This window comes from Triturus cristatus, chromosome 4_1 (assembly GCF_964204655.1).
Source record: "Triturus cristatus chromosome 4_1, aTriCri1.1, whole genome shotgun sequence".
Taxonomy (NCBI): domain Eukaryota; kingdom Metazoa; phylum Chordata; class Amphibia; order Caudata; family Salamandridae; genus Triturus; species Triturus cristatus.
This window is the reverse complement of record NC_140585.1, coordinates 851,531,938-852,685,370: the sequence shown is the minus strand read 5'-3', so window position 1 is coordinate 852,685,370 and position 1,153,433 is coordinate 851,531,938. Positions and strand designations below refer to the sequence as shown.

At 43.8% G+C, this 1,153,433-nt stretch overlaps 1 protein-coding gene across 3 annotated transcripts; it reads right to left on the bottom strand.

Annotated features, from left to right (window-relative positions):
- Positions 1–318,492: 318,492 nt before the first annotated feature.
- On the bottom strand, positions 318,493–1,138,217 carry SFMBT2 (Scm like with four mbt domains 2). Of its 3 annotated transcripts, none has more exons than XM_085653540.1 (22): positions 1,137,867–1,138,217; positions 944,724–944,876; positions 895,840–895,934; positions 888,194–888,434; positions 775,026–775,091; positions 693,680–693,768; positions 666,922–667,168; positions 662,809–662,906; positions 600,720–600,821; positions 573,228–573,375; positions 572,989–573,071; positions 542,757–542,883; positions 517,139–517,252; positions 487,439–487,481; positions 457,695–457,765; positions 451,435–451,574; positions 443,497–443,606; positions 441,720–441,895; positions 382,759–382,928; positions 340,432–340,680; positions 335,233–335,361; positions 318,493–324,353 (listed from the first exon to the last, which is right to left on the bottom strand). In XM_085653540.1, exons 2-22 carry the CDS (start codon positions 944,815–944,817, stop codon positions 324,213–324,215), a joined length of 2,733 nt encoding a protein of 910 aa, XP_085509666.1. In that variant the 5' UTR covers positions 944,818–944,876; positions 1,137,867–1,138,217; the 3' UTR covers positions 318,493–324,212. The 3 variants fall into 3 exon arrangements, with proteins under 3 accessions (XP_085509666.1, XP_085509667.1, XP_085509668.1); XM_085653541.1 differs by having other exon boundaries at positions 895,840–895,931; positions 1,137,867–1,137,973; XM_085653542.1 differs by lacking the exon at positions 775,026–775,091 and having other exon boundaries at positions 1,137,867–1,138,163.
- Between the last annotated feature and the right edge of the window lie 15,216 nt (positions 1,138,218–1,153,433).

Below are 1,153,433 nucleotides of genomic sequence, written 5' to 3'. Positions count from 1 at the left end.
GGTTTCCCCTGTATTTTTGCTTTGCTTCCTGTGTTTTTGCCGTGTGTCGGGCTTCGTTATTGCTGGTCTAGATGCTTTGGGCAGTTTGCCACTGCTATTCAGTGCCAAAGTGCAACTGCTCCCTTTGTCAATTGTTGTTATGGATTGGTATTTCCATGATTGGTCTATTTGGTTTATTGCTAAGTCCCTAGTGCACTGTGTTTACCCCGGTCCTGTAAACCAAATGCTGCTAGTCGGCTTGCAGCACTGATTGTGCCACCTAAGCAAGCAGCCTTGCAACAAGGTCTCAGGCCAGTGTACAGTCTAGTACTGCCATGTCGACCTGGCAGGTGCACCCACTTGCCAGGCCCTAACCTTCCCTTTTCTTACATGTTAGTCACCCCTAAGGGAGGCCCAAGGTACCCCTGTGGGCAGGGTGCAGTGTGTGTGAAAGGTAGGACATACCCTGATGTGTGTGACATGTACTGATAGTGAAATACTGCCAATTTCGTTGTTCACTATTGTAAGGCTCTCTTTCCTCATATGATGGAATGGGTAGTTTGCTCATAACATCTTATGATTATTACTGCCCATGGGAACAAGATAGGAAAATAAAGTTTGATATTCCTGAAATCAGAATGTTAAGATGCATCTTTTAGTGAGGGTGATGTTTACATTCTGGATTTGAAAATACCACTTTTAGAAAGTAGGTATTTTCTTGCCTAATCATCCAGTCTGTCTCCACTAGGTTGTTTATTGACTGTCTGGCTTTGGAGTGACATGGGCTGGGGATGTGCATTCTGTTCAGACAGCCACTTGGGGGGTTGAGGTGTGTCCTGCCTTTCTAGGGTGAGTCAGGGCTGGGCTGAAGAGACCTGTTCTTCATTCAGAGTAGGGGAAGGAGATTTATTTTGCACATGAATGGGCCTGGTCTGCCAATGACAATGCTGTCTCCAACTCCTGCCAGGAAGCTGCAACAGATAGGACATAACTGGTTTTGGATGGGCAAAGAGCTTCTCTGCCACAGAGAACAAAGGATTTTCTATAATAAAAAGAGGGCCCCAGACTTTTACATCTCTTCTGGGAATCAAGAGTAACATTTGCCAAGCAGAAGAGCTGGAGAAACTGAGGAGGAATACTGCCCCTGTGCTTTTTGCTGTTTGGGGTTGGCCTGCAGTGGCTACTTTCTGCCAAGGAAAGGAGAAGGACGTTGCTGTTTGCTGTGTCCCCTGCTTGAGGAAGATCTCCAAGGGCTTGAAATTGAGCTTGCCTCCTGCTCTGTCTCAGGGATACAGACTTCACACCCAGTTCCCCTTAATTTCCTTGCTGGGAGTTCTGACCTGCCAAGAGGTTCCTGTAGCTGTTCTGGCCCTCCGGAGGTTGTTCTGGCTGTTGGGAGCTGGAAAAGCAACGCAGCTACAAGAAGCGCAACGCAACAATACCTGTTTCTGATGCATAGCTGTAAAAACCGATGCAGCGCCTGCCCGTAGCTTGATAAATCGCTGCACGCCACATCAAGTGCACCGGTCTCTAAAGTCTGAGATCACCGCACCGATTCCAACGCAACCCCTGCTGTGTGGCTGCAAGAACCCACGCATTATTCCGGATCATCGCATCGCATCGATGCGCCATGTCTGTCGCATCGTTGGGGGACACATTAAGAAACCAACGCATCACCTCCCCACACAGTAAGAAACCGACCATTCACCTCCTCTCCGGTAAGAAACTGATGCATCACCTCCCCCGGAGCAATGAACCGACGTATCACCTTCCCTGCGACCCTTCTTGTTTGTGTGCGCAACGCATCCAAGGTACTTTGTGTGAAAAGTGTTGCATCTGCAATTTGCTTAGAACTGAACTATTTCTACCATTTGAAAGCCATATTTATATGACTGTATTGTGGATTTTTGTAGTTTTGGTCTTATTTTGGTTTAGATAAATATTACTTATTTTTCTAAACTTGTGTGGTGTCCATTTGTAGTGTTTTCACTGTATTACTGTATGTGTTCACAAATGCATAACACACTGCCTCTGAGATAAGCCTGTCTACTCGTGCCAAGCTACCAAGGGGGTGAGCAGGGGTTCTTTTAGAAGTGTATCCCCCTTAACCTGACTAGGAAGATGGGTCCTTACTTGGACAAAGTACCTACTTCTGCCAACTAGAGACCCCATTTCTAAAAGTTATCGTCTTGGGGAGGTGGGTCTCACAGTAGTGAGAAAATGGATATGTGATTGTTTCGCTACCAGGACATGTAGAACTTAAAAGTACATGTTCAACCTTTTGGATATAGTGGATCCTGCCCTTTGGGCTGTTTAGGACCTAGCATGGGGGTGACTTATATGTAGTAAAAAGGGAGTTTTGGACTTGGCAAAAGGTTTTCTTGCCAAGTCGAATTGGAAGTGTAAAACTACACACAGGCTGCAATGGCAGGCCTGGGACATGTTTTAAAGGGCTATTTAGGTGGGCGATACGATACGTACAGCAGGCCTACTAGCAGCATTTAATTTACTGATCCTGGGTATATTGTGTTTCACTTTACTAGAACATAAGTAAATGAAATATGCCAATTAGGTGTAAGCCAATTTTACCATGTTTTAGAGAGGGAGTACAATCACTTTAGCACTGCTTAGCTGTGGTAAAGTGCAAACATTGCTAAGACCAACAAAAACGAATCCAGCAAAGCAGGAGAGGAGAATATACAATGTTTGGGGGAAGACCACCCAAAGACCGACAGGTCTAACAGTGCTCGATTCAGTAGTGCAATTTCACACACAGGGGGTTTCTGCTTTTCACTAGTCAGGTGGGCAACTAGTGCAAATGTGCTGCTTGCACACTATGGAATGGCGAGTAACGAGATGTTAGCACCATATCCCCAACTGCTTTGTGTACGAGGATGATGGAGGTACAAGTTTTGGACTCAGCAAACACTAAACCCCATGCAATCTTTATTTATTATTTGCTTTCCTGGTGCCTTAGAGACCGCATTGTTTTTGACCCTGTCTAAGCAGAGCAGCAAACTGGTACAACAGAAAAGTATTATGCAAAAGCTCCCTGGAGCAAATAATATACAGTGCTATGTGCCTGTTCTGAAGTTTTGTTTTCGCTCACCCTTAATATCTTTTAAAATCAGATTGCAAAATCAAATCCAAAATGCTAGAGATTGCACTTTTCTTCAGTTATAAATTTGAACTGGGGGAAAATCAGAACATGCAGACGCAACACATTGCCTAACCTAATCATGCACAAGTCAATCTAGAAGTAGTTCATTGTGCAGTGGTGTCCTGACCCCCTTGCTTTTGCAGCTAAAGTGGGGGGTAACCACTAAAAGTCTCATTAAAAGATGTTCAATTATACATTTGTCTCTTCGGTCTGCATGGCTGCAGACAAGAAGCATTTTGTTAAAAGGTGAATTCTTCCATGAAAGATGAGACGAGAGTAGGTAGATCTTCACAGGTTCTTTATTCATAAGTAGGTAGGTTTAACAGCTCAGCCACCCAACTGCCTTTGGCTCCTCTCCCCAAGATTCTCCACTCTAGCCAACGGAGCTCTCCCATTCTAGAACCCTCAGATGTCATCAGAGCTATGATAGACAGCTGACAATCTATCTGATGTACTCAAGATAAAGAGTATCTAACTTTACAACACATCTCCCTCCTTTACACACTAAAATTTGCATGACGAGTAAAAAAACAGATAAATAATAACAGATATTATCATACAAACATCATAAAATCATTAAACTACATAGTCACTCAAATATGAAGGAATACAAGAAATTCTGTTAGATTTTTTAAGGTTCCTGAGACATCTTTGTTATCAGTATTTTTGGAAGGATCACTCAAATGAAACATCTTACCACATACAGCAACACGACTCAAATTCCACACTCTATGATCTGAAGTCCTCACAGCATTGTCAAAGACCTTAATCACTTTCAAAGGTTTCTAGAATTTGGCACCAGAAACACAGAAACCAGGTTTTTTGATCATGACAAAATCACCAACAGAAACGTTAGTAGTTTTAACAGCATGTCTCACATCGTAATTTTCTTTACTTTTCAAACACTTATAATCTTCCCTTTCCTCCCAAGAGCTTACATCCGGAATTCCTCCCCTGGCAGAGATAAATTTGTTAACCCAAGGTGGTTCCAACAAAGTATCAGGTTGTCTCCCTCTAAACAAGAAAAAGGGAGACTTTCCAGTCGTAGTATGAGGCGCAAAGCGATAGACACCAACTCTCCTAGAAACTTCCTCCTTCCAGTCAAGACAATTCTGTTTAGCCAGAGAGATAGTGTCTTTTAGAACCCTATTGAACCTCTTGACAGTGCCATTAGATTCAGGGTGATATAAAGCACATTTTTTGTGAACAATACCACAATTAACAAGAAAATCTTCCATTTCCTTTGACACAAGCTGGACACCATTGTCAGTCAGTAAAGTTTGTGGTATGCCTTCCCTAGAAATTAATATTTTCAGAAAATCGATAACAGTTTTTGTATTAGTTTTTCTAGCAAAAGAAATTTCAGGCCATCTGGAGTATAAATCCATGACTACAATATCAAAGGTATCAGACCCATCACCATGCACTGGTCCCAAAATATCGAGAGCTATGTCCTTCCAAGGACCACTGAGGCGCGACCTTTTTTCCATGGGCTGAGTCCTGATCTTTAAACTCTTCTCACTTAGAGAACATTGGACACACTCCCTTACCAAACGCTCAATTTGAATGTCCATTCAAGGCCACCAGTAAGTAGAACGCACTCGTTCCTTAGTTTTAGAAATCCCTAAGTGTGCCTCATGAGTTAAATCTAAAAGACCTTTCCTTAGAGACAAAGGTGGAACTAATCTGTGACCTCTCCATAACATTCCCTCACAACAGGACAACTGGTCCCTTCCAGACCAAAAGTCTTTAACAGATTGACTTCCTTGTTCCTTATAATGCCAGCCCACATGGATAAGATTCAAAACATCTTGAATAACTTGATCCTCATGACAAGCGTTTAGCCAGGAATCTTGGGAAATTACCTTATAATCAATTCCACACACAAAATCATGGGAATTACCGAATTCTGAATCAAAATTGTCACCAGATCGAGTAACAGGGACAAGTCTCGAAAGTGTGTCGGCAACAAAGTTATCAGAACCTGGAACATACTTGACTGAGAAATTAAAACCCTGTAACCCAACAATCCACCTGGAGATTCTCTGAGAAATTGAGTCAATACCCCTACTCGTTAGTACCTCACACAAGGGTTTGTGATCCGTCTTAACTACAAACGAAGTTCCCCAAAGAAACTTTTTTAATTTTTTAATAGCCCAGTAGACAGCAAGGGCTTCCCTCTCAATAACAGAGTACCTAGATTCAGCACCCTTCAAGCTCCTTGAAACAAACATAATGGTGTTGTCAGGATTTGTGCCATCTTGATATAAACCAGCACCGAGACCCTTTAGACTAGCGTCAGTAGAGATGATTGGACATTTAGCTAGATCAAAGTTTCGAAGATTAGGAGCATTCTGTAACCTGTGCTTTATTTCTATGAACTCTTTATCACACAAATCATCCCAGACAAATTTTACTCCTTTTTTAAGTAAATTTCTCATGTTGAAAGTTGCTTCTGCAAAATTCTTCATAAATTTGTTGTAATATTCCGCCATCCCCAGGAAGCGCATGAGTTCTTCCTTCGAAGAGGGGGCAATCAGGTCTCTGATGGTGTTTACCAATTCAGCCTTGGGAACAACACCATCAGCAGTTATCGAGTGACCCAAATAATCAATTTTATCAAGGCCAAATTTGCACTTCTCACGCTTAATAGTGAGATTGTGAGCAGAAAGTCTATCCAACACTTGTCGGACTCTTTTCCCATGTTCCAATTCATCACATCCATAGACTAAAATATCGTCCTGGTAAACGCAAACAACAGGAACATTGACTAACACCTTTTCCATGACTCTTTGAAAGACAGAAGCGGCAGAGACGAGGCCAAAAGGAAGTCTTATGAATCTAAAGGTACCAAACGGGGTAACGAAGGCAGTTAAATCTCTGGAGAACTGATCAAGCAGAATCTGATGGTACGCAGATGTTAAATCTATTGTGCTAAACATTTTAGCACCACTCACCATGCTCAACAGCTCTGATATATTTGGAAGAGGATATTTATCTACGAGTACACATTTATTGAGCTGTCTGAGGTCCACACATAATCTCAAAGACACATCAGCCTTCCTTGCGGCCACAACCGGAGCCAACCAGGACGTTCCTACCACCTCCTCAATAATCCCCTGTGATTTGAGCTTCTCTAACTCCTTCAACATTTCATCCTTAACAGTGAAAGGAACATTACGTACTTTACTAGACACTGGGACAGACCCTGGAGACAATTTTATTTTGTGACAATACCCTTTTAGACACCCAAGTTTGTCGCCAAACACTTGTGGATATTCCTCCATCAGTTGGGTTTGTAGAAGAGAGCGATGATCTATAGATTCAACAGCTTCCCTCTCCTTGAGTATGATGGGAAGAGAGCTGTTAGGATCCAACATGACACCCAGATCCTTCTGATGCCACCAGCTGATAATACTGTCGCCCTTCTTGGAGACATAGACTTTCCCAGACGTAAAGCGACCCTCATATTCAACTAAACCCATAAAGTATCCTCTCAAATCAATAGGGTCCCCACCATAAGCCGTGGGGCGAATGTCCGGTTTTAAAAGATTGACTTTTGAACTTAAATTATCATCAAAAAACTAGCTTGATACAATGGTAATTTTTGCACCAGAGTCAAATAACACTTTGGTTTTATGACCTTCAATAAGAATATAATCCAAAGGTCCATCACAACCAACCTGGACAATAATCTGACCACACTCAAAGTCATGTAGATCACTCGAATTGTCCACGTCAATTTCATTAACACTTTGTCTGGACGATTTGATTCTGCAAGCAATTACAAAATGTCCCTTTTTCTTACAATAAGTGCATATAGCATTTAAATCGGGACAGGATTTATCATTGGCCCAATGGCCAGCATTGTTGCATCTATAACATTTATTTTCTTTACTGAATTGGAATCGAGATTTATATTCCTTTTTATCTTTTACTTGAGTTTTGGATTGAGTTTCTTTCGGCCTCGAATTTGAAGTTGTGTTAGTACTGACCACCGACACATCTTTATTGAGATCCTTCTTGATCTCTTTAACACACTCAAGAGAGTGTTCAATCCTTTTAGCTACAACCAAAACTTCATCTAGAGACGGCTCATCTTTGAGCCATAATTCGTCACGAACCTTTTCTGAAACACAGCCCAACATAAATTGGTCTCTTATTCTCTCCTCAATTAATGTATTAAATTTACACGTTGACGCTAATCGTTTAAGGTCAGTGACATAATTCTCAATACTTTCACCTTCTTTCTGCATTCGTCTAACGAAATGGTAACGCTCTAAAATGGTACTGACCTTAGGCAAATAGTGAGCATCGAGTTTGTAAATACATATTTCAAATTCATTGAGATTAGCTGCAGCACTGTCGGGGACATCAGGAAGATGGTCAAAAACATCTTGACCTTCTGATCCCAGGCAGTGCATAAGTAACGCAGTTTTCCTCTCTATGCTAAGAGAAGTACCACAGACACGGGCATACCGTTCGAAAACTTTTTTCCATTTGGACCATTTTATGGGAGGATCTCCTGGTAACTGTAAGAAAAACGGAGCTGCAGTAACATTTTGCATATCTGAAATTTGCGCCTACAACAACTCAGTTATGAGCTATGTATTTAAAAGAATGAGAACAGTTTTCCAGTAAGATATGCAAAGCTTGATGAAAATCTACTAGATGTTACAGTCAGCAATAAAATATGTCCAGAGACTTGAATTGTATAGCGATGAGGAAAAAAAAAAGAAAAAAAAAAATGTTCACAGAATATGTGCTTCACACTTGTAAAAGTCTTTAAATACACGCAAGAGATAAATGAACTGACTTATAAACTATTGCTTCAGTAGCTGTGCTTGTCAGCGTTATGTTAGTAGCAGACTAAAGCTTCTTCAATATGCTGTGCCTAGACACATTTTTTTTTTTATATATATATAACACTGACAAACAACCTTAACCTAAGCTGTGCGTATCAGCGTGAGTTGACACACACAGTGTATGACTGAAAGGTAAAAAAAAATGTGTGTCAGCAGGATCATAACTCACTAAATAACGTTGTGAAGAGCCCCTTAGAAGAGGCACCAGTTGTACGAGTCAGCAGTGCTAATAACTTTGAGAGACCCCTATTCCATGTACCACATGGTTGAAGATAGCGATGAGGGTCTGAAAGTAATTATATAAGCTGTGCATGTCAGCATTGTGAATTTCAATGCGAAGAATTAGGTCTCATAATCAATTGAATTCGACACGCAGATGAAACATAAGCTGTGTGCAGCAGCGTCGCTAAAGAAACGTAGACAACCAAGTTATTAATTTCAACGCGAAGGATCAAGTACGACGCGCAGGTGAAGCATAAGCTGCGCGCGTCAGCGTTGCTAAGGAACCACGGAGACAACCACGGAGAAGACATCAACCAATCAGCAATCAGAGCGTGAGGATGCATGTAAGCGGAAGAAAAACATCTCCTTGGTAGCGTGAAGGTAAAGACGCTGCGTTTCAGTGACGAGTTAGACAATGAGGAGACGTCATCAGAGGCTCACAGGGAGGCATCAACGCGCGTGAGGCAGAAGGTAACTGAACATAAAATTAACTTAAACCGTTGCCAGTTCCGCATCGAACACAAATGAAAGTGGCTTAATTACTTGACAGTCACAAGTTGAAATCATGAAATCCAATGAAAGTACAGTATCAGAACAGCGCCGAGTAAGTTCTGGACAGCGCTTTTTAAATAAAATAAAAGTCTTACTTGGTAGTCTTGAATAAGCTCAGCAAACGGGGAATACTGGATTCTAACCATAGATTACCTCAGTATTCGGCATCTCTGATCAAACGCTTCAGTGTCCAAGTAATTTTTCCCTTTTTGAAGGTGGTGGAATGTAGCCTTGGTTAAAACGGAGATTTTCAGGGTTGGAGTTGAGCTGCTTTCCCAGTCGTCGCCAGTGTTAAAAAGGTAAATTCTTCCATGAAAGATGAGATGAGAGTAGGTAGATCTTCACAGGTTCTTTATTCATAAGTAGGTAGGTTTAACAGCTCAGCCACCCAACTGCCTCTGGCTCCTCTCCCCAAGATTCTCCACTCTAGCCAACGGAGCTCTCCCATTCTAGAACCCTCAGATGTTATCAGAGCTATGATAGACAGCTGACAATCTGATGTACACAAGATAAAGAGTATATAACTTTACAACACATTTTCAATGCAATAGGTTTGGTAATTGCGAGATTTTGAGCTATTGGCATTGTAAATGACACTGCCTTTTATTTGTGTTTAAAAACCCTTAATTAATAAAAGGCATTGTCATTTACAGTACCAATAGGTAATAATGCGAGACCTCAATGTTCCTTTCCTCTGTAGTTCTGAAGAATGTCATGTTCCTTCTGATGGTTTGATATTGCTACCCCAGTATCACTACTTGTGCTACAGATGTTTCTGCAGCGCCTATACTCACTGTGACGTGGCTTTGGGGATCTCTAAGAAGTCAATGATCCTTTCCTCCATTGTTCTGAAGTATGTTCTGGTCCTTCTTATGCTTTGTTACTTCCACCCCTAGTATCCCTACTTATGCTAGACATGTTTCTGTGGCGCCCATTTCGGACTTTAGCACGGCTTCGGTGTGCTACAGGCAGTCCAGCCTCCTTTCCCCCGTGGCTCTCATGGAGGTTAAGATGCTGTTACATTCAACTCTCTTATCACTACGCATTTTAGGCAATGAATATACGCAGCTTGTTGCGGCTTCTGGGCGCTATAGAAAGCCCAGCCTCCTCCCCACCTTAGTCCTATGGATCTGTCTCAGGGCGGGGTGTGATGCTGCGTGTGACGCTGCGTTACTGCTCTCTTCTGATCCGTTCTTTGGCTGTTGCTTGTGTAACATACCTCGAGCTATTGTGTCCGAAGGGTGTAACCAGGGAGTTTCGTCAATGGTATGTAGATTCAGGGTCTGAGATCACTCCATCACCAAGCAGCTGAGCTGTTCTGTATACGGGTTTGCTCTTGCTGTTGCTATTACCACTGCGGTCACCACCTCTGTTTCGAATCCCAGCGGATGGATTCATGTGAGAACAGATGAGTGGATGGAATATCAGTGGATGGTTAAAATAATGGAAGAATGGATGTAAGGATTGAACGATATGGATGAATGGATAAATGAGTGGATGTAAGGGTAATGAGAACTATACTACTTGCTATGGTCCAAAGTCGGGGGTATTTTTCTTTTCTGGCTACTTCCTTGTCATTGTGCCAGAAACAGTACAGGGCTACTCTCACACAGCAAAGGAAGCCACATACCCTGACCATTTCATTCCATACTGTTCTGAGTTGACAGCTCTTACAAAAGCACATTCGCACATGCATATACATACTCACACAAATATACAATTGTTTGGAAGACCACATAAACAGGGTGGATGCAGGGGAAGTCCTACATGAGGTGGTCCATATAATGTAATCAAGAGTTATGGCTTTTTAAGAAAAGTCCTTAGTCATTTTTAGGTCTCGGCTAGCGAAGGCTGCACTTGCGCAGTCTCGCTCGCGAGATTTAATGACTTGGAGAAGAGGGGCTTGAACCCGCCCCTCTTCTCCCCTCTTCTCCATTGGCTGGCCTCTTGAATGCTGGCCAGCCATTGGAGAAAAGGTTTGTCTCTCCGAACAGGCCCCGTCCTTTTCGGATTCGGGGGCGTGTTTTTTGCTACTTTTCTCATTATCTCCTCCAGCCAATGGCAAGAGGAGAGAAAAGAAAAACACGCCCCTGAATTCGGAACCACCGCTGCCTTTCTCCGAGGCATTTCTCGGAGAAAGGCGGTGGCGTGCTTGTTATTTAATGCACACACAATGACGCGCATCTACCCTGACCGAGGATCGAACCTTGGACCCCTCGATTCGTACTACAACAGAACCAACCACTCGACCGAGCCAGCGCCTCTCCTCACCTGCCCCTTGATGTCTCTCCCTCCGGGTGCCCGCTACCTCGTCATTCCCGTCAACAGGCGCGTGCTTAGCTTCTCAGCGTCTTCGCAGCGCTAGAGTCTGTCGCTCATTTTAATGTTTGACTTTTCTTCCGGCGCTACGTGTAGGAATTTGTACTGTAGAGTATACCTCTAGTGTAAATCCTTCCGCTGCGTGCTGCAGAGAGCAGCCATTTGTCAAGCGGGCGCCGCCGATGACGTCACCGGCAGATGACTATCTGTAGACTTGCGTCCCGGGGCAGCAATGCCTGCGCCATGTTTTCGTCTTCCCTCCTTCATCTGAAGCTGTCTGAGAGTCATTGACACCTGGACCTCAGCTGCCAGCCCCTACCGCCTCTACCTTCAGGCCCTCCGCCCTGTGTACCCTCAGCTGCTCGGCCTTTGTTAGGACAGCTGCGCCCGAGGAAAGCTCAGTTTACACAGAGAGTGTCGCGGGAGGGGGGAGAGGGCTGGAGGGCTGGGGCATGTGGGGTAAATGAATGCAATGCCTATGCGCTTTCCTGATGCTACGCCTGACCCAGACACCCCAGGCTATTTCTAGCAGACCTGGCAGAGGTCACTGGGCAGAGAATCTGAGAAGGGAACCTAAAATCGGTGCCTAAAACAAGCGTGCGTGTGGTACGGATGCCTTCAGTGCCAGAGACCATGGATACTCCCAGAGAGATGTGCGGGGGGCGAGCGGCAAATGTAATGACCTTTTGTGTAAATTCGGGCGTCTCGAAGCACCAGTGACTGCGCTGCAGGAGTGACCACGCGCAGGTCTGCGCCACCTCTTCACGGTACGCATTCCCCAGGCAGCGCTATTGTTTTACCTCCCTGTCGCCAACCCCCCTCATGCAGTACATCTCCACTACAAGTCACCCCAGGCGCTCCATCATAACTCAGTCATACGGGGCACCTCGTGCGTCACTTCTCTCTCCTCCCAGGCACCTCCATTGTTTTACCTCCCTCAAGAGTCATCTGTACAGACCCCATGCGTTTATTTCCTCTCCAAAGGTCATCTCCTCACACAACTCTCGTTGCAGTTTTCTGAGGGTGCCTGGAGCTGTGTGCATTAAGGTTACGCCCGCAGCAGCGCCCTTCTCGTCTTGCTCCAGCCTTGTCCTTGTCCCTGCTTGTTCGCTTCTGTGTGATTTGCCAGTTTAAAGTGGTTTTAGTCCTTCATTATCATACAGCAGGTGATGTTTTTAACACCCCTTACCCCCCTTCCTTGCCATCCCTTAACCCTCTGGCCCCTGCTGGCACCTATCAACAAAACCATCATCTGCGTGAGGTAGCTAAGCCATCCTTGATTTAGGTGAGCTGGGGGAGTCCAGGGATGTTTGTGTTCAGGGGCTAGTGCCTGCTCATCCAGGTACTGACCAGTGACCACAAAAGGGACCCACTGCTGCCTCATTTAATTCACTTCCATCAGCAAGGGTGCCAAATGTCTCTCCGCCCAGGCCCAGGGCGCTATCTTATCAAAGCTCCTGCTGAAGCACTCCAGCGCCAGCCTCCCCACCCACCTATCCTGATGTACCTTCCTGTCACCCCAGGCACCTCACATCACACCTTAATGAACAGTCATACCAGGCACATCTTCTGCGCCACTTCTCTAGGGCAGGCCCCCTCAGGTACCTCTAGATGCACATTTATGAGCCCCTTGCACTGCCGTGGCATCACGTTTCATGACGCTTTGTCTGCGCAAACCAAAAAATCATATTTATGAGGTCACGCAAAGCCACTTTGTGTGGTTTTGAAGGGCCTCATAGATATGGAATAAAACAAGGCAGCGCAAATGGTTGCGTTGCCTTACTCTGCGTTAGGTAGGCGTTCCAAGGGCATTGCAGTTATTGTTCCCACTCAACACCCATGGATTTTTACGCTTCCCCATATTTACAAAACCATGAAAACCTTACTCCTCCCCAGGAGGGGGCGCACAATGAGGAGAAATAACTTTATTTCTCCTCTGTTTTGCCTCTTTCCATGTGTGCTATATTCTGCGACACACATAGAAAAAGGAAAAAGTCTTCCAGGATTGTGTTTGTGGAGGAAGGTGCCCCTTCCTGCACAAAACCATCCTGCCAACAACACAGGCACCCTTGCACCATGGTGCAAGAGTGCCTGCGTTGGCGCTAGGCTGCCAAAATGGCGCCAATGCAGGGGGAAAGGACAGGAATGCACCATATTGGATAAATACGGTGCATTTCTGCCCTTTCACTTTGACATAGGGCAGAGAAGCAAGGTGGCTTTATGCACTGCCCTACGCCAAATCCCTGTAAATGAGGCCCCTAATGTATTACATCTTCTTTAGAGGTTTCCCACGTTCTTGTTTCACCTCACCATTGTAAATTGCTGTAAGTACTTGATGCGTCATGTTTTCACTATAAGCAGTGCCACTGGAATTATACAGCAGGGGAGGACCAAACTATGCGGCTGGGTTGTCTAAATTATGTGGTAAGAAAAAGCAAATTATAAAGCATAATGCACGCACATTTTGTGATAATATTGCTTCATTATTTTGTCATTTTGACTCGGGTTCACACTATCTGGGCAAAAGTTTAATATCATTAGTACCAGTCTAACACCCAATACAGTAATAAGCAACAGAAACAGGACCAGTCAACCTTTGGAAAGGGCCTTCCACTGTGATGCAGCACGTGTCGCTACATGTTTAGTAAATTTGATCAGTTTGGGCTAGAAAATATTTTTATTGTTAAAATCTGCAGATTATTCAGCAGATGGTGGATTATGCGGCAAATACGAAAAATCCATAAATATGCAAAATATGCCACAGCTGCAAAATCACTTAATTCCACTGGTCCCGCATATAGCCCACCGACGACCTCGACCATTTAGGTAGCCAAATTATATCCTATTGGGCTTTTTCCAAAAGAGCGGCTTCCATGTGATCTCATGAAGGGACCATTCAAAGACATTATGTGGGTGTTGACCTTGATGATATTGGGTTAATACTGCTGGTTAACACCACCCAAAACTCTGCTTGCAAGATTGATTTAGAGACTCAAGATTTACTGCCCAGCCAGGTAAATGGGTAAATGCATTGACCACTGTCTGCAATGATGCAATGTGTTTTTTGCAGGAAGTAATACAGGAAGTGCTTGGAGTAAATATAAAAAGCAGGATAATATGTTCATCTTTAAAGAGGCAACTTTACTCAGCTAACAGGTGAAGCATGTACATGACTGTCACTGCATTTTTTCCCTTTTGCCATGCTGCACAGCATCGGCAATGCTGCATACTATTGGTAAAAAAACATAGGCGCGGCATAATCCAATCCCATGTGGAATATCTGTGCTGTCTTGGGTGGCAGTTCAGAGTGCTGGTTAAGTGTTGTGTTGAAGATTTGTGGTGGGGGTTATGAGCAATGCCAATAGCTCTAACTTTAACAATGCCGAGACCATTGCATTGTAAATGCTTGTTTTTATGTGTGGTTGTGTGGTTTGACTAGTTTGTGCATGGAACTTTTCTGGGTGATCCGTCAAGCAGGTGCCAAAAAGAAAGCTGGGGTGTTCCAAAACTCAAAATCCCCTTGCATTTTCCATAGATTTCTTTAGGCAGGACTACAGCAAAAACTGCTGAACGAAATGACACCAAATTTGGCAGGAAGCTAGATCTTGATACACAAATTGTGCTTTGTAGGTCAGATATAGAAAGCATTTTAACGGTCACAAAAATCCCAAATTGCAGAATCGGGCAAATTGCAACCAGAAAAATGTGTTTTCATATGTACAAAATGCACAATGCGATTCTGTAACTTGTAACATAATCCTTATTCGCATTTATGATTCGGTATTTGGAAGGGGTGCTTTTTGGGCATCCCTTCCAAAAACCAAACCGGTATGGTATATATTACTGTTTTGTGACCGCATTCTAGCCATGAAATAGTAATACTTTACCATGATTTTAAAAATTGTGGTAGCCCACTTGCAAACCAGAAGGGGTCCTCTTGGTACTAACTCCCCTCTGAGAATGTTGAATAGAAAAATTTTCAGAGCAGGCAGTGGTCCCGTTGACCACTGCCTGCTCTTAAGAAATGAAATTTCAAAGTTTTATATTTTTCTTTTTAAACAAATCCCCTTTTTCTTTAAGGTAAACATGCTGCATTAAAAATAATTGCTTTATGAAAAAGCAGTCACGGACACCAGCTCAGTAAACATCTGGGATTAGATGCCGTGCTTCAGACCTCTGAGTTTGTGTGGACCCTAACATCCAGGTCTTCACAGTCCTGGTCTGCCAGACATAAGGGTGTCCCCTTGTAGTAGCCACATTGTCACTGATGTGGAAAAGTGCCCTCCAGAAAAGTCCCTAGGAATAGGAGGAAAAATCCCTGAGCAAAAAACCTCCTGAGACAAGGATCAGACGCAGGCTGGAGGATGGCCAGGAATAGTTAAAGAATTTGCTGAAAAAGAGGGAATAGAGAATTATCAAGGGCAGGAACAACCCCACGCTAGAGAAGGAGTGAGAAGAATACGACTAGGATACTTGAAGCGTTGTGATGCAATGAGCACCAAGTAAAAGCAGGAAGTACTTAATGTGCCATCTTAGATCCCCGGGATGCATCATTTTCCCTGCCTGCTCTGGTGCGGGCAGGGACACTTGTGCTTGCTCCGACTTGGTGGGAGCATTTTTTAAACTCCTGCCAAATGGGAGCAAACACAGAGTCTTCAACCAAAGGGTGGGAGCTATAAAAAATGCTCCCGCTGGTTGGGAGCCTACTTGGCATCTGCATTCCTGCCTGCACTGATGGGGACAGAGAAACATATCAAGATATTGCTCCCACTCCAAGGGTGCAGCATAAATAGTTGCTCCCTGTGAATGGAGCAGTGCCGGCTACTGCAGCTTGTGGGAAGCCAGCTGGGGTTGCGGGCCCTGGGATTTCCCCCACAGCCCCCCACGTGTGTATGGTGGGTACCGCCAGTGTGCACTGGGGTACCCCCTATTATAAGGATGGGGTCCCTAGGGCCAAATTAGTCTCAAGGAGGGGGGACAGCATGACCCCACTCCCCTTTAAAGCAAACACAGCCCTGGGGGATGTGGTCCTCAGGGCCATTTCAAGGCTCAGGGAGAGGGGCCCAGCACCCCCACTGAATTAATGCATTGGGACCAGGGGATAGGTCCCAGGGAACAAAACCTGGTTGAGGAGGAAGGCCACGCAGTCTCTCGCCCCTGTAAAGAAAACATATATATATGTGTGTATATATATATATGTATAAGTATGTATATAAATGTGTATGTATATATATGTGTGTATATATATGTATAGGTATATATATATATTTATTTAGGCATTGAATTTTTATGATCTATAGTTGGTTTTACATATTGAGTTACAACTAATGAATGCTTGATTTCTTATAAACCCTGGCACATTTGCACACTCTGTACCTTAGCACTGAAGGCACTTTATTCTTATTGAACCTCGTGATTGATTTAGTATCTGTCTACATACATAGTAACATATGACCACTAGCCACAGTAAGAAATGAAGCTAAAAGACCCACTATATTCTTTGATTCATTGAGAAATCATTTACTGATAGCACATATGTACATATATATATTGGAGGTAAGCCTGGGCTCAGACTACCCACTATATTTATTATTTGAAATAGTTAATTGCTGCTATCCCGGTTTTTAATTTGTTAAGGTTTTAATCAATATAAAAAGCAAAAATACATAAATTACACATTAAGTTGTTTTTTTTTGCTATTTGCTCATATCACTAGGCACTTTATTACACCCTTTTAGGCTGACATAACTGCAGGAATCAGGAGATTGATGTAAATGCTGATGAAAACAGCTGTAATATGGAGGGATTGAACCCGTCAGAAACTGTCATTCATGGATGAGATCAAACACATAGTTTGGTAGTATCAACACGAAAGGCACATTCAACATACAGTATAATACTTTTTGTTGACAGCGGTGAATAGACAAAGATAATAATGTATTTACATATCTGTGATTTAGATTCAACTATTTTACGGTCTTTTCAAGAACTGCCATAATTTATGCTTGCGTGTTGTAATCTCTTTATACTCCCCTGTTGTAAGAGCATTCCTCATGTGATTGATGTGCTACTCGCAATCTTTCTACCATGTCTATGCGTCTGTGCCAGCATCACGTGCAGAGTGAGTTACGCCTACATAAGGGTGGTTCTTTGGTTAACACGTTGTCATGTGAACAAGGCTCAGGTGGAGCCGAAACATTATGGCGACTAGCACGCGAGATTTATAAATAAAAAATTGCACTGAAGATCGAGGTCCGTGTCTGTATTGTTGTGGGCTGGCACCAGAAGCGGGCAGACGCGATGCAAACTACGGAAAGTAGCGGATATATATATATATATATATATATATATATATATATATATATACACACACACATATATATGCGTGTATGTATATGTGTGTATATATGTGCATATGTGTGTATATATATGTATATGTATGTGTATTTATATGTATATGTATGTGTGTATATATGTGTATGTATGTATATGTTCCTGTATGTGTCTGTATGTATATGCATGTGTGTATATATATATGTATGTGTATATAAATGAATGTGTGTGTATCTGTGTATATAAATGTATGTGTGTATATATATATATATATGTATATATATGTGTGCTTATATATGTGTATGTATATGGGCAGCACAAGCTTACAATAAACACTTGGATTAATCAGCATCAGCTACATTTGAGTTTAATGTGTTCGTGCTTTATCTGCACTGGGTTCTTCTTTCCGATATATGTGTATATATATATATGTGTGTCGGTATATACGTGTGTGTATATATATATATGTATGTATGTATGTATGTATATATATATATATAATATACATATATATATACACACATATACATATATTATATATATATATACATACATACATACATACATATATATATATACACACACGTATATACCGACACACATATATATATATACACACATATACATATATGTGTGTATATATATATATGTATATGTGTGTATATGTATATATAAATGTGTGTATATGTATATATATATATATATTCACTTAAAAAACCATAGGTTTCACACATGTTATAGTTAGCTGGACATTTTACTCATAAAAAACCATTGAAATTCCCCCGTTATAGTTAGTGCAGGCAACTATAACTCACGCGACCGCAATCCTCTTCTGATGCTAATACTGTATTTAGACACTTATTTACCCATGCCTTCATCCATAAATTTTTAGCTATACATATATTACAAATATTTTTTTTTCAGAAAGACACATATGTAATCAGTGATGTAATATCTTACGTCATCAGCAGAGGATTGCGGTCGCGTGAGTTATAGTTGCCTGCACTAACTATAACGTCCAGCTAACTATAACATGTGTGAAACCTATGGTTTTTTAAGTGAATTTGCAAGGTTTTTTAAATGCTAATTCCTAACTATAACGTGTGTGAAACCTATGGTTTTTTCAGTGAATTTGTACGTTTTTTTAAATGCTAAGTTATGTATTTATTTTTAATTTTTTTCAATTGTTTTTTCTCTCTTGGGGGTCCTTAGATTTATATATTAAATGTGATTGTTAATTCTTTTTTTTTCTTTTTTTTTTTTTACCGTACGCGTACGGTAAGCTTACCGTACGCGTGAACCCCCTGACGAACGCTAGGGGGTCTGCAACTCTCTTCATGGCCCCCTTTTCGTGTTATGAACCTTTTTTTCTCAGTGCGAGAGACAGAAAATGGCGGCCGCTACTTCCTGGTTTCGACCGATTCGAATGTTTACTTTGATCTAACAACCAATCAGAAACGCGCTCGCGCGCGGCACCGTACGCGTACGGTAAGCTTACGGTAAGCGCACGGAGCGCGCTTACAGATATATATATTGATTTAAATGCTATTTTCTCAGGAACTACTGAACACATTTACACCAGACCTACAAAAGGCACTTCCTTGACCTTATGGCTACCTCTCTGCCAAATTACAAGTAATTCTGTTCAGCCGTTCGGGCTGTAGCTGTGTCTAAAGGTCCTATGGAAAAATGCATGGGGAAAACGCGTTTTGGGACCCCCCTTTTTTCTCAGCCCCCGCTTGACGAATCACCCCGAGACTTTCAGGGTAGGAGCGGAGCATAGCGCCCCATTAGTTTTGAAAATTTCGCAAGGATTCGTCAACCGGTGCCAAAGTTATTCCAAATAGAATGTTGCGGATTTCCTATGGAAACAGGGTCCTAACTATAACTATCTACTGGCGACCGCCAGTAGATAATATGTGTATATGTGTATATATGTATGTGTATATATATATATATATATATATATATTCACTGAAAAAACCATAGTGGTAGTATTTTTATGAGTACGTGAACTTGTGTGTGTATAACTGTATAGGTGAGTAAATTGGAGTGTGATTAATTATTTGCATGATTGACTAGGTGTGTGAGTATGTCTATGGATGATTGGCGGTGTCTGAGTGTCTATATGGGTGTATAAATGCATATGATAGTCCTGTACTGAGTGGCTGTAAGTATGAGTGACTCTACAGGTGAGTGAGTGGAGGTGTGTGTAGACCTAAGAGTCAATGAGTGTGTATGTAGTTATTGGTATTGGAGTATCTATGGTTTTGAGAATGGCCATCTGAAATTTTGAGTCGGTGTATCAAAGGTTATATTAGGGTGTGAGAAGATGCACTAATTTATTACATGGATGATGTCATCAGTGATGTCATCAGTGATGTCATTTGAGATGTCATCAGTGATGCCACTGACCATGTCATGAGTGATGTAATATGTGACGTCATCAGCAGTGCATTGCGGGGGGGCGCGAGTTATAGTTAGCTGAACTAACTATAACGGGGGAATTTCTAGGGTTTTGTACAAGGGAAATGTCCAGCTAACTATAACACCCCTGAAACCTATGTTTTTACAGTGAATTTATATATATATATATATATATATATATATATATATATATATGCCACCAGGAATCGTCTTGTAGATTGCGCAGCTTCAAAGCGCGAAAACGAACACGGACCCAAAGTAAGTGCTGAGTTTGAATTTATTTGGACAAAAACTTTACACAGCCGCCATGACGCGTTTCGGCCTTCAGAAGGCCTTGATCACATGACGCTGATGTCAGAAGCCTGACCTTTTAAAGTGCAAGTGCAAGTCTAATCAATGACATCATGACAATGGACATAAAAAACAGATTCAAAGTGCTGTTTGTGTAAATGCATATAGCTGTGCAAAAATACGCAAAAATCTGTACATAGAGGTAATCTATCCAATGAATGTAAAATACATTGAATATTAGAGAAGACAACTAACAACTGTGCAAGATACGCAAACAATTGAAGAAAAAGGTTCATGACAAAGTCCTCCTTGTATATGTAAAATACATTGAATTTAGCAGAGGACAACAAACAGCGGACACATTATACAAGTAAAAAACTGTACTACCTAAAGTATCTAAAACTTATAAACGGCCATGCACCAAGGTACTAGATATTGTGAAAACAGTTGTTAAAAGATCATATATATATATATACATATAAATAAATTAATAAATATATATACACACACTTTTCCTTCGACTGAAAAATAGGGTGAATGAATAGTCAAACACCTTAAAAATGGCAAAATATAAATACAAAAAAGGTTAAAAATACAGCTTTTCTAATATGTATACACATATAAATATATGTGTTACCTGTGTGTCACCCCCAATTGCAAGGTGTGATCTTGAAAAGGAACTAACTGCAAATGTATATAGCCCTTAATTTGTACATACAATTTTTGTCAATAAGGTATTTTTCAAAGTATATAACTAGACAAAGGTGCCCAAAGCATCAAGAAGGCACTCGACTGCACCCTCGCCTTCAGGCATATCCATGCAGCTCACCAGATTTCACCATTATCATAATTATTGCCGACGCGTTTCAAGGCATTGAGCCTCTTCTTCCTGGGCTGCCGAACAAACCATCGGAGACTCGCATAATTTCATTTCCTGACTTTTATTTGTTTCCATGACCCCCCATGGGCGTATGCTTAGTGCAGAGTCCTTGGTGCATTATGGGGCGAGGAGTCTCAAATGCGAGTAATTAAAACTTTCAGTAAGTTCCGATGTGTAGTTCATAATAAAGCATATTTTTTCCTTTACTAAGGTTAGGATCCTTATGGTGAGCTTTTCTCCGCATATGGGGCGCAGTGCTGAACGGAGTTGATTCGTTCATCTCCACAGCCTCTTGTTAATTGTCCAAGATGGTGCCCTCTCCACGGCAGGACGGCCGTGTAAGAATAACTCGACAAAGGTGCCCAATGCATCAAGAAGGCACTCGACTGCACCCTCGCCTTCAGGCATATCCATGCAGCTTACCAGATTTCACCATTATCATAATTATTGCCGACGCGTTTCAAGGCATTGAGCCTCTTCTTCCTGGGCTGCCGAACAAACCATCGGAGACTCGCATAATTTCATTTCCTGACTTTTATTTGTTTCCATGACCCCCCATGGGCGTATGCTTAGTGCAGAGTCCTTGGTGCATTATGGGGCGAGGAGTCTCAAATGCGAGTAATTAAAACTTTCAGTAAGTTCCGATGTGTAGTTTATAATAAAGCATATTTTTTCCTTTAGTAAGGTTAGGATCCTTATGGTGAGCTTTTCTCCGCATATGGGGCACAGTGCTGAACGGAGTTGATTCGTTCATCTCCACAGCCTCTTGTTAATTGTCCAAGATGGTGCCCTCTCCACGGCAGGACGGCCGTGTAAGAATAACTCGACAAAGGTGCCCAAAGCATCAAGAAGGCACTCGACTGCACCCTCGCCTTCAGGCATATCCATGCAGCTCACCAGATTTCACCATTATCATAATTATTGCCGACGCGTTTCAAGGCATTGAGCCTCTTCTTCCTGGGCTGCCGAACAAACCATCGGAGACTCGCATAATTTCATTTCCTGACATTTATTTGTTTCCATGACCCCCCATGGGCGTATGCTTAGTGCAGAGTCCTTGGTGCATTATGGGGCGAGGAGTCTCAAATGCGAGTAATTAAAACTTTCAGTAAGTTCCGATGTGTAGTTCATAATAAAGCATATTTTTTCCTTTAGTAAGGTTAGGATCCTTATGGTGAGCTTTTCTACGCATATGGGGCGCAGTGCTGAACGGAGTTGATTCGTTCATCTCCACAGCCTCTTGTTAATTGTCCAAGATGGTGCCCTCTCCACGGCTGGACGGCCGTGTAAGAATAACTCGACATCCCGTGTCTTGCAACGGGATAGTTCTGATCTTTATTCGTTATTGCCCTTAAATGCTGTAAGATGCGCTTATGTACTGCCAATTTGGTACTGCCTACATATTTTAGGTGACAGTCACACTCCAAGACACACACAGTATTCAGTTTTGCATGTCAAATGTTGTATGATTTCTCTGTTATTATCAGAGAAAAATGTCCTGTAAGTTTTGGTATTGGTTCCAAATTGGAATGCCCTACAACTTCAGCATTTATAAAATCCCTTTCTAGTAGGTAGCCAGCTCTCCTTGCAATGATGGGTCTTCCAGGTGGAGTGGTTACACTTTTGTGGACCTTAGGTATAAAATAAATATACGGTACTAGTGGATGTTCTTTTTTTATAAACCTATATTCATCCCAACTCAGGAGTCCCAAACCTTTCCAAGCTAACAGACTTTGGAATAACATATCTTGCATTGCTTTATATTTCAATGAAGTACTTTTTCTGTAACATTGGACGTCATTTAATTGTCTATATGCTTCCTTAAGATAATCCAATACTGGCCATAGGACAATGTTTCCACCATTGTCCGAATTTCGTATTATCAAGTCCCCTTTCTGCAGTTTCTCCATCAATTGTTGATATTTTCTTTCTTCATTTGAATATTTTTTCTTTTGTCTATTGTTGGTAAGGGTCAGTCTTTTGATTTGCGCCACAACATGTTCATTAAATGCATCCAAGCCATCACTTGATGAAATAGGGATAAATTTAGATTTCGGTTTAAAATGGGTTTATGATTTCTTTTGACCCATAAACTCTGCTGCTTCCTGCATATTATTATTATCCCCTGAAGCAAGTTGACACATATCCTGCAAAAGGCCTAAGTCTGAGCTCTTCAAGCCTGGAGCCTCAATTTCATTAGTTGGATTTATTCCATGGTCTATAGTTGTTCTTTGTAGATGATACTTTTTAAGCTTAAGTTTGCGGATAAATTGATACACATCAGCTCTTGTTTTAGTGTATTGGAAGTTTGATTCCGGGCAAAAACTGAGTCCCAAACAAAGTAGTTGTCTTTCTGCTTCCGACAGCTCAATTGTACTGAGATTGATGATGGATTTAATTTTCTCATCTTCTGATACCCTGCCGGTGCATGATGCTTCTTTCTCCTTGGCTTCTAGTACCTACGCCCTCTGCCCCGACCCCGTTTCTTTTGTTCTACATCGTTTGCGGGCCTGGCGTCTCCCCCTTCTCCTCTGGCATCTTGTTTTGCCTTTACTCCTTGCGGGCGTGGTCTCAATGTATCCCTCCTGCTTTGTTTCAGAACGTCCAATTGTTCCCCCAATTGTCAGTTTCACTCCAGTTGTTCTATTGGCACTTTCACTGTCCGAGTCACTTTCAGGTTCCGAACTGGAAAGTGAAGACATTTCCACTTGCTGTTGTTGTACCCCTTTGTTTCCTTGAATGCGTTTTTTAGCTGTGGCTGCTCTAAGCGAGTCATAACGGCACGCAAAGGTAAAGATCTGACCATGTAAATAATCATCTCGATCTCTTTTGAATTTATAAGTTTTGCGTATTTTGATTTTATCTTCTTCTTTAGTTAACCTACTGGTCATATCCTTCCTCAGATTTGTTGTCAGGTCCTGGTGGGACGCTTCACTCTGCTGTTTTATTTTAGCTTCCAGGGCATCAATTTTAACCTGTAAATCTGCCTCGTCTATCTCTGCGCATTTGACCAGGATTTGTACGAGGCGTTTTGATGATTCCAGATTACATTGTCCCCATTCCGCCATCATCAAGGGGTTGGGTGCCTCATAACTGGGAGCCAGCATGATACGAAGCCCCCTGGGAATTCTTCCTACGTCCAAATACCTTTTAAGTGAGCGTGCTTCCCACCATTTGGCCTGCTCTTGCTTTTTATACTTTTCCAATAATCTGAAGGATTCCTTTAGCCCAGTAGGTTCAGTTCCGGTATTTATGCATGCATCATTATTGTTAGTTACAGCCTCATTCTCTAAGGCATCTGAGAATATATCATCAGCGGTGAGCTCACGGGCTCTACGTACGTCATCAGACATTTTGTGAGAAAAGAGTTTTGAAAATATACTTTGCTTGACCAGAGGTCACCTCTATATGTTGTGGGTTTATATTACACCGTATGACTAGCCAGTCCTTGTGATATAATCACCCACTCTATTCCGGCCTCCTCTGTAATCTTTAACCACCCGACCCACGTAGCTGTTGTGCCAGTGCGCGTTTACCTTATACTGCCAGAGAATTTCTCGTGTTTCCTCCGTCTCTTCTCTGCTCAGCCGAGCGACCTTGTTGACCGAAGCAAAATCTTCTGTTTCTTATCTCAGTTCAGTATACCACGCTACTTCTTCCGACTGCAATATTAATGTCGCAAAGCCACATGGGGAGCTTACACCATTTCCTCATTCGGAACTCCACTGAGTGCCCCCGGGGTCCACGCCAATTCAACACCACGAGCCCGCAGTGTTGAAAGCCGAGAAGCGCCGACGGGCAAGTAGACTGCCTGTGGTGAAGCCTTCTTTTTTCAGGGGGGGTCTACGAACCGGCGGCAATCCAATGCCGGTAATACTTCTCAGCAACTCGCGATATTCATCCGCTTGCGCGCGGAAATCACCAGCGTAAACCAACTGTGTTCAGCATTATTTTATATTCTCTGTGTCAGGACGCGTTTCGGCCGTCCAAGCAGCCTTGATCACCTGATCATACGTCACGAGATTACCCATTTTTAAAGTGCAAGTGCAGCATAATCATTGATAGACATGAAAGACATACTAATGTTTGTATAAATACATTTCAACATTGTTTATACATTTTATAAGAATGCATTTTCCCATATATATTGGAAATCTAAAAGACATGATAAAAGCATAATGGGGGAATTTCTAGGGTTTTGTATGAGGGAAATGTCCAGCTAACTATAACACCCCTGAAACCTATGTTTTTTTCAGTGAATTTATATATATATATATTCACTTAAAAAACCATAGGTTTCACACATGTTATAGTTAGGTGGATATTTCACTCGTAAAAAAACAATGAAATTCCCCCGTTATAGTTAGTTGAGATAACTATAACTCACGCGCCCGAAATCCTCTGCTCATGACGTCACATATTACATCACTCATGACATGGTCAGAGGCATCACTCATGACATCACTGATGACATCATCCTTGTGATAGAGTGGCGGTCGCGCGAGTTATAGTTATCTCAACTAACTATAACGGGGAATTTCATTGTTTTTTTACGAGTGAAATATCCACCTAACTATAACATGTGTGAAGTCTATGGTTTTTTAAGTGAATTTGCAAGGTTTTTTAAATGCTAATTCCTAACTATAACGTGTGTGAAACCTATGGTTTTTTCAGTGAATTTGTACGGTTTTTTAAATGCTAAGTTATGTATGTATTATCATTTTTTTTATATATTTATTTTTCAATAAACTACGTATTAAAATTTTTTGTAATTTTTTTTATGGTTTTTCACCGTGCCGCGCAACTCCGCAATTTAAAAAAAAAAATTACATTTTTTTTCTGCCTTCGGGGTCCTTCAGGGACCCCCTGACCAAGGCTAGGGGGTCAGGAACTCTCTACCCTGCCCCCTTTTCACGTTCGCCACCTTCCTTTTCCACTCTCGCACTGAAAACAAACAAAATGGCGGCCGACACTTCCTGATTTCGACTGATTCGAACGTTGACTGACATGTAACAACCAATCAGAATTACGCTCGCGCACGTAAGGGTGCGCGCATGGTGCGCGCACGGTGCGCGGCTATAGATATGTATGTGCTTTTAACTGCAATTTTATCAGGAACTACTGAACAGATTGACTCCATATATGGAAAAGGCACATCCCTGACCTGAGGACTACCCCTCTGCCAAATTACAAGTAATTCTGTTCAGCCGTTCGGGCTGTACCTTCGACTAAAGGTCCTATGGGAAAATGCATTGGGAAAACGCTTGACGAATCCCCCCGAGACTTTCAGGGTAGGAGCTGAGCGGAGCGCCCCATTAGTTTTGAAAATTTCGCGAAGATTCGTCAACCGACGACAAAGTTATTCAAAATAGAATTTTGAGATTTCCTATGGAAACACGGTCCTAACTATAACTATCTACTGGCGACCGCCAGTAGATAATATATATATATTACCTACTGGCGGTCGCCAGTAGGTAGTTATAGTTAGGACCACGTTTCCATAGGAAATCCGCAACATTCTATTTGGAATAACTTTGGCGCCGGTCGACGAATCCTCGCAAAATTTTCAAAATAGGTGGGGCGCTACGCTGACGTCTCGGGGGGATTCGTCAAGCGGGGGCTGAGATAAAAGGGGGGTCCCAAAACGCGTTTTTCCCATGCATTTTTCCATAGGACCTTTAGACACAGCTACAGCCCGAACGGCTGAACAGAGTTCCTTGAAATTTGGCAGAGAGGTAGTCTACAGGTCAAGGAAGTGCCTTTTGTAGGTTTGGTGTAAATCTGTTCAGTAGATTCTGAGAAAATAGCCTTTAAATCAATATATATATCTGAGCCAGCTTACGGTGCGCTTACGGTGCGCTTACCGTACGCGTACGGTGACGTGCGCGAGCGCGATTCTGATTGCCCGTTAGATCTTAGTAAACATTCGAATTGGTCGAAACCAGGAAGCGGCGGCCGCCATTTTCTCTCTTGCACTCTGACAGGGGGTTCAAAATCAAAGGGCAAAAACATGTAAAGGGGCTGTTTAGACAGCTCCCAAGCACCTAGCCATGTTGAGGGTGTCCCCAACGATCCCCCAAGGCAAAAACAGAAATTGTAATTTTTTAGAAAATTTCGCCAATTACGCTTACCGTATGCGTACGGTAAAAAATAATTAAAAAAATAAAAAATTATTCACACTCTCCCCACCCCATGTGCATGGCATATCACCTTTAAGAAAAACTAATATATTACCTGTCACAACGATGCTCATCATATGTCCTCCATGTGCGCACGGTGCGCGAAGCGCATCGTGCGTTCATGGCCCATCTAGCGTAACGTGGGCACGCGGTGCGCAAAGCGCACCGCGTGCTCACTGTGCGCGCATGGTGCGCGAAGCGCACCGTGCGCGCACGGAACGAACTGCGTTAAGTGGGCGCGCACGCCACGAATGGCGTAAAGTAACTTAGCATTTAAAAAAACGTACAAATTCACTGAAAAAACCATAGGTTTCACACACGTTATAGTTAGGAATTAGCATTTAAAAAACCTTGCAAATTCACTGAAAAAACCATAGGTTTCATACATGTTATAGTTAGCTGGACATTTTACTGATATAAAACCAATGAATTTCCACCGTTATAGTTACTGCAGGCAACTATAACTCACGCGACCGCAATCCTCTGCTGATGACATATGTGTCTTTATAAAAAAAAAATAATTGTAATATATGTATAGCTAAAATTTAATGGAAGAAGACATGGGCAAATAAGTGTCTAAATACAGTATTAGCATCAGCAGAGGATTGCGGTCGCGTGAGTTATAGTTGCCTGCAGTAACTATAACGGTGGAATTTCATTGGTTTTTTATCAGTAAAATGTCCAGCTAACTATAACATGTGTGAAACCTATGGTTTTTTCAGTGAATATGTATATATATGTGTATATATGTGTATATATATGTGTATATGTAAAAACTCTGTAGCTCCTTCCGAAGTACTGGGACCCAGGGAGGGTGGCGTACACGCCGGCGGAGCGTGCCGGCAAACGTATTCCAAAAGCATCAAAGTTACATATCGTACGCTCTCAGGATAAGAAGCAGGACAACAGTCTAGTTTCTCCAAGTTTAATCCACAACGCGTTTCGACTGATGACAGTCTTGATCACATGAAAAGAACACATGAGAAATGGTAGCTAATAAAGTTTTGCACAAGTACAAACCATAAAAATAGAAAGAGGACATATCTGTGCCTGTGGCGGCCATGATGTAAAGGTGAAACTATCATTGCTAAATGCATAGGTGGGTAGACTTCCCAATTATGTGCATAAATAGTATACAAATGCTGACGGTGCATGAAAGAGGAATGAAAAAGGCAAATCTTGCAATTGAATCATAATTATAGTATTCGCACAAGTCCCGATTGCGTTATGTCAATACAAATCTACATATCGAGTAAAACACGCAGGGCTAAACAATATCCAATAATGTGTCTATAAAAAGAAAACAAATAATGCACAAATGATGATAATGTACAAAAGGGCAAGTATTGCATTTAAAACATGATTATAGTGTTTGCGCCAATCACAAATACGTTGTGTTAGTACAACTCATCCTTTCAGAGTCAGACGCTCGGGGCTAAATGATGTCTCAGAAGTCTATTATGGAAATGAAAACAAATTACTGTCATAGTGACATTTCTATCCACTAGAAGCTGCACAAACAGGTCAGAATGTACTTTTCTGCGTTCACAGACGGATAACTGTTGAGTACAGCTGTTATATCAAAGAATATTATTCCACATGGCAACACAAAATCTATGTAAATTACACAAGTGCCCTAGAAAAGTTGCTCCCTATCTGGTCAAAACGAGACCTGCACTAGTAGGATCTAGTAACAGAAATGCTGATGCCCTTACCGCTTACCACCATGTTAATCCCATATCCTAATCATGATAGTAAGATATTCAAATAATATGACAATCATATCAATTATAAAATGCCAAGCCTGTGCACATGTACCCAGCCACAGACAGTTAATAGGGTTTATGTCAACAAGTCTCGTGTTGCAATAGTAAATCGTTTCCAAAACAACTACTTAATTGAAATGCCAGAGGTGAGAAGTGAGGTGCCGGGTAAGCAAACGATGAAAAGGGTAGGTTGCCCGTGTAGGTGAATACCAGTGAGTGGGCCCCTTCCTTTTCGTCTGCAAAAGAAAAGAAAGAAAAGGTTAAAATCAAGTGTTAGCAGCACATAACAAACATGTAACAAGACTAACTTTATAAGTCTTAAAACTAATCTCTGAACACCCACAAAAGGGGAGGAAGTGGATAAAATGGCTAGAATCTAATAGCCTAGAAAGCCTGAAGGGAGCAAAACATTTACAGTTAGTGAAGCAGAAACCACTGGGCATTTAACATCTTCCCCTGAGGTGTATTGCTAGTTCCTCGTCCATATTAAACCCACCCAGATATTAGTTTGGAATTCAATAATATATTTAGATTTACGTTGTCAAGAGTGAGCACCCTGTCCCCTCCTCTGGGATTCTTAGGAATTCGTTCGAGGATCATGTAACTTAATTCTGCTGTATTGGAGAAATGTTTGTGATGAAAATGGCATGCCACTGGATATTTGGGGTCATTGTTGTTGATCGCCCTGGGATGTTCAAGGATCCTTTTCTTTGCCGCACATGTGGTGCTCCCAATGTACCAAAGCTTACAACTACTCTCAGTGGCGTAAATCACAAAGGCAAGTGAGGAATTGAGTGATTTTTCTTATGACTCCCCCATACTCCCTCTGAATTTGCTGTGTCTACATGCTTTGCAGTGGCCGCAAGGGAAAAACCCTATGAGGCCAAGGCTGGCAGTACTGGGGTAGTTGGTGATATCATTCTTAACTACCAGATCTCGGATGTTTCTATCCCGTCTATATGTCACATTAGGTCTCTCTGTCATACTGTTACCTATGGTTCCATCACTCTTCAGAATGTCCCAGTACCTAGCTAGGATGCGTTTGACGTTCTGTGAGTCAGAGTTGTATGTAACAATTAACCGTGTGGTGTCCGTCTCAGATTCAGCCTCAATTATTGTTCTATCCTGTAGGGTCTGTGTTCTCTCTACCCTCGCTGCCCTCTCCTTGGCATTGTTCAAAACCCAATTGGGATAACGTCTGGTTAAACAGAACTATTGTCAATCTCTCAAATAGATTGATGTCTGATGTAGAAAAACGAACTCTGTGTTTGGGACTCTCTTTTTGCTCCTCCTCCTCTTTTAATTACACAAATACTCGGATTGATGTGTTTAAGTTTGTGAGAAAGCTTAAATTAAGGAAATGGCATACTCTTAAGAGATTGGGACATAGCTATGCTAGAAACATCAGTGATAGGGGGAACGATAGTCATCTTCAGATCAGTGATGTAGATACTCTCATTACTCTGGTCGAATTGGAACAGAACACAGGAGAAAGTAGCGACCTTGCTAGTGCCACGCAAACACTCGAGGCCATGAACTTAGTACATGACGTAGTTGCACATACTGATTTTAAGCTCAGGTCTACTTTTGTACCCCTACTTCCACATGATAACATTGACGCGTTTCAAGACTGTACCGTCAAAGCACTCAGAGACTTAAAACTTAAAGCCACTAAACAGTGGAGATACACCAACAACAATCTTTCTCATCCACAAAGACAGGCTTTGAAGGATCCTACTGAGGACCCCAACATTGTCATCAGTCCAGCGGCCAAAGGTGGCAATGTGGTTATCCTCAATAGGGATGACTATACCAGTGAGCCCTCTAGACAACTAGAGGACAATAGATTCTACATGCACGTCACCCACGAAACATACAATGAGAGTATTACTGAAATTTGGGATAAGCTGATAACTTGGAGAGATAAGGGTCTTCTGGTGTGGGAGGAGTTCTGTTACTTGAAGAATTATCACCCCAGACTCCCCATTCTATACCTCCTGCCCAAACTTCACAAGGACGCTGTGAGACCACCAGGGCGCCCAATTGTGTTCCCAATAGGGAGCGTCACTAAACATATTTCCAAATATGTCGATTACTTTTTGAGGGATTTTGCGATGCAACTACCCAGCTATATAAGGGACACAAAAGATTTTCTGTGTAAAATAGAAAACCTAACCTGGAATCATGACTATTTTATGATTGTCCTTGATGTTCAGTCCCTATATACTATAATTGACCACCAGCAAGGACTAGAAGCATGCAACCATTTTTTACAAAAAAAGATCGTTAAGGTACCGGGAACACAGTAATATGATCATCGAAATGACTGAATTCTGCCTCAAGAATAACATCTTTGCCTTTAATGGCGCCCTCTATAGGCAGACTACAGGTACTGCGATGGGTTCTTGCTTCGCTCCCAGTTTTGCAATCTGTTCATAGGCTACTGAGAGGAGGAGATTTTCGCAGCCTCACTCTCAAGAATGACCTCCAGAAAGTCATCATGTGGCTATGCTACAGTGATGACCTTTTCATCATCTGGAGGGGATCTAGGGATGAGGCCGAAGACTTCATCAAGAAGCTGAACACCAATAAGTACACCATTTTCCTCTCTGGTAGCATTGATGCCATGAAAACAGAATATCTTGATGTTTGCCTTACTATAAAAGAAGGGAAAGTATGCACTTTCTGTTTCGTAAGGCAATGGCAGGTAACAGTGTCCCGCATGCCCTCAGCAGCCACCCAGAGGCACTCAAATGGAGTATACCGTATGGAGAACTGCTGAGGGTGAAAGGGAACTGTAACAACACTGCAGCCTTTGCTGTGGAAAGTGAGATCATCATTAGTAGGTTCAAAACCAGAGGTTATCCCAATTGGGTTTTGAACAAAGCCAAGGAGAGGGCGGCGAGGGTGGAGAGAACACAGACCCTACAGGATAGAACAGTATTTGAGGCTGAATCTGAGACGGACACCACACGGTTAATTGTTACATACAACTCTGACTCACAGAACGTCAAACGCATCCTAGCTAGGTACTGGGACATTCTGAAGAGTGATGGAACCATAGGTAACAGTATGACAAAGAGACCTAATGTGACATACAGACGGGATAGAAACATCTGAGATCTGGTAGTTAAGAATGATATCACCAACTACCCCAGTACTGCCAGCCTTGGCCTCATAGGGTTTTTCCCTTGCGGCCATGGCAAAGCATGTAGACACAGCAAATTCAGAGGAAGTATGGAGTATGGGGGAGTCATAAGAAAAATCACTCAATCCCTCACTTGCAGCACTACCTTTGTGAAATACTCCATTGTGTAGTTGTAAGCTTTGGTACATTGGGAGCACTACATGTGCGGCAAAGAAAAGGATCCTCGAACATCTCAGGGCGATCAACAACAATGACCCCAAATATCCAGTGGAACTCCATTTTCATGACAAATATTTCTCCAATACAGCAGAATTAAGTTACATGATCCTCGAACGAATTCCTAAGAATCCCAGAGGAGGGGACATGGTGCTCACTCTTAGACAACGTAAATCTAAATATATTATTGAATTCCAAACTAAACATCCGGGTGGGCTTAATATGGACGAGGAACTAGCAATACACCTCAGGGGAAGATGTTAAATGCCCAGTGGTTTCTGCTTCACTAACTGTAAGAATGTTTTGCTTCCTTCAGGCTTTCTAGGCTATTAGATTCTAGCCATTTTATCCGCTTCCTCCCCTTTTGTGGGTGTTCAGAGATTAGTTTTAAGACTTATAAAGTTAGTCTTGTTACATGTTTGTTATATGCTGCTAACACTTGATTTGAACCTTTTCTTTCTTTTCTTTTCTTTTGCAGATGAAAAGAAAGGGGCCCACTCACTGGTATTCACCTACACGGGCAACCTACCCTTTTCATCGTTTGCTTACCCGGCACCTCACTTCTCACCTCTGGAATTTCAATTAAGTAGTTGTTTTGGAAACGATTTACTATTGCAACACGAGACATGTTGACATAAACCCTATTAACTGTCTGTGGCTGGGTACATGTGCACAGGCTTGGCATTTTATAATTGATATGATTGCTATATTATTTAAATATCTTACTGTCATGATTAGGATATGGGATTAACATGGTGGTAAGCGGTAAGGGCATCAAAATTTCTGTTACTAGATCCTACTAGTGCAGGTCTCGTTTTGACCAGATAGGGAGCAACTTTTCTAGGGCACTTGTGTAATTTACATAGATTTTGTGTTGCCATGTGGAATAATATTCTTTGATATAACAGCTGTACTCAACAGTTATCAATCTGTGAACACAGAAAAGTACATTCTGACCTGTTTGTACCACTTCTAGTGGATATAAATGTCACTATGACAGTAATTTGTTTTCACTTCCATAATAGACTTCATGTTTTAAATGCAATACTTGCCCTTTTGTACATTATCATCATTTGTGCATTATTTGTTTATTTTTTATAGACACATTATTGGATATTGTTTAGCCCCACGTGTTTTACTCGACTTGTAGAGTTGTATTGATATAAAGCAATCGGGACTTGTGCTAATACAATAATTATGTTTCAATTGCAAGATTTGCCTTTTTCATGTCTCTTTCATTCACCGTCAGCATTTGTATACTATTTGTGCACATAATTGGGAAGTCTACCCACCTATGCATTTAGCAATGATAGTTTCACCTTTACATCATGGCCGCCACAGGCACAGATATGTCCTCTTTCTATTTTTATGATTTGTACTTGTGCAAAACTTTATTAGCTACCATTTCTCATGTGTTCTTTTCATGTGATCAAGACTGTCATCAGTCGAAACGCGTTGTGGATTAAACTTGGAGTAACTAGACTGTTGTCCTGCTTCTTATCCTGAGAGCGTACGATATGTAACTTTGTTACTTTTGGAATATGTGTATATGTGTATATATATATGTGTATATATAAAAATATGTGTGTGTATATATATATATTACCTACTGGCGGTCGCCAGTAGGTAGTTATAGTTAGGACCACGTTTCCATAGGAAATCCGCAACATTCTATTTTGAATAACTTTGGCGCCGGTCGACGAATCCTCGCGAACTTTTCAAAATAGGTTTTCCGCTCCTACCCTGAAAGTCTCGGGGGGATTCGTCAAGCGGGGGCTGAGATAAAAGGGGGGTCCCAAAACGCGTTTTTCCCATGCATTTTTCCATAGGACCTTTAGACACAGCTACAGCCCGAACGGCTGAACAGAATTACTAGAAATTTGGCAGAGAGGTAGTCCTCAGGTCAAGGAAGTGCCTTTTGTAGGTTTGGTGTAAATCTGTTCAGTAGATTCTGAGAAAATAGCCTTTAAATCAATATATATATCTGAGCCAGCTTACGGTGCGCTTACGGTACGCTTACCGTACGCGTACGGTGGCGTGCGCGAGCGCGATTCTGATTGGCTCTTAGATCTTAGTAAACATTCGAATCGGCCGAAACCAGGAAGCGGCGGCCGCCATTTTCTCTCTCGCACTGAGAGTGTGGAATAAAATACAAAGCACAAAAACATGTAAAGGGGCTGTTTGGACAGCTCCAAAACACCTAGCCTTATTGTGGGAGTCCCCAATGATCCCCCAAGGCCAAAAACCGAATTTTTATTTTTTCGCTAATTTCGCCGATTACGCTTACCGTACGCGTACGGTAAAAAAATATTACAAAAAAAAAATTATCCACACTCTCCCCACCCCGTGTGCAAATCGTGCCCGAAGGGCACCATTTGTGCATGGCTTATAAGAGGTGTGAAAAATTTAAATATTACCTTTCAAAACGAAGTGCATCATATGTCCTCCATGTGCGCACGGTGCGCGAAGCGCATCGTGCGTACATGGCCCATCTAGCGTAACGTGGGCACGCGGTGCGCGTAGCGCACTGCGTGCCCACCGTGCGTGCACGGCACTAACTGCGTAAAGTGGGCGCGCGGTGCGCGAAGCGCACCGCGTGTTCACTGTGCGCGCACGGAACGAACTGCGTTAAGTCGGCGCGCACGCCACGAATGGCGTAAAGTAACTTAGCATTTAAAAAAACGTACAAATTCACTGAAAAAACCATAGGTTTCACACACGTTATAGTTAGGAATTAGCATTTAAAAAACCTTGCAAATTCACTGAAAAAACCATAGGTTTCACACATGTTATAGTTAGGAATTAGCATTTAAAAAACCTTGCAAATTCACTGAAAAAACCATAGGTTTCACACATGTTATAGTTAGCGGAAATTTTACTGATAAAAAACCAATGAAATTCCCCCGTTATAGTTAGTGCAGGCAACTATAACTCACGCGACCGCAATCTTCTGCTGATGACATATGTTTCTTTATGAAAAAAAAATATTTGTAATATATGTATAGCTAAAAATTTATGGAAGAAGACATGGGCAAATAAGTGTCTAAATACAGTATTAGCATCAGCAGAGGATTGCGGTCGCGTGAGTTATAGTTGCCTGCACTAACTATAACGGGGGAATTTCATTGGTTTTTTATCAGTAAAATTTCCGCTAACTATAACATGTTTGAAACCTATGGTTTTTTCAGTGAATATATATATATATATATATATATACATATGTATATATATGTGTATATATGTGTAGATATATATGTGTTTGTGTATATATATATGAGTCATATTTTCCTCGGTTGCCGGGCGTGTATGCTTTCCGTCCAGTAATGGATTAAAGATCTCTCGCCAGCTGCATCAAAAGCCCATTAGGTGCCCAGCGGCGGCTGTCAGAGTGAAGCGCCGCTGTCTGACGGGCCTCATAAGCCATCGTGCAGGAACTTGCTTGCTGCCTTTCCCGGCCCAGGGGAGTCGCGCAACCCTGTTCCCCGCCATCTGCCGCTTGAGTCACGAAGCCGGGCTGAGGGAACTACACTAACCGGCATTCTACTTGTGGCGCACGGTCACCCACGTCATCCACAGGCACCAGGAGATGCCAGAAAGGAAGTCGCGGGCTCCTGTAGTGCGGGTCCCGTTTACCTTTATCGTTGCCTTTTGCTGTTCTCACAGGAAGTTGCTTGCTGCCTTTTCCGTTCCAGGAGGCTCGCGCAACACTGTTCCCCGCCATCTGCCGCTTGAGTCACGAAGCGGGGCCAAGGGAACTACACTAACTGGCATTCTACTCGTGGCGCACGGCCACCCACGTCATCTACAGGTGCCAAGAGACGCCAGAAAAGAGGTCGCGGGCTCCCGCAGCGTGGGACGCACGCGGACGTGCCTGGTTCGTGCCTGTCAGCATCCAGAAGAGGAGGGGCCGGGCCAGCCCTCTGACATCGCAGGTCCCAGGTGTGGAGTCCTAAGTTCCAAGGTTACTGTCATTGCGTGGAAATCCATAATTTGTAACGCTCTGTTCTTTTCTTTTTTATTCTTGGTTTTAACCGGACCGCCTTATTGCACAACTTAGACATTTTGCACTCAGCACTACGCCACTTTACTGACTCATTGACTTTTAAGGCGTTTGCTTCCTTGCACAGCCCAGCCTATTTTAAACTAGTATTCTGCTACTCTATTGTTTGAGTGGAGTCATCAACAGCATGAGATACAGGATTATTACCTCCACATTGCACCTCCACATTGCAACGTGTCGCAAAGGGAGCCCGTCAGTACTCAGTTTTTCAGTCCTTGGAAGGAGCTCCTTTTCTGGACAGAGTGTGAACTTATTACTGCTTTCTATATGCCTGTTGCTTTTGATAGCCTAGAGTCTATGACTTGTATTTAAATCTGTACTAGTGCTATATTATGTATCTATATTGCCGGTTTGTTTCCCTTTAATTGTTTACCCTTCTGTACTTAGCACCACGTCATTTTACTATCTGAGTGGAGCTGTTAATAGCGAGGGGAGCGCGTCACTACCTAGCGCAAGGGAAACACTGACTCTCTCTGTTCTCTTCTGATTGTGCGATGAGTAAGGCACCAATTGGGAAGGGGGCGGTGGGAACGCTTGATGCCTTCCTGTCGAGAGCGGAATCGGTATTAATGCATGAAATAGCACTAACCGAACGGCGACTTTCCCTTGAACCCATGGTAAGATCATCACAAGCTAATTCAGACGTACATGATCTAACTAGCACTAATGTTCAGAACCAGGAAATACCCTCAACTGTGGTACTTTTGGACCACAGCCTATTGAGGTAAATCCACCAGACCGTAGCCAAGGACAACAGACATCAGTTGAGCATAATCCAATAATTACGAGGTCCCGTGGTCAAAAATCTAAAATTATCCAATCAAAATCTCATCAACCAACTCCCAAAAAAAGAAAAAGGCAGGGGGTAGTCACACAGGTTTCTACAAGGGGGAAAACTGAAATTCCTAATACGAAAGTGACCACGGGTCATTTAAACGCCCCTTTGCCAGAGTCAACACCTGCATCTAATACCATACAAGATGCTAATACTGGAGATTTCTGGAATAAAGTTAGAGATATCTTTACAGAGTTGCCAAAACCTGTTTTGAGTATGTTGGGTGATATGGAGAGTCGACTGACCAGTAGAGAGAAGGAACTAAACACTTAGACTGTCCCATTGACTGCTAAAAGTAATACTCTTGCAAATGTCGACCCTCCCCAGTGTGTAGGTGGGCAAACCTCCATATCTCATTTGAGTAGTATTGCTGATAAGAACAGCCAAAATTGCACACAGTCAGGCCTGCATTCACAAATTAGTAATGCTAGATCAGCAGGACTACCCCAAACTGGAATAGGGAATGAAAGGGCGTCAGGGATTCAGAGAGGGGGTATTGATCAGCTACAATCAGTGCCACCTGAACAAGAACCTCTAGGCCGACAAACAGCTAGAATGAACCAGGAAGACAAAGTAATTTCTCTGCCAATTAGGCAAAAGGCCCCACAGCCTTTTGCAGTTGCCCCGAATAGCTTACATCTCCCACCCGAAGCAACACCGCTAACGGTAGTGTTGGTTAATGTTCCTTTGCTTTCTACCGGGGAAACAGAACACTGGCCTGAGACATAAAGCCTTGCACTTTTTATCGGGGAGAACAGGAATTAAGAATAGGCTTTTCTCAGAATTTATAATGGCCAGGCGGATTGAATGGGTGAGCAATTTGGAGAAAAGACTGCCCGGAGACTGTATTGTGTTATCTTTTTCCTCACAACAATTAGTTCAAGCGATTATCGAGAGGATGGGTAATTGGCCAGTAAGGATTAAAGGGATTAGTGTGGTCCAGTTGGACTTTTTTTTATCACCCCCAAGACGAGTCTGGAATCGCAGAGAAGAAGGACCATTCATTGGGCCCTCTTCTCATACTTATTCTGTACCCACTTTTAACCATTTTGAGGCTCTAAACAACCTGGAGGAGATAGATTGACTGAGTAATTTATCCTCTCCGCCCATAGGAGATGTAGTCTTGTTTGTTTGTCAATCTAGGGGGCAGGTGACTATAAGGAGCCCGTCATTTAGAGATGGCCCCAACAACCCTATTACCCCAGGTTTATTAGAGGTCTCAAGGAGAAACTTAGCTTCTGAAAGTCCAACAATTGCGCAGGTAGAGACATTTGATTTCAGCACCAAAATTAGGGGTTTAGGTGATGAAAACTTTAATTTTTCAACTCACCCCTGTTGGAGAAATATCTTATCTCCCCCTCCCGCTACAATCTGGAACATCTGTTCATGGAATGTAGCTGGGTTGCGCTCGAAGATAGACAATATGGAGTGGATTGAGTTTATCCATGGTAAGGATATTTTAACCCTACAAGAATCATGGTGTATCGTCTCGATACACATTAACGGGTACAAAACATTTAACACGCAGGTTGTAAAGAGTAGGGGGGGTAGACCAAAAGCAGGACTTTGCACTTATATCTCTAACTCCTTGACTGTGGATAAGTTAGTATTTCATCAAGGTGATTGTTATTATCACATAATGGAAATGGTATGTAGTGCAACTCAATCTGTGATTGTTGTTAATTTTTATAACAACGTCCCAGAGGGAGAACTTGGCACGGTGGTCAGAGAATTGAGTGGGGCTTTGAATGCCATCTATAAAGAGGATAGAAAAGATTGTATGTTAATCGTTCAGGGAGATTTAAACTGTGCCCCATGTAATAACACTGATTCTAGGTTGTGTGGTTTGGCCGAGAAGGAAGAACAACACTGTACGCACTTTTGCCATTCAAGAACTGGGGAGTGTTTCAATGAACTATTACACATGTTTGATATGAGTATTGTAAATGATCTTTTAGCCCCTTTTGTACCTCTGTCCTACACTTTTAACGGCCAAGGGTTTGCAACACTAATTGATTATATGTTAGTCTCTCAGATCCATGCATCAAGGGTCCACACCTTTAAGGTAGAGGATATAGCGCTGAGTGACCACTACCCGCTTAGTTTAGTGATTATCCCCCAGCGGATTATTCCCCACTGCTGTAAACATAAAAGAGGTGATATTTTACCAGGAGAACTAGTCCTAAATCAGACAAACGGGTACTCGTTGCGGTGGTCAAAGGTGGACCCAGTGGGGTTGACAAAACAACTGATTACCAATATTAAATATAGTATGGATATCTGTCTAGATGAGCATTCACCTTGTGAAGAGATAGTTCAATCCTTCATAGAGATTACAAAAGAGGTGAAGAATCTTTTAAGGGTTCAATTCCAAATAAAACAAAAAAAGGAAGGCTGGTTCGATAAAAATTGTACATTAGCCCACAAGAATTTAAAGAGGGTGTTATGTATGAAACCGAGATCCATCCCTGTGATAAGAAAAGCAAGGTTAGAATATCAGAGAGCTTTAAAGGCAAGGAAAAACGGCCTAAGGCATGAGGCCTGGGAAGCCCTTCACACTGCTGCTATGCAGAAGAATAATGTGGCCATCTGGAAAGCAGTCTGAGCACCTTTTTTGAGTGTGGATCAGGGCCCGTCAATTGAGATTGCGATTTCGGAAGATGACTGGGTTAACTTCTTCTCCAAAGTTTATTACGATAACTCGCTTTTGGCTCTTGAGAGGAGCCAAATCGCTACTTCTCAAGCTGTAAACCCGGTTATTCCTATGCAGGTAACGCTGGATGAAGTGGAAAATGCTCTGGTACGAAGTCAAGGTAGTGAGGCCCCAGGACCCGATGTGGTCCTAGTTGACTTGTTCAAACATAATGTGCAATTATGGCATGCCCTCATTACTCAGGTAATTAACGCAAGTTTAAGTTCCACATTTCCAGGGTCCTGGGCAGAATCTACAATAATTCCAATCTTTAAGAAGGGGGAAAAATCTAATCCTGGGTGTTATAGACCCATCTCCCTTCTCGATTCAGTGGTGAAAGTCATAGGCCGGATTCTTTTAGAATGGCTCGAAACGTGGGTAGAAGATGCCGGCACCCTCTCGAATCTACAATATGGCTTTAGAGAGGGGTTATGCACCATCGAGCAAAGTTTAAATTTATCTATGTTAATGGGGAAGTATATAAGGCCTGTGTATGGCCTTTATTGATTTAACGGTGGCGTTCAACTCGGTGAGACATTGTAAATTATGGGAGATTTTGGCCGCGCTGGGTGTGGACCCTAATATAGTGGCCTTTTTACAACAACTATATAGTGAGGCAGCTGCTAGGGTCTGATATGGCAAGGGAGGTGAGTGCTCTAGAGCTTTTCCTGTTAGGCGGGGGGTCAGGCAGGGCTGTGTTCTGGCCCCCCTCCTTTTTAACCTGTATATAAATGCACTAGAAGATGAGTTGCTTAAGAGCGGTCAAGACTAGGTGGTTCCCCGATACCTACCTTACTGTATTTGGACGACACAGTTCTGATGGCACTCACGTAAAATGGTTTACAAAGGGTTTTAGACAGTTTTAATGTTTTTATGAAGAATCTGGGCTTATCTATTAATGTTTCTAAAACCTTTATTATGAATTGTGGAAATAAGAAGTATAGAGGCCGGGGAAGGGATATTTTTCTGGAAGGCAATAAGGTATCCCAAACGAAAAGTTTTTCATATTTGGGTACCCTATTTAATGATGATGATACCTGGACAAAATCCATAACTGCGAAAAAACTTGCATTTATGAGAACCACTAGCGCACTTGCAACTTTTTGTAGGAAACTGGGGTGTAAGCCACCTGGTGAGATCATACAAATTTATAAGGCCAAATGTCTCTCAGTGGACATGTATGGAGCAGGTATATGGGGGTTCATGAATACACCTCAGATACAATTGGTGGGAAATGCCTTCCTGCGCTTTATCTTGTCTGTTCCTCAAGGCACGTCTACCTTTGTCTGCCATGAAGAATTGGGTCTTGCTTACGTAACGGATCTTATTCAAATAGAACCCATACTCCTCTGGCACAGGATATGGACAAAGGAACAGACGGCACTGAACAGAACAGAACTATTATGTTGGATGTAATGAGACTTGATGGGGTTCATATGATCCCCTGGCTGAAGTATGTTGAGTCCTTTTTTCCACTATTAGGTAACTCAGAGTTTTATTCAAACCCCAGTTCAATGATTGGTATCTCTAGAAAAAAGTTAAAATCTAGGTGCCTTGTGTACCTAGCTGAAGAGAGAGCATCAGGTGAGCTTGCGAAACCCAGTGTGTTGAAACATCAGTTAACACTTACAACTGGAGGGATGGAGCCATACCTGTCTTTTGTATCTAGTGGGTTTGATAGAATGCTGCTTTTAGATTCAGGTTAGGATCCATTCATAGACTATTGTCATTTCCTACAATGAATGACTGGTCGCACAATTTACCAGCCTGCCCGTGTGATTTCCAATCAACCCAGACAACATTACATATGATGCTTTTCTGTATGCGACACAAAGAAAAGCATTAATTGTACCCATATTAAGGGCGTATGGTTTAAGACAGTGTCGTATAGCGCTAACTCGTTTACAATGCCTAGAAAATGCACATATTGCCCGGAGGGTTGCTGTGTACATTAAAAGAGTGCTCTGAATCAGGAAAATATTGTGACGAGATAGTAAGGAGCAGAGGAGGTTGGTTGATGACCGGTGATATGTGATATGGGTATAAATTCTTCATATTCACAATCGTTTTTTTAAAATGAACTTTACAACTGATCTGATCCTGTATTAGCTCGTATTTTATATTTGGAATAAGGGGGTCCTGTTAGTTTTAGTAAAGTTTTATTAAATGGTAATTTTATAAATACAGTGAAATTGAATTGCTATGAAATTGATTTAATAATTGCTTCTGTAATTGTTTTTTATTGTGCTTTTATGATTGTTTTTTCTACAATCGAATAAAGCTTATTTTGATTGATATATATATATGTGTATATATGTGTGTGTATATATATCTGTGTATATATATGTGCATATATGTATATATGTGCATATATGTATATATGTGCATATATGTATATTACCTACTGGCGGTCGCCAGTAGGTAGTTATAGTTAGGACCACGTTTCCATAGGAAATCCGCAACATTCTATTTTGAATAACTTTGGCGCCGGTTGACGAATCCTCGCGAATTTTTCAAAATAGGTGGGGCGCTACGCTCCGCTCCTACCCTGAAAGTCTCGGGGGGATTCGTGAAGCGGGGGCTGAGATAAAAGGGGGGTCCCAAAACGCATTTTTCCCATGCATTTTTCCATAGGACCTTTAGACACAGCTACAGCCCGAACGGCTGAACAGAATTACTTGAAATTTGGCAGAGAGGTAGTCCTCAGGTCAAGGAAGTGCCTTTGGTAGGTTTGGTGTAAATCTGTTCAGTAGATTCTGAGAAAATAGCCTTTAAATCAATATATATATCTGAGCCAGCGTACGGTGCGCTTACGGTGCGCTTACCGTACGCGTACGGTGGCGTGCGCGAGCGCGATTCTGATTGGCCCTTAGACCTTAGTAAACATTCGAATCGGTCGAAACCAGGAAGCGGCGGCCGCCATTTTCTCTCTCGCACTCTGACAGGGGGTTCAAAAACCAAGTGCAAAAACATGTAAAGGGGCTGTTTACACAGCTTCCAAGCACCTAGCCATGTCGAGGGAGTCCCCAACGATCCCCCAAGTGAAAAAAGGCAATTTTAATTTTTTCGAAAATTTCGCCGATTACGCTTACCGTACGCGTACGGTAAGAAATAATAATAAAAAAAAAACAATATCCACATTCTCCCCACCCCGTGTGCAAAAGGTGCCCGAAGAGCACCTTTTGTGCATGGCTTAATATTTTTTAACAAAACATATATTTTACCTGTCACAATGATGCTCATCATATGTCCTCCATGTGCGCACGGTGCGCGAAGCGCATCGTGCGTTCATGGCCCATCTAGCGTAACGTGGGCACGCGGTGCGCTTCGCGCACCGCGTGCTCACTGTGCGCGCACGGTGCGCTTCGCGCACCGTGCGCGCACGGAACGAACTGCGTTAAGTGGGCGCGCACGCCACAAATGGCGTAAAGTAACTTAGCATTTAAAAAACCGTACAAATTCACTGAAAAAACCATAGGATTCACACACGTTATAGTTCGGAATTAGCATTTAAAAAACCTTGCAAATTCACTGAAAAAACCATAGGTTTCACACATGTTATAGTTAGCTGGATTGCGGTCGTGTGAGTTATAGTTGCCTACAGTAACTATAACGGGGGAATTTCATTGGTTTTTTATCAGTAAAATGTCCAGCTAACTATAACATGTGTGAAACCAATGGTTTTTTCAGTGAATATATGTGTGTATATGTATATATATATGTGTGTGTATATATGTATGTATATATGTGTATATATATATAGATGTGTATATATATGTGTATATATGTATATATATTTGTATACAGGTGTGTATATATGTGTATAGATATGTGTATATATGTATATATATGTGTGTGTATATATATGTGTGTGTGTATATATGTGTATATATATGTGTGTGTATATATGTGTGTGTGTGTATATATGTATATATATATGTGTGTGTGTATATGTATATATATGTGTTTGTGTGTATATGTATATATGTGTATGTGTGTATATATGTATGTATATGTGTGTGTATATGTGTATATATGTATATATGTGTTTCATTATACATATGTGTATATGTGTATGTATATATGTTTGTGTATATATGTGCATATATGTATATATGTCTATATATGTGTGTATATATATGTATGTATATATGTGTATGTATATATGTGTGTGTATATATGTGTGTGTATATATATGTGAGTGTGTATATATATATATGTATATATGTGTGTGTTTAAGAAATCCCCCGATTTCGTCAGCTCCACTCCTCCCGGGGTCGGTGCGAGATCCCGGGTTTCGGGTCCCGGTAATATTTTGTAGAAAATCCACAGTAAATCAACAAAGGAAACTTCTCGCACTCCAAGGCTCGTTTCAAAAAGAATTTTAATGGCAACGCGTTTCGAGCAAGCGCTCTTCTTCACCAGCCATGTTTACAACTAACTCAACCACCATTATTAATGGGTAACAACATAGAAAACGGACCAAAATCGTAATCCGAGCATAGAGATCAACAACAGACTTCCATTCTAAATGAAAAAATATATATATATAAATCATGCACTTGTCAACTACATAATGACAGCGCGTAAGTTACAGTATTTGCCAACAATTATATATAAAGTAAGCAACTGCATTTCAATCATTCTAGTGAATACAAAAAATGTGTAAAAAATGTATACATATATTAACACATATAGTCAATCCTGGCCAAGTGGCCTTTTATGTGAATCCTCACATGAACATCACAACCAATTCTTCACAATGTAGATTCAGAAACCGTCTGTTGTTATAAACTTTTAAACTTACAGGCCATGTGGCCCTTTGGCCATACTAAAAAATAAATTCAAATTCATTACATTAGACCTCAAATTGGTGAGAAGTGTAAAGTTTTAAATTTTCAAAACATTTATACGGAATTCTTCACGCAGCCGAAAAAGTCAAGGGGAGCTCCACAGGTGAGTGCTCACAGTCAACAATCCATATAAATCCTAATTCATATTTACCTAATAAAGATAACACCATACTTACGCATCAGCACAGACAGTGTACCCTCACAGCATTACAAATGAATATTATTATTTCATGAATCTTTCCAATCACCAATGTTGTGCTACGGCAATATACCCATCACTGGGACAAATAGATTCACAAAACCATAAGGGCATGATCAAAAAAGTTTACATATAAAAATATATATATATGTAAAAAGCAAAAAAGAGATGGTGATGAAAATGAAACCAAATGGATACTCATCCAATATGGACAAAAAGTTCCTCATCTTCATTCAAACCAAAAGGGTTCTTGGACTCTAAGAGGATGATGTATTGTGATTCCAGGATTCTCAACTGTTTCTCCTGATCTCCCCCTTTGGGGTTTGGTGGCACCCTGTCAATGCCAAAAAATGAAAAGCAATTAACATCTTTCTCATGATATTTCAGCCAGTGCCTAGCAGTTGAATAATTCAATCCACATTTCTGATTGCTCTTAGATGTTCTAAAATTCGCTTCTTCACAGGGAAAATCGTACTTCCAACATACATTTTGGCACATGGGCATCTTATGACATACACACAGAAATCAGTGTTACAATTCATAATTTTCTTTATGACACCCATCCTCCCTGTAGGCAAAGGATACGTCTTAATGTTCTTACTCGTACCACAGGCCTTACACTTCCCGCACTTGAAAAAACCCTTCTGCTGTTGTATCCATGTCAACTTTTTGCTTGCCCCCATGTAGCTCCTCACAAGCATGTCTTTTAGTGATCGAGCTTTACGATATGTTATCTGAGGATACGCATTCACAGTTGAACCTATAACCGGGTCATTTCTGACCAAATGCCAATGCTTGTTAAGCGTATCACTCACATTTTTGGCTGCCACACTAAATGTGGTGATCATTCTGATATTGTTATCACTTTTCACAATTTTGGGTCTCTTCACCAATAGTTCTGCTCTATTCTGTTGTAATGCTTTCTCCTTAGCCTTTATTAGATCATCTTCTGGGTAACCCCTTGCTCTAAATCTCTGTAGCATAATCTCCTGTTCCCTTTTAAATGCAAATTCAGAGTTACAGTTCCTTTTGGCCTGTAAGAGTTCTCCATATGGGATACTCCATTTCAATTTGGGAGGATGGTGGCTTCTAGCATGTAAAATGCTATTGCCAGCTGTGGATTTCCTATACAGGTCAGTAGTTAAACCCCATCTTCGATTTTTATATGTACATCAAGAAATTCCATCTCATCTTGGGCAAATCTGTATGTAAAGCAAAGATTAACATCATTCTTATCTAGGGTTTCAAATAATCTATCAAGATCAGATCTCGACCCATCCCAAATCAGAAAGATGTCATCTATAAATCTTGTATAGAAGACAATATTTTTCGTTAAGGTTTCATTAACATCCGTCCACACTAGTTGCTCCTCCCACCATCCCATCATCATACATGCGTAACTCGGCGCAAAGCAACTGCCCATCGCCGTACCAACTTCTTGCTTAAACCACTTGTCTTCAAAAAGGAAAAAATTATTATTCAAACAGAATAACAGCATATCCAGAAGCATATTGGTTTGATCATATATATGTGTGTATATATATGAATATATGGGTGTATATATGTGTATATATATTTGTATATGTGTATATATATTTGTATATATGTATAGATATATATGTGTATATATGTGTATAGATATATATGTGTAGATATGTGTATATATGTATATATATATATGTGTGTATATGCATATATATGTGTATATATGCATATATTATCTACTGGCGGTTGCCAGTAGATAGTTATAGTTAGGACCGAGTTCCCATAGGAAATCTGAAAATTCTATTTTGAATAACTTTGGCGCTGGTTGACGAATCCTCGCGAAATTTTCAAAACTAATGGGGCGCTCCGCTCAGCTCCTACCCTAAAAGTCTCGGGGTGATTCGTCAAGCGGGGGCTGAGAAAAAAGGGGGGTCCCAAAATGCGTTTTCCCCATGCATTTTCCCATAGGACCTTTATGCGAAGGTACAGCCCGAACGGCTGAACAGAATTACTTGAAATTTGGCAAAGAGGTAGTCCTCAGGTCAGGCATGTGCCTTTTGCATATATGGTGTCAATCTGTTCAGTAGTTCCTGAGAAAATTGCAGTTAAAAGTACATAAATATCGATATGCGCGCACCGTGCGCGCACGGTGTGCGCACCATAACGTGCACGAGCGTAATTCTGATTGGTGGTTACCTGTCAGTCAACATTCGAATCGGTCAAAATCAGGAAGTGTCGGCCGCCATTTTGTGTGTGACAGTGAAAAAGAAAGGTGGAGAACGTCAAAAGGGAGCAGGGTAGAGAGTTCCTGACCCCCTAGCCTTTGCCAGGGGGTCCCGAAGGGTGAAAACAACATTTTATTTTTTTTTCAAAAAATCGCGTGAAAAAAACTTTAAAAAAAAAAAAATATTTTAAACTGTTTATAAGTTTATAGAGGATATTAACTATGCTGTTCAACTTTATCCAAATAAAAAAAAAAAGGGCTGAGCCATTCCATATTACAGGATACAGTCAATCTAAAACTATATACATAGGTAGTTTATTGTAAAATAAATATATAAAAAATATAATAATACATACATAAATTAGCATTTAAAAAACCTTACAAATTCACTTTAAAAACCATAGGTTTCACACACGTTATTGTTAGGAATTAGCATTTAAAAAACCTTGCAAATTCACTTAAAAAACCATAGGTTTCACACATGTCATAGTTAGCTGGACATTTCACTCGTAAAAAACCATTGAAATTCCCCCGTTATAGTTAGTTCAGATAACTATAACTTGCGCGACCGCCACTCTATCACAAGGATGATGTAATCAGTGATGTCATGAGTGATGTCACTGACCATGTCATGAGTGATGTAATATGTGACGTCATCAGCAGTGGATTGCGGTCGCGCGAGTTATAGTTATCTGAACTAACTATAACGGGGGAATTTCAATTTAACATGTGTGAAACCTATGTTTTTTTAAGTGAATATGTGTATATATGCATATATATGTGTATATATATGTATATATATGCTGCAATTATCCTATGCAGTATTTTCTGTCGGTCACCTCTCCTTGTGTTTAACGGTACAGCATCAATCACAAAGTAGGTCAGCCCGCTCACATCTTTGTTATGACATTTCTCAAAGTGGCGAGCAACGGCGTAAGCTTTATCCGCATTCTTGATTGCTCGCAGGTGCTGCAACACTCGCTTGTGTACTTGGAGAATAGTACTGCCTACGTACTTCAGGCCACACTGCGTAGGTTGGAATCAAGCTACATTATCAAACTTAACACCAAGACCCCTATGGGTTTGAATATGGAAGAAAACCTTCACACATACCTGTAATCATCCTACCGATCCTGTTGTTGTTTTTAACTGTTTTACTTCACATGCACAATGGGCTCTAGGGTGGTGAAGACAGCCAACTAGATAGAAGACAATAGTTTATTATAATTGTCTAAGATTACACCAAATATGGATTTGAGTAAAAGCCCTCTTGGCCATAAGTGGTTCCTTAAAGAACAAGGTTGGTGCGCAGTAAAGGAAATGGAACAAGGTGTTCATGATAATTTGTGATTTATATGTGATTTGGTCACGTGATTTTTGCAATGAATTGAAACCCATGACTGATTATGGTACTTTGGCCCACTGGGGCAGTGAAGAGCATTACAGTGTAATGAGCAATATTCAGTTTCAAGGGGACATGAATACAAGTTGCCGAGTGGTCCTTACTACGCAATTGTGTTTTGACAAATGTTAAAAATTAAGAAATTTAACATTAAGAATTTTTTATTTTTTTATTTTTACGAACACATGAATGTATATTGCACATGCACTTGTTATGGGAGGAATTAATCCAACTTTGTTGCAAGGAGCTTTTTATGACTGGTGTAATACGATAAATTTAAATTTAACTAAAAACTACAAGTCTGTTTTCACCTTTTATGTTTTGTAGTCCTCACATGACACAGCAACACTTCCAGTTAAAATGACAAAAAAACTTTATTGAAATGTTAGTGAGCAAGCCTGCTGGGAAGGCGAAACGCGGCTGAGATTAACAGCTGACAATAAAGTAGATTTGACTGAACAACACGGCGTCGACTTTCCTTCACTGGATAATTGCAGCATGTTTGTACCGTGTTTCGGAGGTCCGTGATGCTGACGCGCCCTTCGTTCTGGAGGTGGTGGGCTGACCGGAACACACGTGGAGTTTATATGTATATATGTATATATATGTGTATATATGTCTGTATATATATATATATTCACTGAAAAAACCATGGGTTTCACACACGTTATAGTTAGGAATTAGCATTTAAAAAACCTTAGAAATTCAGTGAAAAAACCATAGGTTTCACACACGTTATAGTTAGGAATTAGCATTTAAAAAACCTTAGAAATTCAGTGAAAAAACCATAGGTTTCACACATGTTATAGTTAGCTGGACATTTTACTCGTAAAAAACCAATGAAATTCCCCCGTTATAGTTAGTTCAGCTAACTATAACTCGCGCGCCCGCAATGCACTGCTGATGACGTCACATATTACATCACTCATGACATGGTCAGTGACATCACTCATGACATCACTGATGACATCTCAAATGACATCACTGATGACATCATCCAGTGAATGTGTGTTTTTCTGAAAATTAAATATGTTTTATATATGTATATCTCAAGGTCGATGGAAGAATAAATGGGTATATTACTGTCTAAATGGATGATTTCTTTTTGAAAAATTGATTGTGTAACTGACTGATTAAGTGTATCATAGTGAATACATGGCTTAGTGAGTAATGTTTAAATATATAAATATCTGTATCATTTTTTCACTTTGTGTATAAGTGGCTGCATGGGTTGGTGAGTAGCTACATGGGTGTCTATATAGGTTATTAGTTGGTTTTTTGAGTATCAGTATGAGTGTCTGCATGGTTTGGTGGGGGGTATTACGTAGTGCATAGGTGCATGAATGAGTGACTCACTGTTTGTATGTGTTGAACAGAGCATGTGTGCAGGACTGCATGGGTGGATGTGTGTGTGTATGGGTGTGTTAGTGAGTGAATGACTGTCTCAATAGTGTCTTTATGAGTAACTACATATGTTTAAAACTAGTATATGTGACTATTGGTTTATATATGTGAGTATATGTGAGAGTGAGAGATTGAAAGAGTTCCTGTATGAATAAGTATGTATTTCTATAAGTGATTGTTTAAAAGACTAAGTATGTGTAAGTTTCTGTAGAAGTAAGTGTGGTGGTGTGTGTATAACTGTATATGCAAGTAAATGTATGTTTGATTCTTTATTAGCATGAGTGACTATGTGTGTGAGTAGCTCTATGGATGAGTGGCATTGTGTAACAGGATGTATAGGTGTATGAGTACATATGTTAAGTGAGTACATGTATGAGTGACTGTATTGGACTGTTGGTGAATGAGTGGATGTGTATGTGGATCTTAGAATTACTGAAGAGGTTGTTGTAACTGTTATTGGTATGTCCATTCTTTTGTAAATTTTAGTCTCTATTTTTGAATGTGTGTATCAAAGGTTTTATTAGGGGAAGAGGAGGTCTGCCACTCTATCACAAGGATGATGTCATCAGTGAGGTCATCAGTGATGTCATTTGAGATGTCATCAGTGATGTCATGAGTGATGTCACTGACCATGTCATGAGTGATGTAATATGTGACGTCATCAGCAGTGCATTGCGGGCGCGCGAGTTATAGTTAGCTGAACTAACTATAACGGGGGAATTTCATTGGTTTTTTACGAGTAAAATGTCCAGCTAACTATAACATGTGTGAAACCTATGGTTTTTTCACTGAATTTCTAAGGTTTTTTAAATGCTAATTCCTAACTATAACGTGTGTGAAACCTATGGTTTTTTCACTGAATTTCTAAGGTTTTTTAAATGCTAATTCCTAACTATAACGTGTGTGAAACCCATGGTTTTTTCAGTGAATTTGCAAGGTTTTTTAAATGCTAAGTCCTAACTATAACGTGTGTGAAACCCATGGTTTTTTCAGTGAATTTGCAAGGTTTTTTAAATGCTAATTTTGTTTTTTTTCTTCTATTTTTTTAAACATATTTTTATTTTAATTTTCTATCCTTTTTTAAAGACTATGGTTAAATTTTTAAAATTCTATAATATGTTTTTTTTTAATATATTTTATAAAATAAACATGTAAAATTTATTAGCAATACATTTTTTCCTTTTTTTAAAATTTTTTTTTAGTACGCGTACCGTAAGCTTACGGTAAGCGTACGGTTTACGCAACGTTCGTAATTTATCTACGCTGTTTGCGTATAGTTACGCAATTTGCGTAGCCGCGCGTCCTCCGCGTGGGACGCGTACGCGTGTACGCTACACGCGCTCGTTACGCGGAAGTGTCGGGTAGTGACTGTTATGCGCATGCGCGCAAGCGCGTGTCTTTTTTACGCGCATGCGCACTTTTGCCGTAAGCGTACCGTAAGCGTACCGTAAGCGTACGGTAGGTCATGTGATCATGAAACACAACTTTTGATTGGTTGAAACTACTTTCAGTTCTAGAACTCTCCTACACCACACCCATTCCCCTCATTTCTGCTTGTGATCCCTTGGGAGAAGGAGCTGGTTTGTCTTTGGGATACGATGGCAGAACAGCAGAGCTCTTCTGAGAGTGAGGCTAGCACTAGCAGCACTGTCTTGAGGCACAGATCGAGGAAACAAAAGCCCTCTTATGTATGGGATTATTTTACTTTTCCTGAAGGCCAGCAAAAGGTAAATGCACCCTTAGTGACTTGTAAGCTGTGTAAGCGTGTACTTTCTAGAGGTAATCCTAACAGGAAGTATTCCTTTGGGAATCACACCATGAAGAGACACCTCCAGGATGTACACAGAAGGACACATGGTCATCTTTTTGGAGGTAACTCTTCAGAAAGACAAGCCAGTACATCCACAGCAGCTCAGCCAGGACCATCATCTGCAGGGCTGACTCCTTCTTCTGCAGGTCAGGTGAGCCCTTCATCTGTGGGGGGAGAATCTCCTTTTGCTGGCCCTCTGGAAATCAACCCTCGATTTCGGAAGGTTGATATTCGATGCACATTTTGTCAAGATCTAATTTGCTATAGGGAGACCAGTGTTTCCCTAGTGAACAACAAAATAGATCAGCACATTTGTCGCTTTGAATAATTTTCCCATGCTTCCTTTCCTCTGTCCCTGCATGAACACAACGGTTCTTTTAAGAGCCAACCTTATCTTTCATCTTTTTTTTACATATGTTTTTAAAAACTTTTTTTTTTTTTTTTACCGTACGCGTACGGTGCGCGTACTTTTTTTTTTTTTTTTTTTAAAAACACTAAAAATCAATTATCACATTACAAGGTCCTTGAGAGACTACAATTATTATTATTGACTTACCATACTCACTCAAAAAAATATTTATTCATTTGTTTTTAAAAAAAATAGTTTTAAAAATGGTTCTAGTTTTCGAAATTTTTCTATATCTATCTGGAAAAAAAGAAAAAAGTATTAATATTTTTAAAACATTTTGAATGTATTTGCATTACAGACTGAAACCTGAAAACCCCACTCGCTTGTAAATACTGTGCATGATTATACATGGCAAGCACATGGGTGTGTGCTAAGAGTCTGCTTCTTCCCCCAAAAATTCGCTCCCCCTTTCCATCTAATGCAACTGTGAAATCACCAGAGCAATATGCAATAAATCTCTGCCTATAAATCCTCTCTGCACACAGAGTCATGTTTTCACATTAGTCCCAAAACGAAATTTCTTTGCCAATTTGAAAGCACACTTACTGCTCTTTTTTTTTTCGGGGCAAGTGAAAATCACTTTTACAGACTGACACATTATGAAACCACTTTTTTTGATTTATTTAAATGCACATGTCCAAACTGTTTTTTCAGACCACCACCATGTGTATTCTCGGTGACTGCCTACACTCCAGCAAGGGCAACCAGCCTTAGTGATGCTGAATGTATTTGCATTACAGACTGAAACCTGAAAACCCCACTCGCTTGTAAATACTGTGCATGATTATACATGGCAAGCACATGGGTGTGTGCTAAGAGTCTGCTTCTTCCCCCAAAAATTCGCTCCCCCTTTCCATCTAATGCAACTGTGAAATCACCAGAGCAATACGCAATAAATCTCTGCCTATAATTCCTCTCTGCACACAGAGTCATGTTTTCACATTAGTCCCAAAACGAAATTTCTTTGCCAATTTGAAAGCACACTTACTGCTCTTTTTTTTCGGGGCAAGTGAAAATCACTTTTACAGACTGACACATTATGAAACCACTTTTTTTGATTTATTTAAATGCACATGTCCAAACTGTTTTTTCAGACCACCACCATGTGTATTCTCGGTGACTGCCTACACTCCAGCAAGGGCAACCAGCCTTAGTGATGCTGAATGTATTTGCATTACTGAGTCCAACCTCAAACCCTTAAACTATTCTTTTTTTTTCCAGTACACCTTAATTTATTGTGAAAACATACTCCATATTATTTTACATGTTCCTCACATTTAAATTTCTCCCAAAACAGAAAATGATAAACGCAACTACAACAAAAACAATTTCCATTTCTATTATTCATTTCTTAAGTTACCACATACATCCCCTCTCGAACTGTAAACTCACCTTTAAAATTAGTTAGTTGTGAAAGAAATGTGACACTCAAACAGCAGATTATCAGAGCCAGGATCTCTGTTGTGTTCACCTCTCTCCTCTCAGCAGAACCAGATAATGGCAAACTTACCCTCTATTTTTCCACACATATACATGTAAGTTTCAAATCTCAGTGCTTCCCCCTTTTTTTCAAATGTAATCACACATTTCTATTGGTTGAAAACCAACCCTTTTCCAAAAGTACCCTTCCCCCAACTTGACTTCTGCCTAGTACCCTTCCCCCAACTTGACTTCTGCCTGCTACCATAGCAACAGCTCATGGAACACTGCTGTGTTGAGTTAGGTCAGAAGTTCGCCAAACAATGTTTCAATTCCACAGAGCAAGAGTGCTTGACTTTTCAAACCTAACAGCAAATCCATAGTACTGTTCTTTGGTTACACATTTTTTTGTACCAATACAAAACATGCTTCTATTAATTTACACATACAGCCTAGTTTTTATTCTAGAATGGTATGAAACAGCCAATCAGTTCTTTTTGTTTTGAAAAAAATATGTATGCCTCCATTTCCAAACTGTCTTTCTTTTCATATTGCCATTCTACTGAAAGACACCTCCTGAGTGCATCCAGATCTCCTTTGAAGATGTTCACAGTGTGGATTGTAGGGCACAGCTATGTCTTCTGGAGTGAAAAGTTTGCAGAGAAAACAGATATGGTGAGAGACCTTGCTTTGCCAAATGTAGACATTAAATGGATTGGTCAGAGAGGGTTAAAGTGGCACCAATTGATGCCATTGGTGAAATCCTTCATGCAAATCCAACACCCTGACCTCATAATAGTGCACTGTGGTGGCAATGACCTAGGCACTTTGACTGGGGTAGGTCTGGAAATGCTTATGAAGGACACCTTTGCACAACTGTTTTCTCTTTTCCCTAAAACTGCCTTTGTGTTTTCCAACATATGCCAAAGGCAAAAATGGAACTGGTCCAATCATTTCTGTCCACAGATTGACAAAGCAAGAAAGCACGTCAACAAATCTGTTTCTGCTTTCCTCCGTGACTATGGTATGGGTGCCATTTACCACAACAACTTGCGTTATGACATGCAAGACATTTATAGAGGAGATGGTGTGCACTTCAATGATGAAGGGAACAGAGTCTTCCTTTTGAACCTTAGACTCTGCATCGGTACTTACTTGTAGGTACCACTAAAAAAATGACTTCATAAACACAACAGCTCTTTTTAGAGCTCCCTAATATCTAAACTCTTAAATCTGCTTTTCATTTATTTTTTTTTATTTTTTTTACCGTACGCTTACCGTAAGCTTACCGTACGCGTACCCCGTGATTTTTTTAAAAATCAATAAATGTTTTTTTTGTACTTTTCTGTCCTTCTTTGACCCCCTTACAAATGTTAGGGGGTCTGTAACTCTCCTCATTGCCCCCTTTTCGTGTTTTCACTCTTTTTTTTCAGAGTGAAATACACAAAATGGCGGCCGCCGCTTCCTGGTTTCAGCCGATTCGAATGTTTACTAAGATCTAAGAGCCAATCAGAATCGCGCTCGCGCACGCCACCGTACGCTTACGGTAAGCGTACGGTAAGCGTACGGTAAGCGGGCTCAGATATATATATTGATTTAAAGGCTATTTTCTCAGAATCTACTGAACAGATTTACACCAAACCTACAAAAGGCACTTCCGTGACCTAGGGACTACCTCTCTGCCAAATTTCGAGTAATTCTGTTCAGCCGTTCGGGCTGTAGCTCGTTCTAAAGGTCCTATGGAAAAATGCATGGGAAAAACGCGTTTTGGGACCCCCCTTTTATCTCAGCCCCCGCTTGACGGATCCCCCCGAGACTTTCAGGGTAGGAGCGGAGCGTAGCGCCCCACCTATTTTGAGAAATTCGCGAGGATTCGTCAACCGGCGCCAAAGTTATTCAAAATAGAATGTTGCGGATTTCCTATGGAAAAGGGGTCCTAACTATAACTACCTACTGGCGACCGCCAGTAGGTAATGTGTATATATGTGTATATATATATGTGTATATATATATATGTGTGTGTGTATATATATATATATATATGTGCATATATGTGTGTGTGTGTGTGTATATATGGGTGTGTGTGTGTGTGTGTATATATGTGTGTGTATATATGTATATATATGTGTGTGTATATATGTGTGTGTGTATATATATATGTGTATATATATATGTATATAGGTATATACATTACCTACTGACTGTCGCCAGTAGGTAGTTATAGTTAGGACCTAGTTACTATAGGAAAATGGCAACATTCTATTCACAATAACTTTGTCACCGATTGATGAATCTTCGTGAAATTTTCACAACTAATTCTTTGTTGAGATCAGCTCCTATGTTGAAAGTGATTCGTGAAGGGGGGGCCGAGAAAAAAAGGGGGTCCCAAAACGTGTTATTTCAATGTTAATTTCCATAGGAAACTGTAGACAAGGCTACAGGTCCAACGGGTGAACGGAATTACCCCAAATTTGGAAGGGAGAAGGGTCTTGGTCTAGAAAGCACGCTTTTGTTTATTTGGTGTAAATCCGTTCAGTAGTTTTTGAGAATTACCGAAATGTACAGATATCAATATTTGGGAATTCTGGCATCTGATTGGCTGAGGCGTTACGAGCACGAGCTTGCTGGTGATTGGCTGTGAGAGGTGCGAGCGGTTGCAACTAGGAAGTGTTGGCCGCCATTTTGTGATTCCGTTGAAGCGAGTAAGGGGAAAAAGGGAAAAAAGGGAGAAAAAAGTGGGAAAGAGGAGGGTAGGAGTGCTGTGAGGTTTGTAGGGTGGGTAGGGTGTGCTATAGAGGGAGTGTGAAGCGAATTATTTATCCCTACTGGTGTGAAAGTGCTGTTTTGCCCACTGTGAGATGGTGCTAAGGTGAGGTGCCGGTACACCCTGGGATGAAACCGTGCATCTAAACTGTGAGCTGAGTGCTGTAAAGTGATGTGCTCTGGGCGCTGTAGTATAGTGGGCACTGTAGCATATCTGTGCAGGGGGTGTTAGTATGCGCTTGGAGTATAGCGGGAGTGGGAAGCAAAGTACTTAGTGGTATCAGTATGAAGACTCGGGATGAAACTGTGAGTGTAAGTCGTGAGTTTATGGCTGTGAAGTGATGTGCTGTGGGCGCTGTAGGATACTGGCCACTGTAGCATACCTGGGTAAGTAGTGTTAGTGTGCATTTATTCTATACAGGGAGTGTGAAACGAACTACTCATCCCTATTGGTCTGAAGAGTTGAATGTAGTGTTTTAGGAAGCAGGAATAAAGGAATAATCGTGAAGAATATAATGCAGAAGGTTGCAATGCCAGAGAAGGAAAATGGTCAAATAAGTTATGTCTAAGAAAGTGGTTGTGTGTAATAAAGGGATGGAGTTTGAAAATAATATAGAAAGTGTCTTTATTTAAGTGCCATTATTGGACCCACTGGTGCAAGAGATAGGGTATCCAGCTGATGCAAAGTTGGACCACTTCTGCTGTATTCAAACGTAAGCTCCGGCATCGTTGAATTGTATATTACATGTTACAGTTGCATGTGAAATAAACAATAGCTATTACACCTGAATGACTCTACAGTCTATAAAGAAATTAAAGGTAGGATATGATTACCACATGTATCGTTTAAGAAAAGAAAGAAAGAAAAAAGAAATTGCAGAATGTAGTCATCAAACTTTTTATGTACCTTGGCAGTGCTTTTTTGTAACAGAAAATTAACAACAGTAGAATAGTTAGCAATCTGTTGTACAGTAGATGTAATGTGGTGTGTGTCAGAATTGGTACTAGTTCTACCCACATTGGAACTTTGAGGATGAATACAAACATTTAGCTTCTGAGAAGCATATTCTGTAGCTTTGTAGTCAAACCGTACATTATTGTCTTCAGCTGTTTCAAAAAGACATTCTTGTGTAGAGAGCTAAGGCATCGAGCTTCGACAAACTCCAATTGCTTCTGCTGTAGTCAAATCGAAGCTCCTGCATCAGTGAATTGCACATTATATGTTACAGTTCTATGTGACCTACAGAATAGCTATTAGACATGAATGAATACATTATATAATGAAAATAAAGGTAGTTTACGATTACCACACTGTGCCAACCAGTTCCTAAACAAAGCTGTCTTTTTACATTTTTATCGTGAGGTTCTGAGCAGAGGCTGACTTTGGGTAAAATTGTGTGAAAGGGCTTTGTGAATAACAGGCAGGCAGAGAGGTGTGTGCACAAAGAATAGACGTGATTTCTAAATGGGTGTCGACTTTAGGTTAATTTTGCATAGGCCATACATCACCGATTCCTGGTTAGACTGGAGACGTAAGGGGTATAATGAGGATAGAGTTCAAATGTCTGAGTCTACTTAGAAAGTTATTATATCAAAGTAGTAGGATTGAAGTGTATTATGAAAAATGTAAAGGAAAAAGTAATAAAAGATGGAAAAAAATCCATTCAAGAATAATGTGAGTTTCTTACAAGTCTTGGAGATTCCAGTCCAGAAGTTCTTCAGCTGCTTGAGATGCGTAATGTTCCAAGAGGCTATTGTTGCCATTGCTGTTATTGATTCTTTTAATATTGAATCTCTGCGTGTGATCCAATGATTACTGTTGAAGTTGATGCTAGCAGCAACCATTGTCTGAAGTCTGGTTTAGACTTACCACACACACATCCAGCACAGACGTCACGTGATATGTCACCATGGTAATAAAAAGGAGTCGAGCGTACATGCCTGTATCCACTTTCACTATCTATCTGTGTCTGTGTGTTCATTATCTATGCATGATACGGTCTCTGGGCCGTACTATATTACGTTGTGTTGTGGACAGCGTATGCAACCATGTTACCTGTGGTATTGGAGAAAATTTCGGCAATGTAACTTTTAGGTGTATGGGTATCATAGGTGGAAAGCTGCTTTACAGAGCATGAATATTGATGAAAATGATGGTTGCATGTTGTTTGTAGTGTAAGATATGTGTATATTGCAAAATGTTTTGAACAAAGCTCTCTAAGCAGAAGAGGTGTGTCTCATGAAATGCAGTACAGATATTGACTAAAATGGGAGGCGTTTTCGAACTGTTACAATGGGATATGTTATGAACTAATGACATTTTTATGGTTACATGGCAATCGCGCTGCCAGTGCGCAATGAGACTGCACCCGATGTGATTTTGAGAAAACATATTTATTATAATATAAGTTTATTAGAGTTAGAAATATATAACTGTTTAAAATATTTTTAATTATCGCTTGCTCTCATATACACTTTAAAGTTTTTCAGATATAGTTTTGAGACAAAAAAAATGAGGGAATGGCATATGCGGCGCAACATCGTACATCTATGACGTAACACAGGGCGTGGCAGCGTGCACTCGTCTCATACGCAACACGCAATGGGCGCGGCCCTATACGTACATGACGTAATGCGTGGCTTGGTAGTGCGTACCCGTCGCATACCAAAGTAGCAGCTGGCGCGACCTCATATGTACATGTTGTTATGCGGGACGCGGTGCCACAAACCCGTCGGATACGAAATGCGCATCTTTTAAATGTGGTGGATAGGATTTGCGTATTGATCGAGCTTGGTAGACTACCGGTACAGGACTGTAGTTTTCTCTAAAAAAGAAAAAATGATATGCATATTTTGTGGGGAAGATATAAAAGATTATATAATTTGTACAGTTTTAAAAAAGAATGATAGAGTTGCAAAAAAACAATTTGAAAAAATATAGGTTGTATAGATATTAAAATATGAAATTAACATTTAAAAAACCTTTGAAATACACTGAAAAAACCATAGGTTTTACAGACGTTATAGGTAGGAATTAGCATTTAAAAAACCTTAGAAATTCACTGAAAAAAACATATGTTTCAGGGACGTTATAGTTAGTTGGACATTTGACTCATATAAAACCAGAGAAATTTGCTAGTTATAGTTAGTTGAGCTAACTATAACTCCCGCGCCTGCAATGCACTGCTGATGACGTCACATATTACATCACTCATGACATGGTCAGTGACATCACTCATGACATCACTGATGACATCTAAAATGACATCACTGATGACATCACTGATGACATCATCCACGTGACACACCTCTTCACACTGTAATATAACCTTTGATAGACGCACTCTAAAATACAGACTACCGTTTTGAAAAGCATAGACACACCAATACCAGATACTAGATATCCATCCACTGATTCCTATCTATATATTGTGAGCCAGATATACACTAATACAGTCACTCATACATGGAGTCACTCATCATTACATCAGTATAATATCCACTCATACCCTATATATACATTTACACAGTGCTACTGATCCATAGTTACTCACACATCTATTCAGTCATGCCAAAAATCAATCATACACCCATGTACTCACCTATGCAGATATATACACAGCACCTGCCTTATTTATACACACATCACTTTCCTTATTTATATAGATACTATCACATACTTACTCTCTTATACAATCACTAATTCATGTACACATTCATGTATGTAGACACTCTTACAATCACTGTCTTTCACATAGTCAATTATACACCCCAACACTCACATATAGTGTGTAAAAACATATATAGTTACTCACATATATACAATTGAGACATCAATTCACTAATGAACACACCTGTTCACACAGTCAGCTATCTATACAGCCCTTCTGAGATGCACTTTTGAATCTATAGTACCAGTCAATTGGCCATTCAGACATGTATGCACAGAGTCAGACACCACCCACACACCCACAGACAGTCAGACCCCCATACAGATACTCATACAATCAATGGAAACCACATCTACACACTGATGTAGCTACTCACCAAGCCATGCACCTGCTTACACACCAAGTGAGAGACGAAGAGAGACATTCACACAGTCTAGTCACTAATCCATGCATTCAGTAACATACATTCAATCAGTGACTTATAGAGTCAGTCATGCATTTACTAAATAATGTATTCAGGCACTTTTACATCGACTTATTCTTGAATAGACCTTGGCATAGATATATATGAAAAATATTTAAACTTTACAGAAACACACATTCACTGGATGATGTCATCAGTGATGTCATCAGTGATGTCATTTGAGATGTCATCAGTGATGTCATGAGTGAAGTAATATGTGATGTTATCAGCAGTGCATTGCAGGCGCACACGTTATAGTTAGCTCAACTAACTATAACAGGGGAATTTCTCTGCTTTTATATGAGTCAAATGTCCAACTAACTATAACGTCCCTGAAACCTATGGTTTTTTCTGTGAATTTCTAAGGTTTTTTAATTGCTAATTCCTAACTATAACGTCTGTAATAACCTATGGTTTTTTTCAGTGAATGTATATATATGTATATGTATATTTGTGTATATATGTATTTGTATACATGTCTGTATGTGTATATATATATGTGTATATGCATATGTGTGATTATGTGTGTAAATATGTGTATATATGTGTGTATATGTATATATATTACCTACTGGCGGTCGCCAGTAGGTAGTTATAGTTAGGACCACGTTTCCATAGGAAATCCGCAACATTCTATTTTGAATAACTTTTGCGCCGGTCGACGAATCCTCGCAAATTTTTCAAAATAGGTGGGGCACTAAGCTCCGCTCCTACCCTGAAAGTCTCGGGGGGATTCGTCAAGCGGGGGCTGAGATAAAAGGGGGGTACCAAAACGCATTTTTCCCATGCATTTTTCCATAGGACCTTTAGACACAGCTACAGCCCGAACGGCTGAACAGAATTACTTGAAATTTGGCAGAGAGGTAGTCCTCAAGTCAAGGAAGTGCCTTTTGTAGGTTTGGTGTAAAACTGTTCAGTAGATTCTGAGAAAATAGCATTTAAATCAATATATATATCTGTGACAGCTTACGGTGCGCTTACCGAGCGCGATTCTGATTGGCTCTTAGATCTTAGTAAACATTCGAATCGGCCGAAACCAGGAAGCGGCGGCCGCCATTTTCTCTCTCGCACTCTGAGTGGGGCAGCATAAATGAAGCCCAAAAATGTGTAAAGGGGCAGTTTATTGAGTTAATATTCACCCAGCAGTGATATACGTGCCCCCAAACAACCCCCAAGATTTTCGAAAAATCGCCGATTACGCTTACCGTACGCGTACGGTAAAAATTGTTTTAAAAAAAAAAAATTATCCACACTCTCCCCACCCCATGTGCAAATGTTGCCCGAATGGCACCATTTGTGCATGGCATATCAAAGTAACGAAAGTAATAAACAAAACATTTCACAACAATGCGCATAATATATCCCCCATGTGCGCACGGTGCGCGAAGCGCATCGTGCGTACATGGCCCATCCCGCATAATGTGGGCACGCGGTGCGGGCACCGCGTGACCACCGTGCGTGCATGGCACTAACTGCGTAAAGTGGGCGCGCGGTGCGCGAAGCGCACCGGGTGCCCACTGTGCGCGCACGGTGCGCGAAGCGCACCGTGCGCGCACGGAACGAACTGCGTTAACTGGGCGCGCACGCCACGAATGGCGTAAAGTAAGTTAGCATTTAAAAAACCATACAAATTCACTGAGAAAACCATAGGTTTCACACACGTTATAGTTAGGAATTAGCATTTAAAAAACCTTGCAAATTCACTGAAAAAACCATAGGTTTCACACATGTTATAGTTAGCTGTACATTTTACTGATAAAAAAACAATGAAATTCCCCCGTTATAGTTACTGTAGGCAACTATAACTCACGCGACCGTAATCCTCTGCTGATGACATATGTGTCTTTATGAAAAAAAAATATTTGTAATATATGTGTAACTAAAATTTAATGGAAGAAGACATGGGCAAATAAGTGTCTAAATACAGTATTAGCATCAGCAGAGGATTACGGTCGCGTGAGTTATAGTTGCCTACAGTAACTATAATGGGGGAATATATATATATATATATATATTATCTACTGGCGGTCGCCAGTAGATAGTTATAGTTAGGACCGTGTTTCCATAGGAAATCCGCAACATTCTATTTGGAATAACTTTGGCGCCGGTTGACGAATCCTCGTGAAATTTTCAAAATAGGTGGGGCGCTCCGCTCCGCTCCTACCCTAAAAGTCTCGGGGGAATTCGTCAAGCGGGGGCTGAGAAAAAAGGGGGGTCCCAAAACGCGTTTTCCCCATGCATTTTCCCATAGGACCTTTAGTCCGAGCTACAGCCCGAACGGCTGAACAGAATTACTTGAAATTTGGCAGAGAGGTAGTCCTCAGGTCAGAGATGTGCCTTTTGCAGGTCTGGTGTAAATCTGTTCAGTAGGTCCTGAGAAAATAGCATTTAAATCAATATATATATCTGTAAGCGCGCTCCGTGCGCTTACGGTAAGCTTACCGTACGCGTACGGTGCCGTGCGCGAGCTCAATTCTGATTGGTGGTTACATGACTGTAAACATACGAATCGGTCGAAATCAGAAAGTGTCGGCCGCCATTTTCTGTCTCTCGCACTGAAAAACAAAGGTGGATAACGTGAAAAGGGGGCAATAAAGAGAGTTGCAGACCCCCTAGCGTTTGTCAGGGGGTCCACGAAGGACCAAAAAGTACGAAAAATACATTTAATAATTTTTTTAAAAAATCGCGGAGTGCGCGTACGGTAAGCTTACCGTACGCGCACGGCAAAAAAAAATTTTTTTTTAAAAACGAAATAACAATCACATTTATTAAATAAATTGAAGGACCCGCAGGGAGAAAAAAAAATTGTTACTGTGTAAAAAAAGGCGAGGCGCGCACGGTATGAACTGCGCAACGTGGGCGCTCGGTGCGCGAAGCGCACCGAGTTCCCACAGCGCGCGCAGGGTGTGCGCATGGTGAAAAACCAGAAAAAATAAATAAACAATAAATACATAACTTAGCATTTAAAAAACCGTGCAAATTCACTGAAAAAACCATAGGTTTCACACACGTTATAGTTAGGAATTAGCATTTAAAAAACCTTGCAAATTCACTTAAAAAGCCATAGGTTTCACACATGTTATAGTTAGCTGTACATTTTACTCGTAAAAAACCAATGAAATTCCACGTTATAGTTAGATCAGGTAACTATAACTTGCGCGACCGCAATCCACAATGTGTCATTTCAGATGTCATCATTGATGTGAAGAGTGATGTCACTGACCATGTCATGAGTGATGTAATATGTGACGTCATAAGCAGTTTATTGTGGGCGCGCAAGTTATAGTTACCTGATCTAACTATAACGTGGAATTTCATTGGTTTTTTACGAGTAAAATGTACAGCTAACTATAACATGTGTGAAACCTATGGTTTTTTAAGTGAATATATATATATGTGTATATATGTAGATGTATAGATGTGTATATATATGTGTGTTTATCTATATGTATATGTGTATGTATTATCTACTGGTGGTCGCCAGTAGATAGTTATAGTTAGGAACGAGTTTCCATAGGAAATCTGACAATTCTATTTTGAATAACTTTGGCGCCGGTTGACGAATCCTTGCGAAATTTTCAAAACTAATGGGGCGCTCCGCTCAGCTCCTACCCTGAAAGTGTCGGGGTGATTCGTCAAGCGGGGGCTGAGAAAAAAGGGGGGTCCCAAAACGCGTTTTCCCCATGCATTTTCTCATAGGACCTTTAGTCGAAGGTACAGCCCGAACGGCTGAACAGAATTACTTGAAATTTGGCAAAGAGGTAGTCCTCAGGTCAGGCATGTGCTTTTTGCATATATGGTGTCAATCTGTTCAGTAGTTCCTGAGAAAATTGCAGTTAAATGGACATAAATATCTATAAGCGCGCACCGTGCGCGCACCATAACGTGCGCAAGCGTAATTCTGATTGGTGGTTACATGTCAGTCAACATTCGAATCGGTCGAAATCAGGAAGTGTCGGCCGCCATTTTGTGTGTTTTGTGTGTGACAGTGAAAAAGAAAGGTGGAGAACGTGAAAAGGGGGCAGGGTAGAGAGTTTCTAACCCCCTAGCCTTTGTCAGGGGGTCCCTGAAGGACCCCGAAGAGTGAAAATAAACTTTTTTTTTTTTTTTAAATCGCGGGGTGCGCGCACCGTGAAAAAAACTTTAAAAAAAAAACATTTAAAACTGTTTATAAGTTTACAGAAGATATTAACTATGCTGTTCAACTTTATCCAAATTCAGAAAAAAAGAGCTGAGCCATTCCATATTATAGGATACAGTCAATCTATAACTATATACATAGGTAGTTTATTGTAAAATAAATATATAAAAAATATAATAATACATACATAACTTATAATTTAAAAAACCTTACAAATTCACTTAAAAAACCATAGGTTTCACACACGTTATAGTTAGGAATTAGCATTTAAAAAACCTTGCAAATTCACTTAAAAAACCATAGGTTTCACACATGTTATAGTTAGCTGGACATTTTACTCGTAAAAAACCATTGAAATTCCCCCATTATAGTTAGTTCAGATAACTATAACTCGCGCGACCGCCACTCTATCACAAGGATGATGTCATCAGTGATGTCATGAGTGATGCCACTGACCATGTCATGAGTGATGTAATATGTGACGTCATGAGCAGTGGATTACGGGTGCGCGAGTTATAGTTATCTGAACTAACTATAACGGGGGAATTTCAATTGTTTTTTACGACTGAAATGTCCAGCTAACTATAACATGTGTGAAACCTATGGTTTTTTAAGTGAATATATATATATATATGTATATATATGTATATATATATATATATTCAGTGAAAAAACCATAGGTTTCACACATGTTATAGTTAGCTGGACATTTTACTCGTAAAAAACCAATGAAATTGCCCCGTTATAGTTAGTTCAGCTAACTATAACTCGCGCGCCCGCAATGCACTGCTGATGACGTCACATATTACATCACTCATGGCATGGTCAGTGACATCACTCATGACATCACTGATGACATCTCAAATGACATCACTGATGACATCACTGATGACATCATCCAGTGAATGTGGGTTTTTCTGAAAATTAAATATGTTTTATATATGTATATCTCAAGGTCGATGGAAGAATAAATGGGTATATAAGTGTCTAAATGGATGATTTGTTTTTGAAAAATTGATTGTGTAACTGACTGATTAAGTGTATCTCTCACTTTGTGTATAAGTGGCTGCATGGGTTGGTGAGTAGCTACATGGGTGTCTATATAGGTTATTAGTTGTTTTTTTGAGTATCAGTCTGAGTGTCTGCATGGTACGGTGGGGGGTATTACGTAGTGCATAGATGCATGAATGAGTGACTCACTGTTTGTATGTGTTGAAGACAGCATGTGTGCAGGACTGTATGGGTGGATGAGTGTGTGTATGGGTGTGTTAGTGAGTGAATGACTGTCTCAATAGTGTCTTCAGGAGTAACTACATATGTTTTAAACTAGTATATGTGAGTATTGGTGTATATATGTGAGTATATATGAGAGGGAGAGATTGAAAGAGTTCCTGTATGAATAAGTATGTGTTTCTATAAGTGATTGTTTAAAAGACTAAGTATGTGTAAGTTTCCGTAGAAGTAAGTATGGTGGTGTGTGTATTACTGTATATGCAAGTAAATGTATGTTTTATTCTTTTTTAGCATGAGTGACTATGTGTGTGAGTAACTATGGATGAGTGGCATTGTGTAACAGGATGTATAGATGTATGAGTACATATGATGAGTGAGTATATGTATGAGTGACTGTGTAGGACTGTTGGTGAATGAGTGGATGTGTATGTGGATCTTTAAATTACTGATGAGGTTGTTGTAACTGGTATTGGTATGTCCATTGTTTTGAAATTTTTAGTCTCTATTTTTGAATGTGTGTATCAAAGATTATATTAAGGTGAGAGGAGGTCTGCCACTCTATCACAAGGATGATGTCATCAGTGATGTCATCAGTGATGTCATTTGAGATGTCATCAGTGATGTCATGAGTGATGTCACTGACCATGCCATGAGTGATGTAATATGTGACGTCATCAGCAGTGCATTGCGGGCGCGCGAGTTATAGTTAGCTGAACTAACTATAACGGGGCAATTTCATTGGTTTTTTACGAGTAAAATGTCCAGCTAACTATAACATGTGTGAAACCTATGGTTTTTTCACTGAATTTCTAAGGTTTTTTAAATGCTAATTCCTAACTATAACGTGTGTGAAACCTATGGTTTTTTCACTGAATTTCTAAGGTTTTTTAAATGCTAATTCCTAACTATAACGTGTGTGAAACCTATGGTTTTTTCAGTGAATTTCTAAGGTTTTTTAAATGCTAATTCCTAACTATAACGTGTGTGAAACCTATGGTTTTTTCAGTGAATTTGCAAGGTTTTTTAAATGCTAATTTTTTTTTTTTTTTCTTCATTTTTTTCAAACATATTTTTAATTTAATTTTTTACCTTTTATAAAGACTATGCTTCATTTTTTAAAATCATTAAATATTTATTTTATATAAATTTTTTTAAATAAACAAGTAAAATTTATTTCTAGATTTTTTTTTTTTTTTTTTTTTTTTTTTTTTATAGTACGCGTACCGTAAGCTCACGGTAAGCGTACGGTTTACGCAACGTCCGTAATCTATCTACGCTGCTTGCGTATAGTTACGTACTTTGCGTAGCGCGCGTACTGCGCGTGGGACGCGTGCGCGCTTACGCAACACGCGCACGTTACGCGGAAGTGCCGGGAAATGACTGTTATGCGCATGCGCGCAAGCGCGTGTCTTTTTTACGCGCACGCGTACTTTTTGCCGTAAGCGCACCGTAAGCGTACCGTAAGCGTACGGTAGGTCATGTGATCATGAAACACAACTTTTGATTGGTTGAAACTACTTTCAGTTCTAGAACTCTCCTACACCACACCCATTCCCCTCATTTCTGCTTGTGATCCCTTGGGAGAAGGAGCTGGTTTGTCTTTGGGATACGATGGCAGAACAGCAGAGCTCTTCTGAGAGTGAGGCTAGCACCAGCAGCACTGTCTTGAGGCAGAGAGCGAGGAAAGTAAAGCCTTCTTATGTTTGGGATTATTTTACTTTTCCAGAAGGCCAGCAAAAGGTGAATGCACCCTTAGTTACTTGCAAGCTGTGTAAGCGTGTACTTTCTAGAGGTAATCCTGACAGGAAGTATTCCTTTGGGAATCACACCATGATGAGGCACCTCAAGGATGTACACAAAAGGACACATGCTCAACTTTTTGGAGGTAACTCTTCAGAAAGACGAGCCAGTACATCCACAGCAGCTCAGCCTGGACCATCACCTGCAGAGCTTACTCCTTCTTCTGCAGCTCAGGTGAGCCCTTCATCTGTGGGGGGAGAATCTCCTTTTGCTGGCCCTCTGGAAATGAACCCTCGATTTCGGAAGGTTGATATTCATTGCACATTTTGTAAAGCTCTAATTTGTTATAGGGAGACCAGTGTTTCCCTAGTGAATAACAAAATAGATCAGCACATTTGTAGCTTTGAATGATTTTCCCATGGTTCCTTTCCTCTGTCCCTGCATGAACACAACGGTTCTTTTAAGAGCCAACCTTATCTTTCATCTTTTTTTTACATTTTTTTTAAAAAACTTTTTTTTTTTTTTTTACCGTACGCGTACGGTAAGCGTACCTTTTTTTTATTTTTTAAAAAAAACACTAAAAATCATTTTTCACATTACAAGGTCCTTGAGAGACTACAATTATTACTATTGACTTACCATACTCACTGAAAAAAATATTTATTCATTTGTTTTTTTAAAAAATAGTTTTTTAAATGGTTGTAGTTTACGAAAATTTTCTATATCGATCTGAAAAAAAAGAAAAAAGTATTAATATTTTTAAACCATTTTATAATACAGTACACATATTTACATTTTTTACCAAAAAATATTTTTGCCTTATTTTTGCTGTTTTCAGAATATATTGCATTTCACTATAAATTGTGAAAGCAATTGCATTCATCATTTTACAGCGGGCAAAAAAAAATAACAATCTCAAAGATTGTATTAAAAAAGCCCAGAATCTCTTCTCACTTAAACTTATCATTACAGAAATGCATATTATTCTAAAAAAATATCATCTAAAAACAATACTTTTTTCTTTAAAATACCGTCTGATATTTTTGTTTCAGGAGTATAATCACAATATTATATCTCAAATAACTCCAAAATACATCTGATTTTATTTCCTTTAGGCCAAATTGTATTTTTTTTTTTTCCCTGGAATAAATTTCCAAGGGAAAACCATTAAAATTCTAAAGTTTAATCTGTCCAGATCTCACCGATTCTCTGTAACATTTTGGTTCACAAAAATTTTTTGAATAATTTATTTAGTCCACAATAGAATTGGTTACTTTTCCACATGGCCAAATAGTAATTTTTTAAATCATTTTTGTAAAAATTTCCAATGGCAGTCCAATAGCATTCCAAAATTTAAAATGTGCAGAAGTTACCGATTATCTCTAAATTATTGGTTTTTCAAAATTGCATTAAAAATTAAAAAAGTCCACATTACAATTGGTTATCTTTCCATTAGGCCAAATGATAATTTTAAAAATCTTTTTTTTACAAAATTGCAATGATAATCCAGTAAAATGGTAAAATTATTTTGTCCAGATCTTGCCAAGTCTCTCTAAAATTTAGGTTTCAGGAAGATTAGATAGGAATTTGCTAAATCAAAAGGCAAACGTTGTTTGAAAATCAATTGGGAATCATTACACAGTGTCCAGCCTTTTTCACATTTTAGATAAACTGTGTAATGTCCAGAAGTAACAGTAGGTCCATCATGGAAAATTATTGCAACAGTTACAAAAGTTTTTCCTGAAATTGATAATTGCTGTCCTGTAAACTTCTTTATTAAAGTATCCAATTTTGAACCATCAGCTCTACATCGTTGCATCATTAAAATGATAAATGATCGTTTAAATGATAAACGCAACTACAACAAAAAGAATTTCCATTTCTATTATTCATTTCTTAAGTTACCACATACATCCCCTCTCAAACTCTAAACTCACCTTTAAAATTAGTTAGTTGTGAAAGAAATGTGACACTCAAACAGCAGATTATCAGAGCCAGGATCTCTGTTGTGTTCACCTCTCTCCTCTCAGCAGAACCAGATAATGGCAAACTTTCCCTCTATTTTTCCACACATATACATGTAAGTTTCAAATCTCAGTGCTTCCCCCTTTTTTTCAAATGTAATCACACATTTCTATTGGTTGAAAACCAACCCTTTTCCAAAAGTACCCTGCCCCCAACTTGACTTCTGCCTAGTACCCTTCCCCCAACTTGACTTCTGCCTGCTACCGTAGCAACAGCTCATGGAACACTGCTGTGTGGAGTTAGGTCAGAAGTTCGCCACACAATGTTTCAATTCCACAGAGCAAGAGTGCTTGACTTTTCAAACCTTACAGCAAATCCATAGTACTGTTCTTTGGTAACACATTTTTCTGTACCAATACAAAACATGCTTCTATCAATTTACACATACAGCCTAGTTTTTATTCTAGAATGGTATGAAACAGCCAATCAGTTCTTTTTTTATGAAAAAAATATGTATGCCTCCATTTCCAAACTGTCTTTCTTTTCATATTGCCATTCTACTGAAAGACACCTCCTGAGTGCATCCAGTTCTCCTTTGAAGATGTTCACAGTGTGGATTGTAGGGCACAGCTATGTCTTCTGGAGTGAAAAGTTTGCAGAGAAAACAGATATGGTGAGAGACCTTGCTTTGCCAAATGTAGACATTAAATGGATTGGTCAGAGAGGGTTAAAGTGGCACCAATTGATGCCATTGGTGAAATCCTTCATTCAAATCCAACACCCTGACCTCATAATAGTGCACTGTGGTGGCAATGACCTAGGCACTTTGACTGGGGTAGGTCTGGAAATGCTTATGAAGGACACCTTTGCACAACTGTTTACACTTTTCCCTAAAACTGCCTTTGTGTTTTCCAACATATGCCAAAGGCAAAAATGGAACTGGTCCAATCATTTCTGTCCACAGATTGACAAAGCAAGAAAGCACGTCAACAAATCTGTTTCTGCTTTCCTCCGTGACTATGGTATGGGTGCCATTTACCACAACAACTTGCGTTACGACATGCAAGACATTTATAGAGGAGATGGTGTGCACTTCAATGATGAAGGGAACAGAGTCTTCCTCTTGAACCTTAGACTCTGCATCGGTACTTACTTGTAGGTACCACTAAAAAAATGACTCCATAAACACAACAGCTCTTTTTAGAGCTCCCTAATTTCTAAACTCTTAAATCTGATTTTCATTTATTTATTTTTATTTTTTTTACCGTACGCTTACCGTGAGCTTACCGTACGCGTACCCCGTGATTTTTTTTAAAATCAATAAATGTTTTTTTTGTACTTTTCTGTCCTTCTTTGACCCCCTTACAATTGTTAGGGGGTCTGTAACTCTCCTCATTGCCCCCTTTCCTTGTTTTCACTCTTTTTTTTCAGAGTGAAATACACAAAATGGCGGCCGCCGCTTCCTGGTTTCGGCCGATTCGAATGTTTACTAAGATCTAAGAGCCAATCAGAATCGCGCTCGCGCACGCCACCGTACGCTTACCGTAAGCGTACGGTAAGCGTACCGTAAGCTGGCTCAGATATATATATTGATTTAAAGGCTATTTTCTCAAAATCTACTGAACTGATTTACACCAAACCTACAAAAGGCACTTCCTTGACCTACGGACTACCTCTCTGCCAAATTTCTAGTAATTCTGTTCAGCCGTTCGGGCTGTAGGTCGTTCTAAAGGTCCTATGGAAAAATGCATGGGAAAAACGCGTTTTGGGACCCCCCTTTTATCTCAGCCCCCGCTTGACGAATCCCCCCGAGACTTTCAGGGTAGGAGCGGACCGTAGCGCCCCACCTATTTTGAGAAATTCGCGAGGATTCGTCGACCGGCGCCAAAGTTATTCAAAATAGAATGTTGAGGTTTTCCTATGGAAACGTGGTCCTAACTATAACTACCTACTGGCGACCGCCAGTAGGTAATATGTCATCAGTGATGTCACTGACCATGTCATGAATGATGTAATATGTGACCTCATCAGCAGTGCATTGCAGAGGTGCGAGATATAGTTAGGTGAACTAACTATAACAGGGGAATTTCTATGGTTTTGTAAGAGAGAAATGTCCAAATAACTGTAATGTGCCTGAAACCTATGGTCTTTTCAGTGAATTTTAAAGGTTTTTAAAATGCTAATTTTGAATTATAATGTTCATTAAACCTATGTTTTTTTCAGTTATTTTGATTTATTTTTTTAGATATTGTGTAACTTTAATATCCTAAAAATAGTTTTTGTAATTTTTTTGTTTGTTATTAAAATAATATAATGACTTCTGTTTCCTTAAATATTATTATATATATTCATTTTTTTGGGAGAAAAAAGTGGATTTGCGCACCCATCGTGTACCTATCTCAGTGGGTGTTCAGATTGAAACCGCCATATTGGTTAAGTCGTTAAGGATGCGCATTTCAGCCAGCCCACTCCGCTTACGCTTACAGGAAGGGAACTACAAGGCTACATGTCCCAGGTCTTCCCTGTAGTGATCTGCTGATCACAGGTCTAGTTGTCAGCATGCCACAGCCACTCCCTCACGGCTGGTTTACACCCACACCACACCCATGCAGCACAGGCTTCACAGGACATGTGACCATGCCAATAAAAAGGGCCGGGCACACGTGCTTGACACCATTTCCATTCTCTGTCTGGGTGTATCTGTGTGCTTATTATGTTGGTTGCTGCCGAGGCACTTTGGCCAACACGGGCCTCCTGCCACATGGCGATGACTTGAGGTGCACAGAGTTGGTGGCAGCCGAGTCATATTGGCCGACACGGGCCTCCCGCCACGTGGTGATGACTTGAGCTGCACTGAGTTAGTGCCACCAGAGCTGAGCGTGTGTGCAGCCTGCGATGATGCGTTGGCCTCGATACATCATCCTGGCAATCAAGACCCGACTTGAATTGTGAGCTCGGTTGGACCACGTGTACGCCAAAGGCAGATGGCTGTACAGACATGACTCTTCGGTACGGTGCAGCAGGATATGCTGGGGGCCTGTGCCACGGAATCCAGCGACGGCTGAGGAGGTTGCTCCGGCATGTGGTGGGCCCTCTTGGACACACGCCGGTGACGGCATGTGAGCATTAAGGCCTGGGTGCGCAGGGGCGGGCAGTCATCACTGGGCGGCGGACTGGTCTGGGGACCAGGGCTGGGATGCTTGCGAAAGATGTAGGAATCATGCACACTGCCTGAGAAGTTTGCGACGACATTAGTGTACAGGCCCCGGTGGTCCAGTTTTGCCTGCACATTGTTGGAATGTTTGTGGTTTCTGTTTCGGTGATTTTGTGCAGTGTCGGCAGGGGGCACAAGTAGTACATGTGTGCAGTCAGTTGCCCCCAACACATGCAGGAAGCCTGCTATGGTGTGGTGCCCTTGCTTGGTCTCCAGCTGTTCCTGCACAGTGTGAGTGAAGTGAACATGCAGGTTTATCAAGCTGAAATGAACCGTGATGCTTACAGGTGTGATAAATCCTGCATAATGAGACCGTAACAGAAGTTCGTGTTGTTGTATCATTCCTTTTCTTTCCTACAAAGGTTACGACCACACGAACTTCTGTTACAGTCATTTTGTGCACGATTAATCATACCTGTAAGCATTCCGGTTTGTCCAAGTGCAATACATTGTACCATATTACGTTTGTGACCATACTAAAGCTTGACCATTGTCTTTATTTAGCCAACAGGTTTCTGAATATGGAGTTTTGTGATTTCCAGGACGATCTACAGTTATTTCGATCCACAAGTCGTTGTCCCCCCTTGGCAATGTCACTCGTTGTTTGATGTTTTTGTGTTGTTAATTTATGTTTTTCTAATAAATTACTGTTTTTACACTACTGTTGACTACTAGACTTCATGACCTGGCGCACACCCATTTCAGTGATTACAGTCTTGGATCTGGAGCACGGCTGGGATTGGGGTTGATTGTGCAGGAATACTACGAATTGGGATGAGCGGGTGGTGCGGATATAGGGGCCCTATGTTGCATTTGTAGACATGCATCCAAGACGTGTGAGGAAGTTTAATAGGGCTAGCTGTGAGACTCTTGCAGTTGTTAGTTGGAAGGTACCAGAGGCCAACGGGTGCAGCACAGCCAGCAGCTTTGTCTGCGTAAGGCTGTTGATTGTCCGCTGTGTTGATACCGTCAGCCTGTGGGCAATGTGGCAGTGTGCACTAACTTGAGAATGGGGCGATAATTCTTTCCCCACTTTTGTTGCGCTAATGTGCCGATAACTCGGCGATAAGTCCCAACTGTTGGGTTACAGGGTGACTTTAAAACGAGCCCTTGTGTTTATTAGGACTTTTTTGTAGCTACATGTGAATCTCAAGAAAAAAGATGCAAAAACAACAAAAGTCGGCAAGGTACAAACACCCTGACACCCTAGGCCTGCTCAGGGGATCCCACAAAAAGCACCAGGGCCCAAAAATTATTACACTTTTTTTTTTTTTTTAAAGCGGCGGTGTGCAAGGACCCAGATGAAAAAAAAAAACGATGGGGCGTATTCTTAAGGACTTATCGCTGAGTTATCGGCTCTTTAGCGCAGCAAAAGAATTATCATCCCATTCTCAACCTGGTGAAAACTGCCGATATCGCCAGTTTTCCAGCGATTGCTTCTGCAAAAAACATTGCCACCATTGAGAGTGACAACTGACGCTAATGATATAAAGAATAGGCGTTCCCGTGCAAAAAAACCACGAAAACACCACTTCCTGATATTTTCAACCACTAGCCAAATCTGTGATGCATTCCAAAAACAGGCGATAAGCCGTGTTATCAGTAAGCATTTAACATCTGCCTTTTACTGGTGTAAAGGAGGACGACTACCTACAGTATGAAAGGGAGCCCAGCCAAGAGCCACATCTGAAGGCCGACACATGTCATAGAGCTACTGATCATGCAGCTCCGACACCCACAAAGGCCACAACACCCACCGCCACCACCCCCAGGACCTCCCCCCCGGACCACCCCTCTACTACCACGAGGCAGCGTAGAACAGAACAGCTGACCTTCCCAAAAAGGCATGGCCCCTCAGCCACACAAAAGCTGAATGTTGGGAGACTTGGGAACCAAGTATGTGTGAAGGAGGTAAGTCGCCCAACAATAACACAATGCACACAATGCCAAGTGTAGCGGTGATGTGCTGGACAGACCTCACTATGCAGAGCACAGACCTCTCCATGTGTACATATACTGCTAGTGCTTGTACTTTTGTGGACAGTGGATGCAACCATGTTACCTCAGGCAGTGGGGAAGATCTCGGTCATGTAGCTGTGTTTTCCTCTCCTGTAGGCGGAAGCAGAGTGGGCTGGTCTAAGATACACGGCTCTGGGCGTGGTTCACTTCTGAGCAGGCCAACGCATCTGCCAGAGCGGCGGCCATCACCCTACCATGAGGCCGCCACTGTCGCCGAGACCACCGGACTCCTCGACACAAGCCCCCTGCGAACCCGGCGGCACAGCACCGTAGAGTTATGTCTGTACAGACTACTGCCTTCGATGTACACTGCGGACAGCAGGGCTCACAATTTACATTGAGTCGCGATTGCAGAGTGCTTCAGGTGCCACTAACTCTGTGCAGCTCAAGTGAACGCCACGTGGCTGTTGGCCCTTGCTGACCGCTGCCTCTGGCCTACACTGCGGTTAGCAGGGATGACAATTCAGATAGAGTCGCGCAGTCCAGTAGGCAACAGACATTGCTACCAGTGTAGCCCGCCCGGACCACGCATCATCGCTAGCTGCGCACACGCTGAGTGCTTCAGGTACTACTAACTCTGTGTAGCTCAAGTCAACACCACGTGGCTATGGGCCCTTGCTGACCACTGCCTCCGGCCTACACTGCGGTCAGCTGGGCTCACACTTCAAATTCAGTCTTGATTCATTAATTGCACAGTCCAGTACGCAACAGACATTGCTCCCAGTGCGGCCCGGCCGGACCACGCATCATCACTGGCTGTGCACACGCTGAGTGCTTCAGGTGCCACGTCCTGTGAGCCCTTGCTGACCACTGGCTCTGGCCCACACTGGGTCAGTAGAGCTCACCATTCAAATTCAGTCTTGATTTATTAATTTCAGAGTCCAGTAGCAACTAACTATTATGTTCCTGAAACCTACATATTTTGACAATGTTTTCCATACATATTTCATCTTTTGTTCCATACGCCTACACTGCGGTCAGCAGGACTCACAATTTGAATTCAGTCTTGATTTAATAATTGCAGAGAGAATTGTACTCTGTCCTCGGATTTTGTCAAGAGGAAGTGACAAAAAGCATTCCTCGATGTCTGTGCTGACTACTGCCTTCTATCTACACTGCGGCCAGCAGGGCTCACAATTCAGATTGAGTAGCGATTGCAGATGATGCAGTGCAGTAGGCAACAGACATTGCTCTCAGTGCGGCCCGCCCGCACCACGCATCATCGCTGGCTGTGCACACGCTGAATGCTTCTGATGCCACTAACTCATTGCACCACAAGTCACTGCCACGTGCCTTATTGACGCAGAATTCATTAGGCAAAAGGAATTGCTCCCAGTGTGGCCCGCCCGAACCACGTATCATCGCTGGCTGTGCAAACGCAGAGCGCCACTGTTGCCACTAACTCAGTGCCTCACAAGTCAACACCACGTGGTTGTAGGCCTTCGCTGACCGCTGCCTCTGGCCTACACTGCGGTCAGCAGGTCTTGCACATATCCAATCCAATCCTGTCCTGCAAGGACATGCCATCATCACTGGCTGTGCACATGCTGAGCTCTTCAGGTGCCACTAACTCTGTGCATCACAACTCATGGACCCTTTATGATTGACTTTCGTGCTGTAGAGACCGGATGCAACAATGTCACCTCAGGCAGCAGGAATATCCTGAAGGGACATTAACAATTTCTTCACATCAGCATGCTCATCTCTGGTGCCCCTACCTCAGTGCACCACAAGTCATGGACCCTTTATGATTGAATCTCTCTGTGTGATCCGATGATCACTGTTGAAGTTGTTGCCAGCACCAACCTTTCCCTGAGGGCTGGCTTACACTCACCCCACACGCATCCAGCACAGACGTCACTGGACATGTGACTCTGGTAATAAAAAGGGGCCGAGCACATGTGCCCATAGCCAGTTCCACTATCTATCTAACTGTGTCCGTGTGTTCATTATGTATGCATGATGGCCCTGGTCCCTGCCACATTACATTGTGCTGTTGACTGTGCACGCAACCATGTTACCTCTGGCAGTAGGGAAGACATTGGTTATGTAACTTTGTCTGGGTCATTCTATGAGTCCCTGGGTAGAGGCTGGATGATTAGAGTATTGTAAGGAGAGTGCATGGTGAATTTATAAGTGCGTGGGGATTGGCAGAGTGATTGGATAAGTACATATGTTGGCGGAGCACAAGCTTGGCTCTAATTGGCTCCCAACCAGTGGCAACCCCGGCCGAGCGTCAGGATTGCAAACCAAGCCTCGGGAGAAACGACGCTACGCACGGAGTAGGCACCGCGCCGGTTCCTGAGGCAACCGCCTTCTTTGCTACAGGAACCCCACAGCTTTTGCTGTAGTACCCTGGGTTCCCACCCACTAAAATCTGGGCCATTGGCTAGCGAGAATACTACCGAGTCCAGGAACTTGGAACTCTCATTGTGGTATACTGCATTCACATTCAGTGGATACCCTCCCAGGTCGTTAATCTCTAGATCAAGGAATTCTGACTGTTCGTTCCCTGGAGTATGTTGCACTGGATGCCCAAAAGCAAGCTACTGGGTTTGTGTAGCACTGGTAATAAAAGGCCCAAAATCCTGTCTGCAAGATATTCCCGACCCCACAGCTGGATCATTGACATACGGCAGATAGAATCTATGGAATTCTGTAAGTGTAAGCGGAGTGGGCAGAGCCGGCGAATGCCAGTCAGGGGTGCAACTGATAAAAATTTCGGGGGGGGCTAATTCTTCCAGTCATAGGAGATGCAGGGGCTCTAAGAAGAGGTGAAAACACAGCAAAGCCTCATTTACAGGTAAATGGTCTTTTAAAGACCTGTGAATTACTTGGGTGCCGCGCTGAGAGCCATGCACCCAGTGTGTTCACACTAGGGGGCCGCACTGAGAGCCACGCATCCAGTGCGTTCACACTAGGGGGTCATGCTGAGAGCCACGCGCCCAGCGCGTTCACACTAGGGAGCCGTGCTGAGTGCCACGTTAGTATCGCCATCCCCAGGCCATGCCCAATTCTTGAATGTTTTTATTAATCATTAGGTGGGGGGGGGCGCATGGTCCCCCTTCCCTTGTCCACTTCTGGCCCCAGGGACCCCATCCCCCGGGGCCTGGCCTCTTCGTTGGGAACTGTGGGGGGAGCCCCAATGCCCTCACGGTCCCGCCGCCTCCACGCCTCCTGCGGCAACCGGCATTGTTTTTGAGCAAGGGGAGCTGCTAACATACAGCTCCCCTTGCCCAAAAGCAATCCTGCTTTGCTTCATTGAAGCGAGAGTAGGTTTTCCTTCTCTCACTTCAACAAAGCAAACCAGGGTTTGCTATGACAGGGTGGGAGACGTGCTTCCACCCTGTCATAGCAAACAACAATGTCCCATGGTTGGCTCCCGTGACATTGCAAGAGCCGGCCCTGGGGGCTGGCAGTCCCCAGGGCCATCAAGGACTCCAGGAGGAGGGTGGTGGTCCCCGGGGCTTCGGGGGGCCCGCGAGGCCCCCTGCATGTTTAAAGCCCCAGGGGTGGCAATCCCCGGGTCTTGGGGGGCCTCGGAGGCCCCCAATAATTACAAAACAAGCCCCGGGGAGGTGGTGGTCCCCAGGGCCGTGGGAGGGCCGTGTGCCCTCCCGCACCTAATTTACATAGCCCCGGTCAGGTGGCGGTCCCCAGGGCTGTGAATGCCCCGCAGGCCCCTGCAATACAATTATAGGATTGCCCCCGGGACCTGGCCCACCCGGGGGCTCATTTAAATGAAGTGGGGGAGCCACCGCTTTACTTTTTTTTTAAAAGATACCGTCCGGATTCACGCACCCAGCACGCATTCGGACGTTTAAAAATATATATATATATATATTTTTGTCCTGGGGGTCCTTGTGGGACCCCCTGAGCAGGACGAGGTGGTCAGGGTGTTTCTACCCTGCTCCCTTTCTTCTTTTATAAACTTTTTTTTTACTGTTATCTTGTGACTCGGTTCTACCAAGTCACAAGATGGCTACCAACACTTCCTGGTTTGGAGTGTTGGCAGCCAATCACAGTAAAGCTCATGGTTGTGGCAGCCAATCACAGTGAAGCTCATGGTCGGGAGGGTGCGCAAACCCACCGCTGCTCCAGATATTGAAACTTTTATCTTTGTAATTTCTCAGCAACTACTGAATGGATTTACACCATTTAATAAAAAATCACTTTCTGAATCAAGCACAACCTTCTTGCCAAATTTGGTGTAATTCCGTTCAGCAGTTCGGGCTGTAGCCTTGGTTAAAGTTTCCTATGGGAAATTGATTTTTGGACTTTTATTTTTTGATTTCTCAACAACTACTGAACGGATTTACACCATTTAAAAAAAGGTCGCTTTCTGAACCAAGCTCTACCTTTTTGCCAAATTTGGTGTAATTCCGTTCAGCAGTTTGGGCTGTAGCCTGTAATAAAATTTCCGATAGAAATTAACATGAAGAAAACACTTTTGGGACCCCCCTTTTTTTCAGCCCCCGCTTGACGAATCACCCCCAAACTTTAAGGATAGGAGCTGACCCGCATAGACCTTTTTTTGGGAGAATTTCGTGAACATTCGTCAAACGACGCTAAAGTTATTAGCAAATCAAAAAATGCTTTTCATATGGAAACTAGGTTATAACTATAACTACCTACTGGCGACCGCCAGTAGGTAATACATATATGCATATGTATAAGTTTATATATGTATGTGTGTATACATATATATATATATATATGTATATTTATATAATAAATATGTGGGTGTGTATATATGTGTGTATATATATGTATATATGTGTGTGTGTACATATAGATATATATGTATGTATATATATATATATATATATTACCTACTGGCGGTCGCCAGTAGGTAGTTATAGTTAGGACCCTCTTACCATAGGAAATCCGCAACATTCTATTTTGAATAACTTTGGCGCCGGTCGACGAATCCTCGCGAAATTTTCAAAATAGGTGGGGCGTTGAGCTCCGCTCCTACCCTGAAAGTCTCGGGGGGATTCGTCAAGCAGGGGCTGAGATAAAAGGGGGGTCCCAAAACGTGTTTTTCCCATGCATTTTTCCATAGGACCTTTAGACAGAGCTACAGCCCAAACGGCTGAACAGAATTAAATGAAATTTGGCAGAGAGGTAGTCCTCAGGTCAAGGAAGTGCCTTTTGTAGGTTTGGTGTAAATCTGTTCAGTATATTCTGAGAAAATAGCCTTTAAATCAATATATATATCTGAGCCAGCTTACGGTGCGCTTACGGTGTGCTTACCGTACGCGTACGGTGACGTGCGCGAGCGCGATTCTGATTGGCTCTTAGATCTTAGTAAACATTCGAATCGGCCGAAACCAGGAAGCGGCGGCCGCCATTTTCTCTCGCGCACTCTGACTGGGGCAGCATAAATGAAGCCAAAAAATGTCTAAAGGGGCAGTATATTGAGATCATAACCACCCAGCAGTGATATACGGGTCCCCAAACAACCCCCAAGGCCAAAAAACAAATTTTTTTTTTTGTGAAAAATCGCCGATTACGAATTTAGAAAAAAAAAAGAATTAGCCATACTCTCCCCACCCCGTGTGCAAATGGTGTCCGCAGGGTACCATTTGTGCATGGCATATGAAACATATGAAAATAATAAAGAATACATTTCACAACGATGCGCATAATATGTCCCCCATGTGCGCACGGTGCGCGATGCGCATTGTGTGTACATGGCCCATCCCGCATAACGTGGGCACGCGGTGCGTGCAGCGCACCGCGTGACCACCGTGCGTGCACGGCATTAACTGCGTAAAGTGGGCGCGCGGTGCGCGCACGGAACGAACTGCGTTAACTGGGCGCGCACGCCACGAATGGCGTAAAGTAAGTTAGCATTTAAAAAACCGTACAAATTCACTGAAAAAACCATAGGTTTCACACACGTTATAGTTAGGAATTAGCATTTAAAAAACCTTGCAAATTCACTGAAAAAACCATAGGTTTCACACATGTTATAGTTAGCTGTACATTTCACTCGTAAAAAACCAATGAAATTCCCCCGTTATAGTTAGTGCAGGCAACTATAACTCACGCGACCGCAATCTTCTGCTGATGACATATGTGTCTTTATGAAAAAAAAATATTTGTAATATATGTATAGCTAAAATTTAATGGAAGAAGACATGGGCAAATAAGTGTCTAAATACAGTATTAGCATCAGCAGAGGATTGCGGTCGCGTGAGTTATAGTTGCCTGCACTAACTATAACGGGGGAATTTCATAGGTTTTTTACGAGTGAAATGTACAGCTAACTATAACATGTGTGAAACCTATGGTTTTTTCAGTGAATATATATATATATATGGTGTCTTCATTGTGGGATCAGTATCGATTGGATGGGACATACTACTTCAAGACAAATCACTCAAAGAGAAACTAGGCCCACACCCTGCAATAACATATAAGAAAGGTCAATCTATAAAAGATCAAATAGTAAGGAGTCATATGGAAAATAAGCAACTGACCTGGCTGGCCAAGAGGGGAGGATTCCACAAATGTGGAAAATGTAAAGCCTGTAGTCACAGTGAGAATGTAAGGGAGGTGACATTACAAAGAACAAACAAAAAATGGTGCATACGCAAAAACATACAGTGCCACACAGAATTTGTGGTTTATGTCATCACTTGTCCATGTGACAAGTAGTACATAGGCTCAACCACCTTCCCTGTTAAGAAAAGGATACTCGAACATTGGCGAGCCATCACTAACAAAGACTTTACCTACAGTACTGCGAGACACTTCAACCAGCACCATGATGGTGACTGGACAAAGGCCAAATACTTTGCATTGGATACTATTCCAAAAAATCCTAGAGGTGGCAATAGAATTTTGGCCTTGCGCAGGTCAGAATCCAAGTTCATTCTTCAAGCTGGTAGTGTCGCTCCCATAGGGATAAATATTGATGAAGAAATACATGTGTATCTCTGATTTTCTTTATCTGTAAACCTCCTGATACCTGATGGGAACTTCTCTTCCGAATTGTTTCTTAACATTTTCACCATTTTCTTTTGGACTTACTCGTGTTTCTGCGGTTAATCTTTTCTTTGATGTATTTTACCATGGATCAATTGTGGTATAGGAGAAACTTAGGGAATATATATGATCTACCTGCCTAAATCATTGATTTGCTATGTTTAGATTATTAAGTGTGAAGATTTCAACAAATCGTATTTCTATTTCTGTGTGCCCCTCTGTAGATTGGACCTGATGGAGTGAGTGTGTCACCGACTACCGATAAAGCTACGTGCGCGGAGTTTAGGTGTTTGTACTTGCAAACACACTCTCCTCTAATAGACACAGACTGGGGCATCCTAGAATGGGATTCTTTAGAATTAGGTGTTCGAATCAGAACCAGATATGAATATCTGTCGTTCATTTGATGTTGTTATAATTTTTTTGTTTTCACTCTTTATAAACCCGAGAATCGGTCAGGGTACTAGACCCTAGATAACGCTTTCTTGCAATATACATAGTCAGGCACGTAGAGTAAATTACCTATGACAGCTGCGTGTTGCACATTTTGTTTCCATGTACATTTCGTATGTAAATACAATGCCTTATTTTGCAGATTAGAGTATTAAACCCAGATTCCCTGTCTATAATGCTTAAACACAGTTATGTGAAATTTGAGTAAGCCCACATTATTATTTGCATGAGAATTGAAAATACTAATAAGTAAAGCATTACGATACTCACTTTGCCTCTGCAAGGTGGTGAAATCCAGAGTCTTTTCTTTATTTTTGTTTAAAAAAAGAAAAGCATTTAATCATGTGTACCGGAACTGTGGTCATGTGACCGAGAGCTAGATAGCTCGAAACGCGTCTTCCTCTGTGCCCGTGAATAAAGTTTTATTCTCGAGAACTGGATTGGTGTGGCCCGTATTTCTTCAATTGGAAGAGTTGCCTGTTCGATATATACCGCCAGTAGATAGTTATAGTTAGGACCTATTTTCCATTGGAAATCCGCAACATTCTATTTGGAATAACGTTAGCGCCGGTTGACGAATCCTCGCAAAATTTTGCAAACTTCTGGCCAGCTCCGCTCCGACCCTGATAGTTTTGCGGTGATCCGTCAAGTGGGGGCCGAGAAAAAAGGGGGGTCCCAAAACGCGTTTTCCCCATGCAATTTCCCATAGGATCTGTTGTCGCAGCTACAGCCCGAACCGCTGAACGGAATGACACCAAATTTGACAAAGAGGTAGTCCTCAGTTGGGACTCATGCCTTTTGCATATATGGTGTGAATCTGTTCAGTAGTTCCTGAGAAAATTAGGGTAAAAAAGTTAGTGATATCTATGGCCGCGGAGGATCCGCGAACCGTACCCGCACCGTAAGCGCACCCTCCCCGAACTGAGCACGCACCTTCCCCGAATCAAGCGCGCACCTTCCCGATCGCGTGCTGAATGCTAATTGGCTGTCGAGTGTCTCTCTACATTCGAAACCAGGAACTGTTGGCGGCCATTTTCTGCCTCGGTAGAAGCGAGGCTGAAGATGCAAGGGGAATAAGTGTGTAAAACATATAAAGGGGCAGAGTGGAAATATTTTGACCCTCTAGAGGTGCTTAGGGGGTCCCAGAAGGACCCACTGGGGCCCCCTTTTTTTAAAAAAAAAACCCACGGGGAAATGCGCGCACGGTGCGCGCATCCTATCGCGTTGGATGCACGGATTCTCTTGCGGTGGGTGCGCGGATCCACGGCAACGTTTTTTGAAAAACGACAAGAAATCATTGGTTGCATGACAACTTTCTACACTGAAAGGTAGGGTGTAAATTTCTGTTTTTTAAAGGTATGATTGTTATTGGTTAACAAAAACAGATTGTAAGGAACATTATATATGATAAGCTGATATGTTGAAAAGTCAAGCACACTTCCTGTCTTGTGTAGGAACATTGTGTGCTGAACTTGTGACCTATGAGCTCAGTGCAGTGTTCCATGACCTGTTTCTATGGTAACAGGCAGAAGGCAGACTGGGGGAAGGGTTGAAATGTATTTCAGTTGGAAACAGTTGAAATGTTTAACCAATAGAAATGTGTGTTTGCTTTTGAGTTTATGTGCGAAGGATTGTTGTTTTGATGTTTACATGTATATGCGTGGAAAATGAAAGGGAAACTTTTTCATTCGTTGCTTTTGCTGAGAGGTGCACAGTGCAGAGATTCTGTAAAAGAAAATATGGTGAGTGATTTATATACTTCTTAATCTACAAAAAGAACTTGAAAGATGAGTTATTTAATTGTGAGGGGATGTATGTAGACTATTTTGATTTTAATCAGACTAATGTATTTTTCCTGCTAAAGTGTAGGGAGTGCTTCTTGTCTCTACAATGTGTGTGCATGTAGAAACCATTCTGTGATAAGCATTTGTGTTTTTCATGTATTTGTAAACAGATAACTGTGCAGTTTTTATATGTTGGTAGAATTAGAAACCAGTCAGTTTATGAATTTGTGAAATGAGTTATGTTTCTATACTAAAATGTAGTACTACTTCTAGATGAAGAAATGTGTTTTGGTATAGTGCAAGGGATAGTGTTGTTTGTCTAGAATCACACAGTGAGTCTGTGTGCATTTGGGAACCACTGTAAGAGAAGCATTTGGTAACATTGTGTATTTGCTGACAGATAACTGTTTTAACTTGTCATGTTGTGAAGTTTTAGTAGCATTAGAAGTCAGTTATGGCTTATGCTTTCATTATATGAGTCAGGCATTGACAGTAAATTGCAGTTGTGAAATATGTAGATTGTGTGCAGTTCCCTTATCCCATGCACTGTAGTGAATGAGTTTTGGTAAACTCATAGGGATAGTGGTGCTTGTCTAGAATCACACTGCGAGTTAGTGTGTATTTGGGATCACTGTGAGAGAAGCATTTGGTAACATCATGTATTTGCTGACAGATAACTGTTTTAAAACCTGTCATGTTGTGAAGTTTTAGTAGGATTAGAATCCAGTCTTTGCTTATGCGTTGATTAAATGAGTCATGCGTTGACACTGATGTGGTGTACTTAAATATGTAGATTGTGTGCAGTACCATTAACTCTTCCAGAGTAGTGAATGAGCTTTGGTAAACTCCTAGGATAGTGTTGCTTGTCTAAAATCACACTGTGAGTCTGTGTGCATTTGGGTAAGGATTGTGAGAGAAGCATTTGGAAACATCGTGTATTTGCTGACATATACCTGTTTTAAAACCGGTCATGTTGTGAAGTTTTAGGAGCATTAGAAGCCAGTCTTTGCTTATGCTTTGATTATATGAGTCAGGCTTTGACATAAAAGTGCAGTCCTGAAATATGAAGATTGTGTGCAGTTCGCTTACCACTTCCACAGTAGTGAATGATTTTTGGTAAACTCCTAGGTCTAGTGGTTGTTGTCTAGAATCACACTGTGAGTCTGTGTGCATTTGAGAACCACTGTGAGAGAAGCATTTGGTAACATTGTGTATTTGCTGATAGATAACTAATTTAAAACCTCTCATGTTGTCAAGTTTTAGTAGCATTAGAAGCTAGTCTTTGCTTATGCATTGATAAAATGAGTCAGGGTTTGACACTAAGGTGCAGTACCATGTACTATTCTGTTCACTGTGGCAGAACTGAACATTTAAAAGTTTTACCTAAGCACTGTCCTAGAAGTAGTCTGATTATTTAGTCAGTTTCTAAGTACCAAATAGACTGCTTCAAATGTCTATGCAGTATGCATGTAGTGTTCTAACATACTATACACTTGTCTTTTACACCTTCAATTCCCTAGTCAGTATCCATACACTTCCAGGAAATATCCTGTCACTTCCTTTGCAGTCCTCTAGAGACCCATTCAACAGCATGTACTAATCCATTCACTGTGCCAAAACCCAAACACTTATAAATTCACCAAGACACTCTCTTTCCAGTTCTCTAATGATTCAGTCACTGCCTAAGTATTTATGCACAGAGCCAGGTCTTAGCATATGGACTTCTTCAAACCCCTATCCACTATGCACGCAGTCCTCTAAGCACCTACACACTTGTCTTTCACACCTTCAATTCCCCAGTCAGTATCCGTTCACTTCCAGCAAACACCCTGTCACTCCATTTGCACTCCTCTAGTGACCCATTCAGCATCATGTACTAATCCATTCACTGCGCCAAACCCTAATAAATTCACTGAGGCACTCTCCTTGCAGTACTCTAATCATTCAGTCAGTACCCAAGTACTCATCCAGTGACCCAGGCCTTAGTATATGGACTGCTTCAAACCCTTATCCACTATGCATTCAGTCCTCTAACCACCTACACAATTGTCTTTCTCACCTTCAATTCCCTAGTCAGTATCCATAAACTTCCAGGAAATACCCTGTCACTCCCTTTGCAGTCCTCTAGTGACCCATTCAGCACCATGTACTAATCCATTCACTGTGCTAAAACCCAAACACTTATAAATTCACCAAGATACTGTCTTTGCAGTACTCTAATCATTCAGTCAGTGCCTAAGTATTCATACACTGAGCCAGGCCTTAGCACATGGACTGCTTCCAACCCCTATGCACTATGCATGCAGTCTTCTAACCACCTAGACACTTGTCTTTCACACTTTCAATTTCCTAGTCAGTATCCATACAGTCCAGCACTTGTGACTGCCTTTGCACTCTTCTAGTGACCCATTCAGTACCAAGTACTAATCCATTCTCTGTGCGAAAAGCCTAGCACTTATAAATTCACATAGGCACTCTCCTTGCTGTACTCTAATCATTCAGTCAGTACCCAAGTAGTCATGCAGTGAGCCAGGCCTTAGCACATGGACTGCTTTAAATGCCTATGCAGTATGGATGCAGTCCTCTAATCACCTACACAGTTGTGTGTCACATCTTCAATTCCCTAGTTAGTATCCATACTCTTCTAGCAAACACCCTGTCACTCACCCAGTGTGTCTCCTTATAGTACTGTAATCATTTAGTCAGTTAGCATGTAGTCTTTTAGTGAGGTAGGCTTTAGGGCATGAACTGCTTCAAAGTAGTATGCACTATGCATGTAGTGTTTTAACGATTGTCACACTTGTGGTTCAGGGCTATAGTTTCTTAGTCAGTTTTTATATAAAATGTGTTTGTACAGTAATGGAATAGTATAAATTTGAAAGTTATTAATATACATTTATTTGTGTTTCTTTTTTACAGATACAGAACAGGAGTGTTTCTCATCTGTTTGCACTCTTCTCGTGCAAGATTGTTTGGATGAAGGGTCCTTAGGTGTTTCATCATACTTGCTGTGCCGCACGAGTATTTTTTGTTAGGATGCCCTCATAACAGAACTCTTTGGCAAATCTTGCGAATGAAGAAGGTGGCATTGGTCTTTGTTTGCCCCTTGGAAAAAGTTAAAAATTTCTTCACCACTGAAGAAAAACGTTGTGGGCGTGGTGCCTTCTGCAAAAAAAATTCCTCAGATTCGGTAAATATTTTAAAGCGGCAACATTTACAGTTTTTGTAAGTTAAACTTATAAAATTTTGTTAGCTGTATACATTTTATATATCTGTGATTTGTTTCTTGTGGTATTTTGTTGAGAATACCATGTTGGTTTTTTTTAACAATCTTTTTGATTTTCCAGGTCTGTCGTCGACATCCGTGGTTCCCACAGGAGTGTTCCGCCTTGTTGTTTTGTATTATTGTTGTTACATTTTGTTTATTAGTTTATTGTTTATATTTATGTTAATAAAAAAATAAAGTTTGAAAATAGTTTATCGTTTATATATTTATTATTATAAAAAATAAAGTTTTGAAAATAAATTAATAATGTTTTTGGTTGTTCTCTTAACTGCTGTGTGACACTTTCTTGTTCTTATTACTGTTATTTGATGGAGTCCACCATGGTGTTAAAATTTGGGGCACTTATCGCTGGAATACTAGTGATATCTGCAGTTTGCACGAACTTCAGAATAGTTAGATTTATCTCAACTTTACTTCCGTTAAAGTGCTGATAATGAAATGGAGAGTAGCCGTTCCCGTGCAAAAAGACATGAGGTGCACCTTTGCAATCTATTCTAAATACTAAAATCCTGTATTGTATTGCACTGAGGTATTGGCTGCACTTACAGTGTACACACAAAATCTATTAAGAAATCTCAGTGTATTTATATTGATTGAGAATAGTGCGTCAGGTGCTGGATCTTGACGAGATACACTGCTCAGTTTGAATATTGTTGTGCACACGAAAAAAATCACATCACAACTTTCACACCAATTGCAATGCGAAACAAATTCCGGCGATAAGACACGTTAGCACCAGGGATTTTACACCTGCTTTCTGCTGGTGTTAAGCAGGACAACTACCTGCACCATGAAAGGGAACACAGCCAAGAGCCACACCAGAACACCCACAGGTGCCATAGAGTCAATGAGCATGATACAGGGATACCCATGAGGGCCAGAAGACTCATCTCAACAACTCCAGGACCGCCAATGCCCCCCAAACCCACATCTTAGTAAGTGTGTCCCTGTGGTCATTGTCTTAGCATGATAGGCACGAGCCCTGCAACATCACAGTGTACTGTCACCTCAGCGTTGGCAGTGAGCCTGGATGTGTAGCTGCGTACGCATCCTCCTGCATGCACAACTGGCATGTGCTGGTCTGTTGTTCACAGGTCAGTGCAGGGGTGTGCCTATCCGGCAAGGGGAACGGGGTGTCTCGGACATGTCCGTGTACAGGAAGTGCGGTAAGTGTGTCTCTGTGTTCTGGTGTGGCCTGTTACAAGAGCTGCAGCAGTCGATGTTGTAAAGTGGCATGCACCACCTCCAAACAGCACTGTGATGTTGTTGTTGGATTGTAGCAGGACATGCGCAAATAGGCATTACAATGGCGTGCCGTACGAGTGCACGATATACAACAGCTCACTGTACAAAAGTGTGGGGGCTCGTGGGAGGGAGGAGCAGCCGTGTGGCAACATAACACACAGTGAACTCGACCATGTTCCACATGCTGGGCATCTCATCCATGATGACCACGGTCGCAGACATCCCACAACACCAACGACTGGCCTTTGTACACATCCTGTATGAATGCAGCGTGGTTTTCACTTCCATGCTCGTTCAGTGGTGTGATGTTGGCAGGTTGTGTGACTTGTGCTCCTTGTTGGTGTGTTTCATTTTGGCCATTGTTAGTCTATATGTGTGTTGTACTTAATTGCGCATGTGTGCCATTCTGCCCCTCTCCCCCTCCCCCCACTCCCTGCTTCTTCCTCTTCCTAGTGCTGTTGTGTCTATAATTTTGTTGCTGCACACATACATACATGTAAATAATAAATTAGAATAGTTCCTTGATTCTTTTAGGTTTCAAAACTTCTCTATTGGTTTCTTTTTAATTTTCCATATGAACCGTTTTTTTTAATATTCAACAACACATAGAAGTCAGAAGTGCAACGTATTCTAGCAACACACTTTCTAGAACATTCTACAATACGTGCAGGTTAAAAGTTCATCAATTTTTTAAAACTTTATGATTTTTTTTGTAACATTTTCTTGAACATTTAACGACACATGCAGGTTAAAAGTTGACGATTGTTTTAAGTTCGAACAGTGCCTTCCAAATGCAAAATTTTATCCTATGATATGTACTCCACGTTGAAACTGCTTTTTCTTAACCAATCACAAAGATGCTTTTCCACAAAACTAATGTGCACCCTACTTTTAAAAAAGAATGCTTTTCATGATATCTTCAGAGATAAGTTATAGATAGGAATTAGCATTTAAAAAACCTTTGAAATTCACTGAAAAAACCATAGGTTTCATGCACGTTATAGTTAGGCATTGGCATTTAAAAAACCTTTCAAATTCACTGAAAAAACCAAAGGTTTCAGGGGCGTTATAGTTAGGAATTGGCATTTAAAAAACCTTAGAAATTCACTGAAAAAACCATTGGCTTCAGGGGTGTTATAGTTAGCTGGACATTTCCCTCGTACAAAACCCTAGAAATTCCCCTGTTATAGTTAGTTCAGCTAACTATAACTCGCGCCCCTGCAATGCACTGCTGATGACGTCACATATTACATCACTCATGACATGGTCAGTGACATCACTGATGACATCACTGATGACATCTCAAATGAAATCATTGATGACATCACTGATGACATCATCCAGTGAATGTGGTTTGGTTTGTTATTTAAATATATATTATATATATAGCAATCTGCATTGAAGAATGAGTGGATATATAAATATCTGGATGGAGGATTTAGTAGCAGTGTGATTGGCTGTTTACTTGACTAATTTATAGTGTCTGACTAAATAAATTGGATTCTGACTAAACTGTGTGAATATATGTATCACTTTGGCAAAACCAGAAAGACGGTAGTAATGTTTAAATGATCGCACATCAGTAATCAGTATATAATCAGACTGGGCAATGTGAAAGGATTAACAAATGTCTTGGTAAACACCAGCTCAAATAAATTTTGAAATGGTGCCACTACGGGTTACAAATATACCCTACTACCTTGGGTATATAGACACAAAGATCACGTTAAGCCGTGACTGTGTGATAAAATGAAGAATACAAGTACCCCGGCACTCACACGTAATAATTCTTTTGCTTTAAACCTGTTAAGCAAAAAACCTTATTTAGATATAACACTGATTATAAACAGAGATGGATTCATACAAAAAGGTTATGTGTTTAACTTTTGTCAAGCATAAAATATGGACAAAACATTTTGACAATATAATTTTGAAATACAAAAGACCAAATAGACCCCTTAGTTGGACAAATGTTTGACAATTGTAGATTCAATTATGAAGGGTGTCTGAGGCTCTATGGTCTTGATCTCAAGAACGCAACAGCCGACACGTGTTTCGTCACATCAGTGACTTCCTCAAGGCTTAAAAAAGAAAAGGATGTATACAGCAAAGGGGAGTAAAAGCCCATATTGGGCACTTTGAAAATCTTTTTGCGGGGCCTATCACAGCCCATACAGGATCTACACATTTTGGACATTCCCAATAAATGTTAATTTAAATCTTGCTTGTCCTGTGGCCGTTCTAAGCATCTAATATCTAAATGCAGATATATCTATACTGCTGTCTACATCCTTTTCTTTAAGCCTTGAGGAAGTCACTGATGTGACGAAACACGTGTCGGCTGTTGCGTTCTTGGGATCAAGACCATAGAGCCTCAGACACAATTAAACACATAACCTTTTTATATGAATCCATCTCTGTTTATAATCAGTGTTATATCTAAATAAGGTTTTTTGCTTAACAGGTTTAAAGCAAAAGAATTATTACGTGTGAGTGCCGGGGTACTTGTATTGTTCATATGTATAACTTTGTTAGTTGTGTAAACTGCTGCACCAGTTGGTTACTGGCTACGTGAAAGTCTATATTAGTTATTGATTATTTAACTGAGTATTTGTATGGGAGAGTGAATGTGTGTGTGGTTCGGTGGGGGGTGTGTGACTACCCAAAGATGTGAGAATAGTTGATTCAGTAGATATATGAGGTTAATACTACATGTTATAACAGTTGTTTGGGTGAGTGTATATCTTTATGAGTGTGGTGATGAGCAATTATATCTCTCAATGGTACATGTCCAACAAACTAGAAAAATAAAAGACAGCGTATGTGACAGTTGTTGTATATAAATAAGTATATTAGGACCCACAGAGCAAAGATTTTATTTATAATTTTTTTTACTATGCGATGCGTGAAACGGTTTTTTGCACTTTTTTGCACTTGCACCTTATTTGCATATTAGGAGAGAAGCACTATGCACTTTATTTTTGTAAATAATTTTTACATGGAAATAGTTTTATTGGGAACATGTCTTTTTAAATTAGAATCTCTTGATGAAATTTCTGTTTAATCAATGCCCCATTATTTCACGCGCATACAAGCATTTTTCTTTCAAAGTAATAATCAAAAAATATATTCTTTTATAATAATCTTTGCTCTTGAATATGTTTTTAACAGTTAAATGCACTAGACGACTTACCAAATATGAATTAATATGTGGTATTGTTCATTAGCTGTGTGGATAAAGTTTTGTTTGGGAACTGAGGTCAGGAACACGGAGGAAAGATTCTTATCAGCGCAAATAGGTATGGAACCTCTGACTGTTATTAATTTAACTGATTTGACTCTCTCAGGAGAAGAAACCAGGATTCTTGCACTGGGCTTGACATTTTGTATAAGAACCAATTTCAATTACATTGAAAGCAGAATAGATCTTTTTAGATTTATTAGAAAGTTGAAATTAAAAAAATTCTTTGTGCATAAAAAGTGTGTTACAGAATTTACAAATATTGACGAATCTGTTAACCTTCAAATTAGAGATCTGGAAGCCCTTTGCGCTTTACACCAACTACAAAATGAGGGAGAAGGTACATGTAATGATCCTGATGAGGGTTCTTCGATGGGGGAATTGACAAGTCTTAATCTTTGCGATACTGCAGATACTAAATTCAGGCCAAAATCGACATTTATTCCCAACACCCCCAGAGATGCCATAGACCTCTTCTCTGACCTTGTGATTGCAAGGCCATTTCTTTAAAATCAAGTACTAATTTCCCCAAGAATTGCAGTAATTTTGAAAGAAAATATCACACTGTCATGACCAAAATCAAAGAAAGACCTGACATCGTAACTCGGCAGGCAGATAAGGGAGGCAACTTGGTACTCTGGTCCTTGGAGGCTTATAACAGGGAAGCGAAATCGCAATTAAGAGACACTAACAGTTATCTCAAGGTCCCGGCCAGTAATCTAGATGAGGTCAGATTAAAATACCATAAGGACCTCTCCAGATGGCGTGGAATGGGCCTGTTGTCTCAAAAAGAATTTTTGTTCTTAAAAATTGACAATCCGGTCACCCCTGTACTATATCTAATTCCTAAAAAGTCCACAAAACCATAAAACTCCACCAGGGAGACCGATAATCTCTGCAATAGGTAGTTTATTTGAATCCACTTCTAAATATCTGGACTCTTTTCTCCAACCGTGTGTTAAATCACTTCCTGCTTACATTCAAGACACAGGACATTTTCTTAGCAAAATTGCAGAGATGGATTGGAAAGAATCATATATCCTAGCAAGGATGGACTTAACAAGCCTGTATACCAGCATTGCGCATGTTGACGGTCTGAAAGCTACTTCTCATTATTTGAAAACTAGACCTATCCAATTTTATCAACATTCTATGATGCTTCTGGAAATGTGTCTCACAAACAATTTTTTCCTTTTTGGAGCAGACATGTACAAGCAACAACGGGGCACGGCGATGGGCACCTGCTTCGCCCCCAGCTATGCTAATTTGCATATGGGCTGGTGGGAGGAGCAGGTGCTCAAAGTCCTGCACAAAACGGCCTGGGAGAAAAACATCATCTTCTGGGCTCGTTTTATTGATGATCTATTCATGGTGTGGGATGGGACCATTGCCAGTGCAAATGAGTTCATTGATCTTATCAATGACAATGACCTAAACCTCAAGTTCACGGAAACTATCAGTAGATCATCAGTACCCTTTCTAGACTTGGAAGTATATGTGATGGATGGGAGCATCCATATGAAAACTTACAGGAAAACCTCGGCAGGAAATTCGATTCTTCACGCAGGGAGTTTTCACCCCCAGTGTCTAAAAAAGAGCATTCCATATGGGGAACACATTAGAATGAAAAGAAACTGTAGTGAGGATATTGAATTATCTAAAGCACAAACTGATATTAATTCAAGATTTTTACAGAGAGGCTTTGAGACAAAAAAATTGAATCAGGCTATGAAGAAAGTTGAGGGCTTACAAAGACACCAACTCCTTATGAGACCAAATGAGCAAACTGCTTAAATGAAACAAGATAAGGGTGAGGCCATAAGACTAATAACTGGTTATTCAGCATACCAGGCTGATGTTAGACACAGTCTGACTAGGCATTGGCATCTACTTAAAGGGGATCCAATTTTGAACACTCATATTCCCAACAGACCATTGCTTACGTTTAGAAAGGCAAAATCAATGAGAGACGAATTGGTGGTAACGAGCCCAGAGTTAAAAACTAAACAGACTTGGCTTGAACCCAGCCCAGGTTTTCATCGATGTTTTAAATGTAAAGCATGTCAAATTGGGAAAAATGAAACTCAGGTGAATTCCACATTGATAAAAAATCAGTGGAAAATCAGATGCTCGCTTAACTTAACAGAAGTGATTTTGTAGTCTACATTCTGAAATGCTCTTGCCCCAAGCTATATGTCGGAAGTACGATACATATGGTACATATTCGAATTTTACAACATTTAAGGGCAATTAACAACAAAGATCCCAACTATGCAGTTGCCCGACATATTCATGAGACTCATAATGGGAATGCAAATGAGTTGTGTTACTTTGCCATTGACCAGGCTCCCAAATCCCGGAGGGGAGGAAATAGGGAGCGGAAATTAAGACAACTGGAATCAAGATATATTATTTTATTCAACACTAGGATGCCGCATGGCTTGAACTCTGAGGAAGATTTACATGTTCATCTATAAATCAAATTCAACAAGATAGATCCCTTGTATGTTCGTATTTTAATAGAATTCGGTAAATAGATTTTTTAAGGTCACTGTTGGTTTCAACCGACATTGTTTAATAAACTTCTTCTCAAAGTGTACATATTTAATCATGTCAGTCCAGTTGAAAATAATGTGTTCGAAACTCAGGAATGTTTAAACCATTTGTGTGCTGTTTTCCACATACAATAAGAATGGTTGACAGATCAGTAATATTTAAATTTTGTATATAGAAGCACTTGCACTTTTTGTATATAGTAAACCACTCGATATGTTTACATTTTCAAGACAGCTCTATAAGATGGAATATGAACAAATAATTTTTTACCTCCTTAGGATAGAAAATTTTAATAATTATATATACATTTGTTTATTAATATGAGACACTATTTCAAGCTTAATAGGCACCGATTGTGAAGCCCTTTGTCATTTTAAAACTCTTAATTTGATTTGCCTTTCAGATATTTCTTATAACCAAGAATAAATCAGAGAGAGAAAGTTAAGCGATTGGAGAACACAATGAAAAAGAAGTCATATTATGATAGTTGTCCTTAAGATAAAAGCTAAATTTATGAGCTGAAAACATCGACAAGATAAGTCATGGGAAACAGAACAAACAGTCAACTGGGTGCCATTATAGGCTTAGCAACTTTTATCTAGAAACAGAGAACCCATTCACTGGCTGAGATTGTATGTTAAAAGATGACACTGTGTCAAAATTATATCACTGGCTATGAGGAATTTGAAGCAGTCATTTACAAACTGAAATTATTGTGCAGGTCAAGGATGCTGGGCACTGTGCCCAGGACCCACAGAGCAAAGATTTTATTTATAATTTTTTTTACTATGCGATGCGTGAAACGGCTTTTTGCACTTTTTTGCACTTGCACCTTATTTGCACATTAGGAGAGAAGCACTATGCACTTTATTTTTGTAAATAATTTTTACATGGAAATAGTTTTATTGGGAACATGTCTTTTTAAATTAGAATCTCTTGATGAAATTTCTGTTTAATCAATGTCCCATTATTTCACGCGCATACAAGCATTTTTCTTTCAAAGTAATAATCAAAAAATATATTCTTTTATAATAATCTTTGCTCTTGAATATGTTTTTGACAGTTAAATGCACTAGACGACTTACCAAATATGAAATAATATGTGGTATTGTTCATTAGCTGTGTGGATAAAGTTTTGTTTTAGACAAAAAATGGGAACTTGACATGAATGCTTGTATTTAGACAAATCACAAAGTCTTTTTTCCATGTTGAGTAGCCAGTGATTGGTGGAATTAATATGTGACCTTTTATTGCAGTCTATGTTTTTGTATTTTAACCCACACACTGAACGAGCTTTCTATTGCATGATTAAGGCAGGTGATGCCGAAACGCGTAGCAAAGGAATGTAATCATTAAACCTGTGGATTCAGTGAAAGTCGTTGGTGTTGGCGTCCTTTCTTTGGTCGAAGATTGGAGTTGGTGGTTGATAAATAAGTATATATAAGACTCAGTGATTATATGAGTGATTGTATGGATAACTGTTTACTTGTAATAGTGATTTTATAACACACTAAGTATGAGTTACTATCTATATGAATAAATGTAGTGGAGTTTGTATAATTGTGTAGGTGAGTAAATGTAAGTATGATCCATTGTTTGCATAAGTGAGTAGGATGACTGCATAAGTGAATAGGATGTGTGTTGGTGTGTAATGTCGATATAGGTGTATAAGTATATTTGATAGTGTTCTATTGATGATTGACAGCATGTATGAGTGAATCTATAGGTAAGTGATTAGATGTGTGTGTAAATCTAGGTATCACTGAGTGGGTTTTTAGAAACTTGTATTGGTGTGTCAATGGATTCAAATATGGTACTCTGCATTTTACAGTGAGTGATGTAAGGTTATACTACTGTTTGATGAGGTGTATCTGATTGTCACGTCGATGATATCATCAGTGATGTCATCAGTGATGTCATTTGAGATGTCATCAGTGATGTCACTGACCATGTCATGAATTATGTAATATGTGACTTCATCGGCAGTGGATTGCGTATGCGCGAGTTATAGTGAGCAGAACTAACTATAACGGAGGAATTTCTATGGTTTTGTACGAGTGAAATGTCCAGCTAACAATAACACCCCTGAAACCTATGGTTTTTTGTGTGAATTTCTAAGGTTTTTTAAATGCTAATTCCTAACTATAACATGTCTGAAACCTATGGTTTTTTCAGTGAATTTCAAAGGTTTTTTAAAAGCTAATTCCGAACTATAACATCCCTGAAACCTATGGTTTTTTCAGTGAATTTCAAAGGTTTTTAAATGATAATTTTTAAATATATAAATAGTTATATATAGTTTTTGATACTGTTTTTCTACATTTTTAAAACTATTTATTATTACATATTTTTTTTTAAATTACATTACATATTTTTAATATAAATGTAAAAAAAGGTTTTTACAAATATTGAAACTGTAATATTATTTTTTATTTTAAATGTTTTAAAATATATTTATACTATTTTTTTTTCAATTATTTTTGGGAGTCGCGCACCCAATGCGTACCTTTCCCGATCCCTGCGTGGAACCTAGTCGCCATTTTATGACTGTTGTGTAGGATCCGCGTAGGGTGTGCGATGGGTGCGTTTTTTCCTGCGCGATTGCTATGCGACCGGTACGCGACTCCAGGCGCATATGTGACACATAAGTATTACATTATGCGTCACTCGCATGCTTCCGCGAAACGTCATATACATGTTTGACGCGGTAGGTGCGCGACTCACGCAAAAAAATGTTATGTAAAAAAAGATATATATGTATTCAATATAAATATTAAGGCAAGACATTATCTGACCTAATCATAAATATAATATACTTTTACTTTTAATAAACCTATATTCGTTTTTAATGCGATTTCCCAAAGTCGCGCTGGGTGCCCCTATGCGCTGGGAGCGCGGACCCCATGTGACCTGAAAAAAAGAGATTTGATTGGTTCATAACATTTCCCATTGTAACTATTGAAGGACCCCACCCATTTCCATCATTCTTCTTTGAACTTCTTTGGAGGAACATCTCACACCTCAGAAGACCTTTTGTTTGCAGATTTCCACAGCTGCTATTGATTTCCATCTGAAGACAATGGCTTCTGGACAGCAGCCACCATCAGATTCAGAACATTCTTCAGATGATGGGTTTGTTCCTGAACCTCCACGCCCTGAACAATACACCTCAGTGGTTTGGAAAAAAATTTCCTTTCCTGAAGGACAAACTAAAACTAATGCAACTAAAGTCATGTGCAAAATCTGCCAGAGGGTCCTGTCGAGAGATGATCCAACCAAGAAGTACTCTTGTGGGACCGCAAGTATGATGAAGCACCTCAGGACTCTGCACCCTGTCAACCTGGCAAGGGAAGAGTGCAGAAAACTGCGTGACAACCCTCAGCCAGCAGTGGCAAGTACATCTGCGGCATCGCCATCTGTCGGTCACCTGGACATACGTCCCGAATTCGGACAACTTAAAGTTAGTTGCATTAAATGCAATAAACTGCTCTGCTATGGAGAGCAGTGCATTGACCTTAACTGCAGAGCGCAGAAAAACTCCCAGTGTTACATTTTTCTTTCTTTCTTTTTTCCTGAAGTTCACTGTTTTGTTCATCCTGTTCCCTTTTTTTGTTTAAAAAAAAAATATCACAAAATCGTTGAAAAAAGCACAAAAAAAATAAAACAAAAAAGAAGGAAAATAAAAGTTCTTGTCAGAACTAACTTCTCTGTTTAAAAAAGAGCTATATTTGTATGATAGTGTGTGAAAGTTTAGATGAATGTATGTGTCATACATTAGTAGTGTATGGTGAATGTATAAGTGAAGAACTATGAGGAAGTTCGGCAGCATCACACAGTAAGCTCTTTAACTGCAGTGTGCTGTGGTACTTCCGAAGCACAGGGATGCAACATATGTACAGTACATAAATATGTTAAAAGTCTATGCTTCCCTCTGCACGGCTGCTTAAACTGCAGCCATGTGGTGACACAGGCACCCTTGCACCATGGTGCAAGGATATCTTTGTCGTGTCGAGTTTGTTTTTGTGCATAAAGACACACCTTCTTGCACTAAAACAAGCAGTAAAGGCATTTTTCTCCTTCAATGTATGCTGAGCATTGTAGCATATATTGAAAGATAAAAAATGAGGAGAAGTGAAAACAATTCTCCTTGTTGTGCCTTGCTACACCAATTGAAGGATGGTGCAGCATTCACACACATGTCCAGATTCATGATTTCTGATAAATCTGGAGATGTGTCTTGTTCTATTAGTGTTCTTTGCAATTACGCACAGCAACACCTATAGAACGCCATTTCAATACAAAGTGGTGTGTATAATAAGGTTGTATTTACTTGGAGAAGAAAAGGTACACAGAGTGCCCTTTCCTCTCTTTGTAAATATGAAAGAGTGTCTTGTGCTATAAGTATGTTACAAAAAGTGACATATTTCTGTTTGGAAAATTGCTTGCGAATGATAGGAGGTAGGCACAGAGTTTTGTCTGCAAAGATGCTCAAAGAAGAATTATTGAAATGATTGTGGTCCTTCAATAGGTACAATGGGAAATATTATGAACCAATCAAATCTGTTTTATTGCAGGTCACATGATATCCTATGACAGGGAGATTCCAAAACTACATAGGTATAAACAGGATGTTTTGAAAAATGTATTTAAACTTTGTATGCTTCTTGCAGATCTGCTTGCATAGTATATAAAGAAATTAACTTGTACTAGTGTTAATGACTACGCCAATTCTTACCTATATGACTTACAAATAGAGTAATTTCAATACTGCAAAGAGAGAAGAAGATACATTTATAAGTACTTAGGTTTTGGCAAAGTGATAGGACATGTTTATAGAGTGGTGAAGGGATGGGGCCTGATGAGACTTGTGCAAACTCACTCTGTGACGTGTTTTAAGTTGAGGAATTTAGTTTCTTTTAATCATGGAAGTACCTGGGCCCTACTAACCCACCATATCTCTGATTGAACACCATACAGGTGTATTGCACAGAGGTGCTCTGAAACCATGTCCCATTTTATACCTCTCTGCAATGCAAGTCTTTGGCATTTTCAGGACATATCTGGTGGGTATTCATGTTAACTTTATCCTGTAACGTAAAACACCCACAGAGCATCTTTCCACACATATCTACTCCGTCCATCTCCCCCCCTTCTTCACCAGTGTGCAAACACAGCCCATTGTGCATATTAATACTTAGTTGAACTTACCTTCACAGCAATAGAAATAAAAAATGCTACACATTTTTTTAGTTGTTTTTTATAATGTAAATTGTGGTAAATTGCTTATTTTAAAATTAGGATCTGTGAAAGAAAAGAAAAAATAGTTATAACATGTAATAATACATTTTTAACAACACAGCATAATTTAAACATTTTACAAAGTCATTTCTTTGCCTTTTTTTGCTGTTCTCAGAATATATTGAATGTCACTAGAAATAGTGATTTCAATCATACCCATCACATAACAGCGGGCAAAAAATAACAATCAAAAACATTGTTTAAAAAAAAAAAAAAAACAATCTATCCTCAGTAAAATACCAGATAATACAAATCACACATATTTCAAATGCTTTCTGCTAAGAAAATTTTAAAACTTAAATTTATAAACACTGTGAATGTTGTCGCTTAAAAATATACACCGAGGCAATGTGTACGGAAAAGTCCATAATTCAAACATATACCTTTCCTTGAGGCCAAATGGTATTTTTGCACTCCTTTTTATGTAAATTGTCCAATGGTAATCCTATTAAATTATAATAATAAATTCCTCAGAGGCTGAATTATCTTCCTAAAACTTTGGCTTTAAAAATATTGGGTAGGAATTTGGTAATTCGCTAGGCAAACGTTGTTTGAAAACCAACTGGGCATCATTTCAAAGTGTCCAGCCTTTGTCACATTTTAGATAGGCAGTGTAATGTCCAGATGTTTTGGAAGGACCATCATGGAAGATGATTGCAACTGCTACAAAAGTCCTTCCCGATATTGATAGTTGAGTTGCTACAAAATATTTTATTGAAGTGTCCAATTTTCTTCCATCAGCTGTACAACGTTACATCATTAAAATTATATATTGTCCATATCTTTGCAAAAATAATGTTGATAACATTTCTGATTTACATTGGCTACACTCCATGTTTTGATTTGCAGCTTTAACTAATTTATTGAAAGACACTGATTTACAGTCCGGTAATGTTAAATATAGAAATCTTTCAGTGTCTACATTAGTGATAGATGTATTCGTACAATTTTCACAATGATGTTCCCATTTATAACAAAGGCCAAAAATATTTTCTATTTTTACACCTTCATTTTCTAAAACGGTAAGCAAATACATTAGAAATTCCTGAGCATCTTGTTGGATATTTTGCGTAAATTATGTAGAACCAGAACATACATCCAAAAGATTACGCACAGCAGAAACAGTTTGTATTTTACTTGTATCAGTTCTCAATTTTTCATAAACAGAATGCAACAAGGAACAAAATCTTTTTTCCCGATTCTCCATAATTTGCTGTTGCAAACCTTCAAGAAAAAAAACAACATTGACCACTACATTAGCATAGCAGTTGTCACCTGAACTATTTTCAAACTGATAACCAACAATCTGTTCAACAGTGTCCTTTTTCTTTTTGCTTGCAATGACAACACTATCTTGTTTTTTTCCCTTCTCTACACCTTCAGTACAGATATTCTCATACCTTCTTTTTCGACCATCCACATGCTTTTCAAATACAGGATATTTACCTAAATTGGGAGCATACGCACACCTGAACCTATTATACTCTTTTACACAGTTTGCATCTGCAGTAACCTTTGTGTCATCAAAATCAATCAAAAACAAACCAGATAATTTTCTGACTCACGACAAAGCAACATATGCCATATCCTCTTTAAATACAGTAGATCCAATGTTCACCAATGCACTGTCTACACTTAATCCTTAAGATTTATGAATAGTCACTGCGTATGCCAGAGAAAATGGAAATTGTTTCCTACAGACATATACATCTTTAACAAGCAAAAAATGAACTAAACAACAACCAATTTCTTTAACTTCTTCAATCTGATCAAATTTAATTTTTAAAAATTCAATTCCATCTTTTTTCTGATAATTAACAAAATCCACAACTTTACCCATTGCTCCATTAACTAAACCTTTTTCTACATCCAAATTACGCCTTAAAATTATCCGACAGTTTATTCATGCATATAGATTCTTTCCTAAACCAGCCGTTTTAGATATGTTTTTTTCTAAAGAATCCAATTTTTTTTAATTTTCCCGTCAAAATAATAGTGATTCCTTCATGCTCTATTTTATCGATGGCTTCCATTTTTATAATTTCTTAATTTTTCAGTTTCAAAAGTTGTTCATTGAATATAGAACACTTGCGCAGTGTTGGCATTTAGCAGATTACGGGGTTTTTTTCTGCAATTTTCATGTATATTTTCTCAGGAACTACATATTCATTTGGAAACAAATTGGAAAGTAATCGACTCTACAAAGCTTGTTTGCCATGTTCTGTCAGTAGTCCAATTCTTATATCTTGAAGAATACTTCCATATTCAGCATCATTTGCATGTCACATATTTTTAGTCAGTTCTTTGTATTCAAAATATGACCAAATGTTCATGTTTCCAACACTACCCAGAGACTTTCTGGTGTCTTCATGCGCAAGTGTTTTAAATACTGGTTGTCCTTTTACAGGAGTCAGTTGCAGCAGATCTCCAAAAACTATTACGTGTTTTCCTCCAAATAACACATCTTATTCTGTTTTAAGAATTTGCTGCATTCTTAAATGCCCAAAGGCAAGCATTAACTTTGAAACCATGCTTACCTCATCAATAATGAGAAGTTTCATTTTCTTAAGGACTCTTGAAACTTCACAACAAGCTTCTCCAAATAGCTTGTGGTATTCCAATTTGTTCTCATGCTCTACTGGTAGCATTAGTAAAAGATGTAAAGTAATTCCTTTAATGTTATGTGCTGCCAACCCAGTTGGAGCAGTGACAACACAAGACAAATGCGACTCAGTTGTTTTCTGTAGATAACTTGTAATTACTTTAATATTCGGATAGGTTGAAATGATGTGCATGAGCACTCTTTCTTTTCATGAAGTAATCCATGGTCAATCTGTTGTGTCACTTGCTGATATATTTGTTTCTGTTCAACATTTAGTTGTTCTTCCAAGTTTGCTAAGTCCATTACATCTTCTTGAGCTTGATACATTGCGGTTTCCACCTCATTCATGGCAATTGCAGCTTCATTTTCAACAATTGGTTGTCCTAGTGGATCTTGACTCAGCCCAGCAGAACTTTGACTGTCTTGAGAACTGTCTCTAGCAATCTCAGCTGCAAATGTAGCTTCTTGATCAATTTCATCATTCAACATTTTCACATAATTTGCAAAAGGCACTGCATTGTATGCTATCTTTACAAGCATTAAATGAATCTTCATAGCTCTGAAAATCTCCAAGTAATTCCAGTTCTGAACGCCACGGTTTGAACAGTTGCAAAAGGGCTAACTAGTACAATTCCCTTTTATCAGCAGTGTTGCAACTCAGCTTCCTGTGATTAATCAAATTTCCTTTCCTTTGTTTCACCAAACATTCTTCGGAACCAATCACTGCATATTTTCCATCATTGATGTTCTCAGTAGTATTCCGTTTAAAAGTGTTGTTTCGCAGCACTTCATAGAGACACATGTTCTCAAGATGATGACTTGCAGATGATAACCGATCTGAGCATTCATATGCTCCAATTTCTTGATGCGATAACATCTTCAAACTGAAACTGTATAATTTCTGACTTAGAGTATTCTCGTGAGAAATCTCTTCCCACATTTCTTTTAATTCCGTCTTTTCTGATTTAGTAATGTAGGACGTTACATATCGAGCAATAGCAATGGAATTGTCCGCAACATACTGAATATCCATGTTAGCATTCCACATGGATAAAATAACTGTATTGTAGTCATTTACGTATTTTGACTCTTCGCTTCTTCTTAAGTTGTAGGTATTTTTCTGAGAATTTCTTGTGATGGTATGTCGCATAGCTGACATAAAACTATTCACTCTTCCTTTGGATAATACAGGACGTGGAAATTCAGAACAACATTTGGTATAGAACTTATCCTTAGACTTGTACTTTGGTCGACAGTATTTTCCACGTAAGGCTTGTTGTTTTAAGTTTTTATCTTCTGTGCTTTTGGGTACAGCACATGTGGCATATTCTTCAGTGAAAGACAAAACAGTTTCATCTGAATCTGTTCCAAATTTGGGAGCGTCCTTGATCCATAGCAACATTTGTATATGAGGAGCACCTCTTGCTTGATACTTCTTTCTCCAAAAGAAATCCACAAATTCTCCAAGAGGAAGATTTATTTTATTGCAGATAAAAGACATCATAGCTTCAAATCTTTGATTAAAATATCTGCATACATTAACAGGATCCAAAGAGCACAATTCTCCAGGTGTCTTGTATTCAATAGTTTTTTATATTGGAATTTGCCCCTCGAAGAAATTCAAGTAAATCATCCCAAGCGTACTCAGCACAGCTTAGGGTAAGGAACCATGTAGGAGTTCCTAAGTTCCCTAGCATACATTTCAGTTCTCCATCATGACGGTACCAATATTCATTAGTCCCACGCTGACATGCCATCAGATTAATCAACTGAGATTCTAAATGATCATCTCTCTGATGCACTTTATCCATAAAATCCTTTGCAGATACATTTTGCAGATGCACTCCAGTTTTTAAAATGTGATTTACTGCATATGATAGTCCAGACAAGTCACTTTCAAACAGAGGATGAAACATATAAGGGATACATTGTTGAAATCTTAGATCTTTTGCATATAATCTTGTTGTCTGATATTCAGATGCAGGAATATGCACAGGACGTTCATCATATCGTCCACCTTTTCCTGTTGGAAACAACTGCGGGAAACAACGAGCTTCCAAGCTCTCTTCCCATACACTCATGGGACTTCCTTTTGCTTTTTTCATTTGAAATAACTCAATCGTATTCCCCAGCACTTCTTTGGAATGAAGTGGATGTACACTGTAATGTTCATAGATTTCTTCACATCTGGACATGTCCACTTTTTCAATTTATCCACTTGACGTTTCAGTATCTTCTGCTAAATCTATTTCTTCTTCTCCTACAAACACATTTCTATAGTATTCTATATGCCTACATAGTGGATAGCCATTTGAATCAATCCATGAACTAAGGCCTGGGTCACTGCATGAGTACTTGGGTACTGACTGAATGATTTTGTTTAAGCAGTTATGTGTATGCAAAGACATAAACTACCCAAAACCTTCTCTCAGAATGGTTCCTAAATGCATACAGACTCACAGTGGGATTCTAGACAACAAACACTATCCCTTGCATATTACCAAAACACATTTTCTTGTCTGGAATGGGTAAACGGAGTACACACATTCCACATATTTTACTACTGCTCATTAGTGTATAAGCCTGACTCATTTTACAAACACATAAACAATAAATGGTTTCTACTTCTACCAAAATGTAAGGACAGGATAGGTTTTTAAGCACTTATGTGTCTGCAAAAATATGAAATACCCAAATGCTTCTCTCACATTGGTTCCCAAATGCACACAGACTCACAGTGTGATTCTAGACAAACAACACTATTCCTTGTACTTTACCAAAACACATTCATTAGTGTAGAAGGGGTAAAGTGACTGCACAGATTCTACATATTTCAATACTGCACACTACTTTGAAAGCCTGACTCATTTTGTGAATGCATAAGCAATCACTGGCTTCTAATGCTACTAAAACTTGACAACATGACCGATTTTAAAACAGTTATCTCTCAGCAAATACCTGATGTAACCAAATGCTACTCTCACAATTGCTGCCCAAATGCCCATAGACTCACAGTGTGATTCTAGACAAGCAACACTATCCCTTGAATTTTACCAAAACACATTTAGTAGTCTACAAGACGTAAGATGACTGCACGCATTCCACAAAATGTTCTACTACACATTTGTATAGAGTGCTTCTGTCAGAATGATTCCTAAATGCACACAGACTCACTGTGTGATTCTAAACAAACAACACTATCACTTGCATTTTATAAAAATACCTTTACTAGTCTACAAGATGTAAGGTGACTGCACCCATTGCCCAAAATGTTCTACTACACATTAGTACCAAAATGTTTCTCTCAAAATGATTCCTAAATGCACACAGACTTTCTGTGTGATTCTAGACAAACAACACTATCCCTTGCATTTTACCAAAACACATTTCATAATCTAGGAGTACTGCATTTAAGTGTAGAAACTTGACTCATTTTGCAAATACATAAACAATGACTGGTTTCTAATTCTAACAAAACATGAAAACAGCACATTTATCTGTCTGCAAACACATGAAAAATACAAATACTTATCACAGAATGGTTTCTAAATGCACACACACGGACAATAAGATTCTAGACAAAAAAAGTAGTCCCTGCACTTTAGCAGGAGAAACACATTAGTGTGATTCAAATCAAAATGGATCACATACATCCCCTCACAATTAAATAGCTCACCTTTCAAGTTGTTTTGTAGATTAAAAAGTATGTCAGTCACACACCAGATTTTCTTATACAGAATCTCTGCACTGTGCACCTGTCAGCAAAACCAAAGCATGGCAAACTTTCCCTCTCATTTTGCACACATATACATGTAAACATCAAATCACATTCCTTCCCACATTAATTCAAAATCAAACACACATTTCTATTGGTTACACATTTCAACCCTTTCCAAATGACATAAATTTGAACCCTACCCCCAATCTGCCTTCTGCCTGTTACCATAGAAACAGTTCATGGAACACTTAACTGAGCACACAGGTCACAAGTTCAGTACACAATGTTGCTAATCAAAACAGCAAGTGTGCTTGACTTTTCAACATATCAGCTAATCCTATATAATGTTCCTGTCAATCAGTTTTTGCTAACCAATAAGAATCATGTGTTTAAAAAACAGAAACATGCACCCTAGTTTTCAGTGTAGAATGCTGTCAAACAACCGATCATTTCTTTTCTTTTTTCAAAACTGCATCTTATCCACCATTTTAGAAAAATCCTACTTTTCAAACTGCCATTTCATTTACAGAGACCATCTGAGTGCATCCAGACCTCCCTTCAAGATGCTTAGAGTGTGGATTGTGGGACATAGCTATATTTTCTGGAGCCGAAGGCATGCAGAAAACAAAGGCATTCACAAATACCTAGGTTTACCAAATGTAGACATTAAATGGATTGGACAGAGAGGGTTAAAGTGGCACCAATTAATGCCATTGGTAAAATCCTTTTTGCATCTCCAACACCCTGACCTCATAATTGTGCACTGTGGTGGCAATGACCTAGGCACTTTGACTGGGGTAGGTCTGGAAATGCTTATCAAGGACACCTTTGCAGAATTTATTTCACTTTTCCCCCATACTGCCTTTGTCTATTCTAACATATGCCAAAGGCAGAAATGGAACTGGTCCAATCATTTTTGTCCACAGATTGAGAAAGCTAGGAAACATGTGAATACATCGGTTTCTGCTTTTCTCCAAGACTATAGAATGGGGTCCATTTACAACAACAATCTCCATTTTAATATGCAAGGCATCTATAGGAGAGATGGTGTACCTTTTACTGATGAGGGGAACAGAGTCTTCCTCAACAGAAATCTACAGATACCCGTGCACACATACAAAAGTACATAAGGCAAGGTCCATGCATTAGAACAGAGGTAAGCCGAATCCAACGAAGATATCAAGTCTTCTTTAATTAGTTGTGCACACGAAGCCAGCCGACACGTGTTTCATCAGAGAAAGAGTCTCTGAATCTTCAGGGCTGTATACTAATTCCAATACGTCAAAATCTGAGAGAACATTGCTCAGTCAGAAGCAGAAATCTCTACTGTACACAAACAAGAGTGACTGCTGGGTACAAACCACTGATGGCAAATGCACAAAATTAGTGATCACTCCAAGATAAAATTCATTTCAAAGGTGATCACGTATACCAAAAGGTGAACAAAGTAATCTTCAATAAAATATAAGTATCACGGAAGAGTCACGCCAGTGTGGTCAGAATCTCAAATAGAATCAATCTCATAAAGCGATCAAAAGTGTGTCTTAGTAATACGTAAACGGATAAGACACGTGTGTTGTGTCTCAAAGACCCCCTATCATTTTGAACGCGAAGAAGATAGAACGTCCTGGCGGCCCCACTACAATCCTTGAGCGCCATGTCTTCCTTCTGATTCCAAACCTGTTCTTTCTGTACGTAACTAGAGTCTTCCTCAACAACTTTAGACTCTGTAAAGGTACTTACTGATGTACCAAAATCTCTCAATTAACACAACAGCTCTTTTTAGAGCCACTCAAGATCGAAACACATAAGCTTGATGTGTATCTCAAAAATATTTCTTCTTTTTTGCTTGGAGTCGCGCACCCAATGCGTAAGGAATCGCGCACCCTACGCGAGAGGAATCGCGCACCCAATGCGTACACAGCAGGAACTGCAAGCGGAATCGTGCACCCAGTGATAGGAGTTGTGCACCCAATGTGTGCACACCAGGGGGCCGCGCTGAGCACCGCACTGGATGGGCGACTCCTAATTTTACCATTAAATAAAAAATAGCACCTATCACTAATTGCTATTATCCCTGGGGACCCCATCCCCCGGGGCTTATAAAATACGTTGTGGACCATGGGGGGAGCCCCAATGCCCCCACGGTCCCAGCCGGCTCCCCACGTCCTTTGGGCGCCGGCATTGCTTTTCCACATGGGGAGCTGCTAACATGCAGCTCCCCGTGTGGAAAAGCAATATGCTTTGGATTTTGAAAGAGAGAGCAGGTTTACCTGCTCTCTCTTTCAAAATCCAAACAAAGTTTGCTATCGGAGGGCGGGAGACTCCCGCCCTCTCATAGCAAACAACAGTGTCCTGGGGGTGGGCACCCCAGGACACTGCAGAAGCCAGCCCTGGGGGGTTGCGGTCCCCAGGGCCCTCGAGGGCTCCAGGAGGGTGGCCACACAGCCCCCCTCCCTCAATATATAAAGCCCCGGGGGGTGGTGGTGCCCGGGGCTTGGGGGGGCCATTGAGCCCCCCTCACAAGTGGTCCCCAGGGCTGAGGAGCCACTCTGGCCCCCCTTTAAATTTTAACATTATTATATATTATTATAAACAAAGCTCCGTTTTATTTATTTATTTATTTTTACGGCAGAATCCGCGCACCCTGTGCGCACTGAGCGATTTAAAAAAAATAATAATAATTGGGGGACCCTGAGAGTCCTTCTGGGACCCCCTAAGCAGGTCTAGAGGGTCAGGGTATTTCTACCCTGCCCCCTTTATACGTTTTACACACTTATTCCACAGACTTCTTCAGCCTCGCTTCTTCCGAGGCACAAAATGGCTGCCAACATTTCCTGGTTTCGAATGTTGACAACCACTTGACAGCCAATTAGCATTCAGTGTGTGATCGGGAGGGTGCGCGCAGGGTGCGCAGAGGGTGCACTCAGGGTGCGCATAGGGTGCGCGGATCCTCCGAGGCCATATATATATATGTACTTTTAACTGTAATTTTCTCAGGAACTACTCAACAGATTGACACCATTTAAGCAAAAAGCATGAGTCTGAACTGAGGACTACCTCTTTGCCAAATTTGATGGAATTCCGTTCGGGCTGTAGCTGCGGCTAAAGGTCCTATAGGAAATTGCATGGGGAAAACACGTATTGGGACCCCCTTTTTTCTCGCCCCCACTTGATGAATCACCCCGAGACTTTCAGGATCAGAGCGGACCAGAGCTGGCCAAATGTTTTGAAAATTTCGCAAAGATTAGTCAATCAGCGCCAAAGTTATTGGGATTAGAATGTTGCGGATTTCCTATGGAAAATAGGTCCTAACTATAACTACCTACTGGCGACCGCCAGTAGGTAATATCGTTATATATTTATATATATCCCACCGATAGGGAAGCAGCACAAAGCCAGGCATAGCCTTCGCCTTCTCCCTGCCGCCTGTGACGGCGTTCCACAGCGGGACGGCGTGTCCCAAAAATCCAATGCAACGCTGGTAAAATCAAGAAAACAGCATGCTGTTGACCATAGATGCTTTACAAAAGGTAATTTATTCACAGAGGTGGTTCTGACACACAATTCGCGTTTCGGGGAAGAACCCCTTGTTCACGAGTGGTTATGTCAGCATTTACTTCAGTTTAAATAAACAAGTCAGGTGATTGATGAACATAGCAAACAGACTTCCAAGTTAAAATTACTCGGAACATTACAACTTTTTTGTTCAATCTAAGAAATTGCTACTTCGTTACATTTCAAGTGAAAGTATCAAAATGAACTGATTGCAGTGCGGTAAGAATGAAAGAAGTAAAATAAATGAAAAAGATGATAATCTCATTAGTGCATTTTCGAATGTCAATCACATTTTCAGTGTTTCGAAACTTTATCGATCACAGACATAGTCTGTTAATTACCATTGCAGTTCATATGCTGTCTGTGGCGCGATGCACATGTTTACACCCATTCCATCCCATAACAATGTGCCACAATTTATTTTACTTAACGCACCGATAAGTGTCTTGAATGTATCCTAGATACTAGCAGTTATCACCAGATAGGGTTGGACACGAAAAGGAAAAAAAGAACTCAAAAAAAGAGCATGGGAGGACAGATATAATAGCTCCTTCTTCCACAATGCAGTTTACAGATTCTCTGAAAAAAGAACAGAAAATAGATTTAGCAGTAAAGTCTCATGTTCACATCACATATTAAAATTCATATACAAACACAGACAATAAAAACAGGTGTTACATAGCAGTGGGGCAGCAGTTTCGTTATTTTATAGTCAAATTGACTCTAAATTAAACTTAACCCTATTTAATAAGAATCTTTTTTGATTTTTTTAAATTATTTGTATTCTACAGAGTGTGGTCTATTCGCTTTGAACCAACAGCTATCCTAAATGGACTGACAGCTCTTCGTCACAAGTATGTCCCCAGGGGGCCATTGTTTGATATTGTATAATGAGCCTCAATTCGAGGCGTTTCAGAGCCTGAATTCGATTGCCTCCTCTAATGCTGGCATTAATTGTGTCTAAGACACAAAAGCTTAGAAGATTCTCATTTCGGTTGTGATGCTCTTGAAAGTGTCTCGCGACTGGATAATGTTTGTCTCCATTTTTAATGGCTCGTAAATGTTCTAAAACCCGTTTATTTGCTTTATGCAGCGTACTGCTGATGTATGTCTTGTCACACTGGCATTTCAGAGCGTAGACAGAATATTCAGTATTGCATGATAGATATTTCCTGATCACGTATGGTTTGGTTGCTGGGGAAAATTTATATTCCTTGCAATTTTTGCTATTTCTGCACGCCTTGCATTTCTGACAGGTAAAGAATCCCCTGATTTCTGTTTTTCTAGAAACTGGTATCTCAAGAGTTTTGCACAATGAATCTTTCAGGGATTTTGCCTTCCTAAAGGTTACCTTTGGGAACTGTTCAACTTCACTTGCAATGTCTTTATCTGTGCTTAATACCTGCCAGAATTTACCCAAACCTTTTCTCATTCTCATTCTGTGAGCCTGCCTATTGAAAGTAGTAATGAATCTTAACTTATGGTGATCCTCCTTTGGCGTTTCTTCTTTTTTACTTAGTAAGCTCAACCTAGATCTTTTTTCAACCTCTTGACTGGCTTTCTTGATGGTAGTCCATTTATATCCTCATTGAAGGAATCTCTGTGTCATTATTTCTTTTTCTAACTCAAAACTTGCCTCAGTACTGCAGTTTCTCTTGACGTGCAGAAATTCACCTAGAGGGATACTTTGAATTAGTGTGTCTGGGTGACAGCTGCGAGCGTGAAGCAAACGATTTCCCCTAGTATCTGATGCCGGTCGAACTTGCCGTCAAATGGTTACCCCACGGACCGGCATCAGATACTAGGGTATTCATCATGGCTTTACGTTTTACTTTCCCTGCATTGGAGTAGATTCCTCGACATTCTCCCTTGCAGAGACTTTGGTCCCCAGTTACACTTTGGAGATATTTCCTGTTCAGCATTTTCTCTATGATTGAGAGCTTAAGTAATACTCATTGGATTAGATGTGATTATTTGTAATTCCCTCTGGACACATCCTCCTCATTCTTTTTATATCCACACTGTGGCCCCACCTCTAGACCACTGGGCCCTCTGCTGTATATGTATTTTAATCTCTGGTGTAATTCTATTGAACCTACATTTTGTATCCATTCAACGCCCTCCGCTGTGTACTGTTCCTGAGACAGTCTTTAGATCCCTGCTCATACACTATATTATGTGCATTTTGAATGTTGATAGTTATCACTTGGACACAATCTAAAATTATGAAGTCCGCGCCCTGATGAAGGAAGTCTCAAGCAGTGGCATTTCCGAAACGCGAGTCGACACTTTCACATTTGTTGTCTTTATTGTTCTTTGTAATATGTTTATTGTTGGCTCTGTAGTTTCTTATTGATGTATCAATGTTTTTCAGTCTTGATCCACTTGTTAGTTGGTTATTTGTATAGCATTGCAACTTTATTCTCTTTTCTTCAGGGTTCTTCGGTCTCGCCATCATCAGTTTTTTGTATATATGAATGTTGTCATTTATCATGTGTGTACATTTATGTATCAAAAATACTTATGCATATTATATGTTTCTGGATTCATCTAAAAAAATTATATAACAAATCAATGAACTATGAAAATATGATGAATAAATAACTGTGACATTAGTTTTTCTGTGGGTGAAATTTTTATATTTGGAGTTATTGCCCGTATAAATCACCTGTAGTGGGGGTTTTCGTTTATGTTTCTCATTGCATTTTCCCTGGATTGGAATTTCTCCCAGTCTCAGGGTCCCTCTTCTGTTTTTTTGTCATGTGCCATAGCGCCATTTCTTTCACATTAAAATAGTCATTTCAACTAAAGACATAAACGAAGGACTACATTTTTCATTCCGCATTGCACAGTTCTCTAATCACTTTCGGCATGGCTGCCATCTTTGAACATGTTAATTCAAACACATTTTGGACAAAAAAGCATATTCACTTGATGCATACTTCATCTTAAATAGAAAAACAAGTATTCAATTGATATTTTACTCCATGGCACTATTTTTACATTTGATCACCAAGTCTGGATTTTTATAATTCGTAGAAAAATCAATTACTTGCGTTTTTACTCCAGTATCAGGTTAATCAGTTTCCAATTACATAGTTGCCCATTTTAGTAAGAGTAATGTCCATTATGTATATTAGTTTCAGACAGTCAACCCTTCAATTAAAGTGGAAGTGCAACATTTTGGCAATTTTTGAAAGAAAGTGCTAGTGCTTGTAGCATACAGTACAATTTTATCAAAAAGGGCTAGTGCTTTGGTATACAAGAATCAGTTCCTTTTCACCTGACCCTGGTATACTCTTCCCCAGTACTAGACTCTTAAGACGCAGGTGTTTAACAGTATATCATAAAGTGCTAGTGCTTTCGTAAACATGAATCAATTCCTTTTTGCTTGACCCTTGAGTACTCGTTTCCAGTATTAAAGTATTAAAGTGCAAGTGCTTTCAAGTATATTATTTTTATAACAATCAAAAATATCTCATATACTTCGCAATACACCTAAAAACTTTTCTTCATATAAAAAAATGTCCCTGATATAAGTGGTCTATCTTTTTCCACTATCTGTCATAAGGTGCTAGTGCTTTAGTAAACATGAATCAATTCCTTTTCGCTTGACCCTTGAGTACTCGTCTCCAGTACTAGACTATTAAAGTGCAAGTGCTTTCAGGTATATTATTTTTATAACAACCAAAAATACACCTCAATTCAAAAAGGTTAAAAAGATGACCACTACAGTCCTTATCGACCTAACCTCTAATCTAAACAAGTAATGTAAAGTATCTTAATAAATAAAAAAGCTACGTCAAAATAGTTTTCAGCAGTTAAGAGTGACAATGTCCTTCGTATTTCGTCTTTATAAACATAGATTTTTTTAAAACAAATGGTTCCACAATGTGCGGGCTCATCCTTATGCTCTTAATTTCATCATCCACTTAATAAAGACAGGTATACCAGTCCTCATCTACATGTAGCCCATGAGGTTCCTTGCTATTGAACTCTAATATGAAATATGTTTCTAGCTTTCTGAGTTCTTTCTCCCTATACTGCAAGCTTTCGGGATTACTTTGATGATGGATTTCGAAATGTCTGGCAATCGGATGAGTCCTATCCGGATTGATGATTGCTCTCCGATGTTGCAATTTTTTTTATATACAGGCAGAGTGGTACTACCTATATAGATTTTTAAACAGGGACATTGCAACAGATAAACTACAAAACTTGACCTACAAGTTAGAAAACCCGTAATGGTAATGGTTTTATTAAAAAATGTCCTAAAGTGCATGCGATTCATACCATGATGGCACGCCTTACATTTAAAACATTTTCTAAAACCCATTTTCTGTTGAAGCCATGTGGGGGCTCCCACCTCCTTTCCTGATATTCACTCTTCACAATCAAATCTTTTAATGATTTCGACTTCCTGTATGTTATATCTGGGTGTTTATTCACTTCGGGGCCCAATGTAGGATCATCCCTTACCAGATGCCAGTGTTTGTTCAAGATGGACCTAATCTCTTTATGTTTGGTGTTGAAAGTTGTTATAAATCCATGATTTTCCAGTTCATGTTGCTGTTTTTACTTTTCCTCTGTTGGGTTCTAGATGGTTCAAATAACACCTTCTGTCTCTCTATATTCCTGGCTTTGGTGGCTGCTTCATTTATAACACCTGGTGAGTAGCCTCTATGGATGAACCTGTTGATCATTGCTTGTTCTATTCTACAGTATTCATCCTGGTCACTACACGCTCTCCGTGCCCTATAAAACTCCCCAAAAGGTATACTCCTAATCAAAGGTGCAGCCTGGGAGCTACCCGCATGGAGAATAGTGTTGCCAGCTGTCGGTTTACTAAAAATTGTAGTCTTTAGTTTTTTTCCCACTGGTTTTATCCTGATATCTAAAAAGTCTATGGAAGTTTTACTATATTGTCCCACAAACATACGATTAGTCTTTAATAAATGATGTTAGTGTTCTTACAATGGGATTTAAAAAATAATCAATGTATTTCGAAGCATTTTCAAACAAGCTGCCACATGAAGAAATTATCGGTCTACCAGGTGGAGTTGTTATGCTTTTATGCACCTTTGGGAGCATATAAAAGAACGATATCACTGGTTTTTCCTGTTTAATGAGCTTGTACTCATCTCAGCTTAACAGTTCTTGTTGTCTCCATATTACCAGCCTTGCAAACAATTGTTCCTTCACCCCTTCATATTCCTTCATATTAATCCTCCGATAGCACTCATGATCATTCTGTTAGCTACGTGCTTCTTTTTTATACAGTTCACGACTCCAAATCACTACATTTCTTCCCTTATCTGAAGGTTTCACAAGTAAACCTTCTTCTTTCTATATTCTAGCCACAGTTTTTTATATTAAAGCTTTTTTCGGGTTGGTTTTCCTCTTTTGTTGGCTCACTTTATGAAATAACTGTTTCAGATCTTTTGTTACAGTTTCGCTAAAAATGTCCAGATTATCTCGTGCCAACTGTGGTGTGAACCTGGAAGGTGGTCGAAATGGGGTGTGATCGTCTCTTCCTAAAGTAAAGGTTAGGGGTTCTACCAATTCATTGCTTTCAGGTGGATTGCTTAAACTTCCCATATCTTCATTGGCATCATTGAATGGTGCTAATAAATCTCCCAAGACAGGTACATCATTCACACTTAGGGCCATATGTAGGTGGCCTAACATTCACCACTTCATAAATACCGAATTTTACCGATTCGGTATTTATGAAGTGGTAAATGCTATGTAGGTAATCCATCGGTAATATTTACCGATTCGGAATGGGTCGGTATTTTAGAATCGGTATTTACCAATTCGGTAATGGTAACTGGCTTCCCATTGATTCCTATGGGCCAGGAGGCCCATAGGAATCAATGGGAAGCCAGTTACCATTACCGAATCGGTAAATACCGATTCGGTAATGGGGGAGCACAATCAAGGGTGGCAGGGTGTCACAGTGACACCCTGTTGCACCCCTGATTCCTGCATGTGTGCACATGTGGCACACATACATGCCCTAAGGGCATGTATGTCTGCCACATTGCACACTTCTAAGTGCAAAAAAATGCTTTTTCAAAGCCGTTCGTCATTTACCACCAACTTTTAGTTGGTGGTAAATAACGAATCCACACAACACCCACACACTCCCCCTACATCTCATTTCAGGATTTGATATTTACCGAATCGGTAAAATTACCGATTCGGTAATTTTACCGATTCGGTAAATTACTGAATCCTGAAATGTGCCCCCTACATACCAAAAGCCTGAATACCGGTCGGTAACAGGATTTTTGCCGAAAATCGTCCGTTACCGACCGGTATTGGGCTTCCTACATATGGCCCTAAGAGTGTTAAGTTCATCTGGAGGGCCTTGGTGAACTCCAGATACAGAGTGGTTTTGAAGGTTGCGACTTGTATGCATTTTACATAGTTTGAGTTAACGAACAAATCGATATAGGTCCATTCTACTGTTAGGATGATTAAAATCCTTTTTGTAGGAGTAAGAGAGTCTTAGTTCTAATACAGATTGTTCTTCTTCAGATAAATCCATAGTACTTAAATTTATAATAGTTTTGTTATCAGTTATTTTTTCATTGGTTTCTTCGCATTGGAGCACATAGATCTTTCTGTTTGCCATTCTTGTGCTCCTACTATATCCTTCTCCTCCCCTTCTCTGTTTCCTCTTCCTCGGCTTCTTCCTTTCCCGCGACCTCTCATAGAACGATGATCTGTTTTTTGCTCCAGTTGCATAAAACGGAACTCATCAGTGACAGCAAGCCTTACATCTCTTATTCCTCTTGCTCTTTGTTCTTCCTGTTCTTGTTCTGATCCCGTGTCTGAGCTTACTTCACTCTGGAAAGCTGTTTGTTGTTCAACAATCCCACTCTGGATCTTTTGTCTTCTCACAGAATTGAATATCTTGGCAAACGTATAAATACGCCCTGATTCATAATCCAGACGATCGCTAAGGAACTTAGTAGCCTTTCTGTCTTTTATACGTTTTTCATTGTTTTTCAGCCTGATTTTCATTTCACTTCTAAATGTACTCACTTTGGCTTAATCTTCACTTCTTTCCAAGATGTTGTTTAAATCCTTTATCTTGATTATCACTTCCTGTCTTTCTTGTTCCGCATTTTTTACTAAAATGTGGACCATATTTGTTGAACTGGTAGCACTATTTACCGCCCATTCACACAGCATTTCAGATTGGGGATTCTCATATGTATGGGTAATCATTATTCGCAGCCCACGTGGGACTCGCCCTACTTGTAGATACTGGCACAAAGATGCCACTTCCCACCAGCGTGAGATCTCCCTCTTTTTAAGTTTTTCGTACTCTTGCAGTTGTTTTCCCAGTTTGTTAACACCTGTAGAGATTGAGACACCTCTGTCCCTTAACGCTGGCAGAGCAGTTTCTTCAAAGAGTTTTAAGGCTGCCTGTTGCCTGGCAGCACATTCTTCGTCACTCATGTTGAGAACCGGTGTCTTCCCTCTTGCTGAACTAGTAACTTCTATTTAAATCTCGAATAATAATTCCGAGATATTGTCACTCTCCAGCCCGACTTCCGTTGCTTCCCTCATTTGCCCAGCTTACTGGAGTTTGCCGCGAGCGTTCCACCACGTCTCCGAGATCCTCCGATCACCGGCTCCGGGTTCCTTCTCGGGGTCTACGCACTCCTTTCAGCTTCAGGCAGTGTTCCGGTACAGTGTTCCGGTATAGTATTCAATCCCAATATGATTCAGAACAATAGCTTGGTAGCCCGCATCGCGTATGCTTGTTGGTTTCAGATTTGAACCCAAACTCCCGATGACGGGCATTTTTAAATCCTCCGCCCATGGAAATGTGGAACCCCTGTTGTTAACAACAACAGAAAACGGACGACAACAGACGTCTCAAATTAACATGTGAACGCGGCCGCCATCTTAACACGGCCTCATCTCACAATATATAATGCGGGATACCAAAATAACTTAGAGCGAAAGGTAACTGATGCATAACTCTGCTCATAACCCCATAGATATAAAGGCTATTCGAATATATTGAAATCTAAAAACTTTACATGCATTTGAAAGCACTCGTTATTAAGTAACTAACGCAGCCAAAAAATATAACAGTATTCAATCTCAATATAACTCACGAGCAATGGCTTGGTGGCCCGTAGCGTGTGTGCTCCTCAATTTCAAATTTGAAACCGAGCTTCTGGAGGCGGGCGTTTTTAAATCCCCCGCCCAGAAATGTAGAACACCTGTTGTGTAGTAACAACAGAAGACGTCTGCAGACGTCGCGAGTTGATCTATAGGCAGGGTGGCCATCTTAAAACAGTATACCACCGAATGTAAATACATTAGTGCAGACATTTCACAACTAATGGTACGGATCACCAGATATGATTAGAAGACCACAATATCGGTATAATAATACCCCTCCAGTTCTAGTAAAATTACAACCTGTTCCGATGTTGACGAAGCGCTCATTTTATAAAACCATTGATGTGCAGAAAATGGAATGATTACTCATACATGTACAGCACAGACAGAAGAGTCAGGCCAAACAGGGTAAACATATCCCTATTGCAGAGATGACACTTAGGTGCCAATTACGATCCGGTAAAAACCGGGTACGAACAGTCGGACGGAGCATATTCTCCGTCCGACGCGTACCCGGTCGTCAAAATATACAAACATGGAATTACGATTCGCACGGGAACACCATTTCCGTACGAATCGTAAAAAACCCCGACCGAACAAAATAAACCTACAAATGGGATCCGGGAAAGCGCCGACCTGACGTCGGGACGCTCGCAGCCTGCCATTCACGAACCAGGAATTACGATTCACACCGACGTCATCCCGCACGGTGAATATTTTCCGGCAGCCAAAAACTGCCGGGAAATCAGGACGAGGCAAACAAGGACTACCAGTACGCGACGGACAGACAGGACGACGCGAACAAGGAGGACCAGTACGCGACGGACAGACAGGACGACGCGAACAAGGAGGACCAGTACGCGACGGACACACAGGACGACGCGAACAAGGAGGACCAGTACGCGACGGACACACAGGACGACGCGAACAAGGAGGACAAGTACGCGACGCACAGACAGGACGACGCGAACAAGGAGGACCAGTACGCGACGGACACACAGGACGACGCGAACAAGGAGGACCAGTACGCGACGGACAGACAGGACGACGCGAACAAGGAGGACCCGTACGCGACGGACAGACATGGACCCGAACCTACGTGTCATCCCGGCCCTCATAGCAGTCGACCTCGGACGCAGACGCCGCAGAAGGTCAGAACAACTAAGGGAGGGGGGAAAGTGGGGTGGGGTGGGGGTGGCAGGACCAGGGCAGGCCACAAACCCCCCACCAAAGTCACACAGCACACATGCCCTGGACATACCTGACTCCCATGCCCTGGTCACTACGAGGGGGTGGGGGCGTGTCCAGCTAAGCCAGTGACCGCCACAACGTAAGTCCGTCACGACGCGAACCGGCAACACAACCAGACAGGTACGTCCCGTACCCACGCCTGAAGAGCGTGGGTACGAGTCGTACCACGCCCACACCCACGTCACCCCAACAATGGCGGGACGGCTCGTACCCACGTGGCAAAGGCCTGGGTACGGGCCGCACAAGCATCACATAGCGTGGGGACGGATATGTACGGACCCTACCCCCACCCGCGTACGTATGGAGCGTACCCCCACCCCAACAGTGTAAGTACGACCCGTACCCACACCCGCGTACGTATGGAGCGTACCCCCACCCCAACAGTGTAAGTACGACCCGTACCCTCACCTTGAATGCATGGAGCGTACCCCCACCCCAACAGTGTAAGTACGACCCGTACCCTCACCTCGAATGCATGGAGCGTACCCCCACCCCAACAGTGTAAGTACGACACGTACCCCCACCTCGAATGCATGGCGCGTACCCCCACCCCAACAGTGTAAGTACGACACGTACCCCCACCTCGAATGCATGGAGCGTACCCACATCCGTGCATGTCATGAGCGTACGTATTGTGAAATTGGAGAGGTGGGTGCAGAGTCCTCCCAGCAGTGCCCTGAGACAGGAGGGGTGGGTGCAGAGTCCTCCCAGCAGTGCCCTGAGACAGGAGGGGTGGGGGCCTATCACTCCCAGCAGTGCCCTGAGACAGGAGGGGTGGGTGCAGAGTCCTCCCAGCAGTGCCCTGAGACAGGAGGGGTGGGTGCCTATCACTCCCAGCAGTGCCCAGACACAGGAGGGGTGGGTGCAGATTCCTCCCAGCAGTGCCCAGACATAGGAGGGGTGGGTGCATATCACTCCAAGCAGTGCCCAGACACAGGAGGTGTGGGTGCAGAGTCCTCCCAGCAGTGCCCTGAGACAGGAGGGGTGGGGGCCTATCACTCCCAGCAGTGCCCTGAGACAGGAGGTGTGGGTGCAGAGTCCTCCCAGCAGTGCCCAGACACAGGAGGGGTGGGTGCAGAGTCCTCCCAGCAGTGCCCTGAGACAGGAGGGGTGGGGGCCTATCACTCCCAGCAGTGCCCTGAGACAGGAGGTGTGGGTGCAGAGTCCTCCCAGCAGTGCCCTGAGACAGGAGGTGTGGGTGCAGAGTCCTCCCAGCAGTGCCCAGACACAGGAGGGGTGGGGGCCTATCACTCCCAGCAGTGCCCTGAGACAGGAGGTGTGGGTGCAGAGTCCTCCCAGCAGTGCCCTGAGACAGGAGGGGTGGGGGCCTATCACTCCCAGCAGTGCCCTGAGACAGGAGGGGTGGGTGCAGAGTCCTCCCAGCAGTGTCCTGAGACAGGAGGGGTGGGGGCCTATCACTCCCAGCAGTGCCCATGGAACGCAAAGGGTGGAGTAGTCACATATACCATGCCCACAAATGTCAGTCAGGTGCACAAAGACCCTGCAGTACATGTACCACATGTGTGCGAGGCTGGGAGTATACGCATGCATAGCGCAGAAAAGAAAACATGTACACATGAAGTCATGTCAATAGGCCACATACACAAGTACAATGACTACCAAGGATGCCACGAATGATGCAGGTGGAGACATCGCTCAGCATGCATGTGCAAAGGTGAAGGACTAGGTCACACACCCAGCTAATGGACACACAGCTCTGTGCTAAAGTCAGGGGACACCCTGCAGGGAAGAAGTCAGGGTACACAGAGGAAGGAATACACCTTGGGACAATTGCAACATGCAGCAACTGCATACATGAATGGAGAAAGGTAGCTAACACCGTGTGAGGCACACAGATCCCAGGGTCCCCCCTATGAGCAGCACACTACTACATTTCCCACACACCCAACACATGACCAACACCCACAACCATGTAGCAGCCCCACCAACAGCAATGCCAGCAATGCATTAGTGTTCCAAGGGAGAAAAAAAAATAGCTTTATTCAGCATGAGCAAAAACTAGTATGACGTAAGTCCAATATTTACAAAGCCCATAGGGCAGTCCAGGAGTCCCAGCTGGATGGGGGACACAGTGGGATGCGTGTCCCCTAGCTTGCCTGCACAGTTACAATCCGTTGTCTTCCACAGGGGTGAGGGCATCATGTGGGGGTGAGGAAACAGGCACCGCAGGGACAGGAGGGTGAAGGGTCGGCGTCGTGGGTGCAGGGATGGAGGACTCCACCACAGGGGGTGGGGCAGGGCCAAAGGCGGAGGCCAGGATCTCGCTGCACACCTTAGCAAGGTCCTCCAGGGACTCCCCTGCACCCGAAGGAACCACAGGCCCCAAGGAGGGGGGGGGGTCAGAGGGATGGGTCGCAGCGCCACTGGGGGAGGATGTGGACAGGGGGGGGACTCAAGCACCCTGACCGGGGACCTCCTTGACCGCTTGCGGGGTGGTGTCAATGTGGGGCTCAGGGACAGAGCGGCCATGAAGGAGTCCTTGGGGGAGATGTGGCCAGGAGAGCTGAGGGGAGGGGATTTGGAGGGAGTGGATTGGGTGGAATGTGGACTCCCACTCTGGCTGCGTGTCACACGTTTGCCCCCCGACCCAGTGGGTGTGCCTACTGCACCCTGTGTGTGCGTGTCAGGAGGTGTGCGGCGGACCTTCCCTGCTGGTGTGGTGCCTGTGTCTGTTGTGGTGGGTGCATGCTTACGTCTGGGTGTATGTGGGACAGGCATGGGAGCGGGAATTGTGGAAGGAGCAGGGGTAGGGGGTGGGACGTAGCGCTGCAGGAGACCCACTGCTGCAGTCAGTGTGGAGTCTATGGACCTCAGCAAGTTGCGTTGGTCAGCCTGCGATGAATGAATGCCCTCCAAGTATGCCTCCATGTTGTTGAGGACCTGGCTGTGGCCATGGAGGACATTAAGGATCGCAGTCTGACCAATCTGCAACTGCCGCTGGATGTCCACAGACTCAGCATTGGCGGCAGCAGTGGAGACAGGGGCAGGGGGTGCGGTGCCTGGCAGGAAGGAGACATGTGGGGACCGGGCACGTTGGGAAGGGACACGGGCACGTGGGAGGCGGCTGATGCCAATGGAGGGGGCGGTGCCAGATGTAGGGCTGCTGTCAGATGGTGGTGCAGCCACCGCCCACTCGGAGTGATCATCCTCAGACCCGTCAGCTTCATACTCTGTTGTGCCAGTCGACAGGTCCCCGGGTTCACTCTCCACCGCCTCAGTCCCACTCGAAGTGCCAGCCCCGATGTCACCGCTGGCACTGGTGCTCGGTCCCTCCGCGCCGTCTGTGTCCATGTCTCCCTCCGTGTCCCCCGACGATGCTGTGGGCAGGGTTAAGAGACAGAAAGTAATCATACACCTGTATGCATATGTCACATGAGTCAAATCTACGTAGGTTACAGTGCATAGCCTGAAACAAAGGAAGAGTTACATCTACAAAACAAGGTACATATGTAGGGAATGCAAGACACAGTTTTTTGACCCACCATGCCATGGAAAAACTATGGAGAGCATGACACAATAGCAAATGAGATGATATGGAATTTTGACTGAGGAGCAAGGCCCTGGGGACAATCCAGCACTGCATCTGCACCACACAGCGTGGCAGCAAATAGGGATGAGCAGGGACCATAGGCAGGAACTAGAGGCACATGCAGCATAGGTAATACTGATAACATGCCCACCCTGACTGGCACACTGCACCTTGAGTGTATGTCCAGGCAAACATCACACACTGGCCAGTCCTAGCAAGGAGATATCAGGTCTTGACATGTCGGACATGCCCGCACCACCCACCCCCTACATGAGACAAATCTATGGAGACACAGGAAGCACGTACATCTCTTAGTCAGGGTGAAATACACATGTGATGCAAAACTTCTATATTGCACACAAACTACCCAAGGTGCGGCTGTGCAAATTATCATGTACAAATGGGCAGCATCAGATGATTGCAACAAGACACAAAGGCAATGGCCACCGTGAGTATGTAATAGGAAAATCAGGTCAGGCTGTACAGTGGACACTTGTAATACATCGCACGTCAATATACATTGACCAGGGGACAATGGCACAGAGCACAACCTATGCTGTAGACCCAGAGATTGTCGACATTCTCGGAATACACACATGATACCTAGGAAAAGATGCCCCTGGGGACAGTAGTGGCCACACAACTCCATGCTCCTGAATGGGAATGACTGCAACACACGCTAACATTCCTGCACTATGCCTAACGCACACTCATGCACATCATGTCACAGGCCACCACATGGGACATGCCTGCTGGAAGGCCTGGCACTCGAGAGATTAACTCCCATGTCTGGAATCAGCATTAGTGCCAACTGACATGGAACCCACAAGTCCAGAACTGGACAGGGCACAGGCAAGGTCACAAAACCTGTTACACACCACCCCCACACATGATGCTGCAGGCATTGTACACTTGTAGAAGGTGTCAGGCTACATAACCTTGTGATGGAGTGACTACACACAGACCAGGGAACACATTGCAAGGAGGGGAAGGGAGGCAGGAGAGCACTGCAATACTGTGGGGAACAGGATCTGCACAGCACCATAAACCCTGGAAGTGTATCCATGGAACATTGCACTTACAAATGCTGGTGAAACACAACAAACACACACATGTACCTACCCCCTTCCGGCTGCTGCATCTCCTGTAGACGCCTGTCCAAATCAGGAAAGACCACCGCCAGCACACGTTTCTGGATGTGGGAGAGACTGCGGCGCCCGCGGTTCTTGTGGCTCTCAGGTGAGTCCCCCAGCAGGACCCGTGCGATCCTCCACGTCCAGCACCGGATATCCTGCCAGCGTTTCCTCACCTGGGACAGGCGCCGCTTCCGACCATCTGCACTCCTCACGGCGCTGACGGCGTCCAGCCATATCTGCTCCTTGGCAGAGGCGTCTACCTGTGAGGATGAACAAGTGACACTACATCAATACACCTTGCACATGTCACGGGGACACAGATTAGAACACATTTGCTGTTTACAACAAGGCATAGTGTGCATCCAACGCATTGCAACTTTGTCATAGGGACATGATCCTGTGGGGGAAGGCCAATAGCTGTACGTGCCATTGAAAGGACACAGGTGGAATTAGGGCAACTACACAATCAATGAGCCAGGCTCACACTGTGCATCACACCCACCCCTCCTGTCTCAGGGCACTGCTGGGAGGACTCTGCACCCACCCCTCCTGTCTCAGGGCACTGCTGGGAGGACTCTGCACCCACCCTCCTGTCTCAGGGCACTGCTGGGAGTGATAGGCCCCCACCCCTCCTGTCTCAGGGCACTGCTGGGAGGACTCCGCACCCACCCTCCTGTCTCAGGGCACTGCTGGGAGTGATAGGCCCCCACCCCTCCTGTGTCTGGGCACTGCTGGGAGTGATAGGCACCCACCCCTCCTGTCTCTGGGCACTGCTGGGAGTGATAGGCACCCACCCCTCCTATGTCTGGGCACTGCTGGGAGGACTCGGCACCCACCCCTCCTGTCTCAGGGCACTGCTGGGAGACATCAGGCATTCCCCCCCTGGGACCCCCCTACAGTACATAGCATGTGTGTCACACCTGGACACAATGGTAGAAGTCACAGTCACAGTCACAAAAAAGGGACACAGTCTGTGGCAGTGGACACTGCACTCACCTGATAACCTGGTCGCCCATACAGCATGGGGTACCGTGGGAGGATCACATCCACCAAAGCCATGTTCTCCTCCAGGGTGAATGGCTGTGACCTCTCCACAGCCCTTGACATGGTTCCAGGGAATCAGTAGCAGCAGCTGGGTCGTGGAATACAGAGATGTGCAGGCAAGTGCTCCCTCATGGGACCTGGCTGCCTTATATCTGCCTTGCTGGCCCATCTCATGCACAGGAGTACAGAGTGATTGGTCACTCACATTTGCATCCTATGTTTCCTCCAATCCCTTCAAACCTAGCTAGCAGTCTGTGGGTTCTCTATCGGTTTCATTCTCCTGCATGATGTCAGCCCCACAAACACATTGCAACAAAGTAGAAGAATTCCAACTGACTTCTGCTGTGCACCTTCCAGAACAAATTCGAAATTTGAACTTGGTCTCCATGACAACCAGCATGCATGTAGGCCTTAATACTTGTCCCTCATGTGTCCCCTATGTAATTTGGAGCGTCACACACAGGTACGGTGCGTTTCGGGGCCCTAGGGCACCACAAATGCATTGCAACGGCCCGTACACGCGTGCCTACGTTCACTATCACTATGGGTGTCCTCGCGTATGCGTACTCGTAGTGGTACGGGCCGTACACACGCATGTACGCTCACTATCACTACGAGTACACATACGCGAGGACACCCATAGTGATAGGGAGCGTACAGGCGTGTGTACGGTCCGTACCACTACGAGTACGCATACGCAAGAAAACCCATAGTGGTAGGGCCGTACGCACGCCTGTACGCTCCCTATCACTATGGGTGTCCTCGCGTATGTGTACTCGTAGTGGTACGGGCCGTACGCACGCCTGTACACTCCCTATCACTATGGGTGTCCTCGCGTATGCGTACTCGTAGTGATAGTGAGCGTACATGCGTGTGTACGGCCCGTACCACTACGAGTACGCATACGCGAGGACACCCATAGTGATAGGGAGCGCACAGGCGTGCGTACGGCCCGTACCACTACGAGTACGCATACGCGAGGACACCCATAGTGATAGGGAGCGTACAGGCGTGCGTACGGCCCTACCACTATGGGTGTTCTTGCGTATGCGTACTCGTAGTGGTACGGACCGTACAAATGCCTGTACGCTCGCCATCACGATGGGTACACATACGGCAGCACTCCCATAGTGATATGGGAACGTACACAGGCCCTCTTAGCAGCAGTACGGCTGTTTTCACACATCACAGTGGTGACAGGCGGCCCACAGGTAGGAATAGGGCGGACATACTTGTCCATGGATGGACATACTTGTCCATGGATGGACATACTTGTCCAGGAATGGACATCAAGGCATCGTCTGTGCATTACTACATGTGTGGGGCACAGGTGTGACAGGCTGTGATGTGGAACAGCACTCCTGAGTGGAGAAGGCACCAGATGTATGATGAGATGTGTACAGATGTACTGTGTGACGGTGCAATGTGTGCCAGGCATGCCCTTGACTCCTTTGACATGTGTGCATGTCGTACTGCACACTTGGGGTGAGCGTCACTGCCATGGCACGGACACCAACACACAGAAGTGTCCCCTGATGCCTGGTACAGGGGTTACCACACCTGCCTTGTCACTACCCACGGTGCACAATGTGACAATGTCATGTATGTGTGGGGGCTTCCCATCAGGTTGATGTTGGAGCACCCTCAAAAGCTGCAGCTGTTGCAGCAACCAACATGTGTCTGTGTGTCAATTGACATTGCACACTGTTCCGCACACCATGCCACATGTGGTATCGGATGTGAGGTGCACATGTATGCATGGGACACGGAGTAGCGTGACAAGGACATGTCTGCATCCTCACAATGATTGTGTGGTGAGTCATGACATGTGCACCTTCATGGCAAGGTGTGTGGGCTGTCCTAGTGTAATGTCATGTGACCTGTGGCTCTAGTGTTCCGCTACCAGTCTCTGCAATCGGCATCCTACTTCTGCTGATGTGTGGGCGTATGTCACTCCTGTCTTGCGTCTGGCTGTTCACTTGCACTGGGACACAGCTATTCCCATGGCATGGCATGGGAAGGTTCTCAATCTCCGTGTGTAGCTGGGTCTTGGTAGGAGTGTCACCTGGCAGCCATACGTGTCCTAGGCATGTAGCACATACCTGACTCCCTATGTAGCATATGTGTATTGACAGATTAACATGTGCTCAGGACATATGAATTGTTGTCGTAGTGCACTCACTCTTCCTTGTCACTTCCTAATTACTGCAGAGCGCCGCCTCTTGCCCGACCAATTCCGGACTTGGCTGCCATGCGGGAGAATGACAGCATCCGTTGCTACCGCTTCCCCCAACCGTTGATTCTGGAGTTGACGGCGAGACTGGCACCACACCTGCAACCGCAGCACAGGTATCCTACGGCACTGACACCCCAGCTGAAGGTAATGGCTGCCCTACATTTTCTTGCCACGGGTACCTTTCAATATACCATAGCTCATGTTGGTGGCATGTACCAGAGCATGTTCTGCCGTGTGCTGCATGATTTCTTAGAGGCCATGTTGATTCACCTGGATGACTTCATCAAGTTCCCAACCCCTGAACAGTTGACTGCGGTCAAGCGTGGATTCTATGCCCTGGGAGGGATGCCCCATGTCATTGGGTCCATAGATGGGACACATGTAGCTTTGGTACCACCACACGCACGGGAGGTAGCGTACCGCAATCGGAAGCACTACCACTCCATCAATGCCCTTGTGGTGTGTCAGTCCAACATGGTGATTTCACATGTCTGTGCTCGTTTTCCAGGATCAGCACACGATGCCTACATCATGAGGCGTAGCAGGATGCCTGAAATGATGATGCAGCTGCGTAACGAAAGAGCATGTGTTGTTGGTGGGTACAGTCTGTCTGTCCTGTATTTTGCATTGCCTACCAGCACGACCGCTTCACCAGTTCTAACGATGTCCATGTGCTTCCCATGTAGGGGACGCTGGCTATCCCAGCATGCCTTGGCTGCTCACACCTCTCCGCAACCCCATCACGCCGGCCCAGCTCCGCTACAACACCGCCCATGGCCGGACAAGGCGAGTGATAGAGAGGACGTTTGGCCTGCTGAAGAGCCGCTTTCGGTGCCTCCACAAGACCGGCGGCGCCCTCCCATATGCCCCTGCGAAGGTCTGCAAAATCTTCATGGTCTGCTGTATGCTGCACAACATGGCAGTTGAGAAAGCTGTGCCACTCATCCTGGATCAAGATGACGAGGACCATCCACACCGTGGAGGACGAAGGGCTTGGCAATGGGGCTAGTGATGTGGAGGATGTGGAGCCGCAAGAGGACATACGGACTCGGCTCATACGCGACTTCTTTGCTTAGTGGTGAGTACCAGTGTCTGAGTGTGCACGCATTGGTCCCCGTGTGGCATGTGTTGTGATGTGTGTGTCCACTTCCATGTATGGCACGTGAGTCAGAGGTGTGTGTGGGTGTGTCACTGGAGTGATGGTGGCAGTGATGGTTGTATTTCCCCAGTCATAATTGTGACCTAGCATGTTGTCATCCATACATGTGTCGAGTAAATGCACATGCAAGTGGCTGTTCTTTTTGTGGCTGACTTCTTGTGTGTCTCTCTTCCCCAGGTACTTGCGCATGCCGTCTGCTGGTTGCATTGTTGTGGCACTGCTATTCCTCATGGACACGTAATCGTGGGCTGACTCAGCGTTACAGGCACGGACACGTTTGGAAGTCTCCATAGGGTAAGGGATGCATCAGGGGTGTATTGGGTGTGGCAGTTGTTCACGATGTATGCACACTGCCCCTGTCGATGTTTGGTTCCTCTGCAGCCATGTAGCATCACCATGGGACACGACATGCAGCTGTGTACACCTGAATAGATGGTCTGACTGGTTGACAGTCATCAGTGATGGGATAGTGGATTGTGATGATGGCATCAATGTGTGTGACACTGCCCTCGGACACATACGGTTAGCATTGGCTTGACATGGTGTGGGACTTCCACATCAGCGGATCAATGGTGTATGGCAGGCTCTCCGTGAGCAGCTGTGGGTGTTTAGCTGTTAGCCGACAATTGTGTGCCAGTTCCATGGCTAACACGCATTTGTGCTGCAGAAGGGGGGTGCCAGTGTTGGACCCACATGTTACTCCACAAGATGTGTTCATGTGTACTTCAAGTTGCCTCTGCAATCCCGAAAACATGACTAATAAAGGTGTCCCTATGCCTCCAAGGTGCCTCTTCTCAGTCAATGCTGGTGTGTTGCCATGGTGCATCCAGCATGTCTGGCATGGTTTTCCCTGATTGTGGCTATGTGTCAATGTGTCGAGTAGCAAGATGCAAGCTGTGTGTGTGGGCTGAGACTGTGTTTTGGGCATGATGTCCATGACTGTGTGGGTATTGTGACATGTGCCATCCCCATGCATCCAACGTTGGCCAGGCCCCCATTCTCTACATCCACCGGACTCAAGCTTGCAGGACATGGTTCTGCCACCTGTCTACACATACCTGCGTGCCCCCCAGGACACTCCACATGATCCCTGACCTCTGCGCATGACTGTTGCTGTACTCAATGTGTCTGTCAGCACGGTTGTGCGGCCACCCCCTCAGCTGGTTGGGCCCATCACGGGTGTGTATGGTGCTCCATGTCTGTCTTGCCTAATACACTGTGACCGATGGGAGCTATGCTGCGAGTGTACCAAGCTAAAAGCTTGGCTATAGCTACCTATGGTAGTGAAATTTGGGGTTAAATTGCCGCAGAACCCCTCCAGGTTGTGGAAAATGATTTTTTGAAACGCTTATTATGTGTTCCACGTGGAACATCTAATTTAGTGGTCCACGAAGAATTGGGGGTCTCCTACCTAAGTGATGCTCTTGCCCTGCGTCCGTTGATTTTCTGGTTAAAGTGTTGGCTGAATAAAGATCTAACCCTCACCCATCTGATTTTAAGAGAATGTATGACCCTAGATAACTCGGCTCGTATCCCCTGGTTTAAATACATCAAAAGTGGGCTTGAATGGATCAGGCGAGGTGACTTATTTTCCAATCCTGATGCTATTACCAGAAAGGATGTAGAACTAACCAAGACTGCCTTTCTGAATCGAAGGAAAGTAGACCGAGAAGCTGTGGAGGTTCAGAAACCGAGTGTCCGATTGTATCTAACGCTTAAATCAACGCCATTGACGGAACCTTATCTTATGGGGCCACTGTCTACACACGAGAAATTCCTTTTAACGAGGTTTCGGATTAATTTATTTCATCTTTTGCTAGCTAGACCTAAGCGGGTTAACAGAGGCCAAGTGTTAGCTACCTGCGGCTGCGATGGACAGTCTCCGCAGGATTTGCGGCACTTTGTGTTTTTTAGTAAACTGTATGAATTTCCTCACAGGCATTTTTTAGTTCCTATTTTAAAAAAGATGAATTTTAGACAAGTCAGACCAGCTCTTGTGTATCTCCAATTGTTGAAGGATGATTGTATTTTCTTTATTGTAGGGTTTTTAAAAGCATCAGTGAAACCGAGGATTTGTATGGATTTGTAAATTCTGTATATTAAGATGTGTTTTTAGCAAAATCTATTGTGTGGTACTGGACCTTTTCTTTTAAATTCTGTATTGATGTACAAATTGTTTTATGTATTGTATCTGTGTAACTTTTATGGTTTTCCAAACAAAAAACGAATAAAGTTTATTGAATGAATGGGTGTAGCTTGTTTAGCTATGTGGTTACTTAAAATATTACCAACCGTATCATCTTGGTGAACGGAAGGTGAGAGACTGAGTTAGAATCTGAAGGATTCAGTTCTAAATTGTGCTTGTCCCCCTGACATCTAAGGAAAGGGTCCCCAAGAAATGAAACGTGTTTGGATTTTGCATAGGGAACGACATAGGGCTATTTGTCATGAGACAAGGAATGACCTTTAGCTTCCATGTACACCTGAGACGCCTCAGTGTGCTTTCTCAAAATGGCATGCTTTGAAATATCCAAATACAAATAGAGAGTTTCCCAGGTTTAGCCAGAAGGGACCGGGTACGTAACAACGTTCAAAATTAACAAACTTCCCTCATGGATTTACTCAATAGTCTCCAATTGTAGATTTCAGATCAATGTATAATGAACCAAAGACAAGGAGTCCATAAGACTTAAACACAACAGAGATAAAGTATATTGTTATTTTATTTAAAACTTGTTCTATACCTCAGATTGTATTATAGCGATATATCCACAATTATCAAATACATTAGAGTAAGCATCTTCATAAACAACATACATATGAAAGAATGATAATCAATAAAATAATTCACATTAACAATTCAAATCAATATTTACACATAATTAAATCAAACAAATCAAACATTCAATATGAGAGTCAAGGATATATTTCATACATATAAAATTGGTTTAAAAACACAAGTACAATTTTGTCCTCTTGTCGACGCGTTTCGGTGTAAAGTGTGATTTGTAACACCTTCTTCAGGACCAATACATTAAAAACAGCTCTCACTATCAAGTATAATCAATATGAGAATAGGACCTTTAATCGTAGTCCTTAAGTGACCAGAGTGGCGTGTTAACTCAGTGCATCCTACTCCAATCCTAATTAAGCGCGTATCTCTTCTGAAACCGCTCATCAACGTTATAAGTAGCTTTTCATATTCAAGCTCAATTAATTCATAGAGTCAGCAACCGTGTATTCATTACTTTCTTCTCCTTGTCTTTAATTACGCTGAATTGCCGGTCATTCCACTATGGACCAAGGTGTCTGTGCTTATGACCCTCGTGTTTAGTTTAGGCGGGGACCGGTTTCTTACAAGGAGCGTAGCGTCACCTCGTATCGGATTCTCTGGTGTGATTCACACCAGAGAATCCGATACGAGGTGACGGAATGACCGGCAATTCAGCGTAATTAAAGACAAGGAGAAGAAAGTAATGAATACACGGTTGCTGACTCTATGAATTAATTGAGCTTGAATATGAAAAGCTACTTATAACGTTGATGAGCGGTTTCAGAAGAGATACGCGCTTAATTAGGATTGGAGTAGGATGTACTGAGTTAACACGCCACTCTGGTCACTTAAGGACTACGATTAAAGGTCCTATTCTCATATTGATTATACTTGATAGTGAGAGCTGTTTTTAATGTATTGGTCCTGAAGAAGGTGTTACAAATCACACTTTACACCAAAACGCGTCGACAAGAGGACAAAATTGTACTTGTGTTTTTAAACCAATTTTATATGTATGAAATATATCCTTGACTCTCATATTGAATGTTTGATTTGTTTGATTTAACTATGTGTAAATATTGATTTGAATTGTTAATGTGAATTATTTTATTGATTATCATTCTTTCATATGTATGTTGTTTATGAAGATGCTTACTCTAATGTATTTGATAATTGTGGATATATCGCTATAATACAATCTGAGGTATAGAACAAGTTTTAAATAAAATAACAATATACTTTATCTCTGTTGTGTTTAAGTCTTATGGACTCCTTGTCTTTGGTTCATTATGCTTTGAAATATAACAGTGATGCCTGGGAGGTAGGAGGCTGGTCTCTAGGCAAGATGGAAGATCATCAATTAATTTATCAAAGGAAGCTCTAATTGACCAATGAATGCATCGATAATATAGAACCAGAAACCGAATACTGTATAACCTCCCTTAAAATCACTTGCTTATCATTGACAGACACCTGTGTATTGAGCCTTTCCTGGCCATCCTCTTCCAAAGAGGAATCAGAGCCGCGAATCTCAGAATTCAATTGAGGTTTTGAAATAGGAAGCCTTAGAAGGGCAATCTTACCAGCACCCTTGATGATATGCGTATTACAGCTGCATTTCAAATAGACTCAAGCAGCCTATTAAAAGGTGAGGAAGGGACAGAATTTAAATGAATAGGAATTTAAACTGAATATTAAAATCTTATTTTAATAATATTGTCATTAAGATGTTAGATTATATACATATACGAAATAAATAAATGAAGCAAGTCTAAAACAGGGGTCTGCTAATTTTCTTTTGCAGAAGAAACAGGGAAAAGATACAGAGTTTCCTTCAAAATACTTGCTAAACTAATGGCGTGTAGAAACAACCATCGGCAAAGCCAATAGGACTTGCCTATGCGAGAGCTATTGGCTTTTGCCAATGTGTTTAAGGCATGTTGTAGAGCAGTGTGGCTGCTGTGCTGCATGATCAAAAGTCATTAACAAAATGTTTTATAAAATTTCTGAAAAAATAGGTTTGAAGTGGGAAGGTAAAGAAAGCATGTAAAAGGTTGTTTTTTTTAAATAACTTTTAAACATACTTCTCTCCAACATTACGAAAAGACATTGGCAAAGCTAATATTCCTCACATAGGTGAGACCGATGGGCATTTGCAATGCTTGTTTTCAGTTTGAAAACTCGTTATGTCCCACCTGGATAACTTCTCAACCATCCTGCTGCGTCCCCCACAGCGCACTCAACAGGCTTTGTGAACCCTCCTTAGTATCTGAAATTCCCATGATGGCTTTGTTTTCAAATAATTAACACAGTATCAGCTCAAACATGCAAATAGAAATTGTAGAATATTTTATACAGCCGTCAACAGCCTTCTGCAGCCCCAGCAAACACCTCTGGACAGCTTATATGAAAAGCCAAAAATGTGTTGCTGTGCATAAACGCTGCTTTCCTGGGTTGTAAATCAAGGCATGGGCCATGAGAAGGGATCTTTCTTTCCCCTGTGGTGGCTAAATCTTCTGAGGAAATGTAAACGATTCAGTGAGTATAGTACAAATGATAATTTAATAATCCCTGAATATATTTCTGGCCTCGTCTGCAGGTCTGCTGCTATGTAAAGACCCTGCAGGTTTATATCCTTGATTCAAGAGAGAACTCTGTCCTCTGCTTCCCTGCTCTTTTATTTGAATGCGTCTTTGGTTATCAGATTAACACAGAACAAAAGGCAATTGGGAGTCAGAGGGGGTGATGGAGTGTTGGAGGTGAGGCAGTCAGATGCGAAACAGTAAAAGGCCCTTCTTGGCACATTGACAGCGCCTTATGGGGATGGGCAACTGGAAACTGGAGTTTAATGATATTGAGTAGGCTGTTGAGCAAAAGAATGTACTTATTTACTCCTAAACACTCATGCTCTGACCTGCAAACATTTTACTGGAGAAGTCCAAGATAGAATTGCAGATGAACAAGCCTGTGGGGGGATGAAATGCAGCAGGGGCTGGAAAAGGGGAGCCTGAATGAGCGCACATTAATCCAGGAAGGACGGTGCGTTTGAAGAACCAGAAGTGCAATTGAGCTTACTGGTAACAATTGTAGTGTAAAGAAGGATATACAGGGGACATTAGACATTAGACATTAAAACAGCGTTATTTAGACAGTGACAAGAAAATGAATCCATCCAACCTAGAGACTAAACATGTTGTGCAAGTATGATGGTTTTCGTTCAGTAAACATCGTTTACAACGAAGTCGATACAACTCATGCCATTACAACGTGGTCATTACAACAACCGCGTTGTTACATCGCATACCTTTACAATGCAAGTCGTTACAACAACTTGCTATAGGAGGCAGAAGGTGTTGGATTTAAAATCCAACACCTACCCTACTGTTGCACAGACTGGAGTTGGAATAGTGAATTATGCTATTCCAAACTTCAGCGCAACCCCTACAGCAAGTCGATGTAATGACTTGCGCTGTAATGGTATGCATTGTAAAGACGCGGTCATTGTAATGACAGCGTTGTAATAGCATGCGTTGTAAACTAGTGCGTTGTAACGTGTCCTATTTTTCTCGTGCTGTCCAAGTCTTCACGTTGGCATGGGACAGCAAATCACTTAATCTCTTTGTGTCTCCAAAATATTAAATAAATAAAATAAACGTGTCCTAGTGAAATGCAACTGGTTCTCATGCAATTTACTGCAATACCTTATAATGTTGGCAATGTTGAAATGCCCTACAGTTAAATGAAATAGCTGCAGGGTGGGCTTGTGAGGGGGGGTGGGGCTGGGTGTGTGGGAGATTGGGGGCATATTATCAAGAAACGGCATTAAAATTATCGCCGCTTTAGCGGCAGAAAACTGCAGCTAAAGCGGCGATAATGGGCTTGATAATATGCCCTTGAGAATTCCCATAGAAGCCCATGTTCTGGTGTCAACACGGGCTTCTATTGGAATTCTCTGCTGCAATTTTAACACCGTGCTTGATAATATGCCCCTTGGTTAGTTACATTTGATGTTTAGCTAGGTTTTAGTTTTGTAGGGTGGTTTGCAGGAAACGTTTGTAAGGTGCATCTGTTTCAATAAAGCAGCCTTTTTCGCACAGCAAAATGGTCAGTGATATGTGCTGTGCCCCTCTCTCCCAAACCTTCACCCTACACATGCTCGCTGTACAGCAGGGACATTTCACATCAATTATTTATGATACCGTAGTGTCTGTGTTTTGGTTGCATTTTCGGTTTGTTACATATTTGTTACTAATTACTTCATTAATCTAGTGGCCTGGTTAATTAAACACATAAGAAGGATTTATTATCACTTCAGTGGAGTAGGAAGCGGTTGAGCTCTTTCACCGTATAATTTCTTTTAGAATGATGCTTACAAAAGCCACGCTTGTCAATCATTCATTTACTGAATCTATCTGGCGTCAGCTGTCGAAGGAGACTGACTTAATGTTCAATGCTGTCAACGTGTTTCCTTAAATGAGCCCGTAAGTGACATTTAACGCGTATTTACTGCTGAGCGCACGGATCACCCTTTGAGTGCGAAAACCGGAGCAGGCACTCTGCCGTGTGTTTCATGTCAAAATCTGCGAACCTAGATCACGTCACTCTGCCGCATTCTGCTGAGATTTGTTTTATTGATTAATTGCTTTCTTCTGAGTAAGTGGCCTGGTCTGGGGTGCCCTGTGCTGCCACTGTGCACAGCAGCGTGAGTTGAGTGGATTGATGCAGGAGTGCGCGCTGTGAAAAACTTCCCTTTAGCCGCCAGGTTAATGCTCATGTAGTCTTAAAAAAGTCACTCAAGGCTGGAAATTAATACAAAGGGCCAGATTTACAAGCCCCTTACGTCATTTTCGCACCACTGTTGCACCACTTTTTGAGACGCATCAACAGCGTAAAAATGCGACCCATTCACAACGCGACGCATCTAGGGAGATGCGTCACGTTGTAAAGCCCTGCGTCACATTATACCTGCGTCAGGTGAAATGTATGCAGGGTGGGCATTCCAATACAAAAATGCCTTGTAGAAGTGTTCACTGCGCCACTTCTAGGACGCCACTGCGTCAAATTCTTACGCCTGCTTGAAGCAGGCGTAAGGAGTGACGCAGCACAATGAGGATAGGCCTCCCCCTGCATTGCTGGAGTTGCATCTTGCTTGCGCCACGAGTCCAGCAATGCTTGACTTTTGCATCAACAGCTGCATCAGAATTTCTGACACATCTGTCAATCCTTGCACCATGGTGCCCCGTATTGTAAATACGGCGCATCCATAGTGGCACAAGGGTTTCTTATGGTGGCGCAGGGAAAGTGACGCATCTTTACAGATGCGTTACTTTCTTGTAAATCTGCCCCAGAGTGTATTAAGAAAATATAACGCCGGGCGAGGAAGGCATCGCTCCATTTCTTTTTGGCGTCTTTAGCGCATATTTTAACTCGAAATATCGCTGAGTTAACACGTGTTGTGCTGACAGCAGTACTCCCAAACAGAAAGTGTCACTTGCCGCTCTCTGTTTTAGGGCTTTGTAAGTAAAACGTGAGAAATTGGAGAAATAGCGAGTTAATGTATGCACAGAACAGAGAATAAATCGGTGTTATGCAGCCTCCTGCAGTCCCTGCGGTGTGGAGGGAGGGGGGGGGACCCTTTAGGGGCAGGGGGTCCGCTATTTAACCGAAGGTCAATGAATACCTGTAAGAAACAGTAAACTCAAGGCTCCTCATCCCATACTTCAGGGAGGCCCCGTCATTATGGGTTAGGCCACTGAGAATATACTGATCAGTAAAGAAAATAGACTAACACTCGAACAAGGATTATAGAACACTGGAAACAGATTACACTAGAACCGGGAGCACGCTAGCACAAGTGCAGGGAGAGGTTCTAGTTGGGCGAGGAAAGCACAGCACATCAGGACAGGGTTAACATTGTGACGGGAAATAAACTGGCATGGGGACTGAGTATATTTTGGCAGCGGGTCAGGTAATTTAAAGGCACTGCAACAGGGAATATACCGATAAATTTTCAGGTAGTACAAAAGAAGTGGAACAGGAAGTAAACAAATCAGGACAGGGAAATGCTAACACTGGAACAGGAAATGAACTATGACCGATGCAGTTAACACACACATCTTAACTCTTAATATACCTACTCTGGAGCAGAGGATAGACTGGCACTAGAGCAAGGAGACGGTTGCTGGTTCCAAGAGTATTCTAACAATAACATGGGAAAAAGATTGTCTCTGGGACAGGGATTACCCTGTTGGTATTCCCTGTAGGTATTGACCGTCATCTTGGTTTACCAGTGTCTGTAAGGGAAAAAACTACCTAGGGGCATATTATCAAGAAACGGCGTTAAAATTATCGCCGCTTTAGCGGCAGAAAACTGCCACTTAAGCGGCGATAATGAGCTTGATAATATGCCCTTGAGAATTCCCATAGAAGCCCATGTTCTGGTGTCAACATGGGCTTCTATGGGAATTCTCTGCGGCATATTATCAAGCCCATTATCGCCGCTTTAGCTGCAGTTTTCCGGCGCTAAAGCGGCGATAATTTTAACGCCGTGCTTGATAATATGCCCCTTAGTCTCTTGCCCTTTTGGGAAGTTGCATTCGTGCATCTGCCAAAAACACATTTCAAAGTTTAGAAATCGACTTTAAAATGACCAACTGTTTGGAGTAGGTGACCTTAGACCAAGGCATTGCAGGGCAAAAAAAAAGACAACAGATAATATTGATACAGACATAGGTCCCTGACCACTGCAAATAAACACTGCAGACAGCTAACGTCCATAAGCTATAAAGCAATAACCATAACTTAATCTAACAACAAACAATTTACAAAAGAATTAATTCCTCCATATCGTGGCGTTCTACACCAACAATTGCCATGAAAGTGTCCTTCAGTGATATTTGTGTGAGCATGCAGTACCAGTCTTCTTCATAATTCTTGGCTTCCTGTGTTCCTTGAGTCACAGCCTGCGGTACCGGTGTTTACATGGCTGGCTTACTTCACAGTGCATTGACTCTTTTCTACCCTTGCTTCACCTCAGCGCATTCTGTTGTATTGTAATCTATGTAGCCTCATTTAGTTTTGAAAATCTGCTGTACTAGGTACTGTAGTATCTTGTGAGTTACAGATGACGGGACTCTTTTGGTTCCTGACGGACTCAATAGAACAGTGACATAAATGTTTGGGTGTGGCTGAAAGAGTTCATGATGTAGAATGTTCAGTTAACGGTTACACGCTGAGGAATAAAGACGTGTAATACCAACCTCTGTGTGTGGTGTAATCATTTACATGCGATGAGGCTAGGGAGGACGCTACGATTGGCTATGAGATAGGGATACAAAACCCAAAGAACTGACAGTGCTCTCTAAGAAAGTTTGCGGTGGTACAGCATGTGAATGAATCAATGAATATTAGATTTCTAAAACGCAAACTATGCCCACGGGCATCAAGGCGATATTGGCGGGACTGTCATACAAAAATAACATACTGTTCAGACAGAAATCATTTTAAAGAGCCAGGTCTTCAGAGCCTTGCGAAAGACAGAATGAGACATCAGTCCCGAGAGATTGCCAGGAAGGGAGTTCCATAGACTAGCAGCAACAATGGAAAAAGCTCTGCCTCCCCATCTAGACTTCCTAAACCTTGGAACTTGCAGCAGATTTTTGCTGGCTTATCTAAGCTGCTTGGTAGGGACATGGCGATGAAAAAACCCTTTGATAGTGTCTGAGCCCAGACTATAAAAGGCCTTATGGGTGGGGCATAGGGCTTTAAACGCAATTCTTTGATTTAAAGGAAACCAGTGCAGTTTGCTGAGGGAAGCCGAGACGGAGTGGAATTTTGGAAGATACATCACTAGCCTGGCTGCTGCATTCTGCACCTGCTGCAAGCGATGGACAAAGCCCTTATTAATGCCCATATAAAGGGCATTACAATAGTCCAACCTGGACATTACTCGTGCAATCACTGCCGGTTTGCGAGAGGCGAAGGAAAGGAAGTGGGAATTTTTCTGAGGATCCTAATTATCCCAAAGCAAGTGGACACCGTTCTATTAATCTGCACCTCAAAGAGAGTGAATTGTCCATGATAACCCCGAAGTTTTTACCCTGGGATAAAGGGCAAGGGCAGCAGCCAAGTGAATCTGGCCACCAATTGATTTACCAGATATTCTGTTGGTTTCCGAAAATCAGGACCTCCTTTTTTTCCCCGTTGAGTTTAAGATAGTTCTCAACCATCCAGGAGGAAACTGCTTGCATGCAGTTTTTAAAGTTTGAGGCAGATTCCCTAATGCTGTGCGTGACAGACACCATAATTTGCCTGTCATCGGCGTTGGACAGTACTTCCAATCCAAAGGATCTTACTACTCCTTCCGGGGGGGGCAACATAAATATTAAAAAGGGTCGGACTCAAGGAGGAGCCTTGCGGGACACCCCATAACAACTGGTTGGGGGACGAATAAAATGCCCCATTTTCACTCTCTGTGTCCGATCATTAAGGAAGGAGGTGAGAAGTTTAAGGGCAATCCACCCAATCCCTATCTCCTTGAGCCATTCCACCAATCTCAAAGGAGAAAGGGTATCTAAGGCTGCTGTAAGGTCAAGAAGAATCAACAGCGTAGTATGTCCTGCGTCAACCTGAACACGGATATTATTAAGTACAGAGGTTAGTGCTGTCTCTGTGCTGTGGTTACTTCTAAAACCATGCTGGGAGCCTTCTAGGAGCTGGTGTTCTCGTAGGTAAGAGCTGAGGTGGGAATTTAAGTGTTTCAACAAGATCTTGGCTGGAACTGGTAGCAGAGAAATAGGGCGATCATTTTTCAATTCCGCCGAGTCCAGAGAAGGCTTTTTTAAAAGAGGTTTAACTACCGCCGTCTTCCAAGGGATGGGGTACTGCCCCACCGACATGGCAAAGTTAAGTACTGAGGTAAGGTGCGCTACAATAGCTTCCCTTCCTATTTTCAAAATCCTCAAATGGCACGCCTCCATTGGGGACCCAGATGTAATCCCCCCTAACAAGTGGTCGACAAGTTCTGGAGACAAGGGGGGGAAGGTAAACAACTTAGATATCTCCTCCGTGGCTACGAAGGGACTCTTAGGAGGGAGGACGTTAGAAGAGACTAATAATGGCACTTTTAACATTGGCAGCTTCCAATGAGGAATATATATCCATTATTTTAGCGCAGAAGATATCTGCAATACTATCACAAAGCTCCTGCGAGGTATCCATCAGGTCCAGAACAGGAGGAGAGACAAGCAAATTAAGAACATTAAAAAGTTCTCTAGAAGATTTCATAGATTCAGTGGCCTTTGAGTAAAATAGTACTTTTTCCTCAATAATGGCCGCTTTGTATTCCCTCAGATGATGTTTGTGAAGCTCTCTACCCGCTGGGGCAGGATCTGCACGCCAAATTCTCTCCTGCTTGTGACAAGATTGCCTAATCTTTCTGAGTCTATCTGAGAACCTGTGGTAAATTTTAAATTACCTGTACTTAATTTATGCGGTAAAATTCAATAAGGATAACTCAGAATAAATAAGAGGCAGAATCCGTGATATTAGAGGTTTTAAAAGGGGATTTATTCCTTACAAAGGAATTGGTTCGAACCAGGCAATCGGATTCCGTCACCACGAAGGTTCGGGAAGGGATTGAGCATACTTTATTGACAGGTTATCATATATATAGTCAATGCATTACAGTAAAGGCAGATGCAGGAGGCGTAACAGCTGAGAGGAGAGATAAGAATACACATACGTAATGAAAAAGGCGTTACAATAGGCGTGCATGAGGGCGTGTACTAGAAACGTCATTCTGAGGATGACACAGGTGGGTGGATCCATAAGAGAATCCTACAAGGTCAGCAGAAATACATGGCAGAGATGCGCGCACAGTAGCATGACGTGTGAATGACGTATAACTGGAGGGTGAAGGGGATTTGACATTTAGCCCTACATGAGGAGACAGAAGTCTGGGATGTCAGAACAACCTAATCCCAAATCGTATCTAATATCTTGTGTTTAAGGAACTGTATTATCTGGAAGGAAAGGTCTCTCAGGCAGAGGCTATCCTATACTGACTGCCAGTGCGTGTATAAGCGTCTACGTGTCTACATGAGATGCGAGGGAGCATGGGCCTACCATGGTAACAGGAGCTATGAATTACTTGCACGGAGACAGTAAGGCCGGGCCCTTTGCTCTGCAGCTGGAAGGATGTTTACCTAAACTACTAGACAGGAATGTATTTTTCGAGGAGCGGAGCAGATAACTTGAAGGCTAAATACAGTCTTGGCAGGCAACAGGCCGAGCCGGGCACCGTTAGCCGCGCAGGGAGTAAGACAAAGGTCATGGATACAGATGCAGGTCCAGGCTGGAGCATTCAGAGGCAGAAGGCAGGAAAAGGCTCGATGGCAGAATTCAGGGCCTAACTTGCCAGAGCTGAAAAACGTGAAAGGTGCACCATATAAAGACGGTGGCAAGGCATACTTAGGAACGGAATATTCGACCCATTCATGGTGGATCTGAAAGAGGACATGTTGACGTTGGACACAATTGTATTTGCGTCTTCATAGCTGGAAGTGGAGGGAACATACATGTACTTGTAGCACGTACATGGAGCCGTTGGGGTCTAAGATAGGGGACACAATTGATCATAAAAATTCATATTTCCTCATTCCCTCCTTGTCCCCTACGGACCCTTCATGATATATCGATCCTCAGGAATCCATCAATCTGTTCATGTAACATCATTTGCTCTTCTTTCTTCTTACGGGATTTTGAATGAGAACTTGACTGTGGAATACATGATGTGGCACACAGGCCGCAAATTGCTGGCCCACATTGTAGACACAGGCAGCAACTGAATACTATGAGAAGGGCAATACCTAGGAAGGATAGGACTTTCCATCCCCAGGCAGACAACACACTCCAGAACCAACCGGACCAAGTCCAGGTGCCTGGATTCTGGTGTATCTGACTTGCAATCTTATGAAGACGAGTTATGGCTTTATATACTGATGGCGCGTTTTCTGGAATGAAAACACAGCAGCTCGATCCGATGACTCTACAGGCTCCGCCCCTATCGGCCAGGATGACGTCAAGGACAAGACGATTTTGGAGAACAACAATCCGCATCGCAGACTGCTCCTCCGTTAAGTTGCCTAGGGCAGAGGTAGTTTCATTCACTACTGCTTCAAGGGTTCTGGTTAATTTACGTATCAGTTTACTATTAGAGACAACACCTATGTAGGGAAAGAGACCTTTATTGAAGTCTGTGTATTGTTCCCATGCCGTTTCAGTGTAGTCGACAATCGGGAGATCTCTCTGGGGTCTATTGTGTACTAGATGGGTGTTTCTATGATAATCGGGAGGGGCTAGGAAAACAGGTGGCAGAAGGAATGCAATGTAACAGGTACCATCCCAATCTAGAGGTAAACGTATATATGCGGTATGACCACAAATGAAGTAGGAATGACGGGAAGCTCTAAATGTAGACTTGCCTTGATCACTGAATTCGATCACAGTAGTACATTTACTATGACCCAGGTGTACTGAACCATTCTTTCTTACACATAATTCACCTTTGACTGGTAATACTGACATAGCAGGCAAGACTGGTGCAGCTTCGGATTCAACATTCAGAATCATGAGGTTAAGTGTAAAGTTACCTAATCCATATACTTCATTTTCTAGATCAGTTCCTGTCCTTTTGGGAAGTCCCTCTTTGTTAGGGTAGCAGGCTTTAAGCAAAACTAAGTTCAGGTTTCCCCATACCCAGTTGCTCTGGTAAACTACGGTATTTGAATCCAAAGAATTAATCAAACTAAACCATGCACCACAGGAACCATTGTGTGTGAACGGATATGGAAAGAGGGGCAGAACTCCCTTGTATTTCTGATAGGGAGGGAGTCGGCCACATATCCAACAATTTGTAGCGTTGTTGGTCTGATGGGAGTGATGTAACACACTAATGAATGTGTTGTTGCGCAGCGCAAGTCTGTAGGGCAACTCATGCGGAGGTAATTCGCTAAAAGAGTGTTCGGCAGTAACATTGAAAGCAGAATGTGCACGCTTGAAAATAGGTTAGTATATGTGCAACAGTATACTTGCAGCAATAATCAGAAGATTTAGAAAAAACATAATCAATAATGTCACTATACAGTGACTACGAAGTGATTTACAATATGCACGTTTCTTGAGCTGTTTCTGTCTATCTCTCTCTCTATTTCGGTCTAGGGGATACATGTCAGAGACTAATTTAACCGATTCACCTAGGAGAGGACTTAAACAATTAAATTTTCTGACTTGCTAGACCTTAGTTTCAGTTTATATTCCTGGGAAGCAGTTTTCTCGACCGGGGGAGTTTTGAGTCAGTCTGTGGAGGAGGGCAGGGCTGAGAGTTCAAATCAGAAGGCAGTCCGTGAAATTTCTTGATATGGCTCGAATGTAGCCAACCCTTGCGACCCTCAATCTTCACTGCTGTCCTCGTGGTCAGAAGTACTAATTTCGGCGTTTGCCAGCGAGGCTCCAGCGGGCTCCTCCTGTCGAAATTTCTTATAAACACGTAATCTCCGGGAACCACTTCATGGGGCTTCACCTCGGTGTTGTCGGGAAAGGCTGCAGCTACCTGTGAACGGCAAGATTGTAGTGCAGACATCAAGGAAGCAAGGTAATCTGTCAGCATATTACAATCAACATCAGTGATTTTACGAGGTATAGGCGTCCCCCACATATTTGGTGGCCTACCGAAGACCACCTCGTACGGGGATAGCCCTGTTCGAGAATGTGCTATCATTCTCATGTAAAAGAGCGCAACTGGTAAAGCTACTATCCAGTCGACGCCTTTCTCTCTGCAGATTTTAGAAAGTCGAATTTTCAGAGTCTGATTATGACGCTCCACGAGACCTGCTGCCTCGGGATGCCGGACACAGTGGAATTTCCACTGATAGCCTAACAGGAGTGTAATGTGTTTCATTAGCTCGGATGAGAACGGCTGGCCGTTATCTGAGTACACGATACGGGGCAAACCATACCGTGGGAAGAATTCACGAACCAGCTGCTTGGCAGTGGTCGGAGCAGTGTAATCCGGGACTGGATATGCTTCTGTCCATCGGGAAAGTGCGCATACAACTACGAGGACATATTTGAATCCTCGACAACGTTCCATCTGGATATAATCCATCTGGAGGACTTCAAAAGGGTGATCGGGAGGTTGAAATCCACCTTGCTCTACAGGAATGCTTTTACCTGGGTTGAACTGACAACAAATCATGCAAGTACACACTTTCTGTTTGGCTGCAGCTCGTAAGTGTTTATTGAACCAAATGTTTTGAATACTGTCTAGCATAGCTTTTTCTCCTAGATGCGCTGGACTATGTATTGTGTTAATGATGACTTGAACCATGGAGTCGGGGAGAAACCATGTAGATTTTCCCTTCGTCATCCATCCCTGATCTGTTTGGATCCCTCCTAGTTCAGTCCATTTCTTGATTTCCTCTGGTGTAGCATGTGTCTGTATGTCAATTACATCAAGGGCGGGATCCCTAACTGTCATGCAGTGTGTCGATGTCGGAACTATTGTCTTTGTCAAGTCAGTTGCATGAGTCCGATTCTGCGCTGTTCGCTTAGCTGTTCGGTCTGCCAGATCGTTACCCTGGGAAATGATATCAGTGACTTTTGTATGGGCCTTGCACTTCATGATAGATATCGCAGTAGGCAGATGTATTGCATCTAACAGAGCTTGGATGAGGGGACCGTGTTGAATGTTGGCACCGTGAGAAGTTAAATAACCTCTCTCTCGCCAGAGGACTCCGAAGTCGTGTACAACTCCGAATGCATAACGTGAATCTGTGTATATGTTAACTCTCTTATTTTTGGCTTGAATACAGGCTTGTGTCAGAGCGATGAGCTCTGCTGCTTGAGCTGACAAGGTGTCAATACAATTTGTTTCAATAACTTCGGTGTCTGTCGTGACTGCGTAAGCGGCCACTAACTCTCCTGTACTTGTTCTCATGCATGAACCATCCACATAAAGTGTCAGGTCTGGGTCTGGTAATGGAATGTCTGTCAAGTCTTGTCTGGGTTTCGTCGTAATAGTAATGACTTCAATACAATCATGTGCCAATGGGTCTGTTCCACTTAATGGCAAAAGTGTGGCAGGATTTAATGTACTACAGCGTCTGATTTCTATGTGTGGCTGAAACAATGTCAATTCATAACCTGTCAGTCGTGCTATAGTCAAGTGCTGGGTCTGAGTTCGGTTTAAAAGAACTTCCATGGAATGTGGATCTTGCACTGTCAATTGATGTCCTAATACTATGGAATCGCTTTGTCTGATCGCTAAAGCTGTCGCTGCGACTGATTTCAGGCACGTAGGCAGAGCCTGGGCTACTGGATCTAATGTGCTAGAAAAGTAAGCACACGGTTTGTGTGAACCTGCTTGTTCCTGAGTGAGTACTGACAAGGCAGTACCTTCGCGTTCTGTAACAAAAAGTGTAAAAGGCTTACTGTAACATGGTGTCGCTAAAACAGGTGCTTGACATAAAGCTTTCTTTAAGTCTTCAAAAGCTTGTGTATGTTCCTGAGTCCAAGGGAGGACAGTCGACGTCGCTGCCTCCTGGGTTGTCAACTGAATGAGTGGCTTTACTAGAAATGCATATTGGGGAATCCATTGTCTACAGTACGAAGTGAGGCCTATGAAGGCCCGCACCTCCTTTTGTGTCTTGGGAGGTGACATGTTTACAATTAACTGGATACGGTCAGGTGTGAGCTGTCTCCCCCCTTTGGACAGCAAGTGCCCAAGGTACACAACTTGCTGGACACAGAATTGCAGCTTCGAAGGGGACACCTTGTGCCCCTTGTCGGCCAGAAAATGTAAAACCGTCAGTGATGCTTTTTCACATTCGGGCTCGCTTCGGGCGGTGATCAGCAGATCATCGACATACTGAAGCAGGGCAGTGTTAACAGGCATGTGGATACTGTCAAGTTGTCTTTTCAGTGCTTGGCTGTAGATGCTGGGGCTTTCTGTGAATCCTTGAGGTGCGCGTGCAAATTTGAAGCTTCGTCCATTTAAACAAAATCCGAACAAATATTGGCTTTCCGGATCGATTGGGACGCTAAAGAAGGCATTCTTGAGGTCAATTACAGTAAAGAACGTTGCTTCTGAATCAATAGCTGTCAATAATGAAGAGATATCTGGAACCACGGGATACTGTGGTACAATGCATTTATTCAATTCGCGCAAATCAATAATTAATCGATAAACTGGGGGTGCATTTGGATCAGTACGTTTAACAATTGGAATGATAGGAGAATTACATACATTGGAGTCGGTTTCCACAACCACTCCTTGTGCAATGAGCTCGTCAATGATTTGCAGCAAAGCCACTACAGCATCTGGAGGTAACTTGTATTGTCGAATTCGTGGTAATACCACTCCTGCTTTGAGTGTGACTCGATATGGTGTAATGTGCATACAACCTACATCAGTGGGGCCTTGTGCCCATAAATGTGCAGGGACATTCTGTAACCGGTGATCCATGTCTCTAAATATGTAGTGACCTTTAAAGTCACGCAAAAATAGTCGTACCCCTTCCGGGGAACAACATATTACAGGTCCTAGAGCTTTCAGTGTCTTTATACCTAACAAGTTTTCTGGGCATGATTTTGTAAGCAATAAATCTGTAGTCCGTGTCAATGGACCAACTGCAAGAGGAAGAGGTTGCGATACTTCATTAACAATAGGCTTTCCTGAAAATCCAAGGGAAACATTCTGTGAGCCTGAGAGGGTTGCCCCTGGAACCTCGTCGTGACTTATAGTTGTTCTGCTTGCCCCTGTATCAATTAAAAACTTTCTGTCTTTCCCTAATACTTGACTGTGTACATAAGGACCCTCTTGATCTACAGGAACCTCAATAAGAGGCAAGCCAACCTCCCTCTCTAGGCTGTTTCATGTGTATCGCTGATAATCGGGATAGTCATTTTGTGCATACTGGTACATCTGTTGTGTCGTGTTTTGTGTTGCGGCACTAGGCTGTGGCTGTGGTACTGCTACGGTCTGTTGTGAAGTTTGCATAGGCTGTACATTCTAAGGTACTTGTGGTTGGATCTGATCCTGTCTAGGTGGACGCGGTCTCTCCTTGGTTTTACCCGTAGAGATATTATGTTTCAGAACTGCACAATCGTTTATATAATGACCTGGCTGTTTACAATAGTTGCATGTCCCTTTAACAGGAGCCGCTGAATTACTGGACTGTGTCGCACCCTTTTTATGACCGTCAGCTGGAACTGACTGGGCGACGAGCATTTTCATTTTCGTGTCTTTCATACGTCTTTGTTCGTGTTCATGTTCTTCTCTGATTCTATTCTGGTGGTACTGTAACATTTGTAACATTTGTGAAGGGGTATTAGCTTGCCAAGAGCTCTCGACTTTCAATACTCTGTTCTTAACCTGGGGCAGGGAATTCTCGACTAACTTTGTTACAAAAAGATGTGGATATGAATCGCTACTTGCTTTCAGGCCGCTATTAATACCAAAACATTTTTCAAATCGGGAATAAAAATCACTAGTGTCTTCATCTGGTTTCTGTTTGCAGGCTGAGATTGCACCCCAGTCTTCCTTTTTCGTAGTTAATAAACGTGGCAATACTTGTACTAACAATCCTGGTAACGCTTTAGTTTTGTCCCCAAGCCCTAGGCCTGGAGTTCGGGTATTTTCTTCGTTTTCTAATGCAGTCCAATCAATCTTCTGCTCTCCCACCTCCCATTCTTTTTCTTTGAGTTTCTCGTAAATACCGGCAGGCAATAATACTTTTAATATTTTCATAATGTCAGGATAGGTATAATCACCCATGAGTAACATGTCTTTTATTTCACGGTGAAAACCTGCTGGATCTCTGTCATGGCTGGGCACTAATTTTTTCATTTCCAATAGTTCTATTTTAGTTATAGGCGTGTACACAAACACGCGTCTAAAAGTATTATCATCATTTCTAACTGGGTGCACTTCGCGTAAGGGATTCTGTCTGTCTATGTAATACATTTTTCTTTCCATGGAGGGAGCTGGATCAAGCTGTGGACACAGGAAGGCACTGTATCTGTGCCGATGTTCTAGAATCACTTTAATTAGATCGGTACCTAGACCTCTCCATTTCTTCATGAGTAGTTCTATCAGTATATCAGGTAGGGGACCAGGATCGGAGTGTTGGCCTTTATACAATATAAGGAGGTGTTGTATCATGTACATACCAGCTAAACGCTGTTCGTCTGGTGAAAGATTCAAAAACGTGTGTGCCAGCGCGTCATCACTATATTTATCAGAACTGTCAGCCCATTGTACTGCTGACCTGGCTAATTCTTGTTCATCCATAGAATCGAGTACATGGTACCCCATTCGTTCTTGAAGTATTTTATCAGTAGCCTGAAATAAGTGTTCAGGGGTCTTTGGATTTGACATGGCTGCTTGAAAAATTCTCTTACTTTCTGGACGTATCGGACGCATTGAATTATTAAAAGATCTTCCCTTACCTACATAAGCTATCATTTCTCTAGCTGGTAATTGTAATTGTCCTGTTGTTGTTTCTGGTTGTTCCTCCTCCTCCGAGGATTCTGTCTTATCTGCATCTATTTCTCTTTCAGGCTGTTCTCTTTCACGTATTTGTTCTACTGTTTTTCGGATCCTTCGGTACATATTTTTTATACTATTCTGTTTATCATGTTTTCCGTCTGCTATATTCTGACCCCATTTGTTAAGTGCTTTCATTTCTTCCGGGTCTACACTAGGCCTATCTCTGTTTCTTATCAGGCAGTTTATGAAGAAGCGTAACAACAGTTTTTGCGTGTCCACTTTCTGGTATGCCATGGCCTCGCCAATACTTTCGGGACCTTGCCCTGTTTGGACAAAGTGACATATTTTGTCTAGATGATCAACCATTCCTGGCAGTATCATTAAATAGTTCGCAACTCGTCGTAGACGTACTGATGATAGCATCATTCTGTCGTCTTTACCGGGTACTGGATCATATCTACAGTCTGTAAGAGGTTCTTTAAGTATGTCGTAATTCGCTGTTTGAGGTGTACGTTGGTGTGCTAAATCCCTATAAGTCAATCGATGTGCTGGTGGTGGCGTATGAAAACCTCCTGTCGCACCTCCTGAGGTGCCAGGTCCAAAAGGATTTGTTGGGTGTAAGGTAGGGAGAATAGGTGCAGGAAGGAGTGGAGGAACAGGCGGAAGGTTTGGAACGGAAGGAGTAGTATGTTGCTGCAGAAGTGGGGGCAGATTATCTCGGGGTCGAGCGCCGTTAGCAGGTGGGGTGCGTGGCGGCGGAACATGAACATATTCGGGGGCTGCATCGTCTAAATAGGAAGAAAGGAATATGTCCTTTGCGGTCTTGTGGTGCAATTTAGTCGGAAGCAATGGAGATGGCAGGTCTTTTGGTACTTCCAGGGTGGCCTTAGGTAAACCCTCGGCCAGAAGAGGATACATACCATTCATAAGAGTGTTTCGTTGTCTGTCTACTTGTTCTGCTTTTACTCGGATACCTTCCTCAACTAATACGTTTTCTCGGGCTTTGTCTGAATCCTCCCTACTTTTCTCTTCTTTTCTGAGCGCTTTCTCTGTGCGTCTATGCGATTCTTTACGCCATAATTCAATGGCATCTTTCTGTGACTGTCTAGCTTTCTTTTTCCATAATGCTTCTTCTACTCTCATGATGCAATCTGCATCCCATGTCCCAGCAGCGGGCCATCTCTGATTCTCTGCTAAATCCTTGGTGTAGTCCACCCATAAAGCGAGATATAATACGGCATCTAGGCCATGTTTATGGTACATAAAGTACCCTGGAGTGTCCCTAGGTGGAATGGGAACGGCTTCCTCGAGTATCCCTTTTCTAGTTTTTATCTGTCTTAATTTTGAGAATAACGGCATCTTAAACCTTGCTACTTGATTCTTACTCGGACTTGAACACAATTAATACAATAAACACAGTAATGAAGATCGAACAATCACTCATACCACGACATTTAAAACATTTAAAACATTTTAAAATGAACAACGATAATTAGAATAAAACTAGCTAACTGCATAATACTGGATGTACTGCTAAACAGTACAGATACACTGCTAAAACAGTGCAGACCGGGTCTGTGTACCCAAACTCGTCTTGACTGGCACAAACTAATGCGCACGTCTAGATGCGTCCCCAGCAACGGTACTCACCGGGAAGCACGGAACGGAAGGCCTCGGAAACTCTGAACTGGACTGGACCGGACTGGACTCGACTCGACTCGTGACGTAGGTACTTCGGAACTTCGGAACCTGGTGGGCCTCTGTATACCTCGGATCTTGCTCTCTCAGCTAGGCTCTGGTCGGGATCCTCCGCACTCCTCACCGCCTCGTCTGGGTGTTGATCGCAGCCTCAGTCACCTCCGTTGGCCTGAGGGAGGTACAGGAAATCCTGCGGGTACGCGTAGTTGTCCGTCCGGCTGTGGCAGGGGACCGGGTCTGCAATGCACCTCCGGCGCGTGGGGTGGGGGAGGAGTCCCTATTCGGGCGCCAATTATGTGGTAAATTTTAAATTACCTGTACTTAATTTATGCGGTAAAATTCAATAAGGATAACTCCGAATAAATAAGAGGCAGAATCCGTGATATTAGAGGTTTTAAAAGGGGATTTATTCCTTACAAAGGAATTGGTTCGAACCAGGCAATCGGATTCCGTCACCACGAAGGTTCGGGAAGGGATTGAGCATACTTTATTGACAGGTTATCATATATATAGTCAATGCATTACAGTAAAGGCAGATGCAGGAGGCGTAACAGCTGAGAGGAGAGATAAGAATACACATACGTAATGAAAAAGGCGTTACAATAGGCGTGCATGAGGGCGTGTACTAGAAACGTCATTCTGAGGATGACACAGGTGGGTGGATCCATAAGAGAATCCTACAAGGTCAGCAGAAATACATGGCAGAGATGCGCGCACAGTAGCATGACGTGTGAATGACGTATAACTGGAGGGTGAAGGGGATTTGACATTTAGCCCTACATGAGGAGACAGAAGTCTGGGATGTCAGAACAACCTAATCCCAAATCGTATCTAATATCTTGTGTTTAAGGAACTGTATTATCTGGAAGGAAAGGTCTCTCAGGCAGAGGCTATCCTATACTGACTGCTAGTGCGTGTATAAGCGTCTACGTGTCTACATGAGATGCGAGGGAGCATGGGCCTACCATGGTAACAGGAGCTATGAATTACTTGCACGGAGACAGTAAGGCCGGGCCTTTTGCTCTGCAGCTGGAAGGATGTTTACCTAAACTACTAGACAGGAATGTATTTTTCGAGGAGCGGAGCAGATAACTTGAAGGCTAAATACAGTCTTGGCAGGCAACAGGCCGAGCCGGGCACCGTTAGCCGCGCAGGGAGTAAGACAAAGGTCATGGATACAGATGTAGGTCCAGGCTGGAGCATTCAGAGGCAGAAGGCAGGAAAAGGCTCGATGGCAGAATTCAGGGCCTAACTTGCCAGAGCTGAAAAACGTGAAAGGTGCACCATATAAAGACGGTGGCAAGGCATACTTAGGAACGGAATATTCGACCCATTCATGGTGGATCTGAAAGAGGACATGTTGACGTTGGACACAATTGTATTTGCGTCTTCATAGCTGGAAGTGGAGGGAACATACATGTACTTGTAGCACGTACATGGAGCCGTTGGGGTCTAAGATAGGGGACACAATTGATCATAAAAATTCATATTTCCTCAAACCAAGGGGTGGAGGTTTTTTTTCTTGCAACGTAGTACTCCTTAACAGGTGCCAGACTATCCATGGATGCCATCAGCCAATTCGAAAAATCAACTGCCACCAAATTAGCATCTGCGTGCATAGGGACCTGATAGTTTTATAACAAGTTGACGAGAGCCTCCTTACTAATGAGGCTAAGATTTCTTTTTTTCTCCGTTACCATGTTAACAGCGGAAACAAGGGCAGGGACCCATATCTTGAGATTAAAAGGAATGGCATAATGGTCTGATCAGGAGAGAGGCATTGGCTCTCCTACTTTAATCCGTTGGTCATTAGAAAATATGCCATCTAATATATGTCCTGCCACATGGGTGGGGCTCATCACCGGTTGTGGTTATGCACAACAACCCAGGGTTTCCAGAAGAGTTTGGGTGTTTTTACACAAAGCTTTGTCCAGATGGAAGTTAAAATCACCCAGCAGAGTAAAGTTTGATCTCGCTAGGTGCCGTTCTAAAAGATTGCTAAAATCCTGGCTGAATGATGACCTTGATCCGGGTGGCTGGTAGGTCACAACACCAGTAAAACTTTCTGTAGGATAGAATTTCATTGAAAAATGTAGTGCCTGGAATGGATCAGAGTATGTAGTAAGTGACTCAGTACGACAGGTATATGTGTTCTTATAGAGAATGCCTAGACCCCCTCCCATTCTGTGGAAGTGAAGATCGCAAGAGCAGCTCGTATCGGGGAAAATAGGCGGGGCAAGTGGAACAGAACGGGGCTGACCGGGACGACAGAGACAATAAGACAAAAAAAAAAGAATAAATAAAACGTACCTGCTTCCATCCAACATTGTGACACGCTCGTGTGCTCATCTTCACTGCAAGCAGGCACAGGCTTCCAGCCTTCCCTGCGGCCAGTCCTGCGGCCAGTCCTGAAGCTGCTCTCACATGAGAGCAGCTTCAGAGTTGGCCTGAGCACCGAGGATTTGCGCTCCAGTACAGACTAGGAGTCTGTGCCTGCTCTTTCTCCAACTCAATAATGCAGCTGGGTTGGAGAGAGCTTCACTGCGCATGTGGGTTTGGTCAGCCTGGGACAGACGGCCAAAACCACATGCCCAGTGAAGGCACTGCCCAGCACTCCCCATCCAACCTGTCACCATCCTGGCCCCGCCCCCAAGCCTCGGCACAAGAAAAAATAGAACAATGACAAAACATTTTTTAAACCGGTTTTATTACCGTTTTATTTTTTGCATTCTTTGAAGTGCGAGCAGGGGGTGCGATGCAGCTGGAAGATCAATGGTTGATATTTGTGGAGTCAAAGAGCTACTCCAGCCATTGGAAAGCTTTCAAAGAAGACAAAGGCCTAACAGATACATTTGTGGCTTATCAGCCAGTAACCTGCTGGTGAGACCGGGAAAGAGATACTGCACCACCACAACACAACACTGAGCCATAAGCAATATAGAATGATAAGGATAAAGCCAGTGACAACCAGGTACAGAGAAACGCTAAAGGCAGCAAAAGCCAGGTGTTAGAAGAGAAATAGCTAGATACAGAGAAGCCCTAAAGGCAGTGGAAACCAGGTACAATGCAGTAGGCGAAAGAGGTGATGAACACATGGAAAAAACAAAACGAGTACTTGCCATGAATGTGGAAGAAGATGCAGCATATCCAGTGAGTAGGCCAGATGACTTTCATTCAAGTACTGAGCAAGTGCTTACAAAAGGCACAGAATTAGGTGCCCATCCTGCGTTGTCTGAACAGCACGTGCTTTCAACGTCAGTAAGTTCCACAACTGGTTACAACACCACTGTTTTCCTGTAACCACCGCTTCCCTTCAGTATCGCCAAAAAGCAGAATATTGGCACTAGATGGACTGCCTGGATTGAAGCTTTTGATGATTTCATTGATGCACCTCAAGAAGCAGATTACAAAAACATCATCAAATATCTCAAGAATCTTGCGGTGTAGGAGTAAAGTAGGTAATATAGAAAATAACACATGCTGATCAGGTCCCGTAAAGAGGCCTTAAATATCAAGTTCAATTCAATGCTGAATCTTGATCACGAAAGATACATTTTAAACCAAGAAAGGCAGAAAGCTGGTGAAATGATTGATGAGTTTGTTGAAAGACTTGATACATCATCAAACATTGTAAGCTCAATGAATTCAATGATGAAGAAGCCATAAACCTGAGTCATAGATGGTTGTCTATCCGATTCATTCAGACGATAAATACTGACAAAAAATGCTCAGTTTGGAGTGAATATTCATAGCAGCAAGAGCTGAACGACAAGCTGCCGACACGGAGGTTGGGGGAGGGGCCAGAGGGAGTCACAAGGTTGAGGGGCGTTAGTGATGTCTCCAAAGAAAAAGAAACTGCTTCAGATGCAGATTTTCTTTTCCACATGAAAGTAAATGTGCTACCATTGGAAAAGTTTGCAAGCACTGTGGGAAAGAGAATTATTTTGTAATGGTTTTCAAAGCGAAGGAAAAGCTAAGTGGGTCACGTCGAGAAAACAAAATGGGTGCCCAAATGTTCCATAAGGCGACATTCTTCTTAAGCCCACAAGGCCAAGTGGCCACATCAGTTGAGGCAAATGGAAGCTAAACAAAGTCAATCGGTGTCTAAATCTGCTCCAAAAAGTTCTACAATATCATTGTCAAGTGACAGTGAAGAAGATTGATGTGCGATGTCCACTAAAGAGAAATGTGCACATATCGTATTGGCCGCATGCAGAGACAAATGGAAGTTGAAGAAAGAGTGACAAGTGAAGTCACAAAATTAATGAGATACTGTCCTAAAATCACACTAAAGGTGAATGGTTATTCAAAACTTTTTGTCATAGACAGTAGTGTGTCGATAAACATCATGCATGAGAAGAAATGCAACGAACTGTCTCCAGTGCTCCATCTCACACCGTCGAAGACTAAAGTGTATACACAGATTGCATAGATGCCATTAAAAACAAATCAAGGTTAATTTGTATCAACCATGAAGCACAAAAAGTTGAAAGTACAAGCACCAAGTCACATACTTCAAGGTACTTTGTCAAGTGACCAAACCCAGTCTCTGATATGGAGGATTCTCAACATTTAGTTTATTTAGCCACCACTGCTCCAACATACTTATATAAAACTGGATTTTGAAGAAAGTTTCTGCCGAGCAACAACAAGGCAGGGTGGTTTGTTAGGGATCATAAACAAGTAAGAAAGACATTGAGGGCATATGTGCAAACTAAGGACCCTTAATTTTTAAGTAAACAACTATATAACTATAATAATGTATATGTCACGTAACACACTAGTCACAGCGTAGCGGACACCTGCTCCAATAGCCCTATGTCCACCCTGCTGAGCGTGCCTAGCCCTTTGCACAACCCTCCTCTCAGAAATCTAGATGCAGGGTGGTCGAGCTCTAGGCCTGGGCTAAAATTTCGTTCCGTTCGCGGAAATTGCGATAATTTGACATTTTCGCGTTCCGCGGAAAGCATGAAAATGTCAAAATTTCCGCATTCCGCAGCTTGGCGATAATTTGTTTCTTGCTCGCGCTGTAAAATAATACATTCTCTCGCGCGCGCGCGATCGCCTTACCTGAATCCCTGCATTCCCCGACAAGTTTTCTTGATCCGGTCGCGTTCTCCATGAGATGTTGTATTGTTTTTAGCCATTTGCGCTGTCTCGCGACAGTTCGCGCCCGCAGTGACGTCATGCGTCGCGCGATCATGTCTTTCTTCTTGCGATCATGCACCGCGAGACAACTGAAAACAAGATGGCCGCTCCCGCGAGCAACCACATGGGTAAGTTGGCGAGCCGCAACCATGCAGAAAATCTCGCGAACATGCGGGAAAAAAACTTCTGCATCTTCGCAATATTTCCGCATGCTTGCGATAATTTTTAACATTTTCGCAATAATTTGCGAAAGTGGATTTCGCAAATTCCGCCCACCCCTATCGAGCTCCACTACCAGGTTACCCAACCATGCCAGCAGAACAAGTCCTGACCCACTGGTCGTCTTTCCGCAAGTTCAACCTCACTTATGGACCTTGAAACTCTGAATCTCAGAGCAACCAACATAACTTAGAGCATCCATAACTCCATTTTTGAACTGAAAAGCATCCTTAACCTCACGGAACAATCTATCTTGAATATCAAGCTCTCCCAGAACTCTGTTCTTACCCCACTCACCAAGCCCTTCCATCAACCCTTGCCGCTAGCCTTTAGACACCTTCGCCCTCGCAAGCATCCCAACTACCTCTCGGAGGACGAAATTCAAGCCCTCCTCTTATCCTATACGTCCTCTCCTGATGCCCCCAGTCCTCCAGTCAAGAAAGATGAATGCTTAATTCACACGGTTGCAATCAACTCTAATAGACCATCAACTCTCCGTAACAGAGGAGTAAACAGCAAAAACTTAGAGCAAGTACCCTTATCCTCCCTAAGTCACAAGACATGCACCGACCCAACTCTCTCCGGCCTCCTAATTAACTGCCCATCAGCAGCAAAGCAAGCCTCAGACATCGCCGCTCTCATCCTGAGCCGAAAATCGGACTTAGCAATCCTTACTGAATCATAGCTCAATGAATCTTCGTCACCTTACCCAGATTTATTTGTCCCTCCAAATTATAGCATCGTAATGCTTGACAGGCAATTAAAAAAGGGGGAGGCATTGCTTGCATTTACTGCTCAGACCTCCTCGTCACTGAACTTCACGCTGACCCCACCGACTCCTGTGAATATCTTACACTCTCCATATGTAACAACGCTACCCAGTTGTGCAAACTGCACATCTTCTACCACCCCCCAGGCAAGAACGACACCTTCATCAACCACCTCATGGAAATCATTACAGCTAAGGTTTCCACCCACTCCAATGACATTTTCCTCGGAGACTTTAATCTGCACTGCAATGACCTCAATGACCCTCAGGTTAACGCCCTCAAAGACTTCCTTGCTGACCAATCACTTACTCAAGCCTGCACATTACCAACTCACACGAAAGGCGCCACACTGGATTGGATCATTGCTAAGGTACCGGCGGTCAGGCTTAACTCAATAGATCCATGCGACTGGTCTAACCACAATGCTATTACCTTCCTATTGCCTGGCACCCACAAGACAAGGCCAGCTCAACCTGTGAAACCAAAACTCTGGCTCAGGGACACAAAGAGCCTAGATAACGAGAAGCTGGCTGCACGTTGCAAGAATGACCTCCTCCCCCCAAATCTCTCAAAGGTCAACGATCTTACAGAACACTACAACTTGACTATGTCTGACATAATTGATGATCTTGCCCCGGTAAAGCTAAAAAGATCCAGAGTAAAAGAAAAAAAACCCTGGTTCAATGGATCCCTCAACAATGAAAGTTTTACCCTCCGGCTAAAAGAAAGAACCTGGAGACAGCACCCCTCAGCCTCCCAACTAAAACTTCTCAGACAGACCAGAAATGCTTACAACAGGAACATCCTCAAATCAAAAAAAGAGTTCTTAGATCGGAACTGGAAAACGCTAAGAAAAGACCTCACAATCTCTTTGAAATGGTCAAACACCAATCTAACAAACTGGCTAAAACTGCCAAAGAAACCTCAAAATCCCTAAGGAAAAAAACTGAATTCCGCCACCAACATCTGACCTCTTCCTGCCGGATCCCATCTCTCCTTTCTTCCCCCCAGAAAACACCCAAGAACCAAGCGCACTGGTCCAACTTCAAGTTATATCCTCCTTAAATCCGAATAACCACTTTAACCACTTTAATGACCGACTCCCCTGCAGCTGCATGGCCGCGACCTCCCAATTTATATAATTCCCATTTGGACTATAATAATCAATGCTTACCTACTACAAGGGTACATACCTGATTTTCTAAAAGCCGGACAAGTCGTTCCCATCTTAAAAAAAAAAAACACCTTGAATCCTGCTACTCCAACAATTTCAGACCAATATCCAATATCCCACTTCTAGCAAGAAATTTGTGTACATCTTCAACTGAGCCAACATATCACCAACTTTAATCTGCTAGACAAATTCCAATCCGGGTTCAGGTCTGGGCACAGCACGGAAACTACTATTCTCCATATTGTGGATGATGCTCTCCAAGCCCTTGACCAAGGCAAAACATGTCTCCTAATTCTACTGGATTTATCCTCGGCATTCGACACAGTCAACCATGAGAAACTACTTGAACGCCTCGAATTCAGGATGGGAGTAAGGGGAACCGTTCTCAAATGGTTTAGATCCTTCCTCCAGAACCGTACCCAGAGATTCTTAGTCAACAGTAATCTATCTGTTCCTTCCCTAAAAAGGATCGGAGTCCCCCAAGGATCAACTCTTTCCCCAACCCTCTTGAATCTCTACCTTGAACCGTTAGCTGAATTGCTACGTACCGCCAACATCTCCTTCCACATGTATGCTGATGATACCCAGTTCTACATCAAAATCTCATCTCTAGAGGAGATCTACTCTTTGAATGAGGCCCTAAAGCTGACTGTTCAATGGCTCGCCTGTAACCAGCTCAAACAAAATGCACAAAAAACAGAGTTTCTTCTAATTTCCTCCCCTAAAATTAACACCGACATCCAGGAATTGCCCAAGTGGATCACAGCACTAAACTGCACACCGACCATAGTGGAATCTGCCAAATCTCTCAGCATAACCCTGGACAGCAACCTGAATATGCGAGACCACATCAACTCGATGGCTAAAACTGCCAGGTTTCACCTGAGCTACATGATGCCTCAGACCTAAAAATGTCTGTCCAGGCATTAGTTATCTCCAGAATTGAATACGGATGCTCAACCGTTTCAGGCCTGCTCAAGATCTCCACGGCCTCCCTAAAAGCTTGCCTCAACGCCGCAGACAGACTCTTAACAGGCTCACAAAAATTCGACCACATCTCACAGCATCTGAAGGCACTGAACTGGCTTCCTCTTGAAGCCATATTCCAACTCAAACTGGCCTTTATCACCCAGAAAGCACTACACACAAAATCCTCGGCATATCTTGCCCAGTAAATCATGGGTTCTAGAGGAGCCAGAAACTCCAGGTCTGCCAGAGACTTTGTGCTCCAGCCACCCCGCTTACAAAAGGAAAAATACTTAAAATCGTGCTATCTCTGGTGCCACACCAAGAATCTGGAACTCGCTACCATCTTTGATCAGAAAAATTCCATCTCTGTCAATATTTAACAAGCATTTGCAATGCAATAGGTCTCGCACTTACGCAAGTTTGAGCTCTTGGCATTGTATATGAAAATGCCTCTTATTTATTTTTTGGTATTTAAAACATAAATAAAATCATTGCCATTTACAATGCTAAAAGCTTAAACTCTCGCAAATGCGATACATATTGCTTTGCAAATGCTTGTTTTAGAAAGCTGCGTTGTAATTGGCTAAAAACGTAATGCTGCCTTTAGGCTATTCTATCAGTTCAGTCTGTTTTAAATGTATTCACACCTTGTGCTTCAAGAAAGAAACATGTGCCAAGCAGTGTGGCGTGGTGTGAAATGTTGCAATTGTTTCTTAAATGTACTTCTGTTAGAGACTGAGGCAGCACACTTAAAAGTTGGGATATAAGGATGTAGGGTATGACAAAGCTCCATGTTCCTTTGTCGTGACCCGTGGCTTAATGTGTGAGCAGTAACTGAGCCAGTGTACAACTGTTGACTGTTATCAGTTCCTCCCTGCCCCAAGAAGTCTGGCGTGGTGTCAAAAGTTCCAATTGTTTAGACTGTGGCAGCATAATAAAAGACATGTGGCCTGGCACTTAAGATTGCTATCTCCTTGAGAAGTTGCTGTTCTGTCCCATAGGAGCAGGGAAAAGACCATTCCATGTAGGCAGAAGGAAAACGGAAGGTTTATAAGGAGGTGCATTTTCGTATGGTACCGTATGAAAAAAATGTGTAGATTTCTGTTATCAGAATTAAGTGTTTATAATTTGGAATAAATGAAAGCATTTTTTGTAGATGTTTTCCTATATGTTAGACGAGGCAGGGTAGCCATGTGTTAGGTGTGGCCAGAGTCACACTGATTTATGGTGGGGCTCCCATTCACCAAACTTTAAAGTATTTAATCCACTATAGAAATATTGTACAAATAAAATTGTATATTTCTTAGTATATTTGTGTAACGTTTATGTTGTACAGTGGCATGCAGGTTTCTAACAACGCGCCTTTATTAAAACTCCTTTTTTTGTCATTTCAATTTTGACAGTTGTTCCCTCTTACTTCTATGTATCACACCATATCCGTTGCTTCTGGCCCCCTGCGTGTGGGAGCAATGAAATATGAAGCGCTGTAAGCCAAAGCAGAATTTTAAATGTGACCTTATTAACCTCGCAGGCTCCTTAAGTATATGCAGCACGGACACCTCTGAGGGGAAACCGCAATCAAGGAGGATGGTTCTGTCTGGCTTCTGCCCTAGTGGCGCCTCTGGTCTGTTTCCTGCTGACACTTGTTAATTTAGCATTTCTAATGTAATTGCAAAGAAGCCCGCTGTCTGCATGCTTGAACCACAGTTACTATTTCCCATATCTCTAGTGTCAAGAAGGCAATATTTACTTCATTTTAATGTACTTGCTTTCGGCCTTGATTCCTTTATATGTGTAACTGTAGTATACTTCGATCACACTACAAAAGGATGCAACAAGGATACTGTAAAGAAAGTTTATATTTGCCTGTGGAACATTCCTGTGGTATGGTGAGCCAGTGAGAGTGAGTCAATGAGTGAGTGAGAGTGAGTCAGTGAGAGTGAGTCAATTAGTGAGTGAGTCAATTAGTGAGTGAGTCAATCAGTGAGAGTGAGTCAATCAGTGAGAGTGAGTCAATCAGTGAGAGTGAGTCAATTAGTGAGAGTGAGTCAGTGAGAGTGAGTCAATTAGTGAGAGTGACTCAGTGAGAGTGAGTTAATTAGTGAGCAAGTGAGCCAGTGAGAGTGAGTCAATTAGTGAGAGAGAGTGTGAGTCAATTAGTGAGTCATTGAGAGTGAGTCAATTAGTAAGTGAGTCTGTGAGAGTGAGTCAATTAGTGAGAGTGAGTCAGTGAGAGTGAGTCATAAGAGAGAGAGTGACTCAGTGACAGTGAGTCATTTAGTGAGTCAATTAGTGAGTCATTGACAGTGAGTCAATTAGTGAGTGAGTCAGTGAGACTAAGTCAATTAGTGAGAGTGAGTCAGTGAGAGTGAGTCATAAGAGAGAGAGTGACTCAGTGACAGTGAGTCAATTAGTGAGTCATTGAGTGAGTCAATTAGTGAGTGAGTCAGTGAGACTGAGTCAATTAGTGAGAGTGAGCCAGTGAGAGTGAGTCAATTAGTGAGTCAGTGAGAGTAAGCCAGTGAGAGTGTGCCAGTGAGAGTGAGCCAATGAGTCAGGGAGTGAGAGAGAGTTTGTGAGAGTGAGTCTGTGAGTGTGGAAATTAGTGAGAGAGTGAGTCAATTAGTGAGAGAGTGACTCAGTGAGTGAGTCAATTAGTGAGTGCGTCAGTGAGAGTGAGTCAATTAGTGATAGTGAGTCAGTGAGTGAGTCATGAGAGAGAGAGTGAGTCAGTGTGAGTGAGTCAATTAGTGAGAGAGTGACTCAGTGAGTGAGTCAATCAGCGAGTGAGTCAGTGAGAGTGAGTCAATTAGTGAGAGTGCGTCAGTTAGTGAGTTATGAGAGAGAGAGAGTGAGTCAGTGTGAGTGAGTCAATTAGTAAGAGAGTGACTCAGTGAGAGTGAGCAAATTAGTGAGCCAGTGAGAGTGAGTCAATTAGTGAGAGAGAGTGAGTCAGTGAGAGTGAGTCAATTAGTGAGTCATTGAGAGTGAGTCAATTAGTGTGAGTCAGTGAGACTGAGTCAATTAGTGAGAGTGAGTCATGAGAGAGTGAGTCAGTGAGAGCGAGTCAATTAGTGAGATTGAGAGAGAGAGTCAGTGAGTGAGTCAATTAGTGAGTCAGTGAGAGTGAGTCAATTAGTGAGAGTGAGTCAATTAGTGAGAGTGTGTCAGTGAGAATGTGTCAGTGAGAGTGTGTCAGTGAGAGTGTGTCAGTGAGAGTGTGTCAGTGAGAGTGTGTCAGTGAGAGTGGCTATTAGGGAGAGAGTGAGTCAATTAGTGAGAGAGTGACTCAGTGAGTCAATTAGTGAGTGAGTCAGTGAGAGTGAGTCAATTAGTGATAGTGAGTCAGTGAAAGTGAGTCATGAGAGAGAGTGAGTCAGTGAGAGTGAGTCAATTAGTGAGTCATTGAGAGTGAGTATCACTTAGTGAGTGTGTCAGTGAGAGTGAGTCAATTAGTGAGTGTGTCGGTGAGAGTGAGTCAATTAGTGAGTCCGTGAGAGTAAGTCAGTGAGCTAGTGAGTGAGTCAATTAGTGAGAGAGTGTGTGTCAGTGAGAGTGAGTCCATTTTTGAGTCATTGAGAGTGAGTCAAGTAGTGAGTGAGTCAGTGAGAGCGAGTTAATTAGTGAGATTGAGTCAGTGAGAGTGAGTCATGAGAGAGAGAGTGTCAGTGAGAGTGAGTCAATTAGTGAGAGAGTGACTCAGTGAGAGTGAGTAAATTTGTGAGCAAGTGAGCCAGTGAGAGTGAGTCAATTAGTGAGAGGGAGAGAGTGAGTCAGTGAGAGTGAGTCAATTAGTGATAGTGAGTCGAGGAGAGTGAGTCATGAGAGAGAGAGTGAGTCAGTGTGAGTGAGTCAATTAGTGAGAGAGTGACTCAGTGAGTGACTCAATCAGCGAGTGAGTCAGTGAGAGTGAGTCAATTAGTGAGAGTGAGTCAGTGAGAGTGAGTTAATTAGTGAGCAAGTGAGCCAGTGAGAGTGAGTCAATTAGTGAGAGAGAGTGTGAGTCAATTAGTGAGTCATTGAGAGTGAGTCAATTAGTAAGCGAGTCTGTGAGAGTGAGTCAATTAGTGAGAGTGAGTCAGTGAGAGAGTCATAAGAGAGAGAGTGACTCAGTGACAGTGAGTCAATTAGTGAGTCATTGAGTGAGTCAATTAGTGAGTGAGTCAGTGAGACTGAGTCAATTAGTGAGAGTGAGCCAGTGAGAGTGAGTCAATTAGTGAGTCAGTGAGAGTAAGCCAGTGAGAGTGTGCCAGTGAGAGTGAGCCAATGAGTCAGTGAGTGAGAGTGAGTCTGTGAGAGTGAGTCTGTGAGAGTGTGGAAATTAGTGAGAGAGTGAGTCAATTAGTGAGAGAGTGACTCAGTGAGTGAGTCAATTAGTGAGTCAATTAGTGAGTCAATTAGTGAGTGAGTCAGTGAGAGTGAGGCAATTAGTGAGTGAGTCAGTGAGTGAGTCAATTAGTGAGTCAATTAGTGAGTGAGTCAGTGAGAGTGAGTCAATTAGTGAGTGTCAGTGAGAGTGAGGCAATTAGTGAGTGAGTCAATTAGTGAGTCAATTAGTGAGTGAGTCAGTGAGTGAGTCAATTAGTGAGTCAATTAGTGAGTCAATTAGTGAGTGAGTCAGTGAGAGTGAGTCAATTAGTGAGTCAATTAGTGAGTGAGTCAGTGAGAGTGAGTCAATTAGTGAGTGTCAGTGAGAGTGAGGCAATTAGTGAGTGAGTCAATTAGTAAGTGAGTCAATTAGTGAGTCAATTAGTGAGTGAGTCAATTAGTGAGTGAGTCAATTAGTGAGTGAGTCAATTAGTGAGTCTGTGAGAGTGAGTCAGTGAGAGTGAGTCAATTAGTGAGTGAGTCAATTAGTGAGTCAATTAGTGAGTGAGTCAGTGAGAGTGAGTCAATTAGTGAGTGAGTCAGTGAGAGTCAATTAGTGAGTCAATTAGTGAGTGAGTCAGTGAGAGTGAGTCAATTAGTGAGTGAGTCAGTGAGAGTCAATTAGTGAGTCAATTAGTGAGTGAGTCAGTGAGAGTGAGTCAATTAGTGAGTCAGTGAGAGTGAGTCTGTGAGAGTGAGTCAGTGAGAGTGAGTCTGTGAGAGTGAGTCAATTAGTGAGTCAATTAGTGAGTGAGTCAGTGAGAGTGAGTCAATTAGTGAGTGAGTCAGTGAGTGAGTCAATTAGTGAGTCAATTAGTGAGTGAGTCAGTGAGAGTGAGTCAATTAGTGAGTGTCAGTGAGAGTGAGGCAATTAGTGAGTGAGTCAGTGAGTGAGTCAATTAGTGAGTCAATTAGTGAGTGAGTCAGTGAGTGAGTCAATTAGTGAGTCAATTAGTGAGTGAGTCAGTGAGAGTGAGTCAATTAGTGAGTGTCAGTGAGAGTGAGGCAATTAGTGAGTGAGTCAGTGAGTGAGTCAATTAGTGAGTCAATTAGTGATTGAGTCAGTGAGTGTGAGTCAATTAGTGAGTGTCAGTGAGAGTGAGGCAATTAGTGAGTGAGTCAATTAGTGAGTGAGTCAATTAGTGAGTCAATTAGTGAGTGACTCACTTAGTGAGTGAGTCAATTAGTGAGTGAGTCAATTAGTGAGTCTGTGAGAGTGAGTCAGTGAGAGTGAGTCAATTAGTGAGTGAGTCAATTAGTGAGTCAATTTGTGAGTGAGTCAGTGAGAGTGAGTCAATTAGTGAGTGAGTCAGTGAGAGTCAATTAGTGAGTCAATTAGTGAGTGAGTCAGTGAGAGTGAGTCAATTAGTGAGTGAGTCAGTGAGAGTCAATTAGTGAGTCAATTAGTGAGTGAGTCAGTGAGAGTGAGTCAATTAGTGAGTCAGTGAGTGAGTCACTGAGAGTGAGTCAATTAGTGAGTCAATTAGTGAGTGAGTCAGTGAGAGTGAGTCAATTAGTGAGTGAGTCAGTGAGAGTCAATTAGTGAGTCAATTAGTGAGTGAGTCAGTGAGAGTGAGTCAATTAGTGAGTGTGTCAGTGATAGTCAATTAGTGAGTCAATTAGTGAGAGAGTGACTGAGTGAGTCAATTAGTGAGTGAGTCAGTGAGTGAGTCAATTAGTGATAGTGAGTCAGTGATAGTGAGTCAGTGTGAGTGAGTCAACCTATGGCATAAGTGGTCTTTTTTTCAAGTCACTGCTTATGGCACGGAGCAAGGGAAAAGAGTAACTAAAGTAACCATTAATCGCCACTTAATGTGAATAGATTATATAAATTAACCACAGTTACTATTTCCCACATCTCTAGTGTCAAGTAGGCAATATTTACTTCATTTTAATGTACTTGCTTTCGGCCTTGATTCCTTTATATGTGTAACTGTAGTATACTTCGATCACACTACAAAAGGATGCAACAAGAATACTGTAAAGAAAGTTTATATTTGCCTGTGGAACATTCCTGTGGTATGGTGAGCCAGTGAGAGTGAGTCAATGAGTGAGAGTGAGTCAGTGAGAGTGAGTCAATTAGTGAGTGAGTCAATCAGTAAGAGTGAGTCAATTAGTGAGTGAGTCAGTGAGAGTGAGTCAATTAGTGAGAGAGTGACTCAGTGAGAGTGAGTCAATTAGTGAGAGAGTGACTCAGTGAGAGTGAGTCAATTAGTGAGAGTGAGTCAGTGAGAGTGAGTCAATTAGAGAGAGAGTGACTCATTGAGAGTGAGTCAATTAGTGAGAGTGAGTCAGTGAGAGTGAGTCAATTAGTGAGAGAGTGACTCAGTGAGAGTGAGTTAATTAGTGAGCAAGTGAGCCAGTGAGAGTGAGTCAATTAGTGAGAGAGAGTGACTCAGTGAGTGAGTCAATTAGTGAGTCATTGACAGTGAGTCAATTAGTGAGTGAGTCAGTGAGACTAAGTCAATTAGTGAGAGTGAGTCAGTGAGAGTGAGTCATAAGAGAGAGAGTGACTCAGTGACAGTGAGTCAATTAGTGAGTCATTGAGAGTGAGTCAATTAGTGAGTGAGTCAGTGAGACTGAGTCAATTAGTGAGAGTGAGCCAGTGAGAGTGAGTCAATTAGTGAGCCAGTGAGAGTGAGCCAGTGAGAGTGAGCCAATGAGTGAGTGAGAGTGAGTCTGTGAGAGTGAGTCTGTGAGAGTGTGGAAATTAGTGAGAGAGTGAGTCAATTAGTGAGAGAGTGAGTCAATTAGTGAGTCAGTGAGAGTGAGTCAATTAGTGATAGTGAGTCAGTGAGTGAGTCATGAGAGAGTGAGTCAGTGTGAGTGAGTCAATTGGTGAGCCAGTGAGAGTGAGCCAGTGAGAGTGAGCCAATGAGTGAGTGAGAGTGAGTCTGTGAGAGTGAGTCTGTGAGAGTGTGGAAATTAGTGAGAGAGTGAGTCAATTAGTGAGAGAGTGACTCAGTGAGTGAGTCAATTAGTGAGTGAGTCAGTGAGAGTGAGTCATGAGAGAGAGAGTGAGTCAGTGTGAGTGAGTCAATTAGTGAGAGAGTGACTCAGTGAGTGAGTCAATCAGCGAGTGAGTCAGTGAGAGTGAGTCAATTAGTGAGTGTGAGTCAGTGAGAGTGAGTTATGAGAGAGAGAGTGAGTCAGTGAGAGTGAGTCAATTAGTGAGAGTGACTCAGTGAGAGTGAGTCAATTAGTGAGAGTGAGTCAGTGAGAGAGTCAATTAGTGAGTCAATTAGTGAGTGAGTCAGTGAGAGTGAGTCAATTAGTGAGTCAGTGAGAGTGAGTCAGTGAGAGTGAGTCAGTGAGAGTGAGTCAGTGAGAGTGAGTCAGTGAGAGTGAGTCAATTAGTGAGTCAATTATTGAGTGAGTCAGTGAGAGTGAGTCAGTCAGTGAGAGTGAGTCAATTAGTGAGTGAGTCAGTGAGAGTGAGTCAATTAGTGAGTCAATTAGTGAGTGAGTGAGTCAGTGAGAGTGAGTCAATTAGTGAGTTCAGTGAGAGTGAGGCAATTAGTGAGTTCAGTGAGAGTGAGGCAATTAGTGAGTCATTGAGAGTGAGTCAATTAGTGAGTGAGCCAATTAGTGAGTGAGTCAATTAGTGAGTGAGTCAATTAGTGAGTCTGTGAGTGAGTCAATTAGTGAGTGAGTCAATTAGTGAGTGAGTCAATTAGTGAGAGAGTGAGTCAATTAGTGAGAGAGTGACTGAGTGAGTCAATTAGTGAGTGAGTCAGTGAGTGAGTCAATTAGTGATAGTGAGTCAGTGATAGTGAGTCAGTGTGAGTGAGTCAACCTATGGCATAAGTGGTCTTTTTTTCAAGTCACTGCTTATGGCACGGAGCAAGGGAAAAGAGTAACTAAAGTAACCATTAATCGCCACTTAATGTGAATAGATTATATAAATTAACCACAGTTACTATTTCCCACATCTCTAGTGTCAAGTAGGCAATATGTACTTCATTTTAATGTACTTGCTTTCGGCCTTGATTCCTTTATATGTGTAACTGTAGTATACTTCGATCACACTACAAAAGGATGCAACAAGAATACTGTAAAGAAAGTTTATATTTGCCTGTGGAACATTCCTGTGGTATGGTGAGCCAGTGAGAGTGAGTCAATGAGTGAGTGAGAGTGAGTCACTGAGAGTGAGTCAATGAGTGAGAGAGTGAGTCAGTGAGAGTGAGTCAATTAGTGAGTGAGTCAATCAGTAAGAGTGAGTCAATCAGTAAGAGTGAGTCAATTAGTGAGTGAGTCAGTGAGAGTGAGTCAATTAGTGAGAGAGTCTCAGTGAGAGTGAGTCAATTAGTGAGAGTGAGTCAGTGAGAGTGAGTCAATTAGTGAGAGAGTGACTCAGTGAGAGTGAGTTAATTAGTGAGAGTGAGTCAGTTAGTGAGTTATGAGAGAGAGAGAGAGTGAGTCAGTGAGAGTGAGTCAATTAGTGAGAGAGTGACTCAGTGAGAGTGAGTCAATTAGTGAGAGTGAGTCAGTGAGAGTGAGTCAATTAGTGAGAGAGTGACTCAGTGAGAGTGAGTTAATTAGTGAGCAAGTGAGCCAGTGAGAGTGAGTCAATTAGTGAGAGAGAGTGACTCAGTGAGTGAGTCAATTAGTGAGTCATTGAGAGTGAGTCAATTAGTGACTGAGTCAGTGAGACTGAGTCAATTAGTGAGAGTGAGCCAGTGAGAGTGAGTCAATTAGTGAGCCAGTGAGAGTGAGCCAGTGAGAGTGAGCCAATGAGTGAGTGAGAGTGAGTCTGTGAGAGTGAGTCTGTGAGAGTGAGTCTGTGAGAGTGTGGAAATTAGTGAGAGAGTGAGTCAATTAGTGAGAGAGTGACTCAGTGAGTGAGTCAATTAGTGAGTGAGTCAGTGAGAGTGAGTCAATTAGTGATAGTGAGTCAGTGAGAGTGAGTCATGAGAGAGAGAGAGTGAGTCACTGAGAGTGAGTCAATGAGTGAGAGAGTGAGTCAGTGAGAGTGAGTCAATTAGTGAGTGAGTCAATCAGTAAGAGTGAGTCAATCAGTAAGAGTGAGTCAATTAGTGAGTGAGTCAGTGAGAGTGAGTCAATTAGTGAGAGAGTCTCAGTGAGAGTGAGTCAATTAGTGAGAGTGAGTCAGTGAGAGTGAGTCAATTAGTGAGAGAGTGAGTCAGTGAGAGTGAGTCAATTAGTGAGTGAGTCAATCAGTAAGAGTGAGTCAATCAGTAAGAGTGAGTCAATTAGTGAGTGAGTCAGTGAGAGTGAGTCAATTAGTGAGAGAGTCTCAGTGAGAGTGAGTCAATTAGTGAGAGTGAGTCAGTGAGAGTGAGTCAATTAGTGAGAGAGTGACTCAGTGAGAGTGAGTTAATTAGTGAGAGTGAGTCAGTTAGTGAGTTATGAGAGAGAGAGAGTGAGTCAGTGAGAGTGAGTCAATTAGTGAGAGAGTGACTCAGTGAGAGTGAGTCAATTAGTGAGAGTGAGTCAGTGAGAGTGAGTCAATTAGTGAGAGAGTGACTCAGTGAGAGTGAGTCAATTAGTGAGAGTGAGTCAGTGAGAGTGAGTCAATTAGTGAGAGAGTGACTCAGTGAGAGTGAGTTAATTAGTGAGCAAGTGAGCCAGTGAGAGTGAGTCAATTAGTGAGAGAGAGTGACTCAGTGAGTGAGTCAATTAGTGAGTCATTGAGAGTGAGTCAATTAGTGACTGAGTCAGTGAGACTGAGTCAATTAGTGAGAGTGAGCCAGTGAGAGTGAGTCAATTAGTGAGCCAGTGAGAGTGAGCCAGTGAGAGTGAGCCAATGAGTGAGTGAGAGTGAGTCTGTGAGAGTGAGTCTGTGAGAGTGAGTCTGTGAGAGTGTGGAAATTAGTGAGAGAGTGAGGCAATTAGTGAGTCATTGAGAGTGAGTCAATTAGTGAGTGAGCCAATTAGTGAGTGAGTCAATTAGTGAGTGAGTCAATTAGTGAGTCTGTGAGTGAGTCAATTAGTGAGTGAGTCAATTAGTGAGTGAGTCAATTAGTGAGAGAGTGAGTCAATTAGTGAGAGAGTGACTGAGTGAGTCAATTAGTGAGTGAGTCAGTGAGTGAGTCAATTAGTGATAGTGAGTCAGTGATAGTGAGTCAGTGTGAGTGAGTCAACCTATGGCATAAGTGGTCTTTTTTTCAAGTCACTGCTTATGGCACGGAGCAAGGGAAAAGAGTAACTAAAGTAACCATTAATTGCCACTTAATGTGAATAGATTATATAAATTAACCACAGTTACTATTTCCCACATCTCTAGTGTCAAGTAGGCAATATGTACTTCATTTTAATGTACTTGCTTTCGGCCTTGATTCCTTTATATGTGTAACTGTAGTATACTTCGATCACACTACAAAAGGATGCAACAAGAATACTGTAAAGAAAGTTTATATTTGCCTGTGGAACATTCCTGTGGTATGGTGAGCCAGTGAGAGTGAGTCAATGAGTGAGTGAGAGTGAGTCACTGAGAGTGAGTCAATGAGTGAGAGAGTGAGTCAGTGAGAGTGAGTCAATTAGTGAGTGAGTCAATCAGTAAGAGTGAGTCAATCAGCAAGAGTGAGTCAATTAGTGAGTGAGTCAGTGAGAGTGAGTCAATTAGTGAGAGAGTCTCAGTGAGAGTGAGTCAATTAGTGAGAGTGAGTCAGTGAGAGTGAGTCAATTAGTGAGAGAGTGACTCAGTGAGAGTGAGTTAATTAGTGAGAGTGAGTCAGTTAGTGAGTTATGAGAGAGAGAGAGAGTGAGTCAGTGAGAGTGAGTCAATTAGTGAGAGAGTGACTCAGTGAGAGTGAGTCAATTAGTGAGAGTGAGTCAGTGAGAGTGAGTCAATTAGTGAGAGAGTGACTCAGTGAGAGTGAGTTAATTAGTGAGCAAGTGAGCCAGTGAGAGTGAGTCAATTAGTGAGAGAGAGTGACTCAGTGAGTGAGTCAATTAGTGAGTCATTGAGAGTGAGTCAATTAGTGACTGAGTCAGTGAGACTGAGTCAATTAGTGAGAGTGAGCCAGTGAGAGTGAGTCAATTAGTGAGCCAGTGAGAGTGAGCCAGTGAGAGTGAGCCAATGAGTGAGTGAGAGTGAGTCTGTGAGAGTGAGTCTGTGAGAGTGAGTCTGTGAGAGTGTGGAAATTAGTGAGAGAGTGAGTCAATTAGTGAGAGAGTGACTCAGTGAGTGAGTCAATTAGTGAGTGAGTCAGTGAGAGTGAGTCAATTAGTGATAGTGAGTCAGTGAGAGTGAGTCATGAGAGAGAGAGAGTGAGTCACTGAGAGTGAGTCAATGAGTGAGAGAGTGAGTCAGTGAGAGTGAGTCAATTAGTGAGTGAGTCAATCAGTAAGAGTGAGTCAATCAGTAAGAGTGAGTCAATTAGTGAGTGAGTCAGTGAGAGTGAGTCAATTAGTGAGAGAGTCTCAGTGAGAGTGAGTCAATTAGTGAGAGTGAGTCAGTGAGAGTGAGTCAATTAGTGAGAGAGTGAGTCAGTGAGAGTGAGTCAATTAGTGAGTGAGTCAATCAGTAAGAGTGAGTCAATCAGTAAGAGTGAGTCAATTAGTGAGTGAGTCAGTGAGAGTGAGTCAATTAGTGAGAGAGTCTCAGTGAGAGTGAGTCAATTAGTGAGAGTGAGTCAGTGAGAGTGAGTCAATTAGTGAGAGTGACTCAGTGAGAGTGAGTTAATTAGTGAGAGTGAGTCAGTTAGTGAGTTATGAGAGAGAGAGAGTGAGTCAGTGAGAGTGAGTCAATTAGTGAGAGTGAGTCAGTGAGAGTGAGTCAATTAGTGAGAGAGTGACTCAGTGAGAGTGAGTCAATTAGTGAGAGTGAGTCAGTGAGAGTGAGTCAATTAGTGAGAGAGAGTGACTCAGTGAGTGAGTCAATTAGTGAGTCATTGAGAGTGAGTCAATTAGTGACTGAGTCAGTGATACTGAGTCAATTAGTGAGAGTGAGCCAGTGAGAGTGAGTCAATTAGTGAGCCAGTGAGAGTGAGCCAGTGAGAGTGAGCCAATGAGTGAGTGAGAGTGAGTCTGTGAGAGTGAGTCTGTGAGAGTGAGTCTGTGAGAGTGTGGAAATTAGTGAGAGAGTGAGTCAATTAGTGAGAGAGTGACTCAGTGAGTGAGTCAATTAGTGAGTGAGTCAGTGAGAGTGAGTCAATTAGTGATAGTGAGTCAGTGAGAGTGAGTCATGAGAGAGAGAGAGTGAGTCACTGAGAGTGAGTCAATGAGTGAGAGAGTGAGTCAGTGAGAGTGAGTCAATTAGTGAGTGAGTCAATCAGTAAGAGTGAGTCAATCAGTAAGAGTGAGTCAATTAGTGAGTGAGTCAGTGAGAGTGAGTCAATTAGTGAGAGAGTCTCAGTGAGAGTGAGTCAATTAGTGAGAGTGAGTCAGTGAGAGTGAGTCAATTAGTGAGAGAGTGAGTCAGTGAGAGTGAGTCAATTAGTGAGTGAGTCAATCAGTAAGAGTGAGTCAATCAGTAAGAGTGAGTCAATTAGTGAGTGAGTCAGTGAGAGTGAGTCAATTAGTGAGAGAGTCTCAGTGAGAGTGAGTCAATTAGTGAGAGTGAGTCAGTGAGAGTGAGTCAATTAGTGAGAGAGTGACTCAGTGAGAGTGAGTTAATTAGTGAGAGTGAGTCAGTTAGTGAGTTATGAGAGAGAGAGAGTGAGTCAGTGAGAGTGAGTCAATTAGTGAGAGAGTGACTCAGTGAGAGTGAGTCAATTAGTGAGAGTGAGTCAGTGAGAGTGAGTCAATTAGTGAGAGAGTGACTCAGTGAGAGTGAGTCAATTAGTGAGAGTGAGTCAGTGAGAGTGAGTCAATTAGTGAGAGAGTGACTCAGTGAGAGTGAGTTAATTAGTGAGCAAGTGAGCCAGTGAGAGTGAGTCAATTAGTGAGAGAGAGTGACTCAGTGAGTGAGTCAATTAGTGAGTCATTGAGAGTGAGTCAATTAGTGACTGAGTCAGTGAGACTGAGTCAATTAGTGAGAGTGAGCCAGTGAGAGTGAGTCAATTAGTGAGCCAGTGAGAGTGAGCCAGTGAGAGTGAGCCAATGAGTGAGTGAGAGTGAGTCTGTGAGAGTGAGTCTGTGAGAGTGAGTCTGTGAGAGTGTGGAAATTAGTGAGAGAGTGAGTCAATTAGTGAGAGAGTGACTCAGTGAGTGAGTCAATTAGTGAGTGAGTCAGTGAGAGTGAGTCAATTAGTGATAGTGAGTCAGTGAGAGTGAGTCATGAGAGAGAGAGAGTGAGTCAGTGTGAGTGAGTCAATTAGTGAGCCAGTGAGAGTGAGCCAATGAGTGAGTGAGAGTGAGTCTGTGAGAGTGAGTCTGTGAGAGTGTGGAAATTAGTGAGAGAGTGAGTCAATTAGTGAGAGAGTGACTCAGTGAGTGAGTCAATTAGTGAGTGAGTCAGTGAGAGTGAGTCATGAGAGAGAGAGTGAGTCAGTGTGAGTGAGCCAATTAGTGAGAGAGTGACTCAGTGAGTGAGTCAATCAGCGAGTGAGTCAGTGAGAGTGAGTCAATTAGTGAGTGTGAGTCAGTGAGAGTGAGTTATGAGAGAGAGAGTGAGTCAGTGAGAGTGAGTCAATTAGTGAGAGTGACTCAGTGAGAGTGAGTCAATTAGTGAGAGTGAGTCAGTGAGAGAGTCAATTAGTGAGTCAATTAGTGAGTGAGTCAGTGAGAGTGAGTCAATTAGTGAGTCAGTGAGAGTGAGTCAGTGAGAGTGAGTCAGTGAGAGTGAGTCAGTGAGAGTGAGTCAGTGAGAGTGAGTCAATTAGTGAGTCAATTAGTGAGTGAGTCAGTGAGAGTGAGTCAGTCAGTGAGAGTGAGTCAATTAGTGAGTGAGTCAGTGAGAGTGAGTCAATTAGTGAGTCAATTAGTGAGTGAGTCAGTGAGAGTGAGTCAATTAGTGAGTTCAGTGAGAGTGAGGCAATTAGTGAGTTCAGTGAGAGTGAGGCAATTAGTGAGTCATTGAGAGTGAGTCAATTAGTGAGTGAGCCAATTAGTGAGTGAGTCAATTAGTGAGTGAGTCAATTAGTGAGTCTGTGAGTGAGTCAATTAGTGAGTGAGTCAATTAGTGAGTGAGTCAATTAGTGAGAGAGTGAGTCAATTAGTGAGAGAGTGACTGAGTGAGTCAATTAGTGAGTGAGTCAGTGAGTGAGTCAATTAGTGATAGTGAGTCAGTGATAGTGAGTCAGTGTGAGTGAGTCAACCTATGGCATAAGTGGTCTTTTTTTCAAGTCACTGCTTATGGCACGGAGCAAGGGAAAAGAGTAACTAAAGTAACCATTAATTGCCACTTAATGTGAATAGATTATATAAATTAACCACAGTTACTATTTCCCACATCTCTAGTGTCAAGTAGGCAATATGTACTTCATTTTAATGTACTTGCTTTCGGCCTTGATTCCTTTATATGTGTAACTGTAGTATACTTCGATCACACTACAAAAGGATGCAACAAGAATACTGTAAAGAAAGTTTATATTTGCCTGTGGAACATTCCTGTGGTATGGTGAGCCAGTGAGAGTGAGTCAATGAGTGAGTGAGAGTGAGTCACTGAGAGTGAGTCAATGAGTGAGAGAGTGAGTCAGTGAGAGTGAGTCAATTAGTGAGTGAGTCAATCAGTAAGAGTGAGTCAATCAGCAAGAGTGAGTCAATTAGTGAGTGAGTCAGTGAGAGTGAGTCAATTAGTGAGAGAGTCTCAGTGAGAGTGAGTCAATTAGTGAGAGTGAGTCAGTGAGAGTGAGTCAATTAGTGAGAGAGTGACTCAGTGAGAGTGAGTTAATTAGTGAGAGTGAGTCAGTTAGTGAGTTATGAGAGAGAGAGAGAGTGAGTCAGTGAGAGTGAGTCAATTAGTGAGAGAGTGACTCAGTGAGAGTGAGTCAATTAGTGAGAGTGAGTCAGTGAGAGTGAGTCAATTAGTGAGAGAGTGACTCAGTGAGAGTGAGTTAATTAGTGAGCAAGTGAGCCAGTGAGAGTGAGTCAATTAGTGAGAGAGAGTGACTCAGTGAGTGAGTCAATTAGTGAGTCATTGAGAGTGAGTCAATTAGTGACTGAGTCAGTGAGACTGAGTCAATTAGTGAGAGTGAGCCAGTGAGAGTGAGTCAATTAGTGAGCCAGTGAGAGTGAGCCAGTGAGAGTGAGCCAATGAGTGAGTGAGAGTGAGTCTGTGAGAGTGAGTCTGTGAGAGTGAGTCTGTGAGAGTGTGGAAATTAGTGAGAGAGTGAGTCAATTAGTGAGAGAGTGACTCAGTGAGTGAGTCAATTAGTGAGTGAGTCAGTGAGAGTGAGTCAATTAGTGATAGTGAGTCAGTGAGAGTGAGTCATGAGAGAGAGAGAGTGAGTCACTGAGAGTGAGTCAATGAGTGAGAGAGTGAGTCAGTGAGAGTGAGTCAATTAGTGAGTGAGTCAATCAGTAAGAGTGAGTCAATCAGTAAGAGTGAGTCAATTAGTGAGTGAGTCAGTGAGAGTGAGTCAATTAGTGAGAGAGTCTCAGTGAGAGTGAGTCAATTAGTGAGAGTGAGTCAGTGAGAGTGAGTCAATTAGTGAGAGAGTGAGTCAGTGAGAGTGAGTCAATTAGTGAGTGAGTCAATCAGTAAGAGTGAGTCAATCAGTAAGAGTGAGTCAATTAGTGAGTGAGTCAGTGAGAGTGAGTCAATTAGTGAGAGAGTCTCAGTGAGAGTGAGTCAATTAGTGAGAGTGAGTCAGTGAGAGTGAGTCAATTAGTGAGAGTGACTCAGTGAGAGTGAGTTAATTAGTGAGAGTGAGTCAGTTAGTGAGTTATGAGAGAGAGAGAGTGAGTCAGTGAGAGTGAGTCAATTAGTGAGAGTGAGTCAGTGAGAGTGAGTCAATTAGTGAGAGAGTGACTCAGTGAGAGTGAGTCAATTAGTGAGAGTGAGTCAGTGAGAGTGAGTCAATTAGTGAGAGAGAGTGACTCAGTGAGTGAGTCAATTAGTGAGTCATTGAGAGTGAGTCAATTAGTGACTGAGTCAGTGATACTGAGTCAATTAGTGAGAGTGAGCCAGTGAGAGTGAGTCAATTAGTGAGCCAGTGAGAGTGAGCCAGTGAGAGTGAGCCAATGAGTGAGTGAGAGTGAGTCTGTGAGAGTGAGTCTGTGAGAGTGAGTCTGTGAGAGTGTGGAAATTAGTGAGAGAGTGAGTCAATTAGTGAGAGAGTGACTCAGTGAGTGAGTCAATTAGTGAGTGAGTCAGTGAGAGTGAGTCAATTAGTGATAGTGAGTCAGTGAGAGTGAGTCATGAGAGAGAGAGAGTGAGTCAGTGTGAGTGAGTCAATTAGTGAGCCAGTGAGAGTGAGCCAGTGAGAGTGAGCCAATGAGTGAGTGAGAGTGAGTCTGTGAGAGTGTGGAAATTAGTGAGAGAGTGAGTCAATTAGTGAGAGAGTGACTCAGTGAGTGAGTCAATTAGTGAGTGAGTCAGTGAGAGTGAGTCATGAGAGAGAGAGTGAGTCAGTGTGAGTGAGTCAATCAGCGAGTGAGTCAGTGAGAGTGAGTCAATTAGTGAGAGTGAGTCAGTGAGAGTGAGTCAATTAGTGAGAGAGTGACTCAGTGAGAGTGAGTAAATTAGTGAGCCAGTGAGAGTGAGTTAATTAGTGAGAGAGAGTGAGTCAGTGAGAGTGAGTCAATTAGTGAGTGAGTCAGTGAGAGTGAGTGAGTCAATTAGTGAGAGTGTCAGTGAGAGTGAGTCAATTAGTGAGTCATTGAGAGTGAGTCAATTAGTGAGTGTGTCAGTGAGAGTGAGTCAATTAGTGAGTCCGTGAGAGTAAGTCAGTGAGAGTGAGTCAATTAGTGAGAGAGTGAGTCAATTAGTGAGAGAGTGACTCAGTGAGTCAATTAGTGAGTCCGTGAGAGTAAGTCAGTGAGAGTGAGCCAGTGAGTGAGTCAATTAGTGAGTCATTGAGAGTGAGTCAATTAGTGACTGAGTCAGTGAGACTGAGTCAATTAGTGAGAGTGAGCCAGTGAGAGTGAGTCAATTAGTGAGCCAGTGAGAGTGAGCCAGTGAGAGTGAGCCAATGAGTGAGTGAGAGTGAGTCTGTGAGAGTGAGTCTGTGAGAGTGAGTCTGTGAGAGTGTGGAAATTAGTGAGAGAGTGAGTCAATTAGTGAGAGAGTGACTCAGTGAGTGAGTCAATTAGTGAGTGAGTCAGTGAGAGTGAGTCAATTAGTGATAGTGAGTCAGTGAGAGTGAGTCATGAGAGAGAGAGAGAGTGAGTCAGTGTGAGTGAGTCAATTAGTGAGCCAGTGAGAGTGAGCCAGTGAGAGTGAGCCAATGAGTGAGTGAGAGTGAGTCTGTGAGAGTGTGGAAATTAGTGAGAGAGTGAGTCAATTAGTGAGAGAGTGACTCAGTGAGTGAGTCAATTAGTGAGTGAGTCAGTGAGAGTGAGTCATGAGAGAGAGAGTGAGTCAGTGTGAGTGAGTCAATCAGCGAATGAGTCAGTGAGAGTGAGTCAATTAGTGAGAGTGAGTCAGTGAGAGTGAGTCAATTAGTGAGAGAGTGACTCAGTGAGAGTGAGTAAATTAGTGAGCCAGTGAGAGTGAGTTAATTAGTGAGAGAGAGTGAGTCAGTGAGAGTGAGTCAATTAGTGAGTGAGTCAGTGAGAGTGAGTGAGTCAATTAGTGAGAGTGTCAGTGAGAGTGAGTCAATTAGTGAGTCATTGAGAGTGAGTCAATTAGTGAGTGTGTCAGTGAGAGTGAGTCAATTAGTGAGTCCGTGAGAGTAAGTCAGTGAGAGTGAGTCAGTTAGTGAGAGAGTGAGTCAATTAGTGAGAGAGTGAGTCAATTAGTGAGAGAGTGACTCAGTGAGTCAATTAGTGAGTCCGTGAGAGTAAGTCAGTGAGAGTGAGCCAGTGAGTGAGTCAATTAGTGAGAGAGGGAGTGAGTCAGTGAGAGTGAGTCAATTAGTGAGTCATTGAGAGTGAGTCAATTAGTGAGTGAGTCAGTGAGAGCGAGTTAATTAGTGAGATTGAGTCAGTGAGAGTGAGTCATGAGAGAGAGAGTCAGTGAGAGTGAGTCATGAGAGAGAGAGAGAGTCAGTGAGAGTGAGTCAATTAGTGAGAGAGTGACTCAGTGAGAGTGAGTCAATTTGTGAGCAAGTGAGCCAGTGAGAGTGAGTCAATTAGTGAGAGAGAGAGAGTGAGTCAGTGAGAGTGAGTCAATTAGTGAGTCTGTGAGAGTGAGTCAATTAGTGAGAGTGAGTCAGTGAGAGTGAGTCATGAGAGAGAGAGTGAGTCAGTGAGAGTGAGTCAATTAGTTAGTCATATGCCTTGAGATCAGCACTATCCTTTTTGGCTGCATATAAACTGTCTTTGATCTGCACGCAAGCCTTGTGGTTTTCTTTTGTGAAATTTGTGTGGAACTTTTTATCACATTTCAGCTGCATGTCCCTGTTTGATCATGCATGTGATTGAGAGCCCATGACTATGTGCTTTAAACAAGGAAGTCGCACAAAAACAACTCTTTGTTCCACAGGCCATACGATCTTCTGTGTTCTTAGATAATGTTGCTACCGAAATGCGGAAGTTTTTTTATCTGACTTGTATTTCATCATTATTAAGTACTCATTGAGGCAGACATTAATTTAAAGCTACATCATTACTGAACAGAGCCCCAGAGTGAGACGCTCTTAACGTATCAGCTGGCACATAGTCTTTTCACTGTATGCTCTTTCAGCAGCATAAACCGAAAGTCCGTGGGGCACTGACAGAGCTGAAGTGGGTGACTGGTGGCCTGCTGGTTCTGTTGAAGCAGTAAAATAAAAAAGCCATTAATCAAGCATGATGGCTCTGTCTCCCTTCACGCCCAGGGAGGAGGGAGATGCTAGCAGAGCATCAAAGGGCTGGGTGAGAAGGGAGGGGGGAATGCAAGGGTCAAAGCGGGCGAAAGTGAAAGTAATCAAGCAGAGCATCAAAGGGCTGGGTGAGAAGGGAGGGGGGAATGCAATGAGCAGAGGAGCAGCTGTGCACGTGCATGTGATCTCGTGCACTCAAGGTTTAGGCCAGCCAAAAGACTGTGGGTAGCACTTTGAAAATCCCACATATAAAATGTCTCTACGAGCCTTTGGCTCGCGAGACCTAAAAAGGAAGCCAAAACCTTCCTAATGGGCAAGTTTCTCCCATAAATCATGCATTGCACACACCGCTCAGTGACTTTGCTTATTTTTGTTGCCGCTAGAGTTTGGACTGACTGGCTGCTATCCATCTTGTACTGACCTTGTACTCCCACAAATGCATTTGCTGGATTTCTCTGCATTATGATCTGAACATTATATATACCCTGTTATTCCCCAAATGTTTCACCTCCTTCTACTCCTACTTATGTTTATTTTTTTTTCTTTGACCTTTTCATACTTGTATACAACGTGTTATCCCCGTAAAGCGCTCTGATACCCTAACGGGTCACTTCCGCGCTCTATAAAACACTTAATAAATAAATAAGTTGCTTCTATTAGTCAGAACATACAAATGGTAACCAACACCTGGAAAAAATGGTTGTTGCACTTACCAAAGAGAATCCACAATGTTCTGTTCCTTAGTCAAAAGGGGGTGTATTGAAAATAGCATGCATCATTCTTCGACTTGCTGAGTTGCACTAACCTTCTACAAACTTTTACGCTCTACGCTGACAGTTTTGTTTCTGATGGAATTGTGCTAAGCTTTTCCTGGGTAACCGATTTTGTATTATTTGGTCCCTTAAGACTAGTCATGATGCCGGTCTCAATGGGATTTCTAATGCCTAAGTTAAAAATTATCCAGAAAGGTGAGCCTCAATAACCTCCCATTTTTCTATTATGTTGCATCTGTTGGTAAAATCCTAGGTACAAAGAGAGGCTGTCTGATAAAACTGTTATTTAAGAATGGTGATCAGGCTCTTCAAGCTCACTTGCATTAATATCTTTATTTGATGCATCATCTAAGGTGTTTTTAAATTTGTACTAATTGTTATGAAAGAAGTGGCAGTCTTAAAAATGACCCTTATGTAGCAAAATGTCTTTCACCCTTGTTTAAGTACCTACCATTAGATATTTACATTCAGGTATGGTTCCAAAAAGCTGTGGTCTACAGATAATTTCCAAGACTGTTTGTGGACTTTTGGCGTTTGATAGTGTGGTCCATCTGTAGTTAACCAAAATGGGCATTCGTTGTGGCTTGCTAGAACCTATTAAATATTTTGAGTAGGGAGTGGTCTAAGGTCCAATTAGGAATACAATTCCAATTATGAACAGCCTTCAACAGGCACCTTTATTATTTGCCCTGTTCCTTATTGATCTTCCAGCTGAGCTGTCTCATGCCGGCTCAGCTATATTTTCCTCCTAAAATCATCAGCAAGCATAAAAATGTATTCATTTATATTGATGATCTGGGTGTTCTTCATCAGACTCCTAAACGTTTGCAAACATAACAGACTGTATTCCAAAATTAAGATAATGAAAACATGTGAATTTAAGTAAGATCAAGGTGCTGTTATTTGATGAAAAATTTGTCATACATTTGGAGCTTAGATAATGAGAAGATGGAGAACGTCAAGCAATATAGATACTTCAGTGACCTATTTAATAATTTCCTTAGTTTAAAGATGACCTGGTCAAGATCAGCTCTAAAGCAATGCCTTCTTTGAATTGGCTGTGCTGCTCTAATTCCATGTGCAGAGGATACTAGTGGCGGCTGCCTCTGTACGGGGGTGGCAGGGTGGAGAGGACACATGAAAAAAAATAAACGCACCTTTTTCGCTGCCGCCACTAGTCGCTCCTCCATCCTCACTTTCTGCCACCGGAAGCACCTAGGCTCTCAGCCAATGACAATGTTACAGGAGCAGCATCATGATTTGTCCGAGTGGCCTATTTGGCCACTGAGGCAGTACCTGGGAGGATGGGCATGTTCTCCACTGTGCTGTGCAATACAGCTCAGTGGAGAACATGACAAGTGCGCATGATTGTTCGGCCGGCCCCAGAGGGCCGGCCAAGCTGTCATGCGCACTTTTACCTTCCGGACGCCGCCTCGCCTCCGTCTGATGCAGGAAACAGGAAGCACACAGGCTCCTAGACTCCTGTAGCCAATCACAATGCTGCTGTCATAAGCATAACAGCAATGTTTTGATTGGTCTGAGCGCCATGGTTCAGCACTCAGACAGGGAGTAGGAGGCTGTGCATGTTCGCCACCAGGCTGTGCAGTACAGCCTGGTGGAGAACATGTTAAGTGCACATCACTGTTTGGACGGTCAAACCGTCATGCACACTTAGAAAGTGCCCTCCACTCCTCCCTCTGCTCTGTGGACAGCTCAGCCATGCCCAGCCCGCCCCGCACCTACAGTGCAACCACATGTTGTTATTATCATTTTATTTTTACTGTGGGGTGATGCTTCTCCACCTTAGTGGAGGAGCCACCGCTGTTGAAATTCCAGTGCTGAGCAACCTTTCATGAAACTATGTGATAAATTACTGTGAATGATAAACTAGAAAAGACAATGCATGTGTCCCTTCAAAAGACATTTTCCCTTTTGAAGTTTCATATGTGGAGCATTTTTTTCTGGATTGCAGTAGTGGAGGACAATACATTATTTATCATGGGTAGGAGGAACTGTTTGAAAACCTTGGAAAATCAGACAAAAATAAAGAAACAGTCCAGAACGAAGTCAGAAATATCTCCTTCAACTTATAAAGATGTCAGGAATTTGATCCTACTAAGCCATGAGTATGTGTGACTGGTGTGTTGTAGGCCCAGAAATGATGACAGCGGTGGTGGAATTTATCAAGAGACTTCTTAAAATGCGGAGTACTAGAATGAATGAAATGGCCATGCCATAAGATGGACTTGGGGTTGCTTAACAACCTTGTTTGGTATTTCCTTGTATGTCCGCGTCCCCCTTTTTAGGTCTCGCCTACGCAGCACGCATGCGCTGCATAGGCAAAAAGACCTTTAGCGATTGCTTTGGCTTTTCAGCCAAAAACATGCACCCGTTCCATTGCCTTCAATGGCAACGTGCGCACGTCTGGAGATTCACTTGCGGAAGCGAGCGGCAGGCGCCATATGTTATCAATTATCGCGGTGCCAGCCACTTGCTCCAGCAAGTGAATCGCGCAGCCCCCTCACCCTGCTGCGACGCAAGGCGCGCGCACTTGTGCTTCGTGCACCACGAGCCTCCATAAACAGTAAAAGCTTCCAATTCCCACCGCTTAGGCCAATGCATAATTGACCCCGGGGCCGCAAATTCAATTGCTGAGGCAACTGCACACCACCAACACCCCCATGGTGCAGGCCTCCAGCACCTGCACCAGAAATGGCTCCAGCTCAGCCTTGGTCACGCAGAGAGGATTGGTGAGGAAGGCTTTGTGAGCAGCACCTGGGGCCCTTCGTACTTCATCCTGGCAAGGCTGCTCCAGCAGCAAGAAGACCCAGGCCCCGAACATCAATCAGAAACAAGCAGTAGGTGACCAGCATCAAGCAATAGAGCAGGCTAGGGTTGGGGACTGTTGGTAACGCACTCCTCTGCGCACTGGGATAGTACTGCATGCGACCCCCCCCCACGGTGCCAACTTTTCAAAGCTGAGCAACAGGTATGAGTCTAATATTGCCGCAAACATTAATCGGGATTTGGGTATTCTACATATTACTCAGCGCTTGACTATTTAACAGGCGTGTTTGTAGATCAGCTACATGAGTTACGGTTCGCTTGTAAACACTTGAGTAATTTAAACACCACTACCTCCAATCCGAAAGAGGCAGATTAAAGTGTCCTTCCTCCTGAGGTAAGTATATTGAGCATAGTTACGTTGTGTTACACCAAAATCCATTCTTTATAGAAATGCTAAAGTGCTATTTAAAAAATATGTTTTTATGATTATATGACTGGATGCCTCTAGAGCTTGCATTCTTTTTTGAAACCTCAGCGACGGAAATCACCTCAGTTCCCTATCAATTCATTCTCCTTAAGGCAGCTTTTAGGTGAGTGGGAATGCATGTGGGTCCATTGTTCCCGCGTCTTTGTTGCTTTATTTTGCTAGCGAGAAAGTGTCATTCATAGTCGTTAAATTTCACTCATATTTACACAGAAATTCTGAAAATTTCACACATAAGCAATCAATCCTTGGCAGCTATGCAGCCTTTACCATCAAATAAACTTTAAATACTCCCTAGGCAGTATCAAGATGTGATTGACAAAGTCTCAGTCCAATGGCTAGAGGAGGCCGGTCAAAAAAGCCAATGGGTGAAAGTTGTAGACTTAAAGTCCACTTTAAACATGCCCGAAGGAACATGGCTGTAGGACATTATTTCGAATTATTTATTATGCTATTCTAACTTTTGGTGTTAGTAGTATCTTATTTGCGTAATCATACTTAAAAACAAATGTGATGTGCTTCCTTTACTAAGTGTGGTTGTCAGAATTTGGTTACGTAATTTCTGTAACAGAGAGCTCTCCTTTCAAGGATTGTTGATACCAGTGGGCACTGATCAGATTCATTATGCAATCACAATAAATGCTCATCTCAAAGTGCTCTGTAAAAAGGGCACTTCATAATGATCACATATAGTAGGTCACCCATAAAAAAAACACATTTAATTAGAATTTGAAAAATTAGGCTTCATTCTTTAGACACGACGATGGCAAAAAAAATCTTTAACACCATATTGCAAAGCTAGCTATGCAGCCTCAGTCCATTCTTGTCTAATACACGCAGGATGTTGCAATGAATGCCACAGCTCTATTCAAACTAAACAGGACAATGTCTGGGGTCGCTACAGGCAAGGTAGGACAAGCATTTGCAATGCAATAGGTCTCGCAGTTACACGGGTTAAAGCTATTGGCATTGTAAATGACAATGTCTTTTATTTATGTTTTTAAAACGAAAACAAATATAAAAGGCATTGTTATTTGCAATGTCAATAGCTCAAACTCGCGTAAATGCGAGACCTATTGCACTGCAAATGCTTGTTGCCCTTCCCTTTGTTGTGTAGTGCGCTTTTTCTTTTCCTTACTTCTTTTTTTCTTTTCCTTGCGCTTTTGTGGATATATGGGTTGATATATTTTAACTTTCGTATGCAAAGGCCGTTGGCCGAATGTGAATAAACAAACCTCCGAGGAGCAATATTAGTTCATACTCTTCTCATTTCCGAGATGAAAAAACACAGCCATCCTAGCCCCTTTTCCTCTATTTCTAAAGATCGGCGTGTCCTTGTTTTCTCTAGCTCATTAGACATGGACAATTAAGAAGGATTACCTTTACTTCTCGACTGGATCAAGATTTGCTTAAACCTGTGTTATTCTCCTCTACAGTGGGAACTTGCTTCCATAATACAAAAATTACATTTACGTTTCATATTCCCCTCTGTTACTCATCAAATCTTTTGTAAAGGTTCACTCCCATATTAAAGATGTTCTCTCTGATACTAATTGTTTTCTACTTGCATCTCAGAAACTTCTCTCCATGAGGGTGTCTCTACTGCCGCTTATAATTTCTGTTGCGTGTGGCGAGGAGAAACTTCGCCAGGAAGACCAGAGCGATTAGCAGTCATTTAGAAATCTGTCTGCTGGGAGTGTGGTTGACATGCTTGCAGCGTTAGAGTCACACTTCGTGAGAAAGAGAAGGGGGTCCCAGCACATCTTCAACTGTTGCGGCTGGATGCAGCTGAACCCTTTATCCCACGGTTATGTAATGTGCTTCAAATGGCAGCACCACGAGGCTTGAAGCCATCCGGGCATCCTGGGTGGCTCATGCTAGGCCCAACTAACTTCTCCAATGTACGGGCATACGGAAGGCTCACTGAGGTCCAGGCCTTGAGTCAGCCTCGGGGATACCAACACTTAGTCCTACCAGTCTCCCACAGAACCCTTCGAGACCTATGTCCTATCAGTGCTGCACCATAGCCGGAGTCAGGCCTCAAAATTCTAGTGATTATGGAATATTGGCTGGGGAGGAGAGCGTGGGCCGCAGGGTTCCTGGCACTCATTTAGCCAGTGTAGCCTAATCAGCCAGGCTTCTGCTTTGGTCGAGCTAGAGTTGTAAGGAGCACGCAAGCCATTATTTATTTTATAACCCCAGAGCAAACATGCCTCAAAGGCGGGACAGTAGGACACAGCCAGAAAGCATTGTTGCCTACAGAGAGGGAGGGAGCTTCACAGTCCAACAAGGTGGATGCCTACGTGGGCTGCTTAACTAATTTAGTCTTTGATTCAAAGCTAGTTTCAGCCAGAGGTAGGTCTCACATACAATGTAAGTGCAGTAGGTATTCGAAGAGGAGATGTCCCGTGCCTCCGTTGTTTCTGCCAGTTTAGTTGGATACCATCATATTGGCGTTCTCAATTGGAGTGTGTACTGCGTGAGGTAACCACAATGTCCTTTGGATGGAACTTCTCTTGCAGCTGAGAGGTTTGCTGGGTGGACATGTCAGTCACTGGGAGAAGGGACTGGGCTACTGAGAAAGATGAGTCTGCTACTGAGCGAATCAGCATGAAGGAAGGATATCCGCCGTCTGGCATTTAGATTAACCTATCTTTTTTTTACATTATGGACTACTTTTGATGACTATTTTACCTAATATCATTATTGTTGAATGCCAATTTGAGTTTTCAGAGATCAGGAATATCTTTATCATGATCTGCCTTAGGTCTCCCTTGTGTTCACTACACCGCTGTGTTCCCCTTGATTGTCAATTGCACTGTTGCCCCCAGTGCCTTTTCAGAGAATTCTTTAATAATAATGCTTTATGGAGATCGATATATCAAGAGGTTTTACCTGTACTGTGTCTCTGGGAAGATGCGTCAGTGCATATGGCCACAGTCACGGTAGCAGATGTTGGGCCCCAGTTAATACCAGGGAAAGAATAAAGAACACCCCTCAGCAGTTGCTTTCCTTTAATTAGTGAATTATTATCGCATTAAGGGCTTCAACTACATCTTTAAGCAAATGCTCATTGTACCTCTTGATCCGGTGCTAAGTCGACAAATGGAACCATTGTTCATGTTATTAGTCTCTATGGCAACATAAAAAGCTCTTAACCTTCCTCACTCTTCCTGCATTTCTAGTGCGTGCATGCTATCCTTCATCAAAGAACCGCTCCTCGACCCTTCTTCTGAAGCCTAGCATCTATCACTAACGACATATGAACAGCTTTCTATCCAATCATGTCTCCGTAACACCAATAAATTACAGTCATCAATATTTTGTGTTAGAAAATAGTATGTATGCGGTCTTGTTGAGCAATGCCACTTTAAGAGTACATACACATGTTCGAGATGTGCCTGTTCATTCAATAGTACCCATTCTCACCTATGCATTCTGGCAGCCAACAGCACTCATTGCCACCAACAGACAGGCAAATAGACTGACACAACACACACACACACACACACACACGCCCGCACTCTCGCTTACTTTCAGTTCCTCTCACACCCTCTCTTTAACTCTCTCGCCGGTCAATGGGCGTGCCAACTATTCTGGAAGAAGAGTGAATGATTTGACGCCATCCAGTCTCACCCGTGAAATACCAATGCTATTCAACCACAATTCCTTCAAGTCGATCACATTCAGGTAACAAAGGAACATCCCCATTCACATGACATATTCTTCACAAACCCATCGAACTCCAGGTGTGCAGTGGAAACATTGGAACCATTTGGAAACTTACTTCAGGACTGCAGAAAGCCAGTGGCGGCTCCTCCGCTAAGGCGGAGGAGCGTCGCCCACTGCTGTGCAGCAGCGAAATGAAGGAAAAATAAAATGATAACTCAAGGTTATTATCATTTTATTTTGTCCTACTGATGCAGCCCTGCAGGGATGGGGTGTGGCTGCTCTGACACAGGAGCAGGGGGAGTGGCAAGCACACTTTGCAAGTGTGCATGAATGTTTTGCAGCCCTCTCGGCCCAGCCAAACATTCCTGCGCACATACCATGTTATCCACCCAGGCTGCATTACAACCTGTGTGGAGAAAATGCCCAGGCTCCCATTTCCTGGATGAGCGCTGAATCGCAGTGCTTAGACCAATCACAACGATGCTTTGCAGCGTTGTGCTTGGCTTAGGAAAGCCTGGGTGTTTACCAATCACTACTCTGTATTGCAGGATTATGATTGGCTTCCGGAGCCTGGGTGTGCTTTTTAATCCTTCCGGTGGTGCTGAGAAATGAGTACGAGAGACGGAAAAAAGACTCGGTGGTATGGTAAGGTTTTTGAATTTTTTTTCCATTTTCCTAAATCCTTCTGCCCCGCCCCCGCCCCACCACCCCCCCTGACCGGTGCCACCCCCGACTGCTGAAAGCACTGTGATACCACGCCAATGGCAGATTGGTCCATACGCAGCTGACAATAATTTGACCTAAGCTAAACCAAACTGACCTGACCTACCATGCCATACCATACTATACCCTACCATACCATATTATACTTCCTAATGTTTTTCAGCCCTGTGTTTGCTCTCCTGTCGTATACATCATTGTATGATAAGCTATCCCACTACTAATGATTTTTTTGTGTTTTAGATGAAACAAGAGTCCTAGATCAAAAACACACTTGTGCAATGACAAGTGATTATCTCTGCTATTGCAAAATTAGGAGGATTTTCTATTTTACTGCCGTGTGCCCAGTTTTATAATGAATAGGGTTGCAAATTATATACCTCTGACAAAAAGAGGCTGATCCACAGCTGGCCTAACGTCGCTCTTTTATAGAACGGTGTGGTGGACGAAATGTTGAAAAATAACAACGGGAGATTGATTTTAGTATAATGGTAGTTACAGCTAATCGCTTATAGAGCTTTCTGATACTCTACACGAGAGGTGCTCCAAAGACTTAACTCCATGGGAATCATTATCGACTTTGGAATCATGAAACTGAGGTACGGCTGCAGCGATTGAAATCTGTGTTTTTGAAAAAAAATCAAAGATGTATGTAGTAAATACACTGAATTGCCTAGGTACCTGCTAACTGCCCTTTTTTCATATATTTTTGTTTGTTTTTCAAGCGAAAGTCCCACCTGAAAATCATGACATGCATCCTTCATAGTCTGGCAGCCAAAGTCTAGGGTCTGATGTGGTGCATTGGTTGCATTCTTTTTGACCAAACATTGTGCATGCACTCAGCTGCACTCGGAATACATATAACATTTGAACCCAATAGTTTGAATCCGGCAGCTGCTTACAGTTCCAGCTGGTACAGTTACTGTCCTAAGAGACCTATCAAGAAGATGGCATTGGACGAGGAACAATCAATCAATTATGATTTATAAATCATGGCTCATCACCTGATATGGTATCCGGGCACTTTCAGGCCCCGGAGGCTTATTCAAACAGCCAGGTCTTGAGGGCCATTTGGAATTCCGGAAGTGAGGTGATGGTCCGAAGGAGCGTAGAGAGGCTGTTCCAGGTGTTTGCTGCAATGTGGGAGAAGGAGCGTTCTCCACTTCTGCTTTGGTAGATGCGAGGAGTATGGGCAAGTGAAAGGGAGGCAGAACATAGTCTTCTGAATGGTTGGTGGAAGTGCAGGCGGTGATTAATGTAGGCGGATCCTAGGTCGTGTAGAGCCTTATGTACATAGGTCAGCAGCTTGAATTGGCATCTCTTCTGTACTGGGAGCCAGTTGAGTTTCCTGATGTTTGGTGTGATGTGGGTTCATTGGGAAAGGCCGAGGATGAGTGTGCTGTGGCGTTCTGAAGTCTCTATAGAAGGTGCGTGGCGATTCCTACATAGAAGGGATTGCTGTAGTCCAGTCAGCTGGCGATGAGGGCTTGTTTTAACGGTGCATCTCGTGTGTAGGGATAGCCTTCACTTTCACTCTTCACTTTCTTCTAAAGATATTTAATTGAACAGGGATCTAGGGAATATTTACTATTCTTATCTCCAGATCTACTTGATGATATGATGGCAATCAATGCTGTGACGTCAATGCAGAACACAAGCACAATAAACCTAAATATTTTGGTATCACATCACAAAACGTATTGGTATCACTGGAGTACTCAATCATTACATAGGCAAGAACAGGAACCAAACTAAGATTAATGTACATAACCTCATTTTTATTCACAAAGAATTCAGTGAGATCTTTACACAAAAAGGTGAAGCAAGATCTCTACATCTGTATTTATGTTTTATTGTTTTGAATGGGGGTATCTAAGGATGAAGTACACCAAGAGCCAAATTCTTTGCAGTTATGGCTAAGATGTCCTAATAAAGCTGTCAGTATGTCTTTAAATCACACACATCTACAGATGGAAGGAGGAAGGTGTTCAAATACCAAAGAGCATAACTAAATAATTGGACCAGGCTAAAGGACAAGAATTACCAAACAATCAGACCCTCTGATGCAACCCTCAGGCCCAAAATATGGTCTGCTTAATGTGCAGCCAGGGTTGCCAGCTGATGCCTGTCTATATTAGTTCAAGAATCAAGCAGAGGGTCAGGTTTACTCAGAGACCGGTAATCTACCCATGGTTTGAACTCAACCAAGACAATTACCTTGGCAGCCTGAGTAGCAAAAGGTGAAGTACAATCACCAAAAATGAAAGCTAAAACTAAAAGTCTATAGCCTAGGACTGAAAGAAGAGTCTCTGGGAGCATTTATTGGTTTACATTTTCAGTTACAATACATGCACGGTATGGGTCTGAAGTGACAACAGTGCTGACCTCATAGTATTACACCTTCATTAGTTGTTTTGTGATAAAAATGAAAAATTGTATATCCAGCTGTAGCCATCAGAACAATATCAAGTTCAGAAGTGTCATTGAGCCACGACTCCTTTGTCACATGCTGGTCAAGGCTGTGATTAGTCATTAAGCCATGAGCATGAAGACTTATGGCATAATTTAGATTTTAGCAGATGGGTACCCATCCTCCAAAACCCTAATGCATCCCCTGTGTTTCATCAGAGATTTTAAATTGCTAGGCATGGCAAAAACACCTTTCCTGTAGAACTTTGAAGCACCACTACACATTCTGCCTGCTCAGTAACAGGAATGATCAATAATGTTAAGGAAGATGGATATTTAGTGGTCTGTAGAAGAGGGTAATTCAAAACTTGTCAGACCGCTGATTCAGAATGTAATGCTTGTATAAATTGGAATAGAGACCCTATGTAAGGCATTTTTTGAGTGCAGAAGGTTTAAGGGCCTTTAGTAGGTGAAGCGTGGAAGTGGGAAGGGAAGAAAATGAAAGCATACAAATGACATTTAGGGTTAAGGCAAAGAGGACAGCTAAAATAAGCAACAGGAAAATAGAGAGCACAGGGTTACCTATTGAGAAGAAAGGACTTTCTAAGTGAGTGGGAGGATGTTATTGGTGAGGTCATACTTTTGTTGTTGATGGAGATAATGTGTGAAAATGGGCAGAAGAAAGGCGTTTAGTAAATTATTTGAACATCAAATTTAAATATAATACATTATACTATATAATTATAAAGGCATAGTAGACTATATTATAATAAAGGACATTTGGAAGAACTATTCTGTGGATACATATTTAACTATCTGTGGTGCTAAAATTGGACTTGGCGATGACAGTGGGAGAAGAGAGAGGCCGGAGCACTCAGGTTCTTAGATATTTCATTGCCTCTCAAGCTGTCCTCTTGTAATTGTATTTTAAGGACTAGTCACCTGTAAATTCTTTACATTGTTGCTGGCAAAGGTACAAGACTGGACTCAAACCTAAAAGCGAGTCAGTTGTGAATTTGCATTAGCTAAATAGATTACATAGATTTAAGGAATGAAGGTTCATATGGATGAGAATATGGACAAAAGGGGAATCTCAGTGGAAGGGAGGTTAAAATTGGATTGCGGTGTTATTACTTGCTAAGATAGTGAGTGGCATGAAATGATAGAGTGTGGTGTTGGTCAGAGAGAATGTTGGTTAGTAGGATGCCCTCCCAGCAGTTGTTGGGGCCAAGATGTAAGACTTCAAGTACAACCAGAGGGTGGAGGCTGGTAAGAGATGGAGATTCAAATCAATATCTCAGTATTGGTGTCATTATAGCCATAATCAATGCCATATAGACTGTAGAGTGTGCTGTTTTCCTTAGCTATGCTTTGTTATTCATTTTTAGTTTAAATTTGGATCTTTGTATACCATTAGATTCCATGTTACTTTGGCCTCTGTACACTATAGGGTGTGGGTGCCTATTTGAGGGGAAGAGTTAATTGCAGTATGTGTGCATATGCAAAAACCTGGTGGTGAAAGTTCTAGTCAATCATCCAGCAAGGATGGATTCTTTTGGATGAGCACTTCCTTGAAGAAAAGGTAGAGTCCTGATTAATGGGTGGTGATTGTAAGGCCAGGCAGAAGCGTAAGACTGTGCAGGACAGTGGACTTTAAATGAGATGAACATTAAAGTTAATGACTAGAATAACAAACTTGCAGAGGAAGGAGGAGGGGCTTTTGGCAGATCCTGCAAATGAGGTACTTATTTTCCAATTTAAGATGTAGTGATAGAGAGTCTCATTGTGAAGATCCCTGTGGATGAAGAGGTTGACCTTCGAATTTCTTGTGCTGCGTCAGCCGAATAGATAACTGATGGGAATACCTAAGGCTTCTGGTTGGTAAGTATGGAACTAACACTTTGTCAAGGTACTTAGTTGAGCAACTATGAAGCACCTTCGGATGAGATAATGTTTTTTAAATGTTGACTGTTGATTGCCTGGGACTTCACTGCCAGCAAGATATGATCATATAGTTCAAAGTCAAACAGCAACAAGCTCCATAGTTCATTTAAATCATACATCTTATACACTATATACCTCCTTACTTCTACATACCACTCATCTTTGTCCACTGGGATGCATTTCAGCACTTTAATTGTTTTTGACCCATTACTGTTCCAATATTTACCCTACCCATCATCTGGGACTATTCTAAACCCTTGCCAGTAATTTACACTTGCTTTAGATAAACCAAGTATCTCAGATCAAAGGATACAATAGAACAGTGGTAAATCATTATCTCCACTATACAAGACATATTTCATTGTTTAAGAACTCAAGGGAGCCATGATTTGCAAACGTGTGAGGATGTTTTAATTTACTAGTGTACACTGTGATAATTAATCTGGCTGCAAAATGACCTCAGAGTCTATAAAAACTGATAGAAAATCAATAGCTTGTGCTATCCTGCCCATTTGTAATGCACTGCGATGGACCACATGTGGAAAATGTTAATGGACATTTGTTTTAGAACTTGGGAAGCTAAACCAATCCAGATGCTGACAAATAATTCATTAATTATACATATATTGAGATTATTCAGTGCTTGCTACCACAAGTGTAGTTGTTCATTGAGCCCCAATTAAAAAGTAATACAATTTCTCAACTCACCTAACTTAACATCACTTTAACCTTTGGGTTTTTTCAGTGAATTTCTAGTTTTTTGTTGTTGTAAAGTTATATTTAATTACCATATGTAAAGCTAACCCCCCATCGTGCACGACCTTCGTCCAGGCCTTCCATTCAACTCCACCGCCCTCGGGAACCCAACCCCCACATCGAATAGCTTTCGGCTGTACATGGCGTGGGGTTGGCTGGAGGTCCTGGCTGCAACCAGCTCCATGTGGGCAGCCAACTCCCTGCCGGGGGTAAGGGTAGGCCACTCTGCCCCACTACCCAAGCCACTATTGACCCCATCCCCAAGTCCTTTTGTTTTTGAAAAGGGGATGGGTTGCGTGTGGTCCCTCTCCTCAAGCCCGGGAAGCCCATACCCAGAGCTTTTTTTGTTAAATAAAGGGGAAGGGGTGTATGTCCCTCCTCCCCAAGGTACTATTTACTCAAGAGACCCCATCCCCTGGGGCCTTTTTATTTTTTTATTTTATTAAAGTGGAGGGGTGCACAGCCTCCTTTCCATGCCACTGTTGACCTCGAGGACCCCATCTACCAAGGTTTCAAATATATTATTTTTTTGTGGTCGGGAGCGCATTCACGAATGCGGAGGGAGCTAGGTCATCTGAGACCAGAAGATGGAGGATTGGGGATCCCGAATTTGCTAGATTATTTTAAGGCTGCCCAATTACGATACTTGGTGGAGTGGGGCCGAATGGAATCGGAGAAGAGATGGCTTTTTCAGGACAGGGCACTAGCAAAATTCTCCCTGTGGAAGGTTACCTTTCTGCAAAGGACAGACCACCCGCAGAATCTCCAGGGCTCACCCATCACAAAAATGGTTCTGCAGGTGTGGAATGGGGTGGCCAGTAGTAGGGAACTCACGACATTCCCCTCTCCGTTGACCCCCCTCTTTGAAAATAAGGAGTTCACTCCGGGGCTGGATGAAAAGGCATTTTTCAAATTGGCAAGCTTTGAATTGCAAGGCGGCAGGGCAACTATTTCATAGCGATGGGATCATACTGTTTTCACAATTAAGACAGGACTATACTCTCCCAGAGTCAGAACGGTGTCATTATTTACACTGCGGCACTGGCTCCTACATCCAGACAATAGATAACTGGTGAAATATGAGGGATGGCTAGTAACGAAGTTGACAGATAGGAAACTGATCTCCGAGCTATATGACATGATACGACCAACACGTCCCTTGCAACCTACTGCTAGCCAGATGCGTTGGGCGAAGGAACTAGGAAGGGAGCTCACAAAGAAGGAGCGGGGAGAAATCTATTACAGAGCCAAACACACAGCGCAAAACACATCCAGCAAAGAAACAGCTTATAAAATTGCCACATACTGGTATCTGATGCCTGCACACCTTTATAAAGGGAATCCCGATCGAAGCCCTACCTGCTGGCGGGGATGCGGGGGGAGGGGACATTACTGCATTTGCTATGGGACTGTCCGATCCTGGTCACCTATTGGCCCCAAGTGTTGGGTGACGTTGATTGACAATTCGAAATCCAGATACCAAGGTTCCCAGCCTTTGTGGTGCTGGGACTACCCAATCCCTTAACGTTCCCTTTGAAGTCGCGCAAAGGGAAACAGATGGGGCTGGCTCTGGGGGTGGCACTTCAAAACATTTTATCACATTGGGGGTCGCAAACGGACACACGAGTTGGCTTCACAGGCTGTGGTACATCTTGGGGATGGAACGGATTCAAGCTTCCCTCACAAACACAGCTTCCAGATTCCAAGAGGTCTGGCAACCACTCCTTTCTATTCTGTCCACAGAATTTAATGAGGTCACATGCCCAAAATACCTTTGCCTTCTTCAACTCATGACAGTGGGGGAACCGTCCACTGGAAAGTGAACAAAGGAGCTTTCTCTGCACTCCACTTATAGCAACACGGACCAGACACTGCGCATACCGGTTCGAGGGAGGTGGGTAGAGGGGATTGGTTAAAAATTGTTTGACTATGTTGAGTATTGTTATTTCTTGTAGGCCTGGGCGTCAAATTCTGTTCCACTCGCGGAATTTGGGTAATTTTGCGTTCCGCGGAGAACGCAGAATTTTCCAAAATTCTGCGTTTCACGGCTTCGCGGAATCTTTTGCTTGTTCACGTTCTCAAAATGCGTGTTTGCAAGATATTTCCCCCCGAGCACGCAAACGGAGTTTGCGAACAGGAAAAAAGCATTGCGAAAAAGCAATTCCGCGTGTTCGCGAAATTTCTGCGTGCTTGTGGAGATTTGTTACCGTTTCACGGAGCTGTGTGTAGCGGGACTACGAAAATTCCACCCACCCCTAATTTCTTGCTATTAAGTCAACACTATATTGACACTTCGTACACCTCGGGGGTCTTAGGTAGCACGTTTCATGGCATATTCGCAGGGGATAGCAAATAATGTAATACGTGCTTAAGTACCTTGTGGGCAATGAGTGTTGCGAGGAGGTTCTGATAATTGTGTACATGCTACTACTGTCAATAAAACAAATTTAAACCTAAAATATATTATTGATTGGATACCTGATGCCCTGAGCCAAAAACATTTATATTATGGGTGGGAGGCACGCAGCCCCCTGCCTAAACCCAAGGGACCCCATCCCCCAGGGCATACACAAATTATAAAGAAGGGGGGCACATAACCCCTCCTTCCCGAGCCTTAAGAGGGCCAGAACCCCATTCCCCGGAGCTAGAAACATTATTTGGGGGAGACACGTATCCCCCTCCCCAAGCACAAATGGGCAACAGGACCCCCATCCCCTGGGCCAAAGAATATTATTTTGGAAAGGGGGCACGTGGCCCACTCTTTGAGCTCAAATGGGCCCCTAGGATCCCATCCTTTGGGGCCAAACACTAACAATAGGGAAGGGGGGCACATGGGCCCCATCCCCTAGCCTCAACAGGCCACGGACAGCCACAAAACATTTTGTTGAGAGCTGCAGGGGGAGCCCCAGAGCCCCTATGATCCCAGCCAACTCCCTGCATTTTGCAGTTGCTGGTATTACACCTACCTGGAGGGAGCAGCTATTGTTGCTTGCTCCCTCTGGCCTGGAGCAGCCGCAGTTTCCCTGACTGCAAGAGCATGAGCAGCAAAACAAAAGTGTGCTCCCACCCAGTGGGAGTATTTTCAAAGCTGGGGGTTGGGCACCCCGGGACATAGGTTAGGAGCCCGCCCATGGGATTCTATGGGATTGGGTCCTTGGTGCTATGTAAGGCTCGAGGAGGAGCACTGCGCGCACCCTCCCCTCTTATTATTTTTTGGCCCTAGGAGATTGGCCACATGGGGCCCTTTTGGGCGTGGGGAGGAGGGCTGTGCACCCTCCTCCCCTTATACTTGTGATTTTGGCCCTGGGGGATACACGTCCTCCTCCCAATCAAACATTTTTAACCCTGGAGGATGGGGTACCAGGTGCCTATCTATGGCTTGGGGGAGGGCCACATGCCTCATCCCCAGATAATTATAATTAAAAAACAGCAACAGGTGTTTGTTTTAAAAAAAAAGATTTGCGATCACTTGTGAGTCCTGTGGGACACCATGGGATCACAACTTTAAATTTTATTTTTATAATTTTGGGACAATGGACCCCCCAACCAGGGCCTGGGGGCAGGGTATCCCAACACTGTCCTTTTCAAGTACAAATCAGGACAGTGGACTAAGTCCCAGAGTCCTGTAATGGCTCCCAGAAAAATGTTCTTCTAGTTGCTGATAACCAATCAGATCTTTGCTCCTGTGGGAGCAGGATGGCCCAAAGGTAAAAACACCCCTGGGCCAATCAGAAGGCTCTACTTCTTAAACCAGAGTTTGAGTGACACTTGTGTGAGTCCCTCAAACCTAACCATCCATATATACAAATATTTTTAAAGCTTACATTCTCCATAACTATTGAACGGATGTGCACCAAATCACAATAAGCATGCTTTCTGGACCAAGATCTAGCTTCCTGTCAGAACTATATCGCAAAATGATGAGGCACCCTGCAGAATGTGAAGAGTGGCCCCTGAGTTTCTCATAGCTCACAGTTACACACTGTCCTTGGGCTCAGTGGGGCTCCCTGAAGATTTGTTGCCCCATTGAAAGGTTGGGGGCCCCCTGCTCCAGAGGGGTTCCAGGGGCTTGTGCTATGTCCCTGCTTCCTGTCACATTTGGTGTAATTCTCTTCAGCATTCTGTTTTGCATTTTGGTTCCTCTCCTTTTGTCTCAGCCTCCACTTGCTGGATCACCTCAAAATATTCCAGGAAGGAGCTGAGGTGGATGAACTTTTTTGGGGGGAAATCTCGTGAAGATTCATCAAATGGCACCAACATTATTAGCAAACGAAAAAGCGCTCTATCATTTGAAAAGTTCGCCTAACTAAAACTATCCAGTCATGTCATAAATGGATTGCAGCTAGAATAATCTGGCCTCTATTTTTAGAATGAAACTGTTAGAGCACAGGATGAATATAAAGACTGAGTACAGCTATATAGATTCTCCATTCCACTTATAAAATGAAAGTTGGGCAGATGTAATAACACCAATTCAATGGTGCTTGGTGGAGAGTTTGTAAAGTATGGACTTTTTATAGTGTCAGCACCCATTATATCTCACCAGGTGGAAATTTAGTACAAACAACTGACTCAGCAGAGATGCATTTTTAGTTTTCCCTGTATTTTCATTTATCAACTTTCAAAGGAAGGCAGAGCTAGTCACACCGGAACTTAAATCAGGAGTTTTAAGTTAGATTAACCTGGGAAGCATCACCTGTAATCCCCTTTATCTTGACACTCTTTATATGTAGTTTATGCGGTAATCACATCTGAATTTAAGAAAATGACAGTTGTGCTAAAATATTTTTGCAGAAGAGATCAACTGAGTAATGCATTGACTGTAGTAAATGCTAAGTTTCTGTGTTTCTTATTGAGTTTTAACAAAAGGAGGAGGAGGGTTATCTTTACAATATACAGCCAATCTAATACTGAATTTATTTGATATTCTTCCTAAAGAATAAGGGCGCCCAGTACAGGTCTAGTATGTGGGCTAGTGTTGAGATTTCAGACATTTGACACTACTGGCTAAATACCAGCTTTCACATAAGAACACATTGTGTGTTCCAAGGCAAACAAATGCATTGCCGATTGTTGGAAATTGCCCTTTCTGCAGGGTCACTCCCAAACCTTTTGACTTTTACCTCCCCTTTTTGCTGAATTTGTTTTAGTTGGCTCTAGGAATCTGGGCACTATGCATGTGTGTTCTACTTAAAATATGGTGACATTGACTTATCCACAATTGCCATTTTTTATTTACCTATAAGTCCCTAGTAAAGTGCACTACATGTGCCCAGAACTTGTACATTTAATGGTATTAGTGGGCCTGCAGCACTGATTGTAGCACTTTAAACATGGTTCAGGCCTTCCACTGCAGAGCCTGTGAGTGCAGTTTAAACAGCTATTTCGACCTGGCATGTTAAACAACTTGCCAGGCCCAAACCTTCATTTTGATTACATATATGTCACCCCTAAACTAGGCCCTAGGCAGCCCCACGGGCAGGGAGCAGTGTATTAAAAATATAGGACTTGTAATTGTGAGTTTTACATGTCCTGGTAGTGAAAAACAATTACATTAGTTTTTCACACTGCAAGGCTGATCTCTCCCATAGGTTAACATTTGGAGTGCCTTATAACACTTTATAAGTGTAGTTTCCCATTGAGACAAGATAGGAGAATCACATTTGGTGTCTCTGGACTCACCATTTAAAAACACAACTTATGGTGTAGTTGTTTTTTTAATTTGCACGTGTGACAATGCCACTTTTAGAAAGTTGGCATTTTCTTACTTAACCCATTTGATGCCTTCTGCCTGTCCCTGGAATACACATCTGTGGTGGGTGAGAGCTGGCTTCCTGCATTCTTTCTAGACAGCCACACACAAAGGCAGAGCACGTGTTACTAAGTAGCCATCTGCATGTTGATGGGTCATCCTGAGGCTGAAGGAGAGGGAGAAGCTAACACTTGCACCTGAATAGGGTTGTGTCTGTCCCTGCACCAAGAGTTACAAACCCCGTTGTAGCGAGTCTGCTGGCAGGGCAGGAAATGCAAAAATAACAATTGATGGACAGAATGCAGAACAATGTCATACATTCACCCCAGTACAGAGATCTGGGCCTAAATCCATCGTTTTTTTGCTCACCATGCCATTCCAGTTTGAACCCAGCCATATGCAAATCAGTCTTGACCCTGTGCCCCATGGGAACAGTCCAGCCCGAACTGCCAAGCCAGGTCCTCCCTGGACTGGAAACAAGCATCCTAGGACCGGTTTTGGGCTTTCAGCCCTCATCAGCCAGGATAGCCTGATTCCAGTGGCATGGAGAGCAAGGGACTCACGTCTGAGCATACCCTTCCCACTCGGGGTGACAAATGCAAAAATAACAATTGATGGACAGAATGCAGAACAATGTCATACATTCACCCCAGTACAGAGATCTGGGCCTAAATCCATCGTTTTTTTGCTCACCATGCCATTCCAGTTTGAACCCAGCCATATGCAAATCAGTCTTGACCCTGTGCCCCATGGGAACAGTCCAGCCCGAACTGCCAAGCCAGGTCCTCCCTGGACTGGAAACAAGCATCCTAGGACCGGTTTCGGGCTTTCAGCCCTCATCAGCCAGGATAGCCTGATTCCAGTGGCATGGAGAGCAAGGGACTCACGTCTGAGCATACCCTTCCCACTCGGGGTGACAAATGCAAAAATAACAATTGATGGACAGAATGCAGAACAATGTCATACATTCACCCCAGTACAGAGATCTGGGCCTAAATCCATCGTTTTTTTGCTCACCATGCCATTCCAGTTTGAACCCAGCCATATGCAAATCAGTCTTGACCCTGTGCCCCATGGGAACAGTCCAGCCCGAACTGCCAAGCCAGGTCCTCCCTGGACTGGAAACAAGCATCCTAGGACCGGTTTCGGGCTTTCAGCCCTCATCAGCCAGGATAGCCTGATTCCAGTGGCATGGAGAGCAAGGGACTCACGTCTGAGCATACCCTTCCCACTCGGGGTGACAAATGCAAAAATAACAATTGATGGACAGAATGCAGAACAATGTCATACATTCACCCCAGTACAGAGATCTGGGCCTAAATCCGTCGTTTTTTTGCTCACCATGCCATTCCAGTTTGAACCCAGCCATATGCAAATCAGTCTTGACCCTGTGCCCCAATGGAACAGTCCAGCCCGAACTGCCAAGCCAGGTCCTCCCTGGACTGGAAACAAGCATCCTAGGACCGGTTTCGGGCTTTCAGCCCTCATCAGCCAGGATAGCCTGATTCCAGTGGCATGGAGAGCAAGGGACTCACGTCTGAGCATACCCTTCCCACTCGGGGTGACAAATGCAAAAATAACAATTGATGGACAGAATGCAGAACAATGTCATACATTCACCCCAGTACAGAGATCTGGGCCTAAATCCATCATTTTTTTGCTCACCATGCCATTCCAGTTTGAACCCAGCCATATGCAAATCAGTCTTGACCCTGTGCCCCATGGGAACAGTCCAGCCCGAACTGCCAAGCCAGGTCCTCCCTGGACTGGAAACAAGCATCCTAGGACCGGTTTCGGGCTTTCAGCCCTCATCAGCCAGGATAGCCTGATTCCAGTGGCATGGAGAGCAAGGGACTCACGTCTGAGCATACCCTTCCCACTCGGGGTGACAAATGCAAAAATAACAATTGATGGACAGAATGCAGAACAATGTCATACATTCACCCCAGTACAGAGATCTGGGCCTAAATCCATCGTTTTTTTGCTCACCATGCCATTCCAGTTTGAACCCAGCCATATGCAAATCAGTCTTGACCCTGTGCCCCATGGGAACAGTCCAGCCCGAACTGCCAAGCCAGGTCCTCCCTGGACTGGAAACAAGCATCCTAGGACCGGTTTCGGGCTTTCAGCCCTCATCAGCCAGGATAGCCTGATTCCAGTGGCATGGAGAGCAAGGGACTCACGTCTGAGCATACCCTTCCCACTCGGGGTGACAAATGCAAAAATAACAATTGATGGACAGAATGCAGAACAATGTCATACATTCACCCCAGTACAGAGATCTGGGCCTAAATCCATCGTTTTTTTGCTCACCATGCCATTCCAGTTTGAACCCAGCCATATGCAAATCAGTCTTGACCCTGTGCCCCATGGGAACAGTCCAGCCCGAACTGCCAAGCCAGGTCCTCCCTGGACTGGAAACAAGCATCCTAGGACCGGTTTCGGGCTTTCAGCCCTCATCAGCCAGGATAGCCTGATTCCAGTGGCATGGAGAGCAAGGGACTCACGTCTGAGCATACCCTTCCCACTCGGGGTGACAAATGCAAAAATAGCAATTGATGGACAGAATGCAGAACAATGTCATACATTCACCCCAGTACAGAGATCTGGGCCTAAATCCATCGTTTTTTTGCTCACCATGCCATTCCAGTTTGAACCCAGCCATATGCAAATCAGTCTTGACCCTGTGCCCCATGGGAACAGTCCAGCCCGAACTGCCAAGCCAGGTCCTCCCTGGACTGGAAACAAGCATCCTAGGACCGGTTTCGGGCTTTCAGCCCTCATCAGCCAGGATAGCCTGATTTCAGTGGCGTGGAGAGCAAGGGACTCACGTCTGAGCATACCCTTCCCACTCGGGGTGACAAATGCAAAAATAACAATTGATGGACAGAATGCAGAACAATGTCTGTCATACATTCACCCCAGTACAGAGATCTGGGCCTAAATCCATCGTTTTTTTGCTCACCATGCCATTCCAGTTTGAACCCAGCCATATGCAAATCAGTCTTGACCCTGTGCCCCATGGGAACAGTCCAGCCCGAACTGCCAAGCCAGGTCCTCCCTGGACTGGAAACAAGCATCCTAGGACCGGTTTCGGGCTTTCAGCCCTCATCAGCCAGGATAGCCTGATTCCAGTGGCATGGAGAGCAAGGGACTCACGTCTGAGCATACCCTTCCCACTCGGGGTGACAAATGCAAAAATAACAATTGATGGACAGAATGCAGAACAATGTCATACATTCACCCCAGTACAGAGATCTGGGCCTAAATCCGTCGTTTTTTTGCTCACCATGCCATTCCAGTTTGAACCCAGCCATATGCAAATCAGTCTTGACCCTGTGCCCCAATGGAACAGTCCAGCCCGAACTGCCAAGCCAGGTCCTCCCTGGACTGGAAACAAGCATCCTAGGACCGGTTTCGGGCTTTCAGCCCTCATCAGCCAGGATAGCCTGATTCCAGTGGCATGGAGAGCAAGGGACTCACGTCTGAGCATACCCTTCCCACTCGGGGTGACAAATGCAAAAATAACAATTGATGGACAGAATGCAGAACAATGTCATACATTCACCCCAGTACAGAGATCTGGGCCTAAATCCATCATTTTTTTGCTCACCATGCCATTCCAGTTTGAACCCAGCCATATGCAAATCAGTCTTGACCCTGTGCCCCATGGGAACAGTCCAGCCCGAACTGCCAAGCCAGGTCCTCCCTGGACTGGAAACAAGCATCCTAGGACCGGTTTCGGGCTTTCAGCCCTCATCAGCCAGGATAGCCTGATTCCAGTGGCATGGAGAGCAAGGGACTCACGTCTGAGCATACCCTTCCCACTCGGGGTGACAAATGCAAAAATAACAATTGATGGACAGAATGCAGAACAATGTCATACATTCACCCCAGTACAGAGATCTGGGCCTAAATCCATCGTTTTTTTGCTCACCATGCCATTCCAGTTTGAACCCAGCCATATGCAAATCAGTCTTGACCCTGTGCCCCATGGGAACAGTCCAGCCCGAACTGCCAAGCCAGGTCCTCCCTGGACTGGAAACAAGCATCCTAGGACCGGTTTCGGGCTTTCAGCCCTCATCAGCCAGGATAGCCTGATTCCAGTGGCATGGAGAGCAAGGGACTCACGTCTGAGCATACCCTTCCCACTCGGGGTGACAAATGCAAAAATAACAATTGATGGACAGAATGCAGAACAATGTCATACATTCACCCCAGTACAGAGATCTGGGCCTAAATCCATCGTTTTTTTGCTCACCATGCCATTCCAGTTTGAACCCAGCCATATGCAAATCAGTCTTGACCCTGTGCCCCATGGGAACAGTCCAGCCCGAACTGCCAAGCCAGGTCCTCCCTGGACTGGAAACAAGCATCCTAGGACCGGTTTCGGGCTTTCAGCCCTCATCAGCCAGGATAGCCTGATTCCAGTGGCATGGAGAGCAAGGGACTCACGTCTGAGCATACCCTTCCCACTCGGGGTGACAAATGCAAAAATAGCAATTGATGGACAGAATGCAGAACAATGTCATACATTCACCCCAGTACAGAGATCTGGGCCTAAATCCATCGTTTTTTTGCTCACCATGCCATTCCAGTTTGAACCTAGCCATATGCAAATCAGTCTTGACCCTGTGCCCCATGGGAACAGTCCAGCCCGAACTGCCAAGCCAGGTCCTCCCTGGACTGGAAACAAGCATCCTAGGACCGGTTTCGGGCTTTCAGCCCTCATCAGCCAGGATAGCCTGATTTCAGTGGCGTGGAGAGCAAGGGACTCACGTCTGAGCATACCCTTCCCACTCGGGGTGACAAATGCAAAAATAACAATTGATGGACAGAATGCAGAACAATGTCTGTCATACATTCACCCCAGTACAGAGATCTGGGCCTAAATCCATCGTTTTTTTGCTCACCATGCCATTCCAGTTTGAACCCAGCCATATGCAAATCAGTCTTGACCCTGTGCCCCTTGGGAACAGTCCAGCCCGAACTGCCAAGCCAGGTCCTCCCTGGACTGGAAACAAGCATCCTAGGACCGGTTTCGGGCTTTCAGCCCTCATCAGCCAGGATAGCCTGATTCCAGTGGCATGGAGAGCAAGGGACTCACGTCTGAGCATACCCTTCCCACTCGGGGTGACAAATGCAAAAATAACAATTGATGGACAGAATGCAGAACAATGTCATACATTCACCCCAGTACAGAGATCTGGGCCTAAATCCATCGTTTTTTTGCTCACCATGCCATTCCAGTTTGAACCCAGCCATATGCAAATCAGTCTTGACCCTGTGCCCCATGGGAACAGTCCAGCCCGAACTGCCAAGCCAGGTCCTCCCTGGACTGGAAACAAGCATCCTAGGACCGGTTTCGGGCTTTCAGCCCTCATCAGCCTGGATAGCCTGATTCCAGTGGCATGGAGAGCAAGGGACTCACGTCTGAGCATACCCTTCCCACTCGGGGTGACAAATGCAAAAATAACAATTGATGGACAGAATGCAGAACAATGTCATACATTCACCCCAGTACAGAGATCTGGGCCTAAATCCATCGTTTTTTTGCTCACCATGCCATTCCAGTTTGAACCCAGCCATATGCAAATCAGTCTTGACCCTGTGCCCCATGGGAGGGCAGGAAAGGCAGGGCCTTGCACTTCAAAGTAACTCTTTGAAGTCTCCCTATTTCAAAGGTCAAATTGGTTATAAGTATTGGACCTCCAACACCATGATTTTGGAACTTTGCTGGAATTAAGGACAACCTGCCAGGAAGCTGTGTTTTAGGAGGTACTGCCACTTTGCTAACTGCTTTGCTGTGTTGGCTAGCTGCCTGCTGCAACTTGCCTAGGAGTAAGAAGGACTGGATCTGCTCTCCACCTCCTTGAACCCATGATTCTCCAAGGGGTTGCTGGATTGACTCCTGTTTTGAAGTCTCAGGGCCATCAAAGACGTCCTTCAACTCTTCTTCAGCTGCTGGACTCTGTCAACTGTGAGTCCTGCCCTGCCAAGATGTGCCAATCTAGTCCTGGGCCTTGATAGTGAATTTTGCAGCTGTTTTCCTAAACTAATTCCACACTGATGACTGTGCTCTGATCAGAACCAACGCAGTGCCCTTCAACATTGACGCAGTGCTGATTTGAGGACATCCCTGGGAGGCTTGATGACAACACAGGGCCTGACTGCGAGGTTCAACAACCAAGCAGCACCCACATCATAAGTGGAACCCAACTGTGAGGCTTGACGATGACGCAGTGCCTGCATCGGAAGGGGTTTGCCGAGAAACGGGACCCGAATGCAAGGTTCGACGCCGATGCATCTACCCGCCTGCATGGATCAGAACTGACACATCGAGTCTTCGACGCTGATGCTTGCTCCAGTCAAGGGACTTTTTCAGCAAGCCCTCCCTGGGTCCTGAAAAACCCTGGGCGCGACACTACGCTTCGCCCACGTAGTGTACGTAGCGCTGCCTGCTTCGCAGTTTTCGAAGTAGGCGAAGCAGGCAGCGCCTACGCACACGCGAGGGCGAAGCGTAGCTGCCTGCCGCCCACCACCCGCCTCCCGCCCGCCCTACTTTTAAAAGATAACATAAATTTATATTAAAGCAAATTAAAAGGCACTTACCTGAAGCGCGGCGTCTCCGGGGCTCCCTCTTCCTGGTTTTCAACTTTTCTGACAAATGCGCATGCGCGGACGCCCGCGCATGCGCATTTCTCGCAAGAAATACCCATTCAATAAGGAAAGATTCCAGATATGCGGCCACTCGTGTTGCTTTGTTGGAGGTGGGGCAGCATAATGGTTAGCACTGGAAGCCTACAGGAGGCAATTAGGGGTGGGGTCACTGCAATATATGAAGTTGTAATTGTAGTCATAATTGTAATTGCAATTCATGAGCACTTACTATCCCTGATGAGGCATTGAAGTGCTTTATGCCAGGCAGCACGCTGCAATAGAACAAACAGTTAGTGATAAGTCCAGTATTTTTGGATATTGTTGGCTATTGGGATTAGTCATGTGTGCCCAAGAAAACTATTTGATGCATGAATTCCTGTTTCTTTGTGGTGGATTAAATTAATAGGAGTTAGTGGTGATCATTAGTTGGGGAGAGGGATATGTGAACCTATGCCCATGGTTGGTGGGATTAATAGATGAGCCAGATGAGATTTGATATTTTTAGGCTGCCGGAGTATGACGTTCAGAGGAAGGAGAAGAGGTTGTGAACTGGTAAATGGGTTTTGATCAATTAGCAGAAATCTAATATTAAAGATTAAGGCAAACGTGCACAAGACAAAGTGGCTTGTGCTAAGAGAAAGGAGTCATGCAGAGGATGGACAGGAAGGAGAGGCCCATTTGAAAGGAAGTACAAGCATTGGCATAGCCAATAGGTCTCGCCTTTGGGACCTTATAAGTGTTTAGCCATGCAACAGTTCATGTTGTTGCACCAACAATATTGTGCTGCATAACTAAATACTTATAAGGTCCCAAAAGCGAGACGTATTGGCTATGCCAATGCTTGTTTATACTTGACTCTGTGCTCAATAGAGAGTGAGGTAGCAATACCTGTTGTACCCAGATGTGAGCTAAGCTTATCAAAAACATCAGTTTTGGCACAAGTGACAGATTCTAAAACACGTGCTTGTTGACACAAAAGTGCACCCCCTTCAAGTGAGAGTCTCCTTTCTGTGAGCCCAATTTCCTTAATTAGGGTACAGACAGGGCGCTCAAAACAATTATCAATAGTTGACCCCTTCGTAGGAGGGCTTGAGTTATGAGCAGTTTTCTGTTTGCCCCTGTCGGGAGATGTAAGAGCGGGATTTAAGATGGAACGGGGATTGGCCTTTTTAGTCTCCTCAGGGGGCTGACGGGTACAGATGTTCCCAGTCTTAGCCCGAGCTTCACCCGGGCAGTGCCCAGGCGCATCCCATGCACCTCCAGTGCAGTGGTAGATAGAAGTGTGCTTCATAGTGCCGCAGCACAGGGACCCGCCTCCTCCAGACAAACAGCTAAGCAATCTCAACTTCGAAGTCCTCCCTGGCCCCCAGTTGTGTAGCAGGATGTCCCTGCATTCTCGTTCATTGCCATCCCTGATTGTTCTTTAAATTGTCTCTCATGGATTACTGTGAGAGGACCAGCTATGTGCAATGTGTGAGAGAAATGCAAAATAAAGAAGGGAAGCAGTGAGGCCATGAGGAAGAGAGGGATGAAGGAAGCATAATATGTGAAGAAAGGATTAGGTGATAAAATGAAATATACCATATAGGAGGGATTTGTCCACTGCAGCACATAGTTTAAGTTGGCCACTAGGATAATACCATCCAACAGTGAAGTGCCTGTGTCACTTTAACTGATGTCTGTCTTCAGTAATAGTAACCGGAAGCTAAAGGTAGGGGCGCGTGGGTCTGAGGCAGTTCTCCTCAGTCTGTTGGGACAAGCTCTAAAAAATATCCCACACTGTGAAGATGCAGTTATGGCCCAAAGATGAAACAAATGTCAGGAGGTACACGTGATACAAGAGAAAACAGCTGACAAGCAGGAAGTGGGATAAGGGAGGGGGCTAGGCGGAGAGAGGCACCCAGGATGGCAAATGGTGTGCACTTTTGCGGCCGCTTTGATGTTCTCAATGGCCGCGCAGCGAACTGAAGAACATCAATGCGGCCGCGAAAGTGATCACGCAGGCTAACAAATGGTGCGCGTGCCCAGCGCACATGTACTGTAGCTGGAGGCCTGAAAAAAGCCACTAGTTTGCACTTCCAAATCCCGCTTACTAAAACTCTCTCCAGTGCAGCGCTAAAGCACTGGCTCAGGCGAGACCTAAAAAAGGAGAGGCTACAGTCAGAGGTTTTAAATAAAGGTCAGTTTTCCATGGCAGATTTTATTGATATAGAGGATATTTGTGCTACAGCATGCAATTTGAGAATGTAAAACTGTAGAAATAAACAACATTATTTGCATGGGAAGATAGTGCTATGCTAGGTCAAATAAGGCAAGTAACCCTGTTAATTTTGACCACCGCTCTGACGAGGTCAGTTGATTAGCTCAAGATTTGGAATGGAAAAGTAATGGGACGATGCATAGGTAGGGAGATATCGCGCCCTAGGCTGCGCTCAAGGAAGCAGTAACCCGAAGATCATGGTAATGTAAGAAGGAGTAAATAATGTACACATTGTAAAGGAGGTTCTGAAAATCTGGAGTGGAAGCCTTCCGATGTTTATCCCACGTTTGACTCACAGTATTAATTACAAGGCAGAGTGGGACCCATTTGGATGATACTGGGTTGAAGTGGCAGAAGATAGCGTGCAAGGACAGCTTCACAGACAGTCGAAACTAATGGGGCGCTCCGCTCAGCTCCTACCCTGAAAGTGTCGGGGTGATTCGTCAAGCGGGGGCTGAGAAAAAAGGGGGGTCCCAAAACGCGTTTTCCCCATGCATTTTCCCATAGGACCTTTAGTCGAAGGTAAAGCCCGAACGGCTGAACAGAATTACTTGAAATTTGGCAAAGAGGTAGTCCTCAGGTCAGGCATGTGCCTTTTGCATATATGGTGTCAATTTGTTCAGTAGTTCCTGAGAAAATTGCAGTTAAAAGTACATAAATATCTATATGCGCGCACCCTGCGTGCACCGTGCGCGCACGGTGCGCGCACAAATGTCCGCGAGCGTAATTCTGATTGGTGGTTAGATGTCAGTCAACATTCGAATCGGTCGAAATCAGGAAGAGTCGGACGCCATTTTGTGTGTGACAGTGAAAAAGAAAGGTGGAGAACGTGAAAAGGGGGCAGGGTAGAGAGTTCCTGACCCCCTAGCCTTTATCAGGGGGTCCCTGAAGGACCCCAAAGGCTGAAAAAAACATTTTATTTTTTTTCAAAAAATCGCGGGGTGCGCGCACCGTGCGCGCACTGTGGGCGCACAGTGAAAAATCCTTAAAAAAACCCAAAAAAAACATTTTAAACTGTTTATAAGTTTATAGAAGATATTAACTATGCTGTTCAACTTTATCCAAATTCAAAATAAAAGAGCTGAGCCATTCCATATTAAAGGATACAGTCAATCTATAACTATATCCATAGGTAGTTTATTGTAAAATAAATATATAAAAAATATAATAATACATACATAAATTAGCATTTAAAAAACCTTACAAATTCATTTAAAAAACCAGAGGTTTCACACACGTTATAGTTAGGAATTAGCATTTAAAAAACCTTGCAAATTCACTAAAAAAAACATAGGTTTCACACATGTTATAGTTAGCTGGACATTTCACTCGTAAAAAACCATTTAAATTCCCCCGTTATAGTTAGTTCAGCTAACTATAACTCGTGCGACCGCAATCCACTGCTGATGACGTCACATATTACATCACTCATGACATGGTCAGTGACATCACTCATGACATCACTGATGACATCTCAAATGACATCACTGATGACATCAGTGATGACATCATCCACTGAATATGTGTTTTTCTGAAAAATAAATATTTTTTATATATGTATATCTAAAGGTTAATGGAAGAATAAATGGGTAAATAAGTGGCTAAATGGATGTTTTTTTTTGTAAAATTAATTGTATAACTGACTTATTAACAGTATCTTAGTGAATACAGTGATGTAATATGTGACGTCATCAGCAGTGGATTGCGGTCGCGCGAGTTATAGTTAGCTGAACTAACTATAACGGGGGAATTTCAATGGTTTTTTACGAGTGAAATGTCCAGCTAACTATAACATGTGTGAAACCTATGTTTTTTTTTGTGATATATATATATATATATTATTTCTTTGGGTTTGTTTCACATTCCCTCCCCTGCCTGTGAAGAGCTCCAGATTCCAGGTGCTGCCCCCTTCTCCTGGGTTCTGCAGCCCTGATTCACACCTCATTAACTCCTGCTGTGCTGCTTAAATGAGGCGAGGCACCACAGAAAGAGAGACCAAACAAATGAACTTCTCCAGGGGCAGCTCCTCCTTTCGGGCAGAGGAGCGTCGCCCCACTGCTTTCTCACAGTGCGAGAAGCAGAAACATAAAATGGTAAAACTACCATTTTTATGTTTTTACTTCTCAGACTGCGAGAAAGCAGAAGAAGGGTTTGGTTGGTCAGTCCTGCTCCAAGGCAGGGGAGGATTGGCTAGCCCAATGTTGCGGGCCCAGACTGGTTTGGTCAGCCCTCTGTGGCCTACGAAACCAGTCATGCAAACTCTCCCTTTTCTCCATGGGCCTGCATGGAGAAAATGGCCTCCCCACAGGCGCCTGGCTGGGCGCCTTCCCCACCAATCACAATGCTGCGATTGCAGCGTTGTGATTGGCTTAGGGGAGGTGAGGGAGGCTGCCTGTGGCTGCTTCCTGTTCCTGCTGGAGGTAGGAGAGCAAGAGGAAAACGCAGGACCCGGCCAGAAGCTGAGGCGGCGCGGGACCCGGGAAGGTACGTTTTTTTACATTTTAATTACACACCCCCCCCCCCGCGCGACCTCCCACAACCGCGAGTCATGCCGGCTGTGACTGCTTCTGTCCCTGGTCTCTAAGAGGGCAGTTCAAAGGTCAACCTGCACAACACTGTGATTAATGAGCAGGTTCACTCGACCCCTCCTTTAAGAGCCGGGACATTTCTGTGTTTTACGAGAAAGTGTGGGGATGCTGGAACAGTTCCTCAAAAACCAGGACTGTCCGGGCAAATCCGGGACGTCTGGTCACCCTATCTAGGGCGTACAAATGGGAGAGCTCACTCTGCTGGGTTCCACAGCACAATGGCTCATCCTTCTTACCTTGCATCCAGTTCAGGACAGGTTACAATGGTGATGTGCTCCATGTTCGCCCCCGTCTGTGTCCCAGTGCTGCGTTCTCAGCTCACCACTGGTTCCACTCCATTATGAGTCCTCTGCTCCTTGAAGTTAAGCCGGTCTCCCCTGGAAAGTGCTACAGAGTTCTCTTGCAGATAACATGCCGCTGAGAGGCAGGACCGGACACTGGTTCTATAGATACATAAACTGAGCTTTGCCAGCTGGTACTCTGGTGAAGAATTTGAGATGAGTTATTTTTAGAATTTGAATGACAGATGGCATTTGAATAGTATGCTGGAGCAATGTGAATGTAGAGTTGTAGGAGAATTGGGAGCATAATTCAAAACATGCAAGTGTGCAGGGCACTGTAGAATTGTAGGCCCACATACGGCTAAAATAAGTGGCACTGAGTGATATTTAGTAAACTGGTCACAAACACGCGCACCCGGGCCCTTTTACTTGCAGGGACAAGTAGCTCGTGGTGCCTGTGGTGGATGGGTGTGGGGTGCAAGTATGTCCAGCCCTCAAGGGAATTGACTGCCAATACAAGTGCCTGCTGAGATACTACATTTGCGCCAAATGTTAATAAAAACAAAACAAAGTCCAACCTGTGCAAATAAACTATGCACATAAGACACCACTCAGTCTTTAAGCCTTGAGAGACAGTTGACGGAACAACAGTGTGTGCAGTGGAGCACCCAGGCATCTCGGCACATGTCCATAATTTAACCAGCTACTACTGGGCCCGAACAATGAGTCGATGGAGTCCGGATTCTTTGACAGCCTGTCTGTCTGATCAATGTCCACGTACACACTGTAGGAGGGACCCGTATGCTCTTGTGGTAATGCTGTTGGTGTCAGACAACTCAAACATGGTGCATCAGGAGCATCGGTGGAGTCCTGCTAGAGAGTCTTTTTTTGAGGGCACCTGGGCACTATGATGACCAATCTGCCAGGACTGGAATGGCGCTGATGATGCTGAGGACATTATCCACCAAAGCCCTGGTGTCTCCTGGTACCTTGTCGGTGGAGCCACTTCCAGACCATCGCTTGTCCCAGGATCCCTGGCTGCTGAAATGTCCTTGAGGCCCTTATGCAGGGTTGCCACGATATCGCAGGGACTGTGCAGGGTTGCTTGTAGGCCACCTGGGGGCCGCTGCAGAATCATTGATGGGATCCGATGACGTTGCTCATGCAACCACCAGGGTAGGTGACATAATGGTCGGGATGCTTGCCAACAGGACACAGGAGCAGATGGGATGTCAGATAGCCCCTGAACACTTGGTCTCTCAATTCGATAGGGGTGCCTTGGTCTCTTGGTGCTTTTCAGGTGCAAGGCTACAGCCAGGTGACGAGTTGCTCCTTTGCTGGATTGGGTGATGAACATGTCAATGATGTTGTGGTTGCCATTAGACCTGGACGACAGGTGGTGCTGATTCGCAGAGAGTGAGAATGACTGGAGGGACTTCACAGCCACGTAATTCTGTCTTAGCTGAGGTTGTTCTTCACCCGTGGCATCTACGGTCACAAGCAGGAATGCCATCTAACTTCTACTGCCGACGCTCAAGAATTGACGGTCGCACTGAGAAGCGTTGGGGAGAGGCGCGGGTTGCGCTTGCTACGTTTTACTTTTGGTTCTCCCATTGAGCTGTCTCAAGGGGCGCCGCTTCGCGCTGGTGACTGTCTTATGTCTGTGTGGGCAGTCTTGTCTTGTGGTGGTATGATTCCTCGTTCTTCTCCCCTTGTTGAGCTCTCCAGCACACCTGTGTTCGTCTTGTTCTTCAGGGTGACAGGATCGTAACTCTTCTGGCCCTTCTTGATGTGGCATCGTTCCACATCCTCTTTTCCGTGTTGCGGAGGTGGCAGCTTGCCACTTGGGGAGGTGCGGCTCTTCTCCTGCTAGTAATAGACCAATTTACCACACAGTATTATAGCAGTGTTGGGGCACTCCCTTGATTGTCTCTGGCCCACTGCAGGGCTTTACTGATGCAGTGGAGATGTAGATGTTTTCTTCCTGCATTTGGGCCATGCTAGGCCTTTACTCCCTTCTCTTCTCTGGGGGAGCACTGAGTGCCTAGCAGGCAACCATGCTCTCTGTAAAACTTGCTTAGTGTCAGTGAGAGTGTTCCTGCGCTTCCCACTTGTAGTGGTGGCAGAGGGCCACTCTCTCAGGCATTCATCTCTGAGAGCGCACCTTGCTATGCCTTGTATCAGTCAGTCTCTCCTGCGAGCGCAGTCGGGCTTGAGCAAGCAGTCTTTCTTCTAGGGTCACGCAGCACTCTTGGACCTGGTGACTGATGTTGTTGGCTCCTGGCCTCATTCGTTGGAGGCAGGAGAATCATGGTGAGTATGTGGCATTCAATGTGTTGCTGGATGATTAGCAGCGCCTTGTGCCGGCAAAATAGTCTCCTCTGCCTAGGGAGACCAACTGTGTCTTTTACTCGTTGTGGTAGAATCAGGTGGCCACAAAGGGACGTGTGGCGCTCTCTGCTGCCTTCTGGCAGTTTTGTCATTACTGTCACTGTAGGCCAATGAAGCCTTAGCAGTGCAGCTTTCTGGTTCTTTGCAGAAGCGTTCAGTTATCTCTATTGATTTATTTTAGGAACAGTACATTTTACTGGCCACTAGGTGTCTCTTTAGGCGATTAAAGAGAGGCCAGGCAGCTCTTCCTGATTGTTGCAGGCCGCACTTGTCTCACTCATGTGCTGCATGCATTGCAGGAGGCCTCAACAACTTTACTCATGCTGGGGGGATCAAGGCATACTGGAGATGCCAGTGTTCCTCGCTGCAGGTGCCTTTACTCAGCTCCTCCTCCCCATGTCAGATGGCAGCAGGCAGGCCAGTGAGAATTGCACTGTGGGTGCAGCCAGGCAGCTGTCCACTCATCAAAGTCAGACTCGGCCAGGCCATCGCACACGAGTCACCTAGGTAAGTCGTGCTGTCACTTTGACATTGGAGGCAATAACAGTCTGCCTCACACTAAAGGGCATTTCCCACTTGACCCAGGGATTGCTCTGGCCAGTTACTTCAGTTTGGTTCAGTGGTGACTAGGCCACTGTGGGACGATTGGTACCTCTTAATCCTGCTGGGTGGCAGTGCAGCATATTTTCAATGAAAAGTCCAGTCGGGCCCGCTGCATGCAAGGTGCTCAGTCCTGCTGGTGCACCTATGGGACACGGCAGTTACCGCATGCATTTTGCTGCAGGGGAGATGATGCTGCCGGATGGAGACAGCCGCTGGCCGATCCACGCTCCTCTACTCTGCTGCTGGCATCACAAGGTAGCTGGGGCATTGGGGGCTATTTCCTCATTCGGGGCGGGTTTATACCCTGTTGTACACTGAGCCCCATTGTGTCTGCCGCATACCGGTTACAGGGTGCCGCTAATTTAGACGCAGGCTCTTGTGGTCTGTAGAAGCCTGTGAGGAGCTCTCTGTGCAGAGCTCATGCAGGTCTCCATGCAGCACCGGTGCAGTAACACAGCTCATCGGTTTCCTCCTCAACCCTCTTGGAGCAGCCACACCGGGTTAGTCGGTGCTGCATTTACGTAGGGGGCTTTGTCTGCCTTCTACTTGTCTGCCTTCTACTTATGGAACTTTTCATCCTCACACACTCGGTGCAGACCCCATCGTCGCTATTGTAGAGTTGTGGCCCCTAGGCCAACATACTGCTAAAATAAGTGACACAGACACTGGGTGATAGTTAGTAAACTGGCCACGAGCATGTGCACCTGGTCCCTTTTATTTGCAGGGTCACAACACTTGTGATGCCTATGGTGGATGAGTGTGGGGTGCAGATGTGTCCAGCTTTCAAAGGAGTGGCTGCCACTATAAGTGCCTGCTGAGACACTAGAACTACAGGCACAAGTCCTAAAAGTGGGGAGACTAATCTACAGTATGCATGTGACAACACGTCACGTGACATCGCATGCGGCATCACAGGAAGTGACATCACATCTTAAGACCTCACATATATGTTTAGCAGGTCTATCACGAGTACATTTGCGTGCATTATGAGTACGATTGAGATCAAAACCTCCTTATTTAGGCAGAAGATTCACACTTTTATAAACTACATATAAACAATGTTGCCTTTTGTCAGCGTAAAGCTTCCTTTACCCAAGGATTGAACAAATTAACTCCACCACCAGACTTCCCAACCAGGCATAATATTCCATATGCAGCACACTTCCATGTAGATGTGATTTTTTTTAGCTGTCTGCGCTCTCCAGAAGTGAGTTCGCTCTTCTATGCGAAACGTTCTCACACAGCCTTACCCACCTGCACTCATTCTAGAAGATTGAGACTCCTTTATCACCAGCAGACCATGACCCAAAGCAGGATAAAAAGACAGAAAGGTGAAAGAGAGATAAGAAAACAATGATGAAGGCATAAAATGGGATAAAAGAAAGAACCTGCCAGATTAAGCAATTGTAAGGTAGTGAAAGAAAAAGCATATGGCAATCTTTGCATTCAGCAGTAGGACCCTAAGAAAATGTTTGGGGCTCTGCATTTTTGTCTTTAGAGATTACACATTGACCCTCAAAATGTCACCTCCGCATTTAGCTGCAGAGATCTCTCATGTTCTTATTGTTCCCATAAATATATCTAAACCACCCTCACATTCACCACCGCAACCTAACAGCTCACCCTGGAATCAGTACCACCAGAATGCCCACAACAAGAATGGACCATACATTTCAAAGTAAGAGGTATCAGCTCCACATCAAAATAATTGTAAGCCACACAGTGTCCAAGGTTGAGAAGGCAATAGCGACAAAGGTAACTCACTAGAAAAAGGCGATGCAATTCTTGTTCCAACTAGCACTTTCAAGAAAATGTTGGCCTTCAGTAAGAAATATTACTAGTTTGCATAGAAAAACTACAGCAGCAAGGAACTGTAGGAACAGCAAGAAACACCATAAACTATGGCTAGAACTTTGCATATTCTAGACATGTTACACTGCCGACATGGAGATGGCCTATTTCACCTACTTGTTTACAGTAACTGCGACATGTGGGTTCACCTATTCACTGTAACCACATCCTGAATGAGTCAGCCCTTAAAATTGAAATATTTGGGTCATGGAGGAGCAAGCAGGATTATGCAAGGCAGTCCCTATTTGAAGTGAAAAGTGCACAGTTGCACCTTCTTCCTGCCACCCACGTTTCGACCTCATGTGACAAGAATTAAAGACAGCATTAATCTTTGATGTGAAACAGGAGAAATAAAGAGATGGCCATCTAATGTCTAAAATGAACAATGTGAAAGCAGAAAGACTGTGATCAATTCGGGCTTCCTAGCTTGACCAAATTCTGTGATCCTAGGCAAATCTGTCTCATCTGTTTGTTTTAGTTTGCTGTAATGTTGCACCATGTATAATAAGACTATAGGAAGCGGAAGATAAAGGAAAGAAATAGGTTCACGGCAGGGAAGAGAACTTTGATGAAAGCTTGACTACAAGGTCCACCTGCCTCCTTGCCCTAATGGAGCTCTAAATAGAAACTAGTAAAGAAATGCGAACATAGGGCCCATGTATGAGTAGGGTGAAAGGAAGTTTCAAATTGAATGCATACAAATATGATACTAACTGGATCCTTGTGATGTCCTGACGAAAGCCAACTAGTCCAGTGAGACATTGGTGTGATGGCTGAAAAATGTTGACCCAGATATAAAGAGGATACTAATTTTCTTAGTTCATTCCCACCTGTTTTTAACTCCATCAGGGTGCCCTTCGAAAATAAAATTAACCCAGAGCACACCCTGGACTATTTTAAATCTAGGACCTCACCCACTAACTAAAGAGCTCCCTTCGCTACCAAGGTTGGGCCCACCCAGCTACACTAGGCAAGGATTTAAGTGGGTGACACTCCTTTTAATGCCAAAGGGTGATTCCCTTGGGCTGTTATGGAGAGATAGGATAAGTACAGTAGAAATTTCCCACAGACCTGTTCCAATGTCACTTTATGTCAAAAGGACCCATTATATCTATGGCAACCTTCAACCAGGAACCAGCAGGATAATGGATAGGTTGAAGCAGATGTGTGTTGGTCTTCAAAATGTTGTCACTATTTCCACATAGAGAAAATTCTTTAACCACTTCCTCCACATCCTTGTCCATACCTGGCAACCAGAACAATTATCTCAATCAACTCTTTGTTTTTTTCCTTCCAAGATGACCTTGGTAGCCACTATCTACAATTCTTTTCCTTAATGTCATAGGGGCAACTATTTTGCCACCTCTACTGATACCCCACTCATCCATACTCAGTTCATTCGTAACTTGTACATACTCTTTCATGTCCATAATGTCAGACCAGCCTTCCTTAATACACTTAGCCAACTTCACCAATTCACCATCCTCCTCAACCGCATCTAACTATTCTTTTGTTGTGATTAATTTTTCTTCAAAATATTCTAAGTCTGCCACCCAACCAAAATCCTGCACGTTATCCCCAGAACAGTTGTGTGCCTCTACCACTACTTTGTTCCTAGATAGAGCATCAGCTAAAACATTTTTGAGACCAAAACAAATTGCATCACAGAATTAACTTTTCAAAATAGGCCAACCATCTTGCAGTTCTAGGTGACAATGTGCCCGAACCCTTTGTCGAAAATACATTTATTAATGGCTTATGATCCATTCTTAGCACAAAAGGTATGCCCATTAAATAGGTTCTAAAGTGTCTGGCAGCCCACAAAACTGCAAATGTTTCTCTTTTGATTACTGAGTAGCTTTGTTCTGTTTCAGATAACGTGCAGGAAGCATAAGCTATTACAACTTTTTCTCCTTTCTGAGTTTGTGTAAGAATGGCTCCTTATCCATATGCACTGGCATCAGTGGAAAGCAGAGTCCTGCAGGACATATCAAACGACCTAAATGGGGTGCATTTGCAATTTCCATTGGATGGTGTCAAATTCCTTTTGACAACCTTGCACCGCTCAAATTTGGAAGATTTGTTGAGTAAACGCCTCATTGACTTGGTCTTGCCCACAAAATTTCTTATAAATTTGCCGTAAAATTCGATTACTCCTAAAAATGACTTCATGTCACCTTTGTTACTAGGTACCATACTATTACCAATACAGTCTATCAGTTTCTCACAAGGTCTTACCCCATTGACGTCAATAGTGTGTCCTAAATAAGTCACACCAATGTTTCGTAACTTTGTCAAAACATTATTTTATTAACTATCATGATCTTTCTAATTTTTTCCACATATAAATATGTCATCCTGAAAATAACATACTCCATTCATATTATCAAACATTGTTTGCATTAACCTCTGAAAAACGAAATCCACAGAGGCTAATCCAAACGGCATGCACTTAAAACAGTATGCTCCAAAAGGTATGCCAAAGATGTTAAATGTTTGGAGTCCCTATGCAATTCAATCTGGTGGTAGGCAGATGATAGATCAATTGTTGAAAACCATTTGTTCTTTCCAATGATGGCAATCATCTCATTGATGTTTGGCAATGGGTATCCATGAATCCGCATGCAACTGTTCAAATCTCTCGAATCAATGCCCATTCTGATGGATTGATCAGGTTTTCGCACTGAAATAATGGGCACCAAAACTCAGGTGATTCAATTTTCTTAATGTTATCTGCATCAAATAATTTCTTAATGTCAGATTTAACATCATCCCTTACAGCTAATACTAACTTTTGTGCTTAATGAACCTTTGGTTGACAACCTTGACTTTGGACAATCTGGTGTTTAGCACATGGATGTAATTGTATTCCCAAAGCAGTTTGGTGAATCATACGAAATAAGGGTGCCCCCTACTTTACAACTGTTAAACCTGTCATTCTTAGGGTGTTCTGACCCCAACTTTTTGCCTACTTACTTCCACCTTTTGCTGTATCATTTTGTTTGCCTTAGGACTCTGAGCACTTTACCACTGCTAACCAGTGAGAAAATGCATGTGCTTCTCCCCTAAAACATGGTGACATTGTCATATACATAATTGGCATATTTAGTTTACTTATAAGTCCCTTGTAAAGTGGTATACCATATACTAAGGGTCTGTAATGTAAATGCTACTAGTGGGCCAGCGGAATTGGTTGTGCCACCCACACAAGTACCTTTTTTAAACCTGTTTCAGGCCTGCCATTGTAGGACATGTGTGTGTAGTCTACTACCACTTTGACTTGACATTTAATAGCACTTGTTAAGCCTTAAACTCCATTTTTATTACACATAGGTCACTCCTAAGGTAGTCCTAGGTAGCCCTACGGGCAGGGTGCTGTGTAAGGAAAAGGTAGCACATGTACTTTTAAGTTTTAAATGTCCTGGTCGTGACAAACAGCTAAATTAATTTTTCACTACTGTGAGGCCTACTCCTCTAATAGGCTAGCATTAGGAAAACCCTTTATAAGCTGTTATTCCTGATTACAAAGAAGCAGCTAGATCATGTTTCATATGTTTGAAATGATGATGATAAATCCTCTATAGTGGTAAAATTGGACTGGACATTACTATTTTAGAAATAGACATTTCTCTGCACTCAACTTTGCACTGTGTGCCTGCAGCCTGTCTACAATACAAGTTTGGGCTGGGTGACAGCTACACTTTGTGCATTCCCTCTAGACAGCCACAAACACAGAAAGGGTGGGTGTGACAGAGGACTCATCTACATTCTGATAGCCTTCCTGGGCAGGAAGGGGGAGTGGAAGCTAACACATCTGAATAGGCAGTGTCCTGTGTCCCACACAAAGGGCTGATTGCCCCCCCACAGATGCCCTGGCAGACAGGGAATGGATGCAAGGGGGCCTGTGCACTTCAAGGAGCTGCTTTGATATCACCCCCCGCATTTGGGTCTAAGTAATGTGTCTCTGACCCTACCAAGACAGTACACTACTGGACCTGGGGGGAGGTCTGGTGGTGTAAAGACTGCTGTGCTGTAAGGATTGCCACTTTGCCTTGATGGACTGTTCTGAGGAACTGCTTTGCTGTGCTGCTCTGCTACCTGCTGATCTCTGCCCTGCTGAGGACATTTAATAGCACTTGTTAAGCCTTAAACTCCATTTTTATTACACATAGGTCACTCCTAAGGTAGTCCTAGGTAGCCCTACGGGCAGGGTGCTGTGTAAGGAAAAGGTAGCACATGTACTTTTAAGTTTTAAATGTCCTGGTCGTGACAAACAGCTAAATTAATTTTTCACTACTGTGAGGCCTACTCCTCTAATAGGCTAGCATTAGGAAAACCCTTTATAAGCTGTTATTCCTGATTACAAAGAAGCAGCTAGATCATGTTTCATATGTTTGAAATGATGATGATAAATCCTCTATAGTGGTAAAATTGGACTGGACATTACTATTTTAGAAATAGACATTTCTCTGCACTCAACTTTGCACTGTGTGCCTGCAGCCTGTCTACAATACAAGTTTGGGCTGGGTGACAGCTACACTTTGTGCATTCCCTCTAGACAGCCACAAACACAGAAAGGGTGGGTGTGACAGAGGACTCATCTACATTCTGATAGCCTTCCTGGGCAGGAAGGGGGAGTGGAAGCTAACACATCTGAATAGGCAGAGGCATCTCACTTGATCCCAGAGTGGCTCCCTTGGCTTGCTTACTTGCCTCCTGTTTTCTGAAGTCTCAGGGACACAAAAGACTCTATACAATACTGCTGGTGCTGCAGCACTCTGCCATATGTGAAGCCTACCATTGTCTGAGGTGCCCCGCCAGTCCTTGGCTGCAGAAGTGGGTTCTGCAGCTGTTTTGCTACAAAATCGATGAATCGTCACCTTTGCACCAAAGGCTGCTCAATGACAACAGTTCTACAGCCTGCATGGCCTGCCAATGGCGTTGTGCTTGACTCGGCGACAACACAGTGCCTGCATTTCAATGGAGCTAAACGACAACTCAGTGACCAGACTGTGTGGAAAAGATTGACGCATCGTGCATCAGTGTTGACATTTTGCTCCATCCAAGGTACTGTTTCAGCGGGACCTGAGTGAGTCTCATAGCCGGCCTGCCCTCCATTGTGGTGGGCCAGAACTTTGGTTTAACCTGGTCCATCACAACCTCATGTAACCTTGTAGTACTATTGACTTCTAAGCACTGTTTTTGCATTTATTCTTAAAAAATTCATATCTTGATTTCCACTAAATGGATGTTTGTCGTCTTGGACTTGTTTTACTCAGATAAATATTCTCTATTTTCCTAAACCTGTGTGTAGTCTCTTTGTGGTGTGTTCTTTGTTCTACTGTGTGTTTGTGTTGCACAAATGCTTTACACATTGCCTCTTAAGTTAAGCCCCCCTGCTCTGTGCCAAGCTAATAGAGGGTGAGAACACATTAATTTAAAGTGCGTATCTAGTTAATCCTGACTAGGATTGTGGTCCCTACTTGGACAGGGATCATACCTCTGCCAACTAGAGACCCAATTTCGAACTGCAACATACACCATTCCTGAGATTTTCTTCTTCTTACATTTCAGCAATAAAAAATCCCTAAACTTCCAAGCATTCACTCCAGTGGCGTAACAAAGTTCCCCGCATCCCCCACATGGGGGCCCGAGCTCCAGGGGGCCCCCCCAGTGCAGTCCCCTGGCCTGTAAGTGCCTAAGGAAATCCAAAAGGGGGCCCATGGAGGTATTTTGCTCGGGGCCCCCTCAAGTTTTGTTATGCCACTGAGTCACGCTATATGATTTAAGTTTTACATTTGGTTTGCACAATTGCTTGTCCTTAAACTTTTCACATTTCATGAATTCATCTTCTGAAATGATAGTATATCGAGTTCAAGAATCCACCAACATGTGGAAAGGATTACCATCAATTGCAATAAACACACTTAGGGTCCCTCACACCAAAGCGTCTCTCTTTATCATAGTTGATGACTGACCACACTACTTGTTCTTAACATTTTTCACCATCATCATCAGTAATGCATATCTTCATTCTCTTTTTTTTAAAGTTTGAATTTATTGAAACCAGCAAAGGAATGCAATACAGAATCAAAATTCAGTTAAGAAAATATAAATAACTCTGATAAATACAATAAAGGATAAATATGCATACTGGAGACAATAAACACTATATCCTGGAAGAAGAGAAAAGGAAAGAGGAAAAATGGGAGGAGGAAAACAATATAGATATCATTGGGAAGAATCCAAAACAAAATTATAACAATAGAAAAATAAAATGAAGCATTGCATGTAACTAAAAACTCTAAACAAGGGCATATTAATATAACTGTACAGATATAATATATGAAACAATATTGAAATGTTCATCAAAAAGACAACGAAACAAAGTCAAGGTGGTTTATGTACATCATCCGACGCTCTCACAATAATAGAATTTGACGCATGTAAAGAAGCAGCATCCGATAAATAGGTAGTGAGAGGAAGCCATAACAAATCTCTTTTAATTGCTAAAGATATCGGGGTAACATAATTGGTGTCAAGCCTCTGATGAAAGCAAAGGGTGTTCCACCAAGCTCTATAAGTAACTTTGTCCGCATGCTTCCAATTTGAAGTAATTAAGTGTAAGGCTATAGCGAGCATTAGATCAACTAGTTGATAGTGTGACGGAGATGGAGGCCAAGAAGGGGACAAGGAGCCTAGAAAAATATTTGAAAGGGAAAAAGATACCTTAGTGTTAAAAATGTTGCTGATTTGAGACCAAACTAAATGCCAAAATTTAATAATATTAGGACACTCAAATAGCATGTGTTTTAAATCAGCCTTAAAACATGGACAAGACCAGCATTGCGATGAGGTGGTAGAAGAAAAGGCAGCTAAATGTGCGGGTGAGTATAATGAGCGCTGATATACAAAATAAAGAGTTTGAGTAGTGTTGGCCGCCCCAGTGAAGTTTTGTGAATCTTTAACCATAATTTATCCCACATAGGGATAGACCAGGATTGCAGTAGGTCCCTTTCCCAAGCCAATTCAGTTTTCGTCTTGCACCGTGTCAAAAAAGATAAAATGCATCTGTAAAGGGAAGAGGCAGAAGGGGAGGCGTTTAACAATGGAAACAATGTAGAACATGTGATAGGGAGAGTCGGAGAAGGTGGGAGCAATGAAAGATATTGACGAAGAGAGGGGAGTAAAAGGTCATATTTTTTCTTAAAAGAATTAGGAAGGGCAAAGTTAGATTGAAGGGCTGAAAAGGATAAGGGTTTATCATCAGTCAAGAGTTGAGAAATCCACATCAATCCTTTGGAGTACCATGCTTTCCAATAGAAAGCACGGTTTTTAATACGTAATAATTTATTATGCCAAATTGGGTTGTTGAGAGAGTGAGCTAAGTGAAAAAAAGGAGGATGGTAGAAGAGGAGTTAAAAGTTTATGTGTATAAGAAACAACAGGATAACGTAAAAAAGAGGTGCGAGAAGAGAAAGCAAGGGATTCAAGAAAGGGAAAGTGAAAAACTTCTCAATGCGAAGCCAAATCGAAGGATTAGTAGGAGAGTCAGAAGAAAGCCAACGAGAGGCTTGTTTTAGAGAAAACGCGTAATGATAAGCTTTAAAGTCAGGGAACTTAAGTCCGCCATTCGATTTATCTTTTTTAAGGGTCGATAAAGCTATCCGAGGGGGTTTACCCTTCCAGAGAAATTTTAATAAAATACGATCTAATCGCTTAAAAGAATAGCCTGGAATATGTACAGGAATCATTGAAAGAGAGTACAAAATAATGGGAGCAAGCATCATCTTAATAGAGTCTAATCTACCCCACCAGGAGAGAAAAAGAGGTTGCCATTTAGTGACCGACTCAGTTAGCTTCTTAGTAATATAGTCAAAATTTTGTTTTAAAGTCTCCGAAATAGTTGGGGAGAACCATAATCCTAAGTATTTTAATTTGGATGATTGCCAGGAGAAGCCAGTGTGAACGAAATAGTGTTTGAGGCATAAAACATTAAGGGGCAGAACTTCACATTTATCTCGGTTTAGACGGTACCCTGAGAGTTTTGAAAACGCATCTACCTGAGAGAGAAAAGGGGGAAGAGAAGTATCAGGATTGGAACAATATAAAAGAATGTCATCCGCATAAACAGACATTTTAACTTGGTGAGAACCCAAATGGAACCCTGTAATTTGAGAATCCTGCCTAATTTTGGTGAGGAAAGGCTCTAACGCAATTACAAATAAAAGGGGGGATAGGGGACAACCCTGATGTACACCTCTAGAAAGAGAGAAATAATCGGATACCTTGCCATTAGCAAAAATAGATGCTCTGGGACCGGAATACAAGAGAGAAATCAAGGAAATTAATTTAGAAGGAAACCCTATCCATTTAAGAGCATGGAACATAAAGTCCCAGCCAATCCTATCAAACGCTTTTTCAGCGTCTAAAGCTATCGCAGCAAGTGAGGAAGAGGCCTTACTAAGGATATTAAAAAAGACCCTAGAATTGTCAGAAGATAAACGTCCTTTTACGAAGCCCGATTGCTCCGATCCAAGAAGTTCAGGTAAAACTGGATCGATACGCAGAGCCAGAACTTTAGCAAAAATTTTATAGTCTGTATTCACTAAGGAGATAGGGTGGTAATTTTTACAAAAAGAAGGATCCTTACCTTCTTTAGGAATTAAGCAAATCATAGCATCTTGGAAAGTGCCTTGAGATGCTCCATTCTCAATAAAGAAGGCAAAAAGAAGAAGAAGTTGTGGGAGAAGAAGTTTAGAAAAATGTTCATAAAATTCAATGGTAAATCCGTCAGGACCTGGAGTTTTTCCTCGCCTGAAGACCGATACTGCATGGGAAATTTCTGTCAATGTAATATCTAGTTGTAGTGAGTCAAAATCAATGTGTTGCGAGGGAGGGGGGCTAATGGATTGGAAATAAGAAGATAAGTCAGAGTGAAGTGGTTGAGTCTCGGGAGTGTAAAGATTTTTATAAAAAGAGACAAATTCATTTAAAATATCTTCATCCTTAAGAAGGACGTCGTTATTGGAATTAGTCAGAGAATCTATCCTGACTCTATCCCGACATGTTTTTAGGTAATTAGCCAATAATTTCCCCATTTTATTCTGACCCCCGTAGTAACGAGCGCTGCTTTTTAAAAGATAAGTAGAAGCCGCCTCGGTGGATAATTTATTAAAAGTGATCTTAGCAGTAATAAGATCTTTCAAAGAAGTTTCAGAGTACGAATGGTAGTAAGCGTATTCTAATTTTTTAATTTGTGCAAGCAATTGAGCGGAATGTTTCTCAAAAGTTTTTTTCTTCCGAGAGACAAAATTAATAATGAAGCCTCTAGCAGCTGCCTTGAAAGAATCCCAAATCATAGGAGGAGAGGAGTCTTGAGTTGTGTTTATGGTGAAGAATTCTGAAGCAAACAAACTGAATTGGCTGGAAAAATTTGGATCCATAAGCAATGAATTATTGAAACGCCAACGACCAGCAGACGAGGTATAAGGAAGTAGGTCAAAGTCAACAAAAACCGGGGCATGGTCTGAAATTAAAATGGACCCTATTTCTGAATGGAGCACATGTTGCGTTAAGGGTTTGCTCAGAAAAAGGTAGTCAACACGAGATTGTGATTTATGAGGGGGAGAGAAAAAACTGTATTCTCGGAGATCAGGATGACACAATCTCCAAATGTCGACTAAAGATTTTTGGTGAATGGCGGAGGTAAATTGTGAATGCATTTTGTTATTTACAAATCGAACTGGGGAATTCCTGTCTAAAATGGGATCACAAATTTGATTACAGTCACCACCAAAAACAATATAATCCTCCTCAAGTGAGAGTAACTTATCAGAAATCTGCAACCAAAAAACATGGTCAACTGAGACTGGTGCATAAACATTAAAAAAGACCAACGGTATCTTATCAATAAGTAGTTTAACAATTACCCAACGACCCTCAGAGTCAGTTTCTGTCATGTTCCCTTGCGCCCCTCACCAGCGAACCGGAAGCAGGGCACTCATCACTCGACACGGGACTCCTCCCCCTGGTTGTTCCCGGCAGGTTGCAGTCTAGTCTTTCGGTGTCGCGTAGTGGACGCCGCCGGCCGGCCGTCACTTCCGGGCGCCTGGGCATATCACAACTGAGAACGGCAGGCTCGGCGCTTCGGATTCCTTCACTGAGCTTCGTAGGCACGCAGGAGCGTAGCGAAGGCTCTTCCAGCAACCGGACAGTCGGTCCGGACCGCGCAAGGGCGCCCAAAGATCCCGCCTATTTCACTCGTACTTGGCACGGAGCCGCCATATTCCTTGTTACCTCCCCAGAGCGCAGTGGCGCTTTCCTTTGCTGAGACGACTCGTGCGACGGCACGAAGTCGCCATAACTGCTTTGTTCACCCCAGAGCGCAGTGGCGCTTTTCCTTTGCCGAGATGACTCGTGCGACGGCACGAAGTCGCCATAACTGCCTTGTTCACCCCAGAGCGCAGTGGCGCTTTTCCTTTGTTGAGACGACTCGTGCGACGGCACGAAATCGCCAGAACTGCCTTGTTCACCCCAGAGCGCAGTGGCGCTTTTCCTTTGTTGAGACGACTCGTGCGATGGCACAAAGTCGCCATAACTGCCTATTTTCTCCCCCAGAGCGCAGTGGCGCTTTCCTTTGCTTAGACGACTCGTGCGACGGCACGAAGTCGCCACAACTGTCGTTACTCCCTCTAGCGCAGTGGCGCTTTCCTGGTACTTGATCTCATCTACCAGCGCAGGAGCGCTCGTACCCTGGCAGACCTTCTGGGTCTTTTCCTTTGGTGATCACCACAATCCGCAAGGACCTCGTTGATGTCATCGCCTGTACTTCCTCAGTGCAAGAACACCTCGCTCACAGGTAACAGAGAAGAGAGTCCTGCTCCACATAGTATTGTGTCTCCCCCAAACGCTCGGGGGATGTGCATATTCTCGCTAACCCCAGCGCTGTAGTCACCCCTGTCTCCTCTCTTGCCTTAGGTATCGTGGACTTCTACACAGACTAAGGAGCCACGAAGGGTGTCCCATCACGCCATCCACTGTCCCGCTCGCACCACCCTTCCTGGCAATCTCCCCCGGTTCCCTCCTGGAACTGGCTAGTGTATTTAGTCCTTCCAGTAACAGAAGGGTTCAGGTAGGGGTTGCTCCTGTCGTCCCTGTGGGATCCCTCCACAAACACGAGGTAAGAATTGTGGGGGTCTGACAGAATCCGAAGCCCAAGTTTATCATCCTACCCGGACAACATGGAGGGCCCCGACGTTACGTTACAGGACATAGCAGCAATGTTAACTAACATCCAGGCTGAGAATCGGAGCTTACGAAACGATGTCACTGCATTACAAGGACAGTTGGGTGCAGGTCATACAGGAGCCTGGGGCGCACCCCAGGGACAACAAACCCGACCAGCCGGAATAGTGAGACCGCCTTTGTTTAACCCATGGGGTCAGGCACCTACCGTCTCGTCAAATCCTCCCCCTGTTCAGGTATTAGCCCAACCCATGGCACAATTGGCCGCACCAGAACGTTATTACGGCGATAGTACAAAGTACAGCATATTCCTCAACCAGTGCCACCTGCACTTCATGGCCAGAGCAACTGCCTTTCCGGATGATGCCTCGAAGGTCGCCTTTGTTCTATCCTATTTAGGGGGTGACGCCGCTCTGTGGTCCATTCCCCTGGTAGAGAACGACGAACCTCTGCTATATAACTTTCCAGTTTTCAAGGAGACCATGAGACGCATGTTTGCCCACCATACATTCGTCCAAGCCGCGGACAACGAATTGCTCAAATTAAAACAGGGCAACACTGACTTGTTGCACTACATCACAACGTTCAAACGATTGGTGGTGGAGGCTCACTGGCCAGAAGACAAACAAGTATCAGTGTTCTACAGAGGTCTTCGGGAAGAATTGAAGGATCTCATCTCACAGATGACGGAACCTCCTGAGGACATAAACCAGTTTATTGATATGGTAGTGAAACAAAACTATCGCCTGCAAGAGCGGAGAACCGAAAGGTTCAAAGGAAGTGAGACCAGATTCCCGGTGCACAGGGAAACTCCAAAACCCCGTGAAACACCCGAGCCTATGCAGATCGGAGGCGTCCGGGCTCCCTTGACGAAAGAAGAAAAAGAAAAGAGGCGGAAACAGAACCTATGCCTGTACTGTGGCAAAACTGGGCATTTCGTGCGGGATTGCCCTGTAAAGCCACGCCAGCCCAAGGAGAGGAACCCTTCGGCTCTATCGATCACCAGAGAAGAAAGGAAGGGAAACGAGACCTCCCAGTAGATAATGGGGTCTGTCTACTGGGACTACACACCGAGAAGACGCAGACCTCGAACACCTGCGCCCGCCACCACCATATGGGTATACCCGTACTCCTTCAGTCGTCTACAGGGTCCTCCTGGCGTGTCATAGCCTTAATCGACTCTGGAGCAACCGGGAATTACATCGATGCACAGTACATGAGGGGGTTGGGCATGCTGACACAAGCCAAGAAGACACCCGAGATAGTCAAGGCCGTCGACGGTACGGACCTAACCTCAGGATTGGTCAGATACCAAACAGAAGATCTGCGAATGGTGTTGGAAAATCAGCATACCGAGACCATCGCCTTCGATGTCATTGATGCCCCTCAGTTCAGGCTGATATTAGGCCTTCCCTGGCTGGTCCAGCACAACCCCTTGATCGATTGGGTTACAGGCAAAACAACAGTGGACTCTGTTTATTGCGCCCAATCCTGCTACCCCTCCGCGGGGAAAAAGGCGACCCGAGAGATCCTAGCCTGTATCCTACCTAGAGACGGCATGGGCTTGGTCACACAGGAGTCTATACCCCAGGAATACAGGGATCTGGCCCGAGTGTTTGACGAACAAGGAGCTAATACTCTGCCTCCACATCGACATTTTGACTGTAGAATCGATCTGATTCCGGGATCCACGCTCCCTTGTAGTCGAGTATACTCCCTTACAGAAAAAGAAAACAACCATCTCCGCAACTACCTCACTCAATACCTTCAAAACGGGTTCATCCGTCACTCCAAATCTCCGGTCTCCTCCCCTCTCTTCTTTGTGGCAAAGAAGGAGGGGGATCTACGCACGTGCATTGACTTTCGGGCAATGAATGCCATAACCGTTAAGAATAGGTATCCTCTCCCCTTAATTCCTGACTTACTGGATCAAGTGAAAGATGCGGCCATATATACAAAGTTGGACTTGCGAGGGGCCTACCATCTAGTCAGAGTCCGAGAGGGTGATGAATGGAAAACCGCCTTCCGGACGCGGTACGGGTTATTTGAGTACCGCGTCATGCCCTTCGGACTCTGCAATGCCCCGGCCGCATTTCAGTACTTCATCGACGAGGTTTTACGGGAGTTCCTTGACCGTTTCTGCATAGTATATATCGATGATATACTGATCTACTCGGCGAACATGGAGGAACATCGCCAACACGTACGAGCCGTTCTCCAACAATTGCAACAACACGGGCTGTACGTGAAATTGGAAAAAAGCGTGTTCCATACCACAACCGTGGAATTCCTGGGACACGTTCTGACACCAGGAGGTGTTCAGATGGATTCCAAAAAAGTCGATGCCATTTTAAGGTGGCCAGCCCCGTCCTCCGTGAAACAAGTCCAGAGATTCCTAGGGTTTGCGAATTACTATCGCCGCTTCATTGATGGTTTTTCCCGGATTGTCGCCCCCATTACCGGTCTTCTGCGCAAAGGGGTGCTGTTCGCATGGAACGCCAAAGCAGAACAGGCATTCCGCGACTTGAAAGACCGATTCACCTCGGCTCCAATCCTGAAACATCCTGACCCTACACGCCCCTTTATCGTGGAGGCCGATGCCTCGCAAAACGCCTTTGGGGGAGTATTATCACAGAAAGACGAACATGCTTCACCCAGTAGCATACTACTCCAGAAAGTTGCAGCCCGCTGAATGCAATTACTCCATTGGGGATAAGGAACTCCTGGCCATCAAAGCAGCGTTCGAGGAATGGCGACACTACCTCAAGGACGCCAAACATACGGTGACCATCTTCACCGACCATAGGAATCTACTGTTCCTCCGTTCAGCCAGAGCATTAACGGCAAGACAGCTACGCTGGACCCTCTTTTTTAACGAATTTGATTTCCAGATCACTTACAGACCCGGAAGGGAGAACGCCAAAGCCGACGCCTTGTCACGAATCGAGGAAAACGGAGACCAGAAACCCTCCACAGAACCAGTACCCGTTATTCCCCTCCGCTGCTTTCAGGGTGCAGTTACGTCTTCCAACTTCTTGACACAACTCCACCAAGAGTTACAACAGAAAACCAGGGACGACTGGGCCGGAGACGTCCAAGGGCTCACAGAAAACAACGGATTCCTGTTCAAAGACGGGCGATACTATTTACTGTTGCTCACTCAACAACAACAAGCAATGGTCCTGTGCCACGACCACCCCCTAGCTGATCATCCAGGGTATCAAAAAACCAAGGAATTACTGCAGAGACACTTCTGGTGGCCAACCCTTAACCACGACACACAAGCCTATATCGCCCGCTGTGCCATCTGTACTCAAGGAAAAACGCTCTCACAACCCACAGTAGGGTTGTTACACCCCATTCCGGTTCCGCCTTGCCCGTGGCACACTGTCTCGATGGACTTTGTGGTAGAGCTCCCTAAGACCTCCACAGGACACACTACCATTCTTACTATTGTTGACCACTTGACAAAAATGGTGCATTTCATACCTCTAACGCATCTACCTTCAGCGGCAGAACTGGCAACCCTGTTCATGCAGAACGTGGTACGGTTACATGGCATCCCATCGGTTTTGATAACGGACAGAGGTACTCAATTCGTATCCAGATTCTGGACTGAAGTCTGTTCGCTTTTACAAATGGAAGCCTGTTTATCGTCCTCCTACCATCCCCAAACTGATGGCCAGGCCGAGCGAACAAATCGCACTATGGAACAATACCTCCGTTGCCTGCTATTGTCCATGGAAACCAAATGGTCCAAAGTTGTGTGGATCGTAGAGTACGCCTACAATAACAGCAAACATGCGGCAACAGGGGTTTCTCCGTTCTATTGTCTCCAGGGATATCATCCCAGAACGACTCCCTGGGTGGAGGCTCGGACGTGTGGAGTACCTACTGTTCAGGAACACCATGCTTCCCTCCGCACCATATGGCAACAAGCTCGTTTTGAACTCGCAAAGGCCAAAGAATACTACAAACTCAACACCGATAAACACCGACAACCCGAACCAGCCTATGTAGTGGGAGACAAGGTGTGGTTATCCATCCAGAACCTCAACACGCATGGACCCAAGAAACTGTTGCCCCGATACGTAGGTCCCTATCCCATAACCCAGATCATCAACCCAGTGTCCATGAAACTTTCACTACCGTCTCACATGAAAATACACCCTGTCTTTCATGTTTCCCTCTTACGCCCTGCACATCCAGACAGCTCATTGGCTGCACCCCCTCCTCCTGTTCCCGTTGAAGACCACGTGGAATACGAGGTTCGGGCCATTCTTGATTCCTGCAGAACTAGGGGAAAACTGTTTTACCTAGTGGACTGGAAAGGTTACGGCCCGGAAGAACGCTCCTGGGAACCCCTGTCACACGTCCGTAATGCTCCTTCCTTAGTCAGAGCCTTTCATGCCCGGCATCCCCAGAAACCTCGCCCTGTTACCCCTCTTTGACCGGATGGGTTGGTCTGTTTTCAGGGTGGGTGCTGTCATGTTCCCTTGCGCCCCTCACCAGCGAACCGGAAGCAGGGCACTCATCACTCGACACAGGACTCCTCCCCCTGGTTGAATCCCGGCAGGTTGCAGTCTAGTCTTTCGGCGTCGCGTAGTGGACGCCGCTGGCCGGCCGTCACTTCCGGGCGCCTGGGCATATCACAACTGAGAACGGCAGGCTCGGCGCTTCGGATTCCTTCACTGAGCTTCGTAGGCACGCAGGAGCGTAGCGAAGGCTCTTCCAGCAACCGGACAGTCGGTCCGGACCGCGCAAGGGCGCCCAAAGATCCCGCCTATTTCACTCGTACTTGGCACGGAGCCGCCATATTCCTTGTTACCTCCCCAGAGCGCAGTGGCTGAGACGACTCGTGCGACGGCACGAAGTCGCCATAACTGCTTTGTTCACCCCAGAGCGCAGTGGCGCTTTTCCTTTGCCGAGACGACTCGTGCGACGGCACGAAGTCGCCATAACTGCCTTGTTCACCCCAGAGCGCAGTGGCGCTTTTCCTTTGTTGAGACGACTCGTGCGACGGCACGAAGTCGCCAGAACTGCCTTGTTCACCCCAGAGCGCAGTGGCGCTTTTCCTTTGTTGAGACGACTCGTGCAAAGGCACGAAGTCGCCATAACTGCCTATTTTCTCCCCCAGAGCGCAGTGGCGCTTTCCTTTGCTTAGACGACTCGTGCGACGGCACGAAGTCGCCACAACTGTCGTTACTCCCTCTAGCGCAGTGGCACTTTCCTGGTACTTGATCTCATCTACCAGCGCAGGAGCGCTCGTACCCTGGCAGACCTTCTGGGTCTTTTCCTTTGGTGATCACCACAATCCGCAAGGACCTCGTTGATGTCATCGCCTGTACTTCCTCAGTGCAAGAACACCTCGCTCACAGGTAACAGAGAAGAGAGTCCTGCTCCACATAGTATTGTGTCTCCCCCAAACGCTCGGGGGATGTGCATATTCTCGCTAACCCCAGCGCTGTAGTCACCCCTGTCTCCTCTCTTGCCTTAGGTATCGTGGACTTCTACACAGACTAAGGAGCCACGAAGGGTGTCCCATCAGGCCATCCACTGTCCCGCTCGCACCACCCTTCCTGGCAATCTCCCCCGGTTCCCTCCTGGAAATGGCTAGTGTATTTAGTCCTTCCAGTAACAGAAGGGTTCAGGTAGGGGTTGCTCCTGTCGTCCCTGTGGGATCCCTCCACAAACACGAGGTAAGAATTGTGGGGGTCTGACAGTTTCTTGAGAAGTCACCGAAACATTAAACTTTTTATGAGAAAGAATGAGAACACCGTTTTTCTTACCCAGAGCTGGAGAAAAGAACACATTGCCCACCCAACATCTCTTCAGTTTGGACACTTCAGTTTCAGATAGGTGGGTTTCTTGAAGAAAAGCAACATCGGTTTTTAATCTAGCCAAATGGGACAAAACTTGTTGTCTTTTAATAGGATTATTTAGTCCTTTAATGTTCCATGTAGTAACTCTGAACTTGACTGGATGAGGTTAAAATCAAAAAGCCATGAACATACAATGCAATAAACAGTTATGAGATAGAAATACATAAATAAGTGAGAACTCAGAAGTATAGTATCAAAGAGAAAAAAGAGGAAAAAATGAAAAACAATAATGTTAAAAAATTCAACAGATGAGAAGAGCAATAAACAAGGAGTATGAATGTGTGAATGATCAGAAAGAGGAGGTAACGGAGAAAAAGAATAGAATAAGAAAAGTGCCAGGAGGAAAAATAAAGGGGAAAAGAGAGAAAAGAAAAAGAGAAAGAGAAAAACAATAAGAAAAAAACAACAAAAAAGGTATAGAAAGAAAGAGTGGGCTGGAGACATACTTACATGAAGATCCAAGGGTACAAAGGGGGAGGGGAGAGGCCACACGAGACAGACAGCCCATCCAGGCTGACCAAACGGAGAACGGAGGGCAGTATACCAAGAATATAGGATATCTATGGATGCGAGAGATAACAGAGACGTGAACATTTTTTTGCGGAGTAAATGGTACAAGATAGAAAATATAAAATAAGATAAGCAGTTAGTACATGAGGTGCTAAATCAAAATGACGTGAGTAACAAAAAGAACAACAATTGAAGGAGGCAATGAGTAGAAACACCATAAGAAAGAACATCATAACATCAAGTAACATGTGAGGACAGAGAGCCCGACGCCTCCATGGCTTCTGTCTTCTGAGAGTTGATGAAACTCTGTTATTGCATCGGATCTTCGTAGGATGTCGTCTTGTTGTTAAACGTGACCTTGAATAGGCAGGGATGAAAGAGCCCATAGCGTGCACCCATGGTACGAAGAGCAGGTCTCATATCAAGAAAGGCTTTACTTCTGTTAGCCGTAGACCTGGCGTAATCTTGAGCAAAAAACAGAGTGGAGCCAGACCAAATGATGCGCTTAGAGGATTTAGCCGCTGATAAAACCTTTAGTAGATCCGTATACTCCAAAAAGTATAAAATGACACCTCTTGGTCTTTGTGAAGGGGAAGCACTCACTCGAGGGGGGATGTCCCAATCTATGGGCTCGTTGAATATTGAGAGCAGTGCCCTCTGGCATGTGGAGAATCTTGGGTAGAAAAGATTTAAAGAAGGTGGGAGGGTCCGAACCTTCCGACCCCTCCACCAGACCATAGATGCGTAGATTGTTGCGTCTGTTGCGATTTTCAAGATCCTCGACTTGGCGCTGGAGAACAGATACTTGAGATTGGAGATGAGATACATTGACATTAGTATCTTTAAAAGAAGAAATTTGACTTTCAACTGCAGTAATTCTCGTATCAAGTTGAGACCAAGTATCAGAGAGGACTTGAAGTTTGTCATTTGTTTCCTCCATAAAAGGGCGAAGAGCCCTAATCTCCTCCAACAATGTCTCCATGGAAACACTTTTAACACACACGCACCTAAGCAGCAATTTGTCAGAGTTGACATGCACATCCACATAAGTTTTTTTGTCAATTTTGGGTACACGATAATTAACACTATGTTCACTGTATAGTTTCCTTTCTATTTAGCCTATAGTGCTCTCAAACCTAACTTCCTCCTCTGCTTGGAGAAGGAAAGAACAGACCCGTGGATAAGCCCTAAGGATATTCCACTAAGGTCACACACTAATAGCACATCAGTTGAGGCACTTAATAGGTATTAGTCCTAAAAAACTTTTTTCCCTTTCCTTTTTATAACTAACACACAATCAAAAGAGAGTTTGAAGTCCACAAACAGATCAAAGAATTTCGTTAATAATCATTTGTTTATTTTTCTTTTCTTGAATTGTCCAAATTTCATTATAACACATAACAGCCGACACGTGTTTCGTCCATCCGGACTTTTTCAAGGCTGCAACAAATAGATACAGATACACAATATTACAAAACACATAAAAACAACAACTATACAGAGTGTTGATCTTTAAAACCACAATTTTACTTTAAAATCGTCCTCTTGCTAAAAAACCATTTTACATATCTTTATGTGGTGTCAATTCCTTATAGATTGACACTCGATATAAATGAGGGGCTGGTATCAATATTTACAACGAAAAAGAGAGCCATAAGTAAATGGCTAGTACAGAAGATGTTAGCAATAGAATAGCGAGAGCCACCACCAATAGAAACATCAAGATCCTGTTGGAGTATAAGATGTTTTATAGTCTAATAGCAGATTAGTGTGTGCTAATAGTGTAATAACGCGGAACTAACCTCATTGGAAAGTAGAGTCCCTCTCCAAATATATATAGATTCAGAAATAAATACTTCTTGTTCGCTTTGGTCAATCTTGTCATTAACCGATCAGTGTTTCATGTACTGATTTTTATTTAGTGCCTTCAGCGCTCTCCACATCAATTGTCACGATAGGGCTGACAACTCAATACATAGGTACTGATATATCTGTGTATCAAAAAAACAAACATCCTGTCAAGTGAAAGTCTCGGACTCAATGTCCAAAAGAATATAGACATGGCCAAATGCGTAGCCCAGAACCTACTGACTGAACGAGTGTTCATAATTATAAAAGTAATAAAGAGGTATTACAGAATAACCTTTTTGCCAAGTGGAAAGAACTGCTTGTCAGAAAGTGCCAGGCTATTAATCCCAATGCTCCATCAAATGCATAATTCAGAATGACTATTATAAGGAACGAAAGCCAAAACAAAAACGTTTTTAATGCTAGGTGTATGTTTAACCAAGCATTCTTACCAGAACGTCTGGTTCCCTTATCACTGTTTAGGGAAGGACCCCTGTCACCATCAGAGATGTTGGAACCCAATTGGAATTATTATAGTTGTCCCATCAAAGTCATAATCGAAGGTATTCCCCAAAAAGGTGTAATTTCCAAATCCTAATTAGCCCAACAAAGTCGTGATAAACCTAAAAACAAAAAATTTAAATTATTTTTTATTATTTTAATTAAGAAAATCATGTATACAGACCTATGAGTCTAAAAAATTATAAAAACCGCAATAACAGGAACTTCAACGGACATACTTAGGCTTTAAAAGGGTCATACGGAATATATCCTGTAAATAGTTTAGCGGTAGACAGCATGTTAAAAGCACACAAAGTTTGGCTATGCATCAGAGGTATGTTAAGCACGTCTCCTAAACGCCTCAAACTAGCAGCGGTATATTGAAAGGGAAAGAACCAAAGTAGGTGGTACATGTTTCTGTCAACAATGTTTCGTTTTCCCTTATAGTTCGAGCGCGGTAATATCTGTACATAAATGACAGAGTCTTTGTTGTAATCAAGGTACCGTATTTCCGTTTTTAAATACTGAAAACCACATAGGTAATCAGTAAACCTGTATAGAACGCTATCCGTGATTAAACATCTCTGCTTCCTGAACGCATGCAAACCGACATACCTGTTGACGGCACCCGCACTCTCGTCTTCACTTCCGTGGTAACAATGACCAATAAGCTAATCCTTAGTCCTTCTTCTTTTATCTAGGAAAGGGCCCGGCGTATTAACGTAAACGAAATGGGCATAGAAAGCGGACCAGGTAAAGGCTCTTATAACGAACTGAAGATCGCGCCATATTGCCGCAATCTCGATATACTTATTGTAGTGCACCTAATAGCACTGATTCAAGTTTTTGATTTATCGTTTAGGAGACACAGCGAAGTGAATTGGAAAACAATGTTTAGTCAAACCCAGTTGACAAACGCAGTCTCGATGTTTTTGTCATAGTGCACTTAATATCACTGATTAAAGTTTTTAATTATCGTTTAAGGGGCACAGTGGAGCAAATTGGAAAAAGATGTTTAACCAAAACCCAAATGGCGTGATGACCGTATCAGGGAATTGTTTACCAATATGCAAATTTGTCTAGTATAAGTGGTAACGTGGGTAAATAGTAAGAACGAAAAGTAGTGTAGAAAGGGGTAAGTTAAGATGTCAGAAGAATTACAATACATAATAGTCCTCTACTATCACTCTTGACAATTAATAAAAACGTTTAACATATTTGTTAATACAGTACATCTTGTTGGAACAATTTATGCTCGTAGTTTTGAGACATGTGTTTAGTTTTTGTGAACCTGTAATAATATATTTCCAAACATTGATAAATTATTGTGTACGTAGGCCTATTTAACAACACACTTGCGTAGTAAATTGTCTCGTTTCGTACTTTACATATTTGGTCAACAGATGTCATCTTCTGTCAGCAGCTTATTTTATTTTGTTACAAGAAGGTATACAATTCCCTGTCAATATTCAACCCCAGATCAATCGCTCTTAATCTAATCAGCCATTTGCTCTCCAACTGTCTTAGCCTTAGGGTGAGATTACCTCCTCGTTTGGATGTTTTTAAACTTTCAATACCATGAAACTGAATATTGATTTTCCCCTCACTTGCGTGTGATTGATTATAATGAGCTGCCAAAGGGTAGTCCAAGTTTGTATTTCTAATAGCCCGGACATGTTCCTGTATACGTTCCTTTAAAGGACGTATAGTGCTCCCTATATATATTTTACCACAGCAACACTCTATGCAATACACAACATATTTAGAATTACATGTGATGAAATCCTGAATCTTATATGTTTTAAGCGTGTTGTATTTAAACAAAACCAGTTTGTTTTTAGCTAAGTGGCAAATGCTGCACTGACCACATCTATGGAAACCGCTGGGTAGTGTTGGTAACCAAGTGGTAGTGTTCACTGGTTTAAGGTAACTATGACAAAGAGTCTGTTTCAGAGTCCTACCCCTGCTATGAATCACAGTCGCCCTTTGGGAAATGTTCTCTTTTATAGTACTGTCCATTTTAAGGATGTGCCAGTGTTTGTTGAGTATACGAAAAAGATCTGGTGTGGCCGCACTGTAAGGTACTACTAATGCTGGTTTTCTACCCCGTATCTCTTTTTTCTTTTTTTGATTGTGTTGTGTGTTACGTAAGAGATTCGTTCTTTGAATTTTAGCCACCTTTTCTTTGGCTGTAGACAGCAGTGGTTCTGAATAACCCCGATCCTTAAATCTCACTTCTAGTTTGTCAAGTTCCTCCAAAAAGACATTATCCATGCTACAATTCCTTCTTGTTCTAATCATTTCCCCATAGGGGATTGATTTGATCTGTGTTGGTGGATGTGCACTTGATGCGTGTAACACCGCATTGCAAGCTGTCTGCTTTCGGAACATTTTCGATCTAATTTTTTGTCCCGTAATGTATAGTGTGGTGTCCAAATAATCTATGCTTGTAGTGTCATAATGATGTGTAAGTTGGATGTTAAACTTATTTTGTTCAAATAACCAATGAACTCCAAAAGGCATTGCTCAGTTCCAGACCAAAATAGTAAGACATCGTCTATATATCTAGTCCACAGAATGATGTTCTCACTGTAGACGTTTGGACATTCCCTCCAGATGTGTATTAATTCATATAGACCCATGTAAAGGTTAGCAAAAGAGGGTGAAAATTTAGCACCCATTGCCACACCCATCTTTTGTCTAAACCATTTATTCTCATGTAGGAAAAAGTTGTTATCAAGGACCAGGGATATTAGATCCATGAGCATGTTATTGTGTTCATAAAGATTGGCAGCTCTTGTGTCAAGAAAGTGTTGGATTGCTTCTAATCCCTTTGTTCTCTTTTTCGTTGTAAATATTGATACCAGCCCCTCATTTATATCGAGTGTCAATCTATAAGGAATTGACACCACATAAAGATATGTAAAATGGTTTTTTAGCAAGAGGACGATTTTAAAGTAAAATTGTGGTTTTAAAGATCAACACTCTGTATAGTTGTTGTTTTTATGTGTTTTGTAATATTGTGTATCTGTATCTATTTGTTGCAGCCTTGAAAAAGTCCGGATGGACGAAACACGTGTCGGCTGTTATGTGTTATAATGAAATTTGGACAATTCAAGAAAAGAAAAATAAACAAATGATTATTAACGAAATTCTTTGATCTGTTTGTGGACTTCAAACTCTCTTTTGATTGTGTGTTAGTTATAAAAAGAAAAGGGAAAAAAACTTTTCTCCATGGAAACAGGCGAAGTCGCTTTAGGAGGAGAAGGCGGATTTTGCTTTAGACGCTTGGTGACAGACTTTACCGAAGGCACTGGCGAGGGAGAGGGATCCATACTTGTCTCGATAGCTTGCGATGGTAACAAAGAATCTTCTAATTTAGAAAAAGCTGCAAAACCTCTTGAGTTTTTGAGGAAGATATGCTTAGAAGTAGATTGTTTAGAAAAAGTACCCTTAATTCTACCCATAGAGACAAGTCCAACGCCTTAGTTGAGAGGAGCAGAGGTGTGATCTGATAGTAGAATGACACTGATCAGGCGTCCCACATCACAATCAGATCCAATAAGTAGCAATCAAAAATTGTGGGCAAAAAGGAGATCAGATTTTGAAGCAAGAGGAAGGCACAAACCTCATATCATAATGCTCAGCAGTATTACGTCGAAATATAGGAAGAGAGCATCAATGCAGCAAATTCACAAGGTAAAATGCAAAAATTAGCCATCGAATCTTCAAATCATGAAAAATGAGACAGTTCCATAAAAAAAAATAAAAAAACAGTTCCAATATCCTGAACTGAAGCACTTGCTAAGACGGGACATAAGCGGAAAGAAAACTGTCTTCATGGAGTGAAGCGGTATGCAAAGACAACATGTGAAGAGATTCTTGCAAGGTGCATGCACAAAATGGCGGCTGGTTCAGTGAAGAAACACTTCGCAGTCTATGTACCTTTCACATATTCCAGGAGTGCAGAGAGGAGTTTGATAGCAATTGGTAAATAGATGAAAAAATACATCAATGGGACAAGCCAAAATCAACCATAGATGGCAAAACACGCTTTTGGAGCATGTTCCCCTCACTGACCGATGCACAGATCACGTCAGGCAAAAATCAAAATGGCGGCCGTTCCGAAAACGGACCGGCACGGAGAGCAAATAGCAGAAAAAATGCAGCTTACGGGGAGAAGTAGGCATAGCGGTGCTCCATTTCGGCGCGCCGAGTGTTCAGACGACTTATCCTCCCTTTAGGGCATCCGCGCACTCGCCGATATGCGAGGAAAAATCGGCGCTGCCCTCACGGTCTCGGGAGCGTCAGGGAGAGACCGCCATCTTCGCTGGGCGCTGACCACGCCCCCCCATATCTTCATTCTCTGAGTCATCATAACTCATGTCAGTCACAACTCCAACATATTTCAATGACATACCTTTGCAAACACGTGCATAATGGCCTAGTTTTTTGTATTTCATGCATGTAACATTACATGCAGGACATGACTTAGTTGCCCAATGGCTCATACTGCCACATCTCAAACATGACCTTTTCTGCCCCCCTTTATATTTTCCTTTACTCTTCTCTGTAGTTTCACTATTTGCCCTTCTCCTTTAGCCTTCCCCTTGACTTTGCAAACTTGTTGCCCTTCACAGCATTTCTCGTCTTTTACTTTATCCTGGTTAACAGCCTTAATACACATATTTGTTAATCCTTCACCTCTACCAATATTGAGTGCTTCCAATAAAGTAGGATTATGTGCACTCTTTTTGAATTGCACAGTAAGAAGTATGCATCATGAGTTGGCCATGAATGTATTCTTCCTGATTATCCGTAAATGCACATTTCGCGATTAATACTCTCAGACCAGTTACAAATGAATCAAGGCTTTCATCACTTGCTTGAATGCGAGAAAAAAAAATGATACCTCTCTAAAACAACATTAGTCTTGTTACCAATATGTACATCCAACTGTTTCATGGTTTCAGCGTACAATGACAAGCCATCATTTTTTCCTGATTGGAAATATCAGGAAGAGTGTGATAGATTCTCACACTTTCTTTGCCCAAATAATGTAATAGTATAGCATGTTTCCTGTCATCTGACATTCTTTCATTTCCAGCAGCCAACATAAAGATTTTAAACCCATCAATCCACTCTTCTCATGGAGTCACATCATTCACCTGTATTGGGTAAACATAATGATGAAACTGATAAAATGTGTGACATTATGAACACTAAAAAAGCAAAGTTGTCACCGTCGTCTTACTGCACTCAAAATAAAAACTTAAAGTAAAGTTGTCACCATCGTCTCGCTTGTAGTAAATATGTAGAGAGTGTATTGTCATTTTGACTATCGAAATTCAAATGTAGTTGCCACTGTATTAAAAGTATACTCCAAGATGGCAGCCACTATAGTACTATGGATTCTCCTTCAGCCAGAAGAATGTTCCCAAATACAATGCTGTATACAGGTTGAGCCAAACCCTTTACTTGTTGAAGACACACCCCTTACTGGGAGAAACGTAGCCTGAAAGCAAGCAAGCAATTGTGTCCAATAATTTGTTGGCAACGCTCCATAAAGCAGCAAAACTGAATGCACTGGTAAGTACATTTTAAATAATAAAAATTAAATGCTGCTCTCAACACCTAGAGGTGCGTTGGATTATAATCTCAAAACTCCAGCGATCACATGCAGCTAGGCACGGCTCCTTCCTCTGTGCAGCTGGCGCCGGGCGACTTGAATCAAGACCGGGTCTCGTGCTCAAACAGCATGCGGCGTGGGGCCTTTAAAAAAGAACACACTTCCATGTACCAGAGAGCGAGCCAACTGTTTAATTTTGTTGAAAGCACGCGCTGAAACGGTAAGCAGTATGTTAAAATAGCAATGTCAAATATTACATTTCCGAAACAGCCCCAAGAGTCATCAGTTTCCAAACACACCTTAACTGTGAAGTGCAACTCCCCAGCCGCATGCCACGGGGGCAACATACAGTTCCTGCCAAGCCTCCCAAATGAATGACACGATGTAAATAAAGGTATCAAGCCATCCAACACCCTCACAATCCACCATAGGTGCTGAGCGATGCCCCAAGAGAGTGCAGAAGAGTAGAGATACAGCCCTGCTCAAGCTTTAGGAGAATTCTTGATACTCACTCAGCAGGGATCCGCATCTAGGGAGTCGTTCACATGTCACCCGTTTGTAGAGGGTGCACAAACAACACGAGCAGGTTGTGTTTTATTAAAAAGAAGCTTTATTACCCTGACTCCCCTAAGCAGCTTGCCTCATTCCTGCCCAGCTCCAACTCCTCCTTTTCAAATCACAATAACACCAGTGTTCTCTATTCCATATTCCTGTTACAGAACATGGCTCACATCTCATTAATACATAAACACACCCTTGTCAAAGCCTAAAACATAACACCGTCAATGAGGGCTTGTAATGCGAAGTCTGGCTTCGAGAATACGTCACTCATTTGGGGCGATGCGATGGATTCCTCTGAGCTGCGAGACTGAGATGCGCAGTCCGGCTTTGTTGTCGAAGCTGCCATTGATGAGGGATGTGGGGGCCAGCACCTAGAATGCATCGCGCTACAGCTGTTACGATACAGTTATGGGCTGTAATGCGGGTCTTTGGGGTCGTTCCAATCCATGCAGTAACTGCAATGTGGCAGTTCTGCTCGGGGTTGCCTTCTGCAGCAGAGGAGATGCATCGGTTCCAGAAGATCCATAGAGGCTGGCAGAGCACCTTAGGCTCACTTCCAAGGGTCCAGGACTGGGTTGGCACCCCTTGGCAGGATAGACTCACATATGGCATGGCAGGGTGCAGGTGCAAGGTTGTTGGAAGCCTGTTGTATCCCTGAGACTTTAGATCAGGAGGCCAGTCAACTAGCAGTTGTTCTTACTCTGGGTTCTGGATTCAAGACATGAAGGTCCAATCCTTCTCATCCAGGCATTGGGGCAGCAGGCAGCATGACAGCACAGCAAGGCAATTGTCCAGCAGACAGCAGTTTAGCAAAGTGACAGCCCTTCAGCAACACAGCAGCCCTTCTTCCTGGCAGAGTATCCACAGGTCCAGAATCGTACTGAAGATTTGGTGTCTGCGGTCCAGTATTTTTATGTAGTTGTGCCATTGAAGTCAGGGAAAAGCTTCTAGACGTTTCCCTTTTAAGTCCTCAGGCATCCTGCCTTTCCTGCCCTGGCTCATGTGTGGAGGCAGAACACAGCCTAGACAAGTGTAAGTAGACCTGAGTCCAGCACAGCCCTCCCATCCTGCCAGTGATGGCCGATCCAGGCACATCTACGCTCTCTATTGTGTGTGGTTGTCTAAGAGGTGGGCTGGGCTGCTTCTTTAAAGTCAGCACTGTGAAAGGGGGCAATCATGGTGCCATATCCCTTAACAAACCTCCTATAGTATCCTGTGAGGCCCAGGAAGGCCCACAACTCAGTCAGTGTTGTAAGGGGTTGCCAGGGCAGAATAGTTTCAGTTGTGGCTTGGAGGGGCTGCACCATGCCGTTGCCCACCATGTGGCCCAGATACACCATGGAACCCTGCCCTGTCTGGCACTTACTGGTCTTGATAGTCAGGCCTGTCTGCTGCAGGGTTAAACACATTTTGGAGGTGGCACAGGTGTTCTTCCCTGCTGGAGCTGTAGAGAGGTATGCCATCCAAGTAGGCAGCACAGAAAGCCTCCTTCCCAGGCAGGACCTTGTTGGCCAACCTCTGAAAGGTGGGAAGGTCATTCTTCTAGTCAAAGGGTATCAACCTAAATTGGAAGCGTCCCTCTGGGGTCGAGAAGGCAGACCTCTATTTTGCCCCCAAAGTCAGAGCCAGTAGCCTGATGTAAGATCAAAGATACTCAGGAACTTGGCAGTGCTCAGCCTGTTGATGAGCTCATCAGCTCAGGGGATGGGGTGTACATCAGCTTTTGTGATTTGAATTGAATCCCCTGTAGTCCACACAGAACCTAAGTTCTTGAGTGGTACCCAGTGGAGCAGCTTTGGGTACCAGCACCACAGGGCTGGACCAGGGACTGATGAAGGGCTTAAACACCCCTGACTGCAGCATCTTGGAGATCTCCTCCTTGATACTGGCACTCACCTTGTCAGACAACCTGTAAATCCTATTTTTAACAGGTGGTCATTCTCCAGTGTCTATATCATGGATGTAGAGGTGTATGAGTCTAGGGGTGAGGGAGAGCAGAGAGGAATACTATCCCAGCAGTTGGCAACAGTCACTCTGCTGTTCTGGGCTCACAGAAGGGGAGAGGTTGACACTACCCACCAAAACATTGTGCTCTTGGGCAGAGAGGAGGTCAGGTAGAGGCTTGCTCTCCTCTGCCAATCCTTCAGCTGTCAACAGGAGCTTGCTTACCTCAGACCTCTCAAAGTGGGGTTTAAGGTGGTTCATGACGACCACCCTCAAGGGGTCTTGAGATTCACCAGGTAGGTGAACACCCCCTTCTGTTCCTTCACCTCATAGGGGCATGTCTGTGATCCTGGAGAGCTCTGGGCTCCCCAGGATCCATAACCACACCTGTTGGCTAGGTTGAAACTCTACCAGAGTGGCCTTCTGGTCATACCAGAGGTTCATAACTTCTTGACTTGCCTCAAGATTGCTTTTTACCTTCTTCCAGAAGTGATGCATCTGGTTGCCTGAGGGGGTTTCCTGGGAACTTGCTCATACCACTCTCTTACAAGGCTATGAGTTCTTCCAACAGGATGGTCATCGAGGAGTTCAAAGGGATTAAAACCAACTCCTTTCTGGGGCACCTCCCTGTAGGCAAACAAAAGGTATGGATGTCCCACTTATACCTCGTGGACGGACTCAGGTATGCCCATTATCATGTCTTTTAGGGTTTTGTTGAATCTCTCCACAAGACCATTTTTTGGGGGGATAGGCGGGGAAAGAACTCATAAGTCACTCCACACTTATCCCACAGTGACTTCATATAGGTTTACATGAAGTTAATATCTATGTGAGGCCCTACCTCTTTCAATCAATCAATCAGATTTGTAGAGTGCTACTTGTCACCTGTGAGGGTATCCAGGCGCTGGCAGGGTCCAGTTGATTAGCCAGGCCTTCAGGGACTGAAGTGTAACACTTTGGGGAACCCCACATCGGTAAAAATCCCCATCAGAGCCCTGGCCACTACAGGTGCATTCAATCACCTCAGAGGGAAGGCCTCTAGGTAGTGAGTTGCATGGTCCACTGTTAGGAATGGGGGTCTCTATTTGGCAGTGGCATGCACCCTGTCCAAGTAGGGACCCTTATTTCTAGTCAGGGTACGGTACGTACACACCCAAGATAACCCCAGCTCACCCCCTTGGTAACTTGGCAAGAGCAGTCAGGCTTATCTCAGAAGCAGTATGTAAAGTATTTGTACATAACATACATAGTAATACATCAAAAGCCCTGGAAATGGACACCACACCAGTTTAGGAAAATAGCCAATCTTTATCTAAACCATACAAGACCAAAACAACAAAAATCAAACATCCATAACTCAAAATATAATGTAATAAATGTTTAAGACATTCTGTCCATAGAACTCTATGGATGCAGTGATTGTAGTACAAAGTAGCTTTGATGCGTCAAAATCCACAAGGATAAAAAGTCGCAGAGGATTGAAGCGTTGGAAAACACAGCGATGCGTTATTTTTGGAGCCCTGGGGAAGTGATGCGTCAGTACTGCTGCATGCTAGAGAAGTCTTTTGTGTTGGGTACGGTCTGTAAGGAGAAGTGATGCGTCGAAATCCGAAGAAGGTTCTGGTCCACAGGTGATGCCGTGGAAAACGTGGTGCACAGGTGCGATGCGTGGAAATGTGGACAAGCTGAAGGTTGATGCGGTGGTGGCAAACAGGCACTGATTCGATTCTTTCAACCACGGACCCATGATGCGTTGATTCTTTCATCTGCACAGCAGAACCTGCGTTGGAGTCAGTGTGGTTGTCTCGGACGTTGGAGACAGGGTGCGCTGGACTCAGGCTGCAGTGGTTTTTTGGACAGCCAACAGGTGCTGTATCGATTTCTTCAGCCCCACAGCGGCACTTGCCAGGTTGATATGACAGTTTAAAACTGCACTGGCAGACACTGCAATGCCTGCAGGCCTGAGACATGTTTACAGGGCTACTCCGGCGGGTTGCACAACCAATGCTGCAGACCCAATAGTAACATTTGATTTTACAACCCTTGACACACACAGTGCACCTTACTAGGGACTTACCAATAAATCAAATATGCCAATCATGGATAACCAATCATAATGACAATTTACGCAGGGAGCAGTTGCACTTTAGCACTGATCAACATTGGTAACGTGCTCAGAGTACAGAAACCAAGACCAGAATGAACCTGTTACCTAAAATGGCTTGGAGTCCAAGGTTCTACCAATATCGATGCCCACCTTCTCAAAGAGAGTGCTAACAACAGGTTATGGGGTGAGGGGAGCCTTAAGCTATTTCCCTGACTTCCCACTGCCCTGGCAGGTGGGGCAGGACCTACAAGATGCGTCTGAGGCTGTCTTTATCCAGGACCAATCGAAGTGGGCAACAAGCCCAGGGAAGGTCTTGTCTTGCCCCAGATGTCCCGTCAGTGGAATGACATGAGCAAACCCCAGTAGGAAGGCTCTGTAACACTGGGGGACCAAAAGCACGAGGGCTGCCCCAGATCCAGGAACCTTATGCTCACTATTAAGAAGTTCATTTACCCAATAGATAAGATGATCTTCAGATCTCACCTGCTGCCTGGGCCTCAGCTTTACACCTCATGCACTCTAGTGTGGGGCACTCTTTCTGCACCTTGCATAATTCCTCCCTGGTGGCTCCACCTTCAACTTGCCCTCCAGCAAGCTCAGGCAGGTCACCCAGGATGGCAACGTCATCCCCTGTAGGCTCAGGGACAACTTAACAAGTCACAAAACACTGTAGAGGGATGACCGGGAGCTAATCGAAAGGGAAGGTCCAGTACCAGTGCTCCCAAAGTTAACATAGTAATCACTAGAGAGTAGCTGTTCCTATTAGAAAAATAAAGAGAAGCATACCTATTTGGTAGCTGAAAGAGACTGGTGAGTGAATGCTACTCACAGTAAAGGTTGGATTCTGATGAAGGTGGGGGAATTCCTCCTTTAGGAAAAAGTACCCTCCCACACCCATGCGGGTGTCATGCTTCATCACTGGGCATTTGCTCCTCATGGGGGTGACGCTGCTGTTCCCCACGGGCCAAGCGAGAGGGCTCTTTGTCGGAGATCTTTTTAGGAGTGATGCCGCAGTTGTGAGTGCGGGTGTTTGGGTCACGAAACTGAGTGAGTGATTTAAAATTACCCCCTCGGTGCCCGGAAACAGAACTTTATTTAAGGGCCCGAGTGGTAAAATTAAAACCAGTGGACAAGGAAGGCCTCTTTGAAAATATTGCAGAGGAGTGAGTATTTTCTTGCTGTTCTCTTGTCAGTGAGTGTGAGTGCACGTGATAGTGAGTACATTAGGTCAACATGTTTCGCGCCTCAGTTGGGTCCCTAGTGGATCCCGTTGTGCTTCATCAAGACTGTGGTGGAGGTGTAAAACAATGAAAATAGGAAATAGAGACTCTATATTCCTATGGTACCTAGATTCAGGTTATTATGTGTCAACGTGCCCATTTGAACGTCCGGTGGGATTTCCAGGTTCCAAACTAGTGAGAAAAAAGACAATAATATAATAATGGGATGACAGTGCTCATTCATTCTTGGTTGAATAGAGAATGAGTTCCTGTCATTTACATTCGTAAATGCCACATAGAGGCATGCTGGATCAAACATACCCCTATCAACAACGATCACCAAGGTAGAGCACAAACTCATCGCTGCACATGTGTGACCTGTACAAGTTCGCTTGTCACAGAAGGTAGTGGCACATCAACAAAACACCAAAGCGTTGAGCGTAACCCAGTGCATGCATGCAGTACACTCTTGTCATGGATATCCTATGAAGAAGGGGTCATGCCTATATCGTGTGGCGAATCAAGGTGTGGGAGCCATGGTGAGTGTGGCAGTCCATTATACAAAAATTGTAACGCTTAAAGAAATGCGGTATACTGACCATGTGTGCACTTTAAAATCAGTGAGATCAGTGCGATGAGAGCGGAGACAGACAATGAACATAAAACACAGAAATGTCTCATACCCCTCAAATAGTAAAGATTGGCCTCATAGGCAAATCAGCGCGGTAATGAAGAAGTAAACCTGTGGTTAGTACAACCATAGTCAGCTCGAGAAAGTGGGTTGTGCTTAAAAAAATACCTGTGTCCGTGTAAGAGTCAGCCAGGAAATACTCACAGTGCTCCTCCTTAGTTGCAGCCTATTACCTACTGCTTGGTTGCCGGTAAAATGAGCGTAGCAGCTGGACCAGGATATATGCCAGGGATCCCCCGGAAATGACGTTGCAGGGGCGGGGACAGAGTGTGCCAAGTAGAGTGTAGGCTAAAAGGTCCAGCGCACTAAGGCGGCCATCTTGCAAAGGGGAGGCAGTTGATGACTATCAATGTATACCTCGTCGTCTCAGCGTATTGTAAGCATATAAGAGTGATTAATTGCTCACTATGATTGGAAATATGTTGTAAAAAGGACATATCTTGTAAAAAAGGTCAGAAGCCGCGGGCTCTCGTGGGTTCTGAGAGCTTGTGAGAATGTTCGTATTGTCATATTAAAGGGCAAAAAACCTCTAGAGAAACTTTATTAAGAGCGGACAAAAACACCATAGGTATCCATTCTGATCTACTGTTGTGTCATGAATGCTGGGTGGTCAAACCTAAATGGTGACCGGATATTGAGACAAATCAGTGAGCAGATTGTTCTGTGGTGATATGTGTGTCAAGTTGATAACTTTAAAGTCAGAATTATCGTATGAAGAGTTTTCAATTTGTTAACAAGAGGCACTATATACGGAACAGGAGGGTACCTATATGTGTAGGTATCGCTATCGGTATCTACACATATCTAGTAATAAACAAGGTTGGTGTATAGAACTCTAAAGTGTAATGTGATAATCTATTCAAATATACCATGGTTCCAGCATATTGGGCTGGTGCTCCTTGTCTCTGTTATATTTTGTGGCATTACTGTCATTGCCAATAAACTTGTGAGTAAGGTTTGCGATGTATAATGAATGAAGTCTCACCTATTCTGGTCCTATTCTGTAAGAAAGAATTTCTACATAGTGAGATCTACCCTGGGTGGGGTAGTGTGGTATTAATTGTAATAAAATGATGCTCCGTGATCCATTTAAAGATATACTTTATTCTACACCCACCGGAAAGACCGCTGTAGGAGAGTAGGATCTGCTTCTTATGGTTACCCCCACTTTTTGCTGATGTTTCACTGTTTTTCGACTTTAGTCTGGCTCAGGCCCTGCTAATCAGGACCCCAGCCTAGCTGCTTCCTCTCTAAATTGATTCCATGCACCTTAGGTACACCACAGATTGGATTCTGGGGTGCCCTTATAAGTCCCTAGTATATGGTATACTATGTACCCAGGGCATAGGTACCCCAGAGGCCTACCAGGGGCTGCAGCATGTATTATGCCACCCCTGGGAAGCACTCCAAAATGACACCACAGGTCTGCTACTGCAGCCTGAGTAAGGTGGTGCATGCACCCCTTACTGAGGTATAGGTTCACTATACCTCACCCTATCACTGCACATGTAAACCTATCAGTCACCACTATGGCAGGCATTATCAATCCTGGAGGCAGGGTGCTTGGTTTTATGTGAGAGGATGCCCATGCATGAGCATAGCCCCTCTGCAGCCTTCGGAATCTCTTCTCCGAGGTTGTCTGTGATGCAGCCTGACCATATACTCTTAAGTGATTATAACCAAACGGTAAATGCTAACTTTGGACTGGCTGCATGGAAACATGTCATGTTTGGTGTCAAACACCTTGGAATCATACCCCAACACCAGTAACTGGTGTGGTAGTAGGATCCCACCCTTATAGAGGGAGAGACATGACAGCACCGGTATACCCGGTACCAGCTAACAGAGCCCTGGCATCACAAAATGGATGCAGCCAGCCACAGACACGGGTCTGGCCTCCTGCTCCTGACCGAAACTCTGGCAGGGAAGGCCAGGACAATAGGTTTCCTGTCACAGGGAGGTGTTACCACCTCCCAGACAGGCCTTAGCGGATTAGGGCTGGGTGGGAGCACTCCATGAGTGCTTTGAAGTCTGCACTGGGGGCACATTTGGTGTCCCTGTGCATAGTCCAGCTCAAACCGGTTGCAGGGGCTACCAGCCCCTGCTCTGGCGCGAAACTGGACATTTCACTGGAAATGGGTATAGCCACCCCTCTTTCCAAACCTTCCCATAGGTGGGTCCCCAGAGTAATTCCAACCCCTTCCTTGGGTATAAAGAAGGAACCCCTGTCCTTAGGACTTTAGATTATACCTGGACGAAATACTGCTACAGAAATCCCAGAACTTTGACGATCTACAGGACTAGATGACTGAAGAATATCCCTTGGAGTAAAGGAGTTACTCCCCTGCTTGGCAGGCACTAAAGACGCATCTGTCCGGTCTGCATCTCCGAAGCTCCCGCCAGACGCCGAAGAATTTGCAACACAGGAGGTGGGTTTCCAGACTTCCCAGAGGCTGAGCCGAGTCCCCAGCAAAGCTGAGACCCGTAGCCCTCGTGGGTGCCATGGAACCAGAACCCCTGGACACCGTGCACATTTGCAAGTGCATCAGCTTCTCGATGTCCCTTGAGGCTGTGCATTGGGTTACTTGTAGCCCAGACCTGAGCACCTTTTTCACCTAAGATTGCTGGCCTACACTCCACGAGTGTTTCGTGAGCCCGATCTTTGTGGTTTCGCTTGAGACTCCTTTGCGATCCCTTGTCTGCTGACTGGTGGGTCCCTATGAAGGCAACTTTTACTTTAATTGGGCTTTCTTGGTTGCTCCAGATGTGCCCCGACTCTCCATTGCTTGGGGAGTCCCCAGGACCTTGCTGATCTGCACCGAAGCATTTCTTCTCTTCCTGCGTGGGTTGCTGTTGTCAAGGCTTGTTGTGTCCAATCTGGGCACCGACACTGCAGCACTCGACAACCTTTGTGGGAAAGCTCAAATCCAGCTCCTGGTTATCCTCGATGACTCCTGGTCCTCGTGCCTGAAGAGTCAAGCTTCCCCTCTTCGCACCTGAAGCACCCAACATCGGCGGGCATTGGTCTATCGTGCCATGGTCACGGGCAAGTGACCCAGACTCTGTCCCCTCTGCTTTCAGGTTCTTCACATCTTCAAGTCCCAGCATCAGCACTTTTCTGTCTCCTGCCATTGAAAACGACGACGCTACCCGACACCATTTGATACCTATGCACCCGACTTCCCTGGGTGAGGTAACACAAGTACTCTGGTGCTACCATGGGTGTTGGCCCTAGAACCATCTAAGTCCACTCCTAAGTGTCCTTAAACGTTAAAATTCTAACCGTGACTTTCCCCATATAAGCTAAGGGGAGCTCTCGGCTGTGCTCTTACACTGCACACGTCCCCCGTGGGTCCCCTGTGTCACTACCTTGATTGGTTCCTTGGGGTCCCAGCGATTCTACAGGCTCTAGGCCTTATATCTAGTCAAGTCGTGGTTCTTATACCACTTTCTTAGTATATGGTTTCGTCCGCCCCTAGGGCCTAACGTGTATTGTGCTAATTTACTGTAATATTTGAAGTCTAACATATGTGCTTTTACCTCTAGCCTCATAAAGAGACTAGTAGGGTGTGTTTAGGAATAAATACATATATTTTATATATATATCTGGTGTGGTCTCCTTTCATTTAGCCACCCAAGAGATTATAGACTACTAAAACAAGCTGCTTTACATTCCATCAAGACTTAGCCTGAAGGCTGCTTTCCATAGCTACCACTAGGATAGCTTTCAAATAAGGTTGTCTTTAACCTATCATCAATAAGGGTTGCCACTATAACTTGCGGACAGCATATACCAGGTCAACTTCTCACAACCGCACCAGCAGCAGACACCGCAACTAGCACTCAACCACTGCGGTTCACACCTTCTGCAGCTGATGTAGTTAACATTCCTAAAAACGAACACAGGACTTAAAGGGCAAGTTACAACACATCTTCCCTTTACAATAATATTGTGAGAGAGGGAAAGAATAAGAGGAGAAACAGCATGAAAAGGTTACACATCATAACATGGAAGTGTTGAAATGGAAGAAAAGTAAAAACATCATGGGGTAAGGCATGGAGAGAGGGAGAAAAGACACATTCACAAAAATTACTTAAGGCAATAATCTTGTAAGTATGATGGTGACCTCCTAGCTCTAGTACTGCGAGCAAGAAGATCAAAACAAACTCTGCTGTCATTACACTGAGAGTGACCGCCCTGAGGCTGACTGGTCTGAGGCTGAAACTTGATATTACCATCCTCCCTCGCACATTTTGTCAAACGGGACATGCTCCACACATCTCCCCCAGCTAGCATAACAACATTCTTCATCACTTTGGTAATGCGCCTGGGCCCAAAATTTCACCTTTTGGGGACCAGACCGCCTTTTTCACAAACACAACATCACCCACTTTCCAAGCAGTTTTCTATGCCCCCATTTTTGTATCAAACCTGCGTTTGTAATTGTCTTGGTATCTTTTCACTCTCCAATTGCTCACAACACAACCCCTGTCTTTTACGCTCAACCATAGAGGATTCAATTTGGAACCAGCTGCCCTACCCTTGAGTTTTTTAATTGGGGAACAACCGGTCACACTGTTGGGAGTATTCCTGTGTGCCCATCATTTTTCTCTGAGGATGACTTTGAGGGGAACTCTCATCTCTAAAGCAGTCTGGGCGGTGGCTCTGGCCAGTCTATTCATGCTCTCGACTAAACCGTTAGCCTGGGGAGCATAGAGGGCAGTTCTGTGATATGTGATGGAGAGATCCTTTAGAAAGTCTGACATCTCTTGAGAAGTGAATTGGACCCTGTTATCTGATACAAGATTGTCAGGAACATCCTCACACGTGGAAGCGTACTTGAGAAAATCAATAATGTTCTTCGTTACTATAGAACTCATGCAGGAGGCAGAGACCCACTTAGACGTATAGTCAACAAGGACAACCACAAATCTCTCAGAAAGAGACAAGGTGTCGAATGGGCCAACAATGTCCACGGCAAGTTTGGACCAGGGACTTTCAGGTATGGCAACAGGTGAGAGGGGAGTGGTCCTCATTTTTCTTAATTTGTCATTCCCTGCACATATGGTACAATCCCTAACAGTCTCTTCGACTTGGCGGTCAACCTCTGGCCACCAATACTATTCCCTGACCCTTGCCTTTGTCAAACTGCGACCAAGATTCCCCTCATGTGCAAAATTGATTATTTTGTCTCTCATCAGAAATGGGGGTACTAATCTCCCACCCGGAAAGGCTCTCCCTGCACAATGTTCAATTCATCCCGAACATTCCAGTAAACGTTCGCACAATCGGGAACATCTCCCAAGGAAGGCCAACCATTGACAATAAAGTCCAAAACTGGTCTCCTTGCCTTGTCACTCGTGTAACAGGCTTCCCATTCTTCTTTATTAAGAGCTGACTCTTTCACCCAGGTAACAAGGCAATCAGGACTGCTGGCAATATTCTTCTCCAAAAGCATTCTAGAAAGAAAGTAAGCCGGAATACTTTTAAGACCAGGCAGGTACTCTACAGAAAAGTTATATTCCCAGAGCCCCTCAATCCACCTCTTGATCCTGGGAGTGGTGCTCTCGACATTCCTACAGGAAAACATGTGCACAAGGGGCTTGTGATCAGTCCTAACCAAAAATGGTAAACCCCACAAGTAAAATCTAAAATGATTGATGGCCCAGGAGCAGGCTAGAGCCTCGCGTTCGATCACTGAGTAACGCTCTTCCGCTCCTTTCAATGAGCGGGAGGTGAAACCAATGACTCTTTCGCTGCCATCAACCATCTGAGATAGGACTGCCCCCAAACCCTGCACACTGGCATCTGTGGTCAGGATAGTCTTTTTGTGTACATCAAAATGACCTAAAGTCAGCATGCATGCAATTGCGTGTTTTACTTTCTTAAAGGCATTAACACACTCATCAGTCCATTTGAAGTCAGCACCCTTTTTCAATAATAGTCTTAAAGGTTGCATCACACTGGCAAAATTGTACACAAACTTTAAGTAGTACTCGGATAATCCAAGGAAAGACTTTACTTGGTCTCTGTTAGATGGAGGTGGTGTCTGTAATATTGCTTCTGCAAGGTCAATCTTAGGACTGATGCCCTCACCAGGAATGGAGTGCCCCAGATAGGATACCGAGCGGACCCTGAATTTTCCCTTCTCACTCTTCAAGGTGAGTAAACGTTCCTCCAACCTTGATAGTACATGAAATAGAACCTCATCATGTTTGACCCTATCTTGCCCGTAGACAAGTATATCGTCCTGGAAAAATAAGACAGAATTGATTCCTAACAAAAAATTTTCATCACTTTCTGAAAGCATGCCACAGCACTTGCCAAACCAAATGGCATCCTAATGAATCTGTAAGCACCTAAAGGAGTTACAAAGGAAGTTAGTGGTTTTGAATCCTCATGAAGCAGAATCTGATTATATGCTGCTGATAAATCCATGACACTGAACAAGCAAGCACCTCCTAAATTTGTCAAAGCTTTGTTGATATTTGGCAAAGGTTGCCTGTCAACCCAGATAGAGTTATTTAAGCTCCTTAAGTCCACACACATCCACATTTTTGTGCCCTTATCCTTGGGGGCTAAAACGATGGGAGCCAGCCATTCCGAGGACTCGATTTCCTCTATTACTCCCAATTCCAGCAGTCTGTCAATTTCCTCTTGAAGAGGCTTCATCATGAGGTTGGTCACTTTCCTTACTCTGTGCACAACTGGTTTTGCATTATATTTAAGAACTATTTTGTGGCTGTAACCGCTAAGAAGACCAAGCTTCCCACTGAAAACCCCAGGATACTTTTCTATAATGTCCTGAACATCACTCTGTAGTGTAACAAGCATAACTTGATCAGGTGCATTTGTGTTCAAAATAATACCAAGGTCTTTTTGACGACGCCAACCTAGAAGATTATCACCTCGCTTGGCAACATAGATTTTGCCAACCGTTTCTCTTCCTTTGAACACGATGGGCTGTATGGAGTATCCTAGTAAGTCAATAGTTTGTCCCCCATAACCTACAGGGTTGATGTCAGGTGCTAGGAGTTTTATATTGGTGGTCCCGAAGGTGGAATACCGACATTTGTCGCTCAGCAGGGTATTTCTGGTGAACCTGAGTCGGCTAAAACTGGGACAGTCTTATCACCAATGCACACGTCACATTTCGGCATGGTCACATTACCAGTGTCTACCAGCTTTACATCATTCAAAGGTTCAGATGTGCTATCGGTGATGCAATGAATCGCTTGTTGAGAAAACTCACAATTGTCTTCAACCAAGTTCACTTTGGCATTTGTACACATCCGGACATAATGTCCTCTTTTCCCGCAATTCCTGCAATTTGTACTTTTGTCAAAGCAATTGGGAAAATTGGGCCCATGGTTTTGGCTTCCACACCTAGGACATTTAAACTTGCCATCCTTGTCTGAATTAAAGTAAAATTTTTGTCTGTCAAACTTGGTAGAACTCTTCTCTTGCTTAACATTTGTTTTGCTAACAGTTGCAACTTGTGTATCCGACGACACATTCTCAAAATATTCTCTGCTGATGTTGGCAACAGGCTCAACAGGGATTGTGCCATAGCTCATCTCTTTAACCCAATGACCGGTGTGTTCAATGCTCTCTACAATAGTTATGGCCTCTTTGAGATTAGGATTCTTTGATAACAACTCTTCTTGGATCCTCACGTTGTTTGTGCACTGCACAAGTTGGTCACGAATAAGTGAGTCAGTCAGTTGTTGAAACTCACAGGTTTGTGCTAATGACTTTAAGTCTGCAAAATAGTTGTCAACTCTCTCTCCTTTTGCTTGTACACGGATAAAAAATTTGTGCCTTTCGATAACTACATTTAGGCGTGGTCCAAAATGTGTTTGCAGCAGTTGAACACTCATTTCATGAACATCGCATGGTCCTCCTGCCCCTCTGCCTATAGGTATGGGATCCAAACTGTCGTAAATGTTCCTACCTTCGATGCCAAAGTTATATAATAAAACACCTTGCTTCCTGGCAGCAGAGAACTTTTTGCCACCAATAGCTATGATGTAGGAATCAAAAAGCGGTTTCCATTTCTTCCAAGGAAGGACAGGCTTGCCCTGCTCACTTAAAATTGTGTAGGTTGACACATACCACTGGCCGTTGACATTCTGAAAGGGAAAATAACTCAACAAACTAACAAAACAAGCAAATATAGAGATTTAAAATAACAATTTAACATAATGAAGAAAAAACAACAAGCTAACTAAAACTTGTAGGCAAGGTAATGCCATGTGTGCGTTAATCTTCTCAAGTATTCCATATAAGGCTATAAACACTTGCTGCTGGTGCTCTCAATTGTTAAATGTAACAAAGCTTGAAAATGAAAACTAACACAATAAATTAAAATAAATAACTTATCTGAAGAAGTTTTCTATTTGGGTTTCTTCAATTGTCTCTTATTCAGCAATAATGCGGCACCCCCCTGCAATTTCTGTCTTGTGTCAGAAAAACAGGAGTGGAATCAGCTGTATATGGCAGACAGATGGCAGTGCGTCGCACAGCGCTGCCCGTTCTCTGCGTTCCGCGTCAAGGAGTCAGATTGATCACTGCGCATGCACCACTTCATCACACGTCAAATCTCACGTTCCTCTGATGCCGCTCCATTGTTTACTCACTGCAGACGTCAGCTATCTGAAGCTTCTACACACGCGGTGAGTTTGTTTGTGTGTTCTCAGCTTGCGCTCAGTTTAATTAATGCGCATCTTATGTGTGCAACGGCCCTGATAATCAAAGTAAATCTTCAATCTTCGTGCATAACAGTTGTACGTCGCTCGGCCACTCCTTCAGGAAAATGGTAAACAGCGCTACAGTTTGCGCATTAATCATACACAAGTGCTGCGCGCCTATAAAAATTAAATCGTGAACCGACCTTGAGTCTGGACTTCACAGCAATTCCTTTGATGGCACGCTGGGTTCTTCGGTGGGTGTAAATCGTTGCCAATAATAAAACAATGCTCCGTGATCCATTTAAAGATAGACTTTATTTTACACCCACCGGAAAGACCGCACCAGCAGCAGACACCGCAACTGGCATTCAACTACTGCGGTTCACACGTTCTGCAGCTGATGTAGTTAACATTCCTAAAAGCGAACACAGGACTTAAAGGGCAAGTTACAACAAATTGGTAATCTCCGCCCAGAGAATCTCATTGTTTAGGCCCCTTGAATTACTCTTTAAATGGAACACCCATCGTTGTTCTTGTTTGAACAGGGTTCTGGTTGACAAGAAGGGGTCGGATTCAATTATGGTCCATTAAAGACTGTCAAGGGTAAGGTTCTTTTCTAGGAAGCGACTTAACATCTTGCTATTGGTTCTCCTACAGTGTATAGTGCTCCTGTGTTCACATATTCGTGTTCTTTTGGTCTTGTAGTCATACCTACATATTTTAGGTTACAGGGACAAGTTATGAAGTATACGCAATTCTTAGTATTGCAGTTAGTGTGTTTCTTTTTGTGCCAGGGTCTAAGGAGACCTAGTTCAATGAGCTTTGTTGCTGTTGTCAGATGGCATACGGAACATGACCCACAGGGAAAGTGGCCCTCTACTGGAGTTTGGATCAATAAGTCCTTTAGGTTTTGTGTACGTTTGAAGGCAAAGAGGGGGACTGTGCCTGGGGTGAAATTGCCCGTCTCTAAAATCCCCCAATGTCTCTTAATCACTTTTTGAATCCTATTGGAGCTTGGTGTGAATGTGGTATCACATGTGTGTGTTTCAGTGCTGGTTTTTTCTCTGCTCTCTAATAGACCCTCTCTGTGATTGTTTCTTGCCCTCTTCTGTGCTTGCCGTATCACTCTTCTTGGGTAATGTCGTTCAGTTAGGTTCTCCGAAAGGATCTTGGCGTGGTTGTCAAACTCTCTCATGGTGTTACAGTTTCGGCTAAGGCATAGGAACTGTCCTACTGGGAGATTGTCCCTCAGGACCTTAGGATGATGGCTGTCGTACATGAGGAGGCTGTTCCTATCTGTAGGTTTTTTATAGTTGGTGGTGAAAAGTGCCCAATCATGAAGGGAGATCAGAAGATCCAGAAAAAGGATACTGTCTGGTGATCTAGTGCCTGAAAACTTCAGGTATGGGTCGAGGGTGTTGACCCATTCACAGAAGGACATACATTGTTTTTCGTCTCCCCTCCAAAGCAGAAGGATATCATCTATATAGTGCCACCACATTAGTATGTTGTCCCGGTACAGGTTGTTCTCATATAGGATGTAGTTATCTTCAAACGCAGCCATGTATAGGCAGGCCTGACTAGGAGCAAAGGTGCTCCCCATGCTGGTCCCTTGGATTTGATGATAAAGCTGTGTTTGAAGGGCAAAGAAGTTCTCTTTGAAAGCTAGGGAGACACACTCCAGGATGAACAAGACTGGAGTTTTATGAGGCCAAGGATCGATATTCTGTAGGATGGTTCCCAGGACCTCAAGGGTGGCATCCTGAGGGATATTTGTATATTGTGCCTCCACATCCAAGGTCACTAAGAGGATGATTCTCTCTGGTTCTGGGATGTTCTCAATCAAGTTGAGAACTTCAGTCATATCTCGGAGATAAGTGGGGGTCTTCATGACTATCGGTCTGAAAAAGAAGTCACAGAATTTACTTAATGGTTCAAGCAAGGAATCGATCCCAGAGACTATGGGTTTCCTGGAGGTGGAATGACACCTTTATGAATTTTGGGTAAGGTGTTGAAGTAGGGGGTCTGTGGTTGGTCGTTGATGAGATCCAGCCTTCAGTCTCGGCTTCTGTGACCAGGCTCCTGATCTTGATGGTCAATCATGCAGTCGGATCTTCCTCAATAGGGAGGTAGTATTGGGTGTTGGTGAGTTGGCGATGGCATTCCGCATCATATGTGCCCACATCCTGAATGACAATGGCACCGCCTTTGTCAGCTGGTTTTAATATGACAGTAGTGTCTTCAGTAAGTGCCTTGAATTGGTTCCTTTCTCCGCTAGACATGTTGTTGAATGGGAGCTTGCTGGTTAGGCAGTTAAAGTCTTTCAAAAATGGCTTGTTCGAAAGTCAGGACCTCATTGGATGTCATGGGTGCAGTGGGCGTAAACCATAACTTTTTCTTGAGACCAGTTCTGGAACTGGGGGTATATGGTTTGTCTTGAAAAAAGGCTCTCAGCCTTATCTTGCAAAAGAACTGGTGTAGTTCTTGATGCAATCTGAACGAGTCCTCGCAGGATGTCAGGACAAAACCCAAATTTTGCTCCACAGTGTCATCTGTTCTGGCTCCTGCCAGTGCACGTTCTTGGGCCCTCCTCTTCTTTTGCCTCTGTACAGCAGATATTAGTGCACGTTCTTGGGCCCTCCTCTTCTTTTGCCTCTGTACGGCAGATATTGAGCATGTCCTCCCTGGGAAACAAGTTGCACAGCCCATCAGAATCATTGACTTTGCTGCCCCTCACCCAGACCTTCAGTGCCTTGTTAGAGTTAGAGACTCTGGAGTTTATGTCTGTCCCTGAATCCCTGGAAATACTTTTTAGGGGCGAGCCCAAATTTAGCTAACAGGATGACTTTTGTGGGGGTGTACCCGGTTTGGTCCTCTACTTGTAGGTCAGAAGAGTGTCCCTCCCCACTGGAGGCATATGCATCCACAGACCACATGCCCTGTGATTTTCTGTGATCTTGTGTACTCTTATTGTCACCGCATAACCTGAACACCATTTATAAGTGTCATCCCCACCACATAACTGGGTACCAGGTCTTTGGGGATCCGAACCTTCTTTCACCTTCAAACACTGAGTTAATACTGCTTCTATTGCAGGAATCCACTTGTTTTGCCCTTTGTTACAGCTCTTTAAGACTTCTTTTATGAGTCAAATGCTCCAAAACAAGTTTCTCCTCCATCCTAATCTTGACCTTCTGTTGTTGGTGAAATTCCCTCTCTGCCTTCCTGTCCGTAAGCTCCTTTGGGGACAGGCCATGCGATGAAACACTGCTTCAACGCATGTGATAGGTCCTACCCCTCCTCTGGAGATTGCATTTCAGGGCTGATGTCCATATGCTATTCCTGCTCCTCCACATCATCCTCATCCTCGTGCTCCTCTGTAGTTATCAGTGACCAGTAGATTTCAGGCCCTAAGAGCTTTCTGAAGCTCCAACTTCTTGGTACCCTTCTCGGTGGGGAGTCCCTTTTTCTTGCAGAACTGCTTGAGCTCAGCCACAGAATTACTTCCCAAGTTGGCCAGCAAAAACTCAATCACTGCAGGTATGGTCACACACAGTCATGTAGCAAGGACATTTGGAAAGACATAGCCTCTCAGGGAGGATTTAAAAACTCAAGATGGTCTTAGATTATGTATGCAGGGTCATGGTGTAACATAAAATTACTGTAAGATACTGAACAAACACAAGTCCAAATCCTTACAGCTGAACACCAGTGTACGAAATTTGGTTTCTGGTTGAGGGGGTGAAACTCTTCTCAAACAGCAACCACAATTCTTCTCAGGGTGAAGTCACAAGCAAACCCTAAATTAACCTGTGCTCAACCCTCAGGTAGCTTGGCACAGTGCAGCAAGACTTAACTCAGAGGCAATGTTCAAAGTATTTGTGCAGCACTTCAGACAGTAATAACGTGAAAACACAACACAAGCAAAATCCCACGCCAATATAGAGAAATAGAGTATAATTCAAAAAAATATTTGAGACCAAAACAACAAAAATCAAATTAGTAGAACCAGAGATACTACATTTTAAAGATTTTAGTGAAAATAGAGCCAAAAGGCATAAAGCTCCAACTATGGATATCTGGTTGCGCTGGACCGGGACAAAGTAACAAGTTGAGGCTGACCAAGTTAGAGTGCGGGCCAGCTACAGGGGCCCAGTTGGGTCCGCTGAACAGAGTACCAGAAATACTGGTTTGTGGAGCATTGCTAAGATCCACGCCAATGAGGAGTCGCACAGCCGAAGCGACGTGTCGGTTCAGAGATGTGGTGAGGCTGCATTGAGAGGTCCTTTGTCATCATTGAGAATTCCATTCATGAGGGCTTGCGATGTGATTTTCAGGGTTGAGCAATTGAGTTGATATGTCGGTTCCGATGAGCTGCAAGGCTGCAATAGAGTGTCCAGCTCCATCGCCGAGGCTGCCGCCGACTAGGGATGCAAGGACTTGAGTTGAGGATGCGTCATGCTGCGGTTACAATGCATTGACGGGATGTGGTGTGGGTTGTTGTGGAGGTTTCGATCCATGCAGTAGCAGCAGAGCATTGGTTTTGCTCGGGGTTGAGGCTCCTCTGGTTCCAAAGGTGGGCCGGCAGAGCACCTTTAGGCCTACAAGCTTCTAGAGATTTCCACCCTCCTGAGGTGTCAGACAACCCCTTCCTGGCCACAGCTTGTCTGGGATCACAATAGACTAGTGACAAACCCTTTGTGAGCGTGCTCAGGCAGAGCCTTTATGATTGTGCAATGTGGTAGATGACAGCCCTTACCCCTCATTAATTCATAGTTGCCCATCGTGCTAGCACCTATCTTCCCTTTATCTCACTGCCTGGAAGTATTACACAAAGACCAGCCGCCAGCTACACATAGTACAGTGGCCAAGTATCAGGCTGTAGGCACCAACAGGCACATGCATCAAGCAAAAATGTGCTTGCAAAATTAGCGAATATCAATTTGCGAGCGCATTTTAGCATTTCCCTATGCATAAACCAAAAAACCAATAATCGCAAAAACACCGACTCGCAAATACCGGGATTCCTGAAATAGCGAATTCTTATTAGCGAGAAAAAAAAACGGGAGCAAATAACGAATCGCAATAATTAATCGCAAATGGATGCATCAAAAATCGCTAATAGCGATTTTCCCAAAATTAGCTTTTTAGCAAGTGCAGATTAAGGAGAATCATAAGCAGGCGGTAAGAAAACGTTGGGAAAACGTTGGTACAACTGGTGAGCAGGTGAGGGGTATTGCAACTTACCACTGAGTCCATATAGGACGCACACAAAGGCGGCACACTACTTGTTTGTGAGGAGGATGAGGATCCATGCAGCATGCCAGGCCTGAAGGAGATTCCAGGAGAGGGCATTATGCCTGCGCATCACTCAGTTGTAACAAACTGATGATGACATATATGATTAGTACAGGATCAAGGCTGCCATGTAACTTAACCTCATAGCTGAATTCTAAACACCAATGCAGCGCAAGATACGTGGGACCCATACCATCCCTCCCCATGTCCAGGTGTAATGTTGCCTGCACCTACTTGCATCAGGAGGTGTCCAGGGGGTAGTGGCACTAGCAGGAGGGGTATCACAAGGCTCACACTCACGTGTCTAGAGAACCTTCCTGGCTGCCATGATGACTCAGGCCCACAACCACATCAGCCTCCCCAAAACCCAAATGGAATTGAACCCACCCAAACTCCATTCATATTGAATGGCACTGTTCCCTAATGTGATATGAATGGATAGATTGCACCCACGAGCCATATGTCCACCGTCAGTCAATGAGTAGATCTTCCGTAACTGGAAATGTTAGCACTCCATCAACGTCTAACCAATGTGCAATGTGAATGACATCATGCACAACATCATTGCGCAATCTCCTGGGAGCATCCATGATTCATACATCTCCCGACACATTGGCATACACACACACCTGCTCAGGGGTGGATATGGCGAGGGATACCTGCTAGGTCAGATAATATGCTAATACACACTAAATCATTCTGTAATGGCAATGCATACCTGACACATACACATTCCACACTACCCTGTAGGTGACAGTGCATACGCCGTGAGGAACTATATCATGACTCCACAGTTGAACCCCGTATCCCAACAGGAGCACCGGTACAACGCAGCACACACCAGGACAGGTCATGTGATTGAACGGACATTTGGATAGCTCAAGAGTTGCCTCCACATCCTGCACAGATCTGGTGGTGCGATCCAGGACCATCCGGTGACCTGCTGTAGGATAGTGGCAGCATGTGCAATGTAGCCCAATGTAGCTCCCACGAGACGCATACCCATAGATGCCTACGGCACTGCGGACAACCAGCCCCCTGTACACCCACCACACCCGCATCCTGCAAGCTCAGCGGAGAGGCCGTTGATACGTGCACACATCACCCAACATCACTTCAAAGGTACATAATCATGATACAGAAACTATCAATCTTTACATGCAAAGTTTTTATTTGCACGTGAACATGGACTGTTGTGTGTCTACACATACACGTAGCCTAGGGTTACATTCACGGCATCTACCAAGGCACCATTGTAAATAAGGATTGGGACTTCATTAGCAGTCCCTCTGTATGTCTTGACCATGGTTACGCCACCATGGCTATTGTCCTGACGGATGTGTGTGCTCAGCGCTTCCTCCCACGCACACCGAGGCGTCTTTCTCCTGCATCGGCATCCCCACCCATTGGTGCAATTGTAGGTGTAGAATGGCGTGTACTACACCTTCTGCCGGTAATGACTGGCGCAGACATGCTGCTGACGCTGGATGCCCCCTCACTCCCCTTATCTCCAGTGGCATTGCTGAGGCCACCTGCAACAGCCTGGAGTGAACGACAAATGTCAATAATTAAACCTGTGCTTAAGCCTCAAGCAGCTTGGCACAAAGCAGTTTGGCTTAAGTTATAGTCAATATGTAAATTCTGTTTGCAGATTCATGCTGTATAGGTCTGTTTTTCATTTATTGAACTAATTTCCTTCTGCGATAGCTAGTAACATATACCTGCATTATCTCTACTGTGAATGTGATTATAGCTGTACCTTAACGCTGTTCCATTTCACATAGTTGAATGAGCTGAAGTAAAATTTCTCAAGCAAATATTGAAATGTCAAATTTTGCCTATTCTTTCAAAGGAAAGGTGGATTGTTTAGAGACAAGATTAAAGGTTGTCAAATAGTTTCATAATTTCTGGAAAATAAGCCTACTGATTTACAAGAGTCTTAAATTCTGTCTCATTTACCGGTCACAAAAATGTAGTGTGTAGTATGCTGGTGAATAGTTATACATTTTTAGAAAATACATTTTAACTGTACAATGATGTGGTATTTTTTATAAAAGGTATGCAATATACCTGTATAGTTTTAATACACAACCCAACTTTAATTCACATGGATTGTTTGAGATGTATATGTTATTGGATCAATTTCTGACATTGTGCACGCTAGTTAATCTTCTAAAAAGTATTCTACTTTTTAAGAAAATGTTATTGTTTATAATTAGAAGACTCTATGTAGCATCATAGAAGCTGCATCTGTTAACAAGTTATACTTTTAAAAAAATAGGGCAGAAAGTAGGAAATGTAGATATAGCTTTTGATGCTTTTCAAGGAATTGGCTTGGCAAATTAACCCCTTCATTTTCTTTTTTGTAAACAGATTTTTATTCACTTTCATCTTGTCAATTAGTAGCAGTACATATCAACAAGTGTCCCATCATATCTTAAGCAGTGGTTGTCAGCAATCATGGTTGTAGCTATACAGTCCTGCTACCGGCTCCTCACCACCTGTAGCTGTCACCGCAAGGGCAACTGCGCTCTACTTTCCTAGCAACTTTCGCAGCCTGGCGTTCAATACCTCTATGTCAGAGATCAGCTTCTCGGTTGTCTGTTCTCATCTTCACACATGCCTATCTAAACAACAAATAGGTGAACATACCCCTCTCCCCCCCATCCCCATCCCCCCTCCCTCCCTCCAAGCATGTCGCTCTATCATGTAGTTCTCAGTGGGTTTCAGTATCAAGTCATGCATTACAGCAAATTGAACCCTTCATACAAATCTAATAGTTATATGGGTATGCTTTCAATGTACTTCATACTTTCTAAAAACCTAAAATACCTTTAAAAAAGTATGTTCTGCAGGCTGAACTTTCGTGGATATGTCACCCACTATGGCAGCATTTTTCTCTACTTTTCTCCATGTAGAATCACACTCCAAGGACTGAAATTAGGAATTGTACCTACCATGTAAAGTGAGATAAGCCATTGAGTTAATGTTGCTGTTTCCTTTGATTAACCTCAGGCATGTGCCTTCCATAGCGCATAAGGGGGCACATGCATCAAGCCCGCATTTTGCGATTTCTAAATAGCGAATTTTACCGATTTGCTATTTAGAAATCGCAAAATGCAATTCATGCAGGAATCGCAAAAAACAATGCGATCCCTTAAAATTCCTTAATTTCCGACTCTCAAATTGCGAGTCGCAATTAAAGAATTGATTCCCATTCATTCCTATGGGCCTCGAGGCCCATAGGAATGAATGGGAATTGCATTCACAATTTGCGAGTACCCAATAGGTACTCACAAATTGCGCATGCAATTTTAAGGGTGTAAGGGTTCCAAAAGGATACCCTGTTGTACCCCTGAAATTCCAATTTTTACTCATGTTGCGCACACACATAAAATGTGACTTTGAGAAATGCATTTTTATGCATTTTTCAAAGTTTTCGTAAATTACCATCAACTTGAAGTTGATGGTAATTTGCGTTTCTTAAAAGAGAAATCACTGTTTTTTTTTGTTGCGTTGTATTTAGGGAATCGCAATTTGCTTATAATAATATAATAATATTTGTTTAAAATATGTGTTGGTGATGAATTACTCAGAATAATTTTAAGCAAACATCATACTATAAAAAAAATACGCAGTGGTGATTGAATTAGACAATATGGTTGTATTCCTAGGGTGCCTCCTGGTTTGTTTGTTCTTTCTGTTAATATTTAAAGAGGAATGGGGCTGTTAAAAAAATAATTGTTGCCTTATGTCTCACCCATGCATATTTCCTTGCAAAATATTGTAGTAGCTGTCTTTTACCCATCTGAGTTTTCTATGGTTTAGTGATTAATGGCCCATATTTGGAAATCATACAATTTGGAGGGATAGGTATTGCCTGTTGTGTTATGGTATTTAGCAGTAAAGAAGGACTTACAGTGAAGTCACTTTAAGAAAAAAAAATGTAATCCGTCGTTCGTGAAATTTTAAAGCGAGGAGAGATTGAATGGTCTACCTTTGAACCTTTCAAACAACCCTGTTTCAGATTCAACGCAGGGTTTGAAGGAATGCGTGAAAGGGACATCCCCTATAATTGTGACCCAGAAATTAATTACAGCTATCAATGATTTGTGACCACAACAATTGAACTTGCAAACCATTGATCAGATACCAAAACCTGAGTTGGGGTGGTACTTGATTTCCAGCTTCACCTTTTGAATCTTATAAGGGGCCTTGAGGGGGAGGGAGGGGGGCTGTAAGAGAGACAGAGATGCAGGAGAAGATTACATTCTTCCCCAATGTTTTTCTCAATAGAAAACTGTTTAATTGCAGCCCCTGTCTCTTTAACAGACAAAGGCTCTTTTGTTTCGTGTTTTTAAATATTCCATTTGGGAATGGAAATGTAGAGATCAAAGTGTGCTGTCAGTATTAAGCCACGATTCCTTCATTTGTAGCCAATTACAAGGTGCCACAAGTAGTAATTTGCCTAAAAAATATTCTTTAGGCAGGCCTGTTTGTGAATATCTGTGAATGGGCAATCTGAGATGGGCCTCTTTGTACATAGAACACATCACAGCCTGCTTCCCTGTGCTCAAACCAATTAGTGCCTACCACGTCCTGGTTTGCAAACAGGCCCTCATTTATTATTGCATTTTTTTATAAAGTATGTTTCTCACTTGTGTGTTTAAAAGCAATTTGCAATCTCATGTAAACACTTTTTAAATTACTAGAGCAAAGCAATATTACAATTGCATTATCAAATAACATGCATAAAACAAATACCAGCACACCAGTCCTTATCATTCAATCAAAACAATAACAAAGGAGTAGAAGTTATCTTTGCTCAGTAAATAGCAGTCTGACTTTACTTAGGATTTCAGAACCTTAATAGTAAGCACACATTATTTGTGAATTGTTTCCAAGAGAGACGCATCAATCACAGATAGAACTGTCTCATCACTCTTTCTTCATAATGTGTGGATCTCTTTGTGCTCTTGGCTAAAGCACTGATAAAACTCTCCACAGCTCCCTCGCCGATTATGCCGTACAACCAACAGAAAATGAATGGCAGTGTGCCGGGCTTGAATTTATGCTCTAACCTGACATTTGTCACTCAGAATACTCTGAAGGGATCTACAATCTGCCTTTTGCAGGAAAACAAAGGGTCATTTTGCTGATGTGACACTTGGTCTCCCATTTGCCTATTTTTTTGCATCTTATTTCCCCAAAAATATATTGAATCGCTATCATCCTCGTATTAATATTATTATTATTACACGTCGCACCTACTATTTCGGGTTCAGCATTTGTGCCACATGCAGCTCCTTAAAAAGAAATCAAGGACATACACCTGGTGCTCTGGCTAAGAGTGATGGTTATATTCACCATTTGAAGTCCAGGATGAATAACTACGTCGCTGATGTGTTGGTTCTCCAACAAACAGCGACTTGTTGGATGGATTTGTCTTGTAAATTAGATATGGATTTAATTTTACACTGAAACAATTTTAATGAAAAAGACAGTGGAAGTAAATTAACTCTCATGCTGCATCTAAGCACCGTGTTCAGTTTTAGAGGGCAAAGTCTGCTTGACTCAGAAAATTTTTCAGTCGCGAAATATTTTAAGTATTGCAGGACTGCAATTTATTTTTGAGAATTACTTTCATTCAATAGAAACAAGCTTTGCCGTTTCAAGCTTGCCTTTTTAAAACACAGGCTGGCATTTGCATTCATCGTAACAAAATGTCAGTGTGGGCTGAGAGCAGAGGCGCAATCAGAGCCACATTTCGGGGGGCTGCTAAAAATCCCGGGGGGGGGGGGGGGGCTAATTCTTCCAGCGATAGTCAGAGAGGAGATGCAGGGGCTCTAAGAAGGGGTAATATATTTAGGGTCCGTGTTTGAAAAATGCCTCAGTAGGCAATTTTCACACCTGCACTTGTAGCAAAAAAAAATAAGATTTGCTCCGTTTTATTATTTATATTTCCTTATCGGTTGGCACTTTATAGTTTGTGTACTTCTTTTATGCGGCTTCTGCAATATCTAACCATTTCGTGCTAGAGGATTATGCCCTTCCATCCTCTCCCTCGCCAGTATCTTATTCTGCCCCTTGAAAAAGGCTCATTTCAGCCTTGCTTAAATAGTTGAGTTACAATAAACTGCATCATGTTTTTTTTTTGGTAATAGCAATATACATCCAAACAATTTTATAAGTATAAATCTGGGAGCCTTAATAACAACAAAAAGTAAAATCGCTGAGCTAAATGTCCCACAAAGGGCTAGAGCTCTTGGTGGTTGCTTTGAAAAGGGAATTGTTCACTCAGCGTAAAAAAATATGGAGAGTTGATATAATAGGAGAATTATGATGCTTTTAACAAGCCTCTTATCTCACTTTGCCTTGTTGGGAGCATACATTCCGCTGAAGTGTGTTGTTTGCGATTCAAGTCCCTAATTGCTTACAACGCATACTGATTATGGAGTATTAGCTCTGGCACGGCTGTTTATTGAGCAAACTCGCTGCTTAATGCCTTTAAAAATGCATCCCATCTGAAAGCCGCTCTGCTTATGCAGCCTGTCTCTGTGCCTGGCTCCTCGCCTATCAGCTGAGGGGGACCGAGGCGGAATTTGCAGAATTATGCAGCAGTAAAGCAAAGCAGCCCGTTGCCTGGTAACAGAGATTGCCTCTGTTGACTCGACAGTGCGTTGACAATATATTTCTCTCTGGAAAATGACCTACATTGGAAGGTTAGTGACCCTCTGATATATCAGATTAAGTGAAACTATTAAGTGGACAAATGAATTGGGAGAACCCTTGAGCACCAGTTTCCTGTGATTAGTGCACGTCATGTCCTGCCGAGGCACGCGGGGGTCATTAATGTATGCCGCGAGCGCGCTGGCAGCTCCGCAGACACCTAATAATTCCGTCCACAGAGTGCATCACAGACACAGTGTGGTCTGGTTAAGAGGCACAACTTCTTGACGACAGATAGGGCTGCTACTTGGCAACCGGCGGCGTGTGCTTTTCACACTGCTCCTGGCGCCCCAAAAGCAACAGCAGCAGGTTCGGACTGGAACAGGGCGCCAAAATAAAAGTGGCCCTCACTAGTGAATTAGATGGGTAAAAAAAAGAGGCCCGTCATTATAAATTGGGGTCGTTGTGAACTCCCGAAGACACTCACAATCGTTAGAGCTTGCTGCAGGCAATGCTTGTTTCAATATCAGAACAAGCATTTGCAATGCAATAGGTCTCGCATTTACATTATTTTGAGCTATTGACATTGTAAATGCCAATTTTTTTTAAAAATAAATAAAAGGCATTGTCATTTACAATGCCAATAGCTTAAACTCTTGTTAGACCTATTGGCATTGTATTAGTTCAGTAAGTATAACATTAAAACAAATGGCATCCATATCAAACATGGCAAAACAGTGAAAATTATGTGGCATCACTCTTGCAAGACATTATCAATGAAAGGAGTTAAAAAGGTATTCTTCTCCAAGGGAGTGTTCTCGCTGGCGCTGCTGGCAGGCCCGGTGTTATGTGCCTGGCTGGGTGTGTTGTTATGTGCCCGGTCAGTCATTGTAGTTAACTCGCAAGGATCTATTAAGGCACAGTAACAGCAAATGCCTCATTGGAAATGCAAAGCCCTGTTTGGGGGCGGGAGGGGGGACCAAAAGTGTAAACAAAATGTGTACCAATACCCGTAATCTGAGCATTCCCCAAGTGTTGTTGCCCCTCCCCCGCCCAGCATCATGCAACTACTCATGTCTTCTGCTCCGACCCGACCCAGCCCTTCCCTCCCATTCCGAGCCCCCTCCATCCCCGACCTGCCCACGCTCCTCTGCTGTCCCGTCCCCATCACCTGCTAAAGAAATAAAATAAAGGCGCGGCTCACCAAACTCTTTTTTTCAATATTTTATACTTTTAGTAAGCTGGTAGCATGTTGCCTGTGCCGCACTGCTTATTAAAATAATAAAATATTGAAAAAGTAGAGTTTGGTCGAGCCGCGCCTTTGTTTGGAGTGGGGTGAGGCAGGGTTTGCAGAGAGCCCAAAATGAGTTTGGTGAGCAGCGCTGTGTAAAAGAAAGGCGCGGTTTGTTAAATTTTATTTTTTCAATAGTTTATGATTTTAGTAAGCAGCGCAGCATGGTGTATGTGCCGCGTTGCTTATTAAAAACATAAAATATAATGGTACTCCAATACTTGAAAAATGAAACAGAATTTTCAAACTCCAAGAGTCGGAAGGCCGACACAGCACAGTGGAGATGAGGCATGCAGGCAGGCAGGCAGGCAGCACTTACCGCTGGCGGGCGCACTAGGCTCTCCGGAGCAGCCTCGGGGCACGAATGGTTCGGGGCATACTCGCACACAAAACGTGCAGAACAAAAGTAAAGGCGGGCTAGCGAGTGATAAAACTCGGGGACGTGTTTATTCATGCTAGAGAATGGGGGTGTTGCAGGTTTCAATTCTGGCAAAGCCAACTTAGAGTTTTAGTCTCCTGGGGCAACTGTAACTGGCACCACGGAAGGGCACATATTTAACAGTTTTTACTCACAGCGCCACACAATGATACTTATACAAAATGGTGTCCCCGAAGGACACGTACAACACTGTGGGAGAGTAAGTGTCTAGTTACATGCCCCTGTAAGGAACAAAAGGCTGGGTCAGCTGGATTAAACGTTTAAACTTATGGGGACGGACAAACGCATACACACACACACCACTATAACCGGAGCGCAACCGACTGAGCTGCAAACAACTCAATACATTTGTCACACCCCCAGGAGTGCACACCGGCACCCCCCAGCAGAGCGTAGGCATGCATGCAGGCCCCAGCAGAGCAGAGGCATGCATGCAGGCTCCACACACCCCCAGAAGTGCACACTGCCCCCCCCAGCAGAGCGGTGACAAGGCATGCATGCAGGCTCACACCCCAGCAGTGCACAGAGGTACATCACGCACTTCCCCCTCCCCCAGCAGAGTAGAGACCAGGCAGGCAGCACTCACTGCCGGCGGGCGCACTGGGCTCTCCAAAGCAGCCTCAGGGCACAAATGGTTCGGGGCACACTCGCACACAAACCGTGCAGAACAAAAGGAAAGGCGCAGCCCGCCATATGCAAAGCTACTGCTCGGCATGCTGTGCTCCCTCAAGTTGCCATTGTGCAAATCAAAGAAAAACCAGCACAGAATCTTGCCAAATTGCATAACGGGAGCTTGTTAAAGTGCGGCCGCGAAAGTGAAAGTGATCAAACATCAAAGCGGCCGAGCGGCCGCGAAAGTGAAAGACAACGAGTGCTTTCAGGCTGCCAAATGGTGCGCGCGCCCGGAGCACATGCACTGTAGTTGGCGGCCTGAAAGCACTCGTTTGCACTTCCAAAAGTGCTTACTATAAGTCTCGCCAGAGCAGCGCTAAAGCGCTGTCTCAGGCGAGACCTAAAAATCTACAGTGGTGAAACCGGCCCAGCAGACTGTACGTAAAAAACTGGCCCACACACCGAGTGTCAGAGCAGCCGTTTGGACACTGCCTGATTGCACTATAGTCCAGGGTAGCACTGAACCGCAGCGTTTACTAGTTGCCACCGGAAAACTGACTGCATTGGTAATTGGCAGTAAATCGTACACACCTTGTCATAGTGTTGTCATTGGCATCCTTTTCCACCCCTCCAACAATTTATACATTTCCCAAGAATAAATCACGCAACACAGATATTTGTTTAGGTACAATTGCTGCAGGTTTATTACATACACCGTTATGTAATATGTGGGTTATCTTATGGGCGATCCAAGGGCAGGCAACCAACTGGGCCGCCTGCCCGCCTGATGAGCCAGACAGCACTGGGGCGAACCCCGCATGTGCTGCCCTTACTAGTGATCCTTGTAAGTGAGCCCTGTAATTCCGCCTGCAACGAAAAAGGAAAACATTACAATATTCTCTGCCCCCCTCCTGCCGGGTAAGCGGTAGGGAGGGAGACGGTGTGCACGGCGAACAAAGAGGTCGCCAACATGGTGGGGGAGGGATATATACCCTCCCCCCAAGTCCAGGACGCCCAGGAAGTGACGCCCCTAGCGTCACAACCAGGCAGGAAGTAGGGAGGGACTCCAACCGAAGACCCTGCCCCCAAAGGGAGCAGGGGGTGTAGGGTGCCCAGGCGACACTAGAGTGCTGACCTCTCTAGTGGCCCTCTGTGGGTGCCTCAGTCAGCGGCATTGTATTGTCATTGGCATCCTTTTCCACCCCTCCAACAATATATACATTTCCCAAAAATAAATCACACAACACAGATATTTGTTTGGGTACAATTGCGCAGGTTTATTACATACACCGTTATGTAATATGTGGGTTATTTTACGGGCAGATCCAAGGGCAGGCAACCAACTGGGCCGCCTGCCCGCCTGATGAGCCAGGCAGCACTTGGGCGAACCCCGCATGTGCTACCCTTACTAGTGATCCTCTTTCCAGATCACGTGACCGTTGGTACCTTCTTACTCACGCCCCTTTCAGGGCGGAGCGTCGCATAGCAAACCCCCCGGTTGTTCAGGCCCACAACCGCCCAAAGGACTAGCGGGGCGTGGACACGGTTTCAAGGACCCTCCCATGAGGCTCCACAGATTTGGCTCTGGCACCCACTATGGTGCCGCGCAGAGGTGCCCTTGGTACCGGCCTGCTTCCAGATTACCCTGTAACTCTGCCACAACTCTGGAGGTGGCCCCTGTCTCCGCCAGGGCCCCCCACCACAGCTATGGTCTTACCTGCAACCTCTCATCTCTAGCACCTCGCTTAAGTCTAGGAGAAAAGGTCCATGCCTACTGGCGATAAGTGAACGCCATCATCCTCATCCTTCCGTGAATGCTCAACCGCCTCCCCAGATGTAGCCCCCAGCCACATTCTGCGTGGAATCATCTCTGACCAGAAAACCTCGCATTGACCCAAGCGCTTGCTGATTTCGCCTAAATCGCTTTTCATGGCCTGCAAGAGTAACCTTATACCCAAGGCAATGAGGTCATTCCCACCCAAGTGAATCACTCAAATTCTGGGTGGAACCCCCGCGCTGCCAGTCTCTGTTCCAATTTGTTCCTGAGGCTGCTCCATCTCATGCCATGGAAACCCATCCACTCAAACTGTGTCTGTGGGAAACGCCGCATCCAGTTCCGGTGCGACGCCCACTGAGCCACCCTGGAGATGCATGAATGCCCGATCACCCACACCGGGAGCCCTAGTAAGACAAGAGACACGGTTTACACGCTCTACTCATTTAATAAATTGTCCAAACACGTAAAATAAGACATGAAAACACTGCAATTTACTGCACACTACAAGTAAATAAGGTACATCAAGGGCGGACATAGCGTTTGTAACAATCAGACTCCCACCGCCCCACCTTCTTCACGCTCCTTGGTTCCATACCTGCCTTAAAAGCCACCGTATCTGCCCCTATCCTGAAGGAGAGGCTGGAGTATCTCTTATCTGGCTGCGACAAGCCTGCCCTGGATAAGCTAGCCCTTATTATTCTTTCCATCTGGTACCTAGTCAAAGGGCCCTTCTCTGCATGAATCAGTAGGTAGCCGGGGGCGTGAGGACGGCACGCAAGATACTCCCTGACCCTGTGGACCGGACAAAACCTGAGGTCCCCTAGCGGCATCAGCACCATATCAACACCCCGACCAGCCTGAGCTGTCTTAGACTTCCGAAGGCGGATGGAAAGGGTGTCACTGAGGGACACATCTTGAATGCTTAAGGCATCTCCCAAACTGTCGGTCTTGGATCTAGCCACCAGTTCACCAATCCGAAAGGCACAGAAAAACACCAAACAGAAAGCTGCCGCAAAGAGGGTTGCCTCAAACTTAGAATAGGTGACCCCATCTAGGACACCCAGCATGCCCTACTGTCGGGGACCCTGGGCTCATCCCTGGCCCACCCCTTGAGGGCTGCCCGGATGACAAAAGATTTTGTTGGGTTGAGCCCCCCCATCAGCTTGGCGTCATGGCTCACGGCTGCCAGGTGGCCGTACACCCAGGAGTGGCTCCTTCCCTGCTCCCTGGCCCAAACCACAAATGCCCGTACTCTGCCCTCCACTAGTAGAGAAGAAAGTCCCAGGGATTGAGATACTGTCCTGAAGGTGGCCAGGTGTGCCCCATAATGCCTCCTAGTTCCTGGACCCAGCGCTCGTTCCCCCATTGCTCTCAGTCGTTGCTCCACTGCAGGATCCTCCAGAGTTGTTTCGGGAAGGGGGTCATCTGTGCTCTTGCCCGTGGCCAGGCCTCCCTGAAGCGGAGCCACTGAAAACGAGAAAGAGCATCAGCTGCCACATTCTTGACCCCCTCAATATGTCTTGCCCTGCATTCAACATTACAGCGCAGGCAAGCCCTGACCAACTCCCTGAGCAGGCAGAGGACCAAAGGGCATTTGGCTGTCTGCCCATTGATGGCCTAAACTACCGCCATGTTATCAGACCAGAATAGGACCTTTCTGTCTGACAGTGTCTCAGGCCATAGGTGTAGTGCAATGACGATGGGGAAGAGTTCAAGAACAGTGATGTTCGCAGTGATGTAACGCCAGAGTCAGGCATTGGGCCACTCCTGAGCACACTAGTCGGCGCCCAAAATTGTCCCAAAGCCCTCTCTACCCGAAGCATCCGTGAAGAGGCAGAGCTCCTGACTGTCCACCCAGGGTGCCCGCCAGATCACCGTCCCATTGAACTGCGTGAGGAAATCGCACCCAATGGTGAGGTCATGCTTCAACCCTGTCCCCAGACGGACCCAGTGGTGCTTCTTCTTAACCATGGTGGTGGTACTCGCTAGTCTCCTGGCAAACACCCTCCCACGGGGATCACCTTTGCTGCAAAATTAAGCTTGCCCAAGAGGCATTATCACCCAGTGTGGCTTTGTCTTTCCCCAGCAATGCCTGAATGTCCTGACGCAGCGCCTGTACCTTGTCTGCAGGGAGTGTGGACTCGCCCTTGACTGTGTCCAGCTCGATGCCTAAAAAAGTCAGGACTTGCGCCGGACCCTCAGTCTTGCCAGGTGCTAACGGAACCCCCAGGTGCCTAGCGAAGTCCTGAAAGCACTACAAGCCTCTACTGCACTCCTGCGTATCTTCCCCCGATAAACAGGAAATCATCCAAGTAGTGGGTTACGCCCTCAACCTTGAACCTGTTCATCAGCACCCATTGCAGGAAAGAGCTGAATGCCTCGAAGTAGGCACAAGACACGGAGCAACCCATGGGCATACATTTATCAAAGAAGACTTTGCCCTGCCACTTGAAACCCAGGAGGTGTTGGCTGTCAGGGTGGACCGGCGGCAGGCGGAAAGCCGACTCAACGTCTGACTTAGCCAACCATGCTCCCTTCCCAGCCCTCCTGACCATGTCCACCGACAGGTCCAGGGAGCAGTATGACACAGATCACATCCCCCCGTCTAACCAAGAGTTCACTGAATCCCCTTCCAGATATGACAGGTGCTGGATCAACCTAAAGGCCCCAGGCTCTTTCTTGGGCACCACCCCCAGTTGGGGAGGTGACAAAGTGCTGAAGTGGTGGCTGGTTGAAGGGGCCCGCCACCCTCCCCAAGGCAGCTCCCTTATTGATCTTAGCCAGCACGACCTCAGGATGATCCAGCGCAGATTTGAGGTTCTCAGCATCCCTGCTCACTAGGGGGCCCTGGTACGGAATTCTGAATCCTTCCACAAACCCCTCAGCGAGGAGCAAACTGTCCCTGGTGTTGGGATACTCATGGATCAGGGGGAGGAGGTTGGCGATGATGATGGGGGACGGACCCTTAGCCAAAGGGAGAGTAGCAGCCCTACCTCCAGGGAGCACAGGGGGGCCAAAGCTGCTGTGTGGGAGTGGGAGGGAGTGAGGAGGTGTAGGGAGAGGCTGGTCTACTTATCCTGTCTAGCCGGTGGCTGCGCTGAACTGTCTCTCTTGGAGCAGGAGGAGGCAGGATGGGAGGCCCCACACGTGCTACAGTTGTGGGAGGACCTGCATGCTTTCCCCCGAGAGCAAGACCCTGCGTTGTATAACCTGCAGGTTCCGTTGTACACTGTTCTAGCTCCCTGCTTCCAGCCCCCTCCGCGACCCCCCAAAAAGTACTTCTTGGAATGGCCTTTCGCTTCCTGCTTCAGGTCCTTGGGCTTCTCACTGTTGGAAGTGCTAGGCTTGACTGTCCCTTCAACTGTGCGCTTTACCATGTGCATGACCCAGAGCCTCACCTCCAATTGGTCCCACTCCAATTCTGGGCACATGGCCATCTATTTTCTGAAATCGCAGTCATAGCGATACCATCCCATCACCCCGCTGGTCTCAGCCTCCTTTGTAATAATGCTGGCGTATTGAAATAACCCTGGCCCTTGCTCCAGGAATCTTTCCATTATTACAGCTGCCAAGATGGCGAAAGCTTGCCCCCACGTGCCAATATTCTTCTCTGGCCAGGACTGGAAACGCACTTTCTTGTCCTCGTCTTTACCCCCCATTTTCCTAGTATCGACCCCTTCGGCCCCATGCATGAGCAGAGTGAAAATGTCTATGAACTCTCTCCTCCAGATTCCCTCTTTGGCTGCCAAAGGAACTTCCCACCCCAAACAGCATCGTCCGGAAAGCAGTGGCGCCATGGTGACCAGGGGCTTGGGTACCACTGCAGATGGCAACTCTGCTGGACGTGTGACCGTGGAGACATCCTGAGGTGCAGTGGGCACGGTCGCCACCGGGGGCTGTACCAAGGGGGGGTGACAATGGCCGGCGACGGAGTGGCCACCACCGTTAGAAGCTGCCCACCCACCTCTGTGGGGCTAGCCAAGGCTGATCCCCATACCTGGGCAGGAGATGTGCTAGCCGAGCTGAACCCCCTCCCCAGACTTGCGTGATGGACGGGACCCCAGGTGCCCCAATAGGAAGGGCAGAAACGCCACTCCCCCCCCCACTGGGCGAGCTGGCCAAAGCTATGCCCACTCTGACCTCCGCCATTAAGCTCCGCAAAGTGTCTGTGAGCTTACCCAAGTCTTCAGTTGTAGCATAGCCCACTGGGGTCGACCTGCTGGCCGAGGGGGGTGCTGGTCCAGGTCCCGGGGCCGGGGGAGCGGGAAGAAGGGGGGTGGTGCTACGAGGGGGGCCATGGCCCGGCTCTTCGTTGGCAGCTGTTCTGCTGGGAAGTCTTTGACCGTGGGTATGCGTGTCCACTTAGACCTAGTGGGGCCTGCCTCGTCACTGGGATCATGTTCTGTGGACGGGACCTCACTGGCGATTCCTGAGTCCTCGGGATTATTGGCCTTCAAAAGTTCAGTGGCCCAAACCAATCCCTTGGTCTTGGCCAGGTCAAGGAAGGCTGCGATCCACGCATCTTGGGAGATGCCTGGCTGGGGCCCATCGACTTGGGACCTCTGCGAGAAAAGCAGTGGGGATCCCTGACTATCCATCCTGTCTCCTGTGAATGCCTCACAATCTGGAAGGATAAGGGAAAAGAATTTAGCCAACAAAGCCATGGCCGCGGTGCTCGGCTTACCCAGCTCCTGTCCTGGGGAACACCCACTCTGCCCCCCCGTTTGCTCCGTACTCACTTACGCCCAGGGGAAAAAGGGACGGATCACAGGTGCCGGTCGGAACGAGCTTCGGAGTCACTGTGTGTAGAGATGGAGGAAGAGGTTAAGGAGATACCCCCATACCGCCCATGCACCAGCCCTCCAGGCCCAACACCCCAATGCGGTCACATCCTGGGACTCTGCTCTGCCACCATGCGAACGGATCAGGGCAAGCATATCTCCCTGCTAAAAAAAAAACCTGCGTATGCTGCTGTCTGTTCAACCAAATTGCCCACCCTGCGCCCATACCTGCGGTGTGCGCGTCTCCCTTGTGGAATCCAGCGTATCTTGGCTGACCGTCCCAGTAATACCTGCTAGTGGATAGCGGAGACAAAATTCAAGGGTGAGGAGCCGAAAGGCACGGTACTGTCCTCCAATACCGAACGCTGGACAGTGTCCACTCCCTTTCGCAAAGGTACGGTAGATGCAAACCTAACGCCCAAGACAGGACCAGGGCACGACGAAGAGAACACCAGGCACTAACCTGGGCGAGAGGCAGGGGGGTGAGGGTGCGACCCTACCCGACCGGGCAACAGAGCCCTGCAAACCGGGGGAGGGAGCAGCACGAACCCGGAGGTACTCCCCAGCACCGGAAGCGCCAGCCCCCTGGCCCGAGACGGGAGAGCCCCACGCCACCAAAACAGCATGGCCGACCCCCAGTGGAACCGAAAGGTGGCCACCTGCGGCCACCACCCCCATCCCCGAAACACCCAGGTCCCAACAGAAAGCAAAGAAGAACTCTGCTGGGAACCAACTCCAAGCACTCTAAACAAGCAGGTAGCAAAGACGTTCCGATACCAAAACCCTGAAAAAGGGTGTGAACCGCTAAATGGCTCAAGTTATCCTAACCCCTCGAGCCACTTTCTAAATTCCACCCGAAGAGGGAGAGGGGGTGTGCGGAGACCCGTGCGGCCCTCAACGAGCGACCTGGCAGCGAGCACTGCCTGTCCCCCCCTCCCCAGTCGGAATCCGAGGGCCGTGCACGAGTGTCGCTAGCAGCGAGGTCGGAATGGAAATGGATGGACCTTAGCAACAATCTGCAGCTCTCTCGAGCGACACCAAGCGCAGACAAGTTGGTGCCATAGGCATGAGGCGAGGAAAACACTGGCCTGGGAGACTGCGCACGCTGCCCCCACCGGTGCCACGCCACGCAGACTGAGGCCGGGCAGAAATAGCAGGCACACCCCCGGAGCCCGCCATGGCCCGTGGCCGATCGGTGCAGGCTCCGGGAGCAAAGGGGGTCCAGAGAGGGAGGGGGAGTGGCGGGAACCACGCAAGCCATGAGTGAGAAGTCCGGCCCCCCCGCTGCAAGTGAAACAAATGAGAGATAGTCCCCTGAATCCTACAATAATTGCTAACGGGCAGAAGCTCTGATTAGAACTCGGGGTCCCAGGGTAGGCCACTTGAGCACTAGAGCAGATTGCATCCACCAGGCAGAGCCTGCATAGAGACAACGCCATTTAGGCCCTGTCTACAAGCCCGGCACCCCAATGACGCCGCCGTCGCAGCCCACAGGGCCTAACCCGACAAAGGCCCAGGGGGACGACCGGCCGGCCGCCATCTAACCCCGGCGTGCGCTAGCATCTAGGGGCGCAGCAAGTGCCCCCCAGGGAAGCAGCGGGATCATCCGAGGGCTCACACCCCCCTTCCCATGGCATGCAGTGCCATTGGCCCCCGTGCAACCTGGTACTGCCCAGGGATGGGGCAGGGGGGCAATGAACAGCACTCACCGTGAATGATGAAAATGCACAAGCGAGGAGCGACAACAGGACGGCGGGCGGCTCACAACCTCACGACGGTGTGCACGGCGAACAAAGAGGTCGCCAACATGGTGCGGGAGGGATATATACCCTCCCCCCAAGTCCAGGAAGCCCAGGAAGTGACGCCCCTAGCGTCCCAACCAGGCAGGAAGTAGGGGGGACTCCAGCCGACAGGCGACACTAGAGTGCTGACCTATCTAGTGGCCCCCTGTGGGTGCCTCGGTCAGCAGCATTCTCTGGAGACACAGTGAAACGCAAATACTGCCAGCGGGTCAAGTGATCTACTTATCGCAAACAATTTACGTCTATGGCAGCTGATAAGATTGGGGCATGCTCTATGGGTCACAGATTCCTTAACGTGGTCATACTAGGATCGAAAGGGCTTCCTTGCAGTTGCCTATCTTTGGTGCTACTTCCACCCTAAAACAATTTTTAGCATGTCATTGCCGGACAGTGCAGGAGTCTGACTGCTTTGAATCTATTATGGACTGCCATCTTGTCTATCAGGCAATCTTTTTCTCCTTGGTCATAATAGTCACTCTCTTGGCATGAATGGTACAGAGGTAGCTAACTGCAAAGATCCTCTCCAGAGTCATTATTGACATCTTGGCAAGATGTGCATGGCAGATCAGTTCTGATATCCTGCTTGATCTGCCTGAGCAGCCGTACAAAGAGAGTTAGCAAACTCCTGACTTCCTGTGGGCGCCTTTGAACTTCAGTGTGTAGGTGATATTGCTTAGAGTCACATGTTGATATCTTAAAACTTTACTTTATGTGTTACCCCAGCACTCTTTGCACATAAACTGGGTGTGCATGAAAAGCGCACTGATGGTAGATGGCTCCAGACAGACTGGGAGCTATATTTTATATGTGGCTTGACTGGCCAGCTGTCTGCAGACCTACCTTTATCAGTTCTTTAAAATATATATAGAGTGTGCTTTTTCTCCGACCTTAACAATCTTTCTCTCTTACCTTATACCATGGTCTGCGATACTGTTTTATGGGGTGCTTGCATTGAAATGCACAAGTGACTATTTTATATCTAAAAAGGTAAAAAGTGTTTATCTCATGGGTTCATAGTATATAGAAACCAATTAATCTCTGTTTTTTTCACTGCAGTCAAGTCCTTTTTTGCATTTTACTTAAGGCACAAAGTACAATTCAGACCAAGTGGCTTTGCCAATGTTGGTTCAATCCAGGAGTCAATGTCTAGTAGCCTAAGAACCCTTTACACCCTTTCTAGCATACATATTTTGTGTTTTTATTTGACCAATTTAATGACATGAGGAAATATAAAAGCTTTTTTTCTGAATGGCTATGTTGTGCCTGCCAGTCAAAGTAGCATGAGATATTGTTACCCAGGGCAATGCGAGCTATTCATAATGCTTTGTTCAGCTTTTAGACAAATAGTAGTGCGTCTGTATTATGCTATAAATGAATGCATAGAAGAACCAGGAAAGGAGGAAATGCCAGCAGGGCTCCCTGTCCCCAAATATTGACAGTGCATTAAACATAACAAATGAAATCTTGCAGAAATATGCTGAAAGACAGAAGTAGCTTACAAATAATCAGATTCAGAAGCACATCAATCAGAGCATGATATATGATTGATGTGCTGAACTGTACCTGCCTCACAGGCACAAGTCTGGTATGAAACCTCTAAATATCCAGCTATTTGTCCTTGTATTCACATCCTAAAAAATCTTTCAATCTGAAAGTGTCTACTGAACGCCTCATGTAGTATTCAATATAAGTCAACCTGACAGCAAAAACCATTAGAAATGTAATGAAACGGAATTAAGCATAACAGCTTTTTCTGCCAAAAAGAGGGAGAGGTTAATGCTTTCATTATGTGTTCAAAGGTCAAAATGATGACAAACAAGAAAAAACGGACAGAATTCCAAATTCTGAAAGTTATACATTTGAAAGGCATCATATTTTTGTTTGTAAAAAAAAACCTTTTCTTAGGTCTGACCTCAGACAGCTTTAGATTTGTGACATGACTTCCTGTCACCACTGAACATGCCATAAACACCCTACAACATTACACCATACAACATTCAGAAAGGGGCTCTGGGTCATCCCTTTCAAGCCATCAGTTTATTTCAGTGAGGCACGGCAAGGCACTGGCTCTAAGATCTGTCCGCCTCATTTTGGAACAGCCCATGGCATTTTCCAGATGTTTACATTTTTTTGTTCAAAATATTTTAGTTTGAATCAAAAGACCATACAAAAACAGAACAGGGAAAACAGGTACCTACAATTGTGCACCAATATATTAACTAAGCTAATAACAATATCAATTATTATAAAGTTTTAAAACTAATAAAGTACCTATACATTCTCAAATGGGATAAAGTTAATATAAGTAAAGTAAAAAGGAAACTGAAAGGGAATAGAGTGAGATAATATTTGAATTATAACTTACTAGAGCTACTGATTGAATCAATCAATGTAAAAATGAAACAGATATATATATATCAATGAAAGATAATCAAAAATGTAAATCCATAAAATTATCACTAGGCTTCCAAAACAAATGAGAATTAGAAATATTATGAGTGACACCCAACAATGTCAGTTTAGCTCCTTTGCACAGATAACAATGAAGCATTTTTCCAATTGGTAGTAGTTGATTTTAAAGCTGCACAAATTAAAAAATCTAGAAGTTTAATTTTCATGACAGACATCTTTGTTTTAAGTGATGATGATTTACAAATAACTACATCAAATGACAGTTTATCTGTGATATGAAATATTTTAGTAATGATACCGCACACCTCATTCCAAAATTGAAGAATCATATTACATTCATAAAGCATATGACGTAACAAGCCTGGATTCTGATTACAATTCCAACAATTATAAGAATCTGAAAGTTTAGCATTAAATAACCTTAAAGTGGACCATAAACAATGAAATAATATAAAGGAATGTGTTTGATATAGAGAGACAAGCTACCATCCAGAGATGCTATTCATCCAAATTTCCTTCCATGTGTCTTGAGATAATGGTGAATTAATTCCATATTCCAAAATGATATTATAGTATTCATCTTGTCCCCCTTTGAATTAATCATTTTTTATAGAGCAAAGAGACTGCATGTGATGATGAGACAATTGTAGGAATGAACATTTCTAAATTGGAAGCATTCATTAGGGGAAAATTATTAGGGAATGAATCAAGAATTGAATTACACAAAAGCTCATATTTATGAATATCTGATGGTTGCAAATTCATTTTTTGTTGTAGTTCATCGAAAGGGAACATTATTATGATAAATATCTATTAAAAAAAAATACCACCCTTAAACCAGGATTGCCAGAATGTATGCTGTCTAGCTAGCTTTATTAGAGGATTATACCATAATAAGGATATTTGAAATCGAGAATTGGGAAATCAAATCTAAATCATGAAGTACTCATTTTGTAGATTTTAATATTAAAGATCTTTTTAACAAGGCATTGAGTTTGCCATAGTGATTAAAATAGGTAGAGGAAATGGAGAAATTAGACTTTTTCCACAGGAAGCCATGAAGGTGAATTAGAAAGCTGTGGGTACTGGAACCATAAGGAACTTTGTAACAAAATAAACGCTTTATGATAATTAAGGAAATCTGGTAATCCAAAGCCTCCACTGTTCTTAGCAAATTTTAATTCATTATAGCATTTACAAAGAGATTTATTATTACAAATACATGGAGAAATAATTGTGTCTATATTTTTATAAAATTGAAGAGAAGTTGAATAGGTATTAGAAAGAAGATAAAAATTTTTTGAAGCAATAACCATTTTTATAGCATCAACTTTTCCCCACCAAGATAAATGTAAGGCGGACCAACTATGAACTTTTACTTGAATATGATTGACAATATAATCACAATTCCAAATCCAAAATACTTTATTTCAGCAACATGCCATAAAAGTTTCCTCCATCATAGCTCATCACAAGTTACCATACAATGTTTGTTTCCTGATTAAATATTTTAAAATACATCAACTATCATTTGAAAAAATTAAAAACGTGAAGTAAAAAAATACCTCAACTATTTTAAGAATTTTAAAGATAAAATATATAGTTAAAAATACATACAGTACATAATTATAGTAGCTTTGCAGTTAAAATAAAGGGGCAATCCCTATAAAGTGTCAGTGCAGCCTCACAAATTTCCATTCAAAACTCTTCACCTGATACACCACATATAGCCGAGAAATTTAGCAATGGTTCAGGCGAACAGCGGTCTTGCATCTGATTCAAAGATTCTCATAGCCGCCTGGGGATCGTGTGTGCCCAATTGCCTCTAAATTGGTTTTAGCCACTTCATTCTGGGCTGTAAATAGACCGGGCAAGCGAAGATAACATGAGGTAAAGATTATTTATAGTGTTCACAGCCAGGACAGTTTTTTGCACTAATATATTGTTTGGCCTCCCACTATTAAATTCAAGCAAAGGAAGTGAGCCGAACCTAAACTAGATTTACAGTTTTCTGTCAGCGGGATTGTGATTAAGTTTACATAGGACTCCAAGTAGATGGTTTGCTTGTGGAGTCTAAATTCCATCATAAGCCTCCCCCAGGATGATTCCTAACTAACCCTGGGTGTAGTGGGCGTAGAAGGCTTACACGGAGGTCCACTCCGTGGAACCCCGCTATGCCACCTGCCTCCACCCTTTTCTATAACAAGTATTTTAACATTAATTAAAAATACATTTAAAACAACTTACCTCTGTACTGCCGCGTCCCAGGGCTGCCCTCCTCCTCTTCCTCGTCATCTCGGTAATCCTTGAGAAAACTGCACATGCCCGCGCGCCTGCGCATTTCTTGCAAGAAATGCGCATGGACAGGCACGCGCACATGCGCAATTTTCACAAAGATTACCGAGACGGCGAGGAAGAGGAGGGCAGCCGCAGTACAGAAGTAAGTGGTTTTAAATTTATTTTTAATTAATGTTAAATACTTGTTGATAGGGGGGTGAAGGCGGGGGTTGGCCAACTCCCCTCTGCTGCAGAGTGTGTGGAGATTTGCCTTTTCTGCTTACTTCGTGGAACGCGGAGTAGGCAAATCTCCGCACGCTCCGCAGGCGGAGCTGAGGTCTCCGCCCGGGGTTATTCTTGACAGGTTTTCTGTGTGACCCAATTTCAATAATGGCGGTTGATTATACTCCTTCGTGGCAAGGGTGTACTATAGTTGTCCCAGGCTTTCTGAAGCCCTATTGCTGCAAGGAGCCTCTTTACATTACAAAGCCAGTTGATCTCGTTTTTATCAATATGAATTAATTCTGCCATTGTGTTTGCATAAGGGGAGAGCTCTGGAACAGATCTAAGTCTAGCCCAGTATAAGAACGGGTGGGGCTTGGCGATGTTATGTATAGATCTCCCGCTCTGGGGCAGCGATACCAAGGTCCTCAAAAATGTATGCTCAGAATTAGTCATCTCCTCTAGGTTCTCAAAGCCCCATATTTCTGCCCCGTATAAGGCAGAATTGACCGCCTTTGCATCATAAACTTGTAGGGTTGCAGCTATCGGTTTTCTTGATGACTGGTGATGTTCTTTCACTAATGCCCCAACTATCTGTTTGTGTTTTAGAGCCATCTTTTGGACATGAGGTCTCCACAACATTTTTTCAGATTATTTGATGCCTAAATATTCAAACGTGTTTACCCTTTCTAACATTGCTCCTCCCAGTGATGGTCTGCCCCTGTAGGACCTGTGGGGATTTAGGCTCATAAATTTGGTCTCAGTGGTATTTATCACTAGGCCCGCATATCACAAAAGCTTTCAAATCTATCCAGAAGTAGCTGGAGCCCACTGGGGGTTCTGGACACCAGAAGGGTGTCATCTGCGAATTGAAGGGTCACAATCTTTCCCTTCTAAGTTTGGGGCATCAGCAGGTAATACAGAGATGAATCTTACTATGTTGTTCATGTAAAATGAGAAGAGTGTGGGCGCCAAAACGGGAAACAGTGTTTACATCGCATGCTTTACATCGCATGCATTACAACCCAGTCGTTACAACGACCGCGTTGTTACGTCGCGAACCTTTACATCGCAAGTTGTTACAACAAATTGCTGTAGGGGGCAGTAGGTGTGGGATTTACAATTCAACACCTTCCCTGTTGCACAAACTTGAGTAGGAATAGTAAATTATACTATTACTAAGTCCAGCGCGCCCCCTGTAACGACTTGCGATGTAGTGGTTAGCGATGTAGCAACGCAGTTGTTGCAACGACCACGTTGTAATGGCATGCGATGTAAAGCATGCATAGTAATGACATATATTCTGCTAAAACACATCCATGTCGGACTCCCCTGCCTAAGGGATAGGTTCGGTAAGTTGCCACGAGTGCCCCACCTCACTCTAGCAGAGTTGTCTTTGTGTAACCTTATAATTAGGTTTAGGATTTTAACTGGGATTCCCATGTCATTAAGTACCAACCACAACTTCTGTCTTGGGACTAAGTCAAATGCTGTCTTCAGATCTATGAAGGCTATATACAAACTGCCCTTACCGATTACCACTGTCTTCCAGTAAAGGAGGAGGAGTCGGAACACCTGGTCAACCGTCCCAGTTTTTCCCAGAAGTCCACTTGGAAAGGGGTTAAAATATAATTTTCATCAGCCCACATCTTAATTTTCTGCAGAAGCTCTTAGGAGAATACTTTCTGGAAAACGTCTATTAGCTAATGGGCCTATAGTTACTAGGGAGTTCTTTGTCCCCTTTTTATAGATGGGTACCACATCGGCTCCTCACAAGGAGCTCGGAATTGGGGCACCTCTTGCTATAGCATTTGAAAACAGTAAGATATAACGGGTCCAGTTAAGGCTGTCATAAAAAAAAAGATCACCCGGTACACGGTCTGGGCCTGGGGCTTTCGACTCGACAATTTTACCAACAGAGGCTTCAATATCCTTTAGTGTGAATAGGTCGCTGCCTGTAGGCATAGCCAATATAGTTGGAATCCCCTAGGCAATGTATGTGCATTGTTGCCTTGGTAAAGTTGATGGAAGTGATCATACCAGGCCGATGCCATAATATGATTCAGCGGCGTTGGCGCTCCTACTTCATCGCCCCAGACTATTAATGCCCAAAACCTCTTTTACTGCATCTGACGTTCTTTTGGCTTTTTGTAGGGAAGATTTGTAATCCTACCTTGTGGTTTTTATATCCCCTCTGACTTTAGATTTAATTGCCTTAGCTAGGTTGATTCGGGAAATTCAGCACTCTTTATTAAACCAAGTGGGAGGTTCCCTTTTATTGGTCCTGTGTGTTTGCCACTGGTTGACTATGTTGAAACGTGAGCCTAGTTGCTTAAAGAGGGCCGTATGGACATTGGTTGCCCCCACTAGGCTTCATGCTTTCTCTAGGAGCAACTCTGGTTTAGAGATACCTTCCATGAGTTCATTATGCAGCCCAGATAATTTGTCTTCACACAGAATTACCTTACGCCACTTTAGCCGGCATTTATCGTGTGATACCTGGACTTCTTTAGTTATCAGGTGGTCTAGTTTCTGGATAATAGGACCCACCCTAGGCACTCTCATGCTTAGGCTCAGTGGATTGTGAACACTGTCGATAGATTCATCAACAGACATATCAATAAGTATGCTCCATAGCCGCAGATCTATCACAATATAGTTAATTTGGCACGGGCTGCTCACCCTATTAAAGGTGTGGGCACCCGTTATATCTGAGCTGGTTCTTCCATTTGCTGCCCTTAGCCCATACGCAAGGGTTAAAGCTTTAACTTGCAGCACAATCAGGGACCTTTTCTTGATCAGTTGGAGGTCTAATGGAGGGACAGATTACTCAGCGTTCTCCTCACTTATCTTGGTCATATTGCTTCTATCAAAGGCTCAAATGTGACATTCAGGTCGCCTGCAATCAACAATGGATTTTGAGTGGTTCTTTTGTCCAGTTCTTCTAGGTTTTTAATAGTTACTGATGGACGACCCCCCCCTAGTTCCTCTGGCATATATGTTATAGATATCTATAGATTTGCCTTCGCGACCCTTCAGACAGGTCCCCAGTATGTCTAGACTATCTGAACAGAGCCTAAGGCTATTTTGACCCATATTAGTAACCTTCCGGCTGGGCGGCCTTTCCCTGATGAAACTGCGAGGTGCTGGTAACTAACGTATTCTGGCTTGTATACTGGGACTTGGCTCCAAGTTTCTTTAAAAGGCAGATGTCATAGCCCTCTATTAAGTTATTCCAATGGGGAGGGACAATTTGTTGCTCAGCACAGCCACATTCCAAGAGATGAGCCTTAGGTTCACTCCTTGGTGTGTTGGCAAGGTACAAGTTAATCGAGATTTAATGCTCTCTCAAACTAGTGATACCTGCTACTTGGTCATGGGCTGCTACGACAGTGTCTAAAGGGGTCCCCTTACACAAAGGTGGCCCGCTACTGCTAGGTGCCACTTGGCCTTCCCTATACCCACCCCTAATGCATAATCACAATTCATTGAAACTGATATTTTAATGGTGTGTGAAAAAATAATACCAAGATATTTAAGTTTTTTCTTTTGCCATGATATTTATTTGTTTGGTAGCATATCCGGAACACAACCAACATTCAAAGGAAAAAAAATATCTGTTTTATTAGAACTTAGAATATTGCCTGAAATCTTAGAGTACTTTTGAATTACATTTTATAAAGTTGTAATGGAAAATTCAAGATTACCAATATACAAGAGGTCATCATCCGCATAAGCTGACGTTTTATTAGGAACATTATTTATAAGACTTCCACAGATTTTCTGATAGCAATAAGTAAAGGTTCAATAGCTAGAAAAGAGAAGGTGATAGGTGGCAACTATGTATGGTGCCTCTAAAAAGGGGGCATTTATTAGACATTTGACCATTAATGAAAAGTTTGGCAGAAGGACCAGAATAAAGAGCGGAGATCATATTAATAAATGAGTTGCCAAAATTAAAAGCATATAAGGTAAGGAAAAGATATTGCCAATGGACTTTGTCAAAAGCATTTTCCACATGAAATGCTAAAACATCAGATGGTATTCTTAAAGATGGACCAGTTTGTAGGCAGCAACAATTGATTAACTTGGTAGTTCTAAAAAGAGTTAGACTTTGGAGGATGATATTTAGTTTGAGAAATTCTATCCAATTAGGGGTCACATATGAAATTTAAATTGCCTCCATCAATAAGCAGAACATTAACTAATTTTAGTATTTCTGTCGTGATGTTGGACCGTACACATTAACTATGTGTAAAATGGTATAGTCTATTTAATAGAAGAGCAAGGTCAGTAAAGTAGGAAAACCGAAGGAAATTAAGAGAATGAAAGGTAGCTCTAACATGACTTGAAAGGAAGAAAAAGACCTACGCAGACAAACACTTAAAAGACAACATAGATAAATTTAAACATGACAACATAAAAGTCACAACTCGCACACACGCATGGACAAGATTGATCTGCAAAGTAAAGCCCTCACAGAAGAACTAGAAATGTAGGCAAGTTATCAATAAAGATTTATAACATAAGAATCAACTTACAGTCTCAGTAGAAGCTGTTGATCCAAGAAAATACAAAGATGCCCAGGGCATTGAAAAGATTTAGAAATATTATCTTTCCATATTCTCACAGTAGATGTATCAAAAAGTCCATATTTGAAACCATAGCTTCTTAGTCGTAGTCTGACAACTCCTCAGTTTTCATATTTTTACAGTTTCCTTAGTAAAGTCTTGGTGAATAAACATTTAATGCCCATTGACCATCAAAGTCATCTCTTGCTGGTTTACGGATCATCACCAAATGATGATGACATAAAAACTTGAAGATCATTTGACGTGGTTTATGATGTGAAGGAATTCTATGTGCATTATCAATTTAAAAAAATTCTAGGAAAGTGAGGTATAACAGGCCTAGTCACAATTTTCTAAATATTGTCTGCGGTCATTTTCTTCAACATCCTCTGGCAAATTAAAAATACGCAGGTTGTACTGTCTATTGCGATTTTCTAAATCAAGCAATAAATACTCATCGGCAATATTTTTGTGTAATAGGCATATAATCAAACAGTCAATTTTAGATTTGTTGCCCTGAATTTTAATTGTATTGTCAGAAACCTTCATAGATAGACTTGTCATATCTTTGCGTACATTTTCAATTTCTGACACAATATTTTTTGTAGTGGAATGAACTGCTTGTAAATCCTCTAATAAAATGGATGAAGAGGGTTCCTCAGACTCTACAATTTTTGACTTGACTGGAGGAGGGGAATATTGTTTTTGCATTTATTTGCCGCAACATGCACATTTTTCCCTTCCATTTTGATATGAAAACATTGCAAAAATGACATAGGCAGCTTAAAATGACAAAATATGAGTAAATAGATGACAAGCTCTGGAAAAATGGACTGTGCAGCAGCTATAACCAACTGTAGGTATGGTGTAGGCCCCAGCCATGCCCTTTCCTTCAATCAACACTGCCTTTCTGACAGGGAGCCTCAGCAGTAAATCACCAGCCTGACCGGTGAAAGGCTGACGCAAGAAAACACGGGGATAATAGCCCTAAAAAGGCCCAGTGATGATAGCAACATGAAACACCAGCCTTACTTGACTTTCAGAGGCTAAAACAAACAGATAAACCTGGCCAATATGTGGCGTTCATGCTACTAAAAAAAGAAGCTTCACAGAGAACTACGGGACAGCTGCCATCTTGTTTCGGGTGCTCATGCGGCTCACAGTTTGCATTGTTCTACTAAGTCAAAAAAGGAGCTGATTTCTATTACTTAAGCTGTTCCTATTTGGCGACAAACAGTTATTATAGTTATTACGTTTTTATTTTTAATGTACAACATCAAAAGTGAATTATTGAGAGTGCAAAGCTCCACCAGCAATAGCACAGAGTTCCTATGAAAAGTTTGCGCAACAAAGACATGCACTAATAGTTGGCAAGATGCTTCATGCATCTTGCTAACCAATAATGAAGCCTTAGTTCACTGCCTTGGCAGTTATTGCTCACCCTGTCTCCTCCCTCCATTCGGCTAACCTAGCACTCAATAAGACTGCTTTTCTCCCTTTGCAGGGTGGGGCTTAGACGTGAAGTGACTGTCTCTTTCCCAGCTTCAAACACCCAGCTTCATTCCTTGTAATTTCTTTGGCCAGTAATGTGATGGGGGCACCTTCCTATTAGTGGTGCTATGTGCTGGTTGAGGCTCCTGGAGGCAGTAGGTAGGGTGTGAGCTATGACCATAAGCAATTACAACACCAGAATTCCCTATTTCCCAATTACTCAAAAAAGTCATGCATTTATGCCACAAAATTGTATTGTTAGGTCTCCTCTCTCGCAATAAAATTACTGTTGATATTCTCTCCATTTTGAAATGTTATCTGCATGTGCATCTTACCCATAGATCCACAATTGAGCCCATAATGGACATTTTTAGGGGAATGAGGGTCACTGATATGAATGTGTCATGGCCACTTCTCACGTGTACTCTACCATTACAAATTATACCCAGGAGCATGCTATTCCTCACATCACTTTTCATGTTCATTTCCATGCCACAATCAGATCTCTAGTCATCATTCGTCAAAGATACGAAGACTTTTGTAATGAGAATGTATCTCCAATATTGCCTAGAGTACCTAAAATACCAGGGTCTAGCCCTCTAAAAAGCATCCAGGTAAAAGGCACTCTATCATACTTGATTTATACCTATATGGGCAGATATCTGGGATCTTATATCCTTTCCTCTCTCCAATATTAATATCTATATATATTCACTTAAAAAACAAAAGGTCATTACTCACACAAAACCATAGAAATTCAGCAGTTAAAGTTAGTGATATTTCAAGTAACTATAACTAACGCCCAAAGGTAACTATAACTTGGGCCCTCGCCATGCACTACTTTTTTGTTAAACATGTAATTGTAAATATTACATTGATATTATCAATGATTTTTTCAAAGATGTTATGAATGCTTTGATATCTGGGTTGATTACAGTGCATGGCGAGGGTGCGAGTTATAGTTACCTTTAGGTGCAAGTTATAGTGTCACAAACCTGAGGTCGAGAATTGCCTACCTGGAGCAGCCTGCACTCTATTTTGTATTGCAGGCCCGCGATGAAACCAGAAGTCAGGCAAATGGGGTGAGACAGAGACTTTCGCGGACAGCTAGCATGTCAGGATAAGGAGACGAGGCGATTGGGGATGAGGAATTAGGAAGAGAATCCAACAGTTTTTTTTGGAGCTGTCCGTCCCAGAGAGTCCGCATTGTGGAAGCAGAATCAGTGGGACTGGGTCCGGAGGAAAAGGAGAAGCTAACCCTTGACTTGAGGGCGGACACCGAGGAGCCCAAGCAAGAAGACCCAAAGTCAGAGGGCAGCACAAAGATCCAAGAAGATGAGAACACAAACTCTGCCTGCCAGTTGGACTCCAATCCAGCCACGTCCAGGGAAGGACATGCCTCAGTCAGGTACATGAAAGGCTCCTAGGTAGAGCCTATAAACGGGAGGGGAAACTTCAAGCAGAAAGCACACAAGACGGGAAGGAAATAGGTCTGAAGAAGAGAGAGAGAAAAGGTGGGGTTAAGGGAGGGTATTTGATGACTGAACCATACTAAAGGTCACCAAAAAGCTAAAAGAATTCCAATTTGTCTAAGAGTTTTTTTTCTCTTTTCCTTATCAAATTCAAGAGACTTCCTCTACCCACTGTGTCACAGGTTCTTTCCTGTGATACCCAGGGCCGGCTTTAGCACTGGTGGCTCCCTGTGCGACAATGTTTGCTGGAACCCGCCACCCCAATGACCACCTCCACCATGGATTCCCTCACTACCATAATTTCACAATGCCCCCCAAGTCTCCATAACCACTGTCTCTTAGATTCATTTAATTTGGTAGCGCCACTCATAACAGGATAAGGTGTCAGAACACTTTACATCACACATACAGTGCATGGAGACAGTCATTTGTGTGTAAATCAGTGTACAGGAAATTTTACAGAAGACAGAGGACAGCAAGGTGTAGGAGTCACATGGCATCCATACAGGTATGTGGTATAGTTTCAGGGTCCTTGGTGTAGAAAAGCACAAATTCAGAATTTAAAATGTAACACCATTGTTTGGTGTTTTCTTTAATATTTAAGAATTGATTTCTACCCAAATGTATTTGCAATATCAGAGTAAGGAAGGATTAGGCAAAAAAACTGTAGCTTTAATATTTTCCTTGCAGTTTGCATGCAGCTCTTTGATGACAGTAAATAGCTTACTGCTCTGTATTAGGATTTTCGTTTATAAACTGGAAGCAACAAAAGAATCTCTCTGACAAAAGCAATAACCTATTGACCTATTTATAGTATATGCCCTTTGTCATCTGAATGCAACATATTCATTGCAGTAGGCGTATTACCATGAGTCAAAACTTCCTCTACCAGACAAAGCTCTCTCCAGGAAGAACATTAATCAACTTGACATTTTTATTGATGCTTTAAAATTGCTGGGGCAAGGAAGGTGACCATAGGTGCTTTGAAAACAATTAACATGGCTCCCCCACCCCAAGGCAGCGCCCGGTGCGGTGGCACCGATCGCACTGCCCTAGAGCCGGCATTGGTGATACCAACCCCTCCATTAATCTCACTAAACAAGGAAGGAAGAGCACTTCACAAACGCACAAGTCATTGGAACAAATAAATCAGTGACTTACCGAATGTCTTCTTTCCGTCAAATGTACCGGCGAACAGGAAATCCACAGGCCCTGCAGAAGAAAAGAGGAGGTTTCATTAATTTTAAACTTTTGAGTCTTTCTTTTGTATCCTGTATGGAACTGTGAAATAAAGGACAGCAAGTTAAGCATGAAAAAGACTAATTGTGTGGTAACCATTCTAAACCAGTTCACATATAGTTATTTGAAATAACTTTATCTGTAACTGCTGAATTTCTATGGTTTTGTGTGAGTAAATTCAGAACCCTGTAAACTTTGTTTTTTTAGTGAATTTCTATGTTTAAAAAAAATCTATTTCCTAACTATAACGTCACTGTACCCTTTGCTTTTTAAGTGAATTTCTGTGGTTCTTCTAAATTGTATTACCTAACTATAATGTACCTCTAACATTTGGGTTTTAGGGGCCCCATGGCCCCCCCAGGGACCACCACCTCCCTGGGGCAAAATTAAATCAAAATATGGGGGTGTCACACAGACCCCCAGTGCCCCGGGGACAACCGCTTCTCCGAGGGCAATATAAAAAAATTAGAGGGGGTCCACACAGACGCCCCTGGGTCCCTGTAACCAACCCCTTCCCCGGGGCTACATTGAATAAATATAAGGGGGGGCACATGGATCCCCCTGGGCCACAGGGACCACCAACCACCCATAGCCAAATAATTATTTTAAAGGGAAGGGGAGCTATGTGTACCCATCCTGGGCTGCTTTCGGCCTCAGGGACTCCATCCCCCAGGGCCCAACCTATACATTGTTTGTTATTTAAATGGGGAGTGGGGTCCTGTAGCACCCTCCCCGGGATGCTTTCAGCCCCAGGCACTCCATCCCATGGGGCCCAACACATCTATATTTTTTATTTTAATAAAAGTAGGGGGGGTTACATGCCTCCTCTCCTCAGGGCAATTTAAGCCCAGGGCCAAGCCATATTTTCTGGGTGCCCCGGAGCTTACCCAGGGCACTAAGTGTGCAATGGAACCGCGGGATACCTCAAGACCCTGCGCTTCCAGCCAGCTCCCAACTCGTGCTGGAGCCGGCATTGCTCCTGCAAGCAAGGACCTGCTTTAAATAGCAGCTCCCTGCTTTCAGGAGTAATGTTTTAATCTGTTTCCATCAGATACAATTTCTGCTTTCTGCAAGCAGAAGCTGTTTATCAGCTCCCGTTTGCATAAAGTGGAGTTATGTTTTCTATTGCTTTGTGGTAGCTGTCAGCTCCCACCAAGCAAAAGCAAACAGCTATCTCCAGAGGGTGAGAACCTCTGGAGGTACCAGGAGCCGGGCCTGGGGGTGGCAGTCCCCAGGGTCATTAGTGGCTCCACGAGGGTGGCCACGCATTCCCCCTTCCACAATAACATAGTGACTCACCTGAGTGTGATTAAACAATAGTGATGGGAATATACTAGGCACTGCTTGCATGCCGTCACTTCTGCAGTTTGCCTATAAAGAAGGGCTTAAAGCCAGAAATGCGTCAGCAGAGAACTGATTGACTGTTGTTCTCGAAGCAGCTCTGTGAGAGCATCTCGCCTAGTGGGCACCTCTTTTCTTTTGTGTATATATATATATATATATATATATATATATATATATATATATATATATATTCCACTCCAAACTCCCACAGCGATCGGCTGAACTGGGACACGGACACCAGTTGAGAGCTTCTTTTTCTTCTTTATTTAATCAAGCTGTTGCATGGCAAGATGACGCGTTTCGCCCACCTAATGGGCTTATATATATATATATATAGCCTGCAAGAATGGAACAAAGGTAAAAGAATTTTCCATTCCAGGCAGGACCACAAAAAGAAAAATCAATAAACTAATGAACTGCAACACAGAGTTCGTTGTGTACTGCCTGCTTTGCCCGTGTGACCTGAAATATATAGGTAGCACAATCCACCCCACTAAAAAGAGAATTTTAGAGCATATGTGTGCCATTAAAAATCATGATGTAAATTATCCTGTGGCACGCCACTTCAAAGAGTTTCATAAATCCAATTCAAACCTTTTGAGGTTCTTTTGCCTGGACCACGTCCCGAAAGATGAGAGGGGTGGGGATAGGGTGAAGAAACTAAGGAAACTCGAGTCGAAGTACATACTTGAGATGCAAACTAAGAGCCCCTCTGGGCTAAATAACGAAGAGGAACTCTGGGTACACATTACATAACTGTTTTGGAAAATATAGAATAAATTCAAAACAAGTGAGAACCTGCATTACCGCACCACCTGTTGCCTATGTGTGGAAGTTTTGTGGAAAACGAATGAGACAAAGGTAGGGAAAAACTAGGAAGCATCCTAGACAACTGGGGTTTTATTCGTATGCACCAAGCCGACTAAGTGCCTAATAAATGATGTTAGGAAAAATTAGTGTGAGAATAACAAAACCCCAGAACAATAAGGGACCCCTGACAATAGGTCATGCATGCCCATACAGGGCAAAATTACAGACACTCTACATGCTGGGGAATTGTAACATTTACAAAACAAGTGTACATCTTAGTGTATCTTAAACACTGCAATGTATATAGTTAAATGTATTAATCATGTGCTGCACAAATGTATAACAATGTATGATGAAATAGCACGTTACAAAATGTCTGCCAAAATGAAAGCAGAAATGTGATACTTTGTTTCCCTCCTCAGTTTCATTGACGAAAAGAAACTGTTTCCTCCTCTCGATGTCGATGAACTTTATTGTTTAGTTTAAAATGAACAACGAATGTGAATCCCACCGACATTGACAAAGGCGTGTAGCCGAAACGCGTCTGTCGGGGTTTTTCTTACTTTGTGGCTAAATAAATACATTAATACATTTCCCCTGGAGTGCGCCTCATTACGAACCGTGACAAGGATCGACGACAAGGAATATATATATATATATATATATATATATATATATATATATATATATATATATATATATTCACTGAAAAAAGCATAGGTTTCAGGGGCGTTATAGTTGGCTGGACATTTCCCTCGTACAAAACCCTAGAAATTCCCCTGTTATAGTTAGTTCAGCTAACTATAACTCGCGCCCCCGCAATGCACTGCTGATGACGTCACATATTACATCACTCATGACATGGTCAGTGACATCACTGATGACATCACTGATGACATCTCAAATGACATCACTGATGACGTCATCCATTGACTATGTGTTTCTGAACAGTTTTAATATGTGTAATATATATAGGGAAAGGCCGGATGAAGAATGAGTGGGTGTACAAGTGTGTGAATGGATGATTTTCTAGGTGCGTAACTGACTCTATAAGTGAGTCATTAAATGTATCTTACTGCAGACTAGTGACTAAACTGTGTGAATGTCTGTATCTGTCTATCTGTTGGTGTATACACGGCTGCATGGTTTTGTGAATAGCAATATGAGTGTCTCTATGGGTTATTGATTGGTTGTCTGAGTATCTGTATGGGTGCCTGAGTGTATGTGTGGGTGGGGTGTGTGTGACTCTGTGCATAGATGTGTGAGTGGGTGATTCCATGGGTGCATGGTTTTAAGAGTGCAACTGTGATTGACTGTATGGTTGGGTGAGTGTATGTAAGGGTGTGTTAGTGATTGAATGAATATCTCAGTTGTACATGTGACAGTAACTACATATGTGAAACACAGTGTATATGTGTATAAGAGTAAATACCTATCTATATGTGAGAGTGTGTGATTGCGGGACTGGCTGTATGGATGTGTGCTTGTACTAGTAATTGAAGAAGAGTGTCAAAATCTTTTAGTATTTTTATGAGTAAGTGAACTTGAGTGTGTTTAACTGTATAGGTGAGTCAATTGGACTGTGTTTAATTACTTGCACAACTGACTAGGTGTGTCAGTACCTCAATGGATGATTGGCAGTGTGTGAGTGTCTATATATCTGTATAAATGCATATGATAGTCTTGGACGGAGTGACTGTAAGTATGAGTGACTGTACAGGTGAGTGAGTGGAGGTGCATGTAGACCTAAGAGTCAATTAGTGGGTATGTAGTTATTGGTATTGGAGTATCTAGGGTCTTCAAAATGGCCGTCTGAAATTTTGAGTTGGTGTATCAAAAGTTATATTAGGGTGTGAGAAGGTGTACTAATTTATCACATAGACGACGTCATCAGTGATGTCATCAGTGATGTCATTTGAGATGTCATCAGTGATGTCACTGACCATGTCATGAGTGATGTAATATGTGACGTCATCAGCAGTGCATTGCAGGGGCGCGAGTTATAGTTAGCTGAACTAACTATAACAGGGGAATTTGTAGGGTTTTGTACGAGGGAAATGTCCAGCTAACTATAACGCCCCTGAAACCTATGGTTTTTTCAGTGAATTTCTAAGGGTTTTTAAATGCCAATTCCTAACTATAACGCCCCTGAAACCTTTGGTTTTTTCAGTGAATTTCAAAGGTTTTTTAAATGCCAATTCCTAACTATAGCGTGCATGAAACCTATGGTTTTTTCAGTGAATTTCAAAGGTTTTTTAAATGCTAATTCCTATCTATAACTTATCTCTGAAGATATCATGAAAAGCATTCTTTTTTAAAAGTAGGGTGCACATTAGTTTTGTGGAAAAGCATCTTTGTGATTGGTTAAGAAAAAGCAGTTTCAACGTGGAGTACATATCAAAGGATAAAATTTGCTCAGATCAACCACACCTGATACTTGCATTTGTAAGGCACTGTTCGAACTTAAAATAATCGTCAACTTTAAACCTGCACGCGTCGTTAAATATTCAAGAAAATGTTACAAAAAAATATCGTTAAGTTTAAAAAAATTGATGAACTTTTAACCTGCACGTGTTGTAGAATGTTCTAGAAAGTGTGTTGATAGAATACGTTGCACTTCTGACTTCTATGTGTTGTTGAATATTAAAAAAACGGTTCATATGGAAAATTAAAAAGAAACCAATAGAGAAGTTTTGAAACCTAAAAGAATCAAGGAACTATTCTAATTTATTCTTTCCCTGTATTTATGTGTGCAGCAACAAAATTATAGACACAACAGCACTAGGAAGAGGAAGAAGCAGGGAGTGGGGGTTGGGGGGGAGATGGGCAGAATGGCACACATGCACAATTAAGTACAACACACATATAGACTAACAATGGCCAAAATGAAACACACCAACAAGCAGCACAAGTCACACAACCCGCCAACATCACACCACTTAACGAGCATAGAAGTGAAAACCACGCTGCATTCATACAGGATGTGTACAAAGGCCAGTCGTTGGTGTTGTGGGATGTCTGCGACCGTGGTCATCATGGATGAGATGCCCAGCATGTGGCATATGGTCGAGTTGACTGTGTGTTATGTTGCCAAATGGCTGCACCTCCCTCCCATGAGCCCCCACACTTTTGTACGGTGTGCTGTTGTATCTCGTGCACTCGTACGGCACACCATTGCAATGCCTATTTGTGCATGTCCTGCTACATTCCAACTACAACATCACAGTGCCGTTTGGAGGTGGTGCATGCCAGTTTACAACATCAACTGCTGCGGCTCTTGTAGCAGGCCACACCAGAACACAGAGACACACTTACTGCACTTCCTGTACACGGACATGTCCGAGACACCCCGTTCCCCTTGCCGGATAGGCACACCCCTGCACTGATCTGTGAACCCCAGACCAGCACACGCCAGTTGTGCATGCAGGAGGATGCGTGCGTAGCTACACATCCAGGCTCACTGCCAACGCTGAGGTGACAGCACACTGTGATGTTGCAGGGCTCGTGCCTATCATGCTAAGACAATGACCACAGGGACACACTTACTAAGATGTGGTTTTGGGGGGCATTGGCGGTCCTGGACTTGTTGAGATGAGTCTTCTGGCCCTCATGGGTATCCCTGTATCATGCTCATTGACTCTATGGTACCTGTGGGTGTTCTGGTTTGGCTCTTGGCTGTGTTCCCTTTCATGGTGCAGGTAGTTGTCCTGCTTAACACCAGCAGAAAGCAGGTGTAAAATCCCTGGTGCTAACGTGTCTTATCGCCGGAATTTGTTTCGCATTGCAATTGGTGTGAAAGTTGTGATGTGATTTTTTTCGTGTGCAGAACAATATACGAACTGAGCAGTGTATCTCATCAAGATCCAGCACCTGACGCACTATTCCCAATCAATATAAATACAATGAGATTTCTTAATAGATTTTGTGTGTACACTGTAAGTGCAGCCAATACCTCAGTGCAATTCAATACAGGATTTTAGTATTTAGAATAAATCGGAAAGGTGCACCTCGTGTCTTTTTGCACGGGAACGGCTACACTCCATTTCATTTGACCAGGGTCAAAACGGACTCGATAATTCTCGCCTCGGTACCTACTCTAACCAGGAACACACTCGGCAACTCTGGGCATTAGCTTGCCTCATCTCCACAACGGCCCCCCACATTCGCCGGGGATGCCTGGTTTCACCTTGGAGATACCCAGGAGGGACCATCTCACAGGGATAGCCAGGACGGGTTCCCCAGCGGTCTACAGCGCCACGACGCCTCAGGGCAGCAGTGCGCTTTACAAGACACATACATTTACATTTACATTTACATTATCAGCACTTTAACGGAAGTAAAGTTGAGATAAATCTAACACACTATTCAGAAGTTGGTGCAAACTGCAGATATCACCAGTATTCCAGCGATGAGTGCCACAAAATTTAACACCATGGTGGACTCCATCAAATAACAGTAATAAGAACGAGAAAGAGTCACACAGCAGTTAAGAGAAAAAACAAAAACATTATTAATTTTATTTTTCAAACTTTATTTTTTATAATAATTAATATATAAACGAAAAACTATTTTCAAACTTTATTTTTTTATTAACAGATATATGAACAATAAACTAATAAACAAAATGTAACAGCAATAATAAAAAACAACAAGGCGGAACACTACGACACAACGACAGACCTGGAAAATAAGAAAGATTGTTAAAAAAACAACAACATGGTATTCTCAACAAAATACCACAAGAAACAAATCACAGATATATAATGTGCATACAGCTAACAAAATTTTATAAGTTTAACTTACAAAAACTGTAAATGTTGCCGCTTTAAAATATTTACCGAATCTGAAGAAAATGTTTTGCAGAAGGCACGACACCAACAACGTTTTTCTTCAGTGGTGAGGACATTTTTTACTTTTTCCAAGGAGCAAACAAAGACCAATGCCACCTTCGTCACTCGCAAGATTTGCCAAAGAGTTCTGTTACGAGGAGATCTTAACAAAAAATACTCGTGCGGCACAGCAAGTATGATGAAACACCTAAGGACCCTTCATCCAAACAATCTTGCACGAGAAGAGTGCAAACAGATGAGAAACACTCCTGTTCTGTATCTGTAAAAAAGAATCACAAACAAATGTATATTAATATCTTTCAAATGTATACTATTCCATGAGTGTACAAACACATTTTATATAAAAACTGACTATGAAACTATAGCCCTGAACCACAAGTGTGACGATCATTAAAACACTACAGGCATAGTGCATACTACTTTGAAGCAGTTCATGCCCTAAAGCCTACCTCACTAAAAGACTACATGCTAACTGACTAAATGATTACAGTACTATAAGGAGACACACTGGGTGACTCACAGGGTGTTTGCTAGAAGAGTATGAATACTAACTAGGGAATAGAAGGTGTGAAAGACAAGTGTCTAGGTGGTTAGAAGACTGCATGCATAGTGCATAGGGGTTTGAAGCAGTCCATGTGCTAAGGCCTGGCTCAGTGTATGCATACTTAGGCACTGACTGAATGATTAGAGTACTGCAAAGATAGTATCTTGGTGAATTTATAAGTGTTTGGGTTTTAGCACAGTGAATGGATTAGTACATGGTGCTGAATGGGTCACTAGAGGACTGCAAAGGAAGTGACAGAATGTTTCCTGTAAGTGTATGGATACTGACTAGGGAATTGAAGGTGTAAAAGACAAGTGTATAGTATGTCAGAACACTTTTATTTGAAGCAATCTATTTGGTACTTAGAAACTGACTAAATAATCAGACTACTTCTAGGACAGTGCTTAGGTAAAACTTTTACATTTTCAGTTCTGCCACAGTGAACAGAATAGTACATGGTACTGCACCTTAGTGTCAAACCCTGACTCATTTTATCAATGCATAAGCAAAGACTAGCTTCTAATGCTACTAAAACTTGACAACATGAGAGGTTTTAAATTAGTTATCTGTCAGCAAATACACGATGTTACCAAATGCTTCTCTCACAGTGGTTCTCAAATGCACACAGACTCACAGTGTAATTCTAGACAACAACCACTATACCTAGGAGCTTACCAAAAATCATTCACTACTGTGGAAGTGGTAAGCGAACTGCACACAATCTTCATATTTCAGGACTGCACTTTTGTGTCAAAGCCTGACTCATTTAATCAAAGCATAAGCAAAGACTGGCTTCTAATGCTACTAAAACTTCACAACATGACATGTTTTACAACACTTATCTGTCAGCAAATACACAATGTTACCAAACACTTCTCTCACAGTGGTTCCCAAATACACACAGACTCACAGTGTGATTCTAGACAAACAACACTATCCCTAGCAGCTTACCAAAACTCATTCACTACAGTGGAAGTGGTAAAGGAACTGCACACAATCTACATATTTCACGACTGCACTTTAGTGTCAATGCCTGACTCATTTAATCTACGCATAAGCAATGACTGGCTTCTAATGCTACTAAAACTTGACAACTTGACAAGTTTTAAAACAGTTTTCTGTCAGCAAATACACAATGTTACCAAACGCTTCTTTCACAGTGGTTCCCAAATGCACAAAGACTCACAGTGTGATTCTAGACAAGCACCAGTATCCCTAGGAGCTTACCAAAACTCATTCACTACACTGGAAGTGATAAGGGAACTACACACAATCTACATATTTCACGACTGCTCTTTAGTGTCAATGCCTCACTCATTTAATGAAAGCATAAGCAATAACTGTCTTCTAATGCTACTAAAACTTGACAACCTGACTGGTTTTAAAACAGTTATCTGTCAGCAAATACACGATATTACCAAATGCTTCTCTCACAGTGGTTCCCAAATGCACACAGACTCACTGTGTGATTCTAGACAAACAACACTATCCCTTGCACTATATCAAAACACATCTAGAAGTAGTACTACATTTTAGTATAGAAACATAACATAACTCATTTCACAAATTCATAAACAAAGACTGGTTTCTAATTCTACCAAAATATAAAAACTGCACAGTTATCTGTCTACAAACACATAAAAAACACAAATGCCTATCACAGAATGGTTTCTACATTGTAGAGAAAAAAAGTACTCCCTACACTTTGGCAGGAAAAATACATTAGTCTGATTAAAATCAAAATAGTCTACATACATCCCCTCACAATTAAATAACTCATCTTTCAAGTTCTTTTGTAGATTAAGGAGTATATCAATCACTCACCATATTTTCTTTTACAGAATCTCTGCACTGTGCACCTCTCAGCAAAAGCAAAGAATGGAAAGGTTTCCCTCTCATTTTCCACACATATACATGTAAACATCAAATCACAATCCTTCGCACATAAACTCAAAAGCAAACACACATTTCTATTGGTTAAACATTTCAACCCTTTTCAACTGAAATACATTTCAACCCTTCCCCCAATCTGCCTTCTGCCTGTTACCATAGAAACAGGTCATGGAACACTGCACTGAGCTCACAGGTCACAAGTTCAGCACACAATGTTCCTACACAAGACAGGAAGTGTGCTTGACTTTTCAACATATCAGCTTATCATATATAATGTTCCTTACAATCTGTTTTTGTTAACCAATAACAAAAATATACACCCATCCTTCAGTGTAGAAAGTTGTTATACAACCAATGATTTCTTGTCGTTTTTCAAAAATCGTTGCCGTGGATCCGCACACCCACCGCGAGAGAGTCCGTGCATCCAACGCGATAGGATGTGCACACCATGCGTGCATTTCGCCGCTTTTAAAAAAAAAAAAAAAAAAAAGGGGGCCACGGCAGATCTAGAGGGTCAGAGTATTTCCACTCTGCCCCCTTTATATCTTTTACACACTTATTCCCCTTCCATCTCCAGCCTCGCTTCTACCGAGGCAGAAAATGGCCGCCAACAGTTCCTGGTTTCGAATGTAGAGAGACGCTCGACAGCCAATTAGCATTTAGCGCGCGATCGGGAGGATGCGCGCTCCGTTCGAGGAGGGTGCGCTTACGGTGCGGGTACGGTCCGCGGATCCTCCGCGGCCATAGATATCACTAACTTTTTTACCCTAATTTTCTCAGGAACTACTGAACAGATTCACACCAAATATGCAAAAGGCACGAGTCCGAACTGAGGACTACCTCTTTGCCTAATTTGGTGTCATTCCGTTCAGCGGTTCGGGCTGTAGCTGCGACAACAGATCCTATGGGAAATTGCATGGGGAAAACGCGTTTTGGGACCCCCCTTTTTTCTCGGCCCCCGCTTCACGGATCACCGCAAAACTTTCAGGGTAGGAGCGGAGCGGAGCTGGCCAAAGGTTTGGAGAATTTCGCAAAGATTCCTCAATCGGCGCCAAAGATATTCCCAATAGAAGGTTGCGGATTTCCTATGGAAAATAGGTCCTAACTATAACTATCTACTGGCACCAGTAGATAATAAATATATATATATATATATATATATATATATATATATATATATATATATATATATATATATATATATATATATATATATATTTAGGACCTAGTTTCCATAGGAAAAGTGGTTTTTTCTTACTAATAACTTCAACGCCATTTAACGAATCTTCACAACTTTTTTCGGAACTAGTTTGCCACTCACTTCAGCTGCTGCCTGAAATGTTTCGGGTGATTTGTCAAGCGGGGGCTGAGAAAAAAGGGGGGTGCATCTTCCCTAAGCAATTTCTCCTTGCCCGAACGACTGAATGGAATTACACCAAATTTGTCAGAAAGCTAGAAAGAGTGTTTTTTGTAATTTGGTGTAAATCTGTTCATTAGTTTGCCTTGATTGGCTGGCCGCAATCTAAGAGAAAAGTTGCCATTTTGTCAATCAGGACATGGTTCCCGGGGGGGGTGGGGGGAAGGGGTTAAAGTGTAAATAGGATATAAAGAGTTCAGACAAGCGGTATCCTGACACCATGGGACTGACGGAGGACGCTTATGGGCAGGAAATGGTCAAAAACTGTTTGTTTGGGCATGCACAGATCCGCTGATACACTGCAGCACTCTGCGGAGCTCCCTGGCAAATCGCGGATCCAGATCTTAAATACACCAACTCACAGATCAATTCACATGCTCGCTCATACCCACAAACCACTCACACATCCATACAGATGCCCACAAACCCACTCAGAGACCCAGAATACCACTGACACATCCACACACCCATACAGCCACTCCTTGTGTTTGCTTTGTTTGCCCTAAGTTGGCAGGGTATGCCCAGACGTGGGTCCCTTGCTCACTTTGCCACTGGATTCAAGCTAGCCTGGCTGCTGAGGGCTGTTAACTCGAAACCGGTCCCAGGATGCTTGCTTCCAGTCCAGAGAAGACATGTCTTGGCAGTTCGTGCTGGACTGTTCACATGAGGCACAGGGTCAAGACTGATTTGCATAGAGCTGTGTCTGAACTGGGGTGGCAAAGTGAACTAAAGAACGATGATGGATTCAACCCAGATCTGTGACTGGGGGTGAGTGTCTGAAAAGTTTCAGCGTTCCGTCCACCATCTCCTTGTGTTTGCTTTATTCGCCCCAAGTTGGCAGGGTATGCCCAGACGTGGGCCCCTTGTTCTCTTTGCCACTGGATTCAAGCTAGCCTGGCTGATGAGGGTTGTTAGCTCGAAACCTGTCCCAGGATGCTTGTTTCCGGTCCAGGGAAGACATGGTTTGGCAGTTCGGGCTGGACTGTTCCCATGAGGCACAGGGTCAAGACTGATTTGCATATAGCTGTGTCTGAACTGGGGTGGCAAAGTGAGCTAAAGAACGATGATGGATTCAACCCAGATCTGTGACGGGGGTGAGTGTCTGAAATGTTTTAGCACTCCGTCCATCATCTCCTTCTGTTTGCTTAGTTCGCCCTAAGTTGGCAGGGTATGCCCAGATGAGGGTCCCTTTCTCACTTTGCCACAGGATTCAAGCTAGCCTGGCTGATGAGGGCTATTATCCCGAAGCCAGTCCCAGGATGCTTGTTTCCAGTCCAGGGAAGACATGGCTTGGCTGTTCGGGCTGGACTGTTCACATAAGGCACAGGGTCAAGCCTGATTTGCATATAGCTGTGTCTGAACTGGGCAAAGTGAGCTAAAGAACAATGATGGATTCAACCCAGATCTGTGACTGGGGGTGAGTGTCTGAAAAGTTTCAGTGCTCCGTCCATCGTCTCCTTGTATTTGCTTTGCCACTCACTTCAGCTGCTGTCTGAAAGGTTTCAGGGTGATTTTCCAAGCGGGGGCTGATAAAAAAAAGGGGGGGATGCATCTTCCCTAAGCAATTTCCCATTGCCCAAACCCCTGAATGGAATTACACCAAATTTGAAAGAAAGCTAGAAAGAATGTTTTTTGTAATTTGGTGTAAATCTGTGCAGTAGTTTGCCTTGATTGTCTGTCCGCAACCTAAGAGAAAAGTTGCAGCTGTCATTTTGTCAATCAGGACATGGTTCCCGGGGGCGGGGGGAATAAAGTGTAAATAGGATGTAAGGAGTTCGGATAAGCGGTATCCTGACCCCATGGGACTGATGGAGGGCTCTGTGAGGGCACCCTTATTGGCAGGAAATTGTCAAAAACGTTTTTCTGGGGCATGCACAAATCCACTGATACACTGTAGCACTCTGCGGGGCTCCCTGGCAGATCGCGGATCCAGATCTTAAATACACCAACTCACAGATCAATTCACATGCTCACTCACCCATAAACCTCTCACACACCACTAACACATCCATACATATGCCCACAAACCCACTCAGAGACCCAGAACACCACTCACACATCCACACACCCATACAGCCACTCAGACACCCGCTCAAAGAACCACCTACACACCCACTCACAAACCTACACAGGCACTTACCCACCCACTTACACACCCACACAACCATTCACATACCTATACAGCCATTCATACACCCTCTCAGAGACCCAGAAAACAACTCACACACTTATACAGCCACTCACATACCCACTCACAGACCCACTCAACCACTCACACACCCAGGTTGCAGGGACGTTTTAGTTAGGAATTAGCACTAAATAAAACAAAGAAATTCACTGAAAAAAACAAAGGTTACAGGGACTTCATAGGTAGGAATTAGAATTAAAAAATTCCTTAGAACACTAAAAAACAATGGTTACAGGGATGTTATAGTAAAGTTCAGATTTTACACACAAAACAATATAAATTCAGCAGCTTTAGTCATAATTCTATAATGTAATTATAACACGTTGTCAGGACCCAGATTAATATTGATTTTATAAGCCAAGGTATGAGAAGGAGTGGTCTTGGTCAGCAAAGTGTGTTTCAGTTGTGCAGTGATCAGTCATTGGGAAATGGTATCAAGTTCATTGATAGAATAGGTAGTTCAAGATGGCCACCATTTTGGTTCAAGTATTCAAAGCACCTTTAGTTAGAACGTTCTTAGAATCTCTTTTGTTCTCCTTTACATTAGCTCCATTCTGCGCACTTCAATTTATTCTTCGGAGGAGACTAACGTCTCAACCACCATCTCGTCAGAGTGAGTTCCTGTATTGATAAAGGAAATGTAATTGCTTTCGGTCATATGGCTGTTTACATTTTCTAGAAGGCAGAGCAGTGTTCCTGTTCTGTGCATCCTCCAGTCTTTGTCTCCAGGCCTGCCTCCATTAGAGACTTATAGATCAAGCAGTATACCAGCCCTGCGCAGCCGCTGTTCTTGGCCTCCAATTCTACTGCAGTACTTCCTGGTAGGCAGAGCAGTGTTCCAGACCTATGCAACGCTGTTCTCAACCTCCAGATCAGTCATCATCTTTCCTGGTAAGCAGAGCAGTGACTTTTGTAATTTCTTGTTCAAAGACGAAGTCAGCATTCAGAGGAGATGTTGTGGCTACTGAAGAACCATCAGAGACAATTCAATTGGATTCTATTTTCAAGTTGCAGTATACCGTCGGCTCCGTCCTTAAATTTACCTTCAGGCGCCTTTCCTATCTTTTCCTTTCCCTTTCTTTAAACATGGTCAGAGAAGAAGCAGTTTTGGAACTGAAGAGTCAGAGAACAAAATCTATTTGATGCAGAACTGTTTAAAAAGTCACAGAGTAATTATAAACCTTACTTGTAAAGGACACACTTACTGGGGAAGAGATTTGTCACAGTTGCTAGAGTCAATTAACCGCAGCATTAGTAGACTCACCTATGGTATTGTAAATAGAAGAGTTTATAGAGGAGAAGCAATAAGCTGGGTATGACCATTCATGTTTAGAGACGAGTTGAACACAATATTTAACACACCTGTGTAGGTTCAAAGAATACCAATTGTAATGTTTTTTATTTGTGCATTAGTTATTCACTTGTGCTGAAGACAACTTGCAACAGTGAAAACAGCTGAGAACCCAATTGAGAGAGAGCCCAGCAGTCAGGCAGGAGTTGTCTCTTCTCTATCCCATTCCCCTTTCGCCATTGCTGGTGACTCTAAAATGAGATCAGGCTGGTGGCACCGGTAGATGGGCATTGGGAGCCAGCATCTGTTTTGTCTCTGTGGAGAATCAAGGGTCCTGACACACGTGCCCTAAGGTAACTATAACACACGCCCTTGCCATGCACTGCTAATTGCCCCACATATTATATTACTCATGACATCTTCTATGACATTATTGATATCACTGCAAAATTTGCAGTGAAATTATTGATGACAAAATTGTGACTAGAGGAGGCGTGAGTTATAGTTACCCAAGAGTACTAGTTATAGTTATCTGAGATAACTATAACTGCTGAATTTCTATGGCTTTGTGTGTGTAAAATCTGAGCCTAACTATGACGTCCCTGTAACATTTGCTTTTCTAGTGACTATTTATATGTAATCTCTATAGAACACAAAATAACCTTAACTGGACATAAGATATAATATAAAGCAATCAATTCCAGAATTTCTGTACCTTCACTAACAAGTACACAATCACATACCACCTATAGTACTCATATTTGATCACAAGTGGAGTGTAATCCCTTGAGAACTATACCCACTATAACTTGGCACCATAAACCGAAGTTTAAAAATCCTTAATTAATTATTATTGATAACATCTTATATTTCCCTCATTTCCAGTCTTAAAAAAAGCCCCAATCTTACGTGCCAAAAGGAAGGGATGAAACATATGTTGGTTGCATCAGGCTTAAAAGCTGACAACATCCTGTATAATAAACATACTACTTCAGAAAACTTGAATTGTATTGGGAACACAAGTACATTAAATTTGGGATTTATTACAAAATGAATATTTGGAATTATAATGTGTGCATTTGAGAATAAAATGAACACTCTGGAAATGTGAGATCACTATCAATGGATAGATTACTGTTTTCTTAACAAAGATTTAACTGCAGGAATTTTTTTTCTATTTAATTTTGACCTTGTACGCTACTTTATAATAAATATGGAAACGTACAGTCCATACATCAAAACAATTTTGACAAATGAGAGGCATTGTTGGCCCTACCCTCAGGAAGTGTGAACATTCTCCCAACAACTCATTTAAAACACGGATAAACCAAGGGCATAGGAAAGCAGGTCGGGAGTGGGTCAGACCTAATAAAGACTTCACTTAAAGTTTGAAAGGTTGTTGCACAGATCTTGTGATGGGTTGAAAATTCCAGGGACAGTGGTGAGTGTGTTGAAGTCTTTTGAAAAATTGCGAAGATGTATTAGCTTCTGTTGGGGCTGATGTTTATTTGTTCGACAAAATCCTTACTTTTGGTTTCTCAGATGAGCTGGTGGTACCTCCTGTGGTTTTGAAGGAGCTATTTCCACCACCCCTTTGCTGGTTCTCCATTTTGATTCCAGTTGTTTGCAGTTTCATTTTGAGGTATTCTGTGTACTAGCCGGCGTGTGTTCTAGTTTCATCTGTGTTGCTTCATTTCATGGGGGCCAGAGTGTCAGCATAGTTGGTGATCCACTTGTTGAAGTTGTCGATTCTACATACCAGGAGACCTGTGGTTTCCGGTTTGTTCTCATGGAGAGCAGTCATTCAGTTCACCTCTGTTAGTTTGTTCTAAAGTCGGCGTGGGTTGATGGATGTCAATTGTAAAACTGACTATGGTGTGGTCGGTCCAGGTGATGAGTTTTGGGGTATTGATTGTAATGTTGTCAAAAGATGTCTGGCAGCGTGGGTATGGGCTATGACACTTTGGGTCAGTCCCAGGTTCCCAATGTTGTCTAGAAGGGCAGCTGAGTTGAAGTCAGTCCAGACTTCAATTGAGCTTTTTGTATTTCTTCAGTCTTCTTTTCGACTTCAGTAGGATCACAGAGTCATGATCGAGAAAAGACATTATGCCTGTAACCGAAAAATATAACTCAGCACTAAAAATCATGAAAACGTAGGATTTCAAAACGATTACAAATGAACTCAAAGCCTAGCTAAAAATTACAAAAAGCTTAAGCTTTGTGAAAGACCCAGGCTTGCATGCCATTTAAATGGGAGAAACCCATTTTGGCTGCATCATGATCATTTTTTTTATATAATATCTCGAGAGTTTGTGGCAATATTTCTCACAGTGACATAACAAGAATTAAAATGTTTATACTTGTGAATAGTTCGTATGCAATATCCCGGACGATTAGAGAAGGCATCTCCATGGCACCTCATTATGCATGAAAAGTTTATTTTGGATAAAAATCCATAAACACACCCATCTTAAATGCAATTCATAAAAACGGAATAAAAACATTAATACATTTAAAATGCTAGGTAGCAACCAATGCATACAAAAAAGTCAATAACACATTACTTCATTAGCACACAAAGATAAAATACAAAGCAGCAAAGTTCTGATATGATAAGAATGAATGCCAATATAACTTTTGATCTGGATTACAAAATATTTGTTTTTTAAATGCGCCAATCGGGAGGGACACAGAAATTAATACTTCATTGTTGAACATTATGGATTCGGGAAAGCCAGGCAGCATGAAGAAACTTGGTCATAGCAATCACAGTCACCTCATTAGCATTGAAACGCAGAATGCAAAGTGCAAAGTGCAGACGCATACTGCCAGAAGCTGGGGAGTCTGCACAAAGATTTTAACCATTGCTTATGGGGTTTGGTATAAGTTGGACAAAAGAAGGCAAAGTGATTGAGGGTTTCTTCTGCCTGATTACAGAAGAGGTACGTGCTCGAGCCTCAACACTTTGCGCCCCACTTCAAGCAAAAACTATTCACTGGGAGGATCCTATACCTCCACTTTAGATAGAGTTATAATGGGGTAGAGCCGAGTGTCAAGAAACAGTTCATAAGCAGGAATAATCTTAATATCCAAAAATGAATCAGTCATGCTCCCTGTCTTGACAGTTTTCAGTTCCTCAGCCGCTGTTTTAGACGATTTGTAATCACAGTTAGAGGAATAGACTTAGCTGTACCTGGTGAATTCCAAAGAAAGGACATACCAAGTGTGTGAAGCAAGGCCTTGATATGAACAAGCCAGGTGATCTTTTCCCATCCCAGGGAATTTAAGAGCACCTTGATCAAAGTTCTGTAGAATTCCAGTTCCTCTGTAGACCAATCTATTCCAATACAAGATGGATACAGCCATAATAGCATGGTTAATAGGATAAAGACCCAGGTGCATGGGCCTTCTTGCGCAGTTTAGACACAGCCCCAGCTTCCTGTTGGAGTTTAGGTGCACTTGCAGTCTTAAATAAGGCAACCAAAATGGAGAATTTGGTCCACAGTACTAACCCTGTTTGGGAAGCCTATCTAAAACTCTGAGAGAATGGAGTTATCCACAACTGAGTCCGAAAACTGCCCCAGCATGAGTCGGGAAAAACGTTTCTGAGAGGCATCAATAAGACTGATGGGCCTATAATTCCTGGGGTCATCTTTACTACCTTTTTTGTAAATAGGTAAAATCTCAGCAGTTTGCCAAGAACTTAGATATAGGGCTACTTTCGAGCAAGGAGCTGAAGAGCAGCTGAAAGTAAGAGGTTCAAATGAGTGGTTCGGCCTTGAATAAATCACCAGGGATTGAATCAGGACTGGGCTTTGTAAGCAGGGAGAGCCTTAATTGCTTCCATAATTTACTTGAGCTCAATGGACAAAGGAGTACTTCTGCCACCAAGCCCAGGAACAACATTTACCAATTAACTGGTTCCACAAATGCTTAAATGTATGAGCACTCCTACGATCCAAAGTGGATCTGCCATTACAGGTCCTTAGGTCATAATGAAGAGACAAACTCAGCAGCTTAATAGCAATCTAGGAGCAACTCTTAACAGGGGAGATCTAGATGGGGGACACCCCAGCCAGCATCATCTTCTTCTTCTGTTAGATTGAAGGTTGCCAAACCTATGGGCTCAAAAGTAATATTAAAGTCGCCCACAGCAATCACCTTGTCAGCCTCTGGAAGGATATCTAAAGCATTTTCTAGGGAATGAAGAGCATTAGATGACATGTTAGCCCGCAAGTTGAAATCAAGCCTCTTAATGGTAAGGGTTAGCAAGTTTTTAAACCACCTAATGAAAGAATTCAACCATCAGCTGGCCAGTGGATAACCTGGCTCAACACACCAAGTTTCCTGCAGGATACAGATATTAAAAAAGTCAGTAAAGATCCTCTGTCCAGGTCTGCCCACTTAAAGTTAGGGCCAGAAGCATTCCATGATAGTATGTTCCAAACTGTAGGTGATACGCTAGACATAGCAGGCAGGGGCAATTGTTCTACATGAGGGGCCAAAGTCTTCAGGGGTAAAGCTGTCTCAACTATTCCAACCTGAGGGTTACCCTTTGTAGATGAAGTTTCAAGGGCAGCAGAATCCAAAGGATTGGAAGCAACCAAATCAGGGTGAGGCTGGAGCTGGCAGTAGAAGGTGCTGAACTGGTGAGCGTAGTTGGAACTATGACAACGTTTCCCTGGGAATCACTCACAGTTGGAATGGGAACTGAAGCATCGGTAATCAGTCCAGAACACCGTCAATCTCACCTTATTATTAAATATGGAAAATAAATGTTTCTTTTTCTCTTTAATAATTCTTAACCAAAATACTTTTTTTCTGAGTAGTATTCAAAGTATATCAACGTTGTTAATCTTTTGCTTGGCTCTAATTTGTGGTGTTAATATTGTATCCAATAGGATTATATTTATTTTGGGATAAATGAAAAACAACTTGGTGTTTACAAATGATAGTGGCTTTCGAGGCACCGACATTTAATGGAGGTTACAAGTATAGTACAATTGATTTATTTTAACATCAACAGATCTTTCCCTGCTACTTTCAAATTTTTGAGTACCCGTTACTGTATCAGTGACCATAAACGCCTTACAATATCTATGAATCTAAATTTCAGGGGCGAGAGTAGAACCAAGCAATAGTGTGAAATTAAGTACTCGAAACATAAAGAAGTGAGGATGAAGTGGGAAAAAATGAATGCAGAACAGGTCACTAGCAAACTTGTAAAGAAAACAATAATGAAACTATAAAGGGCATGTCTGTCCTATGATGCAGTAGTTCCTCGAATTATCTTGGATGGCTCATATTATCTTGGAGCTATCCAAGATGATACGAGGATCTTCATCCTCATATTTATTCACTGATGCTGAAAACTCAGAAAGCATTGAACATGGTACAATCCTGCTGGTGGTTTAACGCTGCTGTTAAACCTATCAGCCTTAGGGTGGTCTTCCCCCCAAACTTCTTGCCTTCAACCCTCGTATATTTTTCTGACTTCGTTTTTGTTGGCCTTAGGACTCTGTGCACTTTACCACTGGTAACCAGTGCTAAAGTGCTTGTACTTACTTCCTACAAAACAGTACAATTGGCTTACACCTGACTGGCTTATTTAATGAACTTATAAGTCCCTAGTAAAGTGGTACATCATATGTCCGTGTGTGGTAAATAAAATGCTACCAGTGGTTCTGCAGCACTTATTGTGCCACCTACTTTAGTAGCCTCCTAAACAAGTCCCATGCCAGCCATCGCAGCCTGCTGGCAGGTTTAAGCTGTCAGTTCGACTTAGAAAAATAAACCGTTTGCCAAGTCAAAAACTCCCTTTTTAATACATAAGTCATCCCTAAGTTAGGCTGCAGTCAGCCGATAAGGAAGGGTGCATTGTAATTAAAAAGTTTGACATGCATGTTTAAATTTTGCATGCCCAGGTAGTGGTATTTGTTTTTCACTATTGTGAGGCCTCCCTCTCCTATAGGATAATGTTGAGTTAACTTATTACATTTATTAAGGATTAATGTTTGATTTGGAGCAGTTATGTTGCAGTGTGAGGAATTATAATGTAAAATCCTCTTTACTGGTAAAGTCTGATTTTAATTCACAATTATGAAAATGCCATTTTTAGAAACTTAGAATTTTCTTGTCATAACCATTTGGTTCCTGAGACACATGACTAGGTGTGTTAGTAGTTGTCCTTTGTGTTTCCTCCCAGACAGCCACATAATAGACTAGACATGCTGTATGTCTATCTCAGGCAGGAAAGGGCAGAGCTGTACACAGCCCAACTTGCACTTCAAAAGACTGTGCCATACTCTAACACAAAGAACTTCACACTAGCCTTTTTTGCCTGCAGACACACTGGGGCCAGAGCACGGAGAGAGGACATTTCCAACACTGTGTTGGGAAGCCTTCATAGGGGCACTAGGTACAAAAACATAGGAACCCATACCCACTCTTTGCTTCACTTTCTGGACATGTGGAAGGACTCGGAGGACTGCCTGGTGCTATGGCCTGCTGTGTACTTCAGAAGACTGCTTTGCTGCACCAAGGACTGCTTTGCTGCCTGAAGCCTGCTCAGAGCCCCAGACGTCTTACCTGCTGCTTGAGTCCTGCTCTTCTAATTTAACCCAGGATTTCCAGAGTGACTCAAAGGGCTCATCGACTTACCTGATCAGAGCGAGTCCTGACATTTCAATTGGTGCCCCTCCAGTCCTAGACCCTTAGAAGTGGTGCTAAAGGTGCCCAGATAGCTCATAAGTTGTGGTTTCTAATATTTACACAAATAGTGCTCTCAGAACGGCTAGGAGATTGGAACTACCTTCAAGGTGCATAACCGCTTGCCCTGACTTTGTGGCAGCTCCCGCAACATTCTCCTCCACAGCAGCAAATCCTGATCAGCAGCTTTTTTCAGAATGGATATCCGGCCTCGTGGAGCCCTCATCAGCTACAGCCTGCAGCTTTCTCCAGCTGTAGATTTCGATTTCCCCCCCAAAAAACTGAGTCTTGGTTAAGGAATCATCTCAGAGACTTCTTCTAGCGGACCCCTATGGCAGCACCTCTTCCTCAGACACGCCCAGCTGCCTTGTCCTGGTGAACTTTACCTTGTCACTCATTTTCCTCCAAAATTACTTCTAAGTCCGACGGTAAGTGGAGACCGGCCCAATCCACTTTGTGTATTGGAATCATGTTCCATTGTTGTCTGCCATAACTTTAGACTTTTTCCCAGTCTCGCACGACTAGATGTCTGTGTATGGGGCTTTCGTCATTTAGGCATTATCTTACACCTAAAGCATGAAAAGTTCATAACTCCAGTTCTACAGATATGGTTTTTGGTGTAATTTAATTTATTACAATTTACTCTATGTTTCCAAATTGGGATGGAATTGTTCCTGTGTCGTGTTTTCACTTTATTTCTGTATGTGTGCAGCATAAATATTTTTCACGTTGCTTTTAATTTAAGCCTGACTGCTTTTGTAACAACCTACCAGAGGGTTTAGCATAGGTTAATTTACTGACTTTTTGTGGTTCACCCTGACATGAATTGTGGCTGTTGCCTGAGTAGAATTACACTCCCCTCAACCAACAACCAAATTTCTCACAGCAACTTACACAGCTGTGTATAAATAGTTCAAATCAGTACTGAAAACCTATTCGAGGGCTGCTTATAATATTAAATCTGTTATGCAGACATAAAAGAATGTACTAGAGGAGAAGAAAGAAGAGCTATGTGGCATGGCCTAGTAGGATCTGGAGGTGGCAGAAGATGCAAGGAATAGCAAAGCTTTTTAGAAAGTAGCAAATCTCCCATTTGTTTTCTTTACTATGAAACACCTAAAGTTGAGTGCTTAATCCCCGCTTATAAATGAGCCAACTACTTTACTAATGTTTTTGACCCTGATCACGATAACGTTGATTAAACAAGAGATCAGGCAGATGCTTTAGCACTGAGTTGCACAATTGACGTTGAAGAAGTCGCAGTAACTAATGAAAATAGTCCCTCTGGAAAACCACCAGGCCCTGATTGAGTCCCTATGGATATCTTAAAAGAGAACATTGCACTGTGGTCCGACAATAATTACTAACGTGCTCAAGGCAGTGATTACTAGACCAATTATATCTACATGGAAAGAAGCAGCAATACTACCTACTTTCAGGAAAGGAAACAGGAACACCTTAACAGTTACAGCCTCAGCTCTTTATTGGATTCCTCAACTAAAATCTTGGGCAGATTTCTTCCTTCCACCATGGAGGCATGAGCAGAAGAAAATATCTTATTGGAAGCACTATATGGGTTCTGAAGAGCCTTGGAACAGTAGATCAATCACTTAACTTTTAAGAGAGAAGTATGTCAAAGCCAGGAGAAGTGCAATTCATACAGTGTTTGTGAACCTCTTCTCTGCTTTGGACACCATAAATCGCTCAAAGTTGTGTACCATTATGAAAAATATGGGGTTCGGCTACGCATTTTCCTATCACAGCTGTTGCTGTGAACAAAAGCCTCAGAGAGCCCGAGGGGATTTAACTCCCCTCAGGCTCCGTGAGGCCTTTGTTTTATTTGTTGGAACATTCTGTCCTCCATTGGTGGAATATTCTAATAGCCTAATAGCCCTCCATAGCTCGGCTATACTGGCATTAAAGGCCCGCTTCCTTGATAAAGGCCCTCACCGATTTCAAGCTGGAGCGGGCCTTGAATGGCCATTATAGCCCACTAAGGCGGGCTATAAGGCTATATTGAAGGTGTTGGACAGTTACCTGTCCATCAGAGGGAAAGATATGCCACAAGCGGGAAACCATCCAAACCCAATTCTTTCATATGCAGATGAAATGTTATGCATGGCATGGATTTGTAAACAAACATATCAAAGTTGTTTGTTATGATGAGTGGGCCCAAAAACACTAGATGCGAGTCTCACTTGATGCGGAGTAAATGTATCCACGTGGGGTTATATAGGCAGAAGTTTGGAGATCTGGCAATCTTGCGAAGGAGAAAGAATAGCTTTGTGTTTAGGTTACTATCAGTCCCACAAGCCTCTGCCACATACATATATTACATCGAGGTGGGAATTAGCTATTTAGTTCCCACTGTTATTATGGCTCAAAAGTTTGGGGAAGCCAGAGACCAGTTTCTCAAGGTGAATTATAAAGGACTGCCTAGCTTTAGAAAGCATGGCTATCCCTTGTCTTACCTAGGTGAAACAGATATTTAGTATCTTAGAGGTGCCTGAGCTTTTGTCTAAACTTGAAAGTATAGACACCACGGTAAAATTGTTGATAAAAGGACTGTTTTTCAACTATTGTTACTAGGCGCGTGATACACAGGCCCAACAGATGCAGACAGTGGTCTTGCATTCCCCTCTAGTGACAACTTTAGGGCTGGAACCGTATCTAATTTCACCCAGGAAGCCACAATATAGATTCTACCTTTTCTCACTGCACTTTCTGATCGCATTTTCTAGTCAGAAAATGTGGTTTACGAATCTCCCCAAATGTCCCTGGGACAACTCCTCTGATTAATGCACCTCTCACTTTATCCCTGTTTGCACTTTGTACAGCTCCCCTCGAAATCGATTTTTAGCAGCGACTTTACGAGCTTTCAATAACAGGCAATACAAGATTGGTATGACATTTTTACAGCAGCTTTCATTACAAGCCTGCCATGCAGTAATCACTTATGTTAGGTGTGCTCTGATTGTCAGAAAAATAACATGGTGGGGCTGATGGTATGCAAAATCTTTTTTGTATACATGGAAAAATCTGCATGAAATGATGTTTTTGTTGTTTTTAATAGTGTTCTAATTTGTTTCTCACTCTATTGTATTTATTTCCTCACACTTTTATTGCTATTTTAGCCGAATAAAGGAATTTGACTGACTAATTATAAATATGTAGGTATTATGACATGGTATATGGTATAGAGCTTGGTAAGAACTGTGTAGGTAATATAAAGTAACTGTTCAGGTAGGGGCAGGATTTTATAGGGCTGATGGGGAAATAGGTGGAGTTAAAAATGAAGTAGAATGGTTTAGTGAAGATGATGTGGTTGTCGGGCTAAGGGTAAGATAATATGTAGTTCAATGCATCTATGACTTGTTGACTAGTTTCCTTAATATGCTTGTGAAATCAATGTGCTCTTTGCGTCATACATTAGCCATAAATAATTGACTGCCTTACCTCTCATAATAGACCAATCTGCATCCGTCTGCAATTGTGGTTGGCCCACGGGTTTCTCATCATGATTCCAAGGTTAGACTATGTCTAAGGCATGGATACTTGTTCTCTCATTGTCCATGCTTTGTACAAAGTGACACCATATTCAACTTTATACCACCTGTGTTTTACACACCAGATCACCTCCTGTCCAGTGTCAGCAGCAGAATTTGCTCTTCAACATACAAAATGTCTGATCCAATTCACTGCATGTTCCAGTGTTTGCTGTGTTGAATGTCAGCTCTTGGACATATAAATTGATGCATTCATCACCTTTACACATGATTCAAGCAGGAACTGACATTACAGAAAAAGACAACCTCAATTTGAATTCGGAAGCTCAGACAGTATTCTCTGAACAGACCTCCATCTTGGAAAGGGCCATTCATAACACTTGACCACATCACACTCTTCCAACACATGGCATCAACTAGCAAAAGCCAAAGAATCCCAAGCTTGGTTCCTTCCTCCAATGCTAGTCTCTACTCCAACCATGTTTCTTTCCTGTCAAAGCTCCAGGCAAGCTGCGAATGACCACTCAAAGTGACTGCTATCGTGGAAGGATCATATGTCGTGAAGACGTCCAGCTGCACACCAGGTGTGGAGTCCAGAGACACTCTGCCTGACTGTGCTGTAATTACACTATTTTCATCTCAACAGACACGGTCGCTGCAGGTAAGAGCGGTGGGGCAGGCTGGGGGTATTTCGAGAGACGACCATGAGGGAAAATTAAATAATTCATTTTCCCTCATGGTAGTCTCTCGAAATAACCCTCCACCCCAGCCGGCCCCACCGCCTCTCCGCTCTTACCTGCAGCGGCTGCGGCTGCATCTCAACACTCACTACCTCAGATGAGCTCTGAGTGGATGTTACGGCTTTATACATTGTATAGTGCCCATCGTCGTAGGCGATGTGGCCAGCTGGGTATGTTCCTGATTATCATCTGGGAGTGCTCACTTGTCCAGTCCTACTGGAGGTAGATTCATGAAGTGGTGGGGACGGTCTTGGGAATCCCCCTGCTCCCAGAGGCACGTAGATGTTTGCTCAACATATGGGATCCCACTGACCTGAACGCACACCAAACACAATGGATCACACTTGGTTTTATGGTAGCTAAAAGGAACATAGTTCAGGCTTGGGGGGCAGCCGCCCCTCCAACGCTGAAAGACTGGAAGACCAACATGGACTGGTACATGTTCCGTGAAAAGACTGTTTATGTGGCTCGAGGCTGCCCGGGAAGTGGTCCCAGATTTGGGGACCTTGGAATCACTATAGGGGTAACATTGCACCCCACCATTGCAACTAGCCCTTGAGGAAATGCACTCTCCTTGATTTGCCCCTTAGTGTACATGGTGCTATTTCGTGATCAACTTTGTATGTGCCTGCTGAATTATATACATTACTGTAATGTACCCTATTTACTATTTGAAGTCGATGACCGTTAATAAAAAGAATTTAAAAAAATATATTGACTGTAGCAAGACTGCATCACACTGGATATTAAAGCAGAAGCTCAGATTTTGCCCATTACTGCATTTGGTGGAGTAACTGATGCCCTAGTCAATATGTTTGAGTATTGGTGACATGAATGACGATTTGTGAGAGATTGTCCATGCGAATGGCTATCACATTTTCTGGATCCATGTCAGATTTTTTGTATAATCAATATGTAAAAATGTTTCATTTAAAATGTAAAAAATATCCAAACTTACCTAACGCTATTTGATTGACCATCTGGTGGAAAACTGATCCTCAAACCCATTTTGGAGCCTACTGCATTAATTGCACTGCAAGTTATAATTCCGCACTAAATCACCTTTTGCTAATTCTGTGGCATTCATTGAGATCAGCAGCCTCACTGCCAGTCTGCTAGTTTTGTTTCTGGTTTGAGCATGTTCTGTATAGGTTCTTAGTGTCACTTTTGTTGGCACAATGTTATATATAATTATTTGGTCTCATCTACCAACATTTTTTTCTTTTAAAACCATAAACATGCGCTCTGTACAGAATAAACGTAATCAAACCTGTGGCTGGGGGCCAGCAACCAGCTCAAAATATTTCCTGCCAATTGGTGTAACTTGTGTCCAGATGTACAAAAGATTTTGTCTATAACAAACCCTCGGATTCATTATAAAACAGGATTTCTAACTGCAAAACCCCTCTTACATGTGTATAAAACCTATTTTGCGATTCAGTTTTCCCGAATTGCAAAATTGGTTTAGAAATGATTACCGAATTGTAATGTAGAATAGAAATTGAACATATAAGGGATGTCCCTTCCAAGTTGCAGTCCCGTAAGCTATAGATAGCAACGGTTTTTGAAAATAAATGCCCTTTGGACCCCTTCCCTTTTGAGAAGCCGCGTGGCAACTATGAGGGGAGTAGGTCGTGGTCCGCTAACATTTTTCAAAATTAAAAATTTGCTGTTTTTTCTCCAAATGGAACCCGCTCGTTTAAAGTCATTGGACTCCTTTAAGGAAAAATCATATTCAGTTTTGAAATGCAGTCACAGGGACGGTGGTTGGCTTTCCCTTGCAGGCCACTATCCATTATCATTGCAGCCAATCAAAGGAGGGCACAACTAGTGGCTGTTTTAATGAATATTCAACCAGGCAGGTCATTGTTCAAGCTCCTGTGATTCCTTATTCTACAACCCGACCTATTGGTCCAGTGGTTGATTCTAAAAATTAAATTCTGGTCTCAAAAATTGTGTGCACAATTTGCAACTAATATGTTAGTTATCTGGTCCTTAGGTCCTCCAAGTATACCAAAGAGGTACATCAAAACAATTGCCTAATGCAATTATAGCCTATGTCCTTTCTCCATGGTAACGATTGATGGGCCATTGCAGTTTATGTTAAATTGAGACTGACCATTTATGAGTCCATCTGGTTGACTTGCTTGTTTTTATCTTCAATGGTGAGGCCCTGCTTATTATAGAATTTAACCCACAAAAACTTCTGCGTTCACACTGCCATTCTCATTATTATAACCTATTCCTGGCACTTCTTTGCTTTCCTCTCCTCATCTCTGTAACTTTTCTTCTAACCTCCTTTTTTAATTCTCTTTCATTTGTCATTTTCTGATCTGCCTTCCCTCCATTACTTACTCCCTCCCAGTTGTTCTGCCTCTTCCCCTGGCTCAGTGCCTCAGATCAACCTTTTACTTTTTAAAGCAAATAAGCTGCTCACGTTTTCTGACATGCTCTTGGATATTTACTCTTCACAGACAGTATTTCACAGTTCAGAAAATCTATATATGTGCTTATTTGAATCAATTTCACATCTATGAGAAGCAAAAAAATAGCCAGGCACGTTCTTTAATATATATCTTTATTATACAGTTGAAGCACAACTTTGCAAGTAAAAAGATGGTCTGTTTTCATTTCAAATAAAATTAAAATATAACTCTGAATATAGATTGTCATTTATTTACATTAAAACATATATACATATTAAAAGCTTACAGAAAACTAACATGCCATTTGTCATGTTAATTCAAAATCTAAAACATCAGTAATCCTTTTCGTTCTCTTATACCCACACCAAACTAAGTTGTACACTGTACAACATGATAAAAATCTAAAAAACAAACAAATCTGGAATGTAACGCAATACAGAGTTTTCACCACCTGTAATGAAGAGCAGTTCTTGTAGCTTGGCAGAGTGTTTGTTTCTACGGCTGGACATAATGTCGCATATTCATACTACAGAGCTCCACTAGGATTCACAAATATTGCAAACAATTGATTTAAAGACCAAAACAATGTTCATTGGCGCATTTGTGCAGAAGCAAAGAGCCAGAGGCACAATTTATGTATGTGAAAAAAACAGAGAAACCTAGAATTCCATGCAATAGCCAGCATTCTTCACAGTTGGAATGACACCCGGATAATGGTATTTTGTGAAAGTACAAACCCAAATATTTGTTAAGATTTCAATCAAAAAGGAGAACTTTCACCCCCTTTTGTCATGCATTTTAATTGAGTGTGGTGTCAGTTTAGGGCTAGTAGTGGAGGGCATCACAATGTTATTAAGACTGTGAAGAGGATTCTATTGTTAACCTATACTGAAACCTCATTAACGAACCAGACAACAAGATTAAGGCCAATCGAATTATGTATTCAATCTGGAAGATGACCATTAAAGTTAAGAGGACTTTCCATCGCTAGCCTTCTCCCAATCCACAGGATTCAACTCGTCCCTTCTATGCTGCCCTACACTAGTCTCTGAGTCAGGCCATTAACTAATTTGAAGCAATGAAAGGGGCTGCATTATAGACACTTCTGAACACAATTGTATCAGAACATCCGCTGATAAACTTCTTGAATGCAAAGTGCAGGCTGTGGAAATCTATTTGTTCTATACTGCCATGCCTGAGGGTATTGTCACAGTCTTAAACATCCGATCACTGCAACTTTGTTTGTAAAGCAATTTAGTTGGCCACAGGTAAAGAACTTATCAGGTCATGAGACTATTTAATAAAACCTGCCAAAGTATTTTTGAGGGAGTTCTGGGGAAGGATGGCCTTAGTAGAGGTGTCTTCTTTCCTGCCTGTGACTTCAAAGCATTCCAGTTAATGTCAATTAGTGAAAAACTGGCATGGGGGCTCAAACCAACTTGTGTTGAAAAGTGCTTAATTGACGCACAACAACTTTTCACCAAAATGTAATGTTGGACGAAGAAGATAAGTGCTGGATTTATAGGGAGGAGGAGAAGCAGAGTCAGGGACAACCATTCATTCAACAGACAAGCAGGTCAGTGGCCCTCCTGCATCCATCAGACACTGCTTCCAGCTATCAACATTCCTGTCAGAAAATATGGGCATGAGAGAGAATAGGAGTCTTTCCCTTTTTCCAGGACAACAGTCTTGTATGAATTAACATAAATCAAAGTCACCTGTTTGTGGTGAATTGCATGTCAATGGGAGGTTTTATTCTGGTAGTATGAGGCCAGTATGAGCCAACTTCTTGTTTGAATAAGGTGGCTGATGTCTACCAGTCTTTGTGTTTTTTACTATTTCAACATTGTAAATAGGCTAAGAAGAAGATTACATTCCTCATACTATCAGACATTTATATTTCAAAAAGGACCAATTACACAGAAAGGAAAATGTTTCCTCCAGAATTAGAAGTCCACAAGCCTGGGACATTCTTTGGATTGTAGATACCTTTAAAAATGCAGGTAAGTTCTGTCTTTAAAAAATGTACCCACATTGTTCTGGAAGAAAATACAATTGTGATAGGCACTATGTTAAAATCCAGGATTGACTGCTCCAACAAGGGGAACCTAGTCTGATAGAGACGTTTTTATTTAACTATGTATCTTACTTTTAGTTTGAGATTAACTTTCCTACTTTAGGAGTTTGCACTATGTGGCTGTAGTATTGTATGTATTTTTCACACGCCACTTTTGGACCTATCTCCGGTTTATTTCTGCAAGCCCAGGCAATGAAGTTTTGTCACAATGTACACATTTTCCTTGGATTAGGCATCTATTCTTGCAACCCAGAAAATGTTTGTGACAATAAGCAATGTACAAATCTCGGGCCAAAAGTCTTAAGAAAAAAAATTTGGAAATGTACTCCTTCAAGCTTACTCGTAATTTTGGAGTAAAATTCTTTGCATACTAGTAACTCACAAATAAGTCCTGTGATTCTGTGGTTGTTGCATATTAAGATGAGTACATATTCATGTAACAGTTTAGGCATAAGGCAATATAATATACATTTATTTCCGCATTTGAAAATGTGGCTCAGGTATGCACCCACACTCAAACATGTTCTTGCTTTATCTTCATGAGGAAGGTATTGTTATCCATGAAGAGACCCCTTTCCCTCCTTTCATCCCAATTTCAACCCACTAAAATGTATTAAAGCTCTCAATTTTACAAGTCTAAGGGGCATATTTATGAGAGGGTCGCGTCATGTTTGCACCACGCAACATGGTACATACTTGGCTCTAAATGGCTTCAAAAATCTGGAGTAACGCAACCCAGAGCAAATGGCTGCGTTGCATTATTCTACCCTGGGAAGGCGTTGCATACGTATCCCCACTCAACTCCCATGGTTTTTGACACATTCCCAGATTTACCAAAATCTTACACTTTCCCAGGGGAGAAGGAGAAATACCTCTAATTCTCCCCGTTTCTTCCTCTATGTGTGCTGCATTCTACAGCAAACATAGAAAGAGGAAGATGCTTCCAAGGATCGATCCTGTGCAGGAAGGTGTCCTTCCTGTACATATACAATCCTGCATGCACCACAGGTTGCAAGGGTGTCTATGTTGGTGCTAAGCTGCCAAAAGAGCACCAGCACAAGGGAATGGACAGGAATGCGCCGTATTGCCTTCCCTGTCGGGCAGTGCAGGCAGCAAGGTGACTTGCTGCGCTGCCCTGCATCACAATCTCATAAATGAGCCCCTAAATTTGCAAGTGTTTTTAAAGAAAGCAACTACTTCCAACTGTTGGTGAATAACCCCAAACAAATACGTGTTTAAAAACTTTTGTTGGTAGACTAAATGCCCACAAACTCATCCTAATTGTACATTTATTCACCTAGAAATTCTACCTTACTGATGTAATTTTCAGGTGAGCAAATCCATTTTATGAAGACTAAAACTCAGCATTCATTATTTTGTGGATCAGAAGTAGGATGACGTCCTTGCAAATGATAACTTTTCACATCTGAAGTGAAAATAAACAAACAAATGGTTTGAAGGGTTCATAGTGCAAACAACCAAATAATTCAACTTGTTCTACTTCCCCGAACAACCATATGAGCAGAACAGTGTAACTTATTCTCATTGTAATATCCATTATGTATTAGTATCTTAATGAGGATATGTATCAGCTGGGAGGGGCATACAAAACCTGGAAACAGCATTTCATAACTAGGCCCAGATGAAATTTCAATGATGTTGGAGTAATTTGCATAATTACAAGAGTTTCACATCACACGTTTTATGCCAATTTCCCAAATTATGCCATTATGCCACATTGCATTATTACATTGTGTTCAGAGCAAAATTCTGGAGAGAGTACAATGCAAACGATCAGCACGCGAGTTGCTGTGATTCCCGGTACAAAGTGCATCCTCGCATCCAAAATGAACACAAGAATGCATTTTGCACTAAAACATAGCGCTAAATGCCAGATTCACATTTTGCATAATTACTTGTAATTTTACATAATTTTCCAAAACTTTTGCATAATTACACAAAAACAAATTAAGTGAGTTTTTCACATCTCTACTAACAAACTCAAATCAGAAGGATTTTTTTAGTTGTAGTAGGTCTGACTTAGACTGTAAAAATGTAAAAAAATATGCATGTGCAGATTATGCATAAGAAGCAAATCATGAAATATGTATAAATTAATGTGTTGTATAATTATGTAGAATGCTCACACTTAGACTGCACAGTTGTAGGGCTCAGTTTAGTTTACAGCAATGAGCATTCTGTGACACATGTCAGTGGAATGAGATATTCTTTGTAAATTTGATGAAGGTAGTAGTGATCCCATGACGTGTAAGGGATGTTCCCAAACTTTTCAGATGTGTAATTGCTGCAGAAAAGTTGGAAAAGTGAGCAAAACTATATGAAAATAATAGAAGGATAAATGAATGACTAGTTTTAGTTAGAACAAACTTACGAAAAAAGTAGTATTTTGCAATTCTAGTCACGTGTATTGCAGACACAGATTATACATGCATGGAGCAGAAAACGGGAGAAAGCCAGTTTTCTTTCTAATTCCATGTGCTTAAATTGAGGAGTTTTGATATTCTTAGACATAGGTCAGAATGCCTTATGAATTACCCAAAAGGGATGTAAATTGCAGCCATTAATGGGCCTAACACATGCTTGTAAGAAAGGAATACCTATTATTATGGACTAGCCCTTTCATGGGAAAGAATTAGGCTTCAATATAGTTCTGCCTTGCCATCAATATACTAGATGTAATCTTCTGCCATAACAGAATGCAGGTACTCCCAGACTCCACACGACGCACTGGCCCCATGTAAGAAGAGCCTACGTGCCTCAGCAAGTCTTACCCAGAACCTGAAGAAATATACTACCTCAGCCCATCCTGAAGGAACCACACTGGCTCACCCTGCCAAACTACTCCATCTTCAAAACCAGCTGCGGCATTAGCAAAGCCGTCGTGGCCGACACCCCTGCCGGTCTGGCTGACCAGCTCACCACCTCCTGTGTCTCTTGGCACACCTGCAGCCAAGGCACCATCAGACTGGAGGCAAAGAGGTGAAATAAAAAGCAGACCTTCTCCATCGATGAACCCAGGATCTAAAAAACAGCCTCATACCATCGGAACTCTCCCAACCTTGCTCCATCTTAGCAAAGAGCACTAGATGCACCTTTTTAAAGAACAACTCATCTCTCTGTAAGAACTGCCCTCGTCTGCTCCTAGAACCCAGTCACCCGCTGACTGTATCATTGGCTTTGACTCTGTACAGCGCTGCGCTGCCTTTCGGCTGGGTTCGCGTTGTATAATACTACAGAACACGTGCTGGCAAATTAAGTCGTCCAGATGCAATTACCACAACCATAATCAGTGCATAAACAACATAAATCGACACATTATGCACCCATGTAAACTGTACCAAAAGCAGTAGGTTAGTTGTCTCTGCTATCCAGCATTTGTGTAGGCGCTCTGGATAGCTCGTCAGAAAACCACACGTGTTTCAATATGAAATAGGTGTGTAGGTTTGCTGAACGCGCAGACATGTTCGATTTCTTGGACTAGATTAAATGGTACATTGCGTAAGATGTCAGTTTAGGGTTTTGGCTTTGAATGCGTATGTATGTACAAAGGTTTATTTGATGAAAAATAGCTATCCTATTTTCCACGGTGTGTCAATCTCACACCACAACATTTGCTGATAAATCGATATTATATGTCAAAATATGTAAACCTGTAAAATCTGGGACATTTTGTGCCTATAAAACACAAAAATCAGAGAAGTGCCTCTGCTTAAGATTTTCGTTTTAAAACGATGTTGCTCCTCAAGAAAGGCCCGTCCAGTTATTTGGCAAACTGTGCGTAGAACGCTACTTTCACCCTCTCAATTTGATGGCATAGCTTGATGGCAGGGCCGAGTTTCAGCTCCATGCATTCTTGCACCGTCGGAAGCGTCAACAGCAAGAGAGCCTGCCCATCAATGTCCTGAAAAAGAGAACCAACATCGACATGTTATTTATCACTTCCTGTTAAGTGCTGATGGACATGGCATGCCTCAAATGCTTCCAATATCTGCGTTTGATCTTCATAAATATATTGAAGTGGAATTACTCCCTGCCTTTTGATTTTTACTGAGACCAGTCACACATTACTTTGACATTCTATGTTCTTCTATATTTGTGAGTGATGGGGATATTTTCAAGGCTTGAGGTAGTTGCGCACGTTTTATGGGACCAGCAACATGTTGTTAATGCATTTCCATATAATACCCCAAACCTACTTGAAAAAGTCGAAATAGTATGGAAAATCACCCTGGTGAGACACCATAAAGTACCATAACATGTGTTCACAGGGGCAATTTTACCACACAATGTTCCCTGAAGGCTTGTCAGAATGGCGGCTTACATAACAGCATTCAAAATGAAACAAGCATCAGAAATTAGGACTGCAGCAAGATCCATGCAATACTGACATGCACCTGCAAACAAAAAGAACCGGTTCTACCGGCAGCGCCTCATAGCAGCCACAGTAAGAGGCGGATCCTGGCAGCAACAGCGGCAATTGCTGCTGAACGCTTTTCTATTCATCTTTACCACTAAGGTGCCAGCATAAGGTTAATACCTCCCCTCACACCATTTTAGATAGGTGCCCACGGGTGAAAATAACTGGGTATAATCCAGAAAGTAGTTCTGAGGCGCTTCTATGTACATAGACAGCATCTGTGTGACCTTTCCGTGAGCACTAGTGTTGGTACCTTTTCACTCGTGTCCTAGGTAATGTTACATTGCTACAAGGAGGAACTCTGATGAGGAAGCATGCCACCCTGTGTGAAATAATAATTGTATGTATCCTCCCTAATAATGTGGATGCACATGTCATAGTTAATCACCCTCATGTTTATATCATCAACTTCAAAGCAAATGCAGCTTGTGAAATGTGTTAGTATATAAAGTCTGTCTCCACTGTTAAAGGCCACCCCCTGCTGCTCGTGCCTGTAGCAATGGACAGGGCCTTTATCAACTGATATTGCCCTCATGTGTGCGCTGTAATGCCACAACAAAAGTGTAGGTTTTATTGTGCTAACGCCTCTACAGCTACTTGGTAAATATTATTCAAATAGTTGGTCGACATATCCACTATCTGCAATAAAGAATGTGCTCATGTTTCAGCCTATGGAATACCGGTGTGAAAATCGGCACAGTAAGTACCAGGTGAAATGTTATATCAGTTACAGGCCTATAAAAACATGACATTCAATGCACCGCGGAAGAAAAAATTACAACGACAGACTTTGACTTCTGCTCATCCAAACAGTAAGGTCAATAGTTTCTCCCGGAAAGCTTGCACAATATGTTTCGCACTTAGCAGTGCACAGAGCATCACTGTTGGACAGGCCACACGAAGGGCTTGCTCCCTCCCCGCACGACAGGGCCCGAGCTCCGGCCCACCAGGCATAACCCACGAAAAGCACCTGTACCCCGTCTCCCGACGGATCTTCTGCCCTCGGACCTCTACTCATCACGGGGCCCAGCCCCACCGGCTCCCCCGGCCGGTTCAAGCCGCCATCTTGGGCCCTGCACCACGAGGCCGCGTGGCCTCGGCCCGACCCTAACCCCGGGCCTGGCCGGCCCCGACATCCCGGCACCACCCTCCACCCAGGAGGTGAGCGGACCACTTGGCAGGTCAATGGGAGAACGAAGTGTCAAGAGCTCTTCCCCCGCCAGGTGCCGATCGCCCCCAGCTCCCCCAGGCGCTGGCTCCACCCCCTGCTGGGTGTCTGGACACCTTCATCCCGGGCCCTCCGACCTCCACGTGCGAGGGTCCGGACATCAAAGGGCGCCTGCCCTATAACTGGGGCAACTCCGGAGCAAGAAGGCAGTTGTATCCTGGAGTCGAGAGACACCGAGAGAACTCAGCCTTGACGGACTACTGGCGCTGCCGTAGCCTGCTCTTGTGAACCATCGTCCTGCCTGCTGGCGCTGCCGCGGCCTTCTGCAACATCCATCCTGGTCGGGACCTGCTGGCGCTGCCGCGGCCCGTTGTAACGACCATCTTCGTCGGGACCTGCTGGCGCTGCCGCGGCCCGTTGTATCGACCATCCTCACCGGGACCTGCTGGCGCTGCCGCGGACCGTACATCGACCATCTTTCCGGGACCTGCTGGCGCTGCCGCGGACCGTGTACCGACCATCTCAACCGGGACCTGCTGGCGCTGCCGCGGCCCGTACCAACTAAACCACCAAGCTCGAGGATTGTGAGCTAGTCATCATCTCATCCGGACTACCTGACTGGTAGACTGACTGTCCCGCTACCCCTTACCCTGCTTTGAGAGACTTGAATCGAGGGGACCCCTGAGTCCAGACCTCCTTGTACCATTCAACCGTACCTTAAGAAGTGCTTATAAAGATCACTGAACCTTATCCGTGTGTGGTATCTGTCTGTGGGGGGGAAGTTACTTGTCTGTACGATCGCTGGAGACGGCTCTCCCCGGAGACCTCTCCTCCTGACCCCGGCCGACCCTCCCGGTCCGTCTACCCTTTCTAACATTGGTGGCCAGCGGCGCAATCCGAATCAACGCGTAATCGTACAGAGAGTAGCTCACCCCACGACAAAAACACGATGTCAGCCAAAGATAGCAGCTCCACCGAGAAATTCCAAATGGATAAATTAGAAGAATACAACCACCGCGAACTGAGACAAATCTGCATAGAACTTGGCATTGCTACCACCGGCCTGAGTACCAAGGATGATTTAAAGCACGCCCTAGAGTCGTGGACAGAAACTGGGGTCGCCGGACCCTCCGACCAAAGCAGCATCACACCAGAGGGGAACGCCACGGCTCCCGAGGAGCGGGGAACGGGCCTCTCGCAGGAGGAGATCCGAGAAAGGGAAAGAACCAGATTGCACGAGTTGGAAATGGCACGACTCAAGATGGATGGGGAACTCAAGTTAGCTGAACAGAAACTCAACCTCGAGCATATGCGGCTCCGAGATGAACGAGAAGAGAAGCAGAGACAGAGAGAGCTGGAGGAGAAAAAAATAACGCTCGAGCACGAGCGCCAACTAGCGGAGATAGAACTTCGGAAACAGAATAAAGAACTGGGGGTGCCTGAGCGACCACACACCCCGGGGCCAATCGAGAAAAAAGTCCACATCCCCAAGGATGTTGTCCGCGAGTATGTCCGAGAAGACGACATACAACAGTGGTTTAAAGCCTACGAGATCGCCATGACCTCCCACCGGATCGACCGGAGTGATTGGGGAGCCGGACTTTGGGGGAGGTTTATCAACGAGGGTCGCGACGCCCTACTGCAGCTCCCAGATCACCAAATGTCGTCCTACGACCACATGAAGGCTGCCCTCCTCACCCGCTACGGCCTCACACCCGAGATGTACCGCCAGAGGTTCAGAGATTGCACCCGGATCCCAGGTACAACTTGGGTAGAATACGTGAACTATTTCAGCCGTGCCTTCGAGGGTTGGATAAAGGGGAGCCATGTCACCACCTACGAACAACTCTTTAACCTTATGGTATGGGAGCACCTGTCGAACAACTGTTTCGTCGAGCTCAGGCAGCACCTCCTCGACAGTAAGCTGACTGACCCCCGGCAGCTCGCCGCCGAAGCTGACCGATGGGAAAGCACCCGAGTGGGCCGGAGAGGGCCACACGAGCAGAATCGAAGCAACCAAGGCCAGCACCGTCCTCGGGGAGGAGGAGGAGGCCAGGGGCGAGGGAGAGACGCCTTGCCGGCAACACCCGTGGCCAGCACCCCGCCTCTGGCCGGCCGGGGCAACCCCCCGTTGCGTCCTGGGTTCCGGGCCAACGTCACGTGCCACCGATGCCAGCGAGTCGGCCACTACGCCAATGACCCGAGCTGCCCGCAGAACCAAACACCCAAGCCCCGCCAGGTAGCTGCCGCCGCCCTGGGGGAAGAGCGATCATCGGAGGAACCAGAAGAGTATGAGCCGGCCCAGCAAGAGTGGGAACCGGCCGCCATGGTCCTGGCGTGCTTAGGGGGAAGAGACATGGTCCCGCGGGCTCCCCTACCCGCTAACACCAGGAAATACGGTCAGTGGGTGACCATTAATGGACAGCGAGCCGAGGCCTTGCGTGACACAGGCGCCAGTGTGACGGCCGTCCGCTGTCACCTGGTGAAGCCCGAGCAGATCCTGCCGAACATTCTCTGCCCCGTCCGCTCGGCAGACAACTCTGAAAGTATGTGTCAAATGGCCTGCGTCCCATTCGAATGGGGAGGGGTCTCCGGCCTGTTGAAGGTGACGGTCCGGGACGATGCCCCCGTGGACTGCCTCCTGGGGAATGACCTCGAGAGTTCCCCGTGGGCCACCGTTGAGAGAAGAGAGCACCTGGGGATGCTGGGCCTCCCGGACTGGGCCTGCATAACCACCCGGTCCATGGCCGCCCGTGCCGTCCCTCGATCAGAAGAACCGGAATGGCCAGCACCTCCGCCCCCGTTCGCCCCAGTAGAAGACAACGGCGAGGCCAGCCTCCCAGACCCGACGACCGAAGGGGGCGCGCAACCCCAGGACCTTCCTGACCTGGCTCAGTGGCGTCAAGAAGGGGGGCCCACCCAAGAACAGTTCCGCCAGGAACAAAAGACCTGTCCCTCCCTCGAGGGACTCCGCCAACAAGCCAGCGCCCAGAACGCAGGGGACTCCACCGGAACTCACTGGGTCTACTGGGATAACGACCTGCTATACAGCGAGCAAAGAATCGCCGAGCTGGGGGCCGGTCGAGTACTGGTGGTACCTCTCCGCTTCAGAGACTTTCTGCTCAACCTGGCCCACGATGTCCCCCTGGCTGGACACCTGGGCCAGGACAAAACGTACAGCCGCCTAGTGACCCACTTTTTCTGGCCGAAAATGAGGAACGACGTCCTGAACCACTGCCGATCTTGCCCCACATGCCAAGCCAGCGGGAAGAGTGGTCGGAAGCTGAAAGCCCCTCTGCAACCCTTCCCTGTGGTCCCCACCCCGTTCGAAAGGGTGGGGATAGACATTGTGGGGCCTCTGGACCCCCGCACGGCACAAGGACACAGGTTCATCTTAGTACTGGTGGACCATGCCACCCGCTACCCCGAGGCGGTGCCCCTACGGACCGTGACAGCTCCGGTGGTTGGCCGGGCCCTAATGGGGATCTTCTCCCGGGTAGGCTTCCCCCGAGAAGTCGTCAGCGACCGAGGCACGAACTTTATATCCAAATACATGAAGTCCCTCTGGCAACAATGCGGGGTCACCTACAGATTCACGACCCCCTATCACCCCCAAGGGAACGGACTAGTGGAGCGTTTTAACCGCACTCTCAAGGGGATGATTGGGGGATTGGAAGAGCCCCTCCGTCGCCAGTGGGATGTACTACTCCCGTGCCTCCTCTTCGCCTACCGAGAAGTTCCCCAGAAGTCCCTCGGTTTTAGCCCTTTCGAACTCCTGTACGGGCACCCTGTGCGAGGGCCCCTCAGCCTCGTAAAAGAAGGTTGGGAGATGGCCCCCCTAAAGACCCCTCCAGACGTCTTCAAATACATCCTGGCCCTACGCAATCAGACCCGGCGCTTCAGAGAGATGGCCAAGGCGAACCTCGAGGCCAGCCAGGAGGACATGAAGAGGTGGTATGATCACAATGCCTCCTCCGTTGAGTTCGAGCCCGGACAACAAGTATGGGTGATGTCCCCCACCGAACCATGTGCCTTGCAAGATAAGTGGACGGGGCCCTTCAAAGTGGTCGAGCGCAAAAGCCCCGTCACTTATCTCATCGACCTGGGGACCTCCCGGAACCCCCTCCGGGTCCTCCACACCAACCGACTCAAACCACACTTTGTGCGCTCAGAACTCAGCCTCCTGATGGCTACGGACAGTGGGGCAGAGGAAGACTCCGAACCCCTCCCAGATCTTCTGAAGACTCAGGAGAATGACGGCTCCGTGGACGGGGTCCGGCTCTCTGACGCCCTCACTTCGGAGCAACGCCAGGGCTGCCGGAACCTCCTGCTGCAGTTCGCTACCCTGTTCTCCCTCACCCCCGGGGTCACCCCTTGGTGTTTGCACGACGTGGACACCGGGGACAGTCCCCCTGTCCGACACCGGGCCTACCGCGTACCAGATCGGGTACGGGCCTGCATACAGGAGGAAGTGGCCAAGATGCTCACAATCGGGGTCATCGAGCCCTCGGACAGTCCCTGGGCCAGTCCGGTTGTATTGGTTCCCAAAGCCGCTGCCCCCGGCACCGCACCTGAACTGAGATTCTGCGTCGACTACCGGGGCTTGAACGCTGTCACCCGGACCGACGCTCATCCGATTCCCCGAGCAGACGAGCTGATCGACCGGCTGGGGGCCGCCCGCTACCTTAGTACCTTCGACCTAACAGCGGGCTACTGGCAGATCGGCGTCACACCCAGGGCTCAGGAACGGTCAGCCTTCTCTACCCCCGATGGCCACTACCAATTCAAGGTCATGCCCTTCGGCATGAAGAATGCCCCCGCCACGTTTCAACGCCTCGTGAACCAGGTCTTGGCGGGGCTCGAAGAGTTCAGCGCTGCCTACCTGGACGATATCGCTGTATACAGCCGCCACTGGCCCGACCACCTCCGTCACCTCCAAGAGGTCCTACAGGCCCTCCAGCGGGCCGGCCTCACAATTAAGGCCGGCAAGTGCCAAATTGGCCAAGGGTCTGTGACCTACCTTGGGCACCAAGTGGGAAGCGGGCTGGTGGCCCCGCTACAACTTAAGATTGCTGCCATCCAGTCCTGGCAGCCCCCCGTCACCCAGACCGAGGTCCGAGCCTTCTTGGGGCTCACCGGCTACTACCGGCGGTTCGTGAAAGACTACGGCAGCATCGTGGGGCCCCTCACGGGTCTCACGTCCAAGAACCAGCCGAGGCGGATTAACTGGACCCCCGATTGTCAAGCGGCCTTCGAGAAGCTGAAGGCCGCCCTGTGCACCGCCCCTGTGCTCCAGGCCCCCGATTACAGTCGGGAATTCGTGGTACAGACCGACGCCTCCGACCACGGCATCGGAGCCGTCCTTTCTCAGTTAAACCCCGAGGGTCATGACCAGCCGGTGGCCTTCATCAGTCGACGTCTCCTGGCCCGAGAACAGCGCTGGAGCACCATCGAGAGGGAGGCCTTCGCAGTGGTGTGGGCCCTCAAAAAGCTCCGGCCCTATCTCTTCGGTACCCACTTCCGGGTACAAACCGACCATCGACCCCTGCAGTGGCTGATGCAGATGCGGGGGGAGAACCCAAAACTCTTGCGCTGGTCCATTTCCCTGCAGGGAATGGACTTCACTGTGGAGCACCGACCAGGCCAAGACCACGCCAACGCGGATGGCCTGTCCCGCTTTTTCCGCCTCGACGAAGAGAGTCCCCAAGGAGATGGGTGACTCTCCCCGCCTTCAGCTGGGGGGGACGCATGTTGGACAGGCCACACGAAGGGCTTGCTCCCTCCCCGCACGACAGGGCCCGAGCTCCGGCCCACCAGGCATAACCCACGAAAAGCACCTGTACCCCGTCTCCCGACGGATCTTCTGCCCTCGGACCTCTACTCATCACGGGGCCCAGCCCCACCGGCTCCCCCGGCCGGTTCAAGCCGCCATCTTGGGCCCTGCACCACGAGGCCGCGTGGCCTCGGCCCGACCCTAACCCCGGGCCTGGCCGGCCCCGACATCCCGGCACCACCCTCCACCCAGGAGGTGAGCGGACCACTTGGCAGGTCAATGGGAGAACGAAGTGTCAAGAGCTCTTCCCCCGCCAGGTGCCGATCGCCCCCAGCTCCCCCAGGCGCTGGCTCCACCCCCTGCTGGGTGTCTGGACACCTTCATCCCGGGCCCTCCGACCTCCACGTGCGAGGGTCCGGACATCAAAGGGCGCCTGCCCTATAACTGGGGCAACTCCGGAGCAAGAAGGCAGTTGTATCCTGGAGTCGAGAGACACCGAGAGAACTCAGCCTTGACGGACTACTGGCGCTGCCGTAGCCCGCTCTTGTGAACCATCGTCCTGCCTGCTGGCGCTGCCGCGGCCTTCTGCAACATCCATCCTGGTCGGGACCTGCTGGCGCTGCCGCGGCCCGTTGTAACGACCATCTTCGTCGGGACCTGCTGGCGCTGCCGCGCCCCGTTGTATCGACCATCCTCACCGGGACCTGCTGGCGCTGCCGCGGACCGTACATCGACCATCTTTCCGGGACCTGCTGGCGCTGCCGCGGACCGTGTACCGACCATCTCAACCGGGACCTGCTGGCGCTGCCGCGGCCCGTACCAACTAAACCACCAAGCTCGAGGATTGTGAGCTAGTCATCATCTCATCCGGACTACCTGACTGGTAGACTGACTGTCCCGCTACCCCTTACCCTGCTTTGAGAGACTTGAATCGAGGGGACCCCTGAGTCCAGACCTCCTTGTACCATTCAACCGTACCTTAAGAAGTGCTTATAAAGATCACTGAACCTTATCCGTGTGTGGTATCTGTCTGTGGGGGGGAAGTTACTTGTCTGTACGATCGCTGGAGACGGCTCTCCCCGGAGACCTCTCCTCCTGACCCCGGCCGACCCTCCCGGTCCGTCTACCCTTTCTAACAATCACCCATCACCGTTGAAAAGCAAACGGATTTTTCTCACTAAAAGTTGACCCAAGTGCAGTGCCACGTGCTGCTGTGCTGTGAGGTGTTGCACCACATCGGTAATTACGTATGCAAAGTGAGCTTTGGGCTGGCAGAGCTCAAGCACCACTGGGTTTCCATATACAGACATATATACTACAGCAGTGTGACATGGCTTTGCACAGAAATCATAGTGCCATATGAAACCAAGGGGCACATTTAAGAGAAAGTGGCAGAGCGCAGCGTTACCCACCTTGGCTTAACACAGCGTCCGCCACTTCTGAAACACAGGACTGCACCATATTTACAAGAATACGGTGCAGACCGGTGTTTCTCCCTGCACTGGCACTCAATTTAGCAGCCGGACGCCAACACAGGCACTCTTGCACCATAGTGCAAGGGTGCCTGCATTGAGGGGAGGAGTTGTTTATGTGCAGGAAGGAAAATCTGAAATGGCATTTTGTAACTTTTATGTACGCTGCTTTGTGCAGTAAACATAGAAGTTGCACTCATAATTTTTTTTTTAAACGATTGTTTCCGTGCAGGAAGGGACACCTTCAATGAGGTTTTGATGTTTCTATGTGTGCTGCACAACGCACGCACATGGGAACAGCAGAAACGAGGAGTAATAAAGCATTTCTCCTTGTTCACCAGGGTAAGACCAGGCCATCGTTATAAATATGTGGCAGCATCAAAATCAATGGGTATTGCGGTGGACCGCCCACCACAACACCCATTGGCTGCCCCTTTCACACTATGGGGCCTATTAGGATGACGGGCGGATCGCCCCCAATGGGTCGACTTTAGCCACCGCTGGCCTGGCGGGGGCGATCCGCCGACCATTCTTGCCTGATTGACGCCCCGCCATATTAGTATGGCGGGGGGGGGGGTGGGGTCCGCGGCGAACGGAAAGACCGTCCGCAGCTTTTCCGCCAGTCAACTAGTCGACCGGGCGGAAAAGGGCATAACATGGTGGCGGTGCAAGACACCACCATCCATATTATGGTTCAGGCGTTGAATCGCCTTTTGGAAAGGCATGCGGTTCCTGCTTATGGGGGCCCGTTGCGGGCCCCCAGGGTGTTGGGGGGTGCACATGTGGGGTACCTATGGTACCATTGCCATGCACTATGTGGCAGACACCACGTGGTGCCTGCCACGTAGTGCATGGCAATGCTGTGCACAGTCTGTATACATTGCGAGTGGGTCTGCAGCCAGCAGATCAACCCGCAATGTATATGGCTCAGTATGCGCCTGCCAGTGTGGCGGGCACATCCTAATGCACATGGCGGGACCACCACCACTTTGGCGGTCGGTCCCTGGCTCTGTGGCGATGGCGGGTGGACTTTGTCCGCCTGCTATCGTAATAGGCCCCCAAGTATAGCTTGAAAGGGTGCCTTATTTACAAGGCAGTGTTAAGCCACGTTAAGTGCCTTACCGCTACCTTGTAAATAGGGCGAAGCCCATATCGCCAAGGAACGTCACTAAAAGTGACGTTCATGTGGCGATAGGGGCTTGTAAATATATCCCTTAGTGTTCACCCTCGGTACCGCACAGATCTCATATGAAATTTTGGGATTATATTTGTTTATTGGTTTGCTATTTAATCATATGTAATTGTTTAACACTTTAAAGAAATATCAGGCGAACAATGCACCGCTCCGCACTAAAACATAATGTAGGTATTTCTCACAATTAGTACCCAGCGCCATTCTCTTTTCCACCTTTCATCATATGACGCAAGTCCTTTCAATGCAATATGGATACCATCAGTGGGTGCCACAGAGCACTTGCTATGCTTTCTAAATACAATAGCAATGCACTCTGAATAGGAGAAGATTGCGGTCAGGATAAAGGGACACATATTCACTCCGATTTTGTGAAGAGAACTTGGGACGACAGGGGAGATGACATTGACTTCTGTAAATGTATGGTACGAAACATACTGAAAGCCCTTAGAGAGGGTGTTTACTTTGAAAGCCCCCTCATCAACCCTAAACAACTTTGACTCTTTTCTAAGCACATGAACCATGTTGTACAGCAATCAGCTTCTTGGTAATTTAATGTAGAAGTTCAGATCACTACATTTTGCTTCTGCTTCAAATTCATTAGCATTCATACCCCTTTTATTAGAGAAATATATGGCATTTTAATATCTTCTTATAGCCTCTTCACTACAGAACACCATGAGAGCATAAGACCTGCTTTCAGTTTACTCATATTTAACATTCTACAGACGGAAACAACAAAGGCAATGATAAGTTACCTGCTCATGAAATATTTTTGCAAGAGGAGCACAGTCGGTTGCCTTAATAAACCTGACGACATCAGTCACACTCCACTCCAGTGGGTTGCTTTCCAGAACAAGTGTTTCCTCCTCTTCTGCCTTCGGTTCCTATTACAAAAGAATATGTGGGAAGTGAAATCAGGTTGAAAACAGTCTGACCGATCTACCAACATGGAATTCCTCTTACCACCGGGGCGCAGTTTCAATGCAGCTCCAGCATGGAATAATTTGGTTTACATTTCTGCACAATAGGCTGAAATCATACGATTTCTTTGCTCTGTAAACATCCCTTTAATTCAGCAAGGGAACTGCGTGCCACCTTATTTACAGTGCTCATAATTAAAAAATGGGTTTTAATATTCAGACTTGGTGATGTGTTACCTCTACTTGGTCATTGTGACAACAGTTGAGCATACAGACTCTCAGAATAATCCACGTTTGTGATGGAGTATCCCACCCACGAAACTTCAAATAAGGCTCAGAGAAGGTGGAGAAAACAAGTTTTGATGAAGGAGGGGTCTCTGGCTATAATAAATTATTCTAAATATCTAGGACGAAGTGTGTATTCCCCCTTGTACTAGAAAGTGCAGAATGATGAGACCAGGCACTCACTGAAGCAGCGTTGGTGAAACACCATGTTTTATTTAATTTAATGCTGAGAGCCTGTTCCAAATTCCCACTGAAGGTAAACCACCATATCCTGGAGAGAAGGACTTGGGGTTACAGAAACAGTAAAGTAGCAACTCTCAAATCCATCTTATGTTAGACCAGGTTGTGTTTTATTGTTCACAGATCAACCTTTAATGGAAGTCCATGGGAGGTCCTAACTACAGAGTTTCTAAGCAAGCAACAATGATTTCTACATATCACACAGACATTATATTCAGGAAAGATCAGCTAGTAGTAAAACCTAGGAGTTGAAACGGATCTGATAAAAAGATGCCTAAAAACGTAGTAAAAAGTGTAACTTAATTAAGGGTGTGAGAAATATGTGTTTTTTCTCAAAATTGCATGCATTACAGAAAATAAATGTCAATATCCAGAGTAACGTCAAACTAGATATTAGTAGGACATTGATTTGAGGAGAAATCGTCAGACATTGTGGCAGACATCTTCTACTGAAATCGGTCTTATGTGCACAAAAACCAAGCAATGTGAAATGGGAATTATGCAAGATTAGGTCAGTGGAACAAACATTTCACACAGGCTTAATTTTCATTCCAAACCATTATGGGAAGGAGAATTTTATTGTGATAGTTTCATATGAATCGTGAAATTCTTAGTGTCAAACTATGATGATTTCAATTATCAGAGGCAACTTCAACAGGATGCAGGAAAGGTTTGTTGCATATGAATTTATTATGTCTGATATACATTAGCACCATTGACTGATAATTTAGACTTTGGTGGATGACGGCTATTCCGGTCTGATGGAGGAAGACATTGTCCCTACTATCCTGAGGGACCTCCCCTTGCAAATATAGTGTTAACTGACAGTCCTGTAGAACACTCTTAACATTGACAGGCACCAATGTCGCTGCGGTTCCTATAAATGCTGTAAAGGTTTGACAGATGGCTCTGTCAAACAGGACGGCTGTCCATCCAACTTTTCCACAGTTTTTTTAAATACCAAAAGCATACCCTCAAAGTGGGAGTTTGTTTTTGAAAAATGAAAAACTAATGGACCCCACATCATGTTTCTTGCATGGTGTGGGGATACATTATTTGTCTTAGTTCCCTTCAACCTGAGGTTTTACCTGGTGGTGAAGGACACCAAAAAAGAAAGCCATCTGATCACTAGGTGGGCAGGTGGTGAATGGCTAACCTCCAGCGGCAAGTACTCAGTCGGGCCATTGGAGGAGTAGGTCAGCGATACAGCCGGAGTAGGCTTGACTGTAAATCAGGTGGGCAGGCCATGAATCTGGTGGAGAAGGTACTGCATTACCGCAGTGAGGGCGCACCCTCTCTGCCAAACTCTAAAACAGCCCCTTAGTCTTTCTTCGTCCTTTTACTGTTGATGAATTTAGCTGGAGGTGAATTCAGTTTACTAGATGCTCAAAAAAGTGGTGTGGTGTATGTATGCAAGAACTCCCATTGTGAAATAGTCACATGTACATCACAAAATAGTTCGAGGGAAATGGTAAATTAGTCACTAAAATCCTTCTAGTAGATTCCATTTTTGTTGCCCCCAAAAGGTATGGCAATGTGGTTTGTACAAATAATATTTTTTTTACAAAAGATGCATTTTCTCGGAGTACATTAATCTTTCTTATGTAGCAATGACATTCAAGTACACTATTCATTTAAGACATGGTACTCAAAACATTTTCTTGGGGGCTAAGACATACATGTCCAATTGGCCACATCAATGCTGCGGCTTTTTGAGGGAGACAGGAGGGGGCTAGGTGGAGGATTTTTTGAGGACAGAATAAAATAACAGATTTTCAAAAGATTACTAGAAAATGACTCTCAAATATTTTTTGCAAATTTTCCAGCAGAATATTTAATACTCTGTGTAGCACATACATTTTTAAATTGTGTGGCTTATGTTATACTGTGTGTTTGTGTGTGTTGTACCTTTTTGAACTAATAACTTGGTTTAGGGGAATTTTTAATTATGCAGGTGTGATTATGGTAATAATCATGTAACGAGATTTAGGTAAAATTACAGAGATTATACCATTATGCCTTGCCACCTAATGAGACTCCTGTTTGGGGAGAAATTGTAACGTAGGGTGTATATTCAGGTTATTTTTGAGTGCGAGCAGCAGTGTTTTGAATACAAGTGGCAGTTTTTTTTAACGCTGGCAGTCAACAAGCATTTAAGGTAGATTTTTTACACTAGCGGACCTAACAGGTAATTTTGAGTGTGAAAGTACAAATCCAAACATGAATAGTAATCTTTTAAATGTGAGGGGTGGTTTCTTTAATGTGTGTGTTAAACAAACATTTCAGGTAGAATTTTATTTACCCAAGCAGACCGTTTGGGTTACTTTTTAGTGCAAAAAAAACAGATCTGAAAGCAAGCAGTAGTGATTTGAATGCAAGCATTCAGAAATCAACTCGAAATTACATTACATACATGCACTATTCGGGTAAATCTTTTAATGCAAGATGCATTTCACATAATTATGCGTAATTATGTTGTAATTTCATATATTTGCGCAACAGCAAATTACGCAAGTTTCACCCCTCCTCCCCACACACACTAATGTCTTGCATATTCACAGTGCTTACTGTCACAGGATGGGACCTCATAGCACTCCAAATACACATCAGTTTTTGCACAAGCGCCAACCTGTTTTCAAGTCGGTGATTCTCCTGTTACACACAGAAATCTGAAGCCTGTAGTGATCACATGAACCAATAGAGCTCCTACCAAAAAAGTGCATATCCACAGTTTGTTTAACGTGCATTCATTTTCTATTTAAGGTGTGTGAATTACATTTTATATTGAGTGACATGTAGGTGAAGGACCAGCAAAATAGTTGCAGAATATTGTGTTCTTTTTAGCTACCTGTGTGACCCCCCTCCCACACTTACCGATCCTGCCTCATTGTACTTATGAACCCAGTGCCCACACCTTTTCATATACTTCCATAGTCTTAGCCTACGACCATGGCCACCTTGCTGATAGTGAAACTAATTTACAATTCAAAAATGTAAACATTATTTTTGTGTTGCTAACTGTGGGTCTTAAAATAATGTGTACAACATAAATGTGCACAAGTTTATCTCTCTGTAAAACCGAAAAATATTGTGAATTTTCATCTGCTGGTCTTGCTCATCACTGTATCTTTTTTTTAGACAATTTGCTGTAACCTTTCAAGGCTACAGCATGTTAGCAGAAGTGAATATTTCGATTTCCTATTATGTGAAGTTTCTTTCACTATGACGCATGCAGGAAGAATGGTGTGACAATGTGAAATAAATGAATTCATGCAATGTTAATTTACCTTGGCCGAAAGATATATAATTATGAATGATTGCACAATAGTTAATAATGTGTTTTGGATTTTAATGATATATATGTCCGGGTGGAAATCAATAGACTTGTTTCATTTTTTTGTAAGATCTTCTTTAATAAATCTGTTGCTGACTATATGTTAGGAATTTAAAATTGTCACAGTTTGTTTTGTATAACGTGTAGCGCCTGAAACAGTATACATAGACTCCGGTGGAGTTCATTTTGTATCTGGGCTTTCACTCTGCTCTGATCTCTGTTGATCTGTGCTGCTTTTTTCATTAGGAGCTATTTTTGCTAGAGCACTTACATTTAGTGAATATTTTGCATACTTACTATAGTATTGCTTTGGAGCTCTACTGACTGCAGGCTCACTAACTTACTTGGCACGGTTGCACTGTTGGCTTTTTTTAACTTTATGTCAAACTTGTTGGACAAGTGCACTATTTACGAGTTCTCTCTCTCACACGGTTATTTTTTTCTTGAGCAGAGCATCTGTTACTTATTTTAAATGACCTAGTTATTGGATTTAGTCATTTTAATCTGGATCGTGCATTGTTTCTTTAAACAATTTATGTACCTAGAGCATACAGTTGATTTTCTGCATTGTACTATTTTTTTGGCTACATTAATAAATCTAATGAAAAAACAGACCAAGTGAGAGCCTTTCGGTAAATCATTTTTGGCACACTTTTAAATCCACTTTGCCTGCCATTGATCTTGTGGAACACGTCCCGTGATAAGGAGAACACAAGTAGCCTTACAACATTGTTTTCTTTGCTTTGCAGATTTTTAACTCTTCTTTTAGAGGAATTTCAGCTTGTTGTACGAGCAGGATAGCCCTACTCATACAACAAGCTGAAATTACTAGAGCATCAAAACCCAGAATCTCTAAACAGTGTTGCTTAACCAGCAGAATTTACAAAAAAATGGAACTCGAGCAGCTTTCTCTGCTACAAGTCTCAGTATGCCAAGGGTCCTAGAGAATGGTCTGTGGGCCATAAGGAAATGTCTGACGTTCCACTAACAGGCCATGGGCCCTACATGGAGTACCACTGCTTTAAGACATGAATCATCAAACATCAAAGGCAGAAAGGAAATTATCTCAAAACTAAGGGATGGGTTTAAATAAATAATTCACATTCATAAGGATTTTCATGAATTTTCTCGATAACCAGCGGTTGGGTTTAAACTAAATTCCATCTTGTACTCACACTCTTGTTGGAATTCTGCTTTTCTCTCTCAATATGGGAGAAAGCTCGTGTTCTCCGCTCTCTCGTATCCTTCTTTGCAGCTGTGTGTCGAAGAGACTCTTTACTGCTCTGTACGGGGACCGTTCCTCTTGGCCTCATAGGAGGTATATCTGCGGAGGATGTGTCAGTCTGGTCTTCACGCAGCTCAGAGCTAGTTTCTTCACTCCCAGACTCTTCTTCCATCCCTTCAAGGTCCTCGCCATCACTCTCCTTTGTTTTTGTTTTTTTAAAGAATGGAAGAAAAATGTGTGTTGGTTAATTTACAAACAACAGCTTTTGTTAGAAAATATCTTGCCTTCTATCGTAAAGATTATTAACAATCGACTTATATCATTAGTAAAAATCCACATACCTACTCAGAAAACAACCCTTCACTGAGAACCTCTTATGACAATATGGATGGCATTACTATGGCATGTCAATAGGGTTCACACTTCACTGCAATTTCTGTCTCTTCTATCTTTCAAATTGCATTGGTCATTATTTGTATCATGTCATATCATTGTGAAACATTAGGTGTGCATATATGTGTCTGAGCTAGTATGCATTCCTAATGAGCAAGTTACTTACCTTCGGTAACTCCTCATCTTGTAGAGACTCCATCTAGCTGCAGATTCCTTGCCTTAGAATATTCCCCAGTTGTCAGACTGTATCTGGAAAATGTTGATGAGCAGTACCTCTGTGTGCTGGTAGGTGGTGGTGTCGTTCGGCTCTGCAAGGCGTCATTGGTGTCCTCCGCACAGGAAATGTATATATTTTGACACCACCTCAGCGTTTTCAAGTCAGTTTCTTTTTGTGACTTTCCACACCGGAAGTGTGGAGCCACGAGGAACTATGAAACTGATGTGCTAAGCTAGGATCCTTAAAAGAGTTAACCCTTTACACTATAATTGGACCATGTTGGAGAGATTGCACTGATGCTGTGCCCACTGGATCTTCAGATCCCACTGCAGAGCTGCATATGCCAATGGGCATGTGTCACAAGTAGGATGCAGGAGGCCATGAGTCCCAACAGCCTTTGAATCAGTCTCCCCAACATCCAGGCTAGAGACTGAAACATTAGTATCATAGCTTGTATATCCCAGACTCACCACTTGGAAGGACAGGCCCCAAACTGCACTGTTTTCAGAACAGCTCAGATGAAGGGGAGCATCTGAGGAGGAGGGTGTGACTTTGGCATGTTGATGGTGTACTCCAGTGAGTGCAGGAGGTCCAACGTAGTTTGGGGGTGGGAGACGACTGCCCATGGGGGAAACATCCTTTCCCCTGCAGTCAGAACAATGACCTGCCTTTACCACACAGCCACTACCCTGACTGCAACGTTACGATGCATTTCTTTAACCTGCAAGTTGTTAAAAGAAATTGCTTTGGGGGGCACGTTGTTAGACTGGTGGTGGATTTTAAGTCCAACGCCTTCCCTACTGTTGCGTAGACTGGAGTTGGAATAATAATTTCTACTATTTTAAAGTCCAGCGACCCCCTAAGGGAAGTTGTTGTAACAACTTGTGTTGTAAAGTAACATGCGGTAACGTCGCATGTAAAGGCATGCAGGGTAAATGCATGTGGGATTCCGTCATACAACCCTGCTTTGAGCGAGCTGAGCTTGCCTTCAACAGCTAATCGTTGAGATTAGGAAAGACTGGCACCCTTGTTCTCTGGTTGTGCTGCAACCACTGCCATCACTTGGTGAAGACCTGAGGGGAGCTGGTAAGGCCAAATGGGACACCGGAAAACTGAACGTGCGCTTGGCCCACTGTGAATCACAGGTAGGGTCTGTGGGCATGCAGGATGGGGATGTGAAAATATACGTCTGGCAAGTTCAACAGTACCATCCGGTCTCCTGGGTCCAGGGAAGACTGAACATGAGTGAGCATAAGCGTTGTGCAATTTTCCTCTTTGAGGAAGAGATGAAAAGGCACAGATCTAGTATAGGACAGAGTCCTCTGTCCTTCATTGGTACCAGAAAGTAGCAGGAATAGCAACCACAACCTAATTCTGATGTCAGCACCCTCTCGCTATGGGGCCTTTGGCCAAGAAAGCCAACACTTCCTGACAGAGTAAGGAGAGATGGTTCCCCGTCAGCCTGTTAGAAGGGATGTTCATAAATGGGAGGGTATCCCTTTTGGACAATCTGCAAAACCCAATAGTCAGATGATATTGACCTCCAGTGGTGCATATGATGGTAGATCCTGCCCCTCACTGGATGCCTATGATGGTTGGAGGTCAAACTAAAGGGGTTTGGAGGAAGAGGGGGGACTGGCCCAACCTCTGGCTACCCTGTCCCACATGGTCTATGGGGAGCATGTCCTCTGCCACAAAAAGGTTGTAAAACCTGCTCGCTGGGGTGGCTGGGAGGGTAGAGACATGGTTAAAAACCCCTTCCATGGCCATGAAAGGGGAGGAAGACGGACTGGGGTTGGCAAAGGGCCATAGAAAGGCCCAAAGACCTGGCTGTAGCCTTGCTTTCCTTAAAGCGATCCCGAGCCCACCTTCCTGCCAAACAAATGGGAGCCATCAAATGGCATGTTCATGAGGGAGGCCTGGACATCACCTGAAAAGCCAGTGATTCACAACCAGGCGTGGCGAGTAAGGGCCACCAATAATTAAATCTCTTTTCCCAGCGGGTCTGTTGTATCAGACCACATCGTATGGTGAACTTGACTACCTATCTCCCGTCAGTCATTGCTTGAGAGAGTATGGATTTGGGCTCCTCCGAGACTCAAGTCCCAGATCATATGGGAGTATCGGCCTAAGAGGAACATGGTATTCACCAACCTGGTAGAAGAGAACATCTTCTTCCTGAAGGTATCCAGCCTCTTGGGTTCCTATTGTAGGGAACGTGCCAGAGTTGATTTTGAAGGTGAAAGCCTGGAGCTCTCCAGGGTGGGGTGCTGGTGAGTAAACTGCGGTACCCCCGGTGGGTCAGTGGTGGTAGATGATTGCCCTGTGGGAAAGAGCCCCTGTGCAGGGTTTGAACCAGACCCCAAGCAGGACGTCGGTGAGGGCATCAGTGTAAGGGAGAAGTGGTTTGGATGTGGTGACTCATAGTTGAAGAACCTCAATCTAGAAATTTGTTTTGACTGCCAATAGGGGCAATTGAAGGTCCAGGACCTCAGCTGCCTTCCTCACCACAAAAGTGAACGAGGTACTTTGCCCCATAGCCACGGTAGAAGGAGAGACCAGGCCAGTGTCTAATGAGGTGACCAGTCTACTGGCATTTGCCATATCCTCATACCTGATGTCCTCATGGTCTTCTAAGGGTTGGTAACCATAAGGGTCCTCCAGTTCAGACACAGCTATATGCAAATCAGTCTTGACCCTGTGCCTCATGGGAACAGTCCAGCCCAAACTGCCAAGCCATGTCTTCCCTGGACCGGAAACAAACATCCTGGGATCGGTTCTGGGCTAACATCCCTCATTAGCCAGGTTAGCTGAATCCAGTGGCAAAGTGAGCAAGGGACCCACGTCTGGGAATACCCTGCCAACTTAGGGCAAACAAAGCAAACACAAGGAGATGATGGACGGAGCGCTGAAACTTTTCAGAGACTCACCCCCACCAGTCCCAGGATGCTTGTTTCCGGTCCAGGCAAGACATGGCTTGGCAGTTCGGGCTGGACTGTTCCCATGAGGCAGAGGGTCAAGACTGATTTGTATATAGCTGTGTCTGAACTGGGATGGTGAAGTGAGTTAAAGAACGATGATGGATTAAACCCAGATCTGTGACTGGGGGTGAGTGTCTGAAAAGTTTCAGCGCTTGGTCCATCATTTCCTTTTGCTTGCTTTGTTCGCCCTAAGTTGGCAGGGTATGCCCAGAGGTGGGTCTCTTGCTCACTTTGTCAGTGGATTCAAGCTAGCCTGTCTGATGAGGGCTGTTAGACCAAAACAGGTCCCAGGATGCTTGTTTCTGGTCCAGGGAAGACAAGGCTTGGCAGTTCAGGCTAACATGTTCCCATGAGGCACAGGGACAAGACTGATTTGCATATAGCTGGGTCTGAACTGGGGTGGCAAAGTGAGCTAAAGAATGGTGATGGATTCAACCCAGATCTGTGACTGGGGGTGAGTGTCTCAAAAGTTTCAGCGCTCCGTCCATCATCTCCTTGTGTTTAATTGAATTAGTAGCCTGGACACCTGTAAGATCAGTTGTCCCACCAGCGTTCTTCAGTTCGTGACTGGAGCGCTAGGATTGGTGGATTCTAGTACTGTCTGCTACCAAAAGCCCTTTAGCTTCACAGCTCCTGGCAAAACTTACAGATTTCTTTGCATCCGCTCTTACATAACCAATCTAATTACATAGGAAGTGCTTTTGGTTTAGCACAAACCTAACCAGAAGGCAGCTGAGCACTGCACATTGTCAAAGCGTAAGATATAGTCTCAATGAGGGAGGGCTAGTATACATGAACTCTTCCTTCATCAGAGGTAGAATTCTTTAAAGGGGTGTGTCTTCAGCTCTTTCCTAAATTGTAGCAGTGTTGGGGTGGTCCTGTTGAATACAGCAGAGATTCCCTCCAGGTATTGGGAGAATAATGGAAGTTATGCTTTTTATATTTTTTTGTACTGTTTCATCTCCAGTCTGATAATGTCCTGGTTGCAGCTGTAACAAGGGACACCAAAAGTTAGGAGCGTGTAAACTAGATAGGGAGTCATGTTGGTTGTGATGGGTTGGCAGATAATGCAATAAATTTGAAGAAAGCATGGACTGATAAGAAATCTGTAGTAATTCACTCTGAGGCGGTCAGGTTGAAGAGTGAATTTTTTGAAGGAGAGACTACGCAGCTGAAGGTCATCACCTGCCAAGTAAAGCCAAACAGCAACCTGTAACAGTTCCAGAGTTCCACATTTGAACAGTAACATTCTCAGCATGCACCAGACACTGTGACATCACGGCATCAGCAGAGCAGCATCATAGAATACAACATACCTCCCTTTCTCCTACAGAACAAAGAGAATTAATAAACAAAAAAAACGAAAGTAAGTTTTGCAAAATGCACAAGAACACAGAGCATAAGGTGCAAATATCATTCATGAAACCTTCTAGGAGTAACGATGACTCGGGAACTCCTCCTACGTTCAAGAGGAACCGGGGGAACAATGTCTTCTTGGCCACTCAACGGGGGACTTGCTCTTGTTGTGACCACTTTAGACAGGTTCCACCAATGACCTCCTTCCACTTGAACAGCATTGTTACCAATCTTGATAACTTTGATAGGTTCACCATATTTACACTTCCCTTTCTTAGTATGCACAGGAATCTTAATTCGAACAAAGTAACCAACACCAAGAGAAACAACCTTGGCACCTTTTTCTGGTTTTTGTTTACATAGTACTGATTCAGAATTAACCTTGACAATTTCCATCAGGGAGTCTACATTGGACTCAGATTTTAACCATCTGCTCATCCATCCGGGCCTGAAGCATGCAGCGGCCTTCTTTCCCCTCAAAAGCTCAAATGGGGAAACTTTAGTGGATGAGTGAGGGATGGTCCTATAAAACCAAAGCATGCTCTCTAATGGCTTCACAACATCATGGTGACCGCCCACGGCCCACTTAACACACTCACTTACCACAAGGTTAATTCTTTCTACAAGACCGTTGGTCTGTGGGTGATAGAGGGAACGCTCTAAATGTTTCACACCACTTGAGATTAAGAAAAACTCAAATTCTTCACTCAGAAATTGAGTCCCATTATCCGAAACAAAAACCTGGGGAAACCCTCCCCTCAGGAAAACCTCCTTCAAAAACTTGGTGACACTGGTAGAACTAGCTTCCTTGACCAACTTAATAGCAGGCCACTTTGATGCATAGTCCATCAATACTAAAATGTACCTTCTCCCCAAAGGTAATACCTCATATGGTCCCATGATGTCAACCCCTACTTTTACCCAGGGATCAGAAGGACACTTGATGGGCGAAAGGGGAGGAGTGGCAACCTTAAGGTGTTCTCAGCTGAGCAACATACAGGACAATTTTCCACTAGGACACCAATATCAGCATCCATACCTGGACACCAGAAATCCTGACAAACATGCCGTTTGGTGAGCGTGGCACCTAAATGTCCCTCATGAGCTTTCTTGATAATGACGGGTCTAACAGAGTGGGGAGGGATAAGTTTGTCACACCTCATGAGAACACCATCTTCTAATGAGATTTCAGATTCAACTTTCCAATAGGGTTGTAAGAGGGTAGACAACACCTTTTCCCTAGGCCACCCTTCTCTAACACACTTGTTGGAGAAGATTATCCTCTAATGAGGAAGCTCTCCAATCCTCTTCAGACCCAACAGCATGATCAGAAATATCCATGGCAGCCACAAAACAATCTTCCTCACCCAAATCTTGCAAACTAGTACCTTCACAACCATTACTGCTCTGAGGGAGGCGGGAAAGAAAATCTGCCCCACCATTTTTCCCACCAGGAATATGTGAAACATCAAATTGGTATTGAAGAAGCTTGCTAACCATTCTAGTTATCCTGGGTGTACAACACTTGCTAGGACCGGAACCCAGTATGGAAACCAGAGGTTTGTGGTCTGTGACAAGTTTGAAATGTCTTCCCCACACATATGGGCGATATTTTTCAATGGCCCACAAACAAGCAAGAAATTCCTTCTCAATGAAGGAACATTGGCTCTCAGCACTCCTCAGCACCCTAGATGCAAGAGCAACAGTGTTTTCCTTGTCCCCACAACTTTGTGTGAGAATAGCGCCTAATCCAACCTGACTGGCATCCACAGCTATACAACAGGGCAAGTCAGAGTCAAATGGTGTGAGAGCATCACTGTTCTTTAGAGATGACTTAACTACATTGAACGCACAATCACATTCTTCATACCAATTAAACTTGGCTACCATTTAAGCATGTTGCTAAAGGGCTGAACAATGGAAGCGTAAGTAGGAATAAATATTTGAATAAACCTAGCAGAGATTTGACACCAGTCTTGTCCTTGGGTACAGAAGCGTTAGATATACCATCAATAAGTCCCTGCCTAGGCTCAATACCTTTGTGTGATAGCAATGATCAAGGTATTCAATCTCTTTGCAGTGGAATTTGCATTTCTTGGTCTTGAGAACAACACCATTCTTTTTGAAAATGTTGAGAATCTTTCTGAGGATGTTGTCGTGTGAGTCATTGTCTTTGGCAAAGATCAGCACTTAGTCTTGAAAGACAAGCACCCCTTCAACCTCGCTCAACAGGTTCTGCATAACCCTCTGGAACACCGACGCAGCGGAAGCAAGCCCAAAAGGCATCCTCCAATATCGAAATGTTCCAAGAGGGTACACAAAGGCAGTGAGAGAATGGGAGTCGGGTGCAATTCGATCTGGTGCAATGCGCAAGCCAGGTCTAGCTTGGAGAACACCTGGGCACCCTTAACACTGGTGAATAGTTCAGTGATTCTAGGCAAAGGGTGAGAGTACACAAAGATCTCTTTGTTGAGAGACCTGAGGTAGATACGCACATGCAACTGCCCATCACACTTGTGGGCCACAACCGGGGGTGACAACCATAGTGATGATTTCATTGGTTTGATGATGCCCTTATCACACAAACCCTTGAGTTCTTTATCAAGGTCATCTCTAATGATAAATGGGACACCTCTGGGTTTGAGCTTGACTGGGGTCGCACCGTTACTTACAATAATTTTGTGTTTGAACCCTGATATTTTTCCAAGCGTATCACAAACAACAGAAGGAAACTCGATTTTCCATTTAGTACCCTCATCTTCACAGGTAACAAGCATAACCTGCTCCTTGGTGCCTGGCTTGAGTATCATAACGAACAAGCCTTGGTGGAACCACCCAAGAATGTTAAGCCTCTTGACGGCAACGTAAATTTTCCCTCTGATCCTTTTACCTTTGTATATCAGGACATCTTCAATGAAACCCAAAAGTTCAATTTTACGTCCCTCATAGGAGACAGGGGAACGATAGGAGGTAATAATTCCCTGTTACCCCATGTTTCGGTGAACAACTTTTGAGTTATCATAGTAATCCTGGCGCCAGAGTCCACTAACAGAGTTTCTTATCTCCAACCAGTATTTCAACAATGAGGCCAACACATTGAGAAGGATTACCAGTTAGGGGTTCACCCATAACATTGCTCGAGGAAATATCATCTAGAACAACAGAAATGATTTCCAGCTCTGAGTCATCATCTGATTCTACAATACAAGCTACACTTTTCTTCTGGAACTTCTTCTCGAGGCAGACTGTAGCATACTGACCCATCTTTTTACAAAACTTGCACATAACATTGGTAGAGGGACATTTTTTACCCTTGGAGTGAGGAGGGCTACCACATCGGAGACAAATGTTGTTGGGAATGGTGACATCAGATTTAAATCAGGTGGTGTTGTTGGCACTGTTCTTAACAGATCCATGTTTTATTTTGTTAGATACTCCAACATTATTTACATTTTCGATGGATTTTTCATCAAGCTCCTTAAGAGAAACTTGCAAAATTTCGATGCTTTTTTGCAACCTTAATTGTCTCATTGATGGACAGGTTCCCCATGGCAAGCCGTTTCTGCCTAATATGCTTATCCCTGCTCTGACAGACAAACTGGTCTCTGATGAGTTGTTCAGTAAAGTTTTCAAAAATACATACTGAATCCAATCTCCTAAAACAGAAACGTAAGCATCAACGTCTTCACCATCGGTTTGCTTCCTCTTAAAAAATGTATGCCTCAGAACCATTAAACTGGGTTGTCTGTCGAAGCGTATCTTGAGTTTGTGTACAGCTGCTTGAAATTCATCCAAGTCTTCATTGTCATCGGAAGCCAACTCTGGTAAGTGCTTAAAAATTGACCTGCCCTCAAAGCCTAAAGAATGGAGTAGTAGGCACTTTTTCCTCTCAGCACAAAACCTTAAAGCTCCGATGGCACCTAAGTAGGTTTCGAATGCATCGAACCAGACATCCCATTTAACAGGTGGTTCTCCTGGGGTACCTAGGAAAGATGGAGGGGGAGAAATGGATTGCATGGTACACATGATAGATAAAAAAAATATATATATCAAAATTCAATGTAATAGTATTGCAGTGAGGTACAAGTAATGTAACCACAATGTCAAATTGAAAGAACAGTATGTGAATCACTAGGATCCAAGTAGAAAAGTTAGTGCACAACAAAGCAATGAAGGAACAGTGCGCGAATCACTGGAATACGCGTAGAAGAAACAGTGCAGAACAGAGTAAGTAGAAAGTGTGCGAATCACTGTGATGAGCACATGGGTCAACTTATGTGCAAAATGTTTGAAACTCTGACTAAAGTGTATGAATCACTGAAATCCACAACAGGCAGTAAGAGGCAGAAAAAGTAGAAAGTGGCAATGGTGTGCGAATCACCAAAGTTCGCAATGCTCATGAACAAATTGAGATTGAATGCGGCCAGAATATTGAAGAAGACGCTGTATAGGAAAGGATCCGTGGAGTAAACACAGCGTTGCTGTACAAACAGGGTCAAGCAGGAGGCACGCTAAACAATGGGCATGGTTGTCATGGCAGCGCACTAGCAGGGCTGTTAGAAGTGACATGGGGAAAGCACTAAACAATGCAGATGATCCCCATGGTAATGCACTGTTAATATTGAAGGACATGATGTGGGAGCATGCACAAACGCGAGAGTTCTTCAGCGTGAGCGTGCATGCCCGAATGCACATGTACAAGCACGTGTGAGTCCTTTCACAGGGCAGGCATGCGGAAACAGCCGTAGGTAGCCGGGGCAGAAATAAAAGATAAAAAATTGACCCACCAGCAAGTCGACAACAGAGGGACAAGAAATGGTACTCTCCAACTCGACAGCATCCAATCCTGGACTGCCCCAACAACAGGAATGAGAGGCAGTGAAACAGGAAGGAGACTGCTAGAAAGAGGATGAAGAGGCTCTGTCGGCAGACAAGGATCAGCAGGTACAGTTGATGAAAGTCCATAATTAGTATCTTTAGGCAAGCACAGAGGCTAGGTGAATGGGAAGAGCTATAGGTCCACACGGGGTCAGAGCGATAACGACTGCTCTTTGAAAAGAACATCCAGACGAGTAGAGAAGACGCAGGCAGGTGATGAGACATCCAGCAGTTGAGAAGTGGCACACCAGTTGAGACCAAGTTGAGGAAGGCCAGGGAAATTGAAAGCAGACTTGAAAGTGAAAGACTCAGCCGGCGGTTTCCGCTGTGTAGTCAAATCGTGCTCAGAAATCTGTAGTAATTCACTCTGAGGCGGTCTGGTTGAGGAGTAAATTTATTGAAGGAGAGACTGCACAACTGAAGGTCATCACCTGCCAAGTAAAGCAAGCAGCAGCCAGTAACAGTTACAGAGTTACACCTTTGAACAGTAACATTCTCAGCATACACCCGTCACTGGGACATCACGGCATCAGCAGAGCAGCATCATAGAATACTGTGCTGTGGAGTTGCATGGGGGGGGGTCAAGTGATCATGTTATTTAGACCTACATGAGGCATGCTATGGTGCGCTGTGCCATGTAGGCCATGCAGGTCATGCTATCTGGGTGCCTCTCGTGTCTTTCTATCTCCGTTTTCAAACATACAGGTGCCCAAAATTGTCTGAAACAGCACCTGTGCCACTACAGTAAATCTCTACACTTCCTTTCCATGCTCAACAATACATGCAGTACTCAATAGCTAAAGATCAGGAACAATGGGGTTCATCTGGGAAATCTGGGACAGAGGAAGCAGATGTTGAAATACATACTAGATGTCCGCACAGATTATGCTCTATTTTCAAATGACTGTGATACCGAATGTTTGAGAGAAAAACCGCACGAAACCACCCACAAACAAATGTGATACTAAACAGTGGGTTTATGATGATTTGAAATGGAGCATACACCTTATTTGTAATTAGGCTGTTACTGCTGCTTTAAGGCAAAGCAAATTCGAAGGATACTTTAGATTATTTACAATTAACCTACCCAGGAAAGAAGAGGAAAACGAGCACCAAGAGCTGCAAGAACACTAGAGAAGAACAATAAAGCATATGCAAGCAAGCTCTAAGGTAACAGCTTCAAATATGAAATAAGCGAGCCCAAAACACCAGGAATTACTGTTAACACATCTTAATTTAAATAGGCTTGCAGATTAATTATTAAAAAATGTTGTTGCATTTATATTCAAATGGATTTACAATAATGTTGATGAACACCTCCAGTTACCATGCTTCTCAGTGATATGTCCTCGTGTTTACATAGAACAACACGATTTAAAAAACCGACCAATAAATCACACCAAAGCAGAATGCAATGAGGTTATGAAGCATAACGCCCAAGCTTTATCAGCTCATACATGCCATAAATCACTCAAATGACACTGAACAATGCACAGGGACAGGTTTTTCGATATGCTCATTATCCATTGATCAGAGAATGCGACCAGTCAGTGCCACAGGCTGGAGCCCCAGCCTTAATCCAAGTTCTGTCCCAAAATACACAATTCGGGCCACTACTCAACCAAAAGCCTACCTCAGGAAAACAAATGGGGACTAGGGATTTCAGAGCCATTGTCGTCTGCATGTAGCTGGAAAAGAACTGTCAAGTATTAGGAGAGGTATCATCTTCTAGCCAATATGGCGTATTCACATTTAGGCACTTTTAATATATATATTCCTCTGGGAATCAACAGAAAAGAGGGGTCTCTAAATCTTCTGAACTTGAGCTATGTGTGATGTACGTAATTCTTAAATTGCTATTCCTATCTAGACTGTCTTTAGGATTGATGTTTGTTTTGAATTATTATTGTTATAATTAAGGACTGAGAATAGAATAATCGTTTTTATTTAAAAATGCTTATATATGTTTTTTTAACTGTTGGAATTCTTTATTTCATCCTGTTTATATTATTATTGTTAGTGATATTGCATAACTTCTCTGTTATGGTCAACTTGTTTGTACCGAATGAAGAATTTTGAATCTGAATCTGAACTGGCAAGAACTTTACAATGAGCATTGCTCTTGGACCATGACAATTTAAGAATGTATACCACCTGCATCCAACATGAGAACAATCCCTATGAAAAAACATAAATGCAGGTCTGGACATCTCTCTTCAGTTTGATTAGCATTTTTGCAGCATGACTTATCATAAGGGCCCCATAACTGGTAGCGAAAATTAACAAATTACCATGATCATAGTTTCAATGCCATCCTATGATAAATGTGATATATATCAAGGTTATGCAGGGTACCAGTTCTGATGCCAACCTTTTAATTTCTTCGAAAGATGCTCAAAACGTGATCAAATTTGACACAAGGATTATTTCTTTAATAAAAAATAGCTTCAGGCTGCATAATATATATGCCACTTTCTTCTGCCATTTTCTATTTTTTCAATCTTTGCCATAAATGATATGTAATTAACAAACTGGCCTCGACACCAGGCATGAAATTCAAATTACTGTAACCCAAAGACATTTTCAAAACCTATGTTTATATCATTTGTATCATCTACCAACATTTCTTGGGCTACCATAACACTTATCAAATTAAGCTGGCACATTGGTTCGGTTTCAAGGAGGACACCTCTATTATTATGTCCGTATCATAAAATTAGAAAACAGAAAACTACAGTGTTAAATGCTCTAGCTGCTACTGATAATAGTTCCTAACAGCCTTTCTCTAAAATTCGGCTTCCCAACGCACATGCTCCCCAGTACTGAATGATGAAATTACAAGACCTTTGATGTCCACAACAGAATAAAATGTATTACATTTTGCAGGAGAAAATAATAGTCAACTGCATATGATGCTAGGTCTCATTTCGAGGCCATTTCACACCCACACATTCCACTGCTCTGAGTAGGTGAAATGTTCTGACGGAAAAAGGTCGGGAGTGCAGTTTTACTACATTACATGTAATTTCTATTTGGCCCGTAGTTCGTGAATCGGGCTTACATCCTCTCTCAGAATGAAGTCATTACAAGCCTGCACTCCCTGTTGAAGCTTCTTCAGACCTCCACGGTGAGGGTGAAGGTTGGTAAACATCCACCAGCTTCCTCCCAATTTGGTGGGAGTTTTCAATATTTAGTTTCCCACGCTGCCCATTAATGTGCACATCATGACCGCTTACAAGTAGGTGAACCAGCCACAGCATGGCCTAAGAACATATGACTGTTCACAGTGTAAGACTAACCAGTTTGTGAAAAGTTCATAGGAGAACCTTGTGTTCACTGTTGTGTCACGAGACTCTGCCTCATAACTATTGTGCACTGTTTAACACCACCGAGCCATCCTAACTTTATACTTTCAATGTATGTTTGTGGCCCTACCAAAATTCCAATCTTCAGTTTGTCTGTGATAGACATTGATGGCAGTTCTTTCACACACCATCAGATCTTGCCACACTCCTGAGGGCAACCATGGTTCAGGCAATAAACACAAAATCATTCTGCCACCTTGGCCTGCAGCACACTCTGTCTACTCCAATGATTCAACAGTATGGCTAGGTGGACCGTTGGACGTGTGCCATCACCGCTGCATTCTTACAGCAGAGCAATCTAAGAAACCAAATCCAACATGTAAGACCATTCAACAGCCCGCTTCTTTTTTGAGCCATATTACAGTACCTGGAACATTCATTTTAAGACATCGGGTTATTAATGAAGAGGGGCGAAATCCCCACTAAAATAATAAACACAATCCTTGTCAAGGTAAATAACAAAAGTCACAAAATAAACTTATGCTTATCTCTCAAGCAGCTTGACACAAAGAAGGCAGGCTTCACTTAGAGGCAATTTGTTAAGTATTTCTGCAGCACTCAAACAGTAATAGAGTGAAAACACGACTCCAGAAAAATCCCAAACTAATTAAAAAAAAGAGAGTACATTTTAAGGCATAAAATGACACCAAAATGACAAACACACAATAAGTTGAACTGAAGTTATGCATTTTTATGTTTCTGGTAAATAAATATCACCAAGAAGCACAAAACGCCAATCGCGGTTATCTGGTCACACTGGACCAAGTCAAAGTCAAAGGTTCAGGCTGACTATGATGGAGGGTGGGTTGTGCACAGGGATCAGGTTCATCCCAATGGAAGTTTACCTTCTCATTCAGTCCAGTCCCACGTGAGGAGCCTCAGACAGAGCTGCACATTGGCAGAGGCTGCAGGAAGATTGTTGTCAGCGCGAAGAGCAGGGCGCGATCAAAGCTTCAAGTTGGCGGGAGATACAGGAGGTCATTGCTAACGTAAAGAGCATGTCACATTCCAATCATCGCATTGGCAGTAGAAGTGAGCTGTAGTTTCTGATACAGAGGGCACAGAATCTCTAGACGTTCATCTGGAGCCCAGTTGTTGCTCTTTGCAGGTTGGAGTAGAACACTCTGACACCAGCCAAGAGTCCAGGACCTGGAGAGAGACGACTTGGGGGTCGGACCTCACTCCTGCAGAGGCAGGTTCAGTTGGTGCTGGTCAGCTGAGCAGTTGCAGGGGAGGCCTCTGTGAGCCTGTTGCATCCCTGTAGCTCAAATAGGAGGTCATCCAACAGATTCTTGGATTTACGTTTGGAATTCTGGGTTCAAGGCAAGTCTTTGTTCTATGGAGAGAAGGGCATTCCTTCTTCTGAATCTTGCACAGGTCCAGGAGGGTTCTGATTCTAGTTCTGAGGATGAGACTTTTGTACCCAGTGCAAGCTTGTGTGTGTGTGGGGTGCAATCTCTGGCCTACTCTCAAAGTAGTCCAGGTCAGTTCTTTGCCCTTCCCTAGGTTTAGCCCCAACCTGGCTAGGGGGACAAAGGCTAGGACAGGCCTGGTGTCACTTTGTGTGTGCTGTAGGCAGGTTCCTTTGAAGTGTAATCAGGGCAGAGCACAACTCCTCAGCCTTCCTGTCAGGAAGGCCCACTCCCTCTACACCCAGGCCCCTTTTGTCCACGGGAGAGCCATGACCAGTCATGTGATGCTCGCAAAAAGGCACATTTGGTTTAGGCAGGAAAATGCCAACTTTCTGAAAGTGGCATTTTCAGAATAGTAACTTGAAAAACGACTTTACCATTGAAGATGGTTTAAATTGAGTGAAAGAAGTGTCTCTCTATCTGCTCCCAAACTAAAGTCACTTATTAGGTGTAGAAAGGTCACTCGATGTTAGTCTATGGGAGAGGTAGCCTTACTACAGTGAAAAATGTCTTTAGGAGTTATTCACTGTCAGGGCTAAGGGTGGGCGGTAAACTCCGATCCACCAGCGGAGTTGGCAGAGCTTTTTGCCCTATGCGATTCACTTGGAGCAAGGAGTTCAACAAAAACTCCACAACTACCACATAGCAAAGTTTACCGGCACCCAACAGCCCACCCCTAGTCTCCGGTCACACTGCATGTTGGGCAGTGTGCACCTCAAATCCATTAATCCTTTGTGAGATTCAAAAATAGGCACCTAAGTGGTGTGTCTACAAGATCTTTGTTGCTTGTGCACGTCTCTGTTACGTCTGTGCTGGTATCATGTGACCTTGCCTCTCTGCTACTCTGCATTCTTCCTGTGCCCCTCATACTCTGCTTTCTTTGTTTAAAACAGCATTTACACAACAGAGGAGCAGGAGTGAGAGAAGCGCAGCAGGAACAAGAAGAGTGCAACAGCACAAAGACAAGTGTAGCAGAAGCGCATATTAAAAAGCAGCAGTACTTGTGTAATCAAGGGTCTCACTCTTGGCATCTCCAGCCTCTCATTCACTGCATCTTGAAATCTGATAGGTGACAATCGAACTCGGTAGTGGGCGTGATCTGTTGCTTATATGCTGCCAGAATGAGAGCATTTGGAACTAATCTAAGGTCTTGTGTTACAGTTGCATGGCGAGTTTGCCAAAACACTGACTGGCCAATTTCAGGCTGACTGCTGCATTGTCAGTCTTGGGAAATTGGGAGCCAGTTTAACAAACCTGCACAGCTTTAGTCATTTTATGTGGAATTAGCATGGCAGATATTTATATATACAATATTGAATAGCCCTAGAGTCTGGTATTTCTTGACCAAGGGTTTTTACCACTCAGCTGCTTGTATACACATGCTGGGTTATGTGGTAAACAAGTTTCTCTCCTCCCCTGTGTAATTGCTGACAACCGCCTGTGCAGTTTCCACAACACTTTCCTTCTACTGTCTCATAAAGTAAACTGCGTAGGTTCAGGCAGGTTTACATTTTAGTTTATCAAGTGATGCAAAAAAACAATATAGTAGGAAGAGTCGTTCCTTCAATGACGAAAGGGCAGGTCTACACATCAGCTGAGTATATGTTTATTTCTTCTGCCTGTCCACTTCCCTGGGTCGCAGTAATGATGGCGGCTGTGAGGACGCGTGCTACTGCTGAGGGCATCTTGTACTAGGTTATTGCTGCATTTACTTTGACAGCAAAAGGCGCAACTTCTCTGGATCCAAACACTGACCTCAGGAATGTGAGTATTTCTGGCCCTATCGTAGAGAGAGGGCGGGAGTCTCCAATTGCTTTGTAAAAAGAATGTGTATTCAACACATCTTGAATTTAGGTGCCATCACATTAATTTGGTTTCAGAATTTGAAGTTCTCCTAAATATGCACCACCTAAACATGTTTGCAATGAGGGCCTGACTACAAAGTGCTCTGTGAGCAACACAACACAGTGGCTTGATCCTGACAGCAGGCTAGGACTGGGTGTGTTCCACTTAGGCTTATGGGAGCCAACCACAATGCTGCATTGCAGTCTTGTGATTGGCTAAGGGAGGCCTGGATGCTTCCTGGTTCTGGGACTCACCAAATAAGCTGAGGAGAAATGCCGCCAGCGGAAGAGGTAAGTGGTATTTCTTTTTTTGTACCCAACGCCACTTCCCCTTGCCCCTCCACCCTCATTCTCTGCCATCTGCTACTGGCTACAGCCTACTAGTAGTATTTAAATTACAGATCCTAGGTACATGTACTACAAAATACTATGGACTTATCAGTAAAGTAAATGAACCAATCATGTCTATTCCAATTTTACCATGTTTAGGAGGGAGATCACAAGCAGTTAAACACAAATTAAATGGAGAACAAGTGTGCAGAGTCCTACAAGGCTACAAAAACAGATTCAACAAAGAAAAGCAAAAATATAAGGGGTGACCTTGCAAAATGGTCAGGTCCAACACCCAAATATTACTTTACCTACAGTACAAAGATGAGGGAGAAGACCCCTTTCATTAGGTATGCAATCTTTTATCACTGGGGGTCCTTGCCTAAAAGTCACTGGCAAAGATAAGAATTGTGACATAGAAGAGGAACAAATGGTAATGGACCTCCACATATTTACCAAAATCTATTGACTTGATCGGACTCCTACACTAGACCACATAAGTTTAAAATGACTGAAGTGCACTACACCATGTGAGTCTTTCTAAGCTATTAATGTTATCAAAAGAGATGATAATTTATCCTGCAACTTGACATCCGAATCATAGTACATCCATGTGATGTAAACGATACCTCTGAAATGTTACACTTGAAATGCATATATATTTGCCTTCTCTTAGTATTGCTTGTTGCTCGGTTCTTAGTTAGATGAAAACAAGGTCATTATAAAGGTTCGAGCTTCTGTCTGGCAGAGCTGTAATTTCACCAAATTTATGGAGTTAGTGGAATTGACATTTCATGATCATTATGGAACCTAACAGGATATGACATCAAAAAAACTCTGACAGGGGTGAAAGGTTGTTTTTTCAAGCAAACTTTGTCCTGTACTAGCAAGAGCTAAATGTACACTTACCTCAAAAACACCTTGAATTGCACATACTTTAATGCATTTCACTGATCTTGCAGATAGCAACATGGGGTAGTATTTACTCTAACATGACACCGCTGCTGATTTGTTACATATATTTTATCGAGTCAATTGCACATGTCCTATTTGCATGTCCCAAATACAAAATTCCAAGGTCTTACTGGCTTAAACCTTTGTGCAGAGATTTGGGTACGCGAGACCATCTCACGGCTTTGCGCATTCTAAAATCAGACACACGATCCCTGTATGTTTGCGCCCTATCGAAATTTTTGAGATGGTCCTGGCTCATAAGATGCAAAGCCCTTGTAGCTCACACATAAGCAGTCCTTTTTATGATTGGCACATAATCTCTTTTTTAAAATTGTCTTATTTATTTTGTCTATATGTATTTTTATCTCGTCTGCTTTGGAAATTTGATGATGTTACAGTCTTATGGCTCGCCTCTCGATCTCACATGTTTGTTATGTATGTGCTTTTAAGATATGTTTTATCGAAATAAAGCTTATTTCAACTTCACATATATTTTATCTTACCACTTATACAAATATGTGCCTTACTGCAGAGTCACCCCTACTTTTTGCCTGATTTTATTGCTGCTTTTTGGACCTACTCTGACTCTTAAAAACATATTGAAATTGGAAATACTCCTAACTGGCATATTTAACCTACCTATAAGTCCATAGTATATAGTACAAAGTGTACCCAGTGCCTGTAAGTTAAATGTTGCTTGTGGACTGCAGCACCCATTGTACCACTGACCAGAGACACTGTGCAAACATGATGACAGGCCCACCAGTGTACCCTGCCTGTGGAGTTATAAAAATGCAATTTCATACTGCCAAAGTAACCGGGTTTGATAGGCCTAAGCCATCCATTTAATAAGTTGGAAAGTGGATTATTAATAGTGATAAGTAGTGTCTTACCACTAGTAATAAGGCCACAAACACAATAAAAGGGTCAGTCAAGGTCTCAACAAATTAATACGTTGCTCAACCCTTTAGTAGCAGCAACGAGCAGGCAGGCATAACTTAGGAGACAGGTGTGTAAAGCATTTAAAGACACCAATACAATAAATAAGTAAGAGACAACACACAATAGAAACCTAACTCCAATTTTTAACAATGTGTTATAATTTCCTAAACAAAAAGACACCAAAACGACAAAAATCCAATGTAGGGAACCAGATAGGGACTTCTTGGTAGAGATGATGCAGGTGAGTTCAGTTAACCTGTAGCTTTCAGGGAGTCCACTCCTTAATCCCTCTTAAAGCAAGGCAGAATCCTTAGGGCTGTAGTTTCAAGTGTGCAGCAGATGCAGTCCTTCAGAGTGAAGCCATTTGGGGTACAGGCCAGGGTTCCAGCAGGGCAGTCCTTCTCCTTGTAGTTTCAGGTAGCAGATCTGAAAAGCTATTAAGCTGTCCAATATTTACTCAGTTTTTGAACGTCAAGCAGAGGGGCATCCAGACCAATGGGATGCAGGGTGCCACCCAGGTGTATGACCACTTCCTCCAGAGTGTGCATATTCTTGTAACAGAAAGCACCATTCTCAAAATCCAACAAGGAGAAAGTCTCTCCTTTGGGGTTAGATCTGGCTAAGCCAACCCACTGGTGTGGCTACGTTTTACTATCACACTCTCTGGCTAATCTAATTATTCAGGCTCATGTGTGCCTGGGGGTACAGAATGTAAGGTGGGGGTCAGTCTGTGCTGGTCCCAAACTGTCTATCTCCCTTTGAAGACCAGTTGGACTCCCCATCCTCTTCCTGCCTTGTGGCTTTTGCAGCTAAAGTTCTCCACCCACAAGAAATCCATTGTCTACTCTGACACAACACTTGACACCTTAGCAAGCGGCTCTAACTCAGCCTCGGAAGGGCTGGCCAATCAAGAGAGGGCAGTTGGAAAGCTGGATTTTGGCTCCCAGAAAATGCATAGTTATTGCCATTCTAACATTGGCAAATTGTGGGATTTATCTTAACTATTGTTTAGATACCTTGAAGTATATTTTTGGATGGCTGTGGAAATATGGATTTTTCTGGTCAGTTATGTCCCCTATCTTGGACCCCAACGGTTCTATGTGCATGTTACAAGTACATGTATGTTCCCTCCAGTTCCAGTTATGAAGACGCAAATACATGTGCGTCCACCGTCAACATGTCCTCTTTCAGATCCGCCATGAATGGGCTGGATATTCGATTCCTAAGTACGAAAGGCCACCGACTTTATATGGCTTAGTTACTCCATTTTTGCAGTTCAGGCGAGTAGGCCCTGATTCTGCCATCAAGCCTTTCCCTGCTTTCTGCCTCTGAAAGCTCCAGTCTGAGCCTGCATCTGTGACCATGAACTTTGTCTCATTCCCTGCGCGGCTCACGGTGCCTGACATCAGCTTGCTGCCTGCCAAGAACTGTATTTCACCTTCGAAATTATCTGCTCCGCTCCCTGCCCAATGCATTCCTGTCTAGTAGTTTAAGTAAACATTCTTCCAGCTACCGAGCAAAGGCCCGGCTTCTCTGTCTTTATGCAAGTAATTCATAGCCCTATTACCATGGAAGACTTCTGCCCTCGCATCTAGTGTAGACACTTAGACGCTTGTACACGCACTAACAGTCAGTATAGTCAGTATAGAATAAGATTCTACTCTAAGAGACCTCTCTTTTGGATAACAGAGTTCTTTAAACATAGGATGTTAGATATGATTTGGGATTAGGTTGACTTGACCCCCCAGACTTCTTGTCTCCACATGTAGAGCTAAATGTCAAGTCCCCTTCACTCCCTAGTCGCACGTCAATCATACGTCATGCTGCTGCGCGCGCATTTCTGCCAAGTATTTCTGCTGACATTGCAAAATTCTTTCATGGAACCACCCTATTGTGACATCATACCTGATGACGTTCTTTAATTACACCCAGTTACGCCCACTTTTGCTACGCATGTATGTTCTATCTCTACTATCAATCGTTACGCCTCTTGCATTTGCTTCACTGTAATGCCTATTGTATAAAAGTAATTACTTATCAATAAAGTATGTACTTCACTTCCTGAGCCTCCGTGGTGATGGAACCTGGAGTCCACGATTTCGAAATCGTCCATTGGAATAAAGCCCATTCCTAACCTCTAATACCACGGATTTTGCCTCTTATTTTACTGAGCTATTTTTATTATTTTTCTGTATCAAATTAAGTCCCGGTAATTAAATTATTTACCACATGAATGGCGCCCGAATAGGGACACTTTCTCATCTCACGCGCCGGCGGTGCGTTGCAGGCCCGGTCTCCTGCCACAGCTGGACGGACAACAACGCGTACCAGCAGGATTTCCTGTATCTCCCTCCGGTCAAGCGGGGGCGACTGAGGCTGCGATCAACACCCAGACGAGGCGGTGAGAAGTGCGAAGTATCCCGACCAGAGCCTAGCTGAGAGAGCAAGATCCGAGGTATACAGAGGCCCACCAAGATCCGATGTTCCGAAGTTTCCGAAGTTTTCGAGTCGAGTCCAGTCCAGTTCAGTTCAGTTCCGTTCCGAGGCCTTCCGTTCCGAGCTACCCGGTGAGTACCATTACTGGGGAGGCGTTCTGGCGTGCACATAAGTTGTGCCGGTCCAGACGGGTTTGGGTACACAAATCCGGTCTGCACTGTTTTAGCAGTGTATCTGTACTGTTTAGCAGTATATCTAGTATATCAAGTATATAAATTCAGAATAATTCAGTTAATGCCGAGGATTATGTTTTGTGATTAAGTTTTCTTAGATCGTCATCATCATTGTTGCTCATTTAAAACGTTGAATGTTAAATGTGTTAATACGTCCTGCATATTGTGGTATGAATGACTCTTCATTATTGTGTTTATAGTATTAAGTTTATTCAAGACCAAGTATCAGATCAGTTCTCAATATGCCGCTCTTTTCGAAACTAAGAGAGATCACAACTAGAAAAGGGGTACTCGAAGAAGCTGTTCCCATTCCTCCTAGGGACACTCCAGGGTACTTCATGTATCATAAACATGGCCTAGACGCCATACTATTTCTTGATCTATGGGTAGACTACACTAAGGAATTACCAGAAAGTCAGAGGTGGCCCGCAGCTGGGACCTGGGATGCAGATTGCATCGTGAAAGTAGAGGAAGAATTATGGAAAAGGAAAGCCAGACAGTCACAGAAAGACGCCATTGAATTATGGCGTAAAGAATCGTATAGACGTACAGAAAAAGCACGTAGACAGGAAGAGAGGAGTAAGGAAAATTCAAATAAAGTCCGAGAAAATCTATTAATTAAAGAAGGTACACGAGTGAAATCAGAACAAGTAGACAGACAAAGAAATGCCCTTATGAATGGTATGTATCCCCTTATGGCCGAGGGATTACCTAAGGCTACTCCGGAGATACCAAAAGACTTGCCACCCCCATTGTTCCCAATAAAAATGCATCCTAAGGGGCATCCTAGAACAGCAGAAGATGTTTTTCTTTCCTCATATTTAGATGACGCAGCTCCCGAGTATGCTAACCCCGCCCCACATAGACCGTCTGCCGGGGAGGTTCAACGCCAAGATCCTGTAGCAGTATCCCTACAGCATCAAATCCTGACACAAGTTCCGGCAAGCACATCTGTTTCCACATCTGTTCCTACAGCTGCTCCTACAGCTGTGTCCACACCTATAGTTGCTGTATCACGTTCAACGAATCCTTTCACGTCCGATACCCCAGACGGGGCTACCGGAGGTGCTACCAACATTTTTTCTACGCCACCCAGAATAAATAAACTTACTTTTCAAGAATCAGCACATCCACGTACCCCCAAACTCATAAATTCCCGCACGCTTAAGGAACTTCTAGTAGATTGTAGATATGACCCTGTGCCCGGCAAAGAGGACGAAATGGTCCTGGCATCATTACGTATCAGACGAGCTGCGATGTATTTAGGAAAGCTACCAGGAATGACTATGCATTTAGACAATATATATCATTATGTCCAAACAGGGCGAGATTCTGAATGTATTAACAGAGCTATGGAATACCAGAAAGTGGAGATACAGGGGGAACTGTTACGTTTCCTCATAAATTGTGTAATCAGAAATCAAGACCGACCGGGGGTAGATCCGGAAATAATGCAAACCCTTACCAGATGGAGTCAGAATATATCAGAAGGGAGACATGATAGGCAAAAATGTATAATAGCCATGTGCCGAAAGATCCGTAAAGAAATAGAACGCCTACACGAAGAGAGATTAGCGGTAGACGAGTTTGAACAAAATGAGGAGGAGGAAGGATCAGGACTGCCCACAGGACAGTCAGAAACCATAGCCTATGTAGGTAGAGGAAGATCTTGTAATAGTACTAGATGTTTCACTGACCCGATACGTCCGGTATGTCCAGATAATAACAGGAATTTCCAAACACCTATAATAAATATAAGGTCCCCCGAGCATTCGTTCCAAGCCGCTGACAAATTACTCCGAGAACGAAGGGGTTATCATTTACTCGATTCTATGGATGAACAAGAATTAGCCAGGTCAGCCGTTCATTGGGTTGACAGTCCCGGAAAATATGGCGATGATACAGTAGCACACACATTTTTGAACCTCACCCCAGATGAACAGCGTTTAGCTGGGATTTATATGATTCAACAACTTCTTATACTTTATAAAAGCCAACATTCCGATCCTGGTCCTTTACCTGATATATTGACTGAATTACTCACGAATAGATGGAGAGGTTCAGGTACTAAGTTAATTAGAGAAATACTAGAATCAAGAAAGCAGTACATTCTTTTTGTATGCCCAGAACATGTCTCACTCCCCATCAAGGAAAGAACGACGTATTACATGGACAGACAGAATCCCTTACGAGAAGTACACCCAATAAAGGGCGAGGACAATGAGTTTAAACGTGTATATGTATATACGCCCATATCGAAAATAGAATTGTTAGAAATGAAGAAAGTGGTACCCAGTCATGACAAAGACCCAGCGGGTTTCCACCGAGAAATTAAAGACATGTTACTCATGGGAGAGTATACCTATCCCGACATTATGACAATATTAAAGGTATTAATGCCTGCTGGCATTTATGAAAAACTCAAGGAAAAAGAGTGGGAGGTGGGAGACCAAAAGATAGAATGGACAGCCTTAGAAGCAGAAGAAAAGGCCCGAACTGCAGGAGCAGGGCTTGGGGATAAAACTAAAGCACTACCAGGTTTACTAGTACAGGTACTGCCACGTTTATTAACCACGAAAAAGGAAGACTGGGGTGCAATCTCAGCCTGTAAACAAAAGCAAGATGAAGACACTAGTGATTTTTATGCCCGATTGGAAAAATGTTTTGGTATAAATAGTGGTATAAAAGCAAGTAGCGAGTCATACCCACATCTGTTTGTGACAAAATTAGTTGAAAATTCCTTGCCCCAGGTGAAGAATAGAGTATTAAAATTCGAGAGTACCTGGCAAGGTAATACCCCATCACAAATGTTACAAATGTTACAGTACCATTACAATAGAATTAGAGAGGAACAAGAACATGAGCAGAGACGCATGAAAGACACAAAAATGAAAATGCTAGTCTCCCAGACAGTTCCAGCTGAAGGTCATAAAAAGGGTACGACACAGTCCGGTGATTCAGCAGGACCTGTAAAAGGGACATGCAACTATTGTAAACAACTAGGTCATTACATACACGATTGCCCAGTCTTGAAGCGTAATATCGCCACAGGTAAAACACAAGAAAGACCACGGCCACCTAGACAGGATCAGAATGAACAAGGAGCACCGCAGCATGCCCAGTCCATGCCAGCTCCACAACAGTCTATACAGTTTGTGCCAGCTGCACCAGCGCTGCCTGTTGCTGCCACACAAACAACGACACGACAGCTGTACCAGACCGCACAGTATGACTATCCTGATTATCAACGATACGCATGAACCAGCCTAGAGAGGGAAGTTGACTTACCCCTTATCGAGGTCCCTGTAGACCAAGAAGGACCTTATGTACATAGTGAACTATTAGGCCAAGATAGAAAATTTTTACTTGATACAGGGGCAAGTCGAACAACTATAAAACGTAGTGAAGTTCCAGGGGCACCCCTCTCAGGCTCACAGAATATTTCCCTTGGTTTTTCAGGAAAACCTATTGTTAATGAAGTATCACAGCCTCTTCCACTTACGATAGGACCTTTGACCCGAACTACAGATTTATTGCTTACTAAATCATGCCCAGAAAACTTGTTAGGTATAAAAACTTTGAAAGCTCTAGGAGATATAATATGTTGTTCTCCGGAAGGAGTAAGATTGTTTTTACGAGATTTCAAAGGGCACTATGTGTCCCGAGACATGGATTCCCGACTGCAGACTTTACCCACACATTTATGGGCACAAGGCCCTACAGATGTTGGTTGCATGAACATTACACCATATCGAGTTACACTAAAGGCAGGAGTGGTACTACCACGAATACGACAATACAAGTTACCACCAGATGCTGTAGTGGCTTTACTGCAAATCATTGACGAGCTCATTGCCCAAGGAGTGGTTGTGGAAACCGACTCCAATGTATGTAATTCCCCGATAATTCCGATTCTTAAACGAACCGATCCAAAGGCCCCGCCAGTATATCGATTGGTTATTGATCTGCGCGAATTAAACAAATGCATTGTGCCACAATTCCCTGTGGTCCCCGATATCTCTTCATTACTGACAGCTATTGATTCCGAAGCAACATTCTTTACTGTAATTGATCTCAAGAATGCCTTTTTCAGCGTCCCAATAGATCCGGAAAGCCAATACTTGTTCGGATTTAGTTTAAATGGACGAAGCTTTAAATTCACACGCGCACCTCAAGGATTTACAGAAAGCCCCAGCATCTATAGCCAAGCACTGAAACGAGAACTTGACAGTATACACATGCCAGTCAACACTGCCCTGCTTCAATATGTCGATGATCTGCTGATCACCGCTAGAAACGAACCTGAATGTGAGAAAGCATCACTGACGGTATTACAATTTTTGGCCGAAAAGGGGCACAAGGTGTCCCCTTCTAAGCTGCAATTCTGTGTCCAGCGAGTTGTTTATCTTGGTCACTCGCTGTCCAAGGAGGGAAGGCAGCTTACACCCGACCGCATTCAGTTAATTGCTAACATGCCAATACCCAAGACACAAAAGGAGGTGCGGGCTTTCATAGGCCTCACTTCATATTGTAGGCAGTGGATCCCTCAGTATGCATTTCTAGCAAAGCCACTCATTCAGTTGACAACACAGGAGGCAGCCACATCGACTGTTCTCCCTTGGACTCAGGAACATACACACGCTTTTGAAAGTTTAAAGAAAGCTTTATGTCAAGCACCTGTCCTAGCAACACCATGTTACAGCAAACAATTTACGCTCTTTGTTACAGAACGCGAAGGTACTGCTTTGTCAGTACTCACACAGGAACAAGCAGGATCACACAAACCGTGTGCCTATTTCTCTAGTACATTAGATCCCGTAGCCCAGGCTTTGCCTGCGTGCCTGAAATCAGTGGCAGCAACAGCTTTAGCAATAAGACAAAGCGATGCCATAGTGTTAGGACATCCATTGACAGTACAAGTACCGCATGCAGTAGAGGTTCTTGTGAACCGAACGCAAACACAACACTTGACCATAGCAAGACTTACAGGGTACGAACTAACATTGTTTCAGCCACACATAGAAATCAGACGCTGTAATACATTGAATCCTGCCACACTTTTACCTGTAATCGGAACAGACCCACTAGCTCATGATTGTATTGAAGTTATTACAATAACGACGAAACCCAGACAAGACTTGACAGATGTCCCATTGTTAGATCCAGACCTGACGTTGTATGTAGATGGTTCATGTATGAGAACAAGTACAGGAGAGTTAGTGGCCGCTTATGCAGTCACAACAGACGCTGAAATCATTGAAACAAATTGTATAAATACCTTGTCCGCTCAAGCAGCAGAGCTCATCGCTCTGACACAAGCCTGTATTCAAGCCACAAATAAAAAAGTCAACATATACACTGATTCACGTTATGCATTCGGAGTTGTACATGACTTCGGCGTGCTGTGGCGAGAGAGAGGTTATTTAACTTCTCACGGTGCCCACATTCAGCACGGACCCCTCATTCATGCCTTATTAGATGCAATACATCTACCCACTGCAATATCAATTATGAAATGTAAAGCTCATACGAAAGTTACTGATATCATTTCTCAAGGCAATGATTTAGCTGACAGAACAGCTAAACAGACTGCGCAAACTCGCACATCCGACATGACAAAGACAATAGTCCAGACACCAACACATTGTATGACGATTAAGGATCCCGCTCTTGATGTAATTGACATACAGACACATGCTACACCAGACGAAATAAAGAAATGGACGGAATTAGGAGGGATCCAAACGGACCAGGGATGGATGACGAAGGAGAAATCTGTATGGTTTCTTCCTGACTCTATGGTCCAAGCTATCATAAATACAATACACAGTCCAGCGCATCTAGGAGAGAAAGCTATGCTAGACAGCATTCAACATATTTGGTTCAACAAACATTTACGAGCAGCAGCGAAGCAAAAAGTCCGTACCTGTATGATCTGTTGTCAGTTTAACCCAGGAAAAAGCATTCCCGTAGAACAGGGTGGATTTCAGCCTCCTGATCACCCTTTTGAAGTCCTCCAGATGGATTATATCCAGATGGAACGATGTCGAGGATTCAAATATGTTCTCGTAGTTGTCTGTGCTCTTTCCCGTTGGACAGAGGCATACCCGGTTTCAGATTACACTGCCCCGACTACTGCCAAACAGTTAGTTCGAGAATTCTTCCCACGGTACGGTTTACCACGTGTTGTCTACTCAGATAACGGCCAGCCGTTTTCCTCCGAACTAATGAAACACGTTTCACTCTTGTTAGGCTATCAGTGGAGATTCCACTGTGTCCGACACCCCGAGGCAGCAGGTCTCGTGGAACGACATAATCAAACTCTGAAAATTAGATTGTCTAAAATATGTAGAGAGAAAGGTGTCGACTGGGTAGTAGCCTTACCCGTTGCACTCTTTTACATGAGAATGGTAGCGCACTCTCGAACAGGGCTATCTCCTTATGAAGTGGTCTTTGGTAGACCACCAAATATGTGGGGGACGCCTATACCACGCAAAATAACTGATATTGACTGTAATATGCTGACAGATTACTTGGCTTCTTTGATGTCTGCACTACAATCTTGTCGTTCACAGGTAGCTGCAGCTTTTCCCGACAACACTGAGGTGAAACCCCATGACGTATTTCCAGGAGATCTGGTCCTAGTGAGGAACTTTGATCGGAAGTCTCAGCTGGATCCTAGGTGGAGGTCGCCTCAGCTGGTATTGCTGACGACGAGGACAGCCGTAAAGATCGAAGGTCGAAAAGGCTGGATACATTCAAGTCATATCAAGAAATTTCATGGACTACCATCAGATGTAAACGACACACCTTGCGTGTCTTCCCCGAGTGACTCTAAACTTCCTTTGGTTGAATTAAATAGTCGTGAACTATATAAACTAAAACTCAGGTCTAACCAGTCAGGCAATTTGATTGTTTAAGTCCTCTCCAAGGTGAAGCGGTCGAATTTGTCTCTGACATGTATCCCTTAGACCTGTACAGAGAAAGAAACAAAAGGATAAAACTGAAACGACATGCGTACTGTAAATCACTGCGTAGTCATTGCACAGTGACGTTATTAATTCTGTTTTTCCTAAGTCTTTTAATAATTACTGCAAGTATATTGTTGCACATATGTTATCCTATTTTTAGACATGTTTATAATGTTACTGCTGAACATTCTTTTAGTGAATTACCTCCGCATGAATTGTCATATAGATTTGCGCTGCGCAATAACACTTTTATTAGTATGTTACATCATTCCCATCAGGTTAGCAATGCTACAAATTGTTGGATATGTGGCCGACTCCCTCCCTATCAGAACTATAAAGGAATTCTACCTCTCTTTCCATACCCGTTCACACACAACGGCTCCTGTGGAGCATAGTTTAGTTTAATTAATTCCCAAGATTTGAACTCCGCAGTTTATCAAGACAACGGGGTATGGGGAAATCTGAACTTAGTTTTACTTAAAGTCTGCCACCCCAACAAGGAGGGACTTCCCAAAAGAACAGGAACTGATCTAGAAAATGAAGTATATGGATTAGGTAATTTTACGCTTAATCTCTTGATCTTGAATGTCGAATCCGAAGCTACTCCAATTTTGCCCGCCATGCCAGTATTTCCAGTAAAAGGTGAATTATGTGTAAGAAAGAATGGTTCCATACATATGGGCCATAGTAGATGCACCACTGTAATAGAATTTAGTGACCAAGGCAAGTCGACATCTAGAGCTTCCCGCCATTCCTATTTTATATGTGGTCAGACGGCATATATACGTCTGCCTCTAGATTGGGATGGTACCTGCTACATCGGATTCCTTTTGCCACCTGTTTTTCTAGCTCCTCCTGATTATCACAGAAATACTCATTTAGTACACAATAGAGAAAGGAGAGATCTCCCAATAGTCGATTACACTGAAACAGCATGGGAAAAATACACAGATTTCAATAAAGGTCTCTTTCCCTATATAGGTACCGTTACTAATAGTAAGCTGATACGTAGATTAACTAGAACCCTTGAAGCAGTAGTGAACGAAACTATTTCCGCCTTAGGCAATTTAACAGAAGAGCAGTCTGCTATGCGGATTGTTGTGCTTCAAAATCGTCTTGTCCTTAACGTCATCCTGGCCGATAGGGGCGGAGCTTGTAGGGTCATCGGATCAAGTTGTTGCATTTTCATACCAGAAAATGCGCCATCTGTATATAAAGCCATAACTCGCCTTCATAAGATTGTGAGCCAGATACACCAGAATCCAGGCACTTGGACTTGGTCCGGGTGGTTTTGGAGTGTGTTATCAGCCTGGGGATGGAGAGTTCTATCCTTCCTAGGTATTGGCCTTCTTATACTATTCAGTTGCTGCTTATGTCTGCAATGTGGACCAGCGATTTGTGGTCTGTGTGCCACATCGTGTATTCCACATCAAGATTTTCATTCAAGATCCCAGAAGAAAAAAGAAGAACAAATGATGCTATATGAACAGATCAACGGATTGATGAAGATTGATATCTCTTAACGGGCAAGTAGGGGACAAGGAGGGAATGTGGAAATATGGATTTTTCTGGTCAGTTATGTCCCCTATCTTGGACCCCAACGGTTCTATGTGCATGTTACAAGTACATGTATGTTCCCTCCAGTTCCAGTTATGAAGACGCAAGTACATGTGCGTCCACCGTCAACATGTCCTCTTTCAGATCCGCCATGAATGGGCTGGATATTCGATTCCTAAGTACGAAAGGCCACCGACTTTATATGGCTTAGTTACTCCATTTTTGCAGTTCAGGCGAGTAGGCCCTGATTCTGCCATCAAGCCTTTCCCTGCTTTCTGCCTCTGAAAGCTCCAGTCTGAGCCTGCATCTGTGACCATGAACTTTGTCTCATTCCCTGCGCGGCTCACGGTGCCTGACATCAGCTTGCTGCCTGCCAAGAACTGTATTTCACCTTCGAAATTATCTGCTCCGCTCCCTGCCCAATGCATTCCTGTCTAGTAGTTTAAGTAAACATTCTTCCAGCTACCGAGCAAAGGCCCGGCTTCTCTGTCTTTATGCAAGTAATTCATAGCCCTATTACCATGGAAGACTTCTGCCCTCGCATCTAGTGTAGACACTTAGACGCTTGTACACGCACTAACAGTCAGTATAGTCAGTATAGAATAAGATTCTACTCTAAGAGACCTCTCTTTTGGATAACAGAGTTCTTTAAACATAGGATGTTAGATATGATTTGGGATTAGGTTGACTTGACACCCCAGACTTCTTGTCTCCACATGTAGAGCTAAATGTCAAGTCCCCTTCACTCCCTAGTCGCACGTCAATCATACGTCATGCTGCTGCGCGCGCATTTCTGCCAAGTATTTCTGCTGACATTGCAAAATTCTTTCATGGAACCACCCTATTGTGACATCATACCTGATGACGTTCTTTAATTACACCCAGTTACGCCCACTTTTGCTACGCATGTATGTTCTATCTCTACTATCAATCGTTACGCCTCTTGCATTTGCTTCACTGTAATGCCTATTGTATAAAAGTAATTACTTATCAATAAAGTATGTACTTCACTTCCTGAGCCTCCGTGGTGATGGAACCTGGAGTCCACGATTTCGAAATCGTCCATTGGAATAAAGCCCATTCCTAACCTCTAATACCACGGATTTTGCCTCTTATTTTACTGAGCTATTTTTATTATTTTTCTGTATCAAATTAAGTCCCGGTAATTAAATTATTTACCACATGGCTCCTGTTAATATGTATACTTAAATAAAATATCTCAATGTTAGCCAATAGAGCCATTCACTACAATGGGTAAAAACGGAATTGGCAGTTTTCCCCTCATCAGGGCTTATAAAACATATTTTATAATGCCCCTGCTTATAGTTACAAGGCATCCTACCCCTGAGGCACCCAGGGTGACCTTAATAGGGGTGACATAGGTAAAAATAAGGTAGTTTGTAACTTTGGAAGTACCTTTAATTCCAAAGTCGAATTTGCATATTATTAAACTTTGAAATCAGCCTGCAAGGCAGGCTTGACTTTTAAAATGGCAGCTGGCAACACAGCAGTACATACTCTAGTAAATCTACTGAGCTTCTAAACCTGCCTGCCCTATTATACACTAGGGACTTAGAGATAGTTTGAATCCCCCTTGCCTTTTATAGACTAGGGACTTACAGGGGTCTGTCATTGCCAATTATAACTATACCAAACAATGTACTTTTAATCAAAGCACAGATGCTGGGTCTGGTTAACAGAACCCAGGACACAATCAGAAAACGAGCACCTAGTCAGAAATGTGGGGCAAAAAGAGGGGGTGGACACTGCAAACAGGTCCTGATTTCTCACATAAATATTAAAAAGTCACCCTTAGTTAGTCCATACTGTCCATAAGGCATGATGCATGGTATTTACAAGTAGGACATGTAAAAACAGATTTGGAGAACAGTAACAAATATTTTAGAAAAGCTACTTTTAGAATGTTACCTTTTCACTGCTTAAAGCATCTAAAACCCATTTGCATGAGTTGCGACACAGGCCTTCTATGTGGGAGGTGTTTTGTTACCTTTAGAGGATGAACATCTGAGTTGTGCTTGGGAATGTAATTAACTTCAAGAGACCTATCCCCTCACAGGAATGTGGTTTTTTAACACATGGGCCTACCTCCTCCTTTGTTCCTCTAGCCAGCTAGACACCAATCACTGTGCGAGAAGAGCTGCCCCTAAAACTGGTTTAGAGTGACCACAGAGAAGGCATTTCTCATTTCCCTGGACACATCTCTGGGGGTGGGAACAGGAACACTGCACATGAGAAGAATGTTTATGGCTTCTTGGTTTTAGGTAGAGAGGGGGACTGTGTGATTATTTGTAGTAGGGCACACAGGAACTGGTACAAAAGTGGGTAGGGTAACCCAGGTGAACTTTTTTTCTATTATTTAAGGAAGGGCCAGAACCCAACCCCATCCAGAGGCTAGTGTCAGCAATAAATGTGGCATCCCACAGCACCCTCTTCAAAACACTACTGGACCTGTGGAAGTCAGAAGACGGACTACACCTGGTGCTTATACCTGTGAGGGGACTTTAAAGGCTGGCACCAGAAAAAAGAAGTAGACTCCAAGGGTCAGGTGGCTGATGTCCTATTAATCTACATGGACAAAAGGGGCTGCTAGATGCAATTTACCTGAAGAGACCAGCTTCCCAGTTCCTGCCGGATCGGTCTTGGACCAGGCTGGTGGCTTCTGCTGAAGTGAGCCCTGACCCCCAAGTGCTATTCCTGAGGTTCTATGACCCTTGAATGTGTCAGTGTGCATTCTTCCTAACATCCTGAAAAACCTAGGAGTTAGAAACTTTTTGATTCCAAAGACCTCAAGAGGACCGGGACAAACCTGCCAAGTCAATCCGACAAAGGTATTTTGCTCTTGGCCCAAAGAGTCAGTTTATTCCACTCAAATCTTTTCCTCAGCAGCAAATCTGTTTCAGCAGGATGTCGCGGGTATGGAATCTGGCCTTATTGAGACATTTTTCGCTATGGGTTGCAGCCATTCTCCACTGATGGAATCTGAGCTCCAAAAAAAGTGAATCGTTCTGAATGCAGAAATCTCCATCGGGTGAAGGAGCCAGGAGTATCTGGCCTGTAAATGACTCTTCTTGTGCGCAAACTTTGACTTTCTCTCACTCAGATATTTCCCACCAAAAGTCATCGTTTTTACTGGGACCTCGTAAAATGGCTGTCCTACCTAATGGATACCTTTTCGGCCACAGCCTGCTGTCTTGCCCCGCTAAGGATATATAAATAAGCCTAGACATATTATGCTCACAAGAACATGACTTTAAGAGAGGGCACTATTTAGCCCATGGCACACAGTCCTCTGGTCTGCCAGGGGAGCAGAGATGATGGCCTATGCAGTGATTCTATGCTGTGAAGGGACTATGGAGACTTCCTTCATAGTATTCCAAGTTTGCTGCGCATGCAAAATTTTTGAAGCACCTGGTCAGCAAAGTGTTTTACTGAGAGAATAAAGCTCACAAAGCAGCAGATTGTTTTTTCTCAACAAAAAGTAAATTACCCTGAATGTAGGGAGACTTTTCCCTGCATGTGTGAACAATGTGAAATTTTCCTGGCCCTTTCCTGTCTTGCCTCACATAGTGGGAAAGAGCAGGGAAAATGAGTGAAAGCTCAGCTCTCAAAAGGGCAGGATGACCATCACCATATTCCAGTGGTCTTGTGGCAGATGGGTTGCTGTTTCAGGGTTACCATCTGAGGAGGAAGCAAAGCTTCTCTGACAGTAACCCAGTGGTTCTTTTGATTCCATACTCAATATGGAACTGCTGGTTTGATGAGGAGAGAGGATTATCAGTTTGCAGCATTCCTCCTGCTACCCCAACCCTTAATAAGGCCTAGAGTCTCACAATGGTCACGACTTGCTTAAAACAATTGCACAGTGAGAAAAAAATAATAAGCAACTCTTTCACATTCGGAAACAAGCACCACCCTAGCAGCAAAACCATCAGACAGTTTCAATATTAGCTGACTTCCTGAGCAAACCACAATAGAAGTACAATACACATAGAGGTTTTTTGCTACGTTTTAGGGACTGGTTTTCAACATTTTAATACTTTTTTATTGTATGATGTCGAAAGGCAATTTAGGCAAGATTTGTTGAAGTTTGGTAAAATTAAAACATTTGTGTTTTAAGATTTTGTTTGGATAATGTTATGCCTTTGGGATGATTTATGTTCAATTAGACTGATGCTTCTGATGTTTTTAAAGGACATTGATAGCAGGCATGATGTAATGTGGGGTGCATGGTTGAAAAAGACCGGAATAGCTGAATACATTCTTGCTTTTTAAGTGAACAGAAGTATCTTCAGCTCAAGGATGGAGAAATGCTTGTTTCCATTACATATTAATGACATTTTGTTGCCCCCTTTTCTTAACTGTAGTTTCTCTCTGGCACCCTCTGCTGATAAAGACTGGGATGGGGGACACTTAGTCTTGAATTGAATATAACTGATCGTGTTTCCTGCCCTCATCATGCATTGATCACTCCTAACTTTTATGTGGTAAGTGAAAGTTGGTCAAGGTAAATTGAAAATTGAGTTTAATGTCCTAGTGATTTCTAGACTAGACTATAGCAACACAATTCTAGCTGGTGCCCCTCAACCTCATCTTGTCCGGCCAAAGCAGTACTTCATTCAGCTGCCAGATTAGTGGCATCCTCGAAAAAGATATGACCAAATATGTACATTCTTACGCGATCTGCACTAGCTACTGTTGAATGCAAGAATAAGTGTCAAACTCTACTGCCTTGCCTACAGCACAACACATAACTGCCCCTACTACTCAGCCTTAATTTTACCCATATCGGGATGACAAAGGAATCTACAGAGCGGGAGAAACTTAAAGACTGAATATCTCAATTTTAAATTGTCCTTTCAACAGAACAGATGCTTCTCAGGGGTAGCAATTTCAGCTTAGAGCTTACTACCAACAAAATCAACTCAACCCACTCTACTGATAGTCGTGAAACACATGCATAAAAGCTTATTCCACATTTTCATTGACTAAGTGAATTACTCTCATCCGCCCTGATAATCCTCTTCCTTCCTTCTACTGAACAGCCACTAAACAAAAAATGGTCTAAGCTGTCCCATGAAAACTACAGTTGTGCTAAGTTCCGCCTATCATAGCGAGTGTCATAAGTATTTCAGGTGCTGTGAGCTGTTTAGCGCCATCTCAGGAGTTCGCCCATGAAGAAGTGCGTACAGCGCACGAAACGCGTCGGCAATTGGACTTGTTTGAAATTTGAATGCCGTTTTTAAGAAGAGGTGCTGCAGCTTTCACAATAAATGCTAAGACCATTCTTACCTGCTGTGCGGCTCTTTCCATTAGGACAACCAAGGGGCAACCTTTGTTTTGACTGATATTTTGCGGCCAGTCCAGCCGCGGAAGGAGCCCGCCGTGTTTACACGGTCCTGGCTGGCGCCAGTTTACGCCAGCTTTTGGGTGCTGGTGAGAGCAGAGTGGAAGTCGAATGGTGCAGCCACTCAGAAGAGAAGCGTGCATTAACCCACTGTGGATAATTTACTGTTTAATACGATGGCACATAAGCAATTCACTTGAATTTGAGACCGCAGCACTCGGATGACCAGAAGACAGCGCGGCTGTGCCCGCCTATCAAAGCGAGTGTCATAAGCATTTCAGGTGCTGTGAGCTGTTAAGCGCCATCTCAGGAGTCCGCCCATGAAGAAGTGCGTACAGCGCACGAAACGCGTCGGCAATTGGACTTGTTTGAAATTTGAATGCCGTTTTTAAGAAGAGGTGCTGTAGCTTTCACAATAAATGCTAAGACCATTCTTACCTGCTGTGCGGCTCTTTCCATTAGGACAACCAAGGGGCAACCTTTGTTTTGACTGATATTTTGCGGCCAGTCCAGCCGCGGAAGGAGCCCCGCCGTGTTTACATGGTCCTGACTGGCGCCAATCTACGCCAGCTTTTGGGTGCTGGTGAGAGCAGAGTGGAAGTCGAATGGTGCAGCCACTCAGAAGAGAAGCGTGCATTAACCCACTGTGGATATTTTACTGTTTAATACAATGGCACATAAGCAATTCACTTGAATTTGAGACCGCAGCACTCGGATGACCAGAAGACAGCGCGGCTGTCCCCGCCTATCAAAGCGAGTGTCATAAGTACTTCAGGTGCTGTGAGCTGTTTAGCGCCATCTCAGGAGTCCGCCCATGAAGAAGTGCGTACAGCGCACAAAACGCGTCGGCAATTGGACTTGTTTGAAATTTGAATGCCGTTTTTAAGAAGAGGTGCTGCAGCTTTCACAATAAATGCTAAGACCATTCTTACCTGCTGTGCGGCTCTTTCCATTAGGACAACCAAAGGGGTAACCTTTGTTTTAACTGAAATTTTGCGGCCAGTCCAGCCGCGGAAGGAGCCCCGCCGTGTTTACACGGTCCTGGCTGGCGCCAATCTACGCCAGCTTTTGGGTGCTGGTGAGAGCAGAGTGGAAGTCGAATGGTGCAGCCACTCAGAAGAGAAGCGTGCATTAACCCACTGTGGATATTTTACTGTTTAATACAATGGCACATAAGCGATTCACTTGAATTTGAGACCGCAGCACTCGGATGACCAGAAGACAGCGCGGCTGTCCCCGCCTATCAAAGCGAGTGTCATAAGTATTTCAGGTGCTGTGAGCTGTTTAGCGCCATCTCAGGAGTCCGCCCATGAAGAAGTGCGTACAGCGCACGAAACGCGTCGGCAATTGGACTTGTTTGAAATTTGAATGCCGTTTTTAAGAGGTGCTGCAGCTTTCACAATAAATGCTAAGACCATTCTTACCTGCTGTGCGGCTCTTTCCATTAGGACAACCAAGGGGCAACCTTTGTTTTGACTGATATTTTGCGGCCAGTCCAGCCGCGGAAGGAGCCCGCCGTGTTTACACGGTCCTGGCTGGCGCCAGTTTACGCCAGCTTTTGGGTGCTGGTGAGAGCAGAGTGGAAGTCGAATGGTGCAGCCACTCAGAAGAGAAGCGTGCATTAACCCACTGTGGATATTTTACTGTTTAATACAATGGCACATAAGCAATTCACTTGAATTTGAGACCGCAGCACTCGGATGACCAGAAGACAGCGCGGCTGTCCCCGCCTATCAAAGCGAGTGTCATAAGTATTTCAGGTGCTGTGAGCTGTTTAGCGCCATCTCAGGAGTCCGCCCATGAAGAAGTGCGTACAGCGCACGAAACGCGTCGGCAATTGGACTTGTTTGAAATTTGAATGCCGTTTTTAAGAAGAGGTGCTGCAGCTTTCACAATAAATGCTAAGACCATTCTTACCTGCTGTGCGGCTCTTTCCATTAGGACAACCAAGGGGCAACCTTTGTTTTGACTGATATTTTGCGGCCAGTCCAGCCACGGAAGGAGCCCGCCGTGTTTACACGGTCCTGGCTGGCGCCAGTTTACGCCAGCTTTTGGGTGCTGGTGAGAGCAGAGTGGAAGTCGAATGGTGCAGCCACTCAGAAGAGAAGCGTGCATTAACCCACTGTGGATATTTTACTGTTTAATACGATGGCACATAAGCAATTCACTTGAATTTGAGACCGCAGCACTCGGATGACCAGAAGACAGCGCGGCTGTCCCCGCCTATCAAAGCGAGTGTCATAAGTACTTCAGGTGCTGTGAGCTGTTTAGCGCCATCTCAGGAGTCCGCCCATGAAGAAGTGCGTACAGCGCATGAAACGCGTCGGCAATTGGACTTGTTTGAAATTTGAATGCCGTTTTTAAGAAGAGGTGCTGCAGCTTTCACAATAAATGCTAAGACCATTCTTACCTGCTGTGCGGCTCTTTCCATTAGGACAACCAAGGGGCAACCTTTCTTTTAACTGATATTTTGCGGCCAGTCCAGCCGCGGAAGGAGCCCCGCCGTGTTTACACGGTCCTGGCTGGCGCCAATCTACGCCAGCTTTTGGGTGCTGGTGAGAGCAGAGTGGAAGTCGAATGGTGCAGCCACTCAGAAGAGAAGCGTGCATTAACCCACTGTGGATATTTTACTGTTTAATACGATGGCACATAAGCAATTCACTTGAATTTGAGACCGCAGCACTCGGATAACTAGAAGACAGCGCGGCTGTCCCCACCTATCAAATGGAATGTCATAAGTATTTCAGGTGCTGTGAGCTGTTTAGCGCCATCTCAGGAGTCCGCCCATGAAGAAGTGCGTACAGCGCACGAAACGCTTCGGCAATTGGACTTGTTTGAAATTTGAATGCCGTTTTTAAGAAGAGGTGCTGCAGCTTTCACAATAAATGCTAAGACCATTCTTACCTGCTGTGCGGCTCTTTCCATTAGGACAACCAAGGGGCAACCTTTGTTTTGACTGATATATATATATATATATATATATATATATATATATATAATATTTTGTATAGGGACTCCGATGATAAAATAGGTGGGGGAGGGCCCTCTAAGGGTAGACCCCTAGGGGTTTATAGCGACGCACGGGGACTTGAGTTGGCGAAATACCTAGCCACCTTGATACCGAAATACCTAGCCACCTTTTTGATATAGTTGATTATCTAAACAGTGATAAGCATTCACTACCTACTTTTAAGGGGTCATGGTTGGCATTCAACCATTGACTATATCTTTATAACTTGGAATTTTGTGGAGTGCTTTTTTAAAGGGGAGATTGTGCAGACAGTATGGGAGGTATCATAATATACTTTCCATCTCTGAGGTTCTTCCCGTAAAGAGGGTTAAACCGACCAGTGCTATTTTGCCAACTCAGCACTTCAGAGATGGACTTAGATTAATCTGGTGCCTTAAAGATCCAGTACTTATCCCATTTTAAGTCAGTCAGGGGCTCTGGTTCTGAACTGTTTATCAGCAGCATGTGGAAGTGATATGTTAGGCCATTTTTATACATTAGTCCAGACCATCAAACTTTTTCTTTTAAAATCAGTACGGAAAGATAACATGGATCTCCGTTGGTTTGATGAACATTTCTCAGGAGCCAATCGGCACTTAGGGTTAGTCTTATCTGCTTCCCCGAGAGCACCGTCAGAAGTACAGCTTGCCCGCCGCATATACAAACGAGCCATTAAAGACAGGATGGAGGCCATGCATAAGCAGGATTGGGAAATATTGGAGTAAGCTGCAGTTGGTGGCAGAAGTAAACTCTATGGGAGTCTGTTAACCGAATTATATTGAGATCAAACCCTGATAATTCCCTGCTACAATGCAACATCTTGGGCTCTGACTGGGTGGATTGACCATTTCTCAGCTACTTACCACCTAGCTGAAGTAGAGGAGGCATCAGACTTCTTATGTTGCAGACCAAGCAATCCCCCCCAAATATATATATTTGTTAGAAATTGAATCTGCGATTAAGGAGAGAATGCGCAATAAGGCAGCAGGCCCAGATGGGACCCCTATTGACTGAATAAAGAGCAATTTTGACCTCTGGGCCCCCTGACTACTAATGTTTTTAATAGCTCTCTAAACATGCATATCCCTGAATCATGGAAACTGGCCACAATCATACCCATCTTTAAAAAGGGTGCCAGGATGTCCCAAAAGTGCTAAGAACCCATCTCCTTACTAGACATTACAGTTAAAATTATTGGTAGAGTCATTTACAATTGTTTGGCTGATTGGGTTCAGGAGGAGCATATCCTGTCTACGCTCTAATTTGGGTTTCGACCAGGGTTGGGAACGATCAAACATTTTCTAAACTTATGTTTAATGACTAATAAGTACACCTTAGCCAAACGCTGTTCTCTTTATTTGGCCTTTATGGACCTCTCAACAGTGTTTGACTCTGTCAATAGAACTAAATTGTGGTTAAAACCTCTGGACATAGGGGTAGAAGTGTATTTGGTGAACTTTCTGTTTTATCTGCACTAGACTTATTTTTCCATGTACACCTTAACCAAAATGGCCTCGGTTTTCAGCCTCAAGTGCGGAGTGTGCCAGGGCTGCATTTTGGCTGCTATCTTGTTCATCCTATACATTAATGACCTTGGCCCTTACCTGACTTCTGTTCAGATACCCATTGAGTGGCAGACACTCAGGTGCCCACACATTTATATGCGGATGATGCGGTCCTGTTGACTCGCACCCCTACGGCCTTGCGTGTGTTGGTGGATCGCTTTGTCCAGTTCATGGACAGTTTAGATCTAGTTACCAGTGTTGATAAATTCCACATTATGGCTTGTGAACCGGGAACAATCGAAACCCACAGGTTACCTGTAAAGGGGCAGTTCCTATCTAGTGTGAAGGATTGTACTTACCTGGGTGTTACTTCAAGCTCATCAAGCCCTTGGCAGCCACAATTGGCCAGTTCTAGTCTTAAACTTAGTAGGTCAGCAGGAGCCATTTTGAATTTCTTCAGGAGAAAGGGTAGGGGACGAGTCTACCTCTATTAAAAATCTATAACGTTCAGTGTCTCCCTGCAGCTACGTATGGGGCAGGGATTTGGGGCTCTTGTAGGAGCTCTTCCCTTCAGTGTGAGGAAATAGTATATGTAGGAGGTATTTACAGCTCCCCCCTCAGCCTCTAGTTATATCCTACACACACAGATTAAGCAACGGTTTATCCAGGATAGTGTCCAAATGACACCTCTACTTTTTTGGGTGAGTATGTGGACAAATCCCCAAGCCACATTCCATAGAGAAATCATTCAGATTGTCTCCATCTGGATAATTGGGGCTCTATACCATGGTTGAAATACATCGACACAACCTTTCAAGTGCTGGGGTTGTCTCTGCTGTTCTGGTCTCTGATTAGGTTACAGAAAGGAGACAAATCTAGGATAAAAAGTCTCTTTTTAGAACGTTGTGCTGAGGTAAGAATGCAGAAGGAGCTGGCCAAGAGCTCTCTCTTGACTTACTATCATATCCTTGCCACTCTGGTCCGTTCTTTATCTTACTCTTGTACTAACGCAATGGGAAAGGTCCCTTCTCTTACGTGAAAGATTAGGCTGGTATGGCGGCATATGAGTTTTAGAATGCCAACTGACGCCTTGGGAGGCCCCACCAGGGCTTGTCCCTGTGATGGGCTTTCCTCACAATCACTAACACATGACATCCTTTTTTGTAATTATTTTAGTTATGTCCGAGACCAGCAGCGGTCCGTGGAGGTAAGTAAACAATTAAATAAATAAAACGAATTACTTAGCGCGCGCTGCACCGCATTTTGTGAAGCAGGGCGCGCTACGAAATTAGTTTTATTTATTTAATTGTTTACTTACCTCCAATTATCCATGTTCCGGGGTTTAGTACCCCCCACCCCGCCTTTCCGCCCCACGGAACTCCCTCCACGGAGCGCTGCTGCCCGAGACTCTTTTTGAAACCGCTGTTAAAATCCTTGGAGTAACAAAGCTGTGAATAGGCCTTGAACAAATGGCAATCATTAGATACTTCAATTATCTGTGCCAGGGGGTGTGCTTTCCTTAAAGCAGCTGGTTTAGCTAAGAAAACTATGGACGAAAAGTACTGCCTGTTTCAAAATGTTTTATTCTGATTTTAGATATTTACTGTACTTGATTAGTTCCTAATTTATAGATGCACCATGCACTTTAAATGTGGATATGAGAATTGTTTTAAAGGTATTATGTGCGATAGTTTTATTTTGTTGAGCATTAGCTATTCTGCTTATGGTTATTGGGTAATTTATCTTATAAATTATGTTGAGGTTGGCGGAGTAATTTGTTTAATAACCATTTAATTTCTCTGTATTATTTCTGTATTTTATGGCCAGATACAGCCGAATAAAGAATGAATGAATGTAAATAATAATTGAGTGCAAAAAATGTATATGCAGTTTTATGTAAATCAATTCCCAAAACAGCTGTAGTTCATAATGTATGACAACAGGCAGAAAGATATCCGTATGAGTGTAATGAACTAAACGTGTGAAAAATAAACATGCTGCCTTTCACACTGCCTAGTAGCTCAGGTAGAAGGCATTACAAATGTAATAATCACAGTTCAGCAGTTACATCATTTTTGTAATACAGGTGACTAGTGACAACTAGACAGCAATACAATTAGAGACACGGTTTGACGCAAGGACTGCAGGCTCACATCTTTTGTAAAATAATCAAATGTACACATAACTTACACCTACTGTGGGGGTGTCCAGAGATCTCAATGTGAATAGGGAGACTGTGCTGCTATGTCCTAGGTCTCAAAAGACAGCAAACAAAAGAAGCCTTTATTTTACAATGTATTTTTTTCATATCAATCTTGTTTTCAGAGCGCTGTTAAGTCTTGTAACCACATCGAAAAACTTCCTGTAAACGTTCTACGTCTGTCACTTCCTCAGCCATCACTGTTTTATTTCCGCAACGTTTCAATTAGTTGAACACACTTCTTCAACCCAGGCTGTCAAAACACGCCCCTTTAACTTCCTGAACAACTATTGATGGTTTGTTAATGCCCACCCAAGACTAAACATACCTCTGCTGACTCAACAGGAGCGAACTCTATGGTCGACGATCTTCTCTTTTTCTGCACAAATATGGATTTTCTCTTTTTCCGTCGTCTTCCTGGTTTGATCAGACCACTTTCGCCATTGCCATCTCCAGTCGTTGGCTTGATTATTTTTTTCCTTTTTCCATAATAATAAGCTACATCAAAGAGTGAATAGCATTAAGTTACACGTTATAACCGAGATATTTCACATAGCACCTTCTAATTTTCTTCAATTGGGATAATAAATTAATCAATGTAGTAATTGGAAAGTAAATTACACATTTTACAGGGCAATGGTCGGAAGTTCCAGACCTAGCAGAAAACAAGCATTGGCAAAGCCCGTAAGGTCCCCCGCAGAGCTATTAGCTTTGCCCAGGCTTTTGGGCGTGCAGGCAGACATCTTGCAATGGTTCTTCCTACACTTTATTATTAGTCTACAATTTCAAGATGGCTAAAGTGTTGGAGGTCGTACATCAGTCTCCAAAGTTCGGTAAACCAACTATAAAGTATGGGAAAAAACATTCAAAGATAGCTACCCTCGTTTGCACACAAACAGATTGCCATCTTTGAACGTTTCTGCCATTTTTTATCATTGCTTTTCCATTAGAAAATGATACATGTTTTTAGAAGCAATGTGCATCTTTGAATGCAAAAGCAATATTAAAATATGCTACAATCGGACAAAGATTGCCAGCCAAGCTTGTGCACATGCAGAAGCTGAACTTTCAAAACACTGGCCAACTTTGTACAGTTAACTAATAATGTACTATGAAAAAAGCATTCTAAGATGGCTGCTCATACAAGCAGTGCACGTGCAAGTGCCATGAGTGGCCTGGTAGCTGTGTGTGAGGAGCTCCAAGCCCTCACAAAAGCAAAAAAAACCAAATTTGAAATAAATACATTTTACTTAAAATTTTAAAGAATAAGATTGTATGTTATGTTATGTTGTGTCGTTGTAGAGTGTGCTAATCAGCCACGAGGGTATCCAGGAGCTTGAGCAGGTGTGTAGGCATCTGGTCACAGCAGAATTATTGTAAGAGAACGAGTCGCTTCCTGCTCTGCTTTTGTGAGTACAGGGGTTGTGTGCAAGTGAGAGTAAGGCTGAGCATAGGTTTCTCGATCAATCAGGGAATTGTCAAGCGTGCTACTTACCCGTGAGGGTCTCAAGGCGCGGGGGGGGGGGGTAAGCAGCTCTAGTCAGTCGAAGACTCAGGTCTTGAGGGGCTTCCTGAAGATGTGCAGAGAGGGGGCACGTCTGATGTCGATCGGGAGCCCGTTCCAGGTTTTGGCTGCGATGTAGGAGAAGGCTCTTCCACCCGTTCTGGCTCTGCGGATGCGCAGGGTTTCAGCAAGGGTGACGTGGGTGGATTGGAGGTTTCTCTTGGGTACATGGAAGGAGATTCTCTCATTAAAATATTGGGGTCGGGTGTTGTGGTAGGCGTGGTCGAGTGTCTTGAAGGTTATTCTCTTCTCGACGGGGAGCCAGTGGAGGTCTTGCAGGTGTTGGGTGATGTGTTCTTGTCGAGGGATGCCGTGACGAGTCCTGTTGTAGTGTTCTGCATGGTCTGGAGTTGGCAGAGCAGAGACTTGTTGATTCTGGCGTAGAGGGCATTTCCGTAGTCCAGTCTGCTGGTTATGAGTGCATGGGTGACAGTCTTTCTTGTTTCGGGGGGGATCCATTTGAAGGTCTTGCGGAGGATGCGGAGGGTGTTGAAGCAGGTGGAGGCGACAGTGTTGACCTGTCGGGTCATGGAGAGGGAGGAGTCGAGTACGATGCTGAGGTTCCAGGCGTGGTCTGTGGGGGTGGGTGGGCCACCGAGGGTGGTTGGCCACCAGGTTTTGTCCCATGCGGTGGGGGAGGGTCTGAGGACGAGGACCTCTGTCTTCTCCGAGTTCAGCTTCAGGCAGCTGCTGCTCATCCAGGATGCAACGTCCTTCATTCCTTCCTGGATGCTGAGTCTGGTGGTGACAGGATCCTTGGTCAGGGTGCAGGTTTGGGGGCGGTGGGTTTGTCGATGTGGAAGTGGACGCAGTGGTGGTCTGTCCAGAAGGGTTGCATGGTGTGGCTGAAGTGGATGTTGTTCCCTCCTGCAAAGATGGGGTTGAGGGTGTGTCCTGCCTTGTGGGTGGGGGAGGTGACAAGCTGTTTGAGTCCAAGGTTGACAAGGTTGTCCAGGAAGGTGAAGGAGTTAGGGTCGTTGAGGTTGCCGAGGTGGAAGTTGAGGTCTCCGATGAGTATGTGGTCCATGGAGGCAATGGCATGGGGTGCGACAAGGTCGGCAATGGTAGTGGTGGTTCTGGGGCTGGTCTGTATCTGGAAATGGAGGTGTTCGGTGGGGGATGGGGGAGTCGCTCGTGCTGGAGGTGGTGAGTTGGAGGGAGCGCTCGTGTGCGATGGCAAGTCCTCCTACCGGGCGGTTGGGGCAGTCCTGCCTCTGGATCTTGTATCCGTCAGGGAGGGCTGTGGCAATGTCGGGGGCAGAGGTGGAATTGGTCCAGGTTTCCGTGAGGAAGGCGACATCAGGCGAGATGGTGTTGAGGAGGTCTCTGATCTGTACGTTATGTCTGTGCAGGGAGTGCACGTTAAGAAGGCTGCACCTCAGGGCATCGGGGTGTTGGCGTTCGGTGTGGGGGCAATGGCCATGGGGGTGCAGAGGGAGGTGAAGTTTCAGCGGCAGTGTCGGCAGGAGAACTGGCCGTGGGTGGATTTTGGTGTAGCCAGATGGCAGTTGTTGTTCCTTCCAGAGTTGAGAGTGAGGAGGGTGGCTGAGTCGTAGCAGTGGGTAGTCAGAGATCCAGGGTTTCTGGTGCTGTTCGCGGATGGATGCAGACGGGCTTGCCTTTGGCATACCAGCAGCAAACAAGCGGCGCCCCCAGCCATTAAATAGGGAAGGGGGAGGGAAGCACAGCTGGGAGGCGGGAGTGGGAACGACAGGGGCTGCGGGGGTGCAGTGGTGGGAAAAGCGTGGCAAGAAACAGGAAAGGAGGAGTAAACAAGGGCACAGGCATAAAAATCATATGTAAAGGGCAGAAAACAGAGTCACAGACAAACATGCACAAACATCACAGTGATTAATCAAGTGTTATCATAGTGGCACTTTTACGGGGAAAATTTTGGTTTTATTATTTAAAGAGCTTAAAGTCATTTTTGCAATCTTTTTCATATACGCTGTACTACATGAAAGACTGAGAGCTAAAGACTGTTTAGACACAATGTGGCAATGTAGTAGCATATATGTGACTCCACACCACCCCTGCAATGATGACCTTCCTTAGCAATTAAAGCTCAGCTTTCCTATTAAAAATGTTAGCCGGGAGGTGTGGCCGGGCTAGATGGCCGAACAAACGTAGCCCGTCTCGGCTCCCGGTCCGCGCGTTGTCTCGGTGAGGATAGAAGCGGCTGCGACAGCATAGAAACACCGCAAATGAAGCCTACAGGCGTTTGAAGGTGTGAGGCATCGGCAACGATCACCTGTACACATTGATCTCCGCGAGAACTGCCGTATTGGATTTTGCCGCCTTGGAAGGGGAAGGCAATTTGTAAAAATGGTGGTGCGAATCTTGCGGCGACGGGAACCCTTCCCGACTTTATATCGGAGGTGAGGTCGCAGCAACCCTCATGCGAGGAGCGGAATACTGTTCACGGTTCTGGATCGCCCAGGGACACCAGCGACGGCAAAATTAGTTTCCTAACCCGGCGGAAATTCATCTTTCCTGTGTGTGCCTGACTTCAAAATGGCGGCCGCGCTCTGCTAAATGGAGGCGCTTTTTCGTGCTCGCAGCTTCCTGCTCAGCACCGCCTGTCGTCTCCACATCAGAGGGCTCCTTAAGCGCTGCAATTAGAGCCTCCACTACACTAGACATCGCGGGGCTGGCGCATATTTGCAAGCGCGCTGAAGGCTTGAGGGACAGCTGCTCGCCACTGCTGGATAACGCCAGGCTTGCACATCTCCCCCTAATTGTAGAAACCACCAGCGCCAGTTAACCATTGCCTACGATCCACGCACTGGCAACCCTCCTCGTCGCAGTCCGGCATTTTGCTGTACCCGCTGCAGTACCTCCTTTCTGGCTCCTTCTGGCTGCGGGAGCAATGCCTCAGGGCTCTTTTCCCTACTAAGGGTATTGCCACTCACCTGAGTGCCACGCTTTCACGTAGCAACAGTGGCCTCCCCTGTGTGCCGGGAAACTGAATAGCTGAGTCCCTGAGCAGAATCCTCTGTAGGCTCCAGGGTACGGACCCTTACGGCACTGAGATCAACAATTCAGGCATCACCTCATGACGCTTCCCGGCTGGAACCTTGCATACTACATTCTGTAAATGCCTGCACGCCTCTGAAAGTTTCAGCCATATGCCGCCTAAGAAGACAGTGAGCAAGACACCAAATAAGGTCTCAGATTTCTTTTCGACCGCGGAAAAACGATCTACGTTACGGGGAGACGCAAGCTCTGCAGCGATGACCCTCACGAAGGCGGAACTCTTAGCCATGTTCAAGGACTTCAAATCTGAACTATGCAGTGACATCAGCCAAGACATCAAATCCTCCATGGACCAACTGCGATCAGACTTGACAGAGCGTTTGTCCTCCTTGCAACAAGATGTGGACTCCGTAGGCACTAGAGTCCTTGACCTCGAGGCACACCACCAGGAACAGGAGCAACTCTCTACTGAGCTTCGGGACGATGTGCGATTACTTAAGGATTTGCTCCTTCAGTCGCAACGCAAGGCGGAGGACCTCGAGAACAGAGCACGAAGGGAGAACATACGACTCAGGGACTTGGAGGAGGGCGCGGAGGGGCGTGACCTGGAAGCCTTCAGGGTGGGTCTTTTTTTGAAAATTCTGGCACCACAGACTCTTAAAATAAAATTGGACCGAGTTCATCGAGTGGGGGTCTACAACACGGAGAGAAGAAACGGCCACGCAACATCCTGGCCAAATTCCACTCCTATAAAGTCAAAGAGGCGATCCTTCAGGCAGCCAGGGTGAAAGACTGCGTCGCATTTCAAGGTCATTCCTGCACCATCTATCAGGATGTCGCACCATCTACACTGGCACGGAGACAATTGCTCAGACCCGTAACCACTAAGTTGCGAGATGACAAGATCAGGTACAGATGGACCTATCCATTTGGGCTCAGCTTTGAATTCCAGAACAAACAACGCCACATCACCGACCTACATGAAGGCTTGGATCTCCTGGGCATTCCCTCTGAAGAGGTTGTCCCCTCCCAAGGCAAAACTGGAGAATCTACCCGAGGAGTTCCGCCAACCTCAGCATGGTCTGTTGGGTCGCGCAGGGGTTGGCATTGATCGCTGTTTGGGTGCGCCGTGGGCCGAGCATCACAGCATCCTGCATGCCCAACGTACTGGTCGACGTCGCTGGAAGCCTTTGATGATACACAACAGGGGCTGGCATCTACCAGAGTGCCAGGTATGCTCCACTCCTGAGCCTCGCTGCTGCCCACATTATGGCGGCGTTGGACACTTTCTATGGAGGAGGATTGCGAACGAACATTGCAGACTTTATAAGTTAGACTGATGTTGCTTCCTTTTGGCTATAGCACAGTGGGCTTAACAGTCGAGGATTTTGCTGCTTTTCCAAATAGGCTGTGATCCACGATGTATTATTTGCCATTGTAGATGACTTCTAGATGCATTTCTCTAGACATGTGCTTTCATTCAGGTTGGCCTTTTTGTTTCTGTGTTGTTTCTTTTTTCTTTTTCTCCATGAGCTGCACAAATATGCTTCTGATTGAACTTTCCGCCGGGACGGGCGTGGACGGGGTCCCCGGACCTGCTGTCCCCCATGGTCTCTAGGGAGTCACCTCGGCCCCACAGGGGGACCAAAAGTAATGTTCGGATTGTATATTTGTTTATGTTTGTTCTCATTTTTCTAGGGGTCACAGGGTCGGTCTGGGAGGGTTGTGGTGGCGGCTTTTTAACAATTGCTTTTGGGGAGACCTCTATTTTCTGGGAAGCACAGCCGGCGTGCTCTGGTCTTACACTACCACAGGGGGACAGATTGGGAGCGGTAACAAGTTGGGGCCTTCGGAGCTTGTGGAGAGATGTAGTTTTTTCCCTGTGATATAATGCCGATTACTATCGAAACTTGGAATGTTAAAGGTCTTAATTCCCCCCAAAAACGCCACAAAGTCTGGAAATAAATTTCTGACCACCTCCTCGACATAGTGGCTTTACAAGAGACGCAATTAGCTAGAGCCGAAGACGCATCTCAGACACAAACATTTTCCACTAATTTATAGGTCATTGGCCCACACGAAACACAGGGGGGTGGCTATTATGTTTCGCTCTTCCATACAATTTCAACCTCTGGGGGTTCAGAGTGACATAGATGGTCGCTGGGTTCTGATCAGAGGGCGCTTGAGAGGGAAGGTCTGCACTCTTGCGGCAATATATGCCCCCAACTCAGGTCAGACGGTTTTCCTACACACATTTTTGAGGAAGTTAACAGACTTTGCAGAAGGTCTGCTGATCCTCATGGGCGATTTTAATCTGATATGGCAGAAAGACTTGGACAGCACGTACACACAGCGTTCGGACATGGGCTCCTTTTCTGTGGAGACACAACAGCGCATACATGACTTGGGCCTTCTAGACACCTAGCGCACACTTTTCCCGCAGACCCGAGACTACACGTTCTACTCACACGTCCATCGTACATACTCCCGGATAGATTACATCTTTATTAGTCAGTCTCTACAAGGTGCATTGCGGGACGCCAAGATCTTCCCCCTTTTGGTATCCAGCCATATCTTACTCTCTGTTTGTCTCAATGGGTTTGGGAACGCCCCGACTACCCCCAGGTGGTACTTTCCGCCGTCAATTGTTCGAGACAAGGAATCCTGTACCAAATTAAGAGAAACCATTACTGAATTCTTCGCTACTAACAGGCCAGAAGACACCTCGGAATTTACCACCTGGGATACAATGAAGGCTATTCTTCGGGGGGAGTGTATTGCCCTCAATGCGGCACTGAATAGGCAGCGCGCTAGCGAGAGAGAGCTATTGGAAACAGAACTGACTTCGCTTGAACGCACTCATAAAGCGAACTCCACCAGGCAAACGCTACGCAGTATCACAGCCCTCTGAGATAAACTCAGGGCCATTTGCAATAACAGGGCGGAGTTCACACTCCTCAAACTACGACACCTATCATACACCCAGGGCAATAAAATTGGTAAACATCTTGCCAGACAATTAAAATATAAAAGAGAGAGAGAATACATAGGCGGCGTTTGGGGTCCCTCGGGGGAACGTACGCATAGAGACGAGGACAAAGCTGAGATCTTTGGCTCTTTTTACGGAAACCTATACACTGGGTAAACCTTAGATTTGAACGCCCAACAGGAGTACCTCCAATCACTGCCCCTGCCCCAGGTGTCCGATGCATGGAATGAATTGCTCACCGCTCCTATTACCATGGATGACGTTACCATGGCCATTAAAGGCCTGAAGTCCCATAAAGCTCCCAGGCCGGACGGCTATACCACCCTTTTTTATAAGACATTTGCCCCCGACATTACTCCCGTCCTTACACCTCTCTTTAACAAAATGGTGGAGGAAGGCGCGACCTTCGGCACCATGTCCGAAGCTGTTATCTCAGTGATACCCAAACCGGGGAAAGATCCCCAGCGCTGCGCCTCTTATAGGCCGATTGCTCTATTGAATCTTGACGCTAAACTGTATTATTCAATTATAGCCAAACGCCTAAATGATCTCATGCCCAACCTCATACACCCGGACCAGTCGGGATTTATCAAAGGACGCCAAACACACAATAATACACGCAGAATCATAGATTGATAGAAAAGGCCAACATGCCAAATCCCGGTGGTCTTAGTAGGTTTAGATGCTGAAAAGGCCTTCAACAGGGTTGATTGGGTATTCCTATTCCACACACTTACAGCATTTGGATTTTCGCCTAAATTCCTCAATATGATTAGAGCTAACTACTGTCAACCCAGCTCTAGGGTGGTGGTCAACGGGATACAATCATCCTCCTTCGGCCACTCTAGAGGCACACGACAGGGGTGTCCCCTTTCACCTTTACTGTTTGCTCTCAGCATAGAACCGTTAGCCCTAGCTTTTCTTACTCTCTTCTGCGCCGCTCTTGCACAGATGGGGGAGTTGGACTCCCGGACATTCTCTTATACTACAAAGCGGCGCAGCTGAGAGTCTTGGTTGAATGGTCCCAACAGGCATCCGAGAAACATTGGCTACATATGGATCGTAGCGTGACGGGGAGGACTATTTGGGACTTGGTGTGGCGCACTCGAAAGGACAGACCCTAGAATACCTACATTAGTACTCCCACACGCACCACCCTCAGAGTATGGGACTCAGTCACGGGAGACGATAGGTGGACTTCGTTCCCCTCCCCATTTACTCCAATCCACTTCAACCCAGCATTCCCCCTAGCCCTACATGAGGGACCCTTTGACGCCTGGAGAGAGGGAGGTTGCTTAGCTCTGACACACTTGTTCCATAACTTCGACCCTCTCACTTTCGATAATTGTAAACGGGACTATGAACTAGAGAACACAGAAAGATACCATTATACTCAATTGATGCATTGGGCCCTTACTTCCCAGGTACGGGAGGCAGCCACCCGGCCTCTTACAAAATTTGAGACCTTCCTCACCAAGACTACTTCTATGAAAGGGGTGATTTTGTTTATATATAGCTTCCTGCTTAAAACCACCCTATCCCCACGCCCCCGATATATGTCCATGTGGGAAGACTTGATTCACCGTCCTATTTCTGACGAGGAATGGACACACCTATGGACTGATATTGTGCGATTCAATCTCTCCAAGGAGCTCAGGGAAGCGCACCTAAAGACCATGATGGACTGGTACCTGCATCCATCCAAACTTCGGCAGATCTTCCTCGCCACCTCTGAAAGATGTTGGAGAGGGTGCGGATTACTTGGGATTTCCAACACACACGGTGGGATTATACGACTATCCGCCCCTTCTTGGAAGAAATTCTGGCACACATTAAAGACATGCTGGGTTATCTCATCCCCACTACCATGGCGGGTGTCCTTTTGGGGCTGCGTGACTCTTCTCTAGAGCACCAGACTCGAGCTGATTAAATGATCATGTGGCTTTGCATTGGGGTGGCTAAGATTACTTTGGCAGCTGCCTGGAAGAGGAGGGAGGCTCCGTCTATTTCCCTCTGCCACTCTCGCCTATGAAAACTGCTGAGCCTAGAGCGTATGGCTGACATTTTCAGGGATAACTATAAGAACTTTGAATTTAAATGGGGATCCCTAGTCTCCTTCCTTTCAAGAGGCCTCCCTTCGGCTGTGTGTCCTTCCACCCTAAGAGCCCTTTATCTCTTTCAATTTTGATTGGAGTCCCGGGGTCATATTGACTCCTCTGTAGTATGAGTGTTGCCTCCACCACGGGTAGGTTGGGGGGAGGGTATTGGGGGGGTTATTTTGTCCTTTATTTTTGTTATCTCACGTTTGGGATAAGTTGGTACTTGATATATGTTCATTTCATGTAACGCATTCCAATTGGACGGCTTGGGGAAGCTACCATCGCAGAAGGAAGTTGAGCTTCGCATGCTCGCATCTTGCCCCAGAAAGGACTTATTTCAAGCTCCATCATGTTTAGAAACTGTTTCCACCACTCGGGCCACTCGATAAGAAAAGGAGCTGGTTTATATTGAGCAAGTCACCCTGTGCAGCTGTTATAGTCCTACTGAAGCTTTCTGTTCCCCTGCAAGGGATGATGTGATGGTACTATCTCAGATTGTACGCTGTAAAAAAACTCAATAAACATATCTTTGAAAAAAAAATGTTAGCCAGCAATGATTGGGCTAACCTATGATGCTTTCCAGATTACATTTTCAACACTTACATATCATGTCTTCCATTGCTCCACAGAGGAGTACAATTCAGCATTTGTGTACCTCTCAGTTGTTTTGCAGGACAATGGAACTGGGAAAGTGTAATGACTTGTAGGGGAGTGTAATGACCCATTTATGAGAAAAACAGCCAAGGAACACTTTTCAACACGAAATGGACATCGGATGTGTAGGACCATCAAGTTAATTACCCTAGAACAAACAGTTGACAGTGTACCCTGTAAAAACCAGCAAGCTAATTACCCTGTTGGACACCTCACGAATCAGTCAACCACTTATATTAACTGATGCTACAAACTTTAAACTAGCACACCACCTCACCTTTACCACATTATTTCTTTCATTAATTGAATGAGCTCACAAAACACCCAAATTTGGTTGACTGTAGGCAGAGGTGCATGGCTGGGCACAGAAGCATTAGTGCCTGAAGCATAACAAACTGGGTAGAGAACCGAACTCCTGAAGACTGATTTCCTGCAGTTCCCCAGTACAAAGTGAAGTAGCATGTAAATGTGGTGGCCATCTTGGAAGGAGTTCACTCCCCTCAATTAAGTAGAAATGGCAACAGTGCACATAATGGAATATAAACATTGTAAAACAAATGGTAGTTGATGAACAAGGATTTCTGTAACTTAGAACATAACCATTAGTATTCCATCAAGGCTATGTATGGAGAATTATACTTATTTGATAAATTCTTACTAGGTGAACTCGTGTGGCGACTGACACCTACCTTAAGCGGTAGGGCGGCCGCGGGTGGAGAGGGCGGTGGGTTGGGAGAAGGTGAAATATATAGGTATAAATAAAGATTTGCCTGCTGCTCTGCTCCCGCCTCGCTGCTTCTCTCATCACTGTTGGGCCAAGAGGGGATGGGCGCTCAGGGAACAAGCTCCACACCCGATCCAGATGCTGCTCTCACATTAGAGCAGCACCAGGATTATTCTGAGTGGCCTCGTTTGCAGCTCAGACGGTGCTTTGGACCCTGTTTCTCCAACCCTACTGTGTTACACAAAAGGGTTGGAAAACATAACTAAGGATGTGTATTTGGGCGGTCTAGGATGGCCACCCAAGCACACATGCACATGTATGAGTAAACAGTACTCCTTCCTGCCTCTGCCCGGCCCCAACCTAAACATATTGTATTGCAGGGCTCAGCATAAATAAAAATGAGAATAACATTGTCTTATTATAATTTTATTTATTCTCTGCTGGCATGGGCTGTGGAGCGACGCTCCTCCGCCATTACAAAGGAGCCGCCCCTGGTCAACTCTAAGCCAAACAATCTGGCCTGGGAACATGGCAAGACTGCGATGGCAATCTTGGATTGGGGGATTTGTTATAACAAAAAGAAGAGGCCCTTTCGTTCTGTAAGCCTGAGCACCATAAATGATGTTGTTCCTTGTGTGGTGGCTGCAACGCTGTTTGTCCAATACCTGCTTCCAAACACAAGGACCTCCAGGAAGGATGCCATAAGGTCTTGCACTGAAAGGAAGTGTTTTTTATGGATGTGCACATTAGCGTGAGCAAATGGCTGAATTAGGCTCACCCACTCTATAGATTGTAGTGTGTAGAAGCAAAATGTGAATGACAACTGAACAGCCCAATAAGTGAAGACTGCTGGCCAAAAGCGTGTGTGAGAGAGAGTGAGTGTGTGTGAGTGTGTGTGAGTGTGTGTGTGTGTGAGTGAGTGAGTGAGTGAGTAAGTGAGTGAGTGAGTGTGTGTGTGTGTGCGCACGCGTGTGTGTGTGTGTGTATGTGTAAAAAACCATAGGTTTTACAGACGTTATAGTTAGAAATTTGCATTTAAAAAACCATTGAAATTCAATGAAAAAACCATAGGTTTCAGGGGCGTAATAGTTAGCTGGACATTTCACACGTACAAAACCAGAGAAATTCCACTGTTATAGTTAGTTCAACTAACTATAACTTGCGCCCCCGCAATGCACTGCTCATGACATCACATATTACAACATTCAAGGCATGGTCAGGGACATCACTGATGACATCTCAAACGCCCCTGAAACCTATGGTTTTTTCAGAGAATTTCACTGTTTTTTTTAATGCAAATTTCTAACTATAACGTCTGTAAAACCTATAGTTTTTTCAGTGAATTTCAAAGGTTTTTTAAATGCTAATTTCTAACTATAACGTCTGTAAAACAATTTTTTTTTTCAGTGAATATATATATTGGCTCGCAGAGGGAGAGCTACGGGCTGTCGGCTCGCAAAGGCACAGCAGCGTACTAGCTTGCAGAGGGACAGCTGTGGTCTGACTTGCAGAGGGAGAGCAACCGCGGCCGACGGGCCTGCTAGCAGAGACACAGCTACGAGCTAACAGGCTGGCTCGCAGAGATAGAGCTGCGGGCCTGAGCTGCAAGCCGACAGGCTGACTCACAGAGGAAGAGCAACGGGCCTGCTAGCAGAGACACAGCTAAGAGCTAACGGGCTGGCTCACAGAGGTAGAGCTGCGAGCCGATGAACTGGTTTTTAAAGGCATAGCCGCGAGCTGCAATTGGTTCTGACCATGATATAACACAGATACATCATCCTGTACAATCAACAACAGACGAAACAATGTTGTGTAATGGCAGTTATTTTTTCTTGAATAAAAAAGGTATTCCATACATTGTGGCTGTTTCCTCCCTCACAGGGGAGTTTCGATACCTCGATTTGGGCTTCCATTCCGACCTTGAAGGCAGAGTTCGACAAGCTGAGCCGAATAAGAGCCTTATTGTCCCAGAAAGAAGTTCCTCTCACTTCTGCCCGTGAGACATGTCCTGCAGGTGGCCAACATGAGAACAGAAGTTCATGACCTTTTAAACACTGATCTCCCACAACATTTTGGTGAGCTAATTCATTCTATTTTCAATGCTTCGTATACAACAGGGTTGGCGCATTTTTTTAAGCTTGTGGGATCCGGCCTTGTAACGTCTTTTCAAACTATTTTTGGTGTGATCCCTGCTTTTATTCATTCTATTTTCTCTAGTGTTTTCGGCGGGTTGCCACTTTGACTAGCTTTGGCTGCTGGACTTATCCTCTTGATCTGCATGCTCAGAAACGGCTGCTCCACCTGTGCTCATTCACAACCCGGCCCTACTACAGCTACTTTGCAACCGCATGCTTGACTGTTATGGTACCTTGCCGCTGGCCACTCTCAGCATGGCTAAGAATTTGTTTTTCCGCTATCCCTGGTATACTTGCGTCCAACCAGTGTTCTCATGCATGTCCTGTCCTTTCCAATGGGCGTTGGATCTATGCCTCACAAACACATCGTCGCCTGAATCATGAGCACGAATGTTCCGGTATTGGTTTCATGGCATGTGCTGCTGCACTTGGTGTACCAGCTCAGTGGGATGTATGTACGGCTGCACATGATTTCCTGCAACGGAGTTACATCGAGTACCACGCAAGTTGCCCTGCTATGGTGCTGGAAGCACTGATAATCAAGGAGCACGTTTGCTCCTTCGAATTGCTGAATTGGATGGCGTCTACGTTTTCAGACGAAAATAATGATTTCCTGTTGGAAGCTGTTGCAACTTACTGCTCTTACACACTGATGGATTAATTTGGCGGTGCCACATGGGTTTTTCTTTTTTTTTCTCTCTCTCACCATGGTATTATTACAATTTTCTCTTTTCAACCCTGTTGACATTCTTCGCCTACTTCATTTTCCTATATTGGATATCTGCTCATCTTGGCTCATACTTTTTGGACTCTGTGTTCTACTTTGCTCACTGTGCGTAGGACCGCCCAAAGGGGGAGGGTGTCGTGGGGGTTAGGAGGTGCCAACGAACGCCGCTAGTTAGCATGAGTTCGTACCTTGCATCATAGCCATTTTAGCCACTTTTTTCACACGTCTCTAAATGCATTGGTCCTCGTAAACACTTCTGTTTTCGCTGCTTCACATGGGAACTGTCTGACTTTCACTATTTCTGCTGTGCATTGAGTTCTCGTCTGTACGCTGTGTTCAAGAGCAGAAAACAACATTGCTGGTTATTCAGCTTTGGCCCGTCCCACGCACATACAGACATAACATGGAACAGACCTCCGCTTCTGAAATTTTGAGTGTTTTTAATATTGCACAGGATGCAAATTACACACACTTGGAGAACAATCTTTCCCGAGGAAGAGCTGTGCTTGTCCGGAGATGTAAATCCCATCATATAAGACTTGAGGTAGGGGGTTCCGCTGTCCAAGCCCAGAGGTCTTCCACTGATATAATAAACATAGCTCGTAGCATGGGGAGGGTGGTAAGCGCTATATGGCTTAATCCACTAACATTATAATATACTTTCCCCATTCATACTTTATGCAATTGAAACTATGCTGAATGTATTGTCTGCATGCATTTCTTTCCTCACCTTAGCATGTGTACTACATTACAGAGCTCGTTAGTTGAAATAAACATTTTACACTATACAAAGTCTCTGGTTACTCACATTTTGAACAGGTATGAGTGTCTAAGCGAACGAATGTCTTGTTCCCATGAATTCTGAGAGGACCTGATTGATCCAGGATATCTAATCATTGGTAGCTCCGCTGTAGTGCGGAGAACGAATATGATACTATAGCTAGCCGGATAGGGTTTTCTGTGCACTGAGGCGTGTTTTTAGTACACCACAACATACTGAGGTCCTGGTTTCCTGTGATGCAGCAAGCTGGTGATGTGGGCAGAGGGACTGTGAAAGGGGTATCTTGCACAGACAGAGCTGCGGTATATTTTCAGTGTTGCATCGCAGAGGTAGAACTACGGACCCAATGGCTTGTAGACGGAGAGATGCGAGCTGACGGACTGAATCACAAAATGGCTGCCAACACCTCCTAGTTTCAACCGTTCACAGCCAATCAGCCGCAAGCTCGTGCTCGTAACCCCTCAGCCAATCAGATGTCAGAATTCCCAAATATCGATATCTGTCAAATTTGATATTTCTCAAAAACTACTGACCGGATTTACACCATTTAAACAAAAGCGTGCATTCTGGACCAAGACCTTTCTTCCTGCCAAATGTGGCGTAATTCCGTTCAGCAGTTTGACCTGTGGCCTTGTCTAAAGTTTCCTATGGAATATGCATTGAGAAAACACGTTTTGGGACCCACCTTTTTTCTCAGCCCCCCCTTGACCAATCACCCCCAAACTTTCAAGATAGGAGTTGATCGAAAAAGAGAAACTTTTGGGAAAATTTCGTAAAGATTTGTCAAAAGACACCAAAGTTATAAGCACATGTAAAAATGCTTGTCCTATGGAAACGTGGTCCTAACTATAACTATCTACTGGCGACCGCCAGTAGATTATATATATATATCCAAAGAACTCCTTCCCGTCTCGGTCACTCCCGTCGGCTGAAGAAAGAGCACGGACCACGTAGTTTATACTGCTGGCTATTTTATTATTACTCCCAACAGACCATAGTACCCATGACGCGTTTCGTCCCTCACAGGGGACTTGATTTTATATATATATATATATATATATATATATATATACATATATATATATATATATATATATATATATATATATATACACACACACTCCCTTGCTTGGCTCAACTTTTGCTGGTTCCCGGCGCTCTGAAATGATGCATAACCCCGCGGCAGAGCCCAGCCGGTATACATGAAGAATTCTTTCAAAAATAAATTGGGTGGCACTCACAGAAGGTTGTGAATACTTTATTTCATTTTGCTTATTTCATACCAAGTTATTCAATTGAAAGCAGTATCAACGTGTTTCGGTCTCCCCTGAGACCTTATTCACGATAACACTCATGATGTGATTTGAACCAATTATATACATTCTCATTACAATTGTATCACTTCCTGTTTTAACATCATAAGGTATTCTGGGAGATGTAGTATCTTAGGGCGAGATACACCTTATCCATAGTGATAGCAGTGCTCATAAGTGGAGAACCAAATTTCAATTTAAGTGAAATCTCAAACTTTTGATAATTGCCCTACTTTTTCTCTTTTGCTCAGTTCTTAATACACGCCGCATTCAGTGTCAATTACTGTGTATTTTACCTTTCATTTTTAACGGAAAGTCCATTATCATATAGTTAATACCCTCCAGTGGGTTCACTCATAAGTTGACACCATTCTATCCTTCAGTGGACTTTTTGCATTGTGATCACAGTATATAGATAGGCTACTCTAAATGTTAAAAAAGTGCTTTAAGTGTGGTAAAGGTGTAAGATTTGTAAAATCAGTTGGGGACAAAGCAGTAGCTACTCATAAATGTATATAAAGTTCTTCGCTCTGATTCAATCCATGCGGGGTGAAAGTCCGTAGATTTAGAATGTGTCTGGATTCTCTTTGGCGCATCACCACCCCGATCATGGCCAGCTACCAATTCAATTGCACAAAATTGTAATAGTTTCCAGTTACCTCCGTGGTGTGACTCCATGTGTTTAGCTACCACATTGCTGCAGTCTTTGTTGATTGTTGCACAAACATGTTCCAAAAATTGTTTTTTTAGTTCACAAATTGTGCTCCCTATATATTTCAAAGAACACGATTATTCAATGACAGACATTACGTATTGGCTCTTGCATGTGATCAGTTCCTGAATTTTCCATATCTTGTTATTTGTCATTTTGATTTCTGTTGTGTTCTTTGCGATCTGACAAACTTTACGGTTATGACATTTTACAAAGCCTTTCGTATTGAGCCATTAAGTGGATTTATTTAACTTCATTTGAAAATGGCTATGGATCAGTTGGTCTTTTAGATTTACAGCTCTTCTGAAGGCGATATTGGGATGTTTCCCCATAATTTTGCCCACTATGGGGTCTAACTGGGGTATTTTCCAATTTTTTCTTGGTATTGCTTTGATCTTCCTGGCACCCAGAAAATGATAATTTTGTGAATAAAACGGTCATGTGGCTATGAGTCATTGACAATCTTCTAATCATCTGGGATGGCTCTGAAGCAGAATTTCAGGAATATTTCAACATCTTAAACTCAACGATAGCAAATTTGAGGTTCACATATAACATCAGTAAAATGAGATTAACATCCTTAGATACTGAAATATACATACAGGACAATCAAGTACTTACAACATTACATCGTAAGTCAACTGCAACAAATGCCACACTCCATGCAAATAGTTTCCACCAGCAAAATTTAATTCAAAATATATCAATATATGGTGAATTCCTAAGAATTCGGAGAATTTGCTCAGAGAATGAAAAATGGTACAAGCACAGTAAGGCAACATCGCGAAGATTTAAACAGAGAAAGTACCATAAATAAATGTTGGGAAAAATCTAATCAAAAGCAGAGAAGAGATTCTGAAAATCAAAACACCGATAATTGGCAAAAGCCCTGAAATCATTAGATTGATTACAACCTATTCTAATGAATAAAGGAAGATCAAAGCAATACCAAGAAAAAATTGGAAAATACCCCAGTTAGACCCCCATAGTGGGCAAAATTATGAGGAAACATCCCAACATCACCTTCAGAAGAGCTGTAAATCTAAACGACCGACTGATCCATAGCCATTTTCTAAAGAAGTTAAATAAATCCACTCAATGGCTCAATACGAAAGGTTTTGTAAAATGTCATAACCGTAAAGTGTGTCAGATCGCAAAGAACACAACAGAAATAAAAATGAAAAATAACAAGATATGGAAAATTCAGGAACTGATCACATGCAAGAGCCAATGCGTAATTTATGTCATTTATGTCATTGAATGCCCGCGTTCTTTGAACATGTTCGTGCAACAATCGGCAAAGACCGCAGCGATGCCGTAGCTAAACACATGGAATCACACCACGGTGGTAACTGGAAACTATTGCAATTTTATGCAATTGAAACGTTAGCTCGCTATGATCGGGGTGGTAAAGGGGAGAGAAAACTGCGCCAAAGAGTATCCAGACACATTCTAAATCTACGGACTTTCACCCCGCATGGATTGAATCAGAGCGAATAACTTTATGTACATTTATAAGTAGCTACTGCTTTGTCCCCAACTGATTTTACAATTATTACACCTTTACCACACTTAGAGCACTTTTTAAACTTTTATAGTTGCCCACCTATTTACTGTGATCACAATGCAAAAAGTCCACGGAAGGATAGAATGGTGTCAACTTATGAGTGAACCAACTGGAGGGTATTAACTATATGATAATGGACTTTCTGGTAAAAATGAAACAGTAAAATACACAGTAATTGACACCCGAATGCGGCATGTATTAAGAACTGAGCAAAAGAGAAAAAGTACAGCAATTATCAAAAGTTTATTTCACTTAAATTGAAGTTTGGTTCTTCACTTATGAACACTGCAATCACTATGGATAAGGTGTATCTCGCAAATACCTTCTGATGTTAAAACAGGAAGTGATCCAATTGCAATGAGAATGTATATAATTGGTTTAAATCACATCATGAGTGTTATCGTGAACAAGGTCCCAGGGAAGACCGAAACGAGTTGATACTGCTTTCACTTGAATAATTTGGTATGAAATAAGCAAAATGAAATAAGAAAGTATTTACAACCTTCCGTGCGTGCGACCCAATTTCTTTTTGAAAGAATTGTATATATATATATATATATATATATATATATATATATATATATATATATATATATATATACACACACACACACATATATATATATATCTACACATAAACACACACACACACATACATGTATATGTTATCCAAAAAACAATAGCCTGGCTAGACCCCAAAATACTTTCTGTCTAGTAGAAAGCATCAGCAGGTGCTGAACCAATATGCAGTTGTCAATTACAAATGGCCCTGAAATAGTTCATTAACCAGGTGGTTTTTACTGTATTCAGTATCAATGACTGATATTGCATATATTATCATGCGATAACTGTCACCCAGGTTAGATGTAGTAATATAAAGTTGAGTGTGAAGACAAGGGTAAAGAGCAATTATTACCGCAACATTGCATGAAGTATTGTTAAAATTAGAACACAAACCCTTTTAGAGTTAGATACTCTAAACTAATACCTTACCACAAATCTCAGGGTTGTGTAAAAAGTCCCATGTCCTAGTGGCTCTCCCCTCCCTTACAAGGTGGCTACTGAAACCAGTATTCAAATACAAAACTCCACCTGGCAGGGAGTCAGACGTTCTAGAATTATGGCCCTGTTTTACTATGATTTTGCATCGTAGTTGTGTCACTTTTGTGGTGCAGCCCTGACACAAAATCATTTTTGGAATTTACTGAGCCATGCATGTGATTTGGTAAATACAAAGATAGTAACTAAATGCAGCTCACAGCACTGCCTTGCGTTACTCTGCATCAGGTAGGTATTACATGGGTGGAGCATGGGTAATCCCATGCATCCACCCATGTATTTTGATGCAACCCAGGTTTATAAAAACATGTAAACCTGGGATTGTGCCAAGTTTGCGAGCCTACCTCACATAGGTGTAACAAGGAAAAATACATTCATCTCTACTTGTTGTTTCCGGTATCTATGTGTGCTGCAGAGAAAGAGGATGAGGAATATGCCTTTAAAAGTCTGTGTTTCTGCAGAAGGTGTCCCTTCCTGCATAAAAACAATCCTGGGCTTAACACAGGCATGCAAGGGTGCCTGCATTGGTGCACCAGCAAAAAGAGAGAGCAGGAATGCTCCATATCTTTGTAAATATGGAGCATTTAAACTCTATTCCTTTAACGTAATGCAGCACAGCATGTTCCCTAGCTGCGCCCACATTGCATGACATAATAGTAAATGCGTTTCTAAATGTGGCATCCAGCATGGAGGCTGCCTTGAAAGAGATCTTTAATTAATGAGAGACTTTATGTGCCTAAGACATCCTGTTAGACATCCCCACCATCTCTTACAGGCTTTCTGCAAATGAGAGCTACAAGATGAACCACCTACTGCCAACTGCAATTTTGAGTCAATACCAGCAGCCTCTGAAGGTGAGGAGGAGGAAGATGACAGTGCTAAATTTCAGCCACGGAAAAACATGATAGAATGTTCAGGTAGCAGGCTTTACCAGAGAAAGTCTTTTTAGTGCCATTCTTTCCAATGAACTACTGAATATTCTAAAGCTCAATCCCAAGGTGCTGACCATACGAACCGTAAAACGTAAGAATTGCATTTCTAATTTTTATGTTTTCTGGATAGCTTTCTGGAAAATTCCAGCTCATCAATTCTTTAGAAATGTACAATGAGAATAAGCCTATAGAAAAAAAATACTTTGGGAAAGAATCCTTCAGCCTTTGACTAGCATGTATAATTCATGTGTTGCCATTGCTTAAAGGGGCTGTCTGTGAACTCCAGGACATTTGATGAAAGATTATCTTGTCCTATTTGTGTTGTCATTAGGTTTTGGTGATGGAGAGTCAACTAGTAATTTTGTTAGACTGCAGATGCAATACAATGTGTGGCTTGTAATAGCGTGCCATGGTTTGTTCTTTGATTTCTTTACTTTGATGACACAATGCCATGCTAGATACTGACGTATGCCCTTTTTTTGAGAAGTGTGTGCTGTTTGTGTGTTGTGACCTGTCATAAAGGCATGTGCTATATATTATTTGTCTTTGCTTATTCATTTGTCTTATTTTGCTGTCAAGATAACTTGTTGTATTTACTTTTTTTCCCCAAAAGATATACAGGTATAAAAACACCTCTTTACCAAAATATGTATTGACTAATTGTGTAATCCTGCCATATTCTGCCATCCTTTCATTCACTCCCATTACCTTTCCCACACTTACTCTTTATTGATGTTTTTAGTGCTTATTCTAGTCATAAATCAGAGAATCACAACCTTCATACCAAATTCGAAATGTATGTTAAAGTAATCAAAAAATGTAAAACAGGCTTCCTTTACAGCAACTATGTATATACAGAATGTTCCAAATTAATGACCAAAACAGGTTACTAGTCAAACCTATTACCTGTTTTCATTTCAATCTGATTATTTGGCATATAATGTATTACTTAGCTGGCTGATATATTTGTTCTAGGCTACAGAATAACAGTATCACTCAGGTCACTGTTATTCACAATATCATTTGGCAAATATGTGTACTCTTGGAGAATTCCCTAATAAAAACATGTTTGTTATTAGCTCATCTTCACTTACATTATTAGGGCAAGTCTCCAATGTTAACAATTTCTTTTACATGTGTCTGTATAGAGGCTACTGAGAGGTTGGGCTCTTCCAGCACAGGTATCACTATTTTCCTTGCTTCCATCAACACATTTTTATTTCAATTTTGTTTTGTGCATTTAACACCTCTTAGCAGTGCAGTTGTTTATGTAGCACTCTGTCCTGCAATTTAAATATCTACTGAAACTCACTGAAATAGATAAAGGACTTGGTGGACACACACTTGCACTGAAAGTCAAAATGCTGGCCCTAACATTAGTGGCACACACAAACAGCCAGTTAAGTTGTGCGTCTCTCAACTAGTTCTTTTATTAATAAAGTGCCACAACTAGTGCATTTGACAATGCTTGATTTAGGCACCTTATGCTGAGGTTAGGGTTTTTTGTTTTCCTCTTTCTTATTTTTCAGTAATTTTGGAGACCTCTGTAGCAGCGCTTCATCCCAATTTCTGTTCACCAATATACTATTTTCCTTTTTACTTGTTTGTGTTTTAGCACTGCTTACCGTCTTGCCCTCACTTCTACCATAGTACATAAAAATAATTTTCCTGTTTCATGTGTGACTAGGGCTGTTTGTGCACCAAATATATACCATATTATACAACTATGTTTTTGTTAATTTACTTCTTCAGCATTATTTTTCGCCATTTGAGTGTCTGTCATCCTACTTCTTGTGGCACTTCCTTAACAGTTTCCATCAAATATATAGTGGCTTCTTAAAAACAGAAGACTAAGGGCCACATGTACATAGCTTTTTCTCTGTTGCAAATGGCCCGATTCACAGAATTAGGACGTTTGTGAGTGGTAAAAAGTGTTTTTCTATGTACCAAAGCCTATTTAACGATTTGGTAACCTATTTTTGAATCGCAAAATAGGTTAGCGATTCGGTATTAGGAAAGGGTGTGTTAAGGATGTCCCTTTCCAAATAGCAACTCGCAGTCATTTGTATGAATGTTCTGAGACTGAAATGTGATAGCAAAACATTCACATTTTACCACCAAATTTAATTTCATCGTAACCCATTTACAAACAGGAAGGGGGTCCCTAAGGGACCACTGCCTAGTCTTAAAAAATGAAAGAAAACTTTATTTTTTCTTTTTGAAACACACTCTTATTCCTTTAAGGAAAATGGGCTGCATGTATAAAAAAAATGTTGCTTTATTTAAAAGCAACGGCAGAAATGGTTGTCTGCTGTCCCCAGCAGGCCACAATCCCCGTGTTTTTAGCGATTCCCAATGGGTCGCAAATTGCGACCTACCTCATGAATATTGATAAGCTAGGTCAATTACAACCCACTGGGAATTGCAAACAGTGTAAAACATACATCACAAAAATTTGCTATTAGGAAATTGCAAACAGAAATGTTAGTACGTGTGGCCCTAACATCCTACTCTCAAGTATAAGCTGCATGTCCTAATGAGGTGGGGCTTGCTGTAAACATTTATACCAAATGTATCACTAGATTTGGTACACTGTGATTATGTTTGAAAAAGAAATGCTCCCTTGGTCAAAATTTAGGTTAGATATTTAAAGAAGCGGCTTGGTAAAGAAAACGTTGACATGACAACTACAATGCTGATGTTGGTCAAAGGGACATCTGAAGAATAGTAGAACATGGCGCATGATACAGGTAATGATGAGCAAAGTCTCAAAGTGTCTGTGCTTGTTAATTTGAAACATTCTTGTCATCACATATATCTAAGATACCCCAATTTGATTAAACTAATTTTGAGAAATCCAGTTAGGGACACCCCAGGGCATTTATAAGTTACTGGGTGTAAGAAATTGGGATATTGGTTGAAACGGGTGAAAGCCCCACTCAAGTAACAACCACAATCCTTGCAAGGGTGCACAACAAAAGTCTCTAAATTAGCCTGTGTTTAAACCTCTGGTAGCTTAGCACAAAACAGCCCTTCAATTTAGAAATATAAAGGGAATTTTAATGATACTAGAACAACAAAAATCCAATCTGTTGAACCGTAGAAACGGAAGTTTTTAGTGAAAATAGCAGCTAAAAGCAAAAAGCGTCACTAGCGCCACTGTCATCTAGTCATGATACACTGGTGGGAAGTCACATGTTCAGGTCGACTGTGATGGAGTGCGGGTCAGATAGAGGGACTAGGTTGGTTCTGCTAAAAAGTTACCTCCTAAAGTCTGGCGCAAAGAGTTCACTTCGCATTGGAGGAGGCAGTGAGGAGAAGGCTGAGCTATGCAGACGGTCTTCTCTGTAGCATGAAGATCAGCTGGTAGGCTGCCATTGTGCAGTAGCACGATGTACAGTCTCTCATTGTCGGTCTCTACAGGTGGCAGAGTTTCAGCACGAGCAGGCCCGTTTGCCGTTGCGAGGAGCCTAAACTGAATTTGCACTTTTTCTTTTTGGAGAAGCTTCCACTGACGCCAGCCAAGGGATCCCTCATGAGGATCAGGACTCACTCCATCAGAGCTCAGCAGCAGGGCTCAATTAGGTCCAGGGAGATCCAGTTGCAGCTGGTCAGCTGGGCAGTATGCAGAGGGCTCTGAAGCTTGTTGTATCCCTGTAGCTCACACAAGAGGTCATCACCTGACCCTTGGAGTCTCTCTGGGTAACTTGGGATCAAGGCGAGCACATCCAGTCTTCCTTCTTCAGACAGCAAGGCAGTCCTTCAAGTAGCAGGGCAGTCCTCTGGCAGCGGAGCAGCTCTTTTTCTGAATCCTCCATGGGTCCAGGAATTTTCTGATGATTGACTCAGGAGGTCCAATACTTATACCTGGTACCAGTCTTTGTGTCAGCGAAACACCTGACCTACGCCCTACACTTGTTCTGGAAAGTTCCCTCCCTTCCCCTGGTTAAGGCTTTAAACTGTCTGGGGTGACAAAAGGCTGGCAGGCCTGGTGTCAGGCTCCTTGGTGTCTGCTGTATGCAAAGCCCTTTGAAGTTTAAGTGAGGATGGTTACAGCTCTTCCCAATCCATCCTGTCGGATGGCCCATCCTGTTCACACCCAAATCCCCTTTGTGTAACTATCTGAAAGCAATACACAAACCCCAACAGCAGAGCCATTCATATTCATGTGACCCAGGGCATTAGCAGAAGGCACAGTTGATTGGGGCAGGAAAATGCTAATTTCTAAAAGTGCAATTTTCCAAATGTTTGCTGATAATCTTACCAAACCGTAAAAGAAGATTTTAAATTGCAATACATTTGAGTGTACACTACATACCTCTATCTGCTCCCAATCTAAAGTTAGCACTTCCTAAATGTAATAAGGTAAGTCAGTGTTAGTCAATGGGAGAGACAGACCTTACAACAGTGAAAATATGACTTTAGGAGTATTTCACTTGCAGCAACACCCCCACGACCCCCCCCCCCTTATGGGTATTACACGGTAGTATGCAATCAGTGGTACGCAACCACAATTGCAGTTTCAGGCAAACCATTGATACATCTCATTGAAATTTGCAAGAGGGGTATTCCTCCGCCTCTTTCTGACAAATTACAAGAACTCAATGTGTAAATGTCTAGTTACAAACAGATTCACGCCTTGTAATGTATCTTGAAGACATAACTACTTTGTTTTTTGCAGATGCTATAAATGCAATTTTCCATAGCAAAACCAAATAGTATATTGGGGTCATAGAGCCCCTATGAAAATGGACCAGCACAGAACACTTTCTCAATGTGACTTGTGACTGATTGCTATGAACAAACAAGAGTCACTGAAATTATGACATAAAAATTAAAATAACAACAATGTAGATGCAATCAATCAGTGCTTTAAGGCAAGGATAGGAATTATCCAGTTCTGCACTCAGTATATTACACATTACCATATTTGATGCAATTACTGGTGCTTCTATGATCTCAGTGATTGAGTAGATTCATGAACAAGGGCCTAATTCATAAAACTCCGCACATAAAAATAAAGGACAGGTCTATCTTATCTGGTAGAAGCTTCTAGCCACAGATTCTTTACCTTAGAATATCCCCAGGCGTCAGATTGGATCTGGAATATTTTCAAGCAGTACCTCTGAGCACCTGTAGGCGGTGTAGTTTGGATTTCCGTCATAGGCATCGTCCGTGACAGAAGCAACTTGCGCAGCATCTATATAGGCATCACCTCTGGGCTCTGATGTCAGTTCTTGCCTTTCCACAACAGATAGCACTGAGCCGGTCTGAGACACCCCTCAGTTGCTTTTTGACTGGTCTTTTTTTAATTTTTGTCAACTCTTTTGAGATTTTATTCTCCTGGTGTGAAGATGTCAGCAAAGAAACCAGCTGGTTTCAGACCATGTGGGGCCTGTCAAAGGCAAATGTCTGTAACAGACTCTCTGTTGGTATGTTTATGGTGAAGCCAGGACACAACTCCAAGGTGTGTGAGAACTGCCGCGCAATGCACCCCACGGTGCTGAGGGAGCAATCCCTCAAGCTCCTTGCTGCCTGACGATGGTTGGCTCTGCGATGCTTGAGGTCCTGTTTGTGTGGGAGGTCCTGGTGGCACTGTTCTCCGAGCCCCTCCTAAAGATCCTCATCGCATGCAAAGTAATTGGGGAAATCGGGTAAGTCTCACAAACACAATTAGTCTAGGAAGTCCAAATGCTCTTTGATTTCAGCGCACCCTAAGTAATCCTATGAGACGAGGGAGTAGTGGCAATCAGGCCCTGTGAGTCAGCGGGTTCTGATCTTGAGTCCGCTCATCGCTTCCCAGATTTTTCTAGAGCGACCTCTGCCCCATAAGAAGAATTTTATTAGGCTGTGGGCCTCATCTTAGGCGGGCCCAGCCCCTCTGGAGCGTCTTCAGGCCCCACGGGGGCAGGTTGGCCCCCTACTGGGGCCACGCGGCAGGTTCGTTCTAGGAACCAGTCGGGATGCCCCTGCTGGATCCGGAGCAGAGCAGCTGACAAGACCTTCCTGCCTGCCTGCTACAGTGCCAATGCTCCAGGTGCTGCCAATTCCCCTAGGAGGCACTGTGTCCCCATCGTAAATCCTGATATGGAGCCCTATGGATATCATCCTTCCCGGCGCAGAGTCAGTGCCTTATTTGATGAATAGACCTGGTGTAGGAAACATTTGGGAGGGAACTATGGACCCTTATGAAGATGAACCTCTTGAGGAACAGGACAACAGATATGAGGAACTGGGTGTGGCCAGTGGTTGGGACACCTCTCCTGACACTGGCCTGTTTTTCCCTCCTACTGTGGCTACGGAGGAGGAAGCCTCATTTGCAATGATGGTGCACAGGGTGGCTGAGGCCCTTGACCTTAACCTAGCCTCAGTGGCAGTCAAGCGTAAAGGCTAGATGGAGGTTCTTCAGCCAGGACTCAGTCCCTCAGAACCCTTACTCCCATTCAATTAAGCCCTTAAGGATGTCCTACTTGGGGTCTGGCTCAAGCCCTGCACAGGGGCTCCTGTGAATAAGACGATTGCCCGCTGCCATTGCCCCACTCCTGGGGATCCCAGTTACCTTACCCAGTACCCTATCCTGGAGAGCTTGGTAGCCCAAGTCTCCTCATTCCGTATGCACTCTGCCCCTTTCCCGACCACTCCACTCGATAGGGAATCCAAGAGGCTAGCACCTTCGGTAAAATAATGTTCTCTTCCACCAAATTAGCACTGCGGCTGGTGAACATCTTGTCCCTTTTGGGCTGTTATTCATATAAACTATGAGATTCAGTTGCACAAGTGCTGCCTAGGGTCCTGGAGGCAGCCCGGCCATACTCTCTCAGGCTGTTGCTGATGGGAGGAATGCGGCTGACAAGGCTGCGGCCACTGCGTTAACACACAGCGTTCCTCTCCCGGACATCTGCCAGGCAGCATCGTGGACATCACTGCACACGTTCAAAAAACATTAATGCCTGAACAGTCAGATCCATCATGATGAGCACTTCGCCAGTTCAGTCCTGGAGATCTTTCTGATCTAATTGGGCTCACAGACCCACCTCTGTGGAGATACTGCTTGGGTATCTATTCTAAGGTAAGGAATCTGCAGCTAGAAGCCTCTATCAGATAAACACATTACTTACCTTTGGTAACGCCTTATTCGGTAGAGACTCTTTCTAGCTGCAGATTCCTTACCGAATCTCCCATCCTCCCTATTTTGCAACCTGGTTAAGGTGTATGGGACACCCTTTTCAGGACCGTAGCCTTTTCCACACGAGTGGTCAGTTCTTATTGTGGCTCCACACTCCTACTGGCTTGCAGAGGTGCTGTTCAATAATCTTCAGGATCCAGTCCGATGCCTAGGGATATTCTAAGGTAAGGAATCTGCCGCTAGATAGTCTCTACCAGATAAGACGTTAACAAAGGTAAATAACTTGTACTTCATGTGTCGAGTTCTCCGCCCCAACTGTTGAGTCACCACAGTCAAACTTACTATTAACTTGTAGTTTGGGAATGCCCAAAAATACTGTATACTTACACAAAGCTATAAGTTTACCTTTGTGAATCAGACCCCAAATATTAATTATTACTCCTGTTAGTGACATCATTGCATATTCGGGTCGAACAAGACCGTGGCACAACAACTGCGTATTTTTTCTGCACTTCATTTGCTGAGCGTTTCAAACATCTGTCATTGTCGGGTGTACCATTATTTAGTTGTAACACTGTGGTCGAGAGTATGGATTTAATACACTTTCATAGCATCAGCAGGCTGAGATTATTTCATTCTAGCTAGATCAAGTGTGCCCTCAGTTCAATAAAAGAAAAGACTGACGGATCTAACTGCAGCCACTTATATTTAGTTGGCAGGCTGCAGGCATTAACATGTGTTGAATTGCCTATTCTCAAGTGCAAAATGACCCCTTGATATCTTTTCTCACTGGTCATGGCTCACTGAATGTGTTGTAGTTTACAAAACGTTCTACATGCTGTCCGCTAGAGCTTGAAGAATACACTGACATTTATATAGAGAGCCCAGCAATCGTTAACTCTTGAATTAGCACAAAAAGAACACCGCCAGGGTGATAATGTTGTGCTCTGAGACCCAGACTGTCAACAGTGGTGGAACGCACACTTAGCGGATGCGGTAAAGTTTTTCTGGGAGTATGAGGTCTAAGCAGGTCATCAGTATGGCTGTCCTAGTCCCCCTGGGCTTTGAGGAGCATGGCCAGGCAAGGCACAACCCAGGTTTGCACTGCAGGCTACCCCACATGCTAGCAAAGTCAACCAGGGCTGTCAACCACATTATATAAACAAAGTCCACCTTGGGACTTTTTGAAACCTAACGGAATATACATGTGTATGCAGCATAGCACAATGCATATCAACAATTGCGCTATGCTGCACACATATGCATATCTGTAAAACTTGGCATATGATCCAAAGATGATTTATGGTGCCTTTTTGTAAATATTTTAATGTTTACACACATACCTAAGTACTGTGTTGTCAGACGATTATTTGCATCTCTATTTGAGGAGAATACACCATAGCAACAGAAACCATTCCTGTCTCATTGTCTGTGTTGTGTTGTAGGTTTCCCCTGATTTGCAAATTAAAATTCCATTAGGTTTCAAAGAGTGCCACGATGGACTTTGTTTACATAACATGTCTTGACCCTCGTCCCTGTGGGCATAGAGGTCTGTCCTTGTTACACTTTACACATGGCGGTCAACCAGTCTCAAAACATTTGTGTACACATATATTGAGGTGTTATTGGGTATGACCTGTGCATTTATGCATTTAAACATATTAGAAGAAAGCTGAAAAGGGTGATGGGTGCCACAGGACTCCAGCGATAACTCACTGGTTTGGAATTGCTTATCTTCCTGTATGGAGGGACCTATTGAATAATCTCCCACTCTGGCACAGCAAAGTTGGACAACTTGGAAGGGGAAGTTTGTGGGCTGTTTTTGGTTCTCAGACTGTGATGGGACCAACAAAATACCCACACACTGGCCCCCTGAAGCTGGCCTGTCTAGCAGTGCCAGAGTGCCTGACAGGCCAATTCAGCACTGAACCTGACCTGGCAATTCGGGGTTGACTGCTCTAATTGAGCCAGAAGACTGATTTGTATTTGGCTAGTCTCTCTCCAGACAGCCATACTGGGAGAAAAACAATGGTCTAAAATGCAGCTCAAGCAATTGACAGTGTCTTAGATTAGTTCAAGCATTACTTCAACTAATGTATTTGTTGCAGTAACCATTTTAGAAGTGTCTCTAAAAATGTCCACTGTGTCCTGAAGATGATGGGTTCCAACTGACATTTACCCAGTGATTTGTTTACAGTGCTAGTTCTTGTTTTTTGAGGTTATGTGCTGCTTATTCTCTCAGGAACTATCTACCTAGTTCCAAATGTTCACTTACTTAGTTTATTGTTGTTTGTTCAACCTGTTCGCCTGTCTTTTCCTGGGTAATCCCAGATCAACACCTTTTCACCAAGTATCAGTCTTGTAGACAACCACTATGTTCAGTCTGGGATACTGTATTACCTCTGTTCTCTTAACTGATGCTATGACATCTACCTTTCCATGTTAGTTACACCTGTCTGACTAAGTTTTGACCATAACATCTATTATATTCACTAAGAAACCAGTTATAGAATGACATATTCTAGGGTTTTGTACGAGGGAAATGTCCAGCTAACTATAACGCCCCTGAAACCTATGGTTTTTTCAGTGAATTTCTAAGGTTTTTTAAATGCCAATTCCTAACTATAACGCCCCTGAAACCTATGTTTTTTTCAGTGAATTTCAAAGGTTTTTTAAATGCTAATTCCTAACTATCACAGGCCTGAAACCTATGGTTTTTTCAGTGAATTTCAAAGGTTTTGTAAATGACAATTTTTAATGTATTAATTGTTACACTGATTTTTTTGATACGGATTTACTACATTTTTTAAACTATTTATTTTTAGATATATTTTTTTAAATTACATTATAATTACATTATACATTACAATACAAAATATACTTTCTCAGAATGAATTACTTTAGTTTAAATACTTGGCAAATAGGCAACAGACTTTTAAGTACAGTAGTTACAGTTGTTGCAATGGGCAACACAATTTCAAACGCAAAGCAACATTGAGCTCAATGTGAATTTCTAGTTAAACGCAATTAGTTACTTTATGGATTACTTTTCTAACCACAGGACTGGATCCTAGATTCAGTCCTTGGACATCTCCTGTAAACAGTTGAGTAAAAGCGCTTTGGTTACAGTAGTAATTTTTAAGGAATATTATTGTATTTTAAAAGTTGACACTTAGAAACTTTTTCCCATAGAATCACCAATGTTATCCTATGGCAGAAAATTCACTTAGCAGGTAAGTAGTGTTATCGTTACTTTTTCTTACTCAGTGGTGGATCCTGGACCCAGCACTGTCCAACCTCCTGTAAACAGTTGAAAGAATGTGTTTAAGTCATACAGACGATTTTTTAGGAACATTTTTAGTTTGTGAAAATAGACACTTAGAAACTTTTCTGGTGAAAACCACACAATGGATTCCTATGGAAGGAAATACAAGTTACTGGTAAGTACGCTTAGAATTACTTTTCAGGGTCAGTGCTGGGCTAAAAGATGCAGCACTGGGTTCTCTCCTGATAACAGGTGAGTAAATCGGAATTTGTAGTTCGGCTGATTTTAGAGGAATATTAGTACAATGGTGAAGGAAGGGGGATGGGCCTGAGGTGACGTGTGCAAACACGCCCTGTGGCGCGTTTTAAGTTGGGGAATTAATTGCTCTTCAATCCTGAGGTCCACTGGGGGCCAACTAGCCCACCAGGTACCTCCAGTATGCACCAGGGAGCTGCATTGCAGAGAGGTATTCAGAGGCCACGCCCCTTTTTACAACACTCTGCAACACAGCTCCGTGGCGCTTACTGGAGGTAACTGGTGGGCTAGTTGGTCCCCAGGGACCCTCAGGATTGAAGAGGAATTAATTCCCCAACTTAGAACATGCCACAGTGCGTGTTTGCACAGATCTCACCTCAGGCCCCGCCCCCTACCTTAACCACTGTGCAAATGTGCCCCGTGGGGTGTTTTAAGTTGGGGGCAGTGGCGTAGCTAGGGGGGGGCGAGGGGGGCGGACCGCCCCAGGCGGCACTGTTTTGGAGGCGGCGGCCCATTGCGGCGGCCTTTATAATTTATGTGGGGACCAGGGGCATAACACTCACAGGCCACCGCGCTGCGGGGGGGGGTCGGGGGGGGGCCGAGTTCCAGGGGCCCCCTCGGCACACAGTACATTTGCCGACAGTAGGGTACTTTTAAAGTTACTCCCGCCGCCGCGCCTCATAAATAAACCGGCGCGTACGTGATGACATACATTATGCGCAGCACGCAGCGGCGTGGTTTTCAGCCTCAGGGGGAGGCATAGGGTGGGGCAAGGCTGGGCCAGTGTTGTCTGTAGGGTCTCAAGCATAATCCCTCGAGGCTGCAACCCCTGCTGATGGCTCAGCATACACTCACCCAGGTGCCAAAGTAAGCTGTAATCCCGTGACGCTGAGCAGGCGAAAAGAGAATTAGGTCTATGCCCGAAAGTCACAGCGGTAATTGGTTTGTGATGGCCTTTCAGATGCATCGGCTGGTGGTCAGAGGGGTCGTGAATGTAGATCAAAGCTATGGTTAAAGGGCCATTTCAGAGAAACACCATCCCGGTAACGCTGCTGCTGTAGAGGGGGCCATTCCGATGGGACAGACATGCCATGGACAGAGGGAGGGGGTGACTCAATTAGACCCAAGAAGCTTTTACCTGTGCCTGCTGCAGTGCCACCCCTTCTGAACATCGCCTGTCACCCCCTTTTCCCAAACAATACCTTGTAATTCAGCCGCCCGCCAGCCCTCTCCACACGCCACATTTCAGCCATGCACTTCCCTTCAAGGACAGATTAACTTCTTCCAAAGGGAGGGATCCAGTCTCCAACTGGGCCACCCCAGCACATTTACCAGAATGAAAGTTGAATTGCGACGCGGTCCTGTGGCCTCCTTTTCTCCAACAGCCAGCCCTTTGCCCTCTATAGTTGTTCTTAGAACTCGGTGTTGCAGGTTCTGTCCCCGGCTTGGCAGATTGAAACTCCACGCAAATGGAAACTTCCAGGTGCCAAGACTATTGGTAGGGGTATTTCATTATTTGTATTTATAATTGCAGTTTATACAGCGCAAACTTGACCCAAGGCAGTAGCGCTATACACGAGAACCAGGCATTCCATATGAATGCCTTAAGTTAGAATGTATTTTTTAAAGGTACGGGGAGATGAGGATGAAGTGATATGCCCAGGGTTACAATATTGTTGAACCGGCAGTTTTTTTAAGGAGGCATCAAAACGGGTCTCTATCGGGCTCTGTTTTGTGCCCTGGCACAGGCGGTCCGTTTTTTTTCCAGACTCCAGTGACCGCAGGCACATCGATGTGCGTGTGGTGAGGGTTGTAGGTGAAGGGAAATCCTTTAAAAAGAGTCATTTACTCTCTGGATTTCCCTTTTTTTTTAATCTCAGGAGAAGCAACATTGTCGTGGTGTCACCAGGGCTTTAAGTGGAAGTTTTTTCAATATTATATACAAGCCATAATTGCTGCTTATTTATCTTATGCAACTACCATTGACAAAGCCAATAGTCCTGACCTGTAGGTATGATGTGACTTGTTGTATCATATATCTGGATGCAATGACAGGAACAGCAAAATACAAGTCGGGCGGCACGCTTAGCTGATATGTTTTTAAGCCATGCCCTTAATTACATTGATCTAGCCCCTTTGAGAGACCCCCCAGTTTCTTCATCCCACTTAAAGCCCTGGTAACACTTAGTTCACTTTTCCCAATGTTTGTCTCAAAGCCCTAAATTGAGGGAGTTCCGTATTGGGCATGCCTGAATTTCATGGTGAAAAAGACAAACCTATTTGGAAGAATGCATTCTGCTCTTAGGTTAGTGATTTGAGTCCTGTGCGCCTTAAATGTGTGCGTTCAGCACTGCAGCAGTAATTATCACCTGCATGCACACATGCACTTTTGGAGAGTCTGAAGAGGGACACCGGGTAGCAGGAAGACAGAGAATCATATCTGCCTTTCCGATCTGCTTTGCAGTAAAAAAGGCCACTTTTCAACGTGGTTTTGCCTCCCACCCGCTCTTTCCGGTTTGACCAAGTGCTGTGATCCTGGGCAAATACTTAATTTCACTGGGCCTACTTCTATTTATTGTTACATATGAGAGCACATTCAAACTTGTGAGTTATGGATTGTGCGCAGTGCAAACATTTCTAATAAACTGTACTACAGTGAAATGCAGTTGGCAGAGCAGATGTGTGTTGCAGTTTAAGACCACTGCTGGCAGCTGTTACATTTCCCTGGTTTCTAAATTAGAGGCCAGTTCAAGAGCTCAGCAAGCTTGTGAAGGAGAGTTGTGTTGGCAGGATGTTGTTTTCCCTGCAGTCTGCCTGCGTATTGAGGCCTGCCAGCCCTCACCAACTCAGGTGCTTGACTAGTTATTTACATCGAGGGACCTGGGCCGACGGTCCTATAGGAGAGAGGCATGCAGCCACCTACAACCTGCTACTTATCTCTCAGTACTGTGTGAAGCTTACTTGCCCACCCTGACCAACAACCTGGCCGAAGAAAAGACGCTCGCTGGGCTTCTGGTGGCACAAGAGGTGAGAGTCCAGCAGAGCACAGAAGGTGAAGTGCTGGATAATCATGGGGTAATAATCATGTCTTTCAGAGTGTGTTTGTGGGTGTAAAAGACATCATATGCCTATTGAATGTTCTAAACCTATTCTGGTCTTTGTTCTTCTGGTAACCATATATACAAACATGATATGCTTTAATTTAAAGATGCTCATAGATCATGCAAATTTAAATTGATGGGAAAATGAATTATTTTTTCTTTTACGTTTACCTTATGAAACTTCAACTGATTAATACAATCAAATGTAGGTTGTGTGTGTAACTAGAGAGAGACAGATTTGTGCCCTGTTTTGTGCTTTGGGAATTACTGATTTCTTTATTCATAGTGCCATGAGGTCCTAACCAGCAAATAAAGCACTGTGTGAAAATGCAATAGTCGTCTTAAAAAGCAGCTGTACTTTAGTGATCTTCTATTTCAAGGATTTTGCAATAGTTTAAAGGTCTTTTTTTTAGAGCTTTTCATTGCTCAATAGGGTGTAATTTCTGATATTAATGTCTTTCTGCGGACTATATTGCTTAGTTTTACGCATGCAAAAGGAGTTTCTCGTTACTCAAATGGGTGTAATTTCTGATATTTATGTTGCCTTTGTTTCTATTGCTTGATTTTCCTTGCGAAAAAAGTGTCACTCATAGTTGTTGAAATGTCACTCATAATTACGCTGACATTATAAAAATGTCACACTTAGCAATCTGAAACCTTGGCAGCTATGCTTCCTTTATGTCCGGCCTGCTGCTGTTAGCTGTACCTCCGGGGCCAGCTGCGCCCCTCCACGTGCACAAACCATGAGCTGAACATTGCAGGCATTGCCCTGTAGAAACGTAGACATGGCCGCCGGTTGTACAGTGGGGTGTCGGAGAGCATTCCATAAAGTATAGAACCCTGCGAATGCTGGTAATCTCTACGTTTTTATTTCTTTATTTGAAATTTTATACCACACGCAGACGATGTTAAAGTACTCTACAGTTTTTTATTTTTACAAAAAAATGTGAGAAATGATTCCAAATAATAAACATACATATTTACAAAGAAATGTTCAGGATGATGTCAGAGCATTTTGCAATTTGTAGATACATATTTTGAGAAATGCATCCAAGTCATATAAATTCATGTTAGCAAAGACGTGTTGTCTTATAGTAGTCAGTTTGTTCTTCACGCTACAATATTTGATTTAAGAATGACACTGCATATGTGGCGGTGCAGGTGCTGGAGAGAGCTGCAATTAAATGTCACAAACATAAGTGTTAGGTGTTATGAGGCATGAATATGGAGTTTTATTGGATAAATAGAAAATCCATATTCTGGGTGCTGTTATTGAGATGGAGTAAGGGCCTACTTTGGAGTTTGGCCGATGGGATGCTCAGACACAAATGTATTACAGGTGCATTGTAGCCTATAGCCTTTGTATACAGAGCACAGGATATGTGCCACTGTGTGGCAGAATATTCCACTCACCAATCTCTAAATAAGGCCATACGATTTTTTTATGTTGAATTTCAGAGCTACAAGCATCAGTGCTTCTTTGTTTCTGGGGTTTCTGTTTTGCCCAGTGACGTGTAACTGCTGATGCTAGGTAGGTTGGTGAAGGGCTTTGAAGGTTATGCGCACTGTCCTGAGTATGCAGTGTTTCTCTACTGGGAGCGAGCTCAGACATTCTCTAACTGATGAGCTGTGGTCTGCCCTTTTCCATGTCTGCAGTAAGCCTTGCTGCTGAGATTAATAATAATGTTGGGGAAGCCAGGCTCGATAGGCCAGTGAGTAGGGCAGTTTCACATACCTACCTGATGACATCTAGAGAATGGACTAAAGTTTGCAGATCTTGTTTTTAACATAAGGCACCACAGCATGCACAAATCTTGCACTGAAACAAGATCTGCTATTCTCGAGTTAGGGCACGAGATAGGGGTTGCCTTAAAGCTGGTATTAGTGTTTGAGTTGGAGTGACAGTCAATATTATTATTAGAAAGAATTAGGTTACAACTAGGATGAGGGTGATGGTTAGATGAATGGGATAGGGGTGGAACGAGGACTGGAGTTATTAGCATCGCTTGGATTAACAATAGGTTTAGAGATACATGTATGATTATGCTTAGATTGCGGGTTAGTTTTAAGGTTTGGATGAACACAAGTGTTTCGATTGGGTCTTACCGCAGGTTTGTGGTTAGGGTTTGTGTTCTAGGTTTAGAGTTACAGTTAAAGTAATTGAGCCAACAATTGTGCAAGGAGGAATCCAGACTGCTTAACACCCAGCCTTAGCACAAAGGCCAGCAATTTACAAATAAACATAGAATTGTCAGAGACTGTATCAAGCTCTGAAAACTATAAAGGGCCTACCACAGCAGGCTTCTGTTTTTTGGTCACTCTGGTGAGACACTAAAAACACACACAACATGCGCCCTTCTTTAAAAATGCAAATGAGTAAAATATCTGGCTACCACATTATCAGGCCAATACCTGCCTTAATAATGTCCAGAGGGCTTGTGACACATTCATATGGGAGGGGGACTAGAATTTCGTGGAGTCAGAGAAGGTAATAACCAAGAGAAACAGGATTGGGAACACCCAGTGGTGCTCGAACAATTTTCAGAGTGGCGTCGCTGCCATCAGTGCTTCATCACTGAACCCACAATGTTGAACATATATCATTAAAGCATGGTGTGTTCGCGCAGTGTCATTTATAGACAGCTCAATCTCCATTGAAGTGGTCACTTAACTTGCAAAGACATACAATTTTACAGATAAAACTAATGTAGCGCACAAACGATGTGTGGAAATCGGGTGTCAATCAATCAAACAAACAGGATTTGCATAGCGCTACTTATCACCTGTGAGGGTATCTAGGCGCTGGAGGGTGGGGGTGGTGCTGCTGATTAGGGACGTTAATCGAATAACCATGTTTTTAGGCCCTTCCTGAAATCCTGCAGGGTGGCAGTCTGTGTGTTCTCCTTTGTACTGCCGGTCACCGGTGTATTTAACTGTGCAGCCTTGGACGGTGTCATGTATGTGCATGTAACTTGCATGATCGAGGTAACTATTAGCGGCGATACTATGTGTCTCTCGGTCCTTTTTCCCCAGCACCCCTCATCCCCCTCTCCAGGGGCGGCAATCTGAGGGATAGCCCCGGGTGCCACAAGCTCTAGCTACGCCTCTGGTTGGGGGATTAAGTCCCCTTGAATCCTGAGGTCCCCTGGCGGCCAACTAGCCCACCAGGTACCCTCCAGTATGTGCCAGGGAGCTGCGTTGCAGAGAGGTGTTCAGAGGCCACAGCCCTTTTTACAACACTCTGCAACGCAGCTCCGTGGCGCTTAGTGGAGGTACCTGGTGGGCTAGTTGTCCCGTAAGGGACCTCTGGATTGAAGAGGAATAAATTCCCCAACTTAAAACGCGCCACAGGGCGTGTTTGCACAGTATCACCTCAGGCCCTGCCCCCTACTTTCACCGCTGTGCAAACGCACCCCGTGGCACGTTTTAAGTTGGGAGATTAAGTCCCCTTGAATACTGAGGTCCCCTGGCGGCCACCTAGCCCACCAGGTACCTCCAGTAAGCGCCAGGGAGCTGCGTTGCAGAGAGGTGTAAAAAGGGGTGTGGCCTCATTACACCTCTCTGCAACACAGCCCCCTGGTGCATACTGGAGGTTCCTGGTGGGCTAGTTGGCCCCCAGGGACCCCCAGTATTGAAGGGGAATTCATTCCCCCTCTGCAAACGCACCAGGGGGCGTGTTTGCAGAGTGATGAAAGGAGGGGGCGTGGCCTCCTCCCCATCCCGTTTTGTTTTTCTTTTTAAGAAGGGGGGCTGTGTAGCCCCCCTTCTTTTTCTTATTTTTTGGCCCTGGGGACCCCATCCCTCGAGGCCCCCCTCCCGAGGCCATAATTTGCCCCGGGGACCCCATCCCCCGGGGCATGGCCTTTTTTTAAATGGGTTTTTTTTTGGAGGGGGGCTGCCTTGCCCCCCTCCTGTGTCCCCTTTTGGCCCCGGGGACCACATCCCCGGGGCCGTTTTTTTATTTATTTTTCTTTTTTTAGGAGGGGGGCCACGTGGCCCCCCTCCCGGGCCACTACTGCCCCGGGGACCCCATCCCCCGGGGCCTGGCCATCTCGTTGGTGACCGTGGGGGGGTCCCAATCCCACCACGATCCCAGCTGGCTCCCCGCTTCCTGCGGGAGCCGGCATTGCTTTTCCACATGGGGAGCAGCCAACATGCTGCTCCCCATGTGGAAAAGCAATCGTCTTTGCTTCATTGAAGCGAGAGCAGGTTTCCCTGCTCTCGCTTCAATGAAGCAAAGCAGTTTGCAATGGCAGGGTGGGAGCCGCGAGGCTCCTGCCCTGCCATTGCAAACAGCAGTGTCCCGGGGGTGGGCACCCCGGGACACTGCAGGAGCCAGCCCTGGGGGGTGGCGGTCCACAGGCCCATCTTTGGCTCCAGGAGGGGGGCCACGCGGCCCCCCTCCCACTTAATTTAAACCCCGGTGGTGTTCCCCGGGGCTTGGGGGTCCGTGACGGACCCCCTATTTTAAACACAGGTTTCAGGAACGTTATAGTTAGCCTGACATTTCACTCGTACAAAAACAGAGAAATTCGGCTGTTATAGTTAGCTGAGCTAACTATAATTCGCGCCCCAGCAATGCACTGCTGATTACATCACTGATGACATGGTCAATGACATCACTGATGACATCACAGATGACATCACTGATGACATCACTGATGACATCACTGATGACATCATACACTTAATATCTGATGCACCTCCTTACACCCTAATATAGACTTTCATACACCCATTCTAAAATACAGACTATCATATGTGAAACCATAGACATACCAATACCAGTTAGTACATACCCACTCACTGATTCATAGGTCTACACAAAGAGGCAAGAGAATTGCAGAAAAAAAGAGAGGTGCAGAAAGAGTAAGAAATGTGCAGAAAGAGGCAAGAGAATTGCAGAGAGGCAAGAGAAGCGCAGAAAGAGGCAAGAAAAGAGGAGCAAAAAGAGGCAAGAGAGGTGCAGAAAGAGGGAAGAGGGGTGCAGACAGAGGAAAGAGAGGTGCAGAAAGAAGCAAGAGAAGTGCAGAAAGAAGCAAGAGGGGGCAAAAAGAAGCAAGAGAAGTGCAGAAAGAGGCAATAGAGTTGTAGAAATAAGCAAAAGAGGTACGGAAAGAAGCAAAAGCAGTGCAGAAAGAACCAACAGAAGTGCAGAAGGAGGCAAGAGGGCTGCAGAAAGAGGTGAGAGAGGCGCAGAAACAGGCAAGAGAGGTACAAAAAGAGGGAAGGAAGGTGCAGAAAGAGGCAAGAGGGGTGCAGAAAGAAGCAAGAGGGGTGCAGAAAGAAGCAAGAGGGGTCCAGAAAGAAGCAATAGAAGTGCAGAAAGAAGCAAGAGAAGTGCAGAAAGAAGCAAACGTGTTGCAGAAACAGGCAAAAGAGGTGCAGGAAGAAGCAAGAGCAGTGCAGAAAGTACTAAAAGAGGTGCAGAAAGAGGCAAGAGAGGTACGGAAATAGGCAAGAGAGGTACACAAAGAGGGAAGAAGGGTGCAGAAAGAAGCAAGAGAAGTGCAGAAACAAGCAACTGAGGTGCAGAAAGAGGCAAGAGGGGTCCAGAAAGAGGGAAGAGAAGTACAGAAAGAGGCAAAAGTGTTGCAGAAACAGGCAAAAGAGGTGCAGGAAGAAGCAAGAGCAGTGCAGAAATAACCAAAAGAGGTGCAGAAAGAGGCAAGAGAGGTATGGAAATGGGCAAGAGAGGTACACAAAGAGGGAAGAAGGGTGCAGAAAGAAACAAGGGAAGTGCAGAAACAAGCAACATAGGTACAGAAAGAGGCAAGAGAAGCACAGAAAGATGCAAGAGAGTAGTAGAAAAAGGCAAAAGAGGTGCAGAAAGGGAACAGGGGTGCAGGCAGAGGCAAGAGAGGTGCAGAAAGAGGCAAGAGATTTGCAAGAGAGGAACAGAAAGAACCAAGAGCAATGCAAAGAAAATGAACAGAGGTGCAGAAGGAGGCAAGAAGGGTGCAGAAAGAGGCAAGAAGAGTGCAGAAACTTGCAAGAGAGGTGCAGAAAGGAGCAGTGCAGAAACAACCAACAGAGGTGCAGGAGAAGGAAAGAGTTGCAGAAACAGGCAAGAGAGGTGCAGAAAAAAGGAACAGGGGTGCAGAAAGAGGCAAGAGAGGTGCAGAAAGAGGGGAAAAGGATGCAGAAAGAAGCAAAAGAGGTGCAGAAAGAAGCAACATAGGTGAAGAAAGAGGCAAGAGGGGTGCACAAAAAGGCAAGAGAAGTGCAGAAAGAACCAACAGAGTTGCAGAAGGAGGCAGCAGGGGTGCAAAAAGAAGCAAGGGGGGTGCAGAAATTACCAAGAGAGATGTAGAAGCAGACAAGAGGGGTGCAGAAGGAGGCAAGAGAAGTGCAGAAAGAAGCAACAGAGGGATAGAAAGAAGCAAGAGAAGCGATGAAAGAGACACCAGAGTTGCAGAAAAAAACAAGAGAGGTGCAGAAAGAGGGAAGAAAGGTGAGAAAAAGGCAAGAGTGGTGCATAAAGAAGGAAGAGAGGTGCAGAAAGAGGCAACAGTGGTGCAGAACAATGCTTTTTTGGACCTGGTGATCCCTGTGGGACCCTCTGACCAGGCCTAGGGGGTCAGGGTGTTTCTACTCTGCCCCTTTTGTTTTTTAACTATTTTTTTACTGTTTTCTTGTGACTTGGTTCAACCGAGTCACAAGATGGCTGCCAACATTTTTTGGTTTGGTGTGTTGGCAGCCAATTAGAACCAAGCTCGTGCTCAGGAGGGTTCGCGGATCCACTCCGGCCGCCAGATATTGTTAGTTTTTTATTTTTGAATTTCTCAAAAACTACTGAATGGATTTACACCATTTAACAAGAAGAACGCTTTCTGAACCAAGAGCTACTTTTTTTGTCAAATTTGTTGTAAAACATGTTTTGGGACCCACTTTTTTCTCAGACCCCGCTTGACAAATCACCAGCACCACTTAACAAGACAGGTGCAGACCACAGAGCCTCATTAGTTTTGAAAATTTAGTGAAGATTCGTCAAATGGAGCCAAAGATGTTGGCAAATCAAAAAACGCTTTTCCTATGGAAACTTGAGCCTAAATATATATATATTATTATTATTATTTTTTCTTTTTTTTTTACGGAAAGTGTTTAGGTTTAGGGTGGGTAAGAGTTTATGGGTTTTTAGATTGTAGATATTTTTAGGGTGGGTTTGAAGTTTTGGATGGTAAGTGAATTTTTAGGGTGGGTATGGGTTTTGGGGCAGTAAGGGGAATTTTAGGGTTTAGGGCGGATGTGGGTTTTTGGGTGGCAAGGGTATTTGTAGGGATTAGAGTGGGTATGGGTTTTTAGGTGTTAAGGGTGTTTTAGGGTTTAGGGTGGGTATAGGTTTTGAGTAGCAAGGTTATTTGTAGGGTTTAGGGTGGATATGGGTTTTTGGATAGTAAGGGGTGTTTAGGGTGGGTATGAGTTTTTGGGTTGTCAGGGGTTTTTAGAGTGTAGGGTGGGTATTGGTTTTGGGTGCTATGGGATTTTTAGGATCTAGAACGGATATGGGTTTTAGGGTGATATGTGGTTCTTAGTGTTTAGGGTGCATATGGGTTTTGGGGTGGGAAGGGCCTATGCATGCATGCATGTGTGTGTGTATGTATATATATATATATATATATATATATATATATATATATATATATATATATATATATATATATATTCACTTAAAAAACCATAGGTTTCACACGTTATAGTTAGGTGGATATTTCACTCGTAAAAAAACAATGAAATTCCCCCGTTATAGTTAGTTCAGATAACTATAACTCACGCGCCCGCAATCCTCTGCTCATGACGTCACATATTACATCACTCATGACATGGTCAGTGGAATCACTCTTGACATCACTGATGACATCATCCTTGTGATAGAGTGGCGGTCGCGCGAGTTATAGTTATCTGAACTAACTATAACGGGGGAATTTCATTGTTTTTTTACGAGTGAAATATCCACCTAACTATAACGTGTGAAACCTATGGTTTTTTAAGTGAATTTGCAAGGTTTTTTAAATGCTAATTCCTAACTATAACGTGTGTGAAACCTATGGTTTTTTCAGTGAATTTGTACGGTTTTTTAAATGCTAAGTTATGTATGTTTTATTATTATTTTTTTATATTTATTTTACAATAAACTACGTATTAAATTTTTTTTTTCTTTTTATGGTTTTTTACCGTGCGCGCAAGATGCGCGCACCCCGCGATTAAAAAAAAAAAAATTAATTGTTTTTTTCTGCCTTCTGGGTCCTTCAGGGACCCCCTGACAAAGGCTAGGGGGTCAGGAACTTTCTACCCTGCCCCCTTTTCACGTTCGCCACCTTCCTTTTCCACTCTCGCACTGAAAACAAACAAAATGGCGGCCGACACTTCCTGATTTCGACCGATTCGAAGGTTGAGTGACATGTAACCACCAATCAGAATTACGTTCGCGCACGTTAGGGTGCGCGCACGGTGCGCGCACGGTGCGCGGCTATAGATATGTATGTGCTTTTAACTGCAATTTTCTCAGAAACTACTGAACAAATTGACTCCAGATATGCAAAAGGCACATCCCTGACCTGAGGACTACCTCTCTGCCAAATTTCAAGTAATTCTGTTCAGCTGTTCGGGCTGTACCTTCGACTAAAGGTCCTATGGGAAAATGCATGGGGAAAACGCATTTTGGGACCCCCCTTTTTTCTCGGCACCCGCTTGACGAATCCCCCCGAGACTTTCAGGGTAGGAGCTGAGCGGAGCGCCCCATTAGTTTTGAAAATTTCGCGAAGATTCGTCAACCGGCGCCAAAGTTATTCAAAATAGAATTTTGAGATTTCCTATGGAAACACGGTCCTAACTATATCTACTGGCGACCGCCAGTAGATAATATATATACACACAAATTTAGATTTAGTTATAAATATATGTTTTTTTAAAGTATGTATATATACAAACGTGTAAATATTTTAATGTATATTTTATAAAAAATATATATTTATATATATATATTTCTTTTAAAAATCAATATATATTAAATATACGCACATCATTTTTTACCATGCATATGCCTTTACTATACATGCCTTAACAACGTAAATTTAATTGTGTAGGCATGCATGGTAAAAGCATATGAATGGTAAAGACTTGCATGGTAGTGTTGCGTGGTTGTGATGACTGCGTTGTAAAGCCATACGTGGTAATGGCATGCGTAGTTCCATCATGCATCCGTAACTTAGAACCCTGGTGGTGAAAATAATTTACTTTATTCACATCTTCCCATCTACAACTTAATGTTAGGTATGTGTTTCATACCTATGAACTAACCGGTTTTGAGAATTTTCACATTGTTAGTTTTTGTTCGCTGTGTAATGAATAAGTACAACATAAAATAATACTTAGGATTACTAAGGCATGTGTTACTTTTTTCTTGTTAATTCAAATTAGGTATGACCTTTGGCTTTCTTTATTTTTGTTTCCTCTTGGCAGGTTAACAGATAAACATTGTTATGCCACAGCACTATAAAACAAAGCTATATTTTTCACTCCTGCGTTGTAATTGCAGAAAATAATCTGATTCGGAAAAGCTGTTTATGATCGTAAACTATAAAAGGACATAATAACAAACAGTTTAAGGCTCATTTGTGTATCATATATGCTGATATAAGTTCTGAAAAAGTACTTTGCAAACTCACAAACTTGTTATCATCCAGTTGCTCTAAGTATCCATGCATTTTATACTGCCAGCCTAACCAATTACTCTTATGTAATTGTAGAGCAGAGATTTATTTTTATCAGCTTACCATGAAAAACTTCCTTCACCAGATGCAGCTTTTTTAAACAGTGTAAACAAAGTGCAAAATGCAATAGCCGTCTTTGGATAGATATTGAATGCATTTCCGACCAATATTTATCCGAGTTATGAACTACCTCTTCCCATTTTGGATTTAAAGGGGTTTTACAGTAGTGACATTATGCTGTACACTCCGATTTTTGGTTAACTCTCTATCTTCAGTAGGAGCTGATGGAAAACCTTTATTAAAATGTTAAATCTTGAAATTTTGTTGTTGTATGATGCCCTAGAAAAGAACTCAATACATAGGTGATTGTTGAAGTTCCTTGAGACTTGCATGTTTTCACTGGTAGAGTAGATTTAAAGTGGCTTTGACTTTAGATGATAACCACTCTGAGAGTGTGCGCTTAGAAGACACCCCTGCAAGAGAATGGGAGATGTGGAGATGCTTTAAGTAGTGAGGCTACACACAGATAATGGCAGGAGGCATTCATCCCGCTGAGTTGCTTCACCTGCATTTAAGAGCAAGATCCAAAGTTTTAGATGCAGTGGTGGCTCCTCCGCAATGGCGGAGGAGTGTTGCCCCACTACCTGGCTCAGAGCCAGTAAATGAAAAATAAATCCTCTTGCCATCCTAAGCTACACCACCACCTAGCTCCAAGCCCTGGCCCCTAACAGCTACAACAACTGCATCTCCTCCCCGTAATCCACAGAAGAACCTTTCACCTGCATACCTCTGCCAATTCACTTGCAACCCCAAAACCCTCACCGCACCCACTCTGATGACCTCTGACCCCACAGAGCAACTCCGGTGCATGCTGCTCAATGTCCGATCCTTCTGCAAACGTGCCACAGAAATCTGGGACACCATCAACACCTCCACCCCCAACGTGATATTCATCACCGAGACCTGGCTTACTCTGTCCTCAACACCTGACATCGCTACCCCAATACCCCATAGCTACAAGATGATGCACAGAGACTGCACCAACAAGCATGGAGGCATCACCATCATCAACAAGATACCCTCCAATGTACCACCACTGAAGACGACTTCCCATCAATCATGGAACAGCTCAACTTCCAAATCTGAACTGATGGAAAGACAACCATCAGAGGAACCCTAGCCTACAGACCCCCAGGTCTCCACACAGCTTCTACAATGACATCTCCAAATTTAGCTCCCCCCTGGCAATCAATCGCAATCACTACATCTTCCTCGGCGACCTCAACTTCCACCCCGACGACCCCAATGACACCAACTCTGCCAACCTCCTGGAAAGCATGAGCATCATCGGCCTTACGCAGCTGGTTACCAGCTCAATGCACAGTGCAGGACACACTTTGAACCCCATCTTCACAGCCAGTGACAGGATCAAGTTCAGCTACGTCAACGAGCTCACCTGGACCGACCACAGCATTGTCCACTTCACCAACGCAGGCTCACCAGGACTAACTACCAAACCCATTCCCTTCACGCCGCATATGGAACAAAATCACAGAGACCCAATCGACCACCGTCCTAACCACCAGACCTGACACATCCAGCAACCTTGAGCTAGCCATCCAAAACTTCTCCAACTGGATCTCCAATTGCGCCGACTCAGTCACCCCCATGAAAACAGCCAGCACCAGCAGATCCAGCAAGCACACCAGCTGCTTCAACTCTGAACTCTGGCCCCACAAATGCATGAGACTGGAGAGATGATAGTGCTCCAGCTGGTACCCCTCAAACCGCCCCACTTTCAAATCAGCACTCAGCGAGTGCCACCGACCGCCTCAAAGAAGAAAGAAAGGATGCCCTAACCAACTGCATCAAAGCAAGTGTTAGTCACACAAAAGAACTCTTCCGCATTGTCAGAGAGTTCTCCTGCCCATCTGCCACCAAGAATATGATACGCCCTTTTTAAGCCCTCTGCGACTCCCTGGCAGACTACTTCCACAACAAGATATCAGACATATACAGCAACTTCGATCCACAATGAACAGACTTTGGCCACCTCCTGACACCTACCGATGCCACCCACCTCGACCTGCTCACCAATTAGAAACCACTCTGGAGCACCGACAGATGCCTATTCCCACCACATCTTCAACCTGGGACAGAAGGAAATCAGCAGTGCTCCCACCAACATCCTCACCTCATCCACCACCACGGCCACAGTCCCCAAAGCATGGAAACATGCAAAGGTTAACCCAATCCCGAAGAAGCCCTCCACTGACCCCAGAGAACTGAAGAATTACAGCCCCATCTCACTGCTCCCCTTCCCTGCCACGGTCCTGTAGAAAGCCATCATTTGCGAGCTCACCGAACACCTAGAAGAAAACAGCCTACTTGACAAATCCCAGTCCAGCTTCTGCTCTAACCACAGCACCGAGACCGCCTTGATCGCCGCAACCGACGACATCAGATCTCACCTCAACTGAGGTGAGACAGCAGCCCTGATCCTCCTTGACCTCTAAGTGGCCTTCGATTCATCGACATCTGGGGAAACGCCTTCAAGTGGGTCACCTCCCTCACAGGACGCACACAGAGAATCCACCTAATGCCCTTCATCTCCGAGCCCAAGAGCACCATCTGTGGCATCCCCATGGCTCGTCCCACAGGCCCACTCTCTTCAATGCCTATATGACTCCATTGGCTGACATAGCCCGCACCCACGGACTCAACAACATCTCATAAGCCGACCACACTCAACTCATCCTCTCTCTCACAGAAGACCCTGCCACCACCAGATCCAACTTCCAGGAACGCCATGCCCAACGTCGCCGACTGGATGCCTGAAGCTGAACATGGACAAAACAGAAGTGCTAATCTTCAGAAGGAACACCTCCCTATGGGACAACATGGACCCTCGCCAACCCCAACTGACCATGCCCGCAACCTCGGCATCATCCTGGACAGCAAACTCTCTAGGAAGTGCCAGGTCAACGCAGTATCCTTCTCCTGCTTCAACACACTCAGCATGCTTCGGAAGATCTTCAGAAGGACCCCCGTAAACATCAGGAAAACAATATCTCAAGCCCTTGTCATCAGCCGCCTTAACTACGGAAATGCACTCTGCTCCTTAACCACCAAACTCCTCAACTGACTCCAGACCATACAAAACACCACAGCCAGACCCATTCTCAACCTCCCCAAATGGACCAGCATCATCCCCCACCTAAGAAACCTTCACTGGCTCCCCGTCCAGAAGAGATGCCAGTTCAAGCTGCTGACCCACACCTACAAAGCCCCCCACAACACCAGACCTTCCTACATCAACCACCATCTGACCTTCAACCAACCTGTCAGACAACTCCGCTCTGCCTCCCTCACCCTTACACATGTCCCCCGCATCAGTTGAAGCTGCAGCAGAGGTTGTTCCTTCGCCTGCCTCAACGCCATGTCCTGGAATGACCTCCCGCTCCACCTTTGAACCTCACTTTCACTCGCCGACTTTGGGAAGGGACTCAAGACCTGGCTCTTTAACTAAGGCCCATGGGACCTCAGCACCTGTATACCCCCCAGAGTGACAAGCTGCACTATAGAAATACTGCCTAATGGATTTATTGATTGAACATTCACAAAATGGGATAGTGCTAAGTAGCTACGGTAATTATGTTTATTTTTCTTGTTCTCTGATTTGCTGAAGTAATGATACTTTTGCTCACACAGCAATTAATCTGCAGAAATGTTGATTAAATATGCAAGAATAATGTATAAAACTCCTTTATTTGGGAGGTGAGCCAGAAGATTTTGCAGGAGACTAGCATGCTGCTTAGGATGCTGTCTGTTTTTCTATTCACTTTGCTGCCTACTTGAAGTTAGAACATTTCCTGAATTTTACTTACTCTGTATATCATTGTCACTTGTTGGACCTAACATCCTTGGCATGGTTTTCCCCCCAACTTTTTGCCTTCCATCCTCCTGTTCGTGCTGACTTCCGTTTGCTTGCTTTAGGACTCTGCACATATCTCTACTATTAACCAGTACTAAAGTGCTTGTGCTCTCTACTTTAAGCGTGGTGAAATTGCCTTACACTAAATTGCACATTTAATTTACTTGTAAGACCCTAGTAAAGTGGTACTACAGGTAACCACTTCCTGTATATTAAATGCTACTAGTGGGCCAGCAGAACTCATTGTGCCACCCACCGAAGTAGTCTTTTAAACATATCTCAGGCCTACTATTGTAGTCTTTGTGTGAAGTTTTAAACTGCCATTCCGACCTGGCAAAATAAATCTTTTCTTAAGCCTAAACCTTGCTTTTTAATTCATATAAGTCGCCCCTACGGTAGGCCCTAAACAGCTCATAGGGCACGGTGCAGTTTATTTAAATAGGTGGACATGTACTGTTACCTTTTACATGTTTTGGTAGTGAAAAACTCTTAAATTCGTATTTCACTGCTGCAAGACCTACCTCTCCCATTGGATAACATTGGGTTACCCTATTACATTTAATAAGTGATAACTATCAATTGAGAGCAAGTAGGATTGTCGAGTTTGGTGTCTAAAGAATTGTAAATTAAAGCTATCTTTAGTAGTAAAGTCAGATGTTAAGTCACAAGTCTGAAAATGCCACTTTTAGAAGTTTGCATTTTCTTGTCCTAACCATTTTGTGCCTGCAGACTGTATCCTGGCTCACATGACTAGTTTCAGCTGCTAGTTGGTCTTTGTCTATTGCTCCAAGATGGTGAGACAAAGGGGAATAGGTGTTGGATAGGCTTTCTCTGACTTGATGAGGGGGAGGAGCTCTGCCTGAGCGCCTTCACAAAGAGTTTAACACTAGTCCATTCTGACCCCAGACAAGCTGGGGCAAGAACAGGGAGGCAGGAAATTCCAAGCAATTCTGGGGGTGGAAACCTCCAGAAACTGCTCCTACTTCAAAGTGGGCACTAGATATAAATAATGGCTCCTCAGACCCAACTCTTCTGGACACCTCTGGACCTGTGGAAGACTCAGAAGGACTGCTGTGCTGCTCTGTAAGAAGGACTACTACTCTATTGCCGTGCTGCTTGAGTGGGGACGGACGGAATAGACCTGCATCTTGAACCCAGGACAACCAGAGTGACTCCAAGGGAAAGTTGGCAAGCATCCTTATCAGAGCACCAGGGACAGAATAGGCTCCAACCACCTTGAACCCAGCACCAGGACTGTCTGATTTGATTCCTACTGCACATGTGGTGCCACCTCAGTCCTGGACCCTTGGGAATGGACATGGATGTGCACTGCCAGCCCCAGCTGTGGTCCTTTGGGAAGAACCAATGCAACACAATGCATCTCTGCTTTGAAATCTCCACAGTTTGACTATTCCTTGACACCAGACCTCACATTGCAGCCCACAGTCTCTTTGGAACCGCTGCTGTGTGATGCAGGCCTTCGCATCGCAAGCCCCTAGTCGACAGCAACATCAACAACGACACATAGCAGCCTCTTCAGAACCAATGGTGCGCGACACATCTTTGAAGCAGGACTTTGCATTGCAAACCCCTCATCAATGACATGCTCGTCGACGATGCAGGACTCCTTCACAGCCCTGCAGCTTTCTTGGAACTGCTGCTATGTGATGCATCCTCGAAGCGGGATCTCACAATAGTCTGCAAACCAGGATTTAAGTTACTTTCTTCAGTGGGCTTAACCTGGTCCCTGTATCTGGCCCGTGCTCTATAGCAGTCAGCCTGAACTTGTGACCTCATCCTGGTCTAGTGTGACCATATAACCACAGTTGCTGCTATGTGCTTCTAGGCACTATTTTTACTTAAAACTTTGAAATTGCATAACTCCAGCTTTACTTATTGGATTTTTTTTAATTTTGGTCTCAAATAAGTTATTACATTTGACTCCATTTTTTGTATTGTTGTGGGATTTTTCTTGTGTTGTTTTTGTACTTTATTACTGCTTGAAAGGCTGCATAAATACTTAACACATTGCCTCTAAGTTAAGCCTGACTGCTTTTCTGCCAAGCTACCAGAGGGTTGAGCACAAGTTAGTTTAGGGATTGCTTGTGTCTCACCCTGATAAAGATTGTGGTTGCTGCTTGAGTACGGTTCCAGCCCTCTCACCAGTAACCCAAGTTTCGACAACTACGTATTGCTTATTTTTTGAATTTGTGATAAAACCCTGAACTTTTCATTAATCTAGAACTCAGTTAGTGACTGGGCTCATGTAACCCTTTATTAGTAATGTACTTTATTTTAATTTTATTTTTGATGTCTTGGCAGGTGCCTTAATACAGGGACACATTGCCTCATGAAATTGAGGTTAGTACCATTTTCGTTCTAGCAAATTGGGGAAGACTGAGGTAAATTATTGGGTGATTGAATTTTGGGATACCCTTTTGCTCTCAAAAATCTCTGGTTGCAGAGGGTGGTTGCACATTAAAGAGCACCTCTTTTTGCTACAGTGGGTCCCATCTTTTTGCCAGTCTGTAGAGATATTGGATTCTCCAGTGTGGATTATTTTGAAGATTTTGCAGAGATATTTGAATTGCAGTGCTGTTCTGGAGCGATTTGGAGTGAAATGGTGTGTACAGTGTGTTCCTGAGGTTTTGTATGTATTTTGATGTATGTGAAGTCATTTGTTATGCAATGCTGATTCTAGGTTTAAATGGTGGCTTGATCCCTATTGTTTTGATGTATGACTTGTGGTTTACCGGTCTGCATAAGGTATTTTGTAGTGCGAGGCGTTGCATTCAATTAGATAGGGTTTTCTGAATTAATGAGCTTATTTTCCAGGGTTGTGTGCCTAATCTGGGTTGATGTTCTTAACTGTTAGGTGTGGGAGTAATTGAATTAGCCAGGGTAGATTGCCGCTAGATGGAAGTCTGCCTAGTGCGAACTGTGGTTTAGACAGGGCCGAAGAGGTGCTATTCTAGTTTCTACAGTTTGTGAGATTTATCTTGTTCTAACTTGTTGATTTTCTTTCAATTTACGTTGAGTAAACAAGGTTTATTTAATGTAAGCACATTGAGAAAGGGCTCTGCGATTATTTTTCTTCATAAACGAAGAGGATGCAGTGTGATTGGTTAGTTAGCCAAGGAGCCAGACTGGGATTGGTGAGACATCACCACAAAGCCATGCTGGAATTGGCTGGTTGGTGACAAAGCTGCGCTGTGATAGGTTGACATTTGACAGAGCCATGCTGGGGATCCTTATTGTTTGCTGTTTTTTTCTTTGTGATTTTTAAGTTGGTTTTAGAAAAAAATAATGGGTACTGTGTTAAAAAAATTAAGTCTGAAGTTTCTGCTGTGCCTTTTACTAAGAGTCAGGAATTACCTGCCGAGGGAATGTATGCATATGAAATAATTACAGACATGGGGTTTTATACGTGTACCTTGATTTCTGAATGGCATGAATATACCACTTCTCACAAGGACATGCAATTTCCTTTAGAAGGTACATTTACCATTAGAAAGCTAGGTTTTATGAGACAGATCATGAATTACAGAAACGATCACAAGACCTACACAGTTTGAGGCACTGAATAAATGGGATCGCATGGCCACTGAATTGGAGAAAGAGAAAATGACAAAGCAAGTAAAGGGCCCTGTTACTACAGTTGTGGTTGAGGAGGTTCCTACAGAGTGAACTATTAATATCAGTCTTCTAAAAATGTAACTTGGAGAAATGTTACAAGAGACAATTGATTTAAATAGACATTTGCATTACAATGTTGAAGAAATGTGATACTTGATTATAGAAGCAGCTAGGTGTTCAAATGAAGCACATGATAAGCTAAAATAATTAGTTTATGAGCTGAAGAGATACAGACAAAATGAAAGCATGGGAGTAGAAATAACAAAATGGATTTGACCCATGATGAAATAAAAGAATTGGGTTTAATTACTTTAAGAGCTGACATCAAATATTTGATTGAATAAAACAAGAGAATAGAGTGATTTAAAGAAATACAAACAAATATGGAAGAAAGGGACAGCAAGTAAAAATAAAGGTTGGAGAGAGGAAAGAAGGTGAAGGGGTCCAGTATTTATTCAGATATAGGGATGGTGATGGTGAGGGTAGTGCTTGGAGGGAACTTTGTGCATAGTCGAGATCTGATCTTAACACTTGAATCACAAATATTCCAAAGTTGCATAAGGAACTTGAGAAGTGGTACAAGGAAGTTCATAAACTGACTACCATTTCTAAAATATTGTGGACCGATTGGAATTTGTTTTTTGAGATTGTGGTTCCTAGTGATCTGTGGTCTGAATGCTTTGCTGACTGAAGAAAAAGTTAGGGTTCTGCCGAATAATGCTTGTTTTGATGAGCTATCTAAACTATACAAGCAAATAACAGCATTTGAAAAATAAGTCACCAAAGAGGGATATCAATTGAGCAAAAATGTTGAGTATTTCATTAGATGCAAAAGACTCAGTGCATGCTTACGATGAAAGGCTTATGCAGATTTATAAGACGCACAGCGGAGTCAAAGGTCCTGAGTAAGATGGGGCAAGTGGTTTTAGCTCTGCTTTTGTCATGGGCTTGCAGGAAAGTGAGTATTTTGAGGCTTGCTAAACACAGTAATTATTTGTTTGATGCAAAGCAGAAGAAAATCAAGGAGAGGCTTATGGTTGCCCTGACTAAGCGATTTGAGAGGAGCGCGCAGAATCCGTTAAGGGGATAGGATTGGGGTGTGTTCAAACTGGAGATGCTAGAATGAATAGGATGTCTCCAATGCTAGGTGTGAAAATGAGCAATGGAGCAAAACAGATGCAAGGTCATAGAACAGGGATGGTGAATGATTCTGGAATGAAACAACTGTTGTTGTGTTGACGAAGAACATTGCTTGTCATCTCTGTGGTAAAATCAGGCACTGGAAACAGGAATGTCCCCAGAATCCAGATCAAATTCAGAATAAAGACATGAAGTTAATGGTCCCAGCCTAACCAGCTTCTATGCAGAGTATGCATGATCATAAATCATTTCATGAGTATGGCTACAGCCCCAGTGTTGCAGTAAAACATTAGAATCAAATTGCCAAACAATCCAGGGTACCAACAAAATCCATTGATTCTGAAAAATGATTTTCCTCAGATTTCTCCAGAAAATAACTCACAATGATGGTTCCTGGGTGGGAGGGGGACTGCCTACTTGGAGCTGTCCTGAAGGTAGACCATAGGGCCCATACATTTCAGATGAAGCCAATGGTCACCCAGTTTCATTTTTGATTGATAGTAGAGCTTCCCATTTACAGTTCATTCTGTGGCAGTCTCGGAAGAGAAGTCCATGTTGCAGGGTACCAACAAAATCCATTGATTCTGAAAAATGATTTTCCTCAGATTTCTCCAGTCATGTGAATTTGTTGGGCATAGACTTATGCAAAATGAGCAGTGTGGTTTACTGCATAATGGAATGTGCTGCAATTGAAACTCAAGATAAAGACTTGAAAGACAGGATTCAAGAGTTGTTCCCAGTCTAGACTAAAGATGATTTATCTCTGGATTTATGACAGGTTGTCAAGGAGGAGGTATGTGATTTCTCTGGTAAAGAGATTGGACTGATAAAAAGCCTATTGCTATTTTCTCCAGAACTAAACGGTACAGACTGTCAAGACATGTAGAGGAAGTAATGTAACCAGTCATTGAAAAATTGAATGAAAAGGGAGCTCTACAGAAAGTGCTTGGTAGCCCTTGAACAAATGGAGAATAGTGCAAAAATGAAGAAATATAAAATAGTCATCCTCTGTTGTCCAGTAATATCGAATACAGCAGTAATTCTGTTCCAGATTCCGTCAGGTGCAGAAAGGTATACAGCCATTTACTTATGCCAGGTGTTCTTCTCCATACCTCTCCACGAAGAGAGTCAGTTCCCCTTTGCCTTTCTCATTGGGGTACACTTCCACAAGGGTACACTGAAAATCCATCTATATATAGTCAAACCATGAAGAAAGATCTAGAAATGTCGAGGCTGCCCTGTAACTCAGTCTTGGTGCAATATATTGATGACCTACTATTTGCATCTAAGACAAAAGAAAACTGGTAACTTGAAACAATTGTCTTGCTGAATCATTTGGCTGCCAGTGGTCATACGGATTCCCCAACAAAGATGCAGTACTGTAAAAGGGGCGTGTTTTATGATGGTCATCATATAGAGAAAGGCAGAACAAAAGTTTCCAACTACTGTGTTTCTTCAATTTTGGAATTGTGAAAATGAATCCTTAAACCGCCCTGGGGGAGGTGAGGATGTTCCTGGGAATTGTTGGCTGTCAACAGTGGCCTCCAAACTTTTCCTTGATTGCAAAACCTTTAATACGTTTGACTCATAGTGGCATAAAGGACCCTGTACCATTTGACAAAGAATGTTTAGATGCCTTCTGCGTATTAAGAGAAAATGTGTTTAATGAACCCACCCTTTGAATGCCTGATTACAATTAGACTTTCTTTCTCTTTTGCCATGAAAGAGGTAGATGTGTCCTATCGATACTCACTCAGAAACATGGGGTAGCTATTAGGCCGGTGGCCTATTTGTCAGTTGTGTTGTATCCAGTAGCTGAAAGCCTTCCTGGTGGCTTGAAATTGGTTGTAGCTGTTAGTATTGCAATTGAGCAAAGTGAAGGAAATGTCATAGGACATACATTATTTGTATATGTTTCACAATCAGTAGGGATTTTACTGACACAAACGAGAACTCAACATTTGACAAACAGTCAAATGTTATGAGCAAGTCATTTTGGCAACTGAGAATGTTTCAAAAGGTGCAACTTGCTAACCCCAGCAATGCTGCTACCTATTTTAAACAAATAATGTGAGGACAGGGACAATGTTGATGAGCATGATGATGTGGAAACTGAAGATGACTGTGTCAAAGTTACAGAATTATGTACGAAACCACGACCAGATAAAACAGATATTCCACATGATAGGGCTGATCTGTCTTAATAAGTTGGCTCTTGTTTGAGAGACCAAGTTGGAGCACTGAAGGCTGACAAGGCAGTATGTTCCATTTCTGAAATTCCTGAAGTATCATATCTGCCAAATGTAAATTCAACACAAGTGGCAAAGTTGGTTACATTGACAAGAGCTTGTTTCTTGTCAGACAATTTGAATGTGACATTTATACAGACTCCCAGTATGCTTTTGGAGTGGCCCATGATTTTGTTCAGCTGTGGTCATAAAAGGTTTTATGGTGACTTCTGGAGCTCCCATCAGGAATAGCCACTATATACATGACCAATTAAAAGCAATACGGCAGCCAAAAGAGATGGCTGTAGTCAAGTGTGCTGTCCCTAAGGCTGGAACAGATATGGTAACTCTGGGAAACAAATAAGCTGATGAGGCGGCTCCATATTATGCACTTGAAAATGAAATAGTTATACAAGAAACTGAACAAGATAAATAAATAATAAATTCAAAGCAAATCACAGAAAATATTTCTTTTTAACTTGAATTCAAGCTTCCTTAATTGAAGAAAGGGACTTGAGGAGGAAGCCTCAGAAAAGGAGAGTAATAAATGGTAATAAATTTTGTTACAAGAAAAATTATCAAATTCTATATGTGGCCTCGGAACACAAATATGTCTTTCCTGACTCAATGTTGTATATTATGGCTCACTATTTCAATGGACAATCTCACTCAGGGAGGGATGCCCTGTTTAGAACATTCAGAAAATATTGGGTAAATACACATTTTAGAAGTGTTACTGAAAATCTGTATTCCTGCTGCTTGGTCTGCCAGGGGAATAATCAGGTCAGAAGAACAAGTACTGTAATGTGTCATACTGGCAAATAAGAGAGTCCATTTACAGGACGGCAAGCAGATTTTTTGGAAATGCCAGTTTACAATGGCTTGAAATATATTTTGGCATTCGTCTGCTTGTTTTCTAAATGGATTTAGGCTTTTTCCACCAGTAGTTCAGCTAGCTAAGAGTTAATAAACTTTCGTTGAGGAAACTGATGCCTTGATACAGCATTCTAACTTCTATTGAGACTGGTCCTGACCCAAATTCAAAAATTATATTTTGCAATTAATTTGTACTGCTCTCCAAATTGATCGGAAGTTCCATTGTAGTTATCGTCCTCAATCTTCTGGAGTGGTTGACAGGATGAATGAAACTTTAAATAACAAATTGCCTAAAGTGGGAGCCTCTAATTGGTTTCAAATTGCCAAATGATCTTCCTCTTGTTTTGAGGAGCATCAGATGTACACCTGACAATAAGACTGGTCTTTCGTCCTTTGAAGTGATTCATGTGTAAAGCAATGAGATTAGCATATACTCCTTCAGCTGCATTTGTTTCAATTACATTGACATTGTTTTTGACTACTGCAAAGGTCTGGCTGATATGGTGAAAACTGTTTCTCACAAGGTGAATTTGGTATTAGAAGCAACAAGAGAAATTCAGTGTCACAGTCTGTCCCATGGCGACTGTATAGTTGACAGAAAGCACTTGAGTAAGAATTGTTTACAGGAGTGTTGAAAGGGCCCTTATCAAATCATCCTGGTAACAAAGACTGCTGGGAGGTATGCCGGAATCCAATAGTGGATCCATGCAACTCACACAAAAAGAGTGAAGGTAGTGAATAAAGAAGTGGTGAACTCAACCACTGATTCACAGAGTCAAGCCCAAGTTTGCATTGTGGATCCAGAGAGGCTGAACATTTTGAAACTGGTGAAGGTGTTGGTGAAACTACTGGTGTATGAAAGTAAGTGAAGATCAAGACCCGGGTGAACGTACCAGTAGTACTGTTCAGATTCAATATAAGGATCAAAGTGAAGAACCGTTGCAATTTCAAAGGCACGAGTGGCAGCAAGATGAAGTAGTCTCTGATCCAAGCAACAAGAGACTGCAGTTGAAAATCTGAGTTACAAGAACCCACGTAGGAAGAAAGTAGTTCTTAGTAAATTTTGCAGTTGAAGCTGACCAGAGCTCATATCCATCAGTGGGTGAAGAAGATTTAGTAGTGGCTACCAGAGAAGAAATGGATGAAGAAAACTAGTAGAAATTTATCTGAAAAAGAAAACACTGGCAGCAAGAGACTGAATAAATCAATGAAGATCCTGAAGTAATAGAATTAGACATAGAAAACGAGAGTGAGTCACCAGATGCTGGAAGATCAACAAGAAAAGTAACTCCAAATAAGAAGTATGCCTCACCTGAATAAGTATCTGTAGCAACAGTGTCTGAAGAGGTAGAAGAAACATAAATCTGTCCTATAAATCATTGCCAATGCACCTCTGAAAGTGAATCGTCGGAGGAAGAACCACACTGAAAATCTTGAAAAGACTGCTAAAGACAAAGCTAAACTGAAAAACACAGAACCAAACCTAAAACAGGAAAGAATACTTTGAGAGCATAAACTGAATTAACTTTGAAAAAAAAGATTTTTTAAACTTATTTTACTTACTGCTTTCAAGGAAAAAGTATTAATGTTATAAAAAAAATGTTTATTAGCTCTAAAATTAGTGGTGTTTCATTTTGTTTTGGTCTTGATAGAAGATGGAATACAGCAGATGCTGGTAAAGTATTAGTCGGATTACCCTAAAAATGATATAAATAGTCTTAGTTGGTTTAATGTTGTTACCCTTGCATCTTCAGAACCGATGCATCACCGACGGCGTGGCATGTCTCCGACCCCGGTTCTCTCATCTCTCGTCGACGGCAGCTTGACGAGCACGCCAGTCTCTGCATTGAAGCCTTGCAGCTCCTCGGAACCGGCACATCATCAGCTGTGTGCTGTCGCCTTGACGCACGAGCTTTGCATCGCAAGCGCCGTCTACAGTATCCTCTACGACAACGCAACAGGACCTCGCACCGCAGCCTTGCTACATCTCAGAACCGACGAATCGCTCTGGCTGCGCAATGCATCTTCACCTCTGATCTACTCAATGCTCTGCTACTAGAATTTAAGGTACTTTGTTCATCAGGCCTAACCTGGTCCATGTAGCATGCCCGCACTCCATCTTGGTCAGAAGAACTTGTGATTTTGTCCCAGTCCGGCACGACCAGATATCCCTGGTTGGTGCTTTGTGCTTTTTGATGCTTTTTAAACCTAAAACATTGAAATTCAATATCTCTGGTTTCCCTCATTGGATTTTTGTCATTGTGGTCTTGTTTTATTTATTATAATCTACTCTATTTTCCAAAATCTGGTGTGGGATCTCTTTGTGTGGTGTTGTCACTGTTTTACTGTTTGAAGTTTTGCACAAATACTTTATACATTGACTTCAAGTTAAGCCGGACTGCTCTGTGCCAAGCTACCCGATGGCGACTATATGATAATTTGGGGTTTACTTGGGCCTTACACCCTAGCATGGTGGTTGCTGCTTGACTAGGACTCACACCCCAGTCAACCAATAACCCAATTTCTAACAGCCCTCAAGACCCTCAACCCACATTGCTAAATATAACACTAACCCATAGGTAGTCTTATATTTGTTAGAAGGGAACCACGAAAATCCATCTGTAATCTTCCCCTGGGGGCAGAGTTTTTTGGAGAGTAGTTTGAGAAGGAGTCTGCATGGAACATACCCCTATAACTTGTACCAAGGTAGCGGGGACTGCTGAATTTTGGCACTTCCTGCACCTTCAGAGTTGCTGATGCCCCAATGTCAGTTGTACTTATATTCGAGATAACAAGATGATGGGCTGTGCTAGGAAAACCATGTTTATTTTGGGCCTTAAAAAGATGTTTGAAAGAGTAGTGTCATAGCTTCTTTCTTTGTCTTGAGGATGTTAGAAAATGCAGTTTACTAAGACTTATGATGGAACATGCTTTTAAAATCCTCATCGCCTTGGCTTATGTAATATTATAGATGCCCCTAAGTGCATAAAACATACAGTGACAAATTAACAGATTATTGTTCCTACAGTTCCCAAAACCTAACCTGGTGCTTTAGTGACACTTATTTCGTAGCAATGCACATTATTCGTATTAGATGGGCTGCCTATGATGAAGTAAGGATTCCACATGGCTGGCATTACCTATTAGAGAGTTACAGAGGAACATTCATGAGGTATCAATGTGTCAGAAAGCTGACAGAATTTTAAAACAATCGAATCATTTCTAGACAGATTAGAGTTGAAGCTTAAAAAGGACAATAACGTGTGATATGGCGAATGTTACCTGTAGTCAAGGAAACATTTCTGTTCACTCTTTGATCAGCCGAGTGTCTACAGGGCCTAGAAGCTAACCTGATGGATGCCAGGGAAGCAAGGTAGATACAGAAAACTGTTAGAACTGGACTTTGACTGCGCGCATTTCCGGCTGATATTGTTTTCATACTTTTCGACCTGAAATGTGAACTATGCAAAAGCGAGTAAATTAATGTGCTTTTTGTACAACATTATGGCCTTAAAAATGTCGCCAACAGAAAAACGAGAACACTTCAAAATCAGGAGACATGGAGGATTTCATCTTCAAAAATACAATGTATGAAAAGTCAAAACTTGTGAAATTATGTTAAAGGCATACTCTGTTTGACAAGCATGTGTGTTTAGCCTGGACAGAACGGTTTCTCTGCTGAACTTTAAATCACCCTCGTGGTTTATTGCTGTAGTATATCATCACATTCCTATAATTACACGGTTGACATTGCTTTTGGTAAAATGACACTTCTGTACTCACTGTACTTTGTTTTTGTTTGAACTGAGCAATTCTCAGAGCATGTTTCAGTGACCTGCACTGGGCTGAACAGATTTGAGCAGCATTCCAGCTTTGCACAAACTCTTCTGCAGAAATCACCAACTTGATCGGAGGTTTTTACAAGCTTCACCGTTGCTCTGTACGTCTTCCCTTTGTATCTAAAAAAACAATATATTTTGTCATGCAGTGTATCAATAACTGTCCAGGAATGTCCTGCCTTTCAGCACAGTAATAAAATCAGTTACCAGAGGGAACATCTGTAATAAGAAACAGTGTCTCTATGTGAAATTGAACAACGAGGAAATTCCCTGTTGGCCCAAGAGCCCAAGGCCCTGACCTAGAATACGTGGAAAAGATTCTCCATCACAGAGGCAATGGACTATCCTGCCCGCCGTACTGTAGGTCCACCCAACTCATCTAGAGTCGGGCAGACTTTCAGTATGTCAGCGGTGGAGCCTACTCCCTCTCCACCGCTGACATACTCCTCCAACGGCCTGACAGAGTGAGGGCCATCTGAGGTTCTGACATTTGTCCGCCCGCCTTATTCACAGCGATTGAATAAATGGAAAGTTTTTACTTTCACACACCGCCATTCAAAAAGTGGTGGTAAGTGAAAGTAAAAACATTGCAATGACCCGCTTACCATGGGAGAAAACTCCCATGGCAAGGGGATTCACTGCTTTTTTTTTATTTTCAAAAAGAAAATTGAAAGAGTGCCGTAAGGCTCAGTCATGTTGATGTAGTCATTTGGCACACTTACGACGACGGTTCCTGCCAATGTAAGAGATGCCCGCTGGGGCATCGGACATCTCTAAATTTGGAGTGCGGTGAAATACTCCATCACCCTGACAGTGTAACCGCACTCTAAAGTAAGCCCTTTGTTTGGTCTTGTGAGATGCCCATGAGTATTTACTTCTCCACAGTACCAGACTTCTACCCTCATTCTGAGGTGGCGAGAGTAAGGTATGGCGTTACCGAGACTGAGTTTGATGATCCGGGCTAGTTTCTCCCTCATTAAATCTAGCCATTATGAGATAAAGTCCCAAAATGGGAAATAAGCTGGTGGCCCACATTTACTGGGTCCTTTCCCACAGGTTTCCCTAATTCTGGGGTCATTTTGGCTGACATTTTACCACCTGCTTTACACAAAGGGTAAAAGAGACTACGGGGCCAGAGTGGGTCACTTTGCGGGAACTGTGGGGTGAGGAGGATGGAGGGGGGCAGGGCTGGGTCCAGGGCTGCAGGGGGAGCGTTGCTTGCACAGTAAGAGTCCCACACTTCGAAATATCCTAAGAATAAGCATATGCTCTGCACCTCATCTCTTCATGAACCAGAAGATGTTGAAGACAATGCAACATAAATAAATTAAAAAGTATATCCCCCAAAAAGATCAGTGCAAGCAACTCTACACCCTCTCCAAGTTTGTGGTAGAGACCTGTAGTTCGAATGGCCCTAGAGGCAGGCTCTCATGCCTTTCCATGCTTATGTATTTTTGTGCCTCAAGACCCACTTCTGCCACATTTACGAACCCAAATTAACACCAGATTAATCAAGGCTGCCCCTCCAGCTGGTACAGAGGAAGGTTTCTTATGGTCATTTCTTTCATTTTTCTGTTCACATGCTTTTTGTCATCTTATAAAGAGTTCCACCCATTTCATGATTAGAGCTATATGTTCAGGGCCTTCTTAAGATTGTTACATTAACATTGACGATCTATATGTTTTTTATCCTACTTATGGCAGTAAAGAGCAATGCTTACTTGGCTTTGAGTGTTTCCTCTTGGAAATTCCACTGTGAATCTTCCACGAACTGCAGCTCTCGTAGCACCCGCCCTGGCTTGTAGGCTGCATTGATCATCATGCCAAGGACCTGGGTAAGACAACAAGGAGAAGGGCAGAGTTAATCATGGTCCATAAGAGGGGTTTAAACCACACTCAGCAAAAGTGTCAAAACTCTCGGGCTCATATTTGACCTTTTTGTCCTCTAATTCTTTTTGTTTTATAGCAAAGGGTGAATGTCATTTGGAAGTTTCTGTATAGGGTGTATGCTCCCTGTCTGCTTCAGGAGCAGTATTCTTCCAATCATTACAAGCAGACTGAGAGCCTCTGCCAGTGACTTAATATCAATCTTGGGGCCTCGGATACTGCTCTCTGTTCAAGGTTGACCACCTTAGCTTGGTGAATACTGTCCTTTGCTATGATAGAGCACTGAAAAAAAACAGCGCAAAATGTAGCTTTGGTGATTTCCTCTCTGATTCGAATCTTTTTTCCTCTCTTGCTGGTAGTAGGAAGCAACATACATTGAAAAGATTTGGTAAGGAATTTATTACACTAATAATATTCCTTGTCACAGGTGCACAAGAATGGGGCCGTAAGTATAATTGAGATCAAGCATTTCTATGTGTCGATACTATTCAGACATACGTCATCTTTACTTTGGTGATTTGAAGAAGTACAAAATAGAACAGTTGGTGTGGTGAAGTGTGCGCCCAAGTTTTGATAGCAAAACCTACACAACAGAAGAAACGAGCGCTGGGATGGAACAAACAAGATGGGGGGCGTCCTACAGGGAGAGACATACACCTAGACCCCGTGAGAATGAGAAACTGGCGGGCGTGCTCCAGCGGAGCACCTGACCAACCTCCATTGAACTGTAACAAGCACTGCTCTTTAACAAAACATCAATTAAAGGCCCCTGCTGGAAGTGCAGGATGGCAAGGCCGCGCGTGAATGGCAGAGGAAGCATTGTTGGCGAGTCCGCTGCTGAGCGATGCAACAGCTGCCTGCGCGCCCAGTGGTCTTATGTGTGAAGGACCTACCAGCAGATGCTGACAATGCATTGGTGCAAGGATTGCAGGCATCCTGTGGTGGTGTACTCTGGTGGGGGTGAGCAGGAGGCTCCTGGAGAGCCACTGCCGTGCCTGCCTGCTTGCCGAAATATAGCTGCGGAAAGTGAGGTAGGCGAGGCCCAGGAATCAGACAGGTCTGGTGAGTGGTGAGTACAGTTAGGCGGGTCCACTACCCCTGCGCTGCTTGGTAGACCAGTGAGTGCGCGCAGCGAGTGGGGAGTAGGCCCACCACACGGGAGGTGGTGGCTGACTGCCAGCAATCCTGCCGGCCGAGAAAGCAGAAACAGCCATGAGAGGTGATCGTCCGCACGTGGCTTCCTGGTGAAGACCAAATAAAGGTCCAAGGCCTAAATAACCAACCCCGGGTGAGCCCATAGGTCGTTGACCTACTTGTGACAGCCACAGCCTATCTCCTTCCGGTGACTACGTATTGGGGACTGCACCGGGCTGAGACATCCAGGGGGGAGTGGCCAGCATAGCTCAACTGAGGGAATCAACCCTGGGGGGCCCCGCTGGCCTAGCGCATATCAATTCTGCACTAGTGCCTGCTGTGTAATGAATCTGAAGGGTGGCAGCTGCATAGGGCACTCTTTCATGAACAATTTTGAAGACCTGAACTGTAGTTGGGCTTTGATAACACACATGTGCTGCTGAGAACCTCGATCCCCGACTTCTAATTTTTTTAAAAAAAGCACAAAGAACAGGTGACCTGCACCCGCAGGGATATCAAACTGATTTTGCAAACTAATCTCCAGGGTGCTGAGCACGCTGGTGACCCCTACCATTGAGTCAACGCCACATCTAACAGGCCAAGTGCGGAAAACAGACAAGTATCAACTGAGACTCACCTTTGAGGCACAGAAAAGCGACAAGATTGACAGAGGTGGAGCAACACATCACCACAAGTCATGCAAGCAAAAAACAGATTTAGAGGCATGCTCCTGCCGCAACAACTTGCCAATAACAGGAGTCCATGAGTACTGGCATAATGGATTTCTGTGGAGAAAGCATTCTTACAGACATCTTCAACTCTGAACACCTCTTCAAGTTGCTATTGGTAGAGCAGGCCAATCGGTCCCTGGCAGCAAGACTGCCCCCAGGGCCACACCAAGGCTGGTCATCGCCAAACTCCTAAATTATTGCGACCACGATACAGTGCTTAGACTGGTACGGGAAAAAGACATTAACTATCAAGGAAATACTGTGGCATTTTTCCTGGACTTCACAGCAATGCGCAAGCTGACCGTAAATAATTTTAGCCAGTCAAACCAGTCAAAAAAAGCTGCAACAAGCGGACATCCCATACGCACTACTGCGCATAGACCATCGGGGCAAAATGAGAATTTTTACGATGCCCAAGTCAGTGTTGGAATTCACCATCAAATTATCCAAATACAAATGGGAACACCCTGCTCATGAAGATGACAACGGGAGTATCTAAATGCACACACGCCGGACAGCGTTACTGACATACACTAACTACTTTTTCCCCATCTGTAGGTATACGAGGCGGAGCCAAATCCTGCACTAGACAGCTGGAATGATTCGCTGGATGCTCCATTAACACTAAAACATTAGGGACTTTGGTGTACACTGACAGGGATGCTCACATCTAACTGTATTTTATGAATAATCCTCATCAAATAGTTGCAGCAAATGTACTATACCCCTGCTAGATTATTCAGGTATGGTTGCGGAGGGATCACGATTCATGAGATGTGGGACACCAGAGGCAGACTTTATGCACCTTGCCTGGAAATGTACCCCGGTCAGGCAGTTTTGGGTACATGTGGTGCGAGACCTGAAATCTATGACGTCGGACTCAGAGGACTACACCCCTCAGATATGCATGTTGGGCCTGGTCACAAAGGTTCAAACTTTAGGACGCAGGTTTGTGGCAGCCGCGCTAATATTAACAAAACAACGAGTGACCATGCACTGGGGAAAGTTTCTTCTTTGTTAAATATGCTGAAAACCAATAAACTTTTTTTTTTTTTTAAAGCAAAAGGTTTTCCCCATTCAATCATATTTTTCACTCTAATTCAGAATATCTCTTAAAATAGCGGCTGCAACTGTTGTGATAAGGGTAAACTTTAGGGGTCCACTGACAGGGTAACGTAACAGGTGAGGTTTTCATGAGGTGGGGATGAAGTAATTCTAATAGTTACAGCAATCACATCACAACTCTTAACATAATTATTTTACTTATTGGTTTAGTTTGATCCTGTAGATCTAATCACTAGCTATTTTCAAACCTACAAAGATGTCACTATTCCTCAAAACCTTGAAACATCAAAGACTAGAGATTCCTATGGGGGATCAAAAACATCAAGCAAGGTTTGAAGGACATTTATCACTTGTGGGCAATTTTATAATGGATCCCTTATGACTTCCAGGAGCTATCTGGCATGTATTAGTTGGTTATACTAATCTGGATTAAACACATTTGAATGCACCAGAATTGAGACACTCATTAACTGAATTAGTGACTGTATATATACATTTTTGACAATATGTGCTACAGGGACCGGCATATTAGTCCCTGCTATTGGACGGGAACATGCTTCTTTGCAGACAATTAATCCACAGGCTAATAAAATGATTATGGGTAAACAGCCTACAAAGGGAGAAAATATCCATGTTTTGGGCTGCTTGCAAAACTGATCAATTGGAAGCAGGCTAACCTCACACTGCAACCCAAGAAAACCATAGAATATTGACTATGTGTGTTCCTCTTAGTACAATACCACCTGTAGAGGATTCTTCTACATGGAGAACTCTATCTATGAGTATTAATTCTACTAAGCAAGGTACACTATCTTTAGCAGTGTGACCAGAGTTATTAAAGCAAATACAGAATGTAGACAGAGCCACTCAAATTTTAGTCCGGATAGGAGTCAATTGGTAACTTTGAAACTCTCTTCTGGAGTTCTCAGTAAAATTCAAGGGACAGCTGTTCTCACATAAGATAGTAAACATGAACTACCTAAAATTATTTTGGCAGCATATACCTCGGAAGGTTGAGAAACTTATCAAGTACTTAATGCCTATAAAATGGCAACACAAAAAATAGGTCTAGGGTTCGGGTGAAAGAAGCACCAGAAAGCTAAACAAAAAACTAGGATGAGATTTCTTCCCCAGCAGGAATCTGGTAAAGGTGGATACAATGTCAATGTTACAGATGGATCCTTATTTGTTGCTGTGGTATATCTGCCCATTATGTTTCTATATTAGGTTCTATGCCTCTATATCTTCATTTCTTTTGTGGATTACTATAATGATTATTATGGTTTGATAATTCATGGAAACTTTCTTCCTTCCAATTCTGAGGATGGTAACTAGCCATCTTGTAATCAGTGTATCTTGGGTGACACAGACAGGCGTTTGGTTAAATATATCTGAACTCCTGGAGCCCTGGTTGGGCTACAAACTTCAAAAGAGTCCTCCTCTGCACTGTCAGTGTAACCTGGCCATTTGAGCATCCCATCCATCCCTATGGCATGTGCGACTAGTGGCCATCTGGTTGCACTGAAGGGAGATAGTGTTTACCCTTGGTTAATGGACTAGCCCTGCACTGGGGAAAACTGCAGGTCAGTGGCCATACTTTGGGCTGAGGCTGTAGCCCCGCCTTGTCATGGGGGCCCCCCTACAGCATTGGCTGGAGCTTGGTTGGATCTTTTGACCCCAGAAAAGCAGGGGAACCCTCCCTGGGCCTTTAGAGCCCTATCTTTGTGATCTCATATTCTGGTGAATGAAGCCCATGCCTTGGGATGTACCTTGGACCTGTTGACCCTTTAACTGGCACCCATCAGATCTTTTCACACCACTGAAGCGGGAAGCTCAACCGGTGCATTCATAACTCCCACCACAGGCTGGTCAATGAAGGCCAAGGATAATGCACCCCAGGCCTGCTGGAGCTCTACCAGTCACAGATTTCCATCCGTCCAAAGCAGGGCAGCTCTCCATGGACATTTGGAACCTTGTCTTTGGCCCTTTGTGACACCACATGACAGCAAATGGGTCACATGCCCAGCGAAAACAAACCCCAGGCTATTGAAGCTGTGACCAGGACCTCTGAGAGCTATCCACCCTGCTGGGAAGTCCTCCCCAGGCCTGCAGGACCTTGTTCTGACAAGGTTGTGATACCAAAGGCCAGCGAGTGGAGTCCAGTCCCAGTGGCATGCACTTAAGGCCTGCTGGAGCTTGTATTGGAACATTGTTTATCTTTTTAGCCTGACAGAGGGGGTGAAATCTCCCTGGTCCTATGGAAACCCATCATGGGCACTTTGTGACATAATAGACTGATGAACAGAGCCCAGCCATGCCTCAACGACCAAGAACTGGGCCTGGTGGAGCACTGACAGCGTCCTGTCAGAGAAGTCAATCCTGCCTGAATCTTCAAACCCTTGCCAGGCTACACAGGACTGGGCAGCAACATACCTGGCAACAAGGCAGACTGATTGGTGCTACCTGTCCATTAGTGATACGACACCCACCACGACCAGCAGGAGCCAGGGCTTGCTTGGAACAACAGGCGTGGGTGTCCAAGCATTCCTTTTCTAATAGACCATGTATGCCAATTTAATCAGAATACAGTGCTGGTTCGACCATCCAAGAGTAGTCCACCCTGCCTGGTAGTCAGCTTGGAGCATAGAGCCAACCTGGTCATGCCCAATTGACTGGGACAAGCATTTGGTTAGTGTGGCATTCCCTCTATGGGTGAGCGGAGAATTAGACATGTGCTTTTAAGGTTTACATTTCCTGGTTATAAAATACTTTACAATTCGTTCTTCACTACTGTAAGGCCTACCTCTCCCATAGGATAACATTGGAATTACCTTATTACATTTAATAAGATGTGACTTCCAATTGGAAGCAGGTATACATGTAGAGTTTGGTGTCTAAATAATTATACTTAAAAGCCATCTTTAATGGTAAAGTCAGATTTTAGTCACATTCTGAAAATGCCACTCTTTGAAAGTAGGCATTTTTTTGTCCTAGCTATTTGGTTCTTGCAGCCTGTTCCTGGGTCTCATGCCTCAGTGTAGCTGGCAATTGGTCTTTATGTATGCTCCCTGACAGTGTGACAAAAGAAAGATGGTGTTGGTAGGATAGGCCACTTTGAGTTAACAAGGAGGAGTTGTTGTCGCCTACCACACTTGCACATCACAAAGGTTCTGCATGAGCTCTCTCACAAGTAGTTTGACACTGGTCTTTTGTGGCCCCAGACAAACTGGGACCAGTACTGAGAGGAAGGGGGGTGCCTGACACCTCATGGGGGTGAAAACTTCTAGAAGCTTCCTCGACTTTAAAATGTGTACCAGGTATACATATTGGACCTCAGACTCCAACTCTTCAGTACACATCTGGCCCTATGGACTCTGCCAGGAAGAAGGATTGCTGTGCTGTGAGAGGCCTGCCACTTCTGGACTGCTGCCCTGCTGTCCTCTTGCCGGGGTGAGAAGGAATGGACCTGCATCTCTGAACACAGGACCCCAGAGTAACTTCAAGAAGTAGTTGGCTGGCCCCCTGATCCGAAGCCTCAAGGACATAATAGGATTCCAACAACCTTGAAACTGGAAGCTGGGCTCTGCCATCTGTGAGACCTGTCTTCCCACTTAGTGCCACCCCAGTCCTGGACCCTTGAAAGGGGCCCTGAAGGTGCCCTGCCAGTCCATCTGTGTATCCCGCAGAACTAAAGCATCTCATCCATGGCGCATTTCCCGCAAAACTGGTACATCGCTTTTGCTGCTCGACGCATCACCCTCGGAACAGACGCATCACCTCTGCTGTGCTGACTTACTTGGCACAAGGAGTTTACATCGCTCATCGCAAACCATTGGAGCCTCTGCATCGCCACACATGGACATTGCCTCGCCCAATGCATCTCATCGGAACCACTGTTGCGTGATGCATCTCAACACAAGGATTTTGCCTCATACTTTGCATCTCACCGGAACCGCTGGTGCGTGGCACATATCCTCACCCCCAGACCTTGCATCGCCTCTGTTGTGTGACACGTCCTTAAAGAGGGACTCTGTATCTCTTTGCAACCAGGATTTAAGGTACTTTGTTCAGCTGGCCTGGGTGGGACCAGGTAGTCGTCCCATGCTCCATCACCGTTGGCCTGAACTTGTGACTTTGTACTGGTCTGGTGCAACCAGATAACCACAGTTGGCGCTTTGTGCTTTTTAGCGCTATTTTCACTTAAATGTTTAAATAAAGATTACATATCTTCGGTTCTACTGATTGGATTTTTGTCATTTTGGAATGTCTTTAATAAAACGTATTCTATTTGTCTAAATTGGTGTGGCATTTCTCTTGTATTGTGTTTTCACTTTATTACTGTTTGAAGTGACTTTCCAGTGCCAATCAGCTTGAGGGAGAATCCACCTGTAACGCTGCCTGCATCACTAGAATGCCTGTAGTGCAACAGCCATGACAAAATTATCCAAAATGCCCATTGTGAAGAGCAAACGAGTAAGGTACTTAACAGATGATATTTCACCAGTAAAATTAGGCCTTTCAAAAGTAAACCCACCCAATCATGTTAGAAAATAAGAATCACACAATTAGAGCTTTATTTCATTCTTCAAATCAGCCTATACTGAGGTACTTAAATGTTTTGGAGAAAGCTTATATATAATTTATGAATATGTATCACCTGCATGCGACAGACAAAAAAAGTGGAAAAAAGTGATACTCGGAGCAAGATCTCAACATGTGCACTGGGGTGTAACACTGGGTTTCAAACACTATTCAGGTAGTTAGAAAGAAGTGTTCATAAATGGCACATTGATTTGAGAAGATCCCTATCTTAATTAACAACGAGTTAAAAGCAAATCTTACCTCTTTTAACACCAGCACACACTTGCCAGGACCCACTGTCTGCGGGAGCTCTGCGATTCGGCCTTTGTTGAGATAGGGGCCTGAAAAGCATCGGTGGTTGATGAAGAGCTGAGGGCAGCAGTATTTACCATTGGGGGGACCTGCAATGAAAGAATGCAGAGAAAGATAACTATAAAAGGTTGACATGAAGGGCCCCTTCAAGAAGAAATGCTAACAATTCATATAAGCAGGTATGCTGAGATTAATAGCATTTTGAACGAATCACAGCCTCTAAGGCATATGCATACGCTTTCCACGAGTTTCCAAAATTACGTATATGAATGTGGGCTATTCAAAGGCATTTCCTGCATACACCTGCCTTGCCTAACTCTTTGTCAGTCAAGTCTCTGTATAATGTGGGTAACAGTTAGCAACTTAGTGATACTGGTGGACTTTGCCACACTCCCTGCACCAACCACATCTATGCATGTTTGGAAGTTCATTTATGTTGGGAAATGGGTTTGACCGGTTTAGTACTGTGGTATTCTGGTCAGTCATGCACACAGCTATCATTCTTGGTGTCAGGAAAGAATGACGAAAATCCACAGGTTGAGCATAATTCGTGCACACATTTGTGATGTCTCAGCATACAATACTAACTTTATGATTCACCTGTCAGTTTTAAATGCAGTTTTTCAGGTTTTTTCCATGATTGATCTGACATTTCTTTACAAAAACGCTTTGTGGCTCCGAGGCCCCATGACCTATGAGCTGCGGGAGGGTAACCAGAATATGGAACAATCATTGATGGGAAATGTTGCATATCCATGTTGGACTGTGGGTTGGTGTGCTGTGCGGGAGGGGGGGGAGGGTTTGTGGGTCTGATGTTCTGCAGACCAGGGGGGGGGTTGAACAGGGATGCCAATTCTCATTATTCTTCTACCCGTATTGGTACCATGTATAGGGGCGAGTTCCCCGGTGTCCTTAAAATGCCAATAAAGTTTGTTGTAAAAAAAAAAAAAACGCTTTGTGGAACAGGCTTCTATTCGATGCCATTAGTTAGATTTAATGACGTTCATCAGGTTTCAGGCTCCCCTTGGCTGAGTCAATCAATACCATAAAAATCAAAAGGTCTTAGCTTACCACTTACCTGAAAAGGAAGCTACTTTCTGGCCGCTTGGGGTTTCTGTGAAGCTCTGCACATACATCTGTAACACCTCTTGTAGCTGGGCTTTGAATGCATTATAAGTACACGGGCAATGTGCCTTTGTTAACATTGCAGTTGCCCCTGTGATCCCTCTGATTCATTCACCTGCTTTCTTGAAATCTATTTATAAATTTCAGTGGCATTTGATTTGTCTATTGACACACACTGGTGTGCTGGATGGGGAGAAGTATTGGGAGGAAGGTGCCTTTTTCTTTATATGCATCTTTAAGAACCTATCTGGAATATAATTGCTTTCTAGTTGATTATAAGCTGGTTTAAAAAAAGGCTACATAGACCAGTTGTATAAAACGATAACTACCCACAGCTTTAAGGTGTTCACACTCTGATAACAACAGGTTTATATTGTAGGATCAGAATCACTGATTTAATGAGTGTCCAGGTGTTAGGCCTGCCTCCTGACCAGGCCACCGGGCTATCTTTCATCATTATTGGGCTAAGATAAATACCTGGATGTCCACCTTTTCTCCTCAGGCAGAACTCAGGAATGCTTTGGCATTACTAGAGATATTTCAGTCTCTCTCCTCTATCTGACACTGATGACCCCTAGCCCAGAGCCTCCGTGGGAATACCAAGCCTCAGGAATAAATAAGCAGAACCTGTAGTGGTTTCTGAAACTCTTCCATGGTTACTCCTGATCTCAAATGGCAGCTCCTGTGGCTGCTACATCTCACAGGCCACTGTGCCATAGTGAAGATTCCTGCTGAAGAAGATACCTTAATTCAGTGGAGCGGGTAAGATCTCTTTGTCAGGAGGTCCAGATATTTCTTTGTTTAGTGCAAGGGCTGACTATACAGCTGCCCTATTTCCTCAATTTTTCCTTCATCTCCAAAGTTCTCTTGCATTCTTTCTTTTAAGGCCAATTTGATGGGTCCATAAGCCCAAAGCACTCCCAAGCTGCCAAACAGGTGCTCAATTGCAACCTCCCTTAATGTACCCTAGGACATATGAGACCATACATTATTTTCCCCTTGTTGCAGCCTGACTGGAATACTTCATTTAACCATTTTATAAAGGCCCTGGTGGCAGCAGCATTTGTATAGTTTTTAGGTGCAGTAGATTACCCTTGGAGTGGTACCCAACTGGCCACTCTGTGTAAATTAAGCCTTGAGCACTGTTAAACAGGGCATTGCTTAAATTCATTTTTTCATGAACGGAAATGCTCACTTTAGCTAGATTATTAGACAATAATATCTGTAACAATCTGAACAAGTGCCAATGGAACACTGATCCCAATTACCTTCGATGTATCGGTTGTTAGGGTTAAAGAACTTTGGAAATTTTCATGCATGAATGATGAATGTAAAATGGAGTATGGCTTCTGCCCACAGAGAAAAACCAGAGACAGCGCACCCAGGGTCTTACTGGGACAAAAGAAATCGGCCCAGGACTAAAATAAAAGTGGTCCTGAAAAGTGAACCAGATAGCCCAAACAAAGTGGCCTACATTTGCAAATCAAGCCAGTTTTGAACCTGTGAAGACAAACTCTATGGGTAATTCGCACGGCGTGACAAAGTTAATGCATTTGCGTTTACTGCAAGCAATATTTGTGGTAATATCAGAAAAATCAACAGTGAAAACCGGCAGACCTGGCCATAAACCAGACCCAGAAGCTGCTTAAAAACCGTCCCACACACTAATCTGTCAGACCAGCTCATCGGGCACTGCCTGATCACCCTATAGGCAGGCCAGTCCCTTAGCTCACCACATATTCTCCTTTCTCCCTCTAGCTCCTCTGTCCCCAGAGCCTGTTTGAAAGGAATACACAAGTGTTTGTAACAGATATCATTATTGTTATTTTATGTTGATAGCACTTCCTAGAGAGCAGGTTCACCAGTGGTTTCATGGTGCTATAAAACTTAAGGAACAAAAATAACCTAGGGGACGACACGAGCAAGACGCCATTTGACAAATGGAACACACTCCCTAAAAGTTCAGATACCACATATAAGACTCTCTAAACAGCCAGGTTGTTGTTCAGATAACTGCTTTCTCGCCTCAAGAAGTCAGGTAGGGAGTTCAACAACAAAGGAGGCCAGACTGAGAAACTGCGACCCCCCATGCATTGCTTCTTGTAGCTTGGAACCTGGACAAGGAAGATCTTAATCTACGGGAGGCAGTGCATTTAGTAAGTCTCTTTACTACAAAACTCGGGCCGAATCTCGCAGAGCTTTACATTATATACAATACATTTTAAACTGCACTTTTTGCCTTATGGGTCACCAACTTCATTGTTTTAGGATAGATGTGGGAATGCCTCGGACGTCTAAATACGAGGCGGGCTGCTTCATTCTGGACAATCTGGAGCATGTGAATTGCATTATTTGGACGATCTAAAGAAAGAGTGCCCGCATAGTCTAGCTGAGAAAATAACCGCAGCCATACTAATCATTTTCAAGGCCTCCATAGGCAGGATTGGGAAAATAAACGTTCCTAATCAATCTCAAGAAATATATTCATTTTGATGCAACGGCACCAATCTGAGATGTCATTGTTAGCCCACTTTCTGATAGTACACTCAGACTCCTAACTGGCGCCTAGGCTGCGGGGAGTAACCCCTCTCCACTGGCCGATACAATCCATGCCAAAGGTCGATTCTGTTGTTTAAAATCGTAATTTTGTCTGCACTTAACTTGAGGTGATTGTTTCCCATCCAGCACCAAATAAATCTCATGATTTTTTTCAAATTCAAGGTGTTCTCTAAGCATGTTATCTACAACCCCTAGCTGCAAGTTCATTAATTAGGGGGTCATGCATATACATTGCAAAGATGGGGGGAGGGGAGAGATCTTTGGGGCACTCCTTGAGCCCCTCAAGGAGCATTCTTGAGCCCTGCTGCATCCAAACAGTCAGCAAGAAACTCATGGGCGACCATATCAAAGGCAACTGATACGTCCCACAGTACCACTGCAGATGTCTGACCATCATCTCCATCAAGCTTGAGATCATCTATAGCAGCCAATATCACTGAATTGGTTCTGTGGCCCAGAACAACACCTTTTGAAAATGGTCACAGAGTTGCTGAGCCACATGTGCCTCCAGCAGTTTCGCTAAATAAGGAATCAGAGAGATGGGGTGATAGTTCTTTTTAATACCTTAGGGTTGTCTTTTAAAAAAAAAAAAAAAAAAAAGAGTGGTCACCTGGCACTTTTGAACGTTTAGGGAACTGCTTCTCGGAGGATATAATTGTTCAGAAGCGTTAAAAGCAAAACTTCAATAGCTTTCCATATGCTTCTCATCATCATGTGGAGAGGGCATGGATCTGGGGGGGGGGGGAGGGGGGGTCCGGATTAGATACTCCCCATCAATTTACAAAGGCAGCTTTTCTCCAAACAACTAAAAGAGGAGAGAAGTTAGGGATTCTTACCCTCCTTCTGACAGATCAAAGTAGAACACTATTTTGTGATGGTGGCTCTTATAAAAATAATTATATTTATAAAAAAAAAAAAATCAAGGTTTCATAGAAATCATGTTCTAAATACTGCACCTGTCCAAAAGAACGTACCTGCTAGACAAGAAATCAAAATCATTCCAGAAAAAGGACAAGGCGTGATTCACCCACCATCCTTTATAAAAATGGAAAATCTGACTAAAATGACAGTTTTTATTTTTTAAAGAGAATGCACAAGAGAATGCACTTGAAGAGATTGACAATGGGATGCTGCCCAAGGGCCATCGTGACTTCCCACCAGCAATGGACCGATGCAGTCCTCTGTAGACTTCGCTACAGTGTGTCCTGAACTAGGAACTGCATGCTGCCAATTTCATCAAAGCTAAACCTCATGACGTGGAATCTCTACTGGTCTTTGCTTTTTATCTTGCCCACCTGAGAGCCCCAAGCCTGCTAAAGGAGTTCAGAGATGCAGATTTTTAGCACCAAGAAGCTCTCTCTATCCCTCACTAGAGGAGGAGGGCTGCAGGCTACTAAACATGAAGTGCAGTGGAGCTGTATTCTGACTCTAGCTGGCAATCATAGTCCTGCACTGTGCACACATTGGCCGGCTCACTTATGAGGTCCACCCCACTTTGCTCTTTTCTGACACCCACTGGTCTCTGTCTCCCGTGAGTGCATGGGTATTGGGAAAAGCGTCGCCAAGCCTTTCTTGTGAGACACTGCCATGATGTGAGCAGGTGCATCACCCTGCGGATTACTCTGCTTGTCAGATACTAAACTTGAGAGAATCATTGTGCATGTGGACTAGAGCCTGATTTTTCAGAAGTATCGCACCTCTCTCTGTCCCACATCAGAACTAAGAATTGCCCCCACTGGATGTAGAGCTCTTGACTAGGTGTCACTACCTCTTTTGGGAAAGTTAATAATCAATTGATATTATACTCTTCAAACCAAACTCAAAACTAGCTTTTATGCTAAAAAAAACAGGAACATTAAGACACTTGATTTTACTCTGCTGGATTCTTCTTTCTTTCCTTTTCCCAGGGGTTGAATTTGTTTATATGATGCATTTTCTATTATGTTCCCAGCGATCCTGATCAGTTATTAATTGCTAAAAGGATACTAGGAAATATTATTTTGACTGGAGAATTGTGATCCTCCATAGTCTCAAATATTTAGTTCATTTTGTTACTTTATTGGCGTATGTGATTTCTATTGCATGGTTTTTAGTTTCCATTGAAAATGCAGCTACATACATTTAAACTATTTTAAAGTGCGGCTCTAACTATACAAAATAACAAGTATAGCTCGACATTCTATCTTTTTTGCAACTGTGATACCTGTGTTGTACTGTATCTAATCTCATACCACATACCAACTGCTATGAACAAGGCTTTGACTGCTTAACCTGTCTTTCCCAGAGAGTAAAGCAGGTTGGACAGATCACATTTCCATCGCTCATCAAGTACCAGGTGGCCAATTTTGTAGGAAAACAATCACAAAGTCCTCTTTGGTACTGCTGATTCATCGCTTTAGATTCAAGAACTAGGGGATACGCCTGACATTAGCTAACAAAACATTAACTACAGTATTGAAATGGGCTGAAGAAAAATGGGCATTTAAAGACAGATCAATATATATTCAAGAAAATGGGAAACTTACCAATAAGGTCTGCCTGAGGAACATTGTAAGGCTCTTGAGGTATTTTGTCCACAGGCACTGAGGATGGTAACCTATTTAGGGAAACATAAATTTCATGTAAGTTTTCTCTATACCATGTATATACTAAAGCAGATTTTTAGAATACAGCAATATTCAGGACAGTGCAAAGTAGCGCACCGATAGCTCAAACCAGAATGCCCAGGAAAATGGCCCGTTTGTCTGTGGTGATAATAGATGACTCACGGAAGTCCATTGATGGCATTTTGGATACTTGTTCCAGTCATTCTTTTATTTATGTTTCATTACTCCGAATTTGACCCCCTAAATAAATGGATTTTTCAGATGCGCATTTTTCAGGTCAAGACACTACTGCATGTAATTGTGCTTCTTTCTATTACATTGAATAGAACATATACTGAAAGCACAGGTGGAACACACGTGTCCCAAGCATGTGGCTGTATTCAGATGGGAATGGCCTCCTGTGGAGGGTTGTGAGCTGGGTCTTGCCGTAGGTCAAGCATTGCAGCCCATCCCTGCTACGCATGGCCACAGTATGTGCAGAGTGGATTTGACCACATACACAAGGTTGGATGGAGGGCCTCACCATAGGCCAGTCCCTGCAGCCAATCCCCACTGTGCAAGGCCAAAGGCTGTGCACAGCAGTGGATGGCTCCCCATGGTTGGTTGGGCGCAGGAAACTGTTGCAAGTGGCATATGTTAAAAAAAAAATCACTGAGTTAAACGAAAGTTAAACTGAAGTTAAAGTTACCGTTACTTATACCATATTAACATGTATTTAAAAAAAGACATTCACTGGTTAACTAATTCACTACCCACTTTTTGCTGTTTTCAACGTATTTTTAGTCCTGTAGTGACAGTCGCAGAAGCCAATGAGAGAGCCTTAGGTCCACAAATTCAGATTCGGATCCGTGAACACAAAATGGCATTGGCAGAAAAAGTTCCTTCAACCAATAAGAGAAATCTTTTCTTAATTATGAGCTTGCAGGAGATTGGTTATGGACCCGGATTAATGGTCCACATGTTGTTATAATTTAATGTCTTCATGCACAGACTGAAACCATTTCACCAAACCCAGTAAAGACAGTTTCTTGCATAAAGTTCTGCTTTCCTGACAAGTTTGGTATATTTTCATTCAGCCTATTTCAAGTATTGAAAAGAGAATTCTAAGGGAGTTAAAAAGGAAATGTCATTTTATTGCTCCCCTACCTTTTTTTGGCCCCTGCTTGATAGGCCTACATGCAGCTTGCCATGCTGAACTTAAGGTGGATGGACGTTTTATTGGAAAGTTTCATGCAGATAAGTTGAACGGTGCAAAAGATTTTAAAATATTTTAATGCAGTATATATATAAAAATATACATATATAATGCATAAATCCACATATATTATATGTATATATATATATATATATACATATATATATATATATATGTATATATATATATATATATACACACACATTAATACGTGCTTCTAACTTTAGTGCCCTATGCAGAACTTGCACAAATTATGGAAGACATTTAGCATGTTCAGTTCAATCTCAGTATTTGAAATTGTTGCTCATTTATTATGGGGGTAACGTCAAAAATGTTAATTTACTAATAACTAAACATATCCATCTGAAATTTGGTGGACCTTTTGTATGCTTACTTTTCAGTTGGTATGTGTTAGATATAGGGTTTCAGGTTGGCTAGGGTATGCACCTAAGCTAAGCAGAACCAACCAATCTAGTCAGGGTAAGGGAGTTACACACTCAAGATAACTCCTGCTTGCCCCATTGGTAGCTCAGCACGAGCAGTCAGGCTTAACCCAGATGCAATGTGTAAAGTATTTGCGCGACACACACGCACACCCAAGTGACACAATAAATACACCACAATAGAGACTCCACACAGTATTATATAAAAATATGTATCTGTGTTGCAAATAAACATAGACCAAAACCACATAAACCAATACTTATTTTACCAACTAAGCATTTGTCACAACATCACAGTTAGTGTAATAAGATACATTCTTATATGTTGCACATGTCATGAAAACGCCATCATTGAACATATAAATGTAAATCCTGAAATATTAGTTGTTATGCTGACTACGCAAGGCAAAAACAACATATAACATCAGGGTATGAAAAGTAGCAGTTAGGTAAGGAAGAGAAAGCACATGAATCACCAAACAACATTGTAGAACATAAATCCCCAACTATGGTAATCTCATATCAGTAATACCTGGATTACCAAATAATTGCATCATAAATACACAGTTCCAATGCACATGCATCTCTATTATATGTTTGGTGGTACTGTGAGCACCAAACCTAGGTTACAGGAAACCTGCAAACCTATTACAGAGAATATGGTAATATCCGCCAGTTCTCTCTAAAATGCAGCAGGTTTATACTAGGAGGGGGGGCCGTCCAGTGCTCACCCTGCATTGCCACCAAAGAACAAATGCCCCCTAGCTGAGCACGTCCAAAGCCCTCCTTGACCTCTCGGATCATGATGGCAGACAGAACAATGCATACAGCAATCGTATGCTGCAGGAGTAGCTGCGCTTCTACCACAAGTTCCCCGATGGTACGTTCTTGTAACTACTTCAGGCATGCCCCAACAGAAGAAGGGGGGGACATAAATTGCAGGGCCAAGCAGGGAGCCCTCTCCCGGTCCTGCCCTCCGTGTTCAATAAATGGTTGCAGCTCCCTGCGAACGTACAGGCCAGCTGCTGAGGCAAACCACAGCCTTCCTGTGCTTGAAAAGGGGTCGGGCAGCCCATGAAGGAAGTGTGGGATGTCTCCTGGGCCCCCACTCACCATGATACACTTCCAACAGTGAGAGGGCCGCATAGTCACTGGTCCACAGCACATGATGTAAGTGGAGGCCGTCCCCACATCCTTGGGGACCCGCTCTCCCTTGCTCAAAGATGTTAGTAGGCAGCACCAGGAGAGACTTTCCTTCGGTGCTCTGCCAGCAAGCCCTGCTCTCCACGTCTCTTGCGGCAGAGGGCCTCACCGTGGGGGGGGGGTGGGTCCTGTCTCGCCGACAAGGATTCTGTCAGGGACCGGTTACCTCTGCCCGGCACCTATTCCAGGACTGCTGCAGTCCTTCTCGCCAGGGGGAGGTACGTGTAGAAAAACAAAAGAACACACGCAGCTTCTCTGTAGGTAATAAGGGGCGCTTTCCATGTGCTGGTGGATAGTTCAACACCTTGCCTCCAATACCCGTGTCGTCATCTCTGATATCCGCAAAGATGAATTGCTCACTACTTGGTAGTTTAAAGCAATGGAGAGGGATCAATCAGAGCTCCTTTTGCAGAGCACGCTGCTGCTGGGCTCACAGGAAATCGGGTCCCATGAAAGAGGTGTTCTGAGGCAATTGTTTGTGATCCTAAGATTGCGGAGAACAGGGGGCAAGCAGCATGCCTCTGGAGAACACTGGGGCACCCAGAGGCAGGCAGACAGCAAGCCAGAACAAGGAAGTAGTCTCTCCAGAAGTCAGTCAGGCAGGTCAGCACAACAAAGCAAATAGTTCCAATGGTATTTTATCCTAGACAGCACAGCAGTCCTCTTGTGCAGTGTGTAGAGTCAACAGCGTCTGATTACAAATCCCAGGCAATGTCTAAAATCATGGCGTCTGAGCCCCTGTACTTATACTCAAAATGTCTTTGATGTGGATTTAACTTCAAAAGAACTTTAGAAGTGCACAACACCCCCATTCAATCCCAGCTCTGGCACCAGACCTCACTAAGGGGTAAACGCGCCCTTTATGTGAGGGCAGGGCCCAGCTTTTACAGATGTAAGTGTGCCCCACTGTCCTCTCTCCCAGCTCAGGCAAACCATTCAGTATGCAGATACAACCCTGTTACACCCAACCCTTACTGTGTGATTGCTGTCTGGAAAGTATGCACAAAGTGTAGCTGTCACTCTGCTTAGATGTGGATTGGAGTCAGGCTGCAAAGCACAAAGAGTCATAAGCAGGATTTATCACCACTCTACCAAACATACCAATTATGGTAATGCTACTCCTCCAGATCAGAAATTACCACTGAAAAAACATATCAGGAAATTCCCAATGCAAACTATGAGAGGAGCAGGCCTCCCAGCAGTGAGAAACCAAATAGGCTGTTTGTGACTACCAGGACATGCCACACAATGAAGGCACAAGTCCTACCTTTTATCTACATAGCACCCTGCCCATAGGGCTACCTAGGGCCTACCTTAGGGGGTGACCTATATGTAGAAAAAGGGGCATGTCAGGCTTGGCAAGATAACTTTAAATGCCAAGCCACTGTGGCAGTAAACTGTGCACGCAGGCCCTGCAGTGGCAGGCCTGTGACAGGTTTGAAAGGCTACTTCTGTGTTGGTGCAAGCAGTGCTGCAGGCCCATACTAGAATATAATTTATAGGCTCTAGGCATATGGGATATCACTGTACAAGGGACTTACTAGTAAATTAAATATATCAAACAGGTGGTAGCCAATCATACCAAGTTTAAAAGAGAGAGCACATGCACTTTAGCACTGAATAGCAGTGGTAAAGTGCCCAGAATCCTGAAGCCAACTAAAAGAATGATCAGGAAAATTTCAGGAGGAAGGCAAAATACTGGGAATAGCCCTTCAAAAAGGCTAGGTCCAACCGTATGTCAAGTTTTCTTGCTGCTCAAAAGGGAGCAAATTTAAAAGGAGGCCAAAAAATAATTGATTTGCTGATATTTCTGGTTCCTTATCACAGATGTTCATGAAATTTGGCAGATGGCATTTTTATCTTATTCTTGATATATTGGCTTTCATACAAATCCATCAAATAGTAGCAAAGTTAAATGGAGCAAAGTTAAAAAAGTGTTCATTTGCTAATAACTTCAGTGCTGGTTAATGAATTTGTATGGCTGTTAACGAGCTAAGCCTAGTGCAGCAATCTCTGGTTTCAACCAGACCTCATCAGGGTGGTCGGGGTAAAGAAGGTAACAAAGTATTATATTTGCTAATATTTTTGGTGGTGTATAATAGACTTGTACAAAATTTGGCAGACCCTCGGCATGTTTAGATTACTCTTAATTAGGCCCTGGCAAAGGATAATTTATGCGGGTGAAATCTTGTGTAATTTCTGGCATTTGCTGTATGATTGTTATGCAAAAATTCTGGGATTATGCCTTTATGGTACAATGATTACTTGAGACTTTCATTGGATGAAAGTCTAATTGCGGCATTACGGGAAGAATGTGAACAAACTGAAAGTGAGCAGCTGTTGTCAGTGCCATGCACTATTGCTTTTTTTTAGCACGAAATGCATCTTTGCACTAAAAATGGATGCAAGGAGGCTGTAAGTGCTAAAAACAATGTAAAATGTCAAACCTAGCATTTCGAGTTTCATGCAAGTACTTGAAGAGAGGGCCCGATTTTTAGGGCAGCACAAAAGTGTTAATTTGTTAAAATGTTAGTGTTAGTTAATAAAACTGATGGTATTCGACAGGCTGTAAGCAAGTTAAGGCCAGTACATTTGTCCAACACACTGCCTGGGCTTACAACCCTCATTTCCCACATCCGGATCAGTCACATAATATAATTCAAAACAATATAGATTCACAAAAATATCGGGAAAAAATTATAGGTTACAAAAATATCGCCATCCTATACTTAATAAGTGAACAAATAGCAATCACCACGATATTGGCATTAAAATATCTGCTTCTACTAATATCGAAACCACAAATATCATAAACAAAAATATAGTTACATAGAAATAAATATATAAAAGTCAAAAATAGTGAAACACACAATATCAAATACACTTATAGTGCAAAAAATAAGCCCAGGTATTACAAACTAATATAACTGTTTTACTTTAAACAAAGAAATCAAAAACTCATCTGACTGCAATATTTTAATTTTATAACAATGAAATAAACTTTAAAAACTTAAACAATGAAAATACATTTCAAAAAATGAAATATTTTACAGGAAAATGATTTCTACAATTAATTTAATATAAAAAAACACCATTGAAATTAAATATTAAAAATAGTTCCAAAATATAATACAAAAATAAATATATATCTCACATTAAAACAGAAATACTAATTGTCCACCAACAAAGTTAATAACTGATAAAACAAAATTCAAACTAAATGAACACTAACCAGTAAAGACAACAATAATGCAAACTAACCAATAACGTTAGGAAATTTATTAAAAAAACATTATAAAATGAGTAGGAAATAGCCAACACTCCACACCAAAAACACTAAAGCTGCAAAATAATACTTGTCCAGATTGCAAAGAGAAAACCAAACGAAAATTACCTTCCCAAGTAAGTGAAACGTTTATTTTAACATGGTTGAAAGTAACGTATTTCAGGAAAAACATGTAAACAATTGAAACAACTAACTATACAACTAAATATATAAAACATTACTTACACAACTTTTTCCCCAAACAGAAAATATACCACCTGATCAACATTGGAACACTTTCAACAGAAAACTGAAAAAAAGAACTGCAATTATAATCAACAACAGATATGCAAGTATAAAATGCAAATCAATTGTTGTAATATTGTATGTACACTTACAAAGCAAAAGTAAAATATACAACTTATTTAACTGATATAGTATTTTCAGGCAGAATGAAAAAATTAGCAAGATGTATCACTCACAGAAAGGCAAACATTTACTCTCACATATTGGGTACACTTACAGCCAAGGAAGTACCAAGAATATTAACTGGAAATGTAGAAAATACTACTCTGATGCATGTTATAGGAGGGTGACTATGAAAAATGACGGTGTAATTCATGTGAGAGAACACAACCCCCCACCAAATGTCACCAAAATTAAAGATTTAGGAGACCAAGCACGCGTTCTTAAGAGCCAACTACTACAATTCTAAGATATACTCTCTAAAGCACCTGAATACATCACAGGGCAGCTACCAGCTATTCCCACTTCGAAATGCTTAATAGCAAAAGCTAAGAAAGCCACCAGCGATATTCCTGCTCCCCTAAATGATATGAAAACATCCAAATTCCTGAACATTTGACCTCCACACATAATGATGAACCCTTCCGACTACAGAGCAACCTAAATAATGACACAGTATTTTATTTGCTACAGCAGATCATTTATTAAGACTAAACTAACGTTGGACATCGATGATGAATGAAACATTCAAAATGTGGCCTAAGCCATTCACTCAGCTATACACCATACATACACTAATATACACCCGATATATACCTCACTACCTAATAAACAAATCAGCACTTAGTACGAACTACTAAACCACATTAAAATTAAAACAAAAAATTACTCCCCAGCAAAAAATAATAATCAACTTTGAAGAAGCCATGATATACACAATACTTAAACTATACCCACATACAGTCATTCAAGGCTATTACTACCACTGTAATCAAAGTATTTGAAAAATGTATCCAAGAATCTGCAATAAGTGTAAAATATGCAACAAACAGCCAGTCTGCCTTCGTAATAAAAAAACGAATTGCTCTAGTTTATTTTCCTGCAAGAGATAGCTAACCACTACAACTTACTTATAGAAAGTCAATTTTACCAAAAAAACAAACACAAACTAAGTCCCTTAATGGACTTCTTTTAATATACTTGGTTTGGCAGACTGCACCCCTCCTGACACAGAAACCAACCCAAATTTCAAACATCATGGTGGAATGTCTATGACAGCACCAAGCTTTCTGGGTTTTGTGGCTCCCAATACCAGAATTGCGACACCAGGGTGTGCCAGTCCTACCCATGGCTATTTTCCAGGGTTCTTGGAGAATCCATGAATCCTTATGGCCCACTGCAGAGGTTTTATTGGTTCCAAAGAATGTACTAATTCACATTTATCGGCTTTAATACACAGATCCTTCTACTCCTTGCCAAAGTAGAGCTCTGCAACAAATTAGACTGTATAGTTTCTTTGTTGTCTTTTTTTCTTGGATAAAAAACTTTTTTTATTCTTTAATGGCTTCTGAAGAAGATGATCTGAGCAAACGAAAATTCAGAATAGACGAGGCTAGAAGAAGAACTGGAAGTTAATGAGGCTGAAAATTCTGGATCACTGTCTGAATCTTTTATTGGAATTTCTTCATCATTTCGTCTGGTGAAAAAAATTAACATTAAAATATGTCACTTGCATCCTCTGTCAAAGGAAGAAGCAACTGAAAGAAACACAGCATAGAGACCAACACAGCATCAGGCCCACATAGATGCACAAGTCTCCTAATGAGCATCATGAACAGCAATTCATTGCTGAGAAACTAAAGAGGAAGAAGGAGTCCAAGTAGGCTAGTACATCTTCTGCAACAATGCTGTATTCCATCCATGCTAGATATCAATTGCCTGAGCAGATTCTAGCGGAGAAATACGAAGTCATTATCAACTGCATTGTTTGGTGTGCAGCAGGTTAATCTCCTCTGCTAAGTGGAACTAGCATGTTCAGCTGAAACAAGTTCACAAATGCCAGAAGACATTCCCAAAAATATTTTTTCCGTCATTTATTTCACTTTTTTCACAAACCCTAATGTTGTGAAACAAGGGCAACTTTTGCTTCCCCCAAGAAATTAAAACTACAAAAAAATCTAAGGGCCTAACTACGATCTTGGTGGACGGGTTACTCCATCACAACGGTGACAGATATCCTGTCCGACAATATGTGAATCCCATAGGATATAATAGGATTTATATTTCGGCGGACAGGATATCCATCACCCTTATGATGGAGTAACCCGTCCACCAAGATCTAAATCAGGCCGCTCTAAATATCTTTAAAAAACAAAAAATTGGTTCTTTGCAGAACTAACTGTAAATATGCTAAAAATGTCTGTTGTTTGTTTTGTATGTGAGTTAGAATGAGTGAGGGAAACTGATGGACACGAGGAGAGTGTGTGTGTAAGAAGAGTGAGTGAGAGATTGAGTAAAAGGGTGTGAAAGTGAGGAGACAAATGAGTGAAAGTGATTGAAAGACTGAGTGACAGTGTGTGTGCAACACAGGTGATATTGGCCAGCAGTAGGGGAGGCGGGGTCGGTCACCAAGCCTGGTATCTGGCCAGATCTTGTACTACCCAGCTCCCAGTATCTAACCCCCCTGCATTCAACCCACCTGCAGGTGGCCAACCACTTCTGGGTGTAGCCTTAGCAATAAGCAGTGGGGGTTGGTCGCATGGCCTGGCCTGGTCCGGCTCCCAACCTTCCTCAGGAAGCTAAGCTCGCCCACTACACCCGCCCACCTGTGAATAACCAACCCATGCTTCACCCTTATTACCAACCCAGTTATTGCTAACCATAAATTGGCCACTATATTTTATGATTTAAATGTTTGATTTTAGGACTCCTGGAACCCATTACAAGAAAAATGTTTGAACAAATTACAGCTAGAAACTTTTCACCGCCCTTTGCTTGCCCAACATACTGAACAGGTCACAATAAGATATTATTGTTTCCAAGAATGCAAACCTTACAGGTGAAGGAAGCTATCCACTAGGATAGACTAGTCATCATTCTCGCTCAGTCACACTTACACTGTCATCCTCACACTGCCAAAACAGGAGCATATAAACATTAAAATAGTGCTAAATTCAGGTTAACAAATGATAGATGCTTCCTAGAGCCTAAATGCAAAGATAACGAGTTCTTGACAACCCATTTTTAAATGAGGCCTGTTTACGTTCTATAGATTCTGAGCCTTCAGTTTCAACCTTCAACATCAAAACACCAAACATTGTTATGCTGAGAGGCACATAGTAGGGAAAACGATCAACCCTGTAATGGCATTGGAGAACAGAGGGCACATCAACCCATGTCCATTTCTATGGCATTTATTTAAATGTACATTCATGATCTTCACCGAAGCTGTACTACCCTCATCCCTGCTCCTCCTCATTACTTTAGTAATGTGGGCATAAATATGGGAACAAATATCCACAGGACTTGAGAATTTAGGCATGCACTTTACACCTACATTCAAATTATATTTAAACAATAATCAATTTCTTATAAAACACTGCATTTCGATGTGTGCGTATTATAGCAGAACATTAGCAGTGTTACTCTGAACGAACAGCCGCGGTGCGTCCATTGGGGCGTAGGGGCGTAGCCCCACCAGCCACTTGGACCCGCGGCTGCTCACGTATGCTAGCAGTGACGCAGCGCTGTCAGTTTTCCTTTCCTTCACAATCACAATAGCGTGGGTGGGACCGGCCGATGAAGGGGGTGGGGCCGGGGGCGAGCACTCCGTTTGAGTGACAGTGCACACACTGAAGGCCAGCGGCGCGTATGCGCATACTCGAGTTTGGGTTGTGACCAACCCAAACATGCGCACTGTCAGCCAGTCAGCCACTACTGGCTAGGAGAGCGAGGGTGGGGGACCCGAGAGGCCGAGGGTTGCTTCATGCAGCAGCCCCCGGTCTCTCCTATGGGTGAGCCCTATCTGTGCCCACGGTGCTGTAGCCAATTCAGGCGCTGCTAATGTTGCAGCGTCTTCTTGATTGGCTGAGAGACACCGCGCAGCCTGCAAACCAGGTATTGGGTGCCACGCAAGGTATGGCCAATCACTGTGGCTTATGCGAACAGTGATTGGCCATCATCGTTAGCAGGTGCGCACTGGCAGTCCGTCGTCACCGCGCCACACACACCTCGTGGCGGTGTACACTGTGTGGTACTGGCTGGCTGCTGCTCCTGCTCGTGTTGCCAGGTGAGTGTTTGGAACTGTTCCCAGACGGGCTGAAGTGCCGCCGGGACTTGAGTTGGGTAGCAATAAACATCTGTTATTCAGTGTCAATATGCCCCTCTATGTCAACGTTCACTTTACTTAATATGTTATTTTAAATGCTTGGTTAAGTGAAGAATTATTCTTATCTTCCTCTTAAAAATAATAATTAAAAAATGCAATGGCACAAATGAAAGTGTTGTTATTTGAAAACCATGTCTAGTAAAATGGCCACCCGAGTGGATATCTATTTTTCAATTTACATTTTAATTGTAAGTGCATTTGTAAGCGTACGGCAGCTACGTTTAGAATACGGCATGTTTTCATTTTTATTTTTATCTTTGTCGCACATGCTTGGAATATAAAAAAATAATTAAAAAACACACACCATCTTGCCAACGTCGGACCTATCAGGATTGCCAGCGTTTGTTTTGTTCTGAACGGATGTTAGAGCTCTTGTTAAAAGGTGTGTAACATATTTCATATTTGACTGCAACATTTCTCCTTTTCTGGTTCGATCTCGCTGAAGTCTTAGATTTGGAATATCCATTGGGCACGAACGTGAAAGGGAATATGGGAAGTACTCGCCTGACCTGTTGTCTCACAGTGTAAATAACGCAAATGTCGCCAGACCAGACGCTGTTACTTCACATCCAACCTAATGGCATTCTACAACTCCAGACACTTGCCTCATATTATTAAACTGAAACTGCGCAACCGCAACGGGAAGATCCTTGCCTGACAAATCTTCAATATTTGCCACATAAGCAGCTGTTGTAACCTGTTTCACAAGACAATCCAAGTTCTCGGACTCAAATGTCATGTGTCAGACAGTGTATAATACGAAACCTCGCCGTGCTGGTGTCTGGCTTCCTCCTTTCTTGCTCCGACATACCGCGACACGGATCAGGGGGGTTTAGAGCCAGCTCCCAATGAGAAGAGTATATTTTTCAAATGAAAACACGTCTGGCAGTGTGGCACGACACACGGCTGATTAGGTAGGATAACCAGAGGTCTCGGATGGCCTGAACCAACTTCTGGGAGCCCTCGTGCCCGGTGGAGCCCCCACCAGCTGTTATTGTTCTAAGTGAAACTGCAGTGCCGTAGGAGGGCTTCCCCCCTCAGACTGGTGTCAAGGGGTCATTTTATAATTGCGTTAAGCTCTTTAGTTTTAGGGGTATTCCACGTCTAATTGCCAAGACACAACTCAGAATGCCTCAACTTCCTTCCAGGATGCCAGTCACAGCCTTTCTGGGTAATTGACGGTATATCTATAAAGTAAAGTACCCTAAACCAGGCGCGAGGCATCCGCGAGGGAACCGGGGCGGGCCTATTATCTCTGAAGCGCGAGCAAAGGATCCGGGCAAAAATCTTTAGCCTGAAGAGGTTTTCAGGTGTGTGGAAATATGGATTTTTATGGTTGGTTATGTCCCCTATCTTGGACCCCAACGGTTTCATGTATAAATCACAAGTACATGTATGTTCCCTCCAGTTCCAGTTATGAAGACGCAAACACATGTGCGTCCACCGTCAGCATGTCCTCTTTCAGATCCGCCATGAATGGGCCGGATATTCTATTCCTAAGTATGAAAGGCCACCGGCTTTATATGGTTCATTTATCCCATTTTACAGTCCAGGCGAGTAGGCCCTGATTCTGCCATTAAGCCTTTTTCTGCCTTCTGCCTCTGAAAGCTCCAGTCTGAGCCTGCATCTGTGACCATGAACTTTGTCTTACTCCCTGCGCTGCTAACGGTGTCTGACTCGGCCTATCTGCCTGCCAAAAACTGTATTTCACCTTCAAGATTATCTGCTCTGCTCCGCTCCTCGTCCGATGCATTCCTGTCTAGTAGTTTAGGTAAACATTCCTCCAGCTACCGTGCAAAGGACCAGGCCTCGCTGTCCTCATGCAAGTAATTCATAGCCCTGTTACCATGGAATATTCCTACCCCCTTGCATCTAGTGTAGACACTTAGACGCCTGTACACGCACTAACAGTCAGTATAGTCAGTATAGAATAAGATTCTATCCTAAAGAGACCTCTCTTTTTGGATAACACAGTTCTTTAAACATAGGATATTAGATATGATTTGGGATTAGGTTGACATAACCCCAGACTTTTGTCTCCACATGTAGAGCTAAATGTCAAGTCCCTTTCATCCTCTAGTTACACGTCAATCACACGTCATGCTGCTGCGCGCGCATCTCTGCCAAGTATTTTTGCTGACATTGCGAAATTCTTTCATGGAACCACCCATTTATGACATCATATCTAATGACGTTCTTTAGTTACGCCTAGTTACACCCACTTTAGTTACGTATGTATGCTTTTATCTCTGATATCAACTGTTACGCCTCCTGCATCTGTTTCACTGTAATGCCTTTTCTATAAAATGATTACCTGTCAATAATGTATTGCTCCTTCCTTCCTGAACTCTCGTGGTGATGGAATAGAAGGCCCATAATTCGAATTATGTTCCTTTGTATAGGAATAAAGCCCGTTCCGAACCTCTAATACCACGGATTCTGCCTCTTATTTTACTGAGCTATTGTTATAGTTTTTCCGCATCAAATTAAGTACCGGTAATTAAATTATTTACCACATGAATGGCGCCCGAATAGGGACACTTTCTCATCTCACGCGCCGGAGGTGCGTTGCAGGCCCGGTCTCCTGCCACAGCTGGACGGACAACAACGCGTACCCACAGGATTTCCTGTATCTCCCTCCTGCCGAGCGGGGGTAACTGAGGCTGCGATCAACACCCAGACGAGGCGGTGAGAAGTGCGAAGTATCCCGACCAGAGCCTAGCTGAGAGAGCAAGATCCGAGGTATACAGAGGCCCACCAGGTTCCGAAGTTCCGCAGTTTCGAGTCGAGTCCAGTCTGGTCCGAGTCCAGTTCAGTTCAGTTCCGAGGCCTTCCGTTCCGAGCTACCCGGTGAGTACCATTGTCGGGGAGGCGTTCTGACGTGCACATAGGTTGTGCCGGTCAAGACGGGTTTGGGTACACAAATCCGGTCTGCACTGTTTCAGCAGTGTATCTGTACTGTTTAGCAGTATATCTAGTATGTCTAGTATATAATTCAGAATTACCTAGTTAGTGTCGAGTATCATGCTTAGTGACTAGTTCCCTAAATGGCCATCATTGTTGTTCATTAAATGTTAAATGTTTTAAATACGTTCTGCATATTGTGGTGTGAATGACTGTTCATTATTGTGTTTTGTTGTATTAAACGTGTTCAGAATTAGGTATCAAATCAGTTTTCAATATGCCGCTCTTTTCGAAATTAAGACAGATCAAAACTAGAAAAGGGGTACTCGAAGAAGCTGTTCCCATTCCTCCTAGGGACACTCCAGGGTACTTCATGTATCATAAACATGGCCTAGACGCCATATTATTTCTTGATTTATGGGTAGACTACACCAAGGAATTCCCAGAAAGTCAGAGGTGGCCCGCAGCTGGGACCTGGGACGCAGATTGCATCATGAAAGTAGAGGAAGAATTATGGAAAAAGAAAGCTAGACAATCACAGAAAGATGCCATTGAATTATGGCGTAAAGAATCGTATAGACGTACAGAAAAAGCACGTAGACAGGAAGAGAAGAGTAAGGAGAATTCCGATAAAGTCCGAGAGAATCTATTAATTGAAGAAGGTACCCGAGCAAAAGCAGAACAAGTAGACAGACAAAGAAATGCCCTTATGAATGGTATGTATCCTCTTCTGGCCGAAGGGTTACCTAAGGCTACTCTGGAGATACCCAAAGACTTGCCACCCCCATTGTTTCCGATAAAAGCACATCCCAAAGGGCATCCCAGAACCGCAGAAGATGTTTTCCTTTCCTCTTATTTAGACGACGCAGCTCCCGAGTATGCTAATACTGCACCACATAGACCGCCTGCCGAGGGGGTTCAACGCCAAGACCCTCCGTCTGTACCTCCGCAACAACAAATTCCGACACAAGTTCCGGCAAGCACATCTGTTTCTACAGCTGTACCCACACCTATGGTTGCTATATCACGTTCAACGAATCCTTTTACACCCAGCACCCCAGGCGGTGCTACAGGAGGTACAACAAACATCTTTTCCACGCCACCCAGAGTAAATAAACTTTCCTTTCAAGAGTTAGCTCACCAACGTACGCCCAAACTAGTAACTCCAGACACGCTTAAGGAACTTCTAATAGATTGTAGATATGACCCTGTGCCCGGCAAAAAGGATGAAATGCTGCTGGCCTCATTACGTATCCGACGAGCTGCAATATATTTAGGGAGGCTACCAGGAATGACTGCACATTTAGAAAATATATATCATTTTGTCCAGTCAGGGCGAGATTCTGAAAGTATTAATAGAGCCATGGAGTACCAGAAAGTGGAGATACAGGGAGAACTGTTACGTTTCCTCATAAATTGTGTGGTCAGAAATCAAGACCGACCAGGGGTAAATCCGGAAGAAATGCAAATTCTTACCACATGGAGTCGGAATATATCAGAAGGGAGACATGATAAACGATTAAGTATAATAGCTATGTGCCGAAAAATCCGCAAAGAAGTAGAACGAATACACGAAGAAAGATTAGCAGTAGACCAGCCTGAACAAACCGAAGAGGAGGAAGAATTAGAACTGCCCACAGGACAGTTAGAAACAATGGCCTATGTAGGTAGAGGAAGATCTTGCAATAATACCAGATGCTTTACTGATCCGATACGTCCGATACGTCCAGATAATAACAGAAATTTCCAAACACCTATAATAAATATAAGGTCCCCCGAACATTCGTTCCAAGCCGCTGACAAATTACTCCGAGAACGAAGGGGTTATCATATACTCGATTCTATGGACGAACAAGAATTAGCCAGGTCAGCCGTTCACTGGGTTGACAGTCCCGGAAAATATAGTGATGATACACTAGCACACACGTTTTTGAACCTCAACCCAGATGAACAGCGTTTAGCTGGTATCTACATGATTCAACAACTCCTTACATTATATAAAAGCCAACACTCCGATCCTGGTCCCTTACCTGATATATTGACTGAATTACTCACGAATAAATGGAGAGGTTCAGGTACTGAGTTAATTAGAGAAATACTAGAATCCAGAAAGCAGTATATTCTTTTTGTATGCCCCGAACATGTCTCACTGCCCATCAAGGAAAGAACGACGTATTATATGGATAGACAGAATCCCTTACGCGAAGTCCACCCGATAAAAGGTGATGACAATCAGTTTAAACGTGTGTTTGTATACACACCCATATCTAAAATGGAACTATTAGAAATGAAGAAAGTGGTACCCAGTCATGACAAAGACCCAGCGGGTTTCCACCGTGAAATTAAAGACATGTTGCTCATGGGAGAGTATACCTATCCCGACATTATGAAAATATTAAAGGTATTAATGCCGGCGGGCATTTATGAAAAACTGAAAGAAAAGGATTGGGAGGTGGGAGACCAAAAGATAGATTGGACAGCATTAGAAAACGAAGAAACAGCTCGAGGTCCAGGTTTAGGGCTTGGGGACAAGACCAAAATACTACCAGGTTTACTAGTACAGGTACTGCCACGTTTATTAACTACGAAAAAGGAAGACTGGGGTGCAATCTCAGCCTGTAAACAAAAGCAAGATGAAGACACTAGTGATTTTTATGCCCGATTCGAAAAATGTTTTGGTATAAATAGTGGAATAAAAGCAAGTAGCGAATCGTATCCACATCTGTTTGTGACAAAATTAGTTGAAAATGCCCTGCCCCAAGTTAAGAATAGAGTATTGAAATTCGAGAGTACCTGGCAAGGTAACACTCCGTCACAAATGTTACAAATGCTACAGTACCATCACAATAGAATTAGAGAGGAACAAGAACATGAACAAAGACGCATGAAAGACACAAAAATGAAAATGCTAGTTTCCCAGACAGTTCCAGCTGACGGTCATAAAAAGGGTATGACACAGTCCAGTGTTTCAGCAGGTTCTGTAAAGGGGACATGCAACTATTGTAAACAGCCAGGTCATTATGTACACGATTGTCCAGTTTTAAAACATAATATCGCCATAGGTAATACAAAAGAAAGACCACGACCACTTAGACAGGATCAGAACCAACCAGGAGCTCCGCAGCATGCACAGGCCATGCCAGCTCCGCAACAGTCTATGCCAGCTCCACCACCACAGCCTATTGCTGCCACACCAACAACGACACGACAGATGTACCAGACTGCACAGTATGACTATCCTGATTATCAACGATACTCATGAAACAGCCTAGAGAGGGAAGTTGGCTTACCCCTTATCGAGGTCCCTGTAGATCAAGAAGGACCTTATGTACACAGTGAACTATTAGGCCAAGATAGAAAATTTTTACTTGATACAGGGGCAAGCCGAACAACCATAAAACGTAGTGAAGTTCCAGGGGCACCCCTCTCAGGCTCACAGAATATTTCCCTTGGTTTTTCAGGAAAACCTATCATTAACGAAGTGTCACAGCCTCTTCCACTTACGATTGGTCCCTTGACACGAACTACAGATTTATTGCTTACTAAATCATGTCCAGAAAACCTGTTAGGTATAAAAACATTAAAAGCTCTAGGAGCTATAATATGTTGTTCTCCGGAAGGAGTAAGATTGTTTTTACGTGATTTCAAGGGGCACTACGTGTCCCGAGATATGGATCACCGACTGCAGACTTTACCCACACATTTATGGGCACAAGGCCCTACAGATGTTGGTTGCATGAACATTACACCATATCGAGTCACACTAAAGACAGGAGTGGTACTACCACGAATGCGACAATACAAGTTACCACCAGATGCTGTAGTGGCTTTACTGCAAATCATTGACGAGCTTATTACCCAAGGAGTGGTTGTGGAAACCGGCTCCAATGTATGTAATTCCCCGATAATTCCGATTCTTAAACGAACTGATCCAAAAGCCCCGCCAGTATATCGATTGGTTATTGATCTGCGCGAATTAAATAAATGTATTGTACCACAATACCCCGTAGTTCCAGACATTTCTTCATTACTGACAGCCATTGATTCCGAAGCAACATTCTTTACTGTAATAGATCTCAAGAATGCCTTTTTCAGCGTCCCAATAGATCCGGAAAGCCAATACTTGTTCGGATTTAGTTTAAATGGACGAAGCTTTAAATTCACACGCGCACCTCAAGGATTCACAGAAAGCCCCAGCATCTATAGCCAAGCACTGAAACGAGAACTTGACAGTATCCACATGCCAGTCAACACTGCCCTGCTTCAATATGTCGATGATCTGCTGATCACCGCTAGAAGCGAACCTGAATGTGAAAAAGCTTCACTGACGGTTTTACAATTTTTGGCCGAAAAGGGGCACAAGGTGTCCCCTACTAAGCTGCAATTCTGTGTCCAGCGAGTTGTTTACCTTGGGCACTCGCTGTCCAAGGAGGGAAGGCAGCTTACACCCGACCGCATACAGTTAATTGATAACATGTCACTACCCAAGACACAAAAGGAGGTGCGGGCTTTTATAGGCCTCACTTCATATTGTAGGCAGTGGATCCCTCAGTATGCATTTCTAGCAAAACCACTCATTCAGTTGACAACACAGGAGGCAGCCACATCGACTGTCCTTCCTTGGACTCAAGAACATACACACGCCTTTGAAAGTTTAAAGAAAGCTTTATGTCAAGCACCTGTCCTAGCAACACCATGTTACAGTAAACCGTTTACACTCTTTGTTACAGAACGCGAAGGTACTGCCTTGTCAGTACTCACACAGGAACAAGCAGGATCACACAAACCATGTGCTTATTTTTCTAGTACACTAGATCCCGTAGCTCAGGCTCTGCCTGCGTGCCTGAAATCAGTGGCAGCGACAGCTTTAGCAATCAGACAAAGCGATGCCATAGTGTTAGGACATCAATTGACAGTGCAAGTACCACACGCAGTAGAGGTTCTTTTGAACCGCACGCAAACACAACACTTGACTATAGCGAGACTCACCGGTTATGAACTGACATTGTTTCAGCCACACATAGAAATCAGACGTTGTAGTACATTGAATCCTGCCACACTGTTGCCAGTAAACGGAACAGACCCACTAGCACATGATTGTATTGAAGTTATTACTATCACGACGAAACCCAGACAAGACTTGACAGACGTCCCATTGTCAAACCCAGACCTGACGTTGTATGTAGATGGTTCATGTATGAGAACAAGTACAGGAGAGCTAGTGGCCGCGTATGCAGTCACAACAGACACTGAAATTATTGAAACAAATTGTATTAATACCTTGTCAGCTCAAGCAGCAGAGCTCATCGCTCTGACACAAGCCTGTATTCAAGCCACAAATAAAAAAGTCAACATATACACTTATTCACGTTATGCATTCGGAGTTGTACATGACTTCGGCGTGCTGTGGCGAGAGAGAGGTTATTTAACTTCTCACGGTGCCCACATTCAGCACGGACCCCTCATTCATGCCTTATTAGATGCAATACATCTACCCACTGCAATATCAATTATGAAATGTAAAGCTCATACGAAAGTTACTGATATCATTTCCCAAGGCAATGATCTAGCTGACAGAACAGCTAAACAGACTGCTCAAACTCACACATCTGACATGACAAAGACAATAGTTCCTACACCAACACACTGCATGATGGTTAAGGATCCCGCTCTTGACGTAATTGACATACAGACACATGCTACACCAGAAGAAATAAAGAAATGGACTGAATTAGGAGGGATCCAAACCGATCAGGGATGGATGACGAAGGAAAAATCTATATGGTTTCTTCCCGACTCAATGGTCCAAGTTATCATTAATACAATACATAGTCCAGCCCACCTAGGAGAAAAAGCTATGCTAGACAGCATTCAACACATTTGGTTCAACAAACATTTACGAGCAGCAGCTAAACAAAAGGTTCGTACCTGTATGATCTGTTGTCAGTTTAACCCAGGTAAAAGCATTCCTGTAGAACAGGGTGGATTTCAGCCTCCTGATCACCCTTTTGAAGTCCTCCAGATGGATTATATCCAGATGGAACGATGTCGAGGATTCAAATATGTTCTTGTAGTTGTTTGTGCTCTTTCCCGTTGGACAGAGGCATACCCGGTTTCAGATTACACTGCCCCGACTACTGCCAAACAGTTGGTTCGAGAATTCTTCCCACGGTACGGTTTACCACGTGCTGTCTACTCAGATAACGGCCAGCCGTTCTCATCCGAACTAATGAAACACGTTTCACTTTTGTTAGGTTATCAATGGAGATTTCACTGTGTCCGACACCCCGAGGCAGCAGGTCTCGTGGAACGACATAATCAAACTCTGAAAATTAGATTGTCCAAAATATGTAGAGAGAAAGGTGTCGACTGGGTAGTAGCCTTACCAGTTGCACTCTTTTACATGAGAATGGTAGCACATTCTCGAACAGGGCTATCCCCTTATGAGGTGATCTTCGGTAGACCACCAAATATGTGGGGGACGCCTATACCTCGTAAAATCACTGACGTTGACTGTAATATGCTGACAGATTACCTGGCTTCCTTGATGTCTGCACTACAATCTTGTCGTTCACAGGTAGCTGCAGCCTTTCCCGACAACACCGAGGTGAAACCCCACGACGTAGTTCCCGGGGACTTGGTGTTAGTGCGGAATTTTGACCGGAAGACTCAGCTGGATCCGAGGTGGAAATCGCCTCAACTTGTTCTGCTCACCACGAGGACAGCCGTGAAGATCGAAGGTCGCAAAGGCTGGATACATTCGAGTCATATCAAGAAATTTCATGGACTACCATCCGATATAGAGACTAAACCCTGTGTTTCTTCAAAGACAGACTCAAAGCTCCCTTTGGTTGAGCAAACGAACTCAGAACTATACAGACTAAAATTAAGGTCCAGTCAGTCAGACAATTTGATTGTTTAAGTCCTCTCCAAGGTGAATCGGTTGAATTTGTCTCTGACATGTATCCTCTGGACCGGAATAGAGAAAGAAATAATGAAATGAAGTTGAAAAAACATGCGTACTGTAAATCACTGCGTAGTCATTGCACAGTGACGTTATTAGTTTTGTTTTTCTTATGTCTTTTAATAATCGCTGCAAGTATATTGTTGCACACGTATTATCCTATTTTTAAACATGTTTACAATGTTACTGCTGAACATTCTTTTAGTGAATTACCCCCGCATGAGTTGTCATATAGATTTGCGCTGCGCAACAACACTTTTATTAGTATGTTACATCATTCCCATCAGACTAGCAATGCTACAAACTGTTGGATATGTGGCCGACTCCCTCCCTATCAGAACTATAAGGGAATTCTGCCTCTCTTTCCATATCCATTCACACACAATGGCTCCTGTGGAGCATGGTTTAGTTTAATTAATTCCTTAGATACAAACTCAGCAGTTTATCAAGACAACTGGGTATGGGGAAACCTGAACTTAGTTTTGCTTAAAGTCTGCTACCCTAACAAGGAGGGACTTCCCAAAAGAACAGGAACTGATCTAGAAAATGAGGTATATGGATTAGGTAATTTTACACTTAACCTCATGATCCTGAACGTTGAATCTGAAGCTACACCAATCTTGTCCGCCATGTCCGTATTCCCAGTTAAAGGGGAACTATGCATAAGAAAGAATGGCTCCATACACATGGGCCATAGTAAATGCACCACTGTGATAAAATTCAGTGATCAAGGCAAGTCTACATTTAGAGCTTCTCGTCATTCCTACTTTATATGTGGACAGACCGCATATATACACCTACCTTTAGATTGGGATGGTACCTGTTACATAGCATTCCTTCTACCACCTGTTTTCCTAGCTCCTCCTGATTATCATAGAAATACTCATTTAGTACACAATAGACAGCAGAGAGATCTCCCGATAGTCGATTACACTGAAACAGCATGGGAAAAATACACAGATTTCAATAAAGGTTTCTTTCCCTATATAGGTACAGTCACTAATAGTAAGTTGATACGTAGATTAACCAGAACCCTTGAAGCAGTAGTGAACGAAACTATTTCCGCCTTAGGCAATTTAACAGAAGAGCAGTCTGCTATGCGGATTGTTGTGCTTCAAAATCGTCTTGTCCTTGACGTCATCCTGGCCGATAGGGGCGGAGCTTGTAGGGTCATCGGATCAAGTTGTTGCATTTTCATACCAGAAAATTCACCGTCAGTATATAAAGCCATAACCCGCCTTCATAAGATTGTAAGCCAGATACACCAGAGTCCAGGCACCTGGACTTGGTCCAGTTGGTTCTGGGGCGTGTTGTCAGCCTGGGGATGGAGAATGCTCTCCTTCCTGGGTATTGGCTTTCTCATACTATTCAGTTGCTGCTTATGTCTACAATGTGGGCCAGCGATTTGTGGTCTATGTGCCACCTCGTGTATCCCACATCCAAGTTTTCGTTCAAAATCCCGGAAGAAGAAAGAAGAACAAATGATGTTATATGAACAGATCGATGGATTGATGAAGATTGATATCTCCTAAGGGCAAGTAGGGGACAAGGAGGGAATGTGGAAATATGGATTTTTATGGTCGGTTATGTCCCCTATCTTGGACCCCAACGGTTTCATGTATAAATCACAAGTACATGTATGTTCCCTCCAGTTCCAGTTATGAAGACGCAAACACATGTGCGTCCACCGTCAGCATGTCCTCTTTCAGATCCGCCATGAATGGGCCGGATATTCTATTCCTAAGTATGAAAGGCCACCGGCTTTATATGGTTCATTTATCCCATTTTACAGTCCAGGCGAGTAGGCCCTGATTCTGCCATTAAGCCTTTTTCTGCCTTCTGCCTCTGAAAGCTCCAGTCTGAGCCTGCATCTGTGACCATGAACTTTGTCTTACTCCCTGCGCTGCTAACGGTGTCTGACTCGGCCTATCTGCCTGCCAAAAACTGTATTTCACCTTCAAGATTATCTGCTCTGCTCCGCTCCTCGTCCGATGCATTCCTGTCTAGTAGTTTAGGTAAACATTCCTCCAGCTACCGTGCAAAGGACCAGGCCTCGCTGTCCTCATGCAAGTAATTCATAGCCCTGTTACCATGGAATATTCCTACCCCCTCGCATCTAGTGTAGACACTTAGACGCCTGTACACGCACTAACAGTCAGTATAGTCAGTATAGAATAAGATTCTATCCTAAAGAGACCTCTCTTTTTGGATAACACAGTTCTTTAAACATAGGATATTAGATATGATTTGGGATTAGGTTGACATAACCCCAGACTTTTGTCTCCACATGTAGAGCTAAATGTCAAGTCCCTTTCATCCTCTAGTTACACGTCAATCACACGTCATGCTGCTGCGCGCGCATCTCTGCCAAGTATTTTTGCTGACATTGCGAAATTCTTTCATGGAACCACCCATTTATGACATCATATCTAATGACGTTCTTTAGTTACGCCTAGTTACACCCACTTTAGTTACGTATGTATGCTTTTATCTCTGATATCAACTGTTACGCCTCCTGCATCTGTTTCACTGTAATGCCTTTTCTATAAAATGATTACCTGTCAATAATGTATTGCTCCTTCCTTCCTGAACTCTCGTGGTGATGGAATAGAAGGCCCATAATTCGAATTATGTTCCTTTGTATAGGAATAAAGCCCGTTCCGAACCTCTAATACCACGGATTCTGCCTCTTATTTTACTGAGCTATTGTTATAGTTTTTCCGCATCAAATTAAGTACCGGTAATTAAATTATTTACCACAGGTGGACGGACATTGAGGGCGCAGGATTTCCTTAGTGAGGTGAGTCTTTGTTCTCTGTTAGTTTTGTGTTTATTTTTCACATTCCTTGGTGCGAGTGAGGTAGCTCAGTGGGTCGAACACTTGGCACTAGATTTGTTCGCACCCTGCTGCAGGTCACAGGTTCGAATGGGCCCGGAAGTGGTTTACCAAACCTTTCAGAAGTATAAGTGAACCAGTTGTCTGAAAGAAAGTCAGTGATTGAAGCGTCTGGGGTTTGTGCTGTGTGTTGAATATGTATGTATTGGACACTTCCTTGTAGATTTGGGATCTGGCTTTCTAACGTCATGATTTTACATTCAGGTACTTGGATTCCTACATTTTTTAAAGAAACTTCAAACTGCAAGTATCAGAAAGCAAAAACCAGTACATGTGGGACATCTCAAACCTCAAGTTTTGTTTATGTGCACAAAAGGCATTTAGGGAGCAGCGTATTTTTACAGGGGAAGGGAATAGAGTGCTGGCATGCCTGCACCAGCTCTCCCAAATGTATTCTGGTTACTGTAGTTCATAACAGTTTAAGTACGCCCAGGTAGAAAGTGTTAACCGTTAGCGTTAACACAGCCAGTGCCTGCATTTCTGGATACAGGTTTATTAGTCACTTTGTAATTTGTCTGTAGTGAAATCCTATAATTCGAACGAGAAATACAAAGCCAACCTTTCTGACAATCTATCTTTCAATTTTAATGCTTACCATCACTTTACGGATGCCACTGAATTCATTTATGAGGTGGCTTGTATTTGATTTCTAGTTATTGTTTTATTTTTATTTTATTTATTTTTTACAAAAAGCAATCCTGCTTTGTATGCTTGAGTTTTAATGCTGTCCGAGCAGAACCCCTAAAATTACTGAGGCGTGTCTTTATGTAATTGTTTTATATTTGAAAATATCTTTCCTATTCCTGATTATCCCGTAACACCGCTCTCAGTTAATCCTTCCCAGGGACTTTGTGGGCTCCTTTTCAGCAGATTATGTCTAAAGAGTGGATCAGCGCATCTATTAATAAATGGGTGAACATCTTTTTGCAGCCTTGAGCCACAGATCACGTAATGACATTCTATGACCAATGCATTGCAAAGCACTGCAATGCATAGATCATGGCTTCCTTCTCCTGTGCAGATTCCCTCCTCCTTTACGTTTCTCCATTTACATGCCCGGCTTTGCTTATGTTTTTCCTGGTATTAGGTTCTATGAAAAATTCAAAACCGTGTTTCTTCAGCTGTAGCTCAGCCTATCCGGGCTTGCCTGTGCACAATTTCCATGATTTACCTTTAGAAGGGCATCAATATTTTAAACTTAAATATTCTTTACATTTTTACCAGTACAAACTTGGACTTAGCTGGATAAGTATCACAAAGTTGCTTTGGGAAGGCTTCTCTAGATATCCAGTACGTAATGAGAACTTTACCAGACTTTTGCCTCTAAGCCAGCAATTTGCAGCACAATATGGTATCTGTCCAGCTCAGAATAAATGTGTCATGGCACTCAGCCGCATGTATTGCTTGAAATGGAAATATAGAAGTATAAGTACTTATTATCCCTAGTACTTGTTTGCTCCAGCAAGTTCTGGTACTTTCTTGGTAAAATTACTAACTGTTTTACAAACCAAAAGCAGTGGCAGACAAAAATACGTCACAATAATATTGTTATCTTTTCATTTTCAGCACCTGACAACCTGAAACATTACCGCATTTTGGGGCAATTTTCCAGCAAACAACAAGAGGACCCCAACCTCCTTTGCTGCTCTCTCACCCGACCCCGGCTACAACCCAGCAAACACCAGTGTTAAAGGTAAGGAAACTGATGCTATATATTTTTTTACATGGGAGTTAGGGATATGTTTGTATGTGGTCACTCTCAAGGCCCTCAAGCAGTGTCTTTCAGTGCCTCCAGCAACCACTATGGCACAGAGAGGCAGGAGGCAGTACGGCTCTATTTTTAGCAGTCATTTGAGATGTATTAGGATAATGCACAAGATATATGTATAATGTATTTATACTGTAATTTGATATTATTGCACTGCACCTTATACGTTGTACTTTGATTATTGACAGGTTTCTTTAATATATATATATATATATTGGTAAGGCCAGCAACACACCATCATGAATACAGTACAAGAGCTGATTACAAAGTCATTCCAGTCACGGCCACTTGAACAAAAACTACAGATAAAACAATTAGGACCTCATCAGCCTGAAATAAACCTACAGCAAACTACCCAGGACAGAGGAAAAATGTCAAAACGTACATTCTCAAATGCCTGGTACACAAAAGCTGATTGGCTTACAGGGTGCCCTATAAGAAATTCTCTGTTCTGCTTCCCCTGCTTGCTGTTTGCGGTGACTTTTCTTGGACACGGCAAGGAATGGTCGACCTGAAGCACATCGCTGAAAAAATAAAGAAGCATGCGCTCACAAGAAATCATCTGGAAAACCTGACAAGACTGGGAATGTTGGGGGAAGACGCACCAATTGAGCAGCAGATAACTGATGCGTATCGCAAATCCATTCAAAAACACAATGAAGCTGTTGATAAGAACAGACAAAATCTATCCAAGATCATTGATTGCATTCGTTTCGGTGGTGCTTTCGAACTGGCATTGCGAGGCCATGACGAATCAGAAACTTCCTCAAAACCTGGGATCTTCCGAGGACTAGTGGATTTAATGTCAACCATAGACCAGGATTTGGAAAGACATTTAGCACATGCTACAGTCTTTAAGGGCACCTCTAATACAATACAAAATGAACTCCTTGACTGTATGCTCGAAATTATAAGAAGCCATATTGTGCAAGAGTTGCGAAACACAGACTTTGTGGCTATTCAGGCTGATGACACCACTGATGTGTCCACTCAAACACAGTCCGTGTTAGTGTTTCGGTACCTTGACAGTGACAGAAACGTTGTGGAAAGATTTTATGGCTTCACGCACTTAAGTGACTCTAGTGCAGCAACCATCACTGAAGCAATACTGTGTCAACTGGACTTAATTTTCCCGGACCTGCCTCAAAAACAAAAACTTATCGCACAAAGCTATGATGGTGCGTCCGTAATGAGTGGAAGCCTTAGTGGAGTACAAAAACGAATTTGAGATGTGTACCCTAATGCTCATTTTGTGCACTGTTACGCCCACCAACTCAATCTTATTATGCAACAGGCGGTATCAAAGATCAGAGAGACACGAGTTTTCTTTCAGGATATCGGAGGCATAGCAGCATTCTTCACACGTTCCTCCAAAAGAACAGAATCCCTTCATGAGATTGTGGACAAAAGCGTACCAAGGGGATCCTCAACTTGTTGGAACTTTCACATTCGTACAGTCAACTTAATCTTTGAACAGAGGGAGGGCCTTGAGAAATGTTTTGTCGCCATAGCATCCAGAGCAGACTTTGATCACACAAGTCAGAGTGAAGCCCATAGCTTTATTAGAACACTACAAGACAAAGAGTTTCAGTTCTTACTGTTTTTATTTCATGACATAATGATTCCTGTTGATGTGTTATACGATCAGTTGCAAAGAAAAGACCTAGATACTGTCTCTGTGAAAGCCAATACATCTGCATTTGTACAACAGATTATGAAAGTGAGAGATGGGGTTGAAGATTTAGAGAGCAAACTGCCGGAGCATTCTATTTTTGCAAACCGCAGACAAAACATCACCTCTCTGGTTCGAATTGGAAAGGAGATATGTGACATTGTAATTGTGCAGGCGAAAGAACGTTTTTCATTCACAAAACATTTGGTGAGTGCGACTTTATTGCAAAGTAAAGAGTTTGCACAATATGATGAATCCTTCCCTGAGCGTGCTCTGAATCAGGCTGTGGAAGCATATCCTATGCTCAAAAAAGAGCAGCTGAGAACTGAGTTAACTGTACTCTACGGAATGCCTGTGTACCGGAAGGCCACAAGCTCCTTGACTTTGCTGAGTTTAATTCATAAACTGCATATGGAAAACTCACTTACAGAGACAGTGACTTTACTAAAAATTGTGATTACGACTCCAATGACAACAGTAGAAGCTGAACGATGTTTTTCAGCCTTAAAGCGCATAAAGACATTCCTCAGGAACACCATGCTAGAGGAAAGACTAAATGCTTTGGCGATGCTATCTGTAGAGAGCAAGCTAGTCCAAAAGATACCGGACTTCAACATGAAAGTAATTTACAAGTTTGCTACACTGAAAGACAGACGTGCGGATTTCATTTACAAAAAGTGAATGCTGCTACTTGTTTGTTGAATACAAGTACTTGCGTGGACCTATGTGAAGTGTGTGTACAAAGCTCAGCTCAACCAGAATCACGGTAACAGCGCATTGCGCTGCCTCTTTTATATTCAGTATATTGTAAGACTGTTTTTCTTCCCCCGCCTTTCCTTGTTTTGTTTCCCTGTTTTCCCCTTGCTTGCCATTCGTTACTCTAGAGTCTAATATTCAGTATGTTGTAAGACTGTTTTTCTTCCCCCGCCTTTCCTTGTTTTGTTTCCCTGTTTTCCCCTTGCGTGCCATTCGTTACTCTAGAGTCTAATAGAGTCGGAAGGCCGTAGGGGAAGACTGTGGACTTTTCTTCAAGTTCCTGACGCTCCTGCGGAACGAGCCTGGCAACCATTACACTGCTGTGCAACTTCTTCTACTCTTAGAGCTGAGATTTCCATGAGTCTTATAGTCTGAATTCAGCACCTGAGCATAATAGGACACAATGTATGAAGCTCTGTGGTAATACTGAATAAGCAGCTACCTATGTTATGCCATCTATTAATGTAATAACTGCACTTTCACAATTGCTTTATTAACCTTCCTGCTTTCTCAAATTTGCTTGAAAATGCACGATTTTTCTTCTTTTTTTTCAAAATTTTCTTGAGTAGATTTTCTACTCAAGTGGCAGACTTCTGATCGCGAATGGTCACAACCGCCCGTGTTAGAACATTTTTGCCAGATGTCCTCTTAGGGACTGCAAATCACGCTAGGGGTTGCCAAATCTCACTCGCCCTTCCAACTTACCATTCTGGAGCCATGTGCAAGAAACACGTCTGTTATGTGGCGATTGGCGGAATTTGGTCTGAACTCAGCATTATGAGTGACACGCAGTTCCCAATCTTCTGCCAACTCCTCAGGCGAAACAGAACATACCTCCCATCCCTAGTTCTGCTTTACACAATACAAACTTTTATAGTTTGCGTAGTTAAAAGAAATACATAGGGAATGCACATACAAATATATGAATAACCCCTACCAAGTTGAACAATGTTTTAGAGATCTCACTGACATCTAGAAGTTGTAACATCACAGGCAAGAATTGCTGTCATTTATGTATCCAATGAGCTGTACAGAACAACGATGGATTTTAAACCTGGTGAGCTTGGCAGTATGACGCCTGGCCCTGGCATATTCTATGAGCTACTATAGCACAATGGGGACAATATCACAAAGTGAGCACTGAAAGTGCTAATTTAAGACGGGTGTCTGCCAAAGTTTTTGGTTTACTCGAGTCTTAAATAGTTGAAGACCTGGGGCAGTGCTGTTTTACCACCCCAGGAAGTGGTAAATGGTTTCTTGCCACAGGAACTTTAAAGGCATGTTCCACGTTTGGTCTAAAATGTAGCAGCACTTGTTGACCTATCTAAATAAACAACAGATCACCACACACTAACATATACAAAGCAACATAATATAATTAAAACAAAACAGCGCCCAACAGTGCAATCGATAGATAATGCAACAAAGCAAGCACACTACAGCACATCACATTGCAATGGTCAGCATAAAAACACAGCAGTACAAAAAACAACAGACTGTATCACCACCCTAAAAAATCCTACACAGCAAATATGCACAAACATTCTTGTCACATATACGCCCCCTCAGAAAAACTGCTTACATAATAACCGGTTAAATGTCTCCTTAATAAAGCTCTCTGTGATATTCCTAGCAAGGTGGTTTGTAAGCAGGGTGTGGTTGAGAGGTGTATTATAACTAACGTGAAACTTGTCTTTTTACACTGGGGAGAACCCCACAAAATACAGCCTGTCGGTTCTGTGCAGCTGCTGATGGATAATTGTTAATATTTTCACTGGCACCTCAGCCCCTTCCATTCCTGTCCACTGAGCATTGCTGCCAGGCTCCTCGACGGCTCCTATCCCAGTGCATAGTTCACCTTGGAGACAAATTGCCTCACCCTGACACACAGACAGTGCTTTGACAGATCACTCTGCATGCAGCATTTTAAGCCATTAACATGTTGAAGGCTAACAGAAACTTACTGTTTTTCTGGCTGCACAACAGCAATTTTTCTCGTCTGCTGCACTGTGGAACAAGAAACGCATTTTAAATCAAGCAAAATGTAAGTGACATAGACACGTTGAAATGAATGATAGGATGGAAGGGAATGACTGGTTCATTTATTGGTGGTAAAGGCCTCGCATGAATGTGCAGTGTTAAAAATAACATAGCCAGCTATTCATTACACATTTATGTTAAATGATCAGTTGTCACTGTAATCGAAAGGGGCTTCCACATTAAGCCTCACCTGCCTGCCTTTGCAGATTTATAGCCTTGAAATCCAAGTGTACGAGAGCAAAAATACATATATATTCACAGCCATGGCCTGGACTGTAATTGGTCCCCGCCAGTAATCTGCGTTATCTTTGTGTGGATTGAACTGCAGGGTATAGCATAGAGTCGGCAATTGTGCTGTTATGCAACAGTCACGTGTACTCAGGCTGCAGCGACAGGATTAAAAAGCCTCAGTGATGGAACAGACTACTCCAGAGGTATTGCACCTTCCCAGAATCTGCTTGAGTGATGTACTAACAGACATTAAGAGAGTGCAACTTAAAATAAGGGGACTGTTTTAACTGTAATTGGGGCTAAGAAAAAAAGATTTTAGTGTACTGAGAGCACTGCTAATGTATGGCATAGCCCTCCCCTCCCACAAACTCTGAATGACCCCTAATAGTATTGAAATGTTAAGTATCACAGAAGTCTTATTTTCTCAGACTCATAATGCTAGGCATTTTCTTTGTTTTTTGGAGTATTAGGTAGAGTTCAAGGGACCTTGAATTACTTCAACGAACAAAACACAGATATAATAAAGAGCGTCTATAACATAGCAGCGCTGAAAATCATAATCACACGTAAAGTGATTATCAAGAAATTACTTATACACAGACATTGGGCCACCTTGAAACTAAGCAGCGCCGAATGACTTCACAAATGAATAATCGATTCTGGGCAGAACACTTGAAAAATACATTTTGTTCAGTGTAGGTCAAGAACCCTTGACAGAAAGTGAATTAAATTGTGTGATTATCTTTCAGACTATTTTCCAACAACCTGGATACTTCTCCGCAGGGCCGAGTAGAGATTTACAAGTAATAAAGTCCCACTTCAACTCCTCCACACATTAAAAAACATTCAATGGACCACAGAGGATGGAAGTGAGCAATATGTGCCGTCGATTTTTGCCTTTTTTGAAAAATGTTCTTGCACTTCCAGGGGATGGATTGCCTCTAATTCGGGACTGTATTAAGCAAGCCCCTCTGTGACTTTGGTGTTCCATCGGTGCATGTGCAGCCTCTCTTAGAAGAGCCGAAACGGGGGACTGTTTGGAGATTGCCTCTCGCTGCCCTGGATAAAATCTGTTCGAACTAACCTCTCCAGCCTTGAATCGATTATTCATTTGTGAAGTCATTCGGCGCTGCTTAGTTTCAAGGTGGCCCAATGTCTGTGTAAAAGTAATTTCTTGATAATCACTTTACGTGTGATTATGATTTTCAGCGCTGCTATGTTATAGACGCTCTTTATTATATCTGTGTTTTGTTCGTTGAAGTAATTCAAGGTCCCTTGAACTCTACCTAATACTGCAACAAACAAAGAAAATGCCTGGCATTATGAGTCTGAGAAAATAAGACTTCTGTGATACTTAACAATGACCCCACATTCATCACGAAGGAGGATAAGAGGTGGGTTAAGGAAAGATTTCTGGTGGAACAGTCCAGGGCCATGGAGCTGGGCCCTATCCACCTTGGACTCCTATAAACAATATGTCCTGGGAGAGAACCGTATCTATGGACGGGTTAAAAGCCTCTGGCAGTGGTTACTCCTCACTAGATTTTGTCTTCACTCTGTTAGGTGGAAACTGTGTTTTCCCATTGGTCAGTATGATATTTCAACTATATGTCATTGCCCTTGCGAAGAATCATCTGATCAAAGCCTACTGCACTTTCTGCTCTTCTGTAGGTTTTATAGAGACCTGACTAATGGCTTGCTTATCCCAGCTGTTCAGAAAACTAAGCTAAGAAAATGCAGGGCTGTGTTTCTCTACTTACAGTCAATACCGTCTCAGGGCGTCTGCTTTAGAATAGGCTTATTCCTAAAGTCAGTTGTAACATTACGTAATTCCTTGCTGTTTTAATTGAGATTTTATTAACCTATTTTTAGCACTTTAGCACTGTATCCTTTTGGATATAGATTATGTTTTGTTTCCAGCATATGGTGGTTTTAACATTTTTATACAGTATTAAGTTTGTTGATTATTGCTTTGTATGTGCTTTTATGGTCAATATTCTTGGCTGAAATAAAGTTGATTCTATCTGTAACTTTGTTTAAATGTGTTAGGACAAAAGCACAGAATAATGTGCGTCTACCAACCTCCAAGTATGTTATCGAATGCAAGTACCTAACACAATTTTAGAGGAGTGATAGGAAAATAAGTTTCACACTGTATGACTTTGCTTCATATCCACAATTGTTTACAGATGACAGTTCGATATACCTTTTTGTCTTTGTTTGCCTAATGTAAAGTACCGTACTTTGAAGCCACAGTCAAAAAAGCATATGTTGCACAGTGTAGCCCCCATGATTAACAAAAGGTCACTTTCTCTCTGTACCAACTACATCCACTTGCCTGCCCAAGCATCTTTTTCTGCCTGTCACCAGTTTATGCTATTTTCAGCCAACAAGGTCATCTTGAGGAAGAGGCATACATTTTTTGTATTCTCGAAATACAAATGGCAACCCAAGTGAAAAGTCTTCATGACCTCTCCGAGTGTCCTAACAGCGAGCCCAGGGAAAAGGTACAAAACCTGGGAAAATCCCAAGCCAGGGAGTTCATAGGTTACCACTTAATTCCTGCTCTGGCTTCCTACCATGTGTACACAATATTTTGCACAGATAACCAGCACAAAAAAGTAACTGCTTTAACAAATATAGCATGTGTATTATTAAATGGATTCCTCAAATGTCTGCATCCTTCAGTTAGAAAGCCATCTTTCTAAAATCCTGAAGGTTTAAACTAAATTCAACAATGATTCGAATTCAGGAGTGTGTGTGGTCAAAAAACAAATGTCTGCTTCATGCAGTCTGCTAACTCTCATTTCTATGTCCCTGATCATTGAGACCAGCAACATGATCTTCATTCACCACCTTATGGACCCAACCAGTTCCCCTAAACATTTAGCCTTACTCCTCAATATTTTTCTGATCTCGTTTTTGTTGGTGTTTGTAAACTTTACCACTGCTATTCAGTGCTAAAGTATGTGTGTTCACTATTTATAACAGAGTAATATTGGCTTGTCCCCAGTTGGCATATTTAATTTACTTAGAAATCCCTATTGAAGTGGTATTACATGTACCCTGGGCCTCTATATTAAATGCTATCAAAGGGTCTGCAGCTATTATTGTGCCACCCACTTAAGAAGCCCTTTACACAGGCCTCTGTTTTAAACCTGACCTGGCAGACCCAAACCTTCCTTTTTAATACATATAAGTCACCCGTAGGGTAGGCCCTAAACAGCCCACAAGACAGGGTGTCATGTATTTGAAAAGTAGTAAAAAACTCTTAAATCCATTTTTCACTTATGCAAGGCCTACTTCTCCCATAGGATAACATTGGAGTTACCTTATTTTACCCACGCACTCTGCGGGACACAACCTCGACCCTCTCTTCACAACAGGAAACTCCATCACTTTCAGCCACACCACCGACTCCCGTGGACAGACCATCGATGCATCCACTTCACCTTCAGAACACCCAATATCCACAGACTCCAGCACCTGCTCCCACGAAGAAACTGGACAAAAATCGCTGACGACCAACTCACCTCCTCACTCTGCAACTCCACCCTGACCACCGTGAAAGACGATGCCCCCAACACCGCCACCCAAACTCTACACAGATGGATCACCGACAGCGTCAACACCATAGCACCCCTCAAGAAGATAAAACAATGCACACCAAGAAGGTCAGATGGTTTACCCCCAAACTCAGAGAGTCCTGACGCACCTGCCACCACCTCGAGAAGATCTGGAGGAACTCCAAATCCACAGAAGCCCACAACAACTTCAAAGCCGCCACCACTGCCCACCACCAGCTCATCAGAAACACAAGGAAAACTGTGATTGAAGACAGAATCTCCACACACGTACACAACAGCAAAGAGCTCTTCAACATCATCACGGAGTTCGCCCAACCCACCAGCGAGTCGACTGACATTCCCCCCTCACAAGACCTCTGCAACAAACTCAGCACCTTCTTCCACCGCAAAATCAAGAACATCTACGACAACTTCGACGAAGACAGCCAACACACGGAACCCTCATCAGACACCCCCGACACCCTGAAGTCAACGATTGACAGCCCTAACCACCGAAGACACACGGAAGACGATGAAGTCAATACACTCCAGGGCCCCACAGACCCCTGCCCCCACCATACCTTCAACAGAGCCGCCGACACCATCGCACCCATGCTCCCCCACACCATCAACCGATCCCTGGCGAACGCCTTCTTCCCCGATGACTGGAAACACACCGAGATCAACCCCCTCCTGAAGAAGCCCTCGGCGGACCCCACCGACCTAAAAAACTACAGACCCATCTCCCTGCTCCCGTTCCTAGTGAAAGTCATCAAGAAAGCCATCTGGTACAAAAGAGGATGGTGATGGACGGAGCATCAGAACCAATCAAACACTCACACCCAGTCAACAGATCTGGGTTTGATCCATCACCGTTCTTTAGCCCACTCTGCCACCCCAGTTCACACATGGCCATATGCAAATCCGTCTGACCCTGTGCCTCATGGGAACAGTCCAGCCCGAACTGCCAAGCCATGCCTTCCCTGGACTGGAAACAAGCTTCCTAGGACCGGTTTCTGGCATTTCAGCCGTCTTCAACCAGGCTTGCCTGAATCCAGTGGCAAAGTGAGCAAGGGACTCACGTCTGAGCATACCCTGCCAACTTATGGCAAACAAAATGGTACAAAAGAGGATGGTGATGGACGGAGCATCAGAACCAATCAAACACTCACACCCAGTCAACAGATCTGGGTTTATTCCATCACCGTCTTTAGCCCACTCTGCCACCCCAGTTCACACATGGCCATATGCAAATCCGTCTGACCCTGTGCCTCATGGGAACAGTCCAGCCCGAACTGCCAAGCCATGCCTTCCCTGGACCGGAAACAAGCTTCCTAGGACCGGTTTCTGGCATTTCAGCCATCTTCAACCAGGCTTGCCTGAATCCAGTGGCAAAGTGAGCAAGGGACTCATGTCTGAGCATACCCTGCCAACTTATGGCAAACAAAATGGTACAAAAGAGGATGGTGATGGACGGAGCATCAGAACCAATCAAACACTCACACCCAGTCAACAGATCTGGGTTTGATCCATCACCGTTCTTTAGCCCACTCTGCCACCCCAGTTCACACATGGCCATATGCAAATCCGTCTGACCTTGTGCCTCATGGGAACAGTCCAGCCCGAACTGCCAAGCCATGCCTTCCCTGGACCGGAAACAAGCTTCCTAGGACCAGTTTCTGGCATTTCAGCCGTCTTCAACCAGGCTTGCCTGAATCCAGTGGCAAAGTGAGCAAGGGACTCACGTCTGAGCATACCCTGCCAACTTATGGCAAAGCCATCAACAGCCAACTCGCTACCTTCATCGAAGAGCACAACACCCTCGACCCGTCACAATCCGGCTTCAGAAAAAAACCACAGCACAGAAACGGCACTCCTCGCTGCAACAGACAACATCCGCTCCCCACTGACAAAGGATAAACAGAAGCCCTCATCCTCCTCGACCTCTCAGCAGCCTTCGACATGGTATCCCACCGCACCCTAATACGCAGACTCCATGATGCAGGTATCCGAGACAAGGCCCTCGACTTGATCTACTCTTTCCTCTCTGGTAGAACGCAGCAGGTCAGACTCCCCCCTTTCCTCTCGGACACTACACCAACCATCTGCAGAGTCCCCCTGGGGTGCAATGCTCTTCAGCGTCTACATGGCTCCTCTCGCCCCCATCGTAAGAACCTACAGACTCAACATTGTTTCATATGCGAACGACACCCAACTCATCCTCTCCCTATCCAATGAAGCCAACGCAGCCAAACACAACTTCCAAGGAGGCATGGAAGCTGGCGCCAAATGGATGAAAAGCAGCTGCCTACAACTCAACATCGACAAAACAGAAGTACTCATCATGGGCCCACACCCTTACGCCGGGAACGACACCTGGTGACTCCCACCCTCGGTAGTCCACCCACCCCCACGGGCCACGCACGTAACCTTGCAATTATCCTGGACTCCAAGCTCAAAATGGGCCACCAGATCAACTCCTTCACAACCTCCTGCTTCCACATCCTCCGCCTCCTATGTAAGACCTTCAAATTGATCCCCCTCGAGCACAGAAAAACCGTCACCCACGCCCTCTTCACCAGCAGACTCGACTACGGCAACGCACTCTACGCCGAAATAAACAAAAACATCACCGCAAGCTACAAAACACCCAGAACGCCGCCACAAGACTGGTCCTCAACCTACCACAACACTGCCACATCTCCCAACACCTGCGCACACTCCACTGGCTCCCCATCGAGGCTAGAATCACCTTCAAGATCCTCACCCATGCACACAAAGCCCTCCACAACACAGGTTCAGCATACCTCAACAGCTGAATCAACTTCCACGAACCCCAAAGAATCCTACGATTAGCCCAGCTCTCTTATGCCGTGGTCCCCCATACCAGAAGACCAGATCAGGAGGCCGCTCCTTCTCCTTCCTCGTGGCCAGAGCATGGAACGCCCTCCCGCTCCACCTCAGGCAGACATCACCACTCCCCATCTTCACGAGAAACCTCAAAACCTGTCTCTTCGACAGACCTCCTCCTTGATGAACTGGAACCTGCACCTCCCCTCCTCCCCAGCGCCTTGAGACCCTTCCGGGTGAGTAGTCCTGCTTTAACAAACCTGTGATTGATTGATTGATTGATTGATAATAAGCTTTAACATCCGAATTGGGACGGGTAACCAGTTCATGTTTGGTGTTGGAAATTGTAATGCAAAATCCTCTTTAACAGGGTTGTCAGATTTTAAATCACAATTTGAAATGCCACTTTTAGAAAGTTGACATTTTTGTGCCTTAGCCATTTAGTGCTTGTAGCTTGTCTCTGGGTCACATGACTTGGTGTCGTTGGCAGTTGGTCTTTGTGTATTTCTACTAGACAGCTACACACAACAGAGGCCTTAGGTTTGCCTGGATGGGCTATCACTGGCAGGATGGGAGGGCGTAGTTAGGCACAGACCCACACACACATGAAGCGTTTATGTCCTGCCTTCACACAAAGGATTGCATACCCCTTGTAGTTAGTCTGGAGGCAAGGGAGGCAGGAAACATGTGCACTTCATAGGGAAACATCTAGAAGCTTCTCCCAATTCCAAGGAGACACCAGATATAAATATTTAACCTCAGACACCAACTGTACAGTAAACTTCTGGACCTGTGTAAGACTCCAGGAAGAAGGACTGCTGAGCTGCTGAAAGAGCTTCCACTCTGCTGGACTGCTGCCCTGAAGGACTGCTGCCTGCTGTGCTTATCAGTGGCCTACTGCCCACTTGCCTTAGTGAGGACAGGACCTGTAAGCTGAACCAAGGATGACCAGAGTGACTCCAAGGGATAGTCTCTTGTAACCAGCACCTGGACTCTCCAACTGTGAGATCTACGATGCCAAATGGTGCCACCCCAGTCCTGGACCCTTGGAAGTGGGCCTGAAGGTGCTCTACCAGCCCATTTGTGTATCCAGCAGAACTGATGCATCTCCTCTGCTGCGCGGTGCAACCCCGAGCAGAACCGACGCTTCGCCTCTGATGCAAGGATTCATCCAGCGCAAGGACTCGGAATCAAACTCGCAGCATCCTCGGAACCGCCGCTGCGCAAATCATCCCAGATGCAGGCCCTCGTATCTCAAGCGTCTTGTAGACGGCGTTCCAGACAACAATGCAGGACTCTGTATTGCAAGCCCTGCAGTCTATTTTGAACCAGCTGGTGTGCAACGCTTCCTCGAAAGAAGTACTTTGCATAGTAAGTTTGCCTTGTGACGGCCTCCTCGATGACAATGCACCATCTCGCCTCACAGCTTACTGGAACCGATGATGCGCGATGCATCTCTGACCCAGACCTTGCATTCCCTCAGTTGCACAACACGCCCTCAGTGTGGGACCACACAAAGCTCCACAAACAGGATTTAAATTTCTCTTGCTAAGTTGTCCCAACTGGGTTCCTTTAGCCAGACTGCACTCCAGCGTGGTTGGCCTGAATTTGTGACTTTGTACTGGTCTGATGTGACCAGATTTCCACAGTTGGCACTTAGTGCTGTTTTGCCCTATTTTCACTGACATTTTTAAACTTGCATATCTCTAGTTCTACTGATTGAGTTTTTGTCATTTTGGTCTTGTTTTATTCATTACAAATTACTTTATTTTTCTAATTTGGTGTGGGATCCTTTTTCTGTGGGGTGTTCTCACTATGTTACTGTATGAGATGTTGTACAATACTTAACACATTGCCTCTGAGTTCAGCCTGTGAGACTGCTCTGTGCCAAGCAACCCTCAAGCTGAGCTCAGGTTAATTCAGTGTTTGCTTGTGACTCCACTGGCAAATATTGTATCTTCTGCTTGAGTAGGATTCCAGCCCCTCGACCATTAACCCAATTTCTTACACTACCCATATTAACAATGATTTCTTTGGTAATGTAGTGGATTTATTTAAAATAAGCTAATATGTACTATCAGGTGAACATTATTACTGAAATTTGAATGTTTTAATGATCCATAGTCATAAATGTTGAATTATTGATTTGCACTTGAAACAAATTTATTGAGTCACTTCAAACTGTAATTAATCCCGTGAAGTAGCTATGCCACATTTTCACAAGAAGCCATTTATTTTAATATGGATTCAGTTTTGGATGTTCTTTCGCCTCTCTCTTCTTTTTGTGAAGCATCCATCAAGTAAATAATGTCAAAAAGGTTAAAAATGAACTACTGTGTTAGGAAGTGTGCATTGTGAATGAAGCTTTCATGGTGTATTCCAATTATCACATTCAAGGACTTCCACTGGAAGTTACGCTGAAGACATATTAATTCTATGAGCCATTGTTTGAGAAATGTTTCATTTTGTGCTGATCATCTTCAGAGTGCAGTCGCTGAGAGATTAGGTGGAAAGGCATAATATTTCTCTTCAAACACAAGGAGATGATGGACGGAGTGCTGAAACTTTTCAAACTCTCACCCACAGTCACAGATCTGGGTTGAATCCATCTTCATTCTTTAGCTCACTTTGCCACCCCAGTTCAGACACAGCTATATGCAAATCAGTCTTGACCCTGTGCCTCATGGGAACAGTCCAGCCTGAACTGCCAAGCCATGTCTCCCCTGGACCGGATACAAGCATCCTGGGACCGGTTTTGGGCTAACAGCCCTCATCAGCCAGGCTATCTTGAATCCTGTGCCTCATGGGAACAGTCCAGCCTAAACTGTCAAGCAATCTCTTCCCTGGACCGGAAACAAGCATCCTGGGACCGGTTTTGGGCTAACAGCCCTCTTCAGCCAGGCTAGCTTGAATCCAGTGGCAAAGTGAGCAAGGGATTCAACCCAGATCTGTGACTGGGGTTGAAAAGTTTAGGCACTCTGTCCATCATCTCCTTGTGTTTGCTTTGTTCGCCCTAAGTTGGCAGGGTATGCCCAGACGTGGGTCCCTTGCTCACTTTGCCACTGGATTCAAGCTAGCCTGGCTGAAAAGGGCTGTTAGACCGAAACCGGTCCCAGGATGCTTGTTTCCGGTCCAGGGAAGACATGGCTTGGCAGTTCATGCTGGACTGTTCCCATGAGGCACAGGGTCAAGACTGATTAGCATATCGCTGTGTCTGAACTGGGCTGGCAAAGTGAGCTAAAGAATGATGATAGATTCAACCCAGATCTGTGACTGGGTGTGAGTGTTTGAAAAGTTTCAGCACTCCGTCCATCATCTCCTTGTGTAATATTTCTCTTACCTTAAGAAAAGGACTAGGGTTAAAAATCTGACATATTACGTTGCTATTTCTGATTTTCTGATGTGACCCTAACCATGAAGATACTCTGCTGCATCTGTATAATCTAGTAATAGAAAATGTGATGTGTATAAAAACTATTGGGCATTAGTAATATGGGGATATTTTTTTATATTTGTATCTTGGGCTGCTGTCGAAACACCTGCTGCTGTGTGACTTTTCATTTTTGTACTTGAGACTTGTCCAATTGTCTTCGATTTTTCTTATGGTGATGCTGCCAGTATCTTTGTGTTTGCCTAACCTGACTAATTGAAGCTACGTTTTATGATTCTGTATTTCTGTAATTGAGCCTTTATGGCATTTTTATCTGTTCCGCATTCACAAACATTCTGTGATAGATCTATTTTTGCCATATTTTTGATCTAGAACTAAGTTATCAGTGGTTCCTTATTTGGTCTGTTTTACTCTGCTGAAATGTATGTTTCCAAGAGAAGTGTAGGTTCTAATTGCTAGATCCATTAATGATTCTCAAGCCAAATAAATTGGGTACAAATTGGGGTGTTCAAAATATTGGGGTTCATTATTCATTATCGGGGTTTGGCTCCCACAATATTATTCCTCTTGTTGTTATTTCTCCCTCTAGATGAGTTTATCTTCTTCATGATCTCCTATACCTAAAACAATCTTATTTTCCTAACTTACCTACATGATGCTTGCTGGCAGGATTTGAGATACCCATATTACATAATTCTCTTCATACAGGTTTATATAAAAGTAAGAAATTCAGTGTGGAGCAGAAAACCAAACCTTTTCCTCCATGACTCTTCACATATGGAATTCTTTACCCTTAGACACCAGAATGCCTCTAACTCTCCTCTACACTCAGCAGTCCCTCAAAGCTCCTCTGTTCAGTTTTCACCTTCTTTCCCAGAGTAAATGAATTAGCGCCTCTTATTGTTCCTTGTATTTGCTCTAAAATATCATTGTACTAATTTTTCAAGGTAATAAAGTGCTCCATTGCCTTTTTGGACCAGATACACACTATTTAAAGCAGGACACTAATATTACTACACAAAATAATGCCAAAAATACTACTCAGATTACTATGGCTGCTATTAATAACACTGCTGTTACTACTACCACTATAATAACAACAATATTATAAAATGGTCATTCTGTAAGTATTTGGGTGACCTGGGAAGCAAGTGAAGTTTTCGATGTAGAGGCATTAATAGTATGTTGGTAATGCAGGTCAGATTTAAGTGAGGTCTGCCATGTACCAAGAACCAGTGGACAGAGCAGGCTTCGGAGGAGAGATGTGTGACTGAAGCAGTGAGCTCTGGAGAATGGGTATAAATTAGAGCTGTGAAGAAACTGGGTGGCACAGACTTTTATAGCATGGTGGAATTTTCATTGAGGTATGATTTCCCAATAAGGGGGGTGATGGGAGCATTCCCATCAATCTGTATCCCTGAGCTCCATGTCGGCTGCTGGACACTCAGAGCTGGAGAATGTATGGAGCAGGTTGCGCTCACGGCTCAGTGCATCACCAAATGATCTACAGAACAAAGTATGATGAAGATGGGGTTATATCTTTTGAGATTGCTGAATGTGGTTCAGGGGAAGCATCATTAACTGAGCATCATCTATGTTTAGCTGTCAGCTACACTGAATACTAAAGCGCTCATTAACTGGATGCCTGATGCACGGATGCCAACACTGATGCCTTAAACATCTTGCTGACAAGGACCGCACTCAACCTCCGCAGGGGAACTGTAGAGGGGGAGAATTATTCCTCGAGGAAGAATAAAACATGTTCCTCTTTGGCACATTCACCTGCTTCCCTCAGATCACACTGGTTTGAAGATACAGAACTTTCTGTGCTGAGGCTATGTTACCAGTATAAAGCCAGCAATTAGATGCAGTAATCAAATAGGTAAGGATTGACTTTGCCTGCTATTTTAGTGGCTTCTTCATTTTCATTTTTAATAAATTCTATGGAATTTTTAAAGACATTTAAAACAACCAGCAGCGGTCAATAATTAGTAGGACACAATGTTAATGCAATTGCCCTACAAGTTTTTCAAAGTAATTTTTTATACCATAACAGCACAAGGGTTAAGGGACGTTGATAAATGTAGCAGCACAGGGTGTTGTGATAATTCCAGCCTGAAAAGTGGCTAGACAATGTGGAAATAGCAGGCGAGGACACAGAAGACTCAGTATATCTGGGGGGCCAACACGAGGACCTCAAACATAACTAATTGGATCCTGCTGTAATGGAGGTATTGACTCAGGACGAGAGGAAGCAATTAGATAATCCATTAATTTGGGATGAGATCTCGGAAACAATGTCAAAACTACCCAGAGGGAAAGCGGCCAGTCTTGATTTAATCCCCACAGAATTCTTTAACATTTTTGGGGCTCAGTGAAAAGAAGTCATTACAACTCTATTCTTACAGGTTTTTGAAGGCGCTACCTCATTGAACTCCTGGGCTATTGCAACGATTATAGTTTTTCCGAAGAAAAATAAACCTGCAAAGGAGCTTGGCTCCTACCATCCAATAACATTAATTAATGGGGATGTTCAAATACATTCAATAATATTAGCCTCACGTTTATCACAGCTGATTCATGGGGTTGTATCTGTGGGGCAGCATGGTATTATCCCTGGCAGGGGAACAATAGAGCATATTAGAAGGATCATTACCTTGGTTGATGCAGGCAAGTGTCAGGAGACCCCATGGCAGCAATTCTGCTTGATGCTGAAAAAGCATTCAATAGGGTCTCCTGGCAGTTTCTCTGGGCTACTATTCGAAGGAAAGGGATAGGGATGAACTTTATTGAGGCAGTTAAAGGTTTATATAAGGACCCTGTGGCTAGTTTTTTTTATAAATGGGGAGATGACGGAGCCCTTCAAAATCACCGAGGGGAGCAACAAGGGTGTCCCTGCTCACTGCTCCTTTTTCCATTGTACATCGACCCTTTTTTAAAGCACCTGGGGTCAGCTTTGGATATTCCCCCTATAGTTTTGTGAGAATATGACAGGAAGGTGTTGGCTTATGCCCATGATATAGCTCTAGTCACTTCTCATCCTGAACAGGCTATTGGGGCAATAGAAGAAGCCCAGAGTTATGGTATTTTATCAGGATATGCCCTGATCAGGGATAAGACACAGATAGTCAATAATGAATTTACATCCTTTGATGATTATAGGATATTATAAAAGCGGTATACCTAGGGGTCATGATAAGCTCTGATCTTGATGAGGTGGTAAATGGAAACCGGGGGCCATGCACAGAAGAAATCAGCAAGGCATGGAAAAGGGCTGATAATTTACATTTAACATTGATTGGTAGAAGCAACCTAATTAAGACAGGATTTTTTCCTAAAATTCTGTATTTTTTAGAGCAATCCCCCTTGCTTTTCTGAGTTGCTGGTTGAAGAAACTTGAAAGCACATTTGCACAATTTATCTGGGCATAGTCGAGACCAAGAAGATCGTACAAATTTCTGTCATTACCCAGGGAACATGGTGGATTCCTGACCTTAAGCTCTATTGGTGGGTTGTTTCATTGGTACACTATACAGCACTTTTGAGGGAAGCCCCCAACAACAGGAGCCCAAGGTGAATTACTGATTGACTCTGAAGCCTGGGGAAGTTTATGGCGCCAGCTGGATTATGGTTACTATAAAAGTGTGTGTTTTAAGACACTGCTCACTGCTTTTAAAGCATGGATCCCGGTATGTCGCCTACTAGAGCTAGGGAGGTTGAACCATTATACTCCCTTATGGTGCAATAAGAACTTGCCAGAGATCTTCAATGACCTTTATTTAAAGAATTGGTTAAAGGCCGGAAAAAAATAAATAGGCTTTTTTTACTCAATTTGTAGTATAATATCATACGATGAATTAAGATTGAAATTTGTTCTTACCCATAGAGAGTTTTTTAAATATCTTCAGATTAGAGATTACTTACAGAAGAAGGGGGAGGGGTTGGAGAGATATAGGAAGAGCGAATTGGAGGACAAACTATTAAAACCTACCCACCCCCCCTACATAATGGGAGTATGTATAGGTTGCTTAACGAACACATGAAAGATGATCTGGGTAAGTGGTCTACTAAGAGGCAAGCTAAGCTATACATTACAGACACAGCATTTCAAAGTGCTTTCATAAACTCCCAATTGGTTCTAATGCCTACCAACCTCCAAACACAGTATTATAAGACCTGCTTCAAGTTATATTACACCCCATATCGGACAGCCAAATGGGGGGAGGGGAAGGAGTGTATTGTCCACGCTGTGCTCTACATAAAGCAGACTTGGTCCATATGTTTGCTACCTGAAGCATACTTAGGTCACTAATTAAGGAAATTACTGAATTTTTAAGAAGCAAACTGCAGCTGTATATTGATTTAACTCCCCTGCTAATGCTATTGAGAACTAATGCTATTGGGTATAACTCCTCTGGGGGCAGAAGATGGAGGTTCCCTGTTAAGCATAGCAATGGCTGTGTACAGATTGTGCATTGCCTCAGCTTGGCTGGATCCAGTCCCCCCCTTGTTCCAACAATGGCTAACCCAATTATTAGTGACATATAATCTTGAGAAAGCTATATGAACTCGAAAGGGACACAGGGCCAGGAAGAAGGGGATGAGAATTTGGAAATGCTTAGCCAATTGGGTTGAACAATCAGATAGGTAAAACGCACAAGCACTTTATGGGATTAATTTGCTGCTATATAATTGGAGTAGATTACCAGAAGTTGGGTTGGTGGGGGATTTAGTCATGTTAGCATCGCATCTGCTGCATATTTTTCACTATTGTGTCTTGAATCTGCTGCTAAACGATGATGGGATTTTTTAGGGGTGTTTTTTCTGTGAGCTTCTTTTTGCTGCTATGTAATAAGTGATTTATTGTTGGTTATTTATATAGCCTATGAATTTCTTGAGATGTATTTAAGTATGGGGGGGTGGGGGAGGACTCAGGGTCTGGATTAAATTGTGGGGGGAAAAGTTTGCTTCAATAAAAATATTTATACAAAAAAAAGGAAAAATGTCAAAGCTAATGATATGGTAATATAATAGGCTTCACAGCAAAAAATGTTAAGCAAAATTATCTGCCAGTATTTAGATGCAATTTGCCAGAAACAAACACCCTTGAGAACAGAGCTTGGTGGGAAATGTTCGGGACAGCTCTAAAATATAAATATATTCACCAGGAAACCAGTAATAATAAAATTATGGGGCCAGAAACAAGATCTAATAGGAGAAAAAATGGATGCCTTTTGGTCTGCTAAACACGTTAGCAGCAAACGTACAATAAAATTACACAGGTTAGGCACCTACACATAGGCAACATAGCTTCATCACCAGATATCATTATAAAGACATATATTCTGAAGAAATACAATCAACTTATTCTGAATAGTCTGTTTGTTAGCTTTATTAAACTATATAAGCTTTCAGCCGGCATAGTGAGCACTCCATCCCCTGAGCAAGAAATATTGGACACAGTTTCAAGGCTGCCAAAGAAAGCTTCGGGCCATATGGTCTCCCTGTGGAACTAGAAAGGCTTTTGTGCTAGAACTGGTTCCTCTTTTAATTTGTCTGTTTAACAGAGGATGACATATATACCTCCTTTTTAAAAGGCACGATAGTTGTCCTTTTCAGAAACTTAAAACATCCAGATAGATGTGGATCTTACCACGCAAATGCTATGATTATTGATGATTATTCAAATGGTGACAAACGCCGCATATGATCATATCATCAAAGAATTTGGCGCATGTAAACCGATGTGGATTCTTTCACAGTGTATCGTTCACTTCTAATACCATTAATATAAAACGTAGCTTTATTAATCTACGTATGATATATTGCATTGACATAATACAAACTACTCAAATAAACATACTAAAATCAATAGTCCTCTTTTTTTTTTTTTTAAATAAGACACCCATTACTTAAAACAAACCTATTTAGCCAAATTCGTTCATTCTTAATCATGTGAAATATAGGACTAGGCAATCAGGTTAAGATCCAAATTAATTTCCGAAAAGCAAGGATTCCTTTTCCTTTCCTGTGCTGACTAGTTTAAGAAGTGTGAATTTATTGAATGTATTGGATGCCACGACTATTAAACTAGAAGGGCATTAACTAGGTCAAGAAAAGGAAAACATTGAGTGGATCAGAGATTAAATCATCTAATAATTTTCCAATTGATGATCAAGGCAGTAGGGGATATTATCAGTCATAAATTAAACGTCAGCACTCGTTCCAGTCATCAAATATAAAGAATATTCATTAGGATTACATATTTTAGAAATAAGTCATTTTTTTGTGCTGATAAGCAATGGGCTGTGTACATGCTATGCACAGAATGCTGCTAGAAAGAAAACGTGTCTCTCCTACTAACATTTGGCAGATTTGGCAAAACATTTTAAACATAAGGATCAGCTCTGGAGATTGGCACAAATTATTCCAGCTGACAAAATATTGCATCCAATGACCTAACCTCCGCATGGTGCAATATTTTAACTGTTTTATACACCAGAATAGTTTAATACATTTTGTTAGCAGATTATAGACAGCTACCCTCACTGCCTTGATGAAAACGATGGAGTCTGATGTCACATCTGTCATCTTGCCTAAAATTATAACAATACTGAAGATGAATTTTTAATTATATGGGACAACTCCTCGAGATTAAAATCGATCTACGTCCGTGAATTGCAATGTTTGGTTTAGCTTTACAATCCAATCATTTTCTGGAGAAGTAGCAGAAATATCGGGCTTTGGTAGAATAAAGCAAAACAAATATTGTGTATGAAGGAGTGTTGTGCCATGATACATTATTTACTTGTTAATGCTTTTCTGACGATATTGGCACTTATTTGTATAACTTGGGCAATAGTGCAGCTCCATAACTGACTGCTAATGATGCCACCTGGAAACAGTTTTGTATATTCTTTGTCTAATAGGAGCTTGGGGGGCAACTGACAACTGGGAGGTTTGCGCCCCCCACCGGGTTTTTCGGATAGTGGAGCAGTCCAGCGACTGACATTTTGTGTATTGGGCTATATTATAGCCAAAATCACCCAACTTTATGTAGGTGAGGTAATTGGGCTCCCTGCCACTAGCCACCATATCACCTGTACTTAAAATGGTGGCAGGGAGCCCAATTACCTTTGGTGTTTTTTGTTTTTCAGAGATATTTTCAGGCAATTTTATAGTTAGCGCATTTAATAGTCATCTTGCAAGGGCCGTTGCTGAGAGGCAAGGTTGAAGAGATTTGGTGTCACCTCCGGGTTGGCTGAGGTGGTGGTGACATGTTAGTTGCCAAGAGAAGTCAATGCGCTGTCAGCTGAGGATGCAGTGAGTGTAAGGGGCCACTCTGTATACAAGCAAGTGGCCTCTCTTTGAGCAGGGAGAAGGGCAGGTGCACTGCCGATTGTGCAAGCAGCCCCGTGAGAGTAGGCAGAGCCGAAGAATGCTGGTTTTGCGTCGTGAGCCCTGGGATCAAGCAGCGATGCAGCAGTGTGCACCAAGGCAGTACCGACACAATACCATCCACCTGTGGCACGATCGCGTGTCAGATGCATACACGGAGCCAGCACTAAGAGCAAAAAGGTAAAAGCAGGCAGCCTCCCTGGAGCCACCCGTGAAGCGGGAATTGTTAGTGGGGCTACTGCGCTGCCTGGAAGTGGAGGAGCAGACTAAACAGACAAGGGCTGAGCAGAGCACTGGGGTAGGGGTGCGTCAGGAGGAACGCGGCAGTGGGATCAAGGCCAGGGAGAGGTGTAGGGGGGTGTAATGTCGTGACACTGACGCGATACGCTGAGGCGTACGCATCAGGTCACGTGGTATGCATTAATAAAAGCGGGTCGCGCACGCACGTACACCAGAACGGCTGCGGCGGCGGACCATACTCACCAGCACTGTGTCCCCGCGTCCTCATTCCCGGCATAGGCCTAATGTCCCTGTGGTCACCGCAGTAAGCGCTCGCCCCAGGACACAACAAAAGTGGCGACGAGGGTGGGCGTGCCCTCGACATTGTGCTACGAGCGGGTGTGGCGGCCGCGAGGTGAGTGTCGCTCGTGGTGCTCGTGCCCCCGCGTGGAGTCGCGGAACCCCGTTTTGGTCCCCGGTGTGGTGCTCGCGGGTGCCGGCACATCGTGCCCTGAGCGCGCGCCCGGGCGCCGAAGTGAGCCTGCTGTTGCGCACTACGTGGTTCTTGGCCCGGGGACGGATCGGAGCGCCGGAGGGAGCCTCCGCGTGGCGTCTGCCTGACGCTGCCTGCCACGTGTCCTGCTCTTCGTGGAGACGGCCGGGAGCGCTGATACACGCGCACGGAGGACTGTGCACCCGTCCAGCTGCCTGGCCTGTGAGTAATTGGCCTGAAGTGCCTGAAGCCCTGGGAGGGGTTGCACGGTCTGGGAGCATAGAGGGGTGCTGCGGGACAGCCACTTCAGGTCCCCCCGTTGGCTGCACGGCCTATAGAGCCTGGAAGGGGTTCCAACACCGCTAAGCCAGATTTTGTCAGTCTGCCACGTGGGATAGGAGTGCTACAAGGGACCACACCCACATCAGCTACAGGTCTCGCCTAGCGGAGGCAGCACACGCGCACCATGACGAACATTCCCCCGATTGAGCCGTTCACAGTAGAGGGGTCACCGTCAGCAGTGGCGGCCCGATGGAAGGATTGGGAAGACAGATTATGTATCTTCTTTGAAGCCACGAAAGTCCATAGGGACCAGAAACGTGCGATGATCATTCATCTCGGGGTTAAGGACATTCATAATATCGTCAAGACGCTCGTTGAAAATACCCCCAAAACTCACACGACACTGATAGCCGCATTAAATGAACACTTTGAACCGATGGCGAACCACGATTATGAGCGATTCATATTCCGACAAGCACGCCAGCTCCCCGAGGAATCGCTGGACAAGTTCCATGCCCGCCTCAAGAACCTAGCAGCCACCTGTGGTTTCCGAGACGAAACAGAAGAAATAAGAGGACAGATAATTCAGGGGTGCGCGTCAGCCAAATTGAGGGAGCGGATACTGGAGGAGTCTGGCAAACCGTTGGCGGAAATACTAACGATGGGTTGGACGAAGGAGCTGTTGAAAGCGCGCGCCTTACACATGGAAGCTGCTCTGCAGGCACCGGTGAAGGTGGAGCCAGTCAACGTGGTGTCGACCAGGCCCAAACAGAGATGGGCCAAGAAAGGGGCAGGAGCTACCGCTCCGGAACAACCAAAGTCATGCGGGTACTGTGGGGGGCTGCCACATGCCGCGGCGGAATGTCCAGCACGAGGGAAGAAGTGCTTGGGGTGCGGTCATTTCAACCATTTCGAGAAGGTGTGTCGGTCGAAAAGATTCCGCAAACCGCGCCAAGCAGTGAACTCCGTTGATGAAGGAGAGCCGGCGGCCAGCGATATGGATGACGATGGCGAAGAAGAGAGAGTGGTGCACAGGATTCACATGATAGGCACCGCGATGCGCAAGACACGACGACTCCCGCAGTGCAACGTCCGGGTAGGGTCGCAAGAGATTACCACAGTTGTGGATACCGTGGCCAGCATCAACATCATGGCCGCCACACTGTACAGCTCCATGCACCCGAAGCCCGTTCTACACCCGTCAACGATAACGGTGTTCGCGTATGGACAAGAAGAAACGCTGAAGGTGCGCGGGAAGTTCAAAACCACAATATCTCATGGAACACGGTCGGTCACGTCTAACATCTATGTCACGGAGGATGGCCAGGGCATGCTCCTGGGCTGCCGGGCAGCAGAAGACCTAGGAGTAGTGACCTTCGCATTCGGAGTGCACCAAGAGTCCATGCACAGCATCCTGGAGGAATTTGAAGAGGTGTTCCAAGGAATAGGCAAGTTCCGTGGCAAAGAGATCCACCTGCACATAGACCACACCGTTCAGCCAGTAGCCCTGCGACACCGGCGGATAGCGTTCCACCTCAGACCATTGGTGGAGGCAGAGCTGAAGAAGCTTGAGGCGGCCGGGATAATCGAAAAGGTATCTGGACCTACCCCATGGGTGTCTCCCATAGTGGTGGCGAGGAAGCCTAAGCAGCCAGGCGCAGTCAGGATATGTGTTGACATGCGACTTCCCAACGTCGCCATCAAGAGGGAGCGCCATATCACTCCCACCATCGACGACCTCATCGGGGAGATGGCGAGTGCCAGGTGGTTCTCGAAGTTGGATCTCCGGTCAGGGTACCACCAGCTGGTACTGGATGAAGCCTCCCGAAACATTACCACGTTTTCAACACACGTAGTGCTCAGGCGGTACACCCGGTTGAGTTTTGGAGTATCGAGCGCCGCCGAGGTGTTTCAAAACGTAATCCAGGAGCTCATCGCCGGGATGCCGGGGGCAATCAATGTCAGCGACGACATTATGGTGCACGCCAAGACGGTCACAGAACATAACGAGCGACTGCTGCAAGTGCTACGTCGGATTAGAGAGGCCGGCCTCACGCTGCATCGAGAAAAGTGTGAGTTCCTGTGCAACAAACTACAGTTCTTTGGATATACATTCTCGGCAGAGGGAGTAAACCCCGATCCTGATAAAGTGAAGGACATTAAGGAAGCGGCTGCCCCTACGAACATCACCGAAGTTCGAAGCTTCCTAGGTATGGTCAACTACTGTGGTAGATTCATCAAAGACTTGGCCAACCTAACAGTTCCCCTGAGAGAGCTGACAAAAGAGTCCACCCCGTGGACGTGAGGCAGGGAGCAAGCTCGGGCGTTCGAAGACATCAAGGAGGCGCTCTCTGAAGCAACAACACTCGCATTCTTTGACCCCGCCAAGCTCACGTTGATTGCCGTGGATGCTGGTCCGGTCGGACTGGGTGCTGTTCTCCTACAGAGGAAGACGTCTCAAGATGAATGGGCTCCGTTGGCATTCGCCAGCAGGTCACTCACCGAGACGGAGCAAAGGTACTCCCAGATAGAGAAGGAGGCAAACGCAATTCACTGGGGTTGTCACCATTTCCATTTGTATGTGTATGGGAAACCATTCGTGGTAACCACCGACCACAAGCCCCTGGTAGCGCTCTTCTCTGGCACCTCCACGAAACCACCACCGAGAATTGAGAAGTGGATGCTCCAGTTGCAAAACTACAACTGCAAAATAGAATACCAGCCTGGGGCACGGAACCCGGCTGATTACCTTTCTCGCCACCCTCGGAAGGCCACCCCACAAGAAATGGAAGAAGCAGCGGAAACTGAGGAGTATGTACGATGTGTCACCGCTCGGTCATGTCCCATACCGGTGTCCATGGCTAGCCTCCTACGCGCCACCAGCCAGGATGAGTGTCTGCAGAGAGCCAAGCACGCCATCCAGAACAATAACTGGAACAGAGCAAGAGAAGAGTGGAAGAGCCTGACGCCCATGGCGCAACCGATAATGGACAGCCTATACCACGTAAGGGAGGAATTGACCGAGGACGACACTGGATGCCTGCTGAGGGGGCACAGACTGGTCATCCCGACGTCGCTAACTCAAAGGATGGTAGATTTAGCCCATGTAGGCCATCAAGGCACGGTGAAAACTAAGTCGAGACTGCGCACAAAAGTCTGGTTCCCCCTCATGGATGACCTGGTAGAAACAATGGTTCGGGCCTGTCACGCCTGCCAGGTCACAGGGGAAGCACCCAGGCCTGCCCCATCATCATGGAACCTCGGCCAAGAGTACCATGGTCCCAAATAAGCATGGATTTTGGCAGCTTGCCGGACGGAAGACGCACTCTAGTCGCCATTGATGACCACTCGAAGTATCCCGAAGTAGAAATACTGTCGGCCCTCAGCGCCAGCGAAGTGATTCCAAAACTAGAAAAAATAATGGCTACCCATGGACTAATAAAAGAGATCCGGACGGACAATGGGTCCCCATTCCAGAGCCAGGAGTTCCCCATGTACCTGCAGGCCTTGGGTATTCGTCATCGGCGAATCACGCCCTGATGGCCTCAAGCAAATGGGGAGGCTGAACGTTTCATGAGAACCCTCAACAAGGTAATCCGCATTGCTCATGACAAAAGCCAGTCCGTAGAGCTCTCCATCTTTACCTTCCTTCGAAGCTACCGCCAGACGCCACACTCCACCACAGGAACTGCTCCCGCTCACCTGCTGATGGGAAGGGTGGTCACGGACACTATACCACATCATCCGGAGTGGCGACCTGAGTCCCCAGATGACAGTGCCATTGACACCCGGCGCAGAGGAGCGTATGCGCATGCTGACACCCGACGGAGAGCGGTGGCGCCGGACATTGTACCAGGTGACGTGGTACTCATCGAAAACAGAACACCCGGAAGCAAGTTCAGGCTGAGGTTCGAAACGGAACCATGGACTGTGGAAGAGGTTTACAGTGCAAAGACCCGTACACGCACCACGTGAGTGGGGTCAAACCAATAAGAAAGATGGACACAATAGATAAATAGGAAGTAGGATAGGGAAAAATCGATTTGGCTCTGATCCGGAAACGAGCAGGACGGTGGGAACACAGCGAGAAATCAGGTGAGACAAAAAGAATCTAGAGAGATGAAAGGTAGAAAAAATCATTAGGGATTAGAAGTATGGACTAATTTAGACAACATCTCTTCTCCCTTGTCTATTAGACTCGCTGATGTAAGAAAAGGTTTTTTTAAAATACTCGGCAACGCAGGAATCTTGAAAACTACCATAGATTTGGCTGCGACCTGGAAATTAACAGGAGAATTGTAATACAGCAAGTAATCAGGTGAGACAATTAGGAAATGTAGAGACGATAGCTAAAATAAACGATTAGGGGTCAGAATTACGGACTTACTCAGACAAATATCCATTCTCCCAGGTTTTTTTAGACTCGCTGATGCAAGAAGGAAAATTTTAAAATACCTCGCAGTGCAGAAAGTCGGAAAACATAACCATAGAAAGAGGCTCTTTGAAACCAGCAAGCCCGCATTTACAACGACAAGGTAATTTTAAGAGCTAAACAGCAGGGAACTAGTTATGATTGAAATTGAGCGAACGATCAGGAGAATGATCAGTGCTGTAAAAGTACTCTTAATTTTTCCCCCCTCCGTTTATTTGATCTTAGAAAAGACAAAATATGCCACTCTAAACAACGAAGAGGGTGAAAGAAGAGTAATGTGGGTTTTCTGAAACACAAAAGGAATAAGGAGCACAGAAAGATACCCCATCTCAAAGGTGAGAAGAGGCCTATAATTGGAACCCGCCATTAAATATATTAGTTGGTGATGCAGGAAACTCGAATGTACTAACATTAGGAATGATAATTATAAAAAGGTAATCCGGTTGCCCATACCAATAATACAAAGGCAGAGGCATCGGATTCACTAAATAAAAGGTGGGGCAATGTAATAATACTTAGGAAAATTATGTACATATATCTAATATAGCGATAGAAAGATAAGTTGAATAAAAGAAGAAGGCAAATGCCGCCATACATAGAATGGAAGTATTTCAAGACAATGGTGCTAGAAATAAGACCTCGGATGTGAGGAGCAAAGCCCATTAAATCAAATTAAATTGGACCAACCCTATAGTATAGGAGACAAAATGGGATAATGTTTATCTTCGGGTAATGAATATAACTAATGTATAGGAGACAAAATGGGATAATGTTTATCTTCGGGTAATGAATATAACTAATGTACATTATGAATGAGAGAATCTATGAATCTCAGAGAATATGATCGTCAATGTATGATAAATATAAATACAAGTGAGAGTAGTAACTACATTTATCTGTTCTAGGAAAATTACTGAAGTGTGAGACAAAAGTATGTGGTCTTGATAAAGATGGCATTATCATTCTGAAACCATCGAAACGCGTCGACGCTGTGGATAGCGCAATCAGAGAACAAATACAGATCACGTATATACAAATTTGTAAATGTATAATGTACTGTATTTCTAAAAACTGAATCTGATGTGCACTCGTAAAGAGGAGTATTTGAATCTTACAATTTGTGTTTTGTCTCCACGTTATGCTGGTCATAACGGTGTTACATATTTTTATGTGATTGTAATTCAACTGTATTGTATTTTAGGAGGTTTTTAACAATTTTGATGTTTATGATATGTTAAATGAATTTGTATGATCTACAAGGATAAATATGTTTTTATAAAATAAAGAAAAAATGTATTTCCCTAAGAAAACTTTCTTTCTGACATAATACTTTATGCTCTGTTAATTGGTGGATCAAGGGAATATTTTCTTTCATTGCAGGAGCACCCCACACTAGGAGGGGTGGGTGCCGCAGCCAAGGGACAGAGTGCAACTGGGATACATGCTGGGATGTCACTAAAGGTTTGTGTACTTGGGAGTACTACTAGTCACAAAAGTGTGCAGGCAAGAATGCCCTTCTTAATGCTTTCAGAGCTGAAGGTGGCCACCGGGGGCAGAAGTCAGGTCTGGGGCAGCAATGTGTGAGTAGTCAGGGCTTACAGCACGGTATAGCAATAAAGGGGGTAGAGGTGTGCAGGGATCTGGTGCATGAGGCTCATATTGTGGTTAAATTGGACAGGTTTGAATACCGGCTATTCCTTTTCAGTTGGCCGGAAGAAGCCCATTTACTGCGGGATGGGTTCACATGGGGTTTACCGTTTGGGGTATAACGGTTCAGCAGACAATTTGCGGTCTGCTTAGGAATATTAGCAAGATTGCAAGTCAAATTGGGTAGGAAGGTCTTGGAAGGCCGGCCCATTTGATTGGGGGGGGGGGCGATGGAATCTGGGATCATATCACCAATTGGGGTGGTGTCTAAAAAGGAGCAGGGACAGTTTCACCTAAGACTACATCTTTCCTGGCTGAAAGGGGGCTCCAGTGAATGATTGCAGAGGATATGGCTCGGTGTAATATCTCTTGGTTGACGTCGCCATGTCACTGCTGGTGGAGGTGGGCCCGGGTGCACTGTAGACAACGTGCGATGTGGAGTCTGCTTTTTGACTGCTTATGGTGCATACAGATGATTGTCAACCATTGGCAACACAATCTGCTGGCAGGGTTGTGAGAACAAGACACTACTGAGAGGCTGTTCCATGTTGTGGGCACTGTTCTGAATGTTTCAGTTTGGTCCTGTAATGGTTTTTGGGCATACAGGTCATCAGCTGGTTAAACATTATTTGGATGATTTCTTTTTCGTGTTGCAACCCGGCTCAGCAGACTTCCAGAGGCTGGCTAGCATCCAGGAGCTCATAGGTGACCTTGGGTATCACTAACAGCAGAGAAAACGATGGGCTGGGTACAGTCTTATCCTTTTTGGCTATTGACAAGGAATAACACAGAATGGAGAGGAGGGTGCATCAGGACCACAAAGACGTTGCATGCATTGTGGGTTCGCATACTGGCAACAGACAAGATGAAGGTTAAGACGATGAGATTCAGGTGTTGCTGCAGGGGTTGTTTTGTATAGCATACAGGCCACTGGCCGGGGATGCATTATTTGGTCAATTACTTTTTTGTAGATTAACCCGGCTTGGTGGACTGCCAGAAAAGGCTGGCTAGCTTCCAAGAGCTGATGGGTGACCTGGGGTACTGCTTGCATCAGAGAAAATAGTGGGCCAGAGTACTGTCATATCCTTTTTGTGAGATGAAATTGACACACAGAGAATGAATGGGTGATTGCAACAGGACAATAAAGAGACGATGTATGCACTGAGGTTGGATTGCTGACAAGAGACAGGGTGAAGGTTAAGGAGTTTCTGGTGTTGCTGGGGAGCTTCAATTTTGCATGCAGTGTGGCCAGAGCGGGCAAAAGGTTGTAGTAGGTTGAATTTGGCACTTTTTGATTTCTCGCTGCCTCATCAGTCAATGGATGGGTCAACAAAAAACTTTGGCTGCGGTGTTTTCTTGCTGGGTGCCTTCAATTGGATTCCGTTAGTACAGCAGGAATGACATGGACTGGGAGAGTCAAATATTCTCAGATGCAGGAGGGAGGCTTGGGTTTGGCCTATACTAGTAAGGGCGGTGGTGTGCAAAGGACTTGCAGACACCATGGATGACCAGGGGGTGTAGGAGCATTGCTTTCTTGCAGCTGTTCCCATTGGTGTTGTCTGCCACACAGTGGGGGCGGAGTTAGTGAATAAGAAGGTGTGGTTCAGGGTCAGCAGCATGGCGGTGGTACAGGCTGTGAGTAGGTGGTCATTTGGTCATTGTGTGATGCCCAGGTATTGATGTTGCAGGGGGATTTTGTGTAGAGTTGTTTGAGGTATGTACCGGAGTGGTCAAGGCCATTGCAGATGCTTTGTCTCATTCACAGTGGGGGAGAACATTTTGTTATAACAGATTTTATTGAGTTTTCATATGTAACAGCAAAGACTTCAGGCACAACATCATATCTAGGTAAAGTCAGTTGTTGCGTTAAAAGCTTCAAGTGCATGATTTTACTACATGCAATAATGGAAACCATTGTACGATCAGGAGCACGCATTTGAATATCACATCCTTTAACATTAGACCTGTGTTGGTGTAGAACAGTAATGTAGAAATCATCTATTGTGCAAATCTGTTACCTTGTATCACTAACAAATTCTCCACCACTCACTAAATAATGGGTGCAGTCCCAGTGGTAAACAGTTACAATCAGAATGAAGGGAGGCTCTTGTCCAATCCTCATCATGTGAGCATAGTGGTTGGCCTGGAATAGAACCTCTGGTGTGCAAGGTTTGAGAGATGGGCAGGCGTACTCAGGCTTATATTCCATCTCGCAGCCCCAGCACCTTTGTGGGTCCAGAGCATGCTTCTGTGTGCGTCTTGGGGCAATACTCATTCTCAGGTCTGGCTCCTTGTGTTTTGTCTGCGTGTAAGTGGAGTGCACCTACGTCTAAGAAAGACTCCATCAGCATATCCCAGGACATGGCAAGGGGTACTTTATGTAGCCCACGTCATTCCTCTCTGTGCAACGCCCCGCTTTCAGTGAGTCCCCACCACTCTATCTCCTCCTTCCAGGCCAGCAACGCACGCGGTTTCACTGACTTCCAGCACTTTGCCTCTACTTTGTAACCTTTAGGGCATCGATAAAGGCCTAGTAGGCAACCCTCTGCTGTAGTCCATGCACATAGTGGGAGAGAGTACGTGGACTGGATGAGGACATCGAACAATATAAGACACTAATGCCGGAGGGGAAGGGAGGAGTGCAGGGGGAGGAGGTCACAAGAAGCGTGGACAGGTTGGAAGTTTGGCTGCGCAGCTCTAAGATGGATCAGCACCGACAGTGCTAGAGCAAGTACTGCATCCTTTACTCCCCCAGGGGTATTTGCTTAGGTGGCATGGGGGCGATCTTTGAGTCACGCACTGCAGGTTGCGAAGTTTTCAGGCGACAGGCAAGGGAGAGGTTCTCTGTGTTTCAGTTATTCGCTTTCAGGTGCAAGGCGCTCAGGTGGCAGGAGTTCCCCCCGCGGAACAAGTTACTTATTCTTTCTGCATGGGTGCTGCATCGGAAGCAGGATATGGGTTGGGCGCACAGAGATTGCATGCGCCGGTCTTCATGATTCTACAGTTGATATTTTTGTGCCATTTGGGATGAGGGTAGCGCTGTCTACAATGTGATGTGAACTTTTACTGCTGCTCGCAGGCCCGGTGACAGAGGACGTTCGTCAAGTGGGCGGACAGACAAGAAGGGCAGAGAGACTAGTGTGCAATACTGGGATTTGACGGTCACTAGTCACCCACTACATGAAGGGGAAAATGGGACTTGTGTTTGAGGGCATTGATGCAGCGTTCACAGGGCATTTTAAAAGCTGGCAGGTGCCCGGTCGTGTTGGAACACCACTTTGGGTAGACTGATTTACTAAAAGAATAAGGTGTGGTGCTGTTGAGGGACATGAAGCTTGATTTACTGTAGATTAAGACCCAGTGGGCTGTGTGCTTTGTCTTCCGGGCCGAGTTCCCGCCGTAGAGGATTTGGTGGGAGGCCAGCACTCCATCAGCCATATACCTGGCATGTAGAAAATCATCAGGGAAAGGTCTAGAGAGCAAGGAGTTTTCAAGGTTTAGGGTGTCCTAATGTTACGCATCGGGATGGAGTTGCTTTTGATGGAAGTGTTGGCCAGGATGTTGACCATCAGGAGATGGAGTAGGCAGGGGTACTGAACACAAGGTGGTTGCAGGGACAGAAAAAGTTAGCAGGATCCCTTTCTCCAGGTGGCGGAGGCCTGGAATGTTTTGCATGAGTTTACAGAAGTTTGGTTGGCATTGCCTGTTGGTGAACTATGTGGAAATGGACGGTAGGCAGGAAGTTCAAGGTTAAGTATAGGATGTTTGGTTGCTTAGAGGTTGATACATTTAGTCATAGGGTCTAGCGGAAATGTTAAGTTGAAACATTTTAAAATGCACTATGGCTTTGTGGAGGGGACAGAATAAGTGGGGGTAGGAGAGTGGATAGTTAATTTGATACATAGCAAGGTTTTAGATTTGTACGGCCGATTGCCGAGGTACAATTTGTGAAGTGCACCTGTTAAAATAAAGCAGCCTTTTTCACACAACACCAGTGGTCTGTGCTGCTCCCTTCTCTCACAATTTGTCTTTGTCTATTTGGCTCCTTATTCATATCATGCACTGTTTTATCAGTTTAAAAAAAAAAGAAAGAAATTGTGCATCATTAGGCTACGACATTTCCTTGGCACTCTGAAATCAGAGGGGAGGTTGGGAGATTCTATTTTTTTATGCAATCCAGTTGAGTTAATTTTTCACCAATAATATGATTACAATATTTCTTCTGGGGTGCCATTTTAGTAGAGAAGTGAGAGAGAAGCATTGATATCACTAAATTAAAAAAAAAGGTAAATATTCTAAAAATATATATAATATGGAGACAAAATAACCATTTAAAAATAATATTGCTGGGACTGAGAGAAAAGAGCATTGTCCATACAGAGCACATATTAAACAATGAATAAAAAAATTGATATTGGCATTTCTTAACCAAGTTGATGCCAGCTTCTGATGTTATTTATGGAAGACAAGTGCAGCATTGGATGGGGATAGGATGACAGAAAGGAGTCAAAGAACCTGCTGTGCATCGATTTCCTGGGGTGCGAATATCTGGATAGATGAAGTCGTACGTTCATAGCTATAGTTCAGTGTTAAAGCGCGAACTGTGGCAAATAGGGCAATCTCTTTGATTGCCTCAAGAACGCATTTTCAAAACAGTTCTGTAAACATAAGTGAAAGCTCAACAATTCATTAAATATTGTAGCCTAGAGTGAAAATCTGAAGCAATTGACTGAAACTAAAACGTGTTCTATTCTTGCCCAGGGCTGTACAACCATAGAGCTGCTGCTTTTTTAAGCAAGATTTCAACAGTTGAATTTTTGCTCTCTGCTTTCATTTTCTTTGTGCTCCCTTACTGACCCCATTTACTAGTTTGTCTTGCAGAGAATGAATTATCAATCTGTAACACTACAAAGTGGCAACAACACACCTTAGTACATTGTGCATCAGTCTTGAGCAACTTTAGCCACAGTGCCACCATTACAATTCACAGAGAGGCCCGAGTGTAATTCACAGAATGCATCAGAAATATAAAATCAGCTTCAGAAAATGCAAAAACAATGTCAAATTCAAATGGGCACACAGTTGCAAATTAGTTTGTTGCAAGTGTGTACTTACACACTGCTTTTTGCGGTGGGGTTAACGGATACCCATTGGCTTCACACCAGCCGACAGGGAAGATGTCCATCGATTCCACATCAACAATGTATTCTGGAACCGGTTTCTGCAAACCTACAAGCAAAGAAGGAATTCAAAGGTAACTCTAAATATGGTCACTGAAAATTGAGTTCATTTCTTTTCTCTCGCACATATACAATTATGTTCATGGGCACACTTTGTAGCGTGTGGAAATTTTAGTTAACCTACAGGGTTTATTCTTGAAAACACACACTATACAAGAGATCTCCACTTAGACCCTTTACTGTGGTTGTAGTAAGAAGCACAGTTTGTATTCACGTGAACTAAATAGTTGACCTAACATTCACTCAAGGCAAGAGCTCAGTAGTTATTTTTAAGATATGAACAAAAGAAATCCCTAAAACAAGTAATCTAAGCCAATTTTGTTCCCATGTTTCTTTATTACAGTTATTTTATCAACTTATATTTTGGCGCTAAAGCATTTAAAAAAGAAAATAGAAGACTGCCAGCAAGCAGCACTCTTTGGGCCAAATTCCGAGATTGGCGGTCCATGTGATGCCAAACCCATGGTGACGGTCCCTGCACCGCCAAACTGGCGGTCCACCTGGTGTATTATGACCACCAGAGGACCACTGCTATTGCCAGGATTCTTGATACCGTGGTGGTGGCGCAGCAGTCAGAGGCCATAAAATGCTGGTGGTGCAGCTGCTGCACCGCCAAGCATATTGTGAGTTTCGTCACTGCCCTCCTTTTCATGGCGGTGAGCTCGCCATAAAAAGCGCAGCGATGCGGAAACCTTAGGGGGGCTACAGGTCCCCCAGGTGCCTCTGTGTACGGGAGTGCATGCAGAGGGCACATGTTGTGCCCCCGTCTGTATGCACCCCCATGTTCCTTAACATAACGAAATTCACAACATTTGGGTCCGTGCAGGAAAGTGCTTGCACATTCCCATTGCAGTGTGCTTCTAAGGCTCACTGCCTTGGGCAGCCAAATCACCGCTTGCCAGACCAAAGCTTGCTTCTTTAACCCCTTGAGTGCCCTGCCCTTTCCACGCCCTGTGCCGGGCGTTTCATTAGCGGGCGGGGTTCATGACGAGATAGTCTCGTCATGGGCACAGCGCAACCGCGCTCCATGACAAGACTATCTCGTCGTGGGCACTGAAGGGGTTAATACAGTTCTATGAAAAAGCCTGCTTCCCCAGCCATATTAGAGCGAGGCTGGGAAGTTATTGCCCCTGTCCTCACTGATTTGCTCAATCTATTTTATGCATCTTGGCAGGTTCCTTCTGAATGGAAGCACGCTATGGTGCTTCTACTCTTGAAGAAACCAACATTAGATCCTTCAGTACCTGAGAATCTAAGACCTATATGCTTGTTGCCTTTTTTTGTGAAAATTGTAGAACAATTCGTCAACAACAGTTGATGAATTTTGTAGAAGAAAAAGCACTTCTTCAGGAGTCTCAATCTGGGTTCATGCCACTCTTCAGCACATAATCAGCTCTCTTATTTGCATCAGAATCACTCCTTCTTGCCGCGGATGAAGGCAAGACAGCGGCACTATTCAAGGCTACAGAACTCAGAGGTGAAGGACACTGCACTGGGCTGGTTGGCAGACTTTTTGCAAGGCTGTACCTTTCAGGTCATCCCCTACACCTCCAAAATACAGTCACTGCTGCATGGAGTGCTTCAGGGCTATGCCCTGAGTCTGACCCTCTTTAATTTATACATGCGAGCATTAACCAAACTTATTGAGAGCCATGGAGCCATTTATTTTGCAGTGCAACACATACCCCTGGTGCTACACCACTGACCAGTGCTGTAGCATCCTGTTAGAACTAATAGTGTGGGGTCAGCCAAATGCCAGCCTTCATACCTCTTGCTGTATTGTCATACAGACCTATCAGCCTTGGAAAAGTTGGGGACAATCAGTGCATATGTAAGTGCCAAGGACTTGAGAAGAGGTCAGCAGCAGTACCTCAAAACTGATGCAGGTAATACATTAATCCCTGAGGACTTTCACTAAAACTAGTCTCCATGCCATCGGGATTCCAATGCCTGGCCTGACCAATCCAGAGTTGATCCTCTAAGACAATGCCATTTTCACTTGAAATCAGTTTCCTAGGGTGTTCATTCCAGAACCAAAGTGCAAACATTGTTGTGCACTAAAAAACTAACTAGATGTTTTCTAGTCTGAGAAAAAGGCTAAATTCTTCACAAGAGATTTCTTAGAAGCGTTGATACTTCTGTAACTCAGAATTTTATGTCCTCACATTTTCTTTTTGTAGCAACATAAAGTGGAATCTGAAAGATAGTTGTAATTCTACTTTAAGTGATTAGGATTCTCTAACGATGATTCACAGCTGTTTTGTTTTTTGAGAAAAACACTGGAGGAAAATTTCTTCTTTTTCATGATCACCCCCATTTTCTTGGGACTGATGCTGACTTTTTTTTGACTCTGTGCAATGGGACTCTGGTATCCAGGCCCCATTACATGTACTCAGAACAATAAATTATGCCAAAATTGGCTATACTCCTAATTGCCATATTTAGCTTTCAGATAATTCACTAGTACATGATACAAAGTGCACCCATGGCCTATAATTTAAATGTCACTATTGGAATGAAACACACATTGTGCCGCCCTAGAGTGACAGAGCGACACATTACTGCAGGCTTACTACTATAAGCTGCCAAAAAAACCCTATTGACAGGCCTAAACACTTCTTCCTAATGTCACCCCTAAGTAGGTCTTAATGCCCAATAAGGCAGGGTGTATTGTATTTGAAAGGGGACATGTTAAAGTTTAACATAAAACGTCCTTACACTGAAAGGGCTCCAAAAGCTATTTTCAGTGTGTAGCAGGGTTAGCTGTTTCACTGGAAAGCGCTTTCATATAATATGAACATTTTAAATTGTTATCTCGTCCTAGGATCCGGATACAAAGTTAATTCTTGGACTTTTTAAAATATGTATTACAAGCCCGATTCAGTAGTAAAGTTAGATTTGTGCTGAATGTTTTACAAAAGGTATTTTTTAAGTCACATTATATCTGCCTAAATCCTCCAGATGTTCATTTGCAAGAGCTTCCAACTGTCACCCAGGAGACAAATAGTTTCTTTGATCAGGTATAGCCTTGCCCCCAGGTGAAATGTTCCTTTGGCAGGGTGACCATCTGGACTGTGCCTAGGAACTTAGTTTACTTCAAAGAGGCCTACCCTGTCGCAGGCAGATGTAGCTAACACCAGGACCTGCCCCCCTTTGCCTCTCAAGTTAGCCAGGCACCAAACACAGTGGTAGAGGAGTTGCCCCCAGAACCTATTTTGAGTGACCACAAAAGAGGGGTTGCTCATTTCCTTGGCCACACAGCTAGGGTGGGTGCATGAACTCTACACAGGGGAAGAAAGGGGAATCAGGGATTTAGGTAGAAAAGGGCATTGTGGGATTGTTTGCAGTAGGCATGGGAAGTGCTGCAACATTTGTTAAAGATACTACTCTAGGAACTGTTGATTAGGGAGGAGCCAGGAGTCACCCGCACCCACAGGCTATTGCCAGACATCAATGAAGCACTCTTAAGCACCCTCTTCAGAACCCTGCTGGGCCTGCAAAAGACAGAAGAGGGACTGCACCTGCTGTTCAGACCTGTGAGGAGACCTGAAAGGCTGGACCTGCTCCCTTGGGTACCCAGGACAAACCAGTGTACTCCAAGGGTCAGTTGGCTGCCCTTCCGTTACGCTACAGTGACACATCAAGCTGTTAGAAATCCTTTTCCTTAAGAGCCCACCTGACCTGTTCCAATTGGACCTGCCTCGAACCCTGCTTGTGGATTATGCTGGAGTGAGTCTTCATCCCCAAGTGCTGTTCTGGAGGTCCTGGGACCCTTGACTGTGTCAAAGTGTGCTCCTCTGAAAATCCTGAGGAACCTCGGCTCTGAGAAAAGTTTTAGCAACAAAGATCTCCAGAGGACTAGGACAAAGTTACCAAGTCAATCTAGCAAAGGAGCATTGCTGCTGAGCCAAAGTTTCAAGTCACACCTGCTCAGAGCTTTTCCACAGCTGCAAATCTTGCAGATAAGATGGCAGGTGTTGTGGTGCCTGGTTTGGCTACAGTTTTCAGCCTTTCCCCAATGGTAGAATCTGAGCTACAAAAAAATGAATAAGCCTGAAGGTATAAATCTTCATCGGGCGAAGGTGCTGAAAGTAACTGGCCAGCAAGGGACCTACCTCAGGCGCAAATTGTTAATTCCTCTCGTTTCTGCCAAAAGTCAGCGGCATTACCTCATATTCGTCTGCTGGCTCGTGGAGCCCATCTCGGCCACAGCCGGCTGCTCTGTCCTGCCAAGTGTTTTTTGCTTCCATTTCAGTGACTAAATCAGAAGGTAAAACTTCCAACCAGGATTAATCTGGTATCTGTATCTGTATCTGACCCCTGCTCCATCATAGTCAACCTTAAATTGTGCCTAGGTCCCAATCAAGTGCACCCAAAATTGGCACAATGCTTTTTGGCACTTTTCATTTAAAACTCTAAAACATCATGTAGCCGGTTCTCCTTGTTGGATTTTCTCATTTTGGTGTCATTTTAATCACTAAAATATTATTTATCTTTTCAAATTGGAGAGGATTTTTATTATGTTGTGTTTTCAACTTTTTAACTGTTTTGGTACTTCTAAATGCTTTATACATTTTCTTAAGCCTGCCTGCTCTGTGCCATAGCTACCAGGGGTTGAATCTATGTTTAAATTACTGAAACCTTTACTAGACCTAACAAGAATAGTGACTTTATTAATTGTGGTAGACTACCACCACCCGACTAATAATCCACTTTCTCACAAACATTGTGAAAAATTGTGCACACACAAATATTTGCACAACCTGGTGGCCTCATCTGTAAGTTTAATAACAGCCAAAATCATAAATGTTTTTGTTTTGCCATTCCATGATATTCAAAATACACTCAACAGAGGTGGAACTGTGTTGATTTTTAAAAATAGAGCGAAACATTGCCAAGGATTTTAATTATGTTGAAAAGTAGGAAACAGCAAATTCTGTAAAATAGTCCTTCCTCTATGGTGGCTTCCCTGCTACTTCAGAAGCAGACAAACTTCATTGAAATTTCCTTCTTTGCCTTGCCTGCTTTCTGGTAGGTAAAACAGTAGGCACGGCCACTGGAATAATGTAACAGGGGAGGACCAAATTAAGCAGAAGGGTTTACTTAATTGCACGGCGAGAAAAGGCAAATTATCTGGCACAATACGTCACTTTTTGGGGTAGTATTACTTCATTATTTCGACATTTTAACACGTTGAATTGTCTGGGCAAATGTTGTACCCCATTAGTAGCACTTTAACATCCAAATAGGAAACTGAAAGGTGCCCAGCCAACCTTTGCATAATGCCCTTCACTGTGCAACAGCAGGTCACTGCATTTTTTTCAACTTTTGATCCGTTTGAACTGCAAACAATTTCTTTGTTAAAACCGGCAAATTATGCAGCAGATTATGGATTTTGTGGCAAATGCAGCAAATCCATAATTAAGTGTAAATAACTGCAGCCACAGAGCCCCATACTTCTAGTAGCAGTCTGTAATGCTACCTGCTGCTACAGATCTGTGAAGATTAGCAACGTAGAGGAAAGTTCTTGCAGCAAGGGGACTGCAAGCTACAGCATCCCTTGTTTCCTGTTTTGGGTGTAGAAAGCTGCATGAAGAGCAGACATGAGCACACACGCCTGGGACAAGATGGCTCTGTGAACAGCCATTCCGGGGCCCTGAAGATGAATTAGAGAATGCCACCATGTCTGTTTATATTTGTCATCATAGAAATTAGGTTCTGCTCATGATAGGTTATATCCACCTTCTTCTGTTAGTCATTTGTTTTATGGCCCACTCTATTGGTATAGTTTGAAAGACAAGAAGAGTAAGCTTCTTCTAGTGGCGTAGCTTGGGGGCGGTGGGGGCGGTCTGCCCCCGGCTGCACTATTTTGGGGGCAGCAGCTGCACGGCACTGGTGGCACGTGGCAACGGCGTTTATAATTTATTTGGTGACACTGTGTACCGGAATAAATTATAAAGGCCGCCGCCACGTGCCACCAGTGCTGCGCAGCTGCTGCCCCGACAATAAGTGAAGTACAGTACACCCACCACCACCCATACGTTCGGCTGTGACGGTCGCTGAGCACACAGCACTGCACACGTGATGTGCAGTTATGTAAGTGCAAGCGCACCTGATTGCAAATGCTGCTGCGCACGCACGCACCAGCTAGCGTAGTTGTTGTTTTGCTGTGCGCGCCGTACTGTCTATGTGGGTCTCAGGGTCGCCAATCTTGTAGAGCGAAAGCGCTACCAATGACGGTCCTGGGCATCATTTTTGGCCAGTCCCCGTACTGAAAATGCAGCAATGCCGTGCACCACCACCACACGCTCTCTTTAGTGGAGTTGAGTCTGGGGAGCGATGGGCAATTTGCAGCATAACCAACCCCTACGGAATGAGCTCTGCCACCACTGTGGAGTCTACACAGGAGAGATTGAGATAAGAGCTCCATGGGTTCTCCTAATGATATATTTGAGAAATATTTGTGCCTGAAATTTGACCGTGAGGTGAGGGTAGTGGTAATATTTGGAGGCTGTCAGGATTACCAGGCTTCAGAGAATACACATCGATGGACAATGTGGCAGTCAAAAGAGCTGTGCCCACATGAATCCAGGTGCCACAGAATGTGGCCATCAGATTTGCTGTCAGGAAATGAGATTCAAAATTCGGGTCACAGGACTGCAGATTCTGACCCTCAAATCTGACGTGGCATATATATCTCAATCACACTTGCTGTGATGTACAAAAAACTGCATTTACAATGGCCTACTGAATCACTGAATGAGCCGGCTGTAGTGATGAGTAAACATCTTCTGGTGTTTAGTGACATAACTGCCCCTTAACATTACCCCACAAGAGTTCTTTTCACAGGGATCCAATCCCAACTACCTCGGGCCAAAGGCCTCTTTCAGCAACAGTAAAATCGAGAATAGGTTTGGTTGGTATCTTTAGTTGCAGCAAGTGAGCGAGGGTGCACGGTAAGGCTGGCTTCAAAGTAGGTGTAACTTTATTTGGTGTAGCTTTCATCTTTAAAGTTTATTGCTTTGTTTCCGGAGTGTTGCACCGTCTTCAGAATGATAAAAATGTCACTCGGCTGCAGGCCCGCTTTTTAGCGTTGGTGGCAGGTGGTATAACAATCTCTGTTGGTAGCCTTCAATGTCTTCCTTGTTCACAGATTCCCTCACCACTGCCCTTAATCTCTCCATAGCCCCTTTCTCACATTTATTTAATTTCTTTTATAGTGCTACTCATCCCTATTGGGCAACTTTACATTACACACACATTATGCAGCAACAGTGTTTTGTGCAAGTGTGTTAATGAATGCGTCTCACATGAGTGTTGTAAACAACCATGTCACTGGCCTCCTCCAGGCGACAAACTACTTATGCTGCATGCAGTTTATTTTATACTGTGTGTAATACAATATTTAAATTAATTGCATACATACTCAGTGCTTTCTGTCACAGGCTGTGCCCTCATAACACCATAAATATAAGTCTCTATTCCCCTAGTGCTCCAACAAGGATTCAAATCAGTGACCCTCTGGCTACAGACTTAGACAGCTGAAGTGATAAAATCAACCAACTGAGTTTTCTTGCAGCGCAACACATTTCCCACAGATGAGTTTACCTTGCATTCATTTTCCATTTTAGGTGTGTGCAATCAGGCCAAGGTGATTGCTGGTGACGAGGGAGGGGGAAGTAAGACCTGAGGAGCGAGTAAATGAGAGAGCGATCATGAGAACGAAAGAGAGAGAGATGAGTGAGAGTGTGGAAGTTAATAAAAAAGGGGTACATTTTAGTTGAAATGGGGAAGTTACTGCATGTGGAGATGAGAAATAAGGTATAAAAAACATGATATCGGGATGAAATGATGGAGTATGTCTAACGTTATGACGTAAAGTTATGCTGTACGATTCCTGCCTGTGTCAATAAGTAGCTGTACTTTATTATTGTGGGAGTTGTTTGCAGTAAAGCACACTGCAATCATTATTAGCACCTACACGTGACAAAATAATTTCTGGGTTTTTTTTCATTCTTATTATGACCAGGTTGGCATTTGGCCTTTAAAAATAATTTGCCCTGCCCATTAAAAGCTGCTTTTGTCTTCAATTATATTATATTGTGTGAAAACAAGCATGCCAAGAATGTCAGAACTCAAAAGCAGTCTGGGATTTCTCTAAGTCACTAGGCCTTGTATGATATGAACTTCTATATATCAATAATCAGCTGGAGGTTTTTGGCGTGATAGAACCAAGCTACACGGTTGACTCCATTGGGCTCCAGAGAAAATACATGAGGCCATGGGAGCTTCATTTGCCACTCTGACAAAAGTGAAGGCTGAGAGACAGCCCGGTCAATGTCCTAAAACAAACCACGATAAAGTAATTCTCAAGGAGTACATTTTGATTTCTTATCATTCAGTTTATGGTTTTATCTTTTTTAAGCCAAAACTCGGAGAAATTGAAGGATGCACTTAGTGTGCAGTGTGCGCACAGCACAGCCTGTACTGTATTGCACAGCAGCTAGGGCAGTGGGACTCCAGGTTGCACCTCTCGGACCTCTTTCAAGTGCTCGCCGTCCTTTTCCCCAGGATTCCCCCCCACCCCCTGCTACCTGCCAGGGCAGCAATCTGAGGGATAGCACCGGGCACCAGAAGCTTTAGCTATGCCACTGGCTTCTTCCATGTACTACCCTCCTTTTGACCCTACATTCAAATAGTATGTCCGAGTATCACGAGAAGGAGAATGTTCTGCAGCTGATCTGTAAAATAATCATGCATCCAAGCCAGTGTGTAAAACAAAGGTGCAGACAAGCCAGCACCAATGACCAGCTTGTTTCTCCCAAACTGGCAAAAATAGTCTTTAGAACGAAATGTCAACAAAAAACATTTTCCTTCCTTTCTTACTTAGACGATGTCATACAAAGCAAACCATTCAAAGCTGCACCAGAGAGAGCCTCTATTATAAGCTATCTAAAGACACATTTCAATAAAATATCTCTGAAATGGAATGTGTAACCGACAGGAGCAGTCGGCATTTACCATCATTTAAGTGTTCAATGCCGATATTTTATATGCATGAATCTTTGAAGAAGATTGAGAAAATCCAGCTCGTTCCTTTGGATTATAATGATAGAAAGCAAAAATAAAATGTTAAACTTTGCTGCCAAATTGGTAATTTCTGTTAAAACAACGAATAGAATGGCCACTGCTGCCAAGTGTAAATACCACCAGCAAATGTGTGCTTATACACAACTGTTAAGACTATTTCAAGAGTAAGAAAAGGGATATATAAAGATAATAATTTGCTATTTTTTATGGCATTAAATACTAATAATGAACTATTTTAAAATAAATAGAGACTCTTGCAATACAGCATTGCTGTTCCTTAATGGAGAGACCGATTGTTCAGGGTTGGGGAAATCCCTGCCTAGCAGTGCCATACTGGGCATAGTTCTTGGCATAATAGGTAAGCATGGCAGTATGCTGGTGCTGACATATTGAGGGCAATTCTTTGACATAATTCTTAACATAAGGGACATCCATGGGAAAATACTGGTGCGAGAACATTAGAGATAATTCTAGGCATTAGGAAGGACAGCGATGACATACGGGACTACAATATGATTGCCCTGACATACTAGAAATAATTTCTGGATATGGGTCATCTACGGTTCTTGGCATAACGGGGCACCAATGGCATATAGAGGTATTACATGGCAAAATATTTGACATGGAGATAATTACTGACCTAAGACGGAAATTTCCGCACATTTTATAAACAATGGGGTCAACTCCTGAATAGCATTGGGTTTCATTGGGTTGGTACACAAATTACTTTTTATAACATTTCTGTGAAAAGTATCTTTAAAATGCATTATTTGACCTATATTAAAAAAAATCTGACTTGCTCACTGAAATTCGAGCTGGTATTATGTCTACCACCAACAAAAATTACAAGCAGCCACTGCCACATATCAACCTATGTAAAACTTTCTAACAAATAAATAAATACTGTTCTCTGCGGATACACATGTAGCTTTCAAGTGACTCTTTTTCTAGACTGTTTGGGTTGTCAAATCATTTCTTTTCAATAAGAATATCAATTTTCCAATGAGCTCTTTTATTTAAATCCAAGTGCACCATGGGACTGAGATCTTCCTTCAACTCCATGGGAATGGAGAATAACTTACTTCTCCTGTTCAGTGGGATGAAGTCATAAATTTAGCGCTTAACAACGTTTTGTATTTGCCTGTATTGAAGTTTCCAACATCCGGCCCCATTTCAGTGATAATTTCATGTTCCTGGTATGCTGTGCCGGATAGGGCAACCAGAGATTTAGCAGTGCAGTGGAGATAGTGCAGGGATTAACGTTGGCAGGTGATCTTCAAGGGGTGGGAGGGAGCAGGTCGCAGTAGGCAACAAGATATTGCAGTTAGGTATAGGATCAGGCACAAGAGGCATCTGGACTAGACTTGGAGGGGGGGGCTTAAAGGAGGAAGGGTAGGGGGCGGCCAAGCTGTGCTAGTCCCTCCTCCAGTACTTTGCGGCAGTGAGAATGGTTCCTGTTTCTGCAAAAGGCAAGAAAAGCTGCCTTTTAAAAAATAATCACAAGCTTCACAATGTTTTATAACAAAATTGAATATAAGAGCTGGGAGACCATGACGTCCGGATCACTCTGTTATGGCAGGGCAGTACATTCTGCTGTGGGTACTGGTATGAACTGTTGGCACAACGGCGATGGTTAGGGATGGCTGGATAGAAGAAATAGCTTATAGGACGCAGTAGAAGACCAGGTAAGATGATGGTGGGAAGCTGTGAGGTTCAGAGAGTATATGTAAGAGGACAAAGGAGACCTGGGCTGTGTCAATAACATGTGCGCTTGCACAATGAAGGGTATGTGCCGGTATTTATGGATTTGCAGCATGTAAAGCACACGCATATAACTGCAAGGGTGGACTTAGGTAGCATCACGAGAAATAATCAATCAGGATCATGGGGCTGGTTTGACTCATGTATCCAAAATGCAAAACCTGAACCTAGAAATGCAGTGATATCTAGAAGCTGAATAAATAAACAGAACTCCAAGGTGAAATGGAGACTGTATCTGCCCATTTTTAAAGATAGTTCTATGAAGTTACATGAATTGTACCTATATAATCTGAAATCGGTTGAACATTGCTGTCATTGCCAGGGGTACAGACACCAGCCTAGATAAGGCAGTAGAAATTAATATACTGTATTTATAGAGCATCAAGAAAATTATTATATTTTGAAAGATTATAGATTATTACTCCCTTTGCGTTGGCCTCAGTCAATATTCAAGCAGTGCCCTGTTTGCTTGGTTTTACCCTCAATTTCTTACCAGTCCAAGCCTTCCTAAACCTCAACCCATAAATCAATGAGCCGGAATACTCATGTGACCTCAACACCCACACTCAACCTGCGCCCTATTTGTCGGGCCCTGCACTTTAACATGCCTATTCCTTGTGAGTCCCAAGGAGTCTGAGTAAAGAGTGAAACATGACAATGGATTTTACTCTTCTGTCCTATCATGCCCTAGTAAGAGTCCAGCAACAACTACATCCGCAGTCATGTGGAAGACTTCTCAACCCCCAACACCAAAATCACTCACAAAATAGAACCAACCCAAGCAAACTTTCAAGCATGCCACTTACCTTATCACATGTAAAACACTAAGAACTCAGAGTTCATTTCCTAAGGACCCAGTTTGGATTTTGGAACCGTATTACAAATTGGGCGCAGAGTCACTGTTTGCACCACGGTGCACTTTTGAACATGTGTGCTGGGCCCTGGTGGCAGTGCATTCAGTGAAATATGAAGCTGCTGCTTCAAAGCCACTCGGTTTCTCTGCAGAGGCAGCGATCTGCCTGCACTTTAAAGAGAAAAAAACACATGCCAATACTGAGCGTTATTTTCACGACTTTTCAATTACGGCGCATCCTAAACTTAAATGCCACCAAGGGACCTTTTCTCCACAAGTTCTTTTAATTCATTTTAACAACTTTTTAGTTTTTTGGGTTATTCAACCTTGAATACAAAGAGGTTCTTTTATAAACTTTTTTGAAACACCACATCTAATTGTTTGTGCAAACAAATGTGTACAAATATAACATTAAATGATATTGAATAAAAAATGTGAATGAAACAATACAGTCACTTGACAGACGAACATATAACACTTGTAGACAAATCAGTCAAACTCATTCCACACTACCACATTGACACAAACATTAATATGTTCAATAGATTTTTGACTACGTTTGAATTTAATTTAAGCAGTTCCCAAATCATTGTAAAATGTCCTATAAACTCCCTGTTAGGATCACCCTAATAGTTGATAAAATCTCTATGGTTTATATTTTTGCTTTTTTTTTTCACCATGCCCAGGGGTATTAATTTGAAAAAACACTTGATTAGATGCCAAGATCCGTGGCATCCAAACGAGTGTTTTTTTCAAATTAATACCCCTGGGCATGGTGGGAAAAAAAGTGTTAAAGTCATGCACATGTACCCCAGTGCTTCTCCCTAACCTGTCATGAACCACCTTCTCAACTTGTTTATTTTGGACGACAGTTTGATAAGCCGATAAACATATTTTATATTAAATGCTTCCATTTATTTGAAACTTTCTTTGCACTTTTTTCAGGTCAGTCTGAAGGAGTACCTTAAAAAAGTGCCCTTTATGTAGAGGATTTCATTTTCGTAAACCACATCACTTAGATTTTTAATTCATTGTGCGGGTCACAGAGGTACACATGAATGACTTTAACACTTAATGTTGCCCCTCTTTTATTTTCATAGAAAGAATGAGCTTTGGTAGTATAGTCAGAGCAGATCTCTGTAAACTATGTTATTTCCCATGGGTTTTTCCTATTCTCAGGGATCTGCCAAGAACATCAAGATTGAGCAGTATGCACATGAAATGTTGCTCTTACTTACAGCCCTCTTCTAGCACTGAGATCAACTCTCTGAAGTACTGCCTCTCCCCTCTACAAACCTATATTAGCGTTGCCTACTTCCAAATCCTCCTTTTGAAGGCTGCATTAGTTCAGATCAGCAGTTAAAACAAATAAGAACAAGTGCAAGGCAGCTTTGAGCAAGGGACCTCAAGCTCTCCACAATCCATCTTGCAAAAACCCTCTGATCCCATCCTCCCCTTAAAAAACCATATTGCGAATAATATGAAAACTTTCTCACATTAACTCTCCTTCCTCTGATTAATCAAGAATTTTCTATCAGAACCAGAAGACACATTAAAGCGCTGATCACATTTCAATACATGTAGAACCTTGCTTTTCTGCAACCTAGAATCCTAGGACTCAGTGAAGAACATTCTTCTACTGCAGCTCAGAAGATTAATAGACTACAGATATTTGTCAGGACCATCACCAATCAATCAATCAATCATTTGTAGAGCGCACTAGTCACCCGTGAGGGTCTCAAGGCGCTGAGCGGGGGTGGGATGCGGCTACTGCTCAAACAGCCAGGTTTGAGAAGTCTCCTGAAGGTCAGCAGGTCCTGGGTTTGTCGCAGCTGTGTGGGGAGGGTGTTCCACGTCTTAGCGGCGAGGTGGGAGAAGGATCTGCCACCGGTGGTGGTCCTGTGGATGCGTGGAATGGTGGCGAGGGCGAGGTTGGCGGAGCGAAGCTGGCGGTTCGGGGTATAGAAGGTGAGATGTTTGTTGAGGTGTGCTGGTCCGGCGTTATGTAGTGCTTTGTGGGTGAGGAACTAGAAGGTGATCCTCTTATTGACTGGGAGCCAGTGCAGGTCTTTCAGGTGGGCAGTGATGTGGGTGTGGCGGGGTATGTCGAGGATGAGGCTTGCGGAGACGTTCTGTATGCGTTGGAGTCTCTTCTGGAGTTTGGCCGCCGTTCTTGTATGGTTCCTGCGTAGAGGGCGTTGCCGTAGTCCAGCCTGCTGCTGATGAGGGCCACCACCTCGGAGAATTTGATTGACATCCTGTACCTACCCACATCCAGCCATCATCATGGAAGTAAATATAAACATTCCACCATGTCTAGCATTAAGTATAAAGATTTTTCTGGGCATTCCACCATGTCTTGTATTAAATATCAAGATTGTGCTGGGTGTAATCAGGAAAAGTGAGCCATATGATGATGAATGCACTGCCCTACTGGTAGTGCATTCAGTGAGATATGGAGCTGCTGCTTCAAAGTCGCTCTGTGTTTCTCTGTGCAGGCAGCAAGGGTCTTGATAGCACCTGGAAGAACAACATCTCCAGGCTTTACCATAAAGAGCTTGAAGGAGAAGACAGGATGAGAGATTGACTGGTGGCAAACTCCAAGGACAAACAACATTCAGCTCCACACAAAACTGGAAAGCTCTAACCCTCCTCTACTGCACAGTATGTTGTTGCTGCATTGATGGATTCACATAATATACATACTCATATAGATCCATAGATACATGCACTCTTTTCCTGCCATCTCTCAAAATTGGACCGAATAACCACCATCACATCACGGGATATTCCTCACTAAAACCTCAACTTTTTCTGTTAGACAACACGTGTGATGCTATTAGCAGGAGCGGAAGAAGAAAGATAGGTATAGCTCACAACACGGTACTGACCTATCTGTAAAACCCCACAGTGATCTAAGTCTTCTTCTTCCTCTTTGCAGTTCTTTAAATAAGTCAAACTGCACAATTAAGGTGTGTCTCACTTTGAATATGTACAGGCCCTCCATGCTCTCATTCTGTGTGCTGCATTGACACAGAAAATGTTTGTTTCTCCTCTTGTCTACAGGACATTACTTTGACAAATCTGTGAGAACTCAGAAACTCCTGTGAGTAATTGCCTCTTCCTGTTTCTGAGCTCTGCTGTTTACAGAACATGCACTAACTCAAAAATTGTGTTAATTTATGCTGCATTGTAGACGGGAAAAAGAAAAGCACAAACTCCTTCTACATCAGTTAACTGCACAGAGCTGGATCATGATACTGCCAGAGCCATACTATGAAAAGATGTGCTGGCACAGTACAGACTCAATCAATCAACTCGGATTCGTAAGGTGTGGTTAATCACCCGCAAGTTTATCCAGGCACTAGATACTTGCTGGGAAAGCCAGGTTGACTTCCCTTCCGAATTCCAGGAGCAAGGAGGATGATCGGAGGTTAAGGGGGAGGTCGTTCCAGTACTTAGCGGGAAAGTAGGAGAAGGATCGCCCTCCACTGTAGCTTCTGTGGATGCATGGAGTGTGTGTGAGGCAAGGGAGGTAGAGTGCAGGTGTCTGGAAGGATGGTAAAGTTCAGGCAGTGGTTGATGTATGCGGGTCCTTGGGCCTGTAGGCATGTATCAGTATCTCGAATTGGCATCTTTTCTGGATGTGGAGCTGATGGAAGTTCCTGAGGTGGGGGTAATGTGGGTCCATTTGGGGAGGATGAGTCTGGCAGCTGAGTTCTGTATCATCTGGAGTCTCTTCATGAGTTGGGTGGTGATTCCTGCCTAGAGCATGTTGCCGTAGTCCAGCCAGCTGGTGACTAGGACTTGAGTGACTGTTTTCCTGGTGCTGAAGGAGAGCAATCTGAAGATCTTTCGGAGCATGCGGAGGGTGTGGAAGCAGGCAGAGTAGACTGCGTTGATCTGGCATTTCATGGTGCGTATGCTGTAAAGAGTGATGCAAAGGTTGCAGGTGTGGTCTGTCGGTATGTGTGGGGTTCGAGATCAGAAGATCTCCAGGGGTCCTTCCACGGGGAAGTGCTGTTCCCAAACATTAGCACTTCCGTCTTGTCCATGTTGAGCTTCAGACAGTTGGCAGAGTCAAACACCTTGTTTTAGGTCAGGCCTTTGCTGTCTCACCAGACTGTTTTCCAAACAATTTACACATAATGTACAATGTTTTTGGTCAGATGGTTTCATCCATTAATCTGTTAAACTTTCATTCACATTTTGTTTCCACCAAACAACATACAGCTTGGAGAAATAGATCTGCCTACTTTGACCAGTAGCTCCCTTCACTTTGAATGACCGCACATTGCCCATGTACAATGTTTAAATCCACCTAAAAATAGTTAATTTCTCTTCAATGATGAAACTGGTTAAAAGTATGCTCTTTTATTTTAGGTTTTTAATAATAACTAAACTACTGGTAAAATATTTTGCCTACTCTTTGGGTGTCCAATGAGAGGGTGATGTTTTTTCTATGTCCTTTTTAAAATTACTGTTATATATAATTTATGTGACAGTGCTTGGTTAGGGGATGTTAGATTCTGGTCTCCTTCACAAATAATATCAAACTGCATGGCACAACTAAAAGGTTTTTTATTTAAAAACATTGCTAGGGAAATCGCCACATCAATGAAGTATTTTCAATTCATAATTTTATTGCAAGAACATACGTTCACGTTTAGGTGGCAGGGTATTTTCTTTTCTCTTTATTTGTCTGGCATATTCTTTAATACAAAATCAACTATTGCCAATATTAATGTACAAAATGCAAACAAGACAAGTCGAAAACTATGAGCAAGAACTGCCTCTCTATGTTTTTGATCAGCGCCATCTGAAGCTTATGCATTAAGTGGGAGAATTTCTGAGTTATATGTATTAATTTTAGCTACCTAAACTCGAATTAGACGTTAGGTGCAGTGTACGTGATTGGCACCCAAATTAACTGTGGCAGCAAAAGCTGGAACAGTGCACCATCCTCTGCGTGGGTGTGAGCCCTGTTAGCCTAAAGAGGGAGAATGGAATCCCTCGGCAAATTGGGGCAGTACGTTACTTCACCAAAATACAGGTGGAAGCTTGGGGGTCCCTCTAATCCCTGCATACCCTACTAGTGGTGCTCTAATTGGTGCATTGATTATGTGCCACCACTATGTGGGGCACTGCCAATTTGCCTATGATTCTGCACCTATATCTGCAAAACAGAGTGGGTATAAAGGCAAAGTGCACCTTTGATTGCACAAGATGTCTGCCGGCGTAACACATTTTATAGAATAAGCATCTGAGGTCCTTTCTAGAACATCAAAGTGTCCTGTGGGTGCTAAAATAAATGAATACTTTTTTCACCCCTCAGGCAGTTCCTGTAATATGGCCCTTCAGGCACAAAAGTCGCCTCTGTGCTGAGCCAGCTCCACTTTGCATGATAAGGCCCCAGGAGTGCAACAGGCATGTGTGCCCGATTTGTGTGCCCCTGGGGCACTTTGTTATTACAGAAGGAGCCTCCGATGCTTGTGCAGCCCCTTCTATAATACAGATAGCACTGGTGCACATGTAGCACCAGCGCCATCATTAGAGGGTGTTCCCTCATTTGCATGGGGGCGTGGCCCAATGCTAATGAGGGAATCACTTTGTCTCTGAACCCTTTTATGGATGCGGGCACAAAGACAAACATGCCTTTAGGAGGCATACAAAAAGTATGCCACAAAATGGTAGTGCACTTTGAGTACGCCTCCTAAAGGCAGCCCTCTGGCGGGTGGCAAAGCAGGTCCCATGGACCCCCCCCCAGACATCCCCTTGCAGGCGGGTGCAGCCACTCACTGCATCCGCCTGCAGGGGGATCTCTCTCCCCTATTGAAAGTGCAGGCAGGGGCCGCCTGCACAGTGAAACATGGAGCAGCTTTGAAGCAGTCGCTCCATATTTCACTTGAATGCACATTAATGGAAATATGGCGCACTTTCCCTGTTTGTGCGTGGCACACCTTTTTAAAGGTGCGCCATGGCGCAAACAGGGAAAGTGTAAAGTATATAAAATACAGTCACCGGTGTCTAATGTGTCTGTCCACATGCTTTGGTACCATTATTTCAGTCACCTCTCACAGTAGCTTGCCCTCCCCATCCTGATTTGTGTGTTTCTCTGCGCCAGTTTCAAAGGTCGAGTGCCATTCTGTATCCAGCATTTCATGTTACGCTGCTCAAGCAGATCCACATTAATTCAAACACATACTATGGCAATGAATGGTAGCAATGTAGACTATGGTAATGACATGATACATTAGCTTCCTCAATAATGTTTGTTTAAAGTGATACGTCATCTTGTTAAATAATGCTCGTTTTTTTGTTGAATCTGGTTTAAAATGAGTGCATTTTAATTTTACGATATTGTTTATCTATTTTTTTCTCGAGTTAGTCACTCGATGCACCACAGTAAACCATTTCTGAACCGCACCTGTGCTAATTGTGGCATACGCCTATTTATCCTTCTTAATTACCCGCAGACTGAAAACATGTATTATGCAGTTAAATCACCGAAGGGGAGGATAATCTACAGCTGGAATTTCCCTCCATGGTGTCTGTCCTCATTTGTAAAATAGATGAATTGAAGATGCACCCTGCATCTACATTTCAGATGTAATCAATTGAAACACGAGTTTATAATCAAGATCCTAAAATAGATTCCATCAGGGACATCACAGTCCTATAGCGCAGCCCCTAATTAAAAGGCGTCTTTTATCTTGTACCCAAAGCGAAGAATTAGACACATGCTTGAAAAACAGACTATTCTAAAGCCTAAAATAATCGGCATGCTTCACTGTAAAACAGTGTCATTAAGGTTCAGTCCTTAAAAATTAGAATACACTGTACTGTGAAAAGCAATGAATCCATTATCTTAAATCACACCGGTTTAGATTATATCCTTTTTTCTTAAACGCTGTTTCGTTGCTGGGCTTAAGTAGATTACGTCCCTGGGGTGTTTACTAAGCTCCCAATAGCACAATTTATGTTTTAATAAATATACACAAAGTGTACCTGGAACACTGCAGGTTGGAATGCTTACAAATGTAGAAAAATGCCTACATGCAACGTTCGTACTCAAATGCTCTTAAATCACACTGCACCACTCTTCGGTGTCTGCAATTGCTATTCTGTGGATGGTCGGATTTGGGGCAATCAGGTGCACAGGGCCAGGACGGCCCTCCTCCCGGGTAGTAACAGGGCATAACATGGAATGGGGATAAAAGTAAGCCTCATGTCTTCAATTCTAAGGCATAGCGAGTTACTGTATGTCGGGATTCAAAAGAGCGTTTGTATGTCCATTTCTTGGTTAGTGCAGGGGGAGAGGAGATGGAAGATCAGTCCACTGCCCCACGCCTCCCACTACATTAAGGCAGCACAATAGCTATGGAACATTATATCGATGGGACACTTTATCAATGACACAACACCAGTATAGCAACTACAGGAATTATCACTATATCAATGAAGTTATGTGTTGATTAGTATAACAAATTCCTTACTTATGCTTTTAGGTAAGGATAGGAGGAGGAATTTTCTTTCCTGTAAGATGGGATTCGTATTCTCACGGCAGTAATAGAAATCAGTGATGGCTTTGGTGGCTTTATGTGGAGGGGGTTGAGTGGCAATAGGATTGGTTGTGTTATGTTGTCTTGTGGTTGGAGTTTGTTTTCTGTACATTGTTGATTTTGGGAGTGAATCAGTCATCTAGTAAGTCACAAAGGGTTTCTTTTATTCACATATGTTGCTGGGTTTCATATCTCACATTTGAGGTCCAACATTTATTTTGAACAGAGAGCAATACGGCAATTGTTGATGAGCTGTGGTGGCCCTTTTCCTGCAGTGTGTACTGAATGTCGGTTGTCTGTAATCTTTTTTGCCACGCAGCCTACTTTATTGGTGGTGTTTTACTGGACACTCCATTTCTGCATTAGAGCTCAACTGGTAGGTTTGAAATTACATGGTTGACAATTACTCAGTTTGACAGTATTGTATATTTCACATCATGAACAGGTTTTCCATGAAACCTGAAGGTTGAAAGGATTGGTCAAATATCTTTTGAAGGATTACAGGCACAGAAAACGAGATGTTTAAGAATTGTGAATCTTAGGTCATCTATCTTGATCATTTTCCTTTTGGTTAGGAGATTGTGAGGAAGTGTCTCTTATGGACTGATGTGACTGGTTTTTTGACCATGTGCGCTGGGACACAGCTAACCAGGCTTCAATGCATGACCCCTCAAACATGTCGAAATTGATTTACAAGTAATTGGCATATTTAGCTTTTTGCTATCCTTCCAGTGCTATTATTTAAGGAAAACAGTAGGTTTTCTTAAAATAACCCTCACCCCCCCAAAAGGTCCCTTGGTGGCATGCTTCAAAAATACATCACTACAGTTTCCTCAATTGGTGACGTGTTTTACCTCAATACATCTTTATTGATTAAATTAACAATGTGACATATATCAACTAGGTATCGTATTCGCATGAAAAATTCTACACTCTAAAATTTACACTTGATTATAAGTATAATTGAAAAGAACAATTTGGCGATTTTTCAAGGAGGGGTTAAGGGAACAAATATTTTGGTCCCGATGAAAAGCCTTAGGGGATAGGCTAGAAACATGTAGACCAAGAGATATACCCCCATTATATAGTATTTCTCCCTCTCCCCCTTTTTAACAATACCAGCCACAGGAAAGGTTAGGTTCCATGTGGCCAGGCATTTTTTAATTCACATTTGTCTTCTGACCCTTCCACTCTCACATCATTATATAGTCCACACCCCATAAAGTGCTCCCACGTCTTCGTCGGTCGTAGCACGCCTCGTCAAGCAGCGGGGCGGGAAGAACCCGATGATGAAGGATGCCACAAAGATACCTTTTGGTGGATGACGGTTATTTTAAGAAAACCTAATATTTTCCCTAAAAAATAGTGCTGAAAGGATAGTGAGAACAGAAGTACAGGTGGACTTTTTTTTGGTTATTTATATTTAGACAGGAGACTGGGTCCACATCGAACCTGACCTCTTCGCCCCCCCCCTTTGTTTATTTCGATATTTAGCTTATCTACAAGCCCATAATATATGAGTCCCAACATACAACCATGGCATGGAACGTTGCATGTCAACTATGGACTACAGCACTACTGTGCCATCTACCAGTATGGCAAACATGACTTCTGGCCTACCACTGTAGCCAGGCTGCTGCATTTTAGAACTACAGCCCGACCAGTCAAAATTACCCTTTTAGATGGGTGAAAACTTCTCTTTAGAATTTTTATAACTCACCACAATGTAGGCCTTCCAGTCCACGAGGCAGCGTTGCTTGGTATTTAAAAGTAGGTAATGTATCAATTTAAAGTTAACATCCCTTTACAGTGACCCAAAAGCTTTTCTTACAGTAGGAAGGCTGGCTGACCTGGGACTGGGAAGCAGTATTAATTCTTAATCCTGCTATCTCAGTCTAGAGACCATCTAAGAAGATGATTTAACAACTATGTTTAATATTTATTAAAGGTCCAACTTACTGGTGAAGTCGGAATTTTAATTACTATTATGGAAAACAAACTTTGAGAAAGTTACCTTTTCATGCCTGGTGCTACTGGAGGCGAATTCTTCCATTGGTCTCTCAGCTGGTGAATGGCCCTTATGATGTGTAAAAACTGCTCCTAGAGCAGAGAAAATGGGTTGGGTGTGGGAGGTGTTTTTGTTCCACTGGCAGGAAGACCAGTTGTGCTGTGCCCAGGAACCTAATCTATTTCAAAGTGTTCTTCCCGGTCAGAAGCAGATGTCACATGACACCTAAACAGGCGCCTTCCTTTGTCCTCACAGTCAGGCAGATACTAAACCCAAAGGCGGAAAGCTGCCCCAGAACTGGTTTAGAGTGACAACATAGGTTGAGCTCTCTTGGTGGGTGCACAGACTAATATGTCCAGAGTATGTTGAACAGGTATAACAAATTATCAATGAGAATGGTAAGATTGGAATATTAAAACAAATATCTGAAATAGAATCTTTAAATGGCTTTGCACATCATTTTTGGGCCAGTGAGTTTTTCTTATGAGGAGGAAGGACTGCATGATGATAGGTATGTGTTAGCATTGGAGATGTAAAGGTTTATATGGAAAATGGCATGTATTTTCTGTTGTTTGCTGTTCGTGTATGATTGTTCATCATCTCAGGACAAATTGCACCTGGCTTTCCCTATTGAATATGGTAGGTAAATTATTGTAAGGTTGATGTAATGTGGGCCAACCCGTCTTATCTAGTGAGGGCTTGGGGTGTAGTGGAGACTTGTGTGTGAGACATGCTGTCCTTTGAGCGCCTGATAAATTCCTACGTTGTAGGCCAACCTGAATAGGTATTTCTGTGTAGAAGAGCCAGAGACTACCTACCCTTCCTGAATAACCTGTGACACATTTTGGTTTGCAACTGATACAATTGGTGCAGTCTCAGAAAGCAGTCAGCTGGCTCACAGACCTTTATTCAAGGGGCAGACGTTTATGAACAGAGACTTCTTCATGGTACGGTTGACAGGGAGTGGCCCTGTGACGGGTGGATGCAAGTTCTCGCCTCGGTGCCATTCCAATCATGGAGTCCCACTCTGCAACTCTGGGCAATAGCTTGCTTAATCTCCACAACGGCCCCCACAACGCTAAGGATGCCTGGTCTCCACCTTGGGGGTGCCCAGGAGTGGACGCCTCACAGGGAAAGCCAGGATAGGTTCCACAGCGGTATTCGTACAAGCGCCTTGAGACCCTTGCGGGTGAGTAGTGCGCTATACAAGTATCAAATTTACATTTACATTTACACCATAGACAAATTCTCCAGAGTTACCCTGCAGGGGCGTAGCACATGCCCTGCAGCCCATGCGAGAGGGGGCAAGCTCCAGGGGGCCCCCTCAGCACAGCACTTTGGTCAGAGTGCCCCTGATAGAGTCCGGAGGGGGCCCCTCCACGTACCTTGCAGGGGGGCCCCTTCAATTATCGTTACGCCACTGGTACCTTGTCAAGAGCAGCACTCTAGATTGTCAAGTAAAGGCAGGAGCGTGATGGGTTTTGGTTGTTGAACTCAGGTTAGGAAGCATGTCCTTAGTAAGAAATGTTCCGTTTCACAATCAGATCAGGGACAGAACAATCATCCTGGGGAAACAGCTCTGCCTTTATATTAATCCGAGGGACTGACAAGTCTATTTTGGGACCTAGAATCATTATTCTAAATTGAGCATCAACAATTTGGGTAAAAAGAGCATGTAATTTACAGCACTTAGAAACTTCAGAAGTGTTAGTTAAAGCATAATGTAAAAACAAGGTAGCATTTTTATAATACTCCTCAGGGTTGTGTTGAATCAGTAATGGGGGTGCAGAAACGTAGATATTCCATTGGATATAATAAATTATGAAAAATGATAGACTCAGCAAATATAACCATCCTACTTGATGTACTTGTATGTCCACACTGTTTTTTCTTTTATGGTTCAGTTTCTTTTGAGATACTTCTGTGCGTTATGAATAGTTTATACTGCTATAAAATTGTAAATGCCAGAGAATATGCAGCTGCTGGATACTGAATTAACATGTTTTGTAGTATAGCATGCATTAACTAGTATAGTAAAAACATTACACAATTTTATCATGACAGGTACTGGCTAGCTCTTGTAATGAAATTGAAAAGTCTATTTTCCTGCATAAAAGAATAGAGAAGGAGAAGAAGGCTGCAAGGTAATATTGAGTGGTCTTGGTATAGCACAAAAGCACAGTAGTTCATTCCACAATTTGTTGAGGGGACCAGATCACTCCCACTGGTAATGGTGCATCTGCCAAAGTGCCAACAAGGACGACTGCAAGGGGCTGCAGGAGCCCAGGCTAGGTTGCTGATGAATGGAAGAAGCAAGCACAATTCTGTTTTACTTAAAAAGTTTCTAGAATGTACTGCCACAGTAGCATGTTGATAATGTACTGCCATATAAACATTTTGAATTAAAGGCACACATGCATGCTTTTATGCGACAGAGATAATAGACACTGGGCATGGTTACAAATTGTGTTTGCTTTCTCTTCCCTTCAACAAACACTCAAATATTAGAAAATGTCCGATTTTGGACGACCCAGGTCAGGATTCTCTAGAAGGAGCAACAACCAATTCTGAACACTGGTGAAGACAGAAGATGCATTCAGCGGCCGAGGTTCAACCTTCTTATAAGAAGTAAACATAAATGAACATCTTCACCCTGGCACTCCATTATAACACAGTTATACCAGAGTACATTGGGTAAGCCAGATTTTTCAATAAATTACTATCAGCAGTGATGCCAGAGCTGACCAAGAGGAAATGGGCAAATTAACACTCTTCTGAATTGATAGTGTATCTCCTTAAATTGATCTAGCCTCTTGTGCATCCAGGAATTACATTCATGACTCTAACTATCCCAATTTCTATAATACCATAACAATCAGAAGAATAGTCTTATTCCAACTGAATTAATTGCCTGGTTGTTTTTTTTTTTTCTTTTGGGGGTTTCTTGACGTACGTTTATTTGTTTTCTTTACTTAACGGCCACAAATATTATATGTTTGCACTGTCAATTTCAACCCTATTACCTTACCCCTTACCCTGTCCAAAGAGTCATAAGTTATTTGAGTAGCTTCCAGACAGAGGAAGGAGCATAATTTCGAACTGATTGGAGACAATACATACACTGTCACCACTAATTATATGTTACTCTATACGGTGCATACTCACTTTGAAGCAATAAAGTATATTTATAAACATGGCCAAATTCAGTAAATTGTAAAGTGGTGGCAAAGTGTTGTTGACTATGCAACATATACTTACAACATTAAGTGAATACGATAGCACAGACTGTAATGTGTTTTTCATCATAAGAATAATTTTTTAAGAAAAGTTACAAATACACCTACATCCCAAACTCTATACTTGGTCACCCTACAAAAATTATGATTCTAGAGGGTGGTCTTGTTTACTAAGCAACAACTGTACCCTCAACTGCAATAGTGTCTTTTGTGATCTGCCTACAAACCATACAAAGTTGTTCATCTTTTGCTGTTGATTTAAAGACTCTTGCATGAGCATTTCTGTAAGCCTTTGGAATAGGTATATGAGGCCTAGAGGTATATATTCATCTAGAGGACATAAAATTGATCCAATCAAGCTATGCCATCGCTCCCGATCTTCAACTATTTGCAAACTCAAAACTGGACAATTTGCTCCTGCTAGTCTTCTAGATGTCTAGGTATTTTATTTTAGTGGATGTCATTTTTAGCTGATTTTGATTGCTAGCAACTTGATCTTATGTCAAGAAGAAATGTAATATCTCCGAATTATTTATATTTAAGTTAAATCCGGACACTTTCTCAAACTTTTCTAACATGGATAGCAATGCTGGCAAGGATTCTCCTTACTGCTCTCCCTTTGTTCTGGTGTCTTTTCCTCCAGGGGCACTTACAGATCTCTCGCATTGAGGCCTCAATCTTGCAGGACACTGTTGCTGCAATTCAGATCTTCCGCTGTCATCCCTTCAGGTGGGGACAACCCAAGGCCTTTAACAGTGGGAGCGACGCAAACAGGCCCACGGGTATCACAAAGCTTGAATAACATCTTCAATGGAAGTGCCCACATAGGGCTTTTGCAAAGGTGACGGACCAAATAAAATCATGTAGTAAACAAAAACCTAAACAGTTGTGACAACATGTAAAGAGAAAACAATATATTCACACTATGAAAGAAGGAGACAGAAGAAATCAGACCCAATAGACTGGTTTGTTCGTTCACATACCTTCCAAATGCAGCCACATTAGTCTTCCTTTCACTTTGGTGACTGAGGCAACACAAAGTTCTGATGGATTCCTTGGGTTCACCGCTTCCAACTTCATGTTTTTAGCAAATCCACGAGAGTTTGACGTCTGAAAGAGATCGAAAATTCCCACTTCAATTTACTTTCGAAATCTGTTGTATGATAATGGCAGCTTAGCTGCTCCAGAAACTGGCCTTATACTTCCACATGGAACTTCTGCTGTCATCTCTTATTAGCAAATATATAAGGGGCCAGTTGTCGAAAGGACAATGCTTACATTTCCCCTATTTCAGAATGGACTATGAGAGATGACATTCAGAAGAGATCACCATCAAAGCACTGAATTTGACCGTTCTGGCTGCTGTACGTGTGTGTTAATGTTACATACAAATATACTACAGGCATTCATAGAGACCCTCACCTGCCTCAAAATCAAATTTAGAAGTATGGAAAAGATATGTAGCTTCCATATTATCAGCAATTTGTAATCTGCTTATCCTGCTGCAGTTATTCTCCCTTTTCTGCTTACCAGGAATATCCCGCTCAGGCTCACATGAGAAAGCACATATTTGTCATGCTTTTTCTCAGAGTTCCTGCTTTCTGTGATGATCACAGTTCTCCAAACGTTGTTTTAATAAAATGTCATGTACTATAAAAATATGATTTTCTTTGGCTTTTCATTGTGTTTCAACGTTGCTTGCATGGACCTCAAGTCAAAAAAGTGACTCTTCATTGTATGCATTATGTTATCCAGCTCGGAGCCATTGCCAAAGAAAACTGCTTCACTGAAAATGGCGAAGCTGTACAGATACTTCTTATCTTAGGCAGTAACGTGCGGTGAGTAACATCTTGGAGCCATAATAAGTCATTACTAAGTGTGACAAGACTACTTTGGTGTTAATGTCTGAGTACACTTGGAGAAAATATATTCAACAAAATGACTATTGGGGAAGAAGCCAACTATAAGATGCATTTATTGAAGGTACTGAGCACCAAAAACCTCAGGTACTTGGAGGAACTTCATAAATTTAACAATAGATAAGAATGGAGATTTAAAGTACATACACACCTGCAGTGTGAGAAATGTGCTTGTTGTTTGACCCGGGTGTTAGACCCGGTCAAGCAACTGCCATAATCCCTGTCAGGGTGAACCACAAAAGTCACTAAATTCCCTTGTGCTTAACCCTGAGTAGTTTGGCACAAAAAGCAAGCAGGCTTAGTTTAGAGGCAATGTATAAAGTATTTATGCAGCGCACAAGCAGCAGGGCAGGCCTTTGAGGGTGCAAGGTAGACTCCAGGCAACATAGCAGTCTTTCTAGGTGCAGCAAAGCAGTCACGTGGAGTACACAGCAGGGCACAGCATCAGGCAACCCTGAGAGTCCTTCCACAGGTCCAGAAAGTGAACTAAAGAGTGGGTTTGAGGGCCCTATTTTTAGGTTGAGCCTAGCGTTGCAGTGCATGGGCGGTTTGCTTTGCGAGGCATGCAGTATTCAGTATAGCGTGGAAAATTTGTGGAAGCTCCGCCCACTCCCGGCACATCTTTTTCATTGGCATTGGTCATAAATGCTGCCTTCCCATTGGTTTTAGGCTTGTTAGTCCCTCCTCATGACAAGCATGGCAGCATTTGTATCCTTCCATTGCTACTGGCCCCTTTACTCCCAACACTATTTTCTTCCCTGTCTCCACCCCTTCCCCCTCCCGCAGTCCGTGACTTCTCTCCCACACATACCCTCTCACTCCCATTCATGCCTTCTTGCCCGCACTCCCGTTTCCAATGCAATAGGTCTCGCGTAAATGCAAGTCCTATTGCATTGCAAATGCTCGTTTGTTGTTGTTGCAGTTTTATATAGCCCGATCTCGACCCGAAGGTATCAGAGCGCTTTACACGAGCACCAGTTACATTACAGAAGGACACCTTCATTTTTAGGCACGGGGACATTAAGTGACTTCCCAATATCACATGATGTTTGCGAGCCTCCGCCGGACTAGAAACGCAGCTGCAATGTCCCCACTAGCCGTTAAGCCACACCCTCTCCCATGTTGAGACACAAGGTGAGGTTTGTCACAGTGAAAATGTTACCTTATGTTGTTCATATATCGATATCTACAACGACCTGGAAGCTGCATTCCAATTTGCTAAATGACGTCGCGTAACGCTAGTGGGCTGTGACGGTACTCACCACAGGGCTGGTCTCTCACCTGCCATGACCTGGTGTCCGCGCACCCTCCACGGCCTTTGGTTATTCCTGGAAGGGAAAGATTATGAAACAAACCCGAGAACGGTGGCCTACCCCGGCCTGAAAGCCGATGCGCCTTTATTTATTATGCCAGTTTTGTGACTTTCAGACATGGCCTGTGCTTTGTTCCAGTGTAAATTGCTGGCATTCCATGGGCATGCTTTCACCTACGCACTTGAACCTTGGACTGCAGTCTGTCCGAGGGGGTACACGTGCAAACCCTGCACAGCACACTGTGGGCATGCACCTGGCCCGGAGGTCCCTGGGAAGTGCAAGTACAATTTTATATCTGATCAGTGGAAACAATTAGGGCGCATTGAAGATATTCGGAAGAAGGACAAAGCACAATTGTTTGCAGGGTGCAATGGGAAGTTTAGCAAGCAGCTCAGTGGGTCAAGGCACCTGGTGCCGAGGTATGCATTATACGAATCATAAACAAAGTGGCAGCATAAAAAGACACCCTGGTCCACTCCGACAGCCAATTACCTCTAACTCTTCTCTTCATCCACCCAAGGCCCCTTGCTTCAAAACACACACCTTTGTGACAAGAAAGGACCAACGCTCCTAATACATTTATTGTTATCAGGAAAAGCCTTACAATACAATGGTAAAATCAATCACATATAGAACAAGCATTTGCAATGCAATAGGTCTCGCTTTTGTGAAAGTTTAAGCTATTAGCATTGTAAATAACAATGCCTTTCATTTATGTTTTAAAAACCAAAACATAAATAAAAGGCATTGTCATTTACAATGCTAATAGCTCAAACTCGTATAAATGCGAGACCTATTGCATTGCAAATGCTTGTTATACTTGGTGCCTTCTTTGAAGCTGGGAGAACTTTCTAGGGGTTTCTCTTGGAAGTGTTCGGAATTTTGTGACTCCAAGCTGGTTTAATGTGGAGGTGAGAAGCCCTTTGTGTGAAGGCAGAGCACAGCCTATTCAATTGCAAGTGGGGCTGTGCCCAGCTCTGCCCCCCATCCTGCTAGCAGATGGTCCATTTAGGTATACCTAATCCCTCGCTTGTGAGACTGTCTGGGAAGAATTCACAAAGTACAATTATCAGTTACACCAAGTCATGTGACAGACGGGAGGCTGCAGACACCTAATGGCTAAGGGCAAAAAATGCCAACTTTCTAAAAGTACGTCCAAAAAAAGGTGCATGGCTTATGCGCCCATCCGTCGCACTGATTGGTTCAGGACTTTTTCCTTTAAATGAAGGCTACTTCTCTTGAGGTACTCCAAATGTAATCCACGTGGTGAACCAATAACTGTATCAAAACCTTATTTCTGAATTAATCAATGAGTTCTCAATCACTTAGAAGACAGCTTGATTCCACCATGATTCTTTATTTAACATTTTCAAATGCCTTCTGCATGCCCATCCGGGCTTACAACAGAGACACGTGTAGATGAACCATTCATATCAAGTAGGCTCATTTTTTGGGACGTTCTTTAACATTTTTGTGGTTTATGGGATAGATCAAGGTATCTGCTTGCACACAATTATCTAAATACATGCATTAACAAACAAAGTCGCTTTAGGAAAGGAGTGCATTCTTTTAATTTCTCCTTTTGCATAGCAAATTTTTAAAAGTGTAATTTTCAAAATTGTAATTTAAAATCTGACTTTACCATTAAAGAGTATTTTTTATTACAATTTCACAGATACCAAACATGAAATGCTGATATGTCTCCAATCAAAAGTTAGCACTTTTTAAATGTAATAAGGCAAACCAATGTTAAACTATGGGACAGGTACGCTTCACAGTAATGAAAAACGAATGTAGGAGTTTTTCACTACCAGGACAGAAAACCACATGTCCAACCTTTTAATTACAATGAACCCTGCCCTATGTGCTACCTAGGGCCTACCTTAGGGGTGACCTATGCAATCAAAGGGGAGTTTAAGGCTTTGCAAGATGGTTACATTGCAAAGTCGAAATAGCAGTTTAAAACTGCATTCAGGCTGCAATGCAAGACCGGGACATGTTTTAAGGGGCTACTCAAGTGGGTGGAACAATATTTGCTGCAGGCCTGCTAGTAGCATTTAACTTACAGGCCCTGGGTATTTATTATATCACTCTGCAAGGGATAAATAAATTAAATATGGCAATCAGGTGTAAACCAATGTAACCATGTTTAGGGGAGCGAGCACAAGCACTTTAGCACTGGTTAGCAGTGGTAAAGTGCACAGAGTCCTAAGACCAACCGAAAGAAATAAAAATAAATAGAGAGAAACAGGCAAAGATGTGGGGGGAAGACCACCCTATGGCTGACAAGTCTAACATGCAGTTACTGCTGCTTATGCGTTTCGGTGGAGAGGGGAGCAATAAGAGGAGTGACTTTTATTTTCCCATTTAAAGTTAATTCAGTGAAAACTATGCAAATATACCTCAGCCACAAAATCATGATTGTGCAACATGTACTCTTGCATTGCCATGCAAATTGTCATGCAAATAAAATAAAAAGGTCCTACTTGGTCCATCCAGCTGTGCAGAGAATCCAATGGCAGCTTAAAGATGATTTTAAAATCTAGGAGGCTTAAGGATGGCTCTCTTAGAGTCAGGCCATCTCAATGATCAAAAAAGGAAAGATAATCGGGAGAAGGGGACATAATACAGTCGGGCTTGTACTAGAGTCCTGACAACATCATTACAAATGCCTGCTGCATTGAAAAAAATAACAAAAAGTGTGCATTTGCTATAGAATTAATGTATCTGATAAAGATCTTAATCTGAGAAAAAGTGTAATGATTTAGTGTACCTTAAGATATAAAATTGTCCTACACCCATTTCAAAAGAACTTTCTAGTAGGCAGAAAGATATACCAAACAGCATGAGGTGAGAGATATGTATTCCTCCCGATTTATCTAAAATGTGATTGACAAAGTCTCAAAACAGTGGCTTACTCACACAAATTAATGCCTAAATGAGCCTATCCCAAATCACACTCTGTTTATTTATAAAAGTTCATCTTCCTGTAGGCTTTAAAGATAGACCTAAGCAATCATTGGCAAAGCTTTGACAATGTTGAGCAAGCAATGAGAATGACTTTCCCAATGCCTGACTGACCATGTTATAAGTTTAAAAAGCAATAGAAGCATTGCTTTCGATACTTTCTAGATCGCCATGGTGTTGCTTTCTGTGATGTGAATTGATTTGTGAATGCATCCATGCAATGTAAGCTGAATCACTCAATGAAATGGCAATCTTTAAATCATGGAAAATAATGTTTACATTCATATGGTACTTGTATAGCACCGCTTATCACCTGTGAGGGTATCCAGGTGCTGGGCTGCGGGTTTCAGTCGAAGAGCCAGGTCTTGATTATCTTCCTGAAGTCTGTCAGCGAGGGTCATGTTTGGAGGTGGAGGGGAAAGGCGTTCCAGGACTTTGCGGCGAGGTGGGAAAAGAAGCATCCTCTGGAGCGGCAGCGGCGGATACACGGAGTCTGTGCAAGGGTGAGGGGAGTGGAGCAGATATTTCTGGATGGTTGGTGGAAGTTCAGATGATGGTTCATGTATGCAGGTCCTTGGCCATGGAGTATTTTGTAGACGTGTGTCAGTAGCTCGAACTGGCATCCTTTCTGGATGGGGAACCAGTGGAGGTCTCAGGTGCTGGGTGATGTGGGTCCTTTTGGGAAGGTTGAGAATCAATCTAGCTGCTGCGTTCTGTAAAGTCTGGAGTCTTCCATTAAGTTCTCTGGTGGTGCCTGAATAGAGTGCCATGCCATAGTCAAGATGGCTGGTGATGAGAGCCTGTCTCACTGCTTTTCTGGTGCTGATGGAGAGCCATTTAAATATTCTGTGGCGCATGCAGAGAATGTGGAAGCAGGCTGAGGAGATGGCGTTGACCTGTCATTTCATGGAGAGTTCACTGTCCAGTATGATCCAGAGGTTCCGGGTGTGATCTTTCAGTGTGGGGGTGGGTTTGAGTTAAATGTTTTCCGTACTTTTAACATGGTCAGTTACTGCTATTGGTTTTGTCAATGATGGTTCAGTTCAAAAGCCTCCAGCAATGTCAAAGCCAATAGTGCCTACCTTCATGGAAAAAAGCAGAACTAGATAGGTTAATGGGACAACATCCTGGGCATCTTAAGTCCGAAATCCTGTGCTTGGCATACCGCAGAGAAGCATTGAGAAGGAGGGTGGGAGAAGAGAGCAGGCTAAGGAGAACATTCAGGGGATCACTAACCCTGCCATCCACTGGTGAAGAGCACCATAGGAAGGGCAGGAGAGGAAACATAGGTTGAGTCAGAGGCAGCAAAGTAAAAGCACTTTTTGAAAGGTTCAGTCACTGAGCCGATATCAAAATACATAGATCGCATCTTATGCCCACATATATCAGAAACTATATCAAACATCAGAGATACTAAAGCCATGATAACAGTGGAAGGACTGTCATTTGATAAATCTAGAGAGACACTAGTTACACTGGATGTGGAGTCCCTGTATAGTAACATCCCTCAAGAAGAGGCGCTCATGGCAGTATATTGGTTCATAGAGCGATTCCAAATAGATTGCTGTCTGGAATTCACCAACACAAGCCTGAAAATAGTCTTAGAGGAAAACACCTTTGACTCAACGGTAACCTTTACCGGCAAGTGAAGGGAGTAAGCATGGGAGCGTCCTGCGCTCCCACTGTAGCTAACATATATATGGCCCACTTTGAGAGCATCTACATATAACTAAGTAGCCCCCTTTTATGAGTTGATTAAAAACTGGGCTTGTTATATTTTTCATCTGGACCAATGAGCCAAATGTACTATCTGAATTTATATTATGGATCAAACTATGTGATCAAAATTTAAAATTCACTGCCCACACTAGTCAAAATAACATCGCATTTCTAGATGAGATTAAGGTACAAGATCAGGTTCTGGAAGTGGACCTTTATGTTAAACCGTCAGCAAGAAACACCCTATTACATTTCACAAGTTTCCACCCGAACAAACAAAAAGAAAGCATCCCGTTTGGTCAGTTTCTCCGTCTCCGAAGAATATTGCTGACTATGATGAGAAATCAGAAATTATGAAATCCAAATTTATATCTTGTGGATATCCACACAGACTGGTACGTGAAGCATTCAAGCGTGCCAGATTTTATGACAGAGACCATCTACTCGGGTATTCATCCACTCAAAGCAGTCCCAAAGTTAGTATGCGTAACAAGGCATTCAACTGCATATGAGAAAGTACGGCAAGCAGTATGCGCAAACTGGCATATCCTAAATGTTAATTCACAGGAGGAAGACAAACTACCACGTCCTATGTTCGCCCATAGATGTATAAGAATCTGAAAGATCAAATTGAACATTCCCGCATGAACAATAAAAAATCTTCACTCCAACTTACTTTGGATGATTCTACCCCTTTATTAGGCAACAACAAATGCTCACAATGTAAAGCCTACGATAATGCCATAATGACAAAAACATTTACGTACAACTCCTACATAATAACATTGAAGTCATTTACCAACTGTTAGACCAAAAACATTGTCTATCTCTTACTATATCCCGGTTCCATGGGATATGTAGGAGAAACATAGAAAACGCTGGCAACCAGGCTTACTGAACATCGTTCAGCTATTCGCACCAAAAAGATCAGTGCTCCTTTAGTCAAACATTATTTGGAAGCGGGACACAGCCATGAACAGATTCACTAGCTTATCTTGGAAAAAATCAATGATAAACCAGGTACAGACCCTGAAGAAATAAGAAAAAGAAGGGAAGTTTTTTTGATTTTTACCCTAGACATATTTTCACGAGGTTTAAACCAAGAAATCCCATGGGAACAAGCTATACGTTACAATACCGGTTAACTTGTTGGCTATATTATGTAATCTACCCCGTCTCTCCATCTGTATACGCAGGATATTTTAGACAGTATTGATTTGTATATTGGGTATCATCTGACTCCACATGAAATACTGTTCACATGGTTTGGCAAGTATACCAGGTATTTTATATGTAGAATTGATGCATTTATCATCTCTGCACCTCTCTATCCATAATACCATAGTTCTAATTATATCAACCTGGTATCATCTATCCTCATGCGAAACATTGTTCACATGGTTTAGCAAAAGAGACCAGGCACCTCATATACAGAATCGATACATTTAACATCTCTGTACCTCTCTATCCATAATATCACAATTCTAGTTATATTGACCCTCTAGACACGTCAATGAAACGTTTTTTACAATTTTCTGATACGAGGTAAGTATACAACCTGTGACGTTATATTCCTCTGCATACCCCAGTACATATATTCAACACACAGCCATTAATAGTAGCCCTTTTTCAAGGCTCAGCCACTCTTGTTGTGCTTTTACTGTACACCTCAGCAAAAATAAGTATTATATAATTACCTACTGTAGTTTGCTTTTCATTGTTCAGTTACCTCAGTTAAAAATCGGCGTCTCAATAAAGTTTCCGTAGTGAGAGCCATTGATTTGCTGTCACATGTCATAGACAAGCCCGGCCTGTTCAAAATGCATAAGTCCTTCGAGTTCCGGTTAGATCTCACACTCAGTATCGGCGTGAGGCAGAACTCCACATCCAGTACTTGGCATCAAGGAGAAAGTAAGTGATAGCTCCGTGGAATCCCTTTATGTTCTCTGTCATTACACACCGTTTTAGCATTTTTTAATATAGTAATTTAACGTCCTTTTTCGTAAATTGAATCTGCATCCTCCGGTCTATATTAAGATAGGAATGCTTGGTTTTCCATTCTTTTTTCTCAGAAGCTAACCATCAAATGCATCTCATTCCTTAGGTTTAGTTATCTCCGTTATCAGCTTGCGCGTAAATACAGTTTGTACTATGAGAGCCATTGATTGGCTGTCACATGTCATGTGATAAGCTCTTTCCGTATTTAATAATGCGGTACTCCTTCGAGTTTCCATTCTGACTCCTAGTAACAGAACCATCTTTATGTGCACCTCCTCAGTTTCATAATTATTATGTAACTACATGATACCCTAATTAGGCATCGGCTAGCGTTGCAGCGCATGCGCTGCTCGCTTTGCGAGGCATGCAGTATACACTATAGTGGGGAAGCTTCATGGAAGCTCCGCCCACTCTCCACCCATATTTTGTATTGACTTATTTCCTAAATGCAGCCTTCTGATAGGTTTTAGGCTTGTTAGTCCCGCCTCATTACGACCATGCGGTAGGTTTGATGTGTGATAGTGAGTTGGAGCAGCGTGAATGGATATGAAGAGAGATGAAAGGGTAATGGGAGGTTGGACATGATAGGAGTAAGTAATGTGAGAGACATTACGGATACGTGGTTGGCAGATTAAAAAAAACGATTTAGGCTGTGACTGGTCAGGTGGTGAAAGGCATTTGAGAAAGCAGGAAATATGCGAAGTAGGATGCTGAAAGGGGAGAACATGAATGTTTTTCAAAAGTAAGCATGGAGGGGTTTTTGTTTTATGCATGAGAAGGAGGATGAGGAGGGACTTAGTGCAGGGACTGATTTGATGGGTTAACGGTTGGTTATCACTAGTGCTGTTGGTTGGAGGGGAAGAAGTGGGGGTATATATGTAAATTGCATGGTAACGTTACACTTTGATAAAAAGATGTTTTTGTAAGTGTTTATATTGTAAGATAACAAATCATGATGTAAACAGCAATGGTCTTTAATTTTTTCTATGTCTGTCATTTGTAGTGACCCCTGAGGAAGGGCACCAGTTGCCCGAAATGCATTGGGCTTTTAATTAAACACTGTCTTCGATGAAATTGCGTCATTCGTATTCCTGAAAAAGAGGCCCGGAGGGCACAGCTTGAATATTAGAAACCTGAAAATTGGCATACCATTTCGTGTGTGGATGATTAAACAGTAAAGAAAGTTAAATTATAAGAGATGTTTAAAAATTGGATTACTTGGAGTACTGAGATGAACCTGGAACTAAATACTGCCAAATTGGCGCTTTAGCTGTGCGATTGGTGGGGGCGTAAATGACGCCCCTGTTCATGTTGGGTCATTTGTATCCTGCCACGGCTACTGACCCCTTAACTCCAGCACTATTTTGTTCCCCTACCCCACCTCCCACAGTCCCATTTGTGCACTTTCTTCCAGTGTGCCCCTCACCACCCTCCTAGTCCGATACCTTCTGTTTTGCAAATGCTTGTTTTAGGGAAATGATTAGTTCTATGCGCGGTGGCATTGGAGACCCACGCCACCGCGAAATTCTCTAAGTGCAGCGGCTCGCACAGCCGCCACGATATTCATAGCTGAAGTCCTTTCTTTGTTTCCAAGTCCTAGCGATTTCATAACCTACACTTCCAGTTCGGCTGTTTCCTTCCGGTGTGTCCGCCATAACGGAGTGCAGGCAAGAAACTGATGGTGTCTGTTAATAGTTACCAAATTACAATGCAGTGTCATCTTCCCCGTGCCCTGCGATCTGAAGCGCCAGGAGCGGCGGGCTGAAATCGTTCCCGTCGAGGCAGTCGAAGGCTGTCAGTAGAGGCTCTGAACCGGATGTCAGACTTTAGAAAAGGCAGGGCTCCCTGCGGCTCTTTTCGGTTCCCAACGAAGCTATAACTAGGCTGTGAGGAACAATATTTATTTGTTGAAACAAAGCCTGCGGTAGCAGCAGGATTTGAGCCACTGACTCTGAAACTGGCTATCGATTTGAATGGTTAATAGAATATTTAGAGCGCCGAGAAGGGTTACGCTGTCACTCTTAAGCAATCAGTGCTCTCTGTACTCGCCGTACTGGACGGATTGATATCTGGAACATTGTATACCTAAACCTAAATTATTGTTTTAACTGCGAAAATTAATTTCCGAAGTGAGCCTGAAGGTGCCATTGAGAGTCACATTGTGCTTTCATGATGTGTAATTGTGTGCGCACACAGAGCTGATAAATGTGGGTGGTAACAAGGAGGTCAGTCCAGGGATACCAGGATCTCTAACTCATGCGCCCCCTTACCTTTGTAGATTGTCATAAAACAGTTTACGATACAGCCGGAGTTGCATTTTAAGTGGAGCTTGCAGTACACTGCAAGAAATGCAAACAATTAACGTGTACAGTAAACGTTTTCAGTTGAAAACCCTGGGTTCTGCTACATCAACAGAGTTATCAGTTGTCTGATATTTGAGTACCTCTTCAATAATGCATGATATTGTCTCCCATTTTCTTAAGAACTCGAGGGGGTCTGTGCTCCCCAGCTGTATTTACTAAACATGCATCTATTCCAGATCGTGCTTAGCTCTGCCAGATGGATGTTAGAGGAAATAAATTACGACCCCACAAAAACGTGTCTTGGGTTTAGTTTAACATCTTGTCACTACAGAAACTTGTTGCTTTGTGCGCAGTCCATACACAAATAGGTTATGAGCCAGACCGCTATTAGTGTATTGAAAAGCAAACCTACCTATGCTGTGACTAGTTGGTCAACCTAGGCTGTGCGAGGGACTCGATTACATGTTGTAAGAAATACAGCAGCGTAATAATATTTCAGTAGTTAAACATGTACAAAGTTCCTGCCTCAGACATTGTTAGTCACTCACTGTGCTTTTTATGGAGTATAGACCTGCAAAAAGGGGCAATTGCCTATTTTCACAATACGTCACGACTGGTGGCTGCCCTGCATGTGTTCCCTCCACCCCTAAAAATGTTGTTACATATCTTTAAGGAAGTGAGGGTTGTACATAATATAAAACTTCTGTTAATGACTTGCACGCACCCCACAATCTCGGATACCACGTGCACAACAAACTTATGGGTAAACGCCAAAAATAAAATTCAACTGAGGAAACAGTCCGGATGGTTTGTATTTCTTTTCTAGTCTGGAGCATGCAACAATTTCCTCTACTAATATAAAATGTCAGTGATCAATGCACTGTTGATCAGCAAGCTGAAAGTACTACAACAGCCTACTCTGCAGCTTGTCCGCCTCTTTTTGAACATTCACACTATATACTCTGTTTCCAGCCTCCTCACCATTGAAGGACATCCAAAAGATAGCTATACACCCTACTACATCCCAGCCTGCCGCCTATCATGTTTTAGCCACGTATACCGTGTTTATTATGTTTTGCATTCCTCTACTTCCATATTTTTGTGCTTCCTTCAATTGAACAGCCTCTCCCCGGCAGAAGAGATGCTACCTAAGTAATCAGTTATGCAGAAGCTGACCCTATGATAGCTGCCAATTAGCTCATATCCCCAAATAGTAGATTACACACTTCAGGCATGCTAATGATTGCTTCACCAAATAATGACTATACTCTCCGGCCCATTGCCATGCATTACTGACATTCGCAACACGTGTAAAGCATTCAAATCAATATAAGCATCTGACTAAATATCCTCCAAGCAGTGCCACTTACTGTTCATGACCCACGTGGTGATCACTTTTATTTTATTTCCGAAGCTTTATATAGCTCAAACTTGACCCGGTATCGGGTATCTTAGCGCTTACATAGCACCAGTTGCGTTACATGAGGATCATCTTGAGCAACTCTGAAAAATGGTGGTACACTACCTTTTAAGCATATAACTATTTAAGTTATTGAACAGGTTTAATGCCTGCGGGCTCTGATTCTTGTCTCCAGAACTCCTTTTTCCGTGTCATTAAGATTGTACTTCGAGCTCCAAATAAAAAGCTAGAAACTGCTTCTGTCTGGCTCGAAATCAATTGTACTGCATTTCTCCCCAAGACTCTTGTCTCCCCATATTCCAGAGTTCAGTTTCAGAATGAGTTTTATTCAGTGTCACCGGTGTGCAGAAGTCGAATTGCATATATTTCAAATTGTCCTCGTTGGACAATATCCGTTAATTCTATATTTTGTGCAGCACTGTGATGGGTGGTGTTTGTTGACAGTAACTTTCCCAACTGGTGCCCGTTCAAATAAGAACCCCCCACAAATCACCTCTTCTTAATTGGATACGTTTTCAATGTCCCTGGAATAAATGTCATTGGAGGAATATATTTGGTCCCCAATGAGACTTTTATAGTAACATTTAGGCATAGCTGTTCCTTTTGGTGAGCTGCAGTGTATCATGGGATATATATACCAGGGATGCTGGAAGTATAGATGTTCATCGGGTCATGTTGTGTCTGCTGAAGTACAGCCTGTCCCTAAATTAGTGAAGAGCTCTTTGTAGGAAATAGTAGCTGACATGCAGTTGCTAGCTTCTTAAATGTTGTTTTAACATGGCATTACAAAATAATAGCTATGGACACTTTTCCGGTATTAACTTTAAATGTTAATGTAGTAATGGACTATTTTACTGGACACGCAGGGTGCAAATTAGCCCGTTAGTTCTCTGACCAGGTCCATTTGTATGTTTCCACTATTATTGAATGGGTTCTAATACTTTGAGTTCGGGAAGGTTCAAACACAATTGCTCTTCTGCCCTGACCAGGTTCACACCAGATTTCCTTCTTTTTGAGATTGCATTCCAGCTTGCAAAAACCATCACAAGCATTTGCAATGCAATAGGTCTCCCAAATGTGAGAGTTTCAGCTATTAGCATTGTAATTGACAATGCCTTTTATTTATGTTTCAAAAAACAAAAATAATTCCTGGAGTGTCACGGAGTTTGGTGCCTCCATGTTAAACAACAGTAGATGTTTCTGCACCCAGGCTAATGTGCTGCATAGCTAAATACATATAAGGTCCCAAAGGCCAGGCCAATTGCATTGCAAATGCTTGTTTTTTACATCTTAGCTCTCATGGAGCAACCTATGTATTGGAGAGATTTCTTCACTGTGGGCTCTACTTTTTCATCTTCACAGATATAATCGATTTCACGTAACAAGTTCAACAGCGTAATGTAAGTATAACATCCTTTCCGTTTTAAATCACTACGGTGACACTTAAACTGGGTCACTTTAAACAATACATATAGGCTAGTTATATATGGAGTAGTTTATAGAACAGCATATTATAGCATAAATAAGGATAAATGGGTCCAAGCTCATTCAGACAATATCTAAGGGACTCAAATTCTCTGTACGCACTTACATGTCTGCCCTAAAGACACAGCTGGATACATTATTAATATTGTAATAACATTCTCTTATTCCTTAGCTTTTAGTCATGGACGTTTTACATGAAGAATATAATGTCAGCAACATATTGCACTGACGTATCTGAAGTATACATCCAGATATCAACAGCTACGTCATATTAGGTACCTATTATCAATAACTTCCATATAACCTCTATAGTCTTGAATAACGCATTCTAACATAAAGTATGCTTATACAATGAAAAAGCGTGGCTGGGTTCAAACTTTGCGCAGAGCCATCATTAATAATTTTAAGAAGATATCTAGTAAATGCTCAGAGGGAACAGTAGAGAAAAGGCCACCCACGTAACTCAAATGTCTGTGTCCAAAGCACACAGGGACAGAACACAAAGTCAGAGGCCTATTCCCGAGCAAGAGGTCTATCTCAAAAGTATCTCCACAGAATATCAGTCCATATCCTCAGGTATTTAGAATCTTCTTTATTTCCATGATGATTCTCAAGCGTCACAAGGCACAATCGGCATAATCAAAAGGTAGCCAGCCAACACGTGTTTTCACACTGTTGGGAGTACTCTCCCTACTACGAGATATATGTGCACATTATATACTTATGTGCAGAAATAAGACGCAACCGACCTATGCTGACCTTTTAACTGACCTTTCGTAACAACATTAGAAGAATATTATCCAGCATTTGAAAATAGAAATTTTCTGAGCCCTGAGGAAGTCAATGGGTGACAAACCCGGGACGAAACATGTGTTGGCTCGAGCACATTGGATATAAACCTGGTAAAAGACTATTTTGCCTTCACGACTTTCACCGGCAAAAACACCATAGGTCAATTATGGTGACATTCACACTTTTGGCTATGGTTTCTATCCCTCTCTCTCTTGTCAACACCACCTGTTAAATACGCCAATTTTAATTAATGTTTTCTTCAATTTGCATATCATTTTTTATCCTCTCCATTTCTTTCTTTATTTCTTTTTCATTTTTTTTTTCTTCACCATTCCTTACACCTAACTGTATTATTCTTTCTAAATAATATGTTTATATTATTAACAGATGTATTTCACTCTGAATTCTCTATATCGCTCTAGAGACTAGCATTACAAATTTCAGCCATTATATAATAATGTTTGTCACAAATTGTATCATCCATTGTGACAACTTGATTGTAGCGCCCATATTCTGGTTGCTACGTGCAAACTGTGCATCTTCTCTACATGCCTTTGTGCTGTTCTATTGGAAGCTAATAGAAAGAACCATTCAAATGTAGTATTTTCTTCACAGATACCACTGTTGAAGTATTGTGGCCCTTTTTCCTGACGAAGGCACTTTCCTAGTAGAAGACTACTGTCAAATAAAAATTGTGCCACATTGTTTGTTTATGGAGATCACAACCGAATATCAATGATTATTATCAGTTTTGCCATTAATATCAATGTTTTAATAGAGCCTAAATTGTATGAGATGTTTGAGTGTAGATATGAATGGATCGGTATGATTGAGTTGTTTCATTTTATTTTTGTCAAATGATTATCAATTAGTTTTTGTACTTTTCTAAGAAAAACAGCTATGTTGGTTCTTTCTTCTTTTTGTCTATTATTCTCATTATATCGATTGTAATATGGACGCTGTATATATGTTGACTTAAGTATTTACATTGAAACTTTCCCGAAAACTAAGACATACAGTCCCATAGAGTGCTAAACAAGTAATGAAATTAAAAACAGAAATAAGTAGTTTCATGATGTAAACAGCAAAAAGCTACACCCCAGCCAATCAAAAACAAGGATAAACAAGCTACGCACTAAGGGAGGGACAAACACGGAAGAGAGAGGTAAACCACCAATAAAACCAGGGAACTGTCATTGACAAGTAAGCTGTCTAATCATGAGCAAGGGCTGACTCTGTAGGTTTGTGTACAATGATGTATGCAACAGACAGATGGAGCTAGCAGTGTCGAGACTGCGGAAGGAACAGAAGTCTTAAATATTTTGTAGAAAAATATGAACTCACCAATGTGTTCACTTGTAAGGCCAATTAAATTTGAGGGTCAGTTAAATGCCAACCGTTATTACAAATGGGAATGTGAGGGACTAAAGGTCTAAGAAAGGAGGGCCAAGTTTGTTAATAAAAAATTAGGATTCTTTCAAAAATAACCAGTTCAAACTTAACGGACTACATTTCAACCAATTTGTGATTATCCATAGAGTGCATGGTGTGAAGTCATTTCCTTTATCAGGAAGCTGGAGGAAAGATGTCGGTGCCTTTTCACCTGAAATGAAATCTATATATTGTTAGTGTAGAAGGTAAATCCATAGGAATAGACCATGCTTAATTTGTAAACGAAAGAGTGCCGGTGCCCAAAGCTCTTCTCAGAAGCCCAGGGCCAGCGCTATTACATGTTGGCACGCTGGCTGGATAGTCTGGGATTCACTTGATGACTCTGTAATCAACTACTAGGCCCTGCCTATCCCTCTAGCTCACTTTTGCGGGTTCCTACTTTCTCCCTCCCCTTTTCACATTTCATCAGTCTTTTTTTTCCTCCTCTTTTCTCCTTTCTGTGATTTTCCCTCTCTTGCTCTAGGGAAATTCCCGGTGGAGTAAAAATAAGAGCTGGTCCCCAATAAAGAGTGCCGGTGGTCCCCACCGTCAACCACTGGCAATAGCTCAAGAAAGCCAAGATTAAATCGTTTGAGTGATGTAAAGAGGCCTGGGAGCAGAATCATGAAAAGACGCCACTTGGTTTCACCCAGTGATAAAGCAATACATCCCGTTGTGTTAAAGACTCCTGATGACATGTTAGCCAAGTCTTTAAATGGTTCGGTGCTTTATGGTTCAATTGAATTAATGCCCATTAAAGTTCCTTAGCCAAGTCCTCTCTCTCGTTGCCAGCCGCTTACATCCCCATGGAGCTCAAAGTGTACTTTTAAACTCAAATTTGCTAAGTTAGTTATCGAGGGCGGCAGCCAGCTGTCACGCCAGTGGTTAAAAAAAGAGGTTTAAAAGACATTTGCAGGTTTTCAAAGGTCCTTGATAAAGTGTTCAGTATTCAAGGGAACCTGAGCTGTTTTATTCGGTAGTGGGAAGAAAAGGGCACTGTTTCGCTGCAGAAATATAAAGAATGTATGCAGCATTATTTGGTAATGGAAGAAAGTGCACTGTTTGACTCAGCATGAAAATAGGCAAGAAATATTCTGTTCATAGGAGGAAGGGAAGGGGAGCTGTTTGCTCAAGAAATGGATGCACGTGCTCTCCCTGTGCTGTAACATAACAGCATTGAACTGCTGTGCTCCAGTTTAGGAAATGGATGCGCACTCCTTTATTACGATAACGGCACAGGCAGTGTTCCGGCCCTGTAATAGAAAGGAGAATGTAGCGATATATTCAATTGTGGAAATGAACGTCCAATGTTTTATCAGGTGATGGAATGGAAACTGCAATGCTTTGTTCCATAAATGGGCAAAACGTGCACGTTTGGAAAGTAATGGAAAGGAAAGTGTGCTGTTTTGTTCCGGTAATAGAAAGTACTGTACGCTGGCCTGACCCCGTAATAGAAAATATTCTACGCTGTTTAATCAATAATGGAAAGAAATGTGCGCTGTGGAGCCAGCGCCAGTGACCTCCCTTCCTCATATGACAGTTTAATTCATCATAATACGCACAAGTGTCAGAAATGTGCTATACAAGCATATGTAACATAGCATAACATAGTGGATCAATTATTTAAACATGTTTTGGGTAGTCCCACGATCTCTTTCCTTTAAAGACTGCTACATCACATTTTATAAATCATGCACATGTCCCTGCCCACCACTCCATTTCCCCTCCTGGCCAGATGCATGAGACAAACTCATGTCTCAGACCAAGAGGGTGCCGCAACTCTAGTCATCTGTCTGATTACAAGAGGAGGTTCATGAATCCCCATATGGCTGTCGCCACAAAATGGTTAAAAAATTCGGACAGACAGGAAAAACAAAATATGAATCAATATCAAGAAGCATAAAGGATTACCACTGGCTCCCCGTTCGAAACAGAATCCATTTCAAGTCCCTTTGTATCGTGTTCAAAGCACTCAATAATCAAGGACCTCACTTTTTGAAAGAGCAGCTGCAACCGTACAAACCTAGCAGAGCGTTACGTTCAGCTTCCCTCGGCCAACTGGTTATTCCTCGTACAAAGACGGTATCCTGGGGTACCGATGCTTCCTGGTGGCAGCCCCAAAGCTCTGCAACACTTTACCCCTAAACATCAGGCTGAGCCCCTCCCTCCTTCACTTCCGTAAGCTCCTAAAAACTTGGATGTTCGATCAATGAATCCTCCATCCCCACGTTTCACCACAAGTAACTGTTCTCTTAGCGCCAAGACGCCCTAGGGTATATGCCGCGCTTTATAAATATCAAAATAAAATAAATAAATAAATAATAAAATAAATAAAATAGAGAATTGAAAAAATTGAAAAAGCTGGCCATCAGTTTAGTTAAAACAAAAAGAGCCAATAGTGCAACTTTTTAAAAAGAAAAATCAAGGACGGGCCTGGGTGATTAACTGTGGCCATAAACGCACTGTGGTGAGCTCACGCAAATAAGGAAGGAATGGCATTACACATGATGTAATACATTGCAAGTTAAATTACAGAGCAGGCGAGCACTAAACAAAACATTTTAGGTCAAAATCCTATCAACGGAGCGTGGTCAAATAGATGCGGAAGCCTAAAGACTGGACAGTTAACTATCTCGTGGTCATGATGAGAAGAAACATCCTTGTGCCAGAGTGAGGAATATACTAGACTAGGGAGCTTGTGGGCGAGCACCAAAATATGCCCAGGTGTGCTCCAAACATTTGGCAAATGAGTGAGTGAGTTGTTGGCCATCAAAGCCTCATGTTTGATGAGCAGGCGGTCACCAAAGATTTGGGCAGGCATAGAAGTATGCAAGTTGGCTTTGTATTCAGCATATAAAGTAGAATTGCGGGCACCAGCGCGATTTCCTTTATTCCAAAACAGCCATCAGTGTGCACGGAATGCTGAGATCATTTCACTGAAAACGAAAGTGAAATGAGCCGATCAGCTCATTTCACTTTCACTTCCTATGTGCTTGCGCGCTATCTCAGCCCCGAGCATGTAGGCAGGCGGAAGAGGTATCATTGGAAAGCGGAGAATCTCCCCTTTCCAATAGTACCCCTCACTGGTGGATACCTGCTTGGGAATCCCCGCAGGGGGCGATCCCCAAGCAAGGATCCACCCACTAGGCACCAGGGAGGGAGGAGCAGCCCTTGGGCAAGGGCTTTTGCTCCTCGCAATGTTTCTGGCAATATTCAGTCTTTTTGTCCCACCCCGGGGGATAGATGGGGGCAATAGCCCCTGATCAGCCCCCCCGGGGGGACAGAAAGCCCAGTAGTAAGCCAGGGACTCTTTTGTTTTATAGCTCAGGGGTGGGGGCTGCCCAGAATGAGCATGCCAATGACCCTACCCCCCAAAATAAATTTCCACAGTCTTTCTGCCCTCCTGGCAGGCAGATGGGGCCAATAGCCCTGGATCTGCCCCCCAGCCCACTAGGCACCAGGGACTTTTTTTTTATATGTAGCGGTGGGGCTTCCAAGAATGGGAATGCCAATGCCCCCACCCCCCAAATAAAACTTGCCACAGTCTGTTTGCCCCCTCCCAGGGTACAGATGGGGCAATAGCCTATGATCTGCCCCATCGGGGGGGGGCAGAAAGCCCAGTAGACACCAGGGATTATGGGTTTTATTAAACGTAGGGGTGGGCACTGTCCAGAACGGGCATGCCAATGCTCACACCCCAAACACAAATGGACAGTCTTTCTGCCCCCCTGGAAGGCATGTGGGAGCTATCACCACCAATATACCCAACTGGGGGCAAAAAGACCACTAGACAATAGGGGATTTTTGTTTTATAAAAGAGGGATAGGGGCTTCCCACAATCTGCTTGGCCATTCCCCTACCCCATAAAAATGGGGACCAAAGTCTTCCTGCCTCCCCTAGGGGTGAGTGAGGCAATAGCCCCAGATTTGTCCCCCGGGGGGCAGAGAGCCTACTAGGCACTAAGGATTATTTGTTTTCTTAGTGTAGGGGTGGGGGCTGCCCAGAAAGGGCATGACAATGCCTCCACACCCCTCCCCCCAAAAAATGGGAAAGGGGAACATTGAGTGGACGGACATTTGTCCGGGAGCGGTGATCCCTATGCAGAATTGTAAGAAAAATGTGATTTTCTTTGTGCTAAATTTGAGATTTGCAAGGGATTCTGGGTAGGAAATCATTGGTGGATCCACACAGGTACGTTTCCCTAGATGTCCAGGAAACCATGGGACCAAAAACGCAGGTGACTCCCTCACAAAACCAAGACTTTTTGTGATCAATAATTTTGAAGTCTCCACACTATGTTTTGGGTTGTTTCCTGTCGCAGACACTAGGCATACCCACATAAGTGAGGTACTATTTTAATCAGGAGACTTTGGGGAAATGCAGGGTGGGTGGAAGTTTGTGGCTCCACACAGATTCTATAACTATCCATCACACAAATCTGAGGATAATGTGTTTTTTGTAAAACTAAGTTTGAGGTTTGCAAGGGACTCTGGATAACAGAAACTAGTGAGAGCCACACAAGTCACCTCATCCTGGATTACACTGGGTGTGTAGTTTTCACAAATGTATAGGTTTGCGAGGCTTCACTAGGTGCCAGCTGAGCTAGGCTCCCAAATCCACAACTAGGCACATTGCAAAAAAAGGGTCAGTTTTCGCTGGAAAAATGTGATGTGTTCACATTGCATTATGGGCCATTTCCTGTCGCAGACACTAGGCCTACCCACACAAGTGATGTACCATTTGTTTTGGGAGACTTAGGGGAACACAGCATAGTAGAACAAGTGACTTTCTTTGCATTTCGGCTTTCCAAATGTAAGACAATGTGTAAAAAAAAAGTCATTTTGAAAAATGTCCTCTAATTCACATGCTAGTATGGGTACCCACAATTTCGGAGATGTGCATATAAGCCCTGCTTCTAAACTCTATATTTTACCATTTCGGAAATATACAGGTTTCCTTGATACCTATTTTTCACTCTTTATATGTTAAAAAATTAATTGCTATATACCCGGTACACAAGGAAAAACCATTGCAAGACACAGCTCAGTTACCGGGTATCTCAGGTTCTTGGTGAACCTAGGAGTCCTACATATCCCCGCAACTAGAAGGGTGTAGCAGATCTAATGGTATATAGTTTTAAAATATTTGCCATACTTAGTAGAAGTTACAGATGAAAATGTTGGCACAAATGGCTGTTCTTTTCAACTCAATTTAAATGTTTTTTAAAATAAACTGTTAGTTTCTATAAGAAAATCTTAAAGGATCTCCACAAATTACACCTTGCTGAATTCAAAATTATGTCTACTTTTCAGAAATGCATAGTTTTTCCAGGGTTTTCTGACAAAAGTCTCCCTGTTCCTCAAAGTTGGGAAGATGGTGATTTTAGGACCACAAACCCTTTGTTGATACCATTTGTAGGGAAGAAACCAGACACTATATTCTTCAGCACTTTTTCCCCATTTCCCCCCCAAAAATCCAAATTTAGCTGTATTTTGGCTAATTTCTCATGTCTCCTATAAGGGAATCCACAAATACCCGGTACCTTTAGAATCCTCAGGCTGTTGGAAGAAAAGGATGCAAATTTGGCCTGGATACCTTATGGAGAAAAAAGTTACAGGGGTCTACACACGAACTAACCTAAATAGTCAAAAAAAGGTTTTGAACCGGGATGGGGGTGGGGGGCAGGATGGTGGGGGGGGACTTCTGGGGTTAGGCCTGCCTAAGATGTGTGATGAACACTAAGCTATGTTGCAATTATTGCATACACATATGTCCGAAGATTGGAAAAGCATGTGATCGAACTGTCGAAACAGAGCTCTATGAAATGCTCTACGAAATGCGTATGGTTGATAGGATTCCAAATATATAATTTACTTTCAGCAGAAAACAGAGGTTATGCAATCTGTACTAATGCTTCTCTTTGTCAGCTCCAGAAGTTCCCTACATTAATGTAATGTAGCAGTCAATGGAGGCTGTTCTACACATCTAGAGCTGCATTATATATCCGGTGCAAAGTTCCTGTCAGCACTGTGGAGAACCCTTAACTGTGACTTGGACAGTTCTTGGATTATGGAACAAATAGTCCCAGCGCAGGTGGAAGGAACCCCAGACCTTTGTACCTGCACTAGAAGAGTTCACCAGTGAAAGACAAAACTGTTGTTTGAAACCTTTTGTCTGTCTCTTACTGCCAGATGACACAGCCTCATGTTTTTTCAGGTGGTAGAGACAACAAGCTATAGGTCTGCTGCTTTTCCCCAGTGAGCGCATGTTTAGACTACATCCACATAGCACTTTACTGTACTCTATTTAATAGCCCATCTCTGCATGGTCTCTAATATGCCTCGACTTCTGGCTTCCGGTGCATCACAAAACATTACAGTAAGGCAACACAGATGTGCTTTAAAGCAATAACACAACTTTGATTTTTCCTGCTGGCTGTAGATAATTCCAGGCTTCCAACATGGCCTTTGTGCCCATGCCCCACTTTTCCCCTTTGGCATTCTCTTTATTAAGCCAACAGTCCCAAGGGACTCAACTTCATAGTCTATGTGTATTCTCATGAGTACCTGCTGACCCAGGCCGCAGTAGACTTGAATAATTTGGGCCCAGGTGAAATTAGGCAAAGATGTTTCAAAACATCGATTAAAGATCAAACTATACAGCAAAGTTGTTTCCCACATATGTTACATATCAAGTCATAAATATAACAGTTATTTAGCATAGACTGCTGGGCTGTATGCTTTCAAAAATGCAACCAATCATTGGTTTTCTTTACTTTCCTACACTGACAATTTCAAGAAACTTTTGTCAAGAAAAAAATAAACTAACAGCAGCCAATTCAATAACTCTAAACTGCTTTATCTGGCAAGAGTGGGCTTTGTGTATTAGTGGTGGGCAAGAAAGTAGCCAGGAAATAAAAAATAATGCCCCCACCACGCCCTAATTTGAACCAAACATCTGACACTGAGCGCGTAAAGAAAGTAAGCCTGACCCTTCTAAGAATAGTTTCCCTCACCGTTCCATCCACTCATATGTCCAGCCACCCGCCACCTTCCCACCCATCCATCATTCTTCCACCTTTCCATCTATCCTTTCATTATTCAAACTCACTACTGAAATTACATCCATCCATCTGTTCATATATTCATCAATCCGTTTACCCATTCATACACATTTTTACCTTTTCATCCATCCACCCATCGATCCAATATCAATCTCTCCACATGTAGATCTATCATCCTTTTGTTCTTCAGGTATTCATCCTTTCACTCTTCTATTCATCTTCCCAACCGCTTATGCATCTTTTCATCAATCCTTTCATCCATCCTTTCACCAACTGATCCTTTCACACTTCCATCCTTGCACTCACTCTTTCTTTTTTCTTTTGATCCACCATTCCATTCACTTTGCTATTTCCTTCCTTCTAGCTTTACATTACCTTCACCTTGGCCTTTTCCTGTTCCTCCCGTCTACTTTCTAATTATCATAATTCTTTCTTTTCGCATATTAATTTACTTACTTGCCTCTCTAAAACACTGTTTTCTGCTCTTTGTATCCTTTTTCTTTGTTTGCATCATTTATTTTCCTTTCTTGTGCTGAACGTGTCTCAAGTATCCGTGCCTACTCTTTAGCTCCGCCCTGCCTTTTGTCTGCAGTCCTGCAGAGGCCAATTTAAAACTATCCAAATGTTAACAGTTAAACCAACTTAAGTTGCTAAAGCGAAGGGCTCACAACAACGCCACTGGTGGCAGTTAGTGGTAGTTAATTTACATGCAATAACCACTACCAAATAGCATCATTCTGCTTTGAATTTCAAATAGTTTGAATAGTTTGACCAATGAATACCAACATTCAGTACTTGATTTGTAAAATAGAGAGTGCTCGGCTCAGAAGCCCTTGAACAGTGCTGTTAGAGGTCCAAGCGCTGAATACCAAGGTTGAGTAGTCCTGAATCCACCTCATGCCTCTATAATGCACTACCAGACACTCGCTGCCCCTTTATCTCACTCTTGAAGGTTCCTACTTTCTCCCTTTGTGGTTTTTAGTCTTTCTCTTCCTTCTTCTTTCCCGTTTTATGTGTTATTACCTTCTTTGCTCTTGGTAAATGTCTGATGAGGAGAAATAAGTGACAGTCCCCCAAAATAAGTGTAGGTCGCCCCTATGGCAACCACTGGCTCAAATTAAGCACTACCAACAATCAGGGCACAAGTCGGGGGTACCATGGGCGTCCACTCACTATTTTCACTGGGTGATATAGTCCCCCCACCAAGAAGTTTGTGCCCCAGTGAATATGCTAAATTTGTCCCTTTGTAGTTTTCTGACACCGGGACACATTCAGCAGTGTCTGCAGTTTACTGCTTTCTGTTCTGATAGCAACATACAGACATGAGGTAGATTTTTTAACATCTGGAAGAAAAACAAAGGCTTGGTTTGAAGAGCCATCAGAACTCCTTTTGATCAAATAATATCATCCTGTCTGAGAGCTATCTGAAGCCTCACACCTAGATTCCAATGCAATAGAGGAAATACAGCGTCACAAGTTTTTAAGAGAGGCATGCACAGTAAGAATGTCAGATATGAATGTCTGTACAAGTATTTACACAAATCATTCAAATCCTTTGTATTTCTTTTATGGCTCTACTCATGCCAATGTAGGGACTCAGAGCACTTTACATCACATGCATGCCTTATACATTGACAATAAATCATACACATGTATAAATTGATGAACATGATTGTTACATAAGACAATGAGCGTTACAAGGCGTAGGAATCACATATTGTCCTTTATAGCTCACTGTGCAATATTAGGAGTGCTAGACCTGTCATCATCATCAGGGTGGTCTTTCCCCAGACTTTTTGCCTTCAGGTTTTGCTGACTCTTTTTGTTGGCCTTAGGACTCTGAGCACTTTACCACTGCTAACCAGTGCTCACGTGCATGTGCTTCTCCTCTAAACATGATGACATTGGGGTATCCCTGATTGGCATATTTGTTGTACTGGTAAGTCCCTTGTAAAGTGGTATAGCATGTACCCAGGGCTTGTAGTTCAAATGCTAATGCCACTAGTGGGTTGTAGCACTGATTGGGCCACCCACAGAAGTAGCCTTTTTACCCTGTCTCAGGCCTGCCACTGCAGTGCCTGTGTGTGCAGTTTACTGCCACTTCAACTTGGCATTTAAAATTATTGCCAGGCCTTAAACTCCTCCCCTTTTATTACATATAAGTTACCACTAAGGTAGGCCCTAAGTAATCCTAAGTGCAAGATGCCATGTAAGTAAAAGGTAGGGCATGTACTTTTATGTTAAGCATTTTCTGGTAGTGAAAAACAGCTTATTTCATTTTTCTCTTCAGTGAGGCCTACTCCTCCCAGGCCAGCTTTGGGAATTCCTTAAAACACTTTTAACCTGTAATTCCTGATCAGAAAGTAGTAGCTTTTTCTTGTTTCATATGTTTGGAATGGTAATGATAAATCCTCCTTACTGTTGAAGTTGGTTTTACCATTACTGTTTTAGAAATTACACTTTTAAAAAGTGGACATTTATCTGCACTTACTGCTTAATGTGCCTGACAGTCTGTCTCTAGTACATGTCTTGGGTAGGTGACAGCTACACGTTTTGCATTCCAGCCACAAACACAGGAAGGTGAGGGTCATCTGCATTCTGAGCACTCATCTGCGTTCTGATAGGCGTTCCTGAGCAGGGAGGAATGGGAGACCTGACACTTACACTTCAATAGGTAGTGTCCTGTCCACACAAAAAGCAGTGATTTATCCCCCACAGATAGCCTGGCAGACAGGAATGGGTTGAAAGGGATCCTTGTGCACTTCAGAGAGCTGCTTTGAAGTCACTCCCTACATCTAAGGCACTTTTGGGTATAAGTACTGGGTCTCTGACCCCCTAAAATCAGACACTTCTGGATGTTGAACCGAACCTCAGTCAGAAGGACTGCTGTGCTACTTAAAGGACTCAACTGAACTGCTTTTCTGGAAGGACTGTGTTTTTGCTTGTTGCCCTTCTGGCTGCTGCTCCCTGACTCTGCGGAGAGCTGGACTCCAAGTGATCTCCAAAGTCTTGCTGGCTTGCCTCCTGTTTTCTGAAGACTCAGGGACATAAAAGACTTCCTGAAGTCTGCTAAGACTCCTGAAGTCTGCCAGACTCTGCCTTCTGCGAGTCATATACTTGCTTGAGGTGCCCTCTCCAGGTTCTGGGCCTCAGAAGTGGGTCCTGCATCTGTTCTCCTACAAAACTGACCCATCATCACCTTTGCACTGAGCTTAACCGACGCATCACCCTTCGACGCCAACACAGAGGCTGTTCGACAACAGTGGTTCTATAGTTTGCGCAGTCCAACAATGACGTTCTGCGTGGCTCGATGACACTGCAGTGACCCGACTTCATGGAAAAGAACGACGCATCATACCCTCAGTATCAACGTTTTGATCTATCCAAGGTACTTTCTCAGCAGGCCCTGAGTGGGTCTTGTAGCTGGCCTGCCTTCCCTTGCAGTCTGCCTGAAAATTGGATTTGCACCAGTCCCTCACAACCTCAAGTAACCTTTAGACCGCTTGTGACTTCTAAGCCCTGTTTTTCAATTTAATTTTTTTAACATTCATATCTCAACTTCTACTGATTGGATTTTTATTGTTTGATCTTACAATATTCTTAATTTTTCTAAACCTGTGTGGAGTCTTTTTGTGGTGTATTCATTGTTTTACTGTGTGTGTGTGTTGCACAAACACGTTACACCTTGGCTCTTTAAATAAGTCCGACTGCTCTGAACAAAGCTGATGGAGGGGGAGCACAGGTTCTATTTTAGTGTGTATATAGCTTACACTGACTAGAGTGGTGGCTCCAGCCTGGCCTGGGTACATATCTCAGCCAACCAGAAATCCGATTTATAACAAGGAGGATAGCAATTTATGAATTGTAAGTTAAAAAAAAAGATCTATGTGTTAAAAGCAGTACTCCACTTAACCAAGCTATACAAAATAAAAATCTGGCCTCTGCATGTTACCCAATGTGCTTTGCGGGAGAACCTGTCCAAAACTGTGACTGGACAAAACACAGATCTCTCCGCAAATGGATTAAGCACCAGAGTTATCTTACCATTATTGTTATTCCCTGAGATATACTGGGCACACAAATATCTCTGTAGCGGGTGCTTTAACCCCTTCCATGCAGAGGGCGTAATGGTTAAATCCTAGGCTGCAGTGCTATTGTGCCAAGGACGTAACCATTATGTCCTTGCACAGCAGTCAGAAATCCCTCTGCTGTAAGCAGCCGAGGGATTTCTTTTATTTTTTTCCTTCTAGCCTCAGGAGCTGTGGAAGAGCTTCCCCAACTGCCTGGGGCATTTTTTCCAGTGTTGTGAAGATCGGAGTGCATGGAGCATCTATGTTAATACAATGAAAATGTAAGTGAAATGAGCCCATCGGCTCATTTCACTTTCACTGCCTACTTGCTGCTGGGGCTATCTCAGCCCCCCCGATCATGTAGGCAAACAAGAGAGGTATCATTGTAAAGGAAAGAATCTCCCCTTTAAAATGGTACCCTTCTCTAGTAGATCCCTGCTTGGGGATCGCCGCAGGAGGGTGACCCTCAAGCAGGGATCCACCCACTAGGCACCAGTAAGGCCCCCCAACGTTTCTGACATTATTCAGTCTTTCTGCCCCCCCCCCCCCCGAAGAAAGATGGGGGCAGTAGCTCCCAATCTAGACCCCTGTGAGGGGGCTGAAAGCACACTAGACACCAGGGATTTTTTTTTTACTTAAGGGTGTGAGCCGCCCTAAATGGGCATTATAATTCCCCCACCCCTCCCAAAATTGGCACAGTCTTTCTGACCCCCTGGGGTGCAGATGGGGCAACAGACCCCAATCTGACCCCCAAGGGGGCAGAAAGCCCCCTAGGCACCAGGGATTGGTATTTTTGTTTAATAATGGAGGGGTGGGGGCTGCCCACAATGGGCATGCCAATGCCTTCACTCCCAATAGAAAAGGAACAGTGTTTCTGGCCCTCTGGGAGGCAGATGGGGACTCTTTCTCCCGATATCCCCCCCCCCCGGGTGGCAGAAAGCCCACTAGGCACCAGGGATGATTTTATTTTTATAAAAGAGAGGTGGGGCGGCCCACAATGGGCAGGCCAATGCCCCCACCCCCAAAACAAAAGGGACAGTCTTTCTGCACCGCCAGGAGGCAAATTAGGTTATTACCCCCAATCTCCCCCTCCCGGGTACAAGAAAGCCCACTACACACCAGTTTTTTTTTGCTTTGAATATGAAACGGTGGGGGCTGCCCAAAATGGGCACATCAATACCCCATCCCCCCAAACAAAAAAGGACATTCTTTCTGTCTGTCCTGGATGGCAGATGGGGGTTATTACCACCAATCTACCCCGGGGCAGAAAGCCCACTAGACACCAGGATTTTTTTTTTTTATAGAAGAGGAGAGGGGGCCGCACATAATGTGATGTCAATGCACCCTCAGCCCCCCGAAAATAGCCAGAGTCTTTCTGACCTCCTGTGGGAAGATGGGGGCAATAGCCCCTGATCTGCACCCGGGGGCCTGAAAGCCCACTAGTCACTAGGAGGATAAAAGCCCAAAAAATAGTAAAATAAGGCTATGTCCTAGTAAAAAGCCAAAACTGTGTGGAAAATGTTGGTTTTCTGACAAAAGTCTGCCTGTTCCTGAAAGCGGGAAAGATGGTGATTTTAGCACCACAAACCCTTTGTTGATATAATTCACAGATAAAAAAACAGACTGTTTCTTCTGCAGCACTTTTTCACATTTTTCCCTAAAAACCCAAAGAGTTGCTGTATTTTGCCTAATTTCTTGATCCCCTCCAAGGGAATCCACAAACCCTGGGCACCTTTAGAATTCTCTGTATATTGGAAGAAAAGGACACCAATTTGGTTTAGATACCTTATGTGGTCAAAATGTTATGGGGGCCTAAGCGCAAACTACCCCAAATAGCCAAAAAAGGGCATGGTGGCGGGAGACCTGGAAGCGAAAGGGATAACCCTAAAATACAGCTTCTGCAACCAATAAAGACAGAACAGAGTTACTGTCACATGACCCCCTTTTTACCATTATCTTTGTGGCAGTTTAAAAAAAAGAAACCTATCAGTTGAGGACCAGATTTACTAAGATTTTGCATTGGGTTGTGTAATTGTTTGGTGCAGCTCCAACACAGAATCTATATTGGGATTTACAAAGCCACGCAAATCGTTATTTGCTTGGCTTTGTGAAAAAAATTAACATACCACACCACATAGCGCTGCCTAGTGTTACCATGTGTCAGGTAGGGATTACATGGGTGGTGCATGGGCTTCCTTGTGTAGCCACCCATGTTTTTTGATCAAACCCATATTTACAAAGACTTGCAAACATTGCTTTGTGCCAAAATGGTGCACCTACCTGACGCTGGCTTAATGAGGAGAACTATCTTTATTTCTCTTCATTTCCTCTTTTCATATGTGGGCGGTAATGTCACGTCCTGTGATGTCACTTGCTATGTCACACGCCATAATGTCACACACCATCAGGTCTCTTGCATTCTGCCTAACTTGGTTAGCCCCTAACATCTCTTCTTAGGACTTGTGTCCTGTCAACCATTTTAATTTAAATATAGCAGAGACAGAGAGTGTGCATGCGTTACGTTACCATGTTGGAACTGTGCAATCACAATTTGCATTCTCAATTCAGAGCATAATTTGATATACACAATTAGAATTATTAAGCAGAAACAGATAGCAAGTCATTTTCATGTTATTTCCTTCATTTAATTGTACTGAATTGCTACTGTACTATATGGGCCTTCCTCAGCTAAGCCCACAGGCATGCAAATCAACAAATGAAAAGACTATCCTTACGTTTCTGAAGCAAACGTGGGGTGCTGCCTCTGCCCCACACTGCTTCTGGTAATCAGCCCAGTCAAAGTCAAGACCCGAATAGCCTGTAATAGGAAAACAGCAAAAATATACATATGAGAGAACACTGATATAATCCTATTGCTCAAAGACAAAGAAACAGAAAAACTAACGTTTAGTATAAATGTATTTAAAGAATCAGCACTGACCTATACAAAACTGAAAAAAGAAAATTAAAATACCTTTGGGGGAGGTAAGATTGACTCCGTTTATAAGGCACCACTGAATGGGTAATATCCCCAAGGAATCTGCGTGGCAGAGGAATGAACGGGTACAAGGTTCAGCTCTTAGGTCATCAATCGTCACTTGGAAATAATGATTGTTAAAAACCTGTAGACAAGTAATGAGATTTTGCATCAGGAAATGTGTGCCGTTCTACGATTCTCAAACAAAGCCTATCTGGGTCTATACCATACTACAGCATTGTATGGTGAGTGAGTATTTGATCTAAACCAGCTGCTCTTAACATTCTATGTCATGTGTACCTCCATTGAATCACTATTGAAAGCATGGGGCCCTAAACCACAAAACAATGCATAAAAATACAGAAACAAGTATACATCAAACATATACACCCATTCTGAAATATTTGATTTTATTCAGTAACAAAAAATTCACAAATTGTCATTTTAATTGTAATGGGAAGTTTGGAAGTTCTGAAAATTTGATTTTCAATCTTAAAGATGAAGTGGTAGGTTGGACTCTAGCATATCATTTTTTTTATTTTGCTCCTCATGAATGCTGTCTTTTGTTAGCGCATACCAGTGTTTCAGTAGAGTTTTCCAGTCATCCGTTCTAGATTCAGTTTGCAGTATTTGTCCTGCACCCAGTAATAAAACGGAGGATAGCAATCTAACTATTCATTACTAGTTTGAAATTCCTTCAAACTTAAAGTGCTTTTAAATGTTTAAACTTAGCTTTTTTATCTATATATAAAACTTATGAAGCTGCTGATATTAATTAAACAGTCATGGCCCCCTGAGTAGGTGTTGTGGACAGCCAGAGGTTAAGAACTGCTTAGCTAAGCTATCTGACTAATTATCTTGCTTCGTGTTATTCGGTTATAACTGTGGCATTGCGTGCGGATTGCATTATTTTGGTTTATACCACATGACCAGCGGCATTGATATTCAACGCTGCGTTTTTTGTACGTTCTAGCTGGCAAGCTTCATTAATTTTGCATAAGAGTTTTCAATGCATAGTATTAACTATAACGCTTCAGTTGACCTTAATGGTTTTTATTTAGTCTGCAAATGGACAGCATTATGTGTTATCATGCGCCAATAATCCCGAACAAGCACGTTTGCAAATTTTGTTTTGTGCAACTTTGAAATGTCACAACTGTATCAGTATAGGTGCTGAACACTGAAACGTATGTCTTCTATGTTTATAGCACATGACGAGCACTTGCACTTTAAATAATACTGACGTAACACAGTCTGTTGCCCGTGAAGGAGTGCCGTTAACTCCGAAACGCGTCGGACCCTGTGTTGATGAAAGAAATACACATTGTATTTGAGGCCACGGCTCCAGTGTTGGTTCTTTCGCCTTTAATCCAGGAGTTTGACACATTGTTTTTTTGTGGACATTTGGGGGTGGGTACCCCTGCCGTGTGCCCGCCGAAAAAGAGAGGCTTGGGAACAGCCAGGCACTGTTGTGGAGATATATATATGTATATATATATATATATATATATATATACACTCCAATCCCGCTTTGTGACTAAAAACGGGTCTGACACATGCTTGGGTTGCACTCCAGAAATTTAATGCCACCATACAGCACTGTTTAAATTTCACGATGTCCTCTCTCGCAGCTCCTGGCAGACGCGTTTCGGCGGATGCCTTTATCAATGCCGGTTGCGTGCTGGAAAGGTAAAATTGAAAGACTTTCGTGGGCAGTTCGTTTAAAAAGCCAGGTGAGTGATTCCATTGGACCATAGCTGTAACCACAGAAAGAGGACTAGGAAAGTTCCAAAAGTAAGTACTTTTCCCCTCACTGAGTCCAAGGTTCCTCCAGTACACCAATCGCGCTTAGGGAGCAGTAGACACTGGATTCGCGAGCCAGGTGCAGTGACCCGCTCGTGCATACATTTGTGCACTGACATAGTCAGCCCTCAAGCGCCCTGCTCCTTTTACGTTGCGCGATCCATGGCGGATTTCATCGCCGGAGTGCAACTCATCAACAGACCATCTGTTGCTCTTTCCCCAGTGCCTACACCAATATCCAGGCTGGGGGGGCGCCGCATTGTGCAGTCCGTGCACAGAGTCCACTAGGTTGCTGGCAATATGCGGTGCACCAGACCAAGAGGCGTGTCAGTATGCGGAGCCGACCTCTGCCATAGATACACTCCAATCCCGCTTTGTGACTAAAAACGGGTCTGACACATGCTTGGGTTGCACTCCAGAAATGTAATGCCACCATACAGCACTGTTTAAATTTCACGATGTCCTCTCTCGCAGCTCCTGGCAGACACGTTTCGGCGGATGCCTTTATCAATGCCGGTTGCGTGCTGGAAAGGTAAAATTGAAAGACTTTCGTGGGCAGTTCGTTTAAAAAGCCAGGTGAGTGATTCCATTGGACCATAGCTGTAACCACAGAAAGAGGACTAGGAAAGTTCCATAAGTAAGTACTTTTCCCCTCACTGAGTCCAAGGTTCCTCCAGTACACTAATCGCGCTTAGGGAGCAGTAGACACTGGATTCGCGAGCCAGGTGCAGTGACCCGCTCGTGCATACATTTGTGCACTGACATAGTCAGCCCTCAAGCGCCCTGCTCCTTTTACGTTGCGCGATCCATGGCGGATTTCATCGCCGGAGTGCAACTCATCAACAGACCATCTGTTGCTCTTTCCCCAGTGTCTACACCAATATCCAGGCTGGGGGGGCGCCGCATTGTGCAGTCCGTGCACAGAGTCCACTAGGTTGCCGGCAATATGCGGTGCACCAGACCAAGAGGCGTGTCAGTATGCGGAGCCGACCTCCGCCATAAATACACTCCAATCCCGCTTTGTGACTAAAAATGGGTCTGACACATGCTTGGGTTGCACTCCAGAAATGTAATGCCACCATACAGCACTGTTTAAGTGTTACGATGTGCTCTCTCGCAGCTCCTGGCAGACGCGTTTCGGCGGATGCCTTTATCAATGCCGGTTGCGTGCTGGAAAGGTAAATTGAAAGACTTTCGTGGGCAGTTCGTTTAAAAAGCCAGGTGAGTGATTCCATTGGACCATAGCTGTAACCACAGAAAGAGGACTAGGAAAGTTCCAAAAGTAAGTACTTTTCCCCTCACTGAGTCCAAGGTTCCTCCAGTACACCAATCGCGCTTAGGGAGCAGTAGACACTGGATTCGCGAGCCAGGTGCAGTGACCCGCTTGTGCATACATTTGTGCACTGACATAGTCAGCCCTCAAGCGCCCTGCTCCTTTTACGTTGCGCGATCCATGGCGGATTTCATCGCCGGAGTGCAACTCATCAACAGACCATCTGTTGCTCTTTCCCCAGTGCCTACACCAATATCCAGGCTGGGGGGGCACCGCATTGTGCAGTCCGTGCACAGAGTCTACTAGGTTGCCGGCAATATGCGGTGCACCAGACCAAGAGGCGTGTCAGTATGCGGAGCCGACCTCCGCCATAGATACACTCCAATCCCGCTTTGTGACTAAAAACGGGTCTGACACATGCGTGTGTTGCACTCCAGAAATTTAATGCCACCATACAGCACTGTTTAAATTTCACGATGTCCTCTCTCGCAGCACCTGGCAGACGCGTTTCGGCGGATGCCTTTATCAATGCCGGTTGCGTGCTGGAAAGGTAAATTGAAAGACTTTCGTGGGCAGTTCGTTTAAAAAGCCAGGTGAATGATTCCATTGGACCATAGCTGTAACCACAGAAAGAGGACTAGGAAAGTTCCAAAAGTAAGTACTTTTCCCCTCACTGAGTCCAAGGTTCCTCCAGTACACCAATCGCGCTTAGGGAGCAGTAGACACTGGATTCGCGAGCCAGGTGCAGTGAACCGCTCGTGCATACATTTGTGCACTGACATAGTCAGCCCTCAAGCGCCCTGCTCCTTTTACGTTGCGCGATCCATGGCGGATTTCATCGCCGGAGTGCAACTCATCAACAGACCATCTGTTGCTCTTTCCCCAGTGCCTACACCAATATCCAGGCTGGGGGGGCGCCGCATTGTGCAGTCCGTGCACAGAGTCCACTAGGTTGCTGGCAATATGCGGTACACCAGACCAAGAGGCGTGTCAGTATGCGGAGCCGACCTCCGCCATAGATACACTCCAATCCCGCTTTGTGACTAAAAACGGGTCTGACACATGCTTGGGTTGCACTCCAGAAATGTAATGCCACCATACAGCACTGTTTAAATTTCACGATGTCCTCTCTCGCAGCTCCTGGCAGACGCGTTTCGGCGGATGCCTTTATCAATATATATATATATTCCTTTAGCCAAGCAGCGCGCTCCACCATCCAGTGCATACATCAGGATCAGGTGGAATCAGATCCCCTGTAATTTTTTCAAACAAAAGCTGTGCAAGCTACATAGCTTGATGCAACACACTAATACAGGAACTTCATGGAGACACCTAATTAAAAGGACTAACTATTTAGATCCTTGTCTCTGTGGGGAGGATTCCTCATATTCTTTGATACACTGACACTGGAAGAGTTTAATTCATATGTGGACTCTGACATTAGAATGGTGGCACTTGGAAAATCACACCGATAATGGAATAGACATATGGGCACTGGAACAATGCGGGCACTGACAAATATCACCTGAAAATGTCATGGGAAGGCATAGGGACACTGAGACCTATACTTGGTCATTGACCTTTAAACACTGATTTTGGAATACCGATAGATCTACGTTGTGGCTAATTTGGAGCGACTGAAACTGTGCCACTAACTCTTGGAGATGAGGATACAGGGACCCAATTCACAGACACAGGCACTGACACTTACAGGTCACGGACACTAGTACAAAAGGATAAGTGACACTCCTGCATGGACACAACTATGAGGCCAGGGAAACAGACCAGAAACCCTGGCCACTCAGACCATGAAGAGAAGAGCTAACAAATCAATGGCCCAGTGTAAACAACAATGTTCTTTAACAGTATTGAGTACCACGAGGTTATAGTGCGGACATATACTGCCCAGGGCAATACTTCCTGGCCTTTATTTTTGAGATAAAAATGTAACCTGTAAATGTGCGTTCTCAGAATACACCTTTTAGTTTACAGCAGTGGAATAAGGGCACAACTTTCTGCTCTCATAGTCCAGAAATGGAACTTTAATCAGGCTAGACATGTTCTCCCTTTGTGGTTGAGCTTTCTTCATCTTTTAAATTGCACTACCTCCCTTCCGTACAGCCAGTTTGCAAGCTTTTTTCAGGGAGCCCTAAAGAGTCAGAGAAAAAGAGAAGGGTACACAGGAACCGATGTTTTCAAAATTCAAACGCAAGTATTGAAGATTCACTGGCACACACAGCAGATGCAGGGCAGGCGCGCAACGCCCATGTGGCTCAAAGGGCTTCAGTCTCCCCCCCCCCCCCCCCGTCGTGTGTGTCAGCCCGGCTGAGACAGCTTCCTGGGCAGACACACAGCCCACCCGAGTACTTCACAGGTCTTTAAAAGACCATTTACTTGCTAACGAGGCTTTGTTTCACCCCTTCTTAGAGCCCCTGCGCCTCCCACTATGCATATTGCTGGAAGAATCAGCGCCCCCCCCCCCCAAATCTTTAGTAGCCCCCCCACCCCCCAAAAAAATGTGGCTCTAGTTGCGCCTCTGATGCAGGGCAAGGGACACTCGAGTTCCAAAGACATCAGCCATGCAGGTTTCCTGAGCATGAGCAGATCCAGTGCAAGCTTTGCTGATGTGCAAGTATATTAGATAAAGCGCAGCTGCCATCAGTGCAAGCTTCCCTCACACACAGACTAATGTACAGTCTGTGCTTTCCTAACACATAGACCACGTCAGAGCATTTGACAAAGCAATTAGTTTTGGCTTTTGTATATTGAACCCTTCTGTGTGGCTGGGCTACGCCTTACCATTAGCCCAGGATCATTCAGAACATTAGCTCTGAATCATTTCTAGTGGTGAGGGCCTCAGATAAAGTAGTGGTGCAGCTCATTGACTTGGCTGGATGGAAGTGTGGCATAACCATGGCACAGGCATTGAATTACAGTGCGAAGAGCTGCCACTGAAGGCAAGAGACAGTGCGACCCTGGTGGCACTGAAGAACTAACATTGGTAGGCCACACAGAGCTGGTGGTGGTCTGTGCGAGGAGTTAGCACTCGTGAGACGGGGGCTGAATAAAGAGCAGCCTTGGCGAGGCACATTACTTGAAGTGAAAATACAGAAGTGCAGGTACCCACTATCCCAGGGTACCTCTTTGGTATGGAGAAGCGCTCGTGCTGTCCTTCCAAATAAAAGATGTGCACCGACTAAGTAACTTCTCATTTAAAGCACCGGTTCCCATGGTGAGGAATGGGCGAGGGAGGCTGTATGGTTTATGATGCTCTACAGATTCCAAATTCACCTACTCCCAAACTCAGTGTTCCACCTGCTCCTTTCCACCTACAATGTAATAAAACTTAAAGATCCATTACATCAACTCAATATCTGCTGTTGAACACAAAATGCGGATAATGTGCTCTGTGCATTTATTTAATCTAAAGATCATGTAGATTTTTTTTTATACAAATGGTCCTCAATCACAAATACCAGTTGCAATGCAACTATGAAACTGTTTCAATGTAAACAATAATTTATTAATTTACCTAAGTGCTTTGACCTGGTACCATGCTGGATAATCAAACGATGCTGGTAGGCAGTCTGAGGTGCTAGTGGGGCCAAGCTCTGGGGAGGTGGGTGTTTAATTATGGCACTCGGTACAGGGTTAAAGGTACAGCATTTAGATCCCTTGTGGGCCAGCGATTTATAGGCTGCAAACTTCACTTTAAATCTGGTGCATTAGCTCGAATCTGTGAGTAGCATGCTGGGCCTTGTTTCATAAAAATGTTCCTTGGAAGAAAATATGAGACAACCCGAGGATCTTGGATTCACACCAACTATCTTTTACTGTAGTCCCAGTGTAAAAATATGAACAATTCGGAGCATATTATGAGATGCACATGTGCCTAATGAAATTTACAAGGCACACACTCACAACTTTGAAAATTTGGTCAGGTAGGGTCACTCCTATGATTAGAACATGTTTGTGACTGCTCAGGAAATAATTTCAAGAGTACTCTTAGAAAACTGCAGCAGTCTCAGCATCATAGGAGGACTCCCATGTGTAAAAATGTGTCAACATTTATATGTTCAGGAATGCAGCTTGATTATATTTTGATTAAAAAGGTAAGATATAATGTAAAAGTGCATTGGCACTTGCTACCATTTCTTCTCTAAAGGGAAAAAAAATTCCAAAATCAAATAGCAGCATGGAAACTGCAAGGCACCGGTTTAAACCCTTATTGTTTTCTCTAATCTTTCATTATTCGAAGGTTGATAAATAGGGCTCCTTTAGATGATAAAAATTCAGCGGGGATGGGGTTGGCAAAGGTGGGCACACCTCTCTTCCTAATTTGGTTTCCCCACTGATTCGGCCCCCATAGTGGGGGTCAGAACCCGTGGGAGCCAGTTGTTGGGGGCAGCAAAAGGCAGGGTCAGCTAACAAAGGCAGCAGGTCTTCAAAGGTTCCCCTCGTGGACTCTGCCCACCCTGAGGGAGGAGGCATGACACCTCTGCCCAGGATGGGCTTTGTATCTGGACCCAGAGAACAGAGGCCCTCTACCCAGTGGTCCAGAAGCCTGTCTGGTGGTGGCAAATGGCGGGTAACCATTCAGAAACCACACCAGTGCTGGTCATGTTTCAGGGGGCATCTCTATTTAATCTCGCACTGGCATCAGTGTGCATTTAAAGTGCTGAAAAGCTTGCTACCAAACTCCCCAAGTTTCAGTAAAGCCATTATTAAGCTGTGGAGTTCGTAATGACCAACACCTAGACCATATGCTCTTTATGGCTTTACTGCACTTACAATGTCTAAGAATGGACTTAGACACTGTAAGGGTGCAGTGCTCTTGCAACTGTACCCTCACCTGTGGTCTAGCATGCCAGCTAGAGGGGTGACTTACCTAAGCCACAGGCAATGGGTGGCAGGCATGGATGTGTGCCATGTCAACATTTCACTTTTCTCAGCACCATAAACACGTAGTCTGAATTGCAGTGTGTGGGTGTTCAGGTGCAGGGTCTCTAAGGGTGGCACAATATGTGCTGCATCCCTTACAGGACTTCCCTGGTCCCAATGCCCTTGATACCAATGGTACATTTTACAAGGGGTTTACCTGGGGCCACACAGTTACAGTTTGGGTTAAAGAACACAGGCTCTGGGAACCTGATTGAGAGAGACCCAGGGCACACCAAGTCAAAGTGCATCAGAAATCTGCCAAAAAGTGTGTGGGGGTATTGCAACAGAACTTTCTTACCTCTGGTCGCTTACAATATCCAGGAATCGACAAGGGTATTGCAGGGGCATTTATGCTCATTCAGATATGCCCTCACAGGAGATACAGTGCACACTGCCTTGGGGCTACAAGGTCTGCTATAGGGATGACTTACACATATCCCATGCAGTGTCTGTGGGCATGGCACACAGGGATGTGTGCCATGTCGACTCTTCAGTTTTGTCTGCACCTAAACAAGCAGGTTGCAGTGGCAGTGTGCAGGTGCTTGTTGAGGGTCCCTTAGGGTGGCACAATTCATGCTGCAGCCCTTAGGGACACTCTTTAGCCACAAGGTTCGTGGTACCAGGGATACCTTTTACCTGGACATGTGATATAGTTTTAGGGAAAGAACACTGGTACTGGGAACCTGGAACTAGCTAGGAGAAATCCCAGTGCAGCATATTTTCTATATGCTGTTTCTATCTTCTCAGTGTATCCCAGCAGGGCTATTAGCGGGGATGCTTGTAGCGGTGCTGTTATCATTTGAGCAATTGCATTAAAAACCTATTGCCAATATTGATTGATGCCTTCACAGTCCCATGCAAGGTGCAAGAAGTCCGCACGGTCACTCCCACAACTGTCATATCTATCATTATCTCTTATTCGGAATCTGTGCAATTTAACTGGCGAATAATATGTGCAGTGAATAAATTGGAAGTGGATAATGCACAGAGGGCTGCAAGCAGATATCTGCCCTGTTTGTATACAACAGTATTCCCACTGTTGGACCAGTAAATTAATTCCTAGCTCTGCTTCCCAGTGCACACGGACTGCAATCGGTCCATGTGTGTGAGATGTTTGTACCTTATGAAATAATAGTGAGACAGCGTGTGCAGGTCTTGCAGATTGTAAGATTGCATGTAATGGGGTCAAGGCTGGAGGCTCTTGTGGAAAGATGGGTGTGACTGCCTGGGCGCTTTGTCTTATTCTAATGAATAGGAATGTATCAATTGGTGTGGGGTCTACATTGCCAAATATTTGGTCTTGTATCAGGAAAGTCCCATCTATAAAGCTCCCCCCAGCTTAGTATCTTCGTCTTGCGGAATAGTTGTTTGCAGCTTGATTCTTGGATCACCAGTAATTCTGGGTGATATGTAAGAGGCAGTAGGGGCAAATATATCATTTGAGCGTTCAGCATCTCCAGGCTGCTGTCGTGCATGCCACCATTGTGGGATCTGTATCTCGTATTGTGGGTACGAAAGTTATGGCTCCTGTCAGTGGGATCGGATCCATGTAGCCCTGGTCCATAGCAATATGTGGCATATAAGGGGGCGGGTGGAACCAATACACCGCATAGTGTGCTTGAGCACAAATATAGTATAGTTCTAGATTGGGAACTTCAAAACCTCCTTGTGAAAATGCCTAGTGAGTACGTCCCATTTCAACCTAGGCTGCTTGTCTCCCCATATTAGGCGAATTGATTGTGTTTTTAGAGCTGCAAAAAAATGTCGCCCGGGATTGTCTGGTATATTTATGAATAAGTATAGTAGCTTGGGAAGTATTAGCATCTTAATTAGGGATATTCTTCCCACCATTGACAATGGCAGGGATATCCACCATGTAATAGAATCAATTATGGATGTTAAGGCTGCACCATAATTGAGACGTATAAATTCTGCATGATCTCTGCTGATTTTGATTCCCAGGTATTAAACGTCCGCAGCACACCATTCTATGGCATAATCCAATAGAAACGGCTCAGCGGCTTCTGTAAGTGGAAATATCTGTGATTTTTCCCCAATAGATATGTATATCTCAGTATGGGATTTTAATTTACTGTGGGTTTCTAATGTACAATGTGACGCCATTGGCATATGGAGAAATGAGGATATGTTGTGTGGGGTAGCAGAGTGTTATTGAAAAGGGTGGTAAACTTACCCCATTTATGCGGACTCTAGCTCTCGGTAGTCTGTACAATAACTTTATCCACGAAAGGAAGCAAACTGACATTCCCATTCGTTGTACGATTCCTATTAGGTATTCCCGTTCGACGGAATCACAGGCTTTCGTGGCCCCGAAGGACCGCCACAGCTGCCAGTTCAGGGTCAAAGTCCTGCATTACGGAGAAGAGGGTTTTTTTCCTCAATTTTGACCATTTGTCCTGACTTTTTAGTCCCGCCTATCGTTGCAGCGCATGCATTGATCGCTCAGCAAGACATATTGTAAGAGAGTAGATTTCAGAAGGGGGCTTGAAGCCCCACCCCTCATTTTCATTGGATGGCATCATCGTTTATGGTCAACGGTGGCCTCCCATTGAAAATGAGGTTTCTTTGTTACCGCTCTTTCTCCTTTTGGGACGGCCCATCCGAACTGGATCGTTTGCTTCAAGGCTGTCGTGAAGCAATTTCTTATCTAAAGTAGACTTGTTATCTAAACAAACCGTGAAGCAAAGGATCCAGTCTGGATGGGCCATTCCAAAAGGAGACAGAGCGGTAACAAAGAATGTTCCTGCCTTGCTACCAGCAATTCCCCAGATCACGCGTGTTCACAAGTAAGAGTTAGTGCAAAAAAACGACCGCCACCCGCCTTGAGGGGCCCCCATCCCCTCCCAAGTAGCTATCCCTTCTCTGGTGGGGGCGTTAAGGGCAAAGGACCCTCTGCCCAGAGAGACCCCTACTTACCTTGGTTCCGATCTGGTTGCCACACTGGCCAGCCTGGATGTGCACTATTTCCCTCATGGCTGCGCCTTTGCCTTGCTGTTGCATTGGGAGCTCCGGGTGACCGGCGCGGGGCTGCCTGTGCTCAAGGACAGCTCCTGCCCTCCTCATCTACATAAAACATTGCTCTGCATCCTCGAGGCGCACGGACTGCAGCGTTCTGGCGCGTGACTGTTAAACCAATAAGGTAAAGAATACAGCAAGGCTGTGGTTTGCAGCGAGAACACCCCCAATAAGCCTGAGGCTGCGAGGGCAGAGTTGCTACGAGACTCCACAAACACCTCAGAGTGCAGGCGCTTCTTCTGCTGTGTTGTCTCTAGGTGGCAGATGCCTATCTGGCCTGCTGGAGGTGCCAAAGGCTGCTGGATGCTGAGCTGTGAGCAGCGCGTGCGGCAGTGCGGGCTGACACGAGCTGAAGCAGTCCGGGCTCTCTCAAGACTGCAGCACGAGCCGAGGTGACCTTCTACTGGTAGAAGCAGCTCTGCGCCGGCAGTGCCCGAGCCTCACGCAAAGAGAGGAAGCTGACCCGGCCAGGCAGGAGACCCTGGGCTCCGGAGGATCCTCCATCTGCCACGGACACGCAGCACTCCATGCTCTTCCAGTGGAGGCGGATCCTGTCATTTCCATGCTGATAGGGAGCGCACTTTAACTGGGAATAAAACAATGCGAAGAATGAGGCGCCGCTAAAGCCAAACCTGAGAGGGAAACCCATACCAGCCCATCCGGCGGGGCAGCAACCCGATCACTGTGAGTACCCGCCTGGCTGCAGCGCATAGAGGGCTGACAACAGGGCTGCGGGGTCACCGCTACTAGGGGCCCTCACATCCTTTCAAGGGGGTTTGCAGCTCTTAAGAGGCTCCTATTTGTTCACTTTGAGGCTTTCTGATGCTGGCCCAGTTACGGCTGCGTATCAACAATGTATCAGGACACACCACATGGTGCATGTGTACTCTGCTGCAGGATAGATCGCATGTGTGTTGTCGTGCAGGGCACACCCCATGGTGCACATGTACCATGCTGCAGAGCACCCCATGTGCTGCCTGCGTGCTGCGCTGCATGGTAAACCGCATGTGTATTGTGCTGCAGGTCACTCCACATGCTGCATCTGTACTGTGCTGCAAGGAAGCTCACCTGGGCACTGTCCTGCTGCAGGTCACACCACCTGCTACATGAATACTGTGCTGCCGGGTAGATCACATGTGTGCTGTGCTGCAGGGCAGATCACATGTGCATTGTGCTGCAGGGCATACGTGCATGCATACTGTGCTGCAGGGCAGATGTGTATTGTGCTGCAGGGCACACCATATGCTGCGTGCATACTGTGCTGCAGGGCAGATGTGTATTGTGCTGCAGGGCACACCATATGCTGCATGCATACTGTGCTGCAGGACAGCGCACAAGCTGCAGGTCTAGCATACCATCATCCCAGAACAGGGTACCTGCTGCATATGCCGGGGGCTAAATTTGCATTTGCAAAGCGCGTGCGGTGCTTTGTAGAGCTGGGATAGCGCGTTAGTTTTTGATTCCTCGCATGGCTCTTCTTTTGATACATATAGTGAGTGTATGGTCTCTAAACTCAGCCTCATTTTCGATAATCCAATAATGTTTACATTTGTCAGGCCAGCACCTACAGGTGTATTCATGGACAGAGCGCTATACACTTGTTCTTTTGGCCCAGTGAAAGGTATCACAGACCACCTCATAGAAAGGGCTACACCTAAGGCTTTCACACAAAGTTGACACATATACAAACCAGGGGGTGCCGTATCTCTCTCCTGCTCTGGCCCACCACATGGCACCATAAAGAGGCCTTCTGTGACCCCTGTGGGGCAGACCCATCCACACACTGGAGTCCTGTGGAAGTCCTGTGTCTGGCTGCCAATCTATGCCTCCTGCTCTGATGTCCCTCAAGGGGTCTGAAGCATCAGAAAAGCTTCATGTCCTCCTCACACCCTTCCACCACCGCACTGACAGTCTCGGTCATACGGTCCTACCGTCCAACTCCCAGCACCCCTCTCCCCCTCTCTCTCTCTCGCTCTACCTCCTCTCTCTCTCTTCCCTTCGCCTCTCTCTCTATTCCCTCTCTTGTTGCAGTTCTCCCTTTCTCCTCTGCCCCTTAATCTACCCTCAAGGGTGGAGGAATCCTGGATCTTTCCAAGTGTTCTTAGTCACGGCCTCTTGAGGGCACCTGTCTCGGGATTGCCTCGAGTGCCCACTGATTTTGCTTGAGTGCGCTGGCTGCTCACTGATCTACCCCGATGTTCTGCGGCTTCTGGTTGCGATTCTCGGGGTGGTCTGCAGCGCACAGGTACCCTTGGGGGCCAGTGTTCAAGTTTCCTGTGTACTTCCAGTCTGTTCGCTGCTCAGAGATCTCCCTTGGGGAGGCCTGGTTTCCCTTAAGTTCTTGTGGGTCAGTTCTTGATTTCTACCCGATCCAAAGTGCTACTTTTGGTTAATCACAGGCCTGTGGAGGTGTCCTGAGAGTTCACAGACCCCCTCTTTGCAGGAATGTGTTTGCTTGCTGGTCTCTCCTGTCAAGCTCCTTGACTGCTCATAGATCTCGAAGGGTACACTCTGGCTGCTCACTGATCTGCTTCTGAGGCTGCTTGCTTGACCATAGTAAGTAAACCCTGGGGTGTATGGTTATCCATGGGGAAATCTGGCTGCTCTGATTCTTGGTGCCCACAGCTCTAGTTGCTGTGCCCAGCTCTCTGTACGGGGGTGCTCATATCTCCTTTGGGACCCCACCTCTGTCTCTGTTCATCTCTGCTGGGGTTTTCGTCTCCCTGGGCCATTCCCAGCCCTGCTCCTCGGCTGGTCACACTGGCGACAGCAGCGTAGAGCTGTGTCTTGGACCCCGCCGCCCCCTCCCCCCACACCTGCGGGATCTCTCTCTACCCCTCCCCTTCAAGTGAACTCCTGTGTGGGGTCAAGGGTGGGTGATCCAGATGCAAGGAAAACACTTACAAAGAGTGCCTCAGCACCTTGTAATTTATATCTTCTCCTTTTGTTGTATAGCACTGTTGTGAATATTACAACCCAGTCCTGATGATGATCCCAATTTAACCGGATCAAAACGCCGTCGACCTTTCAGCTCAATTGATGGCCCTATGGTTCCTTAAAATAAATGTATAATTATCTCTATTGTAAAAATTGAATTCAGAACCTTTGTAATTATTGTCCCATTGATCACTTTCACTTCACGTTGCGCCGTCCCCTGCTGATCTCACCTTGTCACTTGCGTCGCCGTCTTCGTGCCACGTACACTTTAAGCACCAAGTACAAGTCCGGGTTGTCCTTATGTTATAATAATTTTTGCGTACAGTGCTGTTACAACTGTTCCATCAATTTGTTTATTTAAGTTTATATATGTCTCTATGTAAATTTTTGATTCAATACAATTAGTTTTTTTCTTAATATATCCTTTTCTGAGTCTTCCTTATCTCAACTGTAATGTCTTGTACTTGCAATTGATCTGTCTTTGTTGAATGATACCAGTTGAGAGTTATTGTTGTTTCTTACATTATTACCCTATCTCAACGAGGTTTATGGGTTTATGCTCCTGTTGTTTTTCTAAGATTGTGAGCAGCTTCCTAGCTGCGAGAGTAGGTCACTCTGTGATCCACTCGTTTTTCCAATTCATTTGGTTTTTCTCTTAGTCATTTACCTGTCTATTAGAATGTCTAGGGAGACTCTTTCTTACTCTGAGGATTACATCCAACGACTTATTGGTGGCCATTCTCTTCTTTCTGGGCCCCACCCCGCCACTACCCCTGTTTCTACCCCTAACTCTTCCCGTCTACTATTGGATAAACTTGAAAAATTGAAGAAGAAACAAATCAGAACTGATTTGCATGCCCGTATGCTTACGGAATATCTAAAATCAGGTGTAATACCACTTGGTCTACAAATCAGAAACATTCCAGCTATTTTCACCCAAGATCCTAAATTCCGGTTAAGTGTCAGCCACCTTGCTACCACTTGCTCACGCCACTGGATGGTGTTGGGCATTGATACTGCAATAGAACACAGTCGACTGGAACTTGAGGAAATTGCTGAATTGGAGAAATTGATTCTAGCAGACACCACTTGTACAGAGGCCAAAAACCTTCTTGAAAAAATTAGTGCCACTATCTCTACCTTCAATACTTTTGAACTAAATAAAAAAGTCACAAAAATACAGAGGGATATTAAATCTTACAGTGTTGATAGTACCTACCCTTATCTTCGGGAAGAATTTTACAACACTCCATACACCCCACTCAGGACACGCACTTGGGGCAGATCACGTAACAATCAGCGCGTTACCTTCTCTGACTCCTCCAATACCTCTTTGGAGGACTCAGACGGAGCTAATACTCCTAACACAAGTGGATTGGCCCAAAGACCCCAACCCCTTTTACCACCTGTTTTTTTAGGGCCAAGCCGCGGACGCGGCCAAACCCAATCACGACCACGGAACAATCGCCGGTACCAACACCAATGCCCAGGGGAGAGACAAACACGCAACAGGTATTACCAATGGGGACCTCCTCAATGATTCCATCTACCCCTACCAATAACTGTAATTCATCATTTCCGTTGACTATACCCATTTTCAATTTATCTAGTCACATCCTTTCTGTTGATGAGACCCAGATACTGAGTAAAGGACTTAGTTTTGTACCAACTGAACGTACACATTTTCTTGATTTACAATCAAATCTACTGACATTTTTTCGTCGTATAAGACTTAAACAGTTTTTCTCTGACAAACCTTGTGACTCCAATTCTTTGATCCCACGGTTCCATCCCCCTTCCAGGTTTAATCCTCCCTCTGTTTCCATGCCCGCTGAAATTCTAGCGTTTGAACATTTAGTCCTACAAGAAGTAGTTGACTTAGGAACACCTTTTGAATATGTTCCTTATAACATACCTTTATCTGAAAAACAAGCCCTCAAAAACCTTGCCAATAACCTGGAACTAACCATCAAACCAGCAGACAAGGGTGGAGGCATAGTGCTCATGGACAACCACAAATATGATTTGGAAATAAGACGACAACTCTCTAACAAAAATCATTATTTGCAATTGACTAAGGACCCTTTACCTGCTCTTAGAGATAAAATATTAACATTGACCGGGAAAGCCAAAGTCCTTAATATTATATCTGCTAAAGAGTTTAACTTTCTAAATAACAAATCTCCTCGGATACCGGTAATGTATATACTTCCCAAAATCCACAAAAATCCTACGAATCCGCCTGGCCGTCCCATCGTGTCAGGATGTGGTTCCATCTTGGAACCTTTGGGCAAGTATATCAATGCCATTATTAAAGAGTTTGTACCCATCACTGATACCTATATAAAAGATACTATGGACCTTATTGTAACAATCGAGAATAGACCATTTGACAATAATTCCGAAATCATGGCGGGCTTAGACATCGAATCTCTTTATACAAACATTCCCCATTCCGATGGACTTACAGTTATAAGAGATCTCCTAGACTCTAGACCGCGTCCTAGTTTGATTCCTACACATTTTGTAATGGATTTACTTCAAATTGCGTTGGAGAACAACTACTTTCTATATCGTGATTCCTTTTATCTGCAAGTTAAAGGCGTCTCTATGGGCGCTTGTTTTGCCCCAAACTTCGCGATTCTTTACGTACACAACTTGGAGAAAACCCACATACTCACCTGTAACAATCCTTTTCTTAACTGTATTTCTCTCTGGTGTCGTTATATTGACGACATCCTGGTCTTTTGGAAAGGTACTTCAGAGACCCTTGATCGGTTCATGGTCTGGCTCAATCAGTCCCAACAACATCTTAACTTCACATGTGAGGCTAAATGCAATGACTTACCCTTCCTGGATGTCACTATACATGCCGAGGAGGGTATAATTGATACTCGCCTTTACCGAAAACCCACGGAACGGAACACTCTTCTTCATTACTCGAGTTATCATCCTCGAGCCCTCCGTGATGGTCTCCCTTATGGACAATTCCTACGGATTCGTCGGAATTGTAAGTGGCAAAAAGAATATTTTCTTGAATCAGATGTCCTATTACAAAAATTATAAGACAGAGGATATCCCAAACGCCTTTTGACCAGAGCACGCAAAAGAGCCTGGTACTGTCCACGCGAAGTACTTCTCACACCACAACCTAGACAAAACATGTTGCGTATTCCATTTGTTTCCAAATTCAGTCCCTGTAGCCATTTGGTCTCCAAAATCATCAAACGCAACTGGTCTGTACTCAGACAGTTGGACTCTTTTAAGGAGCCTCCCCTTTTTTCTTACCAACAGGGTAAAAATCTTGCTACACATCTGGTCCATGCTATAACTTGGCCCACTAACACATCTGATACCAGTACCATTACCTCAGCATGGGGTCTTCCCCCTATCACTGGACACTACAAATGTCAAAACTGTTCAGTCTGTGACTTAACACGAAATACAAAGGAGTTCAAAACAGGCACCAGAACATACATGCTTAAAACCATGACGAACTGTAGGTCCCTCAATGTGGTTTATGCAATCAGGTGTCCTTGTGACCTAACATATATCGAACAGACAACTCAAATGATAAAACAGCGCATCATACAACACAAAAGCCGAATACACTGCAAAATATTGACTGCTCCATTGGTGAGCCATTTTTTGGAAAAAGGCCATAATTCCACAGATATGGTTTGGCAAGTGATTGAACAGCCCATATTACCCCAAAGAGGCGGTAATATAAAATCACTGCTGAACAAAAGTGAATCCAAATGGATGACCATTTGCAACTCCGTGAACTCTGGGTTGAACATCATTGATGAATGGAACAGCACCATATTGATCTGAAGCCTCTCTCTGTACATAAATCTCATGGGTTTTCACCCTTCTTTACCCTGACATTGATTCCAATTAATGGACCTTTTTATTTCCTATTCCTTTTCCTTGCTGCTGCCCCCCCTTCCCCGCCCCCCCCATGCTTGGTTCTCCCATTTATTAACAACTAGGCATGTCATTCTAACTTCTGGCACCTTCGATGTGGGGCTATTTGTTTATCCATGATAGCGTTACTCCATTTTCCATGTTACCGGGACTGTTATCCCCTGTTTAGCTCTGCGATGTTGGCATTGCTTATGTACATATTCTGACATGTGAATTACTGCCGCTTGTGTGTGTTTTTAATACATAGTTCTTTAATTGTTACACCACATGTTTTTCTACTCTTTTCTATTTATTAATTAGACAGAATCTCACAAATTTCCCATTTACTCCCTTTCTTGTCCCGTTTCTCCCCTTGTGCACTTCTTCTTTCATTTCCATTGACCTGACCTTTCACCTGGACGCAATCTCACGTTGCAGTCACGCCCCCCCTTCCCTTCTTACCGCATTGTTTCCCTTACTCACTCTGGCTGAGTAACTCGTGGCGCTGGATTCCAGGTGACTTAGATGCCCGTACTGACGTCCTATTGATTAGGTAATCCTCTGTTTTTTTGTTTTTCAAGTCCCCTCCCTTCCCTTGTACGGTAGCTTATTCCATTAACCCGATACAATTTAATTTCTGTTTCAGGCAGTCACGTCCCCTTCTGTTTGCCGGACTGAATTCCTGACCCATTTTTGCTGATTAACTCATGACCATATAAATTGGGTTACCGAGATGCCTCCTTTTATGGTCATTTGCTTAGCTTTTCTGATACGAACATATAATTGTTGGGAGGTACTAATTTACCCTTTTTCCTTATGTGATTTCATGCCTCTCATAATTACGAGTTGTCCTTTTCTCTGACGTTTGTTTCCCCTTTCCCACCCCCCCCCCTTTTTAGAATTGCTGCAATCATTGCGAGTTGCTTTGCCCCCTTGACTACGAGTTTATTCTCGTCCTTACAGGTATGGACCACCTTTACCTCTGACTTTAGTCCTTCGCCTCATGACCCTTTAATTTGCCATTTATACCCGAGTAATTTTCTCTGCCTCTACTCCTACTGCACTATCCGGTTCTCCTTGATAACGGTGGTTCCCTTGTCTCTATAGAACCGCTGATCTACATCATCCTTCTCTAACCGGAATTAGCTTTTTTGATCCACTCCCAGGTAATTTTTGATTTGTCCCTGTAATAGCCTCTTTCTTTAATTTGGCTTTCCTCCAACGCAAGCTTTACCCGTTCCCTTTCTCCACAGAATTCCATTGGACCTGGTCTTCTATCGTCTTCCTACATTAAGTACCTTTATTTATATAGGTAATTTTTCTCTTTTCCCCTCCCTTACTTCTCCCCTTCCCTTTCCCTTCCACTTCCCCATCCGCTGTCCCTCACTTGGTTCCCTTTTACACACTTTAATGACTAGATTACAATAGCCTTTGATTGGTTTGTGCCTTTTCCTTTAATACTCTATCATTATGGCCCCTATTCTCCTTAAGTTACTAGTCCTCCATATGTCCTTTGCTTTTAGTCTTTATCTCCTCCCTTTCTTGTAATTTATATCTTCTCCTTTTGTTGTATAGCACTGTTGTGAATATTACAACCCAGTCCTGATGATGATCCCAATTTAACCGGATCGAAACGCCGTCGACCTTTCAGCTCAATTGATGGCCCTATGGTTCCTTAAAATAAATGTATAATTATCTCTATTGTAAAAATTGAATTCAGAACCTTTGTAATTATTGTTCCATTGTTCACTTTCACTTCACGTTGCGCCGTCCCCTGCTGATCTCACCTTGTCACTTGCGTCGCCGTCTTCGTGTCACGTACACTTTAAGCACCAAGTACAAGTCTGGGTTGTCCTTATGTTATAATCATTTTTGCGTACAGTGCTGTTACAACTGTTCCATCAATTTGTTTATTTAAGTTTATATATGTCTCTATGTAAATTTTTGATTCAATACAATTTGTTTTTTTCTTAATTTATCCTTTTCTGAGTCTTCCTTATCTCAACTGTAATGTCTTGTACTTGCAATTGATCTGTCTTTGTTGAATGATACCAGTTGAGAGTTATTGTTGTTTCTTACATCAGCACCGTAGTGCCACGGCCTGTTATTGTACCCACTGCCCTAGTCCTTGTAGCAATCTGTGGAACCTGAACACCCATGCAGTAGTACACACATGAACACCCATGCAGTAGTACACACATGAACACTCATGCACGAGTACATGCATCATCCCACTGAATACTCCCTAATGCACAACCCACCCAGTGGTACAATCATGGAAAGGGCAATCTGGCGGTGTCAAAAGGGCTGGTGTGACAGGTTGGTGTGCATGGGCTGGTTTCTGGCTGTTTGTCGACCTGTTTTATGGTTTGGTGGGCCATTTTTCGTGCTGATTTCCCTGAGATTACCACAAACATTGCCCGCAGCAAGCACAAATGCACGAAGCATCCTGTACTTTGCGTAACATCTACACCGTATTTGCAGAAGTTCAAAATCGCCTCAATTTGCAAACGTGGGTCTCTGTTTTAGATATGTGATTCGCAGCTGGGGCCTCTTTTATTTTTGATGCCTGGACCTATTTTCTGTCACAGTCTGATTCTGACCATGGAATATGCATGTATCCAACCTGTGTGTTGATCTGTTACAACTTATGCCACCCTTATCCCAACCCTGAAACCTGTGTCCTTTAGGAATCAATGCTATATATAGCTCTGTTGCCCAGCTTTGTAGAACCCCATATTCAACTTATCACAAAGTAATTTGCATAGCATCCAAATGTCCAGCCTTTAATGTTTCCCCCCACCTCTCATACTTATGATATCCAGTCCATTTCATTATTACATCATATGGAGATTATCCTTCCAGTGCCATTTTCACACCCTAGAACCCCCCCCCCCTTGCAGTACACTCGGAAACCTTATCGTACCATCTCCACTCGACACAAACACTGCATTTAACACAAGAGGCCTGCCCTCCCCCTCACTTCACACAAGTTCCATCTCCTCCTAATGTCCTATGAAGAGGGAACTCCCCTCCACAGCCGCCGCCCCAATTCCAATTTCTCAAACTACTCTTGAAAGACTCTTCATGCTGCCCACAGAATCCACCATTTTATCCTGACCCCTTCTTCCAACTTCATGTGGGGCCCCATTGGACCAAGTGCCAGCTTCTCACAATACCCCGGAGGCAGCTTCTGAATCTGCTAGGAGTATTAGCTTCTTACAGTGCCACTACTGCAAGCCAATTGATGCTCATGCATGCTATCACTGTTCCCATCAGGGCCAGGTCTCACAGTGCCCACCAGTGTGTCCTTCTTGCATTACCTCCATGGTGGGTTCCTCACACTTCTCAGCGATGACGGGCACATGCTGATGAGCTTTGCGGGGTCAACAGGGGGTAAAAGACATTGTCATTTACAACGCCATTACCTGATTAATGCTTCATGAAGGGAAAAAAACAATAACATTTTCATTGTCAATAGCTCAAAATAATGTCATTGCGAGACCTATTGCATTGTAAATGCTTGTTTTACTCACCATCCTGAATTTGCACCCCTGCCAGTTGCATACCACCACCACTACCCTTGCTTGTGATTCCGAAATGTGTTTAATTTGTAAAAATAATTACAAGCAGGGGCTGAAAGTGTTCTATAGGAGCTCTGTTGACACTACTGAATCCCTGGATTGTGGAATACCAAGGCTGCCTAGTTTGTATTTCACATCGTGCCTCTTTAATTAACCATGATGCACCGACACTCATGTCCTTACTCTTGCAGTTTCTATTTCATCCCTGCTTTCTTTCGTCCATTTCTGCATTTCTCTCTCTTGGTCTCGGTTAAAGTTTGATGATATAAAATAAGTCTGGGTCCCTAAAAACGAGTGCCCACCACCTGTAAACATTCACAAATTAAGCCTTGAGTTCAAGGATCAGGAACAAAGGCTGGACACCTGCCTCGCTAGCTCTTGCTCCTTTGATTAGTGGAAGTAGGTCTATTGCGACACACACTCCCTCAGCGGAACCTTTTCTCCTCCAGATCCCTCTACCCTCTGCATCTGCTTTTACTTACGACTCTTCCACTGAGGTCTCTTCTGCAGGAGCCAGGCTACCGTCACTGCACTGCTGCTGACTAGCAATGGGACCATGTCTTTGAAGTCACCTTGTCTCTGTAACCATTTCTACGTGGTATTGCGTTTAGGACTGCCTTTAAACCCCTTTCAAATATTTTCAAGAAATGTTAGTAAAATATGCCTAGAAATGCAGCGTTTGCTACACATTTCCCGAGAGGTGCATTGAGGGAAAATGCTTAGGCACATGTTTAATAGAATTCATGTTCTACTCAGTTTTCATCCATTTTACTGACCGGGCATGGTTTCAAGACAGCATTTGAACACACAACTCCTGAAGATTCAAAATGCTCTTTGGTCACTAAGTATTAAAAGACATAATTTCCTTCTAATTATCCCAAATAATTCTGACGGAAAAATAAGGCTAATATTTTAGGGAATACCACAAAAGGCGTTGCGTTCTTTACTCTTATCATATTGTTGCCCATACCACTGTCTAAACCTGAGACTTGTTTTACGCTGCATTCAGGGCCGTTTCTAGGTGTTTTGCCGCCCTAGGCAAGAATTGAAAAATGCCGCCCCCTCCCTTTTACTACCATCACTCTCTCCCCCTGTCATCCAGGCTAGAGAGGCACACGTTTCTACTGCCAAACCCTTCTATGTTACTCTCATTTACTGACAGGAAACACGATCACAACAGTCAGTCCTGCAAACGACCTCAACGAAAGGCCCAGGCCAACCCGTTACGGTAGCCATACACTCACAGAACTATGTACACAGATGCTCAATAGAGCCTTGTGTTTAAATACCACCGAGGCGGCAAGTGCACTTCGTTTTCAAAACCAGAAACAACAAAATTAGTAACTTGCACCATCTTCCAAGGCCCGACCTAGTGGTTTTTCCAACGCTTGTTTTTTTTCACTGAGGCACCTGAAATAGTTATCATCTACCATTGTATCCATTTAATAGAGGCAGATAACAACAATTAAAAGGTTTCCACGTCAGGGAGATTATAGTTCATGATGCTCAAATCTGCGCTAATCAGAGACTATGACAAGACGTTAATAACGTTTGGTGTACAACACAGAATGAACTGCTTCTTGGTGCTGTGAATAGAAGTTATTGACAGGCTCGTGCATGGTACCACTATGAGAGTAATCCTGACCAGAATTTGAGCCGGTGCAAGGCAGAATACACACATCACCATAGTTGACAAGTGGTTCCATGTTGTCAAACACTTTCAACCAATCCCGGGTTTGCGGCCACCTGTGCATTGCAATCTGGAATTTGTAGTCTTACTTTTAACAGGGTAAGCAGTGCCTCAAAAAATCCCAGCGTGGACAGCGACGTTGGTCTAAACAGTCACTACCGGATGATGATATCGGGCATGACACTAGGCTAGTGGAGTTTTATATAGCGCTGCCAATATTTCAGCCCAGAATTCCGAAAGAGAACAATAACCATTTTTAACAGTTCAAGGCATCTTGAAGATGAAGCCAATTTAAGTGCAAATCTCAAATCATTCAGTAGTTAAGCCATTAACCAGTTAACAGTAATGAACTGTGTAAAGATTATATGTGATACCTATATGATAAGAGGCAATCGCCACCCAGTTACTCTGCTCAACCTTCCAACCAATGTCTTAAAAAAGGTACAGAGCGGTTAAAGAAAAATATGAATACGGGTTCAAAAATAGCGCCGGGGCAGACCTAGCACCGTGATAACTTCCACATGTGAGTAGCCAAGCATGTAGAGGTGCTCGCCTTCTTCTCCGGGATGGAACTCTGCGCAGAGCTGATGAGAAGTTCCCCCATAACTTTTTAAACCAAGTTGATCAACTCCATTTTATTGCCGCTCCTTGGGGAAAAAAAAATCGAATGTTCTCGCAACGGGAAGTCCCGAGCGCCACAAAGCCCAACCCAGCACTCCGTGAAAGGAGCCAAGGAAATCCGAAATTTTAGAGTCTAACTGAAAGCGTAAACTGCCGCCCAGCAGAGAAAGAAGAGAGCGAAGTTTGGTTGGCAGAGTCCGCCCGCCCCTTTTTTAATTGTGCTTTTCTCAGCAACAAAGGAGCCAGTTAAAGTGACAGTACTGCAAAGAGCACACAATGCCCCAAAGGGCCCGGGTGCGGCCGGCGGCTTGGCATCATTCCTAGACCCCAGGGCTGTGTTCATTGTTGTGCCCAGGGCGCTGGGGTCGCGGTGTAGGGGCGCACTAGGGGCTGAACAAAGAGAGGTATGGGGCGGAAAGACAAAGCAGGTTTTCATTAAACTCCGCAGTGAATTGTTGCAGGACGAGCAGGCTCAACTTGAAATTAGATAAATATATATTTTTTCAAGAAGGAATAATTCAAAATAACTGAGAGTTAGAGCAAAGTGGAAGAATATGGAAATGCTAATTGTTTTGTGTGATAGTGAGCCTACCGCGCTTTACTGCAGGGAAGACACAGCACATAAAAATGCATTTGGGGTACACCCATCCACCTGAGAATGAGTCTGTTTTTTTCCCATTCATTGCTAGGTCTATAGGAACACTACACGCTGAGCGTCGGAAATAAAACGTACATTAGTTACAGAGCTGTCAGAAAAGAAAATCTTTCTATTTAAAAAGTGTTGTTTGCCAAGCAGGGCCGTTTCTACCATTAGGCAAGACTAGGCGGCTGCCTAACTTTACTTCCTTAGGTTCAAATTAAACAAAAATCCCCCTTTTGCCGCCCTAGGTGGCTGCCTAGTCTTGCCTAATAGTAGAAACGGCCCTGGCTGCATTTGTTCCTTGGGGCCTTGCCCCAAAAAACGCCTACCCGTAGCTACGGGCTGGATTGCCGACCAGAAAACGCGGTGCTGTAAAGAATGGGTGAGACGGCTCAAGTGCAAAAGCGATGATCCCTAAACTAGAGGGGAGCAAACTGAACGCTGGGGAAATCTCATGCACGACTTTTGCCGTTTAAGTGGCAACAGATGTTTAAATAAGGAGTTTTAATTACGTTGCTCTGCAGTTTGTTGCTGGTGCTGTCGAACAGTGATTTATGATCATAGACTTTCTCAGAACCATGAAGTGTTCTGTGCCATAAGAGCCAGCAGTGCATGTGTCTCAGTACAGGAAAACTTGCGGGCCCTTTCTCTGCGCTTTGAGCGACACTTTTTGGGGGCCTATGTGCTAAAAACGGAGTAGAAGTAAGGATCTACAATTCGGGCTAAAATGAGTCCCCATCCCCCCGTGTGTGGCAGCCCGGGATGAGACAGTTTACCCGGGCACACACACAGCCGCACCCGAGCACTTCACAGGTCTTGAAAAGACCATTTGCATGTTAATGAGGCCTTGCTGTTGTTTCACCCCTTCTGAGAGCTCCTGCAGCGCCACTCTGCCTATTGCTTAAAGATTCAGCCCCCCTCCCAGAAATTTTTTCTTAGCCCCCCCGAAATTTGGCTCTAGTTGCGCCTCTGCTCAGTATCTCCTCTGAGCTGAGTTGTTTGACGGCGAGACTACACCTGCTAGAGGAAGTGGAGTCTAGTAGTTGAATGCGAGATCTAATCAAGGTGGGATCAGGAGTACCAATTCCCCTGTAATTCTTAATTTTCAAGGGACCATCACTCTAGTACCCGCTGTTAATCCCACTAACTCCACACCCTACTAGCGATCCTGTCAGATCAGCGTCTTCGGGGTCAGAGTACCGGGGCATTACCCCTAGGCACGTGTAATGAGCCCTCTGGGGGTGCTCGAGTGTAGATCAGGAGGGGAGGAGTTTTTCTACCGATCGAAATGTCACCAGTCAGACGCCTATGGCCAGGGGCTACCGGACTTCTCCCGCCCCTCCCCCCTTTCGTTAACCAACATTATTAAAATTGGTCATGAGAGGGATTTCTTTGGAGGCGGGGGTCGTACAACCCCCGGCCGTATTTATTAAAACATAAAATAAAACAAAATTTAAATAAACAATAGTTACATAATTACGCAGAAAAACGTGGGCGATGTGTAGGCCTGGGACAAAATTCCGTTCCGTTTGCGGAAATTGTGATAATTTGGCATTTTCGCGTTCTGCGGAAAGCACGAAAATGTCAAAATTTCCGCATTCCGCAGCTTAGCGATAATTTGTTTCTTGCTCGCGCTGTAAAATAATACATTCTCGCGTGCGCGCGATCGCCTTACCTGAATCCCCGCGTTCGCCGACAAGTTTTTCCGATCCGGTCGTGTTCTCCACGAGATGTTGGATTGTTGGTAGCCATTTGCGCTGTCTTGCGACAGTTCGTGCCCGCAGTAACGTCATGCATCGTGCGATCACGTCTTTCTTCTCGCGATCATGCACCGCGAGACAAGTGAAAACAAGATGGCCGCGCCCGCGAGCAACCGCATGGGTAAGTTGGCGAGCCGCGACCACGCAGAAAATACCGCGAACGGGCGGGAAAAAAACTTCCGCATCTTCGCGATATTTCCGCTTGTTTGCGGAGATTTTTAACATTTTCGCGATAATTTGCGAAAGTGAATTTCGCAAATTCCGCCCACCTAGCGATGTGATGGAAAATCTGAAACAAGGGAATTTGATCAGGTAAACAATGGATTCACATGTAAGTTTAGATTTGATGGCAAGCCAGCACAAACTCGAATAGGAGGTATTTTTGGCGCTCCCTAATTACTTTAGCCATATTACCCAGGGTATTGTAACAACCAGATGAAGTAAATACCACCCCCTATTCCGACATACTCATCATCAGGATCCTATTGTGTCTTTTACATTCGGATTTGGAGATTTCAACAGCAATATTCTTGTGTTTTAAAACAGATTCATTGACGATCTATAGTGCAACTAACCCTTATAAAGACAGTGCTTATTTAAAATGAATCATCTATGCTATTACCTTTATAGCCCTACCATTCAAGCCGCACCCCTCCCTGGAGCAGGCACTCACATCTGGTTCAAGTACATTTCAAGATCAAGCGTGGTGGTCTGGGATTCTGATCCCCAATCTCCGCGGGTCTCTTTGTTGCATTTCCCAGCACTCTGCGACGGCACCAGCGCACATATAATCATTTGTGAGGGACCCCGGAGGTCTCATTTCTAGCCAAAGCTTCATTGAACATTCCAGGTCGCAGACCCTTTGCTACGTAATTATTAAAAATCAATAGTACTTTAAGCGCGCTCATCGCATCTTCCTAGCACAGCACTTGACTGCTGACACACAGCAGTCAGTAAAGCTCTTTGGAATTTCCTGCCATTTAATGAAGCGCTCCCCAGCTAAGCAGGGGGGGGGGGGGGGGCAGAGGGTTAGCTGCTCATTTATATATGAGCTGTCCAATTGTTCTTGTCATAGCTGGATGTAAAGCTCGGGATACCAAGTCCAACCTACTATCTCAGACTAGCTCTGCATTCTGCGCTGTGAAAACTGCTGTTTGCGCCATTTTATTGATGCGCGCCTTAGACGAGGGGGCAACAGTATTGCACACAGATTTTTAATTAACAAATATGCTGTCCTCTCATTGCTAGATCCTTAAACATATGTCTAATAGAAAATCCAGGCAGGAATGCATACTTACATTGGTCACTGATGCAGGACAAATATCGAAAGGTTCCCTGGGGTCCACTGCTTCCAGCTTCATCCCAGTCATGAATGAGTGGCTCCTCATATCAGCGTGATCCTGCGTGTGGGAAGGAAGCAACAGTGAATCACTGAAGGGTTCTCTTGGGAAGGAAGCAACAGTGAATCACTGAAGGGTTCTCTTGGGAAGGAAGCAACAAGTAACAGTGAATCACTGAAGGGTTCTCATGGGAAGGAAGTAACAGTGAATCACCGGAGGTTCTCTTGGGAAGGAAGCAACAGTGAATCACTGAAGGGTTCTCTTGGGAAGGAAGCAACAAGTAACAGTGAATCACTGAAGGGTTCTCATGGGAAGGAAGTAACAGTGAATCACCGGAGGTTCTCTTGGGAAGGAAGCAACAGTGAATCACTGAAGGGTTCTCTTGGGAAGGAAGTAACAGTGAATCACTGAAGGGTTCTCTTGGGAAGGAAGCAACAAGTAACAGTGAATCACTGAAGGGTTCTCTTGGGAAGAAGGTAACAATGAATCACTGAAGGGATCTCTCGGGAAGGAAGTAACAGTGAATCACTGAAGGGTTCTCTTGGGAAGGAAACAACAAGTAACAGTGAATCACTGAAGGGTTCTCATGGGAAGGAAGTAACAGTGAATCACCGGAGGTTCTCTTGGGAAGGAAGCAACAGTGAATCCCCAGAGGTTCTCTTGGGAAGGAAGCAACAGTGAATCCCCAGAGGTTCTCTTGGGAAGGAAGCAACAGTGAATCCCCAGAGGTTCTCTTGGGAAGGAAGCAACAGTGAATCACTTGAGGCTCTTTTGGGTAGGAGGTAACAATGAATCGCTTGAGGTTTTCTTGTGAAGGACGTAACAGTGAATCACTACAAGTTCTCCTGGGAAGGAGGTAACAATGAATCACCGAAGGGTTCTCTTGGTAAGAAACTATCAGTGAATCACTGGAGGATTTGCCTTCCATAAAGTTAAACTGAGGAGGCACTCAACATAGGCAAAGAAGTGAGAAAATGGAAAGACTAGAGAAAAGTCCACTTTTCAAAACTCAGCAAAGTTTTAATATAGGGTAAAATAATGTGAGGACTTGAAACACTTCCCCTGCATTTCCCCCCATTTGGCACAATTTATGTTTGTGGGGCTTCTGACATCAAAAGACCCCTAAAACTGCAAAACTGATGCTATTTAGGAACATTCCTGGCAAACCTTACTAGTGAGCTTCGATTGGTCTCATCACTCTACAGTCTCATGGGGTAACTTACCTTCACTATTTTGCCCATATCCAATTATGGCCCTTTGGGATACAATAGCTGTACCAAGGGGTGATGCGATCTCTACTTCTAAATTATATCCATTAAGTTGTGGTAAACAGTTCCCTTCATGTGTATGTTTTTAATTATTGTAGGTATTCACAAATATTATGTGCATGGCTATTACAATAACAATGACAAACATAAGAACAAGTGGAACGTTAAGATTATTCCCAGTTAACCTGTGTGCTTTATTAGGGTTACCCATGACTGATCATAAAAATGGTGAAAATTGGGTTACTGGTTGACCGCGGTGTGATCCCTTGTCAAGCAGCAAACACAATCCTAGTCAGGATAATGCACAAGCAAACCCCAAATTAACCTGTGCTCAACTCTTCGGTGGCTTGGCACAGAGCAGTCAGGCTTATTTTAGAGGCAATGTCTAAAGTATTCATACAACACTTCAAAAAGACAAAACACAACACAAAAAGATCTCATACCAGTTTAGAAAAATAGAGCAAAATTTTATAAATAATACAAGACCAAAACAGCAAAAAATCGAATCAGTAGAACCGGATGTATGACTTTTTAGAGAATAAGGTGAATATAGTGCCAAAAAGCACAAAGTGCTAATTCGGGATATCTGATCGCGATGGACGGGGTCAAATACAAACTTTCAGGCTTACCTCAATGGGGCGCAGGTTGGATACAGTCACCAGGTTAGACCTGCTGAAGTTTATCTTCGCAAGTTCATGCCAAGAGCCCTGTTCAAGTTGAAGAGGGCTGCGAGTATAAGGGAGAGTGTCACAGGAGGCTGCTGGCGAAGCACGAGGAGTCGGCCAGTGTTGCTAGAACTTTGTGTTGTCAGTCCTCGCAAGCTGTCAATGCTACAGTGCGATAAGTCGGGCTGTCAGTGTTTTGCACTTTTATTTGTGGTGCGAGTGACAAGGTCACAGTGCAAATGGGTCCGTTCGCAGTCATAAAGAGCGCAAAAGACAACATTTTGGGGTCAGGAACTCACTGCAGCTGGGTCCAGGGGCTGGTGCAGGATGATGGAGAGCCTTTTATGTCCATGAGGATCAGATTAGGCCAGCAGACCAGTCATTAGAGTCACTCTGGAGTCCCAGGTTCAAGATGAAGTTGCAGATCCAATTCTTCTTTTCCAGGCAAGAGAGCAGCAGGTCAGCACAGCAGGGCAGCAGTTCCTTCAGAGAAGCAGGTCAGCAGATTGGCAGTCCTTCTTCCTGGCAGAGTATCCACAGCTCCAGAAGAGTACTGTAGGGTTGATGTATAAGGGTCCTACTTTTATACTGTGGTGACCTGGTTCTGGGAGGTGAGGGAAGCTTCTATACAGTGGCTCTGAAGTGCATGGAACTACCTGTTTCCCCTTCCCAGGCTCTAAACTGGCTAAAGTGACAATGCAGGGCGATTAGGACCTTTGTGTGAAACAGAGCAAAGGCTATTCAGTTGTAAGTGGGGCTGTGCTCCGTTCTGCCCCCATCCTGCCAACAGATGGCCCATTCAGGCACACCGAATCCCTCTATTGTGTGACTGTCTATGAGGAATTCACAAAGTCTAAGACAGGCTATATGCACAAAGGGGCTAAAGGCAGGATAATGCCAACTTTCTAAAAGTAATAAGTATACAAAACAGTGATGGATGGAATGCTTGAATTAATCTGATTCACTGGTACACCCAGGGCTGCATACCAATCCATCGTTATTGTGCACAACATGCCACTTCAGTTTGGATCCAGCTCTATGCATATCAGTCTTGACCCAGCTCCATTAGGAACAGTCCAGCCCAAACTGCTGAGTCAGGTCCCCCACAAGCAATTCAGGACCGGTTGTACCCTAATTATGGGCTCATCAGCTAGGTACCAGTGACACAGTGTGGGTACAAACTGAGGTGACATGGTGTGCAAAATAATGATTGGGGAAACAACCTTTACTACGGTGCCGTAACCATGATTTACCTTCACAATGAATCCTTTACAACACATGAATTTTTATAGCGCATGCCTTTATCACGCATATTTTTGCGATTGTGCTCTTATCATACTTGCCTTTACCATGGAAATGTATGCATTTTGCTGGTAAGTGTATTATATATAAATGTTTATGTATATATACATATGTAATGAGGACAATCCAGTAGGGCATTCGCCCGATAAACCAGATCGATGAAGATCCCTTTATGATGCTCAATCTCAGTTTTTTAGTGCCATGTACTAAATGCCGTGACACATTTTGGCAGCCACTGACTGGTTTGATCACAAAGTGATCAAAGTGATTAAACCAGTGATCAAACCAGTCATGGTTTGATTACTGTGTGATCAAACCCCGACTGGTTGGTTGTTAGGATTTAGGGTGGGTGTGGGTTTTGGGGTGGCAAGGGTATTTTTAGGATTTAGGGTGGGTTTAGGTTTTTGGGTGGCAAGGATGATTTTAGGGTTGGTATAGGGTTTTCGGTGGCAAGGGTATTTTGAGGGTTTAAGGTGGGTGCAGGTTTTTGGGTGGCAAGCCCAATGTTAGGGTTTAGTGTGGGTTTGTGGGTGGCAAGGGTCATTTTAGCATGGGTTGTTTTTGGGATGGGAAGGGTATTTTTAGGGTTTAGAGTGGGTATGGGTTTTTTGGTGGCAAGGGTGATTTTAGGATTTACAGAGGGTACAGGATTTTGGGTGGCAAGGGTATTTTTAGGGTTTAGGATGGGTATGGGTATTTGGGTGGCAAGTGTATTTTCAGGGTTTAGAGTGGGTTTGGAATTTTGGGTGGCAAGGGTAATTTTAGGGTTTAGGGTGGGAGTGGGTTTTTGGGTGGCAAGGGTAATTCTAGGGTGGGGGCATGTTTTTGGGTGGCAGGGGTAATTTTAGTGTTTAGTGTGGGTTTGGTTTGTGGGTTGCAAGGGTCATTTTAGCATGAATATGTTTTTGGGATGGGAAGGGTATTTTTAGGGTTTATAGTGGGAATGGGTTTTTGGGTGGCAAGGGTGATTTTAGGGCTTACGGTGGGTACAGGATTTTGGGTGGCAAGGGTATTTTTAGGGTTTAGGATGGGTATGGGTATTTGGGTGGCAATTGTATTTTCAGGGTTTAGGGTTGGTTTGGATTTTTGGGTGGCAAAGGTAATTTTAGGGTTTACAGTGGGAGTGGGTTTTTGGGTGGTAAGGGTAATTACACGGTGGGTGCAGGTTTTTGGATGGTGAGGGTAACTTTAGGGTTTAGTGTGGGTTTGTGGGTTGCAAGGGTCATATTAGCATGAATATTTTTTTGGGATGGAAAGGGTATTTTTAGCGTTTAGGGTGGGTATGGGTTTTTGGGGGCAAGAGTGATTTTAAAGTTTAAGGTGGGTATAGACATTTGGGTGGCAAGGGTATTTTCAGGGTTTAGGATGGGTATGGGTATTTGGGTGGAAAGTGTATTTTCAGGGTTTGTGGTGGGTTTGGGTTTTTGGGTGGCAAGGGTAAATTTAGGGTTTGGTGTGGGAGTGTTTTTTTGGGTGCCAAGGGTAATTCTATGGTGGATATGGGATTTTGGGTGGCAATGGTATTTTTAGGTTTATGCTGGGTATCGGTTGTAGGTTGCTAAGGTAAGATATACCCAGGGCCAATATTGGCCTTAGGAGGGTGGCCACCTCCCATTAAAAACAAAAATAAAGGGGCCAACGGACCCTAACTGTAATGTCCCTGTAACCCTTGTTTTTTTCAGTGAATTTCTAAGGATTTTTAAAATTCAATTTGCTAACTATACTATTCCTGTTACCTCTGAAAAAACCAAAAGCTACAGGGACGTAATAGTTAGGCTCAGATTTCACTCGTACAAAACATCATCAACATGACATCATCCAGTTAGTGTAAGTATTTCGTAAACATTTGAGACTTAAAGATGTAGTCTAAGCTATTGCATAAGTTAAATTACTATTATTTCTGTACTACTGAGTGATACCATTTCTAGCACATGAGACCTGAGTGGTTGTATGACTGTCGGTATACGTGTGTAAGTTTCACCAACATGACATAGCCACCAGCTCCCAATTAGAAATTACAGCTTATTAACTGCAGTAAGGAATACCCAATGTTATCCTAAGAGAGGAGTAGGCCTCACAGTAGTAAAAAACTAATTTGTTTTTTTTTCACTACCAGGGCATGTAAAACCTAAAAGGACATGTCCAACCTTTTAAATTACACGGCACCCTGCCCTATGGGCAACCTACGGCATAATTGAGGGGTGATGTATATGTACTAAAAGGGGAGTTTAAGGCTCGGCAAGGGTGTGTAAATGCCAAGTCAACATGGCAGTTTAAAAATGCATTCAGGCTGCAATGGCAGGCCTGGGACATGTTTTACCGTGCTACCAAAGTGGGTGGCAAAAAAAGTGCTGCAGGCCTCTTGTAGCATTTAATTTACAGGCCCTTTGTATATGGTATACCACTCTACAAGGGACTTACAAGTAAATAACATATGTCAGTTGGGAGTAAGCCAATCAAACCAAGCTTAGGGGAGTGAGTACAAGGACTTTAGAAATGGTTAGCAGTGATAAAGTGCACAGAGTCTAAGGCCAACAAAAATGAGTCCAGTACAAATGGAGGAGATGAGGCAACAAGTTTGGGGAAGGGCACCCTAAGGCTGAGAGTTCTAACAAATATTTATTTTATGAATAATATCTTCAAGGTAAAGGATGTGCTGCCCACACAGGGCAGCTGGGATGAACCAACTAAACTTTTTCCTTTTTCTACAGGTCAGTGTAATGGGGCCTCTGCAGGATGTACCTGCCTGATTGCATGCATATGCCCGACCCTTAGTGCATTGTGGCAAGTGCCGTCCTACCCAGAAACTTCTCTAACAGGAAAAATCTTCCTGGATGGGATTTCAAACTTGAGAGGTGCACTGACATTTTTACCCAACTGACAAGGTAAGTCCGAACCTGTCCTGGAGTTAGGAACCACCGTACACTTACTCCTAACCGATCCAGGATATGAAACAGCAATTCGCTTGGAGATCTTTCTCTTAAAAACACTGAGCACAGAGTAAAGAGCACCACAGTCACAGAGCCAAGTGCAATGCATTTTACAACCCCATTATTGCATGTTCCCTCAACCACACAATTCAGCACCACTACTCCTCTACTGCAAGGCAGATAATTGGACCCAAAGTGGTCAACTTCTATCGCTGATTATCAGCAATCTAGAAAAGAAAAAAGAGTGACTGGAAAGTGAGGTCAGAGGGCGTAATTGACTCATACGTCTCATACGCCGACGATACCCAGCTGATCCTCTCCCTCACCAAGGACCCCTACACCGCCAAAACCAAACTCCACGAAGGAATGAAGGCCGTCGCCGAATGGATGAAGAACAGTCGCCTGAAACTGAACTCAGACAAGACGGAGGTCCTCATCCTCGGCTCCACCCCATCCGCCTGGGACGACTCCTGGTGGCCGGCCGCACTGAGAGCTGCACCGACACCCACCGACCACGCACGCAACCTGGGATTCATCCTGGACTCATCACTATCAATGATCCAGCAAGTCAACGCCGTCTCCTCCTCCTGCTTCAAAACCCTCCGCATGCTCCGCAAGATCTACAGATGGATCCCCACCGGAACCAGAAGGACGGCCACCCAGGCCCTCGTCAGCAGCAGGCTGGACTACGGCAACTCCCTCTACGCAGGAACCACGGCCAAACTCCAGAAAAGACTTCAACGTATACAGAACGCCTCCGCATGCCTCATCCTCGACATCCCGCGCCACAGCCACATCACTCCCCACCTGAGAGACCTGCACTGGCTCCCCATCGACAAGAGCATAACCTTCAAGCTCCTCACCCACGCTCACAAAGCACTCCATAACGCCGGACCAGCATACCTGAACAAACGACTCACCTTCTACACCCCGAACCGCCAGCTTCGCTCCACCAACTTCACCCTCGCCACCGTTCAACGCATCCACTGAACGACTACCGGCGGTAGGTAATTCTCCAACCTTGCCTCCAAGACATGGAACACCCTCCCCATCCACCTGCGACAGACCCAGGACCTGCTGACCTTCAGAAGACTTCTCAAAACCTGGCTGTTCGAGCAGTAGCAGCACTCCCACCCCCCTCAGTGCCTTGAGATCCTCACAGGTGAATAGTGCACTCTACAAATGCACTGATTGATTGATTGATTGACAAAAAATAATCAATACCATGAAGTACAAAATGCCAACTTCAGTTTCTGCAGCAGCTCTTCCAAACCGCAGCTGGTTGTACATATGCTGATTATTGAAAGCGATACAGCTGATAGATTGTAATTAATAACACAGTAATATTGATATGACATCAACTATTTATATGGGATGCACCACAAACTGAAACATCTCATACCGGTCAATACACTTCATGAATAATGGTTATGAAAAACATCAATGTGCGGATGGATATGAAACTAGGGGGTCATCAGTGAGTAAATATATCCTACACTCTCTTGAACAGCTGCTTGTAATTTACTCAGCAATTTTAGAACTATCTCTTCCTAACTTGCCGGTTCCAGCTTTTTTTTAAATGGCATTGCCAGTTAATTATTTTGTAATATGAGCTACTTCTATCTGAGGACGCTGGCTGGCGCCGTGCTGTGCCTTCCAGCATTTTGTGAAATGCCTTCCTGGCTAGACTTCATTTTCATTAGAACGGCCTGTGAATTGGATGCATGCTTGCAGTGTCCAAGTATGCATTCCTCATTAAATTACAAAGATAAATATTTCATTCCCTTAATACAACTCAAAGTGATTCAGTGAGCTCATCACATCGATTCAGTAAACTCTGAACTCTGTCCTGATCTCAACCGGTATTGTACAAAAGAGTTCAGCAGAAGTTGCGTATTTTTCGGACATTCTTTTGAAAACGCTTTATGGAGAAATGCTGTATTATCTCATTGTGAAAACTGAAACATTACAGGTCAGCGTGTTGCCATGTCACCTGGCATAGTCCCCCTGTTTTGTTGTCCGCCAGTAGAGTACGTTAAGGATATGGGGCACAACTTCATTGAGTTGAGCCCTCAAAGATAGATCAGTGGGTGAATGTGCTATGTGCCAAGAGTAATGTCGGACTTTTAAAGATCACAAGTTCTGAATCCCAGCACATCCATTCAATCTTTAAGCCTTACAAGGTCGATAAATGGGTAATCGCTCAGTAAAGCTAAATGAATTGCTATTTACACACGAACAAAAAAGAAATACAATTGTTACTATTAGTGACTGATATTGGTCTATCGAAATTACAAATTGTTCTTCCCAATCAAAACATGCGTTTCTGGCTACCAACATCGGTGGAGCCGAAACCCATCACTGTAGTACTTCTGAAAGCTCTTTTTTAGGTTTAGCACTTTACGTCTGGCGACAGGTTAGCTGCCAGACCTAAAAATGGTTGCAGTTTGTGCAAATTTCTCCAAGAGCAGAGTTCAATATCTTGTATTGCCGTATCAATCTAGGACGTGGGCCCTAAGTTCTGCAATGTTACACTGTGCTGCCAAATTGTGCTGTGGATTTCACTGAATCTCAGGATTTGCGTTAAATTCAATAGAGGCTCATGGCTTGGTTTGTTTCAGGACAATTAAATTGACTTAATACACTTATAAGAATAATCGCATTGATTCTGAATTGCTGCTTCATCACAACCAGAACCCTTATATTCTTATTTTGAAAATTACTAGCAGATTGGGTGTAATGCTTCTGACAAAAAGTGAATTGTGGGCAGTGTTTGTGCGTTACGTTTAATAGAATGAATGCACCTCCAGTCATTTTCATAAGTGCCTGAGTGAATCAATCTCGATCTCTCTCAATCTCTCTCTCTCTCTCTCTCTTTTCCAGAGGAAAAGCGTTTGGTGTTGCTAACTTTGGCCCCTTTGAGGAATCTCCACTGAACTTTCCATAAAGGTGCTACTTTTTGACTAGTTTGCGCTTCAAATGTGTCGGGTTGATCCATCGAGCCGGAGCCGAGAAAAAAGAAGGGGGTCCCAAATCACAAAATCCCCATGCATTTTCCATAGATTTCTTTAAGAAAGGCAACAGCTAAAACTGAATGAAAATCAATCTCAATCTCTCTCTCTCTCTCTCTCTCTCTCTCTCTCTCTCTCTCCCTCTCTCTCTCTCCCTCTCACTCTCTGTCTCTCTCACTCTCTCTCTCTCTCTCTCTCTCTCTCTTCCAGAGGAAAAGTGTTTCAGTGTTGCTAACTTTGGCCCCTTTGAGGATTCTCCACTGAACTTTCCAAAAAGGTGCTAATTTTTGACTAGTTTGTGCTTCGAATGTGTCGGGGTGATCCATCGAGCGGGGGCTGAGAAAAAAGAGGGGGGTCCCAAATCACAAAATCCCCATGCATTTTCCATAGATTTCTTTAAGAAGGTCAACAGCAAAAACTGCTGAACGGAATTACACTAGATTTGGCAGGATGCTAGATCTTGGTCCGCACACTGTGCTTTTGGAGAAATTAAGGTTAAAAAATAACTGTATATCTGGGCGGTTGGTTCCGTGAGAGGCTCGAGAGACTCTTGCGCGAGTGACAATTTGAAAATGGAAAGTTCTGATTGGCCCAGGGAGCTTTTTCCCCTGGGGCCATTGGGCTCCCACAGGAGCGAGCGCTCTGAATGGCTGCCAGCAACATCAGAAAAAGTTGCTGGCTGTCATTACATGACTCGGGGACTTAGTCCCCTAGTCTTGAAGTAAAAAATAAAATGTAATATAAGGTGCTAGGGTAGGGATACCCTGACCACTTAGGCTCCATGGGGGGGGGGCACAGAGGGACCCCCTGGGGCCAAAAACAAATTAATCATCAAAAATTGCTACATTTTCGAAGAACTCCTGTAGGATTGAAGAAGAAAAGAAATGGCGGCTGGGCCATAGTCATTAGTTATAAGTCTTGCAGAGCCCAGCACATGGGGCTGTATTTAATAAGGGATGGGGGGGTTGCATGGCCCTCCCTCCTCGAGCCATTAAAGGCCCTTGGGAAACACACCCCTCTGGATTAAATTTGCATGTGAGGGGAAGTGGGTTGCGTGGCTCCTCAGGGCTAATTTCAATAATAAACATAGTGGAACAGAAGACTGTGTGCACGAGATACTAATCTTTGTACATATGCTTGTTTTCCTTCAGAAGATGAGCTATCTGTAAAGTGTTCACCACAGTCTGAAGGCTGAAAATAGTACAATCTTTAGTGCCTTCAGAGCTTGGATATTTTAAGTAAATAGTTGCTCTTTGGACACATTTAGCATGGAGTGGACACTGTTGTTAGTAGATATTTTTTAATACTCCGTGGTGTATTTTTAATGAGAGTTTCACTGTCTACAAACAGTGTGGTACAGAGTAAACTCCCTCTGAAGAGTAAAAAGTGTTAACAGTACCCCCTTTTCTACTTATATCCACTTATTTTCTCAGTGTAGCCTGTCATGGGTTTGATACAGTAAAGACTGTCCATAGTAGGGCATTAGTTATGTAACAGGGTTCCGGTATCTGGAGGAACTTAGTATTCCTGAACAGTTCTATACAGATTGAACACCGTGTGCAGGATAGGATGCCCTTTCATCTGTGATTCATAGTCAAGATGAACGTGGCTACCCATGGAGTGTATGCTTGCTTTACCTATTAGGTTCATAGGTATGATAGCAGTAATGATGCTACATATTTTCTGAGCTACTTTGCACTTATTATTTATAGAGCAACGTGTAGAAAAGAAGTTTGGATCATGTCATGAGTTATGTCACATGTGAAGTCAAACAGTGCATGGCTGGGGTGCACATTTTAGTTAGCGCGGCTAAATATAACAGGTACAATTCTATGAGGTTTTTTTTAGTTCAAAACTTTAATGTTGTCACGGACATATTCACCTAACTATAACATTACTTTATAACAATACAACATTACTTTAACCTTTGTTTTTTTCGGTGAAAAGAAAAAAGAATGTATATATATATATATATATCAGGCTCTTGCTTGCACCAACGAGCAGGAGGAACTCGAACACGGTCACGGGCCTCAAGCTGCAGCCCAATCTTCGATCTAGAAGCTGCCTGCTTGTAAAATCCTTTTAGCAGTCCCAATCACCACTGCCTAACGCGTTTCAAACAGTCTTCATCAGAGGCTTAGGAGAAGGAGAAAACACGCATATGCCAGACTTGCGGTATTTAAACCATCCTGATTAACATCTGGGTATGGGTATCAAACATTGGGCCCATACCCAGATGTTAATCAGGATGGTCGAAAAGTGTCTGACCAGTAATTTCTTTCTTTTTGAAGGGCAATTGTACCACCAAACATGCGGTACCGCGATGGGCACCTGCTTCGCCCCCAGCTATGCTAATTTGCATATGGGCTGGTGGGAGGAGCAGGTGATCCGGGTACAATATCACAATGAATGGGAAAATCATATAATGCATTGGAGTAGATTCATTGATGATCTTTTTTTAGTATGGAGAGGCTCTGAAGAAGAAATTAAACTGTTTTTAACTCAGATTCAAAACAACGAGCTTAATCTGAAATTTACGAGTGAAATAAGTAAAGAGAGTGTCAATTTCCTAGATTTAACAATCTATATTTCAAATGGTAAAATGGAAACAAAACTGTTCAGAAAACCGACCTCTAGCAATACTTTATTACATGCCCACAGCTTCCATCCTGTGAATCTAAAAAGAAGCATTCCTTATGGGGAAAGTTTAAGAGTAAGGCGTAATTGCAGTGCACCTGATGAATGCACAAGGGAACTGAACACCCTAACTAGAAGATTCAAAAGTAGGGGTTATCCTGAGACCTGGATAGCCAATGGAATAAACAAATCATCAAAAAAGAAAAGAGAGGAGATTTTGTTTGATTTAAAGAACAAATCAGCTAAAAATGATGGGAACCAATGTAGGTTCATTACTAATTTTAGCAAACAACATGATGAAGTGAGAAAAATCCTGAATAAACACTGGCACATAATCAAAAATGACCCAGTGCTTGGAAAACAAGTTGCTAGAAAACCGCAGATTACTTTTCGTAAGGCAAAATCCTTCAAACAGGCACTAGTGAGTAATGTCATGAAAAAACAACCAGCAAAGACGACTTGGTTAAATAAAAAACAAGGTTTCACCAAGTGCGCCAAATGTAAGGCGTGTTTACATGGCACAAACACATCGCAATACAGAGTAGGGCTCACAAAAGAGATGAGGAAGATCAAAGGCCGGTTTACATGCAAGACAGACTATGCAATTTACGTACTGCAGTGCCCTTGTGGCCTGCGCTACGTAGGTAGCACAATTCTGGAAGTACACAAGCGTGTGTTACAACATCTAAGGGCGATAAAAAATGGAGATAAGTTATACCCAGTAGCCCGGCATTTTGAGCAAGTCCATAAACAAGATACAAAAGGACTAACCTACTATGTAATTGATTCAGTGAAAGCAGATGTAAGAAGAGGCAATAGAGTCAAAAAATTACGCAGACTTGAGTCTCGATACATCATAGAACTAAATTGTAAACAACCTGAAGGCCTGAATATGGAGGAAGACCTACATACTCATTTGTAGATGTTAATAGTCAAGTGCTGTCAAATGGTAATATGTTTTTAATTAGAAATGAAATATATAAACTAAACAGACTCAAAATATTAGCTAGATATGGTTTACGGCTATGCAACTATCTTAGGTCGATCTAAGCCCACTTGGGCGTGATGGTTACAATCATGATATCGGCCCACAGGGGCAAGATTGGTATATGTATAGCGTGAAAAATGTATTATGAAGTGGTACAAAGACACGAATAGAATGTACATGTATGCGAGTAATGTGCTAGTATTAAATAAGCACACTCAGAAGATCAACATGTGATTTATTTTGTGGCAACTTGAAAAGAGTCTAACACATGCTTTTTTTAGTTGAATGGTATACATTTGTTTCCACAATAGTATTGATAAAGTTCACTTGAACTAGATTCAAAAAACGCTTTAACAAAATGTTAAATAATATACATTAGTAACCAAAGTATCAGTAACTACATTAACAATGTTGCAAATGTATGAATTGAAAAGAAAATAGGAAAATGTTTAAAAAACTAAGTAACAATGCCTAAAGTTAACACCACATACGAGCGTTTTTACAAAAAAACTACGAGTCTGTTTTTTATGTCATTTGGAGATGTAGTATTGTTTTGCACGTGTTGCACTTTAAAAATATGGCTGCGTTTGTTTGATTCGTACCAGTGAGCAAGACTGCTTGGCAGTTGAAACGCGTTTGGTAGCGGCAGAAGAATAAACGTTTGGAAACCACACACGGCGTCGTCATCCTTTTGCAATATATATATATATATATATATATATATATATATACACACATTCACTGAAAAAACAAAAGTTGTAGGGAAGTTATAGTTAGGCTCAGATTTCACTCGTACAAAATCATTGAAATTAAGCAGTTATAGGGGCATATGTATAAAAGAACCGTTTTGCGAGTCCTTAATAGCGAATTTTAGCGAATTACTATTGAGGACTGGCAAAATAAAATGTATGTATGTTTCGCAATAATCATTGAGATTCCTACATATTCCTTAATAGCGAATCGCAATTTAAGGCATACCTTCCCGTTCTTTCCTATGGGCCTAGAGGCCCATAGCGATAAATGGGAAGACATTCGCAATTTGCGAGTACTCATTAGGTACTCGTAAATTGCAAATGCAATTTCAAGGGTACAAGGGTGTCAAAAGGACACCCTGTAGCACCCCTGAAATATGCATGTGTGCACATGAGGCACACATACATGCCCTAAGGGCATGTATGTGCACCACATGGCACTTTGGAAAATGCAAAAAAGTGCTTTTTTCTAGGAAATCACAAATTACCACCAACTTGAAGTTGAATTTCTTAAGTCAAATTCGCACAATTTGGGTGCTTGCAGAATTGCATTTAAGGAATCGCAATTTGCGATTCCTTAAAGTCATTCGCAAAATAGGGAATCGCAAATTTTGCGATTCCCTATTTTACAATGGCCTTTTGGGATGATACATCCCAAAAGGCTTTTTCCCATTCGCAAATGAGCCGATTCTAAGAATCTGCCCATTTGCGAATGGGAAAAAGTCTTGATACATATGCCCCATAGTTACTTATGCTAACTATAACTTATGCCCCCGCAGTGCACTGCTTATGACCTCATACATTACATCACTAATGACATGGTCAGTGACATCACTGATGACATCTCACATGACATCTCAAATGACATCATCCAGTGAGAGTGCTTTGTAAAAGTTTCAGAGAGTTAAAGATATATACTAAGGTACTGCATGAGTTAAATTACAATTCTTTTTAAAAGAAGAGATACTGTTTCTAATATATGTTATCTCAGTGGCTGTCTATCAGTGTGGGAGTGGGTGTCCGAGTGGATGTATGAGTGAAGAAGTAGGTGTGTGAGTAGCTGCATAGGTGACTGAGTGGCTGTATGGGTGGATGAGTGGGAGTGTGAGTGGCGGTATCAGTGACTCTCCAACCTCAGCTCCAACGCCGACGATATCCCACTATCGCAAGCCCTGTGCGACTCCCTCGCCATATTCTTTCACCGGAAAATCACCGACATCCACAACAGCTTCAGACCCCAGATGACCCATGCTGACCGCGCCGCACCGAACCCACTGTACCCCACCGCCCACGACGCCCTGATAACCTGGGCCAACGTGAGCATTGAGGACACAATCAAGACCATGGGAACAATCCACTCCAGATCCCCGTCCGACCCTCTCCCACACCACATCTTCCAACAAAGCCAGCAACTCCATCGAACCCCACCTGCACAAAATCATCAACCTCTCCTTCGAGACCGCCACCTTCCCTGAGAACTGGAAGCACGCAGAGATCAACGCCCTACTGAAGAAACCCAAGGCGCATCTGAGCGACCTCAAGAACTTCCGACCCATCTCCCTGCTTCCGTTCCTAGCAAAAGTCATCGAGAAGATAGTTAACACCCAGCTCGCCCGTCACCTCGAAGACAACATCATCCTGGACCCCTCCCAATCAGGATTCCGCAGCAACCACAGCACCGAGACCGCCCTCATTGCCCCCACAGATGACATCAGGATCCTCCTAGACAACGGCGAGACGGCGGCCCTCATCCTCCTGGACCTCTCCGCCACCTTAGACACCGTCTGCCACCGCACACTACGCACACGCCTCAATGACGCAGGGATCCGAGACAAGGCCCTGGACTGGATCACCTCCTTCCTCTCCGGCAGAACTCAGAGAGTCCGCCTCCCTCCGTTCCGATCCGATCCGATCCGATGCCTCCGAGATCATCTGCGGCGTCCCTCAAGGAGCTTCCCTCAGCCCGACGCTGTTCAATGTCTACATGGCACCACTAGCACGCATCGCCCGACAGCACGACCTCAACATAATCTCCTACGCCACGACACTCAGCTGATACTCTCCCTCACCAAATCCAACCTCCACCAGGGAATGAAGGCCGTCGCAGACTGGATGGAGGACAGTTGCCTCAAACTGAACACAGACAAGATGGAAATCCTCATCCTCGGATCCAACCCCTCCGCATAGGACGACTCCTGGTGGCCCACGTCACTGGGGTCCACCGCGGCCCCCACCGACCACGCACGCAACCTGGGAGTCATCCTCGACTCGAAACTCTCCATGACCAAACAAGTCAACGCAGTCTCCTCCACCTGCTTCAACACCCTCCGCATGCTCTGTAAGATCTACAGATGGATCCCGACAAACACGAGAAAAACAGTCACCCAGGCCCTTGTCAGCAGCAGACTCGACTACCGAAACGCCCTCTACGCTGGAGCCTCGTCCAAGCTCATCAACAGACTACAGAGAATCCACAACGCCTTTGGACGCCTGATCCTCGACGTCCCATGCCGCGACCACATCACCCCCCATTTGAGGAACCTGCACTGGCTCCCCGTCGACAAAAGAATCTCCTTCAAACTCCTGATCCACGCACACAAGGCACTCCACAAAACCGGCCAAGCCTATCTCAGCAGTCGACTCTCCTTCTACGTACCCAACAGGAAACTCCGCTCCGCTGACCACGCCCTGGCCACGGTCCCACGCATCCGGAGAACTACTTCCGGGGGCAGATCCTTCTCCCATCGCCCCGCCAGGACCTGGAACACCCTCCCCCTCTACCTACGACAAACCGAAGACCTGCTGACCATCAGGAGACAACTCTAGACCTGGCTCTTCGACCAATAGCAGCATCTCCGCCCCCCCCCCCCCCCCCAGCGCCTTGAAACCCTCCCGGGTATGTAGTGCGCTTTACAAATGATGTGATTGATTGATTGATTGATTGACTGTGTTGCCTGTGTGAGTGGCTGTATGTGTAGATGAGTGTGTGAAAGGCTGTATGGGTGTGTGAGTGGCTGTGTAAATGGCTCTATGGGAGAGTGACTGGGTGTGTGAGTGGATGTATGAGTAAGCGGGTGGCTATTTGAGTAAGTGCATGGTATGTGAGTGGGTGTGTGAGTGGCTGTTTTGCAAAGTAAGTATTTGTGTGAGTGGATGTATATACAACTGAGTGGGTGCGTGAGGGATTGAATTTATGTGTGAATGAGTATGTAATTAGTTTTGTGGATGAGTGAATTGATGTGTGAGTGGCTAAATGGGTGAGTGAGTAGCTCTGTTAGTAGCTGTATGGGTAAGTGAGTAGTTGTGTGAATGGCTGTGTGAATGGGTATGTAAGTGGTTGTGTGAGTGACTGTATGGGTCTGTATTTGAGTATGTGGGTGGGTTTGTGGGTGAATAAATAGCTGTATGGGTGTGTGAGTAGCTCTGTTAGTAGCTGTATGGGTGAGTGAGTGGTTGTGTAAGTGGCTGTATGAGTGAGTGTGTGTGTGTATCAGTAGTTATATGGGTCTGTGAATGACTATGTGAGTGGTTGTGTGAGTGGGTATATGAGAGGTTCTATGGGGGTGTGAGTGGGTGTGTGAGTGTTGTTGTGGATGATGTAATCAGTGATGTCATTTGAGATGTCATCATTGATGTCATCAGTGATGTCACAGACCATGTCACTAATGATGTAATATGCGAGGTCATAAACAGTGCATTGTGGGTGTGTAAGTTATAGTTAGCTGTTTTGCTGAAGTTCAATGGTTTTGTATGAGTGAAATCTGAGCCTAAATATAAAATCCCTGTATCTTTTGTTTTTTCTAGTGAATTTCTAAGGTTTTTTGAAAATTGTATTTCTGAACTGTAACCTGTAACCTTTGAGAGTGGGTGAATGCGTACCTGTATGGGTCTGTGAGTGGGTGTGTGAGTGGGTTTGTGGGTATGTGAGTGACTGTATGGGTGTGTATATAGCTGTGCAAGTGGGTGTAGGAGTGCCTGTGTGGATCTGTTAGTGGATGTGTGAGTGACTGAATGGGTCCCCGAGGGGGTGCATGAATGTCTGAGTGGGTCTGTGAGTTGGTGCATGAATGTCTGAGTAGGTATGTGAGAGGGTGAGTCTCTGAGTGGGTGTGTGAGTCTCTGAGTAGGTTTGTAAGTGGGTGCAAGAGTGTCTGACTGGGTCTGTGAGCGAGTACATGAGTCTCTGTGTGTATCTGAGATTAAGTGGATGAGTGTCTGAATGTCTTTCTGCTCATTTCTGATCTCCATTTTGCCTCTTTCTGCTCGTTGCTGACCTTCCTGCTCAACTCTGATCTCTAGTTTGCCTTTTTCTACTCCCTTCTTAACCTTAATGTGCCTCTTTCTGCTTGTTTCTCACCTTTATCTTTCCTCTTTCTGCCCGTTGCTGACCTTTTTCTGCCTCTTGCTTCTCGTTTCTGAACTTTATTCTGCCTCTTTCTGCTCATTTCGGACCTTTATTCTCGATCTTGCTGCTCGTTTCTGACCTTTATTTTGCTTCTTTCTGCTCAATGCTGACCTTTCTTTTGCCTCTTTCTGCTCTTTCTGGTCATTGCTGACCCTAATTCAGCCTCTTTCAGCTCGTTTCTCACCTTTATTTTGCCTCTTTTGGCTCTTTTTCCCCAGGACCACGGGTAGAACCTCAAGGCACCCAATGTCCCTGCTGACTCATGCCTTTTGCAAGAGCCTGCATTGCTCTCACAGACAGGAAGCTGCTAAACATTCAGTTCCCGGTCTGTGAGAGCTATAGTTTTGTCTGTTTCACTGCCTTCTTGACAGCTCGGATTTTAAATTACAATTTTGAAAATGCTTTGGTTAGTGCCTGCAACTTGTCTCTGGGTCACTTGACTAGGTGTAGCTGACAGTTGGGCTGTGTGTATTCCCCCTAGACAGCCAAACACAATAGAGAGCTTCGGTGTGACTGGATGGGTCATCACTGGCAGGAGCTGCGATGAAAGGTTCTGTGTCATCGTCAAAGATCCCGTTGACAAGGACTTGTGATGTGAAGTTCAGCATTGAGGTTGTGTCGCACAGTAGAGGCAATGCATCAGTCCCAAAGAGTTGTGAGGCTGTGATGTTGTGTCATCATCAAGGCTGCCATAGTCGACAGGTTTGAGATGTGAGGGCCTGCTTCAGGGAAGCTTCGCACAGCAGTGGTTGAGATGCGGGTTGCAGGGTCAATGTTGAGTCCTTGCTCTGGAAGAACCTTCGCAGCAGAGAAGATGCATCGGTTCTGTTTGGGATTGTGCCACACAACAGAGGTGATGCGTTGGTTCAGCTGGTTCCACAGATGGTCTTGCAGAGCACCTTCAGGCCCACTTCCAAGGGTCCAGAACTGTAGTGGGACCACTTGGCACTCATAGATGGCAGGGTCCAGATGCTGGGTTCAAGGTGGTTGGAGCCTTCTGTCCCTGAGGCTCTAGTCAGGAGGTCAGCCTACTAGCCCTTGGAGTCACTTTGGGGTCCTAGGCTCACCAGATGCAAGTCCAGACCTTCTCATAAAGGCAAGAGGGCATCAGGCAGTAGGTCTGCACCAGAGGGCGTCAATCCTTCTGAGCAGCAGTCCAGCAGAGTGGCAGTCCTTTCAGCAGCACAGCCGTCCTTCTTCCTGGTAAAGTATCCACAGGTCCTGATGTTTACTGAAGAGTTGGTGTCTTGGGTTCAATATTTATACAAGGGCCTTCCTTTGAAGTGGGAGAAGCTTCTAGGGGTTTTCCTTTGAAGTCGACAAGCATCCTTCTTTCCCTGTCTTGGCTCAAGGCTAGCTGCAGCCCTTTGTATGAAGGCAGGACACAGCCTATGCAAGTGTAAGGAGGGTTGTGCCCAGCTCCGCCCTCTGACCCTGACAACAGTGGAGCGGATGCTCTTCAACGAATTGATGACATTTCCAGAGGAAGCTTCAGGGAGGCTTGACCTCTATCTGTCTGTTGGTCTCTCTGTTAAGTCTGACATTTCACCATGTGAAGCTGGTCTTTTAGCACTGAACAATATGAGTCATAATGAGATCATCACCATCTTAATAAGATGCAAGTTGAAGAAACCAGGCCTTTAAAAAGAAAAATAGGGATTGAGTTTTCCAGTGTGTTTCAAGATTTGTTGCTTTTAGTTCCATCCTTCTCTCATTTATTCTTAAAGTCAATATCACCTACCTTATGTTCTAATCATAACTCCCTTGTATGTACCCTTCAACTGAATCTGCTGTTTAAGTAATGTCTCATCACATATTGTGCCTTCATGCCGGTCTCATTTCCCAGCTCTCAGACGTCTTTTCCCAGCAGTCCAGCCCCCCCCCCCCTCATGTGAAGGATCTGCATGATCCAAGATATGTTTGAATTTCATTAAGATTTGATTTCAGTAATTAAAAGGTTAATGGTGACCATTTTACACCCTTCCTGGAACTATATTCTTCACACAAATGGCAGTGATCAGCTGAACAAAGATGTACTCCGCATGTGAAATATTTATTGTGAGGCGTTTGGTGTTCTGCAAATTATAAGCTAGTGTCACGCTGCTTTGTTCTTTGTTTTGAAATACCAAGAAGGTACTGGGTTAGCAAATGTATTATTATTGTCTGATCTGGGTCTAATTCCACTGTACCCGTTTATAACTGAGAAGCCTGCCACGTTATAAATATGCATGCTGTTAGCTGTGCATCCTGAGGTGGCATCAAGCTGTGCAGTTGAATAAAGCAGCAGCTGAGGTAGTAATAAAACCTCATGAGCAGCAACATGCTTTGGATCTGTTGCCTCTGCACTTCACACTGTGAATAAAGATTATTTTACATTGTTGGGCTGTACCAATGATCATTTTGATTATTTGAAAGTCAACGTGAGGAGACTGCGATGCAATGATTTTTTGCCAAGCATATAAGCCTATGTTTATTTGAAAGCGGCGTGTGGACTTTGCTCCTTCAGGACACGTTTAGAGAGTTGTACAAAAGGAATTTAACTTTGTGTTATGTGCAACATGCACTGTTCAAGAGCCCTGGGGAAGAACAAGCACAGCTCAATGGGAATTGTATTAAATGTGGTCACAGTGGTTTGTACGAGTGACGTTGCCAAGAGTAAAGCCTTGTTTGAGAGTCACAATTCCCAAGCTTCCCAAGGCAGTAGGAATTAATTTTGATCTTGTGTGATCCAGGGGATGCCTCATGAGTGCTTTCCTAGATGGTGAACCGGCTCACAGCAAGTCCATCTATCTGTTTCGCCCAAATTATTCTATTTGAAGCACTTTATCGGAAACACAAGAGCAGTGGTTGCCTGGTCATATTTCAGAGCGAGAAGGTCTACAGCTTAACCACAATAAACTCCTGAACTTACAGACCTCTAAAAAATGCTCAGTTGAAAACAGGTAACATGGATATGGGTCTGAAACAAGGTTAGTCATCATCTTTTACTGATGTTTTTCAAAAGAGGGCAGCCAATCATTGATTTGAAGTCAATTGAACACTTCTGAATATAAGACAGCTATTTATCAGGCCTATTAAAAGAGGGCTCACTGTCATTTAAAATAATGAAATATTTTTTGAGCAACAGATAGCATTTGGGGACCCATTATTCTTGATGGTGGAAAAAAGATTCCTAATATCCTCCACAGACCCAAATAAAATGTCTAAGACCGGGATGGGTTTAGCTTTAGAGAGATCACAATCAAAAAGATAGGGACAGCCATATTCTATGCCTAAACTAGTCTCCTAGTGTTTATCATATAATGAAGGATTGGGAGCGAGAGAGTTAAACTCTTTAAAAAAAAGAATTCTGACTTCATTAGGTTTGTTCAGGGTATTCACAGTTATACAGAGTTTGTGATAGGAGTTATCCACTCAACAAAGGTTAAAGAAATAATATTGTTTTTTTGTGAACATTACCCAGTTGGTATAGGTCTTAAGATTGCAATGATATTTACATTTTTCCTGGTCACTATACTTCTTCATCCAATTAAATGCTTCTTGAGTTCAGCTGAACTGAAAATGTAGGTATAACAGTAATTTTCTGGTCTGGGGTTTGCCAATGCTTTATTTTTAAAAAGAGAAAATAAGTACATAAAAATACATACATACACCTTCCTGCATAGAGGCTCTTTCAGTCAAACATCTTCATCCACTAGTCTTTTGTAGAGTCATTTACATTTCGTTTCTTACTACCACAGCATACACCATGAGGAGATGCGTCAGTGAACATAAGGCACTGGTAGCCTCTTATGAAAGTTATGGCATTCTGCTCAGAGAGAACGCCATAGTCCAAACAGAAAATTGTTCAGTTCAGTGCCAGAACCTCATGGGCCAAAGTAACCCATTTAAAAAAAAAAAGTTCCAGATTTATTAGTTAAACTTATTTTGTCATAGCCTGGAAATCTTCCCAGACTATGTTAGGAGGCCTTAACTGACTTTCTTAGCGGCCCAAACCCTACGCTGACAATACAAGAGGCACCAATTTTGAATGGTTTTTGTTGTGCTTTTTACAACTTAAGGATTGCTCTCCGAGCAGGACTACACGAGGGGCAGCCAACTTAGTATGTTTTTCATTTTATGATTTTTACTAAAGTATAACAAAACCAAGATACATTTGGCAATCAAGAGATGGCAATGTAACCAGCATGCGTAATGTTAAGAAGACTCAGAGTTATGACTGTCAACACTGGTTTTCAGATACAACCAAACTCTTTGCTAAGAGATGTAGCCACCAACAGGATAACTGGTTGACCCATCCACAGCCTACACTCATGCTGCTCAAAAAGATCTGTCAAACACAAAGACTCTAAAGGTTTAGGGCACAAAGAAGAACAATTCTTCTGGTTTCATGATTCACATGGACACTCGACAACTATGGGCCTGAGTTACTGCATTTGTTTGTATACCAACATAGCATGGAACCTTTGTGCACTGCCCATTCACTATTTTTGGTTGTGGTTTTCTCACACAGAGGTCACTTTGCACCCAGGCCTTTGGAATACCCACTTGGAGATGTGATTTATACTGTGAATAAACTAGGTTTTGTAACTCGAGCTTGTAAATGATCAACATCGGGGGTTTTCATATGACATTTGGGGTGCTCTTCAAAGAAGGGGAACAAAATACCAAGACAATTTGCATGTATCTGTTTTCTGGTTGCTTATGCTCAGCTTTGTCTTAACAGACTTCTGTCAATGAGTTTATCAGGTGTAGAGGGACTGTCTGAAACTGGATTTTAGTGTGCATTGTGTGAGGACACTAGAATTGTCATAGTACACCCCCCACACATCCTGTTCTCAGAGCACAGATTCAGTGTGGGCGAAGGTTTCAGTCATATCGAAAATGCCCAAAGTGGGTAGGGTTAGCCCCAGGAATCTTTACACCATTGGTCTTGGTATCCCTAGAGGTTATTCCCACCAACTTGGTTGTGCAGAGCATAAATGTGCCAATGCCAAGCACCCACTTCAGAGCACTCCTAGCCCTGTGGAGGATCAGAAGAGGACTTAATGTGCTGTCTGAGAAGAGTATAGAATACTGGGCCTGCTCCTTCTACTGAACAGAGGATAAAGAAATGGACTCCAGGGCACATAAGGCTGGCCTCCTGTTAATGCTACAGGGGCACAACAAGCTACAAGAGGCCTTTCCCTGCAACTGCCCAGCTGACCAGCTGGACCTGGACTGGACTCTGCTGTGACCTGTACCTGATACCCTGTGAGTCTCCAAGTGCCTCCCCAGATGTCCTAGGGGGCTTTAGACGTGTACTCTTGTGGTTGATTGGGACTTAAAGGACTAAAGTCAGTAAGTGAAATCTTTGACAAGTGCGAACCTGGTTAATGCATCTGGCCTACACTCCATCATGGTCAGCATCATATTGAACCTTGGTCCTGTTGTACTACGCAACTTAAACAATGTGGATGGACCCACTATGTGTATGAAATTAAATCACTGTAAGTAGTATGAACATGAACCCATTAGGTGTTCTTAAAAGACCCCTCACACACCAACCTGGTTGGTGTCATGCTTCATCATTGGGGTCCCAACTAGTCGGCCGAGTGCCTCCCGGTTGTGCTACGATGCCTGATCACAGCGGAGCTGGTGTTGTGCATAAATGTGGTGTGAGGTGAATATTTTTACAGTTAAAAATATCTCTGAGGATCCTTGCCTATAACTTTAATAATGGCGGCTCAGGATATGGTTACAAAACAGTATGTGTAGTGCAACTAATATGGAATTATTACCGTAAGTTGCCTATGTGTGGCGGTCTACATGTTTCAGCCCGTAAAAAAAGTGAAAAGGGCTTTCTTCAGGACCAGGTGAGTGAATTGTGAGTGGCGAAGGTGAATTGTGCCACGTGAAACCTTGTGTAATATCTACACACGTGCTAAGGTGTGTGGTTTAGAGTGTCGGCGGACTCACTGGTGCACCAGCCGGGACTATGAGGGACCGAGATAGGTTTGCAGCGGAGGGACCACCAAGACCAAATCGGTTTCTTGGACGAGCAACCCTCCCCCGAGTCCCGATTTTCCCACCTAATATCCCCATACATTGTATTTTTCAAGTGTCAGTGAGTACGCCGACACTCTAAACCACACACCTTAGCACGTGTGTAGGTATTACACAAGGTTTCACGTGGCACAATTCACCTAAAGAGTAGGCCATAAAAAACACACAGGTGGTTGCTGTACCTGTTCTGCATTTGGACAAGACTGGAATCCCGAAGGAGGACGTTGCTGTTGATTTTTTCATGAAGCTGAGTAGCAACACTCTTCTCATTGACCTTGGCCAGGTGTACATGATCAGCGATCGGACAGCAATTTACACAGTTTTATGGGGTGGGATTGGACATCAGAAGCAGTGGAATGGCCTCTCCAGTTTTGAGGAATTCAATGGCGGCACTGACAAACTTCAGCTGAGATCTAAGCTCTTCGTTGGGTATGGCTTTGGCTAGTAATGATGGGGCAGTATTTTTTCCATAGGAGGTGCCCTTGAGAATGCTTTAGGCAGTATTTCATTAGTAGGATAATGAGGTCTGACTACTTGGGCATAATTGTAGAGGGGAGTTGGCAGGTAGATACGTTGTTGCCTGTGTGTTCCTGAAGAAGTTCATAGTGGTGCACTTTTCTGAAGACTATGCAATGAAAACAGATCATTCAGTTTGCCAGCTCTTTTGGAAGCTTTAATACTCAAACTAGTTTGTTATTCTTGTTTATGCATTGTAAGGTTGATGGTCTTAATCTGGACGTTTGTTGTCCTGAAACAAAATAGTCATAGATCCAGTCAAGGAGTGGAAAATTGTTTTGAGTAGGTTTCCATCCCTCTCCTTCTCTCTATCAATGGTAGGGAATGAGAGTGCCATACAACTGTGCTGACTAGTCTTTCTTCTCTTTATCTTTTATTACTGCTGCCTTCTGGTCTTTTTCCTCATCTTTGTCCATCTCTCTCCTCTCCCCCTCTCTGTGCATCTCTATCTCACATGCATCTTCTTTCTTTTCCTCTACACACAACTCTCCCTTCCTGTCTCACACATTCACTCGATCTATCTTTGTCTCTTTCACGTTTTCTTCCTTAGTTGACTGTTTCCCATGTCATTCTCCCTCGGTTACCCGATGTTTCTCTCTTCTCTGCCCCTCTTTTCTCTCTCTTGCTCTCTTACTTGCCCTATTTCTCTAAGCGTTTTCAATGCTGGTTTTGCATAGAAAATAGTACACTGTTCACATAGTGTTGTCAAGTGCTTTCGTTTTTACACACTGGGGGGAAGTATTAAGCTGGATAAAGGAAAGGGAGTAACTGAATTAAAAAAAGTAAAAATCACATTAATCCTTGTCTGCGTTTTTTGAGAGGGGTGCAGTTCACATCTTCATAGGAACCGCGTGAGTTTTCCACGATATTATTTTCCTGACAAAACTTATTTTCTGTAGAAACTGATTAGACAACCACAGCTTGTCAGCTAAAAGTTCTTTACATCCCACCATGAATGCATTTAACATGCGTGAATTACATGTCAAGTGTATGGATCCAGAATGGGTTGCTTAAATGCTCAAATCGAGTCAAGTGATTATGGATCTAGCAGGGAAGGCACACTGGTACTGCTGTGCTAGACACGGTCACTAGCCACACGTCTGTAGCAGTGGTTTTATTGTTATTCCACCTAACGAGAATTTAATTTTGAAGATTGTTCCAATAAAATGTTGCTTATATACACGCGCTAGGGCCTCCATACTAATCTCATCGAGTTGCAGAATAATAAATTAGCTACTCTGGACAGAAATAATAATTCTGAATCTGTGAGGGTGCAACAGCTGTGATTCTTATTGAATATATAAAAAAAACTCGATATAAATACAAATTAGCTTATTGTGTTGATATCTGTCGGTTCTGAAAAGTGCTAATAAATGAAAAGGCTCAACACACACTGGCCTAATTTAAATGCAAAGCCTCTCAATTGTGTTCCTTTCCTAAAGCGTTCACTTTCCGGCACAAAACGAATCGCGAATAAATAGCATTACGAATTAATGTATAGCTCTTTGTTCAATAAAAGTTTTAGTTACCATGGCAACCACGGTGCTGCACAATGCCAACAGGTCACACCTGGAAAATAATCGAAATATGAACTGCCTTTGCCAGGTGGAGATTACCTTCATCATCAAATCAAGGATACATGTGTCAAAGTGAAGTAGTTTTTTTCCCAAAACTGGGCTCTTATTTGGTAGTTTGCATTTTAAGCCCTCCGGTTATGTATATCATGGTACAGAACGAAAGTTAAAATTGTCCTGATTACAATCCGTGCAGAGCGGTATCCGCTGTGGGAGTTGGATACTGCTCTGAGCAGGGGAGGATTGCCAGGCCAGGCATTGAGTGGAGTGTTTGGGTGATGTGGTCTGTGTCAAAGGAGACAGAGCATGGTTGTGGCAGTATCACTTAAGCACTGGGACTGTGAAAGTGTAAAGCTGGATAACCCAGATAAAGTCCAATAGCATAACTGAGATGGAACTACATAATGATGACCAATGGCAACACCATGTGACGGATGAGAATAAACTAAAAAGGGTGTTTTAAAGTCAGGTTACAGAAGCAAGAGATAAGAGATGATTTGCTGTCCACGGTGTATGCAAAATCGAAGAGGGTTTGGAAAAAGTCAAAGGCCCGGGAATCTGAAGAATGAAGTTCAACAGCTTCAATGATGAACCACAATAAGATTCTTACTCTAGCTGGAATTTAGATTGCCATTGATAACCACATCCCGATGACTGGTTGCTTTTTAAGGTCACTTGAGCATTTGTACAAGGCTTTATAGAGTTTTACAATAACTGGATTTTATCTGCATTACTGTGAATCAAAACACATAATAGTCAGGGCGTGGCTTCGGCGCTGGAGAAAATGGCCGCCTGAGGGGAAAGCTCCGCACCCTCGGGATATCGGCGGATTCACAGGTGCGTCATTCGCCACCCTTTTCGATGGGAATTCTCAGTTTCTAATACCGGAGGATGAGCGGACCCTGGTGAGCTGATTTTTGGCTGAAGCGCGTCGCGCTTTCATTAGTTACAGCCGCAAGTGGCTTCTGTGAAGAGCGCCCGCCATTTTAGATGACTATCGGCTCCTGCACGGCTCCTACATTGAATATTCCTGTATTTTGTATTTACTTCTGCGCATTCTCATTGACTTTGTGCCCTCATGTTTGCCATCATTATTAACACTCTCAAGTTATATTTAATACAGCTTTTTTATGGCTTTTTCTTTGCTCTTGGAGTCACCTCAAAATATACTCCATTCTAGCCTATAATGCTCTGTCAGCCGCCCTAATATGTTTTCTTCTGGATATTTTTAATCCTCCTTCGTAACTTATGACAACTACTGAATCATTTCACTGGATTTTGCTGTTTTTCATTCCATAATACAATTTTCTTTACGTCACTACTTGGTGGTTTTTCAGTCAGATTTCCTCCATTTATCAGCTAAGTCACACTATACCTCCTGTTGCGAAGCAAGTGTGGTCGATCTTTTACCTCTCCGCAGTGGTATTCCAATGTTCACTTCTTTGGGACAGTTTGTACACCGACGTTATTGCTGAATGGTTCAATGTATTTTATACTACCTTGGTAATTTGTGTTTATGAATTTACTGTGCTAGCCAAAATTCGTTTTTACACGTAGAGGGCGTACTTCAACAACGTCTTCTGATCCTACCTCTGCCCTGAGTATACCTTTTGCTGCAGGATCAATGGTTGGGGTCTCCTCTAACCGTTCTTCCTCGTCACAGTCCTCTTCTAAATCTTCTCCGTCATCTTCAGCTTCTAAACGTCTGAAACAAGGCTCTCCATCTCCGGATGAGGTTCCTTTACCCATCTCTATGGAGTTACTGTTGGAGGAGATTCGCGCCTTACGTCCATTTGTGGAGGAAACTAATAACAAAATGCAATTCTTGGAGGAGAAGTGGTCTACAATAGAAACCAGGGTATCTTCAGTAGACCAGCAACTTTTGGTGGTTCAAGGGGATTCCCAGAGACTCTCTTCTTTAGAAAAAGAAGTTCGTGCTTTGAAACAACATATCGAGGATTTGGAAAATCGCAATAGGAGGAATAACTTACGCATTTATGGTTTGCCTGAAACTTTGGAAGGTGACGACCCAGTCTCCTTTTTTACCACCTTTTTGCCGAAGCTCTTAGACATGCCTTCTACCACAACTCTTAACATCCAGAGAGCACACAGGCTTGGTCCTCGTCCTTCACTCTCTGCGTCTCCAGCTAGACCACGAGCAGCCATCATCCTTTTCTTAAAATTCACAGATCTGCTTTAGTCCTTTCTGCAGCTAGAGCCAAACGTCAAATTTCTTGGCTTGGTCAGAAGGTATTTTTCTCCCAGGATGTCTCCAACGCTACAGCAAATCGGAGGAAGGAATTCCTAAGTCTTCGTCCACCTCTTCGGTCTCTTGGAGCCAGATATGGTATTTTCCATCCTTGTTTATTTAAGGTGACTTATCAAAATAGAACTTGGTCTTTTGAGGATCCAGCAGAACTTAAAAATGTCCTTCAGTCTCATACTCCAAGCAACATGGACACTGCTGGACCCTCTAATGGCTGATTAGATTATTTTTCTTTAATGTATTGGTACTTTCTCAATTTCATTTGAAATGTTTCATGATATGTTTGCTCTTGTTGAGTTACTTCAACGCTTTGGAGTCTGTTCTCGTTATGTAATCAGACTTTATTGACATTTCCCAAGGTTTATTAGTTGTTCATTTGATGTACAGTATTGCGTGTAATTCTTCTGCTTTATTTACTTGTTGCTTATCATTTGTCTTTTCCATATTGTTCTTTTCTCATCCACGTCATATTTCATATCATGGTTCTGTTTCCCTTCTATTTCCCGTCCCGTTGTGGTGTGGTTTGGATTCCTCTTGTTCAGGTGGTTCATTTTTTCATGTGTCGTTCCTGCCCCAGTCTCTTTCTTGTCCTGTGTCCCCTCAGGTATGTTTTGTCAGTCGTCCTTTTGAATATGTACTGTCTTCTCTTCTTGCTTTCCTTTCTTCTTTTTCCTTTTCCCTTTTTCATTTGCTCTTTTTCTTTCTTTATCTACTTGTTTTTTTATTTTTCCTATCATGTCCTCTTCTTTTTAAACATATTTTGTTTCTCTTCTTACTAAAACTAGAAGACTCCTGCCATTATCTTCTTTCCTCTCAGCTCTTCATTCTTCTTTTTTATATTTCTTTCTTCCTTACTTAACTTTTCTTATTACTGCTATCTTTTTCTTCCATTTCTCAGTTACTTATTCTACATTTTATGCTCAACTGTATTTATTCTCAAAAATTATGCTGTTGTTTCTATGATGTTAATCTTTCACGTTCAGAGTAATTACATGGCATATAAAAGGTTTTAATAATCCCATAAAGAGGCAGAGAATTCTCTCACACTTAGCCTCATATAACCCTGATTTAGTTCTGTTACAGGAAACTCATTTATCCGAGGCTGAAGCTCTTAAACTTAAACGTAATTGGGTTGGCTCTGTATTGTTTTCACCTACTGATACAAAGAGGAATGGAGTCGTAATTCTTTGTCACAAAAAAATTTAAATGTAATGCTATTGCCCAAGACATTGATTCTGAAGGAAGTTGGATTCTGGTCAAACTATTAATTAATAATATCCCTATTACTGTGTTCAACCTTTATGGTCCAACTAAACCTGATCCTTCATTTTGGTCCACTATTACCGACAAATGTTTTCAAAACAAAGATGAATTTTTTATACTTGGAGGGGACTGTAATCAAGTTGTAGACCCTTTTCTCAATCGCAAATCCCAGACACGTTTTATCCCTCATAAAACCCACAAACAATTTCTTCATACTATTACACAGACTCAACTGGTGGATGCCTGGAGATTATGCAATACAGATCTCTCAGAGTATTCCTTTCCCCCCCCCCCCCACATAATTCCTTATCTCGCATTGACTATATATTTCTTTCTAAATCCTTGGCCCAAAACCTTGTTTCCTCCTCGATTGAGCCCATTTTAATTTCAGATCATGCTCCGGTGGTTGTAGACTTTGATCTACTCCCTCCCCACTCTAAAAACTCTAGGTGGAGATTCAATAACTATCTTATACAAGATCCAGTGTTTTCTTCTTCCTTCACCTCTTTTGCAGAGGACTTCTTTTCTATTAATGAGGATCCCTCTATATCTCCTGTTTCGGTGTGGGATAGTTTCAAAGCGGCTGCTCGTGGCTTTATTATTGATTTTGTTCTAAGAAAAAGAAGAAGTCTTCTAATAAACACAAAGCATTATTATCTTCTATCAAACTCTTAGAACATCAATTTTATACTTCCTCATCAGATTCTATTTTAAAGTAAGAGGATCACGTACTCCACAAATCTATCTGAAGCAGACAGACCCAGGAGGGCAGCGGCTTCATTCTATTATATTATGGAGTATATGTCAACCGGAAAAAAGCCCAGAAGAGATGATTGAAAAGTGTTGCATTAATTATTAAATTCAACAACATTTATGTAAGAAATAAATAGTAACCACATGGCTGGGAGACATGAGTCTCTGTGACCCTCTTTCATTTTTGTCTGGCATACACTGCATTTTTCCACCAGTAGACTCAATAGTGCACACAAATCCTGATATTGGGTTCTAACAGCACGGGGCGAGTCTGTACTGTCACAGGGAGCATCACAAGTGCATCCTCATCCATAGTGAGAGTGGCTACTGCCCCTTCTATCTCGATGCCTCATGGTTGGTGGCAGTTAATGTTTGGGGCAAAGACAGTTCTAGCAGTGCCCCCTGGGAAGATATTTTGGCTCTCTTCTTGAAAAACCCGCCATTCACACAATGCTGGAGTCCCTATTGCCTTCTATCCTGTGTGGATCATGTGAGGTATGTCGGACTGGACAATACTTGTCTGCATTTGCTTTTTTGATTCCATTCAGATGTGGTCTGGAAGGTCAGGCTGGATTCTTCCTACTACAGTAGGACCAAGGCTGATGTGTATAACGTTGGTCCTGTCTGTAGTGGTACAGTTAACGAAAGAAGGAAAGACTGGAACAGGGTTCAGATTAATTGCCAGAAGCTGCAATTCATTCAGTCATTCCAACTCACCACTTGTTTTCCCAAGTTTGGCATAGTATATCAGATTTTATGCCTGGGTACCCAAATGCAAGGCACACAGTGAGTGTTTTCACAAATATTCTCCTCAAGGTTGTCTTTGTGATACTTTATGGACGTGACAGTTCTCATGTTTGCCTCCATGGAGCTCTGCTTTGCATATCCCCTCAAATGTTCCCTTTCAATTTAACAATACAATTGGCTCCTTTGATTACTTCTAGCACTAGTATTAGGAGGTTTTTCTTATGTATCTCTCATCAACAAGCATTTTTGATGAAGACTGGCCTTGTTCAGAACAGAAACAATGGGTGATCTGGTCATTAAATTCTGGATAGAATCTCATAAGAGAAACTGATGAGGAGCCCATTGTGAGTGTATATTGCATTTATTACCTGTACTTTGCTGCCTGAGATTTCGTTTATTAGATGTAATTACTTGTGTAATTGCAGTATCTGCATTGCAACCATTTATAACTTCATGGAGTAAGCATTAACTAATGACTCTTGCAAGCTATGGTGAGTCATATGGACAACTAAACTAATGTGATTGTCACACTAAAATGCAATGCTACCTGAAGCCCTTAGACACCAATCATAAATGACAGTACTCACATGAGGTTCTGCAGAGTACTGAGTGATTGCCATAGCACACTGACCAAGGGCTCCGTTCACAAATATCTCTAGTTGTGTAAGTGTCTCTTTATGCATCTCATTGTTCCCTTCACCATGTGCTCCAAGAACCCGCGGTTCATGCTAGTACACTCCCCTTGCAATGCCAATTCATCTCAATACAAATTAGATTTGATATAAAGGAGACCTCTGATCCAAGCATATGTGGGTTTGATGAATTATAACATGATTTTTGTCTCTGCTTTAACAGGAGTTATAGCAGAACATCATGCGAAAGATGCCCGCTTGGATTGCTTTTGTCCTCAATAAACCATGCATTATAATCTTCGTTACAACAATAAACAAATTATGTTTGCTTCTGATAAAAAGCTTAAAGTGACAAAAGCTGAAGTTGATTGTTTAAAACACATTCTTCCAATGCTTACTTTGAGATGGAGTTTGACTTTGCTAACTCTTGGTAGTATCAGGACTTCCTGAATGTCATTGTTAACTTTTTTACACACGTTGGGGCAATTCACAAAGGTGATCTTACACCTTTGTAAATATCCATTTGTACATATACTTTTACACTTTGTAGTAAATTTACTACTTTGAGTTATTCACCATTTCGGAGTGTAAATTTACTACAAGGTTTAGACTTACATGGCTTCACACCCTCAGTTTAGGGAGTGGAGTCAAAATAAACATAACTTACAACCATACAGTTGCTATTAGTAATTTACAACTGTGTTTTACAATCTGCATACTTAGCAGAACATCAGTCCTTGGGGCAGAGAATTGCACACACTGTGCAGGACCTCTACACTCAAGTCAGAGGCCTCCACAGCAAGGGTGGAAATCTCTGCATGGAAAGGAATAGGCAAATTATACACCCCAGAATCCAGTTCTAGACACATGCCACCCATTCCTTTTTAAGAACATAAATAGTGCCCACAGCACAGGATCTCTTTTCTTCCTCTTCATTTTGCTGATCCTGTAGCCAACACTTTCTGCTAGAAGCACGCAGACCACCCAGTTTAAGAGGACAATACTTTTAATGAAGATGAGAGGGTCTTTGAAGTTAAATTTTGTTAACACACTATAAACAACTACATGGGCTACCTTCGTTCACCCTCAGAGGTACACAGAACATGGCCTTATGGCAAAAGATGACAGCCTTTGTCAATGGTTTGGTTGAGTAGGCCCACACTAAGGGCTGTCATATTAAAAAGAAGTGGCAAGATGAGAGGAGGTGAATGAAGGAAACGTTCTATATTATTCAGCCAGCAAAGTTCTTCTTAGAGGACAAACTGGATCCCATCTCCATCTCAGCCCTCTTTGAGGAGGCTGTCCTCTCCACAATGCCCATCCACCTGCTATACTGGAGGCATCTTTCTGATACACTGATGCGGTATCAGCTAAGATTCTAACCTCCATCAATCCCCTCTGCGTCTACCTCTCTCTCTCGCTCAATACAAGCAAACATACAATCACTCACCCATATCTCTCCCTCACTCGTACTTGCACTGTTAGGAACACATCACATATATACCCCTCAAAAACACCCTGTGACACAAGCTGTATACATTCCTGCATGTTGGTAATTATAATTTTCCACTTTTTTCATACAGCAATTCTTTCGAGTAGATGTATTGCTTCAGCTGGGGCGTGTGTCATTGCAACTGCAGCAGGACAACACGCAGGGCAGGTCTTTCAATGCAACTCGCCTACACATACAGGTATGTTCTTATGCTAACAATCAGACTAACAGACCGTAGAGGATTTCTCTCACTTGCCTTGTTAAAACCTGACAGTATGTTTTTTGACATTTGCACTGTTACAGTCATATATAGTCATAACCTTTTAACCCTTTCCGTGCTCATGACGGAACCACTCCGTCATGAGCCACGGGTGCCGTGTGCTCATGACGGAGTGGTTCCGTCATGCTGCGGCCGTTGGCGGCCGCTCCGCCCACGCGGCGCTAATTCCCCGCCTGTGCGGGCGATCAGCGCAGTGGGCGGAGACGCGACGGAACCACTCCGTCATGAGCACAGCTCACCCGTGACTCGTGACAGAGTGGTTCCGTCAAGAGCACAGCGGTACCGCAACTGCCCCCAAACCCCACCAGTGCTGCGGCGGAATTCCTGTCGCGGCGAAGGGGTTAAAGGGCCTTTGTTGTTGTCCCATTCACTACCTGTCAAAACATCCATTCCTGCTACTAGCAGTGCACCAAAACCCAGACTGGCACCGCACAGCAGATGGATGGTAGAGATGGGTAAGTTGAATGTCTGCTCTTTTGCCTTTGGACCTAACCTTTCTATGTATTAGTGACAGGGTTGCCGTATGTCCTTTTTTATACATCCCTATTGGATCCATGCTCAATCTATAATGCTACTGTTAAAGATATATATATGATACACTCCGAAATAGCAGCCCCGACCCTGCAGGGTGGCTTCAGTGGACAGGGACAGATCAACCCCGTTATTTTTATACAAAAAGAAGAAAGTACTGAGCCCACTATCAGGAAACATCCAGTGCTTGTTCCTCAATAAAATGGCACCGCGCTCTCTTCCTGAGGCGCTTCGGCTCCGCAATGAGCCTTGATCACGGGTGGCATATATTACAAAGTCAAATGACCACTTTCATTTAAACCAGGCCATCACATGACTGGTAGTCTTAAAAATCATGTTAATACCAGAATGCACTGGGAATGTTCCACATCGCTTGAACCTGTGCCTCATATTGTAAAACATAATTGCATTCTTGAACACTGCAGTCACATTATCACTGTCCTTATTTCCAGTGCAAATATGGAGTTCTGGAAACCCACCTATATTTCAGAAACAGCCTGGTACACGAATAGTCATTCAGATCATCTTCCAATATATTCTTAATGTGAAATGCATACATGTGATGTCTTTAGCAGAACCCAAACGCCTGTGTCACTTGCCGGGAGCACATATCACAACCAGTATGAATTTGTAGGGGCACATATCAGAGATGCCCCTTATCACCATTATTGATTGCTTTGGCATTAGGGACACTGTCCATAGCGATGTGCTCCTCAAGTGACGTTCATGGGATCCAGACTTCTCAGGGTCCTATCAAGTTGTCTCTGTACACAGATGATTTATTTATCATAACTATGGCAACAAAATCCATTCTAGAGTCAATGTCAGGGCCATTAGGATTCAGACAGGTCATGAGTTCACCCAGTGGAAACAACTAAATTTCTCTTTATGGGCTTGCGTGCAAGATGTCAAAATGACAGTAGCACTGCGCTATTAATCATGTTTTAGGAATGTTACCACTCGCTGTTCCATGGGATCTACTGAACAGAATCGACTCACACAAAGAGATTCACGTGGGTTGGCGTATGGTACAGGCTAAAACCAATTATTAGCTGACACAACTGGGACATTTGCCTGACATGAAGCTGTATGCACATCATTTGTCTCAATTAGAGCACTTCTTATCCAAAATAATTAAATAAACCTGCTTCACATCTGATAGAGACGCATGATGTGCAAAATCTAACTGGACTCTGCCAGTCTATGGAACCCTGGCAAGCTCACCCTGTCCTATGAACTTATCAATCAAGAGCCTGTTAGAAATATTGTGACAAAGTCACAAGTTGTTTAAAGTTGACCCATTTATACATGAGAATGCTCCTCTTTGGGGAAACCCAGGCCTTCAAATTAATGGCCACCTCATTCAGGGTGGTGATTGTGAATTGAAAAGGAAAAAGTTAATTGATCACTTATTTTCTAACAGTGTCTATAAATTAGGCCTGAGCGAAATTTAAATGACAATTGTGTAATTCACGTATTTTGGGTTTTCCACATTATGCTTGTTAAGCAAAACTCCTGAAATTATGTGATTACACTACTTTGCGTAATTATGCTCCATTCAAGGTAAAAATATACAAGGAAATGAGCCATTTGTGGTATACATTTACAGCAAATGCATGCATGCGAAAAACAAAACACAAGCAGCTATTGGTCGAGGAACTTTTGTCAAATGGGTATTTATGCCCAAATTTGACACGATGACACATTCTGGGGTAAAGTATAGCACAAAATGGCAGATGTGCATTTTGCATAATTATGCAGAATTTTGCATAAATTTACCAAACATTTGCCTAATTACATGAAAACAATTTACGGGAATTTCACACACCCGCACTATAAATCCTTTCTAGACCTACAGAGCGATTATGTTTTGGCTATTAGGCAGCTTTGGCGGTACAGACAGATTCGGAGCTGCTTGGAAGCAGATTATGATTTACACCTCTAGACATGCCCGAATCTCCACTTCTGAAATATATGCACGTTTGGACACTGGAAAGTAGATGTTTCGTGCATTTATACTTTATTAATCAATTTCTTGCACTCCCCAACAATAAAAAATGCTTCTGAGTTATGATTGCAGACCATTGTTAAGAAGGACTACTTTGAATCTCAATAGACTTAATGGGAACACATGAGAAGGTGATTATGTTATCTAAAATACAATTCTCATACTTAAAAATATATCATTTTTAGCACTGGTTACGCCTCCAGGGGCCTAGCGGCAAAACTCCTCACAGTTCTTGTGGCAGAATTTTGCCCCGCCTACTGGTTGACTCTGACTGTTCTGCAGCATGTGGTGAAGTCATGCCAGATTTTAGCCTGCCTTGAATTATTGAGCTGGGTCTCAATACCCTCATAAAGCTCAGGGTACTTTTGGATGACCCCCCCCCACCATTATTTATTTATGATTCAGCATAGGAGAATGAGGGGGCCTTCTCATCAAGTCCCTCAGCCATGTTGTGTGTAACATGATTGCAAACAGCAGCAGGATGGAGGAGGATGGTGTTGTGATGAAGAGAGGAGGGCTCGGAATAATCATTAAATGACTGACTTCTTCCTGCATGTCATTTCCTGTTTGTTGCAGTAGGTGGAGGTCACCATACTGCATGTGGCAGACAGAGTCCACAGTCATTGTGGAGATTAAGCATGCTTTAGGGAATCTTCCACATCAGGAAGGAACACTCTGCATGCAAGGTGATACCATCACATGTAGGAGAGAGTCCACTGCATGTACCAATAACACTAAAATGTGGTAGAGACAAAAAACAATAACAGAGATTGTATACCTAATGTATGTGTGTTAAGTAAGGATTTTAGTATGTTTGTACTAAAACATCAGTGTATTTGGTTACGTTTTGGTATTGATAAGAGTTTGAAAAAGAAGAGCCAACTTATTTTTTATTAGAGCGCAACATGATAGTTGAAGACATTATGTGAAAAAAAAACTGGGTGGCGCATATGGACAGTGTGGTAGTAGTTCACTATTCATCATACAAGAGACTGTCCAACCACATAAAAGCAGCAACCAAACTAGTAGATCACAAAAAATGAGTTCGTCAATTCCACAACTGAAGACCCTAACTTCTATTCCATAGCACATCCCAGATACATGAATGTGGGTATGGATGTAGATCAGGGCAAAGAGCTACATTTAAGCCTCGTTGTATGGCGATTTTGTGCAACACGCGACAGGCTACAATAAACCTGCACACAACCCCTGGAGAGTTCACCCAGCACCCCTGTAGACTTCTGAATAGTGACTGACTTGAGGATCCCAAAAGTGCCTTCAATAATTGCTTGTGCATGTATGTGTGTCCTATTTTACACCTATCGATATAGAGTGGTTTGACACCTGTAGGCTTTGAGGAGATAGGAAGAGAGAGCATACCCAGCATCACCTGCAACAAAGACATGTGAAATGTTTACAAAGGGGCCTCTATTCTAATTGCAATATCACATGCCTTCAAACATACAGTGGATGTGAGGGTAATTTGTGTGTCTAGTGTTTTAGTGATTATTGACCATGTTAGAGATGCCACCCCAGATGCAAATGTAGCCCCAGTGTGAGGTGTTGCTACTTACCAATGTCAATGTCATCAACATCACTAGTAGCAGATGTACAAAAGATGTCAATCAGAAAAAGAAACTGTCCAGTGTGCTTCCAGGAAAGACAGCTTAGATATCAGAGGAGCAGCCGCTGGCATTACACATTGATGGAGTACCCGCGGTGTCTGTTGCAAAAACGGAGTGCTTTTTGGTGAGGTGACTGAAATGTACACAGTGTGCAGTCAATGGCAACTAGCACACGAGGGAAATGGGCATATACATAGAATCCCTTGCCACCCTTGCCTTTCTGAAAATGACTGTGGCATGGTGATAAATCGGTGCACTCCTCTATTGATGCAGCTCAGTACCTGATGCAAGCATTAAGTCTGGCTTGCCTGTAAGATGCCAACGCTGTCAGAGGTTACTCTCTGGAAAAAATTAATGGCTATGAAATGGACAGCAGACAATATTTTGACCTAGGCAGGGATAGCTTGAAGTGGGCTGCAGGTGAATCAAGCTCCTGCTCCCATCGGCAACCATGTCAAGGATCACATCAGATGAAAAGTGGTATCTGGAAATGATATGTGCCCCTGGACATCACAAAAATGTTGATCCTTTGCCTGTAAATCCTCTCTCTCCTCCTCTTCAAATAATGACTCCTCAAACCAAGTAGCAAAACAGCAAACATGTTCATTGACATATTGAAGGCAGGAAAAGTCGTTTGGTTAATGAGTTAATTCCTTATGTGGTCAGCCTGACTGTGCTTGGTTGGTGTTGAAATGTGTTTCAGCTGTAGATGGGTAGTGGAGTTGAGAGAAATCACTTATTTATTTATCATATGTGTTGCAAGTGCTGTAATTATTGATATATATATACACACACACAGAGAAAGAGATGGATGGATGGATGGATGGATGGATGGATGGATGGATGGATGGATGGATGGATGGATGGATGGATGGATGGATGGATGGATGGATGGATGGATGGATGGATGGATGGATGGATGGATGGATGGATAGATAGATAGATAGATAGATAGATAGATAGATAGATAGATAGATAGATAGATAGATAGATAGAACATTTGCATAATATTTAGGAAAAGATATCAGGGAAAAATAAAAACCTTAAATAAAAAATAATTAGCCTTGTTCTAACATTAACAGTCTTTGCTTTTAAGAAAAAAAATGTTAACAAATATTCTCCAATTTATTTCAAATTATACAGGATTTGCTAAAAAAATTATAAAATACTGGATGATTATAGTAATTAAATGTCCACACTCAGTACAACGTTATTGAAGAGGAAGTAAGAGACCCTACACCGCAGTCCTGCCAGGCGCAACTCGCAAATGGATGCCAAACGTACCACCCCGCGTTCCATATCTGACATCACAGAACATTAGGATGTCAGAAGTACATGTGCAGCCTTGGCCTAGCAAGGCTGCCCAAGCACATTACAACAATGATAAACATACAATATGATAATTTCCACTTTACACGGGATTTCATAAAACGTTTTCCTTATTTGGATATTGAAAAACAGTGTTCGCTTATTTTCCACAATATTTCTATAGTTATTTGTTGTCTACAACATTTTCAATGTGAGTGCATTGCAGTACCAATGGCAATGTGTGATTCTGGACTTACTCCAAGGCTGTGCTAGAGTACATTTACTACTTTTATGAATCCTGTTTGGCTGTAGTAACTTTAAAAGTGCAGGAATGATCTTACACTTTCGTGGGTGAATCTTTGTCCCTCTCTTAACCTCTCCTTACGATTTACCTACTTACTATGTTGTAGCAACTATTCCAAATTTTCCAGCAACTTCCCCTGTCCCTCCCACATTTATTATGAAATAGGTCTGTGGAGATGTCGGCAGTAGAGGCGGATCTCTCTTCACAGAAAAGAGAAAAGTGGCAGTGGTTGACACCTCTTCAAGGATGTTTCTGAATAGTATTCTGTAGAATGAGAGTAGTATCAATGTAGTAATGCTAAATGCACTACCGAATGCAATTTGTAAATAGGCCCTATTGTGTACTCATAGACTTTTTAACAATTAAAAAAAATTGCTGTTACCTTTTATTTCAAAGTTGAAATTCGCCCTCTCAAGTGGTGCAAGAGGCAATAATGTTACTTTCAAGCTATACAGTTTCATTTGAGAGTAGTTCAACCAGTCCATGTTTTTTTCTGCTGCATATTGGGATTTATACTCCAGTGTAACCTCTTCTAGAACCAGGACTACACGTTCAAAATTCAAGGTAAACTCCTACTTGGCTTACACATAGAACTGAGAAACCTGAGAGCTCTGAACAACTTTGAGATTAGTGACCACTACTTCCCTTACTCGTGCTTTTCAGACTGCAAATACCACACAAACTGTTCAATATGTATACCTAAATGTGTAATCCTAATAAGATATTTACTAATTGTAAATAAATATCACAAGTTAGGAGGATAGATTATGCTTTTTGCTTCTGATTCACTTTGGCACTTAGTCAAGCCAACTGCCTATCAAAAGGAATTCAACAAGAATTAGCAAATCAAGTTCGTCTGGCTTCTGCACAATTCTGCAATGCTTACATTTTTTACTGCAAGCATGCAAAACAAAATTGAAAATAATGGAAAAAAGCAGGACATCTAAATATGACTGGCATATGATCCCAATAAAAGTATTAATAAATAAAAAAATCTGAGATATAATTTTAACAGAAAACTTAGGGTGCTTCCTTGTTGGCTGATGTTTTTAGACTAGGTTTAGAAACCCTTTTTAGTTGTAATAAATACAGGTAAAACAATTTTTGTTAGTAAAAGAAACATTACTATTGGCTTTGTCTAACTGCAACCTGAAGACAAAGCTTCACACAAAGATGACTACCAATTTTTAAAAATGGTATAAGATCTAACGAACAAAGCATTGGTCAGCCCACCAGCCCTGGCAATGGAGAGCTATTTTTTTTAGGCAAGTGTGCACAACTTGATGATGAAAATCGTTGACACTCCCACTGCAACAGAACCAATGCCAGAAAAGGGCTGACCCTTTATCACATGCTCTATGCAGTGGTGACAAGAAGCAAAATGTGATTATATACAGGCCAATGGATGAAGAGGTCTGACACTAAAGCCTCTAGAAGTGTTAGACCTAGCATCATTGGCATGGGTTTCCCCCGTATTTTTGCCTTTACCTTCTGTGTTTTTGCTATGTGTTGGACTCTGTTTTGCTGGTCTAGATGCTTTGGGCACTTTGCCACTGCTGTTCAGGGCCAAATTGCAAGTGCTCCCTTTTTAAATCATTGTTATGGATTGGTGATTCCATGATTGGCATATTTGATTTACTAGTCAGTCCCTAGTACAGTGCACTGTGTGCGCCCAGGGTCTGTAAATCAAATGCTGCTAGTAGGCTTGCATCACTGATTGTGCTCCTACACAAGCAGCCGTGCAACAAGGTCTCAGGCCTGCCATTGCAGAGCCTGTGTGCAGTCTAGTACTGCCATATCGACCTGGCAAGTGCACCCACTTACCAGGCCCTAGCCTTCCTTTTTCTTACATGTTAGTCACCCCTATGGTAGGCCCAAGTGCGCAGGGTGGAGTGTATGTGAAAGGTAGGACATGCTCTGATGTGTGTGGTATGTGCTAATAGTGAAATACTGCCAATTTCATTTTTCACTATTGCAAGGCTATCTGTTCCTATAGGATAGAATGGGGAGTTTGCTTATAACATCTTATAAACATAACTCCCCCTGGGAACAAGGTAGGAAAATAAAGTTTAGTATGCCTGAACTCAGAATGTTAAAATGCATCTTTTAGTGAGTTTTACATTCTGTGTTTGAAAATACCACTTTTAGAAAGTAGGTATTTTCTTGCTTCGCCATCCAGTGTGCCTCTGCTAGGATGTGTATTGAATGTGTATTGATGCTTTTGAGTGACGAGGCTGGAGATTCACAGTGGCCTCAGAGTCTGGATGAGTCAGGGCTGGGCTGAATAAACCTGGGCTGCATTTAGAGTAGGGGGAGGAGATTTCCTTTTACCTGAATGGGCCTGGTCTGCCTTCCACAATGCTGTCTCCACCTCCTACCGCGAAGCTGCACCAGAGAGGACAGAACTGGTTTTGACTGAGCAAAGAGCTTCTCTGCCACCAGAGAACAAAGGTTTTCACTTTATAAAAAGAGGGACCCAGACCCCAGACTTTTAGATCACTTTTGGGAATCAAGGGGAACCTTGCCAAGGAGAAGAGCAAGAGAAACTGAGGAGGAATACTTCCCCGGTGCACTTTGCTGTCTGGGGTTGGCCTGCAGTGGCTACTGTCCAAGGAAAGAGCAAATGACTTTGCTGTTTGCTGTGTCCCCTGCTTGAGGAAGATCTCAAAGGACTTGAAACTGAGCTTGTCTCCTGTTTTGAAGTCTCATGGACACAAAGACTTCACCACCAGCTCCCCTGAACTTCCTTGCTGGGAGTTCTGACCTGCTAAGAGGTTCCTGCTGTTGTTTTTGGACCTCTGAAGGCTGTTTGCCACTGAGAGCTGGAAAGGTAACGCAACTTCAAGAAGCGTGATGCAGCCACACCGGTTTCCGACGCATCGCCAAAGAAATCGTCGCAACGCCTGCCTTGCGGCTCGAGAAATAGCCAGATGCTGTTGAGTCACCTGATTAGGGGACCTCCCCCTGTGTACAGCTGGAATCCCACAAAGGGGTAATGGTTTTAGCAATTATTGATTATGACAATCCTGAGTCTTTGGTGATATGAAAAACTGTGCAGTGTATTAATAGTTTTGATATTGCCTCTTCATATCATGATTTTCCAAATGAAATTGTATGAACTCAATCAGAAGTTGTTCACAAATCTTTAGTGGTCCCAATGCATTTAGGTCTGACATAGACATTCATCAGGGCTGGCCAAAAAAGCAGAGTGAGTCTTCGTTGTGAACGCAGCCGTAGGTCGCATCGAGTACACCGATCAAGTCCGAGATCACTGCACCGATTCTGAAGCAAGCGCTGCTGTGCGGCTGCAAGAACCGACGCATCATCCCGGATCGTCGCATCACATCGAGGTGCCAGGTCTGTAGCATCGTTAGGGGACGCAGTATGAAACCGACGCATCACTTCCTCTCCCGTAAGGAAATGATGCATCACTTCCCCTGCGCAGCAGTAAGGAACTGACGCTTCACCTCTTGCTCTACCACAATCTGCTTTTGTAGAGGCCACCTCATTCTGTTTTTGTTTAGTTCAGTTAGATTTGGTTCCGTAATGTTCATCATGATGTTGTCATTAATATAGTTTTCTCTTGATATTATGTGGCATATTGTTTTGGAATATTTTCTACAAATTCAGTCAAGTAAATAAATTCAGTTTCTCAGCTTGCACATATGTCACATTTATTTTTTTACTGGCATGAAAGTTAGTCATTTAGAATAAAATCAAATTCTCAATTTTAAATGTTTGTGGTTGTTATTGTTTTCGCTATCATCAACGAGTACTTGTAAACCACAAAGACAGTCAGTTTAAAATACCTCTCTCAAGATGAAAGAAGATGCAATGCAAATCGTGTGGAAGATCAATGTAGCCGTGGACCTTAAATGTATATTGTGTTAAACAGAATCTATTGTAGAGAAAGATCAGTTCTCTTTGCCCAGTCCTCGTTCTCTAGCACTCACATCATATTGCTTTGCTTGATGATGTCATAGGGGTTACCAGATCTACTGTGACATTCACTGGATGGCCTACCCTTGATAATTGTAAGAAATGGAGGTCTCTAGTTGGTAGCACCTTGTCCAAGTAGGGACCCATCTTTCTAGCAAGGGTAAGGGGATTTCACTTCTAAAATAACCCCTGCTCCTCCCCTTGGTAGTTTGGAACGAGCAGTCAGGCTTATCTCAGAGGCAATGTGTAAAGCATTTGCACATAACACACAGCGATACAGTGAAAACAGTACAAAAGGACACCACACAAGTATTAGAAAAATAGCCAATTTTATCATGTGTAAAACAAAACGACCAAAACTATAAAAATCCAACATACAGTGATAAAGATAAGAATACTGCAAAAATAGACCTAAAATATAGTTCCTTGAAGTGGATAGCTCTGTCCAGGGCTATATGGCGTTGTGAAAAAACAAATCCAACAGTTCAGGCCGACCGCGGTGTCGAGGGCTAGCTAAAGGGTCAGGAAGACTCACAAAGAGTACCGTGGAAATGCAGGGCGTCAAAGACCTTGTGATAAGTTCTAAAGAGGGGGCGTCGACAGGTAACCACTTCGGAGGTCAGTACAGGAGTCATTGGGCCTTTGAAGTCACACACGTTGCAGATCGAACTCCATGAGGTTGAATTCAGGAGCACTGGCAGGCATTGAGCCTGTGGTGCAGAGTGCAGTGGTGCAGCATGAGGTGTCCTCAGGTCGTGGTACAGGCAGCGGCTCGGTGACGGCAGTGTCAGTGTGACCATGGCTGTGGTGCGAAAGTGGGCTGTGCTCGTCGCAGTGCTGGTGGGTCACGGTGCAAGCAGCGGCATCGTGGTTGCTGAAGCACTGCCGTCGGTAGACGATCTTGAGTCAATGGCACCAGCATCAGTAGGCCAAGGCTGTGGTGCGGGACGGTGTGTAGAGTAAGATACGAGCGGTGCCCCAGGTCACACTGCAGCCAGCAGCGTCAAGGCCGGCATGGAGTGGCATCATTGGGGATCCTGGGGCAGAGGTGTGAAGCGAGGCACTGCGAAGGGCAGTGCCTTCAGATCACGTGGAACCAGTTGCTCGGTGGCGGCATAAGTCGGCATCGTCAGTGAGACGAGGGTTGTAGTGCGGGCAGTGCTCTCTGAGGTGCTAACAGGTCATGAAACTGGCAGTGGCGTTGTTGATGGCGTCCGGGTTCCTTTTTCTTCTGTTGCAGCACAAAACACACAGCTCTCACTGCTGGTAGTAGCTGATTCTGAAGTCTTTGCTGTTACTAAGACTTCTTGAACAGGGGGGCAAGCTCTACGTCAAGCCCTTGGAGAAACTCTGGAAGATAATTTGCGGAAAGTCCAGTCCTTTCACTGCCCAAGACAGAAGCAGACACTACTGACCAATACAGTAAAGCACACAGCAAAGTGGTAATTCCTACCTCACAGTTACACCTGCTCTTCATCTTGGCAGGTTAATTATACCAAATGATTTCTAAAGATCTGGGGTCAGGGCCCCAATATTTATACCACTTTTTCCTTTGAAGTTTTAGGCAGAAAGTCTCTGAGCTCAGTAAAAACCAATTCTGCCCCCCCCCCCCGCTCCAGCTTCACTACAGCAGGTGGAGACTGCATTGTTCAGAGCAGACACAGCCCATTCAGGTGCTAATGAAAACTCTTCCCACCATTCTGAATGCAGAACGGTCTATTCAGCCTGGTTATGAGTCACCCAGGAAAGGCACGACACACTTCAACCCCCACTTGTGACTGTCTAGTCAGACTGCACATCCCCAGCTCCTGTCACTTCAAAACCAGACGGTGAATACACAAAGCAGGCAGAGGCACACAGGATGGTTAATTAAGACAACGCCCACTTTATAAAAGTGCCATTTTCAAACACAAAATTTAAAAAACATGTTTACTAAAAGATGTGTTAGTAAATTCTGCATTCAGAGAGCCTAAACTCCATTTCTCTACCTTGTTGCAATGGAAAGTTACACATGTAAGATGTTACAAAGAAGCTCCCATGTTAACCTACGGGACAGACAGCCTTTCAATAATAAAGAACGAAATGCACAGTATTTCACTATCAGAACAGGTAACACACACTACTTCATGTCTTACCTTTCACATACACTGCACCCTGCCCATTGGGCTACCCTAGGGGTGATTTACATGTAAGAAGATGCAAGGTTAGGGCTTGGCAAGTGGGTAAACTTGCCAGGTCGGTATGGAAGTAAACTGCACGCAGACACTGCTGTGGCAGGTCTGAGACATCTTTGAAAGTCTACTTGTGTGGGTGTCACAAAATCAGTGCTGTGACCCACTAGTAGCAGCTGATTTACAGGCCCTGGGCACACCTGTACACCTTACTAGGGACTTATTAGTAGATCAAATAGGCCAATCATGGATATACCAATCAGTAACACAATTTACATGGAGGGCATATGCACTTTAGCACTGAATAGCAGTGGTAAAGTGTTCAGAGTCCTTAAACCAACGAAACATAGGTCAAAAACTTGAGGTCGAAAAACGAAAAGTCTGGGGGCAAACCTGCTAAAATGCCAGACCTCTAACAACAACAAACTAATTTCTGAATTTTCCCAGCACAAAAGAAGCATGAGATTTTGTCAATAATATTAAACAACACTTCTTAAGTCATTAATTATATGTGTTATATACTACAGTTTATACTCCGATGCATAACTTAAGTGAAAAAGGTCTAGACCGGTTTTAGCCTTAAAGGTAATAAGCGGTCAGCATGTTTCAAATTGTGTTTTGCTGCAAACCTCCCCCAGCAGCAAAGCACCGCCAGAAGAGTGAACGTTATTACGTGGTCTTCCCCCAATATTTAGCTACCAAATATTATCAGAAATGCTGAACATACTCCAGAGAGGAAAACTGTTCAGTTATCAGTCACTAGAAAATGTAGAATTTACAGACATGACTGGAATGAGAAGGCGGATTTGGACAGAAGGGACGCCATTATTTCAGTGTAATATACAAGTGTGTCGCTTACTATTTATTATACTTCCTATTTCAATGGTTGATTGGCTGTTGGATTATGCCAATGTTGGGCAAGATTTAGAGATATCTGTCAGCATTGGGCCGCCTGTTGTAGCTATTTGCTCTGTTGCCTAGGCGTGGGTGTCTTTTGATTGCTGAGAGAGTATAATTGTGCAAAACTAAACAATAGTAGTATGTAAGTATGATGATAAATAAAGTTGAGCAAATAAAATTCCTTCTTATAAAACTAAATGGAAAAGTGAATAATGTTAGACAACTTATGCTTATTTTGCACACATATTTTTAAGTAATGAAAGAGGTGGTAGGAAATAAAATCCAGGTGCCGTGCTGTGAACATCTCTAAGCACCATATATCAATTTACATGTAAGGATATGTGACTGGTATTTTCTTTGCACATGGCTAAGTAAATATAAACTGGATGACAGGGGAAATAGGAGAAGGATAAAGAGGTGTGTAATCCTGTGTAGGTATACTGCCTGTATTTTATTGCTGGGTGGGGTGGAGAGCCAAGAATGAGGAAATGAAATACTGTCAGAGTTTCATGGGAGAGTAAAGCAGCCTCCTACGCTGGAAGCGCCAGCACACAAAGGAATCCATCGCGGCATTTGATGAGAAGGAAGGGCGAGGATTTCACAGGACACCCTAGGCGTGGTGAATATAAACACAAAATCCGTCAGTGTATTATTTTTGGAGAGAGATGTGTCTAGGTGGAGGTGATTTTCAAACACCCACCAATTACAAGCACTTTTATTGCAGACACCCAGCACCTCCTACATTCAACCAGCCCGACACCCACAAGACAGAAGTACAGCTCTTCAGATGAATGAGGTGAAGGTCAAAGACCTTATGGGCAAAGGCATGTGGCCACATCCACTGCTGGGCAGCCTGGAATGGTATTCGTGCAGTTATCAAATGCCATGAATACATTACTCCCTGATAATTGTCTGAGGGCATGAAGTCAGAGCAGAAATATGGATCTTTGCAGAATTCTCTTTCTAAAATCACATTAGTTTATTATCAGGCATGTCTTTAAGAGTGGCTAAAAAGAATTGTTCCCTTGTAGAACAGTATTCTTTCCCACGAGTCTATATTTTGCTTTGCTTTTAGGTATTTAAAGATGATTTATAATTTTATTCTGAAATTTCAAGCTGGAGTCAAGCGGCAGCATTGAATAAGTCACTACAGGCTTCAGCCATACTAGAGGGGGCCCCGGCTCATGCGCAAGGACAGGTAAGGGGGAAGCAAGGGGTTCCTTGGTATACAGCCAGGCTATACAGACCTCTCGGTATTCCTTGGCTCTGCGTGAATGAATGAAAGGCTGGTTCTAGTAGGGGACAAGCCCCATCCGTGGGATGCAGTTTTCACTGTCCCCCTGGAGTAGGGTGGGGGATCATTCAGTGGGTAATTGAGATTCTTCATACTAAAGCCCCTTGCTAGGAGGGTGTGCGATTCAACATATCTGCCACTTCTTAGTAACAGATATTAAATGCCGCACTGTTCTCCAACAGAATGTCCATAATGGGAGCATGAGGAAGGGCAAAGGAGTCCTGTATCGGGAACAACCACCATGCAAACGAATAAACAACGTTTCATGAATACCAAATCCAGCATCTGTACACTCATTATTACCGAAGTAACCATTTTCAGTCTGCTCTTTAATGCCTAATACATTACTGAGTTTGTCAATTAAGGCTGCCTGTATTGCTGATAGATTTCACAGGGCAGATTGTGCTCTTCTTAGAAAGGTTCCTTGTATTTCACTAAGTGCTGGTAAGAAAGATCTCATCTTAGGCACCTTTATACCAGTGACATTTCTGAGGCTCACTGGGGTGCAAGTTCTGCTGTTATAAAAATGATTATCTTTCAGACAAAAGGAATAATCTATTGTAGTTCGTCTTTCGAGCACTTTACAGACCACCCTCATTTTTAAAAAGATGACCCGGGGTGTGAGGATCATATCTGTAAGACCATGTGGCACAGTGTAACACGTTACACGGTAAGTAAAGCCTTCGTATATCAGTGAATAACCGATCCTTCCATAATTTAGGCATTTAAGATACTTCTTACAGTCCTCAAGATATAGGCTTCCAGCTCTTTGTAAATATACTATTTACATTAGATATCCAGCTGTCATGTGAGGTAATGTAGAAAGTAGCCTTCTTTGACTGGCACCACAACTGTTTCACAGGGACCATTTCACTGACATTAGTCACAGGATGTTATTTTTATGGAACCAGCAGGGCTCTGAAGGAACCCTATCAATGGGCTGTGAGTATTTCAGTCAATGCATTATCTCCCACCTTGGACTACGTGTGAACTGGAGTGGTGACAGGCGTTCAAATCCCAAAATCCACAGTGTGGCCGACAATAAACCAGTGCTGGGTGCACATTGATCACATTTCAAACTTGGATTGAGTTAGGGATAAATCGTAATGCCTGGGACGGCAAAAGGTTTAAATTTACTACTTCTCATTCATCAGAATGATTTTGCCATCATTACTTATTCATTGCCACCTTTAGGTTTTAATTCTGACATTTGACCAAATTCTAAACCTATACTGGTCGGTTTGTGCTGGCAGCCTTGAAACTTTAGCTAAAGGTTATTTTTGGGACACGGATGACAGAGTCTGGAGCAATGTAGAAATGACGGATAGGCTATCAATAATGATAACTCCTAGTTAGCTTGAAATAAGTTATAAGTGAACATTTAGTTTATATATATATATATATATATATATATATATATATATATATATATATATATATATATATATATTTATTCACTGAAAAAACCAAAGGTTTCAGGCACGTTATTGTTAGAAACTAGCATTTAAAAAACCTTAGAAATTCACAGAAAAAACCATAGGTTTCAGAGGCGTTATAGTTAGTTGGACATTTCACTCGTACGAAACCATTGAAATTCCCCTGTTATAGTTAGTTCAGCTAAGTATAACTCGCGCCCCCGCAATGCACTGCTGATGACGTTACATATTACATCACTCATGACATGGTCAGTGACATCACTGATGACATCACTGATGACATCTCAAATAACATCACTGAAACATATCACTGATGACATCATCCAGTGACTGTGTGTTTTTGTAAAGTTTAAATATGTTTAATATATTTATAGGGAAAGGCGTATTGAAGAATGAGTGGGTGTATAAATGTCTGAATGAATTATTTACTAGATGCGTGACTGACTCTATAAGTGAGTGATTAAACATATCTTACTGAATGCATGGGTTAGTGACTAAACTGTGTGAATCTCTGTATCCGTCTGTCTGTTGGTGTGTAAGCAGCTGCATGGGTGTGTGAATAACTACATGAGTGTCTATATGAGTTATTCATTGGTTTTCGGAGTATCTGTATGGGTGCCTGAGTGTGTGTGACTCTGTGCATAGATGTGCGAGTGGGTGATTCACTGGGTGCATGGTTTCAAGACTGCATCTGTGATGGACTGTATGGGTGGGTGAGTGTGTGTATGGGTGTGTTAGTGAGTGAATGTATATCTCAGTGGTACATGTGTGAGTAACTACATATGTGAAAGGTAGTATATATGGGTGTTAGAGTATTTAAATGGCTATAAGTGAGAGTGTGTGATTGTCAGAGTTGCTGTATGGATGAGTATGTGCTTGTATCAGTGATTGTATAAGAGTGTAAGAATGTGCTAGTATTTGCTTGAGTAAGTGAGCTGGTGTGTGTATAACTGTATAGGTGAGTAAATGGGAGTGTGATTAAATATTTGCATGAATGACTAGGTGTGTGAGTACGTCTATGGATGAGTGGCGGTGTGTGAGTGTCTATATAGGTGTATGAGTGCATATGATAGTCCTGTACTGAGCAACCATAAGTATGAGTGACTGTACGGGTGAGTGAGTGGATGTGTGTGTAGACTTAAGAATCAGTGAGCGGGTATGTAGTTATAGGTCTTGGAGTGTCTATGGTTTTGAGAATGGCGGTCTGTAATTTAGAGTGGGTGTATCAAAAATTATATTACGGTGTGAGAAGATGCATTAAATTATCACATGGATGATGTCATCAGTGATGTCATTTGAGATGTCATCAGTGATGTTACTGACCATGTCATGAGTGATGTAATATGTGATGTCATCAGCAGTGCATTGCGGGGGCGCGAGTTATAGTTAGCTGAACTAACGATAACGGGGGACTTTCAATGGTTTTGTACGAGTGAAATGTCCAACTAACTATAACGCCCCTCAAACCTATGGTTTTTTCAGTGAATTTCTAAGGTTTTATAAATGCTAATTACTAACTATAACGTGCCTGAAACCTTTGTTTTTTTCAGTGAATTTCAAAGGTTTTTCAAATGCTAGTTTCTAACTATGCCTACAGAGGTAGGGCATGTGAAGAAAGAAGAAAAAACGCACAGAAAGAAGCAAAAGAAATACAGAAAGAGGCAGCAGAAGTCCACAAAGACGAAGAAAATTGCAGGAAGAAGCAAGACGTGCGGAAAGAACCAACAGAGGAGCAGAAAGAGGCCTTGTTCCAAAATCATCCTGTGCCCACAACTTTTTCAGACGGGTAAGGTGGTAACTGACTCTGACTGACCAGGCCTAGAGCCAGTGCTATGCTAAAAGACACTTAGAATACAGTGAAAACACCTACATACACCAGGGAACACTATGCGTTGGGGTACCCCTGTGATTATCATGACCTCCTCTGTAAGACCCTAGTACATAATAGGGCAGGGGGATTAAAACTACCTCTTAAAACGCGCCACAGGGCGTGTTTGCACGCTGGTGAAGGGAGGGGGCGCCTGAGGTGACATGTGTGCAAACACGCCCTGTGGCCATTTTAATTTGGGGGGATAAAGTCCCCTTGAATCCTGAGTGTCTCTTGGATCCAACTAGCTCATCAGGTATCTCCAGTAAGCGCCACAGTGCTGCATTGCAGAGAAGTGTAAAAAGGGGCACGGCCTGGACCACCTCTCTGCAACGCAGCACAGCAGCGCTTACTTGAAGCACCTGGTGGTCTAGTTGGCTCCCAGGGGCCCTCAGGATTGAAGGGGAATTATTTCCCCAACTTAAAACGTGCCACAGGGTGTGTTTGCACACGTCACCTCAGGCCCCGTCCCCTCCCTTCACCACTGTGTAAATACGCCCTGTGGCCGTTTTAAGTTGGGAGATTAACTCCCCTTGAATCCTGAGGGTCCCTAGGGTCCCTAGGGTCCCTAGGGTCCAACTAGCCCACTAGGTACCTCCAGTAAGTGCCACAGAGCTGCGTTGCAAAGAGGTGTAAAAAGGGGCACTGCCTGGACCACCTCTCTGCAACGCAGCGCAGTGACGCTTACTGGAAGCACCTGACTGCTCTGTGCCAAGCTACCAGGGGGTGAGCACAGGTTAATTTGGAGCTTGGTTGCATCTTACCCTGACTAGGATTGCGGTTGCTGCTTGACCAGGGCTCACACTTCAGTCAACCAGGAACCCACTGTTTGGCATACATGTAAACACCACTGACTACATGGCTTTCAATTCTATCTTAGCTTTATGTCTGAGGTTTTGTTCTTCGATGGGTTCCCTCCTCACTTAGCAGACAAACACAATTTATCCAAATGGAAGGCTTCCGCTGCGAACCATTTTGTGCACAGTGCCTCGGCAAATGATCTTTACAAAGCTTTTAGTATATAATAACACCTGCTAGCTGGTGTGGTGTGCCTCAATCCACCAAAGAACCAATGACAACCATCTTTATCTTTGTGTATTGCCCCTGGCTGGTATTCATTGTAGACGACCATCTCTGTACCATCATGGGCTTTGTATCCTCTCTTATCTCAAGTTTTTATCCATCAAAAACTGCATTAGTTCTTGTAATAACTAGTATTTTGAAATTGTGGATGCAACTTTGAATCGCTTCTGTTTTTTAAACTATTTATCGTTCTAGCCTAGGGGACATCTCCTAAACTTCCTAGTTTTATCAAATACATTTTCCTAATCCTTCTAGTTTACCTTCCCTTGCTAAAAAAATATTCTAATACGTAATATATAAAGCTATGTTTGCTGTCGCTCTACATACATTGTTATTTATTTATTTTTTTTACATTTTTATTGAGCAGAGGAGAGCAGGATAAATAACAGTTTTTAAACACTTTTACAGTTACTTTCTAATACATGTATGAATCTGAAACACCACATCGTGACATACCAATCGTCATGCTTTCTTAAAGTACAAGCCATAAAAATAACCTAAAACAAAGTGTAGGGCTACTAAAGTGCAGTGTGCGACACTATGGGACTTTCTACAACACTTCAATTTTATATTGATAGCAATTTATCTAATGGCCTCCATTCCACAGTAAGAAAAGCATCTGCTTTTCCACCCCCCTCATTCCCGCCATATTTTAAACTATTTTCTCAAGTCAACAATAAATTGTGCAAAAATACAAATTTTCTTAAAGTGCAATATGCTAGAGTGCTAAGTGCTAAAGTGCTATACCATTACCATACTAAAATTCTATATAGCTTGATACTGTATGCATCACTTTTAGACTTTCAACACAACTTCAAATTTATATTGCTAGCAATTTATCTAATGGCCTCCAATCCACCGTAGGAAAAGCATTGCTTTTCCCCACCCTTCTTTCCCGCCATATTTTAATCTATTTCATCGAATCACAATAGATTGTGCAAAATTACAAATTTTCATATAGTGCAATATGCTAAAGTGCTTGGTGCTAAAGTGTTGAACCAGTCCCGTACTAAAGTTCTATATAGCTTGATACTTATCCAAAAACCTCCAAACCAAAGTAAATTTTTTTACTGCCCCTACCCGCTTGGCATATGCTTCTTCATATCTCCTTGTCCTCCACATTTTAATTAGCCATTCCGAATAAGTGGGGATCTCTTCTGTTCTCCACTTTTGTAGAATCAATGACCGTGCTATTACAGTGCCAATAGCCACGAACGTTGCTTCTGCTTTATCAAGGTCAGCTCTTACTCTAGAGATCCCAAACAATGCCACCTCTGTCTCAGGATCAATATTTTTATCAATTGCATAGCTTATAGCTGAATTTTTTTTATTCCAGAACGTTTGGAGTTTTGGGCATGTAAAACAAATATGAAGCCAGTCCCCCTCTCCCAAGGCCTGGCACCGAAAGCAGTTATTTTCAACCCCGGCATGGCGCTTGTTTAATACTGCTGGAGTATAATATGCCATCCACCTTGAAAGAAAGGCCATCCTTTTAAAATTGGCCGCTCTCAATGCTTTACTACCTAATAGTGCAATCTGCTGCCATTCTTGATGGGAGAACTTGCAATTTGTTTCTTGTGTAATCTCTCCCAAAAAAGTTTCAACTATTGGAGCTGACCTTAATTTTAAAAGTAGAGAGTACCAGTTTCCTACACCTTTCAATCTCATCTTATAAAGTGCATTAGCAAGTCCCCCTGGTACCCAATCTGGTAAAATATCATCAGATGCGAGATCTGTAAATATTCCAAGAATCCGGGCTTCTCCAGGTTCCCACATCTGGCTACCACCTGTTCCCAGGACATAAAGGTTTGAGCTATAAAAAAACTACCCAGCTCGAAAAAACCGTTGTCCTTCCATCTTGTTAAAAGGAGAGAGTGCATCTGCAGCCCTAAAAATCTACTTTCTTCGAGATTTAGAAAAATGTATCCAGAAGAATTAATTTGTTTAAAAAAGCATAAAAGGCGTTTGGAGAAGTCGCGTAATGTCTTATACCGGGATTTCTTTGGCAGTTTGGTTGTTTTAAGAAAAACTGATAGTTGTGTTCCAGACTCACTAAGCATTTTTTCATAGAATTTTTTTTCTGTCAAATCGTTACTAACAAGTAGACGGGCAATTGTGTCCAGTAAGGCAGCCTCATAATAGATTTGGATATTAGGTAGAGCCAATCCTCCCTGATCTATTTCTAGTTGTAGTGTGGGGAGCTTGACTCTAGAAATCTTATTATTCCATATAAATTCTCTAAACATTGAATCGATTTCTTTAAAAAACTTAACATTTATCTTAAGAGGGACATTGATAAATAAGAAATTTAATAAGGGTAGTATAGACATTTTTAAAAGCCCAACCCGGCCTATCAAAGTCAATGGTATAATAGACCACTTATCCAATAAGCTTTTGATCTTACATTTCGTTGTCGTATAATTCAGGCTAAAAAGTTGATCAACTTGGTTGGAAACATATATGCCTAAATACCTTATTGGGTCTGTTTTCAGCGCCTGGGGTTTTAAATTCGGGGGTAAAAAGTTATAATCATTATTCAATATTAACATTTCTGTTTTGTTTTGATTTATTTTATAACCCCCTATTTGTTCAAATCTTCTAAACTCCGCTAGTACCATGCTCCAGTTCATTTCATCCGGATACAAATACAAAATTATGTCATCTGCAAATAATTTCATTTTTGGCATCCCATCAAAGGGCGCTCTAATTAAAAGATTATCCCTAATTCTACATGCCAATGGCTCTATAAAAAATGTAAACAAAATGGGTGACAGAGGGCATCTCTGCCTTGTCCCTCGTTTTATTTCTATTTCCCCAATTGATTCACCATTAATAATCAGCCTGGCGTGAGCTCCATGATATATATTCTTGAGCATTTTTATAATTTGACTAGGGAACCCAAACTTTGATAAAACGATAAAAAGAGCTTCCCAATTCACTAGATCGAATGCTTTTTCGGCATCGACCATCGTGATAAAAGTGGGTAATTTATTTACAGTGACAAAATCTAAGGTCTGAATTAAAAACCGGGTATTCGTTGACATAGATCTACCTAAAATAAACCCAGTCTGATCCGGATGAATTAAAGCTTGTGCTATAGGTGTAAAGCGCTGTGCCCAAATTTTCATTAATATTTTAAAATCTGCATTCAGAAGGCTGATTGGTCTATAAGAGTTAACATCTTTTTCACTCTTTCCCTTTTTAACAAAGCTGATCAAGATAGACTCCTTAAAAGTTATGGGAACCTTCCCATCCTGCTTAATATAAGTAAATATTTTTCTTAGAAAGGGAGTTAGTGTCTTCTTAAAAGTTTTATACAGCTCAATCGGGAGCCCATCCGCTCCACAAGCTTTTGCCCCTGGAATTAATCCTATGGCCTTTTCTATTTCCTCTATGGATATATCCATGTGGAGCTGTTCTACCATTTCTCTTGTAAGACTGGGTACCTCGACCTCCTCATAAAATTGATTAATCTGGTCTACTCCAACCTGGTATTGGGTTGCATATAATTTAGTATAATGTTCCAAGAATGTTTGTGCAATCTCTCCTTTTTCAGTTAAAAGGCCATTATTTCTAGGGTCAAAGATTTCAGTGATCATTGCTGACTCTTGCTTAGTTTTAGTAGAGCTAGCAAGCATTTTACCGATCAACTGGTTCTCTTCATATACCCGTCGCTGGTAAGCTCTAGAACAAGCTATCTCTTCCATGATAAAAAATTCTTTTAATTCATATTTAACTTTGATGAGATGCCTTTTATCCTCCTCTAACGCCACAGACCGATTATTTACTGCCTTTGTTGCCTTTTCGACATTCTGTTGAAGATTATTGATTTTTTCTCTCCTCTGTTTCGTTTGAGCGGCGGAGTAGGCTATTATTTGGCCCCTTAAGGCAGCCTTGAACCCACCCCATACAGAGAATATATCTGCCGTGTTCTCATTTCTGTTAAAAAATTCCTCGATCCATTCCCCCGTATTATTCACCCACTGAATATCTTGCAAGAGGAGACGATCCATCTGCCACTTGGATCTTGGTTTCACCTCCTCATTAATTCTTATCTCCACTTTGATTAGGGAGTGATCCGAAAAAGGGTTTGTCAATATTTCTGTATTATTATACCCCAATGATTTCGTTATTAAGAAAAAGTCAATTCTCGATGCTGTATTATACTTATTAGAGTAACAGGTATACTCCATCTTAAGGGGATTAGCGTCACGCCAAGGATCTATTAAAACATGTTCTGCTATTAAGCCTTCTATCACTTTTTTGGTTTGGGGTTTCAGCTCTTTTTTTTTCCTATTTGAGGTATCCTTTTTTAATTTTTGGATAAAATTGAAATCCCCACCCCAGATCATTTTCCCCGGTATCCCCCTTAGTGTTTCCCCTATTTTAAGTAAAACTGCGTTGTCATCCATTACAGGAGCATAATAGTTCACAAAATTGAATTTAGCACCCTTTAATCTAGCTTCAACCCAGATCCATCTGCCCTGAGGATCTCTTACTATTTGGCCGAATTCCCAAGTGAGGTTTTTACAGAAGTATATAGCGACTCCTCTACAAGCCAATCCAGCAGAGGCAAAAAAAACATGTGAAAACCAACGAGGAAGGAATAGATTTGGGGAATTTGTTTTTAGATGTGTTTCTTGTAGAAACAAGACTTGAGGTGTCAGGGAGGTAAGCCATCTAATAAGGCCCCCGTATTTCTGCTTATTTAAGATCCCATTAACATTTATAGAGTATATACTACACAAATTAGTCATATCTTATACAATTCAATCTCCCTTCCTCCAACTACTTGAGAAACATATCGTATCCATAGCCTGCCTAACTTAACCGACCATAGCCTGACTAATTTTACCTTTTCTACTTCTGCTCTGCTACTGCTCATTTTTATTTTGCTTTTATACCCCCCCCTACTGACCCGAGGTCCTCCCTGTCCCCACCACCTACCACTTGCCCATCCCTTGCGGGAAACCCCCTAGCTGCCACGCTGCCCACATTGCACCCCTCCCAAAAACCTTATGGGCGTCTTGGAGTTACACCCAAGGTGAGCTTGCCCTTATCCCCAGATCCCGCCCATTCTAATTTCTTTTTGTCTTTTTTGTCATTTTTATACATATATTTATTTATTTATTTATTTTTTATCCTGAATCCTGCCAGTGATTTAAAACCGAGTGTGCTCAGCTCCCTACTTAATCTAGCAGTGATATTAAATCCCAGGCCTGTCCTTAAAATCACAGGTGTATGCAACAACACTTTTCCGCCTCACACCCAGGATCTATTACAATCTACCTCCCGGCTACCAACATCTACTAGATCCTTCTGAAATTTCCTTCAACAGGGCCTGAGCCTCTTCCAGGTCCGAAAACAAAAAAAACTTTCCTTTCACCAGCACTTTGAGTTTAGACTGGTGTGCAATTGTAGCTTGGGCACCATGAGCTTTAAATAGATGGAGAATTTTAACAAATTCTTTTCTCCGCCGAGCAGCGGCTGCTGTCATGTCTGAGAATATTCTACATTTAGAAGTCTCCGTAACTGTAAACTGTCTCTGCTGGAACGCCTTTGCTAAAATTCTCTCCTTTATTCTGTAGTCTGCAAAGTTTAGTAGTATTGTTCTAGGATATGTAGAGTTGGGAAAGGGTTGTGCTGGGACTCGATGAGCTCTTGTTATTGTGAGATCTCCATCATGTTCTGGGAGGACTTGCTTTTTAATGAATGAGCTCACCCACTGGATTGTTTGGGCTCCTTCAAGCCCTTCCGGAACCCCAACAATTCTGAGGTTCGATCTGCGAGAATAATTTTCAAGTTCCTCCAGTTTAGCTTCAACAGTGAGTGTCTTTTTTTTTTACCTCTTTCACCTCTCCCATAACAATAGACACTTGGTCCTCTATCACTGAAACCCGTGACTCCACCTCCTGCAATCTATTCGGGAGCCCTGCCATTGTCTCTTCCATCTTTCCCAACCTTGCGTGCAGAGCAGCAATCTCTGCTTGCTGTGTATTTTTCATGTCCCGTATTTCTTCGAGGATTAGGTTTAACATATCCTTGATGTCTAATTGATACGTTTCCTTAATCTCAGCACTCTGGCAAGCGTTGGTAAGTTGGTCTTTCATGCCTTTTATGCTATCATTTACCTCTCCTGCCTTGGGATCTACTTGGCTCAGGAAAGTTGAGGGTAAAGATACAGTCTCAGCTAGAACAGCTCTCCTACTTTCCATTGGAGTGGCAACCGCTATCCCTATAGGCGGAAGTGCCGGTACCTCTGTCATAAACTCACAGCTTTTATTAAGTAGCTCCTGCAGTGAATGGTCAGTATTCTGTATTTCTTTACCCATTATATTCGGCGAATTGATGGAACTAGATGTCGACCGATTTTGCTCTGATTGCTCTGTTCGTGGTTGAAGCTGAAGCTGAGCTTGCGGTTGAGGTTGCTTCATTTGAATACTGTGTTGTTGATGTGGGAGAGCCACTGAGCCAGATGTTTCGATAATCTGTTGCGACATCCCGGGGAGACTATCTGCTCTGTCCATGCCCCTTTCTGTAGCTGATATATCAGCCGGCCCAAGCGTAGATACACCTCCGGAGGAGGGTGAAGGATGATGAGGTTTAGGGGTGGCTTTACTAGTGAATAGTGGAAACTCCTTGATTTCCTTTGATTCTTTTTTATCAGATCCTAGATTTGAGATCGCCGCTATAGAGGCTGATATAATTGTTTTAGGCAGGCCTGCCTCTGTGTCCACAGTGGGTAAGACCAGGTCGAAGAGTCCATCGTCCTGCAAGGGTGCAGAGCGGCTAATGAGAGATTCTTCTTCAGAGCTTTCTGAAGTGATCTCTGCGCCTGGTGAAAAAGGATTATCTCCCCCGTCCTTAGCCTTAGCACCACGCAGTATCACTTTCTTTGCTACGGTCTGACAAGTTTTTTTTAGACGGGCTATAGTCTCCTTAGTGGCCTTATTAGGGATATTGCAGTCTTTTTATTGTTTCCCCATCTTTTTCTCTCCTTTTACGCCGAAGTATCTTTCTATCTAATATGTGCCACTTGCGTCTTTTATTCTCCTCTTCCTTAGAATAATTCTTCTCTCTTTTCTCTTTGTCAACCGGGCATGTTTCCCAGCCTCCTGCCCCCTTCAACCTCGAACCTTTTCCACCACCACTCCTCACCTCTCACCACAGTTCACGATGTCCATTCCATGGCTTCTTGACTCCTTTTAACCCTTTTTTATCTTCGCCTTATTTCGATCTTGTAGAAACAGCCGTAGATCATTCCATCCGCAGACAGTGTCCTCAATGCCCCCACCGCCTCCGTGTATCAGCTGGAGCAGTAGAGCTACAGAACTGCAAACCGGGAGCCGGAGCGCCGAGATTTTGTTTAATGAGCTCCTGTTACATCTTAGCGCGGCTCCTGACAGCTATGTTCATCTTCGCATCGCTGCATCTCCGAAGCGGGAGCCCATCTGCTTCTCAGCATGAACGCCGAGTTTCCATCACCATCGCCATTGCCGTTAGAGCCTGGGGGCGGGATCCGGGTCTCAGGTCACGGGATCACCTGCCGCTACGTGGAGGCGTGGTGCTCCATCCCCCGCTCTACATACATTGTTTGTGCTCTCCAGGATGGGTGATTGGAATGGTATTTTTTCTGCTCTTCTCTCCTCTACTCAGGTGCCACTTCAAACACTCTTCTGAACTTCTCATATACACTCCCCGATAATGCAGTTACATCACCCCTATTTTATTTTATCCTCATTGGCTTTCACTTCACTTTCAGTTTCATTTTGGTTGTGCTGAAGTACTGCGCAACTCTTCATCAAAGGAGCCAGTGTTTTAAGCTCAAAATTACTTTAGAAGTATCTATCTCTTTCGGTTGTAAAATCCCAGATTTAGGTAGGTTGCAAGCATTCTCTGCTCCTATGCCCTCTTTATGGAACTGTTTCGACTTTCAGTTCAATAGCTTTCTAATACATATCTCTCCACACTAGAATTTTCCTGCACCTAATTTAGTAGTGGACAGTATTTTTAGTTTTTCTTTTTTAACTGGGCCTTCATTATTTTTCTTTTCCCTTCTGTTTGTGTTCCTTTTCTACCATCTTTTATTTTACCAGTGATATTTTTATTTCATATAATGAGCTTCTGTAACTGTTTGACTTGTTGTCTCTTTTGTCCTGTTACCACCAGTATTCATTTTTGACACGTTTTTTCTTGTCGGTTGACTCATCCCACTACAACTTGACGTGAGGCATCTTATGTGTTATCAACAATTATTCCTAAGAAATAAACAAGGGTAAGAACCATGGATAATTCAGTTTGGGGTGAACATTAGTTAAAAGGTCACTATAAGAAAAGTTACTAATAACCAATATTTGTTAAGGTTCCATTAAGGCTTTTAGGAGTAGAGCCTGAAAAACACATCTTTTGGGCGTGCAAGAGAGCATGGCACCAAGATGGCCACCATTTAAAGAAGAACTGACAGCCAAGGAATTAATACGACCTGAATCCCCGCCGCACATTATGGCACAGCGGTCTGGAACCTCATTTTATAAGGTGGCATGCCACCAGTTATAGTGACAAGAACTCAGAAGAATCCTTGGCCTCATCTTGAAATGTCAATACATCAACAGCCTAGCTTCTAGCTACGTAGCAGAATCACCCCTACATTCTCAGAATGCCCGTTCACTTTGGCAGCCCACTCAAATATACCACACAGTCATTCAAAATGGAGGAATTGTGTGATATGACCGTTTCCCACCCAGAAATATCACCTGATAAAGATCTTGTCTTAAATATAATTCCCATAAATATCCAACTGTATGAAGATTTTCTATTAACTCTAATGAGCCAATAAATTTGTCAATTATATTTAGGACACAATATTTATGCCAAATTATATTCTCGTAGCCTACCTTCTTGATATGAATCACCCCTTCCCAAGAAACAATGTCCTGGTGAACTTACGGTCATTCCAAGCCTCAGTTCTTTTAGTAAATCTTTGATACCAAAATTTAGAGACATACCATACATTCAAAAGGACCAGAGCAAGAAGAACGCTTAATTCTTTTAGTAGAGCATTTTCTCCAGTGGAGTTTACTGTAGTGTCAGATACTGGTGTCCACCACAAAACAAAAGCTAGAGGGTGAGGGACTGGTGCGGGGGTGGATTTTAGGGGATAATAATGATTTAAAAATGTTTACCTTCTGCTGCCACTGCCTGAGATGCCGATGGTCGCCTCGATCCTTCAATCCCAGCAGTCTCTGGCAAGGCACAGGCTCCCCAGCCAATCCTGATGCAGCTCTCAGTGCCAGGATTGGTCTGAGTGGCCTGGGATGCTGCTCAGACACTGCCGGGGAGCCTGTGGCTCTTCTCCAACCCAGCTGTGAACACAGCTGGGTTGGAGAAAAAGAAGTGCGCTTGTCTGTTTGGCTGACCTAAGACGGCAGGCCAAACTTACATGCGCACTTGTAAATGCCCACCACTCCTCCCTTTCATGGGCCGCCTCCACCACGCCCTACCTAGACATGCCAGCCAGTCACAGAAAAATAAAGTGATATTGTTTTATTATCATTTTATTTTTCTGTGACTGACTGGTGAGTGGGGCGATGCTCCTCCGCCATTACATAGGAGCCACCACTGGTGTCAGAATGCTGGTGTCTAATTCGTCAAAACAGACAGTCCCCTTGAAACAATGTTGTAATGCCGTCTGAATTCTGAGCATTTTACATACTGAATTAGGCCTCCGTACTGATAAAAATGTAAGGCCAATATTCAAACTTTGTCAAGATTCTGCTAAATGAAGCATTCTAAATAAAGCACACTCTTATACTGCTCATATGGTGGGAGCTAACCTGCATATTGACAGAATACAAAGTTCAGGGCAGTAACGAAAGCCCCTGCAGGGCCTGAGCTGTAGCGGGCCCCCCAAACATGTCCATATCTGTTAAATATTCGCGATTTGGGGCCCCTTCATCAGATTCTGCAGGGAGGCCCCTCCATTTTGCGTTATTCCCCTGCCACAGATAGCAGACTTCGAGCTTTGTGAATGTGAACTGCTCCAAAATCCCACTCACCTTAAACGCTTCCACTGGAAGAGGACACTTCGCTGCATCATTCAGGGACTTCTCCAGAGCACATTTCCACTCAGACGTGCTCTTTAAACAGCAGATGTCTAAAACAAAAACAGCAGATGGGGTGTCAAGGGAAACCACTTGCAGAATGTGTGTGGACATAAAGAAGTGCACATATCCCCCTCTGGATAATATCTATATGCGACATGACAGAAGAGATTTCTTTACAATGTATGAATAGTTCGGAGTTGGCTGGCACAGTGGCTCTATTGACAAAGATTCCTGCTGACATGTTGCCGCAGTGCTGTGCTGTGATCTGAAGGATGAGTGCGAAGCCTAGACAGGGCAGTCCAATGTAGTATCCTTCAGAGATTGATACACTGAGTACCGTTTCATTGGGCACTACAACAGTAATTTACAGCGCTTTGAAACGGCATGAACAATGAAGCACTATATATCTGTTTTTTATGTATCTGTTATATATGCACTTTATGACATTACTACTACACATTTCATTTTCAAATTAAAATCAACTTTGTCATGAATTGCAGCAAATGCGCCTTATTGAAGCCGTTGTTTGAATATGTGGAGCATCAGATGGAACCTGCTGGGACTGTCGCATCAGGCAATGTCATGATATCCATGGAGGCAGCATTTTTCAACAGTAGCTCCTCCCTGCATGCCCCATATACATTCTGCAGCACAATCACAACTGATCTTTGAATTCTGCAATATGGCTGATCTGAGAATTTGAATGGCAAGAGGAGATTGACACTGGATGAGAGCAATAGGTAACCAGGGCCATGGTCATGATGCGATTCTGCAGCCGCAGCGTTTACTGCATAGTTATGGATTTGCAAAAAAACGGTTTCTAGCTCAACCAGACCAAACGATACTAAAATCTGGGCAAACCGAGTTTCTGCACAACGGAAGGCCCTATGCAAAGGTTGACTGGCCATCAACAGTTGATAACTGCTGTATTTGGATGTTAAACTGGTACTAAAGAGGTGAAACGTTTGGCTAGACTGTGCTAATGTGTGAAAAATTATAAAAATTATGAAGTAAAACTATCACAAAATGTGCTGCATTATTAGGTCACATAAATTGCCTTTTCTTGCCGCATAATTTAGCCAACCCTGTTATATATTTGTTTTTTCCCTGCCGCATAACTCCAGTGGCCTGCTTATAACACAACAAATCTACAATACCCACCATGTGTTTCACTGTGCTCTCACTGCAGCAACACAATCCAGCAAAACTGAGTTGTCTAAAAATCTTCCAAAGGCCCATTGGCTCTTGGGTAACACAACTTTTCTTTTAAATCATACGCTCTGGCCAGTTGGGAGAGCTGTGTATGGATGTTTAACTGTTATAAATCTCCAGCGAAGCACTAGTCCAAGTTCTGCAAATGTTGCAGTTGCTCTTATAATGACTTCCAGGAACACTACTAAGAGCTAAGGGCTTGATTTAGAGTTTGGAGGAGGGCTAATTTATCACAAACGTGAAGGATCTCCCGCCTGCCAAGTGCCATAGAATCTCATGCATTTGTAAAACGGCGGACGGGATATACGTCAAGTTTGTGATGGAGTAACTGGTAAGCTACCCTCTAAATCGGCCCTAAATTGACCTAAAAAATAAGGGTATTGTGAAGCCAAACAACTAAACACATTTTTCCCCCTGGGACATCACAGGGTGATTTTTTGACATTGCTCATGAGGTGCACCAGGAACAGCTTTAAGCTACAGCATGACGGCTCAGCAGGGTAATCATTATCTACTGAGACCTCAGAGTAGCCTGGAGTTGCAGGTTTGAATACTGAGCCCTTCATCCGTCTGATGTCCAAAACACTGCCATGCTTGCGGGTGGGTAGAAGTAAAACCTGCAACTTATGAAAAGAGGATTCTGGAGTATCGAATCCATAATCAATATGCTTCAGCCAACCCTCGAGCCACAAAGGCTGCCACAAGAAACCAAATACCCAGTCACCAGTATGATCAGGGTACAGGTGCTCAGGTGCTCAGGGTATGGCTAGAAAATCAAATGCAATACTAGAGGGATCCATGGACATTTTTTTATTTTTTCTGTGAATCCGTGTAAATAGGAGAGTACTCTCAGAGAACATTGATGCGCTCTCTTCGATCACGGAACTGCTGTCATCAGTGATGGAAATTGCTTCGGCTGTTTTTTTCCTTCTAAATTGTTCCAAAATTAGTATTTCTGTAGGGTCAAAAACACGATGATTTGCTTGAAAGTCAGAATTGCGATGTTGAATAAACATACCACAAAAATAAATAACAAATAAAGGCAACATTTTGTATTCGTAGCTTTTGCTGTTAGTTTTACATGTTGGCCCCAGTTCTTTTGTCTAAAATTGGGGGACTGCAACCCCCTCCTTAGCAACGAATCAGGAGCAATACTTTTTTCCAGGCTTATTCCGAACCTTCTAGTTTAAAATCCACCAAACACTTAAAGACTATGGTAAGAGTTGCCTTCATTTCAAATATTGCATGCATTATTATCATGTCTTCAGCAGTGGCACATGCCACTAGGTCTATTAGAAAAGGTTTGGGATTTGTTTTTTATTGGCCCCTCGTATTATGGATGTAGCAGTTTGAAGATTTCTTGTGCATGAGGTGATGTCTTCTCTATGTTGGGCCCCATGGCCACCCTCCCTTTCTGAACATGCGTTGTCTCTAGCTTTCTGCCTCCCTTTCCTTTCAGTGTGCAGGCGCTACTTGGGCGGCTATCTTTAGTTGAGATTGACTATTTTCAATGCTCAGTAAGTAGGGTGAAAATGCTAACAGAGGCCTACATGGGACAGCAGATCTCTGTCCCAGCATTTGCAATCGTAATGTACTTGCATTATGACCTCTGACCCTTGAAGAAGCATGGGGAGCCATGCCATAAAAAGTGGTGCACCGTGAATTTTACATTGGGGAAAGCATGCAGCGTTCCGATGGCACACTCTCTGCTCCCGCAGATGCCCCCAGCCTGCACAAGCACAGTGTAATCTTTTGAATACTGTCCGAGGGTTAGGAGCACCAATCTTTGGCAGGCGCTAACCAACCCGGGCTTTGCAGCTGCAAAAGTGGTAGCAAGCATTAGTGCTGCTCCATTTTCTGCGCAACTCAGAAGATTTTGAAGGAGGAGATTTACAAAATCTTCACGCAACGCAGCACAGCCCCCTGCGAAGTTGCACTGCGTTGCGCGACAGGGAGGGAGCAGGAGAGCACCATATTTTCAAAGATTTGGCTCTCTCCTCCCCTTTCCCTTGCGCCGGCGCTGATTTCGGCTGCCGTGCGACAGGCACACACCTTAGCGCTACGGTGTGTGCATGAGTGCAATATAGATTTTGTACAGGAAGGGTAACCTTCCAGTACAAAATACTATGCTAGGCACGATGCAAAACTTTTCCCACTTTGCATACATGCTGCACAGCGCAGCACGTATGCGAAGTCGAAAAAGGAAGGAGAAATGAAAGCATTTCTCCTTTCTTGCGCCTAGTTGACAAGGGCGCAATTTTTTCACGCTAAACCAAATCTACTGTTTTTAGTAAATTTGTTTTAGAGTGAGAAACCTTGGGTATTGCATGGGAACACCCATGCACCACCCTTGGAACGCACCCCTGTCACAAAGTAATGCAATGCAGCGCAATGCGCTGCGTCGCTTTACTTTTGCGTTATTTCCAGCGCTAAACAAGTTTAGCGCTGGAAAGTTAATTTGGAAAAAAAGATTTCGCGCCGTTTTGCATCACTTTTGTGACACAAACATGGCGCAAAATCTTAGTAAATCTCCCCCGATATGTGCACTTTGCAGTTCATAATACAGATTGCAAATCGCTTTTGTGCACTGTGAAGTGATTCTTTGCATATGCAAAGTGAGTTGCAGTGGCATTTTGAAAGCAAACCATTTTGTGCATGAGGCCTAAAGCATCTAGCTGAGTGTGTGGTCTGTGCATTTAGTCTGCTGACCCACAGGTCGGCCACAGATCTCAGCAGTGAGTGCCAATCTGACTTGTACCAATAAACATGTCTGCTGAACAATCAATGGCCAGTCATAAATACATTCAGGAATATCTGCGCATGAGAGAGATCATTCTGCTGAGATTCTCTTTACCTGAAGGGGGCTCCATCTTGTAATTGTTCTCCTCGCCCCAGCCGACTGGCCGAAGTCTACAATCCAGGTAAAAGAGCCACTGGTCATGGGCGCCCGCCTCCTCCAAGCCCACGTACCGAAGGCGCAGCCTCCCCCCAACGTTCTGCGTCACACTGACGGGCCAGTACTGGAAGGGCTGCCGGGCATCCTGCAGCTCCATGAGGCAGCCGACAGTGACGAGGTCCACAGAGTTCTTCCCTCGCAGGGGCTGTTTGGACAAAATACAGACGCCACAGGTCACACTTTATTTGATTTCGTTCTTCAGTCCAATGAAATGCTACATCACACAGCACATTATATAAAAATGCATCTCTTTCAATGAAGAGAGAGGGCGATTAAATGCCGCATGAGTAGCAGTGGTAAATTAGTAAAATAATGGGGAGAGGGACAAAAGCAAAACAATACACACCTCTGATCTGCTCTACAGGGAAGGAACGCAGCCTGTGCATGATGATTGCTGTGATGTGAATGAGGTACAAAGGCAGCTCTTCAAACTACTGAGACATAAAGCTGCTTAATTATTAATTGCATGTTTTCTGAGCATGTTAAACATGTTTAATCCTGTTTTGAAAATCCCTTAAGGTTAACGTGAACAAATATGTCTTTTATTGATTTAAAATACCTGTAATGAATTCCCCAATTAACCTACTCTTATCAGCTGCTTACCTGCTGTGGGATTCATGCTAAATGCAAAGCAGCACACATTGGTGAATGTGGGAGCAGCCAGTAAACACCTTCATTTGATGCAGCCTGGACAGCACTCTATGTAGGAGTTCTGCAACGTCAATATAGGCAAAGCAATGCGCGCCCGCGTGTGTACTGCGTAGGGAGAGAGGCTAGAGGCAGCTTAATCCCATGTTTGCACCAGGTTGATACCTGGGGGCTTTAAAGAATGCCTGATATGCCTAGCCGGCTGCATTAAAAAAGGCACACTTCTGACACATCTTGACAAGAATGACTCATCACAAGCTGGGCTGGAGGTACACAGCCCATCAGAATAAGAACCTAGGATTACCTTGAACATCATCAAAGGTGAACTTAAGACAGTTGTCTGGCAACCAAGGAGTTCTTGATTACTTATCTTCAACAGTGGCAACTCCCCCGTTGGAGCGGAGGGGTGTCGCCCCACTTAAATTACTCCCAAATCCCCAGAAATGAAAAATAAAATGTAATAATTACCATTTTATTTTTCATCCCTCGTCCCAGAGTGTCAGGACGGGGCGGGCCTGCTGAGTGACATCAGCAGGGAGGAGTGTGGGCGGCATATGAACTGTTTAAAGTGTGCAGGTCTTTTTGGCCAGCCATCTTGCGACGGTCAGCCACACATGTGCACTTTACACATCTGTAACCCAACTGTCATAAGACAGCTGGGCTAGAGCAAGTGCAGGGCTCCAGAGCGGTGTGGAGCGCCAAGAGGCTGCTCCCTCCAATCAGGGTGCTGCTCTCATGCTGCAGGAGAGCAGCACCAGGATTGGCCGAGGGAGTTGCAGTATCCAGTTCCAGGAAGAAGAGGTCCAGAGCGGAGGATGTTGTGTTCATCTTCAGGTAGGTTAGCTTTTTTCTTACATATTATTTTCACGTTCGCACCCCCTCCCCCCCATAGATGCCACCCGCCAATGATCTGCAATCTTCATTGCTCAGAGTCCCGACTTCCTCCTCACAGTCCTTACATTGTGAGTTTTGCCTCGTTACACAGACAGGATTTGCCAACCTCCACCCTAAATTGACCTTAAAAACAAATGGTTCCGTTATGTTGCCGTCATGCAACACCAGCAAGAGGAGCAGAGCAGTTTGAGGGTACAAAAGACTGCAACACCTGATTTATGGGATGGACAGAGCACAGAGGATGTGGAGTAATGGGTCACTTGGAGATTGTAAGAGGATGGGGTAGCACTTATAGGGGACTAGCTACTGCATCAGCATTATTGTGTCTAATAGGGACTTCATCAAATAGAACCAGCTCAAAGATACTGCCAGCTTCCCTTCTGGTCATGATTCTACAGATTGTGATGAAGGTGGGATCATTTGAAAACTCGCACAGCAGAAAGCACAATAAACAAAAGGGAAGAATCAGCCTACAAAAGTGAGTGCGACTGAGAACCACAACAAGGTCCGACTTCAAAAGAAGGCAAGTGAAGAGCGTCACACCACAGTATACCTGATGAGAAAGTGAGGGTGACCGTTCGGCTTCAAAGAGGCGAGCATGACCACACTGCTCTCAAACTGCATTAAATTATACTCTATAGCACTGCTGAGCCCACTACAATTCTCAAAGAGGGAAGGATGGGTAGAAAAAGCCTGCAAAATACCATGTGGCATGCACATCCATGGGAAATAGTGAACAGGAGTGACTACGTAACACAATACAGGAACCGTGGCCCCACTCAAGTCCCAAGACCAAGCCAGAATGCAAAACATTTTATAGATCTAGCACAAATCATTCGTTCAAAAAAATACAAGCAAACAAGAAAAAATACCCCTCAAGCAACAAGGAGGGCCACTTGAGTACCGTCTTAAAGTCAGACACCACCATCAAGGGGCAACCATCTTTAAGACAGGCGGCCCATGTTAGAGGAATATATGGTCATTTTAAAGACATGCAGAAAAACCTACTTAATTAACAAGAAAGGGTCAGTCTAGCGCCATATTTAAGTCTGGCAATAACATCACAAGGCTGCTATCTTGTCACTTCCCCTGCCTGTTTTTCTGGAAACATCTACACTTATTCCTCTGATCAACTACTACGTATGAGGGGATCAGCTAAGGAAAAATGTCTACACTCTATGCATCTAGGTAAGGGGGATTTTAAATGTACCGGTTGCTCCTTTGAGCTATGCTCTGACCCTAAAACTAGTCCTGTGCTACAGAGTGCACCTTACAAAATGTTCTTAGTAAATTGTAGATCCAAACCTAAACACTCCGCTGAACTCTTCATTCTCCTAGAAGAGGAACTCCCCGATGCCCTGTTTTTAACCGAAACATGGATTAATAAGGATTCTGAGCCTGACTTTGTACAGGCTCTCCCACCTGGTTATTACAATCAGAGGAAAGATCGCGAAAAAGGGAAGGGGGGTTGCATTGCCATCATGCTTAAAAATCTGTTCAAATGTAGGATCGAACCCAACCTTCTACCCGATTGCGAAAACTTCTCATTCACAATCACCTTCTCACCTACTCACACTTTCTCAGGTATTTTAACATGTCGCCTGCCAGGAACATATGTTAGATTTAAAATTCCAGTTTCCATGATGCCTTTGTCGTGCTGTTTTAGATTAGCAGTGTGTGGCTAAATTACATGTATTGATGCTCACATTCAGTGGCCCGTTCAGTATTTCTCGCAGTGTGTAGGCCCCATTAGCCATTTGAGATATTTTGCAATTCCTATTAGACTGCATGTGTCGTGCTCATGTTAGGCCTTAGAATTCAGAATCGCTTGTCTCAGCAGAACATTGCATCTCGTTATATTTTCTGTTCATGCTCAAGGTTGCAATTTGACTTGCTAACAGTATGATTATTCTGCTCTGCATTCCATTGTATAGATGTCGTCCTGCTCCCAGGTTTAGAGGCGCTGAGACCTACAACAGTGGCCTTGGGCCGCTGATAGTGTACCCATCTGGCAGGTGTTAGCTCATCCCTCTGTGCCTTCTTTGACCGTGTCCGTGTCCGGCTCAGGCCAGTACTTTTCCACCAAGGGTGTGGCTAAGTCTCTTGAAGGGTTTATCTTGTATTAGTGAATGTTGGGAAGTGGGTCCCTCTCCAGCCATTCCAGGGTGCCGGTCATGACGGACTCGTCTGCAGAGTAATGGTAATAAATGCTTGTGCTAATTCTCTACTGCCTGACCAACTCTTCGCTTGGGAAGTCATAGCAGGTGGTCATTAGTACCCGCGTGACCCTTAGAGGGCCCGTCCTTCACATGTGGTCAATTTTTTAAACAGCAACCAGAAATTATCACTAACTTGGCTAGCTCCCTCTCTAACTTCACTCTTTTAGGTGTTTTTAATTTACATTTGGACGACCCTTCCAATTCAACTGCTCTTGCTCTAGTCCAGTACTCACTAGCCATCCAGTTTAAGCAGATAGTCCCTGGCTCTACCCATTCCAAAGGTCATCTTCTAGACCTAATCTTTACAAACAATATCGACCTCATAGTGGGCAATCCCATTCCCCTGTCATGGTCAGACCCTTTTTTGATACCTCTATTCTGGATCATCCCGAGACAATCTTTACCAACTGGGACTGTCAGTAGGTGGGATTGTCCTTTGTCTAAGCTCCCCTAGGACCTTGGACATTAGTTCTAAAAGACACTATACCCAAGTTTGATTCTAATCCTATGTTGTCCAACAAAAAATGTAATCACCGGATTGAGGCTTCCTTGGACCAAGTCATCTCAAAGAAAATCAGCCACAAAAAAGCTAGAGAAACCTCCTCCCGTGGTATTCCCATCAGCTCCTGGAATATAAACAAGCCTGCAAAAGACTCAAAAAGAAATGGAGAAGGGTCTATAATGTACTTAATAAGCAGAAGTATAGGAACCCCCTTAAAGTCTCTCAATGAGAAGTTAAAAAAGCACAAGCCTGCTACTATGAGGACAAATTAATCTAGCATCTAATACCCCATGGGAGATTTTCTGTATTGCTAAGAGTCTTCTCAAGCAGCCCTCCCCAGATAGGTCTCAGGAAATTTCCCCCACTAGATGTGATGAACTAGCAGAGTTCTTCCACAAAAAAGTGCAGGATATATATAGAACACCTTTCCCCATTCTTCTTGCTCCAGTATTCATCTTTTTAGGGACATGGACCCTTTTCCTTCTGAGGATTTGCTCGAAGAAATCCCCTTGATGAACATGGACACCCTAAAAAACATTTCAGCACTTGTAAAAATTGTCTCCCATGCGATCCAGCAGCCCCGACATTCTGAGCCAGGCTGCGGAGGTAGTCTTTCCAGCTATTCTCTATTCTCCACTGGCTCAGTGCCACTATCCTGGAAACATGCCATGGTAGGGGCTGTGCTGAAGAAGCCTACTTTAGACCCTGACGTTATGGGAAATTATCGGCCTGTTTCCCTTCTTCCTGGGATCAGCAAGATCCTTGAGAAGCACATTAATTTGACCCTTTCCTCGTTTTTAAAGACTAACAAACTTTTGCACTCCTCCCAAACGGGATTCTGACCTAAACATGGAACAGAAACCACCATTCTATCTGTGGTCAAAGAGTCCAAAAAGATTTTAGACCGAAGAGGCACAGAGGCAATCATTCTTCTGGATTTCAGTGCCACATTCAACACTGTTGACCACGCCACCCTAATTAATAGACTGAGGAATGTTGGAGTCTCAGGGGATGCTGTCTCCTGGCTGCAGTCCTTCTTGGATGACAGGACTTTCCAAGTCTTCCAAGGCGGCATTACCTCTAAGAGAGTGCCACTCAGCGGTGGGGTACCCCAGGGATCATTCCTTAGCCAAACATTGTTTAATGTACACATGAGTCCCCTTGCTGATTTAGTCCTCCCACATGATATCTAGATAGTTACGTATGCTGATGATACGCAACTAGTGGGCAACTAGTGGTGGCGTTAATCATTCTGCGCATTCGGCTTCCCATTTGGGTCCTTGTCTAGAAAAAGTGGCTAAGTATATGGAACTCTCCTGCCTTAAACTCAATGGAGAGAAGACTGAGCTTATGTTTCTGGGCAACCCTTCCATCACCAATCTTGGATCGGCTTGGCCAAACTGTCTTGGTCCTGCTCCTACCCCAAAACCCAGATCAGAAGCTTAGGCATATGGTTGGACAAGTCCCTCAAATTCGATCATAGGGCAATGAAGCTGGCCACTACGTACTATGGCATCCTCAGGATGCTTCAGAAGGTCCTCCCTCTTCTTCCCTTCGCGGCAAGGAGACTCATGGTCCAGGACTTAAGTCTCTCCCACCTGGACTATGGAAATGCCCTACATGTAGGGGCCCCCGTTCTACCACTAACAAGCTACAAATTATTCAAAACTGTGCAGTACGCCTGTTCTTTAAAATTCCTAACAGTCAATCCGCTTCACCTGCGCTTAAAGCCCTACATTCGCTCCCAGTTATGGAGAGAATAACATTTAAAACTCTATGCAAAGCCCACAAGTCCTTGTGGGGGAGTGGGCCCTCTATCAATCGGAATATTATTTCTCCATACTGTCCTAATAGATGCCTACGATCAACTCACCTTGGCCTCGCTTCAGTACCTAGAATTCAACAGGTGAGAGGAGGGGGCTGTTTCTTCTCCTATAATGTTGCCAAACTGTGGAATGCTCTTCCTTCTCATCTCCGCTTAGAAGAGAACCATTTTGACTTTCGGAAGTGCCTTAAAACCTGGCTTTTCCAAAACTCTTCCCACTAGCCCTCACATTGTCTGTCCGTAGTCGCTGCCAGTGCTGGGAGGCCTTCGGGTAGCCATGCGCTATAGAAATTCGACTAACAATAACAAAACAGGCACCCCATTCAGAGGAAGCAAGCATCATATTCAAATCAGGCAACCCAAACCAGAGGACAGTCATTAGTAGTGAAGACACCCAAAGAATAGAACAAGTGCCAGCAAGCGGTGACTGACAACTGAAAGAAAACCAGAATCAGTGTCATATATCAAACCCCCTGATCAGCTAATCCTAATGTCAGGAAGCAGCATGGGACTGAGATGGATAAAATGGCTGTATAATTTTGACAACTTCTTTGAAGCACTGGGAGAGAGAGAGTCAAAAGGCAAATCCTATCAACAATAAAGAACCTCGTCGGCAAGGAAGCGAACACATTTCATGAGTGGCCCATGCAGGTAAGAGCGGTGGGGCTGGGTTGGGGGGGATTGGACAGATGACCAAGAGGGAAAATTAAATAAATAATTAATGTTCCCTCGTCTGTCGAAATCACCCCCCCCCCCCCCACACCTGGCCCACTGCTCTTACCTGCACGGGCCGCTGCTGACAAAATCACTAATGTAGTAATGAAGTGATGCTAGTTCAGCTTGCCACATACCAGAGGGTGTGAGGAGTCCTTGAAGCCAAATTTATATTTAAAAAAAGCATGTTGACTACAAACGCTAAGCCTCCCAAGAAAAGGAAGAACCCATGGGTGATTTCATCATGAGGCTATGTCGCTTCATCAAGCACTGCGAGTTCAGCAAATTCTCAGAGGAAGGAGCCATTCGAATGAGGATCATAGATGGATGTCAATCTGAATTGCTTTGACATTACTTGCTGAGAAAGAGCTGCAGCCTAAAAGAAACTGAAGAACTGACACATATAAATGATCAAGTAGAAATTCAAGAGAAGAAATTCAAAGCAGGAAAGAAAGAAAAGTGATAACCTTTCTGGCTACATGACCATACACACAAGAGAGCAACCAAAAAACACATGTGATGATCCAGATCTGAAGAGCGACAAAGGTGAAAGGGCGTGCATCACAGTCCACTCAAGAAAAGAAAATGCTTTTGCTGTGGACAAGCATTCCTCAAAGAAGGTGCATGTCCTGCCATTAAGCAGGAGTGCTAAAAGTGCAGCAAAGACAATCATTTTGAAGGGGTATGCAAAGGAACCTGAAATGGGGCAAAAACAAAGAAACACTACAGGAGACACCATGAGAGAGCCTTCAGGGATAAGAGCAGTAACTTGTCACAGTCACAAGCTAGCTCAAACACGAAGACAATATCATAGAGAGCCTCATCCAGCAGCTCAACCAGCAGTTTATGGTCTACTTACATGCAAGATAGTGATGAGTACCTACCCATGCTCGCCCATGATGACAAAGGAACAAAAAAGTACAAGCGACTAAAGCTCCTAATGGAAAGCCAGCCCGCTTGTTTCATGCTAGACTTTGGTGCATCACTGAACTACATCTGCATTGGTAAATATCACGAGATGAAGCCTAAACCCAATTCATCGCAAGCCAATGTTCAAGTCTAAACATAGATGGACAAGAAGTCCCTTCTGTGTCTTGGCAAGTTCACTACAAAATTGAGATATTCAGACTGCATGGTTGATGCTGAAATTCACGTGATAGATGGACTGATTCTAGCTGACATACTACTTATCATAAGCAAAGACCTGAAGCTCTTGATCAGACTTGGAAAGATGAAGGACTTCTCCACACAACTATGCCTAAATGAAAGTGTCAATCCAGAAGCACAGCACCACCGAAAGACATTGTTACTCCTCCAAGAAGACATTGAGGAACTGAAAGAGCTTGTAAGAGTAGACATCATTGAGATTTCGCAAGGCCCTACCCCATGGGCTTTCCCATGTGAAGGCCACCCAGGGTCACATCTAGCAGACATGATCACACTCCAGAATGGGGCATAAATATTCTCCAAGCAGGATGTCAACAAAGATGCAACCAGCTGGAATTTCATGAAGACTTACAGTTCAGCACAACATTGACCACCCATCTAGGTCTATTTTGCTACAAATGCCTAAACTTCGGGCATATACACAGATAAGAAGCCATTCACAGAGACATCAGCTCAGTTGTAAATCCACTAAACTACAGCAACAACATTCCTGTGTGTAGGAACACCTCAGAGGAACATGACCACATCCTAGAGCAAGTGTGCAAAGCACCAAAGAAAGGAAATCTAACACTAAATGCGTCCAAATGCAAGTTCCACAAAGGTTGCTAAAATTCCATGGACACCTCTTTTCAGACAAAGAAATGCAACCAGATCTGGATTAAATTAAAGCCCTCAATGATATCCCAGGACCTAAAGACATCTATGACATCAGGTCCTTCCTGGGAAAAGCCAGTTAATGCACTAGATACATAAAGGACTAGTCCACCATCAGCAATGCACTGCAGGAGCCCACCATGAAAGGGTGCAAATTCGGGTGGACCATCATGTGCGACAAATCATTCCAGAAGATCAAAAGAAAAGTCAGTGATGTCAGCAACATGTCCTACTTCAACCCAGCACTGTGTACTGAAATCACAGACATTGGAACCCAGTGGGGATGGGAGCCATCCTTGTGCAACTTCACATATGGGATGGCAACCAACAAATCATGTCCTATGGCAATCACAGTCTTTCAAAGGTCTAGACATAATACTCACAAGCTGAGAAAGAGAGCTTGGAAGTGGTCTGGATGTGTTGGCACTACCACATTTTCGTCTACAGCACGGATACTCAAGTACAGCCCGAGGGACACATGAGGCCCTCCTGACCTTTAATTGCGCCCCCTCCTGAACAGCAGTACTGAGCTGCTGTTCACATGACAGAGCAGGAACATTAAAAAAAACTGTGAAACAAACGGGCATTCTTTATTTACTAAAGTAACAGTAAAGAAGAAAATAAGGTGTCTTAGACAACTTATCTTTAGGAACACATTTAGTTTTCAAGACATCTTGCACTAAACATTAGATTAAACAAAGATTATGGAGATCCAATTATAGTAAAGAGCACAAACTAGCTTATAACTTAGCTTTGGAGCAATACAAGGAGGCTATCATAAGAGCCAAACAGGCCTATTTTACGGCTAAAATTGGGGAGGCCAAAAACTCCTCTATGCAACTTTTTAAAACAGTCAAGCTCTATCCAAGCCCCAACAGTCAAGTCAGTTTAGGCCTGATCAAGCCTTCTGTAACAAGCTGGCTAGTTTTTTTTCAAACAAAAGTGCAAGTTATGTATGATGATCTCCTTCTCGCAGGAAGCACTGCAACTGCTTCTAGTAAGTCACCAGTGGAGGAGTTTAGCTCTCAGAGCCAACTCACAAGTTTTTATAGCTTCTCACCAGAGAAGGTGAATCACCTTATTCTAACTACCAAGTCAGGCTCACCCAATGACCCTTGCCCCCTGCGATTTTACATTTAGTTTCAGCTACAATCAGCACCTATTTAACACCCCTCCTTAATAAAGTAGTGGACTCAGGGAGCTTTTCATGTACCTGGAAAAAAGCCAGCATCAGGCCGATCCTAAAAAACCTGCCCTGGACCCGACTGAGGTTAAGAACTATCGACCAATCTCTTGTTTGCCATTAGCTGCCAAGATTTTAGTAAAATCAACAAACATGGAACTGACTCAATTCCTTGAATCTAACAATTTGCTAGATCCTAGTCAGCATGGCTTTCGATCTGACCATTCTAACGAGTTGGCGCTGATAATGGCTACAGAAGGGATTCGCAGTCAGGTTGACAGGGGGGCCGGATCATCCTCATCCTCCTAGACCTAATGGCAGCATTTGACACCATGAATCACACCGTGTTAGTGCAGTGGCTGAAGGCTCTGGGGATTGGGGTATGGCCCTGGCCCTCCTCACCTCCTTCCTAGCCTCCAGAGAGCAGAGTATAGTCGGGGACGTTCTACAATCTGATGCTTTTCACCTTCCTTGCGGGATGCCGCAGGGCTCGGCCTTATCACCCACCCTCTTTAACATCTATGTCACTCCACTGGCCAAAATCCTTAGAGAGTATGGTTTCACCTTGGTCTCCTATGCGGATGATTCCCAACTCATATCCGTATCAAAAAATCCAGAAGCTACTGCTGTTAGCTTCCATTCCTGTTTGACCGAAATCATGGGCTGGATGGGTCAAAACCTCATTAAGATTATTACAGAGAAGACTGAGGTGATAGAATTTGGTAAGGGCCCTTCCGTGTGGAACCAAACCTGGTGGTCAACAGAGGCGGGTGAGTGCCCTTGCCCAACAGCCAAGGTTCGGAATTTAGGAATCATGTCAAGGTACTTATAGAGCGCACTGTCACCAGACGGCCACCTTGCGGTGTCGCCTTTGCGGTTTCCTGGCGCTGATACTCATACCGCTGTGGAACCCCTCCTGGCTTTCCCTGTGAAGTGTCCACTTCTGGGCACCCCCAGGGTGAAGACATGCATCCTTAGCACTGTTGGGGCCGGTGTGGAGGCTAAGCAAGCTATTGCCCAGAGTTGCAGCGTGGGGCCCGTGATTAGAATAGGCACCGAGGTGAGAATAGACAGGTCCAAGGAAATTGAGCCCGAGCCCCGCCGAGGCGGGAATCGAACCCTGGTCCCTGGCCAGAACTCTGCTTCAGGGTCTGCCGCTCTAACCATTGAGCCACACTCCTCCACATCTTGGACAATGAATTAAATTTGGCTGGCCAGATAAACCGCCTCTCGTCTTCCTGTTTTTTCTTACTAAAGATCCTCCGCAAGATTTTTCTCTTTATCCCTCAAGAACTCAGTAGAACGGTGGTGGTAGCTCTTATTCTATCTAGAATCGATTACTGTAACACACTTTTTTGTGGGCATTGACAAAGCTCAGTTGGCCAAATTACAGTCTTTACAAAATACAGCTGCTCGTCTGCTTTTAAATATTCCCAAAGGTCATTTTACCTCAGCTGGAATTAGAGCATTACATTGGCTCCTCATTCAGCAACGAGTGGAGTTTAAGGCCCTTTGTCAGGTCCACAAGGCACTTTATAGTGGCGGAACTGCTGACATCCAAAAATTGTTCCCTAGGTATGTGCCTATGCGGAACCTAAGATCAACTAATGTGGGTCTTGTTCAAACTCCCAAATTACTTAAATTCTGGCTGTTTCCCTCCTAAATAAGCAACATTTACCTGCAGAACATCACTGTCTCATCACTTTCAGCGCCAAGACGCCACGGCATTCGAGCGCTTTATAAACTTAGCTTTCATTTTCATTTAATTTCATTTCATTTTTTAAACATGCAACAACATGATAAACTCTTGGCAAACTTCATAAAAGTGTATTTATTAACATACATGAGCATTTTACCTTAGTAGATCATGTTATATCATTGCATTGAGAGGCATTTATTAGCAGTGATACCATGTTTTCCGGTTTCACATTTTGCATTCAGCCACCAGATGAGTATCTTTTTCTCTCTCACATTTTACATTAGAAGTTAATGCTTTGACTTTAATTGTTGGTGCATGAGAATAAAGCTTTGGTAGCAGACAGAAGTCATGTGAAGGCTTGGTTTGTTGTCCACACCATGCACTGCTTCGTGTCCTCCTATGCCCACCTTTCATTTCCCTGACCCTTGAAATGCTGGCATCGATGGGGCCCTCTGACATGCCACATACAGTACTTCGCGGCCCCAGTGGAAAGGTTTGCGAGTACCCATGGTCTACAGGAATCGCTTCGCCATCATGTATTAGTACTGAGTATCAAAAGATGGGGGATTTTGCTAGAAGAGAACTTGTGTACCATCATTCATAAACTGAGAAAGGACAACAACCCAGCTGACTTCATGTAAAGACAGCCCATCGTGTCATAAAGATGGACTGTGTTGTCAGTGGAAGAGGACCTCAACTTCATCATGAGCCAGGCAGTCCACTGGCAATGTCAATGCACTCAATTGATGACGACACCAAAATGGGCCTCACACTGACAGAAGCCAAAATAAGAACCAGGCAAGGGTAATGTTGTCACATAGGTGAGATCACACTCTCCAAAGGAGTAAATCAGACAGAACTAAAAGCTTTTTGACAAATTATTAATGAACTAACCAACAACCCAAAGAATCCCCCCAAAAGCAAGTGATAAACCTGGCCCACAAAGGACACTGAAGGACTGTCTCCACCAAGTGAACAATCAAAGAGCGAGTATGGTTTCCAGATCTAGACCAAATGGTGGAAGAGAGAATAAGGGACTGCCATGAATGCTAACTGATCTGTGGGAGACCCACGCTACCACCCCTCCAAATGTCTCCACTACAAAGAGGTGTCTAGTGCAACATCACCGTTAACATTTTTGGCCCATTGCAATCAGTAAGTACACACTAGTGCTGATGGATGAATACTTGTAATTTCCTATTGCCAAACAGATCGCATCCACAAATGCCAGGTCAGTTCTCCTGATCCTAGATGAAGCCTGTGTAGGATGTGAAATTCTAGAAATAGTTTAGACTGACACCTGACCCCAATTCAATGGACAAGACTGCACTGGGTTCACCTGGCACCCAGACTTCCAGCATCAACAGAAAACCCTCTGTGGCCCCCTTCAAATCTCTTGATCGAAAGGTTCATGCAGCCACTGAGGACTCTACAAAAAATGGAAAACAAGCACCAGTTACTGTAACATGCATTGAACAAAGTACTATGAGCCAAACGTAAAACACCACACAGCAACACAGGCCAGTGTTCAGACACACTCATGTTTAACCGGGAGCTTAAGGCAAAAATACACATCTGGAATCCTTGATTGAACCACAAGCGAACAAGAAAAGCTAACTAAGAAGTGCGAAAAGGGATAGAGAAGAAAAACAGAAAATTATGAGGTATGCGGTCACCAACCACAGAGCTCAAACCACAGACAGAAGTAGACAAGCGGGTTATGGTGAAACAAAAGCGTTGATGCAAAGCAGGTTTCAGATATGAGGCAATGAAACTTCAAATGGCTGAGATAAAAGGAACCATGGTGACTGTCAAAGCTGGAGACAAGCAAACAATCTAAGCATCTGTCATTTCAAAACACAATATCATCCTTGTGAACATGGAGATGACTGCTGCAAAAACAACAATGTGGGAAGGGTATGGCCAAACGTGGGTCCCGTGCTCACTACGCCACTGGAGTCAAGCTATCCTGGCTGAAGAGGGGTGATACCCCGAAACCGGTCCTAGGATGCTTGATTCCGGTCCAGTGAAGACATGTCTTGGCAGTTCGGGCTGGACTGTTCCCATGAGGCACAGGGTCAAGACTGATTTGCATATGGCCATGTCTGAACTGGGGTGGCGTGGTGAGCAAAATAACGATGGATTAAACCCAGATCTGTGACTGGGGGTGAATGTTTTGCCATTGTGCAACATTCCGTCCATCATCTTGTATGTTTTGCTGTTCGCCCTATGTGGGAAGGGTATGCCCAGACGTGGGTCCCGTGCTCACTGCGCCACTGGAGTCAAGCTATCCTGGCTGAAGAGGGGGTGAAACCCCGAAACCGGTCCTAGGATGCTTGATTCCGGTCCAGTGAAGACATGTCTTGGTAGTTCGGGCTGGACTGTTCCCATGAGGCACAGGGTCAAGACTGATTTGCATATGGCCATGTCTGAACTGGGGTGGCGTGGTGAGCAAAATAACGATGGATTAAACCCAGATCTGTGACTGGGGGTGAATGTTTTGCCATTGCGCAACATTCCGTCCATCATCTTGTACGTTTTGCTGAACATGGAGATGAGCCTGCTCCTAGACAAACTGAGAGCAGCAGGCCCCACAGGAGGAGGAATCATCATACACAAGACACCGACTAAAATGAAGTCATAAAACGTCAACGTAACTGAGTGAGGGAGACACAAAGGATGTCCTCATTCAAAGTGTCATGTTGCCATAATGTGCCACCACAAAGGAGAGTGGAGCCGCTCGGCGGTCAAAACAATTGCGACACATGACTTCTGGGAGTGGGCGGAGTACACAGGATGGGAGAGTAATGGCCACATGGGATTGAAAGAGAGCGGGGTAAGATGTGCATGGGACCAGCTCCTGCATGAGCATTACTCTGTACGATAGGGACTTTATAAAATAAAGAACATTCTCAAAGATCCTGCCTGCTTGCCCTTTTGTCGCTATTCCGTAACTTCCAACCAGTCCATAATATAGGCTTCACCTACTTCCTGAGAGTCATAAAGAGGGACTTTACCTACCATACTTGCTGTCAGTTTCTGTCTCACAGTTTTGGATGCCGGCCTTACTTTTCATTAAAGTTGTTTTCTTTTCAGTTTATTTTCTCAGTCTTTACATTTCCTGTTCAATAAAGGAACCTCTTCCTCTGGTTTGATAGTTAAATGCAGCTATAATGTTGGTGCGGTGAATCGCTGGTAATGGAAGGGCATGGTCTCCTGCTGAGCTGGAGTATTTATGCCTCTTTTTCCAATACAAACACAAGGAGATGATGGACGGAGTGCTGAAACGTTAAAACACTCACCCCCAGTCACGGATCTGGGTTGAATCCATCATTGTCTTTAGCTCACTTCACCATCCTAGTGCAGACCCAGCTATATGCAAATCTGCTTGACTCTGTGCCTCATGGGAACAGTACTGCCGAACTGCCAAGCCAGGTCTTCCCTGGACCGAAAACAAGCATCCTGGGACCACTTTTGGAGTAAAAACCCTCATCGGCAGGCTAGCTTGAATCCAGTGACAAAGTGAGCAAGGGACACATGTCTGGGCATACCCTGCCAACTTAGAACGAACAAAGCAAACACAAGGATATAATGGACGGAGTGCTGAAACTTTTCAGATACTCACCACCAGTCACAGATCTGGGTTGAATTCATGATCGTTCTTTAACTCACTTTTCCACCCCATTTTAGACCCAGCTATAAACAAATCAGTTTTGACCCTGTGCCTCATGGGAACAGTCCAGCCTGAACCGCCAAGCCAACTTTTCCCTGGACTGAAAACAAGCATTCTGGGACTGGTTTCGGGGTAACACTCCTCATCAGCCAGGCTAGATTGAATCCAGTGGCAAAGTAAGCCAGGGTCTCACGTCTGGGCATACCCTGCCAACTTAGGGCGAACAAAGCAAATATAAGGAGATGATGGACGCAGTGCTGAAACTTTTCAGACACTCACCACTAGTCACAGATCTGGGTGGAATCCATACACTGTATTTTTCCAATACAGCAAGTGCCCTGCTCCCTATTCATTCAGCTCCCAGAATCTGTTATGACTTGTGTCACACCTGTCATCCTTAGGGCGGTTTTCCCCCAAATGTTTTGCCTCATTACCTCCTCTTTTTGCTGATTCTTTTTGTTGGCCTTAGGACTTCAAGCACTTTACCACTGCCTACCAGTGCTAAAGTGCATATGCTTCTCCCCTAAACATGGTAACATTGAGGCAGTTGACATACTTAGTTTACTTGTAAATCCCTTGTAAAATGGTATACCATATACACAGGGCATGTAATCTGAATGCAGCTTGTGGGCCTGCAGCACTGATTGTGCCACCCACACAAGTAGCCTTTCGAACCCGTCTCAGGCCAGCCATTGCAGGGTCTATGTGTGCAGTTTACTGCCACTTCAACTTGGAATTTAAAACTACATGCCAAGCCTTATACTCCCCTTTTATTACACATAAGACACCCCTGAGGTCAGCCCTAGGTAACTCATAGGGCAGGGTGCTGTGCAAGTAAAAGGTAGGACATGTGTTGTTAAGGTTTGAATGTCCACCTAAATTACTTTTTTAACTACTGGGAGGCTTGTTTGTCTCATAGGTTAATAATGGGAATTTCTTAATACACTTTTAAGCTGTAATTTCGGATCAGAAATGGTATTAATAAATCCTCATCACTGGAAAGTTGGATTTAACATTACTATTTTAGAAATGACACTTTTAGAAAGTATTTCTCTGCTCATACTGCTCTGTTTGCCTGCAGCCTGTCTCCAATACACATCTGGGGCGGGTGACAGCTACACTTTGTGCATTCTCTCTAGACAGCCACAAACACAGGAAGGGTAGGCATGTCTGTGTACTCATCTGCATTCCTGAGCAGGAAGGGAGGGGGGAGCTGAAACTTATACCTGAATTCACAGTGTGTTGCTTCCCACACAAAAGGCTGATTACCCTCTACTGATAGTCTGGAGCCAGGGCTGGGACGAAATTACCTGTGTGCACTTCAGCCCGACTTCAAAGGTACAACTAGGCATCAATACTGGGGCTCTGACCCCACCAAATCAGACCCTTCTGGACCTACAACTGGACTCTGTCAGAAAAAATGCTGGACTGACTCTCTGCTAGACTGCTGACCTGGAAGGCCGGCTTTTCTCTTGTGCTTCCCTGCTGCCTGCTGCTCTCTGCTGAGGAGAGCTGGACTCTGCCTTGCACTGAAGTGATCTCCAAAGGCTGGTTGGCTTGCCTCCTACTGCTTGAGACTCCGGGATATCAAAGTTTCTACTCCTGCTCCTGTGCCAGGTTCACTGGAAGTAGACCCAGATACTTGCACCAGAGAAGTTGACGCATCTTCAGTCTGCTTGGAGTAGGACAGGCGCATCATCCCTGTTGCAGGAGTAGAATCGGCACATCGCTCTCGGACCCAACGAATCACATTGAAAGCCCAACACATCACAACCATGTATCACCGCCACTGCAGAGTGGAGAGATCTACGCATCCCCTCAACTGCATAGAGAAACCGGTGCATCGCAGTTCAGAACCAATGCATATTGGCATGGGACTTCGTTTTCAGAACAGACACATTGTCTCCGCTGCGTGAAGAAAGTAGATGCAACACCTCACCTGCAGGATCAACATCGACGCATCGCTTGACTGACCCCTACATCTTCCTGTTCTCACCGGGGCCTGTGTGGGTCATCCTATAGTGTCCTATGCTCCATTGTAGTCGGCCAAAACTTCTGCCTTTGCCCCGGCCAGTGCGTTCCTCCAGGGTGCTTATTGCTTCTAAGCACTCGAACTCTTTTTAATCTTTAAAAGTCATATTTCAACTTCTACATATTGAATTTCTGTCATTTTGGTCTTGATTTATTTATAAAACGTATTTTCTATTTTTCTAAATCAGTGTGGAGTCTTTTTGTGGTGTTTTCATGTACGTGGTTGTTCACAAATACTTTACACATTGTCTCTTTAGATAAGCCTGACTGCTCTGTGCCAAGCTACCAGAGGTTGAGAACAGGTTATCTTTTAGTGTGTATCAAGCTTACCCTGACAAGAGTGGTGATTCCTGCTTGGACAGGGTGCATACTTCTGCCAACCAGAAACCCCATTTCTAAAAACGTATTTCCAGTTTATAGAGGGGAAGTAGGTAAATCCTGTCTAACAAGGCATGATGTAAGAACTATGACATGGAATATGGATGATGAGGTAATAGGTATTATACTGGGTCACTTGCAAAAAGGACCAAAATATGTAATCTACGAAAAAATTCCTCAGTTTGTCTATGGCCTGTGTCATTTGCGTTGTCCCCCCGCACAGGCGGGGAAACAGCGCCGCACAGGCGGAGCGGCCGCCAACGGGCGTGTCATGACGGATCCGTTCCGTCATGAGCACACGGCAACCGTGGCTCATGACGGAACGGTTCCGTCATGAGCAGGGAAGGGGTTAAAACCCTATGTCAGCAAACTCCTTCATTCAAATAATTTATTGATGATTTATGTGCAGCCAAATGGCAATGCAAAAAGCTTGAAAGAAAATGTAGGAAAAATTATAATTCCCTGGAACTTGCTGGTATAAGGTGCTACTGTATTGCTATAAAAATACCAAAAAGTGGCCAGATTCAATAATTTTCATGATGGCATTCATCAGTCCAAATACTCGATGAGATTTTTTTCCACTAACGAAAATGTGAAAATGGTCGGGAGCCTGGAGGTGCCTGCTTCAGGGCCACCTGGCTCAGTAGAGACTGATTGCTTTCACAGCTCTTAACCCTTATTGGTCCATTTTTGATCTAGCCACTGTTGATCAACTATTAGATAAACTGACTTCTATTTCCTCAGACTCTCAATTAGAGCCACAGTTTCACGCCCATTATAAAAGTTAAAAGTTTAACAAGATGATTACTTTAGTTACCCCTCTGCTGACCATGCTGGTCACATCATCTTTTGGAAATCAGCCCTGATTAGATTGAGTGAAACAACCTAAGGCCGACCCCTCTACTCTTTCCACCTACAGACTATACACAAATTCTCAGACTGAATAGCGAAGTGTTTCAATCTCAACAAAAATACAAGTTGTATTGAACAAGTGGACCTCTGGATAAAATCCAATTCTTTGGTTCTGAATACCAACAAAACCGAAGTCCTTATTTTTGGCAACCCATCTCAGTGGACCTCTGAGTGGTGGGCTGAAAATGTTGGATCCCTCTCACGCTGTCCAAAAAGGCAAGGAATCCTTCGACAGTCAAGAAAGGCTTTCCTTTGAAAACCATATAAATCTTAACTTCCACTTGTTTCTGTCGGTTTAGGATAGCTAGAAAAGTTCGCCCATATTTGCCAATCTCCTAAAGGAAATTCCTGGCACACAATTAGATTATGTCCATAATAGATCACTGTATTTCCACGTGTATGGGTCTTCCCTGTGATCTCACTGAGCGGTTCCAGGTAGTTCAGAATGCTGTTGCATGTGTGGTCCTAGGACTAAATAGATCTTCCTTGATTTCATCATATGTGGCCCGGCTTCAATAGCTTACAGTTCCTAAAAGGAGTCTATTTAAAGCTTTATGTCTCCATCACAAAACCATTCATGCTCTTTCAACAAGAATGTTCATTTCTGCAATGTTTTCATGCTACATTCGACCACACACCTTCCGTTCTAGTTCCCTTTATCATTTAGCAGTTCCTAAATTTAGAAAGAACATACTGGGCAGACGTGCTCTTTCTGTGGTCATATCTTAGTCTTGGAACACAATTCCTCTCCATTTGAGGAACAAGAAAAACCTAGTTCTGCAAACAATAGAATACACGCCTATTTGCAACCATGGTGTAGATCTCTATAATTTCGGGTTACTTTAGAGTGCAAGGAGTCTCCTTTCTGGGGTAACTGTGTCCTATCCATAATCTGAAATTAAATTATTGGCTCCTGAGCAATCAGTGATTGCCATCCTAGCCTATGAATTTAAGGGAATGACCTCATGAGCAGGCGCAGTGACATCATTCCTTCATTCAGGCAATAGCCTCATTTACTCTCTGAATCATGGACGTCCCTACTGGCATTGATATAACTAGTAGAGTCTTTCTCTCAATTCTCATCATGTAACGTAAACTGGGTGAAATAAGAAGAAAATGCCTCTATCCCATGCCACCACTAGAGCTAGTACAGCCGATCTCTGATTGAAGTGGGTACAGAAGGGCATGCACTACTTGACCATATTGCTGAATAAAGGTCTTGATGAGGTAACGTCTAACAGCTATTGATGAAAACGCAAATATACTTTGAAAAATGGTATCAGCTCCATCTCTCCCTGTGGGGTGGATTCTAGGTGATCAAAATGGCGCTGGCCCGGATATTTAATAATGTTCTAGGACTGTTACTATTAACAATAAAGAAAATGGTACTGCCAAAATTAAATACAAAAGGTATATGGGGATAGTTGAGACAGTGACTAAATTTGCATAAACAATATGCACATACAGAGGCAGGTGTGTTACAATGGCCCCATTTGGCAACCTATTGCATTACTAACCACCTGTCACAACTGCACCCACATCCACCCACAAGCCAAATTGGATCACGATTAAATGTTACATTCTAAACAAGATATTTTCCCTTATGTGGACACTAGCAGCCATGTTGGCAAATAGACAGTGGGATCGTAACCCCTATAGTTAAAATCCAGAGATGAGCCCTTAAATTCTACCAATAGATCCTTAGCTCCACACCTCAGCCTCTTTATGCCACAACATTGGCATAACCTTTGGGGTTTCCCAGGTGTCTTGGAAAGGGCGCAAATCTGCTGGCATTGAAAGATTAGACCAACTAACAATACATTGATGTATTTTGGACTTCATTTATTCTAAGCACTCACTTTACCCTAAATCAGATGGAGAAATGGAGATACTGTTAACTGGTACACAGTTCACAACCCAGAGTGGTAGAAATCTATAACTATGCAGCTATCTCCCATAAGACCCTACATGCAGTGGTGCTGGAACAATTTTCAGTTTGGAGGTGGGTTTATCAATGCTACATCACTGAAGTCATGTGGATTGTGAAAAATCCAAGTGTCACACAAAGTGCAGGAATTGAGCCACACCCATTCAGCAAGTGATTGGTGTTGGTGCAGTATGTAGCCAGTGATGTTGTTTGAAGCTCATTGTCACCAATATGTTACTTGAGCATTGTGTGATAGTACACTCATTTACAGACAGCACATTTTCCTTGAAATAGCCAATATATTTGCAGAGACATGCAGATTTGCTGATAAAATTACATAGCACATAAATGATAATGTGAGAACATTGGGTTTCAGTGAATATTTATAATTTGCGCTTCTTCATGTAAAGTGTCTATTTGTTTTGGTTCTAATAGTCTTTGTTTCCATCACACTTCAAAATTACATACAAATGTGCTTCATTTGTGCATACCTAACTGCTGATATGTTTTTACATATCTGTACAGTACACTCACGAGCACTGAAATTGTGTTTGGTATTAGATAAAAAATAAATTACATTCTAAATCCTTTCCTTTCACACTCCCAGTACCCAGCAGGACTGTCACATAGTTCACTTTACAAAACCCTCACTTATCAAGCAGAAAAAGAAAGTAAACACTAATCTCCATGTTAAAAGACCAGCAATTTGTCAGAATACAGAGCCTGACATTTGACCTGTCTCTTCGAACCTACAGCAAATGTGACAAGAAAAAACAGAATGTAAAGGCATCTTTATTGCTCATTCGACTTCCCGCGCCTATTTCTACACAGTGAAACCAGAAAAATGCAAAGGGATCTTATCAGGCCTATGTAAACTATTAATAGATCACCTTTATACTACTGTAACTCTTTTGTCCTGCAAATCCTTCTGATAAAACATATTGGACTTTGAATATTCACTTGAGGAATCGAAAAGACCGCTCACTACACATGCTTATTACGTGAATCCGTAATCAAGTTATTTTATTACAAATTTTGCATAACTGGTATTGATCCTCTACTGCCATTTCCTTTATGCTAGTCCTGTCATGTATACCCCTTTTTACATACATTGCCCTATCCACACGACAATAATGGTTATGAACAGGTGACCTTTTACCTAGTAGCTTGCTCCTTTCTCTTCCACACCAGTCTCTTAGGAGTTTATCATAATCTCTGTACCAGACGCACATGTCCACAAGCACTGCATAATTATTCTGTATAAGGCTCACCACTTTTTTTTCATCCTTGGCCGACAGCCGGCTGTGCATGATCGCATTTGTCGGGAAAAACACTTATGATTGTTTTCAAAACATTTATGATTTTTTCCAAACATATCGATTCTTGAAGAAATCCTGGAGTGACCACTCTAGTATATAAGACTCTTATTTCCCCCTGCAAATTAGAGGAGAATTCCTTACAAGCTGACACGGGGTCCTGCATGCTGAATCTTTGACACGCAACGGTCTGACATCCCTAGCGGGGTATCATCCTCGAAGCAGAGACGGGGTCCTTCTTGCTCTACCATCAGGTGAGAGGGGTTGTTCTTCCCTAAGAGTTTCTTGGCAGCATACACATATGCACATATATGGCAGATTGCTATTTAAGTTGTACAGAAAACCTACTTTGACCAATTCTGTCCTACATGCTGACTCAGGTCATTCCAAAAGATAAATTGAGAACATCCCATATGGAGAGTTCTCACGTGCTAAAAGAAAACGCACTTTGAAATCTGATTACAGAATAGAGGAGGGATATATCACCGAGCGTTTTTTACAAAGGTGTTATCGCGAGGACACAATACAAAGAGCTAGATTAATAGCAAGTAAGATCTGTAGAACAGATCTTCTCAAACCTAATATGAGGAAGAGAATGCAAATGATGATGTACGTTTTATCACCACATATAGTGAGGGCAACAAGGAGATATATAAGTCTTTTGAAACATTGGGGTATCCTACGATGTGATAAAGATCTACACAAGATACCCCCTGCTAAATCCCATCATTACGTATAGGAAAGCGCCTATTTTACATAATATCCGTAGCCCGAGTGATACTATCAGTTACTTACCTGCTACACGAGATTCCTCAGTCACACCTTTGTTAAGTTCCTTCCTTACCTGTGGGATGCTATAAATGTTCCAAATGTATGTGCTGTAAATATGTGATTAACAACACGATCACTTTCTATGACTTTGTGGGAGAAAAACTGTTTAAAGTCCATTATTTTATCAATTGTAGCACGACACACTGTGAGTATATTATGTATTGTGTCTGTGAACAATAATATATAGTTTCAACCACACGTAAGCTTAAAGAAAGATGGAAGCATATTAGGGCCATAAAGATTACAAATACCACATGGCCGCGCACTTTAATTTGGAACATAAGATCGAAGAACTGCAGGAGATAAGATTTATTGGCACTGAATCAGTCAAAACTGACAGGAGAGGAGGAGATATGTGAAAAGGGTCAAAATTAGGGAAACCTATTGGATTAACAAGCTGAAAACTATTAGTGCTGGCCTCAACCAGGACAGAGAATTATATACTCTGGTTTAAGAGCCTTTGTTTGATGACTTGAGTAGTGTATGGGCTTAGAGCCGCTTTGTCTGATACCGCAGGTTGAGAATTCGAGACAACCAAAACTTGTTAGGTCTATTATACATTCTCTTTTATTTTTGCTTTGGTGCTTATGCCCAGTCTCCATATTATTTTCCCTCATGCTGTTTTCCATATTTATTATGGCTCAAATTTTCTGTTGCTTCAAGTATGCTTGTAGTTTTGGAAGCACTGTACATCTGTGCGTGTAGATATTAGGCAATTAATTTTTGTTTTTCTTGTGCAAGGAATCTACTGCAATAGCTTATTTGTGTTTTCCTTTATTGTATACTCCTGCAGAGTTCATGGGTTTGAGATTTCCTATTCTGTGTATGCACTTTTCTCTCTCTCTTTTTGTGCCTGTGGATATTTGACAAATGGTCTTGAATTTCGTATCTAAGGAGTCTGCTGGAATAGCCACATGAGTTCTCCATATAGTCTTTACTTTAGCGGGCAGAGGTTTGAGACTCTAGCTCTCCATTGTATATTTCTTTTTGTCCCCTTATTAATTTTAGTTTCAGTTAGCTTTTGTTTATCTTGCCCGTAATAGCCTTAGAGATGGTTGAAGGATTTATGTGGCTTAGCTTAGGGGCATTGTTCTTTTGAATGGACAGTGGAAGGTTTTTTTAACCGTTGGTTTTATTTTGAATTTGAATTTAATTATCAATTAAGTACTAACAGATTTTCTATTAACAATCTGTGAGAGTATATATAGACAGACTTTGTCATTAGGATTCAGACATGATACTACGCATACTGACGTGGGGCTACTGCTGGATTATGGTGTGTTGGGTGTTGACATGAGTTTGGCTTTTGCTTTGGTAACTGTTACTTATATTCAGTTGTGTTAGGGAATTTGAAATTTGGATATATATTTTCTGAAGTATTCGCTACACAATATTGGCAAACTTACATGTTTTCTGTCTATCGATGTGCTTCTGCGATCAGCTAGGTTCACATTTTCTCTTAACCAATGTGCTCTAGCGATCTGCAAACACATTACGTGCAGCTTCCCATTTTAATTTTGATGGGTTTGCGTACTTGTAGGATTCAGATGCCAATTGCCTTAGTCTAGCAATATGTTAGTCAGGTCTGTGTTTGTAAATCTTAGTTTGATTGTTTGCTTCATTTTATTTATCTTTTTATTTATGTAGATATTGGAAGTTACTACTAGATACTACATAAGGCCATGAAGATTATTTGGGAACCTCTTATCAAGAATTCAGATAGAATCTTGCATTGGATGAATTAAATCTGTAAAGGTAGTTTTCATTTATTGACCATAAGATCATATTTAGTGAAATTGCACATCAGATATATCGTGCATTTGGGTACTAGGATGCTAACCACGTGCATAAGTTCAATCTTGAATAAATATTACAGTCATAAAGGAATGTCGTTATTATAAAGATTTATATGTGATTTTATGATATGGAATTGTTATCTGATTTACTTATATATGTTTATATGTTTATATGTTATGCTGTTGTATTTTATGTTGTCTCATGGGACATATTGTATATATGCTAATATTTTAGGTTGGAGGTTGAAGAAAAATGTTTGTTTTATTTTTGTTTCTTGCTCTTATTTAATGTTGTTTGTCTGTTTTTCCCAACTGAGGATTCTATTTGTATGCTTATATATTTTTATTAATATATATTTTTTTATATGTCAGTATGTTACCAACTTACAAGCTGTGGTGTTAAATTAAAGATTGTTTTCTGTTGTTTTTCTTAATATCAGGTGTATCTAATTTTGTAATAAGCCCGTGTGGATCATTATTTGTATAACTTCAGTTGCTAATAGTGGTGTGCTCTTTATTATTAACAGCCCTGAAGAAGCCAAACAATTTCGCGAAACACGTGTTTGCTGTCAAATCTACTACATGTTGATGAACATTTGTTACCCAATATATGATGTTCTTAGAAAACGATTATCATTCAAATTGGAGATTAACTGTTTCGAGTGTCTGTAAAAAGGACGTACAATAAAAGAATGTGCATGGATACTCAAGACGCAAAGTGTGTTTTTCTCAGTGCATGACCAAACACATATGCACATATACAAGCTACACATGTATATGGATAGGCTAGGTACATTTAGGCAAATTACTTAGGGTGCGCATTTTAGGAATATGCAAGTGCTACTTTTTTTATCTGAACTGCTTATGTTCATCTTGATAGCACTATGGTAGAAATGTATCTACTTTTTACGATATTGGTACTTGCAATCTCTTTCAAATGCTTCTGTCTCCTGATTGTCACAGGAAATATGTTTTACACAAGACTGACGCTCGACCAATAAATACTTTTTGAAACATCCTAATCGGCATCCTGTGTATTTTCTGAGAATAAGTGAGCATGAGTGATCGATTGAAAAGTACTGTACTGTTCTCCACAATCCCTGAGGAATCATGGTTGTCATGTTCAGTGGTTGCCAGACGCTACCTACACCACTGTAAGATACAGGGGCTGATAGTGGCACTGTAGAACTAGCTGGTCTAATGGCTGACATATCCTGTGGGGCTGTCCGGAAGCAGTTTGGACACCAAGTCCTCAGGTTAGGTCATCCAAAACACACAGGTTTTGGGGATTCCTAGGAACTACACAGCACTACGTGCCTACATAAAGGTGATCTTCTTCTCTACTCTGAATGTTGGCAATGCAAACAGACTGACTGTAATTTGATCCACATATTGTGGAGCTGCCAAAACATGAAACCTTTTGGGGATGAGATTTGGACAACTTTATCCTCAACCTGTAGATTAACTCGGATTCCATCAGACCACCTAGCAGTCCTCTATGATGCGCAAGACAGCACAATATCCGCCAATCGCAGGCATCACTTGCTTGTGACATTGTTACAAAAACATGGAGCAATCTTGGAAAAGTCATCTTTTTAAATGGCTTTATGAGAATAGGAAGAGCATATGAAACATACAGTGTGAAATACTTTACAACTTTATCTTGCACATAAAAATGCACAGCCCATGAGAGAACTGAAGGAGACGTATGATATATCTACTCTGAATGCAACAAACGTTTTAAACTAGGAAGGGCTGAAATTGCTTATTTGTTCCTACATGTAATATACATATATTTTGTGAGAATTATATGTATTGCACAAACTATCCTTGTGTGGTAATCTAGATGACACTTGTATATGAGGTATGCACTCTGGCAGAAAAATATTGCACCATACATGCTCAGTGTCGTCTCTGTGAAAACTGTATTTGAAAAGTGCCCTTGAAGACAAAAGTCATGCAACATATCTGCTCAAAGAATTGTAGGATACTCTATGTGAAAATGGTACTCGATGTATGCCCAAGGGTACACAAAATAACGTAAGGGAATTTCTCAATGTTTTGGAAAGTTATTTCCATTACCTTTTCTTCTTGAACTGAGTTCCCACAAATGCATAAAGCTTTAGAAAAATGCAAGCATAGGAAAATACAAAAAAAACTCAAAATTTGAAAGACACAGTAATAGGAATGTATGTGATATTAAGCTTGCATACAAAAAATGTTCGGGCCTAGTTGCAACACTATAGTAACTTAGTAAGATTGAATGCATATACAAGTGATTACTCACCCCTTCTAGTAGATTTGCAGGTGCAGTCCTTGACCCTGTCAAATCATTTATGAGAAATTCAGTCCAATCTGTACACTTCTCCTTAATTGCTAGAAAAAGAACAGAGCAATAGATTAATTAAATGATCGAAACAGGTTTCAATATTTCTAAATTGACATACATTCATAATTTTAGACCCAAGCTGACCAATGTCTGAAGACTGACCAGAAATCTTGTCCAAGTGATTTTGGAGATTCTCTGGGCTCCACTGTAACACTCCCTCCCTGACAATAGTCTTAGGTGTCCACCTTGCAAACTTTACCCCTATTCTAAACCATTTAATAAGCACATTTTGAAAAACTGTATTTTTAGCCTAATTTTAAAAAGAACAGTATGATGAAATTGTGAACTTTGAGAATCCTCTTCTTTGCTTATTGTTTATTTTGGTGAGGCCGGGCTCTGGAGAAGGCTTACAGTTATATCATGGTTTGCCAAACGTTTAGTCTCATTGCACACACACACACACACACACACACACACACACACACACACACACTCTCGTTTGAGTGTTCTGGAAAGTCAGATAAACACACTACCCTTGTGTACGAGTCATTGGGGGGGAACAGGGCGACATTACCCCTGGCGGCTGCCTATTTTTCTGTGCCATTTTACTTAAATGAAAACAACGAGATATATTTGCTATGTGCATGCGGTTCAGAAATTTCAGTTTGAAAGTGAGCTAAGTATTTTTTCTAAAAACTGATAGTGCCTTTGCGAAAACCTTCAGTGAACAGGAATCAGAGCGCACAACTGCAGCTACCTGTGGTCTTAGAGAACCTGTGTCCAAACTAAGGAATATTCCAAATAAAAAAAGCACTAGCCATTGTTATGCAGAATATTGACTCTTTCATCTATAAGTAAGGAGACACATGCAGTCATTGTAATTCCACAGCTCTGAAGTATGTGAAGAGGCACTGCAATGGGCTATAAAGGACTGTGTTAATATTTTAGCCCAGTCATTGCTAACTTGACTGGCTCACAGGGAGCTGATGTGTAACTGGTTCTCACCCATATGGAGGCGTTTCGCATTAGTACATCAAAACAATTATATTACTGCATTGGGTGGCATTTATTAAAAGTGGACGTTTTTAAACATACACTTACTAGAAGCATTCTGCCTCTCCCTTACAACAGTGCCATTCATGAACTAAGAGGCAAATCAGTTGTAATGTGCACCCTTTCTGTGTTCTAGATTCGTATTGCTTTTCCAACACATTCTTAGACACTATTACCTTAAAATGCACCATATGCCGCTTTTTCTATCAAACGTTTCTTAAAGGGAGAAACCCCTCCCGCCCCGGTCCTTCCTTATGCCAGCCGGGCTCACCTGCGAAGGTAAATGTGCCCCTAACTTTGACACCTCACCACTTTGAAAAGTTACCATCACCACTCGGTAACAGGGGAGATGTTTCAGGCCAAATACCCCTCCAGAATTGTAGACTTGTAAAGGGAATTTCGAATTGTAAATCTTGTGTTGCCAAGAGTCAAAACAGTTCTTAGAAATATATTTCTTTTGTTTAGACCAGACCTTGCCTGTCTGGTTTTGCAGTCCCTAGAGTTTCTATATTTCGTTGTCATTCCTGCTCAAACAGATTTCAGTAGTCCAGTCTTGGTAACACAATGGCTATAATTAGAGAAATGTGATGAGAGCAAAACAATCCTTCTCAGCAGCATGGGGTGGAAATTATTTTACTCACTGCTATTATCTGATGAAGAAATGACAGCTGTGAAAGGAACCATACTCCTGGGTTTTTTACTGCTCTGGAAGGAGTCAGTGAGACAAGTTGCTCTGGCCTGATGAAGGGCTGTTTGTCAAAGGAAGTATCTCTGGCTCTGAGGATGTTTGCTTTTGGGCTATTCAGCAACAGTGGGTGTCAACAAAACACAGTGTGAACTGCCCGTGAATATACCTTTATCTATGTAACCTATTATCCCACACATGTCGTATTTTAAAGTCCGAAAGGAAACGAAATATAAACAATATACTTCAAAGTAACTACTACCTCTAGTTGCCTTCACAAATGAGGTAGAAAACAAAATAACAAACGTCCCAACTCGGGGATTTAGTCAGGAGTAAGTTAAGGAATCGTGTTCAGAGTAACTAATTCACATCTGAAAAATGTAAGTCATATCGTCATCAACCATGTTATGAAAATGCTGGAACAAAAGGATGACCTCCAGGTTCTTCTGAATGGAGAAGATCAGGAAGCAAGGATCCCACAAGAAGACTGCAGCGTTAAAGAGGCCTGTGGGGCCTTCTGCTGAGAGCGACAGCTGACATTATCACCTTATCTCGTGAGAGGTGTGGGCTGTTCTGCAGTCGGTGACACAGGATAGGAAAGGGTGAACATCTAAGGAATAATGGTCACCCTTTTCAACGGTTGGGTCTGAGTCATGACAGAGGCCACTGGTAAAGTTTGTCTTTGTGAAGCCAGTGAGTCTGTGTAGTCCTCATATTGATGAGTCCCTACCCTCTCAAACGCTAGTCATGAGCCATGTGCATGTGTCCGTTGCCCTTTCGGTTTATTCGCCCCCGCCATTCACCCACTGTATTCCTATGCTGTTGGGACCTTATGTGAATCTAAGGACACATGTATCGGATCTGTGTGAATGACTGTGGCATGCATGCAGTATTCAAAGTGAGCTGTTTGTGACTAAGAAATTGTTTCTCAGCTTTTACCTACATAGAAAGTAAAGCATCCTTAATACGGCTTTTAATGATAGTCAGGTCAAGACACGCACATCAGTGTACTGTATTTTAGTATTTGTGTAGCCCTTACTAACACCAAGTGGGGCACCGCAAGACATATCCACATGGATAGCACGCTACTTTGCGTTGGCGTGTAGTGGAGGCGCCATTTTGAAACCAAAGGAGCATGCAATACAATTCACTAGCAGGCTAGCACTACCGGTATCATATCTGTCATTCAATGTCAATGTATATATGTGTATGTTAACCTTTAATGTGCAAAGCCGTACACTGAAACAATGGGAATCCGTACAGTACAGGCTTGCATATAGGAAGACAGGAATACAGAGGGGATAGTTGGGCATGTGTAATAAAGGGCAGAACAGGATAGACAGCTGGGGGTCTGCAGAGTGGTCTAATTCAGATGGAAACGGTAAGGTGTCAGCCGGGTTTACGGTCTGTGTTGGAAGTACAGAATCTGTTTATTCTCCAGCTTTCCTGCAGCTTGCTTCCTGCAAGATGGAAAACAACAATGAATCCTAACTGGAAAATATGGTGGATTGGTCATTCTGGGCACTCAAGCCAGAGGAATCGTTGCTTATCTGCTATCTCTGAACCACTTTTATGGCAACGATAAGTAAGTAATGCTTTATTGTTCAGTTAATTAAAACTTACAATATTAACCAAATAAAATCACAAGTTAAAACATCAACCAATAAATATCTTCATTACAAATAAAACATACGTCTTCATTCATTTATAATACACATTTTTGGTTCGCTTAAACACCCAGCCTGATATCTAGGTATGAGTGGAGGGGTGTTAACACAAGTCATAAATCTTGTGGTAATATTATTAAAAGTATTCTAAAATGTTATAGGTTTTAAATCTCACACATGTATTGCAAAAATGAATTTCCTAAGAGGCCAAGTTGTACCATAACCTAATTTCAAAGAGTACTCTCAATAAAATTCCTAGTGTTTAGCCAATCTCCAGACCTTGAAACTACCAATTATGTAATATAAGCATACTAATTTTAGCTGATGCTCTGCCTATTCAAGATTTTGCAATAAATTAGAAATGTAATTCAAGATATTGCACAGATACGGTTTCACAAGAAAACAACACATCAATGTTACCATAAAGTGAGTAATTAGTGCACTATAGACAGAAAAAAAGTGCTCTGGGCTTATCCTGGATTTTGAAACGTCATGCAATACAATTCTTCAAAATACCAAACAACAGAATATAAAACATGCACACTTTACATGGACTAGCTCACTATGTATAGTGCTTTGTACGTTCAAATTCAAATTTGAAAGGAGTCAACTATGTAAATTATACTTATTTTGGTCACCAGGATAAATCCTTTAAAAAACATTTTTTAACTAACAGGATAACATTCTTATGATCTAACTTCGAATATCATCCCTCTGATCAGACTAGAGACATCCTTTTAAAAAACGTAGTTAGTGCAAAATACTTGCCCGAGATTTCAATTCTATGCACTAGAACCACTGCAATATGAAACGTAAACCTGCAAGAATAGTCATGTCTGTAAACCTAATACATTTGGGGCAAATAATGCCCCAATGTTGAACTTTAGTCCTCCCATAAAATGAACTAGAGTAGATGAGTATTCATGAAGGATCTCCAACGCAGAACAAATGCCACAGGTAGAATCACTGAACCATTCAGATGACAAGATCTGAAGTAGGAAACACAGAATTCATGCAGGACTAGATTAAGACCACACTTGCAATACACGCCGCACTTCAGGCAAAAGAGGCAAATGCTCATCACTTTTAGCCCGGGAAGAAAGAAGATGGAAAAGAATTTGAATCAGGGTCAGAACAAAACAAATGCATGACCAGCATTTTTGCCAGACTGAGTGCCAAGTGCTGATGATTTGTGCTCCCTCGGAGACTGGGCACCTGTGCCTGCTGGTTTCTCCAACCCAGCAATGCAGGCAAATTGGCAAGAGCTTCAGTGCGGATGAGGGTTTGGCCGGCCTGAGAGGGCTGGCCGAACCCACATGCGCACTGAAAACCAGTGCACATACAACTCCTTCCCTGCCTGTCATATGCGTCGCCCGCCCCCTAGGCTACGCTATGGAGAAAAACTTAAACTAGAATAAGCACTGGTTTATTATTGTTTATTTGTCATTTTTTGGGCTACTGGCAGGAAAGGGGGGGGGCAATACTCCTCCTCCTTAGCTGAGGAGCTGCCGCTGGCCATCTGATGGCATTGCTAGGTCATGCCAACGGCAGAAGGTTGTTATATCCTGCTAATGGTAATGCATTGCCAGTCTACCACCAGTGGAATGTTAATGTGACGATGCTGTCAGAATGGTGCACTCCAAAAATGCTTCTAGTAGACTAAAAAATTACTACCAATACAATACAACGAAGTTGTAGTCATAGGATGGCGAGTTGGAGAATAACCAAACAATATAGTACATTAGAAAACTTTTAAAAATCTAGGAATAGCAGTGGCCACGCGTCTAGAATTCTGGGCCAGTGCTGAGGTGGTTTTCCTTCTGCTGGAGATCATACCTTGGGATAGACTGAAGGTGTTGGTAGAGCGAGTAGTGCTTATTAGGTCAGGGAGTTTGGGCAAAACCTTGGAAAGTGAAGTTCAGAGCTGGCACAAACCACATGTGAGTGGTGAGCCAGTGGATATGCAAAGTGGAGCTGGAGATGGTCTGGGTCCCCAAAAGCAACGGTGATACCACACTTTCTCCTGTATGCTGCAATAATTCAGTACCGGAAAAAAACTAATATTGACTCCTTACATTATTCAACTCAAACATGATTGTGTTACATCTTAGTAGGTTATTAATTTGTTCATGTGCCTCAGACCTGAAACTTGCTTGAAGAAAACCCCTCACCAAGTCATAAAATAAAAAATAGCCTCACTGCAAATATCTTTCCCATCACAAAAAGCGAAAGCCCAGTATCTTCCAATTTCATGGACCTCAAATGGTGGGGCTGATTTATCATTATCTCAGCGATAAAAATTCTAACGACCAATCAGCTGTAGAGAATGCAGAGACTAAAAGTTTGGAGAACAAGGTTCTGAGCAAACCTTTCTCACACCTTTGGCAGAATACTCTGCTGCCATCTTTGGAGCCTACCGGGGGTTCCAAGGAGTTCCTTCCTCACCTGAATTTTTGAGGGAATTGGCTGGGCAATTTTAAACATAATACATATACTCCCAGACCGTATACGGGCACACTGAATCCAACATGGAGGCACAACTACATCTCGTTTCTCTGATTACACAATAGCTGCTCGTGCAGTTCCCGTTTTTGTCCTCCCACAGAAGTAAAACATGATGGGCCTGATTTAGATCTCGGCGGACAGGTCACCAGCAGTGTAACAAAGGCCCCAGCAGTTCCTGCAGTGCGTAGGGGCCCCCCGAGCTCCAGGGGACCCCATCAGTACAGTACCCTGTCGTCATAGCTCCTGACTGAGCCTGGAGGTGGGCCCATTGATTTAGTTTGCAGGGGGGGCTCTTCAAGTTTTTTTACGCTAGTGTGGGTCATTCTGTAATAGCGGCTGTGAGGGAGTAACCTAACCTTCAGCCAGGGCTTTAAGTGGAATAAAAAAAACTGGGGGTCTCTAAAAGAGGTGTGGCCAGAGTAATTAAGGGCATGGCTTAAAAACATGTAAGCTAGAAATCTGTGATTAACATAGTGTGCCGCCCGACTTGTACTTTGTTGTTTCTGTCATTGCATCCAGGTATATGATACAACAACTAACATCATACCTACAACAAGTCAGGACTATTGGCTTTGTCAATGGTTGTTAGTTGCATAAGATAAATAAGTAGCAACTATGGCCTGTAAATAATATTGAAAAAACTTCCACTTAAAGCCCCGGTGACACCACGACGATGTTGCTGCTCCCGAGTCTCAACAAGAGAAGGGAAATCCAGAGAGAAAATGACTCTCTTTAAAGGATTTCCCTTCCCCTACAGCGCTCACCTGCATGACGTCATACTGTAACTTCTCCACTAGTGAGAAGTGAGTAGTGTGAGCAGGCGCACATCTATGTGCCTGCGGTCACTGCAGTCCAGAAGAAAACGGACCGCCTATGCTAGGGCACAAAACAGAGCCCGATGGAGACCCGTTTCGAGGCCCTATTTAAACAAGCATCGGCATAGCCAATAGGTCTCGCCTTTGGGACCTTATAAGTGTTTAGCCATGCAACAGTTGCATAATTAAATACTTATAAGGTCCCAAAAGCGAGACCTATTGGCTATGCAAAGCACACGGCCGCAAAAGTAAAAGTGATCGCGATCACGATCAAACATCAAAGAAGTGAAAGTAATCGCAGTAAATCGCGCGCCCGCGCACATGCACTGTAGCTCCAGGCTGGCCTGGTAGCACTTTTTGTAGCCCTCTCAATAAGTCTCGCCAGACCAGCGCATGCTCTGGGTCAGGCAAAACCTAAAAACTGCTGATGCTCAGACCCGGTGAAACCCGGCCTTCAGCTGAGATGTAAATCAGGCCCTCAGTATTTTTTGGCCGAAGCAATTTGCTGCGAGCAGACAAGGGACAAGTTTCTGCCTAGCAGGCAAACAAATCTTGTTTTCCGCAAAAATGTTATCAAGCATTTAATATTTTTATTTGAAATCTCTTTTTAATGGTAACTCCAGACACGGTCCAATGTTGATAACTACTGCTAAAATACAATAAAAGGCCACTTTGAAAAATACTTAGCTCACGCAGGACAGTGTTAGCAAACCTTCTTTTGAACTCAAAGGAGAAAACATGAATACGAACGAGCCTTCAGTTAAATTATTCTACAATTTACTCTGCCGGGCGAGCAGGCAGACTTGGAGCATATGTGGTTTTGGACTTTAAAATACATGTGTCAAATGGAAAAAACACAAGTGAAACTCGACGGGTGAAACAAAAAATATCAACTGAGATCAAAAGCGACAATTGCAAAACAACAACCATTTAGTTCCTTCTGAGTGGTCCAGAAGGACTCTGAAAAGAGGGCTACAACCTTCATCGCGGATACGTTCTTGAGTTGTGAACGCTGATGGCGTTCCAAATAATACGTTTTCTTTTTGTAGCAACATTGTTTTGACTGTCAATTAGACAGCTGTGTGAGGAGCGGGAGAAGCGGGTGACTTGTTGTGACTGCTTGTGATCCATGTCTGTAGAGATGGCAACCAAAGCAGCAATATGCGGCTGAGCAGTCGTCGATTTTTGCACAATCAAAGCCAGGAAGGGGCGTTACTTACGCGCCAGATCCCGTTCCCCCTCTCTGGGAAACTGGGATGAAGGAAGGAAGGGTGGATGGAAGGAAGGGAGTGGGAGAAGGGGGGTTGTGGGCTGATTTTAAACATTCCTCGGCTGTTCTAATCACGTTTCCTGAGCTTCAATCTTCGCTTGATACCCTAGGTCTAATGTAATGATGTATTGCAACAGACAAACGTGTAGCCACATCTGGGAATGACTTAGCATGAAAGGAGTGAGTGAATGGATGAGTGAGTATGTGAGTCAATGTGCAGTATAGGTGGGTGTAAATGTGGGTGTGTATTTGGCTGAGCGTTGAGCCAGTGGAAAAGCATGTGTGTCCATATGTGTCTTATTGAGTGACTGTATGAGTGAAGAAATGATAGTCAGTCAGTGGCTGAACAAGCATTTGAGTGATTTAGTTGCTGAGTGGGGATTTTATTTGAAAAAGGAGCAACTGTATTAGTTAGTGAATTAGACGCTTTTTTACGGTAGTGCAAGTTTAGCAATTTCTTGCTGCATTTATTTCCATACACTGATGGGTGGGGAAACTGATATCACTGGGGAACTCATATTGGAATGTTTCAGACTGCAGGTGAAACAAGAGGTCGGTTTTATTTGTCAGAAGATTCATCTACTACTTTGACAAGTGAGTGGATGCCGCAATACTCCAACTACTGGGATGTCTACCAAAGGTTCGAGTGACACTCGGCATTATGGAAATCCAAATCACTGTAAGGCACTACAACAATATTCAGAAATCAAAATAGGAAACGCTAATTGTCGAAGAAACGTAGGGCCTTATTTAGATCCTGGCAGACGTGTTACTCTGTCACAACAGTGAAGTCTATCCAGTCTGCAGAAATATAAACCCCATAGGATATAATAGGATTGATATTTTTGGCAGATGGGATATCCGTCACCGTTGTGATGGAGTAACCCGTCCGCCCAGATCGAAGTCAGGCCCTTTGCGGTTTCACTTCATTATACACCGACCTTTAGAACAATGTGATGTCACTTCCTGCAATGCCAATGCTGGATCTGGCTCAATCGTCACCTATCAGCACCTTTCTCAGCCAGGCATTGTAGCTAAAGGCGGCCTGGGACAGGCTCACATAGAACAAAGAAGCATAAAGACATCCTGTAGTTCACGTTACTTTGATGCAATGCATAGCCTGGCAATCAGAATTCACCCTAGCGATGACCGCTTATATATAGGTTTGCATTGCATTACTGCATTTATAACACAATGATTCTTCCTTATGTTACGTAGGGTGTTCAGAATGACAAACTCATATACGATAATATCCTCTGTCCCTAGCCTGGCAGCACCTCTTGCCTTGCAAATGCACAGGGCCCCCTCCTGAGCAAACAGCCTGCGGCCCTGCACTGAGTACCAAGGACTGAGTTCCACAGGTATTTGCATAATCCGGTCTCTTTGTACTTGTTCTATTCCTTCTCTCCCCACAACAGCATGCCTGAAGGACACTGATGAGCCTCATGGCCCGCCCCCCCCCCCCCCATGTCACCTAACTCCTCTCCCTGCTTTTCGCTGAGTCTCTCCTCACGCTGGGATGCCCATGGGTAGCCATGCGCTATATAAGAAAGTATTCATTCATTCTATGCAGGCCACAACCTCCCGTGGGTAAGTGATGAGGAGGGAGGGTGTGGGGGTGGAGTGGGAGGGTGTGGGGGTGGAGTGGGAGGGTGAGGAATGTGCAGATAGTCCACGAAGAATATCATAGAAGGCGCTGCCAATGTCACTCATTGCATGTGGTACTGGAATCATTTTCAGCCAGGAACTGACTGTACATTCACATGCAAGATAAGCAAATACAGATTATCTGAAAAGTGAATTACTCTTTGGCACTACTCCACTCGAGCTGTTCCCCTCTAGCAGCAGAATTGCTTGTTAATATTTCCTCCATGGCTACTCCACTGGAGCTGCTCCCCTCTAGCAACAGCGCTGCGTGCTAGTGTTTCCTTCATGGCTACTCCACTGGAGCTGCTCCCCTCTAGCAACAGCGCTGCGTGCTAGTGTTTCCTTCATGGCTACTCCACTGGAGCTGCTCCCCTCTAGCAACAGCGCTGCGTGCTAGTGTTTCCTTCATGGCTACTCCACTGGAGCTGCTCCCCTCTAGCAACAGCGCTGCGTGCTAGTGTTTCCTTCATGGCTACTCCACTGGAGCTGCTCCCCTCTAGCAACAGCGCTGCGTGCTAGTGTTTCCTTCATGGCTACTCCACTGGAGCTGCTCCCCTCTAGCAACAGCGCTGCGTGCTAGTGTTTCCTTCATGGCTACTCCACTGGAGCTGCTCCCCTCTAGCAACAGCGCTGCGTGCTAGTGTTTCCTTCATGGCTACTCCACTGGAGCTGCTCCCCTCTAGCAACAGCGCTGCGTGCTAGTGTTTCCTTCATGGCTACTCCACTGGAGCTGCTCCCCTCTAGCAACAGCGCTGCGTGCTAGTGTTTCCTTCATGGCTACTCCACTGGAGCTGCTCCCCTCTAGCAACAGCGCTGCGTGCTAGTGTTTCCTTCATGGCTACTCCACTGGAGCTGCTCCCCTCTAGCAACAGCGCTGCGTGCTAGTGTTTCCTTCATGGCTACTCCACTGGAGCTGCTCCCCTCTAGCAACAGCGCTGCGTGCTAGTGTTTCCTTCATGGCTACTCCACTGGAGCTACTCCCCTCTAGCAGCAGCGCTGCGTGCTAGTGTTTCCTTCATGGCTACTCCACTGGAGCTGCTCCCCTCTAGCAACAGCGCTGCGTGCTAGTGTTTCCTTCATGGCAACTCCACTGGAGCTACTCCCCTCTAGCAGCAGCGCTGCGTGCTAGTGTTTCCTTCATGGCTACTCCACTGGAGCTGCTCCCCTCTAGCAACAGTGCTGCGTGCTAGTGTTTCCTTCATGGCTACTCCACTGGAGCTGCTCCCCTCTAGCAACAGCGCTGCGTGCTAGTGTTTCCTTCATGGCTACTCCACTGGAGCTGCTCCCCTCTAGCAACAGCGCTGCGTGCTAGTGTTTCCTTCATGGCTACTCCACTGGAGCTGCTCCCCTCTAGCAACAGCGCTGCGTGCTAGTGTTTCCTTCATGGCTACTCCACTAGAGCTGCTCCCCTCTAGCAACAGCGCTGCGTGCTAGTGTTTCCTTCATGGCTACTCCACTGGAGCTGCTCCCCTCTAGCAACAGCGCTGCGTGCTAGTGTTTCCTTCATGGCTACTCCACTGGAGCTGCTCCCCTCTAGCAACAGCGCTGCGTGCTAGTGTTTCCTTCATGGCTACTCCACTGGAGCTGCTCCCCTCTAGCAACAGCGCTGCGTGCTAGTGTTTCCTTCATGGCTACTCCACTGGAGCTACTCCCCTCTAGCAGCAGCGCTGCGTGCTCGTGTTGCCTTCATGGCTACTCCACTGGAGCTGCTCCCCTCTAGCAACAGCGCTGCGTGCTAGTGTTTCCTTCATGGCTACTCCACTGGAGCTGCTCCCCTCTAGCAACAGCGCTGCGTGCTAGTGTTTCCTTCATGGCTACTCTGCTGTACTAATTGAGTCCCTCAGCTGGGCAAATGGAATAGATGCGGTACTCGGGCAAGCACGTGCTGCTGGTAAATGCGCACGTGCTTGCAGCTTGCTTCTCTTAGATGAATTTGTAAGCGTAGGAATTGTGAAGAATCAAATTTATATGAATAGTTTGGCATTCATCTTCAAAGAGATTTGAACAACGCCTTGGCACCACAAATGGAGCTGGGAAACAGTGAGGCAAGTCTCAGCCAAGCGGGCTGATGTGATGACACTTGGTTCTGTTTCTTTCTTAGTCTACGGTTTCCTTCCACCCCTGTGAAGAGTACGCCCTGCATATTTAGCATGTAGTCTTCTTGTGCTAGTGAGATAAGATCTAGAACTTTTACAACTGCAGTCAATAAGGGTTTCAAGGCATTTAATTATTCTCAGAATTGCAAATGTTACTGTCTCGGATCGATTATCTACCCCATACTCCTAATTTGTTTAGGAAATGCCTAATAGCAGAAGAACACTTTAGTCTTCATCAATAAAGCTAATGCATTAAGAGCAGTTTTTTTTGTGGTTCGAATAGGAGAGTCTCCCTTGAATCTTGTTAGGTTTATCCACTCACATTCTGTATCATTAATTCCTGTATTTCAACTTTTGTATTGCATATGTTCAATTCACCAGTTTTTGGGATCGAACGAGTATGCATCATCTGTGCTAGAAAATTATTACAATTACGTTTATTTTATTCGTCACCAATTTAATTATTTTGAACCCAATTCGTGATACGAATACACTCAATACATTTTGCACCACATAGCTGCTTCTTCAGAGTACACATATGCGGTAACCAGCGTGTCTGCGCCCCAATGTCCACCAGTCTCTCTGGCTCCTCTGAGCACAAGGGTTGGGCCGGTTTTGGGTTCCTAGGCGGCAGTGTCCACAGGCGTCTCATTGGCAGCGACTACTCTGACTGAGAGGGAGGCCAGAAGCTGGAAGGATGGATTGGGTTCAAATTCATTAGAAAACAGAGTTTGACCGAATTCGAGGTCTATTTAGGTCCCAAAAACATTTGCCAAGATGGGGTCTGGAGACCTTCCATATTCCCATTTTACGGGAGGATAATACAGACGACCTGAGGCACACGGATGGCATTCCCTAAGGAAGCGACCATAAACATTATAACAGGCTCATGAGTTTAGCAATTGTACAAGCTCAATTGTTGTGATAAAGTCTCAAATACGACAGAGGTTTGACTGTAGCTTTATTCCATTTAAGCAGGCAGGTAAATGTAAATGTAAATGTTGTATACTTGTAAAGCGAACAGCTGCCCCAGCAACGGGGCGTCCCGGCGCTGTATACCGCTGGGGAACCCATCCTGGCTTTCCCTGTGAGATGGTCCCTACTGGGCATCTCCAAGGTGAAGACAAGCATCCCCGGCGCTGATGGGGCCGTTAGTGGAGATTAAGCAAGCTGTTGCCCAGAGTTGCTGAGTGGGATCCATGGTTAGAGTAGGCACCGAGGCGAGAATTGTCGAGTCCGCTGACCTTGGCCCAAGACCCTGCCGCGTCGGGAATTGAACCCTGGTCCCGGGCCGACCTCTGCTTCCGGGTCTGCCGCCTCTAACCAGTACACTAATGCAACATCTTCCTGGCTTCGCATCTCCCCCTACCTGCCCCTCTTCGAGCTCTACCCCATCATTCCATATTCCACACTCACGCACCCTGCTCATAACATTCAACTAACCTAACACAGTTCTCTAAAGCATAATACTATGACTTAACACATCCCCATTTTCCCTTTTTTGATATAAACAGGGAACATGAAATAAACAAAAAACAGAAAAGAAAAGTAAAGAGAAAAAGATAACAGTGATAACAAAAAAACTAAATGCAACTACATGCAAAACTGTGTCTCATCTAACCTCCATCGTGAACTAACATTACAGTGGAAAGTTTTCAGAAATAGAGTCCTTTAACCATACAGGAGGTTTTTCCTCCCTTTTAGATTCCTTGGACCTTCATACATCCTCCTTCTGACTTGGGTTATTCATGTCCTCCCTCCCAGAACCTGAATAAAAAGATTTAAAATCATCAAAATTGGAGGATTTATGTTAATTGACCCCATCCACACTACCCCCTTGAAACATCATTACGCACCTCTGAACTGCCACTTCCTTCATTCTCATTCACATCCCACAAATCATCAATGTTCAGATTTCCTGTGGCGGGAGGTTCCAAACATTTTGCAATCCTTTTATGGTTCCAAACCTTGCAGTCAGCCCAACGCACAGCATTGTGTAAAACCTCCACAACTTCCAAAGTTTCATAAAACCGGCTTTCTTCCTTAGACACTTTACCTGGTCTTTTTTTAACTCTTAACCACTGGATAACCATAATCTCAGATTCCTTCATCCTATGTTTGGTGTCGTACCATTCCTTCCTCTTGTCTTGCACCGACTCCTTTCTCTCTTATACCAACTCTTTAGAACAATGCACTACACTAGACTTGAACAACCAACCAGGTGTATATTTGGTCCTGGGATTCCTCCCTTGCCTCAAAACAAAAGGGGAATAACTGGACACTTCACAAACAGACACACTGTATGCCCAACCCATTTTCTGCACCGGAATTTCCCAATTACCCTGTTTGGCAGCCAACTGAATAGTGTTTTTTATAACTCTATTAAAGTGCTCAACCATACCATTGCTAATCGGGTTGTACAATGAAGTAGTCCTATGCCTAATTCCCAACCTGCTGAAATACTCCTTAGCTTTATTAGAAGTGGATTGTACACCGTTGTTACTTAATAAGTTAGTGGGTATCCCTTCAATTAGAAATACATGATGCAAAAAACGTAAAACCACTTCAGTATCTACTATAGATGATACTTTGACAACAGGCCATCTTGAAAACATGTCCATAAGCACCAGTATGCGCTTCTGTTCTTTTCCAATGGGACCTATTATGTCAATGGCAACACTCTCCCAGGGTGGAGTTGGTCTGACGATTACGCCTAAAGGTGGTTTAAGGGTAACCAAGGATTTATCAGCCAGTATGCACACATTACACTCACACACAAATCTTTCAATGTCTCCATCCATGCCAGGCCACCAAAATGAGGCTTTAACAGGTTGTGTGGACCTGACAATGCCAAAATGTCCCTCATGCATAGAGCAACTATAGGCTTCCGCAAACTTTTCGGAGGAACAACTCTTTCGCCTCTCCACACATTTTTACCGTGAACAAACCACTCAAATCTCACTTCCCAAAAAGGTTTCAACACATTCTCCATTCTCATTTTCCTTGGCCAAGAATGCTTAAAATGATCTAAAACATTACATAGCACATCATCCTTTCTGTGCTCAGTTTCCCATTTGCCCTTCATGATACAATTGTCACCGAAACCCTGTAAATATGAAACCTGGTCTGCATTCCATACATCATCTTCACACATATCCAGTTGTTTAGGCATCCCAGAAAGAAAATCTTCAAGAATTATTTTTTACCAGGAACAAATTCCACCTTGTAACTATAGTCCTGTAATCGGATTGATAATCTCGCTACTCTTGCAGATCTGTTAATAGTGCCTTCGGAGGCGAGTACCTTCACCAAGTGTTTGTGGTCACAACATAGTGTGAAACATTTTCCACATACAAATGCCCTAAAGTGATCTGCAGCCCAAATACCTTCTAATGTCTCTTTCTCTATAACCAAGTATCTTTCTTCCGTAGGTGACAAAAATGTCGATCCATTCCCTATGACATTTTCATTTCCCTCTTCCACTACCTGAGCAAGGACTGCATCCAAACCCTTAGAGCTCGCATCAGTTGATACACAATGAGCACTAGAATCAAAACATTTTAATGAGGCAACATTAGCAATACATTCCTTAATATCACAAAAATCTTTTTCATATTCCTGGGACAATACAAACTTGCTTCTATTTTTTAACAATTGTCCAATATCATAAGTTATTGTGGAAAAACTTTGAATATACTTGGAACAAAACTCTGCAAGCTCAATGAATGATCTCACATCATCTTTGCAGGTGCATTCCTAATGGCATCAATTAAGGAAGGTTTTGGTTTTATGCCTTCACTGTTAATAACATGTCCTAAATAGGTGATACTATTACAGGCAAATGTACATTTTGAATATTCAATAGTTAACCCATTGGAATCTAGAATACCCAAAACTTCATCCAGGGATTTATCATTAACCCTGGGCGTAGTTTGCGTAGTAGCACTACACGTAGCTACGCGGAGTACACTTTGATCTACGTTCAGCTACTCCTCAAACTGCGTAGTGGTAGTGCGTAGCTGATAGCACTGTGTGCTTCTCTGCACTGAGCAATAATTGCAAACAGCATCTTGCACACTGCAAGTTATGATAAACTAAACATTTCTGTCTTTATATATATATTTTTTAAAACCTTTATTTAAGTTATATAAAGGTACACATACAGGAAAAAGACAATCTACAATATGCTCAAAATATGTGAGAATCCAGTTACAAAATTAAATTTCTCGCAGGTGTCAGAAAAAAAACCTAGATAAGTGCCAATTCTTATAACCCGGTGGCAGGGTATTATGCATCAGAAAGGAGCAAACGTGAAGCCTGTGTTAAGTGATCCACCCCTTCCATTTGTCCATATGCCAGAGTGCACCAGCTTCTGCCTTCCCCAAAAGTGCTCAGTCAACATAAACATAAGTCATTAGTTTGTTAAGGAAGAGGTTCCTGCAATCTTTGGCAGAGATTTCTTTATGCAACAAAAGGAACAAGTTCCGCGAGTCCCACAGGGATTCTTTACCACAGTTCAAAAGTCTCCAATCCGTGGGAGGACATTTCTCGGAGATAGAATGTCCATACAGCACAGTGTCCCAATTCAGCACAGCAATGTCAGCGATATGGAGAAGAAAAGGATTTACCAAAGTCCAAAAGGCTTGCGCCTGCCTGCAGCCCCAGAACAGGTGAAAGACAGTTTCTTCGTGGCCGCAGCGGGAACGCGGGCATTGCGCTGATGGTGCCAATCCTCTGTGATGCTTGAACACCTTCACTGTCAGGCAGTTGTGTATGCTCATCCACGCCAAGTCCCTCTGGCTGTGTGTGACATCTCGGTGACCCACCATTCTCCAGACACGCAAGGACTGAGTCTCTGACAGGAGACCCACTTGTTGGGGTTTTTCACGGGCGACCAAAGCCTGTTTCAGTTTTCTTGCATGGGAACATATCGCTCCAGAGAGTATGCTGGAGTCCAGAGTCTTTAGAAAGTTGCAAAGTCCATTATAATATGGGGGTACATTCAGTGCAAATGGCATTAAATTTGAGTGTGTAAACAATCCATATCCCCACAGCATAGTTCCCAAGAAATACTTGGTGAAGAAACTTGGTACAGACATGGAGTCCACGTTAGTCCGTGATACAGCATAGCATAATACTTTAGAAAAGAGAAACACTTCGATATTAGGCATACTTTTCCCCCCATTTTTCCAAATGGTGCACATCTTTTCCCGGCTCAACCTCTCCATTTTCGAACCCCAAATAAAAGAGAAAATCAATTTGGAGAATGTCTGCAATGTGCGAGCCTGTGGAGGGAAAACCACAGAGAGGTATAGCAGAATAGGAAGAAGAACAGCTTTTGTTACCATGATCTTACCCTCGATGGTGAGTTTGTGCAATTTCCAGAAGGTGATCTTTTTTTCCATTTTTTCCTGCACTTCTTTGCAGTTTTTCTCTATATGAGTATCAGTGGCGAAGTGCACCCCTAGTATTTTTGTGGGTTCTGTGGTAACTGCAACTGGGAGATTAGTTAGCCGGTCCCAGGGACCCATAGTGAGACACACACATTTGTCCACATTTAAGCAGAGACCTGATGCTTCTTGGAAGAGTGAAGCCTGTAGTAGAGCTCTGCGCACAGATTGTGCATCCGTGCACAAGATTGTGACATCGTCCATGTATGCAACCGTTTTGGCAGGAGTACCACCCCCACCTGGTACAAACACACCTTTGATGATTTTGTCACTTGGTAGCTTGCACAGGAAAGGCTCTAATGCACAGACTAAGAGCGCTGGGGACAAGGGACATCCTTGTCGCACCCCAGCACGGATGGGAAACTCTTGTGTGTGGAAACCATTGATGCTCACTCTGCTGTGTGCTGTGTTATACAGAGTGTGTAGGGTGCTTAGGATATTTTGCGGTACATTCAAGGGTTGAAGTGCAGCAAAAAGGTATGGGTGAGCCACCCGGTCGAAAGCTTTCTGGAAATCCAGACTTAAAACCCCAAGTGACAGAGATCTTTCGTGAGCATACCACAGAACATCCCTAATGGTAACCAAACTGTCAACGATGGTGCGTCCTTGAACTGCACATGTCTGGTCAGGGTGGATACATGAATGAAGAACTTTCCTGAACCTACGCGCCAGGACTTTAGATACCAATTTGTAATCCACATTTAGTAGTGAAATTGGTCTCCAGTTTTGGAGTGATGTTTCATCTCCTTTTTTATAAAGGAGGGTGATAACCCCTGCGGAAAAATCATGTGTAAAACAATCATTTTGAAAACCCTCTTCCAGGACCTGCAAGTAGTCAGAGCATAACAGTCCCCAGAACTTCTTGTAAAACTCCCAAGTTAGACCGTCCAAACCAGGGCTCGAGCCTTTGGGGGAGGATCTCAGTGCATCCAGAAATTCCTCACCTCCAAAAGGTTGCCCAGGGAAGTAACTTTGATCTAATGTTAACCCTCCTGTGAGTAAAGAACAGTACTCTTCTAAATCTGAAGCTGAAGGTGTTTTGACAGAAGCATCATTCAAGGACTGATAGAAGTCAAAAGCAATGGCCTGGCATGCATTTACCCCCAGTAATATGTCCCCTTTCGCATTTTGTAATTTTTTTTTAATGAAAAAAGAAGTACACTTTTCATCCTCTTGGAAATTCTTGACCCTTGAGTGGAAGATAGCATTTTTGTTCCGTCTGTTTAACCATCTCTGCAGGTCTAATTTCGTAGAGCGTACCTTGTCTTTAACATCACCCCCAGCTTCTCCCATTTGGTGGAGGAGTATAAGTCTCCTGTGTAAATGCTGGAAGTCCTGCCATTCCCTTTTGCGTCGGAGTTTCCCTTGCTCTTGGAAGAACAGCCGTGTTTTAGTTTTAACCCATTTCCACCATTGGTACACATTGGGAAAGTGAGTCTTCCTTTGGGCCCACTTCTGGTAGCTCATCACATATTTGTCACAAATCTGCTGGTCTGTAAGGAGGTCATTATTAATTTTCCATGATCCAGGACCCCTTTGAGGTCGATCAGGAACTGACAAAGAGACTGTGATTATATGGTGATCTGAAAAGGGTACTGGTGTAACAGAGCTGCTGTCGGCGCAGAGAGTTTTAGAAGCAAACACATAATCAATGCGTGATCGTGTGAGGCCGCTATCCGCCTCCCAAGTGTAGCCCTCACCTGGCGGATGATGCTTCCGGAAAGTATCATATAGGTGTAAATCCTGTGTGAGAGTTAATAACAGTTTTGACGTAACATCCAGCAAATAATTTCGTTGGGACCCTTGCCTGTCCCTGCTGTGTGTGATGCAATTGAAATCCCCGGCTAATAGGAGAGGTATAGCACCTGTTAATAAAGGTTTGATTAGATTGAACAAGCCCTCTCTTTCTGTTTTGGAGGCTGGTGCATAAACAACACAAATACGTAATGGTATACCATCCATAAGTACTGAAATCAAAAGAGCCCTTCCTGGGTATAAAACTTTTTCCTCCAAGATCTGCCAATGTTTGTTTTTAAGGAGGATGACCACCCCATCGTTCCTATTAGCTCCTCCTGACCAAGTCGATGGCCCATATGCCCATTGTTGTTGGAATGAGGTGTATCGCATCTGATGAGGGAGATAACACTCCTGAAGGCATATAACATCAGCTTGTGTGTTTGCAAAATAATCTAATACAATTGCTCTGCTGACAGCATTACCTATGCCCCTCACGTTGCAAGAGGCTACTGTTACTGCCATAATGAAAACCATAAGAGAAGCAGCCATATTTACACCTTGGAAGAGGTAGTTGCCCTCACTGACTCTCCTTCAGTGATGCCCATCCGCTCGCAACTGGTGATTATGGAGGTTGAGAACAGGGCCTCCAAATCTGGTGTGCTTTCTATATCTATTATAGGGCCATCACTGACTTCCAAGACCTGAGCAACATCTGATAAACCCTCCTCGGTATCCGAGAGGGAACGTAGAGGGCCGTACCTGCCCCCTCGGGGAAGGCGGTCCAAGGAAGAAGGACGTCGCTTGGAGCAGGTGGCAGCAGGTGAGTCCATTGGGCTTTTAGTACATTTCGTTTTGCGTTTGTTGTAAATGTACGTAGTCCACCCACTGTGTTCCATATCCTGCCCCCTCTCTGAGGTCACAGTCGAGGAATGCAAAGAAAGAGCAGTGTCCTGTGCAGCCTGCCTCAGACCCTTTACTGCCTGCTCTGTGGTGACATTTTTAACAAGTACTTGCACTTTGGGGGGGATCACTGAGACACCAGAATCAGGGACCTCAGTGACCGGACTCTCATCCTCTGCGAGGGTAGGTGCAGCGCCAGGCAAAGTGGAGGAAGTAGCGCCCTGTGATTTGACATGCTCGCGCCGCGCTCTTCTTTCGAAAGCTCCAGTTTTAATCCTCTTTGTTTCTATGCGCTCCACCTCATCCCCTGCCAGCTGGGACAGCAGAGGAACGGGACTAGGAGGATCTTATGTGTCTAGGGGAGGCACTGCCGCCTCTGGCTCCCCCTCTTGCTCTGTTTGTGCACTACACCGTCTAATGTCTATACCATCAAAGCAACCTAGTATGTCAGAGTCAGTAATGTCTGGTTGTTCCTGCCGGGTCTGTAGCTCTGGTGAAGCTATTGACTGGGTGGTATGAGCGGCTGGAGCGTGTTGCGTGGAATGGGTGCTAGCTGCTGAGGCATAGGAGAATTTTTCCTTGGGGCACATTTTAAAGAGGTGTTCCTCACTACCACAGAGATTGCATTTCTTTGGAGCAACACAGTCTTGGGCCTTATGATCTGCCCCACCGCAGTTCCTGCAAATGAGCCCTGAGCATTGTTCCTTGGAGTGGCCAAATTGCAGGCAGAGTCTGCAAAAAAGGAGTTGCCGTGAGTAAACCAAAAACCCCTTATTGGCTCCCAGGGTGAATGTCTGTGGTGGATGTGCCAACCCACGTACTCCTTCAGGGTTTTCCTTGAATGTTACCACATATTTCCTCTTCCCATTCCAAATCCCACACAGGTTTGTAATCTTTTTCCCCCCTCTGACGGTGGCACAGTACCGACTCAAAAACACCTCAATTAGCCTAGGATCCCTGTATGGGTTGTCTAAATGTACCACTAGCACAGTCTCCTTAGGCGCAAACATAGGGGTTACAGAGAACCCATAGAAAGCATTACTGTGTTGTTTCCCTGTTGCATTGTGGAGAAACCCTTGACAGATAGACTCACTAGAAATGGTAACATCAAACACACCCCTGTTGGAGAAGTCCTGCACACATTCAATTGCCCTCTCAGATATATTACACTCCTTCTTTAACACTTCTTCAATGAGAAAGAAGACATTCTTCTCCTTCCTTTGAGCTTCATCAATTTCCACACGCACCGTATTTGGCACGTAATCTGATGCGCGTATATTGCCAGCCATGCGTGCATATGAGGCCATGCTAATTACCTTGATGGGGGCGGGGAGTAAGTCTCCTGCAGGTATCTCAACTTAATGTCTATCGGCACCCGCCGAGCTCCTGTGTGATTGAGGGAGCAGCCGTGCCGACTTTTACGCGCTGTGTATTAGCAGAATTAGAAATGTTCAAGGGAGTTTAGAAAATCGAAATAAACTATGGGAGCGGGCGACCGCCACTGCTCCGGTACAACAGGCAGTCTCCCCTGTATGCAAAATGGGGATCCGATGCCAAGGGGCGTGATGGGATCGGAAATAAAATCCGCCTGTTGCCTCTGTAGAAATGACACAAGCGTGCTCCTCCAAGAAAGGAAAGGCAGAGGTTGCAAAGCTTTTATTTCTGTCCAGTCTTACCTCCAAATGGAGACACTCGTGGCAACAGTAGCAGGTGTCAGGCAAGACCACGATGAGATGAGACATCCCCCGTTCCCCTCCCTTTCCCTCTGTCACAAGGGGCCATCGCGATCTGCGCGGCCAGGGGAGAGGTAGGGGTGTAGGCAGCTTTCCTGGAACACTGCAGACAAAGTCGTCCGGTCCGCTGGCAGGTGGAGAGTGCATGGCGAAATGGTGCAGACTGCTCCTCTGCACTAAGTCTTCTCTTGGGGGTGTCAGCTAGATACCCTTTCAGCTTTGGGGTGTGCAGCCTGGTTTCGGTCAAGCCAGGTGCCACAGGCCCGGCCCGCAGTGTCAGGGAAAGCTAGTGACCCCTTCTGCAACTTTGGTCTCCAAGAGATCTTCTTCTGGATCTTCTTCCTGCCCACCCTACCCAGAGACATCAGCCTTGCCCTGGTCAAGCCAGAGAACGAAGGCCCAGTCCCTCAAGGTAGGGAGGACAAGCGTTATCTGCCCTCCAAAAACCATTCACCCCTAGTGGCAGTCTGGCTCCGGTCAAGCCAGAGTGACGCAGGCCCAGCCCTTCAGGAATCAGGTCTTTATATGCTAAAATGCATATAGTCATTTCACAAAAGTGAAAATGATAAATTAGCAAGCAGTGAGAGAGGTGATGATTTTGGGATCCTCCCTAACCTAGGGAGAGAACCAAGCAGATGCCTTGAAAACAAATAGCACATCTTCTTGAACGATTCGGCGGTGGGCCCATCCTCTGAGGACCACCCCAAGCACAGTTATTGGAAAAAATACAATCCCAACCAAAGGCCCTGCAAGGCATTATGGGACAAGATTAGCAGTGGGCAGTGAATATTATTGTATCCAATATCAAAATAATTCTACAAAGAGCTGCAGTTCAACTAGTTGTTACTAGATGTCCTTCACGAGTCAAATGCAAAAGCATTGAAATTATTGTTACATCAAGCTGCAGTTCCACTCGTCGTTACTAGATGTCCCTCACGACATGAGCCAAATGCAAAAGCTTCATGAAAGGGTTTCAATTCTTTTGCATTTGACTCGTGAGGGACATCTAGTAACGACTAGTGGAACTGCAGCTTGATGTACTAATAATTTCAATGCATTTGCATTTGACTTGTGAGGGACATCTAGTAACGACTAGTTGAACTGCAGCTCTTTGTAGAATTATTTTGATATTGGACACTATAATATTCACTGCCCACTGCTAATCTCGTCCCATAATGCTTTGCACGGCCATTGGTTGGGATTGTATTTTTGCCCATAACTATGCTTGGGGTGGTCCTAGGAGGAAGGGACCACCACGGAATCGTTCACCAGCAAGATATGCTCTTTGTGTTCAAGGCATCTGCTTGGTCCTCCCCCTAGGTTAGGGGGGACCCCAAAATCATCACCTCTCTCATTGCCTAATAATTTCATTCACAGTTCACTTTTGTGAATTGGTTATATGCTTTCTAGCATGTAAAATTGCTTTAGCAAAGCATTTGTGGGTATTGTTGTTGCTATTGCTGCTACGCTATGTGTTGTAGCACAGTTTTTGCACTGTGCTACGTGCATTTTGCATAGTTCGTAGTAGTGCAAACCACGCATGCTCCGTCAGCGAAGCGTAGTACTATGCCCAGGGTTATTTATCATGCTCCATTTTATCTTTACCAATTGCAAGTATGTCATCCTGGAAAAATTTGGTATGTTTAATTTTACCGAACAATAGACGCATTAATCGCAGAAAAATGGCTGTTGCCAACGCGAAACCAAACAGCATCCTTTTGTAATGAAAACAGCCCTGTAGCGTAATGAACGCAGTGTATTCTTTACTCTTCTTTAAAGGGGAATCTTGTGGTATGCTGCCGATAAGTCAATAATGGAAAACCACTTAGTCCCCTTAAGCAAAGCCAATATTTCATTTTAACTTGGTCAAAGGAAATTGGTCAACTATGATGTTGTCATTTAAATGGCGTAAGTCCACACACAGCCTCAATTTCACATTGCTAGGTTTGACTACTACTAAGAGAGAAACCTATGCAGAGGTTCAATTGTCTTAATAATATCTACAGTAACTAATTTGTTAAGCTCTAAAGCCACATCATCCCTTAATGAGATTGGTACATTCCTAACCTTGTGAATTTTAGGTGTTGCACCATCTCTAAGTTTTATCCGATTTTCTAATCCTTTCAATTTGCCAATCTTTTTCTGTAAAACAGAAGGACATTTTCTCAAAGTCTTTAGTCAACTTTAGTTCCTTCTTCCATCACCAAAACTTGTTCTATAATATACCATTTGGGTCAAGAATAATGTGCAAGTTTTTCTGGTCCTTCCAACCCAGAACAGACTGACCTTTTTGGCAAACACACAATTTCCTGTAGGAGCGACGGTTCTTAAACTCAAACCTGAACCAACGGAAAACTATCATTTACATTTTTTAATCACCATATCCGTCTCGTTCAAAACAGCAGGAAATAGTTTGATACCTATAAAGTTCTTTTTCCATACTTCTTCGTTCACTATTGTATAGGGTGAGCCAGAATCAGCGTATATTTTGATACTCACACCTCCTATGCTCATCCAGCACTCTGGTTTGTTCTCAACTAGTAAACAACCATCACTGGCATTTAGCACCAATTTTTTTAAAAAATCCGTAGTGCACTCCAAAACATCGTCATCATTACTGCTGGAGTCACTACTCGCATCCACACCATCTTGAACACATTTAACGGATTTTAATATTCTTCTACGCACCTTTGTGTAATAACCAATCATGTCACAAGACCCACACTTCTTCTTCTTTGGTGGACATGATTTGGTAAAAGCCAAAAGTTCAATGGTCCCACAACTATAGCATTTAGGTGATTCTCTGTATGATTTAGGAGATTTAACATGTTGTCCTTCGAATCTGTGCTTACTAGCAAATCTTTGTTTAGTATTAGCCTTAATTCTGGTTATAATTTAATTCTCTTTTGTTTCTGTTTTCAAAGCATTCACACCAGCTGCTATACGTCTCAGCTTTGCGTACAATAGCCAGGACGTCATCTAAACAGGCATCGCCTGGATTGCTGGATTCACAGCATGCATAACCAGCTGGTCATGGACAAGGGCCTCTAACAATCCGCCAAATGTACAATATATGGCTAGTTTTTTCAACTCACTTACATAGTCATCTATAGATTCCGCTTTACGTTGTTTCCTTTGAAAAAACATATAGCATGTGATACCTATACAAACCTTCATGGCAAAATACATGTCACATTTTTCCAACGCAGCAATAAACACATTACTATATCCCCCACCAACTACTGGTTTGTTAATTTGATTATATGTTTTAAGGCCCTGTGGTCCTAATCAATGTAATAAAATGTGTTTCTTATGCTGTGCAGACATCTTTCCTTCAGAGTCTACAGTTTCAATATAATTCAAGAAGTACTCCTTCCATTCTGCCCATTTTAGAACAAGTTTCGATCCTGCTGGCCAGAAAGCATGAGGAGGGTTCAAGGTAAAAGTTTGCTGACTCATCATATTCTTTTATTGTGGAATTGTTCAGTGTAATGAAACCTTAACACTGTCCTATCTTCACCACAATTTACTTGTGAACCACAACAGTATGAGATGTGCTGCTGAAATTCAACTCCTTCCCTGTGTACTATACTTGAATTGCAAAAAAGGAGAGAAAAAACCAGTTCACCTCAGGTACCACAAAGTGCTGGTTAAGTTCAACCGAGGTCGTAAACTCTGTGAATTGTTCCAGTGACACTCTCCTTTTTTTTAAAACTGTGGTGACTTGCCGGTACTCAAATTGTTTCTTTGTATTCACCCGATCCAAAATGGCCGTTGTGCGTGTCTTCCTGGTGCACAATACTGAGGTATGCTGTTCAGACGTTTCAACAGCTAGGGTGGCGTTTTCGTATGGGCAAGGGGACGCGCACGTACTTGGAGCAGCAGTCGCCGTGGGCTCCATGAGAGCGAGGAGGCTTACAACGGTAGGCTAGTCATTTTCATTACGGGGAAAATTAAACAAAAAGGAGAAAGTGATACACACTGCGCAGCTCACTGTGAATCTTTCTGTGTTACACCAAATCTGCAGCTGCTCATTCCTCCCAGTGAGTATTTTCAATAATGCTCTGCTGTAGACATGGAAATTCTCGCTCTTCCATGTCATGCCAATTCTGCCTGTTTTTTTTAATACCGCTCATCGCCAATTTTGTTGTGATAAAATCCCAGACATGACATAGGTTGTATTGTAACTTTATTCCATTTAAGCAGGCAGGTACATGGATGCAACGTGTTCCTGGTGTCGCATCTCCCTCCAACTGCCCCTCTTCGAGCTTTACCCCATCTTTCTATATTCCACACTCATGCACCCTGTTCATAACATTCCACTTACCTAACATAGTTCTTTAAGGCATAATACTATGACCAGTGGCTGACCATGTAGGTAAGCGCGGTTGGGCGTGGGAAGTCTACAGATGATGGAATAGGGAAATTGAATAAATAATTCCTATTCTGTCGTCTATCGGACCCCTCCCACTCCTGCCCCGCTTACATGCATGGACTGCAGCTGACTATGACATAACATCCATCTCCAAGCCATATTGCACACATTTCAAAAACTATAGGAAAAAAAACAAGGCACAAACTAGATTCATGTGTTACAATCCACGAAAAAGTTATATTGCAGTACTATTATGCACAGAACACACATAACACCACCTGTGATGCACAATGATGCATGTGACAGTACAGGAGAACTAGTTGACATTATTGTACTTTCAGTGCGACAGACTGACAGGAACATGGCTGAGTGATTCCTCGCTGATGTGATCTGCAGGTTACTGTTTCAAATCCTGCCAATATTAACTGAGGCTTTAATTCTTTCTAGAGCCCTGATTAGAAGTCAGCAAGATTTTGCTGGAGGGATAATGGGGAAGCGGGGGGGGGGGGGATATCACTGATGCTGGATCTCCACACTAAAAGCCAGAAATGATAAGTTTTGTCCTCAGAATGTGAGATAAGAGAACAACTACAGGAATACTGGGTTCCTTTCTGCAGGTTGTTCCACAATTCTGGGGGCAAATCCGCTGACATTTTCTTCTTGCTTTTAGCAGGTGGGGGATATCAGTGGGAGGCACGCAGGGTGTTAGGATGTGGGGGTGAAGACAGAGTTGAGGTGGGTTAGGATAGCGTTGTCCGCTTCTCAAATGCTGATGCAGGGGTCAAAAGGGAGTGGGCGGTATTCCTGTCCATAGCCTGTGACTCTGTCCCTGCAGAGGTTTATCGGGTGCAGATCCACATCCGGTGAAGCAGGGCTTAGAATTATTGATTTCAGAGATACCAGGGTACCCGTAGTGGTCCGAAGCGGTATCTCGATGAGTAAACACTCTAGGAGGGAATACCTTTGCTCTGAATCGGAGTCTAATACTAAATTCTATTGGATAGTAATATTATACATGTTAAAAATAAGAGATAATATATATTAATCGGATTAAGCAGCAATACTGCAAACAATTGTATGTCCTATATAAACAATTGTGTAGAAAACGCTATATATAAATACACTTTTATTACAATTCTGCTCTTAACAGTAGCCTCTCACAAACTCCAACAATGTCATAATATAAATGTTCTGTTAACGAACAAGGAGCTCCAAAAATAAAGTTTAAAATTAAAAGTTGAATTCAAAGTAATAAATCATATTAAAAAGTATTAATTAAATAAAAGTTGTTAATATAAAACTGTAACTCTTCTCTTTGTACCTTTTCAAATGCCAGTTGCCATAGCAGCACGATGATTTGAGCTATCCAGGTAAATTTAATGAACCAAAAACAGCAATACATTTAGCAGCAAATTATTTTAATTTAAAAAAAAAAAATTGTAAAAACTTTGCAAAATAAAACATTTGTTTGGATGCTAATTAATATGAAACATCTTCGTCAAATGACTTCTAGCAAATATGAACTGAGTGATAAAAGTTAGCGGATGATTGCTCGCTGCCTCACTCCAGTAATGTGAAGCAGAGGAGCTGGCCTCCTGTGCTGTAAAATCCACCTGCTAGCACAAATACACTGGTGTGATTCCATGGTTTACATTTCTCTGTTCACAAACAGCCATTATGGTAGGATGCTAAATGAATTCAGAGATGCTCGAACATATGCCAGTCATGCAGTGCTGCCAAGTGAGCTTCGGGCATAACAATAATCTGGATAAACCTAATAAGATTAATAAGAATAATAATGATTATAAATAAAATTTATAGAGCACACGGCTACCTCCAAAGGAGATGTCCAAGCGCTTGTGTAGCGGATTAAGAGTGAAATGGCACAAAAAGAGGAGCTGCGCCAGGTTAAATAGCCAGGTTTTTAGAGCTCTCCTGAAGGCCGGTTCTGGCTCTGTCATGCGGAGGTGGAGAGACATAGCATTCCAGAGCTTTGCAGCTCTAACCGCAAATGCTTACCACCTATCCTGGCCTTAAGGACATGAGGAATCCTTAGCAATTTTATGTAGTTTCATCTCAGGACCCGGTCTTGCTGATAGTTTTGCAATCTATGTCTCATATAGGACGGGCCCGTCCCCTAGTGGCTCTGTAGGCCAGAGTAAGTGCCTTAAACTCAATCCTCCTACTGACAGGTAGCCTGTGGAGGCTCCGCAGGTGTGGGGAGATGTGATGGCGAACAATACATTCCTAATCAATCTGGCGGCAGCATTTTGAATAATTTGCAGCCTGTGGAACAGATAGGCTGTGAGGTCAAAAAGCTGTTGATACCCTTCTAAAATGAACCACTAAACTCAGCTTTCATCAATCTTACTGAAGGCTGTGAATAATAATAGTATATTTACTAGATGGTCTTTTTTGTATATTTGAAACCCCAGTGTATGTCACAACTTTTGTATATAGGTTCTAATTTCACTTGGGACACCTCACACTTTTTTCCTGATTCAATATTAATTTTGCCATAAACAATATTGCATTTTACTCTTTGGGCTTTTTTTGACTCTTCTTCTGTGTTTGTGCATCTTTAACCATGATTAATGCCATTGTACTTAACTATTATCATTATTATTAGTACCATTGTTATTGTTTCAATTTTTCAATAGGTACCACTGTCTGTTGATATATAACATATACCTTGGTTCCTTGTGAGTCAGGTGGCCCTTGCTTTTTTCTGAACACAACTTTCTAAAAGTAGCACTTTCTAAATGTTAACTAAAAACCAGACTTCACTGTGAGAGAGGATTTTTCATTACAATTCCAAAGACACCAAACAAGAACTGGTCACCTGCTCACATTTTGAAATGATCACTTATTAGATGTAATAAGGTAACTCGAATGTTAAGGCAGTAGTGAAAAACGAATTTAAGAGATTTTCCACTATCACTACATGTAAAACTAAAACGTTATTGTCCAACTTTTTAAAAACACTGCACGCTGCCCTCTGAGCTGTCTAGGGCCTAAACCAGATGTGGCTTACATATATTGAAAAGGATAGATTGTGCCTTGCAAAAGGTTTATTGTGCCAGGCCGAAGTGGCAGTTTATAAACTGCACGCACAAGCTACAAAGGAAGACCTGAGACGTGTAAAGTGCTGCTTGAGTGGGTGGCACAATCAATGCTGCAGGCCCATTAGTAGCATTTAATTTACAGGCCCTGGACACAGGTAGGGGACTTACAAGTAAATTAAATATGAAAATTGGGTATAAGCCAATTCTACTATGTTTTAAGGAGAGACCACAAGCACTTTAGCACTGGTTAGCAGTGGTAAAATGCATAGAGTCCTAAGGCCAACAAAAACGAAGTCAGCAAAACAGGAGGGTGAAGGCAAAACGTTAGTAGGAAACCATGCCATGGATGTGGTCTAATAATCTGCAAAAAATGAAGGTCCTATATGAACTATGTTCAGGAAAATGCTATATGCAAATATATTTTTTATTAATGCTCTGCTTCTAACGGTAGCCTCTCACAGACTCCATCCAGCATTGTCTAGTGTCATAATATAAATGTTCTGTTAACACACGGAGATGCAAAAATAAAACTAAACGTTGCCAATGTAAAACTCAAACTCTTCTCATGGTATCGAATGCCAGCCACCATAAGAGAATAATGATTTGAGTTATACAAGTAAAAATAATACACCAAAAGAGCAATAAACTGTGTTGCAAATTACTTAAACAAATCAGAAGAAAATTGCGAAATAATACATTTGAAAGTATACTAATTAATATTATGAAAAATCCTTGTCAAATGGCTCCTGGTAAATATGTGCAGATTGACGAAACGTAGCGAACCAAAAACAGCAATACACTTAACAGCAAATTATTTTAAGAATTTTTTTTAAAAAAAGTAACAGCTTTGCAAAATAATAAATTTGTTTGAATGCTAATTAATATGAAACATCTTCGTCAATGACTTCTAGCAAATATGAACTGAGTGACAAAATTTAGCGGATGATTGCTCGCTGCCTCACTCCAGTAATGGAAACCGAGGGCAGCAGAGTGTCTTTTGAAGCTGGCCTACTGTGCTGTAAAATGCACCTGCTATCACACATACACTGGCGCGATTCCATGGTTTACATTTCTCTGTCCAAAAACAGCCATTACGGTAGGATGCTGAATGAATGCAGAGATGCTCGAACATATGCCAGTCTGTGCTGCCAAGTGAGCTCCGGGCATGACGATAATGTTAATCGTGATGATAGCTAGGTGCAGAATCTTGAGAATATATTGCTCGTGTCTTTTTGCAGCTGTCACATTTTAGACTTTGTTTAGTTTATATTTAAAGCTAATTTAAGAGGCTGACCATCACTTTATAGGAATAAGACGTATTTTACTGGCTCAAAATTGCCTCTAGCTGAAAGCACAAGGGTTCAGTGCCAATGAATAGATCATAGGCAAATGTGATCATTATCTGTGCTGCTGGCCACAGGGAATCTGCCACTGTGTATTCTATGTGAGAGCACCAGGTCCAGATTCATGGGGATCTCAAGTCACAGCTTAGCCACATTCAAATCACAGCAAAATTGTGTACTAAAAATCTAATTAAATAGATTCCCCAATCACCCATCAATCAATACACAACTTGTGTGATCACACTGGTGCTTGAACTTATTTCTTGTGTCACTGTATTTCTTAATTATTTTTAGCATTATTTTCATGCACGTGTATGTGTGCAGAGCCTTACGAAATCTGCATTACAAAAGCGGGAACAAACATTGGGTGGACGTGGATGGTGTTAACCACAGAGTTTAAGAAGGCTATATGTTCCAGGAGACAAGATTCAGATCAGCATTCAGCATTTCGAAATGCAGTCAATAAGAGAGAACTGACTCAAAAAGAGATAATGAGATTAGAATATAGAAAAACCATGAAGGTGAATTATAAAAATTCAAAGAAATTGTAAATTCAGATACAGCTTTAATCTCATTGAATTAGATACGGGCATTTGCCAAATGCAGGATAACATAGTAACGGGCAAAAATCCAAGAGTGATTCGCAGTCTCAAGTGTGCAGCAAGCCAGTAAGAAATCAGACAGCATCTCTAGTACAGGGCAAAGTCACATTACCCTATCTCCTTAGCAGGGGCATCCTGAACCCCCCACTTTAGCAGCTACTGTGTGGGTGGGGCTCTTGATCGGCCTCTTTTGTCTGCAACTTGGCAGAAAAAGACTCATTATTAATGTGAAAGGGTGGGTGAGTGTCTGGGTGAAAGGATGTGTGTAAGTATGGGTTTGTGAATAAAAGGGTAGATGAATGAGTGAAAGGGTGATGGAAGTGTGAAAGGGTGGTAGAAGAGAAAACATCTTATTCCCATTTACAGCTAAGGAGGTTGAATACGCGATTAGCTGTATTGTGCCCCAAAAGGCAGCTGGCCCAGATGGCATCCCTGGGGACTTGCTTCGATCTAATCTGCCGCAATGGGGGAAGCTTATTCATATCCTACTTACTGCAATTGATAAAGGTGCCGCTAAAGATAATGAGGTTCTCTCTGATTATCAAGCGGGTTTTAGGGCTGGCACCGGCACTATAGAGCAGGCTTTCAGGCTATTGTTGATTTACTGGAAAGTGGTTGTCATAGGCAAAGGCAGTCTTTATCTTGCATTCATCGACTTAAAGACTGCCTTTGACCTTGTGCCCAGAGGACAACTATGGAGTGTGTTGGCAGATATGGGGATGCCGCCTAATATCTTGTCTATTCTAGTGAGGCTACATGAAGGTAACTTCGCGCAAGTGAGGTGGGGCACCGAGGGCCAGAAAACGAATAGGATACCGGTGGGGAGAGGGGTCCGCCAGGGATGTGTTCTTGCTCCAACCCTTTTCTCACTATATGTGAATGGGGTTGTTGAGCATCTGCTCGAAAAACCATCAGATGCACCGTTCCTGGCAGGGGAGCGAATCCCCACCCTCTCATTCGCCGATGATACGCTCCTAATATCAAAGACCCCGGTAGGCCTTCAAGGCCTCCTAGATAATTTTCGGGCCTTTTGCGACCAACGTGGCCTTGTTATTAATACAGACAAGACTATGTTTTTAGTGCTAAATCCCCCGAAAAAACTTGGGCGATCCCCCGCACTTAACAATGTATCCCTGGAGAGGGTCACTGTATTCAATTATTTAGGTATCCGTATCTCTGATACCATGCAGTGGACCCCATATCTCCATAAAATGCTGCTAAATCATAAGAGGGTTACAGGGGCACTGTATAAGGAGCAGCGATCTGCCACGACCCGACCTATTGCACCTGTTATTGACATTTATAAGGCTAAGGGTGTTAGTTCTGCCCTCTACGGTGCAGAGCTTTGGGGCACATCCAACATAGATTCACTGACAAGGTCTGAGAATATATTTTTGAGGGGCATTATGTCACTTCCGCAGAGTACCCCTTGTTGCTTGACCTAGGTTGCCAACCCATCAATGATCTGGCAAAACTCCGGCCGTTGCTTCTATGGGCTAGACTGTGGCGAGTCCCAGAACTTGCTAAGTATGCGAAGGGCCTAGCGGAAGTAATGTCAAGGGTGGGATGGCAAAAAATAAAATGGCTTAAAGATGTTAAACATCTCCTTGGTAAGCTAGGTCTTAGCGAAGCCTGGGATAGTCGGTCCTCTCCCCCGAAAGCGACTATAAAGACCCTCTATTGGAATTGGGTTACCAATAGGGTTAGTACTGACCCAACTCTTGGCAGGCTAACGGAAGAGTTCCTAAGACATAAGGATGTTCCATTTCGGGAACTCTACCTAGATTTGGTATGGAAATCTTATGATAGGGCCTTATACTTTAGGTTTAGGGTAGGGTCTCTTCCAGTGCGCGCCTTAACTGCCCATTGGAAGCCCCCATTCCAGACAACTCCTTTTTGCCCCTTTTGTCAAACTAGAGTAGAGACTGTACCGCACATCTTGTTTGTTTGTCCAGCCTATGTGCGCCCAAGGCAAGCGTGGCTTAAACCTATATGTCGGTGTATGGGCACTAGGCACTCAAGTGAGGCAGTCCGTATTCTAACATCGGACACCCGACCACTGTATGTTTGGGGTCTTTCAAAATTTTTATTGTGGACATGGTCCATTAGAGTCAAAAGGCTAGCATCTAATGTTTAATCTGCTTTTTAATTGAAGGATTAACCTCAAATCTTAAATTTTTAACTCTGTTTTTTATTCTCCTTGATATTTAAAGATTTTTATAGAAAGAAAAAAAAAAACATTTTACAAATGTTTTGGAAATAATGGTAGGAACTAATGGTTAATTTAAATTTGTTTTTGTATAAATGTCTTTTTGTATTAATGTGATGCTTTTATGATTTGATTTATCGAAATAAGGCCTTTGAACTTGAACTTGAACTTGAAAGGTTGGTGGAAGAGTGAAAAGGTGGATGCATGAGTGAAAGGGTGAATGGATAGAAGGACAAATAGATGAGTGAAAGGGTGAAAGGATGAATGGATGGATGAGTGAAAAGATAGGCTGATGAGTGAGTGGAATGCTGGATGTATTAGTAAAAGTAAATAAATGGATTGATGGGTGGATAGATGAGTCGAAAGTATGGATAACAGAGAAAGGTTGGATGGATGAGTGAAAGAGGATGGATGAGTGAAGGGATGGATTAGTCAAACGATGATGAAAGGATGGATGAGTGAAATTGAGAATGGGTGGATGGATGGATGATGAGTGAAAGGCTGGATGGATGGATGACAAAGGCTGGATGGATGGATGACAAAGGGTGGATGGATGAGTGAAAGGATGGAAGGTTGAGTAAAAGGATGGATGTATGGAAGGGTGTATGGATGAGTGGAAGGGTGGAAGGCTGAGTGAAAGGGTATATGGATGAGTGAAAGGGGCGATGGAATGATAGATGAATGAAAGAGTGAATAGATGGGTGGATGGATGGATGGGTGGGTGGGTGGATGGATGGGTGGAGGGGTGGGTGGGTGGGTGGATGGATGGATGGATGGGTGGGTGGAATATGGGTGGGTGAATGGATGGATGGGTGGGCGGGTTTGGAGATGGATGGATAAGTTTGGATATAAATGGGCAGACGTATGGACGGAGGGACAGCATGGTGAAAGACTGGAATATGGATGATAAGAAAGAATGGATGACAGAATTTAAATGTGCAATTGTGGATATCAATGCTTGCTTTGTGCCATGAGAACTTTAGTTTAAATGTGGGGGGCATTTTAATTTCCTGGCTACTTCCTTGCTCCTTAGCACTATCCCACTACATGAATATTGATTTACCCCTTCTGATCTAATGACATTTGGAGGCGTTAGAGCAAACTGGCTACATAAATAACAGTGAACCATTGTGCATGAATGCAATACAGGGTGTATGCAGAAAGACCTTGGATAATGTGGCAAAAATGATTTCTCTAGCAGGCTCTATTAGAGCAGTATCATTTAGAAATAAACAATCCACATCCTGCTGCACATAGAGTCAAGCGAGAAAAAAAAGCACAGAATAATCATCATGATATGACATCCATTTCAAACAAGATGGCGTCAAAGTCTAACTGTGGCCTAGTTAGCCTAAGTCAAGAAAACACACTTTAACTCATCATAGTAATTTTGCTTCAATTACAATACCTCCATGTCAGTATAGAAGTGTGAATTGAAGTGCAGAATGACTAATATTAATGTGTATTTTAGTTTAAACATACAAAGGCTCCCCCACACCTTCACATACCTCCTTTTATTAATATATTTATAATATGTGTAACAATTTATTTGCTGTCTTCTATACTGATTGTTTTCAGACAAAGAATTTGCAAAAATTAAAAATAAGGCAAACTATCATAGGATTTAAAGGCTCTTATTTAGAGTTTGGCAGATAGGATACTTGTTAAGTTCCACGTGAAGAAGTCATTGATACCAGAGGCCCCAGCCAGCCACAACGAAACCAACTGGTAAATGAACTGAAACCTCCAACCTTCTAAATCGCAACCTAGCAACACATTGCATTCTGACATATGATATCACCGCAAGTCAAGCATTAATGTTAAAGGAGATACAGAATACAACACACGTCCATTCCCTTTACAAACAAAGAATCTTTAACCCACAGTAACGTAACAGGAAAAATATAGCTAAAGCTAAAAGAAAGGGAACAATACAATAAAAATGCACTTCCACCTCATATTAAACATAGTCTTTGAAATGCACAGGAGCCCTTTTTGCTTCATTGCGGTCTCCCTTCTGGAACATCTTTTGGTTCAATGCTGTCTAACAGAACCACTAGAACCTGCAATAACAGGTGCACAATCCAAGGGATGGAACTTAGCCACCCCGTTGAGATTCCAGGTTTTATGGCCATTTATCCTTATCACATTTCTGAACACTTTAATATCCTTCAAAGGATAACTGAACTTGGGTATTCCGCTGCTCTTTTTGGGAGACTTCACTTTTACCCAATTACTTACCAGAACACCTGTTTGCGTGCATCATAATGAGACTTCCTCCTCATAATTTTCTCCTCTTCTATTTCATGCCAGCCTTATACACAGTGCCCAAACATTCATCAACCACCAACCTCTTCATTTACCCACACAGGAGTCACCTCATTGTTGGGAATTCTGCCTCTGAATAGCTGAAAAGGAGTAATACCAGTAGACGAGTGCAGAGTCAAACGATACTCACGTACCTTTTTCCTAAGTTCACACTCCCAGTTCATGCCATTCACAACTGCCTGTTGTAGACATTCTTTTAGCACTTTTATAAAGTGCTCCACAACAATGTTATTATCGGGATGATAGAGTGCAGTTTTTTTATGTGTTACACCCAGTACTTTAAGAAATTCTTCCACCACTCCGATGTGATTTGCACGCCATTGTCTGTTAGAAGAGTCGCAGGAAAGCATTCCCTCAAACAACTCTTCTAAATATTGTTTAATTGCCTCAGACTCAACTGAATTCACTATTTTGATTTCTGGCCAACGGGAAAACATGTCAATACAGACCATAACATACCTGTCACACATTTTTATCTTTACAGGAATCAAGATGTCAACTGCAATGTCTACCCAAGGACCACTGGCTTGTTCTTTATAACCTTAGGATGACTTCTGCATTTCTAAATGTTATCACTACGTATGCACTCTACACAATTCCTCACTTCCTTTAAAATCATCACATCTATTGCCGGCCACCAGTAACTAACTCTCTCCTTGAATTTGGCTATTCCCATGTGGCTGGGATGAGCATTCTCAGACAACTTTGCCCTCAATTTGCAGAGGTGCACCAGTTTACTTCTCCTCATCAAGATGCCACCAACTACAGAGAACTATTCCTTAACTTGCCAAAACCCTTTAATTTTTTTCATCACACTTGCCCTTTTTACAACAATTATTTCTAATCATACTCGTGACTATTTGAATAGTTAAATCACCTTCTAATGCCCTTCTCGATTCTTCTTCTCATATGATGCCATCAGTGATGAGACACAGCTTTAATCTCCTCATCGAATTCCTCACCACCAAAGAAATCATTTTCTTCCAAACATTCTTCTGAATTATCAGAACCTACCTCATGATTGTCACCTAACATAGAAAAACAACCCGCTAGTAAATTGGTGACACTTGGAACATAAGTCAGGTCAAATTCAAACTCCTGGAGAGCTACCACCCATTTACGTATTCTATGCAAGATGAAGTCCACACCCTTTTTTAAAAAAACGTCCTGGAGCAGCTTATGATCAGTTTTGATTACAAACTTTTGCCCCATAGACATTTCCTCAACCTTCTTACTGCCCAGAAAATGGCCAATGCTTCTTTCTCAATAACTGAATAATTTAGTTCTGCTCCTCTTAAACCTCTAAAGATGAACAATATTGTCCTGTCCTCTCCTTTTGATTTCTGCATCAAAACAGCTCTAAGGCCTTTGGAACTCGCATCAGTCATTATGTACGTTTCATCACTAGGCTGAAAACTGCTCAAACAGGCTACTCTATCCAGATCAGGGGCCTCCAACCTTTTCTGTAGTGAGAGCTACTTCTGATCAGTGAAAATCTTCGTGAGCTACTAAAGGCCAAGCAACTCAAGCAATTTTCCAAGAGACCCACGCCCAGCTTCATTGATTCTAAGTCTAATTTCTTCGGAGCACATATTGTGGTTTGAACAAAATACTTAGAGATCCCTAGCAACACCAATAGGAATGACTTGAGCTCTCATGCCAAACTTCACCAGTTGCACATCTGGTGGGTAAAAATAAAAAATAAAAATAATCATGGAATTAGAGCTCATCAGCCTCTATTAAATAAACAACCCATGAAATGTCACGTTTTCACAATCATACAGAAACTGGTAAGTTAACAAGTTCCCTCAACCGGAAGCAGTAAAAGTGCCTAGACAATATACTTATTAATTGACAAGGGGTTCATTGAGACTACTTGTTTTGTAAAACATTTGACATAAGATGTCAGGTTTATGCATCCCAAAGGCATCTGACCACAAATGTCAATGCTCCGTTTTATTTTTGGAGCACACACATAGAGATTATACTGCCTTATCCTGAAGCACAACAATGGAGCAGTGCTGCCTTGGTCTACAGTTACTCTAATAGATGCTGCTATTAATTTAAAAAACAAAAAAAACTGTTTTATTTAAATGATTACATTTAATCATTGAAATACAGCAGTGTTTCATTTTTCTAAAACAAATAAATTGCAGCATCTATCTGAGCTCAGTGGAAGTCCAGGGCATGTAAATGGATTTAAAAACAAACAAAACAAAGCGAATCTCTGCCTTATTATTAATCATTAAAATAAGCCATCGTTTCACCCTTGTAGTTAAACTTGAATCCAAATAAAGCAGTTGTTAGTCGTATAGCAAGGGGATGTACAGGAAGGAATATCTTCTCATGGAAAGACCTAAAACAAAATAACTACACATGAAGAGCTTCACAGGGAAAGTATATCAAGAGGTTCCAAGAATCTGAATGATAATGTGTTTTCTACAAGGCAATGATAGGTCACAAAGTGGAGTTTATCTGGCATGTATCCAACAGAAACAGCCAACAAACCAAATTAAAGAAGACACAAAATTGGCACTATTTGTCCTTTTCAAAATTCCATGACCAATAGTAACTTACCGAGTGACGTAGAAAAAAAAAGTATAACCAAGCTGAGGAGTTGTTCTATCTTATTTGAATCTCATATTTGTGATGGCCTAACAGTGGGGGCATAACCAATACATTTTGTAACAAATTTAGAATTAAGACTCATTATGATACTTAGATGATGGATCTTGATCTTCGAATACCTCCAGGTTAATAAAGAAATGCAGGATACCTTGATATAGATCTCATACTTAAAAAATGGTTGCTTTTTTGTCAGGATGAATGCATTTTACTTAACAATTGTTGGGGTTACACAAAGAAAGAAAATCACATTTTTAAAAGGTCCTGCAACCTTAGTTATGAGCAATGCAATTGTCATATGTGGGGGGGGGCTGACCATGAACATTGTGAGACCTGTACTCCTCGATTAGTTGGTTTAATTTGAAGGGGAAAACGACAAATTCGGTCATTCGGAAGATTGTTTAGACTACCCTATTCAAATCTCTGAACAGAGGAATTTAAGCCATGAACGTGCATTGTACACACTTATAAAAACGTTACTATCAATAAAAATATTGCTGCAGATCAAAACTTTAAAGCTTAATGATTCCAATGGAATACTGGGTACTGGGTAATGACACACTTTGTAGAGACATTATTTTGTTTGTTTTTCAAACCATTTTGGGGGTTTGTTTTTGAAAAAGGAAATACTTTTGAAAAGTATGACGGCTGGCTGTCATGGCTGATGGTCCATCAAACATTTAATACACTGTGAGGAACTGCCACAACAGCGGTTACTGTCAATGTACAGAGTTGTCCCCAGGACTTGCAGACAACTATAAATTAGATAATGTCCTTTGTTATCTTAGAGTACCATCCATCTGCCAAACTCTAAATCTGGCCCTATGTAAGCAGTGCCAAATGAACACTAGAGACTGGCATTTCCTCATTCTCAAAATGCTTCTACTAATGATAATCGTCATGATAATGAAAGTGATAAAAATATGGATGTTAAAAGTACTTATTTACTTGCCTCACTGATTTGTTTGCGGTTTTATAGCACTCCAAATAAACTGCATTACTCTCATATGGCTTATTTGTGTTTTGCAATGGAACTGAATTCCTCGAGTGCTTTACAGATGGATTTGTGTGATATTGTGGTGGTATTTATATTTGTTGGTCCATTTTTAAATGGAAAGAACTCCTTCAATACATATGCACAATAGCTAGATTACTAGTAGTAATCTTGTCAAAAATGATGTGCCACCTAGTGATAGAACTGACAAAATTCATTCAACGTTAAGGATTTTGCAGATTTACATGCAGAGGGAAATTCCAATTTCATACAAAACAAGGGTAAGGTAACGAGTTGATTGTGTAGTAACACAAACAAGTTGCTTTAGAACTAACATAATCTTGGTATCTGCAATTAAATATACATTTATGAATGAGATTGTCACACTCAGAATGAATCTCTTCAAATATAAGCATTAATGGCTGTACTGATGATGATTATTCATGTGTCTGTGTCAAAGTTTCAAACTTCTCCAAGGATTTTATTATGCCACATATATCTATTTAGGTCTTGGTTATTTAAAAAATAGCTCCAGCTCCGAGCGCTCCGTTCTTGCAGCTGAGCCCCTGCCTAGGTGTTCTAGGCTGCTGTCTGCCCTGCTGTGTGCCGTAATTTGTGCTACTGCTGTAATTATGTCCTGTCTTTCCCCCTGCTGCTGTTGATTCTTCTTCAGTGACTCCTGTGTTTGACTTGTCTCTCTGCTGCATTTCGATTATTTTCTGTCATTTACTTTGCCATTTCTGTGCCTTGTTGTGGGTCCAGTTCCTTTGGTTTTTGCTTTGTTCGCCATAAGTTGGCAGGGTATGCTCAGACGTGAGTCCCTTGCTCACTTTGCCACTGGATTCAAGCAAGCCTGGCTGAAGACAGCTGAAATGCCAGAAACCGGTACTAGGAAGCTTGTTCCCGGTCCAGGGAATACATGGCTTGGCAGTTCGGGCTGGACTGTTCCTATGAGGCACAGGGTCAGACTGATTTGCAAATGGCCATGTCTGAACTGGGGTGGCCGAGTGGGCTAAAGAACGGTGATGGATTAAACCCAGATCTGTTGACTGGGGGTGAGTGCTTGCAATGTTCAACACTCCGTCCATCATTTCCTTTGGTTTTTGCTTTGTTCGCCATAAGTTGGCATCGTATGCTCAGACGTGAGTCCCTTGCTCACTTTGCCACTGGATTCAAGCAAGCCTGGCTGAAGACGGCTGAAATGCCAGAAACCGGTCCTAGGAAGCTTGTTTCCGGTCCAGGGAAGACATGGCTTGGCAGTTCGGGCTGGACTGTTCCCATGAGGCACAGGGTCAGACTGATTTGCAAATGGCCATGTCTGAACTGGGGTGGCCGAGTGGGCTAAAGAACGGTGATGGATTAAACCCAGATCCGTTGACTGGGGGTGAGTGCTTGCAATGTTCAACACTCCGTCCATCATTTCCTTTGGTTTTTGCTTTGTTCGCCATAAGTTGGCATCGTATGCTCAGACGTGAGTCCCTTGCTCACTTTGCCACTGGATTCAAGCAAGCCTGGCTGAAGACGGCTGAAATGCCAGAAACCGGTCCTAGGAAGCTTGTTTCCGGTCCAGGGAAGACATGGCTTGGCAGTTCGGGCTGGACTGTTCCCATGAGGCACAGGGTCAGACTGATTTGCATATGGCCATGTCTGAACTGGGGTGGCGGAGTGGGCTAAAGAACGGTGCTGGATTAAACCCAGATCAGTTGACTGGGGGTGAGTGCTTGCAATGTTCAACACTCCGTCCATCCTTTCCTTTGGTTTTTACTCCAGTTCCCTTTCCCCAGTCCTGCGTTCCCGCCGCTACTGACTCGCGCCCCACCCTCCGGTACTCGCCCGTTTCCCGCCTCCCAGCTGAGCGTCCCTCCCCTCCCCTACAAATGTCGATTGCTGCAGGGATGACCGCGACCAGCGCCAGGAACCCTAGACCCCCCGCAGCGCCAGCGCTACAACCCATCGGCACTACACTAACTCAATCCAGGCCGCAACAACAACTGTTGGCTAGCCTCACCTACCGACACCCACGGACCCTTCAGCTGTCACCACTGCCGACAAACCTACAGCACCACCAGGAACACGGACAGAGCACAACCCGATCGCAAGAACACACCTGAACCAAAGACCCTGCAATGCATCCTACTCAACGTCCTATCCCTCCACAGGCACGCCACTGAGATCTGGGACCTCCTCGACCACACCACCCCTGACGTAGCATTCTTTACCGAAACCTCGACCAACACCACCTCGGTATTAGACATCGCCATCCCCAAGGGTACAAGATCTCCAAGAAAGACTGCTGCATCTGCCCGGGAGGAGGAATTGCCATCATCCACAAATCCACCCTCCGCCTGAGCACACTCCCCAACGAACCCACTGACTGGATGAAGCGTCTGCATTTTAAGATACAGACCAACTCCACCACCCTCCGAGGGACCCTCATCTACCGACCCCCTGGACCCTGCGGACCGTTCACCGACTCCATCACAGACATCATCTCCCCGCATGCCATCACATCCACCAACTACACCCTGCTGGGAGACCTCAACTTCCACATCGACAACCAGTGGGTCTCCAACACTGCAGCCCTCATGGACAACCTCCACAACATTGGACTCCGCCAAATCGTTACCGAACCCACGTACTCAGCAGGACACAACCTCGACCCCCTCTTCACAACAGGAAACTCCATCACCTTCAGCCATACCACGAACTCACATAGACCGACCACCGATGTGTCCACTTCACCCGAAGAACACCCACCACCCACAGACACCAGCACCTGCTCCCACAAAGAAACTGGACCAAAACCACTGACTACCAGCTCACCACCTCACTCAGCAACGGACCACGACGACCCCAACACAGCAGCCCGAATGCTACACAGATGGATCTCCGACAGCACCAACACCTTAGTGCCCCTCAAGAACAACAACAGCACCCACGCCAAGAAAGCCAGAGGGTTCACCAACGAACTTTGAGAGTCCAGACACACCTGCCGCCGCCTCAAAAAATCCTGGAGAAACACCAAATCCACTGAATCCCACAACAACTTCAGAGCCGCTACCAACGCCCACCACCAACTAATCAGGAAAACAAGGAAACAAGCGTTTGAAGACAGAATCAGCACAAACGCACACAACAGCAATGAACTCTTCAACATCCTCAAGGAGTTCACCCAACCCACCAGCAAGTCGAACGACACCCCCCTCACAAGAACTCTGCGACAAACCCAACACCTTCTTCCACCACAAAATCAAGAGCATCTACGACAACTTCGACGAAGACAACCAACAAAGAGAACCTCCACCCACCACCCATGACACCCGGAAACCAATGATACACAGCTGGACAACCCTCACCACCGAAGACACACGCAAGATCATGAAATCAATCCACTCTGGAGACCCCACGGGCCCCTGCCCCACCACATTTTCAACAGAGTTGCTGACACCATCGCACCCATACTCCGACACACAATAAACCGTTATCTGGCAACCGCCTCTTTCCCCGACTGGAAACATGCCAAAGTCAACCCCCTCCCAAAGAAACAGTTGGCTGCTCCCACAACCTCAAAAACTACAGACCCATCCCCCTGCTCCCATTCCCTGCGAAGGTCATCAAGAAAGCCATCAACAGCCAACTCACCACCTTCATAGAAGAGCACAACATCCTCAACCCCTCCCAATCTAGTTTCAGAAAAAACCACAGCACGGAAACCGCCCTCCTCACCGCCACAGACGACATCTGCACCCTACTGGACAAAGCAGAAACAGTAGCCCTCATTCTCCTCGACCTCTCAGCGGCCTTCGACACTGTCTCCCACCGCACCCTAATATGCAGACTTCATGACGCAGGGATCCAGAACAAGGCCCTCGACTGGATCAGCTCCTTCCTCTCTGGCAGAATGCACCACCTGTGGAGTCTCTCTGGGGTCCTCCCTCAGCCCGACATCTACATCACACCGCTCGCCCCAATCATCAGAACCCACGGACTCAACATTGTGTCCTACGCAGACGACACCCAATTCATCATCTCCCTAACCAATGAGATTATATTAGATTAAAATACTTATAGAGCATATGGCTGCCTCGGCGAAGAGGCGTCCCAGGGCTAAAAGCCAGACGAAGCAGGAAAAAGAGACAGGGGGGAAAATTCCTGAGCCGGGACAGGGAGCGGGCCAGAGGAGATTAGACCTGGGAAAAAAGCCAAGTCTTCAGAAGGCGTCTGAAAGCCTGATGGTCAGGGTTACTGCGGATGTGAAGGGGGAGAGAGTTCCAGAGAGTGGGGGCCAGGCGTCTAAAGGAGCAACCGCCAGATCTAACTCTACGTATGCGAGGGATGAAAGCAAGATTCTGGTTCGCCGAGCGTAGGGCACACGAAGGGATGTACCGGATACAAAGATCCCCTAAGATGTCTGGGGCACTTCTTTCCAGTACCTTATGCGTGATGCAGAGCGTCTTGAAGCGGATACGCTGTTCAAGAGGCAGCCAGTGCAGGCGGCGGAGAAGATTAGAGGCATGACTGAATTTAGGAAGGGCAAAGATAGCACGAGCTGCCGCATTCTGGACCTGCTGCAGTCTATTGAGCACGGATTTATTGCAGCCAAGCAGAAGCACATTGCAGTAGTCCAGACGAGTCAGTATAGAAGCTTGGATAATCAGTTGGCGTGTTTGGGCATCAAAGAGGCCCAGAATCGGTCGGAGACCGCGCAATTGTCTAAAACATTTCCCGGCTACTGATTTGGCATGTGTTTCAAAGTTGAGATTTTTATCAACTAAGAAACCTAGGTTTTTCACCGCAGGTTTGGGGTCAGGGGAATCACCAAGTGCCCGGGGCCACCAATCATTCGTCCAGAGATGGGACTCTCTGCCAACCAGGAGAATCTCTGATTTGGTATAGTTAAATTGCAGAAAGTTAGCTGTAATCCATTCTGCAATTGCCGAGATGTCATCTTTGAATTTTATTTTGTCCAACTTGGGGTCATTGGACAGGGCAATCACCAGTTGGGTATCGTCAGCGTATGACACCAGGGATATTCCTTGTGCTTTAGCCATCCGTGCCAGAGGGCTCATATATATATTGAAGAGCGTCGGGCTCAATGCAGAGCCCTGAGGAACCCCACAGCGAAGGGAGTGAACCTGAGAAGAGAAGGGAGGAGAGGTCACTTGAAAGGTCCGGTCAGTCAGGTAGGAGGAGAACCACTCTAGAGCTTCACTCCCAATTCCTAACTCCTCTAACCGTAGGAGCAGGATTTCATGGGACACCGTGTCAAATGCCACGCTTAGATCCAGCAACACCAACGCTGATGTGCTGCCGGCATCCAGCGTGGATTTGAGTTGGATTGAGCCTGACACCGCCAGACACAACTTCCGAGAAGGAATGGAAGTGGTCACCAAATGGATGAAAAACAGCTGCCTGCAGCTAAACACCAACAAGAGGAAGTACTTATCATGGGACCCAAACCTGATGCCTGGAGCGACATCTGGTGGCCCCCCGCACTCAGAAACCCACTCACCCCCACTGACTACGCTCGCAACCTGGGGATCATTCTGGACTCCGAGCTCAAGATGGTCCGCCAGATCAACTCAGTCACGTCCTCCTGCTTCCACACACTCCGACTCCTACGCAAGACTTTCGGATGGATTCCCCCTCGAACACAGAAAAACAGTCACTCACACCCTGGTCACCAGCAAACTGGACTACGGCAACGTACTCTACGCCGGAATCAACAAAAAACTCACCCGCAAGCTACAGAACATCCAGAACGCCGCCGCAAGACTGGTCCTCAACCTGCCAAAACACTGCCACATCTCCCAGCACCTGCTCACACTACACTGGCTCTCCATCGAGGCAAGAATCACCTTCAAGAGGCTCACCCACGCACACAAGGCCCTCCACGACACCGGACCGGCATACCCGAACAGCAGACTCAACTTCCACGCGCCCAAGAGAACCCTACGATCAGCCCGGCTCTCCTACGCTGTGGTCCCACGCACCAGAACAGGAGGCTGGTCCTTCTTCTTCCTTTCAGCCAAGGCCTGGAACGCCCTTCCACTCCACCTTAGACAGACAGCAGAGCTGTCCACCTTCATAAGAAACCTCAAAACCTGGCTCTTCGACAGACCCCATCCCTGAGAGACTGGAGCCTGCATCCCTCACCACAGCACCTTGAGACGCTCACGGGTGAGTAGTTGCGCTTAATAAACAATTGATTGATTGATTGGTATATGTCAAATCTGCTGTATTACAAGCTCAATGGAGCTTATTGCACTTGTAATAAGGTGGATAAGATAGCCATATGCTATAATTTTCTTGTAACATGGAGGGTGGGGTATCCATCAAGTTTACGATAGAGTATCCCATCCACCAACCTCTAAATAAGTCCCTTAATCTTTTACAGGAAAATAATGAAGATGGCCGCATTGGCGGCCTACTGTCGTGGAGTTCAACAGTGCCCGTGTCCAAAAGAGTCCATCTTGACTTGCACGTATAAAATTGACATCTTTTTGGACTGACTTTTTACATGCTTTGCACATACATGATTACATACTCAAGGTTTTCTGCTAGCAAGAATTTTTCTTCATTTTATCTTGACATTTGTACACTCTGTTCAAAGCCACAAGAACACTGCGCATGCTGCCCTTGCATTTTGTTGTCCATTTGGAGACAGCTCTGAATCCGAAAGACAAACATACAGATCAGCATTGGACCTCTGACATAGTGCGAATGGAACAACTCTTTTATTATATAAACTGCTTCTGAGCCTAGCTCACCCGACGAGCACTTCAATAGATTATCCTTGAGTTTTGCCAGTCACTGATTTTCAGCCTTGCCGACTCTCATCACTGTTCTGCAAAGAACGGATTGTTCTACACCAGACTGGCTTCCTGATGCATCAAACACAGGTAATGGGGTGTTAGGTTGCTCCAAGCGATCTGGCAGAAAGCTTTGTCACTCTGCTCTCCATAGAATAGGTAGTATGAGGTCGGAGTATCATTATGAAATATATATTATTATAATCACTGTTATAATATAATGGTTGAATTATTAATCTTTTTCACTATTCTTGTAATGCTAGTAACAATGCTTTGTTTCCTTCTGCTAATAATTGCAGCACATGTATTTTACACAGGGATCCAATTGCTTCAATAAATGTTTGAAAGGTCAATTTGTGTATTTCTTGTGTCTCCCTTTGGCATGTTGAAGGTAACAACAAAAGGGTAGATCTGTTTCCTCTATTTATTTGGGTGAACTTAGAGTGGTCATGTTCTGAGGTTGCAGACACCATCCGGTACCCTGTCAGGTTGATGGGCCTAGATGGCGCACTGTGAGCCAGCCAGGATTTGGGCCAGCATATTCTGATTATATGAGTTGACTCAGTCCCCATATTTAGACGCATAGGTTGTCCAGATGCACAGTCCTATCTTAATTAGTAGGAACCATGTGAAACTACAGCCTGTGTTGCACTTGTTTTAAGCATGATTCTTTACTCTAAGGTTATGCTGACTCAGCATGTAAAAGCACGCCACAGAGTCAAAGAAAGCAACGTTGCTGTTACAATGACTTCCAGGTCAAGAAACCGACCTACCCTTCCCTTTGTTTCTGTCCACAAAGCCAATTAGCCTTTCCAATTTGCAGAGAAGCTGCGGGTAACGAAAGATGGGAGACTTTGATTGATTCATTCCATTTCTATCAACTTCTTCAGGGTGGTGCTTGTTCCGGTGTGCAGGGGAGCAGCAGAGGACTGAGGCGAGTTAAAACCATACCTACAGCAGTCCAATCAAGGCATCATGTCCAAGTATGTGATACTTCACACAAGCCCATTGACATGCATGTGTGTGCAGCAGCGTGTGTTGCCCCCTATGCATTCTATGCCCCTTGCACTGTTGCTTAGGCAGCACTTACCACAATCTATCACTTGTATGCATGAGCCCTGTGCTCGGCCTCTGAAGCCGCATAGTTGAGGCAGTGCCAACCCAGTTGCTGGAGCAGTGTCTGAGGATGTCGTGCAGAGATCTTTGTTTGCCCAGCTTTTTTCAAGGGATGTAAATAATGGCAAGACATTGTGGTGATTAATCCAACTGATGTAGAAATCTGTGATTTCTCTAGTCATAGTTTTGTTTTATCATAAAATGGCAGAGAGGGCTAATGTACCTGATGCAAAGCACTACATGTAACATGCAGCTCACATATTTGTCTTTAAATAGATAGCTCAGTGGGTTACTGCTTTTTTCACAGAGATTTTTTTAACTTGTATAACACTTCTAATATAGCACTGTGAGCTATGTACTGGCATCAAATATCTGCATACAAACTGCAAGGCAAACTTTTAAAACCTTATTTTTTAAAGTTTGCTAAAAGGGATAGTAATACATTTCTACAAGTATAGACAACCCCAAACACTGCGTTACATTTTAAATCTTGAGTTTGAGGGGTCAGATTTACTTACACTTTGCGCTAGGTTTGCATAGCTTTTGCAAAGTGTTACTTTGCGATTTAATTTCCAATGCAGATCTGGATTTGTATTGGAAAGTAGGGATATGGCCTAGTCTGAGTCATGGCCATTTCCATATAGCCATCAATGTATTTTGATGCTAATACATATATATTAACATGTGAAGAAATAGATTTGTGGTGTAACATTGGAAAACATTTTATTTTCCAAACTCTTCCAAATTCACAGGTGCGCTGTACTGTACTTGTACACAAAAGATTGTATTTTGTACTGAAAGTAGCTTTGGTCACTGCACTTCATTGAGTGTAAATATGCCCCTCTGTCTCTCCAGACCAAGCACTCTTAACATATATTGTCTAACAGTATGGATGTTTTAAACAAAGGAGAGGGGGCTCTCACACCGAAGGGATGGAGCACCCAGTAACTAATAAGTTCAAAAAAAGTTTTCCCCTCGGATGAATCATGCACTGATCATTTCCCAATCATACATTCATATCCATTTCCAAACCATATAGTATACACAGATTGTTGATAATTGAGGCACTTATCGATCAACCACACTCTAATTAAAAATCAATTTCCTTTAATTGGAGATATATCCACATATAATACTCATATGAGTTCATTCACATATAAAATCATCAAAAATGAACAAATTTTGACTAAATAAAACATATATTACAAAAACAAAGAATTTGTCACAGTGATAAATAAAATACATAAACAATATACTATAATATAAAGCAATATAAAGCAATATGCACCAATGTAAAATGAGGAAGAATACAAAAAGAGACAATATACTATGTCTTTTTTAGCGTTAATTTGGACATTTGAATAGGCAGCAACAAGCATAGGTATAAATCCCTTGTCTTAAACTGTTTGCTGACTTCACCAAATTTAATCGCATATGTGGGCGTCGACGCGTTTCGATGGTGTAGTTTCAATAAAGACCACCTTCTTCAGGACAATAGTTTTTGTCTTCCTCAATCGTTAAAATAACCATATCACATATAGGCCTAAATAAAAATTACATCAATTAGAGGGGGACAACAATATATCATTCTAACATGTTTATCTTCTAAAAACGAACCCATTTTTAAACTCAACATTTAGCAGCTAATTCGGAAGACCATAAGTGCGACAATCATCTAACTCATCAATCATGGCCATTCATTCAAGACATTCATTTGTTGATATTCTTAATTATTAATTTAAGGAGGGACTTATGTAAGCCTCCTCATTGCATCTGCATCAATTTAAAGTGTAATCGTTCACTCTCTTATCTATGATATGGTGATCATCCTCTTTTTTTATATTTTAAACTGTACCAAACAGGCCCTCTTTAGTATATCTCTTTAGTATATCTCAACTGCAGCTAGACAGCTTAATATATGCTTTAATAAAGAAGGTACCTTGTAACTTCATTGCTATTGTTTGTGTCACAGTCAGTTTTGCAATAGGCCACTTCTTCTACAGGCCAATGTACTAAAATATAGGAGAAAAAAAGGTATATAATACTCCATGTCTATTTCCCAAAATAATTTTTTAAGGGTCTGCTAAGGATCAACATTCTCACCTGTGTTTTGATTTCCAGAGGGGCCAATACCAACGGCCTCAACCTCAGGAATATCTCAACACAAGAAACAAGAAATACTGGAGATAAACACATGCAGTGACAAATTCCCCATAATTAACCTGTCCACACACACACTAACCAAAATAGAAATTGAGGTGTTAGAGAGGGGACTTACATTCGCACCCACGGCCAATGTCGAGATATACTAAAGAGGGCCTGTTTGGTACAGTTTAAAATATAAAAAAAGAGGATGATCACCATATCATAGATAAGAGAGTGAACGATTACACTTTAAATTGATGCAGATGCAATGAGGAGGCTTACATAAGTCCCTCCTTAAATTAATAATTAAGAATATCAACAAATGAATGTCTTGAATGAATGGCCATGATTGATGAGTTAGATGATTGTCGCACTTATGGTCTTCCGAATTAGCTGCTAAATGTTGAGTTTAAAAATGGGTTCGTTTTTAGAAGATAAACATGTTAGAATGATATATTGTTGTCCCCCTCTAATTGATGTAATTTTTATTTAGGCCTATATGTGATATGGTTATTTTAACGATTGAGGAAGACAAAAACTATTGTCCTGAAGAAGGTGGTCTTTATTGAAACTACACCATCGAAACGCGTCGACGCCCACATATGCGATTAAATTTGGTGAAGTCAGCAAACAGTTTAAGACAAGGGATTTATACCTATGCTTGTTGCTGCCTATTCAAATGTCCAAATTAACGCTAAAAAAGACATAGTATATTGTCTCTTTTTGTATTCTTCCTCATTTTACATTGGTGCATATTGCTTTATATTGCTTTATATTATAGTATATTGTTTATGTATTTTATTTATCACTGTGACAAATTCTTTGTTTTTGTAATATATGTTTTATTTAGTCAAAATTTGTTCATTTTTGATGATTTTATATGTGAATGAACTCATATGAGTATTATATGTGGATATATCTCCAATTAAAGGAAATTGATTTTTAATTAGAGTGTGGTTGATCGATAAGTGCCTCAATTATCAACAATCTGTGTATACTATATGGTTTGGAAATGGATATGAATGTATGATTGGGAAATGATCAGTGCATGATTCATCCGAGGGGAAAACTTTTTTTGAACTTAACAGTATGGATGACCTGTAACTTTCACCTTGTAGCCCTCATTGTCATATGTTGCATTCCTGTGAAATGCTTTACTCACTTGTATGATTCATTGTCTAATTGTATAATTTGTGTGACTGATGTCAAGTGCTGTGATGCCCTATATGTCTATTTGTAGCTCTATAAAATAAATGATATTATTTTGAGAAGAACTAAAGAGAGATGAGGGATAAGACTGGAGGTTGGCAGTGAAGAGGTTATGTGAGGGTGCCAACAAAGATTATTGCATCAGGCACCACTGATGCGAAAGGCAGTCCTGGGGACAGGACTAGGGAGAGTGTGATCTGCCCAAGGCCTAATAGTTTGGTAAAGGAGAACCGAGACAGCAGCACCCCACTTTATGTTTCATTGACAGCAACTTTCCCACCATTATGGTGAATAGTGAAGGAGGCGACTGCCCAAGAGCCAAATGGAGAAATCAAGGTAAAATACTGTGGGACAGATTTACTAGCATTTCACACAATGCAACACAGCAAGACAACTTGCTGTGTTGCGTGAAGGAGAGACAACAGAAATGCTCCATATTTTCTAAGATATGGCACATTTCTACTGCCTCATAGCGCAGTGCATTGTTCCTAGCGCCAATACATGCACCCTTGCGCCATGCTGCAAGGGGGCCTGCATTACAAGTGGTATTAATTTTGTGAAGGAAGGGTCACCTTCCTTAACTAAAACAATCCTTGGAGGCATTTTCCTCTTTTTACGTGTGCTGCAGAATGCAGCACGCATACAAAGAGGAAGTAACAAAGAGAAATTAAGTTAGTTCTTCTTATAACACCTCAGTCAGGAAGGCGCAGCATTTTGGCACACTTCCAGATTTACTGACCTTGGAAATCTAGGATTGTGTCAAAAACCATGGGTGGATGCGTGGGAACGCCCACACTCCACCCATGGAATGCCTCACTGTTGCAAGGTAGTGAAATGCGCTGCCTTGCGTTACCTTGGATTTAATTAACCATTCAGAGCTATGCCAGGTGGCTTTACGTGGCTTAGTAAATTCCATTTAAGGGCTTGTGTTGCCTTGCATCGCCTAAAACGATGCAAGGACAATGCAAGGGATTGCTCTTACCAGGAAATAGCACTATGTTGGGGGCTCTTTCCAGATTTCTAATGCAGTTTTTATTACAGAATATTTGAATTCAGTTACATGGCTAAGACATACGTTTTTTAAATATTCTGTCCTCATAAGCAAGAAAAGGCTGTAGGCCTGATTGGTTGTCCTTCTGCCCGAAAGTGCTGACTTGCAAAGTAGACTGTATCTATTGTGAAGTGCTTTTGTGCCCCTGGGTAAAGTTTGTGATATGCCAATATACCCGAAATAAAACATGGAGTCTCTCTGTCACCCACGCTTCTATATCATCCTCCAGGCATTAATGAAAAAGCATCAATATTTAATGTCAGACATCTAGTGCCTTAATTTCACAGTGTGAATTACGAAAATCTGCTTGACCAAATTGTGTGATCCTATTCAAAAACTTTATTTCTCCGAGCCTTCGAATGCACGAGTTCAGGATGTGCACTTTACATGAGCCTCACTTGTGTCTGATCTAGTAGCCTATAATGAATCTCCAGCGATAATAAACATCTAAGCAACATATAAGGTATACAGGACATTTGACTTGCCTCTTAGTTCACTAACAATATTTTTCATCAGGTTGGAGGCAATAATGTTTCTGAGTTAATGTTTAAATACTCTCACTTGTAAAAAACACTTTCTACATAACCTGATTTAATAAGGTGAAACACTTCCACATATTAAAGATGTACACTTCCTTGAAGTATAAAGACACCTTATCATATTCTAACAAGTTGTTGCATGATTAACATGCCAAATACTTTTAAGGCGTGGCTCGTGCATGAGCTCTAAAAGCCAGAGTCGACCTTTAGCTCGGCTGGACTCTGGTTTAACTCTCACAGTTAATTTATTGTCGGGCCTGTAAAGAACAAAGCGGATCCGTACAGTATGTAGAAGTTCTTTATTCGCCAACACAGCTCCACACGTGGAGCGCAAGAATGCATCCGCTGCTGTGGATCACCAGCTGTCAACTGTCATCAACTGCCAGCTGGTGATGTCACAGCTGTCAACAACATTGATACGGTGTCCTCGCAGGTACACGCAAAAGCAAGTGACACAACGGTGTCCCCAAGCAGTCAATACAGGTACACAACACATCTTCCCCCTTTATGAACAGAGTGACAATGGCTAACAAAACTAAACAGAAAAGCCTAGTCACAAATGTAATCGTTAAGTTTCGCAGGTGGTATTATCCTTCTGCCACACCTGCTGGTACTAGAAGGTAGTGACACGTCATATCTAGGAGTGGGTGGCAAAACTCTGACTACTCTACCAGGATCTGTGCTAAGGGTGCGTGTCTCGGGGTTAGGAGCTTCAGCGTGTGTAGTGAGAGGGTACTGGGTGGCTTCACTGTCGGATGAGTCAGATAGGGAAATGTGGTGCTTGTTATCCTTGGGCTTACAGTGCACTCCGTTAGTGACTCCCATGGTAGGCTTGCACACAGATAAGGCTGAGAAGTGATGCACCTTACCGTCGCTTAAGAGGGCGGAGTTGCAATACACCTCTTTAACCGTTAGGGGTGGAGAGAACTTGTTCTGTCCCTTAGCTATGTGGCCACTTTTCTTTACCTTAACGGTTTCCCCTAAGGAGAGTTGCACATCCTTGCAACCATGTTTGTGGTCGTATCTTTTTTTTGTTCTATTCTGACCCTGCCCAACCTTCCTTCTTACTTGGTCACTGGACCAGTGTACACTCTTTGAAGCTAATGCCCAACCCACATTATCCTTAGAGAGAGGCGTTCTGCCCCGCATAAGTACGAAGGGGCTGTGACCAGTTGATTCGCACGGTGTGATCCTGTAGGCCCACACAGATTTTAGGATCTCACTCTTCCAACACAGTCTGTTGTCGTTGGACAACTGGATAATGCCTTTGAGTACTCTATTGAAGCGTTCCACCGCTCCGTTACCGGCAGGGTGGTACACTGATGTAGTTTTGTGTGTAATTTGGTTCCTAGAAGTGTAGGCCTTAAACAGGTCTGAGAGGAACTGCGGGCCATTATCACTGGTGATTTGTTTGGGGAGCCCTTCTCGCGTAAAAACAGAATCTAGAAACTCTACCACCGCCCTAGAATCAGGTTTAACCGTGAACGTGAGTTCAGGCCACTTGGTAAAATGGTCAATGAGTACTATTATATACCATTGCTCCTCTTTTCCTTCTATGGGGCCCATGATATCAATCCCCACTCTTTCCCATGGCATAGACGGACAACTAATGGGGTGTAGTGGTGGTCTAAGAGTTACCTGGGTCTTGTCAGATTGCTGACACATGTTGCAGTTTCTGACTACTCTTTCCATGTCCTTGCTTACCCCGGGCCACCAGTAGCTTTCCTTGACTCTCCTTTTACATTTAACTATGCCTAAATGTCCCTCGTGACAAATATCAAGGATTCTTTTTCTTAACGTGACTGGGGGTATCACCCTACAACCTCTCAACAGTAAGTCATTCTCGTGTGACAGTTCCTGCTTCACTTCATAGAAATGTCTCATAGCTTCAGTGAGTTTATTTTTGTGTGTCCATTCTCCTTCTAACATTCTAATCACTTGGCAGATGTCCTTGTCCTTCTCTTGCTCAGTGAGCCACTCTTCCTTAGAGATTCCCTGGATATTGTCGTCAAGGCTGGCAATACAGTATTCTACCTCGTCAGTTCCATTTTCCTGGTTTTCGTTTTTTATCGGCAATCTGCTCAAATAGTCCGCTACAACGTTCTTCACCCCTGGCACGTATTCAATATTATAATTGAAGTCAAATAGGCGTACCGATAAACGCGCCAGCCTTGGTGAAGCCGAATACAGACCCTTAGTGGTGAACACCTTGGTGAGTGGCTTATGGTCCGTGCATAGCGTGACCTTATTTCCCCACACATAGTTCCGAAAATGCTCCAAGGCCCACACACACGCCAATGCTTCACGTTCAATAACAGAGAATCTTTCCTCCGTTGGTGTCAATGACCGTGATGCAAATGCTATGGTGTACTGTAGACCCTTGTCATCTCCTTGAGTCAAGACGGCTCCACACGTGGAGCGCAAGAATGCATCCGCTGCTGTGGATCACCAGCTGTCAACTGTCATCAACTGCCAGCTGGTGATGTCACAGCTGTCAACAACATTGATACGGTGTCCTCGCAGGGACACGCAAAAGCAAGTGACACAACGGTGTCCCCAAGCAGTCAATACAGGTACACAACAGGGCCCACCAGCAGGGCCGGACTGGGAAGCAAAACCGGCCCTGGCAAAGTGCTCGGCCGCCCTGCCCCCCCCATCCCCTCCCCCTGAGCTTGGGGGTGCCATCGAGCTCTTTGCCAGGGCCGGTTTACGGCCGATTTTGTTTCAGGCCCGATTTTGCAGCTATACTGCAAAAACGGCTCTGTAACAAAAACGGCCCCAGGGGACCAAAACCGGCCCCCACCTCTGCAGCGCACCGGGGGATTGCCCGGTGCCCTCTACGGCCAGTCCGGCCCTGCCCACCAGTACCCACAACTAGAGCAGCCTTTCCACTCAAGGCGCCCAGGTCAGCAACAACATCAAGAATTCCTCCTGACCAAAAACTGAGACTCCTGCCCAAAGACTGAAACCTACCAAGGCATTAGTCAAGTCAGCTGTTCTTCTTGAAAGGCTAACAATTTAAAACAAGCATTTTCAATGCAATAGGTCTCGCCAATTGCGAGATTTTAAGCTATTAGCATTGTAAATGATAATGCCTTTTATTTATGTGTTTTTTAAAGCAACACATATAAAAGGCATTGTCATTTCTAATGCGAATAGCTTAAACTCTCGCAAATGCGAGACTACTTTAATGGTGGCTGTGCCCCTTTCTTTAGACGTTGCTTACTGTATTCAGGTTACAGTGAGCAGCGTCTAAAAAAAGGGGCGTGGCCAACATTAAAGTTAAATCGCCTATGGGGCGATTTTACACTAAGGGGCCGATTCCGATCCGGGTCGGAAAGGGCACCGAACGCGATCCGGCCGGAAAAACTACGAGCCGTACGCGTGGTTTCCACCCGACTCGTACAGCTGTACGAGCAAGCAAGTACGATGCGAGCTACGAGAAATTCATCGACTGAGTCGTTTCCGGGTCCGATTCGCTCCGTACATCTCGGTCGTAAGCTAACCGTGGCGTGCAATGGATGCGATTTACGACCGAGCCAGTACGATGCACGCGTCGGACAGCTGGTGCGAGCCGGAGTATCCGGCTCGCAAAACGTCCAGGAAGTTGCATTTGGGGGTCCGCGTCGGACCCCCTGTCACCCGCAGCCCTACGAGTCGAACACAGGGAGAGACCCAAGGGTCCCCCCAACACAGGCATGTATGTTCCGGATGGCACCGACGCGCACCACTGTAGGGGGCACCCTTGTGCGAGACATACCCATTCAGTCAATGGGAGTCCATGTACGCGTCGTACGACCGGCTCCCATTGACTTCTATGGGAGTCCGACCGAACCGAGTCCGGCAGCATACGGCCGCATCGTACTCGCTCGCAGTACGGCGCAGGCCGAGCGTGTTTTCTAGGCCGGGGGCGCGTGCCACATTAACCAGGGTAACCTAGTGGCCTTCCAGGGTGACCTTAGTCAGGTGGTGGATGCCACCACCTCCTTCTTACGCTGCGCTGTTTTGTTTTCCAGCTACGTCTCGCGCTCCAGGACGATCGCCGAGGTACAGGGTGCAGCACCAGCCCTCTCGCAGAGGTGTTCTCAGAGGTAACGCGGGGGGGGGGGGGCTCAGCCGAGGGGGCAAAGCTGGGGGGTACGCAAGAACAACAACAGCTCAAGGGGGATAGGAGACTTGATGGACAGCCAGGGATTGGGAGCCGTGCCAGCGGCCGGCAGCCCATTGGTGCCCATGGTTAACAGATTTCCCATCATCTGCACACAGGGCTCTTCAAGATCCCCCCTTGGCATCACGACAACACGAGCATCGTCACGGAGAGTGTAGTGACTATAGGAAGTAAGTATGGAGTCGAGGGTTGGGGACCGAGCATCTAAGGCAAGGACAGGATGTCGACCCGGCACCTTGCAGATAGGTCTTGGCTCACAGTCCAATTTCTCTTCCAGGTGGGCTGACGCAGGTCCGTCCGAATGAATAGCAAGAGATCCCATCCGCTTTACTCGCTGATGTCCCAGGTGGAGGATTCCCAGCCAGGAACCTCCCAAGATGCGCAGATGTCAGCCGTTATGGAGATGGTCAGGGCTAAAGGAGAGGCTTGGGCCACGGAGCTGTTGATGGCTCACAGCCTGGACAACTCTGGTATTGCCATGCCGGTCCCATGCATGGCTCAGGAACCCACTGAGGAGAACGGTCCCACAAGGTCCAAGAGGGTTCGCAGGCTAACAGCTAAGGACTTCCCAGCAGATCCGCTGCAATCTAAGAGCCGTACCACGGGCATTGTGTGGACTGTGGCCTTGCTGGTGGCCGATGCACCTCTGCCTACCGCAGCCGGACCAGTGGCCCCCCTGGTGAAACCTACGCCGCCACCGAACTTTGCCACACGTGACGACCTGAGCAAGCTCACGGACACGTTAACGAACTTCATGACGGAGGTCAGAGCTGGTCTCCTGGCGGTTAACAACCCCAGCGTGGTCAACACAGCGAACAGTGCGTGGGGGTAGCTCGACCAGCACCACCCGCGCAGGCACTAGGTGCCCCTTCAGTCACGAATGTTTGGGGTGGAGGTGGGGGGGGAAGTCACCGCGCAGAGTTGCCACAGGGCAGCCTGCAGCATGGGGTCTCAGTGCCAGTGCCTCAGCTCGGGGCAATTGAGCACACACTCCACTCCCATGGGAGCAGGGGTGCTAGAAGGGAACCCTCTTGAGTTAGGCGGCCAGCAACGGGCAGAGATAGCCATCCCACCCGCAGCCACATGCGCTCCCCCCGCGGTCCCTGCCGCCAGCGCCACTCCTCTGCCCGCGTCACACTGGCCCCCCTGCTGTCCGGCCGGTGCTCACTTGCATGGGAGGTGCCACTAGTGGCCAAGGAAGGAATATGGAGGAGAGAATTTATCAACATCTTTACGCTTCTGATGCATGGGGCAGAAGGGGTGGATACCAGGAAAATGAGTGGCAAGGAGGAGCACAAGAAGGTTCGCTTCCAAGCATGGCCTGATAAAAATATTAAGAGATGGGGGCAGGCCTTTGCTATCCTGGCAGCGGTTGTCATGGAGCGATACCAGAACAAGGGCCGGGGTTGTTCCAATACGCCGGCATCATCACCAATGAGGCGGTGACCAACGGCGGGAAGGGCTGGTACAGGTATGACTGCGAGTTCAGGAAAATGATGGCCATGGAACTGGGGTGGGACCAGTTGGAGGTGCGTCTCTGGGTCCAGCACATGGGCAAGGGCAGGGTTGAGACAGAGGAGAAGCCTACACCAACGTGAAGAAGGAGGAGTCTAGCAAGGGCCAGAGGCAGGACAGGAAGGGTCAGTTTAAGCAGCCCTTTCAGGGAGGCCGTGGTGAGGGCCAGAAGCAGGGACCTAGGAGAGTCTTCAGTGGTACGTGCAGGCTGTTCATTGCTGGTGCATGCTCCTGGGGCAAGACCTGTCGATTTTCCCACACCTGCAGCAAGTGCGGTTCGCCACACTCGGCCTCCTCTTGTGACAAGCGCAAGCACGCCTCCATGCCGGCCAGACACGACAAGTAGGCCCCTGGGCCGGCCACCCCTGGCCGGGTCCTCCCCCACTCTCCCCCCAGGCCAGCCCAACCTGCACTCCCTGGGGTGCCCCCTCCCTGAACCTCCGGAGCAAAGGTCCATCCCCCATTGTCACCGCCAACCTGCTACCACTATTAAGGGAGTACCCCAATGCCAAGGACAGACTGTCTCTAGCCCAGGGGTTCTTGGAAGGCTTCAGAATTCCCTTTCAGGGGCCACTGGTTAACAGGGACGCTGAGAACCTCAGGTCGGCCAGGGACCATCCCGAAGTAGTAGGGGCAAAGATCAAGAAGGAAGCAGCCCTGGGGAGGGTGGCGGGCCCCTTCCTGCACCCCCCCCTTCCGAACTTTGTTGTCTCTCCCTTGGGGATGGTCCCTAAGAAGGAGCCAGGGGCTTTCAGGCTGATCCAACACCAGTCATACCCGGAGGGGCAATTCAGTGAACCACTGGTTGGAGGAGGGTTTTTGCTCGGTCTCTTACTGTTCGCTCGAAATGGCAGTGGACATGGTCAGGAGGGAGGGCAGGGGAGCGTGGTTAGCCAAGGCTGACATTGAGTCCACTTTCCCACTTCTCCCTGTCCACCGAGAGAGCCAGCACCTCCTTGGATTCAAGTGGCAAGGTGAATTCTTCTACGACGTGCATGCCAATGGGGTGTGCGGTGTCGTGTGCCTACTTTGAAGCCTTCAGTTCATTCCTGCAGTGGGCTCTCTCAGGGAGGTTCAGCGTAGACGGGGTGACCCACTACTTGGACAATTTTTTGTTCATTGGGGGTGCGGGAACACAAGAGTGCAGCAGGGGGCTACAATGCTTTCAGGATTTGGCAAGACACCTCGGGGTGCCGTTAGCACCTGCTAAGACGGAGGGGCCTGCGCAGGTTCTCACCTTTTTGGGCATTGAGCTGGACACGGTGACGGGCGTGTCTAGGCTTCCTGCAGAGAAGGTCCAGGCTTTGCATCAGGACATCCAGACACTGCTGGGGAAAGACAAGGTTCCTTTGTGTGTCATCCACAAGGCAATCTAAACTTTGCAGCCTGAGTCATTCCGGTGGGCCGAGTGTTCGCCAGGAGATTAGCCAGGGCCACAGCTAACGTGTCTAAAAAACACCACCTGGTCAAGTTGGGGGCAGGCTTGAAGAAGGACTTGGTCATGTGGGGGGAGTTCCTGTCGCACTTCAATGGGACGGTTATCTGGAGGGCCCCCTGGGCGAACAGTCCCGAGCTCAGCTTGTTCACGGACGCATCTGGGAGGGAGGGCTTTGGGGCAATCCTGGGCGAGGAATGGTGCGCACAGGAATGGCCCAACACCTGGCGCAAGTGCGGCATCACTTCCAAAATCACAGTTTTGGAACTTTTCCCCATTGTCATATCCCTCCACCTGTGGCCCGCGATCTTGTCGGACAGAAAGGTCCTTTTCTGGTCGGACAACATGGCAGTCGTGCAGGCCATCAACGGGCAGACTGCCAAGTGCCCGCTGGTGCTCTGCTTGCTCAGGGAGCTTGCCAGAGGGAGCTTGCGCTGCAACTTTGAGTGTAGGGCTAGACACATTGAGGGGGTCAAGAATGTGGCGGCTGACGCTCTCTCTCGTTTTCAGTGGCTCCGTTTCCGGGAGGCCTGGCAGCAGGCGAGAGCGGAGATGACCCCCTTCTCGGCAACCCTCTGGAGGATCTTGGAGTGGAACAACAGTTAAGAGCCATGGGGGAACGGGCATTGGCCCCCGGTACCAGGAAACGGTACCTGGCACACTTGACCTCCTTCAACAATGTGGCTGACGCCTTGGGCCTGTCCGGGGTACCCATGGAGGGCAAGGTATAGGCGTTTGTGGTTTGGGCCAAAAAGCATGGAAAGAGCCACTCTTGGGTCTGTGGTCATTTAGCGGAGGTTAGTCACGATGTCAAGCTTAGGGGAGGACAGGACCCTACCAAGTCCTTTGTTAGGGACGAACCCCGGGTTCCAGACAACAGGTCCCCCATCACCTTCCCCATTCTGCAGGCCATGTTGGATGTCCTGGGAGGAGTCACCCACTCACCATACGAGGCATCCCTCTTTTCCGCCGCCTTTTGCTTAGCATTTCTTGGAGCGTTCCGTCTCAGTGAGTTAGTGGCACGGTCCAAAGCAGATAGGTCAGGAGATGCCCTGGGCATAGTGGATATTCGGTTGGAGGGTGTGTTGACAATCCACCTCAGGAGTTCGAAGACGGACCGGAAAGGTAAAGGGGTAGAGGTGGAGTTATTGCCTTTAGGAGACCCCAGATACTGCCCGGTTGCCAGGGTTCGGGAATACGTCTCTCTTCGCCCTGCAGCACCTGGGTACCTATTGATGCACACAGACTTAGTTCCCCTAACCATCTTCCAGGTGGAGCGCGCAATGGGTGCTTGCCTGTCCAAGGCCGGCCTCCTCCAAACTGATAAAAAATATTCAAGCCACTCTTTCAGGATTGGGGCAGCCACCACTGCATTCACAGCAGGTTTGGAACCTGCACGTGTTAAGAAAGTAGGGCACTGGAAGTCACAGTGTTATAAGCGATATATCCGCCCTTGATGGCGCCTGCTCAGTGTAAATAGGACTGTAACGTGCAGTGTTGTGTGCCACATGTTTTATGGTTTGGTGGTTGTAGTGCAATGACATATTGTTATGGTAATAAACTTTTTGAGTTGAAACGTGTCCTTTGTTTCATCAGGGTCACGTGTGTGGGTCATTGGGCACTCTGCCATCTCCCGGTTGGCCCGTTGGGCATCGATCAGGAATTGGATGCGTCGATTCTCGCAGACAAAGTTTGAGTGGTTGGGTTTTCCAGGGATGAGATGGAGCAGCCTCATGAACAGACTGGAGCACTCGCTAGCAACGTTGGGTGCCCCGCCTAATTTCTTGGTGATCCACCTGGGGGGCAATGACTGGGCTGCTTCTGGGAGGACCTTGCTCCTGCATGCTATGAAGACTGAATTGGGGGAACTGAGCAAGCGCTTAGGTCAGTGCGAGCTCTGGTGGTCAGAGTTTGTGCCACAGAGGGTCTGGCAGGGTGCTAAGTCTGTCGTGGCGGTGGAGCTGTCCAGGAGACGGGTGAACAGCTCAATGCGCAAGTTCACTCAGCAGAGGGGCCTGGGATTTATCAGACATGAAATGATTCAGGAAAGGGTCAAAGGATACTTCGAGTCTGACGGGGTACACCTCACTCCTGTGGGTAGGGACTTGTTCCTGTTAGACTTGGAGGAGGCGCTAGCACATAAGGGTTGCAGGTAATAGACTACAGCTGTTGGTGGGGGGCCTCGGCGGCAACGGTTGGCCGCCTCCAGGGCTGTGGCAGAGTTACAGGGCGATCTGGAAGCATACGGGTACAGAACGGTACCTCTGCACGGCACACTGGGGTGCCAGCGCCGAACCCCAGGAGCCTCATGGGAAGTTCACGGATTCTATGTCGGCGCCCCGTTAGTCCTTCGGGCGGTTGTGGGCCTAAACAACCGGGGCTTGCCTAGCTACGCTCCGCCCAGTATGGGCGTGAGTATAATGGACCTAGGGTGGTCAGGTGATCCGGGAAGGGGATCACCAGAAGGTGCAGTACTAAGTGGTTTGCCACGGTGCTGCTAGGCTCATCTGGCGGGCACGTGGCGAGAAGGCTGCCTATCCTTGGATCGCCCGTAGGCTAACCCACCAGATTACATAACGTTGTATGTAATAAACATGCAGCAGTTTTTTCCCAAGTATAAACTTGTGTGGTGTGTTTTATTTGCGGGCATTCATGCTTTGTGGAGGGGACCTTTGCCATGATGGTGCTATACGGTCCCACAACGAGCCACCAAACTTCCGGCCAGCAGGGCCAGCCGCCCTCAGCACTCCGGAATGTGCACGAGCATATATCTAATATCGTAAATGCGACAGCCATCTTCCAAATGGTTTATAAACAACACAGTGTCCATGAAATAAAACAAAAAGGATTTCACTGATGTATAAACTGGGATTAGTGTGTGGTTGTGGTATTCGCTAGTTTTTCTATGAACAAATTCTTTGCTGATCATCGTAGAGAAATAGTTGTGAATCAAACCATATTGTGCACTATGCTGAGCAGCGGTCGAAATGCATTAAAGGAGGGCTCATGTAACCTTCGGGTCGTGTTCACGCTATATAAAACTACAACAAAAAAACAACGCCTGACCTGCAATAGCCAGATAGGAGGAGGAAGAGAGGCCCTCACACACTGTACTGTGTGATGGCCAACCAAATTCTCTCTGAGAGAAAACGCTGGAAAGAGAGCTAAACAAACTAAGGAGGGACTTTCACAGAAATACACCAATAAGAAGGCAGCATTTCTGAATCCCACAGACAGTACCTAATGGGAAATCAGTGGTTTGCCAAACCCCACAAAAGACATATAACAGGTCGATCAAGCTCGACCTAAAAGCATAGCAGCTCGAGGTACTTCAAATACCAGTTGGAAGCAAGTCAGAGACAGGCTGCAATTGTACGGTTTGGGGCCTGGTTTAAGTAAACTGCACCAACCAGGTTCACCATTGGCACTTCTCTTACCCTTCGGCCTCCATTGGTCAATAATCGTGCAGTGAGATTACCAGCTTTGACCAAACACTTCCTACAGGAGGCAGAACTAGTGTATCCAGGTGACAGAAGACATTGTAAACCCCATTGTAACTCACTCACTGCAGTGCATGTTCCTGGCATACAGGTGAGGACCCCTTTGCATATACTGGTGGCTGAGAGACGGGTGAAGGTGGCAGAAGACTCATAGAACAAAGGAGTATGTGCCTCTAAAATGATCCTTCTGTGAGTGTCTGTCCAGTGTGCACCTACTTTGCAAATGTTCCGAATCCATGAGTGAATCCAAATTCTCTCTTTTCCCCATTCACAGTTGCTGCACTGCTCCCTTAATAAACAGATCCGCTGCACATGGGTAGCAGAAGTAAGCACATAGCTCCTAAAAAAAGAAGTGTAGTCTGTAAGATTTCAAAAGAGTGTGAGAGTAGCATGTGCAAGGCAAGAGTTTCAAGGCTCTTGGGTAGCAGAAGTGCATATGTAAGGCCCCTAGGAAGCAGGAGTGTAAGGGAAACAGGTGTCATAAGAGTGTTTCATGGCACATGAGTAGACGAGACAGGCATATGGCTATTAGGAAGAAGGAGTATTGGGGACTAAGATGTCTGAAGTGTGTGTGTGTGTGGGGGGGGGGGCACATGCATGCCAAGAGTGAGTTATCATGTAATATCAGTTTTAGAGGTGTGTGAGTGACCCATGAGGCCTAAGATTCTCTGTAGGGCTCAAAGGCCAAAGAAGGGCCTTCATAGAGCACATGTAGGATGTATTCAATAGGTGGGAACTTATCGTAGTTGTCTGTGTGCACCTTCTTTCACCATCCCTTAAGATTCTCGTGTGGGCTTCTCTACCTCTCCTTTGATCGCTGTTTGTGTGCTCTGTTACTCTATCCTGAGATCTCTATATTGGTGACTACACTTTCCTTGCTCTCTTGTGTCATCTCTGTGTTTACTTATTTTTTTGTTCCTAATTAAATGACGGCTTCTAGCGATTTTGTAGATATTTTTTAGCTTTAATGTCACATGGCTCCAATTGACCGCTACTGGCACTTTGATATTGCCATCGCAATCACTTGTGTGTTTGTATTGTTCTCTATGATCACCTTAGTATAACTACGACCCAGTCAGCGTGGTCGCCAGTGCTACTTTTTATCCGCTGTTGTGCCAATGTTGCTGCATACTTATTTTTTCCCTATGAGACCGGATACATATCATTATTGTATTGCAGCAGTGATATGACGCGACATACTCACCTTTAATATAAGAAGGATTATCAATGACTTTATATCTTAAGTAATTTTGTTGCTTATAATATATAGTTTGACTACTACCCATAACTTATGGGGTATCACCTACATGTATATCAAACGGAATTTGGTGCTTTCTCCTTCTGTATTAACATATTCAAAGATAGCTGCCTTTTGTACAAATACTATTACCACATGGATAGTTGGCCTGGAGAGTATAAGTTCTACTCCCAATATGGCACCTGTTGTCCACACTACCTTACACACACGGAGTACTCTCTTTGCTGCAATACTTTTGTCCAGCGGTGATTTATTTTGCATATAGTGAGTATCTACGTTTTTAATCAACTGGGTTTCTGTGACTTACTCTTTGGAGTCTATTCGCTTATATTCTTTGAATTAAGATATCATGCCAAACACGGCTATGTGCTTACTTATATAGGACTACGCTGCTATGTTTAATTAAGTATGCGATTTTCATTTAAGTTAACTTTACAGGATATTCTAGTTAATATTCCCCTTTATGATATACTGGGGTTAGTGAAAATCTATTTTTACATAGTCCTTAGACACTGTGGGATTAGATGGCTTGCATAGATATTTGTGTTAATATTTACTTTGCTCTTTACTGTTGTATTGTAGCACATTAGGGGATATGTATGCGTTTTGATTCTATGATCACTTCTAGTTCTAAATTATGGTTACTCTATATATCTCTTTTGTCACTCCTTGTCATTGTTTTAGGTTCTGATATACTATTGTTTGTTGCTGGCACGGTTGTGCCCTATTCCTGATACTTGATAACTGGAGGAATAGGAACCCATTTACGAATTAGGTTATTATAGATTGTTTTAAACAAACATTGTTTGTTTGTTCGCCTTATTTATTCCCCTCACGGTGGGGTCTGATGTGAGTGTATGGAGATACGGCGTGCTGGGGAGTTTGGTTCTTTTCTGTGCCATGCTATATTTTGTTTCTTGCTAATTTATTAGTTGTTTGCCTATCTGTGTCTGAAATTTGGATAATTGCATGTCATTTTAGAGTCACTTACTATGTGTATCTGCTGCACCACTATTATAGTTCCAGATATTTGATCATCTGTAACACCTTTCTAATGGTCCTTTGCACTTCACTATCTACCATCGGATACCAATGGTGGGTGACAACAATATTGTTTTGTATACCTCATGATTGGTTATACTATGTATGCATCTTAATATCTACAGCCCTGAAGAAAACGAGGCGTTACCTACCTAATGATGAAACACGTGTTGGCCGTACTACCGTTATCTGTCTGGAATGTATACAGGCTGTAAATGTTCTCATTGGACTGAAAAGAGGACTTTGGATGAATTCCTTTTAGCCCAAACAAAGGAAATGGATTAAAGTGACCTGTGATCTACCAATTTTGGACTTGTAATCAATTTCTAAACTTGTTTGGTACTCGGATCTACCTGCTTACCAATCATATGTTTACCTGTTCCCAACCCAATGTTGTCCCATGGAACAGGTAGACCTCAAAGTAGTGAAAAACAAATGTTGTTGTTTTTAACTACTAGGGCATGTAAAACTTAAAAGTACATGTCCTGCCTGTTAATTACAGTGCACCCTGCTCATGGGGCTACTTAGAGCTTTCCTTAGGGGTGATGTATATGTAATAAAAGGGGAATTTAAGGCTTGGCAAGGGGTTTTATTGCCAAGTCCAATTGGCAGTTTAAAACTGCATTCAGGCAGCAATGGCAGACCTGGGACAGGTTTTAAAGGGCTACTTAAGGGGGTGGCACAATAAGTATTGCAGATCCACCAGTAGCATTTAATTTGAAGACCCTGGGTATATAATATACTGCTTTGCTAGGGGCTTATAAGTAAACTAAATGCACCAATCAGTTGTAAGCCAATACTACCATGTTTAAGGGAAATGAGCTCAAGCACTTTAGCACTGGTGAGCCGTGGTAAGGTGCACAAAGTCCTAAGGCCAACAAAACCAAATTCAACAGAACTAGGAGGAGTGAAGACAAAAAGTTGGAGGTGACCCTGCAGAGAGGACCACATCCAACACCAGCGCAGAGGCTTCAGAGCAGAGGTTTATAGAGCACCTCCATGGATTATGTGCTCTAGGGAGCCTAAATGCCTCTACTTTATCCAAGGTTGCTCTTTTAAGCCAATCATTCTCATGAAAGCTGATGATGCTTTTGCAAATGCTGAATGAAAACACCGGGTAAATCCATAAAGAGCCATAAATAACACAGTGCCTCCCATTTTCAAGAGCAAGCAGCTAAATGGCTTGAAAGCTACAGGAATTTGCGAAGGGCTGATGCGACTATCAAAAGCAAGAGAAGTCTACATGGGGAAAAAAGGAAAAGAAATGACAAGAAAACTATACTGTGATGATAATCTTTTTGGGGAAAATTCAGACCCTAGAAGTTTCTGGTGCAACACTTAGAAGATATTGGGGACTCAAACTACTGTGCATAGTATCATCAACTATTTACAATGCTTGCATAATTAACTCTGTTCTTCAAAATCATAAAGAAGCTACTCGTGCCTATAAAGAACACCTTGAAAACATTCCGAATAAACTTATTCAAGCAATGCGCTTTCTTATAGGAGACAATTTAAAGGAAAAATTCATTAAGATGCACAGTGTCAGCATTATGCTAGATGCTTCTGATTGTTCCTATCATGACGAGGCTGCTGTACTCATCAGATATAGTGACCACATTTTTGGAAATCTTGAGACCCGTATCTATCGCCAGAAGGCTGAGAGACCCTCTATTGCAAAGGTGTCTGGCTGCAGTAGCTATTCTAAAAGATGAAATCATAGCTTAGTGCTATGATAGTGCTGCTGTGATCTAAAAGGTACATAAGAGTCCAGGCTATTATGAACACATGGTGCCAGGGAGCTGTACCCTATGTGCACTGCTATACCCACTCCTTGACCCTTGTGCTAGTGGATTAAATGAAGTGTAGAAGGGCTGCATTCTGTTTCTTTTGACATATTGAGACCATGTAATTTCACAGAGGGCAGCAGAACTTACCATAGAATTCTCAAAAATGTCCATAAATCCCCTAGACTAGCAGTTTTGTTACTAAAATAAGTGCTCTGGACATTGTGGTCTTGCAGAGCAGAGGATGTAAATACTGTGGAACCCAATGTTAAGGGACTTGAGGCAGGTTTGAAAGAGGCCGACGACACCACAACTTGCAGCAAAAAAGGATGCTCAAGCAGCAGGTTTACTGACAACACCACAGCCATTTCATTTTCTTTCCTGGCTCACCACGATGAGACCTCTCCTCCATGCTCTTAATAAAGCGAATACGCAATTATAAATGGCCAGGCAGAATCTTCATTCTTTTAATCATTCAATAATAATAATAATAATAATATAAATAAGTGATTTAGAAAGCACCTGGTTACCCCTTCCAGAGTGTCCCCATGCTAGGAATTCCTTCTCCAGTACAGAACCTATATACACAGTCGGCAGGCCCTAAATGTGCCTAAAAAGCCATGTTTTAAGTTTCGCACAAAAACCTAATTCTGACTGTTCCTGTCTCAAAACCAAAGGCATGATGTTCCACAGAGGCAGCCTTCCATGCATGCTTTTTTCACAATGGGGATCATGGTAAATGCGGCTCCTGCAGCCCTAAGACTTTTGCTGGGGCGGTAAGGCTTCACCAGAGGTGTCGGTCACGTAGTCAAACGTTTATTGCAGAAGCACATAGCTTTAAAGGACACTCTTACTCAGAGGGAGCCAATGTAGTTTGGCAAGCACTGGTCCCATGGCAGAGCGCCTCGGGAGATTCAGCAGCAGAGGTGCAGCCATGTTCTGCTCCCTCTGAGGTTTCTCGACCTGCCTTGTAAGGACCCAAGATATAAGATGTTACTCTAGTCTGGACATAACCAGTGCCTGGACTACTGATTTCCTTGTAGCTTCAGGGAGAAGGCACATGATCTTGTTCAATGTTTTTAGGATTCCAAATCATTTTCCCGCGAGGCTGGTGATCTGGCTGTCTAATGATAGATTAGCATCAAACCAACTGCCTAGGTTCTTCACTTTCGGCTTGGGAACTGGTTCAAGTACATTTGGCAACCATGAGGTGACCAGACAGATGGTTGCTTTCCTAGAATGAGAACCTCAGTTTATCCGACATTTAGCTTGAGGCAGCTGTGATCCATTCACTCTGCTAGTTCAAACAGGCAGGGTCTGAGCCGAGCCACAGAAGCTCCCTCTTCCTGAGACAGTGATAATGAGCTGCGTGTCATCGGCACACGACACGATGCAAAAGCTGTACCGCTCAATGACATCTGCTGGGGGCGCATGAAGAGTTTAAATAACGTAGGGCTCAGTGCCGAGCCCTGAGGGTCCCCCTTTCGAAGTGAAAAAACCTCAGATGAGAAAGGTTGTTGAACCACCTGAAAGGTGCAGTTCTGTGAGAAAAAGGCCAGCCATTGCAGAGCCATCTCATCTACACCGTATTTCCATAGCTGTTCAAGCGGAAGGCCATGGGATACAGTGTCGGAAGCTGACCTTAAGTCCTGCATTATCAGCTGCACAGTTTTGCCCCATCAATGATACGTCTATGAAACTCGGATGCTAGCAGCAGCACCGATTCCATGCGGTACTGGGGGCGGAAACCCGATTCGGTCTTGTGCACTAGATCCTCCACCTCAATAGTCACCCTAAAGTCATTTATTCAAGATATACTGGAATGTTATGATGATTTTATTTGACAACTTTGAACAGCAATGTGAAGCAGCAGGAATCCTGGTACCAGAGTTGAGGAACAGAAAAGTGAGTGTCAGGAATGAGAGTAACCTGAGCAATGAGAGGAGCTGGCCTAACAGCTAGGGCGATCGACCTCGAATCTGGGGAACTGGGTTCGAGTCTCGGCAATGACGCTGAACATCCTATGATTCTGGGCAAATCACTTAATTTCCCCGTGCCTAACAAAAATGAATGTGTCCTCATGTAATGCAACTGGTGCTGTGTAAAGTGCTCTGATAACTGATTTGGGTCAGGTTCGCGCTATATAAAACTCTGTAAAAAAAATAAATGAACATTCCTTTTCTAAAAAAATTGAAAACTTAAAGAAGGAGGTTTATGAACTGAGACCCACCTTGTTCAATGTCTATGTTTCACAGTTAGCACATATTGTACAGTTCTTTTGTCTTAATCTAGTATCTTATGCGGATGGTAGCCAGCTGTTCATCTCCTTAAACCCAGAACATCCATTGAAAGCAGCTCAGATAAGGGAATGCATCACAGCAGGTGCTAAGTGGATGGTTAAACTGTTGTTTAAAACTTAATGGTGGAAATACGCTGGTTATGATAGTAGGTACCAATCTAAATTTCTGGACTCCTAAGTGCTGGCCAAATACCGTAAGGCCTCAGCCTAAAATGCTCATTAAAAATCTAGGAATTTGCATGACGATAAGTTGTCATTTGAAGTTCAGGCGAGGAAGCTGTCTGTGGGATGTTTTGGCATTCTAAGAACATTCTGGGAATTTTGTCAATGTTGAACCATGAAACTGTAGTCCAGGCCCTGATCACATTCAGCCTCGACTATGGACATGTACTATATCTGTGTATCTCTCAATCGATACCAGTCTGTGTTCACATCTTTGGTAAAACCTCATTGGCTTCCTATCAAAAAAGCATCCAGTCCAAAGTTCTGTGCTTTTAACAACAAGGGTCCAAGTCTGCTGTGTCATCTCGTCCAATACAAGCGACATTTTAGGTCCTCAGCTGCCTATTCAGCCATAATTCCCAGACCCCATAAAAGCAGCAGTGGTGGTCTTTCCATCTCCCTTCTTGCTGCTAAACTATGGAACTCTCTTCTGCTTACGCTCCGGAATTCCCGTAATGAACTTACACTCAGGAAATCCCTTAAGACTTGACTGTTTGAGCACTCATGTTAGGATCTTTGCCTGGCTTCAATCTGAAATGTAGTCCTGGGAGGCCTTCTGTGGGTAGCCAGGCGCTTTATAGGTTACCATAGACTAGAATGAAGTGGTTAACAATACTCTCTGGGACTCAGACAGAGGTTCGCGCAGGACATTGTCTCTCATGTGCAATCATTTAAAATATTCTTTTCAAGAAGCATACTTCAACATAGGATATCCAGCTGGTTACAGAATTTTGTGATTGTTCCTCATGATGAACTAAATATAGAAATGGTGTTAATGAACAGTGACAGTGTATGCAAGGATGGTACTCAAAATTCAAATTATGAACTTCTGCATTATTAAACAAACCTTGTTCGGCAGCATACAACGTCATGAGAAAGGTGATAACTATGTTTTTGCAAGTGTTGAAAGATCATTTTCTAAACTTGCATTGGTAAAAATTAAGCTGTATTCGACAATGTGGCAAAACTGACTAGAGGCCCTACTTATGATGTCTGTGGAGCAAACTTTCAAAGCAATGATGTTTTCAATATGAAGCAAACACAAGGAGACAGTCCCAGGATGTGTGTATACTTTCCAGGGAAGACCTGGCTTGGCAGTTCGGGCTGGACTGTTCCCATGAGGGACAGGGTTAAGACTGATTTGCATTTGACTGGGTCTAAACTGGGGTGGCAAAGTCAGCTAAAGAACCATGATGGATTCAAACCAGATCTGTGACTGGGGGTGAGTGTCAGAAATGTTTCAGCGCTCTGTCCATCATCTCCTTCTGTTTGGGCTGTTTTCAATATGAAACCTGACTGTTACATTGATATTTTATTGAGAAAAAGATGCAAGATAAAGTTGAAGGTTAACTTTAAAAAATGATAAAATGTGTGTTCATTCTTGAGTTTCCATTGCATTTGTACATACTCATTACAGAGCTACAAACCAATATCCGTTAAAAGGTTTTGCATGTACAGGCATGCATTTGTTCAGACTATGGCGCTGCACCTGTCAAAGTTATTAAGGGCCACCAGAAGATGCTAATGTCAGCACGTGCAGAGCACGGTTTCATACATTTTCCCTGTTTAAAGTTTTTTTTTTTTTTACTTTAGCTATACCTGATCATTCTTGATGCTTAGCATTCAAATGTATGTCCAAAAACAGGAGCATTGCGGGAGGATTAAATTGAAGGTGGGTGGAACTCGCGCGTTTCACAGTTGCATAAAATCTTTGAGATTTCACAGAGTTCCGCGAGCGGCCGGAATTCGGCATGTCGTGCTGCTTGTGCTGATTTTTAGCCTTGGGAGCTTGTTCTGTGCCGTAAAATCACAGCTAACAGCACCATGCGGTGCACCAGGGGCCGCTGCTTCTTTCTTCCACTCGAGTACATATTCAACTTGAGTGGCAGCTTTCTCAACGCAAATGATTGTGACATGCCACGACCGCCCGCATTGAGACATCTCGCTGGGAAGCGTTCTAGTGCCTGAAAATCACGATAGGGGATGCAAATTCTTGCTCGTCAACTTAACGTTGGTAAGCTGCATGCCTGAAAAAAGTCTGCCAAATGGCAATTGACTGAGATTTGCCGGAACTCCGCTTTCCAAGCAGAACACAGAGTGGGCAAAACTCTGAGTACTCCACCGGTTGAGCAAAGTTTATTGCCCACCCCTAGTTCAAATAGAAGTAAAAAACCTGCATGCCATTGAATATCAGTTACAGCTAACATGATTCTTTTATTATTTAATCAATAGCTCCCACTAATATCGCAATTTATTTAGTGAATTGTCCTGTTGTTTCTATTGGTAGGGTTTGTATTGTTATGTTGTATTATGCTTATGCATGATGTTATCAAGTTTAGGGCTTTTTATTTTTAAAATTAATTTTTTATCAATTTCCTTAGTGTTTTTCCATTGTTATATTTAAACTTTGAAAACAGATTTTATCAGTATTACTGTAGCATGACCTCTATAGATACATGTAAATGTCTTTACTGAGTTAGTGAAACATGTTTCTTTTTTTTTTGTGCCTATACAACAAGCAAGAATAATGCAATTCATATGCTGCTCTCAAAGATGCTTTCAGGTATAGGCAGAAGGGCAACTGCCAAGGACCCCCACCTTCGAAGTGTGCCCGGGGAAAGTGAACTTTGTCTGCTCAGTGTCATCTTCAGGATTTCTGGAGACCCCAGAAAGACAAATTTCACCGGCTTTGTGTGACCCAGTTTCTGAAAGTTTTTTCGCAGACATCTTGCGGGTTTAAATAAGCAGAAAATGGGTAAGAATATTCAAAGTTGGTCTAAACAGGGGCCCTCAAAATATGCCTTTCCCTGAGACCACAAAATCCTTCAAATGACACTGGATGCTCTCCCCTTTTGCAGAGTGTGAAATGAACTTATGTTAAACTCTGCTACTCATAGCTTTTTGTGTTGTGCATCACTTTAACACACTCAGCCAAACTCTACTCGGTCATTCTCTCTCTCAAGTTCACTGCCTTTCCCACTCTTACTCTTCATTGTTTGTGTAGTAAATACTTAAAGGACTATTCATCGCTTAATAATTTGGTATCTACAAATATTGCAAATTCAACGACTGTGCACAGTTAGATGCCATTCAACAAATTCCACCGAAACATTATGAAATGCGTTAATTTGGCGATCTTCCGCACAACATGGTACATTGCAAATTTAATAATCATTTGAGTTACACCTGCTACAGTTGCATCTTTACATTTTAAACTTGATTGTTTAGACATGCTTTCCCAGCGTGTTATGCTTTCCTCGCTTGCCAACATTGAAAGAGTGCTGTTATCAGGTTCCTCTTAATAGTTGTCAAGAGGTACAAAACCAAGTTTAACACTTTATTTCCAACCGGTTTTTTCAACCAGCATCATGTTAAATACTGGGGCTTGTGGTTCTGCATTTAACATTGAAAGTAGGAGATCAAATGTTCCAGTATTGAAAGTGCTTTTTGTCTAAAAAGTTAGTGATGGCTGTAGATGTCCCTTATGATATATTGTCAGGTGGAAAGTGGTGTATCATGCTTTTCCCCCTAACCAACCACACAGTACCAACAGTTTCCACGGTTATCTGAAAAATGTAAGCAACAAATATTTTGCATGTGTCCTTTTACGGGTGGTAACTTATGAGAAAAGATTCTGGTGAAGCAGCCATTTTGCCAATCAGTGACAGAATAAGAATCCTGCAAATCATAAAATATAATGCAAATTCCCTAAATTTGTCCACATTGTAACAATAAAAAAAATTATAACACAAGCTTTTTAACCATGCATTTTTCAGCCAAGAAGTCAAGATGGAAAAAGGAAAATGAAACTAAATATGTTTTACAAATATTTTTAAACCTCAAAAAGCAAATACATTTATTAGCTCATACTTTTTTGCTCCGGCCTTCTATACCAAAGAAAAACAAAAATGAATTGGGTAGAATACGTGCATTCATTTAGGTAGTGGTAAGTGGTTGGCGCTGGATTTCAGTCCATCTGTTTTTGTGCACTGTGCAGTTCCACACCGGGACCAACCTTAGTCATATCAGATTGGACCATGTTCCAGTAGAAATTGTAAAAATTACGCAATTCTAGGCGGAATCCTCTCTGAATGGAAACATAAATACCTGTTTCCGGTTTTGGCCTTGATGAGCCTCATCAGCGATATGCTGCTTGAGACCTAATGCACATTAACCAATGTATGGATCTACTCGTAGCACTTTGGGGATCTCATTGATCAATACAAACAAGCATTGGCAATACCAATGGGTCTCGCCTAAGCAAAAGCTATTGGCTTTGCAATGTGTTTTAGCTATGTTGTACGCCAGCATTGCTGCTGTTCAGCATGGTCAAAAGTTAATTGCGTAGGGTGTCGTGAAGTGGTGTGAAGTAAAGTGGCATAGAGTGGCATAGAGGGAGTTGTGTACAGTGAAATAGAGTGTTGTAGAGTAGAGTGTCATAGAATGGAGTGTCACAGAATGTTATGGAGGGGGCAGATAGTCATTTATTTTATTTATTTATTTATTTATAGTTTGTAACGCGCTAGAATCGACTCTATACAGAGTATCTCTGCGCTCAGAAAAGAAAAATAGAAAGAAAGAGAAACCAGCAGCAACAGATTAGCATACAGCTCAATTCAATTAAAATAAAAGTGTTTTGAGTTTTTTTCTAAAATTAAGATGTTCTGGACATTGCCTGAGCTCAAGAGGAAGTTTATTCCACAAAGTTGGTCCGACAACCGAAAGAGCTTTACCACCTTGTCTGACCTTCTTTGTGATTGGTATTTTCAATAAAAGTTGGCTACTTGACCTGAGAGAACGTGTGGGATTGTATGGGATAAATTTATCCTTCCAATGGGAAGGTCCACATCCATGTAGGCTCTTATGGATCAGACAACAAGTCTTAAAATGTATTCTCTTGCGGACTGAAAGCCAGTGTAATTTATCCAGGAGGGGCTTTGATGGCGTTCTTGGAGGGGCGTTCAGCACAAGCCTCGCTGCAGTATTTTGTATCACCTGGAGTTTTGCTAGGACACTCTCATTGGCTGACAGCAAAAGTCCATTGCAGTAATCCAGGCGACTCAACACTAGTGCCTGTACCAGGGTTTTTCTGATGGAGTCCGGTAAAATTGGAAAGACTTTTCGTAGGAGTCCAATAACATGGAAACATTGGCCAACCACCCAGTTGCCATGTTGTTTGAAAGTGAGCTCTCGATCGAGACGAACCCCTAGGTTTTTTACTACCTGTTTAGGTTCTGGCACTTGGCCAAGCTCACATGGCCACCAGTCCGGTGTCCACAACGTTCTTACCTCCCCAAAAAGCACAACTTCGGTCTTATTTACATTGCATTGGAGATAGTTCGATGTCATCCAATTTGCCACAGCCTTCATGCCTTCGGAAAAGGCCGTCTTCACTTCATGTGTGAGCTTTTTGAAAGGGAATAAGAGCTGGGTATCATCCGCGTAGGAGACGGGGATGAACCCAAAGTCTCTCAGAATTCTGGCCAGGTGCCCGACAGCACTATTTCCCTGATTTACAAAAAACTTATTAATGATCGTACGGACTTGCTGACCCATCTGCGGGAGGCGTGGTCGGCCGACGGATTGGAACTGGACGATGAGGATTGGGTATCGGCGGTGGCCTCCCCGAAAGAGGTGGCGATCCCGGCCCGCCTTAGATTTGTGCAGCTGAAGATACTCCATAGAGTGTATGTCACAGGGCTGGGTTTGATACGTATGGGTTATTCGAGGGATGGACTGTGTAAGCGTGGCTGTGGCTTGTTGGGTACCTTTCTTCATATCCTATGGGAATGTTCGGAGGTTGTACGATTTTGGAACGGGGTGCATACTGTAATGGAGGAAGTCACGCATGTCGCTTTGTTACCAGAGGCCAGGAGGTGTTTGCTGAATGTCTGGAAACCAAATGACTATAACGCGGCGCAGACACAGTGGGTGACTCTGGGGTACATGGTGGCTAAGCGCAATATCGCACAGTTGTGGGGCTTCCCGAGGCCGCCTACGATTTCGGTATGGAAGGAGAATATGGATTGGTGTATGTTCAGGGAGAAGACGGTGTATGTGGCGAGAGGCAAGCCTGGGAGGTGGACTAAGGTGTGGGGTCCATGGAATTCCTATCGTGGGAATATCTGTGCTCCGCCTCTGCCGCGAGAGGTCGACGTCGCTTTGTCCCCCTAGCCGCACATTCTACGTAATTGTGCATGCTTTGTCCCCTTTCCCGCCGCCCCCCACTACCACCTCCTGTCAAGAGTTATTCTAGATAATATGGATCTTCCCCCGTCCTGGGGAGCGCACGATGCCATTTCGGACTCTCATTGCCTTGTTTGTGTGTTATTGTGGGTCTTTCTTTTCTTTTTCTTTTTTTAGAAAATATGAAACCGTTCTTTTCGATTGCCCTTGGACTATGGCCGCGGTCTGTTATATGTGCTTTTGAACTTTCGGGAGCTCTTGCTTCTGACTTATTTGAATGTATGGAGTTGCCTTGCTGGCTCCCGAGCTTTCTAGCGGCCGGCCCGTGTGGTTGTAGGCCCTTGTTTGGATCTCTTTAATGTGTAATAAAGGATTCTTCAAAAAAAAAAAAAAGAATTCTGGCCAGGGGTGCCACATAGATGTTAAAAAGAGTCGGGCTCAGACAGGAGCCCTGTGGCACCCCCTTCGTGATGCAAGTCTCAATCGACCGAAATGAGCCCATGTTGACAGCTTGGGTACGGTTAGATAAAAAACTCTTTAACCAGGCTAGTGCTGTGCTCTCAATGCCGATCATAGTCAAGCGTTCGATTAAGATTTTATGGGATATCGTATCGAACGCTGCCGACAAATCTAATAGTACCAGGATAACAGAATATCCTCTGTCCTGGTACATGTGAAGATCATCTGTCACCGATAACAGGGCAGATTCGGTACTATGTTTTGGTCTAAAGCCAAACTGAGAGCTGTCTAGCCTACCAGTCTGTTCAATATAGTTTGATACATGTTTATTGACGTGTTTCTCTATAAGTTTGCCCAAAAAAGGAAGTAGGGAGATAGGCCTAAGATTAGACATATCAGTCCAGGGAATGGAGGGGTTTTTCCTGATAGGCCTTACTAATGCTTTCTTCCATTCCCTAGGAACTTGACCCTCCATCAAAGAGAGATTCACAAGACATTGAATCTGTGGGCTAAGAATCTTACCTACTATCGGTACAATTCTGGCCGGGATGATGTCTGAGGGGCTCCCACTCTTAATCTGGCCTAAATAGCATTCAGTCTCTACCAGGGAGATGGGGGGAAAGGAGTCCAAGGCCATCGATCCTAATTCTTTTCCTTCTTCCCAGAGTGAGGGCGTATCTCCTGTGATGGATAGATTGGATCTAGTAATGTCATCATGTATCCTATTTATTTTGTTGGTGAAAAACTGAGCGACTTCGTTGCATAGTTGTTGTGATGCTAGTTCAGAAGTTTCGCAAGCAGCTGGTTTCACAAACGACTGGAGGGTTTGGTATAGAATCCTGGGAGTATTTCCTGCGGCAGAGAGAAGAGACTCTATATGAGCTTTTCGGGCACATCGAATTTCTTTGTGATAGGTGGTGAGAGCTGCCCAATAATGATTCCTGTCAGTTTCACCATGGGTCGTTCTCCACACCCTTTCTAGCTTTCTAGCCAGTTGTTTAAGTGATTTTAAATGCTCCGAAAACCATGCTTCTTGTTTACGAGCTAGGCGTGGTTTAAACGCTTTCATAGGGGCAATGCAATCGACCGATTTAAGAATGGCCTGATTATAATTGGCTAAAACCGTATCAACATCATCTGCAGAGCCAATGAGAGGTACAGTAAATTGCTCCTGGAATACTTCAGGGGAGACCTTATGCCATTGCCTGCCTCTAGTAGGAAAGATTTGCACCTGCGAGGGGGCTTTACCTGGATGGGAGGTATGGAATTCCAGAACAAAATGATCTGTCCAATTTACTTGTGTTGGAGGAACACATGTCATGGTGGTAGATTTATTAGTAACAATGAGGTCCAGGGTGTGACCTGCTAAGTGTGTAGGACCAGTGTTCATATGAGTTAGTCCAAACAAAGAAAGATCGGTCAGTAAGGACTGTGCATCTCCATTATCCTTCAGGTCACTGTGCACATTGAAGTCTCCTAAGAGTATAAATTCATTCTCAGAGTCAATGTGTCTAGCTAATATCTCCAGCAATAAGATGTTAAAGGGACCTGGGGGACGATACACTAGTGCCCCTTTACAGCTAATTTTATTAGAGATGCAGATTTTAAAAACCAGAATTTCTAGCTCTGGAATACTCATTTCTTCTAAAATGGTGATCGATAGGTTGTTTTTATATACAATCGCAATACCTCCCCCAATCTTAGCTGGACGATCTAACCTGACTATTTTGTAGCCTTCTGGAATCCCTAATGTAATAGCTGGGACCGAGTGGGGTTTTAGCCAGGTTTCTGTCAGATAGCAGAGTTCCGGTTGCACCGAGAAAATCATGTCCCATACTTCACTGTAATGTTTAGACAGTGATCTGATGTTGCACAAAAGGTTTCTGCTTTTTAACAGGCCCTGTGAGACTATTTTTCGGGTAATGATATGATGTGGAATACAAAGCAAATGACAATGAAGGGCTTGATATTGACATTTGCGACATGCAAATGGTCCCTCTGGAGGTACTCCTCCTCCTCCTGAGCAACCCTGGAGCGGTGGCGTCCAAATACGTAGTAGCTCCAGTGATGAATATCTTACCCGGGGTATGATCTGGTCAGCGGGGCGAGCAGATATGAGGGCCATATCCTATAGCCCCTAGCCTCGTCCCGTGGCGGACGGGCGCAGGCGGGCTTCTCTTTGGCTTGTCTTAGGCGCGTTCTTAGGCACACCCCTGCGCGCGACCGCTGCGCGCTCAGAGTGACGAGCAGCCTTTGTAGTCCTCGCAGCTCGCAGCTCGAAACGCTAGAGCGCTAACCGCTCGTAATGCAGAAGTAGCTGGGTCTGCCTGTCCGCCCTCCGCTCAACGGCTACAATCACCAAGTCGACCGAGGCGTACAGGCTGGCAACTGACCCCAGACTTCCCTACCAGCTCTGTGCGAGTAAGTGGGAGATTAATACACTATTAATCAGTTTACTGTAGCGTTTTTAAAACAAAGGTTCGTGATTTTTAAAATATCATTCTAATATGATTTGAACAGTGCTGACCCTTCCACTAAGTCCAATATACTTCCTGCAGCGCTTGCTGGCATCTAGCGGATCAGGGGAGACTCTGCCACCGTCAACACCTTACCGCCCAGAGCCCGCCGTTCCTCGCTGCCTTTGTAGTCCTCGCAGCTCGCAGCTCGAAACGCTAGAGCGCTAACCGCTCGTAATGTAGAAGTAGCTCGGTCTGCCTGTCCGCCCTCCGCTCAACGGCTACAATCACCGAGTCGGACCGAGGCGTACAGGCTGGCAACTGAGCCCAGACTTCCCTACCAGCTCTGTGCGAGTAAGTGGGAGATTAATACACTATTAATCAGTTTACTGTAGCGTTTTTAAAACAAAGGTTCGTGATTTTTAAAATGTCATTCCAATATGATTTGAACAGCGCTGACCCTTCCACTAAGTCCAATATACTTCCTGCAGCGCTTGCTGGCATCTAGCGCATCAGGGGAGACTCTGCCACTGTCAACACCTTACCGCCCACCGTCAACACCTTACCGCATTGAGTGGAGTAGAGTGGTATACAGTGGAGTAGTGTTTTGTGGAGTGTAGTAGCATATAGTGGCGTGGAGTGGCATAGAGAGAGAGTACAGTGGAGTACAATGTCATGGAGTACAACATCGTAGACTAGAGTGGCATAGAGTGGAGTAGATTGTTCTAATGTTGAGTGGCATAGAGTGGAGTAGAATGTCACAGAATAGAGTGGCAAACTGTGTCATTGAGGGAGTAGAGTGGAGAGGAGTAGAGTGGAGGGTTATAAAGTGTCGTAGAGTGAAGGGGTATAAGGTGGAGTAGCATAGAGAGGAGTGTCATGGAACGGAGTGGCGTGGAACGGAGTGGCTTAGAGTAGAGTGTAGTAGAATGGAGTGGAATAGAGTACTAAAGAGTGTTGTAGAGTATCATGGAGTAGAGTGAATTAGTGTGTCAGAGTACAGTGGAGTAACGTGGAGTAAAGTGGAGAGGCGTAGAGTGAAGTGGAGTGTTGTAAAGTGGCATAGAGTAGAGTGTTGTATACTGGAGTGGCATAGAGTGTCGTACAGTGGAGGGGCGTAGAGTGGAGTGAAGTAGCATAGAGCAGAGTGGAGTAAAGTGTTGTGGAGTGGCATAGCGTAGATTAGAATAAAGTGTCAGAGTAGAATGTTTAAGAGTGGAGGGGCGTAGAGTGTTGTGTAGCAGATCATCAGGTGCTGAGTGGATGGGTGCAGAGTAGAAGGGCACAGAATGGAGGGGAGTGTCAGAGTAGAGGGGATTGTCAGTGGCATACAGTGAAATGGTGTAGAGTTTAATGGTGTAGCATTGAGTGGCGTGTCATAGAGTGTCTTAGAATAGAGTGGCGATGAGTGGACTGGCATGTTGTAAAGTAGAGTGGAGAGCCGTGTCATAGAGTGGAGTGCAGTGGCATGTCATGAAGTAAAGTGGAGTGGCATGTCAGAGTGGAGCAGCATGGCATGGAGTGGCATATCACAGAGTATCGGTTCGGTGGTGTTGCATGTCAGAGTGGAGTGGCATATCATGGAGTGGCAAGTGATAGAGTGGAGTGGATCGCTGTAGAATGGAGTGGCATGTCGTACAGTAGAGTGGAGTGATGTAGTGTGGAGAATGCATGGAGTGGCAGCACACTGCTATTTCAGACAACACACATTGTTTCCACCACACCTCAGAATTACAAAAAAAAATTGCTTTGTTGGTGCTTTCCTAATTCTGATATAATCTAAAATATCTGCACATCTAATTTAGAGACTTTTAGATTTTCTTGTGTGCTAGAAAAAAGCCTTTTCTTTAACAGCAAGATTGTCACATAAATCCTCTCACTTTGATGTGAGACAAAGAAAAGTAAATGCCAAGCTCTCTCCGAAGTAAGAGCCTGACATTTGGCCTTTGAATGCACAGCAAATGTGGCAAGATAAAAACAAGATTTAAAGGGATGGTTAAAGAAAGAGAGCACTCATGGAAGAATACCGGAAATAGGCTATCCTTCACAGGAGGGACTGTTAGCCTAAACCAAATAAAGCCAGCAAATAGAAAGCAAACAACTGTGAGTTACGAAATACAAAGCCAATGGTAAGCAATGGGCAGAGTGTATTCCCAAGCAAGCTTTCAGAATGTCCACAACAAGTCTTTAGCAAACCAGACAGATTTGACCTAAAAAGTAAGCGGTTGGATGATTTAATTAATCTCAGCTACTGGTAATTGTGCAGGACCCAGAGAAATTATCAGGGACTGAGATTTATTCAAGCATTCCTCCCGTCACTAAAATCATTTCTCAGTAGGATGTTTCTTACATAGCTAGCATTTGAACTGTGCTAACAGCAGTCTCTTGCAGATTTGGTGACCTTTCCAGTTTAGTATCAACATCTGAGTGACATGCCACCCTTAGAACTGAAAGCAGTTTCTTAAATGTTTCGGTATTAGAATGTGTAGCTATAATCTGAATAAGGTTATTATTGGAATGCCACAGAGTTGCATAAAGTACCATTCCATAAAATTGCACCCTAAAACAAATAGAACTTTCTATTTCCTAAGATATCCAAGCAGTCAGTTTCTCCCTGCCAGAGTGAAAGTAGCTCTCCATACTGTATAATTACACTTTGCCTTCCATAGATTACATCTCGTCCCATCTCAGGTGTGAGTGACTTACACAGGTGTGGTTCTTTCTCTACTCTCTGGTACTTATGATGTCAGAATTCTAATTGGAAAGGTATTCTATAAAATAACTGAATGATGTTTTTACACATTACACAGAGCAGCTTGTGTCTTGATGATATCTGGCCCACCTGAGATATTTTACTGATATTATAATGCTCACCATCCATGCCTGTGCTCTGTCTGCTAGCATGCCCCTTCATCATCCTTTTATAGACATAAACATCTGAAATGGCTGTGCATCAAACAAGTTGTGGTAGTGTTAGTGGAGGGCTTTCCTATTTTGTGATACTCACCAATTGCTGATGTCTTTGAAACATGGGAACGCTGGAGATGCTGGATCACAATCGCACCTACAGCGGCTACAAAAACAAAAAATACCCAACTTACAATTTTTTTATGGACCGAAGTGGTCACTATTGACAAAGGGCAAGATGGGGTCTACAAATATCTACTACTCTCTGAGAAGGACCAATCAGTCTGGGAGTGATGCTAACATGCGATGCATATTACAGGTATTATTAAATGGGGAGGCCTATTTTAAGCGAGGACATTTAGATTTTTTAGGGCCTTTGAACTGCAACCATGCAGGTCTCTCAACCGATACCCTCAAGAGGCCACTTTCTGTGATACTATGTTGAACTGGAAACTAGAATAAGACTTTCAGGATCAGAAATGTTCTAAAGAAACAATGAGTGGAACTAATCACCTGCTGTCTATGTCTTTAAATATAAATATATATATATATATATATATATATATATATATATATATATATATATATATATATATATATATATATATATATATATATATATATATATATATATATATATATATAATGTATTTTCGGTTGCAACCACAATATTGAACACTTTGTGCTAAAATGGATTAAAACAGGTCTGTCAATTGAAACATGATCAAACGTTGAGCTTGACTTTCTACATTGCATTTTTTTTGTATTGTGCGTTATTTACATTTCCACACCAACTCCCTCATTGTAACACTGCAAGTATTCTTTTTAGGCCTCGTCTACAGACAGCTTTAGTTGTCTGGTGGGGGCTCATGTAATTACACACAACACTCACCAATCCAAACATACCACACAACATTCATTTAGATAAATAGGGATGGAGAAAGGTGCTTCATAAAATCCCCTTTCAGCCATTGGCTATTGTGGGTCAGCTGTCTATTCCGTACACGTATGTTATTCCGCCACAGTCTATTTGCTCACCCCTATCCCCACTCATTTATATTATTGTATAGTTATATGACGTATCAATAGATACAGGCCCTCAGCAACACACAACCCAAAACTTCAGCAGACCTCGACTAGGCCATCCAGAATATCTCTGCGTGGATCACCAAATCCGCCAACAGATTCGCTCCGCTGAAACCAGCAAAACCCAGCAAAACCTCAAAACAAGCCAGCTGGTACTCCCCAGAGCTCAGAACCACCAAGCGTAACTGCTACCGACACGAGAAGCGATGGTGCATAACCAAGGACTGTTCCAACAAAGCTGCTGACAAAGGCGCCCTCAGCAACCACCACCTGCGCCTCAAGGAAGCTAAGAGAGCAGCAATCACCGACTGCATCGACTTCGCAGCCAACTACATGAAGGAACTCTTCAAAATTGTCAAGGAATTCTCCAACCCCACAGCCACTGAGAACACCATCCACCTATCTACAACAACTTCGACCACCAACCCACCACTCTCAACCTCGACAACCTCAATCAACCAGCCAACACCAGCCAAACAATAACCACCTGGATTCCGCTCATCACTCAGACCACCACCACAGCAATCATGTCATCCATCCACTCAGGAGCACCCACCAGCCCTTGCCCACGCCATCTCTTCAACCTCAGAACCAACCCTATCAGCATGGAACTCACGAGCATCCTCAACGCCTCCATCTCCATGGCAACCTTCACGGACAGATGGGAACACGCAAAGGTCAGACCCCTCCTAAAGAAAACCTCTGCCAACCCCGATCTCCCTGCTCCCCTACCCAGCCAAAGTACCCTGAGAAAGCCATCAACTAACAGCTCACCAAACACCTGGAAGAAAACCACCTACTGGACGCCTCATAATCAGGATTCCATGCCAACCACAGCACTGAGACTGTGCCAATTGCCACCAAAGACAACATCAGAACTCTCCTTAACCCCTTCCATGCTCATGACGGAACGATTCCGTCATGAGCATCGGTTGAGCTGTGCTCATGACGGAACCGTTCCGTCATGGCCCCGCCCGCGCTCGAACCCTTCAGCACCGTGGGGGAATCCGCGCAGCGCTGAAGGGGTTAACTGCTGATAACTGTGGCCCTGATCCTCCTCAACCTCTGTGCTGCGTTAGACACAGTCTCCCACCACACCCTCATCAACAGACTCCACAACGCTGGCATACAGCAAAATGCCCTCAAGTGGATTGCCTCAATCATCTCAGGGCGCACACAAAGCATCCGACTACCTCCCTTCACCTCTTCACTCGAGGACATCCTATGCAGCGTACCCCAAGGATCATCCCTCAGCCCCATATTGTTCAATATCTACATGACCCCCCCTAGCAGACACCGTCAGATCCCACAAACTCAACATAGTCTCCGATGCATGTGACACCCAACTAATCCTCTCACTCACCAAGGACCCCTCCAACTCCAAATTCACCTTCCACACAATCATGACCAACGTAGCCAAATGGATGAGAGACCATTGCCTGAAACTCAACTCTGACAAAACAGAAGTACTGCTCATCGGGAAGAACAGCCCCATATGGGGCCACAGCTGATGGCCAGCAGAGCTCAAACACCCACACTGACAGGCCAGGCACACAACCTCGGCATCATCTTCGACAGCTGACTTATCATGAAACAACAAGTCAATAGCAGTTGCCTCCTCCTACTTCCAAGCCCTTCGCTTCCTATGCAGAATCTTCAGATGGATCCCAACTAACACCAGAAAGACCATCACTCAGGCCTTCATCACCAGCCGCCTCGATTATGGCTACGCTCTCTATGCCAAATATTCCACCCAGCTCCTCAAAAGCCTTCAGACCATACAGAACACACCAACCAGACTCATCCTGGACCTCCCCAAATGGACCCACATCACCCCTAACCTCAGAGACCTCCACTGGCTCCCCATCCAGTTCAAGAGCCTCATGCACGCATAGAAAGCTCTACATGATCAAGGACCATACTACATCAACAATCGACTGAACTTCCACCTACCCACAAGACACCTGCACTCTGCCTCACTCGCCTTGCCAGATACACCCTGCATTCGTCACAGCCGTAGCGGGGGCTGCTCCTTCTACATCGCTGCCAAGACCTGGAATGACTCGCTCCTCCACCTCTGAACAGCACCCTCCCTAACAGACTTCAGAAAGAAACTCAAGACCTTGGTTTTTGATAGAGACACAGCACATTAAGTGCCCAGATATGCCTAGGGGTGAGAGTGCTGCACTTTACAAATGCGGATTGATTGATTGAGAAATGCCTCTTAGTGTGTCACGTGACAGTTAAGTAAAAAATGAGTTCTGAGTTTCACACAATAGTGAGTCTTCTGACAGAAAAGATTTACTAACAGTCATATCAATGTTTGGCCTTCTTTAACTAAAGTTCCTGCGCAGCTTAAAGAGACTTCACCTTTCTTTGCAAAGGCGAAGCAAGATTCCAAAACCGTATGCAAGCTAATAACTCATTTTCTATTTATTCTCTACTATTTTCCAAATGATGGAATCTAATCTTCGTTTAGTCTTCTCCAGTTTATTACGGGTTTGCTCACCAGCAAACACAGATGATTCAGACTGATGGAAGAACGCATTAGCCCATGAGTAGGTATGTCAACAGAAAGCTTAAGCTGTCTGGTGCTAAAGACGGGCACAAAAGGATTTCAGCATCTGCAGTCTATAAGCTGGACTGTAACCATCCACTCTCTTTGTGGGTCTTGTACCTCTTCTGACCCCGCAGCTTCTATAGCCACTTCTCTGAGATGGTAGAACAGTGAAGGGCTTGGTCTCATGCAAAATAGAGCCCATATTTGACAATGACTTGGGCACTGACCACAAGAGCATCTCCCGAGGCACCGGAACATCATGCAGCACCTGGGGTGCTTTTGGCCTTGGCTTGCCCTTTCGGCTCCTTGGGCTTGAATAACTAGCTTTCGCACTGGGCCTCACATGGCTACCATAGAGGAGGAGCAACTGCTAAAGCCTCCTCTCCCAGTCTAATTCACCAACCCATTCAACTCACCCGCACACCCTTTCACTCAATCTTTCATTAGTCACCCACTCATACTCACTCATCAACTCATTAAAACTCACGCAACCATTCACTTAGCTATCCTCTCTCCATCTTATCCAACTAGTTGCTCACCCATTCAGTAATTAACTTAGTCATTCATCCACTATTGTTAGTCCCACCTGGACTGATGTGACCCACCGGAAAACAAGTAAACTAGCAGCCTAGGCAGAATGAAATGCCCAGCAGTGTAGAAACAGCTTTCTGGCAAACCAAACCAGGCAAATATTGGTAGAGCAGGTAAATGCCTTATATAATCGATCACTGTAAAAACCATAACTCTGGCTTATAACTAAAATGCAAGACAGACCTATTGGCATTCCTGATGCTCGTTTATTTGCATAGTATTGTTTTAGCACCGCTAAAACAAAATGGTTAGTTGAAAAAAACGGCTTCTGACAGGAACTGCCTAGCTCCATCCCATGGTCGTCCTCTGTCAAAGGCATGTATCCCATGCTGGGTATTGACGGTGCAGCATCTGTTTGTTGTAACTGTGACCCACGACCCCTTTTTCTGCACATACTGCTTGCCATCTTGCAACAGCAGCTGGTGCATCACCTTCCAGTATAGATTCAGTTGTTTAAAGGTTGCCCTATTTAGAGGGTTCTCCCCGGAGGTGCTAACTAAGGGTAGGTCATATGAGATGCTGCTTAGAGAAAATAGCCGTCTAGTAGTAGTATCTAGGTTTCTAAATAAAGTTGTCTATTATCCACTTGTTGCTCTAGGTTATGCCCATAAGTTGAGACAATACAGAGAAGCCTTTTTACAAGGTTTTTATTTCACATTTTGGAACACCTAGTAGGTCCACATATAGAAAAAAACATAGACAAATAAAACAAATAGGTAATGGATCTTAAAACAAAGTGCTACCCACAATTTATGCCATCAAAAATTAACAGATAGGAAGGCCGAAGATTCACAATAGAATGTTCAATACAAATTAAAAAAAGATTTTAAAAAGCTAAAATCTTGGAAACAGAAAATATCATTAGGATGATCATATAACAATTGGAGAGCCTCCACTGTAGTTTGTACGCAAAACATTAAAAAAAAATATCTCAGAAACTTTTTTCGACATAACAATAGGGCTGGACAAATAAGACATGATTCAGATCCTGTCTTTTAATTTGGCATAGATTACAAACATTAGAAATACCATACGATTTAGAAGTTAAAACATTAATGGAAGCAGGGTTAGCCTTAGCAAAGTGCAAAAAACTCCTAACCGCATGCAGCAAATTCCATGCCAAATATTGTTGCGGACATTTTATAATAGCGGATTTTACTAAAACGTCATTTCTCTCTTCTGGGCTACTCAAATCTGTATCCAAATGTCAACTTAATTTTATAGACACATGTTTGAAGCATGCTTTTAGTTGTGTTGGCAATAAAGAAAATGTCCCATTCTGATCTAATAGGTAAATGCAAAGAAAGGGTTTGGATCGGTGCGGTATGCGATGTGCCTGCTCGTGTGTATGTCAGTGGGAAGAGGTTCTTAGTATAATACGGTGCTACAGGCGGGGGGATAATCCTGAACCCCTCAACAGACATAAGATCAACAAATTTCTATACAGGATGCCAGTGGACACGTTGTAGTGATATGCAGAGCAAATTCTGCGTCTATGATTTTATGAGATATTGGGAAAACCACGACAAAAAACAATCAAACAAATAATATATAAGAGGAACACTCAAAGTATCATGTGTTCTCTGTGTTTAATGAAGATTGATTGCCCAGCAAACACGTGTTTCGTCAGGGTGGAAGACCCAAGACTTCTTCAGGGCTATTCGGCGAGATAGCTGAAAGTTGATCGATCTCTCCGCTGGTTGTACATCCGTCCCAGCTGTATGGGATTGGTGTTTCAAAAAGGCGAGTAACAAGGTGATTAATGGACCCGAAATCCACGTAGTTAAGGATTCGCAGCGTACGAGTGAGGAAGAGTCAGGTGACTTCCGGTTATCACCGTGGGTCGACAGAAGCAGCAGCGCACTCGCTGTCCCAACTCAGACTTCTAGGAGGATCATTGACCGTGGACAGAGCCTCACCCGGCTCTTCCTCACTCGTATGCTGCGAATCCTTAAATACGTGGATTGCAGTTACACTCAACCGGACACCAATATCTCAATGTGTGCATGTGGACATTCTGATCTAACTCCAGTTGTTCTAGCGCATACTTCATTGTTTTTCTCTCATCTCTCTTCAAATCAAAAATCTCCTTAGTTACAAAATGTTGCATCATTTCAAACAAGAAGTCCATTGTATCACTCCTACTAAACCTTGTACAAAAGAACTTTTGATCCCAAACTCTAGTCTTAGAGCGGCAGTTGTCGCCAAGGTATTGCACGAGAGCAGCTGCCTTAGAATTTGACCTACGTTTTTTTCCTAAAAAAGACCCGGGCTGCCACATCTATTAGCTCCACCATATGTTGCGACTATACAGAGAAGTCTTTTTACAAGAACCTCTCCCAAATGCAAACAAACCACCTTCTCAGTATTCAAAGTTAATGTGTTTGTGCAATGATCTACAGGGGTAGCAGAACCAGCTCAAAGAGGAGCTTTGCACTAGCATTTCGTACCTCAACCTGATAACTGCACTCTACAAATGAGGGATTGAGGTTGGATAACAAATTGCCCTTTTTTCAGGGTAGCGAGAATTTTCAGTTTGACAGCTGAGGGAGTCTGTAAATATTTCTCCTATTTCCCTTCACTAAGTTGTCCCCACATCCAGCTGTAGACATGTCTCCTTACATTTGAGAGACCTACAAGTTTAAAGAGTGAGAGATAACAGTGCAAAGAGACAGAAGTATAAAAGGAGACAAGGGAAAAACTTGGATAATGGAGGGATGAACATAGGGTAATAAAAGTGTTTAGCTAGGAAAGTAGGAACAAGTGTTGGACACAGGGAAACGCAGACTGAGTGATAGAAGCAAAACCGCAAGAAGGCAACAGGGGAAAACGCAAAATTAGTGGCTGACTGATGAGCACAGTGTAAAAATAAAACCAAAACCCTTAAAGTCTTCCTTCTAACTACCACCATGTTTGTATCACCTTTGAGGTATTTATCCCTTAGAAACAATTAACTACATACACTCAACAAGAACAAGCATTGTCAACGCAAATAGGTCTAGCTTGTAACTGACAATCTAAGCGAGACCTTTAGACTTCGCCAATGTTTCTCAGTATATGGTGGTGCCATTTGCTCAGAGCACTATGCAACACTGTGTGAGATTTAGATCCCTCTTTCCTATTGCCTGTTACTTTAAATTTTAGGACTTCATTTAAGGGGTGCATGAGTGGTCTTCCGAGTGACTTGGGCAGAACCACCTACACTTCCTAAGCTGCAACCCATCCATATCTTTAAGAGTTGCCTGCCTATACAATAAGAAGTTTTCAACAGGTGCTTCTGCCAACATAGCCCACGCACTTTCCACAATATAAGCTTGCTTGTCATAAACTAGAAGCGTGGTAGGTAGCTCAGCATTGTTTTTGATTCTCTAAGATAAACTCCCCTAAGCAGGTTTTTTTAAAGATGCAGAGAGTGGGGCGAGTTATAGTTTTGTCCTGCTCATGATGGCTTAAAATCCCAAAACCAGACTCCATTTTGAGCCCTCGAAATTAGCCTGTTTGCCTTTGGTCCACATTCAGCATGTCATTATCTTTGGTATAACTTGTGAAAGTTTCAATTCAGCTAAACAATGGCTTTGCTATCACTAAAGGAGGCACTTGTCTGCTACGAGCTATGCAATAACGAATTTCCAAGGTTTGACAGTGGAGATAATTTCATCATACTAGTCTAGACAAGTTATGTCTCAGATTAGTGGAAAGTCCTGCACAGTAGGCAACAAGTCAGTGGCCAAACCTAAATAAGCCCCCTGAGTTAACCACTGAATTCGAGAGGACTTCACACTGGGTTATCACGAGATGGTCTCCCAGACTGATGTAACATCTACTCCTATGACCAGAGTTGATACAGAGATGAGATGAGCTGAGCCCATCTGATCGTGTGTGATCCTTCGGAGTGAATCCTCTCCTCCGGCTGATATCTGATAACCACAGCTGATCTGCTGTGAACAGGAATTAAGTGCTATGGGACCCCAAGAAACTCTAAAGGCAAGTTAGCTACTACATGCTCTCATGGTGTAGCACATAGAAGTAGTTTTGGAGTGGTAGGCTGCTAGAAACAATTTAATTATGTTAGAACTGTTCATTTTAGTCTTGCTGCTAGCAATATGAATACGTGCACTTGCAATTCTATCCTGTGTGGGGTATTGCTCATGTACTAAGCAACAGGATGAGACTGTAGAAATAAAACACTTTCAATTCAAATGGATATAGTGCCTTTTCGTAGTACAGTGTTTGAGTGTGCTACATTAAGTAATAGAAAGGGGTTTGAATTACCACTGCATTTCTGAACTCATTACAGGGCCGTTAGTAACCCAGAAAGAATGGTCGCACACTAGCGGGTATTCTCAGTGGGTTGTGTGGGGCTACAATACCCTGGACTCTCCTGCTCGAAGTGATGGTGCACTGTACTCAGTCCAGGAACGCGTGGGAAGGGAAGCCAGACTTTGCAGACCTGGGCGAGGGTCCCAGTTCATGCAACAATGACCAACATGTGCTGCCTGGAAAAAACAGCACTGGTGGATCTGGAATGCCCATTGGAAATTGCCTTTGCTGAGCTGCACAACCGGCCTTCAAGTGCGATGGCTGCAGCAGAATGCTGGCATATGTGTACCCATCATAATGGGCATCTTAGTCTCTCATTCCGTCCTGCTTGGTGAGGAATGAACAATGCTCAAAGTGGATGAAATGTCCCCTGTCAGCATTGCAGGCACCTGTAGGTCTCTGCCTTGTAAGCCATAGGCAGGGGGTTGCATATATACATTCATTCTACCCTGTAAGGGGTGCAAATGTAATTCAATGCATTTAATTTTAAGCCACGCCTTGAAAATGGAAATGTCATTGCTGATTCTGCACTTTGCAGTAGCATACCCTGAGAGTAGCAAGTCCTGGCAACTTACCCACATTGCTTATGACAGTGTATGCAAATCCGAGCAAAGGATGCCGCAGAGGCCTACTAAGCACAGTCAGCCAAGGAATATTACAAAAGCTGAACTCAAACCTTTTCCCTTTACCCACAGTGTTCTATGGTGAACCTGGATATATAGAGCCAGTAAATGCAGCTATAGATTTTTTAGGGCATTTTCATCCACTGTAAATGTGCAGGAACATTATTTGAATTCAATCTAAAGTACATGTGCTAATTCACAAACTACATTTCCCATTAACTAAATGCATTCGACATATACATAAGACAAAAACACCCGCATTTGTAACTGAAACAAAATATGAGCGTAAATTACGCTCCGGTGCACGTCCCTGCACATCCCTCATACACAAAAAGATACGCACACTGTTGCCATCCTAATCACTACCACAGACTTGCTGTCTCAGAGTACTGTGAAATCCTCGGAGGTTAAACATCTAACAGAAATGTCTCCTGCCACGTTGGAGGCACTGGGGCACCGGTCACGAGCTGGCGAGGTACAATCGAACCCCTGCAAAGCACTAGATCTTTACATCACTGCAAAAACGTATCCAGGCACCCTAATGCGCATACATAACGTCAGTGCCACTCACATAGGTAATGTGCGTTTCAGGAATATGACATGAAATTATGTGAGGTGTATGAACAATTTTTGCTGGTGCCTCGCGTGGCTTTTCTAGGTGAGGTCAGGACAGATCTCGCAGAGAAAATTATTTGAGATACTAGAGGGAAACCGGCTCGAGCAGAACATATCAGATTCGAAGAGAAAAGTGAAAATGTCTCTAGGCGAGAAAATGTCTCTTCGAAACAGTCTCCAAGTGTGTCAAATTAACACAAAATTATATGAAATAAAAAATATATTTGCACAGCTGGGACTCGAGGCTTGCATGGCACGTGTTAAAAGGGCAGGTTTTAATCGCACCTGGGGGAGCAAAGTAGCTTTTATGACTAGTGTCTGATACCCAGTGCTTAATTTGAGTCAGTGGTTTCCAGTGCTTTGCACGGCAATTAATTGTCAGCACCAGAGTTTGTGACAGTCTGCTACATGGTGGCGCTGTCTGTCTAATTTGGAGATGAACACAACAGTTGTTTATTAATTCAATACAGATTGAAAATGACTATTGCCTAAGCCTAAGCCATTCTTATAGCTTTGAGGGCCTGAAATAGTCTGATTTGTCACACTTATAGAAGTGTGATGGTTAGTAGTTGTGTTGGCACTATTACTGGCAGCGATGGCAGGGCCAATATGTGGTGCAAGCTGCAGGGGTCTCCTGATGAGGGCCCTGTCACTTATTATTATTTATTTTTTTACAAACTAAGCACTGCTGATACGTAAATCCAAACAATTCCGAAGGAGTTCTATGATATTCCCCCAACAAAGACATTATAAGTAAATATATGTCCCCTATCCTATTTCATGGTTTGTAAAATTAAATGAAAATCACGTCAATTATTAGAAAATGTATTTCAACAGAAGGAAATCACTTTTAGAAAACACCCATCTAAAAATATTCTTGGGATCACTTCCTTGTACAAACACAGGCGCGCAACACCCATTGGACTCAAAGGGCTTCAGCCCCTCCCCCCCCCTCCCCCGTCGTGTGTGGCAGCCTGGGATGAGACAGCTTCCCGGCGCACACACAGCCGCACCCGAGCACTTCACAGGTCTTTAAAATACCATTTGCATGTTAATGAAGCCTCGCTGTTGTTTCACCCCTTCTAAGAGCCCCTGCAGCTCCACTCTGCCTATGCTTAAAAGATTCAGCCCCCCCGAAATTTTTTCTTAGCCCCCCCCCCCCCCGAAATTTGGCTCTAGTTGCGCCTCTGTACAAACATACCTAATAATTAGTAACCAACCCTGCTGCAGAACGAAAACGTATTTAAGGGTGATGTGTGGGTTGGAATCTATTGAGTATTTCCTAATATGAGAGGATGCAGAGAGGAATGTGCTAAATTGCAGCTTTCGCATTTGTTATCTAGCAGTCGGAAGACCACACTCCCTTGGCAGCTCAGGATGTGTACCCTGAGACTGAAACTTCACACGAACTCCAAACCCTAAAAAGATAGCGTGCTTTGGCAGTGCAGTGCAGAGGACTGTCTGGTCAAGGCAGCCTGGTACTTACCTCTCTGGCAGCACATCCAAGAAAAAGAGAACCCCTGTCAGAGGATCTAAACTCTGGCTTACTGGTTTCACCGCAGTGAGTCACACTCATCCCCACCCAGGACTCTTCCTCTGGATCCCCACACCCTAATATCATGATCAGTTCTTTCAGAGACCAACCGAATGGCAACCTTGGTTCATGTACTCTCAACATCTCATCCTGCTTGTGGTAGGTCACTTCCTAGGATGCAGTTCACATCTGAGCCTAGTCCGGCTGGCAGAGGAATTTCTGCCCCTTCTCTTCCCACTCACCACGTTTTTGCTGTCGCTAGGCATGGGGGCCTGTTAGTTCTCAGGATCTACCCTCTTCAAAAACTGCTCATGGGCCACAACAACCTGCCTTTGGTTCAAAGGAAAGTGCTGCCATCATCTCCCTCAAAGATACAACAGTCAATTTCAATATCAGCTCTTGCTTCTGCTTTCTTGTTCTCTCAGTCCAAACTTTGAGCTTCCAACCAGCTCAGACGGGGACAAGCTGCAAGCAAGCACTCTGCTTCCAGGACTGGGTGGTGTAGGTGACACTGGGCCCTGTCTATGAGCCGCCCCACTCGCACTTGGCCCTCTTCCAAAGAGATGATCAGGGCCTTCCAGGCTTCCTCCCTTCCATAGCTCTGACTTACAGGCCTTTTCAGAACAATGGGACATCCTGGTCTATTACCTAGGAGAAGAACAAGGTATGACTCACCGAACGTTAATCATCTAGTGCCTTATAATGGAATACATTTTCACTGAGAATCCTGCACTTAGTGCTGCTACCTGTGACTCAAACAGCAACAAACTGTGTGTGAAGTATTTAAGAAGCACTAAAACAATATCACAAACAAGGAAACACACAGGTAAGGTGTAACAGAAACTCAGTCAAAAGAAGATAAATGTACAGAGTATACAAAATTCAAATTAAAGCTCAGGATATATACATTTTAGAAAACAATCTAAAAACGCAGCAATAAGAAATAATGAAAAGGTTAATTTCACTGTTGGGCTAAGTTTATTTCTAAAAGGAGGAACTGCATGCCACACTTGCACCTAAAATAAAGACACAATTAACAGAACCTTGCTATTAGACCTAGCATATCTTGGCGTGATTACCCCTGATTTTTTGTCTCTGCCTTCTTTGCAATTTAGATGTTTGGGGTACTTTGAAACTGCTGATCAGTGTCAAAGGACAAGTGTTACCTATGTAAAATGTAACGGTGATTGGTTGGCCATGATTGGTATGTTTGCCTTACTAGTAAAGTCCCAAGTGATGTGCACTGTGTGCGCCAGGGCTAGTAATGCAGGGCGCGCAGAGAAGGGAACTCAGGCCTTCAGTGTAGGGACTGCGCGCAGAATGCTAAGTTAGCATGTTGTCCTGACAAGTACAACCACTGGTCAGGCCTGACTTCCCCTTTTACATACTCATTGGGCACCCCCGGTTGTAGGTCCCGTGTAATCCCTGGGCAGGGTGCAGTTTAGGTAAAAGGTAGGACATATCCTAAGGTGTGTGTTATGTTCTGACAGTGAAAAACACTCCAGTTCATTTTTCACTGCTGAAAGGCTTTTCTGCCCATAGGGCAGAATGGGGGAGGCTGGGTGTTGTGTTTGTTAGCCTAGTTTCCTGTCAGTTTATAATGGAGAGGTGAAGTTTAGTATGCATGAACTCACAGTGTCATAGCACATCTTTCTGTGAAGGTGGTTTTGTCACTCTGTGTTCAGAATCCACTCTTATAGAAAGTGGCGGAGTTTTGTGCTCTAGGCATTTCTGTGTGTCTCTGCTGAAATGTGGATTGTCTATCTGGATCTGAAAGGTGAGAGGAGCTGGGAGAGGTCTTGACCCAGGGAGGGGTTGCGATGGCACCAGGCTGACCTGCATCTGGAGAGTAGGGGGTGTAAAAGCCCGGGAGGTGAAAAGGCCTGGGCTGGTGCTATAAACCAATTGACCCATCTACTGCTGAGTGATTAAGGATCCAGATTCCCAGTATCAAAGGGAGAGAGGTGACACTGGAAGGGAGACACCCAGAACTGATTTAGTGAGGGGTCAGGGAGCCCTGAGCACAAACGAACTTCAAAGACAGTAAGGGGTATAATTATGAGAGCTGAAACCCCTGAACGCGGGAATGAAATAGATATGAATTGAGACTGAAAAGGCTTGGACCCATTCTGTGGTCAAGAGGAACCTCTGCTAAAGAAAGAGCAACTGAAGAGACTGCTGTGGAAAGACCAATCCTTGCTTCGTGATCTGGGGCTGGTCTGCAGTTTGCTGTTCTAACTAAGGGAGACGCTGTTGGGACTGTGCTTGGAGGCGCTGGGTCCCCCTGCTTGAAGAAGACTGTGCTTTTTGCTGTGTCTTGTAACCCCAAGGGCCCTAGGTGATCTGGCTCCCTGTTTGGAAATACAGGATCATAAAAGTTTCTGGAGAAGTCCCAAGCAACGTGGTGTGCACGTGCTTTTGCAGCTTGAGACCCTCAGAAGATGTGCCTTGTGATCATGGGCATGCAAGAGTAAGCTGAGTCTTGGATGCGCTGGGTGCGTGTCGTGAAGCAGGCCAAAGCGTTGGTGAGGAGCGCCTGGTCGTTGTGTGCACGGGGAGATGAAGCGAGACTTGGATGCGCTGGGTGCGTGTCGTGGTATAGGCCATGGCGTTGGTGAGGAGCGATTGGTCGTTGTGTGCACCAGAAGAAGAAGTGAGTCTCAGACGCGCAGCATGCGTGTCGTGGTGCAGCCAGGGCGTTTGTGAGGAGCGCCTGGCCATCGTGTGCACCGGGAAAAGAGGTGAGACTCGGACACGCAGAGTGCGTGTCGTGGTGCAGCCAGGGCATTGGTGAAGAGCGCCTAGACACCGTGTGCACCGGGAGAAGAGGTGACACTTGGATGCGCAGAGTGCATGTCGTGGTGCAGGCGGGACGTTGGTGAAGAGCGCCGGGTCATCGTGAGCACCAGAGAAGAGGCGAGTCTCAGACGCGCAGTGTGTGTGCCGAGGTGCAACCGAGTCACTGGTGAGGAGTGCCTGGGTATTTATATTTTGTAATGGTTTTTATTAACTATACAATAAAGCATTTACTTACAGTTACTTACAGAGTGCCTGGGTAGTGTGTGCACCAAACTTGAAGTAAAGTCTCCACAGTGCTGAGGACGTATCTCGGTGTTGACTGAGACCGCCGGAAGGAGGGCCAAGTCATGGGGCCCTCGGAGTAAACCAGCAGCGGCCTGGACCGGAAGCCCCGGAGGAGCTGAACCCCCGGCCCCCGGCCCGAGTCCGCCGCAACCTGTGATGGAGTTCTGGATCAAGGCCCAAGTCGCTGACGTCGGAAACGAGAGTGGGGTCGCGCCGCCCCAGGTAACGTGGATTACTACCTGAGATGGGGTGCGGGCCCGGAGGGACACTCTCTCGGACTCTCGCTTCTGTCAGCTGAGCGAGCCTGTGGCTTTGGCTCGGATCTCGGTCCGTGCTGACCCAAGGAGGGGCAGTACAGGGGCCGGAGTGGGAAGCAGTACTTTTGTGTCATCATTGATCCATACGGGGGGCACTGTTAATGAAGCACCTAAAACTGTTTCATAACAGTTTGCATTATTGCTGCTAACAAACTATCGAACTGTCGTATGTCGTATGACGCCTGACCTCATTTGTGCCTGAAGAACTATATGCTTGGTGCACTACACACTGCGTTATTTTTTCCTTGCAGACTACCGGATTGTAATGTGGCGCAGTGCATTATTTCTTCATTGCACAGTACAGGATTGTAGCGTGACACATTGCTTAGAAGTGAGCTTAACTGTTGGTTAGAAGCGGTGGTTGGGATTAGAACCTACCAACCCACTGGAAAGAATACTACCCATTCTTATATGTTGATTTTGTATCGTGCGGTCCTATCGTATAATTACTTATATAAAGACTATACTCATTTTATAAAAACTTGTGTGGAGTCTATTTGTGGTGACATCATTGGTTTGCTGTGAGCGTGCTTTCACATACTGTACACTCGTGCCTTGGAGATAAGCCTGGCTGCTCATGCCAAGCTACTAAGGGGGTGAGCAGGGCTATCTCAGACGGTGTCCTTACGTAGCCTAACGTTGAAGCGAGGGGTCGGGGACTCCCACCTCCAGCATTTGGGGTGCGGCGGTAAGTGATAAGGACCCCCACTTCCAACACTTGCCTTTGCCTCACCCACGCTGGGTCACTCGAATGCTCACAAACATCAAGGAACTTTTTTGGGAAGACCAAATCTACTGATCCGAAGGGAAAACATACTTTTTCAATCCTCTTCTTCAGTGGAACAGCCAAAGTCTTAGTTCCAACATTGACCAATGTTGTCAAGTTCTTCGTGGTCAGTTCTAAACCTCTCAGAATGCTAACTGCAGCATTCAGAACACCAATCCACCGATAGAAGTGGAAGACAGACTCACCACACTCTTTAGCCAGTACAAGTTCCACTTATCTACGACTTCTTCTCGTGACAGTGATCAGACAACTTCCAATGGGGAAGTCTGAGTTTTAGCGGTCATATAAGACCAGTCCGACCACAAGTCTGCTCATTATGTTTACGGAGGTGTTCAAGATGGGGGTCTTCCCACAATCTCTGAGAGAGGCCCTGATTGTAGTATTACCCAAGCGGAACCGTGTCCCTACCCGTAGCATCGGCTCTCGCTGATTACCACTGACTGCAAGGTCCTGGGAAAACTTCCATCACATATAACAATGTCAGCTTTATACCTGCCAGAGGAACTGCATTCAACATCCGGAGATTGTTTCATGTAATGGACCAATCTTGGCTGGGAGGCAACTCGCCGGTCCTTCTTTCGATGGATATCAAAAAAAGCATCTAAAACAATTGTGTGGCTCTATTTATTTGCAGTGCTAAGGACATTTAGGTTTGGTCCAAAATATTCAAATATAGATGACACTCCTATATGAGCAAACCTCGGAGAGGGTCCGCACAGGTACAGAGGTATTGTGTGCATAGCCCATCAGGATGGGGACCAGGTATGGCTGTACCCCCACTCTCTTTTCCCTAGCGATGGAACCACTAGCTCACGTGCTACACACAAAGGCCTCTGACCAGGGCATTCAATTGCCCACGCCACTCACATTGTGTCTATGTCTGTGGATGACATATTCATCTATCTCTGCAACCTGTAGCTGCCACTCCCTCTTTCCCTCCCCACTGAAGGCGCTTCTGACACAATTACGTCGACTCTCATAATTGTCAATCAATTGGGATGAGTCTGGTCTGTTCCCACTGGATTAGGCAAATGGACAGACTATACAACCGTGGCACGCGATGATGACACCATGGGAGGGGGATACATTTCGGTATCTAGGAGTCCAGGTCTACAGGGATAAGTCCAGGCTCTAAAATTATAATTTAGGTGCATACTAACAGTCCCTAACAGTGCATGGCCTGACCTTCTGGTGTGCGCTACACACTGTCGCCAATGGGCAGGATAGTGATCGCTAAAATGTTGTTGCTACCCAGGGTCCTGTACTGTTTTGCGTTGTGGCAGCTTCACCTTCATAGGAGAGTCTTTTGGGACATAGATGTGCTGCTCCGGCACCTGGTCTGATGCTTGGGTAGATTCAGGGCAGCATTAACACTTCTCTATGGGTCAATCTCGGCTTCACTGTACAAGCCACTCAAATCGGACGGCGTTGGACAGAGAGGTCATCAACTGGGACAAGATTTGAAAATATACCAAAAGTGTACTAAGAAACCTGCATTTTAGATATACCCAGATTAACTATTTATACATCAAACTTATTTGACACCAGGCCACTTGGCGAAAATGTATCCCAGGTCGGCGGACATATGCCGGAAGTGACAGATGCTTGGGGCAGACTTCATAAACATGGTTTGGTCCTGCGAGTTAATCACACGATACTGGGCGCTCATCGTGAACAACTCTACAAGACCTTACAATCAAATATCTGGCACAAGACATAAGGACATTACTACTAAGCCTACAGCCATGCTCAGTGGAACATAAACACACTGCCAGATTTATTGATTTAGGACTGGCTCTAGCCAAATGTGCCATCGCCATGTTATGGAAAGCACGGCAACCTCCTGACAATGGGACAAGGCTGAGAGATGTAGAGAAAAGAACCAGGTTCCGAAACTACAACTCTTAAAAGTAAAATTGGGGGCAGACAGGGAACCATGTGTCGAGCCTCCTAGAAGACTCTACTGGCGGCAATGCAGATGAAGACAGATGAGAGACATCCATGAATACTCTCATCCTGCTGACCCCCCTCCCTGCCGCCTTGCTATTGATAGCAAGTCCAGAGGACCTAGCCACCCTTTGCAGGTGCGTATTAATAACAGTGCACTGCACAATGTTAAGGCACTGGGAGACAGGCTTGCACAGTCCCATGGAGTACAATTGCATTGCTCTCCTCAGATACATGACCAGTACAATTGTCCAAAACCCCCTCACCTACTCCTGATTCCCGCTCCCCACCCATCATTGACTATGCCGAAACTGACACGCCGGATCTGCGGAAAGCTGTTATTGGTTAATTGGTTAACATTTGCTGCCCAGCATTAGGGCTAGCAATAGCCCATTGGAAAAACCAATACACACAATATACTCATACGCTTAACTTGTACCAATTTATTCTATATTGTCTCAGGAAATGTGTTCGCTGTATGATACAGATGGAGTATCCTGGAATATCATAATGTGTATCTACTGTTACTATAAGATGGTCATCAAAAATATCTTTTTAAAGATATTAATTAAAAAAACAAGGATTAAGTAAAAAATACCAAATACTTTTAATAAATTAAATATTATAATAGCTGTAAATCAATTTGCACTTCCCTCCCTACTGCCCATAAAACACAAACACCAAAAGATAATTTATATAATCACTAAAACAACCATAAATTACAGTATTAAAATAGCATTTAAATAAAACAAATGAACTTTAAAAAATATATATATATAAAATATATTTTACAAAGCTTATTACACACACTTATCAGATATGTAATACATATTCCATATAAAATATTAACATGCATATTGAATAATCGATTATAAATACAGAATTATCAATTACATATTAATATAATATTTTTAAAGGTAAACGGAAAACAATTTACCACCCTGTTCCACTATAAACACACAACTAAAATATAAGTAACTAAGTAAATTATATAAAAACAAAATTATACTTAACAATATAAACTTGGTTAAATAAAATAAGAATTAGAAAATGTATCAAATGAATACTCAATAAAATGTTTATTTACAAAGTACGTTTAAAATCAATAAATTATCATTTAACTTCCTACCAATAATGCGCTACCACAATATAAATTAATAATCAAATAAAAATAATGTATTACACATTTAAAGTTACAAACTGTAAATAAACAAGTATAAGAATTAGGCTAAAAAAACTAACACATACCATTAAATATTATATATTGACTGAATTTAAAAAAACAATATTTATTACAACTATATTAAACGATATTAAATAGAATGATATTCTTAAAAACTAAATTGTATACAAACAAAACCGGCTATTCTTACCTTTGATATTTTCTTTCACGTAATATTTGTAATGAAGATATTTTTGACGTAATATACATGCCACACGATTACATGGGAAGATGTCATGTGGTGCTGATCATTGACCAAAATGGGCACACATTTTCTAGGTTCAGTCCATGAATTAATTAATCTATAGAGGAGCTTCCTAGCCAATATCATGACGGCATACTATCTACAGTAGATGTGGCTGCCAGATAGTTTTTTCAATCATAAAACACACAGACAGAAAATTTCTCATTAGAACACATGGCGCACAAAGCTTTTCAGACTTGCAAAAATATACATCTATGAACACAGACACACCCCCATGCTGAAGACTTGATGGGGACATTTTTTGGAGTGGAGGTACAAGCATGCTCAGTTTCACAAACAAAGTATGCAACAGCAAAGACCAAATGCACTCGCTCAACATGAAGCACTGTCACAATCGACACACATGGAGATCTGCAGTTGGCTACACATTCACTATGGTTGAGCACGGTATCTTTGTTACATGTGTCCAGGTGATCGGGGAATGCCCAGGTAGCTATTGACTCACTTCATCAATCACCATCACCATGGAAGGTTATATTATGGCCATATTCCAATACAGAAGGTGTATAATGCGAATGTGGCCCATTGAAGGCTCAATTCCAGGGCTTCCACATCAGTGGTGATGAATGCAATAAAGAACAGAGAGGTGCTGAATGTTGCACAGTGTTGTCCTGGGGCAGTGCACCCTCGCCACATATGGACTATACAGGTCTTCAAGTTACCCTTGATGGTGATCCAAGAAACCCACCAGCAAACCAGTGCAGCAGCTCTGCACCCATCACAATGTAAAATGTCACGCCAAGTTACTTCTGATTATAAACCAATCAGGACACAGTAGAAGCGGGTCTTCTGTCACAAACGTGACGGATATCCCGCCCGTCTTTTTACAAGTGCAATAAAATATAATGGACTTGCAAAACGGCAGGCAGAATATCGGTGGCCTTTGTGATGGAGTAACACGACCCCGACCTGACCCCTGTACACCCATCTGAACCATCCCAGGCATCCCACCCCCTCGTCCAACTGGTGCTGCAAGAACTATGTGGGGAATGCGATAGAACTGATGAGTCTCACTACATTAGAAAAAACATTCAAGTGTGAGACACTGCTTGCATATGGTCATGCGCTATAACCATGAGACCTAAATGCACCATGACTAATTATTCCAAATTTTCTTTAAAACACATTTGTATTTGTCTTCTCAAATTAAATTAGGCAGCCCGTGTTTACCCAGAGACACTCATTCTCATGCAGAGGTCAGTGTGTTCATGCTAGAAGGCAAACTGTCATTTCTGTGCACTGTTTATTGCATGGTTCAGCAGAAACACATGCCAAAGGCAGTTGGGGTGTGCCACACTGCCGCACACTCCCTGCATAAGCTGCCCCTGTCAGTGAAACAACGTAGCATAGAACATTGCAGTATCATTTTCTTTGTCTTATCTGTTATTGGAAATTACCAGCATCAAACTGTTTCAGATGACTGTGAGCATTTGGTAGACAATTTTGAAGTAAGAACAAATGTCAGTCCTGCTCTGATACATTTAGGTATATTCGTTTGTCAGTGTGAAATGAATTCTTGCGCTCGTTTTATAGATTTGTATATGCTCAGTTTCAAAGCGCTCTGAAGCCTTCAGGTGGAATAACGCACTTACAATACATCTGAAATAAAATAATAGCTCATATGTATTCAGTGAATTAGGATACTACTGTTCTTTTCTGTCACACTTACTTTTGATTTAAAGGTGTACAATGGGTTTCCGTTCCTGTACTTCCAGTGCCTTAGTACAAGCTGGAGCGCTGCTCTCTTAAATGATACGAAGGTGAAGAAGGCACAGAGTTAAATGTATTTTCTAGCTTTACCTTTGGAAGGAAATTGAGCTTTCCGTTGCTACCCTCTTCCCCCCCCCCCCCCCCGCCAGAAAATACTCACACAGCTTATCAATGCGTGCAAATGTTTTTTTTTTAATTTGATTTTTTTATTTTTACAAAACGGGAATTTCTCTCTCCATTTTCTAGTTGATTGCATTGATCTCTAAACAGGTTTCGAGATGCAATGTGAATAGGTCAGAACTCACACGCAGATTTCCCACCAGAAAGAATTTCATGACCACTTTAGTCAATTCACTATTTTGCCCACCTGACAGACGCATGACCAAACAAACAAAACACCGTTTGCTTTTGGAAAAAAATATAATTTCTAACACCGTTATGAGTTAATTGTTTCTCTTTAGAAGAAATTGCAGTGTCTACATGACTCAGTAAAAAATTCCTTCAAAAAACAATATTGTGGAACTGAAATACATCCCTTACATGTATGGGACCTGGTTTTGAAGATGATAAAGGGAAAAAATATCAAGAATCGAGTCATCAGACATTTATTCACACTGTGGATTGTAACAAACCTACATAGTAATTCTGATAATTTCGGAAGCAATAAATTGGTCAGTCAATGGTCCAAGTAAGCAGGGCACATGAATCAGATATTTAGTGGACCCCGAAGTCTGGGTACCTCAAATACACTCTTGCCTTGATCCTCGCCCAGGCCCTTTGAGCAACCCTCACCCATCGTGACCCCCTCACTAGTGGCCTCACTCACCACAGATGGGAAACCTCTCCCCTCCCGAACGACCCCTCTCGGCCTTACAGAGTCATAAACCCACTTCAAGAGAAGGATATCATCTCCCTTCTTCTCTCTTATGGTACATCTTATGCTGTTAACACAAACTCTCTCTTATGACCCATCTCATACTGCTAACACATCGAATCTCTGCCAAAATGAAGCAATACACTCAGACCCGTTTAGAAAGTCCTCGGATAACAGAAGATCCTTAAATAAGAACAACCTTACACTTGTTCCCACCACTACTCCTCATCCAGCCGACCCCAAATACAGCTCAAAGGCGTGCTTTTCAATTGCAGATCTGCAGTACGACATGCTGCTGACATCGCTGCCCTCATCCTGGCTCATGATCCAGATACTCTAGTGTTGACTGAGACCTGGCTCAACAACTCCTCTGCACGCATTATTGAGATACTAGTGCCCCCTAACTTTGACATCATCAGGCTTGAAAGATCCGGTGGACAAGGGGGAGGCATCGTAATAATCTATCAGTTAGACAACTGCATGCTGATCCCATGCCGTCATGCGAATACCTTTGCTTCGAAGTATTATGCAACAACAAGCAAGCCTTTAAATTCCACGTGCTTTCCCATCCTCCACAAGACAATCTCCCCTTCCCAAAGCAAGTCATGGAAATCATCTCATCGAATGTGGTCTGCCATGGCACCCAGATCTTCCTTGGAGACTTTAACCTCCATTGGAATGATAAGAATGACTCGTCAGTCAGCCTCAAATCTTTCCTATCTGTCCTCAACCTCACTCAAATCTGCGATAGCCCTACCCACATCAAGGGAGCAACCTTAGATCTGGTCATTAGTAAGATAGACTCTATCCAATTTAAAGCTTTTGCCCCATGAGACTGAACAGACCACTACTGCATCTCATTACTCATCTCAGAATCGGTGAGACATAATACAGCTCAGCTAAAGAAACCTAGACACTGGCAAAGAAGTAGTAGAAACATTAACCCATATGGTCTGACTTCATGCATCGACAACAACCTGCCCCAACCCCTGGATATGTCTGATGTTGGAGACCTCACAGATCATGGCTGACATCTTAGACTCAATGGCACCCCTACAGCTAAAAAGAATGCCTTCCAAAATCTCCAAACCCTGTTTTAATGGTAGCTTAAATACTGATAGAAGAAATCTTAGACTGACGGAAAATTTATGGAGATCCTCTCCATCCCTTGACCACCTCACTCAGCTGAGATCACTGAGAAATCAAGACAACAAAAGCATCAGATGCCCTAAAGCCAGTTATTTCAGAAAGCAATTGGAGCAAGTAAAGAACCGGCCAAAGAAATTGTTTGAACTCATCAAGCTTCAATCTAACAGCCAACCTAATCCTCAACCAATGGATCGATGTGTGCAGCCAAACTGTGAGGATTTTGCCGCCTTCTTCCTGGAAAAGACAACAAAGATTGAACTGGAACTAAGGGTAGCTTTGGAGAACCTTCCTGTCATATATCCTACCTCGGGATTGGTGAGGCCCCCCCACCATTTGGGTTCTCCCCCAAAAAACAATGCTGCTTGGAGCCTTTTTTCCAAACCTTGTATGAAAGCACCATTCGCAAAACTCTGGCCTCTCTGAAGCCATCCAACCATTTCAGCGATCCCTTGCCATCGAACCTCTTCGAGGAAATCAGATATTCCTTACTCCCTCTTTGGACGAGTATAATTAATGCCTCTCTGCTTCAAGGTACGATTCCAGATTGCCTTAAATCGGGGCAGGTCACTCCCATCATTAAAAAAACGACAGCTGACCACACTAACCCTCACAATTACCGCTCAATCTCCAACATTCCAACCCTGGCTAAGCTCTTAGAGAAATGCGTACACACCCAGCTATACAGCCACATTAAACAATTCCGCTTGCTGGACCAATTCCATTGAGACTTCCGTCAGGGGCATAGCATGGAATCTGCTCTTACTCACATTATTAATGATGCTCTACGAATGCTAGACTCAAACGATTCATGCCTTCTGATCCTCCTTGACCTATCGTCAGCTTTCAATACGGTTAAACATGATACCCTTTTTAGCTACTGGAGCACAGGATGGGGCTATCAGGGACTGAGCTAAATTGGTTCTCCTCATTCCTTCACAACAGAACACAAAAACTTAAGGTGAATCAGGCACTGTCAAATCCCGCTCCGCTCACACTGGGGGTCATACAGGGGTCCATGCTCTCACCCACCCTTTTCAACTTGTTCATGGAGCCTCTAACTGAACTCTTGAAATTGTCCAACATTCATTACCACATGTATGCTGATGACACCTAATTGTACCTGAAAGTTTCCTCCCCGGAGGACATAATGTCCCTCAACTCAACTCTTCAGAAAATACAAAGCTGGTTGACTCTCAATCACTTGAAATTAAACACACTCAAAACAGAATTTCTCTGTATCGCCCCAGTCAATCAACCCCCTGACATCGAAGAATTGATTAATCAACTCACAGCTCTCAACTGCACTCCAAACATAATTGATTCCGCAAGCTCTCTGGGAATAATGCTAGACAAACATCTGAACATGCAAAAGCACATCAGTGATCTCACTAAAGGTGCAAACCTCTAACCTAGAGTCTTGAGAAAAATAAAACTGTTCCTACCCCAAAACGACTTCAAAAATGCAGTGCAAGCCCTAGTGATTTCTAAACTGGATTATGGTAGTGCTACCTGTGAGAAAGTGCCATCTTTCTTGCATGGTATGCCCCCACTTTTTGCTGAATTGCTGAATGTACTTTGACTGAGTGTGCCCTGGACTCCTGCCAATTAGGTGCCCAGGGCCTATGTTCCTTCCCTAAACAGAAACCTCAAAACCAAATTAGCAAACCCTGGCCACATGTCAGCCCCTGGTAAGTGGTACCCTAGGTACCCAGGGCCTTGTGACCAGGGAAGGCCTCTAAGGGCTGCAGCACTCATTGTGCCACCCTTAGAGGCCCTGTACCCTAACACACACACACTGCCCTGGCAGACTGTCTGGGTACAAGACAAAACCGAGAGACGACATGGCACACATCCCTGTGTGCCATGCCCACAACCTACACTGCCCTGGCATACATCAGCCACCCCTCTAGCTGGGTGCCCTATGCCAGTGGTGTGGGCACAGAGGCAGGAGCCCTGTGCCCCTACAGTACCCAGGTCCATTCCTGGGCCCTGTAAGTGCAGTGCTGCCATTTAAGAGTACATGGTGCTGGGAGCTTGTCAAACATGAACTCCACAGCACCATAATGGCAGCACTGAAGACTGAGAAGTTTGGTATCAAACTGCTCAGCACATTAAATCCACACTGATGCCAGTGTGGGATTTAATGTACCAAGCACCACAGAGGGCATCTTAGAGAGGCCCCCTGAAACCTAACCTACAATCCACGTCTGTTCGGAGGCTGCCTAGGCTGCCACACAGCAGACATGTTAGACATGTTGCTGGACCCCTGGGTAGGACAGCCCCTGCTCTCCTGGGTCTGCAACAATGCACATCCTGGGCGAGGTGCTAAATCTCCTCCCCCAGGATGGGCATGGGGAAGCTTCAAAGGCATGCCGCCTCTGTGAGCTTCCCCAGGCCACTGCAACCCCCCACTCTGGCGGGAAGCTTGGCCGGAAACCCCAAATAAGGACAGGGGATGTGCCAGCCTGCCAACCCCACCCCTCAGGTGGGGGAGGCGAGGTGAAGCACATCCTCGGGCTCTCGCCATCTTGAAGATGGGGAGCCCTGCCCAATCAGGATTAGGCTACTGCCCCCCTCCCACAGGAGAGAGGCAGGATAGAGGGTGTACCCACCCCAGGACAGGGACCCATTGGTCCCTGCCCTTTACCTTCCTGTAACACCCCTAAATCTAGTATTTAGGGGCACCCTGAACCTTCCTTCCAGATTCCAGGTTCCGAAATCCAAAGAAGAGCTAGAAGAAAGAAGACCTGCCCTGCAGCTGCTAAGAAGAGGAAGACATCAACTGCTTTGGCCCCAGCCCTACAGGCCTGTCGACCCTCGAACCTGCTCCTGCTCCAACCCGGCATCTCTTGTGGCCAGCAACCTCACAAATCCCGGAGGACCTGGCTACCTTTTGACTCTAAGCCCCCTGGGACTCCCATGAGTAGAGGCTCTACTCAAAATCTACTTCTAATCCCTGGCAGCAGCACGGAACGGCGAACCCAGCACACTCTGCACCAGCCAAGCCAGGCCTGTGCCGGAGTGAACAAAGACCACAAGGACGACCCCACGGTGACTGTGACCCCGAGTCCGGCACCCAAGGACCTCCCTCCACACTCCTGAAGAAGCCTGCAGCCTCAGAACCAGGTGCCCCCCAACCGCGATCAACAGAGGGTAAGATTTCCCGACACCAAAAGGCACCCCTGCACCTGGCGCCCCGCGGCCCCCTGTGCCCAATCCCGGGGTACCTACCTATCCTCCAACTACCCAACTTACCTCTCGAAGTGGTGGTGGCACCTGAAGAATCTTCGTCCCCGAGCTTGCAGTCTTTTTCTAAATCGGTGATTTCCCATTGAAATCAATTGAGCACCCGAAGGCTCAAAGCACACTGCACCCAGCCGCCCAAGTGGCCCTGGCAGTGCAATCTCTACACCTACCTACTTCCCCACTTGCCCTGAGTAAGTGACCAGGAGCCCAGCTCCCACAGCTGCGTGCCCTGCTAGTCAGCAGCCACCAACCAAGGCCCCCCTACCTCTCATAGGATAACATTGGGCCTAACTCTCCCAGCACCTGGCCTCCCTTGTGCTGCTGAGGGTGAACCAACTGTACCTACCTGACCCTGGGAGACCCCTGAGTCTATGTTCAGAACCTTAACTCTGCCAGTCGAGTACTTACCTTTAAACCGATAACTCAATTTACTCCATAGGGTAACATTGACTGGCATATTCCTGAAATGTCTTCTAAGTGTGGACTTTTCAAATCTTAAAATATTCACCAAAAATCAGCCGAGTAACGAAAACGAAAATACTTACCTGCTGTTAGGTGAGCTCCCAGCGCTGGATCTTGGTGCCCAGCACTGACTCTGAAAAATACTTACAACTGTACTTACCAGTAACCCAATTTTCTCCCATAGGAAACCATTGACTGTTTTTCTGTGAAATTTCTTCTGTGTCAATTTCTGCAAACTTGAAATATTCTTTAAAAATCGTATAACTTCTGAAAATGTAAATTGCTTACCTGTTTTGGTTAAAGGTCCCAGTACTGAGTCTAGGTACCCAGTACTGGATTACAAAAGTAACGAGAATATACTATACCTGCAACTTGAATTTTCTTCCATAAGGAATCATTGACTGTTTTCTATGAAATATTTTCTAAGTGTCAACATTTAAAATAGCAAAATATTGTCTAAAAATCATCACAGTAATTAAGTCGACTTTTATCACTTGATTCTAAGTACTGACCCAGGACTGAATCTAGGATCCAGTCCTGGAATTCCAAAAGTAATCCTAAAAGTAATCTGTTGCAAATAACTTGAAACTTCCATTGAACTCAATGCATTATTGTGTTTAAAATTGTGTTGCCTATTGCAACCACTTGTAACTTTCTACAAAAGTCAATTGCATATTGCAAAAGTTTTTACATAAAGCATCTCATTCTGAGAAAGTATATTTGAATACCTATTGTTGGTTCTAAAATAAAACAAGCATATATTTTTTATATATAAACCACTGGCCTAGAGTTCAGTTATTGAGTGTGTGAGACCATTTGCTGGCTGAGTGTGTGCAACAAATGCTTTACACTGTCCTCTGATACTGCCTTACTGCTCGACCAAGCAACCACTTTAGAGAGTAAGGTTATATCTAACTTTAGCCTCTGCCAAACCTCTGGGGACTGTGGACTCTGTGTACACCCTGTACCTATTTGGGAACAGTATATACAGAGCCACTTTCTCACACTACCCTCTGCGGCCTTCCTAGAGCAAAGAGGGCACCACTTAGGGCTTCTCTCAACTCCGCTGCAAGGCTCATTACAGGCTCCAAAAGCTATCATCACATCACGCCTGAGTTTAAATCTCTTTAGTGGCTCCCGTATGAAGCAAGGATTTATCTGAAAATTGCCTGCATGAAGCATAAAGCTTTACACTTCAACCCCAATCTATCTTGCACAAAAACTTGAGCTTAATGGGGGCTCTCACTCCTCTAGAGGCTCTAGCACCTTACTGCTCAAGCCACAGAAATTCTATAAAAAGAAAATTTACAATTCAGCACCTTCGGGTATTGCACCAAGAATTTGGAACGCCTTGCCACCTGAAATAAGACTTAATAACTCCACGGCTTCCTTCAACAAGCATTGGCATAGCCAATAGGTCTCGCTGTTGGGACCTTATAAGTATTTAGTTTGCAGCACAATATCCTTGGTGCAAAATCATCAACTGTTGCATGGCTAAACACTTATATGGTCCCAAAGGCACAACCTATTGGCCTTGCCAATGCTTGTTGTAATGTGTATAAGTCCACCCCAGAAACGCTTGTAACTTCCGATTCAAGTGCAGCAGCCCACTGCATAAGAGCACGCGCCGTCAGTGTCCCAATAACGCTGAATTTGACATCCTGCAATATTGTCTGTATGTACAAATTATGTGATTTTGCTCAGAATTCTGTGCCGTGTTTTGTAACTGTAAGCGGAGCTGTTTAAAAAAAACAGGAAGCGACCTACAGAAAAAAATCACCATAGCCGAAAAGATGAAAATGTATTTCAAAAGCCGGCAGAGTTATTTTTTTTATTTTTATTTTTTAAACGATGCCGTATTGTTTAACACCCACGTGGGATAGATTAAAAGGCTAAGGAATTGTGAACGTCGTCAGAAATGTTGCGACTAAGTGCGCCTCTTTGTTTAAAAAGTATCTAGAATTCCAAGATTATTTAAAAATTTCATTGAGGCGCTTCCCTTCTCTCTTGCCGTTTGAGCAAGTGTAGCCTCGGTGCAAACAGCTCAGCCGGTTAGAGAGGTCGGTGGGTTAATGCACCTGTTTTAGAGATCTGTGTGTAACCTGTAGGTCACAGGTTCTAATCCCAATAAAATAGGTCATGTGTTAAAGCCACACCTGTAGAGCTCTGAGTACAACAATGCGGACCACATGTTCTTACTCCAGTTAGACAGCGTAGCAAATGAATGCACCTTCTATCGAGATAGATTACCCAGCAGGCCACACGTTCTCATCGCAGTACAATAGCTCAGTTGATATATGCATTTCATGCACATGGAGGATGCATGGCTGTGAGCTAGGTTTTGGCCCTCAGGTTTCAGTCACAGGAAGATATCACAGCAGTTTTATGCACTTTCTCAAAATAGGGCGTGTGTGACCCTGCGAGTGACTGGATCCAATGCCAGTAGGAAAGTTCAGTGGGTTAAAGCACACGTTGTGGAGATCTTTGTGCTATTGGTGGGTTGCCTGAAAGCCTGGAACAATTTACCTCTCGAGGTTCGTGCCGAACCCAATCTTATAAGATTCCGAGAGTTTTTAAAAACTCTTTTATTTAAACAATCCCCTACAATCCCCACGGTTCTTACTGGGTGTAGTAATAATGATTTGACCCTCCGAGAGAGTTCAAATCAAGATCACATTTATAATGAGTCGCTTATGTCATGTAGCAGCTAAGAAGCTCCTTAAAGCCTTTCGTGGAAAATGGAGCTACATGCGTCAGGGGCAACTCAGCATGTTCCACTTTCACAACCAAGAAAATGAGCGCAATTGTGCACTTTGAGAATAATTTGAGTTCGTAAAGCATATGAAACAGCCTTAAGAGCGATAGTAACAGGGTCTTCTTAAAAATGGCGGCTGAAGTCTGCCACCATACATACCTAGTGACATTGATGCTTATATGAAGGTATGTGCACAGAATATTATCCAGTGTACCAAGCACTTACCAACCGGGCTCTCCCTCGAGTACACAGGACTGGAAATGTGTTTTTCAGTGCTGGAGTGTAAACATTAGCTTCTTGCCGAATAGAGAGGGGTCTACTTCCTTCTTTAACCAGAAACGCATATTAGAATAGCTTAATACTAGCCTGGTAATCTATTTCTAACTGTGCAAAAATTTTAATTGTGCTCAACGGTTGCGGCCCAGTAAGGTTTGCACTGTAAATATAGGTATACAACTGCATTTGTAACTATAAAACAAGCATTGGCCATGCGCAAAAGTGAAAGCAACGCGGCCGGGGAGGGCGGAGGAGCGTGAAAGCAATCAAGTGAGAGGAAAGACAGATGGTGCCTGATCGGGTGCTGAAAGCTGACGGTTGTGCGCGTGAACGCAAGCGCTAGGCCAGCCAAAGCGGCTTGTGGTAGCACTATTTGAAGCCCCTACTAAATGTCTCGCAGAGCAGCACATGCGCTGGCTCTAGCGAGACCTAAAAAGGAAGTCAAAGAGTTACTGATGAAGATATTTTTCGGCTAGCTTCCAATCACCTTAAAATGCATTGGCTTTCTTTTGTTCCCTTTAGATCTGTTATGTTTATCATGATCTGTTATGTTTTTTTCAACTGATTGTGTTATGATTACCATGGGGTGTTCCAGATAAACTGCCAAGATGTAAAGTGCTCTGCTACCCTTATGTGGTCTTGTTCGTGCTATATAAAACTCTTTAAATAAATAAATAAATGTGGTTCCAAATGATTTGTGGGCTGAATGTAAGGTTGCAGTGCAGTGGCCATGAGAAGAGCCAACAAGACATGAACATACTCATGCAACATCTCCTAAGGTTATGGAGAAGTATTTTATTCTATTCTATACAGAACTTGTGGAGCGCATAGCTACCCTTAGGCATTCCAGCGCTGATAGTGCGGCACAGACCCATTAGAGGAATTTAAGGGGATATATTGTGGAAGAGCCAGGTCTTTAATAACTTTCAAAAGAAAGTTCTTTTTTGGCTGATCTCAGGCTCATTCAAAGCTCAGCAGCATTGTGAGTGAAAGAGCACCATCCACATCTTGCCCTTCTGTCCCTAGATGCTGTGACCAGCAGGGCCATGGAGGATCGCAAAATTCTCCCAGGGTTATAAGGAAATAGCAAAATGCAGGAGATTGAAGGCCCTTTCTCAAGGAGTGCCCTAAGGATCATATAGAGAGATTTAAATGTTATCCTTTCAGCCACCAGGAGCCAATGAAGGGAGGTGAGGGCTTGTCGAGTGGACTGATGTCGAGGTAGGTAAAACAGAATTTGAGCAGCAGAATTCTGTACCACCAGTAGATTTCTTATTGTGGCCTTTGGGGCTCCCAAGTAGAGAGAGTTGCCGTAGCCCACGCAGGAGAGAATGGCCTGGGCCACCAACCTCCTCGAAGTGGGTGGAGGGAGGGGAAGAAATCAGAGCATTCTCAGTAGACCATAACATATGGCAGCAAGCTTTACTGCCTAAATGTGGAAAGTCGGGGATATGCCCAGCCACATACCTAGACTCTTTATGGCTATTTTTGGGATGGGAGGGGGATTCATGAGCTCTGATTTACTTCCGTTTAACCTAAGGCATGAAGCAGTGATTGCATTTTTAAAGGGTAAGGTTCCATCAAATGATCTAGACTGGGAAAAGATTAGGAGAACCTCACAAAAGCCAAAGGAATCTGTACATGACTATTATGAGTGTTTACTTCAGGTGTTTCAATAGCAGAGTGGAAGGGAGTAGCCTGATCTTAGTGATACAGGATTTTAGTGCAATAGTTTGTTATTGGGTTAAGAACAGAAATTATTACACAACTACAGCACAGTGTGATGTACTGGCAGTCCAAGCCACTAGACGAGACCCTGAGGTATGCAAAGTATTGCAGTGATGAACAAGATCTGAAAAAGAAAAAGATTAAAGAGAAATTCATGTTGGTTCAGAGGAAGCTTGCTCAGAGAAGTTTCCAGAATCAAAATCAGCTATCGGCATGCAGGTTGGAGTTCAAGGAATGCAAGGAGTTTTTGTTCCATATGGAAGAAGTAGAGGTGTTCCCATTGATCCGAATTCTGGTATAGATATTGCAAAGCAGAAGAAAATGACCGCTTGTCACCGCTGTAATACAATCGGGCATTGGAAGAGGGAGTGTAGTTTTAATCCAGATAGATTAAATGGGAATGTCCAAAATCAGGGAGGAAACCAGATGCAGGTGCAGAAAGTACCTGTTCAGCAGATACAAATGCCTGGAAAGAAAAAGATACCCACAATGCAGGTTTCACAAACACAGATGGTCCCACAGAATATGGTAAACCATAGATTTAATTTGAACCAGATGCCTAAGGCAAATTGAAATCCATTTCAGAATCAGAACGCATTTCAGCAATTCCCAATGTTAGACAATGACAGTCGTGGCTATGATAATTCCCAATGACCGTGCTTGTGGGGGGAAGAAGATTGCAAGCTTGGTGCAGTCTTGGCGGTAGACCAAAGCGGACCATTTGTAGAAGGTGAAGTAAATGGCCACCACGTGTCACGAGATAAACTGTTATAACAGTGGAAGTCCCAGACCTACCACTCTTGGGTAAGAGGATCTAAGTTGTAAAAGATTCCAATAAACAAATAACCAATCAAGTTTTAGAAAGAGTCCCTGTAAAAATAGGATCCTTTGAAAAAAAACGTTAGTGTGTAGTTTGTGTCCTGTAAACCTGCTAAGGAGGGATCTATTGTGCAAGCGGAATTGCACAATTATTAATCAGCAAAAGTGGTTGAATTAATACTTGGGACACATTATTGAGAAAAGAGCTAGAAAGGTGTCACCAGATAGAGTAAGTGTAATTTTACAGATGAGCCCACCTAGAATGCAGAGAGAAGTCAGAATGTTCTGTACTGTAGACGGTAGATACCAAACATTTCCATAATGGCTAGGTTTTTACAGAAGCTGACACACAAAGATATGCTTGATCACTTCAATGGGACAATAGATACTTAAAAGCTTTCCTGGAGCGGAGATAAAGTCTATGTCATGCCCCTGTACTAGAAATACGTGATTACAGTAAGATGTTTACTTTATTTTGCAGTGAGAGGTAGGTCTGCACTCTTTCAGTGCTTACTCAGATGCACGGAGACTCCCGGAGATCTGTGGAAATACTTTTCCTTCACCCTTGATCCTGTAGCCTCAGGACTGCCTGGCTGCTTTAAAGTGGTTGAAGCAGTGGGAAATAGTCTGGAGAGATGTGAGAGCATAATGATAGGACATCCTTTGACTGCTATGGTTCCTCACTAAGTCGAGATCTTGTTGACAAAGTACAATACCCAATACATAACCCATACTCGTCAAACCAAGTATGAGCAGCAGCTGCTTTCTAAAGAGAATGTGTCAATAAAGTCCTGTCAGATTCTTAATCCTTCAACATTAATGCCAATAATAGAAGAAATTGATGATGATATTGAACATTATTGTCTAGATGTCACAGATTTGTGCACCAAGCCAAGACCCGATATAAAAGAAGAAGCCTGATTGAGCCAGATTATATAATATTTGTTGACAGCTTGTGTCTGAGTATTATGAGAGCAGCTTATGTTGTGTGTACAATCCAAGAAGTAGTAGAAGCTTCATGGCTTCAAAACGTCACGCTCGCACAAGTTGCAGAATTGACTTACTTGACCAGAACTTGCAAAGTAATGGCCCAACTGAGAGTGACTATATTTACAGATTGTAAGCATGACTTTAGTTCATCCATGATTTTTGACAATTGTTGTTTCAGAGAGGTTTCATAGCTTCTTCAGGAAACCATATCAGATTTGGGAGACTTGAACTCAGAATTTATGAACCCCCATGACATCAAAATCAAGAGGGTGTCAAAAAAACGTAATCTGGAAAGATTTCTAGAGACAAAACAAGCAATTACAGTGAAACATTTGTTCTAAAAAGAAAGGAGAAAACATTAAGAGCCTTTGGGGCATATTAGCAACGCTTTGCGATAAATATCGCAAAGTGCGCGCGTGCTTAGCAGTAATTTTTTTACCACAGGCTATTGCTGATTAGCAACGCGTATCTTCAAGGCGATAAAAAATCCAGTGATGGCGGCGAAATGCCTGACTATCGCTGGAAATCCAGTGATGAAATGTCAGCGATAGTGAAATCCTTGGTAATAAGCTGAGGTGGTCTCAGGCTGACAATCCACCTCCCACTGGAAGAGATGGCTAAGTCAGGTTTCAAGCAGGCATTATGAACCAGCGATATTCGCGGCTAACGCGACTTTCATCATCGCAACGCGGGTTTGCAGCCGCATTGATAATAGGAGGTAGTTGTGTTAGCGACTGTTTTCAGGGTGTTTCACAATGGCACCGCCTACTTTGCATCTCATTAACGATATATATCGCTGAGATGCTTTGCGTTAGTATTTCGGCTGCTAACATGCGCTAATGCATGTTAGCGCCGCCTTGGTGATAGGGCGATATTAATATCGCTGCTTTAGCGGCTAAAAGTGCCGCTAAAGTGGCGATACTGCCCGTGGTAATATGCACCAGTGTTCTCAGCAAATGACTTAATAAAAAGACAAAATACCTTTTTTGGTTTAAGAAGACTTCCTTAGGGCCAAGTTTGCTGAAGAAGAGTAGGCATAACATTTTGGAAGAGGACAGAGTACGGTTAAGGAGGACTATACGAAGATTGCTGTAAACAACATTTGCTTTAAAGGCGGTGGGAAAGATTAAGTTGCAGAAGACATTGCTCGAAGTATTCTAAGCTGAGTTGCTGAATTATTGCTGTTTTGCATAAATCGATCTGACTAAAGATATGTTGCTCAAGTAGAAATAGATGAAAGATTATTATGGGTATTACATTCTTAGTAACAGTTTTAGTAATAATCATAGTTTTGGTAGGGTATTATTTTACTCCAGATCTGGAAATCAGGTTAGCATCCATACCTGAGACAGATTCGCTCACTACAGAAGAGGTTAATTAAAAGTTTCATTGTTGAATTACAATGCAGAAGAGTATTCCACAAATGTTTTTGCAGATTGTTTTAAGAAAACGAACAAGCAATGGACACAAAGGACTGTTAATGTCTGTGCCCATTTGCAGCAAAAGAGATGACTTATCACATCTTCAGTTGCCATACGCAATATCATGTAGTATAAGCAATGAAATATTGAATATTTTTATTCTAACTATGATTTTGTGCTTTCAAGAGTGCCATTACTGAAGAGTATGCATTTACATCCACAAGCAAAAGACATGGACACAGCTTAGTGTTAATGTAATCCTTATTATTCAATAGATAGTGTTAAAGCTTGCAAAAATAATTTGACATGTTTAATGAGACCATTAGTGAAGGTGTTCATCATGACATTAGAAGAAAGAAAACATTATACACAGCAAAAATAGGGAGGAAGATGTTTTGAAAGATGTTTGGAAGAAAGGAGACGAGTTAAAAAAGAAAACGATTTATCCAAAATTATAATTAGACAGAAGACACGAAGGGGAAATTTGAGTATTTAAAAGAAGAACCCACAGTAGAACACACAGTATGACCTGTGGGAATTAGTAGCTGTGAGCACGCATTCAAACATATGGGAATCGCTGATTTTGCAAGGCGAAGAGATGAAGATTCCTGGAGTCTATTTTGTTTGTGAACAGGATACATATTTTCAGTTGCCTGCTGACTGAGAGAATATTTGTTATTTAGTTGCATTATTCTAAACAATTTATCATGTACATAGTATGAATGCTTTAACCAGGACACTTACACACAGACACACGAGTAGCACACAAAAATCAAACCAGTTAGTTGGAGACATATTTGGAGCAATAATTCCACCAGTAGGTATTATTGAGAACAATTAGACAATCAGAACACTTTCAGCAGTACATTGGGAGCTTTGCTCATAGTAAATACAGAATTGGTAGTAATTTGATCTATAGCTTTACAAAAAAGATTAGTGTTGGGTATGTTACTCGCAGAAAAAGGCAGGGTCTGCTGGATGCTGAAATCTCAGCATTGTTGTTCCTACATACCTGATGAGAGTATAACAATGAGAAAAATAGCAAAGAACATTTCTTATTAGAAACCTGAGTTAGAGCCATTAGAAACCCCTAGTGTCCTAGAACATTTTGGAAAGGGAATTTTGAAAATTTCCAACAGGTTTGCAACTGCCGGAGGAGGGATCCTCAAGGCTATATTTATGCCCATACTAATATTAGCCTGTTACTTATTACTAATATTTGTTCTTTTTTAATTAATTCATTTTCAAGTTATGTCAATGTAACATGTTTATATTGACATAACTTACTTTAGTTTGAAGGATAATCTAATGTAAGTATATATGGTAAAGCTGCACCCAGAGTGGAACTGAACACTGTTTGATATTAGTAGCAACAAATTGTACTAGCATAGTTTTAAAGTTCTTTGTCGGAATGAAGTTATGGAGGGTGTGATCCGGTTCCCACATAAATCTTGGACGGTGATTGGATGGAAGAAGACAGCAGGCACAGAATGCTGCAGCTACTAACAAATGAGTTGTTTATCTGTGTTCTTAGACTAGCAAACAACTGCTGGCTGACTCTTCCGACCCGACCTCTCTCCTGTGCAGACCTCTCACGTTGAGTCACATTGCAGACTTTGGTCCACAGAGTTGATTGAGACTGTTTACCAGTTACCCCAGACCCTGTGCTTTGTTTTGCTGAGACTCTTTATAGAATGTTCTATTGTTTTCTCTTCTAGGATTAATATGACTAATCGAAGCTTTATGCTTGCTCTCACTCTCGACCTAGAGCTCTTTATGAGTTCTAATTGACTCCTTTCTCCTTTTAATTTAGAATAGGGATTCTTTCCTTTATGGAACACACTTGATAAAGATTTAGGATTAATAAATGTTACTAATCAGATTGTTATTGATGTTGGATAAAATTGCCAAATAAAGACCTTGCTAAAGATTGAATTTAATAAAACCCTTTAAACTTTGTTAAACTCTCTTCATTGACTCACACCTAATATTGATTACTGCTGATAAATAATCGCATTGATTAGTGATCTGAGTTTCTCCCCTTGCAAAAGCGGGCACGGTCGATCAGCCTGGGTGAGCAAGGATTAGCCTGGAACTTTATTGTAATCCAGAAATTTAACTTAGCTTTATTCTCACTCCAACATGACTATCTGTAGGTGAGGGGGCGCCGGTTTGCGGAAGTGATGACGTTTTATCGGCAATGCATCTTCACTTTCTATTTAAGTCTTAGCTTTAACAATACGATTATTAGGGTTTAAAAAAACATTAACAGTACAAATACATCTAATTGCTTGAATGTAGCAATACTTAACTACAGAGGGAAAGAAATAACTGTATCACACGTTTGGATTTCATGAAACAAGCATTTGCAATGCGATAGGTCTCGCTTTACTGAAAGTTTGAGCTATTAGCGTTGTATTATTATTTGCATCACCAATAGGTCAAACTTTCAGTAATGTGATACCTATTGGATTGCAAATACTTGTTTAATCTTGATCTTACCTTACCTACTGGATCCAATGACGTTCTTCAGGAGGCCAGTTGCCTGTAGTAAAGGGCCTTAATGTTCCTCCTCCAGATAACGGCATGGCATTGGTAATCTGGTATTGTTTCCGGTGCGCGCTGAAGTATTTTCAATGCAGGGAGTTGACTTGAGAAAAAGACCTAAATGTTCCCCCTTTTACAAACAACGATGTGGATAATTCTATGCCTCCATGCTGACTCAATTAGGAGCTCTCCGGCTCAACGCCCGAGCACTGTGCTGAGGGGGCCCCCTGGAGCTTGGGGGCCCCCCGCACCGCGGGGGCCTGTGTTACGCCCCTGCAGCCCGCTGGCGGCTGCCACGCTGTGCGCACCGCTTTCATCGCACTCCAGCCCGGGACGAAGAGCTTACCCGAGAGCCCAGTGTCAGGTGAGAGGGGACGGGTACTCCAGGGGCTGACACCTCCCACGGATGAGGTGGATGGGGGATAGAGTTCAGTCGACCTTTGGCTCACGTCTCTAGCTTGGCTCTAAGAGGCAACCTTTTCGCATATTTATCTAGCAATGTCATGTAAACGTATGTTAAACTCTCTTCCAAATAAAAACAAGCCCGGCGGTCGGCGGAGCGTGGCGCGCGCGCGCTTGGGGGCGTGTGCGCTTCTCAGAAGCGCGTCCACAGACCCTGATCGCTGCGCGTGCCCCGGTCTGTCTCCCTTGAGAGGCATCAGGGTAACAATAGTTCTCGTTGGCGGCAGCGCTTCGCGCTGCAACGCCAGCGAGACCTAAAAATGCACTCCCTCCTAAAAAAGTCAGCATAACATGACTAATTATAGAGAAACCTATATAAAAGGATGTATAAAATATATACATAAAGGTGTGAATATCTATATATATACCACACACAGACGCTCCAACTAGGATCCTTTGGGCCAAGGTACGTGGCGTGGAAGAGGCGGCAGAGCAGCCCGACAATATCACCACACAGAACAGATTGTCCGCGCTCTCAGGTAGTGCCGCCAATTGCACCTGGTTCTGTGTGGTGATATATATATATTATTATACATATATATATATATATATATATATATATACACACACACACACACACACACACACCTACACACTGACTGTATAATAAAATATTACCAAGTAAGGTATGTATAAACATTTATAACATCGGTCATGGACCGAAGATGTGACAACGGCGAGCTGGCAAACAGCCATATGGTACCATATAAAAGAATAGAAGGAGTGGAAGATATGCCACACCCCAGAAAAATAAAAGCAATCAGACACAAAACAACACTACCGACTGAATGGTTACAATCAGGAGACTGAGAGATAACTGAAAAAGAAAACAGCAGGTGAAAAACAACCCCGCTAGAATAGAGAAAGTGGGACTGTAAAAAGATCAAGTTTAACAAAACCCAACACAGGGGAGGCCTATTCAGACAACTAGTCTCTATCTTATAGAAAGACTATCAGACATAAAAAGCGACCTGGCTGAAGCAGCGGATAAAAGACAGAGTAAGTAGTTGTGGAAGACCAAACGCCACAAGTGGAAGACCAAAACCAAAGGATCTTTATAAAGAACTGAAATAACAGATTGAGTGGCAGTGCATAAAGCATAGCAAGTGTGGAGGCCATATAAGAACTGTCTTTATAGGAGACAGAACCCATAAAATGGTTGGAAAGAATAATCTAAACACAGCAAGAAACTTTAGGAAGAGAGAAGAGAAGTGAGAAAAAAGGGGGAGAGAGCGAGAGAAGGGGGAGAGGAGAGAGAGAGAGAGAGAGAGAGAGAGAGAGAGAGAGAGAGAGAGAGAGACAGAGATAGAGATAGAGCGAGAGATCCACAAGCAAAAAGAAATATCTAGTTTCCACGGGACAACCTGTGCCCAGTCAACAGTTCCTGTGACATCATGAGTAAGTGTCCTGGCATCACCCAAGATCGTCATTTTTCATATTCATTAGTTCAAGGGATAACGATCCCCCAGGAGGTTGGAACCTTCACCGCGCATGCGAGAAATGAAAGAAACTCTCCGGACAAGAATCCGAAAGGATCACCAAATCTCCTTAAGAACCAATCCCAAGAGAGGGTGGTCAAGGAACATATTTTCGAGAAGAAACGCAAGATAAAAAACAACCATAAGCCCCTAAAAGGGGAAAAAGGCAACATCTGAAGAACAACCAGTTAAGTAGCTAAATGCTGGGGTTGGTATCGTAGGTGTCATGGAAATGTTTGCAACAAAGTACAAAAACATTTACCAAAAGTGAAAAGCAACAACAGCTTTGTGCATGGCAGAAGCAGATTAAAAACAGTCCATGCAGTGGCATAGAAGAGAGAGAGTCGTTAGAGTAGCCCACCCATGCTAAGATCCGGACAAGGCACGTCCACAAGGAACCTTGAGAGTAACAGCAATGGTAAGAGTCCTTCTTGCCCGTGCATAGCAAGAGCTGGCACAAGAAGTGCTAATGTGTGAAAGAGACTAAAGAAGGAATACCACCTAGGCCAGAAAATGTCAATGTACCCTAGGCTACGAACTTTACCCTCTTCCCTTACATCTGCTAGAGGGAACAAGTAACTCAGCTCCACTGCGATCTGAATCAGCAATCTGCAGGTTAGGGAGAACAGAGGCTTATAACCAGGGCCACTGGAATTGTGCATTTCTGTAGTCACAGTGTTTCTGCCTAATTATGGATTTGCCATAAACATTAAATGCTGTATAATTGCACATTTTAACAACAACAAAAATTTTCTAGCACTAATGGATCGAAAGTTACTTGAAATACAGTGAAATGTGTTCCCGCATGGCGCAAGGCCCTTTGTAAAGGTTGACTGAACATCCTTCAAATGCCGATTGCTATATTTGGGTGTTAAATTGGCACCAATTAGGTGAAATCTTTGCCCAGCGTCAACATGTGTAAAAACAACAAAATAATTAATACTATCACAAAATGTGCATCATTAAGCTGATTATTCTGACTTTTCTTGTTGCATAATTTAGCCATCCCTACAGCATAAACTGGTCCTCAGCTAGCGCAAATGTCAGTTGTCTGTCATCCTGCCTTACCGAACAATACACACAAAGTATTGTAATAATCGACGCATGGTGGTTTCTCATTATTCACTGGGTGGCTTTATCAATTTTTGCTGCTAGCGTGGATCATAATTGAGGCTGCCTGTTTTCTGTTTTTACAGATAAATACAGACAGAATACATACATTTTCTTGTCTAGATTTTTTTGTTAACGTGGATAAGAACAGAAATTGGGTTGCTTTTTGGGTAATTCTAAATACTGTCTGTGATGACTGCCAGGCCAATAGATGTTTGGTTTGATAGAAAAGAGGGTTAAAAAAGAAAGGAACTTTAGTAAAGAGGCTTTAAACAGCAGTAGATATGCACAAGGGTGATGCAGAAATTTGCATATTTTCATATAAGTGCACTGATTTTTCTTCTGCTGGTGTTCACAACACTGAAACCTGGCAGACATTCAAGCATGAGCGCATATTTATCGGTTAAAATAAATATGGAAATATACTTTTTTCAGCTTAATTTCTCCACACAACCCAAAATAAATATGGATAAATACAGATACAATTAGCAAAAAATAAATATGGATAAATACAGACAGAAATGGCAAAAAAATAAATACCATAAAACCGGCAGCACTAATCATAATGTAGTCTGCGGAAGGTCTCTATCTTTGAGCAGGATATGCGATTGTTTTGACAAAGCCAGCCGTAGCACATATGTGTTGCAGCTTAACACATTCTCCCCAGCCTTCAGGTCCCTGCTGCTCAGCCAGTGTGTGAGGTCAAATAGGATGTAGAGAGTATTTGTGGGATTGTAAGTTGGAGATATGGGCTGAGCAGCATTTGCTCCTGGCGGGGCTTTACCTGTTTTACCTTCTTTACTTATAACCTGATCAGAACTTACATAAACCTACATCTTTTCTACACTACGGCCTTTGAAGTTTGATTACAACAATATCCTCTTAGGAAGGGAGCAACACATAGTTGGAAAGTCTTTTCACCTCACTGAAATACTTTCAGCCAGTCCTGTTTACTCAACAGAAACAGCGTTCTGTGGCCCATAGTCCAACTCTTGAGAAATGGGAACTACAAGTAGTAGTATTTTCTATGTTGTAGTTTGAAAATCCATGGCCAATTGAGATTAAAACAGTGTAGCTGAATAGGGCACGGGGCGCATAGAAGCAGTGGCCTTCTCTTGGCTACTTCCCATGTTTCCTAGTGGAGTCATTACGCGACCGACAGCCCCTTCTGTCATCGTGTTCTGTGACATCACGACATTTTAAATAACATTGGCAACAGAGAAAGATGCTTCAATGAGTTTGGATCAGAACTGCGATACCTGGAGGAAACGTTGTGACGACAAAGGTCAGCGATCGGGGAGAAAGCATCGAACCTGTTAACCCTTATTAATGGACCGGAGCAGTGACTGGGGGAATCTCTGGTTAAGTGAGGAAACACTTATACGTGGTCGTGGTGCGATCTCTACAAACCGCTCCGTCAGAATATACTTCGGGATGGGACAACACCAAACAACCCCTGAAAAACCAACAACTCACATCAACCTGCTGGCCGCTTCCGTGGACGGTGCTGGATCCGGGTCTTGTGCTGATGAGGATACGATTAAAGGTTCAGCACGACAAGTACAGCTCAGCTCAGCAGTGGTTGGCCGAAGTCTAGTCCGTCTCGATGACGCATGTAAACAAGCCCGGCGGTTGGCGGAGCGTGGCGCGCGCACGCTTGGGGGCGTGTGCGTCTGCGCTTCTCAGAAGCGCGTCCACAGACCCCGATCGCTGCGCGTGCCCCGGTCTGTCTCCCTTGAGAGGCATCGCAGCGACAATAGTTCTCGTTGGCGACAGCGCTTCGCGCTGCAACGCCAGCGAGACCTAAAAACGTATGAGAGAGTTTATCATGAAAACAGTGCTTCTATTCCTTTCAAACATGAAAAAAACAATACTCGCTTATCTTTAGAGATGCAAACTAAATTCCCCACACATTACAGGTAGATATATTGTCAAATATCATTTGGATGGAAGTCCTTTATGAAAATAGCTGTAATTGCCTGCTGAGTGGCTCATTCTGATGGAATTTAGATTATAGGATGGCTTGGTTGTTACATAAGTGAATTCTGTTTGTAGAGATCACGCTTCTATCAGTTTCTAAACAGTAAACTTGAACACAAGTCTGACAATTGATGAGTCATAGAATTCTTTCCTAAATTCAAACGTGTCTAGACAGTTTACACATGACAGTATACACGTACTATGAATGTACTATGAAGGAAAGATTTTGTCAATTTAGAGTATGTCCGTCCTGCAATATTATCTTCTGCTGAAAAGGGGTTTGTGAAATAACCAGTGACAATAATAGTGACCTTTAATTCCAGACTCACAATGGAGCCAACGGTTTTTTCAGTAGGATTGAATGCTTTGGAACAATGACTATGAATAGGAGTCTAAGCAGGGTGATCAGGGCTGTGGGGTTAAGAGACACATATGCAGAGCCCGAGTCAGGTTCCTGGCTCCCAGGGACAGGCTGCATGTGGAAGCCAGTCCAGGCAAGTGCTCAATGAGAGAAGGGTGAAGTTTGTGCAAACCAGGAGAAAGTTATTTGACTGCTGGACTATGTTGGTATCCCTGTGTGTCAGATGCATGTTGAGGAGGAAAGAGGGAGGCAGCACCGGACAGTGTCAAGAGGAGGAGGGGGGAGGACATTGCACATCAATCACAGCATGAACAGTGAATGGGCAGTAATTAAGCTAAATCAATCTGTGCATGGTCCATGCACCACAGAAAATAATAGAAGTGGCGGTTGTCCTGTGCTGGCCAATTAGGAGGCAGCAAAGTAGACTGACATGGAAGCCAACAAATGTTAATCACTAGGTGGTGTCCAAGCCCTTCGTTGTAAACAATAGTCTTGCAAGCAATAGCATCTGCAGTATTCCTAAGTAAGGCTAGTTCTTCCTTTATATTCAGCAAATGTTGTTCTAGTCGCTAATATTGACACATATATTAAAACAATTACTTTGTACTTCAGCCATAAGAACTCATTGTGTATACCACTGACACCACAATGTTTATAAATACAATACAACAGTGTTCAAACCATTTAATCAAGCCTAATTTGTCAGCAAATACTTTATTAAATCTCTCTAACTGCAATCATCCCACTTATAGATCTGGACAATAGCATACCTTCCTCAACTACATTAGGGTCTAACATATTTCGAATCTGCCTTTGGTGCCTCCATTGCATTTAATCATACACGCATCAGGGATTGCTTTTATTCATTCCAGGTTAGCTTGGATGGTATTGAACCAATCCAAAGCTGTAATACTGTACCTGGAGTGGTAAACATTTTACACTGAGCATAGAAGTCACTAGCTATTCCTATGCTTAAAGACTTTTCTGTAGAAATGGCAAAAGATTTAGTGCCATCCATGCAGAGCTAGAAATGGATAGTGCTAACCCCATGCTTAAAGACTTTGCTAGACCAAAACAGACATTTGAGTTGAGCAGATTCAGACAGTCACTGATATTGTAGAACGCTCTAAATAGGAGCAGCTCTCCACCTAAACTACTTGGAATCTAAGTTCTCTGCTTCCTTTTAATCATCATTTAGGTGGCACTCTATGTCTGTAAATAAATAAATAAATATATAAATATATATATATATATATATATATATATAAATAAATAAATAAATATATAAACACATATATATACATTATATATATATATACACATACATATACATACTGGCGGATGGATGTAGTTTCCATAGGAGGAGTGTTTTTTTGTTTTGCCAATGAGTTGTTTGACGAATCCTCGCAACATTTTCAAAACTAGTTCAACGCTAAACTCAGCTGCTGTCTTGAAAATTTCAGGGTGATCCATCAAGTGGGGCCGAGAAAGGGGGGGGGGGGGCAAAAGGCGTTTTCCCCATGTTAATTTCCATAGAAACGTTAGAGACGGCTACAGTCCGAACTGCTGAACGGAATTACACCAAATTTGCAGGAAGGTAGATGTTGGTTCAGGGAAGTGCCTTTTTGTGAATTGGGCCCAAAAAGTATTTTTTTTATAAAAGGATGTTGGCGGGTGTCGCACTGGATCTGCAAATCCCACCGATAATGAAAAAAACAAAATGCGGACTTCATTTGTAAATGGCCCCTGTGTGTGCCAGGTCCCAGGGGCATGAGTAACACATAGGAGAGGGGTGCACCGGCCCCCCTCCTTGGAGACTTAAAGCCCCTGGGGCCACCACCTCTATGGGGCATTTTCATTAAATTATACGGGGTTGCCCTAAACAACCCCCGTGCCCTGGGGACCACCACATCCCGAGGCCAAATGATGATTGAATGCAGGTGGGCCCACTTGCCCTCCCTGCAGCTCTAGGGACCGCCACCTCCCCAGGGTTAAATGAAATATTAATGTGGGGTGCTTCGGCCCGGCACCTCACTGGGGTAAATAGTTATAATTACAGTGGGCAAGAGGACCCCTCCTCCCCAGTTACCCCCTTCTTCCTGGGGCTGTGTTATGTAAAGGAGGATGGATGGATGTGCAGCCCCCCTCCTGGAGCCATAGAGAGCCCTGGGGACCACCACTTCCCAGGGCTGGCTCCTTAAACCTCCTGAGGTGCCCACCCTTGGGAGGTAGCTGTTTACTATGGCTTGGTGGGAGCTTTACCACTCCCAAAGCCATAGTAAACTATGCTCGCTTTTAGCGAACAAGAGTACTAAAAATGCCCTCACTTGCTGAAACTGAGCACAATTGCTTTGGCATGTTAGCAGCTCTATCTCTGTCAAAGCAATGCTGGATCCAGCATGAGGCAGGGAGCCGGACACCCTGGGGACCTTGAGGGTCCCTCTGTGGTCCCCAACATTCCCAAGTGGGTGTCCTGGGTGGGACCAGGGCACCCACTCTCGAGGCCGGGCCTCTGGGGATGGGCTCCCCGGGGCCATAAATCAGACTGGGAGGGGAGCCGCACAGCCCTTCTCCCCCTTTGAAAAAAGACTGTCCCTGGGGAATGTGGTCTCTGGGGGTGAAAACGGCCCAAAGAAAGGGGGCCATGCACCCCCCATCCCTTAAAGTCGCTGGAGGTAATGTCCTCTTCACCACCACTCTGCAAACGCACCTCCTGGTGCACTTCTGGTTTGGGGGACGAAGTCCCCTTGGCTCAAGAGGGTCCTTGGGGGCCAACAGCCCCCCCTGTTACCTCCAGTAAGTCCCACAGAGCGCTATTGCTGAGAGGTGTTAGGAGGGCACACCCGCTTTCTCCACCATTCTGCAAACACACCTCCATGTACATTGCTAGTTGGGGGATGAAGTCCTTTTGGAAGCTGAGGGTTCTTGGAGGCCCAGAAGCCCTCCTGTTACCTCCAGTAAGTCCGATATAGCAGAATTCCTGAGAGCTGGTCAGAGGCCCTGCCCCCTTTCTCCACCTCTCTTCAAACGTGACTTCTAGTTTAAAAAACATTGAAATTCACTTAAAAAAACAAAGGTTACCGGAACATTATAGTTAGGAAATAGCTTTTTTTTTTTAAAGCGTAGAAATTCACTGAGCAAAACAAAGGTTACTGGGATTTTATAGTTAGGCTCAGATTTCACTTGTACAAAACAATAGAAATTCTGCAGTTCTAGTTACCTGAGCTAACTATAACTTTTGCCCCCGCAATGCACTTCTTATGGCCTCAAGTATTACGTCACTCATGACATGATGAGTGACATCACTCATGACATCTCAAATTACATCACTGATTACATCATCTACAGAACCATTCACAAACCCACTCACACACACATATAACCTGTAGTATGACCACTCATGCACCCACATAACCACTGACATACCCATTCACAGGCCCATATCAGTACTCATATACCCACTCACTCCTCCATGTAGCCACTTACACATCCACCCACTCATATAGCCACTCACATAACCATTCACTCACCCATACAGGCACTCATACAACCAGTCACTCATCCCTATAGCCAGTCACATAGCCACACTGCTACTCACACACCCACTGAGTTACCTACACAGTTGCTCACACATCCACTCACTCACCCATACAAGCACTCACACATCCACACAACCACTTACAGACCCATTCACACATCAATGCAGGCACTCATACATCCACTCACTCACCAATACAGCCATTCACACACACACTTACTCTCCAATATAGCCACTCACACACCCACATAGCCACTTACATAATCTGTCACTTACTCATACAGCCATTCATACACCCACTCACCCACCCACACAGCCACTTACACAGCAACTCACTCACCCACACAGCTGCTCAGACACCCAGTTATACACCCATAGAACCACTCACACACAAACACACAAGGCTGCATACAGTCACACAGCCACTCACTTAATATATGTTTAGAGTAGTATCACTCAGTAGTAGAGCACCTAGTATACTAATTTTCTAGTAGGTTAGTATATGTTTAACAATCAAACTAGGAAAATACTTTTTGTTTTTAGATGTCATGAGTGATATCACTGACCATGTCATGAGTGATGTAAAATGCGAGGTCATAAGAAGTGCATTGTGGGGCATGAGTTATAGTTAGGTCAGGTAACTATAACTTTCAGAATTTCTCTGGATTAGTACGAGTGAAATCTGAGACGTCCCTATAACCTCTGTGTTTTCAGTGAATATATATATCTTCTCTCGCCTCACAATCTCCTTCAATCTCCTTCAGCTGCTGAATGCTGTGGTATGAGATTGTGTGTGAGACGGCTTCTCCTCACAGTATAAAGAAAAGTCACAAACACTACTGTTGCTGGTGAAGCGAAGTGAAGTGCAACTCAACTGACTATTTTTACACCCTGGGCCATTCAACGGCATATTCGGTCACATAATGTGATTGAGAATCTGCTTTAAAGAGCCAGGATAGAAACATGAAGTAATGAATTAAGGTTCCCAGAAGCAATTTGACTCAATGAACTTACATTATTTGAACTGTAATTTATGGCTTTTTAGACATTGTTTTTAGATATGCTGGAGTCTATTCATATATATAAGTGTGAAAGTACTATCTGACATTATGATTTATGCTTGAACCTAGTTTCCAATAGTATGCTAGGAAAGTGTCATATACAGCTGCAGCAGTGTTGTGTGTATATTCAAGGGGAGAAGATCCAATGTTCTAGATACCGTGCCACATGACCGACTACTCCATGGATTACAGGTGTGCGGCCTGGGTGGCACGGTGCTTATGTGGTTCTCCTCCATTTTGGAGGAGAGATATCAAGAGGTCTGGTCACCTCCTTTCTAAGGGTGGGCGTAGTGGGCGTAGTGGGGCTACGTGAAGCAGCACGTAGTGTGCCCAAATCTACGCACACTACGCGCTTCGCGTAGCTCCACTACGTGCCACCCACCTCCCGCCCGCCCTTCTTTTAAATAATATCAGCAATATAAAATAAATTAAAGTAAAGCGACTTACCGTAAGCGCGGCGTCTCCGGGGCTCCCTCTTCTTCGTTTCTAATTTCTTCTGGCAAATGCGCATGCGCGGACGCCCGCGCATGCGCATTTCTCGCGAGAAATGCGCATGCGCGGGTGTCCGCGCATGCGCATTTGCCAGAAGAAATTAGAAACAGAAAGAGGGAGCCCCGGAGACGCCGCGCTTACGGTAAGTCGACTTACTTTAATTTATTTTTCATTGCTTATATTATTAAAAGGAGGGCAGGCGGGAGGTGGGTGGCGGGTGGCAAGCAGCTACGCTTCGCCCTCGGCGTGTGCGTAGCGCTGCCCTGCTTCGCCTACTTCGGAAAGTGCGAAGCAGGCAGCGCTACGTACACTACGTGGGCGAAGCGTAGTGCTACGCCCGGGGTTACTCCTTTCGCCGGCCCCATCCCTCCTCTGAAGGTGGGTGTCCCTCAGGGTTCTATTATGAGCCCAACACTTTTTAATATTTACATGTCCCCTCTTGCTCCCCTGGCTGAATCTTGCGACGCGACAATAATATCCTATGCGGATGACACGCAGTTTCCATTTTCATGTGAAAAGGGCGAGGACTTTGTAGGGGAGAAGATCAACAAATGCCTGACTGGGGTTTTCACATGGCTCAGAGAAAATCAACTTAAATGTAACCCAGAGAAATCTGAGATAATCTTCTTCGGCTCTCCATCTCGGGACAAATGGAAACAATGGTGGCCATCAGACATGTCACCTCCCCTTGCCACGGTTAACATGGTTAAGAACCTGGGCATTAAGTTAGGTGATACCCTGTCCATGAAGGCACAAACCCAGTCAGTCGCAGGATCCTGCTTTGGCCTCCTGCGGATGCTTAAGAAATTTCTCCCCCTACTGCCCCTCACCCATAGGAAGACTGTAGTCCAAGACCCTATTATATCTAGGCTGGGCTACGCCAATGTCTTATACCCTGGCCTCCCGGAGTACCTTCTGAACAGACCACAGGTGGTCCAGAACGCGGCCACCATGGCGGTCCTCTTGCTTGGACCGAGAGCCCGGATCTCACCCCACCTGAAGGGGCTGCATTGGCTTCCCATCCAAAAAAGAATCCGTTTTAAAGCCCTGGTTTAGCCTTTAAGGCTTTACAATGTACGGGTGCACTCATTATGTCCACTGCAGAACTCTGAGGTCATCCTTCCGGAATCAGGTGGTTGTCCTTTAGTTTTCCGGCACCCTAACTAGAGGTCGTTCCTTCCAAGTTCAGGTGGCCCATGTGTTTGGAACATCCTACCAGTAACTTCTAAATAGGTGTCGGACGTACTCACCTATAGGAAGATGTTGAAAACCTGGTTGTACAGCAACAACTGTAAGGATTTTTCTCTCCCCTTCAAGGTCTGCAACAGTCATAGTTTCGAGGTTTCTTAAGCGCCGGATATTAACATAGTCTTAATTTAATTGGAACTCATTTACATAGTCGGTGATTATTTTGAAATTATGGCACATTAGCTACTTAATGCAAGTCCTACATTACCAGCCTGCTGTTCATCAAACAAACACTAACTTTTTATATTGACTGTAATAGTATTGTCAATATGATGGGTGATTCTTATCACCTGGATATCTGCATTCACTATCCTGGGAGGTGCATATTGATCTGCGACTCTTTTTTCAATACTTAGTTGCACATTGTTCAGCCAGAATACTAATTTATAGATTTAGAGGTGCTTCCATTACCTCTATTTACACCTAGCATCAGATTCTGTGAGCATGCTTTCATAGTTCACATAGTGCAACACATTGAAAAAGCTTCTTTGTACGTCTTAGGTAATATGCTCGCACATTTTGACATGAATAAGCATGTATTTTATTTTCAATGAGGTCTATAATCTCTATAGTGTTAATGGGCCATTTATGTTATGGGTCTTTGAAACAAGAACGAAATTAAATTATAAACGGCTACATTAAAATACAACTACTTCCCGTACATCTAACAATCGCCCTTTATTGATTGCAAGTATATTACTGCACACTGTATTTCTTGAGAGCATGTGCATTCAACTGCACAATTGAGCAGTAGCTGAAAAGTAATCTCATTGAAGACATTTAATTGGACTCTTTTCGAACAGCCCAGGAGATTAAAATTTAAAGAACCAATTTACTTTTCACCAGTGGCGGCTGGTAGATTTGAAAAGTGGTAAGCGGGAATTTAAGATCTGAATTGTAGCATGCAAGCTAGGAGACTTCCGAATTGAAACCTAGTCTTCCGCCACACAATTCATGGTTGCATTAATCGGATATTGATTAATCTGTTGCTCTAGACAAGGGAGCTCATAAATCAGCTCCCATATCTTGTGCCTGCCCTAAAGCCACATATGAGCCTTGATAGGTTTAAATGTAGGGCATGGGCTGGTCCATGTGTGGGAACTGAAGGTAGGCATCCAGTGCCTGCCTATGCACTGTGCATGCCTCCATTGGCAGGATACAGGTGACTCGGACTGGTCCGACTCATCAATATGTGCTGCCTGTGTCTCACTGCTGCAGGACTCCAATGCACTGTGACATTCAAACACTTGTCACAACATTGTCCCTGCTCCTGCCTAAGGTAATAAAAAAAAAAAAATAAGCATTGATCCAATCAGGTAAGGCCAAGGCACCCTACAGAAGCACACACTATCTCTTGTGAGTAGACCTCAGGTGCCACGGTCAGAACTCTCTTAGCCTTCTGCTTTCCTGGGAATAAACCACACCAAGCCTCACCCTTCATTTAAACCTATTGAGGCTCGTATGTGGATTTAGGGCAGGCTCAAGATATGGGATGGCAACTGCTGGACAGACATAAATAATTTATGAGCTCCTACAAGAAACAGATTTATCAACATTGAATTTCTGCAACCATGAATCTGGAGGCGGAAGACTAGGTTTCAATTCGGTAGTCTCTTAGCTCGCATGCTACAACTCAGATCTTAAATTCGCATCTCACCACTTTTCAAATCTACCAACCACCACTGTAGTAAAGTCCGTGTTTGGCAACAGACAAGTGGACGATTCATAGTTTGGTATAGAGTGTGACAATTCCTGTACTGATTATAGATAGATAGAAGCAGGAACATTGGCAGGGGAGTGAATGAAAGGGCAGTGAAAGGGGCAGATGGAGAGGGTTGAAAGAAAGGTAGAGGAACGCGATAGATTCAAGAACTCTGGAAAGAGAGAGCTTTGCCTGAAGGCCAATAGCATGAGAGAGTTCTGTGAGTCAGAAACAAGGAAGAAAAAGGATGAGACGGATTGAGGGTTGAAAGGGTAGATTCCGAGCTACTGTTTGAAGTGGGAGTGAGATGGAAACATAACCTGTGCAAGGCTGATTAACGTGATAAGGATGCAAAACTACTAAAGGCATTGCTTAATTTGAGCGGTGTGGCCCAACAACACTTATTTTGGGGGACCGGCACTTATAATTCCGCATCAGATATTTACTGTGACCAATATAGGAAAAACACACAAATCAGAAGCACAGAGGAGGAGAAAGCCGAAAAACCATCACAATGGGAGATAGCAGACACTAACAAGGGTCAAGGAAAGGGGCATGGAGTGTCTGGAAGTGGATTAAAGAGGCAGGAAGTGCATTTAGGACTATCAGCCTTGGTATTCGGTGCACCAACGTTTAATTGCTCCAGCAGGCTTCTGAGCAGAACTTTGGGCGCCTGTACTCTTTCTTTTACATATTTAGCACTGGCAAAAAGCATTGGAAAATTGTATAGTATGTAACGTTTGAGAAAAAACATTAAATATTTGTGATGCATACTAGTTTTATTGATATAACACACAACAGGATGAGGAGGTAGAAAAACTACGAGAGTCATCCAGACATGTCAAACGGAGACATATTGTGAATGTTTCTGCACTTACTACAGCTTTTAGGTACATTTATAGATGCGCAAATAATCTGGTCACCTGGGATGTCATATGCCCTGGGTAAAAATAGTAAAGCCCCAGAGACCAGAAATCAGCATTGTCTTAATAGATTTTATTTTACAATTACCGTAAGAACACATGATCAAATCGAACCGAAACGGTATTTGGCATCGTCAAAAAGTTTGGTTTTTCACTAATTAAATAACATGATTCTATGGAATGTAAACTCAGAGCCATGTTTAACACGTAATCCATCCCTCCACAAGAAAAGGTATTGCTGATCTGAGGAGCCCACACTTTGAATATTAAAGTGGACAAGCATTGTTCTTTTTCCACCTAAGGTATTAGAATAGGCTAGGGAGATAGTTCATATCAACAAACTATGAAACAATTTAAATTGTGCACAAAGTTGTGAAGGCCATAGCAAACCACTTCGTAAATATTACATTTGTAAAATATGAAACACGAAAACAATTTTTTGTTTTTTAAGGGCAGTTTCCTTGGGCATTTGTGCTAACAGGAATTTGCTGCTGATAAGGGCCATGGACTGATTGATGCCAGTCATCCGGTGTGCCCATCCACAGCTCCCACATCAGGCCTGTCCCACCCCACGCTCTTCGCATGCTCCATTGTCACTTTAAGCAACTCCCTCCTGCCAGGATCCCTGGAGGTCAGAAACCCTGTAAACTCCACCACACACTATCTGGACCTCAACCCTCCCCCAGCCTACCAACTGCACCTGCCATGTCCACACTCTGCTTTGAGGTTTTCTTTTGCGTTTCAGCTGTGGGATGACCCTTCCTTAATTGGGGAGACATGCTGCGGGCCCAGGGCCAGATTGACCATAGCGGGCACTGGGCATTCCCTCGGTGGGCCACCAGGGTGGGGGCTGATTTTGGGCCCCTGGGGGCCGTTTCTGTTACAGGACCGTTTTTGCAGCACTGCTGCAAAATCGCCCCTGTAACACAATCGACCGAAACCGGCCCTGGCAAACAGCTCGGCCGCTCTCAAGGGGGCTGGCCAAGCTCTTTGCCAGGGCCAGTTTTGGTTCCCAGTCCGGCCCTGCCTGCGGGAAAACTTCACAGAGCTTTGTGTATGAGATGATCTCAAAGTTACCTCATTTCTCTGGATAAGGTAAACTGTGTCATGCCACATCCGCGCATAAATTCTTACACTAATGTCTAGATAAACAGTGAATTACCTTGATGCTGTGGGACACATTATGTAAAATCAGCACTGACACTAAAATTAAGGAAGATTATTTTTTGAATCGATGTTGCTTTGTGCATAGTAGAGAAAAATTGCTCCACTCATTGATAATTATTAATATCTACACAAGGGCAGCAAAAATATATAAACCGCTATTGCTCTGAAATGATCTCTCCTATGATGAAGCTTTTACCAACAAATAAAAGTGATCCACAATAATTTATGTGAAAAAACAAAGCGTCTTTATTTTGTCTAAAACGTAGTTTATTTTTTGATGTACATTGCTCCTTTTTTTTTTTAAACTGGTTCAAAAAAGTTTGTATGATTAGACTACATCCATTTCCTAATCATCTATAAAAAATATGTTAAAAGCATTTTATACATATTATGCACCATCACAAAATTGTAATCTGGCCCCATATCTCATGCACTTGACCAGCTGATACAGAGGCTATTAAAACTAACACACGCTGCAACCTGAAAGCACTAATGGTGGGCAAATTAACACGAAGGACATTTATCCAGAACATTTTAAAAGCAGACCTCCTGTAATGCTATGCGTAAGGTCAAAGCGCTCCCTGACTTTGAGACATACTATTTGGCAGCCCAATTACAGTGGTTTACTGTGGTGATGCTTAGAACTGTATGATGAGGCTGTGATGTAATAGAGTCACAGCTAGGACAGGATTCCAATGTAAACCAGTACTGAAATGTAATGCTGGAGGTTGCTGTATTCATATCTGCTCCAATTAATAAATCATCTTTAATTCAAAATCTGGAGTGAATTACTACAAATTGGCGACGTGTGATCTTGCGCAGAGGACAAGTGACCAACCTTCACCTCTGGAACGCCACTAATTTTAAAATTAGTGCTATTGGAGAATGTTCCTGCTTTCTCTTCATCAACTGTAAGTCTACTCATTAAAGATGTGTATGGAGACAGGCCAAGTGAACTAGAATATTCTTTTAACTGTAATAATATCTCCAGAATAATTCATCTAAAGTAAAGCTGGAAGTTAATTGAAGACAGGATTCCAATGTAAACCAGTACTGAAATGTAATGCTGGAGGTTGCTGTATTCATATCGGCTCCAATTAATAAATCATCTTTAATTCAAAATCTGGAGTGAATTACTACAAATTGGCGACGTGTGATCTTGTGCAGAGGACAAGTGACCAACCTTCACCTCTGGAACGCCACTAATTTTAAAATTAGTGCTATTGGAGAATGTTCCTGCTTTCTCTTCATCAACTGTAAGTCTACTCATTAAAGATGTGTATGGAGACAGGCCAAGTGAACTAGAATATTCTTTTAACTGTAATAATATCTCCAGAATAATTCATCTAAAGTAAAGCTGGAAGTTAATTGAAGATTATTTTCAAGTATAACGCTAATCCTTCAAAGCAGAACGTAAAAATAATGTGTAGAGACTTAAGTGCTGAAACTTATATTGAAGTGCAGTCAACTGTGAATTAATAATCTCTGACAGCAATATTTTAACATCAAGTCTGCTGTTGCTCTAGAAAGTTTATTAGCCAGTGTTGATACTGAGGGTCCGTGTACTTCGGGGCACTGCTTTTCAAACGGGCATCTTTTGATTCTGAACATGAGTTGCTGGAGAGTATAATCTAATTTACCATGTTTGTGCAGCACGAAAAGAAGTGACTTGGCGATTTTAAACAAGTTTGCTGGTATCGACATTGAAGATTTCACTGGACGCGTGCATACAATTGAATGTAAACAAAGTCAATGGTTGCTAAGCGCGTGATTCAGAGGAGTAAAGTGCGTGTACATACAAGCGCGAAGCATACAAAGTCAATAAGGCCTCCGATCGTCATATGCCGCCTGTCATTTAACCGAATTATCCAAGTGAAAACGTGTGTGCTCACGGTTTGTATTTAAATAAGCGCATGCAAAAAAATCAATGCGCATGAAAGGGAAACAACGCGTCTATTTGTTTCTCTTTCAATAAACGTGCACAAAGGAAGACGACGCGTGTACTCAATAATTAAATAATATTCTCGTCAAAACTAAGCAAGATGTATATTTAACAATCCAAAAAAACGAAAAGTCTTCGTGAAAGACAAATTTCATCAAGTAAAAAAAAAAAAAAGTAATTTTACCTGAATATCTTCTTTGAGGAGATTGTTAGTTCTTAGCTGCTCAGTGTGTGTAAAAAGAGAAGAAGGGCTAGTCGGGGAAAACAGAGAGCTGAAAGTAAAGAAGGACTGTTTTGGTTTCTTGTGAAAGAAACAAACAATGGACTAAACAACCAACTAAGTTTGACTAAAGAAACAAACAACGGATCATCTAAATCAACTAGGAAAATAAATATATATTGATTATTTTAATTAATTGTTTTAATTAATTGTGTTAATTACTTGTTTCAAATTAATTATTTTAGATTCTTGTTTTGATCTGTTGTGTTAGATCGTTATTTTAAAAATACTTTTAATTTTGCATCAAACTTAGAATGTCTGAGGAATCCATGTCAGCACCACCAAAATTTGTACCTGTTCCTGGTGAACCTGCCATACCATGGAAACGATGGGAACATTTTTTTTTCACATATTTGTTAGCAATTGGTGGTGATAAATATGGTCCTGTTAGGAGACAAGCCATACTCCTACATCACTTAGGTGTAGAGGGTAGGAGAATTTATGATGATTTGCCCGAAATTTCATTAGGGATGGGAGATGGCCAACCGTTAAACATTTATGAGATGTCGTTGCAAATGTTGGAAAGACATTTCACACCAAAAATTAAAATTGTTTTTGAGAGACACAAATTTTTTTGTAGAGTGCATAAATCAGATGAGAGCATTGTGTTATATGTAGAAACTCTACGTGGATTGGCTGTCACATGTGAATTTCAAACTCTGTGTGATTCCTTAATAAGAGATCAGATTGTCAGGTGTACGAATAATAAAAGGGTCAGAGAAAAGTTGTTGTCAAAGGATCCTACTTTGGAACAAGCCATCCAAATTGCTAGGAGCATGGAAGATACTGATCATTGGATCAAAGAGATTGATAAAGAAAAGAAGAATCCAGAGAGTTCATTGACAGTACTGGAAAAAGAAGTATCAGCAGAAGTGAAGGATGTTAAGAAGGAGTTCAAGAAAGCGACATATAAAAGCTATGGAAATACACCAGTTAAAACAGGAGAAAGGAGGCCCGTAATTTGCTACAGGTGTGGATGTCCAGGGCATGTAAGTTCAAGTTTTGCATGCAGTTCAAGGAATGCTACATGCAGATCTTGTGGGAAAAGAGGTCATTTAGCGAAGGCATGTAGGTCAAAAGGAGGCATGCAATTAACCAGCGTGAAAAAAGTGGAAAAGAAAGAAGATGAAAGTGAAGAAATATTCTTGACTATAGATGGAATAGAATTAAATGAACACCAAATGACAGAAATAGTCAAGGAAAGTAATATTGAAATTATCTCGAACATTGATAAGAACGGTATGAACTTAAAAATGGAGAGCACAGAGAGACTGGTAAAGCCCCATTGTGAAATCACCGTGGGGAATGGAGTAGTAAAATTACTAGTTGATTCTGGTAGTCTATTCACCATTATGTCAAAAGAAACTTTCCAAGAGAAACTGAATGGAAAAATGAGTGAACTTTTATCTCCTGATGTGAAAGCAGTCGGATATGGAGGTTCAAAGATCAATATCTTAGGGATGCAGTGGATGAGCATCGTCTTTAAGAAGACTGGAGTCTATGGAAGGATCAATGTCACAGACGAGGGGTCGAATTTGCTAGGATGGAGACATCAGAAGGACTTGAACATTATTCTCAATCCTAATGCACCAGAACCTGTAATGACAATTGAAACTAATGTGGAAGAAAAGTTGACTAAAGTTAATGTAAATAATGAATGGGGTGAAATGATAATGGAGAAGTACTCTTGTGTGTTTACTGAGAATTTGGGTATGCTGAAAGGATTCACACATTGTATTGTTTTAAAAAGTAATGCAAAACCTGTTGTACATAAAGTGAGGACAATACCTCACATGATGAAAGAACCTTTACAGGAAGAATTAGAAAAACTGCTACAAGCCAAAGTTATTGAACCGATTGAATCGTCTGAATGGTTATCTCCAATTGTCGTTTCCCCGAAGGATGGCAACAACATTTGTTTGTGTATTGACTTGAGAGATCTTAATAGAAACATCTGGGTAGATAGGCAACCCTTACCCATCATTAGAGAAATGCTAAGTGTGATGGGGGGAGGATGTGTTTTTAGTGTCTTAGATATGTCCTCAGCCTATCATCAGATAAATTTACATCCGGAATCACGACATTTAACTTCATTTGTGACACCGGTAGGAGCATTTCGATACTGTAGGATGCCATTTGGGTTGGCATCAGCTTCTGCTGTATTCCAACGTGTTATGCAGAATATATTCAAAGGTTTGGAGAGGGTAATGTGTTTCCAGGATGATATAATGATAGTGGGGAGATCATTCGAAGAACATGACGAGCTTATGGAGGAAGTTTTACAGAGGATTAACAGATGTGGGTTGACGATAAAGAAAGAAAAATGCCAGATAAGATTGGGCGTAGTTAATTATCTTGGACATCAAATATCAGCTGAGGGAATAAAACCAAAGAATAGTATTGTGAAGGCAGTTAAGGAAGCGCCTTGTCCCACCAATAAAGAGCAATTTAAATCTTTCCTAGGGCTTGCTGAATATTGCTCTAAGTTTGTTCCTAAGTTCACTGAGTTGGTAGAACCAATGAGACTTTTATTAAAAAAAGGAGTTGTGTTCGAATGGAATTCGGATTGTGGAAGGGCGTTTAGCAATTTGAAGAGTTGTCTTTCTAGTGCATCATCGCTAGGACACTTGATCCAAAAAAGAAATCTATTTTGATTAGTGATGCAAGTAATGTGGGAATTGGTGCTGTTTTGTTGCAGATGTCGGAAGGAGATGAAAAGATTATAGGATTTGCTTCTAGAAGGTTACAAGATGCAGAGAGAAGTTATTCAACAATAGAAAAGGAAGCGCTTGCGTGTTGTTGGGGAATAGCACACTTTAAGTATTATTTGTGGGGAATACCTTTTGTGGTTAAAACTGACCACAAACCCTTAATTCACATATTCAAGGGTGGTCGTGGACTGGATGGTAGTGTGACTCCCCACATATCTAGATGGTTGTTGTCTGTTCTAGACTATAATTTTGTTGTCGAGTATGTACGTGGAAACAAAAATGTGATGGCTGATTGCCTTTCCAGGTTACCAGTTGAGGATGACTCTTGCATGGAAATCTTGGATGATTTGGTTGTGGAGGTGAACAATGAATTTGCCATAAATCAAGATGAATGGAGGAAAGCAATGGAGACAGATGAAGAGTACAAGGGGTTGAAAGAACTCATTGTGAATTGTTGGAGTGATCTTACTGTAATACAAAAACATACACAATATTTACAAGTGAAAGGTGAATTGAGTTTGCAGGGAGATAAAGTTTTGAGAAGGAGTAGGATTGTTCCTCCAGTTTTGTTGAGGTCGATGATATTAAGAATTGTACATGAAGGACATTTGGGTAGGAGGTTGACCAAGAGGAGATTGAGAGAATCATTTTGGTGGCCTGAAATGGAGAAAGATGTGGAGGATTTAGTGAAGGAATGTTATGCATGCAGTAATAGTGACAAAGTGAAAATCACAAGGAATCCTCCTTTGAAGTGTATAGAGATACCAAAAAGACCATGGGAAAAACTAGCGTTGGATATATTAGGCCCAATTGAGAAATTAGGTAGTAATAACCGGTATTTGGTAGTGTTGGTAGACTACCATAGCAAATGGTTTATGTGTAAATCCATGGGTGAAGTAACTACAAGTAATGTAATAAAATTTCTTAAGGAAGTCTTTTTAGAGGAAGGGGTGCCAAAGACATTGGTAACGGACAATGGAGTTCAATTAGTTTCATCAGAAATGAGCAGTTATTTAAATAGTCTTGGAATTTCCCACAATAAAGTTGCTTTATTCCATCCACAGGCTAATGGTCTTGTGGAGAGAAGAAATCGAATTGTTATGGGATCTATTCAGCTTTCATTGGCAAATGGGTTGTCCTGGAAGGATGAATTAAGAAGGATGATGTGGGGTCATAGATTTACACCTCACACAGTAACGGGTATTTCTCCTTTTGTTGCTTTGAAAGGAAGAGAACCTGGAACTAAGGAATCTCCAATGTGGTTGCAATAGAAGAAGCAGATCTGGGTTGATAGAGAAAGGATGAGATTAAGAGTGCGGAAAAGTCAGTGGCATAGCAAGGTTGGGTTTGATCATAGAAAAGCTGTTAAGGAATTAGTCTTTGAGGAAGGTGATTGGGTAGTGATAAGAAGATTTGGATTTGTAAAGAAAGGAGAGAGTAGGTTTTCTCAACCCCATAAAGTGATATCTGTCGAAGGTTCTGTGGCCCTTCTTGATGATGGCAAGAAATGGAGTGTGGGAGATTTGTGCAAAGTATCTCATATATAAGCCCCATGCGTTTTTTTAATCTTTGTATTTTAGTGTATCCATTGTTCTGCATTATTCTTCAATTTTACGGTGTGTCATGTATTTTAAATATGTTTCGTTTAATTATTTCTATAAGGGGGAAGATATGTGGTGATGCTTAGAACTGTATGATGAGGCTGTGATGTAATAGAGTCACAGCTAGGACAGAATTCCAATGTAAACCAGTACAGAAACGTAATGCTGGAGGTTGCTGTATTCATATCCGCTCCAATTAATAAATAATCTTTCATTCAAAATCTGGAGTGAATTACTACACTTACTCAAGCAGTGGCGCTGGAATTTCGGAACCCGGCTGAGTGAGATGGGGGAGGGTTTCAGGACAGGTGCTGTCATCTATTATTCTACAACTGCCATTGCGACTCCAGACGCTTACTAATGAGTTACGGACGTTTCGGCTTTGCTGGAACCAGCGTCAGCAAAGGGCGCTGATTGAGTGACCCTATGCCCCGGAGATCCCTTTAGCCATGTGCACTGCTTTCCCGCATGGGGGCACTTGGACCGCGTTGACTGACTGGGGAGAGAAGGGTCTGCATATGATAGGTGATTTGTACGAGGATAGTACCCTCCTCCCTTTTGATGCACTGCAGGACAGGTATGATCTTCCCCGTGGGGATTTTCTGCTTCATTCGGGTCTGGTCTCGGCCATCAAAAAGCACTGGAGGGAGGGGTTATCAGAACTGAAAGGGAGATAGAGCCCGCTATAGGCCCTTGCTTGCTCCACTGGTTTCACCACACATCCAAGACCAAGATCACTAGTACATTTTTAGGTCTCGCCTGAGCTAGCGCATGCCCTACTCTGGTGAGACATTTAGTGAGTGGGCTTTAAAAAGTCTGACCACATGCTTTTGCTTGTGGCCTAGAGCGTGCGGTTACGCGCACAGTTACGAGTAGAGGCGCCACCTGGCTTTCGCAGACTGCTCTCCCAAGCACGCGCGCCTCGCTCTGCCTCTCCATTTTGCTCGCACTTCAACGCTCCTCCCCCGCCCCCACCACAGACCACGTTTTGCGGACGCGCGTCTTGTTTTTTTACTCTGCGTCTTGTTAAGACATGTGACCTGACAGTATGCTTAACTAAAAACTGTGCATAGTGTTTCATAAACGTAATTCACTCACTTTCACGGCCACACGGCCAATGCTTGTTATTTGTTCCTCTTCCAGTCCATATCCACATTCTGTCCAGTATCTCTCCCGCCGCATTCCACCCACTACTGTTCCCTCCCCACTCGTTTCTCCACAGCTCCTTGACCGTCTTTGCACCCTTCCTCCCTCTCGCAGTCCTCTTGGTAGCCCCCGCTTCCCCTCGCCCTTCTTCCTGGTGTGTACACGCGTTTGTTATCCATTACTCTCCGTCTCAGCGAAAGAGCATGAATCTGATTTTCTTTTTTAAAGAAAACATCTTTATTGGAAAAAAACAATAGAAGCAGCTTAAACACTGACCAAACACATAAAGCAATCCCTATCACCCACGAGAACACTTAAACAAGTCCCGCGGGGATACGCATCTGCCACTTGATGAATGAACAGCGCCTACGCTGGATCACACTCCCAGAGAACAAAGCACGTCAGCAAAACCTCTGTAGGTGTGACAGTCAAAGGTAGCCAAGTCTCTGGTGCTGCAAAGCCGACATGAAACCCATTGCTGAGACCATGACGCAGCACTGAAAATCAGCTACATTTCATTTTTAAAAATTTTTTTATTCGGTGATATTTGATGCTTTACCATTGCCTAAATGCAAAAATCAGGTTTAACGTTGTTGTGGTGGTGTCGGTTGAGGACTTCTTCACACAAACCAAGTGTGCTCTGCCTGGGCTATACAGTAGAAAGAGCCTGGTTTCATCTTGCTTGCTTTCAGGGGAGGGTTATGCTTTAAGACTCATGCCTGAAACTGTTGCGCTCGCGCGTATTATTTAACATCCCTCAATTCGCACTAGTCCTTCCCATTTACGTTTTTACACTTTCGAGGTGTTTCAGTAAAGTGGTACAACAGGTTGCCACCGTCTTGAACCCTTTTCTGCCTTCCTACTGCCCTTTGAGGCAACCTGGCGTCGGACAACAACACTTCCCAGCATGCTGTGCGGGAGCAGAGGACAGCTGTTACATCAATAAAAACACAATTATTTTGGTAATCTGACACGGTCACTGAATTTGCATGTTGTACTTAGATTTAATCTATTCTGCAATATCCAGCAGTCTTTCTCCTGTTCCATTTAATTATTCATTGGGAGTCTGTCGTTTTGTTGTGCAGAGATTAGTGTGTTTTAGAAACTACATGTATTCTCCTTACGTTCCAAGTTTTACCACTCCAAGTCCCAGCTTTCCTCTCTATACAAAAGTGTATGGTGCCTCCTAGTTCAATAACGAGCTGTGAGCAGACTAGCACAGCCAGAGGTGCGTTATTTCTTTTTTTTATTTTATTTCTTACAAAGTCGTTACCAGAACAATCACCAACAGTGCTTTGTGCGTCGTGTTCTCATAGACGTCATTGTGGAAAGTTCACGTCCCCCATGGGACAAAGAATGCTGCAGGTGGCCTGGCATGGTCATTATGAGCAGGTAACTTAACGCACCTCGTTTCTGGTACCACATCCCAGTACTCATCAGGCCGCCCCAACCATGCTCCAGTTTAGGATAGCGCCGAAGACGGACATCTTTAAACAACACTACATCACGATGCAGTGGCAGTTAACTTCTGCTTCCAGAACATCGCTACCTCTCCAATAATTTGTTGACTTTGCCTTTGACCCTGTACAGAGCTGCTCTGCCTTTTGGTTAGATTTGCGCTATACAAATATCACACATGCCTTTGGTTCATTGCAAAAGTAACAAGAATTGGCATAGCCAATAGGTCTCACCTTTGGGACCTTATAAGTGTTTAGCCATGCAACAGTTGATATTGTGCTGCATAACTAAACACTTATAAGGTCCCAAAGGCGAGACCTATTGGCTATGCCAATGCTTGTTGGACTTGGGTCTTCTACTGGCCAAAAGGGACATTACAGCACATTGGAAGTCTAAGCGGGGCCCCAACGTTCAGAGGTGGAGGGCTGAACTCCTTAGATGGGCGGAATGCGAGGGTACAGTTAGATTACAGATGGCTAGCCGGGGAAGGATAAGAGGGTGGGGGGTTTAGTTTTGTTTGTTTTCTTCTGCTTGATGGCTACGGAAATGCTCTTGTGCCTCTCAATGCACATTGGTTATTACTGCAAAGTGTATTCCTTTTTTATCTGATTATCACATGGTGCTCTTCCCTGGGGGATTGCTGCATGCACCTATTATCTTTTAATATGCAATTTGCGTTTGGCTACGATCAGAGACTATTATTGTCAATGGGCTCCTGCCAGCCTTTATATCCTGGGTATAGTTGGATGCGTTTGGAAAATGAATAAAATATATTTTAAAAACAAATGCGTAAGGTCAAGGAGCAAACTGAATCAATTTTCAGGGCCACAAAAGACCCACCAAAATTCTTTTAAAAAAGGCTCATGATATTCCTGTTAGCATACAAAAGTTTTGAAATCAAGCAACAGGAAATCTGCTTATGTGTGGATTGTAAAATCCCACTAACTGGTATATGTTTATATTGTTAATGTTGTGTTGCCGAGTACATTATTTCCGTGCCTTTATTCACCTACCTACCTTCGGGCCCTGAAGCATCCTGCAGGCCGGATGCAAATCCCACTAAATCACTACAAAATAGATAATCCCCTCTTACATTTCTCTACCCACAAAACATTCAGACGAGGTGTGTAAACTCTATTTGTGGGTCTTTAGCTGGCTGTGACAGACATCTTTTTACAATCAGACAAAAGGTACCTCTTTGACCCCTCCAGCCGTTGGTGACCTTTCATAAATTACCGATACTGTTTAAAATGCCTATAAATGGATAAAGCCCTGCGGTCCAATTTTAGCTTCAATTGTGCTTGGTTTTTTTGTGGAGCCAAAGAAAGATAGGTATCCAAAGCACAACATCACCTTCCACCAATAGTCGGCTGGCACCTGCCATAGTAGAAGGCAATAACCCACCCAGGTTCCTATCTCTTAAAACACAGACAGAAGATGCTGAGATGTCTGCCACTGAACCCTTTTATAACAACCCCACACAGTCAAATACTGGACCATCACATGAAATTCTAATTTCAATCTATTGCCCCACGTTCTTGGATGATCGCACCTTTCAGTGGCACTTTGAAGTCTAAACACCATCCTACAGAATCATGACTTGCAGAATACTGCCCGGGCTACTACTAATCACCAGCACTGCGGAGTGTCCATGCTTCAGGGCTCTCCATAGACGTTTCTTGTCCCACACGAGGAGAATCAGAATTGTGAAACAAGATTCATTTAGGAGGTTAGTGAAGTACTGGGTATTTTAGACCCAGCGGTGCAGGGGCACACACCCTATGACTTCTGGGTTTCACCCTGTTCCGGACCTACAGAAACACAGAGTCTTCTGGGTGAAGTCAAAGAATCGTTTATTGGCTGCAGACCAATGACAGGTATCCTAGAAGTACAACAGCGTGTATGTTCTCAGGAGACTGCTGAAAATCATAGGAACGGACTTCTCCTTAAGTACAAAATATCATGCTCCAGGCACACATTCCTTGGTTTACGATATGGTCATATAAAGGCATACATTACAAACGAAAAAGCAGAGTCATGATGACCATCCCACATTCCAGTTCGGCCAGCCCACAATGATTTACACAGTAAGGTTCAGATCCCATGTTTGAAGTAAATAGACCCCCCAATAAACATGAGCATCTCCTGTTTTGGGAAGCAAGTCATAAAGCAAGAACAAGCAGGTGTGGAAGAGATTAGCCGGGGGATTGTGTAGAATGAAAGGATTTTATGACGGGTCAAACCCTGATGCTAATCACAGGTGGACGGAGGAAGGGGAGCTCGTGAGACCGGTTTGACCCGGGGCAGCAGAGCCAGCTGCCCAGGTCACAGAGAAGTCAGAGGGAAAGCCCATGTACTGTGAGGCCCGTATTAACTCCATCATAGCCTATGTGAGGGCAATGACAAGATGGCCACTGCTTCCAAAATGGAACCCGCGTAGTTGAGCAGAATAACGTGTACACAGTGCATTCATAGCTAGAACGACATATAAAGCACTCGTACATGCCGCATTTACCATTTGCGGTTCGCTAATACCAACATAGACAGGGGTAGGGCCCTGTCCCCTACGCGGTCCCGAATATTAAAGTACGACAGACCCTCCTTTTGCCCTTACATAGGCAATCACTATACTCATCTTAATCCGAGTCTAGGTCAATGTTCACGAAGTCATGGAGATGTTGCTGTAGCATCATCCTGTTACTTAGCTCGTCCCTCGATACAGGTTTCCTTACACATAAGGTAGCACAGAGACCACATATCGCAGGAGCACACTGTATGCACAGACAGAACAGGAAAAGAATGGCTAAGATCATTCCAATGACCATCAGAACTTTCCAACCCCAGGCAGATATCAATTCCCAGAACCACCCCATCAGTGACCAATCTCCCTTATCCACGTGTATGGCTTCAGATATTTTATGGAGTTTGGAGATGGCTTGATACACTGTTGGAGCATTATCTGGTATGAAAATGCAGCAACTGGATTGGATGACCTTGCATACCCCACCGCGGTCTGCAAGAATAACGTCTAGAACCATGCGGTTCTGCAGAGTCATAAGGCGATCCGCTTGGAGCTCAGCTGTCAGATTACTAAGGGCACCAGCCGTTACATTGACAGTGGATTCAACCACACGAGTCAGCTGTCTCAGGTTCCTACTATTGACCATAGGTCCCCAAAACGGCAGGAAACCCAAGAAGAAGTCTCCTGCTTCCTGACCGGCAGTGTCCTCCTTACTAATCACACCTCTCACAACTCTGGTCTTGTGATAGTCAGAGGCAGCAGTAAATGTCGGCGGTAGCAAGTTCGCAATATAACATGTGCCCGAGAAATCAGGGGGCAGCCATGTATATGCTCGGTCATTGCAGATGAAATATGTGCCCTTAGCAGCCAAAAACGCAGGGGAAAACTGTGACGGGAAAGTGTACGTTTCAGTACAGTCACTTCTTCCCAGTTGAGCCCTAGGATTCTGACCATTACCCTGTAAGCAGAACCGACCCATGTGGGGTACGACCCAGATTGGAGATGAGATTTTTCGCTGTCTTTCACCCAGACTAATACTATACCCCGTCGCGTTCCATCCTACATAAGGTCTCAGCTCTTCTTTGGGAATGGATGAGTATGCATCAATATCTCTACTCATATCGGCAACTCCTTTCATCAAAGCCTTATTATTGGTGATGGGTCTGATGGAACGCGGTTGTCGAGGGGAGTATGTATCTAGGGCATAGAGAAACATGGTTTGGAATGCCCATGACGATCCATTGTAACTGTACGGTAGCACCAGGTAGGGAATACCCTTGTTAATGGTATGGGGCATTAACCCACAGACCCAGCATTTGGTCGTATTCATTACCAGTTGGTGCTGGTGCAAGAGTTGGATAAACGAGTTATTTACGAACTCTGATCGTCTGGTCTGTTCGTGCTCAGGCAAAGGGTGAAAAGAGTGAGAGGAGGCAGTAGAAGGAGATATAGGCTGTTGAGTGGGTGCAATGGGTTTTTGAGCGGAGAAAAACACAAATCCTACAATAAACATTATGATACTACACAGTGTAAAAAAGCACAAAAAGACAAAACATTTACTTTTTACAATTCTACACATCCTTGCGTTAAAGGTCATTTCCTCAATTGGTCTCTCCATCTCAAAAAACTCCATCCTCTACTCGGGCCGCTCGCGGCGGATGAGTTTCTTCTGCTAAGGAGTACGCCTGTCAGTCCAGGGAAACGCCCTAGACTAACCAGAACCGTCGACCTAGCGTCTTCGGCCTGTACCCCAAAGTCTTGGCACCGCGACCCTGCGGCAGAACCCGGATGGTGGTTCAAAAAACAAAAATCAAGAAAGTCCTTCAGATGGGAGAGCAAAAATGTCAAAAGGGAAATAATGAGGAAATCTTTATTTGTCCATGGGCCTAGGTCTCAAATTATAGCGGAGACGGCCAGGTGCTGTTTGGTCTTGAAACAAAAGTTCAGGCTCAGTGGTGTCCAGTCGACTCGATGGTGGCACAGCTTCCTGCAGAATATTGTCACTCACTTGGTCTGAAACTGTGTCTCTTAAGCGTGCGTCACTGAATGGTACAAAGCGAGGTACAATGTTTGTCTCTGAGTCGGCGATACCCTCCTTGACCCACTGGTCATATGGCAGAGGCAAGGGGACTACTTTGCAGTGGGTACCATGAATCCAGTGCTTCTTCCCTTTCACTCGCACTGCTGATCTTGTCGAAAGAAGAACAAGATGAGGGCCGATCCAGCGAGGCTCGTCGTTGCTCTTGCGCTGGAAGTTCCGGACCAGGACCCACGAGCCAGGGTTGATAGGGTGTCCAGGAGGTTCAGAGGCTTGGGGAAGAGTATCATGTACCTGTTGGTGCAAAACACGCAGTTTAACAGTCAAATCATACAGGTAATCGAGCAGTACTGGATGCTCAATCTCACTGAACTTCGTAGGTCTCGGTACACCCCATACGTTGGCGGGACGGCCAAAAACGACCTCGTAAGGACTAAGTCCCACTCGTGAGTGTATGGTCATTCTAGTAGACAAGAGTGCTAAAGGCAGAGCGTCAGGCCATTTAAGACCGGTGCTCGCCTGGATTTTGGCCAACTTGAGTTTTAAGGCTCCATTGTAGCGTTCTACTAATCCAGCTGATTGGGGGTGGTTTGCAGCGTGGAACTTCTGCTTTATCCCTAGCCCTTCACATACATTCTTCATCACTTTACCCACAAACTCACTTCCGTTATCACACCACACCATTCTTGGCATCCCAAACCTAGGAAAAAACTCTTTCACAAGGGCTTTGGCTGTGGATAGGGCAGTGTTATCTTTCAGAGGATAAGCCTCAATCCATTTTGAGAAAGCACAAACAACCACCAGTACATATTTCAGGTTGTTGCATCTTTCCATGTGAATAAAGTCCAGCTGCAAAACTTCAAATGGACATGATGGGGGTGCAAAGTGACCAGCCGGAGTTGGGGTTCCCCTACCAGGGTTGTACTTCAAGCATACTATGCAATTCTTGACCACATTCTCTGCACACTTGGGAATCCCAGCATTCTGCCATACTGGAGCCAACAACTTGCATATACCTTTCGTACTGATATGTGCCATTCCATGTGCCATAGTAACTACTGGAAGCACATATGCATCAGGCAACAACCATCGCCTATGTTCTGTCAGATCAATCCAACAACCATTCTCATCCAACTTACCCATACTTTCTCTCCACTTGCTTAACTCTTCCTCTGTGGCTTCAGCTTGAAGCGACTTCACACTCTCTATTGTGTTCTCACACATTCCAACATCATTAACCCATCTTGCGGGACCTGCAACATACATTCTAGTCTTCACATTCTGTGCCGTTTCTCTCGCGGTCTCATCAGCAAACGCATTCCCACGTCCAACATCATCTGTGACTTTCCTGTGCGCACTGCATTTCATGATCGCAACTTGCAACGGTAGGGTCAGTGACTCAAGGAGATCATTCACCAACTTGCCATTCTGAATTTTAGCTCCATGCGACGTCAGGAACCCACGCTCCTTCCACAAACGCCCAAAATTATGAGCCACGCCAAAGGCGTACTGGCTATCTGTGTATATGTTCACTCTCATTCCTTCAGACAACACACATGCTCTCGTGAGGGCGATTAATTCTGCTGCTTGGGCCGAATTATGTGGCACTCGTGCAGTTTCCACAACCGTGTGTAGAGTCGTGATAGCATATGCAGCAGTCGTGTCACCATTAGGGAGCTTGAAACAAGACCCATCTACCCATAAAGTGCCATCACACTCAGTCAGGGGAGTATCTTTGAGATCTACTCTCCCTTTCGTCTCTTCTTCTGTTCTGAACAGACAATCATGTTGCTCAATCTCATCTGAGTCTGCTGGAATTGGCAACAATGTAGCTGGATTCAGCGTATTACATCTTTTTATGTGTATGTGATTAGCTAACAGTGTAAGTTCGTAGCCCGATAATCGTGCACTAGTCAAGTGTTGTGTCTTAGTTCTATTTAATAATGTATCTACAGCGTGTGGAACCATGACAATCAATGTGTTGTCCATTACCAAACCAGCCGATTGTCGGATAGACATCGCCGCAGCAGCTGTCGCTCTCAGACAGCTTGGCAATGCCCTCGCTACAGGGTCCAAGGTGGATGAAAAATACGCGCATGGGCGCGGTCTGTCGCCAAAAGGCTGTGTTAACACTGACAACGCACATCCATCTTTCTCGTGAACATACAATGTAAAAGGCTTACTGTAGTCAGGAGTGCCCAACACAGGAGCTGAACATAACGCATTACGCAATTCCACAAAACTTTTCTGGCACTCTTCAGACCATGGGATAGGATTCGGCGTGTCTTTGCATGTTAAGGCTAACAAAGGTTTTGCCAATAAAGAAAAACTAGGGATCCAATGCCTACAGTATGAAGTGATGCCCAAGAAAGCACGCACTTCTCTCTGTGTTTTTGGCACACTCAACTGTGCAATGGCTTGAATTCTTTCTGGGGTCAGTTTCCTTCCCTCCTTCGATAAGAGATGACCTAAGTAGGTCACTTCTTGTCGACAATATTGCAGCTTAGAGAGAGACACTTTGTGATGGAATGCGGATAAATGGCGCAACAGTGACAATGTGGCTTCTTTACAGATCTTCTCAGTATCCGCGGCGATCAGTAAATCGTCCACGTACTGAATCAGGATAGCGCCACTAGGTAAAACAAGTGCATCAAGCTGCGCTTTCAAAGCCTGACTATATATGGATGGACTCTCACAGTAGCCCTGGGGAGCGCGTTTGAAGCGGAAGCTTCGGCCTCCCAAACTAAACCCAAAAATATCTCTACTCTCTTCTGCAATTGGGATACTAAAGAAAGCATTCTTTAAATCGATCACTGAAAACCATGCAGCAGAGGCTGGAATCATCGTCAACAAGGCAGTTATATCGGGGACAACCGGAAACTGTGGCACAACAATCTTATTAACCTCTCTAAGATCAATCACAAACCTGTAAACAGGTGGCTGTGAAGGGTCCGTTCGTTTTAAGACAGGTAAGATCGGACTATTGCAAACGTTGCCTCTTGTCTCTTCTATCACACCCTTATGAATCAAGTCGCTGACAATGTCTAACAATGCTTTCTGCCCTTCATTAGAGATCTTGTACTGGGGAATACGTGGCAGTCTGACATTAGCCTTTAAAGTCACCACATATGGCGGTATCTCCAAGAGGCCCACATCATTGGGACCAATAGCCCAAAGGGCATCCGGAAGGGATGACAATTCAGGTGGCATCGTGTTTTTAGACAAGTACATTGGGGAAATTACTTTCTTGCCTAATGTAAGTTGTACTCCCGAAGGAGAACAATACAACGTGGCATGCAATCTTTTCAACAAATCTAATCCCAGTAAATTCTCACCACAACCTGTTGTCAGGATCAGGGGTGCTTTCAGCTCACAAGGTCCAACAGAAAGTGACATGGGACTAGAAATCGGGTTCCTAACTGGGGCGCCAGAAAAACCTACTGAAACATTTATATCGCCAGACAAAGGTGCGCCAGGGAGTTTTGAATGCATGATTGAACTCTTTGCAGCACCAGTGTCTAGCAGAAAAGGCTCCGTTACATTGGCTGTAGTCACCTCAACATACGGTCCACTCTGATCCACTGGCACTGAAACAACTCCCTCTCTCTGTCTATGGCTGTCCTAGTAATCATTATTCTCTGCATCACCGTCCTCTACATAATAATCATTATTATAATACTGGGCCGTATTGCTAATCGCGTTAGCTTGCTGATCAAAGCTATTGATGGTACTTTGAGGCGGCAGAGGACGCGCGTTCTGGGGAACACTTCCACGCCCTCTACCTCTAGGAGCTTGCTGACCACCTCTACCTCTTGCGCCATACATATTACCGTTCCGCTGCATTAATTTAGGGCAACTATATTTAAAATGACCTTCCTCTTTGCAGTATGAACATTGGTTGGGACCTACAGGGACACGTGGTTGGTAATACCCGTTCATTTGCTGATTGTTCTGAAACTGTTGGGGTTGGTGATAGACACCTTGGGGTTGCCTATAATTATTCTGACCTCCACGTGGCGGATAGGCCTGCTGTAAAAGGACCTTTGTCTTCAGTTCCTTCGTTTTCTTCTCCGTTCTATCTTTCTCGTCTTTATCTCTATTTTCATAATACTGTGCAGTAGCCAGTATTTGCGCTGAAGAAGAAACAGCCCAAGAACTTTCTGAATCTTTTAACTTTTTACACAGGTCAGGAAGTAGATTCTGCACAAACTTATCCAAAAACAGCCGTTGGCCACCCTCAGTACTCATATCTTGCCCACTGTGGTCAATAAACGTTTCTTCAAACCTAGTAAAGAAGTCTGACACTGTCTCATCTTTCTTCTGCTTGCATGCAGATAACTTGTCCCAATTTACGCGCATTGCAGGCATTAGTGTCTTCATATACGTGATGATTCTACCAGGGAGTTCAGCTACTAAAGGTTCTGGTTTCGCACCACCCGTTTGTCTAGCATCAGCAGCAACAATGTTGGCCCATGTATCCCCTAGTTCTGCATTGTGATCTACATTACGAATTGATCCCCATAGAGGCTGTGGAACAACATTGCCAAACAACATGTCTATATCGGCCAGATTCATAATGCATGACCCTGCCGTCTGTGACAACTCTTTATAATAACCTGCTGGGTTCTTACGGGGATCAGGTAAGGACTGCTTAAGCGCTAATACTTCAGAGCGCTTCCATGGAACATGCACCCAAACACGCTGGAAATGCGCTGCCACAGCGGGGTTACCACCGACAGCTGCAACCGCTTCCTTCCATACCGGGGGAACTTCTCTCATGGGGTATTGTCGCGCTTTTGCCTTTTTCCCCATAAGGACCTCTTGTTCAAACAATGACTGTTGGCAATCGTCATTCCTAAGTGACAATATAACCGCAACTGCTTTATCTACTTCGCGGTCCACAATTATACCAGTTCCAAAATCGAACCTCACTCTACACAATTCCTGCGGACTCGGATTTTTACCACTATCCTCCAATTCTTCACAGAGAATTTCGCACATTTTCTCAAACACATATCTCTGTTTAGGGGCATCCCATTGATGGAAAGTATTGACAACTGATTCCACATCATAAAGTGAAGGAAAAACGATCCATCTACGCGCCATGTGATCTATTACCTTTTTCTCATCGGGGTTAGGCAATTGGCTGCGCAGCTGCTTACGCTGTAAACCAGGAGTTGCACCAGATGACCCAAAGAGAGGAGACATTAATGTAGTAACCACATTAGCTAAGCGCTGTCGCGCCGAAGGAGAAGCTGAGGCGAGAACAGGGGGAAAAACAGAGGGAAGAAAAGAGGATGTAGAGACAGGTACTGGAGTGATGGAAGGAAGAGTGTTAGGGGAGGCAGTTACTGGATTAGGCAAAGTCGCAGGAAGTGCGGGGGCAGTTGGAAGCACAACTGGCGGCGCTTGAGAGGGCTGCGCTACAGGAATAGGAACTGGTTGCAAAGCAACTGGCGGTTGCGGCAAGGCTTGCAGTATATGCACTGGAGGTGGCATATTTACAAGCTGGGGAGGCGCCGTGGCAGTTTGAGCATACGGGGGTGGCGAACTCAACAAATGTGACATCAAGGGATCTTTCTCCTTTTCTTCTGACTCATCCTGCTTAGAATGTGGCAAAGCTGGGTAACATTTGTCAATCCCTAACTTACGCTGCCTGTGCAATTGCTCATTCATTTGCTCCTCTTCATTGTCTTTAAATTGTACAGCTGCTTGCATTACTGACATACCTCTCTCTCTCTTATTCTTTTTCGCTAACTTAATTTCCTTCTGTTTGGCTTCCTTTCGCCATAAGCGGAAAGAGTCAAACATCGCCGGCCGGGCTTTCTTCTTAAATAATTTAATTTCCAGATTATCTAAAATATCGGTATCAAAACTACCATTTTGGGGCCATTTTAAAACACCATCTTTCCTGGTGTAGTGGATCCACACTTCGTTATATGCAATGGGGCCTACGCCATGTTTCACATAGAGCTCATAAGTTGGAGTTCCAACCGGAGGAACTGGACATGATTCCTCTAGCTGGAAATCTTTTCCACAACCCAAACAAAATAATCTACCAAATAGTCCAGAACCAGGCATCTTCGCTCACTAGTCTAGATCCAAACGTCAAAGGATTATCGAATACGATATTCTCGTGAATACACGAATCCTCTGGCTTTGGGGTTTGCAAACACCAAATCACCAATTACCAAATCAAACCAAACGATCCCGAGGGATACCAAAACAAATGGGAGACGCTCCACTTATACTTAACTGAATATTGCTGATCGATGGCGTCACCAGAAGACTCTCTCGATTGTTTCGCTCTCTCAAACTCGTCAAGGGTCCAAAACAGGTCGATTAATCAGGGCAGCAGTCCTTCGTAGCCGTCGGGACGCGGAGAACCTCGCAGAAAAGACTTTCGGACCATGTCGACATGCAGGGGTCGATGAAGTGGCGGCCTTCCTCCGGAATTTCCACACGAAGCTCCTCACGAACCTCTGGCTTGCACTGGTACCGCTGAAATCGGCCCGAGTTGGGCGCCAAACTGAAGTACTGGGTATTTTAGACCCAGCGGTGCAGGGGCACACACCCTATGACTTCTGGGTTTCACCCTGTTCCGGACCTACAGAAACACAGAGTCTTCTGGGTGAAGTCAAAGAATCGTTTATTGGCTGCAGACCAATGACAGGTATCCTAGAAGTACAACAGCGTGTATGTTCTCAGGAGACTGCTGAAAATCATAGGAACGGACTTCTCCTTAAGTACAAAATATCATGCTCCAGGCACACATTCCTTGGTTTACGATATGGTCATATAAAGGCATACATTACAAACGAAAAAGCAGAGTCATGATGACCATCCCACATTCCAGTTCGGCCAGCCCACAATGATTTACACAGTAAGGTTCAGATCCCATGTTTGAAGTAAATAGACCCCCCAATAAACATGAGCATCTCCTGTTTTGGGAAGCAAGTCATAAAGCAAGAACAAGCAGGTGTGGAAGAGATTAGCCGGGGGATTGTGTAGAATGAAAGGATTTTATGACGGGTCAAACCCTGATGCTAATCACAGGTGGACGGAGGAAGGGGAGCTCGTGAGACCGGTTTGACCCGGGGCAGCAGAGCCAGCTGCCCAGGTCACAGAGAAGTCAGAGGGAAAGCCCATGTACTGTGAGGCCCGTATTAACTCCATCATAGCCTATGTGAGGGCAATGACAAGATGGCCACTGCTTCCAAAATGGAACCCGCGTAGTTGAGCAGAATAACGTGTACACAGTGCATTCATAGCTAGAACGACATATAAAGCACTCGTACATGCCGCATTTACCATTTGCGGTTCGCTAATACCAACATAGACAGGGGTAGGGCCCTGTCCCCTACGCGGTCCCGAATATTAAAGTACTGTGGAGCCAAAGAAAGATAGGTATCCAAAGCACAACATCACCTTCCACCAATAGTCGGCTGGCACCTGCCATAGTAGAAGGCAATAACCCACCCAGGTTCCTATCTCTTAAAACACAGACAGAAGATGCTGAGATGTCTGCCACTGAACCCTTTTAAAACAACCCCACACAGTCAAATACTGGACCATCACATGAAATTCTAATTTCAATCTATTGCCCCACGTTCTTGGATGATCGCACCTTTCAGTGGCACTTTGAAGTCTAAACACCATCCTACAGAATCATGACTTGCAGAATACTGCCCGGGCTACTACTAATCACCAGCACTGCGGAGTGTCCATGCTTCAGGGCTCTCCATAGACGTTTCTTGTCCCACACGAGGAGAATCAGAATTGTGAAACAAGATTCATTTAGGAGGTTAGGACAGTCTGTAACCCCCTGATGCTACAAGAAATCCAGTGGCTACCTACTCCAGAGCCTAATGAAAGACATGATAGCAACTTACAAACCTGTGGGCCTGCACACATGTAATGTGTGAAACAAGCAGAACCCTTGTGAGAGTAATGTCCCCTGCTGTGTTTACTAATGTGATGTGTTAAAAAGACAGAGCCCTTATTAGAGTAATGTCCCCTGCTGTATTTACTAATGTGATGTGTTAAACAGAGAGAGCCCTTATTAGAGTAATGTCCCCTGCTGTATTTACTAATGTGAGGAGTTAAACAGACAGAGCCCTTATTAGAGTAATGTCCCCTGCTGTAATTACTAATATGATGTGTTAAACAGACAGAGCCCTTATTAGAGTAATGTCCCCTGCTGTATTTACTAATGTGATGTGCTAAACAGACAGAGCCCTTATTAGAGTAATGTCCCCTGCTGTATTTACTAATGTGATGTGCTAAACAGACAGAGCCCTTATTAGAGTAATGTCCCCTGCTGTATTTACTAATGTGATGTGCTAAACAGACAGAGCCTTTATTAGAGTAATGTCCCCTGCTGTAATTACTAATGTGATGTGTTAAACAGACAGAGCCCTTATTAGAGTAATGTCCCCTGCTGTATTTACTAATGTGATGTGTTAAACAGACAGAGCCCTTATTAGAGTAATGTCTCCTCCTGTATTTACTAATGTGATGTGCTAAACAGACAGAGTCCTTATTAGAGTAATGTCCCCTGCTGTATTTACTAATGTGATGTGTTAAACAGACAGAGCCCTTATTAGAGTAATGTCTCCTCCTGTATTTACTAATGTGATGTGCTAAACAGACAGAGTCCTTATTAGAGTAATGTCCCCTGCTGTATTTACTAATGTGATGTGTTAAACAGACAGAGCCCTTATTAGAGTAATGTCCCCTGCTGTATTTACTAATGCGATGTGTTAAACAGACAGAGCCCTTATTAGAGTAATGTCCCCTCCTGTATTTACTAATGTGATGTGTTAAACAGACAGAGCCCTTATTAGAGTAATGTCCCCTGCTGTATTTACTAATGTGAGGAGTTAGACAGACAGAGCCCTTATTAGAGTAATGTCCCCTGCAGTATTTACTAATGTGATGTGTTAAACAGACAGAGCCCTTATTAGAGTAATGTCCCCTCCTGTATTTACTAATGTGATGTGTTAAACAGACAGAGCCCTTATTAGAGTAATGTCCCCTGCTGAATTTGCTAATGTGATGTGTTAAACAGACAGAGCCCTTATTAGAGTAATGTCCCCTGCAGTATTTACTAATGTGATGTGCTAAACAGACAGAGCCCTTATTAGAGTAATGTCCCCTGCTGTAATTACTAATGTGATGTGCTAAACAGACAGAGCCCTTATTAGAGTAATGTCCCCTGCTGTAATTACTAATGTGATGTGTTAAACAGACAGAGCCCTTATTAGAGTAATGTCCCCTGCTGTATTTACTAATGCGATGTGTTAAACAGACAGAGCCCTTATTAGAGTAATGTCCCCTGCTGTATTTACTAATGTGATGTGCTAAACAGACAGAGTCCTTATTAGAGTAATGTCCCCTGCTGTATTTACTAATGTGATGTGCTAAACAGACAGAGTCCTTATTAGAGTAATGTCCCCTGCTGTATTTACTAATGTGATGTGTTAAACAGACAGAGCCCTTATTAGAGTAATGTCCCCTGCTGAATTTGCTAATGTGATGTGTTAAACAGACAGAGCCCTTATTAGAGTAATGTCCCCTGCTGTATTTACTAATGCGATGTGTTAAACAGACAGAGCCCTTATTAGAGTAATGTCCCCTGCTGTATTTACTAATGTGATGTGTTAAACAGACAGAGCCCTTATTAGAGTAATGTCTCCTCCTGTATTTACTAATGTGATGTGCTAAACAGACAGAGTCCTTATTAGAGCAATGTCCCCTGCTGTATTTACTAATGCGATGTGTTAACCCCTTCAGTGCCCATGACGAGCTGGACTCGTCATGGGCCGCGGTGGCGCTGTGCCCATGACGAGTCCAGCTCGTCATAGACCCCGCCCGCTAATTCAACGGCCGGCACAGGGCGGGGAAAGGGGCGGGCACAGAAGGGGTTAAACAGACAGAGACCTTATTAGAGTAATGTCCCCTGCTGTATTTACTAATGTGATGTGCTAAACAGACAGAGCCCTTATTAGAGTAATGTCCCCTGCTGTATTTACTAATGTGATGTGCTAAACAGACAGAGCCCTTATTAGAGTAATGTCCCCTGCAGTATTTACTAATGTGATGTGTTAAACAGACAGAGCCCTTATTAGAGTAATGTCCCCTCCTGTATTTGCTAATGTGAGGAGTTAAACAGACAGAGCCCTTATTAGAGTAATGTCCCCTGCTGTATTCACTAATGTGATGTGTTAAACAGACAGAGCCCTTATTAGAGTAATGTCCCCTGCTGTATTTACTAATGTGATGTGTTAAACAGACAGAGCCCTTGTGAGAGTAATGTCCCCTGCTGTAATTACTAATGTGATGTGTTAAACAGACAGAGCCCTTATTAGAGTAATGTCCCCTCCTGTATTTACTAATGTGATGTGTTAAACAGAGAGAGCCCTTGTGAGAGTAATGTCCCCTGCTGTATTTACTAATGTGATGTGTTAAACAGACAGAGCCCTTATTAGAGTAATGTCCCCTGCTGTAATTACTAATTAAATATGCTAAACAGACAGAGCCCTTGTGAGAGTAATGTCCCCTGCTGTAATTACTAATTAAATATGCTAAACAGACAGAGCCCTTGTGAGAGTAATGTCCCCTGCTGTAAAATTACTAATTAAATATGCTAAACAGACAGAGCCCTTGTGAGAGTAATGTCCCCTGCTGTATTTACTAATGTGAGGAGTTAAACAGACAGAGCATACTCATGTGAAAGTAATGTCTCCTGCAGTAGTTCCTAATGTAATGCGCTAAACAAGCAGACACGTGTGAAAGTAATGTCTCCTGCAGTAGTTCCTAATGTAATGCGCTAAACAAGCAGACACGTGTGAGAGTAATGTCTCCTGCTGTAATTACTAATGTAGTCTGTTCAACAGGCAGAACCCATATAAGAATAATGTCCCCTACTGTAATTACAAATGGAATGTGTTAAATATGCAGAAACAATGTTAGAGTAATGTCTCCTGCTGTAATTACTGATGTGATGTGTTAAACAGGCAGAATCCTTGTGAGCGTAATGTCTCCTGTTTTCATTAATAATGTAATGTGTAAAACAGACAGAGCCCACGTGAGAGTAATGTCTTCTGCTGTAATTACTATGTAATATGCACATTATCCTGGGCACAGAAAACAATCACCCACGAGACTGCTGAGATAGACACAAAACTTAAACGGCCACCTGCAGCCAAGGATTCCTATGTTTCCCCCAAAAGCAGACTTTTTTCCAAGACCACAAAAAAGTACACCTTTATTGTATTTGTATCTAAATTTGACAAACCATTAACTATTTACAGGAACTTACAGGGAATGGTAGGGAGTGGAGGAGGCAGCATGAGGTGTCAGTTGCAATCCTCAGAATTCTAATGGCCTGAAGAGCACAGCTATAGGATACAACTTGCCGGAAGATGGCGTACATCATGACAAGAATATATTATAATTCACTTTCTTAGAATGTAACTCAGTTCCAGCTTTAAGGAGGTGCCAAGCTGCGTCAAGTCTGAAGTTGAATTGGAAAGAGCTGTACCAGGGGTTCCCAGTCTAGGAACCTCAATGCTTCCACATAGGTTAGGTTGAAGTGAGCTGCTGGCGGTGGCCAATTTATTTCCTCCTTCCAAGAAAGCATGGCCCTGCACCTTGCCCTTTACAATGCTCCACCTGCTTGAAGGAATCATACACCTTTGGTTTTTAACAGGCGCGTAGCTAGGGGGGGGCGGTGGGGGCGGACCGCCCCAGGCGGCACTGTTTTGCGGGCGGCAGCGGCCGCGCGGCACTGGCCCGTTGTGGCGGCCTTTATAATTTATTTGGAGACACTGACAGTCAGTGTACCCAAATAAATTATAAAGGCCGCCGCAACGGGCCTGTGCCGCGCGGCCGCCGTTTCACTTACAAGCACTGCTCACGTGCTTGCAAAAAAGGAAAGGCAACAAATTGCCTCCTGCAGCACACGCACCACGTTGCCAGATTAGGCTATTTGGGCGCGCGGTGAAACAAGCTCCGCCTCCAGCGCGTGCACCGCCGCAACGTCGAGCAGCCCAAAACTTCCGGTGCAGCCAGGGAGAGCGCGTGCAGGGGTTGGGATGGATTCCTGCACCCCACCACCATTCCCCGATGACGTGGATGAATCGGCTATGGTGCCTGACACCACTGGATGGGACCCGTTTACCAATATAAAGTGTACTTTTACTTTAAAGGTAGGAGAGCACAGTGTGCGTGTGAATGGGCAGTTTTTCAAACTGGAGTGTAGTGCAAGCCCGGTTCTAGGGGGTGGGCCTGGGCAATGGCAATGAATCTGCAACCAATGTACAACAATAATACAAAATGTTCAGATAACTGGTGATTTATGATCTTGCTGGAGAGCAATCATTTGTCTGTTAGTTTTTAAACGCAGATAAACTGTATTTTATGTGGGTAGCTCGGTGGGTTACTGCCTTTGTCACAGAGATCCTTGTGTTACTTGCCGTTCAGAAGTTACAATCCTAAAATAGGACAGTACTGTCATCAAAGAGCTGCATACAAACTTCACCTTTTTTTGTGTTGTGATATAGTTAGAACTTCTCCAGTCTTTCATTATTCTGATGTCGCTAAAAAGAGTTTGTTTGGGAAGTCATACATTTTTATCAGTAAAGCCAACCCCCAACCACTGGAGTACTCTTTAAATCCTGAGTTTGTGCTTCTCCAGACCAAAGCCTAGTAAAATATATTGCCCACCAGCATGGATGACATGTGACTCCTACACTTGTAATCCTCATTGGCCTATGTGACATTCCCCGTAGACTGATTCATTCTCTCTGTATAATGTGTGCTGTTATGTAAAGTACTGTGACACCTTACACTGATATGAGTAGCGCTATACAACAAATGGAATGCATATGAGAGAGGGGCAACAGAGATGAGGGGCACTGGTTAAGGGTGGCAGTGAGGGAATACGAGGAGCTGGTCATGGGGTGGGGCAACTACCGAGAGATGAGGGGTACTAGTGGAGGGTGGCAGTGAGGGAAGCCAAGGAGGAGGTCATGGGGTGGGGGGGGAACTACAGAGAGATGAGCGGCACTAGTGTAAGGTGGCAGTGAGGTAAGCGAGGAGGAGGTCATGGGGTACGGGGGCTACGGAGCGATGAGGGGCACTGGTGGAGGGTGGCAGTGATGGACTCTGAGGAGGAGGTCATGAGGGGGAGGGGCTGCGGAGAGATGAAGGACACTGTTGGAGGGTGGTAGTAAAGGTATCCACGGAGAAAGAGGTCATTGTTAGGGCCCCAAAAAAGACTTTTGCACCAGCACTAAATCCAACCCTGTCATGGCCTTTCTGTTTTCGTATATTTAATTAACAGTCGGGTGATTAGGAAAACTGTAAAGTGCATGCTAATTACATTTACTGCTATATTCAATGCTTCAAGTTTGAAGGTGATTTTACTAATGTTTTTTTACCAGGAATAATGAAAATGCAACTGGATGGTGGCTCATATGGGGCTGGGGCCCAAGGTCAGCTGTGAGATAAGATGCACTGAAGAGGGGTGGTAGAAAAGTGGATAAGCAAGCCTGTAAGGGAGCACGCTGCAAAGTCTGGGGTCAGGTGGAGGTAGTAATGAAGAGGGATTCTTCCTGAAGGTCGCACGGAGGGAGCCTGAGTAGTGTCACTTGCCTGATACTCCCACCTTAGAAATCTCCTCTTCCCATCAAAGGGACATATCATGGATAAAAAAAACACTTTTTGAGAGTAATAACATTTATAAAGAGATTTGGAAAAGAGTGTGTTTTACTGGGCCTTGGTAGACTAAGAAGAGCTAAAGGAGGGCTGGAAGCAGGCCTGGCTAGACATATAAGTGACAAATCGGGCCTGTAGTGGCCCACCCGAATGCACCCTTGGCCCACCCAAATAAAAGTTCCTGGAGCCGGGCCTGGTGTAGTGTGTGAGTTTTGGTGATATAATGTGAGGGTAGAAGGAGTAATTTAAAGGTTGTATAGTTTAAATATAGGATGGGTTAATAAAAGGCAGAGGTAGTAGGAGTATGGAGTAGTTTGGGTGTTGAAGGGGTCATTATGTTTGTGTGCATTTAGTGATCTAGCACGTTCTAAATTCAGTACACTTGTGAGCAGATTTACCAAGATTCACACTATGCAACTATGTGCAATAGTCTCCCTTGCACAACCAAAATTAGCATTGCATTGTATTTACTGCGCATTGTGCCACAATGATGGCATCAGCCACACTCATGCAAATAACTCTGTTATTTGTGACAAATATGATTTTTAATTTATGCAAAGACAGAGAAACAATACTTTGTATGAGTTTTGTGTTTTGAGTAAACCCTCAAATGTAATTCTTTTGTGCAGACGGACTCCTAAGGGTAAATTAGGCACTGTGTGTAATTTTAGCAAATATCACACCTAATATGCTTTGAAATATTTTGGCATTTCCCATTGTCTGTTGTTTGTACTGGGCTACGCTAGTTTGTATGGCTTTAGTTAGGTTGATATGGCTTTGTTTGGAGTTCTAGGCCTGTTGGTGTGATTCCTACCCCATTACACCCACTTTACAAGAATTCTAAGGGGTTTTGTGCTACGCGACTAGAATTAGATTACTCAACATTATGTTGTTACATATATATTATAATTTATGGAATAATAAAATGTAAGAGGAGAGAGGGTGAATTTCAATATCAGTAAATAAGCCCAGTTCTAGAAATCCTTGTTATAGTGAAAGGGAAGGGGCATGGGGTATTGAGGCTGACTTTGTGACATCGAAGATTTGCTCAGGTAAAATGGGTCATGCTGAGTGCGCAGGGTAAGTTGATACTGGGAGACTGAGGATAGGAGTAGTAGGAAGTGGGGACAGTTTGAAAGTTGGAAGTATTTAGAGGTCAGGAGGGATGTGACAAAATATAGGGTAGCTTCGGTGCTGGGGAGGAAGTTGGAAGGGAATACTTTACAACTGGAGGTAGTTTCAGCATTGGAGGGGTAGTTTGAAGGTGGAGTTCGCATGAAGGTAGGTGTAGTTTGTTAGAAGTGGTGACTTTGTTCTAGAAGGTAGTCAGTGGAGATACTCTGACTGTAGGCAGAGTTCTTTGACAATAGGAAGTAGTTTGAGTGGAGAGGTAGTCTAAAAGTATGGGGTAGCGAGAAGATGGGGTAGTTTTGTTTTTGGAGAGGTTGTTTTGGTGCAGTTTGGGTGAAGGAGGTTAGGTTGAAAGGGGGGGATCATTTGAGCATAGAAGTGCTAGATTGAAGGTAGAAGGGGACAGTGTGAGGGAAGATTGGGATATCTGATGGTTGGAATAGTTTAAGGGGAAGTATCGGGTAAAAGTGCATTAGCCCTGGCTGTGTATTAGTGCCATTTAAAATTAGTTTTAGCCACACTGCAAAGCATCTGCAATGCTGTACAGCATGGCTACAAAGCATTGCCAAATCAATAGCTCTCAGAAGCAAGACCTTTTGGCTTTGCCAGTGCTTGTTTTTGATTACAGCGTCAGCTCAGCAAAGTAAGTCTGTGCTGAAGTGGACATTTACAGCTGAAGAGTGAATGTGGCAAGCAACACCTGCGTGTTCTTAGTAACACACACAAAAAGAGCGCGGGCGATATGAAAGTGCAGAGACCTTGGCATTACTCATGTGCTAACAAGAGATGTTTGTGAGGACTGGCACATACCAGGATATCAGGACTCACATTCAATTACTTTCCTTTCTAAACTTTCAGGAATATTGAAACGAGGCACCTTGGGTGCAATTCATTTTAATATTACATTGGGAAACTAAACTGTTATTAGTATACATTGCCACGGTTCCTTCTGCAGATTCCGTTGGTTGTCTCCTCCTAGTATACCCTTTTCCCCCCACAAAAATAGGAAAATATTTCTATAGATTTTTACATCTTTTTTGCGGGCATGGGGCTGTCTGTAGTGACAGGTGCAGGGTCAAGGCTGTCTCTTCGCTAGGCCACGGGTCAGATCCCCCTTCTGGCCTGGTAAAAACTGAATTTTTCACATTCTACTGCATTCTCTGGCCTGACACTCCAGCTTATTGAAATGCTTTCGGAGCACTGACAGTCTTTAAAAACTCACATTACTATACTGTAGTGACCGTAGGCGACCCTGAGTTGGTGTTGAATGTTCTCTGTTTGGCGGGAGGGAGGAGTAGAACGGTTACACTGCTCTCTCCTGGGATGGGTGGGGTCAGGGTATGTAGTTCTTCTGCGGCTGTGGCAGTGGATGGCTCCACTGCTCTCTCCTGGGAGGGGCACGTGGGATGGCGTCTACTGAGCTCTCATGGGGGGCTTGGGTGGAGTGAGAAGGCTTTCACTGCAGGGCTGGTACTGCCCCAACTACAGAACTCAAGTTAGTCTAGTGATCAGGTGCATTGGACTCACCTGTAGTATCCTGAAGGTCCTGCCAGGGGAATCGTGGTCAAACCCAGTTTGGTGGACCGGTCTGCAGACATTGCTGAGGTCACGGACGTGGTAGATAGGGGACAGGGGACAAGGGTCCTGCACAAGCTGTGATTTTATGAGTGAGATGTCACAAGCAGAGTAGGTAGAACTGATGTAAGTTTTGGGTTTCCTTCTGCTTTTCCTTCAGCGGCGTAGCTAGGTGGGGGCCGTCCGCCCCAGGCGCTAATATTTTGGGGACAGGGGCTGTCTAGCCCTGGACCGTGTCATGTATGTGCATGTAACTTGCATGATCGAGGTAACTATTAGCGGCGATACTACGTGTGTCTCTGACCTCTTTCAGGTGCTCGCCATCCTTTTTTTCCAGCACCCCCCCAGGGGGGCGGCAATCTGAAGGATAGCCCCGGGCGCCACAAGCTCTAGCTACGCCACTGGTTTTTAAGGACTTCTTAAATGTATTCTCCTGTATTTCGGCTTATCTCATCCGAAGGCAAGTGACTTTGATATCTTTAGAACCATATGTTTTAAAATGTCAAAATTATAAAACTGTAAAGTCCTTTGAGAGCTTGACTCATCTTGCCACGCGCACATCTTGGCACCTGAAGCATGAACCTGCTGTCTTCGTTAAAACACCTTTCATGCCTTTTAAATTACTACATTGTAATACTATTTCCTGAAAAGTAACGCGATCTACACAGATATTTGTGTGTGTCAATGCCTAGAAAACACTATTTTGCTCAATTTGCCAAACAGCAGAGTCATTTTCGGAAGCTGTGGTGGAGTTTGCCGTTTCGTTAAAGCTAAAAACAGATTTTATTGACGTGTCAACGCACTATTGTGTGCATTGATATTTCTCAATGAAAATAGCATAAGGTTATGAATCCACAGTTTGAATTAATCACTCTGAGCAACACGCAATGTTTACAGACAGGACTCGGCCGCACGCAGATCAGGGACGGGCCAACCCGGATAGTGCGGAACGAGTCCTGTGAAACGGAAGCACACAGCCAGAGGCGCCCCAGCCCTGCATTTCGCATCATTAGCATTAGGACTATGTCAATAATGTGGTGATGTGCGCTCACAGTATGAATAATTCAGTGGGGACATTGGTACTAATCATATTAAACCCACTTGTTTCTAAATCCCTTTAACTTCAACTAGGTTCTAATTTGCTTGTTATATTGGCGCATTGTTTTAGCCAACTTATCATATAGCAGAAGGCGTATACTATATTATTCATTGTCTTCAATGAAGCTCCCAACATTTAAAACACTGGCATGTTGGGAGCTATTCATTGACAATGGAGGGAAGAGGGCTAATAATGACTGGGCTAGTGTGCTCCAGCAAGCCAATGTTTTTTTTTCTGTTTCTTGATGTTTACCTTAGAACACTCTGCCCCTGTTGGTAGAACGGCTTAAGAGAGAGAATTATAACCCAGGCAAACATAGGTTGCTAAATGTCATGTGGGTATAATAAGGTAGAATATATTCAACAAATATATAGCCCTTGCCACTACGGCTATTATACCACTGTACAAACTGATCTTACTTTGGGAGAGCACATTTATTTAAAATAAAATAGGAAAAATGAAGCGCTGTGAGTTTTTTTTTTATCAGGTTATTCTACTTCCTAATCTCTTTTCATAACAGTTTTTAATCTCTTACCACACCATAAATTTAACATTTGAATCCCTCACTACACACGTACTTGGTGTACTATGATCCTGTCAAGTTTTTGTTCCTGTAAATATTGGCCCAATTATGGCTGAGGATTAGTCAATTAAGTCATCATATTTAATATCGAAAGTAGTACCAGCACATAAATTAATTTTCACAGGCTGACTGCTGTATTAAATATTAATGTCTTCTCATTACTTGTGAACTAATTAACAAGAGTGCCATTTCAGCTTGAATAGTAAGCAGATTTACTTGGAAATGACACTGATAACATCTGTAATGAGGCAAATTTCGCGACTGTGAACAGCATCAATGCGTATAATTTACACTGAAAGAAGCAAAACTATTCTCACGTCTGCAAACCAAGGGCTGTCCGCACCACACGGCACTTGCACTCACCCACCACTGATGTCCACCAGTGTCAATTAATAATGCTTTAAAGAGTCCCATGAAGAATGGCAACAGTCTACCACCAGAGTCATGTTTTATTTAATTTAATTCAGCAGTTTTCATTAAATCATAGAACCTACTTGTATTTTACTACCCCCAGTGTATTAAATGGGCCAGTTCTTGCTGGTACTGAGTATCTACATTTTTATTTTCTCCCCTTGCGTGCGGGGATATCTCCTCGGACCAGGAGAGTTTCTGTACTCATAGGCTTTGATGAGGCTGGTGCGGCTCTCATAAGCTTCTTCCTCAGCAGCACGATTCTGCACAGGTTAAAGTGCGCCTTTTAAACCGAGCTGAAGTCTGTCTTTGCTGGTACAACAGCGCCAGAACAGCAGCTCATCTCCTGTAGGTCCTAGGATGCTTGATTCCGGTCCAGGGAGGACCTGGCTTGGCAGTTCGGGCTGGATTGTTCCCATGAGGTACAGGGTCAAGACTGATTTGCATATGGCCAGGTCTAAACTGGGGTGGCATGGTGAGCAATAGAATGATGGATTTAACCCAGATCTCTTGACTGGGGGAGAATGTTTTGATTTGTTCTGCATTCCGTCCATCAATTGTATGTCTTTTGCTGTAAAGCACAGCATGAAAAAGGCAGATCACAGACTTGTGGCTCGTTTTTGTCTAGAGAGGTCAGTTGGTTACTGTTACTTTTATTGTGTTACATGCAGGTCACAAATTATAATCTTTGTCCTATAATTTATTGACTTATGATACTGAATCAAGCACATGCATGCAAACTACAAGGCAAATGTTTGGAAACTTGCATTTTTGCCCTCAATATTTTAGTATTCTAAGGTTGTTAAAAAAGGGTTACTTTGGTTAATATTCAGCACTTATTTGTAAGTACTATATAAATGGTTATTAGTGTTATCACTTATAGACAGATACATTACACCAGTGGTTCTGAAACTGTGATCCGTGGACCCTGACACATGACACATTCCCAGGGGGTCTGCAGGCAGAGTTTTGAAAAGCACTGCAAAGTTCCTTGTATATGTAGCCGTTTTCGGGCAACAATAAAAGTGTCAAGATAACTCCGGTGATTAATGTACCTGCTGGAGAGAGAGGGGAGTTGTGTCTATTGCCAGCTTTGGCTCATCTAAGGTAGCACTGCAAAGAAAGTGTACCCATGCATTTCCACAAATAATATCTTATATGCATAGCTCTGTGGGATGCTGCGTTTGTCACAGAGATTATTTTGTTACTGTGCAGTTCATAAGTTACAATCGCAATCTAGCACAGTGAGCTATGAACCGCCATCAAAAAGCTGCATGGTACAAATCAGTAATTTATGGGTTTTTTTTTTCAGTCTTTCATTATCCTGATGCTGCTAAAGAAAGATTTATTTTGGTAGAAATACATTCTTGTTAAAGTCAAAGCTAACCACTGTGTTATTTTCTGAATCTTCAGTTTGTGCTTCTCCAGACAAAGCACTCTTAAAAACTGCCTATGAGTATGGAGGATATGTGAATTCATGAATCCTACACCTTGAAATCCACTATGCCTTGTGTAACATTTTCTTTACACTGATTTACACGCGTATGATTCATTGTCTCTGTATGTGTGTGATGTAAAGTGCTCTGACACATTACACTCGCCATTCGCATCTGCAAAGGCCCCCCACCTCAGGTATTCGGCGCAAACGCTACTAGACCTCAGACCCATCCCTCTCCCGAATTGCTCCAGAAATACCTGGCCATGTCCTGAGGGCCCTTTCTCTTGCATACATTGCAAATTTCAAACTCCTTCCATAAAATCCAGCACTGAGAAGTTAGACAAAAGGGAACATATTCCATCCATAGGGACTAAGGGGACTAAGTGTCTTCTCCTAAATGTTCGTTCCCTACCTAGACATCAACTAGAGGTATGGGATTTAATACACTCTACTCAACCCGACCTCTGCTTCCTAACGGAAACTTGGCTGAAACCCCACACTGTCCCTGCTATTGCTGTGGGGGTTCCCTCTGGTTACAAGCTTGTGCATTTTGATCAGCCAGTGAAAACAGGTGGTGGCTTAGCCATCATGCATAAAGAACATCTGAAGATCATCACACTAGAACAGAAGCACAGCCCTCTCCTTGAAATATTAATTTTTAAAATGCAATATGCCTCAAATAGATTTTAAAAGGAGCCTTAGTTTATCGTCCTCCGGGGCCCTCCACTGGCTTCTCCCTGGCTTTATTGGAACTCCTGGCCCCACATTTCAAAGCAAAAGAAGATTTCCTCCTTCTTGGCGACTTCAATGTCCATGCTGATAATCCCGCAGTTCCCTGAAACAATCTCCTTGGTTTGTGAATTATCCTCCCTCGGTCTGACTTTGCAAAATCACGAGCCCACCCACATAGGTGGTCATCTTCTTGACCTGGTATTCACCAATTTCCCCAAAATACAATGCTTCTCCCCGGTTCAAATAATTTGGTCCGACCATTTCATGGTGGAATTTTTAATATCCAAGGTGGATAAGCCCTCCAATAAAAACTCCCTACCACCTATCTGGCGCCGACAATGGCATAAAGTCACCGTAGAGGAATTACAAAAGGAATGGAAGCAGCCCACTCCCATAGAGACAGATAGCATAGAGACCATGATAACCAAATTTAATAATTCTCTCAGAGAAGCAATTGATAAAATAGCACCTCTAAAATTACACAAACAATACCCTGCCACCAAACAGGAAACATGGTATACTGAGGAGCTTAGAACAGAAAAACAAAAATGTAGGAGGTTGGAAAAAAAGTGGAGGAAAACACGAACTGAAGAAAATAAGAAAGCACATCATGAGGCTCAGACTAAATATCACAAAAACATTAAACTTGCTCGGAAGAATAGTATCTCCCAACAACTTGCAGAAGCGGGAAACCGATCCAAGGAATTATTCAAAATTCTTCAGGAATTCGTAAAACCCACTGCATGCAAAAGCCCTGATGACTTCTCCCAACAACTAAGCGACTAAATCTCCCTGTTCTTTGAAAATAAAATTAATTTGATATACCACAAAATTCTATTGGCTGCCACTCAAAATAGTAATAACCCCTCTTCCCTCTCTATTTTCTGCCCACACATAATCAAACCACACTTACGACATTTACAGCAGTGGATGACTCTTACCTCACTTCCCTTATGAGCCATATAAAATCTGGTTCTCCAGATGACTTCTTATCAGCTAAAATAACTGCCTCTTTGCAACCTCTGCTCGGGCCCCACATTCAAACATTGATTAACCATTCTCTTAGGGAAGGATCTGTACCCACAGAATGGAAAAAAGCAGTAGTGAACCCAATCCGAAAGAATGCAGCAATTCCATGGACTGACCTCTCCAATCTCCGACCCATTTCTCTCCTACCCCTTCTCAGCAAGATGACAGAGAGACACGTAAACACTCATTTGTCCAAATACATCGAGGCAACGGAGGGCCTAGATTTCTCTCAATCTGGATTCAGGCCCAATCACAGCAATGAATCTGCCCTCCTCTCAGTGACTGATAACATCAAGATGTCACTGGATGGAGGAAATTCAATGATTCTAGTGCTGTTAGATTTATCCGCTTCCTTCGACACTGTGTCTCATGAGATACTTCTCGATCGTCTAAGGGAGAGGGGTATAGAGGGTGTGGCTCTTTCTTGGCTGGAAAGTTTTCTTTCAGACCGCCAACAAGAGGTAAGATTGGGCTCCCACCATTCTATCTCAAGGGGGCTCACCAAGGGAGTACCACAGGGCTCATGTCTAAGCCCTACACTGTTTAACGTGTACGTAGCCCCCTTGGCGGATATTGTAAGATCTCACGGATTCACTCCTGTGTCGTATGCTGACGACACTCAGCTTTTGTTCCCCTTTAAAATCTTGACGCCCGCAATACAAAAATCCTTTGCGGACGGAATGAGGACAATATCTCACTGGATGGCCGTTAATCGCCTCCAGTGTAACGTAGGCAAGACTGAGGTAATGCTGTTTGGGGAGGCCACACTTTTGTAGTCTCCGGAATGGTGGCCCCCGGATTTAGGACCAACCCCAACCCCTAAACAGACTGTCAAAAATCTTGGTGTGCGCCTAGACAAATCCCTTCTGTTTAAAGAGCACACAAACCAAGTAGCAGGCTCTTGCTTTCAGACCATTGGACTGCTACGACGAGTCTTCCCATTTTTATAAGATTCCTATAGGAAGACTCTTGTCCAAGCCTTGGTTAGAAGTAGACTCGACTACTGTAACGGCCTGCTGGTCGCGGCAAATGAAGAACAGCTACAGAGACTACAGGTGGTCCAGAATACAGCTGCGAGACTAGTGCTCAACGCCCAGCCAAGGTCTCCATCAATTCCCCTCTTGACAAAACTTCACTGGCTGCCAATTAAACAGCGTGTAAAATTTAAAATCTGCTGTATTATTCACAGTTGTCTGTTTGGCTATGGACCTAAATATTTAAAAGAACTATTCAAATCTTACACACCCAGCCGTACCCTGCGCTCTAGCAGTCAGCAACAACTTCAGGTTCCAAGGATAAAAAAAGCCAGGCAGGGAGGGCGTGCCCTGTCCTACAAAGGTCCTATCATTTGGAACTCACTGTCCCCTGCTCTCACAAATATTACTAATTTTCAACTCTTTAAAAAGTCTTTGAAAACGTTCCTATTTGTCGCCTGTTAGGTTCCTCCCTCTCTATCTCTCTGATTAATATAAGATCTTGGCTCTCTGGTAATCATAAGCGCGGAGATACCCTCTCGGGGGTTGAGTTCCTGCGCTATACAAGAATATAAATAAAATAAATAAATAAATGAGAGGTGCTATAAAACAAATGAACCACATGTGACAGAGGGGCTATGTAGAGATGAGAGGCCCTGTTGGTGGGTGATAGTGAGGAAACCATTGACAAGCCCCAACAAAGATTGTCGTATCCTGGTGCACAGTAAGGTCATCATTCACTATGCTTTAAAAGCTAAAACAATTCAATATCTAATGAGAAATGTGTTGTAGATTGCACCTTGTCCCCTCAAATTTTCTTGGGGGGAGAGCTCCCCAAAGCACCCTTTGTAGAGGTCAGTCTCACTGCACTTGGTGTGCACCGTACGGGGACTGATCTGGCATTTGCCGGTGCTGCTTTGGGTTCCCAGTCCTGCCTTGGCAGGAGCAGGAGCCTCTTACCGTGAAATAAAACCAAACATTTAAAAGTTAGTTGTCGAGATGCAGCACCAACCTTCCCATTATAATCTTTCGATTTCTGCAAATGTTTCCAATATTAAATTATAAAATATGTAGTAATTTGAGTATTTATTTGTTTTGCACTTGTTTGTTTATTGTTTGTGATTACTGTTTCAATGTTTGAAATTTAAACCGTACACTTGGTTGGGGGTCCCCGGCTTCCAGTAGAGACTCAATGGGGGTCCTCAGGAATCAAGAGGTTGGTAACCACTTTATTAGACATCCTTACAATGCATGCATATTTTAGCATGCAAAGCTTAGGAAGGTAAAAAACATAGCTCTGCCCCTTGCCCCGCCCTTATTCCCACCCCAAACTCCACCCACAGTCCACTGATCCTTTGCTGCATACCTGCACTTAATATTTTCCATTTAAAGCACCACTCTCTTCTGAGATACAGGGCCCTACTTTGACAGTATTTGCAAAATGGGACTGTAAATATAAGCAACCCATTGGCAGACCCTGGAGAAAAAAGTTGGAAATTTGCTTTCTTAGGTTAACTCATCTGTTGAACACATTTTTAGAGATTCACAAGTCATTACAGGCGTACTTAGAGGCATTAAATTAATGCATGCATGTGTTTCCCTACAAGGAAAATACTGCTTTTGAAAAATATAATGGTAGTAGACATTTGCACATTTATTTTATTTATTTTTTGTTTCTCTTTGTGGAAAATACTTCTGTGCATTAAGAAATAACTTCAGATATACATGTTTTCCTTACAATTTCCAACGATGGAAACTCACTTGCTCCTGAGATTGACAGGGGTTCACATGCATGTGTTTCCAGACTGGGAACGTTCTGCATGCAATGTCTAGGGCTTCCGGTTTTATGACCTTTATTTTTGGACATTTCTGTCTGTATTTATCCATACTTATTTTTTGCTAATTTTATCTGTATTTATCCATATTTATTTTGTGAAAAAAATGAAGCTGAAACTGGTATATTTCCACATTTAATTAACCCATAAATATGCACTCATGCTTGAATACCTGCCAGGTTTTAATTATATGAACACCCAAAGACAGGGCTGGATTGGCCGCAGCGGGCACCGGGCATTTCCCCAGTGGCCCGCCAGGGCTGGGGCTGGTTTTTGGCCCCTGGGGGGCTGATTTTGTTACAGGGCCATTTTTGCAGCCTAGCTGCAATATCGGCCGCTGTAACGAAATCGTCCGAAACCGGCCCTGGCAAACTGCTCGGCCGCACCCCCAGCCCCCCGGGGGCCGGCCGAGCACTTTGCCAGGACCAGTTTTGGTTCCCAGTCCGGCCCTGCCCAAGGAAGATAAATAAATGCACTTCTATGAAAATATCAGTATCAACTGTGAGTATAGCTACTGCTGTTTAAACCTCAGTGCTAAAATTCCTTTAGTTTGTTAACCCTCTTATTGGCCTGGCAGTCATGGCAGAGAGTATTTAGAATCACTCAAAAAGCAACCCAATTTCCAAATTTATCCACATTTAAAAATAAATACAGAAAATAAAATAAATGTTTTTTCGTCTGTATTTATCTGTAGAAATCTGTAAAAATGGAAAACAGAGCCTTAAATATGTCATACCCACAAATATATGAGGTTGTGGGCGCTCACCTATCTATGCAGGTGAATTAGCACATGTCAACGTCCTATAGTATGCAAAAAGAAATATTTCACTTTTCACTACCCTTAACAATTGCACCCTCTCGAGTTGTACCAGCTTAATCCTGCATGGATTAAATTGTGTTTCATTACAATTCATCCAATTCGCCCACATCCTCTGTCCGTTTACCCTTCACTTCTAAAACCCTGTATTATTTAATTAAATACTTATATCTACTTTTACTGAAATCGAGCAGTAAAGTCAAGCAGCTCACATACTCCTTTCGCAACAATTTTCCATGTTTGAAAAAACATCGATGTTAATGGCACCTGTTATGTAAAAATACAAAAACATAATGAGTTACTTGTGCATTATTTGCCCATGATGGCATTGTCATACCACTCAGCCTTGTGAGGTAGGCGGATTACACAAACCTTTTGTGTCTAGCTCAAATGGATGAAAAAAATACTGGCTTATGTGCATAATAACTTGCATTATTTGCCGCACAATTTAGAAATACTGGGCTTTGGGGGCTGCAAATTACTGGGGCAGTGGAGTCACCAGCTCTGATGGCTCAGCCACATCAGATCGACCATATTTGAATTTTACCCTAGAGTCACTGGCTTCTTTCCATAGAAGATGCTTTTGCCGGCCTATGTGCATAGCGCAGGGTCACTTTTGTTGTTTTCAAGTGTTAGACCCAGTGGTTTCTGGCTGGCTGAGAAGCATCACAACCAGTCAGAATCCACCGCTCTGGATAGGATTAGTACAATACATCTGTCAAACATTCCCATTGAAATCAAAACGAGATACAAGATGTATATACACTTCACAGCTATATGCAATTGTTGAACTTTCCCATTAACAGAATGGTCAAGCCATGATAGGTCTTTGACTATGCCTAATGAACCAGCCTCTCAGTCACTTAACAGCAAACGATACACATTGCCCCTGCTGGCGCCTCGTTGACTAGACAGTCATAACCACCTGAAATGAAAAGAAAGAGTTTCTTAGTTTTGTCTATCCGGATAAGACCTCAAGGTGCCTGGTGGAACCTGCATGAGTGTGGGATCTCTATCCCCCATAGACAAAAGGTTGTGACCAAGAAAGCTGGCGCACTTCCAAGTCTGGGGAAATTTCTCCCCTCAGGTAAAGGTGTAAACTGCAGTAGCTCCGGACAGTCAGCGTGAGGTGCCCAAAAGGCACACGAAAGCCCTCAGGCCTCGTCACGATGTTCTCCTCAACAAATTACCTGTGGCATGTCCAGAGAGAGGGGGTCAGCAACCTCGGACAGAGGCTGTGAAGTCAGACACTGTCATCCTCCTGATCAGGAGGTCGAAGACCATATCAGCTACCGGCTCAGTTTGCCCCAACACCCCTTGGACACCAACCGCTCTAGAATACAAGCAAGCACAGGTGCCCTGGTTGCAAGCACGGTTCCCTTGGACTCTACAAGCTTCCCTAGCACTCCTCATGCCCTGGCACCTCAGATGGGCTGCTGATCTTTACGAGCACACTCCTCTGCACAGAGTGCTGGCTGTGTACGTCAGGACAGTCCTTGTCCCAAACAACGATCAATTCCACCTGTCTCCGCCGCACCCTGTGCATCCTTACAATCTTGTGGAAACAGGGAGATCCTTTGTGTCCCTGGTATCTTGTGGACAGGAGCCCAGCCAACCAGCTCTTGGAGAGTACTTAGGGATCCAGGCCACAACAGTTTGTGCTTAGCTGCAGGTGAGCAACTTCCAGACAAAATCCACCAAGTCATACTCCCATTCCTGGGGCACCACAAGCTCCAGACCACGACAAGTCTGCAGATAATCCAGTTACAGTCCGTACTACCCTAATGATTCCTCGTATTGGTGTCCCAGCGTAGTCCCTGTAGTGTGGTTCAAAATCCAAAAGTGCCTCTACTTTCGGAGGCCAGAGCCCCAGTAGCTATATTCCCACAATGGCCTTTGAAGATACGATCACTTCAAAAGGCCACCTTTGAATTGCACAGACCCACTCTAAATGTTGTCCTGTTTGCCATCCCACCCTAGGAGGTTTGTTCACTATCTTTACCGGGACCAAGACCCTGCCCCTTGGAATGAAGGTGCCAATTCCACCCCCCACGTAACCGTCCCAGAAAGGCCCCTCAGAGTCAGAGGTCCGCAGTTTCCCTTGAGTCCCTAGTTTATGGCCTTTTATAAGGAATGCACAGATGTAGCTGTCCCCCAGCACCCAAATGTGCTTTGGAGACAGGCCGACAGGCACACAGAGTCATGAGCATTAAAATGCCCCAAAGTGACATTTCCATCCACTTAATTTCTGATCCACTCACACTACATGACAGGATTCACCATTACGAACTCATCAATATCAAACACTATACTGCTACTATTCTGCATGTAGGAAACACTGCTCATAAGCCTTTCCCTACATTCCCCCTGATAATCAATGCAAGAAGCCGACCCAGTCATACTGAACACATCATCCGGTGCCAGTCACGACCATTGCACGTAACACATAAACGCACATGCCCTACCTCTTCCCAACACCACACCCGGTCGCCAGGCAGAACTCAGATATAACAAGAGACATGCAAACCCTTTGCATGAAGCTTTTTAAATGCCAAGCTGAGCAAGTTAACCTGCACACACAGGCCCCACTAGGGCAAACCTGTGGCACAATCAATGAGCTACATCTGCGGATGACACAACTAGTGGGTCATGCCCATGGAGGAACATTCGAAGTACATGCCCTAGGTATATGTCTTACCCCTCGACAAGGGACTTACAGCTAACTGAAATCAGCCAATCATGTATACACCTATCACCAGTATGTATATGACAAGCACAGCACTTTGACATTGAATGGCTGTGTCAAACGTGCTCAAAGTCCTAAGGGTAGCACCTAGATCAGCGGAAAACTGAGAATGAGAAAAGCAACAAGTTGAGGGAAAGCACCCTAGAAAGGGCCGTTTCCAACATTAAGAGAAACTACTAAAGTTTATATTTGTTTTTGGGAAAAAATAAATGGCCCTGAGGCAACATATCCTAGCACCTGGAGGGACACGTATTCTTTTGTCTTACCTAGGACACCCGTGCTACACTGAAAATATAAAAAATGGTGATGTATCCTCTATAGGCTTTTGCTAAATAGGGTGGATCTTTCAATGCAATGTTAGCTAGTGGCCCAACACCAGTGAGGGTTTTGTCTAAAGGCTGTGGCTCTGCCATCAGAAACACAGTGTTTCTCTGGCTGTGGCTTTTCCCCTGATTGGTACATGGGAACTGAGTGCAAAACGGATGGGGCAGCAGTTGATTTTTGATGAATGGTAAATTACAATCCAACAGTAAGTAAGGACCACAATTTCCAGATAGACATTAACTATAAAAATAAGAATTTAATAAAGTTAACACACAGAAAAATAAAACTTTAACAGCATGTGCCCAAAAATAACCCTGCATCCCCAAAATAAACAGTTCCCATTACAGGAAAGAAAAACATGCCATTTAAGTGAAATAGTCCAAGATAGTCTGTAGTTTTGATTATCAACACCAAAATGCGTGGCTAACCAGAACTAGACACGTGGGTCGCTCAGATTATTTAAATACCTTAGAGGCATATAAATGTAAACTTTCATTACTTAATGATTCTTGAATGTCTAGACATTATTCCACTGGTGAACTTCTACTGCTCCAAAGCCTATCTGGACTGATGGTGCTAACTATTGGTGGCCAAGTAGGCAGTACTTAAGTCAATATTTCTAATCTGAATTGCAATAAACCTAAAAGTATTTCACATCCTTTTTCAAACAGAACTAGTCTTATGGGAAAATCTATCCACCCCAAATATGCCTCCATCACATTTACCCCTTCATTGCACTCCACTGTGAACTTTACACTGGTTTTTCTCTCTTCTATTCTCTCTTAGCCATATCCCTCATTCTCCCCTACCTTACCTCACTCGCATCTTTTAACTCCTTCTCCAAATATATAACCACTTGCTTAATCCTCAAAGAAGAGCAATATCTTCCATCCACTGTGCCCAAATATTAATCTTCCCATTTACTTTTTTCTTGACTCACAAATTGACTGCAATCATCCTCTATGCCCAAGCCCCTCACCGCTTCAATCCTTTTCAATAACTTCATGGGTTAATTGATTCTTATTCCTTTTCCAACAGAAAAATTGCCTTTCTCATTCTTAATACCCACACACCTCATCTCACACAACATCTGGCATGCTACCTAATGGTTTAAATGTGTTTGCCAATTCCTCAAATGAATCCCTAAAGCTTCCGGTGCCCAGATATTCACTGGTAAGGACTAATAATGATGACTTAGGTAACTCTGCAAAGACTATTTTGGCATAACCACACTCTTGCTCTGATGAGCATCCTCTCTACATTGTATTCACAAGTTCTTCAAACATCAATATTCTATTTAACAACCTTTATGATTTTTTCAAGAAACGGAATTGTATTGTCCTTGAACGTTTTTTGATCCACAGCAACACTGGATAGATAATCCCAAGTTAATACATTCACCTCTGCACAGCTCACATATGGTTTACATTTCCAATAAGTACTCTCATCCCCAATGATCTTTATTTGCTTTCTTTCCCAACGTTATTAGTGATCTTCAAGAGGATTACAACTTGTACATTTCTCCTCGCAAATCATGCCGAAATCTTTATCATGTTTCCATATTATCTTATGTGCAGTTGTAGTGGGAGGAACGTGCCAAGTTTCACTCCATAGAATTCCACAAAGTTACAGTTGATTTTGCTGCCGCTCATGTAGAAAATCTACTCAAGCGGCAGCAAATCTACTCAAATGGTGGCCCTCCGACCGCGACTGCCTTAGAACGCCGGCGAAACCCTATGTTAGAAAATCACTCTAGGGGATGCCAAATCTCGCTCACACTCAACAGCTCACATATTCTGGAACTTCACAGGAGACACATTCCACCACGAGACAAGTGGCAGAATTTGGCCAGAACTCCACATTAGAGAGTAACGCTGAGTGGCCAATACTCCACCAATTCTACAGTTGGAATGGAAAATTACGCACACCTCTAATGTGCAGTCCACAATCCCTCATAGCCAGGATTGGGAAGGAAGATCAGTCCTCTGTATATTAGTTGCCTAACTGAAGTAAAAGACTACAACTCTAAATCTAAATATGATATTATCTCTCTTTCTCAAAGGGTATGTCCAATAGTTTCGAGCTGTATAATGTTTAACATTGTAAAGTTCCGGCAGTAGACATAATTATTTCAGTATACCAATGATAACGTGGATGATCTCTCTGTAATTGAAAACAGGTACTTGAGGAATCTAATCTCACTTCCATCAAGCACACCATTACTTCCTCTCACATTTGATATGGGTGTCAAATCTATAAAGGACCTGGCCAAATTACATCCTCTTTTGTTCTGGCAGAGACTTCTTACAACCCCAGATCTGCACCCATATGCCTTGGCCTGGGAGGAAGTATGTGCTCTAGATACACAGAAGAAGATAGGGTGGATAAGGAATCTAAACACCTTATTTAAATAACATTGGCTTGATAGGAGGCTGCAACTGTCCCCAAGAGCTCCCCACAAAAACACAATTAAAATCCATGTATTGGGATTGGATATTTGGAAATGAGATCAGGAACAGTAACCTAGGAAGATTCACAGGGGAGTTCCTCGATTTTAAACAACAGTGATCGCTCGAGAGTTTCCTTGATTAGATACAGGTCCCGGCTGATAGAAAGCTTTATATCCAATTTCGACATGGTACAATTCCGCTGAATACATTCACAAGTTCTTGGTCGAGTAATGCGTCTGCCAGTAGGGGCTGTCCATGCTGTTTTGCCCCTAGAGAAACTATAGGCCATGCCTTGTTTGGCCGCCCAGCATATTCAGTCCCAAGGAGGAGGTGGTCTGTCCCCATATGCAAATATTGGGCACTAGGGACCACAGTGTGGCCCTGCACATTTTAAAAACTGATGCAAGATCTCTGTTTGCGCGACTTCTAAGTTCACATGTGGGGGAATCAGAAGGAAGGTACATCGAAACAATGCATTTTGTCCCCTAACCATGGGCAATGAACAACGGCTCGTACCGTCATAAAGCTTACAATGTATCTATGTAAAAAAAAAAAAGGAAAGTTGAAGGCCAGGGGCACATTGATCGACCGTCTTATATGTAACCAGTATTAACCCTTGCTTATGCACGATAGCACTTTAAAGGTGTGTTGAAAACGTGCACAAGGAAGCTATGACTGATAGTAACTGCCCCAACAAAGTGCATTATTACGATTATTTTTTATCTTGATCCTTGAACATCAGTTTGGGCTTCCCTAAATATACAATGCATTACCTACAATAGCGGAAGGTTTGAGATCCAACAATTCATTATGCATTATTTTGCAGAGTTTTAGTCTTTTCCTTAAATGATCGTGAATGAATATAGTTCTTTATTTATTTATTTTAATCCACATGTAAATTGCGTTTATGTACCAACGAGTTGTTTTTAAGAATATAATGAACTGGGAATATGTAAATTTTAATATTTCATGTTTGTCTATGTCGCTAATTTTAAGGTCTTTTTGACCGAAATAAAGTTTATACACAGTATACCAATGGTCTCCTCTATGACTCTATAGTAGGCAATTCATCTTTTCTTTGCCTTCTTTATAACTGAAGATCCACGGAAAAATATTGTTTGGAGATAAATATTTTGACTAAAAATCAGCTATCTTTTGTTTAGACTGAAACCTGGCTTAATGAGATCTCTCAAAAGATTAAAGAATCAATTATTCTCCCAAAATTAATTCATCATACACTTTGAGTTCAGAGGTAACTCTAGAAGTAGGAATGCAGTTCTAGCAAGTGTGAATATTTGAAATCGGATTCATATGCCACTTTCCAATGATTTACACTGGAAAAAACATGAAGCCTCACTTTTAACTAGAGTTCATTGCATTATTGTACTCAGGGTGACATCAGCTATTTTTTCGACTAATGAATTGAACTATTCTCTGAGTCTGAACAGCTGATAATCTCCTCAAATAATATTTTTCTGAGTGGTCTAAAGTGACACTGGTAGTGCCTGTAGTGACTGTTGATTCTGTAGTCTCTCATCTCTTCTCACCTCTAAAAAACAATGAGCCGACTCAGCATTGTTCCAAACATACAAATGTGAAAGACTCCAGCCTCTATTTCATTATAATGTACGCTGACCCTCGCGAGGCTTACATGGCATCAGGCACAAAATATGACAATCATATTACACTGGTCTCCTCATCCGCCAATGGCTTCTGATCACGCTAAGGGCTTTTATAAAATAGAGTGGTGCACAAGCTCTTCTTTCGGGTCCGCTAAACATTCTGGCTCAAACGTTGACCAGTTATAGGGTATACATTTTCTTCAAAGCTCTGAGACTTTACTTTTTGAACCTTGCACTTTCAGAAAACCAATGCACTATAGCTCAGGCCCTCAAATTTGTAAATTACTTCTGCACTCCGTGTGGATTAACGTGCCCTATTCTGCTTTCAAGGCAGTCCTTATATATCTTATATATCTTATTTTCCAGAGGTTTTGCAAAGCCTGACTGATGATTTGTCTTTCGCTCTAATTACTCTATCCTATACGTAGAGTCTGTTTCTTTTCTTTTAGCCTGGGGAATTACTTTAATCTTTTCTAACCCTTGAGATACTGCCAGGGGCATTAGTAGCTAGTCATGTTGAACATACCCTACAAATGACACTTTTGTTGCACTCAAATTGCTTCAACCTGTCATATACAAAGCCGTTATGCAGCCCCTCTGTTATCTAAAATACTCTGACATATTCAGGCTTTTTCCTGGCACTTAAAACTACACATTAACTTAATAACAAACACCTACATTTTATTAATTAGATTGAATGCTGAATTTATAGGATTCTGCATCGTTTTTGTGTTAGATGTTCACTCAAATACTGTGGCATTTTTCTTAAAGTCTTAAGAGGTTTTGTCTTATGCAATAACTATGAGTAGGAAAGGAGAACCAATACAATGATGGTTTGGCCGTAACAAAAGCCTAATTTGATTCAATTTACCGTATACCGCACCTCAATACAAAAGAATAAGTCTCTTTATACACCTAGTGTCCCCGGTAAGTTATATCCGCTACCAAAAACAGGATTCTTTTTAAAAAAAAAATATTTCTTTAGTTAACTAAAGAATCCTAGCATTCTCCATACCACAGACAAGAATAACATTGGTGTATGCTAGCGGTGTCTGCTAACAAAACAACATAGAAAAAAGAACCCTCAACCCACTTATCCCTGCTGCACTTCTCGAGTCTAAGTGTGTCATTTATGCATGCTCTTCTGTTCTGTGCATCTTACTGCTAGAAGCACAGTTCTTGTCTTATATAATTGATCACTTACATCACCACCAATAGTCTGGGTGACCTACATTTGCTGCAATGGCAGCCATCATGCTCCAGCAACCCGCCCCAGACAGGGCTTGCACTGTGAGGTGCACCATAATCGGCCATAAACCTCCCCACATCTTCCATGATCCATGGAGGCATCTCATTGTTTTTATTTTGTAAAGTCGGGCGGCCCTGCTCTGCATCGTGGGTAAAAAGTCTTCCTTTGCCACTGTCCATTTAATTAGGTCTACTAACCACTCTGCCATTGAAGCAGCCCAGGAGTCTTCCAATTCAATGCTATCTGTAAATCTAGATTATCTGATAGAGACTTCTAGCTGCAGATTCCTTACCTTTGAATTCCACAGGCATCAGGCTGGATCCGGAACCTTTTGCGTGAGCAGTACCCCTGCACGTTGTTGGGTGCTCCATTTGGCTCTGTGTGACGTCGTCTGCATCGTTGGCATCAGTTATGTTGTCATGGTCACCTATATAGGCACCACCCAGGCACACGGACGTCAGTTTCTTTTCTTTCCACACCAGTTACACGCTGATCTGGATAAGAACAACACCTGTGTCTCTTATTTGACAGATTTTTTTAACTTGTTGTCAAGTGATTTTTCTGTGTGTCGAGGTTATGTCACTTAGATGTACAGGGTTTAAACCAGTTGGCACCTGTCACCGCTCTATGTTGGTAACTGACCCCCGCTTCATATGTTTGTGGTGCTTCAAGCTCAACCATGACAAAAAGTCATACTCTGACTATGAGGCCATGCCTACGAAGGTCCTGCTGGAGCGAGCTTTGAAGCTTCTTGCAGCTGGGCAGTTGACACTTGCCGGCGAGACTTCGTGGGGATCCCAATCCCGTTCGAAGAAGAGGAGGTTGCGGGATCGCTCCAGGAGCCCTGCTCAGACTCCCCAAGTTGTGCGTGGATGTGAATGCGGTAACTGCACGGACTCCCCAAGTTGTGCGTGCACATGGACGCAGTTTATTCTGACCTCAGAATGGTAGCCAGAAGTCCAAGAGGAATCTACAGCTCTCCTGGCCAAGGGATCTATAAAAAGAGTCCTGATTTCAGAAGTAGGCAGTGGTTGCTAGCTACTTCTGCTACTTTCTGATTCTGAAAAAGAACAAAGGGTTGTGCCTCATTTTGGACCCTTGGACCATCAATCTCTTCCTCAAAAAGGAAAAATTCAAGATGTTCACATTGGCTCAGGTCTTGTCTGCCCTAGACCGAAAAGACTGGTTGGTAGCGTTGGACTTGCAGAATGCGTATTTTCACATCCCCATACTGCTGGGCCACAGTTGTTACCTGGGGTTCACAGTAGGCCACAAGCACGTTCTGTTTACCATGCTACTGTTTGGCCTTACCAGAGCCTTCGGGTGTTCACCAAGGTGATGGCGGTGGTCGCAGTTTAGGGGTGTCAGTCTTCCCCTACCTCAACAGCTGGCTGTTGAAGAGGCCTTTTCCCCAGGCTGTCATCTCCCATCTTCGGACTACGACGAACCTCCTGCATTTGCTGGGATTCTTTATAAACGTGCCAAAGTCCTTCTCAGATGCTCACTTTCATTTGAGCTGTTCTGGACACAGTACAGTTTTGGATTTATCCTTCTTAGCTGTGAGTCCAGGTTATTCAGGATATGATACCAATGTTGCAGCCTCTATCTTGTATTTTGGTGGGATTGGCTCTGAGGCTGCTGGGACTCAAGGCTTTCTGCATTATGTTGGTAAAGTATGATCTGAAGTTCCAGTGGGCACAGCATTATGGGAATCTGTCAGACATGGTTCAGATCTTGGAGGGAACTGCATATAGGTGACAGCGATGTCATAACCAATGCTTACAACGCAGACTACGTCACACAGAGCCAAACGGAGCCACCCGACGGTGCGCAGAGGTACTGCTCATGCAAAGGTTTTGCACGGGGAATTCAGATAAGGAATCTGCAGCTAGATATTTTCACTGTTTCAACTGTAACAAACCTATTCTCCCTGTCATTTCAGTCAAGGTATTTGTGACTTCTTGCTATAGAGAGGGCAGTTCTGCACAGTTTCAAAACATGTGTAACAGATCAATGTGTCAACTGTCTATATCTTAGGCATATTTCTCTCGACTCTGGATATATCTTACTCAGCCTCTTCTGTATCAGATATGCCTTGTGAAGGATCTTCCTGCTGGGTATTGCAAGAATTTAAACCATTCTCCGTCTGTGAGCTGTCCCTGCAATACTGTTTCCCATCTAGCTCTCAGTGTTGCTAAGCTATTTTTAGTTTGATCTGTGAGAGTCTTCTACAATATGGTGATGCGCCTTCGATTCCTACCATGTGTCAGCATTTCTTGTAAGGTGTTGTGAACTGACGGCTCTTCCGCTCTGCACTTCCATATCTTTCTTATTATTCAAACAAGTGCCATATATTTAAAAAAATTTCCCAGAGCCAGCCTCTCCGACTCACTCAAATCCTCAAATGATCAAAGCCTTTGACCAGTAGCGGCCAGCATGACTAGCGGTGGCGAAGTGGGGCAGGTGCGGGGGGCATGGGGTTGTGCAGTTGCCCCAAAAAATTATATTTACACTTACCTGCATTGATGCTCCTGCTCTCCTTGTGGTGTTAGGACTTGAGAAACAGGAAGCCAGGAAGAACAGAAAGGCTCCCCTGACCAATCACAATGCTGCAATGCAGCGAGAAGCAAGGCTGGCAGTAAAAGAGGTGCAGTTACTGCCAGCCTTGCTTCTCGTGAGCAAAGACTAAAAGTACAAAGTGCGTGTTTACACAACTTGTGCAGGTTTTCAAAACACAAAAATAAAAGGCATTGTCATGTACAATGTCAATAGCTCAAACTCTCTCAAATGTGAGACCTATTGCATTGCAAATGCTTGTTCATCTGGCAGCTGCACCACCACATCTGGAAGCACCAAGGAGATTTAAGCTGACGCATGCCTTCTCACGTCTGTTTTTATCAGTGTTGAAATAGCATGTAAGCATTTAAAACAACCACCCTTGAATGTAAGCATGCTAATATTTTAGCAATCTTTTTATAGTGCCATGTACTGCTCACTTGGTAGTAGTCTGTTTTACAGGTAGTCTAAAACTTCATATTTGTTGTGGCTAGAAATAAATGTACGCACCACGGTAGGTATATTCATGTCATCAGTGATAGAGAACCAACATAATCTGCTTTGGTAATTTCTAAGAAAATCGGCCTTCGCTAAAAAGAAAAAAAAATTATAGAAGCCAAATCTGCCAATCCCAGTAGACAAGAACTTTCACATATCAGCAGACCTAGTTTAGGCTTTTATCCTTACCAGTGAATACCAGGTAACGACACATGTATTACAAGTCCAAGCTGCCAAACTCCATTGCCTCCTCATCCGTCTTCCTCACCGAGTCCGGACAATGGAGTCCATCTCCTGTCCCCGCAGATAATGCTTCCCCTAGCCCAGTGTCGATACTTTTTCCATTATGGTCACCTCTCTGCCAGCAGTACTGAAAATCCTCACTTTTGGGATGGAACTACCTGTTTCTTTTCTGCACTTGCAGTTCGCATTCCTCTGATCACTTGACCCTGGTGAGGAGAGAAGGTCTTTTTATGTGCTAATTCTTGGTTCTTCTTTCCTGGGACCTGCTTTAGTGGTCCCGATTTTAGTGCTCACTTTTCTCTGGCTACAGCAAACATTTGGGCAACTTAAATTATGCGTTTTTTCCTGCCCCCCCCTAATTAATGGTGGCTCTGGCGCTATTACTTATGAGGCTGTAAGACTTGAGTTGCTATAGTAACTGGTCATGCTTGGTTGCTTCAGTTCAAGCATAGAGAGGCAGTTAAAAATGCAATCCACAGCCTTGCTGAAGCCTGTCCTTCAACCTCACAGACATTGGCAGTCCCTAGCAGATCCTGAGGCAGCTGTAGCAGCCGCTTTCCAGGTACAACAGGCTTCTGCTATTCCTCTGGCTGTAAGGGTTCCATGTATGAATCGGAACCCTGATGTGGAACCCGGTGAGAAAGACATCAAGGGTAACCCTGGGCATAGTTTGCATAGTAGCGCTATGCGTAGCTACGCGAAGTGCGTAGTGCGGTAGGGAAATGCTGTTTGCACTGGCTGCACAGTGCCGGACGCTTGTCAGCACTGTGCAATCATTGTAAACGGCATCTTGCACAGTGCAAGCGGTTGTTTTCTGCTGCTCGAGTAGATTTGTACTCAACGCGGACTGGTAGTTTATCATTGCGAGCAGTCGCGAGCATACGCGACCTCTCGCAATGAGAAACCTGACCTCCCTGTGTTGAGAATCTCACCGGGAGGTTTATTTTCCACGCTCGCGATCGGCAACTTGATGTTGCTGATCGCGAACGAGGAAAAAGTCTCGCCGGGATGTTGATTTTGCTCGCTCGCGGTCGCCAACTTGACGTTGAGGACAGCGAGCAAGCAACAAATGCCCGCTACGCATTTTTGCACTGTGCTAAGTGCAATTCGCGTAGTAGCGCAAACTACGCATGCTCCGCGAGCGTAGCATAATACTACGCCCAGGGTTAATCAAGGGGCGCTTCGTGCAGGAGATGACTTTACTGAGCCTCTCTAACACCTTAGAGACAATCTTGGGTTTGCTCCTCCAGCTATTAATACGGGAGACAAGGACCGTTTTTTCCATTATTAGAAAGTGGAGCCGGAAGCTTTGCTCCATTACACTATTGTATGAAGGTTACCCACAAATGGAGGGAATTAGATAAATCTTCGTTTCCCAGATTTCTCATGAAATGTTGAGCCTTGGAGACTTTTTCAGAGGAATTTCCTCCAACAGCCAAAGTTGCCAACTTAACGGTGGGGCTGTCCAGTCAAGGAACTGTAATATCTGAAGACGCTGTGCCAACAGATCCTGTTGACAAGAAGGTGGAGGGAGCTTTGAAAAGGTCTTACACAGCTTCCAATTTTCTCCTTTGATGACTGCCTATTCCACATATACCCTTCAGTCACTTCTTAAGGATTTTCATTCTCAGGCTGACCAGATTTAGTAGAGGTCTGACTTCTCTGCTACATTGGCTGTCATTGAGCAACAAGCCGCTTCTTGGCGGATGTTACATCCAATAAGTTATTGGTTTTAGCAGTGGAACAACGTCACATCTAGATGAGGTTCTGGAAGGTGGACGTGGCTCAAAAGTCAATCCTCATGAAGCTCCCCTTTTCTGGTTTGAGACTTTTTGGGTAACGTTTGAGCAGATGGTTAAAAAGGCTGTTGAAAATAAGAAGCTCATGGCCCCAATTTACACCCCGTATAGAGGGAGAGGTTTTGGATACAAATGTGCTTTTGATCCGGGTTTTTCCAAATTGTAAAATCAGCCCTTTCAGGGTTGTGGCCGGGGCATCCCTGCCGGGGATAAACTCCAGTTCCAATCTGCAACCACTGCCACCTCTGCCTGAACAGGACCATACCAGCCTCCCAAGACGTGACAATGCAAAGTCGCTTCCAGTGGGAGGTCGACTTCTACATTTTCAGCAAGTCTGGCACTGATCCCTGGCAAATGCATGAGTGCTACAAAATCAATTTCATCCACCTGCCTCCATGACAAATCAAGCCAACATCTCCTCCAAAGATTTCAATTTGTCTCCGTGAATTGTTTGAGGAGATCAATTTGTTGCTGTGCAAGGCTGCAATCATCCAGGCTACTCCTGAAGAGTTTTTCCACAGATACTATTCTATTCCTTTTTGGTTCAGAAAGCCTCGGGGGAATTCCATCCAGTCCCGAGTCTGAAGGGTGTGAGCACTTTCATTTCTCACAAACCATTTAAGATGGTTTCTCTTCAGGCGATCTTACCACTGCTAAAGAAGGGGTGTGTCCTCACCTCTCAGGACTCAATGGACAGCTATTTACATGTGTCAATCCATCAATCCTGCCAACAGTTCCTCCAATTCACAGTGTTGGGGAAACACGATCAATATCGAGTCCTTCCTTTTCAGATAGCCTCTGCACCAAGGGCCTTTACAAAGCTGTTGGCACCTCTGGTTGGAATTCTGCATTCCAAAGGGATATAAGTGTTTCCATATCTGAATAATTGGCTAATTACCTTTTCCTTTTTCCTCCAGGCAGAACAAGACCTGTGATAAGTCTGCAACCTGCTTCATGATCACGGGTTCCTGCAGAATGTCACAAAATCATATTCCTCCCATCTCCACACCTCCAATTCATTGGAGCTCTATTATGCAAAGACAGTGGTCAAGCTTAATGTTCCAGAGAACAGGAAGGCCAGGTTGAGTACACATTTGTCTCACCTGCTCACCAAAATCCAGGCCTCTGCAAAGTAATGGTTGAAGAGTCAAGGGGAGATGGTATCCACGATGACTATTATACCTTGGTCTCAGATTCATTTGTATCCTCTGGTACACCATCTGCTACGATTCTTGTCTCCATCCTCCCAAAGTTTCGCGTATCTGATACCAATCACGACAGAGATTTTTCAGGATCTTCAGTAGTAGTTAGCTCCAGATTATGTCAACAGGAGTTTCTCTCTGACTCTAACTCCATTTGTAACTGTAACAAACGAAGCAAGCATGATCTGGTGGGGAGCCATTTGAGGGATTCTGTCATCCCCAGTGGATCAGGTTAGAGTTTCAGAATTCTTCCAATTGGAAGGAGCTCAAGGCAGTGCATATGGCTCTTCAGTCTCTCCTTCATGCCATTCTGAAGCAGGTGGTCTGTTTTCAAACAGGCAACCATGTTGTGAGATCCTACCTCAGCACGAGGGTGGTAAGCATCCTAGCCTGTTTCTCCTTTCTCAGGAGTTATGTCTGTGGGTAGAGGAGAATCTCCTTTCTCTGACCGCAGTGTTTCTTCCAGTGACAGAGAATGGGCCTTCAGCCCAGCTCTGCAGGAAATTCCTATCCTCAGTGTCCCTCTGGGTATCTCCTCTTCTCTTTCAATCATTCATAGAGAGGTATGACCAACCATAGCTAGACCTGTTTGCCACTCAACAAAATGCACTCTTTCCAAGATTCTATAGTCTGAGTCCCTCTTCTAAGGCGTGGGCGATAGATGCGTACTCCATAAAATGGTCTCCAGGTCTCCTGTACTCCTTTCCCCCATTTCCACTCCTCCCAAGGGTGATCAAGAAAATCCAGACAGACAGGTTGTGAGTTCTCCTAATTGTGCCAGTATGAGTCCAGAAGTCATGATTTCCCTTTCTCTTTCAAATGTTAGTGACGCCTCATTGGGTGATCCCCATTCAGTTTCAGTCTTCTCCTTTGGGTCTTCAGGTTCTATCACCAGATTCTCTGCAGAGATTCAGTCTTGGGGTTTGGAACTTGAAAGGAGTACCTTAATGGAACTGGGATGTTCATGGGAAGTGTTTGTTTCTATTCAAAAATCTAGATGGCCTTGTACTTTAACCCCTTGCATGCGTCAGACGGCCCCCGGCCGTCGGACGTCACAGTGGGCGTGAGCGGAGGACGGCCCGGGGCCGTCCGAACACCGCCCACTTATTATTTTGCTTGCGCCGTGGTCAACAGGTTAAAAATCGTAAGCCCACCACCGGCATAATTTCAAGCTCTGGTGTGTGGGGAAAAATCTTTCTCCTTCCTTTTGTGACCCAGCCATAGTCTTGGGCTTTCTCATGGATGTTTTCTTTTTGGGGCTGGTAGTATCTACACTCAGAGCTCAGTGGGCACCTTTTAAGGCCTAGAGGAGCAACGACCACCTAGAATTCTCTCCTTGTTAAGAGCGTTTTTCTCAAACGACTAGTGGTACACTCCCTGCATGGGAACTACTTTGGTTCTCAGGACATTGCATTTGCTGCAATTTCAACCTTTGTCCCCTACAGAACTGAGATTTCTGTCTGCTAAAGTTTGTTTTCTAGTTGCCATATGCTCAGGCAGACGGGTTGGTCAAACTGGGGCCTTCCTTATTTGAGATTCTTCTCGGATAAGGTAGTGTTGAGAACTAGTCCTTAGTCCAAAACTAAAATTCCCTCCTCTTTCCATTTGACAAAGGATATTGTTTTTCCCATTTTTCATCCTTCGCCCTCCACTGAGGAGGAGTTACACCTTCACACCCTAGATGTGCATAGGTCGTTGACCATTTATTTCGAACAGACAGGTTCCTTTTGTAAGACTGGCTTTCTCTTGGTCACATTTGGTCTCCTGAAGAAAGGTCTTGGTTCTTCCACCTCCATTTTGACCAGGTCACTCAAGCTGGCTATTTCCAATGCATATGAGGTTTGAAGGAAGGAGGTCCCTTCTCAGATAATGGGAAGATGTACCAGGAGGATGTCCACCTCCTGGGCAGCTTTTAAGTGAGCTTCCATTCTGGATATTTGTTGTTGTGCAGCAACATGGGTTTCTCCTGATACGTTCATAACACATTATCGTTTGCAGTTGGAAGGTGCTCTCTCAATGGACTCTAGTTCTAATTTATTGTCCTCTGTTCATTCAGATTGATTTGCTATCTTTTTGCTTTCTGGTGATTTCTAACATGAATAATGTTTTGGTTCTGGCATATAGTACGGCTGTCCGTGTTATGATTTTTTCAGTATTGCATCAATCAATGACAGCTTTGATATGGTCTCCATTGTCAGGACTGGGCGAGGAGGACGGATGAGGAGGCAACGGCCTGGTTACTCAATAGTAATTTTCATTACTACGAGTGCCGGTCTTCCATGTTACAGTTCTGGCTCCCAGTTTCATCGATTGATTGACTTTGGGCTTAATTATTATTGTTACAGGAAGTCCCATCCCAGAAGTGAGATATTTCCAGGCTGCTGTGAAAGGGGTGGCCATATTGGAAGAAGGATAAATGTTGAGCTTGGGGAAGCATTATCCGCAAGACCAAGAGATGAACTCCACTGTCAGGACTGTAACAAAGAAGACCTGAACTTGGAGTAATGAAGATTACCGGTGACTAACGGGGCCATCAACATAATACGGTATGCACACAATCATTGCGATAAACACTGCATGTCCTATCATGTTGTGTCATATGGTCAGTTCACTAGATTTTTCTTTCATAATCATTATTTAGAAGGTATATTCAGTTTTTACAGATTGTATATGCAGGAAGTTTGATGGGAGCAGGAAAACGCAGCCTTGAACACCCCTGGCGAGTCCCTTGTCTGTCCTGACTCTGAAAGTGTGGGCATCGGGTCTCATAACACTAGAAGTGAGAGGCTGAGACCTCAAGTCTACATAGTGCATCATCTGTTTACAGCAGGAGACTGTGCCATTGGGTCACACACGTGCTTCTGATGCACTAGGCAAGCTTCAGCTCTCTTCTGGCCACAGCCTCTTGCTTATTTAACTCCACCCGTTTTCAGATTTCAATAGGGTGGGGTGGTATCAGTGAGGCTTTTATAAGCCCACCACTCCCTATGACGAGTTGGTAAAGTGGGGGGTGAGGCAGGCTGGAGTAGGGTCATGGTCAGCCAGGAAAAACGTTAAATTGGCTTGACTCAGACTGGCAGAATGACAGCCATGCATATCGCAATCTGTTGGCCTTTTGTGTACCGTTTGTTTGTAACTAAAGAAAGACAGAGGTGAAAAATAGGGAGGATGGAGCCTCGATACTCATATCTACAAGCTGTCATTGTAAAAGACAGATAAATGCTTCTTTTAAAGTGAATTCGGGTACCTAGGGCACATAAATAATTTAAAGAACTAATATAAAGAATACATAAAAATGAAGATATGAATACAGAGAAGTCAATAGCATGGAAGGGGAGAAAAAAAGATAAAGAAACTCTCATTTTTAGGAAGCAATGAAGGCTGGTTGATATAGGCAAGAGAGCTCTGCCATATATCCTGAAAAGCAAATCAGAATGGCAAGCAGGCCAAAACATGTGGATGCCTGCTCAGCATTCAAGTGTGATCAAAGTGCATCCACCTCACTGATGGCACCCTGAGGAGGGAGGGGCAGTGGGATAAAAGAAGGACTTGCCACCATAGGTCAAAAACTCATTAATGTCTTTATGTGTTACATTGTAAGGGGTGGGGAAGGAAGCACTACATCTTTGATCGTGATACCCACGTCCAAAAAGCATTTGAGCCCTAAGAACAATTAGATAAAATGAGTAGAGATTTAAGAACATTTAAAAAGTGATCAGAAATCTGAAATGTTAGAGAAAACTGTAAATTTCACCAAGGCTCTCTGCTGGTCGTCCTCCACCCCACACAGTCTTAAGTCAGGCTGGCGTGTACAGCACAACAAATTACTATACAAACTCTTTTTGCTCAACTAATTAAACCACAGATCCCTGCACAACCTGGGTGCTTAGTAACTACCTCTGCCCTCCACCCCATGCACCTCTTCAAGACTCAAGCACTTTCTGTATTTCGCACCATCATCCCTCACTAAGCCACAGTCCCTTAACTAACAACCACCGTCCTAAATCCATTCATAAAAAACTTTAGAAAGCCCTCCAGCCTGGCATCTTTCCCTTTTCGGCATCTGGCACACATATTGCATCATAATTAACAATCATCCAATGGTGGTCAGGCTCAGCAGTTCAGGGGAGAGGAGTTGGCCTAATGGCTAGGGCAGTCAGCCTCGAATCTGGGGAACTGGGTTCGAGTCTCGGCGACGAAGCTGAACATCCTGTGAATCTGGGTAACAAAACGGAATGTGTCCTCATGTAATGCAACTGGTGCTATGTAAAGCGCTCTGATATCCGATTTGGGTCAAGTTCGTGCCATATAAAACTCTGTAAAATAAAATAAAAAATAGCTCTGCAGTTCTGCTGCATAGAAAAGAACCATTTGAAATTCAAAGACATACGGAAGATACTGTGTTTTTTTACACGTTTTTTGCCAGTGGTCTTTCCTCATTTTAGATCCCCAGCCTGCAGGATCGGGAATCAGAAACATACTCCCAGATACTTGCATTGCAATCAATCTTTAAGGCATATATTAACATAACATACCGTTGGAATTGCCATGGAACATCGCACCAGCTTTCCCTCGATTGTGTTTTGCTATTGTTATCTACCACTAGGTTTTCACGTACCATTTATGTACGTTTGATATGATTGGCAAATAACTAAACACAAATATAAATGCAGTCAATGGGATAGTGTTGCACTTGGTGCAGATAATTCTTCGCCCTCTTAGAAGGGGAAAAAGATGGTATTGGAGGGCAATAGAAATGGTGAAAAATCAGTGATTAATTGCAACAATACATTATGCAAGCAGTGTTTAAGAGGACACTCTGGAGAAGAGGGGTGCTTTGGATTACTCGAGGAAATGTATGAGGAACAGATGACAAACTACATTCTGTTTCATCACTGTATACATCATTTTAATCAATCATAAGAGGTCCAGTAATGGACTCCTAAAAGGGGCTACACAGACAGAACCACTAGAATGATGAAACAAAGGCCAATATATGTGGGAGAAAAAACAAGTTATGCGGCATAATGTAGCGCAATCTGTGACAGTATTATTTAATTATTTTGTTATATCAATACTTATTAATGATGTCCGGTAAAAACTGCACCTCATTCGTACCAACTCATGGGCTGAATACAGCAATAATGTAAAATGTAAATGTATGTGTCTTGTAAAGCGCACTGCTGCCCTGAGGCGTCGTGGCGCTGTAGACCGCTGGGGAACCCGTCCTGGCTATCCCTGTGAGATGGTCCCTCCTGGGTATCTCCAAGGTGAAACCAGGCATCCCCGGCGAATGTGGGGGGCCGTTGTGGAGATGAGGCAAGCTAATGCCCAGAGTTGCCGAGTGTGTTCCTGGTTAGAGTAGGTACCGAGGCGAGAATTATCGAGTCCGTTTTGACCCTGGTCCACAACCCTGCCGCGTCGGGAATTGAACCCTGGTCCCTGGCCGATTCTCTGCTTGCGGATCTGCCGCCTCTAACCAGTGAGCCACACCTCTCCACCTCCACCTCTAATGAATGGAAATGTCTTCAAATAACTTTGGCAAAATGTCAGCCATTAAATAGACCCACTTGTGAGCTTTTTTTTAGTAACGTGTGATCAACTGGAGCTAGAATTTTTTTTTCACGCGGATGAAACCTGCAAATTGAGCAGCAGATGGTGATTTATTTGGTAAATGCGGCAAATGCATAATTATGCAGAAATCACTGTGGCTGCAGACTCACATAATTCCAGTGTTCTCATACATGGAGAATTGTGAGCCTACAGTCTGTAGTGCAATGGATACATCAAATTATATGTAAACACTTCATGGATATAAATATGGTGTAGAAGTGACTAGAATATTTTAGGCTAGCAGTGGTTCTTGATTAAATAGCTAAAAGAGGAGGAGTGTCTTGGAAAAACTCGGTGGAGTAAAAGAGAATCTCTTTAAGTTAAGGAAGTAAATACATAAACTAACTATTCAACGGGGTTTTTGAACAGGAAAGTCACAGAAAAGGAATAAGACTAACAGGGAAGCAATAGTGGTAGCATATCAGAGACAATCTTAGCCTATAAAGTTCTATGATGGTAAATACTTACAAAAAATAGCGTACTTGATGAACCTAGTTTCCTTTCTATCAATATCCACAATGTCTACATTTGTATCTAAAATAAAAAATGTCTCACATCTAAATCAGTATATTATTGCACAGTAGCAACACAATCAAGGCGAATAGTCAACCTGTCAGTATATTATTGCACAGTAGCAACACAATCAAGACGAATAGTCAACCTGTCAGTATATGATTGCACAGTAGCAACACAATCAAGGCGAATAGTCAACCTGTCAGTATATTATTGCACAGTAGCAACACAATCAAGGCGAATAGTCAACCTGTCAGTATATTATTGCACAGTAGCAACACAATCAAGGCTAATAGTCAACCTGTCAGTATATTATTGCACAGTAGCAATACAATCAAGGCGAATAGTCAACCTGTCAGTATATTATTGCACAGTAGCAATACAATCAAGGCGAATAGTCAACCTGTCAGTATATTATTGCACAGTAGCAATACAATCAAGGCGAATAGTCAACCGGTCAGTATATTATTGCACAGTAGCAATACAATCAAGGCGAATAGTCAACCTGTCAGTATATTATTGCACAGTAGCAACACAATCAAGGCGAATAGTCAACCTGTCAGTATATTATTGCACAGTAGCAACACAATCAAGGCTAATAGTCAACCTGTCAATATATTATTGCACAGTAGCAATACAATCAAGGCGAAAAGTAAACCGGTCATGCTCTACAAAAAAACAATTAAAACTTGGTGAAGAGTAAGGGTCTTTCATTCTAGGATGATGGTGTTAAATTACTCAAGCCACTGGCGATTTAAGGTGTATAACTCTGGTAGTTGTTGAGTGCCTGGCTCAATTAACTTTTTTTGAATCTTATTTTCTTGTGATGGTGTGCTCACCCCTCCACCCCGCTTCCCAACTAACATTGCTTCCTAGAGCACGAGCATAGCAATATCACAATTAATAAATGACAAAAACAACTTCGAATTAACAGCTTTATGTGAGTACATCTAAACTTACCATCTGGTGGCATCAGCACCTTGTTGTTCAGAGTGCACCATCCCACTGGATGAAGATCAGCAGTCATGACATCGCACCAGAAGTCCGCTTTGCGATCCTCTCCATACCCAAAGTACCGAAGGAGTAAGAGCTGGCCACAGGTGGTAATGATTGTGGCTACCCAATAGGTGTCTGGGTTGCCCTTATTGGCTACTTCCAGCTTCATTCCTGGTTGGAAACTGCTCTGGAGACTGATTTCCACCTAGACGACGACGAAAGGAAGGTTCTTTGATAAGCTTCAGAGATTTGGCCATATTTTCTGCTTATTTTTTCACAAGGCTTATGTACTGTAAGTAAAATGTATTAGCCACATTCTTAAAAATACTACTATACAAGAGGGTTGGTCACTTGCAGCGGGTCTGGGCGTAGGGTCTGGTTTGCTCCCAACCCCACTGCTCCCAACACTGAAATTCAACTGCAATGGTACGCTGTTTTGTTTGTCAACGACACGGAAAACACAGATTAACAATAGTTAAAAACAGCCCCTCTATTTGCTGTTACATAGAGTGGGACAGATGTTTTCATATATGAACTTTAATGACTTTAGAATCGTTTAGCGTATATTGAATGCAGAACGTCTGCACGAAGAGGCAGATGTTCACGTTTCTTCCAGTTTATAGATGGGTTTTCAGCAGCATTTATGTTTCTTGTGACCCATCTGCCAAAGGTGTCTCACCATTGAAAGCACCTCTTTGTTTATGATGGGCCTTCTGGTGAGGATTGTTCCTGCCCAGTATCACCAAGAAAGGCACGAGGGTCACAGGCATCCAGAATGAACAGGGTGACAACCAGGGTGAATACTCCCTGCACATTATGTATTGACTTTAGTATTTTTTTCTTTCAGAACCAAACTTCCTGGGGGAGGAGCTGACCTACCTGTGGTGTCCTATGCCACTTGGATCACGCAGCCAAAGCCAAGGCTAACGCCACTGCCAACGCCACCGCCAAGAGTCCAGAGGGGCCCTTGCCAGCTTAATCTCCCACGTCGCCGCCCCGGGACTCTAACTCCCGGCACCCCCAGCGGCGGCGCGCTGTTCTGACGCCGTGACAGCGCCAGGAGGCGCCAATAAATCGCGCAGAGGCCCGCTTCGCGGGATGCGCCGGGCGAAGCTGGCCGCGGCTGGGCTGGGCCACAGTTCTTCGGTCATCGTTTCGGCCCTCTATTCATGTGAGTTGTTCTGACGCCGTGGATGGTGTTTGAATCGGGGATATATTATATTATATTATTTATCCTCGTGCGGCCCTACTGAGTGTCAGTACTTTCAAAGTTGCTATACTGATCCCTTACTGGATACTGTTGTTGGATTAACATTATTATTTTTTATACCATGCCTAGCGCTAAACAGGATAAACTCGTAGCTGGAATTGGACTAATGGACAACTATCTAGTAAAAGTGGTCAATAAAATTAATAATGACCGTAGAGCTTCCCTTGGTAAGGGTGGCCTTCTTGCACCCCCTGATGCCACCTCCAACCTTGAGGCTGACGATACAATTGAGGGCTCTAACAAGGCGAGCACTTACCCAGGTCTACCGGACGAATCAACTTCGGCCGAAGTACAGGATTATACAGAGGGCTCCTTAGTTCCCCAGGACTTGTCTACCATTGTTTTGGAGGAAGTTCCACCTAGCCCTAGACCTGTGAGAGCTTGTAGGAAACAATTTAATAAAAGAGGGGGGAAGCATATTAAAAAACTAGTGGATGCCATACATAGTGCTGTTTCTGGAATTGCACCCCAGGAAGATATTTGCCCAGCCGATACTTTCTTAGCATCTGATCAATTTGCACTATTAGTTGCTACCCTTGAGGCGAAATTTGAAATTAAGTTAGCTGAGCATACTCAATCTTTAATGCTCTTATTAAAAAATGCTAACGAAGAAGTGAAGAGGCTTGGTGATCTCGTAGCAAGTCTTTTGGCTGGTAGTGGGAACTCTAAACCTACTGATGTTTGTACCGATGGTGTTACTGATGGCACTTTAGGTAATTCTACCCTGCGACTTTCCCACTCCCTAGTTTTACCGTAAATTGCTCCTTCTAATCGCTTTTTACCTAGTGGTCCAGCCATACATTCCCCTGCGGGACAAGGTGGTTTATCTCCCTCTAGATATGGAACAAATACCAGTTTTACTAACCTTCCCCCAGAGTGTGCGCCATATGTGGTTGTTTTGACAAACGTGCCCCCCTTCAAGAGCAGCAAGCACAGTCCCGTGAGGAATCACATGAGTCACTAAAAAATAAAACTATGTCCTGGCTTAATAGAAAATGTGGGTTCCCATTAGTTTATGCAGATCACATTTTATCTACTAGAAGGACGAAGTGGGTCGGTCCATCCCAGAGAAGCTGCAGTGGGGACTGTATTATAGTTAATTTTAGATATCCTCAACATGTTAACACAGTCCTGTTACGTGCAGCTTCTCTGGTTTGTGACACTAATAGTGTGACGGCACGTCCGCTGGGCTATTTTTATATGTATCATGGTAGACCCCTGAACCGTGTGAGACCTAGACCATTTATATCCAGGGAACTTCGGATGCCTGTAGCCCCTTATGGGCTTAATGCGGACATTTTTGGTGGGTATGAACCCAACGTTACAACCCACAATAGATTTGGGGCTCTCTCGGGCCTGGAGGCCTGTGATTGACGTAAGGACTTAGAAACCCAGGGGAGTGTTAGTTCGGTAACCCAGGATACCGGAGATATTACTGAAATCACAACAAACTATGGTAGTGTAAAATTTAATTCAGATAAAATTAAATCCGATAACGGGGAAATAGTAAAATTGTTGAGCTGGAACATTGCGGGCTTACGGTCCAAAAAGTGTGATAGCGGTTGGCTTAATATTCTAAAACAATATGATATTATAGCCCTACAAGAGACCTGGGATAAGAACTGTGATTTTTGGATGGATGGTTTTAGCTCCTACTTTGTGCCAGCTCAGAGCTCTATAGCGGGAAGAGACAGGGGAGGTCTCATGTACCTTATTTCAGTAAATATCTCGGGTAGCGTTAAGAAGGTTGCATGTACCTCACATAACTGCCTTATACTAGAGGTGAGTTTGCCAAATAACACAAAGTTTGTACTAATCAATTGTTATAATTCCCAGCAAGAGGAGTCCCCTAATGAACATATTAACTGGCTGACACAGTTTTTAGAATCCTATAAGGACAAACAAACCACTTTTTCCTTTTATACTTTGATGGGTGATTTTAATGTTCATCTATGTAATCTTAATTGCCATTATAGAGATAATGATGGTCCCCAATTCACAACCCCTCAACATTTTGAACACAGCTCGAAAGGGGAAGCCTTGGAGTCCCTTCTGTCAAACAATGATCTGTTTGAAGTAGGGTTCCAGGATAAGAAAACTCGTGTCCCCACCTATGCAGCTAGGGATAGTGAATCTATAATTGATTACATATTTTTATCTGCAGGGCTTTTAAGATATGTGTTCTTTTATAATGCCCTACGGTCTTGTTTTAGCGATCATAACCCAGTGGTATTGTTTTTGGCTAATGTTTTCCCTCTTATGAATAAACGTGCCCTGACACCTGTGGTGGTTCCCGTGAACGCCAAAGATCAAGGGAGGAGACTAAATTGGAGTAAGGTAATTCCTGAAGACTTTTTTAATCTAATTACTACAAAGGCTGGCCCTCATCTAAATACATGTTCCGATCCGTCCTCCTATGACAGGGATGTAATAATGGCCTTTGAAGCCATTTGCTCCTAAGTGGCTAAAGAACTTACCATGAAAGGCAGAACTGTTAAAAGTAACTCAGCCTGTGGTTGGTTTAACCATAGTTGCACTTCAGCCTTAAACCAACTTAGAAAAGCCCTTAATGTTAAACCGAGAGATAAAGGACAAGTGACACAATTAAGGAAAGAGTATTCTCGAACAATACTAGCACGGAAGAGGGAAATTAAACAAGAAGCGTGGGTAGTTTTAACGGATAATGCCATCCTGAAAGATAGTTCTAAATTCTGGGAAATTATTAATTCCCCGTTGCTATCCGGTTCCCAGAACTCTGTGCTAGAAGTGAACATCTCTGAGGATGATTGGTTAGGTCATTTTGAAAAAATATATGGGAGTAATCTAGAGATGGAAGCGTTTGTGACCCCAATCACCAGCTCTCCCCTTTCCCCCATTATTTTCACTATTGAAGAGGTTGAGAAAGCTATTGAAGGGACGGCTGGGCGTAAGGCGCCAGGCCCTGATGGGGTGCCCTCGGACATGTATACGGTTAACTCTAAATATTGGGCTAAAGTTTTGTTAAATGTTTTTAACTCAGCGGCGACAGCAGTACCCCCAAAGTCTTGGTCCCAATCAATCATAATCCCTGTGTTTAAGAAGGGCCAAAGGGGCGACCCTAGTTGTTATAGGCCCATATCCCTGCTAGAATCCTCGTTTAAAATTTTAGGAAAGGTTATTCTGGCTAGGATAAGTAATTGGGCATCCCAGAAAGGCGTAATCTCTAATGCACAGTATGGATTTAGACCTGAGAGGGGCACAGAGGATCAATGCCTTAATTTACATTTAATTATTGCAAAGTACACCAAAGCTTCAGGGGGTTCTATTTTTTTAGGTTTTATGGACCTGTCCACGGCTTTTGACTTGGTAAACAGGTCTAAGCTTTGGTCAAAACTCCTGGAACTTGGCTTGGATAGGCCCCTAGTGTACTTTTTGGCTGAATTACATAAAGATTTGAAAGCCGCGATAAGGATGACGCAGGAGGGGAAATGCTCTGCCAGTTTTAAATCTGGTAGAGGGGTACGTCAGGGCTACATTCTTGCCCCTATGTTATTTACGTTGTACATAAATTCCCTCGAAGATAGCTTGCTAGTTGCTTCTCCAGATGTCCCTCGGATTGATGGTATTCCCATACCCGTACTTCTTTACGCGGATGATACTGTGTTGCTGGCCCGGACTCCGCTTGGTCTCCAAAGATTATTGAATTCCTTTGGGAATTTTATGAATTCCTTGGACCTTGTGGTCAACAACGGTAAATCTCACGTTATGGCAATGGGGAAGGGAAAAAATAATTTTAAAACATGTTACTGCAACGGAGCCGTTATTTCTAGAGTGAAAGTTTTCACCTACTTGGGAGTCGTCTTCGACGATAAGGGCACCTGGGCATCCCAAGTATCCACTAAGGTGAAAGCGGTACGTAGCTCCTCGGCTGCTATACTGGGCTTTGCAAAAAGGTTGGGAGGGAAACCTTGTGAGGCTATTTTAAAAATATATCAAGCAAAAACTGTCTCAATAGCTAGGTACGGGGCTACTATATGGGGGTATACTAACCCGGAACCCATTCAAATAGAAGAGAACAAATTTTTTCGTGCTCTCCTGGGCCTTCCTCAATCCACTGCGACACATTCGGTCCATCTTGAATTGGGGACTGGATATATTTCAGACTTTATAAAAATAGCCCCACTTCTGCTATGGATCAGAATCTGGCTGAACCCGGATCTTACATTGAACCACAATATTTTGAAAGATTGCTGTAAACTAGATAACTGGAAGGGAATTCAGTGGCTGTCATATATTAAATCAATTACCAAGGAACTAGGACGCCTTGAGCTTTTTACTAACCCCGAAGGTCTATGTAAAGCAGATATAATGTGGGTCAAGACATATTTTATTAAGCACTGCGAGGTTGAGCGTGAATCCCATGAGTATGGTAAACCCTCAGTTAGGGCTCACCTCTTGCTTAATTCATCCATGGCTATGCATCCATATTTGTCAACCGTTTCAAACTTTTATCATAAATGGCTTCTGACAAAATTCCGATTCAATCAGATCCACCTAGTATTAAGTGTCCCACAGGGTTGGTGCAGGCCGGAAGATGGGGTCCCCTGCAGATGTGATGATTTCTCAGCTCAAGATACGATGCACTTTATGTTTTTTTGTCCACTGTACCTCGACGCTAGGAAAAGGTTTATCCTGCCTATTATGAGAAAGAATGCTTTCGTCCAAGTCAAACCTGCTCTAATGTTTTTACAACTAATGGAATCTCCTTCAATTATGTTTTATGTAGCTAGCTTTTTAGTAGCCTCTATTAGGCTAAGGAGGGCTAGATTGGCTGTACTAGAGGAAATTAATTAGTTTTATAAACCGTACCACCGGAATAATTTATTTATTTTACACCTTTTTAATCATGTATAAGATGAAATGTTTTTAATTTGTTGTTGAATGTATTGTACACTTTTATGATTTTAATTAATCGAATAAAGTGGTTTTGATTGATTCCTGTTTGGAGGTTTGTTTCTGGGGGAACAAACCTGAGTGGGCCTAACTGACAATAACCCACTGAGCATTACACTTTTACAAAAACCTAAATAAAACTATCTAGGTGATGTCCTTGTTCCCTCTTTCTTCATAGGAGCAGAAAGTAAAAGCCAGGTGCCAGCCAAATGCATCATTAAAGTCCGTTCCTTCTTCGGGTCACTACATCCCGAAGCCCTCACACACCTTGCGAGTAACTTGTGTTAGTAGAAATGCTTTTTGTAAAAATACCCGCTTCGACCGTCAAGAATATCCGTCTGAACTTGGCAGCCTTGTAGCTGCGGTCCTAGCGAAGGTGTGGCTGGCTCCCAACACGCCAAAGGTTTACCCACCGCACAATTTTAAAAAGACTAGAAAAGTTGTAAAGAAGGCTCGGGTTGAATCTGTGTTTTTAGCTGAAACTGTAGCAAGTATCGTCTAGTTTAGTCCCGGATTCTTTATAATAACTCTCTATCGTAATGGGGGGGACTGTGTACTGTTCAATTGTGCAATTAAGAAAACATGGTTGTTTATATTTTCAGACTACAAGTAAAATGGCCGCCTTTTGTGAGAGTGAGCATGTAGTCTTAAATTGAATACGGTTATTTGTAAGACTGACTATGAATTTGATCATTTTTGGGGGATAATAATACATGCTGTTTTGTCTCTTTATAGTAGAAAAATAAATACAACAATCATAACCAAGTTTTGTGATTAATGTGTGAAAAAGTGTGCGTAATGATGTGCAGTAGTATGTTTGCTTCCGTAAAAAACAGAAGACTTGGGTACTTGAGAGAAAATCTGCCTGTAACTGTAATATGAGCTCTGTAATAAGAAGCACAAATTGATGTTGCAATCCAATGTAATGCAGGGAGGCAGAAAATAGTAAGCAAACAGTGTTTTCCATTTGTGGAGGTCTATGTTTCAGCTCCCAAAACAGATGCTCATAATGGCTGTAAGAGGAGTTAAAGGTTCGGGCCACTTAAAAAGTTCCAAACTCAGTCCCTCATTTCCAGCGTGGCTGCATGCCCCTGCGTGCCGCAGTTAGGTTTTCAATTACAGAAACATGAAAAATGCCAGTTTTTGTTATGAGAAGAAGGAATTTCTACTCTATCATAAACCTTGCTTCTGTCTTTGTTAACCTCACGAGAATGAAAAATCGAGGGGTACCTACACTTTTGAGGTGTGTTTTTCATAATAGGAGATGGTACTAAAAGTGCCACTATTCAATTTGCATCAACTAGTCATAACCTGGAAACGTTTGGCTCGACCCATGCAGTAAAACACCACTCGCTCAATAACGAATAGACATGAAACAATTACGTGAAAACATAATTGGCGTACATACATGTTTGAATGATGAGTGGGGAGCAGCACTTGCACCAGTCTCTTCCAGATATTCATCCCAATTGAAATCTGTATCTTCAATGCTTGAGCCATCTTCTATCAAAAGGAACAAATAGAACGTGATTATGAATTAATATCCAACTTAGTAGCATGAAGGTAAAAGGCATGCTGAAAAAGTTGGTAAAGGAATTATATTACAATTTATACATATAGAGGCCATGCACCACACCCTTGTTTGCCTCAATGACATAAGAGAATAAAGTAATAAAGTTAAATATGTCGTTACAGTGAAAAGGTAAACATAGAAAAGTGTGTAGTGCACTCCCTATTTTTACCACATATGCAATTTATAATCCTTTCAACTATCAGTGTGCTACGCTCTGAGGCATACTGTCTAGGGTGATTCTGGGTAAAGAAAATCATAAATGCAAGTACCTGTACTTGATCCAGTGTACACAATTCTCTTCAAATATATTTACATAAATTATTTATACACTTCAATGTATCACAATTAAAAATCACATCCATGTTTGCTCACAAGTAGATATTGATACATATACATATTATGTTTCTTCCCATTACTGATTTAACATGTTTATATGCTTGCTTCCAACGTGCATATATTCTTTTCCTTAACGCCCAATGCATTTTGGGACCTGTTGTACCTGCCTACGATACAAACGAGTTAAAGTGCAAAATATCATTTTTCGCTGTTTACTTTCGTATGATCAGTACCCTCGAAATCGTACTTCCACTGTTTTAAGATGGCCGCACCAGTTTTGAGATTGTATGACAGTTACACGAAAGTCCATCTTCTGTGTTAATTTTGGTTAGAGTATTTCAATCTAGACAGATATTGGTGTCTGAACTTCTGTTGACATGACCAACAGCCTTTGCCCAGGTGAGAGCAGGGTGATATAACAGCAGAGTTATGGGGAAACATGGTAGAGAGTAGTTTGGAGACAGTAAACTTGTGTGAGCAAGAGTACACTCATTGGCCACCTGGTGTTTTTTTATTGTTACAGTGAACATTATCTGTTTCACCTTCCATCCAACGGTACTCATTGAGTACATTTTATGAGGTCAGTCTTGGTCATATTTAGAAATCATTCAGTGAGAAATGTTTTTCTTGAGATTTAATGTGGATTGTATCTTGGTCCTTAGACAACAGTGAGAGTACCACCCAGTGGAGTTCGGTGTCATAGAGGTTAACATTGAGTAAGTCATGGTCACAGCTTTTGACCGTAATTGCATTAAGGGCGATAGAGTTGTGGTACCTAATACAGCAAGGTGTTTGAACAACGGTCACATTTTTAATAAGAGAATGAACACGAGTTGAAGGTAGTATGACGGTTTACTGAAAGTTGGAACACAATTTGTTTATGAACGAGCACGTCCACCCACTCTAAAGAGCATGATATCAACTATTTAACCACACCATAACATCAGTTCATCATTACAATCGAGGATGAAAGCTTTCCCCTGTACGTTGTCACTCTTATATCTTTACAGATTGGCCCCTGATAATGGGACACAGGTCCCGAAATGCATTGGGCTAGAAGGAAAAGAATACATGCACGTTGAAAGCAAGCATATAAACATGTTAAATCAGTAATGTGAAGAAACATAATATGTTTATGTATCAATATCCACTTGTGAGCAAACATGGATGTGATTTTCAATTGTGATACATGGAAGTGTAGAAAAAATGTATGTAAATATAACTCAATTTGAAGAAATTGAAAAAACTGCTTGACATTTTTCTTTTGTGAATTATGCACACTGGATCAAGTACACGTACTTGCATTTATGATCTTACAGTAAAAAGACATAAAAGACAATTTTCACTGTAGCAGGGTTAGCTGTTCCATAGGAAAGGATTGGAATACAATATGAGATTTAGTATTGCTATAGCTGCTTGGGAAACAGCTACATAGTTCATTATAGGACTTATTTAACATCTAATTGTTAATAAATATTTTTGAACAGGTATTTTTTTTAAGTTGCCTGTTACCTTCCTAAAGCCACTAAATGCCTATTTGCATGACTTTCCAACTGTCACCCAGGAGTTGGATAGCCACTTAATGAGGTGGGAACTTGCTCCCAAACTGACATGAAGGCCTTGAGTGTAGGGAGGTGTTCTGTTTCTCTGGCAGGCTGACCATCTGGGATATGATAAGGAATTTAATAAACATCAAAGGGGCCCTCCCTGTCACAGGCAGATGTAGCTAACACCTGGGCCTGTCCTTTCTTTGTCTCCCTAGTCAGACAGACACCAGGCCCAGTGGGAAAGAAGCTGCCCGGGAAACTGGTTTTGAGTGATTACAAAGGAGAGATTTGCAGTAAAAGAAACACAAGAAATGCTACAAAAGTGAGTAGGGTCAATCCTGGGAACTTTTACCCCATTGGTTAGGGAGTGGCCAGGAGTTTCTCACAAACACTAGCTGGCACTGGACATAAATGTGGTGCCCACAGTACCTTCCTCTGATCACTTCTGGACCTGTGGGGTGAGGGATCACAGGCTGATGCAGTCCACGGGGAAAGAAATGGGTGAAACCATGGGTCCACCTCCTTCATGAATGTGTGACTATAAGAGTGACCCCCCTCCATTGAGTCCAGTGGAGCCCAAGCCCCTAGAAATCAGGTTTATATTGGACATACTGAGGAGGTAAGACCCTCCCACCTTAAGCAAGGGTATTATTAGTAACTTGACATACACAAGATCCTAGTTACCCTGACAAAGGCCCAACATCAATGTTGGATGTAGATAGAGGCCGAAACATGCTGGTAGAAATGATGATGTAAACATTATATCTCTATGTCATCCAATAAGTGATTTTAATCCTTACTGGTGATTTAATTAAATAAAGCAATAGTTTTTGGATTTACACAAAGGTAGTTTTAACAATATATCTGGATTCCAGTTATATCCAGCACAGACGTCTCAGATCGCCCTCATCCTGAGGTTGAGACCACCTTGGTGGTATCATCCAACCAAGATGGGAAAGAATCACCTATGATGAAGCCTGCGACAATGATGTGGGTGAGGCTTTCTAGTCCTTTCTTCTTAGATAACCTCATTAGGACAGTGGTACTTCGTTGGTTGAGGTAGTGTGAATCCTACAACCATATCTTTTTGTGAAAACGCATTTGACTGTGGAAGCTATATGTTAGGCTAATTCCTATGACTCTCTTTGTGTTATTGAGATTGAGATGTTTTGCTTCAGGACCAGGTGTGACCATTCTTTTTTGCAGGTCCCGAGGTTCTGCCCACTTACGCTGTCTTCTTACAATCAGTCTCACCTGTACCTACCTTAGTATGGAAATCCTGCATTATTCAAAATCTCCTTAAGGGCATCTTATGACCGTGACATAAAGAAAAATGACAGGGCCCCTCTGCAGAACCTGATAACGGGCCCCTTAGTCTTCTATATCTCACAGATATTCATTGGCAGTTGGCTGAAAAAGGGCCCTTTGGAGGGTTGGAGACCCCGTGGAGGGTTTGGGCCCCCCTGCACAACACGGACTGATTAGCCTGTGTAATGCCCCTGCCTTATGACACCTTTGCAGCTTCAGCGAAGAAACTAGGGGACACAAAAAAATTCCCTATAAAACTCATAACTAGGGATTGCTGGTCAATGTGGGCTTATCTTTCCCGAATAGGTCTTCTTCTTCTGTATTACTTTATTCGGCAAATATTGCCATGAAAGGTACCACAAGAAAAACATACAATTATAAATACGAATAGTACAAAAAGTGAGACTAGAAAACCATACAAACATGACAAAATGCCTACTGAAACTTAGATTGAAAGTAGTGCCACTCTATAACAACAGCTGTAAATTCATAGCCAATTATGGAAATAATCACATATCTAATACGTACAGGAACTCCAGAGCATCTTTGATGACTACTGAGAATCTCGTTCTTACCCCCTCGCCCATTGTAAATTATATTAACAATTTTTTCATTGACTCCTGAATTGCAATAAAAATAAATCCTATTGCACATACAATATTTAAAAATCTCATATTTATCAACAGATTAAGAGCTTGATCCCTATCAATAATTTTATACATAATAAAAAGGGATTTTAAAAACGTCTTCAGTTCTTCTAGGAACCACAAACAGTCCAGCAAGATGTGTGGGCCACTGCATTTTACATTTAGTTCAGATGTACACAATCCCAGTTCATTTCTCATCGTAGTTTTTATTTTCCTATCTACATTACAAGGGTTCAAGCCAACTCTCAATTTCAATATCACATTTCTAAGCTTAGGACTTGGCAAGGCCTTGATGTAGGGGAACATATGATCATTGCCACATCCTGTTACCAAGAACTGGGAGGATGATTTGCGCTCCAGATAAAATAGATCTTCTGTTCGACCCTTTTTGGCTATGATGGCCCAGAGCTCCTGTTTGGGGATCTGCTTCCCTAGTTTCCATTGATCAGGTTCTAGTGATAGTTAAGCACAAATCTTACCTAGCGTATATCTAACTTGGGATGCCCAGTTCAGTTCACTTTCCTCTATTTCTCTATAACAAAGGTGTGATATTTTGAGGGTAACTTCTTTACTTAGTCTCTGCCAGAAATTGACTATCGCTTGCAATCTCTGACAATTCCAGACTGTAAATTGACATTCTACTCTCATAGCCTGGATCATAGTTGATGCTGGAAGAGCGAGGAGCTGCTTCGCACATTTACCCACCTCCAAATTCTAATCCAATTTACCGCCTAAAGATAGAACCTCTACTCCATATTGGAATTGTGGATGGACTACTGCATTGAAGGCTGATAAAACTGGTCGCAGAGACGGGCTTCCATATTTCTGCTTGAACTGCTTTGGGCTCCATACTGAAGAGAATGCCTTTGCTTTAAGTGAATCTATATGGTCTCTCCTGTTTAGTTTGGCATCAAACCACATGCCCAAGTATTTATAATTGTCCACCACCTTCACTTTGACCTCTCCCAATTTCCAGTTAAATGATCCGTTTCCTTTCCCCAGCTCCATCATCTTAATTTTTTCTAAACTGATCGGGATCAAGTTATTCTGCTCTACCCAGGCCTTCATTATGCCTAGCAATATCTTAGAGAATACTTTCTCCCCCACATCCAGCAAGCTGATGAGGTGATGATTCTGGGGCTGTGTGGCATCCTCCTTTTTATATATTGGTCTAACTATTGCCCCTTTCCAACTTTCTGGGAAAATCCCAGAGGTTAAGACATTTTGAAAGGTGACCTTTAAAAGACTTGCCCACCAATGCACATTATTTGTCAGTATGATTGCTGGTAAATTATCTGGCCCTGCTGCTTTAGTTAATTTTAGGGTTTGGAGGGTTTCCTTTTTTTTGGGAAAGAGAAATACAGCTCTAGTTCTTCCAGGTCTTAATCCTTTTTTCCAGATTCTCATCCAACCTCTTGCTATCATATAGATTACTCAAATGATTGACCCAATCATCTTCTCACACTAAGCACACATTTCCCCTTGCACATTTCCCTCCCATACCAATTGCTCTGATCTTATATTATTTGTGCCTATAACTTCAATCATTGTTTGTCTAACAGGTAATTTTATAGTGCTAACACTCAGCACCGAAGAAGACCATATTAGTGTTTGGTGGCGGCAGCGATATTGGTGAGTGAAGTACTGCAAGGTGAGTATGATCACACAGGCTTCACGAGAGTCTACTCCTGAGGGAGTGTATGCGGTACATGTAGCTGTCCCCCCGGGAGGACCAGAGACATTTGGCGGTGTAAACACAGTGCGGTATGATACCTGCAGGGACTCCCAGTGAAAGGGAATTGCCAGCGAGCCCTACCCGGGCTCAGAAGTGCCACACGCCAGTAATTCCCTACATAGACAGGCCGAGGGAAGCCAACTACATACAGCAGGACGGCCGACACCAAGAGTGAGACACTTGACACGAAGTGTGTGGGTCACACGTGGGTAACGCGAGTGCAGTACTGTATAAAGGCACAACACAACCCATCCAGACTTGCCGACCCAACACGTCACAGCAACTGAAACAGGACACAATATACACAGTGCCATAGTACTACAGAAGTGGGAATACCAACCACCGATATGTGAAAGGCTGACAATAAACAAACTAAGATCTCCTTCGAAAAAAGGCCTCCAAGACCCCACCAACGCTTCGCTCACCGTAGTGCCCGAGACACAAATGGACTCTGACCAAGACAATGATATCAGAGCAATGATGCAGAAGGTACGCTGCAGCCTGAGAGCAATTGATACGAAATTAGACAATATGGCGGCACGAATGGACCACATGTCCCAAAGAATAGACAAACATGAAAGCCGGCTAGACACACTGGAACAGCATGTATCGGACTCGGAGAATTGACAGGCAACATCACAGGGCAACATGCTACGCATGGAGAGAGTGCTTGAGGTAATAAAGGCTCGCAACGAAGACTTGGAAGCGAGATCCAGAAGGAACAACGTCCGTATCACGGGGATACCGGAATCGACCAACATCCAAAACATGGAAAGATATGTGGAAGAACTGCTCCGAGACCTCTCTGCGGAACAACTTACCCCGATGTTACTGGTGGAACGAGCACATCGCACCCTGGGCCCTAGACCAGCTCCGGGAGCCCCCCGAGACCGATTTTAGCTCACCTACTCAACTATAGAAACAGAAACATTGTCTTGAGAGTGGCAAGGGAAAAAGGGGACACTCAATATCAAGGGAATAAAATAGCGCTTTATCCGGACTTTACTCAAGCTGTACAGTCGGCAAGAAGAAAATTCATACAGGCCAAAAAACTACTCCAACAGACTGGCACGAAATACGCAATGATGTATCCGGCCGAGCTACGAGTCCATACCGGAGGGAAGCCCTTATTTTTCACTGACGCCAGCGCTGCCTTGAAGTACGCTAAACAGACTGCCAGGAAACGTCGAAATCAGGAGAGAGAGTCTTCGCCTGCCTCTAGCAACCAGATGAGTGATAATGACTGATAATGTAAATGATGGGGGTCATATACTCTCCACTAGTGGGGATGCTACCTGTATATTACGCATTTGAGCCTGAGCCGCCTATACTTGCTTTGCCACCCTATCCAAAAGCGACAGGGCAGAAAGCAGGCAACCCCACGCCCCTATGGGATGATTCCCTGCTACACTAAGTTCAATGGGTTCCCTCACAAAGGGTATTGTTCAACAAGGGTTACACAACCTATTTGAGGGGGTTGGTGTGGGAGGGGCATGGGGGGGAGTGTTACTGTTTGTTGTTATCGGTTGCAAGGCAGCTCAGTCATTGGATTATGTTATCTTAATCGCAGACAGCCACATCCAACAAGCACACTGGGTGCTCATGCACATGCAGTGCGACGGTGGCTCTACTTGTGGCCAAGGTTGGGGCAGGGAGGGAAGACAGACAATGATACACTACAGTTAGAACCTAAGCCATTGTTGCTGCTGACTGTCTAAGCTCAACTGCCTAACTTGGAATGTACTGGGTCTAAACCACCGTAAGTCCCGGCTTGTGCAATCTTACCTGTCCAGGCACAGGGTAGATCTTTGCCTCCTACAGGAGACTCACCTCCTGGGGTCGGCCAGCACAAGATTGTCAGCCGCTCGCTGGAGCGAAGTCCATACTGCAGGCTACTCAAGCTACTCCCGTGGGGTGGCGACTTATTTGTAAAGGGATCCCCTGGCACACACAACAGTCAATAAAAGATCCAGAACGGTGGTTTCTTCTCCTAAAGGGATCACTATACCACAGAACATTAATTATAGCAAATGTCTATGGTCCCAACGTAAACGATCCTACCTTTGGCACAAGGTCCAATCCATGGGAGACTCTGCAATACTCTGGGGCGGGGATTTTAACATCACGTTGTTGCCCCACATGGACAAGGAGGGAAGGGCCCGGGCCCACCACCCGCAAGCGACAGTGACACTACGTAGTATCATACAGGACTACGACCTGGTTGACCCCTGGCGAGCACTCCACCCCGCGGGATGTGAGGGAACCTGCATCACACACCACCGCCAAGCCTGGTCCAGAATAGACTTCTGGCTTTTGACCAAAGACCTACATGTCTGGGTACAGGAAGCCATCCACCACGTGAGAACACTATCAGACCACGCCCCAGTGGCCCTGGCCCTACTGATTCCACAACCTTACCGACAATCTTTCTCATGGCGCCTCCCCCACTGCCTTATTAGACACAGCTTTCTGCAAAAGCATTCACACACATATCCAAGAGTACTTAGGTTCGGTGGAGACTGAAGGCGCTTTGTGGGAAGCGTTTAAAGTGGTAATCTGGGGACATTGCATAGTAGGCTTTTCCGGTGTCCTCCGTGATATACGGAATAGTCTGAGTAGAAAAGAAAAGGAATTGCACGGCCTAGAGGCACAGTTTTGCGCAACACCAACACCATCCATTCTGGCTAACATACGCACCACGCTCACATCATATCAGGAAGAAGCTGAGCATGAAGTAAAATACATACACAAACAGGCAGTAGATATGGAGAGGGAGATAGACCGGGTAAAACACTGGCCAATCTCCTGCGTAAGCCAAGAAGCTCTCCCTTCATCACAGAATTGACCACCACGGATGGTGCAATAGTGCGTTCCCCACTAGACATTTTATCCACTATGCGTAGTTTTTACGCACAACTTTATAAGTCCACTTCTGACCCGGCGGAGGATCTATTGCGGGAATACTTTGATTCCATTGCACTCGTGTGGTTTAACAGAGCCCATCAGGAATACATGGAGCTGCCCTTCACGGTAGAGGATGTCAAGCAGACCATAGGTGGTCTCCCAGCAGATAAGGCCCCTGGTCCAGATGGCCTGACAGCCAAATTTTATAAGGAGTACGTTGACATCCTAGCGCCCTGCCTCCTGGCGGTGTATCAAGAAGCCATGGAGGTTGGCCATTTGCCCACCTCAATGCGAGAAGCCATTATCATAACGGTTTTAAAACCGGACAATGACCCCACTAATTGCGATTCGCATCGCCCTATTTCACTAATAAATATAGCCGCAAAAGTTTTGCCAAACTTTTAGCTACCTGAATGCAACCACTGCTCACCCAGATAATACTACCGGACCAATCTGGTTTTATACCGGGAAGGTCTACATCCCACAATCTCCGGACATTGTTCGCCCTAATGCATTATCTAGCACCACACGTCCCGGCGATCGCGGTCTTACTCGATGCTACCAGGGCATTCGACTCCTTAGAGTGGGGCCTCCTTTTCCCGTTGCTCCAACGAATAGGTCTCAGCCCCATATTTATCCAACAGATAAAACTGCTATACACTATGCCCACGGTGCGCTTAAGGGTGAACGGCCTAATCTCTGAGCCCATTGCTATTACCAGGGGAACAAGGCAAGGGTGCCCTGTATTGCCCCTACTTTTCACCATCGCAACCGAGCCACTGACAGCACGTATCAGACAGCATCACGCACACCGCAGCATTGGGTTCACAACATGAGGTCTGACAGTCTCACTATATGCGGACAACAACATCACGCTATACATGACTGACCCTAAAGATAATCTAGCACCCATGACACTTTCAAGGGTGCGTATAAACTGGAGCAAATCTGTCATTATCCCCTTGACATCCGGCACTCGCCCCTTCGAAACTGAGTACCCGATCACCTGGGCGACAGGGCCAACATGATACTTAGGGATATGGATTAGTAATGACCTCAACAAACTATGGTCCGAAAACTACGGCAGAATGGTGGACTGGATCACAGAGAGGGTGCACCGTTGGAAAACGCTGCCCCTCTCTCTGGTGGGGCATATTGCACTGGCGAAAGTGATCATCCTGCTGTTGTACCTCTTTGTTAACATCCCCATTCCTCCAACAACACACTTCTTCAAAACATTGCGCTCCCTTATGATCGAACTGGTTTGGGTGGGGAGACAACCCAGAATAACATGGGAAGAACTCACCTTACCCCAATCCCAGGGGGGCTTTGTCCTATATGCCTACAGCGCACAGGCGCACTTCCTACACTACTGGGTGCACCCTACGCCCTTCCAACCGCATGTGGCCATGGAAATAAACAGAGCGGCACTGCTGCCACTTGCTACCGCCATATTTCAAACATATAGGAGACCGCACGATGAAGTGAACACAGTAGAAGTGCTACGATGGGCCTGTACAGGGCTGCACAAGAGAGCAAAACTGGACATGCTATACCCCCCCTCGATGTACCTGGCGAACCACCCACAGATACCCCCACTGGGAGACCGTAGAGCACAGGAGAGGGCGGCACAGCTTAAGATACGTAAGGACCTATTCCCAGCGGACACCTTTTTAACACTACAGCAAATGTGTGGACAGGAGCCCCCCTCAGCTCTGGACATGCTCCTTTACTGTCAGTTGCGTTCCTCCTGCAGAAGCCGATTTGACACGTTTCCAAACCCCCCCCTGCACAACGTGCATTAGAAAAGGTACTCGCGATCAGCCACAAGCTGATTACCCGTATATATAACACTACACAGTGGGAATCCCCACTAATCACACCTGGGGCTAGAGCGGTATGGGCGGCGGATCTGGGGGTGGACATCTCGGACGACCAATGGAAGTTAATCTGCGGTCAGTTGCGGCTATTGTCCTAAAACTACCGGCTGAGATGAATCCATTTCAAATACATACACCGCCTTTATCGAACCCCGGTACAACTGCGCCGAATGGGACTGCGCCCCGATGATCACTGCTGGAGATGTGGGGACGCACAGGCTACCTTCTTGCACATGGCGTGGCAATGCCGACCGGTGGCTAACTTCTGGATACATACACTGCAATATATACATGCCATCACTGGAAACTAACAGCCCTGCACGCCGCTGGCAGCGTTGCTGAGCGACAACACTGCTGTTCCACCCAAAAGAACGAAGTTAACTGCGATGCTGTTACTTATGGCTGAACGCCAGGTGGCCATTCACTGGAGGGCGGCTTTGCCGCCGACCACTAAAAATTGGATCATCAGTGTAACCCACTTCAAAACGCAAATAGAGACGTATTGGGAACAGATGCCAGCGCTGTCACACCCTCGAGATATCTGGGAGCCGTTTGTAAACTGGCTGAACACAGTAAACACAGACGACCTTTAACATGCCTACAGGGTAACAATAATTTACTGCCATCTAGGGCCGATATCTCACTGCCCCTATTCACTGTACAGACCGGGCTTATGGGAACATACGGCAGCCACTGTCACAATACTGTAATGTACTGCTGTTGATTACATCTGTCATATGCTGTATATGAAATTGATGTACAAAACCACTGCCCGATGGCCCGAGCATTGCCTGATGATTGTCTTGTTGAATTGTAATTGATGTTTTTACAAATGCCAATAAAAATTAATTTAAAAAAAACTACCCAGATGCTCTATTTATTATAGGAGGGAATTTCAATGGGAAATCAATGTTTAAATTGTTTAATGATTCTTTGAAGGGTCATTTAATGTCCTTAAATATCCCCAACAGTACTTTCTCATCAAGAGCCTCAGAAGGGGAAGCGCAGGTTTTGTCCTGTTTAGCTCACCATGTCTGTTAATGGGCGATTTAACGATGATATAAACACCGCCAGTACTTTTAAATATGGTAATAGCTGTATACCCATTGATTATGTGTTTGTGTTAGTACACCAGTTTCATTTGGTAAAATGTTTTAGGGTTCTTGATTTAGGCCCTAGTGATCACAATGCACTTATACTAGAGCTTAAAGATATTTTAGAGTCCCAAGAAAATGCAGTTTTGGTACAAGAGGTAGTATACCATTCAAGAATTTGGGTTATGACTACGGATGACCCATTTCAGGCACTTCCCTGAATTGAATTGGAGTTCCCAGATGTGGAAGAATGGACAGTGGGATTGGATGGTATGGCAGAATGATGAGCAAGTGTTAGCCCATTTCAAAAGCAAAGGTTGGGCCAAAGTTAATCTGTGGATGCAGAGATATGGGGAGTGATTAGTTTGATAAGGATTGCTGGGAGGAAAGAAGAGTTTTGCCTAAGTGCCACTGGCACCTTAGCAATAATAAAACTAGGATAAGTATAAGAGAAGTAATGGAACCCTCAAAACAAGCATATCACAATTTAAGTACCTATAATAAATTAGGAACAAATGCTAGGAGCCATTGCAGGGAGGAATAGTAAGCACTTTTGGAGGCTGGTGAACTCTGTTACACCTATATCACCATCATTTTTGGAGGCTCAAACATTTGAGGCAGATTAATATACCATTATTCACTACCTTTACAGTGGAAACAATTCTGAAAATCTGATGCTGGTTTCAGGCATTTTGCAATCTGACAAAGAGGTTATCGCAAATTCCCAAACAGCAGTGGCATTATCAGAAAATATCTATACCATGAAATCCTCCAGGGCTGGTGGCCCAGATGGGCTTCTGTCTGTTATCTTCAAGAAGCATCCCAGGAAGTGGGGCATAATCTTAAGTAGGTATCGATTATGAGTATCCTCCTCTACTCATGGAAGGGAGCTATAGAGCAGCCTATCCACAAAAAAGGTAAAACTGACTCTCAGGCCAATTATCACTTGATATCTTTTTGGGACATCACCACCAAGTTATTTGCTCAGACCTTATTAAAGCATTTAGCTGCCTGGGCATTTGGTGCTGGTCTTATCCCTGTGCATCAGGGAGGGTTCAGGCCAAATTGTTCGCAACAGATCACTGTTTCACTCAATGGGGGTTGGTCACAAGGAGGTCAATTAAGTCGGTAGGTTGGCTTTGTTGCTGCTTTGTTGACTTCCTTGCAGCCTTTGACAAGGTGGACAGAGGCACTTTATGACCTAAACTGTTGGGACTCCCAATTGAACTCCATAGTAATAACTGGGTACAGGTGGAACTGGATGGGGCAGGCTGCCTTTCTAGGAAAATCCTGGTGGAGAATGGCTTTTGACACGGATGTGTTCGAGCACCCCTGCTATTTTGCTTAGTCATTGCGGATCTCCCACTGGTATGCCAGACTAGAAGTACTTGGGGGTGATATTCTCAGATGATTTAAGACGGGACAAGCACCTTGACAGTTGAAAGTTTGCATTGATGGCAGAAGTGAATGGTCTGAAGTGGTTTCACTGCAAATATGGTAGTTACACTCTTAAGCCACTTAGTAAAGTTCTATTGGGCAAGATAATTCCTCAGGCTCTATATAGGGTGGATGTGCTGGCTATGGATAGACGGGTCGTATGTGAAATGCTAGAAGGCAACACCCTGAAATCAGTGCTAGATGTAATATTAAAAAACGCAATGATTCAAGCCATAAGACTTGAGTTGAAATTTGTAGCCTGAGGTATTTTGGTGGATGCAAGGACCTAGCAATACTATTTTGCTATAAAAAATGGAACCTCAGTGATAAACTGTCTGTGCAAATCCTCCCCGAGGTAATGGCAATCTTTCCTCGTAAGAGGAACTCGGTGAAAATCATTATAGAACGCTTTGGCGCTTCAAATTTGCAGCTTGAAGGGGTTGCTTTGAAAAATAATTGGCCACATAAAGAGCATTCTCAGGCGTTGTGTTGAGGAAGTCAGCTGGAATCAAGATCTACTCTATTTGAGGAAAGGGAGATCTGCCACACCCTACTTACTAACTCAGGAGGGCCCGATGGTGTGTGTGTGTGCGTGTGTGTGCGAACATTTGAGGAGGATGTTCATGGCAGTTGCTTGTGCTTATGGGTGCTTCCCTGCCTGCGTGTGCTATCCCATCAAGGGGCAACTGTTTTTCCTGACATTAATGTGGTCGGCCCGGCCACGGGATGGCACCACCAAGAGGCCTGAGTGGGTCCGCTGCTGTGGATTTGAGCAGCTGATATGCGGAGCAGGAGGGGCTTTTCATTGAGCAAGAGCGACTCTACATAAACATTTGTTTCCTCTTTGAAAAAACGTTATTAGTGGATTCAAGGCGGCAACCCACATGGGTTTTCACTAACCACCAGTCCCATAATGCAACATTATTACTCACCTGTGAGTTTTTTGCTGAAGGATATAAATGAGGGGATGTACTGGTGCTAACTGCTTGCCTTGTTTCTTTTAAGACTGTCCATGAGGAAGGGCGCACACCCGAAACACGTAGGACAGAGGGAACATTTGAGGAGGATGTTTGTGGCTGTTACTTGTGCTTATGGGCGGTTTCCTGCCTGCGTGTGCATGGGTCCAGGGAATTTGGTGAGCAACTTATTAGTTAATTGTGCATTTTTCAATGAGTAAAGGAAGAAGATTCTGTGACCAATCTTTAAAAAACATAGGATCAGGTCAAGAGAAATTTGTTTAAACTTGGTGTGTGACATGGGACATCAGGATGTAGCCTTTGCTATCGGCCAATATTTCCACAAAATTGGGTCATCTTATATTAGGACGTTTTCCTCCTGAGTCGCCCCTGAATAGTGAATAGGACCTGGTTTGTGCTCGATATTGACCTATGAAACTGGGTAATCGGGGCTCTCTAGTTTTTGAGGTTTCCTTCAAACCTGGTTTTGCACAATGCGCCTCATTATTTACATAAGTAATTGAAACTATTTGCTGATTTATACTTCAATAGGGCATAGCCTCTGCATATCTCCAGTATGCTAAGTATGTCTACGAACTGGACTTGTTTTAAACTCCCCTAAGGTTTACATCTTTGAAAAAAAGTATTTTAATTATGGATCTTTGTTGTGTATAGGTCTGTGTCATTGTGTCATTTTGTAATAATGTTATTTAGTTTTATTTATTGGTCATTTTATGATATACTTAAATGTCATGTATTAATGAATAGGAAAATCTATGTTATATTTCTGTAAGAATGTATTTCTTAGAAAGAAAATATTTGACTGAATATGTACTTATAAGTCCTTTGTAAATGATATTATATGTATCCAGGGTTTGTAAATGCTACTAGTGGACAGCAGTATCAATTGTGCTACCCACTAAAGTATTACAGAAAAACATATCTCATGCCTGCCACTGCAGCCTATATTGCAGTTTAAAACTGCCATTTTGACCTTGCAAAATAACACTTTTGCCAGGCCTATACCTTCTTTCCTAATACGTATATGCCATGGGCCCTAAAAGCTCGTGGGACTGGGTGCATGGCATACAAAAGGTAGGACATGTGTACTTAAGTCTTACATGTCCTGGCAGTGAAAAACCCCTAAAGTCGTTTTTCACAGTTTTAGGACTATCGCTCCCACAGACTAACACTGTGAAACCTTATTATCCTTAATAAGTGATAACCTCCGTTTGGGAACAGATCAAGAAATACTGCTTCAACTTATTTGGATTGTAATATTAAATCCTCTTTAATGGTATAGTCAGATTTTAAGTTGCTGCTCTGAAAATGCCACTTTTAGAAAATGTGCATTTTTCTGCTTATAGGCCTTTCTGCCAAAGTCCAGGGTCACATGACTGTGAATGGCTCCCCTGTGGTATGTTGTGACATGGGGACAAAAGGAGCCTCTGTGTGGAGGGAGTGGGTCTTCTTGACACTATGGCTGGGAAGAAGCTGTGTCCTTGCCCTGATTACACATCTGTGTCCATGCCTGCAGCACACAAAAAGGAACCTGACAATAAGCCTCCCCTTGCCTTTGTCAACCTAGACAGTTTTGAGACAAATACAGGGAAAAGGGAAGACCGGACTAGAACCAGTTTGGGAGCCGGCCAGTGTTTTTTCCCAACACAAAGGCAGGCACTGGGTATAAATGTGTCACCTTTAGAACCTCTTATCAGTACACTTCTAGACCTGTGGAAGATGCAGTAGTTGGACTCCCCTGCCGTCTAAAGGAGGAGGAATGGTACTGCTTGCCATGAACCCAGGGTCCCCAAAAGTGACTCTAAAGATCAGTTGACTGCCCTGCTGTTTGAGCTCTATGGGCACAAAATGTTTCCAGAGGCCTTCACTGCATCTGCCCAGCACCAACTGGACTTGCCTGAGGCCGGCGGCTTGCTTCACAGGTGTGAGTCCAGATCCCCAAGAAGTGCCCCCTCCCCCAGGTTCTGACACTTGGCTGGCATAAAGTGTAGCCCTCCTTCCCCTAAACCAAGTTAAAGGTGAAAGTCCAGAGGTGTGGGGCTCTTTGTGATCACAAACAGACTCCTGACATTAGCAACGATAACTGCATCTCCTGCCCAACGCAAAGTCCGATGGTGGGTTGCTCTTCATGCCAGATAGTGACTGCCCGCATTTCCTGCCAACGTGAACCTCCAGATACGACTGCTCCCCACATCAGCAATGATCTCCTTGCAGCCCCAACAATTCCTTGTGTGGACTTGGACTGCAACAGGACAAACCTGGTCCCAGTATCCTACGCTCCATTGCGTTCGGCCTGAACTTGTGACTTTGACCCAGTCCAGTGCAACCAGACACCTGCAAGTGGAGCATTGTGCTCTGTGGCACAAATTCCACCTAAATCTTAAAAAAACTCTTGTTCTACTTATTGGATTTTTGTCATTTTCATGTTATTTTATTTAATAAAATGTACTCTATTTTTGTGAATTGGTTCGGGTTTTTTATGTGTTTTTACTTTTGCACTGTTTGAGTGCTGCATAAATACTTCACTGTTAGACCTGACATCCTTGGCGTGGGTTTTTCCCCTATCTTTTGCCTCTGTTACCTGGATTTTTGATGCTGTGCTGGATTTCGATATGCTGGTTTAGATGCTTTGGACACTCTGTCACTGCTAATCAGTGCCAGAGTGTAAGTGCTCCCTGTGTAAAATATCGCATTGATTGGATATACCTGATTGGCACATCTGTATCACCATGAAGTCCCTAGTAAAGTGCACTGTGTGTGCCAGGGCTGGTGATGACGGATGCTACTAGGGGGTCTGCAGCGCTGATTGCGCCACCCACCTGTGTAGCCCTAAAACAGTGTCTCAGGCCTGCCGCCGCAGGCCTGCCTGCAGTCCCCGGACTGCCATGTCCCCCTGGCCAGTGTCCACACTGGCCGGGCCTAACCCTTCCCTTTTCATACACGTCAGTCATCCCTATGGAAGGCCCAAGGTACCCCCCTGGGCAGGGTGCAGTGTATGTAGAAGGTAGAGCATGTACTAGTGCAGGTAACATGTTCTGGTAGTGAACACCGGCCATTTTGTGTGTTCACTACTGCAAGGCTATCTTGTTCCATAGGCTAACATGAGGGAGGCGGGTGCCGATGGCTATCCGCCTATCTTCTCATACGAACAAGATAAGACATGAGTGTTTGATATCCCTGAGCTCAGCATTTGATAACACATCTTTTAGGAGAGATTGTTTTTAAATCCTGAGTTGGAGAACAGTACTTTTTAGAGAGTAGCTGTTCTCTTGTCTGACCCTTCTGTGTGCCTGGGCGCGCTTGTGGATTGACTGTCTGGTTTGAGAGTGACAGGGGCTGGGGATCCCCCGGGAGGTTGACCGAGTCAGCCCTCTGCTGAATGGCGACAATCGCAAGGAGAGTGGAGGGAGGAGATAGCACCTGGGATTGAATAGGGCTGTGCCTGCCTGCCCCTCCGCTGGCTCCACCTCCTGCTGGGCGGCTGACGACTCTGCCCCTCACTCTGAAAAGAATGTAGAGACCAGGAAAACAAAGTGCTCCAACAACACCCAGAACTGGATCAGACCGGGCTCAGGACCCACTTGCACAAAGACTTCAAAGACTTTTAGGGGTATAAGTACAAGACCCCTGACAACAGATTTTTAGATTCGACCATCAAGAGGAACCTCTGCTGAAAGACGGACCGCTGAAGAACTAAAGGAAGATTGCCGTGCTGTGTGCTCTAAAGGCTGACCTGTTCTGCTGTGCAACTGAAGCTGAGGAGGAGAAGGGGTCTTGCTGTGTGCTGACCCTATCCACTTGACCAAACAAGACTTTGCTGTGTGCTGTGTCTTCAACTGAATCTCCAAGGGCCTGAGAATAGCTGGCCTCCTGTTTCGCAACCCAGGGATAGAAAGGTTGCCAAGAACTCAAGACTCTGCTGTGTCCCACCTGCGCTGCTGTGTGCCGCCGGGATCGGGGACTGTTCTACCAAGCTTCTCGACATCTGCCTGTGAGGTGGGCTGGCTGCTCTCTGTCTTGCTGGAGAGTACCGCACCGAGCCGGGCCTGACACCGGTTGCCGCATCAAGAAGATCGACGTGCTCATCGGCACGTGCCTTGCCGCGACCCGGAGGCCTGAAGCAGACCGAGAGTCGTATTTCCCTGCTCTACGAAGCCGCGCAGTGAGTGGCTGACGCCGGTGACGTCGACATCGTCACTGGGGGCTCGTCGAGGGAGTTGTGGAATCCTTGCATCGAACAGCCCGAGGAGCGCTCGTGCAACGAGCGCAGTGACACCGCCGGAGCAACGTAGCTGCCTAAAACATCGAGAGCCTACAAACTGATTCATTCTCAGTGAGTATCGAATCACTCAAGAGACTAGAGACTATCGTCCGACGATCCCGACCAACCAAGAAAGCGATTATTGTGTAAACCTGTGATGCTTGATTTCAACTGCGGAAACTAGATAAAGATATATTATTTTTTTATATAACTCACCTGTGTGGTCTAAGTTTGTGGTGTGCGGAGGAGGGGTCATTGTGGTGTCTACGTGCAAATACCTTACACATTGCCTTGGGGATAAGCCTGTCTGCTCGAGCCAAGCTACCTAGAGGGTGAGCAGGGGTTATCTACCGTGTGTGTCCCTGTACCCTGACTAGAAGCAAGGGTCCCTATTTGGTCTAAGGTGAATACCTCTGCCAACTAGAGACCCCCAGATCTAACATTGGTGGTCAGCGGTGCGGATTAGAACCAGTATTTGCACTTGACCTGCAGTGATTCTTCGTACATCACTAATCTAGTAAGCAGTTGCATCGCACGAAGTTTTTTGCGAAGACTATTCTTGGAGGATCGACGAAGCATCATGTCTCTGAATGGAGTAGGTGAGGAGTCGGAATTGCAATTTGAAGTAGAAAAGTTGCTCACGTACAAGAAGGAGCACCTAAAGCAATTCTGCAAGCAGCTTGGATGCCCAGCGAAGGGCAGCGCCAACAGGACGGAGCTACAGAAAGCTCTAAGGGCCTGGTGGGAGGCCAAGAATGGCGCAACCGAGGAAACTACGGAAGGGGATGGCACACCGGAGAACGGATTTGGATCCGATGATCTGCCAGTGAATAGGCCAGCGTCGAGGGCGGGCAGCACCCATTCCAGTAGGAGCCTCTCTCCAGAGGAGCTGGAGGAAAACCAGAGGGTTAGAGCCCATGAGATTGAACTTTTTAAACTCAAAGCTCAAGCGGAAGAAAGGAAACTGCGCCTTGACAGTGAGAAAGAGGCGGAGGAGAGGAGGAATGCTCTTGCGTTAGAAGAGAAGAAACTCCAGTTGGCTCATGAGTTGAGCATGAGGGAGCTGGACATTAAAGCCAAACAGGTGGCGTCCAGTCCGAATGGTGGCAGCGCACAACCAGTACAGGCGGGTAAAGTATACATACCGAAAGATTTGGTGCAGAATTATCAGAGGGGTGAGGATATCTATGCGTGGTTTAGATCCTATGAGCTTGCCTTGAAGATGAATGAAGTGCCTGAGAAAAGTTGGGGAGCGGGTTTGTGGAAGCATTTTGAGGCCTCTGGGAGGGATGTCTTAGCACCCTTAGAAGCAGCAGGGACCTTAACCTACCCCACGATGAAGGAGGCCTTATGCCTCAGGTATGGGCTTACACCAGAACAGTACCGACAGAAGTTTAGGAACTTCAAGAAACTTGATTCGAGTACGTGGGTGGAGTGTGTGAGTATGTACACGCGTGCACTGGAAGGTTGGATAAAGGGCAGCAAAGTTACTGATTATGTGGGGTTGTGTCACTTGATTAGTTGGGAGCACTTGAGTAGTCTATGTGTTCCAGAGCTGCGCCAGCATCTTTTAGACAGCAAGTTAACTGATCCCAGCGAGCTTGCTAAAGAGGCAGACCGCTGGACTAGCACCAGGGTCAACAAAGGGGTGGTAAGTATGCCAGCCAAGGGTGGACAGGGTCCCCAGCAGAAAGGTGGGGAGGACAAGGGTAACAGTAAGGAGTTCTCTAAAGGGCCCCAAAACAGTTCCCAGGAGAAGGAGTCCCAAGCCCCCAAGCCGAAGAGGTCTTGGCCCCCTAAGGGCAACAGACCACCGCCTACTTGCTATGCTTGTAGGGAAGTGGGGCACATCGCCCCTAAATGTCCCAATAAACCCCCAGCACCAGCTGCTGCTCCAGTCCCAGGGTTAGCTAGTGTAGCTTTGGGAGGGGATTTGATTTCCAGTGGGGAAGCGGGATTAGCTATGATGACCCTTGTCTCTTTAGGAGACCAAGAGATGGTCCAGGATACCTTGATACCCGCTAACACTAAGAAATACGGGCAAACGGTGACCATCAATGGGAGGGAGATAGAGGCTCTGAGAGACACCGGGGCTAGTGTGACATCTGTCAGGTGTCAGTGGGTGTCTGAAGAGCAAGTAATTCCCAATGTGCTCCGCCCAGTAGTGGCAGCTGACACTTCAGTTCGCCTCTGCAAGATGGCGCGTGTTCCCTTTACATGGGGGGGGAGTCTCTGGTACCTTGGAAGTCTGTGTCAGTGATGCCTTGCCGGTAGATTGTCTGTTGGGTAACGACCTGGAGAGTTCTCCATGGAAGGACGTAGAGCACAGAACTCACTTGGAGATGTTAGGACTGCCAGCGTGGATCTGTGTATCCACACGTGCCATGACAGCCAGTAAGGGTGGATTGGTAGAACTGGAGCCTGGAACGATGGCCCAGGAACCTGCCAGGAGGGGAAGGGGCAGAGGGCGCGGGAAACCGGCCCCCACTGTTCCCACGGTCCAGGAGGAAGCGGAACCTGAGGGGGATGCCCTGGAACCTACAGGGGAGCAGGTGGCCGAACTGGGGGAGTTGCCTGAGCTGACCCATTGGCAGCAAGAGGGTGGCCCCTCCAGGGAGGAATTCTGCCAGGCTCAGAAGGAGTGCCCTTCTCTCATTGGTGTGCGGCAGCAGGCTGCAGACCAGGCAGCAGGCCTAGGGTCCAAGGAACATTTGATTTACTGGGAAGATGACTTACTGTATAGTGAGCCTAAGTTCGCTGAGCCCGGTGCAGCCCGTGTGCTGGTGGTACCCGAGCGCTTCAGGAACTTCTTACTGGGTCTGGCTCACGACGTGCCGCTCGCAGGACATCTGGGGCAAGACAAGACCTATCACAGGCTTGTCACCCACTTCTACTGGCCCCAGATGAAGAAGCACGTCGGTACCTTTTGTAAGTCATGCCAAACCTGTCAAGCCAGTGGCAAGAGCGGAGGGAAGTGCGTGGCGCCCCTCCAGCCGTTTCCTGTAGTGAGCACCCCTTTCGAGCGGGTGGGCATTGATATCGTAGGGCCCCTGGATCCCAAGACCGCCTTAGGCAACAGGTTTATCCTGGTCTTGGTGGATCACGCCACTCGGTACCCGGAAGCAGTCCCTCTCAGGACAATCACAGCACCCGTGGTGGGCCGTGCATTGATGGGGATCTTTTCCCGTGTAGGGTTCCCTCGAGAGGTGGTCTCCGACCGGGGTACCAACTTCATCTCTAGGTACATGAAGTCGCTGTGGGAGGAGTGTGGAGTAACGTATAAGTTCACCACTCCTTACCACCCTCAAGGAAATGGGTTGGTTGAAAGGTTCAACCGCACTCTGAAAGGTATGATTATGGGCCTAGCGGAGCCCATGAGACGGAAGTGGGACGTCTTGTTACCATGCCTGTTGTTTGCCTACAGGGAGGTGCCCCAGAAGTCCTTAGGGTTCAGCCCCTTTGAACTGCTGTATGGCCACCCTGTTAGAGGACCTCTCACACTGGTGAAGGAGGGGTGGGAGAAATCCCGTGGGAAGACCCCCCAGGATGTGTTCAGCTATGTGCTGGCCATCCGCAACCAAACGCAGCGCTTCAGGAAGCTCGCTCAGGAGAACCTAGAAGCCAGCCAGGAGGAGATGAAAAGATGGTACGACCAGAATACCACTCTGGTAGAATTTCATCCCGGGCAGAAAGTGTGGGTAATGGCGCCGGTGGAGCCCTGTGCGCTCCGTGACAAGTGGACCGGGCCATATGAGGTGGTAGAGCGCAAGAGTGAGGTGACCTACCTGATCAACATGAAGACTCCTAGGCAGCCCCTTAGAGTCTTGCATGTAAACCGCCTCAAACCCCACTTCGAGAGGTCTGAAGTGACGATGCTCATGGCTACCGACGACGGTGGGGAAGAGGATAGTGATCCTCTCCCTGACCTCCTGGCAACCAAGGAGCAAGACGGGTCAGTGGATGGTGTGGTCCTCTCGCCCACCCTGACCCCAGAGCAGCAGAGCGACTGTCGCCAGGTGTTGGGTCAGTTTGCCTCCCTGTTCTCCCTGACACCAGGTGTCACCAATTGGTGCGTCCATGATGTGGACACTGGAGATAGCCTGCCTGTGAAACAGAAGTTTTACAGAGTAGCTGACAAGGTCAGGGCCAGCATCAAGGAAGAAGTTTCCAGGATGTTGGCGTTAGGGGTAATTGAGCCCTCTAGCAGTCCCTGGGCTAGCCCAGTGGTCCTCGTTCCCAAGAAATCTGCTACACCCGGTGGCCCGTCAGAACTTCGGTTTTGCGTGGACTACCGCGGGCTCAATGCGGTCACCAAGACTGACGCGCACCCCATCCCCAGAGCTGATGAGCTCGTGGATCGGTTAGGAGCTGCCCGGTACCTCAGCACCTTCGATTTGACTTCGGGGTACTGGCAGATTGCCTTAACTGACGGGGCAAAGGAGAGGTCGGCATTTTCAACGCCAGAGGGGCACTTCCAGTTTCGAGTCATGCCCTTTGGATTGAAAAATGCCCCTGCCACCTTCCAGAGACTGGTCAACCGGGTACTGACCGGGCTGGAGCAATTCAGCGCCGCATACCTGGATGACATTGCTGTGTTCAGCTCCACTTGGGAGGAACACTTGCAACACCTCTGTGAAGTGTTGAGGGCGCTGCAGAAGGCAGGCCTCACTATCAAGGCTAGTAAGTGCCAGATAGGGCAAGGATCAGTGGTGTATTTGGGACACCAGGTGGGGAGCGGCCAGGTGGCGCCCCTACAGGCGAAGATCGATACCATTCTGGCTTGGGAACCCCCCAAGACGCAGACAGAGGTGAGGGCCTTTCTAGGACTCACCGGGTATTACAGACGGTTCATCAAGGGATACGGCACCATTGTTGCCCCCTTAACGGAACTAACCTCTAGGAATCAGCCCAGGAAAGTGAATTGGACCGAGGCCTGTCAAACTGCTTTTGATGCCCTGAAAACTGCAATGTGCACAGCACCGGTGCTTAAAGCGCCTGACTTTTCGAGTGAGTTCGTAGTGCAGACAGACGCTTCAGAGCAAGGCGTGGGAGCAGTACTCTCACAGATGGACGACGAGGGCGGGGACCAACCCGTAGCTTTCATTAGTAGGAGGCTACTTCCCAGGGAACAGAGGTGGAGCGCTATTGAAAGGGAAGCATTTGCTGTGGTCTGGGCCCTGAAGAGGCTGAGGCCCTACCTGTTTGGGACTCACTTCCGTGTTCAGACCGACCACAGGCCCCTCAGATGGTTAATGCAGATGAGGGGTGAGAATCCAAAACTGTTGAGGTGGTCCATCTCCCTACAGGGAATGGACTTTACGGTGGAACACCGTCCCGGTACAGAGCACGCCAATGCTGATGGTCTGTCCAGGTTTTTCCGCCTTAGCGATGAGAACTCCCAAGAGGGTGGGTAGTTCTCCCCGCTTTCAGCTGGAGGGGACACGTGTTAGACCTGACATCCTTGGCGTGGGTTTTTCCCCTATCTTTTGCCTCTGTTACCTGGATTTTTGATGCTGTGCTGGATTTCGATATGCTGGTTTAGATGCTTTGGACACTCTGTCACTGCTAATCAGTGCCAGAGTGTAAGTGCTCCCTGTGTAAAATATCGCATTGATTGGATATACCTGATTGGCACATCTGTATCACCATGAAGTCCCTAGTAAAGTGCACTGTGTGTGCCAGGGCTGGTGATGACGGATGCTACTAGGGGGTCTGCAGCGCTGATTGCGCCACCCACCTGTGTAGCCCTAAAACAGTGTCTCAGGCCTGCCGCCGCAGGCCTGCCTGCAGTCCCCGGACTGCCATGTCCCCCTGGCCAGTGTCCACACTGGCCGGGCCTAACCCTTCCCTTTTCATACACGTCAGTCATCCCTATGGAAGGCCCAAGGTACCCCCCTGGGCAGGGTGCAGTGTATGTAGAAGGTAGAGCATGTACTAGTGCAGGTAACATGTTCTGGTAGTGAACACCGGCCATTTTGTGTGTTCACTACTGCAAGGCTATCTTGTTCCATAGGCTAACATGAGGGAGGCGGGTGCCGATGGCTATCCGCCTATCTTCTCATACGAACAAGATAAGACATGAGTGTTTGATATCCCTGAGCTCAGCATTTGATAACACATCTTTTAGGAGAGATTGTTTTTAAATCCTGAGTTGGAGAACAGTACTTTTTAGAGAGTAGCTGTTCTCTTGTCTGACCCTTCTGTGTGCCTGGGCGCGCTTGTGGATTGACTGTCTGGTTTGAGAGTGACAGGGGCTGGGGATCCCCCGGGAGGTTGACCGAGTCAGCCCTCTGCTGAATGGCGACAATCGCAAGGAGAGTGGAGGGAGGAGATAGCACCTGGGATTGAATAGGGCTGTGCCTGCCTGCCCCTCCGCTGGCTCCACCTCCTGCTGGGCGGCTGACGACTCTGCCCCTCACTCTGAAAAGAATGTAGAGACCAGGAAAACAAAGTGCTCCAACAACACCCAGAACTGGATCAGACCGGGCTCAGGACCCACTTGCACAAAGACTTCAAAGACTTTTAGGGGTATAAGTACAAGACCCCTGACAACAGATTTTTAGATTCGACCATCAAGAGGAACCTCTGCTGAAAGACGGACCGCTGAAGAACTAAAGGAAGATTGCCGTGCTGTGTGCTCTAAAGGCTGACCTGTTCTGCTGTGCAACTGAAGCTGAGGAGGAGAAGGGGTCTTGCTGTGTGCTGACCCTATCCACTTGACCAAACAAGACTTTGCTGTGTGCTGTGTCTTCAACTGAATCTCCAAGGGCCTGAGAAGAGCTGGCCTCCTGTTTCGCAACCCAGGGATAGAAAGGTTGCCAAGAACTCAAGACTCTGCTGTGTCCCACCTGCGCTGCTGTGTGCCGCCGGGATCGGGGACTGTTCTACCAAGCTTCTCGACATCTGCCTGTGAGGTGGGCTGGCTGCTCTCTGTCTTGCTGGAGAGTACCGCACCGAGCCGGGCCTGACACCGGTTGCCGCATCAAGAAGATCGACGTGCTCATCGGCACGTGCCTTGCCGCGACCCGGAGGCCTGAAGCAGACCGAGAGTCGTATTTCCCTGCTCTACGAAGCCGCGCAGTGAGTGGCTGACGCCGGTGACGTCGACATCGTCACTGGGGGCTCGTCGAGGGAGTTGTGGAATCTTTGCATCGAACAGCCCGAGGAGCGCTCGTGCAACGAGCGCAGTGACACCGCCGGAGCAACGTAGCTGCCTAAAACATCGAGAGCCTACAAACTGATTCATTCTCAGTGAGTATCGAATCACTCAAGAGACTAGAGACTATCGTCCAACGATCCCGACCAACCAAGAAAGCGATTATTGTGTAAACCTGTGATGCTTGATTTCAACTGCGGAAACTAGATAAAGATATATTATTTTTTGATATAACTCACCTGTGTGGTCTAAGTTTGTGGTGTGCGGAGGAGGGGTCATTGTGGTGTCTACGTGCAAATACCTTACACATTGCCTTGGGGATAAGCCTGTCTGCTCGAGCCAAGCTACCTAGAGGGTGAGCAGGGGTTATCTACCGTGTGTGTCCCTGTACCCTGACTAGAAGCAAGGGTCCCTATTTGGTCTAAGGTGAATACCTCTGCCAACTAGAGACCCCCAGATCTAACATTCACAAATTACTATTGGTGCAGCACAAAGTTGCCTACTCTTTACACATCACAAATTACGACATAAAATGTTAACAGATACATGGCATGACCATGCACTTAGCACATGTTTCTTACTTGATTCAACGATTAATGAAAATATCGTACTTGTTTACCATTAAAGAGTGCCTTTATTGTAAAATTTGAGAATCTACTCAGTGTGTGTAACCATGCTAATTAAGATGTTCTAATGAAGTTTTAATGAATAAAACAATAATTTAGTTTAATAGCTAATGTACTTACTATGAAGGAGAAACCCGACTTTCCTAAATGTGTGCTATAACATTTGATTAACATTTAGCGACTTGAAGCTGGATTTAAAACCATCCTCATATTTGTAGAATGTGATCTTACTAGAAATGAAAAAGTTAATGTAATTTGTGCACTAATGTTACACGTATATGCATTGACATGTAGTGCTTAGTCATACTTACACTGGATTTATTCCAACAGGTCTACAGTATGCCATACATAGTCTGATTTAAATAACATGTACTGGAAGCCTATATTCATTTATGTTTATACGTGCACAATCATATTAAATGTGCACCATTGAATGTATGTTTAACTTGACCTAACAGTTCTGCTAAAACGACATATCTTGCAGGCATTCACATGCATTGTTAGTTTAGAACAGATACATTACCTTACTAAAGATAGGGGAAAGGGCCTGAGAAGAAGTCCTTGACAAATGTACATAGAGAGTCAGAGCACTAACTGAATTGACTTGTTTAACAAATGTTACAATCTATGCGTGTCTGAGAGAGATGTTGTTCTCATATCCAGTGTGGGATACACTATCGATGTTGCAGTCTGCAAATTTTGCGAGGACAATGGACCTCTGATGGTGTAATCAAGGGGGTGTTACCTAAGTGGACTTTACACGGTATAATATACTGTTCCCCCTAGACATTTTCTCAGAGGGATTCTTCGCAGACTCCTTCCTACTTTTGGCCCCTGCAGAGCTCTTTTGTGGATTCCTTGCAGACACCTTTCCTGATTCCCCACTGTCTGACTGGACTTTGATAGGTTTAGACCTCAATGATCCCTTTGATTCTTGCTCAAGGATGGCTTAGGTTAACACTTATTCATGACCCATAGAAGACGCTTGACCGAGCTTCTGAAATCCAAATGCTTCCCTACTTCATCTCTTTTTGCCCTGTCCTGACATCCCTCATGGAAATTCCCTGATTTTCAGATTTTAAAATTCTAGATTATTATTGTATAAAAGAGTCTTAGACTATTTACTGAGCATCAAATAAAAATGCTGTTGTTCTGTATTGCAATAATGGAATTGCTTGATGTTTAATATTAGTTCACCCAGTGCTTAATTTGTAAAATAATAAGTGCCAGGGCCCTGACAAGGAGGCAACTGCAGCTTGCACACCCCAGCACCCCGACATCGCTGCCAATGGCAGTACCAAAACAACTACTAACCATCTCTCTCACCGGCAAGTGCGACAGTTAAATTTATTCCAGGTCCCCAAAGCTAATGGAATGGCTTTGGAGGCAGGTATTAGTAATTTGTTATGTATATTGTATTCATAAACAACCGCTGTTCTGCTCCTCTCTAAATTAGATGAGCAGCATCACCATGTGGCAGACTGTTATAAGCGGGGTGTTGAGACTTAAGTGCCGGTGCCAAGTACCAGTAACCAAATTAATTGCCGGTGCTGAGCACCGGAAACAACCGGCTCAAATAAAGCACTAAGTTTGCCTCAATTCCTTTGGGCGTCTGGGTCTTACAGTTGTTAAACTGTATCTTTACAGCATGGTTTTATCAGTTGTGTATTTGAATTTGTATGTGAACTTGTAATAAACATTTGGAACTTGGCTCCGGATTCCTGGTACTCATTGTGTAGCAAAATGGGTTGCACTGTTATTGGAATTTGATTGAATGGAAACACTAACTCCCTCTACCTCTCAGTCAGAGCTAAAAGATCTATCGGAGGACCAATGGTAAGCAAGTGGGCAAAATAAATGCTGTATCATATCTAAAGTGAAGCACATCTACGAGAGAGTTATGCACATACTTTTTTAGTGACTTTTGTGGTTAACCCTGACAAGAACTGTAGTTATTATTGGAGTTGGGTTTCTACCCCTGTCAACTAATAACCCAGTTTCTAACAGTTGGCTACTGATAGCTCAGAATATAGATATATCACAAAGAGGGGGGCACATTGGAGGGCAACCTGGAGAAATTAATTAAGATTATAGCACTCTTACTATTTTGAATAAGCTTCCGCTCTCACAAATTGGGAAAATTGCCCTCTCTCAAATGCTAATACTCCCTAGAATTGTATACTTCTTTGCAAATGAATCAATAAGTGTACATAAACAGATATTTTAAACCCTAAATGCTTTACTTTTGGAATTAAAATAGAGAGGAGGGAGAAAAAAAACTGCACTGAAAGAATTACAGTTACCCTTGTCGAAACGTGGCCTACGTGTACTGGATTTTGAACACTATTACATCACTTCTCAAGTACAGTGGGTGGATCACTGGTGTGCAGATACTGAGGGTATAGAACTTACAAAAGTGGCTACAACAAAAGTGGAATGTTTGTGCCAACCAGCAGTACTGTGCCGCAGTACACCTGAACTAATTCACTTTAGATTTTTTGCAGTGACTATATACTGTTGGAGGAAATGTTTATCTCACACAAAGACAAAGGTGCTAATGTGCTTGCCTTCCAATATGGTGGTATCCACAATGCAAACACTTTACTGTCAAAATTACCACAGGTACTTGGCAAAAAGTTGAATACTTTGTGCAGGGGCGTCTCCTCCTCAAGAGCGGAGGAGCGTCGACTCGCCTGCTGCGAGCGCAGCAGGCACACATAATTAAGTAAAATGGCACGTCAATGTAATTTTACTTATAAGCTCAGTGTGATTGCAGGGGGCGAGGCTGAATCCTGAAATTGCAGGACCACAGCTGCGCCTGCAGTATGCATGTCAGGCTGGCTGGCTGGTTTGCTTCTGCCAGTCCAACACGTGCAGTGCACACCCAGCAATCCCAAGGCTGTGAAATAGCTGGGGGATTGCTGGCACAGGACCCCAGCCTCAAAATGAGTTCTGGGATAGCCTGCTACCACCAATCCTGGAGCTGCTGTCATGCTGAGAGCAGCTTCAGGATTGGTTGTTGGCGTTCCACTGATCAAGAAGGAAGTCCTTCCCTTTCCTGCTCGAGGACGCTGATATGGGGAGAGAAGTGCTGCCCCTGGGGGAGCAGTAAATATGGGGAGTTTCAGATAGTGAATGGGAAAGATCCTTGGGCATTATGAAAATAGTTCTACGATTGTGAGGTACTAACTAATACAATATAAAAGCAGGTTACACAGAATATACGAAAATAATAAAAAATAACCTTTACATGCACCCCAGTTGGCTACCTGAAGAGCCGAACTAGGCTTAAGATGAATCTCTGATAGCCATGCGCAATATGATGAAAGCGCAGAATGCCGTGAATATGTGGGATGTAATGCTAGCAGTAAAAAATACAATAATAATCACAATCTCCTTTGCATCTCATCAAAGTTAAACGTGGTTTGATATGCGATGTATACTGCAGACTATGCTTCAAACATATTGATGCACCAACTCACCCAAAGGACTCTTTTCAGATATTATATGCAAGTACCTGAATAGCCCATTGATGCTTTAAATTAATGCAAAATATGACTGATTCTGGATATAGCAAAATAAGTTGTGAGGCAATAATAGCAAGTTGGGGATTGTTGTGGCCCAAAAACTGTTACAATGGAAAAAAGATGGTGAGCTACAATGTGTGCAGTGCTGCACAGCAAGCCTGGTCCCACGGGTCAATGCGTTTGTTTTCTAGCCTTTCACAAGATGATTGTGTTTTTTTGCACTGGGTACCCAACACCAAACATGTAACCTTCAAAGTGTTATATTTCACATACAAATATCTTGGGGAATCACTTTGTCAACAGCGCCTCAAGCACTCTGAGGTTAGGCACTCTGCTTCTCCTCCTTGTTCCGAAAGCTAATTTTCACCTGAGAGATAAGTGAAGATTTTCAGTTCCTTGAACCTAGAATTTCAAATGTTTAACATCGTGTTAAAGCCAGAGCTCTGCTTTAGAAAAGCAATGAATACCCTCCCTTATATTGAATGAATTTTCTCCTGGGCAATGCCAGGCTTTCAATTTTCCATTCAGTTGCTCATGCTCTTTTATCGAATTCCCTTTCCTGAAAAAGATAGTGCCAAGAGGCAACTCATTCATGTACCTTCTACATAAATCATGAAATAAAATATGCACATTTACGCAGCATAAACGTCTTTGCAAAAGCATTGGAGCAGTATAAAAGTGAGATGGGTTGGGAGCAACGGGGTATACAACGACAATTCAGAGACTGTGTTCAAAGCCAAGATGTGGGAACAGTATAGTGCATCAATAGGAGAGGCCATGGAATTCTGGTAGATCAGACCAAAAAAGCGTAGGAGGGTCACTAGAAGCAATTATGCAAATACAGCTGGAAATAGTGGGTTTTAAGCCCATTCCTGAGCTGTAATATTGTGAGAGAGATAAGGTGAGCCTTATAAGAGTCAGCAAGCATTGGAATCTCTGGTCTGGCTCTGCGCTGGTTTCAATCCTTGCTTTTCGAAAGATCTAATTATGTGTTCCTAGCCCGTTTCATATTGAATGAATTCAGTTTTCCTTGTGGAGTGCCGCAAGGAGCCCCATCCTATTTCATGAATATATGGTCCCTTTGGCTTCCCTGACCAGATTCTTTGGTTTCTCTTGCATGACTTATTCAGATGATACCCAGATTTTCGTTGCCATTTCTAACAACTTGAAGGAAACTCAGAGTTGCTTTGCTACCTGCATGTTAGCCATCTTTGAAAACTTAGCTTTAACTTTTGATTCCAGCTGGAGCTCAAAATAGAGGCTTAAGTAGCTTGGCTCTTTACCATGCCCTACTTTATGTGCCAGAAAGTTGACTGTGTTATGTGATACTGACCTTTCATTTGCAGCTCATTAGTAGTAGCTTCCAAGTGCTTTGCCATGATTGCGGCCATTCGTAAAATCATTCCATATTTGCTTGTCTCAGCTTGCAAAATCACGGTCCAGGGTATGATTTCTTCTTTACTTAGATTTACTAGTTAACCTCATTAGTAGGATTCAGATTGCTCAGAATGCTGTGGCACGTATAATTTTCAACCTTTCTCGCAGGATCTGGATTAAACTGTTCCTTCCCTTGCTTCACTGGCTTCCTATTTGGCAGAGAGTGCAGTTAAAGCTCTCTATCTGACTTTTAAAGCTATGAAAGGCATTTTGCCTAAGTATCTGTCTACGAAGATCTGTTTGCATTTGCCTTTGTGGACGCTTCGCTCATCTGGTACCAGATTTCTACCACCAGAGCTGCCGACTTTGGAGCTGAGGAACCAGGTTTGAGTCTCCGCGTCGGCTCAACATCCTGTGATTCTAGGCAGATCACTTAACATCCCTGTGCCTACCAACATTTAATCTGGCATTGTGCAAAGTAACTGGTGCTTATGTAAAACGCCCCAATACCTTCGGGTCAAGTTCCCGCATTATAAAACTGCAAAAAACAATAATCCTGGTCCCCTGGCTGCAGCATTGGAGGGTGTTCTTTTTATAAAACAGTGCTTCTTCTGTGGACTCCCTGCCTGTCATCTTAAGACAGACAACAGACTATTTTTCTTTTAGAAAGTCTTTAAAAGCTGGTTGTTTTGGGGGGCGAGGCTTCGCCGGCACACAAGATGGCGCCCTGAGGTCCGAGCTCTGCCGCATTGGGTCCTGTATGTTTCTTTTTTGTTGTTTTTAAGGCGGTACAGAAGGCAGACCTAAGAGGGGAAGGAAAGCAGAGGATGCAGGGATGCCCTGCTGGTAATTGTTTCTGAAGTTGCAGCAGCATTACCCTCGGTTCTGCTGCCCGCGGCCGTTTCTTCAGAAATGGACGCCATTTTGGGATGTTGTGATCTGCCGCTGTTCAACACTACAATAGTTGTATGCACTGGGCTATTCCCTTTCCTTTTTTTTTTCTTTTCGCCCTTTGTTGTTGGGGTGAATGGCTTTTAGTGCAAAAACATTTTTTTTCAACTTTCTCCTTTTTTATTATATTTTATTATTGGTATTACCAGTGTACTTAAAGAACCTGGCAGAAATATTTCTCTATGTATGAGAAGATTTTTGGAATCCCTGGCACTTGTGTGACTCATATACATCATACAAGTATTGGTTGCTTCCTTTATGGGCAGATTGCAAAAGCTGCAATTTGTATTTGTGCCAAAAAAAAGCTGCCTACTACCCCTGCAAGTACTCCTACTATGGACAGCTCATTGTTGAAGGTGCTAACTTCCTCTGAAGTGATGGCTGCCGCTGCTGCGTCAAGTAATTCCTCTCAACAGTCCGCCCTAAGTAAATCTCAGTCTCCTTCCTCATCTTCTAAAAGACTGAAACAAGACCCTCCATCACCTGAGAAATCTTTGTCTTCAATTTCTCTTGAATCACTATTGGAGGAGATTAGGGCATTGCGTCCCTTTGTTGAGGAGACTAATAAGCACATCCAAAATCTAGATGACAAATGGACATCAATGGAAAACTGTCTCTATGGTGGAGCAGCAGGTAGTGGACTTGCATGAGTGAACAGCTAAAATTCATCGTTTGGAAAAGGAGATTGGTCAACTTAAAAAACAGGAGGAAGATTTGGTAAAGAGGAACAGGCGGAATAACCTGTGCATTTATGGTCTTCCGGAGGCACTTAAAGGAGATGATCATTTTTCCTTTATTACCTACTTTCTCCAGAAATTGCTGGACATGTCACCTTCCACTTTGCTTATTATCCAGAGACCTCATAGGATAGGTCCTCGCCTGACTTCTTCTATGTCGCCTGCGAAACTAAGAGAAGCCATTATATTATTTCTGCAATTTACAGATCTGATGCTGGGTCTTGCTGCAGCCATGGCTAAGCGGCGAGTGACCTAGATGGGGCAAAGGATCTTCTTGTCTCAAGGTATTTCTACTTCCACCGGTGCCAGGAGAAAGGAATTCCTTGGTCTTCTGCCTTCTTTAAAGGCTTTGGGCGCGAAATATGTTCTCTTTCATCCCTGCATTCTCAAAGTCACCTATCAGAACGAGACTACCACTTTTGAGGATCCAGCAGACCTTAATAAATGTACACACATTCATATGCCATCGAATACCATGGATATGGGTGGTCCTTCTTCACATTGACTTTCCTTCTAATTGCATTTTGTCCAGCCGAACTTTATGTCCGATAATTCTCATGTGCTGGTTGTTGTACGATGTGATAGGTGTATCTATGCTTGTCTATTCTTTCGATATGGTTATTTAATGTTCTAGTTAATTTATTATGTTGTCCTTCTTCTTTGTTCATGTTGCAATATTGCCATATTTGGTAATATCACTTATTATTTTATCCCCCTCTTTCTTTCAACAGATTAATTCTATTTGTCTGCACAGTACATCATCCCCCCTCCGTGTATATTGTCCGGATGTGGCATAGACTCCTTCATTTTAGGTGTGTCCTCTGCTTTTGTGTCGTCACCACCTCAGTTATTTTTCTGTTTCCTTACAGGTATGTTTTTTTTTTCAGTCATCCTGTTTGGACTTGTACTGTTTTCTCTTCTTGCCCTTTGTTTTCCTTTCACTCTTGCCTTCCTCCTTTCTTCCTCGTCTCATTCCTACATTCCACTTTCTCTTCTCTGTATTATATGTTGGATTTTTCATATTTGCCTCATGTTTTTTCAATAATTATTCTCTTCATTGTATTATAATTCAGAGTAATCCCATGGAATATTGAAAGATAACTTAATCCATAAAAGCGACAGAGAGGGTTATCCCATCTAGGTAAATCTAGTCCTGATCTGGTTCTTCTCCAGGAAACTCACTTTACACAATCTGAAGCTTTGAAATTTAAGCGAGCTTGGGTCGGTTATGTGTTTGTTTCCCCATCGCTGAATAAGAAGAATGGGGTTGTGATATTGAGTAAAAAGTCCCTCAATGTCAATATGGTTTCTCAACAAATAGATGATATGGGTAGGTGGATTATAGTAAATCTGATTATAGTCCCATAAAATGCATAAATAATTTCACTCCATAAAGGAGCATTGGCGGACTCTTGTAGATTGTTTATCCCAACTGCCCGGGAGTATACTTTTTACTCTACTTCTCAAGGTTCACTTTGATGATTAGATCATACATTTCTTTCTAAATCTCTTGCACACTTTATGTAACAATCACATATTTCTCCAATTATGCTTTCTGACCCTGCTATGGTTATTACAGACTTGGATTTGGCCCCCCTCGCCCTCCTTTGCATTGATGGAAATTTAACACTTCTCTCTTGCAAGATGCTCAATTCTCTAGTTCATTTGTTGCTTTTGCTTCAAATTTATTTTCCTTTAATGATAATATGGATGTCTCTCCTTCCTTGCTCTGGGATACATTCAAAGCCTTAGCAAGAGATTTCATCTTAGGTTATGTTTCTAGGCTAAAGGAAGACGTGGTTAAAAGAACATACTAGACTTCTCTCATTGATTAAATCTTTTGAAAAGGAGTATTTTTCCTCTAGACTGCCTTCTGACCTTAATGCCCTACCTAAAGCCAAATTACAATTTAACTCTATTTCTACTAAAGTGGCCTCCTCTATACTTCTTCGGAAAAATGCATGTTTTTATGGTGGGAGAAATAAAGCTAGTAAGTTATTTGCGAAATATCTTAAGGCAAGAAGGGAGAGACACATTATTGACTCCATTTTCACATCGCTGGGTAAATCTGCTAATAATCATCAGGCTATTATAGAAGTAATTGTTAAGTGTAATAAATCTCTTTACACGGCTGAATCAACTCCTCCTCCCTCCGCAATTGTGGACTATTTACACCGCACCCCTCATTCTATTCCTCCTGATTTGGACTTTGATTCTTTAGAGAATAGTCTTTCTTCTGAAGAAACTGTGGCAGCCTTAAGAGAGCTTAAGTTAGGGAAAACACCTGGTCTCTATTTTAATAAAATCCTTCTTCCTTATTTGTATCGCTTGTTTAATTATTTTACTCCATCTTCTACTTCTGGCCCTTTCTAAAAAGCTATAATTTGTCTTATTCACAATGATGGTAAAGACCCTCATGAATGTAAAAATTATAGGCCTATCTCTTTATGAACGTATATTGTAAAATGTTTACTAAGCTTTTAGATCTTCGTTTGGAATCCTTTCTTCCCCATCTTATAGGAAAATAACAATCAGGGTTTATCAAGCGAAGATTTATATCTGATAATTCTAGATTATAGCCTTATAGCCCGCCATAGCGTGCTATACCGACCATTAAAGGCCCGCTACAGCATTAAAGGCCCAAGTTGAAGGCAAGGGCCTTTAACAAGGGAGCGGGACTTTAATGGCCGGTATAGCCCAGCTACGAAGGGCTATAAGGCTATTAGAACATTCTGCCTCCTACTCAGACAAGAGGATCTTGGCATCAAAGGAACCATTAATGACTGGATATCTTCCTCTCTTCTTACTTTTCCAAAAGATCCAGTCTATTCTTACTGCTCTTGCTCACATTAACAATGTTCTGCAAAGACTCTGGTGTAACTCTATATAAATCGTCTCACAAATCTTCAATACCTACCTCAGTTCTTACTAGGTCCATAAAGTCGCTTAACCTAATGCAGGTTAACTATACTAATGATGTCAATTGATCTCAATGCTAGAAACCCCAGGTACCTAAACATCCAACGACTAGACTACTGCTTCCAAGCCAGTGATCTCTGAATGCTGAGATTTCACTACAAACTAAATCATTCAAAGCAGACATCATAACCTGCAGTAGATGTGATAACTGCCCGCCTAAGAAGATGTGACACCAGGACCAGTATACCCAAGTGATTTTGACGCAAGCGAGAAACTTGGCCGTGAGCAATACTCCAGTCTATGTATGATTCTGCAAGTGAACCAAGTCATTACAACAGCTGTCTACATAACCTAAACTGTCTGACACATCTTTCTTCATCTAGGATTCACAACAAAGCTCTAGGCTACCAGCTCCTTTCTCTTATGTTGTCTTGACTTTGAATTTGTAGTTACCTGGGGAGTTCAATTTTACTGATCTGAAAACCACTAAGAATTCAAAATGAGGCAGCAGGAGAAGTACTGCTGCTTCATCTGTGACACCCTCGAGTTCATCGCGGACTGCAAATTACCAGACAGTGAATTCAAAGTCCTCTATATTGAAAACAAGTCAACTATGGCAAGAGATTTTCTTTCGTTCAAGTAAAGTTGCATAGCTATTGACAGAGGAGAACCTTTTTGTTCTCAATTGGCACCTCATCTGACCGCCCCTGCAAGAAATGCACAGGAAAAGCCTTCTTTGTACAGGTGGAAAAACTGACAAGATGACATGGAATTCAGGTAGTTAGTAAACACTGTGGTCTTTCCAAAATGAGAATGAAAAGGTAACAAAGCCAGCAGACAGAACCTCTTTCCATTATCAGCAGGGAATCGATGATGGCGAGGTCAGTATCATACCCCATAATTGAACTGGAATTAATCATAGTCAGACCCTTATTCTTAGGGCGGTCTTTCCACAGACTTCCTGTCTTTTACCTCCTATTCTGCTGACCAGTGTTAACATGTAAGCACTTCTCTCCTAAACATGATGACATTGTATCTGATGGGCATATTTCTCGTACTGGTAAGTTCCTTGTGAAATGGTATATCATATACCAAGGGCCTTTTACTTCAAATGCTTCTAGTGGGCTGCAGCACTAATTGAGCCACCCACAGAAGTAGCCTTTCTAACCTGTCTCAAGCCTGCCACTGCAGTGCCTGTGTGTGCAGTTTACCGCCACTTCCACTTGGCATTAAAAACTAATTGCCAATCCTTAAACTCCCCTTTTATTACATATGTCAACCCCAAGGTAGGCCCTAAGAAACCCTAAGGGCAGGGTGCTCTGTTCCTTTATGTTTTGCATGTTCTGGTAGTGACAAATAGCCCATTTTGTTTTTCACTACTGTGAGGCCTACTTCTCCCATAGATTAACACTGGGAATTCCTTAATACCCTTTTAGGCTGAAATTCCTGATCAAAGAGTAATAGCTTTTTCATGTTTCGTATTTTGGGAATAGTAATGATAAATCCTCCTCACTGATGAAGTTGGACTTAACATTACTGTTTTAAAAATGCCTCTTTTAGAAAGTATCAATACCAGAGTCTAAGAACTTTCTGTCTCAGAGACCCTCAAACACACGTTCACAGACTGTGGTGTATGCAATCTCCACTTAGTGCGTTTCAGTGGATAGCGTCACTTGAGTGTCCTGTGGGGAAAAGAGGGATAAGTCGAAAAACAAAGCTGTGCTTAGTGAATGAGTCACTGGTCCAGGGCACCTAGTGGTCAGGTCGACATGTTTCGGCGTGGAACAGCCCCTCCGGGTCTATGGCCTTCTTCAGGACCAAATAAATATATGTGGAGGCCTTATACTTCAGGGCTTCCTGGATAGTGTGATATTAGTGAGTGGAAGGACTCAACCGTCTTCGTCACACTTTGCTCCAGACGGAACGTGGTTATAGGTACGGTCTTTAGGCCTATAACTTAAATATGCATTTCATTTGAATCATGGTGTGACGAAATGTAGGACAGGGATTTAAGCTTGGCTTTAAACAGTCCTGCACAGTGCTCCTGCAGAGCCCATGTGGATTAAATGGTCCACCCAATTTGATTCTTGAATAGCTTTTGCCTAGAAGCCATCTGCCCTCTCTCCAACAATGCCCAAGGCATGGATCCCCGTCATCTAATGTGAGCATTCTTATTACACATTATACACATGGAAGAAGTTAAGGTGGTCATTCATCTGAGACAAACTTTGATCACTGTTAGGGTGGCTATTCTTCCTTCTGACAAAGTACGCAAAGGCTATTTCGTTGTAGCCGATGGTCATTTAATGGCACAGTATCAGATAGTGATTTCCTGGCTGAATGCATCATGAGTATTAAATAGTTACTTCCTTAGGAAGATCTATTGTCAGAGTATCAAAGTATACTCATCTCATGACTCAGCATCCGATGGTCATTCACTGTTGAGCTAAAGATAAATAACTACGAGCCTAGTAATCTAACTAAAATTCCATGTCATTTTACCTGCTTGGATATTTCATGCTTCTATAGGTTATAAAATTCTAAGTCCAATGGCCTGGGGGTATTCTTTGAAGCTTGGTTTGAATAGAATTTGATATCTTGGTACTTAATGGGTATCTTTTGGCTCTGTATTTAATGGATACAGAGTTTAGACATTTCCATCTGCGTGCTCATCATATTAAGGTATTGATTCAACTCATAGGTACATTGCAATTTATTGATTTTGTCAATGCTCATAATTTCAGCAATAACATCTAAAGGTGATCGCGCAGCCAGTTGACAATGGACCGGACAAGAATAGTACAGCAGAGATGCAAGCAAAGAAACCAATCTCTTGCTAAGGTATTACATTTAGGAATAGCTCGGCCAGGGAACTGAAGTTGCAGGGATACATATTTATTAACACATTTCCAAAAAAACACTTTGCAATAAGCCTGATTTTTAGCTAAAAATTCAACGCAAGCGGCACTAAACATCAATCTGTTTATGTGTCAGGAATACTTCCATGCTGCTCCCTCCCACCACTGCAGGGCAAATGTAATTTTGTTTTTTGTCCCATATCTCTCTTAGCTCCTTTGTGTATAATGTAAATGCTCGTCCATTTACTGAAAATCGTTGTAAATGAAAGCTTTCTTTCCTTCACTCCAGTTTAATGATGATCCCTGTGATCGACGTGAGTTGGAACCAAAGTGTACTGAAGCACAGTACTTGTATTTTCTGTCGACTACATCCAGAACTTTTACAAGTGTTTTCACAACTCAAGTCAAGTGCCATGCGTAAAAATAATGAAAACACTTAATTTGTTATACTTTGGTCGAATAGTGGCGTCTTTCTAAGGGCTACATCGCACCTCATTTCCAGGCGCTTTCACAGGTCTTGATTTTTCCTTAGTGGCTGAAGGGAGAGAGGATTCAACAGACAAGGAGGCGGCATTCACTTCCGCCTCTTTCCTACCAAAGCCGTCTACTACAGCCAAACGCCCTCACGGAAACAATAGTGCAGTGTGGCAGGAATGCAAACTTTCAATTTTCTAGGAAGTGACTCAACAGGTGTGAAATTTTCTGGAAAACAAGGCTTACGGCTGGCAAGCGGTACACAGCTACATCCTGCCAATTAAATCACTGCCTTGCCGAGAACATTAAATGTTCATAGCTCTTAAGTTAATCATTAGGATAATGTAGCCCTCTAAAATGCAGGCCAAAAAATTGGTATACTAGCCATATTCCCCAGTTTAGAAATCTGGATTCACAAATTACAAAGAGCTGTGCAGAAGCGCATGCTCAGGGAACGTATGCGTTGAATAAAACGTCTGTAATTTGAAGGGTGAAATGGTTGCCTGCACTGGTGAAAAACGTGTTGTACAGAGACAGATTATCCACCATGACTGAGGCTCATACATTTTGGCTTTTGTTGCAAAGTTTGGAGTGTTCAATTGTAATGTCACAAAACAGATGGAATGAAGGCCGGGAAATGGGAGTATCAGGGAAGTCAACAAGAGGTTGTGGGAACCTTATATACTTTTCAGATAGGGTGACCAGATTTTGAGAAGGAAAAACTGGGACGGACTAGACATAAATGTAGGACTAAGGCCTTTAGCATTACTTTTATGCCTGGCCCGATTTTGTGTAGCCTTGTAAAAACACACGCCCGCCCGAACACACACACACAGATAGATAAATAAAAAGTAAATGTGTGTGTGTATATGTATATATATAGATACCAACCACACATTTACAAGCCACACATTAATAAGATTAGCCAGGGCATGACCTCTACCCGTGATCACCACTGTCTTACTATCCGCTACAGCACGCATGCAGCCAAACTCCTCCTGCGCTGCAGGAAGAAAGAAGCAATCTGTGGCGGAGCTACTACACCTTTTGCCGCCCGGCAGCCGCGGACTAATTCGCATCCTGCAGTCATTTGCTACCCAACTATGGCCGAAGGTAAGAGCTCGTGCCAAAAACCGGGACATGTGTTTAAAATCCAGCAAATCGTCGGGACACTGGCACAGTCCTTTCAAAACCTCAATACACTCACAAATAAAGAGAACAGCCTCAGAAGTTCTGATCCACAAAACCAGTGAGGTACACATACTCAAATACTAATCAAATCCCAGCTTAAGAGTAGCTTACACCTATTTAGTAATGGAATAAGTCCTAGACTACATGTACGTAAGGTTCCAGGACAAGAAATTATAGGAAACATAGCACTTGTGTCTAAAAGTCTATTGACCTAATAGCCGTTCAACAATATTTCATTAAATAATGAGCCTAAATGCAATTTTTTAACCAACTACCAAGGCAAACGTACTGAGCGTTGCACTGATGTATAACACTCGAGCAGGGCTGGACTGGGAACCTAAAGCAGCCCTGGCAAATGTTTTCAGACCAGCCCTGGTACAGTGCATTAATCACTGGAGTTATCTGAGCACTTTTATTGTTCCCTGAAAATTACTGGATTTACAAGGAACTCTGCAGCACATGCTTTCAAAACTGCTGCACTGCTCAAAACATGTCCCCCAGCGAGAACACCGCTTCCACCCTTCCAGCCTCTCCGGGAACCATGCCAGGCACCATGCACTCAAGCCATCCTGCTGACTGCAGATTAAATGCGTTGCATTTGTGAGTAATCCACCACAGATTCATTGTTTAAGGGTGGCTTGAACCATTCATTTGTGTACATGGGTATCTCTAGGTCCCAAAAGATCCCTATAACCTGTGGGGTCCCCTAGGTGTCCTTACTGAGTTCTGTCAGTTTGGACCTCTACATGAAACCGCATGGTGCTCTACTCACAGATGGCAGTAGGCAAAAATCCTGATTGGGACCGGAGTGAGTCCTTAAATCCTGGAAAGTTAGACAGCCTATAATTATAAATAACAGAGATACCTCACATGATAATCACTCGACATAGTGCATAACAAGAGACAGTCACACAAAAGGTGCTGGGGTGTGAAATTTGCATCCTGATGGCCCATCACCAGGCCGATGGGCCTTCCTGAGGTAGATTGGGAGGGAGAAGGTGACACTTCCAACTGAATAGGGCTATGCTCGTCTCCACACAAAAAGCTTCTGTCAAGAGTTAATTTTTGGATTTCCCAGTCTTCCCAGGAGCAGAATGATGCTCAAACCCAATGCCCCTCTAGAGTTCCCCTCAACCTCCAAATATAGATAAAGGAAGTTAAAGAGTCTCCGGGGGGTAAGGCAGTTGGGATATAAGAAGAGACGGACTTGTCTTTTTCTAAAAACTTCCTATTCGGCTCCTAATGGAAACGTCTTACATGGAAGGTCTCGAGCACTGCAATTAAACAGTACATATTACTCTTCTCTTGACATGATATCTAACACATGTAATTATAACATTCTCCTTATTTGCTTAACATAACCCCTGTAGACTGGCTTTTGCTTCTCTTCTAAGCCTAGGATGTTTCTCACTCTTTATTTCTTTCTTCATTCTGAGATTTAATAAGAGGTTTATAATGGATTATTTATATGTACATTGTGTAACATCTGGTATGAGACTCTATTACGTAGACTCAAAGTGAAATGCTGAATGAATAATGTGATACTTCAAAAACACTATTTCTATCTTTTCCTTTCTTTCTTTTTACATGGAGTCTGTCTATAACATTTCAATCCACTGGTAACTTTTTAATTCTCCAAGGGTACATGCGTGTCCGGCACTGAAGGAAGTGCTGAATTACTCGAGCAAGCGATAATTCCCTCCTTCGCTTTTTCTTCGATAAGTTTTCTCTCTGGTAATGTAATTTATTATTCTGTGCAAGATGTACTTGAAACTCTGACTTCATTCTCTCTTGTTCTTCTCAGGAATGGAATGCGGATACTGAAGAAAAGACTCGAATTCCCTAACACTAATCCATCAGAACATGTGCAACAGGTAACCTGTCCCTAAACACTACACTACCCATGCTCGCGCCAAGTCAAAGAAATGCCACTACTCTCCCAAAGTTTATTCAGTGAAGTGCGCCAGTACAGAGGCTGCGCACACACTTCACACTGTTCCACAGCCCTCAAGCTTCAGTTGGGGAAAGCTAGAGTGACAACCTAACAATCAAGGGTGGTAGCCATCTTGAAAGATTGCCTTCTCCACATTGATTTCCAGGACAATCCCTTGAATTTGGTTTAGAGCTGATTAACCCTGGAACCTCCATTAATGTTTCTCTGTGCAGCCGCACTAACCACTTGGTAGTTTTTTTTCTTGAACAGTGCCTCGATTCATGACAGTTGCATACCCCCCTGTAGTGAGTCGGGAGCCATGGCAAAAAAGGCAGGGACCTTGTGATCTTCAAAGGCCTCTTTGAAGTCTCCTCCACTTCAAAGGCACATTTGGGTATAAGTACTGGACACCTGACACCACCAAATCAGAACTTACCGGAACCAAGGTCCTTCTACCTGGAAGAAGGGCTGCTGTGCTAAAGGAGGGACTGCCACTTTGCTTCCTGCATTGCTGTGTTGGTCTGCTGCCTCCTAATTGCTATGCTGTAGGCGGGACTACCACTTTGCTACCTGCTCTGCAGTGTTGACCTGCTGCCTGATGCTTTTCTTGCCTGGGAGTGAGAAGGGCTGGACCGGTTTTCTACATCTTTGTACCCAAGTTTCTCCAAGGGCTTGTTGGCTTGCCTCCTGTTCTCTGAAGTCTCAGGATCACAAAAGACTTATTGCAACTCTGCTAATGCTGCTGAACTCGGCCATCTGTGAGCCCTACTTTTGCCTGAGGTGCCCCCTCCAGTCCCGGGCCTCAGAAGGGGGTTATGCAGCTATTTTCTGCAAAAATCAACGCAGTGATCTCTTTGGCCGATCTGAACCAATGCAGTGCCCTCCGGACACATTGGGGATCCTGACTACGAGGTTCGATGACAACGCAGCACCGATCCAAAGACGCCATTGAATGGTTCGAATTCCACGCAGTGCCAATCCGAAGACACAGACTGCAAGGCTTGACTCCGATGCATCGACTGACTGCGTGAATAGGAATTGATGCATCGAGTCTACGACGTCAACGCTTGCTCCATACGAAGGTACTTTTTCAGTGGGCCTTGTGTGGGTTCAATAGGTGGCCGGCCCTCCCTCGTGGTTGGCCTGAACTTTGAATGTACCCCAGTGTAGTGTGGCCTCAAGTAACCTTTCAGCACTATTGACTTCTAAGCACTGTTTTTAGATTTAATCTTTAAAAATTCATATCTCGACTTCTACTGATTGAATTTTTGTCATTTTGGTCTTGTTTTACTCAGATACATATTCTCTATTATTCTCAACTGGTGTGGTCTTTTTGTGGCGTTTTTACTGTGTTACTGTAATTAAAGTGTTGCACAAATACTTTACACATTGCCTCTTAAATTAAGCCTGAATGCTCTGTGCCACGTTTCTAGAGGGTGAGCACAGTTTTATTCAGGTTGTGTATCTAATTTACCCTGACTAGGATTGTGGCTCTTGCTTGGACAGCTTGTATAGTCTGCCAACCAAAAACCTCAATTTCTATCATGTACCATCACCAAAGCGTGTTACAATATGAAGTTCATCACAAATTAGGAACTATTATAAGACTGAAGTCCCAAATCCTAAATCATGCAGAAACCAATATGGGTGGAGTTCTTTATCAATTTGCCCGTACATGTTATTTAGCTAAAATAGGCAGGGGGTTGTAGGCTAGGAGCTTAGTTAGGAAAGTGATGCAGTTTCCTTGTGGTCCTTGATGACAGCTTCCACTAGACTTTGTTCACCTTTTAACCCCTAAGTGATGATGTAGACGTGTTTCGAATCCAGAGGATTTTAGGGGGTCTCATCAGGACAGGAAATTGGTCTAATCAAAGAGCAGAGATTTCTGTGAAAAAAACTGTATGCTAATTGGTGGTCAACCCAAGTGCCACGTAATGAAAAATAACAAAATGCATACCTTTTTGCAGACAAAATCTAGACTGGCATCTACATTCTAAAACAGGTATCACCAGCCTGCCATAAGCTACCAGTAGCTAGTTGACACCTTCTAGCTCACCCCCTTAAGTTCAGTTTTTTTTAAAACTCATAGGGTCACATTTTTCTTTTAAAGTTAAGGGAAGGCTGTGTTTATTTTACATTATTTTCTTCAGGCTGCATATAACAGGGCCTGGGTGGGCGGAATTTACGTAATTGCGTTACGCAAATCTCCGCGAAATGGTAAAAAATCTCCGCGAACATGCAGAAATTCCACGAACACGCGGAATTGCTTGTTTGCGCTTTTTTTTTCCTGTTCCCAGTTGCTGTTTGCGTGCTCGGGGAGAAATATCTCGCGAACACGCATTTTGAGAACGCGAACAAGAAAAAATTTTGCGAAGTCGCGGAAAGCAGAATTTTGGGCAATTTCGCGTTCTCCGCGGAACGCGAAATTCCGCAAATTCCACGAGCGGAGCGGAATTTACCGCCCAGGCCTAATTAATCAGCAGTACTGGAGTCAGATATATGACCCAGAGCACAGAGGTGAAATACTGAAGCACTGAGGCATTTCACTCTTAAATAAGTCCTTGTCTACTCAATATTGGAGTGTGAGAACAAAATTAGGTTTCGGAATGCTTTTAATTGGAAGAAAATTAAAATGAAAAGCTACCTTAATAATTAAGTTGACTCTTCATTCTAATTATCTCCCATTTCAAAGTGTCACATTTACAAACATCAGGCCTCTTGCTCCCAGTAGCCAGTAGACACTTTGCCACATTTATAACAAAAAAATACAAACATTATTTTAAGTGGGATAAACTAAAAGTGCTGAAAAATGTTCCATATCATGAATATTTTTGTAGAACATTTTCTGACCTTACAATGTGTCCATTTAAAAAAAAAAAATGGTTATATGTTTGTATAATACATGTAACGGTGCCACATAGGATGAAAGGTATTCCAGTGACACAAGTAAATACAACATAGGCTCTCAGTCACCCATACACATTCATAGGCACACATGTTCATACATCCCTAAAGACCATGCTCTCGCTGACACACATGGCAGTCCTATCATAGTGCCCCAGTCAAATTATTTTGTTCAAACCATAGTATCTGGTTCAATAGACATTAGGCTTAAAGGCAATGGAGCTGGGCGTGAGGGTGTCTGGTAAATATGCCCAAGTTGCTTAGCCTTCAGTAGCTCACTGTGATTTTCACTGATAAGTAGCAGCTCTCACTCCAGAAAAGGTTGGAGACCCCTGGTCTCAAATGTATTTAAAGAAACATACTGGCATAGGAGAGCATTATTCTTAGGAAGAGGGCATGTATAATCATGTTGTATTTAATGATATAGGATAATCCATACCTTGTTGAGGTGGCAAAAAAGTACAGGGACACGTTTTTGCAATATGGTTGTTTTCCAAAAAGTGTATACAGATAGAAGGTAAGTATTACAGGATGAACTGCAAGGGGAGTTCATGGATTCTGAGTCATACTTCAAGTGAAAAGTACTTTCAGTCCACAAAAAACTGTAATGGTTAATCTGGTGTTTTGCTCTGCTGCATCCTGCCGGCGCTATCAGGCGCATTTGTGCGCAGTGATGATTAAAGGCCTGTGGGGAGAGAACGCAGTGACGTGAGCGCTCGAGGTCGATGGAAAATGTAGTTTAGTCAGCTGGCATGAGTTCTTGTTCGTATTGAAAAGTTTGGAATGCAAAAGGTTGAATTGAATTCCATTGTACTGATCCTGTTGTAGAGCAACTGATGTTTAAACATGCTCACAACTTCTGGAACCTGATTTGCAAATCTGGTTTGGAAGATGTGATTTCTTGTATTGAGTTATATACGTTCACCTAAACAAGCAAAATCTGGCCTGGATTTCGGTCAAACAGGAAAATACATGCCAAAAGACCCAATTCAGGCAGGAGGCTCCTGATGTTTTAAGCCAAAAATTGCTTTATTTTGACTGTCTCCTGCCTGAAATTGCTTCCTATCCAATAGAAGTAAATAGGGGAAATACATTCTCCCAATTTTTTTTTTTAAATCTCTCACTTTCTGATTCTGAAATGTTGGCATGTATGCAAGAATGCTAAGTCATATTTGCACAAGGCTTAGCGTGTTATAGTCATTAGTTGTGGAACAATGTGTGATAAGGGCATTTTTAATGCTGTGAAGCTCTGACATTTTATTAAGAACAGTTCTTACCATGTTGAATCTCATGATTAAGCTCAATTCTTTCTAAAGCAAACATGCCAAAAGACTCGATTCAAGAGGGGGACTTTATTTTCTAAGGGAAAAATGCCTTTATTTTCAGGTGTCTCCCGCCTGAAATTACCTCTGCTTCAATAGAAGTCAATGGGGAAAGTATATTCCCAGATTTGTTTTTTCAAGGCATGTATGCTGGAGTAATGCGTCCCTCCCTAGAAGAGCTTGCTTGTTTCTTCCATCCAAGCATCTATCCATTCATCCTTTCATATTTTCAGCTACCCACTGATATCCTTTACATTCTGTCATCCATTCAATCTTGCATCCATCACTCAGTCTGTCGCCATTCCGTCTGTCCATCCATCTGTTTTTCCATCCATATCCAAACCTATCCATTCACTCAATCATCCATTCTTTCACTAATTCATCCACCCTTTCTTGCATCCATCTGTCCATCCCTTCAAACATACATTCATCTGTCCATCATTTTAGTCATCAATTCATCCTCACGCTCATCCATCCTCTTCACTTCATCCATGCACCATTTTCATTCATCCATCCATTCTTTTATTCAGCCACCCACCCATCCATCCATTTGCCTTTTCTTTAATCCAGCATTTCACTCACTCGTCCATACACTCTTTTACCCATGAACCCATCCATTCATGCTTTCACTTGTCCACCTGTCCATTCTTTCATCCTGCCAGACATCTACCCTTCCTTTCACTCCTCCATCCTTACAACCATCCATCCTTTTAGTCCTTCCTTCCATCCATCCATCCTTTCATCATCTATCCATCTTTTCACTCATCATCCATCCACACTTTACCTCATTCATCCATGCATCTATCCACCTACCTGTTCATTCACTCTTTCATGTTAATTATGAGACTTTGTCTGCCGAGCTGCAGACAAAAGAGACCCATCAAGAACCCCACCCCCACTACGGCTGCTAAAGCGGGGTGTTGACAACACCCCTAAATCCGGGAACCCCCCATTAATTCATTACTAGAAGCCAGGGACCCCCATGCTAAACAATTTCTATGATATAAACCTAAAGACAATCCACAAAAAAATACAAACAAGCATACACCAAACAAATGCTCACATTTTGGATTACCTACTTCAATTCACAATCAATTTTCAATTTTGCTTCTTTATTCGTATATTCTTTTTAATTTTAATGTATTCATCTAAATATTATTTAGTTTTGTAAAACAGTTGCTGAACCCCTGAAAAGGCCTGGTGAACTCCCAGGGGTCTATAGACCAAAGGTTAAGAACCACTGGTCTATCTGATGTCATCTGCACCATGGGATTGTGATGTGAGATTATTTACCAATGGAGCAGATTGTTTATTGTATTCGACTTGAGATTTGTGCTGTATTAGCTGTTGCCGAAATTTCTTTAGTTTTTGCAATATATAGCATGTCACAGGCCCAAAGGATGACATATACGTAATTTCTTATTTGTAATTCGAAATTTAGGAGTGTGTCCATTTGATAAATTTGTATCTGAAAGTGATGCCTTGAACATTTGATCCCACATTGAACAGGTGCCACACTTATGGTGTTGTTCAATTGGTGTCAAAGTCAAATGGTCTCTTGGGGTCTTTCTAGTTGATTATTCAGGCATTATGTGCTCTCTCACAAGGTGATTACCAAAACTGTTTTTTTTAAGTAGAAATAGGGGTTTCTCCAGGTTACAATCTAAGGGCCTGATTTAGAGTTTGGCGGATGGATTTATCCACCACAAACATGACAGATATTTTGTCCACCATATGAAAAGGGCATTATATCCAAGGACATTTGTAATATGGCGGATGGGATTTCCATCATATTTGTGACAAGTAACTCATCCGTTGAATTCTTAATCAGGCCCTAAATTTGAAAAATATACTAATTGTGACCCAAATTATTTTGTCTAATTCTTTTTTGTGTGTCTCTTCAAGGTGTGTTTCTAGTGGGGTAAACCAAACCCTTTCAATTGAAATTTTAAGGGTAGCCTTTTTCAGTTAGCTTATCAGATAGTAGACAGGCATGGTGAATATAATCGTCTCTCATAGAACAATTCTGGCAAATTCTCAAAAACTGTCCATTAGGGAGGTTGTCTCTCAGACATCTTGGATAGAAACTAGTGTAGTTTAGAGCACTATTTTCATCAGAGTTTTTTAATAGGTGAAGTACACAAAGGGGCTGATTACGATGTCGGGCTGAGTTGCCTCCACCTGACATCATCTCGCCGACCGACACTCGGTCGGCGGTCCTGACTGGCCCATTAAGATGTCACCAAACACTATTCGGTTGCATTCCTACATTTTACGGTGAGAGCATGCAATTCATCTGTAAACCGGCCAGAATGTATGCTCCCATTGTAAAATGGGAGGTGCAGTTCATCCCTGCCAAGGGGTGCAGGGATCAGTAGGAGGGCACCATAGGTGCCAATGCTGGGGGCCCCCAAATGCGAGTTCCGGCAGCCTTTCTGTGTCAAAGGCCAGCACGGAAAGGTTACCAAAACCAGACATCGTAATCCCAAGGGCAGAAAGTGCCGCCCTTGGGACTACAGGCCACATTCCGACTTTGAAATTAAGTATGCAATACATTTAAAGTAGTAATTTTAATATTTTCACATCCAACCTATTAACTATAATACTACATTGCTCACCTGAATCTAGAGGTTCTTTGTTTCCGTTGGCTGGAATATGTGACTTCTCCAGTGACTGATTCCCAGAATCCGGTATGCTGGAATTCACAGACATCTTGGTCTCTGTTCTTGGCAGGGATGGGTCTTTCTACTTCATCGTGCAGTGTGTAACCTCTGGAGGAACAGAATAAAACATACTATGGTGAAATGAAATGTACTGAGGATGCTGAAATTCTCCACAACCACGTGAGACCAGGTTGGACCTGTGTGATTATTTGTGAGTTCAGGGATCATCAACTTACATTTCATCGGGAACAATAGGCAACTGAGAATTTATCACTGCCTATGCTACCTGCTGGGTTCATAAAAGAGCCCTTTATGGTTCTTCATTTCTGTGAACTATTAAACAGCGCACCTTAGATGTATGGGTGTAGATGCTAGATTATCAGTGGCATGAGTCAAAATAACATGAAGCCTCTGCAAAATATATTGTTGGTATCATGATCCAGGCTCGGCTTGCCATCTGTGCACATAGGCATTTCCACATGGGGCTGAGACCTACAAGGCTGCATGTCTGGCCGGATGGGCTACCCAGCCTGTCACTGCCCAGTGTCAAGGCCCTGCCCAGCTGCTGCTCACTCACTTTGTCCTTCCTTATGTTTCGGCTGCAACACTGCAGACAGCACTGAGTTAAATCCTACTGAAACCGTTTTTCAGAGTGGCATCTTGTGTCATTAGTCATAAATGCGGACCTGCTCTGATCCAAAGACATCAGAGCACACCGCAGAAATAAAAGATTGAATTTGGATTAACTCTACACCTACGATCATTAATTTGGGACTTTTTTTGTTGTGACATCATTTTCAGAACCTTCAATAGAAAATGCTGGATATATATGGCAATAGTGTCTAATGCACGTAGGATGAAAGCAACTACTATGACGTGTGCTCTGGTGTCTTTGGCTTAGAATGGTACCTGGATTACCTTGGTGAATCTGGGAGTTTGATACTCTAGGTGGATGAGTATTTGGCACCAAGGGAGCACCCAAGATTGAGTATAAGGACATTTCTGTAATACTATCGATACCGCTCAGGAGACGTATTGATGTGCAGATCTTTTGAAGCATATCCACCAAAGTATATATAAAAAAATAAGTGCGGACCTGGACAGCAGGTCTGCGGGTATTGTGTGCAGAGTCTAGGGAAAGGGAGTTGAAAGAGTGGGGGCATCCTGACATTAGTGCTTTCCATACTGAGGCCATATACAAATTGGCCTAGTAATTCTATTACAAGACCGAAAAGGACAATTATGACTCATCTTCGGTAATATAAGCACCAGAAGCAAAGACATTAAACCAATAAAAGGCTACTCTACCTCAGGCGACACTTCCAAAAACACAAAGGGCTTAACATCCTCCTTGTCCAGCATAACGAAAGACTGGGTGTTGCCCAAAATTTTGTTAAAACATTGTTAAATCATTTTCCCCACACAAGCTGCACTCTGTATCAGCACCAATGTGTTTGCATGCCGTATCTGCAAGTTTTTGGTACATTTTCATTGCATCCTTCCACTGGCAGAGCATCATTGGCATTCCCCAATAAGCACCCTTTTCCCAGAAACGTTTGCCTTTTCAGACACTTCCCTTATCTGTATATTTGTCCTTGGATACCCCATTTGCCTTATCAGTGGAATGGAGTGGACTACAGTCTCCAGAGCGCAAGGAGGTAAGATGACATTGAGGGTCTCCCTGAGTATCTAAAATAACTGCACATGGGGAAATTGACGCAGTATCAGTGGGGGATGTTCACTCTGCACCATTATAGGACTTTGCAAGTATTTTTCAGGGCTCCTGGCCCAAGTCCCCAAACTAATCATAAAAGATCAAACAAATTCACACAAATATAATTTACAAAAGTAATCTAATAAAACGTTTAAACAATTCATGACCACACATTAAAACTGTCCTTCATAAAGTGACTTAAAACACTTTTTGGCTTGAGTATAACTGCTCTACTCATCAATTTTAAGAAAACTCAAAACCTCGCCTGATTAACGACCCTTCATACTTTTTCTCTAATTTATTACTAATTTTAAAAAGGAACAAACTCTAAAGCATACTTCACAGGTTTCTAGAACCGGTAGGTTCTCAATACCTGAATATTTTAAAATTAGTTAAAGAAATTACATAAAATAATTCCTATAAAATGTGCATGAAAATACAGAAAATGCAACTGTGATTGAGAAGAAGACCCATCACAAGGACAGACAGGCAACCTAGGTTTCCATCAAAAGACATCCTCTTGGAAACTAAATAATCTCCACACGTACCTGCCCTAAAATGAACGATTACCTACTATTAGAAATGGGAGTCTCTAGTTGGCAATGGTTTGCACCGTTGTCCAAGTAGGTACCCTTCTTCCTAGTCAGAGTAAGGGGGATACACATCTAAAATAACCCCTGCTCACCCCTTCGTAGCTTGGCACAAGCAGACAGGCTTATCTCAGAGGAAGTGTGTAAAGCATTTGTGCATGCATACAGTATCACAGTGAAAACACTACAAATGGACACCACACCAGTTTAGAAAAATAAGTAATCTTTATCTAAACCAAACAAGACCAAAATCCACAATACAGTAATAAAATGATGACTTTTAAAAGGTAGAAATAGTTCTGTTCAAAGCAAATTGCAGGTGCGACACTTTTCACACAAAGTACTTTGGATGCGTCACGCACACAAACGAAAACTGTCGCAGGGAAGGTGATGCATCGGTTCCTTACGCCCAGGGAAGGTGATGCATTTGTTAATTACTTCCCGGAAGGTGATGCGTCGGTGTGTTACTGCCACGTAGGGACAGTGATGTGTTGGTTCCTTACTGAAGGGGAGGTGATGCGTCGGTTTCTTACTGTGCGGGGAGGTGATATGTTGGTTTCTTACTGTGGCCCTAACGTTCTTGCAGGCGTGGCGCCCAGCTGCAATGTGTGAGGATTGGGGGGAAGCGCCATGCTTCTCGTCGTTGCGTTGCTTTCCCAGCTCCCAATAGCAGGAACAACCTCCAGAGGTCCAGAACAGCAGCAGGCACCTCCTGGCAGGTCAGAACTCCCAGCAAGGAAGTTCATGGGAGCTGGGGGTGAAGTCTTTGTATCCCTGAGACTTCAAAAACAGGAGGCAATCGCTACTTCACATCCTTGGAGATCTTCCTCAAGCAAGGGACACAGCACACAGAAAAGTCCTTGTCCTTTCCTTGGCAGAAACAGCCACTGCAGGCCAACCCCAGACAGCACATAGCAAAGGGGCAGTACTTCTCAGTTTCTCCAGCTCTTTTCTTTGGCAAGGTTCCTCTGGAATCCCAGAAGTAATCTAAAAGTCTGGGGTCTGGGCCCCACTTTTTACAGCACAAAATCTGTTGTTCTCTGGTGGCAGAGAACCTCTTCGCTCAGCCAAAACCAGTTCGGTCCTCTCTGTTGCAGCTTCCTAGCAGGAGGTGGAGACAGCATTGTCAAAGGCAGACCAGGCCCTCTCAGGTGTGAAGAAATCTCCTCCCCCTAGTCTGAATGCAGCCCAGGTCTATTCAGACCAGCCCTGACTCACCCTGGAAAGGCAGGACACACATCACCCCCCCATGTGGCTGTTTGAACAGAATGCACATCCCCAGCCCCTGTCACTCCAAAGCCAGACAGTCAATACACAAACCTAGCAGAGACACACAGGATGGTTAAGCAAAAAAATACCTACTTTCTAAAAGTGGTATTTTCAAACCCAGAATATAAAAAATCATCCTTACCAACAGATGCATCTTTATATTATGAGTTCAGGCAAACTAAACTTTATCTTCCTATCTTGTCCCAATGGGATATAAGATGATATGAATGAACTCCCATTTTATCTTTTGGGACAGTTAGCCTATCAATACTGAAAGACGAAATTGGCAGTATTTCACTATCAGGACATGCCACACACATCAGGGCATGTCCTACCTTTAACATACATTGCACCCTGCCCACAGGGGTACTATCAGCCTACCCTAAGGTGTGACTCACATGTTAAAAAAGGGAAGGTTAGTGCCCAGCTAGTGGGTGCACTTGCCAGTTCGACATGGCAGTATCAAACTGGGCACAGACATTGCAGTGGCAGGTCTGAGTTACATTTACAGGCTGCTCATGTGGGTGGCACAATCAGTGCTGCAGGCCCACTAGCATCATTTGATTTACAGGCCCTGGGCCCACACAGTTCACTGTACTATGGACTTACCAGTAAATCAAATATGCCAATCATTGAATCACCAATCCATAAATACAATTTACAGGGAGAGCATATGCACTTTAGCACTGATCAGTAGTGGTAAAGTGCCCAGAGTCATGAAATCAACAAAAACAGGGTCTAAAACAGGAGGCCAAAAAGCAAAAGGGCTGGAGATAAACCCACAGGAAAAGCCAGGTCTAACACCTATGTATTGAAACTAGTTTTGGGGTTGGTCTAGACACTGATCCATAGCAGGAGCGGGCCAACCTGATCTTTTAAGAGATATATAATAAGTTCAGCTCCAAATGTAGAATAAAAGAGGAACCCGAGGGTCGTCTGCAAATGCGTTTTTCTTTGGTTTGCAAAACTAAAGCATTTTGGATAACCCCAACTCCCAGGGCCATACATAGCCTTTTTAGAATATTTTTTTAAAAGGAGACAGTGGGCCCTTCAAGGATGAGTGAATAAGATTTAAAATTGTGCCGGCAGTGCTATGCCATACTGGGAGATTCCCTAAAATTCGTCACTAAGGGCCCGATTACGATATCGGGTGGTCGGACTGCCGTCCACTGTTGCGGCGGTCAGGAGACCACCTGACAAGCAGTCGGTGGTCCGACTGCTCACCACGGTGGTGGTAGTCAGAAAGTGCTTATTTACACCATCACTTGTGCTACGGCAAGGAAAAGGACCAGAGCATAGTAGTGTCTATGAGCACTTTTTGCACATCCATGCACCGTGTGCAATGCACCATGTGGTGCATGGCACACGGTGCATGGATTTTTGTGGTGCACAACATATGCCCCCAGGGTCACTTTGCAGTGGCCTGTGAGGGATGGGAGTCCTGTTTGGGGCCCCCAAGTCCCTTTCCAACAGCCTTTTTCATGGCAGTCGAACCCCCATGAGAAGGCTGTCAGAAAGGGGCATCGTGATCCCGACTCTTGTCAGGACTATGATTCTGACTGCTGCGCTGCCCAGTCAGGATCAGATGATCCTGTCGGAGGCAGTAGTCTTTCCCTCCAAACACTGCTGTCCGACATTGTAATCAGGCCCTAAGTCCAGACTACCCTTAAAGTAACAAATGCTTCTACTAAACTACTAAGGGCTTTGGGTGTCCTGGCCATCAAAACAGCCTCCTTGGTGTAAAATAGTGCCGGACCCAAGGTATTTCCAATTTTAGGTACATTGACAGTAGAATCTCCCAAGTGGGAGCATTAACTTTTGACGTATGAAATAAATATATATCTATAACATCATTACCACAAATCCAAGTGGTTTGCAAATGTCACCATAACCCACAGGTGGCAAGATAAGGCCATATTCCACGTTACCCATTTTGTATATTACATAATTCTTCTGTGTTTTGCCTTTTATTGCAGCCCAATATGGACAGTGATTGTAATTAAAATATTTGGGTTTAAGTTTAAAATAATATTGTCAGAGAATGAGCTGAATAATTCGAATATTTTGCCACACAAGTAAGAAAAATGTGACTCATTATTTGGCCTTCTATCTCGTGCAACCCTAGTAGACCACACGTTGGTAAAGCTATGCAGTGTGTTTTAGAGGTTGTATATGTAGATAGATAGATAGATAGATAGATAGATAGATAGATAGATAGATAGATAGATAGATAGATAGATAGATAGATAGATAGATAGATAGATAGATAGATAGATAGATAGATAGATAGATAGATAGATAGATAGATAGATAGATAGATAGATAGATAGATAGATAGATAGATAGATAGATAGATAAAGAAGGACAGGCAGATAGATAACTTTGGATAATAAGAATACTCAGCTCTACTTTACGAATTTCCAAGAAATTAGGCAATGACAAGTGGGAAACATTGCCTCTCACACATACAGCAATATATGAATCTAAATTCTCCACCTCTGCAACCAATGAAAGAAAATCCACCATCATGAACAAACTAGTAGCTTGGCAAAGAAGGTGTTTCATTTTCTTGCAAGAAACCCCGAAACCAAATCACCCTCATTGTTACTGTGGCCCTTTCTTGCATTGACTATTGAAATGGGTCCAATGTGGTCTCCCCACCAAAAAGGTTTACACGCTCCAAAGAGCTCATCTTCTATTCAGATTTAAAAAATACAGAACTCTTATTGCTGACTCTTGTTTTATTCCACTGGCTGCTCGCTAAGCAGAGGATTGACTTCAGAATCCTTAGCTTTGTTCACATTTCTACACAGTCTTGTCACAGTATCACCAGTACTACAGCTTAGCACATACCCATGTTAGTGCTTCCTTTCCATCCATATCAGATACCCAATATGGGCTTCTGAGAACTGCCTTCCTCTGTTCCATCAAGATTTTAGCAGAACGGAGAAAGGTCCTTTACTCTTTGGATTCCTTAGCTTCTGTCTCTTCTCCAATAAACCGATTATGCTCGATGACTCTGTTCTGTCATAAAGACATCAGCCACGACCTAGAGGTCAATTAGAGTTTGGTGAAGCAAGAATCTGCTATAAATTGGCAGAGTTCCCACTAGCAAATGTCATGGGTTACAGCCTCATTTAGAAGTAGTGCAAGCACTCGGTTTCCGATGACAGAACCTTGGTAGTCTCCGCCATCTGAAACCCTTTACAGGCTGTCAGCCAATCACTGTACTGCTAAGTCCAAGTAGCGGATGACCCGTCCTACTTAGAGCAGGGTCACCATCATTGAGCTTTCCTTCCTGGGCCCGTTATACAAAGCACGTTGGTCACAAAAAGAAAAATATGAAAAGGTCTCTCATGTGCAGGGGCAAAACTCCCTGCATGTCACAAACTTATATTTTGCTTTTTAGCAACAAATATCTGCTTAGGGTATTTGGTGAAAAGCAAAACATTCTGCAGGTTATACTAAAGCTAGCACAGCTAACTCCTGGGCTGAATATTTTATATCTGTACTAAAAAACCTGAGTTTAGACAATATCTGGTCAAATATTCCATCAAAATCTGCATTGCAACATATGGAGTCTCATTCAACCTAATTTCTCAGGAAACTGATTTAATTCCATTCTAACAAACAATATATGCTGATTTAATCAACGATTCATTCCAACTCATTGTCCATGTGAAGGAATTTGGGTTATTGGCTAAGGGGAGTGAAACCCTACTCAAGCAGCAACTACAATTCTTGTCAGGGTGAAACACAAGCAAATCCCAAATTAACCTGTGCTTAACCCTCTGGTAGCGTGGCACAAAAGAAGGCAGACTTAATTTAGAGGCAATGTGTGAAGTATTTATGCAGCACTTCAAACAGTTATAAAGTGAAAACACAACACAAGAAAAATCCAACACCAGTTTAGAAGAATAGAGCACAATCTATTTAGCACCAAAACAACAAAAATCCAATTAGTAGAACCAGAGATGTGCAATTTTATAGATTTAGATACAAATAGTCCTTAAAAGCAAAATGCATCAACTGTGGTTGTCTGGTCATGCCTGACCAGGACCAAGTCACATGTTCAGGCTGACCGCAATGGAGCGTAGGCCAGATACAGGGACCAAGTGAGGCCCACTAAACAAAGTACCTTTAATCCTAGTTTGTGGAGCATTGCGAGATGCCACATCGAGGATGCGTCATGCAGGGGTGGCTCCAAGGAACTGCAGGGTGTGATGCAGAGTCCTACGTCATGGATGAGTGATGCAGCAGTGGTACTGAGGAGCTACAGGTACTGAGGAGCTACGGGGCTGCAATGCTAAGTCCTGTGTTGAGGATGTGTCACACAGCATCGGTTCAAAGGAGCTGTGGGGCCCTCCATTAGGGATGTATCATGCAGCAGCAGTTCCGATGCAAAGCTGCAGAGGAGGTACGTTGCACTGCTTCAGTTCTGCTCAAGTCGACAGCTGGGCTGGCACCTTCAGGCTGACTTTCAAGAGTTCAGAACTGGGGCGACACCACTTGGGGGTGGGGGGCAGGATTTATGTCAGACACAGTCCAAGGTGGGGTTCAAGGTGGTTGGAGCCTTTTCTGTCCCAGAGGCTCTGATCAGTAGGTCAGCCAACAAGCCCTAGAAGTCACTCTGATGATCATGGGTTAAACATACAGGTCCAGCCCTTCTCACTCAGACAGAAGGGCAGCAGGGCAGCATTGCAGAAAAGTAACAGGGCAGCAGAGTAGCAGCCCTTCTTGCAGCTGAGCAGCACAGCAGTATTCTGAGTCTTCCACAGGTCCAAAGGTGCACTGATTATTTTGGTTTGAGGGTCCACTATTTATCCTTGGTGCTAGTTTTGAAGAAGACATTTCTAGAGTTCTCCCCAATAGAGGTGCCTGGAATGTCTTGTCGCACTGCCCTGGCCTCAGCTTGTCTGGGGCGAAAAGTGTTACAGCAAACAAATGATGGACGGAATGCTGACAATGCAAACATTCTCCCCCAAAAGATCTGGGTTAAATCCATCGTTCTTTTGCCCACTACGCCACCCCAGTTTGGACCCAGCCATAAGCAAATCAGTCTTGACCCTGTGCCCCATGGGAACAGTCCAGACCGAACTGCCTGGCCAGGTCCTCCCAGGACCGGAAACAAGCATCCTGGGATCGGTTTCAGGGTATGTCACCCTTCTTCAGCCAGGCTAGCTTTAATCCAGTGGCACAGTGAGCAAGGGACCCATGTCTGAGCATACCCATCCCACTTAGGGCGAAAAGTGTCTGGAGGGCACAAACGGCTAGTGTGAAACCCTTTGTAAGTGTGCTGAGGCAAAACCTTTGTGATGTGTTAGTGTGGTAGGTGACAGCTCCGCCCCTATCAAATCAGAGATGGCCCATCCTACCAACAGATATTCCCCTTTTGTCTCACTGTCTGGGAGTAGACAACCTGCCAGCCACACCTATTCAAATGACCTCGGATACAGACTGCTGGCACCAAGTAGTTGGTGCAAGAAAATCCCAACTTTCTAAAGGAGGCATTTTTGGAATTGTGACTTAAAATCTAACTTTGCCACTAAAGAGGGTTTGAAATCGCAATTCTTTGGAGATCAAACTTAACTTTTCTACCTGGTCCCAATTGAAAGTTAGCACGTATTAAATGCAATAAGGTAACCCAATGTTATCCTATGAGAGAGGTATGCCTTGTAGTAGTGAAAAAACTAATTTAGAAATGTTCTAAAAGTTAAGAGTACCCTTCCCATTTATTAAATATGCTTCACCCTGCCTCATGGGCCGTTTAGGGCTTACCCTAGGAGTCACTTATATGAATTAAAAAAAGGATGGTTTAGCGAAAGGTTTATTTAAAACTGCATACACTGACCGCAATGGCAGGCCTGAGACACGTTTTAAAAGGCTACTTAAGTGGGTAGCAAAATAAGTGCTGCAGGCCCACTAGTAGCATTTGATTTACAGGCCCTGCGTGCATGTAGTACCACTTTACTAGGGACTCAGGGCCGGCTTTAACACTGGTGGCGCCCTGTGCGACAATGTTTGTTGGTGCCCCTCCCAATGTCCACCTCTGCCACGGATTCCCTCACCAACGCCCTTTAACAGTGCCCCTTAAGTCTCCAAATCCACTGTCTCTCGGATTCATTTAGTTTTATAGCACCACTCATACCAGTGTAAGGTGTCACAACACTTTACATCACACACACATTGCACAGAGACAATCATAGGTGTATAAATCAGTCTATAGAAAATGTTACATCAGACAGGACTACAAGGTGTAGTGTAGGAGTAACATGTCATTGATACTGGTAGGCAATATAGTTTAAGAGTCCTTATTCTGGAAAAGCACAAATTCAGAATTTAATATGGAACACCATTATTAGGGGTTCTCTTTAATAACAAGAATTGTTTTCTACCCAAATGAACCCTTTTGACAAGATTAGGATAATGAAAGACTGGGCAAAACAAAATATAGCTCCAACATATACCCTGCAGTTTACACACAGCTCTTTGATGACAGTTAATAGCTCAATGTTCTATATGAGGATTTTGACCTACAAAAGACAAGTGACAAACCTCAGTCTCTTTCCAGGAAGACAATTAATCACTGCAGTTATCTTGACATTTGGCAGCAGGTGCTTTGTAGATGATAATATACTTGCAAAAATAACGCCCCCACCCCAAGTCAGCGCCTGGTGCTGTGGCACTGATCGCACTGCCCTAGAGCCGACACTGTAGGGACTACAAGTAAATTAAATATGCTAATCGGGGGTAAGCAAATTTTACCATTTGTAAAGGAGAGAGCACAAACACTTTAGCACTGATTAGTAGTAGTTAAGTGTGCAGAGTCCTAAAAGTCAACTGAAACAGGTTCAGAAAACAGAAGGGGGGAGGCAAAACGTTTGGGGATGACCTTGCAGAGACGACCAAGTCCAACACCATGCTATATTATTTTAAAGAACCACTGAACAGATCTCGGTGAGTTATAACAATGAGAATGTGTGTTTGTTTTTTCTTTATTTTTCCAACGAAGGCTTCTGGAGTTGAATGGATTAAATATCTGAATGTGTCACAGTACTGTAGGGTCTGCCAATGGTATAAGGCCATCTATTATGCACCATCTATACCATTGTTCTGGAGTCAATAAAGAAAGGCGTGCCTTTTGAAGACCTAGGTTTAAAAACATGTTTTCTCCAAGTACATACTGAACCATGGCTATGGCGTAGTAGGGTGGGAAATAGCAGTGACTACATGGGATGGAGACACATACTGGCAAGACCAACCAAGATTACGTGAGCTTGCTGGAGGGATTAGAAAAGAAATGTTGCAGATGTTTTATTGTTAGGTGAATTTGCATGTACGTTACTATGTACAAGTAGAAATAGAGACTACAAAAAAAACAGAAAGCCTTGACATTTTGTTTGAATACAGCTAAGGTGTCCGATTTCTCATGCTCCCAAAAAAATTTAAACATGTTTTTTAAGAAACTGGACATCTGCCCATTGTAAAGAATAAAATGAATAGGTTATCAACCAATTTTAATTGTTTTAGCATATATATTTAGAAATATGTCTCTTATTCGTTAGTTTTATAGAAAGCATCGTTGGAATTACATTTGTAATGATGTTTGTTATTTACTGCAATATAAATCTATGTATCCATCCATCTATGGTGAAATTTCGAAAGCGAATGCAGAGTGGGTGGAAAAAACATGGTTGCCTGATCGGATTTCATATGAAACTGAACTGGCCTCGCTGGTGGAGGCGCTGTCATGACGGAGATCACCACCAAGCAAGGAGGTACTGACCTCTAGATAAGGCAGGCGGTCCTCTACACATTGCATGCATGACTTCTGCGTCTCCTGGCAGCCTCAGGGGCTATTTGCCCAGGTCTAAATGACACCCTCAGCTTGAATTCTCCTTACGTTTGCAAATAATGCTTTCCTGTCTTCGTTTCCCGAGTGCCCTCAAGCTGCTGTCTGGTTGGCTTAGCTTTATACAGAAACAAGAAAAAAAATAGAATAAAATGAAATTATATATATATATATATCCCCTCCAATCCTGCTCCACACATTCACGAAACAGGCACCAGCACGCTGGGTGAGAATAATCACAATGCATTTTACAGTTGGCTCCTGGCGCGTTTCGGTGGTAACACACACATATATCACTCACACACATACACATATATACACACACACACACACATATATATATACACATATATATATACACACACATATATATATATACATACATATATCTCACACACACACATACACGTATACACACACACACAAATATACATTTATTTATTGGTGAATACTGCAAAACTATTCATCACTAGTTGATATCTTTGCCATTTATAGGTCGGCTCTTTTGAACACTGACTATTTTCATTTCATGTTGATGGCATTAATTTACATATATATTGCCCGGAGCCTATCTGCTTTATGTTCTCATAAAGAAATATTTATTTTAGCTGTTAAGAATTTATTCTAACACCATTTCATTTTATGAACCATTTCTTTTGCATTTATGATATTGTTTACTGTACTATCTATCACATTACATTATGGTTGGAGCATCATTTCAGTTGCATTTTGACCTTTACTGATGTTGCTTCGTTAATGATAGGTTCTCATGCCGTTGGTGCCATCAGTGTACTTGCAGATGGCTGCACAGGGAAAGCTTTTTAGATCCAGGAGTTAGTGCTGAAGTGGGCTATTTTAAAGACTAGTGTAAATTAAGTCAATAGAAATGGGAGGCACTACTGGTAGAAAGAGCACTGGTCCACAAATTCCAAACAAATCGATCTGTTGTTGAAAAGAGTGTAGACCTCAATGACAATACCCATTTGGTATAGAAAGCCCTCACTCGCCAACCTGGTTGGTGACATGTTTCATCATCGGGCTCCACTGGGATGACCGAATGTCATCCCAGTGTGCTGCAACGCCAGGTTACTGCGGAGCGGGGTTCTTGTGTGGTGATAGTGAATTTAAAATATCCAATCAAGTCAAAAAATAAAACTTTAATAATTTTGCTAATTGGAAAGGTTAAAAGGGAGTGAGGGTCAAAAAATAAAAGACCTGGTTCACTCCACGGCGGTCAACATGTTTCTGCCTCTATGAGTGTTCGTCAGGCATTCTTCAGGACCAGAGTGGATGTGCGGAGCCCCGGTGGTGTGAACGCGCTAAGGATCACCCTGCCGTGGACTGCTGTGTGAAAAATTAATTACAGTGAAAAAAATCCGCCAAAATATATTTATTTGTACTGGGGGAGAGGAACGAGTTTATTCTGACAGTGAAAGACATACAAACAGAAAGACAAAACAAGAAGAGTCATCAATGTTTGTCGCAAGTTCGTACTTTTATACTCAAAGGTTTATGAACAATGGTGCTCAAAGAACAGGTGAGTGCCACTAGGTCTACCTCAGGTGCCAAAAAGGTGAAGAAATGTGCACCTAGGTATATCCAAGTATCAGTGTAGGATAAAGCCGATGGCTCGATATCCTATCGGATGTGACAGAAGTCATATATCGGAACGCACGTGAAATATATGCGGCGTGCCACTCACAATACGGAGAAATAGGGAGGGCTAGGGAATAATTCAGAAGTCCCCGATGCTCAATAAACAGGAATTTAGATAAAATCTTACAGGGAGGCCAATCCATTTGATGCCTCAGGGATCCCGGGAGGGGGGTGGGAGCAAAATGGCACACCCTGCATAAAGAGGAAAGAAGATAAAAAGGAAGAAAGGGCGGGTCACTACCTCGAGTGTAGAAGAGCGATCCCGCTTACCTTCTGGGGCAGGGAGCAGTATGGAAAACTTACGCCCTTGCTGCTCAACACCCGCGTGTCACCTATACAGCCTCTCGCTGCCGGGTCCGGATAATGGTGATCCGTGACCGGAGGTACGTATAAGAAGGAGTTCGAAAAGTCCCCGGTTAGGCTGGTGGTGAGAGCTTAGACGGGATTGGACAGAATCCCCAAAACTCCGTAGCTGATTGGATATGACGATATCCAATGGAAACGTTAAAAAGGAAAGAGTCGTTCCTAGTACAGAACGACGAGTCAAGTTGAAAAAAAGGGGGGAGGCACAATGCTTTATTGACAGGTTCCGTCTTGGACACTCAATCAACCAAAACAAACCACACGAAAAACGTGCAGAGGGACTAGTTGTTAGAAAACTAACCACGTGTGGGTAGAGACAAAGCGCTGTGCATTTGTGGTGATATGCAGTGTTATGATGTTAGTTCTGCTGCAAAATCGGCAAACCAGCGTGTTCAAGAGGTGCCTAATTGGAACATAAGAAATTAAGGGACGGGGGTCAGGGGAACATGCTGAAACCCCAGAAATCATCAATATGGCATATGGTAAATACTACGAGCTGTATTACCAAGCAGTGTGTCGGGATGGCTGGGAACGATAATTCTGCCAAATTGCATTATGCAATAGAAGCATACAGGGTCTCCTGTCACATGAGTATGTAAACTACAGAGAGCGACGCTATCCCTCCAGGATACCATAAGTGGATTACAGAATGTTAGTCCAAGGTACATTATCATTAAGACCATGAAGGTTCGTACCCAGACGGTAAACCCACCTCTGCTCCTTTTCAAAGAGTGTCTTGGGGATATTTCTGCCTGTCGCTATCTCTTCAATAACAGTCCATTTTAAGTCGTTAGTTGTGTGGTTGACGGAAAGAAAGTGTTCGCTCAGTTTAGTAGTAGCCCGTTTACACCTGATATTGCTCCTGTGCTCGCATATCCGGAGTTTGACCTTTCTCGTCGTCATCCCTACGTATCGTAGACCGCAGGGGCATGTAATCAAGTAGATTACATTAGGTGTATTACAGTTCGTATGCCCTCTTTGAGTCCATACCTTATTGGGTTCCAGATTGAGGGTTTTAGTATGTGAGGTCAGATGGCATATGCTACAGTCAGAGCAAGGGAAATGTCCCGTTACTTTGGGGAGGCCCCATGCTTCAGTTATAGTTCTTTGTGAAGTGTCAGAAAGCATCAAAGGGCGTGTGTGTACGAGACTGTTGCGTAGGCTCTGGGCGCGTTTGAATGAGAAGAGCGGTTTTTCCCACTTACGATTGATGCTGTTAATTATCCCCCAGTGTTTGTTGATAGTCTTCTTCAATTGGTTGGATAAGGTGCTATAGGTGGTAACACATGTTAGGGGAATGGAAGCAGTATCTTTTACATAGTCAGTTAGAAGTACTTCCCTGGGTTGGTTTCTCGCTCGCTTATAGCTGCTGGAGAGGAGGGGGGAAGGGTATCCTCTGGCTATCAATTTGGTAGTCAGATCATGAGATTGTGCCTTAAAATCACTCAAGGCAGTGCAGTTCCGTCGTAGGCGGAGAAATTGTCCGTAGGGAAGATTCTCCCTCAGAGTGCGTGGATGGAAGCTAGTGAAATCGAGGAGATTGTTCCTCGAAGTAGGCTTATAATAAGTTCTCGTTTGAAGTGAGCCTTGTGTCTTAGTAATCACTACATCCAGGAAAACAACTTCAGATTGGTCAAAGGTGTATGTGAAGTTCAGGTTTGGATTCAGAGTATTGATCCACGTAAGGAAAGTCTGGAGGGCGTTGTTATTGCCATGCCAGATCAATAGCACATCGTCAATGTACCGCTTCCATAAGCCTATGGAAGAACGATGTGGATTCGAGGCAGAGAGGATAAACTCTTGCTCAAAGGCATACACGTATAGTCCAGCCACACTAGGAGCAAAGGTACTCCCCATGGAAGTACCTGTGGATTGGAGATAGAGGCGTCCCTGGTATTCAAAAAAATTATTTTTCAATGCCAGAGTGGCACATTGGATAATAAACTCCTTTGTGGTTCTATACTCCCAAGGAGTGGAGTCAAGTGATTCCTCCAGGACCCTGATGGTTTCGTCCTGGGGGATGCTCGTGTATAGACTTTCTATGTCTAATGTCACCAGTATGGTGTTTTCTGAGCAAGTGATGTTGTCAAGTAGTTTCAGTAGGTCCTTAGTGTCCTTAAGGTAAGTAGTGGATTTTTGGACCAGAGGTTTCAGGAAGTGGTCGCAGAAACGTGATAAGGGTTCCAAAAGAGAGCCGATCCCCGAGACTATGGGACGACCAGGGGGAGGGAGTCTCTCTTTATGGATCTTTGGGAGTGTGTAAAAGTAAGGGATGTTGCCTGGGCCTTCGGTGAGGAATCGTGCTTCAGCCCTGGTGATAACACCCTGTGTCTGTGCATCTTCAACAAGACTCATGATCTGAATTTTCAGATCGCCGGAGGGATCATTGAGGAGTGGTGTATAATTCCGACGGTCATTAAGCAGTCGGAGGCACTCTTGATTGTAGTCGGCGGTGTTCAGTAATACAACTGCCCCCCCCTTATCTGCAGGTTTTATGGTGAGATTGGGGTCCGCACGAAGAGAGGTAATGGCTCTGTATTCGTCTGTCCTTAAGTTCTTAAAGGTAGTGGGAATGTCTAGGTTCTCAATTTCAGAAAACACAGCTCGTTCAAAAGTTGTGATTTCCACAGGGATGGTGTGTGGAGGGGGGATAAACGTGGATAGTGGGCGTAGGGGAGTATCCCCTACGTCAGAATCAGCCTCGTCTATGGTGCGATCCTCGAAGAAAGCCTTTAATTTCAACTTCCTGAAGAATGATGCAAGTTCACAGTGAAGTCGGAATTTGTCGGGACGTGCTGATGGAACAAAACCCAATCCCTTTTCTAGTATGGACCTCTCTTGATCTGTCAGTATTTTGTTAGATAGATTGACGATCAGGCTGTCGAGGTGCTCGGTCCCGCGGCCGAGTGTTCCTGTGCTTGCTTGCTCCGGGTATGATTGCCCACTGGGTCGTCTTGTACCCAGTGTACTCTTTGGTTGGGCCCTCTCCGCCGACCTTTTCCCCTTTGGCCCCTTTCTAAAAAAGGGTTCTGTGTATAGGGGTTAGGAGGGTACATTGGGGACGCATATCCAGGATTCCAACCCATATGTGGGTTAAATGGATAGTGGAATTGCATGGGGTGTGGGCCCATAACCCCTTGTTGTGGGGGAAAGTTTGACTAGGGTGCTTGGTTAGAAGGGGGGCGTGTTCTTCCTCTTTGTTTGCCTCTTCTTGCTTGTCTGAAACTACTGTTGCTAGAGCCACTGCTGTTAGAAGAGTCATCATCTGTGCCGTAGGAGTTGGTTTCAGTTCTACGTAAGGCAACGAAGGTAGGGTCAGCATAAGGGTAGATTTTGTTAAATTCAAATTGTTTTAGGTCTTTCTGAAATTGATTCACCTTGCTTTGTGTGAGGTTTTCTTTATATTCGTTGATGTCTTTGTTGAGTTCGTCGAGTCGTTTTTTAAAACCCGTGAGTGTGGTTTTGAATTGAGTCTCTGTCTGAGTAATCTCGATCATAATTGCCTCAGACAGTCGGACGCCTGTTTTGATAATTAAGACTAGCCAGTCTCTAGTACAATGCCATGCTATCATTGCCCAATCTTTTCTGAAGGTGGCATCCTCCAGAAAGATACGTGGAGCATTGGTTACGAGTAGCCCCTTGGGGCTGTGTTGGTCCTTAAGTATTCCGTTAGGATTGTGCCATGAAGTATCGTGCGAATCCGATTTTTCTTCAACTCAGAGAGTTGTTCCCATTCGCTTGCATATGTTACTGTTTGCGATATGGAGGGGTCTGCAAATAGTGAGGGGCGTGCTAGAATAGCATCCACCTCAGAGTCTGAGAAAGTGAGACCGAGGGAGGCCATAATGACAGGAAAGCGGAGAGTCCCGGGAAAGGGGGAAAAAGACCACCACCTGAGATCAGGGGGGCAGATAGTCTCTCACAGCTGTGCGCTGCTGAACTACAGAGAATCAACAAGAGAGGAAGGGATCCACACGACTAGTCCCCTCAATGATTTATTCAAAATCAACAGAGCCAGTGTAAATTAAGTCAATAGAAATGGGAGGCACTACTGGTAGAAAGAGCACTGGTCCACAAATTCCAAACAAATCGATCTGTTGTTGAAAAGAGTGTAGACCTCAATGACAATACCCATTTGGTATAGAAAGCCCTCACTCGCCAACCTGGTTGGTGACATGTTTCATCATCGGGCTCCACTGGGATGACCGAATGTCATCCCAGTGTGCTGCAACGCCAGGTTACTGCGGAGCGGGGTTCTTGTGTGGTGATAGTGAATTTAAAATATCCAATCAAGTCAAAAAATAAAACTTTAATAATTTTGCTAATTGGAAAGGTTAAAAGGGAGTGAGGGTCAAAAAATAAAAGACCTGGTTCACTCCACGGCGGTCAACATGTTTCTGCCTCTATGAGTGTTCGTCAGGCATTCTTCAGGACCAGAGTGGATGTGCGGAGCCCCGGTGGTGTGAACGCGCTAAGGATCACCCTGCCGTGGACTGCTGTGTGAAAAATTAATTACAGTGAAAAAAATCCGCCAAAATATATTTATTTGTACTGGGGGAGAGGAACGAGTTTATTCTGACAGTGAAAGACATACAAACAGAAAGACAAAACAAGAAGAGTCATCAATGTTTGTCGCAAGTTCGTACTTTTATACTCAAAGGTTTATGAACAATGGTGCTCAAAGAACAGGTGAGTGCCACTAGGTCTACCTCAGGTGCCAAAAAGGTGAAGAAATGTGCACCTAGGTATATCCAAGTATCAGTGTAGGATAAAGCCGATGGCTCGATATCCTATCGGATGTGACAGAAGTCATATATCGGAACGCACGTGAAATATATGCGGCGTGCCACTCACAATACGGAGAAATAGGGAGGGCTAGGGAATAATTCAGAAGTCCCCGATGCTCAATAAACAGGAATTTAGATAAAATCTTACAGGGAGGCCAATCCATTTGATGCCTCAGGGATCCCGGGAGGGGGGTGGGAGCAAAATGGCACACCCTGCATAAAGAGGAAAGAAGATAAAAAGGAAGAAAGGGCGGGTCACTACCTCGAATGTAGAAGAGCGATCCCGCTTACCTTCTGGGGCAGGGAGCAGTATGGAAAACTTACGCCCTTGCTGCTCAACACCCGTGTGTCACCTATACAGCCTCTCGCTGCCGGGTCCGGATAATGGTGATCCGTGACCGGAGGTACGTATAAGAAGGAGTTCGAAAAGTCCCCGGTTAGGCTGGTGGTGAGAGCTTAGACGGGATTGGACAGAATCCCCAAAACTCCGTAGCTGATTGGATATGACGATATCCAATGGAAACGTTAAAAAGGAAAGAGTCGTTCCTAGTACAGAACGACGAGTCAAGTTGAAAAAAAGGGGGGAGGCACAATGCTTTATTGACAGGTTCCGTCTTGGACACTCAATCAACCAAAACAACCCACTCGAAAAACGTGCAGAGGGACTAGTTGTTAGAAAACTAACCACGTGTGGGTAGAGACAAAGCGCTGTGCATTTGTGGTGATATGCAGTGTTATGATGTTAGTTCTGCTGCAAAATCGGCAAACCAGCGTGTTCAAGAGGTGCCTAATTGGAACATAAGAAATTAAGGGACGGGGGTCAGGGGAACATGCTGAAACCCCAGAAATCATCAATATGGCATATGGTAAATACTACGAGCTGTATTACCAAGCAGTGTGTCGGGATGGCTGGGAACGATAATTCTGCCAAATTGCATTATGCAATAGAAGCATACAGGGTCTCCTGTCACATGAGTATGTAAACTACAGAGAGCGACGCTATCCCTCCAGGATACCATAAGTGGATTACAGAATGTTAGTCCAAGGTACATTATCATTAAGACCATGAAGGTTCGTACCCAGACGGTAAACCCACCTCTGCTCCTTTTCAAAGAGTGTCTTGGGGATATTTCTGCCTGTCGCTATCTCTTCAATAACAGTCCATTTTAAGTCGTTAGTTGTGTGGTTGACGGAAAGAAAGTGTTCGCTCAGTTTAGTAGTAGCCCGTTTACACCTGATATTGCTCCTGTGCTCGCAGATCCGGAGTTTGACCTTTCTCGTCGTCATCCCTACGTATCGTAGACCGCAGGGGCATGTAATCAAGTAGATTACATTAGGTGTATTACAGTTCGTATGCCCTCTTTGAGTCCATACCTTATTGGGTTCCAGATTGAGGGTTTTAGTATGTGAGGTCAGATGGCATATGCTACAGTCAGAGCAAGGGAAATGTCCCGTTACTTTGGGGAGGCCCCATGCTTCAGTTATAGTTCTTTGTGAAGTGTCAGAAAGCATCAAAGGGCGTGTGTGTACGAGACTGTTGCGTAGGCTCTGGGCGCGTTTGAATGAGAAGAGCGGTTTTTCCCACTTACGATTGATGCTGTTAATTATCCCCCAGTGTTTGTTGATAGTCTTCTTCAATTGGTTGGATAAGGTGCTATAGGTGGTAACACATGTTAGGGGAATGGAAGCAGTATCTTTTACATAGTCAGTTAGAAGTACTTCCCTGGGTTGGTTTCTCGCTCGCTTATAGCTGCTGGAGAGGAGGGGGGAAGGGTATCCTCTGGCTATCAATTTGGTAGTCAGATCATGAGATTCTGCCTTAAAATCACTCAAGGCAGTGCAGTTCCGTCGTAGGCGGAGAAATTGTCCGTAGGGAAGATTCTCCCTCAGAGTGCGTGGATGGAAGCTAGTGAAATCGAGGAGATTGTTCCTCGAAGTAGGCTTATAATAAGTTCTCGTTTGAAGTGAGCCTTGTGTCTTAGTAATCACTACATCCAGGAAAACAACTTCAGATTGGTCAAAGGTGTATGTGAAGTTCAGGTTTGGATTCAGAGTATTGATCCACGTAAGGAAAGTCTGGAGGGCGTTGTTATTGCCATGCCAGATCAATAGCACATCGTCTATGTACCGCTTCCATAAGCCTATGGAAGAACGATGTGGATTCGAGGCAGGGAGGATAAACTCTTGCTCAAAGGCATACACGTATAGTCCAGCCACACTAGGAGCAAAGGTACTCCCCATGGAAGTACCTGTGGATTGGAGATAGAGGCGTCCCTGGTATTCAAAAAAGTTCTTTTTCAATGCCAGAGTGGCACATTGGATAATAAACTCCTTTGTGGTTCTATACTCCCAAGGAGTGGAGTCAAGTGATTCCTCCAGGACCCTGATGGTTTCGTCCTGGGGGATGCTCGTGTATAGACTTTCTATGTCTAATGTCACCAGTATGGTGTTTTCTGAGCAAGTGATGTTGTCAAGTAGTTTCAGTAGGTCCTTAGTGTCCTTAAGGTAAGTAGTGGATTTTTGGACCAGAGGTTTCAGGAAGTGGTCGCAGAAACGTGATAAGGGTTCCAAAAGAGAGCCGATCCCCGAGACTATGGGACGACCAGGGGGAGGGAGTCTCTCTTTATGGATCTTTGGGAGTGTGTAAAAGTAAGGGATGTTGCCTGGGCCTTCGGTGAGGAATCGTGCTTCAGCCCTGGTGATAACACCCTGTGTCTGTGCATCTTCAACAAGACTCATGATCTGAACTTTCAGATCGCCGGAGGGATCATTGAGGAGTGGTGTATAATTCCGACGGTCTTTAAGCAGTCGGAGGCACTCTTGATTGTAGTCGGCGGTGTTCAGTAATACAACTGCCCCCCCCTTATCTGCAGGTTTTATGGTGAGATTGGGGTCCGCACGAAGAGAGGTAATGGCTCTGTATTCGTCTGCCCTTAAGTTCTTAAAGGTAGTGGGAATGTCTAGGTTCTCAATTTCAGCAAACACAGCTCGTTCAAAAGTTGTGATTTCCACAGGGATGGTGTGTGGAGGGGGGATAAACGTGGATAGTGGGCGTAGGGGAGTATCCCCTACGTCAGAATCAGCCTCGTCTATGGTGCGATCCTCGAAGAAAGCCTTTAATTTCAACTTCCTGAAGAATGATGCAAGTTCACAGTGAAGTCGGAATTTGTCGGGACGTGCTGATGGAACAAAACCCAATCCCTTTTCTAGTATGGACCTCTCTTGATCTGTCAGTATTTTGTTAGATAGATTGACGATCAGGCTGTCGAGGTGCTAGGTCCCGCGGCCGAGTGTTCCTGTGCTTGCTTGCTCCGGGTATGATTGCCCACTGGGTCGTCTTGTACCCAGTGTACTCTTTGGTTGGGCCCTCTCCGCCGACCTTTTCCCCTTTGGCCCCTTTCTAAAAAAGGGTTCTGTGTATAGGGGTTAGGAGGGTACATTGGGGACGCATATCCAGGATTCCAACCCATATGTGGGTTAAATGGATAGTGGAATTGCATGGGGTGTGGGCCCATAACCCCTTGTTGTGGGGGAAAGTTTGACCAGGGTGCTTGGTTAGAAGGGGGGCGTGTTCTTCCTCTTTGTTTGCCTCTTCTTGCTTGTCTGAAACTACTGTTGCTAGAGCCACTGCTGTTAAAAGAGTCATCATCTGTGCCGTAGGAGTTGGTTTCAGTTCTACGTAAGGCAACGAAGGTAGGGTCAGCATAAGGGTAGATTTTGTTAAATTCAATTTTTTTTAGGTCTTTCTGAAATTGATTCACCTTGCTTTGTGTGAGGTTTTCTTTATATTCGTTGATGTCTTTGTTGAGTTCGTCGAGTCGTTTTTTAAAACCCGTGAGTGTGGTTTTGAATTGAGTCTCTGTCTGAGTAATCTCGATCATAATTGCCTCAGACAGTCGGACGGCTGTTTTGATAATTAAGACTAGCCAGTCTCTAGTACAATGCCATGCTATCATTGCCCAATCTTTTCTGAAGGTGGCATCCTCCAGAAAGATACGTGGAGCATTGGTTACGAGTAAGCCCCTTGGGGCTGTGTTGGTCCTTAAGTATTCCGTTAGGATTGTGCCATGAAGTATCGTGCGAATCCGATTTTTCTTCAACTCAGAGAGTTGTTCCCATTCGCTTGCATATGTTACTGTTTGCGATATGGAGGGGTCTGCAAATAGTGAGGGGCGTGCTAGAATAGCATCCACCTCAGAGTCTGAGAAAGTGAGACCGAGGGAGGCCATAATGACAGGAAAGCGGAGAGTCCCGGGAAAGGGGGAAAAAGACCACCACCTGAGATCAGGGGGGCAGATAGTCTCTCACAGCTGTGCGCTGCTGAACTACAGAGAATCAACAAGAGAGGAAGGGATCTACACGACTAGTCCCCTCAATGATTTATTCAAAATCAACAGAGCCAGTGTAAATTAAGTCAATAGAAATGGGAGGCACTACTGGTAGAAAGAGCACTGGTCCACAAATTCCAAACAAATCGATCTGTTGTTGAAAAGAGTGTAGACCTCAATGACAATACCCATTTGGTATAGAAAGCCCTCACTCGCCAACCTGGTTGGTGACATGTTTCATCATCGGGCTCCACTGGGATGACCGAATGTCATCCCAGTGTGCTGCAACGCCAGGTTACTGCGGAGCGGGGTTCTTGTGTGGTGATAGTGAATTTAAAATATCCAATCAAGTCAAAAAATAAAACTTTAATAATTTTGCTAATTGGAAAGGTTAAAAGGGAGTGAGGGTCAAAAAATAAAAGACCTGGTTCACTCCACGGCGGTCAACATGTTTCTGCCTCTATGAGTGTTCGTCAGGCATTCTTCAGGACCAGAGTGGATGTGCGGAGCCCCGGTGGTGTGAACGCGCTAAGGATCACCCTGCCGTGGACTGCTGTGTGAAAAATTAATTACAGTGAAAAAAATCCGCCAAAATATATTTATTTGTACTGGGGGAGAGGAACGAGTTTATTCTGACAGTGAAAGACATACAAACAGAAAGACAAAACAAGAAGAGTCATCAATGTTTGTCGCAAGTTCGTACTTTTATACTCAAAAGTTTATGAACAATGGTGCTCAAAGAACAGGTGAGTGCCACTAGGTCTACCTCAGGTGCCAAAAAGGTGAAGAAATGTGCACCTAGGTATATCCAAGTATCAGTGTAGGATAAAGCCGATGGCTCGATATCCTATCGGATGTGACAGAAGTCATATATCGGAACGCACGTGAAATATATGCGGCGTGCCACTCACAATACGGAGAAATAGGGAGGGCTAGGGAATAATTCAGAAGTCCCCGATGCTCAATAAACAGGAATTTAGATAAAATCTTACAGGGAGGCCAATCCATTTGATGCCTCAGGGATCCCGGGAGGGGGGTGGGAGCAAAATGGCACACCCTGCATAAAGAGGAAAGAAGATAAAAAGGAAGAAAGGGCGGGTCACTACCTCGAGTGTAGAAGAGCGATCCCGCTTACCTTCTGGGGCAGGGAGCAGTATGGAAAACTTACGCCCTTGCTGCTCAACACCCGTGTGTCACCTATACAGCCTCTCGCTGCCGGGTCCGGATAATGGTGATCCGTGACCGGAGGTACGTATAAGAAGGAGTTCGAAAAGTCCCCGGTTAGGCTGGTGGTGAGAGCTTAGACAGGATTGGATAGAATCCCCAAAACTCCGTAGCTGATTGGATATGACGATATCCAATGGAAACGTTAAAAAGGAAAGAGTCGTTCCTAGTACAGAACGACGAGTCAAGTTGAAAAAAAGGGGGGAGGCACAATGCTTTATTGACAGGTTCCGTCTTGGACACTCAATCAACCAAAACAAACCACACGAAAAACGTGCAGAGGGACTAGTTGTTAGAAAACTAACCACGTGTGGGTAGAGACAAAGCGCTGTGCATTTGTGGTGATATGCAGTGTTATGATGTTAGTTCTGCTGCAAAATCGGCAAACCAGCGTGTTCAAGAGGTGCCTAATTGGAACATAAGAAATTAAGGGACGGGGGTCAGGGGAACATGCTGAAACCCCAGAAATCATCAATATGGCATATGGTAAATACTACGAGCTGTATTACCAAGCAGTGTGTCGGGATGGCTGGGAACGATAATTCTGCCAAATTGCATTATGCAATAGAAGCATACAGGGTCTCCTGTCACATGAGTATGTAAACTACAGAGAGCGACGCTATCCCTCCAGGATACCATAAGTGGATTACAGAATGTTAGTCCAAGGTACATTATCATTAAGACCATGAAGGTTCGTACCCAGACGGTAAACCCACCTCTGCTCCTTTTCAAAGAGTGTCTTGGGGATATTTCTGCCTGTCGCTATCTCTTCAATAACAGTCCATTTTAAGTCGTTAGTTGTGTGGTTGACGGAAAGAAAGTGTTCGCTCAGTTTAGTAGTAGCCCGTTTACACCTGATATTCCTCCTGTGCTCGCATATCCGGAGTTTGACCTTTCTCGTCGTCATCCCTACGTATCGTAGACCGCAGGGGCATGTAATCAAGTAGATTACATTAGGTGTATTACAGTTCGTATGCCCTCTTTGAGTCCATACCTTATTGGGTTCCAGATTGAGGGTTTTAGTATGTGAGGTCAGATGGCATATGCTACAGTCAGAGCAAGGGAAATGTCCCGTTACTTTGGGGAGGCCCCATGCTTCAGTTATAGTTCTTTGTGAAGTGTCAGAAAGCATCAAAGGGCGTGTGTGTACGAGACTGTTGCGTAGGCTCTGGGCGAGTTTGAATGAGAAGAGCGGTTTTTCCCACTTACGATTGATGCTGTTAATTATCCCCCAGTGTTTGTTGATAGTCTTCTTCAATTGGTTGGATAAGGTGCTATAGGTGGTAACACATGTTAGGGGAATGGAAGCAGTATCTTTTACATAGTCAGTTAGAAGTACTTCCCTGGGTTGGTTTCTCGCTCGCTTATAGCTTCTGGAGAGGAGGGGGGAAGGGTATCCTCTGGCTATCAATTTGGTAGTCAGATCATGAGATTCTGCCTTAAAATCACTCAAGGCAGTGCAGTTCCGTCGTAGGCGGAGAAATTGTCCGTAGGGAAGATTCTCCCTCAGAGTGCGTGGATGGAAGCTAGTGAAATCGAGGAGATTGTTCCTCGAAGTAGGCTTATAATAAGTTCTCGTTTGAAGTGAGCCTTGTGTCTTAGTAATCACTACATCCAGGAAAACAACTTCAGATTGGTCAAAGGTGTATGTGAAGTTCAGGTTTGGATTCAGAGTATTGATCCACGTAAGGAAAGTCTGGAGGGCGTTGTTATTGCCATGCCAGATCAATAGCACATCGTCTATGTACCGCTTCCATAAGCCTATGGAAGAACGATGTGGATTCGAGGCAGGGAGGATAAACTCTTGCTCAAAGGCATACACGTATAGTCCAGCCACACTAGGAGCAAAGGTACTCCCCATGGAAGTACCTGTGGATTGGAGATAGAGGCGTCCCTGGTATTCAAAAAAATTATTTTTCAATGCCAGAGTGGCACATTGGATAATAAACTCCTTTGTGGTTCTATACTCCCAAGGAGTGGAGTCAAGTGATTCCTCCAGGACCCTGATGGTTTCGTCCTGGGGGATGCTCGTGTATAGACTTTCTATGTCTAATGTCACCAGTATGGTGTTTTCTGAGCAAGTGATGTTGTCAAGTAGTTTCAGTAGGTCCTTAGTGTCCTTAAGGTAAGTAGTGGATTTTTGGACCAGAGGTTTCAGGAAGTGGTCGCAGAAACGTGATAAGGGTTCCAAAAGAGAGCCGATCCCCGAGACTATGGGACGACCAGGGGGAGGGAGTCTCTCTTTATGGATCTTTGGGAGTGTGTAAAAGTAAGGGATGTTGCCTGGGCCTTCGGTGAGGAATCGTGCTTCAGCCCTGGTGATAACACCCTGTGTCTGTGCATCTTCAACAAGACTCATGATCTGAACTTTCAGATCGCCGGAGGGATCATTGAGGAGTGGTGTATAATTCCGACGGTCATTAAGCAGTCGGAGGCACTCTTGATTGTAGTCGGCGGTGTTCAGTAATACAACTGCCCCCCCCTTATCTGCAGGTTTTATGGTGAGATTGGGGTCCGCACGAAGAGAGGTAATGGCTCTGTATTCGTCTGCCCTTAAGTTCTTAAAGGTAGTGGGAATGTCTAGGTTCTCAATTTCAGCAAACACAGCTCGTTCAAAAGTTGTGATTTCCACAGGGATGGTGTGTGGAGGGGGGATAAACGTGGATAGTGGGCGTAGGGAAGTATCCCCTACGTCAGAATCAGCCTTGTCTATGGTGCGATCCTCGAAGAAAGCCTTTAATTTCAACTTCCTGAAGAATGATGCAAGTTCACAGTGAAGTCGGAATTTGTCGGGACGTGCTGATGGAACAAAACCCAATCCCTTTTCTAGTATGGACCTCTCTTGATCTGTCAGTATTTTGTTAGATAGATTGACGATCAGGCTGTCGAGGTGCTCGGTCCCGCGGCCGAGTGTTCCTGTGCTTGCTTGCTCCGGGTATGATTGCCCACTGGGTCGTCTTGTACCCAGTGTACTCTTTGGTTGGGCCCTCTCCGCCGACCTTTTCCCCTTTGGCCCCTTTCTAAAAAAGGGGCCAAAGCATATGCCATCTGACCTCACATACTAAAACCCTCAATCTGGAACCCAATAAGGTATGGACTCAAAGAGGGCATACGAACTGTAATACACCTAATGTAATCTACTTGATTACATGCCCCTGCGGTCTACGATACGTAGGGATGACGACGAGAAAGGTCAAACTCCGGATATGCGAGCACAGGAGGAATATCAGGTGTAAACGGGCTACTACTAAACTGAGCGAACACTTTCTTTCCGTCAACCACACAACTAACGACTTAAAATGGACTGTTATTGAAGAGATAGCGACAGGCAGAAATATCCCCAAGACACTCTTTGAAAAGGAGCAGAGGTGGGTTTACCGTCTGGGTACGAACCTTCATGGTCTTAATGATAATGTACCTTGGACTAACATTCTGTAATCCACTTATGGTATCCTGGAGGGATAGCGTCGCTCTCTGTAGTTTACATACTCATGTGACAGGAGACCCTGTATGCTTCTATTGCATAATGCAATTTGGCAGAATTATCGTTCCCAGCCATCCCGACACACTGCTTGGTAATACAGCTCGTAGTGATGATTTCTGGGGTTTCAGCATGTTCCCCTGACCCCCGTCCCTTAATTTCTTATGTTCCAATTAGGCACCTCTTGAACACGCTGGTTTGCCGATTTTGCAGCAGAACTAACATCATAACACTGCATATCACCACAAATGCACAGCGCTTTGTCTCTACCCACACGTGGTTAGTTTTCTAACAACTAGTCCCTCTGCACGTTTTTCGTGTGGTTTGTTTTGGTTGATTGAGTGTCCAAGACGGAACCTGTCAATAAAGCATTGTGCCTCCCCCCTTTTTTTCAACTTGACTCGTCGTTCTGTACTAGGAACGACTCTTTCCTTTTTAACGTTTCCATTGGATATCGTCATATCCAATCAGCTACGGAGTTTTGGGGATTCTGTCCAATCCCGTCTAAGCTCTCACCACCAGCCTAACCGGGGACTTTTCGAACTCCTTCTTATATGTACCTCCGGTCACGGATCACCATTATCCGGACCCGGCAGCGAGAGGCTGTATAGGTGACACACGGGTGTTGAGCAGCAAGGGCGTAAGTTTTCCATACTGCTCCCTGCCCCAGAAGGTAAGCGGGATCGCTCTTCTACACTCGAGGTAGTGACCCGCCCTTTCTTCCTTTTTATCTTCTTTCCTCTTTATGCAGGGTGTGCCATTTTGCTCCCACCCCCCTCCCGGGATCCCTGAGGCATCAAATGGATTGGCCTCCCTGTAAGATTTTATCTAAATTCCTGTTTATTGAGCATCGGGGACTTCTGAATTATTCCCTAGCCCTCCCTATTTCTCCGTATTGTGAGTGGCACGCCGCATATATTTCACGTGCGTTCCGATATATGACTTCTGTCACATCCGATAGGATATCGAGCCATCGGCTTTATCCTACACTGATACTTGGATATACCTAGGTGCACATTTCTTCACCTTTTTGGCACCTGAGGTAGACCTAGTGGCACTCACCTGTTCTTTGAGCACCATTGTTCATAAACCTTTGAGTATAAAAGTACGAACTTGCGACAAACATTGATGACTCTTCTTGTTTTGTCTTTCTGTTTGTATGTCTTTCACTGTCAGAATAAACTCGTTCCTCTCCCCCAGTACAAATAAATATATTTTGGCGGATTTTTTTCACTGTAATTAATTTTTCACACAGCAGTCCACGGCAGGGTGATCCTTAGCGCGTTCACACCACCGGGGCTCCGCACATCCACTCTGGTCCTGAAGAATGCCTGACGAACACTCATAGAGGCAGAAACATGTTGACCGCCGTGGAGTGAACCAGGTCTTTTATTTTTTGACCCTCACTCCCTTTTAACCTTTCCAATTAGCAAAATTATTAAAGTTTTATTTTTTGACTTGATTGGATATTTTAAATTCACTATCACCACACAAGAACCCCGCTCCGCAGTAACCTGGCGTTGCAGCACACTGGGATGACATTCGGTCATCCCAGTGGAGCCCGATGATGAAACATGTCACCAACCAGGTTGGCGAGTGAGGGCTTTCTATACCAAATGGGTATTGTCATTGAGGTCTACACTCTTTTCAACAACAGATCGATTTGTTTGGAATTTGTGGACCAGTGCTCTTTCTACCAGTAGTGCCTCCCATTTCTATTGACTTAATTTACACTGGCTCTGTTGATTTTGAATAAATCATTGAGGGGACTAGTCGTGTAGATCCCTTCCTCTCTTGTTGATTCTCTATTTTAAAGACTAACTATCCTAAAAAGGTGAGCGCAAAGTGCACATACATTCATTTGTTCTCTAGTTGTACATGACCCGTTTGCAGGGGCATTTACACCTTGGTACAAACGTTATATGCGGGTGATGTACAACTAGGTGTATAATGAATGTGGCCACGCATTTTAATTTCATTATTACCCTTAAGCACAAGTATTCTTATTGCCATGCAAGACTTGATAGGGACTGCCCGTGTTAAATGCAAAAGTGATATTTACACGCTGCTGCCGTTTGGCACTAGTGCTACAAAGTGTTCACATTTCATTTGCACCCTGGCAGAAGTAGCGCTCTTGTTTGGTTTACATGCTTAGATTGGCACTAGTGCTACAAAGTGTTCACATTTCATTTGCACCCTGGCAGAAGTAGCGCTCTTGTTTGGTTTACATGCTTAGATTGGCACTAGTGCTACAAAGTGTTCACATTTCATTTGCACCCTGGCAGAAGTAGCGCTCTTGTTTGGTTTACATGCTTAGATTGGCACTAGTGCTACAAAGTGTTCACATGTCATTTGCACCCTGGCAGAAGTAGCGCTCTTGTTTGGTTTACATGCTTAGATTGGCACTAGTGCCACAAAGTGTTCACATGTCATTTGCACCCTGGCAGAAGTAGCGCTCCTGTTTGGTTAAATGCTTAGATTGGCACTAGTGCCACAAAGTGTTCACATTTCATTTGCACCCTTGCAGAAGTAGCGCTCTTGTTTAGTTTATATGCTTAGATTGGTACTAGTGCCACAAAGTGTTCACATTTCATTTGCACCCTGGCAGAAGTAGCGCTCTTGTTTGGTTAAATGCTTAGATTGGCCCTAGTGCCACAAAGTGTTCACATTTCATTTGCACCCTGGCAGAAGTAGCGCTCTTGTCTGGTTTACATGCTAAGATTGGCACTAGTGCCACAAAGTGTTCACATCTTATTTGCACCCTGGCAGAAGTAGCGCTCTTATTTGGTTAACATGCTTAGATTGGCACTAGTGCCACAAAGTGTTCACATTTCATTTGCACCCTGGCAGAAGTAGCGCTCTTGTTTGGTTAAATGCTTAGATTGGCCCTAGTGCCACAAAGTGTTCACATTTCATTTGCACCCTGGCAGAAGTAGCGCTCTTGTCTGGTTTACATGCTAAGATTGGCACTAGTGCCACAAAGTGTTCACATCTTATTTGCACCCTGGCAGAAGTAGCGCTCTTGTTTGGTTAACATGCTTAGATTGGCACTAGTGCCACAAAGTGTTCACATTTCATTTGCACCCTGGCAGAAGTAGCGCTCTTGTTTGGTTTACATGCTTAGATTGGCACTAGTGCCACAAAGTGTTCACATGTCATTTGCACCCTGGCAGAAGTAGCGCTCTTGTTTGGTTTACATGCTTAGATTGGCACTAGTGCCACAAAGTGTTCACATTTCATTTGCACCCTGGCAGAAGTAGCGCTCTTGTTTGGTTTACATGCTTAGATTGGCACTAGTGCCACAGAGTGTTCACATTTCATTTGCACCCTGGCAGAAGTAGCGCTCTTGTTTGGTTTACATGCTTAGATTGGCACTAGTGCCACAGAGTGTTCACATTTCATTTGCACCCTGGCAGAAGTAGCGCTCTTGTTTGGTTTACATGCTTAGATTGGCACTAGTGCCACAAAGTGTTCACATGTCATTTGCACCCTGGCAGAAGTAGCGCTCTTGTTTGGTTTACATGCTTAGATTGGCACTAGTGCAATAAAGTGTTCACATGTCATTTGCACCCTGGCAGAAGTAGCGCTCCTGTTTGGTTTACATGCTTAGATTGGCACTAGTGCCACAAAGTGTTCACATTTCATTTGCACCCTTGCAGAAGTAGCGCTCTTGTTTAGTTTACATGCTTAGATTGGCACTAGTGCCACAAAGTGTTCACATTTCATTTGCACCCTGGCAGAAGTAGCGCTCTTGTTTGGTTAAATGCTTAGATTGGCCCTAGTGCCACAAAGTGTTCACATTTCATTTGCACCCTGGCAGAAGTAGCGCTCTTGTCTGGTTTACATGCTAAGATTGGCACTAGTGCCACAAAGTGTTCACATCTTATTTGCACCCTGGCAGAAGTAGCGCTCTTATTTGGTTAACATGCTTAGATTGGCACTAGTGCCAAAAAGTGTTCACATTTCATTTGCACCCTGGCAGAAGTAGCGCTCTTGTTTGGTTTACATGCTTAGATTGGCACTAGTGCCACAAAGTGTTCACATGTCATTTGCACCCTGGCAGAAGTAGCGCTCTTGTTTGGTTTACATGCTTAGATTGGCACTAGTGCCACAAAGTGTTCACATTTCATTTGCACCCTGGCAGAAGTAGCGCTCTTGTTTGGTTTACATGCTTAGATTGGCACTAGTGCCACAAAGTGTTCACATTTCATTTGCACCCTGGCAGAAGTAGCGCTCTTGTTTGGTTTACATGCTTAGATTGGCACTAGTGCCACAGAGTGTTCACATTTCATTTGCACCCTGGCAGAAGTAGTGCTCTTGTTTGGTTTACATGCTTAGATTGGCACTAGTGCCACAAAGTGTTCACATTTGATTTGCACCCTGGCAGAAGTAGCGCTCTTGTGTGGTTTACATGCTTAGATTGGCACTAGTGCCACAAAGTGTTCACATTTCATTTGCAGCCTGGCAGAAGTAGCGCTCTTGTTTGGTTTACATGCTTAGATTGGCACTAGTGCCACAAAGTGTTCACATTTCATTTGCACCCTTGCAGAAGTAGCGCTCTTGTTTGGTTTACATGCTTAGATTGGCACTAGTGCCACAAAGTGTTCACATGTCATTTGCACCCTGGCAGAAGTAGCGCTCTTGTCTGGTTTACATGCTTAGATTGGCCCTAGTGCCACAAAGTGTTCACATTTCATTTGCACCCTGGCAGAAGTAGCGCTCTTGTTTGGTTTACATGCTTAGATTGGCACTAGTGCCACAAAGTGTTCACATTTCATTTGCACCCTGGCAGAAGTAGCGCTCTTGTCTGGTTTACATGCTTAGATTGGCCCTAGTGCCACAGAGTGTTCACATTTCATTTGCACCCTGGCAGAAGTAGTGCTCTTGTTTGGTTTACATGCTTAGATTGGCACTAGTGCCACAAAGTGTTCACATTTGATTTGCACCCTGGCAGAAGTAGCGCTCTTGTGTGGTTTACATGCTTAGATTGGCACTAGTGCCACAAAGTGTTCACATTTCATTTGCAGCCTGGCAGAAGTAGCGCTCTTGTTTGGTTTACATGCTTAGATTGGCACTAGTGCCACAAAGTGTTCACATTTCATTTGCACCCTTGCAGAAGTAGCGCTCTTGTTTGGTTTACATGCTTAGATTGGCAGCCCCTCAGCTGTAAATGGGACAGCGGATTCACCACTATGCGTAAAGATCCAGGTTATTTACACAAGAGGACACATTATGAGATTGCAGTGAGCTCATCAGCGTATCTCCTCATTGTAATGTATTAGTCCTACATGCACATTATGTGTTTATAGATGTCATTGTTACATTAATTATGCACTTCCTATATTCTCATATAGGAGTCTATGCATTCTTTCTGCACCACGCAGGATGCATTTCTGGTGTCTGTCCTCTCTGTGAATGACTCTACAGAACAAAAAAACATTTTCGGTCCCAGTTTGGGCATATGCCCAGGTGTCTGCCTCAGTAGTCATTCAAGAGTCAGTTAATGAGCACTTACCAGTTTATGACCAAGCTGCAGGTTATAAGATATCAGTAATCTTACAGTGAGCCAACTATATTAAAAATGGGGATGATAAATGATCCTGGACTGAGCAGGGCACAAAAAGTTAGATCATCATGAGCCAGTATGCGAGGGCGGTCTTACGCTATCCTAGCCAATGTGAATGAAGACTAACTAAGCCTGCCCTCCCAGCCGAACAAATGGAAGCCCTAGCGGCAGGTTCATACGGAGCTGAGCTTTGGTATATAGGGACTCACCACAGATTCAAAAAATTGAAAATCAATTTCTTTGGCGCTTACTGCACCTTAGAGCAGGGACCCCGTTGGCTGCACTAAGGCTACAGCTGGGTTTGTGTAGCATAAAAGAAATACCGGCTCTCAAACCAGTATTGTACCGGATTAGTGTTTGGGCTAATCCTAAACTAAAGACCTACTTCAAAGTTTTTTGTGATACATGGAAGAAAGGTGCAACACAAAAACTGCCCTGAATTAATCAAACTGCATCCACATCAAAAGACCTAGCCTGTGTGGAGTACTGGTCCCAGGGGAGGAGTTGTTCAAGACTGTAACTAATCAAAAAGACAATATGGATCCTCTGTCAATCCAACTACTCCAAACAAGGAGACAAACTAATGTCTCCTTTTTTGGAAGTTAAGTCCAGCGCTGCATTCGAAAAATATATGGATTAACTTTACCCAGAGTTAAAAAGGTCATTATACATGAGGGGTTGGCTAGACACATTACCGGCCTTCATGAAGCAATGGTTGAATAAGAAAAGAGTCACAAGTGTTTGTAACTGAATGGCATTGGCCAATCCTAGACCAGCTGTTATTCCTGCACGAGGGGCGCCACAAAAGATGGACTCAATTAGGATATGATTTCAAAAGATGCAGATTGTAAATGTTCACGTTTTTGATTTCTCCTCACGATCTAGAAATGGTACAGAAAAGCCATAGTATTTGCATGATATGGATAGTGCCTTTTGTACACCTGGAGGTCCAGGCACTATTACGCAGCTTATGATACACCACAAAACATAGAACCAAGTGACTGGTTTGTGCATTTGCACTTGGGGCGGACTTGTTGTTGCTATACATTTTATGCTACCTTACACAGAGTCAATGTTAGACAAAGAACATGCTTCCCTACCAACCTCTTTCACAAAATATCAGACAAGGCAGGAATCTAATATACTCATGCCAACATCTGGGCATTGTAATTGTCATCATAGTGTTGACATTTTGCTTGTCATTAGCCCAGGAGTGTCTCGAGAGGGCTCTGGCCCTAGTTCTAGGAGGGGGTGCAGAGTCTTGATGACCTGTGACCTTTGTTTCACATTGCCTTGATTGCTGTCGTTCAAATGATTTACACACATATTTTAACACAAAGAGCTAATTTCTAATGTTGATATTGGGTGGTTTTTATGAGATTGTGTTTTTATTGTATGACTTTTTAAGCTGAACCAATGAGGGATTGATTGACAAAAACAATATCCTATATGTAGACAACACAAACATATTCTTTGTATTAGGCAAATAACCCCAACTCATCCACTTTTGACAGACTATTAACATATGATCTCTTTCAGATGCAAAATAGATTGTCAGCCAACTACCTAAAAGGAGAAATACTGCACCTTCCCTGTAAACCATGACCACAATCCCATTCATCACGCCCTCATACATATTACTGATGTACAACGTGGCAAGAAGACGGAAAACCTAGAAGGCCCATTTTTACTCCACCTTCTCCTACTAACCCGTAGACAGCTTTCCTTCACGGATATGATTTAGTGAAAACACATATAAATGTATGCAAAAAGGTTCAGTCGTATATGAGTCAGAAATCTCCCTTCCAAAAATATTGCATTCCCTGATATCCTCAACAAATCTTCTGGATTGACATCCTCCAGAAAACGAGACAGCTCACTCAACAACCAACAGCAAATGTACAGGGAAACAACCTTGCTTACTGAAGGCCTCCAGTTCTGTTAAAGATTGCAATTACTCATGTCCATAATGATATGACTGGTAATATCATTTCTGTTATAATTAGTGATGTCATCAATGATATGATTTGAGATGCCATCAGTGATGTTATGTGTGATGTCATGAGCCGTTCTTTTCATGGGCGCGGCATATGGTACTTGTAGAGTACCAGAACTTGCAAATTTCAGGGGTTTTAACTTTTTGCAACTGAACAGTTACATCACTTTAACTCTCAGTTTACAATAAGTAAAAAAAAATCCATGGAAAGGGAAAAGTGAATGCACTACATTTATAATGCAATACTTGTGTCGGTGGATTAAGTGAATGTTTTTTTTTTTTTAAAGGAACATTTTCTTGAGTTGTTTGGTTTTATGGTTGTAGGAGGTGATTGTATTTTCTTGTGATGTGGGCAAGTGGAAGTAGAACATTTTATTTACAAGATTAAAATCATGATAAAACAACAACCCCATAAAAACAATACAATTAGCTGCTAAACAAATGTTAAAGACAAAGTATAAAAGCAGGCGGTAATCCAAGATTTACAAACTGGGTATAAGGTGATGAAGATGATAACGGTTTATATGAATGAATTGTCTCAACAGAAGCTTTCTCAGTCCGATTTTATGCATGGTATACTTGGTTACCTCACTGTGTTTCAAAATATCTGAGAGAAAACACAGACATGATTAGACATAAACACATGCAATTTGTTAGTGTCATGTGCTTCAGAGGCGCGCGATGCTACTCTTTTGATACCTAAAAGAAAAATGCAGAGACAGAAACAATATTTGCCAGATGGAATGTGGGGGGAATGCATTGGCCTATTAATGCTATACCAATGTCAACTATATAAAGGCTGAATAGAATTAGTGCTGGAGCACAACCTTGTTTCAGACCTCTATTAGTAGGTAACTGCGTAGAAATGTGAGTGCTATTCTAGGTTTGTATGCCTGTTCCTGTGCCATAAAATAACCATAAATAGTTTAAAATAAATTGCAAATGCCCTCACCTAATTTAATTCTGACTCAGGTGTTGGTGTATAAAGAAATTATTGCTCGGAGTAATGGTGCTGGTATTTCCCAATCATTCAGTTTATTCCTTTATCTACATCCTCAAACATGGCAGTAGAGTCAGGGCCACCGGAATTATACGAATGTGCAGATTTTCGAATAATTATAGATTTACCGCATTTGCCACATAATCCATCATCTGCTGCATAATCTACAGAGTTCAACAAGAAAAAGTAGTTTCTAGCTCAAACGGTTCAAAGTTAATCAATTAATCAGTCATTTGTAAAGCACGCTACTCACCCGCTAGGGTCTCAAGGCGCTGAGGGGGTGGGGAGGGAGCAGCTACTGATCGAACAGCCATGTTTTGAGAAGTGTCCTGAAGGTCATCAGGTCCTGGGTCTGTCGATGGGGGATTGGGAGGGTGTTCCATGTCTTGGCGGCGAGGTGGGAGAAGGATCTGCCACTGGTGGTTGTTCGGTGGATGCGCGGGACGGTGGCGAGGGCAAGGGTCAGCGGAGCGGAGTTGGCGGTGTAAAAGGTGAGTCGCTTTTTGAGGTATGCTGGTCCGGAGTCGTGGAGTGCTTTGTGAGCGTGGGTGAGGAGCTTGAAGGTGATCCTCTTGTTGATGGGGAGCCAGTGCAGGTCTCTCAGATGGGCCGTGATGTGGCTGTGGCAGGGGATGTCGAGGATGAGGCATGCGGAGGCGTTCTGTATGCGTTGGAGTCTCTTCTGGAGTTTGGCCGTGGTTCCCGCGTAGAGCATGTTGCCGTAGTCCAGCCTACTGGTGATGAGGGCCTGGGTGATCGTTCTTTTGGTTCCTGTGGGGATCCATCTCTAGATCTTGCGAAGCATACAGAGGGTGTTGAAGCAGGAGGAGAAGGCGTTGACTTGTTGGGTCATTGACAGAGAGGAGTCCAGGATGAACCCCAGGTTGAGTGTGTGGTCGGTGGGTGAAGGTGCAGTTCCCAGCGAGGCCGGCCACCAGGAGTCGTCCCAGGCGGAGGGAGTAGAGCCAAGGATGAGGACCTCCGTCTTGTCCGAGTTCAGGTTCAGGCGGCTGCTCTTCATCCATTCGGCGACCGCCTTCATCCCTTCGTGGAAGTTGGTTTTGGCGGTGGCGGGGTCTTTGGTGAGGGAGAGGATCAGCTGGGTGTCATCGGCGTATGAGACTACACTGAGGTTGTGCGATCGGACGATGTTGGCGAGCGGTATCATGTAGACGTTGAAGAGGGCCAAGCTGAGGGATGATCCTTGGGGAACGCCGCAGGTGATCTTGGTGGCTTCAGATCGCAATGGGGGAAGGCGGATTCTCAGGGTTCTGTTGGTGAGGAAGGAGGTTATCCAGTCCAGGGCTTTGGATTGGATTGGATTGGATGTCGATTTGTAAAGCGCGAATTGTTGCCCGAGGGCGTCCAAGCGCTGAAAACACCAAAACCGACCAGAGAGAGAAAAAGAAAAACAAAAAACACAACAGAGGGAGGGGAAATTAAACTGGATGAAATAGGAAGGTTTTTAGTTGTTTGCGGAAAGTCGTGTGATTAGAGTTGGATCTTAAGTGCAATGGGAGGGAGTTCCAGGCCCTCGCCGCGTTATAGGCGAAAGACCTACCTCCAGATCTGGATCTCCTTACTCTCGGAGTGACTGCCAAGAAGGACTGGATGGATCTTAGGTTCTTATTGGGCCTATAGTGAAGGATTAGGTCCTGTGTGATCATGGGGCCAGAGTTCCAGAAGGACTGGTGGGATATGCACATGGCTTTGAACAAAACCCTTTGGCGTACTGGTAACCAGTGAAGAGAGACCAACCCAGACCTTACTGACTGTCTGCGAGGGATGTCAAGTAGCAGACGTGCGGCGCAGTTCTGCACAATCTGTAGCCTCCTCAATGTGGATTCCAGGGCTCCGAGGTAAAGGACATTATTAAAATCGAGACGAGATTGAATCAGGCCTTGTACCGCTGCTTGCTTGGCTTCCATGGGAAGGAGGGGGAGAATTTTCCTAAGCATCTTCATGATGCCGAAGCAGGTAGCCGAGAGTTTGGTGGCTTGTACGCCAAAGGAGAGAGAGTTGTCCATCCATATTCCCAGACTTTTTATGCTGTTTTTGGGAATAGGTATGGGGCCCATACTGGGTGGCCAAAGGGTGGGCGGGAGGCTGGGGACCGAGTTGCCGAGAACCATGAGCTCGGTCTTATCTCCATTTAATTTTAAAGATGATTGGGACATCCAGGATTTTACCTCCTCTAGGCACTCTCTGAGGCCGCTCTGTACAGGGAGATTGGTCTCCTGTGTCAGGGAGACCACCAGCTGCGTGTCGTCCGCGTAGGAGATGATCTTAATCCCAAACGGACGGACGACATCAGCTAGTGGTCTCATGTACAGGTTAAAAAGTGCCGGGCTCAGAGAGGAACCTTGGGGGACGCCGCAATTCAGGGAGATGCTGGTGGAGACTGAATCACCATCAAACACTTGGAAAGATCTATCTTCCAGGAAGGACCGGAACCAGGTCCACGCTTTGTCGCGGATCCCTGCGTTGTATAGGTGTCGACGAAGAGTGTGGTGGCATACGGTGTCGAAGTCAGCTGAGAGGTACAGGAGGATGAGGGCCGCAGTTTCGCCATTGTCCAGCAGGGCCCTGATGTCGTCTGTGGCGGCGATGAGGGCAGTTTCGGTGCTGTGGTTGCTGCGGAATCCGGATTGGGATGAGTCCAAAGTTTACTAAAAATGCAGCGACATGTTGCAGCGCAGTGGAAGGCCCTTTGCAAAAGCCGGTCGGTCACCTTTCGGTTGCTTATTGCTATATTTTGGTGTTAAATTGGTACTTATGAAGTGCAACCATCAGTGTAACCAAGTTTAAAAATGACGCAACAGTGAAGTAATACTATTACAAAATCTGCTACAAAATGTGCCACATTATGCCTCATAATTTGCTTTTCTTAGTGCCTAATTTACTCAACCCTGCAGCACAATTTGCCCCCCTGCTGCCGCTTAATTCCAGTGGCCCGAGTATAATCAATAAAAGACAGATAAAGTGGTAGGTATTGGTTGTGAAGATAATGTTGGGACATAAGTTTTAGGGTAATAATATTATTTTCGGTGCAGCAGTTTGGCCAAACCATACACTCCTGTGGGAAGGGAAACAGAAAAGATATTGCTCCCGCTGGGGCAGCAAGCATAAATAGCTTCTCATCCGTGCTGGAGCAATACCAACTCCCGCAGCATCCAGAGGATGCAGGGGCCCCGGGGCTCGCCAGCAGCCCCAATGTGCAGCCGGAGGGGATGGGGTCCCTGGGGCCTATGAATGCAGAGGGAGGAGGGGCTGCATCACACCGTCCCCTTTTAAATAAGATACGTTCCCGGGGATCAGGTCCCCGGGGCCTATGAAGGCTCGGAGTTAGGGGCCATGTGGCCCCCTCCCCTTTTAAAAAAGATACAGCCCCGGGGACAAGAAGGCTATGTAGCTTGGCCCCAGGAGATAGTGTCCCCAGAGCCTAATAAGGCTCAGGGATGGGACCGCATGCCCCCTCCCCTTTTTTATTGGTTTTGGCCCAAGGGGATGGGTTCTCAGGGGCCTGATAAGGCTCAGGAAGGGGGGCCACACGGCACTAATTAACACAGGAAATCAAAGTTTTCGGACCTCCCTATTTCTTCACCCCCACTTGATGGATTAGTGTGAAATTTTCAGGAAGGAGCTGATGTGGAGGAACTTTTTGGGGGGGAAAGTTTTGGGAAAATACATCAAACAGTGCCAAAGCTATTAGTGAAACAAAAAAAGCTCTTCCTAAGAATACTCTGACCTACCTATAACTAAGTGGCAACTGCAATCCTCCAAGTGCAGTTATAATCCAGTTTGAGGCATTCTTGCTGGTTTAATAACTGTGGCGTCATTTGAGGAATCGTCACAAAATTTTCCTATAAAAATGTTAGTCCTTCATGATATATTTTGCACAGGTCCATCCAGCAGGGAGATCATCCTAAAAGTGTGAACTGAATAACACCAAACTAGTCAAAGTTAAAACTTTATTCACAGATTGTGCTTTTATTGGTTTAATTTAAATCTGGAGCACCCACTTTATGTCCTCTGACACGATCTGTCACCTGCCACCATCATTAAGCATGGCCGTTGACCCTTTTTCAGTGATGGAGCCATGGTTACCCACTCAATGAAGGTTCTCATTGGCCCTGCGGATTCGAGCTGTGCCTGAGCGATATCTTTTGGGCATCGTCATTCGCTTACCTTAAGTAAGAAGGTCTGATTTACTAACAAATAGAATTGTACAAATTTAAAAGTAAAGAGCTTTTTAAAATTGTAAAAACCTTTACAAACCCGGCCTTGGAGATAAAGGCCGCTCCAGCCACCGCCGATTGGCCTGTAGTATTAGCAACTTTTTTCCATAAAAAGATTAGGACGATCCAAGAAACTCTGAGGGCAAACTCGCCCTCGCACAGCAAAATATTATTATGTCCTGCTATGGAGCCTGTGTTAGGAGTCGCTCATTCGCTGCAGCAATTCCCTCCGCTATCATTGGAGACCTCCCTAGCTAGCATCAAAAGCCTGAAGTCGGTCTCTCCCTCCGAACCCTTGTCCAGCAAAAGTGCTAGTGTCTATAGCACAGGCTATTAATCCGGTGGTAAATAAAATTTGCAACACTTCATTAGAATCTGGACACATGCCATCTAGATGGAAGCAGGCAAAAATGTTGCCACTGCTTAAAAAAAACGTCTACTGACTTGAAAATTCCAGAAAGTTACAGGCCCATCTCCCTTCTCCTCACCTTCTCTAAGGTGTTGGAGAAATATGTTAACTCAGTGACCATTGACTATGTGAAAACCAACAACCTTCTCCACAGTAGTCAGTCTGGGTTTAGAGCCAACTATAGCACTGAGTCTGCTCTATTAGAAGTCTCCGAACACATTAGGGAGAGCCTGAGTGGGGGAGGGAAAGCCATTCTGGTCCTGTTAGACCTATCAGCGGCATTCAATACTGTGCCCCATGATAAACCTCTGGACAGGATCCTATTTGAAAGACATTGATCAGGAGGTTTGGATTCCCCCCTTTGCAGCTGGAATTCCGGGAATGGATGTGGGAGTCCCTCAGGGCTCCATTCTGAGCCCCACATTATTAAATCTCTATATTTCCCCATTAGCTGTCCTGGCGGAGGCATACAATTATTTCATATGCTGACGATACTCAACTCCTTTTCTCCCGTGACAAAGGGAAAGAGTTTTGAGGGATCCAAGATCAAAATTTGCCTCTCAAAAGAGTTTGCATGGCTAAGATCGAACCAGCTTAAATGCAATCCGGAAAAGTCGGAAATCATCTTTTTTGGCACTCAACCGTCAGACGACTGGAGAATCTGGGCATCTTGATAGATGATCGCTTATCTATGAAAGCCCAAGTCCAATCTGTGGTGGGGATGTGCTTTGGTCTCCTCAGGATGCTGAGGAAGTTCCTTCCACTCCTGACTTTAGACTACAGGAGATCTGTGGTCCAAGCACTGATTACTTCAAGTTTGGACTATGTGAATATACTATACCTCGGCCTTCCAGAATACCTTCTCAAGCGTCTGAAGGTGGCACAAAATGCCGCCGCCAGAGCCATTCTAAGGCTTAAAGCTAGGACTCATATGTCCCCCCACCTCAGAGCGCTCCACTGGCTCCCGGTAAAGAATAGAATCAGATTTAAAGCTATGGTTCTATTCTTTAAACCTTTGCATGGAAAGGGGGCGAAGTACTTTTGCAGAAGGATTGCCCACTATGTTCCTTCCAGAACTTTGAGATCTTCCTCGATAAATCTGGCCACAGTCCGTAGGCTTTTCAAACAATAGACCCACTTTTGTTCCCTCAGGAAGAGGGCTCTCCTCTTCTCTCCTGTGGTTGAACTCAATCTTGGTTTTTCTATTACTGCCCACGCTAGATCTTCACTCATGTCTGGGCAACATGAGGGCCAGCGTCATCGACGTGCATGACGCTGTCTGCTCTACGGCTGCCAAGTGACCGGAAACTTTGACAGGACATGGCAAGCCGGTTTAGGTATTTTAAGAAAGCCCTCACGACTCTCCCACCTACCTACACGGTGAGAGCAGACAAGGGGTCAGAAGGAGAAGCACCCACCTTGACGTAGTAATGAGATGGGACGGTTGAAAATATCGGACTAGGGACAGAGAGTGTATTTACACCTTGGGGTGCCGTGGGTAATCCTGTCCATTATCAATTTGGTCTAGACAGCTTGGGCAAAGGCCTTTTTTCTATAGAAGCATGTAAGCGTAACATTCTATTACTATCTTGCACGAACGCTATCATTCCTGAATTAGGTACCGTGATTTTACGCATACTAATGAGCAGTTTGACTTGATGACACAGACATGGGTGTATCCAGGCTAGAAAACTAGTATTGTGACATATGACCATCTAACCACTACAAATGTCTCTTTTTTGATTTGTCTCCCCCAGAGTGTGACTACAGGGGGTCTCTCCATGTCTCTCACCATTTCTAACAATATTTTAAGGTGAACTCGGTAAGTGACAAGGCATCATGTAACCTTTTGTTTATGAGTGAGAGATGCGAGAGATAGTACATGCACACAGTGATCTACGTTTACCACTCTAGTAGGAGAACCTTTACCAGTTGCATATTATGTGGCAATATTATGTTATCCCTAATTTAGGATTCTGTTCCGGGCAATATACCCGAGCTGAGGTGGATTGACAATTGTTGAAACTTTGTAGTAAGTTAAACTACGAGAGGGAATGACTTTTAGTGACCTCCACTATTTGTGTTTCCCCTTTTTTCTTTTTTCTCTTCACTTCCATATAGTACTACGGGAGAGTGTTACTAAGGGATTACCGCGGTGCAGAAACAAATTGTTTTGGCACGTCCGCACTCCAGGAAACGAGGTGATCTCGAACCTGCGACCGGTACGGTCCTGACGAAGGCCAGCATGATCCTGCACTATGGGCACATAATAACGGCCGAAACATGAGGACAAACTGGCATTGAGGAGGGGTGTAAGGAGTTCATTATTTCTTCCAGTCACCACCATCCTTCACATTTTTAATCCTGGCCGGAGGGTCCAGGAATAACTTTAACGCAGAGCGACACTGCTTTGTCCATTGTTGAATTTCATAAAAGAGAATCCAGAGTTATGAAAAAAATTATGCTAAGTGTCCCATAAAGTAAATAAGTGAGTAAATACAAATATAAAGTGCAGCTTTATGGCTATGTTTCCTTTCATTGCATGAGCCATTAACATGAAAGTCAATGGTTCATACATGAGTTATTGACCGGAAAGTCAATGGAAAAATACCTAAAAATATTCATACATCCTGAGGTGGAACATGACTAAGGCACCCCAAGTGGCCAACCCACAAATACACATGGTTGATTTAAGTGGTTGCTTTGGACCAGCTGTTAATTACAACTTTTGTACCTAGAACACATTTTGGAGGAAGGAAATGGGCCCAACCTGTAAGCTGTATCAGAGCAAGTCTCCTGGGGAATCTGACAGAACACAGGACAAGAGAATATTCTAAGTGGTACAGAGTGCCCAGTAAATCAGGCCAGCAAAGACTGAATATAGCAGATTGGTCACTGGGAAGAGGTCCCCACTTACTTGATCAATGTTTTAGTGCTTAAAGTGGTCCAGCTGTATGAAATCTAAAGTTAAAGCTAATGCTGGAAACCATTTAAGAGGAGTTTCAGGAAACAAAGATATCCAAAAGGCTCCCTTCTTAGATTTTGGATGGATAGATGTTTCTGTCATCCCCGAATTCCAGAACCTGTGGATATGAAGTGTTTCCCTGCAAATTATGCAAATGTTCAACAAAACAAGTTATTTGTTGAAAATTGTCTCTTTATGCAATTTGTTATGTTATGGTCCGGGCGTGACTCAGGGAGCTTAGGCAGCTGTTGGTCAATACTCACAATTGACATAGGTGGTCTACATGAGATTCTGTGAACTGGCCAGCTACTTAGCCTGAGGTCCTTTTTGATCCTCAAGTACTTTAAGTTCTTCTAAGGGCAATTTGTCTTACACAAAAGCAGCAGATTTACATCAAAATACTCTTGAAAAAAAGTCAGAAAACAGTAAATTATTGAGATTCAGGGGGCTATTCACAAAGGTAACTTACACTTTAAAGTATTTTACAAATGTACGTTTAGTATTAAACTTTGAAGAAACTGTACTACTTTCAGATATTCACAAAGTATGATGAAAAATTACTACAAAGTCTAGACTTAGAAGTCCCCACCCCCTAAACAAGCGAGAGGAACCAAATTTACGAGTATAAAGTTACTACTGCCAAAAAGGAGCAGTAGTTAGTCCAGCACCACACATTTCCAACCACTGATATTTAAACATCCTCCAATAGAAATAACATTAGTAGGGACTTAAATTAAATCCTTTAAGAAATAATTTAAAATAAATTATTAAAAATATTTCAAATTACAGCATATTTTAATGTTATTTATTATAATGTAATAACCTTCTTAAAAATAAATGTTAACATAACCATTTTTATTAAAATATAATTCGTTTTAATAAAATCTATATATGTATACACCACTTCATTATTAATACATTATTTTATGTTGGATTTTTAATGTAAATTTCAGAAAATGTATTTTAATTTATTTAACATATTTACATGAATTTCATTTTGAATTAAAAATAAAGTTGTTAATGCTTCAGCATTTTGTCGTTGGTTCTATATTTAAAATTGTATTTCCATTAATATTTTAACATACACATTTTTCCTAATTACTGACAAGTTTAATAAGCTTTTTATATTTTCCCTATACTTTAGGAGATCTCTACCAGTGGGGTATAGATCTCCCTATGGTGGAGTATGTGGAACTTTTTCTTATAATTTACATGGGAGATTTCCACCAATAGCGGTGAAGAACTCCATTTTGTAAATTATAGGGACATTTTTCCAATACTTTACCAAAAAGATATTTCCTTTCCGACTGTTGGGTCTCTCTACGACAAAGTATAGGCAAAAGTATTTATTAAGCATGAAACATTTGTATATTTTTGTGTGTCAAATATTAATGTGAATTAATTTTATATATTTAATTTAAATGTAGCCCAAAAGAAGAAATTATACATCGATAACCTTTTAATATTTAAAATGTAATGAATTTGAATGGATTAAATTAGCATTTTTCTGACATCTAAAACTATCCCATCCAAAGTTTAAAAAAAACCTTTTACTATGTACTAGTAATAATTAAAAGTGATGTATACATTTTTATTAAAATTTAGTGCAAGGGTGTTGCAGTACCAGTGGTTGGCCATGTGTGCTGTAGTACTTACCGCCAACTCTGAGCCGGATACTGTGTCGGGTCGTTTTTGGCAGTAGTTACTATAGTACAGTTTCTGAATAGGAGTGGGCTTACTCTTGTGTGGTTGGGTGCACATTCTTCTGTATACCCTAGCCTGAACCTCTCTGAACTCCTTCCTTTTAGTCTTACATATTATCCATTTTCCAGCCATTCCCCTGGCCCCTCCCATATTGACTAGTAAAATGTATACATATGGTTGTGGAGACTCTGCAGCCGGAGCGTAGATATCTACTCAGAAAAAAAGAACAGGCAAAGTGTAGGCCTTCGCACATAGTTTGTGAATAGCATTTTGTAGTACATTTGTATTTCTACAAAACATACTACAAAGTGCTGTTTGTGGCTAGGTCTCAAAGTCTTTTGGGCTGATATTGAGGTCATCGTAGTACAGTAGTGTAGTCATTCCAATGTTCCTTTGGCAGGCAGTAGGAATTCTTCTCAGTTGGAAGGTAAATTATTCTCCTTGTATTCTAGGCTAATTCTGAAGGACCAAGCATGTGTTTTACATGGAACTACTAGCTTACCATTGATAGGGTCTCTAGACTAATCCTGAACGTGCTCCCACATTTCACTCCCCTAGTATTTTGGTTTCCTCCTCTCTAAGCTTAAATTTTGGCAATAGAAATCCCCCAGAGACATGTGCAATAATAGAAATGACAAAAAAAGGCAAGGTTGAGCCACCTTTTAGCAAAGTGTTAAACCATGTGCACTTCGAAGACAGCTCAGCACTTTGACATTCATTATACAAAATAGCCCACACAACCAAGGAACCAAACAGTCTGTACTGGATAACTTCATGTCTATGTAACTGCAGAGATTTTAAACATCATCAGTCAGGAAAAACACACCCAGGTTAGATGCTCCAATACTTGTCCTTCTATTCTGTGAGATCACTTTGAAGCTTTGCGTTGGCAGCAAAATAATTAGGACGCTTGAAGTAGTAGATTTGTGAATACCATCCTACCTCATTAATTTCTTAAACTTACATTGAAGTTTAACTATCCATAACATAGGTACTTAAATCTGACTGCATAGTTGGTCTTTTCAGGTCACATTACATAAACGTCTCAGATTTTATAATAATCATCATCACAGTTCTCTAAATCCAAGTTAGTTTATATTTATCCATTAGGAACACTGTATCTGCAGAAGACCGGAGTGTGCTTGAAGAAGATTTTTAAACTGCATACAATTTGTTTCAGGCTATGGAGCTAAATATTCTGCTGAAAAAAATATCTTACCTGGCCCACATTCAGCAAGTGGTTGAACTCCATATCTACTGTAGCCTTACAGAGGTGTAGAACATATGTTTTTTTAAAATATTCTCTGGTGTATGCCTAGAGCTGTGGCACAAAGTGCAATTAAGTCAGATGTAATAAGGGTGGTAAATGGAGAGCACTGCAACATCTTGTTTAAAGCACACAAGTAGATGGATTTTCTCACACCAATCTATTGCCCACTCTGCGATGGATCTTGGCGTCACGTGGTACCCTCTGGATCTGTAGGTAACCTTCCTTGATGAGATGGCTCAAGACCTTGTATCTACAGTGGATAGCACCGGTTACTGGATCTGCAACTGCTGAGCCCTTCAATAGAGCCCGAATGTTCTTACAACACCTTAGTCAATTCTGACTTGAAGGCTTTAATTTAAAGTGGAACGATTAGATGCATTCAAGGGAAATTCCATGTACCAGGGTCAATGCTAATAGACAGTTAAGATCTGCTTGGTAGCCTTAATTTTTATAAGCATCAAATTGTGTTTCTTGGCTAATTTTTATCCATTATGGTCAGATGGTCTTCATGGCTGTCTGGTTATTGGGCCTCAGTTCCCTAAGAGGTTTAAAATATTGAGTGACCTACTTAAAGCATGTGGAGGATATCCATGAACCATTGTAGTCATTTGATCATCTCCCTTTCATAGATATAAAATGGAAAGAGTAGAATGGGCATTTAGAGGTATCTTGCCTAGAACTATCTGTCACTGAAAAATTCTTCCTAGGAGCAAGGTTACTGTGGTTTGCTTTAATGGGACCCTGACGTGATACATTTCCATAAGTCAGCGTAAACATGTCTGACTTAGTTAATAATTCCTTGATTCCAGCAGCTTAACAAATTTCCATCAGCTCATGCATGAAGTGATTGTGGTGGCTGATTATTCATTGTGTGGTAGACTGCTGTATTCTTAAGATAGCAAATGATGCATTTTTCAAGGGGAGCAGTTATTAGACTGCAGAGGGTTCCCAGATTGTGTCTTGGGGTACTAATCTTAACCAATGTCAGTAGAACGCAATCAATTGTTTAGTTGTTTTTACACACAGCGAAATTAAATAGATGCCCCATTTACCGTCAAATGATCGGTGTGTCCAGGGGATAAGGAAATAACAATCCCAATCAAACAGAAAAAGTCACCAACATACAATCGGTGTTTGTCAACGGCAGCGCTCAGCTGTCTTCTGTCAGTGGTGATAAATAATTTTGCTCTTAATCCTTTTCTGTCTTGATGATGAACATTACTAAAGTAATTTAATGGGGTCAAAGCGCCGACTAAAATACTAGTTGGCAGTCTGTCAATTTGATTTGGAACATGACTCTCTGATACAGAATGCCGTTCAACAACAATTGTATTCACATCAGTCACTTGTACATATGCTTTTCTATATAGCACGTGTGCACATTATTTCACTCATTTTCACTTTCACTGGGCCATGGTGTTTTGGAGCACTGTGTTGCAATACAACATGTTAAAAAAAGTTATCTTTAACCTTATTGCTTTAAATGGACTGAATATATTTTGATTGGATTCCTGTTCAAACCAATCTAGTGATGGTTTTGTATGGTTGCTATGGAAGTTGAAGCTTACACTTCTCCCATAGGGATCAGTGTTTTTTTCTTTATTCACCATATACAACCGTAGCAGGAATATTTTTCTTCAGGTTTCTGATTAGGATGCAACCATCACCCTGGCGGTCGCATTCCGCATTTCCAACATTGCAATGGTGAAAAGGCATGTTGTGCATTCCCATGCACAACGTGGCAGGCACCGTGCGGTGCCTGCCACCTAGTGCATGGGAATGTGGGGGGGTACCCCCCAAGTGCACCCCCGCCCCTCTGGGGGCCCGTTGCACATCCCCGCCAGCCTTTCCATGGTGGCATCGCCGCCATGGAAAGGCCTTTACATACAGGCATCATTCCAGGCACCGCCACCATATTATGCCCCAGCTCCGTCCTTATGCCGACCGGCGGAAAAGCTGCGGACGGATTTTCCGTCCGCCGCGATACCTCCTGCCATAATAATATGGCAGGAGGTAAATCAGGTGGAGATGGTGTGCGGATCCGCCTGCCATCATAATCACCCCCTTAGTCTGATGGGGCTGCATATTCTGGGGTGACCATTAAGAAGAAAGTGCTGTGAAAATGTATATTCCAGACATTTGTGTGCCTTCTCTTTAGGGGCCAGTATTAGTGAGTGATCGAACTAGAAAAGGACAATTGCTTCTAGATTATGAAATCATATTTATGGAGCTGACTAGTTCCAGGGGGAGATCATCAGTACACACAGGGGCCTTCAAATGCTGATGAGCCAATGGAATGTCATATGTCTAAAAGTTCTGCCACTGGCAGAGTTTTATTACCATTCACCCAAGTGTCCATTCATGAGATAGCTAACTAGTAAAAGTGGTGGCCAGTTTTAAGACCTTTCTGATGATGGTTTTGACAGGACTTTGGCTTCGGTAGATAATAATTTAAAGAGCAATTTAAGAACAGAGTGCATTGATTTCCATAGGAGATGCTAGACATTTAATTTACCTTGTAAACAAGAGGCTTCAATTGTGGATTGCCCATTCCTCCTACATGTCCTATTTTCTAGAGAGACTTTATGGCTCCCAGGGATCACTTCTTCGAGGGCAGTGACTGAATAGTCTGAGAATCACATTCTGTGACACTTAGTACATGGTATGGTATTGTATAATGTGAGAATTTATATATTGCTTACTACACCTCATGGATCACTAAAGCAATTTGCAGATGGGTAGCATTCTATGCCATGGAATTCCAGAGATATTGATTTAGCCATGCATTATAATGATATATTTTCATGAAGTCTTATGCATTTTGCAATTCATACACATTTATCGTGCAATTACTCGTATATGAAGGTTAAACCACGTTCACCTATTTATGCCATCATTTGTGGGAATAAAGTAATTGTATGGGAGCATCTTATCATCCATAATATTACCAATTAGTCTTCAAAATATGTCATGTATTTTCAATATTCTTCACCTGCAAATGTTTTCCAAGTAGATTGAGGTTTACTGGTGATTACTTGTTCACCCAATTAGTTGTGTGCCTATGAAACGTGCTCTTCAATCAGAGCATCTTATCAAGTGGATGTTTTGTATCCGGGACTTTTTAAGTATGCTGTTCTTGAAGGTGGGATATGCCGTTGTACTTTTTCCTTATTTTATAAACATTTGCCCTACAGCTGTTTCAGTGGATGCAAGCGATTGGTTTTCTCTGTAGGTCTCTCGCTGAACATTGCTCCCAATAATAAGTTTAATTCCCAGATATTTATGGTTAGGTTGTTAAGTCACATGATAGTAGAGCTATATTTACTTGTTTCATCAACTGGAATACATAGAGCTATTTTCTATCATCTGGTCATTCAAAGCCCCATTTTCAGGTCTGGGGTTAGCCAAGACCTTCTGATTTTACTAAAATATAATACGCTTATAATGGCTTTCAGCCAGCCCTCCTCCATTTATCTGTTGTTTTGGTGCTCACATTTTTCATCCATCCACTACAGCATCCAGCACAGGTCAGTCGGTCATCCCACTTCAGCTATTAGCTAACTCTACTGTGAGTGACGGTATTCTGCTCTTTCACTAGGAGCACATCTTCATGAAAAGTAGTTTCCTTCCGTGTAATGGATTACTTTTTTAAACCAAATAATATTTTTGCATTATGGCATTTCTTTTAATATTGGAGAAGACAGCACCTCCACCAAAAATTAAGTTTTACAAAAGCCATGACAAAACAAGACAAGTATAGACAAAGTCAAAAGGATGATAGGTAACACCAAACTAATTGGCGTTGTCAATGCTTAATTATGTTTACTAGAATTCACAGTTTCAACCGTGATATATGAGGGTTCACAATTATCTCAAGAAAACTGTAACATTTTTCTTAACTTTTGAATTTTCTCGAGCTACAGACTGGAGATCAATTAAAACCAAGGCGCATATTGAAAGGAGAGGCCTTTCATATTTCTGCCTCATTACTCTAGATGCTCAATTAACTACTTGATAATAACAGAGCTCTGCCTCATGATAATTGCTGGAGCAATTATTTAGGCTCTCCTTGTTCATCACAAGACAAACTACTCATGTACATATTCTTTTCTGAGGTCTAGTGAGTGTGGTCTGTGGTTAGTAATGTAAGGGTTCGCTTTTAATGTTCTGTTCTTGCAGATTCCAGATGTTCTCTGTTTCTTCCCATTAGTCCCACAGCTGTGCTTCACAATTCGAAATTATATGACCAGGTTGGTGAATGTTACTCCACAGAAAGATTCCCCACAATTACTTTTTGATCTTGCTCCTCCAACCTACACATTCCATCCTCTCGGTCAAAATGATGTATTGCAAATCCAAAGTGACTTAACACATTTTGTTTAGTTTGTATTTGTATACGGGTTGTTATTTATTTAACTTTACAATCTGGTGATCAAGTCAAAGGGCTCCCTCAGAATATAACAAGTGTTTTTAGAGTGCTACTGAGCCCAACTGCAGGGCTGAACCTACTTCACAGTAGCATGTTACTATATATTTAATGTATGTAATGTTGCAAAAAAACGAATTTCATAACAATTCACGAAATATAAATAGTTCGATAAATTAAAAATCTACTCAGGGAAGCTTTTCAGTAAAAGTGATCCTCTTAGAACTCAACCTCGGCAATTTGTCAGAAGAGCAAACTCTCGCCCTAATCAACAAAATAGCCAAATTTACAAACCCTAACCTGGCAATCGCCAGTCTCAGCCCAAAGTGTACAATGAACCATTCCACAGATAGTCGTGCGAAGGGATATAAATACCACCCCATACCTCCAAGCTAGAGACAAAAACCTGCAAAGAGACAGCAAACATCTAAGACAGAATAGATGCACCAACCATTAAAGGGCAATTGCAAAGTTCAGTTCCATGTCTGGGACAGACACTAGCCACACATGCATAATTAGATTTAGCCTCTGAGCATCAGACCCACACCCAGAAACTCCTTTTAAGATAATCTATGCAATAACCACTCCTTACTAACATTGCCTAACAGTACATAAGTTTATTTGAACGAACTATCCTCTAAATAGTAAACACTTCTCCATTACACAAGAGCAGACTGACCTCTCCTGCCCTATTCGTTTGTTGTTTCCTCTGCTTCTCTGAATCTCATACCGGCACTCCTCCACGCTTAGCATCACTATTTTGCCATCCCCATTGCTCTGTACACATTAATTTCTCACCCTCCAGACACTGTTAACTGACTTCTGTTTTCAACTTACTTCAGTTCCCCTTCTTTGCCGGTCCCCTCTTTCTGCTCTCTCTCTCTCTCTATCACCCTGTCTCATCCTCCAACCTTCTTTCCATGTCACAATGTCACTTACACTGAATTCGGTCACTTTCATAGCCATCAATATAGGTAGCTGTTCATGAAAAAATAATGTAACCAAATCAAATGTGTTAATTTCACGGCCATGCCTCTCTTGTCTCCTTTTCCCCCAGATAGTCTGTTTGATGTCAGATCATCTCCTTCCGGCTTGCCTTTAAAGTGTGAAGAATTCTTTGTTGAATGATGCTTGCTGACATTTATAGTTCCTTTGATATGATGATGCGTCAAATGGATTGTGTGCTATCACAATGCATCTAGAACTTCATTACCCTTTTGTCATTAAAGTTACACTTGGTTGTATTAGTTTCTGTTTCAAAACCTCATTTCCACCCAATGACATCTGCAACTCTAGAAGGGTTAAACTTGATGTTGTCTCATTCAAACCCCTCAAAAATCTCCTACTCAATGGAGGTGTCATGAAGAGTTGTTGGAGTAAGCCAGGTGTAGGAATATGCCCTCTTTTGCAAGATTTGATTCCCGTTTTAAGGATCTGTGCACTAAGATACTGTTGTCCAGTGCCCAATGTGTATGCTCGGACCCCTAAAACCTGTTGAAATTGACAATACTCCTAATCATTGTATTTAACCTATCTATAAGTCCCTAGTATATGGTACATAGTGTACACATGGCGTGTGAGTTAAATGTTGCCAGAGAACAGCAGCACCCATTGTGCCACCCATTACAATGACAGTGCAAACGTGACTGCAGGCTTACCACTGAAGGCCTCTTGGTGCAGTTGTAAAACTGTAAATGCAAATCAACCTCTTTTGACAAGCCTAACCTCTCCTTTTAAATATTAATGTCACCCCTAAATAGTTATTATGCCCATTAGGCAGGGTGCATAGTATATGAGAGTAGGACATGAAAGGGTTTAATGTTAGACGCCCTACAGGGAAAAGCCCTGAAGACTATTTTCACTGTAGTACAGCTGGGTGTTCCATGAGAAAGCATTGGTACACAATGTGAAAGTAACAATGATATCTTTGCCAAGGAAACTGCTACAAAGTTAACTATTGAACTTATTAAAATATTTATCACAAGTCTAATTTACTGGGTTTGTAATATGTATTTTGAAAAAGGTAGTTTTAGAGAGTCACCTCTTCCCTGCCAAAAGCCTCTAGCAGTCCAATTGCATGAGATTGTAGCTGACACCCAGGAGTTCAACAGGCCACTTGAGGTGTAAACGTGCTCCCAGAGCTGAGACAAAGCCCTTGGGCGAGGAGAGGTGTTCTGTTCCTCAGGCAGAATGGTTGTGCCCAGGAACTTAATTAACATTTGAGTTCTACCTTGTCACAGGTTGATATAGTTAAGACCTTGGGATGCTCTCTGGTGAACCAGGCCCCGATTCCAGTAGGAAAGGAGCTGCCCCAGATCCATTTGAGAAAGGGTTGCTCATTTCCCTGGCCCCACCTTAAGGGAGGGCACCAGAGCTCTGCACATGGGAGGAAAGGTTTTGACATGTTGGATTTGAGAAGAGGGGCAGTTGGGATTGATGGCAGGAGGGCACACAGGACCTGCTGAAAACGTGGATTGGGTTACCCCTAGGGCTGTTTTCACTATTGGTTAGGGAGAGGCTAGGAGTCCCTCCCACCCACAGACTAGTGCTAAGCATAAATGTGCTACCCATAGGCACCCTCTTCAGAAAACGATGGGATCTGTGGAAGACTGAAGAAGGAATGCACCTGCTGTTGAGACATATACAGAGAACTGAAAGTCTGGATCCGCTTGCACTTGTACCCAGGATATAAAATGGACAACCTATTAAGCTACAGGTACACAATGAGCTGCAGGGAGCTACTTTCCTGAATAGCACAGCTGACCAGTTCCAATTGGACCTTGCCTGGACATTTCTGATGGATTCTGCTGCAGTAAGTTTTGATCCCCAAGTGCTGTTCTTGAGGTCTTTGGACCCTTGTCTGTGTCAAAGTGTACTCCATCTAACATCCTGGAAAACCTGTGACTTAGAGACTTTTTGGCTTCAAAGACCACCAGAGTAGTGGGGCAAACCTACCAACTAAATCTGATCAAGGTGTGCTGCAGCTGGGCTAAAGAGTCAGGTTGCTCCCGTTGGAGCTTTTTCCATAGCAGAAACTCCATTTCAGCAGGATGTCATGGAGAGGGTATCCAGCCTTGGGGAGCATAGTTCCTCTACAGCTTGCAGCCTTGCCCTGCAGGTGAAATCTAAGCTCCAAAATTTGACCAAGCTGAACGTAGAAATCTTCACCAAGCAAAGGTGTCAATAGTATCCGGCAAGTGGGGCACCTCCTGTGGGTCTGCATTCTTAAATTTTCCTGCCTGTAATTTTTGTAATTTTGGTGTCATTGTTCTCATTACATTATTCTCTAAATTGGAGTGTAATTTTTATTGTGTTGTGTTTTCGACCTTTTACGGTTTTCGTACTTTTAAATGCTTTACACATTTTCTTTAGCTGAGCCAGTCTGCTCTGTGCCAAAACTATCAGGGGTTGAGCTAAGGTTTAAATTAATAACATCGTTACTGACCTAACAAGAAACGTGACATTATTACTTGTGGTTGACTACCATCCATCCTAAATATTAATCCACTTTCTCACACCAGACATCTATTCCTCGTATTTCAATTTTGTCAGGAATGTGGACGTGACATGATTCTGCACTATGCAGTGCTGGTTCCCCGCTTGGATACAATCCTGTCAGAGTCTTTGCTCATCAGCACATCCATCCCTTTTGGTGAAAACCCAGACACACTCAAGCATGCAGTGATGATCCCAATACTGAAAGAGTCCACTACAGACCCAGAACTTCTTGCCAATTTACTTCTTATTTTGGGTTGTTAGCGTTTTCCCAAAAGCCTTGTAACTATGAACACTGAATACCTCTCTTCACAACTTGTATCACATGCCCTCCTGAATGAATGTCAGTCCAGGGTCTTCCTCAACAGTGCATCAAAGGCCCTCTCATAAAAATCACTAAAGAGCTTTTCATGGGCTGAGAGAATGGCCTCCCATGTGGTCTCATCCAACCTGACATAACCCTTATACTTAATAACATGCTCCAAAAATTACGTCTTGGCTACCTCCACAAATCAATGCCCATTCATGGCACCAATTTATAACAGTTCCTATCCTTTCTTTCTGACTGCAACACACTAATCAAAACTGAGACCATTTGCGTCTGGGTTGATATCTACTCGGGGATCAGCCCTATTACCAAACCTCCTCAAGGTTCCTTCTGATTTTATGTGCCCTATTTCTACAGACTATGGCATTCGCATGCATTTCTAGCTCACAATACATATTGAGACGGGGTTCAATTCTATTATATTGTACTGTGGCATTTATATATTGCTTCATACTTCTAACGGGGTCGCAAAGATCACTAATTTACCTTAGATTCCTGGGTGCACTTTTTGAATGCTTTAGTGAAGGAATGTTGGTTACATGGTAAGTGTTGAGTGAGATGTAGGAGGTTTAGAGAGGTTTGCTATATTTTGCCATACATGGTGTGGCTACGTTGCGGCACTTAACTGAGAAGTGCTATGAAAAGTGTAATATTAGATGCTGGTGCGTTTAGGTAGCATCTTTAATGTTGTTTGTATCATAGAGTAGAAACAACCCTAGATTTTGTTCAGGGGGTTCACAAGTTACATGTACTAGGTGTTGCAGAGGCCCTAGAACTGCTATGATGGCATGGAGAAGAATTGAGATCCACCGGGGAATGACGAAGTCCAGCCCTTGAAAATATTGTCAGTCACACACAGAATACTATGTACAGCCCATCCTGGCGCGATAAAGCTAAACCCTTGGATGAAATGTTCAAATTGCCTCCTCTACATTCAGCGTTGAATAATTCGCAATTGCCTCTGCCTTGATTATTGCAAGATGTAAATTCTACACAATACTGTAGCACCATTGCTCCACCAGTGTGTGTGACTCCATCTCCTGGGCACACTCCACATAATCTTTGATACCTGGCCGCGACCTTTGATTCAGACTTGGGTACTTTAGGTCCAGTTGTCCCTATCTGACTTGCTCCTCGACCTACTTTGAAGGTTATCACCTGGGCTTTCAGTAATCCAACCATGACTCGGTTGCTGTTAAAGAATCTGCACCAGGATGTCTTATCATTCACCCCTAATATTTCAATGGATCCAACATCATGTCTAAGGCATGAATAGCAGAAAATATCTTATCACCACCTTAGACCTTGCTCTGTTCATGCATAAAAATGGCACATCCACTTCAAGAGGCTTTGGGTCACCTGGTAACCTAAATGATAATGTTTTGCGATGGATGCCTCCATTACTAAGGCCTCTCTTTATGAAGTTCTCTTCTCCATTAGCTCTGTCTTGGACCACAGCGAGGGCCAAAACAGCATTGAAAACCACATCTTTATGCTTTGCCTGCAGACCTTCTTAAAAAGCTGCAAAAATAGTGACTTATTTGTACTCACAATACTGTATAACCTTATGCTACTGCTTTGGAGTGATTGCATGGCGCTGAACAACCAACGGATATACAACACAGTGTAATAATAAAATCTTCTACCATAATAAAACGATGTCAAGAAAATTATAGATTTTTCATTTTTGTGACATATCGAGTTTGATCTTTATGATGAATAGGACAGATTCACATAGCAAGCACATCAAATGCTATTAATAAGCCAGAGAGCGGCATTTCCCAGACTGCTTCCTTGTAATTCGTGTGATGCTGCCTTGGAATTAGGCATGCTCTTGGCGTGCTCACTGTTCCTTGGAGGGTTGTAGTATTTATGCATTTGCCTCATCAAACAGCTGCAACACATAGTCTGGGAATACTCAACGAGGGAATGAATCAGTATCAACACGACTGCGCCAAATCTGTCATTTTAAACTCCGAGGTTGCAAAGTAAACGCACGAGCCCCATACAAGCTACCCGGCATCAATAATCAGCGAGATGCACATTAAGGATAAAATACGACGAGGAAATACAAAGTGTGCCTTCCTTGGCATAACTGTAAGGGCTGCGCCCACCTTTTTGCCGATGCTAGCCATGCGTTCAGGCTGCACCTGCCATAGTGCCAATATCAGCCACACTCACCAGCCCTCCCGCAGCAACATACAGGTAGCATAAATAAGCAGACAAGACAACTTTTGGTGGAGAAAATTGCTGCAGGTTTATTAGCATACCAAATATGCCAACATGGTGGGTTATCTTACAGGCGATCCAAAGGCAAGCCGCCCCTCGCGGCCTACCACCTGATGGGCCAACTTGCATCATGGTCTTAGCCAATCGGTGCTTAGCGGTTGTGGTGAGGGCATAGCCCCTCCCACTTCCGGTGAAACATTGGTCGAGGGCGAGGGGACAAAGAGGCCGCCAGGGGGTGGGGGAGGACTATATACCTCTCCCTAAACCCCCCCCCCCCCCCCGCGGCCGGAAGTGACACGTGGGACCCGAGCAGGGGTCTCAGACAAAAGACTAGGCTGCCCAGTGTGTCATCTTGTGGCACTAAAGGGGCCGCCCTCTTATGAGGGTCCCCTGCGGGGGACAGTCGGTCAGCCCGCGCTGACTTGTAAAGTCTCCTCTCCGTACTTGCCCGGTGGATTTCGGATTAGCTTGCTCAGCCGTAAGTTTGCATTTGGTATCTATCCGAAGCTCATTCTTGTACTTTCTCATGACTTCCAGCCCTGTGTATTGCGTGTGTTTCAGTTTCATCGCATGAGCCCTACTGCACATTTATTTGTATTGAAGAATCTATAAATGAGTGTCCTGTGCAGCTAATACAAACTGAGGATTCTGTGCCCCTGCGCGTCACAGATTAATGAACAATGTGCAGACTTCAGATAGGGTGGTGTAGGTTTTCTTTAACACTACCATTCAGGCTTTGGGCAACTGCAGTGAGGGCAAGTATGTTTTGAATGAGCGTAGTAGTCTTATTATGACCATCATTTATAAAGCGCATTTATAACGTGTCCTACCAGAAGAAAATCATTCCTAGATGTGGGCTCTCGGTATCATCAGTTACGTACCTGCAGTTTTAGTGGGGCTTTTTACTGAAGCTCTCGCTGGAGGTGGTCGGCTGCACAGCACACTCCCATCAGTCACCCTAAGTTATACAGATAGTGCACATGTGCCACGCAGTTTTCCGTGGCTGTTTAGACGGATGCTTTTATACATTGCTCAAGAGCTAGACCTTCTGGAAACAAAGAAACACCTTCCCACAGAACACGTTTTCCGTGTAAACCCTCACACTTCCGCTTCAGTTATCTTTGTTAGAACTTGACCTCTTTAGAGAGTGCTACTGGCCTACTCTGCTTCCTTCCTGACTGCTGTTTATATGCTTCCGCTCGTGCTCAGGGACAAGCTCTTTAATCATGGCTGTTAAGGGCTGCTTGCCGGGAAACAGTCGGAACACCGCGGTCTCTGCCAGGGCACTCCGAGATCGCGAGCGTAACCACGCTTGCCTTAACCGCGCATATGCCTTAGCGAGGGGGGTGGAAGGGGGTCGGGGAAGTGCATGTTAAGGGACAGGGTTTTAGGCCTCAGGGGGAGGGGAATGTTTAGTTGAAGTAGTTTTTAGGGCTCAGGGGAGAGCGGGGTAGTTTTTAGGGCTCAGGGAGGTTGGGTGGCCCGGGTAGTTTCTTAAAATAGGAGCTTGGGTTTTAGGCCTAAGGGCAGTGGAAGGGGCTGTGGTAGGTTTAGGGACAGCGCGGGGTGGGGTGGGAGGGGGTCAGGGTATTTGAACCTCAGGGCAGAGGGGCAGGGGAGAGTTTGTAGCTTAGGGCAGGGGGAGGGGGGTTGCTACCTTAGCCAGGCATGACCCTTTACCATTCATGCCTTTACCACGAAAATACGGGGTAAAAGCATGAGTGGTAAAAGGAATACGTGGTTAATATGCATTCGTGCTTTAGGCTCCATGGTAGAGGCACTTGTGGTTTAGCCATGTGTGCCTCTACCTTACAACCCTGCTTGCCAGCAGCCACTGGCTGTGATAGAGGGGTGGCTCTTCCATGTTATTAGTCAGGGAAACCTTTATCGGCAATTTAGAGGCCTTGGATCACCTCAAGTCATCTGTTTGGTGATGCGCCCTTGCGGAGGGGTCAGTGGTGTCATTTGCACAGTTACAGTCCCGAATTCAGCAGCAAGACCAACCCTCTCCACAAAGGAGACAGAAGGCATGCTCAGCAAGCACTAAAATGGCTACTAATGGAAGACCAGTGCAAATTAAGAACAGGATGCCTAACATTCAAGGATTTGCATACCAACACTCCGCTATACCTATTGTCGAAGTTAAACGTCAGAGAACAAAAACCAACATAGCGAAAAAAGAAACGCAAGGCTACGAGCCCCATTATTTCTGCAAACAAAAAAATTCTATGTGGTGTTCGCCTTGTTCAGCTTACAGAAAATGGATTAGCTTACGTACAAAACTCAGATAATTCCCACCTTACTTTGCTCTAAATAACAGGGTGAAACACATGGGTACTGAAGAAACGCTGTGGGCCTACACACAGAGGCCTGGCGGGGACGCTGAAACATAAGCCCAGTGACACCTACATTCAGAATCCTCTGAGATAAGGGAGTCCATGCGCTAAACAAGACCATGCCAGCATCTATGAAATGATCACGAGCAACAAATCATCATGTCATAACAAAGCATAATGTACCTCTTTCTTACATACTATTGCCCATCAAAAGAGGATGTACATAAAAGAGGTTGGTTAAAAAAGTTAAAGCAGAATCGCCTAATAGTTCAGCACCTCTCTGCTGGAATGGGTGAACACACCAGTCAACCTAGTGATTTCTGTGTTCCACATCCTGATCTGGCACCGACACACTGGACACTCAACTGTTCACGAACTAGAAACAAAAATACTTTCAATCTTGTTTCTATTGCTCCTGATGTAGAAAGGAAATATGCACTCCGAATGTTGAAAACTATCTTCATTAAAGTCTCCTTGTGAACTAAAAGAAACAAAACTATCATATTCTCACAATTCGAAATGTAAATAGAGCAAATTCCACTGTTGTGTTATGTTATTTGTATTTATAACGCGCGCAGATACTCCGAGGAGTGTCCCACCGCGAACCTTGAGGAGTATGGACGGTCTGCTTAGACAAGAGAGAAATCCAAGACAAGAACTGTTTATTGTTAACTGTAATTTCTTTACACTCTAAGCTCTCTATTACCAGTCTCTGCATGACTAGCAGGACCTTCAGCTGGAGTTAAGCTGACTCACTTTCTCCTCTTACAACGGAGGAAGTAAGTGAGGTGTTTACACTCTGCATATCAGGATCCCTGGAAGATCCTTGTCCGCCTCACATCCTGCAGACTATAGCCATCAATATTGCTCCAGTGTATCAGAATACCCAATTCCTGGAAAAGGGCGAATGTGGTCCCCCTTCTTAAGAAGGCTAACGCAGATCCAGAAGTACTAGCAAACTTCAGACCTGTCTCTTTATTGCCAGCTGCAACAAAGGTTCTGGAAAAGATGGTGAATCGGCAACTCACCACCTTTCTGACAGACAATAGTTTCCTCCACCCGTCCCAATCTAGCTTCAGAGCCCGTCATAGTACTAAAACGATGCTCCTTGAGGTTTTAGAATCCTTTAAACTCAGACTGGATTCCGGCCTAAATCTAGCTCTGGTGCTGTTGGACCTATTGGCAGATTTTGACACGATTGACCCGAGCAATCTATTACAATGATTAGAACATCTAGCAATATCGGGACCAGCTCTTGGCTGGCCGAGCTGTTTCTTAGGGAACCGAGAACAGGTTACCTGGATGAACCCCTGCTCTTCCAGAGCCAAATCACTGAAATGGGGTGTTACACAGGGCTCTTCCTTGAGCGCCACCCTTTTCAACGAGCCCACTGGCCGACTGGTTGAATGTTTTGACATTAAGATCGTGTCATATGAGGATGATACAAAGCTCTTGTTCTCCTATCAAGGGGATTAATTGAGCGCTAAAGAATCTTTGGCTCTCTGTATGAAAACACTGTTAATTTGGCTTCAGTCTAACAAATTACAGTGCAACACAGACAAAACAGAGATCCTTTTGTTTGGGTTAAAGCCAACTTTTGGGTGGACTGGTGCGTGGCCCAGTGAGGTCACCCCTTCACCTCCACCCACGGCAGTAGCCAGAAACCTGAGCGTAATGTTTGACTTCCAACTTTCTTTCAAGGCCCAGGTGTTGGTGGTGGTTAGATCTTGTCTCTGGATCCTCCACATGCTCAGGAAATTTCTGTATCTTCTCCCTCAAGAATCTCACGTAACCATGGTCAGGGTATTGATCTTGTCTCGACAGGATTATGTTAACATTCTGTATCTGGGTCTCCCTAAGTACCTAATCAAACGTCTACAAGTAATACAAAACATGGCAATTTTCCCGATTTTCAGGTTACCTAAATATGCCTCGGTATCTCATTACAGGGAGAAGTTTCACTGGCTACCAGTGCGCAAGCGCACAATGTTCTAAACCATGTCCTTGGCCACCAAGCCCTGTATAACAGAGGCTCTGCTTACTTAAATAAGAGGATCAAGGAGTACAGATCAGGAAGACTATCTAGTAGCACTGGCCAGCTAACCATCCCCCGCTTCCGTAAACATTGGAGATGGGGTCCTCCTGTATGGTCAGAGCAGCGAGTATGTGGAACCAGCTGCCTGCTCATGTGAGATTAATAACGAGGAAGGACACTTCAAGAAGGCCCTAAAGACATATCTTTTTAAGCTTTAGCATTGAGTACACTTGTGGGGGTTTGACTCTTCCCTCATGTCTTTCTATGCTAACTACAAAGACACTCTCCATGTAGCTGTGCGCTATATAAAAGTCATTCATTCATTCATTCTAAGGTCATGGTCTGCACTATAGAAAATGACACATTAAATAGGGATACCACATGACAGAAATCTCAGGACCCCCTCAAAATATTTTACGTATCACTAGCAAGAGTCTTCATTTTGCTTCATGTCAATAGCACAATATTAACCCTGGGCGGAGTATGCGTAGTGGTGCTCCACGCAGTTCCACAGAGTAAAAAAAACCTCAGTGGAACTACGCGGCGCTCCGCTCCGCCCTGGGACCACAGTCACCACACAAAGCCTTACCTTGTCTTTTACCTGCCCTGCTCCTCGCTGCGGTGTCTCCTTCTTCCGGTGTCCTCCTCCTTGCATCCCTGTAGGTATTACGTCTTCTGTGAACTGTGTGAACTGCGCATACATAATTCATGCATGACATAATACCTACAGGGATGCGAGGAGGAGGACGCCAGAAGAAGAGGACACCGCAGCGTGGAGGAGGAAGGCAGAAGACAAGGTAAGTTGTGTTTAAAAAAAAATAAAAAATGAATGGGGCTGGCCTCGTACTTCGCTCCGCCATGGAGGTGGAGTTTTGCCCAACTTCGCGTTCCCCGCGAATCGCGGAGTTGGTAAATCTCCGCAAACTCCGCTGGCGGACCAGAGTACGATGCCCGGGGTTACACAAAATTCTCCATTCAAGCATATGATAAATTACACAGCTGACTTTAGGAAAACTTCTATGGAATCAAACTGCGAAAATCCCTTTTGGTCCATGGTACCATTCTGCTGACCAGTTTAAAATAGTTGATAACTGCATTTGCAGTTGTTATACACATGCAAACACAGCTCACTTTTCTAATTTTTATCACAATTTGCTTAAATATGTTTAGAATATTTGACCGTTGCTTGGGGGAGTCACAGTTCCAAAGAAGTGGTGGTAGAAAAGGGAGAAGATGTTGTTCTCTTAAGATAGTGACAGGGGACAGTGTGTCCTTGTCTTGGTGCCCTCACACACCCCGAAGGATGTTATCCTTCATCATTGGGCGGTGCCCCTCATCGGGCAAGCGCTGCAATGCCCTACGGGTCCCCCGAAGGGTCACTTTTTCAGAGATCTTTTAAATGATTAAGCCGTAAAGGGGTGTGCGGTTCTGAGATGGAGTGGTGTCCAGTGCAGTGTTAAAGATGGCTCGAGGCGGGGGGGTAGTAGTAGGTTTTAATAAGAAAGAACCCCCCTGTCATCAGTAAAAAACCAAAAGTTTGTGCTGCTCGAGGATGATAATGGCCCTCAGTAGCTAGGCAGGTGTCATGTCCATTCTGGACATGTAAGGGGTGACATGTTTCACGCAGTATAGTGGTCTCAGGGGGAGATTCTATGCGTTTCTTCAGGACCAAGATAGACAGTGAGGTGAATATTAGGGCAGTGTAGTGGCCTAGTGGATTGTTGTAGTGCTACTCTGTGGTTGTAGAATCTACAACCACAAAGAGTGGCACTACAACAACTGGGACTCCCCCAAGCAACAATTCTATTTTTCAGGAGACTTGAGTCACTGGAACTAGATCCAGCTCGTTGTCCCCTCCTCCCATTTTTTGTAGACTATTTGACCCACAAAGATCTAAATAGTATGCTGTTTGGTGAGCCTAACTACACAATGAAATAAAGGAAAGGAGGGACCTTCGTTTGTACAAAGAGGAACTTCAATATGTTCAAGAGTTATATAGGCAATAGGTCTCATCATATTGCGCGCAAAAGGGTTACTTTCAACCAATGCCTCATCTAGTGCACCCAGAAGGATGAGATGTTAAGTCAACGACAGGAGTTCAAGCGGTCTATCATTCCAGTTGAGGGAGGAGCGTAGCTTGGCCAACAATATTAGGGGGGTGTTTGAGGATTCCCAACAAGCAATGTGGTATGCTCAGCTAAAAGGTAGAGGATAGACACGGACAGACAGGAGGGAAGAGATACAAGTTTTGCACTGCACTGTGACTAAACAATTTGAACTCACAGAAGTAAATTAGGGGACCAAAATAAAGTACACAAATGGCCATAGTGGGTGATGATGGAACACCATGAACTAGAGAGTGATACATGCATCAAGTAGATCTTGAAATACAGCATTACAGACATGTCAAGTACATAAGCAGGCTTTTGGTAAAGGATATGCACCACTTCAAACAACGAGAACGATACAAGAGCGATGGAACGTTCTTCATTGAACACATATTCCAACACACCCTCCATACGACGCTCAATTATCTTTTAAGCTTTGAGGTACTGGTAGCTTACACATGCCACTTCTCTGACACCATACTCACATTAGTTCCTGCCAAAAGCTGATATCTGCAGACCCTGCATGACTGTTGTGTAGGGAGCTCTGCATAACCATGAAATCAACTCAAACCAGTGTGCTTCTTGAAAGGCCCAGCCTAGAACACTGAACGGAGCATATCTGATGCTCTCCAAGGCCCTGAACACAGCTGTCATATGGATCCACGGTCATGTGTGACAAAAGTATCCAGTCATAGTTCTTTTGCTTGAGAACTGTATTCTGACACTTGTAGTTTATTTTGAAAAATGTTCTTATGAACTTTAAATTTTCATCAAAAAAGTTATGACTGGCTTACAGTGTCATGCATAACACAGACCTACTTACAGCCATTCTAGCAGAGGCTAATGGTCAGATTTTGTAAATCTACCTATGACCTGTACTATGGTAACCACTGTTCAAACAAGGGAACCTCTACCGGTTCATTAAAATAGAAAGCATAAACCAAAGAACAGTGTTAAATAATTAATGGCCCTTGCAGATATTGAAATAAAGTTGTATTTCTACCAGGATTAATAGGTAATTTTTTTTAATCCACTCCAGTCCTACCCTGAATGAAGCAATATTTACTGCAAAATATTTTGTTTCACAATATTTTTCAACCACAGATGCAATGTTTTTTCACAGTCCCACCCAGCTCAGCTACATAATGCGTCTTGTGTTGCCGCGCTGGGCCGCGCGCTGAGGGGCGAACGCTGCAGGAGAGCACTCTGGAGGCTGATTTGGCGGTATATGCGGTAGTGGAGCGGCGCGGCACTCCCCCCCGGGGCACTTGACTGTCTCACCCCCTTCTCTGCTCCTACAGTACACCTCGGTGCTGGCAGTTGGGGTGAGGAGTACTTGAGGCCTCGTGGTGCGGCCTGATGCAGCCGCCTCGGCCTGCTGGATACTAGCTGCTGCCTGCTCCTGCTGAATGGTCCCATCGTGCCTCTGCTTACCCTGGACTCGTCGCTAAGGATACGGTGCACAGTAACAGCCCTGGATGCCACTACTTGGTTGTGTGGGGCTCATCTGCGGCCGTGTGGAGAGAGACTGCGAGCTTTTTGACCGGTGGTGAGTGATCCTCCTTTTTGGGTACAGTCTTCCTGCAGTGGCCAGGTGGTGAGGAATTGCTGGGCCCAACAGTGTGTGCACCATTGTCACAAGTGACTGTGTAAGTGTGCCCTTTCAGCACTGCCCCGCGCCTGCGCTTCCACGCGGACTGGCCTTGGGATTTGGCGCTTTAACGCCCTGCTGCAGTGTCGTGTGCTTGGTTGCCCTGACTCACCCCATACCTGCTCCACGCCGGATTCCAACAACCACCATATCGAGGAGGGCGGGACTGCGAGGACCAGCTACCACAGCGCCTGGAGAAGCAGCAGCGCAGCTGGGTCCTCTTCCACGCCCCTCCCCTAATCAACACAGTAGCGGCTCGCAGCCCCCGCTTCGCGGGAGCCGCTCGTGCTTATATATTGGAGCAATCTTTGGATTACAGTGTGCCCTGACTCACCCCATACCTGCTCCACGCCGGATTCCAACAACCACCATATCGAGGAGGGCGGGACTGTGAGGACCAGCTACCACAGCGCCTGGAGAAGCAGCGGCGCAGCTGGGTCCTCTTCCAAGCCCCTCCCTTTGGTTACTCAGCTCTATATATACCGCATCAATAACCGCGCTAGCGGAACGCGCGCGGAACAAGCCCGGAGCGAAGACCGGGCAAAGAGCGGGCCGTTTGAGGCCGTTCGAGACAGTAAGAGACAGGACTGGACATCCCTCTGGGTGAGTGCTTTGTGTTAAAGGTTATTTTCAATAGCCATTGGTGTTTAAAGTAGGCACATCGCAACCGGCCTGAGAATTGACTGGACCCTTTTTCACTGCCTCACTCCAGACAAAGGACTTGTTAGGGGATAGGTCTGAGTTCTGTTTATTATATCATTTTGTCACGAACAGCTGGCCATGGCTGCAAGGGAAACCAGGAGCACTGCCGCAAGGTGTTGAGCTCAAACACTTTCCACTCTGGGGACTATGGACAACTTCATTATAAGGGCCAATTCTGTACTAGATAAAGAAATTACCACACTTGAGAGGAGACTTTCACAGGGCCTAGCTGCATCGAAACGCTCCTCTCTGGGGGCTATTGCTAGGGCGATATCACCTATTCAGCAGGGTCCTCCGGAGAATTCCAGGGATCTGAGCCTAACACCTCCATTAATAGGGCTAGTTGGTGATGCACATCCCCTAACTAACATTGTTATCCCCGATACTCAAGGTGATTCCCAAAGCCCCCTCCTTGTTCCCTCTACCCAACCTCCGCAAGGCCCTGTACTTAGGTATAAGACCCTAGAGCTAGGTCAACGCGAAGGTGCAATGAAGAAAAGGAAACAATGCACAGGGGCTTTGAGGGGGGAAAAACCCAAAAAATCCAAAATCCCAAAGCATGATAAATTCCAATTCTCACGGAACATGAGCAAGGGTCAAGGGAGGAACCCCCAGGTATATAACACCAATCTGAGGGCAGAAGCTACCCCCATACTGTCAAGCAGTCCCTCCGCAACTCCCAACGCTGACGGGGAAGTGCCACTGCGGGATAGAGACCTGAGCTCCATCACAGAATCCTTGACGGACCTACTTGAAGCCAGATTAACACGGCTAGAGGTCAGACTAAGTGGTATTGAGGAAGGTATAAATGCTATCCAGCAAACCCTTACGGAATCTACCCGTGGGCTAGGGAAAGAAGAGGGGAGGCTGACTAGATTAGAGGATTTAATGAAAGATCTGGTAAAGGGTGTAGGGACACTGAAGGTACCGCAAAACAGCAGCGGTACCTGCTTGAAGTTTGTAGCGAGGGGAGATCTAGCTCCCGCAACATCATCTACCCACCCAACGATTCCACCTAGTTCAGCCATTACCCTACCTATTACATCTGGTTCCAACAACTCAGTCCCAAGCAACTACATACCACGGGGTACTCCAAACCCTTCCTCATCACTCCCCCCATCTATACCTCCTAGGGGGGACACTATCAGCAAAATCCCTGTGACAGCAACACCTGTTATTCAGCTGCAGGGACCTAATCCCCCGGTAAATCTGCCAAAGGGACCCAATCCATATCCTAGGGAGCAAACTATGCAACCTCTAATGAAGATCCCCGATTCTAATTTCGCCAGGAGACCACCCCATCTACCCCCAGGTGCCGCACCCTATGTGGTAGTTCTCACTGGTGTCCCTGAGCTTGCTGAGGGCTCCAATGAGACTCCCACTTCTATTAAAAATAAGACCATAGATTGGCTCAACAAATTTAGGCCCCTACCCCCGGGTATGCACAATGAGGTCATTCTGGCAAGGCGGGTTCCGTGGGTAGGTGAGTCAGTCAAAAGGGGCTCAGGGGATTGCGTCTTGGTTAATTTCAGAGACCCAAGAACAGTTGCTTACATCTGTAATTGGGTCGGGGGTTCCCCTTATACCACCATACAGACACTTCCATTATCGGCCTTCTATCCTAACAGATTAGAGCGGTCTGCGGAGGGAGGCGATGAGGGTTGGACATGGGTGGGCCCGAGAAAGTTGCACCAAGGGAGAAGAGTCCTTCCCCATGGGGATCCCTGGGGTATAAACAGATGGAATCAACCAACCCTGGGTCTGAATGGGGTCCCATTTACTCATTTTACTCACTTTAACAGATTTGACTGTCTTGATGCTGTGGATTGACGGTATAATTCCAAAGGGGAGCTTACTGTCTGTCCAACCTCTGGGGCTGAGAGGAAAACAGGGGTGGGAGGGTGCTTACCAAGGAAGGTCTCCTTGCCACGGGCTATCCCAGCCAACGAACACTCTACTACTGAGGATTCGCCCCCCCCCCCCCGGCTCAGATCAAACTATTCCCGCTGAGACTGCCACTAACACAGATAAGGATCTGAGGTTTCTAGAAATTCTATCCTGGAACATAGCGGGGTTACCCAACAAACTAGATTGTTGTGAATGGGAAGACTTCATCAAAAATTATGATATATGTATGTTCCAGGAGACATGGGCCAGAGAGAACTATTGTTATGCTGGGTTCGCAACTTTTAATGTTCTAGCCACATGGGGTGTAAAGGGACGTCCGTCTGGTGGCCTGTCAATATGGGTTGGTTCTCATCTCGGCTGCAAGGCAGAGATTGTAGAAACAAACTCCTTGGATATTCTGTGTGTGGCCTTGTGTTGGCCCACTGGGATGGGTCTAACATTGGTAAACGTATACTCAAGACCGGTTGGAGTAGCGGGCACCTCAGGGACAATGGAGGACCTGGCTACTTTTCTTGATTCTGTTTCCAGCTCAGCAATACTCCTTGTCGGAGGTGATTTTAACATCCAGTATGAACCCCTCCCGGCATATCTAGATTATAAGTTAGTGGTCCCAGCCCTCGAGAAGGTGGGTAGGCTCCTCCCACAACTGCCTTCGCCCGTTGGTTGCCGCACCTTGGGGGATATTCATCTGTCCCTGTGTAATAATCTTGCTGAGGTATTGAACCCAGTGGTTCGGCATAGGAAAGTGAGAAGGGAAAAAGCATCTTGGTTCAATGCTAGTTGCAGGAAAGCCAAGGCAGACCTCCTTCAGGCACTTAAAAATAGGGAGGCCCATTCGGCTATTACGGAGAGGCGGGCTGCTTATAACTTGCTCCTCGAAAATGCCAAAATAGACTGGGACTGGGAGAACTGGTCTGAAATGGCAACAGCTCTCAAAGTCAGAGACTCCAGGAAGTTCTGGCAAATAGTGAAGTACGGCTCTGTTGAGCCTGCTCTGGCTATAGAGGCTAATATTGCGCCCGCAGTGTGGGAGGAACACTTTTCTTCCCTCTACAGTGTGGCAGGTCTGGATCACCTGGGAACCGAGGTTGGAGAGATAGCGTCCCTAACCAGTGCTAATTCTCCCATGTTGGAAGATTTTACCTTAAAGGATCTGGAAATGGCGATTGCTCGCCTTTCCTCGGGAAAAGCGCCAGGACTTGATAAGCTCCCAGGAGACCTCTTAAAACACGAGGTTAGAATCTGGGCCCCCTACTTTCTCGTACTCTTCAATGCCGGTTCCCTTTACCTGGCTCGGGGCAGAGATTGTCCCCATATTTAAAAGGGGTTCACCTCTGCTTCCGGCCAATTACAGACCGATCAGTCTGATAGACGTCCCTCAGAAGCTCTTTGCGAGGCTTCTGCTGGATCGCCTTTCGGACTGGATCGAAGATAGGGAAATTTTGAGCCCTCTCCAGGCTGGGTTTCGACAAAAGGTTTCTACCGTCGACCAGGTCTTTAGGCTTTCCCTCATATATTGGAAAACAATACAGTTGGAGGGTGGCAGCCTCTATACTGTGTTTGTGGACCTGAGGGCGGCCTTTGACCTGGTTCCACGAGGTAAGCTGTGGGAAGTGCTGGCCAGAATGGGGGTACCGAGCGCCTTACTGTCGATGATTATCCGACTTCATACCAACACCTACGCTCAAGTGAGGTGTGGTAAGCAAGGCGCTCTATCCAATACGTTTCCCGTGGGCAGAGGGGTAAGACAGGGGTGCGTACTCGCACCGACCCTGTTCTGCCTCTTTGTCAACGGGGTCATCGACCACCTCAATGGGGTCCCTAATTCTGACGTCCCTAAATTGGCAGGGAGGAGGGTTCCGGCAATTATGTTTGCGGATGACACCCTCCTCCTCTCCAAGTCACCGATGGGAATCCAGCGTGTTCTAGACGGCTTTGTGGACTTCTGTAGAGAGCACGGACTGGAGATTAACACCACGAAGACCAAATTTATGGCCTTCAACCCCCCGATTAGATTCCACTGCATCCCTCGCATTGGAAATAATACGCTAGAAAGGGTTAACACCTTCGAATATCTTGGTGTAACCCTTAACGAGAAAATGGGGTGGGGTCCGCACCAGGAGAAAGCCAAGCTAAAACTAGCTCAACACGTGGGCGGGATAATGAGGTTGATGGGGAAGAATAGGTCGACTCTCAAACCTATAGGCCCTCCACTCCACATCTATAGGGCCCAAGCCAGAGGAGCCGTTACTTATGGCAGTGAATTATGGGGCCATAAAGTCTCGTCTTGTCTGGCCAAGGAGGAGAACAGGTTCCTTAGGTGCTTAGTAGCCCTCCCCCCTAGCACACCCCTAGTGCCATTAAGACTTGACCTAGGTATTAGACCCCTGGAAGAAGATCTGGCGCTCCGTCCTCTGATCTACTGGCGCAGATTGTGGACGGTGCCCGAATTGATCCACTACAGGCAGGGCCTGCAGGAAGTCCTTAGCCTTCCAAATTCGGGGAATATTAGCTGGCTCAGATTTGTGAGGAGTAGTCTGATGGGCTTAGGCCTTGATACTTTATGGAATGATCCTCTCGAGGCTTGCCCTAGGCTCCTAAAAAAGGCCCTCACCAAAATCTATTATGATTCTAAGGCTCCCGCATTGCTCCCTTTTAAAACCCCTGGGACACTTACGGAGCAATTTATTTGTATAAAAAATGTTTATAGCCTGGAACCAGCCTTGGATAATATATATCCAGTACAAATAAGGAAGCTGTTCTTGCAATGGAGGCATGGGTCCCTGCCAATCCGTGCATTTACTAGCCATTGGATTGAGTCCGCCCCCAGCACTTGCCCGGCCTGCAGAATGAGTGATGAAACTGAATTGCATATCATATTCTTCTGCCCGGTCTATAGCGAGGTGCGGAGAAAATGGATTGTCCCCATTTGTAGGAATTTGGGTTTTACCAGGTGCAATGAAGCCTTTAGAATTCTAAAGAGTGAAATGGCTCCCCACATTGTGTTTGCTGTGGCCAAATTTCTGGGGGCTTTCTGGCAAACAAGGAGACGGTACTTGAAAACGCTTACTTGATTCATTTGTACTGGCTCAAATTGTATGTGTTTGTTGTAATGAGTGGCCATATAGATGTCCTGGTTCTAAATGTTTTTAAACATCCTAAATTATCTTTTAATCCATTTCACGCATGTTTCTCTTTAAACATTTTAACAGTATTATAATTGTATAATTTTATGTATCTTTTATGGAGATCTTCTCCGAAATAAAGTTATATTGACTTGGCATGTTTGTCACGCATCATGTTAACTTTTTAGCGAACAGCATTTTCATGTATTTTATAATTAATAGTTTAATGGTAAAAGCAAAATGGCAGGCCCCAGAATGTAAAGTGCTGCTGGTTCAAAAAGGGTACTTGCTGAAAATCGTCACATTGAGCATGGGGCCACATTGCAGCTGTGGCTGTACAAGAAGAGCAACAGCTCACCTTTCCACTCATGATGCACTCAAGCATTATCTGGTTGACTTCATAATTTTAAAGTAGTTTGTTATAGAAATAATCGAGTGACAGTGCAGTCTCCAAAGATGTGTGAAAACAAAAGCACCAGGCATGCATTATCAACTGACATGTTCAGTGTATACAAAATAATTACCGTTTCATTGTGAATGTGCACAAAGTCCCAACTGGTTGTGGAGTTGCATGATGTCTGGAGAACAGGGGCAAGGCCAGAGCTGGCACTTGGAGTTTTATGAAAGCGTGAAATGTGCTGCTAGATAAATAGTCACAACTGGCTAAGGGCGTTGTACCTGACAGGGACAACTGGGGATCTATGAGGGTTAGAGAAATACAAACTGTCACAAAGTTAAGGAACATAAGCTGTCACGCGTTTCAATGAAAAGGCTTCTGTAGTGTACTTCAGACTCTCTGTTCAAAAGTGGTTTGAGAAATGCTTGGGAACTCTTTCATATGTGGATAAAATTGCTTTATTGAGTTAGACGTTTGCCATTAAAAAGATTTAATATGCATTTCACAGACAGCTTCTGAACAGGATGTAAATAATACAACAAGTAATTTCAGTAGTGGTTGGAGACACAAGACTTAGGGTCTGATTACAATCTTGACAGACAGGGTCACTGCGTAACAAACGTGACGGATATCCCGTCCACCGTATTACAATTCCATCATATCCTATGGAACTTGTAATATGGCGGACGGGATATCCGTCACGTTTGTGACGCAGTATCCCATACGCCAAGATCGTAACCAGGCCCTTGCCGTCACTCCAAACGTCACACGCTGCTACAACTTCAAGGATTAGCTAGGACACCAGGCTTCATACTTTTGAAATCGGTTATGTTTTTTTCAAACAATAGTATGAACAGCAATTTAATGTTCTGGACCCACCTTTAAACATGAACGTAAAGTTAAAACAATGCTTACGTTCTAATCTGGATTTGACACTCACGAAGAAGCTTCTTGTAAACTGACTTTAGTTTAGATTTAAACACTATAGCCGCACAAGAGCTGTGCTGTCCTCAAAGCCAACTTGGCACTTAACCAACAAAGGGGAGGTTAGGATGTCCAAACCAAGGTTCTCATTTCAGAAATGACAGCACTGGCATGTTTCAGCATGGCCCACTACAGCCCGAGAGAATTGTGAAGAAATAACCTGATCAGTTGGGTCGGGCACCAATCGGCAAATATATTTGGGAGTTGTTCCACACCAAACACCCCCCTGAAGATACACCTGGAGGAACATTCCAAATGAACAGGTCTTCTGAGGGACATTAGTAATGATGTATGGGCTCTTTGCAATGCCTGCTTTGCCAATGGTCATTACATTGAACCAGAGCCTTGTGATGAGTCACCGGTTCAAGGCAATGCTCACAACTCACGGGGCATTGCAATGCATCTCTGGAGAGTGATGGTCACTGTTTCGAGTGTATTAAGAGTGTTTGTAAAGTTCTCGGTGCACATGTGGTGCCCTGACACACAACACCAATTGAAACTCTATTGTGGATGATCTGAGGAGTCGTCCAGATTCCACTCGTGTTAGCAGCTGGCTGAAATTTCATTACAAAAATACTGCTAATCTTCCTCGTGTAAGGGAAGAATAATGCTTTAAAGATAATTAGGATTCCATTTCTGCAAGCTGGATTCTAATTGAGGAAACAGTTAATGACTTCAATGTACATTTATGTTGTTCTTTGTTTAATGAGCCACTCGTTGTCACGTTAGCTGTCACGATTAGCTTTAAGCTATTTGTGTTTTTGTTCATTTTCTGGTACAGTTTGTGTAGTGAGATGTTAAAGCAGTGTCAGTAAATCACACATATGGAATGGTATAAACCAATCAGAGCCATTAAGCTTCTGGTGGAAAATCTAAGGATAAAATTTAGGGCTCGATTACGATGTTGGGCGGCAGTCCCGACACCACAATTATGATGTGACCACACATGGTGCGGTCGCATACTCCCATTTATCTATGGGAGCTTGTGCTATGGCCGTAAACCGGATGCAACACAATCTCCCATAGAGAAATGAGAGATTGTGTTAATCCCTGCAACCTGTAGATTGACTTCATAGTCTTCAGCGTGTCTTCGTTTCTGAAGACGGTCCAGTTGTCAAGTGTCGGCTGCATATTGTAGGGAACGGCAGGTGTGGTTTTGGTGTGGAGGCTGTTGTCAAAGTTGTCATAGATGGTCTTGATTTTGTGATGGAAGAAGGCGCTGAGTTTGTCACAGAGGTCCTGGGAGGGTGGGATGTCAGTAGTCTCACTGCTGGGTTGGGCAAACTCTTTGATGATGCCGAAGAGTTCCTTGCTGTTGTGTGCATGAGTGGAGATTCTATCCTGGAGTTCTTTCTTCCTTGAGTATCCAATGAGTTTGTGGTGGGTGGTGATGGCTGCTTTGAAGCTGTTGAAGTCTGCTGTGGTTTTGGAATTCCTCCATAACTTTTCAGGGTATCTGCAGGTTCCTCTGGATTCTCAGAGTCCGGTGGAGAACCAATTGGCTTTTTTGGCATGAGGGTTGGATGTTTTCTTGGTGGGGGCAATGGTGTTGGTGCAGTCGGTGATCCAGTTGTGTAGGGTATGGGTGGCGGTGGTTGGGTCATCGTCTGTAGCGGTGGAAGCAGAGCTGGTCGGGGAGGCAGTGAGCTGGTCGTCATAAATCTTGTTCCAATTCCGGCGCTAGAGCTGGTGAGGACGTTTGCTGGTGATGTTGGTTATGAAGGTGAAGTGGATGCAACAATGGTCCTTCAATGGCAGTTCGGAGGATACAATGCAGGGTTTGGGGTGAGATGGATTTGTTGCTGGAAGAAGGAGGAGGGTCTTGGTTCTCAGCGATGGAAAAGTTGTGTCTACAGTGTCAGCAGGTGAAGGGTCTGTGGGTGTCAATGGGTGAAGAGATCTTGCAGTTGTTCTTCTTGCCAACGTTGAGTGCGTGGAAAGTCGAGACGTTGTAGCACTGGCGGGTCGGAGGACCATAGTTCCTGGCACTGGTCGCGAACGGGCACAGAAGAGTACAGACGGGTGTAGACGGGTGCAGAGAAGTGCAGTTGGGCATAGACGGGCGCGCAGCGGCCGTCATTAAATAGGGGTCGGAGGCGAGTCAGCTGGGAGGCAGGAGTGGGAACACGTAGGAGGGGGAGGGGCCACGGGGAAGCAGCAGCAGGTAAGTAAAGCGCAAAAAAGAGGAAAAATAAAAAGGGAGGAAAAAGGCTAATTAGAAGGCTAATTAAAGGATTACGGAATAGAGGAAAATTAATTAATTAAAAAAGGCTAAATAAAAACGGAATGAGAAATAGAGGGAAAAAACAAAGGCAGAAAAACACCGGGCAGAAGCCAAGGAGCAGGCTGACATCGAGGACCTGAGCGAGGCACAGGGGATCTCGAACATTGAGCAGCGGTGGGTGCAGAGGGCGCTGAGGGAGGAGGCACTCACGTTGGAGCTGCACACCGGGAGAGCAATATCCTGACCAAAAGATTACAAGGGCCATGCCTTTCCTGCCTTGGCTCCAGACTTACCACAGGGGGCTATGCAGATCTATAGGTGGGACAAGTTCAGCCGTATTCAGGTGCAAGTGTCAGCTCCTCTCTTCCAACTGACGCCAGAAAGGCCCATCAACCTGGTGATGGGCCATCAGGATGAAAATGTCACACCCCTTTTCCTTTTGTATGACTGTCTAGAGGTTGTTGTGAAGTTCCTATAAATCTATACAGGATCTGCACATTTAGACACCAAACTGTGGGATTTGTGCCAGACTGATTCCAGACACCCCCACCGGATATGTTTGCCTGTATACCAGCTAGCTCATGGTGCCACTTTAAACTCCTCTTACCAAGGAGAGAATAGTTCCTGGCAACTCTTGACCATGACAACCCTGTCCCATCAGGGATCGTGGAAACAGTACAGCACTTTTCGCTCAGTCACTCGTGCTCACTTTGTCTCAAAGAGATACACAGAATAAACGGTGGGGACGTTTTTAATAAGCATTTATTGAACCAGCGTCATTCTAGTGTAAAATAGGTTTGCTGAAACAACCATAAGACAGAAACAGAAATAAATGATTATAAGCAGCAACAGAGTAAATGGATGGTAGAGTTCTACCATAGTGCTAAACCAATGAATATATGCAGGTATAAAAATACATGACAATAATAATGAGTACTCCTATGATGCAACCCTAACTAGATGTACCTACGTGTACCTAGCATGTATGTAGGTGTGTAGCCAAGAATACCCCTAGGATGATCCAACCCCATTACCTGGTGTGAGATAACAAAGGACCCCGTCTTGATCTCGAGATGGACACCTCGCGAGGGATGTCACACCACTGCGTGCAGGAGTGTCTGCATGCAGGAAACTCAACGTCTCGTATCAGTGTGTCAACATGGAAGTCTTTCTCCTCTACCTGCCCCAGCAAAGATATGGTGTATATATACCCAAAAAGTACCCTCAGGGGTTCTACCTCTCGGTGTCATGTCGGCCGAGGATGATGGAAGGGATGACTCTTATATGCTGTGATTCTGAAAAACGTCATGCATAATAAATGAGGCTAGTTTTCTGGGAAAACCACACAGCATTTATGCAGCACCTTAACTAGGCAAAAGCTCAATACCAAAAACCGTTCTGTAGTACAATGGCAGGGAAATGTAGTTGAAAGGTTAGGTGACTAACCAGGCCTATATTGGGGCACAATACAAAACATAACAAGGGAATGTACAATGCCCAGCTGTCATTCAGCCCAGATGTGTATTAAGAGACAGGAAAGACACAGAATGGTTAAAGTGAGATAATGCCAACTTTCTAAAAGAGACATTTTCAAACTAACAATTTAGAATCCGACTTCATCATTTGTTGTGATTTTAAATTGTGAGTCCAGAGACACTAAACTCCAAATCTATATCTTTTCTCAATTGGAAATTCCACTTAAAAGAAATTTAAAGGCAATCCCAATGTTAACCTATGGGAGAGATAGGCCTTGCAGTAGCGTCAACAAATTTTGCAGTGTTTCACTACCAGGATATGTAAAACTCAAAAGTACATGTCCTACCTTTTAAATACACTACATCCTGCCCATAGGGCTGTCTAGGGCCTACCTTAAGGGTGACATATATGCAATTAGGTTAACTTGGCAGGTCGAAATTGCAGTTTAAACTGCACACACAGGCTCAGCAGTGGCAGGCCTGAGCCATGTTTAATGGGCTACTGAGTGGGTGGCACTATCAGTGCTATAGGCCCACAGGTAGCATTTCATTTACAGTCCCTAGGAACATATAGTGCACTTTACTAGGGACTGACAAGTAAATTAAATATGCCAGTTGTGGATAAGCTAATATCACCAGGTTTTGAGTACACAGCATATGCCCGTTGGTACTGGTTAGCAGGGGTAAAGTGCCCAGAATCCAAAAGCCAGCAAAAATAAAATCAGCTAAAACAGAAGTTCAGAAGGCAAAAAGTCAGGGGAAACCACCACAAGTTTTCTAGGTCTAGTAATGAGGAATAGCCAGCAACTGGATAGACTGTGATTGTAGTAGATTTTCAAAAATCCTATTGGACAGATATTTAGGACCAGCCTTGTTATTGCACTACAGTCAAATCTTTAAAAATTATCCTTTTTTCCAGCGGTAGCCAATGCAATTGATTACAGTGGTGGGAGACAGAGGCATGTTTGGGGAGTTTAAACAAAAGGCGAATTGATGTGGTCTGCGCTGTTTGCAGCCACTCTATTAGGTAGTACAGGATCCCCCGGTGAAGAACATTAGCGTAGTCTACTACTACTGCTTTCTGGGCCTCCCAGGGCATGAAGCTAAGAAATGTTCTTAGCATCCTGAGTATCCAGCAGGAGGTTTTAACCACTGCTGAAATATGAAACTTGAAGGGTAGATGGGTATGAAAGTGCACCTCTAAGTACTTAGCCACCTCTGTGGGTGTGAGGGTGGATAAAGTGTCTCTACTCTGCCAGGCCCCTGACCGTATGGGTGAGGGGTTGGCACCAAACAACAAGACCTCTGTTTTCTTGTGGTTACTTTGTAGGCAGTGGGGTATAAGCCATGCCACCACTGCTACAATGCAAGCAGAAAATGTTACCTTAGCTTCCATCTCATTGTCATAAGTCAGCAGAAGCCGAGTGTCGTCTGCATAAGAGACCACTTGGATACTAAATGATTCAATTAGGTATGCCAATAGGGTCATGTAAATAGGAAAAGTGGGGGGCTCAGGGCCGAACCCTGTGGGACTCCACACTTAAGAATCTTTGCCTCTGAAAAAAACGATTTAAGCTAGACAGCATGCTCTCTATGATCCAAAAATGAAACCAGCCATGCTAGAACCAACCGCTCCACTCCAATAGAAGCTTGGCATTGTAGAAAGATATCATGTGAGATTGTGTCAAACACCGCAGAGAGATTTAATAAAGTTAGTGTGGAATTGTGGCCAGAGTCGGGTGTAAGTTTATTAGAGTCTGTTATTTCCATGAGCGCTATCTCCATCCTATGGTTAGTCCTGAAGCCTAATTGTGAGGGGTGGAAGAGATTGAAGTAATTCAGGTATGATGATAGTTGGGTGTTTGCGATCTTTTCAATTGTCTTGGAGAACCTTGGGAAAAAAGAAATGGGTCTAAAGTTAGAGAGGATTTCTGGGTCAGCATTCAGTCTTTGAGGAGAGAGATAACATTCGCCCTTTTCCAGGAGGTTTGAACTACCCCTGATTGCAATGAAGCAGAAAAGAGATTTTGATGTATTGGACTTAAGCTATCACCATATAATCCTCATAATATCAGGAGGTAAAGGGTCTAGGGGGGATAGCGATTTGCATTTGCTAAAACAAAGTTCAGTTCTTCTACAGCAGGAGGATTGAAGTGCGACAGTTTCTCTGAGCAGGGGTCAATATTTGATTAGGGGCAAAACCAGTAGGCTCATTGCCTTTAAACTTTGAAAGGTTGTCCTGTATTTTTAAGATTTTGTCCTCAAAGAACCCACTCAATCTTGCACATAAGGATGCGTTCAGCTCGAGTGGGGATGCAGTTACTTTTGGAACCGTAAAATCTGACACAATTTTAAAGATTGCTTTGACATTATTATTCGCTTCACTAATTTTATTAGAGTAGAAAGTGTGCTGTGCCAAGGTGCAGAATTTTATGGTATGTCCAAGGTGCAGGATTTTATGGTATGTGGTTCAAGGCTTCTTTATAATGAGATTTCTCTATTTCAGAATAGTTTTCTCTATCAACGTTCTAATTTCCTACAATACTTTGTCTCTCCTGCTTGTTCAATAATAAACCAGCAGGAGGAAGGACGGTGTCTCATGGTTCTCAAACTAGATTCAGGGGCAACTGTGTTGGTAGTGGCTGTAAGCTTATTGTTAGACCTGGCATCATTGGCATGAGTCTCTCCTCCATTTTTTTCTGTTTGCCTCCACTGTTTACGATGTTTTTGCTGGTTTATTGCTTTGGGCACTGTGCCACTGCTGATCAGTGCCACAGTGCAAGTGCTCCCTATGTTAAATTATTACATTGATTGGTGTTACCATGATTGGCTTGGTTGACTTACTGTTCAGACCCTAGTCTAGTGCACTGCGGGTGCCAAGGGCGTGTAAGTTAACTGCTGCTGGTGGGCTTGCAGCACTGGTTGTGCCACCCACGGAAGCAGCGTGTAAAATATGTCTCAGGCCTGCCACCGCGGCGCCTGCGTGCAGTCCCCGACTGCCATGTCGACTTGGTAAGGAAACCTACTTACCAGTCTCTAAACCTTCCCTTTGCCACATTCCAGACACCTCTATGGTAGGCCCTAGGGCAGGGTGCATTGTTGGTAAAAGGTAGGTCATGCCCTGATGTGTGTGGCATGACCTAATAGTGAATTACAGCCATTTTCGTTTTTCACTATTGAAGGGCTACCTGCCTCCAATAGGCCAGACTGGGCAGACTGATTATTAACTCCATTATAATCTATCTGACTCAGGGAGCATGGTAGCAAGTCGAGTTTAGTATCCCTGAACTCAGAATTTAATAACACACCCTTTAGGATGGATGGTTTTTAAATTCTATGTTTGAAAATAGCACTTTTAGAAAGTGGCTATTTTCTTGTCCAACTATCTACCGGTCTCTGCTGGTTTGGTGTGTGTGTCAGGGGCTGGGTGGCTCCAGAGGTCTGAGTGAGTCAGTGTGGGGTGAATGGGGCGTTTACACGTAGAGTGAGGGAAGAGTAGCCTGCCCTGCCTGACACAATACTGGCCCCGCCTCCTGCTGGGCGACTGATAGCCCTGCTCCTACCAGTGACAATACTGGCTCCGCCTCCTGCTGGGCGGCTGAGGACTCTGCCCTGCCCAGTGAATAGGCCAGGTGCCTCTGCCTGGCAACACCCACAACAAACCTGAGATGGTGGGAATCGCCCTGCTTGGACAAAGGGAACAAAGGGAAAAAGGGGTATAAGAGAAGGACCCCTGAACCAAGAACTCAGATCACTTCTGACAAGGAAACCTGTACCAAGGACAAGAAGCCTGCTGATCTAAGGACTTGCCTCCCCTTTCTGCCAGAGTGCTGTTTTGCTGTGGAGGAACCTGAAAGCTGCTTCTTTATTTTTGCCAAGGAACAAGGAGAGAGGAACTTGGTGTGTACTCTCTGAACACTTGCTAGGAAATCTCCAAGGGCTGGAAGAGTGCCAGCCTCCTGTTGAAGTCACAGGGCCAAAGGACTTCACCATCTGCTGAATTGCTGGAAAGTGTTGTTTCCAGTACACAAGGGAAAATCTGCAGTCTCGACGCCGCCGACGCCGCCGAATCCAGCTCGACATCGTGAGTAACGGCTCCAGTGTCCCGAGCCTTCGACGCCGGCCGCCGGGCCCGATCGACGCCAGCATCGACGCCAGTGAGGAGTGAGTATCGGCTCCACCTCCAAGCGACCCCGTCCCGACGCCGCTGCTGATAGCATCGACTCGACGCCCTTCTCGACGCCGTGAGCGCTGCTCCGGCCCGACATCCCTCGACGCCGCTGCAGATCGCCCCGACTCCGAGGCACGATCGACGCCGACCTCGACGCCGACATCTCGACGCCGTGGATCCTCGTTTTCTTCATTTCTCAAGGTACTGTACTTGTGGGGTCTGTTGCAACTCCAGGCTCGACGTAGCGCTCCTCGCGGTCGACGCCGAACCTTGGGAATCTTGTAGACTCGACGTCGTGTGACTCCTGTGGGGGTTACATTGTTGCCAAAGAACTGTGCTCAGAAGAATACTTTGCTAAAGAACTATTTGCCAAGAAGAAACCTTACTTGAACTAGTATTTTTCCTTCCAAAGAGTATTTATTAAGACTGTGGTATATTTTTGTCGTTATTTGGTCTTGTGCTAAGCCTTATATAAAAATCCTATTTTTATAATAACTTCTGTGTCGTGTCCATCTGTAGTGTATTCACTTTATTACTGCATGTGGTCATAAATGCTTAACACACTGCCTCTGAGATAAGCCTGTCTGCTCTGCCAAGCTACCAAGGGGGTAGCAGGGGTTATCTGAGTGTGTAATCCCCTTGCCCTGACTAGAGTTGGTTGGTCCCTATTTGTCAGAAGTGTATACCTCTGCCAACTAGAGACCGCCGGTTCTAACATTGGTGGTCAGCGGTGAGGATTTGAACTTTGCATTTATGACTCATGTGCAGTGATTAGTGTACGCTACATAGTGAAAGCAGACCATAACGCAGCCACAGTCTGTTTGGTAGGATATTCTATTTTTGTTCTCCGCTTTCCTGGAGCTTATTTTTTTTAAACACTGCCAGTTTTGACCATGGAGAATGCCGGAGCTGCTACACCTGTGGAGATTGTTGTGGGGGAATTTGATAAGGAGAAGATAGATTCCTACAAGCTAAAGGATCTAAGAGGATTTTGCAAGCAGTTTAAAGTTCCTACCACAGGTCTCAAATTGAGAGGCGACTTCCTCAAAGCGCTGAAGGCCTGGTTAGAGGCCAGAGATCCCTCTGACCCGGTGGTGGTACCGGAAGAGGAAGAAGAAGAGGAAGAGGAAGAGCCCACAGGTGGGCCAGTGTCATCTCCAGGCAGCAGTGTTTCCTCTAAGAGCCTTTCTCCTGAAGAGTTGGAAGACAGGGAGAAGGAGAGGGGGTACAAGTTAGAAATGGCGAAACTTAAATTAGGAGGGCAGTTGGAATTAGAGAATGCGAGAAGCAAGAGAGAAGCTGAAATGGAGAGCAAAAGATTAGATTTTGAGAGAGAGAAATTAGCGTTTGAACGTGAGAAGATGGTGAGGGCGATGGAGCTTAAAACTAAGAGTTTAGAGTTGAATCCCTCTGGTGGCAGCACTCCATCCGTGCCTGCAGAAAGTAGGTTTTATTTTCCTAAGGATGTGATCAAAGATTACAGTAAGAATGAAGATATTAGCCAATGGTTTAAAGCGTATGAGTTAGCATTGTTGGCCCACCGGGTCCCTGAGAAGGATTGGGGAACGGGGTTGTGGAGCCGCTTTACAAACGAGGGGAGAGATACCTTGTTGAGCCTTCCTGCTGAGGATAGGATGTCTTATACTCATATGAAAGATGCTTTAATGCTGAGATATGGCTTAACCCCAGAAAAGTACAGACAAACCTTTAGAGAATGTAAGAAGTTGCCTGGTACTACGTGGGTTGAATATGTGTCTTTTTTCTGCAGAACCATGGATGGTTGGATAAAGGGTAGCAAGGTTGATAGTTATGATGCTCTTTATGATTTGTTTGCTTGGGAGCACTTGTCTAATAACTGTTTTCCAGAGCTACGCCAGCACCTTGTTGATAGCAAGCTATCTAACCCTAGAAAACTTGCTGAGGAGGCGGACCGCTGGGTCAGTACCAGGGTCCACAAGGGTCCAGTGGGAGACTCAGCCAAAGGTGGGCAGGGTCCCCAGCAGAAGAGTGGGGGGGACAGGGGTAAACAGAGGGAGTTTCAGAAAGGGCCCCAAAGTAGTCCCCAAGGGAACCAAGGGAAGGGTTCCCAGCCTCCCCCTGTAAAGAAGCCAGAGGCCCCGACAGGTAAACCCGTTCACAGGGGCCCCATGACCTGCTATGCCTGTAAGCAGGTGGGACACCGTTATTATGATCCCCAGTGTCCCATGAAGGATTCGAATGCACCGCCGCGTGCACCCCCTCGTCAGGTAGCGAGTGTAGCCCTGGGAGGGGAGGAGATGGGTGCCCCCGGTGGGTGGGGTCCCGCAGAAATGTCCCTGGTCTCTTTAGGAGACGTGGAAATGGTCCCTCCAACCCCTCTGCCTAGTAACACTAAGAAATATAGGCAGTGGGTGACCATTAATGGCCATAGGGTGGAAGCTCTCAGAGACACCGGAGCGAGTGTGACAGCTGTCAAGTGTCACTTGGTGTCCAGAGAGCAGGTGGTCCCTCATGCATTCTACCCCGTTGTAGCTGCTGACAACTCACAGAGTAAGTGTGAGGTAGCTCAAGTTCCTTTTGAGTGGGGGGGGGTCTCAGGTACTCTTCAGGTTGCTGTGAGGCCCGCCATGCCTGTTGATTGTCTCTTGGGCAATGATTTGGAGGACTCCCCTTGGGCTAAGGTGGAGAGAAAAGCGCATCTGGAAATGTTGGGTCTGCCTGAGTGGGTGTGTGCGACCACCCGGTCCATGTCAGTCAGTAAGGGTGTTGATGGGGGCCCGGAGCCTGAAAGTATGGCCCAGGTCCCAACCGTGAAGAGAAGAGGCAGGGGGCGCGGGAAACCGTCCCCCATCGTTCCCGCGGTCCAGGAGGGAGCAGACCCTGAGGGGGATGCCCTGGAACCGACAGGAGAACAAGTGGCCGAACTGGGAGACCTGCCCGAGCTGACCCATTGGCAGCAGGATGGTGGTCCCTCCAGGGAGGAATTTTGTGCTGAACAGAAAGTGTGCCCTTCTCTTGTGGGTATGAGGCAGCAGGCCTCAGCCCAAACGACAGGTGACCAGTCAGGATCACATTGGGTCTACTGGGAGAACGACCTCCTGTATAGCGAGCCTAAGGCTGCTGAACCTGGGTCAGCCCGTGTGCTGGTGGTACCCCAGCGCTTCAGAGCCTTCCTACTGGGGTTGGCTCATGACGTTCCGTTAGCTGGACATCTGGGGCAGGACAAGACCTATGACAGGCTTGTCACCCATTTTTATTGGCCTCAGATGAGAAGGGATTCAGATATCCATTGTAGGACCTGTCAAACTTGCCAGGCAAGTGGGAAAAGCGGGCGGAAGCAGAAGGCTCCCCTCCAACCTTTTCCCGTCGTCAGTACCCCCTTTGAGCGAGTGGGAATTGACATTGTGGGGCCACTGGACCCCAAGACAGCCATGGGCAACAGGTTTATCCTGGTCTTGGTGGACCATGCCACCCGGTACCCGGAAGCCATCCCTCTCCGAACAGTGACGGCCCCCGTGGTGGGACGGGCACTGATGGGTGTTTTCTCCCGCATGGGGTTCCCCAGAGAGGTGGTGTCAGACCGGGGCACCAACTTCATTTCGAATTATATGAAGTCTCTGTGGAAGGAGTGTGGGGTAACCTACAAGTTTACCACTCCTTACCACCCTCAAGGTAATGGGCTGGTTGAGAGATTCAACCGGACCCTAAAAGGCATGATCATGGGTCTTGAAGAACCAATGAGGCGTAAATGGGACGTCCTCTTGCCATGCCTGCTGTTTGCTTACCGTGAGGTGCCACAGAAGTCCCTAGGGTTCAGCCCCTTTGAGCTTTTGTATGGTCACCCGGTAAGAGGACCTTTGAGTCTGGTCAAAGAAGGCTGGGAGCAATCTCCCAGGAAACCTCCCCAGGATGTATATAGTTACATGCTGGCCTTTAGGAACCAGACTCGGCGCTTCAGAGATCTTGCTCAGGCAAATCTGGAGGCCAGCCAGGAAGAGATGAAGCGGTGGTACGATCAGAATGCCACTCTGGTTGAGCTTCAACCTGGTCAGAAAGTTTGGGTCATGGCCCCTGTGGAACCTTGTGCGCTCAAGGACAGGTGGACTGGACCGTTTGAGGTTGTGGAGAAGAAGAGCGATGTCACCTACTTGGTGGACTTGAAATCTCCCAGGAACCCCTTAAGGGTCCTGCATGTCAACCGGTTAAAGCCCCACTTAGAAAGGTCCGAAGTGGGCATGCTCCTTGCCACAGATGCTGGGATGGAGGAGGAGAGTGAGCCTCTTCCTGACCTCCTGTGTGCAAAAGAAAAAGATGGGTCAGTGGATGGTGTTGTCCTCTCTGACACACTGACCCCTGAGCAGCAGCAAGATTGTCGCCATCTGTTGGTACAATTCCCTGATTTGTTCTCCTTAATCCCTGGTGTCACTCAGTGGTGTGTCCATGATGTGGACACTGGGGACAGCACTCCTGTGAGGCACAAGGCCTACAGGGTGACTGACAAGGTCCGAGCATACATCAAGGAGGAGGTCTCCAAGATGTTTGCCTTAGGGGTGGTTGAGTCCTCTAGCAGTCCTTGGGCCAGCCCAGTGGTCTTGGTCCCAAAGGCTGCAGCGCCTGGTGCTTCACCAGAACTTCGGTTCTGTGTGGATTACCGAGGACTCAATTCGGTCACCAAGACTGACGCGCACCCCATCCCCAGAGCTGATGAGCTCATCGATCGGTTGGGGGCTGCCCGGTACCTTAGTACGTTTGATCTAACGTCTGGGTACTGGCAGATCGCCTTGACTGATGGGGCAAAAGAGAGGTCTGCATTCTCCACACCAGATGGGCACTACCAGTTCTGCGTGATGCCCTTTGGGATGAAGAATGCCCCTGCCACATTCCAGAGGTTGGTTAACCAGGTATTGGCCGGGCTGGAAGATTTCAGCGCCGCCTACCTGGACGATATAGCAGTGTTCAGCGCCAGCTGGGAGGAACACTTGCGCCACCTCCAGGAAGTGTTGTTGGCCCTGCGCAGAGCAGGCCTCACAATCAAGGCTAGTAAGTGCCAGATTGGGCAGGGTTCAGTGGTGTACTTGGGGCACCAAGTAGGGAGCGGCAAGGTGGCCCCCCTGCAACCCAAGATAGATACCATCCTGGCTTGGGAACCGCCCAAAACCCAGACTCAGGTGAGAGCCTTCTTGGGTCTCACGGGTTACTACAGGAGGTTCGTCAAGGGGTATGGCAACATTGTGCACCCCTTGACCTCGCTGACTTCCAGGAAGCAGCCAAGACTTGTGATCTGGACTGACGCCTGTCAGAACGCCTTTGACACCCTGAAAACTGCAATGTGTACAGCACCGGTCCTCCAGGCACCCGACTTTTCAAAAGAATTCATTGTCCAGACAGACGCTTCAGAGCATGGTGTGGGGGCTGTTCTAGCACAGATGAATGAGGAGGGCCGAGACTTACCTGTAGCCTTCATCAGCCGGAGGTTACTTCCCAGGGAACAAAGGTGGAGTGCGATAGAGCGTGAGGCATTTGCTGTGGTCTGGGCGCTGAAGAAGCTAAGACCCTACCTGTTTGGGACTCACTTCCGGGTTCAGACAGACCACAGGCCCCTCAGATGGCTAATGCAGATGAGGGGTGAGAACCCAAAGCTGTTGAGGTGGTCCATTTCCCTACAGGGGATGGACTTTACGGTGGAACACCGCCCTGGTACAGATCACGCCAATGCTGATGGTCTGTCCAGATTTTTCCGCCTTAGTGATGAGGACTCCCTGGGTGAAGGGTAGTTCTCCCCACATTTCAGCTGGAGGGGACACGTGTTAGACCTGGCATCATTGGCATGAGTCTCTCCTCCATTTTTTTCTGTTTGCCTCCACTGTTTACGATGTTTTTGCTGGTTTATTGCTTTGGGCACTGTGCCACTGCTGATCAGTGCCACAGTGCAAGTGCTCCCTATGTTAAATTATTACATTGATTGGTGTTACCATGATTGGCTTGGTTGACTTACTGTTCAGACCCTAGTCTAGTGCACTGCGGGTGCCAAGGGCGTGTAAGTTAACTGCTGCTGGTGGGCTTGCAGCACTGGTTGTGCCACCCACGGAAGCAGCGTGTAAAATATGTCTCAGGCCTGCCACCGCGGCGCCTGCGTGCAGTCCCCGACTGCCATGTCGACTTGGTAAGGAAACCTACTTACCAGTCTCTAAACCTTCCCTTTGCCACATTCCAGACACCTCTATGGTAGGCCCTAGGGCAGGGTGCATTGTTGGTAAAAGGTAGGTCATGCCCTGATGTGTGTGGCATGACCTAATAGTGAATTACAGCCATTTTCGTTTTTCACTATTGAAGGGCTACCTGCCTCCAATAGGCCAGACTGGGCAGACTGATTATTAACTCCATTATAATCTATCTGACTCAGGGAGCATGGTAGCAAGTCGAGTTTAGTATCCCTGAACTCAGAATTTAATAACACACCCTTTAGGATGGATGGTTTTTAAATTCTATGTTTGAAAATAGCACTTTTAGAAAGTGGCTATTTTCTTGTCCAACTATCTACCGGTCTCTGCTGGTTTGGTGTGTGTGTCAGGGGCTGGGTGGCTCCAGAGGTCTGAGTGAGTCAGTGTGGGGTGAATGGGGCGTTTACACGTAGAGTGAGGGAAGAGTAGCCTGCCCTGCCTGACACAATACTGGCCCCGCCTCCTGCTGGGCGACTGATAGCCCTGCTCCTACCAGTGACAATACTGGCTCCGCCTCCTGCTGGGCGGCTGAGGACTCTGCCCTGCCCAGTGAATAGGCCAGGTGCCTCTGCCTGGCAACACCCACAACAAACCTGAGATGGTGGGAATCGCCCTGCTTGGACAAAGGGAACAAAGGGAAAAAGGGGTATAAGAGAAGGACCCCTGAACCAAGAACTCAGATCACTTCTGACAAGGAAACCTGTACCAAGGACAAGAAGCCTGCTGATCTAAGGACTTGCCTCCCCTTTCTGCCAGAGTGCTGTTTTGCTGTGGAGGAACCTGAAAGCTGCTTCTTTATTTTTGCCAAGGAACAAGGAGAGAGGAACTTGGTGTGTACTCTCTGAACACTTGCTAGGAAATCTCCAAGGGCTGGAAGAGTGCCAGCCTCCTGTTGAAGTCACAGGGCCAAAGGACTTCACCATCTGCTGAATTGCTGGAAAGTGTTGTTTCCAGTACACAAGGGAAAATCTGCAGTCTCGACGCCGCCGACGCCGCCGAATCCAGCTCGACATCGTGAGTAACGGCTCCAGTGTCCCGAGCCTTCGACGCCGGCCGCCGGGCCCGATCGACGCCAGCATCGACGCCAGTGAGGAGTGAGTATCGGCTCCACCTCCAAGCGACCCCGTCCCGACGCCGCTGCTGATAGCATCGACTCGACGCCCTTCTCGACGCCGTGAGCGCTGCTCCGGCCCGACATCCCTCGACGCCGCTGCAGATCGCCCCGACTCCGAGGCACGATCGACGCCGACCTCGACGCCGACATCTCGACGCCGTGGATCCTCGTTTTCTTCATTTCTCAAGGTACTGTACTTGTGGGGTCTGTTGCAACTCCAGGCTCGACGTAGCGCTCCTCGCGGTCGACGCCGAACCTTGGGAATCTTGTAGACTCGACGTCGTGTGACTCCTGTGGGGGTTACATTGTTGCCAAAGAACTGTGCTCAGAAGAATACTTTGCTAAAGAACTATTTGCCAAGAAGAAACCTTACTTGAACTAGTATTTTTCCTTCCAAAGAGTATTTATTAAGACTGTGGTATATTTTTGTCGTTATTTGGTCTTGTGCTAAGCCTTATATAAAAATCCTATTTTTATAATAACTTCTGTGTCGTGTCCATCTGTAGTGTATTCACTTTATTACTGCATGTGGTCATAAATGCTTAACACACTGCCTCTGAGATAAGCCTGTCTGCTCTGCCAAGCTACCAAGGGGGTAGCAGGGGTTATCTGAGTGTGTAATCCCCTTGCCCTGACTAGAGTTGGTTGGTCCCTATTTGTCAGAAGTGTATACCTCTGCCAACTAGAGACCGCCGGTTCTAACACTTATTATTCACCATCACCTCATCTGACACAACGTCACTTGTTAACGTAAGCTTAGAAGATGCTAAGACCGTTTGCAGCGTGGCTATAACAACCTTGTTTCAAGCTCGGCTCCCAGGGGATAGACCAACTATTGTCTTACTCTTGGGAGAGGACCAGCGCCAGAAGAAAGGTAGTAGCAAATATCTGACCATATGACCGCCCTGGGACATTCAAGACCTAGTGTGTTATTGGAGAATATTGTGCTGATTATATGACCGACTGTGTGTCAGTCCCATGGGGGTCATAGATAGTTTAAGAGCCGCAAGCTTATCAGACCTCTTCTGGGCTAACCTATCAGAAGGGTTCTCCACCTGGTTGTTGGAATCACCCAGGATCGTAAAGTTTGCATAGTTGACGACCTTATGTGCAAGCACCTGGGTGATGAAGTGAATAAAATCTCCAACACACCCGGTGGGCTATAAATCAAAATCCCGATGAAAAGGCAGAGGGCCGATGGTGAAATGCAATAACACAGGGCTTCTGCGCATCCTCATTCTTCGACCTGAAACACTGAGCATTTGAGCTACCCCACCACCCTGCTAATGCACTTTCAATAATTTTTTCCCCATGAAGAAACTAAGCAACACTTCACCAATTGTGTAGGTGTTCCCTTCCCACTCCGGAAGGAGTTTACACCTGCCATTGACAGGACTAAATTTCTAACCATTTCCTGAGTGGGAAGGAGTCAGAAAATGGTTGTGAATACCCACAAACGTGTAAGTTTCTTGGTGTGCACAAACTTCCAGGATATTCCTGCCCAGGGCCACCCATTCCCTGCACACAGGATCAGATGTAGCCATAGGAAACCTCCATAAAATAACTTTCCTTAACTACAAATGTGGTATTGCACTAGTAAATGAAGCTTTTTGCATGTGTTTGTCTGGTTTACATGAACAAACATATTGATGCCCCTCGCATTTACAATAAAACTTATGTAGCACAGACTAGTTGGTAACGGAACAGTGGAGTGCTTAAAAGAGGAGATTTTTATTGTAGCATGGACATCTCAAACATAATTTGCACTATGTAGAACAATGCGGTACGCAGGGTGCAGCTGGCACTAGAGGATATGACGGGAAGTAGTGGAATGTGTAATTGGGAGAACGGTTTCAAATAGCATACTGTAAAGCAGACTTCTTCAAAGAGTAGCTCTTGAGCTAGAGCTCACAAGCTACCTGTGAGTAGCTATCCTGAATGCAATCAAGCCTGCTAAAGTAGACGCTTTTATTTGGCTGGATATATTCATACTAAAATTGAAAAGTTTGTATTTGAGATGAAAAGGGGTGTACTGTCAGATCTCATAAGATGTTGTTCAGAGAAAAATGTGTGACTTTCCAAAATATTTGTAATGCTAACGCTAGAATGATAAACCGTGTGGCATTGGAGAGGTTTATTACTAACAGTATTCACTTGATGTCACAAGAATGCTGCTACGGCTGCTATGTATTACATATGTAAATGCATTCAAAACTGACAAAGCTTTTTTTAACATTGCTACTGGCAATCTTGCCTGATGCACAGATCATTGCTGGCAGTCTTGCACTGTGGGGTCACTAATGTAATCTTGTCTGATAGGGTCAGTATTAACACTAATAATACTAGTCATTCGGGATAATTTCTGCTGAAAAAAGGTAGCTCCTGTTACAGAGAAGGTTGGAGACCCCTGCTGTACAGTGAGTTATCATATGTACAGAGTGGTAAGTGTTTAGCTCAGCATCACATGATTTTTGGTCAAGTGCCAAAAGCAAGATTACAACCCAGTTGATTAAAAGGTTAGCAATTAAGCCTGTTAGTGCTGGCATGGGGTTGCTGCAGCACCCTCAAAATAAACATTCTGTTAAAAGGGGACATTTTATTTTCATTTCCTCACATTTGCTGTGCGTTCAAAGACATAAATCAAACGTCGGACTATGTCTTCTGACAGATTTGTGCTTATTCTTTTAGCATGGGGATTGGTTCTATTTTCCTTTCTCTGACTGCAAAGATAAAGGATTAAAGTGAACTGTCTGACAATCTTGCTGGGCTACAGGGAGCGTGAAAGCCAAGCTGTGGGCTGTCAGTTCCCTAAAACAAAACAACATTTCAGTAGCTGTAAAATGACAGTACAAATATTTCAAAATATATCAGCAGTTAGTAAAGCACAAATGAAGCACATTTTTTCTAATTCTGAAACGTGATGAAGGCAAATATGTTTAGTAGGATCAAAACAAATCAAGACACTTCACTTGGTGATGTGCAGATGGCAAATATTCGCTGAAAACCGATATCCACATATCTTTTGTATGCAGTGTAATCCTATCAGAAATATTGTGCGCTAGTGAGAATGTTGATGCTATTTCAATGGAAAATGTGTTACCTATAAATACCAGTATGCTACAACGCTACTCTTTGTTAATGCATTTTGAAAGTGTGCTCAAAAATGCACCACAGGCTACATATCACATAACTCTTTTGCTGAAAGGCATTGCTCATTTGATACACGTGTTCTTCGTGTGCAGCTTGGATTACTTACAATCCCTAGGATGTAAGTCATGTAACATTGATGCCAGCACCACCACTCTGAAAGGTGTTCCAGCAGCACTGGTTTAGCTGCCAGAGAGCATCAGACCCCAATTCCTGGTATGTAAAACTGTCAGAACAACAAACATACTGACCCCACCGAATATATCTGTATATATTTATACAGCAGGTGCACACATCATGCCTCCCAATTAGCTCTGAGCAGGTAATGTGCTGTTTATTTTGGGGGCTGGTGTCCAGTAGCGGGTGTGGGCAACTGCTCGCACAGCTGCATGTCAAGTAGCCAATCAGCCGTTTGCCTCAAAGTGCTCTCAGCGCACAGCTCTATCTGCAAAGGATCCTCTGGTGTCAAAAAAGTTATGGAGAAAATTGAATTTTTATTTCCAATCCACATCTCTTTGAAACATCTTCGTGTGGCACATGCACCTGCATACACTTCTTCGGCATGATCAGCCCAGCTAGAAGCAGTAAAATGCCGCAGGTCTTATTCCAAGCCACAGCCTGCTCTGTGCTCTTCACAGAAGGCTCCCTGGTGCAGAGCCATGCCGGGTGTGCCCCTAGTTCACACCACTGTGTACAAACGAGACTCGTACTAATCCCAGAGTGGAATGAAGAGAGCTGCACCGCGGGTACTTTATGTGTCACCCCTCGCTGGCCATTACTGCTCTTTTAAATATAAAAACAATTATGGCCTATTTGGACTCCACTATTCAAGCTTGGTTTGGCTGGCTCTGCAGCGGCCATTACTGTGGTTATCAGAAGCCACTGTGTAATGCGGGATTATTATAAAATGAATACAGTATATCATTTCGGGATTCATAGACTTTATTGAACACTGCCTCCGAAAGGGCAACGCGTATTAATCATCTGACGCTGCTGGCTGCAAACCAGGCTCCTGGCTGCGCGCGGCCTGGCAGCTCGGTAATTGGTGGATACACTTGGAGGATTTATGGCAAAAGTGCCGGGGCATTTGGGTTCACTGTGCTTTGCTAAATGCTGCTTTGCTAAATCCTCATAATATCAGGAGGTAAAGGGTCTAGGGGGGATAGCGATTTGCATTTGCTAAAACAAAGTTCAGTTCTTCTACAGCAGGAGGATTGAAGTGCGACAGTTTCTCTGAGCAGGGGTCAATATTTGATTAGGGGCAAAACCAGTAGGCTCATTGCCTTTAAACTTTGAAAGGTTGTCCTGTATTTTTAAGATTTTGTCCTCAAAGAACCCACTCAATCTTGCACATAAGGATGCGTTCAGCTCGAGTGGGGATGCAGTTACTTTTGGAACCGTAAAATCTGACACAATTTTAAAGATTGCTTTGACATTATTATTCGCTTCACTAATTTTATTAGAGTAGAAAGTGTGCTGTGCCAAGGTGCAGAATTTTATGGTATGTCCAAGGTGCAGGATTTTATGGTATGTGGTTCAAGGCTTCTTTATAATGAGATTTCTCTATTTCAGAATAGTTTTCTCTATCAACGTTCTAATTTCCTACAATACTTTGTCTCTCCTGCTTGTTCAATAATAAACCAGCAGGAGGAAGGACGGTGTCTCATGGTTCTCAAACTAGATTCAGGGGCAACTGTGTTGGTAGTGGCTGTAAGCTTATTATTCACCATCACCTCATCTGACACAACGTCACTTGTTAACGTAAGCTTAGAAGATGCTAAGACCGTTTGCAGCGTGGCTATAACAACCTTGTTTCAAGCTCGGCTCCCAGGGGATAGACCAACTATTGTCTTACTCTTGGGAGAGGACCAGCGCCAGAAGAAAGGTAGTAGCAAATATCTGACCATATGACCGCCCTGGGACATTCAAGACCTAGTGTGTTATTGGAGAATATTGTGTTGATTATATGACCGACTGTGTGTCAGTCCCATGGGGGTCATAGATAGTTTAAGAGCCGCAAGCTTATCAGACCTCTTCTGGGCTAACCTATCAGAAGGGTTCTCCACCTGGTTGTTGGAATCACCCAGGATCGTAAAGTTTGCATAGTTGACGACCTTATGTGCAAGCACCTGGGTGATGAAGTGAATAAAATCTCCAACACACCCGGTGGGCTATAAATCAAAATCCCGATGAAAAGGCAGAGGGCCGATGGTGAAATGCAATAACACAGGGCTTCTGCGCATCCTCATTCTTCGACCTGAAACACTGAGCATTTGAGCTACCCCACCACCCTGCTAATGCACTTTCAATAATTTTTTCCCCATGAAGAAACTAAGCAACACTTCACCAATTGTGTAGGTGTTCCCTTCCCACTCCGGAAGGAGTTTACACCTGCCATTGACAGGACTAAATTTCTAACCATTTCCTGAGTGGGAAGGAGTCAGAAAATGGTTGTGAATACCCACAAACGTGTAAGTTTCTTGGTGTGCACAAACTTCCAGGATATTCCTGCCCAGGGCCACCCATTCCCTGCACACAGGATCAGATGTAGCCATAGGAAACCTCCATAAAATAACTTTCCTTAACTACAAATGTGGTATTGCACTAGTAAATGAAGCTTTTTGCATGTGTTTGTCTGGTTTACATGAACAAACATATTGATGCCCCTCACATTTACAATAAAACTTATGTAGCACAGACTAGTTGGTAACGGAACAGTGGAGTGCTTAAAAGAGGAGATTTTTATTGTAGCATGGACATCTCAAACATAATTTGCACTATGTAGAACAATGCGGTACGCAGGGTGCAGCTGGCACTAGAGGATATGACGGGAAGTAGTGGAATGTGTAATTGGGAGAACGGTTTCAAATAGCATACTGTAAAGCAGACTTCTTCAAAGAGTAGCTCTTGAGCTAGAGCTCACAAGCTACCTGTGAGTAGCTATCCTGAATGCAATCAAGCCTGCTAAAGTAGACGCTTTTATTTGGCTGGATATATTCATACTAAAATTGAAAAGTTTGTATTTGAGATGAAAAGGGGTGTACTGTCAGATCTCATAAGATGTTGTTCAGAGAAAAATGTGTGACTTTCCAAAATATTTGTAATGCTAACGCTAGAATGATAAACCGTGTGGCATTGGAGAGGTTTATTACTAACAGTATTCACTTGATGTCACAAGAATGCTGCTACGGCTGCTATGTATTACATATGTAAATGCATTCAAAACTGACAAAGCTTTTTTTAACATTGCTACTGGCAATCTTGCCTGATGCACAGATCATTGCTGGCAGTCTTGCACTGTGGGGTCACTAATGTAATCTTGTCTGATAGGGTCAGTATTAACACTAATAATACTAGTCATTCGGGATAATTTCTGCTGAAAAAAGGTAGCTCCTGTTACAGAGAAGGTTGGAGACCCCTGCTGTACAGTGAGTTATCATATGTACAGAGTGGTAAGTGTTTAGCTCAGCATCACATGATTTTTGGTCAAGTGCCAAAAGCAAGATTACAACCCAGTTGATTAAAAGGTTAGCAATTAAGCCTGTTAGTGCTGGCATGGGGTTGCTGCAGCACCCTCAAAATAAACATTCTGTTAAAAGGGGACATTTTATTTTCATTTCCTCACATTTGCTGTGCGTTCAAAGACATAAATCAAACGTCGGACTATGTCTTCTGACAGATTTGTGCTTATTCTTTTAGCATGGGGATTGGTTCTATTTTCCTTTCTCTGACTGCAAAGATAAAGGATTAAAGTGAACTGTCTGACAATCTTGCTGGGCTACAGGGAGCGTGAAAGCCAAGCTGTGGGCTGTCAGTTCCCTAAAACAAAACAACATTTCAGTAGCTGTAAAATGACAGTACAAATATTTCAAAATATATCAGCAGTTAGTAAAGCACAAATGAAGCACATTTTTTCTAATTCTGAAACGTGATGAAGGCAAATATGTTTAGTAGGATCAAAACAAATCAAGACACTTCACTTGGTGATGTGCAGATGGCAAATATTCGCTGAAAACCGATATCCACATATCTTTTGTATGCAGTGTAATCCTATCAGAAATATTGTGCGCTAGTGAGAATGTTGATGCTATTTCAATGGAAAATGTGTTACCTATAAATACCAGTATGCTACAACGCTACTCTTTGTTAATGCATTTTGAAAGTGTGCTCAAAAATGCACCACAGGCTACATATCACATAACTCTTTTGCTGAAAGGCATTGCTCATTTGATACACGTGTTCTTCGTGTGCAGCTTGGATTACTTACAATCCCTAGGATGTAAGTCATGTAACATTGATGCCAGCACCACCACTCTGAAAGGTGTTCCAGCAGCACTGGTTTAGCTGCCAGAGAGCATCAGACCCCAATTCCTGGTATGTAAAACTGTCAGAACAACAAACATACTGACCCCACCGAATATATCTGTATATATTTATACAGCAGGTGCACACATCATGCCTCCCAATTAGCTCTGAGCAGGTAATGTGCTGTTTATTTTGGGGGCTGGTGTCCAGTAGCGGGTGTGGGCAACTGCTCGCACAGCTGCATGTCAAGTAGCCAATCAGCCGTTTGCCTCAAAGTGCTCTCAGCGCACAGCTCTATCTGCAAAGGATCCTCTGGTGTCAAAAAAGTTATGGAGAAAATTGAATTTTTATTTCCAATCCACATCTCTTTGAAACATCTTCGTGTGGCACATGCACCTGCATACACTTCTTCGGCATGATCAGCCCAGCTAGAAGCAGTAAAATGCCGCAGGTCTTATTCCAAGCCACAGCCTGCTCTGTGCTCTTCACAGAAGGCTCCCTGGTGCAGAGCCATGCCGGGTGTGCCCCTAGTTCACACCACTGTGTACAAACGAGACTCGTACTAATCCCAGAGTGGAATGAAGAGAGCTGCACCGCGGGTACTTTATGTGTCACCCCTCGCTGGCCATTACTGCTCTTTTAAATATAAAAACAATTATGGCCTATTTGGACTCCACTATTCAAGCTTGGTTTGGCTGGCTCTGCAGCGGCCATTACTGTGGTTATCAGAAGCCACTGTGTAATGCGGGATTATTATAAAATGAATACAGTATATCATTTCGGGATTCATAGACTTTATTGAACACTGCCTCCGAAAGGGCAACGCGTATTAATCATCTGACGCTGCTGGCTGCAAACCAGGCTCCTGGCTGCGCGCGGCCTGGCAGCTCGGTAATTGGTGGATACACTTGGAGGATTTATGGCAAAAGTGCCGGGGCATTTGGGTTCACTGTGCTTTGCTAAATGCTGCTTTAAATCGATGTGGGGAGTTTTGGTGTTAATCCGCTGTGGATGTAAAAAACCTCTTTGTATGGACTTGCATTTTTGCGCTTAAAAAGGCACAATCGCCGTGTGAAGCGCTTTATAAATTGCTGTCGTTACTGTTATATTATCGGACGCATTCACTGTCATCAATGTACAGCTGAATGACGTGTGCCAGGTCTACTCCACATGTCATTTGGGAGCCATCCATTTTAGGTAAAATAGCTCTACATGGGAACAAAATCTATTTGGCACCGTGTAGGTTTGTGGCTTACAATGAAATGTAGACATTAGTGATGAACTATGTTAAATCCAATTGTACACCCCGTCAGATATTGAGATTTTTTTTCATTTCACTTCGCTACGCGCAAATATTTGTAAGGAAAATACAGCTGTGCTGTATTTGTCAGTACCACAGTTTAGCAATTTTCACCTTTTTCTATGAATTGAAATCACTTTGCTCTTTTTAAATTATTTTTCCTTAATTATTATCTAATTAAACTTGTCACTTTAACCTTAATAATACTGCGTATGTTCCAGACAGAACAGTACGAAAAGAAATAATTTACCCAACAAATAAGCAACTCTCAAAATTCTGATTTTCTAACGAATTGTAGAAAATGTTAAGTCATAGGCCTATGGAAACCTCGATAGTTAGTTACATCTAAACACACACACAGCCTAATTCAATTTATGATTCTATCCAATGCTTAATATGGAATGCCACATCAATATGAATTTCCGGGGTGGAGCTACTAATTCTATCTAATTAGAAGTATGCCTTTTCAATTACTTTAAGTGACCAATGGCATTGGTTGAACCTGGCACAACCGTAATATCTTTACTCAATAACAAAAAGGTCACTTTCTTTTGCACGTCAGTTTCAAAGGCTAACAGATATGAGAATGATCTGAGTTTCTAGCCATGTCCACAGTCCCCCATGTAGTACCTGCTCTTCAAGAGTCTGAAGCTTTAAAATGAACGATAATTCCTGGTATCACTTTCTGAGTTCACACTAATAATTGTAAAGACCATGCATTTCCAGTGCATGGTGTCCACTTGCAAAGCTGGGAAGGTGAAATTATTTTTTGTGCAAGGCACAGTCTTAGTTTACTGCTTACCTCTCACTGCATCTTTATAAGTGGCCTAATGTTTTGTAATTACCGTACGGTAATCACCTTTTTCTATTCAAATCGTTGCTTCTTTGTGCGGACTTTTAATTCTGCAGCTTCTTCTCTGAAGCTCAAAAGGACTTCACAATCATGGATTGTGTGTGAATATTGGCCACTTTTTGGGCCACTGGGCTATTGAGTATCCAAGATATTGTGGCATTGTGAAGGATGAAATGTTGCCTAATGTAGATGCAACATGGATTGGCCTGTGTGGAATGAAATGGCATCAACTTCTACCTTTGGGGAAAGCATTTCAACATGTGAGCAACTAGATGTAATGATTGCCCATTATGGAGGAACTGACTTAAGCACAGTTACTGGTGTTGATTTACAATTCAAAATAAAAGAAATCATTGGAAAGTTGATACATCTCTTCTCTCTCACACAGTCTTTGTCTAGTCTAACATCTGAACAAAGGAAGGAGTGGAAATTGCATGACCAGTCTGGTCCACAAATAGATAAATTCCGAATAAACGTCAACAGAGTGATTTCAACATACCCAAGGAACAAAACAAGTATCCGTTTAACTACAATAACATCCAGTATGACACGGTGGAATATTCTGAAAAGACTGAGTGCATTTGGCAGCAGAAGGGAATTGGATCGTCTTCAACACCCTGAAGGAATGTATCCACTTCTATCTATAAGTGTGCACAAAACCGATCATGGACACAAACCTCTTTTCAGACCTAGCTTTACATTACAAATGCATTTTGTATTTTCATAAAAACGTTTTTGCAATTTTTTTGGAATTGTGGATCCTGCGCGGATGCAAGGCAAAACCCCACTTCACTGCATGGTTCTTCTCTAGCTCCCTTGAGAGACCGGTAAAGAGTATGTGGATCCTACATAAAGCTTTAAAAAATGGAACATAAATTCCATAAGTAGAAACACTTAAGTACAGAGCCTGTTCTGCAGCCAAGCCGTATACCCCACTTTCTCCAAGCCTCCACCCTCTGCTACACACAGATCTTGGCTTCATCCCACCCTGCATGGCCCTTTGTCTACTGCTGCTGCACACAGCCTTGGATGGGGTGAGGCACAGGGACTGCACCCCACCCTCCACAGGCATCGAATTCCCACTCCGCACCATTTTCAACAGTGTGCACAAGTGGTTGGCCATAGGGCCTGGCCTGAATTCAAGAACTGCACTGTAACATGTGTGAACTGCCAACCCTGGCACACATGGCTTTCTGCCTTATGTACCAGGAAGTGGCCACTGGGAGTGGCCTCATTAGCAGGCTGGTCTTGACCCACCTAGACTACTGCAGCAACACAAACATGGCTCTCCCACCCAAAGTTCCTTGAACATCATCTAGCCCAGAACCCCAGAACTGAGCAGTCAGACTAATTCTAAACCCGAGCCTGAAATGAAGGGCTGACACAAGGCCCACATTGCAACTCATGCCTTGGCTATCAGCAGAATAGAGCGTAACCATGAAGATGTTGTGTCTGAATCATAAGGCTTGTTGGGTAAAGGACGAAAATAGAATAGGCAAATTGACCCAAAAATAGACACCTGCACACATACTAGGATATGAAGACAGACACATCATGTGGGTAACATTCTGCAAAAATTACCTTTGAAGCAGAACTTTTGGAACGCTAGCCCAAGAGACGATCGCAAACAAGACATGTGAATAAAACAGGACCATGTTAGGTTAAGAATGGAGTTGAAAACCAAACTCTTCTGCCATGGGTTTTTGCTACAAGAAGCCACTGTCTCAAAAGTCACGTTGTGTGAAGGACATAAAAAATATGAGCTATTAGTCTTTGTCAGTAAAAGGGATGGCTGAAGGTTCACTATTGGGCAACTCACAACGTTTTGATTTTCATTCTTTTTTTACTTTGTGAATGTTGCTGCACAAAGCTTAATTAGGTCTGACTTGACAGCACAGCTGTATTTGTCGCCTATTGTTCCCAGTTGTAAAATATGGTAAACAGCCTTTACAACGCGGCTGTTTCCCCACATACCGTTAGAACGCAAGCGTTACCACGCATGCGTTGTAACAACATGTAGTCATTTCTACGCATTTGTTTACAACGCATGTGTTTTTACCATTCATGCCTTTACAACGAATTTTGTTGTAAAGATATGTGTGGTAAAAGCACATACCTTGTAAAAAAAATATAGGCGATCCACATCGTTGTGAGGAAACAGAAGCTCTTCCGTTTACTCACAACGACGCACACCGCCTCTCAGACCCGAAGTGCAGCAGGAACCAGGGGTAGGGGTTAATTTTGTAGGGTAAAAGGGGGTCGGGTGGAGGATGTGTGTCATGCAGGGTACTGTTTTAGTGTTTAGGGTAGGTCGGGAGTCATGCAGGATAGTGTTTTAGGGTAGGGAGAGGACTGGAGTCGAAGGAGAGTCGTGCAGGGTAGTGTTTTAGGGTATGTAAAGGACTGGGGGTCGGGGGTTGTCCTGCAGGGTAGTGTTTTGGGGTTCAGAGTGGGGGGGTCATGCAGGGTAGTGTTTTCGTGTAAGGAGAGGACTGGGGTTCGGGGGAGGCTCATGCAGGGGTAGTGTTGTAGGGATTAGAGTAGGGTCCGGGGTTGTCCAGGGTAGTGTTTTAGGGTAGGGTAGGGAGAGAACTGGGGGTCAGCGGAGGGTCGTGCAGGGTAGTGTTTTAGGGTAGGGACAGGAATAGGGGGTACGGGCGGTCGTGAGGGGGTGGTGTTTTAAGGTAGGGAAAGGATTTGGGAGTCATGCAGGGGTAGTGGTTTAAGGTAGGGAATGGATTGGGGCTCCGTGTGTTGCAGGGGTACTAAATTAGGGTTTAGGGTAGTACGGGGTAATGTAACTTACCTTAGATACCTTTACCAAGAGCATGTCTTTACCACACATGCCTTTGTGTTGTAATGGCATGCGTGGTAAAGGCATACTCTTGGAAAAAGTATGCGTTGTAATGGTAGGTCGTGGTGAACGACTACGCGTAGTAATACCTGCGTTGTAATGACACGTGTGGTATTAGTACGCATAGTGACGTGTCATATTCATAAAATATACATCGAGTGGGCTCTTAATCTGCCAGTGGAATAGTTCTCTCTCACCGGATGCTAATAGTTGGTTGGTGCATTAATCCTTATTGTATGAAATGCTTGCATTGCAATGCTTGGGGTAGTATTTTCTGTCTCAAAAGTATACTGATTGATCATACATTTTTTCTTTAGATGATTCAGTCAGGACACACAATACAACCAGACGACATTACCAATGTTAGTTTTTAAATGAAGAGCAGTTTCAATGGTTCTTCAGACGGTTCCCATGAGGGCCAGCGTCTGGACTAGGCCTGGGCGAAGCACTACGCTACGCTCGCGTAGTTTGCGAAGTTCGCGCTACTTCGCACTACGCGAACTGCACGTAGCACAGTGCGAACACGCGTAGCGTAGTGTTGCGTAGTGCTGCGGTCATTTTTTGCTTGCTCGCGGTCCTCAACGTCAAGTTGGCGACCGCGAGCAAGCAAAATGACATCCTGGCGAGACTTTTTCCTAGTTCGCGATCGCGAGCATGGAAAATAAACCTCCCGGCGAGATTCCCAACGCGAGAAGGTCAGGTTTCTCATTGCGAGGGGTCGCGTATGCTCGCGACCGCTCGCGATGAGAAACTACCAGTTCGCGTTGAGAAAGCTGCAGCTCGAGGAAAAATCTACTCGAGCAGCAGAAAACTACAGCTCGCACTGTGCAAGATGCCATTTTCAATGATTGCACAGTGCCGGTTGCTTGTCCGCACTGTGCAATCATTGAAAACAACATCTTGCACAGTGCGAACATGTTACTTCGCAGTTCGCGAAGTGCTACGCGTAGCTCGCGTAGTGCGAACTTCACTTTGCGTAGCTTCGCGAAGTGCTACTTCGCGAACTACGCCCACCCTTAGTCTGGACAGGCACTGCTTAGCAGCATCTCTTGAATCAAGAAATTATGCATTTCAAAGGCTCATGCGTGCTTCAGTTCACCTTGGACAAAGCCGTGTGAAGACAGAAAACCTAACCTGACATTGGCATGTACAAGGGACCCAATGTACACAGTATTTTTGCAGATACACAGACTGTGATTCATAAAAACAATGAGTTTGGGACTGCAAAGGTGTTTTTCACTATATACAATGGCTCTTGTATTGGTCGGAAATGTGTTTCTGACTATAATTATTTTTAAAGCTTTCCAAATAAGTTGGAGGGGCATGAAAGGAGTATCCCCCTTCTATTTGTGGTTTGGAAAGCGATATATTAAGAGTTTGTGACTTCAAATGGAGTCACAAACCAATGATCAGTTACTAACTCTCACTCTCAGGTTAGCATGGTAACTGATTCCCTTCGGATACAAGTTAGCAGACTCGGAGGGAGCAGATAGGGGTTCAGGGGACCACTTCCAGCTCTGATCTCTTCACAAACAAGAAACATGTCTTTTAAAAGCAGTGCCTGTTCCTTAATGTAGATGGGCTGCTTCAAAAAAACATGTGTTTTACCTGTTTGGGAAAGCAAATGCAGAGATGGAAGTCTGCTGTCCCTTGCATGCCACGCTCCTTCCAATTTCAACCAATCACTGGGTGTCGTTAATTGTAACCTTCCTAATTAATATTCATTAGGCAGGTCCCTTTGCAACTCCCCGGGAATGGACACTTTGTGCTGCAACCTATTAGCACATGGGTCTATCTTCATCGCAAATTGCTTTCCCGTTCGCAAGCCAGTGAGAGCGCACATCCCATTTTTGAATGTGAATTGCTTTTCATCACGTTCCTCAACTAGTGCATTAAACCTTTGCTCAGCCCTGGTAACAACTGATATCCTCCGTCCATGTGACGGCCACCTCTACTCTCTTTTGTCTTCTAGGAGCATGAAAATGCCATGCAAGTCTTTCGAAATCGCCGGTAAAGAATTAGTCTACAAAGCTCTCAGCCAAAATAAGAATGTACCAACTAAAAGCTGCTGTTTCCAGGGAAGTCTGTGAGCTGCAGTGCATTATGAATAATCTAAGAATTAATAAATACCACATTTATATAATGAGTGAAAGATGCACACTGCCAGCCACCACACTACACATCTGCATGAAATAATTCAGATTTCAAACGCTTGAACATGCAGAGCAGAGCGCCCACCCTGGGCATTCCTCCCCATGCATCAGGCGTAATCACTTTACACAGTTGTCAGCCACAAAGAGCCGATACACAAATAACCTGCTCTTTGTTAAATAAAACCTCCTTCATAATTTCCATCCGCAGCAAATTCGGTAGGAGGTATGATTTAAAAAGTCTATAGGAACAGAGAACGTTCATAAAATACGGATTATGAGATAAAATGTTAAAGGCCTATCAGTGTCCAACGTCTCACCCAATCTTCCCATTCCATGGCTGCTCTTGACACACATGATCCGCCCCAGCTGTCCAGCGTAGCTGCAGTAGTGCCAGACCTATACCCAGATGTTTAAGAAATTCGCATGAGATGTATTTACATACAATGACCCAAAAGGCAGCTACATTAGACAGCCTGTGGATGTCCTGAAAACATTACATAATAATGATAATAACAATAATAATATTTTGATTTGTATAGCGCAGCAAATCACCCATGAGGGTCTCTAGGTGCTGTCAATAAGCACGGGGAGATTAAGTGATTTGACCAGGATCACAGTAAATTGAGCCGACGCCGAGAATCGAGCCTAGATCCCCAGCTCTGAAGTCGGCAGCTGTGCCGTTACGCCACACTCTCTACTCCCCACACAGAGATCTGGTCTCCCGGCCATCTCAGACCCTGAAGGAACTATAGTCTCCAGATCCCCATTTCCGCCATGTGTTTGGCTGCCTCCCAAAACCTCTTGTAGAGACTGGGACAATTTATCTTCTCAATCAGAATATCAACACCTTCATTAAAATATCATTTGGCCTTAAAATCATTTGGCATCGTGTTACCTAAACTTTGCACTGGTGAATGAACAGAATTCCAGGGCACAAGCAGGAAACCAAAGCAAAATACTGAGTTTTTCACCTATTGCTAATAAAAGATTTTACATGTGCAGTCGAGTTTCTAGCCGAGAAATCTTTATCCGCAAATAAAATCTGTTTACAAAAAAAAGCTGGAGCAGAATGATTTTGCTCTATTAATTTGACGTGTGTGGTGATGTATGTCAGAAACTGTTGTTGCCTCAAACTTAGACCCACATGCAGCTTTAAAAAAGTGAACACTATGGATTTTCTCCATAGGGTACTGTGTCAATGCAACAAAAATAATGCAAAAAAGGTTCCTTCATTTTTTGCTCTAGTCAGATACGTCATTATGGAGTAAATCCTGTTTGCACCATTGCCTGTTTGCAAGCACCACAATAGAGCACCAATAATTTGCGCCATACATTTTTCACGCAAAGCAGTAAGTGTTAACCAGGATTCTTTTTATGTTTCACTGCTTTTCAAGATTGGGTGCTAGGAAACTTCATTTTTTCTTCTTTTTAAATACTACATTTATGCATGTAAGGACACAGAGCTGCTGAGGAGGGCAGTCGTGTAGGTCTTAATGCAGACTGGGTAGAAGCCCTCTGAAGGTGCCCTGAACATGTTTTGTTGAAATTTCTTCATATGATTTTCATGGCTTCTCGAGTCACTGGCTATAATAATCTTCTGACGAGAGTCATGGAGATTTTCTTCAAATTGGAGGTCTCAAACGCATATCAAATAGATTTATAAGAAATTATAAAACATTACACTTAAGTTAAGACTGTGTTTGCCAATGTTGCCATGTTTGCAGATTTCAATCGATTCTGCGTGCAGTATCTTACATTCCAAATCAAAAGGCTGCAATCTAACATGCATTGATATTGAAAACCCTTGAAGAGCACATCTCCTACGAGAACATCAGGGCCTGCTCCCAGAAGTCAGCTCACTACACACACTTTAATGTGTGCTACACTGTGGCTCAGGGGAAAAATATAGAAACAAGGCAACCACATGTTGAGGGCTGAAGATTGAATTTTCCTTTTCGCGAGTAATGGCCGGTTTTTGTCTTTTTAAAATCACGCATTAAATAAAATTAAATATCGGAGCTCTCCCACACACATTCTCTAAAGAGAAAGGCCACGTTTCCTCTTCACACCCTCTGACCACCTGCTAATTACATAAAGCAGCAAGAGGCGCTAGAAGTGTTTCTACCTTGGGGCCAATGTGAAAAGTTAGTCAATTTATACGGAGATAATATAATCAGGAAAGCGCGCGTAAGGTTGTGACCTGTGGGCTCTGTTCAGCATTCATGGAAGGCTGCAGAGGGAAGGCTTCAGATCTAACTAGTAGAAAACAGACAGTCACTCAAGTCGCAATCATTGCCATCAGGAAAGTGACCAATCAATCCTCATTAATTACGTGATGCAAATCGGATCCTTCATCAGAATAACACTGAATGTAAAGACGAATAGACAGTGTGATCATGAAGTTATGACTTATTACATTTTAATGTGAGCCTGGACTGGGAAGTCTAAAAAGAAATAGTGCTCAGTATGAAAGTATCATGCAGTTGATAAACCTGTGCTTCTTAATGAGGGGGGTGTGAAGTTGCAAACCGTGTCTCTCACAAATTCGCTTAGATTACTAAGCACAGTTCATGAAACTTTCTGGGTGTAAGCCTTCATGTTAAAATCGAGGCTTGCAGGCCCCTTTCAATTTGTATGGAAGTTAAAGATGCTCAGCATTCATCCAGTTTCAAGGTAAGGAGGGCTATGGTGTCAGAGTTAACCCCTGGGAATACAGCACATCCATTTTTAATGCCAACTAGAACTCTCAGGAGAATATTGCAAGCTTACAAGGGAAAAATACACCATAGTGGAAAGGTATAAAAGCAGGAAAATGCACATCACCGGTGTGTCGGGCAATGAGAATTGGCCAAAAAACTCCAAGAAATGGCGCGTGACAGCGGGCATAGTAGCCAAACGTAATATAGCGAGGGAGTGGGGTGCGAGTCAAACACCGAGTGTAACAAAATGGAAAGAATACCTAGATTGGTGTTGCAGTGGCGAAAAGGTGGTGTTCCAGGGCAGGGGATGCCCAAAGAAATGGGACAAAATATGGGGGAAATGGGCAAAATACAGAGGACTTTGAAAGATTGACATTAATGTTATGATTTCGTATGATATACAACAAAATGCATGGGTGTAAAGACTATAGCAATGCAAATGTATAGAAATATTAGTTGATTGACGCACCGTCAGGTGCTGGTTACTTACCTAATAAAAAGAGTTAAAAAAAAAAGCAGGAAAATCTGAGAATGAAGGGTCAGCTGATAAATGGGAACTATCAAGGCATTGCCAGAGTAGAATTATTTTTTTGCCTACTCCCCGTTCACAATCATGGTAAAATCTCAAAGCTTACTTTAAGCCACATCTCTTCACTGCTGAATTAAATGACAAAAGGGATGCTTTTTTGGGTTTGGACCTCTTCATTTTTAACAAATAGATGATATTTTACAAAACGATTAATGGAGCAGATATCTGTAGTAACAATATGACATAGAAACTTGCTTCTGCAACAATACATTCTCCAGAAATATTCTCTAGTTGTCCCACAGCAAGTATTACTCTACGTTACTCATGGTATCATCTTCTAAAAGATATTCAGGCAACCCACAAACCTATCTACAGGGGCCATTAGTCAACAGTACTTTCTACGCATTTCTAAAGTGATGTAATCCGATGGTCAGGCAGGAGAACGAGTGTTTTATTCTTCATAAGATAGTATAAGGAGATGCTGCCTTTATCCTGAACATTTCTTTGAAGAAAGAGAGTTGAGGGCAGGGGGGTTGGGAGAGGAAATCAGCCAGAGAACAGATCTGCAGGTAGCACCTAGAGAACAATTCGTCCATTCCACCACTCGAGGACTTACACAAGGGGCCCTACAGACTAAGCCATGGTTGCTGTGATCACTGAAATATGTTTCTTTGATTCTTCAGATACAGAAATAAGTCATCCCCATTATCTTCACACACCACCAACTGACATCTCCCGAATTAACGTTTGTGGAGGGGTTTTACCCACTAATCATTGAGTGCGTATACAGTGTCAGTATGCAAATGTTCAATGATGAAATTTGATTTTTGACCTGCATTGATGCAAGAAACCACTAAAACAATGCCATTAACCAAGTTGTAAAGATTTTTAACAATCACAAATGCATACCCACCGTGTTTAATTTTCTCCAGCATGGTGTAGTTAACATGCATTGAAGAGACTGGTATTGTGATTGGTTTGTAACACACATTTTCTATAGATAGTACAGTGTGGCATCAAAAATAAATATTTCCCATTTTTTATTCACTGATTCTCTCATCCCTTTAACATCAGACCCATCTTCCCTAAGCTCTTGAATTGAGGCACAAACACTAACGTATACAGTTCATTCACTTAATAGAGCCCGTTTTTTCTTCTTCAGCCCCAAGAAAGAGCTTTGAAAAATTTAGCCCGATTTAGAGTTTGGTGGGAAGTGTACCCCGCCGCAATGATACAAAGTACCGTCTCTGCCAAACTGAAGTTCCACCCTCCTCAATTAGAGTCGGGTGTGTAGCGCCCTCCCTAGACTGGGTACTCATAAATTAATACGCCACACATAGAATTTAGCATTTAGCATCACAAGACCTCTGCAACTCCCTCGCCTCCTACTTCTACAACAAGATCGCAGACATACACAACAGCTTCAGCACACAACCGACGCACCCTATGACCGCACCAAAGACCCCCCCCCAAAACCCTCCGCGCCTGGACCACGATCACCACCGAAGACACCATCCGCACTATGAACTCTATCCACTCCGGATCCCCAACCGACCACTGCCCTCACCACGTCTTCAACAAAGCCGACGCTGTCATCGCACCCCACCTGCGGGACATCATCAACACCTCCTTCGACACCGCTACCTTCCCAGAGAGCTGGAAGCACACCGAACTCAGCGCTCTACTGAAGAAACCATCAGCAGACCCCACCGAACTCAAAAACTACCGCCCCATCTCGCTTCTCCCGTTTCCGGCCAAAGTCATCGAGAAGACCGTCAACAAGCAGCTGGCCGCCTTCCTCGAGACGAACGGATCCCTCGACCTCTCGCAGTCCGGCTTCCGGGCCAACCACAGCACCGAGACCGCCCTCATCGCAGCCACCGATGACATCCAAACCCTGCTCGACAACAGGGAAACTGCGGCCCTCATCCTCCTGGACCTCTCCGCGGCATTTGACACTGTCTGCCACCGCACCCTAGTGCAGCGCCTCAGCAACGTCGGAATCCAAGAGAAGGCACTAGAATGGATCATCTCCTTCCTCGCCGGAAGGACACAGAGAGTCCGCCTCCCCCCGTTCAGATCAGAAGCCACCGAAGTCATCTGCGGCGTCCCTCAGGGCTCCTCGCTCAGCCCCACCCTCTTCAACGTCTACATGAGCCCCCTCGCTGCCATCGCACGCCAACACAACCTCAACATCATCTCTTACGCCGACGACACCCAGCTGATCCTCTCCCTCACCAACGACCCCGCCACCGCCAGAGCCAACCTACACCAAGGGATGACAGACGTAGCCGAGTGGATGATGAACAGCCGCCTGAAACTGAACTCAGACAAGACGGAAGTCCTCATCCTGGGCTCTTCACCATCCGCCTGGGACAACTCCTGGTTCCTGGTGGCCCACCGCCCTGGGCAGCGCACCCAAACCCGCAGACCACGCACGCAACCTGGGCTTTATCCTGGACTCCTCCCTCTCCATGACCAGACAAGTCAACGCCGTCTCCTCGTCGTGCTTCAACATCCTGCGCATGCTACGTAAGATCTTTCGGTGGATCCCCAACGAGACCAGGAAGACGGTCACCCAGGCCCTCGTCACCAGCCGCCTGGACTACGGCAACTCCCTCTACGCCGGAGCCACCGCCAAACTCCAGAGGAGACTCCAGCGGATCCAGAACGCCTCAGCAAGACTCATCCTCGACATCCCCCGACACAGCCACATTTCCGGACACCTGAGAGACCTGCACTGGCTCCCGGTCAACAAGAGAATCACCTTCCGTCTCCTCACCCACGCACACAAAGCCCTACACAACCAAGGCCCAAGATACCTCAACAGCCGCCTCAACTTCTACATCCCCACACGCCAGCTTCAATCGACCAACCACGCCCTCGCCGCCGTCCCCCGCATCCGAAGAGCCACCACAGGAGGAAGGTCCTTCTCCTACCTGGCCGCCAAGACCTGGAACTCCCTCCCGACCCACCTCCGCCTGACCCAAGACCACCTCGCCTTCAGGAAACAGCTCAAGACCTGGCTGTTCGAGCAGTGGCGGAACCCCCCCCGCCCCAAGCGCCTTGAGACCCTCCGGGTGAGTAGTGCGCTATACAAATGCTTTGATTGATTGATTGATTGATTGTGTGTGTAACTGGGAACTCAACCTTCTAAACATGAACTCTATTCACCACATCCAAACACTTACATCAGAGTTCTATGGAGTCCACCAGGAAACAAAAGGGTCCCATCATTGCTAACTAACAAGACACTACATCTCCCCTCTTATAAAAATAAAAAAGTAAACATTTTTACAGCTTTGTTCATCACTCTTTTCCACTTTATTGCACGTTTTAAACTTTTGGACAGCATCTCTTTGCACATTTCTGGCAATTTTGCACAACAATGTACAATTTACTGCAATGAAATAAGGAATTAAATTGTATAAATAGAAAGATTGTGGTTTAAAAATATGACAGTTCACAGGATTTATCTATGAACTGAATTCCAATCGAGATTACAGGAATGTATACTTTGAATTCCATTGCTAGAATATGTTTTGAGAGTTGTTCAATATGTAAAAATACAGATTTCTTTTTGGTTGCTCTGAAACTGAGGAAAAATAATATAGGTACTCCCATCTAGACACCCATGAAGGCTTAGGTACTTTTTACCCCGAAAAGCTGTACAAATGCAAAAAAGGAAATGATTATAAAAATATTCAATTTATACAAAGTAATTTGAAAAATTGTAATTAACAATCGCTTTCGTTTTTGCACTTTATTAAGTCTATGACAGAAAGGTACTTTACCAGAAAATGAATTAAGATTAGATTTAATGCTTTTATTTTAGTTGGGTGGATGGTGGCAAATGAAGGGTAGTTTCCATTTCAATGGACACTCTTTACTCGAGAATTCGATGGCCCAGTTGAAGGCTTTTGCCGAAACGCGTTGGCCTATTGTACGCAGCACAGAGCACTTTGGATTGAAATGACAAAACAATGGATTAAAATGACAAAACAACAACAAAAAATACATGAAGCAAGGCCAGGTATGTGGCGTCTCCCATTCTTGAAGCCAAAAACGTCAAACAAAGTGAATTCAAAGGAAAGAGGCTTTGGATTTGAAAAATATATGTATATATTCCTCTCAGGTTGGGAAGAGAGAAGAGTAGCGTCCATGACTGGCACTGGTGATGTAGGGACAGTTAAAGTCACAGGGCTCTCTACAGTCTCAATCAAACCAGTCTCATCTCTGACATCAGGAACTGGCGAATGATGAGGCATATGCCTGAAGTGAGAAGAATCTTGTGTAATGGACTTTCCAGGACAGTGAGCCACAACTATAGGTCGATTTCTCTGCTGTCTTTTCCAGCGATGATCATAGAGAAGGCAATGAATATTGAATTCTCTCAGTTCAAAAAGGATAACAATCTCCTGGACGGCACACATTATGGGTTTAGATGCCAACATAGTACCGAGCTGGCACTGATAAATGTATCGGAGGAGATTAGGGAAGCTCCGCCCACTTTCCGCTCATCTTTTTAATTGGCTCCTGTCCCTGTCCTTTGTAAATGGTGGCTTTTCATTGGTCAATAGGCTTAGTAGTCCCTCCTTAGTACGGCCTTGTCTCTTCTTGTAACCTCCCATGAGGACACCCCAGTTACACGTGTTGTTACTCCCTTTCGTGGCAGGCACAGCCAGGTTGTAGAAATCACTGCCTCTGGTACTCATGAAAGAAACTAATCGTCTCTCTTTTTGTAAACGTTTAAACACCTGGTTGGTTATAAAAATAAAATAAGGTCCTTTAACTGGGTGTTCCATATTCAGTAAATTTCAGTCCCCCCTTCTTTTTCTTTTGCAATAAGAGCTTTCGTGTCTAGACACCCTCTGGTATTAGTGCGCGTTACAAAAGAAAATTTCATTTTCATTTCATAATGTGTCTTTTACTAGTCACAACTTTAAAAGATTCAGCATCAAAGGGAGTATAAGATTTGCATTTTTTCAGTTGTCACACCAATACATGATCTCCTTTATTGAAATTAATAGTTTTGGCACATCAACATTTGTCAGTATTTACTTTCATCTTTTGCATATGGCACAAGTCTGTTTGATGAAGTTCACCATCTGTTGTAGATCTTCTGTTGGTCCATTGTGGTAACTTAGTTGTCTTGGCTCTCCAGAACATTAAGGTGACAGTACTCTTACCTGTCGTTGGATGAAGAGTTGACCAGTAAGCTCGAAGTGCAGCATGGAGTGCGGACTTCAGATCAAGCTTCAGTAATGTAGCACGCTGGACGGTATTTTTAGGTGTGCTAACAAAGTGTTTAACAATGCCATTTGCTTGTGGCCAAAGAGGTGTGCATTTCTGAGGCTTCACATTGAGATGATCAAGAAAGTCTCTGACTTCTCAACTGTTGAATGATGGGCCATTGTCAGAATTTAGAACTGAAGGAACATCCCATGATGCAAAAATGCCATCTAACCTCTTGATGACACTTTGAGTAGTTAATGAGAAATCTTCTACCAATGGAAAACGGGAGAATTCATCGTCATTCCCATTGTCAAAAGGACCAAAGAAGCAATTGCGCACATGACAAGCCTTCAATTCTCGTTCAACTCTCTTGCCAAGATAAGAAAACCAAACTATATGTTGTAGAAGACTCTCCGGTATGACAATTCTTGAGCCTTGTAAGCCAATACCTTCTTGAGTAATGGACAGTTCATCTTTCACATTTTTAAACTTTGATATTCGTTATCATGTGTGAGAGGTCGAATGTGCTGTTTGTAACATGGATGTGCAATAATGTCATTTAGCATCAACATGTAACTATCTTTGCTTGTTGCAGCAATCATTTGTTCTAATGTAATAGAGGCAGGTGTATTGGACTTTATAAGGAAGTTAATGTAGGCTTCAGACGCTTTGGAAGGGTTACCAAGGCGCAGTATTGGCACTTGTGCAAATTAGTCAGCAGGGTTTTGATCTTTCCCTGGTCGGTGCATGATAGTCTAGTCATATTCCTGTAGTTCAAACTCCAACATTCAATTCTAGGAGGCAACTTGGCATTTGAGTTGACAAAGATGGTAAGCAATGCTTGATAATCCATTACAAGAGTGAAAGGTTTTCCATATAGGAATACGTGGAAATATTCCCAAGTCCACACAACTGCTAAGCTTTCTTTCCCTGGTTGTGATTAAGCACGTTCAGTTTGTGACAAACTTCTGCTTCCATATGGCACAATTTGTCTTCAAGCATTTGGGTGTCGATTGTGCTGGGCAAGGATCATGCCCAACCTGACCGGGCTGGCATTAACCATAACCTCTGTATAAAGTTTTCCATCAAAGCAGGCCATTTCAGTGGCATTTTCAATTGTATGCTTGGTTTTCTTGAAACTTCGTGTGACCAGTAAAACAAAGTATTTCTTTTTATTAAGTCTCTTAAGGCAGCACTTACTGTGGCAAAGTCATGTAGGTATCGGGAACAGTAACTGGCCATGCCAAGGAATGAATGTAACATAGTAACACCTTGTGGGGGATTGGTGGCTGACAAAGCTTGTGCATTAGCTAGATCTGATGTCATACCCCCATCGGAAAGATATGGCCAAAGGATTTGAGTTTTGTTTTAGTGGAACTCACATTTTTCAGCATTCAAAGTTAAACCTACATAAGGAAGTAAACAACAAACTTGCGTAAGGACTTTGTCATGTTCCTTTTGTGTACCTCTGAAAACTAGGATGGCATCACTGTAATTAAAAGTATTCATGACAGGTTGTATGAGAAGTCAAATGATATCTTGGAAAAGTTTGTCAACGGGTGACACACCAAAATGTAATCGTTTATATCTGAACAAACCAATAGGGGTAAAAAAGGTGGTAATATACCTGCAATTTACTTCGAGTACCAACTGATAATACCCTTTGTTCAGTTCAAGGTGAGAGAAGACTCTAGCACCATTTAACTGTGTGATCATGTGAGCATCATGCGGACCGGGATGTCGTTCTTTTTCATTGGCCTTGTTGGCTTGACGTTTATCAACACAGATGCATACAGCTCCTTCACTGTCATTTTTGGGCACTACCATAGTGGCACTACCATTATGGCCAAAACCCATTGAGCTCTTTCTCAACAGCTTCTTGTAGATGAAATTCAATTCATCTATGTCTTTGAGCAACAGGATGAACGTCCTGATTGATATGTAGTTGCACTTTCATAGTCTTAAGTTTTCCCAATCTATGAAACAACGTCGTAAACTGACTTACTATTTCGTGATAAACTTTCATGTTGTAGTTCACAAATATCAGTCCCATATCAGCAACAGTATTGAAAACGAGTAAACAGGTACGTAACGTAGTACATTGAGGTGCATGAATGGGTGCTGGTAGTGTTTTCCTTTTGTGTTTCATGGTTGCTACGAATGAACCTTGATTCCTTAATGGCATCATTGTAGCCCAGGTATACACTTTAGTTGTTGACGGTTTGAGATGGTGCAATGGAGACAGTTCCTTGTATTTCTCATCCGGCATAATGTTTATTGATGCATCACAGTCAATAATAAAAGGTATGAAGCAACTGTTGATCTTTAGTATAATTTTCAGACACTGTTTGAATGACTTTTGTCATTTTACTCGCTGACCTTTCTTTGACACACATTTTTCTCTGCATGCGGCCAGTCCGACAAGCACACGTTTTTCCGAGGTAAACCTCAACATCGTACAGTTGTCATCCCACTGTCACTTGACAATATTAGACAATGATCGACTTTGTTTAGTGGTGATTTGCCACAGCAAGGTTGCCGCTAGGCCTTGTGGGCATGCGTAGAACGTTGCTTCTGGAACTTTCGGTGTCCATTTTGTTTTCTTGTCATGACGCACTTAGCTTTTCCTTCTCCTTGCAAACGGTTACAAAATGGTTCTCCTTCCCATACCCTTTGCATACTTGTCCAATGGCAGGACACTTACCTTTGTGTGGAAACGAAAATCCACATCTAAAGCACAGTTTCTTTTTCTTTGGAGACATCACTTTGTGTCCATCAGCTTTGTGTTTCTGCTTACTTTTCATGTTCATGATTGACTCATTCTAGGCTGCTCTATACTCCATGTCAGCAGCTTGTTGATCAGCATGTTCCTCAGCTCCGGTAGCCATGATAACTCTGAGACATTTAGCTTCTTCATCATTGAATTCACTGAACTTACAGTGTTTGTTGAGCGTACCAAGTCTCTCAACGAATATGTCAATTGTGTCACCAGCTCTCCATCACTACTGACTGAAAATATATCTTTTATAATCAACATTCGGTATTGGATTAGGCTTGAGATTTAACACTCGTTTGATTTACTGGTATGTGACTGTGTCAGCTCACAGTACTTTCTTTATTACTACTTATACTCCTTCACCAGTAGGTTTTGAGGTATTTGACAATATTTTTGTTACCAGTTTCTTCCACTGCATTGATGAAATCATCAAACGTTTCTATCAAAGCAGTCCATCTGAGCTTGTTAACTCTTAAAAGACTTTTGAGTTGTGCAGAACATACCCAGCACTTTCAGTGGTGCCCGCTTCAGGGATCAACAGCTCCATATTCACAACCACACATATTCTACTTGCGTCACAGGGCCCACAGCAGTGATATGATGACTCTTTACTCAGCTTTTGGGTAAATAACACAATCATTTCTCAACCTGGTTTTCACTGTCTTTAGCGCTTTTCTGTATGTGGCTATTTCTGCTGCTGATGTTTTTTTGCCCTGATCTGTTGCTGCTTCTAGTGCTTCTCTTCACCTGGTTGTTTCCAGCTTAAGCATTAACATTCCATATGATTTATAGCTCAGTGATGCATAGTGACACAATACCTCTTTCACTGCCTTAGTAGCAGATTTCTGGCCAATGATGAGTAAACATCTCAGTGAACTAAACAGAAGACCCCTGGACAAAGAATGGAGAGAAGGCAAAACCAGAGGCCATAGAAAACCTTTCAGAGAGGTGTTTGTTATCATCAACTGCTTCACAGCAACTGGAATGGCGCTTTGACTCCACATATGCCATACGTTGATCTTCACCTCAACTGATGTGCATGCGACATGCACAAGCAATTTTCTGGACCACGGCAAACTCTCTGGGAGAGGACTGTCCATCTTCGGGTTAGGTATCCCCTATTTTATCGCCAATTGTAGCATCTTCTCCAGCCTGGGTACTCGTAAATGAATTCACCACACATGGAGCTTAGAATTCTGTGTCTTTACTCTTATGTGTGACCGCGAACTAAAAATTCTAAACATGAACTCTATTCACCACACCGGAGCACTTAGGTCATAGTTCTACAGAGTCCATCAGAAACCAAAAGGGTCCCAACATCGCCATCCCATGAAACACCACAGGGCAGACCTTCATTATGTCAATGGCAGAGGCTACTCTGTCTCTACTGCTAACATAATAAGGGCTGTTGGAAGTTTGGCCATGTGTCCACCCACCAGATTTAGATGGGGAGAAAACATGGCCAGTTTTCACTGACCCTCACCGCCAGGTAAAACCTGGCAGTAAAGGGCAGTGAAAATTGCAAAACGCCCCCCTTGCCATGAGCGAGACCTCCCAGAGCAAGGGGGGTATTGATTTTTTCCTCAAACAAACTCCCATTTTGGGTTTTTGTCTTGGAAAAAAAAGTACATTTGCTGTGTGGCTCCGTCATGCTGACCGTGCCGTCCATCAAACTTACAATGCATTGACAGCAATTGCTGCCAATGCTAGAGATGTCCACTGGGCCGGTGGACATCTCAGAATTTGGCAGGCGGGGACTCTGTCAAGGTGGTGGAGTACTTTACCTCGTCACCTTGGTGAAATACAAACCAGTCAGCCAAAATCTACATCAGGATGTTAGTTCCTTAATCACAAAAGATTTTACTGTTGTTAAATTACACTTGCCTGGATATGTCAGATTGCAAATATTAAAAAGTCAGCTTGAGCAAAGCTTTTTTCCCACAAGCTGCCTCTACATAGTGTATCCGTAACATACACATTTAATACTTTACGTATGCATGCACACTCACATATGTGGGATTCGAAAAGTGTGCATGTCTCCTGTGACTGATTCATTGTATGTGAATGTGATTCATATACTTGGATACATCACAACCAGCATAAAATAAGCAACCAATGCAATGAAATGTTTAAGAAACAACAATGATGTATAAGCTACATAAATGTACAGGTTGTAACTTATGAGTAAGGCAGCTGACCCACTCATACATATACTTACGCATATGTGGCTCAGCCACTTAAGCTATACTAGGTAGGTGTCTATAACAAGTGTGTTGCCTCCTAAATGACAGCGAGGCACCTGATGCCAACGCCGCCACCCACATTCTAGAAGGACATACAGTGCATCCTTCAGCTTTCAATTAGGAAAAAAGCTCAGAGGCTAGCCATAACTGGATAAACCTTGTATCAAATCAAAATGTATTTTTCATAATTCCCCACCTGTATTGGTCACAAGTGCAAACGGAGCACTGTCGTAAGTTTCAAAAGTATAAGGGCATACTTCAACAGCGCATGGCGCATAGCGCACCTGTATAAATGCAAAGTCATTTTCAGAAAAACTCGTAGAAAGAATGTCACATCCCGTGAACAAGTTAGAACCCTACTCTTGTTTACAATGAGTAAATAATAAATGATATGTACGGTTACTACCCATTCCCTCCATCCATTGAGAGCTTGCTGTGAGCTGATCTGCCTACCCTGAGCCAAGCGGCGTGGTCTGTGCAATGCTCAGATCATGCAGATGTGGCTTAGGTAAAGAGCCATAAAATGGTTCACAGCTGTAGCTTGGAACTTGCTGTACAAATAATGGCTGACAGCTGTAGCTTGTGACTAGCTGTACAATTAAAGTAAAAGGTACAGTTCCACCTAAACATACAGTAAGTGCCACAACACGATACATTTTATCGCAGGGTCAAGGTACAAGGAGAAGCCATAGGTAAGCAAATTGTCACAAAGGAACACGCACAGCGGATTCAAATAAAAGATTAGAAACCTGGGGGACTTAAACAAAGTTAATGGACATAAAAAGGTGGATTAATGACCTAAACCTTTGCATCTCAGCCCATCTCGCGTAGAAGGGTGAAGAATTAAATTATTGGTAACAAAAAAAGCATCGTTTCTCTGTAATTCTGTGTTCTGCAGCTGACAATTGTATTCAAAAGGTTAATCAAATGTTCAGCACTGACATGATTGTACGCACAGAGGCTTTGGTCTGCGTTCAAACACAATTGTGAGATTATACTAGAGCCAATGGCACCCATGGAAAAGAAGATTCATGTTTTTTATGTTGCAAGCGATAACGAAGTTGCTCTCAAGAAAAAATAAAAATCCACAGGAAGTGAAAAAAATCCATATATTTGAGTGCATATGAAATATTGCTTCTCCCAGCAAACTCCTAGAAGTACTTACTAACTGGCTGATTGGCACTTTTTGGTTCTCATTTAGAGTTGGGTGGACAGAATACTTTATACATAATACGGTACATATCCCCTCCTCCAAACTCCCTTTCTCCCACTCCATCTGAGTCAGGGGAATTACCATTTTTCTGGTGGTGGAGCTTGCGCTTACACTTGCTCCACCAGTGGAAACCTTTGATTTACTGCCCCCACAGTCGGGTATTGGGCTGTCAGTCACATTAACTCAGACCATACTCTCTGATCAGGGAGGAGGTTATGAACATACTTTTTTCCTGTTCCGGAACACTAGGGTCCAAAAAGGAAAGCACAGAAATGACCACCACACACTTGGAGATAACTCCCAGACTAAAAGGGAAGTTTTTGTTTTTCAGTGACTAACTCCAACTTTTGAAGTTTGTTTTTGACAGACAAAAACTTTTGCTGAGTGTTCAGATTATAAAAGTAGGTTGATCAACAAACTAGCAGTACCTTCAACTGAGCCGCCATGACACTAGCTCTACTGAAAACATAGATACTGTGGAGATCTCTAAATATGTTGGACTGCACTCTACCAGGGCAGCGAAGAGCACCCCTCCTCTGATCAGCCGAAATGAGTGCAGCCCACCGCACTCTCAACAAGGGCCGCTGTTCTTAGCTTTCTCTCACCATTCCTCCCTTCACACCCAGTGTATAGAATGCTTGCAATTTCCGAAAAATTTCCTTTAAGACTTCCTAATGGGAGGCATATGGATTCTCTTGAAATCTCATCTACCTTTTTTTTTATTATGTTGTGTTATTTTATTTTAGATACATTTGTAGAATACATGATTACCATTGGTTACATAATAAAACAGAGGTTTTAGCTATATAGAAAATCTAAAAAACACTACGAACAAGCTATATTTTTAGTGACTATCTGAAAAGACGGGTTAGTAACACCTCGAAGCTTGTTGGGTGAAGAGTTCCAGAGTTTGGCACAACAAACTGAGAAACTCAACCACTTTATTAAGCTTAGAGACAATCAGCAGGTTCACCATAGCCGAGTGTAGAGATCTTGTAGAGATGCACCTTTTTAGAAAACTGCCAATGAAAGCAGTTCCAAGGCCATGTAAGGAATGACGAATGGTACAGAGCATCTAATATTGCACACGTTCCTTCATGGGATGGCAGTGAAGATGACAGTGAAGAGTAAGAGTGTGGGATAATCCACCGTGTTTGGTTAATAATGTCCGAGATGTAAAAGCTGAGATGCACAAGGATGTGAGTGCATTTATACATTTAAAGACATGACTCAGTTGGAGTGATGAATGCCAAATAATTTCACCAATAGACACATTAATCAAATTACACACATGGTTGCATGTAGAAGGTTATGATATGATGGAACTTCAGCTCTACTTGCTTCAAGACATTACTCTCAATACATTAATATGCTTGGGAAATTGGGAAATGTAAGAAGTTTGGTTATTAGTTGAGAGGGTGCAAGTCCCAATCAAATAAAACACAATGCTTGTCAGGGTGAACCACAAAAACCACTAAATTAATATGCTTAACCCTCTGGTAGACTTAGCACAACAAGCCATCAGCTTAAATTAGAGACAATGTGTGAATTATTTATGCAACACTAAATCCGTTATAAAGTGAAAAATCCTGAACTAATTTGGAAAAATAGAGTAAACTTTAATAAATAAAATAACACCAAAACAACATAAATTACAGTCAGTAGAGCAGAACAGAGAAATTAGTTTTCAAAGTTTTAGGTGAGAAAAGCACCAAAAAGTGACATTTGCGGTTCTTCGGTCAGGCAGGACCAGAGGAGAGTCACAAGTTCAGGCTGACCATGATGAAGTGCGGGTTGCATATAGGGACTATGTTAGTCTCACTGAAGTTACCTTCTCATGTCCTGCATGAAGAGTGCCGTTTGCATTGGCAGGAACCGCAAGGAGGTGGCTGTGGGCATGAGGAATGAGGTCGGGCATCGCAGACAGTAGTTTTGTTGCTTTAAAAGCCAGTCATCACTGAAAATTTTTGTTGGTAGTTGAAGTGGGCTGTGACTGTCAGAGCAGATCTCACTGGAGCTTCGCAATGGCAGTTGTCACGGACAGTCCCTGTCAGCACGAAGTCTGTATCCCATTGGAGATTTGCATTAGCGGTCCCGGGCTGTCAATTTTCAGCATGAAGAGGTCACTTCGTGATTGCGAGAAGCCCAAAACGTCTGTATCTTCACTTTTTCTTCAGGAGGAGTTGACACTGATTCCAGCCAAGGGTCCAGGACCCGGGAGGCACCCCTTGGGGATTAGGACTCTCTCTAACAGTGGCCAGGAGCAGGGATCAGGCAAGTGCAGTTGGTGCTAGGCAGATGCAAGGAGGCCTCTGGAAACCTGTTGTGTCCCTGTAGCTCAAAGAGAAGGTAAGCCAACTGGCCCTATGGGGAGTCACTCTTGAGAGCCTGTATTCAAGGAAGGCAGGTCCAATCTTCCTTCTTCAGCAGGGCAGTCCCTCTTTTGAATCTTTCTCAGGTCCATGAGTGTTCTGATAAGAGGTTCTGAAGATACCAATTTTCTATCTGGTGGCAGCATTTGTGTGGGCGATTTCCCAAACCTAGCCACAAAACTGGTTCTGGTCCGCACTTCCCCTGGCTCCAAACTGTCTAGGTCTGACAAAAGCAAGGAAAGGCCTGGTTTCAGGTTCCTTTGTGTGCACTCGGCAGGGTCCTTTGAAGTGTAATAAGGGCAGGGCACACATCCTCCCCAGACACCCTGTCAGGAACACCATCTCCCCTCACACCTAGGCCTCTTTTGTCTCAATGTCTGGAAGCAATACACAATCCACAACTGGGGAGCCATTCACAGTCATGTGACCTAGCATACTGTCAGAAAGGCACAGCTGGTTTGGAGAGAAAAATGGCAACTTTCGAAAAGTGGTGTTTTCAAAATTGTAAGTTAAAATCCGACTTCACCATTAAAGATAATTTTAAAGTACAATTAATTTGAGTGGAAACAGCATTTCCCCATCTGGTTCAAAACTGAAGTTAGCACTTATTATTTAAAATAAGGTAGATAATCCAGTGTTAGTCAATGGAAGAGATAGCTGTATGGCAGTGAAAAACTGCTTTAGGTGTTTTCACTGCCAGGACATATAAAACTTAAAACACACCTGTCCTATGTTTTAAATACTATGCACCCTGCCCTATGAGCCTTTCGGGCCTACCTTAGGAGTGAGTTCTAAGTATCAAAAGGAAGGTTTTAGACCAGGTAAAATGTTTATTTTGACAGATCAAAATAGCAGTTTAAAAGTGCACTACAGATTTCAGTGGCAGGCCTAAGGCATGTTTTACAGTGCTACTTTAATGGGTCCCACAATGAGTGCTGCTGCCCACTAGTAGGATTTAATTTACAGGTCAATCGTAATGATAATACCATTTACTGTGGACTTGCAAGTAAATGAAATGTACAATGAAGTGTAGGTGCACAGAGCCCTCATGCCAACAACAACATGTTCAGCAAAATAAGGGAATGTATGTAAAATGCATGGAAGAATACCACTCGAAAGATATCAGGTCTAACAGAAAAAATATATATTTTCAAATTTTGAACAAATTAATCTTCTGCGTTAGGGATTCAGCAGGTAACAGGGTGCAAGTCACCATGCCACATAGTCTCTCAACTTGCCTGCCTGGTGAAACTACATTTTCTAATCAGACTCTCGCTTGACCTTTCATATAAATCACCTTGAATTGTATTGTAACATTTATATAGCACTTCCTGCCCCTATGTGGGGCACTAAAGCACTTGCCTGCATAGGTAACATGCTAACCATTTAGGCTGTTTTGTTGGAAGGTTATTGTTTTTGATTTGATCCTATATTGGAAGTATTTCCATGTCGCTTGTGTAAGCCACTGAGGTGTGGTTATTTTATTATGGGACATAGCAGTTAGTATTGTGATAGATAGAGAAGTGTGAGAGATAGGAGCACAGTTTATAGTTTTTAATAAACTTTTTGGAGTTTCAGTTTTGAACAGCTTTGTAAGTCTCTCTATTTCTAATGATCATAGTGCATTACGCTGGTTCCGATACTGGGCTATCCAGTCTGAGATTTCTATGGTCCGAGTAGACGTAGATTGGATGGCAAGATGATGGGCAGATCTGCAGTAATGGACTGTGTTGCTATCATCCTATATAGGATTGTCATTGTGAGGTGTGAAGAAGCGGTTATAGTATGTAGCAAGTTAGCACCCATGGTGGTGGGCAACATTAAAATCTTCTTTTGGTCAGTGGTATGTGGGAGATCTCTTCAGTTATTCCATGTCTGTTCAGTTGCTGATGGGTGGTTTAGTCCTTTTGACTTTATTCCAGCCAAGTTATATAAAATAGACCTGCTTCAGACTGGACTTTTGATAGGTACCCCTCAGCTTCAATGCCCTGCTGATAACCCTTAGCTTTGCAGTATTCCCTTATCAATAACATTCCCAGTGCTGGAGAGACTACAGGGCATCTGCCCCCCAGACGAATTTGTTTTTTAGTAAACATCTTGTAGAGATAAACATTCAGAAACCGGCACGTTGTAGTCCATGGGACTTTCACAAAAAAGACATCGTTGTCCCATAAAATAGGCTTTCAGAAAAATTGCGTAAAGTGAAAGATTTATAGAGAGCATCCTGGAAAGAAGTGAGAAAAATCACACATAATTGAGAGACATTTCAAGTCTTAACATGTGATGACACGCACAAACACTTTTACAGCTGTTGCTAAGTTTGTACGCTCGCCATCTCTTTTACTGTAAAACATTTTTGCTAAACCGATTTTATATGAAGTCTTCCAGCGAGAAAAAGGATAAATCTGGATATCTTCCCGCATGAAAAAGAGTGAAGTGTTGCAATGCCATGGCTTTTGGGAAGGTGAAAAGTACTCCAATGTTTTCACAAGAGCCCCTTTTATCAATCATCGCCGTCTTGGAACGTTAAAGTAAATGACTTTAACATATGATCAAAGTTTGACGTCTGTACTGTATTGAGCAAGCAGTGGGCTTTTTAGTTTCCATTTAGTAAATATGTTTGAACACAATGGCACAGAATTTAAGAACATGGTGTACTTCGAACCGTGCAAGCAGAGGGACAGTTGACATGTTCAGTTGCGTTTATGTGCAAAATGTAACTTTCCACACTCACAAGGAAAATTAACTTGATAAGACACATTGACCATGACATACACAATAGAGAGCACAGATAATCAATAACAAAAAAGGTCCACAATTAAAAAAGTTTCTGGTTTATTCTGTATTATGGACACAGTTTTTCAATTTTGATGTAGATTTCCGTGACAACAGAACAGGGAAAAAGCAAACAGTTCCCACAAATATATATAAAAGAAATGTAGCTTGTGAGTCAGCCCTGAAGACATGGGTAGACCCCCCTATGGGGCTCTTTTTTTATTTTAGAAATGTGTGTTTCTCCTGGTGGGGAGATTTTGCCCCCCCCCCCCCCTCCCATAGGAAAACACACATATATTTCAAAAGAAAGCCCAGCTGTACATATGTGGCAATATTTTAGAAGAGGAAAGTAGGAGATTTTATTAGAACACTAATCTCAATGTACCAAAAGTTACTAAAAATGCGGTGACGCATTTTTCATGCAGTGGAAGGCCCTGTACAAAGGTTGACTGGTCATCTCTCAGTTGCTTATTTCTGTATTTGTTTGCTATACTGATGATAATGAGGTTAAATGTTTGCCCAGGCAGCATTATCAAGTTTTCAAAGAAAAATATTATAATATAATACTATCAAAAAATGTGCCGCAAAATGCAGCATCATTTGCCTTTTCTTGACGCAAACTTTAGTCAACCTTTTCCTATAATTGGGTGCTGTACAGCCGCATGATTCCAGTGATCCTGGTGGAAGGGTGCAGAGCCCCAAGGAGGAGGTCTGGGTATGGGAGAGCCCACCCCAGTCCCCTGTCCAGTATCAGAATACAGACCCTGGGCTGGTGGGTCAGTGTCAGGATGTCATCCCTGACCTGACAGGAGGGAGAGTGGACAAAGGGTGCCAGGCACCAGGGGGCTACTGCTCCCCATTCTCTGATGCCACAGAGGGAGGACAGCCCTGAGAGGCATAAGGTGTGGGTCTCATCACGGACAACTGTCAGTGGCCACTGTGGCTTGCTGTCCTGCGGGACAGAGTGGCCTCAGGGTGGCAGGAGTCACACCCCAGGAATGGACTGGGCTACACCACTGTGTTGGCTATGTGGGTACTGTCTGCCTGTTGGGTCACACCTGTGAGCAAGCTCAGGTTAGATGCAGCACAGAAGGTGTCCATTGGTGAGGAGAAGGGTTCCCCGTGGGCTAGCTTAGTGGGCCCTGAGAGTATGGACAGAGGGATCCAACTGGGTTCAGAAGGGCGTAGAGCCAGAACGTGCCCCCACTGTTGTTGGCCAGGTCTACGTTCTATCGCCTCAACCATGGAAGTCTATCAAGGGATTGATTATTCTACCCAGACTTTAGGCTGGAAGGGGGTTGTGTTAGACCTGGCTTCTCCAGTGGGTTTATCCCCAGGCTTTTTGCTTTTAGGCCTCCTGTTTTGCACCCTGTTTTTGTTGGTTTTATGACTCTGGGCACTTTACCACTGCTGATCAGTGCTAAAGTGCATATGCTCTCCCTGTAAATTGTTTTTATGGAATGGTGATTCCATGATTGGCATATTTGATTTACTGGTAAGTCCCTAGTACAGTGCACTGTATGTACCCTGGGACTGAAAATCCAATGCTGCTAGTGGGCCTGCAACAATGATTGTGCCACCCACATGAGCAGCCTGAAAATGTAAATCAGAGCTGCCACTGCAGTGTCTGTGCACAGTTTGGTACTGCCATGTTGACCTGGCAAGTGCACCCACTTGCCAGGCCTTAACCTTCCCTTTTCTTACATGTAAGCCACCCCTAAGGTAGGCCCAAGGTACCCCTGTGGGCAGGGTGTAGTGTTTGTGAAAGGTAGGACATGTGTGGCATGTCCTGATAGGGAAATACTGCCAATTTCGTTTTTCACTATTGAAAGGCTATCTGTCCCGTAGGATAGAATGGGAGTTTATTTATAACATCTTATAAATATAAATTCGCTTTGGACAAGATAGAAAGATGGAGTTTAGTATGCCTGACCTCAGAATATAAAAATGCTTCTTTTAGTAAAGATGATTTATATATTGTGTGTCTGAAAATACCACTTTTAGAAAGTGGATATTTTCTTCCTTAGCCATCCTGGGTGCCTCTGCTGGTTTGTGTATTGACTGTCTAGCTTTGGAGTGAGAGGGGCTGCAGACACCGGGGGGGGGGGGGTGGGGGGGGGGGGGGTTGATGTGTGTCCTGATTTTCCTGAATGAGTCCGGGCAGGCTGAATAGATCTGGGCTGCATTTAGAGTAGGGGGAGGAGTTCACACTAGCACCTGAATAAGCCCGGTCTGCCTCACACAATGCTGTCCCCACCTCCTGCAGCTGCACCAGAGAGGACAGAACTGGTTTTGGCTGGGCAAAGAGCTTCTCTGCCACCAGACAACAAAGGAATATGTGCTATAAAAAATTGGGCCCAGATTGCTGAAGTTGAGATTACTGCTGAACTAAGGAACCTGTCAGGAAGAAGAACCAGGAAAGCTGGAGGAGGAATACTGCCCCTGTGCTATGTGCTATTGGGGTTGGCCTGCAGTGGCTGCTTCTGTCTGTGGCAGGGAAAGGACTGGACTGTTCTTTCATCATCCTACGGTTAGAGTTTTCTCCAAGGGCTTGAAGTAGAGCGTGCCTCCTGTTGGAAGCTTCAGGGATAGAAAATACTTCAAAGATTACTTCTGGGAATCAAGAGAAACCTTTGCCAAAGAGAAAAGCTGGAGAAACTGTGGAGAAGTACTGCCCCTTTGCTGTGTGCTGTCTGGGTGGACCTTCAGTGGCTGTTTCTGCCAAGGAATGTACAAGGACTTTGCAGTGTGCTGTGTCTCCTGCTTGAGGAAGATCTCCAAGGGCTAGAAGTAGAGGTTGCCTCCTGTTTTGAAATCTCAGGGAGACTTCACCCTCCAGCTCCCCTGAACTTTCTTGCTGGGAGTTCTAACCTGCCAAGAGGTGCCTGTTGCTGTTCTGGGCCTCTGGAGGTTTTTCCTGCTGTTGGGAGCTGGAAAAGTAACGCAACGATGAGAAGCATGTGATCGGTTAGACATGAGCTGTTTCCTGTAATAACAAATCTGTACAATAAAACTAACACCTCTTGGTTATAAGTCCATTTTTGAAAACTATGCAACATTTTATTTAAAAAAAAATATTTTCCCTGGCGGAGGGTATTTCTGCACTTTCTGCTTTTATAGGCTTCACTTATGTAGAGGTCTTCAGTGATGGATTATGTCCACATAGCATGATAGTATTTTCAGTGTGTATGTAGATTCTGTATATTCACTCCTTCCGGTCCTTCTATACATTAATAGCCACCAACAGTAGGCCAGTAGAATTTGTCATCTTTTTTTAACTTGGTTAAATCATCCAGATCCGTTTTCCTATAATCATCGTTAGTTTTCATCCACACAGATTTAATCTGATCGAAGAGACTGTGATTTTCTGATAACGATCTAGTTCTCATGTATCAAACACTCGTAGTCATTTAACGTTTATACTAGACAACAGACTAACAATCTCTGTTAGCACATTGATAGGTCTGTTCATGGTATCATTAATTTGTACCGTCTGTACTCTTTTTCATTTTTCACATCGTATTTGCATCAGAGCAGTCATCGTTTATACTTCGGAACTACTAGTAGTCCGTCGTTGCTCACCATTATTATCACGTGACCTAGATCACATCCGGCAGAGTCTGTTATTATTTCCGCGTTGCACACGCTGACCCCAACGCGCCTGCAGCGAAAGATTATCCGACACTTTGAACTTGGTTGGCGTACGGATTCCATTTGTCTTTTTCTCTCGGTTTTTCATCTTGGTAAGTTCTCAAAGTTAGGGCCATGTAATGATTCATTTTGCATCATTCACGTCCTAGACAAGTAATATTGTGGTGTTTTTTTTCACATAGAGCCCCACACAACAGGATTCTTGTTACGTAGATATACCTATTACGGCTGTTTATCGGGAGGACGCTATTCGTGAGGTGAGCATTTAGTGCCTTTAAGACCAATACACATGGAGTATCGCATGGTTCTATTAGTTGCTTATGGCTGTTTTATTTGTGGTTCAGACGCATACTTACAAGGATATTTCTGATTATATTCTACCATTGAATATGGTGCGTCTTCGTTTTCTTCTCAAACAATGCACTGTTGCATGTAGGTTCTGCCTCATTCATTGTTAAAGTTTCCGTGATTGAGTGCACATGGGTTTATTAATCCTGTCAAATTGGAACTTTTGGTTCCGTCAGGCCTGAGGACTGATGGGTGTTCACGGTACAAGTGTTCCTAATGGTATTCCACAGGGTGATATATTTTATCTCTATCTCTTTCTCTATTCATTCTATTCATGTTTAATTTTTAATAATGGACGTTGACAATATGTAATATTTGTTTCCACATTTTTACACACAACAGTATATATCTGATTGGGTAATGGTACCTGCCTGTGATGAAAATGACTAATAAGTTGTTATCTATACTAATTGAGTAATTCCATGATGTTCTTTATAGGTTTTCCCCTGAAGAAGGGACTCAACAGTCCCGAAATGCATCGGGCCATTGTTCAAAATACAAATGAAATGTTCTTTTTAATTTCAAAATGAAATAAGATTGTTTTTGTCATAGACTGACATTGAAAGCGATTATGCATTGCTGACTATAAAGCATTCATATGTATTTGCACCTATTGACTGATCTTTGTATAACTCATGAGAATAATGAATACAATTATTCGTGAATGAATTGCTGTTTGTACAGTTGTTTTAATTTTTTTAAGAGGTTGTAGTACCATATAGGGTCCAGATGAAAACCCAGTGAACTGTGCACAGGACTAGTAGGTGTTCCTGCTAAATTCCACAATCTCTAATCTTTAGGCACTCGGTTAGGCAGCGGGTGTAGTGCTGTAGCACCATTTAATTTACATGTTAAGAATCTCGTTAAGTAGTGACTAATTTAGGAGTGCCCTTCCAACTTCACTCTTCTTTCAAATGTAAGTCAGCATATAAGAAAGAAGACAATTTGAAAAATACCCTCTAAATCATATGCTAGTACGGGTACCCACAAATTCAGAGATGTACAAATAACCACTGCTCCTAGACTCCATATCTTGTAAACCATTTCAGATAGGTTTCCTTGATAACCATTATTCACTCTACATATTTCCCCATATGAATTGATCTATACTTGGTGCAGAATGAAAAACCATTGTACAGTGTAGCTTAGTCGGTGGCTCTGGGTATCTTGGGTTCTTGGAAAGCCTACAAACCCTTTACATCTTTGCAACTAGAATGGTCTAGCACTCATAATGGTATATTGCTTTTATAAATTGACCATTGTCATAGAAAGTTACAGATGAAACATTGTCACAAATGGCCGTTTTTTCCTACTCATTTTCAATATTTCCTTAATTAAACAATTAGCTTCTTTGGGAAAGCCTTGAGAAAACCCTTGCTGAATTCAGAATTCTGTTTACTTCTCAGAAATCTATAGCTTTCCTGGATCACCCATGAGTTTCACACTCATTTCCACCATAAAGTGGAAGTAGGTTCCTGAAAACTGTGAAGATGGTAACTTTAGCACAGCGAATCGTTGGTGGATGCCATTTTTAGGGGACAAAAGACACTTTCATCCTGTGCACTTTTTCCTGTTTTTCCCAAAAGTCGACAATGTAGCTGTATTTTGCTTATTTTCTTGATCGCCCACAGGGGAATCAATAAACCCTGGGTGCCTTTACAATCCCCAGGAAGTTTGGAAAAAAGGACGCAAATTTGGTGTGGATCCCTTATGTGGAAAAAACGTTCTGGAGTCCTAAGTGTGACTTACCCCAAATAGCCAAACAAGGGCTCAGCACTGGGGGGAAGTGACCCAGCAGTTAAGGGGTTAACTGATACCTCATTGCCAAGTCCAGTGTATGTGTGCAATTTCTGCCTATTAAGTCTGCTACTTAAACTTTTTATGTACTAAAATGAAAACACTGCTTGGTCAAAGAGGGCTTGTGATAACTAAAATGTTAAATACAGAACTGCATTTATCTATAAATTGCACTCATTTTACAGAACTAATTCGTACATTTATTTTCATTGTTTAAAAATACTCATAAAAAAATTACAAATCTCATAATACTCATTAATATCAAAGAAGCTTCTACTTAAAGATACAAACCACCACATGCAGTGCAGAGAGATGGACAGACAGGAAGTGATACCTGTGTTCAGAGTTGACTGAACACACTGGCACAGCTTTGAATAATGAAACTAGGAACCAGTGGCGGCTCCTCCATAGGGGCGTTTGGGCGCCGCCCCCCTGCTTTCCCGCACTGCGAGAAGGCAGAAACATAAATGGTAATAACTACCATTTATGTTTCTGCCTTCTCGCACTGCGAGAAAGCATAAGTGCCTGGTTGGGGGTGGGCGGTTCTGGTTGAGGGCAGGGGGGAGTGGCTTGCCCACTGTTGTGCATAGGGACTGTTTGGCCGGCCCTGGGGCTGATCAAACAGTCCGTATGCACAACACTGGGCAAGCCACTCCCCCCCTACCCTTGAGCAGGACCGCCCACTCTCCCTTCTCTCTATGTAGGCTGCTGCATGGAGAAAATGGCCCAGGTGGGGCGCGCTGAGATTCGCCTGGAGAGTTCTGATTGGAGGAGGGGAGGGAGGGAGGCTGCGTGTCCGATGACGCGAGGAGAGCTGCAGCCAGCCGGAATTGAAGAACGCAGGGCGGGAGTCCTGTGACGCTGCTGCTCCTGTTCACAAACTGAAGAGCGCCAACGCTGGACTCCGGCCCAGGAGCAGAGGCCGGTCAGGTAAGTTTTTATTTTATTTTAATTTAAAACTCCCCCTGTCCCCACATCGAGTATTGTAAGCCGCGACTGAAGGAGGCGGCTTTCACCACTTGCACCAATGGCACTTTAAGCGTTCACACTGATGGCGATCTGTAAAGGCTCTGTAGTGTGTGATGTTCACAAACAAACCTTGGGAGACGACGCACACGAAAGATAGTCAATGCACGTGGGTGTGGGGTTTCAGCTCAGCTCTTCTTTTTACATTTAGAACTTTTTTTGCAACTGGCACAGCAACTGCTACCTGTTTGTCTTGGACGCAGCTGTGGTGGGTGGGAGGACGGAGCACAGAGATGAAGAGACAGCAGGTGATTAAATCCATTAATCGGATTTATGGTGGTTATTTGTGCGGCACTGGAATGTGTTTATGGCAGCACCGGTATGCATGGGATGACGAAGACGGCGGGATCGTGACATTTCACAAGACTGGCCTCAGTGTGTCAGGAGTGTGTTTGAAGGGACAGGTGTGTTTATGATTTCACACGCGCTGCTTGTGATGGGGCAATCAGGCTCAATCTGGGGCTTTATCTCACGGGGTGGGTTGTGATAGGGGACCTATGCACTGGTACGTTTATGTGTGTGTGTATTCATTCCGTTGTATAAACTGGTGTCGTAGCACAAGCGATGTAGTGTGATTGCACAAGTGCATTTACATATGTCTGAATTCACTGTATATTTATAGTGCCAGAAGTGTTTACAGGATAGCGCCTACCATCACTACAGTGCTTAGAAAGGGACATATGTTTGTGCATGACATCACTTATAGATTACCCCCACCCCCCTGTTTTGCCAGCCACGACTGCATAAGCCCTCCGATGCCCCTTGACCAAGTTTGCGCTGTATAAAAACTACAAAAAAGGCCGTTGACCTGCCTTTCAGGTTAGCACATTATGTTGTCTTGCTCAAAAAGATCATTATATGCAAAGGGCTGCAAAGCGTTTGAAAATGATACCAATTTGTCACCCTTGAGTTTAATTTCACTTTTCATAGATCTTCACTCGTTTATTTATTTTGCATGTTTGTTGTCAGTTTTTGTCTCAGTCAAGGTTTGCTAACTAACATACATCGACACAAAAGTTGCCTGGATTTCCGCCCTACCACTTTCAAATGTCACCAGCCGCCACTGCTAGGAACTACATTTTAAATAAAAAATGACACCCATGGCCCTTGGCAATAAAGAACACCATTTGCAAACTAAGGTTTTGGGTGCGATTTACACTATGTTTTGTATTTAGACATTTTGATATTACTGAAGGGTTTACAGGGCCCATAGTTTAAACCATTCTGCTGACACATGTATTTAGGACGATCAATGTTTGGAAAAATCCCTCACAGACAACCCCACTTCCTGGCGCTTGTGCTTTTGGGATTAGACAACGCATGGTCGTGTCTGCACACCCCTGACAATACTACAATATGTACATAACCTACACTTTTGTGTTCAGACGGTCATGAATTATGCACAAAGGAAAGATGCAAACTCGACTTCCAATTCAGCAATTTCCTCTGCTTTTCTCGTGGATGCACTAAATCAGAAAGGTTGTGCACCCACCGATGGTTATATGTATTGGCCACTGCAGAGGAGGCTGTGAGAAATGTGCAATTGCAAACTTTTGTGAAGATGACAAACTTCACACTTCCGAAAGCTTGCCAAGTTTACAAAACTTCGCCTGCAGGGGAAAACATCCCACACAAAAAGCTGTGTTTACAAAAGAGTTTTGCTGCAAAAATCGATTCTTGTAAGAGATTATCTCCCTATCAGTTGTGTTTATGGGTATTTCCTCCACAAAGCTGTTTTAACATGATTTTTCCAGGCAGGATTTGTTTGTAATTGTTTTTAGAAACTTTGCCGCTATTGTGGACTTTATGAACATTTAGCTTCAGCGATACAATAGGAAAATGGATAAGTATTAATGTGTGGTTGAGGCTATTGTTAAGTTCTAACGACGAGCTCAAGGTTATTAAGAGATTATAGTATAGATAAGGATATTACGTGTACAAATATTTCAGATATCAGAAGGATTTTAATAGTGTGTTCTGCTCATTTCACTAGTAAACTTAAGCAAGACCAGAGACAGCCCGTGAATGTTGCAGTCATCTGATAATTAGCACCAATGACATATATGACTTACATAACAGACAAAACGTGTACACAAGTAGGGAAATATAAAGGGGAAAATGTGCAAAGGTCATGGGATCATTTTATTGAAATCAAAGACATATGATGAGTAAACTCTATGATGCGATTAAAAATTCCACTAAAACTTTATCCAAGAGCCTGAGCTAAATATTATTTATTAGTTCATATAAACTTTTTCAGCTACAGCTACATTATTTCTCTGAAAGTACAGCGTGGGCAGTTTTATCTTTTTTATATGTTTACTCCCTGTCCAAATTTTCTATTAGATAAAATTAGTACTAGCCATAACAACAAATTCCAAAGAGCCACGTAGGTGATCAAATTACAGTCCGTGCATAAAGAGGCATCCAACCTTTGTACAGATAGTGATGATGAGGGAAAGTATGTTTATTCTTCTGATAAGTGAACTTAGGGATAGGACATGAAGAGTTTTGGCGAAGGTCATACAGTTTGTCTAAATAAGCAAAGAGTGATTACAATTCTGAAGGAATATTTTTACCATGAAAGCATTAAACCCTAAGCCATGCCACTTCCAATGTGTTTTCTTTAAAAGTATCACAATTCCAGATGGCAATTTTGCATTAGAAAGAGTTTTCTAAATGTTGTTTAGCAAAGTCCCATTAATATGTTAGAGCAAAATTCCCAATGCAATAATTAAGTGCGTGTTTAGGACGTTGGTTCATTCCAGTATTTCAAAGTTTTACATTTTAGCAGTGAAAAATTTGTTATAGGATGAATTACTTGCATTTTTGCCTTACAGATTAATGTTGTGTTACAGCACACACAACTACAAGTTGTTCATGTTAGGTCTCAGTCTATGAACATATGATTTCATTTTATGAGTTGTTAATACAACAGTGTTAATATCACAAGACTTCATGAGATATTGAAATGGCTTCCGGCTGTAGTTCGTTGTCAGAATAGCTCAGGAGAATGAGGCTGTTTTGGCATCCTGGTCATTATTGAACACAGTCTGACAATGGTATATTTGTCTGCCTAGAATAGCTCTCACTGCTTGACGTGGAGCTCAGAAATCAACTTTAGCAGAAATCTACCAGATGTAGTCTTCCACTTCAATGATAAACATTTATATTTATTTTAATTGCACTTACACGGTGCTCATGCCGTTCCTTGGCATCTTCAGCATGCGTAGATACAATCTGTATGTGTAATGTTAGATACTCAGCATGTTAATTTCATTATGTTTGAAATTCAATAAGGGATCAATTAGACTCATTCACCAAATGGTTTTAGATTAAAGGATCTAGTAAAGCTACTGAAATGACCGAATGCAGTGTAATGTGGCCATATTGCTTTGGGTAACTATAAAACTGGGGAACAAATTAATAACCTTTACTGAAATTGGCTAGTCTGTACATCTAATTCTGGAGAGGTTAAGTGATTTGTGCCAGCCCGTGGCTCAAGGAAACTGTGTAGAATTAGAAAGACCACTTTTTCACTCCTTCCAAACTTCAAACCATGTGTGAGGGGCAAATCTGTTGGAAGTAATTTTCAGTTTTTAGATTTTGTAAAGTTTACTAAAATGGGCTGTTAGACCTGCCATTCTTGTTGTGGTTTCCCCTCAACTTTTTGCCTTCAGGCCTCCTGTTTTTGCTGACTTTGTTTTTGTTGGCTTTAGGACTCTGAGCACTTTACCACTGCTAACCAGTTCCTTGTAAAGTAGCACTACATATGCCCAGGGCCTGTAAATTAAATGCTACCAGTGGGCCTGCAGCATTTATTTTGCCACCTACTTAAGTACCCCTTTAAACATGTCTCAGGCCTGCCTTTGCAGAGCCTGTGTGTGCAGTTTTAAACTGCCGTTTCAACCTGGCAGATAACCCTTTTGCCAGGCCCAAACTTTCCTTTTTAGGTCTCGCCTGAGCCAGCGCTGGCGAGAGCTTTAGTAAACGGGGGATTTGGAAGTGCAAACTAGTGCTTTTCAGGCCTCCAAATACAGTGCATGTGCGCCGGGTGCGCGCACCATTTGTCAGCCTGCCTGATCACTTTCGCGGCCGCTTTGATGTTCTCAGTGAGCCGCGCGGCCACTGAGAACATCAAAGCGACCGCGGAAGTGATCACCATTTGCCACCCCCTCCCTTATCCCACTTCCTGCTTGTTTGTTATGTTTGTTGCGTTTCCTCTTTTAAATGATGGTCTGTCGTTAAAAATAGAACGCATTAGTAATGTACATCATACATGTGCACTGACAGGTTTTAAAGTCTGAAGGCATTTACAATACGCCTTAATTCGTTTTAGCTGCATTTGAATTGCAACGTCTTAGGTGTGGTAATGTTTAACTTACTAGCCTTCGGAATTCCTCACATTCTCTTCCTGGGCTTTATTGGAGTTTGCTCTTGGTTTCAGCCAGGCACTCGCTTTGATTGTTCGTTGCGGCTCCAAAATGAGGGCTTTTCTCATTGTAAGAGTCGGTGCTTTCGTTTTGAGTTTTTGTGATGCCACCGGTAGTTGGTAAGGCTCGTGAGTTGTTGTGAACGGCGTGTGCTCCATTGATTTTGACCCTTTTCTGGTCAATTTCAAGTCCAAGCTTGTATGCTCACGAGGTAGTGGGGTATCACAGTTAGCCCTCTTATCATGTAACATGATTTTAATATTTGTTTTTGTTGCCATTTTTACCCTTTTGCGCACATGAGACACCCAACATAACTGCAGTTCCCAGCTTTTTGTATGCATTTTTTGTTTGACGATGCGCATGTATTGTAATGAAGCAGCCGCATCTCTAAGCCTGTATGTGTGCTCTCAACCAGATTTAGAGTCAGTGCCACACTTCTAAAAGGCAAGGTTGCAATTTGCACAACAGCGTTGCAGCTCTCACATGCACCAAATGGGCCCTGCATGGAGCACAGCGTGAGTGCTGCTCAGTGCATGTCAAAGAATGCTTTCAGATATATGTATTGGACACACACATCGAGCTTTTCACATAGCACGTTACACAAACTATTGGCATTGTAAATGACAATGGCTTATATTTATGTGTTTTTAAAAACCTGCAAGCGGTGTGTAAACACGCACTTTGTACTTATAGTCGCTGCCTATGAGAAGCAAGGCTGGCAGTAACTGAATCTCTTTTACTACCAGCCTTGCTTCTCGTAAGCAAGGACTATAAGTACAAAGTGCGTGTTTATGCACCGCTTGCAGGTTTTCAAAGCACATAAATAAAAGGCATTGTCATTTACAATGCCAATAGCTCAAACTCTCGCAAATGCAAGACCTATTGCATTGCAAATGCTTGTTAATACATGTAAGTCACTTCTAGGGAAGGCCCTGGACAATCCAAGGGCAGGGTGCAGTAGATTTAGGAAGTTGGACATGTATATTTAAGTTTTACATGTCCTGGTAATGAAAAACTCTTAAATGTTTTTTCCCCTACTGCAAGGCCTCTCTATCCAATAGGTTAACATTTGAGTAACCCTGTTACATCGTTGGAGTGTGATTTTCAAATGGTAAGATATCACCAGTTCATGTTTGGGGTCTCTGAAATCATAATTGAAAATCCTAACATATGGTGAAGTCTGATTTAAAATAGCAATTCTGGAAATGACACTTTTAGAAAGTTGGCGTTTTCTTGCCTTTTCCATTTGTGCCTGCAGGCTTTACCTGCTCGCATGACTGGATGTACTTGACAGTTGGGCCTTGTGTATTCTTCCTAGAGCACCCCACACAGTGGGGGTTTAGATGTGACTGGATGGGCCTTCACTGACAGGATGGGAGGGAGTAGCTGGGACTTGCCTTATTTACACCTGAATAGGCTGTGTCCTGTCTCCACACCAAGGGCTGTATACACCTGTGTAGCGAGTTTGGAAACAAGAAGGCAGGGCCCCTGTGCATGTCAAAGGCATGCCTCTAGTAACTTATCCCCTCTTCAAAGGCACAACTGTATATATAAGAATGACCACAAACAACAAATCTTCAGTACAATTCTGGGCCTGTGAAGACTCTGACAGGAAGAAGGACTGCTGTGCTGTTTAAAGACTGTCACTCGGTTGGACTGCACTCTGACAGACTCCTGTTTTGCTGTGCTGACCTGCTGCTCTCTTGCCTGGGTGAGATGAACTGGACCTTGATCTCTTGCACTCAGAGTAACCCTAAAGGACTAGTTGGCCGGCTTACTGATCTGAAGCCTCAGAGACATAACAGGCTTCCAACAACCTTGCACCTGCACCTGTACTCTGCCATATGTGAGTCCACCCTGCCAAGTGGTGCAACCCCAGTCCTGGACCCTTGAAATTGGGCTTAAGGTGCTTTACCGGCCTCTGTGGATCCTGTGGAACCGGCACAGCACCTCTGGTGTGTGGCGCAACCACAAGCAGATCCGATGCATCTCTGCTGCTGCGTGGATTAGACCCGTGGCAAAGACTCGCATCGCCATCATGACCCGCAACGCCTTTGGAAACAGTCACTGCGCAATGCATCCGCGGTATAGGCCCTCACATCCCTCGTTGACGTAAGCCTCGACAACAACTCTGGACTCCGCATCGCAGCCTCACAGCTCCAGAGAACTGACTCATCGCCCCCACTGCATAATGCATCCTCAGCGCTGGACTTCGCATCGCAAGCCCTGTCAACGGTGTCCCCGACAACAAATCAGGCTACATCTTGGAAACGGACGTATCGCTTCTTCAATGCAGATCCTCACAACGCTCAGCAAACCAGGATTTAAGGTACTTTTTTCAGCTGACCTAATCAGATCCTTGTACCCGGCCCACACTCCAGTGTGGTCAGCCTGAACTTGTGACTTTGTCCCGGTACAGTGCGACCAGATATATACAGTTGGTGGTTGGTGCTTTTTGGCACTATTTGTGCCTAAAAGTCAATATCTCAGGTTCTACTGATTGGACTTGTTGTTTTGGTCTGTTTTATTTATTTAAATTAGGCTCTATTTCTCTGACGTTGTCTGGGATATTTTTGTGAGGTGTTTTCACAGTTTTACTGTTTGAAGTGTTGCACAAACATTTACACATTGCCTCTTAGCTAAGCCGGACTGCTCTGTGCCAAGCTACCAGGAGGTTGTGCCCGGGTAGATTTTTTTGACACTCTGGTGGCACAGTGTGCTGGCCCATATTTACAAGGCTACGCAAAGCCACCCTGCGAGGTGTTTCATGGCCTTTTAAGTATAGCCTTCTTTCATGAATTACTCTGTGTGAAATGGGATTTCCATGGGTGTTGCTGTGGGTGTTTCCATGCAACACCCATGGATTCTATAGCATTCCCAGATTTTTGAGGTTTTGTAAACCTGGGAATGTGTCAGATTCTAACGCCTCCCCAGGGGGGCGTAAAAGTGGCACTACGAGGAGAAATTATTGCTCCTCATATTTTACTCCTTCTATGTGTGCCAGCAAAAACTGTTTTGTGCAGGAAGGTGTTCCTTCCTGCACAAAAACTATCATCCCTGCAATGCAGGCATTGTGCAAAGGTGCCTGCATTGGCACTAGGAAGCCTATTGTGCGCCGGCAGAAGGATGCGTCGTATTGTTGTAAATATGACGCATCCCTGCACTTTCCTAATGACACAGCTCGGCGCAGCAAGATGGTTTGTAGCCCCGCGCTGCATCATTAAGTTGTAAATATGCCCCTATATGTGTTTCATTCTGAGGAGAACAGCGATTCTATGGTTTGACAATTACATTGATTCAGAATGCGCGGGCGTGTTGAGGACGTGCTTAAAAATGTGTTCTTTTAAAAGACTATTAAACGTTGTGTATAATGAATTTCTGTACACTGTGGCTGTGTGTGTGTTCTGCATTGTTCCCAGAACTTACACACATTTCTGTCACGTCTTTCCCTTTAAAGTCTCCATATATTTCCTTTGCAGTCTGGCCAGCATCTCTCCTGGCTAATTATACTCCGTATGATCTGATTATATGTTTTGCATCAATGTGGTTGGGAAGGAGGGGTGTCTCCATATGCCATGAGAGAGCTGTGGTTACTGTGAAGGTTTGCACTTGTCGCCAACTGCTGTATCAGTTCCTCAAAAGCATAAATAGATTGGTAGCGCTCTGCTATCTGAATCTACCACAAAATAACGAAATCTTAAATGTGTCAATGCACAAAATGTACCAGTGCTGAGGGGGTTCCTTATTGCTGGTCACAGAGGTGTGGGTAGTCTGTGGAGCTGAAGCCTGATTTATGGGCAATGGTTTGGTAGCGATGGTGACTGCGGTACATGTATAGGGATAACCATGAGCGTTCACTGAGACACACTGGGTATTAGGTGTTGCTAAGTCTGAGTGAATACTCCACGAGGGAGAGGAGGTGCTTAGCAACAAGATGAGATGCTTAGTGCGCAAACAAGAATAAGGAGGGAGGCTCCCTCTTCCGCAACCCCCACTAAACACAGGCACTCAGGGAACCTAGCGCCTTAGGGAGATCATGTACTCACAGGAGTTAGGTCATCGCTGAGATGGGGTAATTGCCTGCCCTACAAGTCTTTGGTGTTTGAGCTGAAATCCTCAGCGAGACGGGATGCTGGCCCCTGTGCCTTGACACTCGGCGAGAAAAGGTCGTCAGAGTGTCTGGACTATCTGCAAGAAAGAGCGCTCAGTCAGCCTGCATCCTTAATTACAGGCGCTGTTCAATGCGCCTGGGCCTCAGTGCAAGGGAGTGCTGGACACTCAGCAAGGGGGGAGCTTGATCCTTAACTAGGGGCCATGCTCAGAGTGTATAGTGGTGCAGTGAAAGGTTGTTTTAGTGATTGTTAAGGGAGAGGAGATCCTGCGTGGAGCTTTGGCGCAGGCAAAGGTGCAAACAAGGCAACGTCGTTAAGCTGCAAAGCGTGCACATTTCACAAACCATCGCAGGTGGAATAATATCTCACACACTTTATAATAATAAGGCTGACAGTTCAGTATGTACTGTTTTCAACCCATAAATACAGTTGGAAAATATTATGGGGCATATTTACCAGGGAACGGCGGAGCGTGGCATTAAGCACAGAAGGCTAACGCCATGCTCCGCCATTCCGAAAACGCAGGCATGAGCTGTATTTACAAAGATACAGCACATCACTGCCTTTTCCTGGCGCTGGCGCTAAGTGAAGCTGCCTATCGCCATTGCAACCACCTTTGCACCAAAATTGCAAGGGTGCCTGCGTTGTAGAGGAATGATTGTTTATGTGCACATAAACAATCACAAATGGCAATTTGAAACTTCTATGTGGTCTGCACAATGAAACAGCAAAAACGAGGAGAAATAAAGCATTTCTCCTAGTTTCGCATGTTAAGACCAGGTTTTCCCTGGTCTTAATTTTGGCGCTGCCTCCTATTTATGACACCCTTGTAAATAGGGAGGCAGCGTCAAAATCAATGGGCGTTGAAGCAGAATACCCACTGCAACACCCATTGCCCACGCCTTTCACACCAAGTATAGTGCGAAAAGGTGCCTTATGTACAAGGTGGCGTTAAGCTACGTTAAGTGGCTTAACGCCATCATTTTGATAAAGCGAAGCCCCTATCGCCACAGGAATGTTGTTAAATGTGACGTTCCTGTGGCTAGAGGGCCTGTTGTGAACAACAGGAAACATAGGGGAATACTTGCCCCTATGTTTCCTGTTGTTATATGCCCCTATTGTTCATGTTGATTACTTTTTAGAAAGTGGAAAAGTGGAAATCCGTTGTTATTTTCATTATCGTTCTTTGCTGTTAGCCACGACTGTTAAGCTGTTAATTGTTCCGTTTGGTAGCCTGCAGTGTCAACAACGGGAGGTGATTTCCCCGTGAACCTTAAATAGCTGCACACATGTTTTGCTGCAGTGCTATTATTTTCGGATTCGAATATTACCACCAAAAGCACGAAAGTCGAAAAGTACCCAAGCACAAGTGCTCATTTCTCGGTTAATTAGTTTTGGAAACAAATAAAAGGTGCAACTTTTTGTTCACAAAACAAGAATGTGCCAAAATGCACAGGAAATGTAAAACAAAAAAGCAATAAAATAGAAGGCCAATATGATTGATTCATTAGGAAAATGTTGTTTGCTTCAAATGGGAAAACTATGTACCTTAAAGAGGCTTGTTTCGAAAGGTTTATCATTTAATTAGTTATTGGGAAATTTAGATATCGTCAACTGTGTGGGGATTATATTTGTGTCATTTTTAATTTGTTAGTATGATGCGTTTGAGATAGTGTGGGTTATTGTGCAGGTTTTCATTTATTTAAATACTGTGTGTTAAACGTCCTTAGGCGTATCTGTCATAGAAACACAAACAGGACACACTGACCACTATTTCTACTATAGCATTTTAAGAAATTAATTCATGATTGTCCTACTCACATCACATGTTCTTCTCTGATTTTTGCTGGCTTAGAGCTCTGTGTGCCACACCACTGATAACAGTAGCACAGGGCGTGCAATTTCCCCCTAAATTATATAACCTGGCCTCACCCAATTGACTTATTAAACTTTTCTGTAGGGCCATAATAAATGGAGCAAAAAAATGCAACCCTGGCATGTCTGTTAAATATCGTATGTGGGCTGCAGTGCGTATTTACACGACCCACACACATGACAAAAAATATATGGTTTCAGAGAGCACTGTTATACTATGATTAGGCTAAAGTTTTATAAGCACTCTAATGATGCATGGCAAGGAAACGTGTCCTTGTATTGTGGGAAAGTTACCCTAATATATACCTGGTTAGGCTAAGCATGTATATTTAATATAAATAATATATATTTTATATAAATAATTTATATTTAATAAAAATATGTGTGCCATACCACAATAGTATGCCCTCACAGTGAACAATTGGTCTTTGTATGTAAAGCTGTTATTTTCCATAAACAGGTCTGGCTAGAAATAAAATCAATATTTTCCATCTGTGCCTAGGAAATTACTTGAGCTATGAATAAATGTTATTTTAATTAGTTTCAAAAATCAAATTCATCGATGATTTTTTTTCATACGTTTTGGAAAACTAAATAAAAGATAGTGTGTTTTGTGCTGCCTGATTAATTTATAATTGATTGCCTCTCAACAGCTGGCACAACAAATAACAGCCTTAACAATTCTTTATTTTGGTTACTAATACTGTCGGCCAGTCTGCGGCTATTGATAGGATCTCGTCGAGGATAGAATGTCCACCAAAACTTTTCCTCTAATGCTTTTAACCTCTACTTAGCTTTACAGGGTCTGCACAGTCACCATCTTTGCACAAGAGCAACATGCTGATTCCATTCTATGGGTTTTCATTGTTTTATTATTTTTGCTTTATCAGTACATTTGTTCCCCCCAAGATATGAGGATGATATACAGCATATATTCCCTAAAATTTTGAACTAAGTGAAAGCCAAATGGGGCTGATAATAACTGTGAGAATTCAGACCACAGGGCCCTCACAAAACTTCTGTCTCCAACCTCACCTGTAGGAATAACTAGTATTGGGCCTGTCAGAGGTGAGGAGTCCGCATTTCCAAAAGGGATTGGTTAGGGGAGTGTAGAGCTCTTTCAGGTAAAAGATGGAAGGACCTATTTTGTTTTAGGGTTCAGGGGAGCAGTGCAGTTAACCAAAAGAGGAAATGCTAAGAAAGGATTGTGAGACATGAGAAAATAGTTAAACGTGAGTGGAAGGAATCCTGAAATCACCAATTAGTGCGCTGGATAAGAACGAAAACTCACCATCACCTCCTCAGAATACTCCTGGCCTAGGGAAGAAAACATGGTGAAGAAAGCAACTATGCCTGACTGCTGGAAGAAGACTTGAGAACACCCGATTCCTCTGGTCACCAAGTGACTGGAACTGTTCTCCAAGGGTATATTGATCTACCAATTTTTTACCTCTTTACCAGGACACAAAAAGCAGAAAAACGTCTGACTCAAAGAAGGCCCAGCTGACTACTGTGGACTGGACTTTTCAGGAGCCTGTCTGGGGAAATACCTGTTGCTTATAAGCCTGACGTGAGAAGTGCTCGGCTGGACAAGGAGAAACTTTCCTAGGAGTTGAAGAAAAATGGGAGTTATTTATTTTTTCCCACCCTAGACTTGGGGCATGGTAATGAGGTTTCCCCAGAAGGAACCACCCTCTTTGGGAAAGAAAACCAGGTTCATCAAACTCTAACCTTTTTGTCACATGGAAATCTGGTTCAGTGGGACCTTGTAATAGAAACGTTTGGCCTCCTGGACACCTGCCTAGCTAAAACTTAATTTCTTGCTTCACTGGTGGATTTTAAAAGCAAAAAGGTGACTAAATCTAAACGTAAAACTTACCAAGGCCCAAGGTGCAAATCTATTTCCCTACAAAAGCAACCTCAGCAGCTACGAAATCCATTTCTTTCCACTTGGAGCTTTTAGTGTCCCAACTTATGGCTTCGGCGTGAGCTTAACAATGCTGTATCTCATGTCAAGGGAACATTGACAGTTTCAGCTGTGGCTGTAACTCCACTGAAGGACTTTCAGGTCCCAAATTAGGCTAAGTCCCTGGTAAAAACTTAGACTGGAGTAACCTACTTGACTAACTCGACCTATGCTCCCTTGCAGTAAACCTGAAATCATGCAGAGGTGATGGTCAAGTGCAACTTGAACATTGACATTGTAGGTTTACTTCTATTAAGCAATTTTTGCTGTAAAACCTTTACAATTCATACCACTGGTACCCCTTATCAGATTTTGACAGTTCTGGTGTCCTTTTGCTCATTCACTTTTATTGTGTTTTGCCAGTTACGTTTACTAACACACAAAAATACATAAAAACTCCAACCACCCGCCATGCTAAGAACATCAATTGGCTAATTCTTATCAAGAGATGAACATGGCAGTCAACAGGAGTTTTGGATGTGTTGTGTGCATAAGTAACCGTAACTGGTGAATTACAATCTTTGTATATAAAAAAAGCTAATTGAACTGCCATAGCTCCATATACATCATCTTCAACTCTAAAGTAGATATCCTGCACACATTCTAAACACTTGAGTAAACAGAAGGATGATCAATTTTACACCTATTTCATGAATTACACATATGAGTATTTAGAAAATCCTCATTTTCTGTATGGTCACCCCAGATTTTTTATCTTGTTCTAGACTCTATTTTTTCTAGTTTTTGAACTCTGTTCACTTTACCCCAACTAAACGGGGGTGAAGTGCATGTGCACCCCCTATAATCACAGTTAAATTGGCGTACCCTGACATATTTACCCTGCTTGTAAGTCCTTAGTATATGATGTGGTAAATACACCCAGGGCCTGAAAGTTAAATGATACCTGTGGACTACAGGACCTATATCGCCATCTATGGTGTGCACCTGTAAAACATGGCTTCAGATCTACTCTGCGAGGCCTGACTAAAGCAGCCAAAAAACCTGCTATCAAATTTGTCAAAATAACCCCTTTTGATAAATGGGAAGCCCTGCTTTTAAATATGAATACATCATCCCTAACAAGGTATGGTGCCTGATAGTAAAAAGTGGAACATGCAAAACAAAATTTGGCATGTATCTCTAGTGAATAGACCCCAAAACTGGCATGGCTGTAGCTGGATCCTAGACAATGTCACCAAAGTATAGTTTATAAACTTCGATCTGTAATGTTTGACAGGAAATAGCTAAAACAAGTATCATTCAAAGAATTATTTTTATATTTATTAAAAGTGTAATTCATTGGTTGAGTTGAATTTTTATTAAATATTTAGGAAAGGTAACTTTTAGAATGTTATCATTTCCATGTGTGAAGTCCCTTGGACTAATCTGCATCAGCCTGTTAGCAGCTGCCCAGCCAGTGCTTGAAAGTAATGATGTGTGTGAAAACTGCTCCCAGAGCAGAACAATGGCTTAGGCCAGGTGACAGGATGGACTGGGCGTGGGGCATTTGATCCCTATCAGTCCAGGAAGGACAGTTTGAGGCTGACCCAGGAACTTCATTAACTTAAAAGGAATAGAGGTGAGGCCTTCCCATAAATAGTTTAGAGTCAGGAGAGACCTGAAGAACAGAATACCTTTGCCCAATAGGCCCACACTAGGCAGGCTGGCTCTGAACTCAGTTGGAGAGAAGCTAACCCCAGAACTAGTTTGATGTGGAAATGGGGAGGGGACTGGTCATTTGGCTCACTGAAGCAAGGAACAGGGTTTTGGTAAGTAGGTAGGATAATGGCGCCTGCGCAGGGTGAAGCGCGAGTCACTTTGTCAAAAATAGTAGGGCGGTGAGTCTAGGAAGGGGTTAACCTGGAACCCCCTGCCTTAAAGACCAGAGGTCTTAAACATGTGAAAACGAGCCTGTGCACACGTCTTGAAAGTAAAGCAGAGTAAGTACTCTGTCTATCAGAATCCAACAATACAGTACAGGTATACACTTTTAAGAAACAATCACAGGTTCAAATTTTAAATGTGTTCTTCTTTTATTCTTGGAAGATTGCCCAGCCAACACATATTTTGTCTGGGTGAATAACCCTAGACTTCATCTGTGTTATCAGTTGGCGTAACTATCGTCTTCATTTCTTGGCATGCGCCCCTTTGTTCATGGTGTTGCCTTGTTTTCCTCCGCCTCTCCCTTTTACGTTGGTTCCTGCTTCTCCCTGTTTGGTTTAAGGGTTCCGAGGATGCAGGGATTAATTGGGGTTCTGTCTTAAAAAATTCAACATCTACACTGGTGTGAGATTAGTTGCAATTTTAACTCTCATGCTGTGTGATGCATCACTGTTGTCATCGTCATTGGTACTGCTTTGTAGCGAGCTTAAATCAGAAGTTGAAGCTTCATGGACATTGCCCACCTGTGTTACTTTTTGACTTACTGGCACTGTTGTGGTTAGAAATTGCCTCTTCATGGTGTCAAACTTTCTTGAAAATGTAAAATCCCTTCCTGACTTGTAGTCGTTCTTATCTCTTGCAAACTTAAAGGCTTTCCTCACCTTGATCACCTCCTCATGCTCTTTAACCCCTTCAGTGCCCATGACGAGCTGGACTCGTCATGGGCCGCGGTTGCGCTGTGCCCATGACGAGTCCAGCTCGTCATAGACCCCGCCCGCTAATGCAACGGCCGGCACAGGGCGGGGAAAGGGGCGGGCACTGAAGGGGTTAATTCGCTCTTCAATCTCCTTGTGGCCTTTTGTTATCAACTCTTTTTGATCTAATCCATCCAGAATGCCGTTGATACGCTCAATTTCCTTAAGGGTTGCCTCTCGATTTATCTGTGCATACTTAATTAAAGTCAGCACCATATTCATAAAAGCTTGTAGACTATTCTCTGCCCACTCCTTAAGCATTAACGAATGAGGATTTTCAAATGTGGGCGCTATCATCACTCGCAACCCCCTTGGTACTCTATTGGCATCTGTATTTTTCCTGGGACTTTTTTTCCCCATCATTTGGTGAGCTCTGTTTTAAGATGTTTTTCCAGGGATTTTAATAGGGTGATTGCAGTAGTTACATGTGAAATGGATTCATTACGAACCTAGTGCCTCAGCTGCGGCTTCACGGTCACGCAGTGCGTCATTTATGGACATGTTTCTTGGCACCTGATAAACTGTATGCACTTTGGTGACCTAACGCTGTAAGCAGGCACCTCAATATAACGTGTTATCTCTCCAGCTGTTGCGGTTATCATTACAAATGTCGGCCCGGCTTACCAGAAATAAACGCTCTATCCCATGAGTCCTCAGACTCCTGAGGCAGAGCCGATTCATTGCTGGTTCGCCGGATTCAAACAGGTTCCTCTACGAACAACAGGGGGCAAACATTGCACGTACCCCTTCCGAGTCAATCAATTATATATATATATATATATACACACACACATACATACATACATACATACATACATACATACATACACAAACAGATATAGATATATATTAGGGATTAAGGTAAAGGTATTTTTAGAGTTTAGGGTCTTTAAGGGTTTGGGGTGTCAAGGATGTTTTTAGGGTTTAGGAGTGGGTAAGGGTATTGGGTGGTAAGGGTGTTTTTAGGGTTTAGGGATGGGTAAGAGTATTGGGTGGTAAGGGTGTTTTTAGGGTTTGAAGTGGTAAGAAACTTGGGTGGTGTTAGAAATAGGGTCTCTAGGTGGCATATATCTTAATATATCTCTTACAGGGGTTCGCTCACCCCGGATGCCTTGCAGCAGTGGTGTGCGATCGGGTGAGGTAGCCCACAAAACTTCTCACACAATCCTACTGTCACATTTGACGGAAAGAACATGTACGCTCCAACAGCATGTTGCGATTTTGTTGTTTAATGGCATAGTCCCCATAACCAGCCTTATGGAACAAAAACACCCAACACGTTTCAGCGAATCCGTCGCCTCGCTCACAGGGCAACAGGTTCGCTGAAACATGTTGGGTGTTTTTGTTCCATACAGCTGGTTATGGGGACTATGCCATTAAACAACTAAATCGCAAGGTGCGCATGTTTTTTCTGTTGAAAGTGACAGCAGGAGAGTGTGTGCGTATGTTTCACCTACCTGATATATAAAGCTATACTTCCCATCTCGTTGGTAAAGTAATGTGTGGTAAAGGCATTCATTGTAATGGCATACAAACGTCTGGATTTATTATTTAAATACCTTAATTAAATGTTGCTTTAGAATCATCATATGGGATATTTAATTTGCCTCTTCTAGATTCCTTATGATCTCACAATGTATTGATGAGCTCTCACTCAATGAAAACATGTGCAAATACAGAATGATTTGCTACCTTTATATTTTTTTTTATTTCGTGAAATGTTATGTGTAATATGTAGTGATGAGTGTTGTGTCATGCTATGCTATGCTATAAACTTTGAAGGGGCCATGTTATGTTATGTTCTTCCATGCACTTATTTGCTATGTTATGGTGTTTTAATATATTTTTATGTTTTTGCATTACATAACAAGACAAGATATCAGCAAATGTTAGTAGTGTCAGACATAGGGGATCTGTTGTCATGAAAACCTTTCCCTTTTGCAATCATAGTAAGGAACCTCTTTTATATGCCTTGAAAGACATCTCCAAGCATAACAAAAAAAAATCCTAGAAAAAGCAACCACTGAAAGGAGCACAGAGCCAAATAGTGCACAAAAGTCAACATGTCTCTCTATTATGTGCTTGTCTTTTCGATCGGATCACTACTTTAAATAAATGATTCCAGCAGTCGACTGCAGGTGGCCTTTTAAGTGTACAAGCTAGCACTATGACAGAACTTGACATTACCATATATCAGTCTTATTATTAGGAGTGGGCATAACTGGTATAATTCTCTCTAGCGTAATTACTCGTGATTACAGCAAACTAACTTATAATTACGCGTAATTACGCGATAAGTGCCATTCAGCATTTAGCACTATTTTCTTTTTGCAAAATGCACCCTTGCGTCCAAAATGAGCCAGAGGATGCATTTTACGCTCCGAAAATAGCACTAAATGCTACAGGACATGAACAGCAGTAGCCAGCAGCCGCTCGCTCTCTCTTAGATCATTATTCCTGTGGTTCTGCTGTAGGATTTTTGCTCCAGATGACAATTAATTACTCAAGCTGGCGTAATCACTTAATTTTGGTAATTGCGCATGACAAGAATAATGCGTAATTGCTGAAATTACTCCAGTGTAATTCAAATTTTGCCCAGGCCTACTTACTATCAAACATCTGCAATATTATTCGGGTATGGATCACCTAGCATTCAAGTTCAAGGTCGCTTCTTCGAAAGACTTCAACATTGCAGCCCAGGTTTTAGCATCCTCTTGGGTACTCCGCCCTCTATTCTTCTAAGACTGCAATACCTCCCTGTCTAACCCTCCCTAGTATGTCACATAATGCCCCTATAGTGTGACCCCTGGCGCTGCTGCCGTCCATCACAATATGTCTCCTAGTGGGGACCAAGGCCAAAACAATGAACCTATTGACCTTTTTTTGCCAGGTCTGGGCAGAAGTCCCAGCAGGCACAGGTCAGGTGCATTGGCTAATGCCCCCTCCAGGGCCAGACATTGGCTAATGCCCCCTCCAGGGCCAGCCTTTATCAGTGCTCCAACCTTTTCCCAGTTGTTCCTGTGAACCCACAATACCTGTTCTTACGTTTCAGCATGAATTGATATTTTGAGTTACATGTGGGTATTTTGCTGTGCCATTCTGTTCTGAGCATATTAGGGTGTCATATGTTGTGCTGTACTGTGCATTGCTGTGTAATGTTATGCTGTGGCGTGTTGCGGTCATAGTCTGTGCTATGTTGCGGTATGTTTTATTACATTGTGTCATGCTCTTCTATAATGTGAAAAGTCCATCCATATAATCATCAAGCATGAAAGCCAGACACCAGCTGGTGGCTCAGGAGGTTGACCTGAAGCCCATTCTCTTTGTACTACTTGTCATATTTCTTTTTAATTCATAAGTTGAAGTTTTTAAACAATTAAAGTCAGACCTAAAAAAAGGGCTACATAAGCGACTCGCATCTGGAATAGGGCAACTGGAGTTATTTCATTTACAGAGCATTTCCCCGTTTCAGTTTTCATTCTTTTGTTGTTAAATGTGCATATTTCTATCTTAAAGGCAATATTTACGTGTGACTTCGTGTGGGCGTTCAGTAGAAATGCTGACTTGGCAACTGACGTATTTCTATTCTTCGCCCTGAGCGTAGTCATCTGGAAATAATACCTGTAATACTGGCTCTGAGGAGGGAATGAAGCCCGCTCTTTCGTGAGGGAGTTACATAATCTGTCTCCTGTTTTGTGGTTCAGAAGGTATTTCTAATATTTACACCCCATATGAAGAACTCTTAGCAGCCGCCAATAAAGGAGCTGGAAAAGGCTTTAGCTTCTATCTTTATTGGTAACAAAAATAAACAACGTCAGCATGAACCTCAATTCACCAAAAGGCCTGGGTTGGAAGAAGTGACATCACACACACTTTGACCTTCACTGTCACTCACACACGCATGCTTATACATACACACACATTCACACTTACACCCAGACTCTTTCTCTCACATATACACACAGACGCACGCACCAAAAATACATATACATATAATAAAGCATTTTTAGGTCTCGCCTGACCCAGTGCATGCGCTGGTCTGGCGAGACTTATTGAGAGGGCTCCAAAAAGTGCTACCAGGCCAGCCTAGAGCTACAGTGCATGTGCGAGGGCGCGCACGCCGCGCTTGCCGCAATTACTTTCACTTTCGCTGCCACACGGCCGCTTTGATGTTTGATCGCGATCACTTTCACGGCCCGCTTGGCATAGCCAATAGGTCTCGCTTTTGGGACCTTATAAGTATTTAGTTATGCAACTGTTGCATGGCTAAACACTTATAAGGTCCCGAAGGCGAGACCTACTGGCTGTGCCAATGCTTGTTTTGCTTACCTCAGCTGCCAGGGAAGGTCATATTCCAGTTGTTTGTAGTCCATTTTTTTTATTACACTAATAGTGAACAATAAAATATTATTCACTAGAACTGTAATAAAAAATTGGAAGAAAACAAAGAGATTGGACCCCCAAGTGACGTCCATGAGTACGAGCCGCCACGGTGTTACTGCCACCTGTTTTGCCACCTCTGAGGCCAGGAGCCGCATAGACAGTGCCAGGGGTCGCAGGTGCGACCTCCAAGTCCATGAACTTCCGGTACTTTGCCAACATTTCTTCTTGTATGGCTGCTGCCATATTTAAAATGTGTATGTGCAAAGGCGCCGACAGATGTTAATGCACAGTTCTGCATCAATTTCTGTGCGATGCTGGTTTTATTGCAGGATGAAAAAAAACACAGAAGGGATCAGATTTGTATTGTTGTTGTTGTTATTTTTATTATGGTGTCCATGGACTGGACTTGACATGTTTCACAGGTTTGCAGAATGCAAGATGTTTGTGCTTCGCCAGACGAGATACCTGCCATTTTCTTTCCAATTTAAAGCAAGGAAGTGATAAAAAGCTACTGAAGAACAGAGTGTGGTGTCTGAGGTGGAATAAAGTGAGCTATTCATGGACCAGCAGGAGGCCATGAATTTAAAAAAAGCTGTATGAAAAGTACAGAGGACCAAACCACAAAACATTCTGACACGGCCGGCACCGGTGTGGCTGCACTGGGTGCTGACCTGGAGGGGAGGAACGGACCTCAGGGGGCGCTGTGTTTAGCAATAATGTACGATTTAAAAGCACCTGCTGCAAGAGTTACTTGTGCATCCAGCTTTCAGGCAGCAACAAAAATGTCAAGATAACTCTTATGATTATCATCCTGCTAGAGAGAGATGAAGCTTTTTCTACAGGCAATTTTGATTTGCAATAAAGTAGTGCAGAGGGTTAATATGCCTGCTGCAAAGAACAGATCTGTGTTTTATATGGATAACTGAGTGGATTAGTAAAGCCAGGCTTTATCAGCACTCTAAAACAAATTAAATGCATTTGAAAGAGGGACTATGGAGAGGTGAGGGGCACTTTTGCTGAGTGGTAGTGAGGGAATCAGAAGAGGATGTGGTCATTTGGGGGGGGTGGGGGGGGGGGGGGGGGCAAAAGAAGATTGTCGCTCCAGGAACCACCAACGGTAAAGCTGGCCCTGCATTTTGACTGGCGCTAGCACGTGTCCTCTGTGCTAAAAGAGGCAGTTCTTGGTCCAAACATGTTTCAAGGCTATATTATGAAAGCAGATTGCTCTAAATCGTGGTGTGTGACCAGAATGCTTGGAAATATGTGTCATGCTACAGTTTGTTCAGGTAGTGATGTGCTACATTTTTTGAGCTGTTGGGTTTTTGTGCTGTGTTAATGAATTGTGCTATTGTGTTTTACTCTGGTCGATACGTTTGCAGACCATTTTGACTGTTTTATGTGTTGTGTCGGGCTATCTTCTTGTTGAATTGTTACGCTGTTTTGGGTTACATTGTTGTTTTATGTTCTGATGTTTACTAAGGAGAGGTAAACAAGCGATGCTACATTTCAACTCAAAACTAGCACATTCTTTAAACGTTATTGTGACAAACAACAATTTACCACAGTCTAAGGTGGCAAAATATTACTGATTGAGCTCTACAGTTAGACAGAACAGGACCTCAGTCTGTCAGGTAGGCTTGTGGTTTTCATACAGCAATGCCCCTCCATTCTCTAGTATCGATATAACAGAGTGAGGGAGTATTTAATTAGTTGTAACATGTGATTGACATTACCCACACACGAAACCTTTTAAAAAGAACTGGTTTGTTGTTAAATATAGTTCATTAGGTTAATATGCCTACTGAAGTCATCCGTGGTTAATCTGAAGGTCCCTGGTTGCATTCCAGAACAGGCAGTATGATGGTGTAATGGACCTGGTGTCTGAAATCTGCATGTAACCGCTATGTCCAATACTAGATTTCTAGCTGAGCCTACATAATTTTTCACTGCTCATGAGGGTTTCAGTCATTTTAGCAGGATATTATCCAAACTTATGAGCAAAGACTGTTATGCCTTAATTGTATTGCAAGTTGCATCTCCGAAGGAGCTGCAATACTATCAAAGGGACATTTCCAAAATTTAACAGCAGGGCTAGGACACTTGACTACATTGTTGTACTTGGTCACATCAATGGAAGTTCCCAGTTGGGTCTCTTATTTCTTAGAGCCAATAGAAAGAGTGTTTCAGTTTGTATAGAAGGAAATCTAAAGAGGAGTCTCCCCTCTCTGGCAAGAAAGTCAACAACAAAGTGGTGGATTCAACACTGAAGAAACCAAGAGCATTTTGTCTTAGCTAGTCCAGTGTATGCAACTTGTCTGATGGCAAAAGTATATAAATATATCTTGCCAAATGTCCTTGTGATGGCGAACAAAACAATCCACTATTCATCGTATGCTGTTTTGCACAGAGACATTAGGGGTAGTTTATTACGCCCACTTTTTCTCCCTCAGAAGCTCTTCTTGCACCAGGATGCATTTAAATGGCTATGTAAACTTGTAAATTACAGTCTCAATCTATATCACACATGTTATTGCCAGAAGAAAACAACTAACAGAATTGGATAGTTTGAAATATGAAGAATATAGCCCACAGAACCTCGATTCGTGGAGGACATATTTGACCTAACTTTCTAAGTGATATATTTTAGGGAATTGATTTTAATGGCATATTAGGATTTTACATTATATATTTATGTATAGATTACAATAGGATGTAAATTGGATCTAGACTATGACTGTATAATTCTATAGATTATCCTGCTTAGTGTATTACTTTTTAGAAGGTATTTATGTGAAGTTTTTAAGCTGAGTATTTTTATACTGTTTTGATGGTTATTTAATTATCTGAATGAAGATACGACGATTCTGGTAAACCAAATGATGGCCCAGGTGGATTGACAGTTTTAAGAAGTTCCTTATAGCTCATATTGATTACTGTTAACATAGCGGACCATTTGAGGTTTTTGTTGTCAGGGATATACCGAGAGTACGTTTTTGACTGTATATAGCAATCTTTTGCACTTTATACTCTAAATGTATATGTATGAATTTCCGCATATTGTTTTTACATGTGCTTTTATGGTCAATATTGACCAAATAAAGCTATAGATAGATAGAGGATTAGATAGCTACATACACACACAACTATTTTTCGGAAGAAAACGGCATGCAATTCAATATTACATGGGAACAGTGCACATCCACGATCCCTCAAATGGAGTATACCTTACAGCCAGCTTTTGAGAACACGTAGTATATGCTCCACTGATGAATTATTTGAGGTTGAAGCAAGGTTGATGATTTTAAAATTCATAGTGAGGGGATATCCAGAACAAGTTCTTACTTAAGCAAGATCCAGAGTTTTAACAAAGGACAGAGAGCAATACTCAACTAATAAAGTTTTTTTGATATGAATTTCTCTGCTGCTTTGTAAATTATTTTTGCCCATTCCCAGAAGATAGAATGGGCCCCCTTCACCAATTATAAACCCTGCTTCAAGCCTCGGTAACCAAATTTTCCTCAGCAAGATAATAGACTTTCAAGCCACAAGTACACTTAGACAGGAGTGCATTGGAGAAAATGAAGAGGATATTATGGTGGTAGCAGGGGTGTAAAAAGGGCTAAAAGGAGATGATTGAAATTTGAAATGCTTCTATAGAAAATAGTTCTATGAGAAATTGGAGAAAGTAAAAAATATGTGTGTTGGCGGAACCCAGACTCAAGAAAAGGGAAACCAGTATTGAAGTAGTAAAAGGGACTCGCGGAGGCAACTGATTACTGTGCCTCCAGGAGCAGGGCACGGTTCTGCATAGCATGTAACAGGATGATGTCTCCGATACTGTGTTTGGTGATAATCAGAATTATCGTGTTCGGCTGCTGCTCTGCCCATTAGACACAACTCACCACCCCTTCCTCTGCAATCCCCTTTCATTGTCATTTAAGATGGAGATAAACCAGATTTGGGGGGTTTTAGGAAGAAAACGTATTGGAAACGTGCTGGAAAATGTATGGTTGTTATTTATAAAAAAGGGCAGTGTTTGATACGCGTATTGGGTCACAATATGAGTTACCCTTGTGAAGAACACATTTTAATTGAGATGATGCATGAATAGTTTGATACAAAATGTGATTATTATTAACTCAGTTAATTTAAATTCAATAAAAAAACAATTCTAGTTTAACAAACGTTTATCTGGGAGTGGGATCTGATTAATCTCCTCATGGTAAAAACAAAGTAATGAATTTGCACAGTAAAATTTTGAATTTAAGAAATTGATCAAACAGATCAGATATTCTTTTATAATAAGCATACTTGCAAATATTTCAAAAGAAAATTGTCTGTAGTTTGCTTAAATGTCACTAATCAGCTTTAAACACTACATCTTATATACCCTTAGCCAGCTTTAAAAAAAGACATGGCTCCCAGTATCAACATTACTGCTTTAATTGAATAAAACCATTACAACAGTGACAGTCCCATATTATAAAATAAAACAATAAAAATACATATAAAATATAGATCTCGTTAAGATCAATTGATAATCTCACTCTTTTTCAATTTCTGATTTTTCAATTAAGTCTGCCAGGCAGAAGTTAAATATTCGGACTTTACACACAAAAAACATCAAATTTAGATGTTGCAAAAGAAAAAACGGAAACATCAGTAGGGTAACACAGCAGTTAAGTGTCTCTTACTGATCTTTCGGTAAAAACCTTCAACAGGAGGAAAAATGATTTACTCCTAATGTAATCCTAAAGAGGACAAAAACGTAGGAAGCATAAATTAGTTTCAATCATATAATCTTTAAAAAACACTAGCCCCAGATGAAGATACAACAGTACTCTATTTTGTTATCACGTCGCCTATTGACAGAACATACAGCCTATGAGTTTTTTGTTAGCATCATAGATATTACCTCTGAACTTCAATAAAACAGCCTCCGGATACAAGGACTCACACCGTTCAAGGGAATGTAGACTGTGCTACTTATCTATGTCTAATGTGCAAAGTGCCAGGACACATCTAAATGTTGGGGAGATAAAGATTATAGCATAAGCGTTTGTATTGGTTCAAACTATGGGAGTGAACCAGTGCCCTAGAGAGAAGATCTCTCGAACTATCTCTGAAAACAGTCCTATAAGGAGTAGTCCACAGATGTATCCAAAACAGTATAGGTCTCAGATGATGGCTGGGAGGAGAGACAATGAAGACTTTTTTTTTTAATTTGCTATCATCAACAAAGGTTTTCCTTCAGATGGACTCCAAAAGTCCACCCTTTATGGAAAACAATAAATGGCCAGGGCAGCTGAAAAAGCTCAGTCCCTGAACTTCTGGTTAAAAGATTGTAAACTGGCCAAACCCGAAATCTGAATATGTCTAGATTTTCTTTATCTATTTAGCCCTCTTGTCCGATGCATCAAACTTGAGTTCTAAGTAATCATTCCTTTCAGGAAAAAATGCTTTCTTTTTTCGTTTGGTGCCCACAGCCACCATCTTAGCGTTTTGTACATTAATGAGAAGTTTGGATTCAGTAGAAATTCAGCCAGGAGCAATTCTGGTCCATTTTCTATATGGGCACAAAAAAACCTGCTTCAGGTGCATAGAATAATACGGGAAAATAGTCTAATCCCAATTTTGGCCGTCACACTCAATTCCTTTTAAAAGAGCATCGAGGCCATTAATAAAAAGAAAGGAGGCTAATGTGCAATCTTGGCAAACTCCTTGTACATTGTCAAAATCTTTTGTAACATTCCATCCCGCCATTTTGAAAACAGGCTACAGGATTTGAATGTAGTGGGAAGAAAAACAGCTCTAACAGGCTTGGGTCAAACCCCATTATTTTCATAATCATCAATTGGGGTCTGTCCACCACATTGAAAGCACTTTTTAGGACAAGAAATTCTAAGTAGGCGGTCTCATTTTAAGGTGCGCATATTTCATAATAATGACTTGATCCAGAATCACAAAACTTTGTAGAACACCACCCGAACTTTTGGTCCCTAGTCTACTCTTGTAGCCTCAGAAAGACCAGCTTCTCAAATATTTTCCCAAGGCAATCCAGGAATTATATTGGGCTATGAGTTATCCCCTTTTTTTCGATATGGGGATTATTTCTGCTCTCTGACACAACCCTAGTATATTGTCAGATATAATTAATGCATTACATTTTTTATATAAAACCAGACCCAAAGACAAGATCATTTCTGTATAAGTTCCAAAGAACTTTATATGGGCCTGGTGCTTTCCCCTGCTTCAAAAAGGCAATGACTTGCTAAACTTCTCCGTGACTGAATGATTCTAGGTTGAAAGACAATCCTGATCCATAAAATTATAGAATCAGTCGTGGTGCCTATTTTATCCAATGCCTCGAAACGTGCACCTATTATCTCCTGAATTTATATTGGAACTTAGAACCCTATTGCCCCAGACTATTAGATTCCAGAACACTAGGGCATCTTTCTCCTGAATGACCTGTTGAAGATCTTCCCAATTTATTGGTGAAAATCTTCCTGTTGTTTTTCTTAGCTTTAATTATTCCCTGATATTAGAGGATATGACCACTGACAACAAACCCCTTTAAGAAACTCAATTCTCCTTGTCGGTCCAACGCTTTCGCCTAATGAACCTACAGATATTATTTGGTCTTCATCTTAAGGGTCTCATTTAAAACAGCAAGACTCCTGCATGAATAAGTAATACTTTTGTCAATAACAAGCAAATTCCTCAATATGGCTCCAGGCTGAAATCATAAGATATAAGAAGGGGTCACGTATACTACAGACAAAATGGTAATCACACTTTCTAAATTGAGGACCTGCCACTGAGTTGTGACCTACATTTCTTTCAAACTAGATGTCACTATTGTCATCCTAAAGCAAGGTACCTGAAAGAAGATACCAGGAAAAGGAACACACCTCCCACTCCGACTAGGGTGCAATCAGATTCATTCATAACAAGATCCCTATTCTTAAGGTTAATATTAAACGTGGCATACGTCAGGGATGCCCGCTATCCCCCGTTCTGTTTTAATTGTTTATTGAACCCCTAGCTGTGAGGATTGGGAAAAGCCTAATGATCTCGCCTTCCACTGAGGAGATGGCAAAAATTAAGCTTTATGCGGATGACATTATTTTATATATGAAAGCAGGGGCAGTTAATGTACAGAATGCTCTTGATAAAATCCAGAAGTTTACACAGGTGGGCGGAAACAAAGTAAATCAAGCGAAAACTGAAATTTTAACATTCAATGTGATTCCCTTGGATATTCCAGCTTCCATTCAGTTAAAACCACCGCATCCAGTTAGATATTTGGGGATACACGTTACAAATGATTTTGGGCAATTATTCTCCTTGAATAATACTAGTATGCTCACGAAAGTGAAAAAGTTATTAGATAAATGGTCTTTGTGCTTCAGGTATCCTTAATAGGGAGGATCTCTATGGTCAAAATGTCGGTGCTTACACCGTTTTTGTTTCTTTTTATCAACCTTCCTTTGAAAATCCTGACTTATTATTTTAAGGAGTTGGATCAAACAATTAGGAGGTTTGTATGTAATAATAAACACCCCCCGGTTAAGATAACTATTACAATTGGATGTAACATCAGGAGGATTGGCACTCCCACATTTTTCAACTTATTATCAGGCTTCTTTAGCTAACTTACTTTCCCAACTGGGTGAGGAAAATTCAGTTTTCGACAATTTTTTATTGATACATATGCTGAAGGAAAGTGCAATAGGACTCCCCATTTTTTTACGTCTAGCGAAACTTCCTAAAAAAACACAAGATACAAGGTGATACTGACACTAGCGGAGAGAACTCAGTTATTTTTTAAATCACGAGATATCCCAGCATTTCATGCATACACCCATATACAGGATTGTGTAGTAGGAGGTCTTTATCAGATATGGCAAGAACTGGGTTATGCCCTGATCGGGGATTTTATAATTATGAAACACTACCTACCTGGGAAACGGTTCGTTTGCAAGCCACTACATTGACCACTGCCCTCTCTCTGAGTTTTCTACAAATAGTCAATTTTCTTAAAACTAATCATTCAATGATGATTGAGACGGTAAACCAAATCGCAAAGCAGATGGCAAATAAAATGGTGGGGGCTGGTCGTTGATATCAGTTACGTCATCAAAAGGCCTACTCTGAAGAGATTTTGACACAAGAGCTCCAAAAATGTATTCAGAGACGGGTTGCAAGTTCAATGTCAAAGAATGGAAAAAGCTTCGCGAATTAGCGAATAAAGCACGCAGAGGCGCTAACTACAAAAGAATGAACTTCTTATCCAGATGGTTATTATATTATACACCCCAGAGATTGTCTAAAATGTTTCAAACAAGCCCGAATCAATGTTTTCGATGTAACAAAAAGGGTGATGGTGGATGGGTGCATATATTTTATGAATATAAAAATCTACCGCAATTCTGGGAAGGGGTTTTTGTTGAGATCTCTCTGATTTTGTCTTTGACAATTGAGCCATCAGCAATGTTGGTGCCATTAGGTTCTTCAGGTGAAGAGAAATGTTTAACAAAATACCAGAAGTACTTTATATAAATCTCTATTGCAGTTGCAAGGTCACTTATCCTTCAAAACTGGAGAACCAATATACAACCCAGTATCGAGCACTGGTTTAATAAAATGTCCAGGACCTGTAGATTAGAGGATGGGGTTGCAGATGAAAGGTGATTATAAGATCTAGGTGCTTCTCTCCAGGGAATTATTTTTTTACTTATTAATAAATTCTTGTTATTAGCACAATGCACTTTAAATAATATATGATACTCTTGTATCCGTTAAAAAATACCTGCACATTACACTTTGCACTTTTTAAATGGTTAGAGGTATATCTGCGGCTAGACATATATACACTATAAACAAGAATGTTTTTCATCTCGTTATTTTTAGACCAGAAAGTATGTAATAGATACATTTCAGGGTGTATGATGGAGTATCAGCCATACTACAATTGGGGACCACTCAGAGTCATGATTAATATTCTATAGATAAGACTTATTATGAATGTATCACCAAATGGGTTCTATAGTTGCCATTAATCATGATCTATCAATTTCTCTCTACTGTTATTGTTTTGTAGTTATCTATTACCTGTGTTTTTTATTTTATGTCATATAGCTTGTCTGTTTCCTCTCGTTCTGTTTATTTTTCCTGTTCAAATAAAAATATATATTTTTTAAAGTACCCTATTCTTTTTACAAGTTCCCTCTGATAAAGGAATGTGCATTCATCCCGAAATATTTTTTTTATTCTTTTTTTCCTCTGGTGCTCGGATTATGTTCAAATGTCAATGTTTTTAAACTAAGTGCTATATTTCAGCACAAGTTTATAGGTCCACGGCTCACTGAGCAAGCAACAAACACAGAAAATGCGACTCTAACACAATACCTAAACCACATCATCACAAACAGACTCAGAATCGGGTCTGTCATGGTACGGCTGAAACCGTATGGGAAGTCTGAGAGCGGATCGCCTCAGGAATTCTCTCCCTTTTCATCTTGGCTCACAAACACGTTTACTTCCTGTTTGTGCTTTTGCATATGTGGGCGGCAGGTGGATAGAGTGCTCTTACACTACATTGAACCCCAGCAAAGCAAACACCATTAATTGCTATTGGCAAAAAACTGCACTTGACAAATCATCCACAAAGGACACAGTTAAAGTGCTACTGGCCTCTTGACAAGTACAACAGTCTAGAACTACGTGCTGCACAGATTCCTAATCTGCCTGTCTTCCTGTATAATCTGTAGGGAGGTACGATTTATATCCAGAAAAGTAATGTATATTCTTCTGTTTGGTGACAATCTCATTTGTAGATAATGATGGTCCTTGCAAAACGTGCATTGGAAGATTTGTCAGAAAGTGATGTGACACATCATTGTCGGCCTTAACTTTTGAATTTGATCCTGTCTAGTGTGACCAGATCACTGTGGTTGGTATCTTGTGTATACTCCAATTTCTATTTGATGACCAGCTCATTTGTCCCTCAAAACATTGCATGGGGAGATTTCTCTGAAAGGGATGCCAGATCCACATCCAAGGAACAACCCACGTGATGAGTGCTCACAACAGATTTAAATTGTACCTTAACTAAGCCTTGATCGGAAAACATCTCTCTTAAATTTAAACAGTTGAACACGTTTTACAGATTATGAAGTATCCCTAGGCCCATCTTTCTGAAGCTTAAAAGATGCTCTTCCTTTATGCCTGGGGTGTCTACCTTAAATAGCCTTAATGGAAAATTCAAGAAGCCTGACCTCATTGGGTAATTCATCAAATGAACAGCAGGCTGCCATACCTTGCCAGCAATATCAGATGCTAACTAACATCTATTTCTGCTTTTAACTAAAAAAATAAACGCTATAAGAAACAAAATGGTACCTAACAGGTCACAAAGTGGCAGTTTCCACCCAAAATAATAAGTCATAAGTCATAAGTCATAAAATTTATATAGCGCACTACATACCCAGAGGGTTTCAAGGCGCTTGGGGAGGGGAGGGGGGTTATTTGTCAAATATCCACGTTTTAAGTTGTTTTCTGAACGCTAGGTGATTCTGGGTGAGGCGAAGGTAAGCGGGGAGTGAGTTCCATGTTTTGGCAGCCAGGTATGAGAAGGATCTGCCTCCAATGGTGGTTTTGTTGATGCGAGGGACAGTGGCGAATGCTTGGCTGGAAGATCGAAGTTGGCGGGAGGGGGTGTAGAAGGACAGTCGAGAGTTGAGGCAATCTGGTCCGATGTCGTAGAGTGATTTGTGTGCGTGGGTAAGCAGTCGGAAAGTGATCCTCTTATTGACGGGTAGCCAGTGGAGGTCTTTAAGGTGACCCGAGATGTGTTCGTTGCGTGGGATGTCTAATATGAGCCTGGCTGAGGCGTTTTGGATTCGTTGTAGTTTCTTCTGTAGTTTGGCGGTGGTACCTGCGTAGAGGGTGTTTCCGTAGTCCAGTCGGCTCGTGACCAGAGCATGGGTGACTGTTTTCCTTGTTTCGGTGGGGATCCAGCGAAATGTTTTTCTGAGCATGCGAAGGATGTTGAAGCAGGATGAGGATACGGCGCTGACTTGTCTGTTCATTGAGAGTGAAGAGTCCAGGATGACGCCAAGGTTCCGTGCGTGGTCTGTCGGGATGGGTGCTTTTCCGAGGGCTTCCGGCCACCAGGAGTCGTCCCAAGCAGAGGGGGATTTACCTAAGATGAGGACTTCTGTTTTGTCTGAGTTCAGTTTCAGACGGCTTTGTTTCATCCATTCGGCGACTTCTTTCATTCCTTCGTGTAGGTTAGTTTTGGCGGTGCTGGGGTCCTTGGTGAGAGAAAGGATCAGTTGAGTGTCATCCGCGTAAGAGATGATGTTGAGGTTGTGTTGGCGGGCGATGGTCGCGAGGGGGCTCATGTATACGTTGAAGAGGGTGGGGCTGAGTGAGGATCCTTGTGGTACGCCGCAGATGATTTCAGAGGCCTCGGACTTGAATGGAGGGAGGCGGACTCTCTGGGTTCTTCCGGAGAGGAACGAGGTGATCCATTCCAGTGCCTTTCCTTGGATTCCGATGTTTTTGAGGCGCTGTAAAAGGGTGCTGTGGCAGACTGTGTCGAAGGCAGCAGAGAGGTCGAGGAGGATGAGGGCGACTGTGTCTCCAATGTCCAGTAGAGTTCGAATGTCGTCTGTTGCTGCGATGAGGGCGGTCTCAGTGCTGTGTTTTGCTCGGAAGCCAGATTGTGAGGAGTCGAGGGATTTGTTGGCTTCGAGGAAGGCGGCGAGCTGGTTGTTGACAGCTTTCTCGATGACTTTGGCCGGGAATGGAAGAAGTGAGATGGGGCGGTAGTTTTTGAGTTCGGTGGGGTCTGCTGTTGGTTTTTTCAGAAGTGCGGTGAGTTCAGCGTGTTTCCAGTCTTCTGGGAAGGTAGCGGAGTTGAAGGAGCAGTTGATGACGTCTCGGAGGTGCGGGGCTATGACGGAGTCTGCTTTGTTGAAGATGTGGTGAGGGCATGGGTCTGTGGGGGATCCAGAGTGGATGGAATTCATCAGGCGGATGGTGTCCTCAGTGGTGATTGGGTTCCAGGCGTTGAGGGTGTTAACGGGGGGAAGATAGTCAGCTGATGGTAGGGTGGGTTGGCTTCCGGGTTGGTTGTCAAAGCTGTTGTGGATGTCAGCAATCTTGTTGTGGAAAAAAGAGGCTAGGGAGTCGCAGAGAGTTTGAGAGGGGGTGATGTCGTTGGAGTTGGCCGAGGGGTTGGAAAATTCCTTGACGATGTTGAAAAGTTCCTTGCTGTTGTGGGCGTTGTTGTCGAGTCGATCCTTGAATGCTGTTTTTTTGGCTTTTCGGATCAGTTGGTGGTGAGTACGGATGGCGTTTTTGAAGGCGTCCTTGTTGCTGGTGGATGAGTCTTTTTTCCAGGCCTTTTCAAGGGAGCGGCATAGTTTCTTGGATTTCTTGAGGTCCTCGTTGAACCATGAGGCCTTCTTGATTTTGTGTAGGCGTTTTTTCAGTGGTGCTAAGGTGTCTGCGGTGTTGGATAACCAAAGGGTGAGGTTGGAGGCGGCTTCGTTGGCGTCAGAAGAGAGGGCTGGGGAGGTTTGAAGGATCGATGAGGAGATCTGTTCCGTGGTGATTTTGTTCCAGTTTCTTTGTAGAGTTGTTTGGAGGTGGATGATGGGTTTCGGCTTGTTGTAGGTGAAGTGGACGCAGCTGTGGTCAGTCCAGAGGAGCTCCGTAGTGTGGTTGAAAGAGACATGGTTGCTAGAGGTGAAGATGGGGTCGAGTGTGTGACCTGCGATGTGGGTGGGGGAAGTGACCAGTTGTTTAAGTCCGAGGTTGGCGAGGTTGTCTAAGAGGGTGGCGGTGTTGCGGTCGTTGATCTTCTCAAGGTGGAAGTTGAGGTCTCCCAGGAGGATGTAGTCTTTGGAGGGGAGCGCGTGTGGGGTGATGAAGTCCGTGATGTCTTCACTGAATCTTGCGCGGGGTCCTGGTGGTCTGTAGAGGAGGGTGCCTCTGAGTGTGGTCTTGGGGTCGATGTGGATCTGGAAGTGGAGGTGTTCGGAGTTGGCGAGGTTGGCGTCAGAGCTGGTTGAGATGTGGATTGATTTCTTGTGGACGATAGCGATTCCTCCTCCTGTTTGGTCGGTGCGGTCTTTGCGTGTAATCTTATAGTCGTCAGGGATAGCGATGGCGATGTCAGGGGCGGAGGAGGCGTTCATCCATGTTTCCGTTAGGAAGGCGACGTCTGGAGAGATGGTGTCTAGTAGGTTCCAAAGGTCAATGGCGTGCCTGTGGACCGAGCGGGTGTTGAGAAGGATGCATTCTAGGTGGTTGGGGTCGGGAATCTGTGGTGTGGTCGGAGCGGAGATGTTGACGGTGCCGCTGAATTTGCAGGAGGGGCAGGAGAACGGTCCATGGGTGCGTCCTGGAGCGGCTTGGATGCAGTAGGGGGCGCGACCGGGGTTAAGGGCTAGGAGGGTGGCGGCATCGTAGGTAACGCGGGGGGGCTGGGCAGTGCGAGGGGCAGGGGGTCTGGCGCTGGGCGCGGTCCAGGCGCGGACGGGCGTAGACGGGCTTACCTTTGGCGCACCTTCGGCGCGGGTTGGGCGCGGACGCTGCGCGTAAACGCTGCGCGCAAGAGCAACTGTCATAAGTGGGAGGGGGAAGGGGCGAGGGAGGAGCAGCTGGGAGGCGGGTGCGTGGTGGAGGGGGCGGGCTCTGGCCAACAACAACAACAACAGCAATGGCGGCTGGGGCGGAAGCGCCGACCGGGTCGGGTGAAACCGATCAAAGAACTACGCGGGCGGCCACACAATGCCAAAGCAGGCACAATGCCAAAGCAGGGAGCAGCTAATGCAGGAGCACAAATACAAATAATGCAGCAAAGGGCAGCAAACACGGGCACACGATCTCGGCAGGACAATACAATGTTTAAAATAAACAATAAGTGCAGCAAAGGACGATAACTATGATCAGCAGCAGGGCTGCGCAACGATACCCAGCTTGAGGCAGGAGAGAGCGGGGGCAGGAGGGAGCGACCGTAACTGACCAAGTCAGGACGGACACAGCGCTACGATGTCCGAAGTGGAGGCTATGTAGTTTAGTGGGAGGGAGGAGCAGCTGGGAGGCGGGTGCGTGGTGGAGGGGGCGGGCTCTGGCCAACAACAACAACAACAGCAATGGCGGCTGGGGCGGAAGCGCCGACCGGGTCGGGTGAAACCGATCAAAGAACTACGCGGGCGGCCACACAATGCCAAAGCAGGCACAATGCCAAAGCAGGGAGCAGCTAATGCAGGAGCACAAATACAAATAATGCAGCAAAGGGCAGCAAACACGGGCACACGATCTCGGCAGGACAATACAATGTTTAAAATAAACAATAAGTGCAGCAAAGGACGATAACTATGATCAGCAGCAGGGCTGCGCAACGATACCCAGCTTGAGGCAGGAGAGAGCGGGGGCAGGAGGGAGCGACCCTCAAAGAACAAATTTGCACCGATTACACCAGATTTATCAACAAAGATAACATAACTTAAAGCTGAAAAATACTTTCAAGATATTCTTCCAGCGCAAATCATCAAATAGTTTTAAACTGTTTGAAAATTCCAGCTTCTGTTGCAAAATGCATCTCTTTCAAAAGGTGTTTTTACCATATCACTAAAAGCAGGATGGACATTCCTCATTTTGGAAAATAACTAAATTTAGCCATAGCCTGATTGCAAATTGCAGACCTCTGCCTGACGTGCCATTGCTAGCAAAAGGCACTGAATGCTGTTTTTCCAGACAACTACCAAATTATACTAAGGATAGCCAACTACTTGCAGACTACTAATCGGGTTTCAAAGCGGGATTCAGCACAGAGACCGCGCTGATGAAGGTCCTCAATTGCGTTTATTTCATACCGAATGATGGCCTGCCTACTCACCCTGCCTGATCTTACAGCAGCATCTGACAGTCAATAACCACAGACAGCTAAATGTGCCAAAACACAGAATAGGATTTTGAAACTAGGTACTAAATTGTGTACTTCACATACCTCGTCACAACCAAGGGTTGGAACCCTTATTCTTTTCTCCATTGTAAAGCAGTTCCTACTAACCTTAGGCAGTAGCACTCATTATTTAATTTCTCCCTAAAATGCCTCACTGAAATACTGGTGAGTCATAGAGTCGCAGTACAACAATACATGCTATGTTATGCAGATTTGAAAAGCGCACTATAACCCAGGAGGGTACCCTGCCCCATAGCAGGTGTGGGTTTAGGGTCACTTGAGGCCTAGTGGGACTACTGGAAAAGCCAGGACTTCAGCTTCCTGTGGAATTCAGGAGGTGAAAAGGAAGCTCTTATGTGTAGCAGCGGGTGGTTCCATGCGTTGGGTGCATTTAGGAGTCCGGGCATGCAAAGGTGTCCTGATGGTTTGTGAAAGCAGATGTGGTTGTTGAGCTTCGCTGGGCCAGTGTAATGTAGTGCCTTGAAAGTGTGAGTGAGGAGTTTGAATTGTGATCGTTTGTGAATGGGGAGCGAGTGTAGCTCCTTCAGGTGTGGTGTGATGCGAGTTTGACATGGGAGGTTACATGGATAACAATCAGCTATACCAAACTGTTCTGCAGATTTCATTAACCCAAATCAATGCGGTTTATCATTCTACAGACCAACTCGTGTGTACAAAGAGAACGTTCAGCCACACATTACCAGTGCTTAAGGAACTAATAAATACAACCAATTCAGGCAAAAATCAAATTAAAATATGCTCTCCTACTTATTTATGAGGCTGTGCACCTGGCAACATTGCTCACCATTTACGATGGACAGAGGGAATTGAAGAGCAAACACACTTTGTCACTAGAAACCTTAACTGTGATAAAGTTGCCGGCAATTACTCCTCTGTAGGTGCTCAAATCAATCTATGGATTTCCATTGTGGCTTTATTTACACAACCAGAGTGTTTGCTCAGGAAGCAATGTCTGACGTTGTGTGCTGCTTCAGGCGGCAGGCATTGTGACACAACTCAACCGAATAAGTTATTAGAATCCAATAGTGATGTAATTTGCCCAGTGATTTCAGGAATACAATAAAATTAAAATAGTGACTATATTTGAGACATATTCATAGGTTATAGATACCTGAGTATGTATAAGATTCAAGCACTCATATGAGTAGAAGGACAGGCCCTGCTGATGTCGATAGCTCCTGCTTGCCACCACACCAAAATGGAACAGGAAAGCCCAACTATGAAGGCAGTCTGAAACGGCTCCTCCAAGTAATGGCTGACATTCCACATCTACCCAAGAGCAACGAGTACAATGCTGATAAAGTGTAAGATCATTGCTCTACAAGGAAAAACAAAATTAAGCGCATGTCAAAATTGAACCCGGATTGTGTCTTCTAGTATACCTGTTCGGGTCAGGAACAGGCAAAGGCAAGGATGTTATCCTTGTCTAAATCAGCAAATCATTTAGATATTAAGGGTCACCTCTGCAATACTATATGAACCAAGAGGGCTACCCTTCAATTACTAAGTAGATATGGTAAACCACCAAGTTACTACAATGCTCCCCCAAATCAGGAAAGTCGGAAAAGTGATAAAAAAAGTTATACATATAAAATATGATATAGTTAGGCTCATATTTCACTCGTACAAAAGCATTGAAAATCATCACTTTATTGTTAGGTTTATCTCAAGTAACTATAACTTATGCCCTAAGATAAATATAACTCGCGCCCTTGCCATGCACAATTTTCTCATCAATAATTTTACAGCAAAGGTTGTAGTGATATTAGCAAGGATGCCATAGAAGATGTCATGACTGATTAAATATGTGGGGTAAATAGCAGTGCATGACGAGGGCGTGAGTTATAGTTACCTTGGGGCATGAGTTATAGTTAATTGAGATAACTGTAACTGCTAAATTTCAATAGTGTTTTTTGGGGAGTGACATCTGAGCCTAACTATAATGTCCCTGCAACTTTTGTTTTTTTTCAGTGAATTCATTTTATATAGGGGAAAAAGGCCGTTTGCGGCCGAAAAGTGTTACCTGAGATACTGCTGTTACAGATATATATATATATATATATATATATATATATATATATATATATATATATATTTTGTTACAATGTGGCTTCATCCGGATCGCACAGCAGCGGGTGCGAGTGTTGGGCCAAGCCAATGGCCAGGGATCAATTTTCAACCAAAAGACACTCGCACTCGGGAACCTTAAAAGTATTTATTTAGTTGACAGAGCCCAGTCTGTCACACCAACGCGTTTCAGCCTTGTCGGCCTTGCTCACGCCTACCGTGAGCAAGGCCGACAAGGCTGAAACGCGTTGGTGTGACAGACTGGGCTCTGTCAACTAAATAAATCCTTTTAAGGTTCCCGAGTGCGAGTGTCTTTTGGTTGAAAAAAATATATATATATATATATATATTATCTACTGGCGGTCGCCAGTAGATAGTTATAGTTAGGACCGAGTTCCCATAGGAAATCTGAAAATTCTATTTTGAATAACTTTGGCGCCGGTTGACGAATCTTCGTGAAATTTTCAAAACTATTGGGGCGCTCCGCTCAGCTCCCACCCTGAAAGTCTCGGGGTGATTCGTCAAGCGGGGGCTGAGAAAAAAGGGGGGTCCCAAAACGCGTTTTCCCCATGCATTTTCCCATAGGACCGTTGTCGAAGGTACAGCCCGAAAGGCTGAACAGAATTACTTGAAATTTGGCAAAGAGGTAGTCCTCAGGTCAGGGATGTGCCTTTTGCATATATGGTGTCAATCTGTTCAGTAGTTTCTGAGAAAATTGCAGTTAAAAGTACATAGATATCTATAGGCGCGCACCGTGATCAAGTTTAAGTGTTTAGATGTTGGTGAGTTCTGAAAAGAACTGGTTTTTTTGTCTTTTTTGTTTTGTATTTTTTTTTTGTTTTTTAAGAATTTTGTATTTTTTTTAAATTTTTTTAGAGCAGCAAAAAAAACAGGAAATGAAAAACTGTTCAACAGGAACAAAACAAAAAAATGGGAAAAATTCTGGGGTGGAGCATGTGTGCTGCTGTATTTTGTTCTCTATTAAGTTGATGCTACTCTCACCATAACAGAGAACAACATTGCACACATTGCACCGTATATGAACCTTCTGGAACAGAGTGTGGATATCCAGAGGTATTGAAGCAGGTGAATCTGCGGCAGCAGATGATGTGCTCGGCTGAGCTCCTGGAGGGTTGTCTCTTGTGGCTCTTGTAGATTCACGAGCATAAGCCACAGGATGCACTTTTTGGAAGTGCCTCATCATAGAATAAATACTGGTGTTTGAAGATTCTGGAACTGAAACTACTATGAACCAATGAAAAGTGTTGTTTCGTAATCACATGACTTGCCGTGCGCGCACGGTGCGTGCACGGAGCACGCACGCATGCGCACATGGAGCACGCACGCATGTGCACACGGAGCACGCACGCATGCGCACACGGAGCCGGTGCGCGCACCGTGAAAAACCCCAAGAAGAAAAAAACTGTTTATAAGTTTATGGAAGATATTAACTATGCTGTTCAACTTTATCCAAATTCAAAAAAAAAAAAGAGCTGAGCCATTCCATATTACAGGATACAGTCAATCTATAACTATATACATAGGTAGTTTATTGTAAAATAAATATATAAAAAATTTAATAAATCTTAGAATTATCCCTATGTATCACTGAATTATGATATGAATTACAGATCATGTTACAAATCCATCTGTGTATAACTATGAACAACATATTAATCAGCTGGAACTTTGCATCATGTAAACCAGAGGTCTTCAGCTGTGGGTGCACCCCATGGGTGTCCGTGGCTGTATTTCCATGGGAACACAAATGCCTCTTCAAGTACTTTTAAATTAAGACGGCCTATAAGCGCAACTGTGTTGATTTGGAGTGTTTCCAGGCTGCCTTCTTTTACATTCAGCTAAAGTACATGAAAAAGTGTGGAAACTGTGACCCTAGTGCTATGGTTGTGGGAACAAAATATCCTGCTGCTGTTTTTTTTTTTTTCACCTCCGGTTAACTGTATAAAAAATAACACACTGCATAGATGAAAAATAAACGCTACTTAATCAGTGGGAAAAGCATTCTAATGTTATGAGACCGCAATTGGTTCATGTGATCACTGCAAATATTTGTATGTGTGACCATAGAGTCACAGAATTTTAATCCTGGTTGGTGCAGTGAGGATTAGGGACTTCTTTATTTATGGTGCGTGCAATAAGGTCTTGGTCTGTAAAAGAAATCACCTTGAATATAGATCATTATTTTAAAATTGTGTGACAGCAAAAGACAGGCTGCAGCAAAAATGATTTAGTGTTTTTGACAAAACAAGTGCTTCCAAGGTATACAATTTATTACTACATAATCAGACTGAGCCAACAAACATATTAATAAGTGTCCTTCAAAAAGAAGCATTGCAGAACTCAGCTGGTAATACTCTTGCATTACTTCTCAAAAAGAATAAATCTATGTCACCATGAAGATTCAAGAGGATCCATCAAATAAAGCCCATACTGGCTCCCAAGCAGCCTTTGCATTTTGTAATTAACCAGTTGCACAAATTTACATTTCTTTCAGGTAGCAGGCATTTTGGTGAGAAGGCCTGTTATTTCTTTAGCTCTCTGTCACGCAATACACTTCACAACACAAGAGACCTGACACCCCTTTTTTACTTTCAGTGAGAGGCACATCAGGGTACACATTGAAAGTTAGGTGTCAGGATGATTGTTCCTTTAAAAAAAAGTATGAAACTGTTTGCAAAATTAAAACAAACAGACACGTTGGTCCCCAAAGATCCCACCTGCTTCCATCTCTGTTTAGCCTTTAGGTATCATGTGCACTGCAGGTGCAATGGCAGTGGGGCCCGCGGTGGTGAGGAGCCAAATGAACCCCCAATTATGGCTGTTTTGCTATTATTCCGTGCTTAGATTAGGACCTAGTCCACCCTTGCTGGGCCACTGTTGTTTTGTGCCTCAGAGCAATGGTCCAAGGGAGGGGAATATTGAAGCGGACAGAAACCATAGCTTGAGCTTCAGAGAAATAGCAAAGAGAGGGATGGGGCAAGACAGGGCCCATGTTTTTAACAAACGGCAGAGGGGACAATGGAGTAGCTAGAAGCTAGTGCAGTGGCACTGGGACCTAGGAGTGTAAGGGACTCACTGCATCACAGTTATGACTGTCTTACTTTACAAAGGGGGCATCTGGTTCGTTTTCTTTGCAATACTCTGAGTTCAGTGCATCCTTGCTGACAATGGAATGAGGCGAAACACATGGAACCTAATTATTTTCTTAAAGAGACAGAGAGCATGTTACAAGAGTATAGTGATGGCCACACATGGTGGGAAAGGAGTGAAAGAGGCAGAGCTGGCTGCTTGTTACTCAGGGCTGCAGCTATCATTACTGCTGCTGCAATGGGGCCCGGGTGTCTGAGGGGCTCACAACGATCCAGTGATAGTAGTAGTGTTTATTGATCAATTTTTGTTTTTGTTTGATGCATTTACCCATTTATAAGAGTAAGACCTGGCAATTTTCATAGGGTTTCCCCCAAACTTTTGCCTTCCATTGTTGAACCTATTTTACTGGCACTCTGTTCACTTTTTTCCCCATTAACCAGTGGAAAAGTGCTTGTGTTTTCAAACTAAAACATGGTATAAATGGTATTTATCAGGTAGATTTCATTTACTTGTACACCCTAAAAACACAGTACTACATGCACCCAGGGCCTGCATCACTCATTGTCACACACACTGAAGTAGCTTTTTAAAATGTGTCTCAGGCCTCCCACTGCAGCCTGTAGTGTAGTTTTAAACTGCAATTCCTGCCTGACAGAATGAACCATTTGCCAGGCCTACACCTTCCTTTTTAATACTTATGAGTCACTCCTTAGGTAGGCCCTAAAGGATCATAGGGCAGTGTGCATGGTATTTAAAACGTGTGCTTACGTTTTACATGTCCTGGATGTGAAAACCTCATGAAGTAATTTCTCACTGTTGTAAGGCCTACCTCTCCCATTGACTAACATTGGTATACCTTAGTACATTTAATAAGTGATAATAGCATATCTTCATCTTCTCGCAATCCAAAGTTAAGACTCAAATTATTTATAATTTAAAATCCCCACATAGTATAGTTGAATTTTGAGTTACAATTCTGAAAATGCCACTTTTAGAAAGTTTGTATTTTTTTGTTCTAACCAATTATGCCTTCTGCCACTGGGTCACATGACTGTGGTTAGCTCTGTTGTTGGGGTTTGTGCATTCCTCCCAGGCAGTTACATAAAAAAGGATATGATGTGGGCAGGATTGAAAAATGCAGCCAAGTTGGCTCGGGTTGAGCTGTACTAAGCCCCCCTTATGTTTCAAAGGGCTTTGACCCCTGCACGCAAAGGAAACTGAAGCTAGTCTTTTGTCACCCCATGCTTGCTAGAGCCCTGACAGGGGAAGGGAAGAACTTTCCAGGACCGGATGTGGGGGTAGTGGAGGCAATCCTCCAACTTTAAAGACTGACACAGATATAAATATTGGACCTACTGAGCCACTTTTCAGTACACTCCTGGACCTGTGGACATTACAGAAGAAGGACTGCCTTGTTCCCCAGAGGACTGACCTGCCACTTAAGACCTGTCTTGTACCCAGAGGACCGCCCTGCTGCTTGCGACCTGCCTTGTTCCCCAGTGAACTGCCCTGCTGCTTGAGGCCTTTCTTCTTCTCCAGAGGACTGCCCTGCTTCTTCAGGCCTGCCTGATCCCCATGAGTAATCTCCCCAGGTCACAAACACTTTGCCGGTATCAGTTGAGCTCCTCCTCTGAAAGAATGTGAAAGGCTGATGTTTTGGGCTTTTCGTAACCACAAACCTGTCCGTTGATGCCGAAACTCTGCTACCTGCAATGACTGCCAACGCAAAGCTCCAATGAACCCCACTCGTCCCGCTACAGCAACTGGCAATGCAAGATCTACATTTTGTACTAAAATAACGACAGCCGGCATTGACTGCCAATGTGAAGCTCCAGAAACAACCGTATGCGACTTCAGCTTGGCTCTTCACAATATATATCGGAAACTGAGCATGGCCCCAGCCCTGTTCTTTGAACTACAGCACCAAACATCCAAGACTCTCTCCCTTCTCCTTGGGGCTTCCTCCATCACAAAAGCAACTGTTTGCGCTGTTCCTAGACAAAGTAATTGTTGAAGAGACAGGAGCGGACAAGGTTCCAAAGAAGGTAGGGTTTATTTGCACAAGTAGAATATTTCAAAAGGGAGGGAGACAAGATACGGCTGAACCGCTCCCATGGTCTGATTCAACTGTTCACTCTCCTCGAGCACCCTGCACAAAATATTCTCATAATGGAACGTGAGCATGGGGCTCACAAGCAGACACGGAAATAACACATCTCTCCCCTTCCAAGAAGAGCCCAAAGACAGTTTATATAGCATAAAATATCTTCCACAAAAAAAGAACAAAGGAAGAAAAAAAGGAGAAAAACGACAACAAAAATCATGTACAAAGCAAACAAACATCCACATGTTAAGCGGGCATGACTTCTAGTTCATAACAAAATCATCAAATCTTTTGGGAACTTTGCATGTGCGCTTGGCACACTGACTTGGAGCATCAGCTACACATTGGTTGATACTCTTCATTTTTGTCTATACCGCTCACTCTGTTCAGCCCCAGAAATCCAATGCCACAAGCCTGTTGGTTTCCTGTACCTTAACCACAAGTACTACATTCCATCATTGACCATTAGCCAGTTTCACAGCACTGCCACCACCAAAGAAGGTAAATCAACCATATTTCAACATGCCCTTCACCACTTTGCATGCAGCTTCTTTGACACGCACCCAATCTCCTTTGACCAGATTTTGTGCCCGAGTTCCTTTGATCACATCAAATCTGCTTTTACTTCTTCTTTGATTCATTCAAATATTGGATAGAACCCTTTCCATGTTACAATTCACATTCACAGTGATCTTAGATAACTTACTTAACCAAGAAGGCTTAAGCAGTCATAAGCCATCCTCCCCCTCAGAGTTGCAAATGGCAAAACACCTGTGACACTATGTGGAGTATTACGATAAGACCAGAACATAGTTTGGACAGCATCAACAACATTCACTCCAGCAACTCCATGCCCCTGATGCATTCTGACACTAACCTATTAATCCTTTCAAATTTACCATTGCTTTGAGGTAATATAAACTGTATCTCTTGTGTGTTATGTTCAAACCCTGCAAGAATTCCTTCATCTTGTTAGATGCAAAGTGTGCACCATTGTCTGAGACAATCTCAGTCAAAAACCATTTCCTTGCAAAAACATCCATGAGAAAAGTAACGGCGACTTTAGTACTTGAGCTACTCATAAATTTGACCTCCAGCCACTTCCACAAATGATCCACCAGCAAAATAATAAACCGTTGTGCACCCGGCAAAATGTGGAATGGCCCCAACAAATCACTACTGACTTTCTCTGTAACCTTCTCAGGACAGCCCACTTCACTTATAGGTGTTGTGAAACACTTCAACCTATTGTCATTACGAGAAAAGGAACTCCTCACAATCACACCCTCCACATCCAGTCCAGGCCATCAAAAGGTTTACCTGAGCATTTTCTTATTAAGTGACATGCCTAAATGCCCTTCATATGTGAGACTCAACAACTTTCTCCTGACCAAAAATGAATGAACCAACATGTCAGATCTGAACTTTAACCCAGACTCCACAGATAACTTAGTCTGGACTTTGCTGTAAGATTGTAACTACACCTAAATATTCTTCTCCCTAGGTGTGAGAAATGGAGTTGCTTGTTGGCTGGAGTGTGAACCTTAGTCAAGCAACAACCACAGTCTCTTCAAGGGTGAACTACTAAAAGTCACTAAATTAACATGTGCCTAACCTTGAGCAGCTAGGCACACAAGCAGTCAGGCTTAATTTAGAGGCAATGTGTAAAGTATTTATGGAGGACACAAATATTAATAAAATGAAAACACAACACAAGAATAATCCCAAACCAAGTTAGAAAAACAGATTATATTTTAATAAATTATTTAACATCAAAACGACAAAAATCCCAAAGAGTAGAACCGGAAATATTGATTTTTCAAACATTAAGTGAAAATAAAAAGCACTAAGTGCCAACAAGGGATATCTGGTCGTGCTGGACAAGGACAAAAAGTCAAACGTTTAGGCTGACCGTGGTGGAGCACGGGGCTGGCTACAGGCACCATATTGGGCCCTCTGACCAAAGGTACCTCAGTCCGGGCTGTGACAACATCGAAGATCCTGTCAGAGAGGCTGCAGAGTGCAGAGGGGGTGGGGCGCCAATGACGATCTATGCATTCGCAGGTGAAAAGCTGGTCCTGGCTGTGCAACAATGACGAGGAGTCAACTTCGATGCAATGCAGAGTTTCAGCTTCGATGTTGATGCTGTCCTCAAGAGAGATGCTAGGACTTTCCTTGAAGTGTGTTGCACAGTGGTGGTTGCGAAGGTGGAGCGGAGGCTCTGAGCCATGCAGATACAGAGATGCTCAGTTCTGGTCCACGCAAACAGGGGCAAAGCACCTGTTCCTAGCCATGCAGTGGTGAAAATACATTGGTGCTAACCATGCAGTAGCAGTGATTCATCGGTTCCGTCTCCGTAGAGGCAGTGAAGTGCTGAACAAGCAACTTAAGCCCACTTCCAAGGGTCCAGGACTGGGTGCACCACTTGGCAAGGTAGGCTCACAGATGGCAGAGGCAAGGTGCATAAGTAGGATAGTTGGAAGTCACTTATGGCCCTGAGACTTCAGATCGGGAGGCTAGCCAACTAGCACTTGGAGTCACTCTGGTTTCTGGGGGTCAGGTCCAGTCCTTCTCACCCAGACAAGAAGGGCAGCAGGTCAGCACAGTAAGAAAGCAGTTCTTCCAGAGCAGCAGTCCAGCAGAGTGGCAGTCCTTCAGCAGCACAGCGGTCCTTATACCTGGCAGAGTATCCACAGGTCTAGAAGTGTATGAAGTGGTACAGTCTGAAATCCTGTTCTATACCCACTGGTGGCTTTTTAGTAGGGGAGACTTTGAAGTGCACTGAGGTCCTTCCTTCCTGCCCTGGCTGCAGATTCACTACAGGAGGGTACGTAGCCTTTTGTGTGGGGACAGGACACAGCCTATTCAGGTGTAAGTGTGAGGATGTGCACAGCTCCTCCCTCTCATCCTCCCAGGAGGGCCCATCAAGTCACACTTAAGCTCCCATTGTGTGTGCCTGCCCTTGGGGAATACACAAAGTCCAGCTGTCACCCTCCCCAAATGTGTATTAGAGACAGGCTGCAGGAACACAGGGATAAGAGCAGAAAAATGCCATCTTTCTAAAAGTGCTGCAGCAACAATTAATGGACGGAATGCTAAATAAATCAAAAGTTCACCCCAGTCAAGAAATCTTGGGTAAATCCATAGTTATTTTGCTCACTATGCAACCCCAGTTTGGACCCTGCCCTATACAAATCAGTCATGACCCTGCTCCTCATGGGAACAGTCCAGCCCCAATTCAAAGCTGGGACCTCTCTGGACCGGAAACAAGCATTCTAGGACTGGTTTCAGGGCATCACCCCTCATCAGCCTGACTAGCTTGAATCCAATGGTACAGCGAGCAAGGGACCCACGTCTGGGCATATCCATCCCCCTTAGGGTGAAAAGTGTTACAGCAACAAATGGTGATGATGGGCACTAGTGGTTTCTGATTGGTTTGCAACAAGAATTTCATTCCCCACATAAATGCCTTAGAGCGTTCCACTGCTCAAGTGCAACAAGCATTTCATGCTCTATTACAGAATAAAGTCTTCATTGAGGCTTCAAAGTTCATGAGCCAAACACAACCATATGCTCTGACTCACCTCCACCTTGTGATAGAATTGCTCCTAAACTAACATTACTTGTATCTACCGTAATCACTAATGGCTTTCCTGGTTGATACGTATTGAGAAGTGGTGCGTTGAACAATTCTTTTTTTACCTCCTGAAATGCATTTCCTTGAGACCGACCCCACATAAACCTGACATTCCTTTTTCAAAAGAGCATGTAGGGGTTCAACCTTGGTAGTATAGTTCTGAATGAACTTCGAATAGTACTCACACATGCCCAAAAAACCTGAATCTGCTCTCCAGGGAACCAACTTCTTCAATAGCTCAAATTAATCCCGGACTTGGGTCAATGCTCTTCCTTGAAATTGCATACTCCAGGTACTCCACTTCTTCCATTTTAAACACACTTTCTCAATTTCAGACCCTTTTCACCCAATGCACTCAGTACCGCATTCAACCTTACTAAATGCTCATTGCAATCTTTACTGAAGACAATAATGTCATCCTGGAACACCAATATGCCTTCCACACCTCTCAAAAAGTCTCCCATGACACGCTTAAAAATTGTCGCAGCAGATATCAGGCAAAAAGGCATTCTGCAAAATTAATAAACTCAGCAGGAAGTAACGAAAGCTGTAAGGTGCCTTGAACCCTGAGCCTGTACAACTTCATGGTACGCCGACCTCATATCAAGTTTGGAATACAATTATACTCTTTCTAATGTGACCATCATTTCTTACATTTTCTGCAAAGGATGCCTAGCCAACCTGACGGCCTGGTCCAAATTTCTGAAGTCAATACACATCCTCAGCTCACCATTTCTCTTCTGAGCCACCACAATTGGTGAGAGCTACAGCAATGAATCAACTGGTTCAATTACACAATCCTGACACAAATGAGTTCTTCAAAGCTCTTTCTGATATTCAGCGTAACACACCTTAACTTGCATTTGACATGCACACAACCTTCCTTAAGTTTATTTCATGCTCAAAGCCATCACGTTTCCCAAATTTGTTTCCATGTGATTTCAAAATGCTCTCTAAATCACTCACACTGCAAACAATGCTCTCACTCACACACAAAGCTTACTGTCACATCCCAGTTTAAGGACATTACCTAAACATCCCTGGTGATGCCAACAAAGAATGTCAGGGTCCTTATGTGAGATGTGCACTGTGCCTTGCACCTGCCTCCCTTTGAAACCAATCACGGTGCTAAAGAATCTATCAGAGTCTATCTTCTCAGCATTATATCTATAAGGAGAAATATCTAGAGATATTAAACTAATGTCAATAAACTTATGAGTGAATGTGCTCATGGAGGGATAGTGATTTTGGAACCCAAGTCTGTTAACAAAGGTACACATGTATTTCCAACAGCAAAAGCCTCAATGGGATCCCTGGATCTGGGAATATTATCTTCATGGATTCGGACACACAAAACAAATTGTTCATACTGCCTGCCAACTCTTAATTAGGGTTATCTGACACCATAGTCACAGTGTTTCTTGTAGTGTTCATCCAGCACACTCTGGCAAAGAGCTACCAAAAACGTAACATTTGTTGTAATCCTTCCCTAGAGCTAGACATTACTTTCAAGGGGTGACATGAAACCTTCATCCCCAGTGATAACAGAGGATTCTACTTTTCTCCTCTCAACATAAGGAGATTTACTAGGGATGGTTTTGGTTTCTTTGACCAGCATAACACTTTCCTCAGTGTTCCTGTTGAATTCCTTAGTTGTCAATGTTGGAAAACGAGGCAGCATCTGTGAGGCCTGCACAAATAACATGACTACATTTCTCCTTCACTGGGAACCAAACACCCAATTGTAGCGCCTGACTCTCAGAGGGTAGCGTTGCAGAGCAGTCTGAGGCTTACTCAAGGGAGGTGGTGTGGGCTAGTAATCGCCATTTGCAGGTGCACAAAAATAACACTCAATAATTGATTGTCCAGTCTGTACTTTGCTTTATAAAAGTAAGAGTACATTTATTAAACACACACACTACTCAATACTATGCACCAATCTACAAATATACATAAGCTGTTGGAATTACTTTGTGACACTGCATAACATCTCCACCCCTCCCGCAAAGGGGGGGTGGGGTCTAGTACCACCACTCCCATGTATGCACATCCACTTGCCCCCAATGCAGATAGTTGAACATAACCTGGAGCGAGGACCCTGCGCACTGGCACCATCCCAGTGGCGACCCACCCCATTACCTCAACAAGCATTAAAAAGGGGTAAACCTGCCTTGGTGACACATGACCCTGACTGAGCATCTCCTACTGACCATAAAGTATGCACCTCTATATCATAAGGGCTAGCAGTCTGGGGCCTACACCTAAGCGCAGCAGCAAGAATCCATGTTTACGCACACTTTAGAATGACAGTACTCATCACCTTGGTTGATCATTTGAATGCATTGCAATTACAGCCCCTAAAGGCATCACAGATGAAATCACAGGATTGCGCATATACAGCCAGACACCCTAGCAGGACTGTCTGGCAACATAGCCCCACTTGGCTTATGACATCTCCTTACACATGTGACTTACTTCAAAAGAAGTACTCCTGGCAACTACACTTCTCCTGCAGTGCGCCTCTTCACTTTAAAAGGAATCACAGGTAAAAGCATGGGATTACATAAATACAGCCAGACCCCCTAGCAGGAAGGTCCAGCAACATAACTCCATTTAGCTTAACATCACCTTACACAGGTACTTCACTTTACACATGTGACTTCCAGTCCACCTAAAACGAAATAACCAATAGTAAATGCATTTCGGTGCAATTACACCACTTCACCTCCAGGGGATGCCCTTCTCCAGACATCTCTAACTCAGCCCTTCACTCCATGATGCACTTCATAGTACACCCTCAGCTGTACAACATAAGTTCCAGCCTAGAAGGTGTTAAAGGCTGGCTGAGCCCTTGAGGGGTTATTCTTTCAGATGCCCCGTGAAACTTATGGGTGGACTGTTCTTCTTTATGCTGGGGGAGGCTGCGGTGCTCCTGCAGCCCCCCTGCACCCCTTTTCACACATGAGGGGACCCCCTCCTCTGGGGGCAACCAGGCACTAAAATGGCAGATTTCTTCGTGCTGGGGGGGGGGGGGATACTGTGCTTCTCCAGCAGCTCCCCCAACACCTTTTCACAAGTGAGGGTGACCCCCTTCCTCTGGGGGCCACAAAGCACCAAAACGGCATATTTCCAAATGCCTGGCGAGGCATTATGGGGCGCTTAATGCTCCTCTTTACCAGCCCCAGCCACTGGGAACACTCTCCTCTGCCCTCTGGGTCTCTGAGAGGGTAGATTCAGCAGTGTGCTGTCTTCACTGGCTCCCTGCGCCAGCCTTTTGCCAGGCTCTCCTTCTGGGCCTTTCTTCTCCCTGCACAGAGGCCCCTGCTTCTGTGCACCAGTCCTGGGCTCTTCTTCTGGTGCTGATAGGGTCCTGGGAGCAGTCAGGGGGTCTCTCCTTCCAACTGCCCATTGCGCCAGGCTGCAGCACCTTCAGCCTCAGCCGACCACACCCCAGAGAGTCCTTCTCTTCCTGTGCAAGCACTTTTTAAAAGTTGAGTAGGGGGCTGGCAGGAAGTCTCTGTTGGACCTATCAAACAGCGACACATCACGTCCCTGCCCCTGCTCCCTCCTTCTTGTCCAGCCTCGGAGCTTGTTCAAAATGGCGTTGTCCAGGGTTTCTGGCCACATGTCTCTGAAGCCCCTTTCGCCCACGCTGCCTTCCCTCCTTGGTGCAGCCTGGTGCCTGGCACCCAGTGACAGCTGCTAATTGATGAGCCTGTAGCTCCTCCCATCTTCTCTTCGTGGAGAGGAGGCCCTAGCTTGTGGAAGAAAGGTTATCAATCCATCCAGCTGAGGTCAGCCCTCAGCCTGGGTCTGGTCCTGGCTGGCTCAGAGAAATATGACAGTTCTGGATTACCCAAAAGCGGTACAAATATGACTTTGGACTCTGCAGAATACTTATTTTCACATTCGCTACATTGGACTTAAGTGCGTGTCTGGAATCTGTAGGCCTAATGGAAGTTAATCTAGCCATGGGCCCCACATTCCCATAGGGGAATAATGAAGTGAAAACACAGTACAACACACTGACTTTCCCTGGCATGTTTCTTTCCAGGGTATAAAGCCTATTCCATGTCACCGCCCAATACTGCATAAGTCCTGCCACCCCATTCACTTTGTAGCTGCTCCTGGACTGCGCACGCTAGGAATCTCCCCTGCGCAGCCCGTACACGTGTGCACACACGTGTACACATGTGTCTGCATGTAACCAGCCCGGTGTCCCTTACTCCAGCTGCTGCGCAGTGGCCTGGTCAGGCCAGGGGAACACCAGTAAAATCCCCATGCAGTCTCTGACATCCTGAGTTCACTGTGGGTGAGTCCCAACTTATGAGGCTCCCCCACAGTAAAAGCTCAACAATTAGGTGCTCAAAAAGCAAAAAATCCGGGCGGCCCATAGTGTCAGAACCACCTTCTAACAGTCAACTTGTAAACTTGGATACTGTTTCCAAGATCCATAGTCTCACCAAGGGAAGGATGTCTACAAGATAATGGCCTTTCTTATAACTTTTTGTTGAAGCACCTGTTATCTTATTAATGTCTAATGTCTAATAAGCTGATCAGTAAACACCCACAATTCACACTTGGCTGCCAAAACATGTCTATAGATTCTGCAATATGCTGCTCCCTCAAAACAAAGGTGTGTCTTCTAACAAATACATTAGGTTGCTTGCAGAAGTGTCCCTCCAATCTCTTGACTGCTTCATTATATTCATCCAACTCTTCTTCCTCATCATGAAGTACAAACAGGGGCAAATGTGCAAACATTTCCTGACCTTCCAAGCCTAATGAATGTTCCAACAACCATTGTTTTCCTTTCAGGTTTGATCTTCATGCCATCAATAGCTCCTAGAAAAGCAATAAATGCTTGTGTAAACTACTCTTTCCAGGCAATAGGTTTTTTACCTGGTGACTGCAAAAATGGAGGAGGTGGATTTATTGCCTGGATTTTTAATACACAGCCGATGAAAGCTGACTTCTGTACGGAAGAGGTAAAATGATGTCAACTTTAAGCAGTCACCAGTTAAAACCAAAGATGGCAAAAATAAAAAATTCTTTAAGCTGCAAAAAAAAAAAATTATTCATCCCAATATAGCAGTACACCAAGTCACAATAAAATTCCAGGGAAAGTAACAATGTATGAAACAAATTCCAGATAACAATGTTGAAAACGCCTGTCCCTCACAATGGGACCAGATCAGGCAACAAAGATGGACACCATCAATAATAAGTAGCAAAAATTGCAATTAAGCAACAGCAAAGATGCACGTCGCTCGCAATGGGACCAGGTCAGGCAACAAAGATGGTCACCATTACACATGTTTCTTTGTGTGATTACATCACTGTACTCCTTCCCACAGCGTATGAATAAGTCCGGCAGAAAATATTTCTGAAAAACAACTGGTTGCGTTGTTGTTCGGTGCAGTGTACTTAATGCTGTTGCGTAACTCACTGTGTCTGCCTTAGACCATTACATTTTGCGGCCCCCTGAAAAATGTTGTGAAGAAGGTGGGAGATGCATCGAGCCGTGCCTTGCTCACCTCCAGTGTTGAAGAGACAAAGGTGGGCACGGTTCCAAAGAAGGTAGGGTTTATTTGCACAAGTAGAATATTTCAAAAGGGAGGGAGGCATGAGACGTCCGAACCACTTCCAAGGTCCGACATTCTACCATGGAGCGTGAGTGAGGGGCTCACAAGCAGACACAGACATAACAGTAACTTTTACAGCAGTACTAACCTGGTCCCCGCGTCCAGTCTGTGCTCCATTGCGGTCAACCTAAACTTGTGGCTTTCCCCGGATCTAGCACAACCATATAACTGTGAGGTCCTCTTTGTGATTTTAGATGTTATAATTACCTAAAACTGTGAAACTGCATATCTCCGGTTCTGATGATTGCATGTTTGCCATTTTGGTACTTTTTTATTTTATTTTATTTATAAAAAAATGTTGATGTTTTTCTAAACTGGTTTGGGATTTTTCTTGTGTTGTGTTTTGACTTTACAACTGTTTGTGTGCTGTTTAAACACTTTACACTTCGCCTCCAAGTTAAGCCTTTGTGCTAAGCTACCAGAAGGTTAAGTACAGGTTAATTTAGTGACTTTTGTGGTCCAACCTCAAAAGGATTGTGGTTGCCACGTGAGTAGGCCGTCCACCCCCACAACCAAGAACTCTGATTTCTTACAATAAGTCTAATATTTAAGGTGGATTATGAGCTACATAAAGTGCACCCCAAAATGATTCCTTGGGCCCTGCACTCTGCACTCTATCCTGCCCCTGCCACTCCTACAACCCTTGACAAAGTTTTGGTGGGCCCGACTTCAAAACATTTAGCTTAGAGGGGTTCGGAGCAAAAAAAGTTTGAAGACCTCTGGTGTAAACAGTGATCTAAGAAAAATTGCTGATGTGATGTTTCAGCTGTGCTATCTATATTCACCTCAGAGATTGGTAGAGGCCCAAAGACGATATACATTACCAATTTGCTTATTACATAATGCTATTTTAGCTCAAGATTTAATCATGTTGTTTATCTCTCCGGCTAATAAATTTATTTGTCATAACTTGTAAACGTTTTTTTTAAGTTTTGAAGTTATTTTGAGGGAAAAGCGTACAATCTTGACATTTTTATTAAGTGTCTGTTGTACATGTGGATCAGACAAAATGACCACTTATTAATCTTATGAGGCGTTTTAAAAGTTTTATTATTATATGCTAACAATATTAATTTTATGTATCTGTATTTTTTGACCTAAGGCGAGGTCTGAATCAAATAAATAGTAGTTGACCTATATTCACCTCCTTCCATAGGACTGGCAATTTTTCATAGATTAATGTGACCAAAAACGTCAATTAAATTTCTCAAGCAAGATTTGCAAACGCTGAAAAGATAAGCACACCGCTCTCAATATAATACATATTACAGTAGGTGATTCACCTCCTCAAATAATGTTAGACAAATACCACTCTAAACCAGAGTATCTTCAAAACCCTTAGAAGCACACAGTAACTTCAGACATGGGAAAACCCAACCAATGCATAATCAATTCTTTGGGCTCTTTGAGAAATATCCAGATTAAATCAGAACACTACCTTATTTTTTCCCAATCAGGTACTGATTGCACTGTGTACGAATGGAAAAAAAATATTCAATAATTCATAATGTTAGGCAATTTATGTTTTGTGCAGTGTTTAAATGTGTTTCAACCCACATTACTTTTAAGGAGTTCCTTGTTTGGGGACAAAATTGGAAGGACTTGTTGATCACTCCCATGCTCCCTTTCCTGAGTGGCCAGGTGCCTATGATCTGCATGTGAGACACATGTACAAGTACTCTCTGTGAATTAATGCATATTCCTTCCAATGTGTGCACATGAATTTCACGCACAAGTTGAAGAAATCTTTTCTGGGTAAAGGTCTCCCTTAAGAGGCCCTATGCAATTGCAAGTTGCCAATGCAATGTTGCGTGCCTGGCTTTTTTAAATGAGGCCAGCAAAACTGGACAGCATGATTTGTCTACAGGCTGTAGGGGTTTGTCCATTTCATACCCTGTGCTAGTTTATGTGTCAGCTACAGACAGGAGTAGAAATGTCTGTGCTCTATGCTGAAAAGCATTAGAAGAGCAACGATGCAAGAGCTAAGATACCTTATTTTGTTTCTTCATTCATGTATAGTTTGTACATACTTTATAAAACCGTGTAAGCATCAACTATAAAAAAACACATCATAAAATGTTTTTTATATCACTAAATTAATTTAAAAAACAAAACTCGAAAAAGTCTAAATGACTTGCTTCTGGCTGCAGTTCAGACACGATTGCCTTTGATTGCACAGAGCAGAGCAGTGGAATAAAATGTATGCATCGTGATCCTGCTATGACATATTCCAAATCGCATGCTGAGATGACCTTTGAGCAAGAAGTGAAAGGCTCATTCGCATGGCGGTGCAAGCTAAAACAATATTTTGGTAACTTGAACACTGTACACCCATTATTGGTTAAGCAGGAATAGATAAGAAAAGCCAGTGGCGTAACGGGAAATGACGAGGCCCACCTGCAGAACGTGATGAGAAGTCCCTGGATCTCCTATGTCTCACATGTATTCAGTGGCCTTGGGCTGAGTGGGGCCCTTGAATGGTTGGGGGCGCATGTGCCTTTGGTGCTGTAGGGAGTGTTGGGCTTCTGAGGAGAACCTCCATTTGCCAAGTCTGCAAACCTCACAAACATCTCATCGGCGAAGTTTCCTAACTTTGCCTGATCTGCCAATTAGAAACGTCCCCGTCACACCCGCCCACCTGGACTGCTTCCTAGCACAGGAAGTCCCGCCTATGGAAGGCGTACATTCTAAAGGTGATGATAGTATTCTATGGCAGCCCTGCCAAATTTCTAAGATCCGTGTGTAATGAGCTGCTCCAGTCCTTGTTTTTTCTTTCAATTATGGAACTTGCAGTCTTGTTTAGTTTATTATAAGACAGGACTACAAGTCCCAGAATTCAAAGGAAAAATTGACTGATGAGGCCCATGGACGTGGGAAAGCTGCCAGCTACGCAGTACTGTGTGGCTAGTCAGAGCAAGGGGCTGGTGATGGCGGACGGAGGCCCACCTGGAGCACAGTGGTTGTCTGGAGTGGCGTCGGTACTGGTGGGACAGGAAGTGGAAAGGGAACTTTCCAAGTGGGGGAGGCTAAGGGGGCAATGTGAGGGCAAACGGTGGCGCATGAGATAAGTCGGGGGCCGGGCTTCCTTCACGTGACGCAGCTGTCACGCTGAGCGGGTGGCTGGCCGCTTCTCCTGTGTGCGTGGGCTACTTTCCCGCGCTCGCCGAAGTTATGCCGAAGCCGCCCTGTTGTTTTTAAACTCAACGCTTCACAAAGTTCTTTAGAAGGCATTCGTAAAGCCGAAAGTCACTTCCGTTTGCAAGTTCGCACACCTCGTATTTTGAGTGAAGTGTTAAATTCGAGTTTTGCAGACAGAAATACTGGAAAATAGGCACAATTGTAACCGTAAACATTGTATGCGGGTTTCTGTCCCCATACAAAGCTAACACCGAAAGCAAATTGTGAAACCCAATGCAAACTGGATTGGTACTGGTGAGTTTTAGTGCATTGTTTGACTTAATGCTAAAATGAGGTCATCGTCCACTTGACCTCTGTAGACGTCACCGGCTTCAAACTATAAACGGCTGACGAGTGTCTCCCCAGAAGACACCGATCCTAAATTGAGGGCTGACTTCCTAGAACCATCAACCTCCCCGTGTCCTGTCACCCCAAGGAATGAATTATTGTAGGAACCTACATACGGGCATGCAGCATGCTTTTAATTACAAAACGCCCTTACTGCTTTGATAACATCTTTTATGTGTGTCCACTGGAATGGTGCAACATCGGTCACTGTCCACCATGCTGTGCCCCTGAACCGAACGCATTCTTCTTTGAACAGAATTTTACTTAATTAATTTTTCACTTTTTGTTTCTGTGCAGATTTTTTTATGACATTTTTTTTTATTCTTTAATTTTAAAAACGTGCCTCACCAAGTCACAGGAGGCGACAGTAAAACTTGAAAATTCTCAACTTTGCGCGCCGTCTTCCCCCGACCAAGAGCAGAGTTTGCCACACTAAGGCATACACATTTGAACCGCTGACCATTACCTCGCCGATTCTTTATAACTATATCTGCCCACACATCTGAGCCTCCTCCCTCCGACTGCATTTCGCAAGGAGCTGAAGACATGGATCTTCGAGCTGCCTCACTAATCCCTAGTCCTTGCTAGACCGTCACCCACGTAGCGCCTGGATAGTTTCCTGGGGGATGGAGCGCTGGGCAAATCCCCATAACATATCTGCTGATAAAGTCTGCACGCTAGTGGTGACCTTCCCACACTGAGGCACGCGGGGTGAAGTTGTTACCGAGGCTGCAGTGCTGCGGGGCACTTGGTTTGGATGTAAACTGTATTCAGCCTTCAGTTCTAATGAGAATGTTGTAGTCACGCTTTTGTTGCCGAGATTGTGGCGTAACCTTCCAGCAGGGCCACTGGAATTATATGGCACGGGAGGGCAAAATAATGTGGCAGAAATGACTAAATTATACCATCGGAAAAGTCAAATTATGCGACATAATGCAACACATTTTGTGATAGTAGTACCTCATTTTTTTTACATGTAGTTGGTCCAATCTTTCACTTCATTAATACCAGTTTAACAACCAAAGACAGCAATAATCAACAGAAGGGGGCCAGTCAACCTTTGTGAGGGGCCTTCCACTGAGTGACAACATGTATTGTTGTGTTTTAGTAACTTTTAGTTAAAATCTGCAGATTGTGTAACTGATGATGGATTATGAGGCAAATCCAGCAAGTCCATAATTATGCAGAAGATGCTGCAAACTCCCATAAGTCCAATGGCCTTGCCTTCAAGTCAGAAATGTCTGTCCTTGCACATAGCACTGTTGACTATGCACCAGCTGCAAAAACCTGGGTCACCTGCAGAAGACACACGGTGAATCGTTAGAGCTAGCTCAAAGCTATAGTCTTCCGCCAGTTACAATATGAGCGCAACTCACTAAAGAAGGAATTCATATTTGTTGCTGACAGTGGAGCCTTCTTTTCATTGGCTGTGCACGTCCTGGTGAAAATGTGAACGGTGGCACACTTCCAAATGGAGAGAAGGGGAAACCCTGCCAAGGGATGCGTGCCCAGCAGATCCCACATCGTCATACAACATACACTCCTTGACTGTATTCTTGCCTTTGACCCTGTACAGCACTCCACTGCCTTTTCAGCTAGGTTTGTGCTCTGTAAATACCACATACATACATGCTATGCCTTCAGACTGGCCTACCTAAAGCCCCGAAGACTCACTACACCGCGTCTAAGAGACACGTAGGGCTGAGTCACTTGTCAAGTAACGGCCTGGCGTTCGGGCCTGGGCAGACACTTGACTGACCTCAAATATCACCATCTACGTGTGGGACAATCCGCCCCTGGCCAGGCGCTTAGAGCCATCAGTCTTCATTAACACTGTGTGGACGGGCCCTGTCCTGCTGCCCCAGGGTCCCCTGGGGTGTTCCTGGCCTGCCAGTAAACAATAATGAGTGACTGCAACCCAGGAGGTCGGAAAGAAGTCCATCTATCTAGCAGCAGTGGAAGCCATGTGTCCTTCCTCTCGTGAAGAGCAGACCCCTGGCACCTGCTGGTGCGCCGGAGCTCTGATTGATATCCAGGTAGTTCCACAGTTGCTCTTTTTCCAATGACCTAGTTTTGGGTCACGGTCAATTCATGGTCGGGGGGAGGGGGGGTAACGCAATTTACAAGCAGAGGATGATTGGAACTAGGCGCATGCACGTGAGCGCGGCCCCTCCAGTTTATGAACCGGGTGGCATGTTCAGCCTACTCACAGAGTCTTCATGGAACGGTGAGGGGTGGAAATTATGTTTGCTAAAAGAGAGAGAGAGCAGAGGTCCTGAATCACGGCCTAGGCAGGTACCCCTTTGGTGTTTTGCAATAGTATCTATCCGTGATATTGACACTGTCACCGTTTTAATAGATGAGAAAGAAGGTGGGCGTGCTTTCTGGTTCCACTATAGTCTCATCACAAAATGTAGACGTTTCCTTGGTTGTCCCCCTGAATATAGAATTCACAATATCAATGGGACACAATATTCAGGACAGAATGCTAAAAAATAAAATATTGACAGGTATGTAAGTTTAGATTTTCTATGTCTAACTCCACATATATGTGCCCATCCAGAGTGCGTGCAATGAGGCTAAGTGAAACCTCCACTACCAAGGGCATGTGGGAGGAGGGTGGACATATGAGCACCCGAGACCTATTTAGACTGAACATGAGGTTTTTTCTCCCATGTCGTGGTATTCGGTTTGTTTGGTAAATATCTATGCGAGCACCCTAGCAGCTCCCAAAGACTTCATCAAACTAGTTCAAACAAAGGCCCATGTGCCTACTGTTTGCAATGACAGCTCCTGCATGTCCCAGTGACGTCCGGACATATTACACTGGATGACATTAGCGCCTGGACCCCCTCATATCCGAGGGATGGGGGCAGCCACTGTATCCCGTGTAACATGGGTGAGTGGACGAGGATCACGCCAGCCCTGGATGTGGCCCACTCTCTCAACACACATGAAAAGGGAACCCCGTGTGCCTTGGTTGACTCGTATTCTGACCCACAAATGGGGGAGGAGGGTTCCCCATGGCGACGCCCCTTGATCTGTAAATCATATAAAGCCCTCGGTTGTTTCCTAATTAACATTATGCTTTCTCGGCCTGGGCAACGAGGTCTGTTAACATTGGAATGAACATTGTTTCCTTCAGATCAGTAGCAGCGCCCCCTGCCCCTCACACATAGCGGTGCAGATGTCTAATACTCCTAGCGCTTAAATCCTGGGCCTCCTCTAGACACCCTCCTCGCACCTCTGGGGTGCAGGAGGTCTGGTGTAGGCCTCTCTTGCAGTGAACCAGAAGTTGGGAGTGGTGCACCACTATGAAGCAAAACTTGTTTCTCAAAAAGTCATATAGTCTTGTTTGTTTTGTCTTGGTAGATCCTGTATTTTCACAAGTATCCAAACAAAGTTACCAGCCAACACGTTTCGTTCATATACAATGAACTTCTTCAGGGCATAATATGCGGTAGGGTCTTGGGGGGAAGGTGTCGAGTTCCCCCTGGCCTTTCCTGTGATCTACTAAGACAAAACAAACAAGACTATGTGACTTTTTGAGAAACAAGTTTTTCTTCAGAGTAGTGCACCACTACAAACTTCTGGTTCATTCTCTCTCTGCCTAGCAGCTGGCACCCAACGACGGCAGGTGCTGGAGTAGTTTTGTGCACACTCCTCCGAACATAGCAGCAACATAACCAGGAAGGGAACACAGCAGGGGAGTGCGGTTACCGTGTCCGCAACTGTTCTTGGCCTCTCTTGCAGTGCTCTTTCGCACACACAGATCTGCTGGGCTCTCACGCAGCGGCTTCCTGCACTAGCCCCTGAAGTCGGGTCTGACCCCCTCCTCTCTAGAGAGGGTCCTGCACCCCACGCACAGGGTCTCGCTGCCCGCGGGTGCTCGTCACATCTGTTAGTGGGATGTCGAGGTAATAACATATCCCCCAATCACCGTCTAAGGCCTTGGCAGGTACGTAAAGTACTGCCTGAGAGACAAGTTAGGGGTGTTTTTGCGCTTCGTCGCTTGGGGTGTAACAGGTCTCGCTGGAAAGCCGCCGACACCTGCTGGGTAACTGGTAGGTGAAAACCCGACAAGAGAAAGGAGGGCGCGAAAACTGGAAGGCAGGAAAGACGCTCCAGAACTCGACAGAGGGGAAGAGAGCCGGCTGGAACGGGAAGGGGGGGAATTGTTTAGAGTCGGAGAGGGAGAGCAGAGTGAGATCTGGGCACCGAAAATATGGCATAAACGGGAGACTGATAGAAGCAGAGAACATACAGGACTGGGGGTGGGGCACTGGTAGGAATCGAGAGAAAGAAAAGGGAGACGGGCTGGGGCCTACGAGAGAGCGGATGGGGCGAGATTGCGGAGGTGAAGGCGGTGGGGCTGAAAGTGAGCGCGAGAACTCAAGGAACCGAATGGAGAGGGAGAGAGGTATATTTGAAGAAAAAGACAAGGCGAACATAAGAGGAGGGAGATCAGGAAGAAAGAAGAGGGGCGGGAAGATGAGGATAAGGGGGAGAGAGAGGTGTTTGGAAAGGGAGGGGGTGACGGTGGTACAAGGGGAACAACGGAATCGAAAGGAGAGGAGAAACGGAAGAGGAGAGGATGGGTGAGCCCGAGAGAGGCGACAGAAACAGAACACGAGAGGTGGCCTCTACCGGAGAGATGACAGAGAGACCAGGAGGGTTGATGAAAGGGAAGGAAAGAGTGGGTACAGGCGGGAGAGACAGAGCGAAGGAGAGGAGGCCAGCGAGGGTAGGAGCTCGAGGGGGTGGTTTCTGGGCCAATGGACCGGGGTGGATGTCAGCCCTCGAATGTTAGCACAGAGGTGAAAGGTCCCCTGTCTTGACCACCCCCTCCAGGCTCAGCTGCTCTGCTAATGTGGGTGACAGCGCCCTGGGCGTACCGGTGCTGCCACACAGTGCTAACACAAGCCTCGCAAGGGGTTAATACCCCCCCCCCCCACACACACGAATCTCACACCCTGGTAAAAGCTCTGGAGCTCGCCCATCAGCTCTCCTCCTAATCCCCACTCGGGAGGGTGCCACCTCTGGGTACACAAACACATTCTTTTTGAGATACAAAGTCAAACGCAGGTCTGCCGACTCTCCCGATGCGGCCGAGACAGCATCCTCTTGTCCCCCCGAGGGTCTGTGCACACTGATACCCCCCCTCCCGCGTGGCGCGAATCTCTTCTTTATTCAGGAAGATGGCTCCGCGCAAGAAGAGGAGACGTCGGTGGGGTTTGCCATGTTAGCACGTTAGATCGCGCCCACCCTGGCGCCCTCCCTCCATAGATCCAACAGAGCAACGTCTGCTTGTGTTGGAGGAAGGAAGGAGTAAGTGTTGACCCGTGGTTGTTTCAAATCTACCTCTGTCGAGCACCCGCCCTGCAGCCCTGTGACACGGAGGCGTCAGCCGCCGGGGGAAGAGGGCGTCCCAAGAGCTAAGCTGGGCCATATGACCCCCTGTGACCCCACACTGGTGCCTCGGACCTCCGTCACTATTCCAAGGTGGTTTGCGACCACTTGTGTCTGTGACCCACAAGTGTCTGTAGCCCAAAAGTGTCTGTAGCCCACAAGTGTCTGTAGACCAAGAGTGTCTGTAGCTCACGAGTGTCTGTAGCCACTAGTATCCAAATGTCAATGGGGTCTGTATCCACGGTTGCCAATAGCCCACGAGCGTCTGTACGCCCTGGGGTTGTAGCCCACAAGTGTCTGCATTCCAACTGGGGCTGTAGCCAGGGTTGTCTGTAGCCCGAAAGTGTCTGTAGACTCCGGTGTCTGTATTCCCATAGTGTCTATCTCAACGAGGATTGTAACTACTTGTGTCTGTAGCCCAAGAGAGTCTGCATTCCAACGCAGACTGTAACCGCTGATGTCTGTAGCCCTCAGGTGTCTGTAGCCCTCTGGTGTCTGCATCCCACAAGTGTCCGTACTCACTTGTGCCTGTAGCCCACACGAGTCTAACAACTGTTGTCTGTAGACCACAAGTGCCTGTAGTCACTGGTGCCTGGAGTCCAAAAGTCCCTAGAGTCTATAGCCTACGGTGTCTGTATTCCATTGGCGTCTGTGGTTACTGGTGTCTGTGGGTCACTGATGTCTGCCTGTAGTTTGCCGATAGCTGTAGTTCCGTGGTATCCGCTATGCAGCGCCACTGGTGCCTACACCCCACTGAGGTCTGTATCCTCCATTTCGCAGGTCACTGGTGTCTATCGCCCAACGGCAGCAGCTTAAGTGAAATGCAACCGTCCAATAAGTCCAGGCGCCGCGTGCGGGGCACAGAGCTGGGTCTGAAGCCCAGCCCTTCCCTGCAGACCCGTCTCCGTGCCCTCCTCGCGCCTCGTCGGCTGTTTCTGCGGTTCCCTCCTCGGTCCCATCCCAGCTCCCGGCTGCTCCGCCCGTGTGTCCCCGGCCGGGCGGGGTGTGCAGTGCACTGGGATTCCAGGGAGAGGGGGTTCCAGCAGGGCGTCAGGAGCAGGGGGAGGGGCAATCGCTTGTACATGACGCCAGAGCCCAGAGATCTAGTAATGGCGTAGCCTCACAGAGCTCCGTAGTTTAGAGCTGAGGGAGTGGTGTGTGTCCGTCCGTGTGTGTCAGGGAGGAGGGGGAGGCGGCGGGGGCGTGCTTGAGCCGAATGTGATATGGGCTGTCCAGTCCAGTCCAGTCCTCGACATCCACTCAACAGAAGCAACGACTGGGCTCATCCTCCGATCGAAAGTCAGATTTAGGGGCTCAATGACAAAAATGCTATTTTTGCCCCGGTGAAATTCAATAGATGTGACTTGCCCTGTACATGGTCAGCGTGAATACCCAGTATAGCTGGTAATAATTGTCTGGGCAGGGGCAATGCCACTACAAGCTGATTCCTGTTTACCGCTTTGCCATCATGGCTAAATTAACTCCAACCATAGGTGGGCTACCGTGTTGCAAAGCCTCAGGCGCTAGTAGCCAGGGCTTCTGCCTTCTGATAGCATATAGCGGACACACACGAGCACTGTACGAGCTTTTGCCGGCGCTTGGGCTGTTTGCTTTTTCTCACTCAGGGCCAGCTCTCAGCGGCAGGCGCTCTACCCACTGAGCTATCTCATCGGCGGTGTCGTAGTCTGCCAGGCCTCATTCTATCCATGACGCACACACTCCACCCTAGTGCTGATAAAATGCGCCGTCTCCTTCCCAGCACCAGGAGGCCATCGGACCTATCTGCAGGAGCGATCGACATGGAAGCCGCCTGAACGAGCTTCATTGGACAACACAGTACAGTTCTGTCGCACGTATGCGAACATATGCCCCATAATGCTTCTTGTCTGAGTGGTGGCTCTTGCTTGACTTACCGTGGAAACGCAGTCTAGCGCCTCTGCACCACCACTGGTGTGTTAGTATATGTTTTAGGAGCTATTTCTATAGTTTTATACATGCAAGCATTGACGTTTGTATGACAAACAATTCGATCACGCTAGAGTGTGCGTGGGGGGGAGGGGTTAATTGCTTGACCTTGGCACAATTATCGTATTGAAGTACACTTGGGGCATTGGTGAGGGACTGGCCTAATTACACCTGTTTGCACATTTGCTGAGTGCATGTGAACTTAGTGTGCAAAATCTTCACAACTGACGCGCTTTTTTTCCTCGTGTTTTCTTGAAATCGGAGAATGCACTCTAAAAAAAATCCACGTTTTAGAGCATTTGAAATCACCAGCTACCTGGCAATGTCAAAGCAATGTCATGTGTTTGTTACTGGTTTACAGCGGCCTCTTGCCCATTTGTTGAGTGCCACCTTCTAACTGCTGCTCTCTCTGCAGACATAAGAGATGGGAGGTTTTTATTAGGATCCTCGTGGCCGCAGAACAGGCTTGTTGGGTTCGCAGAGCATGGGCCAATACAGCACAGTCAGCGGCACCGCGGATTATTTAGCTCTGTGAGGAGTAGCGTCATTCTTTGAATAGGGTGGCCTGCCCATTTCGCTCAACAGGAAGCAGCGTACCTAGGTGTGGTGTTGTGAAAGGGAGTGTGGCATGCGTCGTAGGTCACTTCTAGAGTGCTATTGTTCCGTCAAAAGCGTCACACTCGCTGGTTGCTCGTGTGGTGGTCTTAAATTGCAACAAAAAATACAAGTGAGGCTCACGGAAGCCATCCGCGCTTGATAAAGCGCTCTTGCCACCAACGCGGGATTTGGAAGAAGGCTGTGATGCACCACTGCCCCGTTTTGTATCGTCTGTGCTAGAGCACACTGTGTGCCCGCACCCCATGGCTGACAAATGCAAGGCTCTTCCTGCAGAAAGAGGAGCACGCTGCAAAAGAGCAGATAGAAACATCAGACAACCCGAAACACGGAAGTGGTGGTTTCTGCCGCCAGCCCCTCCTCTGCAAGCACCCCTGCAGCGTGCGCTGTAAACCCGTGGCAGCGCTGAAACCCCACCTCTCCACACCTGCCGTGCAGCGCCTGACATACCCACAGTCCGCTCGCGCCCGGCTCCGCTTCTCTCGGTCTGGTGGGTCCAAACCCGGCGAGCTCGGTGTCGCTTACCTCCTCCGGCGCGTCCGCGCGCTGCTGTGTCTACAAATTGGCCACCCGATATTTTTACACTGCACCTCTAATTGCCATGTGGTCAAGAGCTGGAATGTGCCTCGCTGTCACAATATCTGTCTAGAGAAAGCGAGTACCTGCAAACACGGCTATCTAGGCTTGTAGCGCAGCATTCGTGAGTAATATATGGCATGTCCTTCTGCATGCCCCCCCACTTTAGCCCCCCCAAATCCCCATCGTCCGTCACACCTCACTGTATTCTCCCTCAGGGCAGCACGACGCCGTTCCCGCCCTCACACCTCTGAAGTCGCTGTTGCACTTTGCGCATTTTCATGCTGGGCACTTTCCTCGGTATTGGAAGAGTTCGCGCGGGGAAAAAACGCCGGCGGCCCTCGGGACACGTCTCGCTGCATTTCATTCGCTGATGCACCTCTAGGGGCACCGAAAGAGACGCGAACCGGACTCGGAGGGGGCCCAGGTCGTTTTTTTCCCGTGGAAAATCATGGGATTCCAGCTTTCCGGCTCCGTCCCCGCCATGTTGAAAGTGTCAGATTCGACCAGTTCTCAGCATGGGGGGGGGGGGGGATGGGGGGGGAGGGGAGGGCTGAGGCTTAGGGGCTGACGGGGCAGATGGGCTCGGGGACTAAGTGGCTGACGGCCAGAGGGGGACAGGGGGTCCGAGGGACTGAAGAGCTGGGTTTGCCGGGTGAGAGACGGGGGTCTGCGGGGCCAGGGCCTGAGGTATTCATGAGTTAGGGGTGGGCGGTTGAGGGAAATGAAGGGCTGAGGAGGAAGGACGCCAGTTTTACGGCCAGATATTTAATATCGTTTTTCCAGTTCGCGCTGTCATTAAACGTATCACCAAAATCTTAAACCAACTCGATAAACTTGAAAGTGTGTCTTGAACCCTAAAAGGGTCGTGCACGTGACATCACCTCTTTGGGACCAAAAATACACTGACATTTTTAACACTCACAAGCACCTCGGAAATTAGTCCTCCTAACCTGGTGTTGATGGAGGCGTGAGGGGTGGGGGGAGAACAGGCGCCCAGTACATCGTTCTAAACACCTTTGCTGTCAACTGTTATCGATACACACTTAAAACAATTGTTTTGTGACCCAGATCACGTTTGTAAATTGGTGATAGAGCGACTGTGCCAGGACACTGGTGCAATCTTTTATATGCAAAATTAAAACTGCACCTGATTAAAGAAATGACAACTGCCAATGCCCATCCAGCCACCCTTCATGACGTGGAGGCAAACAACACCAGTGAAAACCCACCGAAAGAAAAGCGACAATCAACGCGGCACACACTGCAGCCAAGCGAACACTTTGCAGAACTTGCTCTCAGCATTTCTGTTTTCAGACAGAGAGGAAAAAAACAGCCGCCTCCGATCAGGAAAAACACCCTGTAGAAACCGACGCGGGGTTTGGGCAACAGGGGACCCCGAAGCCTTGCTGGAGGGTCCTTTCATTGAACCTTACCTGCCGAAGTTCTGCCCCCGTGGGTCTGTTTCAGGCCGCCCTGGGCAGGAGGGTACGAAGGCGAGCTCTGCCTCTCTCTCTCTCTTTGCACAAGCCTTATTCCAACATGGCATCCGCTCAGTGCGCATGCGCGCTGCCTCCGTTTATTTCCCACACATAAGTCTCTCGGGCGGCTCCGTCAGTGACCCTCTCCAGTGCTTGGAAAGTGTCTCGGTTCGAAGTGAATTGTAAGGAGCGCTCGCCCCACTGCCAATTCGATGGCTGTGGCTGGATCCTTCCCAGGAACTGCCAGGACCCAGTGCCAGGCAGGCAGAACAGTGCTTTGAAGTCCCGCGCGTGGTTGAAGTCCCTGGAGGCGGTGGATGTAGGCGTTCAAGTTTTGTGTCACAGAGACGGGTACTGGCAGTGCCTCCTTTGAGACAGTGCAGGGAGACGCAAAAGCACGAAAAGACAACGACACGGAAACTTACACACCAATGTTGTGTTAAAGAACAGCCAACGCTGTTTCCTGGTTTTAACAACTACGAAAGTACGAGCTCAGCGAAAGAAAAACACACATACAACGAATGACATCGAAACCTAAAACATCTGCATATATTGTGCGTCATTCAGAAATCGTCCAGTTGGGGGCATTGGCTAACAAGCTTCAGTAGCACTGCGTTTTACTGTATATTTTAGATTATACAGGGGTGATTTTAGTTGCTCGCCAATTATTCTTATGTAAGAAGGAGGCTATCGTCACACCTCTCTCCCTCATCAGCCCCAAAATTCTTACAAAAAAAACAAAGGGCCTTCTGTAACAAGGCGTCCCACTTTCCTGCGTGGATCCTGCCAGTTTAGCCAAAGGGCACCAGTAACCCACGCCAGACTTGGGTGGAAGGGCGACCTGTGCAAGAAGTCCAAAGGCCTTGGGCGTGTCTGCCTGTCCGTGCCCCGCCAAGCTCCTGTGAAGACGGATTCACGAAGTGGCAGCTGAGTCAGATCGCGAAGTGCCCATAAAAGCAAACACGCACCAAGCCTTATTTTTGGACCATTATGGGGCTCACTCAGGCCCATTCTTACCATAAAGATTCCTCTCCTGTGCATTGCCAATCTGTGGATTAAGCCTCAGTGACAGTCACAGTGGCGCATCCCACGCCACGTCATCGAATAGCATCCGAGTCAGTCCTCTAGAGGGACTGCACTTGGAACACTTTAGGGGGGGCTGTTAAAGTGAATGAGGCACCGGTAGGGTCTCCCTCCTCCGCCGACCTGAACGGACTACTTTCTTTCAAACCATGCAGCTTTGCGCCCCTTTTGCGCGCCTTTTACGGCTCTTCTGTGACCCACTTGCATTTTCATGAACACCTCCTGGGGCTCTCTTTCGGCTGTCCCGAGCCCCATGAGTGTCCATTCGGCCTCCCTCATTCACCTGTGTTACTGGCAGGTGCCTCTCCTGCGTATCTTATGAGCCTCTTACCCGTGCACCTCCCGCCCCTCTGCGCCCCACTAAAATCTCTCATTTGCACGACCTGCGCTCTTCCTGCGCATATCCTGACCAGGGCACAGTTGTCTGTCTCTTGTGCTGTCTTGCACCACTTCTGCGCCTTTCGCATGTCTCGTCTCCACCCTTCTTGACCGTTTTCTGCGACACCCCTCTGCTCTGCGTCCTCACGTGCCCCTCCTGCGTATCTTATGTTCCCCTCTCCTGCGCATCTCTTGCCCCCCCCCCCTCCTCCCCAGCTCATATCCTGCCCTCTAAGCTCTCCTGTGCCGCTCCTGCTCCGGTGCTGTGTGTCTCTCCTGTATCTCTCAGCAGCATCTCATGTGCTCCACTCCTGCTCATGCCATGCTCCTCTGCGCCCCTATAAGATCTCTCTTTTGCCTGTCCTGAGCCCCTACTGGACTTAAACCGCACCGACACTCTCCATGTGTCTCTTTTGCCCCCTCCTGTAGTACGTCTGCGTCTCTTCTGCGCCTCTCTTGCGCCCTTCCTGTCATCTCCTGTCTCATTGCACTTCCATTGTATAACATGCAGTGCGCACCTTTGTCACCCCTAGCACCTCGTCTGCACCCCGTGCGCCTCTTCAGCAGCTCCACTGAAGCTTTTTCTCCTCTTGCATCCCTCCTGCCATCCTCCAGTGCCCCCACCGGTACCCCTCTAGAGAGTCCCATAGGACCCTCTCTCCCCCAGTGTCCTGCCCTCGCATTTCTTCTTTTCTCCCGCGACCTTCCTCCGCCTCCACTACTTCTGCCCCCGCCGGCGCACCTCCGAGCTCTTTAATTATCCTGCACCCACGGATAGGAATTGCGAAACATGCCCCGGATGTATAAATCTGCAATGAAACCAAGTTCTTGCTTTACTTTGTCGAACATCAGCCGAGTTTCCGTTGCAGCTTTTCTTTGAACTTCTGGATCAGCACGCGCAATACTTGCTATTATATAGACAAGAGAACGCCCCGTAGTGCGCATAGCTGGTTCATCCGTCATGGACCCTTTAGCAGAGGGACGGGGGAGGTATCCACCTGGAAAAACCCCCAGCGGTATGCCACAGAGGGGGCAGACAGAGACTGCCGGTCCCCGTTGGCACGTGCTGCCCTCTGCGAGTCCGAGTGTGTGGGGTAATAAAGCTGTATCTCTGCGCACTGCGACTAGATAGACGTGCATTCGGTTAGGGGGTGGGGGGCTGATTTATTTATGTGCGGGACCAAAGATAGCCCCGCCCTTTCCGCCCCCTCCAGACGTTTTCGGTCACATGCCCCCTACGTCGGATCCAGTTTGTAGACAGAGTGGTGCCAGCCTGGCAAAGGGTACAGTGGTTCCTAATTTGTATTATAAAGTTCAAGTGGCAGACAGCTCCTCTCAGGCCCAGCGGAGGTTGGCCACGCTGGATTCTCGCGTTGCATAACCTGCTCTGCTCCAACAGACAGCACGTACTCTCTGCCAGCTTCGGGATACAGAAATCAGGAACTTTTCAAAATAAGCGAAATAGAATACGTTTATGTTGATAGTGGAAAATATTCCTTTTTTAGGGCATAAAGAAGTTATGCGGAACATTAGTGCCCATTCTTTATATTACGTGTAGAAATCGGCATTTAGTTTGTTTCTGAGCTCGCGATGTTCTCAGGATCACGCAATGTGTAGAAGTGGGGAGCCGAGACTGTAGCTTTTCTATAACTTGGATTTAAGTTCAGATTCAACAACATTTGCCAGTCCGACATCACGGAGTTCACGTGACCGTCGCCACTCCCCGAGCAGTCGATGGTGTCCAGGTTATTTTGAGCACATCGCGGTGAGCTCACCAGCTCCCTTGTACCGTGGAATGCCGAGGTGCTGGGTGGTGCTGTCACTCCGTCTCCCTCCCGCAGCCGGAGACATTGTTTTCTTCAACAGTTCAGACACACAGAATGTCGGAAATAAAACACATCCTAACTATACTCCAACAACCAGCCACGCTGGCGACAACCTGACACAAACGGTTCTATGCCAGGTGGGAGGGGGTCACACACCTTCTACTCTTGCATAATAGTGCTAGTTTATCTCAAACAAATGAAAAACTCGAAGTCCCAGAATTCAAAGAAAACCGAACTGGAAGTCGTTTCCCTACCGTGGGACACGCTGTTATCTTTTCCAGTCTCTGACTGTACTTCGACCAAACAGCCCCAGAAGTAACAGAAAGCTGTGCAAAGTAACCGAAGGCTGTGCGAAGTAACCGAAGGCTGTGCGAAGTAACCGAAGGCTGTGCGAAGTAACCGAAGGCTGCGCGAAGTAACCGAAGGCTGGGCGAAGTAACCGAAGGCTGTGCGAAGTAACTGAAGGCTGTGCCCCACATGGCCAGGGGTCTCAGACGCTGCAGAAGTGAGCGACATTAGCCTAAGTCGAACCCTCCCGTAGCACACTACAGCTCGCACCCCTCACCGTGAGCGCTGGTTTTACATTCCCGTTTAATTGCCTCCGACTTAACGCGCTATCGTGTGTCACATTCTGCAAATCCTTGTCATAGATGTTAATAAACAGGGGCAAAGCAGAGTACGGAGCTGCTGCCGTATACGTGTGTGTGTGTGTTAGGGGTAAATGTGTTTTTAATTGTATACCTGGGTGCGTTTGTGTGTGTTAGGAATTGTTGGTGTGCGTTTCTATTTGTGTGTCTGTGTGCGTGTGTCGGCTGGCGTCTGTTTGAGGGGGCCGGTAGGTGTGGATGAGGCGAGGAGCCTGGTTGTGAGTTGGTGTCCGTGTGTGTCTGGGCTTGTGTGTGTCTGGGCTTGTTGGTGTAGGTTTGTATTTGTGTGTCTACGTGCGTGCGTCGGTTGGTGTCTGTGGGAGTTGGTAGGTGCCTATGAGGGGCGCTCTTGGTGGCGTGGAGCCTGGATGTGAGGTGTTGTCTGGGGTTGATGGCCTGTGTTTGTATTTGTGTGTCTACGTGCGTGCGTCGGTTGGTGCCTGTGGGAGTCGGTAGGTGCCGATGAGGGGCGCTCTGGAGGCGCGGAGCCTGGATGCCTCGGGGTGTCCGCGGATGGGAAGGGCCGTGCACTTCTGAGTTCACGCCGCAGTTGTCTCTTTGATACACCCCGCCATCATGGTGCGATCAGCTCGGAATAGGACGAACAAGAAGTGGAAATACTGCTGGGTGAAGCTTCGTCAGCAAACCAAAGGAGGAGGACGTTGAACTTTGAAGTTTTGTGACATATTAACGGATGCTGCTGCTACTCCCTCGCGCGCCTGACCCCCACAGCCTGGTTCGAGCTCCCTTATCCACGCGCCCGTTGCCAGGGTTTCTTTCATTTTTCTGCCCTCCCTCCTCCTCCTCCTCCTCTTTTTTCCACGCACCATCCACTCGCTCTGTCACTTTTCTGTACCCCCTCTCTCTCTTGCGTGCTCTCTCTCGCCCTTTGTCACACATTAGCCCCCCTCCCTCTTTCCCACCGCCTGCATCGCTATTGTCTCTTCATTCCATTCCATTTCTCCGGCGCTCTTCTTTCTCTGCCACCCTCGCTTGTCTCCCTTCTGCCATCTCGCTCTCTCTCACACTCACACACCATCTGTACTTAGAATGCACTAATCCGTTGGTGACATGATTTCAACTTTCTGTGGACACCAATATGTTGCTGAAAGGATTGTCCGCACCCCGATTAGTTTTCTGCGTCATTTAACAGGCAACTAAAGGGATTGATTGTTATCCTCCTAATTACTAGACTCAGAGACGTTTTAAGGTGTGGGCAAGTGGGCTCGTGGGCTCTGGCCCTGGGCCCCAGCCTTTTAGAGGGGCCAACTGATAGATCCTGTTCTGTTCTCCACAAAGTCCTGCCCTGATGACCGTGAATTATTCCTAAAGATAGATTGTTTCAAATACCACTTTCTTGTAGTTTATTTTCTTAATACAGGTAATGTGTGGGAGCCGTTTACAGACAATATACAGAGAAATATTGTTTGTTTTTCAACACCATGCAACATCCATAAAAAAGTTCCTTTTGAGTGAAACAGGACCTCACATTTGAAAAACTGCAGTGGGGCACAGAGGTTATTTGCATAATATCAGTGAGCTGCTGCTATATTACAATATTGAAAACACTCATGTCTATTCCTGAATATTAGATAGAAACACATTTTGAATTTAGACTAGTGTGCCACCTCAGTGACCTAGCCAAGCACAACGTGAACAAATGGTTATCGGATCATAAATTTAATGCAGTTCTAATCAGGAACCCCAAAATACATTTGGCCCAGGCCTCCCCCAAATCCTTAAAATGTCCCTGTTAGTAGTCCATGTCAAATATTGATTTAGATACTCTAGCTGGTTTTCCATAAAGTGCACATGCTGGTTTACGTGCTGCTGACTTTTTCGGTGGGCTCCAGTGTGAGTGGGTTAGCAAACGGCCAACCTTCATTCGCAGTATATTGCTGATTTCTGGACGTCTCACCACCACATGATTTGTTTGAAATAAGCCACGTAACAGCTCTATTGGGTTTGGTACAGGATTCATGGTATGGGTGATATACCATAGCTACTGATATTTATTGGTCGCCACTAGGAATTTATATGCTCCTGAATTAATTGCTGACATATTACCAGGTGCAAAAGAAACAATTGATGGGCGTAATGCTGAACAATACACACATCCACCCCCAGTCACAAGGACTCGGGTTTAATCCATCATTCTTTTGCTCACCATGCCACCCCAGTTTAGACCCAGCCATATGCAAATCAGCCTTGTCTTGACACTGTTCTTTATTGGAACAGTCCAGCCCAAACTGCCAAGCCAACCAGCAAAAAAAACAGGATGGATTTAGGCCCAGATCTCTGTACTGCTGTGAATGTATGACATTGTTTTGCATTCTGTCCATCAACTGTTCTTTTTGCATTTGTCACCCCAAGTGGGACGGGTATGCCTAGACGTGGGTACCGCGCTCTCCATGCCACTGGAGTCAAGCTATCCTGGCTGATGAGGGGTGAAACCCCAAAACCAGTCCTAGGATTATTGTTTCCAGCCCAGGGAGTACCTAGCCTGGCAGTTCGGGCTGGACGGATCCCATTGGGTGCAGGGTCAAGACTGATTTGCACATGGCTGGGTTCTAACTGGAATGGCTTGGGGATCAAAACACGATGGATATAGGCCCAGATCTCTGTACTGGGGTGAATGTATGGCATTGTTCAGCATTCTGTCCATCAATTGTTCTTTTTTGCATTCAACATATTACCAGGGCCAGTTGAGTTATGCACCAATGGAAGGCCAAATTATAAGTCAAGGCTGACTAAATAATGCCGCAATTAAAGGCAAATTATGCAGTGTAATGTGGAACATTCTGTGGCAGTATTGTTTCAGTATTTTGCCATTTATAACACAGTATGGACAAAAATTTCACCTCACCAGTATCAGGTTAACATCTGAGAACAGCAAGCTGCAACTAGAAGGTGACCTGATGACCTCTGCAAAGAGACAGCCCTACATGGCACAACCTGTGACACCTTTTTGGTAAGTTTTGACCAGTTACATTGTGCCAAGATAAGATCAAATAAAAATAATGTTATAAGACAACAAGACTTAGGGCCATATGTATGAAGCCAAATTGCGATCCCAAACCCTGAAATTCGCAGAATTTCAGCGTTTGCGATCGTAATTTAGATAGTGTGCAACATAGCACACAAAAACCCACTTGCAAAATAAGGAATCGCAAAATTTGCGATGCCCTATTTTGCGAATGCATTTAAGGAATCCCAAATTACGATTTCTTAAATGCAATGTAGGATTTTGGCTTCAGGTTGGTGATAATTTGTGATTTCTTTGAAAAATGCACTTTTCAAAGTGCCATGTATGTGCGCAAAATGTAAACACATGCTTATTTCAGGGGTGCAACAGGGTGTCCTATTGACACCCTTGCAACCTTGAAATTGCATTCTCAATTTGCGATTCTCTAATTAGGAATCTCAAATTGAGAATGTCTTCCCATTCATTCCTATGGGCCTTCTAGCCCATAGGAATGAATGGGAAGGTATTCCTTATTTGCGAATCTCAATTTGCGATTCGCGAATAAGGAATATGTAGGATTCACAAAATATTTAGCAAATCCTACATACATTGCATTTTGCGATTCGCTAATTGCGATTCCCTAAAAATCGCAATTTGAGAATCGCAAAACACGTTTTTCATACATATGGCTCCATGTCTCTTTTTTTCTGTTGCTCTGCAAGGTCTGTGCCCTTGCTCTTAGTACTGTCAATCCTTTGTTTGGGAACATAAGAGCGATATGATTAGAGCTATGCAAATCTTTCCCTAAGTTTTAAACGTATTATGCAGTGTTTATGTAGTAAAACAGCTGTTTAGTAAAATATTTGATTCTGTATTTGCCCAGGGTTGATCTGTATTTGTAGTGAGATTACATGTGCAAATCAGCTTTTTGGAGAAGTTTGTTTACCATGGAAAACATTTTCACTCCTCGGCAATCCAATTGGATAGAAGCGCCTCCCAGCCAGCTGATAACTGCTTGCTGCAGGTGTGAATATTTAGCTCCAGGAAGATTGGTTTAAAGATTATCTTCCTATGGTCCATGACTATTCGGCAGTACACATAAGGTGACTTAACAATTCCATTTTATAGCCGCATAAACAGCAGTTTAAGTCTTGCTTCCTACCCTTCCATGTTCCAAGCGGGTCTTTCGAATAAAAATAAAAAACAAGACGATTAAGCATGAAACTCTGTTTTTAGGCTGGATGAAAATGCGCGGTGACATACGCTTGTGGCCTCAAATTGTTATAAGAGTTTATCACTGCCCAAGCATGTTACCACTTTACAGGGATATTTTTATCTGTAAAAGCCACAACTTCTTTGATAAGGTGTTGCTTATCCTGACGAATGATGAATGTTCCATCTTGCTGTCCCATGCTTCTTGATTCTTCAGGTCTTCTAATACTTTCCCCAAGTAAGCACCCCACGAGTTGGCTGGTGTTTTCTCCATTTGAGCTTTTGGGCGGGATGGCATCTCCAATAACTACGGACTGCTTTTGTAGTGTGGAAAAGGCCTCTTTAATGAAACGGGTGCACAAAACGGCAATAAAAATCCCCAAAACCTGGCTCTAGGCCATACAGACTACTCACAACATTGGCCTCACTTTACATTTCATTAACTAACAAAAAACCCTGTCCCCTCCACGAATCAAGCCTCTTTTAAAACCAAACCAATCAAAATTCAATCACACTTCATCACTCATAAATCTCCACATCCATCCATCTTGCATCCACCACTGCTGTCCTCTCATTCCATAAATCCTCTCCCCCGCCCCAGAATTCAACTGGGTCTGAACATTGACCAGTCCTTTCCTTTACAAACCTTTTAACTGTTGTAGGAAAAACTGCCACCAGAAAATCCCCCAGAATTTTTCTGTCCTGCCCCAAACTAGGAAAAACCAAAACACTGCTATTGGCAAATGCAGCATCCTTACCAATATACGTCTTGATCTTGCTGGGGCCCAATTTTCTTGTTTCCATTTATCTCAAGAACCCACTCTGGTCGACTGGACCTTTTGACTTGCCCAATAGCGTGGCGGGAACAAACACAATTATCAAAGAATACCTTCCGCAATTTGACATAATTAAAGACTCAAAACTCAATCTCTATTTCTCTCGGGATTTTATTATCAAGAAAAACATCTGCAGATATAAGCACCTTAGCACAAGGCACAACAGGTAAATGGGTACTAATACAAATGCCACTCTATGAAGAATTCGCATTCGACTGAATATAAACAAAAGTACAGCTTCTAAAAGCATGAGGTAGATAACTACTAAGCTACTGTCGATATTAGGAATCATTAAACCAAAGCATTTCTTTCCCTACTCTATGCAAGATGACATCCCTGCTTACCATTCCCTTAAGACCCAAGAAATCGTGAAAAGGTGTCAGAAGTGAACTTCCTAAGAAGTCTTCACTTAGAGAGCTTGATCTAAACGCTCCTTCTAGCTCCTCGCCTACCTTTTCTCTGCTCAACCCTCGGGGCGCTGTCCCTAATACCAAACCCCAAATCACAGAACACGCCCTCCGGCACACCTCCTCGACCAGGTCTTCTTCCAGTAATTTTCCATCCAGCTCTGTCCATCTTCCGTCGTCCATCAGCTTGGCCTTGAGTCCCAGACACCGTCGGCACTAGGAGTTGCGATTGGCACATTCCAATGCACTCCCATGTCTGGCTTCCTCCATAATTCAACTCTTAGACAAAGACCTTTTTACTAACGAACCAACTGTCCTTGCACCTGCGTTGAGATCATGGGATGGAGAAATACTTCGCATCTTTTAACTTTACAATTTACTGCAGCCCAAAACCTCTACTAAAATAAATCAATCGCGGCCTACCGCATTCAGCTAACATAAGAAATACCAGGCCTTTCTTCTCAACGATATATGTGAATTCAGGCCTCTACTAGGTTAAACACGCTATTAAATCACATTCTAACATTAGTGCTTTTACTTTCATATACGTGGATAAACGACATACATGAGTTAATTCAATCAGGTTACACGTTTAGCCTAATACATTGCATTAAACAGGAACTAATCGTTATGCATTTTGCTAAATACATTCACAATATGTTTTCACGTCTCCTAACGCTTCTATATTACGATATAGCTGATACATTTCTTAATACTTTTCGCACAACACATCTAATTACACATTGATTATATGCGGGTGCCAACTAACAGTGAATATGATGCACCCCTACAATTTTCAAAACCTTTAAGCGCTACATCAGTTCCCCCCTTTGATGACAACCGTCATCACACCATCATTCTCATTCCTCCTGGAATAAAAGCTGATCTAAACTGCAGTTACTACCATCCTACCATGTCAGATCCCTTCCATCCTTTTAAGATTCTGATATTGACGGTCCTGCAATCTCGCTATTCTCTGCTCATTTGCTCTGAGGGCTCTTTCGGCCCGATTCCCTCTATACCACTTCCAGCCCCTTAAGAGTCCCCACAAACAGATCACACATACCACTGCAATTATGATTGGCTTCAACACAGATCCCAGGAATCCCATTCCCAAATTCGCAAACCAAGTCCCCACTCGACCAAATCCTTGACCAATCTTTTCCCACACATTCTCTTCCGTCAAATCTACTATTTCCTTATGGATCGTGGTAATGTTGACAATGTATTTCTCCAGGTCCTTACTATTGTCTGGAATATACGTGCAACATTCTTGGACCTTCAGCAATTTACAGACTCCGCCCTCTTTTGCCAATAATACGTCTAACGCAAGTCGATTCTGCAAAACCATATTCCGTATCGACAACATTTCTCCATTCACCAACAGCAATGACCTTGCCGAATTCATTGACAATTCATCCACCACAGTCGCCAACCTTCTTATTTTCACGTCATTCAAGACCACACCCAAACTAGGTATTGTCACTCCGAATATATCACCAATCACCATTCCTGCATTTGCAGCTCTACGCACTTTAGAATGACGTCCCGTCTCTAATAGCTTCAAGTCTTCAGTATGATATATCTTGGGGAAGATGATGGCCAAATAACACGTACCATACCAATTCGCAGGCAATATCACATATGCGTTTCTCCCACACACATAATATACAGTCGGAATCACCTGTACCGAACCTTGCAAGAAATTCTTAGCAGAGTCCTTCATGGTAAAGGTATGTTCACACGTACTATGCCCCACTAGAACCTTCTCCTTGGGAGTTTGAGGACGGCCAAACTCACAAAATCCCCTTCTGAACCTCATCTAATGCAATCGGTCCATAACTTCCCTTAGATTTGTGCAATCTCTCCTCATCCGTCCAGTCCACTGGACTATCTCCTGTATTCCGTGTCTGGGTCAGTTTTCTATACCTATCCTCTATCTGACCTATGAACTTCTTTTCCGTTTCGGACAACCAGCATGTCAGATTATGTCTATGAGCATAAACTGTATCTAGCTTCACAGTGGGTCTAAAATACTTCAGAAGCCTATCCTCTGACTTGTAATAGTCATACTTATTCAAATGCTTGTATGCCGGAACTTCGGGAAGTACTGTGTCATAATTTGAGAAGAAATACTCAAACTGTTTCCTTTCATAAAACAAACTATGCAATTGGCTGCAAGAAATCCCATATGTCAGTGGGAGATGATGGTACCTAATACCCTCGTCTACTGAAGCAGGCAATTGCATGCACACATAACAATCTTTCGCATCCATCGCATCCACATACTCATACAACAGCTTTGCATAAGCATTAAGTTTAAAATCAGCTCTGGACAAATCTATATGAAACATACGACTCTCCTCAAACGTCTGAGCTCTCTGATCTCTACCAGTGACCCCTCCCTGTCCTAGAGTGGTAGGTGTGGGTGCTCCTTGGACCTCTCCCTCCTGTCTATGGGCCACCATGTATGAAGATACTACTACTGCAAATATAACAGCTATCACTACTCCTAACAGTGTGCCTATCACTATTTTGGCTCTACGATGTGTATTCCCAGGTTCCGCCATCTCTGAAATGTTCTCAATGTTCAGTACAGTCTCTGCTGACACAAGCCGCTTTCTCATCCAGCAAGTTCAATTCAGCTGCTCTCTTGAACCAGGGAAACCTTTAGCAAAGTTCAATTTCTCATTTCTTCTGATCAGGAAGACTTCCCTAACTCTTCTTCGTCTTTCAACGGAAAGTCCCTAAATTTTTTCTTCTTCCTCTCGGGCATAGGTTATCTTCTTTTCAAACTTTATATACAACAGCTTTACAATCAGACCAGAATAACTGCCGGTCCCAACAGTTCTAGGACCGCCTGCAGTATTTCAAGTTTAAGGGTTGTCAGTTCTTGGGGAGCGGGTATGACTGCAAAGGTTGGGAAGTCCAGCGTTTCCAGAATCAGACCACGGATGATACTCAAGAATGGTGGATTCGGAATATTGCTGGTCAGTACTCCTTCGATCTCAAAACCTGGGATCTTCAACAACACTTCCACTCTCGGAAACGGGAGACTGTTGACCAGTGTGATCGATCTCAACCTTCCCGTGTTCAGTAAACTTGGCATCAGTCACTGTGTATGCCCACTCTGGTGAGGCGTACTTTTGGCACGGCACTCTTGTTCTCTTCGACCTTCTCAGAGCACCTTGGGGTCGATCTTCGTCACCTTGCTCTGCTTCTGATTCTTCGGAAACTGGGGCGAGATCTGTTCTTGATGCCAATCTCGAGTTTACCCGTCTCTGACTCACGGGCCAAACCCTTTCTGCTTCTGTGGCACCTCCACGCTCTCTATTGGTACCCTGTGCACCGCTTTCTTCTTCAGCAGAATTCGACTCGGTGCCACCCACTGCAGCTCCGTCTTCTTCTTCCGAGTCCGTTTCAGTGTTTCTCTCACGTTCCCTTTCAGCTTGGTTTAGTGCACAACCAGCTGCGTCAGCAACCCCTACAGTTTGTTTTGCCCTCTCCGATGGCTCTGCCACCTCAACTGGGTTTTCGTTCTCGAGAGGGGCTGTTTCTTCCAAGGGTGCTGGAACTCTACGGGTATGGGAGGCGTGTACCCAGTTCGGCAGTCCCCCACACTTCACTGCTGTATTCGTAACCAGGATTACCTGGTACGGCCCACGCCAACGAGCATCCAGACAACTCTTCCTCACGTGTTTGCGCACCAATACCCAGTCCCCTGGGCACAAGTCGTGGAGCAGGTCGCTTGCGGCTGGAACCGTTGCTGTCTGCACCTGCTGAGACACAGAACGGACCACGTCAGCCAGGCCTTTACAATAGTCCAAAATCATGTCATCAGTGATGTTAATCAAAGCAGTAGCAGGTATTGCTGGCAAGCGCATCGCCCTCCCCATAATGATCTCGTGGGGGTGACAATCCAGTCCTCCTATCAGGGACACTCCGGAGACTCATGAGAACTAAAGGTAATGCGTCTGGCCATTTCAAAGAGCATACTTTCGCCATTCGGGCTTTCAAAGTTCCATTAACTTGTTCCACAATCCAAGAAGCGTCTGGTCGGTAGCTGCAGTGCAATCTTTGGTCTACATTTAAGGCAGCACAAAGCAGCTTCATGATTTCACTGTGGAAATGCGTTCCTCTATCTGATTCAAAACAGGTCGGAAAACCTTCCCTCTGGATTAGTTCTCTCAATAATAACTTAGCTACGGTGAGTGTGTCACACCTACGTGTCGGGTATGCCTCCACCCACCTGGAAAAGACACATACTATGACTAATATGTACCTCAACCTATTACACTTCGGCATTTCAATAAAATCCAGCTGCATTCTATTGAAAGGTCCTCCTGACCTACCTATGTGACTCAACGTCACAGCGGTTCTCCTTCCTACATTCATCTGTTGACATGTAACACACCTCTGGCACACGGCCTCAGCTACCGTCCGAAACTTCGGATTGTACCACTCGTATCTTTGCATCTCTGCCAAGATGTACAGCACCATGTATCAGTCTCGCCATGGGACTCAACAAACATTCCGGTAACACAGCGCGTCCATCATTCGAAACCCATATATCCACATCTCCTTTCTCACATCCCGCTCGTATCCAGCTGTCCCGCTCCTGATCAGAGACTCCATCTTGCAACTGCTTCAGTTCCTCCCATGAGTCTGCCATAGCTAACATCACAGTGTAATCTGTTTTCTCTTCACTTTCCACAACATGATTCTCAGTATAATTACATCCCTGCTCTGCACAAAATCAAGCAACTTCATCTGTGTAATTATTACCCAATGACACGAAATCGGTTCCTTTAGTGTGTGCAGAACATTTAACAACAGCAATTTCATCTGGGCTTTGCAATGCTTCCAGCAATTGTTGTACGTAATCCCCATTTCTGATGGGTGAACCAGAAGATGTCATAAACCCTCTCTGGGACCATAGCTGTCCGAAATCATGAACTACACCAAACCCATATTGGCTATCTGTGTAAATCGTTACACGGATCTTATCAGCGGCCAAAGAGGCACGGGTCAAGGCAATAAGCTCAGCCACCTGTGCGGAGTGTACTCCTTCTAGACAAGCGGCTTCAACCACCCCTGTGATGGTACATACAGCAAACGCTGCTCTCAGTCGACTGACTGACACTGTCTCTTAAACATGAACCGTCCACAAAGAAAATCTCATCTGAAACTGGGAGCGGTTCATCGACAATGTCAGGTCTCGGTTTGGTGCATAGTTCCGTCACATCGAGACAATCATGGTCCTCACAATCTTCATCACCGTCTACCTTTGGAATAGGCAACAGTGTAGTAGGATTTAAAACAGAACACCTCTTCAGCGTCACATTGTCCGCAGCAAGGATGACTTGCTCGTAACGAGTCAACCTATTATTTGTGAGGTGCTGTGTTTTAGTCCTAGTCATCAACAACTCAACAGAATGTGGCACATGAACAGTAAGCGGATGACCCATCACAATGCTCTCACATCTTTCGATACTGACACCTGTTGCAGTAACGGATCTGAGACATCCGGGCAACGTAGAAGCTACTGGATCTAAAGTAGCTGAAAAATGGGCAACTGGTCTATGGACTCCTCCGTGACTCTGAGTCAACACTGCTAATGCACAACCTTCCTTTTCACAACAAAATAAGGCGAATGCCTTGTTATAATCTGGCATTCCCAAAGCTGGAGCGCTGCATAAAGCTTCTCTCAGCCTCAAAAATGACCTTAAACAGTCGTCATCCCATGGTACCGGATCACTCACGTCCTTTCGCGTCAGCTGCTGTAAAGGCTTCGCTTCAAAGGAAAAGTTTGGGATCCACTGGCGGCAATAGCCCACCATTCCCAAAAACATTCTGACTTCCCTCTGCGTCGAGGGAATCAGCATTCTCAAAATCGCATCAATACGATCTGGAGACACCTTTCTCTTGCCTTTCTCAATTCGGTGCCCCAAATACTGTACCTCGCTCAAACAGTATTGCAGCTTGTTTGGAGACACCTTGTGACCATTCTCTCCCAGGTAATTCAACAGAGCAACGGTATCAATTCTGCAGGCATCTTCAGTTTCCGACGCAACAAGCAGATCATCAATGTATTGCACTAAAACAGAGTTTTGCGGCAACACAAGGCCTTCAAGGTTTTTCTTCAAGATCTGATTAAAGATAGATGGG

Excerpts from the sequence above, each read along its gene's own strand:
- SFMBT2 (XM_085653540.1), bottom strand. The coding sequence starts at position 944,817 with ATGTCTGTGAATTCCAGCATACCGGATTCTGGGAATCAGTCACTGGAG. Across the intron at positions 775,092-888,193 it reads GGTGCTGATGCCACCAGATG|CCGCTGTAGGTGCGATTGTG; the intron begins GTAAGTTTAGAT and ends TTGTTTTTGTAG. Across the intron at positions 441,896-443,496 it reads GAGGAAACACTCAAAGCCAA|ATACAAAGGGAAGACGTACA; the intron begins GTAAGCATTGCT and ends TTGTTTTTTTAG.